Here is a 1102510-nt window from a genome sequence, read left to right as displayed (position 1 = left end):
TCCTTCGTGAAGAAATCTCCCTGTCGAAACTAGTGAGATTGAAACCAGAAGAGCTTATATCGAAACGTTTATCGTCTTGGAAGTCCAGATCAACTAAACCTGTAAGTGTGGTTTTCATTAATTGGGAATGAATGCTGCATGGCCAGTAAGCAGTTGCCAAATGATTTTAGCAGAATGTCAAGCTGTTTAGTTTGGTATCATTGAATGACGCCTAACTTTGTTTTTTATGTTTTGCTTAGACTTTAGATTCCAAAAGTAAATCTCATATGGATCACAAAGGCTCAGACAGCACTCAGACCATACCAAATATGGAAGATTCACCACCAGTTTCTGATTCTGATGTACGTATGAATAATTTACAGTTTTTATTTAACATATCATGATAAAAAATCATTTTTGTTCTAGATCTTTTGTCAGTAATTCACATTATCCATTCCATACAATAACTTTATTTCGGTCTCGACGACCATAAAAGTACAGTTCATAGCAGTATAAAAAGACAGCATATACATTTAAACCCTGGATACTACACTATCATAAAACTATTGTATAGATAAGAACTGCACATTTGAGCATGAATGAGGCTAATTTAAAATTAATACAAAAAGAAGTCCATGGACAGTTAAAAACATAAAATTGGGCTACTGTCTCAGGTTTAAACAGTAAATATATATATATATGCAGAATAGTAACATGCCACATAGAGTTTAAGAAGCGGGAAACAGCGAAGACAATGGGGGCATGAGTATCATATTTTGGAACTCTATATGCCACAGCACATTGGGTGAAACCTAGGTTCTTACATAATTGGATGAGCCAGCGCTGTTGTATTCTTCTATAAGCAGAGCAGAATCCCTCAGTGAATCAGATATGCTGTGGAATTACAATTTTGGTTCGAAAATAGCCTCCTCGTGGGTAGTAAATGTTACCCTTTGTCTGAGTTAACCTTAGTTTGGCTCAGAGTTTAACTTCATTCTTTTGCAAGTGCATCGACTTCAGAACTTCAGTGTTGGTCTGTGAGTTACAAGTCGTTGCTGATCTGGAGGTTTTCTGTAACGCAAAACAGGATAATTGGGGCCAACATAATTTTAAGGGTGGATCAAGCTTTTTACTATGCACGCTCATGTGAACATAGCCCAGTTGACTAATTCCTTCTTGCGTACCCTCTTTAATGCGGGCAGGACAGGGGGGGAATTGGAGGTGGAGGTTCTCTGGTTAGTGGCATGAAAGGATCATTTCTCGTTGTGGCGATTCCCTGGGATGTGTGGCTTGGCCCTCAAAGACCCTGACAAAACATTGGACTGACGTTCATGCTGGCTAAATCACTGCCTTTCCATATCAGTAACCCTGACAAAGCCATGTTATGTACCCATCTGTATCCTGCTTTGGATTTAACACACAAAGAACTAGGTCAATGCCACTTTGATAGGACAGGTTGCCTTTCACTCACAGCTTCCAAACGTTTCTTAGGAGCAGAAAGGCTTTCTGCAGCCTCTTCTGCAAACATTACCTCAGCTCCCAAATGCTCTGTTAGCGGTGTGCCTGGTAAGGCTAGGTAATCCCATTCATACCCAGCGCGAACTTTGCTATCCTTGAACATTCCATTAACTTTCTTCACTTTTTAGGTCTAGCTATGCCAGGGGTCTCCAACGTTTTCTGTAATAGCTACTTATGATCAATGAAAATTATCCTGAGCTACTAAACTCATTATCGTTGTAACCGTGGCCACATCAGACAAGATTACATCAGCCGCCATCATATGCAAGATTATTAGGAGTGATCCTCAGTTTATCAGGCACAGTTGCAAACAGTAATATAAAAAGGATTTGTAAATGTGCCATCCCACTTTGTGCATAATACGTAAGACCCATAGCTGCAATGCCCTTGCCCAAAAAAGCCTAATTATTTATCACTGAAATATTCAGCTTTAAATATATTTTGAAAATTCAGCCATATTTATCCAAACATCAGTTTGAGTTATAAAAATACACACATTTTATCTTGAATTTTGGTATGCATATATTATTTCAACCAGGCCAAAGCTTCTAATTTAGTAAGCTGGGCTTCAAGCAGGAGAGCAACTTCCAGTTTACTGGAGAGCTCCCAGTAGCTCACGAACTACTAGTCAGAGAGCTCTTGTGCAGCCTATTGTGGGCTATGGCTTCCCCTACCAAATGCTGTGGGTAGTTTGGTTATCAGTACACTTCATACGCAGAGCCTTCAAAGCTTGAAAGACTTTTATATTTCAAATCTACACTAAATGTTTGCACATTAAATTTCTCAGATGTATACAGAAAGCAGTGGTTGAGAATGAAAGCCCCACCCATTCAGAACTTGGAGTCAAGCATTTGCAGTTCCCTCCTTTGTTTTTTACTGTCTCTTCCCAAGAAAGACTTTAAGAAGTAGCAGCGGCGTCTTCTCTGCTAAGACGGAGGAGCGCCGCTACACTGTGAAAAAAGGAAAAATAAAATAACGCAACGTTGTCATTTTATTTCCCACTGAGGGAAGTTTACGGGGCTTGGCTATGGTACAGCCTGCAGGAGAGGTGTGGTTGGGGCACTTAAGTGTGCATGACGGTTTGGCCATCTGTCTTGGGCTGGCCAAACAGTTGTGCACACTTTGCATGTTCCCCACCAGACTGTAATGCACAGCCTGGTAAAAAAAAACATGCACAAGGGTCCCAGTCCCCATCTGAGCGCCAAACTACAGCACTCAGACCAATCACCACGCTGCTGTCATGGTGACAGCAGCATCGCTAGTGGCTTTGGGGAGCCTGTGTGTGCTTCCTGCTGGAATAGAAGAGAACAGTGGCCGGCAGCCACTTAAATAATAAAACAAATTACCTCCGGCCCACCCATTTCATTGATTTTTCTACCCAACCTCCCTGGTAATTTTCACTGGCAGCTGCTGCTGTTAGGAAGTCAAAGTTGCATCAGGCGAATGTTCCCAGAAGCAGAGTCCTTCTGAGAACAGTTGAACTGACAGTAGAATGTCAAATTCGGCACTTAAGGGAATCTTGGAAGAAGTCTAATGGCTTAACTGTGAATGCTAGAGATAGACGTTCTTGACTATCTGATCGAGTTTTTCTTTGTATTTGGATTCTGTGGTCAAGAAAACTACCTGGCTTCTGCATTAAGAAAATAGGGATGCCTTCTGTCAAGCAATCGGAGACCACTTGAAGGCAATCCCATCATTGCAAAGAGGGAAGGGTGTCTACTCTGTTATCTTGCTGGACTTAAGTTTTTGGATGGTACAGGTTGATCATAGACTTGAATAGTGTCAGATAGTGGGCTATGCTGATATACTTTGAAATGGTAACCATTCAAAGACTAATTCATTCAACAACAAATGCTCACTTTGTGGTGATGATACACTCGGACGCTTCTTTTTGTGTCCGAATAGCAAAGAAACATCTACACTTTCTGACATTTTGTGTTTAGGATGGTCATATCCAAATTGCTTCCATTTAATCTGGGATTAGGATTACTCATCCAACCCCCTAAATTCCTATTGTGAGGCTCGGGAATAGACTTGTTGAGTTTGTCAATACAAGATCCAAGCTCAAAGATGGATTCCCACCACTCTTCCAATTGGAAAGAATTATGAGCAATCATGAAAGCATTGAAATGCTTTAGTTCTCGCATCCCAAATCAACATATGTTGGTGTCATCAGATGAGATGGTGACTGACTTCTATATACTACAAAACATTGGGACAAGCTCAAGACACTAATTATTTTGCTAGAATATCTGTGGTCTTGGGCAACATATAATACCTTGCCTTGGAAAGCGATTCCCATAAGGGAACTGGATGACTTTAAAGCATATCTTCTGTGCAGGATGTTTCACTCGTGTCAACTTATCACCAGCTCTTTCAGGCGATTTGCAGTAGTTTTGGAACCCTTTTGTCCTGATAAAATGCTCAATGCCCAAACCATTCTCTACCCTCCCTTCCACCCACCCCCCTCTTCTGAGCATCCTGTGTTGATAGACCTGTTACTGGTTCAATGGGCTCAGCAAAGTTTTTATGCCTTCCAACCATTCCTGTTAATTCCAAAGTTATTAGTCTGCCTTCAAGGAGAAGAAAAGTATACGATAGTGGTTCCATATTGGGTCTGGAGGTCCTGGTTTACCTTACTGAAATCAATCGTTCTCTGTCCTCCCTGGAGATTTCCAACCTTTCCATCTGGTCTTCTTCCTGTGGGATTTCCTATTCCAGAGGATTGGCCTTGTCTGTATGGAAATTGAGGAGAGTATTACAGAACAAATGGCTCCCATATCACACATCCACAACCATTTAGAATTCTCAGAGGCCTTCTATCACAAATCCTATTTTCGCAACTGGAAGATCTTTCAGCAAAGGGGTGAAAAGCAGAATACCTATACTCTGGAGTTTAAATTACCGATCATTATTTAATTCCTGTGAAAGAAGTATAATTTACATGTTTCTATATTAAATATCGGCGCTAAATGGACAGCTGCCAGAGCATTTAGGGAACCTTGGGGATCTCTGGGAGAAGAGCAGCCTTGCTTTGTTTCTTATCTAGAACTCTGAATCCTAAACCAATCTGTCCATTGTTTTCCGGAGTTCTTCCTTGCCTTGTTATGTCAGTAAAGTATTTTAATCCTATAAATGATAAATGCCAATGTTACATTGAATATTATATCGTCTCCTTGTTGAGAGCGGTCTGGAGATGGTGGTTCATGTACTTCTCTCCTCCTTTGCAGGAAAGCACTCATTTTACTTACTGGTATCTTTCCAGTTCCCATTTTATATTTTGAAGTTTAGTCATACCCTTTCGGTTCTAATAAAAACTGCAATCTGTTATCTTTGGAGAATTTTAAAATCAACGTGCTTGTGTGGGTGGAGAAAGGTAAATTGAGGAAAAAATAAGGCAAACATTTTTATTGTTAGTTTTTTCCTCATATAAAGCCATTTTCTGTATAAAAGCCTGTATTGCAGCAGGAAATAAAGTACATCGATATCACCAACCTCAAAATAACCCTCTTCTGTGAAATCATTTTTTTAAAAATTCTTTATGCGTTTTTTCTTAGGATCCGGAGCAACCGCTAGAACCTGCAAAACCTGCTGCTCCTGAGAAAAGCCGCCCAGTCCTTCCAGACATTTTCAGCAGCATGTTAAATGATACAACAAATCAGCATCGTGCACATCTTTTTGACCTGAACTGCAAAATCTGTACAGGTAAACACATTAAAGGTGTAACTGATGAGAATAAAGAAAGTTACTTGCAGACTGAAGGAAATCCTTCTACCAGTCTTTCCGACACATGTTGTTGCAAAGGGTGTGGGAATTATTGTGTTATTGGTTTATCAATATGTTTGGGGCATGACGCAGAAGAGGTTTTGTAGTTTCTGCAAACCTCTGTATTCGAAGCTCTTTTCTGAAAATTGAGTGTGTCACCATACGTCTTCATATATCTAGTGAAACTGATTAGATGGTGTTGAGTGCCATCTGGAAGCACATGCAAATGATCCGGCCATCAACGATCCATGATCCGGCCATCAACGATCCGATGCAGGAGCTGCTGAGATGGCGACAGTGGATGGAGTGAGGGGGTCAGAATAGAGAAACACAACAATGAATATGGAGTCAAGAAATAAGTCTGGGGAAGCCTGGAAGTTCATAACGCGTCCTTTCCCTGAATAACCATGCTACACTGAGGCACAAAAGCCTGTCTGACTGCCCTACAGCTACAGTGCACTCCCTTACTTTGCATGCTGTTAACCACTGATTTTTTTTGTTTGCTCCCATATCAAACCGAGGGTGGGTGGTTCTGTTTTTTGCCACCATGAAATTAATCTGATTGTAGGGTCTGTTGCAGTCTACTGGTTTTGATGGCCTCTCTTGATTTAGCTAACGTTAAGCCAGAATTCACTCCACATGCTTGAGGGAACTAAACAAGGCGCCAGTAGACCCAACTGGTCTAGATGCTGCACGGAGCTGCCACATTAGGGTCTCTAGCAGTCCAGACCACCCATACGTGATTGAGTGTTGGGTAAAATGTAAAGTGGAATTGAAGTGGTACCCAAGACTGGACGTGTTTTACCTGTAGTTTTATTTCCTTATTACCTCCATGTCTGTGGCTTGTGGTGCCTCCTTCATCCCTAGCTTGCCCTGCATGTTGCAACAGTGCCCAGCCAGAAGCAGATTATTTTCTTTTGAAGCTGAAGGCCGGTAATTGGTTGGAGCTTGCGCCTGCTTACAGCAGCTTGCAGCAGGGGGAAGAGTCTGGTTATAAACCCTTTTAAACCCACAGTAGAATTGCTACTCCCCATCCACTTCATCACTAGTCGCCGGTAAATCTGCTGAAAAACTGTGACTAGCAATCCAGACTCCATTACAGATTATGGATTGCCTGCTTTAGATATGTCAGGTTAATTCTAAGAACTGCAATTTTTTAACCGCTTACTGGCTTTACTTGCACCTATGTTTGTTCCAAAAGTCTTGTCCGTTTTGTAAGTTACCACATGTTCTCAAGCATTGTATGTTTCATAGATTCACATGTTTGAACGATTACCAGTTTCCCCCCCCCCCATGTGTACCCTTTAATTCATGTTTACATATTGTGCTCTTGTTCTCTGTGCTCAAATGCCACATTTTGTGCAGTGCGCCTGGAGATGGGTAATCCCCTGGAGCACTACACACATTCAACTTTTGTCCCTATTTTGGACATTCTCATCTTTCCTGAAGAGCATCAGTAAAGGAAGGTTTTGCCTGTCTATTTTCTTGTGAGGGGCCGTCCACTAGTTCCTGTAAGAAAAAGATGTTGTGTAGAACCACGCACCAGGTGCGTTTACAATCATCCGCATATTCACAGAAATGTGAGATCTGCCCCACTTTCTTTCCAATGCTCTGAAGGACGGCAAAGTAAAGACGTCCTTGATTTCTAAGACGATTCAGCATGATGCACCAAACAAGACATCTTCTACATTTGGTCCAGACTTATTGGAGCTACTAGGGCAATCTTCACCCCAGCCACTTCCAGCTGTACTCCTTCATGCCTTCAGTTACTTCTGAGGAACAGCTTAACATTCTAGTCCGGGTTTAACCGTCAGTGACAAACCAGGATAAATAAACAAAATACTAATTTCTTTATCCTAATTTTTCATGGACTTCGTTTTTGAAGTCATAAACAACCTCCCTTCGTCCTCTGTCTGCACTGTGTCTCGGATTTTATTTTGAGGCAGGAGCAGGACTAATAGGGAACAGCGGTACTACTGCTTTCCTTCAAGACTCAGTGTTACAATAGTTTGTTTACCTTTCTAGCCTTATTTTCCTCTGGTTTCCCATTAAATAGTTTTCATCGTAGTATCTATTAAACGTGCTTCAGATTCTCACCTGGTTAGTCAGTTTTTCAATTCATTGAAACTCCCCATGGTGTAGATTTAGGATAGTTCAAAGTAATCAGGGCTACTTGCTGCATGTGCAATGAATGAAGGGACGATCAGGAATATGTTGCCATTTACCTTAAGAGTGCATTCTTTATTTTGCACAAGTTTCTTCCCCTTTATTCTTGACATTCTGACGTTACCCTGCACAAGTCTAACTTTACTGTTTATCTTTTCATAGGTCAGATATCCGTTTCTGAAGATGACGTAGCACCAAGAAGATCCAAAACCTCCTTTGCTCCTGGCAAAAAGACTGAGTTGAAACACAAGTCTGATTTCAGAATGAAGACTGAATCCATGGCTACTGGACCGCCTACAGTGGAGGGGCTTGACACTGCAGACACCATTTCTACTTCTTCAAGCGACCCATCCCATGAGCACACTGTAGAAAAAGGATCCACCACACAGGGTGCCACTAGTGATGAATCCTCTCTCCCCATGCAGTCATCCTTCTATCCTGTCACTAGTGCTGCAAGAGTGGTGACCACTGTAACAGTGTCTGGCAGAGACCCTAGAACTGCACTGAACCGTCTGCCTCACACCGTGACCCCTGCACCAGATCCGTCTGCTAGCCCAGCAAGAGACAAGGTTGCTGTAGAAGAAACAAAACCTGAAATGCCAAAACCACTTTCAACCACCTTTCCAGTTCCTAAATCTATTCTAATGAAGCCTTCACCGTTGGATCCCAGATATTTGCCATCATCTTCACTGAATCTCAAGTGCGTAATATTTGTTGAATGAATCCGAATTCTTAACACTAGTACTTTTTGCGTTTCTTGTTTGTCACATGCACACATTATTTTATATGCAGCAAAGGATAGCTTTTAGTGCAGTTTCTGGCCGCACAGCATTAAAAAAACCTGTGTACAAAGCCACTGATGAAATATGAGGAGTGGTAGAGTAGATTTTTTTGTAGTATTCACGTCTATCTACAAGTAGACAAAGGGATCGCTGATCATGTGAATGGTGGGTGTAGCTGAATATACAGAAGCACGGTTTCTAAAGACTGAAGATCACATGGTCCGTGGTAGAGCCGTGAGCTGGACCAATCAATTCCCTGGACACTCAAATGTAGGTTAGAGAGAATGTTTACCCTTGTCTTACTGAACTGTATATTAGATGCTTTGTAAAATGTCAGTCTCTGCTCCGGCACTATTACAACTAATAAGACCGAGACAATTGAGACCAAAGCTAAATTAAATTAGTGATATTTAAATCAATGGGGGGGGGAGATGGGGGCATACTCCTCAACAGCTTTTCACAACAGTGCCCCTGTAGATGGCTGCAATCTTCACCACTACTCTCTGCGGCATGCTGGACCTAGGAGGGATGCATTATTTTCTTGGTTAGTAGTGTGAGATGTATATCTAAGTTTGATGAACAGACAGCACAGTTTTTAGGGGGGGGTGTTATGTTTCATACCAACCTAAGACAGCCTCTTAGAGCTAAGAAGAATAATGGAAATTTGTCGACAAAAGGACGCAATCTTGTTAACGAGATGGATTACCCGAAAACCGTTACCTAAGTGGACAGAGCGGTAGTTTGTTGAGGGAGGACTATGCAAGACAGTGTAGGAGGTAGAAAACAGCTCCTAAAGATGGATTAATTAAAGGAATTGTGGAAGGTCTGCAAGCATTGTAGAATGGTTGAGCTGTTCCCTGGGAAGGGGCTGAGGTGCCACAATCCAGAGAGATCCCCAGGGAACGGGATGCAGCCACTTTCCTAAAACGTTCAAAGCTGCCATCCTTCATGGATACATGTACCAGTGTACTGAGAGCTGGAAAAGGAGCTAGCCTGAGCTATTTGTAGGAAGCTGCATGCACTTTGGTAGTGTTCAGTGTGGTAAAACATTGGATTCCTGGGAGCCCTACACTAGCCTAGCGCTTCCAGAACTAAATAGCTTCCTATTTTACCTTTTTTGCTGCTGCAGTATGTCCCTTATTCTCTAATCCCTACATGGTTTTGGATTTGTGTTTGAGATGGCAACATAATCTTTCATGTTTTTGGTCCAGCATTCTCGGTCAACAGAAGAGAGGAAGGAGGCAATGGCACATTAGTTGGGAGAATCTACCTTTGAAATACCAACATTGTGAATGGTCAGCATACCCACTTCCATAAGCATATACGTGCTCACAACCCCATACACCTTATTGTTGGATCCGCCTTCTCACCACATTTTGCTGCCTTTGGGTGCCTAACTGGTTCTTTGTTGCATCTGTCTCCATATTTATAGTCTGAGTCTTTGCTTCAGGTCTGGTTCACCTAGTCATATGTTGACTAGACAAAAATGCCACACAAAGTCAAGCTTCATGAATTCCTACTTTGCTAGTCTTGAAATTGAATTGATCTATAATCATATGCACGCGAAATAGTAGAACCCCTTCCTGTTCCCCAATACAACTGTGGAAAGTAATGATTGTTTTTTTATGGTTTCGTTTTGCAGCATTGGAGGCTCCCGGTCCCCTCAAGATGGCGACACTTCCCTCTTTCTCTCCCGTCTTGGCGCCCTATGGAAAGGATTCATTAACATGCAGAATGTAGCCAAGTTTGTCACTAAAGCATACCCTGTATCTGGGTCTTTTGACTATCTTGATGAGGTTAGCATTGACAGTCGTTCTAACAGTTCTAAATGCACTAACTACTTAATTTTGTAAAATGTAAATGTTTGCCTAAACTTTCTGGTGGGTATTTGGTTTTGTACTTTGCCAGGGAGTCGTTTTCATCTAGCAACCTTGGCAAAATTGATCGAAACACTACTTTATTTTCTTCCAAGTAGCAAACAATTTAATTGGAGGGGGTCACCAAAGGTATATTATCCTGGATATTGTGTACAGCAAGTCTCCTAATCATTTCTGGGGACTCACTGGACCATGCTTTAGTACAGATGAGTGGGCGGATGAGAGACTTCGGCCACAGTCGGAGCATATAAATGTAAATGTAAATGTACATGTATTTATATAGCGCATATCACCCACATCGCAGGCATCTAAGCACTTGCTTAGGGAACCCGTCCTGGTATTCCCCTGTGAGATAACCCCGGCAGGGTATCCACAAGGTGAAAGACAGGCATCCCGCCACGAGGGGCTGTTGTGGAGATTAAGCAAGCTATTGCCCAGAGTTGCAGAGTGTGAACCCGTGAGTCGAGTGGCACCGGAGCGAGAATTATCGAGTCCATGGAATTATTGAGCCCAAGCCCCGTCGAGGCGGGGAATTGAACCCTGGTCCAGGACCGATCTCAGCTTCCGGGTCTGCCGCCTCTAACCCCTGAGCCACACTTCCCCATATACTCATTCTCCCTTCTCAACAACTGAACCTCTTAGCTGTTCTCCATTTAGTATAAGAAAATTACAAAAGTAGCTGTGCCGGACTGGCTGCCTTTTCTAAAAATTAGTATTTATTTGAAATAGTGAACCTCAACTACATTGGCATGGTAGTTCAGAGAAGCATGGGTTGCACAGAAACTTTTAAAGAGAAGCAAAAAGCCTTTTTTTGGTACAACCCATTGGCGCAGTGAACACAGAAAACCAGTTAATCCTTCTCAGTCGTCATGTATAGACATTCCTGTCATCAAAGTGGCCTGAGGCAAAGTGCACACGTTTGGCCCGATTGTTTTTCCTAGGTTGTGTTGAGTTGGGTCTGTGCAAGAAATGGACTCACCAGGAGAAAATGTGTTCCCTTGAGAGACTTGATCTTTATGGGTGTCGTCGTTGGGCTGCATAAAGTTCCTGTTTCAACCACGCACACCGATGGTCCTGCTGCAGCACAGGTAAGGTGTCTTCTTCATCATTGGACCCAGTCTAGTCCGTGATATTCGGCTGAGGCCACCTGCCCTGTTCCACTCCGGATCATCACAACGGTGCTTCTGGAAGTTCTGCTGAACAGCCCTTTCACTGGACAATCACATGTAGCTTGTTTGTGGATTGATATGAAGTTTAAACTATTTACTAACTGATATGTTAGCACTGCTGTGCTGCCTCAGTTTAATTTTGTATGTGTCGCTTTTTGGATATATGTCTGGTTGGCAGTGGCACCTTTAACAACTTTCTCTAAGCAGTAATTGGCATGCAATCTTGTTTTCCTCCTTCATTTCAGGAGGTTTTGGGGAATGTAATCAAAAGGAATTCTACTAATTTACCCAGTGATTGAGTGAATTGAAACCTACTGCAACATCACCGGATTATGGTCTGGCAAAATTAAACACCGCAAAATCTACTACCAGTGTGCTCCCAGGTGGACCATCCATTTTGCAGCCACCAATCCTCTGTCATGGTCCATCTGTATGTCCATCCTTATATGGGACTGTTTGTCCATCATGCAGGCCTATGCACTTACAAACTTGAAATGTTAATCAGTAGTATTACCCCATCTTCCTCATGCTGCCTTTAACAACATTAGTACGCCCTTTAAGTTTGAGACTGATCTACTTCTGGCAACTAAGTGAACATACTATGGTCTTTTTATTATTCAAGGTCAGCTGCTTGAACTGCTCTGTGGAAAGCATACGCCTTGTGCTAGATGAGAAACATGTACTTTTTGCAATTTCTAAGTGTCTGAAGATTTTCAACTTCTTAATGCAGCTACCAGACCTTTAAAGAATCTAACTTGAAATCCTTAAATTTTTTTGCTAACCTACTGGATTTACCCTTTGTGTTTTAGGCTGTCCCTCTCAGCCAGTAACCAGTTAGTCATGTTTGTCAAATCTTTTATGTTATTCAATCAGGACACACAAAGTTATGCCATTGTTAAACGGCCAACAATTACCACTGAATTTTAAACATGTTCAATATGGACAGTAGCATGACTAGCAGGACTAGTACTCTCTGGGATTTGTGACTCTTGAATATTTAATTGTTCATCATCCCAGCTCATTGGAACACCCAGAAGACTCTCATGCACTCAGATCAGAGACGGTCAAGCAAAGGGTTTTGTTCGAAAAGTCCTGAAGTCACCGGACTGGTTGAATGTGTGTAATTCAGTACTTGCTCTCAAAGCTTGTCTGAGCACTAGGTATTACCACATTGCAATACTGTTTTGCATATATTCTTTACACTGTAGGGTTCAACCTAATGAAACTGCAAAGCGGCCCTCTGTTAATACAAATGTCTCAGGTGAGTGCACTCTTCTCCGAGTGATCTCGGTCCTCTGTTGAATGTTGCCTCAGTTAATAATTACCACCAGTAATGGGACATCTGTGGCATAAACCGGTTTGGGAAAAGCAGGAAGGAGACTTCATCACAGAATACCACCATTAAATTGATCTGTACACGCTTCTACTCATACAGTTAGTTTTATATAGTCCGCTGTGCTGCCTGATGTAAAACATTAAACCATTTAGCATGGACGCTGTTATACTCTGATATTTTTTCTCCTGTAGAGAGATTTCAATTTTTCAACAAAGTGGAGTGCCTTTCCTGAAAACAGTAGATAAGAGTAGGATTACATTTCTAAGGCTGGGAGGCAGAAAGTACCAAACGGAGCTGGTTCCCTGCAAAGGACTGTTCCTAAACTGTAGATGTTCTCAATTCAGGAAGTTCGAGGGGGTAGGGTTTTGTGACTTCTGAGACCCTCTAAACCACCAGAGATTTGATTAGATCTGCTAGAAAGAGGTGCATTTTCTTGCAGTTTTAAGGGTGCTGTGTAGCGAGGAGTTTGCCATGTATGGTAGTATCTACCTGCGGAATGAACCATTTGAGTCAGAGTTTAGAACACCTCTGAATGGGGCATCCTATGTTTGAAATTACATCTCAGTAAGAGCCACCCAAAGCCTGTTTTTGAGACATTTAAAGAAGTGTCTGCTGTTAACTCTGAAACCCACATTTACCTCTTGCTCAAGATTTAAGTTCAGCAAAGTATGCACCTAAATGATGCCTCAGTGAATTAAAGATGAAGGTGTCTTAACTAGTCCACATGGTCCTGCATCACTCTTTCGATTTGCAATATTGGAGTTCAATTTGATGTGTTACCTACTTTCATCAGAGTAAACTTAGTTGCAGAAATGCACTCCGCACATATTTTGCTTTGGCTATTCCTCGTTCAGGACGTATTGCAGATTGTGTTAGTTCTGTAGTCATCTACACGGGCCTTGCCATTTTAGATGCAGAAAGTCAAAAACTCTGCAGCACCTTTCTATTTGTTCTGCATGGAACCAGACCTCTTTTAGGTGCCTGGTGGACGCTGCAGTAGATCATTATAAAAGAAATGCCACTCTTCAGAGAGCTGTAGTTGTTAAAGGACTGCATGGCTACGCCCCAGTGTCACCATTATTTCCCAACCTAGGATGCTCAAGGAAGGCGAGTTGAGCACCCCAAAGTATAATTTTAACTGAATAAATCCACATGACTCACCCGCCCTTCTAAAATTGAAGCATTCTTGCTGAATGTTTTGCCAGGGTTAACAATGCTCCTGTTTTGCCTGCACCTCCGAAGGACCCCACTGTTTCCTATATATTTCTCTTGCTTCCTTTTTGCTTATAAAGTACTTAAAGCGGTTGCAGGCTGGAATGAGCACTGCACCAAAATACAAGTTTTTTCAAATATGGGGATTCCACCTGAATTCTATATAAAGATCCTGGGTCTGGCATCAAAATCTTGTATGCCTGGGGAAAATCGGAGCCAATGGTTGTTAGAGGACCGCTGAAAAGCCGAAATTTTATGGAGCGATGGAAGCAAATATTTTCATCGCTAAATCCCCAGGATATAACCTTTTGAAAGTATTGATTACGTCTCCCAGTGCTCCTCCTTGTAAGTTTAAATGTATGGAATTGAATGTAGTACCACCTATGTCTATCAGTTATATATTGGGAAACAGCTGTACACGGCAGACTGGCTTCTTCAGATTTATTTCTGGAAAAGATGGGTGGGAACGGTGGACCCTGGCATTTGACGTTTTACTGTTAACCTAGGCAGTCAATCTGATTGATGGTGTTGCACAGAGCGTACCCCAGAGAAAGGGGCACAAAAAAACGACGAAGCTCTCGTTTTCTCTCCCCCGCTATTTGAAGTAAAATGCTCTTCCCTGAACTCATTTTGTACATCTGCCTTACCTTGAAGCTCTAATTTTAAAGTTTACGTGGCACTGTGTAGATGTTCCTGAAGTGGTTTGTGAACGTAGAACGTGTTTATAGTTGTCATGTTGACGGATTGAACGCAGTTTCTTCTGCTCTAATTTCAATATGCGCGAAGTCCCAGCAGTTTTGCTAAGCTAGTGAAGTATAGAAGCGTACACATTGAAAACCGAAATCTAACATGCTGGACGTTTGAAAGGAACATGTGATGATTGCACTGTTAAAAATTAATTTATCAAGAAATAGCCACGTGGTCTTATTCAAGTCAAATAGGCTTTATTTCGTTAAAAACATATCTTAAAAAGCATTACATAACACAGTAAAAAACCATTCACAGGGATAAAAGACACACATCAATAAAATAGTTAAAAAGGTCTAACAAAGTGACCATCATTAAACAATTTCATTTAGCCTTTTAAATCTAATCATCCAACTTAGAAACTTAGCCATGCCGCACACGAACATAGGCCGAGTATCGGACTTTTTTTTTAAGTAATCGGGCATTATTGGGCAACTGGACTGAACATTTGTCAGTACCCAAACTCCACCAGCAAGCGCTTGTTGACTGTAGATATCACTATGACCGTCTGTAGGCAGCTTGTTTAATCGCGGTCACAAGCTAAGCTACGCAAGAAGATCGTACCACAAACTATAAATGTGTTCTTCCTCAAATTCCCACTTAGTTTGGAATCGTCTGCACCTGTAGCAAGGACCATATATTTGTTTCAAAATAATGTTGCTGCAAATGTAAGAAGTTTTGGAGTGTAGCACCATCCTTCTTTGACACTGAGCCCGCCGCCACCATTCTCAACTTTTCTAATGTTTGTTCCTTTTTTTTTTTGTCTGATTATCAAGCCAGAAGAAAGCTATTGCTTCTTTGCTAATGGTCCCTTTTGGGTGTTGCTTAGGTAACGTTTATTTGGCTAAAAATGACCCTGCTGTGTATATACCATTTATGACCGACATGAAGCCTTAAGCATAATGCCGTAAGCTATTTTTCCTTTGTCCTTCCATCAGCCTTTTAGAAGGGGAATTAAAGTGCACAGATTTACAAGTACCAGTTCCCAACATTGCTGGCCATGTTATGCCAGACACTCATTCATCTGCATTCGATAATAGAAGGTACCTGAGATGGGTTCCTCTGTATTTTAGTACACTGGGAGACTCCTCTTCTGACTGAAATCACAAAAAGCAAAACTTGAACAGGGGTCACACGTTGGTACCCCTTTTAGTACCATTCTAGATTTTTTGTCAAAGTCCTTTCACCGACCAGTCATGCAGCCCCCTCCAAAGTGTGTTCATTTTCCCCATTTCTAGTTGATGTATTTTGCAGCAACCTAGTCAACAGTGGTCTTCGTTAACCCTGAAACTTCAGCTTCTGCTACTTCTACAGTGTCGTTTGTAAATAAAGAAATTCAGCCAGCCATATTTAATATTTAGAAAAAAAATAGTTTGATATCTTTTACTGATTTAGAATGGTTCAGAAATTATTTTGTGATTCTTACATGGGATAAAATCCTTTTACCATGATAAATGCTACACCCAGCCGTTCTAAAAAAAATTAGTTTCCGGTGTCATTAAATGGTGAGATAGGAGCCTTCATTTTATTTACACCCTAAAAAGTTGATGCACTTAGCGACAAACTGATGCTTGTGCTGAAAATGGGTGTTCTCATTTAACCTGCATCCTCAGAGAAAGTGTTTAAAGACTTGAATGTTCACCTGCTTAGGAGTTTTGGGACCTTGCCAAAATGGAGATGCTGCTCTCTTCCTGTCCTGTTTAAATAAGTAATGGTTCAGGTAAATAAAGGTAAAGTCTTACGAGATGAATTTTCAAATAGACCAGTGCATGAAGCCACAGCTTGTAACTTGTAAAAACGAGAGCACCTGAATATGAGTGTTGCGCTCAGTTGATTTATATAGATTTATTCAGCTTCATATTGCTGATGTAACTTCAAGAGAACTGAATTCGTTCTGTTTCCATGCAGATGCACGCATTGTTACTTTGTTGAGATTAATGTTTTGCTCTGGAAAACTTCCATTTCGGTAGCAATAGTCTCTGCGACCTCCAGTTCTAAAATCTATAGAGAGTCATACTTTGTCTTCCTCGAGGACAAAGTTGTACGCTGAACAGTTTTTCTTTACAAAAGTTGCATTATAGTTTAATTTCCACGTAGGAAGCTTAATTCCTATAGGTCATCTGAGACTTTGTTTCTATGGCTGTGGAGATTTAGTCAAATTCTGAAGGAGTTTCCGCTTTCCAGTTAGAACCTTCAAGCTGTGGAGAAGTCAAAATGAAGTTATTTGTTTGCGAATGGTAATAGTATTGTCCAGCCAGTAAAGACGCACGATTCACTATTGTCCGGAGAATGTTGCACGAAGTTACTTAAACATGACATTCGGTGGCTTTTCAGAGCTTGGTCCTGATGGACAATGTGCGTGTCAGCAACATGGGATACCCCACCTGCTTTATTTTTGCAAACGTAACTAATTGGGTGCATCTTCTAGAGCAGGGGTCAATTTAGGCTAGAAGGGTATCTGCAATCTGGGCTTGAATCCTGGTCTGGAATATGCTTTTCCCAACCAATTAGACTTATTGACGTTGCCAATGCTTACTTCTGTCTTTGCTTTTTTACTCTGTTAATGTTGATCATGCGTTTTGTGAAACTTTGCTGAGGAAGCTGCTGGACCCTTTGCTGTTTTATAGCTAAAAAAAATTTTTGGTCTTAATCGCACTTTGCCAAAGTATACCCTGACACTGAAAGGTTCTACTTTGTGTGCAGATGTGCTCCTTGTGAAAGAGCAGAAAGCAGGCACTCAGAAGTTAGCCAATGCCTGAAATCGACTGACTCTTCGTCCCATGCTGTTGTGTGCAAAAGAAACGTGTGAATGAGTCAAAAACAGACCAGTGGATGGGCTAACACCAACTTAAAACGGAAAGTAGTATGGCAGAGTAAGGAAAATAGTATATGTGGGAATCTCATTTCGTTCAATAGTAGTGTGCCATATTCTTTTTACTATCTTAAATGGGGATCGCTTGTCGATATAGGCATTTTCCATCTAGTTGTAAAGGCAGGGGGTCATGAAATAAGTAATGAAATCACCAGAAAAGTCTTTTTTTCTATATTTTGTTATAAATTACAATTTTTCACCGTGAACCTTTGCTGTATTCACATGGTGTGTTATTACGCCTTTTAGTGGTTGTGTACAGAATTTCAAGAAGACTTCTTACAGGTGGCATTCTTAAATGTAGGTGGTTTCTTCCGATTTACCATTGGGAAACTAATTGAGGGTTGTAACCAGCTCACAAAATGGTACTGTTTAAATTGGATTTACTCTCAATTTAGAAAACTCTAATTCTAGTTGACACTGACTTTAATCTAAAATATTGTCCCAGTAAATTTTATTTTTAGCCTCCGGTGCTGAAATATGCTGGAATGTTGGGCTTAACTGCCTTTGAAGTCATTCAGAAGAGTAGAGTAGATTGTTGTACCATTGCTCATTACTCGACAGAATTTTACAATTCATTTTGTTGGACACATAATCAGCTAGAATGGTTAAGTGGTGAGATCGCATTAAAATCTTAAAGATTGTGGAAGGCAAACTTTTCTTCAGCTTGCAAATGTGGGTAGATTATGTTTTGTTTAAATACTCTGCACAACCCACACGTGTAGACACTTTTTTCTTTGTTTTCCTTCTTCCGTGAAATTATCAGATGAGGCAACATATACTAACACACTCCTGTATACATTTTGTATGTTATTGCATCACCTCAGTTTAATATACAGGCTGACATACATACATATGGTGGCTGCTAATGCAACCAGAACTTCTAAGTGTGCAGTGCTTCTTTGGACTACTGTTGGCTTGATTTCTTGGAATCGTTCCTTGTCCCACCTCGCATATTTGTCTTTTTCATGATATGTGGGACCTACTCCCAGTTTATGATGTCGGAGTTGTATCTTATATGGAGGACTATCAGGTCCCCCTGGGAATGTATCAACTAGCCAGATTACTCCGACATTCACTGCATCTCCACGACTGAAAACTGGAATTTGTAATGAATCAGCCTGCAAAATTGAGATTTTACTTTTCTTTCTGGTCGGAAAGCCCTAGCTAGCATACCTAGTAGATGAATCTGCCAACCACCCAGTCTGTGAAAAACTCAACGTATTCACTTCATTAAGGTAGGTGGACTGCATCAAATGCCAGACCAGACAGCAGCTTGTTGGTGAACACTTACTTGCGTTGTAGGCAATATCAAGCCTGGTCTTCTTGCAGCCAACTAATGCTGCCCCTTCCTCTACCTCATTCGGGTTAGCCACTCTGTGCCCCTCAAGGCAAAATCTAACATTTCGTACTTGAATGTGGCAAAGCTTTTAGCTTTTTAGTTCATGTGGCCTCGTTCCACACATCAGTTTTCTCTAATCACATATCAACCGTGAATTAACTCTGATAATAAGTCTGTGACCAGGCCTGGCTACTATATGGGATATTTTCCCTATTGACAAAGCCTCTCGGATCTTCCATAGGAAGAATTGTATCCTTGATCAAAGGGAGTAACAGCATAAGGAGCCTGCTTAGTTCCCATAAAAAATTCCATGCCATTCTGCACTCCATCAGACTTGTGGGGCTCTGCCCAGCTTCTACGACGAATTCCTGGATGGAAGTCCTCTACTATCGCTGACCACAGGAACCCTGTTGCATGTGCCAGTTCCAACATTTGTGTATTTAATTCGCTGTTGGTTTTCCTGTGGGGATTACTTTGAGTGCATTGATGCAGCAGCACCACCCCTTGTCTTTAATATAAACCAGTGAAAGGATTGGTAATTGGTTGCAGACACTAAGCAACGGAAATAACATGTGTTCTGGGTTTGTAACCTTTAAGTAATCCCTTGAGATTCCGAGGACCTTTTAAACAACCTGCGTAGCTAGCTAGATATGGGCAACCTGTCTGAATTTTAGTTGAGTCTGTTTCCTTCCCCAGCACCAAAGTTTTCCTAGTCCGAGAAAATCCAGATTTTTTTATGTTGGGAATTTGCCACATTTGGCTGGTAATACTGTGCAAGTTGTTGCCTTCTCATGGCAATGTTGGATTTGTTCAGAACGCCTCTGCTACCCTCTGGATTATTCCCCGATGGTGTGCCTGTTCTTGCAGAGTTGTTGCTCCTGGAGGCCTCAACCCGGACACAGTTCCTCCCTAGGCTACAGGAAGAAGCCCATGACATGCACTGGGACAGAAATCCTGCAGTTGGGATTGCTTGGAGAAAATAGTAGTGGACATGGTGCAAGTTCTGCATGCTAAACATTTGAGAAATGTCCTAATGCATAGTAACAGGATGATAATCCACAGATTGGAATAGGAACGGGAAAGACATGGCATAGATGATTTTGCAAAGTGAATTTTGCTGCTGCTGTCTTTCAGTCCACATTGAAAGGTCAGTTGTCCAATGTGCTCACTAGCCACAACTATCGGACTTCTTGAGTTTGCCTTTTACCTCTGCAGGTTACATATGCTAAGTTTTTACTTTTTGTATCATTTGCCCTTTCAACACCCCATTTGGCAATGTTTTATATTTAAGCCTGTTGGTGCTTTTTATTTTTCTTGTCCGTGTTACACTTCTTTCTGTCGAGGTTTTGTAGGTGGTCATGTGTTTTTAATTTTCCATGCGAGCCCTGTTCCTTCAGAATGTCAGTAACTTAAGGCTTTACCGAGTGAATATTTCTGGATTCACATGCTGAGCATTATTCTGCCACGTTTTTTGGGTGCAACCTCTGTCGTTTACTCTTTAGTGGCCTGTCCCTCCTCTTTTGATATCAGACGTACGCCCCAGAACCTGCCTCGTATGTTCACCATGTTCAGTTTCTTTTTTGCACTCTTGGGTCTTGGTGCAGAGGAGCTAGCCCCAGAATGAATTGGAAGACTAGAAGCCCTTGCCAATGCGAAAAACACAGAAAAACCTTTGGGTACCAAGTAACATGACAAACACCGACCGGGATCAACAGAACTCGAAGCAAACGCCTAGGGCTGAGTATCCCCACTCAGCCATGTGGTGCAGAGCGGTGATGCAAGAGTATAAAGCGTATGCCATTCAGGTTCTACCCTAAATGCCACCACAAACTAGCAAAGGGTAGAACCAAGTCTGCAATTTGTGCCTGCATAGGTCCCAAACATTCTAGGCTTGCAGCTCCTGAGCAGAATTCCATCCAATCACCTTTAAAGTAAGGCAAAAGCTGAGATTGACCCACTACGCCATGGTACAGACGCAGAGGCATACTTCCAGGTTGGAGGATCCAATATTGATTACAACATGGAGACGACCCAGACGCTGAGATCGATCACAAGTGTCTGAAAGCATTGAAAGTGTCGTTGGACGCCAAAAGCAGAAAACCAAAGGTACACAGGAAATCGGGGATGGGGCAGAAGGGGTCGGCCTCCAAATTGAATGTCTACATTGATTGTGAAGGTCCCGTAGGGAAAACAACCCAAAGAGGCAAGAGAACCTGATGGATCTATCCCAGAGGATACAGCTGTTGCCAAACCCTCGGAACCAGCCTCAACGTTAAAAGGCAATCAAGAGTAGAAGAGAAAGCGAGAGGAGCCGGCCATTGAGTGGGATATATCTGTGCTGATGAGAACGCCACCGGCACTCAGTGCTGAACAAAGTACTCAACGATGAGAAGAAAAAATGACACCTCAAGGCTAAAATGGCAGACCTAGTCAAGCAGAAGGAGTTCAACTCCTTCCAAAATTCCAAACCCTCATAAGAAACATCGCCTAAACACCAAGGCCGAGGAACCAGAGTGCCAACTACCAACAACCCCTGAACGGGCGGAAGATAAGGAGGAGGCCCTCGGTTTTTGTGAAGAAGCCGATGATGAACCATACCTAGAAGGGAATCTTTGAGGCTGAACCCTCTGGCGGCTGACAGGACCGTGATGCAGACTTGCCAGAGTATGTCAATCCAAATCTCCTGAGGCTCTCGCTGCCAGATAACATCTCTACTGGAAACCCTGCTGCCTTCTCAACAAACCAGTTCCTCACAATGCAGCCTTGTGGACCAAAAATGGGAGGCCTTAAAAGAACCTGCAATCACGGATGAGGAGGTGGTTGGGGGGGGGGTTGCAGGAAATACAGACACTCCACAGTGGATCACAGCCTACATCAGGGAATCCGTGGCAGCGGAGGTCATGTTGCCACTGCTCAAGAGGACCAACTCCCTGGCATCTGTTGTCCCACCACACAACAGAGAGCAAGCGGGTGGACATGGTGGACATGGTGGGCAGGAAGTTGGAACGGTCAGCAGTGATGCAGTAGAGAATAGCACATTCCAGCACCCTCCTTAACAGGTATGTCCACCAGCAGTGGCAGGGAATGTAGAACCTCCTCCAACATCTCCCCAGGGAGTCCCAGAAAAGAGGGTTCATACTAGTCCAGGAGGGGAAGGCGATAATTAACACCTGTCTCTACCCTGGTTGCTACCGACGCTGAGGGTGTGGATGTGTTAAGAAGCTGTGCCATAACAGGAGCAATTACTTTTTATATATCTGGGTTTAGAGGGGATTTCTTGAGGGGGAAAAAAACGAACTGCTTTTTGAGGTTGGGGGGGGGTTTGAAAGCTAAGCAGATTATCCAGCAATTAGCATATAAAAATGTTTTCTAAAATAGCCCCAACCAAACCGATTTCTTAGTCTGCCTACATTAACTACAGCTAATCTACATTCTAACGTCATCTGAAAGCGTGCAGTACATCCATTAATCTGATGTAGACATTTGGCTTCTTAGCCTCTAGAAAGATTAGATTTGAGGTTGCAGGTTTTACATTTTATTGATCTCGTGCTGCTGAAAGTTAACCGCGATCTACAGCTTTGCCTCTATTGCACCCTCTTCTGCATCTTGGCCTTTAATTGAGAAATTGGCAATTAATACAGCAACATAGCATGAGGGTTGTAGCAATTGTTTAAGGACATGATCTAGCGTTATAGGCTCATGCGCGAGGCAGATGGGCCATAATGTTATTACTGCATTCCACCCACGTGTTATTATTAAGGTAAAAATAAACCAATATTGGAGCAGAAGGCCTAGTCCAGCCATTATTGGCCCTGTGCAACTCCATTGTCTTCAGCGGAGCTCCCAATATTAGTTTGTTTTAATAGTATTTAATGCCCGTAGAATAGGACAATAAAGCATACATTTAAAAAAACTGCCAATGGTAAAACGTGTGCCGTTAATAAAGGCAGTGGGGGGACTTGTGTGTAGTTGACATTCCTTGTGGTGGAATTACGCATCTTAGGCCCTGCACACACACAGTTCCCTACGCGATGTCACTCAAAGCTCAATCCCTTTTCTGTGGTGAGGTGAGAGATGATATCCAGTTTAGACTAGTTCTAGGATGTCGTCCAAAAATGTGTTTTTCCTTGAAGACTGATATGGGCACATATTCAGTACTCGTTGAACTGCAGAACAAGAGTGTTCGACATACAAAGAAAAACTTTACATTTTCTTCCGTGTAAATAGATTTTCGGCGCAAATAGATTTTGCACGCTTAAAATTCCCAGTATGGTCAAATTGTACATCTAAGCCGATCTAACATCGCTGCGAAGCCCTGGAAAGTTAAGATGGTGAACGCCCAAAATAATGCATGCAAGTACCAATTGCCTTTCTCAGTTGCAAACCTCTGTTCATCACCTATTGCTTTGGGTATGATTAGAGCCTCAGGTAATGGCGTTTGTAATATCCAGATTGATAATGACATGATATCCACAAAACGGGTGAGGGTGAAAAGGAAGATGTTTGTCCGCAGAGCAAAATATTTTCTCTGAAGGAAAAAAGATTTTAAAAGGCAAAGTAATTCATAATATCTACACTTTTGGACAATCCTGGAAACTGCAAAGGTTGCAGCTTCTCACGAATACTTCTAGAACATAGGGAACAACTTTACAGGTATAACTGTTTTGAAAAGCAAGCCGAATCATTTTACCTATATTTGAAATCGCGAACTAGTACTTATTGTACTTGGAAGACTGAAAGAATGAGCTTTGTGTTTTTGTGACAACTAAGGTTGAGGCCCATTTCCTGACTGAGTCGCTCAGTAAGCCTGGCTGCCAGTGAGGCACTCGTCTCTTTTACAATAGATCGGTTCTCATATTGCCTTTTCCACATAAAGGTGACATTATTGGGCTTCAGGGGAGAGGTAGTGACTGTGAGCAGTCTTCTGCACCTCTTCAATTAGGAACGGGAACTTCCCACCGCCCCCTAGTGGAGTCGGGATCCCAGTACAGTAAATTGTGCATAGTGCAAAGGCGGTCAAGTGCAACTGTTCTAAAGATGAGCAGAATTCAACAGAACGTCAAGGTCGCAAGCGTGTTTGGGAGTCTGGATAGTTGACACTGGCATAAGCCAGTTTACAATGTGTAGACTGCTCATAATGACAACTATTTCAAGAGGCCTTAACTGCATTTAGAGCATCAATAATTGCGTGTGTGTTCTTTGTCGTAAAGTGCAATGCACTTTGACGTTTGCAACCCTTCGGCATTTGTTTAGGCCTTATTACGTGACTCACAGCATAACTGGGTTGAGGTTCAACTGGTATCTTGAGGTGTACAATGCGCACACACACATGCTATGAATATAGAGAATTTAAATCACCAATCATCAGAGCCCCTTCCCATTCATGGCAAGTTTTGATTACATTTATTTCTAATATGTCATGTTTCAATGTGACACAAATGATACATCTCCTTTTTCGAATTTAGTGTTAGTGGTAAACAGTATGCCTCATTGTTGCATGATTGTATTTCACAATTGAAACTATCGTGATGGAAAATGAGAACCCTGGGTTGTGTGCTAAAGGTTAAAAAAAAAAAAATCCTAATCTGCATCCCTCATTTGTATCACATATTCAACCCAAATGTATTTTTTTTTTTACCAATCTGAATCCACACCCATCAATTATGAACCAATGGCACCATCTTAAATTTTCTTTGACGTGAACGTTTCTTCTAATCGATTTGTAAAACAGTATGGGATTGTACTCATGAACTTGTGGATGTTAGCTTGTCCAGCCATGTTTGATAGTCCTCTTCATAAGGTCACATTTCCAATACAATTTGGGTTGTTCGTTTGAATGTGTACACAGACTCCCATCACTTGTGCTTGGGAGTCTGTACGCACATTCACAAGGAGTCCAAAATGATACCAGATTGTTCTTTCCTGGGACAGATGTATTCAGTAATAACTGTGAACATCACAAAGGTTACACTTAATATGGCCTTCAAACAAAGAGCTGGTGGGAAAAGAGCTCAATGAAAGGCCTAGAACATCCTTCAGTCAATTGAAACTATAACCCACTTATGGTTTGTCATCTGAAACCAGGACGGGATATAGGATTGTGAGAATTAGTCTGCTAAAATGACTTCATGCATTCACAAATGGGATATAGTATGGATTAACAATGATCATAACTGTTTAATAAGTAAATGGGTAAATGTTAAGTTATTTTCTGAATTTCTCTGGTGTCTTCTTTATTTAGGATTTGCCTGATACGGTTCACATTGGTGGGAGGATTTCGCCGAAAACAGTCTGGGATTATGTTGGCAAACTGAAATCATCTCTTTCAAAGGTACTCTTGTAATAGCCTTTTCATTGAAATTGGAGTAAAAAAGTTGCTACACTGCATTCTTATTCTCTTATACATTAGGCTTTCGTCCTATAAATTAAGCCTCTTGAACCTCCTTGGGGAAGGTTTGTTTTATAAATGAGGTTATGCTCAAAGCATAGACCTGTTGTGACACCATAGCTTATACAAGTTTGTCTTAGTTTGGATATCTGTTAGTCACGTCGTAGTCCTGTTAGGTTTTCAGATATGATTGTGTTAAAATGTAAGAAATATCAGAATTGTACTTTGGATCAGCCTATGAATTATGTTGTGCTTATTTATCATTGTTTATCCATAATCTGGATCTCTCTTCTCTTATCTTGTGTTGTAGGAGCTGTGTTTAATTCGCTTCCAGCCTGCTACAGAGGAAGAAGAGGTTGCATACATCTCTCTCTATTCCTATTTTAGTAGCCGTGGCAGATTTGGTGTTGTGGCTAATAACAACAGGCACATCAAGGACCTCTACCTGATCCCTTTGAGTGCTAAGGATCCCATTCCATCCAAACTTTTACCATTTGATGGACCAGGTAAGCATAGCAGTTGTCAAAGAAAAAACAAGAGGAAGCTCATGGCTAAAAGGGAAAGTTACACAAGACCTACAAAGCATGTAGCTCCAATGCAATACGTGCCACAAAAGAGGTCTTAAAAAATCTATAGAAATTGAGAAAACGGTTTGCCTTAAATGGGCACTGAACCTATACAGCATGAACAGCCTCTCTAGGTATTCAGTAAAAGGCGATGAACACAAGGTTTTCGTAAATGTTAACCTTTGTGATAAATGCTGTACACAAAAAGGTCAGTAATTGGAACAGTATATAATAAGGTCAAAAATGTTCCACGAGATCACCGTTCATAGTTGTGTGATCAGATATTTTTGAATGGTTATACCATCACTAAAAAGCGTGCTTTCCCAAGTAAATTCTCCTTGACCGGCAAATCTTTTAAGTCCTACAAGCGAGTGAGACCGCCTTTCTACAATGTACCTGACGATGGTCTCCATGCCAGTGCATTTCAATATTAAGTTAAATGTCATACCTTTATCTTAATAGCAAGAGTGCTTCAATAGACAGCAGAACGTTCAGAAACAGCGTTTCTGATTTACAAAAAAGTGTTAAATGTGAATGGATAAGCTTTCCCAAATATTTTTTGTAAATAACAAACCATGCAAAGCACCTTTGCAAGGTCTGTTTCTAAACTTGTCTTTGCTCTTGTAGTAGCATGTTATTCAGACTTCTACTTCGTTTGGAAATTGGATAACATTTTCTACAGAGGAGCATAAAGGGAATTCCTACATACCAGTGTCTTCTGTATAGGAAAGTTTACACTGTTAAAGATAGTGGCTAGTGGTCTGAGGTTGGCTCCACCCAGTATATGAATTTAAGCCCATCATATATCCTTCATTACATAATTTTGGTACACAGTAGATTACATGCCAGTCGTACGCCACCACTTACTGAAAGTGTAACCTTTATTTGTTATGAACAACACAATGGAGAAATAGCATTTCATCAGGTAAGCAAAATATTTTTCAATGCCTAGCTGTGTTAAGATTTTTAGCTCTACCTGAATTCTGTTATGATTCCTCACCCTGCCTTTATAATTAATAAAAGTATTTTGTGAAAAGTTGTCATTGTCTCCTTAACTTATAATTTTAGGCACTTAATAGCTTCCAGTATCGGCATGCATTTACTCACAGCTGTTTGCAGTTAACTGGAGAAAACTAGCATACAACTTTCCTCTTGAGGGTATCCTGAATCTGATCCCGGTGTTCAGCATAACCTTATCTTCACTAAACGTTAAGATAAGAAGTTCCTAAAGCTTTGAAGAAATGGTCAACGCCTGACTCCTTCCACATGCAGTGGTGTCCATATGAGGGTGAAGAGCCGCAAAGTACCAACATATTTCTTCAACATTGGATCAACATTTGCATCTTCCAGCGATTCTGAACAATTATGAGACGTTTCAACGACGAAGACAACAGCCTTGATTTCTTCTCCATTTGTCAGTTGGCTTTAATCAATTGAAAGCTCATTTCACCTTATTCTTTAGGGTACTGTAATTGGCTCGTACACACAGGCTTCAATATTATGCAAATTACATATACTTGCAATGCACTTAATTATGCGTTTTTCATGCAAACTACTGAAGGAATTTCATTGGTAAAGTAATTACAAGACAAACAGCTAATTATAGTTTATATTACGTCCTAGTAGAGATGCTTTTCAGCACATTCAAAGTTAACTAGGAATAGCTGGAGTTGACAGTCAAACAGTATTTACTTGACATTCTTCATCCAGAGCGTTTGTTAAATTTACTATTCAAAATCCACAAAGCAAAAGTGTGTTTTTGATATGGATTTGACTTGCAAACCAATGGATTGAATAACCCCACATAATTAAACATTTGAAACTAAATTAAATCTGCCACAGGGTTAAGGTTCCTGTAGCTTGAATTGACAGTAAATGAAACTATTAACTTCCAGTAATGAGGCGCATTATTGATGTCCCCAGAATTCGGATACAATACACTTGAGACCACTTTAACCTCAATCTTAACACACGTCCTTTTGATTTTTAGCCCTGTAACCCTTAACATTACTCAAGGCATTTGACATTTTATTACATTTAGTCATTAAAATGCCTTAAATGGTAGGGAAAATGCCCCTGGATCGTTACTAGACATAGTAGTTATAACCTTGGCATGTTTAACCAATTGTAATGTATAGCCACTATTTTTTGGGAAGGTGGGGGGAGTAGAAGCATGCTTTAGGATGTATTGTGAAGTCACCACTTGTGTTAATTATTCCGTAAGTACTAGAGAACACACTAGGTCCTGATAAGCCACATTGCAATATATCTAGTATTCTTAACTTAACCCCAGCTCGTCTCAAAGACACCACTTAACCCCTTCGCTGCTTCCGTCGGCCAAAGGCCGTCGCGAGCACTACATCCGTAGTGCTGCGTACGTCTGTTGGCTGACGCGGCCCCGCCCCTAATGGAACGCCCCGTACTGCGGCGGAATTGTCGCCGCGGATAAGGCTTTAAGAAGATTTGCATATTTTTAACTATTCTGAGCAGCTTTAATGTAATAGTGTTTATCCACATGTGTCACAGTGCAACATACTTGAAAGAGGGCATCATTCTCGTATTCAGTGTACGCACAGCAAACTTCTGTAACTCCTATCAAATTCATTCACCTGTTTACTTGCAAACCCCTCCCCCACCCACCCCAACTCCCACCCCACCCCACCTGCACGTTTCCATCCTAACATTTTGAGTCACCTGCCCTACTCAACACTTTTCCGCCGAGGTCTCTGTTTAAGAGATCTTAATGGGCATCACTTTGTGTTTTTAATATAGTACCCATATTTAATGTGTTGCTACTCCGGACATTAAGTTATAACATATGCATGATAAAACTACTTCTTCCAGCTCCTCGCACCTGTAAGTTTGTATGGAACTGCTTTAAAACGGCAAAAGTCATGAGAATACTGCTAGAAATAATAGTCCCATTCCAAGTGGTTATACCTTTCTAATAATTTCTGAATAACCAGATGGTGGCTTAAGGACACGCTTCGTCATTTGAGACTGCCTGAGTACTTGTATGTTATTGTGTATTGTTCTTGCTATATTTGGGTGTGTTCTTCATCACTAAATATTGCTTTGCAGCAACTTGGGACTTGTCAGCTAGAAAGGTGTGAAGATGTTGGTTGCATTTGTCCAAGGGGGATTGGCTGATGGTTATAGAATCAAAAGGGCAAATCAGGCTCTTATCTGTAAATGAATCAAGACCGGGGCATGTAGGTACCTGAATCGGGCAGTAGGCCAGCCTGTTGACATCATCTAGGCAATGAAGGCTGTACCCCAGTCTTTCTAAATTAGAAACAGTCTACATGTTTCAGACTTAAATATGAAACTTTATGGGTGGGTGGGGAAGGAGTCGTTATCTCTTGGGGATGGAGTAGAGTCCCTCACAACTTTCCTGAAGCCTATAGCGAGGATGCGCTTGGGCACTACACACAGCAGCAGATTGTTGAGAAAACCCTCCCCATGGTGTAGAAGGTGAAGCCGTAATACTTGCAAAATCTAGCGCTGGACATAGTATTCCAGAGCACCAAGTCTGAATATGTCACCTAGGGACAAGCTGAAGTGACTGCTGGTGTTGTATGGCCTGCTCAAACATTTATTGTTTACAACTCACTCTCAAATGTCCCAGATAAATGCCTTTATGATTCTTTCAGCCTAGGTCTCTTTTGCTTTTGTGCGTGCTCCAACTTGAGTCTGGGTTTTGTAATTAAATCAAGAGGCCAACAAATGCCGGAATTTAATTGAAAAAAAACCTAGCCTGGACCTTGGAAACTTCTGAGGTCAGTTTAGATGCTTAAAAAAAGCTGCAAAGAGATGGCTTTAGAGAACTGTGGACTTTGTGGCTGGGGTGTAAGTTGAACAAATATGGTTTTGCTCAAATTCCTCACATGCACGGTTTTTCTCCCTTTTGCTCATCCCAAAGCATGTTGCAAAATGGCAAGAGATTAGACCTCCGCTCACAGTGCTAAGGCATCTAATTGATGGCTCAGCAGCTACATGAAGTGTTTGTGAACTTATCTGTGGGCATCTTGAGATCTTGTGTTGGGTGGCTGTATTGTCACATTGGGAAGAAACAATTAGCAAACAGGACATGGCAGTGCTCCAAATAGTTCTAAATTAAAATTATGGGTGCTACAAAATTGAACAGCTTAGCTGTTTATGTGGTTCAGTCTGTCTTAACACGGTTACTCTTTTTTTTTTTGTTTACATTTCTTTATTGGAACTTTTATTAAAATATAAGTGCCATACAGTTACAAGCATCATTTCAACTCCGACGTGGAGAGGCATACATCACAGGTAATAACAATTCGGGCAACAGTTCAGTGCATGGCCTAGAGCGTAGCCTACTGCGACTACCACAGAAGCACTTGCCAATATGTGTTACAGGGCATATGGGAATTGGACGCTGCGTCTTATGCCACTAATAGGAGCTGACGGGTATGACGTTTTGAAAGGAGGGGAGAGGGACCAAAGTCTAGGGAATAACCATATTAACTGATGCCCAACTCAGGTCTCTGCTACTACTCTTCACTACCACACTGCCTGTACAACCATAGGATCAATGCGTACATATCTAGTTGCATCCCTGGAAGATGATGAGGGAGGTGGGGAGTGTACGATGGGGGAGGTGTGGAGGTGGACAAGACAGGGAGCCAGTGCGTCCAAGGAGCATCCTTGTTTTACACACTCACGTGTCGCCTCTACCACTGTTATTTCCGTGCATGCTACAGGGGCCTTGGGCTCGTCCTTTGACTGCCAGCGGTGTTGAAAGTCCTGCAATATAAAATCCCAGTCAGCTGCCATCAGTACTTTAAGTAACCCCATTGTGTCTTCACAGAGAAAGGCAATACTTTCAGCTTGCGTCCAGACTATTAGCGAGCAGGACTTCGCCAGCGCAGGGGGAGGCTCCAAACGTTCCGTCGCTTGGTGATGAAGCGTTAGCTGCAAGTAGTCCTAGATCTATATGCCTGGACTCCACCCTGTGCCCAGCTGATCTACAGTAGAGCCCCAGGAGACTATCATCCTAGATACGATCCACACCAAGTCAGCTGGCATTGCTCTTATGTCGCGCATGTACAGGAGGATGTTGTCTGTGTAGAGGAAGATCGCATAATTCCCGTCACCCATGCGGTTACCCCATTCTGCCCCACTTCCATGAATTGCTTCCTCAAGCAGCTCTGTAGCCAGCAAGAAGAGCAGAGGTGAGAGCGGGCACCCTTGCCTGGTACCACGACTGAAGGGCACAGGGTTCGACACGAGGGCACCTGCTTTAACTCTAGTGGAAGTAGCCGTATTAGGTGGAGAAAACGAGCCCCAAGGCGCAAATAGAAACTCCCATTCTAGAGTTTCAAATGCCTTCTCCAAGTCCTTAACGCTGCTACTCCTATGTCCAGTTTTGCTGCGTGAATCTTTCTGGATTCACTATGCTGTGCATATTCCGCGGTCTTGTGGTTGGGTCCGGATTCGTAGTCTTTTCTGTTTTTTTTTTTTTTTGTTTTTTGTAGCCCAGGTGGGCGTCGGCGTCACCCCTCCTCGGGTGCATTTCCGCTGACGTCGGCATGCTTCCTGCGGAAGCTCCCACTCCTGGGCGCCATCTTCAGATTCTTTTTTCCGCGGTTGGGTCTGGATCGTTCCCGTTGGGCTCCAGACATTTTTGGAGAAAGTACAAGGAAAAGACTGAAATTGAAGAAATTCACCAGAAGACTACGGAAGACTTCGCCGACCACTGACCAGCGAAGAAGAAAGAGAAATCATCGAGAACTTCGACGATCGTCGACGTCCACGCGGCCAGGGAGGCCCTGAACACTCGATGATGGACAACACGCCGTTCAAGTTCTGCCGTAACTGCCACCACAAGTACGCGCAGAAGGACCAACAGCCGGTTTGCAACCTTTGCCTACCGGTAGACCACAGAAGCGAGGACTGCAACGCCTGCTCCGCCTTCGCCCCGAAGACCCTTCGTGTGAGAAAGAGCCAGAGGGTAGCACACGCCACCCTCCAAGGAAAAGCCCCAACGCAATCGCTGTACGAGCTGGGGATGTCCTCGGAGGAAGAGGACAACGCTGCCGCCGAAGACGACAGCTACACGGTCGTAGAGACCGGTTACACGAAGACTTCTGATAAGGTAGGAGACTCGTCGTTCCCCAAGAACACGAGAGATTCTGAGTCTCGAAAAAACGAGGGCAAGACCCCGAAAGCGCCGACGCAGAAACACCTGGCGTCCGCGACTACTCACAGGCCCAGCGGATCCTCTAAGAAGGAGTCCCTGGCGCCGAGAGCTGTTGAACAGCAGAAGTCGTCGAAAATTGCCCCTGAAAGGGACCGATCGACGCCGAGGGAGAAAGACCCTAAGGCCCGACGCCGTCCAGGGACCCGAAACCCAGTTCGACGTCCAAGTCTCCGGCACCGAAAATCTTGCCGCCGAGCCAAGCGCCGAAGAGAGGGGCCGAACCACCCGGCGCGGACCACGCGGCCGAGATGGAGAAGAAAAGAAGGCGCCTAGAAGCTGAAATGGAAAACATCTTGCAGCGGAAGAAAGATTTTGACGCCACCAAGATGAGAGCCTTCACGATTCCCCACAAGACCAAGCCACCCGTGCTGGAACTGGTCGAGGAGGAAGACAAACGTCGAGGAACATGACCCTGGCGTCGAAATGGTCGAAAACCAGGAGGATGACGAGAACCCCTACGAGAGTTACAACTATGGGGAAGAAGAGGACAGCAGGATGGACGCCGAGTCTGCCACCTCTGACCCGCAGGAGGAGGATTACCTGGATGTCGACACCGAAAGCCCGGAAGAGGCGGTCGACACATATCCCTCGAGGCCATCGCCGCCGGACGACATCGGGGCCTACAACTCTGTGATAAGGTCTGCGGCAGCAGCTTTTAAACTCAAGCTCGACGAAGAGAAGCAGATAGCGGACTTTCTTCTCGAGACATTACTCCCCACGCAAACAAAGAGCCAGTATCTGCCTCTGCTCGAAAGCGTCTTGGCGCAGGGGATGGAAGCGTTCAGAGAGCCCGCAACATGCAAGGCAGTCACTCCCAGAACGGAGATGTACAAGCATTCCTCAAAGGACCCAGCCTACATTCGGGGCACGGTCTTGGCTGACTCCATCACGGCCACAGCGAGGAAGAGGGCTAACGTGCCCACTACTTCTGGACCACCTCCTGATAAGGAGAGCAAAAGGATGGACCTAGTGGGCAGAAGGATCGAACGGAATGCCGCGACCCAATGGCGCATGGCTAAATCCAATGCCCTCATAAACAGGCACATTTACCAGATCATGTAGGAGCTGGGACGGCTGGTGAAAGACCTGCCCCAGGAGGCCAGGCAGAAGGCCGAGAAACTGGTGGAAGACGGGAAGAATGCGGCAAATTGTTGCCTCAAGACGGCCCTGGATGGAGCAGACACCTCCAGCAGGCTCGTGATGATGGGTGTCACTGAAAGAAGACACGCCTGGCTTAGAATCTCGGGCTTCAAACCAGAGGTGCAGCACAGCATCTTGAACACACCGTTCAACGGCGAGACGCTGTTCGGAACAAGTTGATGACAAACTCAGTCAACTGAAGAAGGACAATGAAACTGCAAGATCCATGGGGGCATTGCAGTTCAGAGGCAACAAAAGGGGCACCCAGTCACGGAGGCCCGGCGGAAGGGGTGGAAACCAGCCAGGTACATCACACCAGGCTTTCCAACAGACGCACCAGGCGGACTCGCAGACGTAACCGAGTCAGCAGAAGCAGTCCTGGCAGTACCAGTCAAGAGGCCAGTCCTTTCGAGGGAGAGGAAATGGATGAGGACAGCATAAAAGAGGGGGCCAGCAGCCCGCCTCTAAATGACTTCAAAGAGATCCGTGTGCCCGCCCACAGAAAAGATCCCAGGGGGCAGCACGTACAAAGGGGTCAAGACTAACTGGACACCTACCACCACATAACACCAGTGGGTGGAAGATTAAGATTCTACCTCCAGGAATGGAGAGAAATCACATCAGACAAATGGATCCTCAACATCATCCAATTCGGATACTGCATAGAGTTGGAAGGGAGGCCAACAAGCAGGAAACCAAAGAGAAAACCACTAGCAAACAAACAGCTAAAGCGGCTTCAGGAAGAAGCAAAAGAACTCCTACAAAAGCAGGCCATAGAACGGGTTCCCTTCAAGGAAAGAAACAAGGGAATATATTCAACGTACTTCCTAGTACCAAAGGTAGACGAGACAATGAGACCCATTCTGGATCTGAGGTTCCTGAACAAATTCATAAGAACACAAAAATTCAAAATGACATCCCTGCAGGAGGTGCTACCGCAATTGCAGATCAGAGACTTCATGGTCACAATAGACCTCAAGGACGCCTACCTGCACATCCCAATTAACGTAAAGCACAAGCATATGCTCAGGTTCACAATCGGAGAAAGCCACTACCAGTTCACAACACTAGCCTTCGGGCTAAAATCAGCACCGAGGGTCTTCACAAAGTGCCTCGCCGCAGCGCACCTACGAAGGCAGGGAATACACGTATACCCTTACCTGGACGACTGGTTAGTGAAAGCAAACTCGTACCAGAAATGCAAGCAACACGCACATACAGTGACGAGCACGCTAATAAACCTGGGGTTCTCCATCCATTGGAAGAAATCGTCAATGGAGCCGGAACGAGTGAAGATCTTCCTGGGGGCACAGATCAACACCTTACAGGGCAAGGTGTTCCCCAGCGAGAAGAGAGCAAGGGCTCTGGTGAGGGAAACTCGCCTCTACCGGAGGGGACAAGCTCGGACAGTGAGGACTGCCAGCAAGATCTTGGGGATGATTGCATCATGCATCCACCTGGTACTGAATGTACGACTTCACATGAGACCCATCCAAGAATGGCTCCAGGAACAATGGTCACAGGCTTCAGGCAGTTGGGAGGATCTAGTGGTTGTGATGCACGCAGTGCAGAAGGAGATGACATGGTGGACCATGGAGAACATAACAAGGGGAAAGCCTCTAACGCCCCCAACACCAACAGTGACCATCACCACAGACGCATCCCTGAAGGGATGGGGCGCTCACATGGAAGAACTCAAAGTGAGGGGACTGTGGACACCAACAGATGCGACAAAGCACATCAATTACTTAGAATTGAAGACAATCTTCCTTGCACTGAAAGCCTTCCAAACAAGACTGTACAAGCACAAGGTGTTACTACAGACAGACAACACCACAGCGATGTTCTACATCAACAAGCAGGGTGGAACACAGTCAACCACGCTTTCAACACTGGCGCAGGAGATATGGAGATGGGCCATCCCCCTCAACCTGCTAGCCATACACCTACCAGGGAAGGAGAACATTCAAGCAGACTGGCTCAGCAGACAGACGTCGGCATCCCACGAGTGGGAGCTCAATGCTGAGGAGACGAGGTGGTTGTTCAACAGGTGGGGAACGCCATCAGTGGACCTGTTTGCAACACGCCTAAATGCAAAATGCCAAAACTTCGCATCCAGACAACCCGAAGAGGGGTCCCTTGGGAATGCCCTATATATAGATTGGTCTAGGAGATTTGCTTACGCTTTTCCCCCGATACCACTTATACACAGAGTACTGAGCAAGTGCAGAGCGAGCAACATGACCCTGATACTGGTCGCACCACAGTGGGCCAGGCAGACATGGTACTCTCAGATCATGGAGATGACACAGAGTGCACCCCACAGATTCGGCAGGAGTAAAGACCTGCTCTCCATGCACAACGGAGAGGTACTGCACCCAGAGCCAGAGAGCCTGAGCCTAGTGGCATAGCTCCTGAGGACATAGAGTTTGCACATTTGAGACTGCCAGGAAGCACACTCAGGGTCCTTCGGGAGGCACGAAGGCCCAGCACACGGAAGTGCTATGTGGCAAAGTGGAAAAGATTCACGATGTGGTGCAGGAAAGAAAGGCTTCACAATAAAATGAAGGACTCCACAGTGCTAAAATACCTGACGCACGTACTGGAAAAGAACCTCAGCTCGTCCTCCTTGAGAGTCCACTTGGCAGCGATAGTCGCCTACACAAGGGGTGAGATGGGCAGGAGTTTCTTCACATCACAGGTTGTGAAGAGGTTCCTGGAAGGAGCGAAGAGGATTGCACCACCCAACCGTGTGCCGCCACCAGCATGGAACTTGAACATAGTCCTAACGGAACTCATGAAGGAGCCCTTTGAACCACTTCACAAGGACTCACTAAAAATGCTAACTATGAAAACAGCTTTCCTGGTTGCAATAACGTCCTTACGCAGAGTAAGCGAACTTCAAGCACTAACACTACAGGAACCCTACATACAAATACACAATGACAGAGTTGTGATGAGGACCGACCCACACTTCATGCCAAAGGTGGTGTCCAAATTCCACATGAACCAGTCCATACAGATACCGAGTTTTTTCCGAAAACCAACCACTAGCACAGAGCGAGCTCTACACACCCTAGACGCCAGAAGGGCGGTCATGCACTACATTGAGAGGACAAAGGGACACAGGAAGACAAAACCGTTCTTTGTGTCATTCGCCAACAGTTACATGGGAAAGGCAGTAACCAAAAACACTATTGCACGATGGATCGCGCAAACAATTCAACTCTGCCACAAAAGGGCAGGGCAAGAACTAGCAGAGGGGGCACGTGCCGACTCCACTAGGAAAAAGGGTGCTACAATAGCCTTCCTGGCTAACGCACCCATACAAGACATATGCCTGGCGGCAACATGGGCTTCAGTGCACACGTTCACGAAGCACTACTGCGTGGATGTTCAGATGAACAAGGAAGCACAAGTCGGACAAAAGGTGCTCCAGCACATATTCAAAAACCAAAGCTCATCTTCCACCCAGCCGCCACAGAAATGAGAAACTGCTACAAAATCTATGCACAGCATAGTGAATCCAGAAAGATTCACGCTGCAAAACAAATAGTTTCTTACCTGTCGGTGTAGTTTTGCAGCTTGAAGATCTTTCTGGGTTCACTAGCGAACCCACCCACCTCCGCCAGAAAGATGAGGCTGGAGAGGGAAGAGGTGGTCAAAAAAAAAAAAAAAAAAGGGAAGTAGAAAGGACTTTAAGTACAAAGCGGTTAAAAAGTTTCACCTAAATAGAACATTGCCATCACTTCGGAGACGAAAGAAACACGGAAAAAAGAATCCGAAGATATCGCCCAGGAGTGGGAGCTTCCGCAGGAAGCATGCCGACGTCACCGGAAATGCACCCGAGGAGGGGTGACGCAGACGCCCACCTGGGCTACAAAAAAAAAAACAGAGAAAAGACTACGAATCCGGACCCAACCACAAGACCGCGGAATATGCACAGCATAGTGAATCCAGAAAGATCTTCAAGCTGCAAAACTACACCGACTGGTAAGAAACTATTCGTTTCTTGCCTGCTACCAACTTGTGGGGTACCCTTCAGCCTAGTTTGGAGGTGTGAATACATTTGTCTTTAACTCTAGCCAAAGACTTTGCCTAACGTCACCATTTTCCTTTTACGAATTCTCAACCATTTTATCTAATTCCCTATCCCTTTACATATCAGCTGGAACAGGCGTTCATCTAAAGTAGGCTGTGGGGCATGGGCCCTTCCTTTATAAATGTTCTGATTTATTTTTCTTGTCTTCTATCTGGTATTTCTCTCTATCACGCTTTTCAGCTTACGCTGCCAGTGCAACATACTGCAAATTCAAGCAGTGCCCGGGTGCCCACAAACTGTTAACAGGAGTTGACCCACATGCATGTCGTGGTTGGGGGCAGCCATTGTTGATCTGTATGCGATAATAACACAAGAGTCTTTAATGAGCAATTTGTCTACATGCACCGGAATATCCATACCACAAGAGATGTTACACTATTTAACAGGGTTGAGGTGAGCACAAGTGGTTAGAAACTGGGCAATGCCAAGAGTCTTTTGGCCAGTGGGGAAGCAAGACACTATTTAAGGCTCCTCCACCAAACTGTGTGGAGGCAATCCTCCTATCTTGACCATCTTTTCCCAGTACCTAATGACTTGTTATGTCCAGATCAATCATTAAGGTATTGCACCAAGATTCACCACCCAGGCATCCCCTGCTGTTCCAACTAAGAAGTGCTTACAAGTTTAATGGATGATGAAAGGACTCTGCTCTGTAGCTCTACAACTACTACAGCTTGGGTACGTTGAGCTGCTTGAGGGGGTCTCTTCCCCCCCCCCCCCCCCTTATGCATCGATTACGAGCAAAGGGTTATCGTCCATGATTCCCAACCCCCCCCCCCCCCCCCCCCCCCCCCCCCCCCCCCCCATATGCATTGATTACGAGCGAAGGGTTATCGTCCCAGATAAAACTATACCACGGGGTACATTATATTTCCAGTGCGATAAATAACACCTATTACGAGTACATAGGGAATAACATGCAGATATTGATGTTTAATGCACCAAAAGCTACTTAAGGTAAATACTGAACGTTTTCCATTGTGAAATGTCAGCAGGTTTGGCCTGACGAAATTTAAAGAAGGTTGAATTATTTAACGCATCCGATAATTATCCTATGCGTTAAATACCTTCACACTCCAAGTTCATTTTCCTCTAGAACAGCGGTTCTTAACCTTTTCACTTCTGAGAACCTCCACTTAATCATTACTAGAATCTGGGGACCGTCACTCTGAATCCTTATTGGATTCTGGGTATCCCCATTGAGTCATTACTAGAAGTCTGGGTCCACTGCCTAATATTTTCAATGATTTGAACTGCAAAACAATAAAAAAAAAGTTCCTCAATAACCACATACATAAATAGGTACTTTAATTCACAAACAAACATAAAAAGAAAATCCGAATAAGTTTGGAGTGTTTCTAAATTCAATTATATTCTGTTTGAAGTACTTGCACTTCTATGAATCAGTCTGAGGATACTAACCTAATTTCTAGCCGCCATTGTCAAAATCCTTCATATTTACATAACATTTTACAATTTTCAGTTTTACATTTTGCTTCTTGGTATACTCTTTTTTTGTGTCATAATTTTAATCTGTTAATATTATTTTTCTAAGCAGTTGCGGACCCACTGAGTAGGCTTTGGGCACCCTATTGGGTGTCTGGACCACATGTTAAGAACCACTGCTCTAGAATGTGAAGATCCTGACATGAACCCAGATTTTGTCAACAGGAGCAAATGATTGCACTTGGTGGATTTACAGACTGATCCATTCTACATGTCCGAGTACCAAGACCTCAGGTAGTTTGTCAAAACAAATGTGGAATCTGCATTACCATAGAGATGGCTGTTACTGGCCTGGATGCAATTCCACTGGTCTAACCCAACTATTGGACTTTGTGTTTCTGCATGAAGTCACTTGCTACCCTTATCTGCATTGACCACTGCCGTTAACATCTTACCAGGAGCAGGATGTCTTCAACCCAGGCCTTGCCTTTCAGACCCTTTTTGATCAGATTTACAATGAAATTACTGTATTGTATAGTACAATTGTGTTCATATAGGCCTTTCTCAGCCTGAGACCAACAGCTTTTCCTGTCCTGGGGAGAATATAGTAGAAAAGGTAAACCAGTGCTGCTCTTCGTGGAGTTTAGATCCATAACAGACCAGGGGTTCCATAATGGTCTGAGAATGTAGATATCCAATATTATGGTTAAGCAGCATATGAAATGTTCTCAGTCCTGCCTTTAAAATAAATAAATAAAAATACATGCACCTCGCCCTTTCTTACAACAGATCGCAAAGGGACATGTGGTATCCCACCAGTCATTTGTGATTTGAGGCGTGAAGTTACGCAAGATATATTCTTCCTTGCCTTCTCATTCATGGTTTGGCTAGTTTGAAATACTGCTTAGCAAGTGCCTAGCTTCACCTCACAATTGAGAGCTCAACTAGGCAATCCTAGACAAGGTCTATGCATATGGGAAATCTGAACTTCAAGTGACCATTTTTGCCTCTTATTTAGTACTTTATGGGGAAAGTCCTCATGCCCGACTGGTATCCAGTATCAGGTCTATGGAGCAACCTTCAAAAGATAACCAAGCAGGCTGATGGTCATTCTGGTGACCCCTGTCTGGCTGTGCTACGTCTGCTTTTCTGAAATCCTGCACTTCAGGGATCACCTCTTCCTATTTCAGGCAAGATCTTTTCGTGGCTTGGACCTAAATAAAGGTTTCTTGCTGGGCAGATATGGTAAATTCCCATCTCTCTTTCACTAATATCCTTGCTTGCAGTGGGCCCACACAAGAGCAAGCTCAGCCCTGATGCTCAGCCATTTTACGGTGGATCGAGTTGACATAGCCACATCTGACTCTGTGGCTCAACGTTTGAAGGTGGCGCAGGATCGCACATGCAAAATCTGTTAACTACATGTAATTGATAATTCCGCCCTCCCTACACCCACGCAACCAGAAAACCTTGTTTCTGAGAAGCTAACTCTGTACCCACCTAGGTTTGTCCTCTCGGTACTTTAACATTTTACACGGATACTTGAAATTGGCTCCAGCAACAAGAGGCTGAAATTTTGTTACTTGCCACTAGCCAAAGATGTCATCCCTTAAACTGGATTGGCGAATCGATCATTCTTGATGTACCCTGCAAAGTATGATCTTCAAGGGCGTATTGAAAAACCTGTTTGGGACCAGGTGGAACCTTAAAAAATTATTAGGGAAATGGTTTTCCAGCTCCAGGGCCATTAAACATTACCTATTTGACAATGTTTTTGTTAATCCAACAAAACACCAGAGGCCAGATGTGTGACCTGAATCTAGTTCTTTTCAGTCTTATGCATAAGCCATATTATGTGATGATTTGAAACCTGGATCTCCCTTCATTCACTCATCTGATGGAAACTTACGAGGTGAAGCAGTTTTTTTTTGTGGGAAACTGCCTTCATGACTGCATCACGTCTGCAATGTGCATAAGTGAGTTAGAGGCGAAATAATCTGCCTCAGAACGACAATGGCATGGCACTACAGACTTAGCCATCCTTCATTTCAAAAGGATGAAGTAAACATTTAGACATGTTCACTTACTCTTCTCTCTCTGCTCTCCTTTCCCCCAGCTGAGAATGTTTTGTGTAACATTTTCAGAAGCACTCTTTGGTTCGCTCTACTAAATGGATCCGCATAGTTTAATCCAACTTTTTATCATTCACAAATTGGATGCTGACAAGGGTGTTTCCTAAACAAGCCGTAACCAGATCATCTCCTGTATCCCTCGTTAATCCTTATAGTGTATGTCACTACCATCTCGCCTGCCTGTGCACTTTGCACCAGGGCCAAGATTGCATTGTTCAGGAATGTGTTTGTTCAAAAGACATGCATGACCATTTGCTTAAGGCTTTTGAATACTGCTTTTCTTTTCTGTGTGTTTTCTGATATTTGTGGACTATGCCGGGTTTGGCAGTAGAAGAGCCAGTATGTAGAAGTACAACATGGATTGGATCGGGGGGGGGGGTGCATGCTTGTCTATGGTGCTTATCTAGCTAGGAAGTAACAGTAGCTTAAGGATAGGCAGCTTATTCCACATCCTCGGTGGAGAATGCATAGAAAAATTATTCAAAATCATTCTGTGTGATACTAGAGAAAGGAGCTGGTGAATTTATATTGTTGACATAGATGAGGTTCCCTGCGACTAATACTACTAGTGACTTCTTTTCTTCAACAGATTTGTGTTTTGTTAATTGGCAGTGTAAGAATGATGGGGGAATCCCAATTGGCTGAGTAATATTGTTCGTATTCTGAGATGAAAGAGACCACATTCTTTAGTCTTACATTTGTTTGAGGATTTTGGCATTTTGTGTTGAACACCTGGTGTGATTAGATTTTTAGAGAAGTGTGTGCTCGTGTATTACTCTTTCAAAGTTATGCATTCGGTTTACTGGATGTTACAGCCCTGGATGACTTGCTAATGCAGACCAATCCCCAAGTGAGTGTTATGGCCTATTTCTTCAGTCCTTTGATAAAAGTAAAAGCTTATAAAGCCATTCCGGTTGTGCCAGTATAAAATTAAGCATACTTTCAAGTAGTGCATTGCTGCTGGGGCAGTTGGCAGAGCTGGGTCTGAAGTCCAATTCAAAGAGATAGTTTCACCCTCTATACAAGTCAGACCTAGTGCCATGCCGTCCAGCTCTTTTTGAATTATGTACTACAAAGAGTTGGGTTTGATTCTATTCTAAGTTATGGTGTAGTTAGTGATGAGTTTGATTTATCAAGAGGTATTTGGAATCTATGCTTGGTTAAGTGTTGCCATAATTAGGGAATGTTCTTGAACTACATTTTAGGTAGCTGATTGTCAGTGTATTGTGGTGGTGTTTCCTTGGCTAACATGGGTGCCTTTTCACTTTGAAACTGAAGATAACAGAAAGAGGCTGGGTCATTCAGGTACACCCAAGTGGGTGGTAGTAGCTCAGATCTTGAGACTGGATGAGCCAGTGTCGGAGTTAACAGGAGGAGCACTATTGGAGTATGGTCTCTGCAAAGTACCAGCTTTTTATATGTATTTGCTATTTATAAAGCATAAACCTAGCTGTACAGGGTCAAAAGGAGGGGTATAGCCAGTGAGTGACTGGAGTGGAGAATTGCTACTTTCAAGCAGGATTGGGGAAGGCTTGATGAATACGGAGATGTTGTTAAAGACAGTGGGTCCATACATGGGAACGGTGTGTTTTTTTGTTTTTTTCTTCTGCTTTCTCTTGCTTTTTTTGCACTACCCCTCCAGGTTGATGATGTCCTCACTGAGCATGTCGATAGTGACCTGCAATGGTGAGCTATCTGCCAGATGACTGTGGCTTGATAGATTTCAATGCAAGACCAGTAGGCAGGGATCCCATGGTTGGCATTATCAATGTCTTGAAAGGTAGCCACATCAGTGCTGCAGCATGGTACATATCTGGGTTTGCATTTGGAAGAAAACTCCTTTCTGTGTTGCCTTTCAGGAGCTACAGATGTTAATGGATCGGTAGCAGACTGGATATTCGCTTTCCAACCTGCTTTCATCTAATGGGTGGGCGGGTGGGTGCGCACTGAGTAAGTTGGTGTGTGCTGGCAAGATATCCAATTGAGTCATGTTGCGAATGCATCTCCTGAAACAGACTTCATAATGGTTGTATGCAGGAAATCCTGTTTATGTGCGGTGGCATTGAGAGTCCATGAGTATGTTGGTGAAATCTCATTGGAACATTGTTTGAAAGTGATCCCCTTGTGCATGGAAGAAACTGTAGTGGTTTACTTTTTGATGTGGTGTCTGATCTTGCCCATCATATCTGTGAGGAATTGGTTGAAAGTGTTACATTTATATACTGTCTGGCATGAATGAGTCTGAAAGAGGATTGAGCCAGGGTGTGCTGCACTTGAAGAGGGTTCTGCTTTTGTTGGAGGCTTTTATTTATTTTAATAGATCACTTTGACAAGGCTCCATTTGCAGATTCGAGAGTTGTGTGGACTAGTGAATTGGTTGTGGTGTTATTTTTCATTTATGGACGTTTTGCTGTCCATCTGTTGGTGAGTAGCACCTGAATGATCGTATGGATATGAGGAACAAAATAGGATATAGTTGTATATTGGTGCGAAGAAGTGTTGTGTGGTGTTCAGGGGGTTGAGATATGCCCGTTTCTTTATTTTTCTTGATGGCTGGATCAGTATGTTAAGTTCCTGGAGAAATGTCATTGAAGTAATGTTTCCATGCTTTGGTGAGGTTTGTGAATTTCCTTAATGCTTTTATTGGTTTTAAGTGGGTGAGTAGATGAGGACAGTTACTGACCAGGAGCTAAAAAAAGGGTTGGAGGGATGGGGAGAGGGGGCGGAAGACTATCGGATGAGGAGTTCAAGTGAGTTGAGGTTTGTTTTGGCTTGAGGGTAGCAAACTGAATGGATGTATGACCTATTTTGTACAGCGGTGTAGATGACAGAACGAGACCGGTTTCTCTGATAAAGCTTGTGTCAAGGTGTTAATGGTTCCTGTATCTGCCTAGCCTGCAGCTGGACGTACTATATGTGCTGATGATCATGAGTCATGGTGTCTGTTCTTTTGATGGTGAAGGAACAAATGTTGGAATTGGCAGTGTATGTATGATTGTTGCGGGTGGGTTATAAAGGTGTGGATTTTGTGGGTTCATTGAACCAACCATTTGTTGATAATTCACCTGGGGCCAAAGATTTGGGTTCTGACTCTTGGGTTTCTCTAGGCCCTACCTCAGAATCAAACAGAAGTCGCTCTTTCCTTTCTCCGCTATTTGTTTGTCGACCAGGCAAAAAGAATGGCGACATTGGGGAGGGAATGTTTCTAATTGGCCCATAGCAGGAAGTTGGTCATGTGACTCTTAACTGAGGCTGCTTCATCTTTGTGAGGACTTACTTTAGTAGTCTCATCTTTATACTTGTAACAGATAACTGGTCTTCACCCCTCACCCCTCTTGTACACAGATTCTGAAGATGGGCTTAGTACATATGATCTTCAAAAAATAATGACTTGCCATGTGATAAGTCATGTCCAAGGAATTATGTGAAAGCTTTCAAGTGCTTTGGCTTTTTACTTCTTCTGGTCTATGGTAGTCCAAAATTAATTGCACAAGGTAATCCACAACAGTAATAAACTTGCCGATTGACTGGCTTTCTGGACATACCCGCTTGGGCCCTAATAAGTAGCCCAGTAAATTGGTCTGATTTTCCTCACTGTGGAGTTACTGACAGTAGGGGTATCGGTAATTCCGAGGATGTGTAAAAGGTGGCCAATTTAAATTTGAATGCTGGGGTCTCACTAAGAAATAAGGAGTTAACAGGGATTCTCAGTAATGTCTTATTTTCTTCTGTACTTTTTGATTGAAAACTCTGGATGAAAGTGAAAAGGTCTGCAGTATGCCGTTGGAAAACTCTGGGTGAACATGAAGGTCTGCTGTATTTCCTTGGAACTTACTATTCAGATTGGACCAGCAACTGCTGTGACTAGCCCTATCAGAATTAAGAGGCCCCTCCATAATGAGGGCCTTGATCGGAGGGATGCACTATGGTGTGAATTTGTTTTATATCCACATACGGAAGCATGTAGAAATAAAATGTTTAGGTTGAAAAAAGCTGCATTGACTCCTAAATTGGTTTTGTTGCAAAAACTGTCATAGCACACCGTAAAGTCTTTCAATATGTTGATTTAAGAGTAACAAAAAAAGTACATGTAATACTGTTGTCTGAACACCAACATAAACGTTGAAACAAAGAAAAGGGAAGCAGGGGACTCTGGAGCCTCCCTCGCCCTCAACCACCTCTTCAAGAAAAGAGAAGTGAAAACGGAAATCCGAAACTCTTCTGCCACTCAAAATACGTAATTGCGGCCCACGGAAAATCAAGTTTTTACAAACCTAGACACATTGATTGGTGTAGGTGCGCTTTGCAGCATGGCACTTTTGTGTTTTAATTCCACAACACCCAGGGAAGTTACTCAAGTTAATTGATTGGTATATAGTTGTGATCCTAGGGTTCATTCTCTGTCGGTGCTGGCAACAAAAGCACAATTTTAATTGCTTCTAAAAGGACATAGTGTGCTCCCTTATATTCCATTTCTAGTGTAAGTTTTAGACATGCACACTACTGTATTCAAGGTTGTGGAGTGAGACTTTCTTGTGCAAATTGTCTACTTCTCGTTCTCATCTACTATAAATCTTTTGCTTAAAAATGTCTTAGAATGTTAGACAAACATATTGCTTAAGAGGAAAACTTTAGGTTTTCTAGGCTAAGCTTAATACTGAAATAAAAACTTCAAAGTGACAGGACAAAAGTTGAGGTGATAACTAATCCACAGACCAAAATTGAACATTTGAAGGCCAAAGCAATTTGCAAGTTCTTACTCTTTAGCTCTAATGCTTTGAGAGTCTCCTTGTAGGTTGCATCTGGGATAAAGTTGCTTCACCTTTTCTCTACGTCCCCTCGTCTCATTCGTTGAGACCTCTAGTAATGCACAATACTTGTTTCAAGCCTTAAGTGTTTGTGACATTGTTTTTGGTTGTTGTGTATTGCTTGCATAATTTCCACATTCCAAGCTATGTACACCTATTAATATTCTAATTCTTCTTAATGAATGTAACCGCAAGTCTCATCTCTCTATAATATGCCTTTTGTTGCAGAAGGCATAGTTCTACTCACTCCTTTTTTCTCGGTGACGTACTTGGTTTACACATCCTTTGATCAGCTTAGAGCTGAATTTCATTATAATGATTTTGATTTGGTCATGTATAGAGTGTGCTTAATATAGAACCAAAGCTTAATAATTAATTGACATCATTAACCTCTCTCAAAATATGCCTGCATTACTAGAACCCAAAAGCTACTGCCTGGAAAGAACAGATCCTCCACACCATCAGAAAGTCTTTCAATGCTGTTGGTTCTCCTCTCTTTAGATCATTCAATGGCATAGGAAGTTATTGGTCAGCTGATGTCCATTATGCAGCCAGTTTATTTAGAGGCGACGAAAGCCATAGAAATGCACCTTGGTGTAAATCGCAATACTTTGTCTCTCACTCTAAAGGGTATTGTAAAATCTGTATAGTCCTGTCCTGCCCCTACCAAGGGCTATATGTACTTTCTGGGCAGTCTAGGAAATACTCAGCTTGCAGTGCATTTCTGACAGCAGATTCCTTACCTTTGAGTTATTACCAGGCGTCAAACTGGATCTGTAATTATTTTTTCGGGAGCAGTGCTCCTGTGCACCAGTAAATGGCGCCCTCTGAGCCGGACGTGGCGTTCGTTGTGCCTATATCAGCGCTACCCAAGCATGCGGACCTCAGTTCTTTTCTTTCCATGCCAGTCAATCCAGATCCTGTAAGAGCTACCCCTTAGACACTTTTTGACTAAGCTTTTTTCGATGTGTCAGTCTTTTTTGTGATCTTACCTCCTGTTGTGGCAGAAATGTCATCACAGGCCTGCTTCAAGCCCTGCAGTGCTGGTCACCGATGGATGTTGGTGATGTACCTGCACCTTGTTTGCCTCTGGTTCCTGGAATAAGACCATGACCCAAAGGCCTATCCTTACTGCTGCGTCATGCATCGGAAGACCTCAAGGGTGCGATCCGTCAAGTTCCTAGCAGCTAGACATGGGATGCCATGATGCTCGAGGTCCTGGTCGAGAAGAAGGGTACGGGAAGCGGTCGCAGAGTCCAAGGTCCTCGTCGCATTCCAAGTTGAGCCGTTCGGGTAAGCCTTGGTCCCACAGAAAAGTTGTTGAAGCGTACTTCAACTTCACCTCGTCCGTGAGTCCAAGGGAGCATCCCTCAAGGCCAGGCTCCGCAGTTCAACCAGCACCTGGGCTGACTCCGCATCTCCCCGTGTTTTAGGAAGCTGGTGTGACGCCCGCTCAAATTTGAGAGTTTTATGAAGCTATTTGCCTCATATATTGAACGGCCCATTCCCTTTGGTACACCTTCAGGCCTGCAGGTTAGGGAGTGGCCCCTACTGGATCCACGCCACATCTCCGGTGCCATGTCGACCGGTCCAGAGGCCGATGCTGCTAGCAGCACCACCCCAATTTGTATTCAGACTGACAGGGGGCCAGAGGTGCATCATCAGACGCCGACTGGGGCCATGCCTTACAGGCCTGATCCCCATGCCTATGGGCTAAGACTTGGTGAATAAAAGGAGAGGTCGCTGGACCTGAATAATACCAGCCTTATGACTCCTTGGACTGTTGAGAATCTGGGTGAAGCCAGCAGACTGGACATTTCTCCAAATACTGGAATGCTTTCTCTCCCCTACCATGGCTACAGAGGAGGGCGTGTCATTCGCAGTGGTGGTGCGGTGGACGGCTGAGATTCTGGACCTTAGATTGCCCTCTGTGGCAATCAAGAGTGATGTCTTGATGGAAGTGCTCAGCCGGAAGTCTCCCCTTGTGACGAGCTTCTCCCATTCACTGAAACACTTGCTGAGGACCTTGCCTAAACCCAACACAGGGTATCCTGTGAACAGGACAGTTGGCCACTGCCCTGTGCACAGGACTAACATTTCTCATGGAACACCCTACTCTGGAAAGAGTGGTGGTTCAAGCCTACATTTCATATGTAAATCCTGGTGCATTCCCAACAGTCCTGCTGGACCAGGAATTCAAGAGGCGGGACAATTTAGGCAAGAAAAGGTTTTCTACCACCAGCTTGGCAGTGAGGTCTGTGCCTTTTGGGCCACTATTCCCACGCTCTGTGGGATACGGTTGCACCCATGCTGCCTACGTTCTCAGTTGAGGCCCAGGCCGTGCTCTCCCAGGCTGTTGTCGACAAGGGGGATGCAGCTAAGATCACCATCAGGTGTGAACTAGACACCGCTGACTCACTGGGCAGAGCGGTTTTGTTGACAGTGGCCCTGTGATGACATGTCTGGTTTAAGACTGCTGGCTGTTCTGGTGATTTCCAGTCATCACTCATGGACTTGCCCTTTGATGGCTCCCGTCTCTTCAGAGACCAGGTGGATTCTGTGCTGGAATGTTAAGGCCCGAAGGTGTACTGCCAGGTCCTTGGCCCTTTCGTTGGCCCCTTGTCACCCTCAACTCCCTTTCGCTCCTTTCATGGCTATGGAAGGGGTGTGCAACCACATACTTACCCGCCAAGACACTGCAGCGTGCAAGCTTTCCAGCCTCTGCATGTCTGGACACGGTTCCTACTGGCCCTGTGGGTCAGATAGCCAACAGTTGGGTCAGTCCACACACCCCTCTTCGCCGCAACCTTCAAACCCTCTTAGTCTGCCTGTTAATCATCCTGGGCACCCAGTGGGTGGCAGGATTCGCCATCACCTGCCTCACTGGCAGTCCATAACATTGGACACATGAGTTTTTTTACTGATTCTGAAGGGGCTAATCTCTCCCTTCAAGACTACCCCACCCTCCATGCCACCTACTGATGAGTCTGACTGAGGACCACCTATCTCTTCTCCACGAGGAGATGATGGCTGTTTTGACCAAAGGAGCCACAGTGGAAAGAGTGCCGGTGCTAGAAGTAGGCAGTGGTTGCTGTTCCCGCTACTTTCTGCAAGAGGTGTGGCGCAGCGGCCAGTGTGTCTGACTCCAGACCACTGGGTTTATGGTTCGATCTCCAGCTCCAGCGGCAGGTTAGCCCAGCACCATGGACTCTGGGGAATAGCTTGCTTAATCCCCCGACTGCCCCCAGTGTCGGGACACCTCTCCGGAGGTAGCTGTGCGCTTTACAAATGCAGGTATTTATTATTTATTTCATTTCTGGTGCTCAAGGAAGACTAAGGCCGTTGTCCTATCCTCGACCTGCACTCTCTCTTAATTTCCTTCTCAAGAAGAAGCTCAAGAAGCTCACTCTTGCTCGGGTCCTTTCTGCCCTGGACCCAGGAGACTGGATCGTAGCGTTGGACTTGAAGGACACATATTTCCACATTCCCGTCCTGCTTGTCCACAGGCGTTACCTGCGGTTCATGGTGGGCCAGGGGCAGTTTTAGTTTGCTGTGCTCCATTTTGGAATCACCAGCACCCCCCAGGTGTTCATTAAGGCAATGGCAGTGGCATCTGCAGGGATCAGGGGTGGCAGTCTACCCCTATTTCGATGACTGGCTTTTGAAGGCAAACTCGCCCCATGCTGTTTTCTCCCACCTCCAGACTATGGCAGACCTCCTGCATTCACTGGGGTTCACTATCAACATGACTTGAGTCACACCTGACTCCCTCTCAGACGCTTCCTTTCATTGGAGCTGTTCTGGACATGGTGCACATTCAGGCCTGTCCTCCCGAACGCGGACTCCAGAATATTCAGGCTGTGCCACCGAAGTTTCAACCTCTCTCCTGGATTTCTGTGAGACGGACTCAGGCCGCTGGACCTCAATGCCTCCTGCATCCTTGTGAAACATGCCAGTTTGCACATGCGGGCTCTGCAGTGGGATCTGAAGTTCCAGTGGGTGCAGCATCCAGGGAATGAATCTCTCCGACATGTCCCAGATCTCAGATGGAACTGTGAAAGATCTGCATTAGTGTTTAGCGAACTTTAATTGGGTCAGTGGCAGACCCTGTTCCCTTCCCGAAGAATTTTACAGTTATGACCGATTTAGCACTCCTGGGAAGGGGCGGCCATCTGGGAGAGTTGGAGGTCAGAGGACTCTGGTCTCCACATCAACCTGTTGAAGTTCGGAGCGATCCCACTGTCATTGAAAATCTTTGTACTCTCCAAGAAGGGAAGGCCAGTGCAGGTGTTCAGACCACACCACCACCATGTGGTACTGCTACAAGCTGGGCAAGAGGCCCAGCATCTCTAGACATGGCAGGAACAGCCGGGGGAGTTTCCAAGGCGGCTTTCGCTTGGAGATGCTTTTCATCTTAAGTGGAGCTCAGGCCTCCTGTATGCCTTTCCGCCCATAACACTACATGCCAGAGTTCTTAAGAAGATTAGGAATGACCAAATCCAAATCATCCTTGTGGCTCCGGTCTGGGCACGGAGAGTCTGGCCCAGATCTGTTTAGCATGACCATCGGTCCTCTGATCAGGCATCCCCTTCTGATGGATACATCTGCCTGTGGATTCCTCACCTTATGAATATCCTCTGCACCAGCATTCCGCAGAAACTTTTTTTCCTAGCTCTCCACTCCGACGAGGTCCTCACAATGCCATGGCTCCACACACGGCTACGCATGATGTCACAGGAGCCGTAAGAAGACCACGCCTCTCCATACTTTTGTCTGGATACATTGTAATTTTGATTCTATCTCTTTCTGTTTTGGCATGTCTGCCCCGAGAGTCAGGCTTTAAGCCCTGTAAAGAATGCGGGGGTCATATGTTAATTACTGACCCTCATGAGGACTGTCTTTGGTGTTTGTCGTCTGACCACGATGTCGAGGGCTGTTCTTCTTGCAGGAAGATGAATCTGAAGGAATGGGCGGCCAAGCTGTATATGGCTAAGTGAAGCAAAGAAAAAAGGGCTCGTAAAAGATGGAAGTCCAGGTCATCGACGTCACATGACTCCAAGAGAAAGAAGAGGCATGCTTCCCGGCGCCGGTCGTTGAAGGCTGTGCTTCGAGTTCGCCTTCTCCAGCTCCTCGACGTTGAGAAAAGGACTTTCTCTCCTCCTTCAGTGTCTCCTCAGGTGACTCCGGTTCATTCTCCATCTTACAAGGGGACTCCGGAGCAGTCACCTGCGCCGAGATTTTCACAGACTCCAGAGGGTGTGTTGAAGCCGTCTGATGCTGAGGTTCCTTCGGCTCCTGTGGCTCCGACTCCAGATGCGCCTCGTTTGGATCGCGAACCAGCTCAGTACCCACAATTTCCGGCGCCGGTTTCAGATCCATCGCATTTTTTAAATGCAATGTATGTTGTGTTCGCCAGGGTCTCGTACCCCTATGGAGCACCTTCGGGTCCCATGGGTCCTATGGCGTTTAGTTTGGGTGTGCTTCACCAGTATCCTCAGGCCCCCTTTGTACCATTTATGCCGACCACGCCGTCCTGGCAGTTTCTGGCTTAGAGGAAGTCTACGCCGTATGGGCAGTCCCCGGCTCCATCCTGTGAACATTCTCTGATTTGATCGGTGCCGGTTACTACAGCGGATCTTCCTTCGTCTCTCCCGGAGCCATTGACGCTGCGTGTGGCACCGCCAACGCTGCAACCAAAGATGCGCTTGAGGAGAGAAGGGCAGAGGTTGTTGGAGGAAGAGCAGTACCAGGCTGAAGAGATGGAGGAAGGAGAAGTATATGATATGGATTTGTTTGAGGGATTGTGTGAGGCAAGTGGACTCGATACTTCCCCAGAGTGGGACTTTGCTTCTCCGAAGGCTTCCCCCTCGAAGGAAGTTGCACCGTACCATTTTGTGATAAGGAAGGCTGCTGAACCTTTGGATTTGCAGCTTCCTATGGCTGAGTATAAGCCTAATTTACTCACAGAGGTGCTTCATTCTCCGTCCTCTGTGGTCGAACCTCTTTTGCCTTTCAATGAAACATTAACTGAGCCAATCCTTGATGTGTGGCGCAACCCTCTTTCTGCTTCTGCAGTTGCAAGGTCGCTGTTCAGAAGATATAGGCCTGCTCCAGGGGATCTGGTGTTCCTTTCATCCCACCCCTTTCCTCAAAGCTTAGTGGTGCAGGCTTCTTGTTCCGAGCATTCCAGAGGTGCTTTTCCGCAGGCTCCTGCTGACAGGGATTCCAAAGAAGGTCTTTTCATCGGCTAGCATGGCTCTGTAGTCTACCAATGCTACTTGTCTGTTGGGTAGATACATTCATGCCCTTCTGGACTCTGCCAAACAACTTCTTCCTAAATTGTCTGAGGAAGATAGGGGAAATCTGAGCGAGGTGCTGGCAGACTCGCAGGCTGAGGCTCGCCAAGTCATCCAGTCTGGCCTGGACAGGGCGGATTCGGTTGCCAGTGTGATGAGTTCATTCATTGCAACAAGAAGACATGTGGGATTGAGGTCTTCTGGATTCTCTCCCGATGTACAGGCTGCCCTTCTTGATCTGCCTTTTGATGGGTCTAGACTGTTTGGAGAGAAAGCTGATTCTGCTCTGCAAAGATTTAAGGACAGTAAGGCCACAGCGAAGCCTTTGGGCCTGCAGTCTCAGGCGAAAGGTTATGGCTATAGACGATACAGTGGCTTCGAGAAGTCTTCCTTTCGTGGTTACAGACAGCCACAGCAGCAGCAACCGCAACAAAACCCCTTGTACAAGTCCTATAGGGGTAAAGGCAGGGGTCGCCTTCTTGGAGCCGGACGTCCTCCTTCTTCCTCTTCCTCCTCTACCTCCCCAACCCCTTCTGGTAATGCAGGAAAGCAGCCCTACTGCAAGATTGGAAATTGATCACTTTGGACTTTTTGGGTTTTAGATCTGGTAGAAAATGGTTACGCCCTTCCCTTCAGGAAATTCCCTCCTCTTTATCCTCCTTGCCAGGTGTTTTGCACATAGGATCATTTACTTCTCCTTCAGAAGGAGGTTCTTGCCATGTTACAAAGGATGGCAGATTACGTCCTATCCTGGACCTTAGAATGTTGACTCTGTTTCTCAAGCCTGAGAGATTCAAGATGCTCACCCTAGTGCAGGTTCTTCAGGTGCTGCAACAAGAGGACTGGATTGTGTCCATCGACTTACAGGATGTGTATTTTCACATCCCAATCCTGAAGCCGCACAGGAAGTATCTCTGATTTACGGTTGGTTCGCAACACTACCAGTTTGCGGTCCTTCTTTTTGGTCTTACTACTGCACCCCGAATCTTCACCAAGGTGATGGCAGTGGTTGCTTCCCCTCTCAGGAGGTTGGGGATCAGGGTTTTCCCCTGCCTGGATGACTGGCTTCTGATGGCAGAGTTGCCAGAGATGGTGTGTCATCATCTGCAAGTAACAACCCAGCTGTTGTACAAATTAGGTTTTTCAATTAATGTAACCAAGTCTCACCTGTTACCCTTACAGCGTAACCTGTTCATAGGGGCAGTTCTGGATACCACTGTGTCACGCTTTCCTGTCTCCACATAGGATTCTCGACATTCAGGAAATTAATCACTTGTTATACAATGTAGTGGTTGTTCCGGTTCTGAAAATTCTTTGTCTGTTCGCTTCCTGCATTCTGTAGGTCAACCATGCACGCTGGCACATGAAGGCGCTCCAGGGGTGTCTCCGCAGGCTGTGGTATAGACACAACGAAGATCTCCAGGAGTCAGTCAGGATCTCCAGAGAGGCCGCAACGGATCTGTCTTGGTGGAGCGTGGAGGGCAATCTGTCTCAAGGAAAGCCCTTCCAACTTCCTCCATCGGTGGCCACAGTGATAATGGATGCCTCTACCATAGGGTGCGGTGCTCATCTGGGGGATCTGGAGATCAAGGGTCTTTGGTGTCCAGAGTAAAGATTGCTTCATATCAATCTTCTGGAATTGCGGGCGATACCTTTGGCGCTCAAGGCCTTTCTCCCGTCCCTTTGCGGTCAGTTGGTCCAAGTCCTGACGGACAACACTGCCGCGATGTGGTATGTCAACAAGCAGGGAGGTGTAGGGTCGTACTGTCTATGCAGAGTGGCGTTGCAGGTCTGGTCCTTGGCTCAGGACCATCAAATTTGGTTGATGGCGAATCATCTGGCAGGGGTGCTGAACGTGCGTGCGGACAGTCTGTCGGCAGTTCTCCGCCGACCACGATTGGAGGCTTCATCCGGAGGTGGTTCAACACATCTTTCAGACGTGGGGAACTCCTCAGGTGGACCTTTTTGCCACTCTCGAACGCTCACTGCCTGTCATTCTGCATTCTCCAGTTTCCGAGGCAGGGAGCGTTGGGGTACGCTTTTCAGTTGAGTTGGGGCTCACAACTCCTTTACGCGTTTACTCCCATACCGTTGATTCCTCGGGTTCTGAGGAAGATTCGCCAAGATCGGGCCCAAGTTATATTGATCGCCCCGGATTGGCCAAGAAGGGTGTGGTACACAGACCTCCTTCACCTTTCGTCGCACCCTCTGCTCCGTCTCCCTCTCAGACTGCGAGAGGTCTACCCTGAGGGGCAGGTTCTACACCCCCACCTCCAGAGCCTGCACCTTCATGCCTGGAGATTGAACGGGGCAACCTGAATTCTTTCTCTCCCCCGCCTGACGGGGTAGATGTTATATTATCGGCCAGGCGACACTCTATCACGTCTATTTACTCCTACAGGTTGTCTAAATTTGTTAATTGTCCTAGAGAGAAGTCTATTGATCCCTAAAAGCTCATCTTTCTGATGTTCTTTGTTTTTTGTTGCATTTGGCCCAGCAGGGTTGTGCTGTGGCCACTGTTAAAGGATATTTGTTGGCTTTATCAGCATTTCTTTGTTTTCCTGATCAGCCGTCTCTTCTTAAATCTCTGATTGTTTTAAGATTCATTAAGGGGCATACTAACATGTTTCCTCCCACTCCTTTTATTATGCCAGTGGGATTTAAATCTGGTTTTAACTTTCTTGATGGGTTCCTCTTTTGAACCTATGCATAGTTGTTCCTTTGAGACTGCTGTCATTCAAAACTGTATTCCTTGTGGCTATCACCTCGGCTAGGAGGATGAGTGAGCTTCAAGCTTTGAGTTCAAAGCCTCCGTTTTTGACCATACATGCTGGAAGGATGGTCCTCCGGACTAGGGCTGCTTTTCTGCCTAAGGTGGTAACTGCATTCCTTCTAGGACAGTCCATTACCCTCCCTACTTTCTATCCTCCCCCTTACCCTTCCAAGGAGGAGGAGAGGCTTTACCGATTGGATCTTAAGATGACGATTAGTTTCTATCTGGATAGAACGATGGACGATCAGCTCTTTGTGGGCTACTTTGGACACATGAAGGGCAGGGCGGTGCACAAGCACACTTTATCCAGGTGGATCATCTTGTGCATCAATATCTGATACGCTCTGGCTGGAGCCTCCTGAAGGCATTAGAGCTCACTCCACCAGGGATAAATCATCTACTTCTGCCTTATCCAGAGGGGTTCCTGTGTTGGACATCTGTAAGGCCGCAACTTGGGCCTCCCTTCACACTTTTGCGAAGCATTACTGCTTAGATTCTGAAGTGAGGAGGGACAGCCATTTTGCGTGCTCTGTTTTGCAAGACTTTTTGGTATAGAAGGGTGGACACCCCCCTCCTGTAGGTGGACTGCTGTGGGATTCTATTCATAAGGTGAGGAATCCACAGGCAGATGTATCCATCAGAAGAACAAGTTACTTACCTTCGGTAATGCTATTTCTGGTGTATACAGTAGCTTCCTGTGGATTCCTCACTGAACCACCCTCCTCCCCATTGTCCACTTTTTTATACCTAAAATGAGGTATTGGTTAATATGGTTATTTCATATTGTCATTTTGTATTGCCTCTATTTGCCTTTGTGTAGGTTTATAGGAAATGTTTGCTTTCTTTGCTTTCCTATTTCACTTTACACTGTGTGTATTTGTGTGAATACTGTGTACTATGTATACATTGTGTCTATGGTCGGTCTTCCCGTTTGCCCCGGTGGCTCGGAAAAAATGGGTGGAACTGACGTCATCATGCCGACGTGGTCTTCTTATGGCACCTGTGACGTCATGCGGAACCGCGTGCGGAGCCAAGGCATTGTGACGACCTTGTCGGTTTGGAGAGCTAGGAGAAAAAATGTTTCCGCTGAATGCTGGCGCAGGGGATATTCATAAGGTGAGGAATCCACAGCCAGATACTTTATCCACCAGAAAAAGCGTTGCCGAATGTAAGTAACTTGTTCTTTGGAAGGATCTTCTTTCACAGCAGCAAGGGAGGATTCTCGACTTGACCTGTCAACTCTCTACCTTCTTGTGTGGGGATTGAGCAGCGACAGTTGACAACTTTTGACCTTCCTTCTGAAGTCTGTGACGTTATCTTGGCAGCCAGGCGTCCCGCTACCCAGAAGGTTAATGCCTCCCATTGGGAAACATTTGTGGCATAGTGTATCTGAAAGAGACACGTTAGTGATAGATTCCTTACCTTAGAATATCCCCAGGCGTCAGACTGGATCCGGAAATTTTTGCGTAGCAATACCCCTGCGCGCTGGTAGGCGTCGTCTGCGGCTCCGCGTCCGTCGTCGGCGTCGTGAGCGCCGGGATGACGTCATCGGAGTATATAGACGGCGCCCATGCGCGCTGACGTCAGTTCTTCTTTTTTCCGCGCTAGCTAGCGCAGATCCGGAAGAAGCTCTACCCCCAGTCACTTTTTGACTGAAAACTTTTTTGATCTTTTTGATCCTCTACTTAGTCGATTCTCGACTATCGGTGCCAGGGATGCCCGGGTTCAAGCCTTGCTCGAAGTGCGGCCGACTCATGTCGGTCACGGACCCCCATCGCCGGTGCCTGAAGTGCTTAGGCCTCGACCACGACGATCGAACCTGTGACGACTGCCGGGCCCTGACGTCGAAGGCTAGGCGGGAGCGGTCCCGCAAGCGTCTCGAGCTGAGGCAGTCGGCCCCGCGCCGCTCCAGGTCCCGGTCCCGGTCCCACGGGAGGTCGAGGGACAGGTCGCGAGGTCGGAGTCATCGACGTTCCGGGAGTGGTCACCGATCGTCTGGTTCCAAGTCCTCAGGTAAGAGGCATGAGAGGTCGGAGCGACACCATCGGTCCTCCGACCCGCCCCGTCGCTCGCACGATGCGACCGGGGATTCGGGCGACACCGCCCACGCGGCTCCGCGGGAGTCGCAAGCGTCGCCGCCTGCCCCACACCTTCGGGTCCCTGGGCACGGCGCGTCGCAGGAGGAGGTCGAGAGGTACCTCATGGCCATGAGGGCCCTCCCTCCTCAGTCGGTTCCCGTGGCGCCTTCGGGCCGATCGGCTCCGTCTGGAGGTCCTTCCGGGTCGGGCGCTTCGGCCCCGACTACGTCGGGTGCTTCGGCCCCGGCGCCGCTGGCGACTTCGGTCCCGGCGCCGCGCGACCTCGCTGGATCCGGCTCCGGATCCGGGACCTCGCCGGTCGACCCTGCGACCTCACCGGCGACGTCCCTTCAGGTGTCGTCCCCGGCAGCCGTAGTGGTTGCCGACCCCAATGCTTCCTACGGTCCGCCTCAGGCGTCGGAGGGGCGCCGCTGGGCGCCGATTCCGTCGGCCGTCGGAGAATTCTATCTCCACGAGGAGGCCCTGGTTGTTAATCCTGGTCTCCAGGAGCTGGGTGACGAGGAGCAGTGGGAGGGGTCCGAGGACCCTCTGGCACGTGATTGCCAGTCTCATCAGGACTGGACATATGAGCTTGGGGAGGCCAGTGGTATTGACACATCGCCAGACACTGGATTTACGTCGCCCCCGACTGTGGCTTCGGAGGCGGGTTCTGCTTACAGTGTAGTGTTGACGAAGGCAGCTAAGGCCCTAAACCTTGAGCTCCCCGTCGCGGCCGTGAGGACTAATCTCCTCACTGAGGTACTCAAACAGCAGTCCGGCTCCGCGGAGCCCCTTCTGCCGTTCAATGAGGCCTTGTGTGACGTTCTGCTGGGCACTTGGTCCAAGCCCGCCACAGGTCCCCCTGTGGATAGGAACGTGGCCAGACGCTACCGCGCATTCCCGTCGGCCCCGCCCGACAGGGAATCCAAGAGATTTGAGCAGTTCGGGAAGAAGGTCTTCTCGTCTGTGAGCCTAGGGCTCCGGTCAGTGAACACCAACTGTCTCTTGGGCCGCTACACCCACACTCTGTGGGACACGGTTGCGGAGGTGCTGCCACAATGCTCTGAGGAGGTCAGGGCTAAACTCAGCCAAACCCTTGCGGACGGCCGAGATGCGGCACGTTTTTCCATCCGGTGTGGGCTGGATACCACGGACTCACTGGGCAGGGCGATGGCAACGACGGTGGCGGTTCGACGCCACGCCTGGTTGAGGTCCGCCAATTTCTCGGCCGATGTCCAGGCCACTCTCCTGGACATGCCGTTTGATGGCCGTCGCCTCTTCGGCGACAAGGCAGACCATGCGCTGGAACGTTTTAAGGACTCCAGGGCCACGGCCAAGTCCTTGGGCCTTGCGGCCCCACGCCAGCAATCGGGTGCCTTTCGCTCCTTTCGTGGCCACGGAAGGGGCGCCCCACCACGGACCGTCAGCCACGCGACGCAGAATGTTCAGCAACGCGGTGGCGGCCGTGGGAACCGCCGTGGCGGTGGTCGGGGCCAGCGGCGAGGCCAGTCCACACCTCCCTCAGCAGCCCCCGCCTCAAAACCTTCCTAGTCCGAGTTTTCAGGCCCATGTGACGCCTGTGGGAGGCAGGGTTCGCCATCACCTCTCCCACTGGCATACAGTCACTTCGGACAGGTGGGTGCTGCAAATTGTCCGAAGGGGTTTCTCCCTCCCCTTCGAGTCTTCCCCTCCATCCATGCCACCTCAATGCCACCGTGTGTCGGGGGATCACTTGCGACTTCTGCAAGAGGAAGTTTCGGCCCTCTTGGCCAAGAGGGCCATCGAGCGCGTTCCTGGGCCAGAAGTAGGACGTGGCTGTTACTCCCACTACTTTCTGGTACCCAAGAAGGGCAAAGGGGGCCTACGCCCTATCTTGGATCTGCGGAACGTCAACGGCTTCCTCCGTACGGAGAAGTTCAAGATGCTCACTTTGGCTCAGGTCCTGGCTGCCCTGGACCCAGGAGACTGGATGGTAGCGTTGGACTTGCAGGACGCCTATTTCCACATCCCCGTCCTGCCGGCCCACCGGCGTTACCTGCGGTTCACGGTAGGCCACGAGCACTTTCAGTTTACCGTGCTCCCCTTCGGCCTTACCAGCGCCCCACGGGTGTTCACGAAGGTGATGGCGGTGGTCGCAGCCCATCTGCGCAGGCAAGGGGTGTCAGTCTTCCCCTACCTCGACGACTGGTTGTTGAAGGCGGGCTCGCCCCAGACAGTCGTCAGCCACCTCCAGACTACGGCCGACCTCCTGCACTTGCTGGGGTTCTCCATCAATGTGCCGAAGTCACACCTGTGTCCCTCTCAGAAGCTCCTTTTCATCGGAGCGGTTCTCGACTCGGCGCAGTTTCGGGTTTACCCACCCGAGCAGCGGGTTCGGGATATTCAGGCTCTGATTCCTATCTTCGGGCCGTTATCCCGGGTCTCGGTCAGGTTGACGCTGCGGCTTCTGGGACTGATGGCCTCCTGCATCCTTCTGGTGCGTCACGCCAGGTGGCGGATGCGGGCTCTGCAGTGGGACCTGAAGTTTCAGTGGGCCCAGCATCAGGGCAACCTGTCCGATCATGTCCTGATCTCGGAGGGCACTGCGAAACAACTGCAGTGGTGGCTCACGGACCGCGACTGGGTCAGTGGCAGACCCCTCTCTCTACCCCAGCCGGAGCACGTAGTTGTGACGGACGCGTCCCTCCAGGGCTGGGGAGGCCACATGGGAGAGGCGGAGATCAGAGGCCTCTGGTCTCCGGCGGAGTCCCGGCTCCACATCAACCTTCTGGAGCTGCGGGCGATTCGTCTTGCACTGAAGGCATTCCTCCCCTCTGTCAGGGGGAGCGTGGTGCAAGTGTTCACCGACAACACCACCGCCATGTGGTACTGCAACAAACAGGGCGGTGTGGGGTCGTGGACCCTTTGCCAGGAGGCTCTGCGCCTCTGGCAGTGGCTGGAACATCAGGGCGTGACTCTGGTGGTTCAACACCTGGCAGGTTCTCTGAATGCCAGGGCAGACGAACTCAGCCGCCGGTGCATGATGGATCACGAATGGCGTCTGAACTCGGACGTGGCGCAAGGTCTCTTTCGACAGTGGGGAGAGCCTTGGTTAGATCTATTCGCCACAGAAGAGAACGCGCAATGTCAGCAGTTCTGCGCGTTGGAGTTTCCAAGGCGGCACTCGCTCGGAGACGCTTTTCGTCACGAGTGGAGCTGCGGCCTGTTGTACGCCTTTCCGCCTATACCACTTCTGCCCAGAGTGCTGAAGAAGATCAAGCGCGACCGGGCCCAAGTTATCCTTGTGGCTCCGGACTGGGCTCGAAGATACTGGTATCCCGAGCTACTCAGCATGTCAGTCGATCCCCCGATTCGTCTGCCTCTTCGGGAGGACCTTCTGTCGCAGCAGCAGGGGACGGTCCTGCACCCGAACCTGTCCAGTCTCCACCTACAAGCTTGGAGATTGAGCGGCGGCAGTTGAGGCCATTTGACTTGCCTCCCGAAGTCTGTGACATCATTCTGGCAGCCAGGCGTCCCTCCACTAAGTCGGTATACGCCTGCCGGTGGAATAGATTTGTGGCATGGTGCGCAGCAAAGGCTGTGGATCCCCTCTCTGCACCCCTTTCGGAAGTGCTGCTCTTTCTTCTTTCCCTTGCCCAGCAGGGCTCTGCTCTGGGCACTCTTAAAGGGTACCTCTCTGCTCTTTCAGCCTTCTTGAGGCTACCAGATCAGCCTTCTTTGTTCAAGTCCCCTATAGTGAGTAGATTTCTGAAGGGCATCACACACATGTTCCCTCCTGTTCCCTTCGTGATGCCCCAGTGGGACTTGAACCTTGTTCTCACCTATCTGATGTGTGCTCCCTTTGAGCCACTTCATAACTGTCCTCTTCGTCTCCTTACGCTGAAGACGGCCTTCCTGGTTGCCATCACCTCTGCCAGGAGGGTGAGTGAGCTCCAGGCTCTTTCTTCTTCTCCGCCTTTCCTGTCTGTTCATCCTGATAAGGTGGTGTTGCGTACACGACCTTCCTTTCTGCCCAAGGTTGTCACGGCCTTCCACATCGGGCAGTCCATCACCTTGCCCACCTTCTTTCCGCCTCCGCATCCCTCGAAAGAGGAAGAGAGGCTCCACCGTCTGGATCCAAAACGTGCGCTCTCCTACTACCTGGACCGCACTCGCCAATTCCGGGTGGATGACCAACTCTTCGTTGGTTACGTGGGCGCGAAGAAGGGAAAGGCTGTACACAAGAGGACCATCTCCAGGTGGATCATCTTGTGCATCCAAGCATGCTACTCCATGGCGAGGAAGGAGCCCCCGGCTGGTTTGCGGGCTCACTCCACTCGGGCCACGGCGACGACAACTGCCCTGGGCCGCGGTGTCCCCCTGCAGGACATCTGTCAGGCAGCCACGTGGGCCTCGCTGCACACGTTCGCACGACACTACTGCCTGGACAGTCAAGTCCGGAGGGATGGCTTCTTTGGCCGTTCCGTCCTCCAGGACTTTCTGGTGTGATATTGGTTCGCAGACCCACCACCGGGGTTGGTATTGCTGGGGTATCTATTCTAAGGTAAGGAATCTATCACTAACGTGTCTCTTTCAGATGCACAAGTTACTACTTGTGTAACGATATATCTGTAAGAGACCTTAGTTAGTGATAGATTCCTTACCGCCCTCCCATCCTCCCCGTTCTGCGAACCGATATTTAGGGTTAAGGTCATCCCCTTTCAGGGCCCTAGTTTCAATGGCACCAGTGTTAGTTCTATCATGGCTCTGCGTATCTGGCGCGGAAAAGCTGTGTTATCAGAACTGACGTCAGCGCGCATGGGCGCCGTCTATATACTCCGATGACGTCATCCCGGCGCTCACGACGCCGACGACAGACGCGGAGCCGCAGACGACGCCTACCAGCGCGCAGGGGTATTGCTACGCAAAAATTTCCGGATCCAGTCTGACGCCTGGGGATATTCTAAGGTAAGGAATCTATCACTAACTAATGTCTCTTACAGATATATCGTTACACAAGTAGTAACTTGTGCAACGAGCCGCACTGATCCCCTTTCCGCCCCCTGCCCCCCTCCCTCCTCCTCCTTTTCAGGCTCTCCTGTTCTCCCAATATTATGCGCCAAGGGACCTCAATCATGTCCTCAATTTCCTAATAGGCCCTCTTTTGAGCCCCTGTAGTAGAATTGTCTTCTCCAGCTCCTTGCCATCAAGACGCCTTCCTGGTGGCAATCACATGTACCCGGAGGGTCCGTGAGCTTCAGGCCTTTGCATCCCAGCCTCTTTATCTGACCATCGACCCCGACAAACTGGTGCTTCGTACCAGACTTTCCTTTCTTCTAAAAGTGGTCACTAGATTTCACATAGGCCAATTCATCACTGTGCCTATTTTGTATGCTCCACATCATGCATCCAAGGAAGAGGAGTGACTTCACTATCTGGACCTCAAAAGAGCTTTGTCGGACTACCCTGACCGCATTAAAGAGTTCAAGGGGTACAAGCAACTCTTTGTGTGGTATGTCGTAGCGAAGAAAGGACGGGCCGTACAGAAGAGGACCATCTCACATTGGCTAAAAAGCAGCTTGCTGAGGGTTTGTGTGCTCATTTCACCAGAGCTTAAAGCTGCAACTACTGTGTTAGCATGTGGACTTCCAGTACTGTGCATCTGCCAGGTGGCAACGTGGGCTTCCCTGCACATGTTTTCCAGGCATTACCGCGTGGACAGTCCGTCTGTAAGGATTGGCATTTTGCCTGTTCTGTCCCGAAGGACTTCAAGTGAAATTTGTCCTCAGACCCTCGCCAGGGAAGGTACTGCTTGGGTATCTAGTCTACGGTAAGGAATTTGTGGGTAGAAGTCTCTAGCAAATAAACAAGTTATTTACTTTCAGTAGTGCCTTATCTGGTAGAGACTCTATCTAGCTGCAGATTCCTTACCGAACCACCCACCCACCCACCCACCCACCCTGCTCTGCGAACTGATTTCTAGGGAGAGGGCTTTTTCCTTTCAGAGCCCTAGTTGTCCACACCGGTGGTTAGTGTAGTTCGTGGATCCGCGCTTTGGCGTGGAAAGTTGCGAAAAGTAGCGGACGTCAGTGCACCTGGATGGTGTCTATAAAGGCACCGAAAGCATATCCTCTGGCGCAGACACCCCGCAAAGCTGAACGATTCCACCTACCAGCGCGCCGGGGAACTGCTCATGAAAATATTTCCAGATCCAGTCATACGCCTGGTAATAGTTCCAAGGTAAGGAATCAGCGGCAAGATGGAGTCTACCAAATAACGTGTTACTGAAGGTAAGCAACTTGTTTGGAAGTGTATGTAGTTTATAGAGTTGACTGGGCAATACTTTAGTGTTGTGCATTAGGTTCAAGTGCTACTATAAATTGGAAACTAGTGGGTATGACTAAGTATGGTGTGAAGTGAAGCCATGTGGCGAGGTAGTCACCTATGCAAATATTTACCATCTTATTGCTTTTGCTCATTGTGTAGAACGTCAACCATATGATTATCCTTCTTAGGTGTGTTTGGGGTTGTAGTATATTCTTGGGGAGATTTCGATCTGTCAAAAAGCTCCTATCCTTGAGTTCTGAACTTCAGATTTGCAAAAAACACTTGTGGGATAAGCATAATTGGGACCAAAGTTAAGATGTTATAGTGAATACATTTGGAACTGAAAAAACGACTTTGATTTACAACTTGGCAGTACTATTAACCTGGGAGCTTCATCTCTGCATTACTTTTAGTCGATCTAACCTTGTTACCCCGAGTAATTGTTTCTAACACATTGTTCAGAATCAGCTGACATCATACCTATGGTAGGGTGAAATAAGTAGAGTCCATTGAGACATTTTTCTGCCACGAGAATAGTCCATAGCCCCACCCCCACACAACAGGACAGTAGGGGGTCTAGAGTAAACAGGGCTATTGGTCCTCTGCAAGAGAGGATGCTGCAACTTCAACCAATCCCACTGTTGAAGGGGGTCTACATTGTCCACCCACGAGCGGTGATGCTACAACCCAAAGAAATTAAATTAAGAGGTTTCACACTCGGTGGATTGATGGAATCCGCCCAGAGCAGTTCCCTCTGTATTGTAACTGCATTTATTAAGCTTTATACCCGTAACTGCAACAAAGCACTTTTGTTGGTGGGAAGGACACTACACAGTGTGTCTGTCTTGACTTGTGTGGCTAATGATGTACGTGAGAACCAGAGTTGCGCCCCTTACTGTGCTTTGTTGCAGTACCTTTGTGTAGATTTGAAACAAAGAGGTATGAGCTGAGATACTAGTATGTGGATGGACAGAAAAAATGTGAGCATTGTGTCCTCTGTGGAAAGTGTTTTGGGGTGCGCATATTTAGTTGGCACTGCTTAAACAGTGTCATGCCAAGCATGTCGCTTCACTTAAGCAACGATTTGGGCGAAAGCGTGAGAAAACACAGCCATCTTTTCACATTCACTGCACCATGGTTAAGGGAGTTGCCCCAGTATTGGAACTGTCATAGATTCCCATGCTTTGTATCATTCCCCGTTGTCGGAATGGGAGCCTCGGTAAATAAAAAATATCATAACCATAGGTACAAAAGAGAAAATTAGGCCTAGGCCTCATCTCATTTTGTAGCTTATCCACCTCTTTTTGTAAAAGAGACCAAACTTTCTGCAACAACCAATCAGAAGAGCCTCACCCCACAGAACCCTCCTGAGAGAGCCTCAGAGCCTCAGATTTTCTACCACACATTGTGCTAAGGGAGTCTCCACTGGGCTTTGCTCAGTTTTCTTCAAACAACTTTAATTCAATCCCTTTTTCTTGAAAAATGACTGACAAGGAGAAGGAGGCTTTGTTCAAGGCTTGTGCTACTTGCTCTAAGAAGCGTCTGATGTAGATGACAAGCATACAGATTGCATTTATTGCTTGTACCCTGACCACAAAGCTACAGAATGTAAGATATGCAGGACCTTTTCATCAAAGACCCTGAGAGACAGAGAAGGGAGGCTTTTAACCTGGCTTCAAAAGATGAAATCCAGGAAAGACATTGTTTCCAGCGACAGTGAGGAGTCTTCGTCAGCCTCATCGAGAAGATCTGTTAAAAGGGGTATGTGTTCCCCTTCTACCTCTGCTGAGCCTCCTTCAAAATCCACCCAAAAGATCTCTGACAGGTCTGGTGGTTCGGATCTCCTAAAATCTCCTCACCGAGGTGTAAAGGAGAAAGTGGGAGTGAGTGCTGAGGTGATTGCTTCACAGAAAGGTTCGAAAGGGCCTTCTGATCCCTCACCATCTTCAGAGAAGTCAAAAGGTTTCAAAAAACCTGCCTCTCTTCCTCAGGAGTCCAAGTCTGTGAAGAAATCCTGCCTGTTGACAGTGACATCCACAGGTACGTCGACGACGGCGGTGAAAACTCTTCATTCTGCCAGTTTGGCCTAGTCTGCGGGATCGTCGAGGATGGCTTCGTCGATGGCTTCGAAGCCTTCGATGTCGACGACTGGACTATCTTCTTCGTCGACGAGTTTGGTATCCTCAGTGTCGACGAGGATGACGCCGACGGTGGTGTCGATGACGACGAAGACTATGTCGACGACGACTATGGCTATGACGACGACGGTTCTGATCCGGACGTCTAGCTAGTCAACGGTACCATAGACGCTGGCTTCTCCGTCGTCGATGAATGATTCTCCGTCGACAACGTCCTCGCCGATGATGGTTCCGTCGACTATGATTCCGTTGACGATGGTTCCGCCATTTACAATGCTCTCGTCGACTATGGTTCTGTCGACACCTCTCTCGTCGACGACCTAGTCGACGGTTCCTCCTTCGAAGGTGGAAAAGATTAGAATTATTGTGGAAAAACGCCAGATAACTCCGGATTTGACGTCTCCGCGAAGGGTGACTCCCCTTCCTCAGGCTTTACTGTTCGATGTGGATAATTCAGAGGAGGAGGAGGAAGAAGAGGATAATGAAGATCCTTATGGAGTGGCTTACAGTCCGTCACAACTCCATGTAAAGTGTCAGGACTCTGTTTCGGATGGTTATTATGAGGAGGAACTGAGTCAATCTCCACCTAGACAGCAGATTCCGCAGGGTATGGTTGCCATGCCTTCAGCACTCATATCGGACCTGCAAATGATGCGAACGGACTATAGGAAGAGGTTTCCTTCACAGGCTCCGGAGTACATTCAGGTACCGCCTCCATCTTTACCACCATCCTCTACGGCAGTGGTGCAGCCGCAATCTCAAGAACAAGAGTAAGTTTGGCAGCCACCAGTACAGGTTCAGACCATTCAAGATACTGATGATGATGATGATGATTCTTCGGATGCAGGCAGAGACGATCCAGGAGTCTCATCCTGACAAAGAATGGGACTATTACGTCATCCCAGATCCTTCCTCTCCTTCACCAGATCCAGTGGATTTGCCACCTGTCGATATAGGTGGGTTCCATAAACTTATGGAGAGAGCTTCTAGGCGCTTTGGCCTTCCAGTGTCTACGGTGCATACCGACTGCTTCCTTTATGATTTCAAGGAACCATATCAAAGATCTGTCCGCTCTATCCCTATAGTCGACCATGTTTGGACTGAGGGACTGAAAGCGATGCAGTCCCCTGCTACGGTAATTCCTGTCTTGCCTCGACTGGAAAAAAAGGATAAAGTTCCGGATGGAAGTCCAGCATGTTTGGTGGGTCAGCCAAAACCGGACTCGGTGATCTCGCAAGCAGCTCAGAGGAAGTCTTAAAAACCCGGCAGCCCCTCTTGCTTCTCCACCAGACAAGGAGGGGAGACGCTTGGATAATGTAGGGAAGAGATTCTCTATGTCCACTCTTCTAGTTCGTGCCTCCAATGCACTTGCAATTTTAGGCCATTATGACCGCCAATTGTGGTGTGATATGACTCCGTTCTTGGATCATCTATCGGAGGCTGTTAAAGTTGAGGCACGGAAGATCTTGAAGGAAGGGGAACGAACCTCTGCAGAAGTGATTGACTGCTCGATGGACATAGCTACAACTGTGTTCAGAGCTCTGGCAGGTTCGGCGGTCCTCAGAAGGCAAGAATGGCTTCGGGCTACTTGGTTCCGCCCGGAAGTACAGAACAAAATATTGGACATGCCCTTTGATGGTGATATGCTTTTCGGAAAACACATTGACGATGCCTTGCAGGAGATAAAGAAGGACACAAACAGCCAAGTCCTTAGGTAACCTCCAATATCGTAAAACGCCTTTCTGAGTAGCGAGGGGGAGAGGTTATAACAACAGCAGAGGAGGATACCAGCAACGTTACTCCTCTTACTCTCAGTCCTCACAATCCTACAGGCCACAATATTCGCAGAGGCAAGGACAATCCGCCTCTTTCTCTCGCCAACAAGGGAAACCTCGCCAGGGTAGAGACAACTCAAAGCGACAATAGCGGCCTCCTGGGTCTGTCTACGTTTCCTACCCCTCCAATATTATCAGTGGGGGGCAGGATTTCTTATTGTCTGAAAAGCAGGAGAAATATAACATCGGACCAGTGGGCCTTGAATATCATTCGGAGTGGCCACACCTTGGAGTTCGAACTTCTACCTCCAATCAGAGGTCCTGTTGCTACCAGCGCAAAACATCCTCGACTGCTACGTGTCGAAGCCCACCAACTCTTCATCAAGGGGGCAATAGAGCCGGTCCCTCACTCTCAGAGGGGGAAAGGCTTTTATTCCAGGTTTTTCCTGGTTCGCAAGACGAAAGACCAGTGGCGTCCAATTTTAGATCTAAGAGAGCTCAACACCTATCTCATAAAGCTCTCATTCAGGATGGTCACTCTTCAAGATATTCTACGTCTTCTGAATCCAGGAGACTACATGGCGACACTGGACTTAGAGGACGCATACTTCCATGTCCCGATCCATCCTGCTCACAGGCAATACCTTCGCTTTACATTGGGCAAGTGCCACTTTCAATTCAAGGTGCTTCCTTTTGGCCTGAAGTCGGCACCACAGATATTTACCAAGGTTCTGGCACCTGTGGCTGCATTCCTCAGAAAACAATCTCTAGAAGTCTTTCCCTACCTAGACGATTGGCTTATAAAGGCGCCATCTTTTCAAGCAGCTTCCTAGGCGGTTTCACATTGCATCCAACTTTTCAACAGCTTGGGTCTTCAACTCAACATAGAGAAATCAGTCCTTCAGCCAGCCAGGTCTGTAAGGTTTCTAGGCTCTATTCTGGACACCAGATGCTGCAAAGCTTTCCAAACGGACGAGCGTCAACAGAAGCTCATGCAATCACCTAGTCTATTACAGAAAAAGAAGACACTGTTGGTACGACTCTACAAGTCCCTGCTAGGATCGATCTCATCCTGTATACCATTAATTCCGCACTGCAGACTTTGCATGCGGCCGCTGCAGGAACAGCTGGACAAGCAATGGTACCAGGCGGAAGCCTCCTTCGAGGACAGGATAACGGTAACCCCAGCAATGAGACGCATGCAGCTGGTGGCTGGTACGAGAGAACATCTCAAAAGGTTTAACCTTCACGCTCTCTCCATCTCCCATGGTTGTGACGACAGACGCCTCACTAGAAGGTTGGGGAGCGGTTCTGCAGAATTTACATGTGAGCGGTCATTGGAACCCAAGTCAGCGGAAGTTCCACATCAATCTTTTGGAACTGATGGCTATTCGCTTGGCTCTTCAAGCTTTTCTGCCGAGGGTTCAAGATCATACAGTGCTGGTCCGCACAGACAACACGACGGCCATGCATTATATCAACAAACAAGGAGGAACCAGATCCCAAGCTCTTTCAAAGGAGCTCAGAGAATTTGTGACTGGGCTATTCTTCACAACATTACTCTGTCAGCGGAGCACCTCGCGGGTACGCTCAATATAAAAACAGACGCTCTCAGCCGCCAGAGTTCACTCACTCACGAATGGGAATTGGACCAATCCATCCTCGACAAAGTCTTCACGGTCTGGGGGATCCCAACTAAAGACCTGTTTGCGACCCCGGAGAACGCCAAATGCCAACTTTACGCAAGCAGGGATCACCATCAGGGATCCTTGGGGGAATGCACTTTCGAATGCTTGGTACGGCACATTTCTCTACGCCTTTCCTCCAATTCCCCTAATTTTGAAAGTAATCAGGAAGATCAAAGCGGAACCATGCACAGTGATCTTGATTGCACCAGCGTGGCCCCGACAGTTCTGGTACACGGAACTCCTCCTACTGTCTCGGGATCAGCCAATCCACGTACAGCCGGTTCTGTCTCTGTTGACAATGTGTCACGGTCAGGTACTTCATCCGGATCCCAAATCGCTCCAGTTGACTGTGTGGCTCCTGAGTACAGAGAATTTAAAATCTAGATCTCTCCGAGGAATGTAAAGATATCCTGTCTCAGTCCAGAGCCCCAAGTACAAACAAAACGTATCGGGCTAAGTGGAGAAGGTTTTGTCTCTGGTGTTATTCACAAAATCTGCATCCTTACACTGTGCACCCACATCAGATTTTGCCTTATGTTCTTTCCCTAGCTAAATAAGGGTTGACTCATTCCTCGGTCAAGGTGCATCGGGCAGCCATCTCAAGGTTCAGGTGCACATCTTCAGGTCCTTCGCTTTGGTCTGCAAGGAATTTCTGAAAGGTCTGTTCAGAGTCTAGTATTGACTAATCTGATGAAAGCCCCATTTGAACCCATACATAAGGCAGACCTTAAATTTCTGTCATGGAAGCTTGCTCTTTTGTTGGCTCTAACATCTACTAAGAGGATAAATGAGCTCCAGGCTTTTACAATTGAAGAACCTTTTCTGCAGTTCAAGAAATATGTTGTAATACTGAGAACAAATCCAAAGTTCATCCCAAAAGTTCCCTCTGAATTCCATCTGAATGAGCCGGTGATTCTAAAGTCCTTTTTTCCACGACCTACCACACCAGCGGAAAGGTCTTTACATTCTTTGGAAGTTCAGAGGTGTCTGAAATTCAATCTGGAACGCACTAAACCTTTCAGGAAATCTTCACAACTGTTTGTATCTTATGGCGCTCCGCGGAAGAGGTATCCATTGGCTAAGCACAGTATTTCCCGTTGGATTTCCAATGCTATCCAATTTTGCCATCAGCAGGCAGGCAAACCGCTTCAAAGAAGAGTTCGAACTCATTTCACGAGATCTGTGGCTCTGTTTTCATGAGTCCCTATCAAGGCCATTTGTCGGGCAGCTACGTGGAGTAGTACCCATACCTTCACGAGGCACTACTGCCTGGATTTGTCAATGAAGGATGATGCAGCTGTTGGAAAGGCAGTCCTGAGAAATCTGTTTTAATAAGAATTGAGCTTTCCCTCCAGTCCCTCCTTTTTGTGATTCGCACATTTTGTATCCCTTGTTGTATCCCCTACTATGGTAACATTTGTCATTTGGTTTACTGTGGGGGGTTTTATATATAGACATATTACAGTATTCATGGAACAAAATGTGCTTTTTTGGTGGCTTACTGCTTGCTACTCTGATACAAAGCATGGGAATCTATGAAAGTTCCAATACTGGGGCAAGAAAACAAGTTGCTTACCTGAAACTTTGGTTCCCCAGTATTGGTAACTTTCATAGATTCCCATGCGCCCACCCTCCTCCCCTGGGAAAGCTCAGCCTTTTTACTGAGATGATTGCTGTTACACAACGGCTACGAAAATCTGAGGCTCTCTCAGGAGGGTTCTATGGGGTGAGGCTCTTCTGATTGGTTGTTGCAGAAAGTTTGGTCTCTCTTACAAAATGAGGTTGCTAAGCTACAAAATGAGATGAGGCCTAGGCCTAATTTTCTCTTTTGTACCTATGGTTATGATATTTTTTATTTACCGAGGCTCCCATTCCGACGACGGAGAATGATACAAAGCATGGGAATCTATGAAAGTTACCAATACTGGGGAACCAAAGTTACAGGTAAGTAACTTGTTTTCTTATAGGATGCACTGTGCCTCTTCACTGCATCTTTAGGTTCCACCACTGCCACTGGAAGTGAAGGAGGACACACATCTCCATATAATTAATTTGAACTTCTACAATAAGCTGATGAATTCACTGGAGGCTGAGATCCAGATGGCTGGATGCAAGACTACGGCTAATTTAACGTTTGTAATTTATGTTGTGATCCTGGATCATGTGAGGTTTTTTAACCATATAAATTACGTATTTGTTGTTGAAGAGATTGGCTGGTCTCTTGCTACAAGATTGTCTAAAAATCCCAGCAGCCATCAAGAACATAAAATCGTAAAGGTGGGTGGTTCACTTTCTGGAAATATTAAAATACTACAGGAACATGCTGTCAGTCTGAAGATGGTGGTACAGAAGTACCTCCGATAAGTCGCCTTCTTGGCTGAACCCGGTAAAGGTATCTCAGTTTATGGGGTACCTGGATTGAGAAAGTTACCATCCATTTGCTGATGGCTAATGTGCTCCAGATGAATAATGTAGCCTAGAGAAACCACAACCAGTGCTTTAGCCAGGTGTTGGATTCACAGCAGAATCACAAGCATTATGTAAATTTTTGTCCATGTCTTCATTGTGTTACTTAAATAGTCAAAAACTACTTTTCAATAAGTTGACAGTTGATGCAGAATTGCCTTAGGCCTCTTTGTCTTGGACTATACATGCCCCTTGTTACTGCATGCTCGGCAGCACGGACTTAAGAAATCTGAAGAAAGACCCTTATCTTAGGAAAGAGCAAAATCAATCAATTTTTGTTAGTTATCCACGAAGAGGACTTGGTCAATTTTTGTCTAGCATATTCCAAAGAATAAACAGCCTTTCTGGTTCAAGAATTAATGTGGGATGATGGAAGACTACTTTGACAAATGCTTATCCTAGCAACTGACACCGCTTTTGGAAGACGCATGTATATTGCTCCACTTTCTTGAGATAAATAGCTCACTTTGTACGTCATGGTTAGCATCCAAGTCTGTAGGCGATTTCCATTGATTTCTATAGGGCACCCGATGCCCCATGTGCACCCTGCACCCAGCCCACCCTGTGCTGCTACAGCTTTGGTACTACTTGCTGGCCCTCGCAGTGCTGACCTCAACCACTAGGGCCTGTGTCACTGAACCTTGGGTACTTGCCAGCAACCTGTGTCTCTTCAAGGATCCTCCAGCTCCCATGGGCTAACATTGGGCCCAGTGACTCCAGCACCTGGCAGTACCACTGCCACTGGTGGTGCAGTACCCACCTTGGTCTGACCCTTACTCTGTGTTGGTCAAATCCCCCCCACCCTTAACCTCCCCCCCTCCCCCCCTTCCCCCAAGTCAGAACTTGTAACTAGAGTGCTTAGTGATTAGTGTGCGGAAATACTCCAGAGCCCGGGAGTATTTCGGCACACTAATCCTTTATGGGTTCAGAGCAGTGTGCTACTCGCCAAAAAAAGCGCTTCACCACCCCACTAGGGGTAACAAGCACTACATAAATGCAACCCTTTTCCCCTCTTCTATCCCTCCGCTATCCTTCTCAATCCAAATAACTGACTAATATCCACCACTCAAATTACTTTAATATTTCACTATACTAATTCAACACTAAACCTTTATGGGTTCCAGAGTAGCGTGCTACTCGCCAAAAAAGCGCTTCAACACTGCATCAGGGGTAACAAGTGCTATATATACATATGCAAACCACTGTCCCTCTTCTATCTCTCTGCTACCCTTCTCAATTCAAATACCTGACTAACATATCATTCACCACCACTCAAATTACTTTCATATTTCACTATACTAATTCACCACTAATCCTTCATGGGTCCTGGAGTAGTGTGCTACTCGCCAAAAAAAGCGCTTGAACACCCCATCAGGGGTAACAAGCGCTATATAAATTCAAACCTTTTCTATCCCTCCTCTATCCTTCTGAATCCAAATAACTGACTAAACTATCCACCACTCAAATTACTTTTATATTTCACTATACTAATTCAACAATAATCCTTCTAGGGTTCCGGATTAGTGTGCTCCTCGTTGAAAAAGCCCTTTGACACCTCGTCGGGGGTAGTAAGCGCTATATAAATGCAATTACAATACAACACAATACAATTCTGCAGATCCAGGAAAGGTTGGGGTACATCCACACAACAGGGATGCCATCAGCAAGGCCATAGATTAAACAGCCGTAGCAGTCTACATGATCCAGAAATCAAGAGTAAGTAGCCTATTGCTGCTGGCTTTCCTGATATTTAAATCAACAACACCTCCTTCAACAAATGCACCAGAAAAATGAAAATGTGGGCACACTTCTTCAAATGTGTTCAAGGCTATGTGATTCACAACTCTATGCACCACCTGTGTAGAGCGAGTGATTCTCCCGCCCCCCCCCCCCCCCCCCCCCGTTACCTCTGATGTGCTCAAAATATGCTGGTGTAAAGTGGGCCTAACAATGGTAAAGGCTTAAACTGTGATACACATTGTTCTCCTCGCATTGACAATGAATGCTTCACTGGTACTTTCTGGTGCCTAGAAAAGATTGCTTTGTTGGGAAGATATTTGACCCAGCTATTATTCAACTGCTCCGGAGCTGCTTTACAGATAACGCCTCTGTGATACACCCCAGCAGCTGTTGTTTTGCTGCAGGGATATTTAGCATGAGGCCTTCTAGAGATTGTTGGGAGCATGGATAATCTGGTGGTCTTGCTTTGCAAGAGGTGCATGGCTCCCTTCGACTTGCATGTAAAGTTTGCAGCCCAATCCAAAAGTAGATTTTGAGAGTAAGGAGCTCCTTTGGCTGCTTTTGAACTTCCTGCTAGCTTTGGATGCCCTTCCAAAGGATTTTGTATGTGCGAAGATCTGTGCTGTAGTAGCCCAACAGTCTTACTTGCAGATCACCACACAGTAGGCTTCTAGCATCCCAAGGCAGAACCAACACTGTCCAGTTTCTTCCATAGTCTTTTTGAAACTATGAATATCCAGAGTCATAAGGCTGTCCTTTGGGAGTTTCCCATTAGCATACTTGCAGGACTGCAGTGTCATCAAATATAATACTGCTGCTATAAAAATCATCCAGAAATAAGACGTACAGTCTTGCAGTAACTACAGGTTTACAAAGGTTACTTCTGACTATTGCGACCTGCCGTTCCTCCTCTGCTTATGTAAGAAGCTGCAATGCCCCATTATCTGCTTCAACTTCATGAATGGCCTGGAGAAGTTGGTGTATCTACTCTCTAAGTCTGAATGTGGCCTATACCTGCACTGGTGGACTATAGTGAACAACATGGCTCTAATTTGATGTCTCTGAAGGTGATTAAAAATGATCAATAAAGTCCTACCTCTGAACATACATTTCAAAGGAACTGCCATACAAGTTGCCTCATTGGACAGAGATAGTGAATCTTTTGCACAAGGTGTGCTCCCAAACGGCCTTTCAAATTGGTGAAGTCAATCCTCTTCTGAAGTAACGCACAGCAACGACAAGGGTTCTCCTCACTTTCATCTTGTTTCTTATCCTCCATTTCTTGCAAAGGTGATTGCATTCTGTGTTGCAGAACAGCGTATTCACTATATCTCCGACGATATCTTTGAATATCAACCAGGCTTCATAACAGTCCATAATATAAAAATCTCATTGCTCCATTTTGGATAAAGCACTTCACATATTTGACTCCAGTAATTGTGGGCTCTTTTGCTTCTGGAATTATTTGCAGCTTTTGATACACAAGTATACAGTGGTTGGAAGGTATACTTCTCAAATGGTTTTGCTTATATCTTTCAAACTGGTTACAGAAGACCACATTTGATATTTCCTGTCCAGACCAGATGTGCTGAAGAAGGGGTTCCCATAAGGCTCCCTTCTGACTCCAGCTCTTTTTAATCTTTATATTGAATGACTTTTGAGTCCTACCCAAGAACTTGCGGATCTAAAGTCAATAGGCTGATGACACACAAATCATCTCAAGAGCTACGTCAACGATGTGCGACTTCTTGGCCAGACACTGCAAACAGAGCCAGATTTGTTGACTTATCTTCCTAAAAGTAGCCCCTTAAGCCCACATTTATATTCATCTCATCAAAATAGAGTCCTTACCTGTCCAACCCTGAATTGACTGTAGTGGAATTCTTTAGTGCAAGCAAATTGTCATGGATAATGCGAAATCTTTGGAAGTGATGCCACTTGCAAACACAAATCAACACCGTGGCCAAGTGTACACACTTCCAGTTGTCTTCTGTGGGGAATTCCCCAGTTCAATCAATCTTAAAACTGTTGTCTAGATTTGTTCTCTCCAGGATCAATAATGGTAACTCTTGACTCAACTTCTTAAGATACAGCTTGAGCCCCTGAAGACTATTTCATACCACTGCTTGTTTTGTCTGTAGAACAAGGAGATTTGCCGGCCTTAAGCACGTACTAGTTACTTTTAAATGGTTACTCAACAGAAGCCACTGCTATCTACCACACTGCATGTATAATCCACATGGTCCTACATGCCATAGGACCTACTTGCCTTGCAGCTAAACTGAAAAGGTCTGGCGGGTTCCGATCATTACAATTCATTTAGCACCTCGAACTTTTAAAATGGAATATGCAATGGCACAATCTTTCACTGGGAGTGAGACTAGAATTTGGAACTTTCTCCCTCCAAATCTATGAACTAATACTGATGTCAACACTTTTAAATTGGAGTTGAAATGTCTTTACTTTCAGAAGGGGTATTTTTGATCTCTTAGATGATTCCTGCTCTTAGAACTGCCCTCTTTGTTAAGTGTCTTAGTTTTCACGATGTTCCTGCTCGCACCGATCCAGTTTATAATGTAGTACTATCTTTTTATTGTGAAGCTTGCAAATGCTTTTGAGCCTTATTTATGGTGTATAAAACCATGTTGTTTGTTTATAAGTATGAGTGGCGGCAAGGTTTTGGACCACCAGGCCCAGAAAGCTTATGATTTGGAGCAAGAAGAGTGTTCTAATGTGAACATCTGTAAAAACAATTAAAAAAAGAATGTTTCGGGTGGCCCAGAACCTTTTTAGTAAACTTCCACGAAGGACGTTGCTTTGTAAAACCTGCAGACATATGCAGCCAACACACATCTGTGAAGTAGCTGCTGCTTTTTTTCACAAGAAAGGAAGGAATACACTGGAGAAATTGTTTCTGATCCTACACTGCCAGGTCCTAAACAATGGCCGGATCCCTCCTCCTATTCTCTTAATGCATAGTCCCAATATGCAAGAGAATGACTACCTCCAAAAACCCTTATATTTCCAACATCTTCATGAATATCTTTGGGGTGGTGCAGGTTGCGACTGAGCCATGGTTAAATGTATTAACAGAGTTTGGGCAGAAAGAAGCCAAGATCATGTGAAGAGGTGGAACAAAAATAATACTTTTATGTTCTCCTAGGACTCTACTACACTCATACTGCCCCTGATTTAAGAGAGTGACACATACCTCATCTGGGAAGAATAGTGCCCTTTTAAAAACGTTGCTCCACAACTATGATCACATGGGTTATTTCACAAGACTGGGGCACTTGCCCATATCACTTGTAAGACGTTGGTTGTTTTTTTTGACCCAGACATTCGTAATGCCCATAAACCCAAATATTTCCAGGTGCTATATCAGGGTAACGGAAAATAAAATTAAGATTACTTGAACAGTGGTGGATGAAGCAGAGACTGAAAACCTGTGCTGAGTAGGCAAACTTTAAACCAGAACAAAGTGACTGCTGATCTGTGCCCAATGACATTGGCACAGTGTCAAAAGCAATAGCTTTTTAGTGGTGTTTACACTGGGCCTCTGTACAGACCGAGGCATCCGAGGACTAGTGATGCACAATGTGCTCTTTCTAATCTGTTCAGTTTACGTATCTCTTGTCTGTTATGATATGAATAAAGATTTGTAAATCAAAGACCTAAACTGTTGAAATTAAAGAAAATACACTTGCATTTTTGTTAAAACATCGAAGCAGTATACAACACTATAAGTAATTATATTTTTTCTTGCATTGGCAGGTCTTGAATCCACACGTCCAAATTTACTTTTGGGATTAGTGATCTGCCAAAAAGGCAAACGACCTGCAACGATTCTGGAGACTGACAAGTTGGAGGAAAAACGAACCAAAGTTCAGATTTCCGAAGAAGCCGATATAATCCATTCCACATTTCTCTCATCACAGCAAGAAAAGAAAATTCTAAAATACCAGCCATTTTCCAAAGAGCCAACCATCATACCATCCCCACCAAGATCTCCAAAATCACCTCCTGTCCCTGAACCTGTAGCTGCAATTGCACCCAAATTGTTCTCCTCATTACCTTCTGTTAAAACAGAAACAACTGTTACAGTTACTGCTACAGTGATTAATGCGACTGCTACAATTGCACCATCAGTTCAAAATTTATCGACACCAGTCGAAGTTTCTGCAATTACTTCTAGTACTTCGACCTCAGTCAAGTCTGCTACACCCCTCGAGCACATTCTCAAGACTCTTTTTGGAAAAAAGAAACCCTTTGACTTGGAGCCTGGGAGTTCTGTTGTTGTGACTGAACAAGTAACCCCAGATCAGAGAATAAAACCTCCTATGGTAGATCCAATTGTGCAACAGTACGGGCATACTTCAAAAGATAAGCTTGTGGAGGAAGTAGGAGATGATAGACCATATGACCCTGAAGAAGAATATGATCCTGGAAAAGCTTTTGATATGGACAAAATTATTGGAACTGAAAATCTCTATAAGCCTGACCAGCCTTGCGAAACAGAACAGGAGGACGATGAGGCCTATGATCCAGAAGATGAGACTATTTTTGAAGAAGCCAAGGTTGTAGTTGAAGACTTCCCCAATAAAATAACGTCTGAGGTTATACATAGTAATGTGGAACTGCCTGGGGAGTATATATCCGCCATTACTACTGCTTCCTCTTTAGTGGAACAGCAGAAAATGTTGGAAGAGCTGAACAAGCAAATTGAAGAACAGAAACGGCAGCTGGAAGCTCAGGAAGAAGCTCTCAGGCAGCAAAGAGCAGCTGTTGGTGTCTCTATGGCTCACTTCTCAGTTTCTGATGCTTTGATGTCTCCTCCTCCCAAATCATCTTTGACAAAAACAGAGCTATTCCAGCAAGAGGAACAAAGTTCAATAACCATGGATGAGGATTTGAACACAGATAAGCTGACACACCAAAATACTCAAAAAAGTGAATCTAAGCATACTTTGGATTTTTGGCAAGCAGCCTCTAGGCTGGTAAGAGAGGCCAATGAGAATGCGAATTACCAGCTGCCAAAAGAGAAAAAAACGGAATCTCCTGAAAAAGATAAACCTGTTGTCAGTAATGAAAGCAAAGCCGAAATGTTACCTTTGAAAGAATGCAGTCAACAATTAAGTGCGACTACTCAGCCTCTGAAGATTGATGATTTCAAACTGGTGTCATCGGAAGAGGCATATTCGTTGAAGAATATTGAAAAAAAAGACGACGAAAAACAGGAAACTTCAGCTGCACCATTAAAGGTTAATCTGCAACCTGCAGATCATGAAGAAATGCCGGTTACAAAACCTGAAAGCCAAACTGTGTTGTCAACACCTGGTGAGCCCTCTTCTCAGCCAAATTACTCTGCTGCATTCCCTAAAGACCAATCTTGTTTAGGGCCCCCTAACCTACCCATGCTGAAAGAGTCTCGAGAAATCACAAAACCGCATCCTGCGAGGCCTCGGTTTTCAAATATAGAGACATTGCCTCTAGAAAAGCCTTCAGATTGCTTTGAGTCTGAGAAAAGACTGTCTGCTGCCCAGCCTGAAGATCCGAGAAATTCAGTGACATCTCAGTGTGTAGAACCAACTAACAACCAGTTTATTCACGCTGATGGAAAAAGGGATTCCCAATCCATGCCCTTTCAAGAGAATATTTATCCTTTCATGTCACAAAACGTAGGACCACCTCCGCACTTGCAAGGACTGAGTAACCCACCATTACCACGATTTGGCTTTCCCTATCCTAACTTTCCAGGATACAGAGGACCAGCAACACAATCCTTTTCAGAAAGCAATGCATCTAACAATGAACAGCACAGACCATCTTTCAATGTACATGATGAACAAAAAGTTACAGTCCCACCATTTTCAGGGCCGTATGGACAATCTTCTCATTTTACAAACAGAGGGCCGGCTGTGTCCCATCATTCTGATGAAAAAGGAACATCTCCTTCCCAGTTAGAAGATCATAGTGGGTCACACATGAATTTTCCAGAGACCTGCTTTGAACAAAAGAGCACCGCCTCTTCAATGTTTGATGGACCAAGAGCCCCGCAATTTATGGGAAATATAAGACCTCCATCTTTTCCCTTTGATGGCCAATGCAGACTCCCTCCACCTCACTTTACACCACACAGAGGAAGTCATATGCAGCATCAGTTTGTTGGAATGAGGGGAGCTGCCCCTTTCAGTGGCACAAGAGCCCCCAATCCAAACGAATTTGCAGAACCTACTGGCCCAATTTCAAGTAATACATCGGGACCAAGGGGACTCCCATCAAACAAGTTTGACGAGAAGCAAAACTTACAGCCTTCATATTCTGATCAGAGGGGTGAATCTCAGCATATGTTTACTGGACCAAAAGGGCCTAGAGTGAGTCGCTGTAATGATTCAAATGAACCAATTCCATCTCGATTTAATTACAGGGAACAGTCTTCACAAAATACCCCACCTTCTAGGTTTAATTATCAAGAACAGTCTCCTCAAAGTGTTAAACCCTCCTCCAGACCACTTCTTGAACTTCCAAATTATTCACCACAGCAACACAATGAGGGATGGGAGCAAGGTTCTCCGGTTGGAGTGGAAGGAATCAATCCAGAAGGACAGAGATCTCCAAATGAGTTTAGAGAACGCAAAGAATATGATCAAAGAGCTCAATCCTTTGAGGCAAGGCAAAGAGAGGGTGGCAATATCAAAGACAAAGTAGATCAACCATATCATTTATCAGATGGTCGACGAGGCAGAGGGCATGATGAAAGACGAGGTGGCAGAGGCACCAGAGGATCTTGGCGTCGAGGTAATAGCAGAAATTGGGATAGGGAAAGAGAAGGAGAGAGGTTTCGAGATGATGAGAGGCATAGAGAAGGCGATAGGTATCGAGATGGGGAAAGAAACAGAGACTGGAATAGGCATAGAGACCGAGAACCAAATCGTGAGGGGGATAAAAGCAGGGAGAGAGACCAGCACAAAGACCGAGATTTGGAGAAGAACAAAGAATTGGAGCGGAACAGAGACCGATCAAGATATAGAGATAGGGAAAGGGATTCAAACAAAAGACGAGACAGGGAGAGGTCTAGAAGCAAAGATAGAGACCGTAACCGTGACATGGAGAGGGAAGACCGGGACCGATTTAGAGAGCATGACCGGGATCGTGTTAGAGACCGAGATAGAGATCGGGACAGAGCAAGAGATAGAGATAGAGAAAGGGAAAGAGACCGTGATAGAGATAGGGGTAGTGACCGGGAAAGAGTCCGAGGAAAAGACCATAAGGACCGAAGCACAAGTAAAGAGAGTAGCAAGAACTTTAAGCCTGAAGGACAGAAGGAATCTCAAAGGCCATCTGAAACACAAGCTTCTCCTTCAATTAAACAAACGTGACCAACTTTTAAAGTCAGTGGAACTTCAATAAATTAGACTTGCCTTTGCAAAGAAAACATGAACATATGTAGATATATGTTAAAGAATGTTGTATTAGCAACAACTTATTTTGAAGTTTTCTGTACAGATATTTTCATCATATTTTTGTACCTAAAGACTCAAATGCCATATTGCCGGTACAATTTGGAGAGCTGGAATGTGTTGAGTTAAGATTTTCAAACTTGAGGATATCGCTAAAACTTTGCACATTCTGAAACATTTTTTCCTTATAGAGAAAACAAATTTACCTTTCAACCTTGAAGATGTAGTGTTTTGTTTTGTACAGTTTCTGTATTTAACCTAAAATATCCATTTAAATTATTACAGAAATGGAAAACACGAAGAAAGAGCATATTGCTTTTTTAAGGTTATGTTTTCAAATAACTTGTAAATGTATTGTAATTTTATATGGGAATTTCAGAGTGTACCTCAACAGCCAGACATTTAAATTTCATGTACATATTTTGTGTAAATAAAACGGTTAAGAAAAAGTAAATCTATACTTTATAGTCTAATATTTCTGTTGTTTGTTACTTTTGTATAGAACTTGCAGTGGATAGGCTGCTTTACAGATAAACTGTTGTGGAAGAATTAACATTGTTACAAAGTTAACCTTTACAGTATTTGAAGATTTTCAACCATACTTTGTATGTAGGAGCAGAAGAGGAAATGGCTTCACTTTGTTGCCAGACAAGCAGTTGGAAAACTGGTAATTTGTGAATAATTGGTTTTGCTCTGCCCGTTCTCAAGGAAACTAACACTTTCAAAGAAAAATGCTGTTTTCAAATGTTCATTTGACAGGCTTTAACATTAATACATATATAAAAAAAAAGATGTACACTGTGAAAAAACTGTAAAAACTATTTTATCTTGACTGATTATCCTAGTTTGAATGCACGGTGCAACAGCAAGTGATGCAAGTTTTAAAAGTACTATTAATCTAACCACAATTGCAATATGATTGCGTTTTAGACACTATAAGTGTTGCACGCTAAATATGTTAAATATGCAAACTAGACCAGTTCTTCACCAGTCTGTACCTGTTATTATTTTAGCATTTCCAAATGTATAATTGTTTTATAATTTCTAACTGCCCATTATCACTACACACAATTAGTGCATGTTTCAAGTCGTCCACTACACTAACTGTAAATGTGTACGTTAGAAAGTATGAAATGTGTCCTATTTATAAAATGGTGATTTTGTTTTCTGTAATTGAACTTTAAATCAGCATTGCAATTGCTAGTACCACTTTAGGGCTGCGTCACACAGCAATTATACGTCAGGTTGAATTTTGATTTGATAACCAGGAAAGCAAGTTGTGCATGCTCATGCACCCAGAACTTGACATTAACCAAAATTCTGCAGTGGTGTATCCTTTCATTTTAAACTCAGATGTTTCCTATTTAAAACACAAAGTTTTAAGTATCCAAGAATCAAGTGTTTACTTAGAGCTACCTGACAGGTTTCTGTAAATTGTATTTTTATTGAAAATTGACATCACTGTCCATTGAAGTGTGAAAACTTCAGTTTTGTTATTTTATGTAGAATAAATATCTACAGCGATGTGGTGTGGCTTATTTATCTCAATACAATCTTTAAAAACAGTTACCGATTTTGAATATCCGAAAATTAAAGGTACCGTAGCAATTGTTTTAAAACTAAGCGACTAGAAGCCTAAATGCTAATTCCAGCTATCCTGAGCTATTCACCTTTTGTCATATTTCTTGCGTTTTCCCTTGATCCTGTACAGCAGAGCTTTCCAAACTGTGTGTCCCGACACAGTACTGTGTCACCTACAAGTGGTGGGTGTGTCGCGGGATGCTGCTAATTAAGAGGTATTCCTTTGAAAGAGTGCCTCGGAGTCTGCAGCTGTTGCTCGAAAATACAGATGTAAATAAAAAGCATTTTTCTGGGATGACAGGTGGTGTATGGGCGGGGGGGGGATCGACAGACTGCCGGCGGCCCTCTGGAGAGGGCGGGGGAGGAGAGAAGTGGATGCTGCATGAAATGAGCCCGTATGTCACGAATTTTGGCACTTCAAACATATGCGGACCGGCACAGCTGCTATGTCAGACATTTCTAAGTAGGGGTCGGTCTCGGTGCCCTGCATCTGGAACCAGGTGCCCGTCCCGGAAGTTCCCTCACAAGCTACCTTTCTTCCTGTTTCCCTATTACCACTTCCACTCTTCATTCACATATAAAGAGAATGATAATTATAGTTACGCCAGACAATTTATAGCGTGTATCCCCCCCAAAAATAAATTTTCTTCTTGTGTCTTTAACTAATATTAAGCATTTTTTTTCGCGTATCATTCCCAACTGTAGCCGTTTCTATGCTATGTAAATAAGAGGTGCTAATATTACTTACTTTAATGATATATTCATTCAACCGACTCTGGAAGGATGAAAGGCTTATCCGGTTTTGCGGAGATTCGTAATCGCCCTGAGCTCGAAGGTGGAGGAAAAGTTCTACCATTGACCTTCAGATTATACACAGTCCTCTGAACGGTTTTACAGTAGGCTTAATTTTACTTAAGACAATCAGTCATCCAGGCGGACCCTATTAAATATTTATTTCCTTGGGACAATAGTCTTTCTGCGTTACCTTAACAATGATTTTATGCGCCCGGTCCAAGGGACCGTCCTTAGGCAAGCACTATATTTAAAGGAACACGACATATGGTAAACGTATGTAAAATGTATACATTGCGAACAATGGCTAATGCATAGAGGCCGGATTTGGAGGATGCTTACAAAGTCAGTAACTACCACAAGGCAGAGGAGGGTCTAACGGCCAGAGCTGCCGACTTTGGAGCTGTGGAACCAGCCTTTGGGTCTACTCCACATCCTGTGATTCTGGGCAGAGGGAGGAGACAGACAAGAGGGAGGAAGACAGGGAGCGAGAGGGAGAGAGACAGAGAGAGGTAGACCGAGAGAGAGGGAGACAGGCAGAGTGAGGAAGGGAGAGGGAGGGAGACGGATAGAGACAGGGACAGACAGAGTGTGTGTGGTGTGTGGGGGGGGGGGGGGGGGTTGTGTGGGGTGTGTGTGTGTGTGGGGGGGGGGGCGGTGTGTCTGTGGACTAGGGTGTGGGGCCCGAACTCATCATAGTTGGTTCGGTCTCGCTCGCTGCGCTTCCTCGCGTTACCGTGTCCCTGAAATTTTTTTCACAAAAAGGTGTGTCACCAACATGAAAATTTTGGAAAGCTGTGCTGTACAGGAAATGATATGACTTGAACATGGAAGGTTGTATTGCATGCTGAAGAACTCAATACAGGATTTACTTCATTGTTACTTTTTTATTCTTGGATCACAGTTGCTTAAGATCTACAGAACAGAGCATAAATTAAGATTGGAAGAGGAAAATATGATGCATAAATAATCTGTCCAGAAATTTTCCCCCAATGCCCACCCAATCTAGAAGTCTGCCACTTGTAAGGTGCAATGTTTTCCTGATTTAGGTCACCTCTCTGAGAAGTAACTAATCGAGTAATGTATTTTAGATTGACCCAGGATCAAAGATACAGGAAGGATCTTTGAGCATGTCCCCTTGTCTGCTTGTTGATATAAAACCTATGTCCAATGTAGTCTGTGTAAATAAGTATCCTTTTCTCTTTTGTATATGAAGGCTTGCATGGCCCGTAAGACTGCTTTTAGTGCCAGAGGGTTGAGATTATGTACTGTATCTTCGGGGACCATAGTTTCTCTACCACAGCTCTCCAAACATAACACATGTATTTGCAAATGCATGTTGACACCTTGGAGTGGACCTCCAACGTACAAAACAATGACTATGAGGTCAAAATCGATTTCTGGAATGGACGCATTAGTCCAATGAGCCACCTCATGTTGTCATTCTGAGAATCCAGTACTCTGATGGAAAACAGCTAGAAGCATGGCACAGCCAACTTGGAAATTGCTTTACCATCCACAGAAACCTAGTTGTGATGGCTAGAGGGCCCCTATCCAGATTACAATCTTATGAGAGTTGTAGCTGGGTAGAACTCATCGAGGCTAGCAATGAAGGTGCTAGGAGTGAATTAATAAAAAAAAAGTGACAAACCACCATACTGTTATTGATCTCATCCTAAAACGATTCTGTCTTTGAAGTGCAGAAATCTGTTTTGAGGGAAGCCCTGATTATATATTAATTGGCAGACCATGGTGAACCATGTATTCTGCACACGATGACTGACCATGTTTTAACAATGTTTTGCCCATGTATTTGACCAGGATATAAAGGTCTTACCAAGATAGGTCCAGAATATATCTTATAAGCCAGACATGAAGGCTACCAAAAATGTAATTGCTGCTGTAATGTTGGTGAACGTCTCCCAAACGTGAAGATGGTGAAAGAAAGCATCTGGAAGGTTTCATAGAGACAGCCAGCCTTTCTGTATGTTGGGCTTCAGAATCTGGCGTATAATAGGAATTGCTTGACTGCTAAATTCTTAGAAATCATGAGTGTTGAGCTTTGTTGAAATGTGCCACCGATTTGTTTTTGCATTTATTTATGCTTTTGCTTTTCATTTCAAGAGTTCTTGCGCCCCTCTTATCATCCTTTCCAACAGCACAAGAGAGAAGTGTGTATTTAAACCGTTGCTCACAATAAGCAGGATACCAAATCTTGAGATTTTTTTCATATGTAACATAATTTGAAAATCTAGCTTCCGATAGCGAACCTTTTTCCTGATTGGAGAGCTTAATTCAAACTGTACCAGTCAGTGTGGTTACCTGGAATCACAAATGTTGGAATAAAAGAATAATCCCTGCGATTGATGAACACTTCAGGCTGCAGATTCCTCACCTTTTGAATATTTGACAGGTGTCAGACTGGATTAGGTAACTTTTCAGTAGTAATGCTGCATGCCGATACGTGGTGCCGTAAGGCTCTGGTAAACCAACGCCATTTAGCTCTGGAAATTGTGTGCAGAGGCTATTTAGTTATCACTCCTTTCTTTCTGTGCTTCCTGACGTGGGTCCGGACCTCCCCCTTGTCTCTCAGAGACACCTAACCTTGATATTTGTTCTAAATTTCTCTCTACAACAGATGTCTTCCCCTAAAACGACAGGTTGAGAGCCCTGTAGGGACTGTCACAAGGAGGTGTCTTTGAAAGAATCCCCATTAGGTGTGCATGTGGTGTCTGGGGCCGAGCTGCGACTCCAAGGCCAGCAGCAACTGCACGTCCATGAACCTGAAGGCCATCTAGGACTGCAAGACAAAACATTACATCACAAAGCATAAGAAGACTCCCAGAGTTGTCAAAGCAGCTTGTGATGACGGTCTTCATCACTATCCAAATTGTATGGCAAGTCTAAAAAATATAAGAAACCAAAGTGGGACTGGGCCCTCTCTTGCTTTCGTTTCAGCTGATCAATAGGTGATACCTTGGATAGAGCTCTCGCTCCTAGAGTTGGCCAACGTCTGAGCCAATCCTGCAACTGCTTCTGGCACAACCTGGGTTTCCGGAACTGTCTGACACTCCGGAACAGATTGGAGAGTTCTGCTTTGTCGTGCTCAGGCTCTTTGGCTTCTTGGCTCCTTGACATCTCCCTCTGGCACGCCTTTGGGATCAAAGGAACTGAGAGACCCTTCAACTGTAGCACTAGCAGGGAGGGTTCACCCTTGTTGCCAGTTGGACCCTCCTGGTCCATTATGACGCCTCTGGCCTCACTCCTGATCCTACATCTGAACCTTGGTCCACACCAGTCTGGGATTTCAACAACGGTACAGAATCCATCAACACCAGACCTAAGGCTCGTCACAGTATTGTCCAACATAGACTGCTGCTTAGCTCGACAAAGGTCGAGGCGGCGCTTGCTCTGCCATATCCACAGGGGAAAACAACACACTACATTCACCTTTTGGCTTGGACTCGAACAATGATTAAGATATGGGTGATGAGTTTGCTCAGCTCTATCAAGATGAAAATTGGTATGATTACTTGCAAGAGGTCTCGATACCTCACCTGAAACAGGCTTTCTCTCCACTCTGGACCAGCCACAGAAGAGCCTGCTTCCTACACTATGGTAATGCGTGTGGCGACTGAAGTCCCTGACCTCCAGCTTTCCACCTTGGAGGTAAAGACTAACGTACTTACAAGATCTCCAGCTGGGACATGCCTCTACTGAGCCTCTCCTGCCATTTACAGATTCCTTAAAAGACATTTTATTGTGTGCATGGGCCAAACATTGCTCTGGTCCACCAGTCAACTGCCAAATTGCACAACACCATTGCCCTGCCTTCCACCATCCTGGTTTTCTATTGCCGCGCCCCTCCCCTGAAAGTTTGGTAGTGCAAGCATCTGCAAGTGAGACCAATCCCAACTACTGCCTCAGACAGTCGAAATGTGTGGAAACATTTGCAAACAAATATTTTCATCTACCAGCTTGGCACTCAAGTCCTTGCAGGTCTCCCCCTGGACAGCTGGCATGCTGCCAAGTTAAACATTTGTCGTCTTTGACACTACAATTCCATTGGGTGGGCCATGGGCACCATTGTTGCCACTGTAGCAGTGTAACAGCAAACAAATGATGAACGAAATGCTGACCATTCAAATATTCTCCCTCAGTCAAAAGATCTGGGTTAAATCCATCGTTCTTTTGACCACTACGCCACCCCAGTTTGGACCCAGCTATATGCAAATCAGTCTTGACCCTGTGCCCAATGGGAACAGTCCAGACCGAACTGCCAGGCCAGGTCCTCCCTTGACCGTAAACAAACATCCTGGGAACGGTTTTCCGGGTATGTCACCCTTCTTCAACCAGGCCAGCTTGAATCCAGTGGCACAGTGAGCAAGGGACCATGTCTGGGCATACACATCCCACTTAGGGCAAAAAGTGTTACGGCAAACAAATGATGGACGGAATGCTGACCATGCAAACATTCTCCCCAGTCAAAAGAACTGGGTTAAATCCTTTGTTCTTTTGCCTACTATGCAGAGCCTGGCTCCGATCCCTTGGTTTTTCAGATGATGCCCATGCCGTTCAATGTTACTTGCCTGTTTGGGGACAAGGTAGACCCCCCTCTAGAGTGGTTAAAAAACAGCAGGGCCACAGCACGCTCCTTGAGTTTATCTTCCCCCATCTCCCCAACCTCATCAGCCCCATCACTTCTTCTGTGGTTTTGGTGGAGGTACCCTCTACCAGCAGCCAATTCAACCCCAGCATGGTGCCCAGCAGTTTTGTGGTTGTGGTGCTCAATGCCCCGCACCCAGGATCATTATGCCACCCAGTCTACTACTCCTTCACCACATCTGCAAAACCTCCTTTGCGTGCCCTTAATGGAACAAATCTACCCAGTCAGAGCCAGCACCTGTAAAGGAACACATCTACCCAGTCAGAGCCAGCACCTGACGATTCTTGCAGGGTTTGCACCTTTTTGGAAGCCCAACATTTTCTTCACCCCTCTCAATTGGGCTTTAGGGCTGAGTACAGTACCAAATCCACCTTCCTTGGAGTCACTTAACATCTAAGATGACTCTTGGATGAGGATGGGACAGCAGTGTTGGTTTTGTTAGATATTAGTGTGGCCTTCAATACTGTGTCCAATAAGAGGGACCTTTCCACTACATTCAGAATTAGGAGGAGACTGCAAAACATCTGCAGTGGTGTTTGCTGGACCATAATTGGATTAGCAGCAGACCCTTTTACCTATCCTATCCAAAGCAGAGGGTGGTGGCCGATACGTCACTTGTGGGATAGGATGGCCACATGGGAGAGGTGGCGATCAGAAGCCTTTGGTCTCTGGTGGATCCTGGCTCCATATCAACCCTCTGGAGCGGAGAGACATGTGCTTGACGCTGAAAGCCTTCCATTCCTCAAGGGGAGGCTGATACAAGTGCTCTTGGACAACAACATGGTCATGTGATACTGCAAAAAACAGGGGGGGGGGGTCCCAGACCCTGTGTGAGAAGGACCCGTGCCTCTAGAAGTGGATGGACCACCAAGAAATTTTCCTGGTGGTGAACCACATGGCAGGATCACTGAATGCCAGAGCAGACAAGCTCAGCTGTCAGAGCCTAGCAGATCACAAGTGGAAGTAACAACCAGAGATGGTGCAGGGTCTCTTCCACAAATGGGAATAACCTTCCCTGATCTGATCGCCACCTCTGAGAACGAGCAGTGCCAGCACTTTTACATGTTTGAGTTTCCAAGGCGCATCTCTCGCTCCTCCACCTCCCTCCCCGAGTGGAGCTCAGGACTCCAGTATGCCTTTCTGCAGATTCTACCACTGCCCTAAGTTCTCAAGATCAGGACTGACCGAGCCCAAGTCATCCGAGTGACTCCGGACTTGGCACAGAGAGTATGGTATCCAGAGCTCCTGGGATTGAGCATCTGTCCTCTGATCAAGCTGCCCCTCCAGGAGGACCTGCTGATGCAGCAACAGGGAAGTTCTGTACCCTGGTCATCGCAATCTACACCTTCATGCATGCTGATTTAGTGGCAATACCTGGTTATCGCAATCTACACCTTCATGCATGCTGATTTAGTGGCAATAGCTGAACATCTTTGACCATCTCCGGAGGTGGTTGATATCATCTTTGCAGCCAGACGTCCTTGGACTAAAACTGTATAGGACTACCGTTGGGCCAAATGTGCATCTTGGAGCAATACTCAGTTGATTTACCCCTTTGGGCCATAACTTGTTATTGTTTGTTTTGTCCTTAGTCTGGCAAGGCCTTGGCTTGGGCACACTTAAGTGGTACTCTTTCGGCTTTTCTGTGGTTGGCCGATCAGTTCTGTTTGTTCAAGTCTCTTGTTTTTTAAAATGTTTTGAAGGGTTATAACATTTGTTTTCTCCCTTTCTGTCATGCCACAGTGGGACTCCATTTGAGCCGCTTCACAGCTGTCCCTTGTGGTTCCTCACCCTCAAGACAGTAATCCTCATTGCTATAACTTTGGCGGGTTGTGTTAGTGAACTTCAAGGTCTGAGTCAACACGCTGTACACCACCTTCTCAGACAAACTGATTGTGCAGACATGGGTGTCTTTTCAGGCAAAAGTTGTGATGCTGTTCCACGTCAGTCAAACCATCATCCTGCTGGCGTTCTATGCTCCGCCTCACCCATCTAGGAAAGACTCCATCACTTGGACCCCTAAGGAAGCGCCGAGCTTCTTCATAGATCGCGCCAAAGACCACCGGGTGGATGATCAGCTCTTTGTGGGGCTTCACTGGAGCAATAAAAAAAGGCAAGGATACTCAGAAGAGAACAATATCCTGCTGGATCGTGCCCTACATGAATATCTTCTATGCATTTGACTAAAGAGCAGATTCCGGAAGGACTGTGTGCTCATTATACCAGGGCCAAAGTTGCTGCAACGGCTTAGACACCCGGAGATCCTGTCCTAGACACATGCCAATAATCGAAAAAAGAAAAACAAGGGAACCCTACTCATGCGGAACCAGGGTGGGTATTATATTAGCATAAACAATGGTTCCAGTGGAACTGATGTATGTAATACTAGTACTTATGTATACACAATCGCAATGTAGATAAGGGTTAGTTCGATATCCAAAGGACAAAGACCATATACACCTGGCTATGTGGTTCAAACAGTAATTCTTTATGTAAGTACAAAAGCAGTTTTATCAAATCAAAAGTGCATGTGTCCCCTGTGAACATGGAACCTAAAACAATATTATTTTCATGGATCACAATGAGCACATATTACACCTTCAATATACACCTGATGCTAAATATCTCTAGCATCATTAGCCCTCTTCCTATGTTCATAGCTCCTAATAAGTGAAGACATACCCCGTAGTCAGACTCTCTGCTCCCTTTCCTCATCTCAAGGAATTGTTTACACACTGCATGTGTGTTATAAAATGTTTACACGGTCACGGCCATTACAATTCTTGCATGCTCGCACTTGTAGGGCACTACAACTTTAATAATAATTTGAAAGGGAAGAACACCAATACCACATAGGTCTGTTCTCCCTTTCATTTCACCCGGGGAGATCGTGGAAAACCGGAACACACCATCAGGCGGCTATCTATTGATATGCCGGCCGTGACGTCAGTGTTGGCGTGACGGAAAGCTTTCAGCTACAGCTCGCGCCATGGCCCGTTTCTCCTATATGCTTAGTGGTTGCACGCGCGAATGGCTTCCTCAAATTGATTTATTACACAGGTAAGAGGCCCCCTTTGCCCGTCCAAACAAGTAGACATTTCCAGGGTTGGATTGGGATTAAAAATTCGGCCCGGGCACGCATAAAAAAATTGGCACACATTTGCATAATGTCTTCCCTCAAATTACTGCTTTAGCGTAATTTAACATAAAAAGGGAGGGGAGGGGGAATATGCATGCATCAGTTTACACTAGTGAAACACCCCTGAAAACAAGTGAGGCCACTTCTGCACAGGGCCCCTGCCCCGCTCAGTATGCCTACATTAATGGGAGGCCCAGTGAGAGAAAAGGGGTGACACCTCTACCTGTTGCTGTTATACAGGAGGTAATGAGCGCCCATCTCCCCTCAGAAAGGCCACTTAGACACCCACTGGGCCGCTGGCTGCACCGAACAATAGAGACACCGCCCAAATCAGCCCCCAAGCTGCTCAAAAGCAGCCCTCAGCTGGAACTCGGACCCCGGCCCCTCGGGCATTGCCCGAATGCCCCCGTTACCAATCCGACGCTGGACAATTCTAGCCAATGGGACAGTTTTGAGGAATTTCATTCCACCTTTTTTTATGTTTTAGGTACACAGATAGTCATGGCCTGGGCCCTGGTTTTTGCTACCATTCTTAGCAGCACCCCCCCCACCCGCCCCCCCCTACTGGAAACGCCGTTTTCTGACATTCCTCCCTTGAGGTAATTATGATCCTGCTAGTCTTCATGAGTTTATATACATTGTGGCATATGTAACAGGGGCAACACTTTATTGTTTTTCACAGAGGCCCCTTCGGGTCTACATGCCTCCATTCATTCAGCAGCGCAAACCTACGCTTCAACTTCCCTGACAGCTCCCCCTCCCCAGGGTACGTTAACTCCTTCACTGCAGGGGTTATTCCCCCGCTGTGCTGGGGTGGGGGTGGGGGGCGCGCACAGGGCCCGCATAGGGCCCGCATGCTCAGGACGAGCTCGGCTCGTCATGAGGCACGGCGCTCCTGTGCTCATGACGAGCGTTCCACGGGCCATGACGAGCTGAGCTCGTCATGAGGATGGGAGGGGTTAAATATCAGTTTAATATCAGTTAAGACCCCTATGCTTACGAATATGTGTTTTGCTGCTGTACTAATTATGATCATTGGCTCATTTTTCCTTGATTTGTCTGACCTTTCCCACACATGTGCAGTGCCCGGCTGGGACCCATGTGAGTAACCTGTTCTTACACTTTTCACTTACCAGAGGTGCACATCCTACACGCTGTCAGACCACGCCCAGTTTCAGGTACAGGCCGCCCCATATTTTTCTTTACACAGCTACGCTGTTGCCTTCATGGCTCACACTGATATAAATGTTCCCTCATTGTTGCCTCTTTCATTATAGATGTCCCTATACCAATAGGTCCTGGGGAGACCCCTCATTCTCTAGGGGTCGAAACGCCGTAGACAAAAGCAAAGCGAACCATTGATCAGCGCTTATTATATAATGACGTTGTTTGCACACAAAAAAAATCTTTTGATGGTTGACTTTAACAATCTGTTGGAAACCGAATGTATATATCACAACTATGTCACTTATTGTTTCAGGTTCCATGTTCACTGGGGACACATTGCACTTTTGATTTGATAAAAATGCTTTTATATTTACATAAAGAATTACTGTTTGTACCAGATAGCCAGGTGTATATGGTCTTCTCCTTTGGATATCGAACTAACCCTTATCTACATTGCGATTGTGCATATTAGTACTACTATTACATACATCTGTTCCACAGGAACCATTGTTTCTGCTAATATACTAGACATTTGCCAAGCAGCTATGGTGGGCGTTCCTCCATACGTTCACAAACCACTATTGTGTGGACAATCCGGCTATCAAGAAGGACACTCTGCCCGCTCAGTTCTACAGGACTTTCTGGTTTGAGTCCATTCACAGCACACCTCCAATTAGGTACTGCTTTGGAATCTATTCTAAAAGAGACTTCTAGCCTTACATTCCTCGATCAGAGGGACAAGATACTTATCTTCAGCAACCCTCTTTATCTAGCTGCAGATTGCTCACCAATCCTCACATCATCACTGTTCTGTGATTGGACTCTATCCATACACAAGATCCCACGTCTAGCTATCTGCACACTAGTCACACCAATTTGCTTTTGGGGCTCTGTGTCAGAGGGCGCAGACAGTTTTGAAAGCAACTGATGTCAATCCATGGGAGAGGCACCTATATAAGCACCACTCGTCATTTAAGGAGCGGAAAGATGTTGGTGTGGAGCTGCCTGGCACCACCTACCACCACGCAGGCAGAGGTACTGCTGAAAAGTTTCCCGATTCAGTATAACACCTGGGGAATATTCAAAAGGTTAAGAATCTGCGACTAGATAGTCTCTACCAATCAAAATGTTACCAAAGGTAAGTAACTTGTTCAACAATACTAATGAGGTTTAGGAAGGAGTAAAACAACCTTTGTGCTAAAAGGTAAGCCATGCACTCAATCTGAGGCTTCTGTTGTCAAATGGGATCACTCAGTCAAGCTAGTTGCTGGAAGGTCACTTCAAGTGCCATACATCTTGCTGCTGTCTTAGTGTGGTCTTCCCAATTACCGTAATGAGTAACCTGCTTATAAAACTACTGATTTGACTACCTGAAGAATTTTTCTTTTTAAATGTTCACTTTTATCCTTCATATAAACCTTGCAAACCACCCAAACTTAAGTGTCATTACAGCATTTACCAATACTAAAAACCATATAACTCCATTGTATGCAGGTACAGTGACTCAATTTACATTGATCGAGTTACAGCATGAGTTGGATTAATATGTACATTTCAGTATTCTTGGTGCCAACGTATTCACTACTAATAACCATAGTATACCTTTTCCTTAATACATTCTTGAACCTTGCTATCAGGAGAGAACAATGGAGATTCTCTACAGCCTGAAAATTGGGATTATATTAAAGACAAAGGCTAATATGCATCAAAATTAATGAATTATTCTTACCAAAAGTCTAAGAGCCAATAAAAATACACAACAAGGAACCATCTTCTTTAATAACGCTGCAAACAAAGATAAATATGAACTTTAGACTAAAACAACTAGTTCCACAAATCTGGATTCTAGAGTTCAAGATTTCCTCCAATTTGCAGTCATCCCTAAGTAGAACACCTCCAGTAAATTCATTCTGTAAAAATAAAATCCTACTGATAATGATGGACAACACTATGTCTAAAAATCCTGATTTCTATTCGCCAGGTAGGAATATTTCCAATTTATGGTATGGCACAGAGGTCAACACTATGCAAATTCAATGCCATGCAATTACATTATTAAGCTCACTTTACGGAGGCTTGAAATAACCACTTCTGAACATAAACTCGCTTGCCCGCTCAGCTGAATGAAGACTATCCTGCAAACATTTCCAAATGGGCAGAAGCGGTCTTGCCTAATGTACCTCAGAAAACTCATATCAAATCCAACGGTTTATATGGGTGGTTGAAATATCAGTAACTGAGACGTACTAGATGCCCTCTGTTGGACAGGCCACGTGAGGGGCTCGCTCCCTCCCCGCATGACAAGGCCCGAGCCCGGCCCTCTAGGTGTAACCCACAGTAACCACCCGCTCCCCGTCTCATACGGGACCCCTGCCCCCGGACATCCCTGCATCATGGGCCCAAATCACTACCGGCCCCCTCGCCCGGCCTGGGCGCCATCTTGGACATTGCACCACGAGGCCGCGTGGCCTCCGATCGACCCTAACCCTGGGCCTGGCCAGGCCCCGACATCCCGGCACCACCATCCACCCAGGAGGTGAACGGACCACTTGGCAGGTCAATGGGAGAAAGAAGTGTCGATGGCTCTCACCCGCCAGGTGCCGATCGCCCCCAGCTCCCCCAGGCGCTGGCTCCACCCCCCTGCTGGGTGTCTGGACTCCCTCATCCCGGACCTCCCGACCTCCAAGTGCGAGGGTCCGGACATCAAAGGGCGCCAGACCTATAACTGGGGCAGCTCCAGAGCAGGAAGGCAGTTGTATCCTGGAGTCGAGAGACGCAGTGAAGAACTCATCCTTGACGGACTACTGGCGCTGCCGTAGCCCTGCCTTGCGAACTACCGTCTTGCCTGCTGGCGCTGCCGCAACCTTCTGAAGCCTTTATCCTCGTCGGGACCTGCTGGCGTGGCCGCGGACCGTTTGTAACTACCACCTTCTCGGGACCTGCTGGCTCAGCCGTGGCCCGATCATCTAGAACGCCGAGCTCGAGGATTGTGAGCTATCCCTCTTATCATCGCATCTACCAGATTGGTAACAAGACTGTCCCGCTACCCCTTCTCCCCAAACCAAGAGACTAGAATCGAGGGGACCCCCTGGGTCCAGACCTCCTTGTACCATTCCACCGTACTTAACGAATTGCTTATAAAGAACGTTAAACCTTATTTCTGTGTGGTGTACCTCTGTGGGGGGGAAGTTACTCGTCTGTACGATCGCTGGAGACGGCTCTCCCCGGAGACCTCTCCCCTTGTCCTCGGCCGACCCTCCCGGTCCGTCTAACATTGGTGGCCAGCGGCGCGATCCGAATCGACGCGTAATCGTACAGAGAGTAGCTCACCCCACGACGAAACCACAATGACAACCAAAGAGAGCGGATCCACCGAGAAATTCCAGATGGAGAAATTGGAAGAGTACAGCCATCGTGAGTTGAAACAATTCTGCATTGAACTAGGTATCGCTACCACCGGTCTGAGTACTAAAGACGATTTCAAGCACGCCATTGAGTCATGGGCAGAAACCGGGGCCGTCAGACCCCCGGACCAAAATGTTGCAGCATCAGAGAGGAACACCACGGCTCCCGAGGAGCGAAGAACGGGTCTCTCGCAGGAAGAGATCCAAGAGAGAGAAAAAAACAGACTACATGAGTTAGAAATGGCCCGGCTCAAAATGGATGGCGAACTCAAATTAGCCGAACAAAAACTGAACCTAGAACATCTGCGGCTCCGAGAAGAACGGGAAGAAAAACAGAGACAAAGAGAACTCGAAGAAAAGAGACTAGCGTATGAACACGAGCGCAAGCTAGCAGAAATAGACTTACGTAAGCAGAACAAAGAATTAGGGGTGCCCGAGCAACCGCGCACCCCAGGAGCAACAGAAAAGAAAGTACACATCCCCAAGGATGTCGTTCGAGAATATTTCCGAGATGACGACATACAACAATGGTTCAAGGCCTACGAGATCGCTATGACCTCCCACCGGATCGATCGAAGTGACTGGGGAGCCGGGCTATGGGGGAGGTTCGTCAATGAGGGCCGCGACGCCCTATTACAGCTCCCAGACCACCTGATGACCTCCTATGACCACATGAAGGCTACCCTCCTCACCCGCTATGGGCTCACACCCGAAATGTACCGCCAGAGGTTCCGAGACTGCACCCGGATCCCGGGTACAACTTGGGTGGAGTATGTGAACTATTTCAGTCGAGCCTTCGAGGGTTGGATCAAGGGAAGCAATGTAACGACCTACAAGCAACTCTTCAATCTCATGGTGTGGGAACACCTATCTAACAACTGCTTCGTCGAGCTCAGGCAGCACCTCCTCGACAGTAAATTGACTGATCCACGGCAGCTCGCAGCCGAGGCTGACCGGTGGGAAATCACCCGAGTGGGCCGGAATGGGCCACATGAACAGAACCGGAACAACCACGGTCAGCACCGTCCCCGAGGAGGAGGAGGGGGCCAGGGACGAGGAAGAGACAACGCCCCGGCCGCTCCCGCTGCCAGCACCCCACCCCCGGCCAACCGGGGCAACCCCCCGGCGCGCCCGGGGTACAGAGCCAATGTCACGTGTCACCGATGCCAGCGAGTCGGCCACTACGCAAATGACCCGAACTGTCCACAGAACCAGACTCCGAGACCCCGCCAGATGGCTGCCGCCGCCCTGGGGGAAGAACAAATCTCCGAAGAACAAGAGGAGTGCGAGCAAGAACACCAAGAGTGGGAACCAGCCGCCATGGTTCTAGTATGCCTAGGGGGAAGAGACATGGTCCCGCGGGCCCCCCTACCCGCCAACACCAGGAAGTACAGTCAGTGGGTGAACATTAATGGACGCCGGGCCGAAGCCCTACGTGACACAGGGGCCAGTGTGACAGCCGTCCGCTGTCACCTGGTGACCCCAGAACAGATCCTGCCGAACATTCTCTGCCCTGTCCGTTCAGCCGACAATTCGGAGAGTCTATGCCGGATGGCCTGCGTCCCCTTCGAGTGGGGAGGAGTCTCCGGCATGTTGAAGGTAACGGTCCGAGATGATGCCCCCGTGGACTGTCTCCTGGGGAATGATCTTGAGAGTTCCCCGTGGGCCGCCGTAGAGAGAAGAGAACACCTGGGGATGTTGGGCCTCCCGGACTGGGCGTGCATAACCACCCGGTCCATGGCCGCCCGTGCCATCCCCCGACCTGAAGAACCAGAATGGCCAGCACCTCCTCCCCCGGTCGCTCCAGCAGAAGACGCCGACCGGGCCGACCCTCAAGAGCAAACCCCCGAAGAGCTCGCTCAGCCCCAAGACCTTCCCGACCTGGCTCAGTGGCGTCAAGAAGGTGGGCCCACCCAGGAACAGTTTCGTCAAGAGCAGGACACCTGTCCCTCCCTCGAGGGACTCCGCCAACAAGCCCTCGCCCAGAGCGCAGGGGATACCTCCGGGGCCCATTGGGTCTATTGGGACAACGACCTGTTGTACAGCGAACAGAGAATCGCGGAGTTAGGGGCCAGTCGAGTGCTAGTGGTGCCCCTCCGCTTTAGAGACTTCTTACTGAACCTGGCCCACGATGTCCCCCTGGCTGGTCACCTGGGTCAAGACAAAACCTACAGTCGCCTGGTGACCCACTTCTTCTGGCCCAAGATGAGAAACGACGTCCTCAACCACTGCCGGTCCTGCCCCACGTGCCAGGCCAGCGGGAAGAGCGGCCGCAAACTCAAAGCACCTCTGCAACCCTTCCCAGTGGTCACCACCCCGTTCGAGAGGGTGGGAATAGACATTGTGGGGCCCCTGGACCCCCGTACAGCACAAGGACATCGGTTCATCCTGGTACTGGTGGACCATGCCACCCGCTACCCCGAGGCTGTTCCCCTGCGAACTGTGACAGCCCCGGTGGTCGGCCGGGCCTTGATGGGGATCTTCTCCCGGGTGGGCTTCCCCCGAGAAGTCGTCAGCGACAGAGGCACGAACTTTATTTCCAAATACATGAAGTCCCTCTGGCAACAGTGCGGGGTCACCTACCGATTCACGACCCCCTATCACCCTCAAGGAAACGGACTAGTCGAGCGGTTCAACCGCACGCTCAAAGGGATGATTGGGGGGTTGGAAGAGCCCCTCCGTCGCCAGTGGGATGTGCTACTGCCGTGCCTCCTCTTTGCCTATCGAGAAGTCCCCCAGAAGTCCCTTGGTTTCAGCCCGTTCGAACTCTTATACGGACACCCTGTGCGAGGGCCGCTCAGCCTAGTCAAGGAAGGTTGGGAGATGCCCCCCCTGAAGAACCCCCCAGATGTTTTCAAGTACCTCCTGACCCTACGCAATCAGACCAGGCAATTCAGAGAAATGGCAAAAGCGAACCTGGAGGCCAGTCAGGAAGACATGAAAAGGTGGTACGATCAAAATGCCTCCTCCATCGAATTCGAACCCGGCCAACAAGTGTGGGTGATGTCCCCCACCGAACCATGCGCCTTGCAGGACAAGTGGACAGGGCCCTTCAAAGTGGTCGAGCGCAAGAGCCCTGTCACCTATCTCATCGATATGGAATCTGCACGGAACCCCCTCCGGGTCCTCCACGCCAATAGATTAAAACCCCACTTTGTGCGTTCGGAGCTCTGCCTCCTGATGGCGACAGACAGCGGAGCCGAAGAGGATTCCGAACCACTCCCTGATCTCCTACGGACTCGGGAGAAAGATGGTTCCGTGGACGGGGTCCGACTCTCAGAGGCCCTCACCCCGGAACAGCGCCAAGGCTGCCGAGACCTCCTACTGCAGTTCGCCACCCTGCTCTCCCTCACCCCAGGGGTCACCCCCTGGTGCTTGCACGACGTGGACACTGGAGACAGTCCCCCTATCCGACATCGGGCCTACCGCGTACCAGATCGGGTACGGGCCTGCATCCAGGAGGAGGTGTCAAAAATGCTCACGCTCGGGGTCATCGAGCCCTCAGACAGCCCCTGGGCCAGCCCAGTGGTACTGGTCCCCAAAGCGGCCGCCCCCGGCACCACTCCTGAGCTCCGGTTCTGCGTCGACTACCGGGGCTTGAACGCTGTCACCAGAACCGACGCACATCCCATCCCCCGAGCAGATGAACTGATCGACCGCATGGGAGCTGCCCGCTACCTCAGCATCTTCGACCTGACAGCGGGCTACTGGCAGATCGGTCTCACACCCCGGGCCCAAGAACGATCTGCCTTCTCCACTCCTGATGGCCACTACCACTTCAAGGTCATGCCATTCGGCATGAAGAATGCCCCAGCAACTTTTCAGCGGCTAGTGAACCAGGTCCTGGCGGGACTTGAGGAATTCAGCGCCGCCTACCTGGACGATATCGCTGTGTACAGCCGCCACTGGTCCGACCACCTCAACCACCTCCGAGAGGTTCTGCAGGCCCTCCAACGAGCCGGCCTCACGATCAAGGCCAGCAAATGCCAAATTGGCCAGGGGTCCGTGACCTATCTCGGACACCAGGTGGGAAGCGGTCTGGTGGCCCCTCTGCAACTCAAGATCGCTGCCATCCAGTCCTGGCAGCCCCCCATCACCCAGACCGAGGTCCGCGCCTTCTTGGGACTCACAGGCTACTACCGGCGGTTCGTGAGGGACTATGGCAGCATTGTGGGGCCCCTCACGGAACTCACATCCAAAAACCACCCAAAGAAGGTCAACTGGACCCCAGACTGTCAAGCGGCCTTCGAGAAGCTGAAGGCCGCCATGTGCTCCGCCCCTGTGCTCCAGGCCCCCGACTACAGTCGGGAATTCATCGTCCAAACGGATGCCTCCGACCATGGCATTGGGGCAGTCCTTTCCCAGTTGAATCCCGAAGGACTTGACCAACCAGTGGCTTTCATCAGCAGACGTCTCCTGGCCCGAGAGCAACGCTGGAGCACCATCGAGAGGGAGGCATTCGCAGTGGTGTGGGCCCTCAAAAAGCTCCGGCCTTATCTCTTTGGTACCCACTTCCGGGTGCAGACAGATCATCGGCCCCTGCAGTGGCTGATGCAGATGCGGGGGGAAAACCCAAAACTATTGCGTTGGTCCATCTCCCTGCAGGGGATGGACTTCACTGTGGAACATCGACCTGGGCAAGACCACGCCAACGCAGATGGCCTGTCACGCTTTTTCCGCCTCGACGAGGAGAGTCCCCAAGAGGATGGGTGACTCTCCCCGCCTTCAGCTGGGGGGGACGCATGTTGGACAGGCCACGTGAGGGGCTCGCTCCCTCCCCGCATGACAAGGCCCGAGCCCGGCCCTCCAGGTGTAACCCACAGTAACCACCCGCTCCCCGTCTCATACGGGACCCCTGCCCCCGGACATCCCTGCATCATGGGCCCAAATCACTACCGGCCCCCTCGCCCGGCCTGGGCGCCATCTTGGACATTGCACCACGAGGCCGCGTGGCCTCCGATCGACCCTAACCCTGGGCCTGGCCAGGCCCCGACATCCCGGCACCACCATCCACCCAGGAGGTGAACGGACCACTTGGCAGGTCAATGGGAGAAAGAAGTGTCGATGGCTCTCCCCCGCCAGGTGCCGATCGCCCCCAGCTCCCCCAGGCGCTGGCTCCACCCCCCTGCTGGGTGTCTGGACTCCCTCATCCCGGACCTCCCGACCTCCAAGTGCGAGGGTCCGGACATCAAAGGGCGCCAGACCTATAACTGGGGCAGCTCCAGAGCAGGAAGGCAGTTGTATCCTGGAGTCGAGAGACGCAGTGAAGAACTCATCCTTGACGGACTACTGGCGCTGCCGTAGCCCTGCCTTGCGAACTACCGTCTTGCCTGCTGGTGCTGCCGCAACCTTCTGAAGCCTTTATCCTCGTCGGGACCTGCTGGCGTGGCCGCGGACCGTTTGTAACTACCACCTTCTCGGGACCTGCTGGCTCCGCCGCGGCCCGATCATCTAAAACGCCGAGCTCGAGGATTGTGAGCTATCCCTCTTATCATCGCATCTACCAGATTGGTAACAAGACTGTCCCGCTACCCCTTCTCCCCAAACCAAGAGACTAGAATCGAGGGGACCCCCTGGGTCCAGACCTCCTTGTACCATTCCACCGTACTTAACGAATTGCTTATAAAGAACGTTAAACCTTATTTCTGTGTGGTGTACCTCTGTGGGGGGGAAGTTACTCGTCTGTACGATCGCTGGAGACGGCTCTCCCCGGAGACCTCTCCCCTTGTCCTCGGCCGACCCTCCCAGTCCGTCTAACACCCTCACTCTCCCAGATGGAAATGAATCCTAACTGTGTCTAAGTCCTTATACTGTGAATAAACGCACTTTCTCATGCTCACAGACCCCGTTCGTCACATCCTTCTGGAAGAAACTAAACAAAGCAATATAGCTTCATAGTCAAGGTTGCAGTGTCAAACTTGCTTTGTCATCCCAACTCTCCAGCACGCTCATATGTTCCGCCACTACTGTAATACCTCTGCTTCAACAATTTTCTCAGAAAATATTTTCCATATCTGCCAAACCTTACGACTGTGGTCCTTCCATCTTGTCCGCATAGCTTACGGCTGACAGCCGTCCGACTTTCACAATACACAGTATTTAATCCTGTGAAACATAGCAACGTGACATTAACTCTAAAATAAATTGAAATGCATTCCTCTTGTTCTGTCTACATCTCGCTCTCCAGCCTTCCAAACTCTCATTCAATTCTTTAACAATTTTTTGTTCCTCTCTAAAAATTGCCTTCCCATTCCAGGCCTTCACATTCCTTAGCTACAAAACAAGTTCCTCTCTTGCCTCCTGAGATAAACTGATTGTTTTCAGTAATTCATACTTTCCTGTCTTCAACCTCTGTAATGCCCAGTAATGCAGGAGCCCTAGAAAAAAATCCTTGAATATTCAATGGCTATAACCCAATTATCTTTTCCATCATTCTCAACTCACCCTGCTTTCCTCCAAGAGTCTGTGAATCTCTCTCATTTTCTCCAGCTTCTATCCAGGCATTCTCATCTTGGACAACTCTATGAGAACCATGAATCCAAGAAACTGATACCTGGCTTGGAACTAAACAGTGTTTGTCACAGTTGATAACAAGGACTACCCTCTTCAAGAGATCCACAGTCAAACTTGTTTGCACCTCTCCATGCACCTCTGTGCCATGATCAAATGTTGTCAAAATAATCTTCTTGCTTGCTACCACCACACACTTATTTTTGTAAAGCACCAAGTGGCTGATAGAAGTCATTCAGGAAGTGAACTATTGAAGCTTCATAAACTGTGTTCCTATCAGAACTGCAGAAATCCAGATGTGGCTTCCAAATCAGAATCATTAGTTGGGGATACTTCAGACCTAACCTTGTCAACCAATCATTCCTCTAAAGTACATCCCTCCAAAGTTATATACTTCCCATCTAGAAATTAATGCATATCACCCAATTGTTAGATTCTTTGAGATTTTTGACAGGACACATCCCTCTGTCCTTCCGTCCTACCAAAAATATATTTCTTATGAAACCCAACCAACCCCACACCACTTCCACAATTGCTCCTTTCAAAATCAGCTTGTTCAGGTCCTAGTTCATTAGCTCCCTCTCTCGAAATCTGGAGTCTGATTCTGTATTGGTTAATCCATAATCTTTATCCTAACCCCCTTGTTTGTCTCCATCAAACAGAGGTCCTAAGTTATCTCTTGCCATTGTCCTTAAAATTCGGCCAGTCTTCCACCCAACTTTAAGAGGACAGGTAAATGGTCTATATTAATATTCACTGGCAGCTACTCTTTGATGTCTTTCTACTTTTTCAACTCTACCAGGAACACTTTCTTTGCAGGAATTCCTGAGACTGTCCAAAACCATACAGGTCGTAACCAAAAGGGGATCTTGCTCCATAGGCCAAAGAAACCCTAGAGATACCATGTCTTCAGTTGGGAAACCAACCCTTTATTCTCCCGGCCCTTGTAAATACCCAGTTGCCAAAGACACATTTATTGTCCTGCAACTTTTGAATAGAGTTAAAAAATCCCATAACTTCTGCCATTTCTTTACTAGATTCATCACAAAATAATTATTCTTGGGTTATGAACCATTCTTCCTAGATCACTCTGCCACTTTGTGGTCAATCTTGAGGATGCTTCCCCTTCCTTTTCCAGAGCTTTCTGTTTGTATTCCCTGCAAACCCACAACCATCTGAATCCATTGGCGTAAATTACAGATAATTACAGACAGAAAACAAAGTGTTTCCTGTCTGTATTCATTTTTAAAAGCAGAAATATGCAGAAAAGTGTGCTTCTTGTGGGTGACTCTCCATGGTGTTTTTCATGATTTCTAGGACAACAGCTGTACAGATAGGCAGAATGGGAAGTTAAAAATAGGTTGAGATTTCCCTAAATGCAGGTTTATGGTAACATACTTGTATTATAATGCTCATTTTTACCTGAAGGTGTAGTGGTTTGCTATATTAGGCTGATTAATTTGCTAAAACGAGACCAGCAGCAAAGTATGTGTGCACGTTTATCAGCTAAATAAATGTGGAAATATATATTTTTATGACTCCATTTATTCACAAATCACAAAATAAATATGGATGAATACCAATAAAATGGGCAAAGAATAGATATGAATAAATACAGACGGAAAGGTTGAAAAAATAAATACCATGAAACCGGGAGCGCTAATAATGATATATTATTCTGACTGGAGGTTGGATATTATTTGTCTCTGTGAGACATTTGTCCCTTCTCTATTATACATCTGTTATTCTTTGTACTTCATAGCCGTTCAAAGATCATGGTGTGAACATATGATCAAATGTTTACTTGAAGGAAAGCTATATATATGTTTGTTGAATGTATATATATATATATATATATATATATATATATATATATATATATATATATATATATATATATATTTTTTTTTTTTTTTTTTTGCCCGCCATCAGCGAAAAGTGTGGAATAAGAGGAAAGAAAGCCCATACAGGGCTGCAAAACACGAAAAAACAGATGCAATCATAAGAAGGTCCTTGTGATCTTAAGGTTACAAATAATTGGGGATACATACCCTTTAAACGCTAAAAAATTAAAAGTTATATACATTTTAGCATATACCTTGACCTTATGCATTGCCTAATCTATCCACATTGTCATTATACAAACTGGTATGTAAATATTATAATGAAATGTTTGTTTTTCCATATGTTTTTAATGAGCACTGAGCACTTTATATTCAATTGCGTCATGTTTTTGAAACCATGTATCTAAAACAACTATACGTTATAAGATGGCCGCCACACTACGATGTTGAAGGACTTCATCTATGTCAATGATGTGGGATGTGGCCAATTGGTTTAAAACTGCACATTTTTTCACAAACAAACTGACACTGACGAAGCTAGAGTAGCGAAACGCGTCTGTCGGGGGTGAAGGGGGGTTTGCAAATAAAATTTCTTAATTGGATTCCAGCGTGCTCGCCTTTTTTCCACTTAGACAAGCGGAAAGTGTTGTGAATATATATATATATATATATATATATATATATATCTATATGGTAGTTGACATTGGTCTACTCCGTGCTGACCACAAGAAGCTGGCAGACAGAATGGTGACCACAGAGTCCTCAATGGCGCAGCTTAGGCCCTCGGTCATGGCCAAGCACCAAAAATTGCTAGGAGTGGCGGACTTTCTGTCGGTATGGCTAGAGGAGGGCAAAGATCGTTCTTAACGCAATAATGTGTGCATAGTGAGGGTACCCGATAAAAGCGTCGCAGTCTGGCACAAAATTTGTGTAAAGCAATGGTTGCCATCAACAGTGCTGGTGGGGGGTGTCAACCCACTTACCCCTGGAATTCATCAAATGTGGCAAAAGCAAAGTGATACAGCTACTCCGAGTTATAGTTAAAAATGTTATTGTCTGTTATGACACATGCTCAATTAAAAGATATGAAAAAGGAAGGCTTTCAACACCTATCAAATGGCCCACAACTCCAACAGGTTGATGTGGTGGGGTGGTCTGTTCCTGAGACCAGAGTCGTCTGATCTCCATCTCTCCCAGATGACCTCCCAACCTAGCAATGTTCCATCACAACCATCAGCTCTGTGTGCAGTATGGAGAGAGTTCTGCCGCTGGTCCAATGAAGGTCTAGCAGCTACCATTGCAGACTTTTGTAGTGTCCTCCAGAACCTGGATGAAATCTCTCAGGTTCCAATGGTGCTGGGCACACTGTGACTTCCGATCCCACCACAGAGCCTGTATCTGCGACCTGGTATAGTCAATGAGCAGTTTGCAGGAGGCCAATAGGCAAAGAAGGCTCAAACCCATCCTTGCAGAGATCCATAATGGAGCCTGCAGCATAGGGGTCATAATGTGAGATGCCCTGCAATCGCTCATTTGGGGGAAAGGCCCAATAACAAAGCGTATCCAGGATAGCACCAATAAAAGGGAGCTTCTCTGAAGAAGTCAGCTATGGCATGTTAAAAGTAAGTCCTAATAATGTCTGATGGTTTATCATCGTCTGGAGCTAGTCCTCGAGTGACTGTAACAGGCCCGTCTCTAAGAACCTGTTATCAAGGTAGGGCAAGACTGGGATACACTCAACATCGAAGGTATACTGGGACCACCGCCATGACCTTTGTAAACAAGCAATGAGCACTGGTAAGGCAAAGGGGAGCACATCAAACTGAAAATGCTCCTCATCCACCTTGAAACGTAAGAACCTCCTGTGGGCCTGCAGGATGGAAACATGAAAATAGGTGCCCTGCAGGTCCAAGGCTACCATCCAATCTCTTAGATCCCGGGCAAATAGAAGCTGTGCCAGCATGAGCATTTGAATTTCTTCTTCCGCAGGAATAAATTGAGAGGCCCCTGAGATCTAAAATAGAATGAAGGCCTCTTCCGTTTACTGGCACTTGGAAATAGTGGGAGTATAACACCCAGTTCTGAAAAGAGACAGAACGTCCTTCAGTATGATATAAGGGTTTTATGAAACCTGCTCTGAAGTGGGTGTGAAATGTGACAGGTTGGAAAGGCATGACAGAACCCACCCTGCTGATCTATTTGCAACGCAGACCTGTCTGATGGTATGGCTTGCTACACCAGTACAATATACCTACTCTACCTTCCACAGGCCATTTGTGTGCTGTTAAAGGCAACCTAAAACGGCTTGGAGGCTGCTGCCAGAGGAGCTGGTGACTGGGAGATTCGCTGTCCTTATAGACCTGGACACCGGCTGCTGTATGCCTGACCTGACCCTGAATATGACTGAGGTACGTGTTCCTGGGGTGGTGGACCTGGGCATTGTCTGTAAGCAAAGCCCCTGGTGATGCCGTGAAAGTGGGTAAACTACCTGGTAGGTGTGGAGAGATTGAGAGAGCACACTGTGGTTCTGCTTTCCTTGATGCACTCTAGTGCAGAATTATTCTTCTCACTAAATACGTGAGACCCATCAAAAGGCATATCCATGATTGGCACCAGAATGTTAACCCAAGAAGCCCATGCATAGCATTGAAGCACTACAATAGTTCCCACTGCTCTACCTAAGCAGTCAGTAATGTCCTGTCCTGATCTAATAACATATTTTGCTGCTTCGTGTACATCGTAAATGATTTGTGCCAGGTTGGCATGGGCTTTCTCTGGGACTGCCAACAAGATCTCTGCAACCATGTCCCATAATGTGTGAGAGTACCTACCAAGCAAGAAGCTGACATTGTGCAAGCCGAGACACAATTTTCTCTATTTTTTGCATAATCATTGACGTGTCTGCCCCTGACGCAGATGTTGTCTGTCCTTATCTTTCTAAGAACCTGCAAAAGTGTCAAATCGTTTAGACATTGACAACAATATGTAGAAAGAAAGTTCCCTTGGTTAAAGAAATGAGTTCAGAAACTAAGTTATTACCATTCCTAACAGAAATTCAAGCCCATGTGTTAGAACATATACACAACTAAAATAAAACCATAACAATTGTTAGGTTTGGTATACAAAAGGAAATAGGAAAAAGGTTTTTATCAAATATATGTGAAATACTTGGTATATGAATTTGTTTCATGATTATAGACAGGATTATGTCTATTTGTAATTGTGCTATCTTGTGTTTTTTTAATAAAATGTTAGTAATCTTTTGTATACCAAACCTAACAATTGTTATGGTTTTATTTTAGTTGTGTATATGTTCTAACACATATGAAAACTGCATGCTGTTGAGCCCTGCTAGAGCTCAAGTGGCCCAGAAATATTACATTTTAGCATTTACAAGAGCAAAGTGAAGCATGAAATGGCATTGATTAACTTTTGCTCATAAAATGATTTTTTGCACTGAAAGTTGGCATAAGCGCAGTTCTGAAAGTGCATTGCATCGACTAGCACAAAACCTTTGTAATGATGGTAGTGGGTGGAACAGGATGAGCACAGAGCAAACCAGCTCCAGTTCAAATGTGCTGGGCGCAGATCAGCAGCAGCATGCAGAGCCCCGGGTTGCAGCTCATTGTTCCTTTCACAGCCATGCACATCGCCCGTGTCCTGGCTCCAGCTGCAGGAAGCCCCCAATGCTCTTGCGCTCCTGCCTCTCATGCAGCTTTAGCAGCAGAGCCCGGCACACACTACCCTAGTCACATCAGGGCAACAGGAACCCCCCGCCCCAACATATCCAACATCCCGCAAATAACACACAGACACAAGTGTTAAGATTGGGAAAAGTTGCTGCAGGTTTATTATTACATACAACATTATGTAATCACGGTGGGTTATCTTATGGGTGATCCAAGGGCAGGCCGCATTCTCGCCACCTGCCCGCCTGATGAGCCAATCAGCACAGTGGCGAACCACCCAACTGCTGCACCATTATGGTAATCACACTACTCACGCCCCTTGCGGGGCGTATCTAGGCAAACCCCCGGTTGCACAGGCCCACAACCGCCCGAAGGACTACTGGGGCGCCGACACGGGTTCCTTGGCCTCCCATGAGGTTCTAGGTTAGGCTCTGGCACCCCTATGTGCCCGCTGAAGTACAGTGCTGCACCTCTCTGCTTTCGGATCGCCCTGTAACTCCGCCACAGCCCGGCCGGCGGCCACCGTCGCCGTCCGCCCCCCCACCACTTCGCTTCTTAGGGAACCTGCAACCCTTGCTCTGCAGAGCTTCTCGTCAGTCCAATAGGAACAAGACCAAAACGACAGGTGAGCGGTGGACCCTTTCCACCTCAAAGTGACCTTAGATCCTGGCATGAACATTACATGCCTGATGAAACCCAGGCCCCTCTGCCACTAATCTGCAGATACCCCTGGGTCCTTATTCCTTTACAACATTAGTGTAACCATCCCCGGTTCGTGAGGTCATACTACCAGGTAAATGACAAAGTGATGAGGAGGCGCCCCTACTGCTGAAGGCGCTTCGTATCATACAATAGGCGTTCCAGCACATGCCACTGAAACTCAACCACACACCTTCACACAAAGCGTCAGCAGACTACACCCAGGTTAAGTTACAACTACTGCTGTAACGCCGTCCTCCGCATAATCATCGAGAAAGTGTGCTTACGTTGAACGCTTGTGCTGCTATACTCAAAAGGAAAAAATTACAAAAAACAATTTGATGGACAGAATGTAGATCAATGTCTTACATTCACCCCAGTACAAGGATCTGGGACTAAATCCATCGTTTTTTGCACTCCACACCACCCTGGGTCAGATAATGGCTTTATGCAAATCAGCTCTGACCCTGTGCCCCATGGGAACAGTCCAGTCCGAACTACAACAGCCATATCTTTCCCAGACCGGAATCAAGCATCCGAGGACCGGACCGGTTTCGAGGTAACACCTCTCATCAGCCCGGCTAGCTTGACTCCAGTGGTGTGGAGGCTCTGGGACCCACGTCTGAGCTACCCCAGTACACTCAGGGAGAAAATTACAAAAAACAATTTGATGGACAGAATGTAGATCAATGTCTTACATTCACCCCAGTACAAGGATCTGGGCCTAAATCCATCGTTTTTTGCACTCCACACCACCCTGGGTCAGATAATGGCTTTATGCAAATCAGCTCTGACCCTGTGCCCCATGGGAACAGTCCAGTCCGAACTACAACAGCCATATCTTTCCCAGACCGGAATCAAGCATCCGAGGACCGGACCGGTTTCGAGGTAACACCTCTCATCAGCTCGGCTAGCTTGACTCCAGTGGTGTGGAGGCTCTGGGACCCACGTCTGAGCTACCCCAGTACACTCAGGGAGAAAATTACAAAAAACAATTTGATGGACAGAATGTAGATCAATGTCTTACATTCACCCCAGTACAAGGATCTGGGCCTAAATCCATCGTTTTTTGCACTCCACACCACCCTGGGTCAGATAATGGCTTTGATTGTTTGCAATACCGCCATAAGTGCGCTGGGGATGCTCAGACGTGGGTCCCAGGCACTCCACACCACTGGAGTCAAGCTAGCCGGGCTGATGAGAGGTGCTACCTCGAAACCGGTCCGGTCCTCGGATGCTTGATTCCGTTCTGGGAAGGACATGGCTTTTGTAGTTCGGACTGGACTGTTCCCATGGGGCACAGGGTCAGAGCTGATTTGCATATCGCCATTGTCTAACCCAGGGTGGTGTGGAGTGCAAAAAAACGATGGATTTGGGCCCAGATCTTTTGACTGGGGTGAATGTGTGACATTGATCCACATTCGGTCCATCACCTGTTTTGTTTGCTATACTCAAAAGAGCACAGGGGCATTGAAGGGATCAATACATATTATACTATATAACTTGGGCGATGTCCCTTCATATGCTAATACAGGATTGAAATGGTAAAACCGCTGGCTTCACCTGCCCTCTTGGGTTTTAGTCTGGAAGCAGCTTAGGCCATGCTACCTCTAAGATCGCTTGTCTGTAAGGTTGACTTACGACCACCACCAAGGGATTGCTGTGACTGAAATCATGTGCCCCCTTAAGATCCTGACCTGCATCATGACATGCCTGCTGAAACCAATGCCCCTCTGACACTAATCAGCATATTACCCCCAGGTACAAATACCTCTACAGCAATAGTGTAGACTATCCCAGGTTCGTGAGGTCATACCCCTAGGTAAAAGACCAGGTGATGAAGGGGCCTCCCCTGCTGATATCGCTTCCTATAATCTATACAATAGGAGATCCAGGGCATGCCACTGAGACCCACCACACACCTTCACACAAAGCATCAGCAGACTACACCCAGTTAATGTACAACTTCTGCCGAAACGCAGTTCTCCAAAATTCAACTGTTAACTGTGCTTTTGTTTAAACGCTTGTGCAACTATGCTCAAGAAGAGTACAGAGGGATATTCTAGTGCCAAATACATACATTTATAGTATATAACTTGCATGGTGGCCTTACATTTGATATACAGGATTGCAAAGGTAAAACAGCTGGCATCACATGCCCCCTAGTTTAGCCTGGAGGCTGCTTAGTCCATGCTACCTCAAGGATAGCTTGTCTATAAGGTTGACTTACAACCCCCGCCATAAGGGATTTTTTAGACTGAACCAAGGTGCCCCCAGAATTGGAGACATCAATACCTCAGGCCAACTTTTCACCTTGGGAGGGGCTCCAAAGGAATCTATAGGTTACTCAGGTTCATTCACGAGGCTGTTCCAACGCAAGCCAGGGGAACCAACCACACTAAACGTGATTGTGAAGCTGTGTGTCCAATTCCTGATAGGAGCCCATCGAGCAAAGCCACCACCCATATTAGTGAAAACGAGCAAAAGGGGCGTTAGGATACCAGATAGATCATGTGAGCCCCCGCACACTAAGCGGGCAAAGAAGTGAGGGCCCCTCCCAATTGAGCGCCACAAGAGTAAGCCCAGCAGCAAATCTGTAATATGTATGATATTAAGGTGCCAAGATAAATTCCCACACAGCCATAAAGAGTTACATAGGCATGACGCGGCTCGGGGCTCCCCATAGCACGATCAGAGGCGAGACAGCGCGAGAGGGTGGAGTACAGAGACATCTGCCCACTGGGGTGAGGGGGAGCTGGGGAGCTGGCAATGCCACTTGCAACGGTGTGCGTGTAGCCTGCCACCTTCCCCGGACAGCAGGGAGGGGGGCGCGCGCCGAGCACGCACGGGATCTGGAAGGTACATGTTTATGGAAAGGCGGCATGTGTGCACCCGTGTCGTTGCTTAAGAGGACTGACCCTGGAGACAAACGCCACACACTTAGACGTGTAATTCTAGGGAGTGCCTGCTCTACACTGTATTTGAACAGACCCAAAAGACGCCAAATACATGAAAAGTGACTGAAGATTAACACCTTTGGCACACTGATTCCACACTGTTGTGGCCTACGTACATTCTGTTCTGACAGTCGCAGCACTATCTTGTTTTGAGATAATGTTAGATGTAGTCCAGTAATAACGCTCCAAATGGCCTTACAAATGCGCAAGAGCAGGTGTCCATACACATACATGTACACTGAGCGCACAATTACGCGCCTCTCCTGGACTGAGCAGTCATTCATAAGTCTGCTGTGCACACATGACCCATTGCTCGGCACCTCTCCTGCGGGTGACAGGCGCTCATTCACATGTACGCTGAGCACACCTCACACAGTGTGTGCTCCATGCAACTCTTCTGCATGGCCACTCATTTACATGCCCTCAGACCACAGCATGCAGGGTTTGGTGCATCGCACATCCCCTACAAACATGCACTCAGTCACATGTATACATTTATCATGCAGTGGACGGCTTGCTCTAGTAAACGCCCCCTAAAGATGGGCACTCAATCCCATATATAGTTTAGCCACAACATCCCGTGTCTGTACGCTGGAGGCCTGAAGTACTGCACATCTCCTGTACACCAGCAATCAGTTGTGTGTACGTATTGTCCACACTATGCGGTAGCATTTGCTTGTCTGGTGTATCGCATATGTCCTAGAACTGGATACTCGGTCACCTGTACATACTGATCACCTCCTGCATAGTTGGCTTACTGTTTGTCTGGAATAACACAAATCTCTTAACATGGGCACTCAGTTACACGTACACATTAGTCACATCATACAGTTCTAGCTTGCTGCTTGCCTGATGTATCACACCTCTTGCACAGGGGCACCCAGTCACACGTACACATTAGCGGCCTTATGCAGAGTACACTAGCTGATGGCCTGGTGTACCGCACACCTCAAATGCAGGTACTCAAACCCGTATACATACTGAGTATATCATCTTAACTTATATGCAGGCACTCAAGGGTATGTACCTACAGAGTATATCATGCAGTGTCGGCTTGCTGCTAGCCTGGTTGCCTCACACGCACTGAAGCACTTCCAATCCAGGTGTACGCAATCCCCAATGGCAGAACATAGCTTGTGTAAATTGAAACGCTTCAGCTCACCTCCTTTCCTAAGCAACTGTAGACGTTTCTGTCTAATATCGAATTATTAGCCCAGAGTCAATGTAATGCAACTGATTCTCTGTAATGCGCTCTGACACCTATGGGCAAAGTTCGCGCTATGTAAAAACACCTTTAAATAAACGAAGCTACAGCTCCTGCCCTGCAGCATGATGGAAGTATTAACCATGGCTTGTATTAATTGAAAAATGGTTCTTCTATGCGGCGCTCTGACACCTAGAGTAATGTTCGCGCCAGAGCTTGGTACGATTGTGTAACATGCACACGCCACTCTTCTCTTGAAACACAGCTTTGTAATCTGTACACTTGTAAATTTCTCCTCCTGTGTCATTACTGTTCCTATTGTGAAGCGCTCTGACGCCTTCAGGAACTCAGTGCGGGGGCAGAAGGCGCACTAGAGTTGCTACAAATCCCACCACACTAACAATCTCCTCCTACAGCACTGTAATAATCGCATACTGCATTACTGTATAATTAAACGCATCTTGCCTGCTGGGAGGCATAGCCCTATACACCTGTCGACGCAGCAAGGCAGAAAGATCCCGGGAAAGTTTCCCGGTCACAGGCAGAGAAAAGAGGCTGGACAATTAAGGAAGACAGAAATGAAATAGTAAGCCTACAACGGCCTCTATGGCTAATGGCAGCCAATCAGCAGGGTGGTAGAACCAACCCGATGACCTCGCTCCTGTCTCAAAACTTTTATTGCGCACGTTGTAGTATTAAATACTGACCCACACTAGACTGAACGGGGGCCGCCCTATTGGAAATAACCGAAACTACCGGGAATCAGTAGGGCAAATAGGCATGCTAACAAACTACGATCTGGCATACATGGCCACGATTTCCCGCTGCAAGCTGGAGGATTTTGAAAGAAATGCCACCCGCCAAAAATTGGGCGAAAGCATATACCTATTACTAGACCACTACCAAGAGCGCCTAGTCCATACACGTTTCTGGCGCGGGCCCTGTCTATCTGCAGCCTGGTAACTAAACTTACGGTGCTCGGAGCTTCTGCCGGATCTAATGCAGTAACTTAAAACGATGTGGCCTGGCAGTGTGCCGGGGTCTGATGTGCTGTGAACACTGCAATCCTATCGCACCTGAAGCTAAAGGCGCCACAGGGAAAGTGCGACCGATTTCTACCATGCGCTGGAACACTGCGTGGGAATACCCGGGGCACGGGGAGTTTGACCTGTTCAATTATGGTGAACATGTTAACGACATACAGCGCGGCACCTCCCTGGGGCTCGAACCCTGGTCCCACGTGAGCAATGTCACCGCCCGTTGCCAAAGCGTATTAGCTCTGACCTTCACGGTAGTGCATGGCGACTCTAGCGCTCTAACCCCCGGCCCAGCAAACTTCGCTACTCAAGGCAGGGGTCCGGCCCGCGTCGCCTCTGCGCCCGCCGGGCCTGCACGTGAACGCGGCATGACCAGGCCCCACATGACCGGGTGGGCACTGCCCAATCACTTTACATCCGCGAGCCTAAGCGCCCCTAAACCCCCATCTAGTCCTCCGGCGGCCCAAGCCTCTGCGAAGGGGAGTAGAGCCACGCCTGGGGACAGATCTAGTCAAGGGGAAAGAACTCCCTGCGCAAGAATGACAACGCAGGCGAGCGCCCCGGGGGTATGCACTAGTGGCTGAGGCATGCCTGCGCCCGCAACCCGGTATTCGGACTTGCACCCTCCGTGGCAGGTAAAAGTACGCGCTCAATGCGACGTTGGCCTTATCGGCCGCAAGTTGACTCCCTTCCCTCCTGCCTCTCTGTACTACATGAAATGGAGCCTGGCCAAGTACTGAGGCCCTCCGAAATCTGCCCCCGTTAGGCATTCTAAGGCCAGCGAATGCTGTGCAGAGCCTACCCAAAGGTGCTTCCAGGGGAGGGGTGTGCGCTGGCGACTCCCCCCACCATTACCTGTGTGCAATGGTTTATGTCGAGGACCCCTGGGGGGGCGGCCGAGAGGGAAGGGGGGGCGGGGGTGAAGATATCCCGGGCCCCGGACGCGGGAAACAAGGACTTGGCACAGTTTCTGTCTGAAAGAAAGGAATACATGAAATCGTGTCCGTAGACGCCCCGAGTTAGCAGAACCTTGAATAGACCCGCTTCACCCCGCGAGACTGGCAAGTTGCGGTCGCTAGACTTAGCATCAAAGTTGTAAATAAAAGACATGAAAGCTCCATATGTGCCGACACTCACACGTGCCCCCACTGGAGTTTAGTACCTGCAACGTTATATAATCACGGGAGATAAATACCACCAAAGCAAGGTACACAGAATTGCCTAGTGGCAACGACTACAGGGTGCCGCCCGAATTTTAAACAGGCCACCTTAACACACTTCACCCCTGCGATGCGGTCTGGCCACCCACAGCCCCAGATACATACCTCACAAACAATTGCTGATGCAGGCAGGAGGGGTGGCGGACCACCTGGGCGAGCGCGCAAGTGGCAGGCAGAATCGGTCTGCAAGATAAGGAGATGCAATAATTAAAATTGAAGCACACGACATCGCACTAACCGTCTCACGTTAGTGCTGAGCTCATAAGAAAGCCGGCAAACGGATGGCCAACACACGTGCCAAAATTACTGACAATGAAGCAAATGCTGCACTTCCATGCTTGATTGAACGCTACAATATTATTGTTGTAAAACCAGGCCCCAGGGATGCACACAACCTGAAACCGCCGCAACAACAGGCACACGGCCGACGTGCGAGAGGGGCCCGACAAGCAAGGAAATTAGGGAAATAAAACATATGCCGCTGTAGGAAAAACATTGTTAAACAGAACCTAAATCACCATAACCCCATCGTACCACACCGATACTGCACAGGGTACGGGGGGCCACTCAATGTGGCTGCCGCGGCATGGGTGCCTGCACACGCGCCCAAAACATTCGCCACACCGAGCAGGCTGAATTTAGCATGCCCAATGCAGTCGTGAACTCACATGAGGACTATCTTATTCGCACTGAACCGAGTGTCTAGTGCCCCATTGTACACGAATACGAGACTTGTGCGCCACATGCCCGATGTTGTAGCATAGCTTGCTCCTACTAACGGCTCCGGGCGGAGGACCGCAGCCTGGCCCTCCGAGAGACAAGAGCACCGTTCACACCCTGAGACCGGACCCTGGCTGCCGCCCCATCAGCGTACACAATTACGGTCCCTTGCCGGCCCACCCAACGGTAGCCGAGACGGCCAATAGCCAGGGGGGGGGCGGAAGCCACAGCATGGTGAGATCTCATGGGGGCCCCCACCGTGGGCTGCTCGCGACCGGGGCAAATGAGGGAAGCCCCACCAAGCCCGCTCACCCGGTCCCGCGTTCCACCCCAAGCGCCGCCAGGGGGCCACGCAGGCACAGCACGGAGGAACGGGTGCAAGACAACGTTAGGCCTGGGTGAGGGAGCACCAGGGAAGCCAGCACACCCGGCACCGCGTTCTACCCCCAGGCGCCGCCCCGGGGCGATGCAGGCACTACACGGCCGTGCAGGAGAACAATGGCACCAACGATCGGCCAGTGCCTAGCCCGGCCTGTGAGCAGACAAATCACCACAATTCAGGCATCTGTACACAGGACCGGGGCTAGGACTTACCCAGCACCAGCCACGCGGAGGCCCGCGGCCGACGACACAGCCTACCGGTCCGCACACTTGATAAGCGGAGCCCGCAGGGCATAATCGGACGTGGGGCAGGAGGGAGGAACGGCGTCGGCACCCCCCACCACCAAAACGGCAGGGACGCCCTGGGCACGCACTGGCGAGTACGCGGCCCAAGGCAGCCGCAGGCTGCGCCCTTCGCTGCATCCCTTTAACTGTGAGCGCGGCTAGGAAAGCAGACGCTCAGGCCTGACCCCACATCAGCCACCCCCGGCCGGTGCTTACGGCTGATATAACCCCGTTTTGCCATCTACCCCCACCTCCACAGCGGCCCGTCGCTAAGCGGGCCACCTAGCCCCGCTCAAACCTCCAAAGGGAGGGAGTAGGCGGAGGGGGGAACAGCCCGTAGGCCTCAGCCCAAAGGCCTCACTCACCAAAAGAGTATCCCAAAGTAGTACGTGCGACGTCCGGAGCGGCAAAGAGGCCTAAACAATGGCGAGGGGGAGAGATATACCCTCTCCCTGCCTGCCGCCCCGGACGCGCGTCACCGTCCCGCCCACCTCCAGCCGGGCAACGCCTGCCCTGGGGAGGCGTGGCTGACCACAGCAAGGGGCGGGGGCAGCCCTCTGAGACTAAGGGCCCGCCCTCCTGATGGCCACCGGGTGGCCTCGGGCAGTCACATTCCCTCTGCTGCACACAAGCATTTTTCACGTGCTCCTGTCACTCGTTTAGACAGATGTTTGGGAGAGGAGATAAAAAGGTGACAGGAGCCCAAAGTGCTGTAGGAATTTGCGAGGAGAAGCACAGGTTTGTGGGGTGTGAGGCTGCTGGGATCCGAGCGGAGCTATGTGCAGTGTGAGGTTTGTGGAGAGGAGAAAAACAAAGGGATAGGAGCCCAAAGTGCTATAGGAGTTTGTGAGGAGAAATGCGACCGCCCGAATTGGCCCCTTGCTGAAACATGCTGAAATAAGAAACTCAAGACACAGATGATTGAGGGAATGCAGAGCAAATCAAACATTCTCCCCCAGTCAATAGATCTGGGTTAAAACCATTGTTCTTTTGCTCACCATGACAGCCCAGTTTAGACCTAGCCATATACAAATACACAAATACATATACAAATCAGTCTTGATCCTGTGCCTCATGTGAACAGTTCAGACCGAACTGCCAAGCCAGGTCCTCCCTGGACCGTAAACAAGCATCCTAGGAATGACTTCGGGGCAACACCCCTCATCAGCAAGGCTAGCTTGAATCCAGTGGCTCAGCGAGCCTGGGACCCACGTCTGGGCATGCCCGGTGCACTTAGGGCAAGAAAGCAAAAGACACACAGATGTTTGTCGGCATGCAGAGCAAATCAAACATTCCACGGAAGTTTGGCATCCGTGGAATTGGGAGCTGCACTGCTGAGGAGAAACACACAAACATTTGTGTAAACTACTGTGTCCGATTTAATAAAATAGTTCCAGGGCAGTATCTAAAATCCTAAAAAGTGTAAGGATACAAGCCCTGGGGGCGTGCTCCATGGGAGGGAAAAAACATCAAAAAGGAGGGACAAATGAGAACAAATACCCAATTGGAAGGAAGGATTTTTGAATGGCACTTTTTAAAGTAAAAAAGCTGCATAATTGTGCTCAGGACAAGAGTTTGGTCAGAACAGACCAAGGTTATAACTGCGGTCCAAAACAAGTTTAGGGAGGGCCTGGCAAACAACATGAGTGTCTAAGCTATGGAATATTTTTTTCCAGATAGGCCTAGCACAAGATATGGTAGATTTTTAATGTGCTTTACATTGGGGTGTTACAGCATCAGTATGGTATGGGACAGAAGGGGAATGTACTGAGTCTTTTGACATTGGCTGAGGGGTCCATAAAGGCGGTGTATTAGCCCCAATTCAGTTCCTCCTATATATAAAAGGTCTGAATGGCTTCTTGACCTCCCATGATTAACGCAGCCCCTGTACCGGCCTTACTTTATGCAGATGATGCAGTCTTTTTCTCACATACCCTGAATGGTTTCAGAGGCCTAACAGATAACATTGTCAAGTTGATGGATAATCTCTATCACAATGCCAATATTTTGATAATTCATTAATTGGCATGTGGTCCACAAACAAAAGAATTAGGCCCATCTTCATTAAGGGGAAATGTATTGTGAGGGTGAATGACTTCCCATATTTGGGGGTCTAATTTGACTAACACAGTACATGGCTTCCATGTATATCCAACAGATGCATTCAATGTTGCTAAATTTTGAGTTTTCTAGAAATATTGGAAGTAAGCCAAATTCACCCGTACTAGAAATATATAGGTGAAAATGTCCACCGGAATTGACATATAGAGCTGCTATCTGGGGTTATTGTGATTCCTCTAAGTTACAGCAGGAAGAAAATCATTTTTGCAGGCACTTATTAGGCTTACCTCCCTCTAGCCCTCATTACCTTCTTCATGAGGAACTGGGTCTTATTCAGAAGATTATATTAAACTTGCCCCATTGCTTCTCTGGATTCCCTACGGGGAAATAAGCATGCCTCTCTCAATCGTGAAATTATAGCAGAGTGCTTAGCTTGTGACCGGAGCCAGATGATCTCCTGGCTCAGATATATTAAGATACCACTGAAGAGCTTGAGAGATGGCCGGTGATATTAGGGATATTATGGATAGAGGCGGGAAGATAATAGAGGGCTCATTGGTGAGGTTCTGTAATTCTTGAGACTGACTCCATTTTATATTGTGCCACCATTTTGTGTTGCCCTCACGTAGGCCTGTGAAGGTAGCCTGGCGAACAAAGTGGTCTGGCCTTCTTAGTCCATGTATACATTAACTGAGGTTTCTTTTTGACTCTGAAATGAACTGTAAGAAACTGACCTCTTCACCTGAAACTGACCTCACAAAGCCAATTTCCCTGATCGATCTTTGTCTGAGATTGCCAATCAATGTTCAGGACATCGTTAACTTTTAGTTTCCTTGCACATGCCTTATCTTGTTCATCATCTGTTACTGTTTCTTTTTATGTTTCTTCATTACATGGGTTATGCTTTCAATTATAGGTTTGTCTGGCTTTTGGAGTTTGAATTTGGGACATTCTTAATGATTAACTTTTGTGTTGGGATACTGTACATGTAATCATGCCATGCCCTACAGTGCCATCTAAATCAGATTAACCTTTGTGAACTATGTAATTATAATATTTTGCCGATATCCTGCTAAAACCCCAAAGGCTACTCACCTGCTGACCCTCCAGATTTTCCATTTGTTTAGGAATGTAATTGGTACAACTCCCTTACATGCCTGGGACAGGATAAAGAGTATATAACACGTGAAGTAAGACCATTCTAACAGACTGCCTCATTCAGTTGCTAAGGCTTCTGTGTGACGTAGTCTCACTCATTTGAGGTTAATAAAAATGTACTTTTATATTCCAGCTTCTGTGTCAAGTTCTTAGTGAGTTTAAAAGGACTAAGTATCAGTGAAACCCCTGAGAATTGTATTTTTGATTTTACATTGGGGTATCCGGGAAGTTTTTCGCCAATATTATGAAGATCTATATAGGGAAGAACAACGAGGGGAGCAGAGATTAAATCAGGAATACCTACAGGGAATCTCGCACCGAAGTATTGATTCCGAAGATAGAGAGGCATTTGATTTAGCATTGACGCAGGATGAGATATATGGGGCATTAGGGAGTCTTCGTCTGGGAAAGGTGTTGGAGCAGATCTAATCCCCTTAGAGTTCTATAAAACATTTCTTGATGCTATTGGACCGGACCTGGTGGCTATAATTGGGCAAGCCCAACAAGGGGACGCTGCTTCCGACTCATGGGCTGGGGCGGACATGACCGTGTTTTAAAGAAAGGGTAAACTACCTAGATAACCGGGCTCATATAGACCTATAACGCTGATGAACAGCGACTCTAAAATGTATTCAAAGTCTTTGGCAACTCGCCTGAATCAAATATTAGGGAAAATGGTCCATCCCTGCCAACACGGCTTTATTCCCGGGAGGGGGACTACAGAATATATCCGTAGAGTTATAATTCTTTTTGATGTAGCAGAAGTCTCAGGGGACCCTATGGCTTTAATCTTCATAGATGCTGAAAAAGAGTTTGATAGGGTCTCCTGGGACTACCTTTGAGATGTGATGAAATGGTTTGCGATTGGAAGCAATTACATTAAGGCCATACAGGTTCTATACAAAGCTCCAAGGGCTCGGATCAGAGTGAATGGGGGGTACACGGCACCAGTAATAATTAATCGAGGGACAAGGCAGGGTTGCCCTTGTTCACCCCTGCTTTTCACAATTTACATCGATCCCCTGTTAAGGAAGTTGGACGCCTCTAGTAGTATTAGTCTAATGCGATATTATGAGTGGGAGACCAAAATTCTGTCTTACGCAGACGATGTTACGGTGGTCACCTCTAAACCCCGAGACACATTGGGTGTAATAGAAGAAGAGGCTCAAAACTTTGGAGCAATTTCCGGGTACGTGCTAAATAACCAGAAGACGTTGATAGTCCAAAATAAATGGGCGAAATTAGAAGATTCAAGAGTGGTTGACTTAGCTATGTACCTAGGTATTGAAATGACTCCAGATCTGTGAAAATTTGTGAAAAAGAATATCGAACCAATTATAGGGAAAGCTAAAAAAGATTTTGATCGATTGAATAATTTACATATGACTCTTGTTGGCTGCAGCAATGTGGTAAAGATGGTGCTCCTTCCCAAAATACTTTATCTTTTTAGGGCCATACCGTTAGAGTTTGAGAAGTATTGGATTAATATGCTTGAGCACATTGTGAACAGGTTTATATCGGCCTATTGGAAAACCAGGAGGGCTATAAAATATATGTAACTGCATAGGGAGAGAAGAGGGTGGTCAGTCCCAGATTTTAAGCTGTATTATTGGACTTTGGCGCATCAATATATGTTTGTTCTGTTCGGGAGATCGGGGGGGACTCCAGGGATACATTGGGTATCCCAGATGTATATGAATTGCTATTGGGTGAGGATGCAAATAATTGCTTTATGAAATTTACCGAACCTACCGGCTGCATATAAGATCTGGGCTGCTTTTAAAAACAAAATAGGCCTTCCCAGGTTTAAATATTATACACAGCTTTATAGAAACCCAACGCTTCTGTATATCTTTTCTAATGCAATTATGTTAGAGTGAGAGTGGAAGGGACTAATGGTGATGGGGATCTGAACGGTCCTAACGGCATGGGGACGTTGGGTAAAATTCATCAAGAGTATGGGATTAATATAAGAAACTTTTTTAAATATCTGCAGCTACGGAGATTTCTTAAAGGGGGGCCCTGTGGCTTTCAGAGATCGGCATTAATAGATGTTATAAGAGCAGGAGAGAACTGTACTATCAGGAAAATGTATGCCAAACTACATTTGTCAAAACCGGATGACCAGGATAAGTATGAGAGAAAGTGGGTGGAAAAACTGGGCATAGATCAGAACTGCTTTTCTGAATCGCTCGAAATCGCTCAAAGTATCTTATGCTCGGCGGGATTGCTGGCTCAACATTCTAAAACGATCTATTGGCTGTATTATATGCCGGTTAGGGTAGCGCAATGGGGTGGTCAGGAGGGAATTCGGTGTTTCCGCTGTGATAGCTCCGAAGCTGATTTAATACACATGTTCGCGACTTGTCCCCAGCTGGATAACTTAATAAAATCACTAGAAAAATGATTGGATCAAACTTTGAATGTACATATAGTTCTAGATCCAGCTTTAATATTTTTGGGGATTCAATCGATTGGAAGACAAAACTCATTTTTTAATTTTTTATTTCTCGCTATGGCTGAATTCCGTATCTTTCTCGCCTCTGCCTGCTTGGATCAGTCAGTCCTAGTATTCCAGCAATGGCTAGCTAAATTGTTAGCTATATATATTATGAAGAAAGGGATATACGAAAGGAAGGATAAGGGCCCGATTCACAGAACTAACTTAAGACAAAATCCGAATCTTACTACCATTTTGGTATTCACAGAAGGCACTTAGGCCCAGATGCATCAAGCTAAAAACCGCTCGCAAAGGGGCAGATCCTCAGAATCTGCCCCATTGCGACCGGTATTTTTGCATTTGGGATGCATCATCCCAAAGGCAAATATCGCAATTTAAGAAATCTCAAAATTGCGATTACTTAAATTGCTATTGCATTTAAGGAATCTCAAATTGAGATTCCTTAAATGCAATGCATTAAAGTTAAAAAAAATTGCGATTTAGCTAATAGGGGGAGCAAATTACCATGAAGTTGAACTTAATGGTAATTTGCAAAAACTTTGAAATATGCACTAAAGTGCATTTTTTACAGTTCCATTTTACACACAAACATGCCCTTAGGGCATGTGTGTGTGCAAGATGTACCCATATGCAGATTTCAGGGGTGCAGCAGGGTGTCCTTTTGACACCCTGGCACCCTTGAAATTGCAATCTCAATTTGCGATTCTCTAATTGAGAATCGCAAATTGAGATTGTCTTCCCATTCATTCCTAGGCCCATTGGAATGAATGGGGAGGTATTCCTTAATTGCGATTCGCAATTTGCGAGACGCAGTTAAGGAATTTTAAGAAATCAGGCTGGATGGAGGTTTATCTGTCCAATCTGCGGTTATCCTCTGTTGGCGGCGCACAGTCGTACGGATAATACGCTGTAAGCATTGGAGTGGTGATAATCGGAACAAGGGCACTAAACAACTGCGGTTCTACCCTAATAATTAAAACCCAACAGTTTTAAATGTGTTTGTCATATTGGTGGCCTTGCAGGGGTGTACTGATGGAGTAATTACATCACAGGCATGTTTTTCTTTGGTCTACCCATCCGCCTTAATGATGGTCGCATATTTCACACACCTGAGCTTAATGTTCATCCCACTGCTCCTCCCACTCTGGACCAAAATTATTAACAGTTCACTTCAACAAGGTCTCATACTCGACTCTCTCAAAATGGGACAAGTCACGCCTATACTCAAGAAACCAACAGCCGACCCTACTGACCTAAACAATTACCGTCCTATTACCAATATCCCCACCCTGGCCAAACTGCTGGAAAAATGCATACAACTCCAATTGACAAAACACATTGATCAGTTTGACCTCCTCAACCCTCATCAATCAGGCTTCCGTGCAGGACACAGTTAGGAAACAGCTATGACACACATAATTGATGACGCCCTCCTAATTCTAGATCAAAACAATAGCTGCCTCCTCATCCTACTTCATCTCTCTTCAGCATTTGACACCGTCAAACACGAGAACTTATTCGAGCTGTTAAATATCAGAATGGGTCTATCAGGGACTGTACTCAAATGGTTTACTTCCTTTCTACATAACCGGTCCCAGAAATTCAAGAGTAACAACTTGATGTCCCCACCTGTGCCTGTAACATTAGGCGTCCCACAAGGATCTTCCCTATGCCCAACACTGTTCAACCTAGTCATGGAGCCACTCACCACTTTGTTACAGGCATCTAATGTACACTTTCACATGTACGCTGACGTCACCCAACTCTATCTCAAATTACAATCCCCCGAAGACATCGAACTTCTGAACTCAACGCTCAGAAACACCCAATCATGGGTAGCCGAAAATCACCTCAAACTCAATGCACTGAAAACTGAGTTCCTTCTGATTTCACCTCCCGCGAAAACCTCCACCACTCAAACATGGCTTAAGTACCTTACTGCACTCAATGTCCAACCTACCATTGTGGACTCCGCGAAATCCTTAGGCATAACCCTCGACACCAATCTCAATATGCAACATCATATCAGCAAAGCAACTAAGGGCTAGATGTAGGTAATTTTATTTTACCACTTCTTAAATACCGAATTTGACCGATTCGGTATTTAAGAAGTGGTAAAATGGAGGGGGGGGGGGTTGTAGGTATTACAGAATCGGTAAATACCGAATCGTTGAGATTCGGTATTTACCGATTCTGTAAATACCGATTCGGTAATGCCCATTGATTCCTATGGGCATTGAAGCCCATAGGAATCAATAGGCATTACCGAATCGGTATTTACCGATTCGGTAAATACCGATTCCAGCAAGGGTGCAGGGGGTGTCACTTTGACACCCTCTAGCACCCCAAATACAGGCATGTGTGCCATGTGGCACACAGACATGCCCTAAGGGCATGTCTGTCTGTCACATAGCATAGGTGTGTATGCACACATGTGCATGCACACCTGGATTCGGTATTTTACCACCCAATTGGATTGGGTGGTAAAATACTGAATCTGAAAGGCCTTTGGGACTCAGAAGAGTCCCACCTACATCTAGAAGTTACCGAATCGGTAAAAATACCGTTTCGGTAAATTTACCGATTCGGTAAATTTACCGAATCGGTAAAATTGGCCCCCTACATCTCAAAAACCCATTTACCGGTCGGTAACGGCCGAAATCGGCCATTACCGGCCGGTATATGGCCACCTAGATTGTCAAATTTTTCCCGTGCCTTACTTTATTTTTTTAGTTATTTTACCTTAATTTGTCAAGTTCCATTTCATTTTAATTTACTTTTTTCACCATGTCTGGAAGAAGGACTGTAGTTTTTCTGAGACAGAATTAATTATTATGGTTGATGAGATTATTAGGGTAGAGCTACAGTTGTTTAGTGCCCTTGTTCCGATTATCACCATGTTTTTTGTGCTCACGTCTTAGAAATATATATTTGTTTAATATACAATTATTTATATATCATCTGTGACTTTTTTATGGCCCAAATCTTTTAAGACAGTGTTAGGAGTCAAGGACTACATCTACCATAATGCAACTTTGTAGGTCATGTTTCATTATGAGATTTCTGACTTCATCATGATACGTTTCACTGATAACACCTTCAGGCATGTGTGACTGCTATCAATAAATCAAATAAACATTTTGCCAAAAGTTGTTAATATTGAAAGAGTTACTTTATCTTCTTGTCTGGCATTCCCTATTGCATTTTTATAAAACATTTTCTCCATGGTCACTATAGGTTACTACACTTGCAGCTGCATTTTCATGTTATCTCAAGGCTTTGTAAGTTATGGTTACTGCCATACACATAGTAAGCCATTAGGATTTACTGTCCTATGCCAATATATTTTTGAGAAAGGTCAATGCAGGTTTGGTATAAACAGGATGAAGCACAGCACTGGTGTTCAAAGATATGTACCCACTACTGTGCGCTTACACAAATGCTAGTACTTCTCTAATTAGACTTAAATGTAAATTCATAATAACTAGTAACTAACATCTGTTTCTTAGTATAGGTGATTACTAACAGTTATGACAAACATTTCTCAGCCACTTGGACCTTGTAGTATGGTCACTCCACATGTATTAACAAAACTTGGATATTGTGTTTCATGACTTACAAGTGTCAATGCAGATCAATCTTTTGCATCTTACTTGAAGGTACATATGTAATTTATGTTATGGAATACTTCATCTCTGTCTCCCTTAGGGACACATATAATGAAGCATTTGAATATCACTATAAATAACAACTTACCCTTTGGAGAAAACGTTCAACATCGAACCTCATTTCCCTAAATGTTCTAAAAATAAATAAGATTAAGATGTTATACTAATAATTATTCATTTATTTTTTATTTCAGTAATTTTTTATTGAAAAGAAAGTTTATATATACAAGGTACAGTATACAGGGGTACATTCAAAGGAAAAGCAGGAGTGCCCCGGGGGGGGAGGGGGGGGGGGGTAACATTATAAGATCATCAGCCAGAGGTGAGGTCAGCAACCCTTTGGGAAGCTCCCAAGCACCACTCCGACTCCTGCCGAAGCTGCATGAGGAGACACATCTCCTGCTGGTCTGGATCGTGAGGAGGAACAGGCTGGTTTGTCAAGTTTGTCTGGTCAGGCTGCAAGAGAGGGCTTCGCTCAGCCTACCAATCCAGCATCATCAGCAAATGTAGTGCAGGCCCCTCCATAACAGCCCATAGTCGTGTCGGCTACCTGTGGCCAAACACCCAGCAGTACCTCTGTAGTGTTCGCACCTGTATTGGCTTCTGTATTACCAACACTTACGAAATCTGAGGTTGAGCTAGGACCCACTGTTATGGTGCACACCGTTTCAAGGTCACAGAGTAGTGAGGGTAGGGTTTATTGTGCACTGGCACAGCTGAGTGATGCCACTGATGCCCTTACTTTTCACACAACTGAGAGCCAGAACATTATTGGTGCAGCCTCCAGACATGAAGACCAGATGGGCCAGGTCATAGGGCTCTTCAAAGTAAACAATGACCTTCTGTGGGAGTAAAATCAATTGCAGGGGGAGAACAATGAGCTTATGGAGAGTCAAATTTATATCTTGTGATCCCTTTCTGGGGTGGTGCAGGATGGCTTTAGGGACATTTGTAGGGCTATTAGGGAGCCTTCATCACCAGGCTACACCACAGAAATAGAAGCCCAGCAAAGCTTTGAGACACCTGTCATCACCTCAGAGTCTGCAAACTGAGGAGAAATCGATTCCCCTCAGGAGGGGTCATTTGTCTGGACCAGAGGTAGCAGATTCCAAGACCACCACCAAGAGGCGCAAGCACAAATTTCCTACTGTGAGGCAATATTATTCACTTTTGGGACAATATCTTGATCACATTTGCCTTTTGAGATCTATTTTGTGGACCTGGACTCCAAACAACTTTGGAGGATATTCTCAAGAACGTGTGATAATTAACGCAAAATTAGCTTAGGGCAAATCTTCACATCGCAGTCTATCGCGGGTAAATAACGCTGTGTTAATGTTCTATTCTCATCACGGCGGTACCATGCGATAGGCTAACGATAACGCATCAAATGTCCGCGATAAAGTCAATGCGACGCAGCAAAAATGCAAAACAAGAACGAACAAAAGTTGAGATGAGGCCCATCGCTATACAAAAATCAACAACAGGCCTGCAATTCCCAGGCATCATGCGGGAAAAGGCACTTTAAAAGTAACACAAAAAAGAAACTGCGTAGCACCATGGATGCACCCGGACTGAGTGCAGAGGCCAACGCGAAGCCCACAAACCCCACAGACCACCAGCAAGGAACCTCGGGGTCGGGGACGGCCAAGGAGAAGAGGAACAGGCAGTTGGGGTGCAGTCTGCAGGAAAACCAGATCAGCGTCACGGAGGTGACAGAACACTACCATCAACTGAACGTCAATTTGATAAATGTGAATTCAGTCGGAGTGTCGAGGAGGTCAATGGAGGAGGCCAAGAGGCGCTGGCATGATGTGAAAAGCCAAACCAAGCACAAACCCGCTGTCAACAGGAAGGCAGCAACTGTGACAGGAGGTGGGAGTCCTGCGCCACAGGAGGAGCTAGAGGATATGGAGACCACTGTCATCAGTGTGGAAACGGTGCAAGGAGTTGGGAGTATGGACACAGCTAGATAGGACCTGACACAATATCAACAGGGTGAGTAACGACCAGGGACTGTGGGGACGGGGGAAGATGGGCACAATGGCACACATGCACAATGACGTGTAGCACACTGCACACCCACAATGACCCGGGATCATGTCCCTGATCCCTGTGGCAAACTGCAGCACACACACATAGCAATAACAGTATATCCGACGACAATGTGGTACAAAGTGCAACACTAACACTGCAGAACAGAGGACACAACTGGGTCCGCTCATGCGCAGAAACAGGCCAATCACATCTAACATAGCAGGAAACTGTGAGATGGAAATGTACGTGTACAACCTCACATTCGTCATGTAGTCCAAATGTCCACTGTCCCGCATGAAATATTCAGCACCTCCCAAACATTCACAATGTACATTGTACATTGTCATACAGTCTGCATGTAAACAAGAACAATTCGCCAACATACATGTCAACACAATGTCAACATGCATCTCCCCTTCACATTGCAGAGGGACAAAAAACACCTCCAGCAGAGCAGACCAGACAACTCATCAGTGATGCTGGAGAGGACCACCACACCTTCGACACCGACGCCCTACAACAGCTCATAGACATCTCAGGCAACCCACCCCCAGGAACAAGGCAGCCAAGCTTCCAACACTTCACCGAGGCACACATCGCATTCCAATGCCAGGTGTTAGAATGCCAATAGGAGGTGGCCGAACAGGTGCAGGTGGGGTCAGAGCTCGTGGAAGCCAAACTGCATCACATACGTGGGTGTCTAAGTCCCATCAGGGACCACCTACACCCCACAAAGGAGACCCACACTGTGACAGAGATACATGCATTTGCACATTTCCTTTACTGAACCACGCCCAAAGCACCACAATTAGCATTCACATACCCACGCTGGACCTGCGTACGAAGGCCCAGTCCACTCCTCTTAGGTATTTAGCGGGTGACGATAAACCTACATGTCCAAGGTCTTACCCGCTGCCTCCGGTGACATGTTTGTGTCCGCTGTACAGAGCACAATGTAATGTTGTATGGCCCGGGGCCATCATGCATACATTAGGACCACACGGACACAGGCAGATAGTTTGTAGAACTGGCTACGGGCACGTGCGCCTGACCCCTTTATTGGCAGGGTCAACTGTACAGTGACGCCTGTGCTGGGTGTGTATAGGGTGAGTGTGAGCCAGCCCGCACAGAGTGGTTGGTGCTGTACGGCGCCTTTACGTCGCCTCTCGCCGGAAATGCAGGATGGGGCTCCTTAGGACTGCGCACCTATTCTAGGGAAGAACTATTAGCAGTCAATTCTGCGGCTAAAATATGTAGTGCACCCCCATTAATTCCTCTGGAGGGGCTTTTGGTTGTTTGTGCTGTAGGTATGTCTCTCCTATGCTGCTGCCTCTATCACCCCCTCCCACCTCTCAGCCCCGGCTGTGGCTGAAAATCCTCCATCTAAACGTTAGGTCTTTGGCTAAGCACTATCAGGAAATTTATGACTTGATCACGGCGGAAGCTCCGGATGTATTTTTTTTACTGAGACCTGGCTTAACGATGATATGGTGGCTGAACAGAACTTAGCACTGCCTTCTGGGTATACCATTTGTATGGTTAATAGTGAGTCCAGGGGGGGTGGCATTGCGGTGATTTTTAAATCATGTTATTCATGTCTTTTTATTAAAGAAGTTATTGAGGGCTGTGAATGTGCACATTTCAGTATTACTGTTAGTACCCATCTGACCTTATCAGGACTGCTAGTCTATCGCCCGCCGGGGTCCGCCACGAAATTTAAAGCTGCCCTACTGGAAGCTATTTGCACGCTTGCTATGGGTTCAGCTCCTTTTAGCATCATCGGCGTTTTCAATCTGCATTTCGGCCTGGGGCAAGACACTGAAATCTGCAGCCTGCTTTCAGACCTGGTCGCTTGCTAACTAAACCAATTGGTCCCGGGCCCCACCCATTTAGCTGGCCATCCGCTAGAGCCTATTTTTGCAAACAACCTTTCTGCAACGGTGGAGACTCCTAAACCCATTGGGTGGACCGACCATTCGCTGGTTGTTATGTCGTTCCCTGCCACTGAGCCCTTTAATAAAGCCACTCAACTGTCTACGGAAGGCCTGTAAGAAATTAGAGCGTGAGTGGAGAAAGGACTACGACCCAAGGAAAAATACATGTTATCTTGCCGCGATTAAACATTATCACAGAACTATCTGTACTGTTCGAGCGGCCTACTATGCCAACGAAATAAAGCTCAGCCCTAACCCGGCTAAATGCATTTTCAAGATTCTTAAAGATCTGAGGGTTAGAAAAAATTCGGTATCTGCAATTTCATCTGAGCAACAGTGTGAGGATCTGGCCACTTTCTTAGTTGAGAACGTTCACAACATCTATCGGTCCTTTCCACAAGGGTCTTTTTCTCCTCCAATAGCTCCTTGTGGATCCACACCACTATACTCTCTGACAGCTATTCCCAGTATTTCATAGGAAGAGTTCACTCGGCTGAGTAGAAAAGTTAAATCTGGCTCTCTGGCAGATCCTTTAAATCCGGTCCAGTTTAGGGATTCATTCTCTTACTTCCTGGCCCCGCTGTGCCAGATAGTTAACTCCTCCTTAAAAAACCCTCGCTTGACCCGGCTAAGCTGGAACAAATTTCGACCAATATCTCTCCTCCCCGGGTGGCTAAGATAGCAGAGGCACACGTCAACAACATACTAATGAGTTTCCTGAGCACCAATTATATCCTGGATCCATCTCAAAATGGTTTCCGCTTTGGTCACAGCACAGAGACTCCTCTCCTGGCTGTGACAGAACATCTCCGGGCTATTCTTGATTCCGGTCAGACGGCAGCACCGATCTTGCTTGATCTGAGTGCCGCCTTTGACACAGTCTTGCATGGGATTCTGTTACAATGGCTGGAAGAAGCTGGTGTGGTTGGCCTGGCTCTAGAATGGTTCAGATCATTTCTGACCGAAAGATCTTTCTGAGTGTCAGCCCCCCGTTTCTTTCACAGGCTCATTCATCAGGGGGTGCCTCAGGGCTCTGCTCTAAGCCCCTTATTGTTTAATTTGTATGTTCAGCCGCTTACTGCGGTCGCTAGGCACTGGGGCCTCACCATGGTCTCGTAAGCCGACGATACGCAGCTGGTGGTGGCCCTGGCAGATGGTCCCACATCAGATGCCTCTAGGTTTAGAAGTGGCCTGGCTGCCGTTGCAGAATAGGTGACAACTAATTGCCTGCAGCTGAACACTAGCAAAACAGAGGTTCTGTTAGTGGGGAAAAACTCGAGCTTGTGGAGTGAGCAATGGAGGCGGAACGCTCTTGGTAGCACGCCCACCCCTAAGTCAGTGGTTAAGAACCTGGGGGTATGGATGGATTCCTCTCTTAGTTTTCAAGATCATACTAAAAAAACTGCTAGCACCTGCTTTGGCCTCCTTCGGGGTCTTAAGCCCCTTCTGAAGTTCTTTGATCCATCCACGCGCCAGCTGATTGTTCAGTCAGCTATTCTATCCAGACTAGACTATGTTAGTTCTCTCTTGCTGGGGGCCAACCAGGTTGAAGTTCTGTGGTTGCAGCGTGTTCAGAACACTGCCTCCAGAGCCTTGCTGGGACTCCTGCTCCTCTGCTGGCGCTATCCGGAGACTGCATTGGCTACCTATGGCTAAGCGCATTCAATTTCAGACACTGTGTCTATCTTTTAAGATCTTGAAGCTTGCCTCGCCTAGCCTGCTAACTAACCTGCTCACTCCGTATGTCCCTAGGTGCCAGCTGCGCTCCTTGGGGCAACACCTGGTTAGTGTTCCCCGTGTGAAACGCCTTCGGGCTGGGGGTCGCTCCTTTCCCTGCTTGGCAGCCAAGTTATGGAATTTCTTGCCTCTTCAGATACGCAGGTTGGAACGTCTGCTGGACTTTAGGAAAGCTATCAAAACCTTCATCTTTCCCTTAGTCTACTCTTCTTCGGTCCTCTTTACTTCTTCTGGCGTCTTACTGTTCTGGCTCCTAGGTCCTTCACTCTGATGCTGGCAGGGCCGGGACGCACCTTTGCTGGGGCAGCTGTGCGCTATACAAATCTAGATAACATTAACAGTGAACACTATTAAAACGGAAACAGAAAACACAAGCATCACAGAGACAACTGCAGAGAATCATGGTGGTAGCCGGAGCAAGTACAGAGGTCACCCAATATGCAAACAGAAGTGTCCGTGAGTTGCAGTGCACTGAGGTTGGGGCACTAGAGCTGAGCGTGCTCATGTGAACAAATTGTCTAGGATTGTGTCCCTTCTGGATATTCCTGATGCAGCTGCAGTGGGGTGTGTTACACCTGCATCATCATCCTCATCATCGTCCCAGCTCTCCACACTGCCTGAGGTGACATTGCTGCGTGAGCTCTCCACAGCACAAAACTCAATCAGAAATGGTCCATGAGTTGTGGTACACTGTGTTAGTGGCACATGGAGTGCTGAGTAGGGGATCAGGCAGAAGATGACATCCACAACAGGTGTGAGCAACTCCTTTAGTCTGCCAGTAAAACTGTTCCGACTCTGGCAGGTGGCGTTTGGAGGTGGTCCTAGCGGTGGTGGCATGTGCCTCCTGCGGTGATGCGATGTCCGGACCAGTCAGGACTCGATTTGATGTGTGAGCCCTGGTGGACCGCAGTTGAGGCCGGAGGCAGTGGACAGCGCAGGGACACAGACACATGGCATTGATGATCCCAAGGCCATCAACTCAGAGGCCATCCAATATCTCATCTGACAGGGTCCCTGACTTGAGCTGCACAGAGTTAGTGGCCAAGGATGCTCTGCGACTGGCACAGGCACACCGCCACGGGACGGTGACTTGCAGTGCACTGAGGTAGGGCCATGCAGACTGAGCGGGTCCTCGTCGATGTCGAAGGTGAATGTGGCGGAGGGTTGTGGGGGACAGTGGAAGGTGTCATCCAGGGCAAGTTGCAGAGGGCAGAAGCCATCCGGAAGCGGCAAATTGAGGAGTGGAATGTTACAGCCTCATTTTTACCACCAAGTTGGTATCAGCTACATGAGGATGAAGACAACCCCCAGTCCATAGACTCAGACGCCACCAAAGTTCAACCAGAGAGTGTTCATGAATGTCGGGAAACAGTGGCACCGGAGCAGAGAGGGGATGCAGTCTGTGATGAGGCCGGTACAATTATATGAACTCTGCCATTGCTAAATCAAAACTTAGTCCCAAATGTGTGACCTACTCGTCCGCAGTGTAGGCCTGAGGCAGCGGTCAGCAGGGACCCACAGCCACTTGTCATTGGCTCGCGATGCACAGTTAGGGACACCAGGGCAGTTGTTGGTAGTGCATTGCAGCCACAAGGCCTGGCGTGGATGGATGCTGCTTCTACTACTCCATCCACATCTCCGGCCCCTGAAGTGTCAGTGACAGACAGTGCTGCAGACAATCCACCTCCGGACACTGATGTGTCACTGCCACACAATGATGCAGACAAAATAACACTACCCACATGTGAGGCACATGAAACATCAGAGGACGAAGATGCGGATGATTCTGCCTTAGTGGTAAGAAGGAAGCGGTAGCAGTCATCTCCGCCATACGGCCGGTTTCTGCTTGGTTCTTCCCTCTGCATCATCACCTTCCACTGTCCCCGATACACTCTCCGACATTAACCTTGGACCTCGACATGGACTGCTATAATCTGTTTGGTTACCACGGACACAGCAATCAGACTGCGGACTGAACTCTTCCTCTATCAATGAACTTGTCAATCCCAAAAAGGACTCTGGCTGGCCCTCCATGGGGGCAACAATGTAAAGTGGGGTTTGCATGGCCCTGTTCTGCTCCAGCCTCAACAATCCACCGAATGTGAATAAAACATTCTAATTCACACAGATGTGTCATGTCTATGATCAATCAAGTATGAAAGTATGGATGAATGTAGGGGCAGTGATTCCCCTCACGTCCATGTTGCTAATGTTGTGGGACTTGAGTCACATTGTGCAACTCTCAGCATCATGGTGGTACATATTTGAGCCCAAATGACGCCCTGTTGTCTTTTCTTGGTCACAAATGACAGCCTTTATGTCATGAATTTGGGCACATGTGATACGCTGCTGAGTGGGATTAGGTACTATCTTTGACACACTGAAATGGTATTTTGAATAGTTGACACCCTAAACAGGCTCTCTGTACAGAGGTGACACACCCACCATCTAATTGCAATCTCTGAGATTGTTAGCACTAAATGTTGCACTTTGACTTGTTAGAGTGATGTCCTTATGCAGAGGAGTGACATGCACACTAGGAATATGTGTTGGAATGAATTTATTTGCATATGCTGTGCCTGTGGTCATTTTGTCCTGTCCCATGATTGCTGAGGACAGTTACAATGTGACGTGCTCATGTGCAGAAATTGTTATTGATTCTGTTCCTTCGGGCTATTTCTGCTGCAGCTGCACTGGGGTGCAGTCCACCTGCCTCATCTTCATCACCATCATCCGGTGCATCTGGCACTTGGATCCATGGGGCATTGGAGCATATACATATGTTGTGCAACACACAACATGCAATGATCATCTTGCACACTATTTCCGGGCTGTACAGGAGTCTTCCACCTCTGACATCCAGGCACCTGAAACATGATTTTTAACATGCTAAATGAGCACTCCACAATGCCCCTGGTGCTTTTGTGGGCCGCATTGTACTGCCTCTGAACCTGGGTGTTCGTATCTTGGAGGGGTGTCATCATCCACGGGCAGAGTGCATATCCTTGATCACCTGTGACAGGGGAGAGAGATATGTGTCAATCAATGGTGCTGCATTCTGTGTTGGCAGGCTTATTAGTTTAGTGGTGTGTGATGTGTGCGACTTTGGGATTCATGTTTGACATGTATTGCTTGTGGCAAATAAGCGGCATCCATGTGTGTTAAGTTGCCTCACAGCTGCTCCTCACTCACTCCACAATACTATTAATTACCGCCATATCCAACAGATGGTCGAGGAGCACATATGTCTTGTGTGCATGAGAGTAATGCGAGTATTGTGATGTGTGAGGGTGCGCCTCTCTCTGCAAATCCACTAACCCCATAGACTGGAACCTTCTTGTGAAATCTCACCAGCCTGTGAGTATCTATTTCCTGACCGACCGGTCCTTGGATTCGTCCATAACCATGTTTAGGTCCCCCCTATGATTGTCCTTCGTTCGTGTCTGTGCAGTACCTCGGATACAGCCGACCTCAGGAATTTCTCCTGCCCTGTGTTCGGTGGATCCTATCAGTAGGGTATGTCCCCCTATCTTGAATATGTGGGCTAACAGTCTTCCTTTGATTTCGGCCATCTTTTCCTCCACTGTGCCCTTGAACCGTTTGGCTACTAAAATGGCCACCCCCGCCTTCTTATCTAGGGTAGATGAAAAGAACTGCCAGGGAAAGAGTTGTGACCTCATTCTATGCCAATCTTTGGAGAGGAGATGTGTCTCCTGGAGGAGGCACACATCTGCCTCCATGATATCCAGGTAGGAAAGGATGGACCTCCTTTTGTTGGGATTGTTGAGACCTCTCACATTGAGAGTGAACATTTTAAGTGTGGGCTGGGACATAGCATGTCATAGTGAGTGCACCAGCTTTGGCCTGTATGTGGGTCCCTGTGATCCTTCTTCCCCCGAGCTCTCAGATTCTGCCCGGCCTCCATTGCCCTTGGATCCTCTCTTCAACGCCTTTAACCTGCATACCAGTTCTCCACCCTTCCCTCCCTAACCCCAACCTCAACATCATCTCTTACGCCGACGACACCCAGCTCATCCTCTCCCTCACCAAGGACCCACACACCGCCAAAACCAACCTCCACGAGGGAATGAAGGCCGTCGCCGACTGGATGAGGAGCAACCGTCTGAAGCTAAACTCGGACAAGACGGAGGTACTCATCCTCGGAACCACCCCCTCAGCCTGGGACGACTCCTGGTGGCTGACCACACTGGGAACAGCACCAACACCAACCGACCATGCACGCAACCTAAGATTCATCCTCGACTCCTCCCTCTCCATGGCTAAGCAGGTCAACGCCGTCTCCTCCTCCTGCTACAGCACCCTCCGCATGCTCCGCAAGATCTACAAGTGGATCCCGACCGAAAGAAGAAGAACGGTAACACAGGCCCTCGTCAGCAGCAGACTGGACTACGGCAACGCACTCTACGCAGTAATCCCAGTCAAACACCTACGACGACTACAACACATCCAAAACGCCTCCGCCCGACTGATCGTCAACGTCCCCCGCCGCAGCCACATCACCACCCACCTGAGAGACCTACACTGGCTCCCCGTCGACAAGAGGATCACCTTCAAGCTCCTCACCCACGCACACAAAGCACTCCACAACGCCGGACCAGCCTACCTTAACAGCAGACTCAAATTCTACACCCCGCTCTGCTCCGGCAGCCTCGCCCTCGCCTCCAACGAACGACCTCCGGCGGCAGATCCTTCTCCTACCTCGCCACCAAGACCTGGAACACCCTCTCTATCCACATACGGCAGACCTACTCGCCTTCAGAAGACTCCTCAAGACCTGGCTCTTCGAGCAGTAGCAGCACCCCCTCCCCTCAGCGCGTTGAGACCCTCACCGGTAAGTAGCATGCTCTACAAGGACTCTGATTGATTAATTGAACCTAGAAACCCCATTAACCTTAAATTGCCCAGGGCCCGCCATTTGTGCGTCCGCATCCTTGGAAGTCGGAAAAGTAGGGAACATGTGTGGCCAGTTCCCAGTGTCTCCTTGCTTCCCACAGACTTCTTTGCCACCCACCCAGCCTTGCAAATGTTACTTATATGACCCACAGTCGTTCATTGTGTCATCCTGGGCGGATGTCTCCTTTGACAACATCTCCAGCACTGCCAGTCTTTCTTGTGCCCTGGTCTTGGGGTCTGGTCTTGTCACTTGCTCTGTGCTGCGCCTCCTGTTGACCTTAGGCCATATTTCTCGAGGAGTTTTGGTCTGTTGGCTCTCTGTCTCCTTCTGGATTGAATTCTCAATTCCCAGCACCCAGCAAGTGTCTGAACTGGTGGAGTTTGCCCTGCCATTTGAAAATCAGCCGGAAAGGGTGACCCCAAAAATACGGTATTCCTTGATTTCGAAGATGTGTGGTTGCTCCTCGGAACTCCCTACATTTTTGAAGGGTTATTAGGGCCAGGTCCTGGTACAAAGCTATGGGGTGGACCTGATATCTTAGTGGTTGCCTGTCCCTGGCAGCATGCAGTATACGCTCTTTTAGTTGAAAATTTGGGATGTAAGCCAAAATATCAGGTGGGGACGTTGTCGCTCCTCACGGTAGGCCCACTCTGTGCACCTGAACTATTTTGATTTCAAAGTCTGATGGGGCGTCCAGTATGCTCCTGAAGAGACGCTGCTAGTATTGTGTGATGTCTGGCCCTTCTACTTTAGGTGGAACTCCCTTAATGTGGATGTTGTTTCGCAAAGAGCGAATCTCCAGGTCTTCTGTGTGTGCCTGGAGATTGATCTGTTGAGCCTTGAGCTGGAGTATCTCTTGCTGTAGATGCTCCACCTCCTCTTCCCGGGCTTGCTCCTGATCCTCGATGGAAGCCAAGCGTTCCCCAACGTCATCGACGTCCCGCCATATCTCCTTCACCTCCCCTGCTATTTCCTTTTTCAGCGTCTGCGAGTCGTTTCGTAATGCACCGAATAGCGACTCTAAAAAGGCACGGGTAACTGGGGCTTCGGAAGTGTCTGCATCATGGATGATTTGTGTTGTTGGGTAGAGACTCCCTTCTCCGCTGTCGGTCATCGGGAGCTTGGTCAGCATCTCTTTTAGATTCTGATCCTTCTTGCTTCTCACCGAGGACATGGCTGCTATATCTCATACCACCTCACCAGACCGGCCTGCCTTGTCATGGGGGTCCTAGCCCCAGTGGGTGGCTGCCACCGGGGTGTCCTCCCGCAGAGTTCCGCTATGCTGTTGCACTGATGGTGCGGGGTCCCCTTCCTTTTGTAACTCTCCATTGGGGGCCCCGGGTGTCACTCCCTTTCAGCTTCATCTGGACATTGCTGCCTTGGTCCATCTGCTATTGCGTTGCTGGGCATCAGCTGCTTGTGCTTAGTACTCTAGGCACTTTGCGCCCGAACCTTCATTTTGTGAAGTAGTTCAGTATGATCATCAAATACTCTGATATGTCTCAATTCCCTAACTCTTTCATTAGTTGGGGGGGTAGGTCTCACTCACCCTTTGGTCTCCCTCATTCCTTCTGCTGAGTGTTGTAATAGCTTGCCTGCTTTGTTCCCTACATAGTATACTTTCTTGCATTACATAATTTTCTGAGTTTGTGCCTCATTTGTCATTATGATCTTGTAGTCTACTTTCTTGTGTTCTAATGATGTTTTATTTCTGGTTTATTACTAAGAAAATAGTTCCTTTCCAATTGCGTAAGTGTATCTTTTACTATTTTGGCTTGTTCTAGCTTTTATTTTCCCATGCTCGTGTCAGATTGACTTTTCTCTTAGTATAGTTTTTTGTGCCTTTCAGAGCCTCATTTTGCACTCCACCAATCCTTTATTGTTAATGAAGTAGTCATCTGTAATGGCCCGGAGTTATCAGCCACTTTTCGGTCCTGAAATATCCATATATCTAGTCTCCAATCTCAGGAGAAATTACTCTGACCAGAGTAAAAAGCTACCCATGGAGGTGAGTGATCTGATTTGTCTCTTGCTAAGAAACATAACTCTTTGAAGTTCTGCATGTATTTGACTCATCATCAGGGAGAGCAGGTAATCAATTCTGGAGAACATATTGTATGCTCTTGAGTAATAAGAGTGCTGCCTCGAGTTCTAGTTATGGACCCTCACCAACTCACGCATACCCTTTGCCATTACAATTTTCCAAAGTTTGGTGTATCCTTTGTTTCCTATAATTTGTGATTTGCATCTGTCTAATTCCTTCTGCAATAAAATATTCATGTTTCCTCTATTATCAGTATCCCTTTATGTGTTTGCATTGACAATAGGTTAAGCGTGTCTATTATTGTCACTTGCAACCTTGGAGGGAGATACTGAGACAGAAGCAATAACCACTCTCTGTTCCAGGAGCCTGCTGCTGCTAGCTATCATCATTGGTGCTCTCACCAGGTTTGCTCTATGATAAATGGGACCGACTTTTTACCACTGGTAAATCAATACATCTCCTAACCCAGTCCTCTCCATTTGCCATCTGCACATTCACCAGCATTGCAGAGCTTCTTTTGGTCATAGCAATCAAGAGCTTATGTAACAAAATACAACTTTCCTCCACCCCACAATCAAGTTCAAGTTAAAAAATTTGTATAGCGCACTACTCACCCAGAGGGTCTCAAGGCGCTTGAGGGAGGGGGGGGTACGTTACTTATCGAATATCCAGGTTTTTAGTTGTTTTCTGAAGGAGAGGTGGTTCTGTGTAAGGCGTAGGTGGGTGGGGAGAGAATTCCAGGTTTTGGCCGCTAAGTAGGAGAAGGATCTTCCACCCATGGTGGATCTTTGGATGCGTGGAATCGCGGCGAGGGCTTGATTGGACGATCGTAGTTGGCGGGTGGGGGTGTAAAAGGTCAGGCGCGCGTTGAGGTATTCGGGTCCTAGGTCGTAAAGGGCTTTGTGTGCGTGAGTGAGGAGACGGAATGTTATTCTCTTGTTGACGGGGAGCCAGTGGAGGTCTTTCAGGTGGCCGGAAATGTGAGCTTGGCGGGGGATGTCTAGGATGAGTCGAGCGGAGGCGTTCTGGATGCGTTTGAGTTTTTTCTGTAGTTTGGCTGTGGTTCCGGCGTAAAGGGTGTTTCTGTAGTCCAGTCGGCTTGTGACTAGTGCATGGGTGACCGTCTTTCTTGTTTCGGTGGGGATCCAGCGGAAGATTTTTTTGAGCATACGTAGGGTGTTGAAGCATGATGATGAGACGGCGTTGACTTGTCTGGTCATCGAGAGGGAGGAGTCTAGGATGAAGCCCAGGTTACGTGTGTGGTCCGTTGGTTTGGGTGCGTTTCCCAGGGCCGGTGGCCACCATGAGTCGTCCCAAGCGGAGGGGGATGATCCTAAGATGAGGACTTCTGTTTTGTCCGAGTTCAGTTTTAAACGGCTGTTCTTCATCCACTTCTCCACTACCTGCATCCCCATCCAACAAAATGTAACTTTCTGCTTCCCAGTTCATGAGGTATCTGTTGTCCTAAATTTCCCAACCTTTCTAATTGTGACTCTTGAACTCTTTTAGGGAGTTGCCTGTAATGGGGGGGGGGGGCGAAACAGGTTACCTTTATGGACTCTCTGCGTCCTAACTACACTCTCTCATTCTACTCCATTTTCCACCTGCTAGTTCATGGAGGAAGGAGAATGGAGGAACAATATTCATGAATGGATCACAAAGTTTTAGCGTTTCATATTACCTTTCTAACTAGGGATCATTATGCATATTATCAGTAATCATTTATTTTATATTTAAGTTCATAAGTCTAATCGCCTGCATGTCAAGAAATTAGATATGTCTATCTTTACAATTTCTGAAAACTTCAGCATTTTGGTTGTGTTGCAAATCGCTAACTTTCCTCATTTGCTTTCGCAGTTACCATTTCAGTCTGATGACCTCTGTCCATGAAACTGGTTCTCAGATCTCAAAACAAGTTCCTTTCTCTTCAGTTCACTGTCTATAGTGGGCAATGTTCATTTTCATCAGTTCTCTTTGTTTTTGTTTTTTGTTTCATTTTCCGACCCATTACCAGCCATCTAAAGACTTTGTGAAGTGTCATGTCTTGGAGTCCATCAGGATTTGTAGCTTAATGGCAAAGATCATCTTGTACTTAATTCCTATTTTTCTTAGTTCTCTTTTCACACTGTTAAATGTCTTTCTTTGGTTTTGTACCACATGGGCGAAACCAGGGAAGTATAGCACAGAATAAACATACACTGCCATGGGGTCCTTAAAGCTGCCCGGAGGAGAACATTGTGAACTCTAACACTAACTAGTCATGCTATGATAGTTTTGCTCCTCGCACTGGACCTTGGTTGTGCCCTCACCACAGAAAGAGATGTTAATAGTCCTTTTGGCTAAAGCATTTCAAAGATCAGTGCTTCCACAAACAATTCCACTAAAACCCTTTTAAATGTTCTGGTATTCCTACTAGTCAAATAGCCCTCCAGATGTCTCCATTGTTTCTGCCCCTAATCAGAGAGCAGCTTAGCTCAGGCGGTCAAATGCTGGCCGATCAGTAGAGGCTACTACAGGGCTGTTTTAGGTAACATCAGGAAAGCAAATTTTAAAACTACTTTCCTGCAATAATTAGAATACATCTCACCATGGCAAGTTGTTGGATTTCTTTTAACTGTTATTTTGATCATTTGCATTATGTTGCTAGCTCACTCCTGTCAAACGTTAGACTTTATTAAAGTTTAATAAAGCCTTTCCATGTTAGCCTATGTAGCTAGCAGCAAAACGAAATTGCCTGTTTCTCCCTCACCGGGGTATATAAAACATGTTTTAGAATGTCCCTGCTTTTCATAACAAGACATCCTACCGTTGGGGCACCTAAGGCAGACTTTAGGGGTGACTTTTATGTAATATAAAGGTTGTTTTAGACTTTGGAAGTAATTCTGAATCCTAAATCAAATTTGGACATAGTTGTATTTTAAAACCAGCCTGCATGGCAGGGCTGGCTTTAAAATGGCAGCAGACACCACAGCAGAACACACAATTAAGTGCATTAAATTCACTGGGGTCTCTAAACCACAATAATTATAATGTGTATCTTTGCACGTGCATGACACTCATTTGTTCTTGTAATAAAAACTGTTGGAAAAATAACTTAACATACTACTGTTATCCACTATCCACAATGTCATTTTAATCCTTGCATATAGTCCAAGTAAAGATGCTGAAAAAGACTGGGGGAGGCTTCAACATGCACAGCCCAACTTGTTCAACAGACTTATAAATGCTACCAGTAGCTCCACTGAAGACAATAGAGCAGCAGCTGGCTATAAACTTTAATATAGGCCCACTGCCGTCAACATTGAAATGTCCTAATTTACAGTCTTTGAACCTCCGGCTCCCCTGTTTCTCCCAAGATATGTGGATTGTGCAGAGGAATTAGAGAAGCAGAGAAATTAGAGAGGCAGAGGCAGTGGACAAGGACACAACGTGAGTATTCCCCATCTCCCTCCTCTGGTAGCTCACAGTGTCACTTTAGCCATTGAAGGGGTCTATTTCCCTTAACTCCAGTGTCCACCCTTGGCTGTGCCAAATAAAGAAAACCAGTTTGGCAGAGAAGATAGAGAATTAGGTGCTGACTTCAGCCTCCATTCACAGTTTCTGCAGTATGTGTTTAAGATTTGTATTAAGTGCTGTAGCTCTGTATGCAACAGCTACTTTAAGGCAGCGAGAGCCTTAAAGGTACTGACTCTTCAGAGCCTTGGGATGTTCCAAACTAGCAGAGTCTAGGGAGCTGTTGTCTTCAAATAGACGTCCCCCCTTATGTGGCAAAATGTTCCAATAGCTGTGTAGCTGCCATTAATGCCTCTTTCCCTTTTTCATAAGCACTTCCTTTCAGCTCGGATCTGTGAAGCTGGAGCAGGCCTCCATTAACTGGCACAACCAATTAATATCTTGGCTGCTAGAGGTTTTCCCCTCCTGTGCTGTTACTTCAGATTCCCCATTGTTCATGACGAGCTGAGCTCGTCATAGCACAGCTCCAGTGTGACTCATGACGAGCTGAGCTCGTTATGAGCAGCGAAGGGGTTAAGGTAGTCTATAAGACTATAATATCTTAACTGGACAATCTAAGACAAGGCATAATCAAGCTACCTCAAGCCAACCGTGGCCTTTGACATCCAGGAAAGAGGCACTTTCATAAGGCAAGTGCCAGTCGTTAGTGTTACATCTGCTGTGTCTGTTCTCCTTTGGTGCCATTATTAGACGAACAGCCATTGCACACGAAAGCAACATGGCACTGTATCACAAGCAGAAGAGGCAGAGGGCAAGCCCATCAACAGAGTAGGGGACTATGATATAATCAAAAGGCATCAGAGAGCCTACAGAAGACAACAACATTGGAAGCAAAAAGCTGATAACATTGGACTGTGTCACCTGGAAATGGAATAGGTCCAGAGAAATGGAAGATAGCCAACAAAGGATGGCCCAAGCGAGTCTTCTCTCTACAAAGGAAACAAAAGAATAGTAAGAGAAAGAGGAGAGGTCAGGAGTAATTTCCTTTTTGCAACAGCAAGCAAATGGTACATTACTGGGGCAGGAGTGTCAGCTTCATTATTTTGAAAAATTGAGCCGTCGGTCACTCTATAACAAAATCCCTTTCTTTTTACTCCAGTACATGCAGAAATTCTGAAAGAGAAATGTCCTATTCCCAACATTATCTTTGTGCCTCAATAACTGCTGCTTGGTACTAATGCTTCTAATATGAAACAGCAATGCAAAACTCTCTGCAATGTTTAGAAATATTACAATATAATGACTGCAAGAAAAATGTGAAACCTCAGGTGAATCAGCTCGAACCATACCTTGATGAAACCTATGGAGCTTTAAGTGTGAGGGTAGACTGTGAGCCTAGAGCTGCAAAAGGTGCAGTGTCATAAACTGTCAGAAAATAGCTTTGCCCCATCAGCAATGCACGTTCAGCAAATGGCTGAATTTGCAGTTGTCTCGTATGTAGGAAGCAAGCTCTTTGTGTATGATATTGCCACTAGGTGGTAATAACGTGCACAGAGTCCAAGGGTTCCCCAAAAGTGTACAGAGCTCAATGTAAAACCTAAATTGCTCTATTAGTGGTAGTGTGGGCGGTAAACAGACAAAATATTGACTACAAAATAGCGAATGGACATAATATCGAGTACAAAATATAGGCTGGACAGAATATAGAATGGACAGAATATAGACATCAAAAATATCGTTTTGTAAATGTAAATGTATTGTATTTGTATAGCGCGAACAGTAACCCGTAAGCATCCCGGCGCTTGTACTCCTACCACAAGGGAACCCCTCCTGGCTTTTCCTTGTGAGGTGTCCACTCCTGGGCATCTCATGGTGAAACCAGGCATCCCTTGTGCATCGGGGGCCATTGCGGAGACTAAGCAAGCTATTGCCCAGAGTTGCAGCGTGGGGCCCATGCTTAGATTCAGCACTGAGGCGAGAATATCCGGTCAGAGGAATTTAAGCCCGATCCCACCGAGGCGGGAATCGAACCCTGGTCCCTGGCCAGCGTTCTGCATCAAGGTCTGCCGCTCTAACCATTGAGCCACACTTACTTTGAAGGTAAGTAATGTAATATCGAATTTTAAAATATAGATAGTCAAAATATCGAAGTGTATAATATAGGTTAATTAAAATATCGAACATTTAATAATATCGATTTTTTTATAGTGTAATTTATGTGTTAAAAGTGGTTATGTTATAATGTAATTTAATTAATGAATTTAATGTTATTTAAATTTTGCGTGATTTTATTCTGTAGTGGGTTGTGGGTTTATAGGGGAATAGGGTGGGAAGTAATTTAATTATAAATAATTAAATATGTAAATTTATTTACTGGTATTTGTTTATAATTAATTGTTAATTAATTATTATTTTGTAATTAATTACATTTTAATTGCCAATTAATTTTATTTAATTGATTAATTGATAATTATGTTAATTTAACTAATTTAATTTCTGTAGCGGGTAGTGGGTTTATAGGGGAGTAGGATGGGAAGTAATTTAATTATAATTAATTACATTTGTTAATTTATGTAGTGTTATTTATTTATAAATAATTGTTAATTAATTTTTATTTGGTAATTAATTCAATTTTAATTGCCAATTAATTTTATTTAATTGATTAATTGATAATTATGTTAATTTAACTAATTTAATTTCTGTAGCGGGTTGTGGTTTATAGGGGAATAGGGTGGGAAGTAATGTAATCATAACTAATTAAGTATGTTAATTTATGTAGTGTTCTTTATTTATAATTAATTGTTAAATAATTGTTATTTGGTAATTAATTAAATTTTCATTAAGAATTAATTTCATTAAATTGATTAATTTATAATTATGTTAATTTGACTAATTTCTTTTCTGTAGTGGGTTGTGGGTTTATAGGGGAATAGGGTGAGAAGGAATTTAATTATAACTAATTACATATGTTAAATTTATGTGGGTATTTATTAGAGTTTAATTGTTAAGTACATTTTTAATTACTAATTAATTAATTGTTAATTTGTAATTATTTAGTATTAATAGATAACTAATTGTAATGATTAAATTAAATTGGTATTTGTAATTAATTAAATATTATATTATATTAAATTGGTAATTACTTTGTTTTTAAAAAAAATTATAGATATTAATATATATATATTTTTAAAATAATATATGAAGTATCTACTTTCCCTACTGTTGCACTCACTGGAGTGGGAATAGTAATTTTTACCCCTACACTATCCAACGCTTTCCCTACTGTTGCACTTTCTGGAGTGGGAATAGTAATTTTTACCCCTACGCTATCCAACACTTTCCCTACTGTTGCACTCTCTGGAGTGGGAAGAGTAAATTTTACCCCTACGCTATCCAACCCTTTCCCTACTGTTGCACTCTCTGGAGTGAGAATAGTCATTTTTACCTCTACGCTATCCAACGCCTTATTAACTGTTGCACTTTCTGGGGTGGGAATAATAATTTTAATCCCTACGCTATCCAACACTTTCCCTACTGTTGCACTCTCTGGAGTGGGAATAGTAATTTTTACCCCTACGCTATCCAACGCTTTCCCTACTGTTGCACTCTATGGAGTGGGAATAGTAGTTTTTACCTCTACGCTATCCAACGCCTTATCTACTGTTGCACTCTCTGGAGTGGGAATAGTAATTTTACACTTCCGCTATCCTACGGTAATAATATTTGATATTTTTTAAATATATCATGTTACTCTATATATATGTTTTAACAAATATTATTGTAAAACATTCTTTTATAACTTTAATTAATTATTTAATTATTATAAGGTAATTTGAGTATTTTTAAGTATATTTTAGTAAATAATTTATAATATTAATTTAATTTAACATTGTTTTTAATACAATCGATTTTTTTACAAACTATATTTTTGTAAACGATATTTTTTACTCGATATTTTTGTACTTACCTGTTTGTAGATACAAAGTCGATATTCTGTCTGTCGATATTTTGTCGCCGATATTTTTGGTAGTCGATATTATGTCCTTCGATATTATGTCAGTGATCCAGTGTGGGCGAGCAGTCTTAGGCCTAACACAGAGGAGGCTAAGACATTTATTGCACAACAGTGATCAATAATGGACACACAACTCAAGAAGGAGATCCAGACCAATTTTAGGAAAAAATATAAACTTTGTTCATACTTTATTTTTAAGTCCAAGGTCTTTGGAATCAAGTAAGTATGCTCTCAATTAAAAATACGTTTCAGAGTCGGTAGTGCAATTTCAGAATAGTTCAATATAATCCTGTGGAGGAAAAACAATAGGGTGGTGTAACAGGCAGGTATGCCACTTACAGCTCCAGTCCAGTCTTCGGGGGTCTCAGACCAGTACTTGGTGCACGTTGGCCATGCGGAACTGGGGGCACTCAGAAGGCGCAGAGTTCAGTATCTACGCCTAGGCGGGCGATATCGGCAATGATGTTTACCCATGCGGTCCACGAAGGGAAAGGAAGCGGAATGGTATTCAGCAGACCGTCAACACAGCTACTGTCAAGGTCGCTGACAGCAGGCTGCTGTGGATCTGATGAAGAAGTTCCGCCATTGTAGGACTGTCACGGAGTGGTCGGCCCGCAGTGCAGAAAGCACCAGAGAAGGCCGACAGGGCCACTTGCAGAAGGGTACGGGCTCTCTGGCACAGAGCTGGGGACAGCATTGGTCTTTGAGCCAAGAGGATCCCTCGCTGTCGTGGAAGCCGTCTGGCAGGGATGCTTTCTTCTGGCAGGGCAGAGTCGCGTAAACACAAGTGCTGGTAGTCTACCACTGCGGTCATGGAGTTCTTTTGTAACAGTGAGTTGCGTCGACACATGTGTCAGTCCTCCCCACTGTGGTTCTTATACCGGCAGATGCTAGAGACTATAGCCTCTAGTCGGAAGGGAGCTTCTTCACACTTTGGTGAAGGTTGAAAGGTCTCTTAGGTTTCTTGGAGGCCTTGCAGTGTATCTGGAAGAACTGCAGGCCCAGTGGTTGAACCAGTGGCAGGTGGCGAGGGTTTTGTCTAGTTTTTCATGCTGCGGTTAGTTCCTGGTCCATCAGCGGTCGTCTTCCGTCTTCTTCTTTTCTCCGTCAAATCTGAGTTCTAGGTCTGGGGGAACCACATAAATACTAAATTTAGGAGGCGTTTTAGGGGAGTAGCAGGTAGTGCCAATGAGCACCTCACCTGGGGTGACTACACCTTCTATTATGCCATCCTCATGTGGGAGAGGGGCATAGACCTCGTCCTGATTGGAGGGGTCTCCTCATCGTCAAGAAGGTGGGGACTGAAAGTTGGGCTTCACCTCACCTCCCCCACCTTAGGGGTGGGGTTGGCAGAGGTGTGCCCACCTCCTATTCTTTTGAATTTTCCTGCTGTTTTACCGCTCAAAATGGGGGGTGTATACCAGGGGCTGCCATCTGCTGTTAGCAGCAGAGGCTATGGGTTGCATTAGAAAGGCGGCAGGCCTTTGAAGCTTCCCCCTCCGGGCACTGGCCCATCCTAGGGGAGAAGGTATGACACCTCAGCCCAGGATGTGCCTTATTTCTGGTCCCAGACAGCAGAGGGTCTTTACCCAGGGGTTCAGAAACACGTCTGGTGGTAGCTGGCTGCCAACAGCCAGTCAGAGACCACACCAGGGTTGCTAGGATTTCAGGGGGCACTGTTAGGATTCGGTCCCCAGTCCTCTTTTGATGACCATCTCCTTGCTGTCACATGACTCGCCAGTTGCATACAAAAGTTAGGCCTACCATAGTGTTGGTGCTTGTTATTGCTAACCTGTGGGTTCCTGCTATCCTGGTTCCTGTGTTTCTTGTTGGCTGTTGCTGATTCTCACGGGCTCGTGAGAATCGTTGGAGTTTTTCCCCTTTTTCCTTCCTCTTCCCCTGTCCTGGAGTACCGTTATTGCTTATTCCCTGTTCCCTCCCTCCCCGCTCCTTACATGTCCGTCCCTTGTATATTGTAGTTAGTTAGTGAGGTTCCTTTAATTTTCTTTGTTTCCCTAAACTCTTTAGAGAGTCTTGCCAACGACATCCAGGGGCTCCTGTTTGTCAGACACGTATTGGTGACTTTTTCTTTTGTACTCTAGACGTTAAAGTAACTTGTTGGACGCGCGGCGTTCGCGCTGTAAAACGTCTTGTAGTAATCGTTCCGCCTCGTTATGGGTGGAAATGATGTTTGAGGCCGTTCCACGAGTGTAAACCCGGCTGGGTATTGCTTTTAGTGCCTCCTGAGAACGGAGTCGATTACGACTCTCGAATTCCTTTTTTCCCCCACAACCCTTTCTGAAGACACAGGGGTTTTTTGTTCATGCTCGCTATATAGGCATGTTTTTTACCCTGTATATAAATAAACGCCCCTACCAATCACCCGAAATACTAGTCCTGTTCTTCGTCTATTCCAAGAGAAGTTATCTTGATTTGTTCCTGGACTAGAATCCCCTCGAAGCAAACCCTGCATTTGTTTCCGGTAAGTCCATGTGTGGTTATTTACTGGATATGGTCATTCTGTACAAAGGTAGGATTGGGGACTGAGAGGTCATTGTGAGGTGTGTTTTTTGTCTCACTGTTTATTCAGGTGCGGAAGCGAGGAGGAGGGTGTTATTTGGATTACGCTCTACAGGGGTGGAAGGTTTGGTACCTTCATATTTATTCCACCCCCTTTTCTGGGTCATCGGTTTACTCATATGTACCATCTAGTGAGTGGCCGGTGAGTCGGGGAAGTGGTTTGGGACATACCTCGTTCCTGCAGTGTGTGGGTTGGGCAGGAGCCTAACAGAATAACAAGCCCACGTTTAAATACACTGCCCGAACTAGGATGGATGTTGATACAGGGGCCATGGCAGGGGCTAATGCCCCTACCATCCTTGATGTAATGGGGGCCCTCGGAAGCTTCTTTCCAGTCCAGGGAAGGCATGGCTTGGCAGTTCTGGCTGGACTGTTCCCATGAGGCACAGGGTCAGACTGATTTGCATATGGCCATGTCTGAACTGGGGTGGTGTGGAGAGCAAAAAAACGAAGGATTTAGGCCCAGATCTCTGTACTGGGGTGAATGTATGACATTGTTCTGCATTCTGTCCATCAACTGTGGCTTTTGCATTTGTCACCCAGAGTGGGATGGGTATGCTCGGACGTGAGTCCCATGCTCTCCTTACCACTGGATTCAAACAAGCCGGGCTGAAGACGGCTGGAATACCAGAAACCGGTCCTCAGAAGCTTGTTTCCGGTCCAGGGAAGGCATAGCTTGGCAGTTCGGGCTGGACTGTTCCCATGAGGCACAGGGTCAGACTGATTTGCATATGGCCATGTCTGAACTAGGGTGGTGTGGAGTGCAAAAAAACGATGGATTTAGGCCCAGATCTCTGTACTGGGGTGAATGTATGACATTGTTCTGCATTCTGACCATCAACTGTGGTTTTTGCATTTGTCACCCCGAGTGGGATGGGTATGCTCAGACGTGAGTCCCATGCTCTCGACACCACTGGATTCAAGCAAGCCAGGCTGAAGACGGCTGGAATGCCAGAACCCGGTCCTCGGAATCTTGTTTCCGGTCCAGGGAAGGCATGGCTTGGCAGTTCGGGCTGGACTGTTCCCATGAGGTACAGGGTCAGACTGATTTGCATATGGCCATGTCTTAACTGGGGTGGTGTGGAGTGCAAAAAAACGATGGATTTAGGCCCAGATCTCTGTACTGGGGTGAATGTATGACATTGTTCTGCATTCTGTTCATCAACTGTGGTTTTTCCAGTGTCACACTGAGTGGGATGGGTATGCTCAGACGTGAGTCCCATGCTCTCCACACCACTGGATTCAAGCAAGCCGGGCTGAAGACGGCTGGAATGCCAGAAACCGGTCCTCGGAAGCTTGTTTCCGGTCCAGGGAAGGCATGGCTTGGCAGTTCGGGCTGGACTGTTCCCATGAGGCACAGGGTCAGACTGATTAACATATGGCCATGTCTGAACTGGGGTGGTGTGGAGTGGAAAAAAACTATGGATTTAGGCCCAGATCTCTGTACTGGGGTGAATGTATGACATTGTTCTGCATTCTGTCCATCAACTGTGGTTTTTGGACTGTTCCCATGAGGCACAAGATCAAGACTGATTTGCGTATAGCTGTGCCTGAACTGGGGTGGTGAAGTAAGCTAAAGAACGATGATAGATTCAACCCAAATTTGTGACTGGAGTGAGTGTCTGAAAAGCTTTAGCGCTCCATCCATCATCTCCTTGTGTTTGCATTGCTCACCCTAAATTGGCAGGGTATGCCAAGACGTGGGTCCCTTGCTTACTTTGCCACTGTATTCAAGCTAGCCTGACTGATGAGGGCTGTTAGCCCAAAACCGGTCCCAGGATGCTTGTTTCCGGTCCAGGGAAGACATGGCTTGGCAGTTCGGGCTGGACTGTTCCCATGAGGCACAGGGTCAAGACTGATTTGCGTATAGCTGTGTCTGAACTGGGGTGGCGAAGTGAGTTAAAGAACAGTGATGGATTCAACCCAGATCTGTGACTGGGGTTGAGTGCCTAAAAAGTTTCAGCGCTCCATCCATCATCTCCATGTGTTTGCTCTACTTAAGTATCATATCAGGACCTTTGAAGAATATTAAAATGTAGAAATTAAATTCCCGCAAACTTTTTTCCTAAGTCTCCTTTTTAGCAGTTTTCAAATCTGGTCTATCTATGTAAATTAACTGGAATGTGAACACGTGCATTAAAGCAGAGCTTAAGTGAGAGGATGTGACCTCAGAGAATTAACCATAGTCTGGCCCATCCAATAGACCAGAGTTCTTCATACTGTGCATTCCCAGGGGGCGCAAACGGCTCAACAAGTCATTGTAAATGAAGATGGCCTGGAAGTGCAACTTAGCACATGACTTAATTTAATATAGTCCTTGAAATGGTTAAAAAAAATAGGCACTGGGAGTCTCAAAATGTAAAAGAATGCATTTTCATCTGATTAGCTTAATTTACATTTATTTTTCGTTTAAGGTTGGTTTCTATATTATTTTATATGCAGGTAAATGAAAGTGGAAAAGCAAGACACTTACAGAATATTTTGTTTCTTTTAGCCACGTGGAGGCAGGGTCAAAAATGTGGCTAAAAAGAACCAAATATTATTTTAATGTTTTTTTTTACTTTCAGTTAATTGCATTTAAAATAATGCAAAAACTATAAGCGAAAAGTATGTAAAAGTTAAGCTAGTCAGATAGAAATACATTCTTTTACGTTATGAAATTTAATTTGGGTAATGTGACCACTGCAGATGTAAGGAATAGTGACTTGTGTATTTATAGTGCTACAATCCATGCCTGGAGCAGAAAGCACTGTCAATGTGCAAGTCATTATTTTAAAATTGCATTATACACAGAATAAGTTAGACTGCTGAAAAATGATTTGGTTTTTTAAGATAAAACAATATTAACAGGTAAACTAAGTGCAAACATTTGACTTTTAAAAATAAACTTTCTAGAACTCAGCTTATAACCCTAATATACCCTAATATTAAGTATTAAAAAGAACCTAGATAAAGGAGCTCACCTCTCCCGCTCTCCTTACTCTTGCCATACATTTTTGGAAGGAGTCTTAACTTAAAAACATTTTGTTTATGGAGGGCTCAGAGCAAAAAAAGATTGTTTTAAAAATCTCCAATTTTTAAAAATCTCCAATTTGCCTGCTCTAAAATGCTGGCGTGCATGTTAAAGGTCAGCTACGTTACTACGTAGGAAAGGCTGACCTATGCATTCTATACAGACCTGCAAAGTAATGCATTGGCAGCCTATCACAAAAGTCGCTATGAAACGAGCACCAGCACGAGGTCGCGTCGAATATCGCGAGGCCGCACATTCCCACTCAAACCGTTGGCCCGCCTACCATTCCGTCCTGTGACGTCAATAAGATTGGCGCGGAACACTAAATATCAGGCGCGCGCCGGAAGTGTCCCTCGAAGACAGAGCTAGTGACCGCGAGCGCCGGTTGACTTTCCATTAGTAACCGTCGTCCGGGGTACACTCGGAGAGTCAGCGCTCCCGGCTGCCGCCACCAGAAGAAACGACATTCCAGCAGCTGCCGGAACCTTGTATTATCTGTGGACTGAAAGGGGGAACGTCTCGGCTGTATCCTGGATTGGACCTACGATAGACTTCTCTCCACCGGAGTTGTGGACCCCTGTTGTGCACAATCTGTCGTGTTCAGCGGCCTGTGCGTCACCGCTCAGCTCTCCTGCCACCGGGTTCATTTTACGCGAGCTGCGTACCCCCAATTCCTCACACGCTGGCAGTGGGGAATTGTCCAAAGCGAATCGGGCATAGTGATTTGGGGATATATACATTCGTATTTGCCGTCCATTCTAAAATGGCGACAGTACCTGTCAGCTGAGGCAGCGGAAATCGCTTCTTGTCGCTCCCAAGGGGCGTGGTTCGGCGCTAGACTCCTAGTAGTTGGCCTTTGTGCACCATCTGGGTATGCATGTGCCTCCCTTTAAACCCACCTTTATGTCTCTGCCGGGAAAGAGGGTTCCAAAGAAACAGGCTGTCTGCATGTGTGGCGTATAGGTGTGGTATTGTGGCATGTGCCTTCAATGGTTTCACATGTAGCCAGGCTTCCAAGTGTATAGCTGCCCCATTCTCTTTTATAGGAACTCGTGAGTGTTTGCCTCAAAGACTAGCACTAGAAAGTTTCGTTCCTCATTCGACCCTTTTAGGCTCCACTGGCCTCTATGGAGCTCTTAATGGTAGGTTTCAAAGTACCCTATGTACCTATCTGTATCAATTATCCAAGCTCTTAGAACAGTATCATACTCTTCTGTCCTAGATCCCCAGCCAATTGGTTTTATCTTTTGTACCAATATAAATGCCCCTGCTATCTTATATTAATAAGCTAACAGACTCTCACGATTTGATTTTGGGCCCCCCAAGCATGATTGCTTTACCCCCATGTACTCTGATAACCTCCAGCTTATGGTAGGTCACGTCCATCAATCCTCTCTCTGAGTTCATTAGTTAGTAAATAAAACAGGTTATTTGACTTTAGATCACTTGTTCAGTATTGTGTGCGATCTGGTTTGCAATGATTATTTTCTGTCTCACATCTTAGGTGGCCATCAAATTTCGTGGCTAAGGAGATGGGAGGTGTGTGCTAAACATTGTTTGAGCCCCTGAACAGACCAGTGAATACTAATTCTCTGACTAAGGAATGTCGTCAACAGCTCAGACAGAGCCAAAGTCCTCCACACCAAGGACAGCCCTTTCAGATTCTGAGGTTCCCAGTGAGGCACCATTTGCAATTGAGCAGGGTCTTAGCTTCACCACCACTGATCTCAACTTGGTGGAAATGACGGAAATTGAGTACACCCAGCTCCAGCATATCCTCTACTCTCACATGGAGGCCCAAGCCAATGAGGGGGAGGTGGAGACTAGGCTCAACTCTGCATTCTTTTCCACAAGTAACCCCACACACTTACCCCATTACCAGCCATCCAGTAATTCCAATCCAGCAAGCTACCAAACTAGCAATTCTGCTAGCCAGGCAATTCACCCAGTCATCTGTCAATCAACCGTGGCACCAGAAGGTAACGTCATGGCTTCAAACCAGTGTATGGGACACATAGATTTCCAGGAGCTTCGAATGATGCTGCTTAGTGAATCTAATTTACCTTTAAATTCTGCCAGTCAGGGAGAGAAAACACCTAATACTGGCTCTGGAGATGCCACTGTGCACAATGTCATTAGAGTGAAACACACTGACAGCACTTGCAGGTTAAATAAAGAGAACATAATCAGTGAAAATCAATCTTCAGCTCCAGAGGCTAGAACCAAATCTGCAGTTCGTGTTCGTTTGGAGGACCGATTCAACAGCATCCAGTCAGAAATTCCCAGATGCCAAGAATCACAGGAGTCAGGCGTCACCCTTAGCAAGTGTGTTTACCTCCTCTTTTACTAAAAGAAGGCAAAACAGTAAAAAAGTGATTTTCCATTTTTGCAGAACTGCAAATCACGAAATGCAAATATATTCTCATGTTCTTTGATTTTACTATATGATGCTTGATTCTTATGCTTATGTAATTCGCATTCAGTAAGATGTTTTCAGCCGTGTTTTTCCAATTATATCACCCAAACAGTTCATCCACAACTCACCTTTTCAAAATGCTTATTCAGAAAAGTGGGTTAAGATTGAACAACATATGTTTTTTTTGTTATGGTTTTAACAGCTGGTCCTATTGACCTTTTATATTATTGTAAGCAAAAAACACTTTTCAGATTTAATACCCGTTTTTTCAACCCCTATTGTTAGTTGAAGGTGTGACTATACCAATCACTGCTGAACCCAAATGTGAAAAATGTACGTGTTGGATTTTGACATTTGATTTTCACATTTGTTACACTATCTGGTATACTAAACAAGGGAAACGCCTGGGTAAATGGACTAATGGTATCTGGCTTACTACAGTCAAATTAGCAAGTGTAACTTGTCTATCTTCCAAAGTTATAAGCACATTTTACCCACACCTAGAATTCATATGGTTATGGTGTCCAAAAATATAAGGTTGCAGATGTGCCGATGAGCATTTAGCTGACTTTTTGTACCCATGAATGGGTTTTATAATGACTCATCTAGGTTCATCCAACCACTCGTTTTGCTCATAAATAAATACATTTCAAAGATCTTAGGCATGATCTAATAACACGAGGTTAATTTGAAGTTCTCAATTTACTCCTATATTAATTCAGGGAATGAGCCTCTAAAACTATGTGAATAAGCTCCTTCTTAAATTAGAGGGTAGTGAGAGGTACAGCGCCTTTTCATTAATGTTTGCATAGTGGCTTTCAGCATAATGTAGAAATAGTTGATTTTGTCTGTTTTTCAGAATCTTATTATTTAGCAAAATTCTATTGCCCAAATAATGTAAAATATTTGAACAGTGTTCCTCATACACACACTCAAGAAATATATATATTTTCTTGACTTAGCGAACGTGATCTGATTTACTCAAATAAGCAATTATACTGTTGAGTTAGATCTGTTCACAAGTTATACACACCCTTTATTAGTATTTTCTAAACTTTCTCTCCAAACACACGTAACTAAAAATTGATGTAATGAACTGGAGTAAGTCTATGTGATTTAATTAAAACACATAGTTTGCTTGTCTTCCCTAGCCCAACAATAAAACTTGATATATTGTGTAAAATACACCATTTTAGGCTTAGTAAGCAAGACACATGTTTAACATTTCAGAAATTGTTTTCTCTTACTTGAAACTATTTATTCCTACCTTCTCTGTTTTCCTTCACTCCCTCGTGAAAGCTGTGTTTATCAGTGCTTCTTCCAACACTTCGACCAGCAGCTCCTTGATCATTCTGTTGAAATTTAGATCTTCAAACGGGTGATGGGCAATCTATTTATAACTGTAAATACCCACTAATTCACACCACACGTGCATAGGGTTTCCCTGATACAACTGACCCACCCCTGGGAAAGACCACACATTTAACTTAAGCGAAAGCTTACAAGTTCATCAGTTGCGCACACTCAAGTGGGTTGTGCACTGTTATTTCAGTTACTTAGGCCAGTTCTTTCACTTATGTAATTACAGCATAAATTATGGAAGACTGCGTTATACCTATTTACTAGCGTAATATTTTGATAAGCCTTAAAATAGGATCCATATTCATTAAAATAAGTACTCCTTTCCCTTTAGTAATGGTTCCTGTAGAATCCTGCTGGCATGTCTAGTTTCCTTTCTTCAGCTCATGGATTTTCTTTCCGATCTTATGAGAGCCAGAGCACCTTTGCTGTGTATATGTCTGTTTTTGTATGAAAACGGAATCCTGCGAGCCAGACTTGCCCCTGCCCATTAATACTTTTAGCGCTCATTTAAAATTAAATGAACCGTGGAAATTGCTTCCTGTCAAATTGCATCTGGTTCATTATTCCCACACCCAAATTTCCCAGGTGTGGGCACGCTGGGACCAGTTTTACCCGCTGGAAATTCCATCCAGTAAAATCACATGTGAAACAGGTTACAAGCAAACCTGGATATGGCGCTCATCATGCCATCCACACTGACGACCTTACTGGTCAACTGCTCCCTTTTTTTTTACCTTCTAAGAGCAGGTGGAAATTGAAAATGTAATTTGATCTATAAAACCTAGGTATTCCTCACTCTGGGGGGGTCAACTTGTAATTGGCCAGTACTGACACAGTGCCTCTGTTAATAGCTTGCAATTTACACCTCATGTGTATGAATGAATGAATGAGGGGAATCTTGTATCGCGCAAACTTAGCCCAGTGGGCGTCAAGGCGCGTACCGTGCACCTCTTAGTAAGTCCCATAATGATTCGAAGGGTGTGGTACCCACTACCTGTAAGAGGTTTGCTGAACCTTCACTGGTGAAGTTGGAAGGTCGCAATGCACCTGGTCTCCTTTTGTAACATCTCAGTAGGATTATCTACACCCTCTAACATGTGGTCTGGGTACCCTTGGAGGTCAGCAACTGCTTAGAAAAATAATATTAACAGATTAATAGGTTGTATATAAATAAAGAAGCAAAATGTAACACTGAAACTTTTAAAAGTAACACAAATGTGAAGGAATTAAATATTGAATGCTAAAAATTAAGCTGGTATTCTTAGATTGATTTGTGGGTGCAATGCAAGTGCATCAAACAGATTATACTGTGGATGTTGGAGCGGCCTAAATTGAATTTAGAAAAGCTCTAACCTCCTTAAAATCTAGATTTTTTTAAAATATTGGTTTTGGATTAAAATATGTAATAATTTTTGTATTTGGTGAATGCTTGTTTCTGTATTTTTGTGTACTATTTTGTGATTCAGATCACTGAAATTGCTTTAACCGTGGGAGCAGGAGAGGGAGCGGGAGAGTCGTTGGATTCCATTAATGACTCAGTGGGAGTCCTCAGATTTAAAAAATGATTCCCCAGATTCGATAAAGATTCACCACAGGATAAGAACCACTGCTACAAAGCACCCGCACACCAGTGGTTCAGGAAGGAAATCCCCAGTTATGAACTTCAAACTGAATTGTAACTGCAGGCCACAGTGTGTGCCAAGAGACGACTTAATTGGTGAACGCTGTGCTGTACAAATTCCCAGTAACTTAACCTACAATGCAAATTTTTATTTTGCTTACCTTCATTTATTGGTCACGAAAGATGACTGATAATTTGAATGCTTGGTAGCTGTTTTACTTGTAGGAAAAAAGTTACATAGGTGAAATAGAAGATAGCTAATAATAAGATGCACTGTTTTGACCAATTACCTTTTGGGATAATATAAATAGACTATTAGACCCAGAGGTAATTTGTTAACTAATGTAGTCCGCTTATATTTTAATATGCTGAATAGGGCACCAATCATTTGCACTTTTACCTGAAGTCCTTGTGTTTGTTTATTTTGTAGTTTGGTTACTCTTATTCGTCATCCATCCGAGCTCATGGGTGTTCCTCTTCATCAGCAGCAGAACAAATGTACAACATTAGTGAAAAACAAAGCTGCTGCTTCGGCAACTACAGCCCTGCAGTTTACATATCCATTATTTAATGCAAATACCTGTACCACTGGAACGGGTAATCTTTCGCAGACACAGGTATGTAAACATAGTTGTTATAAAGAAGTAGCTATTTCCTCATTCACGATATTTCTTTGCAATTTGTGAGTGGATGGCAGACAAGATAAAATGCCATTTTATGATTTTGCCCATTTCAAAAATCTACATTTTCATAATGATGTAAAGCTTTTTCCATTGGGCCGTGAGAGCAAGGGCATTACACCACCTGCTCTATTTAGGGTGGACAGTGTGTTGGCCTTTTTTTCTTTTCGTAATTACCAGGACAAAAAAATAATAATAAATAACACCCCATACTCTGAGCGAAAACTCCCAGGGCTTGGGGGTTATAATTATTAATTTGTTTTCAAAAAGAAATTCTCACTTTAGGGGTTTGTTTTTGAAAAACAAAAAATGTTAAAAGTTTGAAGGGGGATAATAAAACCGACGGCTGAGATCCATCAAACTTTTTGTACATTAATGGGAACTGGCATGACAGCACTTACTTTCAAGTGCAGAGATAACCGCTGATCTGGAGGGCATCTCTACATTTGGCGGACCACAGTCTGGCAGGCTGGTGGAGGTAGTACCATGTGCCAAAGACGAAATCAGGCCATCTCATAGGTAATAGATGGATACATAGTATAGCTTTTGAGGTGTTCTGAGGCTATTAAGGAACAATTTGTTTGAAAATTCAGTATTAGTTGCAGCAATAAAATCACATGCAATTCTAGATTACATAAAAAGACATACTGATGAAAAAGCAAGTTCCAGTATGATTGTGTTTAGCTGTGCATTTTTCTCCCTGATAGATGAGGGAACTTCATTACGACATTTAAGTGTTGAAAAATGAGTCATAGTGCACTGGACGAGGCCCTCCGATCATATTGAGTCTATGGGTTGTTGTTGCTGTCTCCTTGATTCTTCTCCATTTACCCCACCATAACCTGCTCAAAGAAGATGGATCCAAAGTTTAAGGCTCGTTTTGGAGGCCAGACATAATGTCTGGTGATTTCTGGAGCGAAGAGGAGCTGGCTGAGATCAGGGTTACTAATAGAATTAGTTGCTTTTATATTGGGACAGATGCAGGGTGCCACTTCTTGCCAGCATCGTTTTGGAGGCCAGACATAATGTCTGGTGATTTCTGGAGCGAAGAGGAGCTGGCTGAGATCAGGGTTACTAATAGAATTAGTTGCTTTTATATTGGGACAGATGCAGGGTGCCACTTCTTGCCAGCATTTTACCATTGATGTCCCATATGCAAAGAGTTACTACCTTTAGTGTATCAGTGCCAGCATTTTGTTGTGAATGCCCCTTATTCTAAGAATCTTGAGAAAATGTCTACCCACATTTGCCATGGATTTCCCTTATTCCAATAATTACGTCCAATGTCCAAATGTCAACATTTATTTTGCCACAGGTGTCCTGTATGCCAGGAATTTCCTGTAGTGTGCCAGTGCCAGCATTTTGCCTTGCACCCCCTTGTACTAAGAATTCTCTCCACTGTACCAGCGTTAGCATTTTGCCATGGGTTCCACTTTTGGCAAGCATTTTGTCCAGTGTGCATGCACCGGTATTTTACCTTAGATGTTCAATATGCCAGGAATTAGGTCTAATGTGCCTGTGTCAACATTTTGCAAGGGTAGCTCCAGTATGCAAGCATTATCCATATATACCTCCATAGACCGGGGATTGACACACACACACTCTCAATCATGCTCACTTTCATTCACTCTTTCTCACTGACTTTCACTTATCCTTCCTTACACTCACCTCCTTAGACTTCCAAACCCTGCTATACAATTATCTGCACTCACTCTGCCACTCGCATTCATTCTTACTCAGTCTCACTAATCCTCACTTATTCATTCTTGCTTACAGTTACACTCTTATTTATTCTGTCACTCCTCTGTCACTCACTCTCACACACATTCACATGTTCTCTCTCACACCTACACACACATTCATGCTTCTATTCACTCACACTCATTGTCAGTCACGATAGCACTTCCCCACTCTCATTCATTCTCACCCAGTCACTCTCCCACTCAAATTCACTTCCTCACCCTCGAAGATAAACACCTTTCGTATCTCACCTTGACAGAGGAACAGAGGAACAGTCTGTTTGTCATCATTGAAGAAGAATCACATCTAAGCCCCATGAAAATGTAACTTTTTTTTTTACAGAAGAAAATAGGAGTGCCCTCTTTGCTGCTGACCGATTGATTTAGGGTATCGGGAAGTGTGATAAAATGTCACACATCCTCAAAGAACTCTGCTGGCTACCTCCACCAGCCCTCATCTCTGTCTAAGTTTTCATTCCCATCTACAAAGCATAAACGTGAGCAGTCTTCCATATGTGGCAAGAACATCAATACCTCTGGTGGGCTTTGCTACACTTCAGCAGCAACATCAGATTTGAGAAAAAAACTTGACAATCCATTTCTTGTTATGCTGCTAAGATCTGGAAGTCCTCTCTGTCTGGACCAGGCAAACTCACAGGCTGCTTCTCGGGGAGGGACTGAAAGACCCTCCTCTTTAAGGAACTCCTCATCCATTAGTAATTCTTCCAGTGTCTTTCTCTTCCACTCTTTCCCTACATTTGTACAGCACTAAACTGCTTTGTAGCTAGATTTATGTTATGAATAACTCCACTGATATAAATGCATACTTACAAAGAATTGATAATTCTCTAATTCTCATCACCTGAAGGAGAGTATTGTTGGAAATTTCTGATCCAAAGTCCTAAAAAGGGTTTGACATTCCACTGCCTTCACTACCCCACATGAATAATAGGGGAGAAACAGAATTCAGAATGCATTTACGTAAAAAAAAATAATGCAAATCATGTTTCTAGTGGCTTTGTTTTCATTCAGTAATATACATCTTAGTTAAAAAAAATAGTGTCTTCAGCCCTTTTTGTCTCTCTCATGCTTTGTGTTTTTTGCTGTTATGTTATTTTACACAGGTTTAATATAGTACGTCTTTCTGCAAATGCTTGGGGCCCCATTAGGATGGCGGGCGGACTCAGTCCGCCCGCCACCCTAACGGAGATCGGGACCGCCCACCGAAAGGGCGGGGGTCCCGACATCGGCATTAGGATGCGCCCGCCACAATGGCGGGCGCATTCCTCAAGTTTACATTGTGGCGGGCGGTGCTCACTGCACCGCCCGCCACAAGGTGAAATACAAATGCACGCATCCCCTCCGCCATCCTAATCAGGTGGAGGGGAAAACGAGAGTGGTTGTCGGGCGGATTGCCTCCGCCTGGGTGGCGGTGGCCACCGCCACCCTGGCGGAGGCAATCCGCCCGATATCCTAATGGAGCCCTTGGTCTCTTGACGTGTAATGAGGTGGTTTAGTGCCATCGTGTGTTTTTCCAAATTAGTGTCTCTTTGAGCTTGAGGTTGTTTCACTGTCTATTGGAGTTGTTTCTTGCCTGGAGTTCTTTTCACGACCTAGACTCTTGCTAGCCATAGCCACGCAAATGGTTTGTGTTTCCAAGTACCTTAGCTTTTATGCTGACACCAATTTATTTGTAGTGAACTCTGGTCTAATGTCCTATGCTTGTGTCTTGAAATTTCTATCTTGTCATTCGTTAGGCTTATCCTGTCACAATATCACAGATCCTTGTATCTAGCTCTCTTGAGTTCCCCTTCATCCGCTACATGCTACATCTAACAAACAAAGGGCGAGGTGAACAGATCTGTTGTGTGATTGTAAACCATGCAATTCGCAAAATCACACAGGGTTTGTGACTGCAAAGTGAAAGTGCAGCCGGGCGGGCTAAGCAACAAAGGAAACTGGTCGGCACAGGCTCAATGGCATCCGTCCTTGTAGGGGCAGCTTGCCTTTGAATTAGCCCACTAGCTCCTTCCCCAGCTATCCTGTTGCAGGAGAGGAAGACTCCTCCCAGCAAATGGATCCTTGGTTCTCAGTTCCTGTGTATACTTGACACCCAATTCACAAGGCAGGCCTGGCAGCTGTAAGCTGTTGGGCCAACCAGAAAAGGCTACCAGTGGCCTTATAAGCTACTTAGAAAAGTAAGGCTACTAAAGCTATTTTTCGTAAATAGTTATGTTAAATCCGAATATGGCAATATGTTGGATTTAATTTAACTGTTAATTTGACATGGGCTCTAAAAAAATTGAATGTCAAAAGGATTGGTTTGACAGTTCGAATTTGACAGTGCTTGAGCTGTCATGTTTTCTTTTGCCACCGCAGTGGTGCACAATAAACTCACTAGCTTCCCTTAATGACCATTTCCCCCACAGGCCCTGGGTACCCCAAGTACCATATATTAGGGACTTCTAGCTAAGTTAAGCTTTTCAATTAGGATTTCCAATCGTCACACCTTTTACTAGGGACGTCCACATATGTTAACATTGACAAACCAGGATTAGCCAATTTGTACCCACTTGTACACACGTTTAGGAGTCAAAGCACATACACTGGGCACAAGACATCCACACCCCAGTGTGCCGAGCCATTAGACATGTGTGGTCTAGTCCGTACTTTTGTTTAGTGTTAAGTTGATGTTCTAATGAGTATCATACAGGCAGGAGCGCTACATTTTGTGGAGTGTTGTTTTGAAGTGTTGGGCTATAATGATGTGTTGTGTATGGTAATGAGAAGGGATTTGTTATGAGTATTATATGGGATAGTGTTAACCCCTTCCGTGCTCATGACGGCTCCACGCCGTCATGAGTCACGGTAGGTGTGTCCTCATGACTGCGTGGAACCGTCATGCCGCTCCTTCCACTCGGCACTAATTCCCTGCCTGTGCGGGCGAATTAATGAGCAGGCGGGATGACGGCACCATTCCGTCATGAGCACACGCCGCCCGTGACTCATGACTGCGTGGAGCCGCCATGAGCGCGCGCCCCCCCCGCACCGGGGAGGAATTTGCTGTGCAAGCAAAGGGTTAAAGAGGAATGATGATTATCGGACTAGTGGGCGGGGGGAGGGAATACGCAAAGTTGTGGGATTGATCGTTACTTGTTTTTGTAAGACAATAATATGACCATACACAGGAATGTAAGACTGATACAGGTAGTTGCAATGGTACCGACTACTGATAATTCTAGACGATAGCAGACAAGTTGCATAAGGACCGAAATGTAAATTATGCCGTGAAGTATTGCATGTTTCCTTGAATGTAAGCGAATCCAGGTTGATACAGAAATGTATATACAATAGCGTAAGATGTATGTCGTAAATACTCGGCAATACCGCAGTCCTGTAAGTATCATGAAAATTAATAAAGCCAATAAAACTTTGTTTAAAGAAAAAAGAGGAATGATGATCTATGACTATGATGTGTTGCTGTGGCGTCTGGTGGGGGTAGTCGGTTATAGAACTGTTCCGTTGGTGCAGTACACTGTTGTTGTGTAGTACTTAAAAATACATAGGATCTGCGCGTTTAGACAACATAAACTAAGGGATTGGTGTCCAGACTGATTCCAGACACCTCCAAAGGATATGTTAGCCCTCAGACCAACTAGCTCCACAGTGCCACCATAAGCCCCCTAACTTTGCCAAGGAGCATTTTGTTTCTGGCAGCTATCGAACATGCTCGCAGGCAGGTCGCTCCACACGGCCGCCAGCTGCCTCGTGTCCTGCTTGCTGCCGCCCGCTGGTTCCCACCGTTTCCCGATCCTTTCCTGCCGCTGCGTTCCTGCGGCCCAGCCCCCCTGCTCGCCATTAGCCACGCCGCTCCCGCCTCCCAACTGCTCCTCCCTCCCTATTCCCCTCTTATGGAGGACGTGCCGCTGGCATGCCGAAGGCAAGCCCGTCTGCGCTTGGACCGCACCCAGCGCCAGAACCCCTGGACCCCGCGAACGCCACAACACCAGACTCCGCTACGACGCCAGCACCCTCCACGCACTCAACGCAGGCCGAAACCACACCTGCTTCCAAGCCGCCCCGAAATGGATTCATGGACCTTTCTCTTGCCACACCTGCAGCTTCACCTGTGACAGAACCACCAAACCCCCAAGGACTGGACCCAACCACCCCCGCTGCATACTCCTCAACACCCACTCCACACGCAAACACGCCGTCGAGCTCTGGGATCATCGACTTCACGCGTTTAAGTCTAATTAGTTTAACTAAAACCAACAGACCCTTTAACATTAAATGCATTAAAGTGATTGGTGTGCGGTTCCCCAGGCTGGGTTTGGCTGCTCCCAAGGGAGCTATGGCACACAGTTTGGGAACCACTGGCATACTCACTCTGTAAAGCCTGTGTCCGCCTTTTTAACCTGCTTGATACATGCATGAGCGTGTTTAGATTTAAAAGTTTTGGCGTTCTAACACCACAGGGCCAGAGACCAGAAGAGCTTGCATTGAGTGACATGGGCTGCTTGTCATCAGTTCTGTGCATGCCCCCGTGAATACAATTGGAGCACAGGGAGATGGTTTGACAGTCTGACTTCTGGTAACATGGTCAAACAGAGCATAACCTGATGCTTAGAGTCTTTCATAAGTGCAGCTGTCCCTGTGCTCTTCCTAGCTGCATCAGAGGCTGACAGGTGCATCCACAGTGCTCAGCAGGCTTCCTGGGCCTCATTGGTACACTTTCTGACCCATACCTGCAACTGAGGCTTTGAGTGTCAATTACATGTCCTCACCTTTGTTTCTCTCCTGCATGTGGTCACATTACTATAAGCTGTCAAATTGCCATAATGACCGAGCCCTGTCTTTTCAGATTGCATTCTGGTACCAGTATTCCTACACCTATAATGTGATAGTCAAGTCAAATGATTTATATAGCGCGCTACATACCCAGAGGGTCTCAAGGCGCTTGAAGAAGGGTGGGGGAATTACTTGTCGAATATCCAAGTTTTAAGTTGCTTTCTGAATGCTAGGTGGTTCTGAGTGAGGCGAAGGTGAGTGGGAAGTGAGTTCCAGGTTTTAGCTGCCAGGTAGGAGAAGGATCTACCTCCCATGGTGGTTTTGTTGATGCGAGGTACAGTAGCAAGGGCTTGGTTGGAGGATCGCAGCTGGCGGGAGGGGGTGTAGAAGGAGAGTCGTGTGTTAAGGCATTCGGGTCCAAGTTCGTAGAGTGCTTTGTGTGCGTGGGTTAGGAGGCGGAAAGTAATCCTTTTATTGACGGGGAGCCAGTGGAGGTTTTTCAGGTGACCAGAGATGTGGTCTTTACGCGGGATGTCTAGTATGAGTCTGGCTGAAGCGTTCTGGATGCTTTGGAGTTTTTTCTGGAGTTTTGCGGTGGTACCGGCGTATAGGGTGTTTCTGTAGTCCAGGCGGCTCGTGACCAGTGCGTGGGTGACAGTTTTTCTAGTTTCGGTGGGGATCCAGCGAAATGTTTTTTTGAGCATGCAAAGAATATTGAAGCAGGATGATGAAACGGCGTTGACTTGTCTGTTCATGGAGAGTGAAGAATCCAGGATGACGCCCAGGTTCCGTGCGTGGTCCGTCGGGATGGGTGCTTTTCCAAGGGTCTCTGGCCACCAAGAGTCATCCCAAGCGGAGGGGGAGGAACCTAGGATAAGGACTTCTGTTTTGTCTGAGTTCAGTTTTAGTCGGCTGTGTTTCATCCACTCGGCTACTTCTTTCATTCCTTCATGTAGGTTGGTTTTGGCAGTGTTAGGGTCTTTGGTGAGTGAGAGGATCAGTTGAGTGTCATCAGCGTAGGAGATGATGTTGAGGTTGTGTTGGCGTGCGATGACCGCGAGGGGGCTCATGTATACGTTGAAGAGGGTAGGGCTGAGTGAAGATACTTGTGGCACGCCGCAGATGACTTCAGTGGCTTCTGACTTGAATGGTGGGAGGCGGACTCTTTCGGTTCTTCCGATGAGGAACGAAGTGATCCAGTCCAGTGCTTTTCCTTGGATTCCGATGTTTCTGAGGCGCTGTAGTAGGGTGCTATGACAGACTGTGTCGAAGGCTGCGGAGAGGTCGAGGAGGATGAGGGTGACTGTGTCTCCATTGTCCAGTAGAGTTCGAATGTCGTCTGTTGCTGCGATGAGGGCGGTCTCAGTGCTGTGTTTGGCTCGGAAGCCGGACTGTGAGGAGTCGAGGGATTTGTTGGTTTCGAGGAATGCGGCGAGCTGGTTGTTGACCGCTTTCTCGATGACTTTGGCCGGGAATGGAAGGAGCGAGATGGGGCGGTAGTTTTTGAGTTCGGTGGGGTCAGCTGTGGGTTTTATCAGAAGGGCGCTGAGTTCGGCATGTTTCCAGCTTTCCGGGAAGGTGGCGGAGTTGAAGGAGCAGTTGATGACGTCTCGGAGGTGTGGTGCTATGATGGAGTCTGCTTTGTTGAAGATGTGGTGAGGGCATGGGTCTGTGGGGGATCCTGAGTGGATGGAGTTCATCAGGCGGATGGTGTCCTCAGTGGAGATTGGGTTCCAGTCATTAAGGATGTTCAAGGGGGGTGAAGGTCCTGCAGAGGGTTGGGTGGGTTGGTCTCCGGGTCGGTTGTCGAAGCTGTTGTGGATGTCTGCGATTTTGTTGTGGAAGAATGAAGCTAGGGAGTTGCAGAGGGCTTGAGAGGGGGTGATGTCGTTGGAGTTGGCTGAAGGGTTGGTAAACTCTTTGACGATGTTGAATAATTCCTTGCTGTTGTGGGCGTTGTTATCTAGTCGGTCTTTGAATGCGGCTTTCTTGGCAGACCGGATTAGTTGGTGGTGTATGCGGGTGGCGTTTTTGAAGGCGTCCCTGGTGCTGGTGTTTGGGTCTTTTTTCCAGGTCTTCTCGAGGGAGCGACAGAGTTTCTTAGATTTCTTAAGATCGTCGTTGAACCAGGAGGCGTTTTTGCTGCCTAGTTTGATTTGGCGTTTTTTCAATGGTGCTAGGATGTCGGCGCTGTTGGATAGCCATTGGGTGAGGTTAATGGCTGCTTGGTCGGGGTTTGAGGAGTGGGCAGGGGGGTTTTGAAGAAGCGATGAGGAGATCTGGTCGATGGTGATTTTGTTCCAGTTTCTTCGCAGGGTAGGTTGAGGATGGTTGTGGGTTGTGGTCTTATTGTAGATAGTGAACGCAGCTGTGGTCCGTCGAAAGGAGAGCTGTGGTGTGGCTGAAGGAGACATGTTTGCTGGAGGTGAAGATAGGGTCGAGTGTGTGACCTGCAATGTGGGTGGGGGTAGTGACAAGTTGTTTGAGTCCGAGGTTGGCGAGATTGTCCAGAAGGGTGGTGGCTTTGCTGTCATTATTCTTTTCCAGGTGAAAGTTGAGGTCTCCCAATAGGATGTATTCCTCGGAGGGGAGGGCGTGTGGGGTGATAAGGTCAGTGATGTCGTCACTAAATTGTGCACAGGGTCCTGGAGGCCGGTAGAGGAGGGTGCCTCTGAGTGTGGTCTTGGGGTCGGTGTGGATCTGGAAGTGAAGGTGTTCGGCGGTAGCGAGGTTGACGTCTGAGCTGGTAGAGATGCGGATGGAATTCTTGTGGACGATAGCGATGCCTCCTCCAGTTTGGTCGGCGCGGTCCTTACGGATGATCTTGTAGCCTTCCGGGATGGCAATGGTGATGTCTGGGGCTGAAGAGGCGTTCATCCAAGTTTCTGTTAGGAAGGCGACGTCCGGAGAGATGGTGTCTAGTAGATTCCAGAGGTCGATGGCTTGCCTGTGGACCGAGCGGGTGTTGAGCAGGATGCATTTGAGGTGGTTGGGGGTCAGATAACTGTTTTGTGTTCGAGGATGAGGAGTTGTTCTTGGTGCCGTCGAACTTGCAGGAGTTGCAAGAGAAGGGTCCATGGGTGTGTCTAGGAGCGGCTTGGACGCAGTTGGGGAATCGGCCTGTGTTTAGGGCTAGGAGGGTGGAGGCGTCGTATGTAATGCGGGAGGGGTGGGTGGGACGAGGGCCAGGGGGTCTGGCGCTGGGCGCGGTCCAGGCGCTGACGGGCGTAGACGGACTTACCTTTGGCGCACCTTCGGCGCGCAGGGGGCGCGAACGCTGCGCGTGTACGCTGCACGCAAGAGCATCTGTCATAAGTGGGAGGGGCGAGGGAGGAGCAGCTGGGAGGCGGGTGCGTGGTGGAGGGGGCGGGCTCTGGCCAACAACAACAACAGCAATAGCGGCTGGGGCGGAAGCGCCGACCGGGTCGGGTGAAACCGATCAAATAACTACGCGGGTGGCCACACAATGCCAATGCAGGGAGCAGCTAATGCAGGAGAACAAATAAACAAATAATGCAGCAATGGACAACAAACACGGGCACACGATCTCAGGCAGGCCAAAACAAGGTGTAAAATAAACAAATAATGCAGCAGAGGACAACAAACACGGGCACACGATCTCAGGCAGGCCAATACAAGGTGTAAAGTAAACAAATAATGCAGCAACGGACGATCTCTGTGATCAGCAGCAGAGCTGCGCAAACGATACCCAGCTTGAGGCAGGAGAGAGCAGGGGCAGGAGGGAGCGACCGTAACTGACGAAGTCAGGATGGTCACAGCGCTACGGTGTCTGGAGAGGAGGCTTTGTTGCTTAGTGGGAGGGAGGAGCAGCTGGGAGGCGGGTGCGTGGTGGAGGGGGCGGGCTCTGGCAAACAACAACAACAACAGCAATGGCGGCTGGGGCGGAAGCGCCGACCGGGTCGGGTGAAAACGATCAAATAACTACGCGGGCGGCCACACAATGCCAATGCAGGGAGCAGCTAATGCAGGAAAATATGAAAATGTCACACATAAGCAAAGTGAAACCTTGACAGCTGTGAGTGTCCCTTGCGTGTATGTGGGTGTAATGCCAAGAATCCCCTAGGAAAGATCCAACCCCGTTACTTGATGGGAGAGAACGAAGGACCCCGTCATGGTCTCGGGTTGGACACCCCACAAGGGATGTCAGACCACTGCATGCTGGAGCTTCTACTTGCAGGGAACTCAGTGTCTTGTGTCAGCTTGGAAGCTTCTCTTCTGTCTATAGTGTTGATATGGTTCTTTTATACCATAAAGATAGCCTTGGGGTTCCTAACACAATTGATGTGTTTTGAGTACAATTATGTAAATTAGCCTAAATCAATACCTGCAGTTATGCAAAGTAGTTATTTTGCCCTAGAGTGAAGATGACTATTATACAGAGTATGTTAATCCTGTTATGTGCGTCATGTGCATGGACTTTTCTAAAACTCCTCATGCATAATAAATGAGGCTAGTTTCAAGGAAACCGACTTACATTTATTCAGCACATAACTGGGTAAAAGGTCAGTGCTAGAACCGTTATTCAAAGCAAGCAAGGACAAATGTAGGTGAAAGGTCATTTAGCTATTTAGGCCTCTGTTGGGATACATAACAGCGTAGAAGATGGTGCAAGTTTGTTTGATAAGATGTAATGTTATGTAGCCGTTTGTAATGTCGGTACAGGGGGTTGTATGATGGTATGGTGTTATGTTGTGGCTAGATGGGTGACTAAGGAAGCATGATGTAGTGTGAATTCGAGAAGCTTGTGTTACTAGTGCTATGAGTGGTGCGACCGGGGCAGCTTTGATGTACTATGATAGTGCGTGGTAGTAGGTGTTGGTAAACAACCAAATGTTGCATTGTTCTTCAAATGATACTCCGTGTGATGGTTTAGTGTAGTGGCATAGTCAGAATTGTGGTGTAGCACTTACGTTTAATGTTTTTTTTGTGAAATATGGTAAGATTAATCTTGAGTTGGACTGGTTGTAGTTATCATTCATGGTGCTCATTATTTTCTGAGCAAAGGGTGTTGTTGTGTGGTATCTTGTATGGACTATTCTCAGATTATCTGGATTATGTTAGTGATTATAGGGGCACATCAATCGAGAATTATTTCCTTCACAAACGGGTTAATTAGCAGAATCAACCCGTTTGCGAACTCAAAAATGCTTTTTAGATGCAGCAAACCCTAATTTGCGATTCAGTAACTTGTTACCGAATCGCAAAATGGGTTTGCAATTCTGTATTTGGAAGGGACATATTTAAGGCGTCCCTTCAAAATTCCGAATCCTAGTAACTGTACGCATGAATGTTTTGTGACCGTAAATGCGGCTGCAAAACATGTGCATATTACCACCTACTTCAAGTGGGTGGTAACCCATTCGCAAAAGAAAACTTTTAATTTTACTTTTCGTAAAGCAGGCCACCATCCGCGTGATTTTTGCGATTCTTAGTGGGTCGCAAATTGCTATCTACTTCATTAATATTAATGAGGTAGAGCGATTTGCGACCCCCCTAGGAATCGCTATCTGAAACTCTTTGAATTTCATGCATTGTAAATTGCGATGACCTAATTGCGATTCTCAGGAATTCGCAATTAGGTATTAACAATTTACAATTTTATTTTGATGCATGTAGCCCAGGGATACTCATAGTACGGCCCGGCAAGCCTTCCTTGGCGGCCTGCGGACTTTGCAGACATGTACCAGTTTAAAAAAAAATGTTTTCAAGAGTGTCAGTAAACACCGCCGGTTGATGCAGCCTGGACTCGGAGAGGCTCTGCTCTAGGGGGGCCGGGAGATTCCAGCCATAGAGTGGAGCTGCAGGGGCCTCAGAAGAGGTGAAACGGTATGCAGTCAAAATTTCGAGTTTTTTATTTCGACTGGACAGAATATCGACTCCAGAATATCGAGATGGCAGTAATATCGAGGTAAGTAATATCAATGTATTTTTTATCGATTTTTATGTTTAGTAAAAAATATCGAAGTTAAAAATATCGAGTAATATCGAATGACAAAAATATTGTTTATTTGTATTAGTAAAAAATATCGAAAGTTAAAATATCGACTGTTAGAATATCGACTGTCAGAATATCGACTGTCAGAATATCGACTGTTAGAATATCGATTGTCAGAAAATCGATATTTTAAATGTAGACTGTTTATAAAGTTGCTTTATTTATATTTTTGTTCAAAATAAATAAAAAGTTTGTTAATTTAGGGTTATGAAATATATAATTATTTAATTTGAAATTTAAATAAAATAGTAAAAATGTATAATAATGGTTATGAGCGGGTTGTGGGTTCTTATGGGAATAGGGTGGGAAGTGTTAAATTATATATTTTATAACATTTTATAAATTTCAAAAATAAGTAAAATATAGCAAATATTGTATTAATTTTAAAAATAATTAAAAAAAATTCTTTAAATGTACAATAATTTTATGGAGCGGGTTGTGGGTTTTTAGGGGAATAGGGCGGGAAGTGTTTTAAAATATATATTAAAAAAGTAATAAAAGTTAAAATGTATGTACAATATTGGTAATATTTATGTTTTAGGAGCGGGTTGTGGGGTTTTAGGGGAATAGGGTGGGAAGTGTATTCAAAAATTTTACATTTAAAAATTCAGAAAAAAATTTAATGTAAACATTTTTACAAAAATTTAAATTTTTTCCCCGAAATTATTTACAATTTAAAATTTGAACAAAAATTAAAAAGGAGTAAGTTGTGGAATAGGGTGGGAAGTGTATAAAAAATGTAAATTATCAAATTTCAAATTTACATTTAAATTTAAAAATTTAAATAAAATTTAAAATGTAAAAAAAATCGAAATTAATTTCAATGTTAAATTAAAAAAATTTTTAATGAAATTTGTGTATGGAAATATTTTCCTAAATGTATTTAAATCACAAAAATAAAAACAATTAAATGTTTTAAATTTTGTCCGGATTGTTTGTAATAATATAGTTATTTGGTATTATAGAGGAATAGTCTTGGAATTTTATTTATACTTTAATAAATTTAAATTTAGAAATTTATTTTAAAAATATTATTTTAATTTTTGCAAATATTTAGAAATTCGCATTTTTATTTAACTGGTAAAAGTTATGATTATTTAGTGATTTTTATTTGTAGTAGTGAATAGGATGAATTATTTGTGTATATTTGTTCAAATATTTTGGTACAAATGTTTAAAAATCTTTTATGTTTATTTCAAATGTAAATAAAATGTTCAAATCTTTGTATTAAGTATTTATATATTTTAATTGATTATTAATTTAATAAAATTATGATTGGATTTGTGATTTACCTCTAAGTCTGTTTTTAAAATCTTGAAAGACCTTACCGCGAAAAAAACTGCTATCACTGCCACTACCTCCCCTGACCTTTGCAACAATATGGCTAATTTTTTTACCAATAAGATTAAGAAAATTTATGACACCTTCCCAAACTGTCCGCAGCCTTCGGTTACTCTGGACCCCACCAGACCTTCTCTCTCCTCCCTTCCTACACTTGAGCGAGAGAGTTTTCAAAAAATTTGTAAAAAAATCAAATCTGGTTCCCCGGCGGATCCCTTAAAACCTGAGACTTTCTGTGATGCCCACGAACTTATCACAGAACATATACGAGACATTATTAACCTGTCTCTCTCTACCGCCAGAATTCCCTCCAAATGGAAGCAGGCATGGGTATCCCCCATCTTAAAAAAACCCACATTAGACCCCACGCTTCCTGAAAATTTTAGGCCCATCTCCCTGCTTCCCTGGCCAGCCAAAATTATCGAGGCACACGTTAACACCATTCTGACAAACTTCCTCCTAACCAACAACATTCTGGATAACTCCCAACACGGGTTTAGAGCTGGTCACAGCACCGAGACAGCCTTGCTCAGTGTAACAGAGGACCTCCGTACCATCCTTGACACCGACGGAACGGCAGCACTGGTCCTGTTGGACCTTAGTGCTGCCTTCGACACGGTGTCGCACGAGGTCCTTCTGATGAGACTGGAGGAAATTGGAATCACAGGGACAGCCCTAGGATGGTTTAGAGACTTTCTTTCCAACAGATCTTTCAAAGTCTCCACCCCCCCTCACATCTCTAAGGAGCATAACATCGGACAGAGAGTGCCGCAAGGTTCTTCCCTGAGCCCCACCCTGTTCAAAGTCTATGTCCGCCCTCTTGCAGAAGTGGCTAGAAGGAGCGGACTAGCATTGGTGTCCTACGCTGACGACACCCAGCTGGTGGTGGCTCTTAATGACAACAGTGGTCTGCAGGCTCCTCACTTCAAACAGACACTTACTGACATCACCAACTGGATAACGGCTAATTTCCTCCAACTTAACGCGGGGAAAACAGAGATACTGCTCCTGGGGAAAAACACCGCGTCCTGGGGAGATAGCTGGTGGCCTGATGTCTTGGGCCAACCTCCTAAGCCAAAGGAATGCGTTAAAAATCTGGGAGTCTGGGTGGACTCGGCACTGAAGTTCACTCGCCATACTAAAAAGGTGGCTGCCACCTGCTTCGGCATTTTACGTAACCTCAGACCTATTTTGAGGTTCTTCGACGGCCACACCTGCCAGTTAATTGTCCAGGCGACCATCCTTTCAAGACTGAACTATGCCAGTTCTCTTTTATTGGGGGCTAACCTTGCCGAAACCACCAGACTACAGAGAGTCCAGAATGCGGCTGCCAGGGCGCTGGTAGGCCTCCCTCGCCACTCCTCGGTGGCCGGAGCCTTGAAAAAATTGCACTGGCTCCCGGTGGGCAAAAGGATCCAGTGTAAGGCACTGTGTTTAGCCTTTAAAATCCTTAAAACCGCCTCTCCCCCAATGCTGTGCCCCCTCCTTTCGGAGTACATTCCTAGGAGGTCGCTTCGCTCAGAGGGACAACATCTCGCGATCGTCCCTCGTACCAAACTGGCCAGAATAGGCGGCCGATCCTTTAGCTTCCCAGCTGCCAAGCTATGGAACAGTCTTCCGGAATCTATCTGTGGCATGCAGGACCTTTTGGCCTTCAGAAAGGCCATCAAAACTCATCTTTTTCAGTAATTGCTTCCCTCTTTCTGTGCCTCTTACTCTCTGCATTCAGTCTTCTTGCAGCGCCGGGACGCCCCTTGGCTGGGGCAGCCGCGCGCTATATAAATTACTATAACATAACATTTAGTATTTTAATAGTGTGGTATGAAATAATTTATATTTGTTGGTTTCTGAATAGTAATTTATATGGTTATAGTGTCCAGCACCTTCCCTGAGTTTGTACTTGGTTTAGTGGGAATAGTAATTTTTATGGTTATAGTGTCCAGCTATACTTGGTGGAGTGGGAATAGTAATTTATATGGGTTTAGTGTCCAGCACATTCCCTGACTTTATACTTGGTGGAGTGGGAATAGTGATTTATATGGTTATAGTATCCAGCACCTTCCCTGAGTTTATACTTGGTGGAGTGGGAATAATAATTTATATGGTTATAGTGTCCAGCACCTTCCCATAGTTTATACTTGGTGGAGTGAGAATAGTAATTTATATGGTTATAGTATCCAGCACCTTCCCTGAGTTTATACTTGGTGGAGTGGGAATAGTAATTTATATGGGTTGAATATCCATCACCTTCCCTGAGTTTATACTTGGTGTAGTGGGAATAGTAATTTATATGGTTATAGTGTCCATCACCTTCCCTGAGTTTATACTTGGTGGAGTGGAAATAGTAATTTATATGGTTATAGTGTCCAGCACCTTCCCTGAGTTTATACTTGGTGGAGTGGGAATAGTAATTTATATGGGTTGAATATCCATCACCTTCCCTGAGTTTATACTTGGTGTAGTGGGAATAGTAATTTATATGGTTATAGTGTCCATCACCTTCCCTGAGTTTATACTTGGTGGAGTGGGAATAATAATTTATATGGTTATAGTGTCCAGCACCTTCCCATAGTTTATACTTGGTGGAGTGGGAATAGTAATTTATATGGTTATAGTATCCAGCACCTTCCCTGAGTTTATACTTGGTGGAGTGGGAATAGTAATTTATATGGTTATAGTGTCCAGCACCTTCCCTGAGTTTATACTTTGTGGTGTGGGAATAGTAATTTATATGGGTTTAGTGTCCAGCACCTTCCCTGAGTTTATACTTGGTGGAGTGGGAATAGTAATTTATATGGGTTGAATATCCATCACCTTCCCTGAGTTTATACTTGGTGTAGTGGGAATAGTAATTTATATGGTTATAGTGTCCATCACCTTCCCTGAGTTTATACTTGGTGGAGTGGAAATAGTAATTTATATGGTTATAGTGTCCATCACCTTCCCTGAGTTTATACTTGGTGGAGTGGAAATAGTAATTTATATGGTTATAGTGTCCAGCACCTTCCCTGAGTTTATACTTGGTGGAATAGGAATAGTAATTTATATGGTTATAGTGTCCAGCACCTTACCTGAGTTTATACTTGGTGGAGTGGAAATAGTAATTTATATGGTTATAGTGTCCAGCACTTTCCCTGAGTTAATACTTGGTGGAGTGGGAATAGTAATTTATATGGGTTGAATATCCATCACCTTCCCTGAGTTTATACTTGGTGGAGTGGGAATAGTAATTTATATGGGTTTAGTGTCCAGCACCTTCCCTGAGTTTATACTTGGTGGAGTGGGAATAGTAATTTATATGGGTTGAATATCCATCACCTTCCCTGAGTTTATACTTGGTGGAGTGGGAATAGTACTTTATATGGTTATAGTATTCATCACCTTCCCTGAGTTTATACTTGGTGGAGTGGGAATAGTCATTTATATGGGTTGAATATCCATCACCTTCCCTGAGTTTATACTTGGTGGAGTGGGAATAGTACTTTATATGGTTATAGTATCCATCACCTTCCCTGAGTTTATACTTGGTTGAGTGGGAATAGTACTTTATATGGTTATAGTATCCATCACCTTCCCTGAGTTTATACTTGGTGGAGTGGGAATAGTAATTTTTATGGGTTTACTGTCTAGTATATTTTCTGAGTTTAAAATTGGTGAAGTAGGAATAGGAAAATATTTTTAGATAATTAATTTTTGTTTGCTACAATAGTACAAGATGTATTTGTATAAAAATATAAAAAATATAGTTGTAATTCAAATTAATGTTAGTTCACTAATAAATTGATACATAAATCATAATAATTCAGAAATTTCAAAATTATCTCAAAATATTGAAAATATTATTTAATTATAAAAAAAATGTATAATAAAATATTAGACACACACAGGGTTAAATTGAACAATTGAAATACAGTATAATTTTATTAGCAAGAGAAATTAATAATTGGATACTGTTTATTATCACAAAAAATATAGCAAGTCAATATATACATTTATAAAAAAATATTCAATTGGATTTAAAACATGTTTATGTTCACATTTATTTTAACTGTAATTTTTTTATAACAAACATAATAACATAGTGTACATTTTATTAAATAACAATTATTTTAATCACATACAAAATAGAAATATTTTAATAATAAACTTGTTGAAAATAATTGTTATATTTGTGTTATATACATTTTTTCATCTTTTAAAGTAGAGAATATTGATAGATACATTTTTATCAACTTTTTACAATAGTAAAACTTTTGTGGGTTACAAAATGGAAATAGGTTAATTTAGAAATTAATAAAATTAATATTGAAAATATTAATAATTTTTACATAGGTTAATTATTCAGAATTTATTTAAATACATAGGTAATTGTCAAAATAACATTAATATATTTATAAACATAATGTTTAACACAAAGTTCTATATAGAAGTCATTTTTACATTTAAATTAATTACAAAGTGTACATATAAATAATAATTTTCTTTTTAACAGTTAAATAACAGTGCAAATATTTTTTTTAAACAAAGGATATTATTTAATATTTAAAAAAAATATTCATCACTAATAACATATAGGGGGCGATTCCGATTCGGGAAAAAACGCTCCGAATAGCCATTCGGAGCGTTTTTCCCATACGAATCGTACCCTGCAATGTCCCCCGTACGTACGACGAATTATGATTCGTACCAGGAGCCGTACTCCGTACGAGTCGTACAAAGACCGTACGACTCTAATCTCCGTACCATTCTCCCTTGGAACCCGCTGTACACGACATCTGTGCGGTTCGCGGCTAGTTTTTACGACCCAGCAAGTACGATACGTGTCAGGTACGCACCGTACGACCCTTTTTCTACGGGAGCTGAAAACAGCCGTAAAAGCAGAGTTGGCGCCGAAACAGGTACGCAACGGCCCCCCCGGGTACGGTGCGTACCCCCCATGATCGCAGGGGTACGCACCGTACCCCTGCGATCATGGGGTGTACGAGCCGAACCCCATGTACGATCGGTGTATGAGCCTTACCCCATGTACGATCGGTGTACGAGCCGTACCCCATGTACGATGGGTACACCGACCGTACATGGGGTACGGCTCGTACACCAACCGTACATGGGGTACGGCTCGTACACCGACCGTACATGGGGTACGGCTCGTACACCGACCATACATAGGGTACGGCTCGTACACCGATCGTACATGGGGTACGGCTCGTACACCCCATGATCGCAGGGGTATGGTGCTAACCCCTGCGATCATGGGGTGTACGACCGTACGGTGTGTATGTGTTTGTGTGCTTTTCCGTACGACTCGCCCTTACCTGACATGGACCGTACGAATCGCGTCCTCATACCCCGGTCTGGATCGTACTCGTCCGGTCGTACAGCATGTGTACGAGTCGTACGGCATGTGTACGGTTCACTGTTTCAGCCTTGCAATACGTACGGATCACGACGATTCAGACGGATTAACGGAATACGGATCGTACTACGCGACACGGATGGGTACGATTCGTACGGAGAGGGCTCCGAATACAAATCGTACGGACTGTTTTTTTTCCCGAAGCGGAATCGACCCCATAATGTAAGGCTTTGTTTTTACTTTTAAAGTGTAGAAAAATAGAAATTAAATAGCCTTTTCATATATACAGGGACTATTTTTTAATCGCGTAATGTTATTTTGGCTCATTTGGTGGCGGAAGAGGCCGCGGTTGGATGCTGCTTCACGTTGGAGAGGGTAAGTTTGTTTTTATTATATTTAATGAAGTTATTTTAAGTGTATGTGTGGTGTGTTTAGGTTTAGTTAGATAGTATTATTGATCCGAGATTGTGTTTTAGGTGTTAGAGTGTACGATATTTGCTTTTTACTGCGTTTCAGTTGTGTGTGTGTGTGTGAGGTATGCTAACATGTTTAAATGTTTGTAATGGATATGTTCAGAGCATAAATATGTGTTTTTCTATCTGTATGGGTGTATTTTTGTGGGTGGGTATGTATATTTCTATTTTTCAGGTTATCGTCTCGGTTTCATGTTTTGGAGGAGATCGTTTTTTTTTTATAAAGTTGTTTGACGAGTATTATATACTCTTATTTTTACACACATGCTTTGTTTTTCTGGTTTTCCAGGAGCGTTTATTTTTTTAAATTACTATTTTCGGGTTTTGAAGGGTACATCCTGTGGATTACATTGGAGAGGAGTCGCCATGGATTTGCTTGTATTTTTCCATTTTTTTTTGGGCTTCCTTGGATTGTATGGATATTTTTCAAGCTTTGCTATGGATTGTTTGTCATTGGATTACTTTTCAAGCAGCAACGTAAATGTAAGTATTTAAATAAAATGTTTTTGGGTGGGAAAACTGTTTAAATTTGTTATATTGTTATGTTATATGTAACATTTGGTAAATAAATTATCATAATACATTTTATATATGTTTTAATAATGTATTTGATAATTTAATTACAATTTGTTACATATAATAAAGGATAGGAAATGTTATATTTAGAAGTGGCTAATGTAGCATGTATATTTATGTTATATTTTATAGAATAGTTTTAGCTATAATAGAGAGATATTCCAGTCCTTTGCTAGTTGGATAGAGGGTAACTTGGCTTTGGAGTGTGTTATACATTTTTTTTAGTTTCTTTGCTTAATTTAGGTCCAATCAGGGTTACTGATTACTCCATTCGGAGCTCTTGGTAACTCTGCTCTTTTTGTAAGGATTGTATTAATTTGTGAAGGGTAGGTGTCCCTCTGCCTGTAGTTGATTGGAAGGCATTATGCCACCCTTCAACTGCATTGTTGGTTTTAGCTTCTTTGTTTAGTGTGCTAAGGTAGACATTCCACCAGGCTATTTGATATTTTTGGTTGTCTTCTATGGCCAGATCGGTGTAGCCTTCCTACCCATGTATCTTCAAAGTAGCCAAGCATAGGGCTTAGTCTTTCTTCGTTTCTTTTATAGTAGGGGCTTTCTATTAATAATTTATAGTGTTCTGCAACATCTGTCACAGGCACATAGGCTAGGGAAATTCGTTTTTTTATTTGATAAGCAAAGGTGCTGTCTGTGGCGTATTGGACACTTAGGGGGGTCATTAGGATGGCGGGCGGACTTTGTCCGCCCGCTATCCTGTCGGTATGCAGGACCGCCCGCCATAAGGGTGGGGGTCCCGGGGGTTGTATTAGGATGTGCCCGCCTCAGTGGCGGGCACATACTGCGTGTAAAGCATTGTGGCGGTCGGTGCTCTCAGCACCGCCCGCCACAATGCTTAAAAAAACACTTTTACATTTGCATATTCAAAGCGGTAGGCACCGCGCGGTGCATGCCGCTTTGATTATGCAAATGCAGGGGGTACCACAGGTACCCCCGTGTGCACCCCCCTACTCTCCTTCACTCTGGGGGCCTACACGGAGCCCCCAGAGTGAAGTCCGCCTAAAGCACATCATAATATGGCTGGCGGTGTCTGATAGACACCGCCACCATATTATTCCTTTTCCGCCGTGGCCGCAAGGCTACCTACCGCCAGCCTGGCGGGGGCAATCCGCCCGACATCCTAATGGGCCCCTTAATGTTGATTTTTGGAGGTGTCGCCATATACATTGATTGAAATGATAATAGCAACCTTTTATTGCTGTGTGTGGGTATGTTTTAAGGATGCTGTTTATCATTGCTTTCTCAAAGTCAATGATTATTCTTTGTGGAAAATAGTCATTGGTATGTATTTTGACTTGGGTTAGTATTTCCAGATAGGTAGATTGCTGTTTGTTTGGTAGGAGGGCATGTAGGAAGAGAATATTTGCATTTTGGAAATGACCGTGGATAGTATACATTTGATAAAAAGGTTTAGGACATACTGAAAAAGTACAGTCCATCATCCAAGTTTGGCATTGACTTAGTTTAGTCATGTTGTTTGCTGTGGCAAACAGAATAACACTTTTATCTTTCGACTTGTTGTCATAGAGGACAAATGGTTCTTTACTGTGAGTTACCGAGAGTTCAGGGGGAATTTGCACTTCTTCGAAAGTTGTAGGTGTGGGAGGAGTAGTTGAAGTAGCTCTTTTTTGTCTAGCTATAGTTCTTTTAAGGCATTCTATAGATGGTAGTTGGCTAGAAGCATGTTGGGGCAGTACACTTAAATGTTGTTTCAAAATAGCAGTTGTTGGTTGATCAGTACTAGTACTAGCTTCTTTGAGAGAATCAATCATTTCTCTAATCTCTATTTCAGTTACATTGGGTGGGTGATTATGTTCCTTAGTATAAGTAACAGTGGTCTCCTGAGTGATAGCTCTACCATAACATTTGCTAGAATAGTACTGTGTGCACTTCCAAAACACTTTCATATCTTTCTGTTTCTCCTGAGTGTATACATATCCCATGTAACAAAGAAGCATTTTCCCTTTTTGAGAATAAACAAATGTTGCTCCTTCAGTCATACTTGCCTTTTTGTGCTAGGAGAAATTAAAATTTAAATATTAGAAAATTATATAAATCATGTATGTTCTATTCTGAAAACACAAAATTGCACATTCATTATTTACCTGTATATTTCTATGTTGATTTTAGGTGTTGCTTTTCTTAAAACTGTTCTTTTCAGGTGTTGATTTTCTTCAAATTGTATTTTTCTGTGTATTTCTTTTGTACCTGTGGAGATTGATAAAATCTTTTTTAAAGCACTTATGTTTTTTTGGTTGTGCTCTGCTAGCTAGTTTTTAGTTTGTTACCTCTGTATTAAGGTTTTAAGTCATGTTTTAAAATATATACTTACTTTTTATATTTTTTCTGAGAAGTGCAGATGTTGTGTAGGTCTTCTTTATTGAATTTTCCTCTGTAGAAAATAGAGTAGGAATAAAAAATATGTTTTAGGTATTTGTTTTTTAAACACAGGTTTGAGCATTTAGAGTTAGGTTTTGGATATATATAAAGGTGGTGGTAGTACTTACTTTAGATCGGTGTAGCTGGTTTTCTGTTGAAGTCAATCAGTTTTCTTTCAGCAATCCAGCAGTTTCCCCTTCCTTTTGTTTGGAGATTTTGACTGCAATTCTTGCTGGTTTTAATCTTGTTTTTATAGCATTAGTTTAATTGTTTCTGAAAGTTTATTGGTTGTTTAAATTGATAGCTTATTCCTATTTGTGCATTTTTATTTTTTTTATTTTTTTGCTAATTGGTTTCCTTATATGGGTGACGCCAATTACTATTTTTATTATGTGTAAGGGACTTTATTTCTGTAGGTAATGCCTTATTTTCCATTGAAAGTGCAAGAATTGTTATAATGTGCTGTACTAAATGTTTTATAATTTGCAAAAGTTGTTTATGAGTTTTAAAATGTTTGTTTGATATCAATGTTTATTTTTAACATTTTGCAATATTTATTGTGTGCTGTTTATATTTTAAAAAATAGCTTATGGTTATTTGTGAATAATATAATAAAGAGATATTTAATTATAAAGTGCATTATTTATGTTTTTTGTAAAGTCGATAATGTTAAAAAGACGATATTTTTGCATTCTATATTTTTGTGGTCGATATTTTGGCTATGTTAATGTTAAGATCTGAAAATCGATGTTTTTAAAAGCGATAATATTGTTGGTCGATATAGTTGTAGTCAATATTAATTATAGACGATATTCTGGTTTCGATATTTTTGTATTTTCTTGTTTAAGTATTGGTAGTCGATATTTTTGTAGTCGATAATTTGGCAACGATATTTTGTCTAGTCGATATTCGGTCATTCGAGGTTATGTCAGTGATCCAGGTGAAACAGAACAAAGCCTCATTACCAATTTAATGGTCTTTTAAAGACCTGTTAAGTGCTCCGGTGCAGCTGTGCGCGCCAGGCAAGCTGTCTCATCCTGGGCTGCCACACGGGGGGGGGGGATTGTTGGACAATTACAGTGACCAGGACAAACCCAGTGACTGATTGAACCGAGCCGAGCATGAACTTGGAGATCACTCTGCGCAGCTCTTGCTCCCTGAGTAGCATTTGTTTTATCGACACTGAAGGGATGAATCAGCCCAGCCCTATTTGGAATCTCTGCCCTCTGGATTACAGCTGGTCTCTGCTGCAGCGGTCCAGCCAGCTCTCGTGCACCCTCTACATTAGGGTGTCATTAATAATGTGCTGCAGATTTTGGGAAGGCTGGGGAAGGTGGTTCGATGTGTGCAGCAAATAGCTCTTGTTAGGTCTCGTAGCGTAACGCGCTGTGTCTCGCCAGAGATCTTTTGTTGCAGACTCTGCTTCCCAGTAGACAGCACCTGGCACGCGCATCTCGCAAAAGGCGATCGGCGCAGGCCACGCGCGCGCGAGAACGCGCTCGCCGTGGCTGTCTCCTGAGAAGCATACACACATAGGCACACCTCCCCCTGCACGCATGCGCACACACATACACAAGCACACATACACGCACGTAGAGACATCCTCCCCCCGTCGCACACACAGACACACGCACACATACAGGCATCCCCCCCCTTTCCCGCTCACCGGCACTCCGGACTTGTGCAGCCTCCGACCGCGGGGCTCTCCCTCGGGCACCACTGCTCCTCCAGGCACTCCGTGGGCGCGGGCTTCACAAAACGGAAGTCCCGCCCCCACCATAGGTTTCGTTTTTAGGAGTGCGCGCGCAGTAGCGTCCTCCTCCGTGTCAGCAGCAGGCCTCATTTTTTTAGTTTTGTAGACCCTCGCCTGTTGATTGGCCCGCTTGCTGCCCTTGATTGTACCTCCCGCCCTGATCACTATAGTTCAGCCTGAAGCTTCCAGCCATCTTAGAATGGTGTCTAGAGTATGAGGTGGGTGTGATGACTTGCTTGCGGAGGTGATCCTTGCAGATTCATTTTGCTTTCACACGGTTTTCCTTCACGCTGTTTAAATAGTGTACTGTGTGATGGAGTACAGCCTAATATTTTTAATTTACGTTTCATTGTCTGTATTAGTATACCCAAGTTCTGTGATAATATTGCCTCTTTTTTTCCAAAGCTAACTGCTGACCGACAAGGAGTTTTCTTTATTCAGTGTTTACCCCCTCTGGTGTGCCTCCTATTCATCTGCCATGCTCTCTATACTCTTCCTATGACCTCTTTGATCCCCTTCCTGCCTGTTTAAACTAGTGAGAGTCCTATCTCTTTTTAGTTTTGGCAAGCACTCACTAAGTGATTGGTTTGCTTGCGGTGGTCAGGTGACACCCATCGCCTCTAACACACGATCACCCTCTCTTAGCCAGCTGTGACAAACTCTGTTGGAATGGTGCTCAGATCGTGAAGTTTGTGACCACAACTGCTCTTTAAATATTAATTTTGTCATAATCCTGCATGTTTTCATCTTGGAAATGTTTGCTGTTTTCGTAAGCATTGTTTGTGATTTATTTTGCAGCCAAATGGCTGTGCTTTCATTAAATTATAGTTGCCTGTTTGTTTTGCCTCTTTTTTCGAGGCCATATACTAAATACCTTTTCTTTCTGTGTCAGTAAGTATGCTTCTGATAGATACATCTGCCGTGTGGATTCCTCACCTTGTGAATATCCCCCTTGCGCCAGCAACGTTTGGAAAATTCTTCGTAGCACGCCGGCGTGGACGACGTCATAGGAGCACGGCATCGCGCGCGACTCCGTCTGACGTCACCGACTCCTCATAAGGCCCACGTCGGCGTGATGACGTCAGTTCCCTTTTTTCCGCGTCGTCGACGCTAACGGTTTCTGGGATTTTCTGCGATACTTTTGTATCTTATCACTGTTTAGCTGTTACAGTTTCTCTGTTGAGATTTACTTCTTCGCCGAGGATGTCGTCGAGGAAGACGGGTTTCAAGCAATGTGGTTCCTGTGCCCGTATGATGTTGATCACCGATCCGCATTCCGACTGTCTGTGGTGTCTTGGATCGGATCACGATGTTAAGAACTGTCGTTCCTGTTTCAAGATGAATCCCAAGGCCTTGCGAGAGCGGGAGGCGAAGCTTCTGTTCGCGAAGGTGAAGGGAAGAGAGGCCGGAAGGTCTTCGAGGTCGGTGTCCAGGCGCTCGAAGTCGAGGCAGTTGTCGCGGTCGAAGTCGAGGTCGGCTTCGAGGACCAAGGCGAGGTCGAGATCGAGAGAGAGATCAAGGTCCGGAGAGAGGTCGAGGTCCAGAGGGAGGTCGAGGTCCGGATCCAAGTCGGCCTCGGGCCATGCTTCGAGCTCCTCGAGGAAGAAGCATAAGAGAAGTAAACATCACTCCAGACATCACTCTGGCAAGGAGTCTTCGGATTCGAGGAAGAAGTCACGTAAACATCACAAGGACTTTGTGTCTCCTTCTCCAACTCAATCTCATGTGGGCTCTTCCCCTCAGGTGCCGGTAGACAAGGACTCAAAAAAATTGGACCAGTCTGCTAAAAAGATTTTCTCCTCGGGTAGCATGGCCTTGAAATCCACCAATGCTACTTGCCTATTGGGAAGATATGTTCATGCGTTGATGGACTCTGTTAAACAGCTTTCGTCTAAGCTTCCAGAGGACGATAGGAAGAACTTTAACGAAGTGGTCGCTGACACTCCGGCTGCAGCTCGTATGGTTATACAGAGTGGTATGGACACTGTGGACTCTGTTGCCAGGATTATGGGCTCTACTGTTGCAACAAGAAGGGCCGCATGGCTTAAGTCCTCCGATTTTTCTTCTGATGTTCAGTCTACCTTGTTGGACTTGCCATTTGATGGGACAGGCCTCTTTGGTAAGAAGGCTGACGTAGCTCTGGAGAGATTCAAGGACAGCCGGGCTACGGCGAAGTCTTTGGGCCTTCAGACAAGGGGCTCTGCGGCTAGGAAGTTCAGAGGATTTGGCAGATCCAATTTTCGTTCCTACAGCCAAAGTCAGCAGCAGCAGCAGCAGCGACAGAATCCTCTGTATAAAACCTACAGAGGAAAGCAAAGGGGCCGTGGTCGTGGACGTCAGGCCTCCTCCTCCTCCTCCTCCTCCTCCTCTTCCTCTAATAATCAACCCCCTCCCTCTGCAGCAAAGCAGCCCTAGATCCGCCATTCTGGATCATGTGGCTCCGGTGGGGGGTCGGCTTACTCATTTTCTACGGGATTGGGAATCGGTTACATCAGATCTTTGGGTTCTCAATCTCGTAGAGAATGGGTATGCTCTTCCTTTCCAGGAGTTCCCTCCCAATTACCCTCCTTGCCAGGGTTTTTGTTCGGAGGACCACCTTATTCGCCTGCAGGAAGAAGTCCTGGCTTTGTTCAAAAAAGGTGCGATAGAGGTGGTTCCAGAGCAGGAAAGGGGTCAGGGGTGCTACTCCCGGTATTTCCTGATCCCCAAGAAGGATGGCAGGTTACGTCCTATCCTGGACCTCAGGATTTTGAATCTCTATCTCAAGCAGGAGAAGTTCAAAATGCTCACTCTTGCGCAGGTTCTTCAAGCGCTGTTGGAAGAAGACTGGATGGTGTCAATCGACTTGCAGGATGCGTATTTTCACATCCCGATCCTGAAGTCGCACAGGAAGTATCTCCGTTTTACGGTGGGATCGCAACACTACCAGTTTGCGGTCCTTCCGTTTGGTCTTACTACTGCGCCTCGAGTTTTCACCAAGGTGATGGCAGTGGTGGCGGCACATCTCAGGAGGTCGGGGATACCTGTATTCCCGTATCTGGACGACTGGCTGATCAAAGCGGAGTCGCCCGAGAAGGTGCTTCATCACCTGCAAGAGACATCGCAGCTGTTGTTCAGGTTGGGTTTTTCGATAAACGTGCCCAATTCTCACCTTGTGCCCTCCCAGCGCAACCTGTTCATAGGTGCGGTACTGGACACTACTGTATGTCGTGCATTCCCTCCTCCACAAAGGATTCGCGACATTCAGGAAGTTATTCCTTTATTTCACAATGGAGCGGTTGTTCCGGTCCTGAAGGTCCTTCGCCTGCTCGGTCTGATGGCTTCTTGCATTCTCCTGGTCAACCATGCACGCTGGCACATGAGGGCACTCCAGTGGTGCCTCCGCAGGCAGTGGTATCAGCACAACGGAGATCTCGGGGAGTCAGTGAAGATCTCCAGAGAAACTGCAGCGGATCTGTCTTGGTGGGGCGTGGAAGGCAATCTGTCACAAGGGAAGCCTTTCCATCTGCCTCCATCGGTTGCCACGGTGATAACGGATGCGTCCACTCTAGGGTGGGGTGCTCATCTGGGGGATCTGGAGGTCCAGGGTCTTTGGTCTCCAGAGGAAAGGTTGCTTCACATCAACCTTCTGGAATTGCGGGCCATACGTCTGGCACTCAAGGCCTTCCTCCCTTCCCTTCGCGGTCGGTCGGTCCAAGTCCTGACGGACAACACGACCGCGATGTGGTACATCAACAAGCAGGGAGGAGTAGGGTCGCGGTGTCTTTGCAAAGAGGCTCTGCGTCTCTGGTCCTGGGTTCAGGACCACCAGATTTGTCTGATGGCAAATCACCTGGCCGGTGTCCTGAACGTACGTGCAGACGTTCTCAGTCGGCAGTTCTCTGCCGATCACGAGTGGAGGCTCCATCCAGAGGTTGTTCACGACATCTTTCAGATGTGGGGGACTCCTCAGGTGGACCTGTTCACCACTCATGAGAATGCTCACTGCCCGTCATTCTGCAGTCTCCAGTATCCGATGCAAGGAGCATTGGGGGACGCGTTTCAGTTGAGCTGGGGAGGTCAGCTCCTTATGCGTTTCCTCCCATACCCTTGATTCCTCGGGTTCTGAGGAAGATTTGCCAAGACCGGGCCCAAGTCATATTGGTCGCCCCGGAATGGCCAAGAAGGGTGTGGTACACAGATCTTCTCCACCTCTCCTCTCACCCGCCGCTCCGTCTCCCTCACAGGGCAGACCTCCTCTCTCAGATGGAGGGGCAGGTTCTACACCCCCACCTCCAGACATTACACCTTCATGCCTGGAGATTGAACGGGGCAATCTGAATTCTTTCTCTCTCCCTCACGATGTGGTGGATGTTATTCTTTCTGCCAGGCGTGACTCTACCAAGTCCATCTATACGTATAGGTGGTCTAAGTTTGTCTCGTGGTGTAGGGAGAGGGATGTTGATCTGTTAAAGGCTAATTTGTCTGATATTTTGTTGTTTGCTCTTTCTCTGGCACGGCAAGGGTTTGCTGTTGCCACTGTCAAAGGTTATCTTTCGGCTTTGTCGGCATTTCTCTGTTTGCCGGATCAGCCCTCTCTTTTTAAATCTCCTGTGGTATTAAGATTTTTGAAGGGACTTACTAATAAGTTCCCCCCTTCTCCCTTTATTGTGCCTCATTGGGACTTGAATCTTGTGTTAACCTATCTAATGGGTTCCCCGTTTGAACCCTTACACAAGTGTCCAATGAGGCTTCTTTCTTTTAAAACGGTCTTCTTGGTTGCAATTACCTCGGCAAGGAGGGTAAGTGAGCTTCAAGCTCTTAGTTCCAAGCCCCCGTTCTTGTCTATCCATGCTGAAAGAATGGTTCTCAGGACCAGGGCTGCTTTTCTGCCTAAGGTGGTTACTCCCTTCCACCTAGGACAATCCATTACCCTTCCATCCTTTTATCCTCCCCCACACCCTTCCAAGGAGGAGGAGAGGCTTCATCGCCTGGACCCGAAGAGAGCGGTTAGTTTCTATCTTGATAGGACTAAGGACTATCGTATTGGCGATCAGCTCTTCGTGGGTTTTGCTGGCTGCAAGAAGGGCAGAGCGGTGCACAAGCGCACACTTTCCAGATGGATTATTCTCTGCATCAAGATTTGCTACTCTCTGGCGGGTAAGGACCCTCCTGAGGGTATTAGAGCTCATTCAACTAGAGCGAAGTCTGCTACTTCTGCATTGTCTAGAGGTGTTCCTGGTGAGGACATTTGCAGGGCCGCGACATGAGCTTCCCTCCACACTTTTGCGAGGCACTACTGCTTGGATGCTGAGGTGAGGAGGGACGGCCACTTCGCGCGTTCTGTTCTCCAAGATTTCCTGGTATAGCGGAGTGGTCACCCTCCTCCGGGAGTGGGGACTGCTCTGGGTCTCTATTCACAAGGTGAGGAATCCACACGGCAGATGTATCTATCAGAAGAACAAGTTACTTACCTTCGGTAACGCTTTTTCTGGTAGATACAGTATCTGCCTGTGGATTCCTCACTGACCCACCCGCCTCCCCGTTGTCCACTCTGCTATACCTGGGTTTGTGTGCAAATGTATTTATGATTTTGTATATCTGAAATTGTATAGTTTTGCACTTTAATTGTTTTTGGTTGCATGTACTGTGTACATTGTATATATATATATATATGTACTTGTTGGTCCGTCCGGGTGCCTCGAAGGCACGGAAAAAAGGGCGGAACTGACGTCATCACGCCGACGTGGGCCTTATGAGGAGTCGGTGACGTCAGACGGAGTCGCGCGCGATGCCGTGCTCCTATGACGTCGTCCACGCCGGCGTGCTACGAAGAATTTTCCGAACGTTGCTGGCGCAAGGGGGATATTCACAAGGTGAGGAATCCACAGGCAGATACTGTGGGAAACATCATTTACCACGAAGGCATTACCACTACTCACGTTTACCACGTGACACTTACCACGCAGGGTGCCTTCCACGCAGGGTTCCTTCCACGACGTCTTTACCACGGGCTAGGGGGGAGACGTGGTATTCCTTGAAGTCGATCAGCGTGGGCATGAGGGGGCAGAGGGAGGGGGGGGGCTCGGAGGGGAGCTTGGGGGGGCTGGGGGGGGGGTCTCCCCCCCCCAAAAAAACCAAGCAGATTAGTTTAACAAAAAAAACGGGAAAAAAATTAAAAGAAAGAGGAAAGAGCCTCCCCCAAAGACGTGCTGTGTACGTCAAAAAAACAGTCCTTTTTTTATTTCGGTGTACGTGTTTTGACGTTTGTTTCAAAGGAGGATGGAAGTAAGGGCTCGAGGAGAAAGACGTGCAGGTAAGACGTTTCTACTCGTAGACAAATGCAACGTTGTAAATACCAGCGTGGTAAAGCCACTTGCGAGGTAAAATTCGCGTGGCAAAGCCATGCGTGGTAACTGAAGTCGTGGTATAATCATATAACCAGATACTGTATCTACCAGAAAAAGCGTTACCGAAGGTAAGTAACTTGTTCATTACCTCTACATCTCTCGTCTTAGTGACAGTCATTACAATTTAAGTGACCCACCTCAATGGCAAGAAAAAGCATAGGGAAATTCCATAAATGAAACCCCAACCTCCCTCGAGTGTGCTAAAGGCTAGTGTTCCCAGAACCCCCCTGATCTTTTTCCTGTTTACAGGACCACGACGAGTAAGCGGCACGAGGGAGGCGAGAGTTGTCTTTTTAAGGATTTATAGGAGGAGTGCGCCATTATGGGGAGGAACTCTTTGCTTGCCAGATAGATTTCTGAACGTACTGCGTGGGGCAATATTGCGGGTTCAGCAAAATGTAGGCTCCTTCCTCGTCAACATCCAGGATGCTAGAGGAGGTGGAGCTATGCTTTCGCATGCATGGTGGATGGGGAATCAGCGCAGGTTCAAACTTTAGTTTTTGGAGCGTGTCTCCTTAATCGTTTGTTTACTGTGAAGAATGCTCGGTTAAATGTGTGCTCTGTTTAGGATTGCAGCTTGGTCTTTGGTGGTTCATTTTGCTGTTTTCTGACTGTTCATACGGGCCTTTAAGTTTTTCATTCCTCATTATGGTTAAACATTCTTCCAAGAAGAGATATGTGTCTCCCTCACCCTCCAGATCTTCAGGGTCTTCCTGCACCTCTAGTATCTCCTCTCTTTCGCTCTAAAGACATAGCAAGGGCACAAGCGAAACTACGGAGGAGAAGATAAGAATTGCTTCAATACCTTGAAAGAATTTCACAAAGATGATTCAGAATCCATCAAGAGGCCTGTAGGCGATGTGCTTTCAGCTTCAGATGTTACTCCAGACTCATATAATACCTACACCACACCTGAACAAAAGAGAGAGTATGTTAGAGAAAACATGGGGTTTGATCCTTTTGAGAAGCCCTCTGCTTCTAAGGAGTCAGTGCTGCTCCAGTTTCAGAAGCAAGTTAATGATGAGCTCTCAATGCATCCGTTTGTGCTGGAGATGATCCAGATAAAATCGCCCCTTTCAAAATGTATACCGAAATTATCTCCTCTGGAAAAAAATTGACATTCTTTTGCCAGGTAATAACCATATTGATTCACTGGTTGCCTGTTTGGTGGTCAGGTCTTTAATAACCGAGGAGAATATTTGGAAGGACCTCCCCGATAAGATCAATGTTATCTCTGGATCTCATTTAGCTATGCGAGCAGGTAGGTGTACAGGGCCTATATTGCTCTATCTTTGGCTTCAAAACTTTATTTAGAGGAATCCAAAACGGAACTGAGTGTTCTGATTTATTGGAAGCAATGGAACACCAGGTGGAGTTGCCTTTGGATATATCTTTCAACGCTGTGAGATCTACAGCTCTTGCAAGTAGGGAATCTGTGGTCCCAAGATGCAATCTATGTCTGGAACACAGACAATGCTCCCAGATATCAACAGCTTTAAAAATGCTATTTGAAGTTTTTCATGTTATTTGTGTGAGATCTGCAGATAAATTGCATTGTCTTTTTAAAGACTGAAAACAATCCTCTTCAAAAAAGATTCTTAAAAAAATATAGGTTATCAAAGTGGAAGAAAAGGTGAAAAACCTAGGGATCATGTTATACATTAACCTCTCTTTCGACGCTCAAGCAAGAAAACTAGTTTATCACTCTGGTACATCTTAAAAATGATTAAAAAGATTTTACCTTACATACCGTATGATTCACGCAAGACAGTGGTGACAGCACTGGCCTTGTCCAGACTGGACTACGGAAACGGCCTATATGCCGGAGCAAGGAAGAAAATCCTTCTTAAACTACAACGCCTGCAGAACGCAGCAGCTAGGCTGATACTAGAAATACCAAAGTTCGAAAAAGTAAGCCATAAACTAAAGAGCCTGCATTGGCTCCCAATCGCAAGCAGGATACAATTTAAATCACTATGCTTGGCATACAAAGCAATAAACGAAACTGGATCAAAATTCCTAAGAACACATCTGCAACTATATGAGCCAAACAGAATTCTCAGATCCAGCCAAATTAAACTCATAAAAGTACCCAGATTCAGAAGAACCAATTGGGGTGGAAGAAGCTTTCTGGTACAGACGGCAAGAACATGGAACCAACTAACGCTACACATAAAAACCAGTCCATCCCTGAAATCCTTCAGAAAGGAAGTTAAAACATGGCTTTTCGCTAAACAGCTCTAATCATACATCTTTAATGAGCCAGTGAGATTTCCCAGCGCCAAGACGCCCTCGGGCAATCGCGCGCTATACAAATAGAAAAATCAAATCAAATCAAATCAAGACTTTTAGACAGTCTTCAGGAAAGGAGTGCTTTGATCAGTCTGCAAGGAATACAATCAAGCCACCTTCCTTTCAAAAGCAGAAACAAAAAAGATTCTAAGACCAACAGTCCTAACTGTGTCGATTTGGGAGAAGTTGGCCAGCAACCAAATGTTGGCGGTCGAATAAATGTTTTTCAGGTCTCGAAGCGATACAGCGCGTAAGCGCTGTCTTCGGTGTGATCTATTGTTACGGAGTCTGCTTCCCAGGAGACAGCACCTGGCCGCGCGCATCTCGCAAAAGGAGATCGGCGCAGGCCACGCGCGCGCGAACGCGCACGCCGTGTCTGTCTCCTGGGAAGCGCATACATACACAGGCACACTTCCCCCTGCACGCATGCGCACACGCACACGAGCGCACATACATGCACGCACACATACAGAGACCCCCGTCGCGCACACACACACACACGCTCCCCCGTCGCACACACACACGCTCGCACACACAAGCGCACCGCCCCCCGTCCCACTTACCGCCAGTCCGGTGTTCTGTAGGCTCCGCGGGGCTCTGCCCGAGGGAGAGCCCTGCGTCACTGTGAATTATGTCCGCCTTCCAGCGCGTGGAAGATCCGAGGCCGGGGCCAATGGACTCCGAGAACGAGGCTGACGTCACAGCACCCCTCCCTGCCCCCTCCTCCACCGCCGCCGCCGGACGACGCAGACTGCCATTTGAGCCGTGAAACCCCTTGTTATTACTGCAAGGCTCATGTGACACTTCTGTCTTTACATTTATTAAGATAATGTTTTCATTTGGGATTACAAATCCAGGGTATACTAAAATATATTTAAGCTAGATTTCTGGAAAGCCTGCAAGGTACTACAAGGAACAAAGTCCTGCCCTAAATCTGCAAACTAAATATGCATGGTTTGTTATGGACAGAAGTGGATATCAATTGGAAAGCAGAAAGAATGGCTTAAAGGGGGTTTGAGGAAGATTTACTAAATAGGTTAATTAAATGAATTTTAAATTATGGCAGATATGGGTTTGCAGCAATGTCTTGATTTACAGCTTGGTGGATTGGCGTGTAAACAGTACTTTCTATGTGGAAAGTATTTCCGCAATCTAAATATTCCACTGACTTTAGTTAATATGCAAATGCAATACCTTTGAAAATTACTGGTTTCTATTGAACTCAAATTAAGAGCCAGTGCAGGATGTATTAGGGACAGATCCAGCACGGAAAAAGGCTCAGTCTTTCTACCACAGTCAGTCATGCAGGTAAGCCATCTCCTTCAGTTTCGATAAACCACTTAAAACCTTTTGAGTAAATGGAGCATTTCACACAATGAATCTGTGAAGAGAAGCAGTGGTGGATGTCGCCATAATTTCTCCCGAAACTACTCCAAAACGGACCACTGGGTCGGCTCTGTCAGCTGTAATTTGTTGACTAGTCCACCGCTAGTTTTCTTTGCTGCATTGCCAAGCTCTTCGATGAGCTCTTTATCTGGGATACACTCATGTAAAGGCGCGTAACACTTTACCTTCCTGGATCCCGGCTGCACCGGTGCTAGCCTAGGAGGCGGCTCCTTGCTAAATTCTTTCGTGCAGTTCTGACTTCCTCACAGTGATCTATCTTCCTAGCCCCTGCTCCTCGCGGACAGGAGTGTCTGCTGTCCACTTCCCTCGGAATAATCAGACCATGCAGCAGCACACCGAGCCAAGCTGCTTTAACCGTTCACCAGCCTCTCGCGTTTGTCTTTACTTTTAGGGAGGCCTGGGACGTGGGTGTTATGTTATAGCACTTCCTTCAACCGTTCCTCCGCGGGCATCTGAATACAAACTTGTCGTGTATTATTGCCTGACATCTGTGGAAATATTGGGGCAGCGATAGGCCATTTATAGGATGACAGGCTGAAGGCATGTTTTTGTTTACCAACTCAATATCTTGTAGCATACCCACGACCCACCCTAAAATGAAGCGAAACGCATCTACTGCAAGAGGATGGTGAGCACTAAATGGCTCAGCGTGCAGCTGCTCTGGTCTGATATTTAGAGGGAGGCAGGCTTCAGCCACTCCTGTCAGTTGAGTGGCAGGTGCTGGGAAATGCGCTCTGTGACGAAAGAAGGGCTGAACTTAGGGGAGCCTATAGCGAGGGAGGAGTCCACCCAATACCGGAAGAGTTTGAACTCGGCTGGGAAACGCCTCTTGGGACAGAGTCGATGCACGCTGGGGATCCAGTGAAATCCAGGCAAGCACAGTGTCATGCGCAGTTACGTGAGAGCTTCTCATACGCACTCAGCTCCTCAGGGAGCCTACACCTGCAGAATAATCTGTAGATTTCAACCAACAAGAAGGTTATGAAATGAGCAAGCTACGCTCCATCGGCTGCATTTGCATATACTAGTACCCTGCTTCATACACATTAACAGAGGCGTAGGAGACACAACATTTCTGGGGGGGGACAGGTGCATCATCAGAGCTGTGTGAATAATGACAGCTGCGAGCCCGTGCCGGAGGTGCATCATCAGAGCTGTGTGAATAATAACTGCGTCAGCCCCGTGCGTGAGGTGCATCATCAGACCTGTGTGAATAATAACAGCTGTGAGCCCGTGCCTGAGGTGCATCATCAGAGCTTTGTGAATAATAACTGCGTCAGCCCTGTGGTGAGGTGCATCATTAGAGCTGGGTGAATAATAACAGCTGTGAGCAACAGCATTCTCTTGAACACACTCAAACTGCTCACCAATTCAAAGTTTGCTAAAAAATTTATGCAACGCATTGTCATACACAATGCCAATAACTCAAACTTTAATGCTGCGAGACCTATTGCATTGCAAATGCTTGTTTTTCGTGATATTTCTAATAGAATTATTACATCTCGCCTAGACAGAGATAGGGAGACAGAGATGGAGAGAGAGGGAGTGAGTCAGGAGAGGGCGAGGGAGGGAGAGAGTCGGGAGGGAGAGAGTCAGGGGAGGGCGAGGGAGGGAGAGAGTCAGGGGAGGGCGAGGGAGGGAGAAAGTCAGGGGAGGGAGAGACAGAGGGAGGGAGAGTCAGGGAAGGGAGAGCCCAGGTTGAGGGAGGGAGAGAGAGGGAGAGTCAGGGGAGGGAGAGAGAGAGGGAGAGTCAGGGGAGGGAGGGAGGTGTGGTAAATGTTTTACCGTATACTATTTTTCCAAATAATTTCAGACAGGTTACAAAAGAATAGCTCAATCAAATGAGAGGCAGAGTCCGTGGTGTCTGAGTCATAAGGGCTTTAATCATAAAGAATGACTAAATGACTCGAGTCAATGGAGATCTAGTCCATCAATACAAGGGTTCGGGTATGCAATGATGGCAGGAAAAGATGTCAACGATTTATTCACAGTACATGACATATATAGTAAAATGACACAATAGCATTGAATACAGTAGGCGTGACAAGTGAAATGTATATGATAAGAACACATGTGCGTAGCAAAAAGGCGTGAACATGGGTGTGCACAGAGACGTGAACTAGAAACGTCACAGAAAAGTGTCATAAGTGGGTGGATGCTTAGAGAATTCTTGCAGAGTCAGCTGAAACCTATGGCCTGGATGCGCGCGCAGCTAATATGACGTGTGATTGACGTGCAACGGGAGGAAGCTAAGAGTCTGACTTGTAGAAGAGACAGAAGTCTGGCATGTCAGATCGACCTGTCCCTAAACATATCTGATATCTAGTATTTGGAGGATGTTTAATCTGGAGTAAAAGGTCTCTTGGGCAGAGGCTATTCTATACTGAATGTATGCGTGTCTAGGTGCAGATGCTCAGAGCCAGGGGCCTACCATGGTAACGGGAACTGTAAATTACTTGCACGGAGACAGGGAGACTTGCTCTTTGCTCTGCAGCCGGGGATATGTTTTCGTATTTCACTAGACAGGAATGTGTTTTCGGGGAGCTGAGCTGGCTACGCTGATAACTTGAAGGCAAAATACTGTTTTTGGCAGGCAGACCAGGCCGAGCCGGGCACCGCTCGGTTGGCAGGAAGTAAGGCAGAGGTCAGGGATGCGTCTCCATACTGCAGCTTTCAGAGGCAGAGGCAGAAGTGGCTTGAAGACAGAAATCAGGGCCTAGCTCGGCAGAGCCAGAAAAACGTGAAAGTGCACCACATAAAGACGGTGGCACGGCATACTTAGGAACTGAATTATCGATCCATTCATGGTGGACCTGATAGAGGACATGTTAACGTTGGACGCAAATGTATTTGCGTCTTCAAATTCGGTTGCGGAGGGAAATTACATGTACTTGAAACTCGTACATGGAGCCGTAGGGGTCTACGTTAGGGGACACAATTGGCCATAAAAATTCCAATTACCTCATTCCCTCCTTGTCCCCTACGGACCCTTCATGATATGTCGATGTTCATGAGACCATCAATCTGTTCATATAACATCATTTGCTCTTCTTTCTTTCTTCTGGAATGGGAACGTGCACTTGAATGGGGAACACAAGCTGTGGCGCACAAGCCGCAAATCGCTGGCCCACATTGTAAACATAGGCAACAACTGAATACTATGGCCAATATGATTCCTAGGAATGACAGTAGCTTCCATCCCCAGGCTGTTACTACACTCCAGAGCCAACCGGACCAAGTCCAGGAGCCTGGATTCTGGTGTATCAGATGAGCAATCTCGTGTAGTCGGGTAATGGCTTTATAGACTGATGGCGCATTATTTGGAATAAATACGCAGTAACTGGATCCGATGACTCTACAAGCCCCGCCCCTATCGGCCAGGATGACGTCAAGGACAAGGCGGTTCTGAAGAACAACAAGTCTCATAGCAGACTGCTCCTCTGTTAAGTTGCCCAAAGCTGAAGTAGTCTCATTCACTACTGCTTCTAATATTCTGGTTAATTTGCGTATCAGTTTACTATTGGAGACAGTTCCTAGATAGGGAAATAATCCTTTATTGAAGTCTGTATATTGTTCCCATGTAGTTTCAGTCTGATCAACTATTGGGAGGTCTCTTCTGTGTCTAACAATATTAAGGCGGGAATTCCTGTGATAGTCAGATGGGGCTAGGAATACTGGTGGCAATAAGAATGCAATGAAACAGGTACCATCCCAGTCTGGAGGTAAACGGACATAAGCTGTCTGACCACATATAAAATAGGAATGTCGGGAAGCTTTGAATGTAGACTTGCCTTGATCACTAAAGTCGACCACAGTAGTACAGCCACTGTGACCTAGATGTACTGAACCATTCTTTCTGACACATAATACACCTTTCGCTGGTAGAACTGATATGGATGGCAAGTCTGGACTCGTTTCTGACTGAACATTTAGAATCATGAGGTTAAGTGTAAAATTGCCTAATCCATACACTTTGTTTTCTAGATCTGTCCCTGTCATTTGTGGAAGACCTTCTTCGTTCGGGAAACATGCTTTGTTCATGACTGTGTTCAGATTTCCCCATATCCAATTGCCTTGGGAAACCCTAGAGTCAGTGTCTATAGAAGATATTAAACTAAACCAGGCACCACAGGAACCATTATGTGTAAACGAGTAGGGAAAAAGAGGCAGAGCTCCCTTATAGTTCTGATAGGGAGGGAGTCGGCCACATATCCAACAATTAGTGACATTGTTGATCTGATGAGAATGGTGTAACATACGAATGAATGTATTGTTGCGCAGCGCAAGTCGATAAGACAATTCGTGAGGGGGTAGAGCACTAAACGTGTGTTCTGCAGTATTATTAGAAAAATGTGCAAGATGAAAATATATATAAAGCATCCAACTTAAAGCAATAATCGTAAGACTCAGAAAAAACATAATAGTAATGTGCAGACGCATCTGCTCCGGAGACGTTTACAATATTTTCGTTTCTTGGTCTCCTGACTATCTCTCTCTCTATTTGGGTCTATCTTATACATTGTCAGAACTGCCTAACCGCTTCACCCAGGGGGGGACTTAAACAATTAAACTGTCTGACTTACTAGACCTCAGTTTCTGGCGATACTCCTCTTGGGGAGTTTTCTCTAGAAGGGGGAGTTTGGTATCAGTCACTGGTACGTGGGAGTTCTGGGATTCGGATTTTGGCGGAAGTCCATGAAAGCGCTTGACGTGACTGGAGTGCACCCACCCCTTCCGCCCCTCGATTTTCACTGCAGTCCTTGTTGTTAACAAAACAATCTTCGGCTCCTTCCAGCGGGGCTCCAACGGGCTTGATCTGTCAAAATTGCGAACGACCACTACATCGCCTGGAACCAATTCATGGGGCTTCACCTCGGTGTTGTCTGGGAAGGCTGCCGCGACCTGTGAACGACATGATTGTAGTGCAGACATCAAGGAAGCAAGGTAATCTGTCAACATAGTACTATCAACATCAGTAATCTTTCGCGGCAGAGGCGTCCCCCACATATTAGGAGGTCTACCGAAGACCACCTCATACGGGGATAGCCCTGTCCTAGAGTGGGCTACCATTCTCATATAGAAAAGTGCAACTGGTAATGCTACTATCCAATCTACTCCCTTCTCTTTACACACTTTTGCAAGGCGAGTTTTCAGAGTCTGATTGTGCCGCTCCACGAGACCTGCTGCCTCAGGATGCCGGACACAGTGAAACTTCCACTGGTATCCCAATAGAAGAGAGACCTGCTTCATGAGTTCAGATGAGAATGGTTGACCGTTATCTGAATACACGACACGGGGCAAACCGTATCGAGGGAAAAACTCACGAACCAACTGCCTGGCAGTGGTCGGGGCAGTGTAATCTGGGACGGGATATGCTTCTGTCCATCGGGATAGGGCACAAACAATTACGAGGACATACTTAAATCCTCGGCATCTGTCCATCTGGATATAATCCATCTGGAGGACTTCAAAAGGATAGTCGGGAGGATGGAATCCACCTTGCTCTACGGGAATCCCTTTTCCTGGATTGAACTGACAACAGATCATGCAGGTACGCACTTTCTGTTTGGCTGCTGCTTGTAAATGCTTGTTGAACCAAAGATTCTGTACACTGTCTAACATGGCTTTTTCTCCTAAATGTGCTGGACTATGTGCTGTGTTAATGATAACTTGAACCATAGAGTCGGGGAGAAACCATGTGGTCTTTCCCCTCGTCATCCATCCTTGGTCTGTCTGGACCCCTCCTTGTTCAGCCCATTTCTTTATTTCATCTGGAGTGGCATGTGTCTGTATGTCAATGACATCTTGTGTGGGGTCCCTGACTGTCATGCAATGTGTCTGTGAAGTCACGTCTGTCTTGGTCATGTCAGTCGTTTGAGTATGAGTCAGTGCTGTATGTTTCGCTATTCGATCTGCAAAGTCGTTACCCTGAGAAATCTTGTCTGTGACTTTTGTATGTGCCTTACACTTCATGATAGCTATAGCTGTAGGCAAATGTATTGCTTCTAACAGAGCTTGAATGAGGGGGCCATGTTGTATCTTGGCTCCGTGAGAGGTCAAGAAACCTCTTTCTTGCCAGAGTACACCGAAGTCGTGAACAACTCCGAATGCATAACGTGAATCTGTGTATATGTTTACTTTCTGGTTCTTGGCTCGTATACAGGCTTGGGTCAGAGCAATAAGCTCTGCTGCTTGGGCAGACAGGGTGTCAATGCGATGTGTTTCTATGACATCAGTTTCAGTGGTCACTGCATACGCAGCCACTAATTCTCCTGTACTTGTTCTTAAACATGAACCATCCACATAAAGTGTCAGGTCTGGATCGGGTAATGCGACATCTGTCAAGTCTTGTCTGGGTTTCGTAACTGTGTCAACTACCTCCACGCAGTCATGTGGAGTGGGATCTAAGGTGCTCGATGGTAAAAGTGTAGCAGGATTCAGTGTATTACAGCGTCTGATTTCTATGTGTGGCTGGAATAACATCAATTCATAACCTGTCAGTCGTGCTACAGTCAAGTGTTGAGTCTGTGTTCTGTTTAAAAGAACCTCTACAGAATGTGGAACTTGTACTGTCAATTGATGTCCTAATACAATGGAGTCGCTTTGTCTGATTGCTAGAGCTGTAGCTGCAACTGACTTTAAGCACGCAGGCAAGGCCTGGGCTACTGGATCCAATGTGCTCGAAAAATAAGCACACGGTCAGTGTTTGTCTGCTTGTAACTGAGTGAGAACCGACAACGCTGTGCCATCGCGTTCTGTGACAAAAAGTGTAAAAGGTTTGCTGTAACATGGTGTCGCCAAAACTGGTGCTTGCCATAAGGCTTTCTTTAATTCGTCAAAAGCTTGTGTATGTTCCTGTGTCCATGGGAGAACAGACGAAGACGCTGCCTCCTGTGTTGTCAACTGTATGAGTGGTTTAGCTAGAAATGCATATTGTGGAATCCATTGTCTGCAATAGGAAGTGAGTCCAATAAAGGCTCGTACTTCTTTCTGTGTCTTGGGTTGCGGAAGATGTGCAATTAACTGAATTCGTTCAGGTGTCAGCTGCCTACCCCACTTGGTCAGCAAGTGCCCAAGGTACACCACTTGCTGAACACAGAATTGTAGCTTCGAAGGAGACACCTTGTGTCCCTTGTCGGCCAGGAAAAGTAAAACTGTCAGTGATGCTTGTTCACATTCTGGTTCACTACGGGCGGTGATCAATAGATCATCGACGTATTGAAGTAGGGCAGTGTTGGCAGGCATGTGAATACTGTCAAGTTGTCGTTTTAATGCTTGGCTGTAGATGCTGGGGCTTTCTGTGAATCCTTGAGGTGCGCGTGCAAATTTGAAGCTTCGGCCACTTAAACAGAATCCGAAAAGATATTGGCTTTCCGGGTCAATAGGAACACTAAAGAAGGCGTTCTTGAGGTCAATTACAGTAAAGAACGTCGCTTCGGAATCAATAGCTGTCAATAGGGATGAAATGTCTGGGACCACGGGATATTGTGGTACAATGCATTTATTCAATTCTCGTAAATCGATAACTAATCGATAAACTGGAGGTGCATTTGGATCGGTACGTTTAAGAATTGGAATGATAGGGGAATTACAAACATTGGAGTCGGTTTCTACAACCACTCCTTGTGCAATGAGCTCGTCAATGATTTTCAGTAAAGCCACTACAGCATCTGGTGGTAACTTGTATTGTCGAATGCGTGGTAGTACTACTCCTGGCTTGAGTGTGACACGATATGGAGTAATGTGCATACAACCTACATCAGTGGGGCCTTTTGCCCATAAATGTGCAGGAACATTCTGTAACCTGGGGTCAAAATCTCTCAATACATAATGGCCTTTGAAATCACGAAGGAACAACCTTACTCCTTCCGGAGAACAACAAATTACAGCTCCTAGAGCCTTCAGGGTCCTTATACCAAGTAAGTTTTCTGGGCATGATTTCGTGAGCAATAAATCTGTAGTGCGGGACAATGGACCAACTGCAAGGGGAACTGGTTTTGATACTTCATTAACAATAGGCTTTCCTGAAAATCCAAGGGAAACATTCTGTGAGCCTGAGAGGGGTGCCCCTGGAACCTCGTCGTGACTGATTGTTGTCCTGCTTGCCCCTGTGTCAATTAAAAACTTTCTATCCTTCCCTAATACCTGACTGTGTACATAAGGGCCTTCCTGATCTACAGGAACCTCGATAAGGGGCAAGCCAACCTCCCTCTCTAGGCTGTTTCATGTGTATTGCTGGTAATCGGGGTAGTCAGATTGTCCATACTGGTACATCTGCTGTGTGACATGTTGTGTTGCGGCAATGGGTTGTGGCTGTGGTACCGCTACGGTCTGTTGTGGGATCTGCATAGGCTGGACATTCTGTGGAACGTGTTGTTGGACCTGGTCCTGTCTAGGAGGACGCGGTCTCTCTTTAGTTTTACCTGTGGCTATGTTGTGTTTCAAAACTGCACAATCGTTTACATAGTGACCTGGCTGTTTACAATAGTTGCATATCCCTTTAACAGGAGCTGCTGAATTTGAATTATTGGATTGTGTAGTACCCCTTTTATGACCGTCAGCTGGAACGGACTGGGCAACCAGTACTTTCATTTTCGTGTCTTTCATAAGTCTCTGTTCGTGATCATGTTCCTCTCTAATTCTGTTCTGGTGATACTGTAACATTTGTAACATTTGGGAAGGCGAATTAGCTTGCCATGTGCTCTCGACTTTCAGTACACGGTTCTTAACCTGGGGCAGGGAATTCTCGACTAATTTGGATACAAAAAGGTGTGGGTATGACTCGCTACTTGTTTTCAGGCCACTATTAATAATAAAACATTTCTCAAATCGGGAATAAAAATCACTAGTGTCTTCGTTGGGTTTCTGTTTGCAAGCTGAGATTGCATCCCAGTCCTCCTTTTTAGTTGCTAACAATCTTGGCAAAACCTGTACTAACAATCCTGGTAATGCTTTAGTTTTCTCCCCAAGACCTAAACCTGGGGTTCGAGTCGTTTCTTCGGCTTCTAATGCAGCCCAATCAATCTTTTTGTCTCCCACCTCCCATTCTTTTTCTTTGAGTTTCTCGTAAATACCGGCTGGCAATAACACTTTCAATATTTTCATAATGTCAGGATAGGTATAATCTCCCATGAGTAACATGTCTTTTATTTCACGGTGGAAACCTGCAGGGTCTTTATCATGACTGGGCACTATTTTCTTCATTTCCAATAGTTCCATTTTAGTTATGGGCGTGTATACATACACACGTGCAAAGGTATCATCAGGGTTCCGGATTGGATGTACTTCTCATAAAGGATTCTGTTTGTCAAAGTGATATGGCTGCCTGACTGGGGGTGGAACGGAAACAAGATGTGGAGTCAAGAAAGTTCTATATTTATGACGTTGTTCTAGAATTGTTTCAATTAGATCGGTACCTAGACCTCTCCATCTTCTCAGGAGTAAGTCTTGCAATAAACTATATAACGGACCTGGATCAGATGCTTGGTTTTCGTACTGTATAATGAGGTGTTGGGTCATGTATATACCAGCTAGTCGCTGTTCTTCTGGAGTAAGACTTAAAAATGTTTGCACTACTGAATCGTCTTTATATATGCTGTCATCTCCGGCCCACTGTACTGCGGACCGGGCTAGTTCCTGATCACGTAAGGTATTGAGTTCGTGATAACCTACTCTTTCTTTCAGTACTTTGTCAGTAATTTGGAATATATGTTCAAGGGTACATCGCTCTGGTATCGGGCAAAGGTAACGTTTCTTGTTTTCTAAACGAATGGGCCTATCGAAGGGCCTATCAAGAGGATTCAGTCTAGGGAGTTTCTCTCTACCTACATATGCCACCATTTTTCTATCTGACTGTTGCGATGTTTCTGCTGGATTCTCTGGTTCATCCTCCTGCGAGGAGTCCTGATCGTCTGATTCGAGTGGCTCTTCAGATTCTCGACGGGCATGTATTGCTATTATTTCTTTACGGATCTTTCTAACCATAGCATGTACACATCTCTCTTTATCATTTTTACCCTCCGAAATATTCTGGCTCCATCTGATATATCTAGCCATCTCATCTTGTGGAAAGCCTACCTGATCTTGTTCCCTTATCAAACAATTAACCAAAAATCTCATAATTAAACCTTTGTTCTCAACTTTCTGACGTGACATGGCTTCACCAACACTCTCCTGTCTTTCTCCTGTTCTAATAAAATGATACAAATTGTCTAAATGGTCTGGCATTTCTGGTAATACCATTAAATAATCTGTAACGCGTCTTAAACGTAGAGACGCTAACAACATGGGTCCTGTTTTACCAGGCACTGTGTCATATCTACAATCTGTAAGCTGTTCTTTAAGCTGTTCGGCCGGGGCACCTTTAGGTGTTCGCGACATTGCGAATTCTCTCATTGTCACTCGATGTATCTGGGGCGGGGTGCGATAACCTCCTGTAGAACCTCCTGAGGCGGAGGCTTGGGCATAACCTGGCTGTAGGGTCGGTATCGGCTGTAACGTAGTTGGAACCTGGACCGTGCCAGTCCCAAAAGGATTAAGTGGATGTAGTTGTTGAATACCAGGGGGAACAACGGGTAAGGGTGCAGGAAGCGGTGCGGGAGGGGTCTGCTGTTGCGGACCCGGGGGCTGATGATCATGGGGTAGGTTAACGTCAGCAGGTGGTACATGGGCAGGTACATTGGTATAGGCGGGAGCTACGTCGTCTAAATAGGATGAAAGGAAAATATCTGCTGCGGTCTTGTGACGTAATTTAGTCGGAACCAATGGAGGGGGCAGATTTGTCGGTGTTTCCGGGGTCGCCTTGGGCAGGCCCTCGGCCAGGACTGGATACAGTCCTGTCATAATGGCATTACTCTGTCTGTCGTGTTGTTCCATTCTAACTCGTTCTCCTTCTTCTAGTAGTTCTTTTTCTTTGGCTTTGTCAGAATCCTCTCTACTTTTCTCGCCTTTCTGAGTGCTTTCTCTGTCCGTCTATGTGATTCTTTACGCCATAATTCAATGGCATCTTTCTGTGACTGTCTGGCTTTCTTTTTCCACAACGCTTCCTCTACTCTCCTGATGCACTCTGCATCCCATGTCCCTGTAACGGGCCATCTCTGATTCTCTGCTAAGTCTTTAGTGTATTCCACCCACAAGTCGAGAAATAATATGGCATCTAAGCCGTGCTTGTGGTACATAAAATATCCGGGAGTGTCCCTGGGTGGGATGGGAACAGCTTCCTCAAGTATCCCTTTCCTAGTTCCTATCTGTCTCAGTTTAGAGAATAAAGGCATCGCTACCTCGATCTAGACACTATACACAATAAACACAGTAAAAATGCGAACAATCACTCATACCACGACATTAAAACACATTGAAACATTTTGAAACGAACAACAATAACTTGATAATTCAATACTAGATGCACTGCTAAACAGTACAGATACACTGCTAAAACAGTGCAGACCGGGTCTGCGTACCCAAACCCGTCTTGACCGGACACAAATCAATGCACCCGTCTAGATGCGTCCCCAGCAACGGTACTCACCGGGAAGCACGGAACGGAAGGCCTCGGAAACTCGACTGGACTGGACTGACGTCACTGCTTCTGCCGCGCACTACGCATGCGCCTCGACATTACTGGTGGGCCTCTCGATACCTCGGACACTGCTCTCTCGGCTGGGCTCTGGTCGGGATCCTCCGCACTCCTCACCGCCTCGTGTGGATGTCGGCCGCAGTCTCCGTCACCTCCGTAGGCCTGAGGGAGATACAGGAAATCCTGCAGATGCGCATGGGGTCCGTCACAGCTGTAGTCGGGGGCAGAGCCTGCGACGCATCGCCGGCGCGTGGGGTGGGGGAGGGGTCCCTATTCGGGCGCCAAATTATGTGGTAAATGTTTTACCGTATACTATTTTTCCATATAATTTCAGACAGGTTACAAAAGAATAGCTCAATCAAATGAGAGGCAGAGTCCGTGGTGTCTGAGTCATAAGGGCTTTAATCATAAAGAATGACTAAATGACTCGAGTCAATGGAGATCTAGTCCATCAATACAAGGGTTCGGGTATGCAATGATGGCAGGAAAAGATGTCAACGATTTATTCACAGTACATGACATATATAGTAAAATGACACAATAGCATTGAATACAGTAGGCGTGACAAGTGAAATGTATATGATAAGAACACATGTGCGTAGCAAAAAGGCGTGAACATGGGTGTGCACAGAGACGTGAACTAGAAACGTCACAGAAAAGTGTCATAAGTGGGTGGATGCTTAGAGAATTCTTGCAGAGTCAGCTGAAACCTATGGCCTGGATGCGCGCGCAGCTAATATGACGTGTGATTGACGTGCAACGGGAGGAAGCTAAGAGTCTGACTTGTAGAAGAGACAGAAGTCTGGCATGTCAGATCGACCTGCCCCTAAACATATCTGATATCTAGTATTTGGAGGATGTTTAATCTGGAGTAAAAGGTCTCTTGGGCAGAGGCTATTCTATACTGAATGTATGCGTGTCTAGGTGCAGATGCTCAGAGCCAGGGGCCTACCATGGTAACGGGAACTGTAAATTACTTGCACGGAGACAGGGAGACTTGCTCTTTGCTCTGCAGCCGGGGATATGTTTTCGTATTTCACTAGACAGGAATGTGTTTTCGGGGAGCTGCGCTGGCTACGCTGATAACTTGAAGGCAAAATACTGTTTTTGGCAGGCAGACCAGGCCGAGCCGGGCACCGCTCGGTTGGCAGGAAGTAAGGCAGAGGTCAGGGATGCATCTCCATACTGCAGCTTTCAGAGGCAGAGGCAGAAGTGGCTTGAAGACAGAAATCAGGGCCTAGCTCGGCAGAGCCAGAAAAACGTGAAAGTGCACCACATAAAGACGGTGGCACGGCATACTTAGGAACTGAATTATCGATCCATTCATGGTGGACCTGATAGAGGACATGTTAACGTTGGACGCAAATGTATTTGCGTCTTCAAATTCGGTTGCGGAGGGAAATTACATGTACTTGAAACTCGTACATGGAGCCGTAGGGGTCTACGTTAGGGGATACAATTGGCCATAAAAATTCCAATTACCTCAGAGGGAGGGAGGGAGAGTCAGGGGAGGGTGAGGGAGGGAGAGAGGGAGAGCCAGGGCAGGGCAAGGGAGGGAGAGCCAGGGCAGGGTGAGGGAGAGAGTCAGGGGAGGGAGGGAGAGTCAGGGGAGGGCGAGGGAGAGAGAGTTGGGGGAGGGAGAGAGAGGGAGAGTCAGGGAAGGAGAAGAAGGAAGAGAGTCAGGGGAGGGAGGCGGAGGCAGAAGTAGGGAGGGAGACGGAGGGAGGGAGAGAGAGGGCGACAGAGGGAGAAGGAGGTAGAGAGAGAGGAAGACCGAGAGAGAGAGAGAGAGAGAGAGAGAGAGAGAGAGGGAGACAGAGAGAAAGGGAGGGAGACCGAGAGAAAGGGGGGAGACCGAGAGAAAGGGGGGGAGACCGAGAGAAAGGGGGGGAGACCGAGAGAAAGGGGGGGAGACAGAGAGAGAAAGGGAGGGAGACAGAGAGAGAAAGGGAGGGAGACAGAGAAAGGGAGGGAGACCGAGAGAAAGGGAGGGAGACAGAGAGAAAGGGAGCGAGACGGAGAGAAAGGGAGCGAGACGGAGAGAGGGAGCGAGACGCAGAGAGGGAGCGAGACAGGGAGGAAGACCGAGAGGGCGGGAGACAGAGAGGGCGGGAGACAGAGAGGGCGGGAGACAGAGAGGGCGGGAGACAGAGAGGGAGGGAGACAGGGAGGGAGAGAAAGAGGGATGGAGAGAAAGAGGAATGGAGAGAAAGAGGGATGGAGACAGGGAGGGAGAGAAAGAGAGGGAGGGAGGGAGATGGAGAGAGGGAGGGAGAGAAATAGAGAGGGAGGGAGAGTGAGGGAGGGAGGGTGGGAGAGTGAGAGAGGGAGGGAGAGTGAGGGAGGGAGGGTGGGAGAGTGAGAGAGGGAGGGAGAGAGAGTGAGGGAGAGAGAGAGCGAGGGAGAGAGAAAGTGAGGGAGAGAGAGAGAGAGGGAGAGAGAGAGGGCGGGAGACAGAGGGAGGGAGCCAGAGAGAGGAAGGGAGCCAGAGAGAGGGAGACAGGGGGAGCGAGAGAGACGGAGAGAGACGGAGAGAGAGAGGGAGGGAGACGGAGGGAGGGAGGGAGGGAGACGGAGGGAGGGAGGGAGGGAGACAGAGGGAGGGAGGGAGAGAGAGAGAGAGAGAGAGGGAGGGAGGGAGACAGAGGGAGGGAGACAGAGGGAGGGAGACAGAGGGAGGGAGGGAGGGAGACAGAGGGAGGGAGGAAGAGAGAGAGAGGGAGGGAGACGGAGGGAGGGAGATGGAGGGAGGGAGACGGAGGGAGGGAGACTAGAGAGAGGGAGGGAGACGAGAGGGAGGGAGACGAGAGGGAGGGAGACGAGAGAGGGAGGGAGACGAGAGAGGTAGAGACGGAGACGGAGACAGAGAGAGGGAGGGAGGTAGAGAAAGATAGAGAGGGAGGGAGAGAAAGAGAGAGGGGGAGGGAGACAGAGAGAGAGATATGTGTGTATGATGGGTCTGGTGGCTCAGTGGACGAAGACATCCGCTGCAGTGGCATATGAAAAAAATGCGTCTAAAAAATGGAATGTCGTAACACGTTTCTGGAAGCTGTTAAACACATCTGTATAAAACTAATAAGGAAATAGAATGATCAGGTTAGTTCGACTGAAAATTATAGCTTTAGAGAATGCCTGTCTAGACTTTTTCCGGACCTGACACTTTTTGGCTATCTTTTCACCAACTAGCAATGCCATTATACCATTTGATGAAATTGTAAATACGTTATCAATGTCATTTACTGAAAAAGTGAGTAACATCAGAGCCGAGCTCCCTATGAACATTAATATTTATGTTGGCGCTCCGCCTGCGGCGGCTGCTGGTGAAGGTCAGTGAGTATCTTCCTTTCCGCTCTCACTCCCCTCTGCTCCATCAGCCTCCCACTCTACTCATGGTGCATCTTTCTGTGGTTACCTTCACTGTTCCAGCGTTTCCGCAATATTTTTCCTCGGTATTGATTTTAAGTGTTACATGTACGAAGTAACTTTCGCTGTACCTTATTGTATAACCGTGCACGATGATTTGACACGGTGCAATTTGTAACTTTGCTGGGCACATTTTTCAATTCAGGTTTTTGGACCCCCCCCCCCCCCCCCCCCCCCCAAAAAAATATTTATGTTGGCAGTAACTCTGAAACGACAACCTGAACCCTCGTGTCAGCTTTGTCTGATTTAATTCAGCTGTCAGTAGATGGCTGTGTTGATCTTTTACAGCAGATTAAGACGCCAGCCTTGCCTGCTGATATTTGTCCAGTAGCTACTCTAAAAGTTAAGATGGGTACAGCTTTAAATAACATATTCAGTGCTTACTTTGGTGCACACTAAGTTTAAAACTATTATCAGTACTGTTGGAGAAGTTTGACAAGTCTTAATTGCAACGGCGTTTTGAAATTAGTATTTTTGAATTGATTGGCAGGCATAATTTAAGACAGTGGATAGATGCAGAGTCTATTTGGTTCAATGGTTGATGGCCTTTGCAGAATTGGGGATGGGGACAGTGTCCGTATTGTATGTTTTTCCCACATTTGACCATGCTACTCATCAAAAGATTGACTCAATGTGAAATTGGTGGTTTTGCCATTTATTGGCCAAAATAGTTTTTGAGGAGCATTATAACACATGCAATCAAATTACGGTCTTATACTTTTGCAGCTAAGCATTTATCTTGGAGAGTTGTGAGTGGCTCTTTGATCTCCCCTTTGTTATTCAAACTGTGTTTACAGTCTATGCCCTGTATGTTTCAATTTATATGTATGTAGATGATAACCAAGTTGTATTTGACTTTCATAGATGCTCTGCTAATGAGTGATCCGACTCACCCATGGCTCCTGAAGCTACCTGTTGGAGAATTGAGGAAAGTGTCTTAAAACGTAACCTAGCTTAAATAGAGAGCTTATATGCAGCTCTCCAAATGTAATAGCTTTCTTTGGTCAAAGTCCCCTCGACCATACCTCGTCCAGCTACCTAAATTCTTTTGCTATCATCTATTTATTCTCCATTATACCTTTCCCTTTCTGTCTTTTTCTAACATAACTTTAGTTAGCAATGCCTTCATCAAATTGATTTTGGCAGCAATCTTTTGTTTACTGAAAACAAACATTCAGCATCTAAAATGTGCCATCAGGGAAAGTAATGAAACTAAACAAAATATGATCATGGTTCAAGCTAGCTGCAGCAACTTCATTAGCAGCCTGTCCATACAATAATAGCATATACGTTATCAGCAAGGTCTTTTATGGTCTCCTGTTACTAGAAACAGGGTGCCCCTCCATCTGCATACAATGTCTGACCATATTAAAATTAGAGGTGCAAAGCGTCTATAATCACATTCTAACTGCTGACATCTGTAACTCTGTGTGTTTCTGCATCCTTTGTTTAACAGCGCCATGTTACTCTATTTAAAGCAATCAATGCACTTTTCAAGTGATTAAATAATTATCATAATAATAAAAACGGTAAAAAAGTTGGTTTTTCAGTCAGTCAGTCAAACAAAACTTTATTTGGTTTGTTAAAACCTTAAAAGTACATTTTCCACATTCCGTGAAAAGAAAGAACAGCAGCATAACCTAACAATATTCAGCAAAGAGAAATAACAGCAGCATGACATGACAATATTAAAACCACAATTACACCTCAAGATACGTGTAGTTTAACTTCTCTTGTTCCTTTTAAAACGGAGTATTATAACATTTATTTGCTAAAATCGCTAAAATCTTACCTCTACATAACTTCTTCAGAATGCAATTTTTACTACTGTTTTACCTTAGTATCTCTACCTTTATTCGGTGGTAAGGGCTGCACTATACGTGTTCTTCTGCGCATTTGAGGAACAACTTAACTTTATTCATATATTTCCCCAATGCACAGGCTATATCTAAATTCTCCATTTCCACCAAAAGAGTAGCAGCTTGCATTCTGTGCGTAACCTTATATTTTTTTAAAATCGGACATTAAAACTCCTTTCGAAAGTCTAAAAATCTCGTACAATCTAATAAAATATGTAAAATATCACAGGTGGTTCCTAAAGTGCAAGTGCATTTCCCATTACATCCTATCATTAAGTTTCGAACCCCGTTATTCGCATAACCTGGGTTTATACCAATTCGCATTTTCAAGACTTCTCGCCTCAGACTATGGCTGGGTAGCCGATCCACGTAGGGGAAGTATTGGCTGCTCTCCCAAGCCACTTTCATGTGTGCTACCGAGGACTTTTGAGCAAGGTAGTCCCGATCATAGCTACGGGTCATATTGACCCCTTGAAACTTTAATTCTTTTTTCCCAAATATTATGGGGTCTTGCGGCAAGCATACCTTCAAATCTAACACCCCATAAGCCTTACTTATTGAAGCTCTCACCTCTTTTGCCCAGGGTAGCTCACTAATGGTAATTTCCTCCTTAGCCCATTGGGAGATTTTAGTAAGTTCCCCTACTCCCAACCACTGCCAGAAGCGTACAAGGCTCATACAAGCTGTTATAGCCCAGGAAGTTATTCCCAGCTCCAGTCGTGCTGCCTGCACCATAGATGATTTAGGCAGCGCGAATAAGCTTTTTAATATATTTCCCTCCTCTCTATCCCAGGAGGTTTTGCCACTGAGGTAAAGAACCTCGGCTCCATACAAAAATTGTGGGTGACCATTGCTTGATAGGCTTTTAAGACCGGCCTATCTGACCTTTCACCATAGGTATTATTAAATCTTTTCAGGCCTTTGACCGACGCCAATGCCCTTATTTTTAATGCTTGCAGGTGTGTGTGCCATTTCAAGTTATCTGAGAGTAGCAATAATTTCAGGGTTGGAATGCCCTTTTGAGTCTGTGTAAACCTACTAACCTGCATGTTTAAGGGCTTTCAACAACCCTTCTCTAATCTTGTCCCATACTGAGAAATGTTGGAAATGTACTCCTGATAATGGCAGACACAAACCTTCTTCCAGAGTTAGGAATAAAGTGGTTGGAGAGAAAATTAACTTGCAAACACTCAGGTTTTCGCATGAGCAAATCTACACATGCACATATTGCTCATGCTAAAAAGCAGTTCACAAATATTTTCTAGCACTACAATTTCTTGTCCTACTTCTGTAAATTCTTGTGAATTCACGAAAACCATATAGCTAAACTTAATGCAAGTACATATACCAAGGGTGCACTTTTGAGACTTTCTTTAATAATTGGGCCCCTAATTTTGTCTGGACTTAACCATGACCTTTTGGGTTTATTGAAATGCTCTCTCTCTCTGTGTATTGGCTGGCTTCACTGTGAGTGACAGAATTCTGCTCTTTCACGAGGAGCATATTGGCACACAACATAGTTTTGTTCAGTGCCAATAACTAATTTGGCAGTGTGTGCTTTTTGAGACCAAAAACTATTTTTGCTTTTGGCAATGTTTGTTGTAATGGTGAGGGCCTGACAGCTCTCACATCAATAAGGTTTTACAAAAACAATGCAGAAACAAGCCATGTATTTCTAAAACGAAAACACTGACCAGCAATTTAAGACTTCCTGGCTTTGCCAAAGCTTGTTTATTTTTGTTTTCCATAATCTTATTGATACTGGTTACTCTGATTTTCCAATATGAATATCTTTGGGAAATACTAGCATGCAACAGCACACTTTACTAAATGATGCTGCAAAGAAATGGTACCTGAAATTTGACAATAGTTTAGCAAAACATTTTTTTCCCTACTTTCATTTAGGAACATTTTATATTGAAAGCTAAGAATCATTAATCTTGCTTTCAAGCTTCTGCAAATATTTGCATCTAATCATAGAGCATTCTGGGAGCATTATTCATAGCCTCATATAGCTCAACTTTGAAACCTGTGTATACATTTTTATACCGGAACCACTGTCCGTAGTGCAGTCAGAATTTACATTTATTTAGAGCGTTCACCCTAATAATAAAGGCTTTAAATTAATGAACCATAAATACAAATTTGAACAGCATTAATATATGCACACAAATCTACACAGGTTAGCGGTCTAGTGGTTTAACGCCCCATTTACATAAAATGACGGTATGGCGGAAGCGCAGCGGACGAGCGCAGCGGGAGCGCCGACTTCGCGCCGAACGCGACCTGCGGCCCCATACCCTGCCCTAATGTTCTGTTACTCGCCAGCGGACTTATGTTCCCTGCAGCACTCAGTTCCTCTGCCCCCTGAGGCCATTAGGAGGGCCCAGGAGTGTGGGATTTTAACCTCTCCTTGCACGGTTATCCCTCCCTCGCCCGGACTTGTTCCCTCCCCTGTTCCCGCTAACTTCCCATCTCCTACACCTGCCACCTGTACCCTAACCATCCTCTACCTTAATACGCGCTCCTTGGTGAAACACCAACTAGAGATACACCGCCTATTAGACGATACTAATGTTGACATTCTCTTTTTGTCCGAGACCTGGCTGACAGAAGATTCTGTACCCGATATTCTAGCCGCTCTTCCCAACGGCTACTATATTCTACATGTTAACCGTCCTGGGGGGCAAGCTGGCGGTGGAGTCGCAGCCATTATCCGCAAAGAACACGTTTTTTCCATCTTAGACTGCACTCCCATCCCCAACTCCCAAACCCTCGTCATCCAGCTCCGCTCAATTACTACCTCCCTCATTTGTGTTCTCATGTACAGACCTCCCACCTACATGCCGTCCTTCGCTCAATCAGTTGGGGAACTTCTCTCCCAGCTTCTTATAAATCATTCCAGAATTCTCATCCTGGGCGATTTTAATTACTGGCCTACCGACCCCCAAGAAAGCCGACTGTCTGAATTGTTCTCAGAAACCCTTACTAGCTTGAACTGTCAGCAACTGATCTCTACTCCTACCCACTGCAAGGGTCATATACTTGACCAGGTCTGGTTGGTCAACCTCGACCTCTCGCCTCCACTGATCACCCCTTGTACCTGGTCAGACCACTACTTTATCTCCTTCTCTGTTGACCTTCCCAGTTTTCACCGCCCTCCGCGCCCTGCTAGCATCACGGCCCGCAATTGGAAGAACGCCAATATGACAACACTTCATTCTCTTCTGGCAGCCTCAGTTCCACCAGCTTCTGAATCTGTCTCTCACCAAGCCTCTACTCTTGAGCTTTGGTTGAAGGCAGCTGCCGACGCTGTAGCTCCTCTAAAGACTATTAAAGTCTCACGCCGCCATGACGCCCAGCGATGGTTTACTGACCAGCTGAAACTTGACAAACTAGCCCTCCGCCAGGCTGAACGTCGCTGGCGTCACAAGTACGATCCCGTACTCAAGACTGAATTTACGGCCTTACTAAATAAATATAAATCTTCCATACTAGAGGCAAAGACTTCCTACTTTTCACGTAAAATCCTGGAGTCGGCTTCAAAAGCCAAAGACATCTTTTCGATTGTCAATGAGCTCTCCCTCCCCGATCGCATTACCCTCCCGCCCGTTCCCACCCAGGCCTTGTGTGATGAGCTCAATGCTTTCTTTCAGGACAAGATTTCCACAATTAAAAACAATATCTCTCCACCTTCCCCTTCCAAATCATTTCTTCTCCCCTCTGAAAACCCCCAGAAATTCCATACTTTCCCTCCCATTTCCATCACTGAATTTCACAGTCTTCTCCATAAAGTCAGTTCTGGCTCCCCCAAGGACTGCTGCCCCCCACATATTTTCAAAGAAATCTTTAGGCTCTGCCCTGATCCCGCCCTGGCCCTTCTCAACTCCTCCTTAACATCAGGAGTTGTTCCAGAGGCTTTTAAGCAGGCCATAGTGCTACCTATCTTGAAAAAACCCAGCGCAGACCCTCTTGTGATGAGCAATTATAGACCTATTTCCCTCCTCCCTTTCTTGGGAAAGATCTTAGAGACTTACGTAACCAAGTGTCTGAGTACCTTTATGGAGACTTCTTTTTTCCTCGACCCCCAACAGGCTGGTTTTCGCCCACTGCATTCCACAGAGATGGTGATTGCGGCAGTAATGGACACACTTAGAACTGGCGCCGACAATAATATCCCCCAAGCCCTTGTACTGTTAGATCTGTCGGCGGCTTTTGACACGGTCGATCATACCATTTTGATCGACCGTGTCAGCAACGCCGGCATCCGGGGCGTCGCCCTTGATTGGGTTCGATCCTTCTTGCAAGGTCGATCCCAGGCAGTCCACCTCTCCACCTTCTCTGCTCCTTTTATCCCCCTCACTTGTGGTGTTCCCCAGGGCTCAGCTCTTTCCCCTCTTCTCTTCAATCTATATATGCAACCACTTATGGCTTCCCTTCGTCATTCCCCAGCTACAATATATAATTATGCAGACGATTTGCAATTGATTTTCCCTCTGGACACTTCACCTTCTTCTCGCCTTAACATCCAAACCACAATGTTACTCATCTCTGACTGGATGGCTCACAGCCAGCTCAAGTTGAATCCGTCTAAAACGGAACTTGTTCTGGTGGGTGGCCCTACCAATCCATGGGATAACAACTACTGGCCCCCTTCTCTTGGCTCCCCTCCTCGCCCGGTCAGCTCTGTGAAAAGCCTAGGAGTGATCATCTCTGAGGATCTATCTATGAAACCTCAGATCTCAGCAGTAACATCATCCTGCTTTTTCCAGCTGCGCAGGATCCGCAAGATCTGTAGATTTCTAACCAGAGAGGCACTCATACTAGTTATATTGGCTTTGGTCATCTCCAGGGTTGACTTTGCTAATATCTTGTATGCGGGGATCCCTGTCTACCAGCTTCAAAAACTTCAGTTAATCCAGAACCAGGCCGCCCGCCTGGTGTTTCACCACCCAAACACCAGCATGTTTCCCCCCTTTTGAGGAGCCTTCATTGGCTCCCTGTGGCTAAACGGTGCTCCTTCAAACTCGGAGGCACCTTATTCAAATCCCTTCACAATCACGCCCCTGAGTTCATCTCCTCTAAGCTTAAGCGATACCTCCCAACTCGCAATCTACGATCCTCTGCTGACAATCTTCTATGCATCCCATCGAACCGCCGCAAAAAACACGGCGGTCTACGTTTCTCTTTTTTAGGCCCTACTTTCTGGAACTCCCTCCCTTCCTCCTTTCGCCATTGTCCCTCTTACGAGCTGTTCCGTAAAACCCTGAAAACTTACCTCTTCAAGGCGGCCTTTGAGTAATACCTCCTGCCCTGGCTAGCTATGTCTGTTATGAGCGCCAAGAAACCGTCTCGGTGTACGTGCGCGGTATAAACTTTTTAACATAACATAACATAACAAATATTAACTTAACTACAGGCAGTGCCCTTCTCTGACCTTTAATGTGGTACTGCAAACTGGGAGCCAAAGAGTTTGTGCTACAGGGCGTTGGGCCTACTTGTCCCAAGGACAAAATACACATTAAAACCTGTTGCCCTTGACCCCAAACAATATGTCCTGGGAGTCGGGCTATAGGAATTCCACAACCCTGCAGTGTAACTGACATTGTTTGAGATGTGATCCATCATAGTGTTTTTGACAATAATATAGTTTTAAAGCTTGCAACGTGGTCGGTGGATGTCCGGATAAACACCAGGTACTTGACTTTTGATAATAAAGTATTCTGTAAAAATATATATATATATATTGATGTACATGCTAAAGTTAGAAAAAATGTGTATGGCCATTAGTAAATGTAGCTAAGCATACAATAGAGTAAACTATGTATGATTTAAGATTGAAGCTATTAACTTAATGTGCTTCTAAAAAGCATTGGTAAGTAGTTTTGAACTACAAGTATATGGGACACAATTTTCTGGTCGAACCAAAAACTAAATATTTTCCTCTTTCTATAACTAGTAAAACAAAATGGCATCTTGGGCTTGTATTGTATATTTGCTAACAATTGCCGATCAATATTATTGGCGATTGCTTGTAAAAAAAAAACCTTTGTAGTGGTTCACTCAAGATTGAAAATGCATCATAGTATTGAAACACAATCATAGTTTATATTCGTCGGTTCAGAGCATGGGTTTTTCATTGAAAACACTCAGTAATATACCTATGAGCAGGGCCGGACTGGCTGTAGCGACATCAGGCATTTCCCCAGGAGGCTGTAAGGGTAGGTGCCGGTTTTACAGCTGTGGGAGGCTGGTTTTGCTACAGGGGCCGGTTCTGCAGCAGTGCTGCAATATCGGCCCGAGAAACAAAAGCAGCAGTGCTTCACACTTACACCCTGTGCCACCCAGGGAGCTGGTTTGACAAAATTGCCAGGGCTGCTTTGGGTTCCCAGCCCAACCTTGCCTATGAGAAATGTAATCATCAGCAAAGTAGTTAGTAATTATGTTTCCGAACTCTATTCGGGGATATTGCTAATAGATCGTTAATAAGGAAAATTAGTACAGTTAAACAATGATATATAATTTTGATTATATAATATCTTAGCTTTGACTGTGAACATTTATGTATTAAGCTCATTGTAAATGTTATGCTTACTTATTGTTTTCAGCAACCTATTCTACAAGAAAAAACAAGAGACTTCCTAGAAAACTAGAATGATACTTTTATGATTAATTCGTCTACTTTTTCTGTTATACTGGGTAACACTGTTCCTGACTTTGTAAAAAAAATTCTATTGGAAAGGATAATACTTTTGTTTCATTGAGCATATACTAATTGATACTGACATTAGACTGAGGTTCCAATTTGAAACTGCCCTGTACTTCAAGTGTGGCATAACAAATACCAGGAATGTCAAACACATTTGAAGAATGCAATAAACTTCTTGCTTTCTTGGCCTTGTTGCGTTTAATTAATTAGTCTAAATAACAAAGGACATTGACAATAAAATATTTTCAATATGATTAACACGGATAAAGTTTGACTAATAAATTTGCTTGCCAATTGGGTTTAAGTTGATGATTTTACATGTTCTTTGGAATGATGTGTTGATATTGACATAAATACTTTCTTGGTTTTGAACAACTTTGTTAGAGCCTTTATAAAGTAGCTACTTCTGTCAAACACATGTTGTCTGAAAATATTTAATTGATAAACTGTTTTACCAGCAATGTATGAATGCAATTGCAGTTATACTTCAAAGGATCTGCATGTGGGACTTCATTACTAAGTTAACAGATAATTGTAGGGTGCTTCCAACACATTTTATTGCATAGTACAAATGATAGCATCTAAGTTGATGTTGGATAAACAACTAGCCTGCACCAGAGCACTCAACCACTTATTCACTGTTTCCCCAAAGGTTTTCATTTGTCAGAGCCTCTGCATCTCATTGGCAGAGGTGTGTGTCACATTATATGGTGTTTGGGCTATAGGTCCTGTGCTGCACTCATGGTAATATAAATGCTGTTACTGATATTCATTATTTCTGCAGAGGACACCAACACTCAAGAGCCTTAATTACTGCTAATTAATTGTTTATTCACCTACTGGATAGACTGATGGCCATTATCCCTGGGAAACTGCCTGATGTTGGACTGTACCCGAGTACTTCTAAATACCTTTGGGCCAGTATTGGAACTTTCATAGATTCCCATGCTTTTGTATCATTCCCTGTCGTCGGAATGGGAGTCCCGGTAACAAAAATAACAGCAGTAGGTACAAAAGAGAAAGAAAAAGGCCTAGGCCTCATTCCCTTTTGTAGCATATCCGCCTCTTTTTGTAAAAGAGACCAAACTAAGCCTCAGCCAATCCGAAGAGCCTCAACCTATAGAACCCTCCTGAAGGAACCACAGAGCTTCAGATTTTCTACCGCACGTTGTGCTTAGGGAGTCTCCTTTTAGCTCTGCTCAATCTCTACTCTTTTAGGTTTAAAGCATTTTTATTAAGACAAAAGAATACGGGGAAGGGGAGCAGGAGGTCAGGGTTACATACAATACATTAGAGAAAAGAAGCGCAATATCAGGAGCGTTGTCAAGAAACAGTTCGTAGTCCAGAGGAGAAGCATTGGCAGATGAGAGGATAAAAAGCAACATGTATCTCTATTCTGAGCATATCCAGCATCCCAAATCCAAACAGAAAAAGCAAAGAGAATAACCCAGAAAAGCACAACCCAACCCCTCCCGGAACCCCTGCCCCAAGAAAAAGGAAACCACTCCCCAACTCCCCCCAACCCCCCGTCCAATGGCCCACTACCAATACTGCCCGCCCCTAAGCCGCACCCCCGCCCCCCCAAGAACCCGCCCCCAAATTATCCTACTCTGCCGGAGTCACCGGCGGCGTCAGCCTCAGAAGTCTGAGGTACCTCGGGCAGGTGAGCTCCCTGAACTCGGTGGTTAGCAGCGCGAGGAAGGGTTGCCACAGCTCCTCAAATTGGTCAATCTCCCCCGCCACTGTGAGCGACAGCTTCTCCATCCCCAACACATGCCAGAGTCTATGTAACCAACCCGTAATGGAGGGGACAGTGGTGGTGCGCCAATGGATAAGGATATTCTGGACCGCAGACCCCAATGCGATTGCGATCTGCCTACCCCTGCGGGATTTCAGTGGGTACATCAGGCCATTAGGGAGGCCCAGCAAGACATACGCCGGGAAGCGCGGGAGCTCGATTTCAAAGGGTTTATCCACCTCATCCAGAACCTCCTTCCAATAGGCGGCCAGCAAGGGACAATCCCAAAGAATATGTGAGAGGGTCCCCACCTGTCCGCAACCTCTCCAGCACCCCCTGTCAGTGTGCCTATGCATCTCACAAAATCTCTCTGGGGTGTAGTACCAGTACGTGGACACTTTGGTAAACGTCTCAGTGAGGCCGGTATGGTACGCAGAGTGTCGTGCCCGGTGTGCGATCTGGTCCCATTCCTTGTGGCTAAGTGTTCTGCCCAGCTCCCTGTGCCAACGTTCCCTCCCCGGGTTATAATAGTGGAACGGTGGGGGTTGTAGATGCTTGTAAAGATCAGTAATCAATTTGGCATCGGAGGTTCGGGTCACCAGCCACTGCTCATACGGTGTAATTTGACGGTCGGCGGTGTCCCGCACCTGGGGCTGGAGGGCCCAATGCCGGACCTGCATGTAACGTAGCCTATCTAACTCCGTCAGGCCGAATTCTTGCCGCAGCTGCTGAAAGGGAACCACGCCGTCAGGCCCGTAGACCTGGAAGAGCGCCCTGCAGGCCGCTGTTCTCCAATGGGAGAAAGCGCCCGGCTCCATCCCTGGGGAGAAGTCAGGATTACCCACTATGGGTGTAAACGGTGAAGGGAAAGAGGAAAGGCCCCGAGCCTCGCAAACTGCGTCCCACACCCTCAAGGGGACCCGCGTAACGAGAGAAGCGTATAGGTTGGGGGGACGATGAGCACGGCGTAAGAATGGAACCTCCTGTAGAGTGCGGCCTGCCACCGCCTGGTCCTGAAATAGCCAGTGCTTGTCGGACTCCCACCTGCTCCACTCTACAAGGTATCGTAGCTGCGCCGCCTGAAAGTACTTACGGAGGTCCGGAATGCCGAGGCCTCCTGCTTCCGGGGCAAGCGTGGAGAGGACCCTCTTCATCCACGGCTTGCGGCCTTGCCAAACAAAGCGAGAGATGTCGGCCTGCGTTTGTCGAATCCAGCCCACTGGAGGCTGGAGAGGGAGGGCACGAAAAAGATATAATATCTGGGGCAAGACCGTCATCTTAACCGCCGCGATCCGTCCTAGCCAGGACAGCAGGCCTTTACTCCAGCGGCCAAGCTCCTCCCTGATCTTCTTACTAAGAGAAGCGTAATTGGCCGCCACCATCTCCGGCAACGTGGGTGCCAGTAGGATCCCTAGATATGGTACAAGGGACGAAGACCACTGCATCGGGAAGAGTCGCTGAAGGTCCCTCCTAGTGTCCGCAGCCAAAGACACATCTAGAGCCACCGATTTGCTCATGTTCATTTTAAAGCCGGCCACACGTGCAAAGGCATCCAACTCCTGGATGCAGGCTGGTAAGGACCTCCTGGGGTCGTCTAGGGTCAGCAGGACATCGTCCGCATAGAGGCTGACAGTGTGAACGTACTGGCCCATCCTAATCCCAATAGCATCCGGGTTGTGGCGGATCCTTTGGGCGAACGGCTCCATGTAGAGAGCGAACAAGAGCTGAGAGAGGGGACAGCCCTGCCTCGTGCCGCGCTCGATTGTGAAACCACGGGAGCTACATCCGTTGACTCGCACAGACGCCGAAGGATACTTATAGCAGTTGAAGACCATAGTGCGGAATTTATCACCAATTCCCAGTTTCCTGAGAACTAGCTCAAGATACGGCCAATGAACCCTATCAAAGGCCTTCTCCGCATCAACTGCCAGCAACATCCGCTCCCCGGGGATCCGCGAGGCCTTCTCCAAAACGTGCGTCACTCGCTTGGTGTTGTCGACCGTCTGCCTGCTGGGCACAAAGCCAGCCTGGTCCGCCTCAACCAGACCGGGGAGGTGCAGGGCCAGCCTGGACGCCAAAATCCCCGTATACAGCTTGAGGTCGACATTTAAGAACGAGATAGGCCTATACGAGCCGCATAAAGCCCGGTCTTTTCCGGGTTTCGGGATCACCGATACCGTCGCCCTCAAGAGATCCGGTGGGATAGCTCCCGGGTCGGCGAAGGAATTAAAGAGCCGAATTAAGACAGGGGCCACAATCGGGCAAAAGGCCTTATAGAACAAGGACGTGTAGCCGTCCGGGCCCGGGGCCTTCCCGTGCTTCAACCGAGCTATAGCGGAAATCACCTCCTCAACGTGAATATCCCGCTCCAGATATTCCGCCTGAGCGGGGTCCAGCGCCGGAAGGGGCACCGACTCCAGATATTCCTCGGCGACCCGCGGCGGGGAGGGCTCCGCAGCGTACAGCGCTTCGTAGAAGCTACAGAAAGTTTCCGCCACCTCCGCGTCCCCGGAAACTGCCACTCCGTCTGTACTCACAAGTTCCTTCACAACGTTACGCTGTTGCGCGACCCGAAGTCGATGCGCCAGGAGCTTATCGCACCTGTCCCCCCCAGTGTAGTAGGCATGTTTCAAGCGCAAGGCGGCGTATTCGGCTCTATCCAGGTCCAACGCCGACAGGAGCTTCCTAGCCGCTTTTAGCTGCCTCCAAACCCTCGGAGCACCCGTACGGCGGTGGACCTGCTCAAGCTCCCGGACCTGTACAGTCAGCTCATCCCTCTTCCGTTGCCGCTCTCTATTTTCCCCCGAGGAGATGGAGATGAACTCCCCCCGAAGAACCGCCTTCAATGCAGCCCACTGTGTCGCTAGTGAAGTGTCGGTATTGCTATTGTGTGTCTGAAAGTCCTGTATGACCTCTTCAATACGTTTCACCACCGTCTTCTTGTGTAAAAGGGTGTCCCTCAGGCGCCACATCCCCCGAGAGGGGGAGGCCACCGGCCAAGCAAACGCGCCTGTAACCGGCGCGTGATCAGACAGTGACAGGACCCCAATGTCCGCCGTCGTAGCGGCGGCACGCATCGGTCCACTAACCAGGAGATAATCCAACCGCTCGTAGGTTCGGCGCGCATGCGAAAAGTAGGAGTAGTCCCTGTCTGCGAGGTGCATGGAGCGCCAGAGGTCGTGTAAGTCCATGTCCGCAATTCGGGCCTTCACAGCCTGGGAAAGTTCTCCAGTCTGCGGGAACCGCTGCGCTGACCTATCCAGTACCGAGTCAAAGACGATATTAAGGTCCCCCCCCTAGAATAACATGGCGATCGGGAGAGGCAGTGACATCCACCAGTACCGAGTCCAAGAAACGTTCCTGGTGGTCATTCGGGCTATAAACGGAGCCAACCGTAAACGCTATGCCCCCCAAACGGAGGCGATAAGCCAGAAGCCTCCCCTTCTGCTCAGCATATTTATATAGTACCTCCCCCTAAAGGAGCTCGCTATGAGAATGGCCACCCCCGCGGTTTTGGTCGCTGCAGAGGAGAAAAACTGGGTAGGGAACTTAGCAGAGCGCAATCTATGGCAGTCGCGGGACAACAAGTGGGTCTTCTGCAAAAGGCAAATGTCAGCCTGCGTCCCCTCAAGCAGGGACAAAATCGCCCTGCGCTTAACAGGATTATTCAGTCCCTTAACATTAAGGGTCACCACCTTCAGGGACGACATGTCTCCCAGGGAGCAGGAACGCTATGCTGCGGGCAAGGAACCAGAGGGCGGGGGGCGCGGGGCGGCAGCGCGGGACAGGCCAGAGCAGGCCAAGCGTGGACAAGGACAGCATCGGACGGGACTCCCCCAACTTCAGAACAACACCCAACCCCACCCAAAACACACCCATGGCAACTAGCCAAATGGAAACTCAAACAACCCATTGTCTCAGTCAAGCCCCAAAACGGGCAAGTCCGTAGAAAGTAGAAAAGTGGACGTCCAGCCACTCACCTCGACCCGCCCCCTCCTATCCCTCCCCAGCCCCAAACCTGGCATCGAAGAAGCTATGTTCATCTCCCCCCGGAGTGAGTCTAGGCCGTCAAGGCCACGCCGTTGGAGTCGGCCAAGTTCTCGGCTGCCGCCCTCAGGGCACCGGCCATGTCCGCCCTGATAGTAGGGGAGTCAGGACGCCCAGCGCTCGCTGTCGATCGCCTCTTCGCTGATCTCCGCCGGCCCCGTCTCTCTGATCGCCTCCACGACGGTGTGGCTCCGTCCTCCTCCGTAGCCGTGAGCCCCAGGACACCGCAGACGTCTTGCAAGGAGCGTAGTTGATGCAGCACTCCGTTCCAGCGAAAGATCAAGCGAAAGGGGTGCCCCCAGGAGTACAGTGTCTCCTGGTCACGTAAGAAGTCAGTAGCAATCCTGAAAGACCTGCGTTTCTGCAGTGTGATGGCGGACAGGTCCTGGTAGAGCGCAACAGGCCGTTCCCGGAAAGTCAGCGGCTGTTTCCTACGTGCTTCAGACATGATGCGCTCCTTCAGCGGGAAGTCGGGCAGAAAAGCTAAGATGTCCGGCGGGGGCGCCGATGACTGGCGTTGTCGGCCAACTCTATGAGCTCTATCAATGCGAATAGGAAAGTCCGCGGCCTCCCCCAGGATCTCCCGGAACAGGTCCTGCAGATAGCCCACCAAATCAGTCCCTTCGTCTGCAGATGGCACGCCACGCACTCGAATGTTGTTCCTCCTGGACCTGTTCTCAAGGTCCTCGGAGTGAGCCTGGAGCTCAACGCACTGCTCCCGGAGACGGAGAACGTCTTGTTGTAAGTGGACAATCTCATCATCCCGGCGTTGGGATGCCGTCTCCACCGTCTCAACCCGTTCACCAAGGCCCTCCACCTCTCTGCGGACCTCCCGGACCTCGCTAGCCACTTCCCGCTTCAGCGTCTGGAAGTCCTCTTTGAGGGAATTGAACAGCTCCTCCATGAAGGATCTCGTGACAGGGGGTTCTCCTCCAGACGCGTCCGCCGAGGCCCTGGAAGACCCCGGCGACGGCTGTGCTCTGTCCCGTAGCTGCTGGGCCCTGCCAAGCATGTCCGGCAGGGTACGGTCCCCCTTTCTCGAGCCACCTCTTCCAGTCATTCCAAGGGCTCCAACTGCAAAGTGGGTACAGGCCCAACCGCTCCGGGGAGTGCTCAGCCACCAGCAAGCACTCGATACGGGGAGCTCCCGTCAGGTCCGGGGGACTGCGTCACAGACGACAAAATGGCGGGCCAGTCCGTGCGCCACCAGCCGTGGGCGCCCAGTCGGGACGGCAGCTGGAATCCGAACTGGGGGGCCTCGGCCAGTACACACCACAGGGAAAGAGCTGTGCAGAGGCGAAGGGCGCAGAAATCCGCCGTCAAGGGGTTCCGGGGAAGGCCAACGACACCGACTCCTCGAGGACAAAATGGCGGCTGGGTGGGGCCAAGCAGATCGCCCGGGCCCGGCGACACCACCGGGGCACCCCAAAAAGCAGGCAACCGGAAAAGTATCACAGCCAAGGCCACACTGTCACTCAGAAAAGTCTGGAGAACCCTTCCCGGTTACAGGCCGATCGCTCTCCAATCCCGGGATCGGGTCCCTCGTTAGGCAGGGTGCCACCACCTCAAGTCCAAGCGCCAAAGTGCGCATCCAAAGTCCTCTGCGTAGCGGGCCCTCTAGCCCGCAGCTCTCCTTCAACTCCGCCGAGTTCCGGGACAGCCTCCGCCTAGATCGCCAACTTTCAGCACTAGGCCCAGCCGAGGCGCATGGACAGCACTCCGATACGCTCCGCCTCCCGGGCGCTCCGTCGTCCCTCGATCTTCGATCGTTTTTTTAAGGCGCTTCCACCGGAGCGATGAGGGTCAAAGCGACATCAATGTGTGCGCCAGGTGCTTCGCCACACTCCTCTCATCCGCTGAGCTTCAGCGGGGGGAGAAAAGCTGAAGAAAAGGGCTTGAGCCTAGTTGGGCTGGAGGAGCTGCGGGAGGAAGCGTCCGCTCACCCCGCCATCTTGGCCACGCCCCCAATCTCTACTCTTTTGAAGATTTTCTTCAGTTTTTTCTTCAGAATTGTGAGCTGTCCCTTCCAGGATGTCTGATAAGGAGAAGAAGAAGGCCCTTTTCAAGCCATGTTCCACCTGTGGCAAAAAAATGTTATTTGTTGAGGACAGGCATAAAGATTGTATATATTGTTTGTATCCAGATCATAAGGCTGCGGACTGCAAGATCTGTCGCACCTTTTCTACCGGGACCGTGAGGGTCGGCTATTCACCTGGCTCCAGAAACTGAAGTCCAGGAAAGACACAGCCTCCAGCGACAGTGAGGAGTCCTCTTCAGCTTCATCTTCAAGAAGGTCAGCCAAAAGGGTCTAATAAATAACAAAGTGAGGGGCCCCGAGGGTAGGATGTAAGGCAGATCAGCGGGGGAAAGAGCAATAAATTACAATAAAGAGAGGGTGGATCTGCCCCGTATTTGATCAAGTATAGGCTCAGTTGGAGTCCAGAATTTTCAAAAGTTATAAGTTTGGGATTTCGGCCGTTACCGGCCAGTAAATGGCCAAAATCTCCCACCTACATCTGGCCCATAAAGTGCTCTCATATCAGATAACAAAGAAAAAGTAGGCTCTGTGAAATAAAATGTTTGCCTAGGATCACACTATTTGTAGAAGCAGGTATTGACTCCAGGCTATACATTTTAAAATTCAACCACCTGGTATATATTTCTCCCTCTTGTTTTACATCAAAGGCCACTGACATGGGAGACACGAAACAGGGCGCCAGACCTAACTGCAAAGCCAATAATACATTTATTTGGAGGGTGTCACAACTCCAACACCTCTCTCCCACCCCCGTAGCTACACCCCTGTACTCATTGTTATAGCTCCAACTATTCCCAATATGATATAGAACTATTCAAAACATGTGAATGGCTGAAAGGTACCAATGCCGGAGAATGTTTTTCAGTTAAGTAACCTTTTTCATCTTCCTTTCAATTGCCTTTTATTGTCTAGGGGTCTCTATTAGAACAGCAACACCAGCTGCAGTCTTTTGGCCTCATTACGTGGTTGGCGGCGGGAGCGGGACGGACTGCCAAACCCAAACACTGTTCACCCGCTAATATTACGATACAAGTCATTGCTGCTGGGCAGGCAGCGTGACGGTTCCGCATCGGTGCAGTAAAAAGGCTTAATGAGCCTTTCTTTAATACTACTCTGCTGTGGGACTTCCACAGCGCATTCCAGCATGGCATGGACTGTAAAGTCCATGCCATGCTGGAACTGGGGGGTGCTTTTACACGTAGGGCACAACATGTGCCCCCTGTATGCACCTACCTTCATGGGATAAGGGGGCCCTGCCCCCTTTGTTTCCCCACCGCCAGCTATTACATGACGGTTCTGACCGCCAAGTAAAGCTGGCGGTCAGGAAACTCAAAATATGCATGGTGCTGCCACAGCAGCACCCTCTGCATATTCTGAGCGCCAGACTGCCGCGCCTGCTGTGGTGAAATGGTGGTCCGACCCCCAAACATGGGACGGTGGCCAGACCGCCACCTCTGCACACGTGTGAGTGTGGCGGTCCATGGACTGCCAGACTCCTAATAAGGCCCTTAGCCTGCTTATGAGAAGACTCAGAAATGCAAAAGGATTGTGCCCTATGTGAGAGTCTGAGGGCTCCTTGATGTTTGTCAATGTTTTCCAAGGATCATGCCATGTATCAAGGAAATCATTAAAAGCATATTATATTTTGTTGAGGGCCCTCTTTGGTGGCGTGTAGTTGTGCATACGTTTTTGTGATACCTTTCTGATACAGTGTCTTTAAATATCTACTCTAATTTCATTTTGGCAATTATATAAGTGTCATTTATATACATATAGTATCTTAATATTGTGGCGTTGCCCAAATATTTGTCCTCCCTTCATTTTCATTTCAGACTAATTCGTCTGGTAGTCTGTTCCAGATTTCTGGGAATTCATGCCCAGTTTTAGAAGCTGCGAAGCATCCAGATCTAGCATTGCCCAGAACATTTTCTTTTTGTTATCAGCAAGAAATTGAATCAACAAAGCAGACATTGGGCGGTAGGAATAAGACTTTACCTGAACATGTTTGGATTAAAGTGGGCGGTAAGATGTATAGGGTTGTCCTTTCTTTTCATATATTTCAATTCACACTGTTCTATAGACAATAGTTGTAGAGTTATTTGTGGTTATTGTTGTCCATAATGCAAAACTGAATGAGTGAGGATAATTTGCGGTGCTATCCAGAAGGTTCTGCGATACTCTTGAGTTCTTCAATAATTTTCCAGCATGAGATGTTATGACAGGAGATAAAGGTTACAGATTTTAATATGATCTAATGTAATTTCAGTGAAGTATTTTTTGAGGCATAACTAGATAACTTAAACCAAGGTTAAATATATTATTTAAGAGAACATGATTAATTCTGTCTACCCTCCATTAACGGTTGTGGGAACTCCTGGAGCCTCTTTGGGTCTATAATCTTGTTTAATTTCTATAATGTAATCCTAGCAGACTACACTTTTTCTTATTACCTAAATATGCTGGGAGCCGTTTGTACTACAGGTGCTGCAGTGTAATTTTTAGTATTGCATATAGTCTAACATTCAGAAAATCTTGCTTATAATGTGCCTTTGTAGCAACAGCAGGACATGTTAATCACACACAGATAGATTTTGATATGAAGTGTTCAGTGGTCCCTGCATGCAGCAGGGGAATATTCTAATTTATATGATTTCAATGACGATTCCTATGATGCAGACCTAGGACCACAAGTAAGCAAGCAAGCCTTTCCTATTCTCAGGTCATCTCTATTGAAAGCTTCTTCCAATACATAGATCCAGGAGCGCTTATAGGAATGTTTTACAATAAGTATTTCTTTTTACAAAAGCCATAGTTTGAAATAAAAACATTTGGCAGTGCCTGAGAAGTCCATTTTAGCTGAATTTCACGGTTTCTTTAGAGAAAAAAGAATTACACTTTACAATTGTCATTCAAGATAAGAGATAGCAAAAACTCTCACAAACCATTCTTAATAGAAACATGCACTGAAAATGGGCAGTGTTGACAGGTAGGCGGAACTCTATTGAAGCTAGAAAACTGACACTAATCCCTAAAAGAATTATAATCCACTAATTTCCATCATGCCTTATCAGTGCCAGTTCTTTATTCTGACTCCTAGGATCCTGAAGCAGTAAGTTCTCTCTTTTAAACATTTTTTAAACCTTTCCAAACCTCTGTTTCTCCAGCATTGGTTCTTTTATATATTCACATGCTTGAATGCTTCCCTGTAGCTAATCTCTCAGTGAAGCTATCTTGTTGCTTTCCTGGTCTACCCTGAAATTGAACCTGCCCTATCTTTAGTTTTTAGAGGTCGATGAGTTGTTCTTATAGAAATTTTGTAGAATAGTCTGATTTTCTAGAGCAGGGAAACCGCTCCTTTGTTACTAGCTGTCATCATGACTGACAGAAAGAATCTCTTTCCAAATCCTGCTCTAACCATGGACTGAAAAATATCCATACAGACGACCCAAATTAGCAGTTTTGTACTTGCCTTTACCCAGTGCACAAAGCTTCATTTTGTGACATTTAAAAAACCTTTCTTTCTAAGACTGAAGGATAGGGAGAGAAGGTTGACACTGTATTTATTGAAAGAAAAGCGGGATAGCCCTGTGTCTGGGGATGATTCTCTGAAAGTGCTTCCACCAAGCAAAAGCAGCATAAAAAAGGAAACTTGGAATTTCCAGAGCTTGACTTACAACCTAAAACCCCTGCAGCTACCTCTTCACAGGAAAAAATGTGAGTTTTCTCAGGAAAACAGTGCAGGAAGCGCAAACATCAACATGTGCAAAGACTGTTTGAATATACAGCTCCCTTGACGTCCTGACTGAACTGCCATCTCACTAGTGTTGTCTGCCATCCTTGATAGCAAGGAAAAAAACATCTATGAGCTCATAAATGACATTCCCTTTGAGATCTATTGGACAAACCTCGTAAATGGTTTTGAAGAGAATTTTGTCAGCTACGACCACATCAGCAACTAAGTCCACGCTGCCTTCGGCAGCATGACCATCATCAACAACATCACCATTGACAGTTAACCCAACAATGTCTCTCCTTCCACCGTCGACTGTGGCCTACCTTTCACCATCCATGCCAAACCAGAAATGATGTCTACTACCTCATTGATGATAGCCCCTTTGATGATACTGTCGACAACAGCCTTTTCAATATTATTCCCATAAAGGTGATGGCAAGTCTACTCACTCAGACGCGACCAGGACATTTCAACTGGGACAGCATACAGTACTACGCTGCAAGATGTGCGTTACAGCCCTTAATTTGATGAAGAGGCCTATGGTGGAAACTCACCGGATTCCGAATATTCATATTTGGAAGACGATGATGAACTTGTGCAAGGAGACCCTAAAGGTAGTGATGAATGGGAAGACTACATCTTACCCAAGGAGGTTGAAAGAAAACCCTTTCAACGAGAATCTCATTCAGACATAGCCGGCTTTCATACTCTGATGGGAACGGCAGCTAAGAGATTCGATTGAGCAGCCATGTTTCTTTCCTGACTTTAGAGAACAGCCCGGACTGTTACAAGGTCAACACCTATACTGCATTATGTACGGTCAGAAGGCCTGGAATTGATGAAGATGCCATCCACAGTACCAGCTATGGTACCTCATTTGTAAAAGTAGTACAGGGTCCCAGCCTGCCTTTAGGGCCCTCTGAAGCCAGATTATTATGTCTGCAGCCCAGCATAGATCTAAGAATCCAATCACGCCATTGTCAGCCCCTCCTGACAGAGACATCTGGCGGATACATAACCTGGGACGTAAGGTTAAGTTGATGGCAACAAAATCAGTCAAGGTCGTGAATTCCTTAGCAATCTTGGACTATAATGATCGCCATATGTGGCATGACATTCCGCTTCTGATTGACCTTATCCTATGAAGATAAGAGGTCTACCAACGAGAAGCCAAACTCTTCATGGCAAAAGCAAGAAAATAGAAGAGGGGTAGGAAAAGGTCCAAGTCAAAGTCAACAACCTTGCATGCTTCGAAGTCGAGGAAGCATAAGAAGAAGATGTATGGCTCTCTGCGTCGTTCGTCGAAGGTAAGGGCTTCGAGATCACCTTCTCCGGCGCCTCGACGTCGACAAAAGGACTTGATATCTCCATCTCCTCGGGTGACTCCGGTACATTCTCCTTCACCCAAAGGTACCCTGACGCAGTCGACGACGCCGAGGGACTCCCTGGCTTCGGGAGGCATGCCGGCGCAGGACAAACCTTCTTCTGAGCATGAGACTGTACATGTGGCTCTGGCTGTTCCGGTGCCGGATGTACCTCTTGTGGATCGTGACTCGGCTCCGTATCCTCTATTTCCTGGACCGGGTTCAGAGCCTTCACATTTTTTTAATGCTATGTATGGCGTGTTTGCCAAGGCAGCCTTCCCCTCTGGAGCACCTTCGGGTCCCGTGGGTCCGCTGGCTTTCATTTTGGGCGTGCCTCAACAATATGCCCAAGCACCCTTTGTGCCATTTATGCCAACTGCACTGTCATGGCAGGTTCCGGCTCTGAGGTTTTCGACGCCGTATGTGCGATCCCCGGCGCCGTCTGGAGGCCCATCCTCTCGACATCGTACACCGCCGATTCCTGCTTCGGATCCTCCATCGACGCCTGCTCCCGAGCTATTGGCGCCGTGTGTGGCGCTGCCGACGCCACAACCGAAGTTGCGTTTGAGAAGAGAGGCACAGAGACTGTTGGAGGAATAACAAGTTCAAAGGGAAGAGGCTGAAGAAGGCGAAATTGAGTCTGTCGATGAATTCGAGGGGCTTCAGGAGGCTAGTGGCCTGGGCAGCTCACCAGAGTGGGAGCTATCTTCTTCAAGGGCTTCACCACCTGAGGAGGTGGCTCCATATCATACTGTTATTAGAAAAGCTGCAGAGCTTTTGGACGTGCAATTGCCTACAGCAGAGTACCAGCCAAATTTGCTCACAGAGGTTTTGCATTTTCCATCTTTAATAGTTAAACCACTGTTGCTGTTTAATGAGGTTTTAACTGAGCTTATTCTGGAAGTGTGGCCTAAACCTCTCTGCTCCTGCTGTTTCCAAATCTGTGGAAACGAGACGTAGGACTGCTCCAAGAGAACCTGCCTTTCTTTCATCTCAATCATCCCCTGAAAGTTTGGTGGTACAGGGGTCCTTTTCTAAACAGCCGACAGGCGCATTTCCTCAAGCTCCTGCTGACATGGAGTCTAATAAAGTGGAGCAATCAGCCAAGAAGGTCTTTTCTTCTTCTAGCAATGCGTTAAAGTCAACCAATGCTACCTGTTTGCTGGGAAGATACATACACGCTCTGATGGATTCTGTTAAACAATAAGCTCCCAAGCTGCCTGACGAAGACCGTGGTCATTTTATGGAGGTTTTGTCGGATGCGCAGGCTGCAGCTCGTCAAAATATACAATCTGGCCATGACACAGCTGATTTGGTGGCCAGGGTTATGAGCTCCTCCATTGTCACCAGGAGATAGGCTTGGCTTAGATCCTCTGGGTTTTCTCCAGATGTACAGGCTACCCTCCTCGAGCTGCCGTTTGATGGATCGAAGCTTTTTGGAGATAAGGATGACTCTGCTCTTCAGAGATTCAAAGATAGCAAGGCCACAGCAAATTCCTTAGGTGTGCAAACTCAGTCAAGGGGGTTTGGATATAGGAAGTACCAAGGGTTTGGAAGGTCTTCCTTTCGTAGCCTACGACAGCCTCAGCAACAAGAGCAGCAAAACCCTCTTTACAAATCCTACATAGGGAGAAATAGGGGTTGCCAACGTGGATCGGCTTGTCAACTCTCCTCCTCCTCCACCTCCCCTACTCCCTCTGGTAACACAGGAAAACAGCTCTAGATCCCCCACCCTGGATCATGTGGGCCCTGTGGGTGGTCGGCTGTCCCACTTTCTACAGGATTGGAAATCGGTTACATCGGACCTTTGGGTTTTAAATCTTGTAGAGAATGGGTACGCCCTTCCCTTTTGGGAATTCCCTTCTCCTTACCCTCCTTGCCAAGATTATTGTTCGGAAGATCATTTGCTTCTTCTCCAGAAGGAGGTCCTTGCTTTATTACAAAAAGGTGCGATAGAGGTGGTCCCAGAGCAGGAGAGGGCTCAGGGATGCTACTACCGGTATTTTCTGATTCCCAAAAAGGATGGCAGGTTACGTCCGATTCTAGACCTCAGGGTCTTAAATTTTTACCTGAAACAGGAGAAATTCAAGATGCTGACCCTTGCTCAGGTTCTTGTGGCGCTTCAGCAAGAGGACTGGATGGTGTTGATCGATTTGCAGGATGCGTATTTTCACATCCCTATCTTGAAGTCGCACAGGAAGTATCTCCGTTTCACAGTAGGATCGCAGCACTACCAGTTTGCGGTTCTCTTGTTTGGTCTACCTTCTGCACCTCAAGTCTTCACAAAGGTGATGGCAGTGGTGCCAGCTCATCTCAGGAGGTCGGGGATTCCAGTTTTCCCTTATCTGGACGACTGGCTGCTCAAAGCTGAGTCGGCAGAGATGGTGCTTCGTCATCTGCAAGTAACAACTCAGCTTGTGTTTAACTTGTGCTTTTCAATAAATGTGCCCAAATCTCTCCTGGTGCCCTCTCAGCGCAACCTGTTCATAGGGGCGGTACTGGATACTACTGTGTGTCGAGCTTTTCCACCTCCACAAAGAATTCTCGACATTCAGGAGATGATTCCTTTGTTTCACGATCGAGCAGTTGTTCTGGTCCTGAAGGTCCTTCGCCTGCTCGGTCTGTTCGCTTTCTGCATACTGTTGGTCAGCCATGCACGCTGGCACATGAGGGCACCCCAGTGGTGCCTCCTCAGGCAGTGGTATCAGCACAACGGAGATCTCAAGGAGTCAGTCAGAATCTTCAGAGACTCTGCAGCGGAGCTGACTTGGTGGAATGTGCAGGGCAGCCTGTCTCAAGGAAAGCCCTTTCAGCCTCCTCCGCCAGTGGCCACAGTGATCACGGATGCCTCCACTCTAGGGTGGGGTGCTCATCTGGTTGATCTGAAGGTCAAAGGTCTTTGATCTCCAGAGGAAAGGTTGCTTCACATCAACCTTCTGGAATTGCGGACGATACGTTTGGCACTAAAGGTCCTTCCTTCCCTTCGCGGTCAGTTGGTTCAGGTCCTGACGGACAACACTACTGCGATGTGGTACAACAACAAACAGGGAGGTGTAGGGTCGTATCGACTCTGTGGAAAGGCCCTGAAACTCTGGTCCTGGGCTCAGAACCATCAGATTTGTGTGTTTGCAAATCATCTAGCTGGTGTGCTGAATGTTTGTGCGGACAGTCTCAGTAGGCATTACTCAGCCGTTCACGAGTGGCGGCTTCATCCGGAGGTGATCCATCACATCTTCGAGATGTGGAGGTTTCCTCAGTTGGACCTATTTACCACTCACGAGAACGGGCACTGCCCGTTGTTCTGCAGTCACCAGTATCCGATGCAGGAAGTGCAGAGGGGCGCGTTCAAATGGATTGGAGCTTGCAACTTCTTTACGCGTTTCCTCCCATACTCTTGATTCCTCAGGTTCTCAGGAAGATTCGCCAAGACCGGGCTCAAGTTATTTTGATCGCCTCAGATTGGCCAATAAGGGTGTGGTACACAGATCTACTTCACCTCTCATTGCACTTGCCGCTCCGTCTCCCTCTCAGGGCAAACCTCCTGTCGCAGGCGCAGGTCCTACGCCCCCACCTCCAGAGCTTGCAACTTCATGCCTGGAGATTGAACGGGGCAACCTGAGTTCTTTCTCTCTCCCTCTGGATATGGTGGATGTTATTTTATTGAAATAACCAATCAAAACATAGGGAGGAGGAATTACTGTCCATTCAGTTCCCCATATCAAATCAAAATTCATCAAGTGAGGGAATGGACACTTGTAGCGTTCAGAACCATTGGTTCAGAAATGGAAACCCTCATAAACGCTGTGTTATTACGGTCTGCGGTGTATCTTGATTATCCGCCCCACACTGGCGTTATGGCATATTCATTGGGCATCCAGTTATTTGTGCTCTATGCCGGCCTCACCCAGAGGCAACCTCTGGGTCTGAATGCAGTGTCCAAGTAATGAGGGGCAACTCCTAGAGGTATATTTAGTGAAGGTGAAAAAAGAAACTTAAAAATGTTTTCAATTAAAAACCAAATCTTCTCCTATAGGCAACTATTTTAATATGGAAAAGGTGATAGGCTTGGTATTAAAAACTATTTGGTATCAACTCTGGAACGGGTTACTGGGTCCAGTTGTACCTTCTTGTTGATCAAGTCGACATGTTTCTGCTCCCTATGCCAAAAGGTCTACGGAGCATTCGTCAGGACAAACATACATACATTTACTCACACGACTTGTGCGGTATAGGTCAGTGTATTCACAGCCTTTAACATTCTCGTTGACCTGTAGTTAGGAAAGAGTGACAGACAGTACATGCATATGACAGACATTGCTATCATAATTATCACTTGGGGTGGCACTTATATTCTCTATTTGCGAGCAATGCAGGAAGCCACTTGGTCATGCACATTTATATCAAAATTGAAAAGGAAAAACGGAGATTAAGCAAACAGTGGGGGACCACATGGATCTAGTCATTTGCGGTATCACAAAGCATTGAATGCATATGCAGTTTTAATAATGGCTTGCTTTCAGGGTAGGTAATGTTTTTACGCTGTTCTTTGCTAGAGACTGTTTGTACATTTAATGGCACAGGATGTAAATCTATATCGGATGTCTAAAAGGAAAAGTGTCCCTTTGTATTATTTTAACCTTGCCAAACAGTGAATGGACGGTAGTAAATAAATGAGTTCTCTTCTTGAACAGGGAACGTGTTAGACGCAAATGCAAGTTTGGTTTTGTTTTTAGGAAACCAAAGGTCGCGTCTTTAACTTTGTAGTTTCTCACATAAAGTATTCACATGTCTCAGGAAAAGTCGCATTACAATGTAGGTTTAAACTTATTTTATACAGATTGCATGTTCGGTAAATAAGTGAATGTTCTAAACCCACAGGGAGAAAAGCGCTTTTATAAGTAACAACGTGGTTTAGTTACCCAATTTAAAAAAGGACATGGAAAAAACGAAAATGCGGTATGTCTGCAGGGTTCGTGCTAGTTTAGGCATTACTCAGCCGTTCACGAGTGGCGGCTTCATCCGGAGGTGATCCATCACATCTTCGAGATGTGGGGGTTTCCTCAGTTGGACCTATTTACCACTCAAAGGTTGTTACTCCCTTTCATCTGGGGCAGTCTATTACCCTTCCTGCATTCTATCCTCCCCCTCCCCAGGTGGAGAAGAGACTTCACCATCTGGATCCTAAAAGAGCGGTTAGCTTTTATTTGGAAAGGACTAAAGGCTTGCGATTGGATGATCAGCTCTTTGTGGGCTACATTGGACGCATGAAGGGAAAGGCTGTGCACAAGCGCACTCTATCCAGATGGACCATCTTGGGCATCAAGATCTGCTATGCCCTGGCTGGTAAGGAGCCTCCTGAAGGTATTGGAGCTCATTCCACCATCAGAGCCAAGTCATCTACTTCTGCTTTGGCCAGAGGTGTTCCTGTAGTGGAAATTTGTAAAGCTGCAACTTGGTCCTCCCTCCACACTTTCGCAAAGCATTATTGCTTGGATTCCGAAGTGAGGAGGAATGGTCACTTTGCGCACTCTGTCTTGCAGGACATTTTGGTATTGAAGGGTGGACACCCTCCTCCGGGAGTGGGACTGCTGTGTGATTCTATTCAAAAGGTGAGGAATCCACAGGCAGATGTATCCATCAAAAGAACAAGTTACTTACCTTAGGTAATGCTTTTTCTGGTGGGTACAGTATCTACCTGTGGATTCCAGACTGACTCACCCTCCCCCCGATGTGCACCCTTGTATACCTTAAAAGTGGCATAATTTAACATGTTTATTTTGTACTGTTTCTTCTGTCTGCCTTTATGTGGGTTAATAGGAAATGCTTTTACTCTTTGGCTTTCCTTATTGATTTTACACTGGGTGTATTTGTAGGAATATTGTGTACTGTGTATACTTGAATCTGGTGTCGGTCCACCCGTTCACCTCGGAGTCACGGAAAAAATGGGTGGAACTGACGTCATCACACCGACGAGGCTCTCTTATGGCTCCAGTGACGTCATACGGAGTCGCGAGCGGAGCCTTGGCATTGGACGACCTCGTCGGCGTGCAGAGCTAGGAAAAAGTTTCTGCTGAATGCTGGTGCAGGGGATATTCAAAAGGTGAGGAATCCACAGGCAGATACTGTATCCACCAGAAAAAGCATTACCGAAGGTAAGTAGCTTGTTCATCTGAAAGAGACACGTTAGTGATAGATTCCTTACCTTGGAATAGATTCCTTATCTTAGAATATCCCCAGGCGTCAAATTGAAAAACGAGAGAGGGACCCTGCATCTAAGGATTAATAAAGAAAGGGGGAACAACCCGCCAGGGCGAGAATACTAGAGGGAAGAACATGAAAATGGGTGTTCCCTAAATACCAAAAAGAACAAAGTTCTAGTCAGACATTCGGATAGCCCACACAACCACAAAGAAGATTTACTCATTCAAAAAAGCTTTTTAATTTCTGTTTTTTTATATATATAAATATACATTGCTTTCATAGAAAAATAATTTCAGTGAGATAGTATCTGAAAAACATATAGTAGTCATATACAGAATTATAATGTAAAAACTAGGACAAGCAAAGATAATTCAAAAACAGGCACAAAGTACATGCACTCATACAGTCAAACACACCTTTTGTACAATCAAAGACATACACAGACATTCACATACATATCACCACACACAACAGCGCCGACGCGCGTTTCGGACTAGTGCCAATACAGGCTTCCTTCATCAGGGCGCACTTGGAGTAGAAACTACCCAGATAGATGTAAAGATTATAATATGGGCCAGGCATCAATATTCGGAGGACCTAAGGGTCCTCCTTCTCTCTCCTACCGCCAAAGGGAGAAGGAGCCTTTCTGCTGCTTCCATCGTGGTCTTTTTCTACTGCGGACTTTTAGGTCGTCTTAGGCTCTTTGCCCTTTTTTTCCTAACTCTGCCTGAAGTTAGTGCCGATCGATGTTACCTTCCTGTTTTCAAGGATTTGAACAGACCGTATCACTTAGGTCCTCCGAATATTGATGCCTGGCCCATATTATAATCTTTACATCTATCTGGGTAGTTTCTACCAGGCCCTTCTGGAACCCTTTTTAAAGACATTTGGCTGGCTTATTGTGCCCCCCTGACCCGCAGTGGTACCTCAGCTCCCTCCCTGAACCTCGCCTGGATTTTCTACAGGCCTCTGAATTGGTGCTGCTCCGAATCTCGACCATCCAGTGAGCGCATGCACCTATTGTATTCCGTTTATACTTACTGTTGCCAGTTACCTGCTATTACCCTGAAACATCTCAGTGGCCCCATTCTTGAGGGCCCCTAGAATACCTACTGTCAGCCCTTGCTGCTACTAGGACTGCTCCTCAGGACCTTGTGCCAGACGTCATTTATTGAGTCTGCCTGTTTTCTACTCCAAGTGCACCCTGATGAAGGAAGCCTGTATTGGCACTAGTCCGAAACGCGCGTCGGCGCTGTTGTGTGTGGTGATATGTATGTGAATGTCTGTGTATGTCTTTGATTGTACAAAAGGTGTGTTTGATTGTATGAGTGCATGTACTTTGTGCCTGTTTTTGAATTATCTTTGCGTGTCCTAGTTTTTACATTATAATTCTGTATATGACTACTATATGTTTTTCGGATGCTATCTCACTGTCTTAATGAAATTATTTTTCTATGAAAGCAATGTATATTTATATATATAAAAAAAACAGAAGTAAATCTTCTTTGTGGTTGTGTGGGCTATCCGAATGTCTGACTAGAACTTTGTTCTTTTTGGTATTTAGGGAACACCCATTTTCATGTTCTTCCCTCTAGAATTCCCAGGCGTCAGCCTGGATCCGGAAATTTTTGCGTAGCAGTACCATTGCGCGTCGTCGGTGTCGTGGGCGCCGCGATGACGTCGTCGGAGTACTTAGACGTGCTGACGTCAGTTCTTCTTTTTTCCGCGCCAGGAAGCACAGATCTGGAAAAAGCAGCACTTTAGTCACTTGTTGACTAGTCTTTTTTGATCTCTTTTGATAATTTTTTTTCTGAGTCTTGCGACTCCGGACAGTGCCTAGAGATGCCTGGTTTCAAGCCTTGCGAGGATTGCGACCGACGTCGGTCACTGACCCTCACCGTCGGTATCTCCACTGTCTCGGCGTCGACCACGACGACAAGGCCTGTCCCGACTGCCGGGCCCTGACTTCGAAGGCTAGGCGGGAGCGGTCCCGCAAGCGACTTGAACTCCGGCAGTCAGCCTCGCGCCGCGAGAGGTCCCGGTCCCACAGGAGGTCGAGGGAAAGGTCGCGGGGTCGGAGCCTTCACAGCTCCGAGAATCGACATGACTCCTCCGGGTCGAAGTCGTCGTCAGGTAAGCACAAGAAGTCGAAGAGACGTCATCGCTCTTCTGACTCCCCCCCGACGCTCACGCGGCCAGGGGTTCGGGTGACACCGCCCACGCGGCTCTGTCAGAGTCGCGGGCGTCGCGGCCTGCTCCACACCCTCCGGTCCCTAGGCAGGACGCGACGCCGGGGAAGATCGAGCGCTTCCTCATGGCCATGAGGAACCTCTCTTCCCCGACGGGCTCAGCGGTGCCTTCGGGCCCTGCGGACCCGTCGGGGGCTTCGGCCCCGACGCCGTCGGGTGCTTCGGCCCCGACGCCGCCGGTGCCTTCGGGCCCCATTGGGTACCCTTCGGGATCCGGGTCGTCGCCGGTTGACCTAACGACATCTCCGGCGCCGGTCCCTCAGGTGTCACCTCCGGGGCCGTCCTCAGGCGGCGCCGTCCCCGATGCCTCCCTCGTTCCGGTTCCGGCGTTGGAACGGCGCCGCTGGGCGCCGCTTTCGACGCCGCTTGGGGAGTTTAGCTTCTATGAACCGGCCTCATAATTTGACAACCCTGACTATCAGGGGATGGGTGAAGAGGAGTATTGGGAAAGGGTCTGAGGACCCTCTGACCCGAGAGTGTCAGTCTCAAGAGGACTGGACAGGTGGACTTGGGGATGCCAGTGGTCTGGACACATCTCCAGACACTGGCTTTGCCTCACCTCCTACCGTGGCTACGGAGGAAAGGGCAAGCTACAGTGTGGTGTTTATGAGGGCAGCCAAGGCCTTGGGCCTTGAGCACCCCGTTGCAGCCGTGAGGACTAACCTCCTCACTGAGGTCCTTAAACCGCAGTCAAGCTCGGCCGAGCCTCTGTTGCCGTTTAATGAGGCCTTGACCGACCTTCTTTTGGGCACTTGGTCCAGGCCCGCTAGAGGTTCGCCCGTAGATAGGAACGTGACCAGACGCCACCGCCCGGCCCCGGGCGACCCATGTTTCCTGTCCACCCACCCCACCCCAGAGAGCCTGGTCATCCAGGCGTCCAATTCTCAGACCGCATTCCTGTCGGCTCCGCCGGACAGGGAATCCAAGAGGTATGAGCAGTACGGCAAAAAGGTATTCTCCTCCCTTAGTCTGTGACTGCGGTCTTCCAACACCGCATGCCTCTTGGGATGCTACACCCACTCTCTGTGGGATACGGTCGCGGAATTGCTGCCAGAGTGTCCGTTGGAGGTACGGGCCAAACTCGACCAAGCCCTTGTGGAAGGCCGGGATGCAGCAAAATATTCTATCCGGTGTGGGCTGGATACCACCGACTCACTAGGTAGAGCGATGACAACGACGGTGGCGATTCGTCGCCACGCCTGGTTGAGGTCCGGCAACTTTTCGGCCGTTGTCCAGAACACATTGATGGACATGTCGTTTGATGGCCGTCGCCTTTTTGGCGACAAGGCAGACCATGCGCTTGAGCGCTTTAAGGACTCCAGGGCTACGGCCAAGTCCTTGGGCCTCTCGGCCCGCGCCAGCAAACGGGTGCCTTTCGCTCCTTTCGTGGCCAAGGAAGGGGCGCCCCCACACGTGCTGCCAGCCACGCAACGCAGACTAACATCCAGCGCGGTGGCGGCCGTGGAAATCGCCGTAGAGGCAGGCGGGGACAACGGCGAGGCCAGTCTACACCCTCTCCCGCAGCATCCGCCTCAAAACCCTCCTAGTCCGTGCTTTTTGGCCCATGTGACGCCAGTGGGGGGCAGGGTTCGCCATCACCACTCCCACTGGTGCACTGTCACGTCGGACAGGTGGGTGCTGCAAATCGTCCGAAGGGGCTACTCCCTCCCCTTCGAGACGACCCCTCAAGCCATGCCACCGCAACAGCACCGCGTATCGGGGATCATTTGCGGCTTCTGCAGGAGGAAGTTTCGGCCCTCTTAGCCAAGGGGGCCATCGAGCGCGTTCCTGGGCCAGAAGTAGGATGTGATTGCTACTCTCACTACTTTCTGGTACCCAAGAAGGGCAAAGGGGGCCTACGCCCTATCTTGGACCTACGGAACGTCAACGGCTTCGTCCGGAAGGAGAAGTTCAAAATGCTGACTCTGGCTCAGGTCTTAGCTGCCCTGGACCCAGGAGACTGGATGGTAGCGTTGGACTTGCAGGACGCTTATTTCCACATCCCCGTCCTGCTGGCCCACCGGCGCTACCTGCGGTTCACGGTAGGCCACGAGCACTTTCAGTTTACCGTGCTCCCCTTCGGCCTTACCAGCACCCCATGGGTGTTCACGAAGGTGATGGCGGTGGTCGCAGCTCATCTGCGCAGGTTAGAAGTTTCAGTCTTCCCCTACCTCGACGACTGGTTGTCGAAGGCGGGCTCACCCCAGACAGTCGTCAGCCACCTCCAGATGACGGCAGACCTCTTGCACCAGCTGGGGTTCTCCATCAATGTGCCGAAGTCACACCTGTGTCCCTCTCAGAAGCTCCTTTTCATCGGAGCGGTTCTCGACTCGGTTCCGTTTCGGGTTTATCCACCCGAGCAGCGGGTTCGGGATATACAGGCTCTGATTCCAATCTTTCAGCCTTTATCCCGAGTTTCGGTCAGGTTGACTCTGCGGCTTCTGGAGCTGATGGCTTCCTGCATCCTTCTGGTGCATCACGCCCGTTGGCGGATGCGGGTTCTGTAGTGGGACCTAAAGTTTCAGTGGGCCCAGCATCAGGGCAACCTGTCTGACCATGTCCTGATCTTGGAGGGCACTGCGAGACAGCTTCAGTGGTGGCTCACGGACCGCGATTGGGTCAGCGACAGATCCTTCTCCCTTCCCCAACCGGAGCACGTAGTTGTGACGGACGCGTCCCTCCAGGGCTGGGGAGGCCACATGGGAGAGGCGGAGATCAGAGGCCTCTGGTCTCCGGCGGAGTCCCGGCTCCATATCAACCTTTTGGAGCTGCGGGCGATTCGTCTAGCACTGAAGGCATTCCTCCCCTCTGTCCGGGGGAGTGTAGTGCAGGTGTTCACAGACAACACCACCGCCATGTGGTACTGCAACAAACAGGGCGGGGTGGGGTCGTGGACCCTCTGCCAGGAGGCTCTGCGCCTTTGGCAGTGGCTGGAACATCAGGGTGTGACCCTGGTGGTTCAAAACCTGGCAGGTTTTCTGAACGCCAGGGCGGTCGAACTCAGCCGCCGGTGCACGATGGATCACGAATGGCGTCTGAACTCGGACGTGGCGCAAGGCCTCTTTCAGCAGTGGGGTTGGTTAGATCTATTCGCCACCGAAGAGAACGTGCAATGTCATCAGTTCTGCACGTTGGAATTTCTAAGGCGGCACTCGCTCGGAGACGCTTTTCGTCGCGAGTGGAGTTCCGTAGAGGCAGGCGGGGACAACGGCGTACGACTTTCCGCCTATACCACTACTGCCCAGAGTGCTGAAGAAGATCAAGCGCGACCGGGCACAAGTCATCCTTGTGGCTCCGGACTGGGCACGAAGGTACTGGTATCCCGAGCTACTCAGTATGTCAGTCGATCCCCCGGTTTGTCTGCCTCTTCAGGAGGACCTTCTGTCGCAGCAGCAGGGGACGGTCCACCACCCGGACCTGTCCAGTCTCCACCTCCATGCTTGGAGATTGAGCGGCGACAGTTGAGGCCATTTGACTTGCCTCCTGAAGTCTGTAACATCATTCTGGCAGCCAGGCGTCCCTCCACAAAGTCGGTATACGCCTGCAGGTGGAACGGATTTGTGGCATGGTGCACAGCAAAGGCTGTGGATCCGCTCTCTGCCCCTCTTTCTGAGGTTCTCTCTCTTCCTTCTTTCTCTTGCCCAGCAGGGCTCTGCTCTGGGCACTATCAAGGGCTACCTTTCTGCCCTTTCAGCCTATCTAAGGCTGCCTGATCAACCATCTTTGTTCAAGTCCCCTGTTGTTAATCGATTCCCGAAAGGCATCACACTCACGTTTCCACCTGTTCCCTTAGTGATGCCTCAGTGGGACTTGAACCTGGTTCTTACTTTTCTGATGTGCGCTCCCTTTGAGCCACTTCACAACTGTCCTATCCGCCTTCTTACTTTGAAGACTGCCTTCCTGGTTGCCATCACCTCTGCCAGGAGAGTGAGTGAGCTCCAGGCTCTATCCTCTAAACCTCCTTTCCTTTCGGTCCATCCGGACAAGGTTGTGTTGCGGACAAGGCCCTCTTTCCTGCCAAAGGTAGTCACAGCCTTCCACATCGGGCAGTCCATCACATTGCCCACCTTCTTTCCGCCTCCGCATCCATGAAAGAGGAAGAGAGGCTCCACCGTCTGGACCCAAAACGTGCGCTCTCTTACTATCTGGATCGCACACGCCAGTTCCGGGTGGATGACCAACTCTTTGTTGGTTACGTGGGCGCTAAAAAGGGAAAGGCGGTGCACAAACGGACCATCTCGCGGTGGATCATCTTGTGTATCCAGGTATGTTACTCCTTGGCTAAGAAGGAACCCCCTGAAGGACTGGGTTATTTAAGACCCAGCGGTGCCAGGGGACAACACCTGAAACCTTCGTGGGTAACCTGCTCCGGCGTACGAATGACAGAGACACGGGACACTTCCTTCGGCGTCAAAGATTCAAGGTTTATTTACTGCAGGGAACTCAGAAGTCACAGGAAGTACAACGAATGTAGGTTCGAGGAGACTGCTTCAAATTGGTACTGTGGATCGCTCCTTTTATACAATTTTCTCCCATAAGGTTGCATGGTACACAAAGGTTTACAACTCGGTTCCCACAATTATCCCCGAGAGGGGTCACTTTGGTCGCTTTGATACATCCAAGGTCCGGGGCATAAGTGCGGAAACATTTGGCGGTTCCCAACTGTAAAAACCCATCTTCCCACCATTAGTACATTCCAATCGGCAGTAAAACAGATCGAAGAAGGAACAAGAACAGGTGCAGAGGAAGATGGAAACAGTGGGGAGATCGAAAAGGGTGTAAAAGGGGAGGTATCAGGAAACACGAGCTACAGGCATCAAAGGGACGTGCCTAATGAGATGCACGGCTGAGACAATAGACCAGCACGACAAGATGATCCTCGAGCGGGGCCATCTGCCTTACAGTATCATCCCCCTCGTCATAAAGACACTTTCAAAGAACATGTGTCTTCCGCGGATGTCTTGGGAATCCCAGGGTCGCGAAACGGACAACGTCCGTTCGCTGGCTACTTGAGGGCAAGAAACAAAATGATCTAAGATGGAACCCGTGGGTACAGATGAACAACCCACGTAGCAAACGAACGGTTTAAGTTAGCACAGCGAAACTGCGCACACTTACTAGACTCGTCATTTGCGGTTCGTAGATACCAGACTCGACCATATTCGTGCGAGTCGAAAACACCACTTACAATTGTCACGGAACCTCAGACGCTCCTTTTGCCCTCATGTAGGCAAGCACTAGTCGGAATCATACTCGATATTCATCAGACCATCTAGATGTTGCTGTAACATAGCTCTGTCCAACCGAGTCCCCTTGGTAACAGGTGGCTGTCTTATACACGTTGTAGCACAGAGGCCACATAAGGCAGGACCACACTGCACACAAAGGCAACACGTGAACAGGAACGCTACAACGACTCCGATGATCATCAGAATCTTCCAACCCCAAGTCGACATCAGGCCCCAAAACCACCCAAGTAGCGTCCAATCCCCTACATCCACGTGTATGGATTCAGAGATCTTATGCAACTTTGAGATGGCTTGATAGACAGTCGGAGCATTATCTGGAATGAAAATACAGCAGCTCGAATGGATCACCTTACATACCCCACCTCGATCTCCTAAGATCACGTCTAAAACCATACGGTTTTGTAACGTCATAAGTCTATCCGCCTGAAGTTCTGTGGTGATATTACCAAGGGCACTGGCAGTAATATTAGCTGTCGATTCTACCACTCGAGTCAACTGTCTCAGGTTCCTACTATTAACCATAGGCCCCCAAAACGGGAGGAAACCCTTGAAAAAGTCTCCTGCCTCTTGACCGGCAGTATCCTCTTCGCTAATTACGCCTCTCACAACTCTAGTTTTGTGATAGTCTGCGTCTACAGTGAACGTCGGAGGCAACAGATTTGCGATAAAACATGAGCCCATAAAGTCAGAGGGCAACCATGCATACGCACGATCATGGCAAACAAAGTATGTACCCTTGGCAGCCAGAAACACAGGGGACGAGACCATCGGCAGAATGTAATTCTCGGTGCAAGCACTCTCTCCAAGTCGGGCTTTCGATCTTCGGCCACGACCCATTAGACAAAAATTACCAATGTGGGGTACGACCCATATCGGAGGCGAGCTTTTAAGCTGTTTTTCACTCGTGAGCGCACTGTACTCGACCTTACTCAGGACCCTATAGGCTTGTACCTCCTCCTCTGGGATGAGCGACGGCTCATAGATATCTCTATCTAAATCTTCTATCGCTATGGACAAAGGCTTATGATACGAGCCAAGGCCAAAGTAGGGAGAACGTGGCTCTCGACTGGGGTAAGAATCTAGTGCGCTTCGAAACATTGTTTGGAATGCTCGAGCTGAACCCTGGGAACTATACGGTAAGACCAGATATGGAATTCCCTTATCCGTGGTATGTGCCATCAGTCCACACACCCAACAATTAGTAGTATTAACCACTAACTGGTGCTGATGAAGGAGCTGAATAAAGGAATTATTTCGAAATTCTGCACGTCTAGCCTGCTCGTGTTCAGGTAGGATATGAAAAGAGTGAGGGGATGCAGTGGAGGTAAGTTTAGGGTCAGAAGTAGGAGTAGGTATGGCAGAAGGTAAGAAGTACGACATCATGTAATACACCCCACCCGCCAATAGTGCAGAAACAATCAAGAGCAATACAAACATTTGAAACATAAAACATTTGGTACGAGTAAGTTGTTGCAGCTTGAACCTTTGCGCCTGAGCTTCTTCCAAGTCCATCAGCTTTGAAAACGCCATCCCCTATGACCGTCCGCAACGTTTCTTGACGCACTTCGTTCTGTGTAGCAGTAGTCAATCCCTAGGAGTTCCCAGGAACCGACGGTCTTTAACCTAGCGTCAAGACCTGCTAACCAGAAGGAAGTACACGCGCGGCCCTACGGCCTTTATTTATTATGTATACGTAAAATATCTTTCAGCTGTGGAAGCAAAAATACATATGGAACGAAACTCAATATATACAAAAATAATTACAATGATACGGGTGTTCAGACTGATCGTGGAAAACGGGATAATGCAATTGTCAAGGGACAGAACAGAATCTTTTATTTGTCCTTAGTGCTGGAACGCAAAAAGTATTGAGTTTTCCCAGGAAGTGTATGTTCATCAAACAAAGGATCCGATGAGGAAGCAGAGTCCTGTCGATCAGTCGAATGGTCTGGTCTCGAGTCTTTTCATGACAAATGTTCAACAGTGTCTTTCTGCTGCACTGAGGATTCTCCGACAGGTTGTGCGTCACTAAAAGGTACAAACGCCGGCAATCCTTCGGATTCAGCTGAAGCAATGCCCTTCCTCACCCACGAGTCTGCCGGTAAAGGAATAGGAACCTTCTTCGTATGGGTGGCATGCACCCAATTTTTTCGACCCTCTAAACGGACAGCAGTTCTCGTAGCAAGGAGGACCTGGTAGGGTCCAGTAAACCGGGGTTCCAAGTTCTTCTTGCGGGCAAAATTTCTGGTTACCACCCAGTCTCCGGGCTGGAGCTGGTGGCCTGGACCCTCCGTCTGCGTCGGCAATGCTTCGTAAACCTGTTGGTGAATTAACCTCAGTTTAGCAGTCAGATCATAAAGATAGTCAATCAACATTGGATATTCGAGACTGGAGAACACACCCGGTCTAGGGACCCCCCACACATTCGCAGGACGACCGAACACTATTTCATAGGGACTAAGCCCTACTCGGGAGTGTACGGTTGCCCTAGTTGACAATAAAGCTAAGGGTAGAGCGTCAAGCCACGAAAGACCAGTCGTAGCCTGAATCTTCGCTAGTTTCAGTTTAAGGGTGCCATTATACCCTTCAACCAATCCAGCTGACTGGGGATGATTGGCGCTATGGAATTTCTGATTAATTCCAAGGCCCTTACACACACTCTTCATCACACTCCCCACAAACTCACTTCCGTTATCCGACCATACAATCCGAGGCATTCCATACCGAGGAAAGTATTCCTTCAGTAGGATTTTCGCAGTCGACAGGGCAGTATTGTCTTTAAGAGGGTAGGCTTCAATCCATCGGGAGAACGCGCAAACCACAACTAAAACGTATTTCAGGTTGTTGCATCTCTCCATATGGATGAAGTCTAATTGGATCACCTCAAAAGGACATGAAGGGGGAGCAAAGTGTCCAGGGGGAGTTGGGGTTCCCTTACCAGGATTGTACAACATACATACCATACAATTTTTAACCAATCGTTCAGCACATTTCGTGATACCATCATTCTTCCACACATGGGACAGCAACTTACAAATACCTTTCACACTAATATGTGCTAGCCCATGCGCCATTGTCACAACAGCTAGCACATACGCATCCGGTAACATCCATCTCTTGTGTTCCGACAAATCAACCCAACAACCATTTGCATCCAACTTTCCCGTACTTTCTTTCCACTTCGTCTTTTCAGTCTCGGTGGCCTCATCTTGAATCGCTTTCACACTCTCGATAGTGTCCTCACACATACTAGTCTCTGTAGGCCACCTAACCGAACTCGTCACATACATTCTAGTGCTAAGGTTCCGGGCAGTCTCCTTAGCAATCTCATCCGCAAATGCATTACCACGACCAACATCATCCGTCACCTTACGATGTGCACTACATTTAACAATCGCTACCTGCTTAGGCAACGTAAGTGCATCCAAAAGATCATTCACAAGTTGTCCATGCTGAATCTTCGTACCATGCGACGCCATAAAACCTCTCTCTCTCCACAACCGTCCAAAGTTATGCGCGACGCCAAATGCATATTGGCTGTCGGTAAACACATTCACACGTTTCCCTTTCGCTAACACACACGCTCTAGTTAGAGCGATCAGCTCTGCAGCCTGAGCAGAGTTCTGATTCAGTCTTGCAGTTTCCACTACAGTATTCAAAGTCACAACAGCATACGCAGTAGTCACATCACCATTCGGCAATTTAAAACATGAACCATCCACATACAAAGTTCCGTCTGGATTTTCCAAAGGAGTGTTTTTAAGACCTTTTGTTTCCTCTTCAGTCCTCAGATAGCAGTCATGGGCTGCTATTTCATCTGACTCTGTGCTAATTGGTAACAAAGTCGCCGGATTCAGAACATTACAACGTTTTATCTGAATATGACTTGCCAACAGCGTCAACTCGTACCCAGACAACCTCGCACTCGTCAAGTGCTGAGTTTTCGTGCGATTCAAAAGAGTATCGACCGCATGCGGAACCATCACCGTAAGCATATTATCCATGACCAATCCTGCTGGTTGTCGGATGGACACCGCAGCTGCCGCTGTTGCTCTCAAACAACTCGGCAATGCTCTAGCTACCGGGTCCAAGGTCGAGGAAAAATATGCACATGGACGTTGCTTACCACCAAAAGGTTGCGTTAAGACACTCAAAGCACAACCTTCCCTCTCGTGAACATATAGTGTAAACGGCTTGCTGTAGTCAGGGGTACCTAACACAGGAGCCGAACACAATGAGTCACGTAATTCAGAAAAACTTTTCTGACATTCTTCCGTCCATGGTAAAGGAGTTGAAACATCCTTGCACGTCAGAGCTACCAATGGTTTCGCTAGCAATGAAAAATTTGGAATCCACTGCCTGCAGTATGACGTTATACCTAGAAAGGCACGCACATCTCGTTGGGTTGTTGGCACAGTCATTCGTGCAATTGCTGCAATTCTCTCTGGGGTCAGCCGTCTTCCCTCCTTTGGCAATAAGTGACCTAGATAGGTAGCAATTTTGCAAATGTCCTGAGTATCTGCAGCCACCAATAAGTCATCGACATATTGGATTAAGGCCGCACCAGCCGGCAACGAAAACGCATCCAGTTGACCCTTCAAGGCTTGGCTGTAAATTGATGGACTCTCACAGTAGCCCTGTGGAGCGCGTTTAAACCGGAAGCTGCGACCACCAAGAGAGAAACCGAAAAGGTCTCTGCTTTCTTCGCCAATCGGAATGCTAAAGAAAGCATTCTTCAGATCGATCACCGAGAACCATGATGCAGAAGCTGGAATCAGAGTCAATAGCGCCGTGATGTCAGGCACAACAGGGAACTGAGGAATTACAATTTTATTTACCTCCCGTAAATCGATAACAAAACGATAAACAGGTGGTTTTGAAGGATCAGTACGTTTTAAAATAGGCAGTACAGGGCTGTTGCACACGTTTCCCCGCGTCTCTTCAATAACGTCTTTCTCGATCAGATCATAAATGATCGCTAACAGTGCTCGTTCACCATCAAGGGAGATTCGATACTGGGGAATACGTGGCAACCGTACATTAGATTTCAGCTGAACAACATAAGGGGAGATGTCGAGCAGGCCCACGTCATTGGGACCTGTTGCCCACAAAGATGCAGGAAGAGAACTCAATTCCGGTGGAAGCTTATCGAGAGATAAGTACATAGGAGAGACAACCCTCTCTCCTAACGTAAGCTTTACACCCGCAGGAGAACAATACAAAGTCGCATACAAACGTTTTAGCAAATCCAGGCCCAAAAGATTTTCACCACAACCAGTAGTTAAAATCAACGGAGCTTTCAGCTCACGAGGCCCAATTGTAAGGGGCAAAGGGCGTGAAACTGGATTGCTAACAGGGGCGCCAGAGAATCCAACGGAAACATTAGTTAAGCCAGACAAAGGTGCGCCAGGGAGTTTCGAATGCATTATGGAACTTTTCGCTGCACCAGTGTCCAACAGAAAAGGCTCAACGACGCCCGATGTAGCAACTGCGACGTAAGGCCCTCTCTGATCAACCGGAACTGATACCACTCCCTCTCCTTGTCCATGGCTGTCCTAGTAATTACTGTCGTCATTTTCCTGATCGACGTAATAATCATCCACATTGTACTGCGCAGATCGTCCTTGCGATGATCCGCGTTGATCAAAACAGTTATTGGAATTTGATGAATTATCTGAACGATCATTTGGAACACCACGACCTCTACCACGTGATGTCTGCTGAGAACCACCACGACCTCCTCTAGATGAGTTACCACTATTACGATTGTTTAGAACGGGACAGTTGAATTTCAAATGACCCTCCTGTCTACAATAGGCACACTGATTGTACCCTAACGAAGATCTTTGGGAAGAGGAGTCATTTCGAGGTTGTGACCTATTCGATTGCGACTGCGATCTATTTTGCTGGGGAGCATTCTGATTGGAACGCGGAGGATAGGCCTGCTGCAACAACACTTTAGTTTTAAGTTCTTTCGTCTTTTTATCAGCGCGGTCGTTCTCTTCTTTTTCTCTGTTTTCATAATACTGTGCCGTAGCCAATATTTGAGCGGATGTAGAGACAGCCCACGCACTCTCAGAATTTTTTAATTTATTGCTCAAGTCGGGCAATAAGTTAGAGACAAATTTGTCCACGAACAACCGTTGACCACCCTCAGTGCCCATATCCTGACCACTATGGTCGATGAATGCCTCCTCAAATCTCGTAAAGAAATCAGAGACACTCTCGTCCTTTTTCTGTTTACAAACTGACAATTTGTCCCAGTTCACCCTCATAGCTGGCATAAGAGTTTTCATTAGCGTAATTATTCTCTGAGGGAGAGCAGCAATCAACTGTTCGGGTTTAGCACCACCAGTTTGCAACCCATCCGCCGCTACAATGGCAGCCCAATCACCACCTAATTCGTTTGGATGATTCTCCTGACGAATCTTAGCCCATACCGGTTGAGGTACGACATTGCCGAACAGCATGTCGATATCGGCAAGATTCATTATCGTAGCATCTACAAGCTGCGATAATTCTTTATAGTACCCTGCAGGATTTTTGCGAGGGTCAGGCAAAGATTGCTTCACCTGTAACACTTCAGAGCGTTTCCATGGGAGATGTATCCATACTCTCTGGAAATGCGGCGGAATAATAGGAACAGCGGCATTATCACCGGGCATCCACACTGGTGGAACTTCGCGCATGGGAAACTGACCGGACGCATCTAACTGACTTTCAACATCCTCAACGAACAGGGCTTGAGGTATAGGAGTGGGACGGAAAGATAGCAACCGCTCAACAGCACGTCGAACGTTAGTATCCACTATCAGTCCGTTCGAGAACTGAAGCTGTAGATCAGACAAAGCGGTCAATACATCATCATGTGCATCGGCCGATATCTGATCACGCAGAGTCTTGCACATTTCTTCGAACACGTATCTTTGTGTCGGTACATTGAATTGGCAAAACGTATCAAGTACAGCACGTGGAGGATTTCTAAGAGGGTGCGTCATCCAACCCATCGCCATATTATATAGCGCAGCACGTTCCCTGTTACCGGGAAGCTGACTACGTCTTTGAGGACCGTCCGAACCAGCGGACCCAAGAACAGGACCAAGAGAATGGAAAAAACTAGCCGCAACCGAAGGAGTACGACTTCGAGTAGACGGAGAAGTATAGCACAAAGGACTAACAAGAGAAGGGATAGAAACAGAAGAGGCAACAGGAGTAAGTAAAGCAGGAGCAGTAGCGGGAGCAGGAGTATGTGGAAGCGGAGGAGCAGTAGGAATAGCAATAGGCAAAGGAGCAGGAACAGTCGGAAGAACGGGTGCAGGTTGAGGAACAGGTTGAGGAACAGGTACAGGGGGAACCACAGGAGCTGCGGTACCCTGTACATACGGAGGTGGTGACTTCATAAGATAAGACATTAAGGGATCCTCAACTGATTCATCCTTCTTATCCGACTCCGTTGGCAAAACAGGATAGCATTTATCTATGGACATACGCTGTAGCCTATCAAACACTTCCTTTTCCTTATCCTCCTTATCACGCTGAAACTGCTCTGCTTTCTTTACAATGGTAGCAACACCATCTCTCTGATTACGTTTAGTCTGTCTGATCTCTTTCTGTCGGGCTTCTTTACGCCACAACCGAAAGGCATCAAACATGGCCGGCCTTGACTTTTTCTCAAACAATTTAGCCTCAAGATTATCTAAGATCGTCGTCTCAAAACTACCATGAGGTGGCCAACTAAGGGCACCATCTTTTTTAGTATAACGAATCCAGTAATCATTAAAAGTAATCGGGCCTAGCCCGTGTTTGCTGTAGAGCTCATAAGTGGGAGTTCCAACCGGAGGTATCGGACACGAGTCCTCCAGTCGGGAATCCGTACCACAACGTCTGAAACAACTAAACAAAGTACTGCGACCAGGCATCTTGCACACTAGCCGAGTTTCACAAACGTCAAGGGTTACGGGATTTACCAAGTCCCAGCAAAAGCAGAAACCCTCGGTTTTTGGCGACTGCAGGCGTCAAACAACACAACAAAGAACCAAGTACTAAGAACCACAAATGCAATGGAACCATGCAACAACTAAGCAACCACAACCAAGAACTCTGGGAGCGACCCACAAATACTTAACTCAAAGATCGATGGCGTCACCAGGAAGGCCCGTCAATCGTCTCGCTATACCAAGGTCTACGCCAGGCGCCAAAACAGGTCTACAGTCAGGGCAGCAGTCCGTCGCAGCCGTCAGGAGGCGGGAATCTTCGCGGGAAAAGTCTTCGGGCCACTTGTTTTGACAACAGGATCGATGAAGCGGAGTGCACCTTCCCTCGGAGATTTCACACGAAGTTCCTCACGATCGTCGGGCTTGGACCGGTACCACTGATGCAGCCCCACGTTGGGCGCCAACTGAAGGACTGGGTTATTTAAGACCCAGCGGTGCCAGGGGACAACACCTGAAACCTTCGTGGGTAACCTGCTCCGGCGTACGAATGACAGAGACACGGGACACTTCCTTCGGCGTCAAAGATTCAAGGTTTATTTACTGCAGGGAACACAGAAGTCACAGGAAGTACAACGAATGTAGGTTCGAGGAGACTGCTTCAAATTGGTACTGTGGATCGCTCCTTTTATACAATTTTCTCCCATAAGGTTGCATGGTACACAAAGGTTTACAACTCGGTTCCCACAATTATCCCCGAGAGGGGTCACTTTGGTCGCTTTGATACATCCAAGGTCCGGGGCATAAGTGCGGAAACATTTGGCGGTTCCCAACTGTAAAAACCCATCTTCCCACCATTAGTACATTCCAATCGGCAGTAAAACAGATCGAAGAAGGAACAAGAACAGGTGCAGAGGAAGATGGAAACAGTGGGGAGATCGAAAAGGGTGTAAAAGGGGAGGTATCAGGAAACACGAGCTACAGGCATCAAAGGGACGTGCCTAATGAGATGCACGGCTGAGACAATAGACCAGCACGACAAGATGATCCTCGAGCGGGGCCATCTGCCTTACAGTATCATCCCCCTCGTCATAAAGACACTTTCAAAGAACATGTGTCTTCCGCGGATGTCTTGGGAATCCCAGGGTCGCGAAACGGACAACGTCCGTTCGCTGGCTACTTGAGGGCAAGAAACAAAATGGATGCCGTATCTAAGATGGAACCCGTGGGTACAGATGAACAACCCACGTAGCAAACGAACGGTTTAAGTTAGCACAGCGAAACAGCGCACACTTACTAGACTCGTCATTTGCGGTTCGTAGATACCAGACTCGACCATATTCGTGCGAGTCGAAAACACCACTTACAATTGTCACGGAACCTCACCCCTGTTGGACTAAGGGCTCATTCCACTCGGGCCATGGCGACTACAACTGCCCTGGGCCGAGGAGTGCCCTTGCAGGACATTTGCCAGGCAGCTACGTGGGCCTCTCTGCACACGTTTGCAAGACACTATTGCCTGGACAGCCAAGTCCGGAGGGATGGCTTCTTTGGCCGTTCTGTCCTCCAGGACTTTCTGGTGTGATTATTGGTTCGCAGACCCACCACCGGGGTTGGTATTGCTGGGGTATCTATTCTAAGGTAAGGAATCTATCACTAACGTGTCTCTTTCAGATGCACAAGTTACTACTTGTGTAATGATATATCTGTAAAGACATTGTAATGTAAAGATGAACACTCAGTAAAAGTGTAATAAATAGTTTATTAACACCCAACAGGGAGGCAAGTTGTTTAATCCTTGACCAAGTTACAACTGAATCCCAACTCCCCACATCACATTCCAATCCAATGACCTAGATACATTCTTAGCATGGAATGTACACTATTAAAGGAGAAGATACAACACATCTCCCTTATTATAATAACAAAAACAAAAGGAATAAAAACAAAAAGGAGCAAAAGGAACATAGCAGAGAAAAGCAGAAAACAGTTAGAAAAGCAAGGTCACAGAAAACACAAGGATATTTCACGTAGAACAGTAATCTTGAAGATATAAAGGAGGTCTTCTAACTCTTGTGCTTGTGCTGCGAAAAGAAACATTCTGAGGTAAGTGATTGGAACATTTTTGACTCACAAAACCGTCAGAACCAGGTTTCACAACACCATCCCCCTCCGAACACTTTGATAAGCGAGACATACTCCAAACATCTCCCCCAGCAAGCATAACCACATTCTTCATGACCTTAACAATGCGCCTAGGCCCAAAATACTTGGACTCACCCTTAGGTGACCAAGCCGCCTTTCTAATGAAAACAAAATCACCCACTTTCCAAGAAACACTCTTCGCACCTTTTAAAGCATCAAACCTTTGTTTGTACTTCTCCTGATAGTTTTCCAACCTCTCATCTTTGACCACACAACCTCTATCCTTAACCGAAAGCCACAAAGGATTAAGCTTAGAACCAGCAACTCTACCTTTCAGTTTCTTGAAAGGTGATAAACCAGTCACGCTATTAGGAGTGTTTCTCTGCGCCCACAGTTTTTCCCTGAGAATAGGTTTTAGTGGGAGCCTTCTTTCCAAAGCAGTCTGAGCACACGCTCTAATTAACCTATTCATGCTCTCCACCAAACCATTGGCCTGCGGGGAATAAAGAGCAGTCCTATGGTGGGTGATGGATAAATCTCTCAAAAAGTCCGACATTTCCTGAGAGGTGAACTGAACACCCTTATCCCAAACCAAAACGTCGGGAACCCCTTCACAAGTAAAAGCATCCTTCAAAAATTCAATGACATTCCTACTCAAAACAGAACCCATGCAATAAGCAGACAACCACTTTAAAGTATAGTCTACCAGGACAACAACAAACCTCTCTGAAGGAGCCAGGTTCTCAAAAGGTCCAATAATGTCCACAGCCACTTTAGACCAAGGACGCTCAGGTATTGCAACAGGGGAAAGAGGTGTGGTGCTCACTTTCCTTGACTTATCATTCCCAGCACAAATACTGCAGTCCTTCACAACAATCTCAACCTCACGGTCTAATTCAGGCCACCAATAGGTTTCCCTGACTCTTGCCTTGGTGAGACTACGACCAAGATGTCCTTCATGTGCCAAATTTATAATCTTCTCCCTCATCCCAAATGGGGGAATCAACCTGTCGCCTCTGAACAATTCACCTTGAACAATGTTCAATTCATCCCTCACATTCCAGTAACCCTTAGCAGGATCAGGAACTTCTTTCAAAATAGGCCATCCATTGACCGTGGATTCCAGAACAAAATCCTTGGCCGGATCATTTGAAAAACTATCCCTCCATTCCACTTCATTCAATGCTCGTCGCCAGTAATGTTAAGATGAACACTCAGTAAAAGTGTAATAAATAGTTTATTAACACCCAACAGGGAGGCAAGTTGTTCAATCCTTGGCCAAGTTACAACGGAATCCCAACTCCCCACATCACATTCCAATCCAATGACCTAGATACATTCTTATCAAGGAATGTACACTATTAAAGGAGAAGATACAACACATTGGTTAGTGATAGATTTCTTACTGACCCACCCATCCTCCCCGTTCTGCGAACCGATATCTAGGGTTAAGGTCATTCCCTGTCAGGGCCCTAGTTTCAATGGCACCAGTGTTAGTTTTTAGCATAGCTCTGCGTTTCTGGTGCGGAAAAGCTGTGTCTAAGAACTGACGTCAGCACGCGGAGGCAGTGTCTAAGTACTCCGACGACATCACCACGACGACGGACGCGGAGCCGCAGACTACGCCTGCCGACGCGCAAGGGTACTGCTACGCAAACATTTCCGTATCCAGTCTGACGCCTGGGGATATTCTAAGGTAATGAATCTATTCTAAGGTAAGGAATCTATCACTAACTAATGTCTCTTACAGATATATTGTTACACAAGTAGTAACTTGTGCTTCTCAGCCATTGTTGATGAGGCAATAGATGCATCGAAAGCTGGGCTCCACCAGCTGGCAGGAGTAGCTGTCTTAAGAAGGCATGGATGGCTGAATTCTTCTATTATCTCCCATGACAGTCCAGATACAATTGAGTTTATACATGCAGTAGGAGCCAAAGGCAACGATATGGCAGACCTCCCAGAAGGAAGAAATCTGCCACTCAGTCACGCACCATCTCAATGTCATCTGGTTGGTTGGAGAATTTTCCTTTTTGCCTCTGCATGGAAGTAGAAGTAAAGAAATCAGACGGAAGTTACTGAGGATGGAATGTTAGCTGTTGCTTTTTTTTAAGGAGAAGATCTACCTAGGCCTGTTTTGAACGGAGAAGACATGTCTTTTTTTAATTTAAATAGTGAATTTGGCTAACTTGTTAATGGTTGTCCTAAGATCTTGAGAGATCAGATGAAGAGGATGGACTGGACAAAAATCTAGAAGGGATCTGGGTTTGATAGTCAAAGTTTAAGGACATTTGAAAATTCCACCGGACTATAAACACAATCTGAAAGAAGCCAAATGCCCATCCGCAGTAGCTTTTTATGTCTTCAAATGGAAGAGATTTTGCATTTGGTATGTTCAGAAGAACATAAATCCCATTTACAGTCAAGAAGCAGAGCTACTACCTTACTTTCTTTATGTGACCAGATCAGACTGCATTTCCAATCCACAAAGATACATCTCACATCAATTACTAGTTCTAGAAAATGTCCTTCACCTATCTTTCTTTTAGTGTCCCGGCCATCAAGGACTTTCTTAGAGGTAAATTGGTATTTTCACCAATTAAGACCTTCCCTCCTTGGCAATTGGACATTGTCATGTAAAGGGTCATGGGTGCTCCATTTATGCCAATACCAGAATCTATCATGGAAAGAGGCTTTCCTTGTTGTTGCGTCCGCATAGATGGGTAGTGAAATTCGATCTTTTTCTTTCCATATGCATATATGTTGGTCCATAAGAAAAAGTAGTCATGCGGACACCTCTGGAGTACCTTCATCACCTTACTTTTGTTCAGAATTTGGCCTCTTTGGCTCAACGATGCCTCCATACACTTAAGTGCCATGAGAGTGCTAAAATGTTATTTAGACCAAACTAAATATGCGAGGAAAGTAAACTATGGTTCCATAAAGACAGGTTCAGGCTACTTCAAAAGGGGCTATCCCTAGATGTACGGACTGTAGCATCCTGGTATTTTATCAGTAGGGTAATTAGACTTTTACTGGTAGAACAGAAGTAATTTCAGCCGGAGCGAAAGAAGCAAATACCACACTAGTGTGGAATATCCCCACTGGGGAGATTTGTAAATCAGCTACCTGAGGTTTGTTTATACGTTCAAACATTGGCTCTTAGATTGGAGAAAAGATGTCCAGGCAGAGCAGACCTGATCGAAGGAACCTTGTTTCTTGGACAATCATTTTACTTTTTTTTCCTGACGATTCTAGTGGTGATGGATATGGTACTCTATTCAGTACTTTTGATTATCAACAAAGGGCCCCTGAAGACAAGAATTATGCACTGATATAGAGTTTTGTCTAGAGGGTACTTCAGCACAATGGAGATGGGTTACCTTCTCCGCCAAACTCACGGCTCCCCTGAGTTTAGAGGCGGATGGACTGAAAGCATGTAGACTATAGAGCCTACTCCGGCTGTGTCGCCACAACAGTAGGAAAGAAAGTAAAGACTCCCACCCCATGTTTTTCAAAAACACACTCATACTTTATAAAAGAGTGATGGGCGGCCGTCCTATTTGACCGTCAAATTTTTAGAACATTGACAGAAGCCACCTTGACGGCAGTTTCTGCCAATACACAGAGATGTCCATGGGGCTAGTGAACATCTCTAGATTTAAGGGCTGGAATGGCCATCAGGGTGATGGATCGATATACACAGGTGTGCTGATAAACATTACTCCGTCCTCCAAACTTTAAATTAGGCTCTCAGGGCCTCATGTAGGTAAATAGTATTTACCGATTCGTAAATACCGAATTTTAAATGCTATGTAGCTAAAAAGTCAGTGAAAATTACAGAATCGTTAAGATTCGGTATTTACCGATTTGGTAATTGCCATTCATTCCTATGGGCCTGGAGGTAAAAGGGGAAAGCATTGAAGGGTGGCAGGGTGTCACTTTGACACCCTGTTGCACCCCTCAATTGTTTATGGGTGCACATGTTGCAGACATACATGCCCTAAGGGCATGTATGTCTGCAACATGGCACTGAACAATTTGCATTAAATTGTTTTTTTTTTTCTCTCTCGTTATTTTGGTGGTAATTAACGAATCCTAACATGGGATAAGCACTCATTTAAATGCTCCCTACATTAGGAATTCGGTAATTTACCGAATCGGTATTTAAGAAATCGGTAATTTACCGATTCCTTAAATTACCAATTCGGTAAATTACCGAATCCTTAATTTCAGCCCCCTACATAAGAAAAGCCCATTACCGGTCAGTAACGGCCGAAATTCGTTAATTTCAGCCGTTACCGACCGGTAATGACCCACCTACATCTGGCCCTCAGCTACTTGTCTGTAGTCATAGGCCTCCTTGACGGGAATCTCGATTAAAATCATATGGATATCTATATCCAGTGGAAAGAATAATGATTATAATGGCTCTCATAGCAGTGTGAAGTGTCTCCGTTAAAAAGAACTTGGAGAACCTGTCATTGATAGGGCAATATGGAATACCGATGGATTGGGATTTCTTAAATCTGCAGTGTCAGTTTTCCAGCCTTGTTGGGGGGTGTCCTATTTAGCTATATTGTTCTAGCTTTTTTCCCTCGTTTAACTTTATAAAAGGTTTGTGAAAGAAGTTTTGTTGTCACCTAAATTAGTTGTTTATTTATTTATTTTGGCAGTTTTTGAAAGCGCAAACTTGGCCCAAGGGCATCGGAGTGCTTTACATGAGCACAAGGTCATATTATTTTTTTTCGGGACAGGGAAAATAAGGGCCTGATTTACATTTCAGCAGACGGGCTACTCCGTCACAGCAGTGATGAATATCCTGTCTGCTGAAATATAAACCCCATAGGATAAATATTATATTTATATTTTGGCGGATGGGATTTTCGTCGCCGTTGTGATGGAGTAAACCATCTGCTGAAATCTAAATCAGGCCCAAAGTGATTAGCTCATAATCACAGTATGTTGAGCTTACGCCAGGACTCAAACCTTCTTCCCCATTTTCAAAGTTGGCAGCACTGCGATAACGCCACATCTTTTCTCTATTATTTTACTTTAAAATTGGCTGCCTTTTAAAGAAAATAAATGAAACTAGGCAAACAGACATTTAGGTAGGTTGTCAAAATAAATTTGAAATGAGAAAATTTAACTTTTCTAATTAAAAGTGAAAAATATTTATCTTGTTGAAAGTGTTACATGATCCTGTGCATGGCAGCACAATTTGGTGCTTAAGGATTGAAAGGAGAGTCCACTGAAGGAGAAATAAATTACTTGTAAGTTGGTATTCCTCATACCTGCATCTGGGAAAACTGCTTGCCAACATCTATAGACATAGGTCTCTTTTATCATCATAGCAGCTGTAAAGAAGAGCCCCACTACTATTATTTTCTCTTTGGTATGCTGATAAAGAAAGAATGCAATTAGATTCAGTAGACCAAGAGGTGTGTGACACATCATCAATACCAATGAATTCCTATGGGACTCTACAAACCTTTGAGAAGGACCTTCTGAGAATGAAAATTAAGTACTTAAAAAAGATAATTTAGGAGGACATAGTGGGTTCAAACCAGATTATTAGAGCTGATTCCTCTAATTTAGGGGAAACAACCTTTACAACGCAATCATTTCATCGCACTACACTTACAACGCAGTCATTACATCGCAACGTCCTTTACAACGCATGTCACTACAACACAGGCATTACAACGCATACCATTACAACGCATGACACTACATTGCATGTTACTACAATGCATACCATTACAACGCATACCATTACAACGCATAGTACTCCTACACTATCCAACACTTACCCTACTGTTGCACCCCCTGGAGTTAGAATAGTAATTTTAACCCCTACACTATCCAACACTTACCCTACTGTTGCACCCCTGGAGTTAGAATAGTAATTTTAACCCCTACACTATCCACCACTTACCCTACTGTTGCACCCCCTGGAGTTAGAATAGTAATTTTTACCCCTACGCTATCCAACACTTACCCTACTGTTGCACCCCTGGAGTTAGAATAGTCATTGTTACCCCCTATACTATCCAATACTTACCTTAAATGCAATGTAATGGTATGCGTTGTAAAGGTAGTTTTTAAAATGCAATGTAGTGTCATGCGATGTAATGGAATGTGTTGTAGAGGATGTTGCGATGTAAAAACTGCGTTGTAAGTGCATACGTTGTAAATGTATGCGTTGTGACGTCATACATTCCTAATTTAGCAGCTCACATTTGGCCATTAAGTTTTTAGCAGTCAATTGTCGCAACCTGAAGCCCAGCAGATCATTTTTAACCTTTTCTCTCCCAGGGGTTCTCCATTGATAGTCACAAGCACTGAATAGTCGCGCCCACGTGTGGGGACCCGGGAGCACTTTTCCATAGTATATCCTATTAAGTTTAGATGTTCTCTTTTCTTCAGGAATACCATAGAAACACTGAAGACAAGAACATTATGCAACCTTTAAGGCAGGCCACAATGGCCAAATTCTTCAGATTGTTCTTCAAAAAGGGCCAGGAAACATATATATATATATATGTTTTAATCCAATACTTTGTAAAGTAGTTTAAATGTCTTTCACAAACCCTTTTGTTAAAGTAGAGAAAGGAATGATAGCAGGGCATTGTAGCCTGTCAGAACAAAAACAGCGTCTGTGCCTTTAAGGACCCAGAGACCACCAGAATCCCATCATGCCCAGCAGGTGGCAGTTGCTTCAGTTTTTGTCCAGCTATTGGTGACAGGATCTTGGAGCACTGAGCCCGGCCTTTTTGGCTTTTTCTCTTCAAAAATATAAAGTGGATTTTTGTGACAACTGCTTCATTTTCTGTCTTTTCCTGACTCGAATTTGTGGTATTTTCTTAAATAAAATGGCATCTATATTTTACAAGTGTCTTGCCTGTGCAATAAAGTAGGCCAAGTTAGACCCTCACGACGTTTGCATCATCTGTCTTCCAGTAAGCCATGTTTCTGACACACCAGCACTAAATAAAGCCTTCAAGATGTACCCTGAGTAAAAGAGAGAAGATTTGCCTCCTTGGCAGAGAAGAGCAGCACAGGCAGCAGGCACAGTCTGAAGGTGGGACATCAGAGTGAGGAGAGGATCTGTCATCTACCAGAGCTCCGCCAACTACCTCTAAGGACCCCAGGCATCGAAGGTCTAAAAACCCGACTTCATTTTAGGTTGACGTAGACAGGAGCAACGTCGAAACAAGAAACAGCACCAACTTGTTCGCCATTGAGTGATGGCTCGATGTCGAAGAGAAGATAAAGATCAATGTCAAGACAGGGCCACAGGTCCCGACGCTCTTCATCTATCCTCCAGACGCTCTAACCATCATCATGCATCTAGGTCTAGATCACACTTATGCACAAGGTCTAGACACCATTTCTATACCACAACTTCCTTGGTGGGCGAGAAGACTCTCGACCACCACGGGTTTCTCCAGTGAATGTGTTACTACTTTCTGGGATGTTTTAGTGAGAGGGGCTGTGAAACTGAATATTACGATGTCGGTTCCAACACCTTCCATATTTGTTATATTTGAGACGCTTCTCCACCGATCAGCTCTCCATCCTTTGTTTCTGGGGCTGTTGGAACCAGTGATTGAATTATTCTTGACTCTAGCCGCAGCTAACTGCTCCATCGAGGCTGCATAAAAAATACAGACCTCCAGAGGAGGATCCACTGAGTTCATGAGTCACAACAAAGAATCTTTTGTCTGCTATTCTCAAGATCCACTCTGTTTGGCGTAAAAAATCAAAAAGAACAAGGAAGGCCCTACAAGCCCTACCAACTGTTTTTTTCCCCTCAGAGTTCAAACCCCTTACTGGTACCAAGGTCGCCAGCAATCTCAACAGCAGAGGCCTTACCAGGAACTCAAACGGTGGCAGCCTAGCGGGAGAACGACTCAACAGCCTGCTCAGGGGGAAAAGCCTACAGCAGGCTCCAAGCCAAGAATCTTTCCTTCCCCCTCCTCTGTTACCCACTCTGATGGGGGAAGTATTGCGTATTTTCTGACATTGTTTCTATCCATTACAAACGACTCTTGGGTAATAAATATTGTTCGGAATGGATATTGTCTAACCCTGGGCGTAAAACTCTGCTCTGCTCGCGGAGTTTACGGATTTTTGGCACTCCGCTTTTCATGTACAACACGGAGTTGCTGGAAAACTCCGCAACAGAGCAGTTTTTTTTGTGTGTTCGCATGCCCAAAATGCGTTTTCCCGCGAATGCCTGCGATCGCCGTCTAACTTCAGGCGGAATTTTGTGAAGAACGCGATCTCGAACACGCAGAATCTGCAATCTGGAGAAGGTTCTCTACCAAGCTGCATCAAAACCTTCTTGAAATAACGATTTGGATTTAAAAAACTGTCTGTACTATTTTGTGCAAGGAGTCCTTTTTCTACTTTTTTTTTAAGAGGAAGGAAGTGCCCCAAAGTCTGCAACTTCCTGTTCCTGCCCAGCAGGCTCCTCCCAGTGCTTTGTTCATCTCCTGTTCACTTTTCATTTGGATTTGGAGCTGGAAGGACCATTCTTTGTGTCTGCTGCATCATATATCATTGGATTTGAGGACTTTTTAATTTCAGAATTCACAAGTAAGTTTGAAAATTGGTGTTGTTTGTTTGATTGGGGCATTGCACCTACATTTTCTTGTACTTTTCATCGTTTTTTAAAAATGTATTGTGGTGGGTGGCCTGTAGTTTCAGTAGAGGCCTAGTTGTTTCTCCAGATTTTGAAATCACTTTTCAATATTTATTTAATTCACTCCAGTAGTCTGCCAATAGGCCTTTCAGCCAGTAGGCTCAGAGCTTCTCATGGGTGCATGAAACAACTTTTTGTCTGGTGTCTGTTGAATTTAAACATAATTTAGGGCATGGATGCCATTGGATTGAAATGCAAAATGTTTCTTTTGGTTTTTCACTTTTTTTCATGTGTGTTAAATAAATGACGTTGTTGGATGTGTGTGGTTGTAACTTGCAAACCTTTTTTCGCCCTATGGATTTTCGTTTTTGGCATTGTTGCATTAAAGCAGTATTGTTTAGCATGCCTCCTTTGTCTGGCCAGGGTGTGAGTGTGTTTATAATGGTGAGCTAGCATTTGCCTTGTCTGAGCCTCACCATATGGCATGGGGCTATTTTGTAAAGTCTGTGTCCATATATGCCTGCTTGAGTTCATTGTTTTCCATGCCTCCTGCTTGTTGTGAGGGACCATGTGGCTGGTGGCCATTTTGTGGTGGTAGTTAGTATGCTTTTGCCATGGGCCTGCATGTCTTTCCTTTTGTTCCTCTTGCCTTATTACTTCCATACATTGTCCCTGAATGCTGCATCCCACGTGATGCACAATTCCAAACTGGGTCCGTTACATTTGTATTTTTGTTGTCTACACTGTATTGTTATGTTTTTTTATTAACTGAGGTAATAAATTGAATAATATTAATTATTAATTAAAGACTTACAAGTGTGACCACACACTAAGTTATATATTATATTTGTTTGTTTGTACTAGTAGTAATTGAACCACAACAATGAATGGCACGTTTCACTGATATTCTTCTTGCTTCTTTGCTTTTAGGTTCACAAAAGAGGAGTAGACCACATCAACCATTATATTGCAAGACTTGCTGCGCACGTCGTCATGTGTTGTGTGACCACAGACATCTCATCAACTTAGACCACTGTGTGCTTCTGACATCTTCTAGATGGCCCCAAAGACAGGTACCAGGTCCAGTACCAAGAAAGCTGACAGTTGGAAGAAGGCACTGCCACTTATCAAGACGGATATGTCACCCACAACCTTTTTTGTGGGAAACCAAAAATTTCGCCTGCAACAGCAGTGTCTGGGGAGCAAGCTGGGATCAGCACCCCCACATTAGTGGACCCACCCCACCAACCTAGGCCAAACCATGTTTGTTGCAGAGGCAGACAGTTTTATCACGAGTCCAACGCCGATGAGCAGTTATGTTGAAATTGACTTATCGTTTTCGCAAAGTAGTACCCAATCAATGCAGGAAACTCAGATAAGTGGGTAACAACAGCAGCAACAACCCCCAATAGTAGTTGTTCTTTCTCCCGAAGTAGTGGCAGTTCAAGAGATTGAGCTTCCTGCAGAGGAAGAAGACGAGCAAGCCACTCTTTTAGAAGATCCATTGTCTTCCAGATACCAAGCAAGGAAAAGGAGGGTTAGTCCATCAACTTCTTCTGCAAGCACCCCTTCTGATGATCTAGACGCCACTTGGAAGCCACCTCAGTCTGAGAGTGAGACATGCCACGAGACAAGGCTAGGGAAAAGGATGGATCCAGAAAGCCCTATGGAGGTAGATGTAGAAGAGGAGGCTGATGACGTGCCAGTCATCATGGACATTTGTCCAGCCCCAGTGAAGACCGACATTACCCTATTTCAAATTGCTGTGAGGGATGTGGCATGGATACCAACAACACAGATTATACCACCAACACCACCTCCAGCTTCCATATTTCACCTGCAGCGACCTACATCCACCACAACCACCTCAGTAGAAGTAGGTACTGCAGAGAGTCAAACGTCACGCCCACCTACCAGTTCATCCGACATTGCAAGTGGCACTAGTATTGCCAAAAAATTGACCTCCCCAGTTTGTGACTTTTTTCGATAAGCAAGAAAGAGGTGAACATTGCTATATGCTCCATTTGTGGACAAGGTGTTAGTCGGGGTTAGCTTGGTACAAACTATGGTACCGAGGGACAAACAACCCACCTGAGAAAATATCACTTGATACAGTGGGAGGCGCACCTTAGCGGCCAAAAAACTGCACATGTTGGAGGAGGGTATGAAGAACAACCGATCATGGTGGAAGGTGAACAAGAGAGAGCCATTTTCTCTGTTACACAAAGCAGCCCTGTCCCCAGCAGTGCAGTGGTACTGCCCACATTATCATCAGCAACATCATAATGGCACAAGAGTCAGGCTGAGACACCAAGGGGTCCAAGGCAGGAGAGTACTGCAACAAAAAAACGTTAATTGAGCCTTACATCTGACATCAAGATATCACCTGATCAGTGGCACCAGAAAAGAAAAAAATCCAGGCTTTCATCCTCCGCATGTTTAGGTCAGAGGGGCAGTACGAATTCAACCACCCAACAGCATGGTTGTACAGCGTGAAGCTGGCTAAAATGTTAGTTCTGGACCTCTCCTTTTTTCTCCTGTGGAAGGGTGGGTTTTCTTAAATTCGTGGCAGCCATCTGTTCAAAATGGGAGGTTCCCAGCCAGTCCTATTTCGCCAGAGTTGCTGCTTAGCACTACATCTCGACGTGCTGGAATTGCGTAGACAAGCTTTGCAGCAGAGTGCTATTCACACTATCCACCTGACAACTTGACACGTGGACCAGTTGCCAAGCCACTGATTACATGTCCATCACTGCATACTGGATCTCTTTTGTGGGGGTTAGAGAAAGGATATCTGCAGCAGGTGTTGTTTTCAATGCCTCTCAGAAACATGCAACTGTAGCCATGTTCGCCATGGAGAAATCTCATACTGCTGCAAACCTTTTGGAAGACTTGGACCGCAAGGTCATTGATTGGCTGCGACCAATAGGGCTTAACATTGGTTTTGTTGCCACGGAAAATGGCAGTAATATAGTTAAAGCCATGGCCAATGGTGGCTATATCAGGGTCCTGTGTTTGGCACAAGTCATTAACATGATTGTTCAAGACTTTCTGAAAAAAGACTGAGTCAGCAACTTACTGACCACCTGCAGAAGAATCAGCACACATTTCAGCCATTCTTTTAAAGCCAAGAAGCTGTTGAGGATCATTCAACGTGATAATAGAATGCCAGTTAAAGCACTCATCCAGGAGGTGCCAACACGTTGGAACTCAGCTTATTACATCCTTGAACGTCTGTTTGAGCAGTATAGACCAGTTAATGAATATGTCATGCAAAGAGGGGATGCTACTGTGAAAGGCATGATCATTCAGATAAACCAATGGGGTCTAGTTAAATTTCTGACAGAGATGCTACTTCCTTTCGAAGTCTTCACACGTGAAGTCAGCAAGGAGGAATGTACTATGGGCCAAGATATCCCTTTCTTGCACATGGTACTGGAACAGCTGAACGTCTGTAATGTACGCATGTGTGGAGGAAAAAAAAGAAGCATATGAGTAGGTGGAGAGCTTAACCCTTTTCTTATCTGAAAATACAAGGGTGCAAAGAGAGTTTGTGTTATCCAACCATTACATTTGTGCCACAAATCTGGATCCACGGTACAAACCATTACCGCACACTTTCCTTCCTTTTTCAGACCGGAATGTTGCCAACTACAAAACTTTGATAGCTGTGGAAGCCAGTCAGCTAGAGAAAGAGCGGCCGGGAATTAAATGCCTGCTACTCTAGGGCACAGCAAGTACTGCAGGGCAGCTGGCTTCAAGTTCAACATTCAGATGGATCAATGGGGCCTAGTTAAATACCTGACAGAAATGCTACTTTCTTTTGAGGTCTTCACACGTGAAGATAGCTAGGAGGATTGTACTATGGGCCAAGCTATCCCATTGTTTCACATGCTACAGGAACAGCTGAAGGGGGTGTCTGTAATGTACCCAGATGTGGAGGGAAAAAAAGCATATGAGTTGGTGGAGAGCTTAATCCTTTGCTTATCTAGAAATACAAGGGTGCAAAGAGGGATTGTGTCATCCAACCATTACATTTGTGCCACAATTCTTGATCCACGGTACAAACCATTTCTGAACACTTTCATTCCTTTTTCAGATGCGGATGTTGCCAACTATAAAACCTTGATAGCTGTGGAAGCCAGTAAGCCAGAAAAAGAAAGGTCGAGAATCAGAGGCTTGCTACTCCAGGGCACAACAAGTACTGCAGTGCTGCTAGCTTCAAGTTCAACTTCAGAGCCTGAGGACAGTGCGCTTTGCTCACAGCAACCAAAACCACCAACAACACCAAGAAAAACATCAACAACAACAGGAGCATCAGCCCCAAAATCGGGACAGGAATGGTTTCAACAGCAAGGGGTTAAGGCTAGTGCTGAGGCAAAGGCAAAAGAGCCTGAGCAGAGCGGAGCACCCATGAGCATTGAGCAGATGGTCCAGGCCTATCTGGATGACCCAACAGAGGTCTATTTTGATCAAAACCCATTACTGTATTGTATGGGAAAAGGCACCAATGGCTAGTTCTCAGCAGGCTGGCGATAAACTAACTGGTTTGCCCTTTCGCACGTGTCTCTTCTGAAGAGGACCGGTCTCTCGCCCCAATGATCAAAATGAATCAGCATTTTACTCCAATATATTGAACTTTCATAGATTCCCATTGCTTCTATCATTCCCCGTCGTTGAGATGGGAGTCCCCGGTATATACAAAATAGCCATAGAAATAGGTACAAAAAAAGAGTCAAAATAAAATGAACAGCCAATCTGAACAGCCCCACCCCATAGAACCTTCCTGAGAGAGCCTCAGATTTTCTACCGCACGTTGTGCAAGGGAGTTTCCACTGAGCTCTGCTCAGTTTTCTTCAATATTTACCCTTATTTTGAACCTAATCTTTCTCATCATCTCTTCACTACGTGTTCAACATTTCAGACAAGGAGAAGAAGGCTCTCTTCAAGGCTTGTGCCACCTGCTCCAAAAGGAGACTTTATGTGGAGGACACACATAAAGACTGTATTTAGTGTTTGTATCCTGACCACAAGGCAGCTGACTGCAAAATCTGTCGGACCTTCTCGACAAAGACCTTGCGGGACCGTGAGGGACGTCTGCTAACATGTCTTAAGAAACTAAAGTCACAAAAAGATCCTGTCTCAGTGACCGTGATGACGCTTCATCGGCTACTTCATCCAGGAGGTCTCTAAAAAGGGGTAGGTCTTCATCTTCTACTTCTTCAGAACCCGCCTTCCAAAGCCTTACAAAAGACCTCTCATAGGTCTGACAGGCGTAGTCCCATCAGATTTCCTCACCGAGGTGTAAAGGAGAGGGAAGGACTTGTTCCAGGAGAGGCACGTGAAAAGAAGGCACACTATGGGCCTTCTTCTCCTCCTTCTGAGAAGGTTAAAACTTTTTTTAAAAACAGCTTCTGTCCCTCCTGGGGGTAAAGCTGTGAAAAAGTTTGCTCGTTGATGACTTCCAAGACTTTGCAAGCACCTTCTTTGGCTCCGTCAATGGGCTAGTTGACAAGAGTTTCCTTGACTCCACCAGTTATGAAGGGATCGGCGTTGACGGCTTCGACAACGACGCTGGGCGCGGATGGGCTATTCACTCTGTCTTCGACGTCTACACTGACTACGTCCACGTCGACGAGGATGACAACGGAGATGGTGTCGATGGCTACCATGGCGACAACAACAGCTCCCAGCATGATCATGACGACGGTCCTGTCGACATTGCCCCTGTCTCCGACGATGACTCAAACTTCGTCGCCGACAAAATTTGGCAATTTCAATATGGAGACGTCCCATTACACCGGGGATTACTTCTCCCAGGAAGGTGACACCTCTGCCTCCGGCTCTCTTTGAAGAGGAGTTTTCTGATGACGACGACGGTCCTAACTGTGCTGCCGTTAGCCCTTCACAGCTCCATGTCAAATACAGGACTCTGACTCGGAAGAGTACTACATGGAGCAGCAACAATAAGAGCCCCAGTTAAGATCTCAGGAGCATTATTAGCAGGAGATGGTCTGTATGCCATCCTCCCTCATCACAGACTTGCAATTTATGCTATCTGATTACAGGTGGAGATTTCCTATACAATTTCCTGCCCAGGAAACAGCGCAAGTGCCGCCTACTCCACCTGCTCATCCGGTGACACCTCAACTGCCTCCTCAAACATCCGGAGTTACCTGAACCTCAGCAAACCTGGTTACTGTCCAGGATGATACATCTGATGATGATCAGGGGACACCAACTATTCCGGATCCTGACAGGGAATGGGATGATTACCTCATTCCGGATCCCGCCTCTCCCATTCCGGAGCCGGCAGATTCCCCACCCTGCTGACATTGGGGGCTTTCATAATCTAATGGAGAGAGCGTCTAAACGATTCGATCTGCCCATACCATCTGTGCAGTCGAAATGTTTCGTATACGACTTTAAGGAACCATACAGAAAGTCAGTCCGCTCTATCCCTTTTGTGGGTCAGGTCTGGGATGAGGGACTCAAGGCTATGTATGTGCCCATGTGATGAATTATCCCCTCAATCTGATATCCATGTATTATTTTTCTGTAAATTTTATACTTTACCCCGTAGGAAATTTATTATCCCTATCCTCAAGGAAATGAATTTAAATAGATGTCGCCCAGCGTTTTTAGAACTGCAAAGAATGGATACTGTTTTAATTGTCGCGATAGTTTCAGAATTTTTAAAACATGTTTTTAAATTACGAAAATCAATTGGTATGGATGATTTTTAAATGTTTTTTTAAGGGAAACTCGTTCCTTTCTCCCCTGCGATAAAAAATCACTGTAATATTTAGTTGTAAATGATATTTTAATTTTGTGACTTTTATGGTTATTCTTTTTAACCGAATAAAGTACTTGAACTAGAACTATGAAGATGTCTGCTACAGTCATACCTGTTCTTCCTCGTCTAGAAAAGAAGTACAAGGCCACTGAGGATAGCCCAGCTTGTCTTGTCAGCCAACCTAAACCGAATTCCGTAATTTCTCAAGCGACCCAGCGGAAATCTAAAAATCCGGCGGCCCCTCTCACTACACCTCTGGATAAAGAGGGCAGGCGGTTGGATAATGCCGGGAAGAGGTTCTCTTCTATGTCTAGCCTCCTTGAACAGAGCAGCCAACACCTTGGCAATTCTTGTAAGGTATGATCGCCAGATGTGGTGTGAGCTGTCCCCGTATCTGGACCAGTTGCCAGAACATTCTAAAGGGGAAGCTTAGAAGATCCTCCAGGAGGGAGAGAGAACATCTTCGGAAATAATAGACTGCGCAATGGATATTGCGAGAACAGCTTTCCGTTCCCTAGCGGGGGCAGCAGTCCTTTGGCGCCAAGGCTGGCTTTGTGCTACTTGGTTTCGGCCTGAATTCCAAATTAAGATCTTGGACCTTTTATTTTTGCTGTTGAGGCGCTCTTTGGGAAGCACATTGATGACGAGCTGCAGGATGTAAAAAAGGATACAGAAACTGCTAAATCCCTTGGGACTTTACAATACCGCAAGGTCCCCTTCCGTGGAGATTGGGGTAGAGGCCTCCCCTGCTACAGAGGCATATATCCGCAGCAGCGCTATTCCTCTTACTCGCAGCCCTCTCAATCATACCGTCCGCAATATATTCAACGGCAAGGCCAGTCAGCTTCTTTCTCTCGTTCATCATCTAGAGGACGACAGGGGCGCTAGGAAAGAGATTCCTCTAAGTGCCAGTAGCGGCTTGTTGGCTCTGCCTACTGTTCCTTTGTCCCCTGTAACACCAGTAGGGGCATGATATCCCAATACTTCCACAGCTGGCAACTAATGACATCAGATCCATGGGTTCTGAATATTGTTCTTTCGGGCCATACTCTGGAGTTTCAACATCAACCACCATCCAAGCCCCCTCACGCCATTGACTCCAGACATCTTCATCTTCTACGTCTTGAAGCACACCAACTATTCCTCAAAGAAGCGATAGAACCGGTCCCTCAATCCCAACGGGGAGAAAGATTCTACTACTGGTTCTTTCTTTTTTTTTTTTTAAATTTTTGGTAAACCTTTATTATTACATGGAGCAAATACAGGTATGGGCCTACAACCATCACGGCTGGCCGCTAATACGATTTGGTCAAAGCAAGTCAAGCATGTCGTAGAAAACAGTTGTTCGCCACCCACCGGCACAATACTGAGACTACTTAACATTCGCCCACAGCTCATCACATACATAACAGGATCAATAAAGGTTTTTTTTGAAAATTTAAGAAAGAACAGGATCCGGAACTGTATATTCAATCAAGAACAAAGGAAGGGATTACGATATTGTAGGATATTCACAGACAGGATGACTGTAGTTGAAATAAGAGCGCCGGTACGCCCTAAACAGGATAAGCAGTGGAACCTTTACACGTTGTATCGTCATAGCAATCCGACCATCAAGTCCCGGAACATCCCAGAAACATCCACCCTAATAGAACAAACTGGAAAGATCATAGGAATGCACTACCCAGATCCCAGAAAAGAAGGAAAGGGAAAGAAAAAAATAAGGCCATAGAAACAATAAAAGGACAAGACCAAGAAGACCCATCCCCCCAACCCCCCACCCTGCACTCCTGTAGATGGCTACGGCCTACCCCCCCTAGCAGTGTGCCTGTCGCCCTAAAGAACCAAAACCCCCAAAAAGAAACAAGTCCATAAAAGAAAGAAAGGTAGTTACGAATAAAGTGGAGGAGGAACTCCAGGCCAGCTCCCGGCCCCACCGCACCCCGCGCCAACCCTCAACACAATGAGCAACACTGAATCAGATACAATCAATCCGCAAGAGGGTAATAAGATACTATGTTAGCCCGCAAAGTTACATAGTTAAAACGTTTCCGAGTCCAACCTTTTCCATCAGTCCGTTAGCAGTCTCAGCTCAGTGGAATCTCCTCTACCCCTGGCCCACCCTATCCAGCTCACCCATATGCAGCAACCAGTCAGTGTCCGAAGAGATTGTTCCAGGAGACTCAGGCTTCCCGAGTGAGGAGAACAGTCGGCCATGTTGCGTAGAGGAAACGCGGGGATCAAGCCACACCAGTATGTTCACCAGACGTCGCGGCGGGACTGCACAAGGGGACTTTGGTATTTGAGATGTAGGAACAGTTCCATTCCACCGTCGGAACCTCGTCGGAGCACTCAAGGGGGCTACATGAACAACCGACCCCTTCGGCGTCACAGATCCGGTGGTCCCTGACACAGAGGAGTCTCCCGGTGGCCAACTAGGAGTGGTATGAGTCGGGTCCCTCACAAGTTCCCAAGTTGGTAGGGTATCAAAAGCGCAGCCAACTTTTGTGTTCACAGGCAAAGTGGCAGACGCCCAGGGCATGAGTGGCGCCTCCGTCCTCGGGGTGGCAGTAATGGCGTCCAAATTTTCTGCCAGGTGTCGTGCGTCTCGTTGTAGGGCACTGCGGAGGGCGCCAAGAGCCAGAACCAGGTCTCAAACCATTAGCCCTTCGCAATGCGCCGCGATGTCAGCACACCTCCCAGCTGCGTTCATTCCATCTCCTTGGGGCAGCCGAAGCCGAGAGTTACCACCGTAAACTGCCTCTCGGTCAACATCCATCACTGTGGAGGACCGGGAGCGGGCCCCAGACAAAGAAGAGGGGGAGTGCATGGCGTCACAAACAGGCCAGGGAGACCGGGTGCAGAAATCCGGGCCGCCAACTCCACCCGGCGGGTCCTGTCAGCAATGAAAGTATTCTCCTGCACGATTCGGGGAAGTCCACCGGTTGCAGGAAAGCTGGGTTCCAAGTCCGACGGCCGCTGTAGTGAGCACCCCCCCTCTGGGAGTAGCAGCCCGTATGAGGATGGGTCGGGACCGCTCCGCGGCGCCGATTTCGGAATTGAGACACAAACAAAGAATCTGGACAAAATGCACCCCAGCTTGGGCGATCGGTCAGGTTTCACGAACTGGTGGCCGCCATTGTGGTGTCGGCGGTCAGCACAGCGTCCCACTCCAGGCCCCGGCTCCGACGTCTTCACAGGCCGCAGGAAAGATGGGACGTATCACTGGCATCCGGGCAGATAGGAGCCCCGGAGGCACACGGACGGCGGTCATTTCCATTCACCCGCACAATACCGTGATGCGGGCACAGGATGACGGGCAGGATATGGTCGCGAGGCGGAAAGGTTTACGGAGCCGGGCGCCTAAGCGGCCATCACGGTCGCCGGCCTGGCTCCTCCCCCTCCTGGTTCTTTCTTGTTGAAAAGACCATAGAAAAATGGCGCCCTAGTTTAGATCTGAGGGAGATAAACACCTATCTCATCAAGCTCTCGTTTCGGGTGGTCTCCTTACAGGACATTTTGCGGCTCCTCAATCCGGGAGATTACATGACTATTCTGAACCTCGAGGACGCATACTTTCATGTCCCCATCTATCCTGCCCACAGGAAGTTCTTACGCTTTACAGTAGCCAAGAGCAACTTTCAATTCAAGGTCCTGCCTTGTGGACTCAGATCCGCTCCACAGATTTTCACAAAGGTCCTAGCCCCTGTGGTGGTGTTTCTCAGGAAGCAGAAGCTCTAGGTCTTCCCTTACCTGGACGACTGGTTGCTGAAACCTCCGTCTCATCACGCAGCAGAAAAAGCGGTCAAGACCTGCACACAGCTCTTCTTGTAGGCATGCCAGCTCAGTCAGCTTGCGCCCTAGACTGACATACTTGTGTCGCAAATTCGCGTTACTTTACTACTGTCTGCAGGTGCAGCTGTACTACACAATGATCTTTTTTTCCATTACGGCCATACTCTGCTGAATCAATGGCAAATGCTCAATTTCACTTTCACCCTGACTACTACAAGGCACATGATATGCTTACTAATATGAATGATGATGATATACGTCACAGTGTCACATGATGATGACATGACGTACTACTATTGTTTGATTGTTTGATTGTAAGTTAACCATGCAGCCGATAGGCCACCCATGGCTGACATGGTCGAAATGACATGGATAGGGAGTGGATGTGGGCCTCGGAGTCGGAGGGAGACGATTGATGATGGGTGGGTACATACACGATATATATATATATATATATATATTGTGCTTGCAAACTACTGTGTGTCAAGGGAGTATTCTGAGATACAACCTCAAACCGTTGAATCAAAAACCTTTAAAAAAAACAGTCCTTGTTTATTCTTCCAGGGTTTTTTCATTTATCATTGCATTGCTCTTCTAGCATTATTTTATTCTTCACCCTTGACTTTACTACTCTGGCACGGTTTCATTTTCTTTTACATACTCTTCATCCAGTCTGATTCTTTACCCAGGATACCATCCAGGCATCCATCCATCCATCCATCCAAACATGGCTATCATTCTCAATCTCAACAAATCTTTCACCAACAACATACATTTGTCATTTAACCACCACACATGTGTCCTTGCTGGTCTTTGAGTTTGACCTATTCAACCCCCCGGAAGATTCCTTTCACCCATACAGTTTCACCCACCCAGGCAGGCATCCTTTCTTTCACCTTTCACCCATCCTTCAACCACCTGTGCATCCTATCAGCCACCTATATGCATCACAGGGCCTCTTCCTTTACCCACCCATCCTTCTCTTCCAGTCATATAGCTGAGTTGAAGATAGAATAGAAGAGACCATTAGTTACTCAACTCCTGCTATTGCTAATGTTAAGTAAAGGGTGTCTTCTTCAACTGTTCACAGCTTAGTCTCCACAGCAGTACAGTGTACTGTACACCCTTGCAGCAAGTGTATTCATCATTGTCAATAAGTAAGGAATATGGCTTACTCCAGTGTTGAAACTTTCATAGATTCACATGCTTGACTCATTCCCCGTCATTGAGCTGGGAACCCCCTGTATTATTAAAAGTAATGTCCTATTAGACATAGAACATAAGGCCCTAGGCCGTAACATTTTTGTAACATATCCCTAAACTTAGAAACCAGCCAATCAATAGAAACCACCCAGTAGAACCTTCCTGAGAGAAGCTTCAGTTCCTCAGAGTTTCTACCGCACGTCGTGCTAAGGGAGTCTCCACTCAGCTCTGCTCACTTTTCTTCTCTTTCTCTATTTTTGAGTGTTTTTTCCAGTCAGATATACTGCCAATCCTGTATATCTGTTTTGAGGTAATTTAAACTGACGCCCATCATGTCAGATACACCTAAGAAAGGTCTTTTCAGAGGTACTTGCAGGAAGAAAAGACTACACATTGATGATCCACACAAGGACTGCCTTTACTGCCTGTATCCTGAACACAAGCCTAAGTATTGCAAGATATGTCTGACTTTCTCTACAAAGACTTTGAAAGATCAGGAAGGAAGGCTTCTTTTGTGGCTTCAGAGGCTTAAAAACAGGGACATAGTGGTCTCTGATGAGGAGAGTGATACTTCTTCCAAGTCCTCCAAAACTTCTCAAAAAAGACCTTTAGATGACCCTGCTGGTACATCTTCGCAGTCTCCAAAGAAAGCGTAAAAAAAGTCATCTGAATACTTTGAGAAACAGTCTGAGTCTGTTAGCAAAGCTTCTCCCCAAGAAAATACGTTTTTGTCTGCTAAAAAGCCAGCTTCAGAACCTTGTATTCCTCCTATAAAGCTGAAGTATACCTTTAACAAGCCTACCTCAGCTCCGCCGATGGACAGCTCGTCGACGACACCTCTGTCGACGAGAAAATCCTCTCCTGAGGTGGTTTTGGTCACATCAACGGTATCTACAGTCACTGCCGTCACCGTTTCTTCAGTTTCAACAACGTCATCGTCGACAGGTCAAGCCCTAAATCGTCGACGAAGCAGATTGTCTCCTCAAAGTCATAGTCGAAAAGCCAATTCTAGACGATGGTCCATGGATCGACCACACATCTCTCGTCGTCAATCTCGCGACGGGGACCTTGACTTCACCATCGTCGTTGACCCTGTCGACGGAACGACCCTCGTCGACGGCAGAAGTGTCATCGGTTGTATCGACGACGGTAACCACTTTATCGTTGATGAAAATCCTTGTCTACGATGATTCATCGTCGACTAAGGCGATTCCGTTGATGAATCAAGATTTAGCCGTGAAGCAGCTCTCGTCGACAAATTTGATTCCGTTGTCTAACCAAGATTTGGCGGTGAAGCTGCTCGACGAGGAAAGAAAAACATAAAATTGCGAAAATACCATTGACACCAGCTTTATCTTCACCTAGTCAGGTGCAGTCTCTTTTGCCATACCCCTTTTGGAAGAAGATGACAAAAAAAGAGGGATCTGAAGACAATAGTGTTTTTGGAGCAGCTTTAAGCCCATCTGAACTTAATGTCAAGTACCAGGAAGATTCTAATGACAATGAATATTATGGCTATCAATATTACTATTCACATCAACAACAACAACAGCAGGATGTGATGTGCCTTCCTTTGAATCGGTGACGGATCTGAAGTTTATGCTGGTAGAATATAAGAGGAGCTTTCCTCCAGAGCCTCCTCTCCTACAGACTTCTCCTTCTCTGCCTCCCCTCGCCTAGCAACTTAGACCCAGCCCTCGCGCGCTAACGTCAGTTCTTTTTACGCGCCAGCCAGCGCAGATCCGGGAAGAGCGGTACCTCAGTCATTTTGTGACTAAGTTTTTCTCGACTTCTGTAGATTTCTTGTTTCTAGTCTTCGACTCTGAGCAGGTGCACCAGAGATGCCTGGATTCAAGGCCTGCGTTTCCTGTAATCGCTTACGTCAGTGACGGATCCGCACCACATGTGCCTCTTTTGCCTAGAGCGTGACCACTACCCCAAGTCTTGCTCTGACTGTCGGTTGATGGCGCTGAAGGCTTTATGGTAGTGGTCCTGAAAGCTGCTTGAACGCCGACAGTTGGCTCCGCGCCATTCGAGGTCCTGGTTGAGAGGGAGGGCGAGGGACCGGTCGTGGAGCCATCGCCATTCCGGTTCCAAATCATCGAAGTCTTGGCACTTGGGTTGGGTACGTCGAAGCATAAGACGAAGTTGAAGAAGCATTGTCGCTCTTTGACTTTTCCTCGTTGGTTGGCCAATCCCACGAGGCACGCAGGTGGTGCCACTCCCACGGCTCCGCCTGTGCAGCCCGAAGGGTCGACTCTAAGCTTTCTTCTCTTTCCAGGACCCGGAGCGACTCACACCCAGATTCGTTCATCCTGCGTGGCGATGCGTGCCATCTTTGGGCAAACCGACCCCACCAGCACGACTTTGGGGCAAGCACTGCAGGCCCCCCTTGGATCCAAGCCTGGATCTGGATTGGCGCTGGTTTACCTCGTTACACCTCCCCCTGCGCCGCTTTCTCCGGCACTGGTCGGCTCCCCGGCCGGCATCGACCCCGGCCTCCATCCCAACGTGGACACGGAGCCGGGCCGGCGTTGGCTGACACCGGATCCAGTGCCAATGGGCACTTTTGACCCTGTGTTCCACCCTGGCCATTTTCAGCCAGATTGGCAGCCAGAGGAGAATGAGAAGTACTGGGAGGGGTCATGTGATCCTTTAACTGACCAGTTAGATACTTAGCAGGACTGGAGAGAGGAACTGGGGGAGTTATCTTCACTCTTCACCCGACCTTGTCATGTTGTCTCCTCCTACCGTGGCTACGGAGGAGGGAGCGTCCTACCCTGTGGTGTTGCGTAGTGCTGCCGAAGCTCCCAACCACAAGCCTCCTACGTGGCGGTCAGGACTAAACTCCTGACTGAGGTGCTACAACCGGCGGCAAGCTCTTCGGAGCCCCTGCTGCCGTTTAATGAGGCCCTCGCCAACGTCCTTTTGAGCACATGGTCCAGGCTCAACACGGGGGCTCCCGTGGACAGAATGATCGCCCGACGCCACCGGACGACTCTGGGCGACCCCACTTTCCTCTCCCAACACCCCACCCATGAGAGCGGAAGTTTCGGCTCTCTTGGCCAAGGGAGCCTTTGAGAGCGTTCCTGTCCCAGAAGTAGGTTGTGATTGTTAATCCCACTACTTTCTGGTTCCAAAGAAGGACAAGGGCCTGCGTCCTATCTTGGACCTCAGGGACGTCAATCACTTCCTCCGGAAGTTTTCACCGCAGAGTAGACTGTGATACAATTGGATAGGGTGGATAAGAGGGGTAGAAAGTTAGCGATTGCTGTACATACACCCTATCCTATCAAGACACTGGGCACTGTCGCCTCTTCCAATTTAGAACTGTTGACCTTTAGGGTGGAAGCACCCCAAGCAACCGCCTGGTCTTGAGCCTTAGTATATCATCCTCCAGGAGGAAATAAGAAGGAGTTCTGCACAACCCTATTAGAAAGACTGGCCCCTTATATACTGCGCATGAACAATTTTCTTTTGGTAGGGGACTGTAATCATCATTTAGATCTTTCCTTCAACACAGAGTCAGCTAGCCTAACTATGGAATCACTAGGCCTCCTCTCAAGAGCTGCCAGTCCCACACATCGGGCCGGGCACCAGTTAGATGAGATTTTCTCCAAAATGCAGGAATTGGTAGTGGATCCCCTACAGTCACTTCATTGGACCGACCATTCGGCCTTAGGTTTTCACTGTGCTCTCTCTGAGCCGCCCGTTCGACCACAAGGCCCTATGGACTATCGTAGATCTCTGAAGAAGGTGACAGCAGCTGCCTTTGGCAAATAATTTACGGCCCCTTTACAGCCTTAGGGAAGGTCGAAACCTCAATTATAGTGGCCCTTTACGCTATTGCTCTGCTAAAAAAGATTAAAATGCAGAAGAGGACAGCCCCTGCACCTTGGTACTCAGATACTCTGAAGAGAGAAAAGACCCTTTGCAGGGCCAAAGAAAGGAAATGGAGGAAATCAAAACTGAAGTTAGACGAACAGCTGTATCGAACGGTTCAGAGAGCCTACCTAGATAGCTGCAATGCAGCTAGAAGGGCACATCTGGGTTCTCGAATAGCGGAAGCCAAGAACTTTTCTAGGGAGCTCTTTAAGATTCTGAAGGAATTTTCGAAACTCTCATGCCACCAACCAATCCCTGCTACCCTCCCAGGAACTATGTGAAGATTTAGCCAGCCACATCACTAATAAGATCAATTTAATTTATTGGGCCTTTTGGTCGGAAGAGACACAGGACAAGGAAGATCCTATACAGGAGGTTTCTACCCCCAGTCTAGAATCTTTTCCTGATATAACGAGGGAGTAAGTGGGTTCTTTAATCATGCACGTAAAATCAGGTTCCCCACTGGACCCGGTCCCGCCAGCAGTTTTAGTAGAACTTTCTCAGGTCTTGGCGGATGTGGTAACTGCAGTTTATAACATCTCGCTAGCCACGGCCACATTTCCCCGGAAGTGGAAAAATGCTCGAAGTAGGCCACACTGCCTAAAAAGACATCGAGCGGTCCTAATGATCTGCAAAACTACAGGCCGATCTCCCTTCTCCCTTGTTGTTCAAAAATCTTGGAGACTATAATTAATAGGCACCTTTCTGACTACTTGGAAAAAACAACATATTGGACCCTTCCCAGTCTGGCTTTCTGGTCTCTCATAGTATAGAGGCTGCCCTATTGGAGGTGACCGACTCCATAAGGATGTTGTTGAACAAGGGAACCCAGACGATGTTGGTCCTTCTCGATCTCTCAGCCGCTTTTGACATCATTGCTCACTGAATCCTATTAGGTTGCGAGGCATCGGTGTCAGGCGCATGGCTTTGAAAAGGATACAAAGCTATCTGTCGGACAGGTCAAAGTGTGTTCAGCTGGACTCTCTTTTGTCTCAAATGTTTGCGGTCGACAAAGGAATCCCTCAGGGATCTATCCTTAGTCCCACTTTGTTGAATATTTATGTGGCTCCCATGGCCAGTATTATCAGAGGCTGCAGGTTTGAAACAATATCCTACGCAGACGACACGCAGCTGATAGTTCCTATAGAGGAGGATGTCACAATAACAAAGCAAAAGTTCAAAAATTGCATGTCTACCATAGCAAGCTGGATGAGGAAGAATTTCCTCAGCTGAACTCCAGTAAAACCGCAATATTGCTATTTGGGACAACAGAAGAGCTGTGAACCTCTGACTGGTGGCCTGCAGAACTGGGAGCGCCTCCCTCCCCAAAGAAGTGGGCGAAGGATCTAGGCATCAGGATCGACAATAAACTGTTGATGGAAGAACATGTTAAATCACTCTGGCGGGTGCTTTGGAACAATGAGGATGCTTAGGAAGATATTCCCCGTGGATCCCTCTAGAGGCCAGGAAGTCTGATTCAGTTACTTTTGATCAGTCGACTAGACTGTGGCAACTCTCTGCTTGTGGGAATAAGGGAAGACCTGGCATCAAAATTGCAGGTGTCCCAAAACACGGCAGCCCGCCTAGCCCTGAATAAACCAGCATGTGCGCCACCTGTTCCTCTCCTACATCAATTGCACTGGCTCCCTATTGGGACGCAGGCCATTTTTAAATTGCAATGTACAGTCTTTAAGTCCGTACAGGGGAATGGCCCTGCATACTTGGGGAAAAAAACTTGAATGGTACCGACCAACACAGCAGTTAAGATCTAGCAACCAATCTTTACTCTGTACTCAGAGGATTAGAAAGGTCAAGCTAGGTGGACGGGCTTTTTCTTATCTTTCCCTTCAGCATTGGAATAGGCTCCCAGAGGAGATCCGTGCCTGCCCTACTTTTGCACGGTTCAAGAAGCTACTCAAAACCTGGCTGTTTTAAACTCTGCCTATTTGGTGTCCCTTTTACAGGCGCCGAGAGATCCCTCTGGAGATGATTTGCTGCGCCATACAAATGAGTTAAATAAAGGAGAAGTTCAGATGGTTGACGCTTGCTCAGGTCTTGTCTGCCCATGACTCGCAAGACTGGATGGTAGCGTTTGACTTGCAGCACACTTATTTTCACATCCCCGTCCTGCCAGCCCACCGGCGTTACCTGCGGTTCACAGTGGGCCACAAGCACTTTAGTTCACCATGCTCCCCTTTAGCCTTACTAGCACCCCTCAGGTGTTCACGAAAGGGATGGCGGTGGTCGCAGCTCATCTGCGCAGATCAGGGGTTTCAGTCTTCCCCTATCTTGACGACTGGCTGTTGAAGGTGGGCTCGCCCCAGGCAGTCATCTCCCACCTCCAGACTACGGCCGACCTCCTGCATATGCTGGTGTACTCCATCAATGTGCCAAAGTTGCATCTGATTCTCTCTCAGAAGCTCCTCTTCATCAGAGCGGTAATAGACATGACGCGATATGACCCTTCTGGGATAGGGAGGCCACATAGGAGAGGCGGAGATCAGAGGCCTCTGGTCTCCGGCACAGTCCGTGCTTCACATCAACCTTTTGAAGCTCCGGGCGATTCGTCTTGCACTAAAGGCATTCCTTCCCTCTGTCCGGGGAAGTGTAGTGCAGGTGTTCACGGACAACACCACCACCATGTGGTGGGGGTCTCTGAACGCCTGGGCAGACAAACTCAGCCGTAGGTGCATGATGGATCACAAATGACGTCTTCACTCGGAGGTGGTGCAAGGCCTCTTTCACCAGTGGGGAGAGCCTTGGTCAAATCTGTTCGTCACCGAAGAGAACTCACAATGTCAGTAATTCTGCACATTGGAATTTCCAAGGCGGCACTCGCTCAGCGACGCTTTTTGTTGCGAGTTGAGCTGTGGTCTGTTGTACACCTTTCTGCCTATACCACTTCTGCGCAGAGTGCTGAAGAAGATCAGGCACGACCTAGCCCAAGTCATTCTTTTGGCTCCGGATTGGGCACAAAAATTCTGGTATCCTGAGCTGCTCAACATGACCATCGATCCTCCGATCAGACTGCCTATTCGGGAGGATCTTCTGTCGCAGCAGCAGGGGACGTTCCTCCACCAAAACTGTCCACTCACCACCTACTTGCGTGGAGATTGAGCGGCGGCAGTTGACGTCTTTCGACCTGCCTCCAGAAGTCTGTGACGTAATCTTGGCAGCCAGGCGCCCCTCCACAAAAACTGTATACGCCTGCAGGTGGAATGAATTTGTGGCATAGTGCACAGCAAAGGCTGTGGATCCCCTTTCTGCCCCTCTTTCTGAAGTACTCTTGTTCCTTCTCTCTTTAGTCCAGCAGGGCTCTTCTCTGGGCACTATCAATGGCTACCTTTCAGCCATCTCTGCCTTCCTTCGGCTGGCAGATCAGCCTTCTCTTTTCAAGTCCCTCGTAGTTAACCGTTTCTTAAAAGGCTTAACACATCTTTTTCTTCCAATCCCTTTCGTTATGCCTCAGTGGGACTTGAATTTTGTGCTAACTTATTTAATGTGCGCTCCCTTTGAGCCGCTTCATAACTGTCCTTTACATCTCTTGACTCTTAAGACTGCTTTCCTGGTGGCCATCACTTCTGCTAGAAGGGTGAGTGAGCTCCAGGTTCTTTCTTCAAAACCTCCTTTCTTGTCTGGTCATCAGGACAAGGTGGTACTCGGGACCCGTCCATCCTTTCATCCTAAGGTGGTCACTGCCTTCCACATCGGGCAGATCATTACTTTGCCAACCTTCTTTCTGCCTCCGCATCCTTCAAAGGAAGAAGAGAGGCTCCATCGTCTGGACCCAGAGCGTGCACTCTCCTTCTGTCTGGATCACACAAAGCAGTTCCGGGTGCATAATCAATTTTTTGTTGGTTACGTGGGTGTAGAGAAGGGTCAGGCCGTAAACAAACTCACCATTTCTCGATGGGTCGTGTTGTGCATTGAGGTTTGTTACTTTCTAGCTAAAAAGGAGCCTCCAGTTGGGCTGCACGCTCATTCCACCAGGGCGACAGCAGCAACCTCTGCCTTGGGAAGGGGAGTTCCTCTGAATGACATCTGTCAGGCAGCCACGTGGGCATTGCTGCACACGTTCACCAAACACTACTGCCTGGACAGCCAAGTCCGGAGAGATGGCTTCTTTGCCCGTTCTGTTCTCCAGGATTTTCTGGTGTGATCTTGGTTCGCCGACCCACCACCAGGGTTGGTATTGCTGGGTATCTATTATAAGGTAAGGAATCTATAACTAACGTGTTTCTTTCAGATGCAAAAGTTACTTACCTTTGATAACGATATATCTGAAAGAAACATTAGTTAGTTATAGATTCCTTACCGCCCTATCCATCCTCCCCGATGATTTCTAGGGTTAAAGACATGGTTTTGGGCCCTAGTTTTGTGCACCAATGGTCAGTGTCTTGCATGGCTCTGCGTTTCTGGCGCGGAAAGTTGTGTACAGAACTGACGTCAGGGCACTAGGGCCGTGTTTAAGTAGCTGCCACAATGTCATTCTGGCAACCACGCGGACGACGGACGCGGATCGACCAACGCCACCTTCTGACACGCAGAGGTACTTCTTACGGAAAAACTGTCCGGATCCAGTCTGATGCCTGGGGGTAATTGTAAGGTAAGGAATCCATAACTCACTAATAACTCACTAATGTTTCTTACAGATATATTGTTACCGAAGGTTTAAAAGCTGCCCTTCATATGCCCCCTGCCTGCATGGCGCTGCTGCATGATGTTTCATTTTTACCTGCACTAAAAAGAGATGTAAGATGATTGGCAATTGCATTGGGCATTGCTAGATTGGTTATCCTATGTCACTAAAGGACAGGTTAAGGTAAGTAACTGGTGCTTTGGTGATCTTGCAAGCAGAGCAGCTACGATCTAAGAATCCCTGAGCTCCTCTGATTACGTCTCCCGATAAAGAGGGTAGAAGACTCAACAAACGTTTTTCGACTCTGTCACCCTTAACAGTACGAACTTGAATTCTCTGGCTTTACTGGGCCATTATTATAGGCAAATGTGGTCGGATTTGGCACCTTTCTTGGTTGGACTTCCACCAGAAGACTAGGAGGAAGCTAAGAAAATCCTTTTAGAAGGCGAGTGGTCCACCTCAGAAATAATAGACTGTGCTATGGATGTGGTGTCCATTGGTTGCAGGCAACTACCTGGAGCGGCCGTCCTGAGGCGCAAGGTTGGCTGAAAGCCAATTCATTCAGGCCTGAGGTACAAACAAAAATACTAGATCTACCTTATAACAGAGAAGAACTATTTGGCAGCCACGTTGATGAAGCTTTACAAATTATTATTAAAAAAGGCACAGAAAGAGCTAAGTCTTTAGGTACTTTACAGCACAGGAACATGCCTTTTTGTGGCTCCCAAGGAAAAGGTCACCAATCTTACAGAGGAAGCTACCAACAGTTTCGCTACCCAGCCTATTCTTCCTCCGCTCAAAAATACAGGCCTTAATTTCCACACCACTAACCACCTGCGGGGGCTTACAACAAGGTTTCCTTCAGAGCGAAATCAGGACCCCAGGGCAAGGACACCGGTCGCCCCCAATGGCTTCTCCCAGCTGTCGGCCTCCGCTCCGCCTATTCCAACATCGGTGAGCGGCCAAATATCCCATTATTTTCAGCAGTGGTTGCAAATAACATCGGACCAATAGGTTCTACATCTAATCCAATTTGGCCACTGTTTGCAATTTATAAACATTCCTCCTCCAACACCTCCTCTGACTGTTTTCAAAAACACCTACATCTCCTAAAGATGGGGGTTACCAACATGTTGCAAAAAGGAGCAATAGAATGAGTTACCCTCAACCAAAGAGGAGTGTTTTCTGCTCCTGTTACTTCTTGATTCGCAAGAAGTTAAAGAAGTGGAGACTGATCTTGGATTTAAGGAACCTAAACAAATTCCTCAAAAAACAATTGTTCCGCATGATCTCTATTCAAGATGTGTTACACCTTCTCAACAGAAACTATTACATGTCGGCTCTGGACCTCCACGACGCATATTTCTCCAGTATTGGGGTGTCTTTCATAGATTTACATGCCTGAATCATTCCCCGTCGGAGTGGGAGTCCCACAGTACATCAAAAAGCAATAATATGCAAATAATAACCAAAAAACATTAGTAATTAACAACCAGGAAGTAAAGTAGCCCTAAGCTACAAGAGTAAAAACTTCCACACTCATGACTATCATAGTCATTTTGTATAGTCCAAACCACAGCCAATCGGGCGACAGCACCCACTAGAATGTTCTCCCCAGAGGCTCAGGCTCTCAGATTTTCTACCGCACATCATGTGAAGGGAGTCTCCCTGAGCTCTGCTCAGTACTTCACTCTGCTCAGTACTTCACTCTGCTCAGTACTTTACTCTTTTGGCTGATTTTCACCTACCTTTAGAATGTCATCTTCTAAAAAATCTCTCTTCAGGCCTTGTGAATCTTGTGGGAAGCTCCGGCTTTTTTCAGAAGATTCCCACAAGAAGTGCATCTACTGCCTGTATCCAGATCATGAGGCGAGGGATTGTAAGATCTGCAGGACCTTCCCTCAGAAGACCCTCAGAGACAGGGAAGGTCGCTTTCTTCTGTGGCTGCAGAAGATCAAGGATCAAGACAACCCCTTATCTGAGGTGGGAAGTGTGGCCTCGGGGTCATCTGTAGCCTCTAGGTAGAGGATGGCTGAGGAAGATGTATCTTCTCCTGGGGCTAAGGTGTCGGAGTAAAGCAAAATCCACTAAGTGTTCTAGATTGCCTTCCTCTTCTTCCTCAAAAAAGGCTTCTCCACCTTCAAAATCTAGACTAGTTACGCTCCCGAGAAAGTCTGGAAAGTCTCTGACTTCAAAAAAACTTCCTGAAAAAGTTTTACCTCAGAAAGTGGCTCATCGTCGACGCTACTTCAACGTCCACAGTCACCTTTTTGTCGCCGAGGCCTAAAATGATTATGCCGGCAGCCTCTTCTCCGTCGACGCTGGTCTCTGTGACAGTTTGACACATCTCATTGACGAAAGTGATGCCATCTATCGACGACGCTTCAACGTCGACGACGAAGTGTAAGAAGTTCCCGTCGATGGGTTCATCGTCGACGAAGCCTGGCTGATGAGGATTATGAATCCGAAACCGGTCCCAGGATGCTTGTTTCCGGTCCAGGGAAGACATGGCTTGGCAGTTCGGGCTTGAATGTTCCCATGAGGCACAGGGTCAGACTGATTTGCATATGGTCCTGTCTGAACTGGGGTGGCTGAGTGAGCTAAAGAATGGTGATGGATTAAACCCAGATCTGTTGACTGGGGGTGAGTGTTTGATTTGCTCAAACGCTCCGTCCATCATCCCCTTTTGTTTCGCTTTGTTCGCCCTAAGTTGGCAGGGTATGCTCAGACGTGAGTCCCTTGCTCACTTGGCCACTGGATTCAAGATAGCCTGGCTGATGAGGATTATGAATCCGAAACCGGTCCCAGGATGCTTGTTTCCGATCCAGGGAAGACATGGCTTGGCGGTTCGGGCTGGACTGTTCCCATGAGGCACAGGGTCAGACTGATTTGCATACGGTCCTGTCTGAACTGGGGTTGCTGTGTGAGCTAAAGAATGGTGATGGATTAAACCCAAATCTGTTGACTGGGGGTGAGTGTTTGATTTGCTCAAACGCTCCGTCCATCATCCCCTTTTGTTTCGCTTAATTCGCCCTAAGTTGGCAGGGTATGCTCAGACGTGAGTCCCTTGCTCACTTGGCCACTGGATTCAAGATAGCCCGGCTGATAAGGATTATGAATCCGAAACCAGTCCCAGGATGCTTGTTTCCGGTCCAGGGAAGACATGGCTTGGCAGTTCGGGCTGGACTGTTCCCATGAGGCACAGGGTCAGACTGATTTGCATATGGTCTTGTCTGAACTGGGGTGGCTGAGTGAGCTAAAGAATGGTGATGGATTAAACCCAGTTCTCCAGTATTGGGGTGTCTTTCATAGATTCACATGCTTGAATATTCCCCGTCGTCGGAGTGGGAGTCCCACGGTAAATAAAATAGCAATAAATACTAAATATATAATAATATATAATAAATATATATAGTACGTAATAAGGAAAAACCCAAAAAATGCCTACAAGAAATATATGGTACCTAACCAAAAAGTTCTACATAGGAATGCATGGGAATATAAAAGTTCCAATGCAGCCTATCCTTGTCATTATGTTAGTCCAAACTGCAGCCAATCAGGCGCCAGCAGCCCTCTAGAACCTTCTCCTCAGAACTCAAGCCCTCAGATTTTCTACCGCACGTCGTGTGTAAGGGAGTCTCCCTGAGCTCTGCTCAGTTTTCTTCTCTCAAGTATTCCAGTTTCTCCACAATGTATTCAAGTAAGAAGTCTCTCTTCAGAGCTTGTTCCTCCTGTGGAAAGCTGAGATTATTTCATGACGACCCACACAGTAAGTGTATTTACTGCCTTTACCCGGACCATGAAGTGGGAACCTGTAAGCTCTGTAGAAAATTCTCAGAGAAAACTCTTAAGGACAGAGAAGGCCGCTTACTAGTTTGGCTTCAAAGGCTGAAGGACAAAGACAATATACTTTCTGATGCTGAAAGTCTTGTGTCAGGCCGTTCTAAAGCAGCTTCTAAGCGTGGTAGTGTGCAGGAGGTGCCTTCCCCATTTCTTAAAAAGAGGAAACTATCCCTCGCTTTGACCCCTGCGGTGTCTTCACCATTACCTACCACGTCTGGGCCCACGAGACATAGCTCTCAGGCTCCTTCTGCTTCAAATTCCAGTTTTTCTGTGAAGAAAACGGATTTTCCGTCGACGACGGTAGTTTCAGCTCCGTCGACGAGAATGGCTGTCTCTGGATCTAAATCGACGACGACAGTCACGACGACGCTGGCCTCTGGATCGTCGTCGGCTTCGGCGTCGACGTCTTCGTCGTCGATGAGAGTGGTTCTCAGTTCTAAGACTGTTTCTTCATTAATTCCAATTTCATCTTCGTCGACGAAGAGAGTTCACTCGTCGACGACCCGGTCGTCGTCGACGAAAGGATCGAAGACTCTGGGTTCGTCTACGCCATTGACGAGCGTACCGTCGACGTCTGTCCCGTCGACGAGAGGACCCGTTCCATCTGTCCCGTCGACGACGGCTCCGTCGACGACGGCTCCGTCGACGAAGACCTTGAAAGTGAAGGTTCCGACGGCGACGATGCCCATGAAGATTACTCCGTCGACGGTCTCCTCGTCGACGACGGCATTCAAGACAGTTCCCTCGCAGAAGACGACTGATGTCATGCCGTCGACGCGTACGCAGGACACAGTTTCCACGCCAGCCTCTTCATTTGCTTCAATGCCTTTATTGCCTCTACAGTCTAGCAAATCGGTCCAGTTCGGGACTTTTACAGAAGAAGAAATTATTAATCCTCCATCTCCTTTGTTTGCTACTGATTCAGATCAAGAGTCTGATGACCAAGCTCACAGTCTTTCGGACTTAAACATAAAGTGCCAAGACTTCAGTAACGATGAAGAGGATCAGTATGGCCAGCATCAAGCAACTCACCCTCAAGTACCAGCTGCGATGTTGCCTATATCTATGATATCGAACCTCCAAAGTATGTTGGAAGATTACAATCGACGATTCCCACCATCTCCACAGGTTACCGCTGTCCCATCGGTGTTGAACCCAGTTACAGAGCCGGCACTAGCTCCTCCACAACCGGCGCCGCCTGTTACTGTTCACAGGAGTACATCAGTTCGAGTTCACACAACCATTTATCCAGATGAGGATGATGACGAGAATCCTCCAGAGCGTGAGGATGGAGAAGTTTCTGATGTAGATGAGGATGGTGAAGAACATTTAGCGGAGTGGGATGACTATCGTGCTCAGACACCATCCCCTTCTCAGGTGCCGCCAAGGGATTCTCCTCTAGTGGATATTGCAGGCTTCCACCAATTAATGGACAGGGCGGCGCAACGGTTCAAGTTACCACAAGCCCACAGAGAGGAAGATTGCTTCCTGTATGATTTCAAGAACCAACCATTAAAACAGATACACACAGTCCCGATTATAGATTTCATCTGGACTGAAGGGGTCAAATTAATGAAGACGCCTAACTCTTTACCAGCACAACTGCCGAGGTTGGAAAAGAAATATAAGGCGCCGGTGGGATCTCCAGCATGCCTTACAGGTCAACCTAAGCCCGATTCTGTCGTCACGCAGGCAGCTCAAAGAAGTTCGAAGAATCCAGCGTCTACAATCACCGCTCCTCCAGACCGAGAGGGCCGTCGCCTAGATGCAATTGGACGTACATTTTCCTCCATGTCCTCTACAACGGTTCGAGTAGCTAACGCTATGGCTATCTTAGGTCGTTATGACCGTCAGGCTTGGGCTGATATGTCCGCCTATGTGGCGTTACTCCCGGATGCTTCCAAGGCAGAAGCACAGAAAATTCTGCAAGAAGGAGAAAGAACTGCAGAGGAACTCATTGATTGTGCAGTGGATGTGGCCTGCACTGGTTTTCGCCAACTCGCTGGAGCGGCCGTCCTGCGACGACAAGGTTGGTTACGCTCAACTTCGTTTCGACAGGAAGTTCAGACAAGAATCCTGGATATGCCATATGACGGCGAGTCATTATTTGGAGCGCATATTGATGAAGCGCTACAATCCATAAAAAAGGACACGGACACTGCACGTGCTTTGGGTACCCTTCAATTCAAGAAGCAGCCCTTTCGGGGTGCTCGAGGACGTGGCACTACATCCACTTTTCGTGGAGGAAGCAGTCAATATCGGTCCTTTAACCAAAGTAACCAACGTTTCACCGGTAACCGTCAACAGTCTTCCAGTCAGCAACCTGCCAGAAATTACAGAGGGACAATCCAACAAACGTCAATGACTTGTCTGTCGAACTGAAAATTGGAGGTCAAATCTCTGTTTGGTTCTCAATGGTCCTCCATTACTACGGACCGTTGGGTACTCGACATTGTGAAAAGAGGCCATGCATTGGAATTTGTCGAGGTACCTCCTCCAACGCCACCCTCCGGACCACCACCACCTCCGCACCTCAAGGAACTATTTCATCACGTTCGCCTTCTCATTCAAAAAGGTGCGGTGGAAGTAGTACCAAAGTCTCAGAGAGGGAAGGGGTTTTATTCACGTTTTTTCCTTATCGTCAAGAAAAACGGAGAATGGAGACCCATATTGGACTTGAGAGCACTCAATCACTATCTCAAGGATCAGACCTTCCGTATGCTAACGCTTACAGAAATCTTGCGTTTACTCTCTATCGGAGATTTCATGACGACCATCGATCTCCGAGACGCCTACTTCCATGTCCCAATACTCGCAGGTCATCGAAAGTTCCTGCGCTTCAAGGTGGGGCACCTTCATTTCCAATTCAAGGTCCTTCCATTTGGCCTCCGGTCGGCCCCCCGAGTCTTTACAAAAATGTTGGCTCCGGTCATGGCCTTTCTTCGTCTCCAAGGCATCCAGATATTCCCATATCTCGACGACTGCCTCCTGAAATCGCAATCCCGCTCACAACTCCAACACCATACTTCCATTTGTCAGACCTTATTCCGTTCCTTGGGTCTTTCCATCAATCTGGAGAAATCTCAATTGCAGCCAACAACTTGCAAGGATTTCCTAGGAGCAACGCTAGACACCAAACTAGCAAAAGCGTTTGTCTCCCGGGAACGTCAGCAAAGGATTCTCCGATTAGTTTCGCTACTTCTGGCAAAGAGGTGCGCTTCAGTCCGTTTGTTGAAGTCCTTTCTAGGGATGGCTTCGTCGTGCATCGCTCTTGTCCCTCATTGCCGAGTACGAGCGCGACCTATCCAACAGGCTCTGGACAAACAGTGGCGCCAAGTCACCGGTTCCTTCAACGATCAGGTTACCATCACCGTTCCCATGAAGAAAGCGCTCAGATGGTGGGCACAACCACATCAGCTAGCGGCAGGCACGTCCTTTCTGTTCAACAGCCCGGATCTAACTTTAACGACGGATGCATCCCTGGAGGGTTGGGGAGCTCACCTCCAAGACCTTTCTGTCAAGGGGAAATGGACTTTGCATCAAAAGACCTGGCACATCAACAAATTGGAGCTCATGGCTATCTTTTTGGCCCTGAAATAATTTCAACCAGTGCTGCAAGGGGAGTCGGTTCTCATACAGACGGACAACACAACCTGCATGCATTATGTAAACAAGCAGGGCGGAACAAAGTCTCCGGTGTTATCCCGCCTGGCAGAGGCGATTTGGGACTGGTCCATCAATCATCAGATCACAATCACCGCAGTGCATCTTCCGCGGTTGTCCAACCTTCTGGCGGATTCCCTAAGCAGATCCAGATCATCCAACCACGAGTGGGAACTCCACCAGCCAACACTCGATATGGTCTTTCGTCGTTGGGGATTCCCGGAAATCGACCTCTTTGCAGCTCCAGAGAACCGCAAATGCCCCGCCTACGCAAGCTGGCATCCCCACAAAGGATCCCAAGGCAATGCCCTTTTGATGGATTGCTCGAATCTCTTCGCCTATGCCTTTCCTCCGATCCCTCTAGTGCCACGAGTACTTTGGAAGATTCGGAGAGAACCCTGCCACATCCTTCTGATTGCTCCCAGGTGGCCACCACAGGCGTGGTTCTCGGAGCTACTACTCCTGTCTCAATGCAAACCCATTCTTCTTCATCCTCGAATGGATCTTCTCTCCATGAACAGGGGTCAAATCTACCATCCAGACCCCTCTTCCCTGAGCTTATCAGCCTGGAACCTGAACACTGTGAATTTGCTCATCTAACCATCCCTCAGGAGTGTCGTAACATCCTTGCTCAGGCCAGGGCTCCATCAACTATAAAGACCTATAAGTTGAAATGGAAACGCTTTTGCCACTGGTGTGCAGACGCCGGAGTACATCCTTTGCGTGCCACGCCCACTGAGCTCCTCCCTTTCTTTCTCCAACTGGCTCAGTCGGGTTTGTCACATGCTACTCTAAGAGTATTTCTGGCGGCAATATCACGCTTCCGCCATGATGGCTCCGCCTCCCTATGTTCATCCAGGTTAATACGTCAATTTTTCAAGGGACTTCTTCGGACTTTTCCTCCAGTTCGGCGTCCCCCTCCCGAGTGGCGCCTCAACATTGTCCTATCACAATTAATGACTGCACCTTTTGAACCAATCCATAAAGCAGACCTCAAGTATGTCACCTGGAAGGTCGCGCTTTTACTTGCATTGACGTCTTCACGTCGAGTGAGTGATATGCATGCATTCACGATCAAACCACCATTTCTACAGTTTAAACCGGATTCTGTGCTTTTACGCACTAACCCTACTTTTCTTCCAATAGTGCCTTCAGACTTCCATATTAATGAGCCTGTTATACTGAAGTCTTTCTTTGCCAACCCGCAATCTCCTGCGGAACAACGCTTGCACTCTTTGGACATTAGAAGATGTTTAAAGTTTTACATCAGCAGAACAGCCCAGTTCCGAAAATCGGATCAGCTCTTTGTGGCCTATGGCCGCTTTCAAAAAGGGCGACCAGTCACCAAACCTACAGTAGCCCGCTGGGTGGCTTCGGCGATTGCTTTCTGCCATCAGAAAGCGGGAAAGCCTTTACAGACTGCAGTACGGGCCCACTCTACCAGGGCTATGGCCCCTCGACTGCGCTCTTTGCCGGAGTTCCATTGCATCAGATTTGCAGAGCAGCCACGTGGTCCAGCAGGCACACGTTCACAAAGCACTACAATCTGGGTGCCATGGCTGAAGGAGATACCGCAGTGGGACAAGCTGTGCTCCGTAATCTTTTTCAATAAGGTGAGCCTCTATTCTACCCTCCTCCTAATAGTTTCCAGTCTTATGCATGTCTTCTCTATGTATACATATAATTGTATAACTTCTATGGCATGGGTTATTACACCTGTTGATTCCAACCTTTTGTTTATACATTGCATTCTGGAAACTTTGTGTTGGGATACGGACTGCTAACTATTCTATATTCAAGCATGTGAATCTATGAAAGACACCCCAATACTGGAGAAGAACAATTGTTACTTACCTGTAAACAGGTGGTTCTCCAGTATTGGTGTCTTTCATAGATTCACATGCGACCCGCCCATCCTCCCCTCAGAGGCTCTCTTCTCCTCATAGACTCTGTGGTCACTCTTGTGCTACGAAAATCGTAGGGCTTGAGCTCTGAGGAGAAGGTTCTAGAGGGCTGCTGGTGCCTGATTGGCTGCAGTTTGGACTAACATAATGACAAGGATAGGCTGCATTGGAACTTTTATATTCCCATGCATTCCTATGTAGAACTTTTTGGTTAGGTACCATATGCTTCTTGTAGGCATTTTTTGGGTTTTTCCTTATTATGTACTATATATATTTATTATATATTATTATATATTTAGTATTTATTGCTATTTTATTTACCGTGGGACTCCCACTCCGACGACGGGGAATATTCAAGCATGTGAATCTATGAAATACACCAATACTGGAGAACCACCTGTTTACAGGTAAGTAACAATTGTTCATCTGTTGACTAGGGGTGAGTGTTTGATTTGCTCAAACGCTCCGTCCATCATCCCCATTTGTTTCGATCTTAACACCCAGTCATCAAAAAGAAAGGGCATTTTAGTCAGTAGAATTTCTGGTTCAAACTAAGGGGTCCAAAGTGCAAGGAGTTTTGTGACTCCATTGGCTGATCAAGGCCTCCGCTCCTCAATGGGTTTGTCAGTATATAAAGTTAATGGTTGATACTTTTCAACACCTGCAGCTACAAGCCACTCCTTCCAAGTCATCTTCAACTCTGGCAAGTTCTTTCATTATTTAGGGCTGTATTCGGGCACTCAAAGCGCAAGAATGTTTCCTTCCGAAGATTGACTATCTTCTATGCTTCTCAAGTATTGCAGTATCCAAAAGACAGCTTATCCCATAGCCTTAAATATATATATACTCTTCTTAACATCATGCAGTCAGTGGTGGCTCCCCCGCTAAGGCGGAGGAGCATCGACCCTCTGCTCAAACGAAAAAATAAAAAGATAATAGTGTGTCGTTATTATCATTTTATTTTCCCTATTGCGGTCAGTGGTGGTGGGGGGGGGGCTGGTCAGAGCAGGGGAGGAGTGGTGTGCACTCCCTAAGTGCGTATGAGCTGTTTGGCCAGCCCTCTTGGGCCAACCAAACAGTTCATGCGTACTCTGCATTCTCCTACCAGGCTGCATTACACAGCCTGGTGAGGAACATGCACATACTCCCTGTTCCAGTAAGAGCATCGATCCACGATGCTGAGACTAATCACAATGCTGCATTTCAGCATTGTGATTGCTCATGGGAGCCTGTCTGCCTGGATACTTCCTGCTGCAGCTGGCCGGGACAGGAAGATGAAGAGGACAGAGGATGAAGTAGAGGCTGCAGCCGACCATTAAATGTAAGTCCTTTTTTGATTACATTCCTCCCCCACTCACCACCCCCTTCCGGTAGCAGCGGCTAGCTACTGCATGCTGTTTTTCCCACCAAAATGTTTTTCTTACTCCAGTATTGGAACTTTCATAGATTCACATGCTTGAATAATTCCCCTTCGTCGAAATGGGAGTCGCCTATACATTTATAAAAGTAATGTCACAATAGAATTTAAAGGCCTAAGGCCTCATTATTTAGTAACATATCCAAGTCCTTATTTTAAAAAGGACCAAACTTAAGAATCAACCAATCAGCTGATACCACCCTATAGAACCTTCCTGAGAGGAGCTCTAGTCCCTCAGATTGTCTACCACACGTCGTACTATTGAGTCTCCACTGAGCTCTGCTCAGTTTTTTCCTCATAACTTTTAGAATATCCTTGTCTTCAGGTTTTTTCTTAAATTCAAAGTATTTTACAGCTTCTAATTTGAAGTACTGACAGTATGGAAATTTCTCTTAGCCGGAGATCTCCAAATCGCTGGAGTACACATTCTAGGTGAATGAAGTGCAGAAGCAGATTTCCTAAGCAGGTTATTTAAAGAAAACCACAAATGTTAAAATTACAGTTTTTCAAAACATATGAGATTTTGTTGTGTTCTCAGATAGTTCTCTTCGCAGCTGTAGGAACGAAAACGCCTCTGGAACAATGGGGGAAATCCTTTTTGCAGTTACTGGTCACAGAATATCCGGTACGCTTTCCCATGAATACCTCTTTTCTCTTCCAGGGGCTACTCATCAATATCCAAAACAACAAAAATGGTGGCCTATGTGCTGGAGAAATGCACTCTTGTCTAGGAAGTGGAAAAATATGTATACACTGTGATGCATAAAACTAAATTTACAAATAAGAACATGAACCAGAACCACTCTTTGATATTTGGTATCCCATCATTGCACATATATAAATGTGCCCAGTGTCATCATCTGAGTATTACCAAACAAAATACCTGTATTTTTCCTTAGAACATTTGGAAAAAACATAGGTATACATATTTTTCCACTTCCTAGACATATAACAGGGAGTGCGAAGAGAAGTGCATATATTAAGAGTGCATTTCTCCAGCACATAGACCGCCATTTTTGTTGTTTTGGAAATTGTAAGGAGTAGGGGGATAGAATCTGGTTGGTCTCTAAATATTTTCCCTCTGGCCCCCTATATCCTAATATTAGCTACTCATCAATAGTCATAAGCACTGAATAGTCCCGTCCACGTGCGGGGACCCCGGAGCAATAGCCAATAATATGCATATATCTACATATATATATATATATATATATATATATATATATATATATATATATATATGCATATATATGCATATATATACACACACACAGACACACACATATATATATGTATAAAAATAAATAACCATATATATAGATAATATGCCTATACATATGCAGCCTGAAAATACATTACTTAGCTCCAAAACTGCCATCATTGCATGTAAATCTTTTACATTTGAAAAAATAAAGACACATAAGTCATCATATACATATGATATATAGAAAGAAAAAAACTGCCCTGAGTTTGGTTTGACACACACAACCTTTATTTTCAAAGGTAATAAAGGCAGGATCACAGAGGCAGATTAACCTAGACAGGCTGCATAGAAAACAATTGGAAAATTGGCGTTGTGCCTTTAAGACCTCCAGGAACCCCCAGGCTCCCATCATGCCCCACAGGTGACAGTTAGGTCAGTTCTTTTTTACGGTTCCTTCTGTGATGATCCTGGAGCATTGAGCTCGCCAGTTGGTGAGTTTTTTATCACTTTTTTCTGGTACAAAGTGAACATTTTTGGTTTCACTCGACGTCTTTAGTACTTAGCTTACTAATTCTACTATTTTTTCTGACTTCTGGTTCTATTTTTTCCTGTCAAAATGCCAGCCTTATTTAATAGGTGCCAGGCCTATGAAAAAAAGATGGCTAACTCAGACCCTAATTCGGTCTGTATTGCTTGTTTACCTTCATCTCACAAGCTAGACCAGTGTTACCACTGCAGCAAGTTTTCCAAGAGAACCCTTAGAAAAGGAAACAGTAAGTGGGCGAAAAGAACATCACTCATGGAAGCCCTCCTCTCAATCAAGATTGGAGCGCAAAGAAAAAGATGAGAAAAGGAGGCATTGGTCTCCTACGCCGTTGAGGGACAGATCGAGATCCAAGGTACCTTCATGCTCTGAGTCGGTGGCGAAATCGGCATTGAGACATCCTTTGCCGTCGAGACAAGGTGACAAGATACATAGGATGAAGTCGACATCAACGCACAGGCGGTCCAAGTCTGGCTCGCCTACGACCTCAAGAGGCCGGGGCTCAACGTCACCACATCAACGTCGAAGCTCACCTCCGAGATGAACTGGACCGACGTCGAGATCGCCGTCAACGGCGAGAGGTCCAATGGCATCGACGTTAAGCCAAACACCAAGGGCTTTGACGCCGAAGAGACCCAGACATTCGACTTCGAGACACATGCCATCGACGTCGTTGCTGAGGAGGTCGACGTTGAGGAGATCACCGTCAAGGAGATTGACGTTGAGATCTAAGAAAAGGCCTTCTGGGTCTAAAAGATCACGATCTAGGTCGACGTCGAATCACAATCAGATCTTGGATCTCTGCCAGCGAAGAGACCTAGGGCGACCGTGAAGGACCGTTCGACGCGGGACGCCCAGGTGGTGAGGTTAAGGAGTGCTTCCTCCTCCCCAGGGCTTCAGATAGTGCAAGTCACTCCCTAACCCTCACCCGTCTCCATCCCCACCAAATAATATCTCGCTGAGATGGCTAGGGACATTAGAGAGTGGAAGATCTGCAGGATTAATCTACCACGTTCTCCTTCAAGGTCCAGGTCACCTTTGATTCAGTCTGTGCATTCTTCGGAAAGACACAAACGTACCACTCCAAGAAGGTCCCCGTCGGTAAGAAGGCGATCATCACGCTCTCCTAGGAGTCGGGCATCCAGATCTCGACATCGATCTCCTAGAAGACGAAGCCTTAGATCTTCTTCATGGTCGTCGGATTCCAAGGCTGACTATTTTCCCACTCTTTCTTCCTCTCCTCCAAGTAGAATATTGCCCATTGATGATATTCTGACCTTCAATAAGGTTCTCTGCCGTGGGGCTGCGAAACTCCACATTGAAATGCCGGTCTCTACCACCAAAACATCAGTGATTTTTGAAACCCTGCACCAAAAGTCTTCCTATAGACCTTTGCTCCCTCTAGTGCCTGGATTGCTGGCGCCCGTTAGCGCAGATATGCCATCTGCAAACGGATCACTACTGATTCACGCATGCTTACACCATTGCATGTCTTGTCCTAAACGGTTACTGCGCTATGGCGAATTCTGAGTCAATCACACTCGGACACTCGAGTAGGTAAATAGCTTGAGTAACTCTTAATAAGACCACAGCAGAATCACGCATGTTTTCTGTGTCAAGAATGTCCAGATGTACTTCAGCGGATGTCATGTCGTAAACGATCACTGTGCCACCGCACATAATCACTCTGCCGACGGCGGACTCTGAGTAAAGCACGACTGATATTCTAGTAGGTAAATAGCTTGAATAACACCTAACTGGGAACCGCCCCTCTCCCACAGATTATTGGCCATTGCGCCCCATTGCTCCAGGCTGAGAAATTTCTGTCCTCCAAGAGGGTGAGTAGTTCAGCCCTAAATACATGGTGTATTAATTTCCATGCACCTCTAGTCTCTCTTACACACGCATCGCCATTTATTTCAGACTGTCATCAAACAACCCTCTTCCCCCCCTACCTGTTTTGAGGAAGACCCGCCGTGACCACCAACTGGGGCACCACAGGGTCAAAACATTGACGCTTTTGCTAGGTCCAGTACTACCAGGGTTCTATACCACGGTAGATAGGAATCTCTGGATTGAAATCAACATCTGGCCTATTTGACACCTGTATATAAATATATAAACAAAAATACTCACACTGTATATATTGTTCACCGCTTGAGCACCATGCACATTTGTCACCTGTAAGCCCTTTATATTCATGTATATTATTGAATCCGACAGTCTACCACTGTAATGTATATATCATTGAGTGAAGTAATTCTAATATAAATAACATCACCAACCCTCCATCTCAGTTCTTATTCATTAAGTGGCAAGACATTTAAGTATCGATCCCTTGTTTATATGTTGCGTGTTGGAGAGCTTACCTTTCAGATTGCATTAAAAGCATCCTCAACTTACGTTTGTTCTACCCAACAGAACCACTTTTGTTTAACTGGATTGCTGGAGCCTGCTTTGCAAAAATTTCTCACTCCAGCATCGGTGGGAGACAGTAAAGACAGTAAAACCATGGATTCTGTGGGCAAGAGAATGTGCACGACCTCGGCTTCTTACATAAAAGTAGCCAGCGCCTCAGCCTTGCTTCGTCGATATGACCGTTCCTTGTGGGACTCCCTTTCACGTTTCACTGAGAAGCTCCCAAAAGAAGACAAGCAAGATTTCCTTGAAATTCTGCATGAAGGTGGCTTAGTAGCCAATCGAGTGATCAGTGCAGCGGCTGATACCTCAGATCTAGCTGCCCATGGCTATGCTCATGGGATTTGTGCCAGATGCTCTGCCTGGCTGAGATTGACGGGGCTAAAGCCAGAGGCACCACATTGCATGCTTAATCTCCCCTTCAATGGCACATCACTCTTCGGCTCTCATGCTGATGACAAAATGTCTAGAATGAAGACCGAGCTGGATACAGTGAAAGCTGTGGGGCTCGAGAAGAGTAAAGACTTCAGGCGACGCCACCGCCCTTACGAACGGCGACAAAACCAACAGAGGGTTCAAACCCCTCAATGGTCTTCCCAGCAAAATCAAGTAAGGACACAATTCTCCCAGCATCATCCTGGTAGAGGAAAGGTGGTAATTCCAGACATTCCACACCTGCTGCCAAGCAACAACAAAAGCAGTGAGTGCTTGCTTCCCCTATCTCCGTTACCCACTCCGGAGGAGGGAAGTGTCCGTTTCTACCTGGATGAGTGGACAAAGATCACACTAGACAAGTGGGTGCTGAATATTGTAAAGAATGGGTATACCATCAAGTTCAAGTCCCCTCCACCTTACATTTCTCCTCAAAAGACTGTCACCCATCGTATAAAACTTTTGAGGAAAGAGGTGTCTGCTCTACTCCTAAAGAACGCCATCGAGGAAGTCCCATGGCGTCAACGTCGGCAGGGGATCTACTCTCGTTATTTTTTGGTCCCAAAGAAAGGTCCAAACAAGGAGTTCAGGCCTATACTAGATCTGAGATGTCTCAACAAATTCATTCTAAGAGAAAAATTCAGAATGCTGGCGTTACCTCAAATAATACTGCATTTACATCAAGAGAACTGGATGTGTTCCATAGATCTTCAAGATGCCTATTTCCACATACCAATACTCAAAAGCATCAGAAATTTCTACGGTTTCGCATCCAATCAAACCACTTCCAAATCACGGCCCTGCCCTTCAGGCTGAAGTCGGCTCTTCACACATTCCCAAAGTGCATGGCAGTAGTTGCTGCTTTCTTGAGGAAACAGCACATATTTGTCTACCCTTACCTAGACGACTGGCTTCTCCAACTATTCTGCAACAGCACCTCATGCACTGCATTCAACAGTTGCATCAGCTCAGTCTACATGTAGACTTCAAAAAGTCCATCCTCAATCCAACAAAGAGGATACACTACCTAGGCGCAACTCTGGACTCGGTCAACGCAAGAGCGTATGCTTCGGAGGAGAAACTATCATCCATTCTCCACAAGTGTCAAACTCTCCTGAAGATACCTCAGCCCACGGCCAGGCAGATCTCATCTCAGCTGGGTTCCATGGCCTCGTTAATTTTTCTCGTTCCAAACGCCAGACTTGACATGAGACTTCTGCAGCAAACTCTGGAGGATCAGTGGTCCCAAATCTCCAATCGTTGGGAGGGCAAGTTATCAATACCTCTGTCAGTCTGACTCTTGATCCGATGGTGGATGCGGCTGGTTCATCTCTTCGCAGGAGTTCCTTTTCAAGAGAAAATGCTGCAACAGACTCTGGTGACAGATGCATCCCTTCAGGGATGGGGTGCTCATTTGGGATCACTACAAATCCAATTCATGTGGTCAGAGAAAGAGCAACTATACCACATAAACATTCTGGAACTCAGAGCGGTACATCTAGCTCTCAAAGCGTTTTTTCCTTCCATCACGTCAGATTCTCTGCTTGTTCAGATGGACAATACAACAACGATGTACTACCTGAACAAGCAGGGGGAACCAGATCCAGACCCCTGTCGCTGGAAGTCCAGGCAATTTGGAAATGGCTTCTTGCACGAGACATGAAAATATCTGCGATTCACTTACCGGGCGTCCTCAACGTCCAAGCGGACGACCTAAGCAGGCATTTCGCAGGGGAAACACCCGTTACAACGAATGCATCGCATCGCGGTGCCATCGCATCGCAACTATTACATAGCGATGGTCTCCACAACGCATGCTATACGTACGCATGCTACTACATCGCATGCACAGATACATCGCTAGCGATTACAATGATCGCAATGCCTTTGGTATGAATATAACAAGCAAATAAATACATGAAGGCGACTTCAACAACGTGCGATGAAGGCGAGTTCAACAACGTGCGCGGCCAGCCTCTTTTGGTGTGAAGTTGTACAAATGTATACATGACTTTAAGCAAATAAATACATGGAGGCGACTTCAACAAGATGGTGTCACAACATAAAAATGGATGTTCCGATTTTAAATAAACAAGCAAACGACTTCAATACATAAATTGGTGAGAAATAAATAGATGGTTTCACAACATAAAAATGGATGTTCCGATAAAAATGGATGCATGAATGATGGGTGGATGCATGATGGATGAATGATTGTTGGTTGGGTAAATGATGGATGCATGCATGATGGGTGGATGGATGCATGCATGATGGATGCAGGATGAATGGGTGGGTGGATGCATGAATGATGTATGGATGGATGCATGGGTGCATGCATAATGGGTGGGTGGATGAATGATGGATGGATGCAGGGTGGGTGGATGGGTGCATTAATGATTGTTGGGTGGGTGGATGGGTCCATGGATGGATGCATGAATGATGGGTGGATGCATGATGGATGAATGATTGATGATGTTACTGAATATTAGGTCAAAGGTATGTATTTTTTCGTGGGTGGGCCCTTTGACTAATTGCCTCAATTGTAGGGATGCAAGATCTTGTAGCAGGTTCTTGGAGGCAGCATTATTGGGATCATCCAGGTATAGACTAAATACTCCAGGTACAGTGAAATTGGCCCCGTTTACAGCTAAAACAGCAACTATAGCGGGAAGAGCCTGGAAAAAAATGGGTATATGGGACCGGTGGTCTGTACACACAATAACTGCTAAAGTGAAGGAAATAAGAGGTCTCCCTACTCCCACATGCCCGGAGCTTGGGGGGAGGGGGGTGGGGGAGAGGGCAGTGTCTCTCACTGTTATCCAACGCTTGCTCTTCCGGCTGCTCCTGCTCACAGAGGCCCCTCCTTGGGACTGGAAGTATGAAACCCTCCGCTGCTGGTGTGCACGTTCCAATCATACTTCTCCGTACACGCGTTCCGTCATCCCCTTACAGCCAGCCTCTCCGCCCCCCCGCATTTCCTAAACTGTACTATGGACACCTCGTTCTTGAGTGTCCCAACCGTTACCCTCCACATTCGTCTCTCTCACCACAAGCCATGTCCTTCTCCCCTATCTTGCTCCATCCACCCTTGAAACGCTTTGACATCTTTTTCCCCTGCTCCCCTCTCCCGTCCTTTGAGCTGAATGCCTCCTCGGTCCCCTCTTCGTACCCCATATTTAGTAGTGCTTCCCTCAGTATTACTCTTCCAGTGTCTCTCTCTGCCTCCAGAGTCTTGAATTCGGCTCAGGTGACCGGAAGGTTGCGTCATACATAAGTGCACGTTTACTTGGTGCCAAAAGTGGCTTAGAAAAGTTCGCAAAAAGAGAACACTACTTCAGATATCCGTGAATGAACAGCTGCCACTGAGAAATACGGTGAAGTGATCTGCAGTTCACCAGTATTTAGTGACAAAAAAAAAGAAAACAAATTGTGTGGAAATAGACATAAAAGATTTAGCGTCGTGGGAAGGGACGGAAGGGGCAATGGGGGCCAAGGGTTAGGGGCGGGTACATGTATTAGAACTACGAGAATGCAAAGCACGTGTTGTGGTGATGTGCGATGTAGGCGCCTACGATATTGCAGCCCTGGGCAATAGGAATGCACGCACTCACGTTGTAAAGGCGTGCGATATAACTGAGGGCGAAGTGTTGCCCTCTGCGATGTCTTAGCCGCGGTGTTAAATCCCGCGATGCGTTGGTGCGCGATGTAGGATCATACATCCATTTTACAGACGCACACAACTGGGTGCTAAAACAAGAAGTGGTACAAGGCATCTTCCACAACTGGGGAACACCAGACATCGATCTCTTCACGGACGCCAGAAACGTAAAATGCTGCGTCTTCGCCTCCAGGTACCCGCAACCAGGTTCCAAGGGGATTGCTCTGTGGATAGATTGGTCAGAGACATTACTCTACGCTTTTCCACTGCTTCTACTGATTCCCATGGGGATCAGGAAACTGTACGAGTCCAAGACAGACATGATCCTGGTTGCTCCAGAGTTGCCTCGCCAGTGGTGGTACCCGGTGTGAGAAGTTGGCCTGGTATATAATGCTCACTAATTCTAGTGATCACTTTGTACCATGCCAAGCAACCCTTATGATGATTGGTTGTAAGTCAACCTTATAGACCAGTTAGTGGAACCCTCTGCTCCAGACATTGCTCTAGTGTGGGTGGATGTGTTGCAATCTACCTACACTGGTGTTTACCTACTAAACCTATCTAGTAGTTGTAGTTAGGGTGTGCTACTCCCTTTGCTCTACAACAACTAAGTTCAGTAGAACTTAAGTATACTAGTCTTGTTTTATATGTACCTAGCAGGTACCTGTATGATCTTTCAAATGATAATCTCAAAGATTGTAATGGTAAAACAACAGCAAGCTCAGATCCCAATCCGCTGCTCACCAATGTGAGAAGTTGGCCTGGTATATAATGCTCACTAATTCTAGTGATCACTTTGTACCATGCCAAGCAACCCTTATGATGATTGGTTGTAAGTCAACCTTATAGACCAGTTATCCTAGTGGTAACGTGGACAAAGCAGTCTTAGGCTAAACTCTGAAAGGCATGTGAAGCCAGCTGTATTACCATACACAACCCCCTTGAATACCAAATGAAAGGACACCATACAGATATATATTGAAAATATATATTGATTTATTAACTACAAAATCCCCTGGACTCTTTATGAGCACAGAAGCACAAGCGTTAAATTACAAGACAGTTTAAAATACACAAAAGTTGCAAAGTATGGATGAGCCCTAGGGGCCACCTAAACCATATACTAAGAAAGTGAGTAAGTAATTTTATTGTTTTAGGTTAATTAAAACCATTACAAAAGTACATTGATAGCTCATACCTTCGGATAAAAAGATTTTTAGAAAAATATATTATTTTTAAAACAAGAGAATTTTGATAAAAACAATTTGGTGCAGGTGTGAGGTCCCAGTGTGGTGTCTTGGCCAATATTCAACTAGTCCGGTCTGGTGCCATCTTCCAGATTTTTTAGTTTCAGTTCCAGACATTTCAGGAATTTGACCATCTTCCCATTTAATGGGGGATGGCCTGGGTCGAAGCAAGCAAGAACCGCTTGTCTGCATGTGCGGATTTTAAGTTCATTGAAGGCCGTTTTTAACAGGGCTACTCTTTCCTCTTTCAGCCTTGGGCAGGTGCATAGTAGATGTTCGAAGTCTTCATACTCTGCCCCGCACAGCCTGCATTTTGTCCCCCAACCCCTTCTCAGCCATGGTTGCAGATGCGGAATACAGGGTAGAATTCCTAGCCTATGTTTTAAAAAGGCTTCTTTTGATTTCCTGCCATACCCCAGACCAAAGTATGCTTGTAATCCAGGCGATTTGTATGTGGACAAAGTCATCCATGCGTGTCGCCTTTGTGAAAAGGTCGCTTTATCTTCCAGTTGCGATTGATTTTTTTATGCTCTTGTTTACAACACGCTTGAATTGCACATGCGGTAAAGGAGTTTCCCATAGTTCTTTTAGACCTGTGATAGTCAGGGATTCCTCTAGGAAAGATTTCGCCGGCAGTTGAAGAGAGCTGCTTAGGTCTAGCCATAGCAGGTGGTTCAGTGAATTTTCTGGCGAGTTCTTTATTTTCTGCCAGCACTTTATGTATGAAAGTGGTATAAGAGATACCAATCAGAACGGGAACAGGCCTAGGGCCTTGGGAATCGCTGGAGCTATTCGAGACTAGCAGTGATTAAGTCGGGAAAGGCCCGCGGGACTCGGGTGCAGTGTCTAAAGTGCACGCACTTTCCAATGTAAAGTCTATGGTGCGTAAAAAGTACAAAGTTAGTTAGTTTGGAACCTTCCGAGTGACCTAGAACGCTGAAACTTAAGACACAGGCCCTTGAGATGTGTACCAGTGTAGGAACACCGGCGGAGCTGAGTTACCTCACCCACAGGAAGCGGGTGCACAGGGTCGAAGAAGTGTCGGGTTTCGTCACACTGGTCGATGGTGCTTGGAGCTGAAGATGCTGCAGGCGGCTCGATGTGAAGAGTTCCGGTGGATCCAAGGTTGGATCTGAAGTTGTGAAGACCTGAAAGCAGAGGGGACAATATTCAAAGTCACTAGCCAGTGACTACCGTGGAACCAGATTGGAACCAGGCGATGTCGGGTGTAAACAGGCGTTGAGGTGTAGCTTCTCTCTGCAGCCACGTGGACACCGGGGGTCGAGGACGTCCAGGAGTCGGTCACGAGCTGTCCCACGCAGGCTTCTCGCTGTTGGCGGTGTCGGCAACTTGATCGGAGCAAACAGGCCTTGGCTAATGCAAGCCACGTAGGAATCGAAAAATGCTTAACACTCGGACCAGCAAGGTCTGAGCGAGTGCTCCTTTTCACAGGAGCTTGGGCAAGTCTGGAGCAACCAGACTCGCAGTGTAGTTCGTCGGTTTCGTCGCCACGATGGCCGCTGACCACGTGGCTAGTGGCCGGGATGGCGCGTCGAGTGGCACAATGCAAAAGGGCCCCCCGCAGATCGTGGAGATGCTGGAGGGCTCTTCTTCGGTGCAAGGGCTGCTCAGTGGTGGGGGTTCTCAGTCCCCAAAGCACAACGTCGAGGATGCCTCGGTTGCTGCGCAGTCAGCTTTTCGAGTGTCTTCCAAGAGGTCCGGTCCCACGTCACTCGGTGCCTCCACTGGTCCCTTCTTTGCAGGGACTGTGGATCGGGCTGTGAGAGGTCTGGGAGTCTGGGTCTTGTCAGGCTCTGGGCTCGGGCTCCGGCGGGAGGCGGCGGCAAAGCAGACGTCGAGTTGCTGGTTGGTGCCTATGTTCACAGGGTGGCCACTCCTAGGCCACAAGGGAGATTCTCTTCAGTCTTCTGTGCAGCAGAATGTCGAAGTCCAGTCTTCTTGTTTAAAGTTGATTTCAGGATGATCTGCTGTGCCATGGCACTGCTCCCACTCTTATTCCCAATCTGAGGGGTGGATCACCTACTAGGTCCCTCCTCTGGGAGGAACCAGGAAGGGGGGCGGTTACACCCCCTTTCCTTTGTCCAGCTCCTCGCCAGGCCTGGGTCTGGAAAGTCCCAGGACCGGTTTGGACTGGCTTATGCACGGGGACACCTTGTGTGCCCCGGGCATGTCTCAATCTATTCAGCCCTGTCCTACCCAATACACAAAACCCTGTCTGGGGTGGTGCTCGCACCTCCCAAGGCAGGAAACCCTTTGTCCAAGCCTCCCTCGCTGGAATTACTCCCAGCAGCAGGAGGTCAGACTCGTGTCTGTGGTGGCAGCATCCATTTTGTGATGCTGAGGCTCTGGTTAACTTTAACCGGGGTTAAGGCTACACACATGTCGTGTCCCTCTAGAAGGGTGGAATGCTATCCCCGTCGACAGAACTGTCGAGGGGATAGTATTCCAATTCGTATGACACCTTACTCGACATGTTTTGATAAAGCCAAACCAAAGATAGCATTTAACCGCGAGGATTATAATGCACTTAAGAGTATATGGTATGGCAATATCCCGGAACAGCTTAGGGAGTGGTTCCCGACAGCTGCAGACGGGCTCAGCTCATGCTAGAGCACCATCTCACATATTTCCAAGCACTCTGCCTCCAGGATTGATGAGGCCTTCCATAGGAGTGGCTGATAGGAACATATGTGTCCAGTTTAAGGGTAGATATAGGGATACTATATCTAAGCAAGAGGTGATTACACCAACTTACCCCAGCTGAGTGATCAGCCAGTTGTGTCAAATATGGAGGCCAGGCCAGGGGTGGCACAATACATGCTGCAGCCCCTGGTAGGCCTTGGAAACACCTATATCTGAAAGAAACACGTCAGTGTTAGATTCCTTACCTTAGAATATCCCCAGGCGTCAGTCTGGATCCGGAAACTTTTGCGTAGCAGTACCCCTGCGCGTCGGTAGGCGTCGTCTGCAGGCGTCCCCTGCGGCTCCGCGTCCGTCGTCGGCGTCGTGCGCCGTGATGACGTCGCTGGAGTATATAGACGCCGCCTCCGCGCGCTGACGTCAGTTCTTCTTTTTTCCGCGCCAGTGGACGCAGATCTGAAGAGCAGTACTCTGGTCTTTGACCAAGTTTTTCGATTGTTTTTTCTCTTATTGTGCCTGATAGGATGCCTGGGTTCAAGCACTGTGATGACTGTGAGCGCACGATGTCGGTCACGGACCATCACCGCCTCTGTCTCCGGTGTCTGGGCCCCGACCACGACGTGGACTCCTGTGTCGACTGCCGGGCCCTCACCAACAAGGCTAGGCGGGAGCGGTCCCGCAAGCTACTGGAGCTCCGGGTGTCGGCCCCACGTCGGGACCGGGAGCGGTCCCGGTCCGGCCGGAGGTCGAGAGAGCGTTCGAGGGAGCGGTCGCGGAGCCGCGCCGAGCGTTCCGGAAGTCGACACCACTCGTCAGGCTCGTCAGGTAGGAAGCACAAGAAGTCGGGGCGTCGTCATCGTACCCCCGACTCCCCCCGACGCTCGCGCGATGCGGCCGGGGGCTCGGGTGACCCCAACCCCGCGGCTCCGCGAGAGTCGCCGGCGCGGCCTGCCTCATACCCTTCGGTCCCTGGGCATGGCGCGACGCCTGAGGAGATCGAGGCGTTCCTCATGGCCATGAGGGCGCTCGCTTCTCCGACGGGGCCTACGGCGCCTTCGGGCCCAGTGCTACCGTCTGGGGGCCCTGGCGGTTTGGGTGTCCCTGCCTCGGCGCCGTCGGGTGCTCCGGCCCCGGCGCCGCCGACGGCTCCGACCCCGGCGCCGCAAGGGCCTTCGGGATCGGCGCCGGCTGGTCTTCCGGCCTCCCCGGCGCCGTTGCCATCGGGGTTACCCCCGACGCCGTCCCCGCGCGGCGCCGGTTCTCCAGTGCCGGCTCCGGCCGGCGGTGGGGTTCTGGCGCCGGCTCCGGGCGGCGCCGTCCCCTTACCTTCTCCGGACGCGGCGCCGGACGGGCGTCGCTCGACGCCGGTCCCGGCGCCGATGGGGCCCATGAACCCCGAGGAGCCGGTCTTCATCGTTGACTCAGAATACGGAGAGGATGAGGAGTACGGTGAAGGTTGGGAGGGGTCCGAGGACCCTCTGTCACGCGAGTGCCAGTATGACCCGGACTGGACAGGTGACTTGGGGGATGCCAGTGGTTTGGACGACTCTCCTAACCCTGGTTTGATCTCTCCTCCTTCCGTGGCATCGGTGGAGGGAGCTGCCTATTCTGTGGTGCTGATGAGGGCTGCCAAGGCCTTACACCTTGAGCTCCCCGTCGCGGCCGTGAGGCCTAACATCCTCACCGAGGTCTTCAAACCGCAGTCATGCCCACAGGAGCCACTGCTGCCGTTTAATGAAGCCTTGTCAGACGTTCTGTTGGGCACGTGGTCCTGGCCCGCTTCAGGTGCGCCTGTTGATCGGAACGTGGCCAGGCGCCACCGTCCTTGTCCGGACGACCCCAAGTACCTGTCTACCCACCCCACTCCTGAGAGTCTGGTGATCCAGGCCTCGACCTCCCAGTCCGCATTCCCATCGGCCCCGCCCGACCGGGAATCCAAGAGGTATGACCAGTTTGGGAAAAAGGTCTTCTCGTCCATTAGTTTGGGCCTGCGGTCTTGCAACACCGCTTGCCTCTTGGGCCGCTACACCCACTCTGTGTGGGATACGGTCGCGGAACTGTTGCCAGAATGCCCCTTGGAGGTGCGGGCAAAACTCGGTCAAGCTGTGGCTGAGGGCCGGGATGCAGCGAAATATTCCATTCGGTGTGGTCTTGATACGACCGACTCGCTGGGCAGAGCTATGTCGACGACGGTGGCGATTCGTCGCCACGCCTGGCTGAGATCCGCCAATTTTTCGGCTGATGTCCAGAATACGTTGATGGACATGCCGTTTGATGGCTGTCACCTGTTCGGTGACAAGGCGGACCACGCGCTGGAACGCTTCAAGGACTCCAGGGTCACGGCCAAGTCCTTGGGTCTCTCGACCCAGCGTCAGCAAACGGGTTCGTTTCGTCCCTTTCGTGGCCAAGGAAGGGGCGCCCCCACACGTGCTGCCAGCCACGCGCCGCAACAATCCTTCCAACGCGGTGGCGGCCGTGGAAACCGCCGTGGTGGCGGTCGGGGACAACGGCGGGGTCAGACCACACCTTCCCCCGCAGCATCTACCCCAAAATCCTCCTAGTCCGTGCTTTCGGCCCCATGTGACGCCAGTGGGTGGCAGGGTTCGCCATCACCACGCTCACTGGCGCACGATCACTTCGGACAGGTGGGTGCTGCAAATCGTCCGAAGGGGCTACTCCCTCCCCTTCGAGACCTCTCCTCCAGCCATGCCACCGCAGAACCACCGTGTGTCGGGGGACCACTTGACACTTCTGCAGGAGGAAGTTACGGCCCTCTTGGCCAAGGGGGCCATCGAGCGCGTTCCTGGGCCAGAAGTAGGGCGTGGTTGCTATTCCCACTACTTTCTGGTACCCAAGAAGGACAAGGGGGGCCTACGTCCTATCTTGGATCTAAGGAACGTCAACGGCTTCCTCCGGAAGGAGAAGTTCAAGATGTTGACGTTAGCTCAGGTCTTGGCTGCTCTAGACCCACAAGACTGGATGGTAGCGTTGGACTTGCAGGACGCCTATTTTCACATTCCCGTCCTGCCGGCCCACCGGCGTTACCTGCGGTTCACGGTAGGCCTGGAGCACTTTCAGTTTATCGTGCTCCCCTTCGGCCTTACCAGCGCCCCACGGGTGTTCACAAAGGTGTTGGCGGTGGTCGCAGCCCATCTGCGCAGGTTGGGGGTTTCAGTCTTCCCCTACCTAGACGATTGGTTGTTGAAGGCGGGCTCGCCCCAAACAGTCGTCCACCACCTTCAGATGACGGCAGACCTCTTGCACGACCTGGGGTTCTCCATCAATGTGCCGAAATCACACCTGTGTCCCTCTCAAAAGCTCCTTTTCATCGGAGCGGTTCTGGACTCGGCGCAGTTTCGGGTTTATCCTCCGGAACGGCGGGTTCGGGATATTCAGGCTTTGATTCCCATCTTTCAGCCGCTATCCCGAGTCTCGGTCAGGTTGACGCTGCGGCTGCTGGGACTGATGGCTTCCTGCATCCTTCTGGTGCATCACGCCAGGTGGCGGATGTAGGAGAGTAGGGTCTGCAATCCTATGATCACCCAGATTTTTCGCTTTTGTTTCACTGGTTTACGACTTTCTCTGGCTGTGGGCCTGCTAATCAGACCCACAGCCTGGCTGTTCTCTTTCTAAATTACGAGATGTACCCTAGGTGCATTTACCAATTGGTACTCGGCCACCTTATCAGACCCCGTAACACAGGGCATAGGTGTACCCAGGGCCGCCAGGGGCTGCAGCATGTATTATGCCACCCCTGGCTGGCCTCCTAAATCTGACACAACTGGCTGCACGACAGCTGGGGCGAAGTCGTGTAAGCACCCTTCGCTTTAGGTATAGTAGTTCTATATCTAACCATACAATGGACACCCGAGTTCCTATCAGTCACTCCTATGGCAGGCCTTAACAATCCTGAAGGCAGAGTGCGTGGGCTCGTGTGAGCTAGGTTCAGGCCCGAGCCGAGCCCGGTTGCAGCTTGCGGAATCAAGACCCAATGGCTGTTCCATGATAACGCGTACCATATCGGTAACTTCGGTGTCGCGTTATCAAGGCATGTCGAGTAAGGTGTCATACGAATCGGGGTGCTGCCCTCTCACCAATACTGGCGATGAGGTTAGCATTCCACCCTTCTAGAGGGACACGACATGTACGTAACTGTGAACCCCGGTTAAAGTTAACTCAAGCCTCAGCTCCACAAAATGGGTGCTGCCACCACAGACACGAGTCTGACCTCCTGCTGCTGGGAGTCCTTCCAGCGAGGAGAGCTTGGACAAAGGGTTTCCTGTCGAGGGCGGTGTTCGCACCGTCCCAGACAGGGTTTGTGTATTCTGGGTAGGTAGGGCTTTTGCGAGAAGGTGACTGCGGAGTGGCACCCCGGTGCTCACTACGCATCTGCCGGTTAGAACCAGTTCCAGGGGCGACAGCCCTGGCCTGGGGAAAGTCCGGCAGGGAAGAGGGGTGTAACTACCCCCCTTCCTGGTCCCACCCTTAGGGCAGGACCTAGTCATGTACCCACCCCTTTCTTTAGAATAAAGGCCGGAGCGGGGACCCTTCCAAATTAGATCATCTTTGAATCAAGAATACTTTCTACGAAAGGACTTCAAGACTCTTCTCAAGATTTCTCCCTTGTGACTAAGGAGTAGTCACCCTGCATCAGCGGGCACCATCTAAGAACTCTGCGGGTTGCTGCAAGTCCTTCCTCAAGGATCCGACGGCCCAGCTCGACGAGAACCGGCTTCCCTGGCACCTCTGACCTCTACCCACGTCATCAGCTCAGCTGTGATCTGTGGGTGCGACGAGACCTCGAGGGACCGGCCATCATCAGAACCTGCACGCTCTTAAACCAGCACGACCATCGAGGTAACTCTCTGGTGAGTGCTCTGGGGTCCGAGAAGCCCCGACCCTGAGCCGCTCCAGCACCGAAGTGCAGTCTCCCAGCATCTCCACGATCTGCGTGGGGCCATTCTGCTCGCTGCTCAGCACGTTGTCTGGTCACTAGCCGCTGGCTTGTGCCCGTCCTTGACGACGACCGACAAACAACTCTGCTGGTCTGGTTGCTCCAGACTGGCCCTTGCTTCCATCTTTGCGAGAAGCACCCCGGACCCTCTTGGTCCACTCAAGACGCCATCTTAGGCCCACCACGTGGCCCTGAGATTTGCCAAGGCTTGTTGCCCCATCCTGGGCCCAGCGACGCCGACAGCATCATCCTTCGTGGGACAGCTCGCACCTCCACCGTGGTCGCCGACAACGCCTCCTGGTCCGTGAGACTGCAGAGCCTAGCGTCGCCCACTCACCTAGTCGAGGTGACGGCCAACGGGTGCCCTCCTGGTACCCTCTGACTACTGGCTAGTAGTACGAACTTGGTCCCCTCTGCTTTCAGGTGTCAACGATCTCTGATCCAGGCTTGGATCTCTACAAACTATTCATCACTGGTCGCCGGCCAGCAACTCCTTTTCTTCCGGCTCCTGGCTCGTCAGCGAAGACCCCGACGCCTGTAAGACTTGTGCAGCCGCAGCCCTCGTGGCTAGGTAACTCGGCATTTCGGTGCCTGCATAGCCTCTTTACTCTAGGGTCCCGAGTCCCTCGCTTCCGACTTGCCTTATCGGGTCCGCCCGAGACCTTAAACTTTCCGTGTCCTCGGACACTTGTTTTAATTGTGCACTTGAAGTATTTGCCTAAGAGATTTGGTTTGTGCTTAGTACCCTGTCCTCACAGAGAGTACAGGGCTGTTGTGATTCTTAATAAATATACTGTTTATTTTCATAACACTTGTGTGGTGTCCTTTCACTGGGTGTTCAAGGGGTACATGTGTGGTAAACAGCTGGCTTAACGCGCCCTCTCGAGTCTTTAGCCTTAGACTGCTCGTATCCACGCTACTAGGATAGCTGGTCTATAGGTTGACTTACACCCAAACACCATAAGGGTCGTTGGAACGATACATAGCGGTCGCTAGAATAGCGAACGTTGCATATCGGGCCAACTTCTCACATTGGTGAGCAGCGGTTGGGATTTGAGCTTGCTGTTGTTTTACCACACGTATCCTAAGAATGTCTTGTTGAAAGATCGCACAAGTACTATTAGTACATATAACTAAAGCTTAGAATACTCTGAGTTCTACTGAACCAGCTGTTGTAGCTCCTCAAGGCTTAGCACACCTTGGCTACAACTCTTAGCAAGGGAACAGTAGGTAAACACGTAGTGTAGGTAGGTGCATCACTTACACCACACTAGAAGCAGTATGTCGGACAAAGGAGGAAACTCTGGGTCTCCCCTTGTGTCAGTTGACCCTCCACAGGTCATCCCTTCAGGATATACTGTGCTGAACTTCAAGGAGTTACGACAGCTGTGTCACTCCAGGAAGATCAAGCAGGGGTCTAACCCCACAACGTCCTTTCTGATTGGTCTCTTGGAGACTTATGATGCCAGAAGGGCTGAGAAACTTCTTAGCTCTTCTAATCCAGAAGGAGACATGCCTCCCCTCGAGGGAACCAGAGACGATCCTGACCTCATCCACCTCGCAACTGAGAACGAAGATGTGGAGGATGATGAGGATGAGCATCCCTCTGGGGATGAGGCAGATAAGGGACAGGTAGAAGTCGTTAGACTAAGCAGGTCCAACTTAAGCAAACATGATAGTGGTACTGGGGGACCCCCGGCGCTACTGTCAGGTCCGCTTAACATTGGGAATGGACGAGCCCGATCTCTGTCAAGAGACTCTGGCGGATCCCTTCGAACCAATGGCTCTCACAACTCTTCTCAGAGAGGGATGACGTCCCCTCAGAGGAGAGTGTACGAAGCTAAGGAAAGGGCAGCTAATCTGAGGATCGAAAGGGAAGAACTTGCCCTGGCCAAAGAAAGGCTTGCCTTTGCTAGAGAGCAACAGTTAAGTGGGGCAGTCCCCACTGGTGGCAGCAATGTACCTAGCAATAGGGAAAAGAGTTTCGATACGAAACACCTGGGTAAGATAGTGCCACCCTTTAAACAAGGGGACGACATCCACAAATGGATTACTGCTTTGGAGAGGGCCTGCACGGTGCAAGGTGTTCCCCAGGGTCAGTGGGCAGCTATCTTGTGGCTCTCCTTTGAAGGTAAAGGAAGAGACAAGCTCCTCACCACAAGGGTGGAGGATGCGAACGATTACCAAGTCTTGAAAAATACACTCGTTGAAGGGTTCGGCCTAACCACTGAGCAGTACCGGGTGCTGTTCAGGGATACCCAGAAAACGCAGTCTCAAGATTGGTCTGACTTTGTCGATTGTGCCACTAAGGCTTTTGAGGGCTGGTTGCTGGGCAGTAAGGTTACTGATTACAAAGGATTGTATAATTTGATGATGAGAGAACAAATTTTAAACAATTGTCAGAACCAGTTGTTGCATCAGCATCTTGTCGACTCGGATCTGACCTCTCCCCAAGAATTGGGAAAGAAGGCAGACAGATGGGTTCGTACGAGAGTTAAACAGAACCAGGGCCAGAATCAAGGTGGTCAGAAGAAAGCAGACCAGAAGGGTAAAGATTCTAAGGGGGAACAAAATGACCAGAAGTCTTCGACAGGTCCCCAACAACCCAAAGAGGGTGGGGGTCAGGCTCCCCAAAAGAAGAAAGAAGGCCAATCCAAAAGATGGTGCCAGTACTGTAAAAGTAAATCTCACTGGTTTAGCGAGTGCACCAAGAAAGGAGGAGGGCAGACTCCTGCCACTGCAGCCCCTAAGGCACCTGTGCCCCCTAGTACAGTCAGCAGTGGTAGTGCGCCTCCCAAGGGTTTAGTAGGGTTAACCCTGGGTTCTGAGGGGCGTGACAACTTAGTTGGCACACTCACTCAGGCTGTCCTTGTCAGTACAGGGGACGCGGACGTGTCCCCTGAAGTAAGTCCCAATACCCTGGGCAAATACCGACAGACGCCTTTCATAAATGGAAAGATGGCTCAGGCCTATAGGGACACTTGTGCCAGCGTCACCATGGTGACGCCCAACTTTGTGGACCCTGGACAGATCATGCCAGGTACAGAATTCCTGGTGACCAATGCAAGCAATGTCACTACCAATCACAGTATGGCAATTGTAGCTTTCTCCTGGGGAGGGGTAACTGGCCAAAAGAAGGTTGTAGTTAGTCCAGACCTCCCAGTGGATTGTTTGTTGGGCAATGATTTGGAGTCATCACAATGGTCAGAAGTGGAGCACCGGACTCACATGGAAATGTTAGGTTTGCCAGCACATGTGTTCGCTGTGACTAGGTCACAGGTCAGGAAATGCCCCACTGAACAGGTGCTGGATCCTGGAACAACGGACCAGACACCTCCCAAGAAAAAGAGCGGTAGGGTTAAGGCTGCGCCTTCCCCCTTGCCCCAGGTCGTGGATCAAGTCTCAGAGGAGGCTGACCTACAGGAATTGAGGGAAACTGAGCCTAGGGAGTTCGAACTTGATCAAGTTGAATTCTTGGGTTCAGGGGGACCCTCAAGGGAGGACCTGGGGAAGGACCAGTTAGACTGCCCTTCTCTTGAACCCCTCAGACAGCAGGCTGCTGCTGAGGCTGCTGGGAACGCCACAGGTACCCACAAGGTATACTGGGAAGATGGACTCCTGTACACTGAGTCAAGAGACCCCAAGCCTGGCATGACCAGGAGGCTGGTTGTACCCTTGTCTCAGCGTGGTTTCCTACTTACCTTGGCCCACGAGATTCCCTTAGCAGGTCACTTAGGCCAGACGAAAACGTGGGACAGGCTTGTCTCACACTTTCACTGGCCCCACATGAACGAAGATACCAAGGAGTTTTGCCGCTCCTGTGTCACCTGCCAAGCCAGTGGTAAGTCAGGTGGCACGACAAAGGCCCCCCTTATACCAATGCCTGTGGTGGGGGTGCCCTTTGAACGGGTGGGGATCGACATCGTCGGTCCCATGGAACCACCGACAGCCTCAGGGCACAAGTTTATACTGGTGGTAGTGGATCATGCCACCAGGTATCCTGAAGCTATTCCCCTTAGGACCACTACAGCACCTGTTGTGGCAAGAGCCCTAGTTGGAGTGTTCTCCAGAGTGGGCTTCCCTAAGGAGGTCGTCTCCGACAGAGGTGCAAACTTTATGTCGAGCTACTTAACTGCTATGTGGAAGGAATGTGGTGTCAACTACAAATTCACTACACCCTATCATCCACAATGCAATGGGCTTGTTGAGAGATTCAACAGGACCCTAAAAGGGATGATTCATGGACTACCGGAAAAGCTTCGGCGTAGATGGGACGTCCTGATCCCCTGCCTCTTGTTCGCCTACAGAGAAGTCCCACAGAAGGGGGTTGGCTACAGCCCTTTTGAACTTCTGTACGGGCATCCTGTAAGAGGACCCCTGTGTTTGGTGAAGGAAGGATGGGAGAGACCTCTCAAAAAGCCTGCAGCCAACATAGTGGACTATGTGCTTGGCCTCCGCTCGCGGATGGCTGAATACATGGAAAAGGCATCTGAAAACCTTAAGGCCAGCCAAGAACTCCAAAAAGCTTGGCATGACCAAAAGGCTGTCTTGACTGTTTACCAGCCCGGACAGAAGGTGTGGGTGTTGGAGCCAGTGGCCCCAGCAGCACTCAAGGACAAATGGTCCGGGCCCTACACCATCCTGGAGAAAAAGGGAGAGGTCACCTACCTGGTCGACCTGGGAACTCCCCGGAGCCCCCACAGGGTGCTTCATGTCAACAGGCTAAAAGCATATGTCGACAGGAAGGACATGAGTTTGCTCATGGCCCTAGATGAGGGACAGGAAGAAGAGAGTGACCCTCTCCCCGACCTGCTCACTCAGAATCCTGACGATGGATCGGTAGATGGTGTTGTCTTTTGTGGCAGCCTCTCCGAACATCAACAGAGCGACTGTAAACAGGTTCTTCAGTCGTTCCGACATATGTTTTCTCTAACACCCAGTCAGACCGATTGGTGCACCCATGAGGTTGACACTGGTGACAGCTTGCCCGTCAAGAGTAAAATCTACAGGCAGCCTGATCACGTTAGAGACTGCATCACGAGTGAAGTGCAGAAAATGTTGGAGCTGGGAGTCATTGAACCCTCGGATAGCCCTTGGGCTAGTCCCGTAGTTCTAGTGCCGAAACCTCACACCCAGGGTGGTAAGAGAGAGATGAGGTTCTGCGTAGACTACAGGGGTCTCAATGCAGTCACTAAGACTGACGCCCACCCAATACCAAGGGCAGACGAGCTTATTGATAGGCTGGCTTCGGCCAACTACTTAAGTACGTTTGACCTGACAGCTGGGTATTGGCAAATCAGGTTAGCTGAGGACGCCAAGCCTAAAACCGCATTTTCAACCCCTGGTGGGCATTATCAGTTCGTGGCGATGCCCTTTGGTCTGAAAAATGCACCTGCCACCTTCCAAAGGTTGGTGAATCAAGTCCTTACTGGGCTGGATGACTTCTGTGCGGCGTATCTTGACGATATTGCTGTCTTTAGCTCCACCTGGGAGGATCACCTGGTCCACCTGCGGAAGACGTTAGAGGCGCTGCAAGCAGCAGGCCTCACTATCAAGGCCACCAAGTGCCAGATAGGGCAGACACAGGTTGTATACCTGGGCCACCTTGTAGGTGGAGGCCAGGTTCAGCCACTGGAGAGCAAGATACAGTCAATCAGGGACTGGGCTCCTCCAACCACCCAGACTCAGGTTCGAGCTTTCTTGGGCCTGACTGGTTACTATAGGAAGTTTGTCAGGAACTATGGTTCAATTGTGACACCATTAAACGAACTGACAAGTAAGAAAATGCCAAAGAAGGTTCAGTGGACAGCGAGCTGTCAAAAAGCATTCGATGACCTAAAGCAGGCCATGTGCACGGCGCCTATCCTCAAGAGTCCGGACTACTCCAAACCATTCATTGTCCAAACAGATGCTTCTGAGTTGGGTGTGGGAGCTGTTCTTTCTCAACTGAATTTTGATGGTCAAGACCAGCCCATTGCTTTTATAAGCAGAAGGCTGACCCCTAGAGAGAAGAATTGGTCAGCTATTGAGAGGGAGGCCTTTGCTGTGGTTTGGGCCCTGAAGAAGCTGAGGCCATACTTGTTTGGCACTCACTTCAAGATTCAGACCGACCATAAGCCCCTCTTGTGGCTAAATCAGATGAAGGGTGAAAACCCCAAACTGCTTAGGTGGTCCATTTCCCTACAGGGGATGGACTTTACAGTGGAACATAGACCTGGTACTGATCATGGCAATGCCGATGGGCTCTCCAGATATTTCCACTTAGAACAAGAAGACTCACCTGGTCAAGGTTAGCTTATTGTTCCGACGTTTGGGGGGGGGTCATGTAGGAGAGTAGGGTCTGCAATCCTATGATCACCCAGATTTTTCGCTTTTGTTTCACTGGTTTACGACTTTCTCTGGCTGTGGGCCTGCTAATCAGACCCACAGCCTGGCTGTTCTCTTTCTAAATTACGAGATGTACCCTAGGTGCATTTACCAATTGGTACTGGGCCACCTTATCAGACCCCGTAACACAGGGCATAGGTGTACCCAGGGCCGCCAGGGGCTGCAGCATGTATTATGCCACCCCTGGCTGGCCTCCTAAATCTGACACAACTGGCTGCACGACAGCTGGGGCGAAGTCGTGTAAGCACCCTTCGCTTTAGGTATAGTAGTTCTATATCTAACCATACAATGGACACCCGAGTTCCTATCAGTCACTCCTATGGCAGGCCTTAACAATCCTGAAGGCAGAGTGCGTGGGCTCGTGTGAGCTAGGTTCAGGCCCGAGCCGAGCCCGGTTGCAGCTTGCGGAATCAAGACCCAATGGCTGTTCCATGATAACGCGTACCATATCGGTAACTTCGGTGTCGCGTTATCAAGGCATGTCGAGTAAGGTGTCATACGAATCGGGGTGCTGCCCTCTCACCAATACTGGCGATGAGGTTAGCATTCCACCCTTCTAGAGGGACACGACATGTACGTAACTGTGAACCCCGGTTAAAGTTAACTCAAGCCTCAGCTCCACAAAATGGGTGCTGCCACCACAGACACGAGTCTGACCTCCTGCTGCTGGGAGTCCTTCCAGCGAGGAGAGCTTGGACAAAGGGTTTCCTGTCGAGGGCGGTGTTCGCACCGTCCCAGACAGGGTTTGTGTATTCAGGGTAGGTAGGGCTTTTGCGAGAAGGTGACTGCGGAGTGGCACCCCGGTGCTCACTACGCATCTGCCGGTTAGAACCAGTTCCAGGGGCGACAGCCCTGGCCTGGGGAAAGTCCGGCAGGGGAGAGGGGTGTAACTACCCCCCTTCCTGGTCCCACCCTTAGGGCAGGACCTAGTCATGTACCCACCCCTTTCTTTAGAATAAAGGCCGGAGCGGGGACCCTTCCAAATTAGATCATCTTTGAATCAAGAATACTTTCTACGAAAGGACTTCAAGACTCTTCTCAAGATTTCTCCCTTGTGACTAAGGAGTAGTCACCCTGCATCAGCGGGCACCATCTAAGAACTCTGCGGGTTGCTGCAAGTCCTTCCTCAAGGATCCGACGGCCCAGCTCGACGAGAACCGGCTTCCCTGGCACCTCTGACCTCTACCCACGTCATCAGCTCAGCTGTGATCTGTGGGTGCGACGAGACCTCGAGGGACCGGCCATCATCAGAACCTGCACGCTCTTAAACCAGCACGACCATCGAGGTAACTCTCTGGTGAGTGCTCTGGGGTCCGAGAAGCCCCGACCCTGAGCCGCTCCAGCACCGAAGTGCAGTCTCCCAGCATCTCCACGATCTGCGTGGGGCCCTTCTGCTCGCTGCTCAGCACGTTGTCTGGTCACTAGCCGCTGGCTTGTGCCCGTCCTTGACGACGACCGACAAACAACTCTGCTGGTCTGGTTGCTCCAGACTGGCCCTTGCTTCCATCTTTGCGAGAAGCACCCCGGACCCTCCTGGTCCACTCAAGACGCCATCTTAGGCCCACCACGTGGCCCTGAGATTTGCCAAGGCTTGTTGCCCCATCCTGGGCCCAGCGACGCCGACAGCATCATCCTTCGTGGGACAGCTCGCACCTCCACCGTGGTCGCCGACAACGCCTCCTGGTCCGTGAGACTGCAGAGCCTAGCGTCGCCCACTCACCTAGTCGAGGTGACGGCCAACGGGTGCCCTCCTGGTACCCTCTGACTACTGGCTAGTAGTACGAACTTGGTCCCCTCTGCTTTCAGGTGTCAACGATCTCTGATCCAGGCTTGGATCTCTACGAACTATTCATCACTGGTCGCCGGCCAGCAACTCCTTTTCTTCCGGCTCCTGGCTCGTCAGCGAAGACCCCGACGCCTGTAAGACTTGTGCAGCCGCAGCCCTCGTGGCTAGGTAACTCGGCATTTCGGTGCCTGCATAGCCTCTTTACTCTAGGGTCCCGAGTCCCTCGCTTCCGACTTGCCTTATCGGGTCCGCCCGAGACCTTAAACTTTCCGTGTCCTCGGACACTTGTTTTAATTGTGCACTTGAAGTATTTGCCTAAGAGATTTGGTTTGTGCTTAGTACCCTGTCCTCACAGAGAGTACAGGGCTGTTGTTATTCTTAATAAATATACTGTTTATTTTCATAACACTTGTGTGGTGTACTTTCACTGGGTGTTCAAGGGGTACATGTGTGGTAAACAGCTGGCTTAACGCGCCCTCTCGAGTCTTTAGCCTTAGACTGCTCGTATCCACGCTACTAGGATAGCTGGTCTATAGGTTGACTTACAACCAAACACCATAAGGGTCGTTGGAACGATACATAGCGGTCGCTAGAATAGCGAACGTTGCATATCGGGCCAACTTCTCACAGCGGATGCGGGCTCTGCAGTGGGACCTGAAGTTTCAGTGGGCCCAGCATCAGGGCAACTTGTCCGACCACGTCTTGATCTCGGAGGGCACTGCGAGACAACTGCAGTGGTGGCTTACGGACCGCGATAGGGTCAGGGGCAAGTCCCTCTCCCTTCCCCAACCGGAGCACGTTGTCGTGACGGACGCGTCCCTCCAGGGCTGGGGTGGCCACTTGGGAGAGGCAGAGATCAGAGGCATCTGGTCTCCGGCGGAGTCCCGGCTCCATATCAATCTGTTGGAGCTGCGGGTGATTCGTCTGGCACTGAAGGCATTCCTCCCCTTTGTCAACGGGAGTGTAGTGCAGGTGTTCACCGACAACACCACCGCCATGTGGTACTGCAACAAACAGGGCGGAGTGGGGTCGTGGACCCTTTGCCAGGAGGCTCTGCGCCTCTGGCAATGGCTGGAACGTCAGGGCGTGACTCTGACGGTTCAACACCTGGCAGGTTCTCTGAACGCCAGGGCGGACGAACTCAGCCGTCGGTGCTCGATGGATCACGAATGGCGTCTGAACTCGGACGTGGCGCAAGGCATCTTTCTGCAATGGGGAGAGCCTTGGTTAGATCTATTCGCCACAGAAGAGAACGCGCAATGTCATCAGTTCTGCGCGTTGGAGTTTCCAAGACGGCACTCGCACGGCGACGCCTTTCGGCGCGAGTGGAGTTGCGGTCTGTTATACGCCTTTCCGCCTATACCACTTCTGCCCAGAGTGCTGAAGAAGATCAGGCGCGACCGGGCCCAAGTTATCCTTGTGGCTCCGGACTGGGCTCGAAGGTACTGGTATCCCGAGCTACTCAGCATGTCAGTCGGTCCCCCGATCCGCCTGCCCCTTCAGGAGGACCTTCTGTCGCAGCAGCAGGGGACGGTCCTCCACCCGAACCTGTCCAGTCTCCACCTCCATGCTTGGAGATTGAGCGGCGGCAGTTGAGGCCATTTGACTTGCCTCCTGAAGTCTGTGATGTTATTCTGGCAGCCAGGCGTCCCTCCACTAAGTCGGTATACGCCTGTCGGTGGAACAGATTTGTGGCATGGTGCACAGCAAAGGCTGTGGATCCTCTTTCTGCCCCTCTTTCGGAGGTTCTTCTGTTTCTTCTTTCTCTTGCCCGGCAGGGCTCTGCTCTGGGCACTATCAAGGGCTACCTTTCTGCCCTTTCAGCCTTTTTGAGGCTTCCTGATCAGCCTTCTTTGTTCAAATCCCCGATTGTAACTCGATTCTTGAAAGGCATCACTCACATGTTTCCACCTGTCCCGTTTGTGATGCCTCAGTGGGATTTGAACCTGGTTCTGACTTTCCTGATGTGTGCTCCCTTTGAGCCCCTTCATTCTTGCCCTCTCCGTCTCCTGACTTTAAAGACGGCTTTCCTGGTTGCCATCACCTCTGCCAGGAGGGTGAGTGAGCTCCAGGCTCTTTCTGTCCAACCTCCTTTCCTGTCCATTCATCCTGACAAGGTGGTTCCGAGGACTAGACCTTCTTTCCTGCCCAAGGTTGTTTCGGCCTTTCACATCGGGCAGTCCATCACCCTCCCTTCCTTCTTCCCGCCTCCGCATCCTTCAAAGGATGAAGAGCGGCTCCATCGTCTGGACCCAAAACGTGCGCTTTCCTTTTACATGGATCGCACTCGCCAGTTCCGGGTGGATGACCAACTGTTTGTTGGCTACGTGGGTGCGAAGAAGGGACGGGCGGTTTGTAAACGAACCATCTCTTGATGGGTCGTCCTCTGCATCAAAGCGTGCTACTCTTTGGCTCGGAAGGAGCCTCCTGTTGGGCTGAGGGCCCATTCCACTCGGGCCACGGCGGCTACTACTGCCCTGGGCCGGGGAGTCCCCTTGCAGGACATTTGCCAAGCGGCTACGTGGGCCTCGCTGCACACCTTTGCGAGGCACTACTGCCTGGACAGTCAAGTCCGGAGGGATGGCTTCTTTGGCCGTTCTGTCCTCCAGGACTTTCTGGTGTAGTTTTGTATTGGTTCGCAGACCCACCACCGGGGTTGGTATTGCTGGGGTATGTATTCTAAGGTAAGGAATCTAACACTAACGTGTTTCTTTCAGATGAACAAGTTACTTACCTTCGGTAACGATATATCTGTAAGAAACATTAGTTAGTGTTAGATTCCTTACCGAACCCGCCCATCCTCCCCGTTCTGCGAACTGATACCTAGGGTTAAGGACATCCCTTTCAGGGCCCTAGTTTTACATGGCACCAGTGTTGGTTCTCTCATGGCTCTGCGTCTCCTGGCGCGGAAATGCTGTGTGCAAAGAACTGAGGTCAGCGCGCGGAGGCGGCGTCTATATACTCCAGCGACGTCATCACGGCGCACGACGCCGACGACAGACGCGGAGCCGCAGGGGACGCCTGCAGACGACGCCTACCGACGCGCAGGGGTACTGCTACGCAAAAGTTTCCGGATCCAGACTGACGCCTGGGGATATTCTAAGGTAAGGAATCTAACACTAACTAATGTTTCTTACAGATATATCGTTACCGAAGGTAAGTAACTTGTTCGCCCTGGGTACCTAGGGTACACTGTTACAGGGGCCTATAAGGTGAACCAGTTCCAATTGTGTATGCACCTTAATGTACATGGAGTCCATTTTAAGGAGAGAGCAATCAGCCTGGGGCCCTGAATAGCAGGATCCCAGGCCAACTATGTCAAAAACCAGCTAAACACCAGGCAAAAAGTTTGGGGGTAACCATAGTCAGATATCCACCTTCCTACACCCGGACCTTCTTCACCTGTCCAAAGTACCACACAGGAGGTTGCCATATCATCCGGATCTGCTGACCAGGGCGGGTGGCACGGTGTTCCACCCCAACTTGCCGTCCCTGAGGTTAGCCGCACGGCTCCTAAGTTCATCCAACATGGACATTTTGGCCTTTCTCAGGACTGCATACAGATCTTGAAGGAGGCTAGGAGAGCTTCTACGAGAAAGTCTTATGCCTTTAAGTGGAAGCGTTTTTACATGTGGTGTACTGCTGAAGGTCATGACCCTATTCGAGGTCAGGAACAGGTACTGTTACCATACTTACTGTATTTGGCCAAAGCAGGTTTGCAAAACTCCTCCATAAAAGTTCACTTGGCAGCGATAACAGCATATAGAAAGTCTCCCACTCAGGCTTCGTTCTTTCAAATGCCAGTTGTTAACCCCTTTGACGCTCATCAGCTCGTAATGAAGCACAGTGGATCTGTGCTAGCTCACCATAACTGCTGCGGAACGCCCACGAGGGGCTAATTCCCCTCCTGTGCGGGCATTCTACAGGAGTGGGCGGAGTCGTGATGAGCTCAGCTCGTCATGAGCACAGCTCCACTGTGCAACATGACGAGCTTAGCTCATCACGAGCACGGCACGCGGCCCTCTTCCTTAACCCCTTCCACATGAGGCTAATTCCCCCGCACCGCGGGGGAATTAGCCCCACATGGAAGGGGTTAAGGATTTCATGGAGGGTCTCAAGAAGGTCTATCCTCCCGTTAGGGCTCCATCTCCTCCCTGGGACCTGAATGTAATCCTCTCTAAAGTAATGGGTCCCCCATTCGAACCTATTCACAAAGCTTCCCTTCAGCATCATTTGTGGAAGACTGCTTTTCTCGTATCAATCACATCTGCTCGCAGGGTAAGTGAGATACAAGCCTTATGCTCTACAGAGCCTTATCTCGTTTTTCATGCAAATAGAGTGGCGTTACATACTCACCCGAGGTTCCTTCCTAAGGTGGTCTCGGATTTTCACATCAACCAGTCAGTAACTCTTCCTACTTTCTTTGCCAACACGGTCACTCCGGCTGAGAGAGTGTTGAAATTCTATCTTGATAAAACAAAAAGTGTACGAAAGTCTGATCAACTGTTTGTGAATTATGGTCCGTTAAACACTGGTCTCTCTGCCTCTAAAAGGTCAATTTCTAAATGGATAGTGTCATGTATTATGTTATCTTATCAACTGGCACATAAGCAGCTCCCCGGCAAGCCAAGGGCGCATTGTACAAGAGGCAAAGCTTCTACGATAGCAATGCTTAGGAATGTACCTATTGAAGAAATTTGTATGGCAGCCACATGGCGTTCTGTTCATACTTTCGCAAGCCATTACTGCCTTGATTCTGATACTGAAGCGGAAGCTCAGTTTGGTCAAGCATCTTTGAGAAACTTGTTTGGGTAATATGTGTAGGTAAAATGTTTTTTGATATGCTGGTATTCGTCCGCAGGGTATGGGGATGGGCTTGCTACTCTATTCAGTGCTTATGACTATTGTTGAGTATCCCCTGGAAGAGAAGGATATGTTACTTACCTGTAATCCTAGTTCTCTTCCAGGGGCCTACTCATCAAAGTCATAAGCAACCCTCCCTCCTCCCCGGACGAATACCGATCTCTCTCTCTCTCTATATATATATATATATACTAGCAGCCCGTCCCGACCTTGTCCGGGAGCAACAGGCTTCCCCGCCCCCCGCCCGCCCCGACATTGTCCAGCGGCCTGGGCCCCCGCCCGGCCCGTCCCCCGCCTGCCCCGACCCCCGCCTGCCCCGACATGGGTCCCCTTACCTCAGCCGCCGCTCCTCCCGCCTGTCCGCTGCTGATATACTGCTTTAAATATGTCCTTCTTTGCAGAGGTGTACAGCTGACCAATCCGTTCTACAGAGTGTACATTGGCTGGGAAAGCTTACATCATAGCTAATCTTTTTGGCCTAGAGGTGTGTTAATGTTTGCTATTTCACCATAAAAACACGGGATCATTCTCTTTTCTCCTGCAGCCCGGGCCCCCGCCCAGCCCGTCCCCCGCCTGCCCCGACATGGGTCCCCTTACCTCAGTCGCTGCTCCTCCCGCCTGTCCGCTGCTTGCACCGCCGCTGGCCTGTCCGCTGCTCCTCACGTCACTGCTCCTCCCCCGCGCCATGTCCGGCGCTCCCTTACCTTATCCGCCGCTCCTCCAGCCTGTCCGCTGCTCGCACCGCCGCTGGCCTGTCCGCTGCTCCTCGCGTCACCGCTCCTCCCCCGCGCCATGTCCGCCGCTCCTCGTCGCGCTCCTGGATGCCGCTCCTCCCCGCGCTCCTGACGTGAGCATGCACGTCGCGGCCGGCGCTACTTCGGAGGGACTACTTTTTTTTTACTGCAAATTTTTTAAATATCGTTTTTTTATTTATTTATATAGCCTATAACCATCTACACACCCTGACGATTCCAACGGTCTATCGGGTGTGTGGATTGGCGCTGTGGTTTCCGAGTTTACCCGCCTCAAAGGCTGAAAATTCTTCCTTTATTATAGTAGTATATATATATATATATATATTTCACACGCAAAAGGTTACCCTTGAAGAAGAGCCGCCAAGTAGGTTATTGTCACTCAAGAAATACAATTCTATGCTACTACAGGACCCAGAAGGCCACAGTAGCGGCCACGCCCACAAGGGCGGTTCAAGCGTTATATTGAGCAACATGCTTGCCTGTATTCATTGCTGCACCTGAATGCCAATGATTAAGAGGACACTCGAAATGCGTCTGGCAGAAGGCGCTATGGACTTTAAAGCACGTTTCTTTGCTCGTACCATTATCAAATGGCTGAGGAAAATCCTTTGGATGCTGCCCTCCTCCACTCAAAAAACCGTAGTCAATGCCCTCATAATATCACGGCTTGACTACGGCAACATTCTGTACCTTGGCTCCAACAAAGCGGTAGTCAGTTGACTACAACTTGTCCAGAACGCAGCTGTTCGACTACTGTGCAGAATCCCTAAAAATTCCGGAGTCTCGAGCTACCGTCGTGAACTCCACTGGCTCAGGGTAGAAAGCAGAATCCGTTTTAAAGCCCTGAACTACATGTTCAGGATCAAAGCAGGTACTGCACCCAAATACCTTTTAGCTTTGGCTCATCCTTATACTCCCAAGCGAAACCTTCGCTCGCAATCAGCTGCCAACTTCTGCGTACCAAGATTTAAATTGGCAAGAATGGGAGGCAGATCTTTCGCCCATCTTGCGCCATCCCTCTGGAACGCACTCCCTCCCTACATTCGAAAGGAGGAAAACCATGTCAGGTTTAGAAGGCACGTCAAGACCACTGCGCCTTTCAGTAGGCCGGGTCACCCCCTTGCTCCCGCCGCTTCCAATCGATCAGCTAAAGACTGCGGAGGACTCCCGCCCACCTGCTCCTGCCGCCGCTGCCCTCCCTGCACCCGAGCGACCCAGCCACAGCTGAGCCGCCCGGCCGCCAGCTTTTTTCCACCGCTGACCCCCTGCGGCCCCGCCCACCACCGCCCATTGGACGACCCGCTCCCGCCTACCCAGCTGACCCGCCCTCCCGTCCCCCTACTTATGACGCCCCCAGAGCGACCGCGCAGTGGACGCACGCAGCGGGAGCGCCGATTGAGCGCCGAAGGTAAGCCCGTCTGCGCCGGTCCGCGCCTGGACCGCGCACAGTGCCAGGACCCCTGACTCCCGCAGACCCCAGCCCACCCGCCGGACCTACGACGCCACCGAACTCTACGCACTCAACGCCGGTCGAACCCCGGGATGCTACCGAGCCACCCCGAGACGCACCCACGGACCCCTCTGCTGCCACTCCTGCAAGTTCACCTGCATCCGGACCTGCACTACACCAGCAACGACCAAGCCGAGCAGCAGCAGCAACCACCTCAAGTGCATCCTGCTCAACACCCGCTCCATCCACAGACACGCCGTCGAGCTCTGGGACCTGCTCGACACCACAGCCCCAGACGTCGCCTTCCTCACGGAAACCTGGATGAACGCCTCCTCAGCGCCCGACATCGCCATCCCGGACGGCTACAAGATCATCCGGAGGGACCGCGTCAACCAGACAGGAGGAGGCATCGCCATCATCCACAGGAACACCATCCGCATCACGACCAACACCGACGACACCCTCGCACCCGCCGAACACCTGCACTTCCTGATCCACATCAACCCCAAGACCACCCTCAGAGGCACCCTCATCTACAGACCCCCGGGACCACGCACACAATTCAGCGAAGACATCGCCGACTTCATCAGCCCGCACGCCCTCCTCTCCGCTGACTACATCCTCCTTGGGGACCTCAACTTCCACCTGGAGAACAACAACAACCGCAACACCACCACCCTGCTGGACAACCTTGCCAACCTCGGTCTCTAGCAGCTGGTGACCACCCCCACCCACTACGCCGGACACACACTCGACCCTGTGTTCTCATCCAGCAAGGACATCATCGTCAGCCACGCCACCTGACTCCACTGGACGGACCACAGCTGCGTCCACTTCAGCTTCAGTAGGACCACGATCCACCACCACCAGCAACAGGTTGCACGCAGAAGCGGGAACAAGATCACAGCCGACCAGCTCGCAACTTCCCTGAGCATGAACCCTCCCACCAGCGCAACAAACCCAAGCCAGGCGGCCACCAACCTCGCGAAGTGGATCAGCAACTGCGCAGACGACCTCGCCCCTCTGAAGACCCCGCCTAGCAGACCCTGCAGCAAGAAAGCCCCATGGTTCACTGACAAACTCAAGAGCTCCAAGAAGAACTGCCAAGCTCTCGAGAAAGCCTGGTGCAGAGACCCAACACCAACCAACATGACTGCCCTCAAGCTCGCCTCCCGAAAACACCACCAACTGATCCACGCCATCAAGAAAACTGCATTCAAGGAACGACTGGACAACAACGCACACAACAGCAAGGAACTCTTCAACATCGTTAAAGAGCTCTCCAACCCCAACGCCGGAAACAACATCACCCCTTCGCAAGAACTCTGCAACTCCCTCGCCTCCTACTTCCACAACAAGATCGCGGACATACACAACAGCTTCATCACTCAACCGACGCACGCCACGACTGAACGACCGCTACCCACCACCACCCTCCGCGCCTGGACCCGGATCAGCACCGTAGACACCATCCGCACGATGAACTCCGGATCTCCGACCGACCCCGGCCCTCACCACGTCTTTAACAAGGCCGACGCTGTCATCGCACCCCACCTGCGGGACATCATCGACACCGCTACCTTCCCGGAGATCTGGAAGCACGCCGAACTCAGCGCTCTACTAAAGAAGCCATCAGCCGACCCCACCGACCTCAAGAATTACCGCCCCATCTCGCTGCTCCCGTTTTCTGCTAAAGTCATCGAGAAGACCGTCAACAAGCAGCTGGCCGCCTTCCTCGAGACGAACGGATCTCTCGACCTTTCGCAGTCTGGCTTCCGGGCCAACCACAGCACCGAGACCGCCCTGATCGCAGCCACCGATGACATCCGAGCCCTGCTCGACAACGGAGAAACAGCGGCCCTCATCCTCCTAGACCTCTCCGCGGCTTTCAACACTGTCTGCCACCGTACCCTAGTGCAGCGCCTCAGCAACGTCGGAATCCAGGAGAAGGCACTAGAGTGGATCATCTCCTTCCTCGCCGGAAGGACACAGAGAGTCCGCCTCCCCCCGTTCAGATCAGAAGCCACCGAAGTCATCTGCGGCGTTCCTCAAGGCTCCTCGCTCAGCCCAACCCTCTTCAACGTCTACATGATCCCCCTCGCAGCCATCGCACGCCAGCACAACCTCAACATCATTTCCTACGCCGACGACACCCAGCTGATCCTCTCCCTCACCAACGACCCCGCCACCGCCAGAGCCAACCTACACGAAGGGATGACAGACGTAGGCAAGTGGATGACGAACAGCCGCCTGAAACTGACCTCGGACAAGACGGAAGTCCTCATCCTGGGATCTTCACCCTCCGCCTGGGACGACTCCTGGTGGCCCCCCGCCCTGGGCTGCGCACCCAAACCAACAGACCACACACGCAACCTGGGCTTCATCCTGGACTCCTCCCTCTCCATGACCAGACAAGTCAAAGCCGTCTCCTCGTCGTGCTTCAACATCCTGCGCATGCTACGTAAGATCTTCCGGTGGATCCCCACCGAGACCAGGAAGACGTTCACCCAGGCCCTCGTCACCAGCCGCCTGGACTACGGCAACTCCCTCTATGCCGGAACCACCGCCAAACTCCAGAAGAGACTCCAGCTGATTCAGAACGCCTCAGCACGACTCATCCTGGACATCCCCCGTCGCAGCCACATCTCCAGACACCTGAGAGATCTGCACTGGCTCCCGGTCAACAAGAGAATCACCTTCCGTCTCCTCACCCACGCACACAAAGCCCTACACAACCAAGGCCCAGGATACCTCAACAGCCGCCTCAACTTCTACGCTCCCACACGCTAGCTTCGATCGACCGGCCACGCCCTCGCCGCCGTCCCCCGCATCCGAAGAGCCACCACAGGAGGAAGGTCCTTCTCCTACCTGGCCGCCAAGACCTGGAACTCCCTCCCGACCCACCTCCGCCTGACCCAGGACCACCTGGCCTTCAGGAAGCAGCTCAAGACCTGGCTGTTCGAGCAGTAGCGGACCCCCCCTCCCCCAGCGCCGTGAGACCCTCCGGGTGAGTAGTGCGCTATATAAATGCTTTGATTGATTGATTGGCTATTCGAACAATAACAAGAATAGCCAGTAACCTCCTGCCATCTTTATGCTTTGTCTCGGCGCCATTAAACCCTTTTTGGGTAGCTGTAGCGCCTTACAAATTAAAAAAATAAATAAATAAATACATTTGCTCGAACGCATTGCAGTATCACAATAAAATAAGTGCAACAAAAACCTACTTGGCGGCTCTTCTTCAAGGGTAACCTTTTGTGTGTGAAATATATACATATATAATATAATATAATATATAAATATATATATATATATATATATGTTACCCATACTGTGATTACACTGTTATACACCGTCCAAAAGAACTGACCTAACTGTCACCTGTGGTGCATGACTGGGGGTTCCTGGAGGTCTTAAAGGTATGGCGCCAATTTTCCAATTGTTTTCTATGCAGCCTGTCTAGGCTAATCTGCCTCTATGATCCTGCCTTTTTTACCATTGAAAATAAAGGTTGTGTGTGTCAAAGCAACTCAGGGCAGTTTTTTATCTTTATATATATATATATATATATATATATATATAATATGTATATGATGACTTATGTGTCTTTTATTTTTTCAAATGTAAAAGATTTACATGAATGATGGCAGTTTTGGAGCCTAGTAATGTGTATTCAGGCTGCATATGTATATGTATATGCATATTATATATATATATATATATATATATATATATATATATATATATGGGTATTTATGTATATTTATGTAGATATAAGCATATTATTGGCTATTGCTCCGGGGTCCCCGCACGTGGGCGGGACTATTCAGTGCTTATGACTTTGAGTATACCCCTGGAAGAGAACTAGGATTACAGGTAAGTATCTTATCCATATGGGATGTCATCGTCAAGCTATCATACTTCAAGACCAGGGTGATTCACACAGCTCCACAATTGGCACAGCAGTGATTGTGTACTGTGCTGCCACCTGTGAGGACAGGTCACATAGGAGGCTGGTTTGTACATTGGATCTCCTTCTCAGATTCATAGACCCGGATCCTGAACTTTATGACTTGACTCCTAAACTCATTCCCTATAAATATATGAATGTACCTCCAGCTGTTTGGACATCTTGAAAGAAGCCAAGTGTCCACCGAAGAGATGCTTCCTTTGGTTTCCAGTGAAAGAGGCTCTGCATATGGTACGTATAGAAGAACATAAGCCCCACTAAATGTCATGAAGATCTCCAGTACTTGATCTTACATAGGTTTACGTACTTGAATTATTCCCTGTTATCAGGCTGGATTAATTGGAAGTCAAGGTTGTAGAACTGCCCACATAACACTGACATAACCATGGTACATCGCTAAACTATCTGTATCTTATCCACTTCTTTATTTGACTCAAGACAATTGAGGCCCAACCTCCTACAGAGGCTCCTGCTTTCAGATTTTCTACGCACACTTCAAGCTGAAAACAGGGAATCCGTGATTTTTATTTCGGAAGCTGATTATTTCCTAGAATCTGCTGGTCAGTCTTCTCTCTGGAAACTCTCTTTACCCCCACATGCACCGGGTAGGCAGTATTTTTTGCAGCTTTTGTGACGGAGTGTCTGAACCCTTGGAGCTTAATCATCTTGTTTTATACACCTTCTCCCTCAAAGATATTTTTACGACCAAACATTTGTTTGTAAGACATGCCAGTTTTACCACATTTTTCCCGCTGCAAAGCAGTCATTTTCGAGATGGGTATTCAGTTGAATTTTATTTTGTTATCAAAACGCAAATAAAAATCTAACATTGAAATCCATAACTCACTCTACTAGAGCTAAACCTGCAACTAATCTTTTGTTAATGAGTATTCCCATAGTAGATATTTGTAAAGCAGCTGTGTGAAGGTGAGGGACAAGCCCTGCCACAAGAGCAAGAAGTTCAAATGGGACTTGACAAAGTTCCCCACTCTCGCTTTGGAGATAATTCACACAGTTGGCACTTTAAAAGGTCTAGATTGCGCTGCCATTGTCCCACCCGAGCCTGTACAGTGGCTGGAACCCTAAATCAAGCCTGTTTCCCGAGCCATCATTGACCTCACAGCAGATAGAGCAATTTTAGAAGGCCATGCTGCAACTTTTCTGGGCGATGCTTTCTATGTCTTGACCCACGAAGCCTCAGGGGCTCCCAGTCTGACTCCCACTTGTCGGTCCTCCCCAGCTCCAACTGACATACTTAGGCCCCCACCCTGCTCCCTCCACTTTTGCTGCAAAGGCCTCATTATTTTTGATGCACTTGTGCCCGCCCTGACTTCACTGGCGCCCACACCTCAACTGACTCTGACTTCCATATGTGGTCAGGAGCTGTTGTTAACTAGCTCCTGCCCCATGTCTCATTATGAGATTACCATGATGCAAATACCAGCTTTGGATGATCCCAGCATCTGCCTTTGCACAAGTATTATCGTAGGCTAGAAGCCTTATTCAAATCGGATTCTGTGCTGATGAGGAGCTCAGAAATGTTCTGAAGGATGACAAAGATGATGAGGAGGCAGACAATTTGTTCACCCCTCACTAGATTGATTCTGCCTATACTTTGATCTGCAGGATGCTAGTTACCTAGATACTTCCTTGTATACAGACCTAAACTCCCCTATTCGTGCTGCTCACTGAGTAGAGTGCCTTTTTCAGTGTTGTAGTCTGCAGAGCAGCAGAATTGTTGGCCTGTAGCTGCCTACCATAGCGACTGAGGCAAGCTTATTGACAGAAATCTTGCAGTCTGGACCTGCTACTTAAGAGCCCTAACTGCCTATTAAAAAGGCCTTGTTGTAAACTTTGATGGTGTCTTGATCTAAGTTGCTTTCCACCCAGCAGTAAGACGTCCAGTAACCAGTCATAAGCCCGCCTCTGGAGATTCGGCATTTTTTATACAGCACCCAAAAGCTTCCGCCAGCAATGTAAATTCCAGGATGTTCCCTACTGTGCTTCCAGTTAGTGAGTCAAGGAGCATCGATGCTTGTCTACCAGGGGACACTCATCAATAGTCATTTGCACTGAATAATCCCCTTCCACGTACGGGACCCGGAAGCATATACAAAAATACATATATATGTGTATGTTTAGGCAAAAGAGTACAGAGTACCTCCAAAACCTACATATATACATGTATATATATTTATACATGCAGCCTATTATACCTCCAATAGGCTAATATGCCAGAATTACTTGGGTTTCTCGTTAAAGCAAAATAATACTACATATAAATACTGTAACAGAGAACATACACTCCAATAGGGTTCCAAATCAGCCCTTTATTTTCTGAGAAAAAAAAAAGTAATAGCAGGCAATTAGCCCATAGGCTGCATAGATGAAAAAACAGCACAGTACCCAAACCCTGGCACCTTGCCTTTAATACTTCCAAGAACCTGGACACCGTGCCTTTAAGACCTCAGTAGACCTCTGCTCCCATCATGCACAACAGGTGGCAGTTAGGTCAGTTCTTTTTTTCCGGCTCTTTCTGTGAGAATTCTGGAGCATTAAGCTCATCAATTTTTCATTACTCTAGTCAGAAATTGGTTTATTTAATCTCTACATGAGGTTTTGCGACTGCTGACAACTTTTTCAGTTGTTTTTTTGAGAACTATTTTCTGTCTGAAATGCCAGCTTTATTTAACAAATCTCTGTCCAGTGGGAAGCAAATGGCAAAATCAGACCCACATTCTGTCTGTATTGTGTTTACACCATCATCGCACAATCCAGAGAAATGTTATTACTGCCAGCAATTCTCCAAAAGAACTCTTCGTGACAGGGAGAAGATAAGGCTACATGCCTTACTGGAGAGAGGAAAAGGACATTAAAAATTTGCCCTTGAGAGCAATTGTGCCTTCAAAGAGCCTTCCTCTCAGGAAAGACACGGTAGACGGCGTCGATCAGCTTCTCCAGCATCGAAAAGGTAGCAGATTCTGGATTGTTCACCGTTAGCATTGAGATCAACGTCGGAAAAGCAAGCAAGGCATTCAACAACGGCAAGGGACAGATCGCCGTCGAAGCGGCGAGAGCCTCGGTCGCCGAAACGTAAGTCTGTGTCGAGGTACACTACTTCTGGCTCAAAGTATGTTGGCCCCGAGAGACCTAATTCAGCAACAAAGTCTGGGTTGACGTCGAAAAAACATCTGTCGACGTCGAGACACCGGTCGACATTTAGATCTCTGCCGCTGTCATGACGGTGGACGTCGAGAGGATCAACCTTGAAATCACCACCGCAGGCCTACAGACGGTCGGTGTCGAGGACTCCGCCACAGTCCCGCAGACAGCCGACGTCAAGGGGACTGATGTCGAGGGCATCTTCGCACAGGAATGAGTCTCCAAATGCCTCGCCGCAGAAGTGGCCAACGTCGAAGTTGGCACTATCGGTGTCACCAGCGAGATGGCATCATTTGAGGTCGAAGGAAGAAAACCTATGGCCCCTTCAGGAGAAGTACTAGAAAGGCCGAGATTGACGTCGAAGTCCATACGGTTGACATCAAGGGATGTGTCATCTTAGTCTGGCATTAATATTGTGCAGATCACACCGGAGGGATATCCGTTTCTTGGAGAGAAGACTCCTCCTGTCAACCTTTACCCAAGATGGCTAGAGAGTGTTAGACACTGGAAGGTTCCACACAGAAGTCCGGGCTCGGATTTCTCCCGAACATACTCTCCTTTCAGGGTCTCTGCTGGGCCTCCTCCTACTGCATCCACGAGGTCATCTCCACGCAGGTCCCCAGGAGAGCTAGGTCTCCATTGGCTCGACGTTCACGATCCAGGACACGTGGACGATCTGGATATCACCCTTCTTCCACCTCAAAAAGGAAACAGAGGTTCCTGTCATGGTCCACATCCTCAAGATCATCTATGAGAGACTATTCACCTACATTGTCTGCGACTCCTCTAGCCAGAATGTCTCCATTTGATCATATAGGGACTTTTAATTGGGTTCTATGCCAAGGTGCCAGCAAATTGAACATTGATATGTCGGCACCGACAGTTTCTTCATCAGTCATATTTGAAACCTTGCACCACAGGTCCTCAGCGAGGCCCCTCCTTCTTTTGGTTCCAGGACTGCTAGATATATAAAAAGAACACTTCTCCAAAACCAATTATTTAATATAAGGCAGTATGTTCAAGGTAAAATTACAATTGTCCAACAGACCAATGGTTTTCAATTTTTATTATTAAAAAATATACAATTCATTATAAAAACTGCACCAACAAACTCTGAACAATAAATACTTAACATATCAAATGATGGGGAGCCCCACCAACATTACATTGGACAATTAACAGATAAGCGCTTTTCTTTTTGAAATATGTATGAGCAATGATTTGATTAACTGAGCATATATTGAATTCTGTTCTAGTGTGTTTGTGTATTCTCCTTGTGTCAATATTGTTTGTTGTCTATTATTCATTTGTCTTGGCAATGTGTTATTTTTTTTAACGTTTTATTAATTAACTTACGTACAATATGTTAATTGTTCATCGTAATTATATTAAATAATTGGTTTTGGAGAAGTGTTCTTTGTTATATATGTATTGTTTTCCATGCCTTCTTCTTCTTACATATTTATTCTCCCAGGGACCCTCTAGTTTCTTTCATATATTTTCCAGGGCTGCTAGTACCAGCGATGGAGCATTTTCTGGGGTCCGCTCCCCCACATATTTCTAAGAAGTACAAGGCCCCAGATCAGGATCCCCTGTTTCTTTGATCGGATCCTCCTCCAGATTCGGTCATAGTGGTGGCAGCCAGGGAAACACATCCAGCAGCAACATCCTCTGCAGTCCCTCCGGAGAAGGCCAGTAAAAACATGGACTCGATGGGCAAAGGGATGTGCGACACATCTGTATCAATAATGAAGGTGGCTAGTGCCTCTGCTCTTCTGGAACTTTCTTGAGGGGTTAAAAAAAGATCTACCCACCAATCAGAACTCCGTCTCCAACATGGGAGCTTAACATAGTTCTTGCTAGATTGATGAGTGCTCCATTTCAACCTATTCACAGAGCCTCCCTACAGCACTTTGCATGGGAGACCGCTTTTTAGTGGCCATCACGTCTTTTCACAGAGTGAATGAGATTCAGGCTTTGTGCTGTAAAGAGCCTTATATTGTTTTTCATGCGAACAGAGTGGTTCTTAGAACCCATCTGAGTGTTCTACCTAAAGTGGTCTTGGATTTCCATATTAATCCGGCCATCACTCTGCCTACGTTTTTTCCTAATACTACGAACCCTCCGGAGAGGCCCCTTCATTCACTAGACCTTAAGAGGGTCCTGAAATTCTACTTAGACAAAACCAAGGCGTTAAGAAAATGAGACCGCTTGTTTGTAAACTATGGTTCCATAAATGCTGGTTGTGCAACTTCCAAACGGTCCATCTCTAGGTGGATAGTTTCTTGTATCTCTTTGTCTTACCAGTTAGCTAACAAGTCCCTCCCGGGCAAACCAAAGGCTCATTCTACCAGGGAAAAGGCCTCAACCACGGCTCTACTTAAAAATGTACCAATTGCGGGGATTTGTGAAGCGGCCACATGGCGATCAGTACACACTTTCACTCGTCATTACTGTTTTGACTCTGACACACAGGCAGATGCTCAGTTTGGGCAGCCTTGGTAAGAAATCTGTTTGGATAATTCATCCTTAAAATGTTATCATTGTTGTATTTATGCTGTTGCTCGTCCACGAGAAAGTGGGTATGGGCTTGCTATTCTATTCAGTGCTTATGACTATTGATGAGTATCCCCTGGCAGAGAAGGATAAGTTACTTCTCCAGTATTAGGGGTGTCTTTCATAGATTCACATGCCTGAATCATTCCCCGTCGTTGGAGTGGGAGTCCCACGGTACATAAAAAAGCAATATTATGCCATAATAACATAGGAAAAAAACAGTAATTCCCAACCAGGAAGTAAAATAGCCTAAGCTACAGGAGAAAAAACTTTCACACTCATGACTATCCTAGTCAGTTTGTATAGTCCAAACTGCAGTCAATCAGGCGACAGCACCCACCAGAAGGTTCTCCCCAGAGGCTCAGGCTCTCAGATTTTCTACCACACGTTGTGTTAAGGGAGTCTCCCTGAGCTCTGCTCAGTACTTTCTCTATTTTCCTTCTGGAATCTAGTGTTTTGAAGATGTCTTCCAAGAAATCTTTATTCAGACCTTGTGACTCTTGTGGTAAGCCCGGCTTTTTAAAGAAGATCCCCACAAGAAGTGCATTTATTGCCTTTATCCTGAACATCAAGTAAAGGACTGCAAGATCTCTAGAACCTTCCTTCATAAGACCCTCAGGGTCGCCTGCTTTTGTGGCTACAAAAGCTTAAGGATTCGTATCATCCTACTTCTGAGGTAGGCAGTATTGCCTCTGGGTCTACTTCAGCCTCTAGGAAGAGAGCTGCTGCTGAGGTGTTGACTTCTCCTGGGGCTAAAGTTGCTAAAAAACAACGACCAACTAAGGGGTCTTAGAGGCCTTCCACATCTAAGGCTACTCCCCCTGTTAAGGAGAAAGGTGGTCCATCTACGTCCCCGAGAAGATCCACCAAAAAGTTACCTCAGACATCTAAGAAGATTTTACCTCAGATTCAGCCCCTGTCGTCGACGACGCCGTCGACGAAGATCTCTGTCGACGCTACATCCACGTTGACGGTAACCTTTTCATCTCCTAAACCACAGATGATTGTCGTAGGCGTCTTCGTCGCCAACGATGGTCTATGTCTCTATTAGACCTATCTCGTCGACGGCAGGGTCTTCCTCTTCTGCCATCGGCGGCACCCCGGCGACGGCTGCTCTGAAGAAGATTCCCTTGTTGACACCGTCGACGACTACATCGTCGACGCTTGCTCTTCCGTCGACGAAGAAACTGCCGTCGACGGGCTTGGCTACGAGTACCACACCGTCGACGAAGACATCATCGTCGACGAAGGCACCGTCGTCGACGAAGACGTTGACGAAGCCAATATCGTCGACGAAGCCAATATCGTCGACGAAGCCACTACCGTCGACGAAGCCAACATCGTCGACGGAACCATCATTGTCGACGACGATTTCTGCACCGTCGACGACGACCTTGTCGTCGTCTAAACCCAAATCCAAGTCAACGAGTCCTTCGGTGGACCCACCGTCGACGCCACAGCTCTCCTCTTGTACCACTCTGCAAGTGTGGTCGCCGTCTACGGCTTTTCTGTCAACGCCAAAACCGTCTTTGCTCCAGAGACGTGGTTCCACCTTGGAACAGTTATTACCTCTGAGGGGAGGAGGGTGGTTCACATGTGAATCTATGAAAGACACCAATACTGGAGAACCACAGATTTTAGGTAAGTAACTATTGTTCTGTAGTAGGGGATCTCTGTGTATAGTCATAATCTAGTGAATAGTCCCGCCCATGTGCGTGGACCCCGGCAATCAAAAATAATCTCTTAAGGTGTCAAAATAATGCAGAAACTGCAAAGACACTTAAGAGAGAATTTAAAGACAAATAATGCAGCCTATATCCACAGGCTACACTGTCCAGTACTTCAACTAGAATTTCCACCAAAAAAACACCACACACAACACAGCCTGCAGTTTCTACCATAGAGAAACTTGCCTCCCCCAGTCAAAGACTCTGGAATGATAGAGAGGAAGGTAGGGACAGACAAGCCCCATAGGCTGCCATTATGTGGCTTAAATAGGATACTGTGCCTTTAAGAGAACTTTCCAGAACTTCTCCCAGTATCCCAGAATGCATAGCAGGTCCCTCTTACTTCAGTTCTTTTTTCCGGCTCCTGCTTACAGGACCCTGGCATTGAGCTCTCCCTTTCTCAAGGGTTTATTCGAATTGTTTTTGCACTTTTTGACTTTTAAAAGTGTTGCAGTTGTTTCTTGGTGCTCTCCTCTCTTGTGCTGTTTCTAGGTGTTTTGGGGCTCCAAAATGCCTGGCCTTTTTGTGAAGTGCCCAGCATGTGAGAGGAAGAAGGCCAAGAGTGATCCCCATGAGGTCTGCATCGTGTGCCTTCCGGAAGATCATGTCCCTGAGGAGTGTGTAATCTGCCAGCAGCTTTCTGCTCGGACCTTGAGGGACAGATTGAAGATCAGGCTGGCTGGCCTGGAGGATAGGCGTCTGCGGGCTGCAGGTGGGTCTAGGCAGCCTGGGAAGGTTCCCTCTGCCTCTGCTGAGGCCCCCGGGGGGCTCCCCGGGGGCAGGAAGTCCAGCAATCGGTCCCATTCTCCGTCGGCGTCGATGGCATCGACGACGGCGTCGAGAGGGATGACGACGGCGTGCTCCCCTTCTCCCCGGGGCTCCGGGTCGAGACGGCGTGTTGGCTCGACGGCGAAGGAGAAGCCGACGTCGAAGCCGCCGTCGACGTCATCGTCGTCGTCGACGTCGAGATCTTCCTACCGTCGACGAAGACACAGTGACGTGTATCGACGCTCGCCGTCGAAGCGACGCCGACGCTCGCCGTCGAGGCGACACCGTCGATCGCCGTCGAGGCGGCACCGCCGATCGACGTCGAGGGGCTCCTCGACGTCGGGATCATCAAGACGGCGGCGCTCGTCGTCGAGGGCGGGCCGCCCGACGTCGAGAGGACGACGGGAGAGGTCGCGACAAAGGAGATCGACGTCGAGGAGTCGACGTTCGACGTCGAGGAGAAGAGGGTCGACGCCGAGGAGACGGCGTTCGACGCCGGAGTCCAGGAGACGTCATTCGACGCCGCAGAAGCGTCGTTCTGCGTCCAGCAGACAGCGGTCAGCGTCGAGGAGTAGGTCACCCTCTCCAAAACGGCGGAAAAGGGACTCTAGTCCCAGGAGTCACGCTGCGTCCAGTGGAGGTCGCAAAAGGAAGAGGTCGCCTGCTGATGGGGATGGCTCCCCGCACCCCTCGCCTAAGGGGACGCCGGGCTCGGCGTACTCGGAGGTGTACACTCCGTCTCGGCCCAGAACTCCGACTCCTCCCCCCGTGCCTAAGGAGGACTCTCCGCCCAAGCCACCACTGCCTTCGGGGGACCCTTCTCCACCCCCGGTCCCTCCGCATGGGCCCGCGCCGCAGCCGAAGGTTCCTCCGCCGAGGTCCACTTCCCTGCCGTCCCTGCCGTCCCTGCCTGCTCCTCCCAAGGGGACTCCAAAACCGAAACCCCGGGAGGAACCGAAGACACCTCGTGATGAGCCGAGGAAGACCCCTCCGCGCAAGCCTAAGGAGCGCCCACGAGCTGGCAGGTCTCGCTCTCGCTCTGGGCGGAAGGAGAGATCGAGGCACAGATCATCCACGAGATCGAGGCACCGCCATAGGAGGCGCGAGTCTCGCTCACGCACAAGGTCCTCTGGGACCAGGGATTATTCACCTACCCTATCGGGGTCACCGGACACCAGAGTGTCCCCGATAGACGACCTGGTGGCCTTTCAGGACGTACTGCTGAGGGGCGCGGCGAAGCTCGGCATTTCCCTGACAATGCCTACACCGAAGACATCGGTCATTTTCGAGACGCTACATCAGAAGCATCTGTCTCGTCCTCTTCTGCCCCTGGTGCCGGGCCTGGAAGAACCTGCCATGGCTCTGTTTCTCACCCCGGCTGTGACGAGGGCGGCTCCGTCGAGATTACTAAAGAAGTACCGGGCTCCCGACTCGGACCCGGCCTTTTTGAGGGCGGAGCCCCCGCCTGACTCCGTCATCGTCACGGCGGCCCGCAAGCAGCATGCCACCACCCCGACCTCCACGGTTCCCCCGGACAAGGAATCGAGATGGATGGACTCGGCGGGGAGGAAAGTTTGTGGTACTTCCGCGACCTCCATGAAAGCGGCGAGTGCCACGGCTTTATTGGGTCGCTACGACCGCGCCCTCTGGGACTCCCTTGAGCGCTTTGCGGAGCATTTGCCCCAGGAGCAGCGTGAAGACTTCGTGGAAGTCCTGAGTGAGGGTATGCTGGTGGCCAACCAGATAATCAGCGCGGCTGCGGACTCTTCCCTGTTGGCGGCTCACGGATTTTGCCACGGGATCAACCAACGGCGCCACGCATGGCTCCGGCTTACGTCCCTGAAACCGGACGCACAGCAGAGGGTGGCCAATCTGCCGTTTTCCGGTGAGACCCTCTTCGGGAAACATGCTGATGATGAAATGGCCCGCATGAAGGCGGAGGCCGAAACGCTGACGGCTGTGGGCCTGGAAAAGCCCAAAGAGACCAAGAAGCAGTACCGCCCCTTCCAACGGCGGTTCGGCGGACAAGGCCGAGGTCGAGGACAGGCTTCGGGGCACTCGCAACAGCAGCAGCAGCAGTTCCGGAAGCCGTTCCAGAAGCGGCAGAGGGGCAGGGGAGGCCAGCAGTCGGCTCCGGCGCCCAAGGGCCAGGCGGGGTCTAGGCCCTAGGAACTTACTTCCCCCGGATCCGTTACCCACTCCGGTAGGGGGAAGCATCCAACTTTTTCTGGCAGAGTGGAGAAAAATTACTCAGGACAAGTGGGTGCTGAATATTGTTTGCAATGGATACAGTCTACGGTTCACCAGCCCTCCTCCAGCTATTCCCCCGGTCAGCTCGCAGTTTCAGCTGCGCGAGCTTCAGGCGGAAGCGGATATCCTGTTGAGGAAAAGGGCGATAGAAGACGTACCTCGGTCTCAGAGAGGAAGAGGTCTGTACTCCCGGTTCTTCCTGGTTCGCAAGAAGGACAAGAACGAGTTCAGGCCCATTCTGGATTTGCGACAGGCAAACAAATGGATTCGCAGGGAGAAGTTCCGCATGCTGTCGTTGCATCAGATTTACCCTCAGTTGCAACAGGGAGACTGGCTTTGCGCTATAGACCTACAGGATGCTTACTTCCATGTGCCCATTGCACACAAACACAGGAAGTTCCTGCGGTTCCAAGTCGGCACCAATCACTATCAATACACAGTACTCCCATTCGGACTGAAGTCTGCGCCGAGAACTTTCTCGAAGTGCATGGCGGTGGTAGCAGCACACCTGAGGAAGAACAAGGTGTTCGTCTACCCGTACCTGGACGATTGGTTGATCAAGGCATCCTCCTTCTCGGAAGCGCGAGCACACTTCCAGAAGACGTGCGTTCTCTTGAACAAGCTGGGGCTGCACATCAACATGGCCAAGTCTGTCCCGACTCCGGTCCAATGCATACAGTACTTGGGAGCCTCCATCAATACGCTGTCAGCAAGCGTGTCTCCTTCGGAAGAGCGACGATTATCACTCCTTCGGAAGGCTCAGGCTCTCATGACGTCTCCATCTACAACAGTGAGGACGGTGTCTTCTCTACTGGGATCGATGGCCTCTTGTATCTTCCTGACGCCACACGCACGGCTGCACATGAGACCGTTGCAGGAGTGCTTGGAGGACCAGTGGGATCAGAGGAAAGGATCTTGGGACGACAGGATTCGACTGTCGCTGCATGCTCTTCAGTCTCTGAAGTGGTGGTGTTCGGCGGAGAATCTCCTAAAAGGGGTTCCCTTTCACAAGGACATACCCAAGCAGACTGTCGTGACGGATGCGTCTCTTCTGGGATGGGGAGCGCACTCCGGGACTCTACAGATTCAAGGCACGTGGTCACCGATGGAGGCCACGTATCACATCAATTTCCTGGAACTCAGGGCTGTCCACTTGGCGCTGAAGGCCTTTCTTCCGTCCTTCCAGACCAACTCTCTGCTTGTACAGACGGACAATACCACCACGATGTATTACCTCAACAAGCAGGGGGGCTCGAGATCGCGCACCCTGTCTCAGGAGGCGCAGATGATCTGGCACTGGCTTCTAGCCAGAGGACTGTCGATAACGGCCACCCATCTGCCAGGTGTGCAGAATGTTCAGGCAGACGCACTGAGCAGGCTGCTTCAGGAAAACCACGAATGGGTCATAAACGACGAAGTACTAGGAGAAGGCTTCGCAAGGTGGGGAACTCCAGACGTAGATTTGTTCGCCACCGCCGAAAACAGCAAGTGCAGAGACTTCGCCTCCAGGTACTTCCAACAAGGGACGCTGGGGAATGCGTTGTGGATCAACTGGACGAACAGCTTTCTGTACGCCTTTCCTCCCATTCCCCTGATTCCGGCGGTGCTCATCAAGCTGGCCCGATCCAGGACTCGGATGATACTCATCGCCCCGGAGTGGCCCAGGCAGTGGTGGTTCACGGACCTACTTCACCGGTCTCTCCTTCCTCACATTCGGTTGCCGTGCAGGCCGGACCTTCTCACGAAGTTCGGGGGACGGATGTTACACCCCAACCTCTCGTCTTTGAGTTTGGCGGCATGGCTCCTGAGATAGTGCAATATGGCCATCTGAATCTGCCCGATGATTGCATGGACATACTGAAGGAGTCTAAGAGACCTTCCACTCGGACTTCATATGCTTACAAGTGGAAGAGGTTTTGTATATGGTGCCATTCTAAGAACCATGATCCTACTACCTGCAAGGAAGATGTCATCCTTCCTTATCTTTTACATTTGGCGCAGTCTGGCCTTAATGTCCATTCCATTAAGGTACATCTTGCTGCATTGACTGCCTACAGGAAATGCCCTTCACAGACTTCCTTTTTCCAGATCCCTGTGATCAAAGACTTTCTGGAAGGTTTGAAGAAAGTATTCCCTCCTGTCAGGCTTCCTTCGCCTTCGTGGGAATTGAATGTGGTGCTGTCCAGATTGATGAAGGAACCTTTTGAACCTATTCATAAGGCTTCGTTGCAGCACCTATCCTGGAAGGCGGCGTTCCTCGTGGCCATTACATCGGCCCGCAGGGTGAGTGAAATTCAGGCGTTGTGTTGTAATGAACCTTATACTGTATTTCATGCTGCTAAGGTTGTTATGCGTACTCACCCTAAATTTCTTCCTAAGGTTATTTCTGATTTTCATATCAACCAGACTATAACTTTGCCTACGTTTTTTCAGAACCCTTCATCTCCAGCGGAGAGGTCTCTCCATTCCCTGGATGTGAGGAGGGTCTTGAAATTTTATCTGGATAAAACCAAAGATATTCGTAGGTCTGACCAGTTGTTTGTCAATTATGGATCGGTCAGGACGGGTCTTGCGACCTCTAAGCAGTCCATCTCTAGGTGGATTGTGTCCTGCATACAATTGTGTTATCAGAAAGCTAATAAGACCTTAGGAGGTAAGCCTAAGGCTCATTCCACCAGGGGCAAAGCTGCCACGACGGCTCTGCTCCGTAATGTGCCGTTTGCTGAAATATGCAAGGCAGCCACTTGGAAGTCGGTTCATACCTTTGCTAAGCATTACTGCCTGGACACTGACGCCAGGGCAGACGCTCAGGTTGGACAGGCTTCGCTGCGGAATTTGTTCGCACAGTAGTGGCGTTATGTATTATTCTCCACCGCCGCTTTGGTGTGGGGATGGGCTTGCCATTCTATTCACTAGATTATGACTATACACAGAGATCCCCTACTACAGAAGGAGTAGTTTCTGTCCTGTAACTCCAGTTCTGTAGTAGGGGTATCTCTGTTATAGTCATAAGCGCCCGCCCTCCTCCCCGGTGGAGATTTTTTCATCATACAAGAATGCGACAGGTCTGGCGTGCTTCGCCTTCAAAAAGAACTGAAGTAAGAGGGACCTGCTATGCATTCTGGGAGAAGTTCTGGAAAGTTCTCTTAAAGGCACAGTATCCTATTTAAGCCACATAATGGCAGCCTATGGGGCTTGTCTGTCCCTACCTTCCTCTCTATCATTCCAGAGTCTTTGACTGGGGGAGGCAAGTTTCTCTATGGTAGAAACTGCAGGCTGTGTTGTGTGTGGTGTTTTTTTGGTGGAAATTCTAGTTGAAGTACTGGACAGTGTAGCCTGTGGATATAGGCTGCATTATTTGTCTTTAAATTCTCTCTTAAGTGTCTTTGCAGTTTCTGCATTATTTTGACACCTTAAGAGATTATTTTTGATTGCCGGGGTCCACGCACATGGGCGGGACTATTCACTAGATTATGACTATAACAGAGATACCCCTACTACAGAACTGGAGTTACAGGACAGAAACTACTCCTTCTTATCTGAAATCCTAGTTTTCCACCCTGTTTCTCCTGCAACGTGGGCGTCTATCTTCTGTGTGCTGTTGAGGCTGTCTTGCGACTCCCTGTGCCTGCTGCCAGAATGTCCTCCTGTGATCTATATCAACTCCTACTGGATCTCCTGCGTACTGAGGGCTGTCCCTGACTTACCATTGTGGGGTTAGTCCCACAAACTTTGCTAGTCTGCAACCAAGCATTGTTTCCCGCCACCGGACTTGCCAAGGCTTGTTGGTGATCCTGTCATCCACTGACCCTCGTGCATTCTTCGACCGTCGTGGGACAGATCTTGGACAGCTCCTGTGCTCCTGCATTGTCGCATGGGCCCCACAGCTGCTTCATCAAGACATTCGTGCCACAGCACGTACTTCTGACAAGGGGTGGCATTGTGCTCCTGCTGGACACCTCTGGGTGGTTTGGACTCTGTTCCCTCTGCTTTCAGGTACTTCTTGTTGAGACTCTACATTTGGGTACCACCGACCTGCTCAACAAGACGCTGGTGCGCCGTCTCTCAAGATCCTCCACTGACATGAACGGGCAGTTCCGACACAACATCGCACCAATTCACCTGGGCTCCCTGGTGTAGGTATTCTGGTTCTCTCGCAGGGGATTTCCATATATAGTCATAAGCGCTGAATAGTACCGTCCATGTGCAGGGACCCCAGAGCAGTTGTTTTATAGATATACTAGCAGCCCGTCCCGACGTTGCCCGGGTATGAATTGCTGCTGGCCAGTAGTATATTGTTTTGTAGGATTTCGTTTTGATAGCATTTCTTATCTGTGACAGGCCTGTGAAACGCTCCGATTCACAGTGCACTGCTGATGCACTTAAGAGTGCGCGTTCAGTAGTGTGTGAACTCGAGTTTCCCTAATTTATTTTTCCTTGCAATATTATATAGCGCGAACTAGACAACATGACATGAGTAAAATTTACATTACAGAAGAACACAATTATTTGTAGTAGGCACGGGGAGACAAAGCGATTTGAATGGAATCACAGGATGTTGAGCTGATGCCAAGATTCAAACGTAACTCCCCAGCTCAAAAGTTTGCAATTCTAGAACTTGTGGCGGGAGGTGTGTCTAAAAGTGTATGTCGGTGCTGGCCATCAATGAGAGAGACCTGTGCATTTTTCAAATGGGTGGTGAAAAAATATGAGTATGTTGCTGGAGATGTGGGCCGCCGTGCCACCAATGTACTTCAGTCAGTCAGTCAAAAAACTTTATTCGGTTAGTTAAAACCATAAAAGCAGTACATGATACATAAAATCAGGTTAAAAAATACTATTAAACAGGTGTAAAGAATTGATTGCTACTCCTTCATAAAACACAAACAACACGTTCTTTCTTTAAAAGGAATCGATAGATGTGGGGAACACCTATATCGCCATGTTAAAAACATTCTCACCAAGGTTTATACAAGAGTCAGATTTGCTGATTAGGTAATGCAGCAGCTCTTAGTTTGTTTTGTCTGGCGGCTGCTACCAAAAAACAAGCTACACCATATGTGACTTGCACCGAGTTCAACATCTGGAGATATAATAAGGCTGGCCGTACCTGGACAAAATTCAAGTGTTTCAAGAGGGGAACAGGTACAAGGGGGGAAATTTTCTGGAGTACCCCATTCTGTATGCGAGCCAAGGACAAGGTGGATCAGGTTGAATCTGAATCTTGTGAGCAGGAAGCGATGGTAAGGCTTTGTGACATATTTTAAATAGGGTTCCATAGCTGTAGATGTGGAAAGTTGGAAAAGTGATCTCACCGTAGGTTTACAAAGTTCAACCGATTCCCTTTCACATTCCAACAAAGTTCGAAAGTGCTGCTTCACCCACTTTACATCCTCTTTTTTAAGGTTTTGTGGTAGAGAGTACATTTCCGGGCGCCCTAGCCTCGCGCATGCCGCTCTAACATACGCCAGCCACGGTATATTATGAGCTTTGTCCAGAGACATACAATCTTTAAGGATGCAATGATTCAAACTGATTTCCTCGTTTGTCCAGGTTTTAATCCAGCATAACACTGGGGACATTTTTAGGAGATCGGAAACATATCCCATGCCTATTTCATTGTGGATTGAATGTGTGGGAGAAGAATTCGGGAGTGACAACAGGGCCCGTATAAAATTATTTTCAGCAATTTGTATGCCTGGGGTTGAAACGTAGCCCCATATGTCTGCCCCATAGGATGCGATTGCCACGCATTTGGCTCTGTAGATCCTGGTCATGGCTTCCATAGGTCTCGAGCCCAGTCTTTTGGAAAAACTCAGAAGTGCTGTAGTGGATCTAATGACTCCATTCTCCTTAAGTTTCATTTGTGCCTTCCAAGTTCCTCTCTCGTCAAAAGTGACGCCCAGGTAACAAAAGAAAGGGACCCTCGAAATTGGCGAGTTGTTACAGCTGAAGGATCTAATCTTCATATGTTTCTTTCGTGAGCCTACGACCATGACATGGGATTTAGCGGTGTTAATCTTTAGGTCGAGGGCTTCCATGAAGAGGCCAAAATGGTCCAAAAGTCTTTGCAGGCCTGTGCCAGTCCGAGCTATAAGAACCGCGTCATCCGCGTATAGGAGGACCGGAATAGGTAACCCCCCCATACGCGGCCCGTCCAAGGTGGCTGAGTTCCAGGATTTCCCCAAGGCATTGATGTACAGTGTAAAGAGGAGAGGGGCCAGGATGCAGCCTTGTCTGACCCCTCTCCCTGATCTGAACTTTGCTGTACATCTTCCACCCCTCGTTACCCTAACAGACGCAAACAAATTTAAATGAAGGTCATGCAAAAAACTAACCAAGGTGGTGTCCAATCCCAGATTTCGCAAAATAGACCATAGTTTTGAGCGATTGACCAAATCAAAGGCGGAAGATAAATCCATAAACCCCAAATAAAGAAGCCCCCCCTTCACCACAGTGTATTTGCTAATGATTAGATGAAGGTTTAAGCATTGATCCATTGTTCCTCTATGTGCCCTGAAGCCATACTGTAAATCTGAAAGGATCCCGCTCTCCTCCAGCCAATCCCCCAGTCTTTGCAAGATGACTCTGCCTAAGATCTTGACGGCAGAGTCCAGCAGGGAGATTGGTCTATAGCAGGCCGGGTCCCCCCTGTTCCCTTTCTTGAATATAGGCACAATTATAGAGGTGGACCAAGAAGATGGGAAGCCAGCTGTGGGAATCGCATTAAAAACGTTGGTTAAAATCTTTGACCAAAATTGTGGGTACTGGATATAGAGATCTGCCGGAACCCCATCGGGTCCCGGGGCCTTGTGTTTGCTAGTGTCTCTTATCGCCCTTTCAACCTCCATGGTGTTAAACTCCATAACCAAGTTGGATGGGTCATGGGCATTGGCAGGTAAGGCAGGGACTGTAGATTCATAGATTTTTTCAAAATGGGCTAGCCATCTGTTGTCCTCTATGACACAGTCTAAATCCGATTTCCCATTTTCAGAAAAAAAGGGCTGATTTACAATGGCCCAAAACTTTTTACTGTCTCTCAGCACATCCACAGATAAAAGGCTATCCCAAGCTTCCTCCTTAATTTGGTTTTTACGATTAAGGACTACAGTTTTATATTCCTTCCTTAAATTGGCCACTAATAGCCTATCTCTGGGTTTTTGTTTAATGGCTTTCATCAGGGCACTATGTTTTTTCGAGCATTCATTATTAAACCATTTATGGGTCTTCGTGTTCCTTTGCCCGACTGTCCTTCGCTCCAGGTTCTTGCTGATCCTTAAACAGATCTCCTCATATGCGGCCAAGACCTCGGGGCCCCGGGCGGTTGAATCCAAACACACTGCCATATTGGCCTCAGACTCTTGGGCAAGTGAATGAAAGAATTCATCTGGGACAATCATCTCCCATTTTAGGCGCCTTCCCTGATCTTTAGACTTCAGGTCCTTTGGAGCTGCCACGCCTGACGGACTGCCAGTCCGGAAACAGTCTAGGTCCAAGGTCAGGAGGACAGGATAATGATCACTTGAGATGACAGTGACCACCCTGTACTCACATGACTTTGCCAGGGCCCCATTTGAGACAAAAATGTAGTCTATGACGGTGTTGGCGTCTCTCCCGACGAAGGTTGGGGCTCTGGGATCATTAATACTTTGGTCAAATTCATAGAGGTTTAGATTAGCTAGAAAGGACTCTAGATACTCGCCCTCGTTTGTGTGCTCGAAATGAGGAATGGCTTCGGTCAGTATGCCCCCATATCTATCGTTAAAACAACCACCCTCACAGGGGTGAATATTAAAATCCCCAAGAATGACCAGTTCTGGGACGGTAGTGCAATCAAGCCTATAGACTGACAAAAAATTTAACAAAGAGGTCAAATGTTCGTTCACGGTGGAGGACTCCTTGGAATTATAAAAATTAATCAGTAAAAAAGACTTTGAATCAGGTAGGGTCCACTCCACCGCAAGCGTGTTGATTGGTGCGGTATCTAATTTTTTTAAAACCCCTGCTAGATCCAGGGAACACAATGTGAGTAAACCACCCTTTGCTCTCCCTCTTGCTCCTGGTACTGCCGGCGTAGAAAAGCTACAGAAACCATCTAAAGAGAAACTAGATGTGGTATCCCATGTTTCTTGGAATCCTAGAATATGATATTGTTTAATGAATCCTTGCCATATTGGGTCTAAAGCCTTTGCGTTTAATCCCGCCACATTCCAGGTGAGGACTTTACATAGTACTAGGTCTGTGTTAGGGGCAATGGACGTAACCACGCCCCGACTCTCACTCACCATCGAGCTGTTTCCGGGTGTGGGGGATGAATTAACTATGGTCAAGTCCGCCGTGGCAGCAACCTTACGTGAAGAGGTTGGACTAGTCCAGGTGCTCCGTCCCCCTAGGGAGCCCTGAGTATGTCAGTCCACCCAATCTGTGGTTGACAAACAATCAAAGCGATTCGCTATAGGGAAGTGCAAGGGGTTAGGTGGGCCGTTTAACGGCTGCTGGTATTGATAGGGTTGGATGAGATGGGGACCGTAAAAGGGGCCGCCTTGACGTGGTCTACCTCCTCTACTCCTCACCAAGTTCCATCCCCCATCCCAGCCCTCATCCCTGGCAGGGGGTTGTGTGTCCCAGGGGAAGTTGAGCCTCTGTCTGGGTATGCGGTCGTGTGAGCCTTTAAGCCAGCTCCAGCGATTATCCGCTTGATTGTGGGGGAGATAGAAGTACGAGAGAGGTCTAGCAGTCACCGTACTCGCCTGATATCTTGGGGCCCCGCTATTGCAGATAAAGTCTACAACCTCCGGATTCTCGAAAGTAACCACCACACAATCCCCTGGCAGATTTTTTCTGTTGCCTCCTACCCAAGGAGCCCTCTCTATCATTAAGATGTTGGTTGGTATGTTTGGCGGAAGGGAATAATTGTTAGCTAGCCAGTGGCATACTTTATTTTTGAGAGCCTGATATGATTCTTCTTCTGATGAACGAATTTCAGTGACTCCAGTGAGGATGACCACGTAGGGCGCGGCATCCGGGGGGAGGTGAATATTTCTACGAGCCGTACCCTTAGCTTTATCGTGTGTATCAAGTTTAGGGGCCTGAGATAAACCATCACTGGATGTGGTCTGGGGGGTTGTATTATTTTTAGATGGAATCAATGTTGTGTCTGTTTTCTTAGTTTTCTCTACTACGGGGGGTTTAGATTTAGAGCCAGCCTGATTTGGGGTGTTACTGGGTTTCTTAGCCGTCATTTTATTAGTCTCCAATACTTTATTGGCAACCACCGGGGTCTTTGCGGATTTAGTTGGATTAGTGACCTGGGTGGGTTTGTTATTTAAAGTGAAGCTGGGGGCACTTATGTCCTTATGTATATTTTTTAAGACCGTTTCCAAGCAGCGTAATCTTACCTCTATGGGTTCTAATAATACTTTTAGCATGTTGAAAATTACGGTGTTATTTATACTTGAGCCGAACTCATCCTGTGGTGGTGTTATTAATGAATTACCTGTGGCTCCACTAAGTTCCAAAATTTCTTCCAGACTTTGGTCAATTATGGTATCGTCTGGGAGACTCAGAAGTAGACCGGGCTTGTTGGGAAGTGAGCCCTCTATGGAAGTAGGTGGAGCAACTAGAGGTTTTTCAGTGTTAGGGAGATTAGGCAAAGTAATGGCCTTCTTTCCTTTCAAAATAGATGATTTGTTGGCTTTACGTTTTTGCTTGGGGATTGCCCCTTCTAGCCGGGCCCTTTCTTTTATGATGGCTGTAGAGTTGCCGATGTTTGACTCACTACATTGCGTTCCACTCTCAGTCAAGATGTTGAGGTTGGGTGAAGCCTCCAGATCCTGAACAATATTTGAGGCATCCAAATCCCCGTTACCTCCGGGATGATGTACTAAGACCTGTAAATCTGTCCGGGGATCTGTTTTTGGTGTCTGAGCCTGGGCAATGAGGCCAAGGGAGGAACGCTTGGCCATGGCCAGGTCTTGAGAGACTCTCCTGTCCATAAGTATTATCCCTTCGTCGATTAATGCGTGTGTACGGGTGATGAAGTCATCCAAAGTCCCTGTAAGCTTTTTTGCTCCTGCAGCGGCCATGCTTCTAGTTTCACGGCAGGACATAACCCGTGTATTCTAGATGGAATGACGGATGGGAGCTATATATGCCCAGCCAGGATTTGTGGCCCAGCCCAGCCTCCTCAGGCCTCTGAGGGCCACAGAGGGCCCGCCCTTTGCCCGGGCTTAGCCCCGGGCGTCCTGCTCGCGTCCCGTGACGCTGGGGGCTTTCTCCTTAACTAGCCCCTCCTGGCGCGTATAACGCGTCAGGGAACTCACCACCGCCGAGCCTGCCGGGATATGAAGTCCCGTGGTGGCGGGGCGTGTCTGGAGGGAGCAGTGACTAAACTCCTGGGTGCAGGCTGTTGGTCCGCCTGGTCAGCGCCTTGCGTGTGCCTGGATTTCTCCTCAATCGTCAGCAGGTAAGTCCGTGAATGGATTCGAGTCCCCCCGCTCCCCCGAGGGCTTTCTCCTTAACTAGCCACTCCTGGCGCGTATAACGCGTCAGGGAACGCGCCACCGCCGAGCCTGCCGGGATATGAAGTCCCGTGGTGGCGGGGCGCGTCTGGAGGGAGCGGTGACTAAACTCCTGGGTGCAGGCTGTTGGTCGCCTGGTCAGCGCCTTGCGTGTGCCTGGATTTCTCCTCAATCGTCAGCAGGTAAGTCCGTGAATGGATTCGAGTCCCCCCGCTCCCCCGAGGGCTTTCTCCTTAACTAGCCCCTCCTGGCGCGTATAATTCGTCAGGGAACGCGCCACCGCCGAGCCTGCCGGGATATGAAGTCCCGTGGTGGCGGGGCGCGTCTGGAGTGAGCGGTGACTAAACTCCTGGGTGCAGGCTGTTGGTCCGCCTGGTCAGCGCCTTGCGTGTGCCTGGATTTCTCCTCAATCGTCAGCAGGTAAGTCCGTGAATACCAATGTACTTACCGGGGGAAGGTAAGCACCCATTATTCCGCAACTTTCTTTCCGCATACCATGACTCCGCATACTTTCTTTATGAAAGTACCATGACTCCGCAATGCCATTATAACGCATGGCATTACATTTTATATGCTTTTACCACGCATACATTTACAACGAAATTCGTTGTAAATGCATGAATGGTAAAAGCATGTTTTTTTTAAATGTTTGGATAAGGTAAGTATGGGTATAGGGGTATATGTTTTGGGGTACTGAGGGATATGTTTTGAGGTGTTTGGGTATTTTAAGGGTTCAGATATAGTTTTGGGTTATGGGGTACAGGGGTAGTTTTAGGGATAGGTATTGGTTTTGGTTTTGGGGTACAGGGGTATTTTTAGGGTTCAGGGCTAGGTTTGGGTTTTGGGGTATTTTTTAGGGTTCAGGGCTAGGTTTGGGTTTTGGGGTACAGCAGTATTTTAAGGGTTCAGGGCTAGGTTTGGGTTTTGGGGTATTTTTTAGGGTTCAGGGCTAGGTTTGGGTTTTGGGGTACAGCAGTATTTTAAGGGTTCAGGGCTAGGTTTGGGTTTTGGGGTACAGGGGTATTTTTAGGGTTCAGGGCTAGGTTTGAGTTTTGTGGTACAGGGGTATTTTAGGGTTCAGGGGTAGCTTTGGGTTTTGGGGTACAGGGTTATTTTTAGGGTTCAGGGCTATGTTTAGGTTTTGGTGTACAGGGGTTTTTTTAGGGTTCAGGGGTAGGTTTGGGTTTTGGGGTACAGGGGTATTTTAAGGGTTCATGGCTAGGTTTGGGTTTTGGGGTAAAGGGGTATTTTTAGGGTTCAGGGGTAAGTTTGGGTTTTGGGGTACAGGGGTATTTTTAGGGTTTAGGGATAGGTTTGGGTTTTGGGGTACAGGGTATATGCATAGGGTTAAGATGGGTTAGTGTTTAAGGGTTTGGGGGTATTTTAAGGAGTAAGGCTGGGTTATGATTATGGGGTGCAGGGGTATTTAAAGGGAGCAGGGTGGGATTAGAGTTTAGGGTGTAAAGGGTAATTAAATAAAATAATAAATCAAAATAATATAAATAATGCAATTTAAAAGAATAAATGTTTTAATTAAATTTTAAAAATGTATATATATATATATATATATATATGCCTGTCCCGACGTTGTCCGGGTATGAATTGCTGCCGGCCAGTAGTATATTGTTTTGTAGGATTTCGTTTTGATAGCATTTCTTATCTGTGACAGGCCTGTGAAACGCTCCGATTCACAGTGCACTGCTGATGCACTTAAGAGTGCGCGTTTAGTAGTGTGTGAACTCGAGTTTCCCTACTTTATATTTCCTTGCAATATATAGCGCGCACTCGACAACATGACATGAGCACAATTTACATTACAGAAGAACACATTCATTTGTGGTAGGTACGGGGAGACAAAGCGATTTGCCTGGAATCATAGGATGTTGAGCTGATGCCGAGATTCGAATGTAGCTCCCCAGCTCTAAAGTTCGCAATTCTAGAACTTGTGGTGGGAGGTGTGTCTAAAAGTGTATGTCGGTGCTGGTCATCAATGAGAGAGACCTGTGCATTTATCGAATGGGTGGTGAAAAAATATGTGTATGTGACTGGAGATGTGGCCCGCCGTGCCACCAATGTACTTACCGGGGGAGGGTAAAACCCATTATTTCGCAACTTTCTTTCTGCATACCATCACTCCGCATACTTTCATTATGAAAGTACTATTACTCCGCAATGCCATTATAACGCATGGCATTACATTTAATATGCTTTTACCACGCATACATTTACAACGAAATTCGTTGTAAATGCATGAATGGTAAAAGCATTTTTTTTTTAAAGTTTGGATAAGGTAAGTATGGGTATAGGGGTATATGTTTTGGGGTACTGAGGTATATGTTTTGGGGTGTTTGGGTATTTTTTTAAGGGTTCAGATATAGTTTTGGGTTATGGGGTACAGGGGTAGTTTTAGGGTTTAGGGATAGGTATGGGTTTTGGGGTACAGGGGTATTAATAGGGTTCAGGGCTAGGTTTGGGTTTTGGGGTACAGGGGTATTTTTAGGGTTTAGGGATAGGTTTGGGTGTTGTGGTACAGGGTATATTTATAGGGTTAAGATGGGTTAGTGGTTAAGAGTGTTGGGGTATTTTAAGGAGTAAGGGTGGGTTATGATTATGGGGTGCAGGGGTATTTAAAGGGAGCAGGGTGGGATTAGCACACAATATGAGACATGGCATGAAGGGCGGAACGTACCACACGCCCCCAGCACATGCCCACAGCACAACGCAGACTCGCCCACAAGGGACTACTTTGCTGGCACGGTTCTTTTACCTTTTAAATGTATAAGGTGGGCGTCTGCATAGCCTATGTCCTTCTGCTGCAACTGCCCTTTCCAACGCTGTTGGGTGTTGTGATTGTTGCTGTGGTTCCTGAGATTACCCGCCTCAAAGGTTTGGGCACTCTCTTTATTATATTAGTATGGATGGATTGTTTGTTTTAGAAACTATTCCTTTCCACGATTAGGGCATATATTGCTGCTACAGTGATGTGCTGTCTATCTCACACTCTATCTACAGCTACTCATCTCCCTGCTTGGTTAGCCTTGGTATTTTGTTCCACAAAGGTGTGTCATGAAATCAGCAAGATGGATTCTATGCAGGTCTGCTTGATGGAGATGTGTCTCCTGTTGAAAACAGATATCTGCCTCCAAGTCATATAATTCCCGTACAGTGTTCATCCATTTGATAGGGTTCTTGAAATCCTTGACATTATTGGTTGTGGCTATTAGTGGGTGTGTCCTAGGCATCAACCAAGTGTATGCTGCCGTTCGCTATGTCAGGCCATCTATCTGTGCCCCTGTGAGTCATGTGTCGGCCTGTCTTGCTTCTCTGACTTGACTGGTTTCTACTCCTGTACCACCCACCCACCTCTAATATGTCCCCAGATTTTGAACATTTCCACCTTGAAAAGCAAAAGGGATTAAACTTTTACCAACTCCGCAAGTAGTCCATTTCCATACTTCTAGTTTTGACTCGACACATTACTCTCCACTTGCACCCTTACTTCAGTCGCTTGAGTTTAGTCTGAGGCGATCTAGTGTAGATTGGGATTATGAGCCCTGTCCCCCCAAAGGCACTCCCCACTGGCATCATTCACCGCAATCCCCCCATACACACACACACACAGACTACTTATCCACTGTCTGTTACAGGACAAACCGAACCAGTGTCCCCTTGACGATTCTTGTCTGCCCTCCAGGTACCGTTTTCTAGTAAAGGAAATCCAATGTAATGAGCATGGCCAGGAAAAGAAAGTGCCAGATTGCTTTTCCGTTTTTTAATGGAAACCATAAAATCTTGCGAATATATTCTTCAGTCTTCCACATGGCACTTGTAAATAATTCACTCTTTTACTCGCTAGTGTCCAGGAGCGGGCGGTGCTGCCGAAAGCTCATATATGGATCATTTCTGCTACCTGCCTCGAGAGGAGCCGCGCGCGCTGCTCGGGTCCGGCACTGCTGTTGTGGGAGCTGCTGTATCCAGGCGGGAGCTTCCACGGTGCCAAGAGCAAGTACCGTGCTGGGATGGTTCACACATTCATGCTTACAGTGTGGGAAATATCCCGAGTCGCCTTTTTCTTGAGTCCTAAAACGGTGACGTAAGAGGGAAACATTTTCAGTTTTTTATCTCTGATGCATAAATCTGTAATGATGGATGTCCCAGAGAGAGACGACTGTGCTCAGACACCACAGTACAAACAATGAATAAACAAACAAAAAATGTGTTGCAGCACGTAACTGTCTATGCATGAATCACAGTGCATGTGTTCGCTATTTTGACATTTCGTTCTGACACTAGTAATCATATGTTCACACAAAGGAAAGTTTTAAGCAGTGTGCGTCATCTCTACGTGTCTCAAGTTTACATTCTGCGTTTACATACAGTGTGCGCGATGACATAATAAACTGCATATCAAGTCTCTGACCGGATAAACATAAAAAACTGCGTAGATGCCAGTACATTTTCGAAAAGTATGTTTTGTTTAGAGCCTCATTTTGTTTATTGCTTATGTCTGAATGAAACTCAACATGGTGCGGTCGCTGGGAACTCAGTTGGCGGATATGCATGGCTGCTCACTTCAGCTGGCCCTGAATTCTTTAAGACATCGCGTGGTTCAAGATAAAGCGCAAAGACACTAGACTGTTTGTTGTTCCTGTACCCTGGAACACAGCGCTGCCCCCGAGTGTCACGGGGTGTCAGCACACCATAGTGTGGGTGAGCATGTGAGGATACGGGTCTCCAGAGCAGTGGTTTACTGTCTCTGTGCGGGAAGCAGTCGGCCTTAAGCAGAAGGTGCCTTTTAAGGAAAAAGGCTCGCCTCTCGCTTCTCGCCTCCCGCCTCCCGCCTCTCGCCTGCATTTGCCTTACCGCCACTCCTCGCCGCAAGTCCACTCCTCGCCGCAAGTCACCGCTCCTCCCTGCATATCGTCATTACGTTACGTCGCCCGGCGCTTGTTTTAGGGGACTACTTTGTTTACAAATTAAATTTTTTTAATTTACGTTTTTTTTAATTTAATGTCTCCTATGTCCATCTACACACCCTGAAATTTTCAAAGATGTATCAGGTGTGTAGATCGGCACTGTGGTTCCCGAGTTTACCTGGCCAGAAGGTGCAAGTTCTCTCTTTATAATAGTAGTATAGATATATATATCCTCCTGTAGGGCTTGTAAATTCGGTGTGAATATGTCACATTATTTCACACCTTTCAGTTCTAGGAGGAAAGCTATCCGAGGACACTTTACCTGTCACAGTGAGTTTGCAATATATGTCCTGACGTGCACCTGTGGCCTTCGTTATGTGGGCAGTACCAAGCTACAGGTGCACGCCAGGATCTTGCAACACTTGCGTGCCATAGTAAACAGTGACAGTACCTACCCGGTAGCACGTCATTTCAAATCCACACATAACAATGATTTGTCCAACTTATCATATTATGTTATTGATGTGGTGGCGCCCCTCGCACGAGGTGGCGACAGAGAAAAATTGCTTCGTAAAAAAGAAACCGAATATATCATCGAACTAGACAGCAAATACCCAAATGGGTTAAACACTACTGAAGACTTGCATCATCTGTTGTAGCATGTTTACATTTTGCACTTTTTCTGGTTTTTCTAAAATTAATTTTTGGAAACAATATCCAGAAAATATTCACTTGTGGTTTTTCTCATATTTTTCCCTTCAAGGTCTTTCTGAACTTAACAACTAATACTTGAGGGCGCCGACAAGGCACCGTTTGGAAGCCCAGCCAGGATTCTTATATATAACAAATCCTGATGTACATTTTGCTCTATGTAAATAATTATCTTTCTTTCCATTCAAAGTATAAATTGGTGATTAATGAATTCTAGATCAACCAAATAACTGTTTTTAGCTCACATTTTTTTCATTTTCACTTTAGGCTTTAGTGGGATCAATCACTACTGGGTTTTTCAATTTGGTTGTTGGCACGCTAAATGTAAATGTACATATCCCAGCCATAAATTATTCATACTATTATGAATTAAGTTCTGGGACAGGTCCATAAGATTACGAAAGTTATCTTGAAGGTCATTACTGTATATAGAATGTATGTAATTTTGTATATAAAGTTGGAAATGGTATTTATGTGGATAGAGATATAGATATATATATATATTTATGTATGTATATATATATATATTTTTTCATACAGGTTTTTGATATTGTATATAGATAGTGTAATTTTTCGAAATGTATATATATTTATGTGACCCAAATATCAAAATGGCTTTCATACAGGACCTATATACATATTTTTGTACATGTACATTATGTATCATATTAGGGTATATGCATTCATGCAGATAGTATTTTTCTCAGTGTCAACTACACTGTTGTTAAGACAGTAAATATAGGTGTACACGTGTTTTATAATCCAACACGTGTTTTTTCTATGTCTACACCTTGTGACTCACGATTATGGGTGGAGCTTCACTTCAAAAAAAATGGTTTAAATTTGTAGCTGACCTGGTGCGCGATGTGTGACCAAGGGCACTTGTTGCTCGAAACGCGTAACCAGAGAGGTTTCTATTAAAATCTCCTTTACTACAGCCACTGGGTCCGTGTCTTCGTTTCCACAGCAGACGTGTGGTGTTCTTGAAGATTGTATCTTATATATATATATATATATATATATATATATATATATATATATATATATATATATAATACACATATATACAAACATATATTTGATGTTTTAATGTACTTTTACAATGTATATGACTTTACCACACATGCATTTGCGTTATAATGGCATGCGTGATAAAGTCATATGCGTTGTAAAAGTTTTAAAAATGATGTCTTTGCGGAGTAATAGTCCAGCGTTATAAAAATTGAGGAGTGATGGTATGCGAGATGTTGGTTTGCGAAATATCATCACATATTCCCGGGGGAGGTATAGTCCCTTACTTGCTATTTCCGTGGAGGCGGGCCTTGTGTCCGGATGTACGTGGCGCGAGGCCTGTGCGCAACAGAAGTGGAAAATATCCAGTGTGCGCTTCAGGCGTCACCGGAAGTTAAGGCGAGATTACATTTCCTGCACAATGGCCCCTGTTTGCGCTCCTTCTGGCCCTTGGGAATAGCGCCATGCCTGACCTCCATACAGTAAAGCAGGTGCACATCACTGGGAGCGCGGGGCAAGCACACCCGGAGCTAGAATGTACAGAACCTGGGAAGAAAAAACAATGAAATATTGGGCACATCGCTTTTTTTCCCCGTAATACCGCGCCCCGCAGATGCCCACGCCCACAGCACACGATATGAGACATGGCATGAAGGGCGGAACGTACCACATGCCCCCAGCCATTTGTCACGCCCCCAGCACACGCCCACAGCACAACGCAGACACGCCCACAAGGGACTACTTTGCTGGCACGGTTCTTTTACCTTTTAAATGTATATGGTGGGCGTCTGCATAGCCTATGTCCTTCTGCTGCAACTGCCCTTTCCAACACTGTATTGGGTGTTGTGATTGGTGCTGTGGTTCCTGAGATTACCCGCCTCAAACGTTTGGGCTCTCTCTTTATTATATTAGTATAGATATATATGTATATATATATATGTATATATATATATATATACATACATACATACATACATACAGCAGCGTATTTTTGTGCCATAAGCCCATGAAGAAGGAACACATTTCTGAAACGCGTCGGCAAGGCAGTCCAAGTGTAATGGAGGGCAGGATGTAAATTGTTGCCTGTGTGCATCCCTGACCTTTTGGGCAACTTGGAGCGATAATTTTAAACGGCAGTGTACGCCGTGGGGAATGCAACGTCGCCGTAACAGTGGGCACGGAGCTGGGAAAATGCCCGGCATAACCGTGAGGCTACAACACCGAGGATTGTCACTCTCCTTACCTTGGAGCCCATTGGAGGGCTAGTAAAGATTATCAGATCGTTGCAAAGGAGGGAGAAATACATCTCCCAGAAGGCTATATGCATATGACTCTGTTGAACGAGCCTATCAGGAGGCGAGAGACTGATCACGAGAGCCAATCAAAAGGTTTTTCTAATAAATAAAAGCTTGATGTACAGCAGCGTATTTTTGTGCCATAAGCCCATGAAGAAGGAACACATTACCGAAACGCGTCGGCAAGGCAGTCCAAGTGTAATGGAGGGCAGGATGTAAATTGTTGCCTGTGTGCATCCCCGACCTTTTGGGCAACTTGGAGCGATAATATATATATACATATATATATATATCATCTTCTTTAGTATAGATTTTCGCCTAACTTCAGGAAGGCCTGCAAGGAAACTTAAGTAAAAGAAACAGATTATGCAGGCTCTTTACCTAGGCTACAACTGGCCAGTTTCTTCATCTTGAAGAGAAAAAAGGTGTCAGAATAAGTACATTTCAGATCAGTTTTGTGTCCATCACTATAAATGTCTCTCACAAACCCTTTTTATGATAGAGATGAAAGGAGCAGGACAGAGTAGCCTTATAGGCAGCCATTATATGTCCAAAAAAGAACACTGTCTTTAAGGAACCAGGCATCCCATCATGAATAGCAGGTGGCAGTTACTTCAGTTATTTTTTCTGGCTCCTGATGACAGGATCCTGGAGCATTGAATTCGACCAAAAGGTTTTTTTTCTTCAAAATTCTTTATTGAAGTTGATTAATTACTGTTTAATTCGACATCGACAAGCAAGTTGAGGCATTCGCGACGTCGAGAACTCTATCAAGGTCGCGCAGGCTTGAGGAGACCAGGGAGAAGAGAATGTGTTTCTACTCCTCTCCTGATTCTGAGTTTTCCAGAACATACTCCCCATCTTCGGAGCATCAACCAGTGCCTCCTTTATCTCCTCCACCTCCTCCGCCACATCTTCCACCGCCTCCTCCATCTCCTCCTTCTCCACCACCTCCACCTCTTCCGCCTCTCAAAGGTCTCATTACTGTCACCATCATCATTCACAATCAAGGTCTTCTATATCTACTCGTCGTTACTCTCCTACACTGACTGACTCTCCGCCTGCACGGATTTCTCCGTTGGATGATGTCTCCACTTTTTGATGAGGAAATGTCACGAAATAAGGCAGTCGGCCTAGAAAGACCTAGGGAACAAAGAAAATCATTTCAGCCTTATCAATGCTGTTTCTTGTCTCATAGAAGCCAATCTTCCTCTTGGTATCAAAGCCTTCAACAGGGAGGTGCACAACAACAACAACGGCCTTACCAATTGTATCACCAAAGCAACCTGGAGGAAAATCCTCCCAACAACGCCCTCAGGGGGGAAAGCAGCCTTCTGTGTTGAAGCCCTGAATCATTACTTCCCCTGTTTTGTTCCCCACTCCGGTGGGGGGAAGCCTAAGTCACTACCTAGTAGAGTGGGAAAACATAACAAAAGACTCCTGGGTTTTGAATATTGTTCTCAATAGATATTGCCTACGGTTCAACACTCCTCCGCCTTCCATTCCTCCAAAGCCAACCAACTACCATCTTCTATTACGAGCGGACGTCAACATCCTTTTACAGAAGTTGGTGGTGGAGCTTGTTTCTCCTCATCAGCAAGGACCAGGCATTTATTTCAGATACTTTCTTGTCAAAAAGAAAGACAGAAACAAATTCAGAACCATTCTAGATCTCAAGACAGTCAACAAGTGGATTTGTTGATACAAGTTCAGGATGCTGGCACTACACCAAATTTATCCGCAACTATGTCAAGGGGTTTGGCTCTGCTCAATTGACTTACAAGACGCGTACTTTCACATTCCAATTGCAAGAAAGCATTGCGAATTCTTGAGATTCGTCGTGGGACAGGACCATTACCAGTATAGAGTTCTCTCATTTGGTCTGAAATCAGCACCCAGAACATTCTCCAAATGCATGGCAGTGGTCGCTGCCTATGTATGGAGAGTATTCGACTATCCATATCTAGACGATTGGCTTATCATAGCGTCCTCAGCCCAAGAAGCACAGCTTCATTACAACTGGACACGAGATCTCTTACAGAGGCTGGGACTTCAAATCAATCACGACAAGTACATCTCTACCCCAGTTCAGACCTTACACTATCTAGGAGCCTCCATCGACATTTTAAAGGAAAAAGGGTATCCTTCGGAGGAGAGACGCTTATCGATCCTTCGGAAATGCCAGTGTCTGATGAAAGCTTCTCATCCAGCAGTAAGTACAGTTTCCTTTCTACTCGGCTCAATGGCTTAATACATTTTTCTCACACCAAATGCCCCTCTACAGATGAGGCCTCTACAGGAATGTCTCAAAGATCAGTGGGACCAACAGACAGGAAACTGGGAAGACAGGATTCAATTATCCCTCCATGCGAAGTTGTCCCTGAAATGGTGGTGCTCCCCATCCAATCTCCTCCAGGGGCACTCCATTCCATCAGGAGATTCCACCTCTAACTGTAGCCAAGGACCCGTCATTGCTGGGCTGGGGAGCCCATATGGACCGTCTCCAGATCCAGGGGAAATGGTCAGAGAAGGAAGCTCCGTACCACATCAACCTCCTGGAGCTACATGCAGTCCATATGGCTTTGAAACTTTCTGCCCGTCGTTCAACTCCCCCCTCCCTGCTTGTTCTGACGGACAACACCACGACGATGTACTACCTCAACAAGCAGGGGTTACAAGGTCCAGACTCTTGTATCACGAGTCCCAGAGACAATCTGGAACTGGCTTCTTGCAAGGAACCTGACAATCACAGCAGTACACCTACTAGGTGTCCAAAATGCTCAGGTGGGCTCTCTCAGCAGGCTCCTGCAAGAAAACTTTGAGTGGATCTTGCACAATGACGTGGTCGAAGACATATTTCAGCAATGGGGTACTCCCAGCGTGGATTTGTTCGGCATCGCAGAAAACAGCAAATGCCAAAGCTCCGCATCGCTGTTCTACCAGACAGGGACTCTGGGAAATGCCCTATGGATCGATTAGTCCGGCAAATATCTCTGCGCTTTTCCACTAATCCCCCTGATTCCAGATGTTCTCATCAAGTTGGCTAAGTTCTCAGCAAAGATGATCCTCATTGCTCCGGAGTGGCCACGCCAATGATGGATTCCAGACCTTCTTCACCTGTCTATCCGTCCACATCTGAGGCTGCCTTGCAGACCAAATCTGCTGATGAAATCCGGAGGCCAGAGACTGCACCCCAGTCTCTCCTCTTTGAATTTGGCACCATGGCTCCTGAACTGATACAATATGGACACCTTAATCTACCACAAGACTGTATGGAAATTCTCAAAGAAGCTAAGCGGCCTTCAACATTTTCTGCAAATGCAAAGAAACTCCAAACTGTGGGAGTCCTGTGCAATCCACCTCCGAGTCCCGCCGCAGTTGGGCCTCACTGGAAGCCAGACAAATGATTTGAGATCATGGAGGGAGCGTCATGTATGCCCGGCGATAGTATACTTGCTCCGGGCATACCTGACGCCCATCCGAAGGAGAGATCTCAGATGATCGAGGCTGGAGTGCATTACTTACAACTCCTATTGTGGAGCTCCTTCGTTCTTTTAAATATATTCAGAGCCTAAACATTTGATGCTTCGGAGTATTTCACTTTAAATATCTAGCTCTTATGAAGTTGTTTTGATACAAACAAAATGTGTTGGCTGATGTCCTATTGTCTGTGTCACTAAGAAGAATAAAAGAAATTTAAAGGACTTATTTAACAGTGTGACTCCTTTCTTGGGGCTCCCTCCATGATCTCAAAACGTTCTGCATATGCTTTCAAGTGGAAAAGATTCTGCATGTGGTGCTCTTTCAAGAACATAGACCCTACCACTTGCCCGGAAGATCTTATTCTTCCATACTTACTTCATTTAGCAAAATCTGGCTTACAAATTTCCTCAATAAAAGTTCACCTGGCAGCCTTGACTGCCTAGCCTATGGAAAATGTCCCTCAGACACCTCCTTTTTTAGAATCCCTGTAATTAAGGATTTCTTAGACGGTGTAAAAAGGTATTTCCTCCCATCAGACACCCTTCTTCTCCATGAGAGCTTAATATAGTACTTTCACGCCTTATACAGGAACCTTTCAAACCCATACACAAGGCATCTCTCCAACATTTGTCTTGGAAAACGGCTTTCCTTCTGGCTATCACTTCAGCCCACATGGTTAGTTAAATCCAGGCTCTCTGTTCTCATGAACCTTACACTATCTTCCATTCGAACAAGGTAGGTATGAGAACTCACCCTAAGTTCCTCCCCAAAGTGATATCTGACTTTCATGTCAATCAATTAATATCTCTTCCAACATTCTCCCAGAACCCTTCCGCACCAGTAGAAAGATCCCTTCATTCCCTAGACGTAAAGAGAGTTGTTAAGTTTTAACTAGATAAAAACTAATAGCATTCGCCAGTCACAACAATTGTTTGTCAACTATTATCCAGTACGTACAGGGCTTGCTACTTCTAAACAATCTATTTCAAGATGGATAGTCTCTTGCATTCTATTATGCTATCAGAAAGCTATCAGAAGTCTATCAGCCAAACCTAAGGCTCATTCTACCAGAGGGAAGGCAGCCTCTGCAGCCTTATTACGCAATATTCCCATTCCAGAGATCTGTAAGGCAGCTGCCTGGAAATCAGTACAAACATTCACAAAGCATTACTGCCTAGATTCTGATGCTAGAGCATACGCTCATGTAGGGCAGGATTCACTCAGAAATCTATTTTTTTAGGTTCTTTACATAAACCTCTGTCTGGTTCACCACGTTATTTGGGGATGGGCTTGCTGTTCTATTCAGCACTTATGACCATACATGAACATTCTCAGCATCTTTTGCACGTTCTTCAAGAATGCAGACTTTTTTGCACAGATTATGTAGGTGTGATTGCATGTCTTGGGCTTGCGGTTGTATACTTGCCAGGGTCTGCACCATCAGGTGGTCCCTATCTGACTGTTTTGAACATCTCTCAGTAGTGTCATATCTGTTGCCACTGCATCTATGTTACTTTCCAGGAAGACTTGGGATCGTTCAATCGCTGCAAGTATGATGTTGAGTTTCCCTTCAAATGAGGTGGGTCCAGGGGATTGCTCATTGGGTCTGTGGCCCAGTGTGAACTTACTGGCATTGGTAGTCGCGAGTGCATGGGTTGGGTTTCAATAAAGCGGAGTCCACATCAAGTTCATGGGTATGGTTGGTGTGGATAGATTAAGCGGGGAATGTGTCTACGGCATATTGAGTCACCTGCTAATCATCTCCGTCATCTGGTCAATCAGGCCCGTCCAGGCCAGGCTTGCCTTGTGCTGGCTGGATGGTGTAATAGCCTCCATGAACATCCATCCGTCCGTCCAAGGAGGGTGATTTAATTGTACATGCAGAGGTGATCGTCTCCCATCCGGTATGCCCCTGCCGCAGCACCGTAGGGTAGGCGCCGCCCATCTCCTGGACAAGTCAGTCGCACCGCCCTTTGGCGCAAGAATTGAGTTGTGCGGTGGTCCGAGGGCACAGTTCTTCACTGTCGCCGGTAATGTTTGCATGGCATTTGGCAGCTGCCACTGCACTTTGTCCCCCGGGGCTCCAAGCGACCCACAATGATCTTCACATTGATGAGGGAGTCAGGATTGGAGGAAGATGGGGTAGGTGAGACCCAGCGGCGATCTCCCTAGGTCCGACTCTTCTCCCGTTTCCCGAGCAGGCTGAGGCAGAGATCGCAACCTCCTTTATCGGTCCGCAGCCTGTGCCAGCAGTAATTGTCCTCCCAGTATTGGCGAGATCGTCAATGTTCTTTAATGAATGCCCATGGCTGTTGATTCAGGAGTATAGTAGCGGGTATATGGGGCTGTGGTGTGGAGTTCGCTTACACCACGTCCGCCATCATGGCCTCATTGGCCACGCCACACAGCGCCTCATATACCACCTGTTTTTGTGCAGACTTAAGCAGACCTTGTGCAGGAAGTACAGTTGGTACTTACCAAAGGGTTCATTAAGAGAGTCCTGGATGTGAAAAAGAGAATGAGGACGTGTGCTTATTCTGGACCTTCAGCTTCTTAAAACCTTCGTTTGGTAGGAAAAGTTCAAGATTTGACTTTGCGGTCCTCGATGCCAAGGTTTGGATGTTGTCCTGCGAAGTGCAGGACACATACTTACTCCAGTATTTGAACTTTCAAAGATTCCCATTCTTGTATCATTCCCCGTCGTCGGAATGGGAGTCCCCCGTATACATAAAAAAGCAATGGAAAACCATCACTAAACAGAATCTAGACCTAAGCCCATACTTGTTCTGTATCCTTTCCACCTCTTTTTGTAAAAGAGACCAAAAAAATGAACAACCAATGAGATTGGCCTCACCCTTTGGAAACCTCCTGAGAAAAACTCAGAACCTCAGATTTTTCTACCGCACGTTGTGCTAGGGAGTCTCCACTGAGCTCTGCTCAGTTTTGTTCCTAGATCTTAGTTTCTTCAGATTTTTTCAACAGTTTTTCCTTCAACTCCTCCAGGATGCCGGATAAAGAGAAGAAGGCCCTCTTCAGGGCTTGTGCTACCTGTGCTAAGGGGAGGTTATATGTTGAAGATAAGCACAAGGACTGCATCTACTGTCTGAGCCCAGACCACAGGCTGCAGAATGTAAGATTTGTTGCTCCTTTTCAACCAAGACTTTACGGGATCGTGAAAGGCGTCTTTTGACCTGGCTCCAGAAGCTAAAATCAAGGAAGGAGCCAGTGACAGTGAGGAATCATCATCTTCGACCTCTTCCAGCAGGTCTGTCAAAAGGAGTAGAACTTCTTCACCCTCTGAAAAACGCCCTGGTAAGGCCCTGAAAAAGACGTCTGAAAGATCTAAAGGTCTTAGCCCTGTCGATTCTCCTCACCAAAGTGTAAAGGAGAGGGAAGGACTTCCTAAAGAAGCAAGTCTGTGGAGGAAATCCAGTTCTGTTCCTCCAACGTCATCCCCTGCAGCTTCAAAAACCTTCAGAAAGCCATCATCATTGACTTCTGAGGTAGTCATGAAAGAAGACTTTCTCGTCTGACGCCGTCATCGATTCAGTCGACGAAGACTCCAAAGGTACAGTCTTCTTCGTCTACTCCTCCCACCCCATCAACGGGCTCATCGACAGTGGTTTCCTCTTTGCCGGCTTCATGGCACAGGTCTCTGTGTCGGCGATTTCAACGCCGGTGGGACAAGTATCGTCAACGATGGTATCGACAATGATGACGTCAACGAGGATGTCGGCGACGAGTGCAGCAACTCCAACAACAATGACAAGGATGAGAGCATCGACGACGACTGCGTCGCCGACAGCTACGTCAACAACTGTGATTTCTTCATCGACGATTCTTTCGTCGACGGTCCCGTCGACGACGATGTTGACGGTGGAAAAAATTTCGATTCTGCTAAAGAAACACCAGATTACACCAGAAATGACCTCACCAGGGAGGGTGACTCAGTTACCACCTGCACTTCTACTGGAAGAGGAGGAGTCGGAAGAGGGGGCGGGACCCTTTGGCTATGCTGATAGCCCTTCTCAACTTCATGTTAAATGTCAGGACACTGATTCCAAAGGGGAGTATGAAGAATATGAACAGTATGGTCCTCCTCAATATCAACAGGAATATCATCAGTAGATGGTCCTTTGCCTTCTTCCTTACTGACAGATTCACAAGCCATGCTCGTGGGCTACAGAAAAAATTTGCGACACAACCTCCAATTTCAGTAAGTCTTCCGTGTAATACTATTTCTCCAGCTCGTCCTGTGACCACGCAGATACCACAACCTCAGCAAATAGTGGAAGTGCAGGATGTTCCACCTGTTACGCCTATGGTCCAAGATGACACCTCTGACGATGGCCAAGGAAATGTCGCGATTCCAGATCCAGATGTGGAATGGGATGACTATGTGATTTCCGATCCTGCTTCTCCTGCTCCGGCACCTGATTGATTGTCTCCCTGTAGATATATGGGGTTTCCATAACTTAATGGAGAGAGATGCCAAACGGTTTGCACTGCCCATGACTTAGGTGGAATCAGAGTGTTTCCTTTATGACTTTACGGGCTTTAAAGGTTATGCAGAATCCTGCCACGGTTATTCCAGTTCTACCTCGTCTGGAGAAGAAATATAAGGCTCCAGAAGGAAGCCCGGCCTGTTTGATCAGCCAACCTAAACCGGACTCTGTTATATCGCAAGCTGCGCAGAGGAAATCTAGGAATCCTTTGGCTCCTCTTACCACTCCTCCAGATAAACAAGGCAGGTGTCAGGATAATGTAGGCAAAAGGTTTTCGTCAATGTCCAGTCTGCTAGTCAGAGCTGCTAACTCGTTAGCTATTCTCGGACGCTACGATCGCCAGATTTGGTGTGATTTATCCCCCTATCTGGATCAGTTGCCAGAGGAAGGAAGGGAGCAAAAAGAATTATTCAAGAGGGAGAAGTAACATCAGCGGAAATCATTGATTGTGCAATGGACATTGCAACAACGGCGTTTCGATCCTTAGCGGGAGCAGCATTTCAGCGTCATCAGGGCTGGTTACGGGCTACTTGGTTCCGCCTCGAAGTCCAAAACAAAATCGTGGATATGGCTTTTGATGGGGAAGCGCTGTTTAGAAAGCATATTGACGATGCGCTCCAAGATATCAAGAAAGATACAGAGACAGCAAAATCTTTGGGGACTCTGCAGTACCGCAAGTTCCTGTTCCGAGAAGCATGGGGAAGAGGTAACTCGCATATAGAGGAGGTTATCAAAAACAGAGGTACTCCTCTTATGGTTCCCAGTCACAGTCATACAGACCTACCTACAATCAACGACAGAACCAATCTTCGTCTTTTTCTCGATCGAACAACAGGGGAAGACATGGTCGCCAGGGCAGGGATAATACTAAGCGCCAATAGCAGCTTCCTGACTCTGACTACTGCTCCCTCTCCTCCTGTGTCATCAGTGGGAGGCAAAGCTTCACAATTCATCCACAACTGGCAACAAATCACATCGGACCGTTTGGTATTGAACATCATTCTTTATGACCATACCCTGGAGTTTGTACATCCACCACCATCCAAACCCCCTTGTGCAATGGTATCGAAACATCTCCGTCTGCTGTGATTAGAGGTCCATCAAATGCTCCTCGAAGGGGCTATAGAACCGGTCCCGGTCTCCCAAAGGGGAAAGGGATTTTACTCCTGGTTCTTCCTGATCCAGAAGACACTAGAAAAGTGGCGCCCTATACTAGATCTGAGGGAGCTCAACAACTATCTCATCAAACAATCTTTTCGGATTGTTTCTCTACAAGACATCCTTCATCTTCTCAACTCAGAGGATTTTATGGTCACTCTAGATTTAGAGGATGCTTATTTTCACGTACCCATCCACCCAGCTCACAGGACTTATCTTCGCTTCAGAGTAGCCAAGAGCCATTTTAAATTCAGGGTTCTTCACTTTGGTCTGCGTTCGGCTCCACGGATCTTCACAAAGGTGTTGGCCCCAGTAGCAGCCTTTCTACGAAGGCAAAAGCTTCAGGTCTTCCCTTACCTGGACGATTGGTTGATAATGGATCCTACCAAACAGGCAGCAGAAGAATCAGTCAAAACATGTACGCGTCTGTTTTCCAATCTCGGCCTAACGCTGAACGAGCAGAAATCTTCTCTTCTTCCATCAAGGACAGCCAGTTTTCTATAGGCCATTCTGAACACATCTGTAAACAAGGCTTTCCCGTCATTTGAGAGACAGGAGAAGTTAATGTCTATGGCTTCCCTATTGTTAAAAAGGTCACTTTCCTTTCTCCTCTATACAAGTCCCTGCTGGGTTCCATCTCTTCATGCATACCCCTGATTCCTCATTGAAGGCTAAGAATGCTTCCACTTCAGGAAGAGCTGGACTTGCAGTAGCGCCAAGTCGACGGATCCTTCGACGACAAGATCTCGGTTACCGACACCATGAGAGACGCCGCTTCTTGGTGGATGACCAAGGAAAACATTTCTCAAGGTCTTTCTTTCAAGCTATTCCCGGCTCCTCAGATTAAAACTACGGACGCCTCTCTCGAGGGCTGGGGAGCGGTGTTACAGGACCTTCATGTAAGCGGCCGATGGCGGCCTCAACATCAGCTGTTGCATATCAATCTACCTAGCCTTACAAGCTATTCTTCCGCGAATACAGCAGTGGACAGTCCTAATACGTACGGACAACATGACGACCATGCATTATATAAACAAAGAGGGAGGCACCAGATTTTGTCTGTTGTCACAGGAAGCCCATTCAATCTGGGAATGGGCAATCCGCCAGGAGGTATCACTCCGAGCGGAACATCTTCCAGGTGTCCTCAACAAGGCAGTGGACAAGCTCAGCAGACTCAAATCTGTCAGCCACGAGTGGGAACGGGACAATGTCATTCTACGAAACGTGTTTTGCAGATTGGCACACCGTCAATAGATCTCTTTGCCACTCCGTGTTGTAAATATTTTACCGTATACGAGTTTGCCAGATAATTTCGGAAAATTAAAGAAAATAGCTCAATCAAATGAGAGGCAGAGTCCGTGGTGTCTGAGTCATAAGGGCTTTAATCATAAATAATGACTTGAGCCATGGAAATCTATTCCATCAATACAAGGGTTCGGGTATGCAATGATGGCAGGAAAGATGTCAACGATTTATTCACAGTACATGACATATATAGTAAAATGACACAATAGTATTGAATACAGTAGGCGTGACAAGTGAAATGTATATGATAAGAACACATGTGCGTAGCAAAAAGGCGTGAATAGGGGTGTGTACAGAGGCGTGTACTAGAAACGTCACAAAAAAAGTGTCACAAGTGGGTGGATGCTTAGAGAAATCTTGCAGAGTCAGCTGAAACCTGTGGCCTGGATGCGCACGCAGCAAATATGACGTGTGATTGACGTGCATCTGGAGGAAGCTAAGGGTCTGACTTTTAACACTAGTAGAAGAGACAGAAGTCTGGCATGTCAGATCGACCTGTCCCTATAACATATCTGATATCTAATATTTGGAGGATATTTAATCTAGAGGAAAAGGTCACTTGGGCAGAGACTATTCTATACTGAGTGTTAGTGCGTGCATAGGTGTCTGCGTGTCTACGTGCGGGGCCACGGGCCTACTCTGGTAACGGGAACTGTAAATTACTTGCACGGAGACAGGAAGACTTGCTCTTTGCTCTGCAGCCGGGGATATGTTTACCTAAATCACTAGACAGGAATGTGTTTTCGAGGAGCTGAGCCGGCTACGCTGATAACTTGAAGGTAAAATACTGTTTTTGGCAGGCAGACCAGGCCGAGCCGGGCACCGCTCGCTTGGCAGGAAGTAAGGCAGAGGTCAGGGATGCATTTTCATGCTGCAGCTTTCAGAGGTAGAGACAGACATGGCTTGAAGACAGAAAATCAGGGCCTAGCTCGGCAGAGCCAGGAAAAAACGTGAAAGCGTACCATATAAAGACGGTGGCACGGCATACTTAGGAACTGAATTATCAATCCATTCATGGTGGATCTGATAGAGGACATGTTAACGTTGGACGCAAATGTATTTGCGTCTTCAGATTCGGTCGTGGAGGGAAATTACATGTACTTGAAACTCGTACATGGAGCCGTTGGGGTACACGTTAGGGGACACAATTGACCATAAAAATTTCAATTACCTCATCCGGAGAACAAGAAATGCCGGTTCTATGCAAGCAGGGTTCACCAGCCGGGATCGCTGGGGAATGCGCTTTTCAATGGCCTGGTCAGGCGCATTTGTTTACACTTTTCCCCCCATTCCTCTGATCCGCAAAATTCTCAGGAAGCTCAAAGCAGAATCATGCAGGAGGATTCTGATATCTCCAGCGTGGCCCAGACAGTTTAGTTCACAGAACTTCACCTTCTCTCCCTGGACCTTCCTCTTCATTTGCAACTGATTCCTTTGCTGCTGACGATGTCCAAGGGCCAAGTCTTACATCCGGATCCTCAGTCTCTTCAGCTCTCTGCATGGCTCCATAGCAGCGAGAATTTTGTGGGCTGAATCTCTCTGCAGAATGTGCAGAAGTACTTTTCTCAGGCTAGAGCCCCAAGTACGAATAAGACTTACAAATTGAAATGGAAGCGTTTCTGTATCTGGTGTCAACAGAACGGACTCCATCCTTTTAATTCGAAGCCACATGAAGTTCTTCCATACATTCTATCCTTAGCAAAAGCGGGACTGGCTCACTCTTCTATCAAGGTTCACCATGCGGCGATTTCTCGCTTCAGATGCACGTCTGCAGGGCCCTCACTCTGGTCAGCAAGGATCATTAAACAATTTCTCAAGGGACTTTTCAGAGTCTTCCCTCCGGTCAAGCCTCCTCCTCCCCTGTGGCATCTGAACTTAGTTCTCGCCCAGCTTATGAAGCCTCCTTTTGAACCCATTCAGAAGGCAGAGCTGAAACTCCTCTCTTGGAATGTAGCGCTTCTTCTCCCTTTGACGTCAGCGAGACGTGTGGGTGAACTGCAGGCTCTCACAATTCAGGAACCTTTTTTCCAGTTCAAAAAAGGAATGGTAATCTTACAGACTAACCCAAAATTCATACCTAAAGTTCCGTCGGACTTTCATTTGAATGAGCCGGTAATTCTCAAGACTGTTTTCCCCTCAACCGGCTACCCCTGCAGAGAAAGCTCTTCACTCTCTGGATGTTCAAAGGTGTTTACAATTCTATCTCTAAAGGACTAAGGACTTCAAAAAGTCGCCTCAACTATTCATATCTTTCAGCGACCCTCGTAAGGATTTTCCCCTATCCAAACAGGGGATTGCACTTTGGGTCACTAATGCGAGTCCGTGCTCATTCCACGAGGGCGATTTCCTCCTCTACAGCCCTCTTTGCTAGTGTTCCTCTCCAAGACATTTGCCGTGCAGTACACATAGGTTTACAAAACATTACTGCCTGGATTCGGCGACGCAGAGTCACGCAGCGGTCCGCCAAGCAGTCCTGAGGAACCTTTTCCAGTAGTGGTGAGCTTTCCCTTTCATCCCTCCTTCCATGTTACTGTTTTATTGGCTCTTGCTCATTTTTTAACCTCATGTGCTGTGTTCTTTTACATTTTTCTAAGAATGTTGTTGACTTTTAATAATGTCTTAATGGTGAAGATTCTATTGATTTGTTCTTGATTTTATATTAGTTATGGTTCCAAAAATGTGCTGATAACTGCTAGCTACTCTGATACAAGCATGGGAATCTATGAAAGTTCCAATACTGGAGTAAGAAAACAAGTTACTTACCTGTAACTTTGGTTCTCCAGTATTGGAAACTTTCATAGATTCCCATGCAACCCACCCACCTCCCCTGGGAAAGCTCAGCCTCTTCCATATTCAGTGGTTTGGTTTCACAACGGCTACGGAAAATCTGAGGTTCTGAGTTTCTCTCGGGAGGGTTCCAAAGGGTGAGGCCAATCTGATTGGTTCTTCATTTTTTTGGGTCTCTTTTACAAAAAGAGGTGGATAGGATACAGAACAAGAATGGGCCTAGGTCTAGTTTCTGTTTAGTGATGGTTTTCCATTGCTTTTTTATGTATACCGGGGACGCCCATTCCAACGACGGGGAATGATACAAGCATGGAAATCTATGAAAGTTTCCAATACTGGAGAACCAAAGTTGCAGGTAAGTAACTTGTTTTCTTTCTTGTGCCCATTTAGTAGTCCCAAAGTTGCTTTTGGTGGTTCATGATGTGGATGGATCATTTCCAGTTTGCTGTTCTACCCATTGGCCTCGGATGTGCCCCTCAAATGAATACGATGTTGATGGTCCCGACCCATCACAGGTTGAGGATTCATATACCTTGATGACTAGCTGCTGACCGGGTTGCTGCACTCGGTCTTGGAATGCCTAGTACTTCCAGTGATTACCCTTCTGTCATCCCTGGGGGTTTCCATCAAAAAAATGAAATCCCACCTGCAGCATGTGTGGAGGATTCCCTTCATAGGAGCCATCCTAGTCACAGTGGGGATGTATGACAGTACAACGCGATAATTTTGATCGCGGTACTTTACATCGCGGTTTTTACAACGCAAGTCGTTACAACGACTTGCGTTGGAGGGCGCTGGATTGAGGATGAATATGATTTTCTATTCGAACTCCAGCCCACGTTACAGTAGGGAAGGTGTTGGAATAGAAAATCACACTATTTCTTAACCAAGAACGCCATCCAGCGCAAGTCGTAGAAATCACTTGCGTTGTAATTGCTGTGTGGTAAAGGTTGTGCGGTGTAAACACCGCGTTGTAAACAATGTTTCCCCACAGTGGTATTCAAAACATTTCCTCCTCTACAGCAAGTCTAGGAGACAAAGATTATGATCCCTAGTTTTCATGGTCACTCCTACATACATTCCAACGTGGATGGTTCTGAGGCTTCTTCACCAAATGCATCCTGTTGGCCCATCATGCTTGCAGTCCTTGTAGTTGAAGGTCCATCTGCAGTCGCCTCAGCACTAGGATGGCTTTTTGTACAACATCCGAATTTTTGAAGCGGTTACCTGTGACCTTCAGTTGTGGCCGTTAAAGACAAATGTGACCTGCAACATATCCCACCCAGAGTGACAGTCATTACAACATTCTTCACGGACCCAGTCTCAGTTTGATGTCCAAGTTCATTCCACCAGGGATTCCTTGGCGGTGTTGGAATTCTTCAGATATGTTCCTTTCAGAGATACTCTATGTTTGGTTTGATCAGAAAGGTCTGCTCAACACGTAGGTCAACATCTAAGCTGTCTTTTCAACCTTTCTTTATTCTGAATGTTGTGGAATCTAACTACATGTCAAGATTGGGATACACCCAGAAAGTAAGCACAAGACAAAGTAAAGTTCTTGTGACTATTCATCTTCTGTCGTACCATTTTACCACAGTTAGCATCCTCCCTCCAAGCCCACAGCCTGTGGCAAAAAAGCACCAATTGATACCTTTTTTTAAGAAGCGAACAAACTAGGCGCTTGGTTACAAAGGGTTGTAGGGCATGTTACCTATGGTACAAACATTCACGCACAGTATTGGTTAGCAAAGCTCTCGTTTTACTTAATTTCTTAAACAGAAAAAGAGAATGAACGAGAAGTAACAAAGCCTCGTTGAGGTAACTTGATCATCTCCATCACAGAGTCCTTCATTAAATTCATAAACGACTCGTCCCCCTTCAAAGTGAGTAATTAGGGATGCATATTTGGGTTAGGTTTTGAACTTTTGTTTTGTAAGGAGTGTGCCTGAAGACATACCCCCTAGAGTGGGGTGTTTTGAGGCTGTGGAACTGCTTACTGCCTGTCTTAGAGGTGTGTTGCCTTATTATCCTTATCAATCTACTGCATAACTAGCTCAAATTATTTTATTTCTATTCTATTTATTATTTTAAACAAGTTAGTAACAAATAGAGCTGCAGTCTGATGGTACCTCAGTGAGTTTCTCATTTAAACTAGTATTTCACTGCTTATCCCTTGTCATACCCTTCCTTTGCTTGTCAGAGTGCTACAAACCATTTTTTATTAAGAGTTCACTTATGGGTGATATTCCTGCAAGAGTTCATTTGCTTGAGTGTCCTTTAAAGAGTCATATTTGTTTAATCAGTTTTGGCAGAACAATATTTGGCATAGGAAAAATAAGATACTTAAACGGCCCCTATGATTGGGGATATTTTTAAACCTGATAATGCCAAGTGGAATCAACAGCAATTTAAGCAACCAAAGGTCTTATCAAAGCAATAATCTCAAACTCCATTCCTTGGTGTGTTGGTAAATTCAACAACATATGGCTTCACAAAGGAAACCTTTTTTTCAAGCGATTAACTTTATGGTAGGGAACTATGATGATGGAAAAAAGTAATAGAAATGTTTGTTTTTTATTTGAACAAAAATAGTACTAAAAGTCAAAAGGGTAAATGTTTCTTTCTTTTGCAAAGAAGAAGCTTTATGCAAACAAGCAGTAAACAAAAGAAGTCGTAGCCGCATACGCCAGTTGGATACAAGTACCGAGCGAAGAGCCCTCAGTGATATTCAAAATGTAGGTGATGGTCAAAATTCTGGAGTCACTCAAGGTGCCACTTGGTCATCCACACAGTCGAATCCCAGCGAGCAAACACAAAACAATCAATCTGGAGGAAGCTCTCAGCGGAGAGAACGGCATAATCGAATGGAAAGAGATCGAAGGTAAGACAAAATATGTTAATTTATTTACTCATTTATTTATTTAACATTCCAATGTAGTGCAGCTACACCTGTCAGCATTGGTGCTCTTTACAACTTTATCAGTTACATATTTTGTCAATGAGAACTAGCAGGGGTATTATCTCTAGGGTAAGTGGATGTTAATTAAGACTTTTAAATTTGAAAAAAGGGAGAGATTTCTGCATCGCTGCATCTTGTGATGTGATAAACGATCTGCCTGTATAGAGTCTGGACCACCTTATATAGATATGTTGTCTATTGAAATGTAAAGCAGTGGTATATCTTAGTTCTCCACTAGAAGAAGTTAGGTGGTTAGTTTTATCATTCGGTCCTTTCCCTCCGAGTTTCCCGTTCTCCAGGCAGTCATCCTTCCTCAAACCTGGAAGAAGACCATCTGGTTCTGTGACGGTCGTGATTTTGTTTGTTTTTGAAAAAAAAAAAGTGAAATATTAAAAATACCCCCTTTCCTGTACACTTTGTCTAATTCGTCAGGAAGGGGTAATATTAAAAACAGTGTGTGGTGCTCTGGTGGATGTGTGAGTGGTCCACCACACCTAGATAGTGATTGTTTCAATGGTCGACATGTTTCAGTCCATGGGTTTCTCTGAAGATCAGTGGACTTTCATCAGTACCGCCGTAGTCATTAGCGATCATAGGTGAATTGCTCTAACAATTGGATAAGTTAATGTCACTTACCCATCTTCGTCATTGTTTCATTTAATAGATTAAATTATAACTTATAGTTCGGCCTATAGCTCATTTGGAGTTTTGTTAATGCTCCATCGGGTGCTATGGGAGCTCTCATTGGTGCCACTTGCACGTCCTTGCTGCTGTTACAGAAAAACCTGATCGACAGTGCTGACTTTCTGTCTGACCCAGCTTGAAAGGGAGTCAGAATGTTGTTATCTTCTTTCCAAGTTTGGATTTTCACGAGAAGTGCCCGGGGAAAGACCTTTTGGGCACTGTCGATCAGGCTGATGGGTCTATTGTTCGAGGGCAGTAAACGATCACCCTTCTTGAACACTGGGATTACCTCAGCCCTTTCCATGAGGACGTTATTTCTGATCTGGCAGCTATTCAGTTAGCCAGGGTCAGAATAAACAAAGACCAATTCTCAATGTTACTGAGAAGTAAGTCAATAGGAATGGGGTCCGGCCCAGGGGCTTTAGATCTAATGATTGTATTAATACTAGATTTTATTTCCGCTAAACTAAAGTACAAGCCAGTCTCAGAGCTATAAAGAGCGGTAGTTGTGTCTTCGTTAGTATGGGTAGGCTCTCCAGTGTATAAAGACGAAAAATGGCGATGCCATTCATCGACAGCAATGTCTCTATTGCCTCTACCCTGACCATAAGCCCAGGGACTGCAAATACTGCTGAACCTTCTCGGCCAAAACCCTCAAGGATAGGGAAGGAGACTGCTCCTTTGGCCCCAGAAGAAAAAGGCAGTTTAAGAATCTGGCTCTGACACTGAGGAAAAACTCCATTCTTCCTCCAGGAAAAGAAAAGAAGGTAGCTCCTCTTCTCACCAAGGGGACTCCAAGAGATCTAAATCACAGGAGCAGGAAAAATCTGAGGCGAAACACCACAGAAAGCAGGTAAAAGGAACTTTAAAATCATCTTCTGCCCCAGTTTCTGCTTCTATAACAACTGTGAGAGATCTTTCTTACTCCAGTATTGGAGCTTTCATAGATTCACAAACCTGAATCATTTCCCCGTGGTCGAGATTGGAGTCTCCGGTGTATAAAAAAGCAATTTTTAGTAGTATAGCCAACAGAAAAGAGGCTTAGGCCCATTTCTCTTTTGCAGCCCATAACCTTTGTTATATAAAAAAGGACCAAACTTTTCCCTTAGCCAATCAGAGCTTCTCACCCTCTAGAATCCTCCTGAGAGAACCTTTTGCCCCTCAGATTTTCTACCGGCACGTTGTGCTAGGGAGTCGCCTTTGAGCTCTGCTCAAACTCTGGATATCCAGCTTTATAGGAACTTTATTTCTATCTTTTGTCTCTTGGATTTGAGATTATTGTGACCTGTTCTCATCTACATTCTGTAGAATGGGACAGAGAAGAAGGGTCTTTTTAGAGCCTGTGCCACCTGCTCTAAGAAGAGACTCTAAACTGATGACCCACATGAAGACTTAATTTATTGTCTTTATCCGGACCACCAAGCCAAAGACTGCAAGGTATGTCGCACTTTCTCTAGCAAGACCCTTAGAGATCATGAGGGACGCCTTTTGATATGGCTTCAGAAGATCAAGGCCAGAAAGGAGGTGGTCTCTAGTGATAGAGACCAGGAGTCCTCCTCTACATCTAGGAGATCTCAAAAAAGATCAAGATCTCCTCAGGCTCACTCCTCAGAGGAACGTCCTGAGAAGGCCCTAAAAAAGACCACTCATGGATCTTCAGGGCGTAGTCCTTCAAAATCTCCTCAGCCAAAAGAAAAGGAGAGTAAAGGACACACTTCTAAAGGGAACGTTTCCGGGAGAGCCTCTTCTGAGCCTTCAAAGACCCCACCTTTGGTCCAACAATCCTTCAGGAAACCATCCTCTAGTATTCCTGAGGAGAAAAGCAAAAAATCTGCATCGTCGACCGGATCGTTGACAAGAGTGTCGACGAAGAAATCATCGTCTACGGCGACGACCACAGAGTTACAGAAGCTGGCATTGATTGTTATAGTGTCGACAGCGTCAGCGTCGACGGGAGCGTCGACGCCGGTAACATCGATGACGGCAGTGATGTCGACGACGGGATCGTCGTTGACGGTGATGATGACGGGGCCCGGAATGGTTCTGGTGCAGTGTCGACGACGACAACAACATCGCCGACGGTAGTGTCGACAGCGATCTCGTCGACGGGCTCGTCGACGAGAGAAACTCCAGAAAAACAAAGGAAGAAGATTACACCAGAAGTGACTTCCCCGAGCAAGATTACTCCTCTAGTTCCATCACACCTTTTGGAAGAGGAAGAGTCGGAAGAGGAGAATGAGGGGCCCTTTGCCAGTAGCCCATCACAACTCCATGTGAAATGTCAAGAGGATGAGGATGAAGACTGTTATGAAGAATATCACAGCCTCTCACAGCATCATTACCAACAAGGACCTCGGGAAGAGATGGTCGCTATGCCATCCTCCATGATGATGGACTTACAGTTCATGTTGGCAGATTATAAGAATAGGTTCCCTACGTCAGTAGTCCCTCAGGAAGTTCATCCTTCACGTCCCCGTTCTATTCCGGCTACTCAAGTCCGCATCAGAGAATCGCTACTGGACACTACTCCACAAACACCTCAGGTCCAACATCACCAGGATCCGGTTACCACGGATGGGGACGATCATGAAGCAGGGGAGCTAACGGAGCCCCACAAAGAATGGGATGACTATCTAATCTCATCTCCGGCAACACCCACACAACAGCCAGCAGATTCTCCACCAGTGGATATTGGTGGATTCGACAACTTGATGGAGAGGGCTGCTAAAAGATTTCAGCTACCTATGAAGACAACTCAGGCAGAATGCTTTCTTTATAACTTTAAAGAGCCTGATCCTAAGTCCGTCAGATCCATACCAATCATCGACCATGTATGGAAAGAAGGCTTGCAGGTGATGACAACCCCAACAACGGTTACACCTGTGCTCGCTAGGTTGGACAAAAAGTATAAGGCGTCCTCGGACGCACCAGCGTGTTTGCTGGGCCATCCTAAACCGGACTGTTATCATTTTGCAGGCAGCACAACAAAAATCAAAGAACCCGTCAGCGCCTATTTCTGCGCCTCCGGACAGGGAGGGACGGCGTTTGGACAACGCAGGTAAAAGATTCTCCTCAATGTCAGCTCTCCTAGTCAGAGCAGCTAATGCCCTTGCCATTTTGGGCAGATATGACAGGCACATGTTGTGCGATATAGCACCATATGTTGACCTCCTTCCGGAAGACAGTAAACGGGAGACGAAGAAGGTTCTGCAAGAAGGTGAGAGGACTTCAGCTGAAGTCATCGACTGCACGATGGACATCGCTACCACAGCCTTTCGCTCCCTAGGAGGAGCTGCAGTTTTAAGGCACCAGGGTTGGCTCAGGGCCACTGCCTTTAGACCGGAGGTCCAAAATAAGATTCTGAAACTGCCATTTGATGGGGAGGATTTGTTCGAATGTCTGGTAGATGAAACCCTTCAAAGTATTAAGAAGGATATGGCGAAGGCCTTGGGTACGTTGCAGTATCGGAAGGTGTCCTTTCGAGGCGCTCGAGGAAGAGGACAACTATCTTATGGAGGTGGATACCAACAAGGGAGATACACCTCCTATACTACTACCTCATCACAGCAATACCAACAGCAGTATGGACAGACAGTCTGGAAGCTACTCTAATCCGCTCCCAGAGGACGAGGAGGTCGTCCAGGTAAAGACTGTAATAAAAGACAATGACAACCTTCAGTGTCCGGATTACCCCTCCAAATGTTCCCCTGGGTGGAAGAGTAACTCACTATTTACATCAGTGGCAGAGGATAACATCGTACAAATGGGTCCTCCACATAATAAGATTCAGACATACTCTAGAATTCCTACACTTCCCTCCTCCCACACCACCTGCGTATCAAGAAGTCAAACATCTCTCTCAGATGCGTCGGGAGATTCGGGCAATGCTCCGAAAGGGAGCAATAGAACCGGTACCGAACTCCCAAAGAGGAAAAGGATTTTATTCCCGTTTCTTCTTGATCCGGAAGGATGCTCTCAAGTGGCGTCCGATCTTGGATCTAAGGTCTCTAAGGGCCCGATGTAGGTAAATCCCATTTACCGATTTTGAAATACCGAATTTTACCGATTCGGTATTTCAAAATCGGTAAATGGGATGTAGGTCCCAACATCTGGATTCGTTATCGAATCCTTAACAATTCATTAATTACCGATTCGGTAAATACCGAATCGGTAATGCCCATTCATTCCTATGGGCTTTGAAGCCCATAGGAATGATTAGGCATTACCGAATCGGTATTTACCGAATCGGTAATTAATGAATTCACAAGGGTGCAGGGGGTGTCACTTTGACACCCTCTAGCACTCCCAAAACGGTCATGTGTGCAATGTGGCACACAGACATGCCCTAAGGGCACGTCTGTCTGTCACATGGCACATGTGTACATGCACAGATGTGCATGTACACAGGAATCCGTATTTTACCATGGATTTGTATTCCATGGTAAAATACCGATTCTGTAAGCCATGTGCCAATGGAAATTTGGCTACCCACATAGCATTTTCGGTAATTTTACCGAATCGGTAAATATTACCGAATCGGTACTTATTACCGATTCGGTAATAACGATTCGGTAAAATTACCGAATATGTGCACCTACATCTCCCTAGCCCTTTACCGATCGGAAACGGCCGAAAATCGGTATTTTCGGCCGATTCCGATCGGTAAAGGGATACCTACATCTGGCCCTAAATGCCTACCTCAAAAAACAGTAATTCAGATTGGTGACCTTTCAAGATATTCTGCTACTCTTAAACCCGGGAGATCAAATGACCTCCCTAGATTTACAGGATGCATATTTTCATATTCCCATCCATCCTTCCCACAGAAAGTATCTTCGATTTAGAGTGGGCAGGGACCATTACCAGTTCAGAGTGCTACCGTTCGGCCTCAAGTCTGCCCCGAGAATTTTTACAAAATGTCTGGCGCCGGTGGCAGCTTATCTCCGAAGACAAAAACACCAAATATTCCCATACCTAGACGATTGGTTGATAAAGGCACCATCGGAGAAAGCGGCTCAAGCTTCAACTTCGGCATGCATGGAGTTATTTGCAAATCTGGGTCTGACTTTAAATGTGGAAAAATCGTCTCTTCAACCATCCACAAAGATCATGTTTTAAGGTGCAATCCTAGACACGTCACAGAACAAGGCATTCCCATCTGTAGAAAGACAATTGGGACTCGTATCTCTGGCCAAGGAGTTCAGGAGAAGAAAGTGTCTTTCAGTCCGAAAGTACAAATCGCTTCTGGGGACAATGTCTTCATGCATACCACTCATTCCCCTTTGTCGATTGAGAATGCGTCCATTACAAGAGGCTTAGATCTACAGTGGTGCCAAGCAAAGGGATCCTTCAAGGACAAAATCAACGTCACACAACCAATGTTGCAGGCGGTAACGTGGTGGACTCACAGAAGCAACATCTCGGTGGGTCTTTTCTTCCTTACCGAACCAGCTCCATTAGTTGTTACCACGGATGCCTCTCTGGAAGGATGGGAAGCAGTCCTCCAGGACTTACATGTCAGCGGCCGATGGAAACAACAGGAACAACACCTTCACATAAACCTATTGGAATTGAGGACAATAGGTTTGGCATTGTTAGCCTTCCTGCCAAGAGTAGAAGGAATATCGGTGTTAGTGCGGACAGGCAACACGACCGCGATGCACTATATAAACAAACAGGGGGGCACAAGATCACTCTCCCTGTCGAGAGAAGCTCAGAAAATATGGAAATGGGCTATAAGTCACAAAGTAACTCTAAAAGCCGTACATCTTCCAGGGTAACAAAACAAGACAGCGGACACTCTCAGCAGGCAGAAGACAACCTGTCACGAGTAGGAACTCTATCAGGACATACTACTGGAAATCTTTGGCAAATGGGGAATGCCGACAGTCGATTTGTTTGCCACAGCCCAGAACAAAAAATGTCAATACCTTGCAAGCTGGCATCATCAACGGGGATTGTGGGGGGAATGCGCTTTCGATGGCATGGTCAGGCGTCTTTGTCTACGCTTTTCCGCCGATTCCCCTTCTACCGCGAGTGCTCACAAAGATGAAGAAGGAGCCGTGCAGGATGATACTGATAGCCCCATGGTGGCCCAGGCAGCACTGGTTCACGTAACTCCTCCTTTTATCAGAAACAGAACCGATACGTCTACAGCCAATACCAGCACTGTTGACTATGATTCAAGGACAGGTGCGGCACCCAGACCCGACATCACTGCAATTAGCGGCCTGACTCCTGAATACAGAGAATTTCATCACTTAAACATATCGGCAGAATGCAGAGAGATCCTGGCAAAAGCAAGGGCTGAAAGCACTAATAAAACATATAAGATGAAATGGAAAAGATTCTCCTTGTGGTGTCAGGAGAACGACTTACATCCTATGTGGGCAGAGGCACATCAGTGCATCATCTCATATTTACTACAGCTGACAAAGTTTGGCCCATGCCTCAATTACAGTGCATCTAGCTGCGGTCTCTAGATAAAGGAGAAACTCATTGGGTCCGTCTCTGTGGTCGGAAAGGATTGTAAAACAATTCATGAAGGGGTTGTTTAGAGCTTACCCACCTATCAGGCCTCCACCTCCACTATGGCAGCTGAACATTGTTTTATCTTAATTGACCAAACCACCATTTGAGCCAATTCACAAAATTGATCTAAAATTCCTATCCTGGAAGGTGGCTCTGTTGATAGCTCTAACATCAGCCAGGAGAGTGGGAGAGATACAGGCACTTACAATGCAAGAACCCTTTCTGCAATTCAGAGAGGACAGGTTGGTGCTCAGGACAAATCCGAAGTTTATTCCGAAAGTACCAACGGATTTCCACTTGAATGAACCATTGATCCTCTAAAGATTTTTTCCTCAACCATCTACAGCTACTGAGAGGACTCTCCACACTCTGGATGTTCAGCGTTGTCTGAAATTTTATTTGCAAAGAACAAGAGCTTTCAGAAAATCAACACAATTGTTTGTGGCTTTTAGTGCCCCTAGGAAAGGGTTCCCGTTGTCAAAACGGGGAATTGCACTATTGATTTCAAACGCCATTCAATTCTGTCATCAGGCGGCAAGGAAAGCCGTTGGGTGCACGTGCTCGTACACATTCAACAAGAGTGGTGTCAACCTCTACTGCTGTTTTCAGGCGTCTCCATTCAGGACATCTGCAGGGCAGCTACCTGGAGGAGTACGAATACCTTTACCAGACATTACTGCCTAAACGCTCATGAAAGAGGCGATGTAGCAGTGGGACAAGCTGTACTGAGGAACCTTTTCCAGTAACAGTGAGCCTTCTTCGTCATTCCTCCTTCCTTGGTTGGTAAGTGAAGCACATTGTATTACTGTGTACTGTCTGGTATATAATTTATGAATAATTTGTCTATGCATATTTATAGCGGTACAAAAGGGGGTGGTGATGGACGGAGCATCTGAACCAATCAAACACTCACACCCAGTCAACAGATCTGGGTTTAATCCATCATAGTTCTTTAGCCCACTCTGCCACCCCAGTTCAGACATGGCCATATGTAAATCAGTCGGCAGGGTATGCTCAGACGTGAGTCCCTTGCTCACTTTGCCACTGGATTCAAGCAAGCCTGGCTGAAGACGGCTGAAATGCCAGAAACCATCCTAGGAAGCTTGTTCCCGGTCCAGGGAAGGCATGGCTTGGCAGTTCGGGCTGGACCGTTCCCATTAGGCACAGTGTCAGACTGATTTGCATATGGCCATGTGTGAACTGGGGTGGCAGAGTGGGCTAAAGAACGGTGATGGATTAAACCCAGATCTTTTGACTGGGTGTGAGTGTTTGATTGGTTCAGATGCTCCGTCCATCACCACCCCCTTTTGTACCGCTATGCATATTTATATACAGCTACTGCTCTGGGGGAATATCATGTGGTGCCTATTTGTGAGAAGTAGCTGACAAAACAAAATGTACTATGTTTTACTGCTCGCTATTCTGATTCAGGTATGTGAATGAATGAAAACTCTAATACTTGAGTAAGAAAACAAGTTACTTACCTGTAACTGTAGTTCTCCAATATTGGAAGCTTTCATAGATTCACATACGCCCACCCTCCTCACCTGAGAGGCTCACCTCGGATTAGGCACAAAGGGTGTTATAGCACAAGTGCCCGAAAATCTGTGGGGCAGAAGGTTCTCTCAGGAGGGTTCTAGAGGGTGAGGAGCTCTGATTGGCTAAGGGAAAAGTTTGGTCCTTTTTTACATAACAAAGGTTATGGCTTGCAAAAGAGAAATGGGCCTAAGCCTCTTTTCAGTTGGCTATACTACTAAGCATTGCTTTTTTATGTACCGGAGACTCCCGCTCGATGACGGGGAAATGATTCAGGTATGTGAATATATGAAAGCTTCCAATACTAGAGAACTACAGTTACAGGTAAGTAACTTGTTTTCTTCTCGTCCGTCGACCTAAGGTGATTCCTTCGCCGTCGATGGCTTCTACAGCGACGGCGACAACGTTGACGGTCACTGCGTCGACGGGCCCGCAGTTAACTATGACGAGAATTTCTCCATCTATGACCACTCCGTCGATGACATTGCCCCCTTTCGCCGACGGTGGTGGTGTCAGCGTTGACACCGTAGACGGGAGAACAAATCCATTTAGGACTTTCTAAGGTTCAGGATTTTTCAAATATGTCTCAGGTGCCACCTGCATGTTTGCTTGACTTTCAAGATTCTGAGGATGATAGCAGGCTTGGCCCTGCAAATAGACCTTCCCAGGGTAAAGTTAAATGTCAGGACTTTGATGATGATGAGGACTTAGAGGACCTTAATCCATCCTCATATCTTGCAGGAGAGTATTCTTTCACTGACTTGGCTACTGTTCAGCAACCAGAATCTTTTTAAGAGCGTTATCCCTATGAGGAAGAGTATCCTCGCCATTTTAGGGAACCATCTATTAACTCTCCTGTGTCTTTGTAACAGACTTACGTCACATGCTAAATGACTACTACAGACGCTTTCCTGAGGCAAATTCTCTGCAACATCCTAGACCGCCTCAGCAGGCTCCGGTGGAACACGCAGGACAAATAACTCCTAGACCCACGAGGTAAAAGCTTGTGCCTCCTCCTATTGTTATTCCTGATGATTCACAAAATGTGGACCAACAACAGATAGAGGAAGGAAACGATACATACTGATGTTGACATTCAGGACAAATGGGATGATTACGTAGTTCCCACACCGTCATCTCCTATCCTTCTTGCTGTAGACTCTCCCTCTGCTGACATCGGGATCTTCCATGACCTTTTAGAACGTACCTCGAGGCGCTTTGATCTACCCATGTCAGTTAAACAAACTGAGTGTTTCTTATATGACTTTAAGCCAGGCACTCAACGATCCATTAGGGCAATCCCCCTAGTGGATTACTTATGGCAGGAGGGTCTAAAACTGATGAGGACACCAGCTTCTATCCCAGTGGTAATTCTGAAGCTAGATAAGAAGTACAAAGCCCCGGATAATTCACCCACATGCCTCATCGGTCATCCTAGACCGGATTCAGTAATCATGCAGGCTGCTCAAAGAAGAGCTAAAAACCCGGCATCTCTATGTTCTGCACCTCCGGATAAAGAAGGACGTCGGCTGGACAGCATAGGGAAAATTTTTGCCTCCCTGGCAGCCACTTCCATAAGAGCCTCCAACGCTATGGCCATTCTAGGTAGGTACGACCGACAGATGTGGTCGGACATCTCTTCGTTCTTAGAACATCTTCCTGAAGATGAGAAAAAGGAAGCAAGTGATATTTTATCAGAAGGAGAAAGAGATTCCACTGAGATGATAGAGATTGCAATGAATATCTCTTCTACTTCATTCCGGGAAATGTCAGGCACAGCGGTGCTGAGGCGTCAGGGGTGGCGAATGAATATATATATATACACACACACGCACATTTGTGTGTGTGTAAAACTATGCTCTATTATCTTCAGTCATGATGATATATGTTTCCTTGTGTTATATGTTATTCTGTAACGTCACAAGATGCTCCGCGCTGTTTTTTTTTTTCGTCTTATTTTTTTAACTTTTTGCGAATGAATACTTTATTGTATGATTACCTAAAATCATTTACAAAAGCGAAGCATATTACGATCATGATAAAAAAACTGTAAATTGATAAAAGGTAAACGTTTTAAGAAAAACATTTAAAGTGCAAAGAGATTTAAAAGAAAAAGAGAAAGTTAAAACATGTACATATCCATCGGGTTGTACATTCGGTGCCCTAATGTCAGATCATCTTAGCTTATCAAGCTTGGTACCGAATCACCGGTGGCTATGAAATACTTTGTTTATTTGTTAGTTCAATGAAGGTGGCAATGTTCATGACCATAGGAATTAGTGAGGCATCACTATTGATACTATAGATGCTCATCGACGTACGGATTGTAGTTAAGCTGTTATTTTTCTGGACTTTGTGTTTGACATAAGATCTGTCCAGCAGTGGCAAAGAACTTCCCGGCACGCGCCAATTCCATTGGCACTGTTGGGGTATAAATGTGCGTTAAGGCCTCCTTGCATGTTCTTACTTTATTAAGATTAAATATTGCCCTTAAGTATTTGCGCCTCGGGATTACCAACGCGGGGCAACAACAGATGATATGCTCTGCTGATTCTATGTGGTATTGACACAGTCGACATCCTCTATTTCTAGTTGGTATTGTTGACCAATGAGCCCTATAGTCCGTTATTGGTAGGGTTAGCAGCCTGTTCTTCAAGACATTTTGAAGAGCGTATCTCCCCAGGCCGGCATTCAGGTATGGTTGACATTGAGTGGCTTCATGTGATTTTACGAAGCCCTCAGCGCCACGAATAACTCTGATCGTATCTATGTCCTGGAGCCTTGAGATGGTCTTTCCCTGTTTTTTTAACAGGTTTTTTAGGCTAACTGTTGGCAGATTTAATATTTGATCAGTTGTCAGGCGTAGGGTTTTATTAGCTGAAGCAAGGTACCTGGCCCATCGACTGGTTTGATCCATGAAGAGTGTTTGAAGTGCTTCCCTTAGGGTTCACACAGTGGTATAGCTTCACTATGTCTTTTTTACATTCTATGTCCATTGATGTTAATTTAAACTCAAGTCTGATCAGTGTGCGTCTTGTCGAAAATGGTAGCCTGAAGATTTTCCTAAAAGCCATAATATGTAGATGCTCCAGTTTATCGGACAATAGGCCCGGGAAAGCCATTGGGCCATAGCTGATTGTTGAAAATAGCTTGGCTTGTATTACTCTTCGGATGCCCACGGTTGAATGACTCACAAGGTTCTGATGGATTTTACATAGGGCATGTGTGACCTTAGCAGATTTTGTCCCCAATGATTTGGCCTGAGATGTTGTTCTGCCGATACCTGAAAATTGTACACCCAAGTAGGTATATTTATTTGCAGTTACAATTCTAAGTGGTCCGATGTTCCGACCTAACAGAGATTTTTTTGGTTTATGTCCAAAGACCAATACCTTGGTTTTATTTGCATTAGTTTGGAGCTTGGTTTCTGAGTTATATAAATGAAGAGTCTTCATTGCCGTTTTCATGCCTACTCTGGTATGGTCCAAGATGACGAGATCGTCCGCATATTGCATGATGGGTATTCTAAGGTGGCCCAATTTAGGTGGAAAAACATTAGTTTTAGAGAGTGCCGCTCCCAGGTCCGCGGTATATAGATTAAACAGTGTTGGCACAATCACACAGCCCTGTTTTAACCCTTTGTTCGTATAGGTCTTGGCAGTTGCGTGTGACTGTGTGAGCTTCGTGCGGACCCATGTGCCAGTATGGAGGGACATGATGGCTGCCAGAAGTTTCCCTGGTATCCCCCACTTTGCAAGCTTTTCCCACAGTATATTGCGGTCGATGCCATCAAAGGCAGCACTGTAGTCAACAAAACAGGCATACAGGGGTGGGTTAATCACCTCTGTGGCCTTAGTTACCAGGTATGATAATGCTATGGCATTATCCATTGTTGATGAGTTTGCCCGGAATCCAGTCTGGTAGTATGGTATTATTTGGTTGTCTATTATCCATTCCTCTAGCGCTTTCAGTAGGACTTTTGCGTATGCCTTCCCATCCACGTCAAGTAGAGCAATTAGTCTATAATTCTCAGGCTGTAAAATGTTGCCTTTCTTATAGATTGGTTGCAGAATGGAGCCCTTCCACGAGTCTGGTACTCCTGAGGTATTGAAGCAATGGTTGAATAGACAGTGCATATGTGGTACCCAAAAGGCACGATCTTCATTAAAAACACTTCCCGGTAACCCGTTCAGTCCTGGGGCCCCATCCTTCTTTATGCCTTTAAATGTGAGCAGGGTTTCTTTTTCACTAAGAGCGAGGATCTTATTCTCCTTTCCCTCTAGACAATAGTTTTCAGCTGCCACTTGTTTTCGTCTAGATTTTTCCTGGTCAACGTATAACTTGGTAGCATAGACTGCCCATTCCTTGGCAGGTATTGCCTTGTGTGTATTTCTTCTACCATTGAGAATATTGACGTAATTCCAGAATCCTCTGCTCTTGCTTGGGGCAAGCAACGCATAAATACATTTCCATTTGTCTTCGATGATTCTCTGTTTCAACTCCCAGACTGTGTTTTTGTGCGCTCTTCTTGCTGCTTTCAAATGTAATTCGGACTTTAAACATTTTTTCATCCGATACTGTTGCTCAGCCAAGCGACACTGCTTTTTGCTCTCTTTAAATTCTTTAAGTTGCTTTCAGGGGTGGCTGAGGGCAACTTGTTTTCGTCCTGAGGTTCAGGCTAAGGTGCTAGAAATGCCTTTTGACGGTGAATGCCTATTTGGAAATCATATAGATGAATCCCTTCAGTCTATAAAAAAGGACACAGACACAGCTAAATCCCTTGCAACGCTACAACAACGTCATTTCCAGTCCTTTCGGGGCAGTACGCATCCAGACCGCAGTTTCAACAGCGGTTCCAACATTACCCTCAAATAACCTATCAGGCATACAACCAACCTTACAGGTCCGACCCTGCAACGCCCTATTCGCTGCCTACTGGTCGTCAAAGGCAGCAATCTGCTGAAAGACAACAGGATTCCAACAAGAGGCAAGGAGTTTCTCCAGGCCCCCGCCAATACAGCCCTACAACAATTCGAACAAACCTGCTGAAAATTATTAAAAAATTGGACGTCTATTTCGTCGGACAGATGGGTTTTGGATGTCTTCCTTCAAGGTCATACCCTAGATTTTGTTCAGTATCCTCCAACCACCCCTCCTCCGAAGGTACTACAACGTCATGTGCCAGATCTCAAGAGGGAAATAAAAATTCTTCTTTCCAAACGCCCGATAGAAACGTACCCTTACGTCAGCGCTATCTGGGTTTTATTCCCACTTCTTCTTATTCATATAGAAGACTGGAAAATGAAGGCAGGTCTTGGACCTCCGGTTCCTGAACAAATTCATCAAAAGCAAATCTTTCAAGATGTCTTTGCAGGACATCCTTCTTCTTATGGAAAATGGGGATTAGCTGTCATTTCTCGATCTTCTCGATGTTTATTTTCACATCCCCATTCACCCCAAGCATCGAAGATATCTCAGGTTCGAAGTGGCGGGGTGCCATTATCAGTTCAGAGTTCTTCCCTTCGGTTTGAAGTCGGCCCCCAGAGTCTTCACCAAATGCATGGCACTGATAGCTGCCTCTCTGAGACGCTTAGGTCACCAGGTATTCCCCTACCGGGACGATTGGATAAAAGCTCCTTCGTTTCAGGCAGCCAGGAACTCTACTCAAACTTGCCGGAATCTCTTCCAGTCTCTGGGTCTCCACCTCAAAATAGAAAAGTATTTTCTTATTCCTTCCAATTCTCTAACTTTCCTAGGAGCTTACATTAATACAAATCTCGGCAAAGCTTTTCCAGCTCTCGAAAGGGTCTTGAGTCTCCAGGGAATGACACGCCGACTATCATCAAAAAGGTCAGTTTCAGGAGGAGCCAAGATGGCGACCTGAACGGACGTGCCGTGTCTCGGCTCCGCGAGCCTGCACATCCAGCGCTGCTATCCTGCCTTTTATCCTGCATTTTGACCGCAGCGGTGTGAAGCTGTGTCCGCGCTGAGCCCGCCCGTGTGCCTCCGAGATCCCTGCGAACTGTATTGCCGGAGATATCATTGCAAGCCTAGATGACCGCCGCAGCCTTGGATCTGCGCCCCGTTTCCCTCCTCTCCGCCGATAGTCGCTGAACCGACGACTGCCTCCTTCCTTCTGGCCACCCCTGTGATTGCCTCTTCTAGCGGCGGATCGGCAATGACATCTCCTGTGCGGCGCTCCGGAACCGTGAGCGGTGTTTGCGACGGCGACCCGCTTTGCGATGCCTTCCTACCGTGCTCAGCCCCTTCTTTGTGCGTACATCCCGGGGAGGGAGCGATGGCGGCTGCTTTTCCCGAGCAGGCTGGGGCTGTCCTGTGCCACGACTATGCCGCCCGGCCCACCGCTGACCTGAAGGCTACGCTACTTACACCGTCCCCTGCTACGGAAATGGAGAGCCTAAACTCGGAGCCGACATACGGGACCGTTCTTGCCGCACTGACCGAGCTCCGCCGTGACTGGCATGCCTCCTTCAAAAGGATGAGCGAGCGACTCGACGATGTCCTTCTCTCGAGTCCCGGGAGATCGACCAACTATCAGGACTGTGCTGGCTTGCCCCTGTCGATCTCATCCGGGGGCACCGGGGCGCAGAATGCGTGCGGGGAGTTGTTGCCTATCCCCGTCTCCCGATTTAACTTTAAACGGCAGGTCAACATCTTCAGTGGCGCTACAATGTTTCCCCTCCAGTCGTACATTGCAACTTTGTCAACTGTGAGGTTAGTGTATCAGACTTTGCCTTCGCTTGTATCGGTCCCCTTTGAATCTGCAGCCTTGTGGAGATCTTTTTTCAGGCGGTGGTGTGGATATCGATTTTTGTGTTTTGGGGTGCTTATCCTGTGCGTCTGCCGCACCGAAAGTGATTGGAGGCGCCCATTTTGTCTCTGCCTCCTTCTTCTTCACCAGTGGTGGCCATTTTGTCTTCCTGCATTGTTTGAACCGGACCTCCCCCGTCGGCCATCTCTAAAGAGACAGTCAAGATCTGGCCAGGGCTAAAGGGAATTTGATCAATACTTTTTGTACTCTGGCTGGTGGGACTTGACTCGGACTGTTTTTCTTGCTACATCCATTGGAACTGCACTTGCATGGTGTGCCGGATTGCCTGCGTCATGTTGGTGCACTCTCCTCTTGATTGTGTCCCCCCGAACTGCCCGCTTCTGCGCTGTCCTTCTCAATTTGAAGACCCGCCTGGGACGCTATCCTGTGCCTCTGTATGTGCTAATTTTAACGGTCCTTATCCATTACAGGCTGTGATTATGTGTCAGTTCTTTTTGGTCCTGCTTACTGGGGTGGATGCTTTTGCGGGCTAGGGTCCGGGGATAACTGTTGCTTATGGGTGATTTCTGACTTCATACCTGGTCGACCGACGGGGAAGATGTACCTGATTCTGTCCTTCCTAACGGGGTGGACGTATTCGCGGGCTGGGGGTCCGGGGACAATAGTTGCTGGTGATGGTCCTGCACTGTTTTTGTTCGGTTGGGGGGGACTCGGATTGATACACTATCTGGACACACACGGGGGCTCTGACTGAGAATCTCTTCCTCACTGGGGACGAGGACTTTTGTATGTGCTTGATATAGTTGCTACGTTGTGAAACTGGTGCGGGTAGTGGAGTCCGTGACACGAACATAATGGCCCTCTTCCGGGGTTAGGTTTTTGTGGGAGTTTTAGACTGGGTTCTCCTTTCTTGCTCCCTATATCTAAGGTGTCCTTTTATCTTCTTTCTCTCTTTCTACTTTCTATTCTATATTTCGGGTTTATGGGGCGACAGATGCGCTGCTGGGGGGGGGTAGGCCGTAGCCTTCGCATGCGTATAGGGTGGGGGTTGAGGGATGGGTTTCATTTCTTTATGTTCCTATGGTGCCTTGTTTTTTCTTTTTAATTTATTTTTTCTTCTTCTGTCTTGGGTCCGTGTCGACGTTGCTGGCGGGCGGGTGGCGGTAGGTACTGATGGGACCACGGGTCCAATATCCTTGTTGCGCATTTTTTGGCCGTCATGCCGCCTGGGGTGGGTCTTGTCCTCGGCAATGCTGGGCTGTGTATGCCTCTCTTGATATTACTATCTCACGTCTACGCGGACCCTGTTCTTTTTCTTTTTTCATTTGTATTCTATTTTTATTAACACAAAATAGTTGGACCTTACTAGTAGCTATGAGAAATTTAAAATTAACCTTCATCACTCCTGAGGCGCGAAGGCATGTGCTATACAGTGTAACTGCTGACTATTTGTTAATTGATATCGATATGCTGTCGCGTCTTCGTATTGCATGCACCTGTGCTCAACAGTATTTGTGGCCGGCCTAAAGGTTGTAGGCCACTATTTGTACTTTTCTGGATGCACGAATAAAGGTTTTCAAAAATATTTAAAAAAAAAAAAAAGTCAGTTTCTGTCAGAAAGTGCAAATCTATGCTGGGGATGATGTCCTCATGCATTCAACTAATTCCAAATTGTCATCTTCGTATGCGCCCACTGCAGGAGCAACTGGACACTCAGTGGGTTCAATCCAAGGGGTCATTCAACGATACGATTCAAATCTCGAAGGCTATGAAAAGTGCAATGTCTTGGTAGCAGATCGAGGAAAACATATTCAGGGCCTGTCCTTCATTCACTCAACTCCTCAGTTTGTGATGACGTCGGATGCGTCCATGAATGGCTGGGGAGCTCACCTCCAAGAGCTCCAAGTGCACGGAAAATGGTCCAAACAAGAATCGAAATGCCACATAAACCTTCTGTAGTTAAGAGCGGTGTTCTTGGGCCTCAAAGCATTCTTGCCTCGGATTCGGGGATCTCCAGTTCTGGAATGGACGGACAACACCACCACTATGTTTTATCTCCAGAAACAGGGTGGCAGGAGATCTCAGGTTCTCTTTCTTCAAGCTTAAGAGATTTGGGAATGGCTTCTCCTCAACCAAATTTCACTCCGAGTGGAGCACGTGCCAGGAGTCTACAATCAGTGGGTAGACTCTCTCAGCAGGTTGTCCAAACAGTGCCACGAATGGGAGCTCAACGACCAGATGATGCAGATGGTCTTCCGTTCTTGGGGCTTTCCAACGTTAGATCTGTTTGCTATGTACGTAAACAAAAAGTGCATTTTTACGCAAGCAGGACTCCTCAGTTGGGATCGTGGGGAGACGCTTTTCTGCTCTCCTGGACAGGACAATTTGCCTACGCCTTCCCCCGTTTCTTCCCATTCCTCGAGTTCTCCAAAAAATAAAACTGGAGCTGTGCTGCATAATTTTCATCGCTCCCAGGTGGGCAAGGCAACTTTGGTACACAGAGCTTCTTCACCTATCAGAGTGCACTCTGAGTCCCTTTCCTCCAAAGGAGGATCTTCTTTACATGAACAAGGGGCAAGTGATTCATCCGCAAATTCACTCTCTTCACTTATCAGCTTGGCTCCTCACTCCATTGAATTTGAGAGTTTGAACATACCCAATGATTGCAAAGCAATTTTACAAAATTCTCGTGCTCCTTCTATGATCAAATCCTACTCTGCAAGATGGTTCTGTGTGTGGTGCAGCGTTCATTCTTTACATCCTCTTTCATCAACACTGGAGCAAGTATTGCCAAATCTCTTACACCTAGCCAAGGCGTACTCTCACATTTGCACATTAAGATCCACCTTGCTGCGATTTCTAGATACAGACGACTTCTGGATCAATCTTCATTGTGGTCTCGTAGACTTATTAAGGAATTTCTAAAAGGCCAATTCAGGACCCACCCACCGGTGAAATCCCCTCCAGTGCTATGGCAACTAAATGCTGTCTTGTCACAACTAATGTGTTCTCCATTTGAACCTATACACAAATGTGACTTAAAACTTAGCTCCTGGAGAGTGGCCTTTCTCTTGGCCATTACGTCAGCCAGACGTATCAGCGAGAGCCAGGCATTCTCTACAAAAAAACCATTTCTTCAATTTTTAGCAGATAAGGTTTGCATACGAATCCTTCTTTCATACCTATAGTACCATCATCTTATCATCTCAACGAGCCTATAATTGTGCCTACATTTTTCCCAAATCTGTCCTCGGTGGCGGAAAAATCTCTCCATTCTCTGGACATCAAACGCTATTCGAAATTTTACCTGCAAAGGACAAAATCCTTTCGTAAGTCTTCTCAGCTGCTGGTTTCTTACCCTGCACCCAGGAAGGGACTCACCCTAACTAGGGCCAGTATTGCTCGCTGAGTCACTTCAGCTATTGTTTTCTGCCATGAGAATGCTGGACATCCATGGCTTGCAAGAGTGGACGCCCATTTGACGAGAAAGGTCGCATTTCTTCAGCCCTGTTTGCGGGGGCTTCTCTCCCTGACATATGCAGAGCAGCAATGTGGGCGAGGATGCACACGTTCACAAAAGCATTACTGCCTAGAGGGTTAGCGGAAGGCAGATATAACTGTGGGACAAGCGGCTCTTTGTCATCTCTTTGCCTAAGGTAGGAGGGTAGTAGCCATCCTGATTTCTATATCTAGTCATTGTGTTTATTCTTGTATAATCTATTTGATTATTATTTCTACATGCATTAAGAGAATACTGGTTATATATGTATTCTTTTCTGATACAATCATGGTGGGATTGCTCGCCTTCCTGCCTTCATTGTTATTTCTATTGATATGTAGATGTACTGCTCTTTAATTTAATTCAAGCATGTGAATCAATAAAAGATACAATACTGGAGAAAAAACAAGCTACTTACCTATAAACTCTGGTTCTCCAGTATTGATATCTTTTATAGATTTTTATTTATTTATTTTTTTTTTTTTTTGGTGTTCAAATCTGCTTTATTGATAAGAGTATAGAAGGACACACAGCTTGAGGTGCCCACAACCCGGAGGCCGGCAGCAATAGTGAAGCAACAATACACAGCCTAGTAGCCGGCATCCCGGGGGCCCGGCGGCACATCACATGAATAAAGCTTTTCACAACACCGTCCGGTGGAGCAGACCAAGGAAGGATGCGCTGCAGTCAAACAGGTTTTGTGTGAGCAGGAAGGGAATCCCATTCCTATTTTTTGTAACAAGTAAAACAAGAACCAAGAAATAAGGAAAAAAAAGAAAAAGAAATCCCCAACTTCTCAACGAGGTTACGTGTAATCGGTGGTGCATTACCGTGCGACAATAATGAATGGTAGTGGTGTAGTGTGGTGGCTCTGCTAGGTGCCAGTGTGCGGGGCGGTGAGTGTCCCAGGCTCAAAGACCTAGATCAGTGGTAGTCCGTGGGGCAACAGTGCGGAGCTTCTAGTGGTATGCAGGACAGCACTCTCCGGATGGAGGGGGGGACACCCTTCAGCGCGTCTGAGGGGGAATATAGTCATAGGAGGGGGGAGGCGAGGGGGGCAGTGCCGTGGGGACTAGGGCCACACGCCCTACGAGGAGACTGCAGGGGCACAGGGGTCCCTCAAATGGAGGGAAACAGCATGTGTCTTCCATAGCCAGGTATCAATAGGGTAGGCAAAAGTGTCAATGTTACTGGGGAGCGATGGGCTCATCGCCCGACATTGTATCAACGTCCGAACGTTTGAGCAGGTAGTGTACCAGCGGGTCCCAAATGTTCCTAGGTCTACTTGTGAGAGGCAATAATTCAGAAAAGGTGGTGTGTTGCTCCTGGCAAAATGTTAGGTCGGTCAGCCAATCTTTGAACTTGGGCGCTCTGCCTCTGCTCCAGCGACAAGCGACACGTCGCTTGGCTAGGAGGAATGCTATGTCGACGAATTTTCTGCATTCCTTAGATATGTGCTTCGTGTATCCAAGGATGGCAACCAGAGGGTCCGCAGGAATCTCCTCATCCACCATCTGCGCAACAGCCTCGATGACCTGTCGCCAGTAGTCAGCAACCCGGGGGCAGGACCATGCCAAGTGGAGAAAGTCAGCATGTTCTGCTCGACATCGTTCACAGCGGTCACTATCGGCCAGCCCGAATCTGTATTTCCGGACCGGTGTGTAGTAGACCCTCTGCAGATATTTATAATGTATTATTTTCAACCTGCAGCTGGCAGAGATGCGGGAAGTCAATGTACAGCAGTATTTCCATTGGTCGTCCGAGACCTCGGTGTCAAGTTCCGCTGACCAGTGCAGTCTGGCAGCAGAGACCGGTGGGGGAGCAGCTCAGCGATATTGGCGGTAGAGCCCAGAGACTAAATGGGCCCCATCTTGTGATTCCAGGAGGTGGTGTAGCTGTGGTAAGCTCGCAGGTTCAGCAGGGTAATCTGGAAGGATGTCCCGCATCCCCCGCGCGCAAACGAATATAGTAAAATAGCTCAAGGGGCGTGTGGGCTTGCGTTTTGAAGAAAAGGTCCGCTGATTTGAAAAGTCAGTTATGGAACAGGTCCCCCCAAAAGGTGATATGGAGTCTGCCACAGAGCTGACGAAACCCTAGTTCCGATAGCAAGGCAAGTTTTGGGTGATAGACCAGAGGGAGTTTAGGGGAGTAGGGCAGCGCGCAGAGGAGCCGCCGGGCGATGCGTCGCCACGCGTCTAGGGTGCAGGAGATCGAGGTATACGCTGTAGAGATGGAAGTCTCGGGACAATGTATCAGGCCGTTCAATGGGAGTGGGTGTGCTATCCAATCTTCCACTGCTATGTGAGGCATGAAGGGGGTAGGAGCCATCCAGTGGTAGGCAAAATGCGCTTGTGCGCACAGGTAGTACGCCTCGAAATCAGGGATGTCGAAGCCGCCTTGGTCATAAAGAAGGGTCAGCGTGGACCACTTTAGCCGGGGAAATTTGCCACCCCAAAAGAGTCTGCGCAGTTCGGCGCGGAGCGTCCTGAAGAAGAAAGCGCCTGGGTAGTAGGGGATATTTAGGAAAAAGTACAGAAAGCGGGGCAATATCACCATCTTTATGAGGGAGGCCCTTCCAGCCATGGAGAGAGGCATCGTGATCCACCTGTCAACGGAGGCGGTCAGTTTGGTTATGGCTACTCCATAATTGGAGCGAAGTGTCTCATCTTTATCTCGTGCTACACGAATCCCCAAGTAGCGAAGATCATCTTGGCACCACACCAACGGGTAATCCAGAGGGAAAGCACTCACCGCATCAGTAAGGGGGAAAAATTGTGATTTGGACCAGTTTATATGAACACCCGACAGTCCTCCGAAAAGGACGAACTCACGGAGTAGGGGGTTAAGGTGTAGCTCCGGGAACTTGACATATAGTGTGATGTCATCCGCATAGAGGGACACATCGATTTGCCGCTGCAAGCATTGAATCGCTCCCTCTCGGTGTAATTGGCGCAGGCGGCATGCTAGTGGTTCGACCGCAATAGCAAACAATAGGGGTGAGAGCGGGCACCCCTGGCGGGTGCCTCTCGTGAGACTGATGGGTGACGATAGCTTCCCATTGATCAGCACTCTTGCCGTGGGGTCCGTGTAGAGGAGGCGCACCCAGGCTAAGAACAGTTGAGGGAACCCCATGCGTCCCAGGACCGAGAAGAGGTAGGGCCACTCGACAGAGTCGAACGCCTTGGTGGCGTCCAGGAAAACAGCCGCCACTGGGACATCAGGATGGACCGAGCGAAGCAGAGAAAAAAGGGTGCGTAGATTATGGGAAGTGGATCTACCTGCCACGAAGCCAGATTGGTCGGGCAGGACGATTCTAGTCATTAGCAGAGAGAGTCTCGTGGCGAGAACTTTGGCAAGGATCTTCACATCACAATTTAGAAGGGAGAGTGGACGGTAAGAGTCACAGGAAGTGGGGTCCTTGCCAGGTTTCAGAAGGGAGGTGATGACCACTTCGCGCATAGATCGGGGTAACATTCCATCAGCTAATGATTCAGTGAAGACTTCGCTAAGCACGGGTGCCATAATATCAATATAAGCTTTGTAGAATTCGGCTGGGATGCCATCGAGCCCTGGGGCCTTCCCATTCTGGAGGGACATAATGGCCTCGCGAACTTCCTCGAGTTCAAAAGGCGCCGCTAGGAACTCCCTATCGCCATCACTGAGCCAGCATAGTGCTACGTCGTTCATATAGTCAGCGTATGGAGCATCCGCTTCTGCTTTGGAAGTATATAGTGTGGAATAGTGTTTCGTGAATGCGGTCAGTATCTCATCCGATTCTCCAGTGACAGTGCCAGTCTCAACTGTAAGCTCTAATATGGTGTTGTGTTCTCGTGGCGCGCGCGTGAGTGAGGCCAGCACCTTACCAGGTCTATCCCCCTCACAGTACTTCCGGGCCACCCAGTGTTTGCCCCGGTACTTCGCCTCCCTGGCAGCCCCCTCCTCATACTTGGATAGTGTGTCCCTAAAGGTCATCTGTATGTGTGGGTCATCCCCTGCCACCATTTGGAGCTCTAGTGATCGCAACTCACTTTCCAATGTGGTAATGGTACGTAGAATATCCCGCAAGACCCCGTGGCTCTTAGAAATGCAGAAGCCCCTAATAGTGACCTTGAAAGCCTCCCATATGTGTTCCACTGACTCCACTGAGCCCTTGTTTCTGGGGGAAAAGTCCCTGATCTCCTCACCCAGCTCTGTGCGAAAAAGCTCATCAAGGAGCGTATCTGGGCTCAGCCTCCACTGCGGTCTTGGAGTATTCCACCCAGGGGTACGGAACTGCAGTCTAACAGGGCTGTGGTCTGAATAGGTTCTAGGCAAATGGTCGACTTCTAACAGTTCCCTAGTGATGCCCCGGGTTACCAAAAAATAATCCAAGCGCGCCCAGGTCCCGGTGTGATGTGTAAAGTGCGTGCCCTCCCGTCCGCGGGGATGTAGCTGTCGCCAGGCGTCAAACAGCCCACCCTCCTCCACCACTCCCTCCAAAACCTCTCTAGCTCGGGGCTTGTAGGAGTTAACACCATCTGCCCTATCTAGCGAGGGTACCAGGGCCAGATTAAAATCACCACCCCATATGACATGTCTCGCCCCGATTGAAACAATTTTGCCCCACAGTGTGGAAAAAAAAACAGGTGAGTCAACATTCGGTGCATACATTGAGACAAATAGATAGGTGTCACGTCCCACTCTCCCCCACAACAAAACATACCTCCCCTCTCTGTCCGCCTCCTCCCCCATGTGATGGAAAGGTACACCACGGGCGACAAGAATCGCCACGCCTCTGGCATAAGACGAATAGGAGGAAAAAGCTCGGGTTCCCGCCCATTTCAGTCCAAACGGGGCGTTCCTGCGCACGGGCATGTGTGTCTCTTGCAGCAAAGCTACCTGTACATGGTGTCTATTCAAGTAGGCAATAACATTTCTGCATTTCCGAGCATCATTCAACCCCCGAACATTCCATGAGAGACATGTCAATCGCGCGGTCGAGTTCACAGCAGCCATGAGCACATCGACAGTAAAGAAGAAGGCGCCCAATCGGGCCAAAGCATGGAGTCACTCCCACACCAGAAGCGCCAGATTCCACACCAGACCAGTCTATGTATACACAGTTTATGCAACGGTAACCTCATGAAGTCCAATCCCCCCCCACCCACCCCAGCATCCCAAACATGCCAGCGGCCACGAAATACCCAAAAACTGCCCCCCCTAATCCCCCTCCCCCCCAACTTCAGAGTGGCAAATAGCCAAACAGACAATAGGTCAGCGGGGAACACCCAACAGGGGACCATCTGAAGGTGCGCGCTGCCACTATCCGGCCCGTAGCTCCAGTCTGTACCGCCCTTGGGCCAAGAGAGCGGTCCTTGGTATACGTTACCACGGGGGGTGCGATGTCCAGTAAGTCCGATTCTCGTGTTTCTGCCCATCTCCCAAATGGTGAATCAGCGCCGACCAGCAGGTAAGGACATTGTTGTCTGAGGTCGAAGTCATTAAAGGCAATTAATCCTCTTGGCGTTCAGGAGGCAAGTCATCATTCTCTAGGTCGTCCTCAGGCACCTGGTCGTCTCTGCGGGCTCTCCGGATGGATTTAAAGTAGTCCTCGGCTTTCTGCGGGTTGGTGAAGAAGCGCTGTTTGCCCTGGTGAGTAACCCTCAGCTTTGCCGGATACAAAAGTGCATAGTCTATCTGGGCTTCCCGCAGTTTCTTTTTTATCGGAAGGAATTTGCGCCGCTCATCCTGAACCATCGGTGTAAAATCAGGATAGATGGAGAAGGTGATGCCCTCATACCTCAGCGATCTCTGTGTCCGGGCTGCTCGAAGGGCCGTGTCGCGGTCTTGGTAATTCAGAAGCCGAGCAATTATGGGTCTCGGTGGCAGGCCAGGCTGGGGCATAGGCGCCAGCGATCGATGAGCCCGTTCCACTATGAACTGGGATGAGAAGGCGTCCTCCCCGATAGAGCCCTTGAGCAATTTCTCCACATAGAGCTCCATTCTGCCCGTGGCAGTAGTTTCCGGCACATTAGTAATGCGGACGTTGTTTCGGCGGCTTCGTGCTTCCAAGTCCTCATTCTTTGCCGCAATAATGCGGAGGAGGTTATCCATTCTCGCCAACTGCGTCGCGTGGGTCGCAGCGGCGTCGGTGTTGTCGGAGATTCTTTGTTCCGCAGTTGTAAGGCGCTCCTCATGGCGGTCCACTTTATGGACTAAGGCGTCCAGCCGTGACTCCGTCCACCTTCTCCACCACTGTAGCGAAGCCCTGCCGCATTTCCTGTAGTAGGTTTGTAATGTCCGCAGCAGGGGCAACAGGTGGGGCAGGTTGCGGGGGCGGCTCGCTGGGACCCGGGTGCATCTGTGTCGATGTGTTGCCCTTGCGAGAGCTATCAAAGCTCAGTTTAGGCTGACGAGTGTCAGGACGCCCCATGGTAGTGCCCCCAAGTAGGTGAGGGTCCAGATGGCGCAGCAAAGGTGGTAGGAGCCAAACGGGCGACCAGCAGCCAGCTGCACGACAGGAGGGGCCCTGGGTCAGCGCTCAGCAGCAGCACGTAGTATGTGCAGTGTCACCGGTAGCGCCGTGTGGCCAGTAAGTGTATGAAGGCAGTAGCCGCCCGCCTTGCCCCCAGCAGCAGCCCCAGGTACCTGTCAGCCAACGTGTGTGTCGAGGCACCTGTCCTCGTGTCGAGCCTCCGGATCGATTCCAGGGAGCACGCCCCACCAGCCGTTATCAGGTGCAATGCAGCTCGTCAGGGAGCACCGCTGAGGAAGGGCAGTCAGGCCTCCCGACTGCAGTCGTCTGCGTTGCCAATTCCCGAAGGACTCGTGGCGCCTCGTGGGCAAATAGCGCTGTCAGTGGCAAGGGGACCTCACGCAGATGTGGCAGCTCCGTCTTCTGGTCGCTGAAGCCGGTGGCCAAAGCTGGCGGGTAGTGTCACGCAGCTCCGGGTCCGCGGCGACAATGGAGATAGGCACGGCGGGCCAGCAAGGCCGAGGCAGCAGGCGTCCCGGTAGGAGCGGGTCGCACGCCGTGCCGGCGAGATTGTGCCTGGGAGGGGACCAAACGTAGGATTGTAGGTACCGCTCACCCTCTCGACCTCCACATTGTTCCGGCTCGGAGGGGTGAGGCAGGCAAGGGCACTGTGCGGCCTGGTCACCTCGTGGCAGGCCCCGGGGTCGCGTAGCTGCAGTAGCCGGGCTCCCTCCTCAGCGAGCTCCAGGGCAGGTGTCGGGCAATTTTCGGGAGCTCGTATCTCCGGCTCTGAGGCCAGCAGCCGCCCCAAACTTCGACCGAGTGCAGGGAGCACCCTCTTGATTCAGGAACCGGGCTTCTGGGGGTAACACGGCACCCCGTGGCAGCGGATCAATGTAGGATCAATGTCCAAGGAGCGGGAGCTGCAGGTCTAGGCAGCCATTCCGCAAGCGCGCCCTCTAGCGCCCCGATATGTTTTATAGATTCACATGCAACCCGCCCTCCCCGGTTAGGCTCACCATTCTACCTCAGAGTGATATATATATAGTTGCTCAAGGGTTACCCGTCTGGAGAGAAGCACTCAAGCTACAGTGCAAAGCATCAAGCCTTTATTGGTATGGTCACAAGTCCGCCTGTTGATGCATATAAGACAGCACTCCGTTGTAGCCTGATCCGTTTCGTTGCTTTAACTTCCTCAAAGGCTGGCGGAAATGGTGCGTGCTCCTATCTACGCTCCCATTTAATTGTAATTGCCCGCCCTCAATGGGCGGCTCATCTTGAGACAGGGCATTGTGGGAGATGCAGTCTAGGCAATTAATCCTCCTCTAATGGATGCACTAATTACTGTCAAAGTCACTTACAAGCCCGCAGATGGGCCTCAGCAGGTGGGCTGTGTCCTAAATCCATCACTGTAGCTCCACAGTAAGGCTCGGTAGTTACCAAGCCTCATGGCTCCTTTGTTTTTTAATCACCGGGTGGTGCATTCTCTGCAGCTGGGCTGCTGCCTATAAATAGTTGCTCAAGGGTTACCCGTCCGTAGAGAAGCACTCAAGCCACAGTACAAAGCATCAAGTCTTTATTGGTATGGTCACAAGTCCGCCTGTTGATGCATATAAGACAGCCACTCTGTTGTAGCCTGACGCGTTTCGTTGCTTTAACTTCCTCAGAGGCTTGAGGAAATGGTGCGTGCTCCGATCTACGCTCCCATTTAATTGTAATTGCCTGCCCTCAATGGGCGGCTCATCTTGAGACAGGGCATTGTGGGAGATACAGTCTCGGCAATTAATCCTCCTCTAATGGATGCACTAATTACTGTCAAAGTCACTTACAAGCCCGCAGATGGGCCTCAGCAGGTGGGCTACATCCTAAATCCATCACTGTAGCTCCACAGTAAGGCTATGTTATTACCAAGCCTCGTGGCTCCTTTGTTTTTTAATCGACGGGTGGTGCATTCTCGGCAGCTACATATATATATATTTGCATACTTGTGCTGGAAATCCGAGGTGTGGTGGCTCTGTGGAGAGGGTTACTCTAAGGTCTCTGCTGTGATTGGCAGAACTTTGGATGTTATAAAATGAGGTTGATAGAGTGCTCAATTAAATTTTCTCGCTATGGAGGTCTGTGTAATGTAGTCAGTACTACTATTTCTCTTCTTACCGTGGGACTCCCACCATAACGACGGGGAAGGTTCAAGCATGTGAATCTATAAAAGATATCAATTCAGGAGAAACACAGTGTACAGGTAAGTAACTTGTTTTTTCCTGGGCATGACTTATTTGGTACAGCGCATGCAGTCACCTCCTCTGCTGACAAGCCAGAGCCTAAGTGCTCCAAAGATTTACCCGTAGTAAAAAAGTCTTCAAAGAGAGCCTCGTCGATTATGAGACCGCCGATGACTTCAAATCACCGATGTCAATCCCTGACCATGGCTATAAATTTAATTTTCAAAAATTGACTTTCTCAGTGTCCTGTTTTTGAGATAAGAATTATTGAGTGATGGGAAAAGCCTAGCACCACGTTTCTTAGAGAAATGTACTCTTTTACAACCACCAAATGCCCTAAAAAGGCTTCTGTCGCTTTTGGACTTTCTGAATTTTGGTAGAACATATATGCCTGACTATGCACAACAGGTTAAACTGTTGTTCGATTTAATTAGTCCTGATATTTCTAATAAACATTGGACCACTGAACATAGTGCTATTCTCAGAAATGTACACACAACATGTCTAAACATTGAGTCTAAACATTTACATACTTGTGTTAAAACTACTAACATAGTGATCCAAATCATTGCGAGTTCCAGTGGTTGCACATATGTTTTACTCAATGAAGTGAAAAGAGTCCCATTAGCATATAACTTGCATGTGTATTGCAATGGGGACATGCGTTTTGCTTCCACTGAAAAAGTTTGACTGCTGTTCAGACTGCTAAACTATAGGAACTTCCATTGGCTCAGGGGAAACACATAATTGTGGTGTCTTCTGTTCTGTCCTTAGAGGCTCTCACCAAGGCCAGCGTTCCTAACGTGAAAACCTTACATCCCAGATAGATCTAGTAGGCAGCTTTCTTGACAGCAACTGTTGTGGATTATGTTTTTGACCCTACCTTGGAAACACAGAAATATCTTCAGTATGAACAGGAATACTACAACGTGTCTATTGAAAGTTTGCCTCAATGAATTTGCTTTTATAATATATATTTATACTGATAGTTCTGCCCAGCCTGGGGTTGGTACAAAGTACCGATACTCAGCAGGGTTGCTACAGTAAAGGGTGTCATCAAAGGTGATGTATTTCATGCACAAAAAACATATACAGAAACTTTAGATGACAGTACTGCTCAACTGGCTGAAATTAATGCTTTGTTTCTGGCTTTGAATACAACCAGCATCTATGTGCCCACTCATAGTTCTATGTATTTTCGCCATGGTGCCCATACTCTTTTCATACTCTTTCCCATTTCTTTTCATATTCCCTGCTTTTGTAGACAGTTTCTTTGGCATGTTGGCACAAGCCCAGGTCACGTTTCCAATCCTCGTGCAGCGGAGGCGCCGACACCCCCCCCCCCCCCCCCCCACCCCTAGCAATGTTACGCTTCGCAATCCCAGCAGCCAGGGCCAACCATATCTCCACGTTTCTGGACCAGTCATTTTTGCCCTTTATCATCAGCAGAAGCCACTTTGGCTCCAGCTGAACCGTCTCCCCCACCACCCCAGACATAACATCAGCAACGTTCGTCCAAAATCAAACTATCTCAGGGCATTCCGATAGGATATGCAGGAAAGTACCCTCTTGCTGACATCCCCTAACACACTGTGCTGACGGGATCTTGCCCCATGTATAAAGGGGTGTGTGAGGGTAGTAGGTGCAGTGTAGAATCTTCAGCTGTACTAATCCAAACCTAGAGCATATTGCGATCTCCCCAGGGCTCTGCAATGCTTCCTGCCAGTCCTCATAGTCCATGCTGCCGAGGTCCCTTGCCCAGGCATCTCGAAGGCTAATCAGGGGGTCTGGTACGTTGTTGATTAATTTACGATAGATCGTGGATGTTGGTTTCTCAGTGATGGGGTCGAGTAGCAACCTATCTTCTAACGGGGAGTAATCTGGGATAGATACACCACTGTGTACGCGTGAGCACAGAGCGTGCAAGAGTCTGGTGGTAACCCTGTGACTGATGAAGGTTGTACTCTCTCTGAAGATCTGCGAAGGTGAGGGGGGAGACCCCGTTCCATACATCCTCTAAATACTCGATTCCTATCAATTTCCACCCCCTGAAGCCCGCCAGAGCGGCCACTGCGTGCAAGGCAATTCTTGGGGATCCTCCCTCCCAGAGCAATGTTCTGACCGCCTGCGCTATTCGTTTGAACACATTTGGGGGGACCGAGTATGGAGTAGTCTGGAGAATTTAAAGGAGCCTCAGAGTGTCATCATCTTAAATAAGGCAGTCCTACCTATGAGGGAGAGTAGACCAATGGTCAACGTCCGCTCCCAGGCGGGTTAATTGGGGTTCGAGATTCTTATTGATGAACACCTTCCTGTCTCACGTGATGTAAAGCCCTAGATATTTACACCCCTCTGTTACCACCGGGGGCCGGACACTGCGTGAGAGTCCCCCTGGGGGAGTACAGGAGAAAGATCACTGACTTCGACCAGTTGATGGTGTAACCGGAGTGGCTGCCAAATAGTACGAAGATGTGCAGTGCTCGCTCCATTGAATGGTGTGGCAAGATATAAAACAATGTCACCAGCTTAGAGGGAGATACGTTCTTCCCATCCCCCAGGCGCTGCTATGCCCTAGATCATAGGATCTCTCCGGATCCAGTGCGCCAGTGGCTCCAATACCAAAGCGAACAGGAGTGGAGACAGTGGGCAGCCCTGCCTGGTGCCCCTGCGCAGCTGGAAGGATCTTGATACTGCCCCGTTAACATGCACTTGGTCCGTTGGCCTCTCATACAAGAGTCTAACCCAACTGCAATAGTTCGGACTGAAACCCATCCGCTGGAAGACCATGAACAGATAGAGCCACTCAATGCTATTGAATGCCATTGATGCGTCCAGCGCCATCAATGCCGTTTGGGAAGACTCAGCGCCCTCAGTCATGTGTAGCACCCCATAGAGTCTCCGTAAGTTGTGGGTGGTACTATTACTGGACGTAAACCCAGACTGGTTCATGTGCACCAGCTCTGTAATGACGGACACCAGTCTATCCGCCAACATCTTAGCAAGGACCTTAGCTTCTACATTGATAAGGAAAATAGGACGGTAGGAGCTGCACTGGTCGGGTGACTTTCCTGCTTTGTGAATTACCACACTCATCGCCGCCCTTTGACCCGACGTAAGTAGCCTGGCCTCATGCGCCTCCGTCAGTATCTCTCGGAGTGGGGGTATTACGTTCGATGACTGTCTTTTGTAAATCTCTATGGAGAGGCTATTGGGCCTGATTCTTTCCCAGATTTGAAGAAGCTCAGAGCAATTCCAAGCTCCTCCTCCGTGGGGTCTTCTTCGAGCCATTCGCACGCCTCGGATGACAACATGGGCAAGGCAAAGTCCCGCAGAAAGTCAGCACATTCCTCTTCTGACCTGGTGCACACTGGAGCATTAACCCGCTTGAAGTAAGAGGCAAAAGCCTCTGCTATGCCCATACTCGTCGACTGATGTGAACCAGAGGCATCGCGCACCTCCAACACCTAAGATTGTTCCCGATCTCAGTGTTCCAACCACGCCAGGAGCTTCAGCACTTTGTCTCCCACATCGTAGACACGGTGCTGCGTAGCCAGCCCTTGGTTGCGACTTTTGTCAACAAATTAAAAGTTCCACAGTTGGACGCCCACCTCAGACCACATTTTTAGTTGCAAATAAGCTATTTCAGTGTGTCTATGTTCGAGGCATGTGGGCTGCTGAATTCATATCTGTGCATAGTCCGCCACCTAGTGTTGGGTCCGGATGATTGCACATTGTTGTCCTGGAAGAGTCTTCGAAGTATCACGAGATAGGTGGCTCCTCCCCTGGACTACAGTGCGCATGGGCATCGCCTCCATCCCCAGATTGTTTTTTTCCGCCATTGGGTTCGGATGTGTTTCGGTTCCCTCTATCGGAACCGATAGTTGTTCTACTTTCTACTCGAGACCAAAAGGTCTTTAGGCTGGGCGTCGGTATAGTTGCGTTCGGGTTTCTTACTGACTCTCAGCTCCGATCTCTTACTGCCCTTCCACGTGCTTTCGACGCGGACGGGCCTACACTACACCCTTTGCTATGGAGCGGACTCCATTCAAGAAGTGTCCGCTGTGTCACTCTAAATATTCACACCTCGACGTGCACCCCGTGTGCAATACATGCTTGTCACCGGATCACCGTGAAGACACCTGCATGGCGTGTTCGAAATTTAGAAGTAAGAAGACTTTAAAGATTCGCCGGGCTACTCGGCTCCAGGCTCAATTGTCGGCTTCGGCACCCCCACCTGATGACATCTTCCAGGAATCTGTCGAGGGAGAAGACGACGTACAAGGGTCGGACTCTGGCCCCGCGTCCGAGGAAGAGACCTACGACGCGGGTGAGGAGGCCTACGACGAAGTCTCCGACGAGGTAGGGGACGACGAACTGGCTTGTGCCACGATGGGAGATAGCTCGGAGGAAGAGCATCCCCAACCAGACTCCGGGGTTACTCCCCGTCATACGGCCCAGGTCGAGGGATCGCCTTCGGGCCTTACCCAAGATCTAACTATGAGTCCTACGTCCCCGCCTCCGGGCCCGGTCACGGACATTTCTAAGAAGAAACCGAAAGTGAAGCCAACTGGTCTCGCACCCTCGGATGCGAAACCGAAACCGAAAGTGGCGTTGGTGAAGAAGGTTCTGGAGGCGTCAACTTCCACGAAACCCAAAATGGCCGACTTGAAGAGCCACGCCAAAATGGCCGACCAGAAGAGCCACGCCAAAATGGCCGACCCGAAGCCCTCTGGGTCGGCGCCGAAGGTGAAGGCCTCCGACGCGGCTGCGTCGGCACCGAAAGGGGTCGTGGACCCGAAGACGGCTTCGAAGAAGCGTCACGCCGACGGTGCGCCTAGCCATGGGGCGTCGGCCCCGAAGAAGAGGCCTACCGGCGATCGGGCTCTCGGAGACGAAGAGTCGCTCGAGCCGGTTCAGCCCTCGGCATCCCTTACAAGGAAGGTGGGGGAATCCTTAAAGCGGATCCAACAGTCCAATGTGGTTCCCAGCCAGGACACTGTAGTGCCTAGACCCACGCCGAAGCCTGCTAAGGAACAAACGCCCATTCGTTTTACCCTTCCACCCAAATCGGCGCCGAAGGCCTTCGCGCCTAAACAGGGCGGACACTCACAGGAGGTATTGACGCCGAAAGCTGCCTTGGTGGTGTCGAAGCTTCGGCTCCAGCCGCTTGCGGTGGAGGAACGTCGTGAGGTGATCATCGACGCCAACACCGGAAAATTGTCGCTCCTCAAACGAAAGATTACGTCGGAACCTTTTAGGATTCCACTCAAGAACAAGAGGTACTCTGCGGACTCTTCGGCTCTGATGGAACTTCTGTCTCCACAAGCCCTGGAACACTCTCCGGCCCATTCCCCCGCGCCTGATGTGGACGAGGAAGAGGCCGAGTACAACTATCCTGCGTACTCGGACCCGGAAGAGGAGCATGTGCCCTGGACAGCAGGAGGCGACGCAGACGACCCGCAGTCGGGTCAGGACACTCAACTTTTCGCCGCAAAGACGTCCCCGACAGAGGACTCGGCGGCCTTCAATGCATTAATAGAGAGAGCTGCAGCGAACCATGACGTCGAGCTGCACTCGGACCCCGTGGATGCGGACTTCTTAGTCGACACCTTCTCGGTAGCCGAAAAACAAGTCAAGACACTACCGATGCTTAAAGGGGTGCTGAAGCATGCACAGGAGGTGTTCAAGGAGCCCACCCGGGCGCGGGTGGTCAATCCTCGCATCGACAGGAAATATAGAGCGGCGCCCACGGATCCCACGTATATTAAGGGACACTTGCCATTGGACTCCCTGGTGGTTTTCAACGCTCGAAAGAGGGCGAATTCGCAGACTACTGGTGACGCTCCTCCCCCAGACAAAGAGTCCAAGATCTTTGAGGCATCAGGCAAACGCATTGCTGCACAGGCAGCGAACATCTGGAGGATCTCTAACACTCAAGCCCTGCTTGCACGTTATGATAGGGCCCATTATGACACATTAGAGGGAGGCCATCCTGCAACACTTGCCTGACCAATACAAGGAGGCGGGGGAGATGCTCATTCAGGAGGGTAAACTCATTACAAATGCATCCATCAAATGTGCCCTAGATGTGGCAGACACTGCCTCCAGGGCTATCAATACAAGTGTGTTACTTAGACGCCATGCCTGGCTTCGAATTTCGGGGTTCAAACCTGACATACAAACCACAATATTGGGTCAAACAGTGAATCCTGACCATCTGTTCGGCCCTGAGGTGGATGCCTCCCTAGAAAAGATGAAAAAAGATACCGAAACTGCCAAGTCTATGGGGGCTTTACAAAGTCAGCAGTTTCGGGGTGGTTCCTTTCGCCGCTCCAATTCAAGAGGCACCTCGAGGGGCCAGGCATCCCAGTCCACGCAATACTACAAGGGTAACACCCAGTCCTCGTATAACAACAACAAGGGCAGGGGTGGCTACAGAGGCAATAATATCAAAGGCAGGGGACGTGGAAACAATGCCTCCAGGTCCACCACCACCAACAAGCAGTGACGTCTTGTCACTTCCCCCCGATCACACGACACCTGTCGGGGGGAGACTCCAGCAGTTCCTGCCGGCGTGGAGGTCCATCACCACGGACAGGTGGGTGAGGTCTCTTATCCAGTACGGGTACTGTCTAGAACTTACGTCCATTCCACCGGACATACCGCCAAGAAGCCGTGTTATGTCCGACGAGCACTTGACCTTGTTGCAGCAAGAAGTTCTGGTCATGCTGCAAAAAGGGGCGATAGAGCTCGTTCCATTGCAAGAACGGGGAACAGGGGTTTACTCCCTGTATTTTCTGATCCCCAAAAAGGACGGATCACTCAGGCCGATCCTGGACCTCAGGCCCCTGAACTGGTACATCAACTCGGAGCACTTCCATATGCTCACATTGCAGCAGGTGCTTCCCCTGCTTCAACAGGGGGACTTCCTAGCAACGCTGGATCTGAAGGATGCCTATTTTCATATTCCCCTGCATCCTTCCCACAGAAAGTATCTCAGATTCACGATCTTAGACCAGCATTACCAGTTCAGAGTCCTGCCGTTCGGGGTCACCACGGCACCGAGAGTATTTACGAAATGCCTAGCGACTGTGGCGGCGCATCTCCGTCGCCAGCACGTCCATGTCTTTCCATACCTAGACGACTGGCTTATTCAGGCAAAGACGGAACAGCAGTGCGTAGACCACGTGTCACGCACCATTCACCTCCTGCACGATCTGGGATTCTCTCTGAACTACCCAAAGTCCCATCTCCAGCCCGCCCACGTGCGACAGTATCTGGGCGCGACAATCGACACTCTGGCAGCCACTGCGCAGCCGAGTTCAGTGAGAATCACCAGTATCCAGGCGCTGATCCAACGATTCAGACCCCAACACTCGCTTCCAGCGAAGGTGTTCATGCAGTTGATAGGTGTAGGAAGGGGGAGGCTCTAGTTGGCGCAGTGCAACACTTGCGACAAGCAGGGACTCTCTCTTCCTCGTCAGGGCTGAGGGTTACCTTCCAGACAACCTCTGCTTACCCTCTAGGTAGTGTGGCTTAAGCAGTCGCAGGCTAATCTTTGGGGCACATAGGGTTACACACTTGCAACAGTACACCTTCACAACCAACCCACCACACAACGAGACCAGACTGTATTCTGTAAAAATATATATCTTTATATAGATTTTAAGCAGGCTTGTGAATACAGTCGATATGCTTTAGGAAAACGGTTGCAGGATACTTGATTCAGGTTACCACAGTTCTTATAGCAGTTCTCTTGAGGCCCGTAGGCCGGGGTTAACCAAAGTTCTTTGTGGAGCCGGCGGCTTCCAGGGGATCTGTCCCACGTCGCGTTGCCTTCCCGGGGTCACTGATCGTTGCGGCTCTTCTGCCGAGCAGGTCACTGGTCGTCCGGGGCAGCGGTGCTCTGTGGCGGCACGGTCCTCTCCTTGTCGTCCGCTCCGACCTTGGAGACGGCGGCTGTGCGGCGGTGACAAGTGGCAGTACGGTCCCCAAGTGCAGGATGTACCCAGCCAAAGGTCGATGCAGCTGTGGGCTCACAGCTGGGCTGTCGGGCAGGCTACCGACCTTGTGGATTCTCGTAGGGCAACGGCCCGTCCTTGCAGGTGAGTGACTACTCGCTGTGCAGTCTCCTCGAGAGCTCAGACCGGACGGGTCCTCCTTCCCTTTGCTCTCGGGTTCCCTGTGCAGTTGCGGTCACGGTGTTCGGGCCAGCGGCGGCTGGTCCTTGCTTTGCTTCCGCTGTTGCTGTGGGCCCCGGTCACGGTGGTCGGGATGACGTTGATGCCTTAGAGGAGATTCCTCTTTGTCGATACTGCGGCGATGGTCAGCACCCGCAGTCGCTTTCTTCCAAGGGGGTAGCGTCCACTGGTCCTGGGACGCTGGTCAGGGGGCAAGTTCAGTTGCAAGCCCTTGGAGATCTCTTCAGTAGAGTTTGGCACAAAGTAAAGCAAAAGTCTTCTCGTAGTCTTTTCTCTAGTCTCTCCTTCAGCAGCAAGGCACCAGACACAGGCAAGAGTCAGCACCCCTCCTTGTCTCTCGCGGTCCTTCTCGTCGGGCAGAGTCTTTCTGTGGCCCAAACCGGATCTAATTTTCAAGGAGCAGGGCTCCGTCTTTTATAGGCCAATTCTTTTGTTCTCGTAGGCCAGGGGGGCCTTTGCATAGCCACTCTCAGTTCTGGAGTACCCCGGCGGGTGTGCTCCGGCTTCTGCTTTCAGTGTGAGGGGCAGGCGCATCAGACGCCCCACAGGAGGTGGAGCCAGCATTGTCCGGACAGGGGTGGCCAGAGTACCTTGTTGATGGGGGCTTCGCCCTTCCTGGGCCAGGTGCCGGCAGAGTCATCCGCCGCTCCCCAGGAGGGTGGAGCCAGCATTGTGGTGGCCGAGCACAGTGACAGTTCGAGTCAAGAGGCACTCCTACCTCCCACTAAGGTGTAATCTGCGCATTCACCACCTGTCATCCCTCCAGCCCTGTCACTCACACATCCCAGACAGTCGGATACACATACTGGCAGAGGCAACTGAAATGGTTAGGCAAGCAAATGCTAACTTTCTAAAAGTAGCATTTGCAAACCCGGGATATTGAAATAAACTTGCCTACAAGAAATATCTCATCATCCTGAGTTCAGGCATACTAAACATGACTCACTACCATGCTCCTTGAGCCTGCGGGGATTATAGGGGGTAATAATCCTCGCAGCTCAGTCTGGCCTAACGGAGCAGGTAGCCTTCAGCAGTGAAATACGGTCTTCGTTGTAAGTCACTACCAGGACATGCCACGCACATCAGGGCTTGTCCTACCTTACACCTACAACGCACCCTGCCCGCAGGCCTACCATAGGGGTGACTAATATGCAGTCAAGGGAAGGGTCGGTGCGGGCAAGTGGGGACACTTGCCCAGCTAGCGTGACAGTACGAGACCGCACGCGGGTTCTGCGGTCGCAGTTCCCAGACACATCTTTACGGCTGCTTCGGTGGGTGGCGCAACCAGCGCTGCAGGCCCACCAGCAGTATTGGCATTTACAAGCCCCGGCACTCTCTCGTGCACTCTACTAGGGACTGACAGCAAATCCAATGCACCAATCAGGAATACCAATCGTATATACAATTTACAGTAGGGAGCACTTGCACTGCGGCACGGATCAGCTGTGGCGCAGTGCCCTGAGTATCGGAAAACCAGCAAAACATCGGAGGCACATCAGCAAAAAGTGGAAGGGAGACTCACGCCAAGGTGCCAGGTCTAACATGTGTTCCCTCCAGCTGAAATGTGGGGGGAACTACCCTTCCCCAGGGAGTTCCACATCACTAAGGCGGAAAAATCTGGACAGACCGTCAGCGTTGGCGTGATCGGTGCCAGGGCGGTGTTCCACCGTAAAGTCCATACTCTGTAGAGAAATGGACCACCTCAACAGTTTCGGGTTCTCACCCCTCATTTGCATCAACCATCTGAGGGGCCTGTGGTCCGTCTGAACTCGGAAGTGAGACCCAAACAAGTAGGGTCTTAGCTTCTTCAGCGCCCAGACCACAGCAAATGCTTCACGCTCTATTGCACTCCACCTACTTTCCCGTGGAAGTAACCTCCGACTTATGAAGGCTACGGGTTGGTCAAAGCCCTCCTCAGTCATCTGTGAAAGAACAGCCCCTACACCATGCTCTGAAGCGTCTGTTTGCACAATGAACTCCTTGGAGAAATCTGGGGCCAGGAGCACGGGCGCCGTGCACATGGCAGTCTTCAGGGTGTCGAAAGCTTTCTGACAGGTGTCAGTCCAAATCACATTCCTGGGCTGCTTCTTCGAAGTCAGCTCTGTCAAGGGGGTCACGATCGTGCCATAGCCCTTGACAAACCTCCTGTAATACCCAGTGAGCCCCAGGAAGGCTCTCACTGCAGTCTGGGTCTTGGGGGGTTCCCAAGCCAGGATGGTTTCGATTTTGGGCTGCAAGGGGGCTACCTTGCCACTCCCAACTTGGTGTCCCAAGTACACCACTGAACCCTGCCCAATCTGGCACTTGCTTGCCTTGATTGTGAGGCCTGCTCTGCGCAGGGCCATCAACACTTCCCAGAGGTGTCGCAGGTGTTCGGGCCAGGTGCCGCTGAACACCGCGATGTCATCCAGGTAGGCGGCACTGAACTCGTCCAGTCCAGCCAACACCTGGTTGACCAATCTCTGAAAGGTGGCAGGGGCATTCTTCATTCCAAATGGCATAACCCGGAACTGGAAATGCCCATCTGGTGTAGAGAATGCCGACCTCTCCTTTGCCCCATCGGTCAAGGCGATCTGCCAGTACCCAGACGTCAAATCAAACGTGCTGAGAAACCGGGCAGCCCCCAGCCGATCAATGAGCTCGTCAGCTCTGGGGATGGGGTGCGCGTCAGTCTTCGTGACTGAATTGAGTCCTCTGTAGTCCACACAGAACCGGAGTTCGGGTGTGGCTCCCGGCGCAGCAGCCTTCGGTACCAAGACCACGGGGCTGGACCAAGGACTGCTGGAAGACTCAACCACCCCGAGGGCAAGCATCTTGGAGACCTCCTCCTTGATGCAGGCCCGTACCCTGTCAGTTACCCGGTAAGCCTTATACTTCACCGGTAAGCTGTCTCCAGTGTCCACATCATGGATGCACCAATCTGTGACACTCGGAACCAGGGAGAACAGGTCTGGAAACTGCCCCAGCAACTGGCGGCAGTCCTCCTGTTGTTCGGCGGTCAGGGAGGGTGAGAGGTTAACTCCATCCACTGACCCATCCTTCTCACAGGCCACCAAGAGGTCCGGTAGAGGCTCTGACTCCTCTTCCATTCCGTCATCGGTTGCCAACAACATGCCCACTTCGGACCTTCGCAAGTGGGGCTTGAGGCGGTTGACATGTAGGACCCGCAAAGGGTTCCTGGGTGTCTTCATGTCCACCAAGTATGTCACGGGGCTCTTCCGCTCCACAACCTCAAATGGACCTGTCCACTTATCTTGAAGGGCACAGGGCTCCACTGGGGCCAAGACATACACCTCCTGTCCAGGTTGAAGCTCGACCAGAGTGGCATTCTGATCGTACCACCGCTTCATTTCCTCCTGGCTCGCTTCCAGATTTGCCTCGGCAAGTTGTCTGAAGCGCCTGGTTTGGTTTCTGAAGGCCAGCATGTAGCTATATACATTCTGGGGAGGTTTCCTGGGAGATTGCTCCCAGCCTTCCTTTACCAAACTCAGTGGTCCTCTCACGGGGTGACCGTACAGCAGTTCAAAGGGGCTGAACCCTAGGGACTTCTGTGGTACCTCGCGATATGCAAACAGCAGGCATGGTAAGAGGACGTCCCACTTACGCCTCATCGGGCCTTCCAGGCCCATGATCATGCCTTTAAGGGTTCGGTTGAATCTTTCAACCAACCCGTTACCTTGGGGATGGTAGGGTGTGGTGAACTTGTACGTTACGCCACACTCTTGCCAAAGGGACTTCATATACTTCGATATGAAATTGGTCCCCCAGTCGCTCACTACCTCTAGAGGGAATCCTACTCGTGAGAAAATTCCCATCAGTGCACGCCCCACCACGGGAGCCGTCACTGTCCTCAGAGGAATGGCTTCAGGGTACCGGGTGGCATGGTCCACCAAGACCAGGATGAACCTGTTGCCCATGGCTGTCTTGGGGTCCAGAGGCCCAACGATGTCAATACCCACTCGCTGGAATGGCGTACCGACCACAGGGAAGGGTTGGAGGGGAGCCTTGTTCTTCCCTCCCGTCTTCCCACTTGCCTGGCAAGTCGGACAGGTTCTGCAATAAGCATCTGAACTCTTATGCATTTGGGGCCAGTAAAAGTGGGTGACAAGCCTGTCATAGGTCTTGTCCATCCCCAAATGTCCTGCTAAAGGCACATCATGAGCCAGACCCAGTAGGAAGGCTCTGAACTTCTGGGGTACCACCAGCACACGGGCTGACCCAGGTTCAGCAGCCTTAGGCTCCGAATACAGGAGGTCGTTCTCCCAGTACACGTAATGTGTTTTGGCCTGAACACCATTGGCCTGGTCTGCAGCCTGCTGCCGCATACCCACGAGAGAAGGGCATTCTTTCTGCTCCCTGCAGAATTCCTCCCTGGAGGGTCCTCCTTCTTGCTGCCAATGGGTCAGCTCAGGCAGGTCCCCCAGTTCAGCGATCTGTTCCCCTGTAGGCTCCAGGGCATCCCCCTCAAGGTATGCCTCCTCCTGGACCGTAGGAACTTCAGGGGCCGGTTTCCCGCGCCCCCTGCGCCTTCTCCCTAAGGCCGGTTCCGGGGCCTCTCCTTCAGGCCCCAGGACCTCTCGATCACCCCTACTGGCTGCCATAGACCGGGTGGTCACGCACGCCCAGTCAGGCAGACCCACCATCCGCAGGTGAGTCGTTTTCTCCACCTTTTCCCAAGGGGAGTGCTCCAAGTCGTTCCCTAGCAAACAGTCAACAGGCATGGTTTTTCTCACACAGACCTGCAGAGTACCAGAGACCCCCCCCCACTCGAAGGGAACTTGAGCCATCGGACACTGGCTCTCGGAATTATCAGCATTGATAACCCTACAGTAGGCATGGGGTACAACCTGCTCTTGAGACACCAGGTGCTGCCTCACTGCAGTCACACTGGCTCCTGTGTCTCTAAGAGCCTCGGCTTCCTTACCATTGATGATCACCACCTGCCCATATTTTTTAGTGTTAGAGGGCAGGTAGTTCGTAGGGATCATCTCGCTGTCTCCTAACGAGACCAGGGTCATGTGAACGGGATCTCCACCCCCCGGGACCATCATTTCTTCTCCCAGGTGAACACTAGTCACTTGTCGGGGCGGAGCACCAGTGGGTGCGGGTTTTCCAAATAGGCGACACTTGGGGTCACTGGATATGTGCCCAGGCTCGCCACATTTGAAACAATTGAAGGGCCCCTTTGGAACAGGTTTACCTGTCGGGGCCCCATTCTGCTTCGGGGGTGGGGGAGGCTGAGAACCCTGCTGCGGATTCCCTTGGGAACTACTTTGGGGGCCTTTTTGGAACCCTTTCTGTTTTCCCCCTGTGTCCCCCCCACTCTTCTGCTGGGGACCCTGCCCACTCTTGGCGGAATCTCCCACGGGACCCTTGTGGACCCTGGTGCTGAGCCAGCGGTCCGCCTCCTCAGCAAGCTTCCTCGGGTTGGACAGCTTGCTATCGATCAGGTGTTGGCGTAACTCAGGAAAACAGTGATCAGACAAGTGCTCCCATGCAATTAAATCAAAGAGACCTTGAAAATCATTAACTTTGTTACCTTTCACCCAACCATCCAGCGCTCTGCAAAAGTAAGTCACATACTCCACATACGTATTCCCAGGCCGCTTAGTACACCCCCTAAACTTCTGTCTATACATTTCAGGGGTAAGCCCGTACCTGTTCAACAAAGCTTCTTTCATGTGGATATAGGACCTCTGATTCTCAACGGGCAAATCTAGCAAGGTATCTCTCCCTTCGCTAAGGAACCTTCCCCACAACCCCGCTCCCCAATCCTTGTCAGGGACCCGGTGGGAGGACATGGCTACTTCGTATGCCCTAAACCATTGTCCTATGTCATCCCCCTTAAAGAACTCCTTGACTACGTCCTTCGGGATATGCACTCTTGACTCTACCTGCACTGGCGATGTGCTGCCACCAGAGGGAGGACGATCCAAGTCTCTCTCCTTGAGACTTATCTCCCTCATTTTCACCTCATAATCCATCTGGTGCTTTCGCTCTTCCAGCGCCATTCTTTTCGTTTCAAGCTCCAGCTGGATTTTCAATTCCGCCAACTTTCTTTCGTGATTCCGGGTTTCCTTCCTGTCCGCCAGCTCCTCTGGCGACAGGCCTTTTCCCAAGCTGTGTTCGCTGTCTTGCCGCTCGAGATCGATCAGATCCCCAAGCGCATTCTGCTCCTCCGTTGCATTCTGCTCGGCGAGGTCGTCTTGCTCTTCCGGGGTCTTTCGGGACTCCACCCAGGCTTTCAGGGCCTTGTAGAGCTCCGGCTTGTTCTTGCAGCCAGCGTGCGGAACTTTGAGTTTCCTACAGAAAAACTTCAGCTCCATCTTTGAGTATTTGTCCAGCTTTGCGGCGTCCCACTCTACCTCCAACACCTCGGAGGTCGTGGACTCTGCTCCATCCAGGCTCTTTGTGCCCGGCATGGCTCCTGCACTCGGAATCTTCTTTCGGCAAAATTCAAAAAGCAAAGTCTGTGGCTAAGTATCTGGACCGTAGTCCTTGTGTAGTGGTCAGAAGCTCAGGTATAGATATCGCAAGTGTAAATTCGAGATCCTCACCGCTGCGTCCAATGTAGGAAGGGGGAGGCTCTAGTTGGCGCAGTGCAACACTTGCGACAAGCAGGGACTCTCTCTTCCTCGTCAGGGCTGAGGGTTACCTTCCAGACAACCTCTGCTTACCCTCTAGGTAGTGTGGCTTAAGCAGTCGCAGGCTAATCTTTGGGGCACATAGGGTTAAACACTTGCAACAGTACACCTTCACAACCAACCCACCACACAACGAGACCAGACTGTATTCTGTAAAAATATATATCTTTATATAGATTTTAAGCAGGCTTGTGAATACAGTCGATATGCTTTAGGAAAACGGTTGCAGGATACTTGATTCAGGTTACCACAGTTCTTATAGCAGTTCTCTTGAGGCCCGTAGGCCGGGGTTAACCAAAGTTCTTTGTGGAGCCGGCGGCTTCCAGGGGATCTGTCCCACGTCGCGTTGCCTTCCCGGGGTCACTGATCGTTGCGGCTCTTCTGCCGAGCAGGTCACTGGTCGTCCGGGGCAGCGGTGCTCTGTGGCGGCACGGTCCTCTCCTTGTCGTCCGCTCCGACCTTGGAGACGGCGGCTGTGCGGCGGTGACAAGTGGCAGTACGGTCCCCAAGTGCAGGATGTACCCAGCCAAAGGTCGATGCAGCTGTGGGCTCACAGCTGGGCTGTCGGGCAGGCTACCGACCTTGTGGATTCTCGTAGGGCAACGGCCCGTCCTTGCAGGTGAGTGACTACTCGCTGTGCAGTCTCCTCGAGAGCTCAGACCGGACGGGTCCTCCTTCCCTTTGCTCTCGGGTTCCCTGTGCAGTTGCGGTCACGGTGTTCGGGCCAGCGGCGGCTGGTCCTTGCTTTGCTTCCGCTGTTGCTGTGGGCCCCGGTCACGGTGGTCGGGATGACGTTGATGCCTTAGAGGAGATTCCTCTTTGTCGATACTGCGGCGATGGTCAGCACCCGCAGTCGCTTTCTTCCAAGGGGGTAGCGTCCACTGGTCCTGGGACGCTGGTCAGGGGGCAAGTTCAGTTGCAAGCCCTTGGAGATCTCTTCAGTAGAGTTTGGCACAAAGTAAAGCAAAAGTCTTCTCGTAGTCTTTTCTCTAGTCTCTCCTTCAGCAGCAAGGCACCAGACACAGGCAAGAGTCAGCACCCCTCCTTGTCTCTCGCGGTCCTTCTCGTCGGGCAGAGTCTTTCTGTGGCCCAAACCGGATCTAATTTTCAAGGAGCAGGGCTCCGTCTTTTATAGGCCAATTCTTTTGTTCTCGTAGGCCAGGGGGGCCTTTGCATAGCCACTCTCAGTTCTGGAGTACCCCGGCGGGTGTGCTCCGGCTTCTGCTTTCAGTGTGAGGGGCAGGCGCATCAGATGCCCCACAGGAGGTGGAGCCAGCATTGTCCGGACAGGGGTGGCCAGAGTACCTTGTTGATGGGGGCTTCGCCCTTCCTGGGCCAGGTGCCGGCAGAGTCATCCGCCGCTCCCCAGGAGGGTGGAGCCAGCATTGTGGTGGCCGAGCACAGTGACAGTTCGAGTCAAGAGGCACTCCTACCTCCCACTAAGGTGTAATCTGCGCATTCACCACCTGTCATCCCTCCAGCCCTGTCACTCACACATCCCAGACAGTCGGATACACATACTGGCAGAGGCAACTGAAATGGTTAGGCAAGCAAATGCTAACTTTCTAAAAGTAGCATTTGCAAACCCGGGATATTGAAATAAACTTGCCTACAAGAAATATCTCATCATCCTGAGTTCAGGCATACTAAACATGACTCACTACCATGCTCCTTGAGCCTGCGGGGATTATAGGGGGTAATAATCCTCGCAGCTCAGTCTGGCCTAACGGAGCAGGTAGCCTTCAGCAGTGAAATACGGTCTTCGTTGTAAGTCACTACCAGGACATGCCACGCACATCAGGGCTTGTCCTACTTTACACCTACAACGCACCCTGCCCGCAGGCCTACCATAGGGGTGACTAATATGCAGTCAAGGGAAGGGTCGGTGCGGGCAAGTGGGGACACTTGCCCAGCTAGCGTGACAGTACGAGACCGCACGCGGGTTCTGCGGTCGCAGTTCCCAGACACATCTTTACGGCTGCTTCGGTGGGTGGCGCAACCAGCGCTGCAGGCCCACCAGCAGTATTGGCATTTACAAGCCCCGGCACTCTCTCGTGCACTCTACTAGGGACTGACAGCAAATCCAATGCACCAATCAGGAATACCAATCGTATATACAATTTACAGTAGGGAGCACTTGCACTGCGGCACGGATCAGCTGTGGCGCAGTGCCCTGAGTATCGGAAAACCAGCAAAACATCGGAGGCACATCAGCAAAAAGTGGAAGGGAGACTCACGCCAAGGTGCCAGGTCTAACAATAGGCATGATGGCCTCCTGCATCTCCATTGTCCCGCACGCGAGACTACATATGCGTCCGCTTCAGGAGTGCCTGGCACGTCAGTGGACTCAGGCTCATGGGCAACTGACATACCTAGTGTTGGTGAGCGGTCGGGCGTACAACTCTCTGCATTGGTGGAATCCACAAAACCTTTGCAAGGGCCGACCATTCCAAGAGCCTGTCCCACAGATCATCCTGACGACGGACGCCTCTCTCCAGGGATGGGGAGCGCATGTACTCCACTACACTGTGCAGGGACTATGGACACTTCAGCAAAGGAAGATGCACATCAATGTGTTGGAACTGATGGCAATCTTCATGGCCTTAAAGGCGTTCAAAGTACATCTGTGCAACAAGGTCGTGTTGATCCGGACGGACAACATGACGGCCATGTACTACATCCAGAAGCAGGGAGGTACACACTCTCCACAGCTGTCTCATCTGGCTCAGAGCATGTGGAAGTGGGCCATTCAGAGGAACATCTTCCTCATGGCAGAGCATCTCCCGGGCAAGGACAATCAAATGGCGGATCTGCTCAGCAGGCACAGCCATCAGATGCACGAGTGGGAGATACATCCATCAGTACTCCAACCGTACTTCCAAAGGTGGGGTCATCCAGAGATAGACCTGTTCGCCACAAAGGAGAACGCAAAATGCCAAAGCTTCGCCGCCAGATTCCCACACCCCCAATCACAGGGCAATGCGATGTGGATGAACTGGTCAGGCAGATTTGCGTACGCTTTTCCCCCAGCACCTCTGATACCGCTGGTGGCACGCAAGCTCAGGCAACACTCGATGACGCTCATCCTGGTTGCTCCAACGTGGGCTCGCCAACCATGGTACACCACGTTTCTGGAACTCTCCGTGGTACCGCATCAAAGGCTTCATCTCACTCCCAGCCTTCTGACGCAGAGCCATGGCGACATTCAGCACCCAGATCCGCAACAGCTCAACCTGGCGATCTGGCTCCTGAAGTCCTACAGTTTGGCTACCTCAATCTTCCTCCCGATTGCATGGACATCATTCGGGAGGCAAGGAAGCCCACTACTAGAGCTTGTTATGCGGCTAAATGGAAGAGGTTTGTCGTCTACTGCGTGGACCACAGCATTGACCCGCTAGACGCTTCCATTCAAAACATCATATGTTACCTCTTTCATCTGTATCGTAGTAATCTAGCTTACTCTTCCATCCGCATTCACCTGTCGGCTATGGCAGCATACCTCCAGAATAGGCAGCACCTGTCACTCTTTAAGGTCCCTGCTATCATGGCTTTTCTGGAAGGACTCAAAAGGGTCACTCCACCAAGGACTCCACCAGCTCCAGAATGGAACCTCAATGTGGTTCTTACGAGGCTGATGGGTCCTCCCTTTGAGCCACTGCACTCTTGTGAGCTCCAGTTTTTAACTTGGAAGGTTGCGTTCTTAGTAGCAATCACATCGCTACAGAGGGTTAGCGAACTGCAGGCGCTCACCATCCAAGAACCTTTCTTCCAGGTACATGCTAACAGGGTGGTGCTCCGCACTAACCCTAAGTTCTTGCCCAAAGTGGTCTCACAGTTTCACATAAACCAAACAATTGAATTGCCGGTGTTTTTCCAAAACCCAGAGACGCTGGCGGAGCGTATGCTCCACACCCTTGATGTGAAGAGGGCCTTGATGTACTATGTGGACAGGACAAAAGATTTCCGCAAAACCAAACAACTTTTTGTTGCTTTTGCCACACAACACAAGGGAAATGCAATCTCCAAAGCAGGAATCGCTAGATGGATAGTAAAGTGCATTCAGATATGTTACGCTAAAGCTAAGCGCACTCTCACTATCCCACCGAGGGCCCACTCCACTAGGAAGTTGGGGGCCTCTATGGCTTTCTTAGGTAACATTCCATTAGAAGACATCTGTAGGGCAGCCACATGGTCTACCACTCATACTTTCACTAAGCACTACTGTGTAGACGTGCATTCCAAACAGCAGGCAGCTGTTGGTCAGGCTGTTCTAAAAACGCTTTTTCAGACTGCTGCAGCTGGCACGGGCGGCCGCCGCTAATGGAGGGACTGCTATGTATTCTATGCACAGATATGAATTCAGCAGCCCACATGCCTCGAACTGCAAATGCTACTTACCAGTATGCATCTGTTCTTGGCATGTAGGGCTGCTGACATTCATATCGCCCACCCTCCTCCCCGGCGCCTGTAGCAGCTGCAGTATGTATTCATATACACACATATGCTCATAGCATGGTCATCACTCACTTTCTTCACTCCATCTCTGCCAATGGCTAAAAACAATCTGGGGATGGAGGCGATGCCCATGCGCACTGTAGTCCAGGGGAGGAGCCACCTATCTCGTGATACTTCGAAGACTCTTCCAGGACAACAATGTGCAATCATCCGGACCCAACACTAGGTGGCGGACTATGCACAGATATGAATGTCAGCAGCCCTACATGCCAAGAACAGATGCATACTGGTAAGTAGCATTTGCATTAGATCTTTACTGACCACTCCATACGGATGGTGCCTTTAAATATATCCTAGTGACTGTTGTTTCTTGTTGTCGACTTCTATGGTGTGGCCACACTAATCAGCTGATGCTCAAACTGTTATTATATATTTGCAAGTCTTTATGGGTACATATGCAGAGGCTGTATTCCACTTGGACCAAGGCCCAGCCTTCGCCTCTAAGAGATACTGGGATACTATGGGCACCTGGGTATTGCTGTGCATTATTCTTCCCCCATCATCCTGAGGAAAATTCGATAGTGGAACGAAAAAAACTTGACTTAAGGCAGTCCTTAACCGCTATAGTATTGGGTTCCGGTTGTAGTTGGATTCATCACATATATAGTGTTCAGAGAGCCTTAAATAATCTGCCTAGCTGGAAGTTAGGCGGTTGGACTCCCTACGATGTATTGTGTGGGGTTTAAAGGCTTGTTACAGATCTTGATAACTTTGGCGCTGTGGCTGGAGATGCGTTCTTTGACAGCAATTAAATTTTCAATGTCTTACAGGAATGTCAAGTCTTCCTAGATGAGTACTCCAATTTGAATTCTAAACCTTCTGCCACTGATGTAGTGAAGGATCCGCGATAGGTTTCTGGGTGGATTCCTAAAGTTGGGGATCTAGTCTGAATGAAGTTTGTAGATAAAAAGGAGTTTTGACTGTCCTACCATGCACCAGTGCCTGACCTTGCTGTCCAAGGTACTCAAACTATGATTTTGCTTGGTGGTTGTAAACAGAAACTACAAGTTTCCGTAGACTTGATACAGTTATACCATGGGGCCAGTTCTCCATAGTAGGTCAAAGGGGTTTCTGGGTAGTTTCTTCACACATCTCCCTACCCTGCACAAACTCCCTTAGTTAATCCTGCTCTTACTACTCCCCGGCAGGGGACTTCAGATGCTGAACTTTCAATTGTGCATGTTCATGATGAATGTAGGAAGGTGGATATCTGACTATGGTTACCCCCAACTTTTTGCCTGGTGTTTAGCTGGTTTTTCGACTTAGTTGACCTGGGACCCTGCTATTCAGGGCCCCAGGCCTACTGCTCTCTCTGTAAAATGGATTCCATGTACCTTAGGTGCATATCTAATTGGATACTGAGTCACCTTATCAGTCCCTGTATAGCATACCTTAGGTATCCAGGGCATAGGTGTACCCAGGGCCTACCAGGGGCTGCAGCATGTATTATGCCACCCCTGGCTGGCCATCCTAATCTGACACAACTGGCTGCACGACAGCTGGGGCAAAGTGGTGTAATCACCCTTTGCTTTAGATATAGTATCTCTATATCTAACCCTAAAATGGACACATGTATTCCTATCACTCACTCCTATGGCAGGCCTTATCAATGCTGAAGGCAGAGTGCTTGGAATTATGTGAGATGGTGCTCTGGCATGAGCTGAGCCCGTTTGCAGCTTGCGGAACCAAGTCCTAATAGCTGTTCCATGATAACGCGTACCATATACTCTTAAGTGCATTATAATCCTCGCGGTTATTTGCCAACTTTGGTATCGCTTTATCAAAACATGTCGAGTAAGGTGTCATACGAATTGGAATACTAACTGTGAGAAGTTGGCCCGATATGCAGCGTTCGCTATTCTAGCGACCACTATGTATCGTTCCAAACGACCCTTATGGTGATTGGTTGTAAGTCAACCTTAGAGCAGCTATCCTAGTAGCGTGGATACGAGCAGTCTTCAGGCTAAACTCTAGAGGGCGTGTTAAGCCAGCTGTAATACCATCACATACCCCTTGAACACCAAGTGAAAGGACACCGCACAAGTGTTATGAAAATAAACAGTATATTTATTAGAATCACAACAGCCCTGTACTCTTTATGAGGACAGGATACTAAGCACAGAACCAAAGCTCTTAGAAAATACTTCAAGTGCACAATTAAAACAAGTGCCCTAGGGCACGGGAAGTTTAGTGGTCTCGGGCGGACCCGATAAGGCAAGTCAGAAGCGAGGGACTCAGGACCCTAGAGTAAGGAGGCTATGCAGGCACCGAAATGCCGAAGTTACCTAGCCACGAGGGCTGCGGCTGCACAAGTCTTACAGGCGTCGGGGGTCTTCGCTGACGAGCCAGGAGCCGGAAGGAAAGGAGTTGCTGGCCGGCGACCAGTGATGAATAGTTCGTAGAGATCCAAGCCTGGATCAGTGATCGTTGATACCTGAAAGCAGAGGGGACCAAGTTCGTACTACTAGCCAGTAGTCAGAGGGTACCAGGAAGGCACCGGATGGCCGTCACCTCGACTAGGTGAGTGGGCGACGCTAGGCTCTGCAGTCTCACGGACCAGGATGCGTTGTTGGCGACCAGGAGGGAGGTGCGAGCTGTCCCACGAAGGTTGATGCTGTCGGCGTCGCTGGGCCCAGGATTGGGGCAACAAGCCTTGGCAGATTTCAGGGCCACGTGGTGGGCCTAAAATGGCGTCTTGAGTGGACCAGGAGGGTCTGGGGTGCTCCTCTCGTAAAAAGGAGCAAGGGCCGGTCTGGAGCAACCAGACCAGCAGCGTTGGTTGTCGGGTGTCGTCAAGGAAGGGCACAAGCCAGCGGCTAGTGACCAGACAACGTGCTGAGCAGCGAGCAGAAGGGCCCCACGCAGATCGTGGAGATGCTGGGAGACTGCACTTCGGGGCTGGAGCTACTCAGGGTCGGGGCTTCTCGGACCCCAGAGCACTCACCAGAGAATTGCTTCGATGGTCGTGCTGATTAAGAAAGCGTGCAGGTTTTGATGATGGCCGGTCCCTCAAGGTCTCGTCGCACCCACAGATCTCAGCTGAGCTGACGACGTGGGTAGAGGTCAGAGGTGCCAGGGAAGCCGGTTCTCGTCGAGCTGGGTCGTCGGATTCCTGAGGAAGGACTTGCAGCAAACCGCCGAGTTCTTAGATGGTGCCTGCGGGTGCAGGGTGACTACTCCTTAGCCACAAGGGAGAAATCTTGAGAAGAGTCTCGAAGTCCTTTCGTAGAAAGTATTCTTGATTCAAAGATGATCTGATTTGGAAGGGTCCCCGCTCCGGCCTTTATCCTAAAGAAAGGGGTGGGTACATGACTAGGTCCTGCCCTAAGGGTGGGACCAGGAAGGGGGGTAGTTACACCCCTCTCCCCCTGCTGGACTTTCCCCATGTCAGGGGCTACGCGCCCCTGGAACTGGTTCTAGCCGGCAGATGCGTAGTGAGCACCTGGGTGCCACTCCGCAGTCACCTTCTTGCAAAGCCCTACCTACCCAGAATACACAAATCCTGTCTGGGACGGTGCGAACACCGCCCTTGAGAGGAAACCCTTTGTCCAAGCTCTCCTCGCTGGAAGGACTCCCAGCAGCAGGAGGTCAGACTCGTGTCTGTGGTGGCAGCGTCCATTTTGTGGAGCTGAGGCTTCAGTTAACTTTAACCGGGGTTCACAGTTATGTACATGTCGTGTCCCTCTAGAAGGGCGGAATGCTAACCTCGTCGCCAGAATTGGTGAGGGGGCAGCATCCCGATTCGTATGACACCTTACTCGACATGTCTTGATAACGCGATACCGAAGTTACCGATATGATACGCGTTATCATGGAACAGCCATTGGGTCTTGGTTCCGCAAGCTGCAACCGGGCTCGGCTCGTGCCAGAGCCCAATTCACACGGTTCCATGCACTCTGCCTTCAGGATTGTCAAGGCCTGCCATAGGAGTGACTGATAGGAACTCGGGTGTCCATTTTAAGGTTAGGTATAGGGATACTACACCTACAGCAACGGGCGAGTACGCCACGTGGCCCCAGCTGTCGTGCAGCCAGTTGTGTCAGATTTAGATGGCCATCCAGGGGTGGCATAATGCATGCTTCAGCCCCTGGTAGGCCCTGGGTACACCGATGCCCTGAGTTACAGGGTCTGACAGGGTGGCCCAGTTCCAATTGGGTAATGCACCTAAGGTACACATATCAATTTAGCGAGAGAACAGCTAGGCTGGGGGTCTGATTGGCAGGCCCACAGCCCAAGAAAGTCGTAAACCAGTGAAACAAAAGCAAAAAGTCCGGGTGATCATAGGATTGCAGACCCTACTCTCCTACATGACCCCCCCCCCCCCCCCCCCCCCCCAAACGTTGGGACAATAAGCTAACCTTGACCAGGTGAGTCTTCTTGTTCTAAGTGGAAATACCTGGAGAGCCCATCTGCATTGCCATGATCAGTGCCAGGTCTATGCTCCACTGTGAAGTCCATCCCCTGTAGGGAAATGGACCACCTAAGCAGTTTGGGGTTTTCACCCTTCATCTGATTTAGCCATAGGAGGGGCTTATGGTCGGTCTGAATCTTGAAATGAGTGCCAAACAAGTATGGCCTCAGTTTCTTTAGGGCCCACACCACAGCGAAGGCCTCCCTCTCTATAGCAGACCAATTTTTCTCTCTGGGGGTCAGCCGTCTGCTTATAAAAGCAATGGGCTGGTCATTACCATCAAAATTCAGTTGAGATAGAACAGCTCCCAGACCCAACTCAGAAGCATCTGTTTGGACAATGAATGATTTGGAGTAGTCTGGACTCTTGAGGATAGGTGCCGTGCACATGGCCTGTTTTAGGTCATCAAATGCTTTTTGACAGCTCGCTGTCCACTGAACCTTTTTTGGCATTTTCTTACTCGTCAGTTCATTGAGCGGAGTCACAATCGATCCGTAATTCCTGACGAACTTCCGGTAGTAACCAGTCAGGCCCAAGAAAGCTCGAACCTGAGTCTGGGTGGTTGGAGGAGCCCAGTCCCTGATTGACTGAATCTTGCTCTCCAGTGGTTGAACTTGGCCTCCCCCGACGAGGTGGCCCAAGTATACAACCTGTGTCTGCCCTATCTGGCACTTAGTAGCCTTGATAGTGAGACCTGCTGCTTGCAGCGCCTCTAACACTTTCCGCAGGTGGACCAGGTGATCCTCCCAGGTGGAGCTAAAGACAGCAATATCGTCAAGATACGCCGCACAGTAGTCATCCAGCCCGGTGAGAACGTGATTCACCAACCGTTGGAAGGTGGCAGGTGCATTTTTCAAACCAAAGGGCATCACCACGAACTGATAATGCCCACCAGGGGTAGAAAATGCGGTCCTAGGCTTGGCGTCCTCAGCTAACCTGATTTGCCAATACCCAGCTGTCAGGTCAAACGTACTTAAGTAGTTGGCCGAAGCCAATCTATCGATAAGCTCGTCTGCCCTTGGTATTGGGTGGGCGTCAGTCTTAGTGACTGCATTGAGACCCCTGTAGTCTACGCAGAACCTCATCTCTTTCTTACCGCCCGGGGTGTGAGGTTTTGGCACTAGAACTACTGGACTAGCCCAAGGGCTATCTGAGGGTTCAATGACTCCCAACTTCAACATTTTCTGCACTTCACTCTTGATGCAGTCTCTAACGTGATCAGGCTGCCGGTAGATTTTACTCTTGACGGGCAAGCTGTCACCAGTGTCAACCTCATGGGTGCACCAATCGGTCTGACTGGGTGTTAGAGAGAACATATGCCGGAAGGATTGAAGAACCTGTTTACAATCCTCCTGTTGATGTTCGGAGAGGCTGCCACAAAAGACAACACCATCTACCGATCCATCGTCAGGATTCTGAGTGAGCAGGTCGGGGAGAGGGTCACTCTCCTCCTCCTGTCCCTCATCTATGGCCATGAGCAAACTCATGTCCTTCCTGTCGACATATGCCTTGAGCCTATTGACATGGAGCACCCTGTGGGGGCTCCGGGGAGTTCCCAGGTCTACCAGGTAGGTGACCTCTCCCTTTTTCTCCAGGATGGTGTAGGGCCCGGACCATTTGTCCTTGAGTGCTGCTGGGGCCACTGGCTCCAACACCCACACCTTCTGTCCGGGCTGGTAAACAGTCAAGACAGCCTTTTGGTCATGCCAAGCTTTTTGGAGTTCTTGGCTGGCCTTAAGGTTTTCGGATGACTTCTCCATGTATTCAGCCATCCGCGAGCGGAGGCCAAGCACATAGTCCACTATGTTGGCTGCAGGCTTTTTGAGAGGTCTCTCCCATCCTCCCTTCACCAAACACAGGGGTCCTCTTACAGGATACCCGTAAAAAAGTTCAAAAGGGCTGTAGCCAACCCCCTTCTGTGGGACTTCTCTGTAAGCGAATAAAAGGCAGGGGATCAGGACGTCCCATCTACGCCGAAGCTTTTCAGGTAGTCCATGAATCATCCCTTTCAGGGTCCTGTTGAATCTCTCAACAAGCCCATTGCATTGCGGATGATAGGGTGTAGTGAACTTGTAGTTGACACCACATTCCTTCCACATAGCAGTTAAGTAGCTCGACATAAAGTTTGCACCTCTGTCGGAGACGACCTCCTTAGGGAAGCCCACTCTGGAGAATACTCCAACTAGGGCTCTTGCCACAACAGGCGCTGTAGTGGTCCTAAGGGGAATAACTTCAGGATACCTGGTGGCATGATCCACTACCACCAGTATAAACTTGTGCCCTGATGCTGTTGGCGGTTCCATGGGACCGACGATGTCAATCCCCACCCGTTCAAAGGGCACCCCCACCACAGGCATTGGTATAAGGGGGGCCTTTGTCGTGCCACCTGACTTACCACTGGCTTGGCAAGTGACACAGGAGCGGCAAAACTCCTTGGTATCTTCGTTCATGTGAGGCCAGTGAAAGTGTGAGACAAGCCTGTCCCTCGTCTTCGTCTGGCCTAAGTGTCCTGCTAAGGGAATCTCGTGGGCCAAGGTAAGGAGGAAACCACGCTGAGACAAGGGGACGACCAGCCTCCTGGTCATGCCAGGCTTGGGGTCTCTTGCCTCAGTGTACAGGAGTCCATCTTCCCAGTATACCTTGTGGGTACCTGTGGCGTTCCCAGCAGCCTCAGCAGCAGCCTGCTGTCTGAGGGGTTCAAGGGAAGGGCAGTCTAACTGGTCCTTCCCCAGGTCTTCTCGTGTGGGTCCCCCTGAGCCCAGAAACTCAACTTGATCAAGTTTGAGTTCTTTAGGTTCAGTTTCCCGCAATTCCTGGAGGTCAGCCTCCTCTGAGACTTGATCCTCGACCTGGGGCAAGGGGGAAGGCGAAGCCTTAACCCGACTGCTCTTCTTCTTGGGTGGTGTCTGGTCCGTTGTTCCAGGATCCAGCACCTGTTCAGTGGGGCATCGTCTGACCTGTGACCTGGTCACAGCAAACACGTGTGCTGGCAAGCCTAACATTTCCATGTGAGTCCGTTGCTCCACTTCTGACCATTGTGATGACTCCAAATCATTGCCCAACAAACAATCCACTGGGAGGTCTGAACTAACAACAACCTTTTTCTGGCCATTTACCCCTCCCCAGGAGAAAGCAACAATCGCCATACTATGACTGGTAGTGACGTTGCTGGCATTGGTCACCAGGAAATCTGTACCTGGCATGATCTGTCCAGGGTCCACAAAGTTAGGCATCACCATGGTGACGCTGGCACAAGTGTCCCTATAGGCCTGAGCCATTCTTCCATTTATTAAAGGCGTCTGTCGGTATTTGCCCAAAGTATTGGGACTGACATCAGGGGATATATCCACATCCCCTGTACAGACAAGGACAGCCTGAGTGAGCGTACCAGCTAAGCTGTCACACCCCTCAGAACCCAAGATTAACCCAACTAGTCCCTTGGGAGGCGCACTACTACTGCTGGCTGTACTAGGGGGCACAGGTGCCTTAGGGGCTGCAGTAGCAGGAGTCTGCCCTCCTTTCTTGGTGCACTCACTAAACCAGTGAGTTTTACTTTTACAGTATTGGCACCACCTTTTCGATTGGCCTTCTTGATTCTTCTTTTTCTGGGAAGCCTGACCCCCCCCCCCTCTTTGGGTTGTTGGGGACCTGTCGAAGACTTCTGGTCAGTTTGTTCCCCTTTCGAATCTTTACCCTTCTGGTCTGCTTTCTTCTGACCACCCTGGTTCTGGCCCTGGTTTTGCTTAACCCTTGTTCTGACCCATCTGTCTGCCTTCTTTCCCAATTCTTGGGGAGAGGTCAGATCCGAGTTGACAAGGTGCTGATGCAACAACTGGTTCTGACAATTGTTTAAAATCTGTTCTCGCATGATCGAATTATACAATCCTGTGTAATCTGTAACCTTACTGCCCAGCAACCAGCCCTCCAAAGCCTTAGTGGCACAATCAACGAAATCAGACCAGTCCTGAGACTGAGTTTTCTGGGTATCCCTGAACAGCAACCTGTACTGCTCAGTGGTTAGGCCGAACCAATCAATCAGTGTGTTCTTCAGGATCTGGTAATTGTTAGCGTCCTCGACTCTAGTAGTGAGGAGCTTATCTCTACCTTTACCGTCAAAGGAGAGCCACAAGATAGCTGCCCACTGACTCTGGGGGAGGCACTGTACAGTGCAGGCCCGCTCCAAAGCAGTAATCCATTTGTGGATGTCGTCCCCTTGCTTAAAGGGGGGCACTATCTTATTCAGGTGCTTAGTGTCTAAACTCCTGCGTTCCCGTGGGGGAATGCTGCCACCAGTGGGAATTGTCCCACTCAACTCTTGCTCTCGAGCAAAGGCGAGTCTCTCTTTGGCTAGGGCAAGTAATTCCCTCTCGATCCGCAGATTGACTTCCCTCTCCTTTGCCTCGTACATTCTCCTCTGAGGTGATGTCATCCCTCTTCGAGCAGAACCTCGAGAGCCATTGGTTCGAGCGGATCTGTTAGAGCCTCTCGACAGAGACCTAACTCGTCCGTTCCCAATGTTAAGCTGGCCCAAGAGAGGGCCCAGGGGTCCCCTAGTACCAATCTCGTGCCGGCTTAAGTTGTCCTGAGTTAGCTGACTAACTATGACTGGACCTTCGTCTGCCTCGTCCCCAGATGTCTCTGGTTCCTCGTCCTCCTCTTCGCCCTCGGCGGAGAGATGGATAAGGTCAGGGTCACCTCGGGTTCCCTCGAGGGGAGGCATCTCCATTTCTGGATGAGAAGGGTCGGTGTTACCCGCCCTCCTAGCATCATAAGTCTCCAAGAGACCAATCAGAAACGGAATGGTAGGGTTTGCACCCTGTTTTAACTTCCGAGATGTACAGATCTGTCGCATCTCGTGGAAGCTAAGTGCAGCATATCTGGAGGTGACCTGTGGAGGGTCGACTGACACAAGGGGAGACTCAGAGTTTCCTCCTTTGTCCGACATGTTGCTTCTAGTGTGGTGTAAGTGATGCACCTACCTACACTATGGGTTTACCTACTGATCCCTTGCTAAGAGTTGCAGCCAAGGTGTGCTAAGCCTTGAGGAGCTACAACAGCTGGTTCAGTAGAACTCAGAGTATTCTAAGCTAAGTTATATGTACCTGGAGTACTTATGTGATCTTTCACAAGATATTCTTAGGATACGCGTGGTAAAACAACAGCAAGCTCAAATCCCAACCGCTGCTCACCAATGTGAGAAGTTGGCCCGATATGCAGCGTTCGCTATTCTAGCGACCACTATGTATCGTTCCAAACGACCCTTATGGTGATTGGTTGTAAGTCAACCTTAGACCAGCTATCCTAGTAGCGTGGATACGAGCAGTCTTCGGGCTAAACTCTAGAGGGCGTGTTAAGCCAGCTGTAATACCATCACATACCCCTTGAACACCAAGTGAAAGGACACCACACAAGTGTTATGAAAATAAACAGTATATTTATTAGAATCACAACAGCCCTGTACTCTTTATGAGGACAGGGTACTAAGCGCAGAACCAAAGCTCTTAGAAAATACTTCAAGTGCACAATTAAAACAAGTGCCCTAGGGCACGGGAAGTTTAGTGGTCTCGGGCGGACCCAATAAGGCAAGTCAGAAGCGAGGGACTCGGGACCCTAGAGTAAGGAGGCTATGCAGGCACCGAAATGCCGAAGTTACCTAGCCACGAGGGCTGCGGCTGCACAAGTCTTACAGGCGTCGGGGGTCTTCGCTGACGAGCCAGGAGCCGGAAGGAAAGGAGTTGCTGGCCGGCGACCAGTGATGAATAGTTCGTAGAGATCCAAGCCTGGATCAGTGATCGTTGATACCTGAAAGCAGAGGGGACCAAGTTCGTACTACTAGCCAGTAGTCAGAGGGTACCAGGAAGGCACCGGATGGCCGTCACCTCGACTAGGTGAGTGGGCGGCGCTAGGCTCTGCAGTCTCACGGACCAGGAGGCGTTGTTGGCGACCAGGAGGGAGGTGCGAGCTGTCCCACGAAGGTTGATGCTGTCGGCGTCGCTGGGCCCAGGATTGGGGCAACAAGCCTTGGCAGATTTCAGGGCCACGTGGTGGGCCTAAAATGGCGTCTTGAGTGGACCAGGAGGGTCCGGGGTGCTCCTCTCGTAAAAAGGAGCAAGGGCCGGTCTGGAGCAACCAGACCAGCAGCGTTGGTTGTCGGGTGTCGTCAAAGAAGGGCACAAGCCAGCGGCTAGTGACCAGACAACGTGCTGAGCAGCGAGCAGAAGGGCCCCACGCAGATCGTGGAGATGCTGGGAGACTGCACTTCGGGGCTGGAGCTACTCAGGGTCGGGGCTTCTCGGACCCCAGAGCACTCACCAGAGAATTGCTTCGATGGTCGTGCTGATTAGGAAAACGTGCAGGTTTTGATGATGGCCGGTCCCTCGAGGTCTCGTCGCACCCACAGATCTCAACTGAGCTGACGACGTGGGTAGAGGTCAGAGGTGCCAGGGAAGCCGGTTCTCGTCGAGCTGGGTCGTCGGATTCCTGAGGAAGGACTTGCAGCAAACCGCCGAGTTCTTAGATGGTGCCTGCGGGTGCAGGGTGACTACTCCTTAGCCACAAGGGAGAAATCTTGAGAAGAGTCTCGAAGTCCTTGCGTAGAAAGTATTCTTGATTCAAAGATGATCTGATTTGGAAGGGTCCCCGCTCCGGCCTTTATCCTAAAGAAAGGGGTGGGTACATGACTAGGTCCTGCCCTAAGGGTGGACCAGGAAGGGGGGTAGTTACACCCCTCTCCCCCTGCTGGACTTTCCCCAGGTCAGGGGCTGCGCGCCCCTGGAACTGGTTCTAGCCGGCAGATGCGTAGTGAGCACCGGGGTGCCACTCCGCAGTCCCCTTCTTGCAAAGCCCTACCTACCCAGAATACACAAATCCTGTCTGGGACGGTGCGAACACCGCCCTTGACAGGAAACCCTTTGTCCAAGCTCTCCTCGCTGGAAGGACTCCCAGCAGCAGGAGGTCAGACTCGTGTCTGTGGTGGCAGCGTCCATTTTGTGGAGCTGAGGCTTCAGTTAACTTTAACCGGGGTTCACAGTTATGTACATGTCATGTCCCTCTAGAAGGGCGGAATGCTAACCTCGTCGCCAGAATTGGTGAGGGGGCAGCATCCCGATTCGTATGACACCTTACTCGACATGTCTTGATAACGCGATACCGAAGTTACCGATATGATACGCGTTATCATGGAACAGACATTGGGTCTTGGTTCCGCAAGCTGCAACCGGGCTCGGCTCGTGCCAGAGCCCAATTCACACGGTTCCATGCACTCTGCCTTCAGGATTGTCAAGGCCTGCCATAGGAGTGACTGATAGGAACTCGGGTGTCCATTTTAAGGTTAGGTATAGGGATACTACACCTACAGCAACGGGCGAGTACGCCACGTGGCCCCAGCTGTCGTGCAGCCAGTTGTGTCAGATTTAGATGGCCATCCAGGGGTGGCATAATGCATGCTTCAGCCCCTGGTAGGCCCTGGGTACACCGATGCCCTGAGTTACAGGGTCTGACAGGGTGGCCCAGTTCCAATTGGGTAATGCACCTAAGGTACACATATCAATTTAGCGAGAGAACAGCTAGGCTGGGGGTCTGATTGGCAGGCCCACAGCCCAAGAAAGTCGTAAACCAGTGAAACAAAAGCAAAAAGTCCGGGTGATCATAGGATTGCAGACCCTACTCTCCTACACTAACCCCTCGCCAATTCTGGCGACGGGGTTAGCATTCCACCCTTCTAGAGGGACACGACGTGTATGTAACTGTGAACCCCGGTTAAAGTTAACTCGAGCCTCAGCATCACAAAATGGATGCTGCCACCACAGACACAAGTCTGACCTCCTGCTGCTGGGAGTCCTTCCAGCGGGGAGAGCTCGGACAAAGGGTTTCCTGTCAGGGGCGGTGCTAGCACCATCCCAGACAGGGTTTTGTGTATCCCAGGTAGGCAGGGCTGAGAGGAAGGTGACTGCAAGTGGCACCCCGGTGCTCACTGTGCATATGCCGGCTCAAACCAGTTCCAGGGGCACACCTGCCCCTGAGCTGGGGAAAGTCCGGACAAGGGAGAGGGGTGTAACCACCCCCCTCCTGGTCCCACCCATGGGCAGGACCTAGTCGCGTGCCAGCCCTTTTTTTTTTAGAATAAAGGTAGGAGCGGGCCCCCTTCCCAAATTGGATCATCCTGAATCTTGAACGACTTTCTACGAAAGGAACTCTTGACTTTCTTTGAGGACTCTCCCTTGTGGCTAAGGAGTAGCCACCCTGCACCCACAGGCCCCATCTAAGCATCGCGGTTTGCTGTAAGTCCATCCTCCGGATCAAGACTGCCCAGCTCGACGAGACCCAGATTCCCTGGCATCTCTGACCTCTACCTGCATCATCAGCCCAGCTGAGATTCGTGGGTGTGACGAGACCTGAGGGACCGGCCATCTTCTGAAACTTAACCAGTACGACCGCCGAGGGATCCTCGAGTGAGTGCTTTGGGGTTTGAGAAGCCCTAACCCTGAGCAGCTCCAGCACCGAAGTCCAGCCCCCAGCATCCACGAGATCTGCGTGGGGCCCTTCTGCTCTTTGCTGCTCACCGCGTTGTCCGGTCACTTGCCCGTTGGCTGGTGGCCTTCCTGACGACGTACCACGACGATTTCACCGCTGGTCTGGTTGCTCCAGACTGGCCTGTGCTCCCTTCCAAAAGAGGAGCACCCTGGACCCTCCTGGTCCACTCCAGACGCCATCTTGACTCCACCGCGTGGGCTTGACTTTGCCAAGGTTTGTTGCCCCAATCCTGGGTCCAGCATCGCCGACAGCAGATACCTTCGTGGGACAGCTCGCACCTCCAGCCTGGTCGCCGACAACGCCTCCTAGCCCGTGTGGCTGCAGAGTCCAGCGTCGCCCACTCACCTGGTCGAGGTGACTTCATCCGGTGCCATCCTGGTGCCCGCACAATCACTGGCTAGTGATTAAGAACTGAGTCCCCCTCTGCTTTCAGGTCGTCTCGATCACCGATCCAGGCTTGGATCACACTGAACTTCTTCACTGGTCGCCTGCCAGCAACTTCTTCTTTCAGGCTCCATAGACTCCAACGAGGATTCCCGACGTCTTTTGAACCCTATGCAGCCGCAGCCCCTGGGCTAGGTAACCCGAGCATTTCGGTGCTCCAACGCAGGTTCACTATCTAAGTGTCCAGATCCTTTTTCGTTTTGAGTCTACCTAGTCGGATTCGTCCGAAAACAGTGACTTTAGAAATACTAGCCTCCATAGACTTTGTCCCGCATCCCGCGTGAGAGTGCACACTCTGCACCCGATCTCCCTAGGCCTCCTGCTCCTAACCTTAGGGTCCAGTAGTGTAGTCCTAGCGATCCTTAAGCCTCTGGATCGAGTTACTTACCTGCTAGTATTTCGCATTCCACTTTTAGTGTATATGGTTTTTCGTGCCCCTCGGGCATTTGTGTAAATTGTGCAACTTGAAGTATTTTCGTAAGAGTTTTGTATTGTGCTTAGCTCCCTGACTCATAAAGAGTTCAGGGTAGACTTGTTATAAATAAATATCCTTTATTTTCATAACAACTTGTGTGGTGTCCTTTCACTTGGTGTTCAAGAGGTATATGTGACGGTAAAACAGCTGGCTTAACACGCCCTCTAGAGTTTAGCCTAAAGACTGCTTTTGTCCACGCTACTAGGATAGCTGGTCTATAAGGTTGACTTACAACCAATCATCAATAAGGGTCGTTTGGTATGATACACAGTGATCACTAGAATAGTGAGCACTATATATCAGGCCAACTTCTCACAATGAAAACACAGGATGTGTTTCTAACATGAGTTGACTGTTATCTACTTCTGCTCCTTGCATTGAGTATTACCAACCACCTTTGGAGATGCCTACCTGCTATCCTTTGCCTGATGAGGTCCCTATTTTTACTCAGACTGCACCTGGTTGTATTGTCAACATTGATGATTTTTCTTCAGACTCTTCCATACATCCTTGTGTGGTGCACGTGCATTATTTCTGTGGCTGAAACAGACTCCTCCCTAGTCATAATGTTGGATTTTTCTTACATAAGTTTTTCTCTTTCTTTGGATTGGATTTGTTACAGTTTTCGTTCTGCTTTTAAATGGACAATATCTCCCAGATCATACTTCACCAGAACTTATAGCTTATGCCCCATTCTTCATCACAATGGTCTGAAGAAACTTCTCCCTTGTGAACATTACTGCATTTCCGGTCCATGATGGTATCGTTTGGGATAAAGTCTTCTATTCATTTTTTTATCCTACTGAGGCATTGCAAATTCTGTAGGTGTTTAAAGTTGCTATGGATGACCTTATTACACCAGGTTCTATTTCTGATCAGTGGGATATTGTGACTGTTACCAATATGCTGTCTGAAAAATAATTATACACAGTATTTGAAAAGGAGGATTTGTATTTGAAATCTCCACATTATGATGAAATGTTTTGCTACCATCCTTATGCCCATCATTTTTTACACTGATCTAGTACTCCGCAAGCTGTTTTTAATTAGACATAGCGGGAACACTGCCTGGCACCACCAGTAGGTAGTTTGAAACTATATCTGAAGAAGTTTCCTTATTTTTCTAGTCCTGTACCTACAGGCCCGAGTTCATATCTTAATAAGTTTACACCTTCCCCACTGAAATAAAATATGGTCAGGCAAACAATATTGATTTATTCTAATTAATTTATTTCACAACTAACCATAAAGGAGTATTGGAAGGAAAATATTGAGCTACAAACAGTATGGTATACACAACACCGGCAGGTGCAGGGTACTGATGCCTTGTTTACGGCTTGTCTGATCCCACGCTAAATATCTTTTTTTTTTTGATCAAATTTGTTTTTATTGGCAACAGCATAGTACATTACAGTGATAGGACATATGCAATCTATCATCTCTTGTGAGCTCCACTCAGGGCCCCCGGGAATAAGCCCCAAGATCGGGCGGCTTCGGGCCATGTGTCCATGTATGCAGTGAAAGCCATTTTCAAGTAACCCCCCGCCCGGAGCCCCTCCTATCCCCACCCCCCGCCCGAGCTCTTTCTCCCACCTCTTCTGGCCCGCCGACTTAGTTGCCCGTGCCGGCGGGGCCAAAAATTTGTTGAGGTCCGTGATTGCCCTTTTATCGTCCGACTTGGCCAGAAGCCACTTCTCAAAGGGTGTGGGGAAGCGGCCCACCTGCGGGGCGACTTCCTTGTGAGTGAGCCAGTGTCTCAATTGAAAATATTGGAAGTTGTGCGGCTGATCTATCCCGTAGCTCTCCTTAAGAGCCTCCAGTGTCATAAAGCCCTGCCGGTCAAACAGATGTCCTGCCGAGCTACACTCTGTGGAACGCCACTGAGAGAAGGCGCCAGGGGACGTCCCGGGGAAAAACGCCGGGTTATCAAAAAGGGGTGTCATCGGCGACGGGAAGGAGGTGAGATCCCTAGTAGTTGCTACTGCGTCCCACACCTGTAGGATTGTCCTGGTGATGGGAGATTTCTTGATATATGCCGGTCTATCGCGTCTTGCCTGGAATGGGATTTGCTAGAGTGGCCTGCCCGCCATTGCCCTATCCTGAAAGAGCCACCTTTTCTCTGAGGTCGGCCTGGACCACTCCAGGAGGTAGCGCAGCTGGGTAGCTTGGAAGTAACGATAAGTGGTAATTCCAGCTGTGCTTGTAGCCCTCCGATCCGAAGCGACCCTCTATTGGGCTGTCGCGCATTGGACCCCAGTGGTAGGATTACGGACTTCTGGATGTTCATCTTAAAGCCCGAGACCCTCCCAAACTGCTCCATTTCCTGCAGAAATGCTGGGATCGATACCCCCGGGTTCTCAACAGCGACCAGAATGTCGTCTGCGTACAAGCTGATGGTCTGCTCCTCGCCTCCAAAGGTGATGCCCTTTATGTTCCGGTTATCTCGCACTCGTTGGGCGAACGGCTCCATGTACAGGGCGAACAACATCGGCGAGAGAGGGCAGCCTTGCCTCGTGCCTCGCCGGATGTCCAGTGGCTTGGAGCCCGTCCCGTTCACCCTAATAGTTGCACGGGGGGCCGCGTAACAGCTTGCCACCCAGGCTCTGAACCTCTCCCCAAGGCCGAATCTCGACAGAGTCCTATCTAGGTGGGTCCAGTCCACCCTGTCAAACGCTTTTTCAGCGTCAACCGACAGCAGGGCAGCGTCCGAATCGTTGTAGTGGGCTTTATCGATAACGTGCAGCAGGCGTTTGGTGTTGTCTGCGCACTGACGTGAGGGTATAAAACCCGCTTGGTCCAGTTCAATTGTGCCTGGGAGACATGGCCCTAGCCTTGCGGCTAGGATTCAGGTAAAAAGCTTCAGATCAACGTTCAGAAGCGATATTGGCCGGTAGGCCGCGCATTTAGAAGTATCCTTTCCGGGTTTTGGTAGGACAATTATGTCTGCCTCGAGCATCTCCTGCGGGATCGAGCCCAGGCCTTGGAACGAGTTAAAGAGTTTTGTCAACACTGGAGCCAGAAGGTGGCAAAAGGTTTTGTAAAAGCCCGCGGAGAACCCATCTGGGCCTTGCGCTTTGAGTGGTTTAAGGCGCGCGATGGCAGACACCACCTCCTCCAGGCGGATGGGAGCATCCAGCGCCTCGGAGTTCGCGCCATTCAGCGCGGTCACGTTGGCCTCATTCAAGTACTCCGACCCGACCCCTTCCTCCGCCACCGGTTCGGCCTCGTACAGCTTGGCGTAAAATGCCCTGAAAGCCTCGGCTATGTGCTCGTCGTCGTAGTACTCGTGCCCGTCGTCCTCGCGTATGACTTGCACCTTGGCTTTGACTGTTTGCGCTTTAAGTTTGCTGGCCAGCAGGCGACCAGTCTTGTCTCCCCCCACATAATAAGTATGCTTGAGGCGTAGCGCCGCATATTCTACCCTGTCCAAGTCGAGACTTGCAAGTTACGCTCTGGCAGCCTTCAGTTGGTGCCAAATCCTGGGGCCCCCGTCCGACAATGCACTCGCTCGAGTTCCAGAACCTGTGCGGTCAAATCCTGGCGCCTTTCTTTCCGTATCCTGTTATCAGCGGCCGAAATAGCCATCAGCTCCCCTCTGACCACTGCCTTTAGTGCCCCCCATACCGCGGGCATGGCTACCTCACCCGTGTCATTCCTGCTAAGGTAGTCTGAAAGAGTCTGGGATAGTTGCTGCGTGACCCCCTTACGTGTGAGCAGGGATTCCCTGAGCCGCCACCGACCCCTACCAGAGTGAATGCGGGGGACTTGCAGGTGTAGAAGGATTGCGTCGTGGTCGGACAGGGCCGCCGGGGTGACCTCCACGTCCTTTACCATAGGGGCCATATCTGCCAATTCAAGGAAGTGATCTATCCTGGCATAGGTCCTGTGAACGTGTGAGTAAAAGGTGTACCCCGGTGCTGTGCGGTGAATCTCCCTCCAGACATCCCTGAAGCCCCTGCTGGCGAGCCAGTGCTTCCCCTCCGTAGAGAGAGCGCCGGAGTCACCAAATCTGTGTCCCGACCTGTCTAACGCATTATCCATCACCAGGTTCAGGTCCCCTCCCACCAGTGTATACTTGGATGCAGCCCCCAGAACCTCTGACAATGCCCCCGTGAGGAATGGTTCCTGCTTAGTATTGGGTGCGTAAATGGTTCCCACGGTGAATTCCACATTACCAATGCTAACAGTGTGCGCTAGCAGTCTGCCCTTTATTTCTGCCACCTTGTCCCTTACTTGGCCCTTGAAGTGCTTAGCGAACAAAATGGCCACCCCCGCTTTTTTCTCCATAGTGGAGGAATATAGTTGTGTCGGGAAGGTCCTGGACCGCATACGGTGCCAGTCTTTTGCCAGCAAATGTGTCTCCTGTAGGAGGCAGATTGCCGCGCCGGAGTTCTCTAAGTACGAGAGCACCGCCCGCCTCTTAATGGGGTTATTGAGGCCCTTAACGTTGAGAGTTAGGACCTGCAAAGTGTCAGACGCCATTCGGTGGGTGAGGCCCTGCCCTGCTACCTCTTTGCCTGTACCAGATGCGTCCTCGAGCTCCCGTGCCCATCTCCACAAACCTTTGTACATAGCCCTCCCGTGTCCCCGCTTGTCCCACTTCTCTGGAACGAACACCCCGGGGCCTCCCGCCCCAGTCCCCTTTTCCCACACTAACCCCAACTTCCCCCTCAACCCCTACCCTCTCCCTTCCCCCCACCCCTCCCCGATCAAACCCGAAACCCAAACAGGTGAACATTGTCCCAGGCCACTCACTAGTCTGTCCAGGCCTGTGGTAAATAAGTCAATGTATGGGTGTGTGGTAGTGGCGGCTCCCTGCCCCCAGACCCTCTCCTCGACCAGGTGCCACAACTTAGCTGATGTCGACCGCCGCCATAGCCATCTCATGAATCGGCACCGGTGTCCTTGGAGACCTCCTGGATCGCTGCAGCCTGTTCCTGTGCCACTGTTTCGGGATTAGGCTTGAGGTTTTTCTTTTGCGGTCTGCCCCTTCGTACTTTTTGCCAGCCGTCACGGGTCGTTCAAGGGGGATCCAGATGCAGTCCCAGTCGACCGCCCCTCGTCAATATCGTCCTGTGGAGTCTCCTCATGTGGGATGCCCAGTAAGGCGCAGGTGTCTCGTAAGGAGCGCAGTTGGTGTAGGGCCCCATTCCACTTGAAGATGAGGCGAAAAGGGTGTCCCCAGGAGTAGGGGACTCCCTCCTTGCGTAGGAAGGCGGTGGCAACCTTGAATGACCTCCGTTTCTGTTGGGTGATTGCTGATAAGTCCTGGAATAGTTCCACTGCGTGGTCCTGAAAGCGAAGGGGCTGTTTGAGGCGCGCCGCTTTCAGTATGCACTCCTTTAGGGGGTAGTCCGGCAGGAAGGCCAAGATGTCCGGGGGGGGCCCTGAGTCAGTCGAGACAGGCCCACCCGATGTGCTCTGTCGACACGGACAACGAAGTCATCATCCTCCTCCAGCACCATCCGGAATAATTCTTGTAGGAATCCTGCCACTTCGTCTCCCTCCGCCTTGAGTGGCACATTCCGGACGCGGATGTTGTTGCGTCTGGAGCGGTTTTCCAGGTCCTCCGTATGAGATTGAAGGTCCGTTTGTTGGTCGTGGAGGCGAACAATCTCCTGTCGGTGGAGCTCTATTTCCTCACTCCTGGCTTGACCCGAGAGCTCATTTGCGGCCACTCTTTTCCCCAGCTCGTCGACATCTCGTCGGAGTTCTTTGTATTCCCCTGTCATTTCTTGCCGGAAGGTTTGGATGTCCTCTTTAAGAGAAGTGAAGAGGGCCTCCATGAATGCCTTGGTCGCCGGGGTCTCGCCTTCCGTGTGGTCTTTCCCCTTGGAGGGGGCCAGCTGGGCCGGCTTGTCCGGGCTTTTGTCGACCTTAGAAGACCCCTTGGTCAGCATATCGGAGATGGTGCGGTTTCCTTTGCGATTGTTGGACGCCATATCGCACCTTGTCTCCGGCCTGAGGCCCCTGGTGGGGTGCTGCCCCCGTCGGGACCGTAGAAGCCCTTGGTGCGTACGGTCCTGTGAGGAAGGAGTCGGCCTGCGTTCGCACGGCGCCTTGGCTCCGCGGGAGCCTCGCCCCTCCGGTCTCCGGGCCCCACGAGACGTTGTAGTAGGCCCCCTCGCTGCTGCCTCTGCCTTTGCTCTCCGGGGGTTACGGCGTCCAAGATCGATCCTCCAGGCCTCTGTTGAGCTCCCCAAGCTGCCACTCCTTCGGGCCAGTCATCTCTGCAGTACGACGCCTCTTGCCGGGCCCCCTGTAGACTGTGCTGCGGCCTCACCCACTGCCCCGGGCTCCCCCGGGCTCCTCTCAGAAGCCGCTGAGTCCACTGCTCCACACGACCCCGGCTCCAGGCGCCCAGAGGTCGTGGACCAGGCCGTCCGCTCCGCTGTGGTCCGTGGCCCGGACCCCACTTGGCCCGTTCGGCGGTCTTTAGTCCCTCACCTCCACTGGGGGGGTCTCCCTCCCCCGCACACACCGGTGGTCAGGCCTCGCTGGGCCCCTGTGCGCTGCTGCGGGTGATGTTGCACTTAATGTGGCCCCCGATAGTCTCTCCTCGGTCGTTGTGCCTGGGGGGCTCGTGGGGGTGCTCCCATTTCCTCCCCCGCTGTTCGCCGCCTTCACAGCCCCTCCACGTCGCCAGCTGCCAAATCCCTTCTGGCTGTTAGGCCCAAGCCGGGTGGTCACGTGGGGCCCGGCGTCCCGGGACCGCTGCTCTCCTCCTGAGGGCCGCGTCAGCTCCTGTGTGCAGCGAGGGGTCTCCGCTGCTGCCTCCGTTCACCCCCCGCCAAGTGCTTCGTGCCTGCAGCCTCAGGTCGTCCGGTTGAATGTGGCCGTTCCTCCCGCGACCAGGCCCGAGCCAGGATCTCGCGTAGGACCGGGCGCCGGCGGGCCGGGCGCCCCTCGTTCCGCCTCCCTGCTGGTGAGCTCACCGTCCTCCGCGGGCAGGCACCGCACCCTGGCCCTCGCGCCTGCCGCCGGAACCTCCGACGCCGCAGCGCCGGTATTGGAATCGCCTTGGCGGGCTCTCCTGGGTAGTTGAGCGCCGGGGCCCCGATTTCGCGCCTCTAGGCCGTGGCGAGCGTGTCTCCGCTCCGCGTCGCCCCACGCCATGCCGGAGCCCTGCCCCCGGTCCCCGGCTCCGCAGTTGGTGAATCGGACCCTGTCCGCCGTCGGTTACTGGCTCGGTAGGGGGATAGGTCCGCTAAAAATCCCGGTCGGGGGATCGGGTTCGGGGAGCCTCCGCGGAACACGTCCTACCGAGCCGCCATCTTGGCCACGCCCCACCTAAATATCTTTTTAAGTAAAGCACTACAACAATTTACATATTTTGGGTAGGCTAAAATATGTTAAAAATGTAAATATGCCAAACATTCCCTCTGTTGCAAAGTTTGATAATTGACAGCAGTTTTTTTTTTTTTTTTTTTTTTTTTTTGGTGTAAGAATTTTATTGCACTATTTTATCATACAGAGTACAAATCGTTTACCATCCATGGTGCACTTGCCTACAACCACATCGGGCCGGCTCCCTGCAACCATGGTTACGAGCAACTGTTCCAGAACTACACAGCCCATCAGCCGACATCCAGCGGACCGGCGGCGCATTAGTAGATAGAAATCCGTCGCGTAGCAGTGCTATGGTCGCGACCTTATACATCAATAATCTTACTTTTTCTCGGTTTTTTTGTACATTCAACTGAAACTTTAACTTAACTGTACAGTCCCCAACTTGTAGTTTCATCTCTGTAACCCTCCCTCTGCATCACAGCATCCTCCCCCCTAGGAGCCTGCACTGTACAACTGTTTGTCTGTTGTTGTCATCCACATGCGTTCATTCACACAGCTTACGCTTCTGAATTTGCTGTGCCATGTACAAGTAAGTAGTCACGCAGGTATCCCCAGTAATCTTTGGGCCTAGAGCCGATCGGCAGTTCCTCCTCATATGTATTGAGCGTGTCTCGGCAGTACACCATGTCCTCAATTCAGCGTTTCACCTCTGGTGCTCTCTTACTGTTCCAGTGGATTGACACCCTTCTTTTAGCCAACAGGAGTGCGACCGCACAGAATTTACGCTTCAATGCTCTCAGGTGTGGAGTGATACCCAACAGGCAGATCTTTACATCACAGGACATGTTAATCCCCAACATTTCATTCAAAACCTGCACAACTTGCTCCCAATACCCCGCTACCTTTCTACAGTGCCATGCTAGATGCATGAAGTCAGCCCCTGCCTGGTTGCACCTGCAGCAGTTGGAGTCTTCTCGTAACCCGGGTTTGTGCAGTCTGTGTGGGGTGTGGTATACCTGATGCAGATACTTGTAGTGTATTATTTTCAAGTTCCCATTAGGGGTGAGCATGCCCGTTAACATGCATGCGGAGTCCCATTCTTCCTCCGTCAGAGGCTCCACGAGCCCCGTGCTCCACCTGTCCCTTGCTTTGAGTGTGGTATGTCCCACTGCCCCTTGCGCACTTGCATAAAGTTTAGATACCATGTGAGATGCCTTGGGTGTGGTCAGGAGTAGTTGTAAAGGTGCAAGTGTAGGTGGCTCTTCCGGATATGATGGGTAGTGTTCAACTATCGCTCTATGTAGCCTGAAAAAGTTGAAAGTAAACAGTTGAGAAGGGTTTGTGATGTAGTGCAGTTTATCGAGTGTCTGAAATTCACCATCCCTGTACAGGTCCCCCAATGCGTCTATTCCAGCCCGCCTGAACAGATCCATTCCCACCTTTTCCTGTGTCACCGAGAGGGCTGGGTGGTGCGCCAGTGGTAGAGTAGGTGCGTATATTGGCAGACAGTTCGCCTCTTTGCCCAGGAGCCTCCATGCTTCTACAGTTGCGTCTACTGTGTTAATATCACGTTCATGTAGTTTGGTGCGTTTGTGTGTGAGCATACTAGTCCGAGGGATTGGGTCGGCGTCGCCCTCTTCTACCGCCACGTGCGTCAGAAAGGGCACTTCATGATACCAGAAATGCGCGTATTGTGCCTGCGCACATAAATAATAGAGATAAAAGTCTGGCACTTTGAACCCTCCCTTAGCGTAAGGTAAGGTCATGGTGCGTAGGTCCATTCTTGCTTGTTTGCCCGCCCATAACAAGTTGAGCACAAGTGTCTTGATGTTTCGGAAGACAGCAGCGGGAGGTTTTATAGGGATGTTGTTGAATAGATAGAGAAATTTCGGTAAGAGCACCATTTTCACTATCGCCGCCCTGTCAGCCAATGATAGAGGGAGTCTGTTCCATTTTTTAATTTTATCCTCTAGGGTTGCTATCGTCCGCCCATAATTTGTCCTGACGACTACCTCTGGGTCTCTGTGAAACCATATACCCAGATATTTTGTGGGTTCCTCCTGCCACTCCAACGGATAATCCAGGGGAGTCGGTTGCGTGCTGTCTGTGAGCGCCAGTATCAGGGATTTATCCCAGTTAATTTGTAAGCCGGCCTGGTGACCAAACTTGATATATTCCCTCAGGAGAGGATTTAGGTGTTGTTCAGGGTTTTTGACATACAGCACCATGTCGTCCGCGTACAATGAAATGTGTATGGGACGGGAGGGCATTTGAATCGCTGAGTGATGATAGTGCTGTCGGATTTTGCAGGCTAGGGGCTCCAGCACCAAAGCAAAAAGCATTGGAGAAAGCGGGCATCCCTGTCTAGTGCCTCTGCAGATAGGTATGGGTTCTGATATATATCTGTTTACTCTGATGCGTGCCGTCAAGTTTGTGTAGAGCATCGCTATCCATCCCTGAAATATCCATGGGAATCCCATGCGCACCAGCACCGCGCGGATAAATGGCCAGCCGATGGTGTCGAACGCTTTAGCTGCGTCTAACAAGACAGCCACTGCCTTCGTTTCTGGTGCCAGATAGTGTGCTAACGCGAACAGCGTGCGGGTGTTGTGTGTGGTGGCCCTGTCCGGGATGAATCCCGACTGATCTGGTCGGATTAACATTGGCATGAGAGGTTTTAGCCTGTCTGCCAGCAGACTAGCTATGATTTTGGTGTCTACATTTAACAAAGACAGCGGACGGTAGGAGTCACACTTATCTGCATCCTTGCCAGGCTTTAGTAGTGTGATGAGCAGGGCCTCCCTTAGAGACGCCGGCAGAGTCTGGGCTTCGTGTGCCGTTCCGTACATCTGTACTAAGTGCGGTGCAAGTGTGTCAGCGTATGCCTTATAGAATTCCGCCACAAATCCGTCCGGCCCAGGTGCTTTGTTATTAGGTAAGCGTCTGATGGTGTCTGTGACTTCCTCGATTGTGATTGGGCGCTCCAGATACTTTCTATGACCATCTGCTAGCCAAGCCATCTCTATGTCCTCCATATATTTCAATAGGTCCGTCTGCGACGGTGAGGGGTGTGCTTCGTATAGTGTACCATATGTGTTCATGAATTCTCTTAGTATACCTTTAGTGTCAGTGATTACCTCCCCGGTGTTGGTGGTGATGGTTGTGACATTTTTCCGGTGTTCTGCCTGCGCATATCTTAGCGGCCAGCTCCCTGCCCGGTCTACCCCCTTCGCCATACCTCCTTGCGGTTGCTCGTTTAGTCACATATTTCAATTCGTCTGTCGCAAAGCTAGCATGCTCCGTTAATAGCACTTGGATATCCCCCAAGAGTTTAGTGTCTCCTGTTTGTGTGTATGCCTGCTCTAGGGTTTGTATGGCTTGTTCACGTGTGCGTATTTGTTGCCTGATGTCTTTGAGGATTCCAGATGCTGTACTGAGGCATACTCCCCGGATGGTAGCCTTGAAGGCCTCCCATAGCAAGCCTGGGTCCTCTGTTGTCGGGCTGTTAAGATCGAAGTATTCCTTTATTGCATTATGTATGGTGTCGACATATACTGGGTCTCTCAATGCTGACGCTTGAAAGCGCCAGGTGAAGGGGGGTGGGTCGTAGTGAGGGATGTCTACTTCTAACAGCACCGGACTGTGATCCGAGAGTGTGCGTGGCAAGTGTGTAACATCCGACACCCATGAGAGTACATCTTGTGAGCCCAGCCAGTAGTCGATCCTGGACCAACTATTGTTCGCCGCATTCACGTGTGTCGCTGCTGTCGCCCCGGGGTTACGAACTCTCCAGAAGTCCACCAAATGTAGGTCGTCCATAGCGTCCCTCACCATTGTCCTAGCATTCCCATGTTGTTCTGATGTGTGCGCTGCTCTATCTAGTGCGTCCTGCATTGTGACATTGAAATCCCCTCCCCACAGTATTTGGGGTGTTGCCATGCTTGCAATATCGTGCCATACTTTGCTGTAAAACCCTGGGTCGTCCACATTAGGGCCATAAGTGTTCACCAGTAGGATCTGTTGGCGCCTGAGTCTTCCAGCCAGCATTACGCATCTCCCTGCAGTGTCTCGCTGTATGTCTGTAACTTCCAGGCCCGTACCCTTCCTGACTAATATACTAACGCCCCTGGAATATGTCGAGTAGCTAGAGTGAACCACTGTTTCAGCCCAACGTGCCCCTAGTGTTGAGGAGCCATCCCGCTCTAAGTGCGTTTCCTGTAAAAAAACAATGTCAATGTGCAGTCTATCAAAATACGCAAATAGCCGCCTAATCTTTTTCGGGTTGCCTAGCCCCCTCACATTCCAAGTGACCAGTTTAAGCGTGCCCCTACGAGACATGTATACGTGTAAGGAAATGAATTAACCACAGCGGATACCTAGTCTGCCTGTTGTATCGCATGTATGCGTCGCCGTACCTTATAACATGTGGAATTGACAATGCTACTATATGCTTAAATGGAACAGTATTCATCGGACTGTGCGCCCCAAAGGAGTTCGCCATGCTTCTCAGACACAGAGGTTTCAGTCTATTAGAACTTGGTTGTCTCAATTTCCCCCCACCCACTTTAGCGCCCAAACTTTGCCAAAGCCATCCCTGTATTAACATTAACTTTAACAGAAATGTCGTTATCCAGTATTTGGGTGTCTTTCATAGATTCACATGCCTGAATCATTCCCCGTCGTCGAGACGGGAGCCTCCGGTACATAAAAAAGTAATGTCCTAAGACATACATAAAGAGAATAGGTCTAAGGGTCTAACCTTAGTAACCTATCTAGGTCCTTATGCAGGAAGGACCAGATAGAGTAGGCTCCAGGGTCCCACCTTGGTAGCCTATCTGCGTCCTTTTGTAAAAAAGGACCAAAACAAAAGGAACAACCAATCAGCTACTACCTCCCTCTAGAACCTTCCTGTGAGGAGCCTCAGTCTCTCAGATTTTCTACCGCACGTTGTGCTAGGGAGTCTCCACCTGAGTTCTCCTCAGGAATATCGTATTTTCTCCAAACTTCACAGTTTTTTCGACTTTCTACTATGGCTGACGTCAAGAAAAGAGCACTTTTCCGTCCCTGTGCCTCCTGTGGTAAACTAAGGCTCCACGTGGACGACGAACATGAGGAATGCCTGTATTGCCTCTACCCTCACCACAAGACCATCGACTGCAAGATTTGCCGCAAGTTCTCCGTCAAAACCCAGAAAGACCGGGAAGGGAGACTTCTTATCTGGCTGAACAGGCTCAAAAACAAACCGACCGACCTCATTTCCGAGGGTGAGAGCATGTCGGTCGCCTCACAACTTTCCCTGAAGAGGCCTAGGGCTTCCTCGCCTGGCCACTCAGCGACCCCTCCTAAGAGGTCTAAAAAGGCTTCAGAGGGCAAGCCTGCCGTATCTAGCAAGGACCTTCCTGTCCCTAGGAAGCAACCACTGCTTACGGTGACGACGGCGCAATCGGCGACCACCTCATCGCCTAAAACCGTCTCAACATCGACGACGACGGTATCGACGACGATGGCATCGTCGGCGTCCTCCTCATCGACGACTCTAACCTACTCGTCGTCAGCAGGACGACCGATTTCATCCTCCGCACCGTCGACGACAAGACCGTCGACGAGGACATCGACGACGGCACCGTCGACGAGGGCGTCGACGACAGCACCGTCGACGAAGACGTCGACGACGACACCGTCGACGAAAGTCACACCGTCGACGAAGCCGTCGACGAGGGACACTCCGTCGACGAAGGGCGCTCCGTCGACGGCGGCGCCGACGACGAAGCAGTCGACGAAGGAAACGCTGCTTAAAGCTCCGTCGACGAGAGGGTCGTCGACGGATGCACCGTCGACGAAGACTATACCGACGGCTACTGGTACCTGGAAAGAATCCGAGCTCTTGTCACACGCAATGGACGCTCAGACTTCCCATGTCTCCATTAGGATCACCAAAAGGCAGATCACTCCGGAGATGACCTCACCTAGTAAGGTCCAACAGCTGACACCATCCTGCTTCTTACAGGACCAGGAGCCGGAGGAGGAGGAGGAGTTTACCCAAGCCACTAGTCCTTCCGACCTAATTGTCAAGTGCCAGAGTACGGACGAAGAGCAGGAGGTTGAGGAATCGACCCCTCCAGTAGTGCCTACCCAAGTCCACACCCAGGTGACCCCAATGGTGTGCTTGCCGGCCTCATTGGTTGCAGACTTGAGCTTTCTCGTCCAAGACTACAAACTGCGGTTTCCGCAGAAAGCCACCCCTACTGTCCCACCAACCCCGCAGCCATCTGTGCCCGTTCCTGCACAAGGGACAAGACCTAGGCCCCCTCCACTGATCCTTCCTAGGACACAGGACCCTGCTCAAGATCCTATCTCGTCCGAGGAAGAGGACAGGGAACATGAAGAAGGGGAAGTCCGAGATGATGATACGGACGTGGATGCGGACCAGGACTATGTTACTCACTCTCCAGCCTCTCCGGAGCCACAATCTTCTGAGTCTCCACCTGCTGATATTGGAGGTTTCCATAACCTCATGGAAAGGGCTGCCAAAAGGTTCCATATGTCAATGGAATCTCAGGAAACTGAATGTTTCCTCTATGACTTTAAGGAACCAACTAAGAAAACTACTAGATCGATTCCGATCATTGATTATCTACTCAAACAGGGCAAGCAGCTCATGCAATCTCCAGCTTCCCTACAGGTAATCGTACCCAAACTGGATAAAAAGTACAGAGCTACGTCTTCAGCTCCAGCATGCCTCACGGGTCACCCCAAGGCGGACTCTGTGGTCACCCAGGCGGCGCAGAAGAACTCGCGTAACCCTGCATCACCTTTATCGACACCACCAGATAAAGAAGGCAGGAAGTTAGATGCAGTTGGGAAACGCTTTTCCACTACCTCTGCGACAACGGTGAAAATTGCCAATTCCATCGCCCTTCTTGGGCGTTACAACCGCCAACTCTGGGCGGACATCGCGCCCTACATTGCCGACCTGCCGGAAGATGCTAAAGCGGAGGCACACTCGCTCCTCCTTGAGGGCCAAACATCGGCCTCAGAACTGATAGACTGCGCCATTGACGTGGCCATGACTGGATTCAGACAGCTGGCGGGAGCCGCTGTCCTGCGACGCCAAGGCTGGCTTAAAGCCACCTCTTTCAGACAGGAGGTCCAGACCAAGATCTTAGATATGCCCTATGATGGCGATCACCTATTCGGCGAGAAGATTGACGAAGCCCTCACTGCAATTAAAAAGGACACTGACACAGCCAGAGCTCTGGGCACTCTGCAAGCTCGCACTCAGTCCTTTCGTGCCAACAGGGGGAGGGGACAATCCTCCTATAGAGGATCTTATCAAAACAAGTCCTCTTACTCTTACTCTCAGGGTAAAACGCAATTTCAACAGCGCCAAAACCAGTCGGGACGTCAGTCCTCCTTCAATAAATCGTCCTACAGAGGGAAAGGACAGAAGAGACCAGCAGGCAATCGACAATGACTTTTCCAATTGGCCAGCCCCTCCACCATCGCTTCCCTTGCGACTTGGAGGGAAGCTTTCCTTTTACCTTCAAAACTGGCGGCAAATAACGACAGACCGGTGGGTTCTGCAACTCCTTCAATTCGGCCACTCTCTAGAATTCCTCTCAAACCCTCCTCAGACACCACCTGTCAAGCGTCCTCACAGACACCTGCGGCTGCTTCGGCAAGAACTAACATCCATGCTCCAGAAAGGCGCGATAGAAAAAGTTCCACACGCCCAGATGGGGGAGGGCTTCTATTCCCACTTCTTCCTCATCCACAAGAAGGGGAAGAAATGGCGTCCAATTCTCGACTTAAGAGCCCTCAACGTGTTTCTCAAGAAGCAATCGTTTCGAATGGTCACGCTACAGGAGATCCTGGGACTCCTGGAAAAAGGCGATTACATGACATCACTCGACCTACAGGACGCCTATTACCACATCCCTATCCTCAAGGGTCACAGAAAGTTCCTAAGGTTTGCAGTCGCAGGGATACACTACCAATTCCGCGTACTCCCCTTCGGCCTCAAATCTGCTCCAAGGATCTTTACGAAATGCCTTTCTCCGGTCGCAGCCTATCTCCGCCAGCAGGGACACCAGGTCTTCCCTTACCTGGACGACTGGCTGGTAAAAGCTCCGTCGAGAGCAGCCGCAGCTGCATCTTCCAGCGCCTGTCTGCATCTTTTCCGCCGCCTTGGACTGACCCTCAACAGGGAAAAGTCATCCCTGACACCAGCTCGAGTCATCACCTTCCTAGGAGCTACCCTGGACACGGATTGCACGAAGGCCTTTCCATCACAGGAGAGAAAGTCGAAACTCATCTCCTTGGCCAAGTCAGTGGCATCCAAACAGTCTCTGACCGTCCGCCTCTTCAAATCGCTCCTTGGCATGATGTCGTCATGTATCCTTCTCATCCCTCACTGCCGCCTAAAAATGCGCCCCCTTCAGGAAGAACTGTCAAAACAATGGACACAAGCGAAGGGATCCTTCGAGGACCGCTTACGAGTCACTCAACATCTAATCAACAGTCTACAATGGTGGACTTCAGACAAACACCTGTCGCAAGGACTACCGTTCCTGCTTCCGGCGCAACCACATATCATCACCACGGATGCATCCTTGGAGGGCTGGGGTGCAGTCCTACAAGAACTGCAGACCAACGGAAAATGGTCGCCACAGGAGTCCAAGCTCCACATCAACATTCTAGAGCTACGGGCGGTCTTCCTGGCGCTCCAATCGTTCCTCCCGCGCATCAGAAACTCCCCAGTGCTAGTCAGGACGGACAACACCACGACTATGCACTACCTGAACAAACAGGGTGGGACGCGCTCGCTATCTCTCTCTCGAGAATCTCAGAGAGTTTGGAACTGGCTTCTACAACATGGCATCACCCTCAAAGCCGAATACGTTCCAGGCAAGGACAATGTCCTGGCGGACGCCCTCAGCAGAGAACAGTCCCTATCCCACGAATGGGAGTTAGACGAGAGTGCATTGAACCACATCTTCACGAAGTGGGGGACACCACAGATAGACCTCTTCGCCACCAGGGAGAACGCCAGATGCCCAAGCTTCGCAAGCAGGCTTCCCCAACCAGGAACTCTAGGGAATGCATTTTCAATAGCTTGGCAGAACGTGTTTGCTTACGCCTTTCCGCCATTCCCACTGATACCCAGAGTAATCAGGAAAATGAAATCGGAGCCCTGCACTCTAATCCTCATCGCCCCATCCTGGCCGAGGCAGCACTGGTACACGGAGCTCCACCGTCTATCCGTCCACCCACCTCTTCGTCTTCACAGTCACCCAACCCTGCTCACGATGTCTCACGGGCAGGTTCTCCACCCGAACCTGGGCCCTCTGAAATTGTCAGCCTGGCTCCTGACTACCGTGAGTTCAGCCATCTAAACATCCCACAAGAGTGCAAAGATGTCCTGTCCAACGCCAGAGCTAACAGCACAAAAAAGACCTATACTCTCAAGTGGAAACGCTTCTGCATCTGGTGTGAAAAGGAGGGTCTACACCCCTTCCGGGTCACTCCCCAACAACTCCTGCCATACCTTCTACACCTGGCGCACTCAGGCCTGGCCCATGCGTCCATCAAGGTCCACTTGGCAGCGATTTCTAGGTTCACTCGAACTTCTAGGGGCCCCTCTCTGTGGGCGGACAGGCTCATTAAGCAATTTCTGAAAGGCCTCTTTAGGTCCTTCCCTAGACCAAAACCTGTCCCTCCAACGTGGCAGCTCAACATAGTTCTTCACCAGCTGATGAAACATCCCTTCGAACCTATCCACAAGTCTGACATAAAATTCCTGTCGTGGAAGACAGCCCTCCTACTTGCTCTGACCTCGGCCAGAAGAGTAAGCGAGCTACAGGCCCTTTCCGTCCAGGACCCATTCCTTCAATTCAAGGAGGACAGAGTCATCCTGCGTACCAACCCACGTTTCATACCCAAAGTCCCTTCGGACTTCCATCTTAATGAGCCGGTGGTTCTTAAATCATTCTTTCCGAACCCATCTACCCCGGCTGAGAGATCACTGCACTCTTTAGACCTTCAAAGATGCCTAAAATTCTATCTTGACAGAACAAGACAATTCAGGAAGTCATCCCAACTCTTTGTCGCATTCAGCAGGCCTAGGAAAGGCATGCCCTTAACTAAACAGAGCATATCACGATGGATCTCCTCAGCCATAACTCTCTGCCACGAGAAGGCAGGAAGACCTCTGGACTCACGGGCCAAAGCCCACTCCACCAGAGCCATGTCTACGTCTGCGGCACTATTTGCTGGAGTGCCACTCCTAGACATATGTAGAGCGGCGACCTGGAAGTCCCCGCATACCTTCACCAGGCACTACTGCTTGGACGCTGAGCTGACGAAAGACGCAGCAGTGGGCAGAGCAGTGCTTCGCCATCTATTCCAGTGAGGTGAGCCCTCCTACTTCCCACCATCCTTGACTGGTATGCACATTTCTTTGTTACTAGATTCTGCATGACATTGTATGCTGTTGTTTTTTTCCTACAGTCACAAATGTTCATTTCTTGCAGTAATATACTGTCTGTATCTTCACAGAATGTGCATATTGTATTGCTTGCTACTCTGATTCAGGCATGTGAATCTATGAAAGACACCCAAATACTGGATAAGAAATGCGTTACTTACCTGTAACTGCAGTTATCCAGTATTAGTGTCTTTCATAGATTCACATGCACCCTCCCGCCTCCCCTGGAAGGACTCACCTCTCTCTACAGGTTTACACCTATCCAACTTGGTGCGTACGAAAATCTGAGAGACTGAGGCTCCTCACAGGAAGGTTCTAGAGGGAGGTAGTAGCTGATTGGTTGTTCCTTTTGTTTTGGTCCTTTTTTACAAAAGGACGCAGATAGGCTACCAAGGTGGGACCCTGGAGCCTACTCTATCTGGTCCTTCCTGCATAAGGACCTAGATAGGTTACTAAGGTTAGACCCTTAGACCTATTCTCTTTATGTATGTCTTAGGACATTACTTTTTTATGTACCGGAGGCTCCCGTCTCGACGACGGGGAATGATTCAGGCATGTGAATCTATGAAAGACACTAATACTGGATAACTGCAGTTACAGGTAAGTAACGCATTTCTTATCCAACATAGTTCGGGGTACACCCTCCTGGGGGTGTCACCAGGTTCACACATCTCCATCCACATAGTGGATGTGGACGGTCGCATATGCGCTGTACTAGTGAATAATTTGCTTGCGATTTCCTCCAACCCCGTTTCCCCCGCCGGCCTGTCCGGCATCGCATAAATATCCGTTCTCCGTTACGCTGTCTTCCCCTTTGTCTCTAGTCCTAGCTTGAACTCGAGGTGATACTCAGCAAAGTATGCAGTGTTCCTCGCACCGCCAGTAGTCAAGCAAGAAGGCCGGTCAGGGCCATGGCCACCCACCCACTGTCACTCGGTCCAGTAGCCTGCCCAACCTGCCCGCAAGCGCACTGCGTATACTCACGTCCGGAGCAGCACCTCCGCGGCATCCCATACTCAGAGATAGTACTCACTGCATGTCTGCAAGTGCTTTTCCGGTCCATTTGCTGCCACCCATGCTGCGTGCACTGTCCATGTGGTTATCTGTAGGTGTCCGTGCATAGAAAAATCCGTTTCACGTCCATGTAGTACCAACTTGTCGCCAGCTCGCTAATGTTCCAATGCACTCATTCCACATCGCTGGTCGGTTCATTGTGGTCGTGTTGTTTCCTCCGCTTTCCTTGTAGCTTGATGAAGTCTTGTGCCGCTTGCACCGTTGGCAGTATGACAGGTTTCCCGCCAGTGAGGACTTTGAGTTTCGCCGGATACAGCATGGCATATTCCATGCCCAGATCTCTCAGCTTTTTCTTGACGGGGGCAAATTCTTTCCGAGCCAGTTGTACCGCCATGGTGTGGTCCGGGTAGAACTCCAGAGTGTTCCCCTGATGCGTAATTTTCCCCAGCTCTCTCGCCATCCGCAGGACCGTGTCTCTGTCCCTGTAATTCAGCATACGTGCGATGATCATTCGCGGGGTGGCTCCGGGTTTCGGCACTGGGGCCAGGGATCGGTGTGCGCGCTCCACTAGGAACACTGGAGATAGATGGTCAGCTCCGAACAGTTCTTTGAGTAGGTTTTCTATGTAGGTCTCCATTTTCCCTGTGTTCGTGGACTCCGGAAGGCCCGAAATTCGAACGTTGTTCCGCCTGGACCTAGCTTCCTGGTCCTCCACCCTTGCTCTCAGGACCTCCACTGTTTTCACCAGGGCTTCGCATGTCTTGGCTGTGGTGCTCTGTTCGTCCTCGAGCTTCGAGATTCGCTGTTCTGCTTCCGCGTGGCGCCCTTCGTGCTGCTCAATTTTCGCCGCCATGTTGTCGACCCTCTGCACCACATTATCCAGCTTGCCGTTCATCTCCTGTAAACTCTGCTGTATCGCCCTCAGCACTGATTCCATGCCCGTGCCCTCTGGTGTTTCCCGGCCCCCTTCCGCCTCCGATTCCGCAGGGTTGTTTCTGCCTTGGTTCCGCTTCTCGAATTGGAGCTTGGATTGGTTCCGGTCGGGCTTCCCCATTCCGAGACGTCGCTTTGCCTGGTGTCACTCAGTTGAGTTGGGGCCGCAGCCCTATGATGGGCTCGAGGTGCAACCGGCACGGGTCACTGGTGTCACAGTCCCTCCTCTTTCACCGCGCGTGGACAGCAGCGGGCTCGCTCATTTATATTCAGGCCCTATGCAAGGCCTTGGATGTTGGGCGCAGCAGGAGCCCCTCTGTGCTGGACTCAGTTGTGGCACTGTGAGGGTATGGGTCCACACCAACACTCTCCACTGCTTGAGTGGTCGCCCTCGAGCTGTCGTTGTGGTCAGCGCTGTTTTATCGTTAGCCCGCGTGGATGTTAGGTGCCTCTGCACGTTGTGTATTGCGCCTGCATGCCTCTGTTGTGGTGTGGTCTGTACTCACTCCGAGTCCTCGTGTGGTCGAGCGCTCCACATGTGCCCGTGCTCTTGTCGGGGAGACCCGGTTCAGGATCCACTCGCCTCCGCCTCGCCTCATGCGCAGGTGTCCCCACCGGCTTGCGATGCGCTCCGGCCGGCAGGATTGTCCGTAGATGCCGCCAGTGTTGTGCGTTCCACGGGCGCCGCCATCTTGCCCTCGGTGGAACGCACGCCGATTTTAAGTGGCGCCGAGTTCTGGGGGCCTGCGGAGGCTCCCCGAGTCGCAGGGGGTGTCAAGCAGCCGTATACCAATCCGCGCCGAGTGTCCGCTGCAGTCCACACGCGCTAGGGGCCATTAATTACCTCAGGTCTTCGAGCCTCCGGGGCGGCCATTTTGTGGGGCGTCCGCTAGGGCTCCGGTTATTCGGCTGTACCTTCTGCTTTCCGCACAGCGGGTCGTGGCACCGGGTCTGGAGACGTCAGCCCTGCATTCCGATGCACAATTCTGTGTTCAGCGTTTAGTCTGGCGGGGTTTTTGGGGGTCAGAAGTCGTTAAGAGCGCGACCGCCCGGCGGAGCTGACTCGCTAGCCAGCCATACCGCAGTGCGCCCTCTAGCGCCCCCCAATAATTGACAGCAGTTTATTAATTTCACAGAAGAACAGCGTAATGAAATTGTACAGAATGGAACATACAATTCTTCAGTTTCTGGTTCAGATGCGTGGTTATTATGGCTAATTGATACCAATGGCTGCAATACCCCCTTTGTTTTAATTCTACCTAGGGGTTTACACCAAGAATGCAATGCCCCCAGTATATTCACTCACAGTAGTCAGGAGTAGTTACTACCATAACTTAGGAAAGATATTGCAGCAATGGTTAGAACCTTCCACCTTTTCAGCAGTTAAAGACCACCTATTTCTCCTTGCAGATAATATGGATTTCTCTTCCAGGGGATCCTCATCAATAGTCTTAAGCACATGAATATTCCCTCCTATGTGCGGGACCCTGGAAACACATCACATATATGTGAAAACCATATATGTAGCTATATACATATATATATATATATATATATATATATATATATATATATATATATATATATATATATATATATATATATATATATATATATGCTAGCAGCCCGTCCCGACGTTGTCCGGGTATGAATTGCTGCCGGCCAGTAGTATAGTGTTTTGGAGGATTTCGTTTTGATAGCATTTCTTATCTGTGACAGGCCTGTGAAACGCTCCGATTCACAGTGCACTGCTGATGCACTTAAGAGTGCGCGTTCAGTAGTGTGTGAACTCGAGTTTCCCTACTTTATTTTTCCTTGCAATATATAGCGCAAACTCGACAACATGACATGAGCACAATTTACATTACAGAAGAACACATTCATTTGTGGTAGGTACGGGGAGACAAAGCGATTTGCCTGGAATCACAGGATGTTGAGCTGATGCCGAGATTCGAACGTAGCTTTCCAGCTCTAAAGTTCGCAATTCTAGAACTTGTGGTGGGAGGTGTGTCTAAAAGTGTATGTCGGTGCTGGCCATCAATGAGAGAGACCTGTGCATTTTTCGAATGGGTGGTGAAAAAATATGTGTATGTGACTGGAGATGTGGCCCGCCGTGCCACCAATGTACTTACCGGGGGAGAGTAAACACCCATTATTCCGCAACTTTCTTTCCGCATACCATCACTCCGCATACTTTCATTACGAAAGTACCATGACTCCGCAATGCCATTATAACGCATGGCATTACATTTTATATGCTTTTACCACGCATACATTTACAACGAAATTCGTTGTAAATGCATGAATGGTAAAAGCATGTTTTTTTAAAATGTTTGGATAAGGTAAGTATGGGTATAGGGGTATATGTTTTGGGGTACTGAGGTATATGTTTTGGGGTGTTTGGGTATTTTTTTAAGGGTTCAGATATAGTTTTGGGTTATGGGGTACAGGGGTAGTTTTAGGGTTTAGGGATAGGTATGGGCTTTGGGGTACAGGGGTATTTTTAGGGTTCAGGGCTAGGTTTGGGTTTTGGGGTATAGGGGTATTTTTAGGGTTCAGGGGTGGTTTTTGGGTACAGGGGTATTTTAAGGGTTCAGGGCTAGGTTTGGGTTTTGGGGTACAGGGGTAATTTTAGGGTTCAGGGCTAGGTTTGGGGGTACAGGGGTAATTTTAGGGTTCAGGGCTAGGTTTGGGTTTTGGGGTACAGGGGTATTTTAGGGTTCAAGGGTAGGTTTGGGTTTTGGGGTACAGGGTTATTTTTAGGGTTCAGGGCTAGGTTTGGGTTTTGGGGTACAGGGGTATTTTAAGGGTTCAGGGCTAGGTTTGGTTTTTGGAGTAGAGGGGTCTTTTAGGGTTCAGAGGTAGGTTTGGGTTTTGGGGTACAGTGGTATTTTTAGGGTTCAGGGCTAGGTTTGGGTTTTGGGGTACAGGGTTATTTTTAGGGTTTAGGGATAGGTTTGGGTGTTGGGGTACAGGGTATATTTATAGGGTTAAGATGGGTTAGTGTTTAAGGATGTTGGGGTATTTTAAGGAGTAAGAGTGGGTTAAGATTATAGGGTGCAGGGGTATTTAAAGGGAGCAGGGTGGGATTAGCACACAATATGAGACATGGCATGAAGGGCGGAACGTACCACACACCCCCAGCAAATGCCCACAGCACAACGCAGACACGCCCACAAGGAACTACTTTGCTGGCACGGTTCTTTTACCTTTTAAATGTATATGGTGGGCGTCTGCATAGCCTATGTCCTTCTGCTGCAACTGCCCTTTCCAACGCTGTATTGGGTGTTGTGATTGGTGCTGTGGCTCCTGAGATTACCCGCCTCAAAGGTTTGGGCTCTCTTTATTATATTAGTATGGATTGATTGGTTGTTTTAGAAACTATTCCTTTCCACAGTTAGGGCATATATTGCTGCTACAGTGATATGCTGTCTATCTCACAATCTATCTACAACTACTCATCTCCCTGGTTGGTTAGCCTTGGTATTTTGTTCCACAAAGGTGTGTCATGAAATCAGCAAGATGTATTCTATGCAGGTCTGCTTGATGGAGATGTGTCTCCTGTTGAAAACAGATATCTGCCTCCAAGTCATATAATTCCCATACAGTGTTCATCCATTTGATAGTGTTCTTGAAATCCTTGACATTATTGGTTGTGGCTATAAGTGGGTGTGTCCTAGGCATCAACCAAGTGTATGCTGCCGTTCGCTATGTCAGGCCATCTATCTGTGCCCCTGTGAGTCATGTGTGGGCCTGTCTTGCTTCTCTGACTTGACTGGTTTCTACTCCTGTACCACCCACCCACCTCTAATATGTCCCCAGATTTTGAACATTTCCACCTTGAAAAGCAAAAGGGATTAAACTTTTACCAACTCCGCAAGTAGTCCATTTCCATACTTCTAGTTTTGACTCGACACATTACTCTCCACTTGCACCCTTACTTCAGTCGCTTGAGTTTAGTCTGAGGCGATCTAGTGTAGATTGGGATTATGATTTTTAGAAAAAACAGACGTCCGAAGTCGGTGGACAGTGAGGATGGTGTCTTATTTTAGTGTTGGACAGATGGGCATCACAATTGTAGACTATAATAATTGTCGATAAGCGAGGGGCGTAAATTCCATGGGAAAGGCAAAGAGTACACACTTATGTAATTACTTATCCCTATGGGGAAAGTTGTGCATTTATAGTTTGTGGAGTAGACACGGGTAAATGACAGATTCTTAAGAAGTTGCTTCAGTTACCTTCAACCAATATTGCAAATTTAATTATAACATTATGACAAGCATAAACAAAGTTTTTTGATTAAAAGCATATCACCACATATGTTTGGTAACAATATATAAATTTTATTACACTTTATCCATTTACAAAATACCTTAAAAACCACTTTAAAAACTATAAATGCGCAACTTTCCCCATCCTCACTGTCCACCGACTTCGGACGTCTGTTTTTTCTAAAAATTGTTTTCCCCACCGTCCTCTATGATTTAGAGTGGGGTCCTCCTTATTGTTTTCACGATTGGGATTATGAGCCTTGTCCCCCCAAAGGCACTCCCGACTGGCATCATTCACCGCAATCCCCCCATACACACACACACACACACACACACACACACACACACACACAGACTACTTATCCACTGTCCGTCAGTTTCAGTATGTGCTTATCACACAGATCTTCTGTATTGTGGCTTCATCTCGCTCCTCTCTTTTGAAGGATTGTTGTCTGCCTTCCGTCACTCTTAGCGGGTGACCCCAGCAGTATTTGATGGCTTTTGATGTCAGAAAATCTGTAATTGGCTTAACAGCTTTTTGTTTTGCGATTGTGGTGGGAGAGAGTTCTTGAAAGAGTACTATCTTCCCCCTATTAAACAATATCGGCCCTCCCTGTCATGCTTTGGAAATTATATCTTCCTTTTCCACGAAGAAGTGCATCTGTGCCACTACATCTGGGAGCGGGGTTCCTGCTTGTGATATTGCAGGCTGTCTGTGTGCCATGTCTATTCTTTTTGGCTCTTTTTTTCTGTCTAATATGGCATAATAGGGGCTAGAGCAATATTGCTGCAGGTCGGTGCAGGCTATTTTGCAGGGGATTCTGCAAATTTGATTTTACCTACAGCAATACTCCAGCTCTTCACAATTCCCCTGCAGAATCACATGATGTTCCTCAAGCACCTACATGCATCTTTGAAGTCGCATGTGCTTGTTTATTTGTAAAGGGTTTTGGGGGCACTTGTTCAGCCCTTTGATGTAACTGCGGGCATTGGGTGCATGGTATTCATTCTGCTGTACCTGCCAGTTATGCAAATCTGTGTGCACGACTCCAGACAGGGCGAACAGACGTTGTCCGGGGGTCCCCCTTTGCGCACCCGCCACCTTCAGGGCCCCTAACCTCTTCGCCGCTAATGACAAGGGTAACTCGTCATGGACTTTCCATTGATTTCAATGGAAAACAAATAAGGAGTAAAATAATGCCTTAGCAGCCAAGTGGCTAATTAGCTGCACACAGTTCACCGCTCCTCCCCACACTGGATGGGGTTTTTATGCATGCGGTACTTGTGTGTAAGCTTGTGTTTTTTTGTTTTTGGGCATATCGGTTTTCTCCGGGAGAATTTAAAAGTGCATTAGTTTGTTGGCAATTGAAAGGTGTGAACAGCTGTGTTGCCTTTGTTAATATTTACATTTTTGAGTTGCAATGTGTGAAGAAAGCGGAACCAAAAATGTACATATTTTAAGGAGTCTTGGTTTATTTGTAGACCTATATAGCACAATGTACGTATTTTCAGTCATTTACAACAACAAAAAGCCCAGAATATTTTTTTAGCTGCCTCGGCTCATAATTTTGGCTCTGATTCAGCTCTTCCCAAACTGCAGCTGGCCACAGTTGCAAATGGGCCGAGACTCAGCCGTGGATGCTGGCGAGGTCCGTACATAGCTGTCCTCAAGTCACTCGTGGCATCAGCCAGTCTGGCCTGCTTACGCCTCCATCATTTTGCATTCTGGGGCCTGCAGTCTACTAATTATCACTGATTTGCACATATAGCTGTGGCGTAAGACGCCAGTACTGGCTGAATGCGTCACACGTCAGGGGGCACGAGGCAGCCATAATTGATGCAAATGGAAGACGTGGGTGCCCCGGCCACCGACGCTTTTCTGCATCTCTGCACTTTCAAATGAGGGCGCATTATAATGTTCGAAACCAGGAAAGCTGCACACAGTTCACCGCTCCTCCCCACACTGGATGGGGTTTTTATGCATGCGGTACTTGTGTGTAAGCTTGTCTTTTTTTGGTTTTGGGCAGCAAGGCTCCGGGAGAGCAAGATACTTTAAAAAAAAAAAGTCGACGTTTTTGTTATTTATTATTTTGGTAAAAGCACTCACTTGTCTGCAGGATTTTAGGACGGACGATCCTCCCTCAGCCTGAGTTCCTCGCCCCTGTCCGCTGCTCCTCGACCTCCTCGGGATCCTGTCCGCCACTCCCCCCCCCCCCCCCCCCCCCATGATGTCAGCACGCACGTTCACATCGTTGGCACACACGGCCGGCGCTACTTCTTAGGGACTACTTTTTTTTTATTGTTTATTTTTTAAATAACGTTTATTTATTTATTTTTTATAGCCTATGTCCATCTACTGGACCCCTCCTTTCCAACGCTGTATTGGGTGTTGCGATTGGTGGTGCACTTTTCAAGTTTACCTGGCTCAAAGGACACAGTTCTCTCTTTATAATATTTATTTATTTTTTATAGCCTATGTCCATCTACTGGACCCCTCCTTTCCAACGCTGTATTGGGTGTTGCGATTGGTGGTGCACTTTTCAAGTTTACCTGGCTCAAAGGACACAGTTCTCTCTTTATAATAGTAGTATAGATATATATACATATATATATATATATATATATATATATTTTTTTTTTTTACACTGACGAAGCTAGATTAGCGAAACGCGTCTGTCTGGGGTGAAGGGGGGTTTGCATTAAAATCTTTTCAGAACGGATTCCAGTGTGCTTGCCATTATTTCGACTGGATAGTTGGATGTGTCGCAATATATATATATATATATATATAACTATATATATATATATATATATTCCAGACACCAAGTTGTGGCGTGCTCGAGCCTCTTTTGACAGCGGGCACTCGGCGGGGTCGCCAACCCCTAAATATTCAAAATCGCTCTTGGTACAGACGATCCTTCACTCGGAACAAAGAACCAGAGCCGAGGCCCAAATAGTGCTCAGTGCGATTTTATTGGCACACAAGGAAAACACCCAATGCGTTTCAAAGTTCCTTCACTTCTTTCTCACGGGTGAGGTTTGTTTCGCGGCCATTCTTCCTTAAAGGTACAGTGTTTTTGTTACGTGCACGTGATACATATACACAGAAAAGTTACATTGTTGCCACTTTTTGTTCGTGTTGAAACAATACAATTTGAAAAGATGTGCGAAATGCAGATACAATCACAGTAAAGCTATACGTAAAGTTTGACATGTTGGTCTCACATATAGCACTCCGTTAATCATTGTTTGATAAAATAATGAAACAGCCTTAAAAAAAGCAAAACGCGTTTTTTTAAGTTCGTTGATAAAGCCCTAGTGGGCAAGTGGCACAACTCAAGTTATAAACAAATAAATGGTTAACCGTAGGCATTTGTTGCAACACGGCGCATTCAAAATTCACATAGTGCTCAAACGAGCTACAAAATGCTGCATAATTCTACGAGATACCGCCCAAGTGGGCATACATCTTCAAATCTACACAAGACTTCCTCTCTTGTTATCTGAAATTAAAAGAACAAAAGGCAACATTTACTGTCTATATCCAAATTCATCACTACTTATTATTAAAAACCATTAAAATTCAAAGAATGAAATTCCTTGAAGAGACAGCCTACTACAAATTACATCTAACTTTTAGTTATGCAAGTGAACCGCCAGTTCCTTGTCCAAATTATGACCTGCGGGGTGTGTAGTGTTATACTTAATAATGAATCTCAATTCAAGTTTTCTCAATTCCAACATTCTGTTGCCTCCCCTTTCCCGGTATGCAATACAATCAAGTACATAGAATTTTAGTACATTTGGTTTTTGATTATGTTCCGCTGCAAAATGGCGTGCAATCGGATATTGTTGGTTGACATTTTTGATGGCTCTCAAGTGCTCCAATACTCTGAGTTTGGCTTTTTTAATAGTGCTCCCTAGGTAAACCTTATTGCACCTGCACTGTAAAGCATATACAGCGTATTCTGTGTTACAACCCACATGCTTCATTATTTTATGGGATGCCTGATCTCCAGAGATTTTCATATTTTTGCAATTTGTGCACGCTTTACATTGTTTGCAAACAAAAAATCCCTGTATCTGATTAGTTTTAACCTCTTCTTTGATCAGAGCTGTACTGAGTGTGTCTTTCAATGATTTAGCTTTTCTAAAAGTTAAAGAAGGATTTTCACTCATAGCCTCAGTCAAATCTTTATCCAATTTTAGAATATTCCAGAATTTTTTAAAACTCCTCCTGACTTCCCATGATTGACAGTTGTAGTCCGTGATGAATCTTATTTGTTCTTTATGTTCCCGCTGTTTGGGGATAAACAAATAATTTCTCACCATCTGATCTACTTTTACCTCCGCCTGTTTGATCACACTTTTTCTGTATCCTCTTTCAAAGAATCTTTGGGTCATTATTCTTTTTTCTTTCTCATAGCTCAACTGTGAAATACAATTGTGTTTAGCTCTTATTAGTTCACCCAGAGGAATACTGCGGATTAAATTGGTCGGATGACAGCTCCCTGCATGAAGCAGGCTATTCTCTTCCAGGGGATCCTCATCAATAGTCATAAGCACTGAATATTCCCGCCCATGTGCGGGACCCCGGAAACAATATAAAAATATATATGTAAAAAACACATATATCTCGCTCCACATATATGTATGTATATATATTATTTTTCTCACAACAATGCAGCTCCATAACTGAGGGTAAAAACTATGTAAACACATATACATGCACTGCAATTATTTAGGAAGCAAAAGAAAGCCAACACATTAGGTCAAATCATCTTTGAACTTTGTGTTTTAATGAGTAAACCACTCATAAATCCTGAAAATTGCTTATAAATAGACATTGTTAGCCCTCAGGCTGCATTGTAAAAACAATAGCATAGAAAATGAAACCATTTTCAACAAAAACTGGCACCGTGCCTTTAAGGCAGCCATGACCCCAGGCTTCCCATCATGCCTCAGGGGTGACAGTTAGGTCAGTTGTTCTTTCCGGCTCCTTCAGTCAGGACCCTGGTGATACAGCTCCTTTCTTTTTTGACTTTCTGTCAAAAAATATTCAACTAATCTACAATTTTTTGCTTTCACTCGACGTCTTTTTGACATAGGGTGTTGCTTAAACCTTTTTTAGGCTTAAAAAAGGTGTTTTTCCTGTCAAAGATGCCATCTCTCTTTGACAAATGTCCTTCGTGTGGAAGGAAGATGGCCAAGACTGACACTCATTCAGTCTGTATCCTGTGCTTACCAGATTCTCATTACTCTAAAACCTGTGAACACTGCCAGGTTTTAACTTCCAGGACTCTTAAGGAACGTGAGAGGATTCGAGTTTATGGGCTTTCTGAGAGAGGAAGATCTCCCAAGAAGCAGAAAAGTCGGAAGGCGCGGTCGACGTCGAGAGAAGCCCCGACTGGTTCGCATTCGACGTCGGGATCGGCGTTGGAGAAGCAGTCGACGGCGACGAAGAAGATGTCTTCAGCGTCTACATCTAAGGTACCTCCGCTACAGTCAGCGTCGAGGGATAGGTCACCGTCGAAGCGGAAGAGCTCGACGGCGAGCCATATGACGTCGAAGCAGCATCGTCATGCTATGACGTCGAGGCATTCTCCGTCGACGCCGGGCCATCGGCATTCGACGTCGAGTCATCCTCCGTCAACGACTGGTCATGGTCGTTCGGCGTCGAGGGAGCCTCTGTCGACACATCATCGGTCGACGTCGATGCAGCCAACGTCGACGCCTGGTCAAGAGCGTTCAACGTCGAAGCGTCATTCGGACTTGAGGCACGCCCAGTCGCCGACGAAACAACGGCGATCGGCGTCGAAACAGCCTCCATCGACGTCGAGCAGGCAACCTTCAACGTCAAAGGACAGTCATCGCCACCCGAGGTCGACGTTAGAGAAAGCACGGTCGACGTCCAGAGAGCGTCTGCCTGCTCGGCGCTCGACGTCGTTACGACCACCGTCAATGGATCAGCAAAGATCCAGGGAACGGAGCTCTTCGCAGCCAGAGAACATTTCTCCTGCAAGATCAAAGGAGACGTCACCTTTGACACAGGTGGTTCAGGACAAGGAAAGTGGCTCATTGGACCAGGCTCAAGTCCTAGGACCACAGTTGGGTTCTCCAGGTTCAGCATCGGCTGCGGAGGTGGAACAATCTCCAGTGCAAGAATCCCCTGCCAAGAGACGGAGGATTGCAGAAGAGAGATCTCGGTCGAGGTCTTCCTCTGGATCTCTAGTGAGTCTTTCCTCATCTTCCTCATCATCTCGCAGTGGCAGATACTCGGATGGACAAAGCTCCGCATCGAATAGGGAGAGGTCCAAATCTCCTGCAAGATCGCAACAGGATCGAACGGATCGACCTCCAGGGTCACGTTCACCAGTGAAGGATCCCATCCACAAATCTCCTTCTATTCATCTTTCCCCAAGGTGGAATAGACCTCTTCACCACTGGGCAAAAGACAAGGAGACGGCAGATCGCCTAAAAAGATATCGAGACCAACCTCTTCTCCGCAGAGAACGGTCTTGTTCTAAGCATTCAAGTAAGAGACATTCTCATCACAGAGAGCATTCTCGTTCTAAAACGCGTTCAAGCAGAAGATCTAGGTCCAAGAGGACACGTAGCTCTTCAAGTTCTTCGAGAACCCGATCTCATAGAGCTTACTCTCCGACCCTTACAAGCAGCCCACGCTCGAGGGTATCTCCAACTGAAGATATTTTCTCGTTCCAAGATATCTTGGGCAGGGGAGCCCTGAAGCTGGGAGTACTGATGACAGCTCCACAAATCAAGACGACTGTCATATTTGAAACCCTGCAACACAGAACAGCACCCAAACCGTGTTGCCGTTGGTTCCGGGTATAATGGAACCTGTGAACGAAGTCTTCCTCACTCCGGCAACGGTGAAGTCCGTTCCAGCGAGGATTCTCAAAAAGTATCGCCCTCCGGAGGAGGATCCTCTGTTCCTCAAGGCTGATCCCCCGCCAGATTCAGTAATCATTGCGGCGGCTAGAAAATCCAATGCGGTAGCTTCCTCGTCCGCGGTACCTCCGGATAAGGATAGCAAGGTACAAGACTCATGGGGGAGAAGAGTTTGTAACACCTCAGCCTCTTTCCTCAAAGTCTCCAATGCGGAAGCACTGCTCGGCAGGTATGACAGAGCTCTGTGGGACTCACTTCAGAGATTTGCTGCTAAACTTCCTCAGGAAGATAGAAAGGATTTTGAGGAGGTTCTGATGGAGGGCGGTCAAGTCTCCAATCAGATTATAGGAGCGGCGGCAGATGGGGCAACGCTGGCTGCGCATGGCTATGTACATGGAATCACAGCAAGGAGAACCTCTTGGTTACGCCTCACAGCATTGAAACCAGAGGCTCAAGCTAGAATCCTAAACCTTCCTTTTTCAGGCACATCTCTTTTTGGAGCAAGTGCGGATGAGGAGATGCAACGCATGAAGACTGAGTTGGACACCCTCAAAGCCGTGGGGCTTGAGAAGAAAAAGGAATTCAGGAAGAAATTCCGTTCGAACAACAAGGGTTCTTCGAAGCAGAGGGTTCAAACCCCTCACTGGCAGAAAGGCCAGAACCAGCAGAGCCAACAAAAGTCTCAATACAAGGGCAAGGGCAATTCCAAAGGAAATGGAAATTAGCGCCAAGGCAACAACTTCAATAAACCTCAGCAGAAGCAATGAGTATTCACTTCCCCCAGCGCCGTTACCCACTCCAGTGGGGGAAAGCATTGCGCATCACAGGACAGAGTGGCAGGCCATCACAAAAGATCAATGGGTGTTGTCTACGCTGCAGAATGGGTACTGTCTTCGTTTCCATCGTCTACCTCCACCTGTTTCCCCGATGTCAACATCAAGCCACCAGCTACAAAGGTTAAAGAAGGAAGTAGCTACACTCCTCGAAAAAGAAGCCATCGAGAGAGTGCCGGTGTCCCAAAGGGGGAAAGGAGTGTACTCGAGGTACTTTCTGGTCAGAAAAAAGGGCCAAAAAGAAGAATACAGGCCCATTCTGGACTTGAGAACACTCAATCTGCATGTACGAAAAGAAAAGTTTCGCATGTTGGCGCTTCACCAAATATATCCACATCTCAGGAAGGGGGATTGGATGTGTTCGATGGACCTTCAAGATGCGTACTTTCATATACCAATACGGCCCGATCACAGGAGATTCCTTCTGTTCCGGGTGGGGACTTCCCACTACCAGTTCAAAGTCCTTCCGTTTGGGTTGAAGTCGGCTCCCAGGGTGTTCACGAAGTGTGTCGCAGTGGTGGCGGCAGCTCTGCGCCGCAGGGGAGTCTTCGTATACCCATACTTAGACGATTGGCTGTTGAAAGGTCCAACTCCAGACAACGTAAGCAATCAATTCCAGACATGCATAGAACTGTATCAGCGTCTAGGGCTGCATGTCAACTACAGCAAGTCTGTTTCTCAACCCACTCAGAAGATCCACTTCCTAGGAGCTCTGCTAGACTCCGAGGTAGGAAAAGTGTTTCCTTCGGAGGAGAGACAGTTTTCGATAGCCCTCAAATGCCAGACAATTCTTCACCACAGGTCTCAGAAGGTGCGGAAGATAGCCTCACTCTTGGGGTCGATGGCTTCCTGCATTTTCCTGGTACCGAACGCCAGACTTCGGATGCGTCCTCTTCAGCAGGATCTGGAGGACAAATGGGAACAATACTCAGATCGATGGGACGATCAGATCACTTTGTCGGAGGTAGCTCAATCTTCCCTCCAGTGTTGGACGAAGAGACAGAACATGCTGGTGGGGATTCTGTTCCATCAACCTCCTCCCACACAAACGATCATCACAGACGCATCGTTACAAGGATGGGGGGCGCACATGGGTCCTCTACAAGTGCAGGGTCTGTGGTCTTCCAAAGAAAGCACATATCACATCAACTTGCTGGAATTGAGAGCGGTTCACCTGGCTCTCAAAGCGTTCCTTCCCTCGCTTCAGGAGGAAATGGTTCTAGTACAGACGGACAACACCACCACGATGTACTATTTGAACAAGCAGGGAGGAACTCGCTCAAGGACACTGTCTCTGGAAGCTCAGCGCATCTGGCATTGGCTTCTGGTTCGCAAGTTGTCTGTTCAGGCAGTCCATCTCCCAGGAGAGCAGAACGTGAGGGCGGACGCACTAAGTCGGCATTTCGAAGACAAAGAAGACTGGGTTCTCAACGACGAAGTGCTGCACGACATTTTCCAGTCATGGGGTCGTCCTTCCATAGATCTCTTCGCGGACGACGCAAACAGCAAATGCCCAAGCTTCGCCTCCAGGTTCTATCGACCAGGAACAAGAGGGAATGCTCTTTTAATCGACTGGTCAGGGCAGTTTGTGTACGCCTTTCCACCCCTTCCGCTGATCCCGAAGGTGGTGAGCAAGCTGATCAACTCGTGCACAACAATGATCCTGATTGCCCCCGACTGGCCGAGGCAATGGTGGTACACGGACCTACTTCACCTATCAGTGTCTCCTCACAAGAGGCTTCCATGCAGGCAGGACCTGTTATTGAAGATGAACGGGAGGATTCACCATCCCAACCTTCCGTCACTGAACTTGGCAGCATGGCTCCTGAGGTCATTCAATACGGCCATCTAGGACTGCCACAGGACTGCATGTCCATTCTGAAAGAAGCACGACGTCCTTTCACAAGACATTCTTATGCATGCAAGTGGAAGAGATTCTATATGTGGTGCATGCAGAATGGTCACAATCCGGTAAAGAGTCAGGAAGAAGCAGTTCTCCCATACCTGTTGTACCTGACTAAAGCAGGTTTGAAGTTTAACTCCATTAAGGTGCATTTAGCCGCTATTACAGCTTACAGGCAATCACCTTCACAAACTTCTTTTTTTCGGCTTCCAGCAGTAAAAGATTTCCTGCAAGGTCTGAAAAAGGTGTACCCTCCTGTACGGCCTCCTGCTCCGCCCTGGGAGCTGAACCTAGTCCTATCAAAATTGATGGGCCCTCCTTTTGAGCCCATTCATAAAGCTACTTTGCAGCATATTTCCTGGAAAGCGGCTTTTTTGGTAACGATTACGTCAGCCCATAGGGTGAGCGAAATTCAGGCTCTCTGTACTAAAGAACCGTATACAGTTTTTCATTTGAACAGAGTGGTGCTTAGAACGCATCCTTCTTTCCTGCCGAAAGTGGTATCAGATTTTCATGTCAATCAGTCTATCTCTTTACCCACTTTCTTTCCTAATCCCTCTACACCAGCTGAGAGGGCGTTACACTCTTTGGACCTGAAAAGGGTTTTAAAGTTCTATCTGGACAGGTCCAAGTCTATTCGACATTCTGATCAATTGTTTGTTAACTACGGATCGATCAGAACAGGTCATGCTGCCTCGAAACGTTCTATCTCCAGGTGGATCGTTTCGTGTATCAAGCCTGCTTACCAATTGGGGCAGAAACCTTTAGGGGGTACTCCTAAGGCGCATTCCACTAGAGGTAGAGCAGCCACGGCAGCTTACCTGCATGATGTGCCCATGTCTGAGATTTGTAAAGCGGCGACCTGGAGGTCCGTCCATACATTTACTAGACATTACTGTCTAGATTCTGACACGAAAGCAGATACCCAGGTGGGCCAGGCCTCCCTGAGGAATCTGTTTAACAGCTGAGGATTTGGCTGTTATAATTTGGTTGGGTCATGTACTTCTCATTTACCTGCAGGTGGTTGATGGTCTTGCTATTCTATTCAGTGCTTATGACTATTGATGAGGATCCCCTGGAAGAGAAGGATAAGTTACTTACCTGTAATCCTAGTTCTCTTCCAGGGGTATCCTCATCAAAGTTATAAGCAACCCACCCGCCTCCCCAGGTAAATGAGATTTGGTACTGTTTTTCAATCTTGTGGTTGAGCCCTGTCTTCAGGGTTATGCAAAGAACAACTGACCTAACTGTCACCCCTGAGGCATGATGGGAAGCCTGGGGTCATGGCTGCCTTAAAGGCACGGTGCCAGTTTTTGTTGAAAATGTTTTCATTTTCTATGCTATTGTTTTTACAATGCAGCCTGAGGGCTAACAATGTCTATTTATAAGCAATGTTCAGGATTTATGAGTGGTTTACTCATTAAAACACAAAGTTCAAAGATTATTTGACCTAATGTGTTGGCTTTCTTTTGCTTCCTAAATAATTGCAGTGCATGTATATGTGTTTACATTGTTTTTACCCTCAGTTATGGAGCTGCATTGTTGTGAGAAAAATAATATATGTACATACATATATGTGGAGCGAGATATATGTGTTTTTTACATATATATTTTTATATTGTTTCCGGGGTCCCGCACATGGGCGGGAATATTCAGTGCTTATGACTTTGATGAGGATACCCCTGGAAGAGAACTAGGATTACAGGTAAGTAACTTATCCTTACCAGCTGTTTGTTTGCGAGAAAGGACACTTGTCAGTACATTATCTACTACTTCCAATCTGACATCAAGAAAGTCAAGCCCTGTTCTATCCATGTGACTTGTAAATTGTAGATTTAATAAGTTATCGTTAAGGATGGTTTCAAATTCCCTTGCCTGCTCCTCTGAGCCATTCCAGATGCAAAAAATGTCGTCAATGTATCGGACTCAGAGGACGACGACGTGGTCACTGAAGTGGGAGATGTTATTCACCAAATGCTTCTCCCACCAGCCAAGGTATAGACCTGCAAAACTGGGGGCAAAGCAAGTTCCCATCGCCGTCCCCTGGGTTTGCCTGTACAATTGTTTGTGGAAGATGAAAAAATAGTTTTTTAGATATATCAAAATCATGTCAAAAATCATGTTGGTATGCATCAGAAATCAATCAAGGCATTTATAGAGCGCACTACTTACCCGGAGGGTCTCAAGGCGCTTGGGGGGGGGGGGGGGGGGGGGGGGGGTGCCGCTACTGCTCGAACAGCCAGGTCTTGAGTTTCTTCCTGAAGGAGAGGTGGTCTTGGGTCAGGCGAAGGTCGGGAGGGAGGGTGTTCCAGGTCTTGGCGGCCAGGTAGGAGAAGGACCTTCCTCCTGTTGTCGCTCTTCGGATGCGGGGGACGGCGGCGAGGGCGTGGTAGGTCGATCGGAGGTGGCGTTTGGGAGCGTAGAAGTTGAGGCGGTTGTTGAGGTAGCTCGGGCCTTGGTCGTGTAGAGCTTTGTGTGCGTGGGTGAGGAGGCGGAAGGTGACTCTCTTGTTGACGGGGAGCCAGTGCAGGTCTCTCAGATGTCCGGAGATGTGGCTGCTTCGGGGGATGTCGAGGATGAGTCTGGCTGAGGCGTTCTGGATCCGCTGGAGTCTCTTCTGGAGCTTGGCGGTGGTTCCGGCGTAGAGGGCATTGCCGTAGTCCAGTCGGCTGGTGACGAGGGCCTGGGTGACCGTCTTCCTGGTCTCGGTGGGGATCCACCGGAAGATCTTCCGTAACATGCGCAGAAATGAGAGTGACCTGCATAAATTCCCAAATCTTGTGGTATGCATGTATACAAACTTGTTACATCATAACGTGGAGGAGTGTGGCTCACTGATTAGAGCGGCAGACCCTGATGCAGAGGTCTGGCCCGGGACCAGGGTTCAATTCCCGACGCAGCAGGGTCCTGAGCCCAAAGATGTCCACGGACTCGATAATTCTCGCCTCGGTGCCTACTCTAATCATGGGGTCCCACGCTGCAACTCTGGGCAATAGCTTGCTTAATCTCCACTACGGCGGCCCACCCGCTGCGGGATGCTTGGCTTTCACCTTGGGGATGCCCAGTAGGGGTTATCTCACAGGGAAAAAGCCAGGACGGGTTCCCGAGGCAAGCGCCTTGATGCCTTCGGGTGATACGTGCGCTATATAAGTCGCAATACATTTACATTTACATAACTTAGTAACAAGTAATTGAAGTCCCACGTTATCTCATTAATGATTCTTAGAAAATCCGACGTGTCCCTTACAAAGGATGGTAGCGACTGGACAAAGGGCTGCAAAAAAATAGTCAATGTACCTAGACGTGTTTTCTAAAAGACTACCTGTTGAAGATACTATTGGTCTCCCAGGTGGGACATCAAGGTTCCTATGCAATTTTGGTAGTAGGTATAATGCAGGGATTTGTGGATGTTTGCATAAAAGATAATTGTACTCCTCATCTTCTAGAATTCCCTGACCCATCCAATCAATAAGCTTCCCAAAGTATTCCTGTTTGGCTTCGTCATACTCTTGTCTAGTTGCAATAGTGTATTTGTCCTTGTCCCCCAACTGCCTCAATCCTTCAGTTAGGTACATACTCAAAGGCCACACTACAACATTACCCCCTTTGTCGGAGTTTTTGATAACAACATCAGCAAATCCTTCCAACTCTCTCAAAGCCTGAAATTGCATTTTGTTTAGATTCAAGTTAAGCTTAGGTTTACGTTTTTCAATTTTTCTTAATACACCAATCATTCCAGTTTCAAAGCACTCAATACTGCTGTTCGCAATCTGTGGAATGAAGACCGACATAGGCCTAAAGCCACTTGCGCTACTCAAACCGATATTTATATCTGTGTTTACTAGGTTTAAAAAAGGATCATCTATAAATCCAGCATAGTCCGCAAGTTCATGTACAGTAGGCGTTTGAGCGAGGTGGTGGCAGCGCCTTGTGACAGCGCTGGGAAAACTAAGGCGAGCAGACTGCGAGTGATTCTCTTCTGCTCTGCTTTTCTGCATAGCACGATCGCTGCTGGCGCTTTCAATGCTTTTTAAACCTTCTTAAAAAAAAACGTTTCCGTTTTCACTGACCCAATCGATTGATGAATTGTGTGGAGTTTTTAAACTGTTTGCCATTTTAATAATCATACCTCATTGCTGCTTCCTGGTCCCCCTGGTCCCCGGTCCACCGCGGCTTGCCTGTGCCGATTTTGTGGAGGGACAGGTTAGGCGCCATCTTGGGTGTCCCGGACCCCTACTGGAACGGAGTTAGCGCTCCAGCTCGGGGAGGGGCTTGGGCGTCAAATGGGGATGCCCCCTAGGACGCGCAGCGGTCGCGCGCAGCGGGCGCGCCGTCTGCGCGCCGAAGGAGCGCCAAAGGAGGGCCCGTCTGTGCCCGTCCGTGCCTCGGACGGGCCCAGGGCCAGCCACTCTGCTCGGCTTCCTCTGGTGATGGCCAGTTCAGAGATACGACAATACTCGCGCCAAGATCTTCTGAGACTTGCTCCTCCCGCTAAGGGTCTGCCATGTACACGTGCAGATCTAGCCTGTGTTCTGGGCAAGTGCACTACTTGTGGATTCTATCCCCAACCCTCCCCCCCCCCCCCCCCCCCCCCACGTTCAGTCAATAACGCCACCACTACCAACATTAGGGCGGGACTGATCAATGCTAGATCTGCGGTTAAGCATGCCGCTGATATCTTTGAACTACTAGTGGACGGCCAACTGGAGCTGCTGTTCCTCACGGAGACATGGATGACTAGTACTTCCGCTCCCAGCGTGGAACTTGCGGTCCCCAGGGGGTTCAAGATAGTTAGAGTAGATCGTCCCCTGGGTAGAGGGGGTGGATTAGCAGTTGTGTTTAAGGAGGGATGGAGTTTTGAATCTGAGCCTCAGACTGTGAGTGTAGGGGGTGAGGTTCTTCACTTCTCCTTCAAAACTTCCCCCCACTTTACCTTAGGTGGATCTCTGATCTACAGGCCCCCGGGCCAGGCCACCCAATTCTTGGACTCCCTAGAAGAATATATAGTGCTGCGGGCCTTAGGATTTCCTAAGTTTCTTCTGGTCGGCGACCTAAATATTCATATGGATGTTCCCGATTCCCCTGAAGCCCGCAGGCTTGGGGAAATTCTTGAGCTTGCCCAGCTCAAACAATGGGTCACTGGTCCGACGCATGCGGGTGGTCATCTACTTGACCTGGTGTGCGCAAATTTCCCCATTCAGTCTGTGATTGTTGAAAAAACAACCTGGTCTGACCACGATTTGGTTAGGTTTAGTTGGGAGATGGCAGAGCCCAGTCCCCCACCCTCTACATGCCATTCTCAAAAAATTAACCTTCCCGCGTTTAGACAGGCTCTGTCTAATACTCGCCCACAATCTAAGTTGTGTCTGGACGAGGCGGTCTGCGAGTTTAATGAGTGGGTACGACAGGCGACGACAGCCTCTACTAAGCAAACCATGCTGACCAGAGCCAGACGCTCTCCCTCCCAACCCTGGTTCTCCCCTGAATTGAGAGAGATGAAACTGGGGTGCAAAAAATTAGAACGAACGTGGAGGTGTGGGTACAGCTCTGAGGCTAAATCCGCCCTACGGCTCGCCCAAAAAGACTACTATGCAGCCATTAGGGTAGCTAAGGGGAATTATTATGCAGGACGCATTAACAAAGCTGATAACAACAGCAGAGAGATCTTTGCCATTGTTAAAAGATTTGTGTCCCCTGTCGCGGAAGCTGTGTCCCTCCCGTCCTCTGCACAATGGTGCGAGGAGTTGTCCACCTTTTTCATTACCAAAATAGCGAGGATACAGCAGGGCCTTTTAGCGGCTCTTCCTACCGACTGCTCTGCAGCTGGCCTCTGGTCGTCCTCTCTCTTATCCTCTGGACAACAACTTACAACCTTCGCACAAATTGCGGAGGGTGATGTTCTCCATCTCCTCCAGTCTCTAAAATCTGGCTCTCCAGCCGACCCCTGCCCTGCCCGGGCGCTTTCGGAGGTGGCGGTAACAGTCTGCAGTGAGATCACGCAGATAGTGAATCTCTCCCTGGCTGCAGGCGTGGTTCCCCAGGTTTGGAAACAAGCCAAACTTCTGCCGCTTCTGAAAAAACCAGGACTGGATGTGTCGGGTCCTGGGAATTACCAACCCATTTCCCTTTTACCAGCACTCACGAAAATCTGTGAGAAGGTGGTTCTTCAACAAGTGGAGAGCTTTGTCGAAACATCTAAACAAAAAAGAAACCCAAAACACAAGGGGTGGGTGCCACTAAACAAGTCATACAACAAGAAAAAGTGGATGACGGAGCAGCACCCCCAGAAATGAATGATAGTGACACTTCGAAGAGTGATGTTTCTGAACAAGCTGAACCACTCAATGTAAAAGACCGAATTTTAAATGAATTTGCCTTGATGGCGATGGGACGCCAAACAGGAACCCCCCCAAGAGGTCGTGGACGAGGAGGCAGAGGAGGCAAAAGAGCAAGAGGAGGCAAAGCCGTAACCAGTACAACAAGCCCAGTGGGAGTTTATACAAGGGGCAAAAAAGCACAGAAATGAAGAACGACATGACGGTGGTAAATCTTTCCAAACATATTTTATCTTCAAAACAGCTAGAGGTTTTGTCACGGGGCTTGTCATTGTGCCCTTCAGCTAAATTTAACTTCACCAATGCACGCATTGATTTGTTCCGTTTTACGAGAAAGCTGAAATTAAGAAAATGGTTTGCTACCAAACCAAGGTTAAAAAATAACATAGCTAAAGAGAAAGCAAGCCCATTTACAGTAAATTACATTGAAACTTTACATACTGTACATGAATTGGCGGACTATGCTGGATTTATAGATGATCCTTGTTTAAACCGAATAAACACAGATATAAATATCGGTTTGAGTAGCGCAAGTGGCTTTAGGCCTATGTCGGTCTTCGTTCCACAGATTGCGAACAGCAGTATTGAGTGCTTTGAAACTGGAATGATTAGTGAATTAAGAAAATTTGAAAAACGTAAACCTAAGCTTAACTTGAATCTAATCAAAATACAATTTCAGGCTTTGAGAGAGTTGGAAGGATTTGCTGATGTTGTTATGTACCTAACTGAAGGATTGAGGCAGTTGGGGGACAAGGACAAATACACTATTGCAACTAGACAAGAGTATGACGAAGCCAAACAGGAATACTTTGGGAAGCTTATTGATTGGAGGGATCAGGGAATTCTAGAAGATAAGAAGTACAATTATCTTTTATGCAAACAACCACAAATCCCTGCATTATACCTACTAACAAAATTGCATAAGAACCTTGAAGTCCCACCTGGGAGACCGATAGTATCGTCTACAGGTAGTCTTTTAGAAAACACGTCTAGGTACATTGACTATTTTTTGCAGCCCTTTGTCCAGTCGCTACCATCCTTTGTAAGGGACACGTCGGATTTTCTGAGAATCATTAATGAGATAACGTGGGACTCCAATTACTTGTTACTAAGTTATGATGTAATAGGTTTGTATACATGCATACCACAAGATTTGGGAATCGATGCATGTAAATATTTCCTTAAGGGCAGGTCACTCATTTCTGATGCATACCAACATGATTCTTGACATGATATTGATATGTCTAAAAAAACATATTTCATCTTCCACAAACAATTGTACAGGCAAACCCAGGGGACGGCGATGGGAACTTGCTTTGCCCCCAGTTTCGCAGGTCTATACCTGGGCTGGTGGGAGAAGCATGTGGTGAATAACATCCCCCACTTCAGTGACCACGTCGTCCTCTGGGTCCGATACATTGACGAAATTTTTTGCATCTGGAATGGCTCAGAGGAGCAGGCAAGGAAATTCGAAACCATCCTTAACGATAACTCATTAAATCCACAATTTACAAGTCACATGGATAGAACAAGGCTTGACTTTCTTGATTTCAGATTAGAAGTAGTAGATAATGTATTGACAAGTGTCCTCTTTCGCAAACAAACAGCTGGTAATAGCCTGCTTCATGCAGGGAGCTGTCATCCGACCAATTTAATCCGCAGTATTCCTCTGGGTGAACTAATAAGAGCTAAACGCAATTGTAGTTCACAGTTGGGCTATGAGAAAGAAAAAAGAATAATGACCCAAATATTCTTTGAAAGAGGATACAGCAAAAGTGTGATCAAACAGGCGGAGGTAAAAGTAGATCAGATGGTGAGAAATGATTTGCTTATCCCCAACAGCGAGAACATAAAGAACAAATAAGATTCATCACAGACTACAACTGTCAATCATGGGAAGTCAGGAGGAGTTTAAAAAAATTCTGGAATATTCTAAAATTGGATAAAGATTTGACTGAGGCTATGAGTGAAAATCCTTCTTTAACTTTTAGAAAAGCTAAATCATTGAAAGACACACTCAGTACAGCTCTGATCAAAGAAGAGGTTAAAACTAATCAGATACAGGGATTTTTTGTTTGCAAAAAATGTAAAGCGTGCAAGAATAGCACAAATTGCAAAAATCTGAAAATCTCTGGAGATCAGGCACCCCATAAAATAATGAAGCATGTGGGTTGTAACACAGAATACGCTGTATATGCGTTACAGTGCCCAGCAATAGGTTTTACATAGGGAGCACTATTAAAAAAGCCAAACTCAGAGTATTGGAGTACTTGAGAGCCATCAAAAATGTCAACCAACAATATCCGATTGCACGCCATTTTGCAGCGGAACATAATCAAAATCAAAATTTACTAAAATTCTATGTACTTGATTGTATTGCATACCGGGAAAGGGGAGACAACAGAATGTTGGAATTGAGAAAACTTGAATCGAGATTCATTATTAAGTATAACACTACACACCCTGCAGGCCATAATTTGGACGAGGAACTGGCGGTTCACTTGCATAACTAAAAGTTAGATGTAATTTGTAGTAGGCTGTCTCTTCATGGAATTTCATTCTTTGAGTTTTAATGGTTTTTAATAATGAGTAGTGATGAATTTGGATATGGACAGTAAATGTGGCCTTTTGTTCTTTTAATTTCAGATAACAAGAGAGGAAGTCTTGTGCAGATTAGAAGATGTATGCCCACTTGGGCGGTATCTCGTAGAATTATGCAGTATTTTGTAGCTCGTTTGAGCACTATGTGAATTTTGAATGCGTCGTGTTGCAACAAATGCCTATGGTTAAACACTTGTTTGTTTGTAACTTCAGTTGTGCCACTTGCCCACTTGGGCTTTATCAACGAACTTTAAAAAAACGCTTTTTGCATTTTTTTAGGCTGTTTCATTATTTTATCAAACAATGATAAACGGACTGCTATATGTGAGACCAACATGTAAAACTTTATGTATAGCTTTACTGTGATTGTATCTGCATTTCGCACATCCTTTCAACATTTTTTTGTTTCAACACGAACAAAAAGTGGCAACAATGTAACTTTTCTGTGTCTATGTACCACGTGCACGTGACAAAAACCCTGTACCTGTAAAAAAGAAGGGCCGCGAAACAAACCTCACCCGTGAGAAAGAAGTGAAGGAACTTCGAAACGCGTTGGGTGTTTTCCTTGTGTGCCAATAAAATCGCACTGAGCACTATTTGGGCCTCGGCTCTGGTTCTTTGTTCCGAGTGAAGGATCGTCTGTACCAGGAGCGGTTTTGAGAAGAAGAAAAAAAAAATATATATATATATATATATATACATATCAAATAAAAAACACAATGCAGCCTTCCATAGTTACTATGAGCAATGTTGCAAGAAATTCTTTTGTACATCAATGCATTCCAATAAAGCAGGGAGAAAGATAGCATTTGAAAAATACTTTAATAGACAGCAGAAATCACAATCCTGCAAGGAAGAATGAAAAACACATTGTCAGCACATAGGCTGCATTGTAGAAACATTAGTGTAGAAAGCTGAAAAGCTAACTCACCGAAACACTCAGAAGGCAGCCATCATGCCTAAGGGGTGAAAGTTAGGTGAGTTGTTCTTTCTGGCTCCTTCTGTCAGGACCATGGTTAATTCAGCTCTAGTTTTTTTCTGATTTCTGTCAGAAAATACTTCTATTTTTTTGTCAAATCCCTTTTACTTTGACGTCTTTTTGATGTTGGAGTATTCCTTTACTGTGTTTTTTAGAGAGTTGGGTATTGTTCTTTAGTCAAAAATGCTCTCTTTTTTTACCCTTTCCCTTCCTGTGGTAAGAAGAAGGCTTAAACAGACTCCCATCCTGTCCGTATTCTAATCCTTCCTCCTGAACATAATCCTAAAACCTGCCAGCTGCTGTACAAGAGAGCTTTGAAGGTAAGCATGGGCGAATTTTGCGAATCTCGCGTTCGCGAATTTTTCGGATTTGCGAACTCGCAATCCGCGAATTCTCGCGAATTTGCGGATTTTTTTTTGTGTTTGCGCGGGTTTCTGCCAGTTTGCGAGGGTTTTGTACACTTTCGCAAATTGCGAACTTACCTGTCGGGTCGCAAGTTTCGCGAACTTGTTGTTTCTACGTGTCCAGCCTGTTTGGGACACTCTTCTTCATCACTGCCACTCTCTGTCACCACTGCCACTCTCTGACTACTCATGCCACCCTCTGGCCCACCCATGCCACCCTCTGTTTCATCACAGCACCCTCTGGTTGTCCAGTCAGTGTACATTATTGTGGCAACGCAAGCACACCTTCCCTGCCTCAAGTGACCTGAATTAATTTGGGGCTGATTAATGTGTCACAGAATATTTTTTTAGCTGGCACCTGCTTCCTTAGTGCTTCCTGATTAGTGATCTTTTGTACTTGCTAAGTGCTTTCATTGTTGCAAAATTAGTTACAACACCTGCCCTGCCCCAACTGACAATAATGAATTAGGGGCTGATTAATGGATTTGAACTTCCAGCCTGGCTCCTGCTTGTCTCCCTTAGCTGTAATTCAGGACCTTTGTGGCATATGTGTAACTATTCTGAGGTTCAGAGCAGGGTCACATATTAGTTGCAACTGGCAACTGAACTCTGGAGGGGCCCCTCAGGAAGCACTACAGGAAATGGCTACTAATGATGAGCCTGAACTTTTGAACCTGGTAAGTAGTTTCAGTTTTGCTAAGATCGTATTTCTGCAATTTTGCACTTATTCGCGGGGCGCGAAGTTGTACTGGGAAGCCGCGAACTCACGCGAACAGTGCGAGCAGTGCGAGCAAAATCCGCTGCTCGCGGATTTGCGGATTTTGCGGGAGATTCGCGAATCTCGCGGATTGCGAATTTACCGAAAATCCGCGAGCGAAACGGATTTTCCGCCCATGCTTATTTGAAGGACAGGAAGAGAATTTGGCTCTAGGGGCAAGCTGAGAAGAGAAAATATCCTTCTACAGGCAGGTCTCCGATGAAGAAGAGGAATGAGAGAGCCACCACTCCATCTACAAGTAAGGTTCCAGTGTGCTCTATATCGGCGTCGGGCTCAGTGCCTCAAATCCCTTCATCGGCAACGAAAACGTTGACGAGAAGACCTTCGACGGCGAGCTCGCCGTCGAGACAACACGGTTTGTCGACGAAGAGCACAGGTACGTCGGATCCTATGCCTTCGTCAACCCGGCGATTATCTGCGTAGAGGAGTCAATCTCTGTTGGTGTGGGCTCGCCCAACATCGAGAAGTAGATCTCCGTTGTCGCCGTTTATTTGATCTCGAGTCAGGCTCCGCCATCGCAGGGTTACCGGTGATCGGCGTTCGAAGCAGATGTCTCTGTTGCCGTCAACCAGGCGCGGTCAACGTTGAGACCCGCCTCGTCACCTGAGGCTAGGCACTCATCGCCTGTTAGGGTTTGTGCAGAGCAAAGAGCATGCCCCCTCTCATTGCACTAGTGGTCTCTGTAATAGCTCTCTTTAAACATACTACTGAAAGCCTTTCTTGTTATCTCAGCCCCTCCCTATAACTTCTGAGTATGTTGCTCAATGTATTCACAAGTTTGGACATTGCTGTCTTGTTTGCACATTGGACCTTGCTTTCACCAAGGCTTATTTAGAGCACTCCTCCCTATGCCATGTGTTACTTCAACTCATTAGCATAATAACTGAAGCTCTGCACACCTGCTTATGAGAACCACACCCAGTTCTTCGAACCACACCCAGCCCTGTCTATAAAAGGCAGCCCCTGAGCCTCACCCAGTGCTTGTGCTCGTCTACCTCCCACTTACCTGAGAACAGATCCTTCGGCGCTGGCACTCCTGCTCTCTCCAGACCTTCCTTAACTTCAACGGGCGCGGCTTCTGGCTCTTCCTTCTTCTGGTTTCCGGCTACTTCTTGCCTCAGCCCCTCTTCTGTCCACTGCAATCGACCTGCAAAAGAGAAAGAGGTCAAGGTTAGACTGATCAGAATCCCTTTTCAGCAACAAGTAAGTGCAAAACCTTTTATTACCTGAAAGAACTTTGTCGGCGATTTCTGGATTCATGTAAAGACAATTTGGAACAAGATATCTCCCACGAACTTTGTGGTGCAAACCCTTTGTTACAAGAATACTTTGGGGAACTTTGTGAAATAAACATTGTTTAACATGGAACTTTTTTAAGAATCGAACAGAGGAAACCATTGACAGCAAGGCAAACAGTAAAACAAGGACTTGCACATATTACTTGCTGTATTTTGATGTAAAAGTACAGTATTTGTTTTATAAAAAGTCTGGAAATGTGTGAAAAGTGAGTTTGCTATTAAGAATTTAGGCTTTAGTTATATTAAGGTGAATGTTAGACGTTGGTAATTCTGATAATGATATTCGTTTGATTTCACAGAAGTTTTACAGTAATAGAAAGCACATCCCAGAACAGTAACACATTCCAAACCTGGAGGCTTGAGACCAGGATCCAAGAGGTACTTTTAGAAGAGAGTTTCTAATAAGATTAAGGTTTAGTCAGGAACACATATAGGGATAGGTTGCACTTATCTGTTCTTTGTTTATGTTTAATTAGGCACCAGTTTCTACAGAAGTCAGAGAGGGACGCAGATTTTAGCAGCTCTTCTACAGTGGAAGCGCAAGAACGGTGTTGTCTCTCTTTTTTTATTTTATCCACTTCCCTTGAGCTTCTGGTTCTTAGTGCACTGTTTTAAAACTAGTGTGCTGGAACAAGCAGTTTCAGGGTGGGGTCGGACTGTCTTCAACCTCCATCAGAACTGAACAGAAACTCAGGTGAGCTGGGCTTTGACATTGCCTCCGTTGTCGTCCAAGCGGCGTTCGACGTCAAAGGCTCCATCCTCACCAACGGCGAGGGATTCAACGTCGAGACCAAGAGTGAGATATACCAAACGTCGTTCGACGTTGAGACGGCCGTCTCCGTCGACGACGAGAAGTGCCCTGATCTCGACTCTAGGAGATGGTCAGCTTCGAGAGAAAGATCGAAGTTGAGAAGGATTTCTCCGTCCACCCGCTCATCGTTGAGGTCCCCTGCATGCTCAACGTCGAAGGCGAGGTCTATGGGCTCCAGACATTCGACGTCACACCATACAACATCGAAGCACACTAAAAAATCGACATTGAGGAGACGATCAGGTTCTCAGGACTTACCTGTGATGGTGACACGAGACACTCCCTATCGTCGTCACATCGCTCATCAAGACACCGATCACACTCCAGAAGCCGCAAGGAGTCCTCTCACTCTATTTGGAGCTCGCCCCAGAGGATTGCGTCATCACCCAGTGCTTCTGTTCATTCTCAGGAGCCTATAAGGTCACCGCCAAGAGGTTCTCCAAGGGCACAGCGATCTCCTTCCATCCATCTCTCTCCCAGATGGCTCCAGCCTCTCCATCATTGGCAGGCAGTATTCGCAGGTCGTGCTCAGTGGCCTACGGACTATTCCAGTCCGCTGCACAGATCACCATTGCAACTTCTCGTGCAGGAAGTGGACAGGTCACCCTCCACTCGGACCATAGAACACCGAGGGAGATACTCTGAACGCAGGTCGACTCAGGGGCATCGCAAGAGGCGGCGTACACCATCTTGGTCTTCCTCTTCGACACACTCATCCAAAAGGGATTACTCACCTACCCTGATGGATAGTCCTCCTTCCAGAGTGTCGCCTATTGATGATGTGAACACCTTTCATGATGTTCTCACCAGAAGAGCTCAAAAGCTAAGCATCACCATGTCAACTCCTCAGACAACCACATCCATCATTTTCGGGACCCTCCAACAAAGGTCTGCGGCTAGGCCATTGCTTCCTTTGATCCCTGGTATCATCGAGCCGGTAATGGACATCTTCCTCGTTCCATCTTCAGCTAAAGCAGCTCCAGCTTGGATCCTAAAACAATGTAAACAAGCTGCATCAGATCCTCTTTTCCTCAAATCGGATTCACCTCCAGACTCTGTCATTATTGCAGCAGCAAAGAAGATACACGCAGTTGCATCTTCCTCCTTGGCTCCTCCGGATAAAGAGAGAAGAGTGCAAGATTCTTGGGGACGGAAGGCTTGTGGCTCTGCAGTGTCTTCTCTTCAAGTGTCCAACGCTGCGGCTCAGCTGGGCCATTATGACAGGTCCTTATGGGATTCACTGGAGCGTTTCAAGGAAAAACTCCCAAAGGAGGATCTACAGGATTTCTCTGAGATCCTACAGAAAGGTGCTCTGGTGACCAACCAGGTAATCAGCACTGCAGCAGATGGTGCATCTCTGGCTGCTCACTCTTATGCACATGGCATATGTGCACAAAGATCTTCCTGGTTGCACCTCACAGCTTTAAAACCAGAGGCACAACAGCGCATCCTGAATCTCCTGTTTTCTGGCACTTCACTGTTTGGTGCAAACACAGACGAAGAAATGGCCAGGATGAAAGCTGAGTTGGACACCTTAAAGGCTGTGGGCCTCGAGAAGAAAAAGGAGTTTAGAAGGCGATACAGGCCCTACAATCGGAAAAATTACCAACAGAGGGTTCAAACCCCTCAATGGACGCAAAGCGAACAGGGCAAGTCTCAGCACCAAGGCCGTCGTTCCTCGAGATGAAGTTAGAGGACATCAACAGCAGACCTTCTCTGCAACAAAAACTCCAGGGAAGCAACGAGTTTCTGCTTCCTCTAGCACCGTTGCACACTCCATGTGGGAGGAAGTATCTCAAGTTACATTCAAGAGTGGCGCAATATAACCAAAGATCAGTGGGTGCTGAGTATTCTAAAAAAGTGGGTACACACTAAGCTTTTGTTCGTCCCCAAGAGACATTCTTCTGGTAAACTCTTGTCACCTACATCTGGAACTCCTGCGTCGGGAAGTGTCGACCCCTCTCGAGAAACTAGCAATAGAATAGGTCCCTCCTGCACAGAGAGGAAAGGGAGTTTACTCAAGATACTTTCTTGTTCAGAAAAAGACCAGCCGAACAAGTTCAGACCAATTCTAGATCTACGTTCTCTGAACAAGTTCATCAAAAAGGAGAAGTTTCGTATGTTGGCGCTTCATCAAATATTCCCACATCTGAAGAAAGGCAATTGGATGTGTTCGGTGGACCTCCAAGATGCGTACTTCCACATTCCAATCACACACGTCATCGCAAGTTCTTGCGGTTCATGGTGGGAACAAAACATTACCAATTCAAGGTCTTACCCTTCGGCCTAAAATCAGCTCAGAGGGTATTCACGAAATTTATGGCAGTAGTAGCGGAAGCATTACATCGCCAAGGCCTGTTCGTGTATCTATACCTGGACGACTCGCTGTTGAAGGGATCATCTCTTCAAATTGCGCAGGAACACCTTCACATCTGCCTTGATCTCCTTCAACGCTTATTTGTCAACCTGGACAAATCGGTTCTTCCACCGACCCCATCACTCCACTATCTGGGCGCCAATCTAAACTCCGACCTCGTAAAAGTGTTTCCTTTGGAGGATAGATTGTCATCAATGAGAGACAAAGGCAACATCCTCCTTCAAGCTCATAAGCCATCAGTTAGACAGATGGCTTCTCTGCTGGGGTCGATGGCCTCTTGCATTTTTCTCATACCCAACGCCAGATTGAGGATGAGACCGTTACAGCAAGATCTCGAGGACAAATGGAATTAATCCTCGGGTCAGTGGAACGACCGGATTCTCCTCTCTCCTACAGCAAAGAAGTCCATTCTCTGGTGGCTACAACCACAGAACCTTCTGGTGGAAATCCCTTTTCATCAACCACTGCTATAACAATCCCTGATCACGAATGCATTGCTTCTGGGTTGGGGAGCAAACTCAGGGCAGAAGGACCAACAGAGAGCAGACGTATTATATCAATAGGCTGGAACTGCGGGCGGTTCATTTAGCCCTCAAGGCTTTTCAGCCGTCAATTCAGTCCGGATCAACCCTAGTACAAACGGACAATACAACCACCATGTATTATTTGAACAAACAAGGTGGAACTCGCCCTCTGTCTCTCGAATCCCAGGCGATCTGGCACTGGCTGCTAGCCAGGAACCTATTGATCACGGCAGTGCATTTGCCGGGAGAACAGAACGTGCGAGCAGACTCCCTCAGTCGTCACTTTGAAGATCAAGAAGACTGGGTGCTCAACAACGAAGTGGTAGCGGACATTTTTCATCAATGGGGTCATCCTTTCATCGACCTCTTTGCAGACGATCAAAACAGAAAATGCCACGCCTTCGCATCCAGGTTTTGCTGACCAGGAACGAGGGGGAATGCTCTTTTGATAGACTGGTCAGGGACGATTGCATACGCCTTTCCACCCCTCCCTCTCATTCCGAAGGTTGTGGCCAAATTTCTCCGATCCAGAATGACGATGATCCTCATAGCACCGGATTGGCCTCGCCAGTGGTGGTATCCAGACCTGTTTTAACTCTCGGTTCGCCCACATTGGAGACTTCCGTGCAGGCCTTACCTTCTCCCCAAAATGGGAGGGAAGATTCTGCACCCCAGCCTTTCCTCGCTCAGCTTGGCAGCATGGCTCCTGAAGTCCTGCAGTACGGACCTTTGACCCTCCCTCAGGACTGCATGGACATTTTGAGGGAGTCAAAGAGACCGTCCACAATAAACTCATACTCTCTTAAGTCGAAAAGGTTTTACTTGTGGTGTATCCGTAATGGTTGGAGTCCAGTTAACGGGCAAGAAGAGGTAATCTTGCTGTATATACTCTACTTGGCCACATCTGGTTTGAAGTATTCATCCATAAAAGTACATTTGTCGGCCATCACAGCATATCGTAATTCACCTAACCAACCTTCTTTCTTTCAACTTCAGGTGGTCAAGGACTTCCTACAGGGATTGAAGAAGGTTTATACTCCTGTTTGACCTCCTTCTCCTCCTTGGGAGTTGAATCTAGTCTTATCCAAATTGATGGGTCCTCCATTTGAACCCATTCATAAGGCCACATTACAACACCTTACTTGGAAAGTAGCCTTTCTAGTGACAATTACATCAGCAGGCAGAGTGAGTGAAATACACGCACTCAGTTTTAAAGAACCCTATACGGTTTTCCAACATAATTGGGTGGTTATGCGAACTCCCCCTTCCTTCCTGCCCAAGGTTGCGTCTGAGTTCCATGTTAATCAGACAATTTCTCTACCCTCTTTCTTTCCCAATCCTACTATACCAGTGGAAAGGTCTCTTCATTTGCTAGACCTAAAGAGGGTTCGCAAATTCTATTGGAGGTAACAAAGTCCATTAAAAGGCTGATCAATTGTTTGTAAATTACGGCTCTGTCAGAACAGGCTTCCCAGCTTATAAAAGATCCATTTCAAGATGGATAGTTTCTTGTATAAAGTTGGCCTACCAAATAGCGAATAAGCCTCTGTTTGCCTTCCCTAAAGCTCACTTTACTAGGGGCAAGGCTGCTACGGTTGCATTCGTACAAAATGTACCGATGGCCGAGATTTACCAGGCTGCAACTTGGAAATCGATCCATACTTTTACCAGACATTACTGTCTTGATTTTGACTTCAGGGCAGATACCAAAGTGGGCCAGGCCTCCATGAGGAATCTGTTCCAATACTAACCTATTGGAGTCTGTATATGCCTTATGGCTGCTATGTATCTTGATTGTACTCTGTTTACTTGTCCGCAGGATATGAGGATGGGCTTGCTATTCTATTCATGTGCTTATGACTATTGATGAGGATCCCCTGGAAGAGATGGATAAGTTACTTACCTGTAATCCTAGTTCTCTTCCAGGGGTATCCTCATCAAAGTCATAAGCAACCCACCCGCCTCCCCGGGCAAGTGAACATGATGCATACATCTCTCTGTAAAATGGTCTACGGGTATCCGCAAAGTACAACTGACCTAACTGTCACCCCTGAGACATGATGGGAAGCTCGGGGTCATGACTGCCGTAAAGGCACGATGCCAGTGTATTCTGAGTGTTTCTATGGGTTAGCTTTTCAGCTTTCTACTCTAATGTTTCTACAATGCAGCCCATGTGCTGACAAAGTTTTTTTCATTCTTCCTTGCAGGATTGTGATTTCTGCTCTATATTAAAGCAGTTTTCAAATGCTTTCTTTCTCCCTGCTTTATTAGAATGTATTTATGTACAAAAGAATTTCTTGCAACATTGCTCAGCATGACCATGGAAGGCTGCATTGTGTATGTATATATCTATACCATATATGTAGCTCTCTCTCTCTCTCTATATATATATATATATATATATATATATATATATATATATATATATATATATATATATAGAGAGAGAGAGAGCTACATATATGGTTTTCACATATATGTGATGTGTTTCCGGGGTCACGCACATAGGCGGGGATATTCATGTGCTTATGACTTTGATGAGGATACCCCTGGAAGAGAACTAGGATTACAGGTAAGTAACTTATCCTTATAGGATGTTTTGTTGGGACCCAGATCTTCTCGTTGTAAACATTTTATATATGCCACTTATAACAAGAAGAAGCTGCAGAACAATTAAGACACATTGACAAGGAACATTTGGAAAAGGCTTTAGCAGTTGTCAATAATGGAATGACCACATTTTCAACTTATATTTACTCTTTGAATAATATTGTTTCATCTGCATTTGATATCATACATAATGTAATGTCTATGCTTCAACATGGCCAAAGGCAGTTAAGATCGATTTCACAATTTAGTTGGACTTTGCAGGTTTCAAAATCAAATTGATGCCTTGGAATTATTTGAATGTAACTGAATTGTTTTTACCTTATATAATTTGACACAGATGGGAAAAAATATGGCTTATAAATAAGCAACCTACACTATGCTTAATATTGAACATTTAGAGAAGCTGCCTTTTTCGGTTGCTGAAACACTTTCTGCCATCGGCTTATTCACTGTTCATTTCTCTTCCCATTTCAAAGTTTCCTTTCACGGCAAGTATTAAACAATTTCTAGTAGGCAGATATGGGGAGATAAGTTCACGTTTTTTATATAAAGCTTGGTTTCTCACTTTTCAACACAGATTCATACACTAGAACAAATCCATCAATCCTTTTTTAGATCGCACTACTCACCCATGAGGGTCTCAAGGCGCGGGGGGGAGTGCTGCTACTGCTCTTACAGCCAGTGTTTGAGGAGTCTTCTGAAGGTCAGCAGGTCCTGGGTCTGGTGCAAGTGGATGGGGAGGGTGTTCCATGTCTTGCCGGCGAGGTGGGAGAATGATCTGCCACCGGTGGTCATTCGGTGGATGCGTGGAACGGTGGCGAGGGCGAGTTCAGCGGAGTGAAGCTGGCGGTTCGGGGTGTGGAAGGTGAGTCGGATGTTGAGGTATGCTGGTCCGGCGTTGTGGTGTGCTTTATGAGCCTGGGTGAGGAGCTTGAAGGTGATCCTCTTGTTGACGGGGAGCTAGTGCAGGTCTCTCAGGTGGTCAGTGATGTGGCTGTGGCAGCGGGTGTCAAGGATGAGACGTGCGGAGGCATTCTGTATGCATTGAAGTCTTTTCTGGAGTTTGTAGGTAGTTCCCATGTAGAGGGCGTTGCCGTAGTATAGCCTGCTGCTGATGAGGGCCTGGGTGATCGTCCTTCTGGTTCTGGTGGGGATCCATCTGCAGATCTTGTAAAGCATGTGGAGGGTGTTGAAGCAGGAGGTGGAGACTGCGTTGACTTTTGATGAGTCCAGGATGAAACCCAGGTTGCGTTTGTGGTTGGTGGGTGTCGGTGCAGCAACTAGCACAGCCGGCCACCAGGAGTCGTCCCAGGTGGATGGGCTAGAACTGAGGATGAGGACCTCTGTCTTGTCTGAGTTCAGTTTCAGGCGACTGTTCTTCATCCATTCGGCGACGGCCTTCATTCCTTCGTGGAGATTGGTTTTGGCGGTGGGGGGTACTTGGTGAGGGAGAGGATCAGCTGGGTGTCATCGGCGTATGAGATGAAGTTGAGGTCGTGTGATCAGATGATGTTGGCAAGCGATGCCATGTAGATGTTAAAAAGGGTCGGCTGAGGGATGATCCTTGGGGTATGGCGCAGGTGATCGTGGTGGTTTCAGATCGGAAAGGGGGAGGCGGACTCTGGGTTCTGCCGGTGAGGACGAAGGTGATCCATGTCCAGCTGGGTCCTGATGTCGTCGGTGGCGGTGATGAGAGCGGTTTCGTTGCTGTGGAATCGGATTGGGATGAGTCCAGGATGTTGTTCTCCTCAAGAAAGTGGGCCAGTTGCCTGTTGACAATCTTCTCGATGACTTTCGCCGGGAATGTGAGCAGGGAGATGGCCCGGAAGTTCTTGAGGTCCTTTGGGTCTGCCTTGGGTTTCTTGATTAAGGAGTTGATATCAGCGTGTTTCCAGCTCTCCAGGAAGGTGGTGGTCTCGAAGGAGCTGTTGAGGATCTTACGGAGGTGGGGTGCAATGATGGAACTTGCTTAGTTGAAGATGTCGTGGGGCATGGGGTCGGATGGCGAGCCTGAGCGGATGGTGTTCATGATTTTGATGGTGTCTTCGTCGTTGATGCGGTTCTCTTCCGGTGGATCCTCATCAGAGTCATAAGCACTGAATATTCCCGCCCATGTGCGGGACCCCGGAAACAATATAAAAATATATATGTAAAAACACATATATCTCGCTCCACATATACGTATGTACATATATCATTTCTCTCACACCAATGCAGCTCCAAAACTGAGGCTAAAACAATGTAAACACATATACATGTACTGCAATTAGTAAGGAAACAAAAAACACATTAGGTCAAATAACCCCTGAACTTTGTGTTTTAATGAGTAAAACCACTCATAAACCCTGAAAATTGCTTATAAATAGACATTGTTAGCCCTCAGGCTGCATTGTAAAACAATAGCATAGAAAATGAAACCATTTTCAACAAAAACTGGCACCGTGCCTTTAAGGCAGCCATGACCCCAGGCTTCCCATCATGCCTCAGGGGTGACAGTTAGGTCAGTTCTTCTTTCCGGCTCCTGCAGTCAAGACCCTGGTGAAACAGCTTCCTTTCTTTTTGACTTTTCTGTCAAAAAATATTCTTGTTAATCTACAATTTTTGCTTTCACTCGACGTTTTTTAGACCTAAGGTGCTACTGCTACCTTTTTTAGGCTTAAAAAAGGTGTTTTTTCTGTCAAAATGCCTTCCCTCTTTGACAAATGCCCTTCATGCGGAAGGAAGATGGCCAAGACTGACACTCATTCAGTGTGTATCCTGTGCCTACTAGACTCTCATTCTTCGAAAACCTGTGAACACTGCCAGGTTTTAACATCCAGAACTCTCAAAGACCGAGAGAGAATTCGAGTTTATGGACTTTCTGAGAGAGGAAGATCTCCCAAGAAGCAGAAAAGTTGGAGGACGCGGTCGACGTCGAAAGAAGCCCCGACTTGTTCACCTTCGGCTTCGGGATCGGCGTTGAAGAAGCAGTCGACAGTGACGAAGAAGAGACGTCTTCAGCGTCGAAATCCAAGGTACCTCCGCTACAGACAGCGTCGAGGGGTGGGTTGCCATTGAAGCAGAAGAGCTCGACGGCGAGCCAACCGGTGTCAAAGCAGCATCGTCATGCTGTGACGTCGAGGCATTCTCCGTCGACGCCTGGCCACGGCGTTCGGCGTCGAGACAACCTCCGTCGATGACTAGTCATGGTCGTTCGGCGTCGAGGGAGCCTCTGCCGACACATCGTCGATCGACGTCGAAGCAGCCCACGTCGACACCTTGTCAATGGCGTTTGACGTCGAGGCAGCCTCCGTCGCATTCGACGTCGAGGAATTTCCGGTCCCGCCAGAGCATCGGCGGTCGGCGTCGAAGCAGCCTCCGTCGTCATCGAGCAGACACCCTTCAACGGCGAGACGCTCTGTGTCGAAGGACACTCATCGGCACTCAAGGTCAGCGTTGAGAAGATCACGGTCGACGTCGAGAGAGCGTCTAACTGCTCGATGTTCGTCGTCGAAACAGCCACTGCTGACGGATCAGAGGAGATCCAGGGAGCGGGGCGACTCGCAGTCAGCGAATATCTCTCCTACAAGATCACAGGAGAGGTCGCCTGTGAGGCAGGTGGTGCAAGAGAGGGAGAATGAGCCATTGGAACAGCCACAAGCCCTAAGATCTCAACTGGGTTCCCCAGGATCAGCATCGGCTGCGGAGGTGGAACAATCACCAATACAGGATCCTCCGGCCAAAAGAAGGAGGGTCTCAGAAGAGAGAGCTCGGTCGAGGTCTTCCTCTAGACGGCCTCTGGTGAGCCTGTCCTCATCCTCCTCGGCATCTCGAAGTGGCAGATCCTCGGATGGGGAATTCAGCTCTTCGGATAGGGAGAGGTCCAAGTCCCCTGCAAAGTCGCAGCAGGATCAAGCGGATCAACCTCCTCCACGTTCCCGTTCGCCAGTGAAGGATCGCACCCAAAAATCTCCTCCTGTTCGTCTTTCCCCAAGGTGGTATAGACCTCTTCACCACTGGGGGAAGGACAAGGAGACGGCGAATCGGTTGAAGGTGAATCGAGATCAAACCTCCCGCCGCAAAGAACGGTCTCGTTCTAGAGTGCATGCAAGTAAAAGAAGATCTAGTCACAGGGAGCGATCTCGTTCTAGAACGCGCTCAAGTAGGAGAAGATCTAGGTCCAGGCGGACTCAGCTCTTCAAGTTCATCGAGGACCCGATCTCACAGGAATTACTCTCCGACCCTAACGAACAGTCCACACTCGAGAATATCTCCCAACTGAGGATATTTTCTCGTTCCAAGACATCTTGGGCAGGGGAGCCCTGAAGCTAGGAGTGCCTATGACAGCTCCGCAGGTCAAGACAACGGTCATCTTCGAAACCCTGCAGCACAGAACGGCACCCAAACCCTTATTGCCGTTGGTCCCGGGTATCATGGATCCGGTGAATGAAGTCTTCCTGACTCCGGCGACGGTGAAGTCAGTCCCGGCGAGGATTCTCAAGAAATATCGTCCTCCTGAAGAGGATCCTCTGTTCCTCAAGTCCGATCCACCGCCAGATTCAGTAATCATTGCGGCGGCTAAAAAATCCAATGCGGTGGCCTCCTCATCCACGGTACCGCCGGATAAGGACAGCAAGCTACAAGACTCATGGGGTAGAAGAGTGTGTAACACCTCAGCCTCTTACCTTAAGGTATCCAATGCGGAAGCCCTGCTGGGCAGATATGATAGATCTCTGTGGGACTCGCTTCAGAGGTTTTCTGCAAAACTTCCTCAGGAAGATAGAAAGGACTTTGAGGAGGTTCTGATGGAGGGCAGTCAAGTCTCCAAACAGATTATAGGGGCGGCGGCAGATGGAGCAACGCTGGCTGCGCATGGTTATGCACATGGAATCACAGCGAGGAGATTCTCGTGGTTGCGCCTAACAGCATTGAAACCCGAGGCTCAAGCCAAATACTAAACCTCCCTTTTTCAGGCACATCTCTTTTTGGGGCGAGTGCTGATGAAGAGATGCAACGGATGAAAACGGAGTTAGACACCCTTAAAGCCGTGGGGCTTGAAAAGAAAAAGGAATTCCGGAAGAAGATCCGTTCTGACAACAAGGGCTCTTCAAAGCAGAGGGTTCAAACCCCTCACTGGCAGAAGGGCCAGAACCAGCAAGGCCAGCAAAAATCGCAATATAAAGGCAAGCGCAATTCCAAAGGAAACGGGAATCAGCGCCAAGGCAACAGCTTCAATAAGCCTCAGCAGAAGCAATGAGTCTTCACTTCCCCAGTGGGGGGAAGCATTGCACATCACAGGACAGAGTGGCAGGCCATTACAAAAGATCAATGGGTGTTGTCTAAGCTGCAGAATGGGTACTGTCTTCGTTTTCATCGTCTACCTCCACTCGTTCCTCCGATGCCAACGTCAAGCCACCAGCTACAAATACTAAAGAAAGAAGTAGCGACACTCCTCGAGAAATCAGCCATCGAGAGAGTGCCGGTGGCTCAAAGGGGGAAAGGAGTCTATTCGAAGTATTTTCTGGTCAGAAAAAAGGGCCAAAAGGCGGAATACAGGCCCATTCTGGACTTGAGAACACTCAATCTACATGTCAGAAAAGAAAAGTTTTGCATGTTGCCGCTTCACCAAATATATCCACATCTCAGGAAGGGGGATTGGATGTGTTCGCTGGACCTTCAAGATGCATACTTTCATGTCCCGATACGGCCCGATCACAGGAGATTTCTTCGGTTCCGGGTGGGGACCTCTCACTACCAGTTCAAGGTCCTACCGTTTGGGTTGAAGTCGGCCCCCAGGGTGTTCACGAAGTGTGTCGCAATGGTGGCGGCAGCTCTACGCCGCAGGGGGAGTCTTCGTATACCCATACCTAGACGATTGGCTGTTGGAAGGTCCTTCTCCAGACAACGTAAGGAATCAATTCCAGACTTGCATAGAACTTTGTCAGCGTCTAGGCCTGCATGTCAACTACAGCAAGTCTGTTTCCACACCCACTCAGAAGATTCACTTTCTAGGAGCTCTGCTAGACTCCGAGGTAGGAAAAGTGTTTCCTTCGGAGGAGAGACAGTTTTCGATAACGCTCAAGTGCCAGCAAGTTCATCGCAACAGGACTCAGAGTGCGAAAAATAGCCTCCCTCTTAGGGTCGATGGCTTCATGCATCTTCTTAGTACCGAACACCAGACTTCGGATGCGTCCTCTTCAGCAGGATCTGGAGGACAAATGGGACCAGCTATCAGATCGCTGGGACGATCAGATCACTTTGTCAGAGGTAGCTCGAGCTTCCATCCCGTGGTGGAGAAAGAAGCAGAACATGCAGGTGGGAGTTCTCTTCCATCAACCTCCTCCTGCACAAACGATCATCACGGACGCGTCTTTACAAGGCTGTGGGGGCGCACATGGGGCCTCTCCAAGTGCAGGGTCTGTGGTCGTCCAAAGAAAGCACCTACCACATCAACTTGCTGGAATTGAGAGCAGTCCACCTGGCTCTCAAAGCGTTCCTTCCCTTGCTTCAGGAGGAAATGATTCTAGTACAAACGGACAACACCACCACGATGTACTATTTGAACAAGCAGGGAGGAACACACTCAAGGACTCTATCACTGGAAGCTCAGCGCATCTGGCATTGGCTTCTGGCTCGCAAGTTGTCTGTTCAAGCAGTCCACCTCCCAGGAGAGCAGAACGTGAGGGCGGATGCACTAAGTCGACACTTCGAAGACAGAGAGGACTGGGTTCTCAACGACGAAGTCTTAGAAGACATTTTCCAGTCTTGGGGTCGTCCTTCCATAGACCTCTTCGCGGACGACGTAAACAGCAAATGCTCAAGGTTCTACCGACCAGGAACGAGAGGAAATGCTCTTTTGATCGACTGGTCAGGGGAATTTGTGTTCGCCTTTCCACCCCTTCCGCTGATCCCGAAGGTGGTGAGCAAGCTGAACCACTCGTGCACAACAATGATACTGATTGCCCCCGACTGGCCGAGACAATGTTGACGACGGACTTACTTCACCTGTCAGTGTCTCCTCACAAGAGGCTTCCATGCAGGCCGGACCTGTTATCGAAGATGAACGTGAGGATTCACCATCCCAACCTTCCGTCACTGAACTTGGCAGCATGGCTCCTGAGGTCATTCAGTACGGCCATCTAGGACTGCCACAAGACTGCATGTCCATTCTGAGAGAAGCACGACGTCCTTCCACAAGACACTCTTACGCATGCAAGTGGAAGAGGTTCTATATGTGCTGCATGCAGAATGGTCATAATCCGGTGAAGGGTCAGGAAGAAGCAATTCTTCCCTACTTGTTGTACCTGGCTACCCCCCCCCCCCCCAGCGCCTTGAGACCCTCCGGGTAAGTAGTGCGCTCTACAAATGTCTTTGATTGATTGATTGCTTGATTGATTTTTAGCCCATTCATAAAGCTACTTTACAGCATATTTCCTGGAAAGCAGCTTTTTTGGTAGCGATTAAGTCAGCCCGTAGGGTGAGAGAGATTCAAGGTCTCTGTACCAAGGAACCTTATACAGTGTTTCATTTGAATAGAGTAGTGCTGAGAACGCACCCTTCTTTCCTGCCGAAAGTGGTGTCAGATTTTCATGTCAATCATTCGATCTCTCTGCCCACTTTCTTTCCCAATCCCTCTACTCCAGCTGAGAGGGCTTTACACTCTTTGGACCTGAAAAGGGTTTTAAGTCTATTCGACATTCTGATCAATTATTTATTAACTATGGATCGATCAGAACTGGTCATGCAGCATCGAAACGTTCCATTTCCAGGTGGATCGTTTTGTGTATCAAACTTGCTTACCAATTGACGCAGAAACCTCTGGGGTTTACCCCTAAAGCACATTCCACTAAAGGTAGAGCTGCCACGGCAGCTTACCTGCATAATCTGCCCATGTCTGAGATTTGTCAAGCGGCGACCTGGAGGTCTGTCCATACATTTACCAGACATTACTGTCTAGATTCTGACACAAGAGCAGATACCCAGGTGGGCCAGGCCTCCCTGAGGAATCTGTTTAACAGCTGAGTTATTGGCTGTTATGATTTGGTTGGGTCATGTACTTCTCATTTACCTGCAGGTGGTTGATGGGCTTGCTATTCTATTCAGTGCTTATGACTATTGATGAGGATCCCCTGGAAGAGAAGGTAAGTTACTTACCTGTAATCCTAGTTCTCTTCCAGGGGTATCCTCATCAAAGTCATGAGCAACCCACCCGCCTCCCCAGGTAAATGAGATTCGGTACTATTACAATCTTATGGTTGAGCCCTGTCTTCAGGGTTATGCAAAGAACAACTGACCTAACTGTCACCCCTGAGGCATGATGGGAAGCCTGGGGTCATGGCTGCCTTAAAGGCACAGTGCCAGTTTTTGTTGAAAATGGTTTCATTTTCTATGCTATTGTTTTACAGCGCCGGGACGCTCTTCGGAGCAGCTGTGCGCTATACAAAACCCCCAGTAACATAACATAACATAACAATGCAGCCTGAGGGCTAACAATGTCTATTTATAAGCAATTTTCAGGATTTATGAGTGGTTTTACTCATTAAAACACAAAGTTCAAGGGCTATTTGACCTAATGTGTTTTTTGTTTCCTTACTAATTGCAGTACATGTATATGTGTTTACATTGTTTTAGCCTCAGTTTTGGAGCTGCATTGGTGTGAGAAAAATGATATATGTACATACATATATGTGGAGCGAGATATATGTGTTTTTACATATATATTTTTATATTGTTTCTGGGGTCCCGCACATGGGCGGGAATATTCAGTGCTTATGACTTTGATGAGGATACCCCTGGAAGAGAACTAGGATTACAGGTAAGTAACTTATCCTTCCAGGAGAACAGGAGGCTGATGTGGCTGGGAGCGATGAGTTTTAGGTGTTGGCGACTGTCGGGGGGGAGGGGAGAGGGGTGTTGAAGCTGTCGTGAATGTCTTTGATCTTGCGGTGAAAGAAGTTGGCTAGGGAGTCGCAGAGATCGTGCGACGGCAGGATGTTGTTGGAGCTGGGTTTGGCGAGTTCCTTCAAGATGTTGAAGAGCTCTTTGTTGTTATGCGCGTTGTTGATGCGTTCCTTGAAGGAGGTCCTTTTGGCGGTTCGAAGGAGTTGGTGGTGCTTGCGGCTGGCGTTCTTGATGGCAGCGTGGTTATCCGGTGTCTGTTCGTGGCGCCCCTTCTTCTCAAGTCTTCTGCAGGTCTGCTTGGATTCCTGGAGCTCGGTGGTGAACCGGCTGGCTCTTCTGTCGGTGCGTCTGTTTGAGGGTTTCTTGGTCGGGGCAAGAGTGCTGGCAGTCGTCGATCCATTGCAAACGGTTGCTGGTGGCTGTGTCGGTGGGGTCGGTTGGTGGGTCTTGGACGAGGGTGGTGATTAGCTGGTCTTCGGTGACCTTGTTCCAGCTGTGGTTGGGGATTCGTTGAGGGTGGTTGTGCGTGGTGTGTTTCCCGAAGGAGAAGTGGATGCTGCGGTGGTAGGTCCAGTGGAGTTCGGTGGTGTGGCTGAAGGTGACGTGGTTGCTGGCGGAGAAGATGGGGTCGAGCGTGTGTCCGGCGGACTGTGTGGGTGTCCTCACAAGCTTTTCGAGTCCGAGGTTGGCGAGGTTATCGAGCAGGGTGGTTGAGTTGCTGTTGTTGCTGTTCTCGAGGTGGAAGTTCAGGTCTCCGAGGAGGATGTAGTCTTTGGAGGCCAGGGCGTGTGAGCTGACAATGTCTGTGATGGAGTCGCTGAACTGTGGCCGAGGACCTGGGGGTCTGTAGATGAGGGTTCCTCTTAGGGTGGTGTTGGGATCGACGTGGATCTGGAAGTGCAGGTCTTCGGGGGTGCTGAGGGTCTCTTCGGTGCTAGCCGATATTCTGAGGGTATTCCTGTGGACGATGGTGCGGTCCCTGCGGGTGATCTTGTAGTCTACACCACGTGAAGTTGCAGGCGTCGGGTTCGTCATCATGACATCCGCGTCATCTGTAGGTGCCACCCCGGCACGCTGATGTCAGTTCTTTTCTTTCCGCGCTGGCCATCACAGATCCATTGAAGAGAGCTATCCCCTGTCACTTTTTGAGTGACTTAGTTCAACTTTTTGTTGAGTCCTTTTGGTGTCTAGGTATTTCCAGCAAGGAGAACTTGGCGTTCAAGCCTTGTGCTTCCTGTCATCACTTTGTCAGTCACTGATCCCACCTGGTGTGTCTTTGGTTCCTAGAGCGCGGCCACAACCCGAAATCGGACCATGGCACTGAAGGCTTTGAGGGAGCGATCCCTAAAGTTCATCGTGGCACGGCGCCACAGAGGTTGCCTCGCCGATCCCGCTCTCAGTCGAGAGTAAGGTCCGAGCACTGTTCTGGGGCGTTAAAGTCTTCTTCCCACCAGTCAAAGTCCTCGCGGCTAGGTAAGAAGCACCATAAGAATGACTTCACCCAGTCCATCATGTGCCGAGACGGTCAAGTGTCAACTTTCGAGGCCCTGCTCCAGAGCGAGTGCCTGGATGGGCTTTGCATTTTCCTACCTTTCCAGGACAAGGGGCGACCCCCGTCCAACTAAATGAATGGTATGACACCATGTGTGCCATATTTGGCTGGCCTGACCACGCTGGCGTGACTTTGGGCCCTGCAGGCTCAGTAGGAGACTCTGTGGGTTCTGTGCCTCCGGCACCATGGTCTCCTCTCGGATCCATTCCTGGTTCCGGACCGGCGTCTATCGCACCACTCCAACCTTCCCTGGTCCTGCATGTGATGACGAGACCCTCAGTATCGCTGGTGCACACTGGTGGCACCCAGTGGTGGCGCCTCACACATTGTCATTCCAGGCGACACAGAGCCAGTTGGGTACCACCAAAGCCAAGACCGGTGCGGATGGAGCGATATGGCTCCATGCCATACACTCTGCCCTATTCTGAAGGACTAGGGATGTATGATGATGATTGGGAGGGGCAGCAGGAACCCTTCGAAATCCCACAACAAAATCAGGAATTTAACTGGTATGAGGACCTGGGTGATGCCAGCGGCCTGAGCACCTCCCTAGTTACGGGCATGCTGTCTCCCCCTAACCTGGCTACAGAGGGGGGGATTCTTTTGCAATTGTGGTGCATAGGGCTGCGGAGTTCTTGGACCTGCAGCTCCCTAAGGTGGCAGCCAAGACTAATGTCTTGACAGAGGTCCTTCAGCCTATTGTCTCCACTTCAGAACCATTGCTCCCTTTCAATGAGGCCTTGACCAACGTTCTACTGGGCACCTGGCCCAAGCCCATCACATGGACTCCTGTGAATTCAACTATTGCCTGCCGCCACTGCCCTGCACTGGGCGACCCAGCTTTCCTCACCACCCATCCCACCTCACAAAGCTTGGTGGTCTAAGCCTCCACTTCCCGTGACCCGTTCCCTTCCACACCCCAGGATAGGGAATCCAAAAGACTGGACAGATTCAGTAAGCAGAACTTTTCTTCCACCAGCCTAGCATTGTTATTGGTAAACACTGCATGCCTCTTGGGCAGTTATTCCCATTCGCTATGGGATACGGTTGCGCAAGTGCTGCCAAGAGTCTTGGAGGAGGACAGGGCTCTCCTCTCCCAAGCTGTTGCAGATGGGAGAGATGCAGCAAAGTTTGTCATGCGATTTGGCTTAGACACAACAGACTGGCTAGGCAGATTGATTTCCTCAATGGTTGCCGAGGACATCTGTCTTTTTTCGGTGATGTCCAAGCTAACCTTATGGTTGTGCCCTTTGATGGCTCCTATCTGTCTGTACTTGTCCAAAGGTACCCCCTAATAGTTACTTTCAGGTCTGGGAGAAGGGGGAACAACCAAAGAAAAATCACAATAACCTCCACACGATCTCTATTGTTTTAGTAGAGGCTGACACCAGCTCTACGAGGCTATCCACAATACAAACTGCAATATCAATGTTCTATTATTTTTTTATTAAATTATTCCGTACTTTTTTCTTTCATTTGTGTTCACATACAAAAAAGATACAAGATTAGCATATTTTTTAGTAAAAAAGATGTTTTACATGTTTTCTCTTTTGCAGCAATTTCATCAATTGTGACAAGTTAGCATTTACATTATTTTCACATTACAGACAATAATTTCATCATTTCATTACTATCACATATCCCCTAAATTATGACTCCACTTGCATACTAACCTGATATATCAAGCACTCCGCTCACTCTTCATACATAACCAATACCCAACCAGCTCACATGCACCAAAGAAGTTACAGTAAAGACAGATCTCAAACAGTCTCCGTGGCTGGGTTGTAAGTTGGGTATCAGACATCCAGGTCAATGTACTTTTCAGTGGCACATAATTGCTTTAAAGCCACCTTCTTCAGGACTACCAATTTTAAACATGAAGGTGGGTAGAAGGGGAATCTGAAATTGTCATATAGCTACTTCTTTTCTATATACTGTGTCAAGTTAGCATGAGCTTATTAAATGTTTAAACGCCATTTTACCTTTCTGCCTCATTTTGCACACGACACATAATTGTTGATTTAGCTTTCAACCCAGAAGAGCTTCGTGATTTACTTGAGAAATAATATGTTATTGCTCTGATATCTGTTTTGCTCGGTACACTGTCTGCACAGTGAGTGCTGAAGGCTGCAAGGATAACTAAACACGATGTTGTTGTGAGGTCTGATCTTCGCACGTCCATAGACATCACACACATGCTGCTGCCAAAATCTGGCTCTACTGTGCACAATAGAGGTGTGGGGTCCTACTACTAATCAGCCTGGACCTCAATAATCACAAAACAGAGCAGATTGGCTGATCAGGGTTATTAATAATAGGTTACGAAACAACACAGCCCGACCGTACTGTGTAGCCAAGAGGTTATATATTTCCAAACATATTTATTGTATTTTAAGAGTAAATTTGTATTATTTCATCAAAACACATGACATCAAATAGACACTCCATCAAAACAGTTAGTGCAAAAACATGGAAGAATATATACAATATATACAAAAATATAACAATGTAGGAAACATACACTTAAGGAAAATAATGAACAAAATCTTATGGTGACACCAACTACTGTACTTCAAAACAAATAAAATAGCACAATAATTGCAATTTGGACACTTTTTTGCAATTTATGAGCAAAATGAACCAGTCCTTTGGTAACAAAACCAGTGAGCAAGGCGGATCTAGGATGGATTTGCCTGCCTGTCACACAACACCTGTGGGTAATGATTTATAAGAAATGACAGATAGGGCCCACATAAGTGGTCTGAATTTGTCCCTAGCTGCACCCTTTGTTCTTGACACCTGCTAAAACCCAAATGAGACCTTCATAGATATAAAATACTATGCTAAATAGGGAGGGTGTGAATTAGGTATTGTTAATTCCTATTCATTACAGCATCTTAGTATGCTGTCACCATTTGCCTTTTATGGACTAGTAACTATGCTGATAACTTTGTTGCTTATAATATGTTTGCTAGTATTGTACAAGATACTGCGTTTGAGAACCTTGCAATAGTAAATAAATATTTCAAACAGGCATGTGTCCTCTTTTACTCCACGTTCTGGTTTGTAATGATTATATAACGAAAGAGTGTTCATGTGTTCCACGATACCTGAGGTAATCTAAGTTCATGTTCTGGTCTGTCTAAACATTGGGAGTTTGTTATGACCAATGAGACACTGTAGCTAGCTCGGTAAGGGGTTTTTGGGTACTGAGGTGAGTTTTGGGCCATCCTAATTCACAGAGGTTCCAGGTCTCTATGCACAGTTCTGTAGGAGAACAGAATTCCCGCTACATGGCGCCCATACGTTGTTGGCCTTATATAATGACACTCGAGTAGTATATCATTCAAACCTTAACCCCTTCACTGTTGTTTCTGGAAAACAGTAGTGTCGGAAAAACCTACCTATTTTTGAAATAGGTCTTTTCAAGCTTGATTCTTACTAAAACGGTTTCCTTGAAATACTACCCAGTTGTGCTATAAAGTTTACTTTGTTTTTCTTAATTCTTGTGCCGTCTTGGCTGCCGTGGCCATTCCGCAGCATAGTCGCATTGCGGTGCAAGATCATTTGCGTATGTACAATGTGCCTTTGGAAGGCTTGGCTGTGATCATGGTGGTGAGTGCGGAACATGCTTATCCTTGCGAACTGTTTTATTTGTGGGTGACATTTCCGGCAGTGGACGCTAATTCTGGTGTATTCCACACGTACACTCCCACGGCTGTACCTAATGAGTATACTCCCTACAGGGCACAGGAAGTTCCTATTGATGTTTGGCAGCATGGAGTTTGGTTTGGTGGCGCCCTACCCCATTCTTTAACCGCTCCGAGGTTAGGTCCTTTGTCCATTCCAGGCGCTAGTTGGCCTGTTTTGGCTGGATTTACTCCTCATACTCTACACGGCAATTGCAACGTGGCTGAACTCCGACGACTACATGTAGTCGCGATTGCCGTGATTAGAGCCTTAGTGCATTACATGGGCCGTAATCTTCCGGGTGGAGCCCCGGGGGGTGCGGCGCTTCCAGCCGGACATGGCGGTTTAAAAATCAGTCCTGTCATGGTGAATGTGGTCATGGGCAAGAAGCCCCAGGATAAGGATGATTTTCCTTCCTGGCTTGCCGAGAAATTTGACCAGCTGGAAGCTGTATTTCCTAATACGACTCCGGGTGAAAAACACCGGATTCTTACGCTAAGTTTGCCGAAAGATTTGGCCCCTGAGCTCGTTGACTGTGAGTCGTGGGGTAAGACTTTTGCAGCGGTCTATGCGAGGTGCTACTGCACCCCGTCTATGTCCGTGCTGTCTTCGGTCCTTAAACCTGTTCAAGATGATCACAGACCGGAGTCTGCGGTTGAATTGGGCATGCGCCTGTGTGGCACCTTTGATGTGGTTTGCGATCTGATCCTTGCGAATGTCAAGGGAGATGCAGTGACTTTCAGGTGGATAACGCGTTGGCGGCGCTTCCCGATGCCGAGAAACCCCGACAGTTAGCAAAGATCATTGTGGCGGCTTATAAAACCGTGGGTCGCAATGCCAAGGGACTTAAGCCTTTTTCTGTTAAAGAGAAAAAGCAGCCCCAGTGACAAGCTTCGGAAACTGAAGTTTAGCCCAAGTCCAAAAAACAAAATTGGCCTAAAAAACAGAAACAGGGTAAGCAACAGCAACAACAACAGACCCAGAGTTCTCGTACTGCGTCTCCGTTGCCTGCGCAGTCGGAACGTACTTATGCGCGACGATTAAAACACCAGCTCGTTTTCAGGCTACTGACCAACTCTCTCCTCGTTCCTTTCAGGACTCATCGGCCCCGTCAACCGGTGGTGGAGGGGGCGGCAGGGGTCGGGGTGGCCAGCAAGGACGTGACCAGCCCCGCCCGAGGAACGGTGCAGAAAAGCAGGAGGGCTCAACGCCTAAGAGACCGCAGTTTGCCAAGAAGAAAGTCGCAGCCTTAACAGAATCTGACGTGGGCTCTGACCTTGCTGGACAGCGCGGCGGAGATTACCATAGTGAGAGAGGCCCTCCGTCCACTACTGAAGGTGAAAGCGACTGATACTTATGTTGTCATTGAAACAGCCGATACAAGAGTTGCTCCCCCTGATAGACTTTTTGAAATTGTCCTGTTAATCGAGGGTGACATACAGCGAACCATTAAGGGGTATTTTGGGAAAATCTTTCGTCTACATATGACGTTTTGCTTTCGGAGGCTGACTGGCCCCCACCTTTTGTGCTCGCAGCTCCGCGAGGGGAGGAGGTGATCCTCCCCAGTTTCGCGAACACAGTCTCGAAAGAGGATGCGCTGCACTTTGCAGAAGAGTGGGCTCTGGCTCTAGCACCGGCTGTGTATCGCAATCAATGTGCTTGGGATAGATTTTCCCCATGCCATGAGATTCCTTTTTGGTCTCAGCCGCAACCTCAACCTCAATATCCCATACGGCGAGAAGCAAAGGCTTCCGTCGCGGCTATCCTTGAACAATTGGAATATCAAGGTGTGATTGAAACCTGTGTGTCACCAATGAATAACCCTCTTTTTACTGTGAACAAGCCAGACGGTTAATATCGTTTGCTATTGGATTACCGGCATTTAAACTCGCATTGCCGTAACTGTGCAGTACAAAATACCCACAGCTCTGCTCTTGTGAATAGTCTTGTGCGTAAGCGGTTTAAAACCACGCTTGACATTTCCAACGGTTTTTATGCCCATTGATTGGATGTTCTAAGTTCCCAATGGACATCCTTTACTTGCGGCGGTGTTAAAAAACAATATCGGCGTTTGCCTTTGGGCTATAAGAATAGTCCTGGGATTTTCACTGCCCGCATTGTCTCCCTCTTAGAGGGAATCAACCCAGATGCTTGTTCGTATGTGGATGACATATATCTCACAGACGACGAACTTTGGGAGCATCTGTGTCTAGTCAACGGGATTGTTTGTGCCTTTGCCGCCTTAGGTTACAAATTCAACTTTGCAAAATCGCACATTGCAGAGTTCACAGTGTTGTTTCTGGGCTACAAGCTCAACAATGAGGGAAAGGGATTGGCTCCTCACTTCCTGGAGAAATGCACACAATTGCGCGCTCCAACAGCACTGAAAAAATTACAATCACTACTGGGCTTCTTGAATTTCGGGAGGACATACATTCCGGAATATGCCCAGCGTATCAAGCCATTGTATGCTTTGATACAACCATCTTTTTCCAAATCATGCTGGCTGCCTGAGCATTCGGCTATTCTGCAGTCTTTGCAAGCTGATCTGCTCGCTTCTAAATTCTTACTGACTTGTGATAACCAGACTAACCTGGCGATAAGAATTATCCCTGGGACGGTGGGTTTCACGTATCTAACCTTTAATGAAGGAGACACAGTATCTATTGCTTACAAGTCGCACTTCTACACTTCGGCTGAATTGCGCTTTTCCACAGTGGAGAAAGTTTTGACGGCTGTGCAGATGGCTATTCTTAAGGAATGTGCCCTGTCACATGGAAAGCACATGTTGGTTGTTACCCCGTGTCCTGCCTTGGAGGCAGTCACAAAAGCCAGTTTACCTAATTCTAAAGCTTTGCACTCTCGGTGGATTCAATGGGCTGCATCCTTGACATCCCAAGATGTCACGTTTATTTTTGACGCCTCATTACGGTCGCAGGAGTATTTGCAGTATGAATTCGTTCATCCGGCTCCTTTAGCAATGCGACCCCTGGAGGATTTCCATTGCATCATTTACACTGATGGTTCGGCGCAGGTTGCGCATGGCTCTAAACACGCCTACGTTTCCTCATGCACCATTGTGGTCGGTGCGATGGTGAATGACGAGTTCAAGTCCAGTGTCGTGCACACGCAGACACTAGGGGACTGCACTGCACAATTAGCAGAGCTTCGTGCTCTGATGCTTGCGTTGGAGTACGCGGATCCTTGTGGGACGACTCTGATAGTGAGTGATTCTTATTACTGTGTCCAGTCTTACAATGAGAACTTGATCTATTGGATTCAGAATGACTTTCGTGATTCCAAGGGTAGCACAATAAAACATAAAATGATCTGGGTCCGAGTGGCTGAGCTTAATGAGCGGTTGCCACTTGTGTTTGTGATTCATACTCTCGGCCATCAGCGTGTAGGGGTCCACGCTGTCGGTAACTCACTTGCTGATGAAGCGGCGAAATCTGCAGTATCGAAATACTTAGTTGCAGCAGTTACACGGTCCAAAAGTAAAATAGATGATGACATCTTGGCGGCAGTTGCTGCCACTGAGAAGGGAGGTAAATATCCTGCGGGGTTCCCTTCGAAGTACACATACCACTTAAGTCCCGATAAGGTTCCTTATGTGAAAATTCCTGATGTTGGCGAACGTTTGATTCCCAACTCTGATCGAAGAGCTACTTTGATTACAGCGGCTCATGAAGGTGTGGCGTCTGCGCATGCGGGCGTCTCAGCCACTGTAACTCAGCTTCAACAGAGGTTCTGGTGGCGGGGACTGTACAAACAGATGTGTGATTATGTCCTTCAATGTGACATTTGCCAGCAGATCAAGCCTTCGACTGCTGCGCGTCTGCCTCAGACACAGTTGTACATATCTAATAAACCACTGGGTTGCATTTATTTAGATCACTGCGGTCCTTTTTCTTCTTATACTGCCTATAAATATATCTTAGTAGCAGTTGATTCATGCACACGCTTTGTGTGGGTGTGGCCACATCGCAGCGCTGATTCACGGACTGTCATAAGAGATTTGCGTGTCTTTGTAGGGATTTTTGCCTGTGGTACCTTCCATTCGGATCAGGGTCCGGCTTTCGCCTCTAAGGCGTATAAGGATGCTATGGTTTCGTTGGGGGTCCAAGTCAAGTTTTCGTCTCCATACAGACCTGAGGGTAATAGTGTAGTGGAGCGAATGAACCGTGACTTAAAGCAATCTTTGACAGCTCGAGTTATAGGCACTGGCAGAAACTGGTTAGCCCACCTTAATGGCGTGCAGCGTTCTCTAAACAATCTCCCTAGAAGGTCTCTGGGTGGGCGGACCCCTGTACGAAATGCTCTTTGGTATCAAGATGTATGTCCCTGACCTCGACGGTCTAGACTGCGTGGCTCAAGCCTCGGCCTTTGACGTGAATGAACATTGCAATGTTTTACAGGATCTACAAAAGACCAGAGACACTTGGGCGTCCGCAGGGGGGGCAAGGATTGGCGCTTGCCCTCCCCTGGAGTGACCCTCCTTGTCCCCACTGCGGACGCCCATGAAAACCGTGACTTCAAGACGGGGTTCTAACTCTCTTTCCTCTCCTTTCTTTTATTTGCTTCCCCTGTGAAATGGATCCAAAAAAGAAAGACGCTTTTGCTGGAAATGCCATATTTTTCTGACATTTTAATTCCAAAGTGCAGCATTGGGAATAAAAGGCGCAAAATATATAAATAACTAAATAAAGTAAGACAGAGTGGTGGCAAACTGGCCAAACTGATTTGATTCACACCCAAACACATTAGCGCCACTTTTACAGAGTTTGCCAGTGAAGCGCTATTTTTGTTTTCTTGTCTTTGTTTTCCCTGGACTTGAAACTAGTGCACCAATCTTGGAGGTACTACAATGTGTGGATTGGAAAACAAAATATATGCTGCAGCTCTGCGTCCAGGGATGTGGTCTTTTTACCATACTGCTTACGTTTTGTAAGGATATAAGCAATGGCCATTGAAATGGGTCCATTCAGGGCCCTGTAGTCGTGTCCTTAACCTTTCAGGAAAAAGCACTCACTGATTTCTGAATAAGTGCAAAAGCATTAAGGTAACCATGTTGTTCCTGCTTACATTTCCCATGGTTTGCTAAATTTTGCATTCCCTATAAGTGTTTGCTTTTTCCAGGATGTACTTACTTTTTTTTTTGTAGGCCGCATATAGCTCTTGTCTAGTGCGTAATTTTAATTGAGCCGCATCCAAGTGTTTATAGTGGGCAACAATTGGGTTGTAGTTGAAGACAGTGGGAGTTTTTCTCAGTGGGGCAGTACGGTGTTCAGTGTGGAAGAGGATGTGGCACTATGGTCAGAGCTGCTGAATTTGGAACTGGGAACCAGGTTTAGCCTTAATGACCAGCCCACCAGACCACTCTCCTGCAAGAGAACAATCACATGCTAGACCTTAGAAGGCTTCGCAACACCTTAGAAGTCCTGGTGTCTTCACACCAGCAGGTGGACCCTAGCATGACAAGTGTAGGTAAACCTTCAAGGCTTGTCCACCACTATCCATACTGAAGTTCACCTCCAGTCTTGCGGGCAGGCCTATGAAGCAGCACACCCTAGAGAAACAGTGACCCTGTCACTGAGGTCACAGGACCCTTGAGAAGGGCCAGCTCTAGGGGGGTGCAACCAGTGTGACCGCACCGGGTGCTGACTTTAGGTGGAGGCATCATGTTTGCAAGTATATTATGGTTTTAAAAACACTTGCTGCCTCCTTCCTGGCCTCCAGCAATTTTCGGCAACAATAAAAATGTCATGATGACTCTGGTGATTAATGTTCAACCTAGAGAGAGATCAGAATTTTATCTAGTGGAAGTTTTGACTCATGGAAAGGTAGTTCAGTGGGTTAATGTACCAGCTGCAAAGAACATTATCCTAATGTCCCAAAAAGTGTTCTTTTGGACAGAAATCAATTCTGATTATTAAGGAGAACCCCCAACCATGGTATTACGTTTTAAATTCCTGGTATTGTGTTTCTCCAGACCAATCACTATAAAACTATACGGGCTTCTTGTATGGTTGTCATGTGACTCCTACACCTTGTAGTCCTTAGCCTTATGTAACATTTTCTATACAGTGATTTACACACATATTGATTGTCTCTGTGTAATGTGTGTGATGTAAAGTGCTCGGACACCCTACAATGGTATAAGTGGCGCTGTAAATCAAATTAAATGCATCTGAGAGAGAGTGGTCATGGTAACTTGGAGGGCACAGTTAAAGGGTGGTAGTGATGGAATCCATGGCAGAGGTGGTCATTGGGGGGTACTAACAAATATTAATGCACAGTACACCACCAGTGCTATGGCTGGCCCTGCCCTTGAGGCCAGTCTGCCTCACCCATAGGTACCTTCATTGGCCTTGTTTCAGCAGTAGTAGCTGCAACTCACCAGGGATTGGCAATGCAGGATTTGCACGCACACCAAACTAAGTTTGCAAACTTACAGTCACCCGGCTTCATTCACAAGCACTTTTAACATGTGCTGCCTGCTGTGGGGCCACTGGAATTAATTATGCAGCAAAGGATGACAACATTATGCCCTTGTGTTGACTAAATTATGCATTAAAAAAAGGCTGCAGCGTAATGCAGTATATTTTCAGATATTTTATTATTTTGACGTGTGTACACATGCTAACAGTCTCAGGAAAGATTTTGCCTTATTAGTACCAGTGTAACATACAAACGCAGCAGTGAGAAAGGTGATCAGTCAACCTTTACAATAGGCCATCCACTCCGCAGCAACACAAGTCACATTTTATATTAACTTTTGATATGTTTGAGCTACAGACAATTTATTAGTTTAAATGGTCAGATCATGCAGCAGATCTTGCATTACGAGACAAATATGGCAGAGCCATAATTTTAGAGAAAACATTTGCAAACTAGGATATTTTGCCATTCATGTTTGAACTGCTGTTGTGGAAAAAGGGAGTAGTGCTGATAACAAACTCCATGGCTCGGAGACAAATGGCTTGTGTTTCCACATTTTATCCTATTTGGTACATTCTGTGATTAGAAGCATATCCCACTTTGTCAATATATTTTAATGTCAATAACTCATTATAACCTTAAATAATCATGTGTATCCATTGACTGATTGAACTGGGCAGTGAAATGCCAAACAAATACTAAAAATCGGGATGTCTGCGCATTCTGGCCACACCTCTGGCTCCACCCACAGATCCAATCCTTGGGTTATTCCCACCCTTTGATTCTCTGCCCACTGTTCCCCTACTTTTTTTCCCCCACTTCGACCACTGTGCAAGACTCAGCATTTCTGGACCTATGATGTGCCGCTGCTGAGGGCGCGCATGTGCCACACATTTACGGTGCCGGGCTTCCTCATAAGGGAGCTGGCCATTATTGTATCCCTAAACGTGGGCACGTTGTCAGTTTGACATTGACTACACGTAGAGGGACTCTAAGTTTCTTTTAAAAAATATAGCTAACATTTGGATGTGTGTAAAATTTAGCAATGCCCGGGGAATTGTAGTAAAGGGAGCACCCACTGGCGAATCACTAGCGTGTGTGATTGATGCATTATTTATGACTACCTTTGACGTTGTGCTTTAATTTTGGATAAAAGTTATCATGAATCCTAGCACCAAGAAGCCAATATTGGTAAATATGTGTGCTACAAATAATCCCTAACATACACTGTGCATACAGTATATTTAATCTGGTGCTTTAATCATAGGCTGCTTTAAAGTGTTCTGATAAAAATCGAATCGTGCTGAAGACAGCTTTGATTGGTGTTGGATCGAGGACCCGGAAGTCTGCACACCTAGCAGACAGAGATAGAGCACCTTGTCAGAAAGTTTAGCGTTTTCCCTACAGGTGGTGTTTGGTGGCCTGTGGCAGGGTCAATCACATGTCCTGGATTCCTGGCATTTAATTGAGTCTATCCCGGTTCTGCCCCCCAGTGTTTCTTGTGCCCCACCAGGCACACATCATGTCGGAGGATGGTGATAACGTTAACATTTTGCCCCCCCCTGGAAAAATGTCTGCTGACGCCCATGCAGAAGACAGTCTTGCAAAGGAACATTTGCCCTCCACATCGGATTATGTGTTGTAGATCCCGGTAGTTGGCTGGCTACCCAAAGTTGGAGAACTGGTTCGAGAGAAGATCGATAACAAGAAAGAATTTGGTCCTTCATATCGAGCACCGGTTCCCGTTCTTGGAGTGAAGGGCACAAGAACTGTCATTTTACCACCACTTCCAGGTCGTAAGGAAAACAGGTTTATCTCAATTGACAATGTCAAGTTACACAGGGTGGCCGATTCTTCATAGTATGACACCAGCAGTCTCCTGTCCTTCGGTTGTGAGAAATTCTGTGTTGGCCACTATCTCTAATGCTGAGCCAGAGGTGGCCCTCGAGATGCCTGCCATTTCCAATCCTTTATTGAATACTTTTCACGTTCATAACATTGATGACATAGACTATGCCTATCCTGCTGATTTGTTGATGCCTGATATACAGACACGTTTGACCACAGAATCCCGATTCTCATTTGACTCTGTTTCAGTAAATTCGAAGGAACCCTCACGTCTAGCAACATATGCCACATTATTTAAAAAACATTTTTTTGGTCCCACCATGGACATATATTTGGCTGGTGCTTTTTTCGATATATCTTTTTATGTCAATTGGGTTTGTGTTTTATTTTTTCCGTCTGATCGATGGACACTATGTCGAGGAGAGAACATGCATTCGGCATCTTAATGGAACTTTGGTCCCCCTTTCCTCGTCCCATTCTGCACACAGACTGAAGAGAGACTTGAATTTTGTGAACATCACTGCTTGGCCGGTTCTTGATGGGATTGTTTGGGATGCGGTTAAATTTCAAATCCATGGCCCTACTGAAGTGGTTAATGTCCCTAATGTACTGAGAGGGAACATGGGGGATGTGGTGAAACAAAACATACGTACTGATGATTGGGATGTTCAGGCCGTAGAATCATTATTTTCTGATTTGAAGTATTATGCTGCCTTTGATGCTGAAGATTTGTATTTAGAATCTTCTAATTATGGTGATTTATTTTGCTTCCAACATTTTGGTAATAATTTCTTGCATAAAACGAGTTCCAGAAGGGGTACTGTAAATTACACACAGTGGGAACATTGCCCGGCACCGTTACAAGGCAGCTCCAGTACATTTTTGAAAAAGTACACTTATTTTACCGACTTTAATCAATCAAGTCCTGAGTCCTTTTACTTTAAGATGACACAAAAGCCCATGTCCAAAGTTAGACTTACCTATACTAAATTGTTGTATTTGAAGTCCTTTCTAGACAGATTAGCTGCAGATGGCTATGAGCTATGGAAGGAAACCATTGACCTTAAATCGGTTTGGGGTTCTAAAAATTGGCAGGTACAAGGCATTAAGGCTTTGCACCGTGCATGTCTCATCCCAAATCATATGTTGTTTTTAAATTCTACAGTTTTCCAGACAACATGCTTTGGATTGGCTACTTCAAAAAAAAAAAATACCCTTTCTTTTCCTGATTTAGAAGAATATTCGGGTTGGGATAATTATACACGATTTTCCATTCGAGAATTGCAAACGTTAATGCAAAATGCATCCTTCAATATATCCAGTTGGGATCCGAAGGGTTGGCTTATGTGGCACAGAAGCTCTGATTCTTGCCAACGTTGCTTTTTGGGTTTAGCTGAAGGTTTTACACAAGTCAGGCCTGATCCACGTTTTGATGCTGACCATACTGTTACCACTTACTCAGTGGGCAAGTTATGTCAGAATTGGCTACAACATTCTACATTAGCTGCTGTTAAATTACATCTTTCTAAGCTGACTGATGATGTGGATTTAAATGACTTCATAAAGAGCCCGGCTAATGGTAGATCTAAAAGATGGATTTATGCAATTTACAATGAAATCTGGAAAACTTCACAGGTTGAGGCTGCTAAGCGCCTAAGAGCGATAGATCAAGCTAATTTGGAAAAAGTGCTTGCTGTTGTGGATAACAGTATTAACATGCTTTCTTCCCGCATTTATACATTGAATAATATTGTATCATCTGTTGTTGACATCGTACATGATGAAGTGTCTGTTTTGAACCATGATCAAAATCAATTGCGTTCTATTATGCAATTTGCTTGGACCCTGCAGACGCTTAAGGCTGGTCGTGTGCCTTGGAGTTACATAAACGTTTCCTCTCTTTTTGCCCCTTTTAGTTTAACTGACAAACAACGCATGCTTTCAATGCGTGATGCTTCATTTTCCATGTTACACATTGAGAGGTTGGAGTCTTTACCGTTTTCTGTTGCTGAAGCGACTGCTGCAACGTGGATTATCCACGGATTAATCACGTTGCCATTTGCCTTGTACAAGTTTACTAATTGTATGCGTTACATAGCTATAGGGAGATATGAACCTTTAGGGAACTCATTCCTACACGAGACGTGGTCTCTTCCATTCACTTATAGATTCCTGAAAGACTGGAAAGAGGTGTACCTTAATGGGGAAGAATGCACAGAGTCCCCTGACCATTCATTGATATGCAGACACATCCAGTTACATGGTTCTTGTAATCAGGACCGGCCTAATTTAGCCTGTTTTTTAAAAGGGACCCCAGTTCCTGCAATAGTTCCCACATTCACATTACTGGCGAATGGTAGTTATTTGCTGCTGAATAACGAGGCGTGCTGTGGTTTAATAAAAGGGGTCGCTTATGTGGAAACTGTATCAGAACGTGTCGTCTGTTGCAAAAACGTTCTGTATCCCCCTACACATGGGAGTTCAGCTGTTTCCGTCTGGCCGCGCATCCCAACCTTGAAAGCAGAGTTCAATGGTATGACTAGAATAAGAGCCCTTTTGTCTCAAAAAGAAGTGGCCCTGAGTTCGGCCCGAGAAACATTCGTCCTTCACATAGCTAACACGCGCACAGAGGTGCAGGCCCTTTTGAACACTGATTTACTGTTACATTTCAGTGAGCTGGTTCACCAAATCTTTAATGCCTCCTCCACTTCTGGCCTGGCTCATTTTTTTAAATTGGTTAGCAGTGGTCTCTTGACTTCATTTGAGAAGATATTTGGAATCGTCCCTAGCTTTTTCCATTCTATGTTTTAGAGTCTGTTTGGCGGCTTCCCGGTTTTGCCGGCATTAGCTGCAGGCGTTTTGATTATATTTAGTTTTGTTAAACATGGATGCCCGTCCTGCGCTGGAAGCCTTAGAGCCCCTCCTACTGCTGTTTCGCAACCGGATGCTTGATTACTATGGCGCCCTGCCGCTTGTGACTTTAAGCACGGCTTTTGGATTATCGTTTCGATTTTCCTATTTCACATGTGTCCAGCCTGTTTTTCATATCCTGAGCTGCGATTTCGAATGGGCCCTTGATTTGTGTCTCTGCTTGACTGTGTCTCCTGACGTCGATTTTAATCATCTGATGAGCCCCGTAGTTGCTCACGAGTTGGTTTGTTCTGGCGAAAGGATTATGGCCTTGGCAGCGATGCATGGACTAATGGGTCATTGGGACATACTCGCAGCGGCGCAAGAGTTCTTGGCACGTAGCGTTCTTGAAAACCCATAGAGTTGCCCTCTGATGCTGCTAGAGGATCCAATGCTGGAGGAACACGTATGTTCTTTTCCACTGCTTGATTGGATGGCTGAACTGTTTTCGAATGATGACAGTGATTTCATTTTGGAAGCTGTTTCTGCATATTTTGCATATACGGTCCTGCCATGAGATGCACTGAATCTTTTTATTTAGGCACGTACCAGTTTGTATTTTTTTGATGGTGCCTTTAGCTTATACTGAGTTTTTTTTTACGCCCAGGCCTATTGACTTTATATGCCCCAGGCCGATTGACTTTATCTTTGGGGTTTTTGAACTTTTTATTTTAGCCACTATAGGCCATCATGTGTGACTTTTCAGATTCGCTTAGCTCATTATTATTGAACTTTGCTTTCATGTTATGCCCCTATTCTGGTGTTATCTTACCTTGATTTTGTCCGTGCTTGGATCATTGGGGGAGGGGGGGTGTCATATAGCTACTTCTTTTCTATATACTGTGTTAAGTTAGCATGAGCTTATTAAATGTTTAAACGCCATTTTACCTTTCTGCCTCATTTTGCACACGACACAGAATTGTTGATTTAGCTTTCAACCCAGAAGAGCTTCGTGATTTACTTGAGAAATAATATGTTATTGCTCTGATATCTGTTTTGCTCGGTACACTGTCTGCACAGTGAGTGCTGAAGGCTACAAGGATAACTAAACACGATGTTGTTGTGAGGTCTGATCTTCGCACGTCCATAGACATAACACACATGCTGCTGCCAAAATCTGGCTCTAGGCGGGTTTTATATTGTTGTGCTGCACACACACGAGACACACTTGATGGTGCTTCGCATGCAGAGAGCTGGTGGAAGATGATGTGATCCTCTGCCACTGAGATTTTGAGGTATGGGCCCGCTCTGCTAAAACCCAAATGAGACCTTCATAGATATAAAATACTATGCTAAATAGGGAGGGTGTGAATTAGGTATTGTTAATTCCTATTCATTACAGCATCTTAGTATGCTGTCACCATTCGCCTTTTATGGACTAGTAACTATGCTGATAACTTTGTTGCTTATAATATGTTTGCTAGTATTGTACAAGATACTGCGATTGAGAACCTTGCATTAGTAAATAAATATTTCAAACATGCACGTGTCCTCTTTTACTCCACGTTCTGGTTTGTAATGATTATATAACGAAAGAGTGTTCATGTGTTCCACGATACCTGAGGTAATCTAAGTTCATGTTCTGGTCTGTCTAAGCATTGGGAGTTTGTTATGACCAATGAGACACTGTAGCTAGCTTGGTAAGGGGATTTTAGGTACTGAGGTGAGTTTTGGGCCATCCTAATTCACTGAGGTTCCAGGTCTCTATGCACAGTTCTGTAGGAGAACGGAATTCCCGCTACAAAATAACGAGACACAATGTTATCTGGGGATGCATCACGATCAATGATATTTACAAAATACTTGAATTTGTAGTGCTCTATGGTTTGTTAAAAAGTTAAAAGAAATTAGAGAATTACCTTCTCTTGAAAAGAAAAGTCTCTACCATCAACACTACTCTAAAAGTGCCATCAGAGAAAAAAGTGCCAAAAAGAAAAATATTTTTTTATCAAGATTCAGAATCTGAGACTTATGTTTGGGCATGATGTCCATAATCATGCTCAGAGGAAAACACATGTTCTAGGAAGAAGAAAGTCCAAACAAATATAAGAGCCAAAAATTCTCTTATAACCCTAAAGACTAGCAGGGTGAGATAGTGGAGCTTAAGAAGACTGTAAAACTTACAAACTCTACAGCAAGGTTTTAATCTTTCTCAGTCCGTGGCAACTGACTCCCAATGTGATATTCACACTGCAACTTCCAGGTTCAAAAGGCCAATGCCTGCTCAGTCCACTCTGTGGTTCTTAGCAAAAGCATTCAGGCAAGGGCTTTAAATGGAAACCCAGTATTACAGTTTTTAAGCTAGGTCTAAAAAATCAATATTAAAAAATCTAATACCTGATGGATTAATATTCCTTAGAATCCTCAGTAAATGATTTGTGATACTGCGCTTGAACAATACTTGAACAGTATGGCAGGGAATCTTATGTGATCTGCACTCAAAGGGTTCTTTCCATCTATTAACCCTATAGGTGCGTAAGAAGAACACAGACAACATAAGAACAAGGGTCTAGACTTCTTATGAGAGAATATCCAAATAAGATGGTTATTAACTTTTAGGCATGCTGATGTACTGATGACAATATGGCTTAAAACATTGGTGATAAAATTATGATAACTTTACTGTTCCTGGCACAAACCATATGCAAGCCCGATATGGCTAATATGCAAGTCTTGATATTTCCTTTTTACCTCTGAGCTGAGATCGGCCCTGGACCAGGGTTTAATTCCCCGCCTCGGCGGGTCTTGGGCTCAAAAAATTCCACGGACTCGATAATTCTCGCTTCGGTGCCTTCTCAACTCACGGGTTCACACTCTGCGACTCTGGGCAATAGCTTGCTTAATCTCCACAACGGCCCCTCGCGGCGGGATGCCTGGCTTTCACCTTGTGGATACCCTGCCGGGGTTATCTCACAGGGGAATACCAGGACAGGTTCCCTAAGCAAGCGCCGGGAAACCCTTTGTGGGTAGCTGTGCGCTATATAAGCTCAAATACATTTACATTTACATTTACCTCCCTATAGCCTAGAAAGGCTCCCTGCTTTTCAATATTATGTAATCAATATTGACATGAAGAACTACTTATTGTGGAAATGTTGACCAGGAATGTCTCCTGAGTGTTAAAAGCCTATTCCAACCAGAGGGCTCTGCAAGTTCAGCAACCTCTGCCGGGCCGTGAACACGGTTCACCCCGACCTTGCGGATCGGGTGGCCAGAAGTCGGGTCAAGCCACAAACCCCTCCTCTACCACAAAACCTTTCTAGTCCCATACATTCCGATAATGGTCGTCCAGTTGGTGGCAGGATACGCCATCATTTCCACCACTGGTGGGTAATCACCTCAGACATGTGGGTGCTGCAAATAGTCCAAAGGGGCTACTCCCTCCCCTTCAAAACTACCCCTCCTTCCATACATCCAACTTATGATCAGCAGACGGAGGATTAGACTCTCTTGGCCAAGGGAGCTTAATAGAGGGTTCCTGGACCAAAAATAGGCTGTGGTTGCTATTCCTGCTATTTTCTGGTTACAAAGAAGGACAGAGCCCTTCGTCCTATCCTTGACCTTAGAGCCCTTAACTGCTTCATCAAAAAGGAGAAGTTCAAGATGCTCACCCTTGCTCAGGTCCTGTCTGCCCTGATATTATCATTAGACTTGCAGGACTCCTATTTTCATATCCCTGTCCTGCCTGCCCATCCTCGCTACCTGCGGTCTACGGTGGGCCAAGAGCACTCTGAGTTTAGCGTCCTCCCCTTTAGCCTCACCAGGGCCTCTCGAGTGTTACAAAGGAGATGGCAGTGGTCGCAGCCCATCTGCAGAGATCAGGGGTTCCAGTCTTCCCCTATGTCGACGACTGGTTGTATAAGGTGGGCTCATCCTAAGCAGTCATCTCCCACCTCCAGACTACAGCGAACCTTCTGCATTCATTGGGGTTCACTATCAATGTGCTGAAGTCAAATCTGACTCTCTCTCAGACGCTCCCTTTCATCGGTGCAGTTCTGGACACCATGTGCAGTTTCGGGCTTATCCTCCCATGCTACAAGTCCAGGATATTCAGGCAATAATACCAAAGTTTCAGCCTTTATCCTGGATTTCGGTGAGAATGACTGAGGCTGTTATGCCTCATGGCCTCCTGCATCCTGCTTGTGGACCATGCAAGATGGCTCATGTGGGCTCTGCAGGGGAACCTGAAGTTCCAATGGGTACAGCATCGGGGAAATCTCACCAACTTGGTTCAGATATCGGAGGGCACCGCAAACGACCTGTGGTGGTGGTTGACAAACCGCGAATGTGTCAGAGGCAGACCCTTCTCCCTTCCCCACCCAGATCTCACAGTAGTGATGGACGCTTCACTCCTGGAATGGGGCAGCCATGTGAGAGAGGTGGAGATCAGTGGCCTCCGGCGGAAGCCAGGCTCCATATCAACCTCTTGGAACTTTGTGCGATCCGATTGGCACTGAAAGCCTTCTTACCATGCCTCAAGGGAAGGCTAATTCAAGTGTTCACAGAGAACACTACCGCCATGTGGTACTGCAACAAACAGGGCGGGTGGGGTCATGGACCCTCTGTCAAGAGGCCCAGCGTCTCTGGACTTGGCTGGAACAATAGGGCATTCCCTGGGCGTTCAATATCTGGCTGGTTTTCTGAACGCCAGAGCGGACAAACTCACCTATCGGCCCCTTACAGATCACGAGTGGCATCTCCATCCGCAGGTGGCAAGAGGTCTCTTTCAACAGTGGGGAAAGCCTTGGTTATATCTGTTCGCCTCCAAAGAGACCCCGCAATATCAGCAGTTTTGCGTGTTTGAGTTTCAAATCGGCTCTCACTTTGCGACACTTTTCGTCACAAGTGGAACCCAGGCCTTCTGTACACCTTTCCGCCATACCAATCCTGCCCAGAGTGCTCAAGAAGATCAGGAGCAACCGGGCCCAAGTCATTCTTGTGGATCCGGACAGGGCACGGAGAGTTTGGTATCCCAAGCTTTTGCAGATGAGCATCGACCCTCCAATCAGACTACCCCTTCAGGAGGATCTTCTGTCATAGCAGCAGGAGAGGGTCCTCCATCCGAGCCTGTCCCCACTCTGCCTCCTTGTGTGGAGATTCAGCAGCAACAGATGACTGCTTTTGACCTTCCTCCCAAAGTCTGTGAGGTTATTCTCGCAGCCAGGCGTGCCTCCACAAAGTCAGTAAATATTGTACAGACTGGTCTGTTGCTCCCTTGCTGTTTCCCTTTCTGATATTCTTCTATTCATTCTTTCCTTGGGCCAGGAGGCCTGCTATGGATACCCTGAAGGGCTACCTTTTAACTCTGTCTGCTTTTCTTAGGTTGCCAGACCAACCATCACTTTTAAAATCACATCTTGTACAGAGATTTCTGAAGGAGCTCACTCATTTGTTTCCCCCTTTACCTTTACTATGCCCCAGTGGGACCTTAATTTGGTTCTCACCTTTATGATGTGTGTCCCTTTAGAACTATTGCAAAACTGCCCCCTCCAGCTGCTCACTATCAAAACAGCCTTTTTGGTAACAATAACTTCTGCCATGAGCGTGAGAGAACTGCAGGCTCTGTCATCCCAGCCTCCTTACCTGACCGTCGTCCCGAACAAAGTAGTGCTCTGCACTAGGGCTTCTTTTCTGTCCAAGGTAGTAGCACCTTTCTATATGGGACAGTCTGTCACCTTACCCATTTTCTATGGTCCTCCACATCCTTCTAAAAAATAAGAGCGTCGCTACCGTCTGGATCCAAAATGAGTGTTGTCTTTCTACCTTGACTGCATTAAAACATACTGGGTGGACGACCAGCTTTTCGCAGGGTACTTTGGACAAAGGAATGGGCGTGCTGGTCAGAAGAGGACCATAGCATGTTGGGTAATTCTCCTCAATAGGGAAACAGCCTCTTGAAGGCCTTAGGTCCCATTCTACTGAGGCAACCGCAGCCACCACTGCTCTTCAGCACGGTGGTCTGGTTTGAGACGTTTGGCAGGCAGCCACGTGGGCATCTCTGCACACATTCATCAAGCATTACCACCTGGATAACCGAGTTTGCAGCCGTTCTGTTCTACAAGACTTTTTGGTTTGAAGCTTCTTTATTGCTTGGGTATCTGTTCAAAGGTAAGGAATCTGTGGCTAGATGTGGATAGATGTCTCTATCAGATGGACAAGTTACTTACCTTCGGCAACGCCTTATCTGGTAGACACGATCTAGCCTGTCCACCCATCCTCCCCACGATGCGGATTAGTCTTAATGTCAAGGCTGTTTCCCTTAAGAGGCCCTAGTTGTTTTTTAACACACCATGGTCAGTCACTCCATGGCTCTGCGTTTCTGGCGCGGAAAGTCGTGAAAAGTACTGATGTCGGAGTGGCGCCTAGGTAGACGACGCAGACATCATATCAACAATGAACCCGACACCTATGACGTCGTGCAGAGTCGACCAACGCCACCTATAAGTTCCCATGTTGTACTGCTATCAGAAACTTTCCTGATGCCTGGAAGTTCAAAGGTAAGGAATCTGCGGCTAGATCATGTCTCTACCAGATAAGGCGTTACCGAAGGTAAATAACTTGTCCATTCAACTTTCTGAGATGTGCTGCAATGATCACCATGCACTCTGAAAAGGATTTGGATGCAGATTTTAGACTGAAAGGTAGGCTTTATATTGATCAATCAATCAAACATTTATAGAGCGCTGCAAATCACTCGTGAGGTTCTCGAGGCTCGGAGCTGGTTGCTGCTGTGCGGAGGTTTGATCATTCAAACATCTAGGTCTTTTGTTCCCTTCTGAATTGATCTTGCGTCTATTGATAATGGTTGCCTCCTACATTAAACTCCATGAATTTTGTTTTTTGGTAATTGATATGTGAAAATAGGCATCTTTTAGATAGATAGCATAGTCAGTTTCTTGATGGAGTTGGGGGTAGATCTGATGTAGAGCCAACTTTCAAAACTTTTCTTTGGAAATCTACTTGTTCGCCTTCTTCAGATCGAAAATGGGCCTAAACTGTTTTTTTGGTTCTTTCTATTCACTAGAAAGTAACAGGATTATATTTCCATTAATTTGTGAGCAGTTGGCACTGTTTCCGTAGCCTGCTTTTGCAAGAGGATGTAGAGATTTTGCTGAAGTTGTTACTGCTAAAGAAGGGGTGGGGTGCCTTCTGTGGTGGAATTGCTGGTGGAGGATACTTGAATCTGAGACAGTATCAATTTTGCACAATATTCAGAACTCATTTATGGCTGGTAATGGTTTTCCATTCTTCCAGCTAAGATGTAATGCTTTCCACCAACAGATTGGGTAATGGAAGAGGGGGAAGTGGAAACTCATTGTTTGCCACTTGTGGCAGGTTTAGAGGCAGGCGCAGATTGTTGGTGACCTCCTCTGGCTCTTGATTGATGCCTCTGCTGTTGATGTCTTTGCTGCTGTTTTTTGTTATTGAACTTGAGGCAAGTGAGAAATGTTTTCTGTATCCTTTCTCTTCTAGGATCTGACTGCTCATAGAGTGTCTAGTTCCATTTTCATGCAACACATCTTGTCATCATGTGCCACCAATAATGTATTCCCAGAAAACGGGGGGGGGGTTAAAATCCAGTACTCTGCTTCAGGTTTAAGTCCTGTGAGTCTGAACCAAGATGACTGGCATAATGCTAAACACTGACAGCATCCCTTGGCTGCTAGAAGGGATGTTGTCACAGCAGGCATGGTGGCTCGATTGAAAACCATTGTTCTCTAGTACTGAATCTTTCATTGATTCACATGCTTGTATCTCCCTCGTCGTCATGGTGGGAGTCTTGCGGTATTTAGAAAAGAAGTACTATAGAAGTCCATAGAAATCCCCAAAAGGGAAAGAAAACTTCTAGAGTCGTCCTCCTCATTATGTAGGTCCAAACTCCGACAGATCAGAGACCAGACCTAGACCTCATGTCCCCAGCCAGAGCCACCAGACTTCAGATTTCTAACCGCACGTTGTTTGTAAGGCAGTCTCTCTGAGCTCTGCTCAGTTTGTCAGTGAGTGAACCTTTGACCCTGCTGGAATTCTCCTCAAGGTATTGTGTTCTTCTTTTTTCACTAAGGATGTTTGAATGTCGAAGAAGAGGCTTTTCAAACCCTGTAGATCATGTGGTAAGACAAGACTTTTTTCAGAAGATCCACATAAGGACTGCATTTATTGTCTCTATCCTAAACATACAGCCAAGGACTGTAAATATTGTAGAACCTTCTCTGCTAAGACATTAAAGAATAGAGAGGCCAGATTATTGTTATGGCTCCAGAAGAAAAAAATCTAAATCAGAGTCTGGATCTAATGTTGAAGAATGCCCTGTGCCTTCCTCTCGTGAGAGAAAACGTAAAAATTAGGGCTCTACCTCATTAAAGGCTGATGTTAAGAAATCAAAGGTAGAAAAATCATCTTTTGCCGAAAGACAGCCATTAAGCCTAAAGATTCTGGTCAGAAGAAGCATTCTGCTGCCTCTCTGCCTGTTACACCTCCCAAACAGGCTTTGTCGACGAAGAAAATACCATCAGCGGACCCGTCGTCGAGAATCTCGTCAAAATCCCCGACTTTTGTTGCGACGACTTCTTCATCAACAGCCGTGGCTACGGCATTGTCCACGAGCACGGTGGCTGCGATTTCATCGTCGTCGGCGACAACAACGACGTACACTGTGTCGATGATTACGTATATGACTTCGTCGACGGGATTAACGTGGTTGAGGACGTCGACGGCCCCGGCGCTCCGTCAACGGCAGTGTTCAACTCACCCTCTCGGCCAATTTCAACAACTATTACAATCAGACGTGTTACGTTGTCATCGATTCTGTTGACGGAAATAGGTCTACAATCAGTCACAAAAACACCAAGATTGTCACCATTACCCAAGGTTTTACCATTGCTTCCTTCTCACCTTCTTGATATGGAAGAATCGGGGGACGAAAGCCTTTTTGGTCCCGCTTACAGTCCATCACAACTAAAAGTCAAATGTCAAGACACTGATGAGGAAGAGGAAGTGCAAGGACATTCAGAATATATGGAAGGTGATTACTCATTTTCAGGTCGTTCTCAGGCCTAACGTTATGACTCTTTTCAAGAGCACTACCCTTATGAAGCCTTTGAGGAACATCAGGAGGTTCGGAGGGATTCCATGCTGGCCCCACTCTCCTTGGTCACGGACCGTAGACATATGCTTAACGACTATTATAAAAGGTTTCCGGACACTCATGCTCGAGTTCCATTGACTGCTGGCGGTCCAGGTATGCAGGTTGCTCCGCCTCCACCAATAGTTACTTCATCATTTGTGATACAAGTTAAGAAACAAGCTCCTCAGTGTATAACGATTCAGGACGAATATAGTGAAAGTGAAGCAGACGATATACCAGAAGAAGGTGAGCTCACTCAAGGTTCGGGCCTACTTGGCCAAGAATGGAAGGATTATGTGGCCCCATCTTCACCATCGCCTTCCCCTCCCCCGGCGACGTCCCCATCCCGGAGATATTGGGGCTTTTACAAAGTGCTTGAGAGAGCTTCTAAAAGGTTTGACTTACCCATGACTGTGGTGCAAAGCGAATGCTTTCTTTACGATTTTAAAGATACTTCGAGGAAATCAGTCAGATCCATTCCAATTGTAGATTACATTTGGACTGAAGGGCTGAAGATAATGAATAATCCGGCCTCAGTTCCTTCTATGTTGCTGAGAATGGAGAAGAAATACAAGGCGCCTGATTCCGCTCCAGCATGCTTAATTGGACATCCTCGCCTGGATTCTGTAATAATTCAGGCGGCTCTGAGGCATTCCAGGAATCCTCAATCTCTTTGTACAGTGCCTCCAGACAGGGAAGGCAAGCGCTTGGACGGCATTGGTAAGCAATTCGCTACTATGGCGGCTACTGCTATCAAGGCTTCTAACGCCTTAGCCATCTTGGAGAGCTATGACCGTCAGTTACAGTTGGATCTAGCGCCTCTTCTTGAATTTCTCCCTGAATATAAAAAGAGAGAAGCTAAGGATCTTTTGCAGGAGGGTGCAAAAATCGCCTTCGGAAGAAATTGACTCCGCAATGGATCTTTCCTCTATTGCAAATGGCATGTGCTGCATAGACAGGGCTGGCTTAGGGCGACCTCTTTCCGCCCGAAGTTCAATCAAAGGTGTTGGACATGCCCTTTGATGGGGAAAACCTTTTCGGGAAGCATGTAGATGACAAACTTCAAGGCATTAAGAAGGATACGGAAACTGCACGTTCCTTGGGCACATTACAACAGAGGCGTTTTCAGTCCTTTCGTGGAGGTAGAGGAAGAGGTCAATTTCAACAAAGACCATCTTATCAATCCTACAGATATCAGCTATATGGTCAGAATTACAGATCGCAATATGGAGGGCAGCAGCAGCAATTTCATTCCTCCAACACTTTTCTAATTACCGCAAGTCTCCCACCATGACGACTGGGAAGATATAATACTGGAGAAAAAGCAAGTTACTTACCTGTACAATATGGTTCTCCAGTATTGATAGCTTTCATAGATTCACATGCTTGTATCTTCCCCTTCGTCATGGTGGGAGTCTCGCGGTATTTAGAAAAGAAGTACCATAGAAGTACATAGAAATCCCCAAAAGGGAAAGAAAAGTTCTAGAGTCGTCCTCATCATTATGTAGGTCCAAACTCTGACCAATCAGAGACCAGCCCTAGACCTCATCTCCCCAGTCAGAGCCACCAGACCACAGATTTTGTGCACAAGTGTAATAACATGAGATCAGAAGTGGCAAGCCTGGAAGGGGAGGAGGGAGGGCCGCATGTGAATCTATTAAGGATATCAATACTGGAGAACCACAGTGCACAGGTAAGTAACCATTTGTTTCTCCAGTATTGAATCTTTCATAGATTCACATGCTTGTATCAGAGTAGATTGGTTCCTGTGGTATAATAGAATAATATGAATTAAATATATAGCTTATTAGCGATTGGTATTAACACCGAGGGTTGACAAGGATGGCGGAAAGGAATGCACAACCAATTATGTATATTTCTGGCATGTTTTACTTCATTATATCAACTCTTTTTAAATTGTCATACAATTAGGTGCATACAAACACATTCAAAAAGTGCACAGTGTCCCAAGTGTACAAATGAAACCAAAATCACAATACATATAACATAGACTACATAGGGGCGCAGTGGTTTCTTATTGGATACATGAAAAAAGGAAAAGGACCAAGGAAAACATAGTTGATTTTTAAAGTGATTCTACACGATCGTAGACACTATTTTAAAGGTTCAATTCCTTGTTGCGTCGACGGCGTTTCGACCCTTTGGGGTATGGGTCTCGTCAGGACAGGGCAATGAAGGACATCTGAATATTATCTCGTATTCACCCATGCATGGTGAGAATGAAAAACTCACCTACAGGTAACCCAGCCGGGTACACATGTAGTGGTCAGAGAACAATGATGAATTGTGTGCATACAATGGCACTTTTAATGTTGTCTCAGGATAATGCCTGAGGCCATAAAAGTTTGTGCCGGATAGCATAAATAGCATCCGAATCAAGAGTCCGATTGATTGCGATATATTTTTGTAAAGGACGATGCCTATGTTCCGTGGAGCCCGATCGTGGTCGGGACGCGATCGGGCTCCACGGAACATAGGCATCGTCCTTCAGTTACCCACGGCTGGTCATATATGTTGGCTTCCAGTTTTTTGCGACCCATCTGAACGCCCCTGCAACCGCAATGTTCTGCACTACCTGTCTGGATGCCCCGCCCCTCCTGCTCGCCCTGTGTAACCAAGCCACGCCCCCAACTTATACTATATTGGGACGCTGATGTACGAGTGCCGCCATTGATAGTAACACTCCTGAGGCGGAAAGCCGGGAGTTAGTTTCTTTTTAAAACTGGTGCTATTGTTGTGTTTTAAACTGTGCCCTTACCTTCTGACACCTCGGAAAAAGCGGAAAGCGCCGCTCTCACCTGGCGCAGAACGCTTCACTCGCGCCTCGCTTTACCCGCAGGCCACGCCCCCTTCGGAGGCCACGCCCCAACTTATACTATATTGGGACGCTGATGTACGAGCGCCGCCATTGATAGTAACACTCCTGAGGCGGAAAGCCGGGAGTTAGTTTCTTTTTAAAACTGGTGCTATTGTTGTGTTTTAAACTGTGCCCTTACCTTCTGACACCTCGGAAAAAGCGGAAAGCGCCGCTCTCACCTGGCGCAGAACGCTTCACTCGCGCCTCGCTTTGCCCGCAGGCCACGCCCCCTTCGGAGGCCACACCCCCAACTTATACTATATTGGGACGCTGATGTACGAGCGCCGCCATTGATAGTAACACTCCTGAGGCGGAAAGCCGGGAGTTAGTTTCTTTTTAAAACTGGTGCTATTGTTGTGTTTTAAACTGTGCCCTTACCTTCTGACACCTCGGAAAAAGCGGAAAGCGCCGCTCTCACCTGGCGCAGAACGCTTCACTCGCGCCTCGCTTTGCCCGCAGGCCACGCCCCCTTCGGAGGCCACGCCCCCAACTTATACTATATTGGGACGCTGATGTACGAGTGCCGCCATTGATAGTAACACTCCTGAGGCGGAAAGCCGGGAGTTAGTTTCTTTTTAAAACTGGTGCTATTGTTGTGTTTTAAACTGTGCCCTTACCTTCTGACACCTCGGAAAAAGCGGAAAGCGCCGCTCTCACCTGGCGCAGAACGCTTCACTCGTGCCTCGCTTTGCCCGCAGGCCACGCCCCCTTCGGAGGCCACGCCCCCAGCCTTTCCGCCCATACTTCCATAAAGCATGTGTTTCCCTCGGAAGCACAGCGGACGAGCGCAGCGGGTGCGACGATTGCGCGCCGAAGGCGCGCCTAAGGGAAGCCCGTCTGCGCCCGTCCGCGACCGACCGGGACCAGGGGCACCTCATAATACCCAAACCATTCACTATTCCAGGGCCGATCCTATGGATTGTAATACAAACAGTGACCTTCTCCTTTTACCAAGGGATACACTCCATCAGCTTTGCAAGCATGATATCCTGAGCCATGGCTGTCACCTTTCAACTCGTGCAGCATGTTTGGCCTCGCCCAATCCACCCACCAATGAACTCGCTATTTTGTATCTCAATACTCGCTCTCTTGTCAAGCATCAGATGGACATCTTCCTGTTACTAGACACGGAAAAGCCAGACATTCTCTTCCTGGCAGAAACTTGGCTAACCCCTACCTCAGCACCCGATATTATAGCAGCACTGCCTTCTGACTACTATATTATACAGGCTGATCGCGCTACCGGGAAAGGAGGAGGTGGAGTTGCGGCAATTATCCACTCAAGCTTGGATGTCACCGCTCTCAACTGCTTGACGCTACTTAATACAGACAATCTGGTATTAAAGATTGTTACTCCTCACATGTCTATAGCATGTGTTCTATTATATAGACCACCCACCTCAATGCCACTGTTTCCTATGTCTCTGAGCGAGCAAGTTGCCAATTTGGCTTTGGACCATACCAGGGTCATATTAATTGGCGATTTCAACTACTGGTACAAAGACCCAGCAGAGGGCTCCCAATCGGCAGAACTGACTGACCTTCTCTCTAACCTCAACTTTAAGCAGCTGGTGCTTTCCCCCACTCACGTTAAAGGACACATTTTAGACCAAGTGTGGTCTAACACTACGTGTGTGTCATCTCCTTCAACCCTGCCTTGCCTATGGTCAGATCATCTCACTCTCAGATTTAAGATCTGTGTTGAGCATATCAGAACTACGGTGCCAATCACTGGCAAACTAGGCAGAAACTGGAATGCTATGGATAAGGATGCTTCCCTACAGTCACTAGCCAAGGATGTCCCTTCCTTGGATAATGACATAAATCTGTCAGTTGCTACGCTAACCAACTGGCTACAAGAGGCCAGTAACCTTCATGCTCCTTATAAAACAATCAGATTAGCACGCCGTACGGACGCCAACAGATGGTTCTCAGCCGACTTGAAAATCAGGAAACTGGCCCTTCGCCAGCTTGAACGCCAGTGGCGCCGTAATTATGACACTGAGGGGAAAATTAAATATACTAGGGCAAGGAAGGAATACATGAATGCCATCTCTGCAGCGAAGACAGAATATTTCTCTTCCCGTATCCTAGAATCAACAAACAAGTCTAAAGATATCTTTTCGGTTTTTAATGAACTAACCAATTTGGAGAATGTTCGTCCTAAAGTAACTCCCACCCAGTGTCTGTGTGATTCACTCAACACTTACTTCAGTGACAAAATCAAAGATATAAAAGCTAGCATTCCCCAATCAAAAACTCCAATCACGACTGGCATGGCAATCAAGACTGGTTCTACCACTCTCACCAACCTTTTACCCATAACTCAGGACCAGCTTTCGGAGCTACTGACGAGAGTCAAATCTGGCTCCCCATTGGATATTTGCCCCCCTCGCATCCTGAAAGAATGCTTCTCCGCCTATCCTACTCCTGTTCTTGCTATCCTTAATGACTCTCTATTGTCGGGCATAGTCCCGTCTGCTTTCAAAGAAGCAACGGTCATACCCCTATTGAAAAAACCTGGGGCTGACCCGGCATGTAAGGCAAACTACAGGCCCATCTCGTTGTTGCCTTACCTAGCAAAAATCTTAGAGGCACACGTGGCGAAAATCCTTTCCAACTTTTTGGAGGAGTCCTCCTGCTTTGACCCCCATCAGACTGGATTTCGCCCTGCGCACTCTACGGAGGCAGTAGTCACTGCGGTGTTGGACACTCTCCGAGATTGCGCAGACAGACGCTCTCCCCAGGCACTGGTGCTCCTAGATCTGTCGGCCGCGTTCGACACGGTCGACCACAATATCTTGATCGACCGTGTCGGACAGGCCGGCATACAGGGCACAGCGGCCTGCTGGTTGAGATCCTTCTTGGAGGACCACTCACAAGCGGTACGCCTGGGGGATCTAACTGGCGTTAAACAGCTTACCTCATGCGGAGTGCCACAGGGTTCCTCCTTGTCACCTCACCTTTTCAATATATATATACTCCCCCTGATACAAACGCTGAGGGACAAACAGGTGAAAGTTTTTAACTACGCAGATGATCTGCAATTACTCTTCACCATTGATAACTCTGAAAAATCCGTCAGTCACTTCCAGTCAACCATGAGGTTCATTAAATCCTGGATGGACCAAAATCAATTGAAATTGAACCCGGGGAAAACAGAACTGGTATTGACTGGGGACAGCGCTAAGCACTGGGGCCCTCAATACTGGCCCTTAGACCTGGGTCAAGCTCCACAACCATCACCATCGGCTAAAACGCTGGGAGTCATCGTGGACAGTGACCTTTCATTAAAGGCACAAGTGGGCCAAGTGGTTTCTAAGTGTTTCTATCAGCTAAAAAAAATTAGGAAGGTTCGGCGATTATTAACGCTAGAGGCCACTACCCAGGTTGTGATCGCCACTGTTCTGTCCCATCTGGATTATGCGAACGCCATTTATTTGGGTCTCCCAGTCTTTCTACTCAAGCGTCTCCAGATGGTACAGAACTATGCTGCCAGGATGATACTGAAGCAACCAAGGTGGCAAGCAGCGACCCCCCTTCTTACTAAACTGCACTGGCTCCCGATTACACAACGCTGTGCCTTTAAGGCAGGCTGCATGATTTTTAAATCACTGCATGGCAAAAGCCCCAAGTTCATTAACCAAATAATCACCAGATATGTTCCCCCCCGCAACCTTCGCTCACTCCATTTGGGCCTTCTCCAGATCCCCCCGTTCAAGCTTAAACGTTCTGGTGGACGTAGGTTTGCAGCACTTGCCCCCCGCCTATGGAATACCTTGCCACTAGAAATTCGGCTCTGTCAAGATCTTCTACCTTTTCGGAAAGCACTGAAGACTTGGCTTTTCAGACAAGCTTTTTAAATCCTACTTTTTTACCTGTTGTGTTACTGTCAAATTCAGCGCCAAGAAACTAATCAGTGTTAGTGCGCTTAATAAATAATTTAATAACATAACAATGTGTGTGTCACATTCCTCACCTCACTTTCCTACATTAAGCCAGAGGACCAGTGGGGTGTTTCTTTAACACACATACCTAACCCCTCGTGTCTGAAGAACGTAGTGCTATATAACTTGTTCCTGGAATAGATAGACCATCTCCCTCACAGGCAGAGAGATGATTGATTTAATGAAGCTCTTTTGATAATTTGTACATGGTGGAAGGGGCGAGACCTCAAAGTGCTGTTGTAGGATGTAGTTGAGTTGTATCACCATGCACAAATGTGCTCTGTGTACATAAGATGCAGAAAGATAACCAAAGTGATTTGGATGAGTTTGACATTTATGTATGTTGTGTATTAGGTAGACAAATGCAAAAAGAACAATTGATAGACAGAATGCTGAACAATGTCAAACATTCACCCCAGTACAGAGATCTGGGCCTAAAGCCATTGTGTGTTTTTGCTCCCAGTGCCATTCCAGTTTAAAACCAGCCATATGCATATCAGTCTTGAATCTGCTCCCCATGGAAACAGTCCAGCCCGAACTGCCAGGCCAGGTCCTCCCTGGACAGGAAACAAGCATTCTAGGACCGATTTCACGGTATCACCTTTCATCAGCCAGGCTAGCTTGACTCCAGTGGCATGGAGAGCATGGGACCCACGTCTGGACCTACCCGTCCCACTCAGGGTGACAAATGCAGTATGAACAATTGATGGACAGAATGCTGGAAAACCTGGAAAAAAAAATTCAAACATTCACCCCAGTAGAGCGATGTAGACCTAAAACCATTGTTTTTTTGCTCCCCACGCCATATGCAAATCAGCCTTGACCCTGCTCCCAGTGGGAACTGTCCACCCCGCACTGCCAGGTCCTCCTTGGATCGGAAACAAGCATCCTAGGAACGGATTCAGGGTGCCACCCCTCATCAACCAGGCTAGCCTGACTCCAGTGGCATGGAGAGTACAGGACCCATGTCTGAGCATACCCTTCCCAATCAGGGTGACAAAAACGGTCCCAGGATGGTTGTTTTCGGTCCAGGGAGGACCTGGCCTGGCAGTACGAACTGTTTCCATGTGGAACTGGGTCAAAACTGATTTGCCTATGGCTGGGTCCAAACTGTGGTGGCATAGAGAGCAAAAGATTGATGGATTTTACCCAGATCTATTGACAGGGTGGGCGGTTGAAAAGCTTCAACACTCCGTCCAACATCTTGTTGCATTTGCTATTATCGCCCTAAGTGGCCAAGGATATGCCCAGATGTGAGAACTTTCCTCGTTGTGCCACTGGATTCAAGCTGGCCTTGCTGATTAAGGCTAACCCCCCCGATACACCCCCCCCCCCCCCCCCCCCTGAAACCGGTGCTTGTATCTGGTCCACGATTGACCTGGTCTGGCAGTTCAGGCGGGGCTGTTCCCATGACAAACAGGGTCAAGACAGATTAGCATATATATACATGTGAGTAAAACTTAAAACAAATGATATATAAAAAAAATAATATTTTATTATAAATATGTTAATGATGTGCTATTCATATATATATATATATATTTTTTTTTAAGTAATTACACTAATTACAATTATTTTTGTACATAACATTTAGACAGACGACATCCGCGCGCTCCTCAACCAAGGCCACACCGCTGCCCTCATCCTACTCAACCTCTCCGCAGCCTTCAACACCGTCTCCCACCGCACCCTCTGTAGTGGCTTTGTCATTTATATGGTAGGATGGCCCAATTATGACCGTTGCCCACCACCATCTCAGTATATTCTGATCTAATATAGTGATGTGTAGCCCTGCATAGTATGAATAAGCTACAAAGTAGGGCTTGATTATGCCTTCTCTGTTTCTGACTTTATCTTGCTTCGTGGTAGTGCTTGCCTATTAGCTTTGGCATACTCTTATGCCGTCTTGCATACTAATTTCGCTCATTTATGGGAGTAGTGGCCTATGCTTAAGCTGTCACCATCTTCTGAGCCTCTCTAGATGAGAAGCCATGTTATGCTTTTCACTTGTTTTCTGCATCTCGTATGCCGGTAGAAACCGGTTCTTGTCAGAGGAATGTGCTCACTCTATTCCGGAGTCATAACAGACGCTTGTACAGCCGATGCTGTGGCCTTGGCGCGGTTGGTACGGAATCTGATGGGAAAAGGAGGCGCGGCTCATAAGGACCTCTTTCTACGTTTCCACTTGTACTAAAGGGGACATCTAGGTCTCAACCACTGGTAGTTCATCACAGTAAAGACATGTAGCTGTGACGGTGTAGCAGAATTCTGATTCGGCTGGAGACACGGACTCCCCTCCGGCACAGTTGAAGCAAGATGTGTAGATACTTGGGGCCAGATGTAGGAAGCCTAATAACGGTCGGTAACGGCCGAAATTACCAAATTTCGGCTGTTACCGACCGGTATTAGGCTTTTCAGATGTAGGGGCCTAATTTAAGGATTCTGTAATTTACCGAATCGGAAATTTAAAGAATCGGTAAATTACCGAATTCTTAAATACCGATTCGGTAAATTACTGAATCCTTAATGTAGGAAGCACTCAAGTGAGTGCTTTTCACTTGTAAGGATTCGTTATTTACCACCAACTACAAGTTGGTGGTAAATATCGAAAACCCTAAAAAAAGCAATTTGTGCTTTTTTCAACTGTGCCATGTGGCAGACATACGGGCATGTATGTGTGCCCCATGTGCACTCATGCACTATACAGGGGTGCAACAGGGTGTCAATGTGACACCCTGCCACCCTTGTAAGTCTACCCCCTTTTACCGATTCAGTATTTCTCATTCATTCCTATGGGCCTCCAGGCCCATAGGAATGAATGGGGAATACCGAATCGGTAAATAACGAATTGGTATTTACCGATTTTTACAGATTCGGTAAAATTTACCGAATCATTAGTTACATATCATTTACCGATTCTAAAATACCGAATCGGTAAAATTCGGTATTTTAGAATCAGTAAATGATATTTACCTACATCTGGCCCTTGGTGAGGTGTTCCACTAATTCTTATTTCCTACTGTTCTTGCCTAACTATCCTCTTCTATTTTCAGGTTCTATACATTTATATACATAAAAGTTCTATATATGTTTTACTGATTGCGTTTAGCAATTGCTTAGGTGCTAATATGAAGAAGGCCTTTCGTGACATAGTAATTTCTTTCCATCCTATCATTGTGTAATAAAAGAAACCCCAGAGCATATAATTATTTGTCTGTGTTCCTTGGAATGGGATGCTAGAACCTTTCTGATCCAAATGCTGTAGCACCGGAAGGATGGTAAGTTTCCATTCCTGCAGGTAATTGTCGAATGAGAGTTGTTCCGCTCTCCTCCAGGGAAGTATAAATTCTAATTCTTCCACCCCAAGCCTTTTTTGGAAGGAGCATGCGTTGAATATATATGTATTCCCACCTGGCTGGGTATGATTGCGTTGTAATACTCTGTGGCCCTTGGCTTGATTGTTGTGGGTGAATGTGCGTTGTTGTGCGTTGTTACCAGTGGTATTTTTGATGCGTTGTGGTTGCTTGCGAGCTTCTCGGCAATGGCTATCTTCTAGTTAGTGTTATTATTCCTTTCTTGGGTAGTTATTGTGGAGCATTGTGTCCCAAGAGGGGATAAGGTCATATGTCCTGATTATTGGCAGAATTTTCAGGCCAATACACCCTCTCAGCCAGATGCAGGAATACAGGGAAGCACCCTCGACTTGCAGAACCCAAAGGATCAGACTTCTCCCTCTCCTCCCTGAACCCACAGAGATCAACTGCGGAGTACCAAAAGGATTATCGCTCAGTCCCACGCTCTTCAACATCTACATGGCCCCCTCGCTGCCATTGTCAGACAGTTTGGACTCAGGATTGTATCCTACGCCGACGATACCCAGCTCATCCTCTCCCTCACGAAGGATCCCGAAACCACCAGTCAGCTTCCAAGACAGAATGAAAGACGTCACAAATTGGATGAGCAGCAACTGTCTGAAACTCAGCTCGGAGAATACCAAAGTCCAAGTCTTTTGACCCTCCCCCTCTGCATGGGACAACTCCTGGTGGCCCGCAGCTCTTGGCACCCCCACGGAACATGCCCGGAACCTCTGCATCATACTCGACTCCTCCCTCACAATGACCCGACAGATCAACAATATCGCTTCCAACTGCTTTAACACCCTACGCATCATCCACAAGACCTTCAAATGGATCCCCCCGAAACCAGAAAGACCATCACCCATGCACTCATAACAAGCAGACTGGACTACAGAAACGCCCTCTATGCTGGAATCGAAAAATCCCCAGAATCCCCACAATCTCCAGACCACCGCAGACTCGTTCTCGGCATCCCACGACATGAGCACAACACCTGAAAGACCTCCACTGGCTCCCCATCGAGAAGAGAGTCACCTTCAAGCTACTCACCCACTCTTACAAATCCCTCCTTAGCATCGGACCCAAATACCTCAACTTAAGAGTCTCCTTCCATGTACCCAAAAGGAACCTCCGCTCCGCCGACCTCACCCTGGTAGAAACCACGCACATCCGCAAAACCAGAGCGGGTGGAAGAGCTTTCCTCTACATCGCAATCAAAACCTGGAATGAGCTCCCAGTCAACATCAGATGCTCCCCTGCTTTGCACACCTTCAGGAAGAGCCTCAAGACCTGGCTCTTCAGCTGAACCGGAGCTGCACCCCCTCCCCCCAACCCCACCCCTCCCCCTCCAGCGCCTTGAGACCCACACGGATGAGTAGCACGCTTTAAACCCCCTGACTGATTGATTTTTAATATTTAATTAGTATTTTACTCTAGGTATTTTTAAAAATAAATCTTTACAAAATAATATAATATAATAATATTTAAATTAATTAAATAATTAGTACAAAATTAAGTTAATAGTCCTGTAGCAATTTTGTATTTTTTTCTTCATTAGAGCAAAATATAAAAATATTTTGCCTTAATTTTTAACATTAAAATACTTTAAGTATTTTTTTTTAATTCAATAACATTCTTTACAATTTCTTATACTTTACTATAGGGAGATCTCTGCCTGTGTGTGAAAAGTTACTATACTCTAGTAAATTCGGCTGCATCCCCTTAAATTCAGGGAGTGGAGACATGTAAGTCTACACTTTGTGGTAAATGTGCTCCTCTAAATGGTGGCTAGCTAAAAGTTGTAAATCTATTTTACAGTTTAAGTGTAAATTCAAAAGTGTGGATTTACTTAAGTGTAGGTTTTCCTTTGTGAATTGACCCCCGAAATTGTAATTCTGCATACAGTGTCTTCCCTCTGAGGGATCTTGTATAACTTATGTTGAATAATTTGCTTATATTTTAAGCTACAAATAAATCTAAACTTAGAGGAAGTTCCTTTCTAAAACTATTCACTGCTTAGGTCTGGTGACGCAGAAGAATTATAGTCTTATGATTCTATGGACCCTTTATCTGCTAAACAACATGTGTTACACGTAAGTCATACTTCGTTTTTTGGACTTAACTCTGTTCTATCTAATTTAACAATGGCAAAAGGATGGAAAACTGACTCACCCTTGTTCTGTCATACTTGTGACCTTGCTATGAACAGCTGTCAGCACTTCGCATACACCATATGGATACATAAGATAGCTATGATAATAATAGAACAAATGTTTAAAGTTGAATTGGAATTGTTTTTTTTTTAATATCTTTTTATTTTGAAAACTGAGCAAAAGGAGATAATGCATACATGATACAATAGAGCTGGAAACCAGTTCCATTGATAGCATGAAAAAGTGTGAGCCGTAAACTATCATCCCCCTTCACCCCCCACCCCCTCCTAGGTGAATCAGAATTGTTAGTATTCATTTTGTTCTACAACCTTGCATGATATTGCTCAACTTTAAAACAGGAACTTTTATCAAGAGAATTTCTTGTGCGTTGGATACTGTTCCCCAAAGCTATTCCATAAGTACATCCTATTAAGAGGTCCTTAATTGTAATTATTTATGATTGCAGGCGCAGAATTCGAATTTGCTGCGATGAGTTAAATCTTTTAGTTCCTTTCTGCAATGCTGAGACTGATAAAGCAACAACCTTACAGTGGACTACAGCATTTCTGAAATATATTCAGGAAAGACATGGTGATTCATTGAAAAAGGTGACTTCATAATGTTGTAATGTTTACCAGTCTTCTAAGCAAAAACATAACAACATAGATCACCCTGAAAAGCAGGGAAAGGGGGCTATGTGTTTTGTTTCCATTTTTCATCTCCAATCCTTACTATCAAACATATTCTTTCTATTTTGTATTCTCAACTCATGGTTTATGGAATCACTACCTTTTTTCAAAAACTGATTGTGTTAGGTTTCATGTTCTTATAGTGTTTCCTGAGTGTTGGTTAACATTTCTGAAATTGTTCAACATTTGTATTTTTTAGAAAGACTACATTTGTATTGTTCATACTCCTACAGTGCTCTGTGGCTGCAGGTACCACGTCTGGTTAAATGGAGGATGCCCAGAATAGCCACTTTTGTTCAGGCCATTTCACTTAATTTTTTTATTTGGACGATTCTGTTTTTGCATCTGTCTGTCTGTATGTCTCTGAAGTACTTTATCATTCAGACGTTTTATTTTTATTGGTAGTCTGCTTTACCTACTGGTACCTCATCTACTAGATATTTATTCCAAAGTAATAATTTGTTCTTTAACATTGGATCTTTTAAATATTCACTTGCCCGAATCATTCACCGTGGTCAGTCTGGGAATTCCCGATACATTACAACAACAGTATGCAGTGTAAAATATACAACATACAGTATATGGTGTAAAGCGGCCATAGGCCTGAAACAACATAATATATTTAGTAACACATCCACCTCATTTGAAAATACTCAAACTTCAGCCAATTTGATGGAAGCTTAAGCTCTCCTACTCCCTCCCAGAGGCCACCATAGATCAGCTTTCAATCACTCATTGTGTGTGAGGGATCTGCTCTTATCTTTCAGTGAACCTTAAATTGTATCTATTTTGGTCAGCTTTGTATTTCAACCAGCCCTATCTTCAGCGCTACTGTACTGTGAGTTGTTTTTAGGGGAGATTGTTAGAATGTTTGGACCAGTGAAATCATTTGGTCTGACTATTCATTGTTACTAACTTTCACCATGGCTGACAAAGAGAAGAAATCTCATTGTGAGCCTTGTTCATCTTGTGATCACCAAAACATTTACACTGATGACCCACACTCTCAGTGTATTTATTATTTATTGTCTTTATCCTAAACATTTGTCAGCAGAATGCAAGATTTGCGAGTCTTTCTCAAGTAAGACTATTAAGGACAGAGAAAGGATTTTTGGCATTAATTTTAGCAGTAGAGAGAATTTTCCTCCTTTTAATGTTGATGGTGCCCCTCCAAGCACTTCCAAAAGGCAGCGCACAAAAGGGGACTTACACAGTTTCCTGAGAATTATTTATTTGGGCCACATAAAAAGATGATGAACAGAATGCTGGACATTGTCAAACGTTCTCCCCCAGCACAGAGATCTGAGCCTACATTTGTTGTTTTGTTGCTCCAGTTTGGACCCAGCCAAGTGCAGATCACTCTTGACCCTGCTCCCCATGGGAACAGTCCAGCCCTAACTGCTAGGCCCAGTTCTCACTGGGCCAGAAACCAGCATCCTGGACCGGTTTCATGGTATCACCCCTCATCAACCAGGCTTGCTTGAATCCAATGCGTAGTATTCATGGGACCCACGACTGGGTATACCCTTCCCTCTTGGGGTGACTAAAGAAACACAAAAAGATGATGGACGTAATGCTGAACATTGTCAAACATTCACCCCAGTACAGAGATCAGGGCCTAAATCCATCGTTATTTAGCTCACAATGCCATTCCAGTTTGAACTCAGCCAGTTTAAAATCCTAGATCCAGCTTTTGATGGGCTAACCCTTTGTTAAAAATGTTGATCAGGCTCTGCAAGGCCTAAAACAAAATTTCAAAGCAGGATTCAATCAGTATGGAGGACAGGGACATTCATATTATCCTTGTAGGAAATTAGGATCTGCTTTCATGGTTACCCCCACGTTTTGCCTGGTGTCAGTGTGGTTTTGACTTAGTCTACTGGGTTTATGCTAATAAGGACCCCAGCATCTGTCCACTCTCCCCTAAATTGACTCTGGCACTTTGGTACCTCCACAATTGGCTACTGGTGTACTACTATAAGTACCTAGTTATGGTACTGAGGTACCCACTGCCTAGGTACATCAGGGGTCTCCCATGGACTGCAGCATGTATTGTGCCACCCATGGGAGTTCACTTAAATTGTGACTACAGGCCTGCCATTTCAGCCTGTGTGTGGTGGTGTTTGCACAACTCACGACAGATATAAGTTTCCTTATATCTGAGGTCACTGCACTTAAAACCTATAAGTCAGTCCTGAGGGTAGGATCCTTGGTTACAAGTGTAAGGGGGCCCCTGCATGAGCAGGACACCCCTACAAGCACTAGAGTCGAGTCTCCAGGCTTTGTAAGTTTGGTCAGCCATTTTAAGGTATATAGTGGGCATCAGTCATTGCGAGATGTCTAACTATATGGTGGTTTTACCGAACCTGATCATGTTTGGTATGGAACATGTTGGAATCATGCCCCAAAACCGATTACAGTGCTGGAAGTACGATCCTATGACCTGCGGGGCTCCTCCCGGTAACAGCCTTTTAGGGTCTGCCAGCAAGGTAGTGCTGCTGCGGACCAGACACAATTCTGTGCTCTTGTAGCTGAGCTGAGCTTGAGAAGGTTGCCTGTCACAGAGAGGTGTGACCACCTCCCAGATACGACTTAGGCCCTTATTATGATGTTGGTTGGACAGTAACCCAACGGCCTGTCGGTTGGGGTCCAATCGGTGCATTACGAAGAGCGGCGGTCAGAGTCAGCATGCGCAGGGACCGCCCGAGGATTCCCATGGTCTCAAGGAGCCCATCCAACCGTTGGTTGGAAATTAATCTCCTCCAATGGGGCAGTCACTGTCAGGCACCGCCGTAGAGATTACGATTTCTCTTTCAGCCATACTTTCAATAGCGGTCTGTCCGCCATTAAAAGGCTGTGGGAAACTGATTTTGGGGGCCCCTAGCAGGGGCCCATACCACCGCTGCCTCAGCCAATGAGGCCTGGGGGCACCACCCAAACATCCATGCCCTCGTGCCAGGCACCAATTGTTTGTAAACATTAATTTCCCCAATGCTGCTTGTGCTGTGGCCCTTTTCCGGGCGCTGCATAAGCCGTAAAGTAAAAATTTATTTTTCCGAACGCCGACTACTAGTCAGTTGGTTTCCAGTCAGACACAATGCCGGTTGGACACTCGTCCGACCGGCATCGTAATTAGGCCCTTAGTGTATTGGGCTTTGCAGCCCCAGCAGATTGCATTGAAGGGCACATTTGGTGCCCTCCTTGCATGCTCTGATTTGACTGTATGTCAAAAAGAAGTTCCCTTTGGATTATTCACTAAAAAGACAACAATTCTTACAAACTACTAAATAGATGTCATTCATTCATCGGGACCCACCAGTTGGAGCAATGCAAAATACAACAAAACAGTTCTGTAAAAACAAATAGATTCAGTATGCACAACTTATTCATATACAAAGCAAGTTAAAAACAAACAAATATTAAAATTAAATAAAATAAAATTTGGGAACACAGACAATATACGAACGGAACAATTCATATACAAATTCTAAACCTAAGCCGTTCCTAAAACTAATCAGGGAGGTGCAAAATAAAGGTAAAAATTGCACAACAGTCAGAATAATCCTTGCTCAATGTGTATTGCACTTCTCCCTTTGACTCAGCGCGTTTCAACGGACATTTAAAATACAACCGCCTTCATCAGGAGTATATTAGCTGTCTTCCCAAAATCAATTTCTTATTGAGAGAGCCGTCCTTCTTTAAATAATGATTGTCAGCCTCAGTGAGGTAATCCGCAATTATAAGAATACCTTAAAATCCTTTGCTTATCGATCATATGTAAAGGCTGTCCTCCTTACAATAATAGTCATCAGCCGCAAATGAGTCAGCCATCGATAGGTAAATAGAGGAATATCTAGATATACTTTGCTAATCAGCAATATGGGATCGGTGTTGTTGGGGATGATTATTCAAATGCTAGGCGATAAAAACAGGACTTTTGAGATAACATTAAAATGTTTCAGCACGCGGTACGTAAGATAGCCACTCTCCAATCAGTTTAAAAGACGTACTTCAATAAACGGGTGCTCAATCCACTTTCCGCATTCTGTGTAGTTTGTAACCTCAGCTTCTTTAAAATAACAGCTTGAAGCGTCCCGCGTGCAGTCCCGATAATTTTCTTCAAAGGAAAGACCTCTCTCTTTTATTAGAGATGCTCTGGTTTGAGCCAGTTGAGTATCCTCCTATCTGTCCAGCCCCTCCTCTGGGAGTCCCCGCTGAGTCGTTCCAACCCTTTCGCTAGGGTACTTAAAGGCTCCCCTGTCGATGGGTCCTTAGATTCGTTGTGGAACAATACACACCACTGAAACCAAAACACTCGTCCATCGTCTGGGCACTTGGACTTCGTTGGACTTCGAATGGAGCCGAGGCTGCATCAAAGACGACACCTACTACTCCTGGTCTCGCTGTTCTTCAAATCTTCTGCTCCATCTGTGCTTCATCCAGGTATCTCCAGAAGGCCTGTGGGCATCAAGGACATCTGAAGTAATCTCCCATGGAGTGAACAAGCCACTCCCCTTTCTCTGCTGGCAACACAATGAAGCTGACGGGTCTTCTGGTCCTGGCCTCTCACAGACTTCCTGAGGCACAGACTTCCTGAGGTGGTGGTTCTGTAGCTCCCTAGAGGCCTGTCCTGTCTTCTCAGCTATTTTGAGGACAGTATCCCTCCTCAGGGATGCTTGGACTAATCCCCTGTGCACCGTGCCGACTTGCCTTTGCAAAACTTGTTGGCTCTGCACGCCAGAGATCTTCGGGCTACAAGAAGCTCCAGCCTCCTGCACCTCATCTTTCGAAGATCAGCATCCTCACTGCATCCTCTGCATCATGGGCCTCCATCTTTGGATAGATACCGGAGGTCCTCTCTCAACTCCTGTGCATTCGGCTTGTGTGTCTCCCTAAGGGTCTTCTCTTTGCTTTAGTGGGCTCCCCTGCTTGCTTGGGACCAGCTCTGACTATCCTGCACTTGGTGAGTCCCTTGGATCTTGCTGGTCCCAATGTCAGCATCTTTTCGCTCTCCACCCCAGTTGCGGCTACCAAGAGTTGTTGGTGCTCCTGCTGGACACCAGCCACCTAGACACCGACATCCGACATGGGAGACCTCCTGCATGGCTCCTGGTCTTCCTCAGTGTCACCTGGTCCTCACAGCTGCAGCGACAAGGTCTGAACCTCTTGACATTGTTGGGAGTTGTGCTTCCGTGCCTCCTAGTCACCTCCGAGTGGCATAGACTCTGGCCTCACTGCTTGCAGGTTCTTCACTTCAAGAATCCACCCTTGGATTCCACCAGGCTCATTCACAGTCTTATCCAAAGGCATCTTCTTCAAAGTCTTCTTTTGTTGTCTATGGTAGGTTCCGACATCACATCACACCTATGCACCCAGCAACCTTGGTGTGGGTAACCTGGTTCCTGGGGCATCCACGGTTGGGGTGGCTCTCCAACCTTCTGTCTTCCACAGGGTTTCTTCGGGGTCCTCTGGGAAGGGTCCCCCTTCTTTAGAACTAAAACTGTGACTTCTCCATTGACCTCCATTGGGCACGTGGCTGTGTTTCCACTCTGCACACAGCCTCCGTGGGGTTTCTGTGTACTTACCTTGGGTGGAACTTGTTTCCCCAGCTCCTCTGAGTCTTCTGGTCCAAGTCTTGTTCTTTTTTGCAGTACTCATTCCTATTTCTTAATATATGATTTGGTCTCCCCCTGGAGACCAGTTTGTATTTGTGCTAGTTACCTGATTATTTTGACGTATTCTTATGTATTGTGTTGTTATCTACAGGTAGACCAATGTGTTAGTGATTGTGTTGTGTAATAAATAGTCTTATTTTTATAAAACACTGTGCGGTACTTTTTCATCTAATCTACACTGTTGATTAAATGTGGTGAAACAAGCTGCTTGCACTCTTTCGAGATAATCGTGAAGGGAGCTCTCCACGCCTATTACTTTGAGAGCTCTCTATGGTTATCAAAGACCACTAAAATCACCATAAGGGTTGCCTGGATTACTGCACGGTGCATCACTGAATAAATGTGCACCATATACTAAGCCATCCTACATTGGTGTGCAGTGGTTGGGATTAAAGCCTGCACTATTTTACCACTTAATCTAAGGAAAGGTTACTTGAAAAAACATCAGTAGCTAGGCACATATAAAATATGTTTATCAAGTAAGTTCTACTGAACCTTTTGTATTGACTGTCAAGGGTCTTAGCACAACCCTTTCTCCAATCTTTGGAAGTTTAGTTCACATGGGTAGGCAGGTGCATTACACCGCACTACAATTAATACTATGTTTCAAGTTGGTGAACCCAGTTGTCTTAGGTTCCAGAAACGTAGGACCCTATGTGCATCTAGGAAACTTAAGACTGGTAGCAATCCTAACAAAGATCATCTCGTTGAGATGCTCCTACAGGATGACCTCCATAATCCTGATGGGTCAGATGGGAAGGATGTCTTAGGTATGGGTGATGATGCCCCAGAACAAGAGCCACTGGTGTCCAACACCTATGACTCTGCTTCTGAGCATGCCCAGGAGGAGTCTGAAGACCATTTACTGGATAACTGTAATCTCACAGGGAACAGTACAGTACTGATGGTACGAAGGAAGACACTAGAGGTAGGTCCACCTTTATTCCTCCTGGGAAGGTTCAAAGAGTTCAGGGGAGGTCCTGGTCCTCCTCAGTCAATTCAACCTCCACTGTCACTTCTGTGGGGACCTCCATCTGTAGCAAGAAGGATGACTCCTTAGAAAGGGAATGCCATCTGCTCAAACTTGAGAGAGGCAAGCCCTGAATCAAGACGGAACAGTTGGCCCTAGATATGGAGACTCTAGAAGTTAGCGAGAATATAGGATTAGGATCCCATGGTGGCAGCACTTGTGAACCTAGAGTTAGAAATCTCTCTTGTGACTCTAGGAACTTGAGCAGGATAGTCACTCCTTCCCAGCAGGGTGATGACACCTATAAGTGGATCACTGTTTTAGAGAGGGCCTGTAATGTCAAAAGGTTCCTTAGGGGCAGTGGGCAGCTATCACGTGGCACTCCTATGCTAACAAAGGTAAGACAAACTCTTGACTGTAAAGGAAGAAGATCCAGACAATTATGAAGTCTTGATGGGCGCCCTCATAGATGGGTTTGGGTTAACCCCTGAACAATACAGGGTTAAGTTTAGGTGCACACAGAAGGCACACAATCAAGACTGGGTAGATTTTGTAGATAGTGCTATTAAGGCTCTGAAAAGGCTGGCTTCATAAAAGTAATGTGCATGATTATGAAGGACTGTACAGTTTACTAGTGAGGGAGTACATCCTTAATAACTGTCAGATTCAGCAACTCCACCAGTACCTGGTGTACTTGTATCTGACCTCTTCCCCAAGAATTGGGAAAGAAGGCAGACAAGTGGGTCCTCACCAAGTTGAAACAGAAGTCTCATGGTGGTGGTGACCAGAATAAGCAAGAATATTCTATGGGCCAAGAGAAAAGTGGGGAGAAAGCTAAAGACAAGAAAGAGTCTTCCGAAGGTCCCCGAAAATCTTTCTCTGGGGTGGGTCCCAATCCTCCTTCTCTAACATTAAACCTTGGTGCTATCTGTGTAAAAAAATGGTCAAAGGGCAAAGGATGCCAATTGCTTTAAGTCTAGCACCAAAACTGCTGCTACTACTACTACCCCTAAGACTCCTAGTGCCCCTAGCAATAGCACTGATAGTAGCAGTGCCCCCAAGAGTTTAGTTGGATTAACCTTGGGAACTGAAGTGGGTCCTGGCCTAGTCAGGACAACCTCTCAGGCTTTTTTGGTGTGTGATTGTGGCACGAGCTGGCCACCCTCTTTGTAAGTCCTACTAACTTGGGCAAATACAGACAACATCCTCATCAATGGCTAGGAAGCTGTAGCTTACCAGGACACAGGGGCCAGTGTCACTATGGTGACAGAGAAACGTGGGTCTCCTAATTGGTCAAATTTACCAAGTGACCAATGCTAGCAATGTCAGGCCTGATCATTCCATGACAGTTGTTCATATCAGCTCGGGAGGGGTATCTGGCCCAAAGAGAGTTGTGGTATCCCCAGACCTACCTGTGGACTGTCTACTGGGTAATGATTTGGAAACTTCAGCCTAGTCTAATGTGGCGTTCAGGACACATGCAAAAATGATGGGAATTTCAGCCAGTGCCTTTGCAGCCACTAGGGCTCAGGCCAAGGGATTAGTCACTGGGGGAGCACTGGATCCTGAAAGAATGGACCAGCCATCTCCCAAGAGAAGGAGCGGGAATAGTATGGATGTATCCTCCTCTCAGGCTCCCAGTGAGAAACAGCCTCCTAAAGGAGATGATCAAGGTACTTCTGAAGGCAGTGTCCCAGAGGAGCTTCGGCCTGACAAGGCAGAGCTACTGGGGCAGGAGGACATTCCAGGGAAGACTTGAGTCTATAGCAGAAGGCCTGCTCCTCTCTTGAACAACTCAGACTGCAAGCTGCTGCTGAGGAGGCAGGGAATGTCAGCGGGTCCCATAGGATTTATTGGGAAGATGGCTTCTGTTTTCTGAAAGTAGAGACCAGAAATTCAGGGGTTACCTATTGACCCTGTCAAATGACATTTCCCTCGAAGTATATCTTGAGCAAAGCAAGGCTTGGGCCAGGCTTGTCACTCACTTTCACTGGCCCCACATGTCTGAAGAAACCAAGGAGTTTTGTCGCTCCTGTGTCACCTGCCAAGCCTGTGATAAGTAGGGTAGCACTACAAAGGCTACCTTAATCCCACTACCAGTGGTTGGGGTTCCCTTTGGGAGAGTAGGGATAGATATTGTAGGTCCCTTAAACCCTCCAACAGCATCTGGACCTAGTTAAATCCTAGTGCTGGTGGACCATGCCACTAGGTATCCAGAGGATATTCCCTTAGGACCACTATAGATCCTGTGGTTGCCAAGGCCCTCATGGGAACCTTTTCCAGAGTTGGCTTCCCTAAGGAGGTCTTGTCAGATAGAAGTACTAACTTCATAGGCTTGTTGAAAGGCTCTACATCATGGTACTCCCAGAAAAGCTAAGGCGAAAATGGGATGTTTTACTACCTTGCAAACACAAGGAGATGATGAACGGAGTGCTGAAACATTTCAGACACATGCTTTAGCTCACTTTGCCACCTCAGTTCAGACCCAGCTATATGCAAATCAGTCTCAACCCTGTGCCTCATGGGAACAGTCGAGGCCGAACTGCCAAGCAAGGTCTTCCCTGAACTGGAAACAAGCATCCTGGGACCGGTTTCTGGGTAACACCCTTCATCAGCCAGGCTAGCTTGAAACCAGTGGCAAAGTGAGCAAGAGACCCACGTCTGGGCATACCCTGCCAACTTAGGGCGAACAAAGCAAACACAAGGAGATGATGGATCGATTGCTGAAACTTTTCAGACACTCACCCCCAGTCATAGATCTGAGTTGAATCCATCATCATTCTTTATCTCACTTCGCCACCTCAGTTCAGACACAGCTATATGCTAATCAGTTTCGAGCCTGTGCCTCATAGGAACAGTCAAGCCCGAACTACCAAGCCGGGTCTTCTCTGAACCGGAAACAAGCATCCTGGCACCTGTTTCTTGGTAACACCCTTCATCAGCCAGGCTAGCTTGAATCCAGTGGCAAAGTGAGCAAGGAACCCACGTCTGGGCACACCCTGCCAACTTAGGGCGAACAAAGCAAACACAAGGAGATGATTGAAAAGTTTCAGCACTCCGTCTGACACTCACTCCCAGTTACAGATCTTAGTTGAATCCATCATCAGTCTTTAGTTCACTTCGCCTCCTCAGTTCAGACCTAGCTATATGCAAATCAGTCTTGACCCTGTGCCTCATGGGAACAGTTGAGCCCGAACTGCCAAGCCAGGTCTTCCCTGAACCGGAAACAAGCATCCTGGGACCGGTTTCTGGGTAACACCCTTCATCAGCCAGGCTAGCTTGAATCCAGTGGCAAAGTGAGCAAGGGACCCATGTCTGGGCATACCCTGCCAACTTAGGGCGAATAAAGCAAACACAAGGAGATGATGGACGGAGTGCTGAAACCTTTCAGACACTCACCCCCAGTCACAGATCTGGGTTGAATCCATCATCATTCTTTAGCTCACTTCATCACCTCAGTTCAGACCCAGCTATATTCAAATCAGTCTCGAGCCCGTGCCTCATGGGAACAGTCGAGCCCGAACTGCCAAGCCAGGTCTTCCCTGTTCTTTTTGCAAATGTTTTACCTCCTTGCCGTCTCTTTGCCTACTTTGCAGTCGCTAGGGCTCAGGACTGTGTTCTCGTATGGCTGAGTACATGACGAAGGCCAGCAAAAACCTTGAGGCAAGTCAAAGGCTTCAGAAATTTTGGCATGACCAAAGGCTGCACTGACTGTTTACCAGTCAGGACAGAAAGTGTGGGTGTTGGCGCCTGTGGCCCCAGCAGCTCTCCAGAAGCCAGATGTATGAAACTATTTTGCGTTCGCAAACAGTGCGGATCGCAAAATTCAGCATTTGAGAATCAAAAATGGCCTTTCCTTATGTATGAAAAACTTTGTATTCGCAATTTAGGTAATCAGAATATTTTGCCATTTACTTCATTGCAAATGCAAAAAGGGAATCGCAATTGGCGAATCCTTAATGCACATGTAAGAAGCCTTTCCTGAATACGAACTGAGCATTTTGGAAACACTAATTACCATCAACTTCAAGTTGATGTCAGCCATGTAAAAACTGTGAAAAATGCACAAAACTGCATTTTTCAAAGTTCCATGTTGCGCAAACATGTGTGTTTACATGTGCACACTTTCTTTTTTTGGGGGGCTTGGGGGAGGGAGGGGCATAGGCTCCCGGGCACCCTTGGGTTTGTCTTAGCTAATTTGTAATTACCAATTCGGTTATCGCAAATTAGCTATGCAAATCCATTCGCACCTATAGGCCTTAGTAACAACTGGAGTAGAATTACCTAATAGCGGTTTGCTATTTACCGAATCGCTATTGGGTAATATTAAGGATTCACTCAATTTTAGGCGATTCCTACATACATAGCATTTTGTAATTCCCAAAAAGCGATTCGGTAAAAATTGCTATTTGAGAATCTCAAACATTTTTGGGGATACATCTGGCCCTAAGACAAGTGGAGTGGCCCCCACACTGTATTGGAAAAGAAAGGTGAGGTCACCTAATTGGTACAGGGTACTTCATATGAACCGCTTAAAACCTTTTGTGTGCAGGGCTGACATGAGCTTGTTCATGGCCACTGATGAGGGATAGGCGGAAGAGAGAGACCCTCTCCCTGATCCCCTCTCACAAGACCCTCTTGATGGATCAGTTGAAGGAGTAGCCTTGGCAGGCATCCTCGCTGATCAACAGCAGGCTGATTGTAGACAGTTTCTCAGTCAGTTTCACTGTCTCATTTCTCTGACACCCAGTCAAAATAGCTGGTGTACCCATGAAATGGACACAGGTTACAGTCTGCCTGCGAAGGGAAACATTTACGGACAGCCTGACTATATCGGAGATTGCATCAGGGCAGAGGTCCAAAAGATGCTGGAGTTGGTGGTCATTGAGCCTTCAGATAGCCCTTGGGCAAGTCCTGTGGTCCTTGTACTAAAACCTCACACCCAGGATGGTAAGAGAGAGATGAGGTTTTGTGTTGACTATAGAGGCTGCAATGCAGACACTAGGACTGATACTTATCCAAATTCCAAGGGCAGATAGGCTGATTGATACTTTGGCCTCTGCCAAGTATCTCAGTACATTTGACCTGACTGCTGGTTATTGGCAAATCAGACTCTTTGAGGATGCCAAACCAAAAAACAGCATTTTCTGCCCCAGTGGGCATTATCAATGTATTGTGATGCCTTTTGGTTTCAAGAATGCACCTGTCACATTTCAGAGACTGGTGAATAGTCCTAACTGGTCTGGAAGCCTCTTGCGCAGCATATCTAGATGATATATCTGTCTCTAGCTCCACCTGGGAGGATCACCTAGTCCACCTCAGAAATGTACATGAAGTCCTGCAGAAAGCAGGCCTCACTATCAAGGGCACAGGGTGCCAGATATGGCAGAGCCAGGTTGTGTACTTGGGCCTCCTTGGAGTTAGAGGCCAAGTTCAGCCATTGGGGAGCAAAATTCAGACCATCATGGACTGGGTTGCTCCCACTACCCATGGTCATGTCAGAGCTTTCTTGGTCCTGACTGGCTACTACAGAAGATTTGTTAAGGGTTATGGATCCACAGTGACTTTAGAAAGTTCAGTGGACAGTTAGCTGTCAGAAGGCATTTGATGACCTGAAGCAAACTATGTTCTCTGCTACAATTCAGCAAAGTCCTGACTACTCCAAACCATTCATTGTCAGGACAGATGCTTCTGAGATCGGAATAGGTGCAGTTTTGTCACAACTGAATGCAGAGGGCCAGGATCAACCAGTAGCCTTTATCAGCAGAAGGTTGCCCCCCAGAGAGAAGCGTTGGTCAGCTATTGAGAGGGAGGCCTTTGCTGTGGTCTGGGCCTTGAAGAAGTTGAGGCCATGACTGTTTGACATTGCTCAGACAGACCATAAGCCCCTCTTATGGCTTAAACAGATGAAGGGTAATACCCCAAACTTTTGAGGTGGTCCATTTCCCTACATGGGATGGACTTTTCAGTGGAACACAGACCTAGGTGTAACTATACCAACGCAGATGGACTTACCAGTTATTTTCACTTAGAAAATGAAGACTCAACTGGGCAAGGTTAGTCTCATGTCCTTACGTTTGGGGGAGGGTGGTGTAGGAAAGTAGGTTCTGCTTTCATGGTTACCCCAACTTTTTTTCTGGTGTTAGTGTGTTTTTGACATAGTCTGCTGGGTTCCTGCTAATCAGAACCCCAGCATCTGTGCTCTCTCCACTAAATTGGTGCTGGTAAGTTCTTTGGTAACTCCACAATTGGCTACTGGTGTACCCTTATAAGACCCTAGTATATGGTACTGAGGTGCTCAGGGCAAAGGTACACCAGGGGTCTCCAATGGGCTGCAGCATGTATGGTGCCACCCATGGGAGTCCACTTAAACTGTGACTACAGGCCTGCCATTTCAGCCTTAGTGAGCTAGTGCTTGCACCACTCACAACAGATATAAGTTTCCTTATATCTGAGGCCACTGTACTTAACATTTATAAGTCTCCCCTATGGCAGTCTATTCAGTCGTGAGGGAAGGGTGCTTGGTTACTAGTGTGAGGGTGCCCCTGCATGAGCAGGATACCCCTACAAACCCTGGAGTTTGTCCGCCAGGCTTTGTAAGTACGGTCAGAAATTTTAAGGGATATAGTTGACATCAATCATTACAAGATGTCTAACTATATACTAGCGGCACCAAACATGGTCATGTTTGGTATCAAACATGTTGGAATCCTACTCTAACACCGAATTTGGTGCTGGAAGTATGATCCCATGTACTGGGGGGGCTCCTTAGGGACCTCCATGTACTCCCGGTAACAGCCTTTCAGGGTCTGCCCTCCTGCTGCTGAGCTCAGCTCGAGCAGAGGAAGGTAGAACCATAGGTTATCCAGTATTGGGGTATCTTTCATAGATTCACATGCCTAAGTGTTTTGCCGTAGTCGAGATGGGAGTCCCAATGTACCATAATCAAGCAGTATTTAAATTAATGGCCCTGAGCCATGTTCTATATAGTCTATCTATGTCCTTTTTAAAAAGGGACTAAATGTTGAATGCAGCCAATCAACTGCTAGCACCCTGTAGAACCTTCCCAGCAGAGGCAGTTTCCCTTCAGGCCATTGGATAAACCAAACGCTTGTGTTTTACTCAAAAATATATCAAACCCAGCAGGAGATTTATACAAAATCTATTGTGTGTATTAATTTTATTGAATGTATATAACTTTGGGGATTGAAAAAGCGATATAATTTACATGATTGTTCAATGTTTGGTTTATTATTGTATAATCTTTGTATTCCTTGTGTATGAGTATGGATGTAGCGTGTGTGAACCAGTGTATGTGATGGATGTTGTCTTGTAAAGTATACGTTTTTGTATTTGTGGGATATTGCTTAACAATTGTTGTACATATGGGTATAAAATGAAAAGAACAATTCTTTCAAAAAATGAAATAAGTCCTTAAAAATAAACAAGCGATTAATGAGCTTACATATGTATTGATGGTTCTTACATGTGGGTAAAACTTTATTGAAAAAACAGCAGCATTGGCAACTGGTTTGGTTGCTTGTCTAGTTGTTTAAGGCTGTGTGTAGACTGATGTGAACCTCGGGATAGTGATACAGGGATATTGTACACAGGTCTCATATATTAGGTCCTGTGCATGCTTGCCTTGTTTGTATTCTGATATGCTGAAATTCAAAGTATCTGCTCCACGCATGCATCTCTTACTAGCGCCGGACTCTCGTGTGAACTGGTTCCAGCACATGGCCCACATCAAAATATCTATGTTCCGGCGTTGTGAAAAAAAAAATCCTCAAAGCATCCTGATATATTTTTATTTGAACCTACTGTGCACTGGTTACAGCACACACTATATGATGCAACACTGCTGGTACTGCGGATATCGTTTGTGAATAAGTACATGCGCTCACTTGTAAAGGGGACAGAATGAAAGTTCCACTCTTACCTGTCCGTCGGTATATTGAGCCGGAACTGAGCTCTTCGGGGAGGTGCCGACTGCAGAATTTTGTCGCTCTTTAAGGCGATTGGGTATGTTTACTGCGTTTAGCGATGACATCACATGGGAGCTAGGGAAATGTAGTTTATCGACATCTTCTGCCACATGGCTCACGTGTGTATGCGTCACGGCGTTATCAGGTGTGTTTACTGCGTTAAGCGATGACATCACATGTGTGCACAGGCGCTAAGGAAATGTAGTTTATCCAGTATTGGGGTATCTTTCATAGATTCACATGCCTGAGTAATTCCCCTTCGCCGAGGCAGGAGTCCCACGGTAAATTACAAAAGTAGTGCCATAAGTTAATAATAATAGTAGGCTAAAAGAAAAAAGCCTGGGGCCTAAATCTTAGTAGCCTATCTACATCGTTATCGTAAAAAGAACCAAACGTCAACTCCAACCAATCAGCTACCAGCTCCTTCTAGAACACTCTCAGCAGAGCCAGTTCTCCTCAGATTTTCACAGCACGTCGTGTGGAAGGAAGTTTCCCTGAGTGCCACTCAGTTCTTCTTTTTCTTCAGTATGTCTGACAGGAAAGCTCTTTTCAAGCCCTGCAGGACTTGTGAAAAGAAGAGGGTCCATGTGGATGACCAACCCAGGGACTGCATTTATTGCCTTTTATCCCAAGTATGATCTGCCATACATTCCCTACTAAAACCCTTAGGGTTAGAGAGGCAAGACTGCTCCTGTGGCTCAAATGTTCTTTGGCTGAAGAGGATGACAGAGCTTCTACTTCCAGTAAAAGAGTCAGATCCCATGACATCTCTTAAAGTGAGGGAAGAAAACACCTGATGTTTCTGACCCTTCAAGGAGGTCACCAAAACTCTCCTCTGGGTCAACGCTGTCTCTGTCATCCACAGCAGACAAGGAATCAAAAAAGGCATCTACTTCCAAAAGTGTAAGTAAGAGCCATGTTAAATCTGTCATGGTCACTACATCGTCAACTATCTCTGTGACTTCTTCTGCCTCATCATCTACGGCTACTATCTCTACTACGGCCATAAAATCGCCTATTCTATCTACAAAAATCACTATCTCTACCAAGAAACCAGTTCTTGAGGAGACGTCGACGAGAAAAACGAAATTACTGTCGACAAAGTCTCCACCGTTGACGAAGATTTCATCGTCGTCGAAATCCACGTTGACGAAGACTGTTCCGTCGACGACAACATTAATTATCCCATCGAGGACGAGCCAGTCGACAAAGAGCCCATCGACGACAGATTTACCTATTCAATCTACAGTTTCTGCTGGGTTAGCTCTACCCACACAGTCAACGTCTATATCAGCTGGTCTTTACCAGCGTAAAACTTTTCAAAGACAGCAGGATTACAGCAAGATCTCACCACTTATGCCTTTGCATCTCCTAGACACTTACTTTGAGGATGAAGACTATGACGACGAAGATGATGACGGACCCTTTAGTAGTATTCACCATCTTTCTGAATTAAACATCAAGTGTCAGGATGACAACGATGAGGACGACTACCAAGATCAATATTACCAGGAAGAGATTATGGTTCCACATCATAGATTCCATCGCAGGGAAGTACGCCAGAGGGAAATGAGTCACCTCCCTCCAACGCTCATCCAAGATCTACAGGCCATGCTGGCCTTCAGAGGTTTCCCCCACAACAGGCGGTTCCAGACAACCCACCTATGCCAACGTTGGTTCCAGTTCCCTTTATTCAACCTGAAGTTCCTGTTACACCAGCCACCCCTTCAGGTCAAGCTGAACAGGTGCATGATGACAATACCTCTTCCGAAGAGGAGGTTGAAGAGGGGAGTTACCTGAGAATACTAACGTTCCTGATCCCTGGGATGACTATGTAATCCCAATGCCTTCTCCACCTCTTCCTCTGCCTTCCGATTCTCCCCCTGTGGACATCGGGGGTTTTCATAATTTAATGCAATGGGCTGCAGCTAGATTTCAACTGCCAGTTACAGTCGAATAGACCGATTGTTTCCTTCATGATTTCAAGGAAGAATCCAGAAAAATCACGAGAGCGGTACCTATAATAGACTATATCTGGAATGAAGGGGTTAAAATCATGAAGACGCCTGCATCTATTCCGGCGGTGCTTCCACGCATTGAGAAGAAATACCGTGCCCCTGCCAACAGCCCTTCATGCCTGATTGGTCTCCCTCTGCCAAATTCAGTAATTTCGCAGGCCTCCCAACAGCGTTCTAAGAAACCCACCACATCACCAGCAGCAGCCTCTATCAGAGCTGCCAATTCCCGAGCCATTATCGGCCGTTATGACCGTCAAATGTGGTCAGATATGGCGGGTCTTATTGACCTCAATCCAGAGGACCGTAGGCAGGAGGCAAGAAAGATTCTGCTGGAAGGAGAACATTGTGAGAAGTTGGCCTGATATATAGTGCTCACTATTCTAGTGATCACTGTGTATCATACCAAATGACCCTTATTGATGATTGGTTGTAAGTCAACCTTATAGACCAGCTATCCTAGTAGCGTGGACAAAAGCAGTCTTTAGGCTAAACTCTAGAGGGCGTGTAAAGCCAGTTGTTTTACCATCACATATACCCCTTGAACACCAAGTGAAAGGACACCACACAAGTTGTTATAAAAATAAAAGGATATTTATTTATAACAAGTCTACCCTGATCTCTTTATGAGTCAGGGAGCTAAGCACACAACAAAACTCTTACGAAAATACTTTAAGTTGCACAATTTACACAAATGCCCGAGGGGCACGAAAAACCATATACTCTAAAAGTGGAATGCGAAATACTAGCAGGTAAGTAACAAGATCCAGAGGCTTCAGGATCGCTAGGACTACCCTATTGAACCCTAAGGTTAGGAGCAGGAGGTCTAGGGAGATCGGGTGCAGAGTGTGCACTCTCACGCGGGATGCGGGACAAAGTCTATGGAGGCTAGTATTTCTTAAGTTACTGTTATCGGACGAATCCGACTAGATAGACTAAAAACGACAAAGGATCTGGACACTTGGATAGTGAACCTGCGTTGGAGCACCGATATGCTCGGGTTACCTAGCCCAGGGGCTGCGGCTGCATAGGGTTCAAAAGACGTCGGGAATCCTCGTTGTAGTCTATGGAGCCTGAAAGAAGAAGTTGCTGGCAGGCGACCAGTGAAGGAGTTCGGTGTGATCCAAGCCTGGATCGGTGATGGAGACGACCTGAAAGCAGATGGGACTCAGTTCTTAATCACTAGCCAGTGATTGTGTGGGCACCAGGATGGCACCGGATGAAGTCACCTCGACCAGGTGAGTGGGCGACGCTGGATTCTGCAGTCACACGGGCTAGGAGGCGTTGTCGGCGACCAGGCTGGAGGTGCGAGCTGTCCCACGAAGGTATCTGCTGTCGGCGATGCTGGACCCAGGATTGGGGCAACAAACCTTGGCAAAGTCAAGCCCACGCGGTGGAGTCAAGATGGCGTCTGGAGTGGACCACAAGGGTCCGGGGTGCACCTCTTTTGGAGGGGAGCAAGGGCCAGTCTGGAGCAACCAGACCAGCGGTGTAATCGTCGTGGTGCGTCGTCAGGAGGGCCACTAGCCAGCAGGCAAGTGACCGGACAACGCGGTGAGCAGCAAAGAGCAGAAGGGCCCCACGCAGATCTCGTGGATGCTGGGGGGCTGGACTTCGGTGCTGGAGCTGCTCAGGGTTAGGGCTTCTCAAACCCCAAAGCACCCACTCGAGGATCCCTCGGCGGTCGTGCTGGTTAAGCGTCGTGCAGTTTCAGAAGATGGCCGGTCCCTCAGGTCTCGTCACACCCACGAATCTCAGCTGGGCTGATGATGCAGGTAGAGGTCAGAGATGCCAGGGAATCCGCGTCTCGTCGAGCTGGGCAGTCTTGATCCGGAGGATGGACTTACAGCAAACCGTGATGCTTAAATGGTGCCTGCGGGTGCAGGGTGGCTACTCCTTAGCCACAAGGGAGAGTCCTCAAAGAAAGTCAAGAGTTCCTTTCGTAGAAAGTCGTTCAAGATTCAGGATGATCAAATTTTGGAAGGGGGCCCGCTCCTACCTTTATTCCAAGTAAAGGGGCTGGCACGCGACTAGGTCCTGCCCATGGGTGGGACCAGGAGGGGGGTGGTTACACCCCTCTCCCTTGTCCGGACTTTCCCCAGCTCAGGGGCTGGTGTGCCCCTGGAACTGGTTTGAGCCGGCATATGCACAGTGAGCACCGGGGTGCCACTTGCTGTCACCTTCCTCTCAGCCCTGCCTACCTGGGATACACAAAACCCTGTCTGGGATGGTGCTAGCGCCGCCCCTGACAGGAAACCCTTTGTCCGAGCTCTCCTCGCTGGAAGGACTCCCAGCAGCAGGAGGTCAGACTTGTGTCTGTGGTGGCAGCATCCATTTTGTGATGCTGAGGCTCGAGTTAACTTTAACCGGGGTTCACAGTTACATACACGTCGTGTCCCTCTAGAAGGGTGGAATGCTAACCCCGTCGCCAGAATTGGCGAGGGGTTAGTATTCCAATTCGTATGACACCTTACTCGACATGTTTTGATAAAGCGATACCAAAGTTGGCAAATAACCGCGAGGATTGGAATGCACTTAAGAGTATATGGTACGCGTTATCATGGAACAGCTATTAGGTCTTGGTTCCGCAAGCTGCAAACGGGCTCAGCTCATGCCAGAGCACCATCTCACATAATTCCAAGCACTCTGCCTTCAGGATTGTTAAGGCCTGCCATAGGAGTGACTGATAGGAATATATGTGTCCACTTTAGGGTTAGATATAGGAATACTATATCTAAAGCAAAGGGTGATTACACCACCTTGCCCCAGCTGTCGTGCAGCCAGTAGTGTCAGATTTGGGTGGCCAGCCAGGGGTGGCATAATACATGCTGCAGCCCCTGGTAGGCCCTGGGTACACCTATGCCCTGGGCACCTAAGGTACACTGTACAGGGACTGATAAGGCGACTCAGTATCCAATTGGGTACGCACCTAAGGTACATGGAATCCATTTTACAGCGAGAGCAGGGGGCCTGGGGTCCTGAATAGCAGGGCCCCAGGTCAACTAAGTCGAAAAACCAGCAAAACACCAGGCAAAAAGTTATCCACCTTCCTACAAACATGCTGCATCGGAAACTATAGATTGCGCTTTGGATATCGTAAACACCAACTTCTGTCAGCTTGCAGATGCTGCAGTGCTTAACCCCTTAAGTGCTGCGTCGGTGCGTTGGCCGACGGCAGCACTACCTCCCCAGTGCTGCGCACGACCATTGGACGTCCATTCAGCACTAGTTCCAATGGACAGCGCAGCACTGAGGAGGGATGTTTACTAGCATCTATGAGGTTAAACGCCAGGACTGGCTTAAAGCCACAACTTTCAGACCTGAGGTAGAGACAAAGATTCTAGACATGGCCTATGACGGAGAGTCTTTGCTTGGTAAGCACATTGATGATGCCCTTTTAGCTATAAAAACTGTCACAGATACCGCACAATCATTGGGCACCCTTCAGTACAGGCGAGGAAATTTCAGAGGAGCAAGAGGGTGTGGTTTTTCATCAAGAGGAGGATACAAAAACCAGCAGAACAGGCAGTATCAATCCCAGTACAGACAGCCTTACAGTCAGTCCTCATACTGTCAATCGGCCAAGGCTAGTTTCTCTCGTCAAGGTGGTCGAAAGAGATCACAAAATCAAGGACGAGACACTAGCAGGAAGCAGTGATCTCCAAAGTGCGCCAGCCATATTACCTTCCTTACCCGTGGGCGTGAAGATTTCAGCTTTTGTTCACAAGTTGCAGGAAATTACTTCAGATCGATGGGTTCTAGACCTAGTAACCAACGGCCACACCCTCAAATTCATCAAACAGTCTCCTGCTACTCCGCCCATGGGTCCCCCTCCCCTTGTTCTCACTTATTATTCAAAGATGCCTTAACGATGCTCCTCAAGAATGCCATAGAGAAGGTTTCATCATCCCAAAAAGGAACAGGTTTCTATTCTCGTTTCTTCCTGATCAAAAAGAAATCAGGAGAATGGCGACCGATTCTAGACCTCCGCAAGCTCAACAAATTCCTCAAGAAACAGAGGGGCATATTATCAAGGGCTTTATCTCCGCTTTTTTGGCTTTAAAGGCCAAGAAAGCGGAGATAAAATGATCTCCCTATCAGCAACAGGGTGCCAACACGCAAATTCGCATGTTAGCACCCTTTTTCTCTATGTTTCCCCTTGCATCTCTAATGAGATGCAAAGGGGGCGTTCCAGAGAAAAATAATAGGAGAAATGTTGTTAAGCTACATTTCTTCTATTATCAAGGATTTCGCTAACCCTGTTAGTGATAAAAAAAAAGCAGCGCTAACCGCGGTTAGCACTGCTTTTTTTACACCTGGTATTTTCCTGACTTAGCCATGATATCCTATGGAAGGTGGATATCATGGCTAAGTTTGTGAGCCCCTATCATCAAGCTAACTCCAAACTTCGAGAGATTATCGTTGGTTTTCCAGCGAAAATCTCTCATTTGGCAGTTAGCGCGAGGATTTTGATCACTTCTGAGCTAAACCTTGCTAATAGCAAGTTATCTCTGCGATAATTTCCGGCGATGCTTAGCGTTAAAAAATTTGTTGCTAAGCCTCGTTAGCGATAAATATCGCTAATCGTTGGTAATATGCCCCAGAGTTTCCGAATGGTCACACTTGCCGAGATTATAAGTTGTTTAAACGAAAGAGGTTTTATGGCTTCTCTGGGTATGGAAGATGCATACTTCCACATACCAATCCACCCCAAACATCGCAAATATCTTGGCTTTACTGTGGCTTGCGTCCACTATCAGTTCAAAGTGCTCCATTTAGGGCTTAAATCGGCACCAAGAATCTTCACAAAGTGCTTGGCACCAGTGGCAGCAGCATTGAGATCTCGAGAAATACAGATATTCCCTTATTCGGTTGCTCAAAGGTCCATCAGAACACGAAACCAGGGTTGCCACAGCAGAATGTATACATCTCTTCTCTTCTCTGGGGCTCACCCTCAACGAGAGCAAGTTACAGTTACGTAATCTTCAAGTTATGCCTTTTCTAGGAGCAAGGTTAGACACGGGTCAGTGCAAAGCATTCTTGTTACACGACCGCCAGCTACGTCTTCAAAATTAGCAACGTTAATTTAAAACAGAAGGCCAGTTTCAGTCCGAATGTTTGCTTCACTCCTCAGAATGTTCTCTAAAGCAATACATCTCATACCCTTGGCACGGCTCAAAATGATACCTCTTCAGGAGGAGCTACACCTTCAATGGCAACAAGCCAATGGTTCCTTAGACAACACTATCAAGGTCACACAGCGCATGATAGATTCTCTACATTGGTGCTTGCAGACTGAAAATTTAACCCAGGGCCTCACTTTCCTACAGACCATTCCAGACTTCGTTTTAACTACCGATTCCTCCATGAAAGGATGGAGAGGTCATCTGCAGGATTTGCAGATTCAAGGAAGATGGTTTCAAGTACAAAGACAACAGCATATCAACAGACTGGAGCTCTGCACCATATTTCTCTCTCTCCAGGCATTCCTTACAAGGATTGCTGGTTCCTCAGTGCAAGTGCGCAGTAACAATACCACCAGCATGTATTACATCAACAAACAAGGAGGAACAGAATCAGCTACGCTCTCTCAGGAGGCTCAGGAATTGTAGAAGTGAATCACAATCCTCAAGATAAAACTGAGCCGAACATGTCAGGGGTCTCCACAATACCCTGGCAGACACGCTGAGCAGGTCTCAGTCGGACTGTCACTAGTGGGAGCTAGAGCAGGCAAACACAGATTTCTAGGCTTGGGGCAAACGTGCACTGGACCTATTCTCAACGAGGGATAACAAGAAATGCCAATACTATGCCAGCAGGTTCCCTCAACAGGGATCACGAGGGAATGACTTGTCCATGCGATGGTCGGGGATTTGTGCGTACACTTTTCCCCCAATACCATTGATTTCGAAGGTACTCCGCAAGATGAAGCTGGAGGGTTGCCGTTTAATACTGATTGCACCCCATTGGCCAAGGCAATATTGATTCCAGGAACTGCTATTATCTCAAGACAAGCCCATTATCCTTCTTCCAACGCCTACAATGTTATTGAGGGACAGAGGGCAAGTAGTTCATCCAGACCCACAGTCCCTACACTTGCACGCATGGCTACTGATTTCTTAGAGTTCAAGGACCTCAACATTTCACAGTACTATCGTGAGATGTTGGCCAAATCTCGTGCCCAAAGCACAATCACGACTTATCGCCTCAAATAGAAGCGATTTTGCTGCTGGTGCGAGGCGAATAATATTCACCCAATCCAAGCTCCTGCAGAACAAATACTCCTGTTTCTGCTTTCTCTTGCCAAGTCTGGGCTTAGTTTTTCATCAGTCAAAGTACATCTGGCTGCTCTTTCCAGATTCAGGAAGTGCACAAAACTTCCCTCTCTGCTCGTCTTCACTTGTCAAACAATTCATGAAAGGACTATCTGAAAGAAACAGGTTAGTATTAGATTCCTTACCTTAGAATATCCCCAGGCGCCAGACTGGATCCGGAAAATTTTGCGTAGCAGTTCCCCTGTGCGTCGGTAGGCGTCGTCTGCGGCTCCGCGTCCGTCGTTGGCGCCTTCGTCGGAGTACTTACATGCCGCCCTCACGCGCTAACGTCAGTTCTTTTTTTCCGCGCCAACAAGCGCAGGTCCGGAGAAAGTGGTACCCTTTCGTCATTTTTTGACTAAGCTTTTTCGATCCTTTTTGGATCCGTTTCGAGTCTACAACTCCATCGGTGCCGGTAGGGATGCCCGGGTTCTAGCCCTGTGCCAACTGCAACCGACTGATGTCGATTACCGACCCCCATCGCCGGTGCCTACATTGCCTGGGGCCCGACCACCATGACAAGTCGTGGCTTGACTGCCGGGCCTTGACGTCGAACGCTAGGCGGGAGCGGTCCCGTAAGCGCCTCGAGCTGCGGCAGTTGGCCCCGCGCCGCTCGAGGTCCCGGTCCAGAAGGAGGTCGAGGGACCGGTCGCGGGGCCGGAGTCATCACAGCTCGGCGAGTCAACACCACTCGTCGGGCTCCAAGTCCTCAGGTAAGAGGCACAAGAAGTCGAAGAGACGACATCGCTCTTCTGACTCCCACGCCCCCCCGACGCTCGCGCGACGTGGCCGGGGGTTCGGGTGACACCGCCCACGCGGCTCCGCCGGAGCCGCAGGCGTCGCGGCCTGCTTCATACCCGCCGTTCCCTGGGCAGAACGCGACGCCGAGGAGATCGAAGCCTTCCTCATGGCCATGAGGTCGCTCACTCCTCTGTCTGGTTCCGCAGCGCCTTCGGGCCCAGCGCCCCCCGACTGGGAGCCCGAGCGGGCCGGAGGCCTCGGCCCCAGCGCCGTTGGGTGCTTCGGCCCCGGCGACTTCGGTCCCGACGCCGCAAGGCCCCACTGCATCCGGATTCGGGTCGCCACTGGTCGACCTTACGACCCCTCCGGCGTCGACCCCTAGGGTGTCACCGACGGCACTGTCCCTGCACAATGCTGCCCCTAGTCCAACCCTCGGTCCGGATCCGGCGCCGGAGCGGCGTCGCTCAACGCCGCATTTGGCGCCGGCCGAAGAGGAATTCTTCGAGGATCTGGGTCCAGCCTTTAACCCTGAATTTCAGGACATGGAAGACGAGGGTGACTGGGGTGGGTCTGAGAACCCCCTGGCACGTGATTGCCAGTCATTTCAGGACTGGACAAAGGAACTAGGGGAAGCAAGTGGCCTGGAAGCCTCCCCAGACACTGGTTTTGTCTCCCCTCCTACTGTGGCTACGGAGGAGGGGGCTGTGGAACTAGGGGAAGCCAGTGGCCTGGATGCCTCCCCAGACACTGGTTTTGTCTCCCCTCCTACTGTGGCTACGGAGGAGGGGGCTGGTTATAGTGTGGTGCTTATGAGGGCAGCCAAGGCCTTGGCTCTTGAGCTCCCCGTCGCAACGGTGAGGTCTAACATCCTCACGGAGGTCCTTTAACCGCAGGTAAGCTCCCCAGAACCTCTACTGCTGTTTAATGAGGCTCTCACGGACATCCTGTTGGGCACCTGGTCCAACCCGACTACAGGTCCCCCTGTAGATAGGAACGTCGCTAGGTGCCACCACCCTGCTCCAGGCGACCCTAGTTTCTTATCCACCCACCCCACGCCCGAGAGCCTGGTTATCCAGGCCACTATTTTCCAATCCGCATTCCCAACTGCACCACCAGATGGGGAATCCAAGAGGTATGAACAATTCGGCAAGAAGATGTTCTCCTCCCTTAGTTTGGGATTGCAGTCGGTTAACACCGCGTGCCTGAGTGCCCGGAGGGGGCCCAGGTGAAACTCGCTCAAGCCCTCGCAGAGGGAAGAGACGCAGCGCGGTATTCAATATGATGTGGACTGGATACCACAGACTCGCTAGGAAGACCGATTTCCACGTCTGTGACGGTTCGCCGCCACGCCTGGCTGAGGTCCGCCAACTTGTCGGCCGATGTCCAGAACACCCTTATGGACTTGCCGTTCGATGGCAGCCACCTCTTCGGTGGCAAGGTAGATAGTGCGCTGGAACGCTTTAAGGACGCCAGGGCTACGGCCAAGTCCTTGGGCCTGTCGGCTCCTTGCCAGCAATCTTCTGCCCAGCGCTCCTTTCGTGGCCACGGAAGGGGTGCCTCCACACGTCCTGCCAGCCACGGGCCGCAGACTACCAGTCAGCGCAGCGGCGGACGTGGTACCCGTCGCGGCGGTAACAGGGGATAACGGCGTGGCCAGTCTACATCCACCCCCGCAGCATCCGCCTCGAAGCCTTCCTAGTCCGAGCTTTCAGGCCCATTTGACGCCAGTGGGGGGCAGGGTTCGCCATCACCTCCTCCACTGGCACTCCATCACGTCGGACAGGTGGGTGCTGCAAATCGTCCGAAGGGGCTACTCCCTCCCCTTCGAGGCGACCCCTCCAGCCATGCCACCGCAGAACCACCGCGTGTCGGGGGATCACTTGAAACTTCTGCAAGAGGAAGTTGCGGCCCTCTTGGCCAAGGGGGCCATCGAGCAGGTTCCTGGGCCAGAAGTAGGGTGTGGTTGTTACTCCCACTACTTTCTGGTTCCCAAGAAGGGCAAATGGGGCCTGTGCCCTATCTTGGACCTCCCGAACGTCAACGTCAACAGCTTCCTCCAGAAGGAGAAGTTCAAGATGCTGACTCTCGCTCAGGTCTTAGCTGCCCTGGATCCGGGAGACTGGATGGTAGCGTTGGACTTGCAGGACGCTTATTTTCACATCCCCGTCCTACCGGCGTTACCTGTGGTTCACGGTAGGCCGCAAGCACTTGGAGTTTACCGTGCTCCCCTTCGGCCTTACCAGCGCCCCACGGGTGTTCACGAAAGTGATGGCGGTGGTTGCAGCTCATCTGCGCAGGTTAGGGGTTTCAGTCTTTCCCTACCTCGACGACTGGTTGTTGGAGGCGGGCTCGCCCCAGACAGTCGTCAGCCACCTCCAGACTACGGCCGACCTCCTGCACCTGCTGGGGTTCTCCATCAATGTGCCGAAGTTGCACCTGTGTCCCTCCCAGAAGCCCCTCTTCATCGGAGCGGTTCTAGACTCCGCGCAGTTTCGGGTTTATCCTCCCGAACAGCGGGTTCAGGATATTCAGGCTCTGATTCCGATCTTTCAGCCGTTATCCCGAGTCTCGGTCAGGTTGATGTTGCGGCTTCTGGGGCTGATGGCCTCCTGCATCCTTCTGGTGCATCACGCCCGGTGGCGGATGCGGGCTCTGCAGTGGGACCTGAAGTTTCAGTGGGCCCAGCATCAGGGCAACTTGTCCGACCACGTCTTGATCTCGGAGGGCGCTGCAAGACAGTTGCAGTGGTGGCTCACGGACCGCGATTTGGTCAGCGGCAGATCCCTCTCCCTACCCCAACTGGAGCACGTAGTTGTGACGGACGCGTCCCTCGAGGGCTAAGGGGGCCACATGGGAGAGGCGGAGATCAGAGGACTCTGGTCTCCGGCGGAGTCCCGGCTCCATATCAACCTTCTGGAGCTGCGGGCGATCCGACTCACACTGAAGGCATTCCTCCCCTCTGTCCGGGGGAGTGGTAGTGCAGGTGTTCACGGACAACACCACCGCCATCTGGTACTCCATCAAACAAGGCGGGGGTGGGGTCGTGGACCCTATGCCAGGAGGCTCTGCACCTCTGGCAGTGGCTGGAACATCAGGGTGTGACCCTGGTGGTTCAACACCTGGCAGGTTCCATGAACGCCAAGGCGGACAAACTCAGCCGTCGGTGCATGATGGATCACGAATGGTGTCTGAACTCGGACGTGGCGCAAGGTCTCTTTCAGCAGTGGGGAGAGCCTTGGTTAAATCTATTCGCCACAGAAGAGAACGCGCAATGTCATCAGTTCTGTGCGTTGGAATTTCCAAGGCGGCACTCGCTCGCCGACGCTTTTCATCGCGAGTGGAGTTGTGGTCTGTTGTATGCCTTTCCGCCTATACCACTTCTGCCCAGAGTGCTGAAGAGATCAGGCGCGACCGGGCCCAAGTCATCCTTGTGGCTCCGGACTGTGCACAAAGATACTGGTATCCCGAGCTACTCAGCATGTCAGTCGATCCCCCAATTCGGCTGTCTCTTCAGGAGGACCTGTCGCAGCAGCAGGTGACGGTCCTCCACTCGAACCTGTCCAGCCTTTACCTCCATGCGTGGGGATTGAGCGGCGACAGTTGAGGCCATTTGACTTGCCTCCTGAAGTCTGTGATGTTATTCTGGCAGCCAGGAGTCCCTCCACAAAATCGGTATACGCCTGCAGGTGGAACAAATTTGTGGCATGGTGCACAGCAAAGGCTCTGGTTGCACTCTCTGCCCCTCTTTCTGAGGTTCTCCTCTTTCTTCTTTCCCTTGCCCAGCAGGGCTCTGCTCTGGGCACTACCAAGGGCTACCTCTCTGCCATTTCCGCCTTCTTAAGGCTATCTGATCAGCCCTCTTTGTTCAAGTCCCCAGTTGTAAATAGGTTCTTAAAGGGCATCACTCATATGTTCCCTCCTGTTCCTTTCGTGATGCCTCAGTGGGACTTGAACCTTGTTCTGACTTATCTGATGTGCGCTCCCTTCGAGCCACTTCATAACTGTCCTGTTCGTCTTCTTACCCTTCAGACTGCATTCCTGGTTGCCATAACCTCTGCCAGGAGAGTGAGTGAGCTCCAGGCTCTTTCTTCTAAACCTCCTTTCCTTTCTGTCCATCCGGACAAAGTTGTGTTGCAGACGCAACCCTCTTTCCTGCCCAAGGTAGTCACAGCCTTCCACATCGGACAGTCCATCACCTTGCCCACCTTCTTTCTGCCTCCGCATCCCTCGAAAGAGGAAGAGAGGCTCCACCGTCTGGACCCAAAACGTGCACTCCCATTCTATATATATTGCACACGCCAGTTCCGGGTAGATGACCAACTCTTTGTTGGTTACGTGGGGGCTAAGAAGGGTCGCGCGGTGCACAAACGAACCATCTCTCGACGGGTCGTCTTGTGCATCAAGATTTGCTACTCTTTGGCGAGGAAGGAGCCTACTGTTGGGCTGAGGGCCCATTCCACTCGGTCCACGGCGGCTACCACTGCCCTGGGTCGTGGAGTCCTCTTGCAGGATATCTGTCAGGCAGCTATATGGGCCTCGCTGCACACCTTCGCAAGACACTACTGTCTGGACAGCTAAGTCCGGAGAGATGGCTTTTTCGGCCGTTCCTTTCTCCAGGACTTTCTGGTGTGATCATTGTTTCGCAGACCCACCACCGGGGTCGGTATTGCTTGGGTATCTATTCTAAGGTAAGGAATCTAATACTAAGCTGTTTCTTTCAGATGCACAAGTTCTCTTCCAGGGGATCCTCATCAAAGTCATAAGCATTAGAATATTCCCGCCCATGCGCGGGACCCCGGAAACACTATATTATATGTGCCCCACATATATATACATATATCTATACTACTATTATAAAGAGAGAACTGTGTCCTTTGAGCCAGGTAAACTTGAAAAGTGCACCACCAATCGCAACACCCAATACAGCGTTGGAAAGGAGGGGTCCAGTAGATGGACATAGGCTATAAAAAATAAATAAATAAACGTTATTTAAAAAATAAACAATAAAAAAAAAGTAGTCCCTAAGAAGTAGCGCCGGCCGTGTGTGCTAACGATGTGAACGTGCGTGCTGACATCATGGGGGGGAGTGGCGGACAGGAGCCCGAGGAGGTCGAGAAGCAGCGGACAGGGGCGAGGAACTCAGGCTGAGGGAGGATCGTCCGTCCTAAAATCCTGCAGACAAGTGAGTGCTTTTACCAAAATAATAAATAACAAAAACGTCGACCTCTGAGGTTCCGTGACAATTGTAAGTGGTGTTTTTCGACTCGTACGAATATGGTCGAGTCTGGTATCTACGAACCGCAAATGACGAGTTTAGTAAGTGCGCGCAGTTTCGCTGTGCTAACTTAAACCGTTCGTTTGTTATGTGGGTTTTTCCATCTGTACCCACGGATTCCATCTTAGATACGGCATCCATTTTGTCTCTTGCCCTCAAGTAGCCAGCGAACGGACGTTGTCCGCTTCGCGACCCTGGGACTCCCAAGATATCTGCGGAAGACACATGTTCTTTGTGAATGTCTTTATGACAAGGGGGTTGCTACTGTAAGGCAGATGGCGCCGCTCGAGGCTCATCTTGCTGCACGGACTTATTGTCTCAGCCGTGCATCTCATTAGGCACGTCCCTTTGATGCCTGTATCTCGTGTTTCCCGTTACCTCCCCTTTGACACCCTTTCCGATCTCCCCACTGTCTCCGTCTTCCTCTACACCTGTCCTTGTTCCTATTTCGATCTGTTTTACTGCTGATTGGAATTTGCCAATGGTGGGAAGATGGTTTTTACAGTTGGGAACCACCAAATGTTTCCGTACTTATGTTCCGGACCTCATGTGTTTCAAAGTGACCAAAGCGACCCCTCTGGGGGCTAATGATGGGAACCGGGTTGTAAACTTTTGTGTTCAATGTTATCCTATGGGTAAAAACTGTATAAAAGGAGCGATCCACAGAACCAATTTGAAGCAGTCTCCCCAAGTTGCACGTGGTGTACTTGTCGTGATCTCTGTGTTCCCTGCAGCAAATAAACCTTGAATCTTTGACGTCGAAGGAAGTGTCCCGTGTCTCTGTGATTCGTACGCCGGAGCAGGTTACCCACGAAGGTTTCAGGTGTTGTGCCCTGGCACCGCTGGGTCTTAAAGAACCCAGTCCTTCAGTTGGCGCCCAACGTGGGGCTGCATCAGTGGTACCGGTCCAAGCCCGACGATCGTGAGGAACTTCGTGTGAAATCTCCGAGGGAAGGTGCACTCCGCTTCATCGATCCTGTTGTCGAAATAAGTGGCCCGAAGACTTTTCCCGCGAAGATTCCCGCCTCCGGACGGCTGCGACGGACTGCTGCCCTGACTGTAGACCTGTTTTGGCGCCTGGCGTAGACCTTGGTATAGCGAGACGATTGACGGGCCTTCCTGGTGACGCCATCGATTTTTGAGTTAAGTATTTGTGGGTCGCTCCCATAGTTCTTGGTTGTTGACACTTTAGCGAGTGTTTTTGTTGTTAGCGCTGTGTGAGTGTTTTTGTCGGTGACACTTTGCTAGCGTACTTTGTTGTATTGTTTGACGACTGCAGCCGCCAAAGACCGAGGGTTTTGTTCTTTGCTGGGACTTGGTAAATCCCGTAACCCTTGAAGTTTGTGAAACTCGACTAGTGTGCAAGATGCCTGGTCGCAGTACTTTGTTTAGTTGTTTCAGACCTTGTGGTAGGGATTCCCGATTGGAGGACTCGTGTCCGATACCTCCGGTTGGAACTCCCACGTATGAGCTCTATAGTAAGCATGGGCTAGGCCCAGTTACCTTTAACGATTACTGGATTAAATATACGAAAAAGGACGGCGACCTTCGTTGGCCACCTCATGGTAGCTTCGAAGCTCCGATCTTAGATAATCTAGAGATAAAATTGTTCGAAAGAAAGTCAAGGCCGGCCATGTTTGATGCCTTTCGGTTGTGGCGCAAAGAAGCCCGACAGAAAGAAATCAGACAGACTAAACGTAATCAGCGAGATAATGTTGCTACCATAGTGAAGAAAGCAGAGCAATTTCAGCGTGATAAGGAGGTTAAGGATAAGGAAGTGTTTGACCGATTACAGCGTATGACTGTAGATAAATGTTACCCCGCTTTACCAACGGAGTCGGATAAGAAGGAAGAGCCAGTTGAGGATCCCTTGATGTCTTATCTCATGAAGTCGCCACCTCCGTACGTACAGGGTTCCGCAGCTCCTGTGGTCCCTGCCGTACCTATTCCTCCGCCTGTTCCTCAACCTGCACCCGTTCTTCCGACTGTTCCTGCTCCTTTGCCTGTTGCTATCCCTACTGCTCCTCCGCTTCCACATACTCCTGTTCCCGCTACTGCTCCTGCTACTGCTCCTGTTTTGTTAACCCCTGCTGTTGCTACTGTCTCTACTCCTTCTCTTGTTAGTCCTGTATCGTATGCTTCTCCCTCTACTCGTAGTCGCAATTCTCCTCTTGCGGCTAGTTTCTTTCATTCGCTCGGACCTGTTCATGGGTCCGCTGGTTCCGATGGTCCTCAGAGACGTAGCCAGCTTCCTGGAAACAGAGAACGCGTTGCGTTATATAATATGGCGATGGGTTGGATGGTAAATCCTCTTAGGTGTCCACCCCGTGTTGTCCTCGAAACATTTTGTCAATTCAATATACCAACCCAGAGATATGTGTTTAACGAAATGTGCAAGTTCCTTTATGATCAAATAGCGGCCGATGCGCCTGACGAGGTGCTGACCGCCCTGTCTGATCTCCAGCTTCAGTTCGCAAATGGACTGATAGTGGATACTAATGTTCGACGTGCTGTTGAACGATTGCTGTCTCTTCGTCCCGCTCCAATCTCTCATGCATTGTTTGTTGAGGATATTGAAAAACAACCAGACGAGTCTGGCCAATATCCTATGCGTGAAGTTTCGCCGGTTTGGATACCAGCTAATCCTAATGCTAATCCTCCGACATTGGCGCGTTTCCAGAGAGTATGGATACATCTCCCATGGAAACGCTCGGAAGTGTTACAGGTGAAGCAATCTTTGCCTGACCCACGCAAGAACCCTACAGGGTATTACAAAGAATTATCACAGCTTGTAAATGCTACGGTAATGAATCTTGCCGATATCGATATGTTGTTCGGCAATGTCGTACCGCAACCGGTATGGGCAAAGATTCGACAGGAAAATCACCCGGCTGAATTAGGTGGTGCTTGGGCTGCCATTGTAGCGGCAGACGCCGGACAAGTAGCTGCTACTAAACCCGACCAGTTGATTCTTGACCTTCCTCAAAGAATTATTACGCTAATGAAAACACTTATGCCAGCTATGAAGGTGAACTGGGACAAGTTGTCAGCCTGTAAGCAGAAGAAAGATGAGAGTGTTTCCGACTTCTTTACGAGGTTTGAGGAGGCATTCATCGACCATAGTGGTCAGGATATGGGTACTGAGGGTGGTCAGAGATTGTTTGTGGATAAATTTGTTTCAAATTTATTGCCCGACTTGAGCAATAAATTGAGAAATTCGGAAAGTGCATGGGCCGTTTCTACTTCGGCTCAGATATTGGCTACGGCACAATACTATGAGAATAGGGAGAAAGAAGAGAACGATCGTGCTGATAAAAAGACGAAAGAGCTCAAAACTAAAGTGTTGTTGCAACAAGCGTATCCTCCGCGGTCAAATCAGAATACTTCGCAACAGAATAGGTCACAGCCACAATTGAACAGATCCCAAACTCGTAACGACTCCTCCTCCCAAAGATCCTCGTTAGGGTACAATCAATGTGCTTATTGTAGACAGGAGGGACACATTAAATTCAATTGCCCTGTTTTGAATGAACGTAACAATGGTAACTCATCTAGAGGAGGTCGTGGTGGTTCACAGCAAACATCACGTGGTAGAGGTCGTGGTGCTCAGAATGATCGCTCAGACAACTCGTCTAATTCTAATAATTGTTTCGATCAACGTGGATCATCGCAAGGACGATCTGCGCAGTACAATGTAGACGATTATTACGTCGATCAGGGAACTGACGACAGTAATTACTAGGACAGCCATAGACAAGGAGAGGGAGTGGTATCAGTTCCGGTTGATCAGAGAGGGCCTTACGTCGCAGTTGCTACATCGGGCGTCGTTGAGCCTTTTCTGTTGGACACTGGTGCAGCGAAAAGTTCTATCATGCATTCGAAACTCCCTGGCGCACCTTTGTCTGGCTTAACAAATGTTCCCGTTGGATTCTCTGGCGCCCCCGTTAGCAATCCAGTTTCTCGCCCTGTGCCCCTTAAAATTGGGCCACGTGAGCTAGAAGCTCCGTTGATTTTGACTACGGGTTGTGGTGAAAATCTTTTGGGCCTGGATTTGCTTAAACGTTTGTACGCAACTTTGTATTGTTCTCCTGCGGGTGTAAAGCTTACGTTAGGAGAGAGGGTTGTCTCTCCTATGTATTTGTCCCTCGATAAGCTCCCACCGGAATTGAGTTCTCTTCCTGCGTCTTTGTGGGCAACAGGTCCAAATGACGTGGGCCTGCTTGATATCTCCCCTTATGTTGTTCAGTTGAAATCTAATGTGCGGTTGCCACGTATTCCCCAATATCGTATCTCCCTTGATGGTGAACGAGCACTGTTGGCGATCATCTATGATTTGATCGAGAAAGATGTTATCGAAGAGACTCGAGGAAACGTGTGCAACAGCCCTGTGCTGCCCATTCTTAAACGTACTGATCCTTCAAAACCGCCTGTTTATCGTTTTGTTATCGATTTACGGGAGGTAAATAAAATTGTGGTTCCTCAATTTCCCGTTGTGCCTGACATCACGGCGCTACTGACTCTGATTCCAGCTTCTGCATCATGGTTTTCGGTGATTGATTTGAAAAATGCGTTTTTCAGCATCCCGATTGCCGAGGAGAGCAGGGACCTTTTCGGTTTCTCTCTCGGTGGACGTAGCTTCCGGTTCAAACGCGCTCCTCAGGGCTACTGTGAAAGTCCATCTATTTACAGTCAAGCCTTGAAGGGTCAACTGGATGCGTTTAGGTTGCCGGTTGGTGCGGCCTTGATCCAATACGTCGATGACTTATTGGTGGCTGCTGATACTCAGGACATTTGCAAAATTGCTACGGTGTCGTTGCTGCAACATCTCTGTGAGTTAAATCACAAGGTGTCACCTTCTAAACTCCAATATTGTTGTCAAGAAGTTACCTATCTAGGTCACTTATTGTCAAAGGAGGGAAGGAGATTGACCCCAGAGAGAATTGCAGCAATTGCGCGAATGGCTGTGCCAAAAACCCAAAGAGATGTGCGTGCCTTTCTAGGTATCACGTCGTACTGCAGGCAATGGATTCCTAATTTTTCATTGCTAGCGAAACCATTGGTGGCTCTTACGTGCAAGGATGTTTCAACTCCTTTACCATGGACGGAAGAATGTCAGAAAAGTTTTTCTGAACTGCGTGATTCATTGTGTTCGGCTCCTGTGTTAGGTACCCCTGATTACAGTAAGCCGTTTACGTTATATGTTCACGAGAGGGAAGGTTGTGCTTTGAGTGTCTTAACGCAACCTTTTGGTGGTAAGCAACGTCCATGTGCATATTTTTCCTCGACCTTGGACCCAGTAGCTAGAGCATTGCCGAGTTGTTTACGAGCAACAGCGGCAGCTGCGGTCTCCATCCGACAATCAGCAGGATTGGTCATGGATAATATGCTTACGGTGATGGTTCCGCATGCAGTCGATACTCTTTTGAATCGAACGAAAACTCAGCACTTGACGAGTGCGAGGTTGTCTGGGTACGAATTGACGCTTTTGGCAAGCCACATTCAGATAAAACGTTGTAATGTTCTGAACCCGGCAACTTTGTTACCAATTAGTACAGAGTCAGATGAAGTAGCAGAACATGACTGCTATTTGAGGACTGAAGAGGAAACAAAAGGTCGAGTGGACCTTAAAAACACCCCATTGGAAGATCCGGATGGTACTTTGTATGTGGATGGGTCATGCTTTAAGTTGCCGAATGGCGATGTGACTACTGCTTATGCTGTTGTAACATTGAATACTGTTGTTGAGACTGCAAGGTTGAATCAGAATTCTGCCCAAGCTGCGGAGCTGATTGCTCTTACTAGAGCATGTGTGTTAGCGAAAGGGAAACGTGTGAATGTGTTTACTGATAGCCAATACGCGTTCGGTGTTGCTCACAGCTTTGGACGATTGTGGAGAGAGAGAGGTTTCTTGACGTCGCACGGTACGAAGATACAGCATGGCCAGCTTGTGAATGATCTTTTGGATGCATTGACTTTGCCTACGCAAGTTGCGATTGTTAAATGTAGTGCGCATCGTAAGGTGACGGATGATGTTGGTCGTGGTAACGCGTTTGCGGACGAGACTGCTAAGGAGACTGCCCGGAACCTTAGCACTCAAATGTATGTGACGAGTTCGGTTAGGTGGCCTACAGAATCGAGTATGTGTGAGGACACTATCGAGAGTGTGAAAGCAATTCAGAATGAGGCCACCGAGACTGAAAAGACGAAGTGGAAAGAAAGTACGGGAAAGTTGGATGCGAATGGTTGTTGGATTGATTTGTCGGATCAGAAAAGATGGTTGTTGCCTGATGCGTATGTGCTGGCCGTTGTGACAATGGCGCATGGGTTAGCACATATTAGCGCGAAAGGTATTTGTAAGTTGCTGGCTCCTGTGTGGAAGAATGATGGTATTACAAAATGTGCTGAACGTTTGGTGAAGAATTGTATGGTGTGTATAATGTACAATCCTGGCAAAGGAACCCCAACTCCTCCTGGCAGTTTTGCTCCCCCTTCGTATCCCTTTGAGGTGATTCAATTGGACTTCATCCATATGGAGCGATGCAATAACCTGAAATACGTTTTAGTTGTGGTCTGCGCATTCTCCCGAGGGATTGAGGCCTATCCCCTCAAAGATAATACTGCTTTGTCTACTGCGAAAATCCTACTGAAGGAATACTTTCCTCGGTATGGAATGCCTAGAGTCGTGTGGTCAGATAACGGAAGTGAGTTTGTTGGGAGTGTGATGAAGAGTGTGTGTAAGGGCCTTGGAATTAATCAAAAATTCCACAGCGCCAATCATCCCCAGTCAGCTGGATTGGTTGAAGGGTACAATGGCACCCTTAAACTAAAGTTAGCGAAGATTCAGGCTACGACTGGTCTTTCGTGGCCTGACGCTTTACCGTTAGCATTACTGTCAACTAGGGCGACTGTACACTCCCGAGTAGGGCTTAGTCCCTATGAAATAGTGTTCGGCCGTCCTGCGAATGTGTGGGGGGTTCCTAGGCCAGGAATGTTTTCTGATCTTGAGTACCCAATGTTGATCGATTATCTACATGACTTGACTGCTAAACTGAGGTTAATTCACCAACAGGTTTACGACGCATTGCCGACGCAGACAGAGGGTCCAGGCCACCAGCTCCAGCCCGGAGACTGGGTGGTGACAAGGAATTTTTCACGCAAAAATAACCTGGACCCGAGGTTCACCGGACCCTATCAAGTGCTCCTGGCCACGAGGACTGCCGTTCGTCTTGAGGGACGTAAGAATTGGGTGCATGCTACGCACACCAAACGAGTCCCCATCCCCTTGCCGGCAGACCCGTGGGTAAGGAGAGGCATTGCGTCATCTGAAACAGAAACATTGCCGGCGTTTGTGCCTTTTAGCGACGCACAGCTTGTTGAAGAATCCTCAGCGCAGCAGAAAGACATTGTCAAACAATTAGCATCAAAAGACTCAAGACCAGAACACTCAACTGATCAGCAGGACGCTGTCTCTTCAACGGATCCTTTGTTTGACGAGCAGACACGTCCTGGGAAAACCCGATACTTTTTGCGATCTCGCACTAAGGACAAATAAAAAGATCTTGCTTTGCCGTATTGACAACTGCATTATCCCGTTTTCCCGTGATCAGTTTTGAATTTTCGTATTACTGTAATTATTTTTGTATATATATATTGAACTTCATTCCTTGTATTTTTGCTTCCACAGCTGAGAGACTTTGTTTTTGCATATATACATATTGTGCATTGAAGGCCGTAGGGCCGCGCGCGTACTTCCTTCTGGACAGTAGGTCTTGACGCTAGGTTAAAGGCCGTCGGTTCCTGGGAACTCCTAGGGATTGACTATTGCTGCACAGAACGAAGTGCGTCAAGAAACGTTGCGGACGGTCGTAGGGAATGGCATTCTCGAAGCTGAATGATTTGGAGGGAGCTCAAGTCTACAGATTCAAGCTGCAGCAACTCAGTCGTACCAAATGTTTCATATTCCAACTGTTTGTATTGTTTTTGACTGCTTCTGCATTATTGGCGGGTGGGGTGTATTACACGATGTCTTACTTCTTACCTCCTACACCTACTCCTACTCCTTACCCTAATCTTACCTCTACTACTTCTCCTCATTCCTTTCATATGTTACCCGAACACGAGCAGGCTAGACGTGTAGAATTCCGCAACAATTCCTTTATTCAGCTCCTCCATCAGCATCAGTTAGTGGTTAACACTACTAATTGTTGGGTGTGTGGGTTGATGCCACATACTACAGATAAGGGAATTCCATATCTGGTGTTACCGTATAGTTCCCAAGGGTCAGCTCGAGCATTTCAAACAATGTTTCGAAGCGCACTGGGTTTCCACCCCATTCGAGAACCACGATCCCCCTACTCTGGTCCTACCTCGTATCAAAAACCTTTGTCGATAGCAATAGAGGATTTAGATAGTGATATCTATGATCCCTCACTCATTCCCGAAGAAGAGGTAGAAGCCTATAGAGTCCTAAGTAGAGGTGAATATAGTGTGTTCACTAGCGAAAAGCAGCTTAAAAGCTCGCCTCCGATATGGGTCGTACCCCACACTGGTAATTTTTGTCTTATGGGTCGTGGCCGAAGATCGCAAGCCCGACTTGGAGCAAGTGCTTGCACTGAAAATTACATTCTGCCGATGTCCTCGTCCCCTGTGTTTCTGGCTGCCAAGGGTACATACTTTATCTGTTATGATCGTGCATACACATGGTTGCCCGCTGACTTCATGGGCTCATGTTTCATTGCAAATTTGTTGCCTCCGACGTTTACTGTAGATGCCGATTATCATAAGACTAGAGTTGTACGAGGCGTAATTAGCGAAGAGGATACTGCCGGTCAAGAGGCAGGAGACTTTTTCAAGGGTTTCCTCCCGTTTTGGGGACCTATGGTCAATAGTAGGAACCTGAGACAGTTGACTCGGGTGGTAGAATCGACAGCTAATATTACTGCCAGTGCCCTTGGTAATATCACCACAGAACTTCAGGCGGAGAGACTTATGACGTTACAAAACCGTATGGTTTTAGATGTCATCTTAGCAGATCGAGGTGGGGTATGTAAGGTGATCCATTCGAGCTGCTGCATTTTCATTCCAGATAATGCTCCTACTGTCTATCAAGCCATCTCGAGGTTGCATAAGATCTCCGAATCCATACACGTGGATGTAGGGGATTGGACGCTACTTGGATGGTTTTGGGGCCTGATGTCGACTTGGGGTTGGAAAATTCTGATGATCATCGGAGTCGTTGTAGTGTTCCTGTTCACGTGTTGCCTTTGTGTGCAGTGTGGTCCTGCCTTATGTGGCCTTTGTGCTACAACGTGTATGAGACAACCATCTGTTACCAAGGGGACTCGGTTGGACAGAGCTATGCTACAGCAACATCTCGATGGTCTGATGAATATCGAATATGATTCCGACTAGTGCTTGCCTACATGAGGGCAAAAGGAGCGTCTGAGGTTCCGTGACAATTGTAAGTGGTGTTTTTCGCCCGTACGAATATGGTCGAGTCTGGTATCTACGAACCGCAAATGACGAGTTTAGTAAGTGCGCGCAGTTTCGCTGTGCTAACTTAAACCGTTCGTTTGTTATGTGGGTTTTTCCATCTGTACCCACGGGTTCCATCTTAGATACGGCATCCATTTTGTCTCTTGCCCTCAAGTAGCCAGCGAACGGACGTTGTCCGCTTCGCGACCCTGGGACTCCCAAGATATCTGCGGAAGACACATGTTCTTTGTGAATGTCTTTATGACAAGGGGGTTGCTACTGTAATGCAGATGGCGCCGCTCGAGGCTCATCTTGCTGCACGGACTTATTGTCTCAGCCGTGCATCTCATTAGGCACGTCCCTTTGATGCCTGTATCTCGTGTTTCCCGTTACCTCCCCTTTGACACCCTTTCCGATCTCCCCACTGTCTCCGTCTTCCTCTACACCTGTCCTTGTTCCTATTTCGATCTGTTTTACTGCTGATTGGAATTTGCCAATGGTGGGAAGATGGTTTTTACAGTTGGGAACCACCAAATGTTTCCGTACTTATGTTCCGGACCTCATGTGTTTCAAAGTGACCAAAGCGACCCCTCTGGGGGCTAATGATGGGAACCGGGTTGTAAACTTTTGTGTTCAATGTTATCCTATGGGTAAAAACTGTATAAAAGGAGCGATCCACAGAACCAATTTGAAGCAGTCTCCCCAAGTTGCACGTGGTGTACTTGTCGTGATCTCTGTGTTCCCTGCAGCAAATAAACCTTGAATCTTTGACGTCGAAGGAAGTGTCCCGTGTCTCTGTGATTCGTACGCCGGAGCAGGTTACCCACGAAGGTTTCAGGTGTTGTGCCCTGGCACCGCTGGGTCTTAAAGAACCCAGTCCTTCACCTTTTTTTTTAAAGTATCTTGCTCTCCCGGAGCCTTGCTGCCCAAAACCAAAAAAAGACAAGCTTACACACAAGTACCGCATGCATAAAAACCCCATCCAGCGTGGGGAGGAGCGGTGAACTGTGTGCAGCTTTCCTGGTTTCGAACATTATAATGCACCCTCATTTGAAAGTGCAGAGATGCAGAAAAGCGTCGGTGGCCGGGGCACCCACGTCTTCCATTTGCATCAATTATGGCTGCCTCGTGCCCCCTGACGTGTGACGCATTCAGCCAGTACTGGCGTCTTACGCCACAGCTATATGTGCAAATCAGTGATAAACAGTAGACTACAGGCCCCAGAATGCAAAATGATGGAGGCGTAAGCAGGCCAGACTGGCTGATGCCTCGAGTGACTTGAGGACAGCTATCCACGGCTGAGTCTCGGCCCATTTGCAACTGTGGCCAGCTGCAGTTTGGGAAGAGCTGAATCAGAGCCAAAATTATGAGCCGAGGCAGCTAAAAAAATATTCTGGGCTTTTTGTTGTTGTAAATGACTGAAAATACGTACATTGTGCTATATAGGTCTACAAATAAACCAAGACTCCTTAAAATATATACATTTTTAGTTCCGCTTTCTTCACACATTGCAACTCAAAAATGTAAATATTAACAAAAGCAACACAGCTGTTCACACCTTTCAATTGCCAATAAACTAATGCACTTTTAAATTCTCCCGGAGAAAACCGATATGCCCAAAAACAAAAAAACACAAGCTTACACACAAGTACCGCATGCATAAAAACCCCATCCAGTGTGGGGAGGAGCGGTGAACTGTGTGCAGCTAATTAGGGGCCCTGAAGGTGGCGGGTGCGCAAAGGGGGACCCCCGGACAACGTCTGTTCGCCCTGTCTGGAGTCGTGCACACAGATTTGCATAACTGGCAGGTACAGCAGAATGAATACCATGCACCCAATGCCCGCAGTTACATCAAAGGGCTGAACAAGTGCCCCCAAAACCCTTTACAAATAAACAAGCACATGCGACTTCAAAGATGCATGTAGGTGCTCGAGGAACATCATGTGATTCTGCAGCGGAATTGTGAAGAGCTGGAGTATTGCTGTAGGTAAAATCAAATTTGCAGAACCCCCTGCAAAAGAGCCTGCACCGACCTGCAGCAATATTGCTCTAGCCCCTATTATGCCATATTAGACAGAAAAAAAGAGCCAAAAAGAATAGACATGGCACACAGACAGCCTGCAATATCACAAGCAGGAACCCCGCTCCCAGATGTAGTGGCACAGATGCACTTGTTCGTGGAAAAGGAAGATATAATTTCCAAAGCATGACAGGGAGGGCCGATATTGTTTAATAGGGGGAAGATAGTACTCTTTCAAGAACTCTCTCTCACCACAATCGCAAAACAAAAAGCTGTTAAGCCAATTACAGATTTTCTGACATCAAAAGCCATCAAATACTGCTGGGGTCACCCGCTAAATGTGACGTTCCAGTCGGAAGGCAGACAACAATCCTTCAAAAGAAAGGAGCGAGATGAAGCCACAATACAGAAGATCTGTGTGATAAGCACATACTGAAACTGACGGACAGTGGATAAGTAGTCTGTGTGTCTGTGTGTGTGTGTGTATGGGGGGATTGCGGTGAATGATGCCAGTGGGGAGTGGCTTTGGGGGGACAAGGCTCATAATCCCAATCTACACTAGATCGCCTCAGACTAAACTCAAGCGACTGAAGTAAGGGTGCAAGTGGAGAGTAATGTGTCGAGTCAAAACTAGAAGTATGGAAATGGACTACTTGCGGAGTTGGTAAAAATGTAATCCCTTTTGCTTTTCAAGGTGGGAATGTTCAAAATCTGGGGACATATTAGAGGTGGGTGGGTGGTACAGGAGTAGAAACCAGTCAAGTCAGAGAAGCAAGACAGGCCCACACATGACTCACAGGGGCACAGATAGAGGGCCTGACATAGCGAACGGCAGCATACACTTGGTTGATGCCTAGGACACACCCACTAATAGCCACAACCAATAATGTCAAGGATTTCAAGAACCCTATCAAATGGATGAACACTGTATGGGAATTATATGACTTGGAGATGTGTCTTCTGTTGAAAACAGATATCTGCCTCCATCAAGCAGACCTGCATAGAATACATCTTGCTCATTTCATGACACACCTTTGTGGAACAAAATACCAAGGCTAACCAAGTAGGGAGATGAGTAGCTGTAGATAGATTGTGAGAGAGACAGCACATCACTATAGCAGCAATATATGCCCTAATTGTGGAAAGGAATAGTTTCTAAAACAAACAATCAATCCATACTAATATAATAAAGAGAGAGCCCAAACCTTTGAGGCGGGTAATCTCAGAAGCCACAGCACCAATCACAACACCCAATACAGCGTTGGAAAGGGCAGTTGCAGCAGAAGGACATAGGCTATGCAGACGCCCACCATATACATTTAAAAGGTAAAAGAACCGTGCCAGCAAAGTAGTCCCTTGTGGGCGTGTCTGCGTTGTGCTGTGGGCATGTGCTGGGGGTGTGTGGTACGTTCCGCCCTTCATGCCATGTCTCATATTGTGTGCTAATCCCACCCTGCTCCCTTTAAATACCCCTGCACCCTATAATCGTAACCCACCCTTACTCCTTAAAATACCCCAACATCCTTAAACACTAACCCATCTTAACCCTATAAATATACCCTGTACCCCAACACCCAAACCTATCCCTAAACCCTAAAAATACCCCTGTACCCCAAAACCCAAACCTAGCCCTGAACCCTAAAAATAACCCTGTACCCCAAAACCCAAACCTAGCCCTGAACCCTAAAAATACCACTGTACCCCAAAACCCAAACCTACCTCTGAACCCTAAAAGACCCCTCTACTCCAAAAACCAAACCTAGACCTGAACCCTTAAAATACCCCTGTACCCCAAAACCCAAACCTAGCCCTGAACCCTAAAAATAACCCTGTACCCCAAAACCCAAACCTACCCTTGAACCCTAAAATACCCCTGTACCCCAAAACCCAAACCTAGCCCTGAACCCTAAAATTACCCCTGTACCCCAAAACCCAAACCTAGCCCTGAACCCTAAAATTACCCCTGTACCTCAAAACCCAAACCTAGCCCTGAACCCTTAAAATACCCCTGGACCCCAAAACCCAAACCTACCCCTGAACCCTAAAAATACCCCTATACCCCAAAACCCAAACCTAGCCCTGAACCCTAAAAATACCCCTGTACCCCAAAACCCATACCTATCCCTAAACCCTAAAACTACCCCTGTACCCCATAACCCAAAACTATATCTGAACCCTTAAAAAAATACCCAAACACCCCAAAACATATACCTCAGTACCCCAAAACATATACCCCTATACCCATACTTACCTTATCCAAACATTTTAAAAAAACATGCTTTTACCATTCATGCATTTACAACGAATTTTGTTGTAAATGTATGCGTGGTAAAAGCATATAAAATGTAATGCCATGCGTTATAATGGCATTGCGGAGTCATGGTACTTTCGTAATGAAAGTATGCGGAGTGATGGTATGCGGAAAGAAAGTTGCGGAATAATGGGTGTTTACTCTCCCCCGGTAAGTACATTGGTGGCACGGCGGGGCACATCTCCAGTCACATACACATATTTTTTCACCACCCATTCGAAAAATGCACAGGTCTCTCTCATTGATGGCCAGCACCGACATACACTTTTAGACACACCTCCCACCACAAGTTCTAGAATTGCGAACTTTAAAGCTGGAAAGCTACGTTCGAATCTCGGCATCAGCTCAACATCCTGTGATTCCAGGCAAATCGCTTTGTCTCCCCGTACCTACCACAAATGAATGTGTTCTTCTGTAATGTAAATTGTGCTAATGTCATGTTGTCGAGTTTGCGCTATATATTGCAAGGAAAAATAAAGTAGGGAAACTCGAGTTCACACACTACTGAACGCGCACTCTTAAGTGCATCAGCAGTGCACTGTGAATCGGAGCGTTTCACAGGCCTGTCACAGATAAGAAATGCTATCAAAACGAAACCCTCCAAAACACTATACTACTGGCCGGCAGCAATTCATACCCGGACAATGTCGGGACGGGCTGCTAGTACGTATATGTGTGTATATATATATATATATATATATATATATATATATATATTTGCAGCCAAATAACATCATGGCTGAAATATGCTGTGAAGAATTTCCACCATACATGAATAATCAGCATTAGAAACATGAGAAACAACACCAAAGATTGTTTAGAAACTGTTTTAATGCTCAGAAAACAGCAGAAATTCTCATAACTCACTGGAAGCATAGGAAGCTCCCAGGCTGCATTGCAAACACACAGTCTAAAAAGACTGAAAAGCTAACCTGTAGCTGAATAGCAATAAACTGACACCGTGCCTTTAAGGCACTCATGACCCCCTGTATCCCCTCATGCCCCAGGGGTGACAGTTAGGTCAGTTGTACTTTCCGGCTCCTTCAGGAAGGATCCTGGTTACACAGCTCCACTAATTTTCTGTTTTCTGACAGAAAATTGCTCACTTTGAACAGCTTTTTTCACTTACTTTGACATTTTTCATTTTGTCAAGTAAGGAGCTGCCTTTTTTAAGTCAGTTTACTGGGCATTTTCAGTGAAAATGCCTTCACTTTTTGATAAGTGTCCTTCTTGTGGTAACAAGAAAGCAAAATCAGACAACCACAATGTTTGTATCCTGTGTCTTCCTGAAGAACATGATCCAGGCACCTGTCCTCACTGCGAGCACCTGTCAGGAAGAACTCTCAAAGACAGGGAGAGAATTTGCATCTATGGCCTGTCTCATAGGCCATCCAGAGGAAGGTCTCCGGGGAAGAAGGGTTCCAAGAAGACTAAAACACCTTCAAAACACAGGTCTTCCATCCCTTCAGCCTCAGCGTCAGGCTTGGCGCTGAGGAAAGAACCACCGGTGGATCGTTTGGCGTCAAAAAGGCCGTCGACGGCGGGCTCGCCGTCGAAAAGAAGAACAGGTACGTCGACGACGTCGAAGGAACCAATTCCGTCATCGAGATCCCCTCCGCCGTCGTCAACCGGGCGACGATCGGTGTCGAGAGATGTGACTCCGCCGCCGTCAACCGGGCGACGGTCGGCGTCGAGATCAAATACTCCCTCCGCCGTCGTCAACCAGGCGACGATCGGCGTCGAGGACCAAGACCCCTCCGCAGTCGACAGTAATTCGGCGATCGGCGTCGAGGACGCAGTCTCCGTCTGTGTCTCGTCGACGCTCGGCGTCGAGGGTGCCCAATACCCCTCCGCCATCGTCGCACAGGCACTCGTCGTTGAGGCAGAAGACTCCGTCGACGGCTGGTCATCGCCGTTCGACGTCGAGACAGGTAACGCCGTCGACGGCCGGTCATCGCCGTTCGACGTCAAGGCAGAGAGCTCCGTCGACGACTGGACATCGTCGTTCGACGTCGAGAGAGAGGGCTCCGTCGACGGCCGGGCATCGCCGTTCGACGTCGAGGCAGAGAGCTCCGTCGACGGCCGGTCATCGCCGTTCGACGTCGAGACAGAGGACTCAGTCGACGGCTGGTCATCGCCGCTCGACGTCGAGAGACCATAGATCCTCACATAGACATTCGAAGTCGAGATTGTTTAACCCGCCGACTCCCCGAAGGCGTTCAGCGGCGAGGGAAGAACGCTCGACGCGAGGCATTCAGATGTGATCATGGTAACGGAGTCTGCTTCCCGTCATTCCTCTTCACGGTCCTCTGGCTCCTCAACGGAACCTTCAAGGTCCAGAAGTCCTGTGCGCAGATCTCCTGAGCGTCGGCCAGATCCTTCGGCTGAGCAAGTCAGACTGTCACCTAGATGGTACAAGTCTTTGGACCATTGGCGAAATTCTGGGGCTACCAAACGTATGCAAGAATATGCCAGCCCACAACACAGGTCTCCTCCAGAATCAGGTAGAGGAGATGGACAAGCGTAGTCCTCCCAGGCGCAAATCACCTGTGAGAACACCAACCAGATCTCCCAGAAGATCCCGATCTCCCAGAAGAAGACCTCGGTCAGAAGATTGGAACAGATCTTGCTCTCCTAGACGGGAGGAGCGTTCAAAAAGATCGCGGGAGCGTAGGCACAGTGCTCACCGTAGACGTCGACGAACTCCGTCTACTTCATCTACCTCTTCTACCAGGTGGTCCAAGAGGGACTATTCCCCTACGTTAACGGACAGTCCTACGTCCAGATCCTCCCCAGTGGATGACATTGGCACGTATCTGGATGTCCTGCAAAGAGGAGCACTGAAACTGAACATTGAAATGTCTGTCCCTCAGGTAACAACGACAGTAATTTTTGAGACTTTACACAAGAAAGCCATCTCCCGTCCACTGCTGCCTTTAGTCCCGGGGATTATGGATCCTGTCAAAGAGGTTTTCCTAACTCCAGCGGCTATCAGTGCGGTGCCAGCCCGCATTCAGAAAAAATACAAACCGGCCTCTTCTGACACGGTTTTTGTAAAATCTGACCCTCCAGCAGACTCTGTAATTGTGGCAGCGGCGAGGAAGACGCCCCACCAGACAAGGACAGCAAATCTAAAGACTCCTGGGGTCGCAAGGTTTGCAACTCAGCTGCATCCACTCTTAAGGTTTCTAGTGCGGCTGCGCTTCTGGGTCGATACGACAGAGCCTTATGGGACTCCATGAAAAGGTTCAAATCCAAACTGCCAAAGGAAGACCAGCAGGATTTTGAAGAGACTGTGACAGAAGGATGTCTGGTGGCGAATCAGATGATAAGTACGGCTGCGGATGGTGCAGTACTTGCGGCGCATTCCTATTCACATGGGGTTTGTGCCAGGTCGGCCTGGTTGCGCCTTACAGGTCTGAAGCCGGATGCTCAGCATCGCATCCTTAATCTCGCCTTTTCGGGTTACGCTCTCTTCGGGGAACATGCTGATGAAGAGATGACCCGAATGAAGACGGAACTAGATACAGTGAAAGCGGTGGGTTTGGAGAAGAAAAAAGAATTCAAACGCCGCTTCAAGACCAACAGGGGGAGAGGGGCTCAACCGAGGGTTCAAACCCCTCAGTGGTCCCAAAGTAAGAACCAGGGGAAATCCCAGTTTGGAGGCAAACCCGGTAGAGGAGGTCACCAACAATCCTCTAACACCACAAGAGGAGGAAAGGCCTGAGCAGTGGCTTCCTCTGGCGCGTTACCCACTCCAGTCGGAGGAAGTGCTTCACAACACCTGGCAGAGTGGGTCAGCATCACATAGGGTCAGTGGGTGCTGAATATACTGCACAATGGATACAAGCTACGTTTCCGTGCTCCTCCGAAGAGCATTCCTCCAAAGAGCTCTTGCCCTCACCAGCTAAGCTTGCTCCGAAGAGAGGTGAAAGTCCTACTGCAAAAAAGAGCGATAGAGGAAGTTCCTCCCGCTCAAAGAGGAAAGGGAGTTTACTCCAGATACTTTCTTGTCCCCAAAAAAGATCAGGAGGACAAGTTCAGACCAATACTCGATCTGCGACTCTTAAACAAAGTCATCGTCAGACAAAAGTTCCGCATGCTAGCTCTTCACCAAATATGCCCACATCTTCAAGCCGGAGATTGGATGTGTTCGGTGGATCTGCAAGATGCGTACTTTCACATCCCTTGAGGTTTGTCGTAGGGAACAAGCACTACCAGTACAAGGTGTTACCCTTCGGTCTCAAGTCCGCACCACGAGTCTTCACCAAATGCATGGCAGTGGTGGCGGCTTTTCTTCACAAAAAGGGACTCTTCATCTAGCCATACCTGGACGACTGGCTCCTAAAAGGCCCATCTCCGGTACAGGTAACGCACAATCTACAACTGTGCCTGCACCAGCTACACAGGCTCGGCCTCCATGTGAACCTGGAGAAGTCAGTCCAGCGGCCTACACAGTCCATCCACTACCTAGGCTCCGTTCTGGACACAAGCTTGGGAAAAGCGTTTCCTTCGGAGGAGAGACTTTTTTCCATGAGTCAGAAATGTGGGATTCTGCTAGAGTCTCGGCTTCCAACAGCCCGACAAGTAGCATCCCTGCTGGGTTCCATGGCGTCCTGAATTTTTCTCATCCCAAACGCCAGGCTGAGAATGCGTCCTCTACAGCAGGCTCTAGAGGACCAGTGGGACCAAGCGACAGGACGTTGGGAAGATCGTATCACTCTTTCCCAAGCGATGAAAGATGCCATCAAATGGTGGACGTGGAGAAAGAATGTACTGGTGGGGGTACCGTTTCACCAACCCTTTCCATCCAAGTCTATAGTGACGGATGCCTCCCTGCAAGGCTGGGGAGCACACATGGGTCCGCTTCAAATTCAAGGCCAGTGGTCTGCGCAGGAGTAGACCTATCACATCAACATGCTGGAACTCAGAGCGGTATTCCTGGCTCTCAAAGCTTTCTTTCCAGCGATAGAGTCCAACTCAGTCCTAGTTCAGACAGACAATACGACCACCATGTTCTATCTGAACAAGCAAGGAGGCACAAGATCTCGCCCACTCTCTCGAGAGGCTCAGACAATCTGGCATTGGCTTCTCTCTCGAGGCCTCACGGTAGTGGCAGTGCACCTTCCGGGCGAGTTGAACGTAATAGCTGACGCACTCAGCAGGCACTTCGAAGATCAGCCAGACTGGGTGCTAAACGACGAAGTAGTAGAAGAGCTTTTTCGTTGCTGGGGTCGTCCATCCATAGACTTGTTTGCAGACGACGAAAACGCCAAATGCCACGCCTTCGCGTCAAGGTTCCACCGGCCAGGAACGCAGGGGAATGCTCTACTGATGGATTGGTAAGGGACATTCGCATACGCGTTTCCTCCCCTGACTCTGATTCTGAGAGTAGTTTCCAAGCTCCTCAGGTCGAACATGGAAATGATCCTGATAGCTCCGGACTGGCCGCGGCAGTGGTAGTACCCGGACCTTCTACATCTGTCTGTGTGTCCACACAAAGGACTCCCTTGCAGGCCGGACCTGTTGAGCAAGATGAACGGGAGGATAATGCATCCCAACCTCCCATCACTGAACAGCATGGCTCCTGAGGTCCTGCAATATGTGCATTTTAACTTGCCTCCCGAATGCATGAACATTTTAAAGGAGGCTAAGAGACTTTCGACGAGAGTGTCCTATGCGTTCAAGTGGAAAAGGTTCTACATATGGAGTATGGATCATCACTTAGATCCGACTAAAGGGCAGGAGGACGTCATCTTGCCATACCTCCTTTCCCTGGCAACGGCTGGTTTAAAGTACACTTCTATTAGGGTGCATTTGTCAGCCATAGTAGCATACAGAAAATCTCCTGATCAGATTTCTTTCTTTCAGGTTCCAGTGGTTAAGGACTTCCTTCAGGGGTTGAAAAAAGTGTTTCCCCCTGTGCGAAACCCTTCTCCTCCATGGGTATTGAACCTGGTTCTATCCATGTTAATGTCACCTCCTTTCGAACCCATCCACAAGGCCTCCTTGCAACATCTCTCTTGGAAGGCGGCCTTTTTGGTGGCGATTGCCTCTGCGCGCAGAGTAAGCGAAATACAAGCGCTCTGTGTGAAAGAACCATATACTGTCTTCCACCACAATAGAGTAGTCCTAAGGGCTCATCCATCTTTCTTGCCTAAAGTCATTTCTGATTTTCATATAAATCAGTCCATTTCCCTCCCTTCGTTTTTTCCAAATCCAACGACCCCGGCCGAGCGGTCACTTCACTCCTTAGATCTTAAGAGAGTGCTCAAGTTCTATTTGGAAATGACTAAAGGGATTAGGAAAACAGATCAACTGTTTGTGAACTATGGTTCAATGCGAACAGGTTTTCCAGCGACCAAGAGATCCATCTCCAGATGGATTGTCTCTTGCATTAAATTGGCTTATCAGCTTGCAGGCAAGCCTTTGTTGGGGTTACCCAAAGCGCATTCCACTGGAGGGAAGGACGCTACAGTAGCTTTCTTGCATGACATTCCAATGTCGGAAATATGCAAGGCGGCAACCTGGAAATCGGTTCATACCTTTACGAGGCATTACTGTCTCGAATCTGATTCCAGGGCCGATAATCAAGTAGGGCAAGCCTCCTTGAGGAATCTGTTTGGGTAGTCTATAACCTACTCAGACTTGTTGATGAAATTACTGTCTAATCATTCCTTTGCCCGCAGGGAAGAGGAGAGGCTCGCTATTCTATTCTAATGCTTATGACTATTGATGAGGATCCCCTGGAAGAGAAGGATTAGTTACTTACCTTTAATCCTAGTTCTCTTCCAGGGGCATCCTCATCAAAGTCATAAGCAACCCTCCCGCCTCCCCGGGCAAAGGATACTCTTTAATAAGGAGATATTGTTAACCTATTTGTTACTGGGTTTGTTTTCAGTCTCCGAAAAGAACAACTGACCTAAATGTCATCCCTGGGGCATGATGGGATACAGGGGGTCATGAGTGCCTTAAAGGCACGGTGTCAGTTTATTGCTATTCAGCTACAGGTTAGCTTTTCAGTCTTTTTAGACTGTGTGTTTGCAATGCAGCCTGGGAGCTTCCTATGCTTCCAGTGAGTTATGAGAATTTCTGCTGTTTTCTGAGCATTAAAACAGTTTCTAAACAATCTTTGGTGTTGTTTCTCATGCTGATTATTCATGAATGGTGGAAATTCTTCACAGCATATTTCAGCTCTGATGTTATTTGGCTGCTATTGCATGTTTTTATATATATATATGTTTATATATATATATATATATATATATATATGTATATATATGTATATATATGTGGGGCACATATAATATAGTGTTTCCGGGGTCCCGCGCATGGGCGGGAATATTCTAATGCTTATGACTTTGATGAGGATACCCCTGGAAGAGAACTAGGATTACAGGTAAGTAACTAATCCTTACTTACCTTCGGTAACGATATATCTGTAAGAAACAGTAGTTAGTATTAGATTCCTTACCGTCCCACCCATCCTCCCCGTTCTGGAAACCGATATCTAGGGTTAAGGTCATCCCCTTTCAGGGCCCTAGTTTTATGGCACCAGTGTTGGTTTTTATCATGGCTCTGCGTTTTCTGGCGCGGAAAAGCTGTGTATAAGAACTGACGTCAGCGCGCGAGGGCGTGACGTCTAAGTACTCCGACGACATCATCCCTACGCTGACGATGGACGCGGAGCCGCAGACGACGCCTACCGACGCGCAGGGGTACTGCTATGCAAAATTTTCCGGATCCAGTCTGACGCCTGGGGATATTCTAAGGTAAGGAATCTAATACTAACTACTGTTTCTTACAGATATATCGTTACCGAAGGTAAGTAACTTGTACTTTCCGAACCTTCCCTCCAGTGCGAGCACCCCCACCAGAGTGGGAACTCAACACAGTGCTAGCTCAATTAATGAAGCGTCCATTTGAACCGATCCATAAAGATGATCTCAAATTCCTCACCATGGAATTTCATCATTAAGGCCTCGTTTGTCACTCTGCAATTTGTAAATCCATTTTTGTTCTTTGATAAAAAGGAACCTTGATACATCAGTGATGTGTTTTGGAATAAAGGGTTGTTCCAACACTGTCCAGACCCAATCATCCGCTTTATGTTGGAATTTTAATAATTGTTTCATCAATCTTTTACCTTGTTTTTTGCACCTTGTATTGCTTTTATGTTCAAGAATGCGTAATTTAATCTTTCGGGTGGTCATTCCTACGGTGGCTCTTGAAGTGCATCCTTATTGTTGTTGGTTGCTCGCTTCAATGCATGTTTTACTAATTTCTTGGAATATTTCCTTTCTTGTAGCTGTTTAGACAAAGCTGTTGTGTGGTCAGCATATTTCTCCATGGTGGAGCAATTCCTTCGAAGTCGAAGGAATTGACCATATAGCAAGTTCTTATCGTATTCGACAATGTAACTTAGGAAATCATTCTTGTTGTTAAGCCAAGAGAGGAATTCAAGAATGGAATCAGAATTCCTTCTCCAGACTGCAAGCACATCGTCGATGTTAAGGATTTTCCTTTAGGTTGTTTGTATTTGTTTCTGTTTCTGTTGAATAGAAGGAATATATTTCCTTTTTTGACTGCTTTTTCTGTGGGATCATTGCGTTTTTGTAAGGTTACCTGGACCTGTAAGACCTGTGGAGTTCTACTGGTGTTTATTATGCTATATATGGGGATTTGGTCCACGCTAGGTCTCTAAATGTTCCCTTAGAACCTCCTTCTCTGTTACTTTGTTTCAGGACTACATCAGTCCCACTCCCTCTCCTCCGTCACACCATCCACCACATTCCCCTCTAGAAGGCATAGGGGATTTCCATGGAGAGGACTTCTAATAGATTCCATCTCCCTATGCCTGTTAAGCATGTGGACTTCTTCTTGTATGATTTTAAAGAGGAAGCTAGGGAATCCATGCTAACAATACCTATAATAGACTACATCTGGCAAGAGGGAGTGAAGATAATAAAGACCCCGGCCACGATACCACCAGTGCTCTGTTGCATGGAGAAGGAGTACAGGGCCCCAGAATATTCGCCTTCCTACCTGATAGGCCCCCCTAAACCGGATTCTGTTATTTCTCAGGCAGCACAAAGGAGATCAAAGAATCCGGCCACCCCTCCGGACAAAGAAGGGTGTAAGCTGGACATCATGGGGAAGCGTTTTCTCCACTATGGCTGCAACTTCCCTCAAGGCGGTCAACGCGTTGCCTATCATCGGCCGTTATGATTGACAGATGTGGTCAGACAAGGCCTTCTTCTAGACCTCATTCCTGAGGATTCAAGGCAGGAAGCCAAAGAAATCCTCTTAGAAGAAGAGCGGGCAACCTCTGAAGCAATCGACTGCGCTATGGACATAACCAAAACAGGGTTTCACCAATTGGAAAGAGCGGTAGTCTTGAGGCGCTAAGGGTGGTTGAAAGCCACTGTAGGAGAGTGGGGTCTGCAATCCTATGGTCACCCCCGATTTTTGCTTTTTGCTTCACTGGTTTACGACTTTACCTGGCTGTTGTCCTGCTAATCAGACCCACAGCCTAGCTGTCTCTCTCTAAATTGACATCCATGTACCTTAGGTGCATATCTAATTGGATACTGGGTCACCTTATCAGTCCCTGTACAGTGTACCTTAGGTACCCAGGGCATAGGTGCACTCAGGGCCTACCAGGGGCTGCAGCATGTATTATGCCACCCCTGGCTGGCCATCCAAATCTGACACAACTGGCTGATCAATCAGCTGGGGCAAGGTGGTGTAATCACCCTTTGCTTTAGATATAGTATACCTATATCTAACCCTAAAATGGACACATATCCTCCTATCAGTCACTCCTATGGCAGGCGTTATCAATCCTGAAGGCAGAGTGCTTGGAATTATGTGAGATGGTGCTCTAGCATGAGCTGAGCCTGTCTGCAGCTTTTGGAACCAAGTACTTTAGCTGTCTCCAGGATAACGCTATACCATATAATCTTAAGTGCATTATAATCCTTGCGGTTATTGCTAACTTGGGTATAGCATTATCAAAACATGTCGAGTAAGGTGTCATACGAATTGGAATACTACCCCCTCGCCAATTCTGGCGACGGGGGTAGCTTTCCACCCTTCTAGAGGGACACGACATGTATGTAACTGTGAACCCCGGTTAAAGTTAACTCGAGCCTCAGCATCACAAAATGGATGCTGCCACCACAGAGACAAGTCTGACCTCCTGCTGCTGGGAGTCCTTCCAGCGAGGGAGGCTTGGACAAAGGGTTTCCTGCCTTGGGAGGTGCTAGCACCACCCCAGACAGGATTTTGTGTATTGGGTAGGACAGGGCTGAAAGGAATGAGGCATATCTGAAAGAAACACGTTAGTGTTAGATTCCTTACCTTAGAATATCCCCAGGCGTCAGTCTGGATCCGGAAACTTTTGCGTAGCAGTACCCCTGCGCGTCGGTAGGCGTCGTCTGCAGGCGTCCCCTGCGGCTCCGCGTCCGTCGTCGGCGTCGTGCGCCGTGATGACGTCGCTGGAGTATATAGACGCCGCCTCCGCGCGCTGACGTCAGTTCTTCTTTTTTCCGCGCCAGTGGACGCAGATCTGAAGAGCAGTACTCCGGTCTTTTGACCAAGTTTTTCGAATTGTTATTTCACTCTTTGTGCCTGATAGGATGCCTGGGTTCAAGCACTGTGATGACTGTGAGCGCACGATGTCGGTCACAGACCATCACCGCCTCTGTCTCCGGTGTCTGGGCCCCGACCACGACGTGGACTCCTGCGTCGACTGCCGGGCCCTCACCAACAAGGCTAGGCGGGAGCGGTCCCGCAAGCTACTGGAGCTCCGGGTGTCGGCCCCACGTCGGGACCGGGAGCGGTCCCGGTCCGGCCGGAGGTCGAGAGAGCGTTCGAGGGAGCGGTCGCGGAGCCGCGCCGAGCGTTCCGGAAGTCGACACCACTCGTCAGGCTCATCAGGTAAGAAGCACAAGAAGTCGGGGCGTCGCCATCGTACCCCCGACTCCCCCGACGCTCGCGCGATGCGGCCGGGGGCTCGGGTGACCCCAACCCCGCGGCTCCACAAGAGTCGCCGGCGCGGCCTGCCTCATACCCTCCGGTCCCTGGGCACGGCGCGACGCCTGAGGAGATCGAGGCGTTCCTCATGGCCATGAGGGCGCTCGGTTCTCCGACTGGGCCTACGGCGCCTTCGGGCCCAGTGCCACCGTCTGGGGGCCCTAGCGGTTTGGGTGTCCCTGCCTCGGCGCCGTCGGGTGCTCCAACCCCGGCGCCGCAAGGGCCTTCGGGATCGGCGCCGGCTGGTCTTCCGGCCTCTCCGGCGCCGTTACCATCGGGGTTACCCCCGACGCCGTCCCCGCGCGGCGCCGGTTCTCCGGTGCCGGCTCCGGCCAGCAACGGGGCTCCGACGCCGGCTCCGGGCGGCGCCGTCCCCTTACCTTCCCCGACGCCGGACGCGGAGTCGGACCGGCGTCGCTCGACGCCGGGCTCGGCGCCGGTGGGGCCCATGAACCCCGAGGAGCCGGTCTACATCATTGACTCCGAATACGGAGAGGATGAAGAGTTCGGTGAAGGTTGGGAGGGGTCCGAGGACCCTCTGTCACGCGAGTGCCAGTATGACCCGGACTGGACAGGTGACTTGGGGAATGCCAGTGGACTGGACGACTCTCCTAACACTGGTTTGATCTCTCCTCCATCCGTGGCATCGGTGGAGGGAGCTGCATATTCAGTGGTGCTGATGAGGGCTGCCAAGGCCTTACACCTTGAGCTCCCCGTCGCGGCCGTGAGGCCTAACATCCTCACTGAGGTCTTCAAACCGCAGTCATGCCCACAGGAGCCACTGCTGCCGTTTAATGAAGCCTTGTCAGACGTTCTGTTGGGCACGTGGTCCAGGCCCGCTTCAGGTGCGCCTGTTGATCGGAACGTGGCCAGGCGCCACCGTCCTTGTCCGGACGACCCCAAGTTCCTGTCTACCCACCCCACTCCTGAGAGTCTGGTGATCCAGGCCTCGACCTCCCAGTCCGCCCGACCGGGAATCCAAGAGGTATGACCAGTTTGGCAAGAAGGTCTTCTCGTCCATTAGTTTGGGCCTGCGGTCTTGCAACACCGCTTGCCTCTTGGGCCGCTACACCCACTCTGTGTGGAATACGGTCGCGGAACTGCTGCCAGAATGCCCCATGGAGGTGCGGGCAAAACTCGGTCAGGCTGTGGCTGAGGGCCGAGATGCAGCTAAATATTCGATACGGTGTGGTCTTGATACGACCGACTCGCTGGGCAGAGCTATGTCAACGACGGTGGCGATTCGTCGCCACGCCTGGCTGAGATCCGCCAACTTTTCGGCAGATGTCCAGAATACGTTGATGGACATGCCGTTCGATGGCTGTCACCTGTTTGGTGATAAGGCGGACCACGCGCTGGAACGCTTCAAGGACTCCAGGGTCACGGCCAAGTCCTTGGGTCTCTCGACCCAGCGTCAGCAACCGGGTTCGTTTCGTCCCTTTCGTGGCCAAGGAAGGGGCTGTGAGAAGGTGGCCTGATATGCAGTGCTCACTATTCTAGTGAACACTATGTATCAGTCCAGCAACCCTTATTGATGATTGGTTGTAAGTCAACCTTATAGACCAGCTATCCTAGTAGCGTGGATACGAGCAGTCTAAGGCTAAAGACTCGAGAGGGCGTGTTAAGCCAGCTGTTATACCACATATACCCCTTGAACACCAAGTGAAAGGACACCACACAAGTGTTATGAAAATAAACAGTTATTTATTAAAGATCACAACAGCCCTGTACTCTTTATGAGGACAGGGTACTAAGCACAAACCAAAACTCTTACAAAAATACTTAAGTTAGCACAGTATATACAAATGCCCGAGGGGCACGGAAAACCATATACTAGAAAAGTGGAATGCGAAATTACTAGCAGGTACATACAGTACTAATAGGCTTTGGAATCGCTAGGACTTGACTATAGAATCGTTAGATTACTTCTAGGAGACCCAGGGGACTCGGGTGCAGTGTGTGCACTCTCACACGAGATGCGGGACAAAGTCTATGGTAGCTAGAATTTGCAAAGTTAGTGTTCTCGGGCGAACCCGACCTGGTAGGGAGAAAACGAAAGTAGATTCTGACCCTTGGATAGTGAGGCTATGCTGGGGCACCGAAATGCCGAAGTTACCTAGCCCAGGGGCTGCAGCTGCATAGGACTCAAAAGACGTCGGGAATCCTCGTTGACGGACCAGGAGCCTGGAAGAAAGAAGTTGCTGGCAGGCGACCAGTGAAGAAAGTTCGGTGGATCCAAGCCTGGATCGATGGAAGATGACACCTGAAAGCAGAGGGGACCAAGTTCGAGACTACTAGCCAGTAGTCAGTGGGCACCAGGAGGGCACCGGATGGTAGCCACCTCGACAAGGCGAGTGGGTGACGCTGTGCTCGAAGATCTCACGGACCAGGAGGCGTTGTCGGCGACCAGGAAGGAGGATCGAGCTGTCCCACGAAGATAGAAGCTGTCGGCGTCGCTGGACCCAGGATTGGGCAACAAAGCCTTGGCAAATTCAAGCCCACGCGGTGGACCTAAAATGGCGTCTGGAGTGGACCAGGAGGGTCCGGGGTGCCTCTCTTCAAGAAGGAAGCAAGGGCCAGTCTGGAGCAACCAGACCAGCAGCAGTGATGTCGTCGGGCGTCGTTCAGAAGGCCACAAGCCAGCCGGCTAGTAGCCAAACAACGCGGTGCACAGCAAACAGCAGAAGGGCCCCACGCAGATCGTGGAGATGCAGGGGGGCTGATCTTGGGTGCTGGAGCTGCGCAGGGTCGGGGCTTCTCGGACCCCAAAGCACTCACCCGTGGAGGACACGGTGGGCTTGCAGTAAAGATGTCGTGCAGTCTTGGCGATCGTCGGTCCCTCGAGGTCTCGTCGCACTCACGGTTCTCAGCTTTGCTGTAGAGGTGAGTAGAGGTCAGAGGTGCCAGGGAAGCCGGGTCTCGTCGAGCTGGGTCGTCGGATTCGTGATGAAGGACTTGCAGCAGACCGCAGTGTTCTTTAGGATGGTGCCTGCGGATGCAGGGTGACTACTCCTTAGCCACAAGGGAGAATCTTGATGAAGAAATCTTGAAGTCCTTTCGCAGAAAGTCGTGTCTTGATTCCAAAGATGATCTAATTTGAACAGGGGGCCCGCTCCCATCTTTATACTAAAAAAGGGGGCTGACCCGGTGACTAGGTCCTGCCTATGGGTGGGACTAGGTGGGGGGTGGTTACACCCCTCAGCCATGCCAGACTTCCCCAGGCCAGGGGCTGGTGTGCCCCTGGAACTGGTTCAGACCGGCCTATGCGTAGTGAGCACCGGGGTGCCACTCAGCAGTCACCTTCCTGAAAAGCCCTGCCTACCCAGGATACACAAAACCATGTCTGGGACGGTGCTAGCACCGCCCCTGACAGGAAACCCTTTGTCCAGGCTCCCCTCGCTGGAAGGACTCCCAGCTACAGGGGGTCAGACTCGTGTCTGTGGTGGCAGCATCCATTTTGTGGAGCTGAGGCTTCAGTTAACTTTAACCGGGGTTCACAGTTACATACATGTCGTGTCCCTCTAGAAGGGTGGAATGCTAACCCCGTCGCCAGAATTGGCGAGGGGTTAGTATTCCAATTCGTATGGCACCTTACTCGACATGTTTTGATAAAGCAATACCAAAGTTAGCATTTAACCGCGAGGATTATAATGCACTTAAGAGTATATGGTATGCGATATCATGGAACAGCTATTTGGACTTGGTTCCGCAAGCTGCAGACAGGCTCAGCTCATGCCAGAGCACCATCTCACACGATTCCAAGCACTCTGCCTTCAGGATTGTCAAGGCCTGCCATAGGAGTGACTGATAGGAATCTGTGTGTCCATTTTAGGGTTAGGTATAGGTATACTACACCTACAGCAAAGCGTGATTACACGACTTTGCCCCAGCTGTCATGCAGCCAGTTGTGTCAAATTTAAGAGGCCAGCCAGGGGTGGCATAATACATGCTGCAGCCCCTGGCAGCCCTGGGTACACCTATGCCCTGAGTTACAGGGTCTGATAAGGTGGCCCAGTACCAATTGGTAAATGCACCTAGGGTACATGTCGTAATTTAGAAAGAGAACAGCCAGGCTGTGGGTCTGATTGGCAGGCCCACAGCCAGAGAAAGTCGTAAACCAGTGAAACAAAAGCAAAAAATCTGGGTGATCATAGGATTGCAGACCCTACTCTCCTACAGGGGCGCCCCCACACGTGCTGCCAGCCACGCGCCGCAACAATCCTTTCAACGCGGTGGCGGCCGTGGAAACCGCCGTGGTGGCGGTCGGGGACAACGGCGGGGTCAGACCACACCTCCCCCCGCAGCATCAGCCTCAAAATCCTCCTAGTCCGTGCTTTCGGCCCCATGTGACGCCAGTGGGTGGCAGGGTTCGCCATCACCACGCTCACTGGCGCACGATCACTTCGGACAGGTGGGTGCTGCAAATCGTCCGAAGGGGCTACTCCCTCCCCTTCGAGACCACTCCTCCAGCCATGCCACCGCAGAACCACCGTGTGTCGGGGGACCACTTGACACTTCTGCAGGAGGAAGTTACGGCCCTCTTGGCCAAGGGGGCCATCGAGCGCGTTCCTCGGCCAGAAGTAGGGCGTGGTTGCTATTCCCACTACTTTCTGGTACCCAAGAAGGACAAGGGGGGCCTACGTCCTATCTTGGATCTAAGGAACGTCAACGGCTTCCTCCGGAAGGAGAAGTTCAAGATGTTGACGTTAGCTCAGGTCTTGGCTGCTCTAGACCCACAAGACTGGATGGTAGCGTTGGACTTGCAGGATGCCTATTTTCACATCCCCGTCCTGCAGGCCCACCGGCGTTACCTGCGGTTCACGGTAGGCCAGGAGCACTTTCAGTTTATCGTGCTTCCCTTCGGCCTTACCAGCGCCCCACGGGTGTTCACAAAGGTGATGGCGGTGGTCGCAGCCCATCTGCGCAGGTTGGGGGTCTCAGTCTTCCCCTACCTAGACGACTGGTTGTTGAAGGCGGGCTCGCCCCAGACAGTCGTCCACCACCTTCAGATGACGGCAGACCTCTTGCACGACCTGGGGTTCTCCATCAATGTGCCGAAATCACACCTGTGTCCCTCTCAAAAGCTCCTTTTCATCGGAGCGGTTCTGGACTCGGCGCAGTTTCGGGTTTATCCTCCGGAACGGCGGGTCCGGGATATTCAGGCTTTGATTCCCATCTTTCAGCCGCTATCCCGGGTTTCGGTCAGGTTGACGCTGCGGCTGCTGGGACTGATGGCTTCCTGCATCCTTCTGGTGCATCACGCCCGGTGGCGGATGCGGGCTCTGCAGTGGGACCTGAAGTTTCAGTGGGCCCAGCATCAGGGCAACTTGTCCGACCACGTCTTGATCTCGGAGGGCACTGCGAGACAACTGCAGTGGTGGCTTACGGACCGCGATTGGGTCAGGGGCAAGTCCCTCTCCCTTCCCCAACCGGAGCACGTTGTCGTGACGGACGCGTCCCTCCAGGGCTGGGGAGGCCACTTGGGAGAGGCGGAGATCAGAGGCATCTGGTCTCCGGCGGAGTCCCGGCTCCATATCAACCTGTTGGAGCTACGGGCGATCCGTCTAGCACTGAAGGCATTCCTCCCCTTTGTCAACGGGAGTGTAGTGCAGGTGTTCACGGACAACACCACCGCCATGTGGTACTGCAACAAACAAGGCGGGGTGGGGTCGTGGACCCTTTGCCAGGAGGCTCTGCGCCTCTGGCAGTGGCTGGAACGTCAGGGCGTGACTGACGGTTCAACACCTGGCAGGTTCCCTGAACGCCAGGGCGGACGAACTCAGCCGTCGGTGCTCGATGGATCACGAATGGCGTCTGAACTCGGACGTGGCGCAAGGTCTCTTTCTGCGATGGGGAGAGCCTTGGTTAGATCTATTCGCCACAGAAGAGAACGCGCAATGTCATCAGTTCTGCGCGTTGGAGTTTCCAAGACGGCACTCGCACGGCGACGCCTTTCGGCGCGAGTGGAGTTGCGGTCTGTTATACGCCTTTCCGCCTATACCACTTCTGCCCAGAGTGCTGAAGAAGATCAGGCGCGACCGGGCCCAAGTCATCCTTGTGGCCCCGGACTGGGCTCGAAGGTACTGGTATCCCGAGCTACTCAGCATGTCAGTCGGTCCCCCGATCCGCCTGCCCCTTCAGGAGGACCTTCTGTCGCAGCAGCAGGGGACGGTTCTCCACCCGAACCTGTCCAGTCTCCACCTCCATGCTTGGAGATTGAGCGGCGGCAGTTGAGGCCATTTGACTTGCCTCCTGAAGTCTGTGATGTAATTCTGGCAGCCAGGCGTCCCTCCACTAAGTCGGTATACGCCTGTCGGTGGAACAGATTTGTGGCATGGTGCACAGCAAAGGCTGTGGATCCACTCTCTGCCCCTCTTTCCGAGGTTCTTCTGTTTCTTCTCTCTCTTGCCCAGCAGGGCTCTGCTCTGGGCACTATCAAGGGCTACCTTTCTGCCCTTTCAGCCTTTTTAAGGCTTCCTGATCAGCCTTCTTTGTTCAAATCCCCGATTGTAACTCGATTCTTGAAGGGCATCACTCACATGTTTCCACCTGTTCCGTTTGTGATGCCTCAGTGGGATTTGAACCTGGTTCTGACCTTTCTGATGTGTGCTCCCTTTGAGCCCCTTCATTCTTGCCCTCTCCGTCTCCTGACTTTAAAGACGGCTTTCCTGGTTGCCATCACCTCTGCCAGGAGGGTGAGTGAGCTCCAGGCTCTTTCTGTCAAACCTCCTTTCTTGTCCATTCATCCTGACAAGGTGGTTCTGAGGACTAGACCTTCTTTCCTGCCCAAGGTTGTTTCGGCCTTTCACATCGGGCAGTCCATCACCCTCCCTTCCTTCTTCCCGCCTCCGCATCCTTCAAAGGATGAAGAGCGGCTCCATCGTCTGGACCCAAAACGTGCGCTTTCATTTTATATGGATCGCACACGCCAGTTCCGGGTGGATGACCAACTGTTTGTTGGCTACGTGGGTGCGAAGAAGGGACGGGCGGTCCATAAACGGACCATCTCTCGATGGGTCGTTCTCTGCATCAAAGCGTGCTACTCTTTGGCTCGAAAGGAGCCTCCTGTTGGGCTAAGGGCCCATTCCACTCGGGCCACGGCGGCTACTACTGCCTTGGGCCGGGGAGTCCCTTTGCAGGACATTTGCCAGGCGGCTACGTGGGCCTCGCTGCACACTTTCGCGAGGCACTACTGCCTGGACAGTCAAGTCCGGAGGGATGGCTTCTTTGGCCGTTCTGTCCTCCAGGACTTTCTGGTGTAGGAATGTATTGGTTCGCAGACCCACCACCGGGGTTGGTATTGCTGGGGTATCTATTCTAAGGTAAGGAATCTAACACTAACGTGTTTCTTTCAGATGAACAAGTTACTTACCTTCGGTAACGATATATCTGTAAGAAACATTAGTTAGTGTTAGATTCCTTACCGAACCCACCCATCCTCCCCGTTCTGCGAACTGATACCTAGGGTTAAGGACATCCCTTTCAGGGCCCTAGTTTTACATGGCACCAGTATTGGTTCTCTCATGGCTCTGCGTCTCCTGGCGCGGAAAAGCTGTGTACAAAGAACTGACGTCAGCGCGCGGAGGCGGCGTCTATATACTCCAGCGACGTCATCACGGCGCACGACGCCGACGACGGACGCGGAGCCGCAGGGGACGCCTACCGACGCGCAGGGGTACTGCTACGCAAAAGTTTCCGGATCCAGACTGACGCTTGGGGATATTCTAAGGTAAGGAATCTAACACTAACTAATGTTTCTTACAGATATATCGTTACCGAAGGTAAGTAACTTGTTCGCCTGGGGCACACAAGGTGTCCCTGTGCATACACCGGTCTAAACCAGTTCCTGGGGCTCTCCAGCCCCAGCTCTGGCGCAAGACCGGACAAAGGATAGGGGGTGTAACCACCCCCCTTCCTGGTCCCACCCAGAGGAGGGACCTAGTCGTAGTACAGCCCCCTTTAGCAGGATAAAGGTAGGAGCTGGTCCCATTCCAAATTAGATTAATCCTGAACTGAAACTCTACAAGAAACTTTCTGAACCGAAGACTGAAGAAATCTCCCTTGTGGTCAAGGAGTGTCCACCCTGCACAAGCAGACACCATCAGCGTCCAGCGGCTTCCCTTTGTCGTCTTCCCTCGAGGATCCAGACTTCAGAGCCCGACGAGACCCGGATTCCCAGACCTCTCCGACCTCTACCTACATCTGCAGCACAGCTGTGATCCGTGTGTACGACGAGACACGTGGGACCGACCATCTTGGAAGAAGCAGCACTTCGCTCCAGCACAACTTCTGAGGTAACCTCGACCAAGTGCTTTGGGGACTGAGAAGCCCCAGCCCCGAGCAGCTCTTGCACCGAAGACCAGCCCTCCAGCATCCACGAGATCTGCGTGGGGCCCTTCTGCCTGTTTGCTGCTCGACGCTTTGTCTGGTCACTTGCCGGCTGGCTAGTGACCTAGACGACGAACCTTGAAATCCAATCTGCTGGTCTGGTTGCTCCAGACTGGCCCTTGCTTCCCTGCAGAGGAGAAGCACCCCGGACCCTCCTGGTCCGCACCAGATGCCTTTTCCACTCACCGCGTGGGTTGCCTTCGCCAAGGCCTGTTGACGACGAATCCGGATCCAACACCGCCGACAGCGAGAGCCTGCGTGGGACAGCTCGTGCCTCCATCCTGGTCGTCGAAGACACCACCTGGTCAAAGTGGCTGCAGAGTCAAGCGTCCACTCTTCACATGATCGCGACAACAGCATCTGGTTCCTTCCTGGTTCCACTCCAGTCACTGGCTAGTGACTGTGAACATTGTCCCCTCTGCTTTCAGGTCTTCATCTTCCTTGATCCACCCTTGGATCACTCCGGACATCTTCCATCTGGCCGCCTGCAGCATCTTTTCTTCCAGGCTCCATAGACTTCAACGCGGAAACTCGACACAATTTGACACCTATGCACCCGTGGGTGAGGTAACAAGGGCATTTTGGTGCTCAAGGGTAGATTGACTCTCCTAGTGCCCAGATTTCCAGTCGTTTTAGTCCTAGCTAGTCGGAACTGTCTAATACTTACCTTTTCGTAATTTGTACTGTCCATTGACTTTGTTACGCATCTCGCGTGTGAGTTCACACTCTGTACACGCGTCCCGTGGCCTCCTATTACTTACCTCAGGTTAGGATAGTGTAGTACCAGCGATCCTACAGCCTCTGGACAGCTCCATTCCTTCTATCGATATCCTTATATCATTTCCTTAGTATTTGGTTTGTCGTGCCCCTAGGGCACCATTGTAATTTGTGCAACTTAACATATTTTTCTTAAGAGTCTTGTCATGTGCTTAGCCCTCTGATCTCATAAAGAGTTCAGAGGTGTATGTTAGTTAATAAGTATCTTGTTTATTTTCATAACTACCTGTGTGGTGTCCTTTCATTTGGTATTCAAGGGGTTATATGTGGTAAAACAGCTGGCTTCACATGCCAAAAGAGTTTAGCTTAAGACTGCTTTGTCCATGCTACCATTAGGATAGCTGGCCTATAAGGTTGACTTACAACCAATCACCATAATCGTTGTTCGGACTGATACAAGGTGATCACTAGAACTAGTGAGCATCATATATCAGGCCAACTTCTCACAGTCAGGACCGGTCTTGCTACCTCAAAACAGTCCATCTCTAGGTGGATTGTGTCCTGTATACAATTGTGTTACCAAAAAGCTAATAAGACCTTAGGGGGTAAACCTAAGGCTCATTCCACCAGGGGCAAAGCTGCCACGACTGCTTTGCTGCGTAATGTTCCAATTGCAGAAATCTGCAAGGCGGCCACTTGGAAGTCGGTCCATACCTTTGCTAAGCATTACTGTCTGGACACTGATGCCAGGACAGACGCTCAGGTTGGGCAGGCTTCGCTGCGAAATCTGTTCGCACAGTAGTGGTGTTATTTCTCTTCTCTCCACTGCCGCTTTGGTGTGGGGATGGGCTTGCCATTCTATTCACTAGATTATGACTATACACAGAGATCCCCTACTACAGAAGGAGTAGTTTCTGTCCTGGAACTCCATGCCTAGATTATGACTATAACAGAGATACCCCTACTACAGAACTGGAGTTACAGGACAGAAACTACTCCTTCTTGAGGTTCGTAGTGGTACACGACCACTATCCGTACCAAGTTATCCCGTTTGGCCTCAAGTCAGCACCCAGGACATTCTCTAAGTGTATGGCAGTAGTGGCTGCCCATCTACGGAAATGCAATATATTTGTATACCCATATCTAGACAATTGGTTGATAAAGGCATCTACCTTTCAGGAGACTCTGCTTCACTACAATTGGACTTGCAGCCTCCTTTTCACCCACACAAAATCAGCCTCCGTCCCAGTACAGTTAATACACTACCCAAGGGCTTCCAGCACACCTTGCAAACAAAAGTGTTTCCTTTGGAGGAGAGACGCTCATCAGTCCTTCGGAAGGCCCCATCTTTCATGAAAGAGTCTTATCACTGTGAAAACAGTGTCCTCTCTCCTCGGCTCGATGGCCTCTCACATTTTTTCTCAGACCAAATGCCCATCTCCACATGAGGCCCCTACAGAAATGCCTGGGGACCAATGGGACCAATTGACAGGCAATGGGGACCACATGATTCAGCTATCCCCTTACGCAGGCTGACCTTAAAATAGTTGTGCTTTCCAACCAACATTCTCTGAGGTACAGCATTGCATCAGGAAACTCCTCCTCAAACCATCGTCACGGATGCCTCACTACTAGGATGGGGACCACCTCCAAATTCAGGGCACATGGTCACAGGGAGAATCAACATACCATGTCAATCTCTTGGAGCTGCGTGCAGTCCATCTGGCGCTGAAGGCTTTTAATCCATCCTTCCTTCAAGTCCAACTCCCTACTTGTTCAGACGGAAAATACAACAACCAAGTACTACCTCAACAAGCAGGGAGGGATGAGGTCCAGAGCTTTGTCTCACGAAGCCCAGACAATCTGGAAATGGCTTCTGGCCAGAGTTCTTACAATCGCAGCAACTCACTTTCCAGGGCTACGGAATGCTCAAGCAGATTCTCTCAGCAGGCTCCTCCAAGAGTGGATTCTAAGTGATGATGTTGTTCAAAACATCTTCAACCTCTGGGATACCTCAGCCATAGACGTGTTTGCCACAGCAGAAAACACAAAATATTAAACCTTTGCATCGAGGTACTTCCAGCCAGGGACACGGGGGAATGCCCTATGGATCAGCTGGTCTGGCAGATTTATCTATGCTTTGCTGCAGACCCTGGTCCCAGCAGTCCTCGCAAGCTGTCCTACTAGAGAGCCAAGATGATCCTCATAGCTCCTGAGTGGCCTCGTCATTGGTGATTCACAGACCTCCTTCACCGGTCCGTCTGTCCACATCTCAGACTACCACGTAGACCAGACCTACTGACGAAATTTGGAGGCCAGATTGTACACCCAAACCTCTCCTCTTTGATTTTGGCAGTGTGGCTCCTGAGCTAGTGCAGTATGGTCATTTGAACTTACCACAGGACTGTATGAATATCCTCAAAGAGGCCAAGCGCCCTTCCAAATGTTTCATATATGACTTCAAATGGAAGATATTCTGTATTTGGTGTTTGTATAAGGACCCTACCATTTGACAGGGCGATGTCATGCTTCCATACTTACTCCATTTGGCTCAATTTGGCTTGCAATTCCCTTCTGTAAAGGTTCACTTGGCAGCTCTTACTGCCTACAGAAAAATGTCCTTCACAAACCTCTTTCTTTAGACTCCCCATCATTAAGGATTTCTTCGATTTGAAGAAGTTCTTTCCTCCCATTGGGCACCCTTCCCCTCCTATAGCTATATGTAGTCCTTTCATGCCTTATGCAGGACCCCTTTGAGCCCATACACAAGGCATCTCTCCACACCTGTCTTGGGAAACCACTTTCCTTGTGGCAATCACATCTGGCTGCAGGGATAGTGAGATCCAAGCACTCTGTTCACATGAACCATACACTGTATTTTATTCTAGGAAAGTGGTCGTGAGGACTCACCCAAAATTCCTCCCTAAGGTAGTTTCAGATTTCCATGTCAACCAGAGAATATCGTTAACCACTGTTTTTGAGAATCAACCTATTCCAACAGAAAGAACTCTCCACTCCCTGGATGGGAGGAGCGTTCTTAAATTATTTCTAGACAAGACAAAGGACATCCAGAGATCAGGCCAATTGTTTGTTAACTACAGTCCACTCTGTACAGGCTTAGCCACCTCTAAGCAGTCCATTTCCTGATGGACAGTCTCTTCTATTTTGCTCTGCTATCAGAAAGCTAACAAAACACTTTCAGCTAGACCAAATGCACAATATTGCTCTTCCAGAAAGTTGCTAAGCAGCTACCTGGAAATCAGTTCATACATTCACCAAGCACTACTGCCTAGATTCTGATGCTAGAGCAGATACTCAAATAGGACAAGCTTACTTCAGAAATCTATTTGCTAAAATTATGTAGTGTATCCTCGGTCTCCTCCACTGAGCAATGTGGGGATGGGCTTGCTACTCTCTGAGAGAAAGGATCGTTTCTTACTTGTACATCCCGTTCTCTCATTGGGGTATTTCCATGTTTCAAATTGGCTGATTTAGTTAAATAACCATTTGAACCTATTTTAAAATTCAGCATTTATCCCGGAAGACTGCATTTCTACTAGCAATTACTTCAAGAAGATGAGTATGGGAATTTTAGGAGTATGCTATACAAGAACCATAACTGCTTTCCTTAAGGATAAAGTTATCCTTAGAACGAATCCTGAGTTCGTTAACAGAGTACTATTATCCTTTTATTTAAATGAGTAGGTATGTATACCTACCAATTTCTCACAAACCATCAACAGCAGCAGGAAGAGTACTACAATCTTTAGATGTCAAATAATGTCATACGTTCTGTTGATTACAACTAAAACCATTTGTAATTCTGATGAGCATTTGAAGCTTCTGGATAGTCTAATAAAAGTAAAACCTTGACAAAACAAGGAAACTTCAGGTGGATTCGCTGGGAAATTCAGGAGTCGCTGTTCACTCTACAAATCATCTTATTCATTTATTTAAAATGCAAGAAATGAGAGGCAAATATCAGGCAATGTATAAGAGCTCTTTCGACCAGAGGGTAAACTTCTCAGGGATATCTGTGAGAGATTTTTGTAGATTAGCTAGAGTTCCACCCACTCTTTTTTCAGGTTCTACTGCCTGTATATGCACTCGAGGATGGAGACATAAGTGGGTACAGCAGTGCTAAAAAACCTTTTTGCTTGAGCTGTGTCTCATTCCCATCATCCACCAATCTTTTAGACTGGTGTGCGAATCTGTATTGAAGCATATGAATGAATAAAAAAATCCAGACGAAGAAAATAATTTACTTAACCTGCAACTATAGTTCTCCAGTAATATGGGCATATTTATAAATATGTCATGCAGCCACCTTGCTGCACTGCGTGACACGGAAAGGGCAGAGATGTGCCGTATTTAACACAATAGGGCACATTCCTGCCTTTTCCCAGCGCTGACAGTGACAGTTTTTGAATGTATATAATTTCTGTTGTTGCATAATCAGCATTAGTGGGTTAAATCAGTAAGCCCACATGATTTCATTCTCTAAGTGACTTTGAAATTCTTTTGTTTACTAAAATCCCTTGAAGGTACCTTCACCCTATCATTTTCCCAGCGCTGGCACACAATGTGCTGCTAGTGCCAATGCAGGCACCCTTGTGTCGTGCAAGGGTTCCTGCATTGTAAGCAAGATTGTTGTTGTGCAGGAAAGGACACCTTCCTGCACAAAACAATCCCCTGAGGCATTTTCCTCTTTCTATGTGTGATGCAGAATCCAACACACATAGAAAGAGAAATACATGAGGAGGAATAAAGATATTTCTCCTTGTGCCTCCCCTGAGGAAGAATAGCCGTTTTGAAGCATTTCCAGGTCTATCACTTAGGGTAAATCTGGGAATGCAGCAAAATCCACAGGTGTTGCGTAGGAACACCCACGCAACACCCATGGAACGCCTCCCTGGGGCAGAGGAACAGATTGCAGCAATCTGTGTGGGTTCAGATTTGTCATGCACTCTGGGCCACTCAAGGTGGCCTGGCGTGGCTTGATAAATAGCACTTGTATTTATTTATTTTATGCGTTTTTGTATAGCGCGGACTTTACCCGGAGGTGTCAGAGAGCTTCACAATAGGAACAGATCTGATACATGAGGAGAACATTACAAGTGAACAAATTACAAAAGCAAACGTAAAGTTACATGCAACCAGTTGCATGGTGCCAAAGCGACACAACCCATTAATACATAAGGCCCTTAGTATCTATTATAGTTTCACATGCAATCCATCCATCTCTCTTAAGTGTTAGGCTTAACACAATAGAATCTTTGAAAAACTGGCAATTGTAGCGACACTGGTGAGTAAGTGGTCTCTCTCTCTCTCTCTGCCATTCTGGCTAGAGTTCAGGTCAGGTAATAAGTTACATAGATATATATATATAATTTCGCAACTTGCCTCGTCGCAGGGGGAGCACACAAGAGCTGGTGCCATCAACGGGATCAAGGCAGTATCCCGTCACAATATCCTCACAAGTTCAAGTTTTATTTCTTAGCTGCGATGACCGTCATCGCAGCTAAGAAATAAACGCTGTTGAAAAGTCCCCCGAGTGGAGTGCCATCATTGTTGAACTTGTGAGGAGATTATATATATATATATATATATATATATATATATATATATATATATATATATATATATATATATATATATATATATATATACATATACATATACATATACATGTATACAATAAATTGTTCGGTGTTAATTGATGTAGTTGAGGGACTCCTGTCGTACGTTATTCCACCAAGAGTTCCAAGCCTGATAACAGAATGTTCAAGCATGTGAATCTATGAAGGGTGCCTATGCCGCAGAACTATAGTCTCTGGTAATTAATCTTCCTTCTTCCTCAGACCAATCTTTATTGAAGTCCTAAGCCTGCCTTGCTCCTCACCATTGAAAACAATGAGGACGTTTTTGCACAGTAGCTTTGAAAATGTCTTAATTATAATAAACTGCCACTTAAAAGGCATGATGGTATTCTAGTTGATGTAAGCCTCCTTAAATTTATCAGTGTCAGTTTCCCCCCTCAACGTTTTTCAATAATAAAATGGAAGAAAAAGAGGTATGTGAAAGAGTATATCTGGTTACTTGTCTCACTCTAGAGATCTTTAAATCAAAAAACGAAATGTATTGCCATTTAGATAAATTGGCTTGTCTAAAGAAAACTTGCACATTTGAAAAGACCCTGAATGTGGGCTAGACTACTCAGTATCTTTGATTTTAATTATTCCCCTGTAGGAAAACCAAGATTACAGATAAGTATATTTTCCATTAACTTGTCTCTCTAGTTTGTGGCACATCAGCAAAGGTTGAGAAGAAATGAGAGTTACTGTTTCCCAACTCCTCTAGCTCTGTGCTTGATCACTTCCTTAATTGACCAAGAATATCCTAGTGTCCGCTCATTTTAGTTTTACAGTTATTTAACATAGTTTATTGCAGTGGGGATTATGTATTCAAATGAAGTTGTAATGAATGAGACAGTTGGTGCTAAACCGCAAATTAAAGCAGTTGTGCGTATCTTGTTAGGTTGGTACTTTGACATTCCTAGATAAACATAGGGCTTCTACTTCTTCAAGATGCAATCTTAACAGTAAACTGAAAAATAAGGTACCTATTGGTATTTTGATTTTTTTTTTTTAGGAATTTGAAAGCGTATTTTGTGGGAAAACAGGCAGACGATTAAAACTTTCTCGATCGGAATCAACAACTACCTGTCCAGTGCAGGAAAATATGCAGAGCAGCTCCGCGATAGAGATCAAGTAATTTGAGATCATGTTTCAGTCTTCTTGGAAACAACTGTACATCACATTCGAATACTTTGCTTTTGTTCCCAGAGGACGTTGGACTTTGCATGCACACCAAGTTAACACAAATGATAGTAATTAAGTCACTGATGATATCGCTGTCACTTGCACAAACATTTTGTACAAGAAAAAGACCAGTGAATAATCAGAAAATCAGTCTTTCTACTGAACTCAGAAATAATTGAAACTGCTACATAAATATTTATTTGTATCCTCTGGATCTTGAGGAGCCAATGCACCCAGTTAGATCAGCAAGTGTCCCATTTGCTTTTGCATTTCCATCAGGTTTCTAATATTATATAATTTGTTAATATTTATAGACTGCCCAACACACAGCACGTAGATGAATATTTAAGAATCCTAAAAAATCTATATAATTTATATTAGATGTGCATACATGATCTTAAGATCTGAGTTTCTAATTGTGCGCAATAGCATCAAAACATTTGTTTCTGGATGTAGATTAGACAGTTATCTGTCACTATACTTTAAGGTGCAAATGCATGAGATGTATAGAAATGTAAAATCTTACTGAAACTGAAATGTGCAATGTTGTTTGCATCAGTTTTAAAATGCCTTGCTATTTCAAATAAACTATTTCCCTGCAAATTGTGTATGCTGAATTAGTGCAGACACAACATAAGTAACAATCATTTTTTATGCACACTGCGTATTTTCATATATGAAAGTTATGCTGTTACTTGTTAACAAACTACGATGTCTGGAACATAAAGGGTTTTTTGTGTACTGAAAGTGGCTTTATTCATTTCTTACAACAGATGATGCTAATAGGTTTATTGTACATACAATATCACCCAAAAATAAATACTATTTTTAAATCACGGATATTCACAAGTTTTCATCAATTTATTTTCCACAATACAAAAGTAAAGAATTTCCTAGAGTTTGGTAGATCACCATAGAATGCCTTGATTTGCATGCCTGATATTAAGATTTCACCAAAGGTTTTTGTTTTTTTGTTTTTTGAAAGCCCTTGGAAAAACCTGTATTTTATACATTACATGACAATCTTTAAACTGATTTCAAGGAGGATCTCGCCTTTGCTGCTTAGATATTGAAATAACTTATGTGGCTCTCAGTAAATGTTTGTGACAGTCTAATCCAAATTTCTGCACAATGTTGTAGAACATCATTTATTGTAACATGATAATATACAAAAACTCCCTTTTTAATTTTATTTATATACACGTATTGCAGGTCTTGAGAAGTTTGTTTGCGAGATATTTAATATTTGCAAGATATGGTAAACACTTCATGTTCAGTCTGCAAATTAATGTCTGAAACCACAAGTAACGGGCACCTATAGAAAATGAATTCAAGCTTTAGTAAACATGTAGAGGGTTGGTGATTTGGGATCAAATGGAGCCACCTTCCTGGGTTTCTTCAGCAGTGGGGGCAAAAATGAATTCAAATGTTACATTTTGTTTTAGAGAAGCCAAACGTGTTTTAAGCATCTTATGTTGTGGCAAATTGCATTCATCTGATAAGTTCTTGTTTCATCGAGCTGAATAACTCGTAGAGTTCCCATTTTATGTTTTAAAGTACAATTGAAGGAAGATGTGTCCGTTTATCTCAAAAAGGATTCAATGTCAAACAGCTCGACGTTTTGTTCAATATTCAGTCACTCTTTTTCTCTGTTGGTTCCGTATTAAGATTTTTTAGGACTCCCAGATTTTACTGCTGCAACAGCCCCCTGGCATGCTGATGTGTCACAAATTCCTGGAGTCCCTTGAGCACCGACAGCACCGGGTGTACCAGAATCACCTGGGAAGCCAGGCTCACCATGTGCTCCATCACGACCATCCCTGCTAGTTCCAGGAACGCCTTGCAGTCCTTAAAAGAAAGAATATTATATTGTGATTCTTTGTACGAGAGACTCTTATAATGTACTCCTATAATATTTACCATGCGTCACACAATGATAACCCCTAAATTACTGGTAATAACCATAATGTTCAAACAGTCTTATGATTGCACAGTTGTTCATAGTTAAGGGATGTCTAGCGGTTAAAGCTCAAGTTTCACAATAAATGATCTTCATCTAGGACAAAAAAACGCCACCCATCCCTATTTTGCTAACAATAATTTAATGATAGTTTGTGATTTCTTTTCAACAGAAAGCCATGTGTTATTTCCTGTTTACAATGCTGGGTAAGATGTTCAAAATTTTTAAATATAAATTATAACTGTAATATTTGCCAACTAAATAAAAGTGAACTATTTTATTTTCAGTTGTGTGTTAATAAATGAGTTTCCTAACATGTGTAACGCAGTACTTTAAATACTAGCCCCTTCAGTCATGTCAACAAGAAATCTAATTTCTTTAAGCAGTACCACGAGATCAAATATCTGAAAAAACCAAAGCGAGAGCAAGAAGGAGAGAGAGTGCCACAGAGTGAGTGAGTGTGTGTGTGTGTTAGGGTTTTAGAGTGAAGCTGGCAGAGTTCTACACTATGCTTGTTCAATGTGACACAACTGTCGTTAGATAGGACCAGACGAGTGTCAGACCTAGAGCTCTAGCAGCCTAGACCAACCCACCACAGTAAAGATGTTTCAGATCATGTCCCTTAACACTCCAGAGGGATTTTTCTCTGCAAAACCCAGTCTTTCATCCCATAAGCCTGACACCTTAATGAGATGAAGCGAGTGTTCAGTTTACTGGCACCTAACTATTAAACTGCATATTTTTCTTCAGCTCGGGGATCTACCTCAAAATGTATCAGGTAGAGAGCAGGGGAAGCTGCCACCCTCTCCTGTATTATCTGTTGTGCACACTGCTCTTCCTCCCATACTGTCTCTGAGCTTATCATTTGCTCTCAATGGTTTTTAGCACAACACTTCTTTAGTAGGGGATTCCCATTTATAGTCATACGCGATAATTAGTCCAGCTCATGTGCAAAGTCCCCGTAGTAGTTGTTATATATATTTATATCTTAAGTGTAGAGTTTCTCCTTTCTTCAGGAAGCACTGCAAAGGCACCTTAAGAAAGAGACATGCCTATTTACCTAGGCTAGAAATGGCAAGATTACTCATCATGAAGACAAAAAATGGCAAGGATAAAGCAGTGGAGGATAATTAGAGATGATCTGCAAACAGCGTAAATATCCCTCACAAACCCTTTTCTATGATAGACACTAAGGGGGGCAGGACAGAGTAGCCTCATATGCTGTCATTATATGTCTAAAAAAGGCACTGTGTCTATAAGATTCCAGATACCAGCAGTATCCCATTATGCACAGCAGGTGCAGTTACTTCATTTCTTTTTTTTTTTTGGCTCCTGCTGACAGGACCCTGGGGCATGGAGCTCGTCCAAAATTTGGCTTTTTTCTTCAAAATTATTAACTGAATTTTGGTGACGCCCTTTTTGCTCTACGCCTTTGATCTCTCCCTAGTTTATTTTGTCTTTTTTCTGCCAGAAATTAGGGGTATTTTGACTGAAAAATTGCATCTCTTTTTCTCAAGTGCCCAGACTGTGGGAGAAAGTCCAAGACCGATCCTCATGAGGTGTGTATAATCTGCCTCCCAGAAGAGCATATTCCTGAGTCATTTTAAGACGCACCATGAGAGACCAAGAGAATATTTGCCTTCATGGTACAGAGGAACAGAGAAGACTACAGACACAGTCTGAAGGTGGGACCTCAGGGCCAGGAGATGGTCAGACCTCTACCAGGGCTCTGTCATTTGTCTCTAGAGGGCGTGCCAGGAAAATGGCATTGATCTTGGCTGAGGACATCGACTTCGAGGGGAGGTACGGCATCGACCTGTTCGCCGTGTATCCATGGTTCGATGTCGAGCCAACGCTATACAAATACTACTACTACTACTACAGATCAGTGTTGAGGCCAGGGCTATCGATGTTGACAACTGCTCCGTCGACCCACGGACCTCACTCCACGTCAAGGAGTCCATTGAGTTTGTTTTCCAGATGCAGGTCAATGTCGAGGAACCCGGGAAGATCGTCATCAAAGCATACTCCAACATCGAGGCGCCGTCTGCGCTCACCGTCAACAAGCAGGTCTATGTCGAGGCATTGAGGTTCGTCAACTTTGAGAACTCTCAACTTTGTCCAGACTACAGGAGGCTAGGAAAAAAAGAGAAGACGCATCTACACCTCCCCGGATTCAGAGTACTCTAGAGCATATTCTCCATCTTCAGGGGTTCAACCATCTTCTTCACCTCCTTCACCACGACCTCCAACTCCACCTCCTTCACCACCAACCTCCAGCCGGTAGCGGTCATTCCAAGACCCAGATCTCTTTCCAGGCCGTGCCATCATTCTAGATGCCATCATCACAGCTCAAGGCGTACTTCTACATCTTCTAGGTGATCTCACCATCATCATTCACGTTCTCGGTCAAGATCCTCCACTTCTACTGGGTGTTATTGCCCAACACTTTCTGACTCTCCACCTCCACGTATTTCACCAGAGGTTGATTTCACCACATTTCAAGAAGTCCTCGTGAGAGTAGCAACAAAACTTAAAGCAGCCAGCGACACTGCCCTACTAGGCAGATACGACAGGGCACTGTGGGAATCCATGAACCAGTTAGCTGAACATCTCTCTAGAGATAAGAGGAAAACTTCATGGAAATCCTGAATGAGGGATTGATGGTCTCAGATCAGGATATTAGTGCTGCAACAGGCTCTTCCTTATTAGCTGCTCACGAGAACTGCCACAGCGTTGCTCTTTGAAGATACTCTTGACTTCGCCTAACATTCCTCAATCCAGAATCGCAGCAAAGAGTATTGAATCTGCTATTCTCTGGTACCACTCTATTTGACACCCATGCCTATGATGAATGTGTGTTATGTTATATATTCTTTTATAGCGCATGACTCACCCTGGGGCATCTCGATGCTGCCTAGAAAAAACCCAATAGCAGAAAGGCAGGCGGCTATTTTAAAACAAGAAGGCTTTTAGTTGTTTCCTAAAGGTGCTGTAAATCAGAGTTTCCCGCAAGGCCTTGGGCAGTCTATTCCAGTAATTTGGAGCAATATACGAAAAGGCTTTACCCCCAGTGCGGCTCAAGCGTATACAAAGGATCTGTAGAAGTCCTAATGTACCAGATCTCAGATTTCTACCGGGAACGTGTTTTACCAGTTTCTTTCGTAGATAGTAAGGACCTCTATCATTTAGAGCATTATAAGTAAGGCAGCATATTTAAAAAAAGGATCTCTTCCTTACTGGCAGCCAATGCGGTTCTCCTAGTAAGGGTTCAGAGGGGGAGCCAGCTGGCATGTTCAAAATCATTCTGGCTGCTGTATTCTGAATCACCTGTAATTTATTTAGCATGGTCTCACCCACTTCAGCCAGCAGGGCGTTGCCATAGTCTAAGCGACTAATCACCATGGCTTGTACCAAGGTTCTGCAGTGATTAGTAGGCATGTATGGAGAATTTTACGAAGTAGTCGTAGGCTATAATAGCAAGAGATCGTCATAGCGGCTATATGATCCTTCATTGTTAGCGATTGGTCCAGTTTTAGGCCAAGATTTTTGACACCTTGTTTGGGAACAGGGGCTACACCCAACTGTGAAGGCCACCATTCGTTTGACCAAACTGCCGAAGCTTTCCCCAGTAGCATAACTACAGTTTTTCCAGGATTCAACTGGAGGCAGTTATCAGTCATCCAGTAAAAAATTGCCAATATACCCATGGAGAAACGGACTTTGTCAGCTTCTAGATTAGGGCCAATGGTGAACATAAGCTGGGTGTCATCAGGGTAGGAAATAATTTCGAAGCCCAGATGTTCTACTTCTTGCACGGATGAAGACATAAATGGCCAGTCTGAAGGCTGTGAGCTTGGAAAGACCCAGGGAACAGAAGAAATCTTTCCAACTATATATGCAGCTTCTATTTCCAGAGGGTTCAAACCCCTCAGTGGTCTCAGGGCTGCCAACAAAGCGGTGCACAACAACAGCACCAACGTCCCTACCAATAATATAAACGAAGGCAGCCTAGATGAAGATCTACCCAACAGCCTGCTCCAAGGGGGCAAGCAACCTTCGGGTTCAAAACCTTGAATTATTACTTCCCCGTCTTCTATTACCCACTCTAGTGGGGGAAGCATCTGACATTATGTGGCAAAACATAAAACAAGGCGCCTGGGTACTGAATATTGTTCGCAAGGCATAATGTCTGTGGTTCAACAGACCTCCACCGTCCAAACTTCGGAAACCATACAGCTCTCAACTTCCACTGTTATGACCGGAGATCAATATCCTCTTACAAAAGCTGGTGGTGGAACCGGTTTCCCACCAACAACAAGGAAGAAGTACTTTCTCGTCAAGAAGATAACAAGGACAAATTCAGACCCATTATTGACCTCAAAACAGCCAACAAGTGGATCTGGCAAGAAAAGTTCAGAATGCTGGCATAACACTAAATTTACCCCTGCTCCATCGACCTTCAAGACGCATACTTTCATATACCAATCACAAGAAAGCTTAGAAAGTTCCTGAGGTTCATTGCGGGGCAGGACCATTTTCAATACCAAGTTCTTCAATTTGGTCAGAAGTCAGCACCCAGGACATTCTACAAGTGTATGGCAGTAGTGGCTGCCCATCTCAGGAGACACAAGATATTAGTCTTCCCATATCTAGATGATTGGCTAATTAAGGTGTCCACGTTTCAGGAAGCGCAGCTTCATTACAATTTGACTTATAATCTCCTACAGAGGTTAGACCTTCAGATCAACCACAGCAAGTTGGCCTTTGTCCCAGTTCAAACCGTACGCTATCTTACAGCCTCCGTCAACACTATAAAGGGAAAAGTGTGTCCTTTGAAAGACATGCTTATTGAGCCTTCAGAAGTGTCAGGCTCTCATGAAAAGCTTCCCGTCCAACAGTGAGAACAGTATCCTCCCTTCTTGGCTCAATGGCTTCCTGCATCTCTCTCACACTGAATGCCGTCTCAACATGAAACCTTTACAGGAATGTCTCGAGTACCAGTCTGACAAACTGGCAGGCAATTGGGAAGACAAAATACAACTATCCCTCCAGGCGAAGCGGTCCCTGAAGTTGGCGGTGTTCTCCAACCAATCTCCTGTGAGGTAACCTATTTCATTAGGATTTTCCTCCTTAAACCATAGTTACGGATGCCCTGCTACTGGGATGTGGAGCTCACATGGATCACCTCCAAATCCAGGGCAAATGGTCAGAGAGAGAATCGGCATGCCATATCAATCTCCTCGAGCTACGTGCAGTCCATCTGGCGTTGAAAGCGTTTCATCCGTAATTCACATCCCACTCCCTGCTTTTTCAGGCAAGACAACACCACAACCATGTACTACCTCAACAAGCAAGGAGGGATAAAGTCCAGGCCCTTGTCACACGAGTTCCAGAAGATCTGGAAGTGGCTTCTAGCCAGGGGCCTCACCATCAGAGCAATTCAGCTTCCAGGTGCCCAAAATGCTCAACCAGACTCCTCAGCAGATTCTTGCAAGAAAACCACAAGTGGGTCTTAAACAGCACCGTCTTCCAACACATCTTTCAACGGTGGGGAACTGCGGTCATTAACTTGGTCGCTACCGCAGAAAACAGCAAATGCCAAAGCTTCACATCACGGGTCTTCCAGCCAGGGACTCTGGGGAATGTACTAAGGAGCAACAGGTCTGACAAATTTCTCTATGCTTTTCCGCTGATTCCCCTGGTCTAGTAGTCCTCATCAAGTTGTCCCAATCCATAATCAAGATGATCCTCAAAGCACCGGAGTGGCCACATCAATGGTGGGTCTCGGACCTCCTTTACCAGTCCGTCCGTATCTAATGCTGCCATGCAGACCAGACCTACTGACAAAATTCTCTTCTTTGAATTTGGGAGCATGGCTCCTGATCTAGTGTGGTGTAGACATTTAAATCTGCCGCAGGACTGCATGAAGATCCTCAAAGCAGCTAAGCGGGCCTCCACAAGTTCTGCATATGCCTTCAAATGGAAGAGAATTTGCATATGGTGTTCATCTAAGAACAAGGACCCTACCACTTGCCAGGAAGATGTCATCCTTAAATACTTACTCCATTTGGGAAAATCTGGATTGCAATTCTCTTCTATAAACGGTTCACCTGGCATTTCTTACTGCCTACCGAAATTGTCCTTCACAAACCTTTTTTCAAAATCCCAGTCATCAAGGATTTCATAGAGGGTTTGAAGAAGGTTTTACCTCCCATCATACACCCCTCCATGGGAGCTAAATATAGTATTTTCATGCCTTATGCAGGACGCCTTCGAACCAATACACAAGGGGCCTTATTTATGAAAAGTGACGCATCGCTGCGTGAAAACAGAGATGCGTCACTTTTCACTGCGCACTCTTTGCGACACCAATGATGCGTCATATTTAATGTATGACGCATCATGTCGCAAGGAGTTACAGATACGTCAGTATTTCTGAAGTATCTGTAAGCGCAAAAGTGACGCATTGCTGGAGTGTGTCACAAAAGTGACGCAACTCCAGCAATGCGTCCTTTCATATGGGGAAAGCCCCATGTGAAAGGGCTTGCGTCAGTCTTACGCCTGCTGTGAGGCAGGCGCAAGATTTTGACGCAACAGTGTCCTAAAAGTGACGCAGTGAAATCTCATAGATTTCGCTGCGTCACTATTACGAGGCTTTTTGCGGGGGAACGCCCCCTCTGCATACATTATACCTGGCGCAGGTATAGTGTGGCGCAGGGGTTTAAAAAGTGACGCATCTACCTAGATGTGTCACTTTTTAAATAAGGCGCATGTTTTACACCACCGATGCGTCACAAAAAGTGACGCATCAGCAGCGCAAAACTGACGCAAGGCCTCATAAATGAGGCCCCAGGTATCTCTCCAACACGGGTCATGTAAAACCACTTTCCTTGTGACAACCACATCTGCCCGCAGGGTTAGCGAGATCCAAGCGCTCTGCTCTCATGAACCAAACACTGTATTTCCTTCTAGCAAAGTAGTTATGAGAAATCACCCATAGTTGATCCCTTATGTGGTATCAGACTTCCATGTCAACCAGACAATCTCATTACCTACATTCTTACAGACTCCCTCTACTCCAGCGGAAACAAATCTTCATTCACTGGATATGAGGAGAGTTCTAAAAGTCTGTTTTGGCAAAACAAGAGCCATCCGCAAATCATACCAATTGTTTATCAACTACGGTCCAGTCTGTACTGGGCTAGCTACCTCCAAGCAATTCATTTCACAACGGATAGTGTCTTGCATTTTGTTGTGCACTCCACTAGGGGGAAGGCAGCTCCTGCTGCTTTACTATGCAATATCCCTATTCCCGAAATCTGTAGCGCAGCTACCTGAAAATCAATACATATGTTCACAAAGCCATACTGCCTAGATTCTGACGCTTGCGCAGATGCTCTGGTAGGGCAGGCTTCCCTCAGAAATCTCTTTGCTTGACCTTTCCAGATTATCTTCTGTCTACCCCACTGTGCTATATGGGGATGGGCTTGCTACTCTATTCCGGGCTTATGACTATAAATGGAAATCCACTACGAGAGAAGGAATCGTTTTTTACCTGCAACTCCTGTTCTCGTGAGGGAATTTCCATTATAGTCATATGCGACCCTCCTCCCTCCCCGGTGGAATGAACAGAGGTAATCCTATAATCGATATCGGTACACATAGCCTTCAAAAAGAATTGAAGTTACTGCCACCTGCTGTTCATGAAGGGATACTGGTGGTATCTGAGTTCATAAAGGCAGAGCGTCTTTTTTGACAGCCTATGAGGCTACTCTGTCCTTCTCCGCTTCATCTCTATCATAAAAAGGGTTTGTGAGGAATATTTATGCTGTTTGCAGATCATCTCAAATTATCCTCCCCTACTTTATTCTGGCCCTTTTTTGTCTTTGTTATGAAGAATCAGGCCATTGTAGCCTAGGTAAAAAGGCTGCCTCATCTGTCTCTTTTTTAAGTGTCTTTGCAGGTCTTCCTGAAGAAAGGCAAAACACTACACTTAAGAAGATATATTTAAAAATCTCCTCTAGGTTACAGCACTTGAGGACTATTCAGCTCTTATGACTATAATAGAAATTCCACTATGAGAGAACAAAAGTTAGTGGTAAGAAACAATTCCTCTTTATTAAATCATAATCTGTTCTCTTTGTACTTCTAGCTGTGCTCAACAAAGAAAAGAGGCAGCAGGGTTGACGCTGCTGCACTTCCTAGGCTAGTCACCTAATGCGCTTTGTACTCGTGTTGCCCACCTCAAATGGCCAGCTGCCACATGACCACGAATAGATATATAGAGAAGGTAGATACACATGATCCGCAAATTACAGAGTATGCACAGCAATGTTCGCTAAACAGTCGTTGTTGGTTTTGTTGCATGTCTTCATTTTTCACAAGCTCATTGTACAGCTGTAGAAACAGCCAACGTGTTTCACCCTAACAAGGGCTTCTTCAGGGCAAAAAAAGAGTAATGAAGTATGTGTGCCAATGGATTGAATCCGGTAGTATGTAATCCATGCAAAACGTCCTTCTTATGGACGTGATCTCCAAAGAAGAGGTCTTAGGCCAGTAAAGAGTATCTATGTTACGCCGTTTCATATGTAGTATACGTGGCCTCCAAAGCGTAGAAGTAACTCAAACTGCAATAAGACACCTCCAGTGTAAATGTAAATGTATTTGAGCTTATATAGCGCACAGCTACCCACAAAGGGTTTCCCGGCGCTTGCTTAGGGAACCCGTCCTGGTATTCCCTTGTGAGATAACCCCGGCAGGGTATCCACAAGGTGAAAGCCAGGCATCCCGCCGCGAGGGGCCGTTGTGGAGATTAAGCAAGCTATTGCCCAGAGTCGCAGAGTGTGAACCCGTGAGTCGAGAAGGCACCGGAGCGAGAATTATCGAGTCCGTGGAATTTTTGAGCCCAAGACCCGCCGAGGCGGGGAATTGAACCCTGGTCCAGGGCCGATCTCAGCTTCCGGGTCTGCCGCCTCTAACCCCTGAGCCACACTTCTCCACAGTGTATTCTGTGAATGTACTTATTCCAATCAGTGTATATGTCCGATCTAGACCCGTGTCTGGCAGTCGCAGCAGTACTTCTAGCTGGGCCTTGAAATCTTACTTTGTTCCTTTATACTGTGCTCTTGGAGTTTTACTTTTAGCACTACCGCTTACTCCAGTATTGGAACTTTCATAGAGTCCCATGCTTGAATCATTCCCCATCGTCGAGATGGGAGAACACTGTATACATAAAATAGCAATAACAACTATTACAAAAAAAGAAACTAGGCCTAGGCCCATTCTAGTTTTGTAACATATCCACCTCTTTTAGTAAAAGAGACCAAATAAAATGAACAACCAATCAGATTAGTCTCACCCTCTAGAACCTTCCTGAGAGAACCTCAGACCCTCAGATTTTCGGAGCCGTTGTGTAATCAGATAACAGAAGATGCTGAAGGCTGAGCTTTCCCAGGGGAGGAAGGTGGGTTGCATGGAAATATATGAACGTTTCCAATACTGGAGAACCAAAGTTACAGGTAAGTAACTTGTTTTCCTACTCAAGTATTGGAACTTTCATAGATTCCCATGCTTGAATCAAAGTAGCTAGCAGTTACGATCACATTTTTGGAACCTTGATTCCTTATTTATCCATTATTAACAATTAGAACCAAACATCAATGGTCACTAAACATATTTATAAGCATAAGGAAAAAAGGAAGAAACCAGCAAATGAACTTAAAAAATTGTGCAAAGAGCATAAACAGAAATACGGTAGGAGGGTTGAAAGGGAAAGGTCACCACTTAATGAAAGAGGTTCCTCAGGACTGCCTGGCTCAATGCTGTGTCACTCTGCGTTGACAAATCCAGGCAGTAATGTCTTGTAAATGTATGAGTACTGCTCCAGGTTGCTGCTATGCAGATCTCCCGTATAGGAACTGCAGCAAAGAGGGCTGTCGAAGAAGAAATCGCCCTCGTGGAATGAGCACGGACCCGACCTTCAAGGGGTTTGCCCACTGCTCAGTGACAATACTGGATAGCGCTGATAATCCAACAAGCAATCCCCTGCTTGGAAAGGGGCACTGAAAGACACAGACTGAAGTGACTTCCGGAAGTCCTTAGTACGTTGAAGATAGAATTGCAAGCACCTCTTCCTCAGGGCTGGGTAAACTTTTTGTAGGACACGGAAATGTGCCACAATAGTTTGTGAACAAGTGTTAGGAAGGGAGGTCTATCGGTGAAGGAGTTGCAATGTCTTCACGCTCTTTTCTTTATTTCGCCTTTATTTGCAGCTTTTCTTTCTAGGCTTTAAGGTATATTTCTTCTCTCTTGAAGGCTCCTCGGCAATTACGGTAGTTCCGATGCTCGGAATGGCAGCTTTGTTTGCTGGAAGACCTTCCATCAAACAGTTCCTGGACCCCAATATGAAGGTCGAAACGCATCAGCACATAATTTCCTGAGGCCAAGAGTGACCACCTTTAAAAATTGTGTTAACCCCTTGGGCGCGGCCGCGATTCTGCGCCTGTGCGGCCGTTTTGAAGAGTGGGCGGGATCATGACGGCCCCCAGCCATCATCAGCACACGCCCACCGTGATGCATGACGGCCGGGGGCCGTCATCAGCATGGAAGGGGTTAAAGGACCGAAAGTCTAAGTGTAATTAAGAGGCCTAGACTAGAATTACCATACCTTCACTCTGACCTTTCAAGGACCATACACTAAAGTAGTATCGAGGAGATAATGAGGACAAGTCCCGATACACAGACGAGTATAGTAGGGAATAGAAGATCTATTATATGGAATAATTGGATTAGTCAATAGGACAATCAGAACATGCAATATCCGTTGGGTCTATGACATGCATGTAATGTCTAGTGAGTCTCCTGTTTAGAATATATTAATCCACTGCTTCGTGTGAGGTTTCTTGATTGTATCAGATTAATTTCTAGATTTACATTCTAGGTTTGCTTCTAATAATGCACTAAATGTTTTTGTCTTTCATGTTAAATATATCAATTTGTTATTTTACTGTTCCTTTTAATGACACAATGCTTGAAATAGCCAATTTATACGGCATATGAGTAAAGTTTTGGTATAATTCATTCTAGTTGTATAGTCTAAATTTAAGAAAAAGGGAAACACGTAATGCAAGATGGTACAAGAATCACATAAGTAATTTAGGTTAATTAAATGAACACATTCGGAGATGACGTTCGGGGATTTCCGCTGGTGAAAAAGCTGATTGATCTATGTTATCTGTGAGTTGAGCACAAAGCGAGTCCATGTACAGGTTGAAGATGATAGGAGACAGTATAAAACCCTGGGGGACTCCACTTTTGATAGGAATCATTTGTGACCTGGAGGTGCCCATGTGAATAAACTGGTATTGGTTGGAAAGTGGAAGGAAAATTAGTGAAGGACATTGCCAGTTAATCCCATTTGTGACTCAGTGTGTGTGCGTGTGTAAGGGTGGAATGGTCGACTGTGTCGCAGGCAGATGAGAGGTCCAAGAATATCAGGAGGCAGGAGTCATCGTCATCTGTAGTCAAAAGGGTATCGTCTACAATGTGTAAGGTGGCAGTCTCATGCCGCAGCATGAGACTGGTAGTCATGCAGGAGGTGGTTAGTATTGATTTGCTGTTTGAGTTGAACAAAGGCATATTTTTTCAATGTGTTCCTGATGAATGGTAGGTGAGTGATGGGCCAAAAGCTGGTGAGTTCATCAGGGTTTAGTGTGGGTTCATAAGCGTGAAAAAAATTGGCAGGTCTTAGGAGCTTCTGGGAAGATGCCTTGAAATAGGGAGGCATTGACAGTGGTAAGCAGGGTTAAGAGAGCATCCCCAAAGAGCTTTGATGAAGGACGATGGTAACAGAACATGTTCATAAGAAGTGGATTTGAAGGAGTTGTAGGTCAGCCACATCTGGGAGAGACGGGGCTTTGAAGGCTGAGCATGGCAGGACTCTATGGGAAGGGGTGGATGTGAGGGATGAAACAGGCTTGGTATCATCGATGTGCTGTTGGATCTTCCATAATATTTCACTCAAGAAGAGGTTAATGAGCCACGGGGCCAGATAAGTTCCCCATGGTATTTTAGGTGGCAGTAGAGTGTGTTATAAATTTGCAGTGCTAGGCCTTGTACTGGTGAATCATAGAATAGCCATGAGATGGATGTCCTGAGCGTGCCTACATTCGGACTGTACCAGTCTGCATGATTTGTTTTTCTCCTTTCTTTTTTTTTTCTCTATTGCTTTGATCTGCTTTGTAAAACTCTTGACAATGCATCGCCCTTTTTCTCTTTGAGTAATTGCAAAGATTTTTATTAATCATGCAATAAAGATTATTACATTCACACAATGGAGTAGGGATATAAGCGAGTGGGCCCTGGCTGAGGTGCAATTGATGTGTGAATTCTGGAAAGATGAAAAGGTAGAAGAGGACTGTTTTGAATGGGCAGGTATTCTACAGGAACCGATGGCCCCTATAGTTGAGGGAAGCTCCAGGGAAAGCACGGATAGTAAGTAGGAGCACAGGCAGGGCCTCTCTGTTCTGAGAATTCATCCCTATTGAGTAGAGAACGTCATTGGGGAACTCTGAGGGGGTAGGCAGGGAAGTGAGGATGTCTTGTGTTTGTTTATGAGATATGGTATGGTCTTTCTTAATATTCTGCCTACTGCTCTGTAATGTTGTTTACTATTTGATGCATAAAAAACAGATTTAAAGATATTAAAAAAAAGAAGAGGTTGATGGCATTGCTCTTTTCTGTGGAGTGTGGCATAGGTGAGTCTGGCAAGGGGTTGATGCAATGCTTGATTGTTTTGTACAGTGTTCTGCTTCTGTTGCTGACTTCCTTGACAGTGATGGTATGGAGGACCTTCAGTATCGAGAGGACATCAGGAGGCTTTTTCCCATGTTCTTTCCTGTCTGTGGATGGATCATTTATTTCATCAAGGTGTTTGGAATACCATGATGCCAGAGGCTTTAGATTGCTCTTGTGTGTTGTAATTGCGGCATGGACGTTCACACAGATTTCCATACAATAGTAGAAGTTGTTTAGAAGGGTGTGCCGTTGCATGGGATGAGAGATGAGTGCAAACATTATTTTGTCTAAGAAGAAGTCTTTGAATAATATGAAGGTTTAGTCTTCTCTTTTGTGTTGACTTTGTTTTGTTGGAAGTGCGCTGAGAAAGGAGTTAGGGATAGCAAAGTGGTCGGTCCAGTCCAAGGGTATGGGTGATTTGCACTGGATTGTTGGGGATATTGAGATGATAAAATTGAGGATGTGGCCTTTGGTGTATGTTGGTTATGTGACATGCTGTAGCACATTAAATGTATCGATGAGATTGAAGAAGGGATTATTTCATTTTTTTTTTGCCTTTGTTCTTTGAGAGGTTGAAGTCACCCACGAAAGGTGATGTGGGCATGTCATAGGAGCGAGCTGGTACTGGTAAGACATCTGAGAATTCACCAGTGAAGTCCTTGTTCTGCCTAGAAGGCCTGTAGATGAGATTGAAGGTGGCCATTTGAGTTGCAGAGAGAAGGAAATGGCTTGTTAGCAGCTCCATGGAGTTTAATGTTACTTGCTAGCCTAAACTGCAGGACAAGAACTTATGGATAATAGTGAGGCCTTCTTCCTACTTATGTGCGCAATTCACACAATGGATGTTGTAGCCTGTGGAAAAAGGAAATCTAGGGTGTGCGAAGATGTTAGGTTAATGTGATGAAAATGGCATCAAGCTTATGATAGGCGATGAAGTCTGCAATGTTTGGTGCCTGCAGTACTACAGAGCGAGCATTAATTAACATGAGCTGGAATGTGTGTTCTGTAGTTTGCAAGCGTTTAGTATTAAGTGGGATGTGTGTGAAGTTGGGTGTATCTGTTGTGTAGATGTTATGGGAGTGTCTGGGTTGTCTAAATCTGGGTGGGATTGTGGGGATTGGTAATATGAGGTACTGGGTGAGCTACATGAATATAATCTTACCATGTAGGATTTTACTGGAACAGGGGCTTTGGCCCCAATGCATCTCAATGAATCTAGAAGAGCTTTTATGGTGCAAAATGTGACTAGAAATTACAGACTAGGTTGACTTGTTGAAATTAAAACCCCTTTACTGCCCCTTGCAGAATCATATTGCCGCAGTTGTTTGCAAGCAGATCTATTCATCTTTTTCAACATTATTGCCACCTCTTAACATATGAAGTATACAGGTGGGCCCTGGAGAAAAAGGTATGCCAAACAACAGCAATGCCACTTTAGATTTTAAGGTCCATTGTCCAATGTCTTGCCAGGATGCTGTGAGCATGCATTTATAGGATCCTCCTTAGAGTAAGCAAAGTGGGGAGGGATTCTAAAAGAGGGGATGACCTCCTCAAATAAAGTTATCAGATTTCCTAAACAGTCAGTGGAACTAATTGCATATGGCTATTTAAAAAGGTATTGTTTTGTGATGCTTTCCATGTTAACTCTTATATTCTTACCCAGCTTACCTTGAATGCACAACAGAATACTGAATAACACTCGTAATTCAGGTCTCAGTCATAGGAGAAGATGAAAATGAAGATGGGAGAGGAGACTCTTAAATTGGAATTTGTTTGGAAAGGAGTAGGAGTGTTCACAGCATTGGAACTCAAACCGTAAGGAAGAGGCATTATCAAATTTCATATAGTAAAGGCAACATCACTAGCAGGAGCCCTTATTTTCTGGTTTGCATTGGAGATGAAAATGACTAGTAGTATCATGATGGGTCATCAAATATACTACCACTTAGAGCAGGAGAACAGGAGGTGAACCACACACTTGAGCGAGAATAGGATGCCAAACCATTTGTGTTTATCCACAGTCTATTTCCTTGATAACCCTGCTTTGTTCTATCAAACTTGTATCTCTGGGTGTGTGGGGGTACAGTGACAGTCCCAAACTGGATTCTAGTGTTCGATATGGGAGGGAACTAGGATTACCATAGTACACTTGTCCTCCTAGCCCAAGTTGAATGCTTCCAAAGACTTTCACATCTTGAAAATGCCCAAAGTTGGTAGGGCTGGCCCCGGGAACTTTTACCCCATTGGTGAGGGCATGCCCAGGAGAAGTTCCCACCAACAAGCTCATGCCAGGCATAAGTGTGACACCTCCAGCACCCACTTCAGAATACTCCTAGGCCAGAGGGAGAACAAAAGAGAACTGAACTTGCTGTCTGCAAGCTAAGAAGAGTCCTAGAGGCTTGGACCTGCTCTCTTATGTTCCCAGGACAAGGAGTTGGACTTCAAGGGTGGTAAGGGTGACCTGTTAAATGTACATGGACAACACAAGCTACAAGAGGCCTTTTCTTGAAACTACCCAGCTGACCAATGGCAACTGGACCTTGACTGGACGTTACTATTCGTCCTCTGCCTGACACTCTGAGTCTCTAAGTACCTTCCGTGAGGTCCTGGAAGGCTTTAGGAGCATACTCCTGTGATAGGTTGGGACATAATGGAAAAAAGATAAAATCTTTGACTAGGACAAATCTGACTTGTGTATCTGACTCACGGGCCATTGCGGTCAGCCTCAAATTGAGCCTAGGTCCTAGTCTACTGCGACCACTGACTATGATTGGAACGTTATACTTCTTGGCTCTTTTCCTACTTTATGTTTAAAGCATTTTATTAGAAAGGTACAGCTCACATAGAATGCAGATTACATACATGCACTGGGTACTGCAAGAGGCAGCTCAAGACCAGAAATGCTAATGTCCCAGCCCCAGGGCTGTTTCAATGTCCTGCTCTCCGCACAAAGGCATATACAAGAAAAGATAAAAAAAGGAAGAGAAAAACAGGAAAAAAGCGTCGCCCTATGGGCCTGTACCTCTATGAACAGAACAACATACCCCAACAAACTTCCCCCTCCCCTCCCTCCCCGCCCAGTGCTGTGTAGCATGAAAGCAGTCAGTCATCCTTCGTCTCACCCACCCCGCATATATCCGTGAGTCCCTGGAGGCCTCCACCCAAATGAAACCATGCCTCACAAAGGGGGTGTAAGCCGCAATAACCTGAGGTATCTCGGGCATGTGATTTCGGTGAATTCTGAAGCCAGCAATGAATGAAAGGGTTGCCACAGTTCCTCAAAACCAGTCACGTCTCCTGCCAGCGTGAGACATTTTTTCCATTCCCAGAACATGCCACAACCTGTGCAGCCAGCCCGTGCGTGAGGGAGTGGTGGTCGTGCGCCAGTGAATCAGAATGTTTTGTACCGCCGAGCCCAGCATAACGGCTATCTGCCTCCCCCTCTTAGATTTTAGCGGGTACATTAAGTCGTTTGGTAGACCCAGTAGGGTATACGCTGGGAAACGGGGCAGTTCGATCTCGAAGCATTTATCAACTTCGTCTATCACCATCGACCAGTAGGCTTGCAACGCTGGGCAGTCCCAGAGGATGTGTGTCAGTGTGCCCACCTGCCCGCACTCCCGCCTGCATCTATCGCTAAGAAGCCTGTTCATTTCGTGTAGTCTTTCTGGGGTGTGATACCAGTAGGTGGATATCTTCGTGAAGGTTTCTGTGAGGCCTACATGGTAGGCCGAGTGACGTGCTCTGTATGAAATACGTTCCCATTCTTTAAGGCTAAGCGTTCTCCCCAGTTCTCTATTCCATCGCTCTCTGCCGGGAATATAGAAGTGTGAAGACGGGAGCTGAAGCAATTTGTATAGGTCAGTGATAAGTTTAGAGTCTGAGGTGCGGGTGATTAGCCATCGCTCATATGGGAGGAGCCTCCTGTCTGCAGAGTCCCTCACACTCGGCTGCAAGGCCCAGTGTCGGACCTGCCAGTATCTCATGCGGTCAGATTCGGTTAACTGATAAGTATCTTTAAGGCTGTGAAAGGGAACAATTCCATCCGCCGCGTACATATGGACGAGTGCCCTACAGCCCTTATCTCTCCAATGTGAAAAGGCCCCGTGTTCCATCCCCGGTGTGAAGTCGGGATTGTCTACAATAGGTGTGAAAGGTGAGGGGAACATGGTGAGATCAAACGAGCGATTCGTGGCGTCCCATACTTGCATCGGGACCCGCGTTACGTAAGAAGCATAGAGGTTCGGGGGGCGGTGTGGGCGGCGGAGGAAGGGTATTTCCTGCAAGGGGCGTCCGGCCACCGCCTGATCCTGGAAGAGCCAGTGTTTATCGGACTCCCACCTGCTCCATTCCACCAGATATCTTAATTGGGCCGCCTGGAAATATTTGCGGAGGTCGGGGACTCCCAGTCCTCCAGATTCCGGTGTCAACGTCGTGAGAGTGCGGCGCATTCGGGGTTTACGGCCCTGCCACACAAATCGGGACACGTCAGTTTGCATTTGTGGAATCCAGCCCTTAGGTGGTTGCAAGGGCAGTGCCCGGAACAGATACAGAATTTGGGGCAAGACCGTCATTTTGATCGCTGCCACTCTACCCAGCCAGGAAAGCGTGCCTTTGTTCCATCGTCCTAATTCATCTCTCACCTTTCTGCCAACCGCCTCATAATTAAGGGAGACCATGGCCTGCAACGTGGGAGCTAACGTAATCCCTAGATATTGCACCTGATCTTTCGACCACCGCAGTGGGAAGAGCCTGTAGGAGAGTAGGGTCTGCAATCCTATGATCACCCAGATTTTTTGCTTTTGTTTCACTGGTTTACGACTTTCTCTGGCTGTGGGCCTGCCAATCAGACCCACAGCCTGGCTGTTCTCTTTCTAAATTACCTCATGTACCCTAGGTGCATCTACCAATTGGTACTGGGCCACCTTATCAGACCCTGTAACTCAGGGCATAGGTGTACCCAGGGCTGCCAGGGGCTGCAGCACGTATTGTGCCACCCCTGGCTGGCCTCCTAAATTTGACACAACTGGCTGCATGACAGCTGGGGCAAAGTCGTGTAATCACCCTTTGCTGTAGGTGTAGTATACCTATACCTAACCCTAAAATGGACACACAGATTCCTATCAGTCACTCCTATGGCAGGCCTTGACAATCCTGAAGGCAGAGTGCTTGGAATCGTGTGAGATGGTGCTCTGGCATGAGCTGAGCCTGTCTGCAGCTTGCGGAATCAAGTCCTAATAGCTGTTCCATGATATCGCATACCATATACTCTTAAGTGCATTATAATCCTCGCGGTTAAATGCTATCTTTGGTATTGCTTTATCAAAACATGTCGAGTAAGGTGTCATACGAATTGGAATACTAACCCCTCGCCAATTCTGGCGACGGGGTTAGCATTCCACCCTTCTAGAGGGACACGACATGTATGTAACTGTGAACCCCGGTTAAAGTTAACTGAAGCCTCAGCTCCACAAAATGGATGCTGCCACCACAGACACGAGTCTGACCCCCTGCAGCTGGGAGTCCTTCCAGTGAGGGGAGCCTGGACAAAGGGTTTCCTGTCAGGGGCGGTGCTAGCACCGTCCCAGACATGGTTTTGTGTATCCTGGGTAGGCAGGGCTTTACAGGAAGGTGACTGCTGAGTGGCACCCCGGTGCTCACTACGCATAGGCCGGTCTGAACCAGTTCCAGGGGCACACCAGCCCCTGGCCTGGGGAAGTCCGGCAGGGCTGAGGGGTGTAACCACCCCCCACCTAGTCCCACCCATAGGCAGGACCTAGTCACCGGGTCAGCCCCCTTTTTTAGTATAAAGATGGGAGCGGGCCCCCTGTTAAAATTAGATCATCTTTGGAATCAAGATACCACTTTCTTCGAAAGGACTTCACGATTTCTTCTTCAAGATTCTCCCTTGTGGCTAAGGAGTAGTCACCCTGCATCCGCAGGCACCATCCTAAAGAACACTGCGGTCTGCTGCAAGTCCCTCATCACGAATCCGACGACCCAGCACGACGAAGACCCGGCTTCCCTGGCACCTCTGACCTCTACTCACCTCTACAGCAAAGCTGAGAACCGTGAGTGCGACGAGACCTCAAGGGACCGACGATCGCCAAGACTGCACGACATCTTTATTGCAAGCCCACCGAGTCTTCCACTGGTGAGTGCTTTGGGGTCCGAGAAGCCCCAACCCTGCGCAGCTCCAGCACCCAAGATCAGCCTCCCTGCATCTCCACGATCGGCGTGGGGCCCTTCTGCTGTTTGCTGTGCACCGCGTTGTTTGGCTACTAGCCGGCTGGCTTGTGGCCTTCTGAACGACGCCCGACGACATCTCTTCTGCTGGTCTGGTTGCTCCAGGCTGGCCCTTGCTTCCTTCTTCGAGAGAGGCACCCCGGACCCTCCTGGTCCACTCCAGACGCCATTTTAGGTCCACCGCGTGGGCTTGAATTTGCCAAGGCTTTGTTGCCCAATCCTGGGTCCAGCGACGCCGACAGCTTCTATCTTCGTGGGACAGCTCGATCCTCCATCCTGGTCGCCGACAACGCCTCCTGGTCCGTGAGATCTTCGAGCTACAGCGTCACCCACCCACCTTGTCGAGGTGGCTACCATCCGGTGCCCTCCTGGTGCCCACTGAATACTGGCTAGTAGTCTCGAACTTGGTCCCCTCTGCTTTCAGGTGTCATCTATCTTCAAGATCCAGGCTTGGATCCGACTGAACTTTCTTCACTGGTCACCGGCCAGCATCTTTTCTTCCGGCTCCTGGTCCGTCTACGAGGATTCCCGACGTCTTTTCAGACCTATGCAGCTGCAGCCCCTGGGCTAGGTAACTTCGGCATTTCGGTGCCCCAGCATAGCCTCACTATCCAAGGGTCAGAATCTACTTTCGTTTTCTCCCTACCAGGTCGGGTTCGCCCGAGAACACTAACTTTCTATTTCCTAGCTACCATAGACTTTTGTCCCGCATCTCGCGTGAGAGTGCACACACTGCACCCGAGTCCCCTAGGCCTCCTAGAAGTAATCTAACGATTCCCTAGTCAAGTCCTAGCGATTCCAAAAGCTATTAGTACTGTACTTACCTGCTAGGAATTTCGCATTCCACTTTCAGAGTATATGGTTTTCCGTGCCCCTCGGGCATTTGTATATACTGTGCTAACTTAAGTATTTTTGTAAGAGTTTTGGTTTGTGCTTAGTACCCTGTCCTCATAAAGAGTACAGGGCTGTTGTGATCTTTAAATAAATAACTGTTTATTTTCATAACACTTGTGTGGTGTCCTTTCACTGGGTATTCAAGGGGTATATGTGTGGTAAACAGCTGGCTTAACACGCCCTCTCGAGTCTTTAGCCTTAGACTGCTCGTATCCATGCTACTAGGATAGCTGGTCTATAAGGTTGACTTACAACCAATCATCAATAAGGGTTGCTGGACTGATACATAGTGGGCACTAGAATAGTGACCACTGCATATCAGGCCACCTCCTCACATTGGTGAGCAGCGGTTGGGATTTGAGCTTGCTGTTGTTTTACCACACGTATCCTAAGAATATCTTGTTGAAAGATCACATAAGTACTGTTAGGTACATATAACTAAAGCTTAGAATACTCTGAGTTCTACTGAACCAGCTGTTGTAGCTCCTCAAGGCTTAGCACACCTTGGCTGCAACTCTTAGCAAGGGATCAGTAGGTAAACACATAGTGTAGGTAGGTGCATCACTTACACCACACTAGAAACAGTATGTCGGACAAAGGAGGAAACACTGAGGTTCCCCTTGTGTCAGTTGACCCTCCACAGGTCATCCCTTCAAGATATACTGCGCTTAGCTTCCATGAGTTACGACAAGTGTGTACCTCTAGGAAGATTAAGCAGGGGTCTAACCCCACAACTGCCTTTCTGATTGGTCTCTTAGAGACTCATGATGCAAGGAGGGCTGGTAACCCAGACCCTTCTAATTCAGATGGCAACATGCCCTCCTTACAGGGTCCCTTTGATGCCCAGGACCATCCTCTTCAGGAAGCAGATGATGCTGATGATGAGGATGATGATTTGGTATCAGGGGATGAGGCAGAAAAGGAACAGGTAGAAGTCAACAGACTAACCAGGTCCAACTTAAGCAGACATGAGATGGGCACTAGGGGACCCTTGGGGCCACTCTCAGGTCAGCTTAACATTGGGAATGGACGAGATAGATCTCTATCAAGAGGCTCTATCAGATCCCTTCATACCAATGGCTCTCAACGTTCCTCTCAAAGGGGAATGACATCTCCCCAGAGGAGAATGTATGAAGCTAAGGAAAAGGCAGCCAATCTGAGGATTGAAAGGGAAGAACTTGCCCTGGCCAAAGAAAGGCTTGCCTTTGCTAGAGAGCAACAATTGAGTGGGGCAGTCCCCACTGGTGGCAGCATTGTACCTAGCAATAGGGAAAGGAGTTTTGATACAAAACACCTTGGTAAGATAGTGCCCCCCTTTAAACAAGGGGATGACATCCACAAATGGATTACTGCTTTGGAGAGGGCCTGCACTGTGCAAGGTGTTCCCCCAAGTCAGTGGGCAGCTATCTTGTGGCTCTCCTTTGAGGGTAAAGGAAGAGACAAGCTCCTCACCACAAGGGTAGAGGATGCTAATGATTACCAAGTCTTGAAAAATGCACTGGTTGATGGGTTTGGCCTAACCACTGAGCAGTACAGGGTGCTGTTCAGGGATACCCAGAAAACTCAGTCTCAAGATTGGGCTGACTTTGTAGATTGTGCCACTAAGGCTTTTGAGGGCTGGTTGCTGGGCAGTAAGGTTACTGATTATAAAGGATTGTACAATTTGATGATGAGAGAGCAAATTTTAAACAATTGTCAGAACCAGTTGTTGCATCAGCATCTTGTTGACTCAGATCTGACCTCTCCCCAAGAATTGGGAAAGAAGGCAGACAGATGGGTTAGAACAAGAGTTAAACAGAACCAGGGCCAGAATCAAGGTGGTCAGAAGAAAGCAGACCAGAAGGGTAAAGATTCTAAGGGGGAACAAAATGACCAGAAGTCTTCGACAGGTCCCCAACAACCCAAAGAGGGTGGGGGTCAGGCTCCCCAAAAGAAGAAAGAAGGCCAATCTAAAAGGTGGTGCCAATACTGCAAAAGTAAAACTCACTGGTTTAGTGAGTGCACCAAGAAAGGAGGAGGGCAGACTCCTGCCACTGCAGCCCCTAAGGCACCTGTGCCCCCTAGTACAGCCAGCAGTGGTAGTGCACCTCCCAAGGGTTTAGTAGGGTTAACCCTGGGTTCTGAGGGGTGTGACAACTTAGTTGGTACACTCACTCAGGCTGTCCTTGTTTGTACAGGGGATGTGGATATGTCCCCTGACATAAGTCCCAATACTTTGGGCAAATACAGACAGACACCTTTTATTAATGGAAAAATGGCTCAGGCCTATAGGGACACTTGTGCCAGTGTCACAATGGTGACACCTAGCTTTGTGGACCCTGGACAGATCATGCCAGGTACAGAATTCCTGGTGACCAATGCAAGCAATGTCACTACCAATCATAGTATGGCAATTGTAGCTTTCTCCTGGGGAGGGGTAACTGGCCAAAAGAAGGTTGTAGTTAGTTCAGACCTCCCAGTGGATTGTTTGTTGGGCAATGATTTGGAGTCATCACAATGGTCAGAAGTGGAGCAGAGGACTCATCTGGAAATGTTAGGTTTGCCAGCACATGTGTTTGCTGTGACTAGGTCACAGGCCAGAAGATGCCCCACTGAACAGGTGCTGGATCCTGGAACAATGGACCAGACACCTTCCAAGAAAAAGAGCAGTAGGGTTAAGGCTGTGCCTTCCCCCTTGCCCCAGGTTGTGGATCAAGTCTCAGAGGAGGCTGACCTGCAGGAATTGAGGGAAACTGAGCCTAGAGAGTTTGAACTTGATCAAGTTGAATTCTTGGGTTCAGGGGGACCCTCAAGGGAAGACCTGGGGAAGGACCAGTTAGGCTGCCCTTCTCTTGAACCCCTCAGACAGCAGGCTGCTGCTGAGGCTGCTGGGAACGCCACAGGTACCCACAAGGTATACTGGGAAGATGGACTCCTGTACACTGAGTCAAGAGACCCCAAGCCTGGCATGACCAGGAGGCTGGTTGTACCCTTGTCTCAGAGAGGTTTTCTACTTACCTTGGCCCATGAGATTCCCTTAGCAGGACACTTAGGCCAGACAAAGACTTGGGACAGGCTTGTCTCACACTTTCACTGGCCTCACATGAATGAGGATACCAAGGAGTTTTGTCGCTCCTGTGTCACTTGCCAAGCCAGTGGTAAGTCAGGTGGCACAACAAAGGCCCCCCTTATACCAATGCCTGTGGTGGGGGTGCCCTTTGAAAGAGTGGGGATTGACATTGTTGGTCCGATGGAACCCCAGACAGCATCAGGGCACAAGTTTATACTGGTGGTAGTGGATCATGCCACCAGGTATCCTGAAGCTATTCCACTTAGGACCACCACAGCCCCTGTGGTGGCAAGGGCCCTAGTTGGAGTGTTCTCCAGAGTGGGCTTCCCTAAGGAGGTTGTCTCTGACAGAGGTGCAAACTTCATGTCAAGCTATTTAACTGCTATGTGGAAGGAGTGTGGTGTCAATTACAAATTCACTACACCCTATCACCCACAATGCAATGGGCTTGTTGAAAGGTTCAACAGGACCCTAAAAGGGATGATTCATGGACTACCTGAAACACTCAGGCGTAGATGGGATGTCCTGATGCCCTGCCTTCTGTTTGCTTACAGAGAGGTCCCACAAAAGGGGGTTGGCTACAGCCCTTTTGAACTTTTGTATGGGCATCCTGTGAGAGGCCCCTTGTGTTTGGTGAAGGAAGGATGGGAGAGACCTCTCAAAAAGCCTGCAACCAACATAATGGACTATGTACTTGGTCTCCGCTCCAGGATGGCTGAGTATATGGAGAAGGCATCAGAAAACCTTAAGGCCAGTCAAGAACTTCAAAAAGCTTGGCATGACCAAAAGGCTGTCCTGACTGTTTATCAGCCTGGACAGAAAGTGTGGGTGTTGGAGCCAGTGGCCCCAGCAGCACTCAAAGACAAATGGTCTGGGCCCCACACAATTCTTGAGCAAAAGGGAGAGGTCACCTACCTGGTGGACCTTGGAACTCCCAGGAGTCCCCACAGGGTACTCCATGTCAACAGGCTCAAAGCATATGTCGACAGGAAGGACATGAGCTTGCTCATGGCCATAGATGAGGGACAGGAGGAAGAGAGTGACCCTCTCCCCGACCTGCTCACTCAGAATCCTGATGATGGGTCAGTAGATGGTGTTGTCTTTTGTGGCAGCCTCTCTGAACATCAGCAGAAAGACTGTAAACAGGTTCTTCAGTCTTTCAGACATATGTTCTCTCTGACACCCAGTCAGACCAATTGGTGTACCCATGAGGTTGACACTGGTGACAGCCTGCCAGTCAAGAGTAAAATCTACAGGCAGCCTGATCATGTTAGAGACTGCATAAAAACTGAAGTGCAGAAAATGTTGGAATTGGGAGTCATTGAACCCTCAGATAGCCCTTGGGCTAGTCCAGTAGTTCTAGTGCCAAAGCCTCACACCCAAGATGGTAAGAGAGAGATGAGGTTTTGCGTAGACTACAGGGGTCTCAATGCAGTCACTAAGACTGATGCCCATCCAATACCAAGGGCAGATGAACTTATAGATAGATTGGCTTCTGCCAACTACTTAAGTACATTTGACTTAACAGCTGGGTATTGGCAAATCAGGTTAGCTGAGGATGCCAAACCCAAAACAGCATTTTCAACCCCTGGTGGGCATTATCAATTTGTGGTAATGCCCTTTGGTCTGAAAAATGCACCTGCCACCTTCCAAAGGTTGGTGAATCAAGTCCTTACTGGGCTGGATGGCTTCTGTGCAGCATATCTAGATGATATTGCTGTCTTTAGCTCCACCTGGGAGGATCACCTGGTCCACCTGAGGAAAGTGTTAGAGGCTCTGCAAGCAGCAGGCCTCACTATCAAGGCCACCAAGTGCCAGATAGGGCAGACACAGGTTGTATACCTGGGCCACCTTGTAGGTGGGGGCCAGGTTCAGCCACTGGAGAGCAAAATACAGTCAATCAGGGACTGGGCTCCTCCAACCACCCAGACTCAGGTTCGAGCTTTCTTGGGCCTGACTGGATACTACAGAAAGTTTGTCAGGAACTATGGTTCCATTGTGACACCATTAAATGAACTGACAAGTAAGAAAATGCCAAAAAAGGTTCAGTGGACAGCAGGCTGTCAAAAAGCATTCGATGACCTAAAGCAGGCCATGTGCACAGCACCTATCCTTAAGAGTCCAGACTACTCCAAACCATTCATTGTCCAAACAGATGCTTCTGAGTTGGGTGTGGGAGCTGTTCTTTCTCAACTGAATTTTGATGGTCAGGATCAGCCCATTGCTTTTATAAGCAGAAGGCTGACCCCCAGAGAGAAGAATTGGTCAGCTATTGAGAGGGAGGCCTTTGCTGTGGGTTGGGCCCTGAAGAAGCTGAGGCCATACTTGTTTGGCACTCACTTCAAGATTCAGACCGACCATAAGCCCCTCTTGTGGCTAAATCAGATGAAGGGTGAAAACCCCAAACTGCTTAGGTGGTCCATTTCCCTACAGGGGATGGACTTTACAGTGGAACATAGACCTGGTACTGATCATGGCAATGCCGATGGGCTCTCCAGATATTTCCACTTAGAACAAGAAGACTCACCTGGTCAAGGTTAGCTTATTGTCCCAAAGTTTGGGGGGGGGTCATGTAGGAGAGTAGGGTCTGCAATCCTATGATCACCCAGATTTTTTGCTTTTGTTTCACTGGTTTACGACTTTCTCTGGCTGTGGGCCTGCCAATCAGACCCACAGCCTGGCTGTTCTCTTTCTAAATTACCTCATGTACCCTAGGTGCATCTACCAATTGGTACTGGGCCACCTTATCAGACCCTGTAACTCAGGGCATAGGTGTACCCAGGGCTGCCAGGGGCTGCAGCACGTATTGTGCCACCCCTGGCTGGCCTCCTAAATTTGACACAACTGGCTGCATGACAGCTGGGGCAAAGTCGTGTAATCACCCTTTGCTGTAGGTGTAGTATACCTATACCTAACCCTAAAATGGACACACAGATTCCTATCAGTCACTCCTATGGCAGGCCTTGACAATCCTGAAGGCAGAGTGCTTGGAATCGTGTGAGATGGTGCTCTGGCATGAGCTGAGCCTGTCTGCAGCTTGCGGAATCAAGTCCTAATAGCTGTTCCATGATATCGCATACCATATACTCTTAAGTGCATTATAATCCTCGCGGTTAAATGCTATCTTTGGTATTGCTTTATCAAAACATGTCGAGTAAGGTGTCATACGAATTGGAATACTAACCCCTCGCCAATTCTGGCGACGGGGTTAGCATTCCACCCTTCTAGAGGGACACGACATGTATGTAACTGTGAACCCCGGTTAAAGTTAACTGAAGCCTCAGCTCCACAAAATGGATGCTGCCACCACAGACACGAGTCTGACCCCCTGCAGCTGGGAGTCCTTCCAGTGAGGGGAGCCTGGACAAAGGGTTTCCTGTCAGGGGCGGTGCTAGCACCGTCCCAGACATGGTTTTGTGTATCCTGGGTAGGCAGGGCTTTACAGGAAGGTGACTGCTGAGTGGCACCCCGGTGCTCACTACGCATAGGCCGGTCTGAACCAGTTCCAGGGGCACACCAGCCCCTGGCCTGGGGAAGTCCGGCAGGGCTGAGGGGTGTAACCACCCCCCACCTAGTCCCACCCATAGGCAGGACCTAGTCACCGGGTCAGCCCCCTTTTTTAGTATAAAGATGGGAGCGGGCCCCCTGTTAAAATTAGATCATCTTTGGAATCAAGATACCACTTTCTTCGAAAGGACTTCACGATTTCTTCTTCAAGATTCTCCCTTGTGGCTAAGGAGTAGTCACCCTGCATCCGCAGGCACCATCCTAAAGAACACTGCGGTCTGCTGCAAGTCCCTCATCACGAATCCGACGACCCAGCACGACGAAGACCCGGCTTCCCTGGCACCTCTGACCTCTACTCACCTCTACAGCAAAGCTGAGAACCGTGAGTGCGACGAGACCTCAAGGGACCGACGATCGCCAAGACTGCACGACATCTTTATTGCAAGCCCACCGAGTCTTCCACTGGTGAGTGCTTTGGGGTCCGAGAAGCCCCAACCCTGCGCAGCTCCAGCACCCAAGATCAGCCTCCCTGCATCTCCACGATCGGCGTGGGGCCCTTCTGCTGTTTGCTGTGCACCGCGTTGTTTGGCTACTAGCCGGCTGGCTTGTGGCCTTCTGAACGACGCCCGACGACATCTCTTCTGCTGGTCTGGTTGCTCCAGGCTGGCCCTTGCTTCCTTCTTCGAGAGAGGCACCCCGGACCCTCCTGGTCCACTCCAGACGCCATTTTAGGTCCACCGCGTGGGCTTGAATTTGCCAAGGCTTTGTTGCCCAATCCTGGGTCCAGCGACGCCGACAGCTTCTATCTTCGTGGGACAGCTCGATCCTCCATCCTGGTCGCCGACAACGCCTCCTGGTCCGTGAGATCTTCGAGCTACAGCGTCACCCACCCACCTTGTCGAGGTGGCTACCATCCGGTGCCCTCCTGGTGCCCACTGAATACTGGCTAGTAGTCTCGAACTTGGTCCCCTCTGCTTTCAGGTGTCATCTATCTTCAAGATCCAGGCTTGGATCCGACTGAACTTTCTTCACTGGTCACCGGCCAGCATCTTTTCTTCCGGCTCCTGGTCCGTCTACGAGGATTCCCGACGTCTTTTCAGACCTATGCAGCTGCAGCCCCTGGGCTAGGTAACTTCGGCATTTCGGTGCCCCAGCATAGCCTCACTATCCAAGGGTCAGAATCTACTTTCGTTTTCTCCCTACCAGGTCGGGTTCGCCCGAGAACACTAACTTTCTATTTCCTAGCTACCATAGACTTTTGTCCCGCATCTCGCGTGAGAGTGCACACACTGCACCCGAGTCCCCTAGGCCTCCTAGAAGTAATCTAACGATTCCCTAGTCAAGTCCTAGCGATTCCAAAAGCTATTAGTACTGTACTTACCTGCTAGGAATTTCGCATTCCACTTTCAGAGTATATGGTTTTCCGTGCCCCTCGGGCATTTGTATATACTGTGCTAACTTAAGTATTTTTGTAAGAGTTTTGGTTTGTGCTTAGTACCCTGTCCTCATAAAGAGTACAGGGCTGTTGTGATCTTTAAATAAATAACTGTTTATTTTCATAACACTTGTGTGGTGTCCTTTCACTGGGTATTCAAGGGGTATATGTGTGGTAAACAGCTGGCTTAACACGCCCTCTCGAGTCTTTAGCCTTAGACTGCTCGTATCCATGCTACTAGGATAGCTGGTCTATAAGGTTGACTTACAACCAATCATCAATAAGGGTTGCTGGACTGATACATAGTGGGCACTAGAATAGTGACCACTGCATATCAGGCCACCTCCTCACAGAGCCTTTGTAGGTCGTTCCTCGTGGACAGAGTCAAGGAGATGTCTAGAGCTGTGGATTTCTCCACATTCATCCGAAAGCCGGCTACCTTCTCAAAAGCTTGAAGCTCCGCCATACAGGCGGGTAGGGCCTGCCTCGGGTTTTCCAACGCGAAGATAACGTTGTCCGCGTAAAGGCTGATGTCATGGGTGAAACCCCCCATTCGTACTCCGGTAACGGCCACGTTTTGCCGCACTCGGTGGGCAAAGGGCTCCATGTAGAGCGCGAAGAGGAGGGGGGAGAGGGGACAACCCTGTCTCGTGCCGCGTTCGATGTCAAACTGTCGTGAGTCGCAACCATTCACGCGGACTGCGGCAGAGGGGTATTTGTAGCAATTAAAGACCATGGTTCGGAACTTTTCCCCCATCCCCAGCTTCGCCATGACCCGTTCGAGGTAAGGCCAGTGCACCCGGTCGAATGCCTTTTCCGCATCGACTGAGAGGAGCATTCGCTCCCCTGGGATACGGGAGGCTTTTTCCAAGACGTGAACTATACGTTTAGTGTTGTCCACCGTCTGCCGTCCAGGTACGAAACCGGCTTGATCCGGTTCAATGAGGCCAGGGAGGTGCTGTGCCAGCCTCGCCGCTAGAATTCCAGTATAGAGTTTCAGGTCTAAATTTAGCAAGGAGACTGGCCTATACGAGCCGCACTGCTTCCTGTCCTTCCCTGGTTTGGGAATGACAGACACTGTCGCCCGCAGCAGATCCGGAGAGATAGTGCCAGGGTCAGAGAAGGAGTTAAATAGTGTGGTCAAGATAGGGCTTAACGTCCCGCAGAACGTCCTATAAAAGAGGGCCGTATAGCCATCCGGGCCAGGGGCTTTCCCTAATTTGAGTCTAGAAATCGCCGTAATCACCTCCTCGATCGTAATCTCTCTCTCCAGATAGGCTGCCTGCTCTTGGGTCAGTGACGGGAGGGCCACCGAATCTAGGTACTCCTCCGCGTCCTCCATATTGGTGTCGTCCGCTCTGTACAGATCAGCATAGAAGCGGCGAAAGGTCTCGGCAATTTTGGCGTCACCCGTGACCCCCTGACCTGCAAATCCCGTCAGTTCTTTCACCTGGCGACTCTGATGGGCCACTCTCAGTTTGGTTGCCAGCAGGCGGCCACACCGGTCCCCCCCAGTATAATATGCGTGTTTGAGGCGCAATGCTGCATATTCCGCCCTATCAAGGTCCAATGAGGACAGGAGTTTCCTCGTAGCTTTCAGCTGTTTCCAGACCCTTGGAGCCCCAGTGCGGCGGTGTACGGTCTCCAATTCCCTGACTTTCTGGGTGAGTTTGTCCCGTTTCCGTTTCCTCTCACGGTTATCCGCCGCCGAGATCGCAATAAATTCTCCCCGTAGCACCGCCTTGAGAGCCCCCCACTGAGTCGACATGGAAGTATCAGCGTTGGAGTTATGCAGCTGATAGTCCTTGATCGAATCATTAATGCTCTGCACCACTTCCCTCCTGTGCAGGAGGGTGTCCCGAAGCCTCCAAACCCCCCTCCGGGCTGAGCTCGGCTGGAGTTGTAGGGTCCCCGAGACCGGTGCATGATCCGACAGAGATATAACACCCATTTCCGAGGCCGTGGCAAGGCTACGAACAGGGCCAGAGACCAGTAGATAGTCAAGTCTGGCATAAGTTTTATGTGCATGCGAATAGTAGGAGAAATCTATGTCAGTAGGGTGAAGTTCGCGCCAGAGATCGTGCAGATCGGATTCAACTAACTGAGCCTTGATCGCCTGCGAGAGTTCCCCAGTCTGCGGAGATCGCTGCGCTGATCTATCTTTCACTGAGTCAAAGACCAAATTAATGTCCCCCCCCCAGCATAATGTGCGTGTCCGGTGAAGCCGTAACCTCCTCTAGAGCCCCGCGTAGAAATCTATCTTGCTGTTCATTCGGGGCGTAAACGGTGCCGACAGTGAACGTGAGAGTACCCACTTTAAGTCTGTAGGCAAGAAGTCTACCTTTTTGTTCGACCAATTTGTGCAACACCTCACCTTTAAACGATTTGGATAGGAGGATAGCCACCCCTGCAGTTTTAGTGGTATTAGAGGAAAAGAACTGTGTAGGGAAATGATGGGACCTCATTCTGTGGCAATCAGCAGTTAACAAGTGGGTCTCCTGGAGCAGACATATGTCCGCCTGAGAGTTTTCTAATAAGGATAGGATGGCTCTCCTTTTCGTAGGGTTGTTTAACCCCTTAACATTCAGGGTCAGTATCTTCAATTCTGCCATGGATGGATCGGACTGTTCAGCCTGTGTGCGCTAACCAGAGTGTGTGAGAACAGGACGACTGCCAGGCAAATACGAGTGCCTGCGCTAGCATTCTCAGATACCGTAGAAGCACTGGGCCAGGTAACTTCCAACTCTCCCCCCCCAACTACCCCCATCCCCAACTCTGAACAAACTCCCCTTCCCCCATCACTCAAAACCCACCACAACGCCCCCCAACCCTCGGTCATCGCCCTCAGCATCAACCCCCGGGTCATGCTTCCCCCCCACACCCGCGTATCCAAAACTTTTTGAAATAGTCCCGGACAAGCCCACGCGGACCAGTCCGTGGAATGTTACCTTAATGGACGTCCAGCCACACGTGGTCACACCTTCACCCCCCCCATCGAGCACCCAAGCCTGCCATGGAAATATTGCTACTGTGAGTTCCCCCCGGAGCATAGTCAAGCGGTCAGTGCCACCTCCTCTGGACCTTCAAGCACCGTAGATGCAGTCCGGACGGCGGCTTCTTGTTCCGCCCTAATCGTTGGAGACCCTGGTCTCCGCGCCGTGTCCACCGTCCTCCTCCTCCTGCTCGCAGCGCGATGCCAGCCGTCGTCGGTTGTGCGCCTCTGTCTAGGCGTATGGGCGTCCTCCTCCTCTGTGGTGATGCTCAGGATTTCGCAGGCGTCCTGGAGATTCCGGACATGGTGCGTCTCTCCCTGCCACTTGAAGATAATACGAAAGGGGTGCCCCCACGAGTAGGGCGTCTCATGCTGTCTGAGGAAGTCTGTCACAATCTTGAACGACTTGCGCTTCTGAAGCGTGATTGCAGACAGGTCTTGGTATAAGGCCACTGGGTGATCCCGGAAAGTGAGAGAACGCACCTTGCGGGCCTCCGCCATGATTTTTTCTTTCAGCGGGAAGTCCGGGAGGAACGCCAGGATGTCCGGAGGGGGACCATTAGATCTTCTAGTGGGACCTACCCTGTGTGCTCTGTCGATTCTAATGGGGAAGTCGTCCCCTTCCCCCAGGACCATGCGGAAGAGTTCTTGCAGGTACTGAACAATGTCCGGGTTCTCTTCCGAGGATGGCACACCCCGGACCCTAATGTTATTCCTTCGTGACCTGTTTTCTAAGTCCTCGTTGTGTAATTGGAGGTCCAGGTGTTGTTCTCGAAGGGTCAGAACTTCCTGCTGGAGAAGGGTGATCTCTTCAGCTTGCCTGTGCGCAGAGGTCTCCACAGTGTCCACTCTCTCTCCTAGGCCCTCCACCTCCCTGCGGACCTCACGCACCTCCCCCGCAACTTCCTGTTTGAGGGTTTGGAAGTCCTCCCTCAGCGTGCCAAAGAGAGATTCCAAAAAGGATCTGGTTACCGGGGGTTCCGCTGCTGCGCCAGATTGTGAGCCTCCTGCAGCTCCAGGCGAAGAAGAGGCTCTGTCCCCCTTGGCCTGCTGTCTGTTAAGCATCTCCGGGAGCGTGCAGTCGGTGCGATTGTTGCGTTTCCCTCCCCTTTGGCCCGCCATAGTCCAGGTCTCCCCACCAGTCTGTTTCTTCCTGTACGTGGAAACCGGGCCTCAAGGAACCCGTACCCAGCTCAGGGCGGATGAGAAGTCGCCACCGTCCAGAAGAGCCCCACTGGTCCGAGTCAGAAGCCCCCCTTCAGCTAGAGGGGGGGGGGTTTGCCGTTGATGCCCCCACGGAGAGCCTGCCGCCGCTTCTCTGGCTCGGGTGAGACCGTTTTGACCTCCGTCGCGATGTCCAGCTGATGCCGTGGGTACAGGGCGCCTGGTCAGATCCCCCCCCGGCCAAGCCAGGCGTCCGCGCGGCTCGCGGCCCCCCTGGGGGAGTCCCACCTCAACCAGCGCGTCTCAGGTGGTGCAGTTGGAGCATTCAGGGCTGCACGGGTGTTCCGTTGCGTGCATGAAGTGGTGCCAAGGCAGCGGGGGTGCCACCCCACTGGTGGGCCACTGTGTTTTGCTGGCGGTAGGCCGCTTCAGTTAGGGGATCACTCAGTCAAGCGCTATGGTAGGACCTCCACATGGCCCGCCGGGCCGCCGCTCTGGCGTTTGCGTCGCTCTACTCTCTATCCAGCCAATAGGTCGGTGTGCTGCGGGCCCCGGGGCCCAGCCGGCGAGTCTATCGCTCCAGGCGCCCCACGTGGCCCACAGCCCTTCCAGGCAGCTCCACCGTCCACAGCGTTCTTTAGGGTACGCAATCCTGGTACCACGGGCCACGCGGGTACCACAGCCCGTGCGCAGAGTGCCTCCGGCGGTCCTGGGGCGCCCCTCGCCCGGGGGTGATATTGTTCCTGCAGTAGCAGTTCGTGTCCACCAGGGGGCCGCGCTACCAAGCGCTGTGTGTCGTCTCCCTCGCCGCCCGGGTAGGCCTCTGAGCCGGGCGCCCGCGTAGGTCCCTCCCCGTCCAGCCTGCACCTCGGACGTGGAGACCGTCCGGATCCCGCCGGTGAAGCGTCAGCCCCAGATGCAGCGCTTACCGCACAGATGGTGGCGTCCTCCGGGTAGCTGGGGTAATCCGCCTTGGACAGCGGGCCTTCCGTGCAGTTTTGTGGATCTCCAGCCGGTCCGAGCGGGGGACCCTCCACTCAATCCGCCGCCATCTTGGCTTGTCGGAAGGCAGCGGACTCGCTCCAGGCACCTCACCGCTCCAGTCCGCTGCGCATAGCCGCGCCGCCCGCCGGGGCCAGAGAGCTTCACCTACAGCGGCGGCGTGTCCACACCGTGCCTTCCAGCCTCCCGGCGACTCGCTGTCCTGTCCGGGCCGGGGCACTGCTTCCGCCGTGGGTTGCGCCGGCTCCAAGCACGGCACCGGGATCTCGGCGAATTCGGCACGTAGTCGCGCGCTGGAAGCGACTGTCAGGCCGTCGCTAGCTCCCTGATCCGCGGAGCCGGTCTGCGTGGCTCCGGGGGGAAAATGCAGGTACATTCAGGGCTCGGGGCTTCCGATGGGGTCGGGAGCTCTAGCAGACACGTCCTGCTACCCCGCCATCTTGGCCACGCCCCCTCTTTTCCTACTTTAAACTTAAAAAATGTGCATCTCCAGTTCCCCTTATTGGATTGTTGTCATTTTGTTTATTTTTCTAATTTGATTTGAGATTTTTATTGTTAAGCATTTTGGCTTCATGACTCTTTTGTTACTGCATTGAACATTTCCACATTGCGCTAGGTTAAGGCTACATGCCCTGTGCCATAGCTACTAGTCGAATGGTTAATTTAGTGACTTTAAGAATTCACTCTAACATGGGCTATGATTGTTCCTTGAGGTGGGCATTCACCCACCCAATAATATAATCCAATTTATTGCACTCTCTTTGTGAATTTGAACAGTACGACTACCTTGTCAAAGAGACAATTCAGAATCATAGCGAAAAGAGACAAAAAGAGGATAGTCATGGAGGACTCCAGGCCAACTTTCAATCATTCTGGGTGGCTCTGAATCTTGGATGAAAGTGTAAAGTAATCCAACAAAAATTTGCAACATGCTAAGTGAGTTTAAAGGGGGTATAAAGGACTTTTCACATCAACATTTTGTAAAATGAACATGTTTACAATAATGAATAGTGTTTTTTTGCTCTTGATGGTGACAGCCTCAAATCGCCCTTTTGCATTGTTACCAAATATATGGCGCCCTAGGCAGTTTGCTTGCAGACATAGGGATTTGCTGTGTTTCTGTACGTAGCCAACTGGCACAGCAGAGAACCCTTGTTTGCCCTAGTTCAACAGACATTTTAAACAATTTACTTACAGAGACAGAGATTGGCTGTGTTTACCTAGACGCCTGGCTCAACAGAGCACCCTCCTTCATCCAAGCTCAATAGGCTAGTTGAATAAACATGCAACATCTGATGCCCCTGGGAATTGCTCTGAACAACAACAATTATGTGCTTTAGCCTAGGGAGACATCATCTGTCTGGGTTGCAGAATAGTATAATTGAAGGTGAAGAATATATTCTATTCTTAATTATAGTTAAAAGATAAATGCTGGACGGCTGCATGGCTTCCTGCATCCCACTGATGGAGGTCAACTTTCTTAATAATCTGCTCGGTGTGACAAGGCTTACCCTCAAAACATCCCTAAGAAAAGGTCCAAGTGATAATCCAAGTGTAGAACACAATAGCCATGTATTATGTTCCAAAGCGTGGACAAATAAAAAGACGCTCCTTCTGTTGTTGGAAGCTTAGGGCCTCATTTATGAGGCCTTGCGTCAGTTTTGCGCTGCGGATGCGTCACTTTTTGTGACGCATCTGCAGCGTAAAACATGCGCCTTGTTGCGCCATATTTAAAAAATGACGCATCTAGGTAGATGCGTCACTTTTTAAACCCCTGCGCCACATTATACCTGCGTCAGGTATAATGTATGCAGAGGGGGCGTTCCCCCGCAAAAAGCCTCGTAATAGTGACGCAGTGAAATCTATGAGATTTCACTGCGTCACTTTTAGGATGCGGTTGCGTCAAAATCTTGCGCCTGCCTCACAGCAGGCGTAAGACTGACGCAAGCCCTTTCACATGGGGCTTTCCCCATGTGAAAGGACGCATTGCTGGAGATGCGTCACTTTTGTGACACACTCCAGCAATGCGTCACTTTTGCGCTTACAGATGCGTCAGAAATACTGACGTATCTGTAAGTCCTTGCGACATGATGCGTCATACATAAGCATGGGCGGAAAATCCGTTTCGCTCGCGGATTTTGCGGATTTTCGGGAAATTCGCAATCCGCGAGATTCGCGAATCTCCCGCAAAATCCGCAAATCCGCGAGCAGCGGATTTTGCTCGCACTGTTCGCGTGAGTTCGCGGCTTCCCAGTACAACTTCGCGCCCCGCGAATAAGTGCTAAATTGCAGAAATACGATCTTAGCAAAACTGAAACTACTTACCAGGTTCAAAAGTTCAGGCTCATCATTAGTAGCCATTTCCTGTAGTGCTTCCTGAGGGGCCCCTCCAGAGTTCAGTTGCCAGTTGCAACTATTATGTGACCCTGCTCTGAACCTCAGAATAGTTACACATATGCCACAAAGGTCCTGAATTACAGCTAAGGGAGACAAGCAGGAGCCAGGCTGGAAGTTAAAATCCATTAATCAGCCCCTAATTCATTATTGTCAGTTGGGGCAGGGCAGGTGTTGTAACTAATTTTGCAACAATGAAAGCACTTAGCAAGTGCAAAAGATCACTAATCAGGGCGCACTAAGGAAGCAGGTGCCAGCTAAAAAAATATTCTGTGACACATTAATCAGCCCCAAATTAATTCAGGTCACTTGAGGCAGGGAAGGTGTGCTTTGCTTTGCCGAAAATAATGTACACTGGACAACCAGAGGGTGTGGTGATGAAACAGAGGGTGGCATGGGTGGGCCAGAGGGTGGCATGAGTAGTCAGAGAGTGGCAGTGATGAAGAAGAGTGTCCCAAACAGGCTGGACACGTAGAAACAACAAGTTCGCAAAACTTGCGACCCGACAGGTAAGTTCGCAAATTGCGAAATTGTAAAAACCCTCGCGAACTGGCAGAAACACGGGCGAACACAAAAAAAAAAAAATTCGCGGAAATTCGCGGATTTTGCGGATTGCGAGTTCGCAAATCCGCAAAATTCGCGAACGCGAGATTCGCAAAATTCGCCCATGCTTAGTCATACATTAAATATGACGCATCATTGGTGTCGCAAGGAGTGCGCAGTGAAAAGTGACGCATCGCTGTTTTCACGCAGCGATGCGTCACTTTTCATAAATGAGGCCCTTAGCGTCTGACACTTGAATCTGAGGCACAGCTTGGACATCTGTGGTCCGCACAATGCAAGAATAGACAGTGTAGGTGCAGATGCCCTTAGCAACTAACAGACTTTTAATCATGAGAGGGAATTAGACGTCAGGTCACTGTCTTTTTGTTGCCGTACTCTCTCTCTCCCCCTCCCCCCCCATCATCCCTCACACACACATTTTGCCCCCTTTTTAGCTACTGCATGCTGGACAGTGCACTGTGGCCTGCTAACCAGACCTCAGTGCCAATGTTCTTTCCTTAAAACAAGGTGAGGTCTAATTATATCACAATTAGCAAAGTACTTTAGCACCTGTCCAAGTCCTTAATAAAAGGTACCCCTGGTTCCTAGGGCATGGGTACTAAAGAGCATCTCTAAAAGCTGTAGCATATCTTATGCCACTCTTAAGGACCCACACAAATTCCACACAGACTGCCATTGCAGGCTGCGTGACATGGTGCAAACCATGAGTGAATACATGGCATGGCACACTCCTGTGTGCCATTCCAAAGTCACTGCATTTAATATGTCACCCATACTGCGTGCCTTTGAGCCCTAAGAAAGGGTGCATTATATTTTACGTGACAGCATATGTGCATGAGCAGATATGCCCCTGTGATGTCTAGTTCTATTATGAGATATTGCAAGTGAACAGGGAAGCCATTGTAGGATTGTGTGATGTAGTCTAGTGGTTGGGGGGTGGAGTGAAGGGGAGGAGCAGGAACGGGAGGAGCCAGGGACAGGAACCAAGTCAGTTAGAGTAGGGACAGGGTTGACATTGGATGTAAGGAATAAAGCTCCAGTCAAACTATAATCTGTGTCTGTGATTATTAGTAGCGCGATGCTACAACTGGCGACGAGGGTGGGATGACTAAGCCCACCGCTCACGGAACCCCACGAGAACACCCCGTCCCAGGCAGCGTCGAGGAGAACGCTGCCGAGTGAAGCCGAGCTGCCGCCTGAGGAGAAGAGGCCAGCAGCAGGTGACCCTGCCCCTCCAGAGACAGTGAGGCAGCCGAGAGAGGCCGCAGGAACGAGCGCTGAACCGCTCGAAAGAAAGGAAACCGATCGCGCCGAAGCGCGACTCACGCCGGAAGCGTGTGCCTTGGGTGAGTCCTGGAAGCGCAGAAGTCGGGAGCCCACTCCGACCCTGCCTCGCACCCAAGAGCGAAGGAGAAGTGCCCCAGCGTGGAGGACGTTGTCCCTGAAGATCCGCTGCGCGAGCGCCGCCGAGCGCGTTGAAGTCGGGGCTCGAGTGCCCGTCGACGTCGGAAAACCTCACGCCTGATGCGTGAGTCTTGGCATGCTGGCGCCAAAGAAGCGCAGGAATCTGCAGAGTAAGGCGGGAGCCCACCCCAACCTCACCTGGTGGTGTCGTTGGAGAGAAGCAAATCCTGACGTGTGCTGCCTCTTTAAGTCACCTGCCGGTGACTCCAGAGTGAATCGGGACCGAGTGAGCCATGAGAGAAAGCCTCGTGTGCATGTAGTGACGGCGGCCATCTTGGAGTCAGGCAACTTTCAAGACAGATCCCTTGGTCGTTGTAGAACGGCCATTTTAAAGTCAGGCAACCTTTGGGACATCGTCCCTCTGCAAACTGTAAGCGGCCATTTTGAGGTCAGGCGAGCCGAGTTTAGTAACAAGCATTGGCAGACACAAGAAAACAAGCATTGGCAAACGGGAGGAAACAAACACTGGTAACAGAAATGAAACGAGCATGGATACCTGCAAGAGAACAATAAGGGACCAGCTCTGATGAAATGGGCACCAGCAAATGCCAGAGACAAGCAAAGTAAACGATGAACACAAACACGCATTAATACAGGTGACAGGAAAAGGAATGAACCAAAGTAACTGTTAGCAACGAGCACTGGCACATACCCGATTCGCAGCGCGTCAAGCACAAGCGAATGTCGGAAATAAGCGAAGACTGCACTGCATATAAACAAGCACGGGTGACCACAAGCTCAGAAGTCAGCGAGCACAAGCAAGTGCAGATCCCGAATGTAACAAGCACGAGCAAAAGACAAGTGCCAAAGCAAACATTCAGCACTACGCGAAGACAAACAATTAAAAGTAACGGGATCTAAGAAGATGAATGATCCAGAAGCACGAGTGGAGAAATGTCAAGGAAGCCCTCTCCCATCAACAAAGTGATTGGATAACCTACACTAATCCAGAGAAGACACATGAGTGAACTGGATGTCAAATGTGCCAGGCACCATCGCGGAAGAGCCACCAACCACCTGCAGCTACCATACAACTCTAAAGAAAGCGAGCCACGAGTCACACATAGTGTAGCTGAGTGGTGGCCATTCGGAACTCAAGAAATCCAAGCTTCATTAACGAGCGCCGATCGAGACAGTTGCGAAGCTTATCAACCTCCGGGGAAACAACCAGACCAAGGATCTCGGCCGAAGGTGGTCAGCAAATAAGACAGGAAGCAAAGTGAACAATCCTGCACCGGCAGCAGACGGAAACTCTCCTCCCTCATGGCAATGGATACAGCAACCCATCGGTCCAATCCCTGCATTGAAGTACCGCCCCCGGTGACACAGACTGACAGTCAAAATTTGGGCCCCAAATGGAACCTGTGGCTGGAATCATTGGACGATTTCCTCAACGCAATCGGTGAACGAAGAGATAGAAAATGTCTGACTCTACTAATCCAGCTGGTAGGTCATGAGGGCCGACGTTTATTCAGAACATTCCCGGAAAAGGACACAGAGACCTATGAGAGGCTTCAAAAGAAGCTACGTACCCATTTCCATGCACCGGTAGACGGGATCATGCTCGCATCGCTTTCACCACAGCACGGCAGGAACCAGGAGAACCACTGCCAAAATTCATTACCCGGTTACAAAGATTGGTACCTGGCTGCTACTTCAATACCTTTACAAATGAAGAAGCCGTTCGGCTTCGGATAATCGAAGGCTGCTCAAATGCAGACACAAAGCGCAAGATTCTTCAGGGGCAGTGGTCGCTAGAGAGAATCATCAGAGGGGCCGAGGTTGGAGTGCAGGTAAAAGCAAGAGACATATCAAAAGACGTACACTCGAATGCAAGATGCAAGGATGTCTGTAAAGAGACATCCCTCATGTCTGGGGGCAAGGCCCAGGAAACAACCAAAACCGAAAAGAGGGAGGGTGAAGGCAGATCAGAGCCAAGACGAAACAAGAGACAAAGCACACAAAAGACCAGGATGAGTCAGGACTGCGATAGCGGCACTGATACAACCTCACTGAGTTATTCAACATCCAGGAGTCAGTCAACAGATGGTAGCACTGATACAACCTCACGGAGCCAGTCAACCGATGGTGAAAACGGTTCTGAAGCGGATGAAGTGTCAAGTGGGACAGATCACACCCATGGACAATATGGCAGCCTGCCCAACAAGAGGGCAAGAAAGACAAACTACAGAAGATGGGAACAATCCCGTCAACACTGGAAATCGGCACACGAACACCCCGGCATCCTCCCACTATTCACCAAAGTCTGTAGAGGAGTCTGAGGAAGCATCAAGCAGCGAGACACATCACCCCAATGGCACGGACGTCAGTACACCCAACAAGCGAGAAGAAGAAACCAACCACATGAGGAGTGGTAAGCCACTCCGACACCGAAAAGGGAGAGGCATGTGCACTCAAGACAGTCATGACAACGAGAAAACGGAGAAGAGACAACTGATGTCACGTGAGAGGGGTAAAGACCAAATGTCCCAGGATCAAACTAAAGAAGTAAACGCGTGGTTAACAAACAACCTCTCCACCGTAACAACACAGAAGACATGTAAAGAGACGTACCCAAAGGAATGTCCTGCAGATAGCTCTAACTCCAGGAGCATATCGTCACAGACTACCAACTCAATAAACTTACCAGTCAAGTCACCCTCAAAGGAACGTTCTCAAAGGGAATCGGCGAACGACTCCTCCGATTCGGAAAGCACGTCTGTCCGATCACTCGGGTCAACAAAATCATGGTCCCGACCACGCCCATGGCATCAATCATCCGAACGCACAATTGAACCAAAGGAGAACATGTCATGTCAGTCATCGCCATATCAAGACATGAGTAATATACCGTCACCCTTGATGGGGTCAGCAAGGCTGACTCAACGAACTGACAGAAGGAAAACAAAGAGATGGGACAGCATCTACCAGGTGGAAAAGGACTATCCTGTCACCCTGCGAGGAGGACCAAGTATGGTGACAGAGATAGATTGTCACCGGATGAGAGAGAAACAGGTACATGCCCGGAGGGTCAAGGGGTTCGCCAGTCTCAAACACGAGTGGGAGTGGGAGAGGCAAACAGAGGCAGCAAACGAGTCCAAGAATCAAACCAGGACACCCAGTTCAGATAGTACATTAACGTCTGCCATGCCTGACGGTGAACAGAAGAAAAGTGCTGCTCCCAACCTGACAAGACAAAAAGAAGTAACCTTACAGGTGGAAGCTCAGAAGAAAACTAGAACCTCGTCCACTCATGAAGGAGATCGATCGTCAATAGAACAAGAGTCACCGAGGAAAACAGACTGCCACTACCGCGCTGAGCCAGTAACAGTTACACAACAAGAAAGAACCATGATAGCTGCGGAACCAGAGAATAAGCAGCCCACACGCAATGGGTTGCATTCTCAAAAGTGCACTCCCGTAGTCAAGGATGCCTTGGTTAAGACAACGAAAAGATTGACCAAAGCCAGACCCACCACTGATTCGACACTACTGATGCTTGAAAAACAGGCAGTCCGCCGACCTGTGTGGCTGATTGAAGAATTGCGAACACTGTGGAAATTAAGTTCATTTTGTTAAGAAAGGGGGAGATGTAGGATTGTGTGATGTAGTCTAGTGGTTGGGGGGTGGAGTGAAGGGGAGGAGCAGGAACAGGAGGAGCCGGGGACAGGAACCAAGTCAGTTAAAGTAGGGACAGGGTTGACACTGGATGTAAGGAATAAAGCTCCAGTCAAACTATAATCTGTGTCTGTGATTATTAGTAGCGCGATGCTACAGCCATCTTAAGGTATGTACTGGGCACTGGTCAAAACGAGTTAGCCAGCTACATAATGGCTTCACTGAAACATATGGTGTTTGGTATCAAACACCTCGTATTGATAAACCCACACTGATTCTAGTAATGGATGTATTAATACTTGCACCCATTGGGTATCTTAGAGGCACCCCCTGTACCTTAGTCCTCAAGTGTGCTGGCTGACTGGTTCTGTCCAGCCTACCACCACAGACACGTTTCTGCCCCCCCCAGGAGGTGAGAGCCCCACTCTGAGAGGTCAGAAACAATGCGTGCTGTGGCATGAGGTGTTTACACCTCCTCCAGCAGGGAGGCTAGTAAATCAGCATATCAAAGCTAGAGGCTTCACAGTCTGCCACCTTTGATATGCGAGCCTTGCTTCCCCCAAACCTGGAGGATGCCCCCCCTGCCTTGAGGCCCGTTTGGCAACAAGACAGGCAGGAAATTAGATAGTCAGGAGGCATGTTACACTGCCATGCTGGATACACCTCTAGGGTACGCAGCCTGAAGTGAACACGAAAGTAAGGATTCCACCTCTTGAGTGTGGTGGAATTAGGAGCGCTGGGACAAGGTGATGCCCACTCCCCACCGGAAGTGGTCATCAAGGAGGTCTAGTGACCTCAGGGGTAAGTGGCCCATTGGCAACTACCCGTCACTCCCTTAACACCCCTAATTTGAGTATTTAGGTGGCACCCCTGACACCAGGAAATCAGATTTGACTACTAGAAACCGAGGAAAAAAGAAGAAGGACTGAAGTTAGTGTAAACTGAAGACCTATACCGAAGATTGGAGCAAAATTCTGCCAGGCTGCTTGCCCTTTAACTATCATTGGGACTGACTACCCAAAACCCTTGGAGGACTGCCCAGCACCTCAACAACTAGGAAAGATCTCCCATGGAGCAGAGGAGCTGCTCCCCTGTAATTGCAGGCACAGAGAAGCATCTGCCAGGTCCACCGTGTTGCCGGCCATCGGGTCCACAGAAGGAGCAGCGTGACAGGAGGTCTTCGTTCTTCAGAAGCTCATATCCGTATCCTTGCCAAGTTTGGAGAGGCCAGGAGCCACCCAGCACCAATATCCTTGGTACCGGAGCAGTTTCCGCAACCAAGGCTTGTTAGTGGTCCAGTCCGGACTCCAACAGCACAAAGGCAGACCTATCATTGAGGGAGATCAGGATGCACCAGGCCAGCACCAAGAGTGGCCCTTGTGCCCTGTTTCTGCTCTTCGCCAGGTGACAAAGACACAGAGTGAGTTTCTGACAACCGTGACCCAACACCTTAAAGCACCCCTGCACCCAAGGCCCACAGGCTGAGTTTAAGGGAGGCGACAGTGCCAACAGGGTCCTGAGACCCTCAAGAGCTGAGCCCACACTTGGGTTTGGCAAGACTGGTCCCCCCGTCACCACCTGCAGCCTCTATCTGCAGGGACTGAGAACCACAAGAGTCTTCAGCAGGGTGGCCGAGTCGGACAAAGCACCTCTAAACACGAGCCCCTCAGCCTGAGTTCGAGTGGACCAATGGTGTCCCTGCATGCTCAAAACACTCAAGACCTGAGCCACCCTTTGGGTTCAACCAGAGTGGACCCCAGTCCCTGCTTGCAGCCTCTTTTCAACAGGAATGTTTCCCATTGACTTAAATGGGGCACCCAACGCAAAAAAAGTACTTCTGCACCAGGTTGGCCCTGTGTTGCCTAAGTTGACCAGTTGGTGCTGCCTTGGACCTTGCCCCATACTCACTTAAGTCCAGGAGAACAGTCCTGTAAGTCGTTGACAAATGACCGTATGCAGTATATGTTTCTTTACCATATAATTACATTACAGCTTCAAACTACAAGTGTATTTCTTTAAACTTAAAAACTCATAACTTAAAAAGTACTTACCCGATTAAGGTGACCTTGGTGTCGGAATTTATATAAAAATAAGTTATTTTTATAAATTGGTGTCAGATTTCGTTATTGAGTGTGTGTCTCGCTTACTGACTCTGTGTGTACAATACATTTTTATCATTATCCTCTGACAAGCCTAAATTGCTCACCCACACTACCACAAAAGAGAGCATTTAGGATTATTATTTAACTTTTGTAAATCAATAAGGGTTGCCTGTATTCTCTACACAGCGTACTTCGTTTTCGTGCACTATACAGAGAGGCAGATTCCTAGGAGTTCTAATTATAATTTTGCAAAGATAAAGTGTCTCTCAAAACGAACTCAAGATTTATCCGGAAAGGAACTGATTAAGCTAGCGGGTGCCGCAGCGCTTGAGGTGGTTTGTGGTGTGTTCCCTTCGCAATCTGGTTTGCTGCTGCTGAGGGGATTTGCGAGAGGCTGACTTCATCCATAGTGCCCTGAGCGGGAGAGGCGCTTCTTTGCTTGTTTCCAGCTGGTTCTACCTCCCATTACCCTTGGGGGACTGCAAGTCCCAGGACGCTTTGCTGCCGCACACCTGGTCTGGAGACCCGACACGCCCACAGCCTCAGGCGCCTTGATAACACCTCGCCGCACCCGCTGTCACGGGTGCCGCAGCGCTTGAGGTGGTTTGTGGTGTGTTCCCTTCGCAATCTGGTTTGCTGCTGCTGAGGGGATTTGCGAGAGGCTGACTTCATCCATAGTGCCCTGAGAGGGAGAGGCGCTTCTTTGCTTGTTTCCAGACGGTTCTACCTCCCGTTACCCTTGGGGGACTGCAAGTCCTAGGACGCTTTGCTGCCGCACACCTGGTCTGGAGACCCGACACGCCCACAGACTCCGGCGAGATTTAAACAAACTCCCATCCCCGTGGCGCGGGAGCGTCCCATGAGAAGCCCGGGACAAGGGCGGGCCGAAGGAGGCCGGGCTGGGCCACCCCTCTAAACCTTTCCGCAAAAGACATCTTGGGTGAATTTTATAGCGGTACCTTGTTTTAATGTTACTTCATAATATGCAGTCAAAGTGACTAACAACCCTTTTTCCTTGGCCATTTTGGTTCTTTGGTATAGTTCTTTGTGTTCCTGCTCTTGGTATACTCTTATATTTTAGGTATTTTATTTTACCCCCCAATTGGCTGTAAGTGGCTGTGAGCAGCAGCATGGGCAAGGGAGATACGGCGACTGCTCACCGCCCTACGACCAGGCTATTAGCGGCTTCTGCTCAACCCCTACCTAGCCTTACGGCTATTGATAAAATGCTTCAAAAAACAATATGGGTTGTGGCTAACGCTATAGAAAATACAGAAAGGCGTCTTTCGATTACCCCTGCTATGCCCTTCTCTACTCTCCTGGAAGACTGCTCCGCAGCCACAGCTTTTCCTACAGATTTTATGACCTCCCTTATGCCCTCATTCTCAGACCTACCCGGTGCTCAGATTGTCTCTGACTCAGATTTTGTAATTGAGAGCGCGCAATCGCGATCTTCCTCTTCCCCCGCCCGGGTCCCACCCCAGGAGCACGTGCGTTGTACCAGACCCATAAAATCTAAGAAAAAGGGGAAACCCACTAAGGCACCAGTACCTACTCCTGCTTGTGGAGATTCCGAGCAGGGCTTCCGTGACCCTAATCTCGGTCCTCGTGCTTTCTCTGGTCCACCTCTCTGGGCTACGGACCTTTTGTCCGATCTCCAGGCCAACATGGAACTAGTCATCAATACCCATTTTAAATCCTTGTCCTCTAAGATTGATAGACTGGTTTCTTTGATAAATATTAAAGGCCCAGGGAAAGCACAGACAGCCACCGCATCGGGGAATACTATCTCAGCACTGGCTAAAGGACCCACCAATATGGCTGCGAAGGATCAGCCTCTGGCCAATAGTTTTTGCCCTAATCCCTCCACCTCTGCACTGATCCCCCCTAAGATCACGACTCCCACCCTAACTACTAACGGCCCAGGTTCCATTGGTCGCCCCACTACGTCTCCATCTGTCCCGGGATGTAAAGTACAGGAACCACCAGGGCTGCCAAAGCCAACCGGGCTCTTAGAGTGCCCGCTAGGAAATAACAACATGCTGGGCTCTTCTAAAATACACTCCCTTACCCCAGTTTTCTCCGGAAGCTTCGCCATATGTGGTGGTGCTCACAGGCGTCCCTGCCCTCTCAGGCGAAACAAGGGAATCTTTTCGGAAATTGAAGAACAAAGTTATCTTCTGGTTAAGTAGGCACAGACCTTTAATGGGTGCCGGGCAGGGGGAAATTATGTTTGCACGTAGAGTAAGTTGGTTGGGGACGAGACCTAAGGACATTAGTGGTGACTGTGTGATTGTGAATTTTCGGGATCCAAGGGCTGTTGAACATGTATTACACAATGGAGGGTTTTCTCTCGCGAATTCTATCAACACCGTCCACTTGGGGTATTTCTATTCACAACCTTCACTCTAGGGGGGTCTGACCCATTCCGCCCCTTTCTTGCTGGTCATGATTATGAATTTAACATTGCTGTGGGTAATAGATACTCTGCCCTAAGCAATATAGACTGACCACTACCAATCAGTTCCCCCTTAGGATCTGTTTTGCCCCACTTGGTGTGTGAAGGTGGGGGGAATTCTAGCAGAATGAAGGGTGCGTCTGGTGAGACAGTCGGTCTGGAAGGGACAAATTTAAATATTTCCCCACCCTCTCCTAACCAAGGGTTAGTTAGTTCTGTAGAGGAAGTGGGTAACCATTTACATTCTAAACCTTCCTGCTCTACCAAACCTCTACTACTGGCGGACCCCCCGGTTCCTGCTTCAACTCACTTTCCACTTATAGGCTCTTGGAATGTAGCAGGACTCGAGAGAAAGCTGCTAAATCCGGAGTGGGGTGAGTTGATGGAGTGCTATGATCTATGTCTCTTCCTAGTGACCTGGATGCTGTCCCCTCCGGTCAGGGAGGGATATGCGTCCTTCCACGTCCCAGCATTTCAGGGTTCGAGGGGCAGACCTTCGGTGGGGCTATATATTTGGGTTGCTGTTCATCTGGGATGCACGGTTAAGGTTGTAGATTCCCACTGCCCGGACATTCTCTGTGTCATACTGAATTTCTATAAGGGGACTGTGCTGGCAGTGTTTAATATATACCTGCGCCCTTATCCACTCCAGCTGGGCTTATGAACTTTGGAAGCACTGGAGGCTCTCGTACAATCTCTTCCCCCGGGAGCTCATAAAATCATTGGTGCAGACCTCAACTGCCATTTTAAACCACTTTCGGGGATTCCCTCTATATCCTCGGAAGAGGACGAAAGTTGCTTCATTCCGGACTGCACCATGTACCCTGAAAAGCGCCTACTACCACTGGCCCTTGCGATGAACAAGTTGGTCTTCCTATATTCACTAAGGGCTTGTAATGGTAGATTGGCCCCAGATGTTCCAGGGACTAGCATATTTAATAGACCGGGGGGAAGCTCTACCATAGATTACATATTGGTAAATGTAGAGTTTTGGGCTTGTCTCAGAACTTTTTCTGTGATCCCAAGGGTTGACAGCGATCACAACTTACTGTCATTAGAACTGTTAGCTCCCCTTGGCTGTCACAGTGATCTAGGACGTGAGGAGACGGCTACCGACTGTAATCTAGTCATAGCAGCGGGAGGGAGAAGAGTTAGATGAGACAGGATTGCACTGGCTCCTGAGAGGCTGGCAGAATTATATCAACTCGTTGTAAGCTCTCTCACGGAGGTCTCTAACCTCCTGGGCGCAGTTTGCGAACCTCTCCCTTCCCATTCCCAGGGGCTGCAAGACATACATAACAACCTTTTCGGCTACCTGGCCTGCTATTTCTACTCTTCGGGTGCTAGGTGTGGTGGGACAAAGAGGCGGGATCACTGGTTTAATAAAGCATATGGCTACGCGAAGAGGTGCTTGATCAGGGAGGTCAAATCGGGCTCAATTTCCAGCATCAGAACGGCGAGGGAAGAGTATAAAACTTTGATTAAGGAGGCTAGGGCTGAGTGGGAAGCCGCCAGGTGGGACAATATCCGAGTGGCATTGGGAACCCGAGATTTCAGGTCATTCTGAAATCTTGTGCGAGTTGAGTCAGCCGAGGGGAAGTCTGCCATCATCCCTAATCTTAGTGAAGACGCTTGGCTAGATCATTTTAAGCCCCTGTATTCATCTGGCCATAGCGACCACCATGAGGAGGCCGTAATGCAAAACCGCCCCACAGAACTGGCTCTCCTGGAAGCCCCGGTCTGCCCACCTTGCTCTGTCCATGAAGTGCGGGTGGCCCTTGGTAGCCTGAAATTAGGAAAAGCCCCGGGCCTGGACAGGATCCCTGGCGACCTCTACTGTAGCGAACAAAAGGTATGGGCTCCCTATCTGTGTGTTTATGTTAATGCCATTTTTCAGGGTTTGGAGATCCCTGAAACCTGGCTGGGAGCCAAAATAATCCCCATTCACAAGAAAGCCTCCCCCCTCGACCCGACTAACTACCGCCCCATAAGTTTGATAGATGTCCTCCAGAAAATTTTCGCCCGCCCTCTGTTATCAAGGTTGCAGAATTGGATGGATGACCAACACATCCTAACCTCCCTTCAGGCGGGCTTCCGAGCAAAGGTTTCCACCATAGACCAACTGTTTAGATTACAGTTGGTCTACTGGAAGACGGTCTCTATTGGGGCAGGTAGTTTGTTTTTGATCTTTGTGGACCTTCGGTCCGTGTTCGACCTGGTCCATAGGGACAAGTTGTGGGCTTTACTGCTGGCAATGGGTGCCCCCCCTTATTTGTGCCATCTATTTAAACAACTGCACCAGGGCACATACGCTAGGGTGAGGTATGGGCGGAGCGGGGAGTTGTCGGCCCCCTTCCCAGTTGAAGGGGAGTAAGGCAGGGGTGCGTCTTGGCTCCTACCCTCTTCTCCCTCTTTCTTAATGGACTAATAGACCATCTCTCGTGAGCAAAAGATCTGGACTCTCCCAGTTTAGCTGTGAGACGGATACCTGCCCTAATGTTCGCCGATGATACTCTCCTGGTGTCAAAATCGTCAGGAGGTATACAGTGCACTTTAGAGGCATTCTGCTCCTTTTGTCATCTGAGAAATTTGGAGATCAACATCTCGAAAACAAAGTTCATGGTCTATAACTATAAATCGGCCAATTGCCTCGCCCGCATATGAATGGAACAGTGGTGGAACGTGTGTCCACCTTTGAGTACCTGGGGGTCACACTGAATGACAAGATGGACTGGGGATCCCATAAGGCTGGATCCAACCTAAAGCTGGCCCAATCTTCGGGTGGTATTTTAAAGATTTTTAATGACACCTCACTGAAACTCCTGAGCCCGCCTCTTGAGATTTATAAGGCCCAAGCAAGAGGGTGCGCACTCTATGGCATAGAGCTATGGGGCCATACATCAGCTGCTCCTTTGATGCTCACGGAAAATAGTTTTATTAGGTGCTTGCTCCATTTGCCTGTGAGCTCGCCTTTGATCCCTCTGCGGTTGGACCTGGGCCTGGTACCAATCCATGAGATCGTAGCAAATCGCCCTCTTCTGTACTGGAGGCGTCTTTGGGCGACTCCTGAGCTTTCGAGCTATAGGGAGGACCTGAGAGACATTCTGCAGAGGGGGACCTCGGGGAAAATACCCTGGTTGAATTACATCAAGCACCTCTGCCATGCTTTAGGTAGAGGAGACATGTGGTTGTTTCCCCAAGATTCCTGTCCTTTGCTTTCCAAAAAACTACTGAATGTAGCTCTAAGGAGGTACCGCACGGAGTCTACAACAAGTAATCCCTCGACGGGTAGGCTAACAGACACTTTTTTGAACATCAAGGCTTATCCCTGCTTGGAAGTCTTTTTGGATGATATCCAGCCCTCCTTGGCTAAGAAACTTTACATCCAGTTCAGACTCAGCGCATTGCGATTGAGGGCGGTAACGCACAAATGGCGGAACGCCTCCTCAACGGCAAGTACCTGCTCAGGGTGTTCGAGCGGCAGTGAGACAGATCTGCACGTCCTGCTCTTCTGCCCCACTTACACTAGGGCAAGGGAGAAATGGATTTTGCAGCTATGTAGGGCTAGGGGCGTTAGGGATTACAGGGAGGTCTTCAGGATTCTTAAATACGACACTACCCCCTGATAGTGTTTGCCACAGCAAGATTTCTCCTATCTATGTGGTACACGAGATGTGCAATATTAAAGCTGGAAGATCATATTTCGCACTAAGGGCTACTTTTTAGGAGGTGCCACACTTTTTATACAATTTTAGATATTCTACATATTATTATCTAGGTGTTTTTATTCGATGTTTTTAAATTTGCAGGAACTGTTTGTATGATATTTGTAACACAAGGTTACTTGTTTTATCCTTTGTTATTGTGTGTGTTTATTGTGTATGTATGGCCTTTTTATGGTATGTTACCGAAATAAAGTACTTTGACTGACTGACTGGCTAGCCTGTAGACCTCCTTTCTTTCCTCATCCAAGTTCTACAGCTGAAATAACCTTAAGGTTCTCTCGATGTCAAGAGACAGCTGAAATATTTTTTGAAAATATGAAAATCTTTATTCAGTCTCACCCTGAATTACCACAGCTCACGATGAAACACCAGACAGTTCCTGGCAGGGCCAGTGCTCACTCTAGAGCTACAGCAGCTGTCTTCAGCAGGATATCTCCAAAAGACATCTACAGAACGGCAACTAGTAGGACAACACATTCTTCCGCAAAGCACTGTTATCTTGCCATGCAATCCAAATCAAAGTCTTCACTGAGACAAGCAATGCTTCGAAATCTAGTCTCTTGAAGTGAGACTCATCCCTGCCTACCGTGGTTATTTTCTGTTGTACTGCTATGTTAATCTTAATTGAAGCATGTAAAATTATGTAGAATCGTAGGTTAGAAAAGAAAGATTTACTTACCTTCTAACTACTGTTCTCCAGCACTGATATGCTTTATGGATTTACTCGCAACCCACCTCCTCCCCTTTCGAGAGGCTCCAGAGACGAAGTAATCGTGACAAGTTTCGAAAATATGGCACTTACCCTTTGAAAGGATTTGAGCACTGTGGTTGGTGTTTATATCATGTAATGAGGCAGACAATGATAAATAGCCTATAGCTATTTTAAGTGCTAATTTAGTATATTTCACATTTCTATGTAAACATTGACTAATGACTATTCCCAGCCTGACAAATGGAAATAAGTAAAAGCATGTGAATGTATGAAAGATACAGTGTTGGACCACTGTAGTTTCAAGTCATAAACGTTGTGTTCACAATAAAGTTACTGTGTGAAGCAGGGTAGACCTTTCAGCTTCACCTTGAGCCCACTGGCCGTGCTTTTGGTGAAAAACAACTGTCAACTACTGTCAACTGCCCTAATCCGTGGACAATATTTCTTAATAATTGCAGAGGTTGATGATAAATATATATAACTATTGTATTTTGGACAACGCTTTGCTAGAACTATGTGATATGAGGAAATGTTCTGCCTTGTAAAATCTTTGCATTTCTGTCTGACTGACAGTTTTCTTGTTACAGATTAAAAGATAAACAGAGCAACATAAAATTGATACCATTAACATACCAGCATAGCCTTGGTCCCCATCTGGTCCATCAATGCCTTTGCCCACAGATCCTTTATCTCCCTTTTCACCCAGGTCACCTGCAAAAATGTAGACTGTATTATTATGTAGACCATAACAGAAATGACAACCCGGATGGCCCTGAGCTATAAAAATGCACTGTTTAACAACAATGTTCTTTTGGTTGCGCCGTGACTTTGTATGAAATAACTAGCAGTATGAAAACATTTAGAGGTAATGTATCTTTTCAGATATTAGTTAAGGAGAGACACTTAAGGAATTAGTAAATTTACATCTGCAATATTTTGATGTATTTTATTTTGAGGCTAAGTTTGATGAGTAGATAAATATCAAATACAATTGAGGAGATGAATTAATACCACAAGATTGATGCAGCCTCGGAAAAGAATACGAGTATGTTTTAGCCATGTATTTATAGTGAAGTAGCAAAATATTAGAATTAAATGTTCTCAAACTTTATAAAAGGTTCCTAAGAGAATACTTAATGATAAATGTAAACCATTTCATAATTAGAGAATGATAAAGGAACTGCACCGTGAATATATTACAAATTGAGAGTACTAGCTAGAGGATGTTTATCTGAATTATATTATTGAGACAGTAATAGAAAAAATGCATATTTGAATCTGTCACTGAAACATGAAAAGTTATCTAGTAATTAGTAACATATAAACATATGTATGTACAACCATTTGAACCAGATTGCAAATACTAACAATGTATTTTAGGGCACTATCATTTATCATAGTTAGATCCTTGATAAAGTGATTGTTCATTAAAAATCGTCGTGCTGGCTGAATTGTCTATTTTTGAATGAAGACTAAAGTCATTCAAAATGTCTAATGAGCTGAAGTGTGCTTTTGGAAGTATTTTTCAAGTGAGAGTTAAAAAACAAATGTTAGGGTAGCGTTCAAAATAAATTGTCTTTGTTAATGAAAATATATACAATTTCAACACAGATGAGCATAATCATTAAATTCTCAGGCTTTGTTTGTCGAATAAAATAAAATAAATGCCACTGGATACCTGATCATGATCAGAATCTGAATTCATATTGCCAACCAGAGTTCTGAGTTAAGTGCTTTTGGTTAAGGTAAATACGGAAGTGGTGATATTGCGGTGTTTGAGCCACTGCACGAAGATATATAAATCTGCTCTACTGACTATTATCCATTAAAATACCTCTAGTTTGGCAATTGCTATCACATTCCTGAACAAGCCTTGCTCACCTCTTGGTCCTGGGTCACCAAGCTCTCCTGTTGGTCCTCTATATCCGGGTGGACCACGGGCCCCTGGATGACCAATACTTCCAAGTGCCCCTTGTGGGCCGGGTGGGCCTGGAGGGCCAGGACGACCAACTGATCCAGGAGCCAATGGTCGTCTCAAATTAGCAGCCAACTGTGCCATTTGATCTACAAAACATAAATAAAAAGTTAATTAGTTTTTTTGGACATTAAGGGGGTCATTATGATGACGGGCGGACTTAGTCCGCCCGTCATCCTAGCGGGACACGGGACCGCCCGCCATAAGGGCGGGGGGTCCCGGGGGTGGTATTAGGATGTGCCCGCCACAGTGGCGGGCACATCCTGCATGTTAAGCATTGTGGCGGACGGTGCACCGCCCGCCACAATGCTGAAAAAGCACTTTCACATTTGCATTTACAAAGCGGCAGGCACCGCGTGGTGCCTGCCGCTTTGTAAATGCAAATGAAGGGGGGTACCACAGGTAAACTCCCCCGTGTGCACCCCCCTACTCTCCTTCACTCTGGGGTCCCGCACAGGGCCCCCAGAGTGAAGTCCGCCTGCCTTTCCGTAAAGGCATTGCCAAAAGTCCATCATAATATGGCTGGCGGTGTCTGATAGACACCGCCACCATATTATTCCTTTTCCGCCCCGGCCGCAAGGCGACCGGGGCGGAAAAGTGTCGGGCTGTGTTTTTCTCCGCTGCGGTCCCCCCTCCCCCCCCGCCATTGTAATATGGCGGGGGGAATTCAGGGAAGGATGTCGGGCGGATTGCCCCCACCAGGCTGGTGGTGGCTACCGCCAGCCTGGCGGGGGAAATCCGCCCGACATCCTAATGGGCCCCTATGTGCATTAACTGGAACACATTGCTTAATTATCTTCAAACGTAGCTTGCATCCCATCGTTGAGTAAAGCGTATTTGTCACTGGAGCTATAGTGATCAGAGATTTTGAAATTACAACTTTGAGCAGAGCAATACTGACAGTGGTCCTCTTTCTTGATGGTTTGTCAACACACAGGGGCACAACCAGGGGTTCCCTATCTGATACATGACTTATAGAGTGCAGTCTTTCATAGCATATCTGCCCTTTGGAGATCAGATCACTGCCAAGACATCTGTTCGCTGGCGCTGTTATGCCCACCGACTCTTGACTTATCCACTGCTCCACCTCAAATGCCAATTGCTGGACATGAACATGAATGTGTTTCAGTGCCAGTTGCCCTCTAATGAAAAAAGGCATCCACCTCAAGTTTTCTAGTGAACTTCTAAAGTGTTGCAAGTCAGATTGGGCAACACACATCCTCAGTACTGAGTTATCCTAAGATCATTTCCCCATTGTGCCGTAGCCTATGTGTGACAGCAGACTGCCAGGACATAATCTACTGTGACTGCCATTGAGCAGTAGACCTCATGTTTAGTTGTATAATGTTATCATTTGTAATAAGCTTACTATCTTCATAGGGTCCAACATTGTACCTTCACCTGTGCACACGTTGGTGTATTCAATATTTTTAAGTAAAATATAGAAAGTGTGATTGCCATTGTAGAGTGTTTATAAATTATTTTAAAAATCCTGGATCTCACAAAAAAATTACATTTTGAGCCTGTTTTGTGGCAAGACTGGTTGGGACAGTCTCTCAACTTATGTTCTTTTTCAGTATTTTGCGCTGAGAATGCAGATTAGGGTGTGAGGTAATGTCTATTGTAGGGGTTGCTAGCGATATGAGTACTTTACTCTTTGCATTTGAGCTAAGACAAACCCCATATTCCTACTCATAAGCAGGCATAACATTCAGGTGTTACAATAACTATACGCACCGTTTATCATTCCTCCACACAGCTCACGGATGTGTTGTTCACTTGCCAGTTTCCCCTGGAATGAAAATTCACAACGTATATTTAAAGTAAAAGTAATAAACTAATAACAATAATCCAGTTTCACCTCAAGTAGAAATCAAAACATGTGCTTCGTCGGATACCTTTGTAATTCATTTAGTAGCTGATAGGTTCAGGGACATATTTGGAGTTGAAGGCATCCACAGAAAAGGTTTTATTACCAACCTTGCATTTCACAGAGTGACCAAGTGTGGCCCTCTCTTAACAGGTGTTTTTGGGGAGAGATGAGAGAGAATGGAGAGCATGTTCTTCCTTTAATATATTAGGCCAAAGAAGTTAGTATGCAACACATTCTGGATATATTGGCTAAAATCTGTCCTGAAATGAAATGAGTGAACGGCCTCAGGTTCTGGCACAGTTTCAATGGCACAGTTTCAAGGAGAATTATGTCCCTGCATTAGCAAGTAATGCATGTTGCATTACGAAAATGTACCAATCCTTCAAAGCTACATTCAGGGCTGGATGTACTGAGGCTCCCTCAGCCGATCCAAGCTTTGAAGGCATCCTTTTCAGGTTATTAAAGTGCCTTGTATGGCTAGTACAGAATTTATTCTACAACTACAAAAAAATCCCAAGAACAAAGCTACTTCACTATGTTAAGTTCTCTTGTGATTAATTAATTTTTCATGAGGAACACTAAGGTTTGATCAAACAATTTGGAGTAATTTTTCGGTATGTTTTTTTCTTAGATGCCATCTGCATCCCTTGAAGCGGAGGATCGATTTATATAGGTTGTATTTGTTCCAACCTTTGATGATAATATCTTTTTTTTGTTTATGTAATTTTTCTGGTATACACTAATTGTTGCAGTAGCAAAGTTTAAGAGCAGAGGCCCTGAAGAAAGCCAAGGGTAATGGTTTCCCTACTGGCTGAAACATGTTGGCCTTAAGTTTTGCAGTTATTTGTTGAAACTGCCCCTTGCACTGTTCTGTTTTTAGATTAGGGAGGGAGGTTATCCATACAATTAATATTCGTGTTTTTCTTCCTCACCACCTTATTTTAAATCACCACTTTTTTGTTTTTTGCACTGCACTCTATTCCCTTGTGGTCTTAGAAATTGGGAATGTACTATCTGTTCTCTAGTTTGGTTGGATCCAATTGAGCGAACTTTCCCTATGGATGGTAGTTAGTCTCTATGATCAAGAAACACAACATCCTCACTGGTGGATTACCAAATGATAAGATTGATCACAATGTTATATTGATGGGAATCCAAATAGTCGCTCCAGGATCTCACTATTGACTAACCGTTTCTAGCTGTATGTTGGTTTCTCACCTTGATTCCTTTGTTCTGTTACTCCTTTTTACTCACTGGTTGGAGTATTGGAAGTCATTCGGCTACATTGTCGATTTTAGAACCCCAGTTCTAATTGTTGTTAGTAAGTTATCTTGTGAAGCATGGGTGACACCCAAACTGATCTGGTCACTCACTGTACTTACTGAGCAATCTAATTTCATGGCAAGACCATAGGCTAGCATTATTCATAAACATTTGATTGCTACTTTATGGCAGCTGTTTTAAAGCAAACACAATAATCTCAATAAACATACCAGAATTAGAACATCTGAAACTTTATAAACCCCCAGTGTAACAGCCATCTTCCTCTTTTCTTTGCTGCCCCATGACTAATCAGCACTTAGACTGTTGTGTTTTAAAAGATTTTATGTGGAAATATTGTAGCAGACAGTTCTTGTTATAATTCAGTTTGTATAGTAAAGCGTTTCGAGTTGAGTTGTTATTATTTTCCAATTTATGAGTGGTTAGAGTGTTTACTTAATGTTTCCAGGCTGCGATTTGCTTAGATATGTGAGATGTATGCTGAGTATATTTTGACATTTTTCAACATGAGTAGATGTAAAATAGTCCCTATATAGAGTACGTTCTGCATGGAGAGTTAGGGGTTGATGGATGGGGAGAACTGCGTGTTTTGAGCGGGCACATGCATTTGTGAACACATGTAGGCTCATTTTGTCCAAGTCGAAGGTCTCTACAACTTGGACGGACCCTGTGCATTCCGACGTCATACTCCAGGCGGCCAAAGTTTATTTTCCTGTTTCATCTTCACTGTGGCGTAGCGTCATGACGTCATCACACTATGATATGCCATTTTGAGTCAGAGAATGTTTCTAGATAGAGTTGAACCTCTGGCAGCCATTTTGTAAAGGGGTCTTTTGACAGATAATTATGATGGAAGCGGAGACAGGCTAATATTATCTTGTGTGGCAGACAGAGGCCAATGTTTGGCTTATAGGCATCTGCACTCTGGACAAAAAAAGAGATGGATGAGTCAGGAAAGGAATTTCTGGGACACCAGTCTGGGAGGAGATTATTAAAAGGATTACTGAAAAAACAGTGAGATCATCCATATAAGAGATTTGGAGCTAGTTTTAAATAGGAAGAGAAAAGGGGTAGTGAAAGGTGGAATGGATGAAGAATGTTGGTCATTAGATGAGGAGGAACGTAATAAGGAGGGTGGTAAACGAAAGATGAAAAAGAAGCTTGTGGAGAATGTATATGATGAGAGTATGATGACTATTGAAAAAGCTGGTCTAGAGAGGGCTCTTAAGCAATGCCAGGATAGGCTTCTGGATGTTATTGGTCCACTGGCTAGGAATATAGACTTGGCCGAGGTGGCGAAGTCAAAGGAGTGACAGCTGACACTGATCTGTTAAGAGGCTGGAGTCAGAGCAGTCTGTTTTTTGGGAAACACGAATGCTGCTCTAATAAAGGAAAGGAGGAAAGCAGTTCTTATTCTTATGAGGGTAAGTCCTAAATTGGGGAACTTTGCCAGGAAAGAGTCAAGTGAGGATCCTAGGGTTCTACTTTTTGGAGAAGGTTTAATACAAGGAGTTGGTAAATACCTTTTGACCTTCTCCAGCTTGGATAAGGCTCAGTTCTCTCTGAGAGTAGCATTTGGAAGGAGAGATTTTGACGGGGCTGGAGGAAGGGGATTCTTCTCTGGCAGAGAAATTCTCAAGATCCCAGTATCAATCTCAAGGACGTGGAAGTTTCAGGGGTTTCCAGTCGGCCACTGGATTCTTTCCACAGAGAGGTAGATTTGGCAGAGCATGCCAAATTAAGGAAGAATTAATTGATTAAAAATTAAGGAAGAACTCAGTAACTCAGTTAAGTATCAAGACTTTCATTGGTTCTTTCCAAGGAAAGTTAGGGGGCAGTTAAAAGATTTTCTGAACAGTTGGTGTTGGCTAACAAACCATCATTGTGTCTTGAATGTAGTACAGGGATATATTCTTAGAATTCAGAGAGGTTCCTCTTCCTTTTTGAAGCCAAGAAAGATGATTTTTTCAGAGGAACTGAAAAAATTGTAGAGATTGAGGTTCAAGAAATGTGGAAACAGAGTGTCATAGAACAGGTGTCAGAAAACCCTTCAACTTTTGTGAGTAAAGTCTTTGAAGTGAGATAGAAGGGCAAAGGCTGGCGACCAGTTATAGATTTTAAAATTTAGACTGGTTCGTGGTATACAAACATTTCCAGATGGAAGGAATCCATCTATAGAGAAATATTTTGCAGAAGAATGACTGGTTAGTAAAGTTGGATCTAAAAGATGCTTATTTTAAAATTCCAAAGAGGTTAGTTGCAAGTATCTACAGTTCAGGTGGTTAGGTGTTCTTTACCAATTTATTTGTCTTTCATTTGGGCTGGCTTCTGCACCTCAGTGTTTTAGGAAGGTTTTGCGTCCAGTGGCTCCATATCTCAGAGAGAGGGGAATAAGATTGAGAATGTATTTGGACGATTTTCAACATGGAGAAGTCAGTATATGAACCTTCTCAGATTTTGGAATGTTTAGGATTTCACATGAATATGGTTCATGCAGTTTTGAGTTTGATAGAGAAAAAGGTTGCAGAATAAAAACACTGAAGGGTGTTTTGAAGAGACGTTTTCTAACGAGGACATTAGCGAGGATAATGGGGTTATTGTTTGCTTTGATCCAAGTGGTTGTTCCGGGTCCCTTTTCACTATAGGGCTATGCAAAGGTTGAAGGTGGAAAGTGTAAGGAGAGGTTAATGGTATGAAGATCAGGAATCGATTGTTTTGATTGTCGAAGCAAGGGAAGAATTGATTTGGAAATTGTCCAGGTTTTGTTTTTGGTTGGGGCATATGTTTAGGAGAACAAGAGACACATGGTAGATGGTTGGTGGAAGAGAGACTGAGTCATAGAAATGGTTTGGAGAGGAGGGCAGGCTTGTTTGTGTTGCAGAGTTTTGCAAGTTCTTTAAAGAATTGGAATTCATTGTGGAAGATGGATAATGTCTCAGCAGTAAGTTATGTAAACCGATTCAGTGGATGAAGGCCAGGAATTTGACAGAGATGGCCAAGCAAATGTAGAATTTCTGTTGGAAACACAATGTAGGTGTGAGAAAGTGCAATCTTTCTTGCATTTGTATGCCCCCACTTTTTTCTGACTGCTGATGTGCTTTGACTGAGTGTGCCCTGGGCTCCTGCCAACCAGGTACCCAGACCTGTGTTCCTTCCCCAAAACTGTATTACAACTAAACCCCAATTGGCATATCTGGCCACCTGTCAGCCCCTAGTAAATGGTACCCTAGGTACCCAGGGCATGGTGACCAGAGAAGACCCCTGAGGGTTGCAGCACTTATTGTGCCACCCTCAGGGGCCCTGTACCCTGATACCCACACACTGCCTTTGCAGGCTGAGTGTCTAAGTACAGAACTAAACAAAGAGTCGACATGGCGCACATCCCTGTGTGCCATGCCCACAGAACCCACTGCCCTGGCATACTCCAGTCACCCCCTAGCTGGGTGCCCTATGCCAGAGGTGTGGGCACAAGTGCATGAGCCCTGTGCCCCTACAGTACCCAGGGCCATTCCTGGGCACTGTAAGTGCAGTGATGCCATTAAGAGTATATGGTGCTGGGAGGTTGTTATTACGAACTCCACAGCACCATAATGGCTTCACTGAAGACTGACAAGTTTGCTACCAAACTACTCAGCACATTAAACCAGCACTGATGCCAGTGTAGGATTTAATGTAAAATGCACCAGAGGGCATCTTAGAGATGCCCCCTGAAACCTAGCCTACGATCCATGTCTTGGCTGAGTGGCTGCAGAGGCTGCCACACAGCAGACATGTTGCTGGACCCCTGGGTGGAGAGCCCCCCGCTCTCCTGGGCCTGCAACAATGCACATCCTGAGCAAGGTGCTAGGTCTCCTCCCCCAGGATGGGCAGGGGGAAGCTTCAAAGGGCTGCCACCTCTGTGAGCTTCCCAGACCATTTGCTGTACCCAGCAACTGGCCCCCACCAGTTTTGACCCCCACTCTGGCGGGAAAAACTACATCAGAACGGAGGGTGCCAGCCTGGGCGAACCCCACCCCTCAGGTGGGGGAGACTAGGTGAAGCACGATCCCGGGCTCTGGCCATGTTGAAGATGGGGAGCCCTGCCCAATCACAGCTCAGCTCCTGCCCCCTCCCACAGAGGAGCAGGCTAGGGGGTGTACCCACCCCAGGACAGGGACCTATTGGTCCCTGTTCTTGCCATACCTGTAACGCCCCTAAATTCAGTATTTAGGGGCTCCCTGAACCTTCCTTCCATAGATCCCGATAAGAAAAGAAGAAAGAAGATCAAGAGGAAGAAGACCAGCCGTGCAGCTGCTAACAACAGGACGACAACAACTGACTTGGCCCCAGCCCTACCAGCCTGTCGATCCTGGAACCTGCTCCTGCCTAATTCCGGCAACTCCTGCAGACAGCAACCTTGGGACACCCAGAGGACCTGCCTGCCTTGACCCTCTTAAAGCCTGGAACTCCCATCAGCAGAGGCTATGCTGCAACAACACCCCTGGTGTAAGCCAGGAAGCTCCGGACCAACCCACTCTGCCCCCGCCGAGCCCGTCTCGTGCCAGAATGATCCAGGACCACAAGGACGTCCCCCAGGCGACTGGGACTCGAAGTCCAGTGCCCAAAGACCCTCCATGACGACCCCGACGTCGCCTGCAGCCTCAGGACAGAGGACCCCTCCGACGGCGACCAGCAGGAGGTAAGATTTCCCGACCTCAAAAGACACCCCTGCACCAGGCTCCCCACGGCCCCCTGTGCCCAACTCCAGGGGGCCTACCTATCCTCCAAGACCCCAACTTACCCCTCGAAGTGTTGGTCGCTCCATAAGATCCTTCGTCCCCGAGCCTGCAGCCTTTGTTCCCTTTTCAAGTTCCTCATTGAATAACATTGAGCGCCCGACGGCTCAAAAGCACCCTGCACCCAGCCGCCCGAGTGCCCATGGCAGTGCAATCTGTACCATATGTATGGCAATCTGTACCATACTTCCCCATTTGCCCTGAGCAAGTGACCTGGAGTCCAGCTCCCACAGCCACGTGGCCTGCTAGCCAGCAGCCTCCAACAGGAGACCCCCTTTCCCTCATTGGATAACATTGGGCCTAACTACCTCTGCACCCGGCTGCCCCTGTGCCGCTGAGGGTGAACCAACTGTACTTACCTGACCCTGGGGGACCCCTGAGTCTATGCCCAGAACTCTAACTTCACCAGCCAACCGATAACTCACTTACCTGCCATTGGATAACATTGACTGGTTTGACTCGAAAAATCTTTTAAGTGTGAAGTTTTGGAAACTAAAAATATTCATATAAAATCACCCGAATTCCTAAGTACTCACCTGTGACCAGGGGAGAAGCCAGTACTGTACCTTGTAGTCCAGTACTGAACCGCAAAAGTAATCCTTACCGGGTTTACTAGTAACTTGTATTTTCTCCATAGGAATCCATTGTCTGCTTTTCTATGACATTTCTTCTGTCTGTTTTTGAAAACTGGAAATATTCTTTAAAAATCATACAAAATACTAAAACGTAATTACTTACCTGTTTTGAGTTGAGACCCCAGTGCTGGCCCCAGGAGACCAGTACTGGATTACAAAAGTAACAAGATCGTACTTTACCTGCAACCTGAATTTTCTCACATTGGATAACATTGCCAGATTCCTGTTGAAAAGTTTCTAAGTGTGAACTTTTAAAATAGCTTTTTATTCCTGAACAATCACTACAATACCTAAAACGTTTTTGCTAAACTGTTTCCAGCTTAGACCCCAGGACTGAACCTAGGAGCCAGTCCTGGAATTACCAAAGTAATCTACAAAGTAATCAACTGTGTTTATATAAGGAAATCCATTGAGCTCAATGTTAAATTGTGTGTAGAAATGTGTTGCCTACTGCAACCCCTGTACCTATTGTCTTTACAAAGGTTATTGCCTTTCTGCAAATTACTCATCTGAGACCTCTCATATTGAGAACAGTATATTTTTTTTATACCTGTTGGTTCTAGAAAAAAAACAACTTTATCTTTTGATATAAAAACAATTGGCCTGGAGTTCAGTCTTTGAGTGTGTGAAACCTTTTGCTGACTGAGTGTGTACAACAAATGCTTTACACTGTCCTCTGGTACTGCCTTACTGCTCAACCAAGCTACCACTTTAGAGAGTAAGGTCACACCTGGCTTTAACCTCTGTCATACCTCTGGGGTTTGTGGACTCTATACACACTGTACCTTATTCTGGTCCAGTATATATAGAGCCACTTTCTCACAGTAGGCTGATAGTGGAGTATTTACCTGGTTTGAACAATATGACAGCAGATTGGAATTCTCGGTGTTTGAGGGATTACAGTGATTAGAAGCTGATTGTTCAAATCTTTCAGAGGTTACAGGAGAATTGGGGACTTTACGAGGGAGATCTGATTGCATCAACCCTAACAATGCAGTTGGATCAGTATTTCAGTTGGCGACTGGATCCATAAGCAGAGGCACTAGATGTAATTGAGCAGGATTGGTGGTATCTTTAAGGCTATGCACTTTCGCCATTTGCGATGATTCAGAGAGTGTTGCAGATGGTGAGGAGACAGAGTGACAGGATAGTTCTGATGACTCCTTTTTGGTTAGCCCAATATTTGTTTCCAGGGGTGTTGGAACTGGTGAAGGAAAAAAACCTTTTTTAATCCCAAGTACAGAAGGCTTACTGGTAGTACTAGAATGGGAGGACCATCCTTTGGTGAATGCAGAAATGTAGAACTTCCTTGTTTGAAAGATTTCAGGGGAGGAGAGTGGTTTGCAGGCATTGTAGAGAAGACTGAAGAGTTGCCCAGAGAATCTTTAGTCCCAAGTACGAGAAAAAGATATGCTGAAGCATTGAGGTGCTGGGTATGTTGGTGCTTGGAAAGGGATTTTGATCCAGTGGAAGCTTCTCCAATAGATTTGTCAATTTTATTTAAAGAAACTTGTCTGGAAAGAGGTTGAGTTATAGAAAAATACATTTATATAGATTGACGGTTGCTGCTGGTCATGTTCATGTTAATGTTTTTCAGTAGGAAGAGATACTTTGGTTTGCAGAGTTATGAAGTGTATAGAACTGCATAGACTATAATTTTATTTATGGGATGTAAATTTAATTTTAGGAAGTTGTACAAGTGGCCTTCAAATAGGTTAATGTCATTACAACAGTTGTCAAGTAAGTGAGCAACACTGTTATGCCTGATATCTTTTAGGAGAGTATCAGATGTGAAAGCTTTGGAGGTATATAGTAGGTAGTATAACACAGATAGGGCGCTGTTTCAGATCTCGTCAAGGTTAAAACCCATGTCTTCAACTAGTTTTTAGCCACGATTTGATGAGCACTCAAAAGATTATATGTGGTTAGGGCCATGAAAGAATATGAGAGTAGAATGGAAGAATATTGAAGGGATGAAGTGAATCAATTGTTGATATCCTGTATGAGGCCTTATAATCCGGCTAATTGTGCTACTATTTCACATTGGGTCAGATTTTGCATGGTCGAATCAGGTGTGGATTAGGGAAGGTTTGGGGCACATTCTGTAAGAAATGCAATGGCAAAAAAGGTTTATTGTTCAGGAGGTCGATTGGAATAGATTTGAGAGTGGTTGATTGGGCGAATGCTGGAGTTTTTGTAAGATTTTACTTCAAACCTGTAGATCATGTATCTTCTGTAGCTATTCATAGCTTTTAACATGCTTAGTTCTATTATCAGTTCTTAACATGGAATGTTGATTCTCCAAATTGAGTGATCAGAGAATCTGGATTTCATTAAAGACACAGACACTAGCATTATCCCCCCTCCTTACTTGGAGGTTGGGGTGTTTTTTGGTTGAAAATAGTATGAATAATTTAAAGGAAATTGGCTGTGTGATAATGTTTTTCGATAAAATTGAATGTTATTTAGTTTTTTATTTGGCAGATAAAATATGAAGCCAAAAGAAGATATTCAAGCTGGATTATTTGCGGTGTTATTTGAAGTTTTTTGAGTTAGTTTAGCTGTAAGCCTCGAATAAAAGTAAAGCGGAAATGGCTGCTGTGCTGGGCTTACATAGTCTAAGATGTTCTAATTCCGGAATGTTTATTGAGATTAATGTGTTTTCTTTAAAATGACTGCTGTGGAGTAGCTATAAAGAGTTGATTTATAATTCTAGACTCTGAGGCATATTCACATGAAAATGGTGCAGCGTGGTGTCACAAGCAATTTTGCTGTGCTGAGCTGTGTTATTTTCGAAACACAGGGATGCACCGTTTTAACAAGAATAAGGCGCATCCTTGTGCTCACTCCTGCGCCAGCGCTAAAAAGCTGCCTAGCGCCAACACAGGCACCCTTGCACCATAGCTCTTGTTGTTTGGTATATAGTCAAAGGAAGACAGACGCGTGTTCTTTCTCTCGCTCGGTTTTCCTGTTTGTGAAAAAATTGTGTACTACACTATATTTTTCCCACCATGTCTATGAGGAAGTCATTCTTCTCTTCATCCACATGCAGCTGCACCTGATGAGGCCCTGCAGCTCTGGCTATTATTGCGTAATAGGCTGAAGTGTCATCGGCTGCGGAGACTGTTACTGGGTAAGGCTCCAAAAAACGTTCTTATTGTATGTCTACTCACTAATATTGCCAAGAATAATAGTGTTGCTCTATCAGGCTGGTTTGTCATGTAAGAGCATTGTGACTGATGAGAGGTCTTCTGTGTGATGCCAATAGTCAGAGTTGTGAGGAAAGCTGACGTTGAGGTATAGGTGTGGCATCAGTTTTGCTTTTCTTTTGGATCAAAAATTCCCTGATGTCAACAGGAATGGCTTCCTCAAAAGTGAGCCTATGATTTTAATGATTTGGCTGTGAAGTGTGAGGGGGTCAAAGAACAATACATCCTGTGCCAAGGAAGATATAGATCGTTTTTACACATGCATCTCGCTGTGTCAATGGCTCTCTGGGGCATATATACAAGGAGTTAACACCACCAGAAAGTTTTATTTCAATGTTCTGGTGGCATTAACTCCTTTGCGTTATTTACAAGGCGGCATTATGCCACTTAACGTGGCTTAATGCCGCCTTGTAAATTGTGCCCCTATTCATGCATCACTTAGCGTGAAAGGGGCGTGCAATGGGTGCTGTAGTTGGCGTTCTGCCGCAACACCCATTGCTTTTTGGCACTGCCCAATATTTACAAGGTATGGGGCAGCACCAAAAATACTGCCAGGGAATACCTGGTCTTATGCAGGCGATACGTGGAGAAAGTTGTGTTTCTCCTCGTATTTTGCTCTTTCCACGTGTGCTGCACAGACAGAGCAAATCACCTATGAAGATTGTGTATGGGCTGGAAGGTATCTCTTCCTGCACATACACAATTGCCCCTGCAGAGCAAGCACCCTAGCAAAATGGCGCTAGGGAGCCTGCAGTGGCGCTAGGCAGCTTTTTAAGGGCCAGTACTAGGGTTAACTCAGGGGTGCACTGCATTCTTGTGAATGTAGCACATCCCAGCGTTTTGAAACTGTTGGAGTGCAGCATTGCCAATTTATGCGTAACACAGTGCTCCACCAGTTGCTTGTAAATATGCCCATTTGTCTTTCTGATGCGCTGAACTACTTTTCGACTTCAAAGCTGTTTTTGTACCAATGGAATTTCAAGATCATACTGGCTCAGGTGATTTTTCTTGCTGTGAGTATTTTCTGGTGTCACAGGTGCCCTTTGGCGCATTACAATCTTGTGTGCAATTGAGGCATCAACTGTCGAGCCTTTAATGGAGATGGTTAGTCAGTTAAGCTGCTGTCTGTCCAAGGCTCCTTTCGAGGTAGATCCCACAGGGAAGCCCCCCTCTATAAGGTTGTAGTATGTCCTTTTGAGGCTGGGAGTGTTGTGATCAGTCCTCATTTGGCCCCAAAATCCTGGTTGTAGTCTTTGTTCTATGTCTGGGGTTCGACAATGGTGCTTGAGACCTGGAGCCTCATCAGTGTCATCAGGCGACAGTGAAATGGGATTTGCTCCTCAAGGGCATTGGAAGTACCGGAGGACACCCCCCAAACCTTTGAAGGAGTTGAAGTCCTCATTCAACCCACTGGAAGGCAAATCTATAGAGTCCACCTTTGGGCACGTTACTGAACAACAGTCTAATTTGAGGGAAATGACTAACACGCAAAACCAGCACTTTCACTGTTGTCCCTGGAAGACTCAAGTTACGGACCTGATGCTGGTCTTGCCACAGAAACTTGCTCTGGCATAACTTAAACAGAGTGTTCTCTTTGCCTCTCCTCCCAACAAGTCATTGTCATCTGACCTATCCCCTGGCTCTTACAATGACTGGATCAGAAGGTGGTTATGGTTACTCAGTAATTTCCAATGCTGAGTTAGTTCTTGTAGTCTCTGTCCTCTGGTGCCAAAGTTCTTTCCTGACGTGGAAGAGTAATGGAGCCATCAAAGCATGTCCGAACCTGATGTCTGTAAAAAACAACTAGCGGTTTAGTCTGTGTTCTGGTGCATTGTGAGATTCAGTGCAGGTACCAGGAGTTATCTCAAAACCTAACCCCTTTCTTTGAAGAAAAAGAACTTGTAACTGTTCAAGCCCAATACTGAATGGCAGGAATGGACACAGCATGAGATCTACAGCAACTCATGTTGCGAAGCTTAATTGATTGGAGGTCCTTCTTGTGAGAAGCAAAAGAATTACATGCTATAGGACAGAAGATAAGTGGGATAAATAACACTTTTTCGAAATATACAGCCCCAATTACATTGACCCTGTAGGGCAAACAGAAAAGACATAGCCCTGACATTTATGGTGAGGTATGCCATGAAGATTTCAAAGAAATTTCAAATCATATCAAGCTAAGCCTTGGAATGAGTCAACATATGTGTGTTTCTTTGTTTACCTTCAATAGCATTACATGGAGGAATTTGAGATATTTAGGCAGTCTAAAGAGGCAAGGGCAAGTGGCAGAGTATAATGTGATTCCTCTGCTATTACATCTATTTGATTCTGTGAACCACTATGAGGTTAGCTTTCACAGAGAGGAGTAGGTGTTAAGAATGGCAATGTTGAATCTTTTCCTAAAGGTGGGTAGTGCAAAGTATTCTAGGCATTTATCAGGTACAGAATCTTGAAAGAAATTCTAGCTTTTACAGGAGCCCTAAAATCCTTATTTTACACATTGGGTGATGAGTGCTGATACTTCCATAGCCTGCTGATTTGTTGCACAGCTGCATTACACGCCTTTTAAAGTCTATTTATGTGAAATGCAGGCACGCCAGCATAGATAGTATACCACTAGTCCAAGCAGAAATACAATGCCCACAGTCAAAAAAGAAAAAAAAACTAAAGAAGGCACAATTCTGGACCCAAGAAGGAGATTGCTGAATAACGCATTGCATGTGAATCCAGAAAAGATTCACGCTGCAAAACTAATGTACCCAATACCATGGTTGATCTTATGGAGGAATGAGGGGCACAGTGTTTTTTTTTTTTTTTTTGAAAACCTTTATTCAGAAAAGAAGGAGATACATGCGCAGGCCCACAACCATCATGGCCGGCCGCAAAAGCAATCAATAAAACAGGAGAAACTGAAGCCAATCAGGAAACAGGATATATCAAAGTACATCAAATGCGGTTGTGGGGCTCGCAGACAGGATATGAGGTTTTCATTTTTAAATTTTAGAAGAAGAGTGGGGGCTGCAACAACAAGGGCATCGCACCTCACAGGATAGGAGCACAAAGGAGACGATTGGGACCAACCCCAATCACAGTCGGAGATAGGCTATAACCAAAGCAACTATACAATCCAAGCAGCCACGGCGATAATACTGGACGGGAAACCACATTACAATGATCCACAGTTCTAAAAATCACCCCAAAGAGCCTACCCCCCAAGAACTGAAAAACAGAGGCTTGTCAAGAAGCCGAATAAAGAAAAAGAAAGGTGCAAGACCAAGAGACAGCCAACCCTATGAAAGGAGAAAGAACGCTCCCAAAGCCAGGCAAGAGCGATAGAGACCATAGAACAAAACAAACTAAAATAACAAACCCCCCCCCCACACCCGCCACCCTGCACCCCTGTAATGGCTACGGCCTAACCCACTAACAGCGTGCCTGTCGCCCCGGAACTGCCCCACAGAAGGGAAAGTATTAAAAAGAAGTGGAGGAGGAGAAATCAAACAAGCCCCCGGACACCTGATACCTCCCGCCGGCGGTATCCCCCCCATAGCACAATCATCATCAATAAGCAGAATCAGTCAGCATTAGCACGGGGAGGACAGTCACCAGAAACCCCCCCCCCCCCCCCCCCAACCCCCTGCCCGGTGAGGTATTCGGTGTAATCCCGGCAAGAATAAACGGAGCAACCCCAGGGAATCAGAAGTCAACCCTGCAAGCGTCGCAAGGAGTTATATTGCCAAAGTCGTAACAGTTGCAAACCGAGGAAGCGTGTCAAAGTTCAAAGCAGTGGCAAGGAGCAAGAAAATTCCAAAGTCAAAGTCAGCCCTGACCAGTGCAAATCCGTTCCGGAGCACATCTCAACCAAGCCGCATCAGACCAGAAGCAATCAAAGCGTCCATGGTGGACCAGGGCAGTGAAGGCGAAGCACGGGTCGGTTTCAAAATGGCGGCATCCATTGCGCAGACTGGCCGGGACAAAGGAAAATGGCGATCTTCTCCGACGGGACCGTGAGACTCGGTAATGGGGGACAGGATTTCCAACGACGACACACCATCGAAGAGGAGATGTAGAGGGAAGACCATGCGCTGCAGTAGATGAAGGAAAGGCAGGGCCGACTCTCAAAGGAACAAAATCAGGCTGCCGCTCGGGCCCCCGCAGATGGAGGGTCAAATCGGTCGTCTGGATCGCAGATTTCTGTTCAGGCACTGCAGCAACCGTGGCCGGCCGCGAGCAAACATCGTCCAGTTTCGCCGCCAGGGAGACACAAGCGCCGGTGAATTGCGAGCGGAGCGCCCCAATCGCCGCCATTACGGACCTCAATGAATGTGCGCCATCCATCCCCTCCATCCCGGGGCTCAGAGGACGGAGGGGAACACAAACTCCAGCACACAGCACCGGGCTCCGGGCACACACTTGGCGATCGCAACAGCAAGGGCGTCCCGAACTGGCGCACTCAGGACAGACACCGGCCGTGGGTGCAGCCCGTCGGCCCCGGGACCGTGAAACGGGGGCAGGCACACAACCCACAGCCGCGGTGCAGGAGGATCCCAGCAGTGTCTCTTCTCCATCCATCAACAAGGACAAGAGTCAAGAGCAGAAAAAAAATTTTTTTCCAGACCTGGAAGACCGGCCAGAATCGCGGTCCCACAGCCGATGTTGATGAGGTCCCTCACGGGCACTTCAGAAATCGAGGACCCGGCGGCAGCTCGGGAGTAGGCCAAAAATGGAACACGACATAACTTCGTCGCTAAAGAAGATAGAAAATCCGGGAAAGCACCATTGGCATCAGGCAACCTTCGTACAGCCAGGCACGGGGCGTGGGTAGAGGATAGTCGACAGGATAGTCGGGCCGCCGGCAGAGGTCGGCGGAGCCGGGAGCTTATGCGGCCATCTTGGATCACGGCGTAGCTCCTCCTCCCGGGGCACAGTGTTTTTGAAGTTTTCAATTAGAATGTCAATTGCAAACCTTCAAAGTTTTCAGTTCAAGCCCATAAAAACCGGTAAAACCCCACCAGAAGGGAAATGGCTCTTTAATGGAAGCAGATAAATACTGAAAAAGACATATTGTCCTGCACTTCCATGCTGTTGTGCATTAATGCTTCAAACATGGTGTGACATATATAATAAGAAATGTGTTTGAAACTAACATGCCAGCCAAGGAAAGTGAAATGAGAGGAAAAATGTGCCATTTTTCATTTCTTACTTATGGGAATAACACTTTGGGCTTAGTTCTAAGAAACAATAGCAAAGAAGAATGGTGTTGTTTTGTCTCCCTTCATTTGGCTTCACAATTCCTCCTCACTGTACCATGATTTCTTCCCCGCTATTCAATTTTTTAACATTTGTTATAAAACAGAAACACTACCTCTTCATGTATGCTCTTCCCTACTCTTCATTCACTCCTTCTCTCCCGAATGTGTACCTTCTTGCAAGCAGCTTTTCTTTCTAACATCTTTCATATTGTACTTTGGCATGCATTATCAATATTTTGTAACCGCTTTAATTTATTGTTAGTGCTTGATAAATTAATAAAGTGTGGTGTACTTCATACATACAGGGATGCCAGATTTTCCAGTAATGCCAGGAACTCCTTGTTCTCCTTGGAAACCCATTGGACCTGGACGGCCTGGAATTCCAGGTACACCCGCTGTGCCATTAGGTCCCTGAATGCCTTTAGGGCCTGACTCTCCTCTGTTTCCAGGCTGAAAAATTGAAACAAAAACCGTATGTCACAAACCATCAGATTTAGTGATGTCTTTAGTGCCAGTCACATTTTATACAAGAAAACAACAGATAATAACAAAATATAGCTTCTTCTAAATTAAAACGGTGTTATGGATTTGGATTATTAAGTTCATTTGTCTGTACGCTGCTACTTTGCTTTATCTGCCCTTGTTTTGCTAACAGTTAGATGATGCAAGTCCAGCAAAGATTTAGTTTTACTTTTCAAACATGTACCTATATTCAGTTTTAGTTTTGATAATATAGTGATGGATACAGTCCTTTTTGATTCTGGAAATGGTTTTACGTTTTGTTTTAGTTTTGTTGAATTCATTTAAATTCTTTTCTGGCTAGATTTCACATTTGTGTGAGGCTGAATGTATATTATCTTAATATACAGATTAAAATCAGTCTAAACTTTTAGGGTTACATAACAATTCACTTTTGTGTTCATGAAAATATTTACAATCTGAATTCAGTTTTAAATGTAATGGACATATATATTCTATCGGTTTTAATGTTGATATATGACTTCAGATTCAAAGGTGTGATGGATAGGTTTACTTGATTTTTGTACTGATGGATGAACGTGAAATATATTTTCAAAATTCATAATATACACTTAGTATTTGTTTTGCTTAAAGTATTTTCACTGTGTTTATGTTTTTTATCTTTCATTCCACATTATAAATTGCATATATCAAAGGTATATTTTAAAATATTTTAGTAAACAGTGCCACCAAATATACTTAAATATAGATAACAATAACAGTTAGGGTCCCTTTACTCCTTGACGGTTGGGTAATACAGCCACAAGTCTGATTGTGATGTATAAAGCGTTGTTGAGTTGTTGGATAATTCTCTACCAAAGATCACTGGGGTTTCGCCTTTGTATATTCCCAAAACTGTCTTTCCTGAGGAAGGTGAGGAGCATTGAACAACCCCACCAACATTCTGCATCCACAAAAAAAATTTTTAAGATTGCAGTTAACTCAGTACAAAGCATTTATGGATGAATAGGATGTTCATTATTCTGAATTATTGGCTATGTATTGGACACTGTAATTGTAACTGTATTTATATAGAAGTCTAATATGGTTTATGACAATTGAATCATAAGAGGGACAGACTGGTATTTTTTGTATTTTAAAGTTAGATATGATGATTTGCAATGCAATAAACCATTTCATTATTTTTTAATGTTCTGTTAATTATGTGTAGTGTGTAGTGTGCAATTTTTCAACCCTTATTTTCGTACAGGATTCCCTGTTTTAGGGACACTGCTATAATGTTCTAACGCCCAGAGAAGGCCCCGTTACAAATGGTGATGGACTGGCAAGCTTAAATTGTTCTGCCAATTTGTCACCATGTTGTTATCATCTACACATGAGACATAACATTCCTGTTGGCAGAGAAGGTGCAGCTCTGCTGTAAGAAAAAATTGATCACCCAGGATTGTGCATGAACGATTACATTACCAACATTACTCTTTGTTTAATATATATTTTTTTTAATGGGGACTTTTAAGAATTCTTCATTTTAAGAAATTATCTGTTTCACTAAACTACACTGTAAGTACATAAAAACATTCACAAAATAAGGATCTGGTAAAGAGAGTACTGTCTCAGTGGATCAGTGGAGATAACATGAAATGGGAATTAAACCTGGTTCAGGGCAGGCAATGATGATCCTTGAAGAAGGTGTTGTTAAGGTGAAACGTAAATAATACTCAGGATGTACAGGAGGCAATATCAGGGCAATGGAAACACTGGCTCGATCAGGCAGTATTTAGTTACTCATGCATCATATGTATACGTACTACTGAAAGACGCAACTCAGTCAATTTTAAACAATTTAAATACAATTTCATATTTTTAAAGCAGCAGTTCAGACGCTTCTTACCTCTCCTTTTTGTCCAACAGGACCACTGGGACCCTAAAATAGCCAAGAAAAATAATGGTTGACTATTATTTATAAACAGAAAACGCTTTGACAAACTCAGGTTAAATGACTTTATTAATTTACTTATACTTTGTCTATTATGCATACATTAATTCAGTAGTACCACAGTATGTGGTTCATTCTGCAGCCGAGCGCCGCAGCCCAGGTACCGATGAATTGCCTGCTCTTTCTTGTTCACAGGATCCTGGTGATCCGTACCCCCTGTTGGGGGGCTTCCGGACTAGTCCCAAAGTCCCCCTCTGCAGCCAGTTTCTAGGTGCCCTTGCTTCTTCCTACCAGCGTAGCGTGCACAGCTACCACCCCTAACAGCAACTCTGCAAATGGACACCCAGGGCAGGTAACGAGTAACTGCTGTTGGTACTCTGGACCATGGCCCCCTACGATCCTAAGTCCCAAAGAAGACTCCCTGAAACCGATCGAAAATAACTGTATGCAACATATGCATTTTCTCACATGGGAAAGCATTGCTGCGTAAAAACGAATTTAAGGGAACTATTTTCTTACCTGTAGAATTTCATGTTTAAAAAAGTACTTACTTGGTAACAAAGTTCTTGGTATCAAAATGTACATAAAAATACGACACATTTTTCTAAATTGCTTGGATTTATTCTTGAGTGTGTGTCTTATTTATTGCTTCTGTGAGGACAACAAATGCTCTGCACTGCTCTTTGATAAGCCCAACTGCTCACCCACACTATCACAAAAAAGAGAGCATTTGGGTTATTATTTGTGCCTCTGTAAAACCAACTGGGGTTGCCTGGACTCTTTACACAGTGTACCTCATTTTGATCCACTATATAAAAAGCCAGCTTCCTACAGTGGAGCAGTAGGATACAAATGTGCCCCAGAAAGAGGTAACCTATCCATTCCCCTCTTTGTTCCTTTCTATCGGGAAACATAGTGACCTGTCTGATCCTTATGAACAGGCTCTCCAAGGAGTTCCACCTTTCTTTGTAGTCAGATGCGGAGGATAGGGGCTTTCTGATAGCCATCACCAGACAAAATGTTGCTCGCCCTGCCATTCAAACACGCAGAAAATTACTAAAAAAACAACTTGCCGAGCAAATACTCTCAACGAGGCTTTCTCCTGTTGAGTTTCAGCCCTATAGAATCATCTACCCAAAAACATCAGCCTCAGTCCTAACTTCCTATTCTGCTGGAAAGACCTAAAGACTCACTTCTTTAGAATTCAGCATAAAGTCTTGTCTGCTCCTTTTTTTCCAGTAAGAGAGTCTCCTTTTTTCTGCCTCTGCTGTGATGATATTTTGTGTCCTTATTACTAGTAAAGTGTTTCCTTTTCTTTAAGGCTAGGTCCGTGCTACAGCAATATAAATTCCCTTAGTAAATAAATGTAAGTATGTTCTTAGGCATAGCCAGACTCTGTCATCGATGCGACCACAAAGAAGAATCCAGTAAACTTAATCCCAGTTACTTTGGTTCCACCATACAAGAAGTGCGAACAGTTTGAGGGTTGCTGAACATCTGAATGAGACAGATGAGGAGTTTTTTCCCGTCCTAAAGAGAGCATACGATTTATGTGGTATGCGATATTACCGGATATTGGAGCCAAGCCCGTTTACACCATTACTTTCAGGGAATAGGTGTAGAGGAGTATGTTATGGTCTTCCGTGTAAAGCCGTGATTGACTAAGAATTGAAGTGGATTAGACCAGTGCAATATCTTGTGCAACATATAGTCCTGAGGATGGTCTTGGTGAAAATTATACGTTAAAGACCGAAACGTCGACGCCTTTATACCGTTTGGTTTATATTCATCAAAGAGAGGATTTGTATGAAAAGTTGATGGATTAGCTAACTGATGTCATAGGAGCACTCTATGTATATATTTATTTAATACATATTGTATCAACGGTATATAACGCCACTGTGAGAATATATTGAATATTGTGGTGTTGTTTTGTTGCCTAGCATTTGTATCTTTCTCTAATTTTGAAATTTTTTTCTCTGATTCAACAAATAATACATAAAATTGTCTTGAGATATCACGTTTCTTATGTTCTTTTCTCTAATTAATGTACTTATATAAGACATAACAGAAATTAATTGATGATTGTGAAATAATTCCTCAAGGAGCTTTTTTCTATTTAACGAACATCTGATAGGCCAACACAGCCATATAGCTCACAGAGTTCAAATACAGACAATACGAGAAGGATTTTTACTTTCTCACAGAGGACAAAAAGGCAAAGGCAAAACGAAACTTGAGTACATTGACCTTCAAGCAAAGAAGAATGAATTTTTCTGGCCTGCCAGATGCAAAGTTCTGCTAGCTGTGTCCATGGTCAGATGCCACCGAGGAAGGCTTTGCTAAAATTCTCTGGATGTCACCCTGTCTAGGACAGAGTGCTTAATATGCCATGCAATTCAGACAATATAATGCACGCAAAAAACTTGATGAAATTGATATGTAAGTTCATGGAGAAACAATTAATAAAAACACATTTTTGAGACTGTTTTGAGGGTCCAGGGAAAGGCTCACATCTGGGCTAAGCATGAGCGGATTTTGCGGATTGGCAATCCGCGAATTTGCGGATTTGCGAACTCGCAATCCGCAAAATCCGCGAATTCCCGCGAATTTGCGGATTTTTTTTTTTTTTTGTGTTCGCCCGTGTTTCTGCCAGTTCGCGAGGGTTTTTACAATTTCGCAATTTGCGAACTTACCTGTCGGGTCGCAAGTTTTGCGAACTTGTTGTTTCTACGTGTCCAACCTGTTTGGGACACTCTTCTTCATCACTGCCACTCTCTGTCACCACTGCCACTCTCTGACTACTCATGCCACCCTCTGGCCCACCCATGCCACCCTCTGTTTCATCACCACACCCTCTGGTTGTCCAGTGTACATTATTTTCGGCAAAGCAAAGCACACCTTCCCTGCCTCAAGTGACCTGAATTAATTTGGGGCTGATTAATGTGTCACAGAATATTTTTTTAGCTGGCACCTGCTTCCTTAGTGCGCCCTGATTAGTGATCTTTTGCACTTGCTAAGTGCTTTCATTGTTGCAAAATTAGTTACAACACCTGCCCTGCCCCAACTGACAATAATGAATTAGGGGCTGATTAATGGATTTTAACTTCCAGCCTGGCTCCTGCTTGTCTCCCTTAGCTGTAATTCATGACCTTTGTGGCATATGTGTAACTATTCTGAGGTTCAGAGCAGGGTCACATAATAGTTTCAACTGGCAACTGAACTCTGGAGGGGCCCCTCAGGAAGCACTACAGGAAATGGCTACTAATGATGTGCCTGAACTTTTGAACCTGGTAAGTAGTTACTTTCAGTTTTGCTTAAATCGTATTTCTGCAATTTCGCACTTATTCGCGGGGCGCGAACTCACGCGAACAGTGCGAGCAAAATCCGCTGCTCGCGGATTTGCGGATTTTGCAGGAAATTCGCAAATCTCGCGGATTGCGGATTTCCCGAAAATCCGCAAAATCCGCGAGCGGAACGGATTTTCCGCCCATGCCTAATCTGGGCACACATCAGATTGTTGTCCACCCAGCTACTTCTGCTTCCTTTTCTGAATACTATTAAGAATCTATCCAAGCAGTAAAGGAAGTGCAGATTCCCAGGTCATCCCATTCTAAATTTAATGAGGGGCCCAGCCCACAGTCATATAACAAAAAGAAATTTCTCCTTGCCTGACCCGAGGCCGTTGCAGGGCAGAGGAAGCTCCTAAACATTCAAGAAATGTAAGTGCTGAACATACAGTCTTCGAAGCACATACTGGACTTCTTGTAGTAACCCCATCACAACCTCAAGCCATTTGAAAGCATCTACCAGTGCATCTCCACCAATTTGAGAAACATTTCTCCGCACTGTACAACAACTGAGTCATAAAGTCGCATCTGCCAACAAAGCGAAACTAGGCATCCACTCTGGTTAAGATGAATCATGAATCTGAGGCCTGCCAACAAAGTTACTAGGAAGTAGTTCATCAAGATTGTTATCCTTAGAGATGCTGTTCTACTTGTACGGTGGAATTATGCATATGTACCTAGCAAATATGTATTTGGATAACCACATTCACAAGAAACAATGGGGGGGAGAGGAAGTTGTTTCCTGGCTGGGGGCTCCTCCTGTGCCTTGGCTGATGGTCAGACTGGGACCAGGAAAAAAGTGTATGTGCAATGCAGCCTTGTCCCAAGATGATTCTACCTGCTGGTTTTCCTGGCCAGTAAAATGGGGGAGGCATGGTGAGGATGACTACTGGGGTACGGGGAACATGTGGATGGGAAAAATAAGGTTGTCAGTTGTTATGGTATACTAATCCAAGGGAGGACGTTTTTAGAGCAGTTTTGAAAAATGGGAAAAAGTGATGGAGCACAAGTCATCAGAAAACAAGTTCCAGGAAAAGGGTCAAATTATGCTGAAAGGTCAGCATCTCACTAACGCTTGGGGTTGGGGCAGTAACTACTTGTATGGTGCAGGAGTGTAGGGGTGATGGTTCATGTGAGATATTTTGGGGCAGTACTGTGAATCCCCTGTAAAGCCAGGGCCCTAATGTTGTATACGGCCCTGTTTTTGAAAGGTAATTATACAACCTGGTGTCAAGAAGAGTAAGTGAGGGATTGATCAGGGCAGGTTTAAGAGAGTGAGCATAGCAACGGTAATAAACGTTTATATGCTGATAACTAGCATGCTGATGATGATAATGAGAAAAACCTTTGATTATTGTCTGCAATGAGGTGATGCAAGGTCAATTTGGTATATGATACCACCAACGGAGGGGCTGAACAAGGAGTAGAAGCCATGATAGAGGATGGAGTCCTGGAGAACCCAAACGTGTTGTGGAGCTGAGAGGATTCTGATAAGGATCAGGCAGTGTCAGAAAATACCCAATGCTTATCTTCCTATAGCTGCACCTGAAGGACAACCACTTGAGGGACTCCATGTGCCTTCTTAACCCCTTAATTGCTGCGAACGTTCGGCGGCCGACGGCACCACTACCTCCGTAGTGCTGCCGACGGCCATTGAACGTTCGAACCTCACCTGCACAATGGAACGTCCAGCACTGGAGCTGGAAGTTCCATAGCTTCTATGAGGTTAAAGCACTATGCATTGGGTGTCGGCTTCATATCAGTCTGGCTAATCCATGCTTAAAGATATTTTTGCCTTTCAACTGATACATAGACTGCTCAAAATGGGAGGGTGGGGCTGAATTGTAATGAGACAATAAGATCAGAGGTACAAAATGGGGACCATATAACCACTGTGCTCATGCCATTCTTCATCTTCTGTATGTTCTCTGCTTTGATATGGGTTTCTTTGTATTTTTCAAAAAGATTATATATTTTTGGCAGGGCCTTTTGGAGTTAGTTGCCTCAGCATTTTAATTAACACAAGCTTTGTAATCTTGCAGCAAGCCTGTAAGTAAGGAGATAAGTAGTAGTAAATACAAGTTACAAGCCTTGTACTCCCCATCCTACAGGCTTCCTTCTATCAGTAGTCACACATGTGTTTATACATCTGCAGTGTGGTAAGTACAAGAAAAGAAAGTGTCTGAGGCCGAAGAAGACGGAGACTATTGAGGTAGAGTTGGCACATGCGCTCGGGATAGATGATCCGCCAACCCCCGGCAAACACCCAATTTTATCCTGATAGTAAAAATAGAAAAAATGGCTGCAGTTACTGTTAGCTGGGCCCAAAGCAGAGTCACACAGGTTACAATGCAAGAAAAGATTAATCCTATATAATTTGTAGATGTTTACTCTAACAATCCCAGGCTGGTCACAGTCCTTCTTGAGTGAAGTTACAGATTGTGCTCTAAATGGTTTAAAAATTTCCTGAATAAAATTGTACTTCTTTATATTATGGTTCTATTTTGTACGGATTACATTTCCTCCTTGTTCATTTTCATCTGACTGGTGCGTAAAGGGTGTTCGTGGCAAATGAGTGCTTGGTGTGTAACATTTACCCAAAGGGGACTTCTTTTTAGACTTTGGTTGAAGTTATATTTCAACTAAGAAGGAACATATTTTAGCAGGGGAAACTATATTACAGGATTTGTTTTTAAATAGCACGCCCTTTTTAGTTCGCAGATTGGATTTTTCTTAAAAAGAAGCAGTGTTTAAATTTCGAAGTCCCTTAGAATTTGAGTCAGGATGTAAGAAAGAGCTCATTCATAAGATATGCAACTGCAACAATGTCACTGCTGTATCAGAGAAATGTCTGCTTTTTTAAGTGCCCTCAACTGGACTTCTTGTGTGTCACGTGTGTGTGTGTGCGCAAGGTGAGAGAATACCCGTCAAGAAATGCAATTGGATATTCATTCCTCCAGCACATAGGCAGCATAAGCCTGGTGGATCAGTCTGCACAGGCACCAACACTAATATCTCTTTTTTTTTAAGATATGTGCTTCTCACAGGACCCTTTCTCAGTGATATGGGCTGGGTGTATTGTCATTGTGTTGGTAAAATTACCAGTCTAGGCTAGCAAATGCTTAAAGTGATCTTTTAAAATCGTCTACTCCAGTCCCACTTTCGAAGTACCTCCTCCTCATCAGTTGGGGATCTACATACAAGGTACTCTTGTGAACTGTTGTTTTTATAGAACCAACTCTCTCCATTCAGGTGACAAGCTTCCAAATGGTATATTCACTCACTGCTAGGGAGAGGTCCCAGTGTTGCTTCCCCTCTCCAGACAAAGATTTCCCAAATGAAGGGGGAGACAGGAAGACAAAAGACACTGCTGGGAGTAACCTGTATGGAGCTAGTGCAGCCAGAATCAGGCAACTAGATTGTGCTAGTGCTCAGACTAACAGTCCACTCTTCTCCTATGCTTAACAATTGTACAAATGGGCAGATTGCCCTTTCCGATCACTTTTAAGATATCAGAATCTAGGTAATGGTAGAAATCAGCATTGCCTATGGTAATGTACACCAGTATAATTCAAATGTTATATTTCAAAACACATTTTAGCTCAATGTCATAGTAACTCTAACTCTCCTCTGGACCACAGCTGGAATATACACTTTTCCACCTCACAAGAATATTTCTAGGATTTTGGCCAGAGATTGGCAGAGTGGTCTTCTTTCCCCAAGTCACCCGTACTTTCAAACCACAATTCTCGCCTGCATTTGCCTAACCCCAAAATTCAATATTTTAAAAGCATCCCAGTAGTAAATTTCAAGAATCAGTTCTGAGGAGGAGACTGAACCAATATTGAAATGCTTAGCTCTTCTTTGATTAGAGTGATACAATTATTGGGGTTGAGCATTGCAGACGTAGTGGGGCACGAATTCCCAAAATCGAAATAGACATAACAGGCTGTGGCCAGTTCCACCGTTGTGATCAGTTCTTTGACACCAGAATTCTATTGGTAAACAAAGTCGATCTGACTTCTGTAATACATAGTTTCAAATGCCTGATGCAGTCTCTAAGGCCAAACAATATTATTGTGGTAACAATAGAAATGTTTCAGTGACAGAATTCACAGGTGCACATTTCGTTTCCTTCAAAATGATATGCACTCATATAAAGGCATGTTTTACAAATGATGGCACTGTTACAGCACTTACCAATTCTCCCTTGTCTCCAGGAAGTCCATCAGCGCCGGCCATGCCCTTATAAAAAGCAAATACATCGGTTACGGTTACATATAATATAAATAAGTATAATCAGTATGTCCCTTCTGTAGGGCTGTAGCATCATTTCCTATCATGCTTTATTTTCTCTGGACTACACCAGTCCTGTCTTGGTTCAAGTTGGAGCCATCTCCCTGGTCCTCATTCTGCAATACTTTTAACACAACTTTACTGTGAGCTTTGCAGACATTGGCACCCGAAGAAAGGCCATTCTGACGAACATCATTTGCTGTTACCACATTTTCTTCTTACTCTCTTAAGAAAGAATGACTTTTCTGTGAACGCCAGTGGCCACCACCTAAAAAGTCATAGTGTGACGAGCGAGCAAGAACGCTGTTCCCGCTTCTTCCATCATAATTTTTTTTACTCCATAGCTATGCACCGTGAGCGTGATAATTGTCTATCATTGCACACACTAGTTACCAGGGAGCAAGCAACTTCAACCAGATTTTAACAGGTCTATAACTTCAACCATGAGCAGATGTAGGGATACTTCTTGAATTTACCAAAATATTCAGAAAGGTGCTAGATAGGCATGGAATAGAACATGCATGTTTACCTGCTACAAGTCTACAGGAGTCAAGCAATACAAAACAAGCTTAATGGGTGTCAGAGAGACAAGTTGAGAAACATAATACAAGCAGGTTTGTTTTAGAGAAATATTAGACAGAACATACGAAAAACTTACGATTATAAGACAAATAAAGAACAAAGGGCTTGATTTAGGATTTGGCGGTCCGGTTAATCCATTCCAAATGTGATGGATGTGCCATCTGCCATATTACAAGTGCCTTAGGATATAATGCACTTCTATTAAGGAGGACATTTGTGAAGGAGTAACTCGATCACGTACCTCTAAATCACGCCCAAAACATGCTACAAGCCAATAGGGATAGGACAATCATGAAAAACAACATACTTCAAGCTGAAGAGTGTTCTGGTGATATAAGACAGGACAAAGTAAGAGCTGACTAGTGGTGGACAAACTTTGAACGTGACCTGCTTACAACCGTCATCACACAAGCAAGCGCCAAACAGGCTACAAGCCAACAGCTATTACACAAACATGGCAAAGAATAAGTTGCATGTCTATGGGTGTTTAACAAAGACTGAAAGACCACTACTACCTACTTAATGGCTTCAGACAAATATGAGACAAAACACACCATAAGCCTGCAGACGTGAAAGCGCCAATGGTGGAACAAGTGGCGTTCTAAACTAAATCCCTCCAGTCAATCTATAGTACAGAGGTCTTCGATGATAATATTCAGCAAATGCTTGACAGCGTACGAGTATCAGTCGAACATTGGCGTAACATGAGGAAACAAAGTCATGTCCATTCTTTGCTAAGTCAAAAAAGAGCATGTTCTTTAATCTGTATCATTGGAAGCTCCCTCTCCCCCAAACTTCGCTTGCCCCTTTGTAAATCGGGACACAAGTGCATTTTCTTTTGAGCAACTTTGCACAAGTCTCTGAAAATCACTACTTGTTATCAAAAACAAACACGGTCTCCTGTCATGGGTTGCCTTTTCCACCACTCGAGTGCTTCGGGTCCGGTCGCTGTCACTCAAACAGAGCTCACTCACCTATTTCACAAACTTTTTCAATATTCAAAAAGATGCTCAATAAAAGTGGGTTACTCTGCCTGGTAAAACATTGAGAGATCTCTTACACGTTTGTAGAGGTTTACTAAGACAGGGAAATCAAGCATTTGTTTGGAAATAATTACAGTATATAGACAATCAAAAATGTGCCTTACCTGGCTACCCTTGGGACCCGAAACTCCAGTGGGACCCTGGGAGATGTAATGAGATCAGAGAAAGAGTTTGGGAGAAAAGAAAGAAATGGAAATAATAGTAAGTTAACCTGCTTAGACATGGCTGTGGGAACATGCTAGAAAGAAGTACTTGCTCTATTATGTTACAGTGATTTTTCTAAAGTCCAATGCCTTCCTTTGTACGGCCTACTGCGCCCACAGGGGTATCTCTCTAGCTTGTTTTGTAGGTATAGCTGGATTTTTCACCAGGTTTGTCAACTACTGTTCACAGGAACATCCTATATTATTACTAATATTACCGAATTTCATCAAATGTACTTTCTCCAATTTCTTTTTTTAATGACATTACAGGATTTCAGAAAGTCTCCATTTCTAGCTGGTAACATCAGAGATTGGCATTTTAAAAATTCCAGCAACAAGATTCACATTTTTGCACAAATATCAAGATTTCATATAGAAATTTTGTATATTGCACAGAAAATGCAGACAAATATTGTCTATTTTAACCTAATTTGCTGGGTACCACTCTTTGAATGTTAATTCATCATTCTTTCTGATCCCAAGAGCTATAGAAAGAAGCAGGTTTTGCCAAAAAATTGGCGTGCATGTGTGCCATGCACACTACCTAGCAAAACGGTAGCGCTGCAAGCAAAGTGAACTAAGTGAAGTTCTGAATATTTACTTTGGCTTCTTGTGAATTGCCTGGAGTGTGATTAAACCTCGCTTTGCTTCATTCACTAAAGTTTGGCTTCACATAAAGCCTAAAGTTGAATACTCAGCTTCCCTGAACACCCACAGTTTTTCAAAGGTCAACTCCATCCCTCAACTGATAGGTTGAGAATACAAACGACTTTATCCTCAATCAGAGGAACAGCCATAGGGTTGGAAAATGAGAACTGAGGAGGTTTCCACACTACAGTGACAACAGTGAGCCTGCGTTCTCCTAATATATTTTTTTATATGATTCTTAGTGGGCGCTGGGTGATCATTGCATAAGTTTTATGAAAAGATGCAATGTTTCAGTGCAGAATCTGTTCCTGGGTTTGATGGCATTCTTCAGATCTTTCATTCATGGGGCTCAGACGCCTCCTGGGATTTGCAAGACGTGTATCCCGTAACCTAAGTGAGCATCCTTAGAACAGGCAGCGCATTGTGATGGTCTCCGCTGCACAGGCCCTGCTGTGTACACAGAGTCTATGTGCTGAAATTAGAAACTGAACAAGAAGTCTTTTGTGTACAGAGAAGACGCACAGACAGACTTAACAGCAACCAGATGGAATCAGCAACAGCGAGTAGTGAGAAGAAGGAGTGCATTGACAGGACCTATGTAGCTCACTTGCATTATTCCATTGGGGAGAGGAGTTGAACTAACGGCTAGGGCGGTCGACCTCGAATCTGGGGAACTGGGTTCGAGGCTCGGTAATGACGCTCAACATCCTGTGTTTCTGGGCAAATCGCTTAATCTCCCAGTGCCTAATAAAAATAAGTCCTCGTGTAATGCAACTGGTGCTATGTAAAGCGCTCTGATGCCCGATTCGGGTCAAGTTTGCTCTAAAAAAACTGTAAAATTAAAAATTAAAAAAATTAAAAATTATGTATTCATTTATATAGAGCAAACAATATCATTGCAGGCGTCAGAGTGCCTCACAATTATAGACTTTCTTGAAAATATAAGTTGCAGTACCCATGCTTAACATGACAGAGCCATCATAAGATGGATCTGTCTACGGAAATTTAAACAGTGTAGCATGAAATTTACTATAATATTCATAGGTGAAAAATCAATGACATAATTGCGTTTACGATGAATGGCTGAACAGTTAATACAGATTATTCCATCAAATCTGAACATGCTTCACAAAGACATCTACTGAAGACATTCAATCTTGTGTCTAAAATTAGGGAAGATATGTTGCACAATCTTATTATCTTAACTTAGTGTAAATGGTTTGACATGTCTCTAGCTGCTGATGTGAAGAATAGAAAACACAAAACCAATTTGAGTTGGAGGCATGGATGAGAAGGCAAGTAATTAAAGGGACATGAGATAAATGTCAGCTGCTGGTGAGTGAGGTGAGAGGCAACGCACACTGACTAGAGATTGAAGTGGGATTGTCAAGTGAATGCAGAGGCGCAGTCAACATTATTACTGACATAGAATTGATAAGGTTTGTGATACAATGGGGAAGAAAGGGGAATAAGGGAACGCGAGTGAGTGAAGACTTAGGTATAAATGAGTTAGCATCAACAATCGAGTGAAGGCTGCAATGCACTATAGTGTGAATAATCATCTCAAAACTTGTACAACTTCATGTCACTAAAGTTGTTTTAATCTCGAAGGACATGCAGCAAAATGAACAATAAGGGGTTGATCAAATACAAATTGGGAAAGAATGAACACAGGTACGAATAAATGGTTCTGGAGCTATATAAAGGTGAACATTGAGGTAGAAGTAACTGAACATTGAGGTATGAATTTTGAGGTACAAATTATAGAAGAAAGAAAATATGTGTAGAGAATATGTGTAGAGAAGAGTACAAACGAGTAAACATGAGCTACAAACGGAAGGACAACTTGTGAAGATTGAGTGTTAGGTGTCTGGGTCCTGCCACTGTTCCATTCAGTATATCTCTACCTTTTATCACTCTCTAATTTTGGTAACGACACCTTTTCTGATTTTTTGAGTCCCTATGACGACGATTTGGTTGCTTGGACCCTGTTTTTCTATGCGACATTTAAAGCCACGTCCCACATCCTCCCTTGTACCGCTTTTTACATCTGGACTACATTAGGGAAAAGTGCCATTATTTTGTCTAAGGCTGGTTATTGCCCACATCACACCTGGAAAACCAAACAAGATTTAAGCTTTGCAAGCTGGTTTAATGTTTATATTTTTTTATTGCAAGCATATCCCACAAAAATATTCTACTTAAATATGGCAGCCATGCCCTTGTAACACATTTTAAATTGAAATATAATAATCATGACATATACATTTTCATAGAACAGGCTGGATACTTATAACAGGTATAGAAATCATTGTTTGTTTTAATGTACACACAACAAAAATATGATTTCTATTCCTGCAAAGAAAATGTGCTTGAGTTTGAATTACTGTAATCTGGAGATTTAGTTTAACACACAAAAAATAAATAAATAAAAAGGATGATGAATGGAAAGGAGGAAGCAGTGGCTAAAATATAGATTTGGCCCACTATCCATAGCACTTAATAGCACTTCTTTTTAGGCCTATGTGCACAAGTGATCAAGTGAAAAACTCCCAGTACAAGAGAGCCAGTGGCTAAAATGGGCATACCCAATGCAGGATGCTGTATTCTGTGGCGAGTGCCAGCAATATACATATGCATTTTTTATTTATGAGTTTGCTTGATTACATGAGGCTTGCAAGTCAGCTAAACCTGTCTCTAGGACAGACCTATAGGGCTATAGGGTGTTGCCATGTTCTAAATGCCTCGTCTGCAAGAGATAAAAGTATAGGAAGCGAGAGAGATCCAAAATCTACTTGCTTGGGAAATAGAGTGACAAGTGTTGAAAACCAAAACAAGTCACTGAAATAGGTGAGACTGCAATTTAGTAACAAAGGTAACACACAGAATAGGGACAAAAAATATATCACTCACTGTGACAACATGGTTCCTAAGACATCAGGGCAGTCAGGGGTTACTGTACGGTTGATGCGTCTACTGGTCGTTCATCACTGAAGCACCGGGGCAACAGAACTATTTTACTCCAAACTGGGCAATCAAGTACTCCCCTACAGCACTTGAGTCTCTTAGGATAGAGCAGTCGAAGACTTGCTCAAGGAGGTGAGGTAGGTTAGACATTCAGGGCCCGATTCACAAAGAAACCTCCTCGTGGAGGAGGTGCCGCAGTGGTGGCGGAATCTCCGCACTCGTGGCGGAATCCCGGCACATGGGTTTCTCATTGCAGAGATTGCACCACAAGCGCGGAGACTCCGCCTCGACTGCGGATACTCTGCTATGACTGCAGAGGTTATTTGTGAATCGGGCTCTATGAATGCTCTTTACACAGTAACACCAACTGATAAGATCAAGGTCCACTCAGGGCTTTACTTTATAAAAGGAAAGCACTTTTATACACAAAAGATAAGAAATGCGTTACTTACCTGTAACTGCAGTTATCCAGTATTAGTGTCTTTCATAGATTCACATGCCTGAATCATTCCCCGTCGTCGAGACGGGAGCCTCCGGTACATAAAAAAGTAATGTCCTAAGACATACATAAAGAGAATAGGTCTAAGGGTCTAACCTTAGTAACCTATCTAGGTCCTTATGCAGGAAGGACCAAATAGAGTAGGCTCCAGGGTCCCACCTTGGTAGCCTATCTGCGTCCTTTTGTAAAAAAGGACCAAAACAAAAGGAACAACCAATCAGCTACTACCTCCCTCTAGAACCTTCCTGTGAGGAGCCTCAGTCTCTCAGATTTTCGTACGCACCAAGTTGGATAGGTGTAAACCTGTAGAGAGAGGTGAGTCCTTCCAGGGGAGGCGGGAGGGTGCATGTGAATCTATGAAAGACACTAATACTGGATAACTGCAGTTACAGGTAAGTAACGCATTTCTTATCCAGTATTTGGGTGTCTTTCATAGATTCACATGCCTGAATCAGAGTAGCAAGCAATACAATATGCACATTCTGTGAAGATACAGACAGTATATTACTGCAAGAAATGAACATTTGTGACTGTAGGAAAAAAACAACAGCATACAATGTCATGCAGAATCTAGTAACAAAGAAATGTGCATACCAGTCAAGGATGGTGGGAAGTAGGAGGGCTCACCTCACTGGAATAGATGGCGAAGCACTGCTCTGCCCACTGCTGCGTCTTTCGTCAGCTCAGCGTCCAAGCAGTAGTGCCTGGTGAAGGTATGCGGGGACTTCCAGGTCGCCGCTCTACATATGTCTAGGAGTGGCACTCCAGCAAATAGTGCCGCAGACGTAGACATGGCTCTGGTGGAGTGGGCTTTGGCCCGTGAGTCCAGAGGTCTTCCTGCCTTCTCGTGGCAGAGAGTTATGGCTGAGGAGATCCATCGTGATATGCTCTGTTTAGTTAAGGGCATGCCTTTCCTAGGCCTGCTGAATGCGACAAAGAGTTGGGATGACTTCCTGAATTGTCTTGTTCTGTCAAGATAGAATTTTAGGCATCTTTGAAGGTCTAAAGAGTGCAGTGATCTCTCAGCCGGGGTAGATGGGTTCGGAAAGAATGATTTAAGAACCACCGGCTCATTAAGATGGAAGTCCGAAGGGACTTTGGGTATGAAACGTGGGTTGGTACGCAGGATGACTCTGTCCTCCTTGAATTGAAGGAATGGGTCCTGGACGGAAAGGGCCTGTAGCTCGCCTACTCTTCTGGCCGAGGTCAGAGCAAGTAGGAGGGCTGTCTTCCACGACAGGAATTTTATGTCAGACTTGTGGATAGGTTCGAAGGGATGTTTCATCAGCTGGTGAAGAACTATGTTGAGCTGCCACGTTGGAGGGACAGGTTTTGGTCTAGGGAAGGACCTAAAGAGGCCTTTCAGAAATTGCTTAATGAGTCTGTCCGCCCACAGAGAGGGGCCCCTAGAAGTTCGAGTGAACCTAGAAATCGCTGCCAAGTGGACCTTGATGGACGCATGGGCCAGGCCTGAGTGCGCCAGGTGTAGAAGGTATGGCAGGAGTTGTTGGGGAGTGACCCGGAAGGGGTGTAGACCCTCCTTTTCACACCAGATGCAGAAGCGTTTCCACTTGAGAGTATAGGTCTTTTTTGTGCTGTTAGCTCTGGCGTTGGACAGGACATCTTTGCACTCTTGTGGGATGTTTAGATGGCTGAACTCACGGTAGTCAGGAGCCAGGCTGACAATTTCAGAGGGCCCAGGTTCGGGTGGAGAACCTGCCCGTGAGACATCGTGAGCAGGGTTGGGTGACTGTGAAGACGAAGAGGTGGGTGGACGGATAGACGGTGGAGCTCCGTGTACCAGTGCTGCCTCGGCCAGGATGGGGCGATGAGGATTAGAGTGCAGGGCTCCGATTTCATTTTCCTGATTACTCTGGGTATCAGTGGGAATGGCGGAAAGGCGTAAGCAAATACGTTCTGCCAAGCTATTGAAAATGCATTCCCTAGAGTTCCTGGTTGGGGAAGCCTGCTTGCGAAGCTTGGGCATCTGGCGTTCTCCCTGGTGGCGAAGAGGTCTATCTGTGGTGTCCCCCACTTCGTGAAGATGTGGTTCAATGCACTCTCGTCTAACTCCCATTCGTGGGATAGGGACTGTTCTCTGCTGAGGGCGTCCGCCAGGACATTGTCCTTGCCTGGAACGTATTCGGCTTTGAGGGTGATGCCATGTTGTAGAAGCCAGTTCCAAACTCTCTGAGATTCTCGAGAGAGAGATAGCGAGCGCGTCCCACCCTGTTTGTTCAGGTAGTGCATAGTCGTGGTGTTGTCCGTCCTGACTAGCACTGGGGAGTTTCTGATGCGCGGGAGGAACGATTGGAGCGCCAGGAAGACCGCCCGTAGCTCTAGAATGTTGATGTGGAGCTTGGACTCCTGTGGCGACCATTTTCCGTTGGTCTGCAGTTCTTGTAGGACTGCACCCCAGCCCTCCAAGGATGCATCCGTGGTGATGATATGTGGTTGCGCCGGAAGCAGGAACGGTAGTCCTTGCGACAGGTGTTTGTCTGAAGTCCACCATTGTAGACTGTTGATTAGATGTTGAGTGACTCGTAAGCGGTCCTCGAAGGATCCCTTCGCTTGTGTCCATTGTTTTGACAGTTCTTCCTGAAGGGGGCGCATTTTTAGGCGGCAGTGAGGGATGAGAAGGATACATGACGACATCATGCCAAGGAGCGATTTGAAGAGGCGGACGGTCAGAGACTGTTTGGATGCCACTGACTTGGCCAAGGAGATGAGTTTCGACTTTCTCTCCTGTGATGGAAAGGCCTTCGTGCAATCCGTGTCCAGGGTAGCTCCTAGGAAGGTGATGACTCGAGCTGGTGTCAGGGATGACTTTTCCCTGTTGAGGGTCAGTCCAAGGCGGCGGAAAAGATGCAGACAGGCGCTGGAAGATGCAGCTGCGGCTGCTCTCGACGGAGCTTTTACCAGCCAGTCGTCCAGGTAAGGGAAGACCTGGTGTCCCTGCTGGCGGAGATAGGCTGCGACCGGAGAAAGGCATTTCGTAAAGATCCTTGGAGCAGATTTGAGGCCGAAGGGGAGTACGCGGAATTGGTAGTGTATCCCTGCGACTGCAAACCTTAGGAACTTTCTGTGACCCTTGAGGATAGGGATGTGGTAATAGGCGTCCTGTAGGTCGAGTGATGTCATGTAATCGCCTTTTTCCAGGAGTCCCAGGATCTCCTGTAGCGTGACCATTCGAAACGATTGCTTCTTGAGAAACACGTTGAGGGCTCTTAAGTCGAGAATTGGACGCCATTTCTTCCCCTTCTTGTGGATGAGGAAGAAGTGGGAATAGAAGCCCTCCCCCATCTGGGCGTGTGGAACTTTTTCTATCGCGCCTTTCTGGAGCATGGATGTTAGTTCTTGCCGAAGCAGCCGCAGGTGTCTGTGAGGACGCTTGACAGGTGGCGTCTGAGGAGGGTTTGAGAGGAATTCTAGAGAGTGGCCGAATTGAAGGAGTTGTAGAACCCACCGGTCTGTCGTTATTTGCCGCCAGTTTTGAAGGTAAAAGGAAAGCTTCCCTCCAAGTCGCAAGGGAAGCGATGGTGGAGGGGCTGGCCAATTGGAAAAGTCATTGTCGATTGCCTGCTGGTCTCTTCTGTCCTTTCCCTCTGTAGGACGATTTATTGAAGGAGGACTGACGTCCCGACTGGTTTTGGCGCTGTTGAAATTGCGTTTTACCCTGAGAGTAAGAGTAAGAGGACTTGTTTTGATAAGATCCTCTATAGGAGGATTGTCCCCTCCCCCTGTTGGCACGAAAGGACTGAGTGCGAGATTGCAGAGTGCCCAGGGCTCTGGCTGTGTCAGTGTCCTTTTTAATTGCAGTGAGGGCTTCGTCAATCTTCTCGCCGAATAGGTGATCGCCATCATAGGGCATATCTAAGATCTTGGTCTGGACCTCTTGTCTGAAAGAGGTGGCTTTAAGCCAGCCTTGGCGTCGCAGGACAGCGGCTCCCGCCAGCTGTCTGAATCCAGTCATGGCCACGTCAATGGCGCAGTCTATCAGTTCTGATGCCGATGTTTGGCCCTCAAGGAGGAGCGAGTGTGCCTCCGCTTTAGCATCTTCCGGCAGGTCGGCAATGTAGGGCGCGATGTCCGCCCAGAGTTGGCGGTTGTAACGCCCAAGAAGGGCGATGGAATTGGCAATTTTCACCGTTGTCGCAGAGGTAGTGGAAAAGCGTTTCCCAACTGCATCTAACTTCCTGCCTTCTTTATCTGGTGGTGTCGATAAAGGTGATGCAGGGTTACGCGAGATCTTCTGCGCCGCCTGGGTGACCACAGAGTCCGCCTTGGGGTGACCCGTGAGGCATGCTGGAGCTGAAGACGTAGCTCTGTACTTTTTATCCAGTTTGGGTACGATTACCTGTAGGGAAGCTGGAGATTGCATGAGCTGCTTGCCCTGTTTGAGTAGATAATCAATGATCGGAATCGATCTAGTAGTTTTCTTAGTTGGTTCTTTAAAGTCATAGAGGAAACATTCAGTTTCCTGAGATTCCATTGACATATGGAACCTTTTGGCAGCCCTTTCCATGAGGTTATGGAAACCTCCAATATCAGCAGGTGGAGACTCAGAAGATTGTGGCTCCGGAGAGGCTGGAGAGTGAGTAACATAGTCCTGGTCCGCATCCACGTCCGTATCATCATCTCGGACTTCCCCTTCTTCATGTTCCCTGTCCTCTTCCTCGGACGAGATAGGATCTTGAGCAGGGTCCTGTGTCCTAGGAAGGATCAGTGGAGGGGGCCTAGGTCTTGTCCCTTGTGCAGGAACGGGCACAGATGGCTGCGGGGTTGGTGGGACAGTAGGGGTGGCTTTCTGCGGAAACCGCAGTTTGTAGTCTTGGACGAGAAAGCTCAAGTCTGCAACCAATGAGGCCGGCAAGCACACCATTGGGGTCACCTGGGTGTGGACTTGGGTAGGCACTACTGGAGGGGTCGATTCCTCAACCTCCTGCTCTTCGTCCGTACTCTGGCACTTGACAATTAGGTCGGAAGGACTAGTGGCTTGGGTAAACTCCTCCTCCTCCTCCGGCTCCTGGTCCTGTAAGAAGCAGGATGGTGTCAGCTGTTGGACCTTACTAGGTGAGGTCATCTCCGGAGTGATCTGCCTTTTGGTGATCCTAATGGAGACATGGGAAGTCTGAGCGTCCATTGCGTGTGACAAGAGCTCGGATTCTTTCCAGGTACCAGTAGCCGTCGGTATAGTCTTCGTCGACGGTGCATCCGTCGACGACCCTCTCGTCGACGGAGCTTTAAGCAGCGTTTCCTTCGTCGACTGCTTCGTCGTCGGCGCCGCCGTCGACGGAGCGCCCTTCGTCGACGGAGTGTCCCTCGTCGACGGCTTCGTCGACGGTGTGACTTTCGTCGACGGTGTCGTCGTCGACGTCTTCGTCGACGGTGCTGTCGTCGACGCCCTCGTCGACGGTGCCGTCGTCGATGTCCTCGTCGACGGTCTTGTCGTCGACGGTGCGGAGGATGAAATCGGTCGTCCTGCTGACGACGAGTAGGTTAGAGTCGTCGATGAGGAGGACGCCGACGATGCCATCGTCGTCGATACCGTCGTCGTCGATGTTGAGACGGTTTTAGGCGATGAGGTGGTCGCCGATTGCGCCGTCGTCACCGTAAGCAGTGGTTGCTTCCTAGGGACAGGAAGGTCCTTGCTAGATACGGCAGGCTTGCCCTCTGAAGCCTTTTTAGACCTCTTAGGAGGGGTCGCTGAGTGGCCAGGCGAGGAAGCCCTAGGCCTCTTCAGGGAAAGTTGTGAGGCGACCGACATGCTCTCACCCTCGGAAATGAGGTCGGTCGGTTTGTTTTTGAGCCTGTTCAGCCAGATAAGAAGTCTCCCTTCCCGGTCTTTCTGGGTTTTGACGGAGAACTTACGGCAAATCTTGCAGTCGATGGTCTTGTGGTGAGGGTAGAGGCAATACAGGCATTCCTCATGTTCGTCGTCCACGTGGAGCCTTAGTTTACCACAGGAGGCACAGGGACGGAAAAGTGCTCTTTTCTTGACGTCAGCCATAGTAGAAAGTCGAAAAAACTGTGAAGTTTGGAGAAAATACGATATTCCTGAGGAGAACTCAGGTGGAGACTCCCTAGCACAACGTGCGGTAGAAAATCTGAGAGACTGAGGCTCCTCACAGGAAGGTTCTAGAGGGAGGTAGTAGCTGATTGGTTGTTCCTTTTGTTTTGGTCCTTTTTTACAAAAGGACGCAGATAGGCTACCAAGGTGGGACCCTGGAGCCTACTCTATTTGGTCCTTCCTGCATAAGGACCTAGATAGGTTACTAAGGTTAGACCCTTAGACCTATTCTCTTTATGTATGTCTTAGGACATTACTTTTTTATGTACCGGAGGCTCCCGTCTCGACGACGGGGAATGATTCAGGCATGTGAATCTATGAAAGACACCCAAATACTGGATAAATATACAACACATAAAACTAAGATATATAGCAAAAACCAGAAGTCCATAGTTCTGACCCCAAATACCATGCCCTCACTCACTACATCAGAGGGTGAGCTTACTAGTCACAAAATTTCACAGGTACTTTGATCGTTTGTGGTCAACACACCAGACTCTTTCGGCCAACTAGGAGAAGCATGGACGGGCGACCTGGGGCAACTTACGGATGAATACTGGACGGGTGGCAGGTACCTCAACCCGCGAAACAGCAATTGCTTCGCAGTTACATTTAATACAATGGAAATACCTCCACAAGGTTTATTACCCGCAGGATCGGCTATGGAAAATGGGGCATGCGACCTTACCAACCTGCATGCTTGGCACAGTAAAACTGGACGATTTTTTCCATACAAACTTGTCATTCATAGTGCTGACCCCATTCTGGGAGGCGGTGTTGTCATGCCTGGAACGGATGCCGCTTTGGACATTACCCGGAGATCCCAAACTTGTGCTCCTCCATATTACGAAGGAGATTGATGCTGACAGATACTGCAGTGGTGTGGCTGGGACTGGGGATGGTGAAGAGGGACACTACCAGGGCCCCAGGAAGGATAGTTATCGCCCATCTTTGAGATGGGTAGAAATCCGAGCTTGACCATTGTATGAGCCTGGAAATATCCATACATAAGGCTAGAGGCTGCCCACTCAAACACTACAACGTTTGGGTCGCATGTGGGCAAAACTGGGTTATCGTCCTCTAGTGGACTGAAAATCCTCCGAATTTTCTGGATGGCAAAATTCGGTCCTACACGAACAGGGCAAGAACTGGGGCACACAAGGGAGAGGGAACTGGCTGGGGATGAATGCTGTCACAACTGAGGGTTGGAAGTGGGGGGGAAGTTTTTTTATTATATTTGTTCATATTAAGCTTGCAATGTTATGTCACAGGCTCAGTCAATCAGGCATCTGCTGTGCTATATGGCCAATTGTGTAACAGTCTGCTGTATCAAAACAAATAAAATTAATAAAGTGTTAGCATAAAAAAAGGACTGGCACAGATGCACTAAGATGTGGCTCAAATGCAACAAGTAATATTTTATTAAATGCACCAGCACTGGTTCAAATGCAAATTCCTCACCTCAAACAAATACACTGTGACCTGGTTAAATGTACACCACCTACCTAGAAGGCATCAAGGAACACCCTTATTTAAAACATTAAGGTCTGTCTGAAATGCACCCATTCTCCTCTCCAATGCACCAGGAAAAATATGTATTTATACACTAAGTCTCAGCTTACACACCTCACAATTTACCTCCAATGCACCAAGCAAAATCTGTATTATATGTACCCAGGAATGGCTTAAGTGTACCAAGATCAGGCAAAGATTGCAGTCCCTAATGACTGAGATTCTGGGCCGATACCATCAACAATCTTGAAGATTAAGGTTCCCTAATTAGGTACACAATTTTTTTTTTTAAAAAGGCAGGCATCAGGTCTTACCCGTTCTCCAAATCCGCCACGGAGTCCAGTTGGCCCAGGCAAACCAGGATCCCCAATGCTGCCTTTTAGACCCTGAGAAGGAGAAGAGGAAGTATTAATGACAAAGGATGCATTTTACCACCATTGTTCATTTTCATGTAATAGCAAGTAAAAATAAAGTGAGACAAATCATCAATGTTGTTTGCAATAGTAAAGACACTTTGGGCTTATGTTACTGCAGAATGTGCATCCACATGATAACCATTAGTGGCCATACATATAACTTGAAAGCAGGACATAGACTGCTAATATCTTGAAGGTTTGCCTATGAAGATAAAATACCTCAAATTCGAACATTAAACCTGGATTGCCTGGATATTTTTGCAGGTAAAATATATAGCAAATTCGGAGAACCACACATGGAAAATATTTCTAGGTCTACAACAAAGACTCTTGACTGCTGCATTAAAGTTGGTGATGGGTATACCGTGGGCCTATAGAAATGCTCTGGAATACTTCATTAAAGGACGGAAGGTGCTGCATGGTGGACCGCCAGTTACTATGAAGGGCAAACCATACCTTAAATTATGAAAGGACAGTGGCTACATATTTAAGTTTAAGGTATGTAATGCTTACAATGAGGGCTTTAACATGTGTTACATTCACAACTCGACCAATGTCATGCAGGCAAGTACCACTCATGCCATTTTCTGGCACTTTACAACAAGGGACTTGACGACACACGTACGTTTTTATTTTAATTGCAGTAAATAAAGGAATTACAAGGAAGCAACAGGTTTTAAGTCTTTACTGATGGGCAAGAGTTTATGGATGAAGTGCTTAATTTCAGCCTGTGGCTTCCGGTGCTCGGCACCGGCACTTAATTGTCAACACCGGCACTTATGACAGTCTGCCACATGGTGGCGTTGCTTGTCTAATTTAGAGAGGAGCACAATGACCGTTATTTATTAATTGCATATACATTAAAAACTACTAATACCACCCTTCCAAGAAGCCATTCTTATAGCCTTGGGGGTCAGGAATAGTCTGACTTGTCACACTTGTAGGACTGTGATGGTTTGTAGTTGTGTTGGTACTGCTATTGTCAGCGGTGGCAGGGGTAATGGGTATTGTAAGGTGCAGTAGCCTGATGCAACCCCGGGCACTTTTTTTTAGTACAAATTATGCACTGCATAGTTGTAACGTTTTTTCGGTTTCAGAGATGGGTACGAGGTAGTAAGGGGTTATTAGGGTCTAGAGATAGGTTAAGGGGGTGGTAGTAAGGGGATTTTGGGGTGCAGTGATGGGTAAGGGTATGGAGTATGAAGAGGTTTTTAGAGTTCAGGGATGGGAAGGGTAGTGGATGTTATGGGATTTTAGGTTCAGGGATAGGTAAGGGTAGGAGGTAGTAAGGGTTTGTAGGGTTCAGAAATGGGTACGGGTAGGGTATTGTAAGGGATTTTAGGGTTAAAGGAGGGGTAAGAGTATGAAATAGTAAAGGAATTTAGGTTCCTGGAATAGGTAAGGGATCGGGGTATTAATAGTTCTTCAAGGTCCACAGGATGGAGATATATATATATATATATATATATATATATATATACACACATCACGAAGTTGCTCTTTAGGAGATGCCACTCACAGAGAAGTTTTAAACACCTTTATTGGCAGGAAACAGCGTAGCAGCATGAAAACACTGTCCAATTGCATCAAAGTCCCGACGCGTTTCGAGCGCCACTGCGCTCTTGTTCACGGGCTGAAGGTGAACAACAAAACCGGCATGTTGCAAAGGCACCTAAAAGCTGATAGAAAGTTCCGCCCAGGTGGGCGTATGCCCCACGGCATCTTGGTCTTGGTGGTCCTTTGCATGTATATCCCTTGTGGGTGCCGAGATTGTTACAAGTGTCCTGCAGTATTCCCAAAGTGGGTTTGGAAGGGTGAAGACACTACCACATATGTTAATTACCAAGTCCTGTCAAAAGTTCTTCTCCGTTCCAATGTGCTCGGTATTTACCAAGCACAGGCTCCGCTTTCAGGCAGGGGGGCATCTCCGCGACCGAGCAGGCCGCCCAAATATACACATCACGAAGTTGCTCTTTAGGAGATGCCACTCACAGAGAAGTTTTTAACACCTTTATTGGCAGGACCAGCGTAGCAGCATGAAAACACGGTCCAATTGCATCAAAGTCCCGACGCGTTTCGAGCGCCACTGCGCTCTTGTTCACGGGCTGAAAGTGAATAACAAAACCGGCATGTTGCAAAGGCACCTAAAAGCTGATAGAAAGTTCCGCCCAGGTGGGCGTATGCCCCACGGCATCTTGGTCTTGGTGGTCCTTTGCATGTATATCCCTTGTGGGTGCCGACATTGTTACAAGTGTCCTGCAGTATTCCCCAAGTGGGTTTGGAAGGGTGAAGACACTACCACATATGTTAATTACCAAGTCCTGTCAAAAGTTCCTCTCCGTTCCAATGTGCTCGGTATTTACCAAGCACAGGCTCCGCTTTCAGGCAGGGGGGCATCTCCGCGACCGAGCAGGCCGCCCAAATATACACATCACGAAGTTGCTCTTTAGGAGATGCCACTCACAGAGAAGTTTCAAACACCTTTATTGGCAGGAAACAGTGTAGCAGCAGCATGAAAACACGGTCCAATTGCATCAAAGTCCCGACATATATATATGTTACCACAAAAAACACATGGTACAGATCAATGATGTAATACAATGTGTTGTAAAGGTCATCACATTACATTACATGTGTGGCAACAACTGATATTTACCAGGTCCACTATAACCTTGAGGAATCATATTTAAATTGGAATTCTAGGGTTAATAACCAATCAGCACATAAAGGTATTCACAAATGTTTACAGCTTCAAACCTGAGCTGTTGACCTGCATGCAAATCTTGTGACCTTCTGTTTTTTTATGTCTACAGGTTTGATTGCAGCATCCCTGGAAATAATCATGGACCAACAATTGATGAGGTTTTTTAAATTAATGTAAGGGCGAGTGATTTACCTCTCTAGATGAATCTGGGTAACCGTCATTGAATAAGACACAATAATTTAATTTGTTCTTTATGTAACCTATCAGGTAGGAATATTGTTCTCATACTTTTTTTTTTAACTGTATTAGTCTTTTACATGGTTGTCATGGTTATTAGCAAAACAAGTTTTTTAGTGGCACAAGGCAAATTTGAAATACACTTGAATTCAAATTTTCATCTGCATCAATTGCAAATTGTTTTTGGATTTATATATTTCTAAACCATTTTTGCACACATGGGGTTAAATATTTGATTTGTATTTTACTGAGCTTTCGTTTTGTTCGCTTCTGTTTAAAGTTAAAACCAAAACTACTAAAGTTGTATCTTGACTACGATTAGCAGGACAGTAGCACCATTTCCTGCAGAAAAAGCAACCACTTCTGATTTCGGTTTTATTTACTTGAGAAGCATGAGCCATGTGATGGATTGTAGTGCAAACCTTCATCGCTTTGTATTGCGTTCAAGTCTCACTTTCTTCAGTTCCTGTATTTTTGTTTGCTAGTATCCAAGACATCTCATACTACAAAGTTTGTTGATATCCTATTCATAGGCAGACCTTTTTTGTGCCCCCACCCCAGACCATTTATTGTGCATGTGAGTCTAAAAGAGAGAACTTTAACTTCTTATCAAGCATTGAAATCAACTTCCAACAATTTTTGTTCGTCCGCAAATCATTTTATGCTACTTACCTGAAATCCACGGATTCCAGGAACACCAATCGGGCCTTGAAGCCCAACACCACCCTAGAAAAGACAGAATATAATATAAGCTGAGTGTAGGAGGAATAGTGTTCACATAAAAGCTGGAGAAAAACAGTTTAAAAATGTAGGTCTCCCTATGCAATATGAACACTCTAAACAAAAGTACACAAGCCGCAAAACCATTTAGCAAAATGGCAAATGACTGCCCAGTGCCTATGTAGTGCTTGGATGAAATTTATATCAAGGCAAATAGTAGACTACTTACTGATGATCCACGTGGCCCAGCCTCGCCCCGCTCTCCAGGAACACCAGACTCTCCCTGAAAAAAAGACAGAGCGTAGGGTAAGTCACACCACCATGGCCTCAGACCACACCATATGGTATTCATTTCCTCCTTTTACCTTCATAGACAGGAGACTTAAGAAGAGGCAAAAGGCATTCAAGGTAATCAGAATACTAGCCAGCAGTCCAGTACCTCTAAAGGGCCACAAGGTTCCAGCATTCTTTCAGAAGCACCTTCAATAGCAAGTCTTGTAAATGGGAAATGTCCTTTTGGACGAAACCGGAATCACGCAGTGCCGGCAATAGAAAGAACACGCCATTAGCACGCATTCATTCAGCACGCAATTCATAACAATCACTTGCTTTAAGAAGGGCACATTGGTGGAATGGTGTTGGATTTAAAGTCCAACACCTTCCCTACTGTTGCGCAGATGGGAGTTGGAATAGTGAATTAAACTATTCCAACCTCAAGCACCCCCCTAAGGCAAGTGGTTAAAACAATCTGCGTGCTGAACAAATGCGTCCTAAAGACATATTCGACTTTGTCCGTCCGCCATCCCAGTGGAAACGGGACCGTCCGCCACGTTTGCGGCGGTCCCGCCATAGCAATTATGATGCGCCCACCACAGTGGCGGGCGCATCCAGCATTTTTAACATTGTGTCGGGCGGTGCTCTCAGCTCTCAGTAATGCTTTCTGTCCGCCGCGATCCCCCCCGCCATTGTAATATGGTGGGGGGTAAATTGCTGGCAGACGTGACGGATGGCGGACGGATCGCCACCGCCTGATGGCGGTGGTGCTCCGTCCGCCATCCTAATCGGCCCCAGAGTTCAGAACACATGCGTCCTAAACATATGCAGCATACTATCATACATCCATTGTAAAGGGGTACCGACGAAACAGCAAACAGAATCTCTCACAGAGTAGTGTGCATGGGTAACAGCTAGACATACTTACAGGGATACCAGGCTCTCCAGAAGGACCGGCCTCTCCCTGCTCTCCATGTTTGCCCTGTGGAAAGAACAATTAAATATTATTAGCCTTTTAAAAGACGTGTATCATTGGATCTCTGTAGAAAACAGACTTTATCAATTGTTGTTAAATCGGATGTTTGTTGAGAATACAAAGAATAGTGAAAAATGGAAATTAATAACACTAAGGGCTTCAGAAAACTCTGAAATTCAAAAAAAACAACAATTGTAGGATTTCTTTCTAGAGGAGGTATTGCACCTTACATCGAAAATTACCACTAAAAAAGAGACATATTGATTTATAAGCTTTCATTGGCTGCCAATAACCACTCGAATTACACTCCTCTAAGATACTCGTCGGTCAATGTAGAAAGCTGGCTCTTTTTACAGTATACCAAAAAGAGTGGACAGGGGCTTGCTCTAGCAATCCCGAGGTGCTCATTTAGGGGGTAGTGTGGACGGGGGAACAGCGTTTACAACGCAACTTTTACCACGCACTACCTTTACCACACAACTTTTACAACGCAAGTCGTTACAACGACTTGCGCTGGGGGGCGCTGTAGGATAGGGAATGGTTTCATTTACTATCCAAAACCTTCCGTACTATCCACGGGGACTGGAGTTGTAATAGTAAATTAAACTATTCACTATCCAGCTCCCCCCTAACGCAAGTCGTTGTAACGACTTGCGTTGTAAAACTTGCATGGTAAAGGCATGCGTTGTAAAAGCATGCGTAGTAACGACATACATCCGTGTGGTCGAGCAGTCTTAGGCTTATCAGAGAGGAGTGTTAGACATGGTCAATAAATGATGCTCACAACTCAATAATGAGATCCTCATCAATTTAGAAAAAATAACAAGCATCTTTATATATTTTTAGGCACCAGAATCAATACTATCAGATAAGTATGTTTCAAAATAGAAATACTTATAGTTTAAAAAAATCGACACAGTGCAATTTTCATATGGCATACAAATTCTTTGCAGCGACTTACAAGATCAATCCTCACGACTTAAGGTGAGTACAGGGCAAGGCCCAAGGAAGCACCACCAGGTCACCTCCAGCGGAACTAGGGCGGCCGGGTGCAGTGGTACAATACAACATTGGGTGCTCAATGTTAGTCAATAGGTATCGGTCCCGTCACAAAGAGGCTGCAAGTTTGGACTGGAAGGCCAGCCGATCCAAACCACAGGAGGGCTCGGGTCTCACGATGCTCTGGGATGTGGGGACTCCTTTGGTTCTCTTCTCCACGGACGATGGGTGCAAAAGTACTTCTATGCGTTGGGTTTTCGTCGCCAGAGACACTAGAGGTTGAGGAGGCCTGCACACTGATAATGAAGACGGCATCAGGAACTCCACAGTGGGCAAGTCTAAGGTGGCCTTCAGCTCTTGAGAGTCGGGCGACCAAGCTGGCACTGTTGGCCCACTTCAGCTTGGGCTAGGTGGCTAAGTTGAGGTGGTGGTTTTGGGTGTCGGGTTTTGTTGGTCCGGTGTCCTCACAGGTCTCTTGGGGTGCCTGCAGAGTACAGGCAAGCAGCTCTGCTGCTCCACCGGTTTTCCTGGTTCTTGGGTTAAGTGCTAGCGGTTCTCCCAGGCTTTGGAGACCCAGCAGCTACAGGACAAGTTGTCTTTGGCACAATTATCAAAGTCAGCAGACAGGCCAGCAGGATTGGTGCCAAGTCAGTTGCTGGTCTTCTGTTCTTGTGACTCTTCACATCCTGGTTGGCAGGATCTGATTTCCTGGTGCCAGGGGTTCCTCTAAATACTAGATTTAGGGCATTAGAGGAGTGTATGCCAGTGCTTAATTTGAGCTGGTGGTGTCTGGGGCTCAGCACTGGCACTTAAATGTCAACACCGGCGCTTATGAGGGCCTGACACATGGTGACTCGGTGGGTAATTTGGAGACTTGCATTGGCAACAATTGAACTGGCCTGCAAAGGGACATATCTGCTCATGCAGATATGACCCCCTTTGTAATGCTGTGCACCCTGCCTTAGGGTTGTAAGGGCGACTTACCTATCTGACATGCAGGGTCTGCAGGCATGACACACAGGGCAGTGTGCCATGTCGTTTTTTCACTTTTGTCTGCACCAAGACACACAACCTGCAGTGGCAGTCTCTATGTGTTTGGTGAGGGGTCCCTTCGGATGGCACAATACATGCTGCAGCCCTTCGGGACTCTCTTTATCTTCCTTTCCCTATGCATCAGGGGTCCCACTTACTAGGGTCTTACAGGGAGTGCTGCAGGTATTGCCAATTGGGGAAACAATTGTACAGTTTTTGGGAAAGAGATCTGGCGCTGGGGACCTGGTTAGCAAGAACCCAGTGCGCGTTCAGTTGAAATAGCACCAAATATCAGGCAAAAAGTGGGGGTGACCATGTCAAAAAGGGGCACTTTTCTACAGTCAACCCATTAATATATTCAGAAGACTATTGAGCTTTATATGCCTCAAAAACATCTTAGGGCTTCTAAAACGCCAATTGCAGATACTGAGAACAACAATCCCAGTTCGCTTGAAACGGACTGCCAAACAAAACCTGCCTTACAAAGTCTGTGTACAAAAAAACAGAATACTTTTTGATTTAATTGAAATTCACATTTGTACCCTTACTGTATTGTGACTGGGCTCTTCTGAACAAGAGCTCATGTACCTTGGAACTGAGTACATTTATATAAATTATATTTGCACATGATCAGGCACAAAACACTTCAGTTTGGGCATGAACAGCCTAGTAGGCCTGAATGCAGACCACTACTCCAATCATATGCTTTGTTGTAGCTCTTGAAAAGAGCGATGCATTTACGAGGTCACTTAATGGGACATTTAATTTATCTAAGAGGGTAAAGTGACCCATGTCTGACACAATATCAAGGTCACTGAATCAAGGTTAACATACCAAGCAGAAGGTGGGATAGGAAGCAAATGCGCCTATGTGAGACACTGTTTAGCGTGGAGTCTAAAGACGTTTGATGGTCTGTAGCCATACAAAGTTATGTAGAGAACTCCAGGTAGCCCCACCCTGGATTGGCATCATCCTGCACCATCAAAACCCAACATGATGTAGGCTTATTCAAATAATGAAAGCACTGAAAATAATAATGATTTGTGGGGACCAGGACTGATTGAGCTGAAACGAGGTGGGATAGTGCAATAAAGATGGTCTCCGCTTCCATGTGTATAAGCTTCACAAAGGTTTTGAAGATTATTAAGACTGTTAATGGAAGAACCATAATACACACAATCTACAAATGATAAAGGTTCCAAGCATTGTACGCAGCAATCACTTACCAGCTGCCCTTTAGCTCCCTTCAATCCAGCTTTTCCAGGCAACCCCTATAAAAGAAAATGTGAGCAAAAAAACATCAGAGGATATGAAATAAAGCACATTTACAACAAACAGTACAACAAAACCTGCAGGGAAGTAGCTGATGATACAATTGTGTGGGAAGCCATATGATTTGAGAAGGTATACAGTCAGACAGCTAAATTGGAATGATATTTAGTTTACACAGTTTGTGATGACGATGAAAAATCGTGATCAAATGACATTGAATATTATCGTTTTGGACTTTATACCAATCAGAACTATTTGTTCTGCACCCAGGAAATTCCACTCTTAGCAGGCATGAACTGCATTAAAAAGAAATTCTTCAGTATCACAAAACCCATCCGCTGAGATGGTATGTGCTTCTGCACACTGACTCATTATCAGTGATGTATTTAGACATGTGCCTAGGCATTTGTGATGTGACACTCATATATGGCCTGTTCTGTATGAAAGATTGACAACACTATTGGTTATCACTGACAATATATGGCTCATTTTGAATGAGATTTCAAGGCTAGTAGGACACCTCCGATGATACATTTATAACAAATAACTTTTATTCTATGATATTTTTATGTTAAGATCTGTCTTTGATTACATACTGGTAAAATATATTAACCTTCCACATGAAACTGATACATAGCTTGACTTTAGTGTCTCAATGAATATTTAGGGCTCATAACTGACATATAATTATACCTCTAGGTTTTTTGATGATATATTGATAAATAGTAATCTGAAAGTGGGGAGAGCCAGGCACTGCTATTTATGAATTTCTGTGGGAAAGTAGAAAGTTTGTAGGTGCTCTCAGGTGTCGCCCATCACTCTGGGCGAGTGTGATTAGATCAAAGTAAGTGCGGCCAATGAGTCATTGGAAACATCCCTGAGGCACTCAATGTGATAATGTTCCAAACAATTAATTAGACAGTCTTGGTCCTTTATCCATATGGTTCAATTTATTACTCATTTATTCCATCATTGATATTGGTATCATATCCATATGACGTAATATCTTTCAAATAACTCTTTCACTTTCACAAATGAAACGTTTACAATCCGCTCCAATGCATTTCGGGCCACCGCCCTTCATCGGGGAGCATCTACAACAAAACGATATATGGGTGTAATCCTTATTCCAACACACAATAAAGAACAATGCAAAATATATTCGGTTAACTGTTATGTCCCATGTTTAACTTTCACCAACGTGTGTTTTATGGTAAACATAACTCAGTCTCTTGATTGTAAAGCCAAAAATATATCGATCTTAAACCAAAAGCGTGGGTAAATTAAAGAGGGTAAAGGCGTGCAGGTCGGGCGGAAGTGAAGTGAATTGAACGCGGTGTGTTTATCTAAAGGGGTGTGCTGTTTACTGGTGACACGGTCCCGAGCAAAGACTAATCAATGTGACTGCGCGCGTTAAAAGCGTTGCTTTACGCTGGCAAGGTACTTACAACCGATTGTAAGTACCTTGCCAGCGTAAAGCAACGCTTTTAACGCGCGCAGTCACATTGATTAGTCTTTGCTCGGGACCGTGTCACCAGTAAACAGCACACCCCTTTAGATAAACACACCGCGTTCAATTCACTTCACTTCCGCCCGACCTGCACGCCTTTACCCTCTTTAATTTACCCACGCTTTTGGTTTAAGATCGATATATTTTTGGCTTTACAATCAAGAGACTGAGTTATGTTTACCATAAAACACACGTTGGTGAAAGTTAAACATGGGACATAACAGTTAACCGAATATATTTTGCATTGTTCTTTATTGTGTGTTGGAATAAGGATTACACCCATATATCGTTTTGTTGTAGATGCTCCCCGATGAAGGGCGGTGGCCCGAAATGCATTGGAGCGGATTGTAAACGTTTCATTTGTGAAAGTGAAAGAGTTATTTGAAAGATATTACGTCATATGGATATGATACCAATATCAATGATGGAATAAATGAGTAATAAATTGAACCATATGGATAAAGGACCAAGACTGTCTAATTAATTGTTTGGAACATTATCACATTGAGTGCCTCAGGGATGTTTCCAATGACTCATTGGCCGCACTTACTTTGATATTGATAAATAGCTCGTCTTTGATGACAAATTTTCAATGATAAATCGTTGTTTCATAACTCATCTTTGATGATGTACCAATGAATTATGAATACTGTTTGAAGCAATATGGAAGGCACTCCTTTGTCTCAATTTACAATCACTGTTATGTCAACGCATCCTCTCTTCAAATGTTAAAATGGGTCATGTAGTGAGTATCCTAGGGGGCTTTCACTCAAAGAACTGGGAACCTGAGGATGAAGGCCAAGCTATCAGTGCTGTGTCTGGAAAACCCTAAAAGACAGAGGTCTTGGTAGTACCTATCTGAAGTCTAACATCGTCCACGTGCTTCTTCACCCTGTTAACCAGTAAATGAAAAATAAAGCTAATTATTTTAATAGGAACCAATTGTAGGACATTTTGCATATCCGCATTGGTTACAGAAGGATGGCCATGGGGTAGATCTTTAGGGTCACTAATTATTTTAGTATTACATGTCACCTGAGGGGAGGGAGTCGACAGACGGCGACGCGCGAAACTCAAATTTAAAAAAAGAAAAACACTTACCTTGCACTCGCCAAGTCGGCGATACGGCGAGCGCAAGGTAAAGGTTTTTCTTTTTTTGGTATTTAAGTATCCCTTGTCACCATCTATGGGCTTGCCACCACCAAGCCCCACCCCACACCACTTGCACGGGCCACACCTGGGGGAAGGGGCTAAGACCCTGTGATGGGCTGTGAGGTGATCTGGGTGACTTTGGGCCTCATTACGATCTTGGCAGATGATGTACTTCGTCACAACGGTGACAAATATCCCGTCCGCCGAAATATAAATCCCATAGTATATAATGGGAATAATACTTCGAGGGATGGGCTATCCATCGCCATTGTGACAGAGTAACCCGTCCGCCAAGATTGTAATAAGGCCCTTAACCTGCTAGGCACATTTCTTAGAGAAAAGGGCCTATTGTGCATGCGAAGGACATGGGCATAGGGAGTAAAGGAAACAGCCACATAGAAAGGAGATGGCTCATGGGGGGGGGTGGTGTATAATATTGCCGGGTATTAGTCATGTTGTCTATATTTCTGGCATGGCATAACATATCAGGGGTGTGTGGCATTATTTTGACCAGCTTAGGCTGCGGTTGAATAGAAAGGATTTTTGATTTTATGGTGAATTAAAGTGTGGTTCTCTGCCATTTTTGGTTTAAAAAAATGCATGCCTAGCCTCTTCATTAATTAGCTTTAATGTGACATATCATTTAATATTTTGTTCAAATCTCTTTTACTCCCTCCTTCTCCATGTTGCCTTCTTTCCATTTTGTTTTACAATCTTACAAAAATTCTACTTTTTTGGTAACCATAGTTCCCAGGGTGATGTGTTTTCACTGCACAGCAAAGAAGGCACGCATTGTGGCGTTGGATGATTGAAGATTGATCACCCAGTGAGCTGCTTTAGACTCTACCGGGAGCTGATACTGATTCTTCATGACGTAATTAAACAAACAATACAAAACAACTTTTAGTCTTATTTCAATAGTTTTAGGGCTGGGGAAACAAAACTACTAACTAATACATTAAAAAAAACATCCAAAAGTGTCTACATCAACCTCAAGAGTTAGGCCCATTCTGTGGGACAGATATAACAAAGGAAAGATTCTGAATTGAGATGTGATTCCATTCTTGCCACATCCCCTGTCAACTTTTACATCAGAGTGCAACTCAGATTTGTGATTTCACAGCCCACTTTCAATAAGGTCCTCTTTCCTCTTCTTTTTGACTCTCCTGAACAAACATGAAAGTTCTCTTGACTTGGCCAAAAACGAGTCTTTAATCTGTTACTTACTGGAAGTCCGTTCGGTCCCTTTTCGCCTGAGACACCCATTCGGCCAGCATCTCCCTGTGAAAAACACAATTTGACAAGTCACAAACAGATCCGGTTACCAGCGCATCAGCACCTCCCTCTAACCATTATACCCTTTAAGCCCCCTTTGCTCTCCCCCTATCCTGTTTGAAGTTCCCAATGTGCAAAAGGCACTCTCTATGCTCTCAACCCATCTTGTGCATTGTGCCCTGTTTGGTCCAATGAGTACATTGTGCCCTCTGCAACCTGTGCTTATCCTGCCCTTGTGCCATCTTCTTTCTGTGTGCTCAATTTCCTGCATACCTTGTGTGGCCTCTGTGCATTGCGCTGTGCCCTCGGTGGTCTGTGTCCTCTGCTGTTCTCACCTCTCTGCCACTGATGCTTCCTGTGGGATGTATGTTTCCTGCGATATGTGCTTTGAAACCCAATTTGCTCCATGTTTCCTTTGTACTTATTTAAGCCCTGGTTATGGTTGGCCATTGGGGCTGGGGTTACGGGTGAGGGTTACTGGTTGGGGTTCATTCACTGTTATGGTTGGGGTTGGGACTAGTATTAGAGGCAGGAATTTGAGATAGATTTAGTATTATATTTGAGGCTTAGGTTTTGGACATGCATTAGGGTTACATGATGGGGCAATATTAGAATTAGAAATAGGAGTTAGGGTTTTCAGTGCTGGGGTTAGGGTTAAGGATTGGGGTTAGGGTTCGGTTTAGGGTTAAGGTTAGGCTAGTGTTGAAGTTGCAGTTAGAGGTTGAGGTGAGGATTATGGTTAAGGATTGGGATTAGGGTTGAGGTTCTGCTTAGGTTAGGGGAGGTTGTTGAGGCTAGGGATAGGGGTTCATGTTAGGGTTTGAATTAAGGGTTTGAGATTAGGTAAAAGCCATGAAGGGTTTGGCTAGGGTTAGAATTAGGGACACTGGTTACGGATAGTGATTATGTTTAGTAATTGGGGTTGGTGTCTCTTAATAACTGGCATTAGGGGTTGGTGATTTAGGGTAAGGTCAGAGGCCATGTTTAGGTTAGATGTGGATGTTGGGGTTACAGTTGAGGTTCAGTTAGGGACTGAGGTTGCAATTACATTTATTTTAGAGGAATTGATTTTCTTAAGGAATTAGCAATGGTGTCGATCTTGTGGTAACATACATGTAAATTAAGTAATGATTGTTGGACTTGATGCTTTTTGGCTAAAGTTTCTTAAACTTTTTTGCTTCCTCCAAGACCTTTTTCTGACATGATGTTGCCAACTTAGATGCTTTGTGCACTTTGCCATGGCTGATCAGTGTCAAAGTGCAAGTGCTCCCTGTAAAAAGTGTTATGGTAATTGGTTGTCCATAATTGGTTTGTTTGTCTTAGTAGTAAAGTCCCTAGTAAAGTGCACTATGTGTGCCAGGGCTGGTAATGCAAATGCTACTAGTGGGCCTGCAGCACTAATTGTGCCACCCATACAAGTAGCCCTAAAAGGAGATCTCAGGCCTGCAGCAGCAGTGCCTGCGCACATTTTGTTAACTGCTTGTTGTCCTGACAAGTGCACCCACTTGCCAGGCATTACCCTTCCCTTTTTATGCACATCAGACACCCCTATAGTAGGCCCTAGGTACCCCCCTGGGCAGTGTGCAGTGTATGTGAAAGGTAGGATATGTACTGAGGTGTGTGCCATGTCCTGACAGTGAAATACGGCGAAATTCGTTTTTCACTGTTGCAAGGCCATCTTGCCCATAGGACAGAATGGAACATGTTGTGTCACATGTTTCCATCGTATCTTCCCATAGGCATAAGATGGAGAGATGGAGTTTAGTGTATCTGAAATCAGAATTTAATAACACATCTTTTTGTGAAGATGGTTTTTAAATTGTGTGTTTAGAAACCACGCTTTTAGAAGTGGCTGATTTCTTGTCTTAAACCATCCAGTGTGCCTCTGCCTGGTTGTGCATTGACTGTCTGGGTTTGAATGTGACAGGGTCTGGGGAGTGTCCTGACACCAGAGAGGAAGAAGTGAGACAGCAACAGGCTGGCCTGCATTTGGTGTGGGGGAGTAGCACCCTGGATGTGAAGAGGGCTGTGTTGCTGCCACCAAAGGATGACTACACCTCCTGCGGAGCGTCTTGGACCCAGACCCTCGCTATCAAAGGAAGAGGGTGTGTACTGGCAGGAAGACACCCAGGTCTGGTTTGGACCGGCTCAGAGCCCTATGAACACAAACACTTCAAAGGCATTTAGGGGTATAAATGTGAGAGCTGAAACCTGTGAACTCAAGCCTGAAAAAGGATTGAAACTACTTTGTGATCAAGAGGAATCTCTGCCTAAGAAGAACAGCTGAAGAGACTGAAGAGAGGCACTGCCCTTGCTATGTGTTCTAGGGCTGGCCTGCACTCTGCTGATTTGAATAAGGAGAGGACAAGGAATTTTGCTGTGTCTCCCTGCTTGAAAGGACTTTGCTGTGTGATGTGTCCTGAAGTAACTTGTCTCCAAGGGCCCAGGAGGAGCTGGTTCCTGTTACATTCTCTCCTGTTTCTGTGTATTACTGTTTCTTTAACTCTTGTGGAATGTTGGTAACTCCTATGGTGTACATAGGAATGTAATTTCTCTTGGAGTGATTCTGACTTGTCCGAATATAAAACAGTTTGGGCTGAACTTTCTTATGACCTTGTGGTTGGTGTAGTTAGAAGAGCTGACAAACTTGTGGTACCGTCTTCGTTACGAAGTAAGCTACTGGATCTTATGCACGAAGGGCACTCAGGCATGTCTGGCATGAAAAGAAGATGTAGGTGTGATTTCTGGTGGCCAGGTATGGACAAGGATGTTGAAAGGTGTGTAAGGAATTGTGCCGCTTGCACATGCAGTGATAAATCTCATGTTTCCCAAGAAACCACAATCTCTGCTGTTTCATTTCCTGACGGACCATGGCAGAAGCTAGCTATGGACATTTGTGGTCCGTTCAGTGTTGGTAACATTACTGGGAAGTTCGCCATTGTGTTAATGGATTATTATAGCAAATGGCCAGAGGTTGCATTCGTTAAGGAAGTTAAAGCTTCCAGCATTGTTAACTTTTGTGAGGAGGTTTTTCATAGGGAAGGTTTTCCTGAGAGCATCACGACTGACAATGGCCCACAGTTCGTTGCTTCCGAGTTCCAAAGTTACTTACATTTATGTGGTATAAAACATATTACCACGGCTGTTTATTGCCCAAGGGAGAACGGCATGGTAGAAAGGTTCAACCGTGTTTTAAAAGATTGTATACAATTAGCTGTGTCTAGTGGCAATGATTGCAAGGTTGCTGTCAAAAATTTGGTTTGGAGTTATAGAAACACTCCACATTCTGCTACCATGGTATCTCCATTCCATCTTTTAAAGGGGCGTTCTGCTGGTAATAAGGTGACTCCTGCATGGATGCTCAAGATTTCTGCTGGTCGTAATTATAAAGAAGGTCTCAACAGTAGGATGAGTTCTTATCAGAAGAAGTCTGTGGACAGGCATAATGAAAAAGTTATGAAACGTGTAAATAGTTTTCATGTAGGAGATTTAGTGAGGTCCTCTCGCTTTGGGTTATCTAAGGATGGTTCGTCCAGATGGTCTCGTCCAAAAAAGGTGTTAAGAGTATTGGGTAATTGTGTACTACTTGATGACGGACAAAAATGGAATTTATGCAATGTTGCCAGGTGCAATGATTTGGAACGTGATCTTTGGTTGGAAAAGGGATCTGGTTCCATTTCTGCCTCAGGTTCTGTCCAGTCTTCCCATGTTCAATCCACGTCATCTGAACTTCCAAAGGAGGATGTTCCCAAGCCCAGAAGATTATCAGGACGTATTATTGTGAAACCTGTCAAGCTTAAGGATTATTTGATGTGACTCTGTATATATGCAGTGAAACCTGTCAAGCTTAAGGATTATTTGATGTGACTCTGTATATATGCATAATGACCCTATATTCATTGCAATGTATATAGTTTTTTTTTATTATTTGTTTTTTTTATTTAAGAGGAAGGATGTGTTACATTCTCTCCTGTTTCTGTGTATTACTGTTTCTTTAACTCTTGTGGAATGTTGGTAACTCCTATGGTGTACATAGGAATGTATAGGCAGTTGGAGCTGAGCTTTCCTGCCAGTGACATCTTAGGGGTTTATCTTAGAAATAAACTTCAAGATTACAACTGTTTCCTGTCCTTCATGCTTGCAAAAGTTCCCTGTTGTGGAAACTCATGAACACAAAAGGTTCCATTTGTGTCTCAGCGACGCGGTGTTTGTGTGCTTTTGCAGCCTGAGACCTTTTGAGAATTGCCCCGTGACTGTGCGCCGGAGCAGTCTTGTGCTCTGTTTCGATCGACAGCGTGACCAGAAGTGCTGTGATTGTTATTGCCATCGGCCCGGACCGTCGTCCCAAAGGGGAGCCGTGAGAAATCACCACAACCGGCCTGAGCCTGCCTTTGCCAAGGAGAGAACTGTGAACCTTCACTATCGTGGGTCCGAAGTCCTTTGCCCAAGATCAACGGAGTTACGCTGGGAGCTGATCAGCTGCAAGGCCGTTGCCTGGTAGCCCGACTCTCACCGCGAGGAGCAGCCGCCGCCAACCTGAAGCCGCACAGCGTGACGCCCAAGCCGCGAGGAGAGGAGAGAGAGCCTGCACCCTCCCCAGGTAACGCTCAGCGAGTGTGCGTGTGTCGCCGCCTGGGGCGGAGTGCGTGCTACTAGAGACCCCTCTCAGCCTTTCCCATCTTTGCAGCGCGAGCCTCCACTCAAGTCAGTATCGCGGCCCATACTCGCTGAGGAGTGGCAGTACCGGGGTCGGATTGAGGAGCGGCACTTTGTTTTCTTCATAACAGGATTGGAGGCATTGTTGGGCAGTCGCTGACCGCAAGTCGGCCATGAGTGGCATAGAGACCTTCACTAGCACCGTGAGCGATGCCAAATTGCTTTTACGATCCGCATTAGTACGTGCACTACAAACTGCATTATTACTTGCTTTTATCATTCGCATTAGTACTTGCATTACGGACAGCATTATTACTTGCTTTACGAACCGCATTAGTACTTGCATTAAGGACTGTCTTATTTCTGCATTACGAACTGCATAGCATTGTATAAGGACTGCATTAGATCATCGTGAACTGCTCATTATTCCCGCAAGACCCTACAAGTGATTGTTGCCCTAATAACTGTCCAAGTGAAATATTACGAATACGCATATGGTGGATAGTTTTATCGTTCAGTCTCATCATATTTCTTCTTGGTAAAGATACCACTATTTTCCTAAATCAGTGTGGTGTCCATTTGTGCTGTTATCACTGTGTTACTGGGAGTGTGGTTGCAAATACTTTACACATTGCGTTGGAGATAAGCCTGGCTGCTTGTGCCAAGCTACCGGGGGGTGAGCAGGAGATATCTAGGAGTTTGTCCCTCTTTTCCCTGACTAGAAGCTAGGGTGATTATTAGAACTAAGGTACCTATCTCAGCCAACTAGAGACCCCCAGTTCTAACCGTGATGATGAAATGTAGTTGATAATCTAAGGTTGACAGCCTAATGGCTATAGATATATTGATTTATATTTCTCCTGACTTACTGTAACTGCAACACTGACATATGCAAGGACAGAAAGGCACTTTCTTCAACTACCAAAAGAATAGCTCACTCCACCGGCACTACATTTCTTCAGAGGCAAAAGTATGAATGACAAAATCTTGAGAAAAGCCAGTGTGACTGACTTCGTCAAAGACATACTGAGCTTTCAACAGCTTAATGGAAAATTTCCTATTTTGTCTAATGGCTACTCAACCTCTGCAATTCCAGGAACAGCCATTCATGTGTGCAAAAAATAAATTGCCTATGGACAGCAAAATCACGGTTAATTCCCATACCACACTCCCCTCTACGTCCCTCAATACATCCCTATTTTCTTTTCTACTGACTTCAATAGATACAGAAAACTTTCTACAGGGCATAAATGAGGGATTACAAACCTTCTCACCATCGATTCCAGGTGTGCCATCGCGGCCATCATGACCAGGTATGCCCTGGAATATGACAAAACATTTGGTGTTAGAACACAGAGTTCACTTTCCCATCTTGTGCCTATTCAAACACTGCAAACACTTCTGACCTCATGTTCCCAACTGAAGTGTCCTCCAGCATCAAGTTATTATGAAACAACAGCAGTTTCTAGGTAGAAAAGGTAAGGCAAAGTATCTAGGGACTACTGTTATTTCATAATAATAATTACCCCAGGTCCTTTGGATACCTAGGGTCTCCCTTGTTTCTTTGAAATATAATACTTCAGCATCAAATTAGCAAGTCCCCAGCATAGCATCTCACCTACCAGCGGAGAAATCCCCAGTATGTTCAACTCAATGCTGTGTAATGTTAACATGAACAGATTTTACTGTTACTACAAAAACTTCCGGGATAATGTTCAATCTTTATTACTCTTTAATGGTAAGAGGATGTGGCAAAGTGTTGTAACAAAAATGTTGGTAAATATTTATGATAGATTAATAGAAAATGACTTACTGGTTCTCCGATGGGTCCTCCAGGACCAGTAATCCCCTTTGGACCTGGCTTGCCCTGGGGAAATGCAGATGATTAGGGTGTGACATAAAAGATGCACAGGAGACACACATTCAAAGAGACTGTTCAGATACAGATGACAATTTGTCTTTTTGATTTCAGAGTATAAAGAAAATCAACCAAATATATTCAATTTGCCAATTTACCATACATAAATAAATGAATTTATTCATCTACAACTACTGGATTAATACTCATACCTAAAAGTCTTTACTAAACTGCATCTTGTTCTTCCATCCAAAGTGCAAATGCATTCAGAATTATTGACTACAACGTTACAAAATTGAAACGATTCATGTTTAAAATTTAATTTTATTTATTTTAAGAGTTTTATATAGCCCTGGCTAGACCCGGAGGTATCAGATCGCGTACATCAGTTACAATTTATATCAGTTGCTACACAAACATAACACAAGCATGGAAGACGAGATAAGTGATAGTGTAGAGGGGAAGGGGGTAAGGGTAAAGGGATAGGAGGGAGATAAGGCGGAGAGACGAAGGAAAGACTGACCAAGTCCGTCTGGATACGTGACGGTCAAGGGGGAAGTCCCAAAACCCATCTCCTCTATAGCAATCAAGTAGCTGACTATCTGTATATGTATTTCATGGACCTCATGTTTGTTTCTTCCCATAGTTGAAGAATGACAACCTCCAGCGGGAGACCAAATTCTTTGAATTCTTAGAGTGTCGTTTTTGCATGTATTATAGGTATTTTCCTGCACCGAGATAGTGCTCAACATCTTTTCTATATCTCTCCCATTATCATTTATCAAATCAGCTTTAGGCTCCGCAGAGGTTTAAAAATTAAAAAAAAGAGGATCAATATTTAAATTTCACAGAATTCTTGTAATTAGTTAATTATCCACAAACTGATGATTTCAGTGCAAGAGAAATTCTTGTAATATATTGTGAAGTTGTAGCCTCATAGTATCCTCCTAAATTGAACAGAGATTGTCCACCCTCCTTTGTTCTATACTAACCATAATAATCCTTGTTTTTTTACTATGAAGATAAATTTGGTACTGACTCCGTCGATCTTAGAAAAATATCAAGGTTTTAAATCACAAGGTTTAGTGGAAAGGTGAGTATAAAAGGTGAGAGGCTAAACATCTTCACCAAGCAATTCTGCCAGAGAGGTACTGGCATATCTCCATTATTCTGAAAGCCGTGCTTAATAATGGGTTGAAATTATTGTTCTATAACCCCTCCAATGTTTCTGTGATTCAAGCTTTTAGATACCTCTTTAGATTTCTAGGCGAATCATACTGCAGTATCTCTATAAAAACCTCTACTGTAGTATACATCTGTAATGTCAGTCTTGTTGTCATTGATGCAGTAGCCTCACAAACTAGAAAATGTAGCTATCAACAAAAGTGCCTGAGTAATATTTACCTGATCTGCTTCTACAAATAGAACCATACTGTCCACATATAGTTTCAGCATAGCCTTTCCTACCAATGACACTAGTATATGTGCAGCTGAGCGAAGGGCTATTGCAAATAGCAAACAAAAAAAGAATAGAAACTGGTTACTCTCCTGGTGAGTTTCCCTATTGATGTGCACTGATTCCATTTTTATGGCATTTATAAAAATAAAATAATTTGTACTAATATTTTGTTTTACTATCAACGTCATGGGGAGACATGGGAAGCCCATGTGTGTTAATGTGGTAAATGAATATTCCTACCCCACCAGGTCAAAGGCCTTTTCAGTGTCAAGTAATATAAAAGTAGTCAATTTTTTATCCTTGAAGCAGGACAGTAGCTTGCATGAGGTAGAGCGTGATTGTGACTGTATTGCATTTGGGAATAAAATCATTCTGGTAGGTAGGCATTAATAAATCTAAAACATTCAAAAGTCTATTAGCAAGGAGTTCAGCTAAGATTTTATAATCCTTAATTAAGAATATAGTAGGTTGGTAAGTAGATGTTTCTCTCGATGATTTTCCTAGCTTTAGTGACGTAACTAACACTCCTGATTTAAAAGAGATGGTGGCTTCCCCTTTGTAAGAATATGATTGAAAAATGTTTTAACCCCGTGCGAGCTAGAGGTTTTCCCGCTGTGCGCTGGATTTTTTAAAAAACCCGTGTTACATGACGAGCTGAGCTCGTCATCAGCATCGAAGGGGTTAAGAGAGGTTATTCAGAGTGATGCAAACATGTTGTGGAACTCTATGTGGAGACCATCACTCCCGCTGGCTTAATCATTCTTTAAGTCGGAAATTGTTTTAATATTTTTCTTCAGAAGACGGTGCTGTCAACATGTCGGGTTGCTCTTCTGTAAGTCAGGAAATAGCTAATTATCCAAAAAATCTAGAATTTCCTGTCCAGTGAACTGTAAATTCCATGGGTAAACTCTTTTATTATGTTTTAAAATTATTTGTCTACTTCCACTGTAATCTTATTTAAAATACCATATCCCAGATTTATAATTTTCTAGATCTGATTTTTAACTCTCTTTTCTTTATCAAGCTCTCCTTCCTCATAACTTGTTTGTCCCCCAGTGGTTGCATTGAAAATAGCTTGGTGAATGTAATATTGTTTTAGATCACTTTTGGACTTTGCCCATCTCTTTTTATCTTACTATATATGCTTTATATCTCCTCTGCAGATAATCTTGTTTTGGTTAAGCAGTCTCTCTTCTTTATATTGACTTTAGCAGTATAAGAGAAAATTCTTCATTGAATGGTTACTAAGGTCTCCCAAATCCTTGGTGTGTCAGTCATCCCATTGTTATCTGATGACACTTTGACATCTCATATAAACAGAGTGGGCAGGCACTGCCTCTCACAACCTACACCAAGGGGAAACAAGCATTTGCAATGCAATAGGTCTCGCATTTACGCGAGTTTGAGCTATTGGCATTGTAAATGGCCATGCCTTTTATTCATATTTTGGTTTTTAAAACATAAATAAAATGCATTGTCATTTACAATACTAATAGCTTAAACTTGTGTAAATGCGAGACCTATTGCATTGCAAATGCTTGTATTATGCCCTCACCGGATTATACACACTTTGGCTTGTGCCACTGTGGTTTCAGAAGAGAGGCCAGGACTTGAATGGGAATGGAGCATGAGATAGCTAGTTCACTTCAGGGCAGGACTGGGGAGACCCCGTGGTAGGGCAGTGTGCGCTGCCGCAGCCCATGCTGTACCGATACGTGCACTGGCTGTCGTGTGTCAGCACTGCTAATCCCACTGATTGCATAAGAAGCGTTTGTGTATATTTTTTGTGATTTATAAGGACTCTCAATCAAAGATTAACTGGGGGAGAGAGGAGGGAAACAAACACTGCTTAGCTTTAAAAGGACCAAATTGCCTCTGCTATTCACAGGCCCAGTAGATGGCTTTCAAGACTTTTGAATTAAATACTCAAAGTCATTTTAAGGACTTATCTGAGAAAAATTCAAGAAGAGAATTCAAGGGACCTTTAGGAGTCACAAGTACTCAGGGCGACAGCTCGATGCAGAATTTTCAGGAACACACCAAAGCCGCTCATATGGTGCAAAGACGCAGCCTTTTCATCATGCATTGCATCATAAAAGAAAAAACATATATTTCTTAGATCATATTTACAGTGCTTTTTCCACTTTGAAGCAACATCAGTGCGCCCATTATGATAGTTGGACAGCACCCTTCAAAAGTTATACATTGTTGCAAAACAGTTATTAAAAACATATAAATGAACAGAATTATTGGTTTTCCCAAATATATTGTGTGGGCTGGCAAGGCGAGTTCATGTAGTTCCATCAGTATAGGGAGGGGGGGGTGGGGGGGGGGGGGTCTGCCCTAGTCCCTAGATGAGACATGTCACAGCACGTAAGGTGCCTTTAAGGGGTGTCGGTGTGGAGTCTTACCACCATCCTGGGCTGTATAAGTGTCTGCACTATAAATGTTAGAGTACGAAAAAATGGTGACTGAACCCAGGTGCGCGGCTGTAGAGGAGAAATGTCCCTGTACTTCAACATAGAGATGGGAAGTAATCAAAGAACATCGTTTTTCCTCCTAAAATCCTGACAACAACAGGGTGTGATTGAGCAAGACATTTTATCACGTTGAGAGCAATCAAGAAGTTGGCGAAAGGGTCTTGGTCTAAAACAATTTGCAATTTCTGTAGCTACTGAGGAAAAAATCCGAAAGTCAGGGGACATGTGAAGTCCACACAAAGACATCCAAGGCGCATCAAAACTAAAGCGACAATTTGGAGACCAACTGCCCTGATTGCATATATTAAAAACAAAACGCCCATCCAGTATTAAAAAATATGATCTTTAGCACTCCAACAGACAAAAATGGAAACCAGCACGTAACGTTTCCTATAGAACTGAATCGAATCGCAGCTGCACAAGCTTTCCAGCACACGCCACGGTAAGGGCAAGCCAGGCTCACATGCGCCAAGTGCAACGCACTTCCTGTTTGACGCATTCAAGACGATTCAAAGCAGCATGAATTACTGAATGAAACCTCAACAAAAGACATTATTTGCCGCAAATCACATTCATTCTTGTTCGGCTGAGCCCTTGATCAGAGATTTTTCAGTTTCAAGAGGACAGGATTTCTTTCTCACAGACTGGAATAAATCAAACCTGTTCTTTTTTTTTTAACTCAGAGCTATTTCTGTTCTTTTTTTTTCCTTTGTTTATATCAGATTATCCAAGTAATGTTATGATTTCTTCCGCAAAGTGTTTACAGGCGCAGAATGGAATTTAATAACAAGTTAAAAAAAAAACAAGCATCAGAGAGCATAAAAAGGAGACACGGCCTGGCGGCCGTGAAACTGAAAGTACGGCCGGCCGGCCGTGAATAATTAGGGGATGAGCAATGCGCTGGGAGGAGAAATGCAGAGCGCACGCTGAGAAGCTTGTGGGAGGGAGGCTGGGCTGCCTTTGATGTGGTAATGCGAGGCAGGCAGGAAGGCGGCTGGTGGCATTGTGCACGCGCTTTTTAGGGCTTGCGCTTGCGCTTGCGCATGACCTAAAAAGCGCACATGCACTGCATGGAATCGCCAGTGGTTAAACTCTGGATAAGCCCCTATAGAGCTTCGCCAGCTATGCGCAAGCGCATCAGCAGGTGAGCCCTAAAAAGGGGCAGTGGTAAAAGATCAACCTAGCCCTGTGATTGGATAAATAAAACTTGGTGCATTCATATTTTTGATGGCATTTTACATACTTGGGTGAGAACTCATAAATACCTGAACAGCAAGGCTTCGTCTCATGATGAACACTGGTTCACAAGCCAGCTAAGACAGGTAACATAGAGGAACTCAGCTGTGCACTGCAGCTGAGTGGACAATATTATGTTTCGGCAAGTGTTTGGGCACAGAGCTTTTCTGAGCTATCATGCATGGCATGTGGAATGGGATTATAAGCGTCTCCTAAAAGACAAGGGCTATTCAAGGCTCGAAGAGACTAATAGGAGCAGCCTTTTATGCACTAGCTGAACTCTCTTCACCTACACTAATTTAGCTCTGCTTAGAGGCTATTCCATTAATCCAATCGCACTGAGAAAACTCATGGGTAACGGCCTCTATTAAACTAATTTCCAGACCTCAAATAATGGTAGCAATGCAGTCCCTTACATTACTTTAACTGTCCCACAGATAACTATGATCTATGAACCATAGTTGACATTTACAAGTTAATACTGATGAAAGCTTTGCACCTTAAACTTTCTCCAGGGGCCATTCTGTGTCTCACCCACAATTGTTGCTGAAATGTATTAAGTCATATGTTAATCTTGAACGCCCATTTTTTCCCTCACATTTCAACTATGCATGTAGGCCAGATAAGTATACATTGCAGACCAAATATTCACAATATCATTTTAAAAAAGGATTTGTAGGAACCATTGCCTTTTGCTTAGAGACACTCACCCATGTTCCAAAGAATTTAAGAGTTGGCACGTTTTGTTTTTAATATCCTTGGTTATTCAGTTTATTCGTTTTGTCAATAACCAATGTTATAATTATTTTGCTGATTCTTTAGTTTCCTTAACAATATATATGCTCTATGAGCCAAAAGACCCTAAGTCAGGCAATAAATGAGAATTGGCACTGGCTGTTGGTACAATGACACCACTTGCACAGGCTTAACTGTCTGAACACTGAGCGTGCTTGATTCAATTATACGCAATATATTCCTCACTTTTCACCCCAAAAATATTTCACAGAAATGAAAACAAAAATGATCTAGAGAAGACACAGTTTTGGTAAGAGAGCAGCTTCACCCTGAAGCTGTATGTAATGTGTAAACAACTTGTTTAATAATTCAAATCGAGTGAGGGTGGGAGCAGCGCCAACCCATCAACGAAAGAAACTTCACACTTCCGCTTCACTTTCAAGCATGTTACTCATTCTGCTGCCTATCACTCTGATTGCCTATTTTAAATGACCAAACTTTTATTAGGGCTACCTACCCATGTAAACATCACCAACACCAATGAAACAACCCTTTGGATTACTGCCAGCTTTCAGCAGCATCTCAACACAGGTGCATGTTTACATCTTTCCCAAAAGACAGCAAGATGTTGTTGAGGCTTTGAATATCCAGAAGATGGTCACTGGGTCTCAGAGATAGGTAGGAGACGCCTCGTCAGGGATAGTAAGTGCTATATAAATGCAATTACAATACAGTGGCTCAACGACTTTACCTTTTTCTTTTTGATTTCAAGTATAAGGTGACATTTACTAGTGGTGTCTCTTTGACCTCCAGTCCACTGCAGTTTGCCTTTCAAGCAGCTCATAAATCTTTATAATGGGCAGTGGGACTTCTTGGTTGGTGGTGGACTGTGTAGGGTAATGTGCTCCTGGGATATACGCAGTGAGTATATACTAGTGTACAATTATGATTGCAGAGCATAAGGGTGGGGAGAGCCACCCTCTTCCCCAATGTGTGGATAACCACTGATAAACCAAAACAACAGTCCCTTGAACAAGCTGACAGTATATATTATGTATCGTTGACAATAATAAACAACACTGTTGAAACAGTCACTTCAGTTTAATCTAGAGATCCTTAGCCAACACGTGTTACGTCGCACTTAATTGTGGTGCGCAGCGACTTCTTCAGGGCTCTAATCTCTTTGGATGGATCCTCATTTCTGGTTGTATTTGCGACCCAGAATGGGTTTTAATACTCCAGTGATATTTGCACAGTATAGGGCAACAGAGATTACTGTGTCCAAGATTTAGTGTATTCCAGAATTCTTTTGTTAAGTGTGGATCTTGTGTGTATAAATCATAAATCCATCATGAAGAATGTCGACATGGTATAGTAACCCCACTCCCTGGGGGTTAAGTGAGTCCTCTGGCCAGCAACCAAGTCTTTGCTGGTGTAAACGTAAACAATCTATGCAGTAGCAGGTCTGCCGGAGACACCTTTCCATAAACAGTGTCCTTAGCCAGTAAATGGTCTTTAAAGCTACTGCATTACGATGGGTATTGTGTAATCTGCATTGGTTCCACATGCAGAGCGTGGAAGCATGCCAATGCTTTTGATATTTCTAACAATGAACTGCAACTGAGCACCTGGGTATACTGTAATAATCTGTATACTGTCTGGATTTGCCACCAGCTCTCTGGCCTGGTGCTGAACTACTGTCCTAATCTACACCCAAATTCGACCTACGTAGTGCCACTTGCTCATCTGTCTCGTGCACCTGGCACATCCAGTGTACGGACTCATTCCACACCAAGGTACAGTGAGTATAGAGAACTGTGAACAGCTGAGGGGGCTCTATGTCCCGACTGCAAACTTACTTGTCTCCTTCTACAAATGGGTGTATACACTCTCTCCAGACCTGGATTTCCGCAAATATTATCAGTGATTGGCTGCTTCCTTGCTTTTAGTCTTCATCCATTCTCTATCCTGTTAGCCATCCTTAGGTCAGCCCCGTTATTAGTAATGTAGGGCCCAGAGTCACTACTTGTGACAAGCCTTCAGTGAAGCAAATGAAGACTTCTTGTTAAGTAATGTGTACTTCTCGGAATACTTCTGTGGTCCTCCTCACACAAAGCACCAACAAATACCCACTTCTTCACACAGATATGCCACTATACACCTTTTCTGTTACAGGCAACTGCCACGCCACACTGAATGTTCCTTCTACAACACTACTGTAATCTCCTAATTCTGACTAAAACAATAGACCAACCCAACCTACTCTCTTCCTGTTGGATGCTCCCATAAGGTACCAAAGGTGAGCTAGCAACACTTCGAGGCCACACAAGAGATAACAGTGTGCTATATAAATAAACAAAAAAAAATAAAAAATGTACACAGGGAGAAGACTACCCATGGCAAATCTGCAGCAGCGTAGCATGGGGCAATAAATACATTATCTATTAAGTAGAAGCCCCCCCCACATTCTCTGCTTCTTATATAATATGTTTTAATATATGCCAGCATGATAGCAGGAAAATATGACACTTACTCCTCCCTCCAATTTTAGTGACTAAGCTATGCTGGTGCAAATCTGGGGATACTGAATCCTGAAGGCTTGGATAGAAGTACTGGAAACCCCTCTCTCCAGTTTCAGCAAACACCTAATCAAAACCCCCTGAGGATGTCAACAATACACGTCTGCTTATCTGCTGTGCTTTTCGTTGTTGTGAAAATAGATACTTAAGAAAACAGAAGACCAATTAACTGTAGGGCAATCGGTGTCAAAACGTGACAAAAACTCAAAATAAAACAGCCTTTAAAAAATGTCTTCCAAGTAGCCATGTGAGACCTGCTTAGAATGTGCAAGACTTACACAGTCAAGGAGAATGCCACCTCCATATTCCAACAAAATATAAATTGTATACGTTTTGACAACAAGCAGCTCAATCAATCAAATTCGAGTTTAGAACAGCGCCTTGGCATAAAATGACTCAAGCACCTTCCTCCCTGGAAAAAAGTGGATGGTACAAGACATAACGTGTCCCTGTTCACGTGCTTTCTTGAGGTTATGAATGTAATGCCGGAGTGGATGTCAACAGGTAGGTAGTGTGTTCCCAACAATCTCCCTCTGCCTCCTAAGTAACAATCAAACCTAACACAAGCAACAATAACTGTCTAAAGCAGATGGGATAAGGCCTAACTCAAGAGAAGCCTCTAGTTTCACGGCTGGGTTTGTACCGCTACGTCACAGGTTACTTCAGAATAAATACATAAATCAATACCTCAAATACTTTGGGGTCGTGTCAAAATGACCATAACTTTATTCCCCAACTTATTTTTAAGTTGATGTTCTTTTGGATATTTTATACTGGAAAGAAAAGCAAAAGTATCATTCATTGGGTGATGTTGTTTTGTTGAAGATGTACACATTACCCTGGCATTTAAAAAATCCAAAACATTTTATGTTTGTATTCATCCACAGAATGCATGTTTTAAAATATGGTTACATATGTCCTTTTGCTAGACAAGTGGACATAGTTTCGAACAACCGACGTCTGGTTGTAACGTGCTGTCTAAATGTACTCACACACAACAATCTGGCATCCGACTGGGCCATGTACCCGTCCTCTGACAGGAAGGCGCGCAGGAAGGTATGGCGGGATGTTTACAGCAGCACGTGCTAATACCGTGACAGAATAAAAACATTAAAGCGTCTTCTGTCGCTGCAATGCAACTGAGCATAGGAGGACGGTTGCAGTGCACAGAAAAAACGGACTATTTGCCATGATGACATTTAATACGCACGCGTGCAGGTACACACGCTGAGCCAACCTGCTGCAAACACAAGAACCAACAGGCAAATGAGAAAAGCAGATTTCCACAACTCAAGCGTCCCCTCGGTTGACGAGTCCAATCTGCATTTTACACTCCCTCTGGTTAACACAAGAGCCTGACATTTCTCATTCAGTACTGTGCATTTAAAGGTGATGGTGAAACAACATTTTAATACGTGCCAAATAAAACTCTGAACGTTTAAAAGACTTTGGCCCTATTCTCTCTGGGTTGTTTTGGGAAGAGTCCTAAAAAGAAGAAAGTATAGAACATAACGTTAAGATGCGTCACTACTGCTCCTGCTAAGTAGCTGCATTGGCAGTGCACATACATTGTCTTTATTTATTTATTTATGCGTTTTTATATAGCGCGGACTTTACCCGAAGGTGTCAGAGCGCTTCACAGTAGGAACATAACTGATACATGAGAACATTACAAGTGAGCAAAATACAAAAGCTAACGTTACATTAAATGAAGCAAAAATGACAATCGTGTGCCAACAAAATACAAGAGGTAGCAAACGGTGCATTACAAAAGTGACAATCGTGAGCCAACAAAATACACGAGGTAGCAAACGGTGCATTACAGGAGCAAAAAGTGACGTGTGCCGGTTACAAGGGCGTACAAAAGGAACAGAGATATAACACTGCAATATAAGGAGGACACTCAAACACAAGAACAAACGTTACGTAGGCACTGGTGGCACTTGGAATAAAATGTGATATAAAAACGGCCGAGCTCGTTGGCAATGCCAAGAACTAAGCGAAACACCGGGACACAACAGAAGGACACTTCTGGAGCAGAGTGAGGTGCTCAGTTGTCCAGACACCAGTCAGAAAGTGTAGATGTATATTCCCTGCTGCAGGAGCAGTTCACAGATCTGCCCAGCGAGGGGACACTAATCTGACTCCCAAACAAAGAGACCGGTGGACCCTACAGACCCGGCAGCGCAGGGTGTTTCTCAAACAACAAGCACAGCTTCATACCACACTGAAAAAGAGGCCACTGGTGCGAATAAAGCGGGGCTTACCTGAATGAAGCTCCCCTCTGCCGGGTTTAAATGTCCAGTCCTCGGAAGCACCAGGAGAGACTCCAAGCTCCGCTGCACAGCGCTGTCCACAGGAAGCGCAAGCAATACTTTGTGTCCCGCGTCCTAGACGCATAACGAACCCGGCGCAGTCAAACTTACCGAAGTTCGGCGCTGCTTGGAAGGCGGAGGGGGTGTGCCCCCAGCGCGCGATGGGCGGATGGACTGCAGGTGTCGGTGGGGGGCGGAGAGGCGTTCCACAGGCGCGGAATGTGCGCCGGCCGCTCGCTCGCTTCAGCCGTATCCGGGACTTCGGTTTCAAAGAGGAAGGGAGCTGTAAGGAGACTGGCCACCACGCAGCTGGACTTTCAAACTCGGAGCTCGATCAGATGGGCAGTGTGCTTCAGTTTTATGCCACTTTTTAACAAGCGCACGCTGCTGCATGTGTTCACAGCGCTTGCCGGCTGGCTCGTGCACAGATCCTGTGCTAACGCGAGAGAAGCTGACGCCGGCGCCGTACACGCTCACAGCGCTTGTCGGCGCGCGGCCAGCTCCTGACGCCTTTTTTTTACACCCCATCCCAACAAGAATCGCCAGCGCTAGCTCGACCGAAACCAGTACGCAGCTCCAGATTTCACCGCCGGAGTTCCCTAGGAGACTAGAGGGACTACTCTGGATGCATGGGGCTACAAAAAACGAGAAGCTACACTCAGGGATTGCACTCTGGACTTCCATTGCAGTCCTGAATAGGTAAGATCTAACTATCGTCAGAAGTACTGGGGAGGGGTGTGTGTGTCTCTGTGTGTGTGTGTGTGGGCTTCGGTGAGTGTGGCTGTGGGTGCACGCGTGATTGTGAGAGGCTGCCACTGTGAATGTGGAGCAAGAGATGTGCACGGCTGGGGGGGAGGGGCCAGGGGGCGCGTCCACGAGGTGCAATCGGCGCTCGTCCCCAGCTCTAGGTCCCTTCACAAGCAACTTGGCTACAGTAGGTCTCGAGCGAGACCTAAAAAGGGTGTTATTGACACACTTCACACAAGGTGAAATATAGGCATAGAGCAATTATCTCATACACAACTACAGACCTGTAGTAGTTCACCAGGTTACTGCTATGTAACATCCCACAGACACTTAGAGAACACAAGGAAAGGCATTTATGGACACAGAAACAAACAGAGTGCACACTCACAGACATGCAAATAAACATACACACAGACACATACACTTTATGCTTTAATAGTCACAGGGCACTCTGAGACACACTATTGCTGCCAAAGAGGAATGCAGAGCTTTAGTAACTGACATCAGAGATATTAATATGCACATTTATAGATCACTCAGCGACAACTCACACAGCAATAGAATATTCAGGGTGTACTAAGCCTGTCATAGAGGAGAATGTAGCATTAATGACCGGCATTTAATCTATATCCCATGATGAATGTACAATTCAACTTAGTGTTGGGATGCACTGATGGAATGTGTGGGCAGAAGTTATTGTATTGTAACTAGAAGGGAAAGCAAAGCTAAGGCCTGACCAGGAACTCCATTTAATAAGTATGTTTCTTGGAAGACTCATTAAAAAGCTTACATGACTAGGCTATTCCAGTAAAGAGAAACCAGACTGGGTTGGAAGCATGTTCATAGCTCCTTCAGTGAAGCATTTAAGCACTGGCAGAGATACATTTGATACCCTAATCTGTATATGGTAATTATCGGAAAGCTAAAGTGTGCAAAAATTGTCACTAAGTATGTTGTATGTGCCTGCCATCCTGCACATGAGGGTACTGTAAGCCGCTACGTCATTATGTAAGGACCAACATGGGTGAAAAGAGTCCCCCGAATAAAAGTACTGTTCAGTGTATATGTGCTATAGGTGTTAATGGGGTGTATAATGCCATGTCCCTGTATGACATCCCTCTCTGTGTGCCATTAACATGAAGACTAGAAGCTCAGGTATTTCCTTAAGGGTATAGTGGGTGATTCCCTAGGGGGAGCATTCCTGTCAGACCACCCTTTGATTTCTCAAAAACAGAACTCATCTATTCAATATGTGGTCTTTCAGACAGGGGTTTTAGGACTTTTGATACTTATTGACCTGCATTTTCAATATTGATGTTAGCAGCTCTTTTGTTTGAAGGGTTATGGATGCCACCGAAGGTTTTGCCATCAAGATATAGGTTACATACAAATGCAGCATCAGAGTCAATTCTCTTCTTAGCTATGAGGTGGAAATCTGTATATTTAGGCTTTATCTGGATGTATAGGAGATGTGTTTGGGATGTTGTGTGTTTGTATAGAAAAAGCTCCATTGAGGAATAGTGAAGGCTTTTGACATGGCAACTTTGAGGGGTACTACATTTTGGAGGTGGCAGCTCAGAGTGGCCTATCACAAATGTAGAATTGGCTGAAGCATTTCTCTTTATGGATAGTCATAATTCACCTTAGTAATTCTTTGGGCCCTCAAACATTCCAGCATTGGTGGTCCCTTCTTCTGTGTTTTTTCTGTCATTGAAGGGTTCACTTCCTAATTTGCCTTGCTGGCCAGACACTGATTCATTGTTTGGATCTTTGTAAATTGGAGAAAGACACCTATTGCAATTGTTATACCTGCTGTTCTTATAAAACGTGTTATGACATTGAAAGTGCTTGAAGAATGGGGTATTCTCCATGTCACATCCCACCCTTACAGGTAGAAGTACAAGCAATCCCTAGTAAATTTCATAGGTCTGGCTTGCATTTTGAGTCTGGACTAAAATACTATCAACATCCTGGTGGAGTGAAATAACAAAGTCAAACATGTTTGCTTTCTGTATAAAATGCCTCTGTGAGATAACAGATGTAATCTATGATGATTCAGTGTACTTTTTAGATGGAAATGGGCTCTCATGCATTGCAACAGAAGCTCTTCTTTGGCATGGTGCACCAATCAACCAGCATTAGGTGGAATAAAAAATGATTCTTTGGGCAGAGCAAGAGGACACTTTATGTATAGTTTAAATAATTGATAATGATAGGTGAAGAAGACAGCTGCACTTGAAGCCAGACCTATAAACCTTGATATGACTTGATCACACTGCTCCAGATTTACTGACAAATGTTTTCTTTTGTGTTACCATTGAGGTTGTATGCTCCATACAACACCTGCTGGAAAACTAAAGTTGTTTGTACCTGTGACTGAATGTGTCGGGGGCGGGGGAAGAGGGTGAAGTAATCTAAAGTCACTGCAAGGCTACCCTTAATGCAATCTAAAGGGTCTTTCTCAGATATGTGCTTGAAGTTTATGTTCCCAGGGTGGCCTTTAAGGAGTGGGTTAAGGTTGTCTAGAACAATAACTAGAGGGCAGGATAATGCACACTAGCAAATCTAACATAGAATCGCCCTTCGAAGAGCCAGAGAATGGATGAATTTGGTGTACACGTTGGAGAGCTGCCCAGCAGCAACCAGTGGACAGATTACACCAGATACTTGGAAGAAGGGTAAGGAGATATTGGCCATACAGCTAAACATGCTGCCCTTTGATAAGACCAGCATGTGTACAGCTCAGTAAAGTGTTCTCTGATAGGACAAGAAGCACCCAGGGAGCAGCCAAGATGACAGGGCAAATAGAAAAAGGACGTCACAGGGTTTTGAAGTAAAAAACTAACTGTGCTCTTAGTTCTCACTGTGGAACTAATGTCTGCACCAAGATCACCCATCCATCACTCTCCTACTCATCTCCACACATTCTCATGCAATTGTTTTAATTTTTTTATTTCACTTACAAGGTCGCCTTTGGGTCCAAAGTAGCCTGTTGGTCCTTTCTCTCCTTGGTCTCCCTAGGATCAAACAAAGAGCACTCAGTGAGCCTGGCATCACACTGGGTCAATGCATGAGGTGTGGAAGACCGGATATAGCGGTATCAACATGAAAAGGTAATTGGGTAGCAATGGGTGACTAAAATTGCACAGAATGCAGCCACCGTAAAGTGGAATGACAGAGGCGGCACTGCATGGCAGAGAGACATAGGGTGCAAATTCACAACAAGGAGTAACAGAGAGTGATATTACATAGGACAAAGTGCAGTACAAAAGTGCCATGGGATAAGGTGACAAGAGGTGGTATGGCACAGAGGCCTTCATGTGGCACAAAACAGCATAAGGTGGTGACATAGGGGAACGCAGAGTGACATTACATAGCTTAAGGTCACAGTGGCACACTGTCAAGCAGCGTAAATTTCACAACGTCACAGTACTAAAATGAGAGATCCTTTTGGAACCTATGCCAGAAGCTCATCGCTAAAGGCAATTCAACCTCCAGAAATCCAAATGTTGATGTCCCAGTGTATGATGACATGGATTACCTGAGATGTGATGTCACGTTGTACTGTTTGTTTCGATGATTACAATGTACAAGTCAAAATGTACCTCTGTTTTCACAGGATGGCTATGTGGCCGCAAAGTTTATGTGACACTGCAGTGCGCATATGTCACAGTTTTCAGGAGATGCTACAATGTGTGTTTGTGATGTCACAGTGAACATGATGAATTCCTGTAAGCGCTTAGAGAGTGTTACCAACATTTCTGATATGTCACTGGTTTGCACCAGGATTGGTGAGTTATTGTTTTCCAGGTACAAAACTAACATAGAAATGATAAAAAATTATAAATACAAATGACACCAATACAATTGTCCGCTAGCTACTGAAACGCAGACAGAAGATGCCTATAGGAGGTAACATTAAAGCAGTCTCACACGGTTTGATTTTACACAGTCTGGTAAAACTGGAATGAGCAGACATGCAGAGGTGTGGTTTGTGGGGGGAGTCCAGTATGGTAACTGGATGGAAGCCATGCACTCTTGTGTACAGCTTCCGGAATGAGAGAGTACACTGCAAAATCAGGGCTAGCCCGACCAATCAGAGGTGTCCTTGACACAGCCACAATAATGGCTATGTATCAAGACCAATACAAAAAGACTTTGGAAAGACTACTGTGACTGAAGTGTCCAGCCTCTTCATTGGTGAAGTTCCTGCAAGCTTTAAGTTCGCAAAGGTAAATGAATAAGACATAAATGTTAGATTGTTTCACGAGCTTTTCCAGTTTAAGAAAAAGTAAGGCAATGGAAAGATAATCTAAACAAAAGCCACCAGTGCCACAGGGTAGGATCTGCGAGAGTACCCTTTTGAAACTCTGCTATTTGAAGCCTTCTGCGCCAGGGCCATGAGGGAGCCTGCAGCTGTTTGTTTAACCAAGCATTTTCACCATGTCAAGGAATGATGAATTCATACCAATTGCTTAAAATATTGTGATAAATCAAAGCGGTCAGACAACTCAAATAACATTATGATGACAAACGCAAAATGAATGCAAGATACCTACAGCTTTTCCTGGTGGTCCAGGACGCCCCGGGGGACCTCGGAAGCCAGTCGGACCCTACAATCAAGGGGAGAGTAGTCAACATCTGATTCACATTCCCAGGTGAAAATAAATCTATGTAAAACATATGAATCCCGTCAAAATGATCAAAAAAGACAATTATTATGCAGAATTCAGGCAACTTACTCTGTCTCCGGCAGCACCCTGTGGGCCAATTAGGCCTCTCAAACCTCTTGGTCCCTGAAAAGAAATGAAAAACAATACAGATTTCAGAAAACAAAAAGCAAAATAAAATGAAGATTACGCAATGATTGTGAAACGCAGAGGTGACCATTGAGTGTAGAAACAGTGCAGTAATCTCGGAGTGCTGCCAGACCCAGGCGCAAAGATCCATCTCACCAGAACTCCATTTAGTTAAGAGAGTTATATACATGAAATTCTGGGAGAAGACACTGCTTCTGTCTAGTAAAGAGCTTCCAGAGCCCTATCTGGAGGAGATGTCCTTTGCCATACAGAAGACTAGCTGAAAGGTCTCCAGATCTAAAGGAACTGTACTTTTACAGCAAATGTAGTCGCGTCAGGTAGGCAACATCTAATGCCGAAAACGTTTCGTCACTGCCTTATCAGTCTTTCAGAGGCATGTGGCTATCCACATCTCCCATTTGCCTTTAGACCACTTATCTGAATTCCAGCATACCCCACCTGATAACGCATGAACTTTGGTGGCTAAAGTGAAGATGCAATGCAATGTGAAATCTCTTCACTGCACACTATACAGGAGGAAGAAGCCAGAGTGGCACCGTAACTTGCAGCTGTTTGGAAAAAGCTTTGGGAATTCCTATCCCACTTCACAGAGAACATCTCCCCGAACTCCACCTGCCTGGATCACTACAACACTACTCTAAAGGCCTAAGTATTTCATACCCTCCAAGCATTGTCGCCTTGAGACCTGTCCCGTGCACCATCTACGGGCAGGATGGGTACCACTGTGTCAGCATGTTTCTTAAATGGGTGTAAAAAGGTAAATATACCATACACTACAGGATCTGAGAAGGAGGGGTACTTGTGTGACCATTAATTTGGCAGAACAAGGGTTTTAGGGTTTGCCCAGGCCTTAACCTGCCCTCTCTGCTCAGAACAGTCCAAGAAAGAGCAGCAAGTGTTTCATGGTGAAGTCCATGATCTCCAGGAAAATCGACAGTGAACCCTGGAGGGGCCTTCAATGATGTGCTGATGACCAGAAACGAAACACGCCGAGTTAAGCATGATTTGAATACTGCAGACTGAGATCAGAAAAAATCAACACTGAGATCCAGCGACAAGGTTTCGCATTAATCAATATTTTATTGTACCTGTAATCCGACACTTCCTGGAATCCCAGCAGGTCCCGGAGGACCAGGATCACCCTAAAACAGAGAAACACGTATTAAAAAAATCACTACATTTATTCATGATTTCTATAAACAAATTACTAAGTTCTTTAGTGATTGTTACAAGCTTTTCTCTGTTTTCAATACACCCACAAACAACTGGTGGTGTTCAATTAACTGGTCGGTAGGTGTTTGGTGGAGGTAGGAAGAGTGCCAGAGTGAAATAAACCCTATTTGAAGAGTAAATTGGACGCCAGCAGAGCGGAAAAGATTTGATCACAGTGGAGAACTGTCGACCTATGAAGTGGTTTGATATTTTCTCCAAAGCAGGATTATGTACTGACTATGTGCAGAACCTTTCTAACATACAGATGTGAAACAAACTAGAGGACAAGGGAAATCTGGTCATGTTGAAAGATACACTCAGAGGGCAGATGATAATTTATAAGCAAGATGGGAGCCACCTTTACGGGTGAAGGTTTACTTAACACATTGTAAGCATGGAATCAACTCTTGATAGGGTGAAAGAGTCAACCTATGACATGGAAAGAAATCAAACGATGATGTGGCCGGAAAATTGACAAATAGAGAAACAGGGAATCAACCCACAGCCAGTGTTGCACTGGTACTTGCATTTGGGCGGCAGAACTTATTTTCACTCCACAAATTTTTCTCCATTGAAAAAAAATAAAAGAGAGAAAAATAAGGGAGGGAAAAAAGGAAAGACAGTTGCACAGAGGAAATGAACCTGCAAGAGATACCTAAAGAATCAGCGAGTGACTGCTGGTGGATTAAAGACGCATAAGGCAGAACCAAGACAACAGAGTCTTAGTATTCGGCACCCTGAACTTCCAATAGGCCGGCTGAAGGCTTCTGAACAAATTTTGGGGAGCTGGCACTTATTTTGTTACAAATTATGTACTGTCCATAGAATGGAGAGAGGTTGTGCAAGAGCTCTCATCATTCAAGTGTTGATTTGAAGTTGCTAAGAAAAAAGAAAAGCTTACCTTTTGACCATCTTTTCCGACTTCGCCCTGTTCTCCCTTGTGACCAGTGTGTCCCTAAGATAAAAAAGAAATACCCACATTGAAAATGCCTACTGTTTCTGATATTTGTCCATGCTGAATAGCAGACTTCAAGCGTGCAATGGGAATATAGGACAATGCCCACGGCAGCCCACTTAGTCTGAACCAAGCATCCCACAGGTGGCCGCAGAGCTTGGCTTTTGAATAACTCAAGAGGTGTTCCTCTATGATAGGAAATCAGTGGCCTTAACCAAGCCATTCATAGCCAAATGGTTCAAACAAACTTGTATCTTTCAAAGACAGACTAGTGCCAGCCCACCCAATGAGTTCATAATAAAGGGGCCTCAACCAACTTGTTGTTTTCACAGTACAATTGGGTCAACCAATCAGCTGATTTCACAGAGAATTGGCGTCAACCAACCCTGTGCATTCATCATTTAATGCTGCCATCCAGCTCAGTACATTCCAGCATCCCAGGGTCAGCCCAGCCAATGTGTTCATGCTTTGATGGTGCCTGCCACATAAATGTTTTATACAAAATCCTGTCAACTATCTCAATGATTCATAATATAATAGCGCCGACCCACCCAACATTATCATACTAAAGCTGTGCCAACCAGCTCAAGGCTTCTTAAAGTAATGGAACAAACCAACCCAAATGTTTTGCAATGCAATAGTGCCAGCCAGTCCAATGCTTTCAAACTCCCACATTGTCTGCCAACCCAATGCTTCCATACGAAAATGATTTCTGTCAACACAGTGATTTCATGCCAAAGTAATGTCAACTAAACCGATATTTTTATTTATTTACAATTCAATAGTTTTAGTCAATACAATGCTATCACCCTACAATGATATCAGCGAACCAAATGCTTTCATAGTACAACAGTGCCGTCCAATCCATCCAATCCAACGCTTTCACATTAAAATGGTGCCAGCCAACCAAATGCTTTCATACAACAACGATGCCAACCAACCAAGGCATAGTACATTAGTATCAATTAAACCAATAGAGTCATGGATACAGTGTTACCATAGAAATCAATGCTTTCATGGATGAACTATTGCCATCCTCCCCAAGGCCTTTATCGAAACAATGCGGTCAACAATCCAAATATTTCGATGCGTACAGTGATGTCATCCAACAAAAAGCGTCATGGAAATGATGGTGCCAACAATGGATGCTTTCTGGAGTACAATGACACCGACAAATCCCATGTTTCACTGGTATAACACTGAGCATCAATTCAATGCACCTCTTTAAGACTGGGATCTCCTTACTTGGCCTTGGAAATTTCTCATGAATATTCTTGCTTGCCCTTTTACCCAAATCTCTCCTGTTCAGTGCATATGCAAATAAAGGTGATGGGGTCTAGTGCTCTGTAGAACGCACAGGGTTCGTTCCATAGATGTCTTCAGGAAGGAGAGAAGCGGAAGGGGTAGGTTTGCCGAGTGGCACAGTGACCATACAGAATAATTTTAATGATCGATGCAAGCACAGGGGTTTGATGTTGTGTCAACCTCAGTTGGATTGTGTTACTGAACGGCATATGGCATTTAATATTAACTCGCATTAGAACATATGCCAATGAGCACTGTGTCTGAACGAGTTTCCCGTACTTGAGGAAAACTGGTATGTAAATAAAATCATACGAAAACAATGCCTTTAGCTGAGTTTCATTTACAGGAAATGTGCCAGGCTTATTTACCTTAAAGCCGGGCATGCCAGGAGGGCCGGGTGGACCGGGAGGACATATTGCCGGACACTAGAAAAAAAATGCAGATATGTTAAAGGTTTATTCACAACTTTTTCTACTCAAGAGGAATGTATTATTTGTTCTAGGCGTTTCGCTGAGAAGGACTAGTGGTTGACAGCTAAGCGTGTTAATGTATGCTGCATATACCTTTGAGTTATAAGACTCTATTACTTTATTCAGTCTTTTATTATTTAAAGTGCAGTACAATGGCCACGAGGAGCGGATTGTAATGATATGCAGCACATAAGATATGTCAATAAAAAAAAGCATTATATAAAAAGAAAGACCCAAGGAACGTACTTTTGCTCTTAGGGCTATGTGGGCTGGCATGCACCAAAGATAGCCCAAGGTGTAGAAATTAATCTCAGAGTACCCAGTTTTGGTTAATAGCTTGAATTACACAAGGCGTTCACCCCACAAAGTGCTTGTACAATTGATAAGTCTAGGCTACCTTGAGCTGGGAGAAGGTGCACCAGGCTGAAGGTGCCTGTACAGTCAAGAGTGATTCTACAAGCAGATAGTTCAGACTCTCACCAAAGGCCTTACAGACTCAACCCCCACACTCTGCCTGCAGTACTGAGAGGACAAGCAGAAGTAGATGCCTATTAATGAACCCAAAAATGATGTACCTGCAGATCACCCGTGCCATCAGGAAGTACGCCCGGAAGACCCTGCCAGAAGTGAAAAAGAAAAAAAGCTTAAATAGATTAACTGTGCAGACCAAGATCCCCCCAAGTCTGAGGTACTACATTATTTCAACCGAGTTCCATTTGTTCTGCTGGGTACACATATCTGCCTCTATAAATCACTTGTTTTTAATAACTCATTCTATATAGAATGTTATCAGTCCTAAATGTACATATGCCTGAATCGTTCATTGTATCCTTATACAGCTTGCTGTTGCTTCCCGGCTATGCGCGTGCACTATAAATGCCTATATATATATATTGCTACAAACCTACATATATCATTCGTGCAGCAAACCACAAGGAGCAGGAGGAGTGTGAGAATGCCCTCAAATGTATGTGTTTGTGGGCATTCCCAATCTTTGAAACCATGTCTTGGATTGCCCACTTCCCTTGAGCAGGAATTAAGAATGGTGGACAAGTCTGCAGTCTTTGTAGATTCCTGGCAGGCACAGGAAAAGGTACATTTCTTTCTAAACCAAATTTAACTTTGTGAATTAGGACCAAATATTCTGAGGCTGCTCGCAAGACATGACAGTGAAGATACGGTGTGGCTCTTCCGTTTAAATATTTAAGTGTTCCCTACTGCTACTTTTATGTGACTCTTGCATCAAGCGGCAGCTGTTAGGGTTCTCAGAGGACCAGATGAATATGGTTCAGGTTAGCAACATCTGCTAGCATTCTTGCTGCTGCACTTAGAGCTTTTTAACTTTTTAAACCTATGTTATAGCTGCACTACAGTTCCAAGGCACGTTATATATTGCTCTTCTCAGTGCAATTTCTGGATCACGACAGGACACTACGGTCAATTTGCAATTCAATTATTAATTAAATCTTGCCATTCATTTGTTTACAGTGGATGCAGGTATTCAGTAGACATATGCAGTAGTAAATTAAAAGGGTAAATTCGCAAATGCACTGAGACAGTGTGATCCGTTTAATTGTAAAACTAGTGCAGTGTCTGCAGTTGAAGTAAGTCTGTATGGGTTGATGTGCTGCATTTCGAACCACCTCAAATGTTCGAGCATCCACAATAATTGCAGACGCTCAGGATGTACAAAAAACATCTTCATACAATGCCTTTTTGCTGAGTTTCAGTTAAAACGTTCAGGAATTGTGACCTACCCCACCGATAAGCAAACAGAGAAAATATACATCTTACTTTACTCAGATAAAAAAGATATGTGTGAACAGGTGTACCAAATGATAGTCAAAACACTTTCGCAACACAGATATCACATCAAATGCATGTCATGAACAATGTTAATCAATAGACTAATAGCCCGATTTGCAGATGGCAAAACAGGCAACCTACAAAAGTATATTTCCTGACCACATTTTTGGCAGCGTAGCAATGCCATAGTTTACCTTGGCAGTTAGGCATGCCATTGACACTCCCTGCAATAGGCTCTGAGAAGGTAAGCCGCTGGCTACATCAGAAATGGTGGAATATCTCCTCAATCTAGAACTCATCTGCCACACGTTCTGATGGAGTTAAATCCACAGATCACCTCCATGGAAAGAAAGGTGAACTTTTTAGAAAAGTTAAGTAAACTATCCCTAATATAATGGAACGTCCCCCCTTTACGAAGGGGGAAACTACCGTATTAGCCCTACGTATGAACCGCAACTGTATGGAACATTTCTATTACGCGCATTTCCAAAATTTCCCCAGCATTGATGAACATCATTAGTTTTTCAACCAAAATCTTTCGTTATCACTGTGGCTCCCCTTCCCTAGGGACACTGGAAAACTCTCAATTGGGTGGATTGTCAGCTTCAACCTTTGTGGAGCCCAAATGCCACCACAGCACATAATAAATTGATGCCCAAACTCATAATCTGCCTGTGAGACTTAATAACTGGATAATACTGTTGCGTGTAAATACATGTTTCAGCTTTATGTTCCAGCAGCCTCCTTTGAGAACATATAACGTAGCGACATTCATAACGAAGTCTTCAATCAATCAATCATCACTGCCATCCCTAGGGGACTCTGGCTGCTGTGGGTGCGAAGTCTCAGTCGAAGTCAAAGTCAGGTCTTGAGTTTCTTTCTGAAGTCCACCAGGGAGGGTGCTGTTCAGAGGTGGAGGGACAGGGCGTTCCAGATCTTGGCAGTGATGTAGGAGAAGAAGCAGCCTCCGACTGCAGCAGACCCTGCTCACTTTGCCATTGGATTCAAGCTTGCCTGGCTGATGAGGAGTGTTATCCTGAAACCAGTCCCAAGATGCTCGTTTTCGGTTCAGGAAAGACCTGGCTTGGCAGTTCTGGCTGAACTGTTCCCATGAAGAGCGGAGTCAAGACTTATTTGCATATAGCTGGGTCTGAAATGGGGTGGCGAAATGAGCAAAAGAACGATGATGGATATAACCCAGATCTAATAGTGACTGGGGGGGTGCGTGCCTGAAAAGTTTCAGCGCTCCGTCCATCATCTTATTGTTTTGCTATCTATTCTAACGGGTTTTACGTCAGTTCTTGAATGCCTTCATTGAATTCTAGAAAAGTCATTTGGTTAAAGAAGAACTTTGTGTAGAGCCCCTTGTGTAGAGCCTGAACGTAAAGTGACGGTTGTTGATTATCAAAGAGACCGACTAAATGATTATAAATTTACTAGATCAACTGACCATAATGACTCAAAGTGAATTTTGTATTTCAAGGCAAAGGTAGTGGTGGCAACATTCCATGCCTCACTATTGGGTTACCAGCACATGTACACATCAACATTTTTACTTTTGTATGGAGTAGCGTGTGGGCATTCGTGCATTCATCGCCTGGTGTGTTGACCAAGTCTCTGCTTCAATAAATAGTAGCTTAGTCTTGATACGTAGATTCTACAATTTTAGTTTAAGTCCAATTAGTAACACATCAAAGAAAAGGCATTTATATCTTGCCTGAGATTTCAAAACACAGCTCTTCTTAATTACTGAGGGTATCTAAGATTTTGACTTTAGGCTATGCAGGAATCATTACAAACACCAAAGTTTTTCTTTTGATGTTCCAATAATATATAATTGGTTTAAAGGGATATTTTGTCACCATATCAAATGCAACAGACAAGTCACATAGATCATGGACAGCCATTTTGGCAATCCTGAGGATGTCATCTTTGAACACACAGATGTTTTCAATCTCCTTATTTTGTAGGCAGTGTGAAAATATGTCTCTAACTTCACAATCTTGCCATTGCACCCCCAGCCCACTGATATATACTCATTTAATTCTACAAGCTCATAACAAGACTTACCGGTGGTCCAGGGGGGCCTGGAGGTCCTGCAAGCCCAGGGGGGCCAGACGGTCCCTGCAAGAAACAGAACATATTATTGACCTTGCGGCCAGTCTTAGCTGCCCCACCTCTCAGGGAAACTGAATTCACTGATTTGGTCTGTCAGACTCTTCAGTGGGATTCAGTTGTGTTTGCTTGAGGTTATGATACATCCCAAACAATGGACAAAACTATGGGGCCAACAGAGAAACAGGACAAGATATTTACTTTGATTTAATGGAATTCTCATGATGGTGAAATATGAACACTGCCCTTTCTAAAGTATGTGACATCCACCCTTTTTATCCCGGAAAAACAAGGCAAACAATTATAGTCGACAAACATATAAATACTATGTAAACATAAGAGTAATGTGGTATATCTTGCAAGAACTACCTAATCACTAGCTCTATGTCACCTAGGCAACCAAACGGTATACTTCTACCCCATTTTAAAGGATCTATGAATTGCATAACATCTTACAATAAAAAGAGCTGGGGACACTGTAGCACCCCAGGTGATGTGCTCAAAAGGGTCCCAAAAATTCAATATATTTGGTGGAAGGATCTTATATTCCAATCGGAGGTCAACATAATGAAAACAAATTTAGACCCTCATTACAGGATACCCAGTATCTATGGGGGAGACACCAAGACCAGAAGAAATAACTACAGACAATATTCGGTTCTCCTCGCCATCCCTCTGTAAGCCTAGCTGACATCCTTGTTCCCGGCCATCACAAGTTTATGACCTGGAACAGAGGATATCATGTCCAACCGTCGTCTTTTATCAAATACGGTTCATTTTCTTCTGACATTTGCCATCTGCTTTTAGCTTTTCAGCAGGTGGAAAATGTCCATAGTAAAATTTTTGGTTTTTAGCAGATGTTGCACTGCACCCTTGGAAAATTTGCACTTGGGGTTACCGCAATGCCTAACTCATTTAGAGGCTCTTGGTATTGTGACCATGGCATTCATAATTAGGAGCCCAGAGGTCTGTTTTTATTCTCATCATAAGGTCAAAATTGATTAGCAGCAATTGATTGTGGTGGAGGGTATGGAGAAACCAGCGTAAGATATTTGAGGTTTTACAAGATGTCTAGGTTTCTTTTAATTTAGCCCAAACTAATTTGTTAATGACTACCATCTGACAATGGGCACATTTTGAGTTTGGCGGATATGTGACATCCACCAATAAAGGGTAGATGTCCCGTCTGACAGACTCACGATTCCCCGGTTCTAGTTGAAGTCTGGGGTAACAGCATATGACAGTGGATCCTCTGATGGCTCCACCAGTGGAAACCTTTGAATGATGGCCCATCCACTACTGGGCCAATGATCAATCTACGGCAGGATGTTAACACTACTGTGGGTAATTTTTCCTTTGTACATTTTTTTCTATTTGGGACCACCATGGAAGGTCCTGGACAGGAAACCAAAGAAATAACCCTCACAGGCCTGGAGAAAACTCATAGCATGTCTTTTTGTTTTTCAATAACAAACTCACATTTTTGGAGTTTGTCTTTGAAAATAAAAATCTGTGCTCAGCAGGCCCTTTAAACATGGCGCCTGCTCTGCCAAATGTTGGTGCCTTCAGATGTCCTGCTGTGAGCATCAGACAGGTCAATGGAGGACTGGGGTCCGGAAGAGGGTCTACCTTCCTCTAAATGAGACTCTAGGTTTCTTCTTAGGTGCACCTAGTTGGGGTCTGATAAATTTTGGGTACCACCAAAAGTGAGAGAGCATTTAAGCCACAAAAACTCAAAACACGAAATGCACAAGTAACGTACCATAGGACCTTGCAATCCATTCCCGCCTGGAAGACCACTGGCTCCTGCTTTGCCCTGGAAAAATAAAGTGCAAAATCACAGAGAAGTCAACCTGAAACAGATGCAACATGGGGCTAACAGAGTGTTACCAGCAACAGTCCTCCCCTTTGAGGTGCCTTTGAGGGAAAAATCTGTGACTTGTGCAAAGCCACGCCATGAAAATTTGAGACCTTTAGGTGAAGCAATATACGATACTTCAATAAATAGAAAGAATTTTACTCCAATAGCCTGGATCCCAACTACTACTTTTCCCTATCTTCCTGCTCTGGATCAAAGATACACCTTGGTTAATTGCTACGCTCACTGGAATTCCCAGGGTTGTTGAATGCGCTAATAAGGACTGCAACTGCTACAAAGCCAAGCGTACTTTACAACATTGAGATCTACCTGTAAAGTAAAGAGAGTCACACTGCATGGATTTATATCCTAAAGCTCAACTTTTGATAACTAACAGCTACCCAGCACTTTAAATTAGGAATGGTCAAGAGCATCTGATATTTATTTTTTCATAAATTGATCCCTGCCATGATGTTCTTCCGCCTATCATTGGCAAGAGTCATTGGGTGTAATTTGTTTGACGCGATGAGGATTGGCAGCAGATATTGGTTGAACTTTTTTCGATAAAATGCACAAATTTCAGTCTCCTGGAAGTCGATGGTATAAGCAACCTGTGTTGCTCTGGATCATTATTCGGCTGAACTTAGTATGAAGGGATAGGGCACCGATTATGCCCACATTGAGGATGGACCACAAGGGCAGGGTTTTTTAAATGGATGCTCAAAGAGCCATTATGGCTCCTCATGTCATGGTATCATCTACTCTGTAATACAAAATAAGCTCACAAATAATATTTTACCTGCGAACAGTCATTCTCACTATTTTGATAAGTCAAACCTACTTACCGCTGGTCCTTGTGGGCCCCTTCCCTGCAAATACAATGAGAAAGGAAAGACTTAGCGCTAACACCAAGCAGAGATGAATCTTCTTTTAACAAACTGCTTTTCTCAGTCATGCAGAATTACTATAGCACCAGAAGCAGCAGGGTGCACGCTTCTCCCAAACACTGCTGCAGCAATGCAACTAACAGGTACAGCATGGGAAGTAACAGTTGGAGATTCCCTTGCACATAACACTTGCATAGCAAGGAACAACAGTGCAGCTTCTTTACTGCAATGGCCAGGTATAGCACAGGCAGCACCAGAGCTGGCTGCCCTGGCTGTGTCAGCACTATAGGCCGCCTTGCAAGCTTCTTATACATCACAAGCAATGGCAGAAAAGTCAGAAAAGTGCAAGCTTTACAGATACAACAAATAGAGCAGTTTCAGTAGCAGTACAGGCACTCCACAGTCAGCAGCCTAGCAAGATTCACTCCTGGACAGAACAGGCGTAGCAAAGGCAGCCACATCGTAAGCATCTAACACACACACAGATAAAAACAGGTGCAACACAGGGAGCTGCAGATCATGGCATTCTGAAACTCACAAAGTACTGTCCAGAAATAATTAATGTAAGTTCTACTCATGTCCTTAACTAAATTGTAGATATGAGCAATGCAAGCTTTAAACACACATACATAATATAAAAGTCTTCTGTAAGAAGCATAAACACGCACACAAACACGCCTCAGCAGCAATAGTAGTGCAAGCTCACCAAATTTAGAACAGGCAGAGCAAATGCAGCAACAGTGCTAGCTTTGTTGATATAAAGGAAAGGTACAGTGTAGGAAGTCGCAAGACCAGTGCAAGCTTCCCTCACACAACACGGGTACAGCACAGGCAACAGCAGTCAAATCTTCCATCAGACACAGAACATGTACAGCTCGGTTAGCCACAATATGCAAGAGCCAGTTGGGGCCACAGTTTATCTAGTACTCACCGCTGGTCCTTCCGGCCCCAGTGGTCCAGCATCTCCCTGAGGAAGACAAGAAAACAGGATATACATAACTCATAGGAAACAGAAAATGATATATAATGAGTTTTCAAATGAAATGTTACCTAATATTACTCGTCCACTCCATCCCAAAATATATCTAAGCCGGAGGCCATTCGGCACTCTGTAGAATCTCAGCCAAATGACCTTGGCCATTCTGGGTCTAGGCAGCTAAACTTTGAGCCCTCAACTTGTGCCATGACTTGGCCCAGCCCCTAGTGATCAGTGGATGCTCAGTGCCACTGCCACCCTTCACAGAAGGCGAAAAGACAGCTTCTTGCCAGAAGTCTACGCAATGGAGCCCCAGCAGGTAGAGACACAAAGACGAGCAGGCAAGCAAGGATCCGAATAGTCTTCAGAGCAACGGTGAGCATTGACCTCAACAGAGCCAGGATAACCTTCTACTCTCCTGGGCTTTCATATTTCAAAACTATATACTCTGTAAGAACCAGTCTTTGGCTAAATTGATCTGAATAGAATAAAGTTCAGATGGAAGGAAGAGTATGGCCCAGACTGACACCTTGCCATACACGCCATGCCTTTGACCTGAATTATTTGCTTCTTCAGCTCCAAATGGAAAAGTCCCTTTCATTTTTTTTACCACAGAGAATTTTTTAACTTTTTTCTACTAGAGAGTTTTTTGCAACAATGTGCTGACAAACCCGCTCATTATTGAGTTTTGTGGAACAATTAATGTGCATAGAAAGATACAGACAGATCAATAGAAAGATAAAGACAGATCAATAGAAAGATAGATAGATAGACAGACTGACAGATAGATAGATAAAGGTACAGCAATAACAATATATCATAATGTGAAGTCTCTCCTGTGCATTCTGGCGCAGACAGTTGTCCCAGGCAGAATGTTCTATGATCTTATCTTTCCTGTGTTAAACTTATGATTGAACTTAAAGTTTATTTCAAGTATTACTAGGACGTCTTGGAAACAAACAACTTTTATTTTTATTATTATATTGATTATTACGATTACAAACTAAAGTTTTGGAAAAGAGGACAAAGGGAAGAAAAGATGAAGTAATAGATGAAAAGGTATTGGTAGATACCAAGACAGTCTGCAGCTCTGTTAAAAAGTATTTTCATTTCAAAAGAGAGCTGTATGCACCCACCTCCACTACACCTCAACTTAAGTCATTTCCCGTCCTCTTTCACGGTGACCGCTTCCATGAAAAGAGAGTTGGACTTAACAGTAATGAGGTCACTACCCCCACAGGGAACCTCGTTAGGGAAGAGTCCCGCTGAGAACAGCAGAAACACATGAACTTTGTGCCAAGTACCAAGGGGAGTGTGTCAAGCAGTGCAACTTGCAGCCAGGCATGCAGTGACTCTGCTTCCCAGACCTGGTTTGATGACGCCTTCAAAGGCTCAATAATGTCCATAGGCAAATAAAGGAAGGTCCAACCAGAACAAAGTACCTTAAAAAAACATGATAGCAGTATTAAGGTGCAAATGCGAGCTCTATTTTTCTGATTGGTTTATTTTTACATACAAGTGTCTGTACTTTATCCTGTTTACGATTTTAGTATCGAGGGGCGCAATGATCATTGATATCCTGATTTTGTGGGTGGCGGGGCCTGTGGGCAGCACGCATTGATATAGGCTAACTCAGCTAGTTTTATAATCCTGATTCGTCAAATGTGTGTTCGAGTCTCAGTGTCCTGCTTCAACGGCTGCCGATATTACGACCTTTCAATTGTTTGATTCCTTGTATGTTTTGGACCGCATTGCACTTGATACCCTCTTATTGTTTTTCGTTTTTCTTTTTATAACAATAAAAAGATTTACAAAAAAAAAAAAACATGATCGCATACATGTCAAGGCAACGCAAAAAGGCAATTGATATTTCCTTAACCATACCAAAGAACGCCAGTCAGACGACTTACTCTGCTACAATTTGATCAGCCTTTACGAGGTATTACCTCATTTTAGCAAATAGGACTTGTGTGAATTAGAAATTGATAAATGCAAACTCTCGAAAAAGCAAGTGACATAACTTAATAAGGATGATAAAGGAGTCTATGACCAGTGACTTTGACAACCCATATAGAGACCCTTCAATAATCACAAATCTACATTCATTCCTCATCATTCTCTTACAGCCACGAAGGGGACCCATGATCTGATAAATAAAAGGAAACCCCTTGCATAAGCAGAGTATCACGTACAATCCACTGCTCTGTCCACCTGCTCTTTAAGCATTTATACTCAATGTTGGTGAGATGTGTCTCTTGCAGCACAACAAGTAGTGAGTATTTATCTTTTCTTATGTGCATTGCTTACATTTAGCATTCCAGTTTGGAAGTGTGAATTCATGTACCTTGGTCATCCTAGCATGAAGCAAAGAACCCAGCCAAGTGTCTCCCACTCATGGTCTCACTGGGGTTAGTTACCAGTTTATCCAAGAGGTAAGACTTACTGTACTGTTTCAATGCAATGACTGCGATAGTCCCTTCCACACCAGTCGATACTCAACATATCCCCAATCTCTCTTCTGAATCAACAAAACTCGAAATTGTAACCCATTCCAGAGGTAGACCACTCAAACAAACAAACATTAATGGGTTCTAATCTTGTTCACCAATTATCGGTTTGAGAAGGAGCAAAAGAGGGAGAATTGAAAGGAGGGCGTACCAACCCTTAAACTTTCTACAACAGCCCCTTTCAAATGCTTTGCTTAAATCCTGTGGATAATAAATCCTCATCAGAAAAATAAGAGGAGTGGTTGTGCTATCACACTTCTTCAATAAAAAGTATCATATACAGGTAGTCTCACAGTCTTGGGTGTGAACATAAGAATATTATTTTCATCGGCGTAAGAAGCAATTGGGCTTGATTTCAACTCCTCCGCTGGGGTGTCGGTGTCCTTATGATATTCTGGGTGGGGTAAGAAACTAAAGGAAAGAGTTGTGCTGCTGATGAACTGTTGTCTTGGAGTTTAGGAACATCTACACTGTTATATTGTTTTTCTCAAAGGAGTAATTCTTACTCACAAATTGCAGGAGAATGTCTTTGCAATTTAGCAGCCTAGCTGCTATTGTTCTAGATGGCTTCCACGGGCAGGGACAGCCATTGCAAACTTATGTGCATGCTCCATCGCAAAAAAGGAGAACAGATCATTCGAGTCACCCCTTTGCAGAGCCGGTTTTTGATGAAAAATTACATGCTAAGTCCTGCAAATCATTCAGGAAGGCCCTCAAACGAGCACTGTTCTGGAATCCTGTGCCTGACACTCCACCCTCTGATGCACTTATGCAATTCTTCAATGCAGACTTTTATCACTTTCACAGGATGTTAGAGCATGGTCAAGTGGATTAGGTTTATGTGACTCTCTCAGCAAGCTTCCTTGTACTGTGTACGAGAGAGTGAGGTCCAGAGCGACAACATCTATCTTTTGGTCAATTGTGTTTCTGGTGCTATGGATGGTCAGCCCAAAATCAAATCTAACTTGCCTGAGGAAGTGAGAGAAGGACTTAGATCAGAAACATGCAGAGAGGTAAGACAAACTGGTTCTGAATTCGAAGATTGTGGGCAAAAAGAAAATATCATAACCACATTTAAAGAACGGAAATAACCAAAGGAATGCTTGGAAATGGCAGAGGATACAAATTACAGGTAGCCCAGAATGTAATTTGTGGTACCACCAAGAAGAGGAGAAAAAGGTAACCAGTCAGTTAACTTTATAACCAGGTTTAAATAATGAGAACACGTGCAATGTAAGGATTTGTTTGGCAAAGGTTTGACCAGTGCAATAAACAGATTTTCTAAGATTAGCTTTCAGAGACACACAATTTAAATTATGTTTTCTCCTGTAACCATGTGACAACAAGAGTGTAAAACATTGTGAAGCGGCTTTCAGAAAACCCTAGCAGGTATTTTGTACAAAAACAGTAGAATATGTCAATTTGGTAGCAGAGTTGAAGATCAAGTTGAAGAAGAGAGGAGGTTATAAAAGAGAATTGAGGGATTCATGAACTGGCATACAGACTTCCAGGTTTATTTTGTAGTATTGTAGGGTGGTGCTCTATTCATGCTTAGCATCATGAAACAGTTAAACACTGGGATAAGTAAACAAATATTTATCATCAAGACTGGATATAAAAATCATCCCATGCCAGTAGATTTGAATGAAAAACAGACAAACGGTGTGAACTGGTTAACTTGTTTTGCAATATAGGAACCACAAAGAGCTTCTACTGCAGCCAGAGTCTAAATGGAGTGTGGAGCTACAATCTAATAAATTTGGCATAAAACAAGATGTGGAGATACATTTGTTGTTTTGGTTTGTGTAATAGCAATATGCCAACATGTGTACTTATAAGTGAGAATACAAAATATGTGAATACTTTTTCCAATAAACTTTTAGAGAAAAAGAGCTTGATATGTTCCAGTTCCACGTGTCAGGGTTTTCCACAGATTTTTTGCCAAAGGGTGATATTATTTTGTCATATCCAGATTGTAACACAATGTTATGGTGTATTATGATATTTTAATTGAAGGAATTCACAGTTGTGGCAGCTATGGGCAGACAGGTAATGAACCTTGTGCATCATTGTTTCAATCCTGGTCTAATAGTAAGTGTGCATAATCAGGATCACGCAGGATAGCACGTAAACAGTATCCAGAGTAATTTCTATGTTGGATATTCAATTTTTATATTTAACTCCCATTTCTGAGGAGGAATTTTGTTCCCAGACAGATGAATTCAACAAAGAACAAAAATAGAGTTCCACTACCACATTTAAGCATTGCTATAGTTGAATTAAATGAAAGATAAAAATAACAAAGGATTTTATAGAAAACTTATTAAATAGTTTAGAGACTTTTGGAAAATTAATAATATGGGGGGACTGGGAAGAAATGTGTTCCCCACGACCACCTAATCACTTCTGGGATCCAATGAGGAGAATTGTAGCTGAATTTGTGGCACATTTTAACATTGGTTATCAAGAGCAAACAAATGGCACCACCTGGTTGGCTTGATTGCTTTTATTTGTTTGCTCTCTGAGGCACCTGCTTGTCCCTTCACTGCTCTGTTAGCCAGACTTGGACTTGAAGCAGAGGCAGATTGGTCATTAGCACAGCATGGAAAACAATATGGTGCAGCATGCTGCTGGTACTCCAGCAAAAATTCTCTGCCGCATTTTGTTAATAGCGGTTCATGATATTTTCTGTAACTCACAAGTTAGGAAGTGTTCATCAGTTGGCACTGCCAGGGTTGGTGTTTCTGTGCATTCCTGGACACGTGTTTATTGGCTTTTAATGTTCTGCAGCAGGAATCAGTGGTTGACCTTAGGAGTGCTTGAAATGGTGCTTGTATTTCATTGGGTCAAGTACCAATTCAAAATGTGTAGGCATATGCCAAGGCTTGCCAACAGCAAAACCTTCTCATTGAATTCTGGTAGTTGCAGTTCATGTTTTTTTTCAGCAAATAATAAGGAAAACAGCCAGTTGGTTATCTGCATCAGCACCCCCCCCCCACCCAGTGTGGGTCTTCAGCTGGTGGGTGAATACATGATTGCAAGGGAACACCAACCTTTGCACCCTCCCATACTGAGAAATGCACTAGGCTAGCAGAACTAAAGTTAGACATATTGCTAGATCTGAGTTCTGCATCTCACTATACTGAGCTGCAGCACCGCCTCCCAGCAATGTACACAACCAGTGTGGTCTTTAAGGTGAGGAATAGTGCCTGACTTTCAGAACTGGGCACCAGTAGTATCGTGCTTTGGATGGTGGCAGTCTATGCCCCTCTTGCTTAGAAACCTCCTTACCAGCCACCAGTGCTGAAGTTGTAAAACAATAAGTGCCAGGACACTCATTTGAAGGCCACTGCAGTATGCAGCTCCCATTGCCCCTGCCAGAGCTGCCAATGACAGCACCAAAACAACTACTAAGCATTACCACTCCTACAAGCATGACAATTCGGGCTATTCCAGGCCCCCAGAGCTGTGAGAGTAGCTTTGGCAGAAGGTATTAGTCATTTTAAATGAAGGCTGAATTTATAAACAGCTGCTGTTGTGCGCAACTCTAAATTAGACAAACATCGCCACCATGTGGCAGATTGTTATGAGTGCCAGTGTTGACAGTTAAGTGCCAGTGCTGAACACCAGAAACCACTGGCTCAAATTAAGCACTGCCGGCCACTTCCCAAATGTGATCTCTGTGGACACAACTGCTAGGCAAGTATAAAAGGTTGTGCAAGACCACCTCTGAATAAGCATTTTAGACCCGAGTAATAACAACAACTATTGCTATAGCGCCAAGAGGAGCTCCAAGTGTGGGCTGTTCGATAAGAAAGGTCAATATTGTTATTATTAAGGAATCACTCACCCGTTCTCCCGGTGGTCCATCGGGACCAGGCTTGCCATCTGGGCCAGTTAAACCCTGAAAACAATAAACAAACAAAATGAACACAGCAGGCTCTATGTATTAATGCTGTCCTTTCCATCTAAAAGAAAATGTTATTAAAGTATTCATCACATGCACCATAGGACCCTAGCAACAGGGTGTTAGAAAACCCATATCCAGCACCCTGGATATGGGTTTTCCAACGGCAAATCTGGTACTGGTTATGGCAAAAAGAGACCCTCTCCCCTGGAGGGATGGTAGCAGATTTCTCAACAGAGCCTTAGGGAGGCCTGGACTGATACATTAATGATTATATAATTACACTTAAAACAAAAAATGGAAAAGCAAATAGGTCTGGCTCTGGCGAGCCTGAGGTGTTGCATTCGTTCTTTTGCAAACAGGAAATAGGTATTAAAATGTATAAAAAGTTAAAATGTCACAGTCTAAAGATCATAAGCAAATGTTTACCAAACAAAACCTAAACAATTACCCATAACCAGAACAAATTAAAAAATACATGAAATGAAAATATAGGTTGGCCCACCAGACAAGACAGCTAAGTTGTCTAACTTTTAGCAGAAATTGGGCTGACTCATTGCGCAATGCGGTATGCTGTGGTGGGTGGAAGCAAAATGGTAAAGACCCTTAAAGTATTTTTGTTATGAATGTATAGGAAAACACGAGACTGGCAAAAAAGTAAAAAAATCTGTCCCTACGCCAGATCTAAATAAAATGTATTTGTCAATTTTGCATTTGTACTACATGCCTCTTTCAGATACTACTCAGTACCCAGGGTCATAGAATCAGGTATGAGACGGTGGGGGGCTAGAGCGGATTCGGAAGGTAGAACCCCTTTTTTCGCGAACCCAGCTGGGAATACATTCAGTAGTGCAGATCGAATAAAAGGAATATAGACGTTAATTTACAAAAATCTTTTTTAATTATTTTCTTTCAAAGCGCTTTAAATGCATCACATTGACGACTCCCAAAACTGGGTGTATCCTTTCTGAGATGGGTGAACATATTTGAGAGGGGTCAGCCTTTCGAAGATAAGTCCCTCCTAAGGTGATGCTTACCTTGCCAGACTATTTTACTTGGAATCACTAAATCTAAAAACAGACATTTCCTCGCAAGGATCTGCAGACCAAGAATGACTTGACGAGCCTAGTTTATAGGAGTACATGGTTTTCTACAGAACATCTGCAGAGAGCAGGCTGCTACCTCAGTGACTAGACTCATTTGCTTTTTTTTTTTGAAGGGATTTTTATTGTTTTCAACATTCCTCATAACCTTTCAAATAAGCACCACATTTAGAGCCATTACGCAGATGGTTCATCAAACATTTTTCGTGGCAATCAAGGTTACTCAACCGTCCCCTATCCCCAACAGTCCTAACCCCCCTAGACTCATTTGCTTTAGCCTGACATTTTTTATGCTTTATCATAAATTAAAGATAACTGAACCAGAGAATTCTACCTTCCTCTTGGGTACCATGTTTCTAACATCAAGTGCATTGTGGGTCCAGGCACGGTGGTGTCCACTGGGCAGTAGACGGGCTGCCGTTTGTGGAACCATAGAGTCCTTTTTTAAAGGGAAGTTCTGGAAGCTCATTGCAATGGGGCATGTAGGGTTGGATGGAGCGGCCCATTCTGCTGTCGTGCATAGGTGGAGAGGTGTGGCTCACTGGTTAGAGGCGGCAGACCCGAGTGCAGAGAACGGCCCGGGACCAGGGTTCGATTCCCGACACGGCAGGGTCTTGGACCAGGATCAGCGGACTGATAATTCTCGCATCGGTGCCTACTCCGACCAGGGAGCACACTCGGCAACTCTGGGCATTAGCTTGCCTCATCTCCACAACGGCCCCACACAAACGCCGGGGATGCCTGGTTTCACCTTGGAGACCCCCAGGAGGGACTATCTCACAGGGAAAGCCAGGACGGGTTCCCCAGCGGTCTATAGCGCTACGAGGCCTCCGGGTAGCAGTGCGCTTTATAAGACACACAACAACAACAACAACATATTGTTGCTTCCATTGAGACCAGGGGCGTAGCTTGGTCAGTAAGATTGGGGGGCCAATCAGACAGGCATCTAATGTTTCATTACATTATACGACAAGCAGGGCACATGAGAGGGGCGTAAGGGTCAGTGCAAAGGGAGAGAAATATGGATTGTTAGGAGTACTAAGAGAAAAAACACAATATTTGTAAAATAATCCATATTTTGAGGACTTTCAAAACAGAGAGGAAGAGAGTGTGTGTACCTTTTTGTCTGTGTTTATGTAAGTATTACTGGTGAAATCCGACTAATATCTCACAATTCCCCACTGGAAGCACCTGTACCCAAATATTTATCAAAAAATACATTTATTTGGAGGGTGTTACATCCCAAACACCCCCGCATTCCTTAAGTTACGCCCCCGATTGAGACTTGAACCAAATACTTACATCTATTCCTGGAAGTCCAGATAATCCTGCTTTTCCTGGCAAACCTGGTTTTCCTGCTGTTCCTTTAGGCCCCTGGAAAGAATGAACAGGCAGAAAATATAAATACAGGGGGTTATGGACTCGTGTGCACCATCACATCATGTTCTACTTCAATCACGTCTTGTACTCAATAGATCGCAACCCCTAGAGGGGGCAGGAGAATATGTTCATCTTTTTTTATCAATGAAGAAAGCAGGACACAATTATACCACTTGGAGTTATGTTTGCGAAACATTAGGACAGCAATGCACGTGCCAAAGGCCACACATAGGAAAATGGCATGCTTCCACTAAAATTGGGTGTGGTACCACTGACAATAAACGTGATCTGGTATGATTCTAGTTTATTTGCTCTCATTGAGTTTGGCAGTCATGGGTATTCTCCAAAGCACCACAAAGCCGCAGAAGTCAGTCTCTACCTGGCACCACAAAGCATAAATAAGCTGCACAAAGAAAATATAGCTGTAACTTTTTGCAGCTGCACATAATGTAGCTGTAATTAACATATGTGCATGGGCAGATGGATCCCCACCTCCAAGTTATTGACACGCCAGGGAAGCCAACTGACTATGCAGATATACAGTTTGCCCCGGAGGAAGTGGAAAGAGCTCTGTCCGCGTGTCAGAGCGGTAAGGCACCTGGCCCAGACGGAGTACCTATGGATCTCTTTAAGTCGAATACCTTAATCTGGGGTCCCATCATAACTCAGATGATTAACGCCAGCTGCCCCATTACCTAAAACTTGGGTGGAATCCATCATAGTTCCAATTTTTCAAAAAAAAGGGGACAGAGATGACCCCGGGTGCTACAGGCTGATCTCTTTAATAGACTCGATGGTTAAGGCTGTAGGACGGGTTATTCTGGAATGTCTGCAAGCCTGGGCAGAAGAAAACTCAATTCAATACGGTTTTAGAGAAGGCCTGGGGACCATCGTGCAGAACCTAAACCTGTCCTTACTGGTTGGTGAATATATATGCGAAGAAAGGCCGAATTTATTTGGCATTGGTTGACCTTACTGCGGCCTATGACTCAGTAGGACATGACAGACTTTGGGAGGTCCTTGGAGCAGGCGGGGTTGATCCTCATGTTATTTTCTTTTTGAGGTGCCTGTACAAAGATGCATCAACGAGGGTGCGCTTTGGGTTGGCAGGCGAGCGGACTCCTGCTTTCCCTGTTAAGAAGGGGGTGCAGCAAGGCTGTGTCCTGGCCCCCTTCCTTTTTAATCTGTATACTAATGGAATGTGCCAAACCCTCCTTAGGAATAACCAAGAATTCCCTACAGTGAATGGATGTCCTGTTCCTGCGCTCCTTTACGCAGTTTTAATGCCTGGAACCCAAATAGGTCTCCAGAAGGTTCTAGTTAGTTTTAATGTTTTTATGAAAGACCTGGGGCTAAGCACTAATATCTCCAAGAGTTGTGGCCATGGGGTACAAAGAATGAAAATTATGTTTATGGATGGTCAAAACCTAGCTCACACAAAAAGATTCTCCTACCTAGGTATTTTATTTAACCAAAGTGACTTGTGGGTACAAGCTATCCTCCCAAAAAAGCTGTCATTCATCAAGAATATAGCTGCAGTGGTGTCATTCTCAAGAAAGTTAGGCAGGAAGCCCCTAGCCGAGCTTATTCAAATCTATAAGGCCAAGTGCACCGCCAACGCAATGTATGGGGTGGGAGTATGGGGCTTCGCTAACACCCTTCCCATACAAATTGTTGAAAACTCTTTTTTAAGATATTTACTATTGGTGCCACCTAGTCTACCCTCTTTTGCCTGCCATGAAGAATTAGGTCTTCCTTACGTCTCGGATCTTATTAAAGTAGAACCAGTTCTCTTATGGCATAGGATCTGGTCAAAGGATCAGCCAAAGCTAAATAGGGAAATTAAACAGGACTGCCTAAAGGTGGACGGGGTATTGAAGATCACCTGGATTAAATATATCTGTGAGTTTATTAAGGATATTGGGCATCCAGAATACTTTACTGACCCTACTGCCTCACAGGCGATTTCCAGAAAGGCCTTAAAAAGGGAATGTCTTGAATCATTGGGTATAGTAAGAATGTCAGGAGAAATCCTAAAACCTACTGTAAGGCAACATCAGCTAACTGTAACTGCTACACATATGGAACCTTACCTCACATTTGTACGGGTAGTTTTGACAGACGATTATTGACCTGGTTTAGATTTAATATTGTCCACAGACTGGTGACCCTTCCACAAACTAATGACTGGTCACGGGAGCTGCCTCTCTGTCAGTGTGACAATCTTTCTACCCAGCCCACAATTCATTTGGTTTTATTTTGTAAATTTTATGTCATGTTGAGGAAAGCATGGATTTTACCATTTTTAAAACCACGGGGATTGCGGCAATGCCGCTCTGCATTAATTAAACTTCAGATGTTGGAGAATGAACAAACTGCTTGGGGCATAACTATGTTTCTTAAGAAGGTACTCCTCCAAAGGAAGTCGTATTTAACAAATGAAGACGAAAATAAAGAGCTTTTTTGAGGTTTTTATGATTCTATGGCTGTTGCTTTAATAACATCTGACATTCTAATGTTTCTGCAAGAGTATTGTTTTTAGAATTGTTTAATATTGTGATAACATGTTTTATTGTCTTTTTTTATGTGCTTTTATGACTGTTAAAAAGTCGAATAAAGCTTTCTTTGACTAGACCATATGTGATATTACAATGGAACCACAACTATACTTTTTTGTTACAAAGCATCAGCAGCTGTTCTTCAACACCACAAAGCAGCCGCAACTATTCCCTATGACAGCAAAATTAAGCCGCAACTGATCGCTATAACAACACAATGCAGTGGATTCATTCTCTTTCACATCACAGACTATATACAACCACAGTGAATTCACAATACTACTGCAAAGATTCTAGCACACCTTTTGTCTGTGACATTACAAAACAGCTGTAACTATTTTCCATGACACAATAATGCCGCTGCTAATATTGACCAAAGTATCACAAAGCGACTGCATCAATTTCCCAAAGCATCACAAAGTAGCTGCAACCCCATAAAGGCTGAAACTGGTCTGGGATTCCTTGTGTTTCCATTCAGAGGGCACCTGACCTGCCGGTCCGATCTATTGAAGCAGGATCAAGGCTGATTTGCATACAGCTGGTTCCTGTCTGAGGTCTCATGATGTGCAAAAAAAAGGTTGACTGGGTTGAAGCACAGTAAAGTTACCAGTGACTGAGACTAATCCAAGCAATTCACCCATTACTATTTTGTTTTTCATATTATAACACCGTAAGTTTGAAATGTAAGCCCGGATGTGGGTCATGTGCTCACTGGACATGGGATGCAAGCTACACCTTACAGGGCAAGGTCCACAAAGTCAAAACCGGTCTGGGGTTGCTTCTGTTCTTGTTCAGAGGAGACCAGATCGGACAGTCTGGGCTGCACTGTTCCTAACTGGAGCAGGATCAAGACTGAATTGCAAATGGCTGATTCCTATCTGAGGTGGCATGGTGGGCAGAACAGTAATAGGATATAGGGCCAGATGTAGGTAGCCCTTTACCGATCGGAATCGGCCGAAAATACCGATTTTCGGCCGTTTCCGATCGGTAAAGGGGCTAGGGAGATGTAGGTGTACATATTCGGTAATTTTACCGAATCGTTAATATTACCGAATCGGTAAATTTACCGATTCGGTAATATTTAACGAATCGGTATAATTATTACCGAATCGGTAATAATTACCGATTCGGTAAAATTACCGAACATGCAATGTGGGAAGCCAATTTTCCATTGGCACATGGCTTACAGAATCGGTATTTTACCATGGAATACAAATCCATGGTAAAATACCGATTCCTGTGTACATGCACATCTGTGCATGTACACATGTGCCATGTGACAGACAGACCTGCCCTTAGGGCAGGTATGCCTGCCACATGGCACCTGTGCCTGTTTTGGGGGTGGCAGAGGGTGTCAAAGTGACACCCCCTGCACCCTTGTGAATTCTTTAATTACCGATTCGGTAAATACCGAATCGGTAATGCCTAATCATTCCTATGGGCTTCAAAGCCCATAGGAATGAATGGGCATTACCGATTCGGTATTTACCGAATCGGTAATTAAAGAATTGTTAAGGATTCGGTAACGAATCCAGATGTTGGGACCTACATCCCATTTACCGATTTTGAAATACCGAATCGGTACAATTCGGTATTTCAAATTCGGTAAATGGGATTTACCTACATCGGGCCCTTAATGACTATATTACCAGTGGGTGAGATTAGTTTAAGGAATCCACCGGTCACTTTTTTGTTTTCTATAGCGTACGTATTCCATATGGTACTGGCAACCTTCACTCTATCCCATCAAAATGCAGCCACATCTACTCTCTATAATATCACAAAATCAGCATTTGCAAGAGTTTAAGCTATTGGCATTGTAAATGACAACGCCTTTTATATATCTGTTTTGATAATTAACACTTAAATAAAAGGTATTGTCATTTACAATGCCATAGATCAAACTCTTGTAATTGCGAGACCTATTTTGCTTCAAAGAAATAGCTGTCATTGGCCCGGGCTCCTTAGAAAGTTAAACCGCGCATGCCGCGCTGAATGTTGCAGGAAAAGCATGTCGTGCCTGAAGTAGGAAAAACGAATTAAAGAAAATAGTGCTTCCAGACTAAATAAGATATACTGTGTAACAACAGAAGTAAAAGAGCTAGTCCTCATGGGAGGTTACAAATGAAGACAAGGCGCTACTAAGGAGGGACTAACAAGTCTATCAATGAACCAGAAGCCAGCATTTAAAAAGGACAATGGCACAAGCCAATGAAAAATATGGGCGGAACTTCAAGCCTATACTCGAATACAGCATGCCTCGCATAGCAGTGCATGTGTTGCCCAGGCTCGACCTAAAAATGACAACTAACAACAAAAAAAGGAATTCATACATATCAATATACGTTAAAATATAAAGTGCAAAAAGAGGAAATTTCAAATATGGATCAGGCAATGGTAACAGTGAGCAGACAAAGAAGTCCTCTCGACATATGACTGACAACAAAAACCTCAGGTGGGTCCGCTATGTTAACAGGTAACAATCAAGACTTTCGTAAACACTAACTGTCAATCCGCCTGGACCATCATTTGATAATACCAATACAAGTAATCTAAAATCTTAGATATAGAGAAAGATTTACAAGAACCATGCCAATGCATGACCTATTTATAAAAAGAGACAATATGTGCTGAGGAATTAAATCTAAAAACTAACATACAATGCTAGTTGGGAGATAAATAGACATAACATATATAGAAGCTCAGCTTCATTTTGTAAAGGTTAAAAGCCAAAAAATTATCTGAATACAGATTTTGAAACACTTACATCATCCTCCGGCATACTTTTTTCTGATATTTAGTGCCAAGGAAATGAAGCTAATCACAGCATAACATATGGATTGTGAATGTAAAATGCTGAAGGAATTGCAAACCCTTGTGCAAAAGGAAGCCCTTTGAACGCAATATTGAGCACAGAAAATGTGATCTCGGGCTACTGTATTGCTCACAAAAAACTATTAAGTGAGTCGTGGATTGCAGTGAGGTAGAGTAGCACGGGCAACGAGGAAAACCATGTGCCGCTTACTGGGAAAGCCACTAAATTTTGAACTGTACAGAGTCTCAGGCGCATAAGACAGGGCTGGCTCCTCCGTTTGAGTGGAGGAGTGTTAGCTCTGCCATTCTGCATTACAAGGCAGCTGTAACTATGCCATTCTGCACCAAAGAGCAGCTGTAACTATGCCATTCTGCATCAAAGAGCAGCTGTAACTATGCCATTCTGCATCACAGAGTAGATGCAGCTATGTCATTCTGCATTACGAAACATCTGTAATAGGCCATTCTGCATCACATAATACAACACTAATTGACCATCAATAAACTAGGATGAGTTGAAGCAAAATATTTTCAGCCTCTATCTAGATAACTTCACACAGCAGTTACATCCATACATTTCCATAAATTCACAGCGCAGCCTCTCTCTAAGGCATCACACAGGAGCTGTAACTATCCTCTTTAGCCCCTCACGAAGGAGTTGTACATGATGTCTATGTAATGTAACAAAGTAATTACAACCATTCTCAATGAAATCGCATCATGGGGGCAACTATTCTTAATGACATCACTAAGCACGTGAAGCTAGTGTCTATAAACTGCAATGCTGCCATATGTTATGTATACCTATTTCTTAGGCTCATGGCTACCTCAGTCTGCAACAAGGAAGAGGGCACCGTACTTTAATTACTTTCTAGAAAGAACCAAAAGGCAATCCAGTCTCCAACTACAACAGCCTCCTGACACTGTAACCAGTGTCGATATTCTGGAACCTCCTCAGGAACTCTTTGCAGAGTTTTGCCACCTCACCGTCTACAGTCAATAATCGTGCATTTTTTCTTGCTTTACTTTCTCAAATTGATAGTGAAAGACAGTAGTTTTTAACCTGTGGTCTGAGGATCCCTGTGTGTCTGCGAAAGCTACTCATCAGGAGTCCATGACTGTTTAGAAAATTAAACAGTATTAACAAATAAATAAAGGGCATATGTTATGTTATTGGCATTTATAACACGCACAGCTACTCAGTGTCCCGGCGCGGAAACAAACAGGGGTGGATATCAGTGGATCGTTACATAAAAAGCAGAGTTTTCAACCGTTTCCTGAAGAGCTTCGCGTCCTGGATACCGCGAAAGCCCAGAGGAAGAGAATTCCAGGCCAGCGCTGCTTTGTAAGCCAAAGAACTGCCACCAATTCTCATAGCGCGAAAGCGCGGAATGACCACCAGAAGCTGCGCCGCTGAGCGCAGCGGTCTTGTGGGTACATAGAACTTAAAGCGTTTCCTGAGGTATACAGGGCCAAGTTCGTACAGGGCTGAATGAGCCAGGGTGAGGGCTGTAAATGTTACTCTTTCAGCCACCGGAAGCCAGTGAAGATTGTGCAGGTGTTGCTTTATACTAGATCTCCACGGAATGTTAAGAAGAGCCCTGGCTGCAGCATTCTGGACAACCCGCAGCCTCTTCAGCAGGTACCCTGGCAGGCCAATATGCAGGGCATTCGCGTAATCAATGCAGGAAAGGATTAAAAGGACGAGCAACCATTTCCTTGGCTCCCCTGGGGAGGAATTTCCTAAGTGATTTAAGGGTGCCAAAGCACTGCCCAGCTAGCTTCTTAATCTGAGTGGAAAACCGGAGATTTTCGTTGAACCAAATTCCAAGGTTTTTGGTGGGCGACCCACAGAATTGGGCAATGGATAATCAACTGACAAGAGCGATTCCCTCAACTGGGGAGGAAAAGTCCCAAACAAGAGGATCTCTGAATTGTCCTCATTGCATTTGAGCTGCGCGGAGAGGAGCGATTGAAAAACAACCATAAGGCATGTTCTACCTCGAGAGGTGGATGAATCATTTTTGTTCCATGTGAAGTGATGATCTTCATATGCCATGATCTTGACACCCAACTCCTCCGCCAGCTGAATCCGCGGGATGACATATATATTGAAGAGGAGGGGGCTCAAGGTGGAGCCCTGAGGCACTCCTGCAGTCACACTTCGAGGGGCAGACAAAGACGGGAGGCCAAACTTGCTGCGATCTGTCCTCAAGGAATGATTTTAGTCAGTTCCACGCAGACCCAGAGATACTGATATCCGAGAGGCAGGCCAGTAACAGAGAGTGAGGCACAGTATTGAATGCCGCAGAGACGTCCAACAAAATCAGAGCCGCTCTGTCACCAGTATCCAAACAATCCCGAATTGCTTCAGAAAGTTCGACAAGCGCTGTCTCAGTACTATATGAAGCTCTGAAGCCCGATTGGGTTGAATGGAGCAGGCCAGAACCTTCAACATAGTTGGTGAGCTGTTTATTAACAGCTTTCTCATAGACTTTCGCCACAGCAGGAAGGAGAGGAATAGGGTGGTAGCTAGCCGGGATAGATGGATCCAGAGAGGGTTTTTTCAGCAGAGGCAAACGTTTGGACTATTTCCAAACTAGAGGAACTGTGGCGGCCTGTAAGGACATGTTGGTAAGACTATTAACCTCCGGCTTTACTACCTCAGCAACTGAAGCCAACTATCTGGTCAGACGGGGAACCCGATTTCAAGGATTTGAGAATCATCAGTAAGTCTTGTGTAGCAAAAATGTAAGCTAAAACTGTAAAGCGCTCTGCAAACGTGGATGTATTTGAAATTGTGAATTTGGAGGCTACCAATTCATTTGGTATCCTCGGAGTGATTCGTGGCTCGTGGGACCAGTGCAAGTGCAACAAAAAGACTGTAGTATGGACGATGAGCAGGTTCAATTGAATTTAGAAAAGCTCCAACCTTCCTCTTAAAATTAAAATTTGGAGTATTTTATATTTGTTTGTGAATGTATATAAACCATTTAATAATGTATGCATTGGTTTGATTAATGTTTGTTTCTCTATTGATGTCCATTGCTTCGTAGTTCACATAATCAAAAATGCTTAGGCTGGGGTCCCTAGTTTCTAGTAATGACTCAGTGGGGGTTCTCAGGATCCAGTAATGATTAAGTAGGGTTCCACAGAAGTAAAAAGTTTAAGAACCACTGGTCTAAGATCTCGAAGGTCTTTTTGAGCCTGCACCTCCTAAAAGCTGTTTTGATGTATTGTTATCCTTTGTTCCAGCCCGCATGGTGGACTACGCACTATACCCTACATATTCCTACCACACCTTTACTGGCAGCAAGGGCAGCATTCTTAGAGCTGAATATCACCCCTTTTAAAAAGTTAAAGTTCACTCTGGCTTCTCAGTTCTGCATCTTCTGCAGTCTTTGGCTCTCAGAGGAGGGCAAAGCAAATTTTATCACAGACCACCTAAGAGAATGCCATAGCATGAACTGGTGTAAACTCTTGGGGGATAAAAAGATCAGGGTCGTTATGGCCTCCCTCATCCATCAAGAAACGTCACCAAGGCATTGCTGGATTCACTCCCTACCACTACTGACCTGTGAACTACATCACAGCCAGGGCTAACTTGGCTAACACTCATGCATGGATGCTTTGCTTGCCTCAGACAGTGGGAAAATGTACCCATTAAAGAGAAGCAGAGACAATGTTATGCCTTACAGAACCCCAAAGAAAATGTTCTGGATGGGAAGAGAAAGTTCTTTGCTTGATTTGTTATGCAAAATCTTCCAAGAAAAGCGCTGTTGTAGCTTTACCCGCTTCCCTCTTAACCAGACCAGGGTGTAGGGACTCTGACTGAATCTGATGGTGGGCAGAGTCAAATGTAACTGACAAATTTAATAGGATCTCACCTGCATTGCCTGCTACCCTGATCATTTGTCCACTGGAGTACCGGTCACTGGGCAAGCACAAAGAGGAGATCGCAGAGTTCATCACCAATCACAAACTAGACCTTCTATTTATCACTGAAACATGGACCAATCCCTCATCCGAACCAGACTTGATAGCGGCTACCCCAGAGGGCTATAACACCATAAGACAGAACAGAGTAGATAAAATAGGGGGCGGGCTAGCCATAATCTACCGCAGCATTCTCACGACCACCACACACCATGTCCCACTTACTACCTGTGAAGCAATCTATTTTTCCATTGCTGTGAGCCCCTCCCAATGCTTTAGGAGTATCTTACTTTGCAGACCGCCGGGCAGTAGGACGCAATTTTTTACTACATTTAGTGACATACTGGAGTCCATGGCAGTCGAAAGCACTATCACTATTTTAGGTGATTTCAATTTCCCCTTAGAAAACCTACATGATAAAGACACCGAAACTCTATTATCAAACCTAGAGTCGCTTGGCCTCATACAACTGGTCTCTGACAGTACTCATGAGGCTAGTCACACCCTAGACGGTGTATTTCCCAATTTCAAAAACATATCAATAAAAGAAATCTTACCTCTAGCAAGGTCGGCTCATCATGCGGTAACATTTGAAATACCACTTGATAACACGCCACTCACAAACACCTCTATGAATGCAACAACCACATTTAAGGCGTGGAAAAATCTAGATAACCAAAAGCTTTCAGAACTCCTGGCCTCCTCACAACCTGAGGTTTTGGATGACCCTGACATAGCCTCTACAGCCTATACTAACTGGCTCTCCAATGCCATGAATAAGCTTGTGCCCCCTAAATCGATATCTAAAAACTGAAGCTCCCCATCTGCCCCCTGGTTCACCAATGCCCTCAGAGACCAAAAGCAAAAATGCAGAAATCAGGAAAGACACTGGAGAAAGTTGTACACAATTGAAGAAAAACTTCTCTACAAGAACAAACTAGCGAAATACAAAACTATGATTACCCAAGAAAAAAGCACATATAACATCGCGCAGATCGAACTTGCTAAAAATTCTAATAAACAACTTTTTCAAGTAGTAACTAAGATCTCACAACAAACGTCACAAACTATTCCAGTACCCTCGCAAGCACTCTGCAATACCTTAGCTGACTATTTCTATGATAAAGTGAATAACATCTACTCCAACTTCACGGGTCATAGACACCCGTCCGCCCAACTTTCATCCGTAAATAACCCGGAGCCTCTTCTAGGACAGTTTCAAAACGTTAGCATAGCCCAAGTCACCAACATCATGGCCTCTATTAAATCCGGCTCAGCCAATGATCCATGCCCTCCAGCTGTTCTTGCCCCAGTTGCTGAAATCATAGCCCCTGTACTGACAGAGATATATAACTCAATGTTTCTCTTCGGTACATATCCGATTATCTGAAAAAATACCACTCTTAACCCCTTCGCTGCTGATGACGAGCTCAGCTCGTCATCAGCCACGGGTGGCGTGTGCTGATGACGAGCTGAGCTCGTCATGTAAAACGGAAAAGGGAAAACAGCCGCACAGCGCAAAAATCGCCGCAGCATCGATGCGGTTAAACTCCTCCTGAAAAAATCCTATCTGGATCCTGAGGATACAAAAACTATAGGCCCATTGCCAGCCTGCCTTTTCCGGACAAAGTGGCCGAAAAACTAATGAATACCCACATCTCTAAGTTTGTAGAAGATCACCATCGACTAGATGACACCCAATTTGGTTTTCATAAAAGCCACAGCACCGAGACCGCATTGATCAAGGCGTCAGAGGAAATAAGATCTATCCTTGATCAAGGAGGGATGGCTATTCTCATCCTGCTGGACCTCTCCGCCGCATTTGACATGGTCATCATAACACCTTGATTGACTGTGTCACTGCAATGGGAATCCAGGACAAAGCCAGAGACCTACTGTCCTCCTTTCTCTCCAATCAAACCCAGACGGTCACACTGGGCAACTTCCACTCTGCCCAAATGCCCTTACCTTGCGGTGTCCCACAGGGCTCATCCCCAAGACCGACGATTTTTAATATCTATGTATCGGACTAAGCCAGAGTCATCAAGGCACATGGGATGGGCCTAACATCGTACGCAGATGATACACAGCTGGTACTCGCTATAAAAAAGGATGGAGAAAGGATGGCAGCCAGCTTCCAAAAAGACATGTTGGCCATCAGTAACTGGATGGGCAGCAATTGCCTTAAACTTAACTCCGATAAAATGGAGGTCATGATCTTTGGTAAGCTCTCTCCCATCTGGTCAAGCTCCTGGTGGCCCTCAGATCTAGGTCCTCCACCAAACCCTGTCCCCAAAGTCAAAAACTTGGGAGTTACTTTTGACGTCAAACTGACCTTCGCACCCCATGCGAACGCAATCGTATCTGCCTCTTTTTACAAACTTAAAACCATCAAAAAGATCCTTCCTTACCTTCCCCCAATTCAGGAAGGACGCTGGTTGCTGCCTTTGTGATGTCCTCTCTGGACTACTGTAAAGGACTCTTCGCTAATGCTCAACAAAAGGTCCTTCTAAAACTGCAATCGGTCCAGAATGCCGCAGCCAGAATGCTCTCAGGCACCCCGAAATTCAAGCCCATTGCACATGTAATCAAAAGTTACCACTGGCACCCGGTGAGGAACCGAATAAAATTTAAGGCACTGTGCATTGCCTATAAAGCCTCTCGAAACTTAGGTCCACGTTTTCTTCTAAACTCTTTAGTCATTCACACCCCCAACAGCCACTCCGCTCTTCCAATGCCTACCTTCTGTCAGTGCCTCGGACCAAAACTGCCTTCTGGGGCGGTCAACGTTTTGTTGTCTCTAAGGCAAAACTATGGAATTCCCTCCCTTTGGAGATCAGATCTTGACAAACTCTGTTGACTTTCAGAAGAAAAATAAAGACCTGGCTGTTTAATCAATAATCTCTGCTTTTCTCTGTCACGTCCTTAGTGCTGAGACGCCTCTGGGCATTTGCGCACTTTACAAGTTTCAAAAATAAATAAATAAAATTAATATCCACCACGACAGACTCCTTGTCTTCATGGAAATACCTACTGAAACATATCCAACAGTGACTCACCAAGAAACTGAAACTAACCTTTTTATACCATCCATAGGAGCTCCAGACATGTTCCATGATACAACAAATCAGTACTGACGAGTCTATAAAATCACAAAGAAAACACTGTGTTTTCAGTTTATGGCAGCCCCAGACATGCTGCTCTGCTTATTCTGATCAACATTAACAAGCGGCTCCTATAAGTCTGATGTCACAAAACTGATCAAACTATGGTTTGTGGCACACAAATGAAATACATGCACCTTTGTTTACATCACAAAATAGTTACAATTCAATTCTATGACATCACAACACAAATGTGACTAAAATACAGCAGTGCACAGCCAAAGCAACCTTTCGAGGTGTAACACTGAACGAGGGCTGCGACTGATCTCTGTGGCATCACAAACCAAATAAACCTATTTCTATCATTTATAGAGCACATGGCGACCCAAAGGCATCCCAGAGCTGTGTAAGAGGCAGAATCCCATCCGGGTAGAACGCGCTTTTGAAGGAATAAGCTATTTAAAGAGCCAGGTTTCGATCGCTTTACGGAAGTGTAGCTTGTTTTCTATCATACGAATAGCTGGTGGTAAGGTTTCCAACGCTTTGCTACATTAAAGCTGAAGGAGCCACCACATCTCATTTTTTTGATAGTTGGGACAGAAGCCAGATGTAAATTCGCTGACCGGAGTGGTGTATTCAGAGTATAGAGAGTGATCAGTTATTGAAGGATAGGTGGACCATGGCCTAGCAAAATCCAGTGCACAATGATTTCAATTCCACTCTTTGGGCAATGGAAAGAAGACAATGAGGTCCCTCAGGCCCTGCCTAAGTGACTGCGATCTAAGGATTTCAACCAGTGTGCGTGCAGCCGCATTCTGGACCACCTGGAAATTCCAGATAACTCCTTTTGGGGCCCCCAAGTATAAGGAGCTACCATAGTCCAAACGAGGCAGTACTAAGGCTTGAATCACCACTTGTCTCAAAGTCTGGGGGAGCAAGTGTAGGATCTCGCTTAGCAGTCTGATCTACTAAAATATATAATATGAAACAAAGAATCCGGTCGGGGCAGAGACCGTCAGACAGGGCGGTCCGAGCTCAGGTCACCGGTTACCCTGCAATATATTATCCTAAAGAAGTATGACGGTCGCCTTGGTTTGTTGCAGTAACAAATTTTATTTGGCTGCACAGCAACGCGTTCCAGCTTACGCCTTAGCGTGATCAAGGCGTACGCTGAAACGCGTTGCTGCTATACTTCTTTAATTGAGAATTTATATATATATATATATATATATATTTGTGCAGGTTCCATATCCAAAATAACAAAAACCACAGTCCTCGTGGAGAATGAAGATACGGACACGGTCCTCAGATTTGTGCAAAGGTTTATTTTCGGTGTTCAGGCGTCACGACGCGTTTCGGTCCCTCCTTGGACCTTGATCACATGACACAGTGTAATCAATCACATGGGTTTAAATGCTGGTTAGGATTGATGACATCAGCATCGTACCATAGACATAGAAAAGTTTTTTCAAGAAACAGTAACTTTAAAAACATCGCAGTTAAAGTACATTATGTCAATATCAGAGGTACATAAACAACCCAAGTTTAAAAAGAGAATATAAAGTGCAATAGTGAAATAAAGCAAGGACAAAAATCTTTGAATCGTCCTGACTGAAAAGTGCTTGTGCAAGTGAAAAAATTGACAGGTTTAAAATATCTAGGGTGCGCTGCGATGTTAAGCAGGAGTTTACACAATTTTGAGCCCAAAATTGGTTGCATGTAACATGCATTATTAATCACATGAGTAATGGTGTAAATACCAGATTGTGATAGTTTCAAGCGTGCAAAGCACAAGTGTAAAAAATTAAAAACTAACGGTATAAATACCTTACCATGCTAGAAAATGCACTATGTTACAGGACTTAAAGTTATTCAGATTATACAGGAGAAAGTTGTGTCTAATTATAGACATATGGAGCCCCAATAAAACAAGTCAGAAGAGACATGATTAACAGTTTCAATTTCAATTTCATGGCCGGAACTGCGGAACCCATCGATCTTGGTTAATAATATGCCCATATTGTGCCATTTGTATCCTAATGATAAAGAACCTCATGTTATTGGTTATACTCATTATTTCGTCGAGAAACTGTTCACAAATATCGGTTGCATATATAATTATATACACTATTTATATGTTGTGATGTATGCTGGTTGTTTGAATAAATAGCTTAAAATGCAGGTATCAAAATTATATCCCAAATATCAAATCAGATTTAAATATTGATAAAATGTGAGTAATAAATAGGATAAAACAGCATACATTACTGTGCAGTCAAATTGTATCATGGGTTATTGGATTGACACGGATACATAGACACAAAAAGCACTTGGATAGGGTTCCGGTGGTTTTCAGTGCAAGAAACAATTAAAAATAGCCATGTAGATATTAGCCCCAGAAGTATTCAGTTGAGATATATTTATAGGCATATTGACAGATCCTCAGTCATATTAAGACCCGTGGGCTGTTTGGTATTCAATTCGAGGATATATCTCGTTTCCAATTGACGCAATTTTTCCTCGCGATTCCCACCCCTTCTGCTAGCTGGTACTGAGTCAATGACAAAGAAACTGAGTTCCCGGCTGTTGGAATTATGCATGGTCTTGAAATGCCTGGCCACCGGGTATGTGTTATCTTGGTTAGTTATGGCCCTAAGGTGTTGTAAAATACGTTTGTGTACTGGGAGTTTAGTACTTCCCACGTACATAAGTTTACAAGGGCAAGATAACACATATACTGCAAACTCTGTTTTGCAGGTCAACAGTTGTTTTATTTTGTGTTTTTGGTGATCAAATGGCGAGGTATACAATCTCATGTTGGTGCCTTGTTTACATGCTTTGCATACTTTGCAGTTATAAAATCCACTGTGGGTTTTCAGCCAATCTGTGGACTCTATCACTTCTGGGCTGGTCTTGATAAGTTCATCCCTCATAGAACGGCCTCTGCTGTAGGTAATAGATGGACGGATCGGCAGAGTACCACCGATAACCGGGTCACACAGTACCAAAGGCCAGTATTTGCTGATGATGGACTCAATCTTTTTGTGCTGTTGACTATATTGTAGTATAATTCTAAAGGGAGTACCCCTATTAGACGTTTTACCTACATTCATTTGAGTACCATCAGAACTGCTAGAGACTACCTGCATATTGGTTCCTGTCTGTAAAAGGGATGACCGTTCTTTGGCCATGGATTTAGTAATGGCTATTTCAATAAGTTTGTCACTGTAGCCTCTTTCCCTGAATCTTAAAGCACTCTCTGTTTGTGCCTTAAGTAAGTCTTCCTCTCTGCTGTGAATACGTCTCAGCCTCAGCATTTCCCCATAGGGGATGCTGGCTATCAGATGACGTATGTGGGAGCTTGAGGCATGTAATGTTGAGTTCCCTGCTGTGGCTTTCCTGTGAAGTCTGGTCTCTATACTGTTGTGTTGGATATATACTTCAGTGTCCAGAAATGTTATAGACTTAGCATTTATGTCTGCGGTGAAATGTAAATTCAGTTCATTGTTATTAAGACAATCCACAAATTCATTAGCTTTTTGTACATCACCATTCCAAACAATAAAAAGATCATCAATAAATCTATACCATGCCACAATGTGGTCTGCCATGATCTCCCGGTGCTCCACCATAAGAACCAGCTCCTCCCACCAGCCCATGTGGAGACACGCGTAGCTGGGGGAGAAGCTGGATCCCATGGCGACACCCCTGAGTTGCTTGAACAACAGATTATTAAACATAAAAATGTTATTGTTCAGACAGAACTCTACCATTTCAAGTATCATTTTCTTGTGTTGTGCCATATTACTCATAGATTTACCAAGGTAATATTCCAAAGCTCTTAGGCCATCAGTGTGCTTGATACTTGTATACAGGGAACTAACATCAAGTGCCATAAGCAAGTACCCTGGTTCCCATTTCAAGTCTTTCAATTTCTTTAGAAAGTCACTAGTATCGCCAATATATGATGGTAAAGCTTTGACGTGTGCCTGTAAAAAATAATCTACATATTGAGAAACATTCTCAAGGCAACTCTTTCTTGCGGAAATTATTGGGCGCCCTGGGGGATTATTAGGGTCTTTGTGCAGTTTTGGTAAGAAGTAGATCGTAGGAACCACAGGGAAGGGATTGTGAAGGAATTTGTATTCTTGATTTGTAATTAGTCCTTCAAATTTCCAGTGTGAAAGTTTTTTGGCAATTGTTTCATACATCTTTTTTAGATCTGTAGCATTGCATCTACTGTAGCAGTTCCTGTCATGCAATTGATGAAAAGCCTCTTTAGTGTACATTTCTTTACTCAACAGGACGATGTTTCCCCCTTTGTCAGAGGGTCTAATCACAATTTTGTTGTTCTTTTTTAGTTTTGCCATAAGGGAAAAATATTCCATCCTCTCCTTATTATATCTTTTTCTTGTTTTTTTGTTTGTGTCCACATTCAAAGATTTAAGTTGTTCAGTGACCTGATCGTGAAATAAATCTATTGAATCTTTCAACATAATTGGATTGAACGTGGATTTAGGTCGAAATTTCGTTAGGGGACCTCCGGTATCCATGACTCTCTCAGTATTTGTTTCATTTGTAGTACTCAAATCCACACCCTCCCCTTGGGTGTTAGTTGAATTACCATCCCACAGCTCTTGGATCTCATGTTGTAGACCACCCTCCATTTGAGTACTTGTCTGGGAGGTGGACATATCTTCACTTGTGGTGGTATAGTTATTGCGGTCACTTTTTTTATTTTGAATATGGTATTTTTGTAATTTCAGTTTTCTTGTGCTTTTAAATATATCAAGTCTTGTTTTCGCGTAGTTAAAGTTGTTAGCAGGGCAATACGTCAATCCCAAACTGAGAATATTTTTCTCCTTTTCATTCAGTGGAGTTTGCGAGAGGTTTACAATCGTTTTATTGACACAGTCCACAGTATTTATTGCTGTTTGTTTTTCCCTCTCCAATTTCCTTTTTTCCTGTAGTTTGGTTTTGTTGCGTTTTGCTTTCCGTCGTTGCTTGCGTTTCCAGTTTTTGACTGATCGTAATTTACTTTGTTCGTCCGCGGTCTTAGTGTTGCTTTTCTGGCTTCGCATAAAAAAGCCAGCTCCTCATCAAAAGTACCAACAGAGTCTAAAACAGCAATATTTTCCCTTGATTCGGGGTCACTTTCTGCCCCTGAGCTTAGGCTCGTCAAAGAGGTACTTGAAGAACCTGCCTCCTTTCTCTCAGATCTTGTGTTAGTGGGGTTGCTGTTTAAAGCTGCTTTTTTGTTTTTTCTTAGCGCTTCATATTTTCTGGAAAAGGTGAAGATTTGGCAAGTCTCAGTCAGTCTTGTCACGGAAAAACTTGTAAGTTTTACGCTCCTTAATTTTATCTTCTTCTTTTTTTAGCCTTGATTTCATTTCAGCACGAAGTTTCGTAGTTTCGTCAGGTTGATTTAGGGCTTCAATCTCTTCATTCAATTTGTCTATTTCTTCTAGCAGTTTGGCACGATCTATTTCGGCATATTCTATAAGTATTTTCATTAGCCGCTTTGATGAATCTAGATTACATTCCGCCCAAGCTCTCATCATTAAAGGGTTCGGGTCCTCATAGCTTGGCGCCAGGAGAATTCTCAACCCTCTTGGGACTCTGTCCACATCTAAGTAAGTTCTCAGAGATCGTGTCTCCCACCATTTGCTTTGCTCACTGCGGCTCTTTTTCTCAAGTAATTTGAATTTCTCCTTAAGGCTCGTGTTAACAGTTGACTCAGGTACTATTGTATTTCCCCGTTTGTTACGCGTTGCAGGCTCCTGTTTAAACATCAACAGCGCAGCCTGTTCCCGTTCGTTCACTGTGTCAGACGCCATTATACCGTTTGCAGAAAACTTTTGACTGGCGAGCAGCAGTAGGAGGGGGTCAATTTACTCCTACGCTTCACCAGTCGCACTCCTCTCGCCCCTAAGATCGCTTAGCAGCTCGTACCTGGGTTTCTCTTGGAAGTTCCCGATTCCTCCGAATCCGGTTCCCGCCAAGTCCGCCCACTGCACTCGCCGCCGTTCACGATTCACCGGGGTGGCTGTTGCGTTGCTCCTTCCGGAGTACAGACAAAGTTCCTCCCACAGGGGAGGAGCAGGTTTCCTCGGATCGCTGCAGATTCCAGATAACTCCTTTTGGGGCCCCCAAGTATAAGGAGCTACCATAGTCCAAACGAGGCAGTACTAAGGCTTGAATCACCACTTGTCTCAAAGTCTGGGGGAGCAAGTGTAGGATCTCGCTTAGCAGTCTGATCTACTAAAATATATAATATGAAACAAAGAATCCGGTCGGGGCAGAGACCGTCAGACAGGGCGGTCCGAGCTCAGGTCACCGGTTACCCTGCAATATATTATCCTAAAGAAGTATGACGGTCGCCTTGGTTTGTTGCAGTAACAAATTTTATTTGGCTGCACAGCAACGCGTTCCAGCTTACGCCTTAGCGTGATCAAGGCGTACGCTGAAACGCGTTGCTGCGATACTTCTTTAATTGAGAATTTATATATATATATATATATATGTATATATATATATAAAAATAAATAAAAACATCACACAGCATCCGTGACAGTTCTCTTCATTTTAAAGCTGTTCCATCTATTCTATATACCATCAAAAGGCAGCTGCAGCTTCTCTAAGGCATCACAAATCATCTACAACAATTTCACATGACATCACAAAGTAGATGCGTCTATTGTCTATACAACATCACAATGTAGCTGCAAATAGTCTATATAACATCAGAGTTGAGCTAAATATGATTTTATGATATTTCAAAACATTTCTACTCTACATACAATTTTATGAAGTAGCTGAATCTATTATGTATTAGATAGAAGGCAACTGCAGCCAATGTCTTCAACATCACAAGGCAGCTGCAGTTATTCTCTGTACGAAAACAAACAAGCTGCAGAAACTCCCCCATTAAATAACAAAGCACCACAGCTATTTCCCACAACTTTACATCGCACCTACAGGTAATCAAAAATAAATCACAAGAGAGCTGCAACTATTCTTTATGTAACCTTAGAAGGAAATGCTACTAATCGATAAAACATTACAAAGCAGCTACAACTATTCTTCACAATCTCCTAAAGCAGCTGCCATTTATTCCTATATCATAGCAAACATGTTATATTAGAACATTGGAATGTTGAGAGCTCCATTGAAGACAATGGAGTCGCTCTAGGCTTAAAATGGCTGGTATAAGGCCGGAGCTCCTACATTGCAATGTGTATCTTCATGAATGTCACTTTTCAATTTAGATCATTCTACCCTCAGTGGATGGAATGTTGTATTAGTCTAAAAGGTCTGTGGCTTGGGCCTATAACTCGGGTTCAGGGCCTTTAACGACCGGTATAGCCCTCGGCAGCGAGCTAGAAGGCAATAATAGTAACTACATCTATTCTCTCCGACATAAGCAGAGCCAAAAATTTTAAATCAGTTTCAGTTTATGAACTTTATTTCGATTTGTAAAAAAAAATCACAAAAGTTGAGACAACATAAACATGAGGGCCAATTAAACATACAACATGATTCCAAAAACATGAGACTTATTAATTAAATTGAATTAAAACTAACACCCTGGATATCCTTCATAAAACAATAAATACATTAAAAATACTCTAAAACCAACCCATAATGGCCAACCTAGATGTAAACTTGGCATTTGATTTGATATGTGTAGGGGAGCATAATAGCAGTACCATAAGGTGCGCAGTGCTATATTGAAGATACAGAGGTGTGAGACGGAACGTGAACAATTACAAGCGTCTCCTTTCATTCCATCGAATTACCCACACCCAGCCCAGGAACTTAGCTGTAGCAACCACAATCGGGCCTTCCACTGAGGTTTTTAAAATTCTGAAGGCCTCACTGCTGGACCTAGTGCCCAGACTAGAGCATACGGGTTTCAGCCACGTGCGTCTGGGTTTAGTATAGGCTTCACAGACAAAAAATATATGATTTAGTATTTGTATTGCACCATTTAGAGGTAAAACTATTTATGGGCAAAGAACCCACCCTTAATTGGTGAAACAATTTCCTGTCTCGGGTTGAAATCATTTCACTGGTGCAATTATTTGCTGTGTCATAGCACAAAGCAGCTCTAGATATGTTTGATGACACATCAAAGCTGTTTTAACTATTCTACGAATTCACAAATCAGCCCTGCCTGCCCCAGCATCATAAATCATACCCGGCAGTTTAATGGCGCCACTAGTCACCTCGACCCATGTTGCATGGAATCACCAAACAGCTCTGCATTTTCTCCTCACCGCTATGAAGCTGTTCCAGACATGCCCCATGACAGCTCTGAGAAGCCACAGTTATGCTCCTTGACGCTATGAAGTGGCGGCATCTGTGCAATATCAATTTACACACCAGATAGTGCCTTTATAATGTTGAAAGAGCCGTGTCCTTTAAAGGGAGAGCAGCTGTGCCCCATGACGTCACAAATATTGTACAATATGCCAATTTCACACCGACCTATTATGCAACTGTGCCACGTGACACCTCAGAGCATGAACAGCTTACTGCAAAGTATTACCAAGTAGATACAACTGTGCTCCAAGACGTCACATAGAACATATTATTGTACCATAACATCACAAATCACATACAGGCAGCCATTATCTGCCATCTCAAATCAGATGCAGTTGTGAAATGTGATATCACAAAACAGATACAACTGTGTCCCTGGCATTAATATGATGATAGGGCTAGGGGTCAAAACATCTTTAAAAAGCTATCATTGCTCTGTGAAACCCCAAGCAGATAAAATGCTCTACCACTCCTTTCAAGCACAACAGTGCTCCTGGCCATTGCAAGAAGAAACAGGTGTGCTCCCCAATATCATAAAGCAGATATCTACACTCTGGCATTGCACAACAGGTACAGTCATGCTCTGTGACATCGCAGATCAGACACAGTGGCAATCTTAAAATGGGTGAATGTGGGGATGGGTAAGTGTGGAGTGCTGGGTGAAGTATATGATGGGATGTTATTACCTTATAGGTTCTTACTGTGTTTGCAGTTGAACAGGGGAGGTGTTAAGATGTTTCGATGGGAACCAGTGATGTTATTCCCTGTAAAGATGGATGCTAGAATATTCAGTGACATCACATCCTATTGACATAAATGCTAGGAAATGCAGCGATGTCGCTTCCTTTGGAGAGGGATGCTAGGAAATGCAAAAATATCACTTCCTGTAAGATGGATGCTGGAGAATGAGCACTGCTTGCCTGGCTTCTTCTTTTGAAGATAATTTAGGCACTAAACAAGTAAGGGTATTTCTTGTGACTATCAATACTGGGAAATGCAGTGATCTAGCTTCCTGTGGGCACTGAACAAAAGAGTGATGTCACTTCCTGTGCAGGTGAATGCTGGGAAATGAAGTCCGCCTATCTGGATTATTTTTTAGGGCTCGCCTGCTAATGCGCTTGCGCATTGCTGGCGAGAGATATAGGGGCTTAGCCAGAGTTGAACCAAACGGGCGATTTCATGCAGTGCCCGTGAAAAGCGCGTGCACGCATCAAAGCCACCAGCCTCCCTCCCACAGGCATCCCCCAGCGTGCGCTCTGCCTCAGGCATTTCTCCTCCCCTAATTATTCACTTCCCTTTTCACGGCCGCCAGGCCGTGACTCACATTTCTCCTCACCCCAGCAATGCCAAGAGCTTGTTTTCTACAGTATGCTGGTTCTTCTTTCTTTCACTTCCCATCCATCTCCGACCTTTCCTTTTATTTAGTTAGTGCGCTCTTTTAGCTGTAAACATTGGGGCAGTTTGGCAGTTTAATTGTCGTTTTATTTGCGGAGTTTGGCTTCCTCTGAAGGGCTGTTTGCTTGCTCTGTGGACAGGCATCACCTTTCTCTATCTTTTTCACCATGCTGCCTCATTCGTTCCCTCCCTCTCGATCAGTTCCCCCTCCCCTCTCACTCATCTCTCAAACTAGACTAATCTCTCACCTCTTCCTCTTCTCAAGATTACCCTCCCTACTCCTCTCCTGCTCTCCCTCTCCTAGCCTCTCTCCCCTTCTCATTATTCTCTGACCCCTCTACTCCATCTCATCTGCGTTCCTCTTTATCTCTCCCCCCCGCACTCTCTCTTGTTTAAGGATGGTTTTGGTAAGAAATCAGGGATATCACTTCCTTTGCAGGAGGATGCTGGGAAATGCAGTGATGACTTTCTGTAGAGATGCTTGCTGAGTCATCAGAATCACTGTGAGTTTCTGGTAACTTGATAATTAACCCCATGGCTGAGGACAATGTATTCGTTCTATGATATATATGTAAACCTCTATAATAGACGTCACTATACTGATTAGTTTAATCTTTGAAGACCTTGTTAAGAAGCCACCAGGCACGCTTAAGTGTTTCCTACAAAGTGAATAGTTACAATATTCATAACGATAAAGCAGAAAGTTTAAGATACATGGAAATATTTGTGTAACTACTTTACTAGCAGAGCACAACTTCATTTACAGTAGATGGAGGTGAACGCATGCTTCATTTCGGCAGGAAACATTTACCCTAGTTGTTGTAAAAGCTCAAGATACTGTTTGTTTCTCACAAGTAAGTGTCTTTAATAAATATTAGGCAATCAATGCAAAGTACCACTGAAATTACTCACCGGAGCTCCAGGCAGACCAGGAGGACCAGGTTCTCCCTAAAGGAAGAGAAAGCAAAATATCAATCAATAAACAGCTACTGAGTGGTGCCACCTTGGCAGCTCTGAAAATGTTAGTTCCCTATAGAATTAGTGTACCAAACAGTCAGCTTTTGTCTTCATTTCATGCTCTATAGATAAATAGTATCCATTGTTAATTTTAGTTCATATCAAATGTGGTTCTCCCTGTTTATTTATATTCTACAGCAACTTTAGGGCTTTAAATCTCATGTCCAGAAAAAATCTAAAAAACAAAACAAACAAAATTAAAAATAAAGTGTGTATAATATATATATATATATATATATATATATATATATATATATATATATATATATATATATATATATATATAAAATACTGTAGGCAAAGATTGAAATCACTAATAACACACTCCACTGGGAGGAGAAAATGCATGAGTGTGGAGCGGGGTCCACGGCGGACGGAAAGACCTTCTGCCGCTTTTCCACCTGGTCGACAAGTCGATCGGGCGGAAAAGGGTTCAATATGGAGGCGGTGTTCGTTTAACACCGCCAGCCATATTAGAATGTGTGCTGGGATGCCGCCATGGAAAGGCATGCAGAGTCCGCCTGCGGCGGCCTGTTGCGGGCCCCCTGGGACTTCGGGAGGGGTGGGGTGTGCACATGGGGGGTACCTATGGTACCACCCTGCAGTTCCATGCACAACATGGTAGGCACGCGCGGTGCCTGCCATGTTGTGCATGGAAGTGCACGAAATGCCTTCCTGGCATTATAGCGGGCGGTGCTGAGTGCACCGCCCGTCGCAATGTCAGGAATGCAGGATGGGCCCGCCAGTGTGGCGGGCGCATCCTAATCTCTGCAACAGGACCCCCGCACCTATGGCAGGCGGTCCCATTCCACGGGAGGATGGCGGGCAGACAAAGTCCGCACGTCATCCTAATGACCCCCTTAGTTTGGGATGTTTTAAACATGATTAGGAAGCAAAAACATAAAGGGGAGATGCAAGATAGATGTATAAACAGTTGTCTGAATTAGAATATAGATCACAATAAGAGGGGCGACTTTTTCACCCCAAACCAGTCGCACAGCTAAATGCGCAGCGCTTTTAATTAATCCATGTTTCCTCATATATACTGAGGAAACATGGATTAATTAAAAGTGCTGCGCATGCGTCTAGTTTGGGGTGAAAAAGTCACCCCTCTTATTTTGATCAATTATCTGCGTGCCACCAGGGCAAGGCGCCATACCAGTTCAGCACGCACTCCTGGACTAACATGGACGATTATTGAAAACATTGGTGAGCATCCCTGTACCTGTGTGAACATTGCCATGAATTAGAATATAAACATACTGGTGCACTCATAAAAGACATTACAATTGAGCGCTATCCACAAAATCAAATATCATTAACTAAAGCTGAAATAAGCAGCCTCTACAGTAATGACACTAAGCATTGTAATATTTAATTAATATTTAGTTCGATTTTTAAAGTTATGTGTTTAATAATGTACATCCATTTTAATGTTTATTAAACGTTTCAAGGTATAAGTAGATGATCAATTTTTAAAATGCTAAAATATAAAAAAAATGTAATCCACTTTTTTCCGAACGTTTTATTGGTATTTTTATCATAATACACAAAAGAAAGAGCTCTCGAAGCACATTACAGTAAGAATGAATGCTATCCAATTGTCATGCATATAGATAACAACCGCAACCGCATTATTAGGTCAGCAATGATATGATAAAATCTTAGTGATCATATTTCTTAGTAATTGTAAAATCAACCGATATGATCCAGATATGTTAAATGGCAAATGTGTATGCATCTGTTGGCAGTCTTCTACTAGTCGAGACTCAGGTGAGCATTCATAAACCACCAAACTTTTCTTGGAGATAAATAAAAATAAAAATGTACAACGAGATTCGAGGGGTGTGAGATATAAAGAGAGAGTAGGGTAGCATGAGAAAGAGAGTTGAAAAAAGGAATTCAAGAGGAGGCACAGGAAAGGAGAATGAGAGCCAAGTAGTCGGTCGCTAGTGCCACAATCAGGACATCGTCTGATCAGGATAACTGGCACTGGGCATAGGGGGAGGCCAAAGGGCTGCCACTATATCTTATTTATATATGAATCTAAGGTACCTAAATGTGTCTAGATGGGACTGGGTTGCTACTGTGGTGAGATTGAGCAATGTGCACTTCTAAGGCATCTAAATAATGTGACCCACGCCCATCAAGTGCGAAAAGTGACATGTTTGAAGTCTTTCCAACCAAGAAGAATAACCTTAAGAGCAACAGTGGTCAGCAAATCAAAGAGAATGAGATTGTTGTCTTTAAGTTGGAGTAACTTCCCACCTGCATGTGGTCCAAGTGCGATAGGTGGAAAATCCAACAAGATAATTGTGTTGAATACTTTACTTAATTGGACTGCAATTTCGTCCCAGTACGGAATGAGGTAAGCTCCTGAAAAGAACATGCGTTCCAGGTCGCCACTCATTATTTTGCAGGACCAACAGATATCAGTATCCATTAGTATCAGTTTAAAAAAAGTTAGCTAAGGGCCCTGTAGAACGTGTGTACAACAAAGAATTTGGGGCCTCACTTATGAGGCTCCCTGCTGCATTTTTGTCACTTTTTTTACACTCCGGTGGCGCAATGTACTGCCGTATATTTACAAGGCCAAGCAAAGTCACTTTACATGGCTGTTCATGGCTTTGTAAATATGTGCTCCTTTCATGCACAGAATCTGAGACATACACATATTTACGAGGAATCGCAAACCTGGGAATGTGCCAGATTCTAAAGCCACCCAAAGGGTGGCGTTAGGAAGGCGCAACAAGGAGAAATCTTTTCCTTTCTTCTCATTTTTAGGTGTGCTGCATTGTGCAGCACACATAGAAAGAGGACATTGCCTCAATTGATTGATTTTGTGCAGAAAAGTGTCCTTTCCTGCACAAAATCAATCAGCCCCACAATGCAGGCATCCTTCCACCATGGCACAAGGGTGCCTTCCTTGGCGCATGGCAGCCCATTGTGTGCCAGCACAGGGGAAAAGAACAGGATTGTGCCATATCTCATAGATACTGCTCTTTCCTGCCTTTTTACTTTGATGCAGGGCATCACCGCAAGATTCCTTGGGGCGCTGCCCTAAGCCAAAACCTCAAAAAGTATGCCCTTAGTTTGTAGCAATAAGGGGATACCTTTACCATGGAGCAGGAGGAACCCAATATTACCTCAAGCGTCTTCTGAGAGGAATCTTATACCCTTGTCACTGAAGTAACTGGACCATTTATTGCACAGTGTGAATTTGGAATGGGCAGAACCTTTATGCATTAATTTATAATTCTTTGAGGCTACATGTCCACCTGATTGAACATGTTTAAGGGCAGAGAAAAAGGGAGTGGTATCTTGGAGGACCAGTTTACAGAATCTAGCCTTAAGCTTCAGAAAGTCATAGAAACCCAAGTTGGGTAATGCGTACTTCCCCTGTAAAGCAGCAGATGACAGGGGCGCCTTATCCATGTATACATTTGCAATAAGGACAATGACCTTTTGGGTCCATTATATGCCTGAAGCTGAAGGTTACACGTCAGAAGCCTCTTATTATTCCATAAAGAGATGGCTAAGGAATCATTAATGTTGGAGTCTAGAAGTTTATCTAGTACTTATAGCACTTTAATCGTGTCTTTTAGAATGGCATGGAAGTGGGCAAAACTGTGGTGGAACATAGTTAAATTAGCCGTTCATGGGAATGGGTAGCTAATGTGTCTTTCAATCTTAAGCCAAGGCGGGACATCAACGGGGTTCAGTCCCAACCAACATATAGCCTGACCCGCAAGGAATGCAGTTTGATAGTTGAACCAAACTCGGAGATTACAGCCACCTGTACTTATGGGGGACCTAAGTTTCTTGAAACTCATTCTGGCCCTTTTGTTAATCCAAAGGAACCAGGAGCAAAAGTTGTCTATCATTGAGAAGAACAAGGTAGATAGGCAGATTGGGGACTTAGTACTTAGTAAGTTAACTAAGGGCGTCACCATCATCTTCAGAGTTTTCAACCTACCCCACCATGATATAAATTTGGGGGACCCAGTCGACAGACGGACTTCAATGTTGTTCTCTTCTTTTGTTCTGGGATATATAGTCGGCAATTTGTTACAAAACCAAATACTCAAATATGTAATGAATTTAGATTGTCACTGGAATTGAGAGTATCCTAGACAGCAGGGGGTACAATGGACATTGAAAGGCATGGCCTCGGTTTTGTTCCTATTCAAAGAGTATCCTGAGAAAAAAGGATAACTTCTTAATTATATCTAGTATGGTAGGTATAGCCGTGTCTGTTTTTTCCAAGAAAATTAAAATGCCAACCGCTTAAGCAGCTGTTTAACAAACCAGATCACCAAACTTTATCTCCTGAATGTCGGTATCAAAGAACAAACGCCATTAAAAAGAGCAATAGTGAGAGTGGCCAGCCTTGATGGGTGCCCAGTTGGAGAGAGACCAGGAAGGAAAGGCCACCATTGACTCGGATTCTTGCGGTAGGCTTGGCATACACAGCCATGACAATTTTGATATAGTCATCCTTTAGGTTGCACCTAGATAGAACTGTCTCTAGGAAGGGACAGGACACCTTATCGAAGGCCTTCTCCACATCCACAGCTAGGACTGCTGTGGCAGGGACTTGCAAAAGAGATGCTTTTTTTATTACATGACAAAACAGTTGAATATTATCGCTTGGTAGCCTGCCTTTGACAAAGCCCGTCCGAGATGGGTGAATTAACTTTGTTATAAGAGGGGCGAATCGGGACACTAAGATTTTAGCATACATTTTGGTTTCCGTATTAATTACAAAAAAACAGTCTTAAGATTTTGGAATTGGAGGGGTCCTTCTCCTCTTTTGGGATCACTACAATAGTGGCTTCCAAGATGATACCCGAGGCTTCCCCGGAAGAAGCGAAATTGTTAAATATGTTCTCCAAAGGGACCATTATTGTGGACTCAAAGGCTTTGTAGAAATGTATGGGAAGGCCATCCGGACCCGGGGCCTTCCCCGACAGAATGAGCTTAATTGCCTGCCTGATCTCGTATGATCTGTTGGCTTAGTCAGTTGCATACTATCCTCAGTAGAAAGTGCTTTTATCATTAAAGATCGAAGGAATTTAAGACAGGTGTCTTTGGGAGTAGAGACTGAGGGGGAGGACAGGTTGGTATAGAATTTCTGAAAGATTTGGAAATTTGTTGTTTTTCCCAGCCATTTGACTTATAACTTGTTTACAAAAATTATTTCAAGGTGTACCAAAGAGTAACTGGAGATGAGACAGAGAAGGTGCTATCTTTTAGAAACAATTTTAACTCTTTACTTAATTCCTGCACATCAGACGCGTTCACCAGAATTTTGGTGTTGATGCGCCGTGAAAGGGTTTTGGTTTGAGGGGCCAGGAACCTAAAAGACACAGAGATGGCTGCGTGCTCAGAATGATGATAGGCTCAATAGAAGAAGTCTAGGTGTCCTATAACAGTGCATTGTCAACAAATATATACTCAATTCTGGAAAACCTTTGTGTGGAGGGGAAAAGAAGGCAAAGACATTTAAGGTGAGATTATGTTGCCTCCATTCATCAACTAAGCCATGCGAAGTGCTAAGAGAGTGAATCACTGTATGTACTTTAGGGATTCTATATTTAAAGGCTGAATTCCTATCCAAAATAGTATCCATTGGTAAATTAAACTCTCCCCTCAAAATAATATGGTTCTTCATGGGAAGCAGCCCAGTTTGGCTGCCAACATGGACCAAAAGACAGGGTTGTCAAAATTCGGAACGTATATATTTGGAGTCCGGTAATAAGCCACTGTCATCCTGCTCTGAAGCAATGATAGTAGATAGACCAGATTTCCTGGATATTAGGAAAACCACCCCATTTTTCTTCGACTTTGCAGGGGAGCAGGATAAGTCATGAACCCAGCCATTGTGCATAGAGAGTGCATCTTTGTGACCAACCTTTGTTTCCTGTAGAAGGTTTATGTCCCCATTCTGAGTGTGACAGTAGACACCTCAACTTGCTCATTATCCCCACCTTCCTGCACTTTACTGGGTGATTGAGCCCTTTCGTGTTAAGAGACATTACTTTCAGTATAGACATAAGTCAGACATTTAAGGCTATGATGAACTATTTGGTGTAAGAAGAAACTGTGCTCCACTTAACGACCAGCAGTGGGAATGCACTGTAGGGAGAAACATGGCTCTGGAAAAAAAGGATCAAAAATAGAAAAGGGGAAATTGCCTGATTGTGCCGGTGCCTCTGCCATTAGCATCGCACTTTTAGTGATTGTGCCCCAATCCTGTATCGATTTTGGCTCGCTGCCATTTTGTTTTTGTTGTTGTTGTTGCCTCCCTGCCCGGATCTCCACCCCGCTCCCGCCTCCCAGCTGATCCTCCCTCCCACTGATACTATCAGCCCCGCTCTCCCGCTTGTTGCGCTGTGACCGCCCTGCTCCCACCAGAAGCGGCCGCTCCTCGCGCTGATCCCCTGCTCTACCTGGTATCGTAGCGCTACCGCCAAACTGCTGCCTCCCACCTCGCCTTACTACCACTATTACTACTGCCAGATCGTGTACAATTAATTTAACGTAGCGCTAGATTGCCTGACTGTTTAATTAATTGCAAAGCATATTTATTACGTAGCGCGAGTCTACCAAAGTGCGCTGTAACTTTGTTTTCAATTGTGCCTCCCTGCCTGAAGTAATCATTTTTGCCTGATTGTGCCGGTGCCTCTGCCATTAGCATCGCGCTTTTAGTGATTGTGCCCCAATCCTGTATCGATTTTGGCTCGCTGCCATTTTGTTTTTGTTGTTGTTGTTGCCTCCCTGCCCAGACCTCCACCCCGCTCCCGCCTCCCTGCTGATCCTCCCTCGCCCCCGCCCCCGCCCCCTCCACTATCCACATATGACAGATTCTCTCGCGTGCAGCGTTCACGCGCAGTGGTCGCGCCCCATGTGCGCCGAAGGTGCGCCAAAGGTAAGCCCGTCCACGCCTGGACCGCGCCCAGCGCCAGAGCCCCTGGCCCCCGTAATTTCCACTTCTCCCGCATAACGTACGACGCCGCATCCCTCACAGCACTTAACCCCGGCCGACTCCCAAACTGCTACCAAGCCGCCCCAGGACACACCCATGGACCCTTCACCTGCCACACCTGCAAGTTCGACTGCATCAGGAGCCACACCAAATCCACTAATTCCAAACAGAGCTCCGACAACAACCACCTAAAGTGCATCCTGCTTAACACCCGCTCGGTCCACAGACACTCCATTGAACTTTGGAACCTACTCAACACCACATCGCCGGACATCGCCTTCCTTACAGAAACCTGGATGAAGGCCTCATCAGTGCCCGACATCGCCATAGCCATCCCGGACGGCTACAAAATCATTTGAAAGGACCGGATCAACCAAACGGGAGGAGGCATTGCCATCGTACATTACAACACCATCCGCATCACGACCAGTTCCGACGATCACCTCGCTACCGCCGAACACCTTCACTTCCAGATCCACACCGACCCAAAGACCACACTCAGAGGCACCCTCATCTACAGACCTCCAGGATCCCGCACACAATTCAGCGAAGACATCACTGACTTCATCAGCCCACACGCCCTCCCCTCCGAAAACTACATCCTACTGGGAGACCTCAACTTCCACCTGGAAAAGAATAACGACAGCAACACCACCACCCTTCTGGACAACCTGGCCAATCTCGGACTCAAACAACTCGTTGACACCCCCACCCACCTTGCCGGACACACGCTCGACCCAATCTTCACCTCCAGCAAACACATCTCCTTCGATCACACCACAGCTCTCCATTGGACCGACCACAGCTGCGTTCACTTCAACTACAAAAAGACCACGACCCACAACCTATCCCCCGAAGAAATTGGAACAAAATCTCCACCGCCCAGCTCTCCTCTTCCCTTCACCTAAACCCTCCTGCCAAATCATCGGACCCAAACAAAGCAGCCACCAACCTCACACAATGGATCACCATCAGCGCCGATGAACTAGCACCCTTGAAAAACCATCAAATCAAGCAAGGTAGCAAAAAAGCCCCCTGGTTCAACGATGACCTTAAGAAATCCAAGAAGCTCTGCCGCACCCTCGCGAAAACCTGGAGAAAAAACCCAACCACTGACAACCTTGCCACCTTCAAGAACGCCACCCGCAAACACCACCAACTGATCCGCTCCACCAAGAAATCAGCACTCAAAGATCGTCTTGACAACAGTGCCCAAAACAGCAAGGAACTATTCAACATCGTAAAAGATTTTACCAACCCCACCGCCGGCACCAACGGCATCACTCCCTCCCAAGACCTCTGCGACTCTTTATCCTCATTCTTCCACAACAAAATCGTCGACATACATAACAGCTTTGAAAACCAGCCCGAAGACCAGTCTACTCCACCCACCTCCGAATCAATACAGCACTCTAACAACCTTTACGCCTCGAACCCAATCACTACTGAAGACACCATCCACCTGATGAACTCCATCCACTCAGGATTGCCAACCGACCCATGCCCCCATCACATTTTCAGCAAAGCAGACTCCATCATCGCTCCCCATCTCCGCGATATCATCAACTGTTCCTTCAACTCCGCCACCTTCCCGGAAATCTGGAAACACGCCGAACTCAGCGCCCTTCTGAAGAAACCCACAGCAGACCCCACCGAACGTAAGAACTACCGCCCCATCTCGCTCCTCCCATTCCCTGCCAAAGTCATTGAGAAAGCCGTCAATAATCAGCTTGCCGCCTTCCTTGAATGCAACAAATCCCTCGACCCCTCACAGTCCGGCTTCCGAGCCAAACACAGCACCGAAACCGCCCTCATAGCAGCCACAGACGACATCCGAACGCTACTGGACAACGGAGAAACAGCTGCCCTTATCCTGCTTGACCTCTCCGCAGCCTTCGACACTGTCTGTCATAACACCCTTATACAACGCCTCAGCAACGTCGGAATACAAGGAAAAGCTCTGGACTGGATCATCTCATTCCTCGCCGGAAGAACACAGAGAGTCCGCCTACCCCCATTCAAATCAGAGGCCACTGAAGTCATCTGCGGCGTACCACAAGGATCATCACTCAGTCCCACCCTCTTCAACGTCTACATGAACCCCCTCGCATCCATCGTGCGACAACACAACCTCAACATCATCTCCTACGCAGACGACACCCAGCTGATCCTCTCCTTCACCAAAGACCCAAACACCGCCAAAAACAACCTACACGAAGGAATGAAAGAAGTAGCCGAATGGATGAAGAACAGCCGTTTAAAACTGAACTCGGACAAAACGGAAGTCCTCATCTTAGGATCATCCCCCTCTGCCTGGGACGACTCATGGTGGCCACCGGCCCTGGGCACAGCACCCATATCTACAGATCACGCACGTAATCTGGGCTTCATCCTGGACTCCTCCCTCTCGATGACCAGACAAGTCAACGCCGTCTCATCATCATGCTTCAACATCCTCCGCATGCTCAAAAAAATCTTCCGTTGGATCCCCACCGAAACAGGAAAGACGGTCACCCACGCACTGGTCACAAGCCGACTGGATTACGGAAATACCCTCAGCTACACCTGTTGCAATCCTCCAAATCGGTAATTTCCCGTTTGGGCGAGGTTATCATCATATTGGACTTAGCAAGACTCTTGTGAGGTGCAGGGATATGGTCTTCCGCCATCCTAATTCTGGCCTCAGCGCTGGACATCCTGAGAGTAAGGTCTCTAAGACCCTTGCCAATTCCCGACAACTCCAATTGAAAGAGGTCAGTATTTGTTTTGGTCCTCTGGGCTATATTATGCACATCACTTGAGTTTCTTTAGGATTACCTCAAGGGTTTTCTTTTATAGTAGAGTTAGGGAGAGGGGGTTCTTGTTTTGATGTTATAAGATTGCCCTTTCCCTTCTTCTTCTTGTGGTCTTGCAAGTCCGCCATTGTAAGCCACCAGGACAACAATGAAACAGGGTACTCACTTAGCTTCACGCGGACTAGAATCACCAAGAAGTGACACAAGCATCTCTCCGATTGAGTGTAGAGGAGCCAAGACATGCGTTTGAAGACTGATCATCATAGGACGGGATGGTGTAGGGTGGAACCACGTTGGAAACAAGATATGACAAGAATTGACTTACTCAGGGTCCAGGAGGCATCAGGGCTAAGCACTCCAGTCCGCCAGGACTAGCGTTGCTGCTACCGGAAAATCACCAGACCACCATGTTGCATGGTATACTGTGAATTGGTCTCTCAAGGTGCAGGACTGTTCTGCGACTGTCCATATACCAGGTTCTGGGTGGTGAACAGGGAGGACACTGGTGTCAGAGTGGGAGCAACTGGTGAGGCCCCAACAGGAGTGCCAGGTGGGACAGGCTCCGGTTGATGCGCATTGTGCAAAGAGCAGCAGAGCCATCAGCCATCCACAATGTGTCAGTGAGTAAAGAAGTAATGAGGAAGCAAGCGCTCTGGCAGCTCATTGTGATGTTAGGTGTGGTTCAGAAGGTATCAGCTCAGGACCACTATCTTGCCAGGCATATAGATGAATTGCAGGCCTTAAGGTGAATCCCCAGTTTTACTCACATTTCTATGCAATGCATGCCGTCATCACTTTCCAGTAGCGGTGGGTACAGCGAAGGAGCAGTAAGGCCGGGCTGCTGATCCGTATTGACAAGGGCATTGCACTGTTGTCTTTCCCAGCACTGCACTAGCAAGAAATGGTGCCGCCCAATGTTCTATCCACAACCACTGGGGATAATAATATATATTGTAGCACAGCGCCACCAATTTCCCTGGTGCCCCGTTTAAGAGAGGCTTCAAACGGGCCGGGACGGGTGCTAGAGGCCCACTGTAAGTGCTGCGATCAAGCATAGAGCCACAATCTTCCCAGACACTGAGCTTGCAAGAAATTGTGTAGGGCCGCTGATTCATCCTCAACCGATACTGCCAAAATCGCAGAGCGGAGCTGCCCATTTCCCAGGCCCCGTGCTTAAGCAGGGTTGCAAATGGGCCGGATGTTGGAAAACCCACAGTTGTTGATTGCAAACTAGTGCGGTACCACCATCTTCCGAGGCGCAGCGCTTGTAGGGATGGTGAAGGCCAGGCAGCAGTCCTTCGATCTGAGGAGCACTGATTTGACTGAGGGTGGGAACGGGATTGGTAAGACCACGGAGAGCCCCGACACCCAATCGAGCTCAGTGCAACACCCACAATTTTCCTATATCTCAGGTATGCAGGCTTAACTATTTTAAATAGCATAGTCATAGTACTTGCCATTAATGTTCCAGCGATGCCTCTGGCAAGTATCTTCCCCACAATTCCGTTGGCAAGGTGAAACCTCCGTCCTCCAAATCGATCATCAGCCAATAGATAGCAGCCAGCTCCTTCTTAAGTACTGTCTCTTGCGTCAATCGAGCTTCCGAATCATTTTGTTCCCTAATTCTTGTTTCTGAGGCTTGATACCAGCTTCGCATTTGAAGGTATTTAAATCTGGATAATTGGTGATCTGTTTGTTGATTACACATTTTCCATGTGATCAGTTTACCATCTAAGATTATATGCTTCCATCGTGTAAAGCCTGCCTTTTAAAGTGGTCTTGCAAAAGCATCTTTCGTCCATTCTGCAGAACCCGGTGAGTCCCAGATAGGAGCCAATAGGCTATAGTATGGTATTTTCAAACCTTTCCTGATCTTATACCATGTCTCAGCCAATCCCTTTAACATTTGTAACCTAACTTTTTTAAAGTACTTCGGGTCCGCATATTTAAACAGAAACCCTGGTTTGACTCTTACCTCCAGTCTTGACATCATGGCCCACATGCCCCCCTATCTTGGCTGAACTTGGCATACTAAACAAGCTTCTCCCATTCTTTAGTATAAAGGCCCAAGAATAGAAAAGCAGGTCTGGCAATGCCACGCCTCCTTTCTCCACCCTCCTTCTCAATGTTTTCCATGTTATTCTAGGACATTTGCTAGATCAAATTAAAGTACTAATCTGGCTTTGCATCTTCTTTAGCCATTCCTTCTCGAAAGGCAAAAGTATTGTGTCAAATAGAAAGGTAAGCTTGGGGAGGACTATCATTTTAACTAAATTAACCCGTCCCAAAAGAGATAACTGAAGGTGGCACCACATCTTCAGGAGTCTACAGACCTCCTTCTTAACTTTTTCAAAGTTAACTTTGGTTATTTTGTCCTGTGATAATATAACTCCTAAATATCTCATTTCTCCTTTACTGACAACACCTCCTGCATCTAAATTCCAGGTCATGATCTCAGCCTTGCCCCTACTGATTTCATAACCTGAGATCTTTCCAAAGTCAGTCGTCAAAATCATAATGTGAGATAGGGTGTCTTGTAGGTTAATAGTAGTAAAAACGAGAATATCATCCGCATATAGACCTGGTTTTTTATTCCAATCATTATATTTAAAAGGTATAATATCAGAATCTTCCCTGATTTTCCTGGCTAGATGTTCCTGATAAAAGAATCGGTGACAAAGGGCAACCCTGCCTTGTGCCCCTGGTAATGCGTATGGGATCAGTTAGGGAGCCGTTAACCAAAACTCTAGCTTCTGGAGCTGCATAGATAACCGCCAGGACCTTACAAAAATTTAGCCCCAGGTTCAAAGATTTTGCCACTGCTTTTAGGTAGGCCCAATTTACCCAATTAAATGCCTTTGTGGCATCCAAAGCCACTACAGCCAGAGGGAGCTTTTAAGAAGTTGCAAGATCTATTGGGCCAACCAGTGCATAAGTTAAGTCTTCCAGAGATCTTCCCCGTATAAACCCCTTCTGATCATCATGCCCCATCTCAGCCATTGACCCGTTCAGCCTATCGGCCAAGATCTTAGCGTAGATCTTATAATCGCTGTTTGATAACAAAATTGGCAGATAGGAGTCGCAGTTTTTAGGGCTTTTTCCTGGCTTCAGAATTAATGAAATAGTAGCATCTTTCCAAGAGGCTGGCATACCGGACCCTCCTATAAACAGGTTGTTGAAGATCCTCACTAAAATGAGAGTTACTATGTCAACCAGGGCCTTGTAGACTTCTTGAAGCAGGCCGTCAGGCCCAGGGAGATTTGCAAACAATGGGCGGCTGTAGCTCCTCCTAGCTTTGATAGTTGGGTGCGCTCTGTCAAGCACACAGACTCCCTAGATATGTTGGGTTTTAGAAATCATGATTTGTGGCTTCCGATACTTGAAATGGTGTTATAAATACGTGCCTGACCCCAGAGTGCTGCCGCCTCCGCTGCCCGCTTCGCCTCTGGTGTGCCCCTGAGCTGCTGTGCCCCTGAGCTCGCCAAAGGATCTGGTATCGTGCAGTATTGTATTTGTGTCAACATTGCCCAGTATCGTAATTGTTGCATTGTCTGCATTGCTTTCGTAGTGCCCCGTGATTGCTGCCGCCACCGCTGCCCGCTCTGCCCCTCCAGTTTCTGTTTCTGTTATTGTATCCCTTTGTCTGCATTGCTTTCGTAGTGCCCCGTGATTGCTGCCGCCACCGCTGCCCGCTGTGGCCCTCCGGTTTCGGTTTCTGTTATTGTATCCCTGTTGTCGTGCCCTGCGCCCCTCCACCCCGCTCCCTGCCGCCGCTCAGCCCAACCCCCATTCCCTCCTGCATCACCGCTCCTCCCCTCCCCACTCGCCACCCCGCTCCCGCCTCCCAGCTGCTCCTCCCTCGCTCCGCCCCCTCCATTCTCCACTTATGGCAGAGTGGCAAACGCGCAGTCCCTTTCTCACTGCTCCATCAGGATTCAAGCAAGCCGGGCCGAAGAAGGCTGAAATGCCAGAAACCGGTCCCCGGTAGCTTGTCTCCTTTCTGGTGAAGAATTGGCTTGGTAGTTTAGTCTGCCCTGTTCCCATGATGCACTGGGCCAGGGACAGACTGATTTGCATATAGCCAGGTTCTGAGCTGGGATGGGGCAGTGAGATAAATAACGGTGATGGATCAAGCCCTGATCTTTGGACTGGGTAAGAGTGGTCTGTTTAACTCAGACACTCTGTTCATCACCACCCCCTTTTTGTAAATCGTTTTTGGCCACTATAGGTGTGGCAGGGTATACTCAGACATGAGTCCCTTTCTCACTGCTCCATCAGGATTCAAGCAAGCCGGGCCGAAGAAGGCTGAAATGCCAGAAACCGGTCCCCGGTAGCTTGTCTCCTTTCTGGTGAAGAATTGGCTTGGTAGTTTAGTCTGCCCTGTTCCCATGATGCACTGGGCCAGGGACAGACTGATTTGCATATAGCCAGGTTCTGAGCTGGGATGGGGCAGTGAGATAAATAACGGTGATGGATCAAGCCCTGATCTTTGGACTGGGTAAGAGTGGTCTGTTTAACTCAGACACTCTGTTCATCACCACCCCCTTTTTGTAAATCGTTTTTGGCCACTATAGGTGTGGCAGGGTATACTCAGACATGAGTCCCTTTCTCACTGCTCCATCAGGATTCAAGCAAGCCGGGCCGAAGAAGGCTGAAATGCCAGAAACCGGTCCCCGGTAGCTTGTCTCCTTTCTGGTGAAGAATTGGCTTGGTAGTTTAGTCTGCCCTGTTCCCATGATGCACTGGGCCAGGGACAGACTGATTTGCATATAGCCAGGTTCTGAGCTGGGATGGGGCAGTGAGATAAATAACGGTGATGGATCAAGCCCTGATCTTTGGACTGGGTAAGAGTGGTCTGTTTAACTCAGACACTCTGTTCATCACCACCCCCTTTTTGTAAATCGTTTTTGGCCACTATAGGTGTGGCAGGGTATACTCAGACATGAGTACCTTTCTCACTGCTCCATCAGGATTCAAGCAAGCCGGGCCGAAGAAGGCTGAAATGCCAGAAACCGGTCCCCGGTAGCTTGTCTCCTTTCTGGTGAAGAATTGGCTTGGTAGTTTAGTCTGCCCTGTTCCCATGATGCACTGGGCCAGGGACAGACTGATTTGCATATAGCCAGGTTCTGAGCTGGGATGGGGCAGTGAGATAAATAACGGTGATGGATCAAGCCCTGATCTTTGGACTGGGTAAGAGTGGTCTGTTTAACTCAGACACTCTGTTCATCACCACCCCCTTTTTGTAAATCGTTTTTGGCCACTATAGGTGTGGCAGGGTATACTCAGACATGAGTCCCTTTCTCACTGCTCCATCAGGATTCAAGCAAGCCGGGCCGAAGAAGGCTGAAATGCCAGAAACCGGTCCCCGGTAGCTTGTCTCCTTTCTGGTGAAGAATTGGCTTGGTAGTTTAGTCTGCCCTGTTCCCATGATGCACTGGGCCAGGGACAGACTGATTTGCATATAGCCAGGTTCTGAGCTGGGATGGGGCAGTGAGATAAATAACGGTGATGGATCAAGCCCTGATCTTTGGACTGGGTAAGAGTGGTCTGTTTAACTCAGACACTCTGTTCATCACCACCCCCTTTTTGTAAACCGTTCCCTCCTGCATCACCGCTCCTCCCCTCCCCACTCGCCACCCCGCTCCCGCCTCCCAGCTGCTCCTCCCTCGCTCCGCCCCCCTCCATTCTCCACTTATGGCAGAGTGGCAAACGCGCAGCGTTCACGCGCAGCGGGCGCGCCCTATGCGCGCCGAAAGTGCGCCAAAGGTAAGCCCGTCTACGCCTATCCACGCCTGTACCGCGCCCAGCGCCAGAACCCCTGGCCCCCGCAGTGGCCATCCACCCCGCAGAACGTACGACTCCTCAACCCTCACTACCCTTAACTCCAGGCAGACTCCCCGAGTGCCACCGAGCTGCCCCAGGCCGTATCCATGGACCCTTCACCTGCCAATCCTGCAAGTTCTGCTGCATCAGGACCCACACTACAACCTCAAACGCCAAACAGAGCTCCAACAACAACCACCTGAAGTGCATCCTGCTCAACACCCGCTCGGTCCACAGATACGCCATTGAACTATGGAACCTACTCGACACCACAACTCCGGACGTCGCCTTTCTCACGGAAACCTGGATGAACGCCTCATCAGCACCCGACATCGCCATAGCCATCCCGGACGGATACAAGATCATCCGAAGAGACCGCATCAACAAAACAGGAGCAGGTATTGCGATCGTCCACAAGAACACCATCCGCATCTCGACCAGCTCCGATGACACCCTCATAGCCACCGAACACCTCCACTTCCAGATACACACTGACCCCAAAACAACACTCAGAGGCACCCTCATCTACAGACCCCCAGGACCCCGCACACAATTCTGCGAAGACATCACTGACCTTATCAGCCCTCACGCCCTTCCTTCTGAGGACTACATTCTCCTAGGAGACCTCAACTTTCACCTGGAGAATAACAACGACAACAACACCACCACCCTGCTTGATAACCTCGCCAATCTCGGACTCAAACAGCTGGTGAACACCCCCACCCACTACGCCAGACACACGCTCAACCCAATCTTCTCTTCCAGCAAACACATCTCCTTTAATCAGACCACAGGACTCCACTGGACAGACCATAGCTGCGTCCACTTCAGCTTCAGAAAGACAACGATCCACCACCACCCGCAACAGGTTCCCCGCAGAAACTGGAACAAAATTACCCTCCACCATCTCACCACATCACTGAACCAAAACCCTCCCGTCAGATCTATGGATCCAAATCAAGCAGCCTTCAATCTCGCACAATGGATAACCCACTGCGCTGATGAACTAGCACCCCTGAAAAACCGTCCCAACAAACCAGGAAGCTAAAGAGCCTCCTGGTTCAACGACGACCTCAAGAACTCCAAAAATAACTGCTGCATCCTCGAGAAAACCTGGAGGAAAAACCCATCCGCAGACAACATGACCGCCTTTAAGAACGCCACCCGCAAAACACCACCAGCTGATCCGCACCACTAAGAAGTCAGCATTTAAAGACCGACTAGACAACAACGCCCAAAACAGCAAAGAACTCTTCAGCATCGTCAACGAGCTCAACAATCCCAGCGCCGGCAACAACGACATCACTCCCTCTCAAGATCTATGCGATTCTCTAGCCTCGTTCTTCCACAGCAAGATCGCAGACATACATAACAGCTTCAACGACCTATCCTCTCCCCCTACCTCTGAACTGAAGCCCCCTACCACCACCCTCCGCGCCTGGACCCCAATCAGCACCGAAGATACCATCCGCACGGTGAACTCCATCCACTCTGGATCGCCAACCGACCCTTGCCCTCACCACATCTTCAATAAGGCCAACTCCGTCATCGCACCCCAACTCCGAGATATCATCAACTGCTCCTTCAACACCGCTACCTTCCCGGAAAGCTGGAAGCACGCCGAACTCAGCGCCCTCCTAAAGAAACCTTCTGCTGACCCCACCAAACTTAAGAACTACCGCCCCATCTCTCTCCTCACGTTCCCCGCCAAAGTCATTGAGAAGACCGTCAACAACTAGCTCGCCGCCTTCCTTGAGTCCAACGGCTCCCTTGACCCCTCACAGTCCGGCTTCCGAGCTAACCACAGCACCGAGACCACCCTCATCGCAGCTACAGACGACATCCGGACACTGCTCGACAACGGGGAAACAGTGGCCCTCATCCTCCTGGATCTTTCTGCAGCGTTCGACGCGGTATGCCACCGCACCCTAGTACTACGCCTCAGGAACGTCGGATTACAAGATAAGGCATTGGACTGGATCATCTTGTTCCTCACCGGAAGAACACAAAGAGTCCGTCTCCCCCCCTTCAGATCAGAGGCCACCGAAGTCATCTGCGGAGTACCACAAGGATCTTCGCTCAGCCCCACCCTCTTCAACGTCTACATGAGCCCCCTCGCATCCATCGCACGCCAACACAACCTAAACATCATCTCCTACGCTGACGACACTCAACTGATCCTCTCCCTCACCAAAGACCCTACCACCGCCAAAACCAACCTACACGATGGGATGAAAGACGTAGCCGAATGGAGGAAGAACAGCCGCCTAAAACTGAACTCGGACAAGACAGAAGTCCTCATCCTAGGAACATCCCCCTCTGCCTGGGACGACTCATGGTGGCCCCCGGCCCTAGGCAGCGCACCCAAACCAACGGACCATGCTCGCAATTTAGGATTCATCCTAGACTCCTCCCTCTCCATGACCAAACAAGTCAACGCCGTCTCATCATCATGTTTTAACATCCTACGCATGCTCCGTAAGATCTTCCGATGGATCACCACCGAAACTAGGAAAATGGTCACTCAAGCACTTGTCACCAGCCGACTAGACTACGGAAACACCCTTTACACTGGAACCACAGCCAAATTGCAGAAAAGACTTCAACGCATTCAGAACGCCTCCGCCCGACTCATCCTGGACATACCTCGACACAACCACATATCAGAACACCTGAGAGACTTGCACTGGCTCCCTGTCAACAAGAGAATCACGTTCCGTCTCCTCACTCACGCACACAAAGCCCTCCACAACCTAGGACCCAGCTACCTCAACAATCGCCTATCCTTTTACACCCCCACCCGCCAACTACGTTCGTCCAACCTAGCCCTCGCCGTGATCCCACGCATCCGAAAAGCCACCATGGGAGGAAGATCCTTCTCATACCTGGCGGCCAAGACCTGGAACTCCCTCCCCTCTCACCTCCGGTCTACCTAGAACCACCTCTCCTTCAGGAAGCAACTCAAGACCTGGCTATTCGATCAATAATGTACCGCTTTCCCTTAAGCGCCTTGAGACCCTCTGGGTGAGTAGCGCGCTATACAAATTTCTGACTTGACTTGACTTGACAATAGGGGGTTTTGGGGATTGACAAATGCCCAGCAGCTTCCCAAACATAAGGGTTTTGCAAAAGCCATGACAAAACTAAACAAGAGTCGCCAAAAGGATGGTGGGAAACCCCAGACATATTGGCTTTGCCAATGCTTATTTTGTATGGGGGTTATCTAGCAGTACCTGCGGATGTCTGTGTGTGGTTCTAGCCTCACTCCAAGGATGGGTTGGAGAAGATTTACAACAGTTTTATGGTCTTTTGGTCTGTAATAACTTTAGAAGTGTAGTCTGTGATGACACATGGTCTTATTCTTTTGTGTGTGTGCTTGTATTTTACCTCTTTCTAAACCACTCTTACTTTGAAGCAAATAGTCCCATATTTCTAGACACTCTCCCTCGTCCCTAGCACATTTACTACTAAGTAGTAAACTTACATGAGCAGAGATCTCCCCATAGAAAAGACAGATGAGGTGGTGATTTGTATTTTCTAGAAAGTAAGAAGTACTAGTGTGCGAATCGCACCCTATGCTTCTAATAGAGTTCACAATTAAATGTACCTTAAAGCCCACTTCAATGCACTTCGAGAGCTGCACCAAAAGACTGTGATGTGCTACCTGTCTCCAACTGCGACAGGTGGGTCTACCTACTACATGCGCAAGCTGAAGGAGGGTGGTCATGATGCATCTATTGAGGTGGGATCATACCATTAAGTCCAGTGCTTTACTTTTCCTGTTTCTGTACTTGCATTCCTTTTTTGATGCCATTCACTTGACTAGATCTTGGGGCACTAGTGAGGAGGTGTATTTGGAATGTGAATGCTGAGGCATTGCAGTGCAATACAGTGAAGAAAGTGGGATTTCAATCTCAGTATTGTTGTACCAGATTACTTCTCCATCCCTGTCACAGGGTACAGCAACAATCACTTGCCTTAGCGTCCCTTGTGTGGGTGACTGTTAGAGGTAAAATACCACTTAAAATGCTGCCAAACATGATTTTATGCATCACAGACAGGAGACATCAGAACCTGAGTGCTAGATTGTGAGTTGGTCTACGGTGATGCTATTTTGTTCACTTTTTGCCAAATACCTAGAACTTTCAATGTTCGAGTTTAAAGATTCAAACAAGTGAAGGTTTTTTCAGCTTTTCTTTCCAGAATTCCGTTTTGCTGATTAAAAATAAATAACTGCATTTCATCACATTTCTTTGTTCTTCAAATAGCAGGACTTATTCACCCATCAAAGAGCACAGATGAGGCAAAAAATAAAAAGTACTCATGCTAGATGTTATGTTATCAATTGCTTATAAAGCGCACTATCACCAGAGGTTTCATGGCGCTAATCATGCTTCGCAAGTGTGACATCAGACCGACTAGTAGGCCAGCTCAAATAGCCAGGTTTTAATTGCTTTCCTGAAGCATGATAAGTTGAGACAACTTCTCAAAGTTACTGGGAGGGAGTTCCAAAAGATAGGTGCCAAGTGGCAAAATCTGCGACCTCCGACACAATGGAGTTTTATAGTCTGAACAGATAAGAGATGAAGATGAGAAGAGCGTAGGTTTCGCCGAGGAGCATACTTGTTGATCATGGACGAAATGAACCGCGGACTGTTGCCATGCAGTGCTTTGAAAGCTAAACATCCAGTCTTGAATGCCACCCGTTGCTTCACTGGAAGCCAGTGGGGCTGAATCAGAAAAGCCCTAGCCGAATGCCATTTAGGCTGTTTGTAGATCAATCTTGCCGCCTGGTTCTGCACCATTTGCAGACGTTTCAGTAAATACTGAGGCAACCCGATGTAGAGGGAATTTGAAAAATCCAGGCGGGAAAGAACAAGTGCTATTACTACCTGGATTAAAGCTGAGTGGGTTAACAGATGAGCAATCTTTCTGATTTTACGGAGCTGGTAACAGCTAGTGGAAATCACCTCGCCCACCTGTCCTCTAAGTGAGAGATCAGCATTGATCACTACCCCTAAACTCTTTACAGACAGTGACGCAATAGGGGGGGGGCTAGTTCCGTAGGCCAGAAATGTGGGCCCCAGCAATCCTTACTCTTCCCAGGCAGAACTAATTCTGTTTTGCCTGGGTTTAGCTTCAAATGATTACTATCCCTCCACTGTTGAATAGTAGCCCAAAATTCAGCAGCAGCATCAGGGGAGTCCAGGGGGAAAATCAGCTGCGGTCATCTGCATAATTAAAGATGGTTACCTTCCGATTTTTTAATGAGAAAAGCAGAGGCCTTAGATAGTGGTTGAACAATAGAGGTGAAAGGGGCGAGCCCTGTGGGACGCAGCAAGATATAGTCAGTCTGGGACCAGTAAAAGTCCCAAGGCGAACCGCTTGCGTTCTCCCTGTCAAAAATGATTTTAGCCAGTTATAGGGGGCTCCTTGGATCCCTGCTTGTTCGACACGGTTCAACAGAATGTTATGGTCGACCGTGTCGAACGCTGCAGACAGATCCAGGAGCACCAGGGCCTGCGGAATTCCCCTATCTGTGTTAGTTCTAAGCATGTTCAACACTGCGAGGACCACCGCCTCCGTGGAGTAAAATGGCCTGAAGCCCGCTTGATTAGGCTCCAGGTATTCTGTTTGTTCAATGAAATTGGACAGGCATGTAGTAACATGGGCCTCCAGGATCTTAGACAGGCCTGGAAGAAGGGATATGGGATGATAGTTGGAAAGGGTGAGGGGATCCTTCTAGGTACTCCCAGTCCTATTTTACTCCACTTCACTGCATCTACACAACAATGGCCCCTTACCTGCACTTCACCATACGGCAGTTGGATAGAAGATCTCCGACAAAGAGCCTCTTTTTAGGGAGCCCGTTGGGGATTACACCACCGCCCTAACGAGGAGCAGCCCATATGATGAAGCATGACACCTGAAAGGGTGTGTGAGAGCATTAAGATCCAACATATGGACCCCCACTTATGCCCTTTCTAGGGTAGAGTGAGATCCAGCCACCTTGTGACTCCAATTAGCATTGTTTAAAAGAGGAACAGCATAAACCCCTTTTTTGTATTGTATCTACTGAGGCTCCCTTTATGTAGGACCTCCCCACTCCTCTTTGAGTGGGAAATACGCCTCTAGTCCCTTTCTTTGACTCAAATTCTAGACAAAGACCAGCTGTATGCAAATCAGTCTTGATCCTGCTCCAATAAGAACAGTCCAGCTCGAACTGCCAAGACAGGGCCCCTCCACCTGGAAACACAAGCATACCCAGACTGGTTTCAACATAAATAGGTTTTATCAGTGAGGTATAAGTCCTGTGGCACAGTGAGCACCAGACCTACGAATGGCATGCCCATCACACTTTGAGTGTCTAATGCAAAAACAACAAGGTGACAGAAGGATTAGGAGAATTAATCTTAGTCACTGGCATTCGCCCAGGTTCGCATTACACACAACATTTATGGGCAATCCTGGTTGTGGGTTGCGTGTGTTCTGTTTCAGGGAGGACATGACCCAGCAGTTTGAGCTCGACTGTTCCTATTGGAGCAGGGTCAAGACGGATTTGCATATGGCTGGGTCTAAATTGAGGTGGCATGCTGGGCATAAGAATGATGGATTGGAATGCTACCCAGAGCGATTGCCAGTGGTTAGACACATTGCAAGCATTTCTCTCATCACCTATTATGTGTTTCATCATTTTAACATGGCCATCTAATAAGGATGTAGGTACATCTGATCAAATGCTTTATTTCCACAACTACATGAACATTTACCCACATAATGTATCCCTAATGATGAGCTGTGGTAAAAGAAAAATAGAATTAACAGATCTAGAACAATACATTTTTGAAGACAGAATACAAATCTAGATATACCAAAAAACTACAGCCAGCAAAAGCCTTCTCTGTATTAGTGTTGCTCACTCACTATGAGAAAATACCACATGGTGGGAGCACTGAGAAATTGCAGAGAAGAACATATCTTTTAGGCAAATATAACATATCTTAAGATGCAGTTTCAAGGTAGAGTATATAATGAAGGGATAAAAACAGAGCTGGATATGGTGTTAAACGACTGAACAGAAGTGGCAGCTTATCAGGTTGTAAACACACAAAAAGAAAGATAATTTGATATTTATAAGTAAATATGTGTTCACCAATCACATTTATAACATGCGTAGTAAACACTGGTCATTGCTTTCAGAAGTTCCAGGCCTTAAAAATGAAATAATACTGTGAACAATAATTGCTAATTGTAGAGTGACCACGATTAGAAATATGACTAGTACCCTTTATTTATCTCTGCCAGTCGGAAGCAGTGAAAAATGATTACACCTAAATACATCTTTCTGATGTAATGGTCGTAATGTCTGTGAAAGTGAAATGTAAGAGCCATCAAATTCATTAACTATATTACTAAATTTGTGGATTACATATTTATTTGAAAATGATATTTGATCTATGTGAGAAGCACTACTAGACAACATAAAATGTATGTACAGGAACATTTTAGAGCGGTTAGGAATAACAACTCTAGATACTCCTTGGTTTTACACTATGGAGAACATCATACCAGTAGGATTGAATTCAGATTGCAGGGGAATGAACAAATCAAAAGTAACACGAAAGGAGGTTGTGAGAAGTTGGCCTGATATATGATGCTCACTAGTTCTAGTGATCACCTTGTATCAGTCCAAACAACCCTTATGGTGATTGGTTGTAAGTCAACCTTATATACCAGCTATCCTAGTAGAGTGGACAAAAGCAGTCTTTAGGCTAAACTCTGAATGGCATGTGAAGCCAGCTGTTTTACCACATATAACCTTTGAATATCAAATGAAAAGGACACCACACAGGTTGTTATGAAAATAAACAGTTATTTATTAACTAACATACACCCCTGAACTCTTTATGAGGTCAGAGGGCTAAGCACATGACAAACTCTTAGGAAAAATACGTTTAAGTTGCACAAATTACAATGGTGCCCTAGGGGCACGACAAACCATATACTAAGTAAGTGGAATGTGAAAGTCAATTAAAGGAATGGAGCTGTCCAGAGGTTGTAGGATCGCTGGGACCACGCTATACTAACTTGAGGTAGGTAATAGGAGGCCCAGGGAGCGCGTGTGCAGAGTGTGAACTCACACGCGAGATGCATACAAACGTCTATGGACAGTACAGTTTAAAGAAAAGGTGAGTACGGACGTTCCTGACTAGATAGGACAAAAACGACAATGGAACTGTACACTAGGAGAGTCAAGCTACCCTTGAGCACCGAAATGCTCGTGTCACCTCACCCACAGGCTGCGGGTGCATAGGTGCGAAGTCGTGTCGGGTTTCCGCGTCGAAGTCTATGGAGCCTTGAAGAAAGATGCTGCAGGCGACCAGGAGGAAGATATTGATCTACTGGGAGGGTTTTTGGGGTTTTCCAGAATTGGCCAGGCGCGCACCCAAGTAACCGCAAAGTATTATACTGCTATGGAGTACAGAAATCCAGGCAAAAGGGCGGGCGGTAATCCCTCGTAACCGCTCAAGGTTGGATCAAGAAAATCCACACAAATTGCACAAAAACAACAAAGCCCCTGCACTGGATAAACAACTATATTGTCTGGATGACTTCTAGTTTCAGTAGCATAAGTCAAACGTGCACATCGAAATTTCCAAAGTCAATAGATTACATAGTGCTGAAAAAGGAATTCAAATGAAGTAAAGTTCTTGGTATAAAACACCGGTTTATTGTTCCTCTTGTACTGGCCAATACAAGAGGAACAATAAACCGGTGTTTTATACCAAGAACTTTACTTCATTTGAATTCCTTTTTCAGCACTATGTAATCTATTGACTTTGGAAATTTCGATGTGCACGTTTGACTTATGCTACTGAAACTAGAAGTCATCCAGACAATATAGTTGTTTATCCAGTGCAGGGGCTTTGTTGTTTTTGACCAGGAGGAAGATGTCCGATGCATCCAAGGGTGGATTGGTGAAGAGAAGAACCTGAAAGCAGAGGGGACAATGTTCAAAGTCACTAGCCAGTGACTGGAGTGGAACCAGGAGTGGAACCAGATGTCGTCGTCGCGATCAGGTGAAGATGGATGCTTGTCTCTGCAGCCACGTGGACCAGGCGGTGTCTTCGACGACCAGGATGGAGGCACGAGCTGTCCCACGCAGGTTCTCGCTATCGGCTGTGTCGTCTCCGGATTCGGGTTCAACAGGCCTTGGCAAAGGCAACCCATGCGATGAGTGGAAACGGCGTCTGGAGTGGACCAGGAGAGTCCGGGTGCTCCTCTTTTGGAAGGGAGCAAGGGCTAGTCTGGAGCAACCAGACCAGCAGCAAAGTTGTCAGAGTTCGTCGTCTAAGAGGTCACTAGCCAGCCGACAAGTGACCAGAAAACGCGTTGAGCAGCAAACAGGCAGAAGGGCCCCACGCAGATCTCGTGGATGCTGGAGGGCTGGTCTTCCTTGCAGGAGCTGCTCGGGGTTGGAGCTTCTCAGTCCCCAAAGCACTTGGACGAGGATGCCTCTGAAGTCGTGCTGGAGCGAAGTGCTGCTTCTTTCAAGATGGCCGGTCCCACGTGTCTCGTCGCACCCACAGGTCTCAGCTCTGCTGCAGATGTGGGTTGAGGTCGGAGAGGTCTGGGAATCCGGGTCTCGTCGGGCTCTGAAGTCTGGACCCTTGCAGGAAGACGACAAAGGGAAGCCGCTGTACGCTGATGGTGCCTGCTGGTGCAGGGTGGACACTCCTTGCCCACAAGGGAGATTTCTTCCGTCTTCTGTGGAGCAGAATGTCGAAGTCCAGAGTTTCTTCTTGTGAAGTTGATCAGGATAATCTAATTTGGAATGGGACCAGCTCCTACCTTTATCCGGCTAAAGGGGGCTGCACTACGACTAGGTCCCTCCTCTGGGTGGGACCAGGAAGGGGGGTGGTTACACCCCCTTTCCTTTGTCCGGTCTTGCACCAGCTCTGGGGCTGGAGTGCCCCAGGAACTGGTTTAGACCGGCATATGCACAGGGACACCTTGTGTGCCCCAGGCATGTCTCATTCCTTTCAGCCCTGGCCTACCTAATACACAAAATCCTGTCTGGGGTGGTGCTAGCACCTCCCAAGGCAGGAAACCCTTTGTCCGAGCCTCCCTCGCTGGAAGGACTCCCAGCAGCAGGAGGTCAGACTTGTGTCTGTGGTGGCAGCATCCATTTTGTGATGCTGAGGCTCGAGTTAACTTTAACCGGGGTTCTCAGTTACATACATGTTGTGTCCCTCTAGAAGGGTGGAATGCTACCCCCGTCGCCAGAATTGGCGAGGGGGTAGTATTCCAATTCGTATGACACCTTACTCGACATGTTTTGATAATGCTATACCAAAGTTAGCATTTGACCGCGAGGTTCATAATGCACTTAAGAGTATATGGTATAGCGTTATCATGGAACAGCTATTAGGACTTGGTTCCGCAAGCTGCAAACGGGCTCAGCTCATGGCAGAGCACCATCTCACATAATTCCAAGCACTCTGCCTTCAGGATTGATAAGGCCTGCCATAGGAGTGACTGATAGGAATATATGTGTCCATTTTAGGGTTAGATATAGAGATACTATACCTAAAGCAAAGGGTGATTACACCACCTTGCCCGAGCTGTCGTGCAGCCAGCTGTGTCTGTTTAGATGGCCAGCCAGGGGTGGCATAATACATGCTTCAGCCCCTGGTAGGCCCTGGGTACACCTATACCCTGGATACCTAAGGAATGCTGTACAGGGACTGATAGGGTGGCCCAGTACCAATTGGTAAATGCACCTACGGTACATGCTTGTCAATTTAGAGAGAGAACAGCCAGGCTGTGGGTCTGATTAGCAGGCCCACAGCCAGGGAAAGTCGTAAACCAGTGAAGCAAAAAGCAAAAATCGGGGGTGACCATAGGATTGCAGACCCTACTTTCCTACAGAGGTGATAGAGAATTACATCTAAAACACACAGACATGAAAAGGAATTGTCACTTGAGAGCACTGGACAAGGAAGACAGGGTGGCTTATGAATATTATTATTTACTGGAGTAGAACTTTCTTGAACCATAAAATAACTTACAGCACATCGTGGATTTAGATTGATTGTTGTCAAGCTATAAATAATGTATAGTGAAGGATAATTTAACATGATTTCCACTGGGAGTGGTTTTGTGATGGAGTGATTGCCCATTGTAAAATGCTACCAATTGGTAATAGAATAACTTCAAAAAATACATTCCAGAATTAGATGGATGTGTACAATTATTGTATATCTTTCAAAGATGCACGTAGCGGCTAAAGGCAAACAGGCATTGGAAATCAAAGTGGAAGAGTTGGAGAACCACTCCCGAAGATCTAACCTTCGCTGGTGGGTGTGCCTGAAGGGGTGGAAGGGTCTCAAACTCTGAGTTGGGTGAACACCTTCATCAAACAAGAGGTTATGCCGGACTTTCAAGGGGACCTTACAATAACGAGAGCTCATCGTGTTTGCTCATCCCTTTCCCAACTTGACACTGCCACGCACGATCCTGATGAATTCCGCAGATTTCCATATAAAGGAGGCAGTCTTAACGAAAGCCATTCAACAAAGGCAATTTGCGATTAATGAGACTACCAAATGTCGATTTTTTTCAGACATGGCAGCATCAGCGGCTCGCCGCAGGAAAGAATTTGTTAAAATGTTGCAACTATTTAAGGCAAAGGGGGCACAGGCGTCAATCGCCCAGCAATCTAAATTGAGAGTCCTAGTGAAAGGGAAGTTCTTCATGTTCACAGACGTAGATGAAGCTCAAGGGTTTCTGAAGGACGTCTCTCCGGCTTCAAAGGACAGAAATGTCTAGTGCTGTGGCTATGATCTAAACACTAAGCTTTGCTATTAAGATGCATGGGCTTGAAGTAAAGATAACAAAGGTGATATGGTTCCCTAACCCAGAAAGTTTTTGAAACAGATACTTATTGCTTAGATTACAGATCAGGGGAGATTGAATAATAGGATTAAAGGTTAGAGTTGGTTGATGGGTGTCAAAAGGAACAGGTGCCTCACATTGCTAGGGGGGTCGGAAGTGAAAATTCACCGGGGTGTAATAACATGACACCCGAATTGAGTGGGGGGGGGAGGGGAAAGTGGGGGGTGTGGTGGAGGGGGGAAAGTCCACTTTTCGGGGGGGTGGGGTGTGGTTGCCAAAAGGGTAAAATGAAGCTGGTTGTTTTTTCAATGATGTATTGCTTTTTTCTATCTGTTCAAGTCAAGCCAAGGTTGTTCTTATATGGCTAATACATTAACACTTAAAGTTTTTTCTTTGAATGTAAATGGGCTAAATAACAAGAGAAAGATGCGGGCTATTGAAGCATGGTTAAAAACGGAAAATCCAGGGGTAATTCTCCTACAAGAAACACATATCTCGATTTTAAATATCTCTGAATTTTCTATGTTCAAAACTTGGGCAGCCTACAGGGGCTTTTCATCGTCCTCTGCCTCCCATAGAGGGGACATATATTTATAAATAAAAATCTACAAGCAGAGTATATTGACTCTGGTAAAGATCCTTTGGGGAGGTGGTGTTGGGTCTCCTACTCTTTTAGATCAAAGTCGCGTCCTCTCACATTTGTGAGTTTTTATGCACCAGTGGAGGACAATGCCAGAGTTTATGAGGAGTTATGTTTATCATTAACCCGGGTGCCGGGAGATATAATTGTTTTTCAAAAAAAGGGGGGTTTGGCTGACCATACAGAGAATTTGATCTCCTTGTTTGGAGTGACAAATAGAGAAGATATCAAAATTTGTCAATATAATTGTGGCAGGGGATTTTAATATCTTGATGAATCCTCTGATAGATTCTACAGTACAAGGGAAGAGACAGACAAAGCCAAGATCTTTTAAGGTTCTGAAAAATTATGAAGCAATATTAAACCAAAGAGATCCATGGCGAACAGCGTTTCCATCTCAAAGGAAATATACGTGTGGATCTGGTCGGTTCTGCTCTTCCTCGCGTATCGATTTTTGGGGGATTTCTAAGGGGTTGGCTTTTTTTCAACAAAGATTTTTTTTTTAATGAATTTTCAGACCATGCAATGCTGACAGTGGAAATCCATTTGGGGACAGGCTTGAGATTACCGAAACGCTGGGTCTTTAATAAGCAATCTTTACATGATGTGAAGTGGGGGAAGTTTATGGACATAGAGATTAGATAATTTTTAATTCAGAACACTCAGTCTGCTGCTCCAAATATAGTTTGGGATTCACTCAAAGCGTTTGTGCGGGGGCTAATAATGGGCAAAGACACAGCCATGGCAAAGAAAGCTAGGCTAGATAAGTCAAAGCTTGAAGATAAGATTCATGCCCTTAAGGAGATCTTTTTACAGAATCCCCCTGTTTCTAGTAAAAAAACAGCTTGAACAGGCCAAGCTGGAGCTCTGCTCCGTTTATAATGCCCAAAGTGAGATCTTTTTCCAACGCTTTCAACAGAAAGCATACGAGGAGAGTAATTTTACTGACAGACTGCTGCCGTGGCAGGCCAAAGAGCAGGCAGCCGCAAATCAAATTAGGGCATTAAATTGTCCCTTGACAGCAGCTCCTACGGAGGATCCAGGAAAAATTGGAGGTATTATGCTCGCCCATTAAAGAGTCTATTTATGGCAAACTTCAGAGGGTCGATGACTAACTACTTGCAAATTTCCTCTGTGAAAATCCATCTTCTACTCTTTCAGAAACGGATAAAAGCTCAATGGCGAGTTCCTTTTCATTGTTAGAGTTGGAGGAAGTTGTAAAAACTTTCGCAAATAGTAAGGCCTGTGGTCCAGATGGACTACCTGCGGAATTTTATAAGGTTTTTTTGAGGCATTAGCAGAATTTTTTTTTAGCCTTGATTAATTCTTTATTAGGAGGAGGGGTTGTCCCAGAATCTTTTAGGCAGGGGAACATTGTTAGCTTTGCAAAGAAAGGAAAGAATAAGATGGACCCAAATTCTTACCGTCCGATCACGTTGTTGAATTCGGATTATAAAATTGTCACAAAACTTTTATCTCTAAGGTTTAACAGATAAGCGGCGAAGTTGATTCATGCTGATCAAAACGGGTTTTTGGCGGGTAGACAATTAGCTACTAATACACATTTTCTCTCAGAAGCTCTGGATTATTTTGAGGCTCAAAAGATTCCGGCACTAGTTTTATTATTATATGCAGAAAAGGCCTTTGACCTTGTGGCTTGGGAGACATTATTTTTGATTTTACATTCTTTTAATATCCCACGGTCTTTTATACTATTAATCCAGAGATTGTATGAGAAAGCTGTGGCTAATGTAATTATTAACTCAGAAGTGGCCGGATCTATAAAAATTAAACAAGGCACAAGGCAAGGGTGCCCTTTATAGCCTGTTCTATTTGCCTTTTTTATCGAGCCCCTGGCAACAGCTATTCGGAATTGCACTGATATCTACCCTCCAATTCCAGCAATGCCCAAATTGAAACTATATGCAGATGACATCATGCTGTTAATTAAGCCAACTGTGGAGCTGCAAACTAAGGACTTCAAGTTGTTTGAAGACTTTGAGGCATTAGGTGGATATCGAATAAATAAAGGCAAGACGGAAGTTATACAATGCGGGAGGGCCGCCGCAAATCTGCACCCCGATATCCAGAGCTCTGTTAATCTTAAACCAAAGAGATACTTGGGGATATTTTTCTCCGAGTCCATTGATGATTTATATAAATTGAACTTTGTTCCACTAATAAAGAAAGTCCAAGGGCTGTTCTCGCGATGGAACATGCTCCCTTTATCTATCATGGGACGCAGTGCTTTGATTAAAATGTCTGTCTTACCGTTATATAATTTTCTGTTTTCTTCAATCCTGTGCACTTTATCAGGCTCTTTCTTTTCTCAGGTTGAGTCTATGTTTACAGCCTTTATTTAGGAAAGAAAAAATACATGCCTAGCACCTAGCACTTTATATGAAGATTTAGACTAGGGAGGGTTAGCACTCCCCAACCTTAAAAGCTACTATGATGCGTATTTTGCACAATACTTATCCAGGTTTAAGCCTTCACCGCAACCACATTTTTATTGCAACATTCTTATAAATTTAATGTGTAAGGACAGCCAAATTCATTCTCCTCTGCTAATGTTTAGATCTCCGAAGTTGGTGTGTTACAAGTCTCTGCAATGGCTTTTTAAAAGACGGCAGGCCTTTTTTTAAAAATGTTCCATTCCAGTGATTAACTCAGCCACCTTATTAGAAGAAATCCTCCCCCTAGTAGGGGTTAAACAACCCACATATTTGGCGTCAAAATGGGCGGTAGCTGGTTATGTTAAAGTATCTGATTTTTTAAGGAATGGCAACTGGGTGACCATAGTAGAAATGTGCCAATTAATTACTAATGATTTTATTCTAATGAACTCTTATGGCACCTTGTATAAATACCTTGTGGAAATAAATGTGACCTTTTTTCTGGGTCAAAATCAGTTGGTGGAGGAACTGTTAGTTAAAGTTTCGAATAAGAAACCAGTGGTTTGGAAGGAGTATTTAGCCTTTGTAAGGGGGGTGGATCTCGAGTCAAAAGCAATTAAGAAATGGTCAGAACATGAAAACTGCGAAATTTCTCCCCATATTTGGACCACTATTAACAGGTTAAATTTCAGTTCTTTGAGAGGGGTAAATTGGTGCAGGATGCTATTTTTTAGTTAATAGCTATTATATCGAACTCCCGCCTCCCTCTCAAAGATGTACCCTAATCAGTCTTCTCAATGCTTTCGCTGTATGAATCATCCCTCGGCCAACGGGTCACATACTATGCTGAGCTGCCCAAAAATCAAGGTGTATTGGATAGAGGTATTTGCGTACCTGGAACAGGAATGTAATATACAGCTGGAAGTGAATGATAGGTTAATCTTAATTGGTTTTGACTCCGATCTTACCTTTATAGAGTCAGTGAGTAGATTTTTGTATATAGCAATGGCAATTGCTAGGTCACTGTTATTACAAAAATGGTGCTCGGATTAAATTCCGTCGGCCCTGGAATGGGGTCGGAAGATTAGAAGGGTGAAGAAAAGTGAATACACCTATGCGGCACGAATTGGGGGCCTTAAGAAATTCAATAGAATATGGGGTACCAACTTTGATTAATGGCCAGAGGCGATGATTGAATTTGTTGCCATGTTGTGGTGGGATGGAACGGATTTTTAGATCTAGTCGAAAAATGTTCATTGTGTAAATGTGTACAGGGAGTCTGCTCTTTTACCACTTGCTTGTCTTTAACTTATTCATAGAGTGTCAAATAGCTTTTGGATCTGGGTTTTTATGTGATTTATATTGTCAAAAAATCTTTGAGTTTTTGTGTGATAGAATGTTGCAATGCATATATGGTTATGTTTTTAACTCCGGCTTCAATAAAAATAAGTTAAAAAAAAAGATGCACGTGCTTTAATAGGGAACACAGAAGAGCTTTATATAGATGGTGTACATGTCTAATGTAATCATGAAATTTAACAATGATAAATTGATAAATGTAGGTGTTCGTGTGTGAGAGAAATTGCATTGTCAAACATTTCCCTGGTATCACCTCACAACTACAATATGGTACATGTCCAATATTATCCAGAGATTCCTATGTTGATATCTTAAAATACATCGTTGAGCTGCAAGATAATGTGGGTCAAATACCATTTAGAGATTCTCACGTGAATATGTTGTCACAGAAATGCACTTTGAAGTAACATGCAACAAATTGCATACACAGGTTTCCTAATATGAAGTGTATGTTGAGTGCGATCTCTGTGTCCCCAAGATGAAAATAAGATTAATTTGGGTTGGAAACTATGTACATTTACAACTCCAATATGGTGCATACCTAATGAATGGCTGGTGAAATTAACAGTATTTTAGTTTTTGCCAAAATTGAGTGTACGTGTAATGCTATTTTTATGGGCTCATAAACGAAAATAAGATGAGTTCAATGCAAAAAAAAAGAAATTTCTTCCTGTTACGCCTCTATTGGGTAGACACACCATTTTGGCACAAACCCAAATTTACAAGTCTGTAAATTTAGGTTTGCGCCAAAATACATTGGTGGATGCACGGGAAAGTCCATGCTCCTCCCATGTAATGCCATGCAAAGTAATGCAAGACAGCGATATGCGCTGCGTCACTTTGCATTTATTAACCCACAGAGAGCCATGCAAAGTGGATTTGCGTGGCTTAGTAAATGCCAAACATGATTTTGTATCGGGCTGCGTCACAAAAGTAATGCAACCTCGAGGCAAAATCATAGTAAATCTGGGCCGAAGTGTATATGTGAACCTAAGCATTGTGCAGCAGACACAAGTAGGCGCTTCCTTGAGTGAATTGTGTTCTCCGTATATAACTTCCAGTACAAATTTCAACGCAAAGACAACTGCCCATGGATAAACTGTGCAAAAATATGAAGTGATTTAATGGAAATTATAAAAATTGCAAAAAACACAGTTGATGGACAGAATGCAGAACACTGTCTTACATTCACCCCAGTACAAAGATCTGGGCCTAAATCCGTCGTTTTTTTGCACTCCACACCACCCTAGGTCAGACACTGGCTATATGCAAATCAGCCTTGACCCTGTGCCTCATGGGAACAGTCCAGCCTGAACTACCAAGCCATGTCTTTCCTAGACCGGAATCAAGCATCCACGGACCGGTTTCTGGCTATCAGCCTTCTTCAGCCTGGATAGCTTGACTCCAGTGATGTGGAGAGCCTGGGACTCACGTCTGAGTATACCCAGCCCACTCGGGATGAAAATTGCAAAAAACACAGTTGATGGACAGAATGCAGAACAATGTCTTACATTCACCCCAGTACAAAGATCTGGGCCTAAATCCATTGTTTGTTTGCACTCCACACCACCCTAGGTCAGACACTGGCTATATGCAATTCAGCCTTGACCCTGTGCCTCATGGGAACAGTCCAGCCCAAACTACCAAGCCATGTCTTTCCTAGACCGGAATCAAGCATCCACTGACCGGTTTCTGGCTATCAGCCTTCTTCAGTCCGGATAGCTTGACTCCAGTGATGTGGAGAGCCTGGGACTCACGTCTGAGCATACCCAGCCCACTCGGGTGAAAATTGCAAAAAACACAGTTGATGGACAGAATGCAGAACAATGTCTTACATTCACCCCAGTACAAAGATCTGGGCCTAAATCCATTGTTTTTTTGCACTCCACACCACCCTAGGTCAGACACTGGCTATATGCAAATCAGCCTTGACCCTGTGCCTCATGGGAACAGTCCAGCCCAAACTACCAAGCCATGTCTTTCCTAGACCGGAATCAAGCATCCACGGACCGGTTTCTTGCTATCAGCCTTCTTCAGCCTGGATAGCTTGACTCCAGTGATGTGGAGGGCCTGGGACTCACGTCTGAGCATACCCAGCCCACTCGGGTGAAAATGGCAAAAAACACAGTTGATGGACAGAATGCAGAACAATGTCTTACATTCACCCCAGTACAAAGATCTGGGCCTAAATCCATCATTTTTTTGCACTCCACACCACCCTAGGTCAGACACTGGCTATATGCAAATCAGCCTTGACCCTGTGCCTCATGGGAACAGTCCAGCCCGAACTACCAAGCCATGTCTTTCCTAGACCGGAATCAAGCATCCACGGAAAGGTTTTTGGCTATCAGCCTTCTTCAGCCTGGATAGCTTGACTCCAGTGATTTCGAGAGCCTGGGACTCACGTCTGAGCATACCCAGCCCACTCGGGTGAAAATTGCAAAAAAACACAGTTGATGGACAGAATGCAGAACAATGTCTTACATTCACCCCAGTACAAAGATCTGGGCCTAAATCCATCGGTTTTTTGCACTCCACACCACCCTAGGTCAGACACTGGCTATATGCAATTCAGCCTTGACCCTGTGCCTCATGGGAACAGTCCAGCCCGAACTACCAAGCCATGTCTTTCCTAGACCGGAATCAAGCATCCACGGAATGGTTTCTGGCTATCAGCCTTCTTCAGCCTGGATGACTTGACTCCAGTGATGTGGAGAGCCTGAGACTCACGTCTGAGCATACCCAGCCCACTCAGGGTGAAAGTTGCAAAAAACACAGTTGATGGACAGAATGCAGAACAATGTCTTACATTCATCCCAGTACAAAGATCTGGGCCTAAATCCATCGTTTTTTTGCACTCCACACCACCCTAGGTCAGACACTGGCTATATGCAAATCAGCCTTGACCCTGTGCCTCATGGGAACAGTCCAGCCCGAACTACCAAGCCATGTCTTTCCTAGACCGGAATCAAGCATCCACAGACTGGTTTCTGGCTATCAGCCTTCTTCAGCCTGGATAGCTTGACTCCAGTGATGTGGAGAGCCTGGGACTCACATATAAGCATACCCAGCCCATTCGGGGTGAAAATTGCAAAAAAAACAGTTGATGGACAGAATGCAGAACAATGCCTTACATTCACCCCAGTACAAATATCGGGGCCTAAATGCATCGTTTTTTTGCACTCCACACCACCCTAGGTCACACACTGGCTATATGCAGGGTCAAGGCTGATTTGCATATGGCCATGTCTGAACTGGGGTGATGTGGAGTGCAAAAAAACGATGGATTTAGGCCCAGATCTCTGTACTGGGGTGAATGTATGACATTGTTCTGCATGCTGTCTATCAACTGTTGTTTTTGCATTTGTAACCCCGAGTGGGATGGGTATGCTCAGACGTGAGTCCCATGCTCTCCACACCTCTGGAGTCAAGCTATCCTGGCTGAAGACGGCTGATAGCCAGAAACCGGTCCTAGGATGCTTGATTCCGGTCCAGAAAAGACATGGCTTGGCAGTTCGGGCTGGACTGTTCCCATGAGGCACAGGGTCAAGGCTGATTTGCATATGGCCATGTCTGAACTGGGGTGGTGTGGAGTGCAAAAAAACGATGGATTTAGGCCCAGATCTCTGTACTGGGGTAAATGTATGACATTGTTCTGCATTCTGTCTATCAACTGTTGGTTTTGCATTTGTCACCCCGAGTGGGATGGGTAAGCTCAGACGTGAGTCCCATGCTCTCCACACCTCTGGAGTCAAGCTATCCTGGCTGAATACGGCTGATAGCCAGAAACCGGTCCTAGGATGCTTGATTCCGGTCCAGAAAAGACATGGCTTGGCAGTTCGGGCTGGACTCTTCCCATGAGGCACAGGGTCAAGGCTGATTTGAACTGGGGTGGTGTGGAGTGCAAAAAAACGATGGATTTAGGCCCAGATCTCTGTACTGGGGTGAATGTAAGACAATCTTCTGCATTCTGACTATCAACTGTTGTTTTTGCATTAATGGAAATTATAAGCATGCAAAAATAATGTGATATTCCACTTGTCCATTATTTGAGTATGATATTGTTTGGCGCTACCATTTGATGAAAAGGCAGGCCGGGCTATTTTAGATAATCTGGCTTAGTGCGGAAACCTATAACTGCACTTTTTACGCAAATCCAATTTGCGGTGCAATTGAGTCAACTTTTCAGCACAAAATACATTGGCCCAGATTACAAAGTTGTCACAATATACAGTGCTGCACCCAAAGTTACTGCGCTGTGTTGTGTGAAAGGAAGAGGAAAAGGAAAGCGAGGTATCTACTTAGATATGGCACTGTCCTGCTCTCGTACTTGCGATGGGGTACTATCAGGCTGCCTAGCATGATGCACACACCTCTGCACTATAGTGCAAGGTGTCTGCATCATGTCTAGCATAAGATTTGTATTGGAAGGCTACCGTTCCAGTACAAAACACTATGCGTGGACAAACTTGAAAACTCTTCCCACTTTGGATGTGTGCTGTACAGTACAGCCTGCATACAAAGTCGGAAAAGTATGGAGAAATAAAAACATTTCTCCTTTTTACGCCTGCCTCAAACAGACATTATTTCTGGGGCAAACCCCCATCCGCTATTGTTAGTAGATATGGTTTTGTGTCATAAATCATGGGTGGTTGCTCGGGTATGCCCACGTACCACCCATGGAACACCCCTTGACTCAAAGTAATGCAAACCAGTACAAAGCACTGCTTTGCATTACTTTCAGGCAACATACTAGGGCAAAATACGTTTTGCGCTGCAAAGTAAATTCAAATTACGGGCCTTGTTTTTACAATATTTTGATGCATGGCAGTGCAGCCAGCCTTCCTGCTGTGCTGCCGTGCTTCAAAATGAACAGGGCGGAATGCGCTGTATCTACAAGATGCAGCGCATTCCTGTCCTTCTCCCCTGAGCTGGCGTACAAACAGCAGCTGCACACCAGCGCAGACACCCTTGCATCATTTTGCAAGGGTGCCTGTGCTCAGGGGATGATTGTTTTTCAGCAGGAGAGGACACCTTCCTGCACAAAAACAATAATTAAAGGCATTTTCCTCTTCCTATGCGTGCTGCAGAATGCAGCACACATAGAAAGAGGGTGGAAAAAATGAGAAGAAATAAATATTTCTCCTTGTTGCACGTGTAGGATTCTGATGCTTTCCCAGGTTTACAAAAGGTTGTAAATCTGGGAATGCATCATATTCCATGGATGTTGGGTTGGAACACCCACAGCAACACTTTTGGAATGCCCCTTTCATGCAGGGATATGCATGAACAGGAAACATCTTTACAAGGTTATGAAAAGTCACGCAGGGTGACTCTACATAATAATATAGCCTTATAGCCCGCCGTAGCGGGCTATACCGGCTATTAAAGGCCAGCTGAATCGTTAAAGACCCGAGCCGAAGGCGAGGGACTTTAACGAGACAGCGGGACTTTAATAGCCGGTATAGCCCTGCTACGAAGGGCTATAAGGCTATTAGAACATTCTGCCACTAGAGAGCAGAATGTTCTAACAAATTAAACAAAGGGTTCTCAAAGCACGAGGGGATATAAATCCCCTCGAGCTTCGACAAGCCTTTGTAGAACATTGGAATGTTGCTCTGCTGGCCTTTACCGGCCCGTAGAAGCAGGGAGCACTCCATTGTCTGCAATGGAGCTCCCAACATTCCAATGTTCTAATAATAATAAATAATAATAAATCCAGTATTTTTAGAGCGCGAACAATATCCCAAGGGTGTTAACCACATGGCTGCTGGGCGTTTTCCCCCCCAGTGCTGGAAAATGCTATTTTGGTGGCACCATGACGAGCTCAGCTCGTCATCAGCACACGACACCCGTGGGTGATGACGAGCTGAGCTCGTCATCAGCATCGAAAGGGTTAAAGCACTGGGGAGAAAAAGCAATAAGAACAAGGGTACTCCGTATTTTGTTTGCGGTCAAGAGGTGGAAGTAGCAAGTAGCACATGAACACAGGGAAAAACCTCTTTTTGTGACCTAAATATATTCAACAATTTTGGCAGTTAAGTCAGTTATTTATACATAGGGTGCATCTCATGACAAACCACATTACGAGGAGTCTTGTATTGGACATTGATAATATATCACCACAAAGTCTGCAATTTTTTATGTATTTTGTCACTGTTGTTTGCATGTGAGAAAGTGTGAGTATGTATGCTGGGATGAATGTTTATACCTGTACATAAAAGAAAAACAAGGGGTTCTATTTAGAACATCAACTTTAGCAAATATGATGTACCGCAACAAACGCATGTCAATTGTTATTTAATTGTATTTATTATGTCTGTCATGTGAAAGAAAACTGCAGAAAACTCAAAAAAGTATATATTTTTGTATAATGAAGAATAAATGAAAAAAACAATAAATATGTGAGAAGTTTAATGTGTCATGAGATGCACCCTATGTACAAATAACTGACTTAACTGCCAAAATTGTTGAATATATTTAGGTCACAAAAAGAGGTTTTTCCCTGTGTTCATGTGTTAAAGCACTGGGGGCCATCGGGAAGATTAAGCATGCTATTGCCCATAGTCACTTGGTGCTGAGCTGATCTGTCCCCCGGTGCCGGGGATCGAACCATGAGCCCCTGTTCTCCGGAGCCAGACGCCCTGGCCACTACGCCACACCTCTTCTACTATCGCCTTGTAAATATGGGGAAGCCCATTGTGCTGGTGGTTCTTCAATAAAAGTGACGCACCAGTTGCGCTACGGGCTTCTAAATAAGGCCCATTCCATTGTGGCTGGTCTGCGTCACTTTTGTGAGGCAAACCATTGCAAAGTGTTAGTAAGCCTGCTACATTGCGTTATAGAGCATGCGGTTTGCCGCTTAGGGTTTTACGCGCACCTGCACTAAACAGTACCAGATCTGGACCTTAGACTATGTTCCTCCAGATGGGGCAAGCCACCAATAAAATGCATAAATGTCCTATAAATAATCAGGAAAGACAATATGTAGTATGTACATTGTACATTCAGCTGTCGGAAGTGTAATGAGAATAAAGTTTGTGTTGTACAAAATTGAGGCCGTGAGCTTCCTTTCTCCAGTCAGCTCAAGCACCTAGAAACCTGAATGGGAGAGTTTTTAATATTATTCTGTTGTTGAGATTTGGGAATCCATTCACACCCTTGGGGCCTGTCAAACTTCCAACGGGTGAGACTGCTTTCTTAACCCCTTCGCTGCTCATGACGAGCTGACGTCATGAGGCACGGTTGAGCTGTGCTTATGACGTGCTGAGCTCGTCATGAATAAAGGCAACTCTGTGAGTCCAGCACTGGGGTATAAAACGCCTAGCAGCCAAGGTGTTAAGTTTGAGACGGGCTCTCAATGAGTGAGACAGCAGCGTGTCATGCAGTGTGTAAGAAGGTTACTGCTGAGTTCCTTCTCAGAGGAGTGAGGCTCCCAGTGCCCACTGCACACTATATGCAGTATAGTGCTGAGAGCCACATCAGAGGGGGGAGGGGTACAGTGCCAGGTGTGTGTGCAGCTCAATGTTCCACGCCACCTCGGAGGAGTGAGAGTTGCAGGCTCTCTCACTCAACCTAAACCCCACTCTACTACTGTGAGCCAGAAAATAACCCTTTCCAGCCTCTTCCATCCTCTATCCCTCCTGGCATCATCCCAAACCTCTTTTGCTGTTCAGATCTCCCAGACCAGCCTTCCCAAATCCTTCCCTCTGACTCTTCCCCCCTCCATCTCCCCTTTATTCATCCCAAATATCCTCCTGCTGCTATGAGCTCCCCAAACATTTTTTTTTAATAAAACCACTTTCTAGACCCTTCCCTCTTCTTTTACTCCACTATCATTTTCCATCCAACTAACAGAATTACATGTCCACCGCTTAAATTAATTTCATATTTCCCTATAATAATTCCCCATTAGTCATTTTGGGGTTCCGGAGTAGCCTGGTAGAGCGAAAAAAGCACTTCAACACCTCATCAGGGGCAGCACCTGCTATATAAATGCAGACCCTTCCCTCTTCTACTTCTCCACTACCTTTTTTCAATCCAAATAACAAACTCACATGTCCAGGGCTCAAATTAATTTAATATCCCCCTATACTAATTCACCACTAATACCTTTTTGGTTCCAGAGTAGCGTGCCTCCACGCTCAGGGGTAGTAAGCGCTATATAAGTGCAATTCCAATACAATCCTGTCCTCTCAGGCGAGAGGCTTGTGGTGCAGTGTGCGTGTGCCCTCCAAGGCCGCTGTGAGTCCTGTACTGCGCCTCCGGCCCCCCTACGCCACAGCAGCCGCTGACACCACTGGTTCTTTTATCGCTGAAGGAGGGGGGAGGTCACCCCGCCCCCGTTAGTCACACCCACTCGCCCCCTTGCCCCTCCACCCAGGCCAGCGCCCTGACAGGCCGGACCCTCACTCACGTCGATGCCGTCCTTGCCGGGGGTTCCTGGTGGTCCTTCATCTCCCGGAGGGCCGCGGGGTCCCGCTCTCTGCTGCAAGAGAGAACAGAGAAAGTCTTGTAAAGCCGAGGAGCTCTGGGGCGCGCGCGCTAGCACAGGCAACGGGGAGCTCTGAGCCTCTGGGGCACGCGCGCTAGAACAGGCGACGAGGAGCGCTGGAGCACGCGCGCTAGCACAGGTGATGAGGAGCTCTGGAGCACGCGCGCTAGAACAGGCGACGAGGAGCGCTGGGGCACGCGCGCTAGCGCCGGTGACAGGGAGCTCTGGAGAACGTGCGCTAGCACAGGTGATGAGGAGCGCTGGAGCACGCGCGCTAGCACAGTTGACGAGGAGCGCTGGAGCACAAGCGCTAGGATAGGTGATGAGGAGCTCTGGAGCACGCGCGCTAGCGCAGGTGATGAGGAGCGCTGGAGCACCCGCGCTAGCGCAGGTGACGAGGAGCGCTGGAGCACGCGCGCTAGCACAGTTGACGAGGAGCGCTGGAGCACACGCGCTAGGATAGGTGACGAGGAGCGCTGGAGCACGCGCCCTAGCGCAGGTGATGAGGAGCACTGGAGCACGCGCCCTAGCGCAGGTGATGAGGAGCTCTGGAGCACCCGCGCTAGCGCAGGTGACGAGGGGCGCTGGGGCACGCGCGCTAGCACAGGTGATGAGGGGTGCCAGGAGGAGACTAGCGCGAGGCAGGGTGGCACAGAAGCACCAGTGAGGGGGGACACAGGAGTGAAGGTGGCAGGGCTAAGGGTGGCAGGGCTGAGGGTTGCACGAGTTGGGAGTGACACAGGAAGAAGCACAAGAGAGACGTGATGGTTACACGAGTGACAATTACACAAGCAGCGCAAGGGGGTGCAACACAACTGAGGGGGCACCGGGCCCTTTGAAAGGTTCCCGAAGAATACAACAAGGTGCGACACCCGTTGCGGTTGCACAAGTGAGAGCGACAAGACACAGGAGAGTAAGGTGACGCAGGTGGGTATTATAGGAGTGAGGGCGACATTTCCAGCACAATAGTGTGTTACAAGTCGGGGTGACGAGAACGAGGGATTCACAAACGGGGTGACAATCGCAGGACAGTGTAGTCCGAGGAAGGGGACACTAACATCACAAGTGAGGGGGAGTTATGAGTGAAGGTGACAGCAGAAGTGAGGGTAGCGTGGTCTGACAGGTACCACAGGACACAGTAACACGATTGATTGTGATCCAAGCAGCACAAGTGACACGACAGTCCAATAATCGCTCTCCACATTTCTGACCTTTCATGCGCCGCTTTCATGTATCTGACCATCTAACCACCCATGCACCCATCCATCCATCCATACACTCAGCCATCCATTATCGATCCTGACAAGGTTCTCCCCATATTTTCAAGTCCTCTTGACCTTCCACTCACCCACCCATCCATCCATCAGTCTGCCTCGCGGAGCATTCATTCTCGTATCCACAATTAATTGCATCTGTCTGCCATTCATTCGTTCTTTCATTCTCCCATCCGTCTGCCCACCATCCCATACATTCGCACTCCCCGGTCATCCATGAGCCATCCATACATCTCCTTGCCAGTCCATGCATTCATCCATCCATCCAATCGAGCATCCCTCCTCCCTCCAACTGCTCCATCCATCAATGCATCCACTCATTGCCCCACCCACCCTCCATCCCCAAGTTCCCGCTGTCACCAGGGGTGAAGAGGGTGGTATTTTGACAGTCTCTGACAAACGTGAATTTTTCTGGTGCTAAAGTGAAACCGGTTGTATGCATCTTAGTCATGCAGAATATACCCATTCGAACGCACATGACGTGGTCCCCGCCCCCACGTCCCTCCACGTTCACTCCCCACGTCTCTGAGGTTGCTCGGTGGCAGAGAGGAGCAGACACAGGAGCCCTGTGTGTGCCTGAGGTGTTTTCTTAAGTCTGCGTGTGCACACGGAGGGGCCTGCCCTCGCCCCCGCCCTGGAACAAAGCCCCCTTGTGCAGGAGCCGGGGCGGGCATTCCTGGGCCGGCTGCACATTCCTGCACAGGGTAATCCAATAATGAGGCGCAGCCGGGAAGAGCAGGGGACCGGCCTCGTAAACTGCAGGCCTCGGAGGCTGGACCCCTAACCCCCTGCCGAGGGACAGAATGAAAACAGCCGACAGCAGCCCCTCAAACAGAGCGAAGGCCCCTGAAGTCGCCTCTCCAAGACATACATTAATGTGAGGGGCACCTGGCGGCGGGCAAAAGCCGGAAGCGCAGCGCCAACCCCGCCACCACAACCGATGCCAAGCGGATGCCGGATGGGCCGAAGGCCGTTCAGAAATACACAAATAACCCCTAAACTGCAGGCCACGGGGGCCCCACGCCTCCAGCGTGAGCCATAGTGGGCCAAGGACCCTCAAAAAGCACCACAACAAAACAGTGAAACATCACTTCTTAAGATAGAGAACTGATCCCGAAACTTCCAAAGATGCCCCGGGCCTGCCCTTACGGCGGTGCTTTGGACATCTCATGGTGTGCAGAATGGCCCGCACAGAAATGAGACGTTCTGCAGCAATGCCTCACCATCTTGTGACAATTCACACTCGGGTGAAACACGGCAGCTTCTGCGGAGACTCGAGTCGAGCCACCGCTCTCGGCGTCTCACTGGTGACCCGCAACCTTAAAACGTTTATGTCATACCTCTCTTATTAAATTGTGAAACATAATACCTGTTCAGGTTTGTTCTTCTGTTCACTGGTGTATTCTTAGTGGTCTGCGGTGGTGAAGCCAGGATATAATATGTCAAATTATTCCTCCAAGCAGGGCCAGCGGAAATAAATGCCTCACGTGGTTTACAGGTCCAAACAAGAGTGAAAACTGGGGTCCCGTACCCGCACAACTCCTTAGTTAATGAGTGGCGAGGTGGGGAGGGGGGAGGGGGGGGGGTCACTACATCGCCAGTATGTGGAATGTCACAACCCAAACATGCTTAAGTATTGGGGTCCCCCGCCATGATCATGTTATCACAGCCTGGCAGTCGGTGATGTCACTGCAATGTGAATACTGAGGGGGCCCATTGCGGGGTAGGGGGGGATTGGGAGTGGGGGGGATGACACCAACCATTCATTTTTTCAGTGTCACATCTCTGTGAAATCTATGAGAATGTCCGCCTTCCTGAATCTGGGATGTCACAGCCACGACAAAGCTGGAAGTACCAAGTCACCGAGTAAATTCCGGGGCGCCACAGCCCCGCTGCAACTGAGGGTGCCGATGGGGTTGGGGGTACCAGGAAAACAGAGGAGGGGACAGGTCAGAGGTCATAGGCAGGAGCATCAGTCGCACCCAAAACGCGGTCACATGCACCTTCTATCTAAGTCCTCAGCAGTCTTGGGGTACGCTAGGTCTTGGGGTGTCACAGCCCTGCAATGACTCGGTCGCTCCGTTCCGTATTACGTCTTCACACGTCAATGCATTGCTGAGGCTGGGGGTGTCACAGCCCACCCAAGCTTTGAGGGGCGCCACCTTGGTTGTGTTTCACTGACCTGCTGTTTGTGGTGCCACAGCCCTGGTGCGCCTGGTGTGTTACACCCTTCTATGTGTGTCTGATGGAGAAAGAGCCCTGCTGTCCTGGGTTGCACCTTCAGTGATACATTATTGGAAGAGGAGGGGGGGGGTGTTAATGGTCGCTCTTCCAGCTTCTGGTCGCCGGGCCCTGCTGCGGCCGCATCCCCCCTGGCTCGAGCCCGTCTGGATGTACACTGTTCGGGGGTCAACCCTGAAACACCCATTGGCCTCTACTCTGTCTGTTGGCTCCCAGCAGTGCACCCCCAAATTCCGGGCACCCCCTCCCCTTACCTGAGCTGGGGCAGTGGCGAAAAGCTCTAAAAGTAGGAGTATTCCGAGTGTGGTGGCCCCAGCCATAGCGCCCAGTGTCCTTCTGCTTTCGGCGCTTCTTCCAGGCGCTCAGCAGGTCCTTCTGCCGCTGCCTCTGCGTTCCCACACTCTCCCCGGCCTGGTGTCAGCGTCCCCTCCTTGCCACGCCAGATGCCAGCTCCTGACTGAGAGCCCTCAGATAAACCTGTGTGCCCAGCTGCAGCAGGGGCTGAGCCCAGAGAACCCACCGCTGAGGAGGGGGCAGAGCCGAGCCACGGGGCCCGAGTCTGGAAAGGAGGAGGAGGGAGGGGGGCTGGGACCAACCAGGTCCGAGAGGGGGGAGGGCACCGGCTGAGGGACGATGAATGGAGGTACACATTTCACACCAGGAGCGAGTGGAGAAGGAGGCCGAGCCTGCGCAACAGACGGGTCCTCAGATCAGACGGGGCCTGGCCTACTCGGAAAGGGAGAGATTGATTGACAGGCCGTGCCCGTAGAAACCCGGCAGAGCGGAGACAGTCACATGCCAAGCTTTAGTGACAGTGAAGATTTTCTACCTGCTTCTTTAGGAGCAGTTGGACTGAGACAAAGGCAGCCAGGCACAAGTCAGGCCAGCGAACTGTAAAATAAAAAGCCGATAGGGCTGGGGGAATGCCACCAATGGTTTTGAAAGGTTGGAAGCGTTACACAGAGAATTTGTGTGCAGTACTTCATTGTGTCGATATAGGAATCCCTCCCCACGCACGATGAACATAGCATGCACCGCTTCAATATTCACACAAAAGCAGGTTTGTTGGAAAACAATATGCTGTAGGTTTATTACATGCAAGAAGTATGCCAACGTGGTGGTTTAACTTACAGGTGATCCAATGGCAGGCAGCGGTGATGGACCTAAGCTGCCCTGTCTGCCTGAAGAGCCAAACTGCACCTTAGCCAACCCAACAGGTGCTAACATCTACCTGGGGGATTTTGCCCCGTAAATTACCACGGACCCCCAGTCGATGAGGTTACTTGCACCTTTTTGAGCGGCAGAGAGTTGCAAGGCGAGCCCCCAGTTGTTCAGGCTTACAACCGCCCGAAGGACTAGCAGGGAGCCGGCGTTTTCATCCAGGGTCCTGACGTAAAGACTCCTGGGGTTTGGTATAGGGCACCCCTGTTGTGCTCCTGAAGAGGGTACCCCTAGTACCAATCAGACTCCGGATCGCCCTGTACTCCGCCATCGCTCTGGATGTGGCAGCCGTTACACCCAGGGCTCCCCACCAACCCGCTGTTGCCAGGGCTTCGCCCAGGTCTAACAAGAACAAGTCCATGCCCACCGTTGACAGGTATACCCTGTCCTCCTCAAAATACCCCCTGGTTTTGGCCTCTATCAGTTGATGTCTGGTAAACACATGGCCTAGATACCATGAATAGACTTTGTATGCTGATATTACAGTCTTATTCCTATCACGTTTGTCGAGCTGTCCAACGTTTTGAACAAATTGTGTACTTTTAAGCCTTGAGAAAGTCAAGGTGGTGACGAAACGCATGTTGGCTGTTTTTCATGTTCTTTGCAACAAGGACTGGACTACTATCTCCATCATTGTAGATTTTTTTTTGATTATACAGACTGAAGTGTCGGAGTCCTTGCAACTTTGTGTATTAAGTTTGGTACTTGGATATTTATGAAATAAACAAATGAGTGTCTCGATAAATGCACTTCCTGTGTTTTCTGTGTCAAGAGGATTTCTCCTTCTTTCTTTGGGTTAGGCTAGAATATTGTCATTAACATAATCTGAAATATTGTAAGTGCCGGGGTTTCTTTGTTTGTAAACACCCTCCACCATGTCTAGCTCAATGCCCAGAAACGTCAAGACCTGTGCTTAGCCCTCTGTCTTCCGAAGTGCCAAGGGGACCCCCTACGTGTTCAGTCAGTCCCTGGAAATTTTGCAGTGCCTCCATGCAGTCCCATGTCCCCTCCTCCCCAAAGAACAAGAATTCACCCAAATAGTGTGTCACCCCCTTTACACCATAAGCCCATTGGAGTGCCCATTGCAAGAAGCAGCTGAATGCCGCTAAGTAGGCACAGGACACTACACAACCCTTGGGCATGCACCTGTTGTAATAAAACTGTCCTTCCAACTTAAAACCCAGCAAGTGGTGGCTGCCTGAGTGAACCAGCAGTAGGCGGAATGCTGATTTGATGTTCGCCTTTGCTAACCAAGGCCTCTTGCCCGCTCTCCTTACCATGTCCAATGCCATGTCAAACGTGCATTAAGTGAAAGAACAAAGCCCGCCCTCCAACCAGTGGTTTACTGAATTACCCTCAGGGTATGACAAGTGGTGTATCAATGTGAAACTCCCTCGCTCTTTCTTGGGGACCACTCCTTGGGAAGAAACTACAAAGTTGTCCAGCAGGGGATAGGGGTATTTGTTCCCGACACCCGACCTAATGGTAGTTCCTTCGCAACTTTCTCCTGTACTACTGAGGGGAGCTCTTTAGCAGACCTCAAGTTGTCTGCATTTCTGCTACCTAATGGACCCACATAAAGAATCATGGAGCCTTCTACAAAACCATTCCCCAGCAATAGGCCGTCTTTGGTGTTGGGGTATTTTCTGAGCAATGGGAGGAGGTTGCGTGAAATTAACGGTGAGGGGCACTTTACCGAGCTGGTGATGGACAGGGAGATGTCTGGGATGTAAGAAGAGCTCGTCTGTGTTGATGGCAGCTGTGTACCATGCTGGGTTGCAAAAGGTGCTTATGGGGAGGCGGGGGCTTGTCTACTGGTCGATGCTTAACTGTCCTGTCGGTTGTTGTGTGGAGATGGTGTCTCCCGCCTGCAGATTCAGGGTGCCGCTGGGTGTGGGGCCCCACATTTGTTGCATTTGTGGGAGAATTTGCAGGCTTTCTCCCTGAAGCAGGACCCGGCATTAAATAGTCTGCGAGTGCCGGGGCGGCGGGGGAATGGACACCTTTTGAACCCCCATCTCTGACTGGCTGCTCTGCGCGCGCCTCGAAAGGACTGCATGAAGTAGCGTTTCCCTGCTTGGCTCTATGCCTTGAATGATGCCTGCCAGTTGAGGTGTTTGCTGAATGAGACCTTCTGGGGCGGGGTGAATTTGCCCATGTGCTCCATCCAGAGCTGGACCTCTTTCTGATCCCACCCTAGTTCGGGGCACATGGCCATCTTCTTTCTGAACCCCCTGTCGTAATTATACCACCCAATGCTCCCGACTTTCTGGCCTCACTATGGATGGTGCAGGAATACTGGAAGAGCCCAGAACCTTGTTCTGGGTATTTTTCCATCACTACTGCTGACAGGATGGAGAAATCCTCCAGCAAGTTTTTGATACTTTTGTCTGGCCATGTCTTGTCCTCCTTCTCGTCCATTCTTCTTGTGTCCAACACATGCTTCCCTACCATAATTAGTGTAAATATATCCACAAATTCACACCGACCAATCCCTTCTTTAGCTGGTACCGTTATCTGCCATGCCAGCGAGCAGTGACCCAGTACCAGAGGGGCAGCTGTTATAAGAGGCAGTTTCTCCAGCACCATGGGTGTTACCTTTGATGCCTCATTTAAGATGGGGGAGGGGGGGCGCTCTGTGCCTGGTGCATTGACCGGGTGGCCTGCCTCCACGCTCTGTGCGTCGGGCCCTGTGTCCCAGCGGGTTGGACGGTGTAGACCACCGGGAGGAGGGGTTGGTTGTTCAGTGCTGGAGGCTGCAGCTTGCAGTGGTGATGCCTGCAGTCTGGGTTGTCTGCAACTGCCTGTCCACCTGAGTTGTTGGTGACGCAGGAGTTGGGAGAGAAACCATGCACTGTGCCTGCTTCTCACTAGCTAGATCACCCCACACTTTTGCAATCACCTGTGCGCCTTCCCCGCAGTGATTGAGTCCTTGTGAGGGGGCTGTGACCCCCGGGTCGGCGGAACGTGCATTAAAGTGCACCTTGAAACTCATTATTGAGTCCATCAGCTTACCTATTCTGTACACTGACTCTGTGCTTGTTGGTGTTGTGCTAATAGTGTCTGTTGGCACTGCCACCGTCGCTGTCTCGCGATGCATGGCCGGGGCTCTAGCCTTCGACACGAGGGCCTCAGTTGGGAATTCCTTGCTTGTTGGCATACGGGCCCTTTTCGGCCTCGTGGGCCCTACCTCTGCTTGCGCCAGCTGTTGAGCCCTGGGGCTGTTGACTTCGACCCCAGAGTGCCCCTCGCCCAACCTAAGCCTTTTGCTGTCGCCATCTCCTTGAATGCTGCCCAGTCTGCATGCTTTGATGATGCGCTGGGTTAGGACTTTCCAACTGTTGCCATCTATTGGAATGCGGGTGGTGGGGGGAGGGTGAGCCTTAGCTATCCATGCCCTTGCCTTCGTGCACTAGCCTCAGACTTGGAAGATCCTGCAGGGAGAGAGAAATGTGCGTGAAAATAGCCCCAGCCCTCCATGTCCCTTGCTCTGGACTGGTCCTGAGTTTGGCTTTATGCATTCCAGTTTTCCTTGATCATTGTGCCCCATCCCTGTAATACTTATTTTCCAAATGGGTGCCACGACAACCAATAGCAACGCTGGTATACTGTTGGTCTACCCTAGAGGACGTTCCACGATGACTCTCAAAGCGCAACCTTAGGGATGGGGTGGGGGGTGAAAGATAGGTGCATGTTATCCTACTGCGCCTCGCTCGCCTCTGCTGGCTACTCGGGGCTCTCCAGGCAGTTTTGCCGGGGGTCTACACGTGTACCCTGCTTACCCCCGTGTGTCACAACTTACCCCTGTGGGTCCTAGTCCTGACCTGTGGCTGCTCAGACGATTCCCCAGAGTCCTTTACAGGGTTGAAAGCCACGATACCTTGAATAACAAGCATTTACAATGCAACGGTCTTGCCTTTGCACAAGTTAGAGCTATTGGCATTGTAAATGACAACATTTTTATTTATGTGTTGGTTTTGAAAACAGACAAATAAATGGCATTGTCGTTTACAATGCCAATAGCTTAATCTCTCGCAAATGCGAGACCTATTGCATTTGCACCCACACACACACAGAGAGCCACACACACACACAGAGCCACACACACACACACAGAGCCACACACACACAGACAGAGCCACACACAGAGCCACACACATACACACAGAGCCACACACATACACACAGGGCCACACACACACAGAGCCACACACACACACAGAGCCACACACACAGAGCCACACAGCCACACACACACACACACACACACACACACACACACACACACACACACACACACACACACACAGAGCCCAGCACACACAGAGACACACACACAGAGCCACACACACAGGGCTACACACACACACAGAGCCACACACACATACACAGAGCCCCAGAGCATAATTCCAATAGCCAATGTAGTTTAAAAATTACTTGTGAAGAAGCATTCGGGGCACTGTGGAGGCGCTGACAGCTCATTTGCTACTGTGCGTCCGGGGGTCCATCACTGGGTGCTGAGGTAAACACCCTGCGTCACGAGGCCGCCAGAGACCTAAATAAAAGCCCCAATACTCCCAGATCCGTCCTTCCTGTCACAGACTGAAAACATTTGAAAGCATTTTAGCAGATTATGTCACAAAGAGGTGCGCGGGGGGAGGACGCTTTTTTTGGTAAATGAGTGCTCGGCTTAAAAGGGAATGAAGAACCTTTGACCATAGATTGGTCATGACCTATATCGTAAAATCTATGAAGCCGATAGATGTGGCTTGTAGGTAACTCCATGTCACTGAAATACATGATGTTCAATGAACGGAGTGCATTCTGGGAGCGGTAGTCTTCATTGGGCGGTATAATGAGCCCTGGCACCAGCATGCCCCCTGAGCCCCTCTCTGGGACTCTGAATTAATTTATGAAATCAACGGTGCAGCTGCCCCCGCTGGTGCAGCGCAGCTGTGCCTCTATAATGGGTCCTGGCACTACAGTGCCTGCTGGGGCCTCACTGGGGCTCCAAGCAAAGGCATGCCCAACGTTGCAGTTGCGGGGTAGCTGTAACGACTTCTCTGGGTATCCACGGAGCTTGGGGGAGCCCCCCCCTTAGGGACTCCCATTGAAGAAATGCCCCCACGTTGCAGCGGCCCGCCACTGCGGCACCGCTGGGAAGTCTCAGGGAGAATGGGCACCACCGTGCCTGTGAGCCCCACTCGGGGGACCTCAAAAATCAAATACCCCACACAAGAGCAGAACCGGCCCCACAGGACTGCGGAGCACTCGAGGAACTGCCCAACAATGGTGGAGCAGCCCGCTGCCAGATGGGGCCGCTCTGACTCTTCCTCCCCAACACAGACTATGTTGAGACCCACTCACTGGCTCTCCTCCGGCTGCTCCTCTGGTGGGGGTTCAATCGCTGTCTGGGCTCTTGGGCAGCTGCACGCGGGGGCAGGCACCGACAATGTGCCTCGTGCCCCCTCCGCGTTACCTCTCCACCGGCTGCTGCACTTGCGAGGCTCTCCCTACTCATGGGAGCCCGCCTCGCCATGGCCCCGTTTCACCCGATCCCTCATCTCGGAACCGGGACTTAGTGTGGACCCAGCGAGGCTCCCAGCTGCCGTCTCCTGCCCTTCTGGATGGATTTCAGGCCCCGCCCACATCACGGGCAGGAGGTGCCCGACGTCCGGTTTGGACACACGGGCCGCAGCGGTGATTCTCTAGGCAAACAAGGGGTAGGCTCCCTCTAATTCAAAATATAAAGCGGGTTGGGCACCCGTAATTAAAATAACACAAATAGGCGGCCATAACACGGGGTGGGCACCCGCTAGGAATTAAAAATATAAATGCAGGCAAAGTCGCGGGGTGGGCACCCGCTCAATAAAAAACAATTAAACAGAGCAGGTTTTATAGCGAGGTAGCAGGCACAGAAGAGACAGGCGGTGTTACATACATTTGGGGCTTTGGAGTTATGCGGTAGGGGGCGGGGCAAAGAACTTTCTCTTTTAGCCCCATCCCTTTCAGACTGGGCACCCCGACTTCCTACTGGGGTAAAAGGTTCCTTATCTTCTTTATGGGGCCATCTGGAGCCATAAAGAAGATAAGAAACCTTTTACTTCAGCAGTAAGTCAAGGAATCCAATCTGAAAAGGACGGGGCTTAAAGAGAAAGAAGAACGTCACTAGGACCTCTTCTCCAATGGCTGGCCACCGTTTAGGAGGGCAGCCAATGGAGAAGAGGGGCGGGGCTTAACCCTCGCTAGTGAAGTTCTCCTAAAAAAATAAAGTTTTGCGAGCTCGACTGCGCATGTGTGCAGTACGCCACGCGAGACCTAAAAAGGGTGGGGGGATTTGAAGGGTTAGAACATAAAAACGTGTGATTCCTGACATGCCTGAGCCACACGAGTCCGGCTGATGCCTGATGCTAGCCGCAGGAAGGTCCATGCCCAGTCAACCTGAACCTGCAGGTGCCCTGCTCCCTGTCCAAATGGGAAGTTCAGGAAGTAGAACGCTCCCCCGCTAGTCTTAATCCCTCATATCAGCACCAGCAATTGTGTTTCGCGTACCTGGTAGGTGCTCAGTGGTCCCTATTGCCACCCTGTATCGTTCACTCGCTCGGCCTACCCCAGCACTTCGCTCCTCGTGACGTTCAATGTTGTTGCCTAGGATTAAATATACATGATTAGTTATGGTGCGTGAAAGCGATATCGCTTCGTGCAATCTCCATGGCGCCCAGGTTCCCTGCTCACAGGGTTTGCCCAGATAGGCGTGGGCCCTCCGCTCTTAATCACTGTGGAGCCCTTGCATTTCCCTTCATACAAGCGTGCCATCCGGTGGCCAATATGGTTATGCCACCCATATCATGGGCTTGTGTTCTGCACAACGAGAAGCTTCCCCAACTACCGGCTCGTTCTTTCTCTCCTGCAGGTTTGGTCAAGGCAAGGCTGCAGTACACAATGGGGAAAATCAAGCTAAAAATTTACTCCAAGCAAACAGCATTGCTCTAGTTTGCCACCAGGAGTGTGCCAGAGACCGCACACCGGTCGGAACAAAGGGACACCCCCCATCTGATACACCCATTGCATGATCCCGGTAAACACCGCGCATTAAATCTTGTGGTGGACTTCAGCTGAGTGGTAATTAAACACCGACTTTGAAACCGGTCCCTCTTTGGTCCTCACTTAGGAACATGCTCATACTTGTCCTCCCACCCTCTCCGCCGCCCCAACAGGACGGGCTTCTGGAATTCTTTCAGTTGGATAGAAACCAGGGGGCGCAGGATAACGAAGGCCCCAAAGGCGCAACCCAAACCGCCAGGCCAACGGCTCCACAGAAGAAAAGCCAACAGCACCTGGAATTCCCAGACAGTCTCCAATCCAGTTGCTAACCAGACACAACCTGGATTAACTTCTGAGATCAGATGAGAGCATGTGCTTTCTGAGTGGTTTTGCCATAGAACAAGGCGGCAACCCACCGATCCCGACGTAACTTCTCAGGCTAACCACGGTTTCCTTTCCACATAAACTGGGAAATTGAACAAATTCCCCATTTACTTTTTCTACGCGATCAACACAATTGCCGCGAACCTTTCAGACACAAAAACCACCCGATTAGGACCGGGTTGGAATTATCACCGGTTCACCGACCCCGCCTCGTGGTCATTAGATCAGCCCTGATGAGTCACAGCCACATGTTGTGACGAAACACGTGTCGGCTTGTTTGATATTTGCAGTGATTCCCAGGTGGAGAACACTGTCGGTGAATAAAAGTTTTGAAAACTATACACTTGAAGGACTGGGTTCTTTGGACCCAGCGGTGCCAGGGCACAACACCTGAAACCTTCGTGGGTAACCTGCTCCGGCGTACAAGTCACAGAGACACGGGACACTTCCTTCGGCGTCAAAGAGTCAAGGTTTATTTACTGCAGGGAACACAGAAGTCACAGGAAGTACATCGAGTGTAGTTCGGGGAGACTGCTTCAAATTGTATTTGTGGATCGCTCCTTTTATACAGTTTTTACCCATAGGATAACATGATACACAATAGTTTACAACCTGGTTCCCACAAGTCGCTCTCAGAGGGGTCGCTTAGATCACTTTGAAACACACAAGATCCGGAACATAAGTGCGGAAACATTTGGCGGTTCCCAACTGTAAAAACCCATCTTCCCACCATTAGCAAATTCCAATCAGCAGTAAAGTAGATCGAAATAGGAACGAAGACAGGTGCAGAGGAAGACGGAGACAGTAGGGAGATCGGAAAGGGTGTAAAAGGGGAGTGTCGAGAAGCACGAGATACAGGCATCAAAGGGACGTGCCTAATGAGATGCACGACTGAGACAATAAGCCCGTGCGGCAAGATGAGCCTCGAGCGGCGCCATCTGCCTTACAGTAGCATCCCCCTCGTCATAAAGACACTTACAAAGAACATGCGTCTTCCGCCATATCTTGGGAGTCCCAGGGTCGCGAAGCGGACAGCGTCCGTTCGCTGGCTACTTGAGGGCAAGAGACAAAATGGATGCCGTATCTAAGATGGAACCCGTGGGTACAGATGACAAACCCACATAACAAACGAACGGTTTAAGTTAGCACAGCGAAACTGCGCACACTTACAAAACTCGTCATTTGCGGTTCATAGATACTAGACTCGACCATATTCGTGCGAGTTAAAAACACCACTTACAATTGTCACGGAACCTCAGACGCTCCTTTTGCCCTCATGTAGGCAAGCACTAGTCGGAATCATACTCGATATTCATCAGACCATCAAGATGTCGTTGTAGCATAGCTCTGTCCAACCGAGTCCCCTTGGTAACAGATGGTTGTCTCATACACGTTGTAGCACAGAGGCCACATAAGGCAGGACCACACTGCACACAAAGGCAACACGTGAACAGGAACACTACCACAACCCCGATGATCGTCAGAATCTTCCAACCCCAAGTCGACACCAGGCCCCAAAACCAACCAAGTAGCGTCCAATCCCCTACATCCACGTGTATGGATTCGGAGATCTTGTGCAACTTCGAGATGGCTTGATAGACAGTAGGAGCATTATCTGGAATGAAAATGCAACAGCTCGAATGGATCACTTTACATACCCCACCGCGATCTGCTAAGACAACATCTAAAACCATACGGTTTTGTAATGTCATAAGTCTCTCCGCCTGAAGTTCTGTGGTGATATTACCAAGGGCACTGGCAGTAATGTTAGCTGTCGATTCTACCACTCGAGTCAAATGTCTCAGGTTCCTACTATTAACCATAGGTCCCCAAAACGGGAGGAAACCCTTGAAAAAGTCTCCTGCCTCTTGACCGGCAGTATCCTCTTCGCTAATTACGCCTCGTACAACTCTAGTCTTATGATAATCGGCATCTACAGTAAACGTCGGAGGCAACAGATTTGCAACAAAACATGAGCCCATGAAGTCTGCGGGCAACCATGTGTATGCACGATCATGACAGATAAAGTATGTACCCTTGGCAGCCAGAAACACAGGGGACGGGGACATTGGCAAAACGTAACTTTCAGTGCAAGCACTTACTCCAAGTGAGGCTTGCGAGCCACGACCCACAAGACAAAGATTACCAGTGTGGGGTACGACCCATATTGGAGACGAGCTTTTAAGCTGCTTTTCATTAATGAACATACTATATTCCCCTCTACTTAGGACCCTATAGGCTTGTACCTCTTCTTTAGGGATAAGAAAAGGATCATGGATCTCATCTTCCATCTCCTCTATTGCCATCGATAGCACCCACTGATACGAGGTAGGACCAGCGTTGGGGGAACGTTGTTCTGGAGTGGGGTGGAAACCCAGTGCGCTTCGAAGCATTGTTTGGAATGCTCGAGCTGACCCTTGGGAACTATACGGTAACACCAGATATGGAATTCCCTTACCCGTAGTATGTGGCATCAACCCACACACCCAACAATTAGTAGTGTTAACCACTAACTGATGCTGATGGAGGAGCTGGATAAAGGAATTGTTGCGGAATTCTACACGTCTAGCCTGTTCGTGTTCTGGTAACATATGAAAGGAATGAGGAGAAGCAGTAGAAGTAATGTTAGGGTAAGGAGTAGGAGTAGGGGTAGGAAGTAAGAAGTAAGACATAGTGTAATACACCCCACCCGCCAAAAATGCAGAAGCAGTTAAAAACAAAACAAACAACTGGGATACAAAACATTTCGTACGACTAAGTTTCTGCAGCTTGACTCTATATGCCTGAGCTCCTTCCAAATCATTCAGCTTCGAAAATGCCATTTCCCTACGACCGTCCGCAACGTTTCTTGACGCACTTCGTTCTGTGCAGCAATAGTCAATCCCCAGGAGTTCCTAGGAACCGACGGTCTTTAACCTAGTGTCAAGACCTACTGTCCAGAAGGAAGTACGCGCGCGGCCCTACGGCCCTCAATACACAATATGTATATATTAGCACAATATTTCTCAGCTGTGGAAGAAAAAGATACAAGGAAGAAGCTTGATATATATATATATACAAAACAATTTTCAATGATACGAATGTTCAAAGTTGATCATGGGAAACGAAGATATTGCAGTTATCAATTTCAGCAAAGCAAGCAAATTTTTATTTGTCCTTAGTGTGAGATCGCAAAGAATATCGATGTTTCCCGGGACGTGTCTGCACGTCGAACAAAGGATCTGTCGAAGAGACAGCGTCCTGCTGATCAGTTCGTTGGTCTGGTCTTGAGTCTCTTGCTGACAAATGTTCAACAGTGGCTTTCTGCTGCGCTGAGGGTTCTCCAACAAGCTGTGCGTCGCTAAAAGGTACAAACGCCGGCAATGTTTCTGTTTCTGTTGACGCAATGCCTTTCCTTACCCACGGGTCTGCCGACAAAGGAATAGGGACTCGCTTACAATGGGTAGCATGTACCCAATTTTTCCGCCCCTCAAGACGAACGGCAGTCCTCGTGGCCAGGAGCACCTGGTAAGGTCCGGTGAAGCGAGGGTCCAGATTGTTTTTTCGTGAAAAATTTCGGGTAACCACCCAATCTCCGGGCTGGAGCTGGTGGCCTGGACCCTCCGTCTGCGTCGGCAAGGCGTCGTAAACCTGTTGATGAATTAACCTCAGTTTAGCAGTCAAGTCATGTAAGTAATCAATCAACATCGGAAACTCAAGATCAGAGAATATTCCTGGCCTAGGAACCCCCCACACATTCGCAGGACGGCCGAACACTATTTCATAGGGACTGAGCCCTATTCGGGAGTGTACAGTCGCCCTAGTTGACAGTAATGCTAGAGGCAAAGCATCAGGCCACGAAAGTCCAGTCGTAGCTTGAATCTTCGCTAATTTTAGTTTAAGGGTGCCATTGTACCCTTCAACCAATCCAGCTGACTGGGGATGATTGGCGCTATGGAATTTCTGATTTATTCCAAGGCCCTTACACACACTCTTCATCACACTTCCAACAAACTCACTTCCGTTATCTGACCACACGACTCTAGGCATTCCATACCGAGGAAAGTATTCCTTCAGTAGGATTTTCGCAGTAGACAAAGCAGTATTGTCTTTGAGGGGATAGGCCTCGATCCATCGGGAGAATGCGCAAACCACAACCAAAACGTATTTCAGGTTATTGCATCGCTCCATATGGATGAAGTCCAATTGGATCACCTCAAAGGGATACAAAGGAGGAGCAAAACTGCCAGGGGGAGTTGGGGTTCCTTTGCCAGGATTGTACATTATACACACCATACAATTCTTCACCAAACGTTCAGCACACTTAGTAATTCCATCATTCTTCCACACATCAGCCAACAACTTGCAAATACCTTTCGCGCTAATATGTGCTAACCCATGTGCCATTTGCACAACGGCCAGTACATACGCATCAGGCAACATCCATCTTTTCTGATCTGACAAATCAATCCAGCAACCATTCACATCCAACCTTCCCGTACTTTCTTTCCACTTCATCTTTTCAGTGTCGGTGGCCTCATTCTGAATTGCTTTCACACTCTCTATAGTATTCTCACACATACTTGATTCTGTAGGCCACCTAACCGAATTCGTCACATACATTCGAGTGCTAAGGTTCCGGGCAGTCTCCTTAGCAATCTCATCTGCAAACGCATTACCACGACCAACATCATCCGTCACTTTACGATGCGCACTACATTTAACAATTGCAACTTGAGCAGGCAAAGTCAATGCATCCAAAAGATCGTTCACAAGCTGGCCATGCTGTATTTTCGTGCCATGTGACGTCAAGAAACCACGTTCTCGCCACAATCGTCCGAAACTATGCGCTACACCGAAAGCATACTGACTATCGGTGTACACATTCACACGTTTACCTTTTGCTAATACACATGCTCTAGTAAGAGCGATCAGCTCTGCAGCTTGGGCAGAATTCTGATTCAATCTCGCAGTCTCAACAACAGTATTCAATGTCACCACAGCATAAGCAGTAGTCACATCACCATTCGGCAATTTAAAACATGACCCATCCACATACAGGATGCCATCCGGGTCTTCCAATGGGGTGTTTTTAAGGTCCACACGACCTTTTGTTTCCTCCTCTGTCCGCAAGTAACAGTCATGTTCTGTTACTGCATCTGACTCTGCACTAATTGGTAACAAAGTTGCCGGATTTAGGACATTACAACGTTTTATCTGAATGTGGCTTGCCAAGAGCGTCAATTCGTACCCAGATAACCTCGCACTCGTCAAGTGCTGAGTTTTCGTACGGTTCAAAAGAGTATCGACTGCATGCGGAACCATCACCGTAAGCATATTATCCATGACCAATCCTGCTGATTGTCGGATGGAGACCGCAGCTGCCGCAGTTGCTCTCAAACAACTCGGCAATGCTCTAGCTACTGGGTCTAAGGTCGAGGAAAAATATGCACATGGACGTTGCTTACCACCAAAAGGTTGCGTTAAGACGCTTAAAGCACAACCTTCCCTCTCGTGAACATATAACGTGAACGGTTTACTGTAATCAGGGGTACCTAACACAGGAGCCGAACACAATGAATCACGTAATTCAGAAAAACTTTTCTGACATTCTTCCGTCCATGGTAAAGGAGTCGAAACATCCTTGCACGTAAGAGCCACCAATGGTTTCGCTAGCAATGAAAAATTAGGAATCCACTGCCTGCAGTACGATGTGATACCTAGAAAGGCACGCACATCTCTTTGGGTTTGTGGCACAGCCATGCGCGCAATCGCTGCAATTCTCTCTGGGGTCAATCTCCTTCCCTCCTTTGACAATAAGTGACCTAGGTAGGTTACTTCTTGACAACAATATTGGAGTTTAGAAGGTGACACCTTGTGATTTAACTCACAGAGATGTTGCAGCAACGACACTGTAGCAATTTTGCAAATGTCCTGAGTATCAGCAGCCACCAATAAGTCGTCGACGTATTGGATTAAAGCCGCACCAACCGGCAACCTAAACGCATCTACTTGACCCTTCAAAGCTTGACTGTAAATCGATGGACTTTCACAGTAGCCCTGAGGAGCGCGTTTGAACCGGAAGCTACGTCCACCAAGAGAGAAACCGAAAAGGTCCCTGCTCTCTTCGGCAATCGGGATGCTGAAAAACGCATTTTTCAAATCAATCACCGAAAACCATGAAGCTGTAGCTGGAATCAGAGTCAGTAGCGCCGTAATGTCAGGCACAACAGGGAATTGAGGAACCACAATTTTATTCACCTCCCGTAAATCGATAACAAAACGATAAACAGGCGGTTTGGTAGGATCAGTACGTTTAAGAATGGGCAGTACAGGACTATTGCACACGTTTCCCCGAGTTTCTTCAATGACATCTTTCTCGATCAAATCATAGATGATCGCTAACAAAGCTCGTTCACCATCAAGGGAGATACGATATTGGGGAATACGTGGCAATCGCACATTCGATTTCAACTGAACAACATAAGGGGAGATATCAAGTAGGCCCACGTCATTTGGACCCGTCGCCCACAAAGATGCAGGAAGAGAACTCAATTCCGGTGGAAGCTTATCGAGGGACAAGTACATGGGAGAGACTACCCTCTCTCCGAACGTAAGCTTTACACCCGCAGGAGAACAATACAAAGTCGCATACAAGCGTTTAAGCAAATCCAGACCCAAAAGATTTTCGCCACAACCAGTAGACAAAATCAATGGAGCTTCGAGCTCACGTGGCCCAATTTTAAGGGGCAAAGGGCGCGAAACTGGATTGCTAACGGGGGCGCCAGAGAATCCAACGGAAACATTTGTTAAGCCAGACAAAGGTGCGCCAGGGAGTTTCGAATGCATGATAGAACTTTTCGCTGCACCAGTGTCCAACAGAAAAGGCTCAACGACGCCCGATGTAGCAACTGCGACGTAAGGCCCTCTCTGATCAACCGGAACTGATACCACTCCCTCTCCTTGTCTTTGGCTGTCCTAGTAATTACTATCGTCAGGTCCCTGATCGACGTAATAATCGTCTACATTGTACTGCGCAGATCGTCCTTGCGATGATCCACGTTGATCGAAACAGTTATTAGAATTTGATGAATGGTCAGAGCGATCATTCTGAGCACCACGACCTCTACCACGTGATGCGTGCTGTGCACCACCACGACCTCCTCTAGACGAATTACCACCACTACGGTCATTTAAAGCAGGACAATTGAATTTAATGTGTCCCTCCTGTCTACAATAAGCACATTGATTGTACCCTAATGGAGATCTCTGAAAAGATGAATCATTACGCGGCTGCGATCGATTCGATTGCGACTGCGATCTATTCTGCTGAGGCGCATTCTGATTAGAACGCGGCGGATATGCTTGTTGTAACAACACTTTAGTTTTCAGCTCTTTCGTCTTTTTATCGGCACGGTCATTTTCCTCTTTTTCTCTATTTTCGTAATATTGTGCCGTAGCCAATATCTGAGCTGAGGTAGAAACGGCCCATGAACTTTCTGAATTTTTCAATTTATGGCTCAAGTCGGGCAATAAGTTCGATACGAATTTATCCACAAACAACCTCTGTCCACCCTCAGTACCCATATCCTGCCCACTATGATCGACGAATGTTTCCTCGAACCTCGTAAAGAAGTCTGAAACACTCTCATCTTTCTTCTGCTTACAGGCTGACAACTTGTCCCAATTTACCCTCATAGCTGGCATAAGCGTTTTCATTAATGTAATGATTCGCTGGGGAAGAAGTTCAATCAACTGATCGGGTTTAGTAGCAGCCACTTGTCCAGCGTCTGCCGCTGTAATGGCAGCCCAATCACCACCTAATTCATTCGCGTGATCTTGGTGACGAATCTTGGCCCATACCGGTTGCGGTACGACATTGCCAAACAACATGTCGATATCGGCCAGATTCATTATCGTAGCGTCTACGAGCTGCGATAATTCTTTGTAATACCCCGCAGGATTTTTGCGAGGATCAGGCAAAGTTTGTTTCACCTGAAGCACTTCCGATCGTTTCCAAGGGAGGTGTATCCACACTCTCTGGAAATGTGCTGGTATTGGAGCATTAGCATTAGTATTATCAGCGGGTACCCAAACTGGCGGAACTTCACGCATAGGATATTGGCCAGACCCATCTCGTTGTTCAATGTCCTCAACGAACAATGCATGAGGAATAGGAGCGGGACGAAGAGATAGCAACCGCTCAATAGCACGTCGGACATTAGTGTCGACTATCAGTCCAGTTGCGAACTGAAGCCGGAGTTCAGACAGGGCGGTCAGCACCTCGTCAGGCGCATCGGCCGCTATCTGATCATGTAAGAACTTGCACATTTCATCAAACACATATCTCTGAGTAGGTATGTTGAATTGATCAAACGTTTCGAGGACAACACGAGGTGGATTTCTAACAGGGTTTATCATCCAACCCATCGCCATATTGTATAGCGCAACACGTTCTCTATTACCAGGAAGCTGGCTACGTCTCTGTGGACCATCAGAACCTGCAGACCCAAAAACAGGTCCGAGCGACTGAAAGAAGTTTGTCGCAAGGGGAGAATCACGATTACGAGTAGAGGGAGAAGAGTAAGACACAGGACTAACAAGAGAAGGAGTAGAGACGTTAGCAGCAACAGGGGTTAACAACACAGGAGCAGTAGCGTGAGCAGTAGCGGGAACAGGAGTATGTGGAAGCGGAGGAGCAGTAGGAATAGAAATAGGCAAAGGAGCAGGAACAGTCGGAAGAGCAGGTGCAGGTTGAGGAACTGGTGGAGGAATAACAGGTGGAAGAACAGGTACGGCAGGGACCACAGGAGCTGCGGTACCCTGTACGTACGGAGGTGGCGACTTCATAAGATAGGACATTAAAGAATCCTCAACTGCCTCTTCCTTCTTATCCGACTCCGTAGGCAAAACAGGATAGCATTTGTCTATGGACATACGCTGTAATCTCTCAAACACTTCCTTATCCTTATCCTCCTTATCACGCTGAAACTGCTCAGCTTTCTTCACTATAGTAGCAACAGTATCTCGCTGACTACGTTTATTTTGTCTGATCTCTTTCTGTCGGGCTTCTTTGCGCCAGAACCGAAAGGCATCAAACATGGCCGGCCTTGATTTACGTTCGAACAACTTTATTTCCAAATTATCTAAGATCGACGCTTCGAAGCTACCGTGAGGTGGCCAACGAAGATCGCCGTCTTTCTTTGTATATTTGATCCAATAATCGTTAAAAGCAATCGGGCCTAGCCCATGTTTGCTATATAAGTCATATGTAGGAGTTCCAACCGGAGGTATCGGACACGAGTCCTCCAGCAGGGAATCCGCACCACAAGGTCTAAAGCAACTGAACAAAGTACTGCGACCAGGCATCTTGCACACTAGCCGAGTTTCACAAACTTCAAGGGTTACGGGATTTCGGGATTTACCAAGTCCCAGCAAAGAACTAAACCCTCGGTCTTTGGCGGCTGCAGTCGTCAAACAAATACAACAACAACAAAGTACGCTAGCAAAGTGTCACCGACAAAAACACTCACACAGCGTGTACAACAAAGACACCCGCTAAAGTGTCTACAACAAAAACACTCGCTAAAGTGTTTACAACAAAGACACTCGCTAAAGTGTCTACAACCAAGAACTCTGGGAGCGACCCACAAATACTTAACTCAAAGATCAATGGCGTCCTCAGGAAGGCCCGTCAATCGTCTCGCTATACCAAGGTCTACGCCAGGCGCCAAAACAGGTCTACAGTCAGGGCAGCAGTCCGTCGCAGCCGTTAGGAGGCGGGAATCTTCGCGGGAAAAGTCTTCGGGCCACTTATTTCGACAACAGGATCGATGAAGCGGGGTGCACCTTCCCTCGGAGATTTCACACGAAGTTCCTCACGATCGTCGGGCTTGGACCGGTACCACTGATGCAGCCCCACGTTGGGCGCCAACTGAAGGACTGGGTTCTTTGGACCCAGCGGTGCCAGGGCACAACACCTGAAACCTTCGTGGGTAACCTGCTCCGGCGTACAAGTCACAGAGACACGGGACACTTCCTTCGGCGTCAAAGAGTCAAGGTTTATTTACTGCAGGGAACACAGAAGTCACAGGAAGTACATCGAGTGTAGTTCGGGGAGACTGCTTCAAATTGTATTTGTGGATCGCTCCTTTTATACAGTTTTTACCCATAGGATAACATGATACACAATAGTTTACAACCTGGTTCCCACAAGTCGCTCTCAGAGGGGTCGCTTAGATCACTTTGAAACACACAAGATCCGGAACATAAGTGCGGAAACATTTGGCGGTTCCCAACTGTAAAAACCCATCTTCCCACCATTAGCAAATTCCAATCAGCAGTAAAGTAGATCGAAATAGGAACGAAGACAGGTGCAGAGGAAGACGGAGACAGTAGGGAGATCGGAAAGGGTGTAAAAGGGGAGTGTCGAGAAGCACGAGATACAGGCATCAAAGGGACGTGCCTAATGAGATGCACGACTGAGACAATAAGCCCGTGCGGCAAGATGAGCCTCGAGCGGCGCCATCTGCCTTACAGTAGCATCCCCCTCGTCATAAAGACACTTACAAAGAACATGCGTCTTCCGCCATATCTTGGGAGTCCCAGGGTCGCGAAGCGGACAGCGTCCGTTCGCTGGCTACTTGAGGGCAAGAGACAAAATGGATGCCGTATCTAAGATGGAACCCGTGGGTACAGATGACAAACCCACATAACAAACGAACGGTTTAAGTTAGCACAGCGAAACTGCGCACACTTACAAAACTCGTCATTTGCGGTTCATAGATACTAGACTCGACCATATTCGTGCGAGTTAAAAACACCACTTACAATTGTCACGGAACCTCACACTGTGTACAGTCTATCCCTACCAACACTACTCTAGAATAAACCAATCTACAAATACAGATTTGTGTGCTCTGGACTTTTTTTGCCTAAATTCTACGAAAAGTAGGTTTTGTCCTTCTTTTCAAACACAGAGGTTAAGGTTTTCCTCTGGCCAAGAAGCACCAACCAGAATATCCTTTCAACTAAATCCTACCGTAACAAGTTGTGCGCCAATTTTCTGAACACTAAATAACCTACTCACAGACTTCGGACTTCAGCTGAGTGGTAATTAAACACCGACTTTGAAACCGGTCCCTCTTTGGTCCTCACTTAGGAACATGCTCATACTTGTCCTCCCACCCTCTCCGCCACCCCAACAGGACGGGCTTCTGGAATTCTTTCAGTTGGATCGAAACCAGGGGGCGCAGGATAACGAAGGCCCCAAAGGCGCAACCCAAACCGCCAGGCCAACGGCTCCACAGAAGAAAAGCCAACAGCACCTGGAATTCCCAGACAGTCTCCAATCCAGTTGCTAACCAGACACAACCTGGATGAACTTTTGAGATCAGATGAGAGCATGTGCTTTCTGAGTGGTTTTGCCATAGAACAAGGCGGCAAGCGAGCACAGCCTGCCCAAAGGACGTGTTCCCCTCCATGGCAGGACATGTAATCACACCCAGCAGGTGCAACCGAAACTGCGAGGCCAGCGGCTCCACGAAGGAAAAGCCTACAGCACCTGGAATTCCCAGGCAGTCTCCCATCAGGCGCTAACCAGGCCCAATCCTGCTTAACTTCTGAGAACAGATGAGAGCATGTGCTTTCTGAATGGATTTGCCATAGAACAAGGTAGCAAGTCTGCCCAAAGTATGAGGCCCCCTCGGTGCTCAGTCAGGCCCCCCAGGCAAGTGGTGCACCACAGGGCGAGGAGGCCTCGAACCCAAGCGGCAGCCCGATGTGGCTCCACCCCGCTGGAGGGCTGAGGGAGACACATGGCACCCTTGGTACAACGGGCAACACCAAGAGGCCCGGGGCCTGCACGACCTCCCGATGCACCACCCCACCGGTCAAGGCCAGGGGTAGCACACGGCCCCCTCAAGGTGACACAGGCCGGACTCTGACTAGGCCACCGCAACGTGAAACTGTGACCGGCCCGCTGGCTGTCCAACCCCCACCCCAAAAATGGATGCCCGCCCCAGGAGGGCTGAATCGGCGGAGGCTGGGGACCCGGAAAGAGGCATCATACACCACACCATCAGCGCCCCACCCAGGTGTCCCCTTTCCTGGCCTGTGCAACGGCGCTACCCAAAAGCGCCCGACCTGCAAACGGACCATGGGCGGGGCAGCCGGCCACCAATGTGGGAAAAGGGGTGGGGGGAGGGCTCCCACGCAGAGAAAACGGCACAAAGGGGAGGAGGCACACACTACAACAAGAACATTGCATTTGCACCTACACACACACACACACACACACACACACACACACACACACACACACACACACACACACACACACACACACACACACACACACACACACACACACACACACACACACGGTGGTGGTGGATCTGGGGGATATGGTGGTGGTGGATGTGGTGGTGGTGGATGTGGTGGTGATGGTGGTGGATGTGGGGGTGGATGTGGTGGGGGTGGATGTGGTGGTGGTGGAGGTGGTGGTGGAGGTGGTGGTGGAGGTGGAGGCGGTGGTGGATGTGGTGGTGGATGTGGTGGTGGATGTGGTGGTGGTGGGTGTGGTGGATGTGGTGGTGGATGTGGCGGTGGATGTCATGGTGGATGTGGAGGTGATGGTGGATGTGGTGGTGATGGTGGATGGGGTGGTGGATGCGGTGGTGGTGGTGGATGCGGTGGTGGTGGATGGGGTGGTGGATGTGGCGGTGGATGTCATGGTGGATGTGGAGGTGATGGTGGATGGGGTGGTGGATGTGGATGTGGTGGTGGATGTGGTGGTGGATGCGGTGGTGGATGCGGTGGTGGATGCGGTGGTGGATGCGGTGGTGGATGCGGTGGATGTGGTTGTGGTGGATGCGGTGGATGTGGTGGTGGTGGATGCAGTGGTGATGGATGCGGTGGTGATGGTGGATGTGGTGGTGGATGTGGCATGACATTTTTATTATATACAGAGGGGTACTTATTTTGTACCAATCACTGACCGATGTTAATGTAAGGGTTGTAGATGGTGGGTTGCGCATGCCTTGTTTTGGAATAGGGAGAGTTACCCGCTTTTTGTGACTGAGAGAATTGAGGTTATAGTGTGCTGGGACGAGGGGCGCTCCTTAATACATTTTGGGTAGTTGTGTGTGTCTGGGTATGCCCTGAACTTTGCTGCCCCTCTGTATCTAGTGCTGCAGGTAACAGCCGTGGGCAGTGGTGACAAGTGCCCGTGTTAGTGAAAATACCAGTGCATCTCTGATATGGAGACCCAAGAAGATGACGGAATTGACTGTTAGTACTGAATTAGAATGGCTGCAGTTCACAAATATTTAAATACTTGAAAGCAATGACAGGTCAAAAGTAATTAATCCCATTTTGATATAGAGGTGTACACTACGCTACCATAAGCATACTATGCAATATAAGCTAAAAGAGGGAGTTTTAGGAATCGGGAATCATTTATGATTGAGCAGGGGTACTATATGACATGAAGTCAGTGGGAGTTGGCAGCGCCCCCCTAAGTAAGGGTTGATCTTTCAGCCCGCGATTTTAGCCTCCTATGGGTTTAGGTTTTTATCTAAGTGTAGTAGTAGGTTCTGTCAGTCCTCCGCCATGTTGCAGGCTCGCAGAGTTCAGATTCGTAAAGTCCTCTGTGTTGCAGAGAAAAACAATGCAGCGAAAGGAATTGCAGACATCATGTCCAATGGTAGAATGAGACGGGTAAGTTCTTCACTCTTCTAACTCGCAGTATGCATTTCCACTTTGCTTTCTTGTTCTTAAGCACATGCCTGCACAGAAGTAGGTTTTAGTTCCAACGGCTGTACACCATACACATTCTCTCCACTGTATTGCCTGTGGCACGTAATCATGACCTCCCTCAAATATAAATTGCACCTTTGAATTATGCGATTAATATCTCAAAGTCTGATTGTGTTCATAAATAGACAACAATTGAGATTCGTCAGGGTTACCAGGTGTTGTTACCTCTGGCTTACTGTTTGTTTACCTCGAGATCTGCCCTTAATACTCATGGCCCGAGTGGTCAAGAAGCAGTGCAGAACAGAAAGTAAACACCATGCCAAGAACCCTGTCTACGTTTCGTAATTTGAACTCACTGCGTTTCCATTAGCCTCTGCAATAAATAGGAAACATTTAAGGAGCTACGAGCAATAGAAGTGGCCGTTCTTGTGAGATCATCTTGGCTGAAATAATTTATTCTGTCACTTTGGCTACTTTTAGTATTTTTTTTAAGCATGCGAGTGCGAAGGACGGAGGGGAGAGAGGGGGGAGGGAGAGAGAGAGGAGAGCAGGCAGAGGGGGAGATGGGGAGAGGGAGAAAGTACGGCCGGCCGGCCGTGAATAAAGTACGAGGAGAAATGTGACACAGCGGGCAGGGGAGGGGGCGGAGCGGGGAGAGCGGCATGAGGGTGTGAAGCAGCAGGGGCCTGAGACGCGGCCGCCTTTGATGTGGTAATGCGAGGCAAGCGGCTGGTGGCATTGTGCACGCGCTTTCACATGCACTGCAAGAAATCGCCTGGGAATCGCCTGATCTCGGTAAGCTCTGTTTAAGTCCCTATATATCGAGCTACCGCTCAATGTGCATGCGCATTGAGATAGGTCGCTCGACCTAAAAATGGGTGTAACCAGGCAGAAAGATCCTACCTTCCTACAGATACTCTTCAGATATTGTTGTGGCCAGCTACAGGGCGCTGCTGCATTGCAAAGCTCAACAGGTCATTTGGCAATTTGTACTCCTACCCATGCGTATTATACGATACATTATGTCGTCATTGAAGCCCTGCTGTTGTAGTTGCTTGCCCGTCCCTGCTCATCCCTCCAGCGCTATTACTCGTTTAAAAAAATGCCTTCACCTCTACATCAAATTATGTCACATTTGCAAATTATTTAGGATCTTTATATGAGTGTTTCGGCAAAGAGAGGCTATGTTATTAGTATTGTGCATTCTGTGGTTTTTAACTAAAACAGGCACTTGAGCACAGAGGAGGAAAAAGTCAAATTGAAAACATCAGACCTGCACGGTATTTCCAACAGCATTGAAATGATGGTTATTCACACAACTGCTACTTCTGCATTTGTAATATCAAATGTTTGTATTGGTTTTCACAACTAAAGCTGGTTAAACCACAGCGCACAAGCTTTCAGGTTGTTAGCTTGCGTTTTAAAAATGTACCATTGTTGTTTATTTATATGGTACATTATTAAAATGCAAGCTAGCAAAAATCTCAATTGTAATAAAAACAAATGGAAACGCATGCTCAGCTGCAATTTTTCAAATTATAATTGCATTAGGGGTGCAGTACCTTCTGTGGCTAATAGAAGTCCATTACCAACTCCTTAGGGACACCTAGTAACAGCCTGTGGTACTGCACCCTTTCTTTGCTTAGCGGACTTTTTTTTCATTACTTAGCCTACTGCTGGGATATTTTGACAAAAAAAAAACAGTGGCATTTGCAACGCTAAGAGCTCCAAGTTTCATTAATGCGAGACCTACTGCATTTCAAATGCTTATTTGCACTTGTGCCCCGGATGAAAGTCTGAGTTTGCCTTGATTTGATTTGAACTTGTAGCTTAACAATAACAGATACCAGCTACAAGCGTTAACTCAGCCTTTTTTCTGGAGGCGTGGACTTGTTGCCATTATAGCATTACTTAGCCTACTGCTGGGATATTTTGACAAAAAAAACCAGTGGCATTTGCAACGCTAAGAGCTCCAAGTTTCATTAATGCGAGACCTACTGCATTTCAAATGCTTATTTGCACTTGTGCCCCGGATGAAAGTCTGAGTTTGCCTTGATTTGATTTGAACTTGTAGCTTAACAATAACAGATACCAGCTACAAGCGTTAACTCAGCCTTTTTTCTGGAGGCGTGGACCTGTTGCCATTATAGTTTGGAAAATGTAACAAAGATATTATAGCAATTTGCGGAAAAGAAAATGCAGTAGGGGAGGATGCCACTTTTATGCAGTGTGGGCGCTCTATCTGCATCGCCAGCACATAAGAAATGAGGCCTAACGCGTTAGTAAAACTTTTTCTTCTGCAGTTTCACATAGGGCAAACTCGACCTGCAGTGCTTTACATGAGCACCAGTTAAGTTACACAAGTACACATTTATTTTTAGATGGAACTGGGAGATTAAGTGATTTGCCCAAAATCACAGGATGTTGAGTGGATGCCGAGACTCGAACCTGGTTCCCCAGCTCCAAATTCATCAGCACTGCTCGTTGTGCCACATCTTCTCCCATGTTTATTTTTGCCGAGGTTTTGGGCAGAGGTATTGAGTTAAATAAAAACACAGAGTGAATTCATGTTACATCATCCTCTGACCAACAAGTGTAATTTTCAGAGATTTCATCCATATGCGAATTAGTAGTTTTAAAACCTGACAAATCCTAAATTTGGTCTCACCAAGTCGACAATTGTGCAGCTGGGGACTGGAGGTGAACCTACAGCAGATGCCCATATGCAACGAAAGGGCCACCATCTGAAATTAGCTGTTTGCAGCAGGCATCCATCTGCAGTGACGAAGCCTGGCTGTCGATGGGTACTATATACAGCGACATCACATGTGCAGTGAGGAAGACGGCACCTGACACAGTTTTCTTGTCTACAGCTGCAGCAAAAAGGCCTGATCTCAGGCCGAGAGCATGGCATTTGCAATGAATAGCGCCGCCTGAAATTAGCTGCCCGTGTCAAGAGCTACAAGGATGCATTTGCAATGCTATGTCTAATTGTTTCTGGACAGGAAGTAGTTTACAGGCAAGACCACTGCTCTGCCCAAGGGAGCATTTGTGCAGAGGGAAAGGAGAGAGGTTGCTTAGTGACAGGGTCTGCGCCTCGTGCCCGTCGTTCACCTTGTCCAGGGTAGCCTGCTACGGGTCCTGTAATTAGAAGTGGTCAGGCTGCCGTTTATGGGAAGCCCGTGCTTAGGGCAGGCTCTAGCTGGCAAGAGACGCAAAGGAAAAGGGCATAAAGAGCAGGCATGCTCTGAGCAACTACACAACGCACCAAGGCTCTATGACAAAGCAAGCATACCAGGCATGTTTCACACTAAAGCAGGTATGGCACCTTATGTTAACAAGTAGCGACCGCCATTATTGTTCAATGGCATCGTCCTACGAGTGGTGTGTGGCCGCCACTGCTGAAGTGCGGGTGCCGGACAGTCTGAGAAGGGGGGGGGGGGGGGAGGAGAAATGCGACACGGCGGGCAGGGGAGGGGGCGGAGCGGGTAAAAAAAAAAAAACAAGACGGAGGGAAGGCAGAGAAGGGGAGGGGGGAGGAGAAATGCGACACGGCGGGCAGGGGAGGGGGCGGAGCGGGGAGAGGGTGTGAAAGCAGCAGGGGCCTGGAGTGCGGCTGAGGGAACAGACGGCGATTTGGTGATGTGCACACGCATTTTAGGTCAATGCGCTTGCGCACTGACCTAAAAGCCACGGGCACAGCACCAAATCGCCCAGTTAGTTAAAGTTTGTTTAAAGCCCTATATCCTCGCAAGCTCGATGCGTGCGCATCGAATAGCGAGACCTAAAAACACGCTGAAGGATCCGTCACAACACCACTCAAAAGAGAGAGGCCAGTGGGCGGGGGCAGCTATAAGTACCTCACCCCGATCCTCTGCGCGTTGGAAGGGACGCGGCCTCAGTGGCGAACTTTGGGGGGGAATCCCCATGACTAGAACGCTGTGAAGTGCCAAATGTGGCACTAAGGTGGCCGCCCTTTTGTGCGGGTACACTGCGTGTGCCGCGGGCAGCCTCAATTGTGTTGGTATGTCTACGCTCTGAGTGTGTGCACTTATCTTATTTGCTACGGAGAGTACCAACTTTTCTATTTTGCCCTTTTTTGTAGTGCGGACTCGGCCCAGGAGCAGTGGAGCTCTGGTTTATATTACACAAAGTACGTTTTTTTTATAGCCACACAGAGATTATGTGATTTTACCTAGCATCACAGGACGGTGAGCCGACGCCCTTGGTTCTCCAGTTCCATGACCCCCCCACTTGGCCCACTCCAAACATTCACATACATTGGCTTGTGTTGGTACTTTTGGGAATTCTTTGCCACAGTTTTATTAACATGTATGATTGGTATTCGCATAGTGATAAATTACGTTGTCCGGTCATAAATTAGTTTGACAAGGTCATAGATCAGTTCGACAGTATCATAAATAATTTTGCCAGGGCCAGAAAAAGAATCGGACAGGTCATAAATTATACCAGTCATAAATCAATCATATTTTGTCATACTACTGCTATAATTCATAACATCCTTTACTTGTTGATCTGCCATCACCATGCCTGCATCCGGTGGACAAATGAATGCCCGGCGACTACCCAAGTTTTTCTGGGCTGGACCCCTGCCAAGGCAACAACTGTCCATTCGCAGATCGGGTGTGCCATGTGTGGTCAATAAAGTTGGGGCCTCACAGAAGTTTTGTATGCATTGAAGCACCACCTGCTCACCGTTTTGATCTCCGCCTCTGGAACCCGTGTTGTGCAGCTGTCCTTACTGCCCCTATTCTAAATGAGTGGGACTCAAATAAGTAGGGTGGTAGGCCCGCCCGAGGGCTTTGTGCATAACTGCCCTTAATTGTAACTTGCTCAGAAGGTCCCCCCTCTTGTGCCTGAAGAGTGGTCCCCCCGCGGGCTGTACTGCCATGTGGGAATACAGGCAGTACACGGCGCAGTATCTGGAGTCCTTTATGCAATGCAGCTGTACCCGGGACCCTGTGCCTTGCTGGTCCATTTTTGATTTCCTGAGTAGAATCTCCACCTGTGTCAAGCCTGGCTTGACATCCATCGCTTGCAGAGATGCTGTCTCTGCCTTCCTTTTTGCTGGGGCCACAAGCTTGCTCACGCTGAAGGTGAATGCCGCTTTGAACAGTGAGACCGCAAATGCATCTAGCGCCACCCAATCGAGTGCACCCATCAAAATGAAAACAGCATTTGTTACCCAGGGGCATCCCTGTGCTATGGCAGTAACAGAAAGGGACATCGCAGCACACTAAAGGAAAAGCCAAGTCTTCAGTAATTTCCGGAAAGCTAGATGACTGGGTTCCCTCAGTTGGCAGAGGGGGAGGGTGTTCCCCAGTTTAGTGGCATTGTAAGCGAATAGGCGACCACCACTTCTGTCCCTCTTAATCCTGGGAACAGCGGCCAGGTGTAGATCGTCTGAGGCAGCCGTCTATTCGCCGCATAAGGCTGGACCATGGAGTAGTTGATCGCAGGACCATTCCTGGTTAGCATCTTGTGGGCAATGCACATGGTCTTAAAGTTAACTCTCTCCCAGCGTGGAGCCAGTGGAGGGACTCCAAGGTGGGCTTTGCAGATTGCCGGTTCGAGATCCCCACGAGCATCCTCGCAGTGCAGTTTTGCACCGTTTGGAGTTTTGTGAAGGTCGAGACCGGAGCTCCGAGGTAAAGGGCGTTCCTGTAATCCAAACAGGAAAGAATAAGTGCCTGTACCATAAGCTTTCTCGTCCGGAAGGGGAGAAGTGGAAGCACTTTACGGAGCATCCAGAGGATGCCATAGCAGGAAGCCACAACCTTCTGTGCCTGGACCATAAAGCTGAGATCTTGATTTAGGAAAACACCCAGACTCTTCGTCTGGGTCTTAGGGACAGGGATGGGTCCCATGCAGGCAGGCCACAGAACATCTGTCTTGAAGAGGGATGGATTGCCAAGGAGCATCAACTCGGTGTTGTCACCATTTAGTTTTAAGTATAATTGATTCATCCATTTGACTACCTCTTCTAGACAGGGACAAAGGGCGATAGAGACAGCATTATCAGAACGGTTCAGAGCTACGACCAGTTGGGTGTCGTCAGCGTAAGTCACTATATGAACCCCAAATGGGAGCACAATCTCTGCAAGCTGTCCTCTCGCCCCCTGTTGAATGACAGGGGGTGAGAGGACCAGTTCAAGGAGCAAGGAAACTCCCTCCCATCTAAGACACTCAAATCTCAAAATTGAAATCTGATAATAAATGTATGCTAGATTGAAATTTAACATATATTGATTAGTTTGCATCTCCTCACCCACTCTATTAGTGTCATGCTTCATCATTGAGTCTCAACTTGATCCCTTTGAACCAGGATGGTCTAAACCTTAGGGGAGGGAACACTTAAATATTTCTTCTCCGGGCAGATATAAGAAATAAAAATACCTAAGGGCTACCCCAGTATGCCTTTATTTTGGGTACCACATGTATAATTTAAAAAATTGTTATGTGGGAGGTCATGGAAACAATTCTCTGTGTATTCTTAGTCGTTAACATGATTCAACCGCTCTCTAGTGGCCCCTACAGGTCCACGGCTTTAATCAGGACTACAAATTACCGCATGCGTTTTTCTCTTTGTTATACACAGTCCCAAGCCAAACAGTTCATTATGTGTATATGAATTAGGAAGGATTATATGAATAAGGCATGCAGACCTACTTAGCATTGGACACACATGACACCTGCTGCTTAAGAGAGAGCCAATGACAACGTGTTTTCTTTTTATATTTTAGCTACCCAAAACACTCTTTGCTGATTGTGACCGGACACTAAGTACTGGTCCTTGACACTCTCCCCAGATGATAAATTAGCCAAAACAATCATACATAGCAGCTACAAAGTGAAGACCTGCACAAACTCATCTTAATCACAAGATGAAGACCTATGCAGGGAACCCCTACCTGGAGGGCAGATCCCCCATTCTTCAATATATTCTTATATTACACGCAGCTCCCATTCTCTAGTATACTTCCTAGGGCTCAAGATTACCCGTCAAGCCAATTTTACAGGGCCCAGGGATTTCGGAGGCAACTTGTCACTCCTTGACACAAATATTGACTGTTGTCCGTTGAGCCTCAGGATCATGATACTACTCCAAATGCCAAAAACCTCTTTAAAAGACTTTCCCTCTTATGGAGTAACAAAAACAAGCAGGCAAGGCTCCCTCTTGAAGGGTAGTGTGGGGTAAAAAATGCTCTGGTACAGTTGGCTTACTAGGAAGGTGTTGTCACCCCCTGCCCCTCAACCCCCAGGTTAAGACTGCAGACCCCTGTGAGGTCCTGCAAAGGGAAGCTGCACTCTCACGCAAAGAACAGAGAAACAAAATACAATGAACTTACAGACAACACGTGCACTGAGAAATCAGATTGTGGTTTCTCAAAGTGTAGGATTCGAAAAACAAAAGTATCTAGTAGAGAAAAATGAACGGAACTATGATAAAAAAAAACTTGATTTTATACCACGGCCAGACTGATTTTGGGTCGATTATGGCATGATCATATCACCTCTTTGCTTTGAAAAACTTACAGTGGATCCCAATAAATAACAAGCACTGGCGTTGCCAATAGGTTTCGCATTTAGAAAGTTGGAGTTATTGGTTTTGTAAATGACATTTTATATTTATATATCGTTATTGGCATTGTTAATAACAATATATAAATATACAATGTCCTTTACAAAGCCAATAGCTCCAACTTTCCAATGCGAAACCTATTGGCAACGCCAGTGCTTGTTTAATTTGTCAGACAGATACCTCGAAACCTGATATGCCATAAGCATTAGAACGGGATTTGATCTTTGTTTCAGCAAGCAAGTACGCCTAATCCATGACAATATTTTAGGGCGATGCAATTTACTATTTGTAATATTGATTTACCGGTGCTTATGCACGCAAATACATCTAAACCAAGGCACTAGTTCCAGAAAAATATAGCTTTTACTATTTGTATGCTGTGGCTGGTATTTACCTCCCACGTTGGGTGAAGTCGACAACACTCGCTCATTCTGTGCTTTCACAGGCGGTGCTATCTGCTTGTGCACCCCTTATATATAGTCAGAAGTCGAACTGAACGGGATGTATGAAGAACTATGTTTCCAGTCATTTTTAATGTTATGAAAAAAATACCCATACTTCTTGTCCAAAAAGAACTGTTCCGGCAGAGTCAATGGTGACCTTGTGTTACCTCAGGCTGAAAGGAAAGACGTGGGTCTCCTGCACTTTAAAGATTAGCTGCATTATATTGTATATGCAGTTACTCTCTGTGGAAGTCCAACAATGTAGCCTTTTTTTAGTAATCTGACCTCTCCTCGACTCTCACGGACGCTGCACCCAGTGTGCTCAGGATCAAAGTCCCCATACTTTCTTATTGGCCTTGAATGCTGTATATACTGTATTTTAACATGCATAAAATATGAGGCGCTCTGACCAACTCGGAAGCCTTGTTCGCGGCGTATAGTTTCCTGAATAAATAAATGTTCAGCCGGATACGATATGCTTTGAAGGCCATTGCTCCGTGGATTCGGTCCACTGGAAGGGTCCCTGTTTAACCTGTAAATCACAGGCACTGAGCCAGAGCCAGCTCGGGTGGCTAATGCACCAGCAGGCGAGAATGGCGCATGGCCCGCAGATCACAGGTGTCAATGTTTGCGTTTTTGCTCACTGAAAGGATGCTGCGGCTGCTAAGATTTGTTTGGGTAACCAGCAGGTCACAGGTTTGAATGCTGACACAATGCAGACTAGCAGGGGCGTGAGAGCCATTTTCCCCCACCCCACCCCACACTTCATCACTGACCTCAAAAGAAGCAGCCGGGCGGGTTGCAAAAAAAGGGGGCAGGGAAGCACTTTACATCTGCTTTTCGCTTCCTGTGTCCCTAGCCCTCCTGCATGGGGGCTCCTCTTGAGAATAGGTGGGTGGGGACAGACAAAGCGAGGAGGGGAGAAAGGAGGGGGCAGCAGGGGGAGTTAGTGGTAAAACTGGATAGGTGAATCGGCGGGGGCAGATGGGGGACAGATGTGGTCAAACTGGAAAAGTGCAGAGGGGTATCAGTGCGTTTCTTTGTGACCTCGGCTCCGTTTTATATTTTGGGGTCCCGTGTCTAAAGCTCCCTTGTACCATTGCCACTGCTTCCGCGTCCTGCCAAGGCTGAATCAAAGTTGCGCCATGAAGCTTCAGAATTGGTGATCAACCAAACAAGGGGGTGGGGTGGGGATTGGAGATTGAGAAAGGGAGTAGCGACGATGTAGAGACAAGCGAAACAGGCAAAGCGATTCATTTCATACAAGAGAAGTGAACAGACAGAGTTACTCACCAGGGTCATGCACATAGAGCGACCTGAAAGCACTCGGGTAGATTCCGGCTAATGTGGTTAGAAACATTCGCCGGGGAAGCCGGGCATCAGTCATGGTAGGGGGGTAGGAGCAGAGGCTCAGAAACTTGAGCTCTTCGTCCACAGGACAGCCAACGCGCCACCTGGGAGTCTGCAGCATGGCACTGGGCAGACATGGTGTGTGGGTTACATCAGTCTATGGGCCGCGTGCACGCTTTAGGAGGTATTGCCATCGCCTCAGAGAAGAGAGAAGGACTCAAGCAAAAACACAGTGGAATGGAACTCCTTTTGTAATGAATGTTGCCAGTTACAACGTGGGAACAGTAATGCATTATGCGATGTGGCATTTAAATTGAAAACGTCATGTTCCAAATAGAGAGTAGATGGAGTGCTGGGGGGAAGTGAAACGAGCAGTGAGGTGCGGGTGAGGTGAAGCAACAGAGGGCGTGGGTAGGTAGGAGAAGCAATGGGTGAAAGAGCAGTGTAGAGCGGGTGGGGGAGAAGGACGCTGACGACAGAGCAACATGTAAAGTAGATTGGGAGAGAGGGGCACATGAAACAAGAAAACGATGGGAATAGTGGAGAAGTGTGGCAGTCAGATGGCTGCGCGGAGGGAATCCGGATGGGGACGGGAGAGCCTGGTGGGGGGCGGGAAGGTATAGAATGACGAGAAAACGATGGGAATCGAAAAATAGAAGCTAAAACCGGGAAAGCAAGACTATTCCGCCATGCTCGGCTCGAAAAAGCAAATGGCCGGATGGGGGCGGGAGAGCCTGGTGGGGGGGCGGGAATGCGTGCGAGGGGAGAAGTGATGGGAATCGAAAAATAGAAGCTAAAACCGGGAAAGCAAGACTATTCCGCCATGCTCGGCTCGAAAAAGCAAATGGCTGGATGGGGGCGGCAGAGCCTGGTGGGGGGGGCGGGAATGCGTGCGAGGGGAGAAGTGTGATAGGCAGATGCGCGGAGGGAAGCCGGATGGGGGCGGGAGAGCCTGGTGGGGGCAGGCGGATTAGGGAGATGCTCGTGCGTGTGTGGTCACGTGACCCGCTTTTGTGGTCACGTGACCTCACATGCACTGTAAAGAAACCGCAGTGGAAACCGCAGTGGTTTCACTATTCGATCGAGCCCATGAATTTTCGCCATTCCATTCGCAAGCGAATGGTAATAGGCGAAACCTAAAAACTCTCAAGTCAAGGCTCTCTGCCTAGGACGACTACACAAACCCAACTCGTGCTCCAACGAGATAGATTTAAAACATATGGTAGAAGAGGCCTTTATATCTACAGTCTGACACTCCGACATGGTTTTCCCTCTCACCTGATAATTAAAGGTGACCACCTGAAGGTCTAACGAGGACTGAAGAACTACTTGTGTCTCTCTGGACTTTAATAAGTTCTCAACCTTAACACCTTAGGAGCGTCGAACGTTCAGCGCCCAGTGCTGAACGTTCGAATAACGGGTGCGGCCCGTCAACCAACGGACGTGCGCAGCACTGGCAAGGTAGTGCTCGCGACGACGTTGGCCGACGGCAGCACTTAAAGGGTTAAACACATTGCGCTTTCCTTCTCTCCAAATCATATGTCTAAATCGCAGCCAGCTTCCGTTCTGTGAATCTTTGTAAGATACCAATACAGGATAACTGCAGTTACAGGTAAGTAGCTTATTTCTATCCAGTATAGGGATATCTTTCATAGATTCACATGCTTGAATCAGAATAGTAAGCAGTATCATAACCTCTGTAAGTACCCTTAGCGGATGGTGAGTAACATTAACATCACATGTACTTATCAATATGAATGCATATCTCCATAAATACACTCATGTATATACATATGTATGTAAAATGTATAGAGACACAGTATAAACATTCCTATAAACCACACTGAATAAGTTAATTTATTAAATAATCAATCAGTAACATTTCCATATTTTAAAACACAGTTAATCTTAAACATAAATAAACACCTCTATTGAAAGAGGTTTGCCTTATTGGAATAAATAGTGTAACACCGCCCGGACTATGGCTGCATCACTATGCTGCGTTGATTCTAGGCAGTAATGCTCCATGAACATGTGGATGCCTTTCCACGTTGCAGCCAGGCAGATTTTCTCCACTGGAATGCCTGCGAACATAGCAGCCAATGTAGAGACTGCTCTTGTGGAATGTGCTCTAACCTTCCTTGCCAATGGTTTGCCTGCTTTGTCATGGCAATATTGTATTGTAGCTGCGTTCCATCTGGCAATGGTCGCCTAAGTAACTGCGGTTCCTTGACCCATTTACCCATAAGCTACGAAAAGCTGGTCACTTTTGGGGATTCTCTTAGTCCTTTGAAGGTAGAATTTAAGACACCGTTTAATCCTTAGAGTATGCAGAGTCTGTTCCGCTGGCATGGCCGGATTGGTAAAGAAAGTTCTGAGAATAACAGCCTCATTTAGGTGGAATTGAGACAGAACATTAGGGATAGATTTAGGATTAGTTCTGAGAACAACAAAGTCATTTGTGAAGGGTAGAAAAGGTTGTTTGGTACTAAAAGACTGTATTTTACTGACTCTTCTGGTGGATGTTAGAGTGAGGAGAAGAGCAACCTTCCACGTGAGAAATCGGATGTCCGCTCTATGAATGGGCTCAAAAGGTTGCTTCATCAGTTCTGATAAGACTGCATTGAGATGCCACTCCGGAGGAGGAGCTCTCTCCGGAGGGAAGATTCAAAAGAGCCCTTTCATGAAATGCTTTACAATTCTGGTGGAACAAAGAGGAATTCTTAGGCGAGCATCTGCATCAAGATATGGCGGAGAAAGGGACCTTTACCGATGCGTAGACTAGGCCTGATTTAGCCAGGGAAAGTAGATATGGTAGGATTTGCTCTGTAGTAGCAAGGTACAGATGCAAATTGTTTTGATGGCACCAATGACAAAATCTTCATTTAATTCTAAGTCTTGTTGTTGCTTTATGCTAGAGACCTGGCCAGAATATCTTAACATTCTTCTATTAGGCACAAATCCCTAAACTCAATGAATTCTGAAACCATGTACGCAATTGAAGAGATGCTGGCTCTGGGTGACATATCAGGCACCCATTCATGGTCAGAAGAGTTGGCGTCTGTAGGAGGCCAATAGACTTGACCTCTGAGAGGAGGAGAAGCTTCGAAAACCAGTGTTGCCTGGGTCATCAGGGGGTTATCAATAACAGGCTTTCATTTTGGTGAGTACTCTGAGAATCAATGGGATGGGGGAAAGGCGTAGGCATATATCCCCGACCATCGCATTGAAAGAGCATTTCCCCTTAATCCTGGCACAGGGAATCTGCTGGCATAGAACCAGGATTTGGTATTGTTTGCTGAAAACAGGTCCAACGCTGGCTTCCCCCATAGTGGGAATGCCTTGACCAGTTGACACTGTCTCTTGTCCTGCTGAGGGAATCTGCTAGTGTGTTTTGATGCCCCTGGAACATGCTTGGCTTTCAGGGATATCCCATGATCTACTAGTCACTTCCAAAGCTCTTGTGCTTCCTGAGATCGAGTTAGAGATTTGGTTCTTCCCTGCTTGTTTATGTACAACATGCTTGTGGTGTTGTCTATAAGGACAGCACTGAGGATCCAACTATCCAAGGGAGGAAAGCATGCAGGGATAGGAATATGGCTTTGAGTTCTAGCCTGTTGATGTGCTTTAGCCGTTGGGATCAGGACCATTACCCGTGAGTTTGGAGATCTTGTAAATGACCTCCCTAACCCTCCACAGAGGCATCTGCGGGGATGATAACGTCTAGAACCAACAATAGAAATTCGAAGCCTTGTGAAAGATGTGACCTTAAACACCACCATTTGAACGCATCCCTCATGTGTGGAGTGATAGAGATCACATCTTCGAAGGGTCCCGTGGCATGAATCCACTGAAGCTGAAGCTATTCTTGCAGTGGTCTCGTGGAGACAAACCAGGAATGAAGTTGATCATATAAGAAAGCATGCCTAGGAGCGTCTTGTACACCCTCACTGAAGTGCACTGCTTTCTTGCTAAGTTTCGTGCTAAAATCGCCAACCATTCCTGCCTTTTTCGAAAGAGGAAGGCCTCGCTCTGAATTGTGTCCAGCTCGATTCCAAAGAACGTAATTGTTTGAATGGGAGTAGCTGAAGACTTCCGTTGGTTTATGATAAGGCCTAGCATGTGGAAAAGTGCTATACAGGCTTCCGTAGCTTTGGCGGCTTGTAGGGATGTTGGAGCTTTGAGGAGCCATTCATCTAAGTATGAGAATACGTGACAAGCTTGGTTTCGTAATGTGGCTACGACTGGGGCCAGACACTTGGTGAATATCCGTGGAGTGGATTTCAAGCCGAAGGTAAGGACCCTGAATTAATAATGGGTACCAGCTACTCTGAAGCCAAGGTATTTCCGGTTTTAGGGTGGATAGGGATATGAAAATTGGCATCTTCCAGATCCAGGGATGTCTTGTAATCTCCACTGTTGAAGTGATGAAGGATATGTCAGAGCATAATCATCCTGAAGGTTTAGTTCAGGAGGAATTTGTTGAGGTGTCTGAGATCTAAAATGGGTCTCTACTCCACTTATTTCTTGCATTATCAGAAAAAACAGGAGTAAAATCCTTTTCCTCTTTGCGCCACAGGAACATCTTCTATTGCTCTCTTGATGAGCATAATCGTGCTTAAATAAGTGAAGACGAGGGGGGGCTGCGATCCCCTGCGTGGAGTGTTTGGTGGTCATTGTAAAAACTCTAGAGAATGGCCATAGTTTATTAAACCCAGTATCCATCTGGCCGTTGTTATGTTCCGCCACTGATGCATGTGATTGGAGATTTTTGCACCAACTGGAAAAGAGAGGACAGTAGCTGGCACCTAACTGTGGTCCCCGTTTTTGACCTGCGTTGCGGACCTGGGACAGGGGTTTCCTGCAAGAGCCCTGTCTGGAGAAACCAGCGCTACTCAAAAGGGTACCTTTCAATACTGCAGGGTCCCCAGCAACTTGGCCGTATCTGTTTTAATGGCCAACAATGAGTCATCCATATGTTCCCTGGACAAAGTGTTGCAATCATTTGCCATCTGTCCAGGATTTTAGACTGAACCTTAGGTCGAAATGAGGTTGCTCTAAGCCATCCCAGGTGCCTTAAAACCACTGCACCAGCTAGCTGTATGAAGCCTGTGGTGGCTATGTCCATGGTGCAGTCAATAACTTCAGCCGCTGTCCGTACGCCATCTGCGAATATATGCTTAGCTTTCTGCCTTTTATCCTTGGGGATGAAAGTCAACATGGTCTCATTATCGGACCACATCTGGCTTTCATAATGGCCTAGAATGGTCAAGGCATTAGCAGTTCGCATGGTTATCAGAGACATGAATAATAAGCGCTTTCCAATATATCCACGTTGCGCCCTTCTTTATGAGGCAGTGATGTGCTGGGGGTTGAAGGTAGTAGTCTGATTGCTTCACTATGATAGGCAGGTAAAATCTGTACGCAGCTTTATCCATTAAGTTTTGGAAGCCTCCTATATTGTCAAGAGGAGAGTCGGAAAGATGATATGGAGGTGGTGATGGTGTAGGTATAACATAATTGTCTCATTCATCCATAGCTGGAGGGTCCTGAATGTCACCCTCTTACCTAGGAGGTGCTGGAATGATGGAATGAGGCGTCATCCTAGAAGTTGGAGGGGGAGGCAATTTCGGCATAGAAGGTACCATAGGTGGCGGTGAAGCAATATGTTACTCTTGGGGTTGCGGGAAGCGTTTTCTGTAATCGGTCAACATAGTTTAAAAGCCCTGAATCAAGGAGGGTGGCAGTTGAGGAGATTCTGGTCTAGGAGGCTCCACATAATATCTGTACTGGTGGTATTGTTTATGAGGAACCGGGCAGTAATGCTGGTGAAATTTTTCCTCATAATTGTCTTCATCCTCCTCCTGGTATTTTACATTTATCTCTAAGGGACCATGAGCTGTCCCAAAAGGACTGTCATCTTTTTTTCTGTGTCCACCAAGTGACTAGGGACCAAAGGTGAAACTTTGCTTGGTGACGTGAGCTCAGGCCGTTGAGATGCCTTGCTCATCTTGGAACCATGTTGTAGTGGCGTCAACAGTACCGTCATCTGTACTATCTCTTTAGAAGCCTTCATCGCCGAGTCTGGTGCCAACCGATCTGCCGACGATAGGGGTCTCGTCGGCGGTGTTTTCTTCGTCAACAGTGGTGTCGTCGTTGAGGAGCTATCAATGCTGTCGACGAACCGGGAGCACCAATGGCTGCTGTGGATGACATTTGCACTGTTGACGGTCTCGACGATAAAAGGGTTGTCATAGTTGTCGATGTTCGTGGCATCGACGGTGATTCCGATGCACAGAGGGATTTTTTGAGAGGATTTATGCCTCAACAAGCCTGAAGAGGAGGCAGACTCCTGCTTTCCTTCCTTAGAGCCAGCCGTGTTATTTGCATTCCAGATTTTCTGAGGAGATTGTGTAATGTTTCTTTTTTTTAAGAGCACCTTTAGTCTGATGGGAGTTTCTGAGATATTTGTTGAGCTTTTCAGACTTGGGTCTCTTGTGCAGCTTGGACGAGTTGCCACTCTCTACGTCAAAAGATGTCCTATGCATTCTCTTAAGCCACAAACGTATCCTGCCTTCTCTGTCCCTCTAGGTCTTGGAGGATAAAGTACAACATATTTTGCACTGTTTTACCTCATGCTGTGAATAGAGGCAGTATATGCAGTCTTTGTGTAGGTCATTTATGTGAACTCTCTTTTTCCCACAGGTCTTGCAGTGGCGGAATTGGACTTTGTCAGACATAGTAGATTTCAAGTTGAAAAAAGCTTTTTATAAGTGGAAAAACTGAGCAGATCCCAGGGAGACTCCCTTAACACACGACATGCAGTGAAAATCTGAGAGACTCAGCCTCTCTTCGGAATGTTCTGGAGGGTGCTAACTATGGATTGATGTGTCTTAAGTTTTGTCCTTTTTTAAAAAGGAGGTAGATAAGCTATTAAATTCATGGGCTAATACCATATTAGCCTATGGAAATTTGATCACCGTGGGACTACCACTTCGACGATGGGGAATGATTCAAGCATGTGAATCATTGAAAGATACCCCAATGCTGGATACCCTGAGACACCCTGAGACACATCAGTGGCCCTCCACTGCAGAGGCTTTACAATTGTTCTAACTCTCTAGTTAAGACGGCTAATTTACAGATTCGAACATCCCAAAAAAGCACCATATATTTTCAAAGAAAGGTTGCACTCTTGCACGTTTACTTGTACCGAAATCCTCTTATCCGAGAGCTCTGGAAAAGCCACAATTTCATAGACACCCAAAATAACCATAAAAATAAAAACATTCAAATTCGTTGGAAATCATGTTACCTTCTTGTAGTAAAGCTTTGCCATATTGGAAAGTTGTCATCTTCTCTGTTCAATATTATCTTATGATCGGTCACAAGTCTATAATAGTTTTTTTTTTATTTCCAACACCTTTTGGTTTGAGGAAGTATGTGGAATAAACACCCTTTCATCCAGCTTGTTTTGGGGATTGCTCTCCCTATAGTTACGGAAGATGCTGCTCAGAAATACTGTATTGCACAAATGTTTCTTGATATATAAATTGAGTGCAATTTTGTCAAATATTGTACCGCACACACATCTATCCGATGTGTTTTCCCAGTGAGGTGGAAAGCACTGCGCCTTCTTTGGACCAGAGAGCTGTGATCATGGCAGGGTAGAGTAGGGCAGACTTTCCCCAGTAACACATTTTTCTTTTCTCCTTGCATGTGTTGCCTAAAAGAATCTCTTATCCGTGGCTGTTCAGTGCAACGCTGAGAGCATTGTGTTCCAAGAGGATCATCCATCGGGTTATTCCAGAACAGTGAGCATACCTTCAAAGCTTTCATAGACATAGAAATATCACTTTGCACCCTCCTTTTCAAAAGAAGCATGTAATTCTTGTAAATAATGTTTGCTCAACAAAAGTCGTATTTTAGGATGAAAACCTGAAACATGGTCACCTTAACACCGATTCTGTGACGCTTATTATTAAAGACGCTTTGGTACATCTATTAGAGATGGGTTTAGCTACTTATACAAACCTAGCTCTGCTCTATTGTTTTCCAGTTAAGAACTGGATTAGTTTGTCTGTCTCATTCCCTTAACCACAACGACACACCTGCACCAGCAGTCTTATTTGATTTGGAAGAGGTTACAAGGAACACATTTTCCTCTGTGAAACTTTTCACAAAAGAAGTCTTATGGAATCTTTGTCCAGAGGAACCAGTGGATTAAAATTTTCCATGAGAAAGCTTAACTTTGTTGAAAACTTCTCCAAAATGTATCTTCTAGTTTACTGCAGCCCTGCCTGCACTTTAGTAGGCAAACCATCCCCCACCACCTCTGTTCTCAAGAGTGCACATTTCCAGGGCTCGGTTCTCTCTTTGGGAGAGATGCATATTCTTCTACAGTTAACAATGCATGCTGTACTGCCAAAGGGAAGATATTTTGGCAATGTTATTTTCAAAGATGAAGTGAAACTTCTCTCATGCAACACATGTGCCTTCCATGACCATGTGTAGAGGCTGTAATTTCACCCTCGAAATTAGAGGGGGTGGCTATCAACAGACATGCCCATTGTGGGTATTTCTCATATAATGATTTGTAGGCCTACTATTGAAATTGCATTTATATGGCACTACCTAGCCGAGGAGGCTTTGAAGTGCTTTACAATGCATTGAATCTGATTCTGTTTCTCAACGCCGTAAAGTGCAGTCACAACCTCACATGAAGGAATGGTTTAGATTTTCCAGCAATAGTCTGTTTTCATGCTGGTTTTTGATGACTAGTTCGGGAATTTCCGAGCCCTATTTTTCAGTATCTATAAGTCCTCATCATTGAACATGGAAGCTTTTCCCCTCTCATCCACCATGTACTTTGTCTCTGCTGCCTTATTAAAGTGCTCGTATTCAAATACCAAACAGTTCTGTCCCATAGATGAAAGCAAAGTTTTAAATACTGAAATGGTCTTTCATAACTTACTTGAGTTTTGAGATTCTGCACAAATTTAATCAGGGACCATAGGAACTTGTGTGATCTTACTTAACCAGAGACTTCCAACTGAGGAAGCAAATAGTGGATAAAAAACTGTAAATATAATTTACTGATATGTCCTAATAGAAACATTTGTTTTTTTTAGTAAAAAAAGAAAGTTATCAAATGGCCAGGGCATGAATGTGCTGTGCAACTCTTCACTGTTTCACTCCAAAATAGAACAATATGTGCAGCACAAGGATTTCAAGGTGATAACAAACGAGTCACAGTTTATGTCTGAAGAATCCTTTTTGAAGGAAGAGGCAGAGCTATGGCATTCTACAGATGTTGTAAATGTGGCTGTACCATTTAAAAAAAGATGTAGCCCGTTCCGGGGGATTCTTCTGCTGGGCAAGAAACCTTCATTCCAGTCTATACATGGGTCAGTGTGAGTTTTCAATCAGCCTCATAATTGAATCTTAAGCATACACAAACAGGACAGATATTGAGAACTTTTAACTTTTGAGACCAACATTTTTCAAGTCCCAACAAAACAAAGCACTCTGCATTTTGTCCTGTATTTTGCCCTGTATAAAGCAGCGAGAGCAACGTTTTTGTTCCCCTACCGAGGGCTTATCGTCTTGGCTCCTAAATAAAAGGTTTTAGGTTTCTTCTCTCTCTGGATTCTGTTGACATTTGTTTTTCTGTTTTAAATTTTACTAGAGGAGCAACAGCAATAAGAAAGAGGTATGGATAAAGGTTAGCAGGAGAGTTTTGTACTTTGAGACCACCCAGGATATAATATTTTTTAGACAATACCTCTTAGTAACACAAATACTGTAATATTTTAGAGTTCGTGGAAACTAAAGGACATTTTTTTTTAAATTAACTTGATATTGTAATTTTATGTTTTTTAATAATGTTGTCAATGTTTTCAAGTATATGATCTATGTTCTTATGATAAATTTGAGAATTTATTTGCAGTACTTTTATGATTCATATATGAAATCGAATAAAGCTTATTCGACTTGACGAGAAGTACCAACTATCTTATGAGAGGATGACACAGCTATATCCATGATTAATGCTGCACAAAAGGTTTACCTCCCTTTCTCTCATCTTCCAGAAAAACCGTGAATCGTTATTCTTAGTAGTAGGACTGGTTTGAACGTCCATACAAGTACGAGTTTCTGAATGTCTGCCAGAAGCCCTTGATGACGGTGGTGCAGCAATGTGGCAAGCAGTGAACTGAAATAAACTTTTTCTTGTTATTAAGGATCAATATTGATAACAGAGGAAGAGTAGTCTATCTGTTGATGTGTGTGCTCCCAAATAAGTTAGCCGGGAGTGCATGCGTCAGGTGAGGGCGGATCACTGGATTGTCCTGACATCGGCTGAAGTTTAGGCGACAGACAAGCTTCTAATTTCCCATGACATGCCCCTATTTAGCTTGAGTAGACTGGGCTGATTAATGACCTTGGTCGATATAGTGTCATGACCTTGAAAGGCTTTTTCCAAGTGAAAGCCACTATTTTAAATAGCAGAGCATCCCTGCCGGATTTTTACTGCTGTAAGATGTCATCCGTTGAGTAACCAGAGATGCTTTTGCCTTCTACCAGAAACTTTCATGTTCTGTACACATGTATTTAACTGTTTTTATGTCAGAAAACCAAATCAAGCCTGTGAGTACATGCAGGGAGTTCTGCCAGTTGGGTCTCTGGACAAAAAGACCTTTTGCTCCACCACTTCTCTGCCGGGGTTTAGCGTGACTAAATCCTATCAGATCATCTGAATTCATGCCACACTTCTACTGTCCGCAGAACACTACAGCTTTACCTATGTTGTTTCAAAGGAATACATTTCATGGTTGGAATATCATTTTTGCATCCGTCTACAATCATTTGGGCTCCTTATTGATGTGTGTAGATGCCAGATAGCCTTTTCTAAGATGGTGGATTCCTAGAGATAAAACACAGCTTCTTTTTAAGGTGCTCTTTTTTTTTATCCATTCATTTTTTAACAGTAGGCTCACTTTGTGGTTCGTTTACTATTCCTGGAGGTTACTTCATCACCAAAGTCTTGATATTAACTGACAGTTCAATGGGTGGCGACAAAGAATTGACCAATGCAAGAATATGGTCATTGTTATGTTATGGATATTTGTAGAGCGCACTGTCACTTGAGAAGGTATCCTGGTACTGAGAATATGTGAGACTATAAATAAACACAAGGGAGAGTAAGGGAATTTGTTCACAGGGACTGTGAATGGGGAGTACTCCTAGTCCCCTAGACTAACTATCAATAAACATAAGAGGAGTATCACCTAGAAAAGCTCAAGGAGCGATCTGAGTGGGAAGATTAGATCAGAAGAGAGTCCTTCTTGGATTATAATAAACCCCTCACTCACCAACCTGCTTGGTGACATGCTTCATCATCGGGGTCCACCCTGATAGCCGAATGCCATCAGGGTGTGCTTCGACACCTGAAATACAGTGGAGCAGGTTTTTTTTGTGTGAATAGTGCAAAAAAGTGTTAAAAATTGTCCTGGTATGACTATTGTTAATAAAGTTTATTTCTAGACTACTGGACAATATTAAAAATGTGTGAAGGATACAATTACAGTTTGTTATGACCATGTGTATCAATGTGTTGGAGGTCTACATGTTTCAACCCGCTGGTGGAAGTTGCCGGGTTTTCTTCAGGACCAACGGAAAATGGGTGTTCAGAACACACTAACGCTCTGCCAGGCCTAGATTCCTTAAAACTACTGACAAAAAATCTGCAGTAGAATGGTCACTCAAACCCAGATGGGTGAGAGAGACAAAAAGAAAGACTCCTGTATTAAGGTCTCTGGGCTTCACGGGGTTGGGTGAGAGTTGGCCTCTGGTAGGGACATATTAGTTTGCCAGAAAAGAGCGTAGCCGATTACCTACATGCCTCTCCTGCAGCGGGGTGGCTGCAGGAGAGGCATGTAGGTAATCGGCCATAATCATAGCCAGTGAGTGACTCACACTATCATTTCCTAGTTCTTCTGCTGCAGAATACATTTTATGGCCTTCCGTAGACTGAAACAGGTGGACTCCATCCTTCCAGATGATAATTGAAACACAAAGGTGCTACCTAGACACACAAGGAAGACTCTTGTAGATCATAATTAGTGCCTACTCAGGTGATAAAACATAACTGTCTTTCACCCAACACACATTGTTTAGCAGTAGTACACTCTGACAAGCTGCTGCAGCCAATACAAGAAATGCAAGCAAAAATAGGTACAAATATTGCTCATATTATAAGATACTCAAATGTGATATAAAAAAATCACTGTTGTATAGTGGAAATGTACATCTTTCATGTGAAAAGTTCTCAATAAAATTAATTAAGTGCAGCCGAAAGCTTTTTTGTTGCATCATCAGGGCCTAGTTACAACAATTGACCCTGTTGGTGAAAACATGTTCCTTATTAGTTTTTAAAACGAAATCACAGCGAACCACAAGAGATGAATATACAATTTAGAACAGGTTCATGGTGCAAATATTTTTTACAGAATACCAGGCTTCCTTGCTCAACCAACCTGCTATTCGGTAATTCATTTCCAGAAATTCACGTTTACTCTATTTTTACATTCTGAAATAAAGAACTGTGACTTTTATTCTTGGCACAGATCTTAAATTGTTAGGTATTACTTCTGCCGTCCCTTCTTGGTTGTTTTAACAATAAATTTACATGAGTCAATCAAGAAAAGAATTGACTGAACGGGCACCAGAGATTAAATGGTGTTACATTTGTATCTGACCCCAGTCACTAGACTCACCTTATGCACCATAATGCTTAGTGGATATAGTTTTAAGGGGGGCTTATTAAAACCACCCCCTTAAAACCATATTCACTAAGCATTTTAATTAAAATACGCAAATTATTATAAAAAAGACATTAAGGACACTCTTTTTTTTAAAATACAACATACTTTATAGCACAAATGACTTCAGAATCGTGAGGCGCTGAGAATCAACCCAGTTGGTCTCACACAGATACAATCAGAAAATACAAATTTCAAATCAGGAAAAGGATTAATCTTCCCTCGTTCTGTAACATGCGGAGTTCTTAAAATCATGTGCCTAAAAACGCCACTGTAGGCATTGGAGGTCCATTTGATCTAAATTGTCAATATATTAAAAGATAGGATTGAAAAGATAAAAAAAGTTGAATTTTCAAGAGCTGGTTCTCGGGCTTCTTTTTTTGCACCACCCAAGGAAGTGTGTGCCGGTGTTTCGCTATTACGAGGTATGAATGGAAATCCTGGTGACAGGTTTACCTTAAGGGACAACAGTAGGGGCCATTTCATTTTGCATAGACTTTGTGTATGGTAGGGCTGCTGGTCTGGAAAAGGCCCAGAAGATTCACTTGTCTCCAATAACAATTCTAGAGAGAGATCTGGTGGGGAAGAAGTCTAGACGTCCAGCTTCAACGGCTAGCCTGACTATATTGTCTCTTAGAGGGCATCCGAAACACAGAATGTGCAGGAAGGTTGCCTCTCCTCCGATGAGTGCTTTACGATCATTAGTGCATTTGTCAGTCATCACTCAATTCAGTGCCTTTTCTCTACTGAGATTGAGCTCGACTCTTACAACAGGCATGAAGTCAGACAGCATGTGAATGCAGGCACAGCTCAGGACATGCAACTGGTGGAAGGATATACCCGAATGTGCAGTCTTAAACATTTGTCTTCATACAATGGCTCTGGACGCACCGACTGACCACCTTTTATTTTTCCTTCTAAAGCTGGTGGTTTGCTATTCCAGAAAAGCTGCTCCCTGGCCACAGCCGCCCCTTATCGCATTACCTGTTGTCTTTGATATTCTCAATGTCTGTCTAGCTGGACAGTAGGCTTGGTTTTCTGTAAAGTTCTTAAGCTTATCCACCAGATCACAAATTTTTCTCCAATGGCTGCCCTTCTGCCTCACTTGCCTCTCCCAACACATCAGCAACCTGCTGGGGCTGGGAGTCCAGATGTCCTGTTAGGCTGTTGGCCTTCTCAGCTGTCTGTGCGGATTTAAGGTCCTTTTGCTCACTTAGGCCCTTGTAATCCTTCACCGCGACATCAGTCTGTACAATGCCACAGTCAACTGTCTCAACTGGGCATTTATCCTCATTCAGTGCATCTTTAACCTGTGTTGTTCTGAAGACCTGCTTCACCTCTACAGACGCCTCAGTTGTCTGGGATCCATCACGCTTATTTCCATCCTTTATCTCCTCCACCGTATCGGAAGCCTCAGCAGGCTTGCTGTTTCCAAGCTGTGGCATGCTTTTTGTCTCCATCACATTTAATGGAAAGTGAATGGTGTTAGAGTCCTGATGCAACAAGCTCTTGCCGTGCTCGACTCGCCCCTCATTTCCATCTTTTCTATTTTCATCAGTAACATTGGCAGGTGCTGGAATGTCACAGTATTCTTTCGGTTTCCTTCCATCGCTGGAGATTTCATTGCTTCCCAATTCGGGATCCTGTTCTCCATTCAGTGCTGCAGAGCCCATCTGACTGATCAATGATCCTAATTGAGGTGTGTGACAGGCAGTGTGTGTTGGTTTTGGATCACTTTCTGGATTATCTGTCTCTGGTGCTAGATCTTCCCCAGTTTTTTCACTGCAAACTCTAAATACCTTCCCCTGGTTGTCCGCTTGGGCTTCTCCAAGAAGATCCTTCTCCGGTGGTTTCTCATCAACCACCGGAAATACAATAATATTTTTGGTTTGCTCTGTTAGCTCTTCCTTGCTGTGGTCCTCTTCCAACTTTTCAAGGTCTTGTGTCTTTGGGTTGCTTTCTTGGGTTTTGCCTTGCGGTGGAATGCTGGCAGTGTGTTGGGAGTCACAGGGCTGTACACGTTTTGACTCATCAGTTGACTGTGCTATTTTTCGTTTGTTTTCTGAAAACTCATCTTTTATATGATGTGACTCACTGGGAAGACTGCCAGGGTTATTAGAAGGCATGTTTAAGGATTCCCCTTCAACAAGTTGTGCTGTATGGAAAACTTCTTTCGTTTTGCATGCGGAATGCTGAACTAGGCCGCTCCCATCATCAGTGGGGCTTTTACTCGGACTAGAGTCTTCTTCCGATTGAAGATGCTCTGTGCCCAGCTCATCCACTTTCTTCTTTTTGGTTGCTGGGAGCGGTGCATCATCTGCATTTTTAGCTTGGTTACTCTCTGTATTTAAGGAGTCGCTCTTTAATGTTTCAGATTCTTCAAGGTGTTTCGGTGGATTTGTTTCATGGACTAAAGGTCGCTGCAAGGTTTCAGCAACACCTTCCAGTTCCATTCCAGGAAGTTTTCTTTTCTTACCTTCCTTTAGTGCCTCAGAGCCCAAGTGATCAAGAGGTTGATCTTCACCTGAATCTTGGTGCTCAGCATCACCTACACTTGAGTTTCTCGCATCCTCTACTTCTGATGCTGCCCTCATTACTGGCACTGCACTGGATTCTGGGCTTTCTGTTGGCCTTGGGTCTGGTTTTGCTTGTCCCTCCTCGCTTGCAGCACCCATAGAGCTCTCTAATATAGATTTATTTTCACTCACTGTTTCTGTCCTAACTTCCTGTTCTGAGTTATTTGAACTGGCAGTCTCATCAACAACCTCCACAAGAGTCTGTGCGAATCCCCCCTCTATGTCATTGCTTCCTGCCCCTGTTTCAGTTAAATTTGCTTGGCTTACAACAGAGGAGTTGCTACCTTGTTTGGGTAACTTTCGATGTACTTTGAAACGTTTGAGTTTCTCATGCGGTCCCCAGACAAATCTATCTTGAGGTAGATAGTGCTTCCAGGCGTAGTGAACAAGCTTCCGCCGCTCCTGCCTGTCCCGTACCGTGAAGAGGAAATAATCCAGGACGCTCTGCTTGACGCTGGGCAATGTCCGCTCTTTCAACGTCTCCTTGAGAAAGAACTTAACAAGCTTCACCTGGAAGTGTTCATAACCCATCTCTCCGAGGCATTTCAGGATGCGGGTTATCCGTAGATTATTGTGGGAATGCCTGGGGTTGGCAGGTGGAGAAAGACAAGAGAAAAAGAAAAGAAAAACAGTGTTAATATTAAAACTGGTAATCTATGACTGTATTTAAGAGTGCGGTTCCAGGTGGTAATTGAGAAAATTGTGCTTCTAGTGCCCAGTGAGAATACAGGAACAACACACAAGAATAACAAGTAACTTACCACTGGTAAACGCTTTTCTGGTGGATAATCTATCTTTCAACAAATTCCTCCCTTTTGAATATATTCATGCAACAGACTGTAGGCCTGATTTAGATCTTGGTGTGCGGGTTACTCCGTCACGACGGATAACCCGTCTACCGTAATCTAAATCCCATTATATCCAATTGTTGTGAAGGAGTAACCCTTTCACCGAGATCCAAATCAGAGCCGGAGTCTGGAAACGAATAATATAACGGTAGTTCCAGAGTGCTGTCGGATGGTTCCAGATGTGCTGTGCACTGCTTCTACCTATGATGACAGAAACCTGTATATGGAACCACATTGAGCGATGTTGTCAGTTCCCCAAACTTCATCCATACCTCAACAAGGTTGGATGGAAGAACATGAAGCAACAGAAAGAACACAACCACCTTATGAAATCCCTATTCAACTTAAAATATGCAAGACACTTATTAACAGTGATTACACTCCTCAGAAAAGGGATAAGAGTGGGCTCTGGGCCCATTAGAGATTGGCAGGCAGCCCGCCAGCCGTCAGGACAGAGTAAGACAAAACCTCCTCTGCCCAGGTAGACTGTTACCTGTTGTATTTAGAGATCTCCACTGGTTTGAAGGAGAGGTTTATGACTTCAGAGGAGCACTGCCACAGGGGCTCCAATGAAGGGATTGAATATTTTCTGAGCAACCGCCATGTTTCATGCTACGCTGAAAGAACGTTAGATGGTCAGCTCAAATTAGGGCAGATGGTCTCATGTACTTACACCCGGGGTCTCCAACCGGTCGATCGCAAGCTACCGGTAGCTCGCGGAGACCTCGGAAGTAGCCCTTCAGTAGTATTTGGTGGTATTTTGGGCTATTAGTCTTTCCGGCTCCATTTGCCCGCCCTCACCCAAACCAGCCGCTCGGATTGGAGCCAAGCTGGGGTGGGGGCGGGCGAAGAGGATGACGCTCCTCTCCTGGAGCTGCAGACTCCTCCTGTGAGAGTCTGACTCTTGTGAAATCATTGCCGGGTGCCAGCGTCGGGCAGTGGGAGATGTGACTTCCACTGCAGGTAAGCTCAATGGTAGAATTAGGGATCCCGTGGGAGGGATGGCTGACAAGGCGTCAGCGCCGGTTAGGAAGGTAAAACGAGTGGAACAGAGGGCAGAAAGGTAAAAAAACGAGTGGAACAGAGGGCAGAAGGGTACAAAAAACGAGTGGAACAGAGGGCAGAAAGGCTCCAAAAACAAGTGGAACAGAGGGCAGAAAGGCTCCAAAAACGAATGGAACAGAGAGCAGAAGGGCACAAAAAATGAAGCAAAAACGAGTGGAACAGAGGGCAGAAGGGCACAAAAAACAGGGAAAAACTAGTGGCACAGAGGGCAGACGGGCACAAAAAACGAGTGGAACAGAAGGCAGAAAGGCACAAAAAACGAGTGGAACAGAGGGCAGAAAGGCACAAAAAACGAGTGGAACAGAGGGCAGAAGAGTACAAAAAACAAGGGGAAAGCGAGTGGAACAGAGGGCAGAAGGGCACAAAAAACGAAGGAAAAACGAGTGGAACAGAGGGGAGAAAGGCACAAAAAACAAGGGGAAACGAGTGGAACAGAGGGCAGAAGGGCACAAAAAAAACGAAGCAAAAATGAGTGTAACAGAGGGCAGAAAGGCATAAAAAACGAGTGGCATAGAGGGCAGACGGGCACAAAAAACGAATGGCACAGAGGCAAAATACAGAATACAGAAATAAAGGGGCAGCTAAGAACAGAAGGCAGAACGGGCAGAGAGGGACAGGGGCAGCGAGGGGAACAGAAGGGAAAACCGGGCAGAGACACGGGGCTGTGAGGGGTACAGAAGGAAAGTCCAGGCAGAGAGAGCACGGGGACAGCGAGGGGAACAGAGGGAAGAAAAAAGGGGCACAGACCACGTACAGGCAGCGGGGGAAGACAGACAACAGCAGTCACAGACACAACAATGATAATAAAGGCAATACAATAAAAGCAATAAAACGTTGAAAGGCACATGTGTATAGGTTACCGTTACTTGGCAGGCAGGTAAAAATAGATACAGCCAGGATCAGCAGTAGGATTTTCGTGCTGCTGTCTGATTGCTCACTTTCCACAAGCCCTTGGGTACCACTGCCTCTTACAACTCTGCAGTTATCTGTGTCCAGTAGTCAAGGCCAAGCTCATGATGAGGTGCGGGGGGGGGGGGGGGGAGTAGAGGAGTATGGGTCGCATGGGATTGAGGGGGCATGACTGTTAATCCATGGTTCAGGGCCACTGGTATTATGTGGCACTGGGGGACCAAATTATGCAGCAGCAAGTTTGACAAAATCATGCACCAAAATAGACAAATTATATGGTGCATTGCAGCTAATTTTGTGATGGTACTACTTTATCGTTTAGCAATTTGTACTCGTTAGCAGTGTCTCTGAAATTTTGGACCTTAATTTTGGACCTATAAATTGAAATGTCTTCAAGCGTCACAAATCCAAAGTCATTCCTTTTGGTGTTCTAGGGAACTCTTAAGTCAGGCCTGTCTTGGGTATTTTGTTCAAACCACAGTATGGGCTCTGATGAAATTAGGCTTAAAGTCAATGAAACTAGGCGTGGGGGGGTTTCTCAAAAAAATGCGCAAGTTGCTCTGGGTTCAGTAGCTCACGACGATTTTTACTGGCCAGAAGTAGCTCTGACTACACAAAAGGTTGGAGACCCCTGACTTACACCAACAGCCAAACCTAGGTAAGTTGGAGTAAGGGTTCTGCCAGTGAAGCTAGACAAGGCACTGCCGGTGGAATCATGATGGTCCAGTTGACTCTATACAGAGTGGGCGGACCATCAGTTCTGGACAGGGTACTAAAGTGGAGGGCCCTGTCCACCAAACTAAATCGGGTCCTCGGACTGTCTCATCGACAAGTCCAAGGCATATGAAACAAAGGTTTCTCCACACAGGCAAATTTGTGCCAGAGGGAGGTTTCCAGCATTAGGTTTGTTTTCCTCAGTTTGGGTGGAGAGCTGGACAACGTCCAACAGGGGCAGGTTTGTAGATGGCATCACATACTTTGAGAACGGCACCATTGTTGGGCTCACAGATGGTACCAAAGTTCTGGACAGTTACATTGAAGGATGAAATAGTGGTGACGTAGCAGTCACATGGCTCTTAATGGGGCTTGATCGCGCCGGTTAGATATAGGTGGGTCCACACTACCCATGAGAGTTTAAGGTAGTGAAAATGCTCTCGCTGTCAAGCGAACGGGGAAACAGACAAATTGCCTTCAGACACAGTGAGCGGCATGTTTAGCAGCTCCCTGTGTCTGAAAGTAATTCCGGCTCCCGCAGGAGGCAGGGAGCCAGCAGGGGTCATGGGGGAATTAAGGCTTCCCTCGTGGTTCCAACAGAGACAGGGTGCCCTGGGGCGCACAGAACAAATAGCCAGGCCCCGGATGATGGGGTCCGCGCAGTCCCCCTCCCCCATTTCTTAACACCAGTCCCCAGAGGATGGGGTCCCCGGGGATGAAATCAGCCTGGGGGAAGGAGGCAGCACAGCCCCCTCCCCCCAACCTTTATTTCTAAATGCTGGGCCCAAGGGGAAGGGGTCCCCGGGGCTGAAATCAGAGAGGGTGGGCTCACAGCCCACCCTCTCCAATTGGTAATACATGTTTTATAAAGGTTGGGTTCCCTCAGAAATTGGCCCTGGGAGGGGGGCTGCATGGCCTCCTTTCTCCACCGCAAAATGCAGGGTCTTGGGGGATGGGAACTCTGGGGCCGAAATTATCCCAAGGAGGGGGGCCGCGCAATCCCCCAACCCTATTAAAACATTCTGTTTTCAAAAGGCCGGACCCCGGGGGATGGGGATCCTGGGTCTGAAATCAGCCGGGGGAGTGGGACTGTTTGCCCCCCTCCCCTAATAAGGAAAATGCTACTTACCCAGTATGCATCTGTTCTTGGCATGTAGAGCTGTAAATTCAAGTGCTTTGCATAAGTCTGCCATATAGTGTTGGGTCTGGATGTTTGCACTGTGTTTTTATTCGAAGAATTCTTTTCCAGTCACAAGGTAGGTGACTCCTCCTTTCGGTGATAGTGCGCATGTGCATCAACTTCATTGTTAGATTGTTTTCCCGCAGAGGGTGAGAATGGAGTTAGTAATAGTAGAATAGAGATGTCCATGTGTATGTATCTAAGTAAGAATTTATTGGAACAGGTACAGGTACCCGGGGAGGTGGGAGGGCGCATGTGAATTCACAGCTCTACATGCCAAGAACAGATGCATACTGGCTAAGTAGCATTTTCCGTTACAAGCATGTGAGCTGTACATCACATGCTTTGCACAGACTATACAGCAGTAATCTCCCAAAGTGTTGGGTAACCTGTAGCTGTTGCAGTGGTTTGAAATAGTGTACGTAGAACTGTGTGGCCTACATTAGCTTATTGTCTAGCTAACACATCTAAACAGTTGTGTTTTGTAAATGTGTGAGGTGTAGACCATGTTGCAGCTTTACAGATGTTAGCTATGGGAATGTTTCCTAAGAAAGCCATAGACGCCCCTAGTTTGCGGGTGGAATGTGCACTAGGGGGAATTGGTCAAATTCACTTTGCATTTTTAGAAATGGGATTACCTTTGTGTGGTGGAGCAAAAGCGACAAAGAGTTGGCTATTTTTACGAAAAGGTTTTGTCCTTTCTATGTAATAGAGTAATGCTCTTTTAACATCCAAGGTTTGTAGAGCACGTTCTGCCACAGAATCTGGTTGAGGAAATAACACAGGCAACTCAACAGATTGGTTGATGTGGAAGGCAGAAACAACTTTAGGTAGAAATTGAGGGTTAGTGTGAAGAACCACTTTGTTTTGATGTACTTGTAAAAATGGTTCTTCTATGGTTAATGCCTGAAGCTCGCCCACTCTCCTCAGTGATGTGATAGCAATGAGGAAAACAACTTTCCAAGTGAGAATTTGCAGTTCACATTTATGCAATGGCTTAAAGGGTGGACCCATTAGTCTGGTAAGAACAAAATTAAAGATTCCACTCTGGGGCACGTGGAAGTCTTGGTGGAATAACTCTTTTGAGTCCTTCCATGAAGGCCTTAATAACAGGCACGCTGAAAAGAGACAGCGGTCTATTCTGAAGGTATGCAGCTTCTGCGGCGAGATGTAAGCGTATAGATGTGTACACTAAATTTGAGCGTTGTAAATGTAGCAAATAGCAAATTATATTTTGAACAGACGCATCAAGCGGGCTGATCTGGTTGTTATCACAATAAATAACAAACAGCTTCCATTTTGCTGTATAACAAGCTGTTTGTTGAGTCTAGAGCACACCTGATTGAAGTGTTGCAAATAAGCTTCCCTTCCTGGACGAGGTCATGAGTTTAAGCTTTTATGCTCATCAGATATTGGAATAGCTGCTCTAGCTCATCATAATGAGCTCTGTCATACCTTGCTAAGAGTGCTTGTGTATTAGCTATGTGCCAATGATTGGCTGCTTGCGCTGCTACTCTTTTGCCTGAGGCATCTATTACTTTAGATTCTTCATCAGGAGGCGGGCGTCTCCTGTTTGAAAATGTGTTTTATTACAAGCAATTGATACCACTAAAGAATCTAATGGAACCTGACTCCTGATGTACATTGTAAACTCTAGGTGCGAGGACACTAGCTCGCACTAGATCTTTGAATACCTCATCAACATGTTTTAACATACCGTTGAGCATAGGCAGTGTATGTGTAGTCTTTTGCGATGCACTTAGTGTCTCAAATAATACATCTTCCTCAAGAGGCTCCTTATGGAGCTGTACTCCAGGGTACAGTGCGGCTCTATTAAGCAGTTCAATGAACCCCACATTACCATCTGGAGGAGAAGGCTTAGATGGGTATAGGTCTGGATCGTTATTATTGGGATCAGTGTTATAGTCGACCCATGGGTCTGGAGCAGTGTCTTGTGGCACATCCCCATGTGTGTCCCCATCTGGATTCCCATCATCTTGATAATCTGGAGATTGTGGCTGAGGGGAATTAGTGGGTGTTATGAGTACATTAGGATCAATAGGTGGAGAATGTAAAGAAGGTGAAAGAGGTGGTGGTGAAATGTTAGTGCCCATACTCTTTTTCTTTAGAGGGATATGAGGAGTCCTCAAATTCTGGCTTTTTTTTGCTGTTAACTTTGCATAAAGGTGTCCTGTTCTAGGGTTAATAACAAGCTCCTTTTGTTTGGGGTCCGTGTTGGCAAGCGGAACATCCAAACAGGGCTCCTTAGATGGTGGAGGAGCAGTTTGCAGTTTTTTCTCTTGGGGCCAGAATTTTCGGTGTAGAAGAGTTTGGTGCCAATGATTTCAGAGCTGTGTTTTTCGGACCCGAAGTTTGTTTCGGTGCTGAAGTGTTTGAGGGATCACTTGGTTTGTTTTTCGTTACCGAAGTTTTGGGTTCAGTCCTTGAAGGAGGTCGACTCGGTCCCGAGCCGGAAGGTTTTGATATGTGTTTTAGTGCTGGGCCCGAAAGGCGGAGCGGTAAAAACTTTATCTCGGTCCCGACCTTGGCCCGAAGGCAGAGGAGGGACCAGAGCCTTTTTAGAATGTAACTTTTGGGGCAGAGGAATATCTTTACTCCGGGTACCCTGACCAGCCTGATGTCTTCCTCGATGTCTGAGTCTTCCTCGGACACGTAGATGTGTTCTTCCTCCTAGGCTCCATGTGCTTCGAAGATCCTTTGGTCGACATTTTCTCCGTAGAGATCTGGAGCGGAGTCTCTGTGTTGCCGATACATTTTGTGACGTCGAGCCCGGCGGTCACGGAGCATCTTCTTCGAACAGAAGGATCGGCAGGTTTCGCGATTTTCTACGTTGTGTTCGGGTGATAAACACAAATTGCACACATCGTGTAGATCGGTGCGGGGTAGAGTGGTACCGAGGGCAGAATTGGAATGAGTCAGTTCCATCTACTGCGAACTCGGTCGACGTGGCTAGGCCGAAGGACCTTGCACAAGACTTTCCGATCGAAGTTTTAGAAATGGATACGATCCAAGGGGAACCAGAGAACAGTGTCGAACCGGAGTGCAGCAATTCACGACCAAACCCGATGCCAGAAAAAAACAAGGAGTTACCACCTACCTCGTGACTGGAAAAGGCTTCTTCGAACAAAAACAAAGTGCAAACATCCAGACCCAACACTAGATGGCAGACTTATGCAAACGTGATCTACAGCTCACATGCCTCAAACATAAATAAATGAATTTTAAAAATACGGGACCTGGGGAACCTAGCCAGAGCGCCCGCCATTTTCTCTACCACTCTGCAAAGGGGCCTCCTGTTGCACAACCTGTACAGGGATGAAGTTCCCTTGGCTGGTAAGGGTCCTTGGGGGCCAACAACCCCTCCTATTACCAGCAGTAAGTCCCACACAGCGGGATTGGTGAGAGCTGTTCAGAGGCCCGCCCCCTTTCTCCACCACTCCGCAAACGCGTCTAGTAGTTAAAAAAACATAGCAATTTACTTTTTAAAAAAACATAGGTTACAGGGACGTTATAGTTAGGAAATAATTTTTTTTTAAAACTAAGAATTTCAATAAAAAAAATCAAAGGTTACAGGGACGCTATAGTTAGATTCATATTTCACTCGTACAAAACCACAGAAATTCAGTAGTTATAGTTAGCTGAGCTTACTATAACTTAAACCCCTGTAAAGCACTCCTTAGGACCTTACAGATTACACCACTCATGACATGGCCCAATTCATTATCTCATATACCTTATACCATAAGTGTCAATCATTTCCATCACGGGACACCTTCGCCATCACTGTCCATATGTACCCGTTGCTCTCCACCTCTTTCTTTCCTGTCGCCTCTCCTGAAAGTAGAATTTTTTTTCTGCTAGCGTCCACCTCTGTCCCATCATAGCCACTCTCTCCTATTGATGATGAGCCAAATAGACAGTGTCAAGAGAGAGGGGAAGTATAGGCTATCTGGGCTGTGGTGTAGACAGTGAGAGGAGAGGTGTTCTTTGACTTATGACATGGCTTTGATGAGTGATGGCCTATGAGTGCCGTGAACAAGAGCAAGGGGCAATGAAAAGAGAAGACATAGAACCCCAGGGAAGAGTGAGCTGTGAAGCTGTCTTTTATTCCTAGTGCCCCAGCAGTGGCGGCTGGTGACATTTGAAAATGGTGAGGCGTAAAACAATTGTCGTAATTCACTGTGGCGAGTGAGTGTAGCTTGCGAGCCTTAACTACCTATGGGAGGTTCGGTGGGGTTCCCCCCTCAGAAAAATTTGAAAAAAGAGTGGGAAAAGGGTGCATTTCCAAGCAATAATTAGAAGAACAGACGGAATTGGTGATGAAAATAACAGAAACAGAAATGAGATACAGAGAAGGGATCAGGGTGAGTCCTGCAAGCGATGGATAGGTAATGTGTTAGGTCGGATATCTACAAATAGGGACTGAAGAAACAGTGTGACGAACACAGGAAGGCGCAGGGGTGATGGACCGACAGTGTGACCAGGCAGGTAGGTAAGTGATGTACAGATCTTGTGTCATTCATTAGAAAGGAAGAGACAGATGGGTGAAGGAGGTACAATGCTTGTTGGAATAGAGAGTGTATCAGGCATGCAGACTGAGGGTCAAACACTGTCCAAATAACAAAGGCACAGTGGACACTGCAGGAAGACAAGCTCTGGGCATCATAACCTTACAAACACTGCCCCAATAACAAGGGTACAGCGGGCACTGGAGGAGCAAAAATCCAGTACATCACAACCTCACAAATACCTCTCCATCCATTAACACGGGCAAAATGAGCATTGAATATATACTGCCCCTGAACATTATAACCTTAAAGAGGCGGTGCTTGTATTAAGGATAGAGCAGGCACACACAGCAAGAATGACTTGTACATCGCACCTCCCACCCCCTGTCCCAATAATAAGGATAGAGCAGGCACGGCAGAAACACGGGACCCACATCTCTCAAACACTGCCCTAGTAACAAGGATGTGACAGGCACACAATGCCCGGACTATCATGGAATTGGGCTCTCCTCCACCCCTTTGTGTCTTTACCTCAATCAAAGAACATCCCCAGAGTCTCACTCAGCATAATAATAACCGGATCACGGCCACATAACAACAAGACAACACATTCCCAGTTGTTAGAATTGAGGCCCTATAACTTCTGAATTACAAAGAGTCTCTAACCCGGCTTTCCCACAGTAGCCATAATATTCAAATTTTTCAATCATATGAGCCTTCGGAAAAAGAAATTCAACAGCGACCGCTCATTCTGTGTTAAAGTATTGGGGGAAACGTCTTACTCTATATACACACTGGCCTCTTTATGTTCTCAGTTCATTTGTCACATGTTTCTGGCGCGTTTGTTTTACTTTGAGTTATGTCAATTTTAGACACTTTCCTGTTCATTTGTGTTTCTGCAAGTACAAATTCATACAGTCATCACTCTGGTCATCCCACATTTCCACTGCTGCCTAACCTTCTGCATGTTTCACCTCAGCTCAGACCTTTGATGTCCCTGATCACTGTAGTACCTCTACACGCCTGACTTTGCGCATCAGCTATAAATTGGGATTCTTGGCTGTAACTTCAAAGATGTGATCTAAAGTACGAGGTAGAGCTACGTTATAAAATATGAATGTGGTGTCTCCAGCCAAGAATATGTTAATTCACCTCTATTAGCAGGTTTATTCCATGCAATTCGGCCGTACAGGTGGAATTTTCCAGAAATTCATTTACAACTACGAAAAGCACTTTATTTGCACCAATAATGTATGTTTCAATAGCTTAATATAAGGGCATTATTGAATTTACATATAAATCTATCCTGTAATGTTTTGAGGTCTGCCGAAAGAGCCAAAATGCAACTGCCACATGTGGGGTGATAGATGCATAGGATCAGTGGGTCAAGGGTCACTCTTCACAGGAAGGACTTCCTGTTCGCAAGCATTCCTACCGTGTGCTGGGATGCTTGTGAACACACCCTTTCTGCTACTGTACCACGCCTGTGGAATTCTCTCCCAGCTGATTTCCAGCTGCCTGCTGATTTGTTTTCATTCCTTCATGCCTTAAACCTTATTTCCCTGGACCATGTTCTTCCCATTCACTGTATTAAGTATCTGCTGACCAAGTTCATTCTACACTTTTTCCTTTAGACCAGCTCCAGGGCCCTTAAGCTGTAATAGACAATCACCCCCCCCCCCCCGTTTCCCCTGCACGTGCCCTTTAAACTAATCTATTAAGTTTTGCCTTTTGGAAAAACATAACAGAAAAGAAAGACTAACAAATTGTATGTGCGAGGGTTCCCTGAGTGCACAGTGAAACGCTCACTGTTCACCATGAGATCACTTGCCTGTGGGATCCCCAGAACTTGGCAGCATGTCACCGAAATTAAGGATTACACAACGGTTTCATTCTGATTCAGAGGTGAGTACGTCAAAGAGAACTCGAGAGTTGGGGGGTCCCGTCCTTATCGTTATGAAGATGATGAATATTGCTGAGTTGCTCGCGGTGTCACGGCGGGTACAAAGCTGCACCAAGGCACGCAGAGCTCGCCTCAATTATACTGTGGTTTTTGGTCCTTACGTGCCCTTAAGACCCTGGCAGCGGCTTCATTCAGGGGTTCAGCAGTTTCTAAGAACTTCTTACTACTGTTAGCTATACTTAGGCTGAGCCACGTCACAGGTCTCTCGCTACCTAACCTCGTACTATTTTTTCCCCTTGCAGAATCTGGGTCATGTTCTCTCTCAGTCACGGCCGGCAAGACGGGCGGGTTGGAAATGGGGTTGTCGACTCATCGAGGGGGTAGGTGGGAGGGGTTGAATGAAAAAAATATATAAAATAAAACTTACCGCTCCATGCCAGCTTCTGGATGGGTCCCGACTCCCGCCGTCCAGTCATGACTCCTGCGCTTTCCAATTCCGGCCGGCTGCAGCTCCCCTCATCATCAGGAATGGCAGCCTCCCTCCCTTACCTTGCCTATCACAACGCTGCAATGGCAGTGTTGTGATTGGTGAGTCGCATGGGAGAGCGCCCCAGCAGCGCCATTTCCTCTATGTAGGCAGTGTACATAGAGAAAAAGGAAGAGTGGGTGGTCCTGTTCGAGGGCGGGGGGGGGGGGGGGGGGGGGGGGGAGGGGGGAGTGGCTTTGCCACTGTTGTGCATACGGACTGTTTGGTCGGCCCAACCACTTCCCTCCTGCCCTCGAGCAGGACCGCCACCCCCAACCATGCACTTCTGCTTTCTTGCCGTGCGAGAAGTTAGAAACATAAAATGGTAGTTATTACCATTTATGTTTCTGCCTTCTCACACTATGAAAAAGCAGAGGGCGGTGCCCAAACGTCCCTATGGAGGAGCCGCCACCGTGCCCCAGTAGCATTCCCACTGGGGCCACTTCACTGCATCATCATTCGCCCTAAACATCTTCCAAAGTATGAGGTCCAAAAAAACATTTGTGTAGCGGATCTTGGCCTTACTTAATTTGAAAACCACTACAAAGCTTGATGACAACTGATATCTACATATGTTGATACATTATATGTATTTAATGACCAAGAGGGGGGGCGTGGCTAGCCAGGCTGCGGGATGGCCGCCATCTGAGCGAGTTCCGCCGGCAATGGGGGAAAATCCTGTCATTATCCTGTAATCCGGTAGATTTGGAGACCAGCTGCTAGCGCCCGTGAACCCTGCTCACCTGGTGCATGAGACCATTGGTTCGCAATTCCCCGACGCCGAAGTCCTGAGGCCATTGGGACCCATCCTGCAGCGCCCGGGTCATCCCCCCTGCTGGCGGCCGAGGCCGGAGGTTCTCTTCCTCCGCGAGCCTGCGAACTAAAGACCATGGTCGAGCGGGCCATCTGTTGATCTTCGCGCGAGGCCCCGGGAGGGGCTCTGTAGCGCTGCCAGGGCATAGAAGAGGAGGCGTGCATTATCTCCCAGGAGTGCGCTGGATGAAGTGTTTGGAGTCCCGGCGGAGCTGTGACCTGAGAGGTGGCGCGGAACACGGGTGAACACAAAGACAGGCGGCGCCATATTTAACTCTGCCAAGAGGTCTTGGCGGGGGGGTCGGACCTGCAGCGGACTGCGGACCGGCTGCCGCGGCATACAGACATCCGTAGGAGGTAAGGGGGCACAGCGCTGCTTTCCAGGATAGGTGGCAAGACTCTCTCTCTCCCCCCCCCCCCCCATGTGAGGCAACCTGAAGGCGCAGGGAAGACCTGCGTGGCGCACTCCAGATACCATAAGCGTGGGCAGCGTGGGATAGTGACAGTCTCTCACTACTGCAACCTAAAGACTCATTACGGCATTTGGAGGACGCTCGTATCACAGGAGAGCGGGTCTACAGCGCACTAGCCCGGTCTAGCGGGTCCTACATCAGCGCATTGTAACTAAAGCCGCCATCTTACCTGCCGGATCACGCAAGGCGATACAACCGCCATTTTCCTGTTGCGCCAAATCTCGAAGAGCTGATCCTGGTGGTGGGGGGGGCGGACGTCACTCTTATGTGCTGATTTTGCTGCAACCGCACCCCCCTCCCCTGTTCTACCTGCGGCCGCGGTGGTACACCACTCTCAATAGGGCCAGTGTACCCGTAGTGGGCCGCCTTGAAAACCTGCTCCCTTGCAATAGCTGAGACCTGAGAGGTGGCGCGGAACACGGGTGAAAACCGAGACTGGCGGTGCCATTTTTGATTCTGCCGAGTGGTCCTGGCGGGGTGTCGGGCCTGCGGCGGACCGCGGACCGGCTGCAGCGGCACGCGGGCATCCGTAGGAGGGAAGGGAGGCACAGAGCTGCATTTCCGGATTGGTGGCGAGACTCCACCCCCCCCCCCCCCTCCAATGGAAGGTAACCTAAGGGCACTGGGAGGACCTACGCGGTGCACTCCAGACACAATAAGCGTGGGCTGCGTGGGATAGTTACAGTCTCTCATTACTGCTACCAAAAGACTCATTGCAGCATTTGGAGGACGCTCATATCACAGGGGTGCGGGTCTATCGGGCCCTAAATCAGAGTATTGAAACTAAAGCCGCCATCTTACCCGCCGGACCACACAAGACGATACAACCGCCACTTCCCTGTTGCGACAAATCTCAGAGAGCTGATCCTGGTGGTGGGAGGGGAGGGGGGGGAAGGACATCGCTCTTGAGAGCTGAATCTGTTGCAACCGCAACCCCCCCTGTTCTGCCTGCGGGCCGCGGTGGTGCACCACTTTCAATAGGGCCAGTGTACTCGTAGTGGGCCACTTTGACATCCTGCTCCCTTGAAATAGCGCCTGGTGGGTGGTGGCGGTCCTAGACTCGACACCACAGGGCGCTACCTGCGGTTCTGCCTGAGCTCGGCCGGTGAGTACCCTGCCCAATGGGCACCATGGGGGAAGTCGACACGAGGCAGGCAAAAATAACATTTGATAATGCACGTCCCGCGAAGCCCAAAGGCCCGTCTCCGATGGATGCTGGGGCTGCTGGGGCTGAGGAAGCTGTAGACAATCAGGAAGACGACCTCCGCACCTTAATGCAAAATATGCGCTCCAGTTTACGAAATATTTATGCAAAATTGGACACACTGACCACCCAACTAGATCAGGTTAAAACGCAAGTCTCCACACACGAAACCAGGCTTGATGGTCTAGAAAATAGGCACACTGAGTGCATAGAATTCCAGCACGACACGAAAGAACAACTCCTACACATGGACAAGCTGCTAATGGTCATCAAGGCAAAGAATGATGATTTGGAGGCACGCTCTTGGAGGAACAACCTCCGAATCTCAGGTATTCCGGAGACGACAAACATAGGGAAGATGGAGACGTATGTGACTGATCTTCTGCACGAACTTTTTTTTTTTAGATCAAGTGTATTTTATTGACAGTTGCATTCAAATAAAACAGCGCGGTAAACAGATAGACATAGCCCCATTGCAATGCCGCCCCGAACCCCCACTTCAGTAATCAGAAGGCCATTTTCGGAGCATAGTTCCATGAGTCCGCACAAGAGGGCTGGAGTCTCGCACGGCGTGCCCATTGTCTTTTAAAACCCCCCCCTCACCCCGTCTCCCAAGGACCCTCCCTAACCCCCAACTGCCCCAACCTGAGAACTGACCCCCACCCCCCTCCCCGTTCTGTCCGGTGTGCCTTTCTATGTGCGTGTGTGGTGTACCAGTGTGTCCTCCACTGAGTCTTCACGTCTACTCTCCTGGTGACTTATGGAATTCATCAACTAGTCTAAGGACTTTAAGATATTTCGGGCAGGTGAGCTCCCGGAATTCTTGGGACAATAGGGATATCAGGGGTGCCCATGTTTCTTTAAAGCTATCGGAGGTCTGTGTTAGGGACGCTAGTATCCTCTCCATACCCAGCGTATACCACAGTCGATGAAGCCACCCCGTGTGAGTAGGTTTCCTGGTGGAACCCCAAAGAGAAAGAATATGTTGTGAAGCTGCGCCTATAGTCAATCCCATCTGGCGACCTCGAACTGATTTAAGTGGGAAAGTGAGCTTGTTGGGCAGTCCTAAGATCGCATATGCCGGGAAGCGGGGGATCTCCGTTTCGAAGCATTCATCCACATCCCGAAGGACCTCCACCCAGTACTCTAGCACCATCGGGCAGTCCCAGAGCAGGTGGAGCATGGTCCCTATGTGCCCACAGCCCCTCCAACACAAGGATGTTGCGGCGGGGGTTACCCCTATGTAGGCGCTCCGGTGTCAAGTGCCAATAATATGCCACCTTGACTGCTGCCTCCCGGCTGGCTACATTCCGGGCCGTATGATGCGCCCGGTAATATACGTCCTGCCATTCCCTGTGTGAGAGCTCCCGACCCAGTTCCTTCTCCCATCGCTGCTGTGCCGCGGATTTAGTTGATGGTTGGGGAGGGGTTAAGATCTTATACAGTTCCGTGATCGTCTTTTTATCCGAGGTTTTGGCGAGGAGCCATTTCTCGTAAGGTTTAAGGGCGCGACCAACGTGTGGCACGGTGTCTTTACCTGTGAGCCAGTGCCTCAGCTGGAAGTATTGGTATTTTTGTGGTTTGTTGATTGAGTACCCGTCTTGTATGTCCCTTAGTGACATAAAGCCTTGTGTGTCGAATAGGTGACCAGCGGAGTTGCATTCGGTCAGTTTCCACTGTGGGAAGGAGCCAAGGGCCATTCCGGGAGGAAATGCCGGGTTTTCGAACAGTGGCGTCATCGGTGATGGGAAGGATGTGAGGTCTTTCGACACCGCTACCGCGTCCCAGACCCGTAGCAGTGTTCTGGCGATAGGTGATTTTTTAATATATGCTGGTCTGTCCGTTCGGGCCAGAAACGGGATCTTCCAAAGTGGCATTCCGGCCATGGCCCTGTCTTGGAATAGCCATTGCTTCTCTGACATTGGCCTGGACCACTCCAGTAAGTATTGCATCTGTGTAGCCTGAAAGTACCTCTTCAGGTCGGGAACCCCCAATCCTCCCTCCGTGGGAACGCGTGTGAGCAGATCTCGCCGCATCCTAGGCAGTTTGCCTGCCCATACATATTGCTGTATGGTGTCCTGCAGTTTTTTGAGCATGCCTATCGGCGGGGTGATTGGTATGGTTTGAAACAGATATAACACCTTTGGCAGCAGGGACATCTTGACCGCCGCCACCCGCCCTAGCCACGAGAGCGGTTGTTGTTTCCAACGTCTGACATCCTCTTGGATGTTTGCAAGCAATTTAGTGTAGTTTAGCTCCACCGTTTGAGCTGTATTGGGCGTGAGTTCGATCCCTAGGTACGGGAGTGCCGTCCGCGTGGCTAGCCCATTCAAGGCGAGCAAGCCCCTATTGGCCTGGTGGGTATTGCACCCCAGGGGGAGAACGACAGATTTGCCAATATTCATTTTAAAGCCCGACACCGCACCAAAGCGTTCCATCTCTTCCAGGAACGCCGGTATCGAGATCTTGGGGTCGTCGACCGCTACCAAGACGTCGTCTGCGAATAAGCTGATCTTGTGTTCCTCCCCCCCAAAAGTAACACCCTTGATGGCCCGATTGTCCCTCACACGTTGGGCGAAAGGCTCTATGTAGAGGGCGAACAGTAGGGGAGAGAGCGGACAGCCCTGCCTCGTGCCTCGGCCAATGTCGAACGGTTTGGGGCTAGTGCCGTTTACCTTAACCGTTGCTCGAGGAGAGGTGTAGCAACTGGCCACCCATGCCCTGAACCTCTCGCCCAGCCCAAATCTCTCCAGTGTACGGTCAAGGTGGCTCCAGTCCACCCGGTCGAACGCTTTTTCGGCATCGACAGAGAGAAGGGCTGCGTCCGAGGCGTTAAAACACGCCTTCTCTATCAGATGCAACAGGCGTTTGGTATTATCCGAGCTTTGGCGGGTGGGGACGAAGCCTGCCTGATCTGGCTCTATTATGCCGGGGAGACACGGGCCCAGTCTTGCTGCTAGGATCCCGGTGAAAAGTTTCAGGTCTATATTTAGGAGGGAAATCGGCCGGTAAGCCGCGCATGTGGTCTTGTCCTTACCTGGTTTGGGTAAAACGATAACGGCTGCCTCCAGCATTTCTGGAGGGATCGATCCCGGCCCTCGGAAGGAGTTGAACAGCCTCGTAAGTACCGGAGCCAGGAAGGGGCAGAAAGACTTATAGAAGCCCGCTGAGAATCCATCCGGGCCGGGCGCCTTTAGCGGTTTGAGGCGTGCGATAGCAGAGATCACTTCTAAGCGGATAGGAACGTCCAGTGTTAGGGCGTTCGCCTCGGTGAGGGCTGCCACGTTAGCCCCCTCTAAATATGTGACTCCCTCGTCTGCAGCCGTGTTGGAGTCAGCCGCGAGTGTAGCATAAAACGACTTAAATGCCTCAGCTATCAGGTCATCCTCTCGGATCTCTTGACCCCCTTCCTCGCATATGAGCGGGATTTTGGCCCGGACGGTCCTCGCCTTGAGCTTATTGGCGAGTAAACGACCCGTCCTGTCCTGTCCCCCCCCTACATAATACATATGTTTAAGGCGTAGTGCGGCGTATTCCGCCCGGTCAAGATCCAGGCTCGCCAGCTGAGCCCTGGCCGCCTTTAGCTGTCGCCATATTCTAGGGGCCCCAGTTCGACTATGCGCCTGTTCCAGCGCAAGCACCTGTGCCGATAATTCCTGTCGGCGTTCCTTCCGTTCCTTGTTTTCCACTGCCGATATTGCGATCAGCTCCCCCCTAACAACTGCTTTGAGTGCTCCCCAGATCGCCGTTAGTGCCACCTCCCCGGAGTCATTCTGGGTTAAATAATCTTTGATGCGTTGGCTAATTTGCTCGGTGACTCCCTTGTGGGAGAGTAAGGGTTCGCGGAGACGCCAATTGCCCCTGTGCGCCGTCTGACGTGGCACCTGCAGGCGCAACACCACTGCGTCGTGGTCCGATAGGGCGGCCGGGGCCATATCTATATCCAGTGTCATGGGGGCCAGATCCGCAGAGCTGATGAAGTGATCAAGTCTAGCATATGTGTGGTGCACATGAGAATAGAAGGTGTACCCCGGTGCTGTCTGGTGAGCCTCCCTCCAGGTGTCGAGGAACCCCCGGTCTATGAGCCAACGCCTCCCCTCCGCGGAAAGTGCCCCTGAGTCGCCAAACCTCTTACCTGACCTGTCCCTGTCGTTATCCATGACCAAATTGATGTCCCCACCAATCAGTATGTGTTGTGAGCCAGTGTTTAGGACGTCTGAGAGTGCCCCAGTGAGAAATACCTCCTGTTTCGTATTAGGCGCATAGATGGACCCCACTACAAGTAATAGGCTCCCTATGTGAATTGTGTGAGCCAGCAGCCTGCCCCTGACCTCCGCTACCTTGTCCCCCACCCTGCCCTTGAAGTGTTTAGCAAATAGTAAGGCCACTCCTGCCTTTTTCTCCGTAGTGGAGGAGTAAATCTGAGTTGGAAACGCTCTGGACCTCATGCGATGCCAATCTTTAGCTAGTAGATGTGTCTCCTGTAGGAGGCACACCGCCGCCCCTGAGTGTTCTAAATACGAGAGCACCGCTCTCCTCTTAATGGGGCTGTTCAGCCCTTTAACATTGAGGGTGGGAATCTGGAGAACCTCCTCAGCCATGAGAATGCGGGCAATCCTCCGCTCCATGCCAACGACCCTGTGGACGGACACCCCCCCACCTAATCCTGTGTCTACGCTAGTGGAGCGCACCCGGACAGAACCCCAGAACTTTCCCCGCGACCCCCCCCCCCCCCCGACCCCCCCCTCCCTTCCGTTACCCCGCCCTGGACCAAATCCAAAACCCAAACTGTTGAACATTGTCCCAGGCCTATAAAAGTCTGTCCAGGCCTGTGGTGAACGAGTTTACGTGTGGCAGTGGTGGCCCAAGACTCCCCGTCCCGCCCCCGACCGTGTCGCCACAACTTAGCTGAGAGTGACCATCATTGCAGTCTCAGGAGTCGGCGCCAGTGTCCTTGGAGACCTCCTGAATCGCGGCAGCTTGTTCTTGCGCCATTGTTTCTGAATTGGGCTCGAGGTTCTTCTTAGAGGGCCGGCCCCGTCTCACTTTTTGCCAGCCATCGCTAGTCGCTCGCGGGGATCTGGAGGAAGCCCTGTCGGACCGCCCCTCATCGTCGTTCTCCGGTCGATCCTCCTCGTGATGAATGCCCAGCACGGCGCAGGTGTCGCGCAGGGATCGCAGCTGGTGCAGGGCCCTGTTCCATCTGAATATCAGTCGAAACGGATGCCCCAAGAGTAGGGGACCCCCTCTTTGCGGAGAAATGCAGTGGCCACCTTGAACGACCTCCGCTTTTGCAGGGTAATAGACGATAAGTCTTGGAACAGTTCCACCGCATGGCCTTGGAAGCGAAGGGGTTGCTTGAGGCGTGCCGCTTTTAGTATGCGTTCTTTAAGAGGGTAGTCCGGCAGGAAAGCCAAGATGTCTGGCGGGGGACCCTGAGACCGGCGGGCCGGACCTACCCGATGGGCTCTATCAATACGGATCTCAAGCTCGTCGTCAGCGTCGAGCACTGCCCGGAACATGGTTTGTAGGTATCCTGCCATGTCGTCCCCCTCTGCTTTGGTTGGCACATTTCTGACCCTGATGTTGTTGCGCCCCGAGCGGTTCTCCAGGTCCTCAGTGTGAGATTGAAGGTCCGTTTGTTGCTCATTGAGCCGAATTATTTCTTGCCGCAGGAGCTCTATCTCTTCACCTCTGGCCTGTCCCGTGAGCTCGTTCGCGGCCACCCTTTCCCCGAGGTCGTCGACATCCCGTCGGAGTTCTTTGAATTCCCCAGCCCTTTCTTGCCTGAAGGTTTGGATGTCCTCCTTAAGAGAGGCAAAGAGGGCCTCCATGAATGCCTTGGTCGCAAGGGCCTCTCGTGCTGCGTTGTCTTTACCTTTAGGAGGAGGCACTTGAGCCGGTTTGTCCGGGCGCTTATCAACTTTAGGGGTCCCTTTGGACAACATCTCAGACATGTTGCGGTTCCCTTTGCGGCTAGAAGCTGCCATCCCGCTCCCCTCTGCCGGACTGGATGCCCAGTCTGGGCGCTGTCCTTGACTGTACTCCTGCTCGTCTGCGACAGGTGCGTGTGGGGGGGAAGGAGTGTTGCGTGGCTGGATGGCGGTTTGATTCAGCGCGGGCCGTCGGCCGCCGGACCCAGGAGCTAGGAGTGTGCTGTCTCGAGGATGGCTCCCAGGCACGTTAAACCCCGCGGGTATCCCGGGGTCCAGGGCACTACTCCCCGATCTCCCTCTGGTGCGCTGCGGTGTCTGCGACCTTAGTCCTTCCTTATACCGCCACTCTTGGACCCTATGTTGCTGGGGCCGTCTCCGTTCGCTGCCCGTGGAGTACCCCCTGTCCTCTCCCAAGCGTTCCAGATATAACTCCCTTTCACCTCCTTATGTGTGGGTCCGCTGCTGTTGATTGCGGCCATATGCAGCCTGGCGTCCGGGCCCCTCACTCGAACCAAGGCCGCCCCGCTTTGGGCCCTGTTGTGTCTCTTGTGCTGCTGGGCCTTGGGGAGCCCCCGCCTTAAGTGCTCCGACTCTGCAGGGCCCCTCTGTAGCTGCTCTGACTGTATAGGGCCCCGTGTGGGCTCCCACTCTCCCGGCCCCGTCAGGGCCTCGGCTGCCCAGTCCGTTGCCTCGCCACCTCCAGTGTCTAGGCCCAAGCCAGGGCCTCGCGCGATCCGCTGGCCCCAGGGGCACCTTGCGTCTCCGCCTCAAATCCGCCGATGTTGTAGGCCCCCTTGCAGATGCACCGTCTTTGTAGAGCCCCGCTCAGGCTCGCTGCTTCTGGCCCCGTCAGAGCCTCGACCGCTCCGCCCGGAGCTCCGGCACCTCCGGCATCTAGGCCCAAGCCGGGGCCTCGCGTGATCTGTGCCGCCGGCCCCCGGGGCACTCCGTGTCGGCGGCTGTTTCTTTTAGGCCCGCCACTCGCCCCGGGCCCGCACTGTCTCGTAAGCGCTGTGTCCGCCGGTGGAACCTCCAGCAGCGCAGCGCCGTCCCCCAGGACGCCGCGGAGACTCGAAAGCACCTTTTTGCCTCGGAGCCGGGTTCGCAGTTTTCGCGCCCTCAGGCCGCCGCGGCCCGCTCTCGCACTCCACGGTCTCCTCCTCCGCCACCTCGTCTCGGCGGGGGCCCAGGCTGCTCAGCCAAGATCCCGCTCGCTGGCTGCCCTCGGCGGTGGGGGCTCGGTGCAGGAAGGTCCGCTTATAGTCCCGGTCGGGGAATCGGGAACGGGGAGCCCGCTGGAGCCATGTCTCACTGAGCCGCCATCTTGGCCACGCCCCCGCCTGCACGAACTTTTTGACCCAAATCTATCCCCATTGTTGGTGGTGGAATGGGCGCACAGGCAGCTAGGCCCGAAACCGCCGGTGGGCGGCACGCCGCGACGCATTCTAGCAAAATTACTCAATTATTAGACAGGGATCTAATCTTGAAGCTAGCACGTGAAAAAGGTCAAATTTCTCACAAGGGTAATAGTGTCTCCTTCTACCCAGACTTCACGCCGATGGTGCAGGCCGCGAGGAGAGAGTTTCTGCCTGCCAAACGGCTGTTACTGCAGGCGCAAATACCATATGCGCTCCTATACCCAGCCAAACTTAGGTTATCACAGGATGGGTCGGCACATTTCTTCACAGACGCCAAATCTGCCCTTAAGTTTGCTAAACACATCTGCGGCACAAAGAAGAAAACTCCACATGTGTTGCAGGGCCAAGAAGGAGATCACCTTAGTGATAATGATTGAAATGTAACTTTGATAATTTCTTTACTTCTGGGGTGCTGTTCAGATGATGCCCGGGGGGGACGGGGTGACTATGTATGTTACATGACAATTTTGTGCCTCTTGGTGTCGATTGCTGGATAACATGTGGGTTGTTGGGCTGCAGCTTGACGGGCTTGGCTGGACATGACACTACAGCACCGCAGCTGCATACGAACTCCCCATGGCCACCCTGTGCAAACAGGGGTGTATGTATGGGGATCCTCGCCCACCTGGGGTGTTTCCCAATGTTTAGTTGTTACCACGCTCTACATGGCTACGGGGGGGTTCACACAACCTGATTGGGGGGGGTTGGGGTGGGAGGGGGGTCAGTTGGGGGTTTGTTATGGCATAGGTCGCTAAACTTTCAGTTCTCAATAGGACTGCATCACAAGACAGCTAGACCTCCACGTGGGGGACTACGAGAGCTAAAGAAAGAGTATCCAAGGGTGCGAATAGCGATGTAATTAGGATCCTAACATGGAACTTACGGGGAGTAAATGATGGCAGAAAGGCAAGGTTGATGCATGCTTATTTACAGAGACATAAGATAGATATTTGCCTATTACAGGAAATCCATCTCAACTCGAAACCGTCAGTATAATTGAGTCACGGCAGATGGGGTGAAGTATATTCCGCAATTTACTCAAACTATGCAAAGGGGGTAGCAATTCTGGTGCGCCGTGGGCTGGACTGGAGGGAATGTCTCACATATTCTGACCTGAAAGGGAGGTATATCGTGGCTCATGGGAAGTTGTGTGACAAACCAGTAGTACTAGTCAATGTGTATGGTCCGAACACGGATACGCCAGAATTTTTCAGGGATGTTTGGGCTCGCATTGATGCGGTGAACTGTTCAACTATCATCTGGGGGGGCGATTTTAATGTGGGTCTGGATGATACGCTAGATCGCAAAAGGGACATCCAGACAGTTACACCCCCACGCCTGCCTGGCTCTCTTAGATGTCATCTGATTGACATATGGAGAGTGCGCCACCCAGGGACCCTAGAAGGTACATGCATTTCCAGTCAACACGCGGCCTGGTCCAGATTGGACTTCTGACTGATATCCCCGGATATTGCCACTTGGACTACGGAAGTTAAGCACCTCGCCCGGTCACTGTCGGATCATGCACCGTGCCTCCTTGAATTGGCGCCTCCGAATGCGGTTACACGGGCATTTCACTGGAGGCTCCCCCCACATGCCCTGTTGGATGACACATTTAAAGAGGAGATTAAAATTTACATTGTAGATTACTTCGCTCTAAACACAGGTTCGGTGTCTACAGAATCAGCACTCTGGGAGGCATTTAAGGTAGTGATCCATGGGCAATGTATAGCGCGACAGGCTGGCGTGCTGAAGGCCATTAGGGGCACCATAGGGGCGCTAGAGGGGCGAATCAAAGAACTCGAGCGCACGTTTTGCATTACTCCTAGCCCCGAGACTGCAGTGGATATTAAAGAGAAACTATTGGAATTTGCGGAGGAGGCACAATGCAAGCTAAAATTCTTAGGTAAACAGGCGGAAGCTAGAAGGTACGGAGAAGGGGATAGGCCGAGTCGCACGCTGGCAGGACTCATTAGGAAAGCAAAAACCACACCCTTTATACACACGATCAATAATCCTGACGGCATTGCCGTTACAGGGAAGGGGGCGATATTGAAAGAGTTTACAGCTTTCTATTCCAATCTCTACAATACCACACAACTCGAGGTTCCAGAGCACTTATCAGACTTTCCAGAATCCATAGCGTTGGTGTGGTTTAATGACACACATCGTAAATATATGGATCTCCCGGTAACAGTAGAAGATATCAGAAAAGTGATAAATAGCCTACCCCTAAACAAAGCCCCTGGGCCAGACGGCCTTACAACAGCGTTCTACAAAGCCTATTCTGAGGAATTGGCGCCAAGATTACACGCAGTGTATGCGGAATCGCTAGAGACGGGTGTTCTCCCGGCGTCCATGAGGGAGGCTTTAATAATGACATTGCTAAAGCCGGACAAAGACGAACAATCGCTTGATTCTTATAGGCCACTGTCCTTAATAAATGTCGACGTCAAAATATATGCTAAGTTCGCAGCTGAACACATCCAGCCTCTCCTCCCGATGGTGGCCCTTCCGGACCGATCGGGGTTCATACCAGGCCGCTCTACGACTCATAACCTCAGAACGCTGTTCTCGGTGCTGCATTACCTCCACCCCACGGTGCATGCTGCTGCCATCTTTTTAGACGCCACAAAGGCGTTCGATTCACTCGAATCGCCCTATATGTTCCGAATATTGGAGCGCATGGGCTTTAGCCCGTTATTTATAGCCCAGGTGCGGCTGCTTTACACCAGCCCGACGGCGCGAGTGCGGGTGAACTGCATGATCACAGAACCATTCGCGGTGACCCGGGGCACGAGGCAAGGCTGTCCACTATCTCCCCTGCTTTTCGCTATTGCGATGGAACCCCTTGCAGCCAGAATAAGGCAACATCACACCGCCAGGGGGATAGGGTTCAGCTCCCGCAGCTTGTTGATATCCATATATGCCAATGACGTAACTCTATATGTCTTGAGCCCCTCAAATAACTTAGACCCCCTATTGCGAGAATTCGTGAAATTCGGCGGGATGTCGGGTATATCAATAAATTGGACCAAGTCCGTGATTTTCCCCCTGACAGGCGGTACCCCTGAGGTGAGGTCGGAGTTTCCTTTGCGTTGGACGGCAGACGAGGTCAAGAACCTGGGGATTTGGCTCAGCCGTAATCTTCAAGATATTTGGACTTCAAATTTTGGACGTGCGGTTGACTGGCTGGAAAGTAAAGTGGCGATTTGGTCTAAACTGCTTCTATCTATTGCAGGGAAAGTGGCCTTGTCCAAAATGGTGATCCTGCCAAAGTTTCTCTATTTATTTGCGAATATTCCAATTCCGCTAACCAAACACTTTTTTAATTGCCTTCGCTCTCATTTACTTTCTTTGGTGTGGGCGGTTGGGCAGGTTCGAGTCTCTTGGGCCCTGCTGACCTTGCCATTGCGACAGGGCGGTTTGGGAGCTCCAGATATGCATCTAAATGCATTATGTGCGCAGGCTCAATTTCTGCATTTCTGGACATACCCCACACCATATAAACCGCATGTTGCGGTCGAGCAGGACTCATTAGCACCCTTGCCCCTGGCGGTAGCTCTCTATCAGAAGAACCCTCGCCCTACTACTGATGTGGACTCCGCTAACAATTTACGGTGGGCATGGCGCGAGTTGCAAAAGCGAGCCCGGCTCCCACTCCTGTACGCGCCTGCCATCCCTTTGAAACACAACCCGATGCTGGCCTGCTTGGAGAATTGTGGGGGACGGGTAGTTTTGGGAGCCACCCAGATTTGCACCTTCGCCGATCTATACCCAGAAGGTGTGTTCAGGGGGCCACAGGCGGAAGAGGAGGGGAAGGTAATCCCAATTAGGGAGGTATTCGCTTATCATCAGCTGAAGGCGGCGTGTCGATCCCTCTGGGAGGGATTTCCGGACGCACCCCCTACGTTGAATGCCTTACAAAATATACTGGCCCGCGCCTCCCCACAGAAATTGGTGACAAGACTGTACAACGAGATGCAAGACCAAGCCCCGATAGTGAGGCCTAAGTCTTTGCTACTCTGGAATGAGGAGCTTGACCCCCCCATATCTGATCAGTGGTCATTCTGTTGTAAACAGCTTTTAGAGCTCTCCCCCAATTATAAGTTGCGCCTCATACATTTTACATTTCTGCATCGTTACTATCGGACCCCGATTAGCCTCTATCGCATGCACCTGCGAGACGATGCTAGATGTTGGAAATGCGGATACGACAATGCTACCTTTCTACATATAGCTTGGAGCTGCCCAAGGCTCGCCGGCTATTGGCAAGAAATATTTGAAGCGGTGAACCAAATAGTCGGCAGGACGGATGACCCATCCCCACATTTAGGCCTGTTGGGTCTGGTGAGCGATACTATACCCAAGAGAATGAAACTACATGCCCTGCTATTGCTGTATGCAAGGTGACAGATTGCTATTAGATGGGGAAGGAGGAAGCTGTCTACATTCAGTTCTTGGTTAGCTGATGTTACGTATGGGCATACACAGTTAGGTATATACTGGGAATTGATGCCCACTGCGTCTAGACCCCGGGATATATGGGAGCCGTTTCTCCAGTGGGCTCGGTCCAGAGCGGACTCCCCTATTTCAGATGGGGTAGGAATTGCACAAGACGAAACAGTGGGATTGCCAGCTTAAGTTAAAACTTCTTTGGCAATCGGCAGTAATTACACCGGAGATTTGGTTTCCCCCCTGGCTTCATCAATATTAGACGGGAGACGGGTCGAGGTACATACGTGCTTGCTGCCGTTGCAATATTATTTACCTCCCCCATGATCGCACTATGGCTGGTACTCTGCACAGTATGATGTTGTATAGGCTACTTTTCAGACGGTATGTATAAGTTAGATTGATGCTCCTGCCTGGGAATGAACGATCATACATCCGAATACGTCAGCTCCTAATGTAACGACTGATGCCGATTTAGTTTGTTTTTACTGGTTTGTTGTGTTGTTCTCATCTTTATGAGTATACACTACCTGATTTACTCCTAATCCGTCAAAAATAAACGGTCATGTCATATTTAACTAGCGTTTATCTTTTTAAATTTGAATCGCAAATACAATAACCAAAGTTCGAAAGTATGAAAGGTGTATAAGGAAATGTGACTTGAAACGCGGCCGGCCCGTAGAGGTTGTAGGCGGCATGCTGTGTTAAACTGTGATACTTATGCGAATAGTCGTCTGCTGCTAGATACCATAAATAAGGAGCTGCCGGCCATGCTATGGTTGTAGGCGATAAGCTGTGTAAATCAAAGTCAACTACCAATATAGGTTTTGAAAACTCAAAAACAAAATAAAAATGACCAAGATCAGCTGTAATTTAGCACTAACATCAAGATTCAACCTCAGTTCTTTGAAACAAACTCATGTTTTTCATACTTTTCAGCCAATGATCAATGACATACTCTTGTCGCTAGGTCTCACAATCTTTCACAATCTGTTTGCTAGCAAATACTACACTCTATGTGGTCAATTAGTGCCACTGCTGCAATCAAACCTGTGACAATCCTATCAATGACAATACGCTGTCAGTATGTATATTCTAAAGTCAATTTCACACTAATTTACCACCAGGTGTCAATGCTGCACAAATGTCTGTCTCTTGTTTCTCCACCCAATGTTTTTCCGGGGAGTCTACAAACATGACCAAGAACAGGGTTTGCATGCCCACCAAAGTTTAAACAAATAGTACATACTCACCAGTTTAGATTCTGAAAACAGACATCATAGTGCTGTGCTCTTTCAAGCTTCCCAGTTTGTTCATCCACAAGTTCTATCCCATAGAAGTCCAACATGAGCTTGTATGCTCGGAGAAACCTTTCTTTCACCTCAGCATTTTCTTTAAAGACCTGTAAAGCACAGAAAGCACATACTGAGCACTTTCACAAAATCCTTTACTATAGCATTCCAGTTGTAGATTGCTTACAACCCCTATATGGGTAGCTAAGGAGCTTAACGACACAGATAGCATGTTTAATTGTAAGAGCGTTTGTTTGGAAGTGTTGTCTTTGCTTTAAAGCGGTTTGAGTTTTTCAAAATTACTTGGAGTAGGACCCATATGGATTTTAGTACATTCCTATGCTATGAGTGATGACCCTTGAAGTTTGGTTACTGTGTTATGGGGTGAAGCGGTTAGCAGTACAGTAGACTAGGAAGTGTGAGAGATAGATGTGCATTTATATAACAGTTCTTTTCTGTTCCCAATCCAATTTCCTATGTTCGCTGTGACAATCGGTCATACACTCGAGGTCCTATGGTTCGGGGGGGATAACAGGTGCAGAAATGCCACTATAAGATGTCAAGTATGGAGATTTGCCAAGATGCACTGCTTTATAATCATACTTTTGTCATCTTGGTGCTCAGTTGTGTGACTATTTGGGACCTGGAGGGTGGAGTATGTTAGGAGTCTTCCAGCTGCCATCAATTTGCAGCAGATCTCTCCTGAATTTGTAAGACCTGTGGTTGGTTTTGAGTGGTTTGTTAAACAGGCTGGTATAGCCTTTATCTGTACAGATGCATGCCTGTCCTGCTGATGATGAGGGATCCGGCAGTGAATTAGTATTGTATGGCAACATGAATTATATCAGATTGAGACTGGGAGAACTATCAAAAAGACTAGAGTTACTGCCCTTAACCGTATGGTTAGAGGTGGGATCGACATTGCTTACCATGTCCCCGGTATGTTTTTGTGGGGTGGGCTATGGTTCGAGGCCTCCATCTCATCATGCAGGATGGTCTTCAGGTGCTGAGTGGTAGGCGGAATTTCTTAATATTGAGTGGGGAGTCATATTATGGTTGGGACAGCGTAATTATTAGATTACATCCGTATCTCTAGGTAATGTCAAGGCTATTTTGGCAGTGCGGGGGTTTAGTTTGGGGAGAGTGCCCATCTTCTAGGTGTGGTGTGCTGGTTGGGACTTTTCATACCTCTGGACCATACTTGTGGTAACAGGAGTGATTACTGTGCTGGGTTCTATCCTAGGGAATGCGGTTGTGTTTCTGCCTCTGCTCCTGGATGCTTTGACTCTTGGCTGGCAATATGTTCTAGAGATTGGCTGCTTGTATGGAGAAAATGGAGCGGGCATATGGATTTCTTATTTGATAGTAGAGTCTAACACGTTGCTTGCCTTTGCTAATTATTTTTCTAGTAGAGACTCTACCACAGATTCCTCATCTTGGATTATTTCCCAAGCATCAGACTGGATCTGGAAAATCTTTAGCAGTACCTCTGCATGCTGGTATTTGCTATTCATAGACTCCACATCAGCCACGTTGGAAGGGACATTGAGGTGCCCCTATCAGCACCTCCCCGGCACCCGGACGTCACTTTCTTTTGTGACTATAATCGTGATAAAACACAGAGCCACGTAAAAACCTAATGTTTTACCAGTCTGCAGTAACTAATGAGATCCTTTGGGTGATAAGCTCAGGTCGCAGAGAGGGGATGATCGGTGAGTAAGCTATGGCTAAATAGAGTCTCTACCAGAAAAAGCAATACCAAAGGTAAAAGTAAGGTTCTTCTGATCGAGACTTCTCAATGCATATTTCTTACCTTAGAATAGACACTCAAGCTCACTAGAGGAGGGTCTGTGAACTGGCCTAAACCAAAAAGTCCTGGACAACTGAACTGGGGAAATGGCAGTCTCAACGGCGCGGACTGTATTACTTTGTGAACATGTGGAGTTACACCCACATACTGGCTTGGCAGATGTCCAGGACAGGTACCCAGTGTGCCAACGCAGTAGTAATGGCGGAAAGGGCCAGCAAGTCCCCAGGATGCTGATTTCTAGCTAATGCACATCAAATGTTAATGCAGAGCACAATCCATCGAGAGATGGTTCACTGCTCCACCTCTTTGCCTTTTTTTGTCCTGGCGAACATAATGAAGAGTTGATCGTCCACTCCATGGTGCAAACAATGAAAAGAGGGCTACTTCTGAGTCTAAGTGATGGAGTATCTCATCCACTTTTTGGAAGGATGAGGTGGAGCAAAAAATGTAGGAAGTGTGATATTCTGTCCAACATGAAAAGGAGTGACCACCATTGGTAGAAAAGAGGCACATGTCTGAACAACCAGTTTGCCTGGGTAGAAGCTAGTGAATGGAGGGTGAACTGACAGAGCTTGGAGCTCACTGACCCACCTGGTCGATGTAATGATCATGAGAAGGAAAATGCTACTTACCCAGTATGCATCTGTTCTGGGCATGTAGAGCTGTAGACTCAGATGCTTTGCATAGCCTGCCATCTAGTATTGGGTCCGGATGTTTGCACTTTGTTTTTCTTCGAAGAAGTTTCAAGTCACAAGGTAGGTGACGACTCCTTTCGGCGATAGTGCGCATGGGCATGGACTCCACTGTTCGATTGTTTTCCCACAGAGGGTGATAATGGAGTTAGTGAGAGTCGTACAAAGAGATGTCCATGTATATATGTATCTAAGTAAGATGTCACTGTGACAGGTATGGGTACCCGGGGAGGCGGGTGGGCGGATATGAATCTACAGCTCTACATGTCAAGAACAGATGCATACTGGGTAAGTAGCATTTTCCGTTCGAGGCATGTGAGCTGTAGATCACATGCTTTGCAGAGACTATATAGCAGTGATCTCCTAAAGAGGTGACTAACCTGTACCTGTTGCAGGCGTTTGAACTAGTGTACGTAAAACGGGTTGGTCCACAATAGCTTGCTGTCTTGCTAACACATCTACACAATAGTGTTTTGTGAATGTGTGAGGTGTAGACTATGTCGCAGCTTTGCAGATGTCATCTATGGGTATATTTCCTAAGCATACCACAGAAGCCCCTAGTTTGCGTGTGGAATGCGCTCTAGGGGGAATTGTCAATATTTGCAGTGCTTTTGCTTAGCATGTTTGAATGCACTCTACTATCCACCGTGCAATCCCAGATTTTGATATGGGATTGCCTTTATGTGGTGGAGCAAAAGCCACAAATAGGGGTTTTGTCTTAAAGAAAGGTTTTCAGCCTTCTATGAAGAAGAGTAATGCTCTTTTCACATCTAAGGTGTATAAAGCATGTTATGCCACAGAATCTGGTTGAGGGAAGAACACAGGCAACTCAACAGATTGGTTGATATGAAAGGCAGAAATGACCTTGGGTAAAAATGTAGGGTTGGTCCGAAAAACCACGTTGTTTTGGTGTACTTATAAAAATGGTTCTTCTATGGTATAGTGCTTGAAGCTCGCCTACTCTTCTCAGTGATGTGATAGCTATGAGGAAAGCTACCTTTCAAGTGAGAAATTGCAGCTCACATCTGTGCAGTGGCTCAAAAGGTGGACCCATTAGTCTGGTGAGGGAAATGTTGAGATTCCACGCTGGAACAGGTGGAAGTCTTGGGGGAATGATTCTTAAGTCCCTCCATAAATACTTTAATGACAGGCACTCAGAAGAGAGACAAATGTTGTCTATACTGGAGGTAAGCAGCTATTGCAGCAAGATGTAAGCATATGGATGTGTATGCTAAATTTGAAAGCTGCAGATGTAATAAATAGCACATAATGTTTTGAACTGAAGCATCACGCGGGTTGATTGGATTGTTATTACAGCTTATCACAAAGAGCTTCCTCTTGCTGCATAGCAGCTCTTGTGGTAGGACGTCTAGCCTCTTTGACAATGTTCAGGCAGTCCGGCTGGAGATTGAGATAGCCAAACTCTAAGACTTCAGGTGCCAGATCGCAAGGTTGAGATGACTGGGATCCATAGATGTCTTATCTCTGCAAGGCTCTGCATGAGGACATTAGGTGTGAGATGTCGTTTTCTGTGAGGAACTACAGAGAGCTCCATTAGGGTTGTGAACCAGGGTTGACAGGTCCGTGTGGGAGCAACTAGGATTAGTGTCAGGGACGCTTGTCTGAGTTTCCGAACCACTAATGGAATGAGAGGGAGAGGCGGAAAGCGTAGGCAAATATACCCGACCAATTCATCCATAGTGCATTGTCCCTGGTCAATGGAAGTAGATACCTGGATACGAAGCTTAGACATTTTGCTTTTGGGTTTGTGGCGAATAGATCTATGTCTGGAAAGCCCCACATCTGAAAGAATGAGAGGAGAACATGAGGGCGGAGTTCCCATTTATGGATCTGTTGTCTTTGATGACTGAGCATTTCTGCAATCTGATTGTTTACTCCTGGAAAGTGTTCTGCAAGGAGATACATTTTGTGACATATGGCCCATCTCTAGATGGTCTGTGCTAGTTGTGACAGCTGGAGAGAATGTCCCCCCTTTTTTGTCTGTAGTACATTGCTGTCATGGTGTCTGTATGAATCAGGACAGCTTTGCCTACTAGATGACCTTGAAATGCTTTGAGCGCTAGAAAAATAGCTAGCAGCTCTAGAGGATTTATGTGAAGCTGCTTTTGCTGTAAGCCCCACATGCCCTGAATTGTGTGTAATGTCTGGAGATGAGCTCCCCAACTAGTGAGTGATGCGTCTGCTGTTCGTACTATGTGTGGAAACGGGTCGATGAAGGGCTTCCCTTTTGAAAGGTTTTGTGGATTCCATCACTGCAGAGAGCGATGGGTGCAGTCGTCCACCAACAGTAGCTCTGATAATCGACCCAGAGCCTGGTTCCACCAACATGCTAAGCATTCCTGCAGGGGGCACATTTGAAGTCTTGCGTAAGGGACTATTAGGATACAAGACGCCATCATCCCTAGTAACTGCATGAACACTTGAGCTGGCAATGAGTGTTGAGGCTGAAACTGACGGAGTAAAGTTTGCATGTTGCGGATTCTAGCCAGATTGGGATAGGCCAGGGCCTTTTCTGGCTCCCAAATACACTTGTGTGTTGGATGGTTGGAGATGGGACTTGGACAGATTTACTGTGAATCCAAGATCGTGGAGAAACTGCACAGTTTTTTGAGTGGGACAGACAGCTTTGTTGCGAGCTGGCTTTTATGAGCCAGTCGTCTAAGTATGTGAAGACGGGAATGTGTTGTCTTCGTAGATGAGCTGCGACTACTGCCAAGCTTTTGGTGAAAACCCTGGATGCTGTAGTTACTCCGAATAGGAGCACCTTGAATTGATAACACTGGCCTGCTACCATGAAACTGAGGTATTTGAGGTGAGCAGGGTGTATTAGGATATCGAAATAGGCATCCTTTAAGTCCAGAGGGGACAGAGAGTGGCCTTGCTGAAGGAGCGGGAGCACTTGGAGTGTTACCATATGAAAGTGGTCCGACTGAATGTACAGATTTAGTTCTCGGAGGTCTAGTATAGGCCTGATAGAGCCGTCCTTCTTGGAAATAAAGAAGTACAAGGAGTATACACTGGCCCCTTGATATTGTAGTGGGACTGGTTCTATAGCTCCTTTCTCCAGCAAAAAGAGAACTTCTTGATTGAGAAGGGTGAGATGTTCTTGCAACATTGCATGTGATCTTGGAAGAATCTTTGGGGGAGGGTCTATAAGTTCCAGGCAGTAACCATATTGGATAATTTGTAGAACCCATTTGTCGGACGGTGATTGTATTCCAGACAGGTAGATATTGGGAGCGATGTCCCCCTACAGGAGTGGAATGATCGGGGTAGCGGAAGTAAGTCACTGTTTGTTTGAGGGGGAAGTGCGTGTTGAGTTGCCCCTGCCTCTTCCCTTACTGTTGTTTCCTCTAAACCCACCTCTAAAATAGCCTCTTGATGAGGGCGATTGGTTGTTGCCCTTGTAAGAGGAGGAGGGATCTCTGTGGATATATTCTTGGAGCCACACCTGTAAAAGGAGCGATAAAAGGCTCCCCTATTTGACGGTAACTGCAAAGCCCCCGTGGACTTGGCGACCTCAGTCTCTTATTTAATTTTTTTCCAGGGAAGTGTCAACTGCTGGGCCAAAGAGGTGTTCTTTGTCAAATGGTTTGTTGAGAATAGAGGCTTGCACCTCAGGTTTGAATCCTGAAATTCTCAACCAAGCATGCCTGCGTAGCAGTATGCTGGTGTTTACTGCGCGAGCTGCTGTGTGCTGCGTCTAAGGCGCACCTGATGGAGGTATTTGTGATTAATTTACCCTCCTGAATAAGGTCATTAGCCTTTGATTTATGCTCATTAGGCAGATATTGGTTTAGATTCTCTAACTCATCATAATGAGCCCTATCATAGCGAGCCAACAAAGCTTGAGCAGTAGCAATGCGCCAATGATTAGCTGCTTGCAACGCTATCCTTTTGCCTGGGGCATCAATTAATTACGACTCCTTATCAGGAGGAGGGGACTCACCTGTGGTCTGTGAGTTAGCTCTCTTGCCAGCATTGGAAACCACAAGAGAGTCTAAACGCAGCTGATCCTTGATGGAGATGGGGTCAGTAGGTGCAGGTTTATATTTTCTCTCCACCCTGGGTATCCTATGTTGTCGTCGAGTGGTGAGGGTATGGACGGATATAAATTAGGGTCATTATCCATGTTTGGGTCAGTGTCATAATCTTCCCATGCGTCAGTATCCTGTGGCCTATCCTCATTCCCATTCCCCATCCCCATCATCCTGTGGGTCATATGATGGTGGTGGAGAATTTATGGGTGTGATGAGAAAATTTGGATCAGTATGCGAAGGAGGTGGAATGTAAGGTGGAGAAGGGTTAGTACCCACATTTTTCCTCTTCAGAGGAATGTGGCAATCCTCCTGCAGGCCAATTTTCCTTTTCTCAGGTAATTTGGAACGGATATGTCCAGTGTCCAGTTGCCGTTTTCAGCGTCAACAGTTTCGGCTCCGAACCCTTCGGCTCCCTAGGTTTACTCTTCTGTAACAGTGGAATGGTTACCACGACATGCTTCGGTTTAGACGCCGAAGGTTTCAGCTTGGCCACTACATGTGGGCGACTCGAGCCTATAGGCTTTTCCTTGTGTTTCGCGAAGGGCTCGAGGGCGGGGTGTACAAAACTTTTACTCGGTGCCAACCTTAGCCCAAAGACAGAGGAGGGACCGGAGCCTTTTTCTTCTGGTTTTGCTGGGGCAAGGGGGGTTTCTGTACTCATGGTACGCTGACCCGGTGTAACTTGCTCCTCTTCTTCCATATCGGAGTCGGCATCGGACAGGGAGAAATGCTCTGCTTCTTCTTCGGCTCCTTGAGCGTGGAACTCTTCTCTGTCAGAATCTTCGCCGAAGATGTCCAGTACAGAGCCGATCTGATGTTGCATTTCGTGACGGCGAGCCAGACGGTCATGGAGCATCTTCTTTGATCGAAACAATCGGCATGCGTCGCAGTCTTTATCGTCTTGTTCCGGGGATAGCCAGAGGTTGCACAGTTTGTGCAAGTCGTTGTGTGGAAACTTAGCGCAACATCCGGGACATAGCTTGAATGGAGTCCGTTCCATCGACTGCTAGCGAGCTCGGCGCGGGTAGGCCCAACGTCCCGCCACGAGTTTGCAGATCGAAGGTCTTTGAGTCAAAATGATACACGGAAAATGCAATTGAGAAACAATACTGTCGAGGGAAGTGGATTGCGCGCCGAAGAAAACACGAGAAACAGTGCAGAACTGGAGCGCAGCGATGATAGATTAATTTTTTAATTTTTAGGTGTGTGCTCCTGAAGGAACATGGGGGATGGAGGACGGGAGAGAAGGATGCCGAGAGCGAGGAGAATAGGCGAGAGGGGATGAGTGAGCACATGGACAACGTATGGTGTGCAAGAAGGGCTGGGGTCAAGCACATGGACAACGGAGGGTGAGCTGGTAGGGCGAGGGCCAAGCACATGGACAATTTCAGTTTTTTTGCAGGGGCAAAGCACACAGACAACAGAGTGTGGGCAGGAGGGCAAACACAAAGACAATGCGAGTGTGGGCGGGAGGGGCAGGTGCAGCCACAAAAACAAAGGAGAGTGGGCGGAGGGGCTGGAGCCAATCACACAGGAAACGGTAGGTGGACAAGAGGAAATGTGGGCAACCATGTGGGCAACTGAGGGTGGGATTGGGGCAACCTCACCGACAGCGGTGACTAGGGGGGATAAGGCAAGCAGACGGTCAGCGTAGTGTATGTAGGAGGGAGGGGCTGGGATAAGCACATGGATAAAGGAGGGTGGGATGAGGGGCTAGGGAAGCACACAGACAATGGAGGGTTGAGGTTGCTAGGGCAGGCACAGGAACACCGGAGAGAGGCTTGACGGGAGGAGCTGGTAGTGAAGCGCAAAGGGGGAGGAGAATTACAGGATGGAGACAGTTCAAAAACACAGACAATTGTTGAGCGCTTAAACAAAAAGAAAAAGAAGAAGCTGAAAAGTAAGTAGTGGACGACATAGTACTGTGTTCATACTCCAGGGGGTGGACAAACACATGCAGCAGAAGGAAGTGTTGAGAAGCAGACGGATAGAAAGCAAGCAAATGATTGACAATGAAGCCAACCAATTATAAGCAGTGGGTTACCTATGAGTCCACTCTTAGGTCTTAGACAAGACCAAACAAGACTGCAAGATAACATACACTGGGCAGGACTAGATGTGGAGCCACACAGTGGGACAGGACTACACATTAATCCTATGAACTGGGCAAAACAACAAACTACAAACTAAGTCATGCACTAGGCCATGCCCAAAAGTAACAGAATGAACTAGTGAAGAACATCCCTTAGGCAGGACTACAAGTTAAGCCATACACTGGGAGAGATGCAAAAGCATGACGCCTCCCTTAGAAGAGGACTACAAGTTAAGCTCTGCACTTGGACAAGATTAAAAAAGTTAGGCCATGTACTGTTGCTGGACCATAAGTAAAGCCATGCAGCAAGACACTGCTTTGCAGGACACTGCTTTCTTCAGACCCCTCGAGTCTAGCATGGATTACACAATTGCTTATCCCAACTGGATAAGTGATGAAAATATATGGCGTACCTCCAGTTCTTTTTTCGTGAGCGGCGTTGCACTCCAGTTCATTCCAGCCTCCCGCAGAGGGAAAAGCCTGCAGGAAGTATCAAATTCAAGAGATGAAATTCAGATGACAGCTTTCTACACCACCACATACCAACAAATCAAACTAACATGACATAACACACCTTCACAACATGACGCATCTTCAACACATTCATCATGAAGAAAATGAACTGTACGTTTTATATGTAGAAAAATATTAACGTGCACGTTCAGATCCGGCGTAATTTGTCTTTTCATTTGCGTCTGACAAGAAAGCCACTTCTGGAGTCTCAATCAATGATGGGGATTGGGCAAGTAGTGGAGCTGAAGGGAACCCTCCTACTAACTGCTTAAGGCATTGCAACACTGTGCAGTGCAGGGGAATTTAACTGAAACATGCGTGAACTAGCTAACATATACCCCATATGCATCACAATCTGTTCCTGGAACTGTCCACATATCCCGGACATCATTACAGGTTCCTGAACAAGTAACCATGCCCGACAGTATTACTGCCAAGATATATCTCTGTACTAATGTGTGCCCTCAGTTTCAGCTTGATGGCATGCCATTGCATTAGCCCGGGTATGCCCTGGACATCATAGTGGCTTGCCACAAAAGCAGCTCATTTGTTCCCCAGACATTTTGTGTGACAAGTTTACTTAGGTTGTATTATCCAGATAGTAGTACAATTCTGACATGTCACTGCACCAGTTCCCAGTCACCCAGAAGACTACTAAAATTGTGGTATTCCACTGCACTGAGAATTATCTAAGGCCAGTGTTTCCCAGACTGTGGGTCGCAACTAAGCTGATTTTTAGTGTGTCGCAATAGTCCAAGTAATAAATGAAGAGGTCGTTAAATTCTGTATGCATCTTGTCACATTGGCTGCTCTTCAAAGAGAGACGTCAAAGGTCAGGCTATGTGTTTACAAGCTCCTCTCAGTGAAAAACAGCATTTGCAATGCAATAGGTCTCGTATTTGCGAGAGGTTGAGCTAATGGCATTTTAACTGACAATGCCTTTTATTTATGTGTTTACAAAATCTGCAAGTAGTGCGGTGAACTTGGTATTGGAGAGTCGTTGGTAAGTGGGCACGCAATGTGGATTTACCACAGCGGTGGCTGATGTTGCCTAGCATTTACCTCTGCCCGCTACTCGTAGGAAGAACAAACTTCATGTTGGTACTGGTGCTGATTAATTAGAAGGTGATCAAAACTTCTCACCAGGTGAGCACAGGAAGCCAGAATACTCAATTTCAATGACCCTACCATGAGGCAGAATGACCAAACACTCAGTTAAAATTAAAAGATGGTGTGTTGCATACTGGCAGATCACATTTAACATATGTATCTGACAAACTCTGATGAATTGTAATAGCGATATCGCCAACACGCAGTTCTAGACCACTATCATTACGTCATAGCCCATTTACTACAAGTTTTTCAACCTTGTAATGGCTGGTAGACTGGTGGTGAGAAGGAACTGTGCAAGAAAAAGAAAGCAAGAAAATTAAGAACCCACAATGAGGATGGACTTCTAAGGAGCATTTTGTCAGCATACATCCGTTATGGTGTCTCATCAATTTCCGGTCTGCAAAGATTAGCAGCTAATACTGAAAATAATTTACAGGAATCTATTAAGATATGCGTGTCAGTGAAATCATTTAATAAAATACACTGTGAAATTATTTTAAAATTCAGGTCATATATGTATATACAGCCACGCATAAGCAGTGTACAAAAAGTAATAAAACAAACATTGAAAAAAAAACATTAAAAAGCAATTATAGCGCAGGTTCAAAGAAGACAATTATCCGATGCATGGAGGAGACTAAAATCTGTTTGGAAATGCCTAAGAATATATATTTTCGACGAATGGATCGGTAGAGAATCAAAGAAGAAAGAGAAGGACCATAGGTTTCATAGTCTATAAATAAGACCCAAGTATTTACATTGGGAATGGGAATTAAATGATAGAAGTATCAACTGCCAAATACCTGAACCTAACTCGCTCGCTCTCATACTGTTTTTTCTGGATTTTGGAAATGTAACAATTAACCTGCTGACAAAATAAAAGCTAAATGTGCTGATTTAAGTAATGCTGCATAAATGCTAGTGCGTGGGAAAGCTGCTTAACCCCTTCGATGCTGTTGACGGAACGGTTCCGTCATGCACGTCGGGTGAGCTGTGCGGATGACGGAACCGTTCCGTCATGACTCCGCCCGCGCAAGGCGGAGTCAGCATGGGCGGGGAATTCGCGCCGCAGCGATGCGGTTAAAGAGTTTAGAAGGGGGAGGAATGTTCCCAGTGCCTTGTCCTTATAGTTTAAACAGCTGCTGGGAAAGGAATTGGGGATGCACTGGCAAGGCTTGAGGCTCTGTATGGGGTGGATCGCCAAATTATTTAAAACTTGGTGCACTTTAGCACAACGAAAAAATGGGTGGGAGGGGGTGGAGGCTGCACGCGCTGCGTGGTGTTGATATAGCACATGCTATTATTTACTTATTGTCCCTTGTGCATTTCCTTAACTGTACCATGTTGTACTTGCCAAATGGTATTATGATGGTATTTTAAAATGTGGACATTATACGTGTGTACAGCACTGGAGAGAGTTGCTTATCCGCTGCTCTCAGTGTTCAGCTGGGGCATTACATGCAATACAAAGCGTAACTTAGAATAGCGGGTGAGCTGTAATTATTACAAATAATGGCGATTAGCTGCTCAAGGCCTCAGCAATGGAACCCATGGTGTTGGATGAAAGGGTAAGGCACAGTGCCATTTTGAAGAACAAACTTTTGTGGGAACAGAAGAAAATGAGATCCGTCCGAAACAAAAAATTAAAATAAGTGTTCGGATAAAAACAAAACAGAAAATCGGTCAGAAAATTCAAGTGCATGTTCGGATGCAGGCTTCCACTAAATAAACAATATTGGATGAACGTACATTGAATGGCAGTTAAATCCATATGGCAGTGGATTCCATTCAGGAAAGAAGAGCCACGGGCACAGAGTGAGTGAAAGAGGAAACTCTGTGACGTAGTTACTACGAGGCAAGTAACTGGAGGTGTCTCATGCATTGGTAAACAACGTGGAGGCCATTTCGGAAGGATAAAAGGGACACTAATTTCCGCCCGATCTCCTTGCTACCGGGATTGGGCAAAATCGCCGAAAAGCTGGTGAATCAGCAGCTCTCAGGATTCTTGGAGAGTAATGGCCTACTGAGCGACTCCCAAACGGGTTTCCGCCCAGGACAGGGCACTGACACAGCCCTCATAGTAGTGGCAGAGGAGGCTAGATGCATCTTAGATTCAGGGGGATCGGCTGCGTTGATCCTCCTGGATCTGAGCGCTGCATTCGATCCTGTGGACCATGCAATTTTGGTCCACCGTCTCGCTAAATTAGGCATTGTAGGACCTGCCCTTAGATGGCTGGAATCCTTCCTGCATAAACGCTCCTTTAGGATTTGGGAAAATGGTGTCATATCAAAGTCTACACCCCTCCAGTGTGGGGTCCCTCAAGGATCCTCCCTGAGCCCTACTTTGTTTAATGTTTATACGGCCCCGCTGGAGGAGGTAGTAGCCCCTTTTGGGATCAAATCCATCAGCTATGCAGACGACACACAACTAGTCGTCTTGCTGACACAACAGGGGGGATGTTCAGACAACCTTTCGAGCTGCTTAACCGCAATCTTCTCCTGGATGACTGACTCAAAGCTCAAATTGAACGGAGCTAAAACCGAGATCATGGTTCTGGGCCATCAATTTACATCCTTGCCCACAGAGTAATGGCCGCCTTGCATGGGTGAATTGCCTTCACCAAAAAAGAAAATCAAAAGCCTCGGGGTTTGGTTCGAACCCCAATTAACTTTCAGGACTCATGCCCAGAAAGTTGCAGGAGGATGCTTTGGCCTGCTTCGTGCAGTACGGAAAGTCCTCCCCCTCCTGCCTTTTCAATCCAGGAAGCTACTAATCCAGGGCCTAATTTTATCCAGACTGGATTATGGCACTGCCCTTTTCCTGGCCGCACCAAAGGCCACAATTAATATCTTGCAGCGAGTGCAGAACGCTGCTGCCAGGCTGCTTATGAGGGCGCCAAGAAGAGCCTCAGCCAAACCATTACTGAGAGCCCTCCACTGGCTTCCAATTCAGGAACGAATTGCTTTTAAATCACTCTGCATCACTCACAAGACACTGCAAGGTAAAGGCCCACCGGCCTTGAGAAACCTGATCCGTCCCTATAGACCGGTTCGGGCCCTACGGTCTGATGTGGACAATCTTGCCATTGTCGCTAGAGTGAGGAAGGCTCGCACTGGAGGCTGCCGTTTTTTAGGTCTCGCGACCTACCAATGCGCGCAAGCGCATTGAGCGTAGCGAGAATTCATGTCCTCAAAACGCTCGTGAAACCAAGGGTTTCACGAGCGGTTTTGTTTAAGTTCACGTGAATCACGTGACCAAACAAGCACGCGCATTCACGGCCTACTTTCAGTTTCCCGGCAAGGGCTTCTCCTCCCCTAATTATTCATGGCCGGCCGCAGGCCGGCCTTACTGTCAGTTTCCCGGCCGCTCACAGCACATCAAAGGGCTTCGCCCAGCATGCGCTCTGCGGCTTCTCCTCCCCTATACCTGTTTATCTGCACTTCTCCTCCCCTTTCTTCGCTTCATGCTTACATTCTTCTCTGCCGCCCTCGCACTATTATTTTCATGACTGCGTCTTTCTACATTTCTTAAGAGAATCTCTCGTGGTGATTTTGCTTTTTTAGGCAACCATTTTATGCTGACCAGGTTTACTTTCTGCAGCTTCATCTGTTAGTTGTACATTTTCCCTCGGGGTAACTGACTGGTGACCTGATTGAATTTCATTAGCTGCTCATATTTTGACTTTTTCGAAAGCTTTCTTTGGCTGAGAGAGATTGTTCACGTGCAAATGACGCAGGTGGTTTGAAGTGTTCGAATGGCACAACTGGCTCATTTCATAACTCACGTTTTTGTCACATGTCATACGATATTGTTCCTGCGAATAAGATGCTTGGAGAAAGCTTGCTTCAACTCACGGTTGTCCCTTTGGCGTCACCTTGAAAACTGGCGGCCATGTTTCCCTAGTAGTGAGAGAAAAATCTGCTCACAGAAAGGCTATTCAGATGTATAAGTTCTGTCATCAGGTGGGAAGAAAGTGCATTGTTTTAGGCCCATATATCATTATTTAGAGTGGAATGCTCAGTTTTTAGTGGGCAAAACAACTCAGTGGGTTTCAGAATCAGTTGCAGAGTCCGAAGTCAGCAGGTTCGAAAATGGGTGATGCTGGTTCAGTCTTTCCTACAGATGGTTATAGTCATTCTCTCCTTTAAGAGCTGCGAAGTCCGAGCCTATGAATGGAAGCGTTTTTTTGAAAACAAGTTAACAATATAACTCTGATGTTTGAAATTGATTCCAGATCCCGTATTTGCGTATCGTAACACGTTTTCAAATAATTCCTCACAATTGCATTTCTGTGTGAAGGCGGGCCTTGCCTCTGTGTGAAAGACCGTCCTCTTTTCAATGTTCTCATTTTGGAAGACATGCAGTTTTTGTGCTTAGTGTACTCTCTTCACTAAAGGGAAAGGCATAGGTCTGGCTACTGGAATTATGCGGTAGAGGAAGACCAAATAAGGCATACTAAATTATGCATCATGAAAAGGCAATTTATGCAGCATAATACGGCATATTTTGTGATCGTATTTTTTTTTTTGGAGTATAGTGAAGTTTTCACCCAATTGGTACCAGTTTAACACCCAAATACAGTTTAAAAAAACACAAAGTGACCAGTCAACCTTTGCGAAGGCACATCCACTTCATTTTTAGTAACTTTTGATCCGTATGAGCTAGAAACAAATTATCTTTTTGTTCAAATCTGCAGCTTGTACAGCAGATGATGGATTATGTGGTAAATACGCCAAATCCATAATTATGAGGAAAACGCAGCGCCAGCAAAAGCACATCATTGGGCGGCCCCGGGTGTAGGTTACACACAACATGGGCACATGCTTCGAAGCAATTGTAAAAAACGAATAAAAAGTCTGTATTTGGTTCTTAGTTTGTGTTTCTCTGATGTGCAGGGCTTGCCACTGACTTTTTCATGACCAACAGCTTCAGTCTTAGCTAGGCCTGGCTGCTCTAGGCAATCTTTCTTTTCTCATCCCCTCCCCCTCCGATCCACATTGTGAAAGACTGTTTTAGGGGATTTATCGGCTGCTTGTCATCCAGGGCGCGCAGATGCACGTGGGCGTGCTATCTCATCAGGTGCTCGAGGCCTGTGTGTGAACACTGGTGCACCGGCGACTCTTTGTCCAGGACTGCAGACTGTGCTCTTATCTGCAGATTTAGGATTACACCTAGGCTGGCCTGCTTCTTTGTCTGCCTGAGCCCTAGGCGTGTAGAAAAATCACTTTTTAAAGTTAATTAACTAAATGAAGATTGTTGTTTTCTCTTCACTCGTAAAAACATTGGAATGCGTGTATCCCGCGAAGATTAACCCTTTAAAAGAGATAAAGAAAGCATTCCTATTGACAAGAGGGTCTTTCGGAACAAGGCATCACTGTTTTGGGTTTAATGTTAGTCTGTTTTTTCCTGTTAAGTACTGTTCATTTTTTTTTTTTTATCTTGGGGTTACCTGCATTGTTGTTTTACACTTGTTGTCATTCTTTTGATTTTTTGGGTGTTATTTCATGTTGATTGATTGTCAAATACTTTACAATCCAAGGGTAATCTCCAAGCTCTGAAGAGTTGTAGTGGATTCCTTTACAATGTTCAACTTGCTTTTGAATTTTTAGTGTTATTCTGTGTTGGGGAACTGTTTAGCATAATGCATCATCTTTTGGTCATCTAACAACTCTGAAGGGTTGTCGGTGTTTGCTTTATTACACTTATCATTCTTTTGATTTGTTATGTTCTTTTTACATTTCTAAAATTGTATTTATATAGCACTTACTACCACAATGAAGCACTAAAGCGCTTTGTGGCGAGTAGCACGCTACTCCGGAACACAAGGTTAGATGTAAATCGTAGATTTGTAATATGTGAATCCTTTTCCTTTGTAGGATTAGTTGTGGTAAGTTTGTACATTTTGTGCTTTTGCGATCTCATTACATTTACTCCCAATTTTCTGAATATGGACGGATTCATTGAGGTGGATTAGTAAAGGGAAGATGTAACATTTTATTGGACATGTGTGGTTGTTAGTTGGATGAATTGGATGAGAAGAGGGGAGGATGTTTTGGGGACCAAAGTAGTCAGAATGGTTTGGAAGAGTCAGAGAGGAGTGACTGGCAGAGGTGGAAGAGTGTGTTTTTTTATGGTATGTTGGTTGCTTGAAGAACACTTTTTAAAACGCTCAATGTACCTCTAGGCTCTAAAGAAGGGAGTTGGCTGTTTGAACTGTTCATCATTCTTTTAATTTTGGGTTGGTCTGTTTCTTGCTGTGAAGTGCTAACCTTTCATTTGATTTTGATTAGTCTTTTTTTTTTAAATGTTTTTCAGTTTTGTTTATACTGTGGCTCAGTTTTATGTACAGCTCAGTAACACTTGGCTTTGGTTTGAAAGTGTCTGGTATTTTTTTTGTTTGTTTATGCTTTGCTCCTCCTTTTCTTCCTATCATTAGGTGTATGCACATTTGTTAATTTTGCTCATTGGTTGTGTGTTGATTTAGTAACAGAACAAGCACTGGCGTTGCCAATAGGTCTCGCAGTAGGAAAGTTGGAGCTATTACAATTGCAAATAACAATGCCTTTTTTTTTCGTTTTCATTTTAAAAACATAAAGGGCTTTGTCATTTACAAAACCAATAGCTCCAACTTTCCTACTGCGAGACCTATTGGCAACGCCAGTGCTTGTCTATGAATGCGGCAAAAAATTGGAATGCCCTCCCCAGGGATATCCGGATGGAATCCTCTTATCTTAACTTCAGAAAATCCCTTAAAACTTTTCTTTTTCCTAAAACCTCTTAAATCCTATATCCTCAGAGTCTTCTGTTATTAGTTAGTTAGCGCTGGGACGCTCTAGGGCAGCCATGCGCTCTATAAATCAAATTTCATTTAATTTCATTTCATTTCACCTAAAAGAATGGTCAGCATTCAATATATATAGGCAAAACGATGTTGGCGGGCATTTTAGGAATGTTTTTATTTTTGGGGTTGTATGATAATAATATAATGGAATATAAAGGGATACCTGTTGGGTACTGAGCAACTTTGGATGCAACTGGGATATGAGGTGTTTTTTAGGAGGACAGCACTACGGGTTTTCTTCCAGTGTTCTGTCGGTTGCATTTCCCAGTCTGTCTGTGCCCCACGGGTGGTGCAAGCTTCCTGCCTGCGATGCTTGGATCTTCGCTGTGTTATAGTTTTTAACTGTTTTGTGCTGTGGTTCAGAGCAGAGCTCACAGTTGATGCCGTACAGCCACAAGCGTTGAGTTAGGCAGCCGTGCGTTACATAAGAAAAGACACGCGACTGCCATTGATCGAGATAAAAAATCTAAAAAAAAAAAAACGCTGTTTTGGGTGAACCCACAATGAAGTAAAAGAGGCCACTCTATAGCTTGAGAACTGGTGCTTATAAAAAGCGCTGCCTTTTGTCGGCGCATGCTATAATAAAGTTGCAAGGTCGCCGTGTGCACTTTATGAAACAAGCTATCGCCATTGCCAAAGCAGAATGAAAAAAACATAGTGCTTACTGACTAAATGAAGGACACAGTATAATGTCGCAAGTAAAAGAGCCAATCCTGATGGGCGGTCCCAAAAGGAGACAGGGCGGTAACAAGGAGGGGCTAAGGAGTCTCCTTATCAATCGGAAGCCAGCATTTACCATGGATGATGACGCCAGCCAATGAAAAATATGGGCGGGCTTCCACACAACTTCTAAAAAATACCCTAATAAAGCATGGCTCGCAAAGCGAGCAGCGCATGCACTGCGACGCTAGGCGAGACCAACCGAGTAAAGTGAATTATGTGACAATCTTGCTGGGGTGCAGGGAATGGGAAAGGAAAGGCTTTAGGATGTCATTTTTTGGTAACACAACAAAATGTAAACACTTATAAATTAACTGAACACATTCAGCAATTAGAAAAGCAAAACCTAAGCACTTTTTTTTTTGTAATTCTAATGTGTGATGGAAACAACGATTTTAATAGGATTTAAACAAGTCAAGACACTTTACTTCAGTGATGCAAAAATGAAAAATATTCAATGAAACCCGATTTCCACCTAATTTGTTTGCAATATAGTTTTACCAGTAAAACTGTATGCCTGTGCATATTTAGTAGCCATTTGAATGAAAAATGTACTATATGTAAAGGACAGTGCTTTAACCACACGATGCGTTAGTTACATTAAAAACAATAAAACTGTCATCTAATGTCCATTAAAGATAGGTGGGTCGCAAAAGTTTCTTCTGAAAGATTGAGCCTTGGTTCTAAAAAGGTTTGGGAAGCACTATCCTAGCAGTAGCACAGTTATGACATAACCCTACATCTGTGTATGTCACATCTCCCATCTTGATGGCACATGGTAGAGTCTTTCTGGCTCTACCTCTGCTTAAATAATTTTAAATTAAAGTTTGCTAAAGCATAATTGCTTTCATCACTTAAACCAGATACAAAAAAACAAAGTGAATGAAAATCAATCCATCTGCTCAATGAATGCTGTAACCATGAGCTAGTCTTGTCTTCAAAACTATTTTTACATCAGCCATTTATACCAACATCCTATCTGTCTCTCTTGTCATAACCTCTGGAATAGGCAAGTGAAATCAAAAGCAAAGATACAGTATCCATCTCAAAAGCAGGCCACTTTGTGCCAACTGCATAGGTAAGCAGCTACCGTTTATGGCACCTTAAACACTAAAGTATACAAAAAAGTGATAGATGGAATACTTGAAGGTTGATAATCACTTGGGGCCACATCCCAATCCATCATTATTTTGAGCACCGTGACACCTCAATTTGTACACAGCTGCAAGTCCAGCCGAAACAGTCCGATAAGGTCCTCCCTGACCTGAACACACGCAATCCAGGACCGGTTTCACCCTAGTTATGGTTCATCAGCCAGGTATCGCTTGGTCCCTGTGACAATGTGCATGGGACCCACGTCTGGGCATACCCGTCCCACTTGGTATACTAAAGTATACAAAAAACATGATGGATGGAATGCTTGAATTGATATCAGCCACAGGTAATCACTTGGGGACCGCACTTTAAACAGGCACATTAGGTATCAGAACCCAGAACGGCTCCCACTGCTGATCTTCTTGGCCTCATCAGAGCTATGATGGCCTATGCAAATGCGACGAAAGGTTCTTATAATGACCTTTCTTTTTGGCGAGTGTTTCTTTTGTAAAATTATTAAATGTTCTTTAATCTGACGGAAAGCCTACAAGAATATTGAATACAAGTACTAAATGATTAACTAACACTGTAGCAGCAAAGACAAATAGAACATCATAAGTGTCCTTTTTCTGTCAGGGTATATTTTGTGGTGCCTCTACTAGCTCTAGTTGTGAACCAACCTGGACCTTGTTGTGGAAAATAAATCCCTGTGAACAGGGTTAACCAACCCCATCCTTAAAGAGTGCTGAGGAGGGCACAGAGTAGAAAAAATAGTGTCAGCAAAGACAAAAAGGTCTACATTTGCCTACATCATCTGCAAAATCTAATGTAGGTTTTCAAAAGGGTATACAAATATTTCCCACCCATGCTAAATTTGAGATGAATTGTGTTAGCATGTCTCTGCTCTGCCACTAACCCCAAGCATAAGCCTACTTTAGCTCTGGAAGCAATGTAGAGTGCATAGGACAAGGCCCTTGAAAGTCAGAAGTAACAGCCATAGAAAAATAACTTCTTGATTGCTTATAATTTAGGCATGCGTGAGGGGTATGAAATCTTTCCAAAAAACGAAATATATCTCATTAACTGTCCACTGTCCAAAGCTGGATGTTGATTGGCCCGATAGGGGTCAGTTGTTGAAATTCACAGAACATTCTAAGAAGGGGATGAACTCAAAATGCTCTCCCATATGTTCATGCTGAGAGGGACACAGAAAACACAGTCTGGCCTACAGAACTGAATGATGATTTGTGGAAATATGGTGCAGCCAAATTCTGCACCTACTGCCAAGTGGGTAGTGAGAGCAACTGTACACAGAACATGGTGTGACTGGAGGCTCTGTTATGTGCCCCAGTGCCCATTGAACTTGGCTTACTGTTATACCCTACTAGTTGTGGGGTAGGAGTTACCAAACAGAGCTTGGCGGTTAGCTAGACCATGTGCCAGCGAGAGAAGTCTAAAGTTGTCGACATGCCTGTAGAAAATTTGCAACACCGTGCCCTTTTATACCGTATGTTTTACCTCCAATGAACCCAACAATTGAACAGACACGCTGTAGGTGATCACTCAATGTTCTTTTAGCTTTTGCTGACTTCAGAGCTACGCTTCAATGCCAAAGGGGCATCTAAAGTCCACCCCTAGCTAAGAGATGATGGCAACTGCCTCACCCCAATCCAAGGGCAGTGGTTTGGCGAAATTGGAGCTCAGGGACACAGGTCTGTTTATTTGTACGTATGTGTGAAGACTGCTTCCCCCATGTTAAGGACCATGCAGTCCCCATAACATGGGTATGCTCTATTCCCCATATCTGGAACATGTATGAAGGATGTATGTTTTGTCTGTGCTTGTGAGTGAGAGGGGTGAGGTTCATAGGTGGACTAGTGAATAGTGGAGTCCATTTGCATTCTTATAGTGATTTCTTTGTGTAAGTTGGCTATGCCTATCTCAGACATACCAGTGTTCACGTAACTCCCCTTCTACCCCGTAACATTCCCAAACCCCGAAACCTGTGCAACTGGTGTGTGTGGAGAAGTAATCAGCGTATTGCCTTAGTCTAGTGTAGATAGGTCACTTATCTTCCCTAAGGCACCATCCAGCAATCAATTTTCTGTGTGAAAAGGAGCAGATTCAGCCAAAGTCTGCCAATAAAATACTGATCTAGGACCAGTCAAACAGGTCAAGACTTGGGACTCCTGACTAATAACAGACCTCTGGTTGGTCCTGAGATCCCACTTTGGTCACTACTGTGGCATAAGTAGTGGCCCACCTCTGCCATACTAGGTCTGTTCTTTGCAGTTAGGACACCAAAGAAGCCTACACACCAGTTCAGGAGCAGAAGACACAGGACCTTCGAGTGGTTGGCGTTCTCCCTCTGTCTGGGAGGACAGTGGAGTAGCGCAGCTGAAGTGAACTGTAAAGAGACAGAAAGACTACTGTCTGCTTGGGATTGAAATGCACCTGCAAGGGTAAGACAACGCAATCCATAGGAAGAATTCCATAAGTGGCAGCTGATAGCAAGCCTGTGTCAGAACAACCCACCTTCAATATCCAGGCATCTCTGGAAGTTATCAGTTCCATGCAATTGCACCTTTTCCTCTCAATTTAACTTCTGTGGCAACATTCTAGTTGTGGGCAGTGTTACTGCAGTGTTTAGTCTCAATGTAACAGCTACAAAGACATCTGATCAGTGAAACTGCAGACTTCCATTTCTATATTCTCTCTATGAGTTACATAGTTACAGACAGTTGCACTGCAAGCTTCGGTCTCCATGCTCTTTATGCGAGCTACTTTGTTAACAGACAACACAAATGGAGTCATTGCTTTCTAGGTAGTCCCTCTAAGGACATCTGTAGACTTTGACTGCAACATGAACCTTTCTTACCTATGCAGCATTTGCCTGAACATCCGTCTGTTGCAGGGAAACGACATTGTTTTTACATTGGGTCTTAGTGACATCTGCTGTTAGTCACAGGAACTACCGCAGAGCAGCTCCATCTAATGTAGTGTACAATGACCCAACAGAGTCATTGTAAATCAAAAACCAGGCAACACGAACTAAAAGTAACGACAAATTCTCATACCACGGTAAAACAGGTCCAAGAACGTCAACGCCTTACTAAGGCTAGTATTAGACCTTTAACTATGTCACAAACAACCCCAAATGAGCAGACATTTGTGCCAAACTTGAACTTGAAATCTCCTGTCATTCAATCAAATGAAGAAACCACTGTCCAGCCGAGGCCACCGGTCAATACCAGTAAAAATCTTGACAGGAACATGTTATTTTGGAACGTGGCGGGACTAGCAACGAAATACTTGGAAAAAAGTTTTCTAGAACTTGTTCACTCGAATGATATAATCTGTCTTCAGGAGACATGGCTTAACGATCCAATTCACCTTGTGGGATACAGAACATACTTCTCCCAGGCAATAAAATCAAATTCAGGAAGAAGTAAAGGAGGCTTAACTACATATATCTCCAACCTCTGGTCGTGTTGCGAAATAACACCTGTAATACTCCACCAGAACTATCAGATTATAAACATCAAAGGAACTAATCAAGAGGTTTATACTCTTATAAACTTCTACAACAACATGACCCCAATGGAGATGTCTAAGGCCCTAATTGAGATTTCAGATGAGACTAACAACCTGAAAATAAAATATTCTAAAGTATCACATACAATAATCTGGGGAGGTGACTTTAATCTACATATATGTAATAAAAGCAACGCCTCTATCTGTGGGATCGCAGATGAATATGGAAACTCTTTACCTCATTTTTCTCACACTGTTGAAGGTACTAACATGCAGGCCATCATGTCCGAATTAGACATAGGATTCGCAAATATGTTAAAAACGCCTATAACCCATTCACCTCAACTTTTCACGGCAGAGGCTTTGAAACGTTAATAGACTATATCCTGATATCCAGTAATAAGGCCATACGTATAAAGTCCTTTGAAGCGGATAACAACGCACTCAGTGACCACTTCCCACTTAGACTAACGTATCTAGAACCAGATCCTCGAAAGAAAACAGACAAGACATATCCCGGTTTGTTACACCAAGAAGCACTAACATTGGACAGATTAAATGGCTACACCCTTAAATGGGGCAAAGTAGATCAAGAACTTATTAGTACGAAAATAATCAAAAGATGTAGTAATGAAATTGACAAATGCCTAGACCCCTCTACAAACCCTACAGAGATCATGAACAGCTATAACATAATAGTGAAAACCATAAGTAATGAATTAACCAGGCCCCACAAACAAAATAAGACCTCAAGAAACGGCTGGTTTAACACAAAATGTACAAAAGCCTACTCTGATTTAAAGAAAGCTCTAGCAAAAAAACAAAGAAACAGAGAAGAGGTTATTGAACTAAGGAAGTCTTATACACAGGCAATCAAGCAAAGAAAAAAGGAGATACAAGCAAACCTTTGGACCCAACTTTTAAAAAGCAGTACCCTAAAAGACAGTGCAGCCTTTTGGGAAACAGTCAAAACCCCCTTTCTAACAGATAACAACGACGGCCCTTCTTTGGATGTTGCCATAAGCGCAGAAGATTGGGTACAACATTTCTCAGGGGTTTTCGAAGAGGACAAACCCACAGACTCAACCTCCCCGGACCCTCTCCCGTCGGTGAAATACCCAATAGAAATACATTTCACTATCAGTGAGACAATGAACGCCATAAAGACCGCTAAAATTGGCAAAGCACCAGGACCAGATTCTGTTCCCATGGATTTATATACATTTCTACCAGACCTATGGTCTCCTCTTTTAACCAAGGTGTTAAACGCAGCAAAAGATATCGACCTTCCTGACTCCTGGTCAACATCGATCCTGGTCCCTATTTTTAAAAAGGGCAACAGAGACAGTCCCTCCTGCTACCGCCCTATCTCCCTCCTGGACTCTGTCGGAAAGACGGCAGGGCGTATACTTCTTGACCGACTCCAGGAGTGGTCAAAAGAGCAGGGGGTACTCTCAGACCTTCAATATGGGTTCAGGGCAGGTCTGAGTACCGTGGATCAAGTCCTGAACTTAACATTACTCGCGGGAAAATATGTAACAGCAAAAAAGTCCTGCCTACACATGGTCTATGTCGACCTCACAGCAGCGTTCGACTGTGTGGTACATTCAAAACTTTCCCAATAATGTTGCAAATGGGGATCGAATCATCTATAGTAGACTTTCTCCGTGAATTATACACCGGAGCCACGGGAAAGGTTAGATTTGGGACAGCAGGACAATTAACCAACAGCTTCCCAATTCAGAAGGGGGTCAGACAAGGGTGCGTGCTGGCCCCCTTCTTATTCACGCTCTACACGAACGGTCTTGAGGCTGCAATGATAAAGGGCGTTAAAGATCTTCCAGAAGCCGGTCGTCGGCAGATTCCTGCGTTACTATATGCCGACGACGCGGTAATTCTGGCTCGAACACCAGTCCAACTTCAGAGGGCTTTAAACAATTATTGCACCTTTATGACCAGCTTAAACCTAAAAGTGAATATAAGGAAAACTTATGTAATGCATGCTGGTAACAAAGGGAAAAAAGTGAAGAAAATCTACGTGGATAACTTGCCGCTCGAAAGAACTAATATATATCCTTATCTTGGCATTACTATTGATGAAGCTTTTAATTGGAGAGAAGCAATTAATTCTAGAAAGTTAGCCCTTATAAGAACAGTAGGTGCTTTAAAAGCCTTTTCTCTTCGTCTGGGAAAACGACCCCCGAACGAAATGATTAAGATTTATAACGCAAAATGCATTAGTACAGCCACCTTTGGAGCAGGAGTCTGGGGCACAACGAACGTGGAGCAATTACAAAAAGTTGAAAACTCCTTTTTAAAGTTTTTACTGGCTGTTCCAAAAAGCACAACCACATTTGGATGTCACCTTGAACTTGGGGTACACTATATATCTGATATCATCAAGATCCAGCCTATCATGCTATGGCGCAGAATATGGGCCACGGACGAGTGCCATCTCACAAGAACAATAATAGAGGATTGCATGAAACTAGAGAACATGAAAAAGATAAAATGGTTGGTTTATGTAAAATCTTTTTTCACCGATATCGGCTTCCCGAGATTCTTTGATGATCCATTGTCTGTAACAGACATATCAAAAAAAGAACTAAAAATACTCTGCCTGTCGCATCTATCTGAACTACGGATGCTATGTGAAATAGGCAAACCATCAGTCCAACAATGCCTACTAATACAGCTGGTTCCAACCATCCAACCGTACTTGCAGTACGACCTGTCACAATTTGAGAGACTTCTCCTCACTCGTTTCAGGTTTAATTTATATCATTATATGGTTTTATTTCCCACCCAGAATGTTTGGACCCATAATGTCTCAGCGTGCCCCTGCGACCTAATGTCGCCACAGTCCACAATTCACGTCCTTTTCTTTTGCAAATTTTACACGCCACTACGCAGGAGGTGGATATTACCACTATTAAAAGTCATGAACATCCGTAGATGTCGCCCTGCCTATTCGGCTCTGCAATTTTTGGAAAATGACTTAATGACAAAATCTGTGGCACAATATTTAAAACTATGCATTAGGCATTGTATGAATTTATAAAAAATAGATGAATCACTTTCTCGTCGAAAAAGGATCTTAAAAACGTTTTTTATAACACTGTATTTGTAACGAATTAATAATGGTTTTAATATTTATTGTGTTTTTATGTACTTTTATGGCTTTCACAAACGTAAACCGAATAAAGATGTTTGACCCAACAGTGAATTCAATGATGAGGTGTTATATAATGCCAACAGTCATGCCATAGCACTGATACTTTTATTTGTCAAGTCATGTACTTGTAAGAGTGTTACAGAATCCCTCAAGGAAATGCAGAACTCGGTCGTAGCGGCCCAGCGCTCAAGTCGGATTTTAATGAAATTTTGCAGAGATATAAATTAAGGTGTGTAGATAATCCTTTTAGGTAGTTTAAGTGAATTGGTTTAGTAGTTAAGTTATAAGGTATGAAAACTCAGTGATATATTGGGCCACAGGTTCATCGCAGTAATTTCGCAGTATACCGTGGTACTTGCCGATGACAAGGCAGTATAGGACGACTCATGGCTGCCTTTACAAAGGAAAAAGCAGCAATGTGGATTTCAACACACTTTGGCTGTGTTCTGGGTTGTGGAATTTAGTATAGGTAGTAGTAGGTTTTATATTTTTTCCCTACCTATTACCACTTTATAAAAGTGGTTATAGAGAAGGGAAATTATCTATATATTTTTATAATTTTTTTTTTAAAGTAACAGAGTACTAATCTCTTCCTATATACTTATAAAAGAGAGAGCAGGACTCTATATTTACACTTGAAAGCCGCAAAACAGCCAAAGTGTTGTCTACACAATATTGTTGCCTTTTGCTTTTGTAATGGCCGTCATTAGCCAATAATACACAGTTTTGTCATCCGCATGTACTGTGGTATACCGTGGCCAAATATATCACTCTTTTTTTTGTGCATTATGGGACTGGTTCTCAATGGTAAACCTACTTGTTTAAGTATGTATACAATTAGGTATTATTCGTAAAGGCATTTGACTAGTAGTATGTTTACGAATGCAGACTCTCCGCACATAAAAAGATAGGACTGTCCTCTCTTTTTAAGTGCCAAGACTCCGCAGTCATAAAGACACTACTCATAAAATACATTTAATAGAAAAAAATCGTAAACTTGCTTATTTGTACAGTAGTGTGTGTGTGTGTGTATAGTATTTATAGATTGTATTGGTTCTTGTTAATTAAATAGTTTTTAATGCTGTGTGCAGAATAATTGATGCATGTTGGATGTTATGAGTTTGTAAATAATGTGATCCAATAAATCCATTTTAAAAATGTTATAGCATATATTAGTTTTGCCTACGTGTAAGTCCATTTGTCTGAAATGAATACATTACACTTCTAGATAAAGTCATTTCAAATACGGGTGTCAGTTGAACTAAATGCACACATAACTTTGTGTACCGGGCATGAAGTGCTTATGTTCGAGGCCTCTGGAATTATGCAGCACTGAAGGGCCAAATTATGGCGAGACGATTTCTCTCCGTGACATATAACAGAACAGTTCACTCATTTCTCATTTGCTCTCTGTCGCCTGCAATTCTCTAAGAAACCTCCAGTCTCCATTTGAGGGGCCACACAGTCGATTTGATTTATTATTATTTTTTTTTGTGAACCTTTATTCATCTTGCAATCAATTACAGGTACGGGCCTACAACCTTCACGGCCGGCCGCGAAACAGGGTAAAAATGTAGCAGTCAATACGAAGAATCAGAGCAATGCAAAAGCCGGAGAGATATATATATCAGGAGACACCATACAGGCACACGGTCAGGTCCGAAGTCAGGATTACAGAGGTTCATTTTTATTATAGGGAACTGAAGGAATGCCATACAATCACTCGTGGTCCTAAAACACAGTACGCAGATCAGGATATCCACAATTAACATAAATATCGACGAAGTATTGGGGATATGGCACACAAATCAGGAGATGCATTGGCACAAATCCGATGGAGAGCAATCCCCGATCCCACCCCTCAAGCAATACACGTCACAGGAACCACGAACGAGACGACACTATAGAAAAGACATAGACTAAAGGGCCATGGAAACAAAAACCGAACAAATCCCACCCCCCTACCCCCACCCTGCACACCCGCGGAAGACCAAGGCCTACCCCCCCAGCCGCGTGCCTGTCGCCCTAATGGAACCCGAAATTTAGAAAGAGAAGAGAGAAACAAAGAATATGGAAGGAGGAGGGCCCTCATAATCGCCACCCGGCCCGCCCATCACCCCTACCCATAGAGAAAGGCCAACAGCAAAATGGAGGATCGCGGAGAGCGCCAAGTACCAATCACATCGAAAATACACCCCCAGTACCACCACACCCAAAGCACCATCAGGTAACGTGAGGGCCGCCGGAATATTAAGTGCATCACCCCTGGCCTCGTCTAACAACGGAGCCACCCAACGTACCCTTATCAAGCAAATTGCAGTACTTTTTGAAGGATCTGAAGGATCCAAGCGAAGCAGTCCCAAGTAATACCAAAAAAGGGGGTAGCAACTCGAGTCCATCCAGTTGTATGCAACTACAGTCCAAGGGCGAAAGTAGCACTCCCGCAGGTGTCACAAAGCCCAAACACAGTAGTACCATCCATGAAGGGGAATTATCACTGTCCGGCGAGTGCCGCGGTGTTATTGAGGCTACCCGAGTAGAAGAGCAGCAGTGCGTCCCCCGGCTCAGGTTAGGCATGTGTCCCCAAGAAGCATTCTCGTGTGCATCCGCACTGTCCAGGGGGGGGCAAAGCAACCAGGTCTCTCGGCAATTCCCGGAATCCAGGTGGGGCCAAAGTCCTCCCCAAGGAAGTAGAAACGGGCCCAGAGGCACTACATTGAAATCGGACTGCGTCCTCACAGCGAAGCAGCAATGGCGGCCATTTTTCGATCCAGGCCCCTGACGTTGCAGATCAGGGACTCACGTAGATCCGCCAAGGCGGCCAGGACATCCTTGGGTGTGGGCTCCATTGTGCGTCGCCAGCATCCCATCACCATGTTTACAGCAGCCATCCGATCGGGACATGGACCATGTTGAGGGGTGTCAGCCGCCATCTTCGACAGTTCGGCCCCGTGCCTCCGCACCTCACAGCGAGGACCGGCCCCAGCCCAGGGCGCCGCTAAATGTACGCCCGGAACATAAAGTGATGATGCGGGTTCCCCAGGGAGAGCCACCAAAAGGCTAAACAAAAGACCCTGCCACTCCCTGGGGGCTGCCCGCCTGTCTCGGGGGCGATCCTTGGTTACGTCCGGGCACGGAGTCCGAAGAGGGGGGCCAGGAGCCACGCACCCCCCTCGACTCCAGTATGCCCCACGGGCCCCCAAGGCTCTTCAACAAGGGACCTGGCTGATGCGGCCTTCAGCGGCAATCCAAGACAACGGCACCCGCCGACCGACTCCACACCACCAGAGGCGGCCGCTGTGGTTGCGATCGCCACCGGCCGCCCGTTGCAATCGACACCCCGGCTTCGTCACTGCACGGGCCGCTGCGCGATGGGTGGGGAATTCTCCGGTTTCACAGCACGCCGGAATCTCAGGAGCAGGCGGTAAGTGAGTGCTCACCTTCTAATATCCAATTATGCCTTTTTTGGCCAGAACGAACAACAGGATAGGCATGCAGGGAGAAAGGGCTCACGGAGCCGAGCGGCTATGCGGCCATTTCGGATGCAGGCTTGGCTCCTCCCCCCTCGATTTGATTTATTAATGTCTTCCCCACTATTACGTGGTAACCTGAAGCCTTGCTAGGATGTTAGTTTTATTAAAAAAAAAAAATACAAACAATATTGCAGTTGCGTAAAATCGATCTTGTTCGCCCACCTCAAGGCACTGCTCTGTGTTCATCATTAGAGTCATGTATGAGTCGGTGACTCAGATTCCAAGTTCACACTCGCTGTTCACAGAGTTACTGACATTTTATGCTGCCCCGTTTGGAGTAATTAAGAAAAGAAAGCAAACCACCTTTATCCTCCTGCTTGCAGAAAAGCAAAGCAGTGCAAGATGCCTGTAAATATCCAAACAGTTTGCAAAGAATCCGCGATGCATCCTTCACTCTTAAAACATCATACACAGTCGCAGGAGCTCCCACGATGAGATGGCTGAAAGCCATCTCCCTGGCTACTTGCCTCCTCTGGGTTGGTGGAGTGCAGTTGAGTAGTCACTAATTCCTTCGCGTGTGTGCCCTTAACAGCGCTATGAAAAGACACGCAGCCGCTGTTAAACAGACCCATCTGTAAGCAAATATCGGTGGTAAGACAACTCGCAGAGCACCTTCAACGGTTTCCAGAGAAGTGAAGGGAAGACACGATCACATTACCACACTACAAGAAACAAGCTTTGGCATAGCCAATAGGTCACGCCTTTGGGACTTTATAAGTTTTAGTTATGCAGGATATTATCCTGGGTGCATGTTTTGCCAGGGATTGAAGAGCCATACAATAAATAAACACACCGATGAACACATGCATGCACTATCCAGAGCAAACCACAGATGGCCACTAGCACACGTAGGTAGACCGACATGCTTGCAAAGTTTCATATCCACAGGCAGAAAGAATACAGAGATACACACAACATACAGCTCCTCCCATGTACACACACACACACCTTTGGGACCTTTCTAGGTCATCAAAATTAAAATGAAGCTATAAGAGGTTTACATTTACCACTGGTATGATGGTGTTAGGATGTAATTGGTAGAAAAAAGGGAGGCAAACTGGTCAGTGTGGAAAGGAACCTCTAAAGAGGTTAAGAAAAGATAGTGTGCAGTGTAATTGAAGAGATTTCTAACTGATTTGAATAAAGCCTGTGAGATGGTATATTGTTACTTTTAGTCCCGAATGTTTCTTTTTGTTAACGGAGAGTGCTCTGTCCTTCTTGAAATCAGCAGATAATTAGTTTTCAAGTTCCGGGCTCTGCCGGAGGCACCGTGATCAGAGCTGCCTAAAAAACTTTCCAGAGGCAGACCGTCTGGCTGAGACACACTTGGTTACAAAGCGAGTCCGTTTCATTTTGCAACATTTGTTTTGTCAGCCTGATAATTCTTAAATGCATTTATGAATTAACAGGCTGACAGAAGAAGTGTTTCAAAATGAAATGGACACCATGTGTAACCAAGAATGCCTCAGCCAGGGGCGTGGCCAACACCATGGCGGGCTAAGACGTGCGGCTCCGGAGCTCCCGACGAGCTGCCTAGAAATCAGACTTTAAAACCACCCAAATCGCCATCTAAATACTGGAATCTGATCGGGGGGCTCTTGTGCCCTTCGAGAGTGCAGAATCAAGAGGAATTTCAGCTCGCAGCGCTTTCTACATGGATTTTCCGACATCGGTCTGAGCGCCGAGCCGAAGGCAAGATGGCGGCCGCGACGTGCGGAGAGCGGCGGAGGAACTGACACCCGACCTCCCCACTCGGAAACCGTGCCCCGCACCGGAGAGAGAGGGCGACACTGACAGGCTATCGGATGCTGGATCCGGACGTCCAAGATCTGGATGCTAGAGAACTCAGAAGGAGGTCCCTCCTCCCTCCCTCGCCAAGATGGCGACTGCGGAGTCCGCGAAGTGACACGAGCGGCCCGGAGCCTTGCCGGAGGTCCCTGGCCACAGACCCGAACACTGCTGCCTGTTACTTGGAGCTCGGAAGCCCGTGGCCTGGTTGTGAACACCGGAGGAGGAGCGCCACGGCACCGGCAGTCACCACCTGCAGAGCGGAGAGGACCGAGACCCGTGAGGCCCTCGTGACGACACTCTCCAGCCCGTCCGGAAGGTGCTATCCTTCCGACCGGTGGGCCCAACGCAACGCTACGGCTAAACATGGGCAAGAAGGAGATACTGCCCAAAGGGCCCAAGCAGGGGCCGATGGACAATTATGCTGCGACACGTCTGGTGACGGAGGGCCCTCCTGCTGCGCCCGGACCGCGCTCGGATACCGCATTGCTTATAGAAGCCATTCAGGCCTCGAGAACGGATATCCAGGAATCCAGAGCGGCCCTGGAGGTTAAGATTGGCGAGGTATGTTCGGTGGTGACTCTTCTGAGGCAGGACTTCCGAAATTTGTCAGACAGGGTCACCTCCGCAGAGACGCGGATCGGCGAGGCTGAAGATTTAATCACGACCCTTCGGAAAGATATGGCGGAGCTCAAGGCATCCCATCGCCAACTGCTCTGGAAGGTGGACGACGCCGAAAACAGAGCACGGCGGAACAACCTCCGCTTTGTCGGCTTTAGAGAAGGGATCGAGAAGTCGGATATGGTGTCCTTCCTCCACACGTGGCTAATGGAAACCTTCCCGGCTGTACAATTCTCGCCCTGTTTCATCATAGAAAGGGCACATCGGGCCCTTCTTGCAAAACCTCCGGAGGGAGCGTGACCGCGACCGGTCATTGCGCGTTTTCTGAACTTTGCCGACAGAGACTTGATTCTTAAGGCAGCGAGGAAGATGGGAGAGATCCGGCTTGAAAACGCACATATCATGATATTCCCGGACTATAGTCAGGAGGTCCAGAAACAGAGGAGATCATTCGATACGGTAAAGGCCAAGCTTAGAGACTTAAAGATTCCCTACATGCTCCTCTTCCCGGCCAAACTCAAGGTGATATACAAGGAACAGTCCCTCTTCTTCACACACCCGGAAGACGCGTGGCAATGGTTGGAGGAGCGTCCGATCCTAAACAGTAGAGAACAAGCTGGGCGAGACCTATTGGATAGATCCCTGCGAAATGCTACTAACTGGGAAAAACCGAAGGCACAGAGACTGAAATCTAGAAGATCTAAGAGGCAACCACCGGCGACGACCTACAGAGGCCGCGGCACTGGAAATGCGAGGAAAGGACGTTCGGCCTCCCCAAAAGGTGCAGCAGCGACAGGATAAAGATTTGCCGCTCTACGATCCAATACGCGCTTGGAGGGTGAGGACGAGGAAGGACCTGATAGTGGCACATCTGGAGGCGAAGACGACGAGAATGGAAGTCAATCTGTACATCCGTTGGTGACTGAGATCCGGGTGATGGAACAAGACTTGTCTGGACAACATAGTGCACCCAAATCAGAGACCCAAGACTCTAAGTCTTAATCGATGGTGGCTCGGATCCTAGATACAAACGAGCCGATGTCCCCTCAGAACAATGGTGAACTTGGAGAATGGAAAATGGCAGCCCATCTCTGGGAAGCACGCAAGTTGACACGCCTCCCTGTTTCTATAAGTTTTACAGTTTTTTGGGTGCAGTGAAGGGAGGGTTTGGCGGGTGGGCGACAGGCCTACTCCTACGGAAAGTTATGTCCTGCTCTGGGATAAGACTGGAAGGGGAGGGAGGTGGGGAGGAGGGTGGGGGAAGGGGTTCTCAAGTTTGTTTTGGGGGGGGTCCGGGTGGGGGCAGTTGGGGGGGGAACGTTTCAGTTGGAAAAATGTAGCAGCACGCACTGAACATCCACAGCACCTGCACGTGCCAGAGTCTTAACACATGCAATCACCAAGTATTCCAATGGCATGTACCGTAGGCATCCCACATGAGGGAGGCAAGAGATTGAACATCCTGACATGGAATGTCAATGGTCTGGGCTCCAAGATCAAGAGAGACCTAGTGAATGCGTACATTAAAAGGGTGGACCCGGACATAGTCTTCTTGCAGTGTAGTGTAGTTCCTATTTTCCCACTAGGCCCTGCGCATTGGAATTACATAAACAGTAGTATGGACGTAGAAGTGCGGATCTTCCAGGCCTCCACTGACTATGCTAAACTTAATTGGGTTTGTTACCAACTAGCTCAGAGGTCACTGGAAACTTTCTTGACTGAATAGGAAGTGATCAGCTTCCCTGGTACAGACAAGAAGGGATTCAGTTTTCCAACAACCGTGCAACATTACCCTATCCCCCACTCCAGGGATTGGAGCAAAAGGAACAGAGTTTGCATCAATTACGTATGCATAATTGAGTGGATAGTTCACGGGTAGTGCTGCACAGTCGCCTTTTACGGTCGTTTTTACTGCCATCATGGTTTCCCCGTCTATGTATTTTTCTGCACGCTTTTTTGTGGCTACGGAAGCCGGTTTAGTTGCTTCCGCAGTGGCTGTATTAGCCAATTAATTCCCTGCAACGTGAACGCCATCACGTTGATGACTCAGAGTGTGTATCACGTGAGTCTTTTGTAGTTCTTTCTGTAAAAGAGCTACCTGTTTCGAGAGCATTTTATGCTTTATTGTGGCACCTGTGTCATCTTTGTAATCGTTTTCAATCCAGCTCTGTAACTTATTATTGTAAGAGTTGACGCATAAATACGAATCGCACACGATTAGTGTGGGGAATTCGCGATCTGCATTTTCAAGCGCCATCTTTAAAGATCTGATTTCAGCTCTCTGAGCCGAACAGTACTTCACTGATTCAGTTTTTGTTATTTTCGGTCTGAATTTACCGCACAGCCAACGACCTTTAACAATCGCACATGCTGCATCGTAGGATTTGTTCTCTACGTTGAAATGCTGTACAAATCTATCTGTATAGATTATACAGGCGTACTGTGGGAGAGGCAGAAGTTCGATTGGCAGAGGATATTCTTCTTCATATTCTAAATTATTCCGTTTTTTGAATTGCGGGGCGAAATAGTATTTCACATCTTTCGCTCCAAGAGAATCTACACACTGTATCCATTTCGGATCCAGTGACACTGTAGGCAGGTTTACTGGGCTGAATAGCGCCTCGAAGGCGGATTCCGCTGTGAGGATATTAATCCTTTTTCCATGTGCTAGTTCTCGTTCATTCGCTATTGCAGTTTCTACTGCTTTCACAGTATTTTCTGTGGGACTGAATGTTTTTTCTGCTTGTGTGTACAAGTGAGATTTAATTGAAATTGGTACCTTTTCTCCCTCATTAGAGGTCAGGTACGTGAATCCGCATCTTCCTGGGATGACTCTGATTACAAGATTGCGTGTGTTGTCACGTGTATCTAATTTTGTTTTTGCTAACATGTCTGTTTGCAGTGATCTCAAAATTTCTGTGTGTTTTTGAGTCCAAGTGATTGGTTTAAAATCAGGTTTAATTAGTTCGTAGAGAGGTTTAACCCTCTCTGCGTAATTTAGAATGTAAGTTCTACCGAAATTCAGAAAGCCTAGATTCGATTGTAAGTTCTTCAGCATTTTTGGAGCTTGGAGTACAGCGCATTTCTCTAAGAAGTTGTCCGCTAGGCTTTTTCCTTCACTTGATAATTCGTATCCTAAAAATAATACTGTCAGATGGGCAATTCGGGACTTTTTAAAGTTGAATTTGTAACCCTCTGCTGCGAACCCAAGTATAATGGTGTTCACTCTTTTCAAGTGAGTATCCAAGTCGTCGTCTGTGAGATAGATATCATCTACGTAAGAGAATGCCTCATCATCATATATTTGTAGTAACTCTGTTATTCTGGCTGAGAATAGTCCTGGGCTGTTCTTGAATCCCTGTGGGAGCCTACAGAAATTTTTCTGAGACCCCATTACTGAGAAAGCGGTCAAGTATCTGCTTTCTGGTGCAATGTTTTGACAAAAGAAACCATTAGATATGTCTAATGTCGTTTTATATTTTTTCCTAACTATGTTATTCATTAGTGCAGCACTATGCGAATTTTGTACTGCAAAAGTTTTGCAACATGCATTAAGGTGTCTGTAGTCCAAAACTAGACGATATGAATTGTCTGGTTTGGAGACAGGAAACAAAGGATTGTTCATTTGAGAGGTGCATGTTTCAATCACCCCTTGATATTCAAGTGGATCTAAAATCTCCCTGACTTGTTTTTTAGCTTCTTGCTTAATGGGATACTGCCTTTGTGCAGTTGGTTCAATTTTTAACTGGATTTTGTGAGGAGGAGAGTCCTCATCCCATCCTACATGATTTTTATATAATGCCGGTGCCTGGGCCACTGCCCATTTCCTTGCATAAGTATATTTTTTGTGAATCGGAATGTGACTCGAGAAGGCAGGCATAATCATTTCTTCACCACGAGGGCACTCCCTGACAAACTCTGGGGGCCAATCTTTTTCAGCTAACAGAATATCATAGCCTTTTGAGAGTTTATCCCAAAATAGACCCCTTATTTTCCTAGTCTTATCACCCTCTATACGCAATGTTATTTCGTATATCTTATGGGGCTCGCTAACTCTGGTGTCGGCAGTTTCAACCTGAATGTATTCATTCGTGTCCACTGTCTCCAGATGACTCATCAAGATCTTGCGGGCTATACTGATTTCTGCGAAAAAGATCGAGAGGGACGTGTATCAATACTTTGATATCTATCAGGCTTTTTCAAATTATCCCTATTTCTAAGGTTGTATCTTTTCTCAGAGGGCTCCCTCAGGGGAGACTGGTGTTCTCGAGTCGGAGTTCTTTCCCTCCGTCGAGGAGACTTTCCTCTGGACTGGAAAACTTTTTCCTTGGGAGTGGACTGTTTATTTCCATCCCAGCTCTTTTTAGGAGTGTTTGAATTATTTTTAATAAATAATTTTTCAGGATTTTCGAGCAGTTGGGGCTTTACTGGTTTTCCACCCAAGCTGTCTCTACCTAATTCTTCATAGCACTTTTCTATGATTCTGGCAAGCTCAATTGGTTGATCTGTTATATCTGTTTCCTTCAACTTCTGGCGGATCGCCACAGATGCTGCTTCTCCTTTTATGTTGGCTAGTAAAATAGCCGAGACCTGCTTGAAGTCTTTCAGTAATTTCATACCAAGAGTTAAAGCAGGTTCTGGACCGTATTCATTCTGAATCTGTTTTAGCACTTCTGGTATTACCGCCATTGACGGAACACCATGTGTTTTTGTGTAAATGGAAGCAAAGACTGTACCCCAAGTGTCACAGTCCTCCACGTGTGGTGCGACCCCCATAGGAAGGTCAAGATCCTGTGTTTCTCAATAGGGGTAGTATTCGGAAATACTGCCTCTATTTGAGTGATTTTCTGCGCTAACCAGAAAGGAATTTGTTCCCGTTTTATGGGTGTTTTACCAAGACATGACTGTATGTTGTGTGGTGTAATTTTATTAGTGTTCCCCTGATGAGGGGTCAGCTGTGGTGTATTAACAGCTGATTGGACTGTAGTAGTCCGCATTACATATTGGACTAATTGTCTATGTATTTTAATTAATGTTTTTAGCTGTGCTAAAAGTTCTTCTCTAGACATTTTATCCATGTCCGGATGTGGTGTGTAGCTGGCTAGAACCGGCCACGTTGCTCCTGGTCTACCTAGTGGACCGAGCCTGGTAATATGATCATTATGTTTTAGGGCGCCATTAAACCAGAGCAGGTGCTCTTGGAATTTTAATGGGATTTCAATCTCCTCGAAAGGAGCATACTGTCCCGGTGGATCCTCTATTTTATAATAGTGGAACTCATGTGTTGCAGCGTTTGCCGCTGGAAATTTTATCCATGAATAGAATACCTCTGTCTGCCGATATTCGTGTGCCTCTATCACGAAGACGACTGTGCCACCTTGTGTGGTCAGTCCATTTTCTATAAGTTTTGACGTTATAGATTTTCTTAAATGTGCCGGGATGATTATTGCACCCGGTTCAGTAGTACCGGCGTCCCGTTGATTTGCATCTGCTGCGGTTTCAACGGTCCCGTTTTCTAACGCTGACATTTTATTGTCAGGAAAGTTTTTGCAGAGCAGGTCTCCAAGGAGACAAAGATTAGGTGCACAATATTTTGGAACACTGTATCCTTCAACGTTGAATAAACCAGAGCTTTACATAGGAATCTCTTCCTACTAAGGTCAGGCGGATTTTAACCTTTCACCCACTCCAGACGTCTATTGGAGTATTTACGGGAGAAAGGGGTCTGTGTGAAAAATGCACGACTGAGTTACTCTAACGTCTTGCGTTAGTTTATCGCCTTACCAAACGTTTGGGCGCCATGTAGTGTAGTTCCTATTTTCTCAATAGGCCCTGCGCATTGGAATAACATAAACAGTAGTATGGACGTAGAAGTGCGGATCTTCCAGGCCTCCACTGACTATGCTAAACTTAATTGGGTTTGTTACCAACTAGCTCAGTGGTCACTGGAAACTTTCTTGACTGAATAGGAAGTGATCAGCTTCCCTTGTACAGACAAGAAGGGATTCAGTTTTCCAACAACCGTGCAACATGACAACTTTGCTCCTCAGATAAGAGTCAATCTCTAGAGTCGTGTGAAACAATAGACAGTTATTTTACTCAGTCAGTTGTTGTGCAGATTACTTTCACAATATGTAGAGAATAGAGAGACTGGCGTTTTCAATAAAAATATATTATTTATTGAACAGTCTTTCTTCTCATACAAGGGAAATGAATTGCCACAATTGCAAGACTTGTTATTATAAAAAGTACGTACAGTAAAATGAGTATTGCTAAATAATACTGTAAAAGCATTGATATGGTTTCTTAGCCATACAATGGTTTAAAATGAATAAAACATATATACATTCATATATACATTAGGCTAACGTACTCAACTGGTGCTTCTAACTACGCCTACCCCAGTGTACCTGACCTAAGCCCAATACTTGGAAGGGGAGTAAGTAAATAGCTTTAGTTAAGTTGGTTTTGCCAAGGTTTGCTTCAAGAATTCTCTCTAAGGGTTTAGTCAACACCATACCTCTGAAATAGAATGTTGGAGGTCTGGTATCTCCTTCCAGGGACTCGATATCCCAGTCACTCGCAAGAGTAGGCTGGAAACGCCGGAGCTGGATTTCTCGGCAGGAGAAAAGACAGCGTCTTTCTCAGCGCGTCAAAGAGGAGGAGGAGGGGCAGCGTCCGCGGGCAGCTTGCATCTGCTGGGCTCTTGCAGGGGGACAGCTGTTCAGCTCCTATGTGCACCACACCATCGTTTGCTTAAGGCAACGTTGGTAATATTTATACCTGAAAGGTGCCTGGTTTGACGTACGTTTTTGGACATAAGACGTCAATAAAGATGTCACTAGGAAGTGATCGTCTATCAGTGCTCATTAGAGTTCTATTACTAATCAAAACATAGCAAGCGGGGCTTTCCCAGGTTGCTGAGTTTTTATCTTGTTGAAGAACTCGGAGTGTTAATCTAGGAATCTTAGATAGTAGCTTCTGCTGTGTCCTTTGCACTAATGAGCTGCAAAGGAAGTTGCAGAGGAAGCGATTCTGAAATGTGGCTCTGCTCGTGTGAGGCCAGAGACGAGTTTCTGAATAATGCATTTGATCGGTTATGCCAATATAGGGGTACAAAGGGATTATAGCCGTATAGGGGCATAAGGTCACAGTATCGATCAGGGTCCTAGATTAGAACGTGACAGCAGCCTCAAGGGCACACAATGCGCCTTCATTGCTAGAGGTCGATACAGGGTTCTGGCACATGCGGGGTATACATCGGATTCCAGAGGGGTGGCAGTCATCGTAAAAAAGACCTCACCGTTCAGCATCACCCGCACTTGCCTTGACTCTCAAGGAACATATGCGGGAGTTCAGGGCAATTGGAACAGACGCACTTATACCCTCATCTCGGTCTATGCACCACCTAAACTACAGTCCCGTACACTCACAGCGCTTGCTAACATACTCTTGGACACAGCTGATACTGTACAAGTGGTGGGAGGCAACTTTAACGATGTTATGGATTCCGGCCTCGATAGATCTGGAGTCACTGCGAGGGGCGAGCACCAGACCTCACTATGCAACCAAATGTCTACTATAGGCCTTACAGATATATGGAGGGGGCTCCACCCGACACAGCGAGCCTACTCGTACTACTCTGGGGCACACAGGGTGTTCTCGCGACTTGATTATGTCTTTATGTCCCGCCAATATTTGGGGGCGGACGCCACTGCAGAATATAGGGCTGGGGCATATCGGATCACTCGCCATTGTATGTGAGGGTGAGTCAGAAGCAGGGTGGGGACACGGGTTCCTGGCGCTTAGCGGCCTGGGATCTGCAAAACCCGACCATACTGAGAGGCATACGGGCAGACATTAAGGTGTATATCGTAGGAAATGAGGGTACGGTAGACTCTAGTGTTACCCTCTGGGAAGCCCTAAAGCCAGTACTGAGAGACAGGATAAAGTCCAGACTGGGGGAGGAAAGACGGAGTCTCCAGGCAGAGGTCGCTGCCCTAGAACAGACTGTCCTAAAATGGGAGAGGGATTATATGACCCATAAAAACACTGAGACTCTCCGGAGACTCCTGGATGCCCAGAAACAATATAGGGAACTGATAACCAATGAGGCGAAGACCCAGTCCCTTGCCACCCTCCACAGATTATATGATGTGGGGGATAAATCGGGAAAACTCTTAGCGTGGCTCAGTAAAAGGGAGCGGGCGGCACCAGTGGATAGACAGTATAAATACCACAGATGGCACCACTGTTAGCACCGATGCTGCGATTGCAGAAGCTTTCGCTGCTCATTATGAACAGTTCTACACAGCTCGTGCCCTTGCAACCCAGGAGGAAGCCTTACAATATTTAGACGATACAACCCTACCGGTCCTATCCCCCGAGAATATGGAGGACCTGGAGGCAGACATAACGGCGGATGAAATCACGAACGCCATTGTCAGGTTGAGACCGGGCAAGACCCCCGGCCCTAATGGCTTCCCAGCGGAGCTCTTTAAACGTGCGGCGGATCTCCTGACCCGCCATCTTCAAGGCCTCTTTGCGGATGCCTTCAATGAGGGAGAGCTCCCGCCAGATCTCGCTCAGGCGACAATCGTCCCAATCTATAAAGAGGGCAAACCACGAGAGGACTGCGCCTCCTATCGGCCCATTTCCCTGCTAAATACGGAAGTGAAGCTGCTAGCAACCATCTTGGCGATCCGCCTAAGAGAGGTCATTACAGGTCTGGTTCATCTAGATCAATCAGGCTTTCTACCGGATAGAGCAACTAAACGGAACCTTAGAAGAACACATAAGTGGCTACAAGAGGTGAAGGGGCGTAGTGATCCACATTGGTTCCTCTCCCTGGATGCCGAAAAGGCGTTTGACCCGGTGCACTGGCCCTTCCTGTTTGCGGTGCTCCGCAAGTTCGGTTTCAGACCAAATTTTATTAAATGGGTACAGCTTCTCTACGCCGCTCCGAGGGCCAGGGTGAGAGTGAACGGGATACTCTCATGTGAGTTCCAGATTCAAAGGGGCACTCGTCAGGGATGCCCCCTGTCCCCCCTCCTCTTTACGCTCACCATTGAGGTACTAGCAGCCAGGATCCGATAAAACGAAGACATCCACGGCTTTGCAAGCAAAGATACCAACCTGGAAACAGAAAAGATCTCGCTATACGCAGACGACGTCTTGCTCTACATAACCAGACCAGAAACCTCAGTCCCAGAGCTCTTCAGGGAACTGGAACAGTACGGCGGACAGGCACGACACAAAATAAACTGGCATAAGTCCGTACTTTATGACCCGGGGGGACACAACCAGTGGGGGAGGTTGCCTGAAAACCTATTGACAACCACAGAAGGTTTCCAATACCTTGGGATTTATATCACCGTGAACGCGACCCTCTCGTTCCATAGAAACCTGGAACGGATCATGACTAATGCGGTGGCAGATATGGACAGATGACGACAGCTCCCTTTAACGCTACTGGGCAGACCGGCCATGTACAAAATGATCATCCTGCCGAAATTCCTCTATGCTCTGCAAAATGAGTATTATCCGATACCAGCGACTGTCTTCCACAAGATACATGCGGACCTGAGATCCTTCCTTTGGCTAGGCAAACATGCCAGGGTGGCTCTGACCACGCTTCAAAGACATCAGTATAGTGGGGGGATCTCGCTTCCCAACCTAGAGGCCTACTATTGGGTGGAACATCTAACACCAATAAATGATTGGTTACATGCCCCGGCAGACCACCCAACCTACGTTCTGGAGCGAACAAAACTATCATCGAAAAACCTACTGTGCTATCTCTACGGGACCTTTAGAAGGGCACCCCTCCTCCCGGCCACGTCCATAACACTTACTGCATGGACGAAGGCCACCAGACGCATGGGCTGGGATAAAAGGCCCACACGGCAAACTCTGTTGTGGAACTGCCAGTGGTTAACGGAATTACATAAACTGCGAGGTTTCCAAAGGTGGGATGACATTGGCATTTCTACCATAGGGGATGTGATAGCCAAGGGGGACTTAAAATCTTTCCAAGCTCTTAGATCAGACTTCGGGCTACATACTACACAACATTTCAAGTATCTCCAACTACGACACGTTTGGCGGGCCCAACACATCACACTCACAGACATCCCAGAATATGCACCGCTGGAGGGGAGACTCCTCCAAGGACAGATAACAGAAAAAGCGGTCTCCCTGACGTATAAAACGTTAACTAACCATATGCTAGGGTATCTGGCAAAACTCAGGGCTACGTGGGAGGCTGAGGTTGGTGAGATGGAAGATCTGGACTGGGAAATAGTGTTGATGCATCCCCGGGAGGTGGCAATCAAGTCACGCTTACGGCTTATTCAATTCAATGTACTCCACCGAACTTACTACGATAGGTTACGGCTGAGCAAAATGGGGAGGGTGGAGGACCCGCGATGCCTTAGATGCCACCAGGGAGAGGGATATTCTTACCACACAATATGGACATGTGACATAATACAAACATACTGGACACAAGTATTCAATGAGCTGGAGGAGGTGCTAGGGGCCTCGATCCCGCAAGATCCCAAGCTGGCACTGCTGGGCATGACTACCGAGGTGGACCTGACCCGCCCACTCCTTACATTTTTAGTGCTTGCATTGGTAGTTGCAAAGAGGGACATCGCAAAACACCGGGGAGCGCCAGATCCTCCAGATCTGGAGGAATGGAGGAGAGGGTTGGATCTGTATATGGCGGCCGAGAGGGTGACCTATAAGGCATGGGGATGTCCCAAAAAATTCCGCAGGGTCTGGTCTAAGCGGAGACAATATCATGGGCTTGATGGGGGGCTGTGAGGGGGGGGTGGCCTGCAGGGAGTACGAGACGGGACACTGGGACCTCTCTACAAAGGGTACGATGACACATCCTAAACTTGCGGAATACCGCAGGGCATTTGCGATCTCTGGTTCAGAACTGTGAAGGACATTGCTGGCAATAGAGAGACAAAGGGGGGAATGGAAGTGTAATTGCTGCTATTTTTCTTTTGTACATATGTGTTAGGATATCCAGCTTGTGTTCTTGTTCGTTAGGGGGGGTGGGGTTCAGTAACAAAAAAGGAAAAAAAGCAGATACTAGGAATGCCCGTTGAAAGCCTACAGTTACATGTGGAACAGAGCCTACAGTGCTCAATCATGACTCGCCGCCCGACCCTCGGGATGTGGGCTAAATGGCTGTGTATCCTTCTGTTGACTATGAGATGCATTATTTATGATTTATACCTGAAACACCTGATTGATTGTCCGTGGCTTCCTGTGAATCTGCTATAAAAATAATTAAAAAAAATATATTAAAAAAAAAAAGAATGTCTCAGCCAGCCGGTCTACCTCATAAGCCTCTGGAAAGTTAATGAATGGTTTAGCACAAGGGAGCTGCAAAGGAAATACAGCGACCCCGGCTCCACCCCTGCCCCCTCCTCCAATGGCCGCGCTACAGAGTCCGAGAGGCCGCAACAGAGGAGCAGGATAAGTTTTCAGGATAAAATGGAGATGTTCTGCAATGTACAAGGTAGAAGAAAAAAAACAGCACACGATTTATATAACCATTGATACAAAAAAAGATGCCTAGTGGCATGCCTAGCCTGATCTATTCGGAACAACGAGCACTGCTAAATACAATTCTGCTATTCCAACAACTGCAGAAGAAACCTTTGGGTCTAATGATAAAAATGAGCCAATTTAGCCATAACATTATTATGGTTTTCTACCATTCTCAATGGCATGAAAGCAGGAGATCACACCAGTGTGCAGAAAGCGAGCCAGACATTTCCAGAGGTTCGGTCGGTGACCCTGTGGCTGCAGAGAGCTCGGCGGGACACTAAATCACGGGTGGCATATGGCAATGTTTTCTCTGCCTCTCCCTCAATCATTAGTGGTAATTTATACCTACAGCACATTTGAAAATTTAACAGCCCATCAAAGCGTGAGCGAACACACCGCCCAACAATGCATCAAGTAATTTAAACTTGACTTGCAGCAAAGTACAGAAAGAATTTGGGCAGGCTGCGACAAACTACACGGTCGTAATTTACAGCCTGTAATTCTGCCAAATTACCTCCAAAAACATAAAAAGGCTGCGAGACCGTAACAATAAAAAATGCTTTGCAGGCACTCTAATTCATAATGACAAACGCTTCACACAAGTGTGTCGTTTATTTTGGTTTCCTTTTCCCCATGCGGTAGTTGACAAAGCGGTTAAAGTCTGCGCTGTCCTTCTCCCGACTGAGTTCAATAGTCGCACTGTCAGTCCAGGGTTTAATGGCCGCGCTGTCCAAAAAGCACCCAGAGAGAGAAGAGAATGTGCTACAAAGCCATAACAATGGGGCTTGCTGCTTTACAAGCTGCAAATAGCACTGCACGTCAGCTGATGGCCACGTGGGTCAGGAAGTAGAGCCAGCGGTGGCTCTGTTCACAGCTCTTCCCAATGCTGAATGAGAAGGGGCTCCAAGGGTTAGGAGGACAGAACACCCTTCAATTTTTGATCGATATACCCAAGCCAGCTTTAATGAGCCCGTTTCCTGAAGGTACGTCTACCTTTAGCTGAAACATGGTGTTGCCGTTAATAGTTGTATAATACAAACACTGTCACCAAAGTGAATGACACAAAGTAATCAAACCATTGCAAGTCGCATCTTCTTCCAAAGACTTTTGCGAAGGAGTGTAAAATAAAACTTTGCACGTGTTTCAAACCCATGGCCATTTGGCCTGAACTCTTCTGTTTGTCCTAGCTTTTTGTTGAATCGCGTGAAAAAAATGAGTAATCAGGTTACGCAATTGGAATGTAGTGCTACTGTGGCCCGTGGGAAGGCAGTGGTAAACAAGCATGATGTCCAATAGCATTGTGTTCATTTATTTAATGGTCTTTTATGGAGGAGCGTCACTGGTTTCAGTGCGGTTTGCCCAGGTTCAAGGAGCTCACAGCAGAGGGAGGGGCGTGTTTGTGATGGGAGCTTTACACGAACTGAGCCCGGAGCATCCTCAGCATTTACCTTGCGGGAGCAAGCGTGATATTGCAAACAGATGGCGCTGCTACTCGCTCCTGCAAGGCAAACGCTCTGCATGCACAAGTACTCATTGGAAACAGTGCAAAACATGCACAAGTTTCCAAGAAAGTACAGAGTGATGCCAAGAGGTCCCTCCTAAGCAACACTTGCGCGCTGCGTAGGCGAGACTTAAAAACAGGTAACCTTTGGAATGTCCGCTTGTGTCTCTTCATGTGCTTACCCATCTAACTTGATTTCAGTCTCATGCCTACAAAACCAACTCTGGCAGCTACCAACCACTTGTGTGGGGAAAAGTGGGGGGTCGGGGGTGCAGGTTTACAGCAGAAGGCAGACATATGACCAGCTACTGTCAGAAGCAGCAATGTCATCTCCTTGAAAGGGAGTGCAAAGTGGCCTCTAATTGGGAACCACAGATTAGATGAGAAGGGTTAACTCAGTACCGACTGAAAACACGAGCGCTCATGCTAAGGTCACAACACGATAAACAGGAACGGAGTGACTGAAAACCGAAGCACTCATGTTACAGCCAGAAACCAACGAAAAAACATAGTGCAGCGAAAGTAAAATAAATAGCCAGAAGTTAAATGCTACATGTAACAGGGCCAGTCTCTACGGAAGGGAACAACACATAAAAAGGAGGGACAAATGGCAACGTTTCACCACTGTAAAAGGAATTTCGAAAGGCAAACTAAGAAACAAATGAAAAATCGATGGGAGTTCTGAAAGCCCCCAGACTAGATTCAGCATGTCTCGAAGAGATCCCGCAAACACTACCTAGGTGAGACCTAAAAAGGACTTTTACATCCCATAATCTAGATTTCTGACACATTTCATCTAAATTAGTTAAGCCATTCTCAGACTACGTCTCTTTAAACAATACTATAAGACACCACACGCCGCTCCAATCCACCGTACGACATGCCCCTCTTCACTATGACACATCACTCCACTTTACGACACCCTACTCAACACTACAACATGCCCCTCCACTGTGACACTCCCCTCCAGTCTACCATACCCCACTCCATGACATGCCACTCCATGACCCTCCACAGCGTTCCAGTTCACCTTACACCACTACTCTAAGACACTTACCACACGCGACTCCACTCTTCTGTACAACACACCACTCCACTCTACGACAGTCTACTCCACTGTACGTCACTCCATGCTACTCCACAACATGCAACTCCAGTCTACCACACCCCACTCCACTCTACCACATCTCTCTTCACTCTACGCCATCCACTCTAAGACACTGTACGAGACCCCATTCTATGACACACCATCCCACTGCACTGCACACATGACACTACTCTATGCCACTCCATAACACACTAATCCACTGTACGATACGCTACTCCACGTCACTTAACAGTAAGACACGCCACTCCATTCTACTACACGCCATGCCACTCTACAACAAAGTACTCCATGTTATGCCAATTTGCAACTCTACGACACTCTCCACTTTACTCCACAACAACCCTCTACTCCACTCTATGCCCCTCCACTTTGCACCGATTTACTTCACTCTACAACACTGTACGACAAGAAACTCCATAACACTGCACTCCACTCCACGCTGCTCCCCTCTAGGACACGCCTCTCCACTATGACGAAGACGACACCGCCCGCCCGCTCCACAGCAACGAGTTTAGCGGGCTTAAAGAGCACTCCCCCCCCCCCCCCTCCCACCACACGGAAGAGACGCGGGCTGGTGCACCGGTGAACCGGGCCAAGCCCTCGGCAACATAGGTGACCCAGAGGCACCCGGGGGGGGGGGGCAGAGAGATCACACGGCACTACAGGAGCATAGGAGGGCACCCCAGGCAGAGGCAGCTGAAGCTCCAGGAGCCTGCCAAGACGACACCGCCCGCCCGCTCCACAGCAGCAACGAGTCTAGCGCCACTACGCAGGATCACACAGGAGTGGAGCCCCGAACCAGGCATGTGAGTTCACGTACATACATGCAACTTGTCTCTGCAGAGCGAAAGGGACTGAGATACTCTTGGTTCAAAAAACTGCAAATCAGATGGGACTGAGTCACTCTTTGATCAAAAACTCTGCAAAAATCTGCTGACAGACTCAAGAGGATCACAGAGACTTAAGGTATTTACTTCTCCCTCCCTCCGGCTCACTTTTAAACTTTTTAAACTACCCCTTTGTTCAAAATGGCTGGAGCCATTGAACTGTAGCCATAAATCTCCTCCGGTACCTCTGTCCACGAGGCTCCTCGGCTTACTCCCCCACACAGAGATAAGCATTCCTCACAGCTAGCCTTGAGCATTGCTGGCTCTAACAGAAAGTGCAATTCCTCCCCCTAATAGCAACTGACAGAGGACTAATAATTCTATCCCCCCTGCTTGTATGAATGGGAAGGGAAACAGCTCTTCCCTGCTATTTTAAGCAACAGCAATAAACAGAGGACTACTATCTCTATCTCACCTATTTGGCGGCCATCTCTGACTTGTCTCTCTCCGGGGTGGGCTTCATTGTTTGAACTTTTTACCGAATACTTTGCTCAATTAGGTATCTACACCTTCTCGGGTAAGAATGGCTGCCGGTTATTGCAGTACTATACTCCTACTTGTATTTTGAACTTTTTGTATCGCACAGATTGCTACCTCATATATGAAAGAATGTCTGCCTTTTATTGCAGTATTATACTTATACCTGTACTTTGATCATTTGTAAATGCACAGATTGCTACCTCATATACGTTGGTTGATAACTAATGCCTAATTTTGCAGTATTATACTTATACCTGTATTTTGAACATTTGTAATGCACAGACTGCTACCTCATATACGTTGGTTGATAACTAGTGTCACTTTTGATTGAATGTGGGATTTACCTACGTTATTGTCTACATCTGCATTCTGTTCCTGTAATTTACTTAAACTGGTACCTGCAGTATTATGCACATTCTCGCAACTTGCACTTATCTCCACTTCTCTATCCTGATAGGCACCTACTGTTACCTCATATATCATACATTTCTTCTTTAATCGGCATTATTCCGCACAGTTCTGCAAACTGCATCCACTCCTACTTTTCTACGTATCACGTATCTACGTAGATTTTTTGTTTCCTGCCCTTATATTATATCAGTATTGCACCTACACTTACACCTTGTACTTTGCACCTTGGTAATTTATAACTTATTACTGTGTAACCTACTGTACGCATTTGTTTTATGCACATTTGTACCACTATAGTGCATTAGTGCACTCTCCCATTGCACCCTACCCCTATATACTCATACTATCAGTATTATGCCTACTCTTACACCTTGTACCTTACAGTTTACCGTATGTATATGCCCTACTGCTCACTCTTATATCCTGGTTACGCTGGTTGATTACTAGTGCCACTTGGGTAATTTATAACTCATCACTGTGTAACCTACTGTATGCACCTGTTTTTCTGCACACTTGTTTTTCTGCACATTGGTACCACTATAGTACACTAGTGCATCCTCCCATACCCACCTAATCCTTCAACGCAACATGGACCTCATCGGCAAACACACATACAAAATCAAATACCCACCATCACTCACCAAAAAAGCCGCCAAACGCTTTAAACACAACTTCCTTAGGTCACACTCGGAAACGCCCTTTGCTGACACCTACTTCTCACCGGTCAATGGATCCCTGAACACCGATATCATCTTCCACACCACACGCAGAGCTCAATGGAGAAAAGCGTTCTTCACCCTACTCACCGTCTCCTCCACCAGAAAATCCGCTCACAGCCTAACTCTCTCCATCACACCATCCCAAGCCTTTCCAGGCAGTGCCACCATCACTATTTATAATAACGGGATTGTCCTATCACAATCCACAGACAGGAACCTAGAACTGCTAGACAACATGTTCCCCACCTTCAAAGAACACCTCTCCAATTCACGGGCAAACACTCATATCTCCCCCAGTCCCACCAACCTTGACCTCACAGCTACATACTCTTCAACCAGGGACACACCTACCACCCCTGACCTCCCATCCCCTACCCACAACCCCACTATCCCAATTCAGCACTCAATCACAGACACAGATCGCTCCCCCTCATACACCGCTCTTTCCCCCGCCCCTTCTACCAACTTGCGGACCTCCACACATACCTTCAACACTCCTATCACAACTAACACCCCGCTCGCCGCTGACAGCACAGCTCCTACTCATAACACACCTAACTTAGCCCAGCACCAGAATAACACGCACTCCGACAATTCCCCCCCTTTATCCCCCCCCATCCTCATTCCTCATTACCCTCTAACCAACGTCGCAGAACATACCCCCTCTCTTAATTTAACTCCACCTCCCCTCAACAGGACCATCTCCAATCCCACTTCCCCTCCTACTCTCAGCCCCCATTACCCTCCCTACACCCCCACCACGGCTACCAGTCTCCCAGCCTACACCTTGACCCACCCGCCCACCACCAATGCCATCAACCATAACGCCAACTTCCTCCCTACCTCATCCACACCCCTCCCGCCCAAAACCACGCGCCTCCCTAACCCCACCCGCACACCAACACAACGCAGACCTGCTCGAACACCAGCCCTCCCTCCCACCTGCACACGAATTCCCTGGTCAACCATTCACCCCCGACTGCCACTCCCACCCCCACCACCTACCCTACGATGGAATACATCACGGCCACCCTCACTCAGATCAAAGAAGACATTCACGCCATCAAAGAACTACTCTCCACACACCCCATACACCCCCCACCCACCTCCACCCCCCCTCCCAACTTGTCCCCTACTCCGCCGGCAGACTCCCACCCTCATCACGCCCCACACCTGGCGTCAATCCCTGCTCATAGGCGCAACTGCCCTCGTCCCCCGCATCGCCCCTGCAAACCCTCACACACCTACACCCCCGCCAAACTTGTCCCCCACCCCTCCGACTAACTCTCGCACTCAGCTATCCCCCAATCTGACCTCAATCCCAGCTCCTAATCGCAACAACCGCCCTCGCCGCACCCACAACTCTTCTTCTGACCTCGACACACTCACCCTTCTCCGTTCCTATGACCCAGCCCCCCAAATTCACACAAGCACCCCACACCGCAACATTCCCACGATACACCCAAATCCCCTTAGACCACCCACACTAAACAGCAGATTCTCCATCCCCAATAACCTTAGAAAAGTCCCTCTCTCGCTAGAACCAGCTAACACCCTCTACACACCCCGTCTCAAATGCATTCTTCTCAACTGCAGATCGGCCACGAAACATTCCGCAGCCTTTGCTGACCTCCTCCAATCGCGGGACCTTGACCTAATCATCCTGACTGAAACGTGGCTAACTGAATCTTCGACACCCATAATGGACATTCTGGTTCCTCCCAACTACCACATTATCAGGCTCGACAGAACAGGCCAAATAGGTGGTGGAATCGCATGCATCTACAGGGACAACCTCTCTGTTCAGAAAGTCAATTCCACATCCCTACCATCCCCAACATCCTGGGAATACATCTGCCTTGACATCATTAATGAGGGCAAACCGATATGCTCTCTTCACAGCATCTACCACCCACCCAGGGACAACCTCACCTTTTCCCAACAAATCATGGATATGATCTCAACCAATTCCGGACGGCAGCTCACCCAAATATACCTTGGTGACTTCAACCTCCACTGGAATGACCGCAACGACGCGGTGGTAAATAGTCTTAAAAATTTCCTCGATGCCCTTAACCTCACCCAAATTTGCAACAGCCCGACACACGAGAAAGGTTCTACCCTCGACCTGGTCATCTCCAAAGAGGACTCTATCCAACTCGAATCCATCCAACCCTGCGACTGGTCAGATCATCATATTATCACATTCTTTATCAATGAAAAAGTCAAAGTCAACCCAGCTCAACTCTCCAAGCCCAAAGTCTGGAAAAGAGACTCGAAAAAGCTCAACCCAGGCTCTTTGCCGCCTAACAGTTGCAATCTCCTACTCCCACCTACAGGCGCCACGGACGTCCAAACTCTGACTGACCACTATCTCAACGCTATGACCTCTATAATTAATGAGGCTGCACCTATGCAGCTAAAAAGAGTCTCTACTAAAATCTCCAAACCATGGTACGACGGGAGTCTCAACGAGGATAGAAGAGACATGCGAATGGCAGAACGGACCTGGAGATCAGCTCCCTCCGCAATGCACCTAAAAGATCTGAAGAAAAAGAGAAACGCCTACTTCAGGAAAATAAAACGCTCAAAATTGGACTTCTTCAGCCTCCAACTCGACCAAGCAAAAAAACGCCCGAGAAAACTGTTTGAGCTAATCAAGTCACAATCCAAGGAGCAACCACAACCACTCAACACAGGACGTGAGGCACCCTCCTGTGAAGACTTCGCTGCTTTCTTTACCCAAAAAACTGACAAAATAAAAAGCGATCTCCTCACTGACGCAAGCCTCTACTCCAAACCCCAATGCCTAGCACCCACTGAACCAAAAAACAATGCTACATGGTCAACCTTTGGCACATACTCGGAAGAAGAAATTGGCAAATTACTCAGCACCCTGAAACCATCCAATCACCTCACGGACCCCCTCCCTGCCTTCGCAGTAAAAGACTTTACCCCTTTGCTTCTCCCTCTCTGGACTAAAATCATCAACAGCTCTCTCCAACAAGGAAGCATACCTGACTCCCTCAAAGTGGCCAGGTCACACCTCTACTAAAGAAACCAACAGCCGACCCCTCTGATCTCAACAATTACCGTCCCATCACCAATATCCCCACTCTCGCCAAACTGCTGGAAAAATGCGCACAACTACAATTGACTAAACACATTGAGCAATTCGATCTCCTCAACCCTCACCAGTCAGGCTTCCGAGCAGGACACAGCACAGAAACTGCTATGACTCACATAATTGATGACGCACTTCAAATGCTAGACCAAAACGACACCTGCCTCCTCATCCTTCTTGATCTCTCCTCAGCATTCGACACCGTTAAACATGAGAATCTACTAGAACTACTAAACACAAGAATGGGCCTATCTGGAACTGTCCTCAAGTGGTTCACTTCCTTTCTTCACAACAGGTCGCAGAAATTCAAGAGCAACAACCGGATGTCCTCGCCAATACCTGTAACGCTAGGCGTCCCCCAAGGATCCTCTCTATCCCCAACTTTGTTCAACCTAGTCATGGAACCTCTCACCACCTTGCTACAAGCATCCAATGTACACTTCCACATGTACGCCGAAGACACCCAACTTTACCTCAAATTACAATCACCCAATGACATCCTGCTCCTGAACTCAACAATCAGATGCACCCAATCCTGGCTTGCCGACAATCACCTCAAACTCAATGCCCTGAAAACAGAGTTCCTTCTGATCTCACCCCCAGCGAAGATATCCACCACTCAACATTGGCTTAAACTCCTAACGGCACTCAATGTCCAACCCACCATCGTGGACTCAGCAAAATCTTTAGGCATAACACTCGACACCAATCTCAGCATGCAGCAACATATCAGCAAGGCAACAAAGGGAGCGAACTTCCAGATCAATACTCTGAGGAAACTTAAACCCTACCTCCCAGCCAAAGACTTCCAAACCGCAGTACAAGCACTAATCATCCCACAAATTGAATACGGCAGCACCGCCCTCTGCGGACTCCCCCTAACTACAACCGCACCACTAAAAGCTTCTCTAAATGCTGCAGCGAGACTCATCACTGGGTCAAAAAAGCACTCCCACATTACCCCGGACTTGAAATCCCTGAATTGGCTGCCTTTTGAAGCCAGAATACATCTGAAAATCGCCTGCATGACACACAAGGCGGTACACCTAAACTCACCCGGCTACCTTGCTCAGAAACTGACAATCTCTGGGGGAATTAGAAACACGAGAGGCACAAACAATCTTCTGCTGAAACCTCGAAGATTCCGGAAGGAAAAAACATACAAGCGCTCCTTCTCGGGAATGGCGCCTAGAATTTGAAACTCACTCCCTTCCGAAACCAGGCTTATCTCCTCCACTACACTCTTTAAAAAAGAAGTAAAAGCTATCCTCATGGCTAAATACACTTGAACTACTTTCTCGAACCCTATTAACACCCTGCACCGATCTGAACTACACGTTTGACCCCTTTACTTATTTGTTTGAGTTGTCTTATTATTCACATGATTGGCTTTGCATTCATTTATTTGTACTATTTGTACTGTGTGATTATTGATTTACTTGTCTGACTATGCTCCCTCATGTACCCCTCTATGTAAAGCGCTCTGATATCTGCGAAGATCTTGTTCGCGCTATATAAAACTTTTAAAATAAATAAAATAAAATATGACACTGCACGCTACACTACATTACTCCATGTCACTCCACAACATGCGGTCTCCTCTACTCCACTCTGATACTGTACAACATGCCACACCACTCCACGACGCACTGCTCAACAACATGCCACTCCACTGTACACCCCTCCACTCTAAAACATTGTACTTTACTCCACTCTATGACACTGACCTCCTCTGTACAACGGTAACTATAACTTTAGAATTTCTAATTTTGTGTAGTTTAAGTTAGCTTTGTATAAAAAGAGTAAATAACATTATTAAAGTTATAACTATAGAATATCTAATGTTTGTGTAGTTTAAGTTGGATTCGTATAGAAGGAGTAAACAAAGTTTTTCAACTATACCTAAGCTTTAACCTTTGTTATTTTCATACACACACGCACATACTCTTATGGTGGCCAGCAACCTGAAGTTATGGTTCAGGTGGTGTTTCCATTGAAAAGCCATCTTCTGATTTGCCCTTTTCTTTTGAAACTGATTTTCCTAATGCCATCAATGATGTTGTGTGATATCATAAACAGTGCAAAAGCATTGCAACGTTACGTTTCAATGGTGATATAAATGATGTAACAAATGTTTACACTTATGATGTCAGTGATTTCACGTGCAACGTGAGGGGAAGATTTAACTGTGTGTGTGTATATATATATAGATCAGTGGTTCCCAAACTTTTTCGACCACGGCTCCATTGACCCATTGGGCATTGCCCATGGCTCCCCACTGTTACTTTTTTGGAGGGTGGGGGAATGTAAGCACGGCCTCTAGAGTAGTTGCATTTTTCTCCCTGAAAATAATTGGTATGAACCTGATTAAGGTATTATAATCATATACGTAGTGTGTTTAATATTTCTAAGGCGGCTCCTCTAACAAAATATTCTTAGTTACACTTCTTTGCCCATGCCTTTTTTTAGAGTACCCTCTCAAACTTTCTTATCCCACGTACAGTGCTAGATAGCACCCCTATGCATGTAGGCCCCATTGCCAACGTGTTTACTCAGATTTTTTATTTTTCGAATAGTACCTCTTTCTTGCTTCTAAATGGTGGCATTATGCCGTATATGGTGTTTTACTTCCCTGTGCTCAAGTAGAGAGCAGGCCTGTCTAGAAATGTGTGTGTACTGGAAGAAACGTGTAATGAAAGTACCTATGGTTCGAGTACAAGTGCCAATGCTTAATAATACTTAATGTGTTTAATAGTCTGGACGACTTTACTGATAACTTGCCCTGGTGTAAAATGCACGAGGAAACAAATGAAATAGTTAAGGAATCTAACAAAATAAATCAGGCATCTTACGCTTACTTTGGGAGTGTTGGAAGGTGGGGATCCAATGAAATATGGAGGTCATCTCCCTCTACTTGCCATCAATTGAGCACTAAGTTAACAGCTTTAGGCATGCCACTTACAAATCATCGACATCATGTGTTTAAGTCTTATGGGCTAGATGTATGACCATCAAGTGTAGCGAGTTGCAAATTGCGACTTGCTAAACATAATGTACAACAGTGTCTCAGACACTGTTTGCTATTCCCAATGGGGTCGCAAATTGCATGCCTTATGAATGTTAACGAGGCTGTCGCAATTTGCGACCCCATTGGGAATGGCTAGCACTCCCAGGGAAGGTGGCCTCCTGGGGTCAGCAGACCACCATGTCTGTGACTGCTTTTGTAATAAAGCAGTTAAAAAAAAATGCAACCAGTTTAAAAAATGAAACATTTGTTTATTTTTTTTTAGGGCAGGCAGTGGTCCCTGTTACCACTGCCTGCTCTTAAAAAATATTTGCAAACCCATTCATAAAGTGGAAGGGGTCCCCTAGGGACCCCTTACTGTTTTGCGAGTGGCTTACCACCCTTTCGACAAAGGTGGGAAACTGCGACATGGTACATGGCAATTGCACTCTCTATTAGGAAGGGAAGCCCTTGGCATGCCCCTTCCTAATAGCGAGTAGCTAACCATAATTTGGCTAGTCGCTAATAGATTAGCGAATCGCAAACTAGGTTTAGTACATTGGGCAGACGTTTTTTGTGGTCGCAAAGTGGCCAAATTCCCCTTTGCGACCGCAATAAACTGTTGTATAGCTGCCCCTAAAATGCATTAAAGTGCTTGGTGCGCGGCTGCCCTGGCTAGGTTTGACGGCTCCCCAGGCAGCCACAGCGCACAGTTTGGGAGAAAAAAATATATATATATAGTTTGGGGCTCCCCAAAGAGAAACAGATAAATAAGAGAATGATTTGTAATCACATGCAATAAAGGTAGGCCAACACTTACCACTGTATATAGGAGTGTGACTGTTCCAATATTTTATAGTTCTTGTGCCATTTAGTAAGTAGTTCTTCTATCAGAACACCTGTAACAGAAACAAACATTAAACACTGAAAATACTTAACTGTACCCCTAAGTATACATGATCTCCCACATCCCAAATAGCCCAGGACCTTTCCACATGTCAGTTGAACAAAGCTCATCTACCTACTATTTTACCCACATGAAAAATATTCCATTCACTTTGCCTGCACTAGCCTGAGTCGCACCCATCACACTGCTTTATGCCATCAGCAACCAGTTCCCTAAAAACCTCCACTGTAAAGACTGCCTCCATTTAAAAGAACACCGCCTGCATGAATATACCACAAGTGATGGTTGAGATAAGTGATATGGACTGGAAAACAGATCTGGGTCCAAAAATATTTCCCAACATTATAACCCCAACTAAGGATAAGAGATATTTACAAACGGTATGATACTGCTCACCAACAGTAATGTAACTCAAAAAATAAGAGGACAGATACTCCTGGGAAATATTACTCTAATTGTGCAGACTATGTCCTTCTTGTCACTTGTGCTGTAATTTGAAGTTGATGGGAGGATATATTCCACCACATATACATGGACAGGACCGCTCAATCGCAAATGACAAATTAATTTGCTTTGATCACTTTATACAATCTTGCAATGTAGCCAAAATTCCTAAAAAATAGGGAGAAAAAAATCATCATAGACTGGTAAACATTAGGCTAGGCAAATACAAAAAAAGCCCTGCAATTAGCTATATTGGAAAGGTAATGTACAAGGTTCAAGACCGACACAGGGACTTTTAAGAATCCTGGAACAAACGTTTGCATTTCTAAAAGAACCGGCCATGAAAGGGTTGGCAATGGTGTCAAGAACAGACCCTTTATAACTGAACTTTAAACTACTATGAGAAATTGACAGAGGGCTTGTTAGAGAGTTCATGGGGAGAATGGAGGATATGCATGAATGTGGAGGGTATACACCACGAAATGCTCCGGTCTGTAAGTTTTAGTTTGAATGTACTACAAGATAAAGCCCAAAGCACTGTAGGACGAACCAACCCTCTTCTCAGGACATTATCTTCTACTAGAGCGTGGACCAAAAAAAGTGTTAGCAGAAGACTGGACATAAAGACCTACCATGTACCAAAAAAGATCTTTCATACTTCTCATTGTCACAATATCTCCCAAAACCGAATGATGGTATTCACACTGACTTATGCTTGCATGGGCACAGCACACTAAAGCTGGTCTCACCATTGGGCTGGAATCTGTCCTGGTTCAAGTAAAACCGGAGATTGGGCATGTCTGCTGAGTCCTCATCCTCGTCCTCCAGGTCCTGCAGAGACAATAAAGGCAACTTGCAATGAACTTTCAGTGAAGAGTGTTCACTAAACATAGGGCTCAAAGAATGGCGAAGGCACTCTGGAAGAAAAATTTCACCATTACAGCCAAGCCAATAAAAACTAAACGACAAGGCCAGTTAAACAGCTCTTTCACGGTACTCACACAACGAGCAAAAAAAAAAAAAAAAGTGTGATCTGCTCCAGTTCTGACTTACTGTAGAAATCACATTTACAACTTTTGGTTTGTTCTGCACTGAGGATTAGTGTCAATAACTGTATCGTAAAACATTATTTAATTTTATTTAATTTTCTATGAAGGACGCCACTACACTCCACGTCACTCCATAAGACACTAATCCACTGTATGCCACTTTACGATACGCTACTCCACGTCACTCAACACTAAGACACACCCCACGCCACTCTACAACACTGTACTCCACATTATGCCTATTTGCAACTCTTTGACGCTATTTCTACCCCCGCTTCCCGTTCCACATTCTAAAATTATGTGGCTTGCCATACGGATTCAATTCAGGGGAGAGTATTTCTGCTCTTGGTCTTCCCAGCACATCCGGGACCCCAATACTTCAGAAAGAGGAAGTTTGATTTGCAACCAACTCTCAAGTAGGAGATGGTTCAGTTGCATAAGCTGTACCCTATTGGAGCAATTGCTGGGAGCTCTCCACCTGAAAAGTTCTGTGCACAAATCTGCTCACATTTATACGCTTGAATGGGTTTCCTGGGACCATAAACCTCAGGATTCGAGTTCAAGTAAAAATGAAACAACCTAGTTCTTAGGCCACTTCACGCGTGTGTTTGCTGACCATGCTCCATCCACCATGACATTGCTACATGGATGACAAGCTCACCACGATCCCCTGCGTCTGTTACGATTATGAGAGCCAGAAACCGACCGCCGTAAGCAAGGAAGAACCCGCTCTAAAGTGAAATCTGTGGTGTATGAGTGTGAAGGTGGTAGGTTAAAATCTTGCACGATTCCTCATTCCATACTGCTATCAATTCAGGGTGAAATCCTCCATCTATCACAACAGGGGAATGGCTGTTCAGTCACCTAAGAGACAACCACACACTATGCAGTGGTTGCTTCCTCTTGTGTTTGGAGCTTACCAGCCTTTCTAGAAGGTGATACAAGGGTCTTAGCACGGTTATTCACCGCTGTTTCCCTATATTCTCATGGATGGATCTTACGTTCATGGCAGATACTTTCAGCCTCTCCATAAACCACACATTGGGGTCAGGAACAGAGAGAGACCATTATAGTCAAATTAACAGACTAAGAACAAACAGTTTAGTTTAGCATTACTTTAGTGTAAGAAATGTAATTATTATTTGCGGTCGGTGACAACCCACCTGAAGGAAGAATCGGAACTCTTGTCAAGGATAACCCTCAAAGTCACTAAACTAGCCTGAGCTCAGCCCCATGGAGGCTATGGCAGAGAGCAGGCAGGCAATGTGTATAATATGTATGGAGTACCAAAACGGTAATAAAGGCAAGATGCAAAACAATAAAAATCCCAAAACGAATTAGAAAAATTGAGTAAATTTGCTAAACAAAATGACATAAAAATAACAAAAATGCCATAAGGGGACCGGAGATAGGATATTTTAGAGCTTTAGGTACAAGTAGCAAAGAAGCACAAAGAGCCAATGATAGTCAACGGTTGCAGTAGAAAACTAAAGGCTTAAGGTTCCCATCCCCCAGGAGATGAGAAACTATGGGTCTCTTCAGACAAACCTACACAGAGACCGGCCCCCGCAAGTGCTATGCCTGTGAGCAGGTGGGTCATCATCTACACCAATGCCCCCGTGGTCTTGAGCCACTGCACGCCTTCTACAGCCTTCCGCCCGCCTTTGGTTTTGTGGCTGCGTCCCACCTCGGACTCTACTTATTTGAATCCTGCTCTCTGGTTCTTCGTTCTGGATTTCTGACTTTTGTGCATCCCGCCATTTTGGTGTTGGTCTCCGTCGATACCCACGACCTGGACCCGCCATCTTGTTTGACCTCTGTCCATTCTCCCTTCCCTCCGGACTCTCCCTGACGATCCTCGAACATTTTTCTCCTTCTTGGTGGACTGCCTTAACTCCATCCCCCCCCTTCTGGTTCCCTCCTTTCCTCTCGCCTTTTCTCAGAACACTATCCTTGTACCCCTTTGCCTTCTCCCCCCTCATGATTAGCCACTCACTTTGTAATTACTGTGCAACAAATGTTTACATTTTTGTACCTTGTAACTCGCTATTTTTGTTCCTTATGTAAAGCGCTCGGATATCTCTGGGTCTACCCAGTGCTATATAAAACTCAAAGTAAACTTGAAGGGGGAGCCCAAGTGCCCCAAGAGGGCACAGCCACCCACCTGTGGTCAGCCCAAGGTGTAGGATAGTGTAGCGCATGGGAAGCAGGGGTACCCAAGGGAGGCTGGGGATCCTGCAGAAATGACCCTCGTCTCATTAGGGGGCAGTGAGATGGTCCCGTGAAACCAGGTGCCTGCTAACACTAAAAAAATACAGCGCTAGGGTGACCATCAAAGGGAAAAGGGTAGAGACTTTCAGAGATACCGGAGCCAGTTTGATCTCAGCCCAGTGTCACCTGGTCTCGGAGGAGAGAGCAAGTAGTCCCTGGGGCATTCTACCAAGTAGTTTCTGTGGACAACTCAGAGTGCAAGTGTATGGTGGCGCAGGTTCCCTTTGAATGGGTGGGGGGCAGGGGGGACTCAAGTCCCTTGAGGGTGGTTGTGAGCCCTACCATGTCTGTAGATTGCCTGCTAGGAAACAACCTGGAGCAGTCCTTGTGAAAGGATGTTGAGCTCAGGTCTCACTTGGAGATGCTTGGGTTGCCAGAGTGGGCACTCGTGACTACCCGGTCACTAGCGGCTGGAAAGGGTCATCAGATGCACATGGAGCCCGAAACAGTGGCCCAGGTTCCTGCCAAGAGAAAGGCCAGAGGGCGTGAGAAACCCAGCCCAGAGGTTACCACGATTCGCTAGGAGGCTGAACCGGAGGGTGGCGCCCCAGTACCTACAGATGAGCAGGTAGCTGAACTTTGGGACTTATATGAGCTGACTCATTGGCCGCAAATGTGAAGGCAGTCAGATGGACATTGCAGGTCTTGCCAAACTTGCCAGGCAAGTGGTAAGAGTGGGAGGAAATGTAAGGCTCCTCTCCAACCTTTTCTAGTTGTTGGAACCCCTTTCTGAAGGGTTGGGATGGACATTGTGGGGCCACTAGATGCCAAGACAGCCATGGGCAACAGGTACATCCTGGTCTTGGTGGACCATGCCACCTGGTACCCGGAGGCAATCTCTCTCAGAACAAAGACGGGGCCAGTGGTGGACCGTGCATTAATGGGGATCTTTTCCCGCGTGTGTTTCCCCAGAGAGGTGGTTTGAGCGTGGGACCAATTTCAAATCCAAGTATATGACATCCCTGTGGAAGGAGTGCGGTGTAACCTACAAGTTCACCACTCCTTACCACCCACATGGTAATGGTTTGGTGGAAAGGTTCAACCAAACCTTAAAGGGCATGATCAAGGGTCTAACAGAACCCATGAGGCGTAATTGGGACGTCCTCTTATCATGCCTTCAGTGTGCATACAGTTAGGTACCACAGAAGTCATTAGGGTTCAGTCCCTTTGAGCTTCTGTATGGGCACTTAGGGAGAGGACCTCTCAGTTTGGTCAAGGAAGGCTGGGCGACAGCTCCCAGGAAAACTCCCCAGGATTTATAGTACTACATGCTTGCCTTCAGGAACCAAACTGCCAGCTTCAGGAAACTCGCTCAGGCGAACCTGGAATCAAGCCCAGAGGAGATTAAACTCTGGTACGACCATAATGCCACTCTGGTAGAGTTTCAGCCTGTGTGGGTCATGGCCCCAGTGGAACCTTATGCCTTTTGAGGTAGTGGAGCGCAAAAGTGACATCACCTACCTGGCGAATTTGCTGACTCCCAGGAACACTTTGAGGGGCCTCCATGTGACCCGCACCAAGCCTCATTTTAAGAGGTCCGAAGTGGGAATGCTCTTGGTGAAAGATGATGGGGTGGAAGAGGAGAGTGAACCTCTCCCTGACCTCCGGTCTACCAAGGAGTACGATGGGTCAGTGGAAGGTGTGATCCTACCACTTACACTGACTCCAGAGCAGAATTTGGGACAGTTTGCCACACTGTGCTCTCTGACCCCAGGTGTTTCTCACTGGTGTACACATGACGTGGACAGTGGGGACAGCCCTCCTGTAAAACGCAAGATTTACAGGTTGATTGACCGGGTCAGGGACAGCATCAAAAAGGAGGTCTTAAAGATATTGGTGTTAGGGGCGATAGAGCCCTTCAAAAGTCCTTGGGCCAGCCCAGTGGTCTTGATCCCAAAGGCTGCTGCACCCAGTGCCACTCCAGAACTGCGGTTCTGTGTGGACTACCCTGGGCTCAATGCCTTCACCAAGACTAATGCGCACCCCATCCCCCGAGCTGATGAGCTCATTCATCGATTGGGAGCTGCCAAGTTACTCAGCACATATGATTTGACGAACCCTAGAGTGGCACTACCAGCTTTGGGTGATGACGTTTGGGTTGAAGAATGCCCCTGCCACCGTATAGAGGTTGGTCAACCAGGTGTTGGCTGGAGTGGAGGATTTCAGTGCTGCCTACCTGGACGACACTGCAGTATTTAGTTCTAGCTGGGAAGAACACCTACAGCACCTCTGGGAAGTGTTGCTGTACAGTCAAGGCCAGCAAGTGCCAGATCGGGCAGGGCTCTGTGGTGTACCTGGGGCACCAGTTAGGAAGCGGCCAGGTGGCGCCCCAGCAGCCCAAGATTGACACCATTCTGGCTTGGGGAGCCTCACCCCACACTCCCCAACAGGCCCCTCAGATGGTTAATGCAGATCAGGGGTGAAAACCCAAAACTGTTAAGGTCGTCCATCTCCCTACAGGGAATGGACTTTATGGTGGAACACCACCCTTGCATAGAACACGCCAAAGGTCTGTCCAGGATCTTCCGCCTTAGAGAAGGGAACTCCCAAGAGGGTGGGAGTTCTCCCTACTCCCAGCTGGAGCGGACATGTTTTAGACCTTGCATCTTTAGTCATGTTTCCACTGTATTACTGTTGTTGGTTATGTGCAAATGCTTTACACACTGGCTCTGAAATAAGCCTGACTGCTCGTACCAAGTTACCAAGGAGGTGAGCAGGGGTTATTGAAGGAGTGTAACTCCCTTACCCTGACTAGGGAGAAGGGTCCCTACTTGGACAAAGGTACCTACCTCTGCCAACTAGAGACCCCCATTTCTAAAAATAATTAAAAAGATTGCTACAGCTGTGTGTAATTAGTGCATTCAATACAGCGCTCAGAATTCAGTTTTTGATAACACCAAGATGTAAAAAGACAGGTATCTCAAAACTAAGCTATGCATAACGCTATGCCTACGATGTTTCTTCTCTCTGAAGAATCACTAATTACATTAACTTTTGTGCACATGGTGGATTTCTGAAAAAGCAATCAGAGTAGGTTGCGGGTTACCAGTATACAAGTAGTAAATCCTATGCACGTTTTATTATATTTATTAGCAGGATTCATCATCATGCCACAATCTTGTGTTGATGGAGGCTGCAAGCATTGCCCACGTTGCCATGGCTTGGTGCCTTTTCTTTTTGTGCTAATTTATTATGGTTGGTTTTTTGCCAACAAGGCAATATTAAACAGTACATTTTAAACACCCAAAACATTAAAGACCTATTAAACCATTGCATATATTTCATTACTTATAAAAAATACATTATAAAAGATTTTTATTATACCCTTGCAAATGGGGAGTAATAGGTAGGGACCATAAGCTTTTTTTTTCTTTCATTACATAGTTCTGCCTATTCAAGGGGTTATTGGCAGAATAGCTCTCCAATACGATGCAAGAACGAGCATAGGATAGTGTGGACTGCAAATTTAAACTCCATACTGTTAAACACATTTAACTCGTGCAAGTCCACTCCAATAAAATGCCGCAAGCCATTATGAAAGAAAAAGATAAACTGATATCATCAGCAAGAGAGGTAGCATCGGTGGCTTTAAAATGTGGGTAAACATCTCTCTCCCAAGTAGTGGGCAAAGATGGAGCTCAATAAGAACATAAGGAAGGCCTATAAAGTGGCTGGTGCTAATAAGGAGGCCTTAATTAGACACATAGGCAGGAGTTTAGAAAAGAAATACGAATTATTTGGAAGGGGAAAGATAAAGCTTCAACAAAGGTTATTATCACTCTTCGCACAGGAAGAACAAGCGTTCTTTTTGACGCTAGTTGTAATATTCTAGGATTAAGGAGTGAAACAGTAGCAACCCTTGTGGCTGAAGAGGAGTGGGATAAGTACATAACAGAGTTATATAAGCTAAAGGAAAATCCTAAGTATGTCATAGAGAACTTTAAAAATCAAAAGACAAACATTACATTGGTGGAGAAGCTTCCTCTATTCCCCCCAGTCAGCAGATTTGAGGAACTGATAAAAAAAAAGCTAAAATGTTCACAGGCTTAAGGGTTAGATGGTTTATCCGCTGATATAATTAACCTAAAAACCAAATTTGTGAGCTCAAATGTTGACCCCTGTGTTTGCAGCTATAGTAAGTGGTCAAGCCTCTTCTTTTTAGCAAGGCTGTCTAGAGAATATTTCACTGCCACCATTATCTGTGCTTGTCCAGGTCACTGAGTGTGGCAAACCTCAGGGTTGGTCACGGAGTCCATTCTTTTAAGCACCTACAGTCAGTATCTTGCTGCCATATTGACTCAAAGTTTCAGTTTCAACATCTTCACTATTGGTTCACAGAGGCAATAAGACAAGAGTTGCCATCAATTTTTTTTATGTGTGCATGGTGGTCATGTTTTGTTGGCACGGCGGCAACAAGCCGCAATTCAGTTGTGATAAAACTGACATTATCATTGATGGAGGCAGCAAGGTCCCCAGGACAAGCCTTTAAAAATAGGCCGCACTCATTCTCCAGTTGGGCCAGTGAGAATCTTGAGGAATTATCAAGGATTAATTGTTGACATCCCAGGTTAATTCATTGGTAAATCATGCTAACTTCAATTTAAAATCCTTTACAGAATTGCACCAGTTCCCACTTGGAAGGCGCACACCTTAGCATCTCTGTCTTCTATTGCTTCATGTCATGACTTTGAGAAGACTTATTCACCCTAAAAAGGCCTGCCATTGTTATTCTATCTTATGAAAAATGTGGTTGCTAGGATGGTGTGGAATCCAAAATATATGATCAACCATCCCATAGCCTAAAAGCTCTACACTGGCTTCTAATTGAGTGGGGCAGATTGTTTTGGATAGAGTGGAGCATATTGTTTTGGACTGGAGTGGGGCGAATTGGGATGGGGCACATTGGAGAGGGGTGGAAAGATTGGAGTGTGGTGGACTGGGGTGAGTGGATTTGATGGGAGTGGGTGGGATTGGACGGAGTGAGGCAGATTGCTGTGGTGTGAGTTGGTATGGATTAGACTGGGGCAGACTGCAGTGGGGTGCGTTGGGGTGTGCTGCACAATTATGTATTAAAACAATTTCAGAAATTACAAATAAGGAAGAAACAAGGACACTTTGCAATAAAATAATCCTAATCTTTTGAGAACAGCGCCTACGAACAAAAGCAAAAGAAAACACGAGTGCTAAGTGAGAAAAGATTTGGCAAAATAAATGAAAATTAACTATAGAAAATCTTTGCAATTTTGTTTGTCATGCTGGGCATGGTTTTGCCAGTCACATGCTTTGTTTGCAGGGCACTACATCGTTGAGAGCAGCGGACGGGCTCTAATTAAGTTGAATCAATCAGTGTTTGGTCCCTGCTCCACAGAGAGGAACGGAAATTATGTTAGGCCTGCCTTGACTAATTTCGAGTGCCATACAAGCGAACAAATGGTAAGCAACGGGTGGACTCCAAACCCTTTTTGTTACCAGTGTCTTGCAAGCAAGACGCATGTGCTAGGTCATGCTCTCGCAGGCTCGACCCTAAAAAGGATCCTTTTAAAAGTTAATTTGGTCCATAGTTCGCAGTAATTCAATGCAGTCTCCTTTCTTAATGTTAAATTGTATACAAAGCTTATTTCTACTAATCTGATCCACTCGTTCTAGTAGCAGATTAATTTTAAAGAGGTTTATCCTACTGAGAGGAAAGTCCAAGATGGGAGGGGCGGGCTTTCTCAGTCTTTGCCCCTACATTATGGCATGACCCTTTGATGTGCTCAACATAAGGAAACCAATCCTCTCAGCTTTTATAAGCATTTATACACCCACATGATCAAATCTTAAACACAAGACTCAATGTTGTTTTAATTTGTGTCCGCACAATGAAACCACAGAGTGAACATGAGCCCAAAATAACCTAAATCAAAAGAATTGTGGCATGGGAAGGAATCTACTACAACAAGCACTTTTTTATCCCCTCAAACAATTTGTCTGTGAAAGTGGCAGCAAAGTTAATCTGCTGCAAATTGGAGGACTTGAGGGATATCGGCACAGATGATTACTGTTGGGGATGCACTGGGGTGGACAATATTTGGGTGTCAGAATCAGAATAGCTACAAGACTTGACATGAAATGAGAATATGCCATGGCCCACATTGCTTTTCAAATGAGGTAGTATTGATCTATATGGCACTGAGAAAATCAAAACCCACATGCAGTGCTACCTCCCGCCCCGCGTCCCCGCCCCGCCCACAAGGTAGAGCACCGAGTACTGGTACTAGTTGCAGTTGTCTTTTTTGAAAGGACTTACTCTTACCCACAGACGGCCCACACTCATGCAGTGCTCTCGCCATTACCCATAGAGATGGCAATGACCTTGCCATTAATTAAGAGAGGGCCCTCGCCCCTAACGAGGGAGAATTTAACTCCAGCACTAGATACAGATGTATGCTTCTTAACCGCATCGCTGCGGCGGCTTTTCCCGCTGTGTGCGGCAAATTTAAAAAAGCCGCGTTACATGACGAGTTCAGCTCGTCATCCGCACACGACCACCGTGGCTGATGACAAGCTGAGCTCGTCATCAGCAGCGAAGAGGTTAAAAATAGGCACTGTGTCCTCGTGCACAATTAAATGTCTTACCCTTCTAAGATAATCACCATACCTCTGATTAGATCAAACTAAAACAGTGACAGTCGGCTGCCTCCCCCTCAAAGTTTCTACAGCATAAATTAGCACAGTTGCAAGGACTCAGAGGCGGATTCTTGTGCAACAATCTGAGTCACAACCAGGTTCGTTACTGCTCCTTAATATATTTTTCTACACATTATCAGACAGTTATCCTTTCTACATATAAATTAAGAAAACATTTGGAGTAAGTCTGCACAAACGTAAGCCACAGTGAAATTCAAAGTCAAGATAAATATGGAAAGGGGAAAGTTAGCAATTGTTTAATGGACTTTCAAGGAGTCCCAAGAGATTATATTTACAGATGCAGGAATAGATCGAAATAAAGGCTGGCTACAATTTTCTTATGCTCAGATTTCACGCGTCAAGAATTTCGCTCTGTCTGAAATGAAAGGATTTATAGTCGAAACTTTCTTTGCCCATAAAGCTAGATATGAAAGATTTGGTCAACATTTGGAATACATTTCTTCAAAATACTTAGAATCTAGAAGTTTTGCTTAGGGAAAGAATAATACAATTGAAGAAAGGAACTGATTTACAAGGGAATTCTATGTCCGGACCGGAGGCGAGGACTATGCTTTTCTTTTCTCCACTTTATTTAACAGCAGCCCTTTTTCCCCATCAAACAGAACTACATTTCTAGTGGAACACTGGGAATGGTAAAAACAAACGATGTCCAACAGTCCCATAATCCAACAGGTGACCAATCAAAGGCCAGCATCACCAACACAGTCCTTCGCCTCTGTCACCAACTTAAATTCCTTCGCTATTGCAGCCCAGATAAGTTGTTTCTCTGTTTCTCTCCTTGCGTTACATATGCTCAGTGATTATTAATTGCAGGGTGCATGTTACCTTAGAGTAGCTGGACCACTTTACAGTCCTACGCGACGATTCTTAATTTTCATGGTATTCCTAGAGTGTGATGGTTTTCTCCCCCCACCGCCCACTAGAGGGCTCTACGGGAGCGCCGTTTTTAGGTCTCGCCTACGCAGCACGCATGCCATACATAGGAGGGCCTTTAGCAGTCACTCTGCTCATTTTCTAGCACACTCGTGCTTGTGGCGGCATCCAGCTCGCGGAAACGAGCAGGGGCGCGCCACAAGCACGAGTGCAGTGCTTGAAAATGAGCAGAATGCACGTGTGCAACACTCCCGGGCTCACCTCCTGCTCTCCTAAGCGCGTGAGCAAGTCAGGGAACGGAGCGGGCTACTGGCAAGTGCAGGGCGGGAGTCGCTCTGTGAGTTACCGATTTCTTGGAGGGCTGCGGTACAAACCTATACGAGATTGCGCGCTGTAGGCGTGACGTGCTGCCAGCCAGTGTGAACCTGAAGTGGGTGCTGCAGTTGCAGGAGCCGCTGTCACTGCTTGAGTCTAGCTCTGCCGGGGCGGGACCTCTGCCCAGAACCTGACCCGCGTACTCCTCGTCCAGTCCGGTGCGTGTGTGGCAATACCATGTCCGTTCCGCTCCCTGCCATTGTGCCTGCAGCCAAGAAGGCCACTGCCGCTGTGAATACCCTGCCCAAGTGACCCCGGGTACTTTGGCTATCATAAACCCTTCGCACTACAACTTCAGTAGTTCGATTGTCACATCACTTGTGTGCTCCCCTCGCTTTTGACCTTGTGATTATGTGGTTGTTAAGTGATGATTCTGCTCTTTTGTGGAGCACTTCTGTGAGCCTGTGAGTAAGCCACCTCCGCTGCTTGTGACCTACCTCAACAATCTTCTTTTCGCTGTTTATATTGTGCCTATAGCGTTTATTCCCGAAACACTTTTACTTGAATTTTACTTTAAACTGTCTTAATGCACCGCACCGACTTGTACTTCATCTCGCCCACTGGCACTGGACCGTCCACATCTTAATGTTCGTAATCATTGATTTTCATATTAACGGGCTGAACCATCTTTTCGACATCCATTTAGCCTTCTTGTTTACTTGATCCCGTCCTCTTTTTTTTAAAAAGTCTCAAAAGTAATGACATTTAAGCTGCTCCTTTCATTGTAACAAACAATTTAGCATAGCAGCCAAGGCAAACAAGCATTGGCACAGCCAATAGGTCTGGCCTTTGGCACCTTATAAGTGTTTAGCCATGCAACAGTTGATTTTGCAAGAAGGATATTGTGCTGCATAACTAAATACTTATAAGGCACCAAAGGTGAGACCTATTTGTTATGCCAATGCTTGTTGTCAGTGTCCCGCAACGTGCAATTTTGGAATTCCAGTCACTGAGGGATCCAGAATCCTGTGCCGTTTGCCGCAGCCTCTGCCGTCCCTTTGAGAGGGACGCCCCTAATTGGGGTCTGTACAGGCCTGCAAGCCTGATGCTCTCCTTCTACGGTCCTGATGAAGACCCCAACATGAGGCAGGAATAACCCTTAACCACACGGGGGTCGAAACGTAGACTACGCCAACCTAAACACACCATAGGATATAAAGAAAAAATTAATTTACCCTATGTGTGATGCTATTTGGGAACTTTCATACTAGCTTGATTGTAAAGGCGTTTCTAATTTTCAACGCAATGTTCTTAATGTCACACCACCTTTACCCAGTCCCTCACAACTTTTGCACTTCCCTTCCCTTCCCCAATGAGAGCACTTTAAATGTAATGACTTCACAATTACATTGAAATAACGTTGTTGAATATATGATACACAATATGTTGAACAAAGAACAGAAGTAAATGAGTGCATAAATAAATGCAATTCAAACTTGAACACTGTATATTTCTTCCACAGAATCGTTTATTTAAATTTATTGAAATGAACATGTGGTGTTTGTCTGTATGATGCAATACCGAATAAATCCTGTAAATTAATTGTTTTGTAACTCTGCTCATCCATCTCAGCGGGACATGTACCAGTAGAGGGGTCCCATATGAGTTAACACACGTTTGTGTGTAGGCTTCTCCGTGAAATCAGGCTATCCTTGCCTCCGGAGCCAGGTTACTTAGCTAATTGGCTCGAACCCTATTAACACCCTGCACTGATCTGTATTACATGCTTGACCCCTTTTCTTATTTGTATGAGTTGTCTTATCACTCACATGATTGGCTTTGCAGTCACCTATTTGTATTATTTGTACTGTGTGATCTATTGATTTACCTATTTGACTTTGTTCCCTCATGTACCCTTCTATGTAAAGCGCTCTGATATCTGCGAAGATCTTGTTCGCGCTATATAAAACTTTGAAAATAAAATAAAATAAATAAATAAACAGGTTGTTAAATCTTTCTCTTCAGGCAACCTAACAGATTCCTTTCAAGGAAGGAATTATTGGTGAAGCTGGTGATGTTGCTCTGCATAGTCTTATGCAGGAGTTTCGTATACAAGGATATAGAGGTTTTGCTAGAAGGAGAGCAAAGGAGCTCTGTTTTTCTTCTGTTCATCTTGAGCAAGTTTGCATTCATCCAGTTAAATATATCCGAAATACAGGCCTGAAAGTTGCAATGAGAGTCAGCCTGATCTTCATTTAATGATAAAATCAATTGGGTGTCATCTGCATAGTTGATAAGCTTAATCTTGTGGGACTTAATAAGGGAGATTAAAGGTTTGATATAGATATTAAATAGAATTGGTCTAAGAGAGGAGCCATGAGGGACACCACTTAGAGTCGTTCTGAAATTAGAGAGAATACGTACATATACGTAACCAGTATTAATTAATTAATTGTGTGCTTATATAGCGCTGGAATCACTCCCGAAGGGGTACCTTCGCGCTTCGACCGCTGCGAAACCCTTCCTGGCTTCCCTGAGAGATGGTCCCTTAATGGGTATCTCCAGGGTGAGACCAGGCATCCCCGGCGGTCTGGGGGGGCCGTTAGTGAAGATGAGGCAAGCTAGTGCCCAGAGTTGCCGAGTGTGATCGCTGATCAGAGTGGGCACCGAGGCGAGAGAATTATCGAGTCCGCTGACCCTGGTCCAGAAACCTGCCGCGTCGGGAATCGAACCCTGGTCCCGGGCCGTCCTCTGCTCTCGGGTCTGCCGCCTCTAACCAGCGAGCCACACTACTTCACTATACTAGTATATACCAGAATGATGTTCCAGATGGTTAGGGTTTTGAAAATGGGTTCACATGGTTTGAGCATACTCACTCCTCAGGATTACCTTTTTGAAAGTAGACAAAGTTAGAAGTAGCAGTGTGACCCATGATGTAATTTCCGTATCACTAGGAAACTCTAAACGCCTAGGAATATCACCTGTTGGAATGCATAGGTGGTGGTTTATTGTTATGTCCATTGGCAGAACTATAATTGCAAATTAAAAAAAAGTCTTCCAGTTTAATCTATGCTGTTAAGAAACAGCAACTCTTATGTGTTATGGTAAAATGCTTTTAAAAGAGTAAATGCTTTACATAAATTTGAAAAGTTTTTGGTGTATTCTGAGTCACTGGTCTGATGAACTATTGTGGATTTTATTAATGTAGACAGCACAGATTTTTTGGTAATTTATTTTATACTGGTCAAAGACAAATATATATTGATTATGTACAATTCCAAGTTACCACAATAAAAAAAAATCACTAAAAATGCGGAATACCGAACCTCAGAGAAACCACTTTCTGGGTTGTAGCATACATTATTTGTCTCTTTGTAACTTGCCGAGATGGATCTTAGCACAGCAAGAAGGAGCTTTCTGAGATGGACAGTTTCAATATTTACTGGCCCAATCCTTCAAAGGTTTTTGGAAGCAATGGACGTGCAGTATCAAGTATACCAAGCTGAATATTCCCCTTCCAAATATCAAAAGTGAAAGCACAGGAAAATACACAAACCCATACCGGATATCCATGTCTGTAATTCTGCATGTCCTGTGCTGCTCGCATATTGCGTTGTCGAAAGGTGCCCTGCAAGAAAAAGAGAACCGATCATCAGTTTATGTCATTCCACATAACCAGAACATTGATCAACTCACTGGTAGAGTACTGTAATAGTTTGAGTGTGTAACACCAAGAACTCTTTCCTCCCATTGGATCAGTTTCCCAACTTCCCCACCAGCACCTAATACCAACTCTCAAAACTCCAACCTAACTCTGCTCATCACCCTCAAGTTGTCTGGTTCACCCTGAAAAAACAGGGCTCTTTAAAATCTGCTGATTCCTGTATCAAAGGTTATTACTATCCTCTATCACCAGACAACCTTTGCAACTCCATGACCTGTTACACTGACTGTAGCAACCTTAGACCCACAAATCAAAATCTTCTAACATTCCCACAGCCTCCAAGCACTTTCTATATTTGCCCCCCTGACAACAAATAAATATGTATGTTATTTTGCCGGACTGCTATCGTACATGTTAAATTCTTTGAAAACTGACAGGTTGGAGAAAAAGGAGGTAATGTCTTAGTTTATAATTTCAAAAGTTAACTTTAGAAATACTTTACAAGAAAATGTATTTGAAATTGGAACCTTTAAGAACAGTTCTAAAAATAAAAAGTCCTGAAAGAGGTGCATTTCCCCAGACAAGAGTCATAGTTCTAGCAAATAGATCACTTTTGAGCCTGGTATATACACCAACATTTAGCCTGGGTGGTTCGAATTGTATCTAAGACTCCTCAACAGCTAACTTGTTTTCTGATGCATGATTCTTCTTCTCTCTTTGGCCCTTAGCACTGTCTGGGTGTGGATGCGGAATTCTTCCAACATTCGAAAGCAGCCTATTTGCCTATATCAGATCATTAACACGCTTCATAGCCTGTCACATACAAGAAAATGCAAGTATATATTCCTTGTTATGAGTGCTACAGCTGAAGGAGCGCCCTTACTTGTCCTAACAATGAAGTATATGACTATGACATTTCTTCTGTTGGCTGCATGCAACACTTGGCAAACAAACCTACACAATCTTTCCTTAGGCAGCCCAATTAAGAACATTTTGGCAACTAATTGAAACAAGCATTTACAATGCAATGGTTTCGCCTTTGGAAAAATTAGAGCTATTGGCATTGTAAATGACAACATTTGTATTTATGTGTTGGTTTTGAAAACAGATAAATAAATGGCATTGTCATATACATTGCCATTAGCTTAATCTCTGCAGTCTTACTCTGCACTTACAGCAGGATGGGTGGTATGGGATTTAAAGTCATTTATGTGCTGGACATAATAAGACTAAAATTAGTGCTCACCACATGAAATGTTAAGCAGGGGTAGTAAATGCCTCTTTCAGTCAGGACAGTCCAAATTGGTTCTTGAACGTTGAATCTGTGCTTGGTTGTCAGGATAACCACTGACAATGTAAAGGGTTCCCAGTTCAATTCACTGCATGTGAATTTATCCAGCGTGGCTTACTGGAAAATATGACTTGGTAGCAGCTCAACATTTGGTTACCATGGCTTAAAGAAACTCAGATTAAAAACAAATCAGGTTTAAGTAAACCAAACCAATCTATATTTTTAAACTAAATAATTGATCTTGGGAGTAGTTTCAAGTGTCTTGACTGTTTAACTAGACTCTCTATTTAGTATAATTTGAGTTAATTTCAATCATTTTTCCATTTAATTTGGGGAAGGGGTGAATCATATAATATTTATTGTTGATGAATGTTCCAGGGAACCATAGATTCAAGAGAGCTGGCAGGCCTTGAGGTGAGCGTGCGGTTCAAGGAAGAAGGACTAATGCAGCTATGTTAGAAGATAATATGACTTTTCACACAACACAAAATGAGGATGACTTTATACATGAATACAGAATAGAGATAAGGCCTTTGACTGCCAGGGCCCCTGTTGCTTTTTTGCTAATAGAGTTACTCCTCTTGTCTGCCCTAGTCCTTTTTGGATGATCTTATATCAAAACACAATAAGACTAGACTTCTCTCAGGTTGTGCCGTAAATTAAAAGCGGTTACCCCTAGTTTCCTTAAAGAGCCTCCCACTCTGGACACCCTTCATACGCTACACACAGCCTCCACTCAAAACAACCTGGTATCCATCTTCTATTATACAGCCCAGAATGGGGCACCGGACCTAGATGGGTGTGTGCGTACTGGATGAGAGCTGGAGCTGGGTGTACCAATCATAGACGAGCAGTGGCGGACCGCTGTCTGCAGACAGGATGAACAGCCTCTAGCAGGCACACGGGCGGGCACACGGACAGCGGGAGGTGGGGCGGGCGGGCACACGGACAGCGGGAGGGGGGGGGGCGTTCACACGGACAGCGGGAGGGGGGGGCGGGCAGGCACACGGACAGCGGGAGGGGGGCCGGGCGGGTGTGTGAAGGAAGACTTCTACCTATTACGCCGGAGCCTCTGCCTGACCAGTTTAATCATGTGATCCCTATTTACGTTATTGCATTAGCTTTTGTTTTAATGAATACACACCGGAGCCTCTGCCTGACCAGTTTATTCATGTGATCCCTATTTACGTTATTGCGTTAGCTTTTGTTTTAATGAATACACACATAACAATTGGACTTAGCTTGCGGATTCTGTTACTGTGCACTTAGTTGCATTTCAGAGTAACTAAATTATGGCACATTAATCAGCCACAATGCATTCTCTGCACAAGAGTCGCCGTTCCCGCTAGACTTCTCTCAGTTTGTGCCGTAACGTAAAAGCGGCTACCCCTAGTTTCTTTAAAGAGCCTCCCACTCTGGACATCCTTCATACGCTACGCACGAGCAGTGGCGGACCGCTGTCTGCAGACAGGATGAACAGCCTTTAGCAGGCACACGGGCGGGCACACGGACAGCGGGAGGGGGGGCGGGCGGGCACACGGACAGCGGGAGGGGGGGGCGGGCGCGCACACGGACAGCGGGAGGGGGGCGGGCGGGTGTGTGAAGGAAGACTTCTACCTATTACGCCGGAGCCTCTGCCTGACCAGTTTAATCATGTGATCCCTATTTACGTTATTGCATTAGCTTTTGTTTTAATGAATACACACCGGAGCCTCTGCCTGACCAGTTTAATCATGTGATCCCTATTTACGTTATTGCATTAGCTTTTGTTTTAATGAATACACACATAACAATTGGACTTAGCTTGCGGATTCTGTTACTGTGCACTTAGTTGCATTTCAGAGTAACTAAATTATGGCACATTAATCAGCCGCAATGCATTCTCTGCACAAGAGCCGCCGTTCCCGCTAGACTTCTCTCAGTTTGTGCCGTAACGTAAAAGCGGCTACCCCTAGTTTCCTTAAAGAGCCTCCCACTCTGGACACCCTTCATACGCTACACACAAGCAGTGGCGGACCGCTGTCTGCAGACAGGATGAACAGCCTTTAGCAGGCACACGGGCGGGCACACGGACAGCGGGAGGGGGGGCGGGCGGGCACACGGACAGCGGGAGGGGGGGGGGCGGGCAGGCACACGGACAGCGGGAGGGGGGCCGGGCGGGTGTGTGAAGGAAGACTTCTACCTATTACGCCGGAGCCTCTGCCTGACCAGTTTAATCATGTGATCCCTATTTACGTTATTGCATTAGCTTTTGTTTTAATGAATACACACCGGAGCCTCTGCCTGACCAGTTTATTCATGTGATCCCTATTTACGTTATTGCGTTAGCTTTTGTTTTAATGAATACACACATAACAATTGGACTTAGCTTGCGGATTCTGTTACTGTGCACTTAGTTGCATTTCAGAGTAACTAAATTATGGCACATTAATCAGCCACAATGCATTCTCTGCACAAGAGTCGCCGTTCCCGCTAGACTTCTCTCAGTTTGTGCCGTAACGTAAAAGCGGCTACCCCTAGTTTCCTTAAAGAGCCTCCCACTCTGGACACCCTTCATACGCTACACACGAGCAGTGGTGGACCGCTGTCTGCAGACAGGATGAACAGCCTTTAGCAGGCACACGGGCGGGCACACGGACAGCGGGAGGGGGGGCGGGCGGGCACACGGACAGCGGGAGGGGGGGGGCGGGCGCACACACGGACAGCGGGAGGGGGGGCGGGGGGGTGTGTGAAGGAAGACTTCTACCTATTACGCCGGAGCCTCTGCCTGACCAGTTTAATCATGTGATCCCTATTTACGTTATTGCATTAGCTTTTGTTTTAATGAATACACGCCGGAGCCTCTGCCTGACCAGTTTAATCATGTGATCCCTATTTACGTTATTGCATTAGCTTTTGTTTTAATGAATACACACAACAATTGGACTTAGCTTGCGGATTCTGTTACTGTGCACTTAGTTGCATTTCAGAGTAACTAAATTATGGCACATTAATCAGCCGCAATGCATTCTCTGCACAAGAGCCGCCGTTCCCGCTAGACTTCTCTCAGTTTGTGCCGTAACGTAAAAGCGGCTACCCCTAGTTTCCTTAAAGAGCCTCCCACTCTGGACACCCTTCATGCGCTACACACAAGCAGTGGCGGACCGCTGTCTGCAGACAGGATGAACAGCCTTTAGCAGGCACACGGGCGGGCACACGGACAGCGGGAGGGGGGGCAGGCGGGCACACGGACAGCGGGAGGGGGGGCGGGCGAGCACACAGACAGCGGGGGGGGGGCGGGCGAGCACACAGACAGCGGGGGGGGGGCGGGCGAGCACACGGACAGCGGGAGGGGGGGGCGGGCGTGTGAAGGAAGACTTCTACCTATTACGCTGGAGCCTCTGCCTGACCAGTTTAATCATGTGATCCCTATTTACGTTATTGCATTAGCTTTTGTTTTAATGAATACACACTGGAGTCACTAGGACAGCGGGGGCGGGCAGGCACACGGACAGCGGGGGGGGCGTAGTCACAAGGACAGCTGGGGTGGGCAGGCACACGGACAGCGGGAGGGGGGGCGGGCGGGCAGGCACACGGACAGCGGGAGGGGGGGGCGGGCGGGCAGGCACACGGACAGGGAACAAGACGAACAATGAAATCAAACCAGTGTTTAAAAAAAAGCAAGTCAGGTCCCGGGCCGGCAGCCAATCACAGCGCGGCCCGGGGAATGACCTCACGGGGGTGTCCCGGCCGGCAGATTCGGGGGCGTATTTTTCGCGCTCTCCCCTTCCCATTGGCTGGAAGGTAAAATTCCAGCCAATGGGAAGAGGAGAGGGCGGGACTTAAAAAAGACACAGAAACGCCCCGAATCGCCTTTTCACAGGGAAAGCGTGATTGACAGCCAATCTCTTCCAATGGCTAGCCTCCATTTATGGAGCTAGCCAATGGAAGACAGAGGCGGGACGAAGCCCCATAGTGTAGAATCATAAGATTTCGCCCTGGGCAGAGCACCTGCTTCGCAGGTGCTACGGCCAGGTCAAAACCTAAAAAAGAGAGAGAGAAAGAAAGAAAGAAAGAAAGAAAGAAAGAGAGACACACAAACAAGCTTGGTTGACATGAGCTTTTCTATCCACATCATAAACACCTCTCGAAAACGCAGCTAAACAGAACCATCATCACAGAACATCTTGTGTAAACATGAGCACCCCAAGCAAAAAAGAAGAGAAAACCGAATGTCAATGTGAGGCTTTGCTGAATCATAAATAATTCCTGTAAACAGAGAGACACCCTTTATATACCAGTTCCTCTTCTATAGAGTAGAAACATATGCAAGATAAATGGTCACATTGCTCATCTGAGCACTTTTCACACACAAAAATTATTAAACTCAGCCACAGCTGTACCACACAGTACTGTCCAGGGTTACTGGGCAAGATAAAACTTGAAATTACCAAACAACTTAAGAGAAAGAGCTCTAGACCAACTCTTACCTCATTCATTCGCTGGGTATTTTTCTTGACGTGTGTATTTTTTCCCTGCAAACAAAGCACATAAAAAGATTTAACTGAAAGCCAGACCCTGGTCCCTGGAAGTCATCAGGCCTCTTTCCTAACCAAGATTACTGCAAAAGAAATAATGGCTCAATTGGTGTCCTACAAACAGCCAATATGCCACAAAGGCTATCTTCAAGTGAGCAAAATGCTGTGGTACCGGTCATTCACAAAAACAATCCTATGAAGTGGTTTTGAGACAGCGTCCCCTTGATTTCGATTGCTGACTTCAGCATCCTAAAAGAAACTAGGAAGCAATTTCAAAGATCTGCACACATTATCTGGCAGTTATGCCACCTTAAATGTTGATAACCAAGTAAGGCTTTCCCGAAGATTTGGGTCTGAGCATCATTAGATAGATATTGTTGCTCTTGTTTCAATGGGTTTGTGTCTTGCCCTGCGGATTCTTTCTGTCTGCCTTTTGTTTTGGAATGTCCACCACACTGCCGTAGCTATGATATATACTTCTGGTGCTCAGAGTTTGCATGCTGTAGATTGTTTGCAGGCAACTTTTTTTAGCTTCTGGTGAAGTAATTTTACTTATTTATGGTGGGTGGCGCATTGAAGAAGCCACTGCATTTTTGCGGTAAATGGCTTAACCCAGAGTGGCTTCATAGGTAATGTAACATCGACTCCCATGCCGAGAGCAGTCATTCTGAATAGTGTTCCTGTAGACCACACTGGCAGGAAAACTTCATCAGAGGGACTTGCTGCCGTGCAGAAGGTCGCTGTTGAGTGGTTATGGGTCTAAGAAGGTAATGTTGGTTACAGAAACAGTGCAAACTTGCCCTACTTTGTATTTGCCTGCCAAAGTACCTTCCTGTAAAAGCAGCTGGCGAAAAAGCACTGCACACGAAGTAGACTATATTATCCATAGAGGGTGGGTAGCTTTCAACTTAGCTGAGAAAATTCCATTACGGAGCAGTGCTCTGCTGCAAAAGGTGGAGCACCTGGCAGTATGAGTTGTATACAGCGCATGAGGAGTTAGCTTCATTTTAATGACAATGTTTTGATTTCAGACTAGTTATATATTCCTGATCTTTTAAGTATGAAGGCACTAATAACACAGACACTTCCATGGCAGGAGGCGCCTTTCAACACCTTGAGGCATATAGGTTTTTGTGAAATGGGGCACATTATAGGGAACTATGGCGGAGGTAGAATTTCACAACTTGGGACTGGGGTGTGCATGAGGTGTGTTTTAAGGCATGATTTGCCGACCTTGAGTCACACATGCAATCTTAGCTCTGCTCTGCTTATTTTATACCATTCCTGGTGAAACACCTACGTTGTTGGAGGAATGGGATTCCATTTTGAAACTATTGGGTTTTTATTGGTCAATGCTTTGCATTCAGAATTGCATCATATTTTAAAAGCTTAGACTCCAGTAGTGAATGCCTAAAGAATAGTAGTTAAAAGGATGTCTACTGTGCAGTTTCTACAAGTTTGCAAAAATCACTTTGCACACATATTAACTCTTAGTCTCAAAAAACATGTATTTTATGCACAGTAGTTGAAAAGTTCTGAAACCACCGTTTTTAGTTGGACTAAGAAATGGCTTCACTGTGTGATTTTATAAACAGCAGACAATTTCATTAGAAAGCAATACCAACAGGATACGTTATGGACTAGCAAGCATACATCTTTGCAGTAAGCAGTGGTCATATCTGAGACAGCAGAAGAATTAGACAAGAGATGGAGAAAAACGTGAGTTGGGGAGGTGAACATAGGTGAACAATCATCAATTTATACAGGAATGAAATAATGCATGTTAAAGTTAGTAATGATGGTGCAACAAAAATATGGTTTGAGAGAAACTTTCGTATTGCAGATTTAAATAATTGTTTTGTGGTGGGTAAGGAACTTCAAAAGCATGGAAGTGTTCTTACCCCAGAAAATGCAGAGATCCACATGAACGAAGTGGCACTGGTAGACGACGACAGCGGTGATGAAGGCAAATATAAAATACTATTTATTGGCGGTGTGCGGACAGTGGTGCAGGCAGAGAGAGAGGCTCAAACTTTAGTTTAAGGGGAATGGTGAAAGGGTTCTGTTGAATGTGGATTCAAACTGTACGCACAATGGGATACCTAAAGTTCTGATTAAGAAAAAATGGCCCTGATACAGTGCTTCAACCCAGTGATATTTTGTCAAGTCTTGGCCTAAATGTGGACCTAAATTAACCTCAAGATCAAAGGGTGACGTATGTATCGCTTGTGTTGACCTTGGAAATGTTCATCAGAAAGTGGTATTCGACATGGTATCACTGCCAGATATACATAAAATGGTCCTACAACTTAATGGTGCAGGGTATTTCAGATATTGCATTTGAATGTGGCTTTTCATCACATAAAGGCTCATCCTAATTCTTAAGTTAACCACCTTCAATATTAAGGAGAAAGAAGGATGTACAAGTGGGTAAAGTACAATGGTGAGGCAAGCGTTCCTGCTGGCCAAACAAGACATCACCAGATACTGAAGGTCCACAACTGCGCCTCTTTTACGGGAGTGGTGGAAGAGAATGGGCAGATGTGCTTCAGCTGAATTCACAATCTACAAAGCGATGAATCACCAGCATGAACACAACAAGATATGGGGTGCATGTGTAGGGCATTCTAATTAACTGTGGCATGAAAATGCCAATAAGGTTAGGAGAATAACCATGATTGTCTTTTCCATGTTGGATTCTGCACTATAATATGTTTTGCATTTACTATTATATATTCTTGTCACTATTTTTTGCTAGACAATTTAGAATTGATGATGTCTTGGCTCTAAAAATAACGCAGGTGACTTCTGAAGGTCAAAAGTGGGAAAACATCCTACGGAATTTCTATTTGTCTACACTGTGTAAAATTTGTCTACACTGTGTAAAATAAGGAGTTCATTACACAACGACAGAAAATATCCAGAAGGGGAATGGGCTAAAGGTAACTGAGGAAGTTTATGCAAGAAAGATTGCATGCATGAGGAGCAGGAACACAGTGTGAATGAAGATGCAGGTCATGAGGAAGCTGCTTTATTAGAGATTCGATTGAGGATGACCAAGATGGGGGTGAAGGAGATCTGGTACTAAGAGTGCCAGTTAGGTACCTTGAGTATAAGATGTACAGACTTTTATTTCTAGTGGTTTGGGTATGTGTGTGTGTTTTCTGTGTGTGATTTGTCATGGTGTATGAGTTGTGACAAAGTATTTTGTTTTTATGTGCTTAAAAGCAATGGATGATGGGTCTGTGGCAGTACTGTTTGTCTTTCTCTTCTTCTGTCAGGTAGTGTCATTTTGAATGTTCATCAGGGTGACATAGCTATGAAGCCACATATGGTAGCCATTGTTGTCATACTGTATCATTTTATAGACTGCCAGTTGGCAGCTGGCTAAGTTCTCGGAACCAAGTTAGTTGTGTAACTAGTCAAATATGTTTTCCTTCATATGGACTGTTGAAGAAGCCCACAAGAGAAATCACCTACTTGGGCCCCATTTGAGATGGGATGTGGGTTGAGTTCAATTAGTCTGAACCCTTTTATGTTGAGTGGAGAGTTTTCTCGAAATGCCCAAACATTACGTTTTACATCATCAATTCACATGGCCATATAGAGTTCACAAGACAAGCTCAGTCTTCCACCTATAGGAATTTACAGCTGATCTTGCCCCGGGCTCCATGGTGAAGTCCACATTCAGGGGGCACCGGGGAAAACACCCATGGAGCAGATGCTCAATGGACATTATTGGCAGGTCTTCAATTTGGAGGTGATCTGCCCCCCTTCCCAGTTTACCTCATTCTTCGTTCCTTTGAATGTTAACCAGCGCCAATGAATCCAGCTGAATAACTTCAGTAGGTAAGCGAAAGGGAAGTAAGCCCCAATCCATCTGACAATCCACTACAAACAAATAAAATGAAATGGTACCATGAATTTCAGGGAGATCTAGACAGCCTCCTCATTTGCACAGCAGTGGGTGCCACAACAGAGGTCCCCAAAGCACAGAAAACGGAAGGTAAAAGATAAACCAATTTTAAACAAAGTGTACTGTGACTGCTCTTAAACTTTACAAATGAGTTTCAGCCAATCAATCGTCTTCACAAATTTGTGTTGGTGATGTGGAAAGATTGTTCCTTCGCATTTAGACTGAGGTACACTTAAGCCTCCATCCGCTGAGATTTTCAAAATGAAATGTTCGAAGCTATTGTTTGCTCTTCCACTGACGTTTGTTATAATTGAAGTCCTTCAGTAAAAACCTGGACAGTGAACGCTCGTGTGAGCAGACAAACACACTAGGGCTCTGTAAAGCCTTAAGGTGAGTATAGTAGACAGCATTAATTCTATAGAGAAGCCGAGGCGCTATTAGGGAAAACTATTTAAAATATAAAAGAATCCTTTAGCTTACCTACTGGTTCTCTTCAACCTACACTGATCCTTATGTCTTGTCATTTTGCTTTAAATGCCTATAATCAGGATTTGAGGATTAGTTTCTTAGGACATATAGCCAAAAATCTACTCCTCTTCGGGTAGATAACGATGCCCACTAAAGCAGTAAAAGATAAAATACTGGGCAGGTGCTTCTAACCTCTCCCAACCCTTCTTCACTTGTGTACCTTTTAGGGTCATCAAAAGGTCCGATGGAGGCCTGATAAGTGCTTAACTGCCTTGTGCTTTGAAGCGATTCCCAAATAATAGCGTTCTTGCATCTAAGCTCCTACCAACCTACATTAACGGAGATAGCTCTTTTCTTCTTTAAAAAGTAATTTCCAACAAACCATTAGACCAAGAACCTAACACACCCATGTTTTCATCTGAAGACCTAAAGAAAAAAGTACTCCCAATAGTCACACCTCACATCACTGCCACGGTGAAGGTCTTCCTAAACTTGGTATATGCTCCAACTACTCTATTTGAGGTGCCAGTGAACCCCCTTGACAAGGCAGTGGTTAGACAACATCTAAAAACAGAAATTCGTTTTGGAGCTCACACATTTCAGGAAACTCCATGCCACTGAGAACGCTCCATTTAAAGGAGGGGGGGGGGGGGGGGGGTCATTCCTTGTGTGAAACTTGTGGCTGGTAAATTTGCCAACATATTTATATTTACGAATAGTTCACATTTTCTCAAGATGAAAGAAAGGCTGTAATGATGGGAGAAAAAAAATGTACTGCTGGCTGAAACCTGTCACAGTGATATGTGGATTGTCCCTAGGCAGCCTTGGACAGTACTAGGTTGGGAGCAGAAGCCAGAATTCAAATGCATCAACTCAAACCCAGGCTTCCCCGGTTTGCTTTGCGCTGGCATTCACCTAACAAACAAGGCAACTAACTACTTCTTAAGAGTTTCATCTCAACCGGCTAAAGAAAGGAAAGGACAAAGACGGAGGGTGCTTTTCCTCTTAACCGGGGTAGGAATTCAAATTTGAGGATCACCTCCGCTTTGGTTAACTCTGGATTGTACCAGTGCCAATATCTTCCTGAACATACAATAAACACTGATTTTGTGGGACAAAGGCTTTGAACTTCAGATGGTATTAAAGAGGAAGCTACACAAATATGAGAGAGGTTTTGCTAAAGAAAAGTTATTTGCTGGTGCCCATCTCTCATGACAGTTATGGCCAAGCCACTGGACTCTGTGGCACACTGAACTGCTAGAGAGAAGAATTAAGCAGTAGTGCCCACGGAGAAGAATTTTAGACCTGGGGCCGAAAGATGGTGTGCCAAAAGCTCACATGCCTGAAGCTTTGCAGTTGCACAAGTGTCTCTAGGATTGAGGGGCTGCCGTTGTAGACAGTCTATATTTCTGAAACCTGCTTTCCCATTACCCCCTCACAAGTCCCTACTGCTCTAACTTTCTCTCTCTAACTCCAATTCTCTAGTTCTGGCCCTACTACGAAGGATAGAGAACCTAAGGTTGTAGTGTGTTGATGTTGGATCCACAAATGCTACAATGAACGATAGAGGGACATTTTGTATTTACCCCATCAGTCTGAGCATATGTTAGATACCTAGCCTCAGGCCTACAGGGCCATGGCCACTTGCTGACATTGGAGAAAAAACACCCGTACTGTGTACAGTGATGGAAGTCGCCTACCTCCATGGATTCTGAAACAAGACAAATAGTATTGGATGACTCCTCACCATGGGGCTAAAATGTAGAGAAAGAGAGGTGCATTGAATTTTGTTGGTTCTGTCCAAATTTTCAGCTGAACTTAAATATATACGATTGTCCAGTAACCAAGTGGTACAGCTTTAGAATATTCAAATGGCTCTTGAGAGCAGTGCACCTTTAACTTCAGTGAAGCTTTGCACATCATTATGGAGAAAAGATGCTCTCCCTAAAGTCCACTTCCACCCTTGACTTTGATGTGAGCCCGCCCCCACTATGTTGAAGGGTTGCCCAAATTAATTTGTAGTCTAGAATGCGCTAGTTGCCCACACATCTAACCTGTTTGTTGTCTTGACTGTCTTCGTTGTGACGGTAGTGTTTGCTGAGTCTATGCATTAGCGTAAGCTGTGGCTAAGCTTGTGTTTTTGGACATGTTAAAAAAATGTCAATAAAGAGCAGTTTAAAAAAAAAAATCCGTACAGAGGTACGGGCCAGGGATTCGGCACTTGATGCTGCCTCTTTCTGGAGTCAGGGATGGGCTCTTAAACATACTTCACCACAGCAGAAATTGATTCTCCTCCCCATCTTTCAACATCATCCCTGCGAGAGAGGGTTTCCTGTTGATGTGACAAGGCTACAGCCAAGGAGGATAGATCTCCAGAAACTCTGGAGTGAACCGTTACCCCTCTACTGGTTGTACAAAGGGCTCTTCATTTCCTATGCAGCATTTGTCAAGTGCGCATAAGCCCAAGGGCCCGCCCACCCCTCAAAATCTTAGTAATCACCCGACCATGACCACTGTACTACCTACACCACTGCGTGGAGACCTCCTGTGAGCTGATCTAGCCCATTTGGTGTGTAGTGTGATCACTTGTTTTGTACGGGATATCCTATAAGGCTCCGAGCTCTCACAATAGCACCCAAAAAAACTCCAGACAGAAGTGGTTTGGCTGCACTGATCCCTGGTCGTCGCTCGGACTGCAGCCACGTGCCAGTGCAATCGCTGAAGTCATTGCCCAGCAGCAAATGGGTTGTTGCACTGATGCAAAGGAACCATCAAGAGAGACTTCACTTGGATACACCTGAAGATATTCTAAATTTCTACTGCCCCACCAGACACAGCGCCTAACTTCACCAGTAGTACGAACACACAGGGCTTTAGGCTGCTTGAAAGCAGACATTCAGAACTCAGTTGCTTTCTGCTAAAAAAAAATACGATTGTCTCCCTTTGGGTGAAAACCATTTTACTTGTAAATTACCAATGTTTCCTTAACTTCTGAAACCATTTGAAATAAAAGTCTTATCCTTTACAAAGGCAAATTTGGCATTCAAAATACTGTGAGTTATTCTGGAGTTAATTGTATAAGAGTTCAAAATCTACATGGACATCAAAGAATCCAACTTGACTGTTCGTCCTAGCTAACCCCTAAGAGTCAGAGGCCAACCAGCACTGGGAAAGCCACTAATTATAGGCCCAATTCATATTTTCTTTGGCATTTTTTACCACTCCAAGTTTGCTGCCACTGCATGAAAAGGCGCGCATCCCCACAGGAAGACATCTTTAATTTTTTGTATAACATTTTCACAAAAAGAATTTAAAAAATGGCCTCCAGTATATCTTTACGTGTGTGTAACGGCAACCTTCTTGGATTTTTTTTTTTGTTTACTGATTATTAAAGAGACAATTTAGGACACATTGGTCCACCCATCCCTTGTACGGATGGAGATTACTTTTTAAGCTGATAAGCATTTGTGCGTGGATAAAATTATGTCACTCCGTGAGGGAAGCAGAGGATGAAGAGGGTTGATCTACTGCCACATGCAGTATGTTGTGGTGGACAGAAGCAACATGTAAATGACACTACAACAGATCAATTAATTAAATGGGCTGAGTAAGCTCTTGTATGTATATATCTGTAATCGTGACCGTCCTGCTCTCTGCAGACGCGGTCGCTCCCCCACGCTGCTCCCTGACCTGCCTCGCCTCACTGCTGGGTATCGTCACGCATCTCCGCTGCTTGCTCAGACAGAAATTGACGATTTGTATTGCTCCTTTGCATTGCATTATTATTGCCGTATTGCACTGTGTCTTACTGATTAACCATTTCTGCTGATAGAAGTGCATCTGCTTGCTCCGTGTAAGGCCGCCAGCCATTTTGTTGATGTTGTTGTTGTGTCGCCCTGCCCGGGTCTCCACCCCGCTCCCGCCTTCCCAGCTGACCCTCCCTCCCACTAATAGTACCTGTGCCGCTCTGCTTAGATCGCGCTGTGACCGTCCTGCTCTCTGCAGACGCGGTCGCTCCCCCACGCTGCTCCCTGACCGGCCTCGCCTCACTGCTGGGTATCGTCACGCATCTCCGCTGCTTGCTCAGACAGAAATTGACGATTTGTATTGCTGCTTTGCATTGCATTATTATTGCCGTATTGCACTGTGTCTTACTGATTAACCATTTCTGCTGATAGAAGTGCATCTGCTTGCTCCGTGTAAGGCCGCCGGCCATTTTGTTGTTGTTGTTGTTGTGTCGCCCTGCCCGGGTCTCCACCCCGCTCCCGCCTTCCCAGCTGACCCTCCCTCCCACTAATAGTACCTGCACCGCTCTGCTTAGATCGCGCTGTGACCGTCCTGCTCTCTGCAGACGCGGTCGCTCCCCCACGCTGCTCCCTGACCTGCCTCGCCTCACTGCTGGGTATCGTCACGCATCTCCGCTGCTTGCTCAGACAGAAATTGACGATTTGTATTGCTGCTTTGCATTGCATTATTATTGCCGTATTGCACTGTGTCTTACTGATTAACCATTTCTGCTGATAGAAGTGCATCTGCTTGCTCCGTGTAAGTCCGCCGGCCATTTTGTTGTTGTTGTTGTTGTGTCGCCCTGCCTGGGTCTCCACCCCGCTCCCGCCTTCCCAGCTGACCCTCCCTCCCACTAATAGTACCTGCGCCGCTCTGCTTAGATCGCGCTGTGACCGTCCTGCTCTCTGCAGACGCGGTCGCTCCCCCACGCTGCTCCCTGACCTGCCTTGCCTCTCTGATGGGTATCGTCACACATCTCCGCTGCTTGCTCAGACAGAAATTGACGATTTGTATTGCTGCTTTGCATTGCATTATTATTGCCGTATTGCACTGTGTCTTACTGATTAACCATTTCTGCTGATAGAAGTGCATCTGCTTGTAAGGCCGCCAGCCATTTTGTTGTTGTTGTTGTTGTGTCGCCCTGCCCGGGTCTCCACTCCGCTCCCGCCTTCCCAGCTGACCCTCCCTCGCCCCTCCCCCTCCACTATCCACTTATGACAGATGCTTTTCCGCGCAGCGGTCGCGCCCCATGCGCGCCAAAGGTAAGCCCGTCTACGCCCGTCAGCGCCTGGACCGCGCCCAGCGCCTGTCCCCCTGGTCCCCGCCGCTCCCAACCCACTAGAATCACATATGACGCCGCAACTCTCCTCGTCCTCAACCCCGGACGCACACCACAATGCTGCGAAGCCACCCCAGGACGTACCCACGGCCCATTCGCCTGCCTCTCCTGCAAGTTCAACTGCTTCAGGACCCTCACCAAACCCACTTCCTCCACACACAGATCCGACTCTAACCGCCTGTAGTGCATCCTGCTTAACACCCGCTCGGTCCACAGACACGCAACTGAACTCTGGGACCTACTCGACACTGTGTCACCGAACATCGCCTTCCTTACAGAAACATGGATGAACACATCATCAGCACCCGACATCGCCATAGCCATACTGGATGCTTACAAGATTATCCGAAAAGACCGCACCAACCAAACAGGAGGAGGCATCGCCATCATCCACAGGAACACCATCAAAATCACGACCAGCTCCGACGATAATCTTGCAACCGCCGAACATCTCCACTTTCAGATCCACACCGACCCTAGGACCACACTTAGAGGCACCCTCATCTACAGGCCTCCAGGTACCCGCACTCAATTCAGCGATGACATCACGGACTTCGTCAGCCCACATGCCCTCGCCTCCGAGAACTACATTCTTTTAGGAGACCTCAACTACCACCTTAAAAACAAACACGACAGCAACACCACCACCCTTCTGGACAACCTGGCCAATCTCGGACTCAAACAACTTGTTGACACCCCCACCCATGCAGCCGGACACACGCTCGACCCTATCTTCACCTCCAGCAAGCATATCTCCTTCGATCGCACCACAGCTCTCCACTGGACGGATCACAGCTGTGTTCACTTCAGCTACAAAACAACCCTGAACCACAACCGCCCACAACCTATTCCTCGGAGAAACTGGAACAAAATCACCTCCGACCAACTCCTCACATCACTCAACCAAAACCCTGCCACACTCTCACTGGACCCAAATCAAGCGGCCACCAATCTCAAGCAATGGATCACCCACAGTGCTGACGAATTAGCACCCCTGAAAAAGCACCAGATCAAATCAGCCAGCAAAAAGGCTCCCTGGTTCAATGATGACCATAAAAAATCCAAGAAACTATGCCGCACCCTGGAGAAAACATGGAGAAAAAACCCAACCACCGACAACATGGCCACCCTCAAGGCAGCCACCCGCAAACACCACCAACTGATTCGCTTTGCCAAGAAATCAGCATTCAAGGATCGTCTCGACAACAACGCCCACAACAGCAAGGAACTCTTCAACATCGTCAAAGAATTCACCAACCCGACCGCAGCATCTAACGACATCACTCCCTCCCAAGACCTCTGCGATGCGTTATCCTCCTTCTTCTACAACAAAATTGCCGACATCCACAACAGCTTCGAGAATACTCCCAGCGATCAACCCTCCCAACCCCCCTCAGATCCTACTCCGCCAACTAACAACCTTAGCGCCTGGAACACAATCACCACTGAAGACACCATCCGCCTAATGAACTCAATCCACTCTGGCTCGCCAACCGACCCCTGTCCCCACCACATCTTCAACAAAGCAGACTCCATCATCGCACCCCATCTCCGTGATGTCATCAACTGCTCGTTCAACTCTGCCACCTTTCCAGAAAGCTGGAAACACGCCGAAATCAGCGCCCTTCTGAAGAAACCCACAGCAGACCCCTCTGAACTCAAAAACTACCGACCCATATCCCTCCTCCCTTTCCCGGCCAAAGTCATTGAGAAAGCCGTCAACAGCCAGCTCGCCGCCTTCCTTGAATCCAACAACTCCCTCGATCCATCTCAATCCGGATTTCGAGCCAAACACAGCACCGAAACCGCCCTCATTGCAGCAACTGACGACATCCGAACACTACTGGACAACAGAGAAACAGTGGCCCTCATTTTACTCGACCTCTCCGCTGCTTTCGACACAGTCTGCCACAGCACCCTTATACAACGCCTCAGCAACATCGGCATAAAAGGTAAAGCCTTGGACTGGATCATCTCGTTCCTCGCCGGAAGAACCCAGAGAGTCCGACTCCCCCCATTCAAATCAGAGGCCACCGAAGTCATCTGCGGTGTACCACAAGGATCTTCACTCAGTCCCACCCTCTTCAACGTTTACATGAGTCCCCTCGCTTCCATCGCGCGTCAACACAACCTCAACATCATCTCTTACGCAGACGACACCCAGTTAATCCTTTCTCTCACCAAAGACCCCAACACCGCTAAAACAAATCTTCACGAAGGCATGAAAGAAGTAGCCGAATGGATGATAAAGAGCCGCCTAAAACTCAACTCAGACAAAACGGAGGTGCTCATCCTAGGATCTTCCCCCTCCGCCTGGGACGACTCTTGGTGGCCTTCCGCTCTGGGCACAGCACCAACACCCACTGACCATGCATGTAACCTTGGCTTCATCCTAGACTCCTCTCTCTCGATGTCCAGACAAGTCAACGCAGTCTCATCCTCCTGCTTCAACGTACTTCGCATTCTCAAAAAGATCTTCCGCTGGATCCCCCTCGAGACCAGAAAGACTGTCACCCACGCACTGGTCACGAGTCGACTGGATTATGGTAACACACTATACGCCGGAATCACAGCAAAATTACAGAAAAAACTCCAACGCATCCAAAACGCATCAGCGAGACTCATATTAGACATCCTTCGCCAAGATCACATCACCGGACACCTAAAAGACCTCCACTGGCTTCCCGTCAACAAAAGAATTACTTTCCGCCTTCTCACCCACGCACACAAGGCCCTCTACAATCTAGGACCCGAATGCCTCAACACTCGACTGTCCTTCTACAAACCCACCCGCCAACTAAGATCGTCCAATCAAGCCCTCACCGCAGTCCCGCGCATCCGAAAATCCACCATGGGTGGCAGATCCTTCTCCTTCCTTGCTGCCAAGACCTGGAACTCACTCCCCACTCACCTCCGCCTTACTCAAAACCACATCTCCTTCAGAAAAGAACTTAAAAACCTGGATATTCGACAAATAATGAACCCCTTCCCCTAGCGCCTTGAGACCCTCTGGGTGAGCAGTGCGCTATATAAATGCCTGAACTTGAACTTGAATCTTCTAAGGATTGTTTTGCAAGAAAAAAAGGTCTTCCCTAATGTCAGACATAAAACGGAGGATATTTGCACTTCACTGTTCTCTGCTGCAGCACCCACCAACAGCAGGTACAGACACAGCAGGCAGTAGTTACAACAAAGATTACCCAATTCATCAGTCTCCTATGTCATGGAAAAATGGCCTGACACAATCTTCCAAAAGGATACGGTTGAAGCAAGCAACGAAAATGAAACGGCTGTCTTAGGCTACACATAGTACACAAGAGACCCACGCATGGGCACCAATGGTCCCGCGCACAACTCAACAGGCATTTACACAGCACTCAAGAGACCCCCACAAAGCCACTGAGAGACACCTACACTCACCCATAGGTGGCCTCAACAGACCTTCACTGCCCAAAATCTAGAAAAATTTGCTCACATGCCAATTTGGGAGGGAAAAAGGGGGGGCAAGCACACCGACTACCATTTTGTGTGTGTAAAAGGCCGCTTTATTGAAACAGGTGCACATCACATTTATTAAACTGGCAAACTGCCTTAAAAAACTAAAACCTCTCTTAACATCGAGTTACCTGACCCCTTTTACTCCCCCCACCCCTACGATCCCCACATGATAAAATCTCCCACCCTGCAATATACAAACATATAACTCAATTACATCATAATACTATCCAATTTTATCCCCTACCTCCAAACTCCAAAACCTCCCAAGACCTACAGTCCTATTTGCCTTCTTGCAACTGTAACTAACTACCCTCTAATGTCAACTCCCAAACTGGTTACGCTTTCCCTCTCCCGTTTCCCAACTCCCCAAACTTCACGAGAAAGTACCGAACTCCAGCCAAACTTGGCCAACATCAAAAACAACTCCGCCACCCAGGGAAAGGCGGAGGTTAGGTGATTACACCGCCTCCCCCTTTTCCTGCCCCCCCCCCCACCACCCTTTTTTTGATGCAGAAAATGAGAACGCCAACCGCCGGCCCCCACTCACGGCGCACCCCCAATAAAAGGGCCTCCCTGACCAAGCAACCTGAAACCACGCAGGATTGAAACTCAGCTTACCACCAAATTAGCTATCCCGTGCTTGCCACTTGGCCCCCTTCACAAAAGAATGCTCCGCAATCCAAATCAACACGTCCCGGGCTAAGAAACCATTCCCGACCTGCACGAGCAACAAATGTCAATAACTATGCCCCCCAACATCCCCTCGCGTGTTCAAAAACGCCCTTCGCTGCGCACTTAACGCCGATACCACTGAGGATCATCGGCGCGTAATGTCCCCCCGGCCGCACCCCGATCAATGCGCTTCCGACGCCGCCCCACTCCGAAACCGGCGCGTGCCCTACCGACTGCTATCCACCCCCGCCCTTGCCAGATGCTTCCACCCCGCTAACCACTGTGACCCCGTTGCCCTTCTTCTCATGGGCACCCCATTTACTTGTGTCCAGAAAAACCGCCACATCCGAAAGTCCCCCCAGATGCCAGCCGACAAACGCACGCAATGGCCGGAGGCCTCTGTCCTGCCAGGGCCTGGCCCAACCTCCGACAAAACGTCCACCCGACACGTACCAACCTGCCCGCAAAACCGAGGTGTCCCCCCAGCACCTGAATTTCCGACACTACCCCAATGTGCTTTGCCACCAGTACCTCTAGCAGCCCCAACATCCGCTGCTGCTTGTCTGCCGGCAACCATGCCTCCAGCAAAACCCACGTCCAGCTCAATACCCAAATTTTGACAGCGCCATGCCGGCCCCACTGTCTTTTGAATTTCCAACACTGGCACTTTGTGCCATGCCTCCATCACCTCGAGCCACCTCAACATCTGCCGCTGCTTGCCTGCTGGCAACCGTGCCTCCAGTAAACACCGATACCAGCTCAATACCCAAAATTGACAGCGCCGTGCCTGGCCCCACTGTCTTTTGAAGTTCCAACACTGGCACTTCGTGCCTTGCCTCCATCACCTCGAGACGCCTCAACATCCGCCGCCGCTTGCCGCTCGTCTGCCGGCAACCGTGACTCCAGCAACACCGAGCGCAGCTCAATACCCAAATTTGACAGTGCCATGCCGGCCCCACTGTCTTTTGACTTTCCAACACTGGAACTTTGTGCCTTGCCTCCATCACCTCCAGTAAGCACCGAGACCAGCTCAATACCCAAAATTGACAGCGCCGTGGCTGGCCCCACTTGTCATTTGAAGTTCCAACACTGGCACCTTGTTCCTTGCTTCAATCACCCCTAGCCGCCTCAACATCCGCCGCTGCTTGTCTGCCGGCAAACGTGTCTCCAGCAACACCGAGCCCAGCTCAATACCCAAAATTGACAGCGCCGTGCCTGGCCCCACTGTCTTTTGAATTTCCAACACTGGCACTTTGTGGTTTGGCTCCATCACCTCGAGCCGCCTCAACATCCGTCGCTGCTCGCTTGCCGGCAACCGTGCCTCCAGCAGACCAGCTCATTATCCCAAAATTGACAGCGCCGTGTGTGGCCCCACTGCCTTGTCCGGCGCCAATGGCACCCCAAGGACCTCCGTGATCTCCTGAAACCTGTCCAGCGCCACCTGGCAGTTCGTGGAGTCCGTGGGCCCGCCACGGAAAAAGAGTCATCCAGGTAGGGCTGACCTCCCTAATGACCCGTTCGTTCCGTAAAAAACCATTGCCGGAACCTACGAAACCTTCAAAAAAGCGAAGGACCTTGAGCAGCCCATCGGCAATGCCATATCCACATACCTAATGAACAGACAAAGGGCCAAACAATATTCCCCAGGAACTGGGCCTAGTCAAATACCAAATTAAAAAGTGGTCCTTAGGGAATTATTTTAAAGTTATTTTTACATTTCAACTGTGTCACCATAGTGAACAACATTCCATAACGCTCCAGGGATTATTATCAAATCAAAATGTTGCAGTTTTCATAAGATACCTAAAAGCATATCTTACGTACATCACATCGATGTTAAGCCATATTTCATTCATGTCTGGCGACTCAAATATCCACAGCTACCCAGTGTTAACATGTGCGGTGTTGTTTGACCCTTTTCCGCACACTATATGGTCAATCTTTGCACATTTGCCATATATACATTATTTCTCCCTTATATACCTAATCCCAATACCATGATCAGTAGTCTTGTACATGGAAGAGTGTCATAGCGTCGACGTTTCGGTCTCACACACCGTTATTCTCCGATACCATCGTCAGGACAAGTGTTGCACCATGAATCTATCGTAAAACCACACATGTACAATCAACAACATATTTATGACTAATCCCTTAAGAACATGTACATGTATCGTCTGCCCACACCAAACGGAATGCTCCCAAGCGCATATTTATAATGTCCATGCACCTCTTCCACTCCCAACGTGTCCCGCGTGTACGAACATCAATACACCTTCACAGATTGGTGGAGTCAAACGTAACCCAGGTCTCATACGGCTGTCCAATCAGTGGTGCCGCCCCATACTACTAGGTGAAATGCACACTCCTCTAAAATCCATGTTAGCGCCGCACTACTCACAATCACGACCGGTAACTAAGACCTTAAACGTCTGTTCCTAAAAAGGAACCACAGTCAGTCACCGCAACCACTTGAAATTATACGTAGGATCCTACTGCTGTGTAACCATGCACCAATCCGTATATCTTACCTTCCGCCTTGCTTTTAGCAGAAACTAAAATTGAACACATGCACTCAACAGGACCGATATTCTATCGTGTTATGAGACCTGAAAGACCCCCATGAACGAATCCAACTGTACTTACATCCCCTGTACTTTGCCCGTGCAACCTTGAAAGGAAACATAACGTGACAAAATAAAGTAAGGACCGAGTTCCGTGCATAGCGTTGTACAACCTAACAAACCCCAGCCACGGTAGAAACTTACCGTACGAATGGTTGCCTAAATCAGTCATCCTCTCACTTCGCTCGCTTCAGCAGTCGAGTGCTTCGCTGGCGCGGTGCAGCTACGCTATGGTTGCTCCTGCGATTACGTGACCCAACTGCACAGAAACGTGTCGGCCATAATGGTATGGAGTCTCATGCCTGACTTTGCCTCTAACAAACCGGACACGTGGCTAATAGACCCAATATACCCAATACTTCTCGGCGACAACTTTGGACAACCTTAAAGGCATAGAGTTACTGTTGCCTTTTACCCAGTCAAAGGTCTCTATTCCCACCCGAAATAGAGATCTCTTATGTGGTTACATGACCAAACCTCGCACAGGCGATTAACACAAACTCCTGCACGACCTTGCCAGCCGCATCCTCGGTATACAAGCAACCTACCCACTGCTACCCACTCAAGGGTACTCGTGATCCCCCCAAAAAAACGTTTTTCTGGCCCTTAAAGGCCGCTTGTCGAAAAAGAACACTAACCATAACGACGCGTCCTCCATCTGTAAATCTCGCGATAGCTTATTCTTGTATATATTGGAACTAATGTGTCGGGAAAAGAAATATACCACAACTCCTGTCCAATGTAGGTCAACATCCGACCATAGCTTTGCATAACAATAGGACTCCTCCATTATTCCCATATCTAGACTTAAGATTGTCTCAGCTAACACAACCACCTCGTTCTATCTAAGAGTGACTTAAGCTTACCATTGCCGCATGCGTAAGGACCACCCAATCCTCCCGGCAGACCGATTGTTGCAGGTTGCCAATCTATCTTACCACTACCGGCCGAATACTTTGAGGTTTCCAGAAAGCCTGATGTGGTACTGACGAAATCCTATGCTAGAGATAGTACAAGTGTGATTAACCGTGTAGAAGGAAAAGCATATGACAACGAAATGAATATCCTTGGCCCCAAGGACATAGAAAGCTTGCACGCGAGCATTCCACAATTGTAGCCCCCCATGTCATCAGCAGTGTCTTATAAAAAGGGCAAAGCCCTCATCAAGTCCCCAGCTGATTTGATTGGTAAATGTGCAAAGATTGCATTTGCGGACCACTATTTTATCTTTGATGCCAAGACTAGTCAAGTATTCCTCCGTGCCGTTGCTCCATGGCCGCTGACGATCCCCAAGCCGCTGGGGGCCCTGTGGGTGGAGGGACCGGCGAGCCCGCCTGGGGCCTTCGTAAACCAGCCGCGACGAGACCCTCGCGTACTCCGGGCCTGCTGCAGGAAGCACAGCCCTCCCTTCTCCTTGGTGCCGCCGGGCCGCCCCCAGCCATACCAAGTCTGGAGCCCCACGCCGGCTGTCCCCCTGCCAAAGAAAAAGGTATGGTGGTGTACTGGGACCCTGAAACCGCGTGCCCCCCTCACCCCGCCCCCCTTAGCCCTGCGGCCTCCTCGTACTCTCTCCATATTAACCCCCCTTCCCTTGATCCCCCCTCCCCCGGTGAGCTTCCCCCCTTCTACCCAACCCCTCCACCGGCACCCCATGACTCGAACACCTCTAACCCCTCCCACTCCCTTTCACTGCCCTCTGAGTCTTATCAATGCTGGGGAGAAACACCCCCCCCCGCATTCCCCCCTCACAGCCCCCCGGTTTCCCTCCCCCCACCCGACCACCTGGGACCAACTCCCCCCCAAACCCTTTAACGGCCACCCAGGACCGTCCCACCTTGCGGCCCCCCCTTGCACCCTTCTTGCCAGCCTGCCTACCCCTCTCTGCTTTGCCCGTGGCCCCCTGCCAGGCAGGTGAGGGGCTCTCCTGACTCCCCTTCTGTGGCGGGCCGCCTCCCCTTGTCGACATCCCCGGCCCCTTTTCCCCCTACCCGCCCCATTTCCCTGCACGCTCTCTCTCCCGCCCCCGATCCCGAGGCCTGCACTCCCACCCCTCCCCTCCCGCCCCCTTTCCCGCCCGTTGCACAAAACGCCCGGGAGGCCCCGCTCACTGGCAGAGCCTCCCGGACCTCGCCCGCCACACCAGGGCGGCCGCAACACCCCTACGCATTGCTGCCCGTCCACTGTCTCCTGCCACCCCGCCCTCCCCGCAGACTCCATTCCTAAGGGCGGCGAGGCGCCACTGGCAGCGCGCCTCGTCCGCCCTCCCTGCTTCATTTTTCCCGCACTGCCCGTCACAACCAGGGCCGCGCTCCTGACATCCGCGCAGCCCTGTGAAACCTACCTGGGGACGCGCAAACTTCTGTGACGGCGCGCAGGCGATGGCCGCCGCCGCCACGCCTACGAAGGAACGCCACGCCGGGCGCCCGCATTGCCCAGCAGGCGTAGTGCCACGAGGACTCTCCCCTCGCCATGCCCCCGACTTAAAAGATGAGAAAGATTCTCAAGAAACGCCTGACAAAAAGCTCCTGACTGAAACGTTACCAGCCACCAGGTCTCAGTACCTAAAATCGTGGCTGGGATAAGTCTGGATCGCTATTTATCCTTTGGGGTACAAAATTCCTTTTGGGCTGCTTTTGGGCTATCCCCAGCCAGCCCAACGCGGCAAAATGGCCGCTGCCTTGTTCTCCCCCCTTCCCCCTCCCAAATCTGCCCGGGGGGCAGACCTCGCGGCTCGGCTGCCCCCCAAATCCCCCATTGTCATTATTTTTCCTATCTGAGAAATGTTGATCTCTACAAAAATACACCAATTACATCACTTACCTGACTTTCAAATACTTTAAATATTCATTTTCTTAAACTAAAATCCACATGTACAGAGAACAAGAAAATGTAAACAAGAAATCCAATTTTATATTTAAAAAGATATACTTCACACACTCTTCTCACCTGTTAAGGCATGCTGAGGGAGGGAACTTAATCTGATATGGTACTTACCTTCCTATGGATTCAAAATGGAAACTGGCAACCTACCCATGAGGGGTCTGGCATTAACTTTGCGCCAGGACAGCACGCTTTTTATGGAAAATCGCCACAATTTTAATCAAGCAGGAAAGATCTTCCGCATTTGAATACATGTAACTTTGCAGGTGGCAAGCAACTCTTCTAGAGACTGAAACCACACGATGCATTTCATACTCTGCATTTTATGGCGATGTTTGCAAAATAGGTCACTCCTTTCAACCTCAACATACTATATAGGTGTACATCTGATCCATCTCTCCCTCAGCACTTCTCGACGACCCTAAGTGTGAAAAGCACTTTCCAACGCTAGAATAACAATATCTCCCTCTTGTAGATATCGAGAGGTGTGTGTAGAGTGTCCCCTTAGTAAAAAAAAAACTGCAGTGCCTATACAAGTGAAGAAATCTCACGTGTGCCACTTGGGAAAGATTAAAACAAGGTCACAGCTAGGCATGCATTGATCACTCGCTATGCTATGCAGGGCATCGCGTTGAGTGCATAAACCCTTCGAAGGATCGCTGGAATTTTTCATTGTGGGGAAAAAGTGACTGCCAAAAACACCCTTGATTGCCCGTCATCTTACAGTTTGCACAACATCCCTTCGACCCTCTCCTTCTCTCCTGGGTCAGACCACACTCAAATCAGTATCCAGTCTGTCTAATTGCCACTGGGTCTCCTCTCCAATTCCACCGAGTACCTGTCACACTAGGAACTCTCTACTCGATCTCCCAGCCTCTGCCTTCTGTTACTTTGCACCCCCTCCCCAGCAGGGCCCTTACATCAACCCCGCCTGTCAAACCTCACCCGAGCTTCTCCCCTCCTAGGAATGTCACACGCACCACAGTTCCCCTCTCCTCTCCCAACGCCACCTGTCAGCCCCTCCATTGTCCCCTCTCTTCTGAGACCCCCGCCATCCCCACGGCCCCGCTGGGTCAGATCTCACGCCCTTCTCACGCCCCCACCATCCACTAATATCATCTGCTGCCACCAGCCCCTCTCCCCACCCCCTTCTGCGAGACCCCACGGGCCAGAAGCACCGCCACCCTGTCCCACTTCAAGACACCCCCACCCGCACCCTGCAGCCCCTCTCACCTGGCCCTTCGGCCTCTCCTCGGGCCGCTCCTCTTCCTCCTCCTCCTCTCCCTCGCCCTCCCAGGTGGAGTCATATCTGCAGTGCCAGTGCTTCTCGCCCTGCATGCTCTCGGGAGGGAGGAAAGCACACCCGAGCCGGGGAGGGACGGGCAGACGGGAGCTCGGAGGGGGGATCGCGAGATGAAGGCCCCGAACTGCACCGGAGCCCCGACTGACTGACTGGGGAGGGAAGGGAGGCAGAGATGCGGACTCCGGAAACGAAACCGAAACAGCGAGGGGCGGGCCCTCGCGAGGCTGCGCAGCGGGGAGGGAGGAAGCAGCTGGAGGCGGGAGGGGCCGAGGGCGGGCGGGCGGGCCTGCCTCCGAGGCCGGCGTTGCTATAGTTCCTGTCAGCGATTGTCTCATCGCGCAGCGAGGAGCCAGGGCTGGGGGAGACGTAGATGCAATCCATTGCATTGTTCAGTAGTATAGAGCTTAGTTACTAGGCCCTGTAAGCGTCGGGGCACTAGGCCCCAATGTAGTTAGAGTAAACACCCACACACGATGGTGTTAAAGTTTATTTGCAGGGTCCCCTGACCTGTGATGGATGTATGTGGGGTTAAGTGTACAAGCCAGCCCTCAAGGAGTGGCTGATGTAAACAAAGTATTTTAGAAACACTAGACCGTGACCAGCCGGTCACTACATCCAGGGCCGGCTCTAGGCTCATGGTGGCCCTGTGCAGGGATCGTAGGTGGGGGCCCCCCCGGAAGGGGGGTCCGGACGGGGCGGAGCTCAGGAAGGTGTTTTACTAATAATACATCCAGAAAAGTCGTTAGATGATTGACCAGTACCTGTGGCTGCTCCTACCCTTCCGAATTCGTCTCAGAACTATACAATTTAGGAGGAGGAGGGCATTGTGACACACAACATGAGGCACTGGGCGCACAGACAGCTGCAGTGCCAGGGCCATGACAGGGGCACCGGACCCCCACAATCCCCCAGAGAAATAATTGGTGGCTCTTTGCCCGGAAACAGTAATATTGATGCCATATCGAATATGGTGTCTTACGCTTGGCGGATGGCCAATCTTAATTCTATTTTTACTACAATATAATTATTTTAATGCTTCAGACAACAGTCTAAAGTAAAAAACAATAAATCCCCAGCTGTGGCCCACTCGAATATTATAGAATCAACATGTCCAGACTGTTGTTATTCATGTGTACAAAAGCTTGCACCTTAGGGTGTTGTTTCTCTTAAATGAAAATAAACATATATTTAAAGAAAAAAAAGGAAGTTCTACGAGGGATCAGCGTAAGGAGCATAGTGATACTGAATGCATTAGGTTCAACAATGCAAGAAGAAGATGCACAACATGACATACTTCATGTGAAGGTGACACCTTGGGAAATGGCCATATTTTGCTAAATGCATGCACTAACAGCACTTAAAATCAAACTGAGTGATTGGGAAAGCAGAAAAGGAATCTAGCACTTCCCACCAGGACTCTCGATCAGCTCCAAAGGCTCATGGGAAAGTCATGAAGAAAAATTGCAGCCACCCCATGGGTAGAAATATCGAACACATGCTGCATTCCTGGTTTCCTTTCCATTCCATATCTTTGGAACAATCGTCAAAAAAGTGTGGCCAGTCAGGGATGAATAGTAAATCCTCAGGTCAATAAAACAGGCCATCTTAAAGAAGCAGAGTAGAAACAGGAATGAATTCCACATGGATGAGTTCTGTCTATAATGGCATACTGGCAAGATAACACAAATAGGATGCACAGGGACACGGCCTGCATAACGAACAGTGGCAGAGATGAATTCAAGCATTACACGCATCTCTTTTTCTGTTGCTCCCTGTGCATCTCATGCCACTGATCCTTGCTTTTAAGAGAGGAATTCAGTTCTGTAGGCATTCAGGAACCACCCCACAGTGCCACAAAGCAGGTTGGGAATTCACTTGTGATCTCACTCTGTACCACGGTTGACGGTACGTCATTGAGGATAGGGTTTACACGCTCTTAGTGACTAATGCAATGTGGCACACAAGCATCTATGTTCTGCGACAAGTGCGCGCGCGAAAATCACTAATTACCTCATTTAACACATAACTTGAGCTGCATTCCTCAATGTACCTAGCTGGAGGCAGAGCTCATGCAGACACCCGGAGCTCCTTACATTTACAGAAGTACGAAGCACTAAACGAGAACTGTGCAATGGTTCACAGGCAACAGGGCCTAGCAGCATGAGACCAGCACGTGACCAAGCAGCACGAGGCAGCGAGGGCAGGCAGCCTACAAAGCATGACGTCAAATTGTATGTATTGATTTGTATCATGGCTTGTCTGTCTTTCTTTACTTTATATATTAGTCGGGGATAGTCATTGCAGATCTATAACACACTTAAAAGTGTTTTCTAATGTTACTTGCTGTTTGAAGTTGGGTATATAAAAAAACACACACAAACAGCTTTAAGTGATTTCCTTATGTTTCGGCCGTCGTGGCGGCCCCTCGGGTTTGGCGGCCCTGTGCAGGTGCACAGTTTGCACATGCCTAGGGCCGGCCCTGCTACATCCCTCCCACACTTTATTAACAAGCATTTTCAATGCAATAGTTCTCGCATTTAGGAGAGTTTGAGCTATTGGTATTGTGAATGACAATGCCTTTTATCTATGTGTTTTTAAAGGCAACACATGTAAAATACATTGTTATTTATAATGTAAATAGCTCAAACTCTCGCAAATGCAAGACAACTTTAAAGGCGTCCGCGCCCCTTTTTTCAGACGCTGCTCGCTGTATTCAGGTTTCAATGAGCAGCGTCTAAATAAAGGACCACGACCAACATTAAAGTGAAAGCGCGGTATGGGGCGTTTTCACCCAAAAATAAAAAATACATAAAAAAGGTTCTGTAGCACGGCCGCTAAAGTTGATGCGGACCGCGCTGGAAAATTAAATAAATACAGAAGCACGCCCAGTACAGTTAAAGCGGATCGGGTTGTAAATTAAACAAATGAGCGTAGCTGCTAAAGTTAAAACGGACCCGCAGCCATTACTGTACGAAAAAATAAAAGCGGGCGGCCTGCTGCCTTGTAGGAAAGCACGTTGTGGGTGGAATAGTGGAAGATCATTAAAGAAAATAGTACTCACACACTAGATAAAGCAGACCTTGGAACAACACCAGTAAAAAATCCAGACCTTATGGGAAGTTACAAATTCCGACAAAACGGTACAAAGGTGAGACTACGAAGCATATTTATCAATCAAAAGCAACAATTTCGAAAGGACAGTAACAGGAGCCCATTGTAAAGATGGGCGGGAAATGGGTGGAGCACCCATACAGTATGCCTCACAGTGCAGCGCATGCGCTGCTCAGGCTCGACATAAAAGTGGGACGAGTCCAACCTGTGGGAGGGCACAAAAGACAAAACAAAAACTCCACCGAGTCTTATTCAGGTTGCTTGCGGGACATGATGAGTGGACAGGTGTACCTGGGAGCACCAGGCAACATGGCACACCCCCGTAGTTTAACCAGACTAATCTGTACACGAATGGCAGTATGGAAGAAGTCCGGATTTCTTGCTCACCAGTCCAAGTTGTCAAAGTCCACTTGGGCACTATGGGTTCTGTCATACCTGGTCTCAATGGACAGAAGTCTACTTACAAGGTTCGTTGGGAGGGTGCATTTGGAGCAATAGTGGAGTCTGCTGCTGATAGGTCTTCAAAGGCGCCCTGCCTGAACGGATAGCAAGCCTTCAAAGACAGATTACGTCAATGCGACTGTTGAAGAGTCTTCCTCGGATGCCGAAGTGCTTCCAGCTGCCCGATGGTGGAGCAAGTTCAGGCTTCCCTCTATCAGGATTCCCTTCACACGGGTATTCCCTGAGGCACCTTTCACCAGGCTTCCACGGGACTGTATGGACTGCGCAGTATCCCTCCCAACAGGGTCACGTCCAAGCCTCATGTGCAAAACCAAGGGTGGATGTTCCAGTGATCGAGAGTGCTCTCACCAGCAGGGGTCCGGTTCACCAGGGTACACAGATGGTTGGTGGGTGGCCAGCCTCCCACGGCGCCAAAGATGCCTCATGATCGCTGGGTGTTTTATAGGAACAGGGCTCCACTCTAGCTGTCCAGTGTTCCTTGGATGTTCTTAGTGATGCACTTGATAATGATGACACTCACAGTTATCAGTCTATAATTTGCAGTGTGGCAAGTGTTTACTACACTACATCTTTGCCCTTTAGTGCTGTGGCCTCATGCCACACTCTTTTTTACTTTCCCATCTTCTTTTTTCAGACCAGGCCACTCCTAGTGACATACACTTCACTTGGCCCTTCCTAGTCACACTCTACCCCTAGGACTGACTCTCTTCTGCGTTCTCCTGACCAGGCCTCTCACTGTGGAATGGAATGGAATGAGACTTATATTGCACGAACTTAGCCCGGGGGCATCAAGGCACATAACTACATGGAGATAGGGACAAGCAGGCAGATAAAACAGGAGGTAGGTTTAGTAGGCCTGAGAAAAGAGCCAAGTCTTCAAGTGCTTCCGGAAAATCGTCAGGGAGGGTTGGCTAGACAGTTCAGGAGACTATTCCATAGTTTCGGGGCGATGGTGGAAAAGGCTCGGCCAGTCCATCTAGATTTTTTAAATCTGGGGACAACAAGAAGATTTTTCGAGGATGACCGAAGTGTTCTATTAGGGATGTAAGGGCTGATGAGGGTTCTTAAGCCTTCCGAACCAGCACCAAACAGAGCTTTGTGTGTAAGACAAATGATCTTGAAGGAAATTCTGGCTTGTATAGGAAGCCAGTGGAGGTCCTTCCTAGCTTGGGTCACCGATGAAAGCCTAGGTAAGTTTAGGACCATCCTAGCTGCAGCATTTTGAACAGTTTGAAGGCGATGTAGTGATTTCTTATTTATACCTCCATACAGCGCATTGCAGTAATCTAACCTGGAGGACACCAGGGCCACGGTTGACTGCTTGCGTGCCACGGATGACAAGTATGGAGCAATCTTTTTGAGCATCCAAATGATGTTGCAGCAGGTGGATACTGTTTTATTGACATGAAGATCAAAAGAGAGGGCTGAATCCATAAGAACCCCAAGGTTCCTGGCCGAGTTGGTGGGATGGGGGCAATTTCCCAGGGCTGGTGGCCACCAGTCTCCTGACCAGATGTCATGGTTTCTCCCAAAGATGAGAACCTCTGTCTTCTCCCCATTCTATTGTAGGTAGTTTTGCACCATCCAATTTGATACAGCCTCCATACATGTTCTAAATTTGGAGGCCGCTTATGTGATGGGTAGGGTGGAAGATACGATAATCTGGGTGTCATCTGCATATGACAAGATTTGATATCCAAAAGACCGTACTACCTCGGCAAGTGGGGTTACGTACATGTTAAATAGAAGAGGGCTCAAAGAAGAGCCCTGAGGAACCCCACATTGCACGGTCTTGGAAGGGGACAGAAAACTGCCAAGCTTTACCCTTTGTTGTCTCTGGTGGAGAAAGGAGGACAGGAGGCTTAGTGCACTTCCCCTCACTCCTATTCCCCTCAGCCGCTCGACCAGAATTGTAGGGGATAGGGTGTCAAATGCTGCTGTAAGATCTAAAAGTACCAGCAGCGTAGTCTGTCCCCTATCAACCTCCAGGCGGATGTTATTTGCCACGACCGTAAGTGCTGACTCGGTGCTGTGCATAGCCCGAAACCCATGTTGGGAAATATCGAGATATATGTGATCTTCTCACAGGGACCTTCCTGGTCGCGTCCTGTCCTCTGTGTAGGACTCAACTCTTCTCGTGGACCTCTCACAGGTCTTCCTGCTTCGTGGACCTTTCACAGGTTTTCTCATCAGGAACCTCTCAATGGTCCAGTCCCTTCCCTGAGGGATCTTCTTGCTGCTCCACTTTCTGGCTGGAAGGACACATTTCCTTTCTTCGCTTCCTCATCTTCTCTTGAGGAAGCACTCGGGCCCCTCACAGCTACGCTGCGGCGGCACTTCTTTTCCTTCCTCTTCCTTTTTTCGCTCAATGTCATCGTGCATGCGCCTCAAGGCTGCCCCATAGTGGCGCTCGCTTCTGCCTCCACTCCGGCAGGCTTCACTGGTCAGTCACACCCTGTGATGACATTAGTCCTTGATCTCACAGGGCTCTCTTACTACCTGGCTCCTTCCTGTATAGTCCGATCTTAAGACACAGCGCTCGACGCATCTCTGATCCTTCATGCTCTCAGCCTTCTTGAGGAGCACCATTTGCTGGCACCATGCACATGGGGCGTGCTGCGCTATCTCCTCTCTTGCAGTGTCCTCTTCTTTCACAGGCTCTTTCATGGGCACTTGGCATCACTACCACAGCAGTATTTTGCTGGGCTGTTGCTGCCTTGGTTCCACTCAGCTTACTTTCACTATCCTCTTGGCAGCTTTCATGGCGGGCGCTTCTTGGCGTTCTCTGCGAGGGTGTAAGCTGTCTCTCCTCTCTCTCTGCAGCCCACAGGGGTCATGCTGCCCTCTTAGCTGTCTCTTTTGTTGGCAGGATCATCTATGAACAGTGGGGGTTCTTCTCTTATACAGTGTACACAGTCTCTACCCATTCCAACACTTGGCAGCCCACGAAGGCCATGTTGCAGCCTATGACCAATCTCTTTCCCAGTTCATGCTCCTGGGCGCTGTCACCTCTGCAGTTTTGGGCCCCAGCACCCCTTGTTTAAGCTGCCGGCTATTTCCTCTTTCACTGTTGCGTCTTCATATGAGCCTGCATCTTTTCCCCATGAGGTCCATTCAGATCACTTACTGAGAGGGGATGCTGCCCTTCCCATAAACATGCTCTATAGTTAAGTAACATGGGGGGTCAGGCCAATAAGACAGGATCCAGGTAGGGCCATCTATAAATGCATAAAAATATGATTATGATTGCTGTGAACCGGCACCGGCATACCACCTAGTGGAGTCCCTTGAAGTATGAAGGAAGAGCTAGGCCCATATTGCCATATAATTGCCATCTTAAGATGGCAATTATATGGCAATCATAATCATCTTGCAATTATATATGATATATGTAGAATTCAGGAAATAATTGACTGGATTTTTGTAACCCTTGAGGAAACGTAGTGGTGTTGTTTTGATTGTATATGTTACATTGGTTTTGTGGTGTATTCACGTTTGTGAAAAATTGTGCTATATTCATGTTTGTGAAAACTGTTGGCATTGTAAAATGTGGTAAATGTGGTGTAAATTGTAAATGTGTGTAAATATGTAAATGTCATTGGATGTGTGTTCAACTAGAAGGATGTGAAGTCCTTATATAATTCCAAAAAAAGAGTTGTCAAAAAATAGGGTAAATAAATAACCCAATCACCAAAAGAATATAGTGTGGTTGTTGCAACAAATACATTGCTAGAATCAATTAGGATAACAGGTTCCTTCCTTTTTATTGCCTTCCTAAAAACATAGCATGATGACAGGGTCTTGGTGGGACTACCACTTCACTTTATGCAGGTGCACTTCCCCCATGAACCTTGGGCCTCATCAGCCATTTCTGTGCTGTGGTCCACTGTCGCGATTGTTACATTCTTTTGCCTTCACTGCAGGCCGCAGTGCCTCCAGCACTGCCACTGCTTCTCACTCTCAGCTGGCAGGCCCCGGCCTAGCTGAGTTGCCATGGAGTCCTTTCCTTTCGTAGCGGCAGTCACTTTTTCATCACAAGTCACGCGGGGGCATGACACCATGCTGGTGTGGCCCTTCACCCCCTTTTACTTCGCCTTGCTCATGGCCTGACGCTGCCAGCACTGGGGCTCACCTCATGCCCGATGAGTCAACGGCCAGTTTGCCTGGTCTGGAACCACCTCACTGGGGTCGTGGCTGGAAGAAAAGTTGCCTAGCTCTTCCTTCATACATCAAGGGACTCCAGTAGGTGGTATGCCGGTGCCGGTTCACAGCATGCATGTGCTGCCGGGCATGCACTTACCACTGGCGTAACGAAAAGTGAGGGGGCCTCCCTGCACGGTACTCAGGGGGGCCCCCTCCGGGATCAATCATGAGCTCTCCAGGCCAGAGTTCAGTGCCGAGGGGGCCCCTTGGAGCTACGGGTCCCACCGCACCGCGTGGGCTGCGGGGGCCTGTGTTACTCCCCTGGCACTTACGAGCACTTCCTTTCTCGCCTATCACGTGCAGCATCCTGGCAAGGGTGCCTTTAGAACAGGCTACCCCTTCTCCCTCACCAGACTTTCGGGTTGCTGCACGCTTGCATGCTGGGCTGACCCACTCACTGCCAATGTAAGCGTTGGGGCCCTAGACCACCATGTAGTTAGAATAAACACCCAGACACCATTGTGTTATACTCTGGAACTGGCCCAGGCATGTGTGCCTGGCCCCTTTTATTTGCAGGGTCCACTGACACCTGTGTTGGAAGGTTGTGGGGTGAGTGTGGAAGCTAACCCTCGAGGAGTGGCTGGTGTACCCACAGTACTTTAGATACATTAGACCATGACCAGCCGGTCACTACAGGCCTGTGTACGGCACTGCAGCACTTGCCTACATAGGTAGCACTCTACATGGTGTAGCCTGTATGGTTGGAGTAAATGGTGGCCCTCAACATTTTAAATGAATGAAATGGAATTAATTCATACTTGTATAGCTCACTTATACCCTGAGGCGTCTTGGCGCTGTACGCATACCGCTGTGGAACCCTATCTGGCTTTTCACTGTGAAATGCCTACTTCTGGGCGCCCCCAAGGTGAAGCCAGGCATCCCAGCACTGTTGGGGCCGTTGTGGAGATTAAGCAAGCTATTGCCCAGAGTTGCAGAGTTGGACCCATGATTAGAATAGGCACCGAGGCGAGAATTATCAGGTCCGAGGAAATTGAGCCCTAGACCCACCGTGGCGGGAATTGAACCCTGGTCCCAGGCCAGACCTCTGCATCAGTGTCTGCCGCTCTAACCATTGAGCCACACTTCTCCACAAACAGGTACATATAAGCAGTGCTTTAAATTGAAAATTGAGAAGTGCCGTACTCTCCCATTATAATGTATTGCAGCAGTGCTGAAAGATGCAGGTACTGTGCCATTCAAATTTAAGAAGGGCTGGTACTTGGTACCGAGCAGTACCTGCCCATTTAAAGCACTGCATATAGGGGGACCACCAGGCATGGAGGCAAATTCATGACACAGGACTGTAAATATTCTGGAGAAAGGGTCAAAATTCAGAACAGCTCAGGGCAAAGGGCAAATTTAGGGACACATACAAGGAGAGGCTCTGCATTTATTTCCTATTTTTACATTGCACTATTTATATACTAAGCTAGGTGACTGTGTCTAGGTATGCTACATTCAGATGGTTACATTATGTCCTTTTTCAATAGTAAATGGATTTTCTTGCGCATGGTGCAAAGGCCAACCCCTATACATATCTACCCAATCTTTCCTGGAGAGAAAGCAACAGTACATTTTTTTATTATTTCTAAACATTTTAAAAAGTATGGCAAATAGTTTTGGTAAATATTAAGGCAACTACATTTTTCACCTTCTGCTGGTTTAAACAAGTTTAACAAACACTTCTAGCTCACCTCACCCACCACTGGACGCTAATCTTAAAAAAAATTATGATGCAGAGAGTATGGTGTGGGAAACAGTTTCACACCTAATGTCAGGATGTGTGGTACCGACGACTTGTCTGTAGTCTCACAGCACCAAGAAGGCCTGCGTGCTGCATTAGAGTGTGAGTCCGGGATGCTACATTAATCTCAGAACTGGAAGCCCGAATTACCAGAAAAAGAGAATTGTAGATTAGGGTGAGGTCGAGATTTGATGAGAGAAGCCAACCGCATCTGATTCAAAGGGTTGTTGCTAAGACCCGGACAAATAAGGAAGAGAATAACAAGGTGAGACAATTCCTAAAATCAGACAAGATGGGCCCCCCATTAGTTTCGGAAAGTATTGCGTACCTGGAGAGTAGCCAAACAGAAGAGGCTTTGTCAAGTGGTTGAACAAGCAGCACCCAACCACCCTGGCAAACTCTTCTGGTGCAATGGTTCATTGGTTGTACTTGTTGAGGGGGAGCAAGTAGCGGAACCCTTGGAAATTTGTGCTGTGGGCAATTGCCCGCTATGTCCATGTCTAAAAATGGCTCTGCAGTCAAGCCAAGGCGAATCAGTGATCTGGTTAGTAATTTGCGTTATCTGCGGATGCCCTTAAAGTCGAGGATTCGTTCTGCCCGTTTTCAGCCTCTTTGAAGTCTTACAGAGCTCCATATTGTCGATCTCCACGAGTTTAACTTGATGTACTGTTATCCTGCGTCACTACCAGTCGCTTCTCAGTAGCGCACGAGGACTTCTGCCGTGCGACATATTGCGGGTGTGTCGGTATGCCACCATACATATTCAGGATTTCTCATCAGTCATCCGCCATTGCTTAGCTTTCTCAAGGATCAGGCTATCTCTTGATATCTAAGATCCCAGTGCTTAGCACGACCTGCCAGTGACTTGTAAGGCTATCGGCCTTGCATCTCATATATCCATGCGGAGCACGTGATGATATAATCATGTTGATTGAATCTCAAGATTGAGCCCTCCCTTGTTTGTTATATCATGCTGATTGATTTATAAATATTAGGGAAAGTTCCGCCAACAAAGGATTATATTTACTGCGCCCTGACGAAGGAACTGTGGGCACGGGTCCTACTCCGAAACGTGCGTCGGCGCCTCCTTCTGTTGTAATGTTGTGTGTGTATTTTTCTGTATTATTATCACTGTGATGTCTTGTCTAATTTGCTTCACTGTGGTTTAGCTGTGTATTGTATGTTTGATGAATGTGAGGACGTGTGGTGCTATCAGATGGATGAATGAAATTTTGCCTCGGGGGGTCACTGTATATATAAAACATGTAAATTAAGAAATTGTGTATATATAGAATGAAAATTTGGATGACACCATTGTGTTATGAATATATATTTTTTTCGAATAATAAAAGAGAATTATGTTTATCAAACCATTTTTTGTTGTGGGACAATGTTGATGTATACTATTGTGTTACCTAGGAGAGGTTTGTTCTTGTTCTAGTTTGTTCCCTACCATCCTCTTCTGGAATTCAGGGACCCTCTTCTGTTTTTTGAGAATCAGTGATCTGGCTCATCCCTAAGTGCCAAAACACATGCAGAATTACATGTAGGTTACACAACATGCAAAGGATGTAAATGTAAATGACACGTGTAAATGCAAATTACACATGTAAATGTAAATGACACATGTAATTTATATAGCAAATCAAATGTAAGAACATGGTAATGATTTTAAAATGTGGGAAGTGTTTTTTTAACATATGAGACTTTGACAATGGACAGCACCCTTCAGGATTAAATACACGGTTTAGGATAGATAGCAAAATGGTATCTCAAAATTTGTTAAATCACATGTGACAATATCACAGTTGTTTTCCCAACAGATACATAGGCAAGAGACTCTGTGTCTTTAGTTTTCTGTCCTTTATTCAGTTTTTCATTTTCATTTAAAAATCGCCGATAGCCAAATAGCCAACGCGTTTCGTCCGTGACCGGACTTCTTCAGGGCTATACACAATAAAAAGATACAAACACACATATTTACAAAGTGCAATACAGAAGTGCTATTTTCTGAACACACTTTAAAAAAAAAAAAAAGGTAGAACCAGAATTAACAAATCAGGCAGTTTTTTAACACTTTAAAGATCTCTGGGAAAACATTTACAAAACATCTGGGACAATAGAGAGTTGACTTTTTAGATCACATTTATGTGCAGTAATTCATCAGAAGAGAAATTATTGTATATCTGGACCTGATGAGACAATAGAACGTTTTTTTACAAAACATCGTACCCATTTGGATCATTTCGTAGTCCGACATTTCAGAAATTATCCTTTCGTTCTTATACCTTTAAAATACACTTATAATGCAACTAATGGATGATTTTTTTAATGAAAAATTGATTGTATAACTGTATCTTAGTGAATACGTGGGTTAGTGAGTAATGTTAAATATATAAATATCTGTATCAGTCTCTCAGTTTGTTTATAAGTGGCTGCATGGGTTGGTGAGTAGCTACATGAGTGTCTATATGGGTTATTACTTGGTTTTTCTATTATCAGTATGAGTGTCTGAGTGTCTGTATGGTTCAGGGGGGTATTACTTAGTGCATACATGCATGAATGAGTGAGTCACTATTTGTATGTGTTGAAGATAGTATGTGTGCAGGACTGTATGGGTAGATGAGTGTGTGTATGGGTGTGTTAGTGAGTGAACGAGTGTCTCAATAGTGTCTTTATAAGTAACTACATATATTTTAAACTAGTATATGTGAGTATTGGTGTATATAAGTGAGTATATGTGAGAGGGAGAGATTAGAAGCGATCATGTATGAATAAGTATGTGCTTCTATAAGTGAATCTTCAAAAGAGTAAGTATGTGTAAGTTTTTGTAGAAGTAAGTGTGGTGGTGTGTGTATAACTGTAAATGCAAGTAAATGGATGTTTCATTCTTTATTAGCACGAGTGACTCTGTGTGTGAGTAACTCTATGGATGAGTGGCGGTGTGTAGCAGGATGTATAGGTGTATGAGTACATATGATGAGTGAGTACATGTATGAGTGACTATATAGGACTGTTGGTGAATGAGTGGATGTGTATGTAGATCTTAGAATTACTGAATAAGTTGTTGTAATTGGTATTGGTATGTCCACTGTTTTGAAAATCTTAGTTTCTATTTTTGTATATGTGTATCAAAGGTTATATTAGGGTGAGAGGAGGTCTGCCACTCTATCACAAGGATGATGTCATCAGTGATGTCATCAGTGATTTCATGAGTGATGTCATGAGTGATGTCACTGACCATGTCATGAGTGATGTAATATGTGCCATCATCAGCAGTGCATTGTGGGCGCGTGAGTTATAGTTAGCTGAACTAACTATAACCGGGACATTTCAATGGTTTTGTATGAGTGAAATGTCCAGCTAATTATAACGCCCCTGAAACCTATGGTTTTTTCAGTGAATTTCTAAGTTTTTTTATATGCTAATTCCTAACTATAATGTGCCTGAAACCTATGGTTGGTTCAGTGAATTTCAAAGGTTTTTTAAATGCTAATTTCTAACTTTAACGTAACTGAAACCTATGGTTTTTTAAGTGCAATTCAAAGGTTTTTTAAATGCTAGTTTCTAACTATGCCTACAGAGGTAAGATGTGAAGAAAGAAGAAAAAATGCACAGAAAGAAAAAAAAAAGAAATGCAGAAAGAAGCAACAGAAGTCCTTAAAGACGAGGAAAAGTGCAGGAAGAATCAAGACATGTGCACAAAGAACCAACAGAGGAGCAGAAAGAGGCCTTGTTACAAAATCATCCCCTGCCAAAAACTTTTTCAGACAGGTACTGGTGTTAGCTGACTCTGACTAACCAGGTTTAGAGCCAGTGGTAGGCTAAAAGACACTTAGAATACAGTGAAAACACCTACATACACTAGGTAACACTATGCGTTGGGGTACCCTTGTGATTAGTATGACCTCCTCTGTAAGCCCCTAGTACATAATAGAGCAGGGGGATTAAAACTGCCTCTTAAAACATGCCACGGGGTGCGTTTGCACACTGGTGAAGGGAAGGGGAGAGCCTGAGGTGACATGTGTGCAAACATGCCCTGTGGGCATTTTAAGTTGGGGGATAAAGTCCCCTTGAATCCTGAGGGTCCCTGGGGTCCAACTAGCCCACTAGGTACCTCCAGTAAGCGCCACGGAGCTGCGTCGCATAGAGGTGTAAAAAGGGGTGTGGCCTCTGAACACCTGTCTGCAACGCAGCTCCCTGCCACATACTGGAGATACCTGTTGGTCTAGTTGGCCCTCAGGGACCCTCAGTATTGAAAGAGAATTAATTCCCCAACTTACAACTTGCCATGGGGCGCGTTTGCGCAATGGTGAAGGAAGGGGGCGTGGCCTGAGGTGACATGTCTGCAAACACGCCCTGTGGCGCATTTTAAGTTGGAGAATTAATTCCTCCTCAATCCTGAGGGTCCCTGGGGGCCAACTAGCCTACCAAGTACCTCCAGTATGCTCCAGAGCGCTGCGTTGCAGAGAGGTGTTCAGAGGCCATGCAATACTCTGCAACTGGAGGTACCTGGTGGGCTAGTTGGCCCCCAGGGACCCTCATGATTGAAGAGGAATTAATTCCTCAACTTAAAACGTGCCACAGGGCGTGTTTGCACACATGTCACCGCAGGCCCGCCCCCTCCCTTCACCACTTTGCAAACGCGCCCGGTGGCACGTTTTAAGTTGGGGGATTAACTTCCCTTGAATCCTGAGGGTCCCTGGGGTACAACCAGCCCACCAGCTACCTCCATTAGGCGCCACAGAGCTGCGTTGCAGAGAGGTGTAAAAAAGGGGCGTGGCCTCTGAACACCTCTCTGCAACGCATCCCCCTGGCGAATACTGGAGGTTCCTAGTGGGCTCAGAGACGTTTTAAGGCGGGGGCAAAGTGGGCTTTGGCCCAGGGCCCCCACCTCACAAGGGGCCCCCTTGCAAAGTCCAAAGTCCCAGGCCCCACCTCACACGGACACGGCACATTCAAAGTACAATTAGCAGACATGAAGCACTTCTTGCCTCGGACAGTGCAGTTGCATGTCTGCTAATGAGGCTTCGGCGGGGCATGCCTGTCACTCTCTTCATCCCGATATCCTATCAGATAGCAGGATAGAGGAGGCGTGCTCGCCTCCAACCCTATCCTAGCATCTGATATGGCAGGCAGTTGTAACTCGCTTGCCAGGCCAAGATGAGCAAAAGCTATGACTCATCGTGACAGCTTCCGCTTTTTCAGACTGTCTGGCGCGCAGTTAGTGGGAGTCAGAATCCAGGAGAAAGAATCAGAGAGATGTCAGAGTCCCGACTTCAGAGGTAAATATTTCTTTCTTTCTTTCTTGACAGTTTTAAATAGCATTTGCTCGACCCAAGGGCATCCTGGACCGTGAGGTTTACAGTACAGTGGAACAGGCCAGGATCATAGCATTAATGCAGGGATTCAAGGGGATAAAAAACAATGCAACATTATATATGTATATTAAAAGGTATAAAAATTACAACATTATCCCTCTGTGGAATTAATGAATGATTAGACGCTGCGTCAAGGGGCCTTTTCCATGCTCATGTTGGTGTGCTGGGCTCATGTAGTATTTGTTCAGCAATAGCAATTTGAGATTTTGTTTGAAGAAAGTATAGGAGGGATTGCAACGGAGATCTATCAGAATCCATGGATTAGTATAGGATAACTAATGTGCATGATCTAATGTAGCACTTTGATAATGTAGTTATGTAGTAATGTAGTTGATAATGTAGTGAAATATATTAGGTCACGGAAAAATAAATGATGTCCCAGCTTTATATGCCAAAAGAACAGGACTCACCTTCCTTTCACTTCCATTTTCTGTGTTACATTGAACTGTGCAGTTTGTATTTTAGCTCACTCAGTGGTAATGTGTAGTGTGGATATGTGTAAGACATTCTGCATATAAATAAGGACAACTAGATTTGTGCTTGCTTCAAACAGTATTTGTAAAATGTTCTACATGTAAAGAAAGAATAACTGAATTTGTGTTTGCTCTGGTTATTACATATTAAGGATATTACTTCCTGGAGGTATGAGGTTTTCAGTTTATTTTCTATCTTGCTTTTTTGTTTATGAATGTTTCAGACTTGCAAGGGCAAGTATGGCCAATAAAACAAACAACGAAGAATCATTTCTTAGAACTGTAATCTTTTCCAACAGTATCAGGGCCAAACTGGCTCAGATGGCCTCTGTTCTAAAACAAGCTATCCAATCACCCAAGCAAGGGTGTGACTCAAACCATACTCTTAGTATATTATTACACTACTGGAAGCAATAGGTATAATACAATACAATACAAGACACTTGTAGAGTGCACAGCTGCCTCAGAAGAGGCGACCCGGCGCTAGCGGTAGCTCCAGTGAAAGACTGGCCTCAGGTATGCAAAAAATACCAGCTAGAACTTTTTGTAGAGAGACACAACAAAATGAAAAAATTAAAAGATTTCACAGCGCCTTGACTGATACCAAAGTAATTTTTACATTCATCTGATCTTCATACAACTTGAGTGCTAGTGAGGTTTGTTGTCTTGAACCTTAAAAAGTCACGGATCTCGGTTTTCAATGCTTTGAAGCCAGTTAGAATGTGTGCTTTATGTAAGTGCAACTTGTGCGCAGATAAAGTGCTGCATGCATAGGCCACTAACTGCTCAATCAGTGCTAAAGTGCTTAGGTCCTTACATTTATTGGCGTTGTTAGCCTCTGATTATTACTATATCTGTTTGCTGAGCTTTAGTGCGGGCTATGCATTTAACCTTTTACTACTCGAGGCTTACAGTGCCTTGAGCTCTTCAGAATCCCTGATCTACGTTTGCTATGTCTGTTTACTTCCATTAGTACAAATTAGCATACGGCCTAAGGAAAATACGCTGTTTAAAATGCAGTGGGGTATGTGCAAAAGTGCTTTGTGCATTGAGCGCCATTGGGGGCAGTGAACACGATTTGTTAATTTACATGCGGTTTGCCATAGGACAAAAATGTTTTCCATTTTTAAATACAATATGTTTAGTCAGTTCCCTTTTAATTTTATGTTTTTAAAGGTGGATTGCTTCCCCAATTAAATGCTTATCATTTTTAATAAACTCAACTAGAAAGTAGAGCACATGGATAAGATTACTCGTAATAATTGCTGAACAAACTGTCGTAGTCTTGTGAGAGGCCTGCAGAATTGTAGGGTGCGAGGTGGGACCTGGGGAGAGCTAAGGGATGGGAGAGAGCCATAACTGTTATTGTGCAATTCATTCGTAGCCCTGGCCTCCATTCATATGCAATTAAATCCCAGATGTATCGGTGTCATTTGTTCTAAAGTCTTAGCATGCCCAGTTGTCTAATGTTAGTCCTCGGTACTCTGCTTGATGCTACATTGATGCTACATTTTTTATTTTGAATTTTTGCTTTTACAACCGTAACGTACAGTTGTTCAACTACATAACCGCACGTGTCAGCACACTGGAATTTCAGTTTGTTGTGTACACAATTACACATTATGTAGAATAAGCATCCCCATCACCCCGCAGTCCGGGCGTTGTAGAGTGCCCCAGTATCCTAACAGGCTAGCTGTCACGCTGTACAGGGTTGCTCTCTCAAGGCCACCCGCCTCCGACCTAGCAGGGTCGTCATTGCCAACAGTTTCTTGCATTGTTTAGGAAAATCAAGGCTACACCCAGCAGTGCCATCATGGGAGACATAGGAATTATTAGCTCTAGCGTGTGAATTACCTGGGACCGAGATGTTACAGCTGCTGGGCAGGGCTGGAGCACACCAAGTGCTCAAAATCTCTCTGACCCAGGGGCAGCACACTCACAGCATTTAGACCCTGCCAATATGCTGCATTTAGCATGCACACAGCAAACGGATCATTATTTGTCAGTATTTTTATTACTTATGTCTTTGGACCAAAGTATGCAGGCTTAACCCTCTGGTTCTGAAGTTGCGCAGCCCAGTATGTTATAATATAAATACAAGTTCTAAGAGGTTTAGGGGTTGGTTTCTCTAACAAGTAAACTAGCAGACACCAGTCTGACATGCTACTGGAAATGTTGGGATTAATGGTTTCATTATGTATATGAGAATATATGATACCCTAGAAGGCCCAGTGTAGGGGAATGTACCCCATGTGTCGGAGTTGTTATCACTGTAGCAGTGAAAGCAGGGCAAGGCAGGGTTGTGTTCGGTATGGGCATAGAGGTCATGTTTAATTTCAGCTTGTGTATTTCTCAGTCTGGGTGAGGCAACCTGCTATAGAGTTTAGACTGGATAGCGGCCGGCTCAGTTCCAGATCCACGTGTAGTTGGTGCAACCTCCTGGATCACAAATGTACTTTTAACAAATTAGAATGTTGTGTGTGTGTGACCTGAGGACAAATTATTTTTATTTACTATTTCTTCTTTTAAATATCTCCTAAAAGTAATCACATAATGTAGGTCATGTGCAAATATTTTACTTACTATGGGTAAACTATACAAAACAATACTTCCGGAAGCTTCCCACCCGTACTTATTTCAAAAGTGAAAGTCACATGAAGGCCTATTAACAGCAGCACGTGTTAATCCAGATGAACCGTGATATACAACATTTTCGGCAATGCTATATGAAAAACTCTTCCTTTCAATAAAGCTGCCATCTTCATTGCAACCGAGTGCTGCTAGGCACCTACCTTGTAATTGTGGGCTACATGTTTGTTAAATATGGAATGACAGAAGGCCCTCTCATAATGAAAACAGGCATCGGTAGCACTGCTATAGTAATGGCATTCAAATTAAAAGAAAAATGCAGCTATCTGTAGAGCTCTAGTGCCACACTGTAGGGGTTTGGGCTCCTTTATCAGGGGAGTGGGCTTTGAATGTCAAATTAGTGCACACCTGCGTTACTGTGCTTTGAAAAGAATTGAAGGGCTTCCCATCGCTACAGAGCTTTGCATGCGACAGAAGGGCATTTCTAATTAGTGCTTTTGTACTTTCAGTGGGGCAGTTAGGCACTCCAGTGCAACTGTGCTTTAAATGTAACAGTAGGCAATTCTCACCAGTGCAATTGTACTTTCGGAGGGACAGCAGGGCACCCCAGAGCTACTGCGTTTTGAAGGAGATAGTAGGACACTCCAGGGTTGCTATATTTAAAGTGAACAGTAGAGGACTCCAGTGCAACTGTGCTACAAATATGGTGGAAGGGCACTCCAGGGTTATAATGATTTGAGTAGAACGGTTTAGTTTTCCAGCTCTACTATAATTTGAATAGGAAAGTAAGGCGCTTCTCATTAGTGCACCTGTACTTTCAGTGGGAACGTAGGGCTCTCTATGGCTAATGTGCTCTGAATGGGACCGTTGAGAGCTCTGGTGCTAGTGGACTTTCATTGGGACTCTAGGCCATTCCAGTGCTACTGTGTGTTGAATGGGACAGTATCACACTCAAGCGTCACTGTGCTTTGACTGAGGCAGCATGGCACTCCAGCACTATTGTACTTTGAATGAGACAGTAGGGCCCTTTTTTTGCAGTTTTATATAGCTACCTATGTTGTTATATGCCATCTCTTTATTAATGTGATAATTGCACTTTCACAATTGCCTTATTAACCTTCTTGCTTTCTCAAATTTGCTTGAAAATGCACCATTTGTCCACTCTTTTGTCAAATTATCTGGGGGGAGAACCACCCCGAGCCCCCGTAGGTTGTTCAGGCTCGTTCACTTTGCTAGTTCGCCACAGTGCAGTAGGCCAATAATTTTACACCTCACCACTTTCAAATGTCACCAGCCGCCACCCCCATAGCCCCAACTATTTTGGCTGCTTCATGCAGCCAAAATCTTCAGGGGAAACATGACAGAGTTTCCACAGACTATGTAACACCTAATGAGAATTCCAGATGTGGTCAGTAACAGTTACCAGCACCATTTGGAATTTTGAAACCACTTCAGTGCATCAAATGAAAATTTGAAAGTGTGGGTACTCATTATCCTGGAGTATCTGTTTGCCCCTGAGATGTAAATGAGCTCTTCCATTAAGAGTATTGGCAGTCTGCTGAGGAGCATAGGAACTCTCCCTTTTGTATTAAAGAAGTGCAGGGACTCAGTACCTGACAGTATCTGCACTCATAATGAGGCCCGAAACATTGACATACTCAGAAGTGGAACTGTAATCTAAATCTGTACAGAGATACCACATTTATGTCACTGGGACAAAAGATGCCCCCTCCTTAGCTTTTCTATTAAGTTAATCCATGGAAAAGAAGCAGCAGAAAGTTAGATATGTTTGATGTGTAGGTGTGTGTGTGTCGAGAGAGAGAAAAAACATAATTACACTGCTGTTGTGGTTCAGCTAATGCAAACATGTGAAACATCTCAAGTCGGCCAGTTATGGTATGCTGGGCATACATTGAACAGCATAAAGTGCATTTAAAAGCATTTTCTTTACATATCTCAGATGCCAGTAAATGGTCATCTTTCAGCTAACAGTGCTCCATGTTTTATTACACAAAGTATGAATAATGTAAGATTATTCATTATTACTGTAATACAACTTTGACAGTAAATAAAGAGTAGAGCCCTAACTGAGGTCCATAAGATCGAGCTGCCACTGTGTTCCTGGCACTGATTTAGCCACCTCTGAGGCCAGGGATCACAAAGCCAGTACCAGGGATAACAAAGGGCAAGCCAGGTGCCAGTGTTGCCATCCCGGTGACTCCTAAATGATGCCCCTGGTGTACAAATCATATTTTATTGATCCCAAATAATGTACTAATTTATTCCTCTTAAGCACATAATTGAAATATTGATAGACACTGTATTAACCAAGTACATTAGAAATCCAAAGGACATGCTTTGCTTCATTTATTAGCTAGTTGAGTTGCCTGTATTTAACTTTTCTTTTGTGTTATGTTTCAATACATAGCTAATTTGGAAATCCCACTCCTGTAAGAAATTGACTCACTGCGAATATTTGGATGATGTGTCCAAAATAAATGTATCCATACTAATATGTATGCAAATATAATTTTAAATGAATCATAATCCTGCCCTGTCTTCATGTGAAAAATTAAAATTGCCCAAAAACAAATTAAGTCCCACAAAGGAAAGTGATACCTTTCAATTGCTCCCTAAGTAAAATAAATGTGAGTAATGTTCATGCAGTTACATTTGTAACTGAATGCTAGTTACTTTGTGCCCCAACCTCCCACCACCTTGCTGATAGGGATGGTAAATTTGAAATGTACATATTTTATACCTTGGCCTAGTAGGTCCAGAATGTTTGATCATGCTTCAGGATTTCCTGAACATCTTTGTATGCCCCACATCATAGTCTGCAATAGTGTGTTGAACAAATGGTTACCAATATAAATAACAAACAACAATGTACTGTTTTCTTACTTCCTCAGCTCGTGAGCACATATGTTATTGAATCTTTATATAATCTGATAAGTTGCTCACTGCACAAAATGAGGCGTTCATATGTGAGTGGAGCTACGAAAAGGAAAAACAAATCTGAAGTAAAACAGAAGCTTGCAAAGCTTCAAAAAGTAACTTCTTTTTTTCCGGTACAATCGAAATGCTGTACTGATATTGCGGCGCAGTCACAGTATGAACAAGATGATCTTTTTGCTAACAAGCCAGTAAGAGAATATACTGAGGATGTATCTGCTTCCACTTCCTCTAACATTATAGATTTACAAACTATTGCCGGAAATGCTTCTCAGAGTATGATAACAGATGACAGCCAATGTTCAAAAATTCCACAACTAACAGCAGTGAGCTACGCAACAGATCCCGCCTTATGGAATCCTATCACAAACGAAACACGATCGTATTGGGTTCAAAGAGGGCCTTCAACCTGTCAAAATCGAGATAGTGATTTTTCCAGTTCTGCTCGTGTTTATCAAATTGGAGAAAAGAAACACAAGCGGAGTTTATCCGATGCTGCTTTCAAGCAGCAAATGCAAAATGGGGAATTTGTAAGCCGTACATGGCTATTATATTCTCCTTCACAAGGATCAGTGTACTGTTTTGCTTGTCGTTTGTTTTCTAGCACAGATTCTGCCTTCAGTAGATCTGGTTTTAATGACTGGAAGCATGCAGCCCGTCGTATTTCTCAGCATGAAGCTTGCTCTGAGCATCAAAAATGTATGTTAGTATACACCACCCGTCAAAAAGAAACTGGTAAAATTGATTCTGAATTAGAGGAACAGATAAAACATGAACAAATATACTGGCAGGGTGTGCTGAAAAGAATTGTAGCAGTTGTTAAATTTTTAGCAGCAAGAGGTATGGCATTCAGAGGAGAAAACCAGATGATAGGATCACTGCACAATGGAAATTATTTGGGAATTTTAGAACTTCTAAGCCAATTTGACCCGTTTCTTGAAGAGCACATCAGGAAATATTGAAATGCTGGAAAGGGCAATCCCTCATACCTATCAGCAACAATTTGTGAAGAATTTATCACATTAATGAGTAAGAAAGTTTTCTCTGCAATAATATCAGAAATAAAGGAAGCAAAATATTATTCTCTCAGTGTAGACTCCACTCCAGATGTGTGTCACATTGATCAGTTGACATTCACAGTGAGGTATGTAAAGGGTCATGTACCAAAGGAGCGTTTTTTGGAATTTATCTCCATTCATGGTCATGGGGCAGAGTATCTTGCCGATGTTGTAGTGAAATTCCTAGAGCGGGCCGGTATTCCAATATCAGATTGCCGTGGTCAGTCATATGATAATGCATCCAATATGTCTGGTCAGTATTCGGGCTTACAGGCAAGACTGAAAGAGATCAACACATTTGCTGTTTATGTGCCATGTGCTGGCCATTCCTTGAACCTGGTGGGTATAAAAGCTGCGGAGTGCAGCATGCAGGTTGTTTCTTTTTTTGACTTTGTTCAAAATTTGTACACTTTTTTTGCTGCTTCTACTCATCGTTGGGATGTGCTACTTCATTCTGTAGGCCCAGATCACAAGGTTGTAAAACGCTTGTCTGATACTCGATGGTCAGCTCATGCAGATGCCGTCAATGCATTGTGTGGTGGCTATGAAAGAATTAAAGCTGCTCTTGATTCACTGGCAAATGATCACATTCAGTCAAAAGATACAATGCATGATGCACTTAGTCTCACTAGAAAAATGGACAAGCTGGAAACCATTTTTTTGACCATTCTCTGGAATGACATACTGATGCGTTTCAACAAAACAAGCAAGACTGTACAAAAAGAAGATGTTAACCTATCTGTTGCAGTCAACATTATCCAATCTTTGAAGTCTTATGTCCAAGAGATGAGAGACCAATTTGATGACTATGAATGCAAGGCAAAGGCAAAAGCTCCTGATACTCATTACAGAGATTTTGGAAAGCGTACAAAACAACGAAGCATTAGACAAACTCGGTTTGAAGGGCCCTCTAGTGACACCGTACTTGAAGGGCGGAACAAATTTAAGGTAGAAGCATACTTACCGATCATGGATGCTCTGATTGATGGTTTAACGCGGCGAAGTGAAGCATATAGAGACCTAAATAATCGGTTTGGCTTCTTTATAGAATTAAAAAACATGAACACCAAAGAAATCGAAGGCTGGTGTGAAAAGCTTGCCTCTTTGTACTATAAAGACCTGAACAAATCTGATCTCATCAAGGAATGCCAGCAGTTCAAACATTATCCTGTACACAAAAATGAAACAATTTCAATGTCTGGTCTTTACAGGAAAATAAAAACTGATAAACTTGAGAACACTTTCCCTAACATTGAAATTGCACTGCGGATATTCTTGTCGATGATGGTCACAAACTGTAGTGGTGAAAGGTCCTTTTCAAAATTGAAGCTCATAAAAAATGAGCTACGTAATCGAATGCTACAAGCCAGACTCAATTCTCTGGCTCTGCTGAGTATTGAGTCAGAAATGCTCGAAGAAATCGAATTTGCTGATCTGGTTTAAGGGGTTTGCTGCTAGCAAATCCAGAAAGAGATGCATACTTTAAGTAGTGTCTTACAGGTGCCTAATATTGTACAGAGATGCTCCAAGGTTCTACTTAGAAGCTTTATTTTGCAGAAACACATTGTGACATTTTTGGTATTTATTGAATATAAGTAAATATTCATAGAAACACATTTACTTTCCATTTTCTAAAAATCTGCATTAAGATGTTTAACTTCTACAACCTAACCTGCACTTAAAATACCCCAAGATGCTCTGGAATCACAACACATTGTGCACTTATAACATTTGACCTTATATGACAAGAAAAACTGACAAATGGGAAGGAGACCCAAGAACAAAATCACTTTGAATAATGTTCGCAAGAAAATACCAAAAACTTATTTTATGTGACAAACAGCATCTTCAAAATTCAAGCCAACAACATAGAGTTCTTGTACTCAATCTTGCCTATTTCATCCTTTCCCAACTATAAAACAACTAAAGAGGGCCTGACCATTCAGGAAAACAGCATGGATGCCTTGCAGGCATCTCTAAGACTGAATAGACCTGAAAAATGGTAAATCAGAAATAGGGTCCATCTGAGCATCTTAACATTATTGTCAGCAGTTCACAAAAGCCTATAGCTTTCTATGGTCTATAACGTTCTACTTATCATTGAAACTTAATTCAAGCCTTTGATACAGGCAGCAAACATTGCCTTCAACAAAACTTCGAAACCCAGCAGCATTTATGTTCAATTCCTCAAAATTAAAATAGAACTCCTTAACACAATTACTGCACAGGTCAGGTGTAGATAACAAGATTTGCAGAGAAACAAGATGAGGTCAACAAGGATACTTTCTCAATCATGTCCTGTTTAACCTATGCACCCTGATGTATATGATATCATCCAAACAACTACCTATTGCACAGAACACTTTGAAGAATGTTGAACGCCAATGCTTTTCTGTATTTATTACTGTTTTCTGTCAGCCCATGCAATAAAGTTCGTCCCGGAATCAACATGTTTAAGGCCTTAAACAATTTGAAATTCACCAGTAAAATGTTAAAGGTGATGTTCTGAGTATGTCTGAGGAACGAAAGAACCAATGTTAACAATAGAAAGAAAGTAAGAAGAACAGCACTGAAAATAGTAAATGCATAGAAAGTCCTATACCTCAGGCTGAAATGAATGAAAACAAATATCATGGAACAAGACATTGATTGAAATCTAGACAGGTGGATACAGAATCTTGCTAGAAAATGGGACAACATCACTCTAGCCTACTTCAATAATGTTATATGTGATACGTATGGTGACTGAGAGAGTGGCTTAGAACAACCAGAGGACCCCACAGATCTTCATTTGTCTTCAGGAGTGGATTCAAATAACATAATCACTATAAAATGTAAGTAATTACAGCTCATTTTTCTTCTTTTTTTTACTGTGTCGTACTTTTTGAATGTGTCATTAAATATTGCGTGACATAACAAGGGTGTGAATGAACGTATAATGGACAGTGAATTCAAAGGTATTGCGAACAGGGACCCCCAAAATATGTTTGGCCCAGGGCCCCCAAAATCCTTAAAATGTCTCTGAGTGGGCTATTTGGCCCCCTGGGACCCCCAGTATTCAAGGGGAATTCGTTCCCCATCTGCAAACGCGCCAGAGGCGTATTTGCAGAGTGCTGCAAGGAGGGGGCGTGGCCTCCGGCGCCTTGCCGGTCTTTTATTTTATTTATTATTTATTTGGGGCCCCCCTTCAATTTCTAAATTATTGGCCCTGGGGACCCCATCCCCCAGGGCCTGCCCCCTAATTTATTATTTTTTTTTAAATAAAAAAATTTGGATGGGTGCCGCGTGCCTCCCATCCCCCGATGCATGGCCTTTTAAATTTTTTAAAATTCTTTTAGAGGGGGCTGCGTTGCCCCCCTCCTCAGGCCACTTATGGCCCCGGGGACCCCACCCCCCGGGACGGCCTTTGTTTGTAATTTTTTACAAAAATTTTGGAGAGAGGGACCGCATGGAGCCCCTCCTGGGCCACTTGTAGCCCCGGGGGCCCTGGGGGTGGCCGTCCCCAGGGCCATGACAAGGCTCCAGGAGGGGGGCCACTCGGACCCCCTCCCACAATTTACAAAGCCCCGGGAGGTGGTGGTCCTCGGGGCTAGGGGGTCCGTCACGGCTCCCATTTTTATATTTAGAGACCCGGGGAGGTGGCAGTCCCCGGGGCCCTCACACAGGTTATTTATTCTTTTTAAATCAAAAATCAAGCCCTGGGGGATGGCGGTCCCCGGGGCTGCGGGGGGGGGGGCATGAGCCCCCCGCAAACATTGTAGATAAGCCCCGGGGGTGGCAGTCTCCGGGGTTTGGGGGGGTCTTTGAGCCCCCCCACACATTACATACAAAAGCCGCGGGGTGGCGGTCCCCGGGGCTGGGGGGCTCGGAGCCCCCCACAATTATGTTACATAAGCCCCGGGGGTGGCGGTCCCCAGGGCTGGGGGGCCCCTCATCCCAATACTACTATTGCCCCCGGGATTTGGCCCACCCGGGGCCTGAATATTAACGAAGCGCGGGAGCCCGCACTTTATTTTTTTTTCCTCGGCTGGATCCGCGCACCGTGCGTGGATTTGGCCGATTTATAAAAAAAATATATATATTTTTTGGGGCCCTGGGAGTCCTTTTGGGACCCCCTAAGCAGGCCTAGGGGTCAGGGTGTTTCTACCCTGCCCCCTTTTTGCGTTTTGCGCACTTGTTTAACTGATTTCTTGTGCCTCGTTTCTACTGAGGCACAAGATGGCTGCCAACACTCCCTGGTTTGGAGTGTTGACAGCCAATTAGCATAAAGCTCGTGATCGGGTGGGTGTGCGGATCCTGCGCAGTCTTAGATATATATGTGTTTTTACTTTTGATTTTCTCAGCAACTACTGAATGGATTTACATCATTTAACAAAAAGGGTACTTTCTGAATCAAGAACTACCTCTTTGCCAAATTTGGTGTAATTCCGTTCAGCAGTTCGGGCTGTAGCCGTGTCTAAAGTTTCCTATGGGAAATTGCATGGGTAAAACATGTTTTGGGACCCCCCTTTTTTCTTGGCCCCTGCTTGACAAATCACCCCGAAACTTTCAAGATAGGAGTGGACCGGAGCGCCCCACGAGTTTTGAAAATTTCGCGAAGATTCATCAACCGGCGCCAAAGTTATTGGAAATAGAATGTTGTGAATTTCCTATTTAAAAGAGGTCCTAACTAGAACTACCTACTGGCGACCGCCAGTAGGTAATATATAATACATATATATATATAATATATATATATATATATATATATATATATATATATATATATATATATATATATATACACACACACATACACACACACATGATGCTTGGTAGAGTTGTGTTTGCTTGATTAAACCCCTCAATATAACCACCCACATGTACATTGAAGTGGCAATATTTACAGGGTCTACTGTCCACATTTATTATGTTATACGTTCTTATGGTAATAGCTGTAATTAACTTATATATACATAACTATACACATGACACTTATTGTAGTTATTAGAAGCAGGAGTAACCATAAATATGTGCACCTATATTTACATAAAAGCAGCAATTCTGACATAGTGTGATATACACATGTATCCTGTAGTGTAATATATTTTTTCCCTAATATATCTGCTCATAACAGGAGGCATAGTTCAGATTACAATACCGTGTACTTGTAAGATGATACCTCTTTTCCATATTGTGACAAATATAGTTTGTCATGTCTAAGTATACTGTTGTGGTACATTTGCGAGTTTTGAGTATAGTTATCATGTGGTAAAGAGTCAGCTTTTGACTAATCTTCTGAAGTGAAGATGGTTGAAGTAAGATGTATAGTTTGTCATGTCTGAGAATACTGTTGTGGTGCATTTCTTGAATTCTGAGTATAGCCATCGTGGAGAAGATCCAGCTTTTGACTAATTTTATGCAAGTGGAGATGGTTGCCTGTGGATCTTACGTTTGCGGATAGTGAATTTCATAGTTTGGCTGCTTGGACAGATAAGCTGGCGTCAATGGAAATTCCAAGATTTGTCACGCCCTTTGATATTTTTGTAGGCGGTCATAGATTGTCAAGCCAGTCGCAGAGAGGGTCGTAGAATTTCCTGTCACCGCATAGGAGTAACACGATTTTGGAGGCATTAAATTTGAGGTGACTGCATGTCATTCATTGGTCTACGGAATGAAGACAATCAAAGAGTTTTGATGTTTTAATGTCCTTTGGACTTTCCAATTTCAGAACTATCTGCCTGACATCTCCGTAGTTATAGCAGCTGATGTCAAAACCATTGATCAGATCTGGTAGTGATTTCATGTAGATGTTGAAAAGTATGGATGAGATGATTGAACTTCAAGGGACTCATGTTTTAATTGTGTATGGTTTAGAAGAGAATCGAGGAGTGTGTATAATATGTGTTCTGTTGCATGGGTATGATGTGATCCAAATGAGAGCTGTGCCCTCTATTCGGCTTCCTCAAGTTTTTGGATGAGTGTGAGATGCGCTGTGTCAAATGCTGCTGAAAGGTCCGAGAGAAGAGGGCAGCAACTGAATGAATGAAATATGACTTATAAAGCGCACAGCTACTCCATTCTGGCCCACTGTGCATTTAAGATCATGCCAGATTAAAATTATGGCCGAGTAAATGCCTCTTTCTGATAAAAAAAACAGTTTTGAAGTCAGAAAGTATTGAATTATCGTCAATTAATTTTGCTATCTGGATGAAAGTGGCTCTTTCTAGGCTTTTGCCCTGGAATGGTCTGTTTGCTGTAGGTCTGTAATTGTCGAGGGTTTGAAAGTTATTGGTAGATGGCATTACCCATGACCTGGACCTGCTTGTTAGCTATGGAGCCCATGGCACTGTTCAAATAATGTATGGCTCCACTATGAAATTGAGCAGTTTTCTCAATCCTCATCCACTATTTTTTAAAAAAAAACAATTGTTACATATATAAAATTGTGCTCAATCATCATCCACTGTCTAAAAAAATTGTTACATATATAAAATTCTAGTTGAAAAACAATCTTAACTGTGACACATTCCCAATCCACAAGATACTTAAGAATCTATGGTCCGCAAATCTATGAAGCCGGGAAGGCTTAACCCACTGGCAGATGCAGCATTCAAAACCCACAAGGTAAAGTAAGATTATGTGTAGGATGTTGCTTTGTAAGTCCACCATTTAATAAGGTCATCTTGTGTCTGCACGAGGAAAAAGGGATGTGAGGAGGTAATTTCAGGGACAGAAGGTAAGGCAAGCTTGCTAGATTATTATACCTGTGGAAGGTCTAGACTACCCCCCTGCAGGGGTCAGGTACTCCGTGAAAGAGACAGCTGAGAGAAGAACAAGCAAGGATTTAGGCCCAATCTCACAACCATTTGCCAGAATGCCTGAGATAGAGACCTAGGAGGAGAAGTTAAGTAGATCAGAAGGGAAGGAAGGAAAGAATGCAATGTCACCAAGGGCGCTGGGGGGTTGGGGATATGAATCAAGTGGACCAATAATTTTTTGGGCCTTGCAGTGCCAGCTGTACTTTGTTTTACCAGACAACAACCTGGATCAACTATTCCTCCAAGGAGGAGTTGTTTCCGGGAAGACAACTCCATAGCATTTGCTATTAAAGCAGTTCACCTATCAGCATAATGGTGCTCTTTGTTCATTCACATGGATATACTGCTGCCATGCAATTATCTTGAGCATTTAAAAACCTGAAAGTTTGTGCTTGATGACTAGTTACTGTATGTTAGCCGCAACATCTTGGAGATATGCGAGCATCTCAATCCTACTCCTTGTTCCTTCTGCACTGACATTTTTTTAGTAAAAACTAAAGGGTATTTAAATTGGCCCACCGTTCCCCTTATTTCTCTTTGGATATAATGCAGGGTGTAATATTGGACACAGGTCCTTTCTGCAGTTCTGCTTTAAGAATGGCTGCTGGGACAGAGAATAGGGGCCATGGACACAGAACTAAACAAACATTGTGACTGGGTTCCAATCATGGTTCTGGCAAGGAGGAGTCACCACCCAGAAAGTGCAGCAGCAGCAGAGTAAGTACAGCGCGTGCAGGAGCAGTGTAGAATGATTGGTGCAGCTTTGAGGAAGCCGCAACGCCCACTCCTGGAAGGTCAATGAGTGAAGATAAAGCCCTTCCTCAACAGGAGCTAAGATGTCCAAGTGTGCGGTTGTGATGGCTTAAGGTCAGAGACCATTATGTGATGGATAAAAAAACTCACTGGACTGAGCATCCCCTGAAGAGGGTTCTCCCAGCACTGACATATGTGTACAAAGGCAGGGCCAACTTTCATCCTTCAGAGTTACTAAACGTAATTACAGAAAGTAGAGTAATAATAAGAATGGTTATTTACAGAGCTGTGAAATTGCAAAATCTGTATTTGTACAAGAAGACGGTTGCCAAACTACATCCAACTTCATCCGCTCTGAAAAATCTTTGGGTTGGTGGGGCATATGTACAATACATACCTGTAGACAAACAGCTTGAGAAAGTATGCCTGGTAACTAAGCACAAATCAGAACTTTGGACTGTTGCCAATATAATCATGTCAGATAAAGAAAAGCAAACAAGAGCAACAGATAACCTGCCTGGAAGAGACCAAGATTGTTGAATTTTAACCAGAAAAACTGAAGTCCCTCTCCTTCCTTCCATGAGACTAATTCTGATCCTTGCAAATGAACTGTATTCACATGAGAAATTACTTCTGTGGTGCCAAAAGTAATACTTGAGTGTTGCTAATGTACAAAATAGTATTTTTAGTAATAAATGTTTCTAGATGTCGCTTCATACCATGTTTGCCATTTCTAAGCACTGTAACTAAGAGGAGTTGCTATAAATGTTATTTATCTCAACTTACCAAACTCTAAAGAATGTGAGGCTGCGTGAATCTAGATTGGCATATATGTTGTTGGCGAGTATGGTAACAGACCCACCTCTCAGCTTCAGTGTACAAATGCACTGTTACTTTTCTCCTTTGACACAAAAATGACTAAATATGGGGAACCATTCTTGCCATGACCCTGCGCCTCCAGCCACGTGACCAAAAGAGGTAATTATGTAAGCCTATTTTGACATGTGTGTAGTGTCAGCTTTAATTTATTACTCTCTGCACAGGTTTTACATCTAAAAGCTCATGCAGAGGCAGTGTAAGAAGTGTTACTGTGCCCGGAATATTCTATTCTATTTCAACCTCAGCCTTGTGCAAATGTTATCTGCTTCTGTCCTCTCTGGGTTCTCCGCTGGTGCTCGATTTTGCTTTCTCATTTTTTTTCAAATCCTTCACCGGGCCGTTTCAGAAGTATGCTCATTTGAGTGTTGGTGAAAATAGCCCTTTCACTTTTCTATGTCATCGCTTATGTGAAGAGCTGGGCCCATGCCGAGTCATTACGCTGTTACTTTCCTACATTAAAATACTAATTACTTCCTGTTCTGTTTGGAGATTATAGAAGAGCTTGGAGCTGAAAATTAAATAAAACGCAGACTTTTTTTAAGCCTCTAATTCGGCCTCCATTTCTTTTTGCCTTAACAATCATGATTGAGACGGACAACAGGAGGAGGAGGAGGAGAAGGGGCGGAGTGTTACAGCCGAATCGGGAAACGAAAGCGAAACTCCCCAGCTTGTACTTCGAGGGGTAGGCGAGTTTGGCTGCTGCTACGTATTAAAGCCGGAAAGCAAGTTGCCGCTGGGACCTGAATGACATTCTCTATACAACCCGCGACCTATACCCTGAATCACGTGTACCGTTCAATAGACACGGAACTGGTTAAACAAGCATTGACAAAACCGACAGGGCTTGCCTGCGAGAGCTATAATTAGCGTTGTCAATGTGTTTTTTAGCCATGTTGTACAGCTGATGCTCAGCATAATAAAAAGTAAAAAAACCAAGCATTGGCATAGCCAATAGGTCTCGACTTTGGGGCCTTATAAGTGTTTAGTTATCCAGCACAATATCCTTGGTGCAACAATATCAAGTATTGCATGGCTAAACACTTCTAAGGTCCCAAAGGCGAGACCTATTGGCTATGCCAATGCTTGTTTTGAGTGAGTGGCTCGTGCAGGTATGCCACTGTTCGGTAGAGATGCTGTGAGTGCTTTTACAGGAGCCCCTGTAACATTGCGTCACTTCTAAATGTATCTTGGATCTGGTGTAATACTTCTAGCCCCTATTCCCGTCTTCTCGCACCCAATGCATCCTTAAATGTCCAATGTAGAACCGGGGTTGACACTCCTATTACCCCTGCCCCCCAGTGACACTTTACCTGTCACAGGTGGTAGTGCACGTTGTGATGGTGGACATGGTGGTGGGCATAGTGGTGGTGGACATGGTGGTGGGCATAGTGGTGGTGGAAGTGGTGGTGGTGGTGGACGTGGTACTGGTGGTGGATGTGGCGGTGGTGGATGTGGCAGTGGTGGACGTGGCAGTGGTGGACATGGTAGTGTGGACGTGGTGGTGGTGTGGACGTGGTGGTGGACGTGGTGGTGGTGGACATGGTGGACGTGGTGGTGGTGGACGTGGTGGTGAAAGTGGACGTGGTGGTGGTAGTGGACATGGTGGTGGTGGACGTGGTGGTGGTGGACATGGTGGTGGACGTGGTCCTGGTGGACGTGGTCCTGGTGGACGTGGTGGTGGATGTGGTGGTGGTGGTGGATGTGGGGTGGTGGACATGGTGGTGGACATGGTGGTGGACGTGATGGTGGTGGAAGTGATGGTGGTGGACTTGGTGGTAGACGTAATGGTGGTTGTGGTGGTGGACGTGGTGGTGGTGGACGTGGTGGTTGTAATAATGTAATGATGTCATTTAGAAGCTTAAGATAGGAGTTCTAGAAAGGAAGGTTGAGAAAGGAATACTAGGGCAGTTTTTAGAGTGGTAATTAGAGGTTGATGTAACATGATTACAGAGCTCTAATAAATCCATATATTTATTAATACTTATCGTGCTTGGAACATTCATTAAAATGGCGACGAGGAGAAGAAAGAACACATGTGAAGACAAGGTAGCTGTGATCCTTAACTGTTGACCTGCTGCGGAAAGTCTTGTCAGCTGTGATCGTCAGCTGGTGACCTCCTGCGGATTACCGAGCTCTAATAAATACATATATTTAATAATAATTATTGTGTTTGGAGCATTCATTACAGTGATGGTTGATGTGATGGTGGATGTGGTGGTGGACATGGACGTGATGGTGGAGGATGTGGTGGTGGACGTGGTGGTGGTGGACTTGGGGGTAGTGGACTTGGTGGTGGTGGACTTGGTGGTGGTGGACTTGGTGGTGGTGGACATGGTGGTGGTGGACGTGGTGGTGGTGGGCGTGGTGGTAGTGGACATGGATGTGGTGGTGGATGTGGTGGACATGGTGGTGGACATGATGGTGGTGGACATGGTGATGGTGGTGGTGTTGGATATGTTGGTGGTGGTGGTGGACATGGTGGTGGTGGACGTGGTGGTGGTCGGCATGGTGGTGGACGTGGTGGTGGTGGACGTGGTGGTGGACGTGGTGGTGGTGGAGGACGTGTGGTGGTGGTGGACGTGCTGGTTGATGTGGTGTTGGTGGACGTGGTGGACATGGTGGTGGACATGATGGTGGTGGACATGGTGGTGATGGTGGATATGTTGGTGGTGGTGGTGGACATGGTGGTGGTGGACGTGGTGGTGGTCGGCATGGTGGTGGATGTGGTGGTGGTGGACGTGGTGGTGGACGTGGTGGTGAATGTGGTGTTGGTGGTGGACGTGGTGTTTGACGTGGTGGACATGGTGGTGGTGGACGTGGTGGTGGATGTGTTGGTGGTGGACGTGTTGGTGGTGGACATGGTGGCAGACGTGGTGGTGGTGGACGTGGACGTGGTGGTGGTGGATGTGGTGGTAGTGGTGGACGTGGTGGTGGTGGGCGTGGTGGTGGACGTGGTGGTGTTGGTGGATGTGGTGAACGTGGTGGACTTGTTGGTGGTGGATATGGTGGCGGACGTGGTGGTGGACATGGTGGTGGTGGACGTGGTGGACGTGGTCGTGGATGTGGTGGTGGTGGACGTGGTGGTGGTGGACTGGTGGTGGTAGACGTGATGGTGGACATGGTGGTGGTGGATGTGGTTGACATGGTGATGGATGTGGCAGTGGTGGACATGCTGGTGGTGGACGTGCTGGCGGTGGATGTGGTGGACGTGGTGGACATGGTGGTGGTGAACGTGGTGGAGGTGGACACGGTGTGGTGGAGATGGTGGTGGTGGAGATGGTGGTGATGGAGGTGGTGGTGATGGAGGTGGTGGTGGACGTGGTGGTGGTGGTGGACATGGTAGTGGTAGACATGGTGGTGGTGGACGTGGTGGTGGTGGTGGACATGGTGGTGGTGGATGTGGTGGTAGTGGTGGACGTGGTGATGGTGGATGTGGTGGACGTGGTGGACGTGGTGATAGTGGTGGATGTGGTGGTGGCTGGGGCAAAAGAATAGGGTTATAGATTTGTTAAAATGTATATACGAACTATGTTTACTGGTGCTTTTGTGCCTCTTTCAGATGGATTACTCCAATTGGTCAAGAACCAAGGTAAGGGTAATGTGCCAAACTACACCAACAGCGCGACACAACTATTTTTGTACCTCCTGTCAACCAAAATCGAATGTGTCCTTGTGTAACGTAACTGGGTCTCATATAAAGTGCTCCAATGTAAGATAACTGGTACTCTTGTAAAGCACATTATTAAATGTCACCCACGAGTAAACGCACAGCTGACACGCAAACAAAGGTAAAAAAAAGTGCCAATAGTCATTATAAAACGCACCGTGTTCTGCCGCCAGTAAAAGATCCTTTCCCAGGGGTGGGGCAAAAAGTGGACAGGGTGGCAACCAGGAGGGACTACAAAGCCTCTGGTACAATCATTACACTCTGTTCAGCATATTCAATGATGTCAAAAGATGCACACCAATGAAAACTATGGGCAGAGCTCAGACATGACTTCTGGATTCTGATCGATTCCAAGATGTCCTTGGAATCGGAGCAGCGCAGACCTAAAAAGGCGCTATGTCGAGTCATAGCACTTTTGGAAATTGCTGGTGGTTAATGAGAGTGAGGCATGAGGTAAAACAAGGAAGGGTTTGTGGGCAACACGGAAAAAAAGTAAAAAACAAGCTTTTTTGTTTTGTAGGTTAGGCGGCAATACAAAGAGACGGAATGTGGCAGTAGCAGCACAGATAGATGAGGAGGGCAGTAGGCAAAACAGAGAGAGAGGGAGAAGAAGGCAACACAGAGAGAGGGGATTGCGTGAAGGAGGGACTGGGAAAAAGCTGACAAACACATGCACTCGCATTAAGTGTGAGGATTAAATTAACCACATGACAATCTAGAAAAGTGTCTGAACATTAGTGCAGGAAATGCTTGTCAATAAAGAGGTTAGATAAAATTAACTTTTATTAAACGTACAAAAAGAGAAGAAGGCTGCTTATTTCTGCGGAAAGCTCCCATTTCTGTTCTTTCACTGCTAAGCCTCAATATTTTCCCTTACTCCTTCCTTTCTCTTTTAATAAAATAAATGCTTTCTTGTAAATGCAGATTTAATGATATAATTGAATTGTAGAACTTAACATATTTGTGAAATGAGCTGTTTGCTGCAAAATGTATTTCTTTACCTCCTCACACCATATGACTTCATCGTATCTTAGATAGTTACCTTTTCCTCCTCAGTGGCAGGAAAGGGCTTCTCTGGCCTCAACAGACTCACCACACACTCGGTGACTCCTTCCCCCATGGCATCTTGAGCCAGGAAGTGCACCTGCACCACATCCTCTGGAGGGGACGTGGCCAGCTTCACCGGAGCTAAAGCAAGTGCTGCAGTCCAGTAGCGCAAGACGCGCAGGCCTGCGCCTGGCCGAAGCCCGGGCTCAGGGAGGGCCCCGCGCATATCAGAGTCCAGAGGAGGCTGGACCTTCTCCCTTGGATCTTGGTCAGAATAAGGTCACTCCAGTTGCTGTTATAGCATGCAAAAGTTCAGGTTGTATACGTTTCTGCGCGGATTTGAGAGTTCTCAATAGCAATAATCTAGTTGATTGTCATCCTCTTCCTAGGATTCTGGATAGGCTGACGAAGCTAGGATGTAGTAAGTGCTTCACTAAAATTGATTTACTTTCAGCGTACCACCAGATCCCACTCTCTGAGGAATCTCAACCATGAACAACGTTTGTGACACCATTTGGAGCCTATATGTACAAACATATGCCGTTCGGCTTGGCATCAGCGGCCAGTGAGTTTCAGAGGGTGATGAATCAGATGTTTGGTGGGGAAGTTGGAATCCAAGCTTTTCAGGATGATATTCTTATTCACACTGTTTGGACCAGCATTATTTTTTATTGATAACAGTTTTGGATTAATTGGGGTGACATGTTATGACTGTCAACTTGAGTAAGTGCAAATTTGTCACAGTTGATGGCCATTAATGATGCTCATATTCCTGCAGACGAGGATTCTCTTAGAGCATTCCTTGATCTTAGTGAGTACTATGCTAGATTTATTCACAGGTCTGCCGTGACTGAGCAGCCATTAAGAGATTTATTAAGGAAGAACATGAAGAATGTGTGGTCCAAGGAAGCTCAGCATGCTTTTCATTGTGTAAAAGTTTAATTGTGGATGCTTCTGCTATCAGGCCTTTTACTCATGGTGAAAGGAGTATTATAACTGTTGATGCTCGTTCAACTTGTTTGGGGGCTGTGTTGAATCAATTTGTTAAGGGGCAAGTGTAGACAGTACTGTTTGAGCCTAGAAAGCTTAGTGCTGCAGAGAAGAACTATAGTACTAAGAATAGGAGGCTTTGGCTTGTTCGTGGACAGCAGATAATTTGAAAATGTGTATTTGGGGAACAAAATTTCAATTGTTTACTGACCACAAACCTTTGATTTAAATGTTCGGGGATAATTGTTCTAACAAAGCTTCCTCAAGACGTATCAGATTGCTCTGAAGATTACAAGAATTCAATTTTGAAATTAAGTATTTGCCTGGGAGAAAAATGTTAGAGTGGACTGCTTTTCGCATCTGCCTGTGGATTGTGCAGACAGGCATGAGATGTGTATGAATGAGGATGAGTTTGTATTAACTGTATGTGATGTAACAGAAGAGTTTATAATTACTGAAAAGAAATGGGTTAAGTGTTATGACAAGGTCGAGTATTTGAATAATGTTAAAAAGCTTTTGATTGAAGGATGGATGAGAGAAATTTGTCTATAGAGATGAAGTCTCTAGTTAATGACATTCTGGTGAGTCAGGACATGTTTGTACCACCTGTAGGTTTAAAGGAAATTATTATTACACTGGCTCATGAAGGGCATCTTGGAATTACAGCTACTGTCAAAAAGATTAAACAGAGCTATTGGTGGCCTGGCATCGATGGTCAGGTTAAACAGTTTGTTGAGAAGTGTGCCAAATGCTTGTGTTTCGATAAACATTGGAGATTCTCACTACACCTTTGTGTCCGGTTGAATGGCCTAAGGGTGCGTGGGAGCAAATAGGTTTGGATTTTGCTGGTCCATTCAGTGTTTTGGGCAGTATTAAAAAATGTATTATGAGGCTATTGACTACTTTTCAAAATGGTTGTACTTTGCTTTTGTTAAGGATGCTGACACCGGTAGTCTCATCTAATTTATGGAATGTTTTCTTCTTATTGAAGGTATTACTAAAGAGATTGTTTACAATGGGATGCACTTTGCTTCGGGTGAGATGGGCATGTTTTTTAAGAAGAAAGATATCAAGCATGTTCTTGTGCCATTATATAGTCCTTCTTCCAATGGACTTGTTGAGAGGCCAAATTGCTTGTTGAAAGAAGGGGTGCAAAAGGCAATTGCAAATAAACCTAATATTGCAAATTATTAGCAATACAAAGTGTGGAGTTACAATACTACTCTGCATAGTACAACTGGTGTTTCTCCGTATGTGCTTTTAAGGGGAGAAAACCTATTTCCACTTTGAATCCTATGTGGTTGCTAGATAGAGTGATACAAGCCAATAGTTTGGATTTACAGAAAGTTCATGAACATCTCTTCACACCTGATAGTCTTCCCCCCGAACCCACTAGCTCTGCTTCGCCGCAGGGCACGCCAAACATTCCCTCCCATCCTCTTTCTCTCACCTCGCTGGAAGCTCGATTGAATGAGATCACACTCTGCCTCCAACAACTTAAGGCAGAGGTTCGCAGCGTTCTGCTTATCACTACGGAGCTGTCAACTAATGCTAGATTCAGTCACCCCATTACATACAAGCAACAATGTCACCCCCCATAACTAAGGAGTCCACCCTGCTACCCTCTCCGGAATATTCACGGCGGTCTCCATCCCACCTCACCCACTCACACAACTGGGCTTCTGTCCCGCACCCTATTGACCCCTCTCGCCCGTACAGATGTAGAGCCCTACTGTCTGATATGGATATTCAGTCTCTCCTGCCCTCTTACGGCATGGGTCACTCCTCCTTAGCATCAAGTGGGCAACAAATTGAGCCCATCCTCTCAGTTCCCTTTAGGGAAACTAGGCCTAACTCAAGATCTTTAAATGAGAATAACCTCATGAGAATCACCACCACCCTACCTACATCAACGGACACTGACATAAATCTCAAATGCCTGCTCCTTAACTGCAGGTCGGCAGTTAAACATGCAGCGGACATTGCCGATCTCCTCCTTGACCAGGATCCCGACCTTGTTATGCTTACGGAAACCTGGCTAAATGACTCAGCTGCTCCCATCCTTGACATCCTATTGCCTCCCAATTTTGATATCATCAGGTTGGGCAGAGCTACTGGCCAAGGGGGAGGCATTGCATGTTTACACCGTAGCAATCTATCTGTGAAGGTACTACATGCTGACCCACTGCCTTCGTGTGAATACCTGTGTATTGAAGTATCCGGTCAAAATAAGCACTTATGGAAAGTGCATACTTTCTACCACCCACCTCGAGACAACCTTCCCTTCACTGAACAGATCATGGACATCATTGCGGACAATGATGATTTCCATGGCACTCAGATCTTCCTGGGAGATTTCAATCTGCATTGGAATGATGGAAATGATCTGGGGGTCAAGAGCCTCAAATCTTTCCTTTCTGACCTGAACTTAATTCAACTCTGTGACAGTCCGACTCACATAAAAGGAGCTACTTTAGACCTTGTCATTGCCAAACCAAACGCCATCCCTCTGGAGTCTATCCTCACTTGTGATTGGACAGATCACTTCTGCATCACCTTCTTCGCCCTGACTGCGGGAAGTGCAAGGGGAGCCCAGACTAAGAACCCAAAACAGATGAAAAGATGTCTACGGAACATCAACTCACAAGATTTGGCCGACCTTTAGGTTAACATCCTGCTCCCACCATGAAACATGTCAGACGTCCATGACCTTATGGACCACTATAACAAGGCTATGCTTAATATACTCGACTCTGTTGCACCGGTACAGCTTTAAAGACAGTCCACCAAAGCCTCCAAACCTTGGTTCAATGAGAGTCTTAATTCCAAAAGAAGAAACTTAAGATTGGCAGAAAGGCGATGGGGTTCCCATCCCTCCCTCGAACACCTACACCAATTGAGATCCTGGAGATGCATCTACAATAAACACATCAGGTGCTCAAAGGCTACCTTCCTCAGAACGCAACTTGACCTCTTACCACTGGCACAACGTTCGCTGCCCAGTTGTGAACAGTTTGCAGACTTTTTCTTGGAGAAGTCCTCGAAGAAGATGGAATCTGGCTTACGCGCTGCCCGTGAGCAACTGGTGAGCTGCCCACAGACCTCCCTACGTCACCCGAGTGCAGATACTCTCCATATGCTCCCCTACCTCCCCAAAAACAATGCTTCCTGAAGCTCATACCAAATGGTGGATGAAGTCACTATTCGCAAAATGCTAATGTCCTTGAAACCTTCCAATCATTACACCGACCCTTTACCTGCGAACCTGTTCTCGGAAATCAGATCCTCCCTACTAACACTCTGGACCAGAATTGTAAATGCTTCTCTTAGTCAAGGGGATATTCCTGGCTGCCTTAAAGCGGGCCAAGTTACCCCAATTCTAAAAAATTCATCAGCGGATCCCATGGATCTTCATAACTTCCGCCCTATTTCCAACATCCCCACCTTGGCAAAGCTACTGGAGAAATTTGTGCTCGCCCAACTCTGTAACCATATCGATCATTTCCAACTCTTGGATAATTGTCAATCTGGTTTCCGCGTGGGTCATAGTACAGAGTCAGCGTTGATGCACATTGTAGATGATGCACTTAGAATGTTAGACCATAATGAAGCCTGCCTTTTGATCCTTCTAGACCTGTCCTCAGCCTTTGATACGGCCAAACATGATAACCTAACTGTCCTCCTGGAAAATAGCATGGGGTTGTCTGGTCTTGTACTTAACTGGTTCTCCTCTTTCCTTCACATTAGATCAAAATGCATCAAGGTGAACCAATCCCTATCTCACTCGGCTCCGGTTACTCTTGGAGTTCCACAAGGGTCAGCATTATCTCCCATGCTCTTTAACTTGTTCATGGAGCCCCTGACAGAAATCTGGAAATTATCCAACATTCATTATCACATGTACGCGGAAATACCCAACTGTACCTGAAGATCGCTTCCGCTGAGGATGTTCAATTCCTCAACCTAATCCTGCTGGAAACACAATGCTGGCTGACACGCAATCACCTGAAGCTGAATGCTTTAAAAACTGAGATCCTCCTAATCTCTCCTCAAAAATTATCCCTGGACATGGACCAATGGCTGTCCCAGATATCTGCCTTGAATTGTAGACCTCACCTAGTGGACTCGGCATCCTCTCTGGGGATCGATCATCTTAGACTAAAGCCTAAACATGCAGAAACACATCAGTTCCCGCACCAAAGGAGCGAACCACCAACTCAACATCCTCAGAAAACTCAAACCCTACCTTCCTGCTCCTGACCTTAAGGTTGAAGTGCAAGCCCTAGTGATCCCAAAGCTGGACTATGGTAGTGCTACGTTGTGTGGCTTACCCAGAGTGAAGATGGCTCCTCTTAGGGCTGCCCTCAATTCTGCTGTGAGGCTCATAACTGGCACAAAAAAAATCAACCATATCTCCCGGACTTGTTAGCCCTAATTGGCTTCCTTATGAAACCCGGATACACTTAAAAATCGCATGCAAGCCATCCACCACCAGACTCTGCAATACCTCGCGCTGAAATTGGTGCCCTCATGTGGTTCGAGAGCCCCCAGAAGTGCTAGCACCCTATTACTCAAACCCCATAAATCCAAGAAAAAAAAGACCTACAACCGCACGTTCTCGAGTATGGCTCCAAGGATCTGGAACTCCCTTCCCCCCGAACTCAGGAAGAATCCTTCCACGCTCCTCTTCAAGAAAGAAGCCAAAAGGCTCCTAAAGAAAATATTCTTACCTCAATGTGGCCTCGCCACTTTAATGCTGTGGCTCAACTGTCAATCAGTGGCCCGGTGGCCTGGTCCATTTGAATGCTGGGCCTTTTTCATGACAGTGAATTTTCGCCCTGTATATTACAGCCCTGACATTTTATAACTCAGGAGAATGTGTGATCACTTTTGATTGTGAAATAAAAGCTGTGTTAACCATGTTGGACACTTAAGGTTCTGAAGGAGGTTCGGACACCTGTGACTGTGTAATTTTTTTTACTTTATCTATTTTCTCCTGCTGTGATATTTTGTTTTATGTATATGTCTCCTCTTTGTATTTACTCTTGGTTGTTTACATGTACCCTCCTGCCTCTTATATTGTAAAGCGATCTGATAGCCCGGTGGTCATATTTGCGGTATGTGAAACGTTATAAATAAATAAATAAATGTGGAAGAAAAGGAAGCTGCCTGCAAAGTAATTTTTGCAAAGGCGAGACCGTTGCATTGTAAATGCTTGTTTTTTATGGCTCTCTCTACCATAAGTCAGCCGGTTGTTAAGGGCTCTCAGTGTTTGCAGATAAGAGGATACATTATTAAGGAGATTGTTAGGCCTTTTCTCTGGGTCCTACAGCAGTAGTTGGTTACAGGGCAGTATCTTTTGTGGGTACCGATGGTTACCATTGGCGTACCAGGGCCACAATTCATTAACCATGTTAAACCTTTATATACTAAGGGCTGTGATAACGAACAGTCAGGGCTAACACAAGGAGATTGCAACCCAGATTATGACACTAATCACACATAAGCACAATATCCTGCCAGAGCTACATTTTAAAGAGAGTGACTATGCACCTGATTTGGTGACGGGCGCTATAGAATAAAACCCCCAACAATGCTTTCAGCAATCTCCCTCAAATAAACCTCTGCGCGCATAAAGGGTCTTTCCTGTGAATTGTTAACAGAAAGTTGGCCATCATTGGAGAAGGTGGCTGCATGTTCGATATTGAGGAACATGAGCTCGGTGAGATGAAAGCTTTCTTTCAGTACATACATTTTTCATCACAGATTCATGTTTTTCTTGTTTTCGTTCAGTTTTATAAAGCACGGACCCTGTTGCTGGGTATTACAGTGCTTAACGTGCATACCAGTTCATTACACGAGGCCGGTTCATTTCTTGGGAACAGAGACATTACGTGATATTCCCAGTTACAGGTTGTTGAGTCGACAACACGACTCAAATCTGGTACCCAGTTTCAAAGTTGCCAGCTCTGGCGTCATGTCACATTCATTTCACTTAGAGGTTTTTTGTCCCCTGAAGAAAGGGGTTCAACTGGCCGTTAGGGCAATTTATCGGTGCACAAAGAGCTGGTCTCACGGATCTGTGTATGACTGTGATGTTTTTTAGGCTGCTTGTGGGCGGGTTTTATTGTTGATTCATCTGATATTACTACAAACATTGCCTGCAGCAAACACAAAATGCATGCAGTCTCACATATATTGCAAAAAAAAACACTTAACAGACTACAGTGCTTGCCTATACAGGAGTAAAACTGTTCTCATTTGCAAATGTGGGTCCCTACTTTTTAGGTCTCCTGGCGTTAACCGCGCGAAAGCACGGTCTCGCCAGAGACCTAATGTGAGCGACTCTGCTTCCCAGGAGAGGGGACAGGAGCTGGCCGCGCGCTGGGGAATGGAGAGGGCCACGCGCACGCGAATGCGCTCGCTGTTGCCAGCTCCTGTCTCCTCTCCTGGAAAGCTGCCACACAACCACACCTCCCCCTGCACGCATGCGTAGAAACAGAGACACACACACACACACGAGCGCACACCTACACACACACACGCACACACACATACAGAGCCCCCCCCGCCGCCGCCGCTGCACACACACACACACACACACACACACACACAAGCGCACCCTCCCTCCCCCCTCCAACTAAGCCCCACTCACAGGCTTTGTTGACTTCTGCAGACTCCGCAGGGCTCTCCCTCGGGCATGGGAGCCCCGTGTCACCAGCACTGCTTCTCTGGCCATCCGTGGGCGCGTGCGCGGGCCTCCGGAGTGCGAACTACAAACGTCTACGCTATGACATCATTTTGTAGTTCATCACACGTCAGGACATTGCGGCGCATCTGGGGAGCATTCGGATTTTAAATCCCTACACTCGTTTGCGGAGGTAAGTGCTACACCTGAAAGTTTAAGTGTATATATTGACATCCGATGACACATTCCTTTGCATTTATTAGAAACTTTGTTTTTTTGTATTGGCAGATTTAATGCATCTCAGTGGCTCATAATTTGCACGGGCCTTTATACGCACCCTCCAGGTTTTGGTACCTTTTTATTTGATTAAAGAAATCTAGCATAGGGTGTATTTTATTTGGTTTTATTCGTACGGTAGTGTTCTAATATAGTGGTGCCTGACCTCGAAAGGGGAGTGAGTTTATTTCTTTTTCCATTAGTTTGTGCCTCTCTAACGTGAACTTGTGGAGTGTGTGTACTCTATGCAATACCTAGCCCATGAATTCCATTCCCCAAGCGCACACATCACATCTTCTGTAGACTTGCCAGGTGTAATTTGACTTAGAATAATTTTTTTTCTTTTCAGGCGGGGACATATTGTTTATTTATGTTCTAGCATGTTGGCCGTGTGCCATGCCATTGAGTTTATTAGCAATGTGCACTAATCCTTTTTAGGTGCAAGCGCATTGACCTAAAATGCGCGTGCACATCACCAAATCGCCGTCTGTTCCCTCAGCCGCACTCCTCCCACACCCCCGCTCCGCCCCCTCCCCTGCCTGCCGTGTCGCATTTCTCCTCCCCCCTCCCCACAGCAATGCCCTCCGTCTTGGCTCGCTGTTTTTTTTTTTTTTTTACATGAAATCATAACTTTGTGGTACCTGGAGATTCCTTTTCTCTTTGACTACAAGGGCCTGAATGCGGTGGCGAAATAACGGGATTAAGTGAGTTGCACATACATACTGGGCGGTTGTGCACCGTTTCTAAAGCGAACTGAAGACCCGGGATCACAACGTCGGCAACTTCAATTTCTTCACCCTTCCCTGCCTGCACCCTCGTCTTTGTTGTTTTTTTTGTGGGGGATGATGGGCGAGTGTGGGTGGTGGTAGGAAGCCCTCAGACTGCTCGTTCATAAGATCGCTTCCGCTCCTAAGCATCAAGCAATGCAGCGACACATCTGCTGCTTTCTGAAACAAACTAGATTTCAATTTTACCTGCGAGCGACACCCTAAACGGACAAGCATAAAAAGCTATTAATTAATATTTAAACATAAAGGTAACCTTTAAAAAAAATATATGTAAATAAAGCTGGAAACTTATTTTGTGCTGTTAAAATATTAGCTATGTCCCCCGCTCTGTTTATCAGTAAAGTGTTGATCGATTTTGAGCGTGCATGAACAATTAAGTTGATATTTCCTGTAATTATTGTATTTTTTTCTGTATGCAAAAAGCGTTCTTGTACTGACAGCAATAACAACTCAATCCTCGGTCCCTTCGCAGCTTAGTGCTTCTCTGCCCATTCTGGAGCTTCTCGGTGGTTACAGGGTGGTCTGTAAGGCATATATAGTTATTTTGCGCCATCCCTCTACAGTTCGAGGAGATAGACCACATTCTTTGCCTTCGGCCACCGCCCATCGGATGCAGACATGTTTCTGTTAGTTCTCAGATCCAGTACATTCTGGGGGTGGCAGTCATTCATGGACCCAGCTGCGTTTTTCTGTGCTCTTTTACTATACAATACCTCTGTGGCAAAAGCACGTTTTTTTTCCTTCCCAGCGGTGTGCACAATCAGTGCAGCCCGCAGCCCTCTGCACCCCTCCTCCTAGTGGTGTACACGCTCACTGCAACCCGGAAGCATCTGCCCCCCTCCCACCCAGGTGTGCACGCTCAGTGGCAGCCCGCAGACTCGCCCCCCACCCCCAGCATGCGCATTGAGCGACACACACGCATGCACTTGCAGACTCACATGCATGCACTCACATACACACACCCACATGCACACTCAGACACACACACATGCACTCACACTCACATGAATACTCCCACTCAGGCACACAACTAGCGGCAGGCTGAAACACAAAGTAAATAATAAATAAATAAACAACATGTAATCTTTATGACAGGGATTACACTGCCACTGACAAAGGTAAACAAAAGTTAGCTCAGGATCTGCAACACTGCATGTTCTTCTCTTCGCTCAAGTTTGACTTGCAACTGTGGGGAGGGGGCAGTGTATTCGCCAGAGCACTTCCACCTCATAATCTGGAAGCATAAATCACCCCGCCCTCCCTCTCCCCATTGTTCGGCTCCCATTTCCTGTAAAGTTCAATTCACAGTTTCTGTATTTTGTGGTCGCCTTTACATAGTGCATTACAAAGTGAGTTACAGCCCTCAGTTCACGACAGGCAAAACTGTTTCAAGCTGTTTTCAAACTTTCAAGCTTTATTACAAATCACAAAAAAGATGTTAATATTTCACTTCTGTTCTTGGATTTTCGTCACAATAAAAAACACTGAATATAATCTTCACAAAAGTTATTTACCAAAGTTTAAGCTATTGCCATTACAAATTAAATAAATTGTTTAACAATTAATTTAACAAAAAAAATAAAAGCCATTGTTATTTGTAATATTAATACATCTAAGTCACGTAAAAAAAAACATGTTGCATTACAAATGCTACAGGTGTCACATTTGCGAAAGTTATAACTATTGGCATTGTGAATGCCAGAGCTATTAATTTAATTAATTTAGCTATTTTAACAAACACATAAATAAATAAAAAATGTAATTTATAAGACCAATAGCTCAAACTTTCCTAATGCGAGACCTATTGCATTTCCAATGCTTGTTTTCCTACCAGTGTCGACTTGTGCGAGCTGCAGTACGTCCTCAGAGGTAGAATATAGGCCGCCCCTTTCGAGTGTGGCTTCTGTGCACATTTGACATTTCTAGAATACTTCTATTTGTACTTTATCAACTTATTTATCGAGCACAACGTAGGTTTGCCCTTATATTTTGCTTTGGGTTTGCAAATCATTAACGTGATTGTTTGAATCAAATGCCTTCGGCTAGGCATTTTTGTTTTTATACAGACGGATGGTTTATTTAATGTTTAACATAGCTTTGTTTACAGTATTTACTGCCTGTTTTGGTGTATGGTAGGTGTCCCCTCATTTGTTAATTTTTTTTTCTGTAGTACTCATTAGAAATGAGCAAGTTGTACCCCGCGATTTCACCCATTTGTTAACTTCATTTTTCTGTTTTGACACTTCTGAATACTGTGATCACGAGGCAGGGGCTTCATTCATGTCGGGTGCATTTTATAGATCCCTCTTTGGGAAAAGGTCCATGTCTGACATGACACAACCACACACACACTACACACACACACACACTACACACACACACACACACTACACACACACACACACACTACACGCACAACACACAACCACACATACAACCACCCACACACAACCACACCAACAAACACAACCACACACACAACCATACATACAACCACAGACACACAACCACACACACAACCACACACAACACACACAACCACACACACACAATCACACAACAACACACACACACAACCACACACAACCACACACCACCACACCACCACACACCACCACACCATCAGTGCACACTTTCACCAGACACAAACACCATCAGTCATCAGTATACGCTTTCACCGGGCACAAACACCATCAGTGCATGCTTCCACCAGGCACACACCACCAGACGTCAGTGCACAATTTCACCAGTCATCCACACACCACCAGCCGTCAGTGCACGCTTTCACCAAGCACACATACACCACCAGCCGTCAGTGCACACTTTCACCAGTCACACACACCACCAGCTGTCAGTGCACGCTTGCACCAGGCACACACACCACCAGCCAGCAGTGCACACTTCCACCAGGCACACACCACCAGCCATCAGTGCACAATTTCTACAGGCACACACACCACTAGCCATCACTGTACACATCAATTGTTAACGCATCCACAATGAACTATTGCAGCAATCACAGTATGGCACACTTTACTTTTAAACATATTCATCTAAAGTGCAGCATGCCACCATCGCTACAAAAATAAATACACTTTTTTTTGGCCTACAATTTATTGACTTTTGTTGCAATTTGTGTTGCAATATTTAGCAATGCCAAAAGCTCAAACTTAATTACTGGGAGTCCTATTGCATTGAAAATGCTTGTTTATTTAGTAATCTGAATGCGAGCGTTAGAGCCCCGGGCCTATTTTATGTCCCAGCCCAACTTCTGAAGAACATCTTTTTCGATTCGTCACTGATCTAAGGCAGTCCTTGCGCATTTCTGATTTCCCGGCCTGACTCAACGACTGCTTAGTCGAAGGGAAACACTGCTATAATTAGTTTCACTTCAAGTTCTTAAGTAAGGTGTAGAAGTGGGTGGAACGTGTTCAATTACTAAGCAGTACTGCCCTCTAGTGGCACAAATACGTCAATGACAACCTGAGACAGTGTAGTGAATCTTTCAGCGAGGTAAGATATGTAACAGATATAGAAAAGCAGCAGAATACTTGTTAGCCTACGACACCATCGGAAAGCAAAAGGCCCATTTTTGCATCTAGACTGCACAATCTTGCCGCAGCACCTTGTCAAACGCCTTTAAATACGTCAATCCAATTAAAAAACATGAACATTGCACACGTTCACAGAAGGACCTCTTCATCCATCTGTTGTTATTCACATTTTGCTTCCGGCCCCCAGAGCATATACCATTATATACATTATTTACACATACATTGCTGAGTTGCAATACATCTCCAGATACAAGATAGACTGTTACTAGTGAGTGGAGTATTTTACATTTGGGAGTGCTTCAAAGTATAGACAGGAGATAGATCAGTGTTGCAGTGACGTCACATTAAAATATATTGAATGATGAGGAGAAAAATCATCTTGCAAACCATTTGTGGCTCCGCTTTGAAGTATGTGAAAAGGGCAAGAGCCACTAAAAGGGTCAACCACTAAGGACTAACTTTCAATAGCAACGGCAAATAGCTTTATCTATGATATAGTGCACAAACAGCCACTAGGGAGCCTCGCACCAGAGCCATGAACATGGTCTACATATTCCTCTGGGTCTAATTTTCATTAAAAATGTGCAAAATGGTAAATAGGGGAATGTGAAATTCCACCTGCAACATTTACCACACACAAATGGGAGAGGTGCAGCAAAATGTGCCATGCCAACGTCCCTGGTGACATTTGGTACTTAAAATAAATAAACAAAACACGTTGTTTCTGGCCATGACTCAGTGTGCAGAATTCAGAATTTCCCTATGTGCCCCGCCTGGGTCCATGTGTTGAACCATCATGTTGCAGTGTGCCTGTGAGGACACCCCTGCTTCATCGGGTTAAAGAGACCTGGCCCCAGGCCAGAGAGCTTTGGTGGGCCCCAGGTGAGGACCTCAGGGTCATGGGATCCGTGCTTCCGTCTGCTATTTTGTAAATTGCCCTGGATGGGTTCCTCTAGGCGCCAGGCCTGATTGGTCGGGTGAAGAAGCTCTGACCGGAGCATGGGTCTTCTCAGGCCCGCTGTGACGCAAAGTGCCCGGTATAGGGTCTCGCTGGCACTGGGAAGACTCCCTTGCTTGGCGGTGTTAAGAAAATCTGTCTGGACCCCAGGTGAGAGCGCTGAAGGGGGTGCAAGCCCTCAGCCCAGAGATCCATTCTCCGGCCTCCTGTGTTACAAAGTGTCCAGGATGGGGTCCCAAAGGCACCAGGAGGGCTATCTTGCTTGCTTGCTTGGCCAGGTTAAGGAAGCCCTGACCAGGCCCGTCTCACTGCTCCAGCTGTCCGGGGGGGGGGGGGGGGAGACCCTGACCCAGCACTCTATTCTCCAGCCAACTGTGTTGCAAGTGCCCAGAATAGGGTCCTACAGGCACTGAGAGGTTTCCCTGCATGGCCAGGTTAACAATCTCTGACCACATCCTGGGTACAGCTACAGCTGGCCCGAGGGTGGGCTTCCGACCCAGGACTCCATTTTCTGGGCCACTGAGTTGCAAAGAGGGGGTCTGCAGGCACTGGGAGGGCTCCCCTGCTTGGCCGGGTTAAGAAGATCTGACGAGCCCAGGCCAGAACTCCAACTTGGCAGAGGGTGTTAGCATCCTTCTCTGAAATCTATTCTCCAATCTGCTGTGTTTCAAAGTGCACAGAGAGATCCCACAGGAATTGGGAAGGCTCCTCTGCTTGGCTGGATGAGGAAACTCTGACCGGGCCTCCTTGCCAGATCTCCAGCTCACTTGGGGTGGAATCTCCTGGCCTAGGGCTCAGCCCACTGTGTTGCAAAGTGTCCGGAACGAGGTCCCACAGGCACTCAGAGGACTCCCTTGCTTGAGCAGGTTAAGAAGCTCTGACCAGGCCCCAAGTCAGAACTGTGGCTGTTCTCTGGTTGAAAACCCCAAGTCCAGGGCTCCATTCTCTGGCATGCCGGCTCAGGATTGACTGTGGCCAAGAAATGTGTAGCCTTGAGGTGGATGACTACATGGTTACCCACCCGGAAGCAATGGCTATGGGATTTTGCGAGAGGGATACAGGCTGAATGTGGGGTGCATCACAGGTTGGTCTACAGGGGGCATAAGGGGGGAATGGAATGGGATTTAGTAGAAGTCAGATTACAGCAGGAAATGGGGGACCCTGCAATGGGGTAGGATGTAGAAGTGGCAGATGATTAACTTCCATGGTGCTGATCTGATGGCTTGTGATATGATAACACAAGCTAGGTTACCTACACTGCCGAATACCATGCATGTTCTGCTGCTGAAATGCACTCTCTGTGGCTTATTTACGTATTTATTTGTAAAGTTTTATAAAGCGCGAACAAGACCCAGACAAGTATCAGAGTGCTGTACAAAGAGGATAATTAACGTTGACGCGAAGATACATAAAAGTACAATACAAAAAAGAAACATAAGAGGAATCCGAGTCATAACGGAAAATGTGCGTGATTGGGGAAGACGAGGTAGCAGATGATCAAATAGGAAAGCCCTACTAGACGAGGTCAAGCAGATTTAGCAGCGCACTACGTCCAATGATGGAGAAAATACATTTCAAATCCAATGTAAAAAAAGAAAATGATTGTCAAGTACATATTTGAAAACATAAAGATTGTCAAGCATATACAGTTCAATACACAAAATTAAAGTGATTGTCCAGCACTAGGGGGAAGTGACAGTCCCAAGACATAGAAATCCTTCCAAAAGTAGCCATTTAACCTGTTTCTTGAATGAAGCAGTTGAGGGATTGGCTCGGATCTCCTTCAGTAGGGCATTCCAGATTCTTGGGGCCAGTTCTGAGAAGGTGCGATTGTAAGTAATTTTTTTGTTGAATTTAGGTGGTTTCAGGAGTAAGGTATTGGAGCTCCTTAAGTTTCGACTGGTACCAGAGAGCTCAAGTTTCTTTGCCAGGTAAGCGGGCTATTGATGTGCATAGCTTTATATGTCAGACAGGCTATCTTGAAGCGGACCCTTGCTTCAATGGGAAGTCAGTTAGGGTGAATTAAGTCAGGTGTAATATGATCATGCTTTCTGGAGCCTGTGATTAGACTGGCAAAGGTGTTCATAGTAGCTCTTAGCGGAGCTAATCTAGATTTAGCAAGCCCAGCTAGTGTCACCAAGCCATGTTCTACTTGCGAGATAAGAAGGGATTGGACTGCTGGCTGGATGTCCTCGGGTGGTAAAAAAGGTTTGATTTTCCTAAGAGTGTTGAGCTGATAATTGGCATTCTTAACGGTGGCACTGATGTGACCTTGTATGTTTAGATGTGTATCCAGAGTGACACTTAGAGAACAAGCCAAGTCCACCATATGAGGGGTGCAGTTGAGTGCAGAGATATTTTTGATTCAGTTTTGCGTTGGGGACTCTTGGTTGTGTGGGGTAATCAGGAGAAATTCTATTTTGAGGGAATTTAGTAACAGGTGGTTATAAGTTAGCTATTGTTGAGGTTTTTGGAGGGCTCCATTAATAGTTTTAATGTCATCTGGAGAGGAGATCTTCAAATACAGTTGAGTATCGTCTGTGTACATATGGTACTGAATGTTTGGCCCGTTCAGAATAGCAGTTAGTGGTTCCTTGAAGAGATTGAAGAGCATGGGTGAGAGAGCAGATCCTTGCGGTACCCCAATAATGACCGTGGTGCTGGCAGCCAAAGATTGGTTGATATTGATTCTTTGAGTTTGGTTATGTAGGAAGGAGGAGAACCAATTTAAGAAAGGGCCTGATAACCGCATCCTTTATTGCAGAAGGTTAATCAAGTTATCATGTTTGATAGTGTTAAAAGCAGAGGACAAGTCCAGAAGAATTAGAAGACAAGGCGAATCTTGGTCAAGAGCTCGCAAGGTGTCATCAAAAATGTGAGTTAGCGCTGTTTCTGTACTATGACCTGATCTAAAGCCTGACTGATGTCGGTCTAGGAGCTGAAATTTCTCGACGTGGTCGCAGAGCTGTATGTGAATGCATTTCTCAAGCAACTTCGCTAGAGACATAATGTTGGTGATCAGCAGGTAGTTATTGGGGTCTGTTAGGTCAGCATTGTGCTTCTTCGGGATAGGTGTGACTTGCCCCATTTTAAGGCAGTCAGGGATCCTCCCCTGTAAGGCTTGCTTCTCTACTTTTGTTCAGCAGGGTGGGAGAGGGCTGGGATTTATAATTGAACTGTGATGTTACTCAACTCTAAAATCAATAAAAGAAAGATGGAAAAAAGTGCCTGGGATGGGGTCCTTCAGGAACCAGGTGCACTCCACTGCTTGGCTGGGTTAGGAAACTCTGACGGGGGATTGGGTCTGAGCTCTGGCTTGTCCAGGGGTGCAAGCCCTCAGCCAAGGGCTCCCTTCTCCAGCCAACCATGTTGCAAAGTGCCCATGCTAGAGTCCTGAGGCACCAGGAGGGCTCCCCTTCTTGGCCAGTTTGAGATTTACTGACCATGCCCCCAGGTCAGACCTCCAGCTGGTCTGGGAGTTCAAACCTCCATCTCTGGGCTCCATTCTCTGGACTGCTGTGTCAGTCAGTGCTCAGGACGCGTTCTCGCAGGCACCGGAGGGCTCCCCTGCTTGGCTGGGTTAAGAGGCTCAGACTGGGCCCCAGGTTAGAGCTCTAGCCAGCCGGGGTGGAAATCTCCGGCCTTGGCCTTCCTTCTCTGGCCCACTGTGTCAACTAGAGCCCAGAATGAGGCCAACATACCCTAGGAGGGCTCCCCTGCTTAGCCAGGTGATAAAAAGCTGACTGGGCGCCAGGGTGGAAGATCCAAGCCCCAAGGTCCCTTTTCTTGCCCTGCTGTGTCACTTAGAGCCCAGGATGGGATCCGACAAGCCCAGGTAGGGTTTGCCTACTTGGCCAGATGAAGAGACTCTGACCAGCCGTGGGACAGAGAGCCATCTGGCCCCTGGGGTGGAAGCACCGGGCGTCACTTCTCTGGCCCATCTGTGTGTCAAACTGCCGAGGTCGGGCATTAGAGGTCCTGGAGGACTCCTCTGCTTTGCCATGGTGAAATGGTGCATCCAGATCCTGGGTCAGAGCTCTGCGAGTCCCCCCACAGCCCAGTTCCTGAAGACCAGCTTGGACAAGGTGAATCTGAGTCTTAAGACATAGTGCAACTAGATGGCAGTCCTTCAAGCCTGGCCATCAAGACACTCAAGCCATAGGAATGCATGGTGCACCCAGGTGTCCTTGTAGCCCAAGGAGTCCGATGAGTGCTCATTTGGTTCTTCAAGCCCAGCTATGTCTCCAGGTGGTTGGATACATTTGCTCTAACGTCCCTCTCTGTCAATGTGTGCATGCATTACAAGGAAGGCAGGTGGCCTCCTTTGGCATAAGTAGGGACAAAGTACTTGCACCAGTTTGTTGTTCGGTTGTACACCCTGGGTGCTGCATAGTAAGGGCAGTTCTACCCTGGGCCCCTAGGGGATGGCTGGGTTGTCCTGGAAGTCCAGGTGAGTGCACATTTGAGGCTTCAAGCCCAGCCGGGGCTCTAGAAAGTTGGATACATTTTCTCTGTCTTTTATTATTATACCAGTTTTGTAAAGCGCATGGCTACCCAACCATGGTTTCCCACAGCAATACTCCTCAAGGTATGAAAAGTCAAGTCACCACTACACACCGATCGGAACAACCAGGTTTTTAAAACTTTGCGGAAGACTTCACTGGCTCTCGATGTTTGTGGATTACAATTCCCTGGATTAGTAGGGACAAGATACTTGTGATCCGTTTGTCATTAGGTTGTCCTCCCTGGGTGCTGGGAGGTTGTGGCTATCCTGCGCAGGGCCCCCACCCGGGGGGCCGTGAGTGTGGCTGCCTTTCAGGCTGTGAGATGGGTCTTTCCTCCAAGCTTGCCCTCATAGAGAGCAGGCAGAGATGCGAACCTCACATCCCTGTGCAGTGCAGGGTGACCTGCTCAGAGACAGTCTAGCTAGCACAGCACTCTGATTGATTGGGCATACTCGGTCTATTTGGAGATGGACTGCTTAACCAGGCTTTGTCGGATACGGGGGTCTGTCTATTGTAGAGACCGCCCTCAAAAGTGAATGCCAAGCAGTTGGACAGCTTGTGCCCCTGCAGTGGTCTGGCCAGAATGGATAGATGCTAGTCCTGGATGTCACTTGGTGGCTCCAGCCCTGCGCACAACTGCCTTTTTTCACCTAGCGCATTTACGCAACAGCTCAGAATGACGGTTCCGTTGGGAGTCCCAGATGCCCAGGCAGGCACCTCATTTACTCGCTCAGGCTGCTCCTGAGCCCGCCTCTCTCTTCCATTCTAATAGAGCACGTTGGACCTGCTGGTGCTGCTGTGATGGCTCTATCTACCCAGACCCCTGCATGCAAGCAGGGGCTCCCGAAGCAGGGTCCAGAGAGGTGTGAAGGTTGGTCTAGATGGGAATGCAGCTTTTCCTTCTGATCAGCAGGTGCTCCAACCTGGCTGATCCTGCCAGTAGCATATGTCTGTCTCAAAATATTAAGCCATGCACTTGTAAATACACACAGCTGTAACAGTGAAACTGTGAATGACTCAATGAATTAGTTATGGTTCCTTTGAATTAGTTATGGTTCCTTTGATCGCTTTATTTGTTACTAGGATAACTTTGGTATTTCTTGAACTAATACATACCAATAAGTGCTGCGCCCCCAAAATGCATATATTTATCAGACTAAGACCAATGTAGGTTTTCCCATCCCCTTTGGTGACTCTAGACAACCTTGGGCTGATTGTACGTCCCCGGGACGGGGGCGATAAATTCTATGGTCTGCCTGAAAACAGCTACCACATCGAAGGATGTCCGCAGGCGTTCAATTTACCATTCCCGACCGGATGTAGTGGTGAAAAATCACAATGCAGGGCTGCTGTGAGGAAAGGCAATTGGAATGAGTACACTTTAAATCCTTGATTGAGTTGGCAGTCCGCAGCGAGGCGAGTTACCATCTGTCCCAGCCCATGCCTCTCGGCACCTGCTTGCTGCTCTTGGTTGAGTGTCCGAAGCATTTACTTTGAAAAAATGTGAGTGTTTAAAGCAGGCTGGTGGCCTGAATAATTTAGTTAGGAATAATAGAATAAGATTCAGGGTAAATTTTGCTCTTTTTCGGGACTGGGGCCATGATTAAGTGCAGGGCTGGCTCTAGGGTGTTGTGACCGGTGCAGGTGCACCTGGTGCTGACCTTGGGAGGTGCACTGTTTAAAATAACACAGGAAAAGCACCTGCTGCAGAGTTCCTAGTGTGTCCAGCAGTTTTCAGACAATAAAAATGTTAAGTTTGTTGATTAATGTTCCTGCTGGAGAGATGAGAGTTTGTCTATTGGCAGTTTCCACTTCTGATAAAGTAGTGCAGAGGTTTAAGAAGCCCGCTGCAAAGAACATGTACCATGCAAATCACCCAACTCTATTTTATGTGATTCGTTTCTGACACAGTGAATTTGTGGACCTGCAGTTCGTAAATTGCAATCCTAATATAGGCCAGTCAGCTGTGAACTGTCATCAAAGAGCTGCATGCAAACTGCAAGGTATAGGTTAGAACGTTATGTTTTGCCCCACTCTTTCATTATCCTAATGTTGCTAAAAAGTCTTTTTTAAGGTATAAATACATTCTTATTAGTAAAGCCAACCAATGTTGTACATTTTAAATCCTGATTTTGTGCTTCTCCAGACCAAAAACCTCTCAAAATATATTGCCAACTACTAACAGTGACATGTGACTCCTACACCTTGTAATTCTCATTGTCGCATGTAGCATTTCCTATAGACTGATTCACGCACGTACAATTCATTGGCTATGCATACTGTATGGGTGATGTAAAGTGGTCTGACATCCTACACTTGTAAGAGTTGCGCTATAAAATCAATGAAATGCATGTGGTTGGTGGGCATTGGCGGAGCATGAAAGTGAAGGAACAAGTGGAGGAGGTTTTTGTGGGTGGGGGCGCCAACAAAGATTGCTGCACTGGGCCCTACCGGTGCTTAAGTTGGCTCTGATTAAGTGGAACAGCTTGGGACATTCATACTGAGACACTAGAGGTGAAATGATTGGACTGGCAGAAGACTTTTGAAAAGTCTGTAAGGAGTCAAGCACCAGGAATTAAAAGAGATGATGCTATACCAACCAGCGAACATATTAACTAAAACATCGGCAGCAGTAGGGCGCTATCAAAACCATATGACAAAACAGTGAAAACAAAATATGTGTAACACTCAGACATAAGAGTGTTCCAAAGGTGCAATGGTGGAAGAAGATATGGAGGACCAGGAACACCTGCAATGATTTTAATTAAGATCGCTTGATGACTGAAGGCAGCAAGTAAACTGGAAATGTACTTCACCCAGTCGTTTTGCTGTCTGGCACACACGCTGCTTCACCATCATGAGTCATGCACTTCACCACTGTGGAATGTCTAGTGTAACAAATACGACTGTGAGATGGGCAAGAAAGTCTATATAAGAACCAATCTTGTATTCATGTATGCTGATTCACAGGAGCGGGTGGTGAATTTTTAAAGTGGTGAGGCGAGCGAAGTGCCCCACCTTCTCCAAAAAAACACAAAATCACATTTTCCTTCCCTACAAATGCCCATAGTAAAAAAAAAACCTCCTTCAAAAGCCCAAATAAATACAACCCCTACCTTCAAAACAAAACAAATAGTTAAGCATTACACATTATATTAATTAAATAAAAATAAATGGTACTTACTGCGGGATCTGCGCCCTCCTCGCTGTCCTTCTGAAGCCTGTGGAATGAAGAACCCCATAACCAATCCAGACGCTGCCCTCATGCTGCATGAGAGCAGCACCAAGATTGGATGGAGCGGGTTGGCCTAATGCTCCTTCAGGCCCTAGAGGCCTGTGCTTGGTCTCCACCCACGACTGCTGGGCGGAGAGTTTCAAACTGCGCATGTCACTTTGGCCAATGCAAGACTGCCGGCCAAAGTGACATGCGCATTTTGAAGTGCGTGGCCTCCAGTCCTCCTGCTGCCAATCCGCAGCAGAGGACAGTCAGGCCACGCCCTCCTGGCTTGGGGGCAGGCTGGTGGCTACGGCGCGACTTGGTTATAAATAACATGACAATGAAATCATTTCATTACCATTTTATTTTTAACACCGCGCGGCACGCAGCGGGCAAGGAGGCGATGCTCCTCTACCCAAAAAAGAAACCGCCACTGTTGATTCAACAAAATGCAGAGGCAGCGAAAGTGACATCACATTCCATTTAGCCTGCAGTAACATCACAAAGATCACAAGTATAACAATCACAATGACAGTGAACAGAGATGCACGAATGCCTGTTGAACTCTCACTCCAAGCATGTAGGAACATTGGACTGGGGTCGATACATAGGACTTGTGAAGCGACAACACTTAATTTAATCATGTGCTTGCCAGTGCCTTAGCACAGACAATCCTATTGGAGCACAGGGGCAAACATTAGATGCTTGTATTCATGATTGCACTGACTGAGCACTGGTCACACGGTTATACTTCGTGCATGAAGGAGCTGCTACTACAGCATCAGCATCACTAGTTGTGAGAGACAAATCGAAGTTTTAATTACTAGAATAAGTAATGCTACTATGACAAAAGAGCTGTGACAATAGTGACACCTGGACCCTCTTCCAAGCCCCACCAAACTCCGAAGAAGGAGAGGGACTGGGTCAACTTCCATTGGCTGACTGCTCTTTTTTTTAAATGTGTTTTTATGATGACTTTTTGTATTGTGTGTTTTTATGATTTATATTAATCAAATAAAGCTTGTTTGACCGACTGAGTGTGGACCAAGCCTGAGCAGTACTTCAAGTATGCCTGCTACAAAACCATCCAGCCATGTGAAAAAGCTGGCGTAGGAACTATTTCACAGCAAGAGACAGAATGAAAGGGGCAGCACTTGTGGGTGCAGTGGCAGTGCCAGAAGTGGACATTGCCAGTGACGACCTCTTGACAAAATCTTTTGAGTCATCACACGTATTTATTTAATTTACAAATGCATTCACTGCCAATGTGCAGAGAGTATGCAGCAGCCACTCACAAGAAAAAGCATCTCCTCCCCAATATGTGGCAAGCTAAATTCTTATAACTGGTATGGCGACTGTGGATGAACACACAGCTGCATGCAAACTTGTCACATGGATGTTTCACAAAGACAACTCCAGAATACAGTGCAGGTACAGAGCATCGGCAAATCCTTCCATGAATTTACCACTGTGGGCCATATTGCAGACATTGACATGGTGCACTGCCCCTCTCTCACTGTGCCACAGCTCACTTCCTTCCTCTTACTCTACAAGGAAAACTAAAAATGTTAAAATCAAATAAAGGTTGGGTGGAGCACTAGAGCCATATAATGGTGAATGAACCCCGGTACGGGAAAAAGAAGGACTGAGGACTGTCCAATGAAAAGAGGCACACTCTGTAAGGAATAAAAGATTTGAAGTGCCATATGCACTGCAAAGATGCGCCAGTTCACGACCCTGCATCCAGGCATCGCATGAATATGAAGGAAGTGGGAACTAACAATCCAGTACTTTCAAATCATGAAGAAGAACCTCATTTTTGTGAAATAGATACTTTAGACGGATGTACGTTGTTACAACGCAGGTTGTAACAACGCGTACCTTTACCACGCAGCCGCTACAACGCAAGTCGTTACCACGACTTGCGTTGGAGGGCGCGGATTTAGGGTTTTTATAATTTTATATTCCAACACCAGTCCCCGTAACAGTAGGGAAGGTGTTGGAATATAAATGTATAAAATACCTTATCCCACAGCGCCCTCCAGCGCAAGTCGTGGTAACGACTTGCGTTGTAACGGCCGCGTGGAAAAGGTACTGCGTGCTAAAAACTCCGTGGTAAACGTTGTTTACCACTTTAGACAACCCTGAAGGGAGCTCCTGGGTCATTTGGAAATGTGCCCTTTCTGCAGGGTCCGCATGGATTTGTTTGCCTTTCTGTTGAACCCATTTGAAGCTGGCTATAGAGTCCATGCACTTTACTCCGGCAAACCAGTGGTAACGTGCTTCTGCTTCTCCTTTCAACATGGTGAAATTGGTATATAGCTAATTGACATATTTAACTTATTACCTATATGTCCCTAATATGTGGTACCTAAAGAGTATATATACACAGACAATATCCCTAATATTCACTAGGGGAGGGAACAAGAGGCTACTGGGTAATCAGGGTGAGCTGGCCTCCAAGTAATATAGGTACACAACAAGAAGCTACCCTGAATGAGTGTCTGATTCTTAAGGCAAACGAAGGCGCACTACGCCTTCTTCTGTGTGGTGTTGGGCATCTCACAAAAATATAAGGACTGTGTACCCAGGGCCTGTAAGTCAAATGTCACCAGTGGGATACATCACACATTGTGCCACCAACTGAAGAGACAGGGCAAACATGACTGCAGGCCTGTCATGTGTAACATAGTGGTGCATGATTTAACGACCAATTAAACGGGTAAAAATAAACCCTTTTTTCCATGCCTTAACCCTCTTTTTAAATATTAATAAGCCACTCCTAGGTAGGCCTTACTACCCACTAAGGCAGGGTGCATGGTCTTTAAGAGTAGGACATGTAAGCTTTTAATTTAAAATATACTTATAGTGAAAAGGCCAAAAGGCAATGTAGAAGGGTTAACTGTTCCATAGTAAAGCATTGGGATACAACATAGCCTTATAGCCCGCCGCAGAGGGCTATACTGGCTATTAAAGGCCCTCTCCAGCGTTAAAGGGAGAGGGACTTCAATAGCCAGTATAGTCCAGCTACGAAGGGCTATAAGGCTATTGGAACATTCTGCCACTAGAGGGTAGAATGTTCTAACAAAAACATAACAAAGCCTTACGGGAGCGTGAGGGGATTGGAATCCCCTCAGGCTCCTTGAAGCCTTTGTTCACAGCCAGAGCTGTGGACAAAGAAACATTGGAATGTTGGAGCTCCAGGCTTATACAAGCCATTACAAGCCCGGAGCACTCCATTGTTTTCAATGGAGCTCCAAACATTCCAATGTTCTAATATAAATTTCAATATTGCTATTTCCACTTAGAACACAGCTACTGGACCATCTTGGCTCTTTCCCGGAACTTGATTAATTTCAAAGGATCAATCCCTGTCAAAGGCAGATGTAGTTAACACCTGGAACGGCTCCTTCCTTTTGTCTCGATAGCCAGTCAGGCACCAGGCCCAATTAAAGAGCTACCCCCTCCAAACCGGATTTGAGTGACCGCAGAGGAGGGGTCTCTCATTTTCCTGGCCAGTTCTCTAGGATGGGCACAGAAGCTCTGGACAGGGGAAGAAAGGTTCTGTCATGTTGGTGTTGGGCAGAGAGGGCACTGTGATTTGTTTGCAGCAAAACCCACACGAAGGGCTGCAAAATGGGTATGGTCACCCTTAGAAACTTTCACCTCAATGGTTAGGCAGTGACCAGGAGTTTTCCCCACCCACAGGCTGACAATGGGCATAAGTTTGGGATGTACAGTACCCTCTCAGATCACCTCTGGACGTGTAGAAGAACAGAAGAGGACTGTGTGTGAAGTGAGAAGAGTCCTATAGACTGGACCTGTTCTTCTTATGCCAAGGACCAAAAAAGTCAACACCAAGGGCCATAAGGCAACCTGTTTGGGCTTCAGAAACACAGCCTTTGAGAGGTATTTTCTTGCATTTCTACTTGATGAGTTACAACTGGATCTGCCCTGGACCCTGCTGCTTGACTCTGCTGGAGTGAGTCTTGCCCTGCCCCCCTCCCCCTCCAGTGCCTTCTCTTAGGTTCTGGAACATTGGCTGGTGTCAAAGTGTACTCCTCCTAAGAAATCCTGAATCCTGGAGCTTAGAACCTTTTGCTCTGAGATCCAATGGTGAACATGGACGAAACTCTGCAAAGACGATCCAGCAAAGGTGCATTGCTGCTGGGCAGAAGATTTAATTTGCTTCCACTACTTTCTTCTCCGCAGGACCAAATCTGACCCAGCGGGACCTTGTGGAGAAGGTACAGCCTGCAGCCGTGCCCCACTGGAAGAATTTAGGTTCCAAAAAAGTGACTAAGCCCAAAGGTAGAAATCTTCCCCAGGCAAAGGCGTGAAAAGTATTGATCCGGTGAGTGACATTCTCAAATTAAAATTTCTCCCACTCAGATTTCCCGCCAAAAGTCAACAGCTTTATGAGACTTTGTCCAGTGGTATCTGACTATGGGGAGCCCTCTTTGGCCACAGCCTGCAGCCTTGAGCACTGATTATTATTGATTTGCATCGCCGACGGGTGAGTCACTAGGCCAACTGCGGATGACTGGGAGTCTGTGTATCTTGGATGCTGATTTCCTGTGTGTTATGAACGCTGCGCACACCGTTGCTTGCCCCCACACATGCACCCTCGCAGGCTGCTCCTGCTAGTTGCCAACTGATTACATTGCGTCGCAGCTGGTGGGAGCTGGGTAGCTGTAGACCTATGACCCAGGAGAGTCACTCCGCGAGCTTCAAGCCATGGACTACGGGCAGCAGAAGGCAAGAGGCTGAGGTGAGAAGCTCAGTGGCAGAACGACATGGCGAGGGAGAGCTGAAGAGCGTTTGGAAATGTAGGCGGCCGCTGTCCTGCTGGTATGCACCCTTGATTAATCCTTATCCAGCTTCATCAAGTCTATAATGGAGCTTCCATCGGGAAGCAACAAGGAATTGTGTGGGTGACGTTCCTGAAAATTTCTTCAGCTAGCAGGTCTCCGTTCTCAGCCGCTAGCCACCCCCAGTCTTCCATGCTATATCATAAGGGGCTAAGCAAGGCAATTCCCTTAGTGCCTGTTTAGCACTTTTTGCTTCCGGTGTATACATCGCCTTGGGTGGGGTGGGGACGGTGAGGAGTGTACTGCCCCAGGTGCAAAACTGTAGTAGGTAGGGCCCAGGTGTAACAGAAGCACCCTGGCTAGATCCAGGTGTATCTTATGTCTCTGGTGACTCCCTTCCTGTTGGATTGTCTGTCCCCACCCCTCTCAGTCTAGACTATGGTCTAGTTAGATGTGTTATAAGTTTAAGCAGCCCTGGCCTTACAAAAGCAACAGTCGGGTGAAGAGGTCCGGCAGGACGTGGCGGGCAAGACCAATGGCCTTCAAGGGCAGGAAGGTGTCCAAGGCTGCAAACCTAGCAAACATAGCATCTGAACTTGTGGAGTGTGTGTACTCTATGCAATACCTAGCCCATGAATTCCATTCCCCAAGCGCACACATCACATCTTCTGTAGACTTGCCAGGTGTAATTTGACTTAGAATAATTTTTTTTCTTTTCAGGCGGGGACATATTGTTTATTTATGTTCTAGCATGTTGGCCGTGTGCCATGCCATTGAGTTTATTAGCAATGTGCACTAATCCTTTTTAGGTGCAAGCGCATTGACCTAAAATGCGCGTGCACATCACCAAATCGCCGTCTGTTCCCTCAGCCGCACTCCTCCCACACCCCCGCTCCGCCCCCTCCCCTGCCTGCCGTGTCGCATTTCTCCTCCCCCCTCCCCACAGCAATGCCCTCCGTCTTGGCTCGCTGGTTTTTTTTTTTTACATGAAATCATAACTTTGTGGTACCTGGAGATTCCTTTTCTCTTTGACTACAAGGGCCTGAATGCGGTGGCGAAATAACGGGATTAAGTGAGTTGCACATACATACTGGGCGGTTGTGCACCGTTTCTAAAGCGAACTGAAGACCCGGGATCACAACGTCGGCAACTTCAATTTCTTCACCCTTCCCTGCCTGCACCCTCGTCTTTGTTGTTTTTTTTTGTGGGGGATGATGGGCGAGTGTGGGTGGTGGTAGGAAGCCCTCAGACTGCTCGTTCATAAGATCGCTTCCGCTCCTAAGCATCAAGCAATGCAGCGACACATCTGCTGCTTTCTGAAACAAACTAGATTTCAATTTTACCTGCGAGCGACACCCTAAACGGACAAACATAAAAAGCTATTAATTAATATTTAAACATAAAGGTAACCTTTAAAAAAAATATATGTAAATAAAGCTGGAAACTTATTTTGTGCTGTTAAAATATTAGCTATGTCCCCCGCTCTGTTTATCAGTAAAGTGTTGATCGATTTTGAGCGTGCATGAACAATTAAGTTGATATTTCCTGTAATTATTGTATTTTTTTCTGTATGCAAAAAGCGTTCTTGTACTGACAGCAATAACAACTCAATCCTCGGTCCCTTCGCAGCTTAGTGCTTCTCTGCCCATTCTGGAGCTTCTCGGTGGTTACAGGGTGGTCTGTAAGGCATATATAGTTATTTTGCGCCATCCCTCTACAGTTCGAGGAGATAGACCACATTCTTTGCCTTCGGCCACCGCCCATCGGATGCAGACATGTTTCTGTTAGTTCTCAGATCCAGTACATTCTGGGGGTGGCAGTCATTCATGGACCCAGCTGCGTTTTTCTGTGCTCTTTTACTATACAATACATCTGTGGCAAAAGCACGTTTTTTTTCCTTCCCAGCGGTGTGCACAATCAGTGCAGCCCGCAGCCCTCTGCACCCCTCCTCCTAGTGGTGTACACGCTCACTGCAACCCGGAAGCATCTGCCCCCCTCCCACCCAGGTGTGCACGCTCAGTGGCAGCCCGCAGACTCGCCCCCCACCCCCAGCATGCGCATTGAGCGACACACACGCATGCACTTGCAGACTCACATGCATGCACTCACATACACACACCCACATGCACACTCAGACACACACACATGCACTCACACTCACATGAATACTCCCACTCAGGCACACAACTAGCGGCAGGCTGAAACACAAAGTAAATAATAAATAAATAAACAACATGTAATCTTTATGACAGGGATTACACTGCCACTGACAAAGGTAAACAAAAGTTAGCTCAGGATCTGCAACACTGCATGTTCTTCTCTTCGCTCAAGTTTGACTTGCAACTGTGGGGAGGGGGCAGTGTATTCGCCAGAGCACTTCCACCTCATAATCTGGAAGCATAAATCACCCCGCCCTCCCTCTCCCCATTGTTCGGCTCCCATTTCCTGTAAAGTTCAATTCACAGTTTCTGTATTTTGTGGTCGCCTTTACATAGTGCATTACAAAGTGAGTTACAGCCCTCAGTTCACGACAGGCAAAACTGTTTCAAGCTGTTTTCAAACTTTCAAGCTTTATTACAAATCACAAAAAAGATGTTAATATTTCACTTCTGTTCTTGGATTTTCGTCACAATAAAAAACACTGAATATAATCTTCACAAAAGTTATTTACAAAAGTTTAAGCTATTGCCATTACAAATTAAATAAATTGTTTAACAATTAATTTAACAAAAAAAATAAAAGCCATTGTTATTTGTAATATTAATACATCTAAGTCACGTAAAAAAAAACATGTTGCATTACAAATGCTACAGGTGTCACATTTGCGAAAGTTATAACTATTGGCATTGTGAATGCCAGAGCTATTAATTTAATTAATTTAGCTATTTTAACAAACACATAAATAAATAAAAAATGTATTTTATAAGACCAATAGCTCAAACTTTCCTAATGCGAGACCTATTGCATTTCCAATGCTTGTTTTCCTACCAGTGTCGACTTGTGCGAGCTGCAGTACGTCCTCAGAGGTAGAATATAGGCCGCCCCTTTCGAGTGTGGCTTCTGTGCACATTTGACATTTCTAGAATACTTCTATTTGTACTTTATCAACTTATTTATCGAGCACAACGTAGGTTTGCCCTTATATTTTGCTTTGGGTTTGCAAATCATTAACGTGATTGTTTGAATCAAATGCCTTCGGCTAGGCATTTTTGTTTTTATACAGACGGATGGTTTATTTAATGTTTAACATAGCTTCGTTTACAGTATTTACTGCCTGTTGTGGTGTATGGTAGGTGTCCCCTCATTTGTTAATTTTTTTTTCTGTAGTACTCATTAGAAATGAGCAAGTTGTACCCCGCGATTTCACCCATTTGTTAACTTCATTTTTCTGTTTTGACACTTCTGAATACTGTGATCACGAGGCAGGGGCTTCATTCATGTCGGGTGCATTTTATAGATCCCTCTTTGGGAAAAGGTCCATGTCTGACATGACACAACCACACACACACTACACACACACACACACACTACACACACACACACACACACACTACACACACACACACACACTACACGCACAACACACAACCACACATACAACCACCCACACACAACCACACCAACAAACACAACCACACACACAACCATACATACAACCACAGACACACAACCACACACACAACCACACACAACACACACAACCACACACACACAATCACACAACAACACACACACACAACCACACACAACCACACACCACCACACCACCACACCATCAGTGCACACTTTCACCAGACACAAACACCATCAGTCACCAGTATACGCTTTCACCGGGCACAAACACCATCAGTGCATGCTTCCACCAGGCACACACCACCAGACGTCAGTGCACAATTTCACCAGTCATCCACACACCACCAGCCGTCAGTGCACGCTTTCACCAAGCACACATACACCACCAGCCGTCAGTGCACACTTTCACCTGTCACACACACCACCAGCTGTCAGTGCACGCTTGCACCAGGCACACACACCACCAGCCAGCAGTGCACACTTCCACCAGGCACACACCACCAGCCATCAGTGCACAATTTCTACAGGCACACACACCACTAGCCATCACTGCACACATCAATTGTTAACGCATCCACAATTAACTATTGCAGCAATCACAGTATGGCACACTTTACTTTTAAACATATTCATCTAAAGTGCAGCATGCCACCATCGCTACAAAAATAAATACACTTTTTTTTGGCCTACAATTTATTGACTTTTGTTGCAATTTGTGTTGCAATATTTAGCAATGCCAAAAGCTCAAACTTAATTACTGGGAGTCCTATTGCATTGAAAATGCTTGTTTATTTAGTAATCTGAATGCGAGCGTTAGAGCCCCGGGCCTATTTTATGTCCCAGCCCAACTTCTGAAGAACATCTTTTTCGATTCGTCACTGATCTAAGGCAGTCCTTGCGCATTTCTGATTTCCCGGCCTGACTCAACGACTGCTTAGTCGAAGGGAAACACTGCTATAATTAGTTTCACTTCAAGTTCTTAAGTAAGGTGTAGAAGTGGGTGGAACGTGTTCAATTACTAAGCAGTACTGCCCTCTAGTGGCACAAATACGTCAATGACAACCTGAGACAGTGTAGTGAATCTTTCAGCGAGGTAAGATATGTAACAGATATAGAAAAGCAGCAGAATACTTGTTAGCCTACGACACCATCGGAAAGCAAAAGGCCCATTTTTGCATCTAGACTGCACAATCTTGCCGCAGCACCTTGTCAAACGCCTTTAAATACGTCAATCCAATTAAAAAACATGAACATTGCACACGTTCACAGAAGGACCTCTTCATCCATCTGTTGTTATTCACATTTTGCTTCCGGCCCCCAGAGCATATACCATTATATACATTATTTACACATACATTGCTGAGTTGCAATACATCTCCAGATACAAGATAGACTGTTACTAGTGAGTGGAGTATTTTACATTTGGGAGTGCTTCAAAGTATAGACAGGAGATAGGTCAGTGTTGCAGTGACGTCACATTAAAATATATTGAATGATGAGGAGAAAAATCATCTTGCAAACCATTTGTGGCTCCGCTTTGAAGTATGTGAAAAGGGCAAGAGCCACTAAAAGGGTCAACCACTAAGGACTAACTTTCAATAGCAACGGCAAATAGCTTTATCTATGATATAGTGCACAAACAGCCACTAGGGAGCCTCGCACCAGAGCCATGAACATGGTCTACATATTCCTCTGGGTCTAATTTTCATTAAAAATGTGCAAAATGGTAAATAGGGGAATGTGAAATTCCACCTGCAACATTTACCACACACAAATGGGAGAGGTGCAGCAAAATGTGCCATGCCAACGTCCCTGGTGACATTTGGTACTTAAAATAAATAAACAAAACACGTCGTTTCTGGCCATGACTCAGTGTGCAGAATTCAGAATTTCCCTATGTGCCCCGCCTGGGTCCATGTGTTGAAACATCATGTTGCAGTGTGCCTGTGAGGACACCCCTGCTTCATCGGGTTAAAGAGACCTGGCCCCAGGCCAGAGAGCTTTGGTGGGCCCCAGGTGAGGACCTCAGGGTCATGGGATCCGTGCTTCCGGCTGCTATTTTGTAAATTGCCCTGGATGGGTTCCTCTAGGCGCCAGGCCTGATTGGTCGGGTGAAGAAGCTCTGACCGGAGCATGGGTCTTCTCAGGCCCGCTGTGACGCAAAGTGCCCGGTATAGGGTCTCGCTGGCACTGGGAAGACTCCCTTGCTTGGCGGTGTTAAGAAAATCTGGCTGGACCCCAGGTGAGAGCGCTGAAGGGGGTGCAAGCCCTCAGCCCAGAGATCCATTCTCCGGCCTCCTGTGTTACAAAGTGTCCAGGATGGGGTCCCAAAGGCACCAGGAGGGCTATCTTGCTTGCTTGCTTGGCCAGGTTAAGGAAGCCCTGACCAGGCCCGTCTCACTGCTCCAGCTGTCCGGGGGGGGGGGGGGGGGGGGGGGAGACCCTGACCCAGCACTCTATTCTCCAGCCAACTGTGTTGCAAGTGCCCAGAATAGGGTCCTACAGGCACTGAGAGGTTTCCCTGCATGGCCAGGTTAACAATCTCTGACCACATCCTGGGTACAGCTACAGCTGGCCCGAGGGTGGGCTTCCGACCCAGGACTCCATTTTCTGGGCCACTGAGTTGCAAAGAGGGGGTCTGCAGGCACTGGGAGGGCTCCCCTGCTTGGCCGGGTTAAGAAGATCTGACGAGCCCAGGCCAGAACTCCAACTTGGCAGAGGGTGTTAGCATCCTTCTCTGAAATCTATTCTCCAATCTGCTGTGTTTCAAAGTGCACAGAGAGATCCCACAGGAATTGGGAAGGCTCCTCTGCTTGGCTGGATGAGGAAACTCTGACCGGGCCTCCTTGCCAGATCTCCAGCTCACTTGGGGTGGAATCTCCTGGCCTAGGGCTCAGCCCACTGTGTTGCAAAGTGTCCGGAACGAGGTCCCACAGGCACTCAGAGGACTCCCTTGTTTGAGCAGGTTAAGAAGCTCTGACCAGGCCCCAAGTCAGAACTGTGGCTGTTCTCTGGTTGAAAACCCCAAGTCCAGGGCTCCATTCTCTGGCATGCCGGCTCAGGATTGACTGTGGCCAAGAAATGTGTAGCCTTGAGGTGGATGACTACATGGTTACCCACCCGGAAGCAATGGCTATGGGATTTTGCGAGAGGGATACAGGCTGAATGTGGGGTGCATCACAGGTTGGTCTACAGGGGGCATAAGGGGGGAATGGAATGGGATTTAGTAGAAGTCAGATTACAGCAGGAAATGGGGGACCCTGCAATGGGGTAGGATGTAGAAGTGGCAGATGATTAACTTCCATGGTGCTGATCTGATGGCTTGTGATATGATAACACAAGCTAGGTTACCTACACTGCCGAATACCATGCATGTTCTGCTGCTGAAATGCACTCTCTGTGGCTTATTTACGTATTTATTTGTAAAGTTTTATAAAGCGCGAACAAGACCCAGACAAGTATCAGAGTGCTGTACAAAGAGGATAATTAACGTTGACGCGAAGATACATAAAAGTACAATACAAAAAAGAAACATAAGAGGAATCCGAGTCATAACGGAAAATGTGCGTGATTGGGGAAGACGAGGTAGCAGATGATCAAATAGGAAAGCCCTACTAGACGAGGTCAAGCAGATTTAGCAGCGCACTACGTCCAATGATGGAGAAAATACATTTCAAATCCAATGTAAAAAAAGAAAATGATTGTCAAGTACATATTTGAAAACATAAAGATTGTCAAGCATATACAGTTCAATACACAAAATTAAAGTGATTGTCCAGCACTAGGGGGAAGTGACAGTCCCAAGACATAGAAATCCTTCCAAAAGTAGCCATTTAACCTGTTTCTTGAATGAAGCAGTTGAGGGATTGGCTCGGATCTCCTTCAGTAGGGCATTCCAGATTCTTGGGGCCAGTTCTGAGAAGGTGCGATTGTAAGTAATTTTTTTGTTGAATTTAGGTGGTTTCAGGAGTAAGGTATTGGAGCTCCTTAAGTTTCGACTGGTACCAGAGAGCTCAAGTTTCTTTGCCAGGTAAGCGGGCTATTGATGTGCATAGCTTTATATGTCAGACAGGCTATCTTGAAGCGGACCCTTGCTTCAATGGGAAGTCAGTTAGGGTGAATTAAGTCAGGTGTAATATGATCATGCTTTCTGGAGCCTGTGATTAGACTGGCAAAGGTGTTCATAGTAGCTCTTAGCGGAACTAATCTAGATTTAGCAAGCCCAGCTAGTGTCACCAAGCCATGTTCTACTTGCGAGATAAGAAGGGATTGGACTGCTGGCTGGATGTCCTCGGGTGGTAAAAAAGGTTTGATTTTCCTAAGAGTGTTGAGCTGATAATTGGCATTCTTAACGGTGGCACTGATGTGACCTTGTATGTTTAGATGTGTATCCAGAGTGACACTTAGAGAACAAGCCAAGTCCACCATATGAGGGGTGCAGTTGAGTGCAGAGATATTTTTGATTCAGTTTTGCGTTGGGGACTCTTGGTTGTGTGGGGTAATCAGGAGAAATTCTATTTTGAGGGAATTTAGTAACAGGTGGTTATAAGTTAGCTATTGTTGAGGTTTTTGGAGGGCTCCATTAATAGTTTTAATGTCATCTGGAGAGGAGATCTTCAAATACAGTTGAGTATCGTCTGTGTACATATGGTACTGAATGTTTGGCCCGTTCAGAATAGCAGTTAGTGGTTCCTTGAAGAGATTGAAGAGCATGGGTGAGAGAGCAGATCCTTGCGGTACCCCAATAATGACCGTGGTGCTGGCAGCCAAAGATTGGTTGATATTGATTCTTTGAGTTTGGTTATGTAGGAAGGAGGAGAACCAATTTAAGAAAGGGCCTGATAACCGCATCCTTTATTGCAGAAGGTTAATCAAGTTATCATGTTTGATAGTGTTAAAAGCAGAGGACAAGTCCAGAAGAATTAGAAGACAAGGCGAATCTTGGTCAAGAGCTCGCAAGGTGTCATCAAAAATGTGAGTTAGCGCTGTTTCTGTACTATGACCTGATCTAAAGCCTGACTGATGTCGGTCTAGGAGCTGAAATTTCTCGACGTGGTCGCAGAGCTGTATGTGAATGCATTTCTCAAGCAACTTCGCTAGAGACATAATGTTGGTGATCAGCAGGTAGTTATTGGGGTCTGTTAGGTCAGCATTGTGCTTCTTCGGGATAGGTGTGACTTGCCCCATTTTAAGGCAGTCAGGGATCCTCCCCTGTAAGGCTTGCTTCTCTACTTTTGTTCAGCAGGGTGGGAGAGGGCTGGGATTTATAATTGAACTGTGATGTTACTCAACTCTAAAATCAATAAAAGAAAGATGGAAAAAAGTGCCTGGGATGGGGTCCTTCAGGAACCAGGTGCACTCCACTGCTTGGCTGGGTTAGGAAACTCTGACGGGGGATTGGGTCTGAGCTCTGGCTTGTCCAGGGGTGCAAGCCCTCAGCCAAGGGCTCCCTTCTCCAGCCAACCATGTTGCAAAGTGCCCATGCTAGAGTCCTGAGGCACCAGGAGGGCTCCCCTTCTTGGCCAGTTTGAGATTTACTGACCATGCCCCCAGGTCAGACCTCCAGCTGGTCTGGGAGTTCAAACCTCCATCTCTGGGCTCCATTCTCTGGACTGCTGTGTCAGTCAGTGCTCAGGACGCGTTCTCGCAGGCACCGGAAGGCTCCCCTGCTTGGCTGGGTTAAGAGGCTCAGACTGGGCCCCAGGTTAGAGCTCTAGCCAGCCGGGGTGGAAATCTCCGGCCTTGGCCTTCCTTCTCTGGCCCACTGTGTCAACTAGAGCCCAGAATGAGGCCAACATACCCTAGGAGGGCTCCCCTGCTTAGCCAGGTGATAAAAAGCTGACTGGGCGCCAGGGTGGAAGATCCAAGCCCCAAGGTCCCTTTTCTTGCCCTGCTGTGTCACTTAGAGCCCAGGATGGGATCCGACAAGCCCAGGTAGGGTTTGCCTACTTGGCCAGATGAAGAGACTCTGACCAGCCGTGGGACAGAGAGCCATCTGGCCCCTGGGGTGGAAGCACCGGGGGTCACTTCTCTGGCCCATCTGTGTGTCAAACTGCCGAGGTCGGGCATTAGAGGTCCTGGAGGACTCCTCTGCTTTGCCATGGTGAAATGGTGCATCCAGATCCTGGGTCAGAGCTCTGCGAGTCCCCCCACAGCCCAGTTCCTGAAGACCAGCTTGGACAAGGTGAATCTGAGTCTTAAGACATAGTGCAACTAGATGGCAGTCCTTCAAGCCTGGCCATCAAGACACTCAAGCCATAGGAATGCATGGTGCACCCAGGTGTCCTTGTAGCCCAAGGAGTCCGATGAGTGCTCATTTGGTTCTTCAAGCCCAGCTATGTCTCCAGGTGGTTGGATACATTTGCTCTAACGTCCCTCTCTGTCAATGTGTGCATGCATTACAAGGAAGGCAGGTGGCCTCCTTTGGCATAAGTAGGGACAAAGTACTTGCACCAGTTTGTTGTTCGGTTGTACACCCTGGGTGCTGCATAGTAAGGGCAGTTCTACCCTGGGCCCCTAGGGGATGGCTGGGTTGTCCTGGAAGTCCAGGTGAGTGCACATTTGAGGCTTCAAGCCCAGCCGGGGCTCTAGAAAGTTGGATACATTTTCTCTGTCTTTTATTATTATACCAGTTTTGTAAAGCGCATGGCTACCCAACCATGGTTTCCCACAGCAATACTCCTCAAGGTATGAAAAGTCAAGTCACCACTACACACCGATCGGAACAACCAGGTTTTTAAAACTTTGCGGAAGACTTCACTGGCTCTCGATGTTTGTGGATTACAATTCCCTGGATTAGTAGGGACAAGATACTTGTGATCCGTTTGTCATTAGGTTGTCCTCCCTGGGTGCTGGGAGGTTGTGGCTATCCTGCGCAGGGCCCCCACCCGGGGGGCCGTGAGTGTGGCTGCCTTCAGGCTGTGAGATGGGTCTTTCCTCCAAGCTTGCCCTCATAGAGAGCAGGCAGAGATGCGAACCTCACATCCCTGTGCAGTGCAGGGTGACCTGCTCAGAGACAGTCTAGCTAGCACAGCACTCTGATTGATTGGGCATACTCGGTCTATTTGGAGATGGACTGCTTAACCAGGCTTTGTCGGATACGGGGGTCTGTCTATTGTAGAGACCGCCCTCAAAAGTGAATGCCAAGCAGTTGGACAGCTTGTGCCCCTGCAGGGGTCTGGCCAGAATGGATAGATGCTAGTCCTGGATGTCACTTGGTGGCCCCAGCCCTGCGCACAACTGCCTTTTTTCACCTAGCGCATTTACGCAACAGCTCAGAATGACGGTTCCGTTGGGAGTCCAAGATGCCCAGGCAGGCACCTCATTTACTCGCTCAGGCTGCTCCTGAGCCCGCCTCTCTCTTCCATTCTAATAGAGCACGTTGGACCTGCTGGTGCTGCTGTGATGGCTCTATCTACCCAGACCCCTGCATGCAAGCAGGGGCTCCCGAAGCAGGGTCCAGAGAGGTGTGAAGGTTGGTCTAGATGGGAATGCAGCTTTTCCTTCTGATCAGCAGGTGCTCCAACCTGGCTGATCCTGCCAGTAGCATATGTCTGTCTCAAAATATTAAGCCATGCACTTGTAAATACACACAGCTGTAACAGTGAAACTGTGAATGACTCAATGAATTAGTTATGGTTCCTTTGAATTAGTTATGGTTCCTTTGATCGCTTCATTTGTTACTAGGATAACTTTGGTATTTCTTGAACTAATACATACCAATAAGTGCTGCGCCCCCAAAATGCATATATTTATCAGACTAAGACCAATGTAGGTTTTCCCATCCCCTTTAGTGACTCTAGACAACCTTGGGCTGATTGTACGTCCCCGGGACGGGGGCGATAAATTCTATGGTCTGCCTGAAAACAGCTACCACATCGAAGGATGTCCGCAGGCGTTCAATTTACCATTCCCGACCGGATGTAGTGGTGAAAAATCACAATGCAGGGCTGCTGTGAGGAAAGGCAATTGGAATGAGTACACTTTAAATCCTTGATTGAGTTGGCAGTCCGCAGCGAGGCGAGTTACCATCTGTCCCAGCCCATGCCTCTCGGCACCTGCTTGCTGCTCTTGGTTGAGTGTCCGAAGCATTTACTTTGAAAAAATGTGAGTGTTTAAAGCAGGCTGGTGGCCTGAATAATTTAGTTAGGAATAATAGAATAAGATTCAGGGTAAATTTTGCTCTTTTTCGGGACTGGGGCCATGATTAAGTGCAGGGCTGGCTCTAGGGTGTTGTGACCGGTGCAGGTGCACCTGGTGCTGACCTTGGGAGGTGCACTGTTTAAAATAACACAGGAAAAGCACCTGCTGCAGAGTTCCTAGTGTGTCCAGCAGTTTTCAGACAATAAAAATGTTAAGTTTGTTGATTAATGTTCCTGCTGGAGAGATGAGAGTTTGTCTATTGGCAGTTTCCACTTCTGATAAAGTAGTGCAGAGGTTTAAGAAGCCCGCTGCAAAGAACATGTACCATGCAAATCACCCAACTCTATTTTATGTGATTCGTTTCTGACACAGTGAATTTGTGGACCTGCAGTTCGTAAATTGCAATCCTAATATAGGCCAGTCAGCTGTGAACTGTCATCAAAGAGCTGCATGCAAACTGCAAGGTATAGGTTAGAACGTTATGTTTTGCCCCACTCTTTCATTATCCTAATGTTGCTAAAAAGTCTTTTTTAAGGTATAAATACATTCTTATTAGTAAAGCCAACCAATGTTGTACATTTTAAATCCTGATTTTGTGCTTCTCCAGACCAAAAACCTCTCAAAATATATTGCCAACTACTAACAGTGACATGTGACTCCTACACCTTGTAATTCTCATTGTCGCATGTAGCATTTCCTATAGACTGATTCACGCACGTACAATTCATTGGCTATGCATACTGTATGGGTGATGTAAAGTGGTCTGACATCCTACACTTGTAAGAGTTGCGCTATAAAATCAATGAAATGCATGTGGTTGGTGGGCATTGGCGGAGCATGAAAGTGAAGGAACAAGTGGAGGAGGTTTTTGTGGGTGGGGGCGCCAACAAAGATTGCTGCACTGGGCCCTACCGGTGCTTAAGTTGGCTCTGATTAAGTGGAACAGCTTGGGACATTCATACTGAGACACTAGAGGTGAAATGATTGGACTGGCAGAAGACTTTTGAAAAGTCTGTAAGGAGTCAAGCACCAGGAATTAAAAGAGATGATGCTATACCAACCAGCGAACATATTAACTAAAACATCGGCAGCAGTAGGGCGCTATCAAAACCATATGACAAAACAGTGAAAACAAAATATGTGTAACACTCAGACATAAGAGTGTTCCAAAGGTGCAATGGTGGAAGAAGATATGGAGGACCAGGAACACCTGCAATGATTTTAATTAAGATCGCTTGATGACTGAAGGCAGCAAGTAAACTGGAAATGTACTTCACCCAGTCGTTTTGCTGTCTGGCACACACGCTGCTTCACCATCATGAGTCATGCACTTCACCACTGTGGAATGTCTAGTGTAACAAATACGACTGTGAGATGGGCAAGAAAGTCTATATAAGAACCAATCTTGTATTCATGTATGCTGATTCACAGGAGCGGGTGGTGAATTTTTAAAGTGGTGAGGCGAGCGAAGTGCCCCACCTTCTCCAAAAAAACACAAAATCACATTTTCCTTCCCTACAAATGCCCATAGTAAAAAAAAAACCTCCTTCAAAAGCCCAAATAAATACAACCCCTACCTTCAAAACAAAACAAATAGTTAAGCATTACACATTATATTAATTAAATAAAAATAAATGGTACTTACTGCGGGATCTGCGCCCTCCTCGCTGTCCTTCTGAAGCCTGTGGAATGAAGAACCCCATAACCAATCCAGACGCTGCGCTCATGCTGCATGAGAGCAGCACCAAGATTGGATGGAGCGGGTTGGCCTAATGCTCCTTCAGGCCCTAGAGGCCTGTGCTTGGTCTCCACCCACGACTGCTGGGCGGAGAGTTTCAAACTGCGCATGTCACTTTGGCCAATGCAAGACTGCCGGCCAAAGTGACATGCGCATTTTGAAGTGCGTGGCCTCCAGTCCTCCTGCTGCCAATCCGCAGCAGAGGACAGTCAGGCCACGCCCTCCTGGCTTGGGGGCAGGCTGGTGGCTACGGCGCGACTTGGTTATAAATAACATGACAATGAAATCATTTCATTACCATTTTATTTTTAACACCGCGCGGCACGCAGCGGGCAAGGAGGCGATGCTCCTCTACCCAAAAAAGAAACCGCCACTGTTGATTCAACAAAATGCAGAGGCAGCGAAAGTGACATCACATTCCATTTAGCCTGCAGTAACATCACAAAGATCACAAGTATAACAATCACAATGACAGTGAACAGAGATGCACGAATGCCTGTTGAACTCTCACTCCAAGCATGTAGGAACATTGGACTGGGGTCGATACATAGGACTTGTGAAGCGACAACACTTAATTTAATCATGTGCTTGCCAGTGCCTTAGCACAGACAATCCTATTGGAGCACAGGGGCAAACATTAGATGCTTGTATTCATGATTGCACTGACTGAGCACTGGTCACACGGTTATACTTCGTGCATGAAGGAGCTGCTACTACAGCATCAGCATCACTAGTTGTGAGAGACAAATCGAAGTTTTAATTACTAGAATAAGTAATGCTACTATGACAAAAGAGCTGTGACAATAGTGACACCTGGACCCTCTTCCAAGCCCCACCAAACTCCGAAGAAGGAGAGGGACTGGGTCAACTTCCATTGGCTGACTGCTCTTTTTTTTAAATGTGTTTTTATGATGACTTTTTGTATTGTGTGTTTTTATGATTTATATTAATCAAATAAAGCTTGTTTGACCGACTGAGTGTGGACCAAGCCTGAGCAGTACTTCAAGTATGCCTGCTACAAAACCATCCAGCCATGTGAAAAAGCTGGCGTAGGAACTATTTCACAGCAAGAGACAGAATGAAAGGGGCAGCACTTGTGGGTGCAGTGGCAGTGCCAGAAGTGGACATTGCCAGTGACGACCTCTTGACAAAATCTTTTGAGTCATCACACGTATTTATTTAATTTACAAATGCATTCACTGCCAATGTGCAGAGAGTATGCAGCAGCCACTCACAAGAAAAAGCATCTCCTCCCCAATATGTGGCAAGCTAAATTCTTATAACTGGTATGGCGACTGTGGATGAACACACAGCTGCATGCAAACTTGTCACATGGATGTTTCACAAAGACAACTCCAGAATACAGTGCAGGTACAGAGCATCGGCAAATCCTTCCATGAATTTACCACTGTGGGCCATATTGCAGACATTGACATGGTGCACTGCCCCTCTCTCACTGTGCCACAGCTCACTTCCTTCCTCTTACTCTACAAGGAAAACTAAAAATGTTAAAATCAAATAAAGGTTGGGTGGAGCACTAGAGCCATATAATGGTGAATGAACCCCGGTACGGGAAAAAGAAGGACTGAGGACTGTCCAATGAAAAGAGGCACACTCTGTAAGGAATAAAAGATTTGAAGTGCCATATGCACTGCAAAGATGCGCCAGTTCACGACCCTGCATCCAGGCATCGCATGAATATGAAGGAAGTGGGAACTAACAATCCAGTACTTTCAAATCATGAAGAAGAACCTCATTTTTGTGAAATAGATACTTTAGACGGATGTACGTTGTTACAACGCAGGTTGTAACAACGCGTACCTTTACCACGCGGCCGCTACAACGCAAGTCGTTACCACGACTTGCGTTGGAGGGCGCGGATTTAGGGTTTTTATAATTTTATATTCCAACACCAGTCCCCGTAACAGTAGGGAAGGTGTTGGAATATAAATGTATAAAATACCTTATCCCACAGCGCCCTCCAGCGCAAGTCGTGGTAACGACTTGCGTTGTAACGGCCGCGTGGAAAAGGTACTGCGTGCTAAAAACTCCGTGGTAAACGTTGTTTACCACTTTAGACAACCCTGAAGGGAGCTCCTGGGTCATTTGGAAATGTGCCCTTTCTGCAGGGTCCGCATGGATTTGTTTGCCTTTCTGTTGAACCCATTTGAAGCTGGCTATAGAGTCCATGCACTTTACTCCGGCAAACCAGTGGTAACGTGCTTCTGCTTCTCCTTTCAACATGGTGAAATTGGTATATAGCTAATTGACATATTTAACTTATTACCTATATGTCCCTAATATGTGGTACCTAAAGAGTATATATACACAGACAATATCCCTAATATTCACTAGGGGAGGGAACAAGAGGCTACTGGGTAATCAGGGTGAGCTGGCCTCCAAGTAATATAGGTACACAACAAGAAGCTACCCTGAATGAGTGTCTGATTCTTAAGGCAAACGAAGGCGCACTACGCCTTCTTCTGTGTGGTGTTGGGCATCTCACAAAAATATAAGGACTGTGTACCCAGGGCCTGTAAGTCAAATGTCACCAGTGGGATACATCACACATTGTGCCACCAACTGAAGAGACAGGGCAAACATGACTGCAGGCCTGTCATGTGTAACATAGTGGTGCATGATTTAACGACCAATTAAACGGGTAAAAATAAACCCTTTTTTCCATGCCTTAACCCTCTTTTTAAATATTAATAAGCCACTCCTAGGTAGGCCTTACTACCCACTAAGGCAGGGTGCATGGTCTTTAAGAGTAGGACATGTAAGCTTTTAATTTAAAATATACTTATAGTGAAAAGGCCAAAAGGCAATGTAGAAGGGTTAACTGTTCCATAGTAAAGCATTGGGATACAACATAGCCTTATAGCCCGCCGCAGAGGGCTATACTGGCTATTAAAGGCCCTCTCCAGCGTTAAAGGGAGAGGGACTTCAATAGCCAGTATAGTCCAGCTACGAAGGGCTATAAGGCTATTGGAACATTCTGCCACTAGAGGGTAGAATGTTCTAACAAAAACATAACAAAGCCTTACGGGAGCGTGAGGGGATTGGAATCCCCTCAGGCTCCTTGAAGCCTTTGTTCACAGCCAGAGCTGTGGACAAAGAAACATTGGAATGTTGGAGCTCCAGGCTTATACAAGCCATTACAAGCCCGGAGCACTCCATTGTTTTCAATGGAGCTCCAAACATTCCAATGTTCTAATATAAATTTCAATATTGCTATTTCCACTTAGAACACAGCTACTGGATACATTCTTGGACATGTAAAACATTTATTACAATCCCAATGGATTGGTAAAGTCATATTTCTAATAAATATTTTAGAACAGGGACTTTTAAAAACCTGCCTGCTATCTAACTAATGCCTCTAGAAGCCCACTTTCATGAGTTTCCAACTGTTACATTGGCGGCTGAATAGTCCACTTAATGCAGTATTAACTTGCTTCCAGAACTGAGACAAAGGCCTTGGGTGTGGGGTGGAATTCTGTTTCTCAGGCATGCAGCCCATCTTGGCTCTTTCCCGGAACTTGATTAATTTCAAAGGATCAATCCCTGTCAAAGGCAGATGTAGTTAACACCTGGAACGGCTCCTTCCTTTTGTCTCGATAGCCAGTCAGGCACCAGGCCCAATTAAAGAGCTACCCCCTCCAAACCGGATTTGAGTGACCGCAGAGGAGGGGTCTCTCATTTTCCTGGCCAGATCTCTAGGATGGGCACAGAAGCTCTGGACAGGGGAAGAAAGGTTCTGTCATGTTGGTGTTGGGCAGAGAGGGCACTGTGATTTGTTTGCAGCAAAACCCACACGAAGGGCTGCAAAATGGGTATGGTCACCCTTAGAAACTTTCACCTCAATGGTTAGGCAGTGACCAGGAGTTTTCCCCACCCACAGGCTGACAATGGGCATAAGTTTGGGATGTACAGTACCCTCTCAGATCACCTCTGGACGTGTAGAAGAACAGAAGAGGACTGTGTGTGAAGTGAGAAGAGTCCTATAGACTGGACCTGTTCTTCTTATGCCAAGGACCAAAAAAGTCAACACCAAGGGCCATAAGGCAACCTGTTTGGGCTTCAGAAACACAGCCTTTGAGAGGTATTTTCTTGCATTTCTACTTGATGAGTTACAACTGGATCTGCCCTGGACCCTGCTGCTTGACTCTGCTGGAGTGAGTCTTGCCCTGCCCCCCTCCCCCTCCAGTGCCTTCTCTTAGGTTCTGGAACATTGGCTGGTGTCAAAGTGTACTCCTCCTAAGAAATCCTGAATCCTGGAGCTTAGAACCTTTTGCTCTGAGATCCAATGGTGAACATGGACGAAACTCTGCAAAGACGATCCAGCAAAGGTGCATTGCTGCTGGGCCGAAGATTTAATTTGCTTCCACTACTTTCTTCTCCGCAGGACCAAATCTGACCCAGCGGGACCTTGTGGAGAAGGTACAGCCTGCAGCCGTGCCCCACTGGAAGAATTTAGGTTCCAAAAAAGTGACTAAGCCCAAAGGTAGAAATCTTCCCCAGGCAAAGGCGTGAAAAGTATTGATCCGGTGAGTGACATTCTCAAATTAAAATTTCTCCCACTCAGATTTCCCGCCAAAAGTCAACAGCTTTATGAGACTTTGTCCAGTGGTATCTGACTATGGGGAGCCCTCTTTGGCCACAGCCTGCAGCCTTGAGCACTGATTATTATTGATTTGCATCGCCGACGGGTGAGTCACTAGGCCAACTGCGGATGACTGGGAGTCTGTGTATCTTGGATGCTGATTTCCTGTGTGTTATGAACGCTGCGCACACCGTTGCTTGCCCCCACACATGCACCCTCGCAGGCTGCTCCTGCTAGTTGCCAACTGATTACATTGCGTCGCAGCTGGTGGGAGCTGGGTAGCTGTAGACCTATGACCCAGGAGAGTCACTCCGCGAGCTTCAAGCCATGGACTACGGGCAGCAGAAGGCAAGAGGCTGAGGTGAGAAGCTCAGTGGCAGAACGACATGGCGAGGGAGAGCTGAAGAGCGTTTGGAAATGTAGGCGCCCGCTGTCCTGCACCCTTGATTAATCCTTATCCAGCTTCATCAAGTCTATAATGGAGCTTCCATCGGGAAGCAACAAGGAATTGTGTGGGTGACGTTCCTGAAAATTTCTTCAGCTAGCAGGTCTCAGTTCTCAGCCGCTAGCCACCCCCAGTCTTCCATGCTATATCATAAGGGGCTAAGCAAGGCAATTCCCTTAGTGCCTGTTTAGCACTTTTTGCTTCCGGTGTATACATCGCCTTGGGTGGGGTGGGGACGGTGAGGAGTGTACTGCCCCAGGTGCAAAACTGTAGTAGGTAGGGCCCAGGTGTAACAGAAGCACCCTGGCTAGATCCAGGTGTATCTTATGTCTCTGGTGACTCCCTTCCTGTTGGATTGTCTGTCCCCACCCCTCTCAGTCTAGACTATGGTCTAGTTAGATGTGTTACAAGTTTAAGCAGCCCTGGCCTTACAAAAGCAACAGTCGGGTGAAGAGGTCCGGCAGGACGTGGCGGGCGAGACCAATGGCCTTCAAGGGCAGGAAGGTGTCCAAGGCTGCAAACCTAGCAAACATAGCATCTGTGGGGGAGCTCCTGTCTTTTGATTCTGAGCTTAGTCCTCCGGCCACAAACTCTATACTTAATCTTGACGCAGCAAGTTCAGAGAACCGGGCTGGTCTAACAGGCCTGCGCATTTCTCCACTTTGAACTACTTTTTTCTACCAGGAAGCCACCGAATACTGAACTTAAACACTTACTGAAAGAGGGGAAGCCCACTGTATGCGACCTTATGCAGTTGGCTGTGGCATCAGGGACCACAAGGGGTATTGTCTATGCAGCTCTGCTGTCTCTGAAGAATAGCGGTGAAAGCAGCAATGCTGAGCTTTGCCTGGAAGTCTGCCCTAAAGGTCTTCTAGCGGATGCAAATGTTACAAAACATCCTTTGTCTGATCCCCAATTGCTCATTCCTTTGGCGGCCCGACTACAAGCAAGCTACCACTGGTCCTCGCAGACACGGTCAGCCCTCGTCTTGTACCAATTACTCCAGGTTGTTTCAACTTTGGGTCAGCCATGGCCCATCATATGGCGGCATGCAATTGCGATATAATCACCACAGCAGCAAGTCCAATACTGGTAGTCTCTCATGAGGGTGATTCTACACATGAGGTGGAACAGCACGGGTCAGAGCCAAACTTGGAACTAGTTACAAAATGTCCATTCAGTCCACCATCTGCTCGGCGGGGGAGGGCAAGAGTGGGGAGCATAGCTCTGTTATCTATGACAAAACGCTCCCAACTGGCTAATACTGGCAATTCTCAGCCTAAAGGCTGTTTGTATGAAGCAGACTCATCAATCATTTTTGGAGTGGTCACTGAGAAGCCTTGTAACTGTGGGCCAACTGCTATCGCTAGTCCATGTCCCTCCCCAACAGTGTTGGGCCCCTTTCTGTTCACAACTCCTGCAGACCCTACAATCCACAGTAGCTGCCCTTAAATACCATTCAGACAAGTTGGATCTTCAAGTCAACCTTTTGACTATCTTTTCTTTTTTATTACCAGGATCGAAAATAAGCTTGACAACTGGCACAGGCAGTATGTTGCTGCTCTCCAATTATGGACATTCTGTCATCTCTTCCAGCCTTCCATATCATATCAGAGAAGGTACGCCCTAAGAATATTTGTAGGTCTAAGAGTAAGGGGCACAAAAGAACAACAACTATAGAAATACTCATGTCAGACCTATGTTATTTTTCTAGTGGCCTAAAAAGGCTCTTTTCCTGGGCAATTCCACAACATAGAGTCTTTCCAGCACAAGTAATACACATTTTATAACTTTTTATTAAAACAATGTTTTACGTGCAAATAACACTTTTTTTTAGAAGTTCCATTTAAACAAACATACAATTGATTTTAGTTGTCACATTATTTAGAAAAACATATCAAATTTGACAAACACAAAGTGAAATTTGTTACTCTTCCAGCCTTCCTCGTCACTGTCATATCAGATAAAAGTCGTCAGAGAAGGAACCAGGCAAAGTCCAATCTCGGTTGCCGTGTCTAGTCCTCAAGCTCCCCATGCCCAACAGCGGGAAGCTCAACCCTCGGCAAATGGTCATGGAACAGAGTATGCCCTACCCTGCAGGGTAGACCAGCCGGGTCACGTCATAGTTCAGTCCCCTCCAGGGGAAAGCATTGCACAGTCTCAGGAAGGGGACTTCGTGGAGGAGAACTTGGGGCCTACAACCGGTCTCCACTCGGAAGTTCCTCCTCTGCATGATCTGGGCACTGTTGAGCTGCCAACTGCAAGGTCTCCTCAGGTCATACTTACTACAGCTGCTTCAGTCTAAATCCCGTCTACATCTCACTTGAGTAAAAGGGAGAGGAAGCGCCATCGGAAGCAACAAAATAAAATCAGCAAGAATTCCTCCATAGTGCATCTACCACTGATGTACTCATTGTTTTCAAAAAGGAGTACCACGAGCTCTGTGCCTCCATATAAAGGAAGATGCACTCATTTGTGTATAGAGGAACCACAACTGGAACAATGCTGCAACTGACAGCTCAAACGCACATTTAAATTCTTTGGGCAAGGAAACAAGTCAAGTGGAAAGCATAGCATCTTGTGCCAAACCGATCTGAATGTTTAAGACAGCAGGAGGGAGAGCCACTCAGAAAGGAAGGAGGGAGGTGCAGGTTTTCCTGGCATCAAGGGTGGTACAAAATTTGGGCTTTTCAGACAGGCCGCTGGGGACTCCTATCTTCCGATGTGTGCAAAACTCAGGAAACATTTGAGTTACAACTCTGGAAGCAACTTCAGTCCATGGTGCCCTCAAGAGAACAAGGAGGTCTGCCCCCCATGGACTCCTGGCCTAAAAAGGGCCCACAACTGGATCACCTGCCGACTGGCCCATTGGCGGAAGAAACCTTAGGAGATTGAAGCATTCCACATGCCACTTAGGCTCTCTCAACTCTTTACTCAAGCCAAGGCCCTGCAGCCAAGCTGCTTTGCATCAACCCAATGTCAAATTGTTATTCATCATGGAATGCCACACTCAGGCTCCCCATGACTTCATGGAAAGGGGAAATATCTTATGAAGGCCAGTCCAGAGCTCAGTCATTTGGAATCAGAGGATATTATCTCAATTGACTTTCCTACCCAAAAGTGTGCGAAAATCTCAGATCCCACATTGGTGATAATAGCTTTCCCTGACCACATACAAAAGATCCTGGCAAAAGAGGAGGTGTTCAAATCCTGGGGCATTAAACGTAGTGTCTTCAAAGAAAAAGGCTACTCTGTGGTTCTCAAAGAACAGCAGACAGCACATGCTGTGCCTGTTAGACCTGGCACCATTGGCGTGGGTCTCCCTTTTTATTTTTGCTGTTGCCTCATGTGTTTTTGCTGTGTTAGATGCTTTGGGCACTGTGCCACTGCTATCCAGTGCAAGTGCTCCTTATTGTAAATTGATGTATGGATTAGTGATTCCATGTTTGGCTATTTTGGTTTACTTGTCAGACACTAGTCTAATGCACTGAGTGTGCCAGGGCATGTAATCCAAATGCTGCTAGTGGGCCTGCAGCACTAGTTGTGCCACCCACAGAGGTAGCCTTGTAAAATGTGTCTAAGGTCTACCATTGCAGAGCCTGCGTGCAGTCTGGTACTGTCATACTGACTGGGCAAGTGCACCCACTTCCCAGTCTCTAAACCTTCCCTTTTCTTCATATTAGTCACCCCTATGTTAGGCCCAAGGGCAGGGTGCCTTGTAAGTATAAGGTAGGCCAAGCCCTGGTGTGTGTGGCATGTCCTAATAGTGAATTTCATCCATTTTCGTTTTTCACTATCGCATGGCTACCTGTTCTCCATAGGCCAGAATGGGCTGTTAGAATTGTTACATTTTATAATCCTAACAGCCTCAGAGAACATGGTAGAAATTCGAGTTTAGTATGCCTGAACTCAGAGTAACAAAATACATCTTTTAGTAAAGTTTATTTTAATATTCTGTGTTTGCAAATACCAGTTTTAGAAAGTAGGTATTTGCTTGTCTAACCATTCAAACCTGCCTCTGCTAGTTTGTGTATTCTATGTCTGGTTTCTGTGAGTGACAGGGCTGGGGAATTCCAGGAGACAGGCTGAGTCACCCAGTGGTGAATAGAGAGATCTGCATCTTGATGCGAGGGAGGAGTGCACCTGAACTCTGAATAGGGCTGTGCCTGCCTTCCACAATGCTGGCTCCACCCCCTGGGGAGCGGCTGATGCACTGCCCTGCACACTGAAAGAAGAGAAGGAGTCCTGTAAACAGAGTGCTCCAGGACTGTACTTGCCTTCCACAATGCTGCCTCCACCTCCTGTGGGGCGTCTGATGTGCATGCCCTGCACTGTGAAAGGAAAGGAGAAGTCTGGAAAAAGAGTGCTTCAGAACTGGTTTGGACTGGGCAAAGGCCCCTCTCCCCTCAGCGAACAAAGGATTTTTGGGTATAAATATTGGGACCCTCATCCCATGAAATTAGATCACTTTGGACTACAAGAAGAAACCTTTACTGAGGAGAGGAACCTGAAGAAACTGAGGCGAGACTATTCCCAAGCTGAAGTGCTGCTTGGGGGATTGGCCTGCAGTAGTTGCCTTACTGCCAAAGGAAGGAGAAAGGAACTTTGTGTACCTTGCTTTCAACTTGTGAAGGATCTCCAAGGGCTTGGAAAAGAGCTTGCCTCCTGCTGAAGTCTCAGGGACAACAGAATTCACCCCCAGCTCCCCAGAGTTCTTTTGGAAGTGCCTGCTGCTGTTTTGGGCCTTCTGAGGAACTGTGTGTCACAAGCAGCTGGAAACGCGACTCAACGAGAAGAAGCGCGTCACCGTCGCTGTGCCTGCCATCGCAACTCCGGAGAAAGGAGGGTGTCACCTCTGGAACTGTCGCACCGCACCGCTTTGGAGAGAAGCATGCCGCAACGAAGAGGAAGCATGTCGCCGTCGCTGTGCCTGCCGTCGCAACTCCGGAGAAAGGAGGGTGTCGCCGCTGGAACTGTCGCACTGCACCGCATCAGAAGAAGAATCTCGCAACGAGGTCAGAGCGTGTCGCCGTCGCTGTGCCTGCCGTCGCAACTCCGGAGAAGGAGGGTATCGCCGCTGGAACTGTTGCCATGGACCGCATCGATCAAGAGCACCTCGCATCCCCAAGAAGCGCGCCGCCGTCGGAGCTGCTGCCGTCGCATCTTGAAAGTCACCGCTGCAGTTGTCGCATTGAGCAGAAGCTTCACGCATCGTGGGAGAAGAGCGTCCCGCTGGAGCTGTTGCCGTCGCATCGTAAGGGTGTCGCTGCTGCAGTTCACGCATCAAACCGAGAGCTTCTCGCATCCCCGAGAAGCGTGCCGCATCTGGAAGATCTTCCCATCTTTATTTCTTTGCATCGGACTTTGCCGCATTTCCCATCGCTGCAACATTGCTTGTCGTGGAAGTGCAACGCAACTTAAGGTACATTGACGCAGAGCGTTGCATCTAAGAACTGAACTGAACTAAGCGTAATCTACCATCTTAAAGTAATCATAGTGTGTATTTTTGTCGTTTAGGGTCTTGTGGTAACTCTATATAAAGTCTACTTATTTTTATATAAAACCTGTGTGATGTCTATTTGTAGTGTTGTCACTGGGTTACTGTATGTGGTCACAACTGCTTAACTTACAACGCCTCTGAAATGAGCCTTGACTGCTCGTGCCACGCAACCTAGAGGGTGAGCAGGGGTTATTTTAGGTGTGTAATCCCCTTTCCCTGACTAGAGCAGAGGGTCCCTATTTGTCACAAGTACCTACCTGTACCAAACAGAGACCCCCAAATCTAACAGTGCCTAAGCAGGGGACATATTCCATTTTGAAAAACGCATTAGGTTGCACCCATTCACTTCTTAGCGACCAGCAGATGGATGCAGGCGAGCCTTCTAGGGCTGAGTGGAGTTGGTTGCTCTCAATTTTAGCCTGCAGAAGCCCTGATTAAATCAAGGACACACCCAGGGGCCTTTGCTCCTCTCTTTATGTTCTTGGAACTTGTGGCCTAGCTCAGAAATAGTGGTTGTACAGATAGTCTTGACTTTTGGGGGTAGTTAGAAATCGCTCAACAAGAAACCTGGTCCACCACTGATCATCCCATCATCGGTTTCCTTGAGTTCAGCAAATTTGTCTCCAAAGAGCACAATAATGGCAGGCCCAAAGGAGGCCTTTCCCTGTATATCTCCACAAATCTTCAGGTTCTAATTAAATCCATATATAAGCCAGAGAACTGGCTACAAGCTGTGCAACTTCTAAATTGGAGACATAATCGTTCACTCCTGTTAATCAACACTGATACTAACCCCTGTTTGAGGGGAAAAAGCGTAAAAACTGAAACCCCTCACTTCAGTTTTATGCGGTTTGGGCAGGGACCATCTTTTAACGGATTATATCATAACAGGGGAGTTAAATGTCCACTTATTCCACGACTACCAAGATGAAGCTCCAGACTTGACTTTCGACTGTGCATGGAACATTCCTGAACAAATGAGGCCAAAGGTCAAACTCCGAATTCTGATTGGGGACTTGGTGGGCATGCAACTAAACAACCTTGGCTTTAAAGTACTAATAGGAGGTTCACGCAGGACGTCCCGCCCAGCTGGACAAGATCAGGTAATAAACAATCTCTTACCTTGACTATACCATATGTAATGTGGAAATGTTCAAACCAGCGGAAAGTTATGGCATAGCACCCCGCTCTGAGAGCTATCATAGCCCCCAAATTATAAGATTAAATACCAAACTGGTACAACACGCTCTGGCCTGAGGCACCAGCAAAGGAGCCTTCACCGACAACCTCAGGTGGCTTAAATGGAGGGAGGATATCTGCAGAAAAATCCTGGGCCAATACGTTAAAATTACAAGTGGGGTTGTTACTGAAAATATATCTCCAATTGCGGGGTGGATCAACCTTACTGTCGTGCTGCTTGCAAAATTTTCATACACAAGGGCAGCCACAGTTCCACTTGAAACTGTTGCCTCCTACCTCTGTGATCGTAAGTTTGAAAAAGGCCCTGAACACCTCCGCCCTGAGAGCAGCTTGCAGAAATTTAGGACATAAAGAGCTAGTGATGGAATCTGAGTTAGCACAAAAATGCCTTAGGCAAGCAGTAGGGGTTGAGAAGTAACACCACCTGATATCATACATACAATACAACATACTCACATACTCACATCCATACCACAGTCAAATCATAAGAAAAAGGGAAAAACTGAGTAATAGTTGGCAAGATTGTAATGCCAGTATAGGGCCTCAAGATGTAATTATAGGCTCCTGCATCAGATAGGTCGACGCGCGTTTCGGTGGTACTTAACCACCTTCCTCAGGACCTTCTTCTTCACGCTAATATATCAGATATCAGGGGAACTACACAAGACATCTATAAAAAAAACAAAATAAATTTCTGTCACCAACACACCACAATCACATTGTGATTAATTGACACTTGTTTGGATTAAAAACAGGGACTCATCAACGTGACTAAGGTTACTAAGGGGAAGTACTATGTGCATAACTATCTCCACATTACAGCATCACAACAAAGATAATTAAACAGTGTCAGGTTTGATTTTTTTTTTTTTTTTTTTTTTAAAACAATTTTTCACACCAAGAGGGGATAAACCAACAGAGTCCACGGTGGTACTATTCTTTGTGGAGAAAGACATTGCATAAAAGCCCAAAAAGACGTAAGTGCAGAAGTATAAAACTACTTACAAAACACAGATAAATCCTATCGTTTTTAAAATCATGATCATGAATTCTTACAAATGTTTTCTGTTTGTGTGGTTTTTGCTTTATTTCTTTATCTTAGGGATAACGCCTATACTGGCATTACAATCTTGCCAACTATTACTCAGTTTTTCCCTTTTTCTTATGATTTGACTGTGGTATGGATGTGAGTATGTGAGTATGTTGTATTGTATGTATGATATCAGGTGGTGTTGTTTTACTATATATGTTGTATTCATTGATTATATGTATATTTATAGCACATTTTGTTAGTACTGTTTATATTAAGAAAAAAATAACTCTTCTCCAAAAAAATGCACTTTCTATGAAATATATTTTTTGAAGTAACAAACTATACGAAATGAAAAAAGAGAAATAAAGTATATATATTTTTTGAATAATGGTTGTTTAGAATTACTTTGTCACCAAGCTCTATTTATAGGATGTATACTGTTTTTGTAATACTTGGCCACTGAAGGAACCTTCTCTCTACAGTGATGTGTCTTTATTCCCCTCTGTTCCTTGGCCACAACTCAATTGTTTGAGGGGGTCCCACTTTTCATGCTGGTAGGGGTTGAGAAGACCAGACGTATTGACCACACTTTTGTACAAGAGTAAAAAGAGCAATCCAAAGAACTTTGATCAACTGGCAGGTGAACGGACCAGTCAGAGCTGGCAGTGCTAACATATCTGAATCTGATTGGTCATCTTTTCTGACTAAACACTTTACATCCAGAAACTCTACAGAAAGCTCGGACTGCCATGCCATCAAGCAAGGAAGTCAGCCATGCCCTGCAAGCACTGTCGTATCTCTCAGCTCTGTCAATAATCGAGGTTCTGAGGGTTCCTTCTCCCTCTACTAAAGTGTCCTTCTCGATGCACCAGCTTAACCTGGTCCTTGCAAAGCCCCATCTAACTGGACCCCTGGGCCAAATGGACTTCCACAGTCCCTTATTAAGCAAAATATCCTTTTGGGCTAGCAAACTCACGCCACTTTTTGATTATTGTCTAAGGAGCTCATCAATTTCGGATTCATGGAGTGGTGCCATCATACAGCCTATCTTTAAAGGCGGCTGCAAATCCGACCCCAGAAATTACAGACTTATTGCTTTTGGACAACAAAGCTAATTTTTTTGCCAGCCTATTTCTGGAGAAACTGCAGGGGAAACATCTTTTACAACAAAACTTTTACGACGCAAAGCTATTACAACGCAGGTTTTACCACGCATACCTTTATAACGCATTACACTGGGGGGTGCTCTAGGATAGTGAATAAGTTTAATTTACTATCCAACACCTTCCCTAGTGTCCACGGGGACTGGAGTTGGAATACTAAATTAAACTATTCACTATCCAGCACCCCAAAGTGTAATGCGTTGTAAAGGTATGCGTAGTAAAACCTGCGTTGTAACAGCATGCGTTGTAAAAGCATGCGTTATAATGTCATACATCGAACTGCAGCAATGGGTTTATACCGACGAACCAAACAGGGTTTACTGAGAATTCTGGCACATCAACAAACCAGCTAGCTATATCATTATTAGAGAGGGCAGTAACAACATGGACCTTGCTGAACTGATGCTTTGTTGATTTCAGGGCAGCGATCGACTGTGTCTCTAGGAAAAAGTTAAAGAGCTGGGGCATCCTATAGAGCCTCGTTCAGGCAATTTTTACAGCTACACACTGATATACGGATCCTTGTCAAATGAGGCGACGGGTCCTGCGTATCTGGAAGATTTCCACCTCATGGGGTCAGAGAAAGGGTGGGTGTTGGCCCCTTTGCTTTTTAATTTGTACATTTCAGATTTGTCTAGAGCTCTCGATCATACGAACAGTCAGCCCCCCCTAAGATTGGGGGCAAACATTAGCAACTTGCTCAGCGTTACGGGAGTTGGATTGTAGCGCTCAGTAAATGTTTTGCACTTTTACTCCAATGCTAACTGCTTGGAAGTTAACCTAAGGAATACCAAGATTCTAATGAAGGGTAGGAAAATCAATAAGGCGAGCAGCTGGTATCTCAAAGGCAACAAGATCTCGAAAGAACAGACATATACATTTCTTGGTGTTATAATCTATGCAAGTTGCTCTTTTATCCAGCACTTGGACGAGGCTGTAGAAACCAAGGCTCTGGCCCTCCTGTCACAATGGTCAGCTCATTGTAGGGGATGAGTCCTGATCCATGTTTGAAGGTAATGAGGGCTAAAATCATCACATTCTTGGTTTATGTCATCGAAGTCCTGCTGGATAGGGATGGCAAGTTTCTAAATATCTTGGTCACCAAGATTTACAAGGCTGCCCTTCAAATATCGAGATCTTCATCAGCCGCTCAGATCCTATTGGAATTTGGCCTCCTTGACCAACAGGTGGCAAGGGCAGGAGCATTTGTAACTCTGTGCCACAAACTCTGTCTGGATAGGAGAGGAAGTTTGGAGGCCTACTATGGGATGAAATTCAGTCAGGTGGCGCCAGACCTTATTCCATTTACCTCTAAGACTGCTGTACTTTCTTGAATGCCAGAGAACTCTGGGCTTCACATGAGTCAAAATACCTTCAAGCAAAGCATTAAAAGGCTAGCGCGCCTTCTCTCACGCCTGGCTGACACGGATATTCTGGCGAAGAGTAAGTACTCTTGGGCTGTTATCAGTTCTTACCAACCGAGGCATCAACAACCCCTTTTGGCCTGCACATATTCAAAGTATATAAAATTAAAGTTCATGGTCCTTAGGCGTGGGGACTGGCCGTTTTTAAACACTTAACCAGGTGGTGCAGGCCTTCGGAAGTCACAACGTGTAGAGTCTACAGTACATATGAAAAATCGCTTGCACACATTGTTTGCAGTTGCCCAGCCTAGTCCAAGAAGTGGAAAGCACCCCTAAGGCCAGAATGGAAAAAACTAGGCACTCATATGTGCCGGCAGGCAATTATCAACACCTTCAATCCTGACAACACCTGTTTGAACAATGTGCTGGTCGATTTTCTGGCCTTGGCAGTTAAGGAACTAAACAGGAGGTAACAACTCGTGGTGTGGCACAAGCCATAGGCTCAAGCACTTTATAGGACTGCCTTCTAGTGCAACATCATATTGAGGAAGACCTCTTCAGTCAAATGTCTCAAGTTTAAGGTTTCAGTGCAGTCTGCTTTCTGCATTAGAGTTAATCAATTGAGTTCTTCTTACTTCTGAGTTTGTTTATGAAATTTCTGTTTTAATGGGATGTGTAAAAAACACTGAGTGCACGCTGAGTTTTATCTGTTTATTGAAAACATTCTGAGCCAATGTATGTGTTAGTTTCTAAAGGGAACAATAGGCGCCTGCACCTAAATCCCTTCAATAAAAGTCTGCTTGCTGCTATCCTATTTATTGCACTCTGCACTTTGTTTTTAACAATGTTGGAAGTAGTTTCCTTGCATTTGCCCTATTGATTAATTTAAAATGTAGTGAAGCTTTTTTGTTTGGAATTTTTAATGTTGCCTATGTTGTCATGGTTTTAGGTCATTTGTGCCCAACTATGTGTTTGTTTCGAATGGGAAGTATAGGCCCCTCCACCAATCTCCGGTTGATAAAACTTTGCTGCTATTGTATACATGGCACTTTGTTTCTTTTATTAACATCTCCTGGAGCAGTTTATCTGCATCTGTGCTATCGATTAATCTAAAGTGCATTGTAGCTTGTGGTTATGAATTTCTAATGTTGACTACGCTATTACAGTTTTAAGTAGCTTGAGCCAAACTATGTGTTAGTTTCTAAAGGGAACAATAGGCTCCTGCACCTAATTCGTGTTGACAAAAGCCTGCTACAATTTCACATACCGCTCTTTTTTTTATCATCTACTGGAGCAGTTTGCCTGCACTGGCATTACTGAAAAATCTAAAATGTTTTGAAGGTGTTGGATATGAATTTTTAATGTTGTTCATGTTACTATGGATTGTAATGGTTTCAAGTAACCAAACAATCAATATATTTGCAAAGGAATACCATTTGACAGACTAAGTCGAAGGCAAAACCTTTCCCTGGGATGAACCTGGTCCCTGTATCTGACCCAAGCTCCATCACATTCAGCCCTAAATCTTACCCTTGTCTCGGTCAAGAGCAACCAGATGACCTTCTTTTTGATGCTATTTTGATCCTTAAAAATTGAAAATTCATAATTCTGGAATTTGTCATTTTATTAAAATGTACTCTTTTTTTCTAAATTGCTTTGAGATGTTTCTTGTGTTGCGTTTTGACTTTACTGCTGTTTGTGTACTGCATACATACTTTACACACTGCCTCTAAGTTAACCGCTTCGCCGCGGCGCAAATTCCACCACGGTGCTGCGGAATTTGACACGTGCGCAGATCAAAGAGGTTAAGTCTGTCTGCTCTGTGCCTTAGCTAGCAGGGGTTCAGTTCAGGTTAATGTATTGGCTTAAGCCTGAAGGGTTCTCCCCGACTAGGGTTGTGGTTATTATTTGAAGTGGATGCTCAGCCCCCTCAACTTCTCTTCACAGGTTCAATACTTTTAAGTAGAACTAAAGAACAAGTTACTTACCTTCGGTAACGATATATCTGTAAGAAACATTAGTTAGTGTTAGATTCCTTACCTTAGAATATCCCCAGGCGTCAGTCTGGATCCGGAAACTTTTGCGTAGCAGTACCCCTGCGCGTCGGTAGGCGTCGTCTGCAGGCGTCCCCTGCGGCTCCGCGTCCGTCGTTGGCGTCGTGCGCCGTGATGACGTCGCTGGAGTATATAGACGCCGCCTCCGCGCGCTGACGTCAGTTCTTTGCACACAGCATTTCCGCGCCAGAAGACGCAGAGCCATGAGAGAACCAACACTGGTGCCATGTAAAACTAGGGCCCTGAAAGGGATGACCTTAACCCTAGGTATCAGTTCGCAGAACGGGGAGGATGGGTGGGTTCGGTAAGGAATCTAACACTAACTAATGTTTCTTACAGATATATCGTTACCGAAGGTAAGTAACTTGTTCATCTGAAAGAAACACGTTAGTGTTAGATTCCTTACCTTAGAGTACATACCCCAGCAATACCAACCCCGGTGGTGGGTCTGCGAACCAATACAAAACTACACCAGAAAGTCCTGGAGGACAGAACGGCCAAAGAAGCCATCCCTCCGGACTTGACTGTCCAGGCAGTAGTGCCTCGCAAAGGTGTGCAGCGAGGCCCACGTAGCCGCTTGGCAAATGTCCTGCAAGGGGACTCCCCGGCCCAGGGCAGTAGTAGCCGCCGTGGCCCGAGTGGAATGGGCCCTCAGCCCAACAGGAGGCTCCTTCCGAGCCAAAGAGTAGCACGCTTTGATGCAGAGGACGACCCATCGAGAGATGGTTCGTTTACAAACTGCCCGTCCCTTCTTCGCACCCACGTAGCCAACAAACAGTTGGTCATCCACCCGGAACTGGCGTGTGCGATCCATATAGAATGAAAGCGCACGTTTTGGGTCCAGACGATGGAGCCGCTCTTCATCCTTTGAAGGATGCGGAGGCGGGAAGAAGGAAGGGAGGGTGATGGACTGCCCGATGTGAAAGGCCGAAACAACCTTGGGCAGGAAAGAAGGTCTAGTCCTCAGAACCACCTTGTCAGGATGAATGGACAGGAAAGGAGGTTGGACAGAAAGAGCCTGGAGCTCACTCACCCTCCTGGCAGAGGTGATGGCAACCAGGAAAGCCGTCTTTAAAGTCAGGAGACGGAGAGGACAAGAATGAAGGGGCTCAAAGGGAGCACACATCAGGAAAGTCAGAACCAAGTTCAAATCCCACTGAGGCATCACAAACGGAACAGGTGGAAACATGTGAGTGATACCTTTTAAGAACCGAGTTACAATCAGGGATTTGAACAAAGAAGGCTGATCAGGAAGCCTCAAAAAGGCTGAAAGGGCAGAAAGGTAGCCCTTGATAGTGCCCAGAGCAGAGCCCTGCTGGGCAAGAGAAAGAAGAAACAGAAGAACCTCCGAAAGAGGGGCAGAGAGAGGATCCACAGCCTTTGCTGTGCACCATGCCACAAATCTGTTCCACCGACAGGCGTATACCGACTTAGTGGAGGGACGCCTGGCTGCCAGAATAACATCACAGACTTCAGGAGGCAAGTCAAATGGCCTCAACTGCCGCCGCTCAATCTCCAAGCATGGAGGTGGAGACTGGACAGGTTCGGGTGGAGGACCGTCCCCTGCTGCTGCGACAGAAGGTCCTCCTGAAGGGGCAGGCGGATCGGGGGACCGACTGACATGCTGAGTAGCTCGGGATACCAGTACCTTCGAGCCCAGTCCGGAGCCACAAGGATAACTTGGGCCCGGTCGCGCCTGATCTTCTTCAGCACTCTGGGCAGAAGTGGTATAGGCGGAAAGGCGTATAACAGACCGCAACTCCACTCGCGCCGAAAGGCGTCGCCGTGCGAGTGCCGTCTTGGAAACTCCAACGCGCAGAACTGATGACATTGCGCGTTCTCTTCTGTGGCGAATAGATCTAACCAAGGCTCTCCCCATTGCAGAAAGATGCCTTGCGCCACGTCCGAGTTCAGACGCCATTCGTGATCCATCGAGCACCGACGGCTGAGTTCGTCCGCCCTGGCGTTCAGAGAACCTGCCAGGTGTTGAACCGTCAGAGTCACGCCCTGACGTTCCAGCCATTGCCAGAGGCGCAGAGCCTCCTGGCAAAGGGTCCACGACCCCACTCCGCCCTGTTTGTTGCAGTACCACATGGCGGTGGTGTTGTCGGTGAACACCTGCACTACACTCCCGTTGACAAAGGGGAGGAATGCCTTCAGTGCCAGACGAATCGCCCGCAGCTCCAACAGGTTGATATGGAGCCGGGACTCCGCCGGAGACCAGATGCCTCTGATCTCTGCCTCTCCCAAGTGGCCACCCCAGCCCTGGAGGGACGCGTCCGTCACGACAACGTGCTCCGGTTGGGGAAGGGAGAGGGACTTGCCCCTGACCCAATCGCGGTCCGTAAGCCACCACTGCAGTTGTCTCGCAGTGCCCTCCGAGATCAAGACGTGGTCGGACAAGTTGCCCTGATGCTGGGCCCACTGAAACTTCAGGTCCCACTGCAGAGCCCGCATCCGCCACCGGGCGTGATGCACCAGAAGGATGCAGGAAGCCATCAGTCCCAGCAGCCGCAGCGTCAACCTGACCGAAACTCGGGATAGCGGCTGAAAGATGGGAATCAAAGCCTGAATATCCCGAACCCGCCGTTCCGGAGGATAAACCCGAAACTGCGCCGAGTCCAGAACCGCTCCGATGAAAAGGAGCTTTTGAGAGGGACACAGGTGTGATTTCGGCACATTGATGGAGAACCCCAGGTCGTGCAAGAGGTCTGCCGTCATCTGAAGGTGGTGGACGACTGTCTGGGGCGAGCCCGCCTTCAACAACCAGTCGTCTAGGTAGGGGAAGACTGAAACCCCTAACCTGCGCAGATGGGCTGCGACCACCGCCATCACCTTTGTGAACACCCGTGGGGCGCTGGTAAGGCCGAAAGGGAGCACGATAAACTGAAAGTGCTCCAGGCCTACCGTGAACCGCAGGTAACGCTGGTGGGCCGGCAGGACGGGGATGTGAAAATAGGCGTCCTGCAAGTCCAACGCTACCATCCAGTCTTGTGGGTCTAGAGCAGCCAAGACCTGAGCTAACGTCAACATCTTGAACTTCTCCTTCCGGAGGAAGCCGTTGACGTTCCTTAGATCCAAGATAGGACGTAGGCCCCCCTTGTCCTTCTTGGGTACCAGAAAGTAGTGGGAATAACAACCACGTCCTACTTCTGGCCCAGGAACGCGCTCGATGGCCCCCTTGGCCAAGAGGGCCGTAACTTCCTCCTGCAGAAGTGTCAAGTGGTCCCCCGACACACGGTGGTTCTGCGGTGGCATGGCTGGAGGAGAGGTCTCGAAGGGGAGGGAGTAGCCCCTTCGGACAATTTGCAGCACCCACCTGTCCGAAGTGATTGTGCGCCAGTGAGCGTGGTGATGGCGAACCCTGCCACCCACTGGCGTCACATGGGGCCGAAAGCACGGACTAGGAGGATTTTGGGGTAGATGCTGCGGGGGAGGGTGTGGTCTGACCCCGCCGTTGTCCCCGACCGCCACCACGGCGGTTTCCACGGCCGCCACCGCGTTGAAAGGATTGTTGCGGCGCGTGGCTGGCAGCACGTGTGGGGGCGCCCCTTCCTTGGCCACGAAAGGGGCGAAACGAACCCGGTTGCTGACGCTGGGTCGAGAGACCCAAGGACTTGACCGTGACCCTGGAGTCCTTGAAGCGTTCCAGCGCGTGGTCCGCCTTGTCACCGAACAGGTGACAGCCATCAAACGGCATGTCCATCAATGTACTCTGGACATCGGCCGAAAAATTGGCGGATCTCAGCCAGGCGTGGCGACGAATCGCCACCGTCGTTGACATAGCTCTGCCTAGCGAGTCGGTCGTATCAAGACCACACCGTATTGAATATTTCGCTGCATCTCGGCCCTCAGCCACAGCCTGACCGAGTTTTGCCCGCACCTCCATGGGGCATTCTGGCAGCAGTTCCGCGACCGTATCCCACACAGAGTGGGTATAGCGGCCCAAGAGGCAGGCGGTGTTGCAAGACCGCAGGCCCAAACTAATGGACGAGAAGACCTTCTTGCCAAATTGGTCATACCTCTTGGATTCCCGGTCGGGTGGGGCCGACGGGAATGCGGACTGGGAGGTCGAGGCCTGGATCACCAGACTCTCAGGAGTGGGGTGGGTAGACAGGAACTTGGGGTCGTCCGGACAAGGACGGTGGCGCCTGGCCACGTTCCGATCGACAGGCGCACCTGAAGCGGGCCTGGACCACGTGCCCAACAGAACGTCCGACAAGGCTTCATTAAACGGCAGCAGTGGCTCCTGTGGGCATGACTGCGGTTTGAAGACCTCGGTGAGGATGTTAGGCCTCACGGCTGCGACGGGGAGCTCAAGGTGTAAGGCCTTGGCAGCCCTCATCAGCACCACAGAATATGCAGCTCCCTCCACCGATGCCACGGAAGGAGGAGAGATCAAACCAGGGTTAGGAGAGTCGTCCAGACCACTGGCATCCCCCAAGTCACCTGTCCAGTCCGGGTCATACTGGCACTCGCGTGACAGAGGGTCCTCGGACCCCTCCCAACCTTCACCGAACTCTTCATCCTCTCCGTATTCGGAGTCAACGATGTAGACCGGCTCCTCGGGGTTCATGGGCCCCATCGGCGCCGGGACCGGCGTCGTGCGACGCCCGTCCGGCCCCGCGTCCGGCGTCGGTGAAGGTAAGGGGACGGCGCCGCCCGGAGCCGGCGTCGGAGCCCCAGTGCCGCCCGAAGCCGGCACCGAGGAACCGGCGTCGCGCGGAGGCGGAGCCGCGGGCAACCCTGATGGAATCGGCACCGGGTTGGATGGGCGTCCATCCGGCGTCGACCCCGAAGGCCCTAGCGGCGCCGGGATCGGCGCCGCCGGAATCGGAGCATCCGACGGCGTCGAGGTAGGGTCAGCAGAACCGCTAGGGCCCCCGGACGGGTTCACTGGGCCCGTAGGCGCCGTGGAACCCGCCGGAGGAGACAGGGCCCTCATGGCCATGAGGAACGCCTCTATCCCCTCAGGCGTCGCACCGTGCCCAGGGACCTGAGGGTATGGGGCAGGCCGCGCCGGCGACTCTCGCGGAGCCGCGGGGTTGGGGTCACCCGAACCCCCGGCCGCATCGCGCGAGCGTCGGGGGGAGTCGGGGGTACGATGACGACGCCCCGACTTCTTGTGTTTCTTACCTGACGAGGATGACGAGTGGTGTCGACTTCCGGAACGCTCGGCGCGGCCCCGCGACCGCTCCCTCGAACGCTCTCTCGACCTCCGGCCGGACCGGGAGCGGGGCGACACCCGGAGCTCCAGTAGCTTGCGGGACCGCTCCCGTCTAGCTTTGCTGGTGAGGGCCCGGCAGTCGACGCAGGAGTCCACGTCGTGGTCGGGGCCCAGACACCGGAGACAGAGGCGGAGATGGTCTGTGACCGACATCGTGCGCTCACAGTCATCACAGTGCTTGAACCCAGGCATCCTAACAGGCACAAAGTGACAATAATTCGAAAAAAAAAACTTGGTCAAAGACCGGAGTACTGCTCTTCAGATCTGCGTCCACTGGCGCGGAAAAAAGAAGAACTGACGTCAGCGCGCGGAGGCGGCGTCTATATACTCCAGCGACGTCATCACGGCGCACGACGCCAACGACGGACGCGGAGCCGCAGGGGACGCCTGCAGACGACGCCTACCGACGCGCAGGGGTACTGCTACGCAAAAGTTTCCGGATCCAGACTGACGCCTGGGGATATTCTAAGGTAAGGAATCTAACACTAACGCGTTTCTTTCAGATATAGGCACATTTATGTACCACAGTAGGCGAGATGCTATGGAACCAAAAGCAAGCTAACACTAAAAACTCGCTAACACTGGGCACGAGTGAAAATATGGTGCACTTTGTGACAATATGTACTATATAAACAGTTTCACCACGGGAAAACACAACCTTACGAGTGCAATAAGAAACAGTGTTGGGAGGCAGAAGGTGCATACTCACTCATCCATTAGGAAAACCTATATAAACATAAGCATCTTACCTTAGCACGGCCTGCAAACATTCTTGACCTATATAATATTACCTGTTTCAAGACAAATACTGCTATACAAAAATTAATAAAAATGTGCATCCCACTAAGAGAAAAGCTAAATAAAGGTGGACTGCAAATGAGTGCTTTGTATATATAATCCTTGACTTGTTTACGGATACGTCAAACGTGCTCCTTGAAGCTACCTTTGATGGGGATGTGCACCACATTAAAATAATTAATGAAACAGCCTTTAGGCTTGCAATGATTTTTCTGGGAACATGGTCATCTGAGAGATCCAAGGACTAACCATCCTCTATGCAGGAGTGGGCAGCACACTGCTGGAGAGAACAGGAAAGGTGCAAAGACTTAAGGTGCAAGCTTTTTGACTCTGAAGTGCTCCACAAGCCCAAGAAAAAGTCATTTCTGTCTTTGTGATTAAGGGCCCGATGTAGGTAAAAGGGATTTTCCGATTTCAAAATACCGAGGCGGGCCGAATCGGTATTCTGAAATCGGAAAACGAGATGTAGGAAATAATCAGCGAAATAATACCGAATCGGTCGGCATCGGTAATGTGAATCGCAACGTACCGAATCGGCACGGACCGAATCGGAAAGTACCGAATCGGCTACCACCGATTCGGAAATAGCCGAATCGGCTACCACCGAATCGGAAATAGCCGATTCTGTAAAATCCGAATCGGCAATTACCGAATCGGAGGTATGAAAACACACCCATGGGCAAAAAGCCCATAGGAATGCATTGAACAAACCGAATCGGTAAAATCCGATTCGGTAAAATCCGATTCGGTACAATCCGATTCGGTAAAAGCCGATTCGGTAAAAGCCGATTCAGCCAATGAGGTGGATCCCCCCTCCCCCACCCAAACAGGGAGTGGCAACCCTGGCAGGTGCAGCTAATTAAGAACTTTCTGGAGAGCCAGCCTGAGCTGAACACTCACAGTTAGCAGCAGTGGGAGTAGGAGGTAGAGAACTGTTGAGAGCAAGATGGCAAACCCCAGTGAGAGCCAGAAGGCCAGCCAGAAGAGAAAGCCAAAGTTCAGCAGCATGGAGCTGCAGGTGTTGGTGGAGGAGGTGGTGAGGGTGCACAGGCAGCTATTCGGGAAGCTGTCCCTCACTGTGCCGGACAGCACTAAGAGGAGGCTCTGGAGTGAGATCGCAGAAAAGGTCAATGCTGTAGGTGTCACCCCCAGGTCCCTTGATGAGCTGAAAAAACGCTTCTACGATATCCGCAGCCTGACCAAACGAAAGATGGCTGAGATCCAGAGGCAAGCTGGAGGGACAGGTGGAGGCAGGAACCCGGCGCCACCCCTCACGGAGCTGGAGGAACTGGTGTCCAGCACCATCGAGAGGGAGAGTGTGACCGGAATCGGGACCCTGGACAGCTCAGCCAGAGCTACAGCTACAGGTAAGAAGCATGCGCATCATGACACACCCTACCAGACACCTCCCCATTAGACACAATGCACAGCCAAAGCCCAGCCCAGTACTGTAACCAACATACAAGAGACAAGCATCATGGTATATGTAGTCAGCAGAAGTTAGCAAAATATGGCAGTGCAGAATCACAAGATAGGAAACAGTGGAACACATTCTAAGGAGATGCAAGGACATGTGCAATGCTTTAATTGTACTGACTGTAATACATCGGCACTCAATTTACAAATGCTTCTTTGTACCTAGGGGCACCATCAGGCGGAGAACCACAGACAACAGAGGCAGCAGCACCAACTACCAGTGCAGTCGCAGGGCCGAGCACGAGTCAGGCTGCCGAGGAGGAGGAGGACAACACCATAGGGCTGGGTATTGAGGGAGACCTGGCAATTGACTATGACTTACTTCATTCCCCACAAATGCCGAGCACACCCCCCTTGCTGTTCTCCCCAGAGAACTCCCCGACAAGGGACCACCATGCACCTACACCACCTCCTGGCACGATTATGGCTGTGGCTCCAGTAAACCCTATCCTGGGAGCACGGGCTCAGGCCCCGGCCACTACCACACCCACACCAGTGGCACCCCAGCCCACTCAGCAGGGCGGCAGCAGCAGTACCCGGCGGCGTGCCATTCCCAGCACTGCAGCGCCGGCACCGGAGGGCAGTGTCTTCCTGGGCCTTGAAGGGAACATGGTGAAAATCCAAAGGCAGCAGGCGAAGTCCATCATGGCCTGCCAGCGCCAGCTCCGCCAGCATAACCTGCAGATGGGCGAGATGGTGAAAGGTTTCAAGGCCTTTGTAGATACCAACAAGGAGGTCTTGGCAGGCTGACCACTGCCATTACCCAGTTATGCGGCAGACTAGAGGAGCATGAACTCTCGCGCAGGCGGGATGCCCGCGTGCAAAACCGCTCCATTAGCCGCCTTGCTGCTGCAACGGCGCAACTTTGTCAGCGCGGTGCCAATACGGAGTCAAGTCTAACCCAGAATACCGCCGAGATAACCAGGGGAATGGCCCGCATCACTACAGCAATGGAGGCTATGATAATCTCAAACACTGCCGCCAATCCTGCCCTGGACCTGGGGGATGCTGGGGACAGCAGCAGCCGCAGCAGCCCGGCCAGCGCTGCGTCAGAGCCGCGCAGGAGCACCAGGCGCTCCGCAGAAGCCGCAGGACATTCTGAAGGGGGTGAGGGACACCCCAGTGGGGCTGCCAAGCGCTCCAAGAAGTAGGCTTGCAAGGGCAGGTGAGGTAACCTGGACCTTAGACTTTTGTTTTCTTAGCTATTACATTTTTTTTGTTGCACATCAGTGCAGTAACGGTGTTGCAACAGTATTAAAATTTGCTTTTCACCACAACCATTTACCTGTCTGTGCATCTGTACTCACTCAGAAATAGTTTTCTGTAATCTCCTCACGTCTGTATCTGCCATCACTTGGCGTACACACCCCAGTTGGCTGTGTTAGTGGCACAGCTTCGTCGTCGTCATGGTCCTCGTAGTCAGACAACTCCACCTCAGTGCCCTTCTTCACCGCAAGGTTGTGTAACATTGCACATACAGCTATGATCTTGCAGCAGGTGATGGGGGTATACTGCCTTGCACCTCCACTTTGGGCAGGCATCTGAATCTACTTTTCCAGATGCCAAAGGTCCGTTCGACGACATTCCTTGTGCTTTTGTGGGCCCGGTTATACCTCCTTTGGCTGGGTGTGGAGGGGTTGAGGTAGGGGGTGAGTATGAATGAGCGGAGGGCATATGCACTGTCGCCTGGAAGGAAAAGGGGTAACATTACACACATGCATACATGTATTACACCTAGCTACTTTGTGTTATGGGGGTCTGATGATGTGTCTCACCTAGGAGGTATCCTTCACCAAATTCGCCAGCCATCAGCCGTGCATAGATGCCGCTCTGTTGGAAAATATAGGAGTCGTGGGTACTCCCTGGGAATTTTGCTACCAGGTCTGTGATGGTGCACTTCGCATTGCAGATCACCTGCACGTTGATGGTGTGCGTAGACTTCCGATTGCGGTATATGTATTCTGTGTCAGCTGGTGGGCAAATCGGAATGTGCGTGCCATCTATGCAGCCAATGATTTGGGGAAATTGTGCCATCTGGTAGAAGTCAGCTTTAGTTTGTAGCAGTTCTGCGTGGGTTGCAGGGAAAGAGATGTATTGGTCCATCCTGTGTATCATGGCGTCAAGGAATGTGTGGAAGAACCTTGACAGGCTGCTCTGGGTCACCCCTCCTGCCGCTGCAACTCCACTTTGATAGCTGCCAGACGCAAGCAGGTGTAGGCTGCATAGCACCTGGACGTGTGCTGGGATGGCGTGTGCCCTTGGGGTGGGGTGGTCCAACAATGGTTTGAGGTCCCTGATGAGCTCAAGAATGGTGTCAGAGTCCAGCCTGTATCTCTGTAGGATCTCTGCCTCTGTGAGCATGAACAGGGTTATCCTCTGTCTGTAGACCTGTTCATTTCTTTGCCATTCCCTCTGTCCTTCCTGCTGTAGCCGTAGCCGCCTCGCAATGACATAAAAAGCTGCCATCCTGCAAGTTGCAATGCATTTTGGGGCTGTTTTTATGGGTTGGAGTTGGTTACCACCTGATTGTAATCCATGGTAAATACCGAGTGAATTCTACCGATTTTGAGCCGAAATCGGTGTTTCTGTGCCTCCCTACATCTCCCCATCTGTCCGAATCGGGGAATTTCCCGATCGGTGATTCTACCGAATCGGTAGGTTCTCCGATTCGGCTTATGTCCGAATCGGTGTATCTACCGATTCGGTACATGGACCGAATCGGCTTAATTCCGATTCGGTGTCACTACCGAATCGGTACATGGACCGAATCGGATAATTTCCGATTCGGTGTAACTACCGAATCGGTACATGGACCGAATCGGTTATTTTCCGATTCGGTGTCTCTACCGATTCGGTACATGGACCGAATCGGTGTTTGCATCCGAATCGGTGTGTTACCGATTCGTAAAATATCCGATTTTCGGTATGTACGTATCAGATTCTTTTCCATTCGGTACTCATTCCGAATCGGTTTTCGCTCCGATTTGGACTTTTTTCTTTGCCCTACATCTCGATGGCAGTATACCGATCGGTAAGGGCCCAAAATCGGAATTTTCGGCCGTTACCGATCGGTAACGGCCTACCTACATCTGGCCCTTAGTGCCAGGTAGTGGAGCCATCCCAAGTCAGCAACTTTACCGTGCCTTATATAAGTACCCACAAGTTCTAACAGACGCCCATACTTCGGTAACAGACGTATTTAACTTTTTCTTTGTAAGTTGGAAGGGGACACAAACAAGGGGTTGTATTAAGCAAGCAAGGGGTTGTAGCAAGCAAGCAAGGGGTTGAATCAAGCAATCAAGGGGTTAGGTAAGCAAGAGGTTGTATCAAGCAAGCAAGGGGTTGCGGCAAGCAAGAATGGGGCTGAATCAAGCAGGCAAGGATGGAATCAAGTAGGCAAGGGGTTGCATCAAGCAAGCAGTTGCAGAGGGAGGTTATTCCAAAGGCCTAAGCATCACATATTAAGAAACTCACACAGCAAACGATGATGCACACTTTGAGCTGATGGCCTCCTTCAAAGATTAAACTGTGATTACAGGTTTGATTTTTGTTCAGCACACAAGCACCGACTGCTCAAAGGAGGAATGCAACTGAAACTCTTTGTTTGTAGTTTTTGTATAGTGCCCATCTGCCAAGGCATTAGCTTCTGAGGCGCTTTTGGGCTGCCTGTGAGGGCACAGCACATCTCCCATTCCGGGTAAGTGACTCCTATACATTGCAGAATATAAATGAAGCGCAAAAACTTTGGTCCTCTTGCTGTAAAATAAAACTATATGAAATCTTCTTTTCCTTCTACCTATCTTGACTTGAATCTTTTCTTGTAAATAAAAACACAGCTTCCTTTTAAGTCATGACGACAAAAATGGAAACCAACAGCATTCTTTGTCATACCAGAGTAACAAGCATCATATTTTTTAAAGATCAGGATCCATAATCTGACTTTAATAGACTTATATACTCGAAGCTGTTGCTATTAGGAACATGAAAAGTGAAAGAGTAATAGTTTTAGTGAGGCGTTATCTGCTGTAATTCATGGTACCAGAGAATACATCACATGCAAGTGCTTATCTTGTCCCTCACAAGGACTGAAAATGGGTTTTCTGTCACACGAGTAAATCGTGAATGGAAAGTTTAGACGGATGCTGCTAATAATATCCGTCTCTTGGGAGCTCGCTAAATGACAGCTCAGAAACACTGCTCTAGACAGCAGTCACTCATAGGGAGTGCTCAGGCCACAGCCAAGTCTGAGCATCATTTTCTGGTCTGGCCTTTAGAGATCATTGTCTAGCCATACTATTGTTCTTCAAAATAAAATCACACAACAGATAAAGAGGCTTTGTAGTGGGTTGGTATTGAATTGGGATTGTATTGAAATGTTATGGTACAACTAGCATGCCACAAGTACTCATCCTCGCGCCCGAATACCCCTCCACCCCCATTATCAATTCCATGCCATGCACACAAGCAAAGTCCAGCTCTTTCATAAGTGACACTTTTGGTAATCCTACCCCCACCCCACTGAAACTCCCCCAGGGTCTGAAACACGTATCCAACCACACGCCATCCTGGCACGCATCAAAGTTCAAGAGGATCTATATTATGTTAATCAGGTCCCACACATCCATCCAGACCATGATACCTTCTCCATTTCCCCCATATTCCACCGAACTTCCGGGGACATCCTCTCGCTTTATGTGTGACCTTTTCTGCCGCCATATACATGTCCATTCCTCTCCTCCATTCTCCTAATTGAGGGGGAATTGACGTCCCCCCCCATGCATGCGCGACATCTCTTTTTGCCACTGATAAGGCCAACAGTGCAAAAATCAGTTGTGGGCGGCTCAAGCCAATATAATTGGATATCCCCAGTAGTACGAACTTAGGGTCCAGAGGAAGTGCGGCCTCTAGCAGACAATTTGGATCACTGGCCTGGCCCATGCAAGGGATTCGAAACCTGTCAAAATATACCCTGTGTAGAACCTTCTATTGGATGAGTAAGAGACCGGATTTAATCACCACTTCCCTGTAGTGCATCAGGGCAGGGTCCCAATCTACTGTGTCCATCGTACATAGGTTCTTCTCCCATGTTTATCTTAGTTTCCCCAGTCTGTCTGGCATGTTATTGTTCAAGGTCTTATACGTTAGAGAGACAGTCTTGTCGGATATCTGTTCTTGCAATAGGCGACCCTCCAGCGTGGCATATTCTGGCAGGAGAGAGGAGAGCAAGCTCTCGGCTCTCCAGGCATGGCGCAGTTGTGCGTATCAAAACATTTGGGTGGGGTGCAACCCAAACTATGTTGCCAGAGTCCTAAAGGATTTAAGGTCCCCCTTCGCCACCACATCCCCCAACATAGAAATGCCGATGTCTTCCGAGCCTCCAAAGCCCTTGAGTTTGCGAAGTTCCCTCAACCAGGTACATTTCTATATCGGTGTCTGCTTTGTCGGTTTACGTGTACATCCCATTGTCTTAGTCGCCCTTTCCCATACCTCTACAGTATTTGCGTGGCTGGAAGTAGGTGTCTCGTTCCTGCACCTCCATATAAGTAGAATAGGCAAGAGCGGTGTGCCATGGTGTCCCGTTCTAATATGTAGGTGGGGTGATCAGCCGGGGCATGGAGCCATTCATTATCCCTCCATTATACTGGTTTCGCTGCAAGGTACTCAGGGCTATCCTTGGCTGCTTCTCAAGCCACAACAGTGAGCGCATTGCTGCATCTATCAGCCTAAACGTCTGTCTGGGAAGAGGGAAATATTCATTTTGGAGGGCATACAAAAAGCGGTGCAATGTAATCATTTTAAACATTGCAGCGCAGCCAAGTATTGCGAGGGGGAGGGCTTTCCATCGTAGGGCATCAGCTGCAAAGTTCGTTATGACTCTCTGAACGTTTTTTTGGTAGGAGAGATATCTGTCTGTGGTTAGGTAGATCCCCAAATATGTTAATCCCGTCTGCGTCACCTGGAGAGCCGCAGGGAGAGGGGGGCTAAGTCTCCTCAGGTCGTGGGCTACACAGGACCGATTTATGCCTGTTTATCGCATAGCAAACACCATAGCCCAAGAAGGAGCCATAGATGCCCAGAGGCCCGAACAGTGCGGGAACCGTAGCAGCCGGCTGGGTAACATAACAGAATAAAATGTTATGGAATGTTTAATATGTTATTGTTCTTGTTGCCCCGTACTTGGAGAGCACGCTGTTGGGGGTTTGATCAACAGCTGTCAGTTGCATGTCGAACTTCTGGTGGGTGTGATGCTCCTTGTTGTGGCTGAAGCTTTTTACTAAATAAATACATCTTTAACTAAGAAGCACGACTCCATTGTGGTACTCTTCTACTTACTACATTTGGTGACGATTGCGATCTGCTTCTGCCACCGAAGAACTCCACGCTGTGGGGTCGGCTCGTCGGTACAGTTTGGTGAGGACAAGGACTGGCAGTCAGGACTTCCAGGTTGCTGGTCGGAGCTCTGCCTTTTCAACAGTCGCTGGTTTGGGTGCCTGGTAGGGCCTTTTTTTCCTCATTTTGGCCAATTTGAGGTGATTTTGCACTTCTCGGCTGTTAGAGGCTCGCGCTGCCTTCGTGCAGTTTCAGAGGTTCCACGCACTGGACTTTGGAAAAGCGTTATTTTAAGAGATTTTATCAACGTTAGGCTTAAACTAGGGCTACTCCTCAGCAAATTACACAACTACCTCCATTTCTAGGAAAACCGGGTAAGCCATCCATGTTGTGGTCGGAGTGGTTCTGGCTATTTGAAAATCACCTGGTTGCGATTAAAGCCACAGAGTACTCTCCTGCTTGAAAATTTGCATTACTTTTTGGGAGTTTAGGCAAAACGGCGCGTTGTATTTTTGACAGTTTGCCTCCAATTCCTCTGCCTCACGGTCAATCTGGTGACAGACAATGGAATGCTTATTTAGAGGCAATTGCCAGACTTAAGAAGCAATTTTCGGATGCGCCTAATATAATGCTAGAAAGACATAATTTTTATAAGCGCAAGCAAGGTGAAGAAGAAAAGGTAGAAGAATAAATTTCAGCTTTGAGTGTTCTGTCTATCACTTGTGGGTTTGGGCCATTATTACATGATTTCATCAGGGACCAATTCGTTTTTAACTGTGCTTCTCACAAAATTAAAGAAAGGATTTGAAGCTGCAAAAATCCTTCCCTGTCCGAGGTAAAAGACTTACAGCTAGATTCATCAAAGAAAAATGCGCTCGCAAAGGGCCAGATTCTGAGAATCCGGCCCTTTGCGAGTGCAATTTTTGCATTTGGGATTCATCATCCAAAATGCAAAATTCGCTAATAAAGAATTCGCACATTTGCGAGGAATTGCATTTAAGGAATCTCTATTTGAGATTCCTTAAATGCAATTCATTAACCATTTCAAAATTGCAAAATCGCAATTTTGGGCCGCTATTTACCACGAGGTCAAACCTCATGGTAAATAGCGAAAATTTAGAAAAATGCATTTAAATGCATTTTTCTAAGTTGCATGTTACACACACACATGTCCTTTGGACATGTGTGTGCGCAACACCAATGTAGATTACATTTCAGGGGTGCTACAGGGTGTCCTTTGGATACCCCTGGCACCCTTGAAATCGCATCCTTATTTGCGATTAGCAAATTGCTAATCGCAAATAAGGAATGTGTAGGAATTGCAATTTATTTAGCGATTCCTACATGAATCCCGTTTTGCAAGTCCTTAATAGCGATTCCTTAATAATCGCTATTAAGGACTCGCAAAACGGGACTATGATGAATCTGGCTGTTAGCCTTGAGTATTGAGAGGTCCATGATTTCAACTAAAGCTATGCAAGCAAGCTCTTCCTTTACAATTATCCTGGTTTCAGAGCAGGAGGAGTTTCTTGAATAAAGTTTGCTTGCCGTTGGGGTGAAAGATAAGGCTCTAAAACCTGTGCAAAAGAGAGGGGAAAATGTTTGTTACAGGTGTGGATCGAAATTCCATGTCAGTAACTTTTATGGCTGCCCGGCTATTGGTAAGTGCTGTTCCATTTGTAAGAAGATGGGGCATTTTCAGAAAGTTTGCTGGAGTCAGAGGAAATCTGTACAGGTGGGCAGTGTGGATGTTGAAATAGATCGGTGTGTAAAGTGGAGTGTATGAAGATTAAAGGTCCCTTGTGTGGTGCTACAATTGGTAGAATTGAGACCAAGGTTATGGTGGATTCTGGATCACCAATAACAATTCTTCGAGATTCTTATTTTTATGAAAATTGGGGCAAAAACGTTTCTTTATCAGAAACTGATGAAAACCCAAAGGCCTTTAGAGAGAAGGATATGGACATGTAGCAGTTTTTGGTCAAGAAATCTTTACGAAAGTATGTGGCCATCAAAGGAAAGAACATTGTGGGTTGGAAGGATCTCGCAAGGATGGGTTTGTACTTCGTGCCGGGGGAGGACACCCCTGTTAGGGTGAGGGAAATCTCTGTGTGTAATGTGAATGATTCAGGGATTGATCCTATGGTCCTGTTGGCTGAATTTAAAACTATGTTCAGTGATCAGGTAGGTTGCGTAAAAGGGATGGAGCACAGAATCAGACTGTTACCTGGTCACAGCCAATGGTTCATAAGGTTTGACCTGTGCCTTTGAGTATGGGAGAGGAGTTAAGGTCTATTCTTGATGGGTTATTTTCGAAGGTATCATTCAAACCACAGAGTTCTCGCAAGAGGTTGCTCCCATCATGGTGGCTCGCAAAGACTGGCGAGATTAGGCTGTTCGCAGATCTGAGGGATCCAAACAAGAACATTATGGTGGACTGACATTCTCTCCTCAAGATCGATGAGCTTTTGGCAAATTTGGGAGGAGCTAAGCAGTTCTTTTTAATTGATCTGAAGTCAGTCTACCATCAGATCTCATTGGCTAGGGAGTCTCAGGAATTGACTACGTTTGTAACACTTTTCGGCGCATACAAGTTCCTGAGACTTCCCTTTGGTCTGGCATCTGCTGCTAGCGTTTGTCAGAGATTGATGCACACACTGTTTAAGGGCATGCTTATATGGACGATATCTTGATCTTTTTTAAAAGTTCTGAGGAATATCATGATTTGTTAAAGAAAGTGTTGTCTGGCCTGGGTGAGCATGGCATGACTGTAAGAGCGGCTAAATGCAAGTTCGGTGTGAGAGAGCTAGAATATCTGAGACACACTGTGCCTAGTGAGGGAAATAAACCAAATTTTTCAATAATCAGGGCTCTCAGGGAGACAAGACCCACCTGTGATAAGGACAAGCTCCGTTCTTTCTTGGAGCTGGCTAAGTATTCCGCTAGATTTGTAGTTAACTATGCTCAGATTGTTGAACCCCTGCGGGTGCTACTTAAGAAGGGACAGAAATTTGTGTGGACAGAAGAACTGGATGGAGTGTTTGCAAGAGTGAAGAAATTAATAGTTTTGGCTCAGGCTCTACAAGCTTTTCGAGTCGATTGTGCTTCGATCATTACGTAGATGCGAGTACGAGAAGTTTGGGGCCGTTTTCAGTTAGAAGGTGAATGGAAGAACTGGATGGAGTGTTTGCAAGAGTGAAGAAATTAATAGTTTTGGCTCAGGCTCTACAAGCTTTTCGAGACGATTGTGCTTCGATCATTACGTAGATGCGAGTACGAGAAGTTTGGGGGCGGTTCTCAGTTAGAAGGTGAATGGCAAGGAACAGACTGTGGCTTTCGCCTCAAGATCTCTCAAGCAATTTCAACAAAATTACAGCACCATTGAGCGGAAGGCATTGGCTTGTATTTGGGTAGCTCAAAAATCCAAAATGTATATTTGGGGTCGCAGATTTGAAACTTTCATGGACCACAAGCCTCTGACTTTCATTTTCAGCAACATTACAGGTAATAACGTGTCTGCCAGGTTGACTAGACTAGTATCAAAGTTGCAAGAGTACAATCTTGAGATGAAGCACATCCAGGGTGGTAAAATTTTTCGAGCAGATTGTTTATCAAGAATGTTGATCGAGAAAGAAGAGGAGGATTGGGGGAGGATGAGGTGGAGTGTGTTGCTGTTGTGGATGCAATTGAGAATTGTAGCAAAGTCTTTTCTGACGGGGAATGGAAGGATGCTTGCACGAAGGATGTTATTTTGTCCAAGATGTTGGAATACTCTTGGAATAAATGGCCAGATGTAAGAAGTTTGGCAGGGGATTTGAAGAATTTTGCCCGATTGGCAGACAATCTTTCTGTGAAATATAGTTTTGTGATGAGAGGGGAAACATTTGTTCCTCCTAGTAGCTGAAGGAATTCCATTATTAGGGTTGCTCTCGAAGGTCACTTGGGAGTGACAAAAACTACTATGATTATAAAACACTAATGGTGGCCTGCCTTGGATGCTCATGTTAGGAGTATGGTGGATGGTTATTTATTTATTTATTTTTTTAAGTTTTATATAGCGCGAACAAGATCTTTGCAGATATAAGAGCGCTTTACAAGGGCCGGGAATGCCAGCAAGAGAGTGGGGTTACACATAATAAGTGGGAAGGATGGGAAGGATAGGTACGTGAGGGAGCAAAGTAGTACAGCACATCAATAATACAAATATAACAGTTAAATGTGTGCATATATAGTCAGTAGCGTCAATAATACAGGTGCAATACATAGTCATAGAGTTTGAACAGAGAGTTAAACTGTGTGCATAGATAGTCAGTAGTGACAATAATACAGGTGAGATACATAGTCCTAGAGTTCGAACAAAGTAATACAGGTCGGTGTAGGGTCTTTCCAGATCCACGCTAATAGGTTAAGTGTATTTGGCCATAAAAATAGCTTTTACTTCTTTCTTAAAAAGTGTGAAGGAGGAGATGAGCCTGGTTTCAGGAGGGAGTGAGTTCCAGATCCTGGGTGCCATTCCTGAGAAAGAGCGTTTATAGGTTTTTACCTTCCGGAATCTTCGAGGTTTTAGCAGAAGATTGAGGAATGTTTGCTATTTGACAAACACTGGAAGCGGACACGATTACCTATACATCCAACTAAATTTCCAGGGAAACCTTGGGATAAA

At 46.8% G+C, this 1102510-nt stretch overlaps 4 protein-coding genes across 10 annotated transcripts in view; 2 read left to right on the top strand and 2 right to left on the bottom strand.

Moving 5' to 3' along the window:
* The window catches only part of DIDO1 (death inducer-obliterator 1), a 286601-nt gene extending 204784 nt beyond the window's left edge, over positions 1–81817 (top strand). For all 6 annotated transcript variants that reach the window (XM_086932835.1, XM_086932836.1, XM_086932838.1 and 3 more), the window contains 8 exons: positions 1–101; positions 240–341; positions 5055–5202; positions 7591–8128; positions 9853–10006; positions 25004–25093; positions 25461–25656; positions 76608–81817. The exon at positions 1–101 is cut by the window's left edge and continues 16 nt beyond it. In XM_086932835.1, coding sequence (XP_086788961.1) covers positions 1–101; positions 240–341; positions 5055–5202; positions 7591–8128; positions 9853–10006; positions 25004–25093; positions 25461–25656; positions 76608–80212 — 4934 coding nt within the window. In that variant the 3' untranslated portion in view covers positions 80213–81817. The remainder of the gene's footprint in view (positions 102–239; positions 342–5054; positions 5203–7590; positions 8129–9852; positions 10007–25003; positions 25094–25460; positions 25657–76607) is intronic.
* A 70109-nt stretch (positions 81818–151926) lies between these two features.
* On the top strand, positions 151927–603652 carry TCFL5 (transcription factor like 5). The gene is made up of 6 exons (XM_086932832.1): positions 151927–152989; positions 156494–156680; positions 224492–224681; positions 372444–372690; positions 533320–533461; positions 603119–603652. The coding sequence occupies exons 1-6, from the start codon at positions 152268–152270 to the stop codon at positions 603239–603241; spliced, it is 1611 nt and encodes a 536-aa protein (XP_086788958.1). The 5' UTR covers positions 151927–152267; the 3' UTR covers positions 603242–603652.
* A 410-nt stretch (positions 603653–604062) lies between these two features.
* COL9A3 (collagen type IX alpha 3 chain) lies at positions 604063–821474 on the bottom strand. Its single transcript, XM_086929605.1, has 32 exons — positions 821202–821474; positions 817355–817426; positions 776935–776970; positions 753813–753884; positions 751351–751404; positions 744949–744984; positions 743976–743999; positions 743035–743088; positions 741228–741281; positions 737927–737968; positions 737250–737306; positions 735523–735576; positions 734498–734551; positions 733332–733385; positions 733149–733202; positions 731553–731606; positions 716994–717047; positions 716447–716500; positions 710477–710530; positions 706542–706586; positions 703237–703290; positions 702265–702318; positions 701988–702041; positions 698273–698344; positions 686164–686199; positions 684339–684383; positions 676744–676776; positions 674676–674822; positions 659085–659139; positions 657254–657436; positions 656006–656083; positions 604063–605136 (listed from the first exon to the last, which is right to left on the bottom strand). Exons 1-32 carry the CDS (start codon positions 821265–821267, stop codon positions 604952–604954), a joined length of 2040 nt encoding a protein of 679 aa, XP_086785731.1. The 5' UTR covers positions 821268–821474; the 3' UTR covers positions 604063–604951.
* Positions 821475–864844: 43370 nt separating this feature from the next.
* OGFR (opioid growth factor receptor) lies at positions 864845–992506 on the bottom strand. 2 transcript variants are annotated; one of them, XM_086932830.1, is made up of 9 exons: positions 992220–992491; positions 975590–975694; positions 971756–971800; positions 965894–965959; positions 951883–951964; positions 950603–950681; positions 904460–904526; positions 895353–895501; positions 864998–868709 (listed from the first exon to the last, which is right to left on the bottom strand). In XM_086932830.1, exons 1-9 carry the CDS (start codon positions 992322–992324, stop codon positions 866618–866620), a joined length of 2790 nt encoding a protein of 929 aa, XP_086788956.1. In that variant the 5' UTR covers positions 992325–992491; the 3' UTR covers positions 864998–866617. The 2 variants fall into 2 exon arrangements, with proteins under 2 accessions (XP_086788957.1, XP_086788956.1); XM_086932831.1 differs by lacking the exon at positions 975590–975694 and having other exon boundaries at positions 864845–868709; positions 992220–992506.
* Between the last annotated feature and the right edge of the window lie 110004 nt (positions 992507–1102510).

The sequence above is a fragment of the Lissotriton vulgaris genome, chromosome 7 (assembly GCF_964263255.1).
Source record: "Lissotriton vulgaris chromosome 7, aLisVul1.2, whole genome shotgun sequence".
NCBI lineage: Eukaryota > Metazoa > Chordata > Amphibia > Caudata > Salamandridae > Lissotriton > Lissotriton vulgaris.
This window is presented reverse-complemented; position numbering and strand designations above follow the sequence as displayed.

Excerpts from the sequence above, each read along its gene's own strand:
- TCFL5 (XM_086932832.1), top strand. The coding sequence starts at position 152,268 with ATGTCGTCAACAGCTCAGACAGAGCCAAAGTCCTCCACACCAAGGACA. Across the intron at positions 152,990-156,493 it reads TCAGGCGTCACCCTTAGCAA|TTTGGTTACTCTTATTCGTC; the intron begins GTGTGTTTACCT and ends TTTATTTTGTAG. Across the intron at positions 372,691-533,319 it reads CGAATGGAAAGAGATCGAAG|GCGCAGAATTCGAATTTGCT; the intron begins GTAAGACAAAAT and ends TTATGATTGCAG.
- COL9A3 (XM_086929605.1), bottom strand. The coding sequence starts at position 821,267 with ATGGCTGGGGCCACCACACTCGGAATACTCCTACTTTTAGAGCTTTTC. Across the intron at positions 657,437-659,084 it reads GTGTGGAGGAATGATAAACG|ATCAAATGGCACAGTTGGCT; the intron begins GTGCGTATAGTT and ends TATGTTTTGTAG. Across the intron at positions 656,084-657,253 it reads TGGTGACCCAGGACCAAGAG|GTGACCTGGGTGAAAAGGGA; the intron begins GTGAGCAAGGCT and ends ACATTTTTGCAG.
- OGFR (XM_086932830.1), bottom strand. The coding sequence starts at position 992,324 with ATGCAGGGCGAGAAGCACTGGCACTGCAGATATGACTCCACCTGGGAG. Across the intron at positions 904,527-950,602 it reads TCACACTCCTATATACAGTG|GCTTTTCCCTCTGCGGGAGG; the intron begins GTAAGTGTTGGC and ends TACTTCCTGCAG. Across the intron at positions 868,710-895,352 it reads TGTTTTCAGAATCTAAACTG|GCATTCCCACAATAATCTAC; the intron begins GTGAGTATGTAC and ends TGCCAACCCCAG.